Source organism: Lissotriton vulgaris, chromosome 3_1, assembly GCF_964263255.1.
Source record: "Lissotriton vulgaris chromosome 3_1, aLisVul1.2, whole genome shotgun sequence".
Taxonomy (NCBI): Eukaryota; Metazoa; Chordata; class Amphibia; order Caudata; family Salamandridae; genus Lissotriton; species Lissotriton vulgaris.
In genome coordinates this window covers 6168394-7259750 of record NC_141689.1, presented here as the reverse complement: position 1 = coordinate 7259750, position 1091357 = coordinate 6168394, and the positions used below count along the sequence as shown (strand labels likewise).

General features: G+C 48.3%; 4 protein-coding genes across 6 annotated transcripts in view; 1 reads left to right on the top strand and 3 right to left on the bottom strand.

Annotated features, from left to right (window-relative positions):
* Positions 1-116504: 116504 nt before the first annotated feature.
* INTS10 (integrator complex subunit 10) lies at positions 116505-332727 on the bottom strand. Of its 2 annotated transcripts, XM_086959984.1 has the most exons (18): positions 332483-332727; positions 272011-272078; positions 270017-270120; positions 269599-269738; positions 258605-258686; positions 244002-244142; positions 238094-238265; positions 221140-221309; positions 219315-219448; positions 215746-215899; positions 194990-195072; positions 191869-192021; positions 154750-154858; positions 147380-147459; positions 145416-145578; positions 131236-131329; positions 130052-130129; positions 116505-116895 (listed from the first exon to the last, which is right to left on the bottom strand). In XM_086959984.1, the coding sequence occupies exons 1-18, from the start codon at positions 332669-332671 to the stop codon at positions 116739-116741; spliced, it is 2271 nt and encodes a 756-aa protein (XP_086816110.1). In that variant the 5' UTR covers positions 332672-332727; the 3' UTR covers positions 116505-116738. The 2 variants fall into 2 exon arrangements, with proteins under 2 accessions (XP_086816110.1, XP_086816111.1); XM_086959985.1 differs by lacking the exon at positions 130052-130129.
* A 503-nt stretch (positions 332728-333230) lies between these two features.
* Positions 333231-612838, top strand: LOC147725805 (uncharacterized). Of its 2 annotated transcripts, none has more exons than XM_086959982.1 (8): positions 333231-333383; positions 387041-387102; positions 417340-417551; positions 443778-445436; positions 522453-522758; positions 524653-524745; positions 560062-560136; positions 611197-612838. In XM_086959982.1, the coding sequence occupies exons 3-8, from the start codon at positions 417461-417463 to the stop codon at positions 612570-612572; spliced, it is 3600 nt and encodes a 1199-aa protein (XP_086816108.1). In that variant the 5' UTR covers positions 333231-333383; positions 387041-387102; positions 417340-417460; the 3' UTR covers positions 612573-612838. The 2 variants fall into 2 exon arrangements, with proteins under 2 accessions (XP_086816108.1, XP_086816109.1); XM_086959983.1 differs by having other exon boundaries at positions 333247-333383; positions 524656-524745.
* Positions 612839-641328: 28490 nt separating this feature from the next.
* On the bottom strand, positions 641329-903839 carry LOC147725804 (histone-lysine N-methyltransferase NSD2-like). The gene is made up of 12 exons (XM_086959981.1): positions 903731-903839; positions 858711-858968; positions 854100-854224; positions 786803-786898; positions 773409-773477; positions 769936-770018; positions 749732-750001; positions 717335-717451; positions 686582-686723; positions 685209-685315; positions 652809-653001; positions 641329-643968 (listed from the first exon to the last, which is right to left on the bottom strand). Exons 3-12 carry the CDS (start codon positions 854179-854181, stop codon positions 643715-643717), a joined length of 1413 nt encoding a protein of 470 aa, XP_086816107.1. The 5' UTR covers positions 854182-854224; positions 858711-858968; positions 903731-903839; the 3' UTR covers positions 641329-643714.
* Positions 903840-1060942: 157103 nt separating this feature from the next.
* LOC147725803 (uncharacterized) overlaps positions 1060943-1091357 on the bottom strand; it is a 443482-nt gene continuing 413067 nt past the window's right edge. The window contains exon 12 of the mRNA XM_086959980.1: positions 1060943-1071995. Within this exon, the coding sequence (XP_086816106.1) occupies positions 1065001-1071995 (6995 nt within the window). The 3' untranslated portion in view covers positions 1060943-1065000. The remainder of the gene's footprint in view (positions 1071996-1091357) is intronic.

Below are 1091357 nucleotides of genomic sequence, written 5' to 3'. Positions count from 1 at the left end.
AGGATGCCAGCCGTGATGTTGATCGTTGTTTCTACTGCCTGGGTCAGGTGCCGGATAGCGCGGCTATTTGCCATTGGGCCCCACAGAGGAACAAGTCCCTTCGCTGCATCTAGGAACTGTGCTCCAGTGGAGTCGGCTTGTCCAACGTCATCTGCACGCCTCTGCCGGTGATGGTTGGCAGGGGCTACATACATGGGGGGGAGAACGAAGGCAATGTAACAGACACCCTTCCAACTTTTCGGGAGCCAGGTGTAAGCTTTGGTGCCACACACAAAGTACATGTTTGGAGAAGCAACAAAGGAAGGGGGGGTCGGCTGAGTCCAATGTTCTAATGATTCGGCAGGAACTGCGACCCACCGGCTGTGATCCCTGGCCTTCGAGACACACGAGACCTGTGACATTGATAACAGACAGAGCCACAGTCAGAGTGGCGGTGGTTTGTTTCTGCAGATGAGAGAAGGTGGATCTAGCTGGATTGTGGAGTACCTGTACTTCAACACGTTCTTTGGCTGGAATGTCTTTAAGGAAGGTGGCGCCTGTGAGCGCAGGACACAAGGCAGCAGAGGTCTTTCCGGTTTTGTTCAGCCAGAAACCAGAGTTGAAGTGCGACACTGTCTGGCTGGAGGTGGCGTTGTCCTTGTGGCTCTCTTGCATGAGGATCAACCAGGCGAGGCAAGAGCCGTGAACTGAGAAAGGAGAAGGGATGAAGGGGATGGAGTGTCCAGTGGCATGCGGGAGCAACCCGCAGATCCAGCAGTTCGTGGCATTTGCAGCAAGGTTGTGTTGGTGCAACAGTTGCACGAAGGAATTGTTCCAGAATTCCCTGCGCCTTTCTCGCAGCTGAGGCGACAGAGAGATTAGGTGATGCTCTTTCAGGGGTGTTGGTTGTGCAGTAGGTAGCAATGCCTCATGAGCCGGTGTGCTTTCCTCCAGAATCCAGAAGGAGGTCATGAGGAGGAGGCAGAAGAGGAAGACAATAAAGAGGGCGATTGTCTTTGATTTGTGCAAGTTGTCAGTCTTTGGGTTTCTATAGTGGGTATTTCCTGTTGCTTCCATCATCTTCTTATCTGGCGCTTCCATCATCTTCTTATCTGGTGCTTCCATCATCTTCTTGTCTGGCGCTTCCATCACCTTCAAGGTGCTCGGTAGCGGGCAGAACCACGGACTTCGTATAGCTTCTCTCCCGGCAACCCTTGGTTGTGCTTAGGTCACCGTTCTGAGATTCAACTTAGTCCGAGGCCTACTTAGCCGAAGCTCCCTCCTTTCGACGCAGGAAATACCCTTCTCTGGATGGCACAGTGGGATCAGAGAATTTCGCAAGTTCGAGTGCCTCAGTATCGTGATAACAGTTCAATGTCGGTCGGTCTTTGTTCAGGAGCTCTCCTTGGGTGTTGACGTTTTCTGTAGTGGCCAGGTTTGCAGAGACCTTCCGGCAGTGATGCGCGTGCAGCCAGTGCCTCTTCCCCTCCACTCGAAGCGCCGTCCGTGTGGTAATCAGTACTTGCCAGGGGCCCGTCCACCGGGGTTCCAGACTCTTGGTCCGTTTGAAATTTCGTATTAGCACGAAATCTCCCGGCTGGATGTCGTGGCCGGGGCCCCTGGAAGCATCGGGGATGGCCTGCTGCACCTGTTGATGAATGACAGACAACGTTTTAGTTAATTTGCACAAATAATCAGACAGTAGGACGTCCGGGACGTCATGAATGGAGGTTAGTTTGGGAGCAGTCCAGAGGTTCATCGGTCGCCCGAATACAACCTCGTAGGGGGTCAAATGATGCTTGGTGGGAGTGGAGCGCATCGATAACAATGCCAGTGGTAGGGCATCCGGCCATTTAAGTCCAGTGGTGGCCACTATTTTTGACAATCTCAGCTTCAGTGTGGCATTATGGCGTTCCACCAGGCCGGCGGATTGGGGGTGGAAGACCGCATGAAACCTTTGCTTCACCCCCAACCCTTTTAAGATTAATTGGATAACCTCAGCTATGAAGTGGGGGCCATTGTCGCTCCATAAAATTCGGCAAAGGCCATAGCGAGGGAAGAATTCTTTCAGTAGTACTTTGGCAGTAGTCATGGCAGTGTTGTCACGGGTTGGATAGGCCTCTACCCATTTGCTGAAGGCACATACGATGACTAGTACATACTTCAAGCTTTGGCATCTTTCTAGTTGGATGTAGTCCATCTGAAGGACCTCAAAGGGGTGATTGGGGATCCCAAACCCTCCCCGGGGTACCACAGTTCCTTTCCCGGGGTTGTGTTGCAGACAGATAAGGCACTGTTGGACTAGGCGTCTGGCTGAGTCGGGGATTTTGTCGTTGTGCCAGACTTTGGAAATGAGTTCGATCATGGGTGCAGATCCTATGTGTGCGGGGGAATGAGCCATCGTCAGTATGGGGATCAGGTATGAGTCAGGCAGCAACCATTTGTTTGCATCTTTTGTTCGCCAGCAGCCCTCATCGTCCTTCAAACCCACCCCTGCCCACTTAGTCAGCTCGTGAGGGGTGCTGGCCGACTGGATGTCTCTGATCATTTCCCTTGTGTCAGTCCATTTCTCTGCTTGTGACCTGGTCACATACATGCGTGTCACCGTCCTATTCTCAGCTGTGGTTCGTGCAGTGATGTCGGCCAGTGCATTCCCTTGTCCGACTATGTCTGTCACCCTTTTGTGTGCCTGACATTTGATCACCGCTAATCGTTTGGGGAGGAGAACTGCATCAATCAGGGTGGAGACTAGATCTCCGTGGAGGATAGGGGTGCCGTGGGACGTCAGGAATCCCCTCTCCCTCCACAGAAGCCCAAAATGGTGAACCACCCCGAAGGCATACTGACTGTCTGTATATACGTTCGCAGTGGTCCCTGTGGCTATGATGCATGCTCGTGTGAGGGCTATCAGTTCTGCTGCCTGGGCAGATCGTTGTGTGATGCAGGCTGTCTCAACTACTGTTCGGGCTGTCGTAACTGCATAGGCAGCTGAAGTGGTGCCATCAGGGAGTTTGATGCATGAGCCGTCTACCCATAGCTCTCCATCGGGGTCAGTGAAAGCGGTGTCTCGGAGGTCAACCCTACTCCTGGTTTGTTCGTCCGTGAGGGTCACACAGTCGTGTATGGGAGGAACGTCGGGGTCATTTTCAGGCAGGGGCAACAATGTGGCAGGGTTCAAAGTCGTGCATCTCTTTAGTGTGATGTGGGGTGCAAGTAGCGTCAGTTCGTACCCTGTCAGTCGTGCGCTAGTCAGGTGTTGAGTCTTGGTTTGGTTCAGAAGGGTGTCGACAGCATGGGGTACTAGCACAGTGAGGGAGTTGGAAAGTACGATTCCCTCACTCTGACGGATAGAGACAGCAGCGGCAGCTACTGCTCGAAGGCAGGCAGGTAAAGCTCTGGCTACAGGATCAAGAGTGGCGGAGAAGTAGGCACAAGGGCGCTGCTTAGGACCAATTGATTGAGTCAGGACAGACAATGCACACCCCTCCCTTTCGTGGGTGAAGAGGGAGAAGGGTTTGGAGTAATCCGGGGTTCCTAGGACGGGTGCTGAACAGAGTGCATTTCGTAATTCACAAAAGGACGTTTGACACCCGGGGGTCCAAGGGAGCGGGGAGGGGACATCTTTGGCCAGCAGGGCAAGTAGGGGCTTTACAATGAGGCTGAAATTAGGTAACCACTGTCTGCAAAAAGAGGTTAGGCCAACCAAAGAGCGGACTTGCTTTTGTGTTTTTGGGACGGGGATGTCTAGGATGGTTTGGATTCGGTCGGGCGTGAGTTTCCTCCCTTCTTGGGACAGGAGATGGCCTAGGTATGTCACTTGTGGCTGGCAGAACTGTAATTTCTTTTTGGAAACTTTATGGCCATTCTCTGCAAGAAAGTGTAGGAGTTGGATAGTGGCTGTGATTGCAAGTGGAGTGGTGTCGGCCGCCAAAAGGATATCATCGACATATTGGATCAACACCACTCCATCTGGTAGCTGGAAGGCATCCAGCTGTCTTTTGAGGGCCTGGCTGTAAATGCTGGGGCTTTCAGTGTACCCCTGGGGAGCTCTACAGAATCGGTACGAGCGGGATTTTAAAGTGAAGCCAAAGAGATAACGGCTGTCTGGATGGATGGGGATAGAGAAAAACGCATTCTTAAGGTCGATAACAGTGAAGGTGGTGGCAGTGGACGGGATGAGGGTCAGAATGGTGGTGATATCGGAGACTACAGGGTATTGGGGTACAACCACTTTGTTAATTTCTCGCAAGTCGATGATGAAGCGGTATGCTTTCTCATCTCCTTCGCCTTGCTTCTTAACAATAGGTAGGATTGGGCTGTTGCAGACGTTGCTAACCACCTCTTCAACCACTCCTGCGTCTACCAGAGACTGAATGATCGCTACCAGTGCCTTCTCGCCCTCTGGGGATATCCGATATTGCGGGAGTTTCGGGAGCATAGCGTCCTGTCTTACAGTTATATGAATAGGGTCAATCATCATTCGTCCCACATCAGAGTCATTTTTGGCCCACAGGTACGGAGGCAGGGTGTCAAGCAAGGACAGGTCAGCGTCAGTTATGGAGCACATGTGTCGTAGGGGGCAGGATCTGGGCATGCCTGGGTTGTCGTACAGGATGACTCGGATTCCATCTGGGGAACACCTAATGGTAGCTCGAAAATGTTTCAGTAAGTCAATGCCCATAATGGCGTCTGGGGAGTTGGAGGAGAGCAGAAATGTCGTGTCAGTGGTGTTGCTTTCTAGGTCAAAGGTGATAGGTACGGACAGGGGGTTAGTGGAGGGCGTCCCATCGAAACCTATTGATGTAATGTGTGAGCTAGACAAGGGTGCCCTTGGAATCAGTCGTTTCGATAACACACTACGTGTCGCCCCAGTGTCTACCAAAAATGGAGACTCTGTACCCAGGACCTTAGCGGTGACATAAGGACCTTGCTGGTCAACACAGAGCTCGACTGGATCCCTCCCTTGCCCCTGGCAGTCCTATGCAAAATCAGGGGCATTCTCACCATCAGATAGTTGATATTGGTTCTGTCGGGGGCGGTCAAATGTGTTCAATCTCCCTGATCTGTCATTGTTGGTGTCGTTTGTGTGCCCTCGTCCTTGTCCTCTGTTTCTTTGTCCACCCGCCACATCCCTGGGGTCCCTATTTCTATTCATCTCTAGCAGAACCGGACACTCGGATTTCCAGTGGCCGAATCCTTTGCAGAAGGCGCATTGGTCATTGCTAATGTCTCTACGTCCAGTGTGTGGTGTTGGGGAGTGATCTTTAGGAGGTAGATTTCTGGGGGTGGTCGATTGGTAGTTCCCTCTTTGGTGTTCCCGTCCTACCGCTATACCTTGTATCTGGGCTATCATTACCCTTTCCTTTAAATCTTTCTTCTTTTTCTCGGACGCCCTATCATTCTCATTCTTTTGGTGCTCGTAATACTGAGCCATCTGAAGGATAGCTGCGGGTTTGGAGGCCCCCCAACTACTCTCACTTGTCTGCAATTTTTGGGAGACCTCTTGTGTTAGGCCCTTTACATAATTTTGTACAAACAGGTGCTGTCCGGTTCCAGTGGTCATGTCTTGGCCACTGTAGTCGGAGAACACTGTCTCGAATCGGGAGAAGTATTCTGACACGTCTTCCTGGGGTTTCTGTCGACAGGCCGTGACTATCGACCAGTCTACCTTTCTTTCTGGGATCAGTGTCTTTAATTTCTGAACTAGTTTGTCTGGGAGTTCCAGTATGTCCTTTACTGGTTTCCTTCCTGGCTCTCGCTGACTATCTAGTTTACCGAGTTGGTCCCAGGTATGTCCAAACAGATCCGTGTGGTCAGCCTTCCGGATTTGCTTCCACACGTCAGCTGGCAGGCATAACCCGAAGAACAAGTCAATGTCCGCTAAAGTCATTATCGTCGAACCCAAAGCTGTGCCTAATTCGGTATAGAATGCTGACGGGTTCTTTCTCAAATCGGGCAGAGTTTGTTTAAAGGTTAGGATATCTTGTCGGTCCCATGGTTGGTAAACCCAATTATACACAACTCTCCCTTTTGCATCTGCGTGATTAATATCGTCTCTTGTTCCCAGGCCACGTGGCGGGATCCAATAAGGGGCCGCCTCTCTGATGGGCATCATAGTATTGGCTACTTCTACTGAGATCGTTTCAGGGACTGTAACCTTGGTTTCTGGTTTTTGTTCCGTGAGGTGGCGGAGGACCTCAAGCATTTGCATGAAGAGCTCCGTCGCCTCACATTCAGTCCCATCTCCAACGTCAATCTTCCTATACAGCGTTGTTAGTTTAGCGGGGCCCTTACTTTGATACCTATCTTCATATGCGTTCAGGATGTGGTAGCTGAATCGCAAAACGAAATGCCGTCTGTGGCTGTCGGCATGTGAATTATATATGCTCATTGTGTACTCTTCGCTCTCCCTTCGTTCTACTAATGTCTTTGCTATTTTGTCGATCCCATCCCGCTCATCTTTGCTCAACCTATTTGGTCTGGCTGGTGGTTGTTTGCTAGCCTCAGGGTCGTCTGACGATGTTGTTAATGTGGCTGGTGCAGAGGCCGTGACGGCTGGTGCACTAGCACTAAGGTCACTTCGCTCGCACTCGGGGCTTGCAAGCTTTGTTGGCAGGGGGCATATGGAGGGGGCATGTAGATGATTGGGGGACCTAGCAGTAACTCATCGTTCGCCCGTTGTTTGGAGGGCAATTCAGGGTAGAGCGCAGAGGGGGTCCTAACAGGACATTGACCTGTCGACCCTGATTCTTGGTTTTGTGTAGCTTCCTTTCTTTCTTTTATTTCTTCTTCTAGTTGCTTAGCGGCTAGGTGGGCTGCCTTTCGTAATTCTTTCCCTATTTTTGCTTCTTCTCTTTTCTTTCGTTGTTCCGTTTCTTTGCGCCACATGCCTATACTATCGAGCATAGTGGGCGTGGTCTTATTCTTCTGGAGCGCTATTTCCAATGTTTTTATTTTGTTTTCATCGAAGGAACCTATCAGTGGCCACTGACTTTCAGGGTTCTTTTTTGTATATTTATGCCATAGCTTAGTATAAGCTATAGCGACTAGTCCATGCTTAGTGAACATGTCCTTATTAGGGGTGCCTTCCAGTGGAGCCGGATGGTTCATCTCTAATAAGCGGTCCGGGCTGTACAGGCTACCAATCAGTGGGGAGAAGATAGGCATGACGGGTTACAACGGGGACAAAGGTCTGCACTACCTATCTTATCACGGCGGGCAAAGACTAGACAGAATATTTCTATTCTCCGTTGTTTGCCGGCGGTGAATACCTCAAAAGAACCAATACCGAACAATCAGTGTTCGGTCAATCAAACAATCAGTGGGGAGAATAAGTGGGTACGAAAAGTTTGCGTTACCCACCCTTTCTCTACCTGCAAAGAGAGACCTTGTTCTTCCCTGTTTGCAGACAAAGAATCTCCAGACAATAATCCACGAACGATAGTTCGGGAAAACAGTGGGGGAGGAAGATAGGCACGACGGATTACAACGGGGACAAAAGTCTGCGTTACCTATCCTTCACTGCTTGCAAAGAGAGAGCCTGTTATTTTCTCCGTTTGCAGACGGTGAATCTCCAGAGGGTTCAACAAAGCGTAATACTAGTATTATCCAAACCAAACAATCTTTTCTCAGTTCGTCGTGTCTACACGACCTTACCCGGACCGCATGGACGGTTTCCTGTCTTCTGAATCCAGCGCCCGATCGTCCTCTCTTCTTCGTGATGTTCGTGGCACTCCTGATGGTTCCCAGTCAGGACCGTAGATCACTCGAGAGAGGTCTGTTCGGAACTAGTGAAGGTCGGATGATCGGCTGTCAGACGAGGGTCTATCGGACACGAGCTCTCCCGATCGTTGCAGTCATTCACTCTGTCGTCGGGACCTCTCCCACTGGATCCACGTGTCGCTGATGGGCCCCACACTTTGGGACGCCAATTGTGGAAAAAGGGTAGGGCTATGACCTTTTTCAAGATTTGCCCGGCGCTAACCGCCTTTGTACCATTCAAATTACCAAGCAATGAGGCAGGCGCAGGAGACCAGAAGGCAGGAAACAGAAGTTTTATTCCGACGGAGCAGAACACATCAGATCAGACAACAAGGTATCGTCTCGAGGTGCTCTCTCAGCTTCTCGGAGGCCTGGCCTCTTATACACTGGTTTATGGCATGTGACCTTTCTTTATTACAATCAGAACATTGTGAACAACAAGGAAAAAGACATCCCCGTAATCCTCGTGTCAATCCCACCCCACATGCCTCTACAATAGAGATCCTCAACCTGGTGATAAGAGGAAGGGGTCATCGCGCAGCTGAGTGTTCTGCTGATTCCTAGGATGTGTGCGCCTGATCATATCCCGGGGGGTGGGGAGGTCTTGATCAATAGAGGGTCCTTTGAAGAAGAGTGACTTCATGCAATAAGGGGCAGTAAATGATATCTCCCGGCTTAGGCGATGGCCTCGGACCTGTGTGGACAGCTGGACACGAGGGAAGGGGGTCATCAGAGGGGTGGCATTCATGCCGCGTGGACAATCGAGCGCGGAGGGAAGGTTTAGCAACAGAGGGGCATTCATGGGAGGAAAGGAGATGCTGGTCAGGCGCAGGCGTGACTCCCAAGGACAGGGTCATGCAGAAGGGCTATGCTCATGAGAGGGAGGGAGGGGGAGCCAGGGTGCGCGGAGGATGCCTGCTGTGTCAGATGGGCGCGCTGGCGATCGATCGCGGACAGGGAGACCATGATACCTAAAATGGTTGTCGTGCACGTTGTACATGGGTGACAAGCTGGTGCAGATGATGTTCAGTTCGTAAACTAAAATTCCACAGATAGATAGATAGAGTGAGAGCGATAGATAGATAGAGTGAGGGCGATAGAGTGAGGCCGATAGATAGATAGAGTGAGGCCGATAGATAGAGTGAGGGCGATAGATAGAGTGAGGGCGATAGATAGAGTGAGGGCGATAGATAGATAGAGTGAGAGCGATAGATAGAGTGAGAGCGATAGATAGAGTGAGGGCGATAGATAGAGTGAGGGCGATAGATAGAGTGAGGGCGATAGATAGAGTGAGGGCGATAGATAGAGTGAAGCCGATAGATAGATAGAGGGAGAGCGATAGATAGATAGAGTGAGGGCGATAGATAGAGTGAGGGCGATAGTTAGATAGAGTGAGAGCGATAGATGGATAGAGTGAGGGCGATAGATGGAAATATAGATAGATAGATAGATAGATAGATAGATAGATAGATAGATAGATAGATAGATAGATAGATAGATAGATAGATAGATAGATAGATAGATAGATAGATAGATAGATAGATAGATAGATAGATAGATAGAGTGAGGGCGATAGATGGATAGATATATAGATAGATAGATAGATAGATAGATAGATAGATAGATAGATAGATAGATAGATAGATAGATAGATAGATAGATAGATAGATAGATAGATAGATAGATAGATAGATAGAGTGAGGGGCGATAGCTGGCTAGAGTGAGGGTGATAGATAGAGTGAGGGCAATAGATAGATAGATAGATAGATAGATAGATAGATAGATAGATAGATAGATAGATAGATAGAGTGAGGGCAATAGCTAGATAGAGTGAGGGTAATAGCTAGATAGAGTGAGGGCAATAGCTAGATAGAGTGAGGGCAATAGATGGAGTGAGGGCAATAGATAGATAGAGTGAGGGCGAAAGATAGATAGAGTGAGGGCGATAGATAGAGTGAGGGCGATAGATAGATAGAGTGAGGGCGATAGATAGATAGATAGATAGATAGATAGATAGATAGATAGATAGATAGATAGATAGATAGATAGATAGATAGATAGATAGATAGATAGATAGATAGATAGATAGATAGATAGAGTGAGGGCGATAGATAGATAGATAGATAGAGTGAGGGCGATAGATAGAGTGATGGCGATAGATAGATAGAGTGAGGGCGATAGAGTGAGGGCGAAAGATAGATAGAGGAAGGGCGATGGATGGATAGAGTGAGTTCGATAGATGATAGCATGCGCTAGCGGAGACGCGACCTAAAAAGGCAGAAGGAAGAAAAGAAAAAGGAGGAAAGAAAGATTGTAAAAACACAGAAATAATGATTGAGAGAACGAAGGACTAAAAGTAGGAAAAAGAATGATGGATGGAGAGACTGAATGAATGTCAACATTTCTTCAGGACAGTAATCCCCAAATGGCTGCTGGCTTCTCTAGCCTCTAATGGTCTCTCATTACTGTTTGGGTTTGGGCTATAGTTCACATTGGGTGGTATTTTCATTTCGTAGTATACCCTGATTGAGGCGACAACCCAGTGAGTGCACCCCACAATTTGTGGTGAAGACTGCATCTCAGTTACTGACTCTGCGGTTCATGATGAGACTGAAGCCCAGTATGTGACATCCACACTAAGTAACTGAGACTGCACCCACACTCTGCCAGACTGCACCCCAGTGACTGCGTTGGGACTGCACTCAATATCAGAAAATAGCCAGCGCTGCTGTGCGTGAGAATCGAACCTTCAACTCACGCAGCCATCACTCTCTTGGCCTCTCTGCTGGGAGCTGCTGGTGAGGACGTGCCTCTCCCTCAAGAATGCGAGATATGCCGGGCACTGGCTCCCGCCTCCCGTGGCGCCCGAGTGAAGGTGAGGAATGAAGAATTCCCACTTCTAAAAGCCCTGGAGGTGCCCCAAGAGGCGACGGCCTCTGACGGCTTCTGTAAGAACAGTCTCGAAGACGGCGACAGTCGCTGTCTACATGCGGGTGCAACAAAAAGGGAAGGGGCCTCTCAGCTGGGAGTATCGATGGAAAGGGCTATTATGCGTGCAAGGCCCACCGACGACTTAAAAAAGAAAGCAGATAATAATGCACTGATTTGAACTCACCGGTGGCTATTGAGGAAGAGACCCGGTGTCAATTCTTGAACCACTTCTATCGAGTGGTAAAGAAGTATAGACTGGCAGACGTGCATTCGAAAGTGCATGTCTTATTTCACGCCATTCCGGCCGACTGCAGAAGCGAGCACAATATTTTGGGGCAGATTTACAAGTCCCTTTCGCCTCTTTTATGCCGCTGTTGTGTCACTTTTGTGACGCAGCGGCGGCGCAATAGATGCACCATGGTGGGGGGTATTTACAATGTGACGTCACGTTGTAAAGCCCTGCGCCAGAAGGAGGTGTTCATGCACGGGGGGGGGGGCGTTCCCGCACAGGAACGCCTCCTAAAAGTGGCTGAGTGGAATCTAAAATATTTCACTCAATCACTTTTGGGCCCATGCTATGTCAAAACCCTGCGCCTGTCTGACGCAGGCGTAAGGATTGACAAATGCATGTTGGGAATAGGGGCACCCCGAGCCTTGCTAGAGCTGTGTCACGTTTGCGACGCAACTCCAGCAATGCGCGCATCCATGGTAGCAACCCACAGCACACAATAACTGGCGCATCCCTGTGGATATGCAGGGATGCACCAGTTATTGTAAATCTGCCCCTAAGTATTCTAAATAGGGCCGGAATTCATTGCCGTAGCGCGTGACTTTGGAGGAAGAAGTGTGGGCAAAGGAGGGCGAGTAACACCCTTCTCATAGCCTCCCCACCCGCCTCCGCCTCATTTTCCCAACATGGCCACCACTCGAGTTAAGGCTGGAATTAATTGCTACAAAATCATTTATCCTCCCAGCCAGACTAAAGCTGCAATAAAACGATTGAAGCATAACACTATTGAACGTTTCCTGGATTCCCTTTTTGTTGACCAATTTTACAATGGTCGGTTTGGGAGGCTCAAAAACGATTTCATTTTCTTCACTCATGACACCCCCTCTTGGTCCACCAGCTTATACAATTCCCTTAACGTCACCTCCTCCTCCTCTATCCCTCATGGGAAACAACTAAAAATTTCCCCCTCTGCGTGTTTCAACGGCTTCCTCACTATCTCAATCTATAACAACGGTACCGTCATGATCCAAGGTAAAGACTCCTGTCTCTCGCTCTTCGACCACCTCTTCCCCTCCCTACTCCCCTCCTCTGCGACCGAGTTTTCCCCTGACTCTCCTTCTAGCTCCATCCATTACTCCCTTTCTCCTCCCCCGACCCCCCTACACTCCAATTGGCTGCACTCTCGAGAAGCGCAGGTCGGCCCTCTTGCCTCCCCCTCCCCTGTGACCTCCTCTCCTATTCCTCCCCTCTCTCAGTATGCCCCCCTACATCACTTCAGCCTTACTTCTAGCTAATACGCTCCTCGTCCAATCTGCACCATTCCGGTACTCCAATCTCTTCTCCTCTCCATATTCCTTCCTGTCACTCCCCTTTTTAGTCCACCTCTCCTCCAACCTTCTCCCCAGTTAACTTTCCCTACGCTCCCCTTATTCCTCCCTCCTCCCCTCGTTATTCACCCCGATTTCTCCACAAACCCATTGCATCTCTCTCCTCCGTCCCACTCCTGCAGCAATGCTGTGCTACTCCCTTTCCCCCTTTGGTAACCCTTTCCATTTCCCTCCCTCGGGCCCAGCAGAACCACTTCCTTTCCTCAACTTCCCTTTCTCTCAACCCCCCTCAATCTGCCAGATGCTCGTTCCCTAACAGCCACCTCTCCTAGCTGACAGGACCTCTACAACCACCTTGCTTCTTTCCTTCCAAACCTCCTACATTCCCTTGACTCCAAACAGTCCTTCCCTCTCCTTCTACCCTACCGCCGTGCTCCACACACATCTCCCCCTAAATTTGTCCTTAATTCCTCTCCTTCTTGCAACACCAACAAAGACAACTCTCCCTTCACCTCCGATTCACCAACTCCCGCTCTCAACCTCCACCTTTCCCCACTTTTGAACCCTATACCCTAACTCACCTCCTGTCCCCCCACCTCTCCCTGCCTTCCACCACTAATTCCATCCCCTCCTGTTTCCATCGAGCCACCCAACCTTCCGTACTCTGCCTTACTCTCTCTGGAAAATAAGCTAGGCTCTCTTTTCACCTCCATCTCCCAGCTTGTAGCTGCCGTTTCACTTTTAAGCTCCAAGATTTCCACCTTTCCATGCACCTCTACTCCCTCCCAACTTCCCACGAGATGCACCCCGCCCACTCACCCCAATACAGCCAAGCTCAACCTGCCGTCTGCAAACTTCGTTAACTCACACAAGCCCTTGAACGCCACCCTTCTTCAACCTGCATCCCCTAGGAACCCTACTATCTACACTATTCCGACCATCTCCTCTGTCAGAACCAGGCATCCACCTAAACCCTCCCGAGCACCCCCGCATAAGTACAATATCCCGATCACCCTTCAGAGCCCAAGTGCCCCCATCACCAAAACAGTCTTGACAGAGCTGCGCTGTCTGCTCCACAACTGCAGATCTGCAGTAAAACACAAACTTGAAATCTCCGATACGATCACCCATCACAATATTGACATGCTCTTCCTCACAGAGACATGGTTCAACGATACCTCTCACTCTATGTTTGATCTCCTATTACCCACAGGCTATTCTATATTTAGGAATGACAGAACTGACACCACGGGGGGAGGTGTTGCAGTCATCTTTAGAAACTCCCTTCAACTTAAGGCTTCTCCTATCAGCTCCTTCCGCACCTTTGAATGCCTTTCTCTTGAGCTTCAATTGCACCACCGCTCACCCCTCAGATTCCATGTCATTTACCGCCCACCTGGCAGCGGCCCTTCATTTATGGAGGAACTCACTGACTTCATCAGCGACCAATACTCGCAAAGTGACAATCAGACCTTCGTGGGTGACTTCAATCTCCATTGGGGCTCCCAGCAAGACTCTTCTGCAAACTCGCTGGCCACCTTCCTCTCTGCAAATGATCTTATCCAACACTGCACAGTATCAACACAACCTAAGGGCTCAATCTTGGACCTTGTTATTTCTAAAGCAGGCATGCTTTCTATCGCTACCCCTATTCATGTAGACTGGTCTGACCACCTCCTCATCCCATTCTCTCTTCACCTATCTCACTCTATAACTCTTGGCCAACCTAAGAGGGCTACCGCCTGGTTCCGGGATACTAAAAATATTGATGTCGGTCCCCTCTGTGAATCAGCTTTGTTATCACTTCCAAGGCTAGACCCGAACCTAGGTGTTGACGAACTCACCTCCCAATGCCTCACAGTCCTTGCAGCTGAAATCAATAACGTCACTCCACTCAAAAGCAAAAAGATAAGGCCCACTCCCTCAGCACCTTGGTTCAACAAATCCCTCTATGAAGAAAGGAAGCAGCTAAGATTCCTGGAGAAATAATGGAGGCAAGTGCCCTCCACCGATAATTTGGCCACGCTTCGTTCAGCAAGATCCAAGTACCACCAGCACATCTTCCTTGGGAAAGCGTTGCACTTCAAAACCCTCCTTGACTCAGCCAAAAATAGACCCAAAAAACTATTCGATCTCATCAAGATTCCTAACTGCTCTCCCCCAACCTCCAAGTTGGAGGATTCTACAAAGAAAGCAGCGGATTTCGCTATACTCTTCGATGAAAAAGTGAAATCACTTGTGGATCCGGTCACTCATCCTACCCCTCCAGAGGAGCGCAAATCTTCAGCCATTTGGCAGAACTTTGACCCCATATCTGAAGATGCCCTTCTCAAGTGCATCCTCGAAACAAAACCCTCCAACCATTCCCTTGACCCCCATCCCTAGTGCCATTGCCATTGACTTCTACACCCATTCCCTTTCCTATTGGACCACTCTGGTCAACCTCTCCCTCTGTCAAGGCTCCCTTCCTGTCTCCTTCAAAACTGGGCAGGTCACCCCGCTGCTTAAAAAACCCACCGCTGATGCGAATGACCTCACCAACTTCCGCCCCATCACTAACCTACCCTTTCTTGCAAAGATCACAGAAAGATGTGTAGCGAAACAACTCTCTCGTCATATCAAGGATAATGATCTTCTTGACAATTGTCAGTCCGGCTTCATCCAAACTGCAGCACTGAAACAGCCCTACTGCAAGTGGTTTATGACGCGCTGAGGATACTCGATTCGGGGGGTCCTGTCTTCTAATTCTCCTTGACCTTTCTGCAGGCTTTGACACTGTGAATCACAACACCCTCCTCAACACTCTTCACCAGAGAATGGGCATGGAGTGCACTGTGCTTAAATGGTTTGCATCCTTCCTCTCTGACAGATCCCAAATGATCAAAATAGTGAACCGTCTTCCATCTCCTGTGGCGGTAGGTCAAGGTGTTCCTCAAGGCTCTATACTTGCACCCACATTGTTCAATCTCCGTTTAGAACCACTGGGAAATCTCCTAAGTAAATCCGGGATCCATTATCATCTCTATGCGGACGACACTCAAATCTACCTCAAGGTTGCCTCTACTCACGATCTCTCCATCCTAAGCTCTACTCTCGACTCCATTCAAAACTGGATGTCAACTCATCAACTGATTCTGAATGCCTCCAAAACTGAATTCCTCCTCCTCTCCTCCTCACTCTCTCCTCCCCCGGTTCAATCATGGATGGATCAGATGAATCTACTTAACAATAAACCCATCATTGTCAACAGCGCAAAATCCCTTGGTGTCATACTCAACAAAAAACTCAATCTAATCTCCCACATCAATTCCATTGCTAAGTCTGCTCGATACCAACTGCGCCTTCTTTGGGGAATTCGTCGCTTCTTCCCGGAGCAGGACCTTAAAACCCTGGTGCAATCGCTGGTCCTCTCCAGACTGGACTACTGCAATTCTCTTCTTACTGGCCTCCCCAAATCCCACTTGTCCCCCCTTAAATCTGTTCTCCATTCAGCAGCTTGTTTCATTTATGGGGCCAAAAGAAGCGACCACATCACACCGATGTTATCCGCTGGCTTCCCATCGAGCCTAGAGCTATCTACAAGACTGCCTGTATCACCCACAAAGCCTTGCACTCCTCCTCTCCTCGCTACCTGGCGAATAAACTGAAACTCTCTGGAGGCTCTAGACCATCACGAAATGCGGAAAATCTACTGCTTGAACCTCCCACTTTCCTCCCTTTCCCACCTTCCCTGTCCCCTCACTTCTACTCTCCACTTATTTTGCCCTCCATGTTCTTTAAATGTTTCCCATTGAGACCTAGCTTTTTGGCCAAAGCCCGGTGGAGCTACCTGATGGCTATAGAGGAGATGGGTTTTGGGACTTCCCCCTTGACCGTCACCTACCCAGCCAGACTTTGGGCAGACTTTCCTTCATCTTTCTGCCGTATCTCCCTCCCACCCCTTTACCCTTACCCCCTTCCCCTCTACACTTCACATATCTCGTTTTCTATGCTCTTGTAATTGTTTGTCTAGCAACTGATGTAAATTGGAACTGATGTAATCTTGTAATTTTGTGGAACCTCATGTAAAGCGCTCTGATACCTCTGGGTCTAGCCAGCGCTATATAAAACTCTTAACATAAATAAATAAAATAAATAAATGTATCATTACTGTTCCTATTGTGAAGCGCTCTGACGCCTTCGGGTAAAGTCTGCGCTATATAAAAACGCACAAATAAATAAATAAATAAAACTACGACTTTACAGTTCATGAGGTATGTCACAGGCACTTGGCGCTCCGCTGCCTGGTGGGGGAGGAGGGAAGGGGGGCAAGTGTGAGCCCGGCACAGCCGCTCAGTACTGTAGCTGGAAGAGGGTTTTGCCGGTGAAGACATGGCAGGAGCATCAAGTGGGCTGGCTGTTTAAGGCAGATGGCGTCTGCACGCGTTCACGCGGTTTGCAGCCATTGTCCCGCATTTTTTATCCCGCCGACTTTCAGTCCGCATACCATTATCCCGCAAGGTCATTGACCTCGCATACCATTATCCCGCATTTTTTCAAAACGCATGTGCATTTATCACTCATGCCTTTACAACGAATCACGTTTTAAAGGCATGTATGGTAAATGCATTTGCGTTGTGAAAACCACGATGACGAGAGAGGTAAGTGGGTTTGGGTCAATTTTTTCGTGAGTTAGTGATTGTGTAGTGTAGTGTTGTGTTAGTGTAGTGTAGAGTTGTGGTGGTTGTTTAGTGTAGGGTCGTGCTGGGGGAAGTGTTTTAGGGTTTAGGGTAGTGTTGTAGTGTTTGTGTAGTGTAGGGTCATGCTGGGGGTAGTGTTTTAGGGTTTAGGGTAGTGTTGTAGTGTTTGCGTAGTGTAGGGTCATGCTGGGGGTAGTGTTTTAGGGTTTAGGGTAGTGTTGTAGTGTTTGCATAGTGTAGGGTCATGCTGGGGGTAGTGTTTTAGGGTTTACTGTAGTGTTGTAGTGTTTGCGTAGTGTAGGGTCATGCTGGGGGGAGTATTTTAGGGTTTAGGGTAGTGTTGTAGTGTTTGCGTAGTGTAGGGTCATGCTGGGGGTAGTGTTTTAGGGTTTAGGGTAGTGTTGTAGTGTTTGCGTAGTGTAGGGTCATGCTGGGGGTACTGTTTTAGGGTTTAGGGTAGTGTTGTAGTGTTTGCGTAGTGTAGGGTCATGCTGGGGGTAGTGTTTTAGGGTTTAGGGTAGTGTTGTAGTGTTTGCGTAGTGCAGGGGTACTACATTAGAGTGTAGGGTAGTGTAGGGTAGGGTAGTGTACTTTTACTTACCTTTACAACTTTTACAACGAGTATACCTTTAACATGCATGCCTTTACGTTATAAAGGCATGTGTGCTAAAGGCATATTCGTTCTAAAAGTTTTCGTTCTTTTAATTTGCGGCCTAATAGTACATGCAGGATTATTTTTGCGGACTGATGGTATGCGGGCTGTTTGTCTGCGGGATAACGTCATATATTCGTTCACGCACCCATGTACGCAAGCTTTAGGCCTGTGGGTCACACTTTGAAAAGCCCCTTTACTATAAGTCGAGCAACAGCGCATGCGCTGTTCTAGCGAGACCTAAAAAAGGATCCCTTTAAAGCACTGACTACGGCACACTCAACCTTTTACAAGGTTGGTCCCAAATACCGTCCAACAGGATTTTCCAATACTGTCCAAAAAGACCTTTGCGTTAACAGTCTGCCCAGCTGATGGCTACTGCCCACACCAAACGGAAGAAGTGGGCACTGGAAAGAGCTCCCTCTCCCACTCGGATACATCCCAGAAAAAAACAAAACAAAAGTAACTGAAACACATCTGTTCAACTGTAGGGGGTTTGCTCTCTTTTTGGCCACTTGCCTTGGCGTTGGGTCACTCTCGTAGTAGCTGCGCGCTTTAGGAATTCACTCATTCATTCATTCAACCCAGTGGAGGTTACTCCTAAACTACCAGGAAGTAGTATATGGATTCCACCAAGTCCAAGTAGAGGGCGGGGTGGGATTCAGCATGGGAAGGAGTGTGGAGGGAGGGACAGGGGTTCTGGCCTGAGGCCCTACATGCACCGAGCAGCCCCAAACAAGAAAGGCCCTTCACAAACACACCCCAAACCTGAGACCTGAACCCTGACATCTCGGGAGGAAAGGCTAAGGAGGGACAGAGGAGGGAATAAAAGGACTCGGAAAGATGGCGCTGAAATAGGACGAGTGGCAGGGGAAGCAGAAGTCAGCCCCAAAAGCACCAGGGTGCGTAAAAGCGCACTGGGAATGGTGCGAAGAGCTAAGCAGCACAACACTCATAGGAGCCCAGGGGCAGCACACGAAGACAATCAGAAACGTGCATGCCAACCCTTTAATATACATTACTTTACAAGCCCCCGGAGATCCTCCTCCTCCCCCTTTACAAGCCCCTTGCGCCACTTTCGCGTCAGTTTTTACATGGGAAAAGTGATGCAAAAGTGGCGCAAGCGGCTTGTAAATCTGCTCCAGAGTACTCAAATGTGTTGCTCAGTCTCTTATATTCCATTGATGATTGAACCCATTTTTTCAACCAAGGAGGTATGTTAGCGGGGATCCGTGACTCATGCTTCCCACTTTATGTTTAAATGTGTTTATTAGCATTTTCAAGAAATAGAAACAGTACCAAGGCATAAACCACACAATGAGATAAAGGGCGCCATCTGCGCACAGTGCAAGCACAGGAAAAACACTTCGTGGCATATTACCGCCGCTTTTGGCCGCTAAGCGGCGATAATTCTATCGCTCTATTAGCCAGCTGTCGCTAACAGCAGTTAGCGACAGCTTTTAGGCGATAGCGAGCGGTTTGGGGCCCGCTTTGCATGTCAGTGATGTTTATCGCTAATGACATGCAAAGATGGCGTACCCAACCAGTTAGCGACTGAAAGCAGTCGCTAACGTCGCTATCGCCTATTAACAAGGCAGGCATAGTGTTGGAAATATTCGCGCTAAGCGCGAATAGCTCCAAAAACTAACGCCTGCTCAGACCAGTTCTTAGCCATGTTATCCAATGGGAGGTGGATAACAAGGTTAAGAGCATTTTGTTGCTAATGCGTGAATATCGCTGTATTCTCAGCGATATTCACGCTATCGCCGTAAAATGTATCGCTTTGGAGATAAACGTTGCTAATACCACGTTATCTCAGCGATAATTTCTGGCGATGCTTAGCGATAAAAAATGTGTTGCTAAGCCTAGTTAGCGATAAATATCGCTAATCGTTGGTAATATTCCCCTAAATTCACAAACTCCCCTCAGACCCCCACTCCCTCCGGTAATCTCCATTTCATCTTGAGCAGGTCCCACTCCTGCGTGTGATACAGCTCCAGCAAACAATAAGACATTATGGTGGTCTGTCAATAAGTTTGAGAGACGCAGCACTCCCAGGTATTTGGGCTGGGTGATTTCATTAAACTCCGACGAGACCAGTGTTAGGAATGGGCTCCAAACATTGAAACGAGTCAGTGGTGTTGTTCAGGGTAGCTGAGACCCGTTCCATCCCCAGGATATGCCAGAGTCTATGCAGCCAACCCACATGTGTAGGGGGTGGTGGAGCCCCAGTGAGGCAATATATTTAGTTTTAACATGGGAAAAGTGACGCAAAAGTGGCGCAAGGGCCTTGTAAATCTGCTCCAGAGTACTCATATGTGTTGCTCAGTCTCTTATATTCCATTGATGATTGAACAGGACAGAACACATTTATTTTCAACCAAGGAGGTATGTTAGCGGGGATCCGTGACTCATGCTTCCCACTTTATGTTTAAATGTGTTTATTAGCATTTTCAAAAAATAGAAACAGAAACAAGGCATAACTTACACAATGCGATAAAGGGCGCCATCTGCGCACAGTGCAAGCACAGGAAAAACACTTTGTGGCATATTACCGCCGCTTTCGGCCGCTAAGCGGCGATAATTCTATCGCTCTATTAGCCAGCTGTCGCTAACAGCAGTTAGCGACAGCTTTTAGGCGACAGCGAGCGGTTTGGGGCCCGCTTTGCATGTCAGTGATGTTTATCGCTAATGACATGCAAAGTGGGCGTACCCAACCAGTTAGCGACTGAAAGCAGTCGCTAACGTCGCTATCGCCTATTAACAAGGCAGGAATAGTGTTGGAAATATTCGCGCTAAGCGCGAATAGCTCCAAAAACTAACGCCTGCTCAGACCAGTTCTTAGCCATGTTATCCAATGGGAGGTGGATAACAAGGTTAAGAGCATTTTGTTGCTAATGCGTGAATATCGCTGTATTCTCAGCGATATTCACGCTATCGCCGTAAAATGTATCGCTTTGGAGATAAACGTTGCTAATACCACGTTATCTCAGCGATAATTTCTGGCGATGCTTAGCGATAAAAAATGTGTTGCTAAGCCTAGTTAGCGATAAATATCGCTAATCGTTGGTAATATTCCCCTAAATTCACAAACTCCCCTCAGACCCCCACCCCCTCCGGTAATCTCCATTTCATCTTGAGCAGGTCCCACTCCTGCGTGTGATACAGCTCCAGCAAACAATAAGACATTATGGTGGTCTGTCCATAACTTTGAGAGACGCAGCACTCCCAGGTATTTGGGCTGGGTGATTTCATTAAACTCCGACGAGACCAGTGTTAGGAATGGGCTCCAAACATTGAAACGAGTCAGTGGTGTTGTTCAGGGTAGCTGAGACCCGTTCCATCCCCAGGATATGCCAGAGTCTATGCAGCCAACCCACATGTGTAAGGGGTGGTGGAGCCCCAGTGAGGCAATATATTTAATATCTTTCTGCGTAAGCTCCCACCCTATTCCCTCACCCACCTCCGCTGGCTCGGTGGGGCATGTGTTTGCGGGCTATGTCTAATCATGTCATACATGTCAGATATGAGTCCTTTATCGGTGAGTTTGGTAATTAGCCATTTTTCATATTTGGTCAACCGACGGGACCCTTGTTCCCTCACCCCTTTTTGAAGTCCCCAGTGTCGCAGTTGCAAATATCTCAACCTCTTGGACTCGGGAATACCATACGCAAGCTTCATTTGAGAAAATGGAAGAACTCCAGAGAGACAGTGAGAGGAGGTATCCCCCAATGTACTTTAAGGTCCAAGAGGAGGGGGGAAAAGAACAATCAATCAACAGATCCTCTTATCTGACCTATTGTTATTTTAGCTGTGGAAAGAACTCACAATAAGGACATTCTCCCCATAAGCAAACATTTTGTCACATACGATACATTTATGGATTTTTTTTTCAGAACTTAATAAATTATTTTCTTTTTTCACAAATTATTTTTATTTTTTCAATTGTTTTGATTATATAAACATAGAAACATTATAAGACATCAATTAAACATAGCACACTAGATTAGAGCATTAATAGCAACAGCATTAATAAGAAAAACTCCGTAAAAGAGCTTCCTCTCCACAGGCACAACGTTCATTCCCATCAGTTATACTCTCAAACATACCAAACAAAAAGAAACACTTATAAAATACACATCAATTGGGATCCTATCCACTATGAATATGTAACAGATAATAGTATGACAGAGATTAGTTCAATTATTCTCCCTCGTTGTTTCTTCCTTATCATTTCTTCATGTATTTCTTTGTGCGGGTTTCCCAGATGTGTAATCAGAGGTCTACGTACGTTTCGGTGATTAATTCATTTATATCACCTTCTTCCCAACCAAAGGGTCCTTTCTTAACTCTGATTAGTGGGCTAGGGGATAAATACGTTGCTGCATGTCAAATCGTGTATTATTCATTCACAGCGGTGCTTTAAGTTGAGATTGGCAGGCCGCTGCATGTATCACATAACAGTGTATCTCCCAATCATCAGGCTCTTTAAGATAGGAGATGTTTTGGACCAAAAGTGCTTCGTATCTTTCGAAATATTTTCTCGGCAGGATCTGTGTGCGGTTCTTCTTCTCAGCTGAGCTGCCTCTTAGGAAGTCGAGGGTTTGGCTTTGGAGGCTGTGTCCACATCCGCCTTTTTTGGGGTGAATGGCAGTTTGTTTCTGGTGGCCGTCAAGCTGCTCCTGCAGCTGCTGGAGGACCGGTTCGACTGCTTTCTGAGCCTCCAATGTTTCGGGGGCGCGGCTGACTTGGGTTTAGAGGCTGAGGGGCAGATCTACAAGATAGTGCCACCGCGCGGCACCGCGAGCCCTTTGGCTGCGCCGCGCTGCGGCACTTTCAGAGCACAGGGATGCGACATATTTACAATGATATGTCGCATTCCTGTGCTCTCCCCTGTGCTGGCGCAGAAACAGCTGCCAAGCACCGGCGCAGGCACCTTCGCACCCTGGTTCAAGGATGCCTGCGTCGTGGGGAGATGGTTTTATGCAGGAAGGGGAATGCAGCACGCATTGAAAGAGGAAGAAACGAGGAGAAATGAAAACATTTCTCCTCGTTGTACCTCGCTATGCCACCCCTAGGGTGGCGCAGCAAACTGACACATTTCCAGGTTTATGATTTCTCTTAAATCTGGAAATGCATCAGTGGACATGGGTGTTGCGTGGGAACACCCACAGCAACGTTGCGTGAACAGGGGTGATATTTACAAGCACAGGTTAAGTCACACAGGGTGATTTCACCTGTGCTTCTAAATATCCCTTAGCAGGCTACACTACCGGTGCGTCACGAATGGGGCTTGTAAATCTGCCCCTGACTGTTTTGGATCAGACGGTCAGATTTCCACAGAGCCGTGAGTAGTTGCCACTGAGGATGTTGGTTTTAGAATCTACTTTGGCGCCAAAGCTAGGCATGCCCAAAGTCAGGCCCGGACTGGCCGTTGAGGGCACCGGGCAATCCCCCGGTGGGCCGCATGGTTGGGGGCCGTTTTTGTTACAGGGCCGTTATGCTGCAAAAACGGCCCTGTAACAAAAACGGATGAAAACCGGCCCTGTCACAGAGCGCGGTCACACCTCTCCTCCCGGAGGGGGGGAGGGGGGCCGGCCGAGCACTTTGCCAGGGCCGGTTCTGGTTCCCAGTCCAGCCCTGCCCAAAGTTGACTGTTGGTATCGACCATGGTCCAAAGGCAGTGACGGCCCAGAAGCATGCTTCTAGGGGTCATTATTATTATTATTACATTTCTTATATAGCGCCAGAATCGACCCCCGAAGGGGTATCTCCGCGCTTGCCTTGGGAACCCGTCCTGGTTTTTCCCTGTGAGATAGCCCCTACAGGGCATCCCCAAGGTGAAAGCCAGGCATCCCGCCGTGGGGGGGCCGTTGTGGAGATTAAGCAAGCTTAATGCCCAGAGTTGCAGAGTGTGAACCCATGATTAGGTCAGGCACCGAAGCGAGAATTATCGAGTCCGTGGACATTTGAGCTCAAGACCCTGCCGCATCGGGAATCGAACCCTGGTCCCGGGTCTGACCTCTGCTTCAGGGTCTGCCTGCTCTAACCAGTGAGCCACACTTCTCCAGCAGCTGAAAGCTCCATGTAGGGTAGAAACTTGGAGCGGTGTCGAGGCGGAGCTGTACTCATGACCCGTTGAGCTAGCAGGAGGTCTTCGATCTCGAGATAAGAACCGGAACTCTCTTCGGGCAAAAAAGCCTCCTCATCAGCAGCTGAAGGCTTAGGTTGATGTTCTCCCTCGAGGTCCTTGGCGCTGAAGATGTCTGGATTACCTATGCCACTCCTGTGCAGCATCTCGAATAGAGGGTCTCAAAGGGACTTCTATGAAAAACAAGCATTTGCAATGCAATAGGTCTCGCATTTTCGAGAGGTTGAACTATTGGCAGTGTAGTAACCACTCACTTTGTAATGCTTATGAGAAGCAACGCTGGCAGTAACTGCACCTCTTTTACTGCCAGCCTTGCTACTTGTAAGCAAGGACTACAAGTACAAAGTGTGTTTTACGCACCTCTTGAAGGTTTTCAAAACACATAAATAAAAGGCATTGTCATTTTCAGTGCCAATAGCTCAAACTCTTGCAAATGCTTGCCTTATAAGGTAAAAGGAAATTAGTTTAACAGAAGTCTATGTATAGTGTATTACAAACTCTTCCCTGAGTGGCTTTTCCCCTCTGGGCATCTAGCTAGGCAGCCGGGACAAGATAGATTTGTTTATTTCTTTGAAGTATGTTTCATCCATGCACAAAGTGCATCAAGTCTCTGCATGTAGAAGGAAGCAAGGCAGAAACCAATGCAGATATCCAGAAAAGGCAGCTGCTGAAAGAAACATGCTTGGTTAGCATTCGAAGTACAAGGGGATTTTCAGAATTCTGTCATGTGATGTGATCCTGAGCAAATGTCTTGAGCTCGTTCCTCATTTCTCTTCTTTCTAAGACGTAGAATGCTTAGAGGTCGAAATGGGGATATGTGTTTTATAAAAGCTGAGTGTTAGAATCGGGGATCTCTGGTTGGCACAGGTAGGTACTTGTGACAAGCAGGGACCCTCTCCTCTAGTCAGGGCAAGGGAATTACCCTCTCAAAATAACCCCTGCTCACTCTCTAGGCTGCGTGGCGCGAGCAGTCAAGGCCTATTTCAGAGGCGATGCAGGTTAAGCAGTTGTGACCACATACAGTAACCCAGTGACAACACCACAAATGGACACCACACAAGGTTTTATATTTCAAAAATACGTATACTTTATATAGAGTTACCACTAGACCAATAAACGACAAAAAGAATCCACAGTACTGTTTAACTATTTAACTTTAAGATTTCTGATTAAAAAGGTGTAAACTAAAGTTCTGTGCGAGTCGGTAGCCTCCTCCGGCTACAGCGTGTTGAAAGAACAGAGTCTGACAAATCCAGCAGACCGCGACGGTCCAGGCCCACTCAAATGTCGACAGACTCAAACACAGTACCTTTTCCTTGGGGCGGCCGGCACGGATGTGAGAGCCGGTTCCGGGGATCGTCGCGGTGTACAAAAAGAAAGCGTTGCAGGACACGGTGTCCCTTCCGTCGCATTGCAGGCTACGGCCCGTTGATAGTCATCTGTGAGCTCAGAGCTTGCGTTGTTCTGGGCGGGCGTTGCTTGTTGCGTGCTTTCAGCTTTACAGTGCGGCGTTCGGGAGCTGGCGTCGATCATTATGGACAGCGGTGCGAGTCAGGCGGTGCCCAACTCTGGTGCGGTCACAGGACTCTAAGTCAGCAGCAGTGACGCGTCGGTCAGACCAGTTGGATTCAGTGTAGCGAGGCGTTGCACGCTGCGGTGTCCCTTCTGTCGTGGTGCAGGCTACGGCTCATAGATAGGCATTGGGGAGCGCAGAGCTTACGTTGTTTGAGGCGGACGTTCCTCAGTGCGGTGCCAATAGGACACCAGCTGGTCGGGAGAGTCAGTCACAGCTCCCTACCTCTGTAGCTACTTGTTTCCAACAGCAATTCACGAAGGCTGGTGAAGTCCAGTGGGCCTGGGACTTCAGTCAGGGGGCAAGCTCTCTTCCAAGACGGTGATCTCTCACTCCCCGGGTTCCTTTTAGGAAGAGAGAGTCAGAGAAAAAACCCTGACCTTAGTGTTTTTTTTTCTCTTCTCGCATGTCCTACGGTGCAGAATCTCAGAAAAAGCCACCTGCCAAAGATACCCCACTCATCGTCCGGGGCCCTAGAAGATCCCAAACAGTAACAGCAACTACGGATCCTGCAATATTGGCCCGGGAGAGACTCACATTGAGAAAGAAGAAAATCTTAATAAAAATAAAGCCTTATATCCCGAGGTCTGGTCTCCGTGCCCTTCCTTCAACCCAGCCACACCTTTGTTCTTTCAGGGGAGAGGGGCCTGTGCCCAGTCCAAACCAGTTCCTGAGCACTCTGTTTACCAGCCTGCTCCTTTCCTTTCACCATGCAGGGCAGGAACATCAGCCGCCCCACAGGAGGTGGAGCCACCATTGTGGAGGCAAGTACAGTCCAGGAGTACTCTGTTGACAGTCTTCCTTCTCTTCTTTCAGTGTGCAGGGCAGAGACATCAGAAACACCACAGGGGGTGGAGCCGGCATTGTAGAGGGAAGGCCCATCCCTATTCAGGTCCCAGGTGCAACTCCTCCCTCCCATGTAGTCGCTGATCTCGCTATTCCCCACCGGGCTGCCCCAGCCTGTCTCCTGGAATTCCCTAGTCCTGTCACACACAAACCCAGACAAGGAATACACAACCTCGCAGAGGCGGGCTCAAATGGTTAGGCAAGCAAATACCTACTTTCTAAAAGTGGTATTTGCAAACACAGAATATTAAAATAACCTTTACTAAAAGATGTATTTTATCATTGTGAGTCCAGGCATACTAAACTCGAATTTCTACTGTGTTCTCTGAGCCTGCTAGGATTATAAACATGTAACAATCCAGCAGCCCAGTTTCGCCTATGGAGATCAGGTAGGGATGTATGACGTTTCAACGCATGCTTTTACAACGCATGCCATTACGACGCACGTTTTACAATGCAAGTGTTACAATGACTTGCATTGGGGGGCGCTAGATAGTGACTAGTTTAATTTACTATTCCAACTCCAGTCCCCGTGGATAGTAGGGAAGGTGTTGGATAGTAATTAAATTATTCCCTATCCTAGAGCGCCCCCCAGCGCAATGCATTGTTATAACTTGCATTGTAAAAGTTCCGTCGTAATGGTAGTGCGTTGTAAAAGTTGCGTTGTAAAGGATGTTCCCCTCAGTTAGCCTTGCGATAGTGAAGATCGAAGATGGCTGTAATTCACTATCAGGACATGCCGCACACATCAGGGCTTGTCCTACCTGATGCTTACAATGCACCCTGCCCGTTGGCCTACCATAAGGGTGACTAATATGAAGAAAAGGGAAGGGACTGGCAAGTGGGAGCACTTGCCCAGTCAGCATGACAGTACCAGACTGCACACAGGCTCTGCAATGGCAGACCTTAGACACATTTTACAAGGCTGCTTCTGTGGGTGGCACAACTCGTGCTGCAAGCCCACTAGCGGCATTTGGATTTACTTTTTTTTTTAACAATTCTTTATTGATAATTTTTGATCATTCTTTCCCACCCATCCCACCCAATTATAAAAACAACCCCACACAAACAGGCAATGAATATAAATAGAAATATTTTAAATTAGGCGTTATGCAAATATTAAGCGAGACACACAGCAGATAAGTGCAAACCCATACAAAGAAAATCCTTTCATATACACGCAATTAATCAGCATTACGAGTCTGATCTCTCGATCCATTGTGTAACGGGATACCATATTTCTAACCCTTTTTTTTCCTTTTAAGGCCCTTATGTTTGTATATGGCTATTTCCAGGCTATAGGTAGCAAGGAATCGTGCCCGCCATTGCTGGAATGTAGGCGGGTACGAGTCCAACCATGCAGATGTTAAGCAGATTCTAAGTACCGCCCTTGAGATAAACAGTAATCCCTCCATGTTGGTGGATCTAACGTTCCTATCTACCCCCAGTATTATTTCTGCAGTGGTGATCTCAATATTACTCTCAAATATTCCTGACAGAAACGTTGATATATCTTGTCTGATAGTATTTAGGGTTTGACATGTAGCTAACATGTGTACCAAATCTGCTTCGGGCTGAGCACATCGAGGACATAGTGTGCCTTTACCGGTACTCCATTTGGATATTCTAGTTGGTGTATAATAAAGTTGAAAAAACGTCTTGTAAAATTGGGCTTGAAGTTTGGTTGACATTAATAAGCAATTTGAGATTTCTAGAGCATTTCGCGTAAGGGGTTCTGTTAATTCTAATTTGTTTTGCCAATAATGGAAATGCTTGTCTAAATCATCTGGGAGACTTACAACTAAATCTTTAGAAATTTCACCAATTTTAACACTATTAGTGCGCACCACTGTTTCGATTGCTGGAATTTTATTCATGGCCCTACTGCCACCCCCCTTTTTAGCAATAAAATCCCTAACTTGCAAATATTTAAAAAAGTCACGCGATTCTAGCCCAAATTTAGTTTTTAGGGATTCGAATGAGCAGAAGCCCGTACTGTCATGTAACGAGCCAATCTGTGTGATTCCCGATCTTACCCATCGTGTCATACAATAATCTGTAAAGATCTCAGGGAGATTGGAATTTCTAACTAGGGTGATATAGTGGGAGAACCTACCGAGTCCCAAGAGTTTCCGCACATGGTTCAAAACAATATAAATACCTTTAAGTGTTCTAAAGCGGACCTTTTTGAAATGGCAGTCATATGTTAACCTCCACAAATGATCACTTGTCTCTCTGCCTAGAATGAGTTCCTGTGGGGTTGGGACTAACATATCTATATTGGGCTCTTGCCTGGGGGTTAAGAGAGCTCTACTGTATTTAAAGATGGTTGCCCACCAATAGATTTTAAAGTTGGGAAGCGCCAGACCCCCTCTTTCCCTTGGTAGGATAATATATTTTTGAGCTCTACGTGTTCTTCCATATCCCCAGATAAAACGAGAGAATATATTATCCATATCTTTAAATATTGATGGGTCGAAATTTAAACAGATGGTCCGAAAAAAGTACAGAAATTTCAGAAAGAATAGCATTTTAATAAGATTACATCTTCCTATGATAGATAAATATAAGTTATGCAGGCTATTTAAACTTTTCTCAGTCTTTTTAAGAAGTGGGTTCAAATTGAGACTTACTAAATTGTTTAGATTGGAGGTGATATTGACACCAAGATATAATGCATTCTCTACCACCCTGTTGTCAGAAAAATTGACTTGTCTATTGATTACAATCTGGGTTTTGGTTTCGTTCAATTTATACCCTGATATATCGCCAAACTTTTTCGCTTCTTCTTCCATTTGTTTTAGTGTTTCCTCTGGATCGGCAGTGACTATTGTAATGTCATCTTCAAAAGCCAAGGTCTTTGTTTCACCATTGGCTGTTTTCCTGGGTTGTATTAAGTGGTTTGATTCTAGCCTTGAAATAAATGGATCAATAAAGATGGCAAATAATAATGGGGAGCAGGGACAGCCCTGCCTCGTACCTCTAGTCACATTGATGGCATCTGATAAATCCCCATTAACCATTACCACTGCCTCGGGAGTTGTATACATTGCCTGAACAGCTTTAATAAACTGGTCGCCAATCCCACTTTCAACTGTATCTAGCATTGTTTTGCCTCGTATTGCTAGCGCTTTCAACTGTATCTAGCACCGACTCTCGCCCTCGGATTTGCGCATCTGTGTAATTCTGCAATTTAACTCCGAATAAGAGTAGCTGAATAGAAGGTGCTGCCTAGTATTGCTGGCTTTAAACAGCATTAGCGCTCTTTGTTTACTATCCCTCGAACTTCTGTGGCCTCTCTGCCCCGTTTCACGTTGCATTCCCATTCCCCATTGCTATTGGTGTATACTCCCCTGGCCCGCCTACCCTCCCCGATACCGCCTCCCAGCTGCCCCTCCCACCCACGAACACTTAGCTGACCTCTCCCCTCGCATCGCTGTGACCGTCTGGACCCTGTCCATTGCGGACGCTCCTACACGCTTCCTGCTTTCAGAGCCCGAGCGTGACCCTCCTTCCAGCGCTGATTGAAACCGCAGTGTGGTATTGTTTTGCCTCGTATTGCTAGCGCTTTCAACTGTATCTAGCATTGTTTTGCCTCGTATTGCTAGCGCTTTCAACTGTATCTAGCATTGTTTTGCCTCGTATTGCTAGCGCTTACAACTGTATCTAGCGCCGACTCTCGCCCTCGGATTTGCGCATCTGTGTAATTCTGCAATTTAACTCCGAATAAGAGTAGCTGAATAGAAGGTGCTGCCTAGTATTGCTGGCTTTAAACAGCATTAGCGCTCTTTGTTTACTATCCCTCGAACTTCTGTGGCCTCTATGCCCCGTTTCACGTTGCATTCCCATTCCCATTCCCCATTGCTATTGGTGTATACTCCCCTGGCACGCCTACCCTCCCCGATACCGCCTCCCAGCTGCCCCTCCCACGCTCCGCCCCCTCCACTCTCCATTTATGTCTGATGGTCCCACGCGCAGCGTCCACGAGCTACGGCCGCGCCGAAGGTGCGCCAAAGGTAAGCCCGTCTACGCCCGTCCGCGCCTGGACCACGCCCAGCGCCAGACCCCTTGGCCCTCGCAATGCCCAGCCCTCCCGCATTACTTACGACGCCTCCACCCTCCTAGCCCTTAACCCCAGCCGCTCCTCCGACTGCGTCCAAGCCGCTCCTGGACTCACCCATGGACCCTTCTCTTGCAACTCCTGCAAGTTCGACGGCACCAAAACCTGCTCCTCATCCACCAACACCAATCGGAGACCTGACACCAACCACCTAAAATGCATCCTGCTCAACACCCGCTCGGTCCACAGACACGCCATCGACCTCTGGAATCTACTCGACACCATCTCACCGGACGTCGCCTTCCTAACAGAGACATGGATGGATGCCTCTTCAGCCCCAGACATCACCATTGCCATCCCGGAAGGATACAAGATCATCCGTAAGGACCGCATCGAGCAAACAGGAGGAGGCATCGCTATCGTCCATAAGAACTCCATCCGCATCTCAACCAGCTCAGACGTCAACCTTCCCAGCGCCGAACACCTCCACTTCCAGATCCACACCGACCCCAAGACCACACTCAGAGGCACCCTCCTCTACCGGCCTCCAGGATCCCGTGCACAATTCAATGATGACATCACTGACTTTATCACCCCACACGCCCTCCCCTCCGAGGACTACATTCTACTGGGAGACCTCAACTTTCACCTTGAAAAGAACATTGACAACAGCACCACCACCCTTCTGGACAATCTTGCCAACCTCGGACTCAAACAACTGGTCACTACCCCCACCCACATTGCTGGTCACACACTCGACCCTATCTTCACTTCCAGCAAACATGTCTCCTTCAGTCACACCACAGCTCTTCACTGGACGGACCACAGCTGCGTTCACTTCACATACAATGAGACCGCAATCCACAACCATCCTCAACCCACCATGCGAAGAAACTGGAACAAAATCACCATCGACCAGATCTCCTCATCGCTTCTTCAAAACCCTCCTGTCCACTCCTCAAACCCCGACCAAGCAGCCACTAACCTCACCCAATGGATATCCAACAGCGCCAACATCCTAGCACCGTTGAAAAAACGTCAAAGCAAACCAGGCAACAAAAACGCCTCCTGGTTCAACGATGATCTTAAGAAATCGAAGAAACACTGTCGCTCCCTCGAGAAGGCCTGGAAAAAAGACCCAAACACCAGCACCAGGGACGCCTTCAAAAACGCCACCCGCATACACCACCAACTAATCCGCTCTGCCAAGAAAGCCGCATTCAAAGACCGTCTAGATAACAACGCCCACAACAGCAAGGAATTATTCAACATCGTCAAAGAATTTACCAACCCTTCAGCCAACTCCAACAACATCACTCCCTCTCAAGCCCTCTGAGACTCCCTAGCTTCCTTCTTCCACGACAAAATTGCAGACATCCACAACAGCTTCGACTACCAACCCGGAGACCAACCCACCCAACCTTCTGCCGCACCCTCACCCCCCTTGAACATCCTCAATGACTGGAACCCCATCTCCACTGAGGACACCATCTGCCTGATGAACTCCATCCACTCAGGATCCCCAACTGACCCTTGCCCTCACCACATCTTCAACAAAGCAGCCTCCATCATAGCTCCACACCTCCGAGACGTCATCAACTGCTCCCTGTACTCCGCCACCTTCCCGGAAAGCTGGAAACACGCAGAACTCAGCGCCCTTCTGAAAAAACCCACAGCTGACCCCACCGAACTCAAAAACTACCGCCCCATCTCGCTTCTTCCATTCTCGGCCAAAGTCATCGAGAAAGCTGTCAACAACCAACTCGCCTCCTTCCTCGAAACCAACAAATCCCTCGACCCCTCACAGTCCGGCTTCCGAGCCAAACACAGCACTGAGACCGCCCTCATCGCAGCAACAGACGACATCCGAACTCTACTAGACAATGGAGACACAGTCGCCCTCATCCTCCTCGACCTCTCCGCTGCCTTCGACACAGTCTGCCATAGCACCCTTCTACAGCGCCTCAGAAACGTAGGAATCCAAGGAAAAGCACTGGAATGGATCACCTCGTTCCTCACCGGAAGAACCCAGAGAGTCCGCCTCCCTCCATTCAAGTCAGAGGCCTCTGAAGTCATCTGCGGCGTGCCACAAGGATCTTCACTCAGCCCCACCCTCTTCAACGTATACATGAGCCCCCTTGCGGCCATCGCTCGCCAACACAATCTCAACATCATCTCCTACGCGGATGACACCCAACTGATCCTATCACTCACCAAAGACCCTAACACCGCCAAAACCAACTTACACGAAGGAATGAAAGAAGTAGCCGAGTGGATGAAGCACAGCCGTCTGAAACTGAACTCAGACAAAACAGAAGTCCTCATCCTAGGCACCTCCCCCTCCGCCTGGGATGACTCTTGGTGGCCAGAAGCCCTTGGAAAAGCACCCATCCCGACGGACCACGCACGAAACCTGGGCGTCATCTTGGACTCCTCACTCTCGATGACCAGACAAGTCAACGCCGTTTCATCATCTTGCTTCAACATTCTTCGCATGCTCAAAAAAACATTTCGCTGGATACCCACCGAAACTAGAAAAACGGTCACCCACGCACTGGTTACGAGCCGACTGGACTACGGAAACACACTATACGCCGGTACCACCGCAAAACTCCAGAAAAAACTCCAACGCATCCAGAACGCCTCAGCTAGGCTCATACTAGACATCCCGCGTAAAGAACACATCTCTGGTCACCTGAAAAACCTCCACTGGCTCCCCGTTAATAAGAGGATTACATTCCGCCTCCTAACCCACACACACAAAGCACTTTACGAACTTGGACCAGAATGCCTCAACACACGATTGTCCTTCTACACCCCCTCCCATCAGCTACGATCCTCCAACCAAGCCCTTGCCACTGTACCTCGCATCAACAAAACCACCATGGGAGGTAGATCCTTCTCCTACCTGGCAGCTAAAACCTGGAACTCACTTCCCACTCACCTTCGCCTTACTCAGAACCACCTAGCATTCAGAAAACAACTTAAAACTTGGATATTCGACAAATAATTCCCCACCCTTCCTCCAGCGCCTTGAGACCCTATGGGTATGTAGCGCGCTATATAAATCTCTTGACTTGACTTGACTTGACTTGACATGGCTGTCCATAGATACTGCCAGTAGACCCTATTGAATGCTTTTACGGCATCTAGCAATATCAAGGCCATAGGGTCTCCTGCCTCTTCAGCCATGTCGAAAAGCGTGATCACCCTCTGAATATGGTCTGTGGTTGATCTCCCTGGTACAAATCCGTGTTGTCTAATGGATACAATTTTATGGATTAAAGGTGACAATCTACAGGCTAACAATTTACAAAATATTTTGGAATCGTTGTTGATTAATGTGATTGGTCGATATGCACCAAGTTCCGTAGGATCCTTATTTTTTTTGGCAAAGACAATAATTTTCGCCGTGGCCCAGGATGCCGGAGGGCGTCCACCTTGAAAGATATGAATCATTAAGTTAGTAAGAATTTCTTTTAGTTTGTTGCTAAATCTGACATAGAATTCGGTAGGGATTCCTTCAAGGCCTGTTGCTTTACCCGACGGAAGACTATTCATTGAGAGTAGAATTTCTATCCAATCCGGAATGACCGAGAGAATATCTTGATCCGATTGAGATAAACGGGGGCGTGTAGTCAATTCTAGATATTCATCAATACTGACCTGGCTATTACCTATCTTAGTATAGAGATCCGAGTAATAACGCTTAAAAGCTTCTCTGATTTCTTTAGGATCATGAGTTAATCCATGGACAGGATCTCTAATTGCTTTAATCATGTTTTCTGAGTTCTGTTGTCTAATAGGAATAGCTAATTGATGACCCACCCGCTCACTCAGTTCATAGGTTTTTTCCCTGTTCACTACCGCTTTACTGATTGCTTTGGTGGTAAATATTTTAGATATTAGATTCCTTCTAATCGCTACCTCTTGTACCGCCCTTTCTACATTGACTCCACATTGCACCGCTCTAGCAAGGGCTTCTTCCCTTCTTATTAAGTCTTCCTGTAAGTTTAACAGCTTTAGTTTGTCTTCTTTATTATTGTTGATGGAAAATCTAAGAGTTTCGCCCCTTATACCTGCTTTCAATGCGTCCCAGACCACATCCAAAGGGGCTCTACCCATATTAAACTTTAAAAATTCTGAGATCCAATTTTCCATATGTATACAGTATTTTTCGTTGTGCAATAAAGATCTTTCAAAGGTCCACAGGCTACGATCTGATTGTATCGTCTCTATATTTATGCACATAAGTAAAGGATTGTGGTCAGAAAGAACCCTGGGTAACCGATCTATTGAGCAGCTAGATACAATGGTGTGTGAAACAAAAAAGTAATTCAGTCTGGCTAGTTTTGATGAGGATGAGAAAAGAAAGTATAGCCTGGGTTATAAGGGTGTTTTATCTCCCAGCAATCTGCTAAGCCATGAGTATTACAAAGTAATTGCAAGGCTTTGAAAGTTTTAGGTTTCTTTCATTGATAGTTGAAGTTATGGCCAGAAGACCAATTTGTTGGGAGGTTAATATTAAAATCACCACAAATAACCATGGGTACCGGCCAATGAGCTAGTTCATTTGATAAAAACAGTAATAATTCGGGGTCATCAAAAACACAGCCATAAACTGCGCAAATTGTGATCTTTTTCCCTTCAGCACATATACCCTCAGTAATTGCCCATCTGCCACAAGAATCTGCAGCAGATCTTGTAAAGCGTATTATACCACCCCGTGCCAAAATAGCCAGCCCCGTGTTTTATTTGCATGAGTTGTAGCAACAACTAGTCTAGAACCCAAATTTTTTAATATGTGTCTTTGGGACCCCTCAATATGGGTCTCCTGCAAACAAACAATATCTGCCTTGGTTGATTGGAGGCCAATTGCTATTTTTTGTTGCTTCCTAAGATCATTAAGCCCACATATATTGGTATTTGTACTTTTTAGTAGTGAACAATGCCCGTTTTTTCAATTTTCTCGCAACTATGTCAATCATAGATTCTGAGCTGATTAGTTGCCTGTTTGGTTGCCCCCACCCCCCCTAAAACCCATCTACCTTTACCCCCCCACACCCCACCACACCCCTCCAAAAGAATTGAATAGCTGCCTCAGCCTCCATCTCCTTTCCACGGTTGCGTGGGCAAAATCTGGTCTAACAAAATATGTACTACCATTATATTCTTTCTTGCTTGTAGGATGAGCTAGATCATATACAGAGTCCCGAAGTAAGAAATTTCCAAAAAATACCAACATTGCCCTTGGATATTTAGATTGGTTCTGCGTTTTATTAGATTGAGTTAGGGGAAAACGATGAGCTCTTTGAACTTCTCTTTCTAGTTCCCAGGTTTGCAATTCGGGGATAGATAATTTAAGAAGTTTAATTATATACCCCCTTGGGTCGTTGTCTTCAACGCCTTCTGGGAGCCCCAGGAATTGCAGGTTATTCCGCCTTGTTCTGTTTTCCTGTTCCTCAGCCTTTATCATTAGGTCCTGTATAATTCCTTCTTGCTTTTTTTCTTGTTTTTGCAAATTGGTGACATCCTTTTCTAGATGGTCAGTTCGTTTCTCAACTGATACCATCCTTTCAGAAATTGCCAGACAAGTGCTGCCCACCTTATTTACTGCCCCTTGTATCTTTTGGATAGCTAGGTGATGCTTTTGAGTGTCTGTTTTGACATCTTTAAGTAGTTTCCTTATTGAGGTCAATATTTCTTTCAGAGACGGCTCGTTTATTTCTCCTGCCTCATCATATTCAGAGATGTCCGCTGTAGATCCCTCCCCGCTTTCCTGAAACATCATTGTTTCCTTTGATTTTTTAGGTTTTACATTTTTCCGAGAGTTGGTCGGTTCTGGGTTGCTTCCCTGATCGGTGGTTTCCTCATAAGTAGATTTATTTAGTCTTTTATTCCTTATTCTTCTATTCTCCAATTTTTTCCTCGGTGTGCTTCCTTGTCCGGGATCACTCTCTTTCCTTATACCAGAACGACCTAATATTTCCTGGGTTGATGCATCTTGGTCTTGACCTTTGTTAAAGCTGCTTGGCTCACTAGAAGTCGAGATCCCAGTTTCATATATGTCTGCATCAGATTCATCTGAGTGTGTGTCAGTTCCTAGCAAAGGTAGTTTATTAGGTGGGGGATTCAGGGTTACTTGTCCATTAACCATCGGGTTAAGTCTTTCATTTGCCCCGTCCAATTTTGTTGGCTCCTTAGTTATTACCGCCTGACTTAGCCCCTTATTTGCTCCCATTTTGGACACTGGACTAAAGATACTTAGTATACTAGGCTGCGATGCAGTTGGATCTCCCGTCGCCTTAGCATTTGCTTTGAATTCTTTGATGGTTTGCAGATGTTTTGCTTTTTTTAACATTAATTCCGTCTCTTCAGTATCCTCATAGTCTTTCTCTTTCTCCTTATGTTTCTCTTTAGTTTTTTCTTTCCTTTTATCTGGTTTAATGCCATTGCCTTTAGCAGTCTGTCTGTCAGTTTTCTTTTACTTTTTACATTTTTCATTGTCCCCATGTTTCTCTCTGTAATTCATGATTTTAGCTTTGTCCTTGTCTTTATCTCTCTCTAGGCCCCTTCTGTTGCCTCTGTCATCCTCATCCTCCTTCCCCTTCTCTTTCTCTTTCTCCTTAGCTTTTGCTCTTTCTTTCCCTCCATCTTTCCCTCCACCTATCCCTCCATCCTATTCTTGTTCCTTTTCCTTATTTTTTGCATCTTTGGCTTTGGTGCCTCTAGTTTCTTGTCTTTGCGGCATTGGTTTCAGTGCATGGTCATTATCCACCTCTTGTACTGTCTTATTAAGTTCGTTAGGTTCAGGCTCCGCATTCCATTGTGCTCCCAGGGTGTTTGGACGAAGCATAGATAGATCAGCGACCGAGCTTTGGTCATGTAATTCACATGGCTCCTTTTGAACGCTCTCTGGAAGATTCTCCATCCTTTCTGTGTCTGTTTCGTTCATCTTCCCTATCGCTTTTTGTCGTGTAGTCTGTTCATTGTTCCTGCTTTCATCACTTTGCTTAGTTGGTTTTACCTGGGTTGCATATGGAAAGGTTAATTCCTGCCCAGAGTTTGTCAGTTTTACCAGTCTTGGTACGTTTGTAATATTCCAAATATTCAGAATTATATGTCGATCAAGCCCTTTTACTTGGCGATTAAGCTGACGCAGAGGACACAGAGGACCCAGAAAATCAGATCCGCTTGTACCACCTTCAGGATCTTTTTTATTTCGTTTTGTTTGTGGCTGCTGCCTACCTCCTTGTGGATCCTTGACAGCTCCCTGGGTCGCTATGACTGTTACTGTTACCTCTATGGTCCTTTTAGCGCGTGGTAGATCGAATTTAATCTTCTTCCCACCCAGCCGCTTTCGTACAGCAATGTTTAGATGCCTATAAAGGTGTTTTTGGAATTTCCATGAAGGCTCTTCTCGCATTATAGAGTGAGAGAAAAAACTATGTGGATGTGGGGCTTTAAGAACAAAGTCCGTTTTTTTAAAGTTTCCTAAGCACAAACAGCCACTGTCAGCCTCCGACCAAGTGATTGGCAGACGAGACCGTGACAGAGATCAGACCCCTTCAGGGCTCCCGGCTGACCTGAACAGAGCAGTAGAGCAGCAAAGCAGAGCAGAGGTAAATGTCTTTTTTTAGCGTTTTCACGCGTCTTTGCTGAGTTTATTACTTGTAGCTCTGTGTTTACTCAAATGGTTTAATTCTGCCTGACACGTCACTGAGCTCAAAGCCCCAGGTCTCCCCCTCTCAAGCTCCCAGCTGCCAGTACTAATGCTTTGATGAGAGGCCGGGTAAATCCGCGCTATTGCAGCCGTCAGAGATCCATCATAGAAATCCACAAGTATGTTGCCACCACCCTACGCCCGCTCCTCACCTTTCAACTTCAGTCGTGCAGACCGATAAGACAGTGTACTTGCAGTTGCTGAACATTAATTAACAAGAGGAAGCAGCAAAATAACGTGGAAGGAGCGAGGGTAAAAAGGCAGTCGATGATGTCTACAAGTCTTTAGCTTTCCCTCCTCGATAGAATGCCGATGATTTGCGTTGGTCCAATTACCTCCACACAGCCACACAGCATCACACAGCTTCACACAGTAGCTGCGGCTGAATCATAATGGATGAGCTTTCTTTTTTGGCAATGTTTTTGGCAATGTTCCCCTTCGTCAGTTCTCCAAGCAAGTCATCCGCTACTCCGTGCTCGAGGAAAAAGCTATTCCAGTCTGCTCCGAATTATTTCACTTCATTTCTCCCTTGATTCTCCTATGCTCTCACGCAGAGCTTCCAGGGGTAGGAGAGAGCTCAGTCAGCGACCGCTCCTACTGACACCATCTTGCCTCCTAGGACGCCATCTTGCCTCCTAGACATTTGGATTTACATGCCCTGGGCACACTCAGTACACTGTACTAGGGTCTGAAAAGGAAACCAAACATCTAATCACAGAACCACTAATCAATACATAGATTTTACAGTAGGGTGCACTTGCACTGTGGCACTGGACAGCAGTGGCACAGTGCCCAACGCATCTAACACCAGAAAAACGCATGAGGCAACAGCAAAAATGGAAGGGAGACCCATGCCAATGGTGCCAGGCTAACACTGAGCATTTGATCTAAAACACTTTTGGGAAAGTTTCAAAGTGGTAAAAGTTATGAAATAGTGGCCCTGTGAGTTCTGAGATGGAGGTGGTAGCAGCCATAGGAAGGCAGGGACCATAACGCCGGTCTCTGTGTTTCAAAAGCAGGAGGGGGGAGGAGGCAGCTGCAGCCAAAACAGGTCTTTATTTTTTAATGTACAGCAAATGTGGCAAGATAAGAGCAAGATTTACAGACCTGTTTACATCAGAGCTCTGTAAACCACTAGCACTGGTCTCCAGTGCTCCAGCTTAAAGAAATAGTGCTCTGAAGCTCTGAGTAACTACACATGTAACAGGGAGTCCTTGAAAATAGACAGAGCTTTTAAAGTTCATGTCCTGAATACAGCATGTCTTGCAGGGACAGCGCAAGTGCTGCGTAGGCGAGACCTAAAGAATAAATAGGCTTCTACCACGGGCATGCGCGGAAGCCGAGAGCGCCTGGGGGTGGATGTACCTTGGGCGGACAGGGCTGGGTGTCTGTCCTGATGTAAATAATATACTGCAAGGCTTACACGTCCTACAAACTTTCTTTTGTTGAGTATCAACGTGGAGCACCTTGTTGGAGACCAGATTCCAGCACATCCACCAGTACTGGGAGCTGATCTCCAACCTTGGAGGTCGTTCCATTTTTTTGGGTGCGATGTAGGAGAACGAGTGACTCCTTCTCTGCTTCTGTGGATGCCGGTAGTGTGTGCGAGTTAGGGCGGCAAAGCGCAGGTGTCTGGCAGGCTGGTTAAGGTGTATGTGGCTGCTCAGTATGCTGGTCCAGTGTTGTGCAAAGCTTTGCATGTGAGGAGTTTGAATTGGCTGCATTTGTGAATGGGGAGCTAGTGGAGCTCTCTGAGCTGGGGTGAAATATGGGTGTGGTGTGGGAGGTTAAGTGTGAATCTTGCAGCAGCGTTCTGTATGGTCTGAAGTCTGTGTAGGAGGTGCCTGCTTGTGTAGAGTGCTTGTGTGATGGTTCATCTTGTGTTCTGTGGCAGCCACTTGAAAACCTTTTGTACCACACGTAGGATGTGTAAGCAGGCAGCGCTCGCTGCATTAACTTTTGCCGTCATGTTGAGCTTGTCTTCCAGGATGATCCCGAAATTTCTGTCATGGTCAGTGGGTGTTGGTGTTGGTGCTAGCTCTGTCGGCCACCAGGTGGCGTCCCACGGTAGGGCCTGTTTCTGAAGACCAGTACTTTGGTCTTGTCGTAGTTGAGCTTCAAGCCGTTGGTTCTCATCCATTTTGCTACTGTGGTCATGCAATTAATTGGTGAAGATGGTTCTGGTTGTATTGTCTCTCGTGGAGAGGGTTAGTTGGGGTCATCGGCAATGAGGCTGATGCCTTTAGTTCCGATGGTGTTGGCGAGCAGAGTCATGTAGACGAGTTGGGCATGAGCTGGGTAGTTACATAGTAAGGAATAGCATTTGTACAGAAAATGACGTGCTAAATGCAGCTTTAGAAACATGTTCTAACTTTTAGAAATGCTAATGAAGAATGAGTGAAATCCTACAGTGACGCAACCCTGACCCAGCAGAGGAATAGCCTGAGAGAGGTTAATGTGTCCTGGCTCCTTCACAGTGATTACCAGATTCACTCAACGGTCAGCCCACTACTGAATCTTACATTCCGGTGTCCAGATAGTCTGCCTAGAAATGTACTGTTTTTCTGTATCTCCACAAGCGTCTTCTACCCTTGCTCGTGTGTCCTTCCTTGCATCATTCAGGGACCTCCTGTCCAGTGCCATGATGTGTGATGAGGCTACTACAGTGGCAGTGCCTCCATTCGGGGGAAGAGCATTGCGCCTCCGCTGGAGAGTAGGAAACATGAAAAATAAAATGATAATAAAATTAATTTATTACAATTTTATTTTTCGTGCTGGCTGCAGCAAAGTCGAAAGGCGCGACAGCAGCAGAGAAGAACAGTGTGCACTTCAGTTTAAAGTGCGCATGTCACTTTGGCCTTCTTGCGATAGCCAGCCTGACATCGTACTTTATACATTCCAACTCATGACAGCTGGATGGAGAGCAAGCACAGGCCCCCAGAGCCTGAAGCTCTGGGAACCAGCACGCTCCAGCCAATCCTGGTGTTTCTCTCATGCAGCCTGAGCAGCCTGAGAGCAGCGTCTGGATTAGTAGAGTGGACTTGCTGCCTGTAGCTTTGGAAGCCTGTGCTACAGAGATGAAGAGGAGCATGAGGCGGTGGAGGTAAGTAAATCTTTTATTTTTTAAACATTTTATGTTGGTTTAACCCACTGACAGGCTCTGTGCGAAACTAACAGTGCCTTCATTCTCAACTCCAGAGCTCGTGATAGCGGCCCAATACAAACACTGTATAAACCGGGCCACAATTGAGGGCTTTGGCTTTGAGCCTAAGAGCACTGCTGGTTTTTATCAGGTCGAGCCTGGGCTGTGTATTCGCTGCTCTGCGAGGCATGCTGTATGGAGGTAAGGAATACAAGCTCCGCCCATTTCCTGCCCGTCTTTTCAATTGACTCCTGTTACTGTCCTTTTGAAATCGTTGCTTTTCATTCGTGAATAGGCTCAGTTGTCCCTCCCTTGTACCGCCTTGTCTGCATTTGTAACCTGGACTGGACTTTTTACTTGTGTTGTTACACAGTCTGCTTTATGTAGTTGGTGAGCACTATTTTCATAATGATCTTCCCCTATTCCACCCACAACGTCACAGCACGCCACACGCTTTTATATTGTTATTTGTAATGTATTCGTCTATTTACAGTGCACTCTGCTTTAACTATAGCGGCCGCGCTTATTTATTTAATTTACAGTGCTGTCCACTTTCACTGTAGCAGCTTTGTTATAGAACCTTTCTTGATTTATTTATTTTTTCTATTTGGGTGAAAGCGCCCCATTCCGCACTTTCCCTTTAATGTTGGCTGCAGCACTTTCTTTAGACGCTGCTCCCTGTAACCTAAATACGGCGAGCAGCGTGTAAAGAAAGGGGCGCAGCCACCATTAAAGTGTTCTCGCATTTGCGAGAGTTTAAGCTATTGGTATTAGAAATGACGATGACTTTTATAGATGTATTGCTTTTAAAAACACATACATAAAAGGCATTGTCATTTACAATGGCAATAGCTTAAACTCTCACAAATGCGAGACCTACTGCATTGAAAATGCTTGTTAGTGCGTGTCAGTTGGATAAATATTTGCCATGGCCCGCCTGTTTTATTTGCCAGTGGTCGCTACTGCGCTACTAGTTCCTCGGCCGACATATCCGGGTTGCGAGCAGCAGTTCAGCCCATGATGGCGATGATATACATAGGGCGCCTGATATTACATATTGCGCGTTCGGTGGGTGGCTGGTTCTGGTGACTAATACGTGGAGTGGGACTCTTCAGCGAATAGTTAATTTTGAAAGACCTTTAGTTCATCGCTATACAATAGCAACAGTACAAGGAATCTCTTATACGCCTGAAAAATAAGGAGCGTCTTGTGATTGAGTTGCCTTTATACGGGTTCTATAAATAGTAGTTTTTGCATGTAAACATGGGACTCGGCCTTGTAAAGAGATTGCTTCCTTGTCGACACTCTATATCCCCAGATGTAGTCGCTATATCATATGTGATTTCATAGAAGCAAATTCATGGAATACCAATTTTGAGAAACCATTTCAGATAAGCCTTTAAAAAAATATTCAAGATGAATGACCTTTACCATTTGCTAGAAAGCAATTTTGACATTTCCTTATTAAAATTGCAATTTAGTTGAGTTGTTTACAACAGTCTTCATCGGTAACACTTGGAATAGTACAGAACAAGAAGCTGTGAAGTTATGAGGTCGGAGCTCAGGGTCACAGAGTGAACAATGGTGTTGGGGAGACTTCACACACCTGGGTTTATGGTATTGTCAGTTCGGGAAAAATGAGTAGGGGGAAGAAAATACCTAAGGCGGTTTATGGGTAGTGAAATAACTGTCACGGGTAGACCACATCCTTCTCCTAGGAGGGCGTCAAGGTGACTGTTGGAGAGCTATGTTATCCGCTCCTCGGAGGCTAATTACCCAGTTGAGCCAGCCGGCAAAGTTAGCTTTGCTAGTGTCCTTCCAATTGCTAAGGACTACCTTAACAGCTGCTGTGAGCAGATCTAGTAATGACCTGTCGTCGTCGTTGTTGGGGGAGGGATCTTGGGTGAATCCGAAGACCAGGTACGGTAGCTCTCTAGACGGAGCAATGGGGAGAACCTTACTAATAAAATCGAAAATGTTGTCCCAGAAGGGGGTTACACAGTCGCATTGTAGGATGATGTGTGCTAAGTCGCCTTCTTTCCGCTTACAGATCCAGCAAAAGGCGTCTGGGTTGATGTTATGTGCATATAGACGCGCCGGAGTCCAAAAGGCTTTGTGGACTGGAGAAGCCAATATTTGGTCTGGGATAAAGTAGGGCTAATTTTGTGTCGCATGCAAGATTCCCAGGTACTGGTCCAATCCGCTTCTGAGATCGGCCTAGACGAAAGAGCGGACCAGAACTGTGTGAGCGGTGTGGTTAGATTGGAATGTTGGGGGCGACTGAGTTTGTAAAGATAGGACACCTGGTGACCTAGTCTGTTTAACCTAGCGAGGTAAGTTGGGAGGGAGGGGGATGTTAGTGATAGTTTCGCCTTAGAGAGTGCAGCTTTTATATTTAAGAAGGTGTAGAATTCTAGTGCACAAGACTATAAGTAGCTTGTAAGTCCCTGAACGGAATAGAGTATAACCCCTTGAATAGTTGGTGGGGGAAGATGATCCCTTTTTTAACCCACTGCGAATTATATAGTGGTTTGCCTTTGTACAGTATATGTAGATTATTCCATAAGGATTCCCAACCTGAGCGGCGAATGCTATGTTCTAGAAGTTTATCAATTTTAAGAAGTGCTGCTTTTGTATTCCGGAAGATTGTTTTGGAGTGGGTTAACATGTTTAAGTTAGTAGAAAGGGCAGCAGCAGGGGCGATGCCGTCTAGGATCGCTTGCTCGACTTCCAGCCAAACAGGGGTGTAGTCTACCGTAGGAGCCAGCCAGTGGGCTCCTTGTTTTGCTAGAAAAGCGGACTCATAGCGCCTGAAGTCTGGTAGGTTGAACCCTCCTAAAGTTTTGTCCAAACGTCATTTTTTAATGCTGATCCTCGCCTTTTTCCCTTTCCATAGGAAGTTAGTAAGTGCCTGGTAGAGTTTGTGGTAGAAATATTGGGTAAGGGTTAGAGGAAGCATGGAAATGAGATAGTTCACCAGAGGCGAGATCATCATCTTGATGGTCTCAACTCTGCCCCACCAAGTGATGAAACGAGGGGACCATCCTTCCAGTTGGTTTTTGATTTTACCTAAAGTTGCTTTCTCATTTTGCTGAAGAGTTTCCATAAGGGAGTCGCCAAACTCTATCCCCAGGTACTTTACAAATCCTGATTGCCAGCAGAGACCAGAGTTTCCCAGCATGTCTTTGGTGGCTAGGATGTTTAATGGTTTGACCTCCGATTTATCCCGATTGAGTTTATATCCTGAATAGGTGGAATACTTTTCAATGGTGGACATCAATGCGGCGATGGAGGACTCCGGGGACTCAGATACAATCAGAATGACATCCGCATAGGCTGCTAATTTAACACAGGTATCTCCAAATCTCATTCCCCTAATTTTATCATTTTTTTTAATGTCGGCGAGTAGGGGTTCCATAGCCAGGAGGAAGAGTGATGGGGAGAGGGGGCAGCCCTGTCTTGTACCCTGTTCCAGGTTAAATGGTTCCGACAATGAGCCATTTATGGCAATACGAGCGGATGGGGAGAGGTATAAGACCATTACCATGTCTATGAAGGTGTTCCCTAGGTTGAAGGTCGACATGCAGTGTTTAAGAAAGAGCCAAGAGACTCTATCGAATGCTTTCTCCGCGTCTAGCGTAATAGCCACGTAGGGAGCAGCAAACGCCTTGGCCTTCTCTATAACATGGCATAGGAGTCTCATGTTATCATTAGACATGCGATGTTTTAGGGAGCCATGTTAAGAGGAGGAGTGAGTTCAGTCTGGTCGCGAGAATTTTGGCATAGATCTTACAGTCCAGATTTATTAATGATATTGGCCGGTAGTTTTTTGTCGGAAGAGGGTCCTTCCCTTCTTTAGGAATGATGATAATGGTGGCCTCACTCATTGAGTTAGTTACCCCTTTTTTAGAGGCAAAGGATTGGAACAATTTTAGTAGTGTTGGGCTAATATATGTACTGAGTTCCTCATAGAATCCGGATGAGAAGCCGCCAGGGCCCGGTGCTTTATTGCATTTGAGGGTTTTAATGGATGTCGAGACTTCCTGTAGGTTGAGCGAGGCATTCAGTTTAGAATTATCAGCATCATTGAGTTTTGGGAGGCCTAATGAGTTCAGGTATTCAGAGCACGCCTGTGTATCAAAGTCTAGTTTATTCTTGTAGAGGTCTTCATAAAAGGACTTAAAGGTGTGAAGAATATGGTTTTGTTTAGTTTGGACGATATTGTTTTGATCTTTGATTGAGGCAATGTTAAATTGCCTTTTCTTATGTTTCAGATAGGATGCCAATAGCTTCCCAGCTTTGTTGCCCCCGCATACCTTCAAGGCCTTAAATTTATTAACCCAAACTCCCGCTCTTCTGATAAGAATCGCGTTATATTCGTATTTCTTTTTAGTGAGGTCGTTTAGAATCGACGTGTTTTGGAGATTAGCCCCATGAGATATTTCTAGAGTCTTACCGCCCGATTCATCAATGAAAATAGCGCTCGCAAAGGGCCAGATTCTGAGAATCTGGCCCTTAGCGAGTGCGATTTTTGCATTTGGGATTCAACATCCCAAATGCAAAAATCGCTATTTGCTAATTCGCATATTTGCGAGGATTTACATTTAAGGAATCTCTATTTGAGATTCCTTAAATGTAATTCATCATCCATTTTACAATTGCGAAATCGCAATTTCGGGCCGCAATTTACCGCGAGGTCAAACCTCGTGGTAAATTGCGAAAACTCAGAAAAATGCATTTAAATGCATTTTTCTGAGTTGCACGTTACACACACACATGTCCTTTGGACATGTGTGTGTGCAACACCTGTGTTAATTTCCATTGCAGGGGTGCTACAGGGTGTCCTTTGGACACCCCTGGCACCCTTGTACTCGCAATCTCATTTGCGATTAGCTAATTGCTAATCGCAAATGAGGAATGACTCCCCATGCATTCCTATGGGCCTTTTGGCCCATAGGAATGCATGGGGAGTTATTCCTTATTTGCGATTAGCAATTAGCTAATCGCAAAAAAGGAATCAGTGGGAATCGCAATTAATATTGCGATTCCTACATGAATACTGTTTTGCGAGTCTCAAATAACGATTCCTTATGATTCGCTATTTGAGCCTCGCAAAACGGCCCGTTCATGAATCAGGCTGTTAATGTCTTTCTCTAGAGTAACGAGCTCTAGATTTGGTTTTTTGTTTGTTTGCGCCCGGATGCCAATAATCACTCCCCTTAAAGTGGCCTTAAGTGCGTCCCAGACAATTGCTATATCCGAGTCCGGAGTATCGTTTAAGGTGAGGTACTCAAGTATGGCAGTCTCGATCTTTTTTTTGTTTTCTGGTTCGGAGAGGATATCATCATTAAATCGCCATCTCTTCGGGGGAAGAATGGATCTGGAGGCTACTAGTTTGGTTTGTATGCTGGAGTGGTCAGAGACCAGTTTGGGAGCAATACTGGTTTCTTCAATGAGGTGAGTGAAAGGACTATTGATGAAGATATAATCTATTCTGGAATAGGAATTGTGGGGAGGCGAGTAAAAAGTGTAATCACAACCGTCTGGGTTTTGCAATCGCCACGAGCTCTGTAGGTCGAATTTGGAGCAGAGGCGTTGTAAACTGTTGTGCGATCGAGTGGGATGATAAGTACAGTTTGATTGGCGATCAATTACTGGATCTAAAGGTAAGTTAAAGTCCCCTCCAACAATTAGCAATTCATCCTGTGGGATGTTTTCTAGTATAGGAGAGAGTGAGTCCCAAAAGATCGGATCATCACCATTTGGGCCATAAATACTCAGTACATGGATGTGGTCGTCGTTCTTTAGAAGGTGAGCCATGATTAACCTACCATCGGTATCCTGAGTGTGTGATACTATGGAAATGTTGGATTTCTTTGCAATGAGGGTGAGGACCCCCCTCTTTTTGTGCACTGCCGGGGAGCATAGAGTGTGCGATATCCAGTGTTGTTTGATAAATTCAGCGTCATCGTTTGACAGTTTGGTCTCCTGGAGAAGGAAAATGTCGCCCTTGGATTTGGACAGATATTCTAGGACTTTTCTCCGTTTAACCGGGTGGTTGAGTCCTTTGACGTTTAGGGAGACAACACTAAGGCCTTCCGATATGGACTTGGTATGGGTCATGGGGCTGCAGTGTGTTGCTTGCGATTTGGTAAACATACTGTGTTGAGACTTACTGCGAGTTTGGGTTTGGGAAATGGCCTGGTTTGGTGATAAGTTTCGTCAGATTTACAAAAGGGCTGCAAGAGCATTTGCCAAGCAACCAATGAGAGACAATTCAGCTTTATAGGAATTTGTACCTTTGTAAACAAATGGACATCAGGAAATAAAAGAAAATAGTACAAAAGACATGCTGAAACAATCCAAGAAGAGTTCCCCTCCCTTCCTACCTATCCCACCTCCCACCCTGCCCGCCCCCGCCCTCCTCCCCCCGAAATAGACCTTTGGAGTAGCGACGGCAGTATTGTCCAAGCTCGACGTAGGATGAATCATTATGTGTAAGCATAACAGGAGAAATCAACAATTCTAGTCAGTATACTCTGGCAAATGACAGCTAAGCAGTTGGTACTAGAGCTATACAGGGAATAACTGGCCATACATACTAGGCAAACATAGGTTAAGTACTAGGCTAACATTCTGTCGGACTATTTGACTATAGGAAGTATAACAGCACAATGATGCTGCAAGAGCCACGAGTGCGAGTATTTTCCTCTCCATTTGGAGATAACATCAGTGTCATTAAATGACTCTCTAATGTTGGACTTTCCGGGTCCGACATGTAACTGAAAAGTAACAATCGAATTGTGTGTTGTGAGGCACAAAAGCGGATAATAGCTGGTCCTACCTGGTGGTGATGATCAACTTGGATATTGAGTCAGGCAAATACAGCAGAAACATGGTATTATATGGAATAAGTAGGTGAACAAACATATGTAGGCAATCCACACATAAGTGGGGAATAAGCGAGACAACATCTTTGACCGGCAGGTTTTTATCTCTAGGACTTATGGAAGTGGATAGATGAGAAGTGGCGGAGATCCTCAGACAACTAGATGATCAACTCAACCCTGTCCCGTGTTGGGGTTTGTAGTTTCATGGGCGTCTGTCTTTCGTTTATTTGACGCGCTGTTGGAGGAGTCCATTGCTTGTGGTGGGGAGTCTTCCAGGAATTGCGCTAAGTCCTTAGGATCCGAGAAGAAGCGAGGTGTGCCGTGGATGATGATTTTGAATCTCGCCGGACCTTTTTTTTTTATATTTCTTTTTATTGTAGAAAAAACAAACAAGGCGATAACAAAATACATAGAGTGTACAGACTGCACGAGGGCGGAACACCACTGCAATAGACAATAGAATAATCAAAACTTTGACGGGGGAGGGGAGAGGAGAGGAGGCATCAAAAACATTAATACGGGATCAGGGGGAGAGCGGGAAACTGTATTCCTTTTGATTTCAGTTTTTCTCTTTGGGCCAGAAAGCCTTTTCGGACCTCAACCGTGTCTTTCGAGTAGTCCTGGGTAAAGGGGATTTTGTGGCCCTCCCAAGTGACAGAGTGGTTGTGTCTAGCGAATTGCAGGATGGCTTCGGTGTGTTGGTAGCGTAGTGGTTTGCAGATCAGCGGTCGAGGTCCCTTATATCCATGAGGGATGAAGGTTGGTACTCTGTGAGCCCGATCAAGCTCAAGTTCATGGTTTTGCATTATTGCACTGTCTCTACTGTAATAAGGTATGTTTCCAATGTATGTTTTATTTACATTTTTATTTGATACTCAAACACCCAATAAAAATTATTTGAATTAAAATTGCAATTTAAATGCATTTGTAAAATGTGTAGATGTCTTTATTCTTGTAGGTGTGTTCTCTTCAGGTTTTTCTACAAGGTTTGCATATATAGCTATTCACTTTACCCCCTTGCTTTTCCATGTTATGAGAGTGGGTAAAGTTTCTCTTTTTTATTTTTTAAGGGCCTTTACCAGTGGTAAACCCTGAGCTTCTTTGCCCTCGTCACACTGTCTTATTTTGCATCACATTGCTTCTCCCCGTCTAACTCTAAATTATATGTATGTGGTTCAATTTTCATATTCTCTTGCAAAACAACTTTAGTAGTAAGATTAAAGCCATTGTTACCTTAAGGGCATATGTTAAGAAAACTCGTTTTACAACTGTTCTGTATGTACACTGTCACACTGCTTCCTTCAGAGACACTCTCCCACTAAATTCGTTTCACTCTGTCTCTTTTTTTTAGTAGAGTATTGTGTTTGAGCTGACTCGGGCTACTCAGATATTTTAGGTTTTTTTCCTAATTGAGACATTTAAAAAAAAAATGTTTTTAAAGGTGCTTATATTTATAGGGACAAGGAAGATGTAGTCACCAGTTGCTCCCAATCATTCAGAAGAGACAGATTCCTTTTCTATAATTTAAATATTCGTAATCATTTCTTAGCAGCCCGCTGACCCATTTTCTGGTTGAGGATTTTGGTAAGTCCTCAACCCCTTTGCACCTGGCTTGTGTATAATAGTTGGGAGCACATGGGCAGTGCAGGGTGGTTTATCATCTCTGTTATTATATTTTAGATAATAATACTGCAATTAAAAGACATATCTACTCTACCCTCTCTTATCTTTGTGAATGTCACGCGTTGGTAGAAGGGGGAGGGGTTTTAATGGTAGAAGCGGTTTGTTATATCCTGATCATCTCCATCATCTCCTTCCCTGCTGCTCAGCCTGTGTGTGTGTGATGTCATTGGAATGTTCCTGTGTGCATGGTTTGAATGTGTGGTCAGTTTGATTGAGTGGGCTGAGCAGCTGGATGCTGCTCCCGGTGGGGCCTCCTTTTTACCTCCTTCTTACCTTCTTCATTACCAGCTTTAACCAATAAATACCCATTTAAGAATACCAACGTCTACTGGATCTACTTACATAATTAAGTACTTTTCTGAATGCAATACGGTTTTAACCCTTCACGTCATTTACTTAGACTTTCACAAAAAAGTTTCCCTCTATGGTCATTGCTGCTGTTGATCTTAGAACGGAGGGGTCCATGTTCCGTCTCCACAGTAAGAAAAACAAGCATTTGCAATGCAATAGGTCTCGCATTAGGAAAGTTTGAGCTATTGGTATTGTAAATGATTTTTTTTTATTTCTGTGTTGGTTTTGAAAATAGAGAAATTAATAGCTTTGTCATTTACAATGCCAATAGTTTTAACTTTCGCAAATGTGACACCTATAGCATTTCTAATGCAACATGTTTTGTATTAATGTGACTTACATGTATTGATATGACAAATAACAATGGCTTTTAATTTTTTTAATAATGAATACTTAAATAAAAGTTATTGTAATTTATAATGGCAATAGCTTAAACTTTTGTAATTAACTTGTGTGAAGATTATGTTTAGTGTATTTTATTGTGACGAAAATCCAAGAGCAGAAGTGAAATATTAACATCTTTTTGTGACATTTGTAATAAAGCTTGAAACATTGAGAGAACATATTTGAACCACTTGTTATTGAATGGCTGCACAGATTGATACTTTAGTGGCGCTGAGTGATGTTGTAGTGGCGCGGGGTGATGCTGTGGCGTTCAGTGATGCTGTGGTAACGCATAGTGATGTTGTGGTGCCCCTGAGTGATGTTTTGGTGCCCCTGAGTGATGCTGTGGTGATGCGATAGAGGGAGTGAGATAGATGTATAGAGTGAAGGCGATAGATGGCTTGGAGCAATACACACCTTTCATAATCTGTAATCTTGGGTGCTGAATTGCCTGTTGAGTGTTGTGAGCAGTGCATCATAGTCAGTTTATTGTCTCGTTTTTGGAGAGAGTGTTGAACATCTTGTGTATTTCTTCTCCTGCGAAATGGAGCTGCAGGGCATGCTTTGTGGCAAGGTCGGTTTCCTTCATTGCCGCAACATAGTTTACAAATCTTGAGACCTGGGTCTGCCACCTGGCATCAACTGAAGAGGGGGTAGATAGTATATCAAAAGGGTGGATTATATTTGCAGCGTTGGGCAGCGATGCAGAAAAAGAGAAGTATGAGTGTGGGAAAGGACACTTCACTGCTGCAGCTCCAAAAGCCACATAATATAAACACTGAAATAAATGTTGGCCCCTCACAAGCATCTTTAAACTATTTCTGTTTACTAAGTGCAAGGCTGCATGAAATACTTTCCCAAGGGGTCTTTGGGGTTACACAACCTTCATCAATTTTTTTAAAGGCTCCTTCTGACTGTCAGATATCTCCTGTTTGACAAGCAGGCCTGGAGGCTTTATAATCAGAACCTCTGTAGTAAAGAATCATTCACCCAGGGCTTTAAGTGGGCCGGGTCTCACTGGCTCTGAGCACTGGCAGTTTTTTTAAGTGGGCCTCGAAACGGGTCTCTATCGAGCTCTGTTTTGTGCCCTGGCACAGGTGGTCCATTTTTTCCCAGACTGTAGTGACAGCAGGAACACCGACGTGTGCCTGCACACACTGCTCACTTCTCACTAGTGGAGAAGTTAGGGCGTCATGCCAGATGTGAGTTGTAGGGGAAGGGAAATCCTTTAGAGAGAGTAATTTTCTCTCTGGATTGCCAGTCTCTTTTTGAAAGTCAGCAGCAGCAACATTGTCATGGTGTCACCAGGGCTTTAAGTGGAAGTTTTTTTAATATTATATATAAGCCATAGTTGCTTCTTATTTATCTTAGGCAACTAGCAACCATTTACAAAGCCAATAGTCCTGGCTTGTAGGTATGATGTGACTCGTATCATATATCTGGACGCAATGCAAGGAACAGCAAAATTCAAGTCGGGCAGCACACTATGCTAAAAACAGATTTTTAGGTTAGGTGTTTTTAAGCCACGCCCTTGATTACATTGACCACGCCCCGATGAGAGACCCCCCAGTTTTTCCATCCCACTTAAAGCCCTGCATTCACCTAAGAGCAGTCACAACAACTAATGCGAGTAGGCAGCATCAACAAACTGAAGGGAGGTGTCTAAGTGAGCCTATGCATTACAAAATAAAGGAGAAGCAGGGTGTGGGTGATGAGAGAAGGATGCAAGTCCAATTGTACGCAGGCCAAAGGTTATGGGCCTGCTCCTTAACATGTCCAAAGAGAGAAGATAAGACAAAAGGACGCTCTTAACCTCTGCACCATTATCCTGAACTACAAACGTAGCTCCTTGCGGTGAACAGAGGCAAAAAAACAGACCCTGTTGCGAGTGAGCGGCCATGTGTGGAATGCCTCTACGCTGGGCAGGGGGTGATCAAAGACGACAAAGATCTGCCAAAACAAAAACAGTCGGATAGAGTGGAAAAAGACCAATAGCCACGCTAAAACCAGATACATTTACAGTTAGAGTGGATGCATGTTCTTGAATGATATTCATGCAAAGCCGTTGTTGCCAAACATGTAACCCAATGTACCTGGCACGGAGTTCGGGTCCATAAGAGCTCATGAATCAACTTCCCAGTAGTGGCACCGCTGCCATGGAGCGCCAGCTGGACGAAAGCTTGCACTACTCCACTGTTCGGAGTGAGCAGGTACCTTCTTAGCGTCTGCTTGACTAGAAAGAAATTAGGAATAAAAACCTAGAATTTTAGCGTTTTTATAAAACTGGCTTTTTTAATTCTTGATTATTTATAACTGTATTAACTTGTTTCTAACAATTGGTCTTGTATTATATGGAAGAAAAGTTGATTGCATTTGAACAAGTGATGTAACGCCCCAAAAACTGTAATTGATTTGTGATGATGCTCTGGGTCCTGCACATATTGCACTTTTTTTGCACCTATCTGTATTGTGAATGTTTTGTTCAGATTTTTTAATATATGACTATGAATGTATTTTTTATGTGATGGCTTAATGACAAATTGTCGAATAAAAAGCTTTACTACTACTACTCCACTGTTGGGCAATGAAACCCGCCTGAGACAGCACTTCACAGCACGTCAGCGCGGGGGAGCTCGGTCAGCCGGAACACTGCGCGCCTGCTCGTCAAAAGTAATCACCCCCCTCCAAAAGCCCCCCCCCCCTGTAGTTCCGTGAGTTTTTGGGTCTGGTTCGGTGGTTCCGAACCCGTTCAAATAAGGTCGTCGGAAATAGACGATTTTGGTGTCAGCAGACCGCAAATGACTAGTGTAGTGTGTCTGAGCATTTTCGCATGAAGCGATCTAAGAGAACACTCTGTATTCAAGGATTTAGTTTGAACCCTCGGGTTCCATTTTGTGTACGGCAGCCATTTTGCATGGTTGCCCTCACATAGGCCCTGACTGTGGCCGAACGAGTCCTTGAGACACGTATGCCTTAGCTGACTTTTGAATGACCTGGCCGAACTGACTCCTTGCCCGAGGCTGACCTCGCTGAGCCAGTTCCTTGTTAAGCAGCTGGTCAGTTAAGATCAAAGAGTAGGACGTGCCCGAGTTTATGGTACACTGCACCCACCTTTCTATCTCACTTCCAAACTGTTTCTGCCTTTCCTTTGCAACATAATCACTAATTTGGGTTGAGGGTTTATGATGGGTTTGTCCGGCCTGATCCGACAAGTACTCTGGAATGTGCTTGGTCATTTCTGGTGGGCTGGACAACGGAGAATGGGATTGTTGTCATTTGCTACTTTCGAATGGTCACACTGTCATTGGTCGATTTGTAGGAACCCAATGCTAATTTTGAATGTTGCCTGAGGCTTGATTTTTGGCATAAAAGACCATGCTCCACTCATTGAATTTGTGCAGTCTCTAGCGAACCACCCGTTTATGCTTCGTAGATCTCTGTTCCTGGTTGCAGCCAATAAACTTTGGTCTTTGACGTCATCAAGAAGTGTCCCGTGTCTCTGTTTGCCAAGACAGGGGAACTAGAAGGCATCGGGCGTTCACCCTGACGCCGCTGGGTTCTAAAACCCGGTCCTTCAGTTGGCGCCCCACGTGGGGGGACTTCAGCGGTACCGGTCCAAGCCCGAAGATCGTGAGGAGCTTCGTGTGAAAATTCTGGAGGAAGGCCAACCACTTCATCGACCCCTGTATGTCGGCGTGGTCCGAAAGTCTTTGCTGCGAGGTTTCCCGCTTTCCGACGGCTACGAAGGACTGCTGCCGTGACTGTCGCCCTGTTTTGGAGCCTTAGACGTTTGTAGAGCGAGACGATTGATGGGTCTTCTGGTGACGCCATCGACATTTCAGTTAAGTATGAGTGGAGAGTCTCCTAGTCCTTAGTTTGTTTTTGGTATCCCTTTAGTGGATCGCTTTGATTTGGTACCTGCAGGCCCCAAAGCCAAGGGATTCGTGTATTCGCGAGACTATCGTTTATAGATTTCCCTTCTTGTTTGAAGCTAGACTAGTGAGCAAGATGCCTGGTCTTAGCGGACTTGGAAAGTCATTTGGTTGTGGTTGTTCTAAGGATTCCCGGTTAGAGGATTCGTGTCCGGTTCCTCCGATTGGAACTCCTACATATGAATTGTACGTAAAGCATGGTGTGGGCCCTATTAGTTATAATGAGATCTGGGTGAAGTATACGAGGAAAGACGGTGTCCTACAGTGGCCCCGTTACGGTAGTTTTGAAAGTGAGATTTTAGATAATCTTGAAGGGAAACTGTTCAAGAAGAAAGCCCGGCCGGGAATGTTTGACTCTTTCCGCATATGGCACAAAGAAGCCAAACAGAAAGAAATTAAATTAGCGAAGAGGAATAAACGTGAACGAGGTATGTCAATGGTACAAGCTGCTGTTGCGTTTAGGGATAATGAGGAAGAGCAGGAAAGCGAACAGATGCTTAGAGCAAAGAAGTTAGCGGTAGATAGATGCTACCCAGTTTTACCGCTTAAAGAGCAGGAAGAGAAGAAAGATATTGCGAAAGATCTTTTAAAGTCACATCTCTTGAGTTCACCACCTCCTTATGCACAGAGTGCTACGGCACCACCGCCACCAGTTGAGGCTGTGCAACCTCCGGTTGTTGTGCCGCCCGTAATTCCTCCACAGCCAGCTCCTCTTCCGTTGGCTACTGTTCCTTTGGCGCAGCCTCCTCAGGGGCCGCCAACTTTGCCTCCCCCTTTGTCTGCTACTCCTACGCCTGTCTGTAATATTCCTTCAGGTCCGACTTTGGATTCTTCTACTGTTGTTCCGTCTCCCCTTATTCTTCCATCTTCTCCTTCTACTAGGCAGCGTATGACTGCTGCTGTTTCTGGTTTCTTTTCTCCTTTGTTGGGACAATTGGGTATGTCTCCAGTGCATGACGATAGACAATCACGTAGTCAGTTGCCTGATACAGATGAGCCTGTAGTATTGGATCACATGGCACGTAGATGGGTTACGTATACCTCCCAGTATGATCTTGAGGGTATAATGGATGTTTTCCGACAATGGAAAGCACCAAAGCAACAATACGTTTTTGAAATGATGTGTGTTTTCCTCGATGAACAGTGGATGGACGAAGTGGGTAAAGCACCTGAAGAATTATATTGAGTGCGTTCCGAGTTTGCGAAAGGGACTATTGTGAGTCTTCTCGACATTGAGAGAGCGGTGTCGACGTTGTTGTCGTTTCGTAATTATGCTCCTTCTGAGCGTTTGTTTGAGCCTCATTCGTCGGTTAGGAGAAAAGCGCGTCAATATCCGATGCGTGAGGTTCCTCCGGTGTGGAAGGAAGCAGTTCATGCTAATGCTGCGCAGAATATTGTAGCTGCGCCTGCGCATTTTCAGCGAGTTTTGGTGCATGTTCCTTGGAAGCGTGTTGAAGTTCTGGCGATTAAGCAGACTTTACCTGATCCTCGTAAAAATCCGGCGGGATATTATAAAGAGCTCACTCAAACTGTGGGTTTGTGCGTCATGAATTTAGCGGACATAGACATGTTGTTTGGCAATGTTGTTCCACAGCCTATCTGGAACGTAATTCAACATACGGATCATGCTAATGAATTGGGTGATACCTGGGTTAATCTTGTTGCTACAAATGATAGACAAGTTGGAGGTGCTAAGCCTAAAGATCTTATTACCGAACTGCCTGGTAGGATTATTAATTTCATGAAGACTTTGATGCCCGAAGTGCGTGTTAATTGGGACAAGTTGTCTGCATGTAAGCAGAAGAAAGACGAGACTGTCTCTGATTTCTTCACGCGGTTTGAAGAAACTTTTGTAGATCATAGTGGTCAAGATATGGCTACCGAAGGTGGCCAGAGATTGTTCGTCGATAAATTTGTGCATAATTTGCTTCCCGAGTTGTGCACTAAGTTGAAGGATTCCGAGAGTGCTTGGCCCGTTTCCACGTCAGCACAGATTTTAGCTACGGCCCAGTACTATGAAAATAGGCGCAAAGATGAGTTAGAGAAAGCGGATAAGAAGACTAAGGAATTGAAGACTAAAGTTCTTCTACAGCAAGCTTATCCACCCCGTACTAATAGTCAGCGCGATTATCAGCAACCTCAGCAATATTCGAGAAACTCGCAAAGGAACGAGTTTTCTCAACAACGTTCCCCGTATGGGCCTAACCAGTGTGCCTATTGCAGAGAAGAGGGTAATTTCAAGAATAGTTGTCCAGTTTTGTTACAGCGCATGAATGGTGCTTCTGGTGTTAGAGGTCGAGGTGCTCAACAAGTGCCTAGAGGTAGAGGTCGCGGACAGAACGTACGTTCTTTGCCTCCACAGAACTCGATGAATAGTTTTGATCAACAGCAAGGTTCGTCTGGTAGGACAGCACAGTACTATATGGATGATTACTATGTTGAAGGTGACGAAGTAAACGGTAATGACTGCTAGGACAGCCATGGACAAAGAGAGGGAGTTGTTTCAGTTCCAGTAGATCAGAATGGACCCTATGTTGAAGTGATTGCATCAGGTGTGTCAGAACCTTTTCTGCTAGATACTGGTGCTACAAAGAGTTCTATTATGCACTCTAAACTCCCTGGCGCACCTTTGTCTGGCTTTGATAATGTTTCTGTAGGTTTTTCTGGTGCCCCCGTTACTAATCCAATTTTTGCTCCATTGTCTCTTTCTGTTGGACCGCATATGATCGAAGCACCCCTTCTATAGACTACCGGTTGTAATGAGAATTTGTTGGGTTTGGATTTGCTGAAGAGATTGTATGCGACACTGTATTGTTCTCCGTCAGGAGTTCATCTTACTTTGGGTGAGAGAGTGATCTCTCCGATGTACCTGTCAAAGGATAGTATTCCATCTGAATTGTCTTCTTTACTGGATTCATTATGGGCTGTTGGTCCGAATGATGTGGGCTTACTGGACATTCCCCCATATGTTGTGACGCTGAAGGCGAATGCTAAGTTACCACGTATTCCACAATACTGCATCTCGAGTGATGGTGAGCGTGCACTTTTAGCGATCATTTATGATCTGATCGACAGAGGTGTTATTGAGGAAACGAGAGGTAATGTGTGCAATAGTCCTATTTTGCCTGTCTTGAAGAGAACTGATTCTTCACAGCCTCCTGTTTACTGGTTTGTCATTGATCTTCGCGAAGTGAACAAAATTGTTGTTCCACAATTTCCCGTTGTGCTTGATATTACTGCCTTGTTGACTTTGATTCCGGCTACAGCCACTTGGTTTTCGGTGATCGACTTGAAGAATGCTTTTTTCAGTATCCCGATTGCCATGGAGAGTAGGGATATCTTTAAATTCTCTTTAGGAGGACGCAGTTTTCGCTTTAAGCGAGCTCCTCAAGGCTGTTGCGAGAGTCCATCGATCTATAGCCAAGCTTTGAAAACACAACTGGATTTGTTGGTTTTACCTGATGGTGCAGGCCTTATTCAGTGTGTTGATGATTTGTTAGTTGCCGCTGATACTGAAGAGATTTGTAAGGAAGCCACTTTGTCATTACTACGCCACTTGTCTGATTGTCATCATAAAGTTTCTCTCTCCAAGTTACAATATTGTCGACAAGAAGTAACCTACTTAGGTCACCTCTTATCGAAGGAGGGAAGGAAACTGACCCCAGAGAGAATTCATGCTATTGTGAAAATGAGTGTTCCTAAGACGCAGAGAGAAGTGCGTGCGTTTTTGGGTATTACGTCGTACTGTAGACAGTGGATCCCTAATTTTTCTTTGCTAGCGAAGCCTTTGATAGCACTTACTGTTAAGGATACTGCAAATCCTATTCCTTGGACTGACGAATGTCAGAAGAGCTTTTCAGAATTACGCAATGCGTTGTGTTCAGCTCCTGTGTTGGGTACTCCCGACTACAGTAAGCCTTAAACATTGTATGTTCACGAGAGAGAGGGATGTGCATTGTCAGTTTTGACTCAGCAGTTTGGCGATAAGCAACGAGCATGTGCTTAATTTTCGTCGACTTTAGATCCTGTAGCTAGAGCGTTGCCGAGTTGCTTGAGAGCCACAGCGGCAGCGGCTGTTTCAATCCGACAGTCTGCTGGTTTAGTTATGGACAACACGTTAGTGGTGATGGTTCCACATGCAGTGGGTACCTTGTTGAACCGTACTAAGACACAGCATGTAACTAGTGCTCGGTTGTCGGGTTACGAGTTGACGTTGTTAGCGAGTCATGTGCTCATTAAACGATGCAACACGTTGAATCCAGCCACGTTGTTGCCAATTACAGTTGAGACAGATAGTGAAGAACAGCATGACTGTTTTCTGAGAACTGAAGAAGAGACGAAAGTGAGAGTAGACCTTAGGGACACTCCTCTTCCTGAGTGTGATGGTACTTTGTGGGTTGATGGTTCGTGTTTTAAGTTGCCGAATGGTGATATGACTGCGGCATATGCTGTTACGACTTTGCATACGATTGTTGAAGCTGCACGTATCCCACATAATTCAGCACAAGCAGCGGAATTGATTGCATTAACGAGAGCATGTGTTTTGGCGAAAGGAAAACGAGTGAATGTGTATACTGATAGTCAGTATGCCTTTGGCGTGGCTCATAGCTTTGGACGTTTGTGGCGTGAACGTGGGTTTTTGACTTCGCATGGAACAAAGATTCAACATGGACAGTTGGTGAATGAACTTCTTGAATCTCTTACTTTACCATTACAAGTAGCGATCGTGAAATGCAGTGCCCATAAGAATGTTACGGATGATGTTGGTCGCGGAAATGCGTTTGCGGATGAAGTTGCGAAAGAAACTGCGAAAAATGTGATAAGTCGAATGTATGTTGCGAGTTCGGCGAGATGGGTTCCAGAGAAGAGTATGTGTGAAGATACGATTGAGAGTGTGAAATCCATTCAAGCTGAAGCTACAGAGAAAGAGTTGAATGAATTGAGAGAAAGCAAGGGTAGATTGGATTCGAATGGTTGTTGGACTGATTTGTCCGAGCATCGAAGATGGTTGTTGCCTGACGCGTATGTGCTTCCGGTTGTTGCAATGGCTCATGGCATGGCACATATCAGCGTGAAAGGGATTTGTAAGTTGTTGGCTCCGGTTTGGCAGAATGCAGCAATTCCAAAATGTGCAGAGAACTTGGTTAAGAACTGTATGGTGTGCTTGATGTACAATCCTGGTAAGGGAATTCCAACACCAGCTGGTCATTTTGCTCCTCCTACGTATCCGTTCGAGGCTTTGCAGCTAGATTTTATCCACATGGAGAGATGCAACAACTTGAAATATGTTTTCGTGGTTGTTTGCTCTTTTTCTAGATGGGTTGAAGCTTATCCCCTTAGGGACAATACTGCCCTGTCCACAGCAAAAGTTTTGATAAAGGAGTTTTTCCTTAGGTTTGGAATGCCGAGAATTATCTGGAGTGACAATGGGAGTGAATTTGTGGGTCAAGTCATGAAGAGAGTGTGTGAGGGATTGGGAATTCGGCAGAAGTTCCACGCTGCAAATCACCCCCAATCAGCTGGTTTAGTTGAGTGCTATAATGGCACGCTTAAATTGAAATTGGCCAAAATCCAAGCGAGCACTGGTCTACAGTGGCCAGATGCTTTGCCTTTAGCGCTCCTGTCTACAAGAATGACTGTGCATTCACGAATGGGTCTGAGTCCGTATGAGGTTGTGTTTGGTCGCCCAGCGAATATTTGGGGCGTACCAAGACCAACAAAGTTTAGTTAAATCGAACATCCTATGTTGCTTGACTATTTGCGCAAACTGACGACTAAATTGCGTGTCTTACACCAACAGGTATATGAGAGCCTACCACAAGCTTCAGAAGATCCAGGCCACGCTATTGAATCTGGAAGCTGGGTATTTGTACGAAATTTTCAGCGGAGCAAGAACGATCAGCCCCGCTGGACGGGACCCTTCCAGGTCCTGTTATCGACACAATCCGCAGTCCGAGTGCAGGGCAAACGAAACTGGATCCACGGTGTACATTGTAAGCAAGCACCTTTGCCCTTACCGTACGATAAGTGGATCCAGGAGGGACTTCCAGACTCTGAAACTAACACTGTTCCACGTTATTTGCCATTCAGTGATGCTAGTTTGATTGGTACGAGCTTTGAGAGACAAAGTGATGATCTTTTACAAGAAGCAGTGCCTCCTTTGAATCGTTTGAACATTATTGAGCCTGATTTGCTGTTTAAAGATCAAGAATTGCCTGGAAGAAACTGCTATAATTTGCGACCGAGAGTCATGGACAAATAAATAATGCGCAAATAAAGTTTTTATGATTGTTCTGTTTGCAGGTTAACTCTCCACTGAGGATCTACTCATTTTTGTTTTTCGAACCGCCATGCGGGTTCAGCTGTAGGGTCGCAGTTGCCGAAAGTCTTTGGGGTGCAAGCCTGAGACACTAGGTCGAGGGTTCTGGTTGGCCTAAGGGAGTTGCCCTGGGTTGACAGAGGCATTCCTTAGCAGAATCAACCTACCATCGCGAGCAGCATATTTAGTTTAGGATGGAATTCTTCGAGTTGGAGAGACCTGCAAAAACAATGATTTTTAGAAAGAAGTTATGCAAACTGATCACGACGAAGCGATTTATAATACTGTGTTTATTTTTGCTATTGAGTTTGATGACATTGATAATTGGTTATGTGACATTCTCTTTTAAAGTGACGTTCAATCCCACTGTGCAACCTACACCTCCACCCACTATTTCTTCTCATTCTTTTCACCCTTTGCCTAAACATGAGGTAGTTAGACGATCGGAATTTGCCAATAATTACTTTATTCAACTTTTGCACCAACACCAGTTAGTGATGAACACGACAAACTGTTGAATCTGTGGTCTCATTCCCCATACGACCGATAAGGGTATTCCGTACTTAGTTTTGCCCTTTAGTTTAAATGGTTCGATTTGGGGTTACAGAACGATGTTTATTTATGCCCATAGTGTTTATCCCCTACGTTCTCCGAAAGACAACCCGAAGAATAGTGCTGTTGCAAGAGGCATAGTCGACATGGTTAAAGGGACTAATGCCGTTGAAACTATTCCGATAGATGAGAAGCAACCCTATAGTGGATGGGATATTACTGGATATGGAGTTAGTCTGAGTGTTAACCAGGGAGCGAAAAGTTCTCCACCGATTTGGATAGTGCCCCATCAGGGTCGCTATTGTCTGCAGGGTAATGGCAAGAATCTGAGAGCTTAGTTAGGGAAGAGCATTTGTACTGATACCTATGTATTTATGTCTCAGTCTTCCCCTGCATTTTTAGCTTCTAAGGGTACTTACTTTGTTTGCTATGACAAAGCACATACATGGTTGCCCCCTGACTTTTCTGGCACATGTTTTGTTTCTTTCCTGTTGCCTCCCACTTTTACAGCTGCGGCAGATTACCGTAAGATGAGAGTTGCTAGAGGTGTCTTTAGCCAAGAAGACACTGCAGGGCAAGAGTTGGGAGATTTCTTTAAGGGTTTTCTGCCGTTCTGGGGACCGATGGCTAACAGCAGGAATATTCGCCAGTTGACGAGAGTGGTTGAGTCCACCATAGTCGAAACTGCCGGTGCCCTTAGTAACTTGACTGCTGAGCTCCAGTCGGGTAGACTTATGACACTCCAAAATAGAGTTGCCCTAGATGTCATACTAGCAGATCGAGGTGGAGTTTGTAAACTGATTCAATCGAGCTGCTGCGTTTTCATTCCAGACAACGCTCCGTCAGTTTTCCAGGCCATTTCCAAATTACATAAGATCTCCGATTCTGTCCATTTGGACAAAGGAGATTGGTCATTGATGGGATGGTTATGGGGATTGATATCCACCTGGGGTTGGAAGATTCTGATGGTCATTGGGATAGTCTTAGCTATCCATTTCATGTTCTGTCTCTGTGTGCAGTGTGCTCCTGCTATTTTTGGCCTCTGTGCTACTTTGTGTGCTAGGAGACCTGTCCAGAGAGAGGTACTAAGTAATAGGATGATGCTACAGCAACATATTGATGATCTGATGAATATAGATCCAGATTCAGATTAACATGGGTTTGGGTCTGTTGCCTATGTAAGGGCAAAAGGAGGGTCTGTAGTTCCGTGAGTTTTTGGGTCTGGTTCGGTGGTTCCGAACCCGTTCAAATAAGGTCGTCGGAAATAGACGATTTTGGTGTCAGCAGACCACAAATGACGAGTGTAGTGTGTCTGAGCGTTTTCGCATGAATCGATCTAAGAGAACACTCTGTATTCAAGGATTTAGTTTGAACCCTTGGGTTCCATTTTGTGTACGGCAGCCATTTTGTATGGTTGCCCTCACATAGGCCCTGACTGTGGCCGAACGAGTCCTTGAGACACGTATGCCTTAGCTGACTTTTGAATGACCTGGCCGAACTGACTCCTTGCCCGAGGCTGACCTCGCTGAGCCAGTTCCTTGTTAAGCAGCTGGTCAGATAAAGATCAAAGGGTAGGACGTGCCCGAGTTTATGGTACACTGCTCCCACCTTTCTATCTCACTTCCAATCTGTTTCTTCCTTTCCTTTACGACATAATCACTGATTTGGGTTGAGGGTTTATGATGGGTTTGTCCGGCCTGATCCGACAAGTACTCTGGAATGTGCTTGGTCATTTCTGGTGGGCTGGACAACGGAGAATGGGATTGTTGTCATTTGCTACTTTCGAACTGTCACACTGTCATTGGTCGATTTGTAAGACCCCAATGCTAATTTTGAATGCTGCCTGAGGCTTGATTTCTGGCATAAAAGACCATGCTCCACTCATTGAATTTGTGCAGTCTCTAGCGAACCACCCGTGTGTGCTTCATAAATCTCTGTTCCTGTTTGCAGCCAATAAACTTTGGTCTTTGACGTCATCAAGAAGTGTCCCGTGTCTCTGTTTGCCAAGACAGGGGAACTCGAAGGCATCGGGCGTTCTCCCTGACGCCGCTGGGTTCTAAAACCCGGTCCTTCAACCCCCACAAAAAAAAGTCAGAGCTGAAGCAAATCACAACTCTTAAAGTTTATAAAATAATTAAATGATTGCTGTTTTCCATGCGAAAAGTGCTCTTTATGTGGTATCATCAAGAAATTCGTTTTCCACTAAAAATGAGTGCTAGACATTGCAATAATAGGATTCATCATAACTCAACAGGAAACCTTGTTCGTTTTATGAAGTTTGTCGACATTGTAAAGACGAAAGGTCACGCCTTCTGACCCGCAGGTTTCGCAAAATGACGAGGGGGGAAGAAGAGTGACAGGGTGTTATTTACTAAGGCAATAGTGCACATTCTTAACACTTTAGGGACAAGCCCATAGCAGTGAGGCTTCTCAGGCTGGGGTTGAGGCACACAGTCTGGGCGGGACTGGGGCACAGGTCAGCCTGGAGCGCAGAACAGCCTCTGTAGTAGAATAAGACGGAGCAGAAGAGACGCGGGAGCGAGACGCCACGAGCGTGCACGTTGCCATGCCCTACGGCTCGTGCCAGTGGAGGCGCATGCTGTGTTCGCTCACTGTGTTGGAGGACTGCTGCACGGCTTGTGAGGCTATGGGAGGGGGCCGCCAAAGCCAAAAAAAAACAGCCCCTGCACGCCATGCTGCATGCCAGAGGAGCCTCTCTGCCCGAGAAGAGCTACCAGGAGGCCATCAAGACGGGTGAATAGCGGCACTGCAGTGTCTGCGAGTGCCGCGCGCTACTTCTGCTTGAGTCTCTCCTTTTGCCTCTCTCCTTGGGCAGGTTCTATGTCTGTGGTGGTTTCTTTGCTCCCTTGTAGGTGACAATATATTCTGCTCTTCCACCCAAGACCATGCTTGTCGTGTAGTCAATGAATGGCGCGCGACACGATCTCATTCAGCATGCTGCCATGAAGCTTTCAAGGGAGACACGTAAGCGCGTCCACAGAACCTGATCGGCTCGTGCACCGGTCTGTACCACTTGGGAGGGAAAACAACAACAATAGGTCTCGCTGGCGACATGCGTCGCCAAGTGCGAGACCTAAAAATAGCTATTGTGCTGCTGGATAGTCACTAATGGACCCTGAGAAGAATGGGTTAAATGTGTGAAGTAATATAACATATTGCACAAAAATGCTATGTAGTATATGAGATGAAGGGCAAAACCCACATGTTACTTACTGGGGTGGCATGGTGAGAAAAATAACGATGGCTGGAGCACTACCCCAAGCTTTTGCCAGTGGTTAGACTTATTTCAAAGAGTCTCCCATCACCGTTAGTGTGTTTCATGTACCGCCCTAAGGGCCAGGGGTATGCCCAGACGGTGATCCCAAGCTCACTGTGTCACTGGGACCAAGCTGTATATGTCTCGTGACCCCGTAACTAGGGCAAAACCGGTCCTAAGATGCTTGTGTCCGGTCCAGTAAAGACATGGTTTGGCAGTTTGGGCTGGACTGTTCCCATGAGGCACAGGGTCAAGGCTGATTTGCATATGGCCATGTCTGACCTGGGGTTGTGTGGAGTGCAAAAAAACGATGGATTTAGGCCCAGATCTCTGTACTGGGGTGAATGTATGACATTGTTCTGCATTCTTTCCATCAATTGTTGTTTTGAATTTGTCACCCCGAGTGGGACGGGTATGCTCAGACGTGAGTCCTGTGCTCTCCATGTCACTGGAATCAAGCTATCCTGGATGATCAATCAATCAATCAGGACACTTATAAAGTGCGCTACATACACGTTAGGGTCTTAAGGCGCTGAGGGGGGGGGCTGCTGCTACTGTTTGAAGAGCCAGGTCTTGAAGAGTCTTCTGAAGGCAAGTAGGTCTTGGGTCTGCCGTATGTGGGTAGGGAGGGTGTTCCAGGTCTTGGCGGCGAGGTAGAAGAAGTACCTGTCGCCTTCGGTCGTTCTTCGGATGCGAAGGACTGTCGGAGCTGGCGGGTGGGGTTGCAGAGGCTGAGCCGTCTGTTGAGGTATTCTGGGCCGGTGCTGTGGAGAGCTTTGTGAGTGTGGAGGAGGAGCTTGAAGGTGATCCTCTTGTTGACCTGGAGCCAGTGCAGGCCTCTCAGGTGGGGTGTGATGTGGCTGCAGCCGGGGATGTCGAGGATCAGACACGCCGAGGCATTCTGGATGCGTTGCAATCACCTCAGGAGCTTGGCCAACGTTCCTGCGTAGAGGGCATTTCCGTAGTCTAGCCTGCTGGTGATGAGGGCCTGGGTGACTGCTCTTCTTGTCTTGGTGGGGATCCACTTGAAGATCCTGCGGAGCATTCAGAGGGTGTTGAAGCAGGATGAGGAAATGGCATTGACCTGCTTAGACATGGAGAGGGTGGTGTTGAGAATGACCCCTAGGTTGCGAGCATGGTCGGTGGGTGTTGGTGCTGTTCCCAGTGTTGTCGGCCACCAGGAGTTTTCCCAGGCTGAGGGGGTGGGGCTGAGGATGAGGACCTCTGTCTTGTCTGAGTTCAGCTTCAGACAGCTGTTCTTCATCCATTCGGCGACGTCCTTTATTCCTTCATGGAGGTTGGTTTTGGTGGTGTGAGGGTCTTTGGTGAGGGAGAGGATCAGCTGGGTGTCGTCAGCGTAGGAGATGATGTTGAGGTTGTGCAGTCGTGCGATGTGGGTGAGTGGTGCCATGTAGATGTTGAACAGTGTCGGTCTGAGGGATGAGCCCTGGGGTACGCCGCAGATGATCTTGGTGGCTTTGGAGCGGAAGGGGGGTGAAGGAGGACGCTCTGAGTTCTGCAGGGGAGGAACGATATGGTCCAGTCCATGGCCTTCTCTTGGATTCCGGCATCGTGTAAGCGTGTTCGTAGTGTGCTGTGGCAGACTGTGTCGAAGGCGGCTGACAGGTCCAGGAGGATGAGGGTCGCTGTTTCTCCGTTGTCAAGCAGGGTCCTGATGTCATCGGTGGTGGCAATGAGGGCGGTTTCGGTGCTGTGGTTATTGTGGAAACCGGACTGGGATGGGTCCAGGATGTTGTTCTCCTCGAGGTAGCGGGTCAATTGTTTGTTGACGATTTTCTCGGTGACCTTTGCCAGGAACGGGAGCAGGGAGATGTCCTGGAAGTTCTTGAGGTCCTTGGGGTCTGCTTTGGGTTTCTTGAGCAGGGCGTTGATCTCAGCGTGCTTCCAGCTCTCCGGGAAGGTTGCTGTCTCGAAGGAGATGTTGATGGCTTTCTGGAGATGGGGTGCGATGGTGCTGCTGGCTTTGTTAAAGATGTGGTATGGGCATGGGTCTGACGGAGATCTGGAGTGGATGGTGCTCATGATTTTGCTGGTGTCCTCGCTAAAAGCCTGAAACCGGTCCTTGGATGCTTGTTTCCAGTCCAGGGAGGACCTGGCCTGGCAGTTCAGGCTGGACTGTTCCCATTGGGCGCAGGGTCAAGACTGATTTGCATATGGCTGGGTTCAAACTGGAATGTCATGGTGAGGATAAAAACGATGGATTTAGGCCCAGATCTCTGTACTGGGTGAATGTATGACATTGTTCTGCATTCTGTCCATCAATTGTTGTTTTTGCATTTGTCACCCCGAGTGGGACGGGTATGCCCAGACGTGAGTCCAGTGCTCTCCATGCCACTGGAATCAAGCTATCCAGGCTGATGAGTGCTGAAAGCCCGAAACCGGTCCTTGGATGCCTGTTTCCAGTCAAGGGAGGAGCTGGCCTGGCAGTTCGAGCTGGACTGATCCCATTGGGTGCAGGGTCAAGGCTGATTTGCATATGGCTTGCTTCAAACTGGAATTGCATGTTGGGCAAAAGAAGGATTGGTTGGATTGCTACCACAAGCTGTTGCCAGTTGTTAGATGTATAGCAAGCATTCCTCTGACCACATTTTGTGAGTTTCAAGACCTTCATGTTCCTAGAATGCGAGCAGCGTTACCCTTCTATTGTATTGTGTTACCCCTCTGTCTGTCATCTTACTCAGGCACTTGAAGCATCTGCTGTGTCTCCATAAAAGAGAAGAAGCATGGCTGGCATAGGGTTCAGGGCGACCATGCTCCTAAAATGGAAGGAAATACAATAGAAGTTGGAAGTGAGCTGCTCTGCACCCGCCATGTTGTCTCAGGTTCTCACACTCTAGAGTGACGTCATCACTGGAAGGAATGTCTTGCAGGTGCTTGACCAATCATGACGTCATCGGGAGCATCTTTAAATGCCAGTAAACATCCCTACAGAGAGAGAGCTTACAGAAGAAAGTGCTGTCTCGCTGCACAGGAAACGTTTCTTTCATAAGACCACAGACTTTTGAAACAAGAGCCTTGGCGGGGGAGGCTGCTGAGGGGGTCATATTGTTTTTCGACTGAAGTTCCCATTTAAGGTATTTTATGCAGAGGTGTCACCGAGCAGGAAAGCACAGTAGAAATGTCCCAGGTCAGTAAAAAACACTTGATTCCTGAATATATTTTGTGTACAATTTAATCAGATCATCATCGATTTGCAATTAAAAAAGTGACAGGTCTTCTTTTTCCTCCTTTTTAGGTCTCGGCTTCGAGACCTATTGCAGCCGAGTTGCTCCTCAAGGGACACAGAGCGGTGCACGAGCCGACCAGGCTTTGTGGACGCGCTTAGCAGGCCGGCCGAAGGCAGCACACATACAGAGACAGACGCGCAAATGCAAAAAAACACACACACACACACACCCTCACACACACACACACCCTCACTCTCTCCCGCCCCCCCCTCTGTCCCCACTCACCGGGCTCTTTCCCTCCGTAGTGGGGCAGTCACGGCAGCAGGCAGACTCGGTGTCTTGTCCCGGCGATCTTCAGCTGATGTGCACGCTCACGCTGCGTCTTGTGCGCGCCCACCACGCTGTTTCGTGCCCGTTTTGTTGCTTTTCTTTTTTAGCAGTCTCGTTTTAGCTCACCCTTCACCTTTTGCACCGTGTCTTTCCCTTCATCTCCTTTCTCCTACGTTGATCTTTCCGGCGTTAATGCATTATACTAACCCCCTCGCCCCGCCCGCGTCCACACAACAGAACCCCCTCCTGTGCGCCGTTGCACGGCCACGCGCATTCCATGTCCTGCACCCGCTGTTCAAACAAATGTATTTGAAGAAAGACTTGGTGAACAATAATACACTGACAATCGCATAGCATTCAATTACGACCAGCACCTTGAACTGCCAGTTAACAGGGCATGTGTTAGCACTGCTTGCCGCCACCTTTGAGATGACACGGCTCTAGCAGCGATAGTTGAATAGAGAATTATTCACTTGTGCTGAGAGGCAGCAGCACCTTCATGGTCTTGATCCAAACCCAGGCTGCTTGAAGAACGCCATGCCTCCGAGCTCGGGCTGTCAGCAGCACTGTGGAGGCTCGCCTTCCCGCGCCGGCAGGCTGTGATTTACTCCACTGGAGAAGCCCGTCTCTCCTCTGCTCCTGTTGTAGTCCTGCTTTGAGGCACTTTGAGGCACGTGGAGGCAGGAGTGCAGCCAGTGGCCCCAACTTACCAGTGCTCATTATCTGCTGCGGAGGGTGGCGCTTTTATAGGCACGGGGCAGGCACAAAAGAGCAGATGCATACACCCCGTTTATTTAAAAGCAGATGAAAGGGGACAGCTCTTGTCGATGCTGTCAATCAAAGACGTAATAGAAAAGATGCAGTCATGATGGAACATGCCAAGGTCCTTTCTTTGAGTGTGTCACCGTGCTTTACGTGAGTTGTTGTGAAGGACACCCAGACACTCATAAAACTGACGAATTGCAGGCATATCTGGATGTAACGCACCGAGCCTAGTACAGACAAACTTTCCCCTCCCTCCTTCCTTTTCTCCCACTCATTTCTTTCTCTTTTAATGTTTCCAACTTTCTTTCCTTCCATCTCCCTTCTTTCCCTCCTCCTATGCCTTATGTTCTTCCTTCCATTCTCCTTCTTTCATCCTTTTAATTCCCATTTTCTTTCTACATGCCCTCCTTCCTTCCCTCACTCTTCCTGGCATAATTTCCTCTCTCCCTATTTGTATCCTTTCTTCAGTCCTTATTTCGCTTGCTACCTTCTTCTGTCATCTTTGACTTTACTCCTTTAACTGATTCTGTCCCTTTCATCCTTCATGTGTGCCCCCTTCTTTTCTACCTCCTTGTGTTTCTTTACCCTCGTTTTATCCTTGCTTTCTTTACCCCATTGCCTCACTCCTTCCTTGCATATCTCCTTCCTTGAGTCCTTCAATTCTTCCTTAAATCCCTATCTTCTTTCCGTCTTCCCTCTTTTCTTGCACATTCAGTATTTTATTTCAGCTCGTTATTCCTTTTAAGGTCTCGGCAGCGAGACCTATTGTTGTTAAAATGCCTTCCAAGGGAGACAGACAGGTGCACGAGCCGCTTAGGGTATGTGGACGCGCTTTGCAGAGTGTGAGTGCAGAGTTGTGAGTGCAGAGTTGCGAGTGCAGAGTTGTGAGTGCAGAGTGTGAGTGCAGAGTAGTGAGTGCAGAGTAGTGAGTGCAGAGTTGTGAGTGCAGAGTGTGAGTGTGCAGAGTGCAGAGTAGTGAGTGCAGAGTAGTGAGTGCAGAGTTGCGAGTGCAGAGTAGTGAGTGCAGAGTGTGAGTGTGCAGAGTGCAGAGTAGTGAGTGCAGAGTAGTGAGTGCAGAGTAGTGAGTGCAGAGTAGTGAGTGCAGAGTGCAGAGTAGTGAGTGCAGAGTGCAGAGTAGTGAGTGCAGAGTAGTGAGTGCAGAGTAGTGAGTGCAGAGTAGTGAGTGCAGAGTAGTGAGTGCAGAGTGTGAGTGCAGAGTAGTGAGAGCAGAGTAGTGAGTGCAGAGTAGTGAGTGCAGAGTAGTGAGTGTGCAGAGTAGTGAGTGTGCAGAGTAGTGAGTGCGCAGAGTAGTGAGTGTGCAGAGTAGTGAGTGGAGAGTAGTGAGTGCAGAGTAGTGAGTGTGCAGAGTAGTGAGTGTGCAGAGTAGTGAGTGCAGAGCGGTGTGTGCTGTTGAGTGCAGAGTGCTGTGTATTGGCAATGTAAATGACAATGGCATTTATTTATGATTTAAAGAAAAAAAGAAAAGTCATGAGCAATGCCAATAGCTCTACCTTTAATGATGCCGAGACCATTGCATTGTGAATGCTTGTTTTCTATAGTTCTGTTTTCATATTGTGATTTCTCGTTTCCATTTCTCGGCACTGGTGTGCACTGAACCAAGCCACAAAGACCACAAATCCGTTCAATCATTCGTCAATGTTGATCTTTTTGTGATTGACGCCGCTGACAGGTTTTACTTTTCAAGGCTTTGCTCAAGGACATTCCTCAGACTGCGCTCAGACTTAAGTCTACTGGGTTTCCTCTTCGAAAAGTAAATATATTGGCTTGTGATAGCAATGCCATCCCTCTGATCAGTCAGACATTCCCACAGTTTAAGGTTCACCAAAATTCAAAGAAGTTCATGACAGCTTGGAAACTCGCAGCAAAGACAGAGCTGGAAGAGTTGGTCCCTTCGCCTCCTTCAATCCAGGACAGTCACACGTTTGAATTAAAAACAAGAATATTTGTTTTAATTACAATGCTGTAAGTGAAAGTTTGGACTGTGGTTACAACTAATTATAATAATCTTAATACCCCCATGCAGGTGAATACTAAAATGTGAAATCAGCCCACTGTGAGAGAGACTCGGACATCCGTGTGTGCACAGCTGCAGCAGCATCTGTACATTGAAGACCTCGACCTTTGACACTGCCCTCTGAGGTCAAACACACCACACTGGAGTCACTCACACAGATACTTGGGTGTCCATTGTCGTCTTCCTTTGAATGAACACTGACCGCCAGCTACAGACAATCCGCCCAGTTTCCAGTTAGAGTTAAAAATGAAGGAACCTCCAGCATTGGTACAAAACTGGTGGAACATTTTATATGAAAGGAGAGAGTATTGGGATGATATTTCCTTCAAAACCAAAATATAATCGTCTTTGTACCCTTTCTGCTTTGTTATTAACCTTCAGCTATTTTGTATTTTCCATTGATATAGATGTGGAAAACATAAATAAAAACATTGGAAGCAATCTTTATTTACATAAACATTAAAAAGGCACTCTGAAATGGAAAAGTAAAGACCATATGAGGAGGTATGCCATCAAAGACACATTTGTTCTCTCTACTCCCCGCTCCACATCCACACCGGGTCGATCATCGCTTGGGACACGACTGGTAAGTTCAGCTGGAGATATGTTTGCCTGATGAGCCATAGAACCTGCAGTGTTGGGGAAACTCTTCTGAAATTCATTAGATGTGTCTTATACTGGTCAGAAAGGTCCTCACAAGCCTGTCACATGCTTTGGGATTGAAACATGTCTTCCACACAGTCTAATTTGTTTTCAAGAGACTGGGCTGTGAGTTTGAGGTGGTAGGTTTCCTCCTTCGAGTTTACGGATTTCAGTTTTACTGGATCACTCGTTCCACTTTCAGCCGCTGGACGCCCCCAAAAATGGTGCCCATGAGTCCTTTGAATGTAGCCTGGCGCAACCCATAACTTGAGACCTCTGTGAGCGGCCATCGACAAACGAAGACTCCTTGTTTTTGTTTTTTGTTTTTTTACAGTGTCCAAATATAGTTTTCTTTGGATACAATTTGTAATCTGACCACATAAAGTTTCATCGTTCAATAGAAAGACAATAAAGCCAGGAGACAATCAACAAAAGCTCCATGCATTCCACCCGGTGCCTCCCGGGGCTCTTGGCTACATTGGACCGTCAAAGCATCCGAAGCCAACAACCTCCTGGAAACCGGCTGGGTCAATGAGGATATAAAGATTAAACAAACATTTGCAATGGAATCAGTTTCGCCTTTGGAGCTCATAAGTATTTAGCCATGAAGCACATTTTTTGCAGCTGGTTGGCCAGTAGCATTTCCAGGGGGAAGCAGAGAAAGGAAGAGTTATTAACATTCTTTGGAAGGATGGCAGGCTGTGCATTGGGCAGATCGCCGTAGCAGGCGCTTAACCCGCTGAGCAGCCTTGCAACCTAGCCTATAAATCTGCAACACAGTCACTTGCACCCACCTTCTCCTTTCCCCATGTGCACAAGGAGTCCAGAGGTGAGGCAGGCTCAGTTGATACCTGTAAAGATATATATTTTTAACAACAAAAAAACAATAACATTTGCAACGCCAATTGCTCAAATATTCACTAATGCGAGACCGATTGCATTGCAAATGCTTGTTGTTAACTGCGGAGCACTTCCGCTCCAGCGACTGGCCACTTGCCCTTGTGGCAAGGTCGATTTTGAAACTCTCTTTACACTTCACAGGGTTTGACAGGAATTCCGATGTACAAGGCAGACATCACACCCACATATGGTCACTTCAGTGCCTTAACTTATTAGACGCTGTGCAGGCCATTATCTGCTGCAGGTGCGGGCGTCCGGAACGTGGGAAGCATACGGCAGTGTATGTTTAGTTTATTAGTCGACACCATATATGGCCCTGTGTCTATCAATCCTTTGAGCAGGCTCACACCAAGGGGGTTACACCACACAGTACAAGGGCCAGATCGGCCCAAACACGTCATCACAAGCACTTTTAGACTCTAGTCTGCAATGGCAACGGTAAAACAGCATGCGTGGCGTCGCAAAGTGCGATTCGCAATTAAGGAATACCTCCCCATTCATCGCTATGGGAGAATAGGAAGACATTCTCAATTTCCGATTAGCAATTAGAGAATCGCAAATTGAGAATGCAATTTCAAGGTAGCAGGGCTGTCAATAGGACACCGTATTGCACCCCTGAAATAAGCATGGGTGCACATGTGGCACACATACATGCCCTAAGGGCATGTATGTGCGTCACATGGCACTTTGAAAAATGCCCCAAAAAATTTCAAAGAAATTGAAAATTACCACCAACATGAAGTTGGTGGTAATTTGCGATTCTTTAAGGCCAAATTGCACTTTTTCTGTGCTTCTTACATTTCATTTAAGGAATCGCAATTTGCGATTCCTTAAATGCAATCGCAAAAAAGTGCATCGCAAATTTTGCGAGGCAGTTTTTCATTCATACATACCACTAAGCACAATTGCGATCACAAACGCCGAAATTCTGCGAATTTTAGCATTTGCGATCGCAATTTGGAATGAGACATGTGGTCCTTAGAGTTCAACTTTGAATATTCTGCATGTCAGGCCAGTCACCGTTCTGGCCCCTGAAGATGTGCTGTATATAATCAATCTTTGTTACTCCAGATCCCAACAAGGGGCCTTCTGCGGCTCTATAAATGATGGTTGACATTGGCAGAGCCGCGCGGGCCCCTGTTGTGAAATGATTTGAATCTCACAGAAAACATGAATTCCTGCAAATCACAGGCTGACTTCAGCCAACACTCTTCCAGCCATGCGTAACACAGGGAGTCAAAACGCACTTGTTTACCCTGAGGGTGCTTTGGCTTTTGTGAAGTGTGAGATAATGTTGTGTAGATGCCACACAGTGCAATGTTCTTCTTGTGGCACACTTTATGTACGAGGTTTTTCCACCACACCCAATGCTTTAGTTGCAAATCAGTTCAGCATGTTTGCTCGTGTTTCTGTAGGGAAAGCTCCTAATGTAGGGAGCATGTCTCTAAATGCTGGGTGTCACTGTAGAGTTAGTCCTAGGAATCACACACCTGCATCAGTGGGGGCAAGTCACACACTCAGAAAGGCAGTCTCTGAAGGTCACTGCAAGTGTGGAGTATTTGAGACTTAGGCCCTGATTACAATATCAGGCCGTTGGACAGCCGACTGCTGTCGTGGCGGTCAGGAGACAGCCCGACAAGAGGTCAGCAGTCTGACCGCCCAATTATGATAGGGCCACCGTGCTGGCGGTCAGAATTTGAATTTAAAAGCATTTATTAAGCGCACATATACCAGGCGGTTTCTTGGCGCTAGGGGAAGCAGAGGCCTGAGAGACAGGTGACCAGACACTAAGGAAGAACGCTTGCAGAAAAAGAAATGTTTTGAGCGCTTTACGGAATTCAGAGTACGAGGATATAGATCTTAAAGTAAGGGGAAGGGAGTTCCAGAAAATGGGGCTGAGGACAGCGAATTTCGTGCCCCCCAACTTGCTCCTCCTGAATCGTGGCACAAAAAGGAGGAGCTGGGTGGAAGAGCGTAGTTCTCGAGCGGGATTGTAGTTGTTAATTTCCGAGTTTATAAAAGCTGGGGCAGGTCCAGCTCGGGCCTGAAACGTAATGCATACCAGCTTGAAGAGAAGAGAGCCCGCTCTCTGATGGGGAGCCAGTCCAGGGCCTTTAGTAGGGAAGTGACGTGGTGTGACTTAGGGAGACCATAAATGAGGCGAGCGGCTTGGTTCTGGACCAATTGAAGACGCCGAAGGGCATAGGCGGGAGCGCTATTGTACAAGATGTTACCGGAGTCTTGTCGCGATAGAACCATCGCCATCAAGATGAGTTTTAAAGCAGGAAAGGAAAAGAACCTGGAAATCTTTCTAATGGTGCGAAGGGTGAAAAAACAAGATGAGACCACTGTGCTGATCTGGGAGTGCAGTGTGAGGTGTTGATTCATCGTGATCCCAAGTGTTTTGACTGAGTAAGAAGGTGAAGAAGGGGAACCAAGGGAGGGGGGTCAGAAAGTGGGGGTCCAGGGACTGGATGCACCCCCAGTGAGAACTAGCTCTGTTTTATCTGGGTTAAGTTTAAGGTGGTTGGAGTTTATCCAGTCCCTGATGAAAATCATAACCGATTGGAAATTGTGAATGGACTCAGGAGAGTGTTTAAGGTTAAAGATAAGCTGGAGGTTATCGGCATTATTAAAGACCGTGACCTCCAGCTGCTGTAAAGAAAAAATGAGAGGGAAGATGTACAGATTGAACAAAAGAGGGGAGAGGGAGGAACCCTGGGGCACTCCACATTGCACCTTGCACGGGGGGCAGAAAAATCTGCTAGGTGGACGGCCTGAGTGCGGTCACTCAAAAAGGAAGTAAGCCAGGCCAGGACCGGCCCCCTGACGCCCACCGCCTTGACACAGGCAAGAAGGATGGAATTATCTACCGTGTCAAAGGCGGCGGACAAATCAAGGAGGACCAAAGCCTGGTCAGAAAGTGCTCTTTAACACTGTGGCTTATGCTGCAGCCTAGAAAAAGCGGTACAAAAGGGGGTGGTGATGGACGGAGCATCTGAATCAATCAAACACTCACACCCAGTCAAAATATCTGTGCTTAATCCATCACCGTTCTTTAGCCCACTCTGCCACCCGAATTCAGACATGGCCATGTGCAAATCAATCTGACCCTCTGCCTCATGGGAACAGTCCGGCCCGAACTGCCAAGCCATGTCTTCCCTGGACCGGAAACAAGCTTCCGAGGACCGGTTTCTGGCATTTCCAGCCATCTTCAGCCCGGCTTGCTTGAATCCAGTGGCAAAGTGAGCAAGGGACTCACGTCTGAGCATACCCTGCCACACTTATGGCGGCCAAAAGCGGTACAAAAGGGGGTGGTGATGGACGGAGCATCTGAATCAATCAAACACTCACACCCAGTCAAAAGATCTGGGTTTAATCCATCACCGTTCTTTAGCCCACTCTGCCACCCCAGTTCAGACATGGTTATATGCAAATCAGTCTGACCCGGTGCCTCGTGGGAACAGTCCGGCCCGAACTGCCAAGCCATGTCTTCCCTGGACCGGAAACAAGCTTCCGAGGACCGGTTTCTGGCATTTCCAGCCGTCTTCAGCCCGGCTTGCTTGAATCCAGTGGCAAAGTGAGCAAGGGACTCACGTCTGAGCATACCCTGCCACACTTATGGCGGCCAAAAGCGGTACAAAAGGGGGTGGTGATGGACGGAGCATCTGAATCAATCAAACACTCACCCACAGTCAACTGATCTGGGTTTAATCCATCACCATTCTTTAGCTCACTCCGCCACCCCAGATCAGACATGGCTATATGCAAATCAGTCTGACCCTGTGCCTCATGGGGACAGTCCAGCCCGAACTGCCAAGCCATGTCTTCCCTGGACCGGAAACAAGCTTCCGAGGACCGGTTTCTGGCATTCCAGCCGTCTTCAGCCCGGCTTGCTTGAATCCAGTGGCAAAGTGAGCATGGGACTCACGTCTGAGTATACCCTACACACTTATGGCGGCCAAAAGCAATACAAAAGAGGGTGGATTAAACCCAGATCAGTTGATTGGGGCTGAGTGTTTGATTAGTTCAGATGTTCCGTCCATCACCACCCCCTTTTATACCGCAGCCTAGGAAAAGGGCTGCATCATAAGCCACAGTGTTAAAGAGCACTTAGTGCATGGCACATAGTGTATGGATGTGCACAATGTGGCGCATGGCATACGGTGCGTGGGGCACTACATGTGCCCCCAGTGCCACTTTGCAGAGGCCCACGAGCGATAGGGGTCCTCTTTGGGTCGGCCAAAGCTCCTTTTCAACAGTCTTTTCTTTCCCTGGCCGTCTTCCCAACATGAAAAGGCTGTCGGAAAAGGACATCGTAATCCTGATGGCGGTGCCTGCCTTGGCACCGCCTCTTGTCGGGACTATGATTCCAACTGCCGCCGTTTCAGGGTCTGCGATCCTGGTGGAGGCAGCGGTCTTCCCTCGACTGCTGACAGTTCGACCGCATGCATCGAGAGGCGGCGGTCGGAGCGCCACCCACAGCCTGTCGGTGGCGGTCCGCCTGACATCGTAATCAAGGCCGTAAGCTTCTCTTAAAAGCCCTCTTTCAGAGAAACAAATCTGACATTCTAGAGAATGTTTTGGGCTTTGTTTTCTCAGGAAAAGAAGTAGATACAAAGCTACTCAAATGTCAAGTCTCATTGCCTCTTGACAGTGGAATGGACTGGGCCAACGGCTTGCTGATTGGGACCAGCAGTTAGTAAGGACACTGCCCTGCTGGAATCAGGAGCCATGCTTGCAAACATTCCAGATATTATTATAGGCCTCCTAGCATGCCACTTAATACAGGGGAGACCACAGAATGTTTATACACCCACCAAACTGTACTGCGTATGTTTGCTCGATTCCTAAACCTGATAGAATTGTGGAGATTGTGTTAATGAGGGCTGCAGCACACCCATTCTGCGACTTGACACTAAAACATGCTGTGAGCCGTCTACATTCTACACCATAGAAAGTTCAATTTCACCTTAATGTTTTCATTTCAGGAATGATGTAGTGATCCGAAGACCCCTGCAGAGTCCTACAGAGGTTGGCGCGATGCCTGGACGATGGGGTGGAGAGATACCAGTTTAAGGATCTGGCATTTGTCCATGAACCCATCTCCCTGCCCACCGCTGTGATCCATGGGTGGCGACAGCACTGTACAGCGGGTGCCACCCTGGACGGGGATTCTGTCCCTTCGATTGGACTCTTGTGCTGACCACGCGTCACACCCCGCCAGAGTCGGGGTGCAGCGGAGTAACCCCATTTATTCTGCACCGTCTATTGGCACCCGTGCACATCTGAATCACAGGAGTATTCTACGTTTGCCCTTCTTAGCGGGCACTCCCGTGACGTCATTCATTGAATATGGTGGAACTCTGATCTAGATGGACAGGTGCAGCCAGGTCACTTCAGCCATAATACGATTGACGCCACGTCTATGCACAGTGACCACGGGTGTCTTTGACGTTAAGAACATTAAACCAATTCTTACAGAAAAAATAGGACCATGTCTCCTGGTTTTCCTAAAAATGTGACCCACTGTGTTTCAGATTCACAGACCTGTGTTGAAGTGTTTCCCCTCATGGTCTAAGTGGATTTGCTTCTTTTAAGGAATTTGCACAAAAGCTGCGATATTTGAATGCGGCGGCTTGCTGTCCTACACGTGTGGATTGTTGCCCTAGCCCTCCCTGGAAAACACCCATCTTCCCATTCCGAACCATAAACCTATTTCTGTGTCAAATCACCACCAGTGGCAGATTCTCTGGCTTAAATTCAATTTGTGGCATTAAATGCCCAGATATCTTGATTTACAAAATAAGATCTCCTACGTTGAATTGTTTGTTCAACAAGTTTGAACTTGGGTGCCCAGAATATATTTTGAATCCACCCCTTGAGCCTGATGAATACAATCTGGAATGAACATCTGTTACATTCTTTGGAATTGATTTCCGTCTAATGTCTCCAAACCTGTCTGTCCTGCTTCTGCGTCAAGCCTTTTGTGGCAGTCAATCTTTTATTCTGTATTCGTTGTTTACTGACAAATACACACCATTTGCTTTACATTTCTCAGCAGTTGCACAGAGTGCTGCCTTCCTGATAATGTTTGCTCTTTAGAAATGTCTACAGAGTGAATATTTCTGCTGATCTGCTGGAAATGCAAAGTTTGAAGACCCTCTCAGGGGCAGCCCTCATGTACCTGGGCACACTCACTCCTGTGACCCCTCCATGAGGCGGGTGCTTCAGGGGTTGCATGCAGTTGTTGCTGAGGGGGCATATAAAGTCACAGAGGGAGAGGCCCATGTCTGAAGCATGGTTAGCTGCTGTGATGGCGGTTGTTGCAGGAAGTTACATTCTGAAGAAATGTGCATCGGTTGAAGGGATGCCGCGGTGTCGTCACTTCCTTTGCGCGTGAAGTCGCTGATCTCGGCTTCTTCAACTATGCTCAGCCGCGGTGTCGTCACTTCCTTTGCGCGTGAAGTCGCTGATCTCGGCTTCTTCAACTATGCTCAGCCGCGGTGTCGTCACTTCCTTTACGCGTGACGTCGCTGATCTCGGCTTCTTCAACTATGCTCAGCCGCGATGTCGTCACTTCCTTTGCGCGTGAAGTCGCTGATCTCAGCTTCTTCAACTATGCTCAGCCGGCAGGTTTCTGGGTACCAGGGATGAGGACTTCCTCCTCCCACTTCCTTATCACAGTCCTGCTTCGCTGAGGTGTCCCGCACTCTGCACGCACATACCCCAGTCGCCCACGCCTCCGGGATGCCATACAAGAAAGAGTATTACCCAACACCATTCCTAGTGCCTCTGCCCCATGAAGGAGACTGGTGCCCAGACACTCTCTTAAAACATCCTTGTTTCTCTTGGTTGTTAGAGACTTTGATGACCTCGTGTGTAGGTTTCAGTGAGTCTCGTTGACCTACAGTGGTCCTGGAGTGTGACGGCGGGTCATAGAGGCTCACCTAACCGCTGTGGGCTCAGTTATACGGCTGAGAAGCCACTGGCTCCCGAAGGGATCTGCAAGAAGTGGGTTGTGTGGTATGTGCTGTGATTCCAAGGCTGGATCCCTTAAAGGCTGCTGAGCAGAGGCCCCAGTGCTGCTGAGCAGAGACCCCAGTGCTGCTGAGCAGAGGCCCCAGTGCTGCTGAGCAGAGGCCCCAGTGCTGCTGAGCAGAGGCCCCTTAAAGGCTGCTGAGCAGAGGCCCCAGTGCTGCTGAGCTGAGGCCCAGTGCTGCTGAGCTGAGGCCCCAGTGCTGCTGAGCTGAGGCCCCAGTGCTGCTGAGCTGAGGCCTCAGTGCTGCTGAGCTGAGGCCCCAGTGCTGCTGAGCAGAGGCCCCAGTGCTGCTGAGCAGAGGCCCCAGTGCTGCTGAGCAGAGGTCCCAGTGCTGCTGAGCAGAGGCCCCAGTGCTGCTGAGCAGAGGCCCCAGTGCTGCTGAGCAGAGGCCCCAGTGCTGCTGAGCAGAGGCCCCAGTGCTGCTGAGCAGAGGCCCCAGTGCTGCTGAGCAGAGACCCCAGTGCTGCTGAGCAGAGACCCCAGTGCTGCTGAGCAGAGGCCCCAGTGCTGCTGAGCAGAGGCCCCGGTGCTGCTGAGCAGAGGCCCCAGTGCTGCTGAGCAGAGGCCCCAGTGCTGCTGAGCAGAGGCCCCGGTGCTGCTGAGCAGAGGCCCCGGTGCTGCTGAGCAGAGGCCCCAGTGCTGCTGAGCAGAGGCCCCGGTGCTGCTGAGCAGAGGCCCCGGTGCTGCTGAGCAGAGGCCCCAGTGCTGCTGAGCAGAGGCCCCAGTGCTGCTGAGCAGAGGCCCCAGTGCTGCTGAGCAGAGGCCCCAGTGCTGCTGAGCAGAGGCCCCAGTGCTGCTGAGCAGAGGCCCCAGTGCTGCTGAGCAGAGGCCCCAGTGCTGCTGAGCAGAGGCCCCAGTGCTGCTGAGCAGAGGCCCCTTAAAGGCTGCTGAGCAGAGGTCCCAGTGCTGCTGAGCAGAGGCCCCAGTGCTGCTGAGCAGAGGCCCCGGTGCTGCTGAGCAGAGGCCCCGGTGCTGCTGAGCAGAGGCCCCGGTGCTGCTGAGCAGAGGCCCCAGTGCTGCTGAGCAGAGGCCCCAGTGCTGCTGAGCAGAGGCCCTAGTGCTGCTGAGCAGAGGCCCCAGTGCTGCTGAGCAGAGGCCCCTTAAAGGCTGCTGAGCAGAGGCCCCAGTGCTGCTGAGCAGAGGCCCCAGTGCTGCTGAGCAGAGGCCCCTTAAAGGCTGCTGAGCAGAGGCCCCAGTGCTGCTGAGCAGAGGCCCCAGTGCTGCTGAGCAGAGGCCCCAGTGCTGCTGAGCAGAGGCCCCAGTGCTGCTGAGCAGAGGCCCTAGTGCTGCTGAGCAGAGGCCCCAGTGCTGCTGAGCAGAGGCCCCAGTGCTGCTGGGCAGAGGCCCCTGTGCTGCTGAGCAGAGGCCCCGGTGCTGCTGAGCAGAGGCCCCGGTGCTGCTGAGCAGAGGCCCCGGTGCTGCTGAGCAGAGGCCCCGGTGCTGCTGGGCAGAGGCCCCGGTGCTGCTGAGCAGAGGCTCCAGTGCTGCTGAGCAGAGGCCCCAGTGCTGCTGAGCAGAGGCCCCAGTGCTGCTGAGCAGAGGCCCCAGTGCTGCTGAGCAGAGGCCCCAGTGCTGCTGAGCAGAGGCCCCAGTGCTGCTGAGCAGAGGCCCCAGTGCTGCTGAGCAGAGGCCCCAGTGCTGCTGAGCAGAGGCCCCAGTGCTGCTGAGCAGAGGCCCCAGTGCTGCTGAGCAGAGGCCCCAGTGCTGCTGGGCAGAGGCCCCTGTGCTGCTGAGCAGGGGCCCCAGTGCTGCTAAGCAGAGGCCCCAGTGCTGCTGAGCAGAGACCCCAGTGCTGCTGAGCAGAGGCCCCGGTGCTGCTGAGCAGAGGCCCCGGTGCTGCTGAGCAGAGGCTCCAGTGCTGCTGAGCAGAGGCCCCAGTGCTGCTGAGCAGAGGGCCCAGTGCTGCTGAGCAGAGGCCCCAGTGCTGCTGAGCAGAGGCCCCAGTGCTGCTGAGCAGAGGCCCCAGTGCTGCTGAGCAGAGGGCCCAGTGCTGCTGAGCAGAGGCCCCAGTGCTGCTGAGCAGAGGCCCCAGTGCTGCTGGGCAGAGGCCCCAGTGCTGCTGAGCAGAGGCCCCAGTGCTGCTGAGCAGAGGCCCCAGTGCTGCTAAGCAGAGGCCCCAGTGCTGCTGAGCAGAGGCCCCAGTGCTGCTGGGCAGAGGCCCCAGTGCTGCTGAGCAGAGGCCCCAGTGCTGCTGAGCAGAGGCCCCAGTGCTGCTGAGCAGAGGCCCCAGTGCTGCTGAGCAGAGGCCCCAGTGCTGCTGAGCAGAGGCCCCAGTGCTGCTGAGCAGAGGCCCCTTAAAGGCTGCTGAGCAGAGGCCCCAGTGCTGCTGAGCAGAGGCCCCAGTGCTGCTGAGCAGAGGCCCCAGTGCTGCTGAGCAGAGGCCCCAGTGCTGCTGAGCAGAGGCCCCAGTGCTGCTGAGCAGAGGCCCCAGTGCTGCTGGGCAGAGGCCCCTGTGCTGCTGAGCAGAGGCCCCAGTGCTGCTGAGCAGAGGCCCCGGTGCTGCTGAGCAGAGGCCCCAGTGCTGCTGGGCAGAGGCCCCAGTGCTGCTGAGCAGAGGCCCCAGTGCTGCTGAGCAGAGGCCCCAGTGCTGCTGGGCAGAGGCCCCTGTGCTGCTGAGCAGGGGCCCCAGTGCTGCTAAGCAGAGGCCCCAGTGCTGCTGAGCAGAGGCCCCAGTGCTGCTGGGCAGAGGCCCCAGTGCTGCTGAGCAGAGGCCCCAGTGCTGCTGAGCAGAGGCCCCAGTGCTGCTGAGCAGAGGCCCCTTAAAGGCTGCTGAGCAGAGACCCCAGTGCTGCTGAGCAGAGGCCCCAGTGCTGCTGGTCTGGCCGTCTGTGGTGCTCAGAGAGAGTCTGTTGCCAGCACGGGCATGAGCCAGGGCCGGGCGGTGGAGTTATGACCATCCGCTGCCACCCAGGAGCCAGCGACTGGTGGAAGAGCTGACCCGCCTGCTCCTTGCAGACTTCAATCACCCATGGTGGGGAGGAAGCCTTGTGAAAGCGGCCTGTAGAGGACAACCAGAGCAGAGCAGCATTGGAGGAGACGCGGGCGGCCCCCCTGGTTCAATGAGCTCAGCCGGTCAATGCGCAGCTGGCAGCGATTCTCTTTCCTCCACATTCGCCCTGTATCTGTGGGTACAGGCGTCTGTCCGTGTGCTGTGGCACCCATGAACTCTGTACAAGCATTGAGAATAACATGTGATCTGTGAAGAATGGATTCTCAGTAAGAACCCCGTCCTACGTTGCCTTCGCCCGGCATCATGGAAAACTTTTAGCTCAAATTAATGACATTTGAAAAATTGGTGGAAGAGCGAAGGAATCGCCGGGCCCGCGCCGCCCCCGAGATGTAGTCAGTCCATCTTGAATTTCATGTTTCGAATTGGATCAGAGTGATATGAAATATCTGTGTAGTATCCCATTTGTTATCATTCTCTCAATTTATGTAAATGTCATTCAGGCAAATAAAATGGTTCACCGTTTTTCACTGATATAGACAGCCTGATGGGGAATTGAAGACCCTTGTTCCCCATGTGACTACAGTTACTAATTGTGAGAAGTTGGCCTGGCATTTGATGTCCACTAGTTCTAGTGGGCTCCTTGCACCAGTCTAATCCACCCTTATTGATGGTAGGTTTAAAGACAACCTTATTGAAAGCTATCCTAGTAGTAGCTATCGAGAGCAGCCTTCAGGCTAAGTCTTGAAGGAATGTAAAGCAGCTTGTTTTACCGGTCTATATTCTCATGAATGACCAAATGAAAGGAGAACCACACCAGGTATATTCATAAAATATATGTATTTATTCTAAACACAACCCCTCTAGTCTCTTTATGAGGCTAGAGGTCAAAACACATAAGTTACACTTAATATCACACAGTAAATTAGCACAGTATATGTCGAACCCTAGGGACGTCACAAACCATATACTAAGGAAATGATATAAGAACCACGACTTGGGGCGCTAGAGGGCGCACTGCGGGGTGGTTGGCTCGTGAGTCAGCTCTGCCAGACAGGTGCCAGAACAGCAACCTAAACCCACGAAAGGTACCGCTGGAAAACCAAAAATGACGACATCATAAATCGGAACATGCTGCCCAAAAACCCTCGGCACTGAATCTCAAGAAGCGGCAGTGGCGGCGGAAATATCACTGTTAAACCGTGCAGACGAGTGATGTGATCCAAGATGGCAGCTCCCGGTGCTCGGATCTACTGGCTCCTGTAATCGATAGAGAACCAGGCAAGCGGAATGACCCGAACTGATTGCAGCACACAAGCGCCACGAACGGCACGTACCCTATCAGGACTGCGCCGAAGGGCTACAGACTTCACAAACGCCGATTTTAGGTTTGCGTTCCAGGCGTTCCAAGATGGCGGCTGCAGTGGAACGCAGGATATGAAGGACTTCGGAGGAAAAATATTGGGACTTATCTGAGACCCGGCATCGTAGCATCTTCGGCAAACAGGTGCGTGAGGCGAATGCTGCTGGAAGTGGACGGGCATACTGGCTGCTACCACACAAGGCGCGCCCCTAGATGGACTTTGACGGCGAACTGCTAAGCCGCGGCAAAGGCGGGAAAACACCAGGGGGTCAGGGGCGAACGTTCATGGACAAGGGTGCCGAGGGTGAAACGGTGCTAGACATCTAACATGGTAGGCGAGTAAGTGCACGCCACAACAGACGGCACAAACCTACAAGCAAGGCACAACGAGAGCAGGGAAACGATACAGCTAGACACCCGCGCAAGAGCCGAAGGAGATCTCATTGTGAGCGCTGCGGAACCACGGCGGAGTGCCGTGCGACTCATCCGGCGAAACACCATAGTGGTCATGCGGAAAAGTTGTGTGCCTGATGTATAAAGCTGGAACTCAGTGGGCAACAAAAACACCGCAGCAATGCGAGCTGAGCGCCACAAAAGGTTCGAGGACTGACACCACAGGAAAAGCACTGCACAACTCCCTATCACGCTCCTGCAACATGGGGAAACCTGAAAAGCAGCAGACTAAATTGCAGTTTTAGGCGAGGAAGCAACCAAAGACCACTGCGACGACTCCAGACGTGGAGGGGGATAACGAGGCATGCAACGGGACCGGCATGGAGGCAGTCCTACGGGCTATACAGCAAAGCCTACAGGAAATGAATAACAAGTTGGACAATGTGGCACAGCGTGTGGACAACATGGCCGCAAAATTTGATAAACATGGCGAGCGACTGGTGGAGGCGGAACAAAGGATATCCAAGATGGAGGACGAATCTAAGTCCACAACGAGAATATGCGGAGATATGGAGAAGACACTGGAAGTGTTGCGTACTAAGGTGGAGGATCAGGAAGCCAGGTCTAGACGCAACAACGTCCGCATAGCAGGCCTGCCGGAGTCCACCAACACGGGCAAGATGGAGGACTACATCGAGACATTCCTAAAAGGCTTATTCGGCGCTGAACAACTGTCATCAGTCTTTCTTGTTGAACGCGCGCATCGATCCTTGGCACCTAAACCGAAGCCGGGAGCCACACCGCGTGTAATAATTGCCCACATACTCAACTACAGGGACAGAGACACAGTTTTCCGGCTGGCCAAGGAAATGGGTGAAGTCACATACCAAGGTAACACCCTACAATTCTATCCAAACCACACCATGGCGGTTCAGCTGGCACGCAAGGAATTTGCGCCTGTGAAAAAGAAACTGCGAGAACTGGGCGTCGAATACGCGATGCTGTATCCAGCAAAGCTCAAAATCACGAATGCGGGCAAACCCATTGTTCTCCTCAAAGTGCAAGCAGCACAGGAGTACATCAAAAAACTGGGACAACGGCGCAAGACGCAAGAACGAGATGACCAGGGCAGCGACAACGACTGAGACGACAGGGGGCTAAGTGTAACACCTGTGTACAGGACTTCACTCTGCTGGACGCAACTCAATACTGGTATCGGCTCAGGCAATGCCTAATTGGTTTCACTGCTACATTTGGCACATAGCAAGCGAGTCGGGATATGTGCCAATATAGGCTGGGGAACATTGGTGCCTTGTGAACGGACACGGACTGCACTCTGGAAACACGCCCGCAACGTGAGCAGTGAGTAACTTTGTGGTCCACAACGGGCAAGGGGCGCTGGAGGGAGAGCGGGAATGGGACATGTGTTTATTGTGGATTATCTGCACTTTGCAGAGGATACACTGCACTTGTTGACGGACAGCCACTCATTGTTGCCGGCACAGTACTATGGGTGATGCCTGCGGGAACGGTTGCAGAGACATAACATATGTGCTGTAGATAGCGTAAGGTCAGACAAACGTACGCGACATCTCCATGAGATAATGGGTAACTTTTTTGGGGGGGAATTTGTTAAAATGGCTGCCGAGAGAGATTGGCGGGAAATGTGTGGTACAGGAATACTTAAGTTTAAAGAACTGCATATGCACCCGTCCACATCTCCTATGTGGATGGAGATGTGTGTACCTGGCGACACCCCCAAGCGGGTGCGCCCCTATTACAGTTCTAATGACAGTTTGGTTAATTTAGGGGGATGGCTTTGGCAAATTTTGGGCGCTGAAGTGGGTGGGGGGAGGGGTAGGGACCTGGGAAATGTTCGAACTGATTCACTGTGTCTGAGAAGCATTGAGACCTCTGTTATCGCCACAAGCACTGCGAAACACTGTACACTGAAGCATAGACTTGGGCATTGCCAAATGATTGCACCTGAAGTATTTTGTCACACAACATATCAGGATAACGTCACACCTCACTGACATGACACAGTCCGCTGCACTGAAATTCATCACGTAGAACGTTAGAGGGCTGGGTAATCCGAAGAAGATACGTCAGATATTTTATTTTTATTTTTTTTTAATTTTTGGAAAACCTTTATTAGTAATTAAATCAGTTACAATCAAAGCAATGCAGAACATCATGATCAGCTATCGGAACGGGATCAGTCAAAACAAAGCAATTAGTCCATGGCAGTGCAAGGCTCCGCTCCGCAAATACTCGGTTGTAACCCATGAAAAAACTCTTACCAGAAAGTAACAGGATTAAAGAAGGTTTTGTTTTAAAAATAAAGAAAAAGGGCAGGATCCGTGGCATTACACTTAAGACAAAACAAGTCAAGGGACATTCGAGAGGCAGGATGTTCATAGTCCAGGATTACTGTTGGTAAGACATAAATGTTCCAATACAGTATCAGGATAGTCAAAATGCAAGCAGTTTTCCCACCGACCAGTTCCTGACCGCGGTGGCAAAGCAATCAAAGTCACCCTCATTGGTCGAAATAAGAGGAGCATGCGGAGGACTATCTCCACAGAGATCCCAAATAAGAGGGAGAAAGTAAAGTTAGCCAGAAGCAACAGGAATAAGGAAGGCCATAGAGACAAAAAGAAAAACAAAGAAAACAACAACACCCCTCCCCCATCCCCCCACCCTGCACCCCTGCATGTGGCTACGGCCTACCCCCCTAGCAGCGTGCCTGTCGCCCATTATGAACCCGAAATATAGACGAGAATAAGAGAAATAAGGAGAAAGGGAATAACACACCAAAGGTAAGAAGAAAAGAGGAAAAGAAGAATAACCAACAGCCCACGATAGGGAAAGAAATATGAGGGAGATTCCCGGTACGGGAACCCCCCCCACCGTCAAACAACGTTTCAATTGCTCAAAGAGTAAAGTCGTAACATTAGGAGCACCCACTTAAACAGGATAATGTGAATCGCTACGCATTTCAAGTCCCACAGGAGGGTATAGATCTCCCCCAGTAGCAACAATGGCGCCCCGAGCGCACTCTACTCCCACGGGCCCCCAGTATCAATGGTACAGATCGCACCCGTCATGGGATGCCGGGCCGGGTCAGAAAGTACAAACTGGAGCACCCAAGTCAGTCCAGGAGAAACCAAAGCCTCTTCAAAGTCACACGGAGCAGTCCGCCAACCGCCACCAACCGCCATCCACAAGGCCAATTATCCTGTAGTCGATCCGCTGCGAGCCACCAAGGAGTCTCCCAAGGGAGCATGTCCGCAATGCAGCCACCATTAAGTCACATCCATATCTGGCCGCAGCCCCTCCGCAGGGAGTAGTAACATTTATCTCACAAGGAGTGACGGGCAAAGCTGGTGGCGGCTTACGATTAAGCGTTGGTTCAAAGGTAATCAGAACATCCTCACGCCATTTCCAGAATATAATTCTTCGGCCCCTTGGGGATATTCATTCGCCATCCCTCAGCATCCAATACACCCGGCCGCCGCCATAACTAGAATCCATCAAGTCGCCACTTTCCCAGGAAGCACCACCACGGCGCAGTACAGGCAGGCTTAAGAGTCGCCGGCCCCCGCCAGATTGAGGATTGCGAATCGCCGGTGCCCCAGCAATGAAGTAGCACAGGATGCCATTCTCCCCCACCACTGGGTATTGCTTACGGGCCCCCCCAGCACGAAAAATAACACATTAACATCGTGCCCCCACTGGCACCAGTGAGCCGGAGCGTAAATCGCAGTTCAGTGCGTGCAGGCATGCAATGTACCTCCAGGGAAACAAGGAGCAGTTCCCAAAGTCCGGCTGCTGATGAGAAGCGCTGGGGGGGGGGAGTGGGGGAGAAGCAATCAGCACAGAGGGACTGTGCATCGCGCCTGTAGAGGGCTCCAGCGGTGTCGAGAGGTATATTGGGCTCCATGATGGGAGACCGGCGTCTCACAGGACCGTGTGGCCGCTGTTGTTGAACTGGCGGCCGGGTGCAGAGCAACGCGAGGTCCCGGTCTCCGGCATCGGGCGGGCCGCCCTGAGCGGAGGAGCACATCTTCCTCCCTGGAGCGCAGAATTTCGCCGGAGTCGGACGCCTCATCTCGGCGTCCCCTCCGACGCGCAGAAGCTCCGTTCTCGCACAGGGCAGGCAAGTAAATCAGGCGGTGAGGGGAGAAGGTCGGCGGAGCCGGGACTCCGTGCGGCCATCTTGGTCGCCAGCCCGGCTCCGCCCCCGATACGTCAGATATTTGCCTACTTTGATAGATTGCATATAGACATAGCCTTTCTACAGGAAACGCACCTGGCTGCTAACACCACCTCCACACTGGGCGCTAGATGGGCAGAATCCGTAACCAGCTCACACTACTCCTCATATTCCAGAGGGGTCAGCATTTTAATACGGAAGGGGGTACACTTTGAGATCTCGAACGTGCACAGGGACAAAAGAAGGGAGAAGCGTTATTGTCACTGGCATGGTGAGACATCGTCAAGTTGCTTTGGTGAACACATATGGCCCCAACACCGATGACCCAGGGTTCTTTGTGAAATTATGGCAAACCATATCTAATCTCCAGGTCGAGCACATAATATGGGGAGGGGATTTTAACATAGCATTGCGGGATGGGTTGGATAGGTCACCAAACGCACTGGACCCACTCCCCCTTGAGAGAGCGACACTTCTCGATGCACTAACAGATTTACAAATGACTGACATATGGAGGGTACATCGTCCAGGGGAGCTGGTGGCGACGCACATAACTGCGGCGCACAATAGTTGGTCTAGGCTAGATTACTGGCTAGGCACACGGGAAGTGGTGGCGTGGACCGTCTCTGTAAAGCATTTGCCGAGAACGCTATCAGACCACAGCCCTGTGCTCTTAGCAGTGCAAATACCACACTATGAGCCTCCACCCTTCACATGGCGATTTAATGCTGGAGCCTTACGGGACCCGCTTTACACTGACACTATCCACAAGGCAAAAGTGGACTACTTTGACCTCAACTGCCCCACGACGGAAGACCCCTGTCTCCTGTGGGAAGCTTTCAAAGCTACGTTGCGGGGAGTATGCATTAGTACTACCACGGGCATATTGAAAGATATACGGCAGCAATTAAGCGCATGTGAAAAAGCAATACAAACACAAGAACAACGGTACACGCAAACGAGGGACATCACACTACTGGGGGAAATACAATTGCTCCTAAAGGAACACCAGCAATTTTTCGATAGATGAGCTCAAATACATAACCAAGCGCAAAACAGCCAGAGTATATGGTGAGGGAGGTAGACCGGGCAGGGCACTGGCTGAGAAAATATGCTCAGGTCGAGCACCTCAGCATATTACCACGCTCAAAACTCGGGAGGGGACAATCACACGTGACGTTAAAGTCATAATGGGTGAATTCATGGCCACTTATGGTCAACTATATGAAGCACGTCCCTCGATGCCACAGGAAGAAATGTTGACATATATGGCAGATGTAGAAATCGCGTGGCTATCGAATAATCATAGAGAATACCTAGCTCGCCCTATAACAGTAGAAGAAGTTGTAGACACAATCAAACATCTACCGAATGGCAAGGCGCCAGGGCCTGATGGTTTCTCGATAGAGTTCTACAAGGCTTTTGCGGATCTATTGGCTCCACACCTGGTGCAGCTTTATGGTGCGGCACACGAGGCGCAAACTCTCCCGGCATCAATGAGGGAAGCCATGCTGATTGCATTACTAAAACCAGGGAAGGATGAGGAACAATGCGACTCTTACCGCCCCTTGTCCCTTATAAACGTGGACACGAAAATAATAGCGAGCCTTTTAGCGGCAAGACTCAAACCACTAATGCCATTACTGGTGAGACCTGACCAGTCCGGCTTCATCCCGGACAGATCGACAGCGCATAACACACGCACGCTTTTTGCACTAGCTCATTATCTAGCACAAGAGATCAAGGCTGTGGCTGTACTCTTGGACGCTGCCAAAGCGTTCGACACGATAGACTGGAATTTTTTACACACAGTATTGTTACGAATGGGATTTCCTCCTATATTTACACAGTGGATCTCCATGCTTTACACAAACTTATCAGCACGTATCCAGGTTAACAAACATGTCTCGGAGCCGATTGCAATATGTCGCGGGACGAGACAGGGGTGCCCACTCTCCCCGATGCTTTTTGCTTTAGTGCTGGAGCCATTAGCTTGCAAAATCAGGCAGCATCACCACTATTCGGCCATACAACTCCCGTCACGCCCTATACACATCTCACTATACGCAGATGACATGGTACTTTATGTAAAAAACCCAGAACAGCACCTCAACCCTTTATTGCGTGAATACATAAGATTTGGCCAATACTCAGGACTGCAGATAAACTGGACAAAATCTCTCGTCCTACCGTTGACTGACGGCACTGTCCCATTCAACTTGGATTACCCACTAGAGTGGCAGGACGAACCGACCAAGTACTTGGGAGTATGGTTTCATAGGGACACAGAACTAGTCATCAGAGCCAACTATGGTAGAGTGATATCATCTTTAGACGATAAAATCAAACGGTGGAATAAATTACCAATATCACTATTGTGAAGATGGTGCTGCTGCCTACGTTCCTATATTTGTTTGCTAACATCCCCATTAAACCTCCGGCAGAGGTGTTCCGTAACATTAACAAATTAGTACTGAGTCTGCTCTGGGCGGGCAAGCAAGCTAGAATAGAATTGCAAACGATGACGCTGCCATATGCAAGGGGAGGTTTCAAGGTCCCAGACATGTATCTCTATTATCTCTGCGCCCAGGCGCAATTCGGGCATTATTGGTTCCACAAGATCCCCTTTCTAACGCATGTAGCGGTGGAAACGGGTGATGCTGACCCAATCCCATTAGTTGACATGTTGCCACATAAGCGACCTAGGCAACACGAGCGGGACATAAACCCAGTGAACACCACCATTGAAGCGTGGAGACTGATGGGCAAGAAAGCTGGAAGATTACCGCTTTATGCACCAACGCTCCCATTAGCAAATCACCCGGCACTTTCGGTCACTCAAGAACAGGTGGGGATGGACTTGCTGCACCATGCTGGTATTGACACAATGGGGGATTTGTACAAAGACGGGGTTATTCAAACACTAGACAAGTTGAGCTACATTAGTCATCCGACATGGATGATACGCTGTCTGAGGAAGAAAAGGAAACAACATGCTTACTCACTAGTATGCTAACGCCCAATGGAAACCTTAGGATTATTCATTATAAATACATACACCAAATGTACTACACACCTGAGAGGCTCCATAGGTATGGTTTACGCGAAGACTCGAGATGTGTACGATGCAAGCAGGAAAACGCGGACTTCATACATCTTGCCTGGCAATGTCATTCGGTGGCAAGGTTCTGGGTGCGGGTGGTGCAGGCTGTTGGTGAAATACTTGGGGGGAGGCTCGACTGTACAATCAAAATATGTTTGTTAGGCCTTGTCCCGCAGCTCAGAGCGAAGAAGCGAAAGTTTTGTGTAGTTGCACTTTTATTGGCTAAGAGGAGGGTTTCAATGCATTGGAACGGGAAAATGGGGCCGAAGTTGAAAAACTGGCTAGAAGACTTTACATATTGCCGTGATACACTGGCAACGTATGAGGAGGAATTGCCGGCCGGATCACGTCCTAAAGACTACTGGATGTATTTGAGGGATAATCTGCAGGCGCAGTCACTTGCCCGAGACGAATAATACAAATAGGATGGATTGGCATATAGATGCTTCAGGGGTGCAATGTTTGCCATCCTTAGAATGAGGAGGGATAATGCTGTGACACAGTGATCAAAGTTACAATAGTTCTTACTTTTCGGTGTTCTTAAGGTTTTAGGAAAAGATAAAATATAAAATGTAAGAGTATGGATAGGCTATAATGAATGTGATGCACTGCACTATCACGCACATGCTGTTTGTCGAAACGCCGCCGGTCCTATGGATGTCGGCTGATGGGCTGTGTACACATAACACCATCATGCATTTACTGTAAACGAATGTAGCCAGCCTGTTATGGTTGTAGGCGTGAATTTGTGACTCTGCCCGCGAAATGTGCAATAAACGTCTTACACAAAAAAAAAAAGAAGAACCACGACTTGACTAGACACAAGGCCTAGAGCCTTCAGAACCGCTGGGGCCACCAGGAACCACCCAAGGTAGTGACACAGGGGCCCCATGGGGACACGTGCAGTGTGTGAACACAGCCGCGAATCACCATTAACTTCTATGGGGAAAGTCGCTGTTGGAAATTTAAAGATAAAGGACACTTAGGAGAGGACTTTGAGAAAACCCCTTTAGACTTAAAGGGTTCTAGGGCGAACACCCACGGGAGCACTGGAGAACACGAGTTACCTTACCCAGGGAAGCCGGGTGCATAGGTGTCTTTTAATGTCGGGAATCGTTGTTAATTTCAATTGCGATCTGCTGCAAAGTGCGGCTGCAGTCAAAGGGGAAAGTGTCCGGAGTGATCCAAGCCTGGATCAAAGATAAGAAGAACCTGAAAGCAGAGGGGACAGAGTCTAGGTCACTAGCCAGTGACCAGGGGCACAATAGGCGAATGCTCACTGATGTCGGGTGATTTCAGGTTGAGGAGGTGAAGCTTGACTCTTCAGCCACGAGGACCAGGAGGCGTCGACGACCACCAGGAGCTGGAATCGAGCTGTCTCACAAAGGATGTTGAGTGCTGCGATGTCGGTGCCCGGATTGTATCCAACAAGCCTTGGCAACAGCAACCCACGCAGGAATCAAAGAAATGCTTCGGTGCAGACCAGCAAGCTCTGAGGGACTCACCACGTGGTGGGGAGTAAGGGCACGTCTGGAGCAACCAGGGAAACCCAAGGAAAATCAGAGTTGCCTTCGCAGGGACCCACCAGTCGACGGACCAGGGATCGCGAAGGGGCACGCACGCAGCACTCAGTACTGGCTCACGGAACACTCGTGGAGTGTAAGCCAGCAATCTTCGGTGCAAAAGGTGCTCGGGGCTTGGGCTACAAGTAACCCAATGCATAGCCTCAAAGAACGTTCAGAAGCTGATGCACTTGAAAATGTGAACAGTTTCCAGGAGTTCCGGTCCCACGTCACTGAGGAGGGCTGCAGGTCTCAGCTTTGCTGGGGACTCGGGTCGGCCTCTGAAAAGTCTGGAAATCCTCTTCCTGGGCTGCAAGTATTTCGGAGTCCGTCGGAAGCTTCGAAGATGCAGACCGGCAAATGCTTTGTTGGTGCCTGCCAAGCAGGGGAGTTACTCCTTTACTCCAAGGGAGATTCTTCAGTCATCTAGTTGTGTAGATCATCGAAATTCCAGGATATCTGTAGCAGAGTTTCGTACAGGGATATCTAAAGTCCTGTTGTCAGGGGTTCCTTTTTTATACCCAAGGAAGGGGTTGGAAATACTCTGGGGACCCACCTATGGGAGGGTTTGGAAAGCGAGGTGGCTACACCCATTTCCTTTATTTATTTATTTATTTTCAGAGTTTTATAGAGCGCGGACAAGACCCTTCCGGGTATCAGAGCGCTTTACAGTACATGAGAATAATGATAACATAAGTCCAAGAAGAGTACGTAATGCCAAAGGGCAATCATAGAGCAGGGCAGTAGGACGTGACCTGAAGAGTAAAGGTAATACAGTCCATGTAAGTAAGTGAAAATAAAAAATAACATCATTACGAACGACAAAGAGGAGCAACAAGGAGATGATAATAACGAACTGAGGGGAAATGGTAACAACAACAAGGATACTTAGGAAGGATAGTTTGAAACCATGTACGTAGGTACTTCGTGAAAACAAGTGTGAGAAGTTGGCCTGGTATATGATGTTCACTATTCTAGTGAACACCTTGCACCAGTCCAAACAACCCTTATGGTGATGGTTGTAAAGTCAACCTTATAGACCAGCTATCCTAGAGGTAGCGTGGACAGAACAGTCTTAGGCTAAAAGACTCTTGAGGGCGTGTAAAGCCAGCTGTTTTACCATATGTAACCCCTTGAATATCAAATGAAAGGACACCACACAGGATATATATAAAATATATATGTATTTATTTACTAACACACTCCTCTGAACTCTTTATGAGATCAGAGGCAAAAGCACATAACAAGTTCCACTTAGAAATACTTTAAATAGCACCATTTACAGTTAGGCCCTAGCGGCGCGTCAAACCATATACTAAGTAAGTGGTATAAGAACCACGACTCGGGAAAAGAGAAGGCCTAGGGCCTAGGGAATCGCTGGGACTACACTATCTGACCCTTAGGTTAGGAGTAGGAGGCCCACAGGCGGCGCGTGCAGAGTCAGTACTCTCACGCGAGAGTCAATAGAAAGTCAATAGGAACGTAAAAGGTAAGTAAATGAAGATTTAGGACACTTCCCGTCTAGCTAGAAGGATACAACTAAAAACCTAGACACTTGGATAGTCAATACCCTTGAGAGCACCGAAGTACTCGCGTTACCTCACCCACAGGAAGCGGGTGCATAGGTGTGAAGATGTGTCGGGTTTCGCCGTTGAAGTCTATGGAGCCTGTAAAGAAAGATGCTGCAGGCGACCAGGAGGAAGATGTTCCGGTGGATCAAAGGGTGGATCGAGGATGAAGAGGACCTGAAAGCAGAGGGGACAGAGTCTAGGTCACTAGCCAGTGACCGGGTAGACCCAGGGAAGGAACCAGACGTCGTTGAGGAGCAATCAGGTGCTGGGGTGAAGCTTGTCTTTGCAGCCACGCGGACCAGGAGGCGTCGAGGACGACCAGGTGCTGGAGAGGAGCTGTCCCACGAAGGTTCTCGCAGATGGAGGGGTTGGCTTCAAGATCGGAGCCAACAAGCCTAAGCAAAGGCCACCCACACAGGATACACAAGGAGCTTCTGGTGCAGACCAGGAGGGTCTGAGGTACTTCACCTTTGCAGGGAAGCAAGGGCCAGTCTGGAGCAACCAGACCAGCGATGGAGTTTCACAAAGGATCGTCACCAGGGGCTACTAGCCAACGGGCCAGCAACCGGACAACGCGTCGAGCAGAACACAAGCAGAAGGGCCCCACGCAGATCTTGTGGAGTGTGGAGGGCTGATCTTTGGTGTAGGTGGAGCTCGGTGTTGGGGTGTCTCAGTCTCCAGGGCACAGCTTCGAGGAGGCCTCAGGAGCTGCGCTGTTAGCAAGTTGTCGTCTTTCCAGGATACCTGCTTCCACGGGTCCCGACGCCTTCCACGGGGCTCAGCTGTGCTGGAGTCGTGCAGTGGGGTCAGAGGGATCCAGGAGTCGGTGTCTTGTCAGGCTCTGTGCTCGGGTTCCGGCGGGAACGGGGACAAAGCAAGCCGTCGAGTTGCTGGATGGTGCCTGGTTTCCCAGGGTGGTCACTCCTTGGCCACAAGGGAGATTCTTCAGTCTTCAGCTTGGATGAATGTCGAAGGGTCCAGAGTTTCGTCTTCAGTCGATTCCTGGATTAATCTAATTTCTCCTGGGTCAGCTCCTACCTTTATACAACTAAAGGGGGCTGGGTTTCTCACTAGGTCCCTCCTATGGGTGGGACCAGGAAGGGGGGTGGTTACACCAACTTTCCTTTGTGCTGTTTCGCGCCAGAGCTGGGGCTGGAGTGTGCCTCAGGCAGTGTCTCAATCTATTCAGCCCTCCCTGTCCCAATACACATCCTCCTGTCTGGGGTGGTGCTTGCACCTCCCCAAGCAGGAAACCTATTGTCCAAACCTCCGTGACTGGAAGGACTCCCAGCAGCAAGAGGTCAGACTTGTGTCTGTGGCTGCAGCATTCATTTTGTGGTGCTGGGGCTCTGGTTAACTTTAACCGGGATGGTGAGAACTAACATGTCTTCTCCCTCTAGAAGGGTGGAATGCTACCCCCGTCGCCAGAATTGGCGAGGGGGTAGTATTCCAAAGTGTATGACACCTTACACGACATGTTTGGATAAAGCCAAACCAAAGTTAGCAGTTAACTGCGAGGTTCATAATGCACTTGAGTATATGGTATGGCAGTATCATAGAACAGCTATAAGGAGATGGTTCCGAAAGCTGCAGACAGGCTCACCTCATGCTGGAGCACCATCTCACACATAGCCAAGCACTCTGCCTCCAGGATTATTAAGGCCTGCCATAGGGGTGACTTACAGGTTACTATGTGTCTATATGTAAGTAGGTATAGGAATACTACACCTAAGCAAGGGGTGATTACACGACCTTGCCCCAGCTGAGTGATCAGCCAGTTGTGTCTATTTGAGTGGCCAGCCAGGGATGGCACAATACAAGCTGCAGCCCCTGGTAGGCCTTGGTTACACCTATGCTCTGAGTACCTAGGGTACACTTTTACAGGGGCTGATAAGGTGAACCAATTCCCAATTGTGGATGTACCTAGAGAACATGGTGAATTTAGAGAGAGTTCATCTGGGCTGTGGGTCTGATTAGCAGGCCCACAGCCATATCTAAGCCGAAAACCAGTAAAGCAAAAGCAGAAAGTGGGGGTGACTATAGGAAGCAGACTCTACTCTCCTACAACAAGGGTCTGTGTTTAGGAGAATTTTGCCATAAGAATGCCTTTTACTTCCCGTTTAAAAGCTGCAGTGGAGGGGTTCAGTCTAGTTTCGGGGGGAGGGCATTCCAAATCCTGGGCGCCATTCCAGAGAAGGAGCGTTTGTAAGTTTTTTTCCTGTTGAATCTTTGTGACTTCCATAGGAAGTTTTCCGCGCTTCTCGTGGATCTTATTCCGCAGGATATTGTGAGTTTCTGTGTGAGATAGCTGGGTGCCTTGTGGTAAATGGCCTTATGCGTCATGCATGCTATTTTCAGGTGAATTCTGGCTTCAAATGGCAGCCAGTTTAGGGATTTACGGTCAGGGGAGATGTGGGCCCTTCTTTTTGAGCCAGTGATGAGTCTCGCTGCTGCATTGGTAGAAGCTCTTAGGGGGGCCGTAGTTGCTGAGGGGAGACCGCAAAGCGAGACATCTCCGTAGTCTAACCGAGGTAGAACTAGGGCTTGCACCGCCATCTTGAAGTCATTGGCCGCTAGGAAGGGTTTAAGTTTCCTGAGGGTGTTGATCTGAAAGTTTGCTCCCTTGGTTGCGTTACGAATGTGTTTCTGCATGTTGAGGTTGCAGTCTAGTGTTAAGCCCAGTGATTTCGCTGAGTCAACAATGGTTGGTTGAACGTTGAATGCAGTGAGGTGTTTGATCCACTCCTGCATTATGGGGACTTTGGCAGGTGGGGCTATTAGGAGGAATTCTGTTTTTGAGGCATTCAATTTGAGGGGATTCTCTGCCAGCCATGTTAGAGTGGTCTTTAGGGTGGTGTTAAGCAGGTTGATGTCTTCAAGAGTTTTGATCTTAAGGTAGAGTTGGGTATCATTAGCGTACATGTGGAATTGCACGTTGGACGTTAGTAGCAGAGCTGCGAGTGGTTCCATGAATAAGTTAAAAAGTGTTGGTGATAGCGAGGACCCTTGTGGGACTCCTAGCGTAACTGGCACTGGTTTAGAGAGGGTGTTGTTGAGCTTGAATTTTTGGGTCCGGTTTTGCAGAAAAGAGGTAAACCAATTTAGCACTGATCCAGATATGCCCATTCAACAGTTCAAAAGATCTATCAAGTTCTTGTGTTTGACTGTATTGAAGGCTGATGAGAGGTGTAGAAGGATAAGAAGGCATGATCCGTTTTGATCCAGTATTTGAAGGGCATCATCAATGGTGTGCGTCATGGCTGATTCCGTGCAGTGATCTGCTCGGAAGCCGGATTGGTGTTTGTTGAGAAGGTTGAAGCGATCAATGTGTTTTGTTAATTGGTGATGAACACATTTTCCAGAAGTTTGGCCAAAGTGGGAGTGTTGGTGATAGGTCGGTAGTTGTTTAGGTCCGTAGGGTCAGCTGTGGGTTTCTTAAGGATGGGAGAGACCTGCCCCACCTTAAGGAAGTCAGGCATGCAACCTTGTATGAGTGAACTGTTTTTTTTTTTTTTTTTAATTTTTGAAAACCTTTATTTTCGTAGATGGTTGCATACAAATACGGGCCTACAACCCAGAGGCCGGCCACAGATCAAACTGGAAAGCACCAATATCAATAAAAAGTATGGAGTGGTTACGCAATACTACACATTGCTGCGAGTCCATAATGCTAACTGAGCGTAACCCCCCGGCACAGGATCACATTAAGGATCATTTAAATTTGTTGTATAATAAGCGTCCTGGTGCACATGGCGGGGAACAGAACCAACAACATTATAATAGGGAATCCATAGATCTGTCAACAGAATAGTCCAAAGCGTTCAAGCCATAGATGCCCTTGCAATTCTTCTTCAGTCCGTGTACACCCGCAACCTCATGTGCCCAAAGACAAGCAGAACATCACTCTCATGATAATCAAATTATCAGTGAGACGGATAAGTTGCAATCATTATACAGCCCAACCCGGAGAGTAAAAGAAAACGAAAAAACTAGAAAAAAGGAAAAGGGGACTCCACGTTACTGTACCCGCCCCACGGCGATAATGGCGATCAACAATACTTATTATTATTATTATTTGGAGTCTTATATAGCGCGTGGTTACCCTCAGGCATCCTAGCGCTCAATCCAGACAGCAAACATTCTTAGGGGCGGGGCGGCTAAGTCAGGATAAGCAGAACCTGAAAGTACCATATTATATAGGAATACCCAATCCTCCCCCCCAGGCACTCACCCCGCGGGAATCACGCACAGTCATGGAGACCCAAGAAAAGGACACAAAAGAGCCATAGAAACAAGTAACTATCTAATAGACCCCAATCCACCCGCCCCACCCTGCACCCCTGCAGAAGGCTATGGCCTACCCCTCCCAGCAGCGTGCCTGTCGCCCTAAACATGAACCCGAAATATAGAATGAGATAATATAGGGAAAGGGAAGAAAACAGATAAAAAGGGAAAAAGGAAAGCCAGGGGGGAGGATACCATGTAACAAGGCGCACGGCCCCCACCCCCGCCCATACAAACAATTAGTGCAGCCCAAAACAAAACTGGCATGTTTTTCAGGTAGCCATACATAGTAAGGATTCGACAAATCATCTCAATTTGGGGCAGTCAATAACTCCGTGCACCGAACAGCAGTCCTCCGGATTAAAAACCGGGCTCACCCCAGTCCTTTCTTTGCTATCGCCACGATGTATGTCGAAGTAGCGGGCATAAAACAAAGTGGAGAGAAAAGGCCGTGGAGCAGCCGCTGAACGGCCAATGGAAGCAACCCATGGGATCTCCTCCGCTGACGGTAATGCAAAAGCTGTTTACGGCAGTCATGTACATCAGTGTCAATGATCACCAGCAAATCTTCCCGCATGTGAACCAAGACATCGCTACCCCCACCAAAATGCGGGAAACAAACAGCAACCACCTCGGGCCCATCCGCATCTCTGAGGGACGGCCCCGGAGCAATGGCGGTCACCACATTATTATTATTATTATTATTATTATTATTATTATATTCTTATATAGCGCCAGAATCGACCCCCGAAGGGGTATCTCCGCGCTTGCCTTGGGAACCCGTCCTGGTTTTTCCCTGTGAGATAGCCCCTACAGGGCATCCCCAAGGTGAAAGCCAGGCATCCCACCGCGGGGGGGCCGTTGTGGAGATTAAGCAAGCTTAGTGCCCAGAGTTGCAGAGTGTGAACCCATGATTAGGTCAGGCACCGAAGCGAGAATTATCGAGTCCATGGACATTTGAGCTCAAGACCCTGCCGCGTCGGGAATTGAACCCTGGTCCCGGGTCTGACCTCTGCTTCAGGGTCTGCCTGCTCTAACCAGTGAGCCACACTTCTCCATTGTCATTCTACATTGTCTTGCACCCAAGAATCCCGGGCCAAGGTCACTTGCCAAATCTTCAGCGCTCGTAGGACGTCGCCAATCGTGGGTTCACGCTCCCCAGTGCAGGCCCCAGCACAGTACAGAGGTACAGCATCGAAATCCCGGGGCGTTCCACAGCATACAGAATCAGCCGCCATTTTGCAATTACAGCGCCGTCTTTTCGGAACCAACTCCTGGGGCGGGCTCACAAGCAGGGCCCCCTCAGGATCCCCTTCAAGCATCCAAACAGCAACCTCGATGCAGAAATGAGGGCCACCAAAAGAGGGGGACCCGCCGGCGCCACCGCTCCGCTGGAGCCACTCTCCGCCACCGAGTATATAGTTAAAAAAGAAATGAATCCTCTAAGTGCAAAGGCAAGAATACAAACAGCAAGAAAAAGAAGAGAGTGGACAGTCACAACTCCTAATACCCAGAGGCGACCTCAGCAGGATTCGCCCCACCCACATGACAGTACCAGACTGCACGCAGCTCTGCAATGGCAGACCTCAGACACACCTTACAAGGCTGCTTCTGTGGGTGGCACAACCAGCGCTGCAGGCCCCCCGGCAGCATTTGGATTACGCGCCCTGACACACTCAGTGCACTAGACTAGGATCTGACCAGTCAAACAAATTAGCCAAACATGGAACCACTAATCCATGTATTAATTTACGGACTTTAGCCCTTTAGAAGCCAAGTTAAATATGTCAAAGCTCCACCTGTAAGGGAAAATAACCTGTTTCTATAGGACCTTGAATATTAACTGCCAAGACACCTTCATCTTCGAGAGCCTGGGAGAAGTTGATAGACCCCTAGAGGATGATGAGTGGACCTTTCCACTCAGGGCCGCATGTCCCTCTGCAACTTCAAGTCAAATATTTTAAATACAGTTGAACTCTCTACGCGCAGCAGATTTGACTCCAGCGAAGCGATTGCATTTTTGAGGAGGTCGCTTTCCAGAACTCCTTAATGTCGGGACCGGTGGGAAACTTTCATCAAACAAGTTGGGCCTGTGTCTATATTAGGGCCCTTTGGAAGGAGGGATCCTGTACATTCCAGGCAGCCCTGAAACATCCAATTGAATTGCATCCAAACATTGCATTATTACATCTTCTTGAGGATAAGGGCTGTGCCTAATACTGCAAACAAGAGATCTTGTGCAGAATCGAAAGCGTGAACCCCCCAGTATAGTGAAGCAGAAAAGGGGTATGGACAGGTGTCATGAACAAGGGTTTTCCCCAAAACATTGCCAGATCTGGGAGGGATACTGCACAGAGGAGGGATGCTATGACAACCCATTTCACTGGCAATGAGGGGCCAGTTTGAAGTATGTGCTTCAGAAGGGATCATGTTGGTTGAGTCCAGAGAGATGTAAATTAACATCAGCAACACTGAATCGTCTTGTTGTTTTGAGCACCTGTACACCTGCTTGTTTACCTCACGACTCTTCCATACCGTTTGCCCAGTTGCCACAAGACATGAGGAGTATCTTGGAGGCAAAGGTGCTTGTGTTTTGTTTCCTGCAGAAAGTGCTGCTTTGCTTTAAATCTCTGGGTGTTGGAAGCCAGTCAAGGAGTTACTCAACAACTGAGCTGGATGGGAGTTCCAGTGCTTGTTGAATCTGCAATGACAGGGTCATAGGCTTGGCTGAGGTTCTGTTTGCTCTGCTGTCCATCAGTCCTTGTCTTGGGTGATTGATGGCTGTCATGAAGGATATATCATGTTTCACGTTACAGGTAATCTGTGACTGAAGATATCCTGCAGGGTGACCCAAACTCCTCCAGTGCCTGCATACGTGTATATGTTGATAGTAGCCATCTGGACATTGCTGGTTGCTTGGGGTCAAAGGCAGCGGGGCCCTGCTTGGGTGTATCTTCAATGGAGACTATGACAAAGCAGTGGTCCATAGGGTGATACTCCCCAGATTGGTTTCTGGTAGTAATCATTACTTGTAACTCTCTTTCCTCAGGCCAATGCTGTCCACATTGCCTTCCAGCCCTCTTTCCACCTTGTTTGAACATTGCTTTTATGGTCAACAGAGGTCAGTTCAGGAGGGGTATTCTTATGTCTAAGGCGTCCATGCAGGGCGGGAGTGTGTTTAAGGAAGTCTGGTGTGGTATCAGTGCAGATTGGCTGCATCAAGGATGCCGGCACAATGCAATGGAGCAAGGACTGTGACGGGGGAGAGTTGGAGACGCGGGGCCATCTGGCGCCTCGATGCAGACATTGTCGCAGTTAAAGGGTTAACAGCAGTAGTCCCTTGAGGTCAGATCAAACCTCTAAATGGATTTGTTTATGTCTTATGTCATTGCTGTTGTTCTGCTCAGCTATTCTCAAAGGGCCACTTCAGGAGCTCAAATCTTGCATGATAAAAATGCGACCTTCACACTGTGGCCCCTGCTAACTGCTTAAAGAGATACCACCTTCGCTGTTGTATCAGAGCAAGTGACTGTCCACTGATGTGAGTAACAGGCTGAGTAAGACCTGCTGCTGGACATATTTTGGACATATTTGTTGATGTTGCTTTGATTTTAACCAAAATGAAAATAGTCCTTTGAATATGATTCTGCCTTCATCTGAATCCATTAGATTCATAGTTTGATTTCTTACATAATCCCTGGCCTGCTTATTTTCAGCACACCTTGCAAGTTGGCAATAGGGGTTTCTTCTTTAATTAACATTGCATTTGTGGACAGGGGTGTTAGTTACACTGTTGTACCAGCCAGAGAAACCCACAGTTATGTTAAGAATTGAACAGTATTTCAAGGATTTCACACCTTCATGTTTAGGGATCCAGTGGGACGTTAGAGTGGAGCGTGGACCTGAGACCACAGTTATTCATGCCGTGAGGATCCGCTTGGACGCGGGGATATCCGCTGTCCTCGTCCTACTTACCTCTTAGCAGCCTTTTATGTGGTGCATCATGGAATCTTGATGGGAAGACGGCACCACCTTGGAATTCTTTGCAGGCTCTGGCTGGGCCTGGGGTCTCTTTGAAACCATCTATTTGCCACCTTGAGATCAAAGGCCATCAGTGCCGTATGCGATCATTTAACCAGCCGTGAAATTCCTTGAGGGCCGTAGTTGATCCTTCCCAGATGCACCACACGTTGTCAATGTACCTTAGCCACTGTTTGATGTGTACACTGTATGGATTGTTATTGTACACATATTTCTCCTCATACTGGGCCATGGCCCATGATCGCAGTCCGGACATCAAGTTCAGTCTGACATACGATTGCAAATATTTATCATTTCTGGATGTCGAGATGAAATATACACCTGAAGGATTGATGTCCTCTCTCTACCTCAAGAAGACCGACAAAAACAATGCATTGCACTTCTGCAGCTGCCACCCCAGAAACCTCAAAAATAACCTCCCCTATAGCAAAATAATTCCTACGGGTGAGACGTAATTGTTCGAAGTTAGAAGATTTAGAGACTCACGGTCAAGCGCTGGTTCAGAAATTACAATAGAGAGGGTATCCACACAAACTCCTTAAACACTCTATGAAAAGAGCGAGATGGACTCCAAGAGAGCATCTACTTCAGAAGAATCAAAAACTGCCCACAGAACAAATTGTGTGTGTCTCCACGTTTGGACCGCACACACACCCAGTTCAAAAAATCATTAAAAATCACTGGCACCTAGTAGAAGACGCAATTCCTAGCACTGGACTACCCCTGTTTGCCCTTAAAAAAAAACGGAGTATAGGACAACAGATTACTTCCACACGTCCGTCAACAAAAAAAAAGATACTCAAAGAACGTAGTTTGGCCTTGGCCCAGTGAAGGGTCATCATAAATGTGGTACTTGCTCTGTCTGCAGTCTAACTATAGAAGGCTCGCTGTTCTCTGATGGTAAAAAATGTTGGCGACACGAGGAATTCACCAACTGTAAGTCTAAGTATGCAAGTTATGCCATCTTGTGTCCTTGTCAAAAAATGTATGTCAGCAAAACCACACAGGAGGTGTGCCAGCGCATTATACAACATCGATCAAGGATAAAAAACAAAGTCTTGTCTGCCCCGTTGGTCTCCCAATTTGTACAAATGAATCACACTGCGAATGATTTTAAATGGACAATTTTGGCAATTATAAAAACTTCCGCAAGAGGAGGTGGGGACCCGGACCTGCGATTGTCCCAAAAAGAAGCCTATTTGATAATGAAATTTGACACAGCCATGACAGAATTGAATGAACTTTCCGAATTTAGCAATCTGTAAAATGATTCTGTGCACTTGCTACATCCTTTGGATATGCTGAAGTTCATATGACTATAAAAAAGTCGAGGTCACCCCAATTTTCCATCTATAATGTTTCTGTTGTCCACAAGAATCATTGCAGAACCCAATTCTTGAAACTACAAATACCATAGTCCTTGTAAATCTGATTTCCTGCTAAAATACGAACTGTCTCTTTAAATATGCGGAACCACGCATGTGCGGTAACACGAGACGTGCGCCAACAAAGCAAATGAGGAGATGAATGTCCGTAACCAGGAGACGAGTTTGCCACGCTAAAGTACGTCGGAAATGCAAGAAGTTTCAATATTCAGCTCACGCTTGGTGATAATACAATTCTCAAATAGTAATCAGTGTCGCTTGCAACTCTGCAGTCTAGAACTCAATTGAGGCACCGCGACGCGAGTATAAGGCAACCCTGCCGAACTCAACAAACAATAGAGCCCATTGAAGTTCGATGCACTCAGAGGTAGGAGGGGAACCGCTTGGGTCTCAAGTAACTGATTAGAACAAACGCTGAACAAACCCCCGTTTCTCAGTGCAGGACCACGCCGGAAAATGTGAAATACTGTATTGCAGCGCATGAAATGCGGAAGAGCGACTAATCCAACTACTGACTGCACCAACCTGAGCACGAGGTAGGAAGTTATTCATATTGGGGCCATAACAGAGAAGTTTACAGCTTAATGGAACTAGATTCATTGACCACCTATCCCCTCCATGTTTACCCGCAGAGTTTCCCTGTATGCCCGCGAAGTAGACACAGCAGTGTGTGGATAAAGAAAAAGACTACAGGTACAATGAGGTGTCTAAGGCGGGATCAGAGAGATAATTAGTACAATACTAAGGTCCCGAATCACTGACACCAACTCTCTTATTGTTTTGTTTCACAGGGAAGGCCACTTCCAGTCCACGTCCTGAGGAGAACCCTTAAGTAGTTGCGTGGTTCGAAAAGCGTTGACCCTGTGCAGGAGCAAGAAAGAAAGGGCGTTATAGGGAATGAAATATAGGATGCAATCTTCCCCCCTATATCCGACCCTGTGTAAAGAATAGCTTCCAGCACAGTAAACAAGCAGGGCCTTGCAATTGATTCATTGTCCGCTTGTTTCTATGTATATATATCACATAAGGACTGGGGCCCCATAATGAAGTAATTGGAGGCATTCCACTTTTGTTTATGGTGTCTATATGAATGTATCACATTCATTATGTATATTATGTCTTTTCTCTGAATGTTTATGTATTAATGGTGTAAATTTGTGAAAGCCGTGTTTTGCTTTGCACATATTGAAACGTTTTTATAAAAAACGTATACAAAAAAAGTAAACATGATGAAATGAAAAAAGTTTGCCCACTTAGGATTATTTGGCTATGTGTGGTGCTAGACTATTAAAAGAAACTATCTGGCCATTTTTCTTGTTTAATAAATTTCTAGAATGAGAGCATCGTGGTCGCTATTGTGTTGGGGACTAATTTTAAAATCTATCACCATGTGCCAAGACTTAAAGTATAGCATAATATAATCAATAATTGAGGTGTGTCCCAGCAGTGTTGTAAGTGTGTTTCCCCGGACTATCGGATATGGTGCATCCATTTACATGCTCTCAATGTGTCAAGGTGCCAAGGAATATCCACAGGAGCCGACGATGGACCCAATGCCCCTCCGCCTCAACCACCACTCGAAAATAAAATCAAAGTGATGTCTAAAGCAGGGGGGAAAGGGGAAGTGAAAGAGAAAAAAGAGAGACAGCCTCTGTTCGGAAGCGTCGCAGCTTCTTTGGCAGCAGTCTTTGGGGATACGGCAGTGTGCACCTAGAAAAAAGGCATAATATAACAAACAACCTTGTTCACATCATACCTAAAATGTGTCATGCTTTGGCTAATGTTTCTTACCCCTTAGGACCTAGGCTATAGCTTCTCTCTTATGGTAAGTATGTTCTTATAACAGATCCTGCAACAAACACAATAACAGTCAATAACTCTGTAACTCTAGTGTTGCTCCCTCAACCTCATTTGGTTTCACTCATTACCTGGTGCTGTTATAAGTAGGCCTTGAATTGCTTCAACTGGAACTTCAGATGCTGTGAATTCGATGTCGCACAAATGAAATGGACCCTAACTATGAGTAAACTAACTGATAACAAATAGTCTGTAGAGACGGGTTATGCTTCCAGCATAACAAAGTAAATATTGTTTTTCACAGTTCAATGTTCAGGTAATTCCTACCACTGAACGACGACAAACACCTTCCGAGTTTCTTCACTCGAAAACGACTTTCTACCTTCGGACAATGTGAATCCCACGTTGCGCATGCGTAATTCTTTCTTGAAATCTTTTGTAGTCTTCTAAAACGTGAAACAGCTTCGAGTTCCAATCGTGAAGAAAGAAACACCTCTTCACTCGGGAACGGTTACAGTTAAAGTGCTCAGTTCACCTGTGGAACGCGCATCTTGTTAGCTCTGCCGCTGTCGTGCCCTGAGACGCTAGAATGGCAACCTGACCTCAGCTGTGGCCCTTCTGCTCCGCCATTTAACGCCCTGGGTTTCCTCAACACGGACAAGCATTGTTTTAGAATTAAGGAAGATACTATGTGTCTCCTTCTCCACCGCGGGTATCTAGCCTTCTGTTTGAAATGGGGTTGTGCCTTAACTCTTGTGCTAACATTGTAAGTTGTAGCAACAGCAGTCGTGACACAATGAGACATTTAGTGTTAAGGTGCATATCTGAAGTACTAGCGGAGTCCAGGACCTCACGGGGGAATATTAGGCTCTGGAATGGACCAATATTGGTCCTCCTCACCACTGTGCCTGAGGCCAGACCGTTTAGGGGCTCAAATTGGCAGTTAAATTCGCCGCTAATGATTACCCCACAGTTTGAAGGGATAGTTGGAAGAAGTGTGTTTAGTTGGTCGAGGGTGATGGAGTCTTTACCACGGGGTGTTGGTTGCGAATATAGGTTTATTAAAAAAATACTTGACCTTGTCTGAAAAGTTAAGAGGACACAAAGAATGTCTGGTGAGGAACTGTCTATTTGTTTTTCATCACAACCCAGATGAACTCTAACCCAAGTGGACAGCCCCCCTGACTGTCTACCTCTCCCTGCATGGGTCGCTGGGATACTAAAAACCGCGTAGCCCGATCTAATTGGTTCGTCCCTAGCCAATGTTTCTTGGAACATGCAGATCTTGTGATGTTCAATTTAGAGTCCCCAGTCCGAGCTTTCCAATTTTGAAGCAAGTCCCGCTATGTTCCATGAAAGTAATTTTACACTTGGGGGTGTTAGATTTGGGGGTCTCTAGTTGGCACAGGTAGGTACTTGTGACCAATAGGGACCCTCTCCTCTAGTCAGGACAAGGGGATTACACTCCTAAAATAACCCCTGCTCACCCTCTAGGTTGCGTGGCGCGAGCAGTCAAGGCTTATTTCAGAGGCCATGTAAGTTAAGCAGTTGTGACCACATACGGTAATCCAGTGACAACACTACAAATGGACACCACAGGTTTTATATAAAAAATAAGTAGACTTTATATAGAGTTTCCACAAGACCATAAACGAAATAAATACACACTATGATGACTTTAAGATGGTAGATTTAAGCTTAGTTCAGTTCAATTCTTAGATGCAACACTCTGCGTCAATGTACCTTAAGTTGCGTTGCGCTTCCATGACAAGCAATGTCGCAGCGATAGGAAATGCGGCAAAGTACAGAAACAAAGAAATAAAGATGTGAAGATCTTCCAGATGCGGCACGCGTCTCGGGATGCGAGAAGTTCTCGGTTCGATGCGTGGACTGCAGCGGTGACACCCTTACGATGCGACGGCAACAGCTCCAATGGCGACATAGACGTACCCTATGCACACACACAATATTTTTGTACACGTAGGTGGTAGTACATAAAATTCATAGAAATGCAAACATGCAGAGAAACAGTTATTATTGACAAAAAAATGGAAAAGAAGAGTGTGACAAGGGATGATCCTTTGGTCCATTACCAGGAACACGACGACCCGGTAACAGCTCCTCTGAGTACAAGAAGAAACTAACAAAGACATACCACGAGAGTATAGAGCTACCTCTGATCCTCCGTCTTTATTCAGCGCTTCATTAGACCCTAAGAATCTCTTAGATATTTATTACAGTCCCTAGGCATAGCTAAGAAGCGCACTTCACTTCAAGTCCACTTCCTCTCATCCATATTGGAAATTTAAGACGGTATTGGGCCCCACCGGGTCGGAAGTATCACCGGCAAAGCGACCTTTGGCTCAAACACAGCTACCTAGAGCCCTGAAGATTCGCGTGAGCGATGAAACACGTTTCGGCTGGCTGTTGTTAAGCCTTGAAAATTAAAAAAGGACCAAAGGATCATCCCTTGTCACACTTCTTTTCCATTTTTTGTCAATAATAACTGTTTGTCTGCATGTTTGGGTACATCTATGTGGCAATTGTGAGGTTTTGCCAGCTTGTTGACACAACCATTGAGTGGTTACATGGTTTTCCGCTCACCCAGTTGCAACACAAATACTTGTATATTGGTGCTTCCATACAGGCAGTGCGCCCATTGCTAGATAGACATCTAAAAACCATTCTCTCCTTCTCTTAGCTCCAGTGGCGACGCTCTTCTCCACGATGCGTGAAGCTTCCGCTCAATGCAACAACTACAGCGGTGACATCCAAGATGCGACGGCAGCAGCTCCGATGGTGGCGTGCTTCTCGGGGATGCGAGGTGCTCTTGGTCGATGCGGTGTAATGCGACAGTTCCAGCGGCGACACCCTCCTTCGGAGTTGCGACAGCAGGAGCAGCGACACGCTCCGACCTCATTGCGAGATTCTTCTCCTGATGCGGTGCAGTGCGACAGCTCCAGCGGCGACACCCTCCTTCATCGGCTTTGCAACGGCAGCAGCAGCGACGGCGACACACTACCTTTTCGTTGCGGCACACCAGTGGCGGCTGGTCCATTGGGGGCGTTGGGGCATTGCCCCCCCGCCCGCACCCGCAGCTCCCTCGGCGTACTCTGAACTGAAGTAAACTCTCAGTTTACTTAAGTTCAAAACGCCGAGGGAAAATGCCTGTCAGCCAGAATGATGCAGGTCCGCCCACCCCCTTCAGAGTCTGAAGGGGGTGAGCGGTCCTGTGTCATGTTGACTGACAGGCATAAGGCATTGTCTGGGGCAGGCAGCAGCACACAGGTGCGCATGAGTGGGGACGGAGGCACATTTTTCAGCCTTGCCCACGCATGTGCACTTGTGCCTGCGCATGCCCATTAGAAGAGCGAAACCTCGCTCTCCTAAAGGGCAGGCGGGCAGAAAGCAACCATGCCCTGTGTGCGCCAGGATTGGCTGAGGACGGAGGGCGGGGTTTCCGCTCCAGTGAAGGCGCCAAGATCCCAGGAATCGGCGCTGACGGACGGCGGTCAGGTAAATTAAAATTACCCTTTTTAATTCTCTGCTGTGAAGAAATGCAGCCGGCTTTTCCAAATAACCCAGAGCTACATAAGTGAGGTAGCAAGGCAGTCGACAGGCCCAGGTTAAGGAAGGGGTGCGTTCAGTCAGTATTGCCCTGGCCCCCTGCATAGAGTGAACAGTTAACCACTTTGAGTAACGGACCGATTTGGAAACCAGCAGCGGCGTTGGGAAAAATATTTAAATCAGCCCTGGATCTTTCCTTTCCTCAAACTATCTTTCTCTTTCCCTCAATCCATGCATTCTCCTTTTCCCATCCTGAACTCTCGCCATTCTCCCTCCATCTCTCTTTCTCGCAGTGGCAGTCACTGACCGGAGGACAGTGGCAGGATTGTTGGCAGAACCAGATTAGCTGCACTAAAATACACTTCACACGCACTGAGGAGAGGGAACACGCGTTCATTTCCGCTCTCCCGCGCTACCCGAAGAAGTACCCCTCCAGGCCCCACATTTGACTGCTGTGCTGTACATTTAATTTTCAAGCATGCTGGCACCTTTTATAGAGGTGGGGGGTTAGGGGCTAGAGCTGGGGACTTGGGGGAGAGGATGTGGCCTAACGGCCAAAGCTGCCGACCCCATGGAGCTGGGGAACCATGTTCGAGCCTCGGTGTTTGCTCCTTTGACGCTGGGCACATCACTTAATTTCCCCGTGCCAACTTAAAAAAATAATTCATGTGTCCTTATGTAACGTGACTGATGTAAGCGCTTCAATACCGTCGAGTCGAGTTCGCGCTACTATAAAACCGCAAAAACCCAAACACTGCAGAACCAGGCTCGAATCCTCGTCAGTATCAGCATGAAGACATTTGAAATGAACAAGGTAACATGGAGGCTCGCTTGTTAATCTGCATAGTGCTACTGTGCTAACAATACGATCCAAGCGCAGCGCATCACGGAAGCCCCAGGAAGTAGTAAGGAGAAACGAAGAAACACCTGCAGGGTGCATATGAACAGCAGCAAAGCATTTAATTTACAGTCAATGCCTTGATGGATACTATTTAATGACTCTCTCATTCACTCATAGGGCTCTTGGTGTCCGGTTATCCATCCCCAATAACCAGCTATTGTGCCTTATAAATGTTTTGTTTCGTGACTTTCATGCTTATTTTGGTACTGCCTACATCTAACATACATATTTATCAAGAGAATTTATCAGTGAATTGTGTTTCAGTCTGGAAAGATATTTATTATTAAGGTGGTGTGATTCCTCCCCCAAAATGAATATTGAAGATTCCCACACTTCTGCAAACACGTTTTTTTTTTGTTACATTTCATTTGTGAGGCATGTATACCCCTGCAAACTGCACAGTTTGGCACTAAGAGATATACTGACCAGAGCCGGGACGAGTTATGTCACGATACAGAAGTCATTAATTTACTCTTATTGTTAGAGGGAGACACTTATTGCTAGGCGACCTCCAGAAAACACATGAAGTGAAAAAGCGAAAGCCAGAATTAAATTGTTCTACCTCCTTCTGGCACTGTTGGCACACTGTAAATGGCAGTAATTTTATGCACTGAGACTGAGCTCTTTGTGGTGGTTTATGGGGTTAATTTAATTTCAGCGATCGAGGAGTAGCACAGAGTGGGGTACCCTCGGTGGCTTAGTTTATTATTGAAGGGCCTCAACAGGAGTGAGAGTTTGCGGTTACATTTAGCTGATAATGGTTTTCATGTTTGCTGTATGTTGAACGTGTTGTGTGCTAAATTTTACCGGGTAAGAGTTGTGCTGAATAGCTGTGTGTTGAATTATATCAGCATTCAGGTGCTTTACATTACATGCTACGGGTGCATTATTTCGTACTTTCAGTGTCCCGAATGTGCTAAGAAATGAATTCCAATTAAGGTTATCAAATGTTTGTGTCCCAGAATGTCTTATGCTGATTGGATTGCTGGGTGGTTACCTGCTGTAGAACGTGTTGATGTCAGATGGGTTGCATGACGCCCAGATTTTTAATGGATTATGGGGCATCACACTGTGATAGCCTGAAGCTGAATGGGTTCAAATCTCCCAATCAATTCGAATGCCGTGTTTAGAAGGGGCTGTTTTGTATGATAACATTTTGAACATGTATGTCGAGTTTAGTAATCCCAGTTGTTCTTTTATTATTGGTATGTTCATCTGTGGTCTTTTTCCTAGTTTGGACAGGACTCGTCGTGTGTCTTGCACCCACTATCTTCCTGTTGTTGTACAACAACTTACACACAGAGATGACTAATCCAAATAGCCAGTAAGGAGTTATCAATCCCCCAGAGCAGCATCTAGGCTTGACTACACTCAACAGATTATCTGCTCGGCGCGTGCTCCCTGGCACTGCCTGCTTTTACACACCATCTCATGCCCATCAGGTTGCAATGTGAAATCAGCACCATCAAAAGTTACCCTTCGAACTGCACTGGCGCCAAGAGGTCACGGGGTTGGCACCCTACCCTGTACAGACCACCTCCTGACAACAAGAGCAACTGTGATTCTCAAACACAGAATGCAACACAGCTGCAAAGTGCCCCTTTGAAGAAAGCAATGCACAAGGTGCCTATCGGAACAAAGGCATGGTGTTATATCCTAGTGTGCCATGGGCTCTGGGTTCAAGCACGTTCAACATGTGAACCACATACACAACTGCTCTCCATGCCACACATCATATCCCAAGCCTGTAGACTCCAAGTCATGCTCTGACAGGCAGCCTCGGAGTTTTATCCCAACAAGCAAAGTGAGTCTGGCTCCATGTAGAGCATGAATGCTGTTCTACGAGCCTCGTGCCATCACGAGTTCGAATCTTCCGTGCGCAGCATCGTGCATCTTTATTCTAATTCCCCGGTCCCTGGGGCCATGGAGGTTGTACGGGCTCACTGGCTATGCTCACTTGCCGCCATGCGGGCCGGCAATAATTAGCCGCCTCACCACTTTCAAATGTCACCAGCCGCCAGTATGGCACACTTCTCTGCGATGCAGTGTACTGCGACAGTTCCAGGGGCGACACCCTCCTTCAAAGTTGCGACAGCAAGCACAGCGACGGCAACACACTTCTTCTCGTTGAGTCGCGCTTCCAGCTTCTTGTAACACGCAGTTCCTCAGAAGGCCCAAAATAGCATCAGGCACTTCCAAAAGAACTCTGGGGAGCTGGGGTGTGAAGTCTGTTTTCCGTGAGACTTCAGCAGGAGGCAAGCTCTTTTCCAAGCCCTTGGAGATCCTTCACAAGTTGAAAGCAAAGTACACAAAGCTCCTTTTGCCTTCCCTTGGCAGTAAGGCAACCACTGCAGGCCAATCCCCCAAGCAGCACTTCAGCTTGGGAATAGTCTCTCCTCAGTTTCTTCAGGTTCCTCTCCTCAGTGAAGGTTTCTTCTTGTAGTCCAAAGTGATCTAATTTCTTGGGATCAGGGTCCCAATATTTAAACCCCAAAATACTTTGCTCTCTGAGGGGAGAGGGGCCTTTGCCCAGTCCAAACTAGTTCTGAAGCACTGTTTACCAGACTTATCCTTTCCTTTCACAGTACAGGGCATGCACATCAGACGCCTCACAGGAGGTGGAGCCAGCATTGTGGAAGGCAAGTACAGTCCTGGAGCACTTTGTTTACAGGACTTCTTCTCTTCTTTCAGTGTGCAGGGCAGAGACATCAGCCGCTCTCCAGGGGGTGGAGCCCGCATTGTGGAAGGCAGGCACAGCCCTATTCAAGGTTCAGGTGAACTCCTTCCTCCCATCTAGATGCAGATCTCTCTATTCACCACTGGGTGACTCAGCCTGTCTCCTGGAATTCATCAGCCCTGTCACTCACAAAACCAGATATAGGAATACACAACCTAGCAGAGGCAGGTTTGAATGGTTAGACAAGCAAGTACCTACTTTCTAAAAGTGGTATTTGCAATCACAGAATATTAAAATAAACTGTACTAAAAGATGTATTTTACTATTCTGAGTTCAGGCATACTAAACTCGAATTTCTACCATGTTCTCTGAGACAGTTAGGATTATAAAAGTAATAACTCTAACAGCCCATTCTGGCCTATGGAGAACAGGTAGCCTTGCAATAGTGAAAAACGAAAATGGCTGTAATTCACTATTAGGACATGCCACACACATCAGGGCTTGTCCTACCTTTTACTTACAATGCACCCTGCCCTTGGGCTTCCTATAGGGGTGACTGATATGAAGAAAAGGGAAGGTTTACGGACTGGGAAGTGGGTGCACTTGCCCAGTCAGCATGACAGTACCAGACTGCACGCAGGCTCTGCAATGGCAGATCTTAGACACATTTTACAAGGCTGCATCTGTGGGTGGCACAACTAGTGCTGCAGGCCCACCAGTAGTATTTGGATTACATGCCCTGGCACACTCAGTGCACTAGACTAGGGTCTGACAAGTAAACCAAATAGCCAAACATGGAATCACTAATCCATACATCAATTTACAGTAGGGAGCACTTGCACTGTGACACTGAATAGCAGTGGCACAGTGCCCAAAGCAGCGAACACCAGCAAAAACATACATGAGGCAACAGCAAAAATGGAAGGGAGACCCATAACAATGGTGCCAGGTCTTACATGTGTCCCCTCTAGTTGAAAAAGTGGGGAGAACTACCCTAACTCCTGGGAGTTCTCTTCACTAAGGCGTGAAAATCTGGACAGACCATCAGCATTGGCGTGATCTGTACCAGGGCGGTGTTCCACCATGAAGTCCATACCCTATAGGGAAATAGACCACCTCAATCAATCAATCAATCAATGACACTTATAAAGCGCGCTACATACCCGTAGGGTCTCAAGGCGCAGGTCGGGAGGGAGGGAGGGAGTTCCAGGTCTTGGCGGCCAGGTAGGAGAAGGACCTTCCTCCTGTAGTCGCTCGTCGGATGCGGGGGACGGCGGCGAGGGCGTGGTTGGCTGATCGGAGGTGGCGTTTGGGAGCGTAGAAGTTGAGTCGGCTGTTGAGGTAGCTCGGGCCTTGGTCGTATAGGGCTTTGTGTGCGTGGGTGAGGAGGCGGAAGGTGATTCTTTTGTTGACGGGGAGCCAGTGAAGGTCTCTCAGATGTCCGGAGATGTGGCTGATTCGTGGGATGTCGAGGATGAGTCTGGCTGAGGCGTTCTGGATCCGCTGGAGTCTCTTCTGGAGCTTGGCGGTGGTGCCGGCGTAGAGGGCGTTGCCGTAGTCCAGTCGGCTGGTGACGAGGGCCTGGGTGACGGTCTTCCTGGTCTCGGTGGGGATCCACCAGAAGATCTTCCGTAGCATGCGTAGGATGTTGAAGCACGCCGCGGAGACGTTGTTGACTTGCCTGGTCATGGAGAGGGAGGAGTCCAGGATGAAGCCCAGGTTGCGTGCGTGGTCTGTCGGTTTGGGTGCGGTGCCCAGGGCGGGAGGCCACCAGGAGTCGTCCCAGGCGGAGGGCGAGGAGCCCAGGATGAGGACCTCCGTCTTGTCCGAGTTCAGTTTCAGGCGGCTGGTCGTCATCCACTCGGCCACCTCTTTCATCCCTTCGTGCAGGTTGGCTCTGGCGGCGGCGGGGTCGTTGGTCAGGGAGAGGATCAGCTGGGTGTCGTCGGCGTAGGAGATTATGCTGAGGTTGTGTTTGCGTACGATGGCCGCGAGGGGGCTCATGTAGACGTTGAAGAGGGTGGGGCTCAGAGATGATCCTTGAGGGACGCCGCAGATGACTTCGGAGGCCTCTGACTTGAACGGTGGTAGGCGGACTCTCTGTGTTCTTCCGTCGAGGAAGGAGATGATCCATTCCAGCGCCTTGTCCTGGATTCCGATGTTGCTGAGGCGCCGTACTAGGGTGCGGTGGCAGACCGTGTCGAATGCCGCGGAGAGGTCTAGGAGGATGAGGGCCAACCTCAACAGCTTTGGATTTTCACCCTTCATCTGCATCAACCATCTGAGGGGCCTGTTGATCTAGGCCCTCCTCATCTACCTGCTTTCAGGGCCTCAGAAGTTTTCTGACAGGTGTCAGTCCAGATCACCTTCTTGGAAGTCAGTTCTGTCAAGGGTGCAACAATGTTGCCATACCCCTTGACAAACCTCCTGTAATACCCTGTGAGTCCTAGGAAGGCTCTCACCTCTGTTTCGGTTTTGGGTGGCTCCCAAGCCAGGGTGGTTTCAATTTTGGGTTGTAGGGGCGCCACCTGGCCGCTCCCAACTTGGTGTCCCAAGTACACCACGGAACCCTGCCCGATCTGGCACTTACTCGCCTTGATCCGGAGGCCTGCTTTCCGCAGCACCAACAACACTTCCCAGAGGTGGCGCAGAATTTCCTCCCAACTGGCACTGAACACTGCGATGTCATCCAGGTAGGCGGCACTGAACTCATCCAGTCCAACCACTACCTGGTTGACCAACCTCTTAAAGGTGGCAGGGGCATTCTTCGTCCCAAATGGCATGGCCCGGAACAGGAAATGCCCATCTGGTGTGGAAAATGCTGACCTCTCCTTTACCCCATCAGTCAAGGCGATCTGCCAGTGCCCAGACGTTGAGTCAAACGTGCTGAGGTACCATGCAGCCCCTAGCCGATCGATGAGCTCATCAGCTCTGGGAATGGGGTGCGCGTCAGTCTTGGTGACTGAATTGAGTTCTCTGTAAGTGAATCTTATTTCAGTAGAGAAAATAAATGTAATGAGTCAGGCTTCAACAAATGGTGGAACTCCACTGACTTAGGGTAAATCTTATTTAGCAACATATCTGCAGCTCTTGGCATCAGCTAAATCTGAAGTGACTCCACGACAAAAGTCTGAAGCCCCAATCAACTCACTTCGATCCCTCTAGATTCAGCAATCTGTAAGAAAACTTAATCACTGCCTTCATGAATCGAGATGCAAACTCATTTACCCTTTTTTTGGGGGGGGCGGGGGGGGGGGGAGTTCCAACATCCTGATGAGTGAGCAGAACACAGACAATCATACCCAAACAGTCCAAAAACTGTAGGAGAATAATTCACAACACTGAAAATATTCCATTTGATTTTTATTGAAAAATTAACCATAACTTGACATTTACAAGTACTTACTGACAGATAACACCTTTTAATTCAGATAGACACACACATACTCCAGGAGAACATGGCCTCTTTAACAATACCACCACACATGCTCCGTCAGGTGAAAGTTTGGGATAGCTAATCGTCACTCATGCCCTTTTATAGTAGAAACAACGTCTGAAACAGCGGACTGCCTGCTCCGTTAGGGTCAGACCAAAGACTGGAGCAGCAGGATCTTTTCGTTGATGCAGAAGCGGTGCAGCACGGTCATGAGGTTCTCGCCGCAGCGCGACACCTGCCGCTCCATGGCCAGGCGGAAGTCCTCCTTCACCCCCTTGGTGATACCGCGTGTGACTGTGTGATGCCTGCAGTAAAGAGTAGCAAATGATGAGCGGAAATACAAGAACATACATGCCTTTCTTTTACTACTAACGTCTTTGATCTTTAATAACCATAAATCCATGGAAAGACACCCTGGGGCTCATGCCAGGCTCTCCTAGAAGAGCTTCATGTACGTGTAATGCTCAAACAACAACGAAAAGAGAACACTTTACAATGAACATGAAGGATGTAAGATGAGCCTCAACCAAGAAAACATGTTAACAATTGTTAAACCTCTAATGCAGCGATGTGATGATGCTTCAAGATGACGCAAGCGGTGTTTATCACTAACTACATGAAGGGTTTGAGCGTGATACACCCAACATTCTACCACAAAAGTGAAAATTGGGAAAATAAAATACACACACATTTATTCCAGTTATCACTAGCCTGAGTTGAAGGGAGGGTTTTTTATGTGAGGTCCCCAGGTTGCGGCGCTCACATGTGCTGGCTGTGCATCCTCATCTTTGATATTCACAGTTAAAATTGCTTTGCACAGCAACAAGGCCAGTGGCCTGCTGAAGAGAAGGCTGCGGCATTGATGATGTATCGCTAAATTAAAAAAACACATCCTGGCTACCTTGTCGCCATGTTGTCATCCTTCAGATGTTTTTTGCATTTTATTTTGACCTCAGCAGAGGTTTATGGACAATGCATAGGACAGTGTAAAACTGACTGACCGGTAGTTCCCATGTTTGTAATTTATCCCTTTGATCACGAGTCACGTTTAAAGCAAGCGTCAAATGATATTTGTGTGAAATGGCAAAGCAAAGGGCCTGTGTTTTAAAGTTTTGAATCAGATAATCAGATATATTGAGAGATCAGTTAAACCGTTCATCACAATGTATTGATCTTCATGAGACAAGCTCTTGCCCAAACACACTCACAAGATGCAGATGTGCGACGCAGACTCCTCGATTACAGATCTTCTTAACAGTGGTAATTGGATAAGAGTCAGGATTTTTAGTGGCACGATAGTTAAAGGTGGACATGCTAATAAAGCATCTCAATTTATTTGCATCTTAGGAAGAGCATGTTACTTATCTGTGCTTTGCATGGAAAATCTAGCTATTTGCAGTTTTTTATGATCTTCATTTTTCTCAGCTGAAAAAAGGAACTCCAAGAACTTCAGAGCTATGGAGCCATGACCTGCTACCTATGACAACCAGAGGTGGCAGTACCTAGGTCTATCATCACGTGAGAGATCCGCAGCAGTCGAGCGGGCAGAACTGCAGGTTATCCTCACCTCAAGATTCAGTACTCACAGAAGTGGCAGTACCATAGGTCTACTGTTGCCTGATAGAGCTCGATACTCATAGTGGCAGACGCTTCCTCAGAGGTGGCAGTAACATAGGTCTACTGTTGCCTGATAGAGCTCGGTACTCATAGTGACAGACGTTTCCTCAGAGGTGGCAGTACCATTGGTCTATCCCTGCCTCATAAAGCTCGGTACTTGCAGAGGTAGAAGTATCTTATGTCTATCATCACCTCAAAGCGCTCAGTACTCGCAGACGTAGCAGTGCGGTAGGTCTATAGTCTCCTCAGAGATCAGTAGTCACATAAGAGGATGTACTGTAGGTCTTTAGTCTCCGTGGCTGTACCACAGGTCTGCTGTCGACCGATGGAGCTCAATACTCGTAGCAGCAGAAGTACTGTAGTTCTATAAGTCAAAACCATAGTTCTATAGATTCCTCAAGGGTGGCAGTACCATTGGTCTATCTTTGCCTCATAGCACTCAGTACTTCCAGTACTGAGCTCACTGAACCTAGAGGCGACTCTTCCATATCAATCAAGATCTCCAGCCCTAGAGCCAACTACTCGTCCTACTGTTCTTGAGCAGTACCAGCAACTGCTGAAGCTGGTCCGGAGGTTACTTCATCTGTGAAAGCGAGACCGTCTCCCCTGGTTCACACCAGGTTTGCAGTTACCAGATAAGTCGAGTGCAAATTAAGGACACCTAGCAATTCGGATCTCAAACCAGATTACCAAATTCATCTGCCCACAGGGAATTATACTCGAACCACATCCTAGCGGGCACTTGCAAACAGAAATAATGTTTTTTTAAGTTGAGAATGAACAATAGCACGTTTCTAATTCGCCTTCTTCTATCAGTCCTTCTCAAACATATGCAATGATCTGAACACATTCTACATCGAGAGGATCAGCCAGATTGGAGTTAGTATTCTGTCAAAGTCCTCTCTTTTTATCAGAACCCCCGCATTCCCACAGGCGTTCCAGATTCAGATCGATCTACTTTCTATAAAAACTCTATGGGTGAATTAAAAATGTAAAATAAGCGCATCAATGGATGCAAATGCAGTTCCCGTTGAGCTCTTCTGCCGCTGAAGATGCTACACGAAAGCCCCCTCTATCTGAGCTGATTAGAAAGATTCTTGATCTGCGTATCCGCTTCAGAACATAAACAAAGAGTAATAAAACCGCTCCTAAACGAGAACCTGAACTCATTTCCAGTTGTAGATGCGTTACCTTGCTTCGAGGAATCGGCACATGTAAGGAAATGTATGCGGATAAACAATCTGCCACCTGTTTAGAACACCACATAATTCTAGCTGATGCATGAGTTGGGTTTTTCCCTTAGAGAAGCGAGGCTTCAGCCATGATTGAAGCTACAGACACCTCGCGGCAGCAGATGCATACGCTGCCAGGGACCTCACTTTGCTTGGCCACACCGCAGCAGCAGACACTGCCGACCACAACATCTAAACTGGGAACCTGCCTGGAAAGGATTCTCTCTGTTGTGGAAAATAGAACTTAAAAAGTATCTCTTGACCGTTGTTTGTCCCCTTCAGCTACTATCAGTAAAGACATACATCCCTCAGGGATTCATCCGGTCAGCCTGCCTAAGACACTTGTACAACCTCTCTTCACCTTCGGTAGACATTTTTGTGTCCATTTCGATGCGTGTGCAGATGATACCCAGACGGCTTGTTGTCCAAATAAAAAACATTCTAATCCAACTATGGGAGACTTAGAAAAGGTCACCTCCGCTCTGCCACTCAGTATCTCCCCTTTCGCAGAGATCTGAAAACGTTCCTCTTCAGCCAGGCCTTCCCCACATAAACTCCCTCAAATATCCCCTTCATCTCTCCCTGGTCTTTTCCCCCTCAGTTGCTGATCCCCCTAGCGCCAAGAAACCGCAAGGTGTACGCTGCGCTCTAGAAGTATTTTAAATTAGAAATTAGAATTTGTGGATGATACCAACTAGTTGGCAATTAAGCTCAACAAGACAGAAGTCCTAGTCACAGGTGGCAATCATTCCCCTGGTCACAACTCTGGACATAGACTTCTGGACCTTTTCCAGCAACAATTAATACAGTAAAAAGTTTGGCAGACTAGTTTGACTCCAAACTGAAGATCGGAACCCAAGACTCTGCGCTCACCTCTTCCTGCACCTTCTATAGACGACTTCTACAGATGACTGGAATTATGTGCTCCACGAAGATATGAAACCCACGCCCACCAGGTGCGGTAAGAAAGAAGATGAAAAGATCTCCACTCTGTGAGTAAAATTTTAACAGCAATGGATAAAAGCAAACCTAAGAGCTCCATATCCGTAATATCAAGAGGTAAAGGGGTAACCATAACCCAAAGACCCAGCAAAATCATACTTCAAAAGAGAGAACTATAGGTGAATTAAAGATTAGTGATGAATGGTTTTGTATCGGGCCCCAAAAGGAGTTTAATAGTGTACATTCAAGAACATATGTTGATGGGTGCCTGGTACTAAATTGCAATTCCAACAAAGATCGCTATCTCGTAACATCATCTTGTGCAAGCGAGCAGGAGTCCAGTGTAAGATTCACTGTGAAGAATTTAGATTGGATCAGTGAAGGAGCAATTTTGTTACGAACTGATCATTTCCCAATCAGTTGCCAGGTATCCTGTGAAATAGATTTAAAAATATGGTCTTGAAAATGGTGAGACCATTTAACACAAGTAATTGTGGATTGTGTAGGCAGTGGAGCCGATAAAAATGCATACATTTTAGAAGCGGTATGGCCCGAGTGTACCCACATAGAAAGAAGTGAGACAATAACCAGATCTGTGGGAAGGGTTATCTTAGAAAGTTCGACTTTTAGCTTAAAAAAAGAATAAAAATCCATGTTACTAAGATTATATTTGTTGGCTAGTAAAGAAAAAGGAAGAGGATCATATTGGTCTTTCACCAGACTGATACCCATGGCGGCCCACGAGAGAGCTGTGCTAGGATGTCAGTAAGAAGTTTAGGATTAAACCATAAAGATGACCATCTTGATTTATGAACAGGTTTTGAAACTTTCTTATCATATATTTCAAGGCACTAACCGTATGAGATATAATTTGCTGAGAGTATACTAAAGTAAGTTTTGAGGGCTGTGAGCAAAGAAAGATTGTAAAAGGGAGCGCAGAATTCTCGTTCAATATGAATCCAAGGAGGTGTAGGTTTGGATTCTGGTAAGAACCAAAATTGCTCCCTGAGCCGCCAAAATATAAATCTGATATAGGTTCAATCTGGGAGGTTACAGCCTCCCAATATCGAAGGGTTCCTACGATATTTGGAAGCAATTCTGGCTCTCTTATCATTCGACCGGAATCTGAAAGTGATTACATCGATCTCGAGGAAGAACGCTTTATAGGTCGCATAGAAGATAAAACATTAAGGATCGGGGTGATCATCATTTGAAGAGTTTGGACCCTACCCCACCAAGAAATATATTTAGGAGACCACGAGAACAAAAGATCCCTGACTTTATTTATTACGTGGGATTCATTATAAGTAGAAGTATCTGAAGGATCTTTCCAGAACCAGATGCCCAGATATTTAACGCGAGCAGATTGCCATTAAAACCTGAATCACCCCGGTGAGAAGGAAAACGCAAAGGATTTAGAGGGAACATTTCTGTTTTCTCTTTGTTAAGAGCATATCAAGAAACGACAGAAAAATCTATAAGATTAGAAATAGAAGGAATCGCTGATTCAATATCTTCCGAAACATAAGTACATCGGCGGCGTAAGCAGCCCTTTTAAGTATATGCGTTCCAAATTGAAACCCCTTAATCTCCGGGTTCAGATTATGCAAACAAAGAAGTGGATCAATCATAGGAGAGAAAGAAGGGGTGAAAGTGGACACCCTTGTCTAGTACCTTGGCAGAGATTAAAAAAAGAGGACGCTGTGCCATTAATCCTAATATTAGCTTTAGGTTGTGCATATAGAGCCATAACCATATTAATCAAAGAATTACCATGGTTATGAGATTCTAACACAGATTGATAAAAAAAGGCCAAAAAACTTTGTTGAATGCCTGATTAGTGTCAAGGGCAATTGCCGGCAATGAGGAAAGTTTGGCTTTTTATAAAATGTGACAGAACGTACAAAAGTTGTGCCTAGCACGCCTACCCTTGACAAAACCTGGTTGGGAATCATGGATGAGATTAGGAATGTGACATTCTAGACGATTTGCTAAAATGTTTGCAAACATTTTTGGTTCCATATTTAATAAGAAATTGGGACGGAAGGGCTTTGGATTAGAATGATCCTTACCTTCTTTTGATACGATTACAATAGCAGCCTTTGCAGTCGTACCCGAAACCCTGACAGAAAGAACATAATTGTCAAATATTTTTAAGATATTTAATTATTGAAGAAGTAAACGTTTTATAAAAGGCAATAGGAAACTCGTCTGGTCCTGGAGCTTTCCCCCGATCGAGGAGTCTTAATAGACTGAATAATCTCGTCAGTGTCGATTGGCTTACCCGACTCGACATGTACCTATATATGTGTTTTGCTTTGTATAAACATATAGAATAATTATGGTTTTTTAAATAAATAAACTTTTAAGTACAACACTTGAAAAGCAGGGTTTATCTAATGCATATTTAATCTACGCATACTTAACTACTTAATGCATCTATACACCTTCCATGTACTTGGACCTATAGATGTATTACTTTTCTCTTAAAAAGCATACAATGCAAAAACCCTATGTCTCGCCCTATACCTCTCTCAATATATCCTCTACCTCAACCCTGAGTCATCTCAAACCTCTTTCTACTACTCTTTCCCATGCACTACCCTATTTCTCACCCTATACCTCTATCAATACATCCTCTACATCCACTCTCTCATTCTTCCCAAAACCCGAACCACTACTAAGATCCCCAAAATAACCTTTTCTAGACTCTTCCCTACGCTACCCCTCTTTGCATCATCGGACACCTCTATACTATACCAATCCCCCTAAACAAGCCTTTCTAAACTCTTCCCTCGTACTACATAAATGCAAACTTTTTTTCCCTCTTCTATCCCTCTGCTATCCTTCTCAATCCAAATAACTGACTAACCTATCCACCACTCAAATGACTTTCATATTTCACTCTACTAATTCAACACTAATTCTTTATTGGTTCCGGAGTGGCGTGCTACTCGCCGAAAAAGCGATTGGACGCCTCGTCAGGGGTACTAAGCGATATATAAATGCAATTACAATACGAGACAATATGTGCAAACCCAAACCTCGTATCACCCTTCTCCCTCAAGAAGCAGGACAGATACGATTTCTGCACTCATACGCCGACGTCGGGCAAAAACAAAACTCTTGTGCAGTACTTCCTATCCTTCACCATCCCATGGCTGAATTACTTTCTTCAGCTCTGCACTTTCCTAGAGCTAAGCTGCGTTTAAGAAACCTTCACTGGCTTTCCATATGTGCAAGAGTGCACGTCAAAGTTTTATACAGGATGTTCGAATACTCCCTCTTCTCTGAATTCTCGAATTTTTAGATATGATCCCACATGTTTAGTCTGCTCCTCTCACCGTCTTCTCAAGGTCCCCCACCAACAAAAATCTTATTTTGGAAAAGGATTCACCCTGCGCAATGACGTGATGGCAATCAGGAAGGCGGTCTTCAAGTTTAAGAACTGTAGTTCGCCCTCTGCAGTGGATCAAATGGTGAACTCATAAGTTGCGTCAATACCCGGTTGAGGTTCCACATTGGCATCAGTGTTGACCTGGGTGGAGCTGTAATTTGTGTTCCCCCTAGAAACCTCTTAATTAGTGCTGCTGTGAAGAGGCTTCTCTCCAAGTGCCTCCCTGTGTGGGCTACTACTGTCGCCAAGTGTATGTGCAGTGAGGCATATGCAGTACGTTATCTAGCAGGTACGTGAGATATCTGATCACTGTGGTCTCCCCTATTCTGACGTGAAACATTCTCTTTTCTGTGCACCACAGAACATACCGCTGCCATGTTGCTGTGTAGCACCTCCATGGGCTTGTCCTTCTAGCCTCGTTGTGGATGTCAATGGATGGTTTAGGTAGCTTCAAGTGTGTAAACTATCTCCTCAGGAGACAGGCCGCTAGGCTCAGGCTGCGTGCCTGTTGGATCCTCCCTGGATGGACAGGAGGTCGTGAGTTTATGGTACCTTTTTCTTTTTTACATTTTCTTGCACCATTTCCACCAGGTCCAAGGACCAGGCTTGTGTTGCCCATTCTGGTGCGACGAGGATCGACGTCATCTGAGACCTCTTGCACTTGCTGATCACTCGAGGTCTGAGGGGAATTGGTGGAAAGGGGTATGCAAATTCCCTTCACCAGTATATAGACAGAGAATTCCCCTAGGATCGGCGGTGTGGGTGCCTGGATGTGAAGTTTGGAAATTTTCATTGTCTGGGGTACCACACAGGTGAGAAATATCTTGCAGCAGTAGCTATTTCAGTTCTCATTCTTGTGAGATGGATTCTGGTCTGCTTTGTCTGTCTGCGTCTCCGTTGTCTACGCCTGGGAGGCTTATCGCTATTGGGTTATTTCTCTCTGGAAGGCCCATTTCCTAGATCTCTAGGGCCAGTTTGGACAAAAATGCGACCATGTTCCACTCTGCTTGTTTAGGTAGAGAATTGTGGTTGTGTTGTCCATCTGGATAAGCACGGTCCTTACCTTTACCCCTGTCTGGAAGGCCTTTAGGGCCAGAAAGACCATCTTTAGTTACAGGATATTTATGTGCTGGATAGATTCCTCCGCCTTCCATAGCCCTCTGACTTTTAGTTTCCCCATGTGCGCGCTTCATACCGTGTGGGACGCATCTTTACTGATTGCCACTTTTGAAGCTGGCGGTGTGAACAGTCTGCTCACGGTTATGTTGGCCTCATTCCACATGTCACCCTCCTCCTGCATTCTTACAGCCACTAGACATTCCCCAACTCCCCGTTGCCCGTGTGCACTGGCTCTGGATCCATTCTCGACGTGGTCTTGCATGTGGGATGAGTGGAATCCATCAGGCCATCGTTTACCCCACAGCTCTCACTGTCAGAGACTGACCCCTGCAGTAGAGCACGCATGCTCTGTCTTTGGTTTGATCCTCGAGGGTGGGGAAGGCTCTCGCCTTCAATGTGTTGATTCTTTATCCTAGGAAAATCTTTTTTGAACTTCTCCTTGTGGAGGAAGCGGTTGACGTTTCTGAGGTCTAAAATAGGACACAGGCCTTTGTCCTTTTGGAGTACCAAGAAGTAGTGGGAGCAACAACCACGACCTACTTCTGGCACAGGGATGCGTTCGATGGCACCCTTTGCCAAGAGACTCACAACTTCCTGACGGAAAAGGGCCAGGTGATCCTCCGACATGCGATGGAGTGTAGGTGGCATGTGGGGAGGGATAGTCTTGAATGGAAGGGAGTAGCCCCTTCGGACTATTTGCAAAACTCACCTGTCGGACGTGATGATGCACCAGTGGGTGAGGAGATGGAGGATCTTGCCGCCCACTGGCAGGTGGTGGCTCTGAAAGGTTGGACTAGAAAGGCTTGAAGGCTGCTGCAGAGGGGGCATTGGGGGACTGGCCCGCCTGCTGGGCCCAGACCCCCAGCACTGGGTCCCACTGCCGCGCAGAGGTTGAGTAACTTGCACAGGCCTGTGGCCCTGGGTGGAACGTGGTGAGGCACCCCTTCCGCAGCTATGAAAGGGGCGAAAGGCAGACTGCATAGGACAAGAGGTGGCAGCGAGCCCCGAGGATATGGCCGTAGCCCTAGAGTCCTTGAAGCGCTCAAGCGTATTGTCCGCCTTGTAGCCGAACAGGCGACGGCCATCAAGCCAGTGGATCTCAGCCAGGCGTAGCGCCTCAGTGTTACGGATGTAGAAATAGTTCTACCCAGAGAGTCGGTGGTATCCAGCCCATAGTGGATGGTGAACTTTGCTGCGTCTCTACCCTCTGCAACCACACAGGAGTGTATGGCCTGGGCCTCCTCCGGGCACTGTGGCATCACTTGCGCGACCGTGTCCCACACAGAGTGGGTGTAACAGTCCAAGAGACATCCAGTGTTCACCAACCACAGTGGTAAGCTGGTGGATGAAAACATCTTCTCAAGATAACCTCTCTTCCCAAGATGTTCCAGCTTCTTTGATTCCTTATCTTGGGGAGCAGTAGGAAACACACATTTAGAGGTAGAAGCTTGTACTACCAAGCTCTCAGGGGTAGGGTTTTGGGAGAGGAAAAGTGGGTCGCCCAGGGCTGGGCGGTGGCGTCAGGCAATCATCCTATCTACAAGAGCGCCTGTGCTGAGCTTGGACCAAGTGCCCAGAAGGATGTCTGTGAGGCCCTCATTAAAAGGCAGCAGGGGCTCCGAAGAGGCGGCTGCCGGCTGAATCACCTCAGTCAGGAGGTTAGTCCTGACTGCTACCGTCGGAAGCTCAAGGCCCAAGGCCTCAGTCGCCCTACGCAACACCACAGCATAGGATGCTCACTCCTCTGTGGCCACGGTAGGGGGAGACAACATGTCACGGTCTGGGGAGGTATCCAAACCACTGGCATTACCCAACTCCTTTCACCAGTACAGCTCCTCAAGTTTGTGTGCTAGAGGGTCACCAGACCCCTCAACGTCCTCCTCACCCGCCTCTGGCTGCCAGTCAGGGCGATAGGTAACGCCAGGAATGAACAGTGGGACAAAAGTACCCTCCGGTACTGGTGCCGACGTCGGATAACGCAGGTCTGGCTCTGTGTCCATATCGGGGGTGAAGCTGTGGTCGACGCCGGTTGGGGGCACAACAAGCACCGGGGGCGTCATCACTAGAATCGGCACTGGGGAAGATACCGTGAGGTCGACCGACACCAATCCGGATGCAGGCCTGGATCCATGGCTTCCCTGCGGCACCATGGATGGAGCTGCTGTCATTGAAGGCCTAGGGTACCTTGCTGGGTCCGTGGGGCCCGAAAGCACGGCTGCCGAGTCGGGCTGCCCAGAAATGGTGTGCAGTGCTTTGTAGAACTGACAAAGCTGGGCAGGGGACGCTCCGGGAAAGGGAGGGAAGCGCAGAGCTATCCCTGTGGGCTCCAAGGAAGGAGCCGGAGAGTGACGATGCCCCGGGTCCCGCGTCAGACGACGGACAGGGAGAAGGCGAAGAGCAACAGTGCTTTTTCCCCTTTTTCTTGTGCTTCGACATACCTGAGTAGTGCGAAGACTTCGATGATGAATGGTGATGGCTCCACGACCGGTCCCGCGACCTTCCCCTCGACGGGACCTTAAGCGGTGCGGAGTGGACTGCTGGGCATCCAAAAGCTTTCGGGACCACTCCCGCAAAGACTTCGGGTTTAAAACCCGGCAGTCAGAGCACGACTTCGGGCTGTGGTCGCGCTCCAGGCACCAAAAGCACACGAGGTGCGGATTGGTCACTGACATCAACTTATGACAGGAGTCACAAGGTTTGAAGCATGATCGACGGTTAAGATATCCCTCATGCACCAGGAGTCGAGAGAGTGACTAAGGGCACACTCTGTCCGGATCTGCACTGGCTGGCGCGGAAAAGGAAGAACTGACAGCGCGCAGGGTTGGCGTCTAAGTAGTCACCACAATGTCATTCCGGCGACCACGACGCTGACGACAGATGCAGTACTGACCAACGCCACCTACTGACACACAAGGGTACTGCTACGTAAACAATTCTCTGCATCCAGTCTGACACCTGGGGGTATTTCTAAGGTAAGGAATCTATAACTAATGGTCTCTTTCAGATAGAAAGATAAATCAACTGATGATCAAGTTGTTGAAATTTTATTTGATATAAAAGAAAAATTAAAACATTTGCGAATTTTAAACGGATAGCTGTGCACACAGTTACTCATGTACATGCTTACTTGACACACTGCATGAATACAGGGTGTGTGTACCATGTCGACACAGTTTTCTCAGCACCAAGACACGCAGCCTCCAATGGCAGTGTGCACGGTTTTGGTGAGGGGTCCCTGAGGGTGGCACAACTGGTGTGGCAGCCGTAAAAGACCCTCTTCAGTACCAATGCCCTAGATACCAGAAGTACCATTTGCCAGGGACTTACCTGGGTAACTGAAATTGTGCCAATCGTTGTACAGTTTTAGGAAAGAGATCGGTCACTGGGAACCTGGTTAGCAGTGTCCCGGAACACCACAGTCAAAGTCGAATTACAAAACCAGGCATAAAGTGGGTGGGCACTGCAACGAGAACCAAGTTTCCCAAACTAATCTTGTGTGACTTGGGAGCTGAATGCTGTTTTAAAAAAAGAAATCCTGGTGTTGAACTTGAATTTTCAACACCACTGAGCACATCTTATCACTCCACTGGGGACAGGCCAAGGACAAGATGCAATTCTTTTCCCACAGCGCTAAACGCGAGTCAATTTCAAGATGGCAACAAAAAATTTCTGAGCCCTTATCTAGCCAAAAACATTTCTTTAAAAAATCGTAATGTGATTGACATGAATTTTAAGCCAGTTAAAATGGCAGCTATACACAAAAGAATTAACTCTTTAAAGCTGCTAGGCAACTTTTTAAAATGTTAATCTCGAAAGCTATGCAATGGATTTAGCCAACATCCACAAAAGCACGCTTTTGGAATAGTTATAGATTCGTCTCAAGTTTTGTGTGAATCCGATCAGCTGCTTGAGGTGTGGGTGTGCGCAAAATTTCTTATGGGCGCTAAAATGGGACATCACGTCCTTTTTGACCCATTTACCTCTTAACTTTTTCACCTCCTTGCATCTGCACACAAATGTTAATGCAGCACCACAGCTGACTACTAGTGATTTGCTCAATTTTACGCAAATCTGTTCATAGGGTCAAAAGTCAAAGGCAAATTGAAAGTATTCTTTGTCAGTGAAAAGTGCTTTGGAATCATATCACACTGGCGACAGACACTGCAATGGACTTACCTTCACAATATTTTTGTTCTTGGTACACTAGCATACAACCATCTGTGCTGTGTACGTATACACACGCACACATACATACATGCACACACACACACACACACACCCACACCCACCCAAACACACACCCCACCCTCCCCCACACACACACATATGCGCACACACACTAAAATCATCAGGAAAGCACCACCTTGGCGATGGCCCAGGTGTTGTGTCCAAACATCACTGAGTTTGTACAAAACTGTTCATGTCCAAAGTCCAGGCTTTTTAGATGCCATGAAAGTTACTCACTGTGATAGGTGTGTGCTCCCCTCAGCAATGGCTGCCCCGCCGGAGTGCAGGACAGAGCACGCGGCGAGAGGTGTCCTCGAGGGCAGCCATTCCAAGGAGCTCAGCTCAACACAACCAGCGATCCGTCTGTGGCTGGGGCACCACCTAACAAACATCTCCTCACGGGTTGGGTAGGGCTCTCTCTCATGGCGCTTAGAGAGCGCTTAGAGACCTGAAGGTGATAACGCGCTCTACAAATGTGAATTACAATTACAATGACTGTCACTGAGTGACAAGAGAGGAGCCACCGAAGGGCGGGCCCTCGGAAGCGCTCAGGGAGAGATCTGCCACAGTCACAGGTGATCCTGTTTTATGATGGAATCACAGCTTTAATACCTTACAATAAGAAATATGTTGCAAAAACATCTGAAGGATGACTCCAACGACCAGTATTTGGTCTCCTTGTCACATACCATATACCTTATCAAAATCGAAACGATGACAATCAAAAGATCACTTTTTAATGCACCAAATAGTGGATATGAATCGAGCACACAGACTGGAAGCTTATGGAAAATAAGGCATGTAGTAATATCACATCAGATGAGGTACCAAAAAGCAGTAACGTAAAATACACCGAAAGCATGAATGAAGTTGCATGGCGGTGACAAACACAGCACACCATGAGCAGCCTTGTGGGGTGGCTGGTACCTGTCGGGAGTCGGAAAGCTGGGCTGTAGCATAGGCATGAAGTCCTGCTGCAGTAAACCCATGGCAGGGCTAGCGGTCCTTAAAAACAGCAAACGGCAGCATTCAAACACCCACGCGACTCACCAGCGACAGCAAAACAACACTCGGGAACAAGGTGAGAGAGAAAGGAGGGAAAGACAGGGCAAGCACTGCTACAGGCTGGACATTAGGGAGGGGGTCTCTGCCCGCTGAGGTCTACTGATCTTGAATCTTTCTAGAGTTGAAGGAGGGAAGGGGAGATCCTCATGGATATGGGATTCTCCTTCAAGATCCTGCGTGCCAAGACAGAGGACTGTTTAGTATTTCTTTTTTTGGGAGAAGCGCATCAACAGCTTTTTCTTACCCACGAGAAGGCACAGCTCAGGGAATACAATGGAAATTAGGTGAAAGGCTTCGGTGAGACGAGCCTTCCGGTCTAAATTTACAATACGAGGCGGTGACTTAAGGCGGGAGCTCACATTTTGTCGAGACCCATCGGGCATCAGTGGCATTGCCAACCTCAGAATCAGAGTTCAGAAAACTCTTCAACCACCAGTTTGAATAAAATAAAATCTGTACCTGGACAGTGGCATGCTTTGGGGTTTAAAGCTAACTTAAAAATGTTTGGAGGCACTCAATTACAGTCAACGGTAAATGCAACATTTGAAAATACGTTTATGATGCACCTTAATAGTAATCTCATCACCATATTTTAGAAGGATATCAATTAGCTGGCAAGTATATAGACTTTTTTTAAAAAGTACAAATTGAATCCTTTCTTGTCTCATCAAATACTTCAGAAAAATTAGTAAACAATTTCCACCTCAGAACAGATAATTTAAGCAGCAGCACCGCGACATGCGCTGCACCGCGACATGCGCTGCACCGCGGCATGCGCTGCACCGCGACATGCGCTGCACCGCGACATGCGCTGTACTTCTCTTTGCACTCCCCCTTTGAAACAATAGTGTTGTCTGTCAGATCCTTAAGTCTCTTCTGGTGGTTTATACTTTGAATGTTTCAGTGCTAAACATTGTATCCTTAAAGAGTAAAACTGCAAAGACCCATGATGCACCAGGGCTGTCGATGCTTCACAAACCCCTCAAACAAAAAATTACAAAGTTACTGGTGTGCATTCCGCCCCAGCCGCCGGCTCGTAAACTTACTTGATTAAAATCCCCTGGTTTGGCAACAGTTCCAGGTGAATCTTTCCTCCTTCCTGGGTTCTTAAATAGGCAAATTCCTCGAGCATGTCGATATCTGGGAGGTGGTTAAGTATAGATGTGAGGCGCCAAGGATTTACAGGTAGTCAGTGCAGAGATTACCAAAAGAAACCTTTGCCATGAAGACATGCACATTCCTGAGCACAGAGAGGAGAGTGTCTGAATTGTATGCATGTGCTTGAACAGAGAGACTACCCTAATAGTTTATAGCTGAACATCTTTTAAGCTGCTCATTTGTAAGTTCCTCACCTGGTGTTTGCAGGGCTGGGGGGCATGTGGGGTCTCTGCTCTGTTCCTGCTCTACCTGTGCGCACTAACCCTGCAGTGTGTGGCACAGCTTTACGTGGGAACTTATTTCTAAGATGTTTGACTCTGTAAAAGGCCCCCTACTTTGACCCTCAGGATACAGATACCTCCGACCTGTATGCTACTACTGTTTCCATCTAATAAAGACCAGAGTGCGTGCCTTGAGGATATCCTTCAATCCGCTCTACGGAGGAGAGGGGGGGAACACACAGCACCCCATGTTGCTTTCAGACCCTTCTGGCTTTCACAACGATTGCTCCTCATGCCACAAGTACCTGGGTTTATATTACACAAACACAACAATGGTCCCAAGCAAGGAGACAAGGGATGGTAAGAAATAAATATAGACTCAGTCAGTTCTATATTACCGAAGACATGCCCAGCCGGACAGAGGTCCTCAAAGTTTATACTTAAATAAGGGTTTGAAACACAAAATAACACCTTCAACAATTCACGTGCGTGGGGCACAAGCCTGTACCCAACCACGACAATACATAGACACAGACAACACACAGAAAGGGCTTGCAAGGCAAGAGCAGCAGTCTCTGTGGAGTTCCAATTATACAGAGAATTTCTTGTAGGTACCATTACACAATATTATATAGTAATTCATTATACAGGAATATGGTACTCAAAAAGTCGACGGCGTTTCGGACCCCCTACTAAATGATGGGGTCCATCATCAGGACAAAACAATAATTGCCTTTAGAATATAAGCCTCTTTAGCCTAAGGAGAAGAAGGGGGAACAAAAATTACATTAAGTTTAACCAAACACATAAGAGAATACTAAGGATTGGTGACATTGTGTAGTAGTTATACTAATAATTCGCTTATATCCAGGGCGGAGACAACGAGTGATATTTACATTATGGTGTTCGCAGGCATGTGACTGGTGATGAACAACATATAGGTGGTGACTTTGGTGACTGGCATACAGCTACTATGCCCAAATAGCAAAGGGTGTACGTGGATAGGTCGAAAAGGTTTAAAAAACCGAGTGGTTACCTAAATGTCAAGCAAAAAAACGGTGCAGTGATACAGTTCAATTGTATTGAGAAAAGAATTTGAGCTCACCAAAGGGCGTAGGGTTAGAAGCTCACAAACGAGCTGGAGATGGATTAGTAATCAGCAAGACCAGGAATTTGGACGTAATTTCCGTAGAGCTTGGAATAGCTAGAATGGGAGGGAATGAGAGGGGAACCCTTCAGTGAGGATTGTAGCGGCGGATTGAAAGAGGGCAGCCGGTGCTTTGCTCAGGCGGGCGGGGGAGAGAGTTAGAGGAATAATAAGGCTTACCGGGAAAGTTCAGGGTTGTAGTTCCTGGGCCGAAGTGCGGAACAGAAAAATTACCTCGTTTCCGCTTGTACCTAAATATCCCAAACAAATATCCCCTTTTTGGATCTAAACATCCAGCACCAGGATGGGCTACTCTAGACTTCCCTATACCGCAAACCAACCGAGAGAAATACCCTTTTGAGTTACAATAGTTGCCATCTTAGGGCTTTGAAAGATAGTCTACCTTACTCGCAGTTCCTTCGTCTGAGAAGGAATAATTCCCACAAAGAAGATTATTTTTCTGAGGCAAGTACCCTAGCTACCAAATTGAAACAAAGAGGCTACCCTCGCCGTCTCATTAAAAATTCTATGAAACGAGCTTGGTATTGCTCACGTGAGTCCCTTTTGGAACAAAAACTCAAACCCACTAAAAATAAGCTGGTATGTGTCACGACCTTCTCCACTGTCTCCAACAAAATCACGAAAACCATTAAAAAGAATTGGCATATTTTGAATTCGGGGCAACTCAACTGGGAGCGCCCACTTTTTGCCTTCAAAAAGAGCAAAAACATCAAAGATCATCTAGTGAGGGCAGCCTTACCATTGCCGGCCCCCCTAAAAAGAACGATTAACGACCACTGGGCTACAACGCCTCTTAAGGGCCATTCAAAATGTGGTACATGTGTGGTATGTGATTTCACTATTGAGGGTAAAGAATTTGTGTTCAAGGAAACTAGAAATGTGTTGAAAACGTTTACAAACTGCAACAGTTGCAATGTTATATATGCAATTTTATGCCCTTGTGACCTTATTTATGTGGGGCAAACCAAACAAAAAATCAAGCTTCGTATCGCCCAACACCGGAGCAGAATACGCTGCAGGACTCCTAATGCTCCCTTTTTCGAGCATTTCACCTCCAATCAGCACACTGAAAATGACATTCGTTGGACGGTGATAAACCAAGCGACAATGCCACCACGAGGCGGTGACCTCAATCTTCTGCTCAACAAGGAAGAGCTAAAATGAATAATAAGGACAGACAGTTTGAACTCTGGTCTTAACCAGCAAGAGGATTGGACCACTTTGATCTGACCTTGTCCTGCACAGTCCTCCTATAAACTCAAGTGAAGGAACCGAAAAAATGTTCTTCCAAAAAAAGACTCCTAAATGTGCCTTTTGAAGTAATGTACTCTATGCGACCTTGTTTTTATCTTCCTTTTTTTCACAAATGTCACATATATTGCACCCTTCATCTACTTTCTGTTTCTATTCCTTCTACCCAATATGGCTACCTGTGTGTAGTCCTTCCTTTATTCCTATGCCCCAAACACAGCCAATAGCCAACCATGTTATAATGGTTGAGGTCACATGACACCCACAACCAGGAAAGTTATCGCTGCCGACTGACCCGGTAAGACCGTACCTCGCGCCTTGCCCTCGCTTCTGTGGCCCCTTAGACCCCATTGCCCGGTTGCCTTATCGGGCCTTATTCATTTTCTTCCCCCACAGGCCACCCCCTGGTTTCAAGACTCTAGCGCGACTCGGCGCAACCGGTAATACCCGGATCAAGGTAAGCCTTCATTCGGCTCTGGCCAAATACGCTACTGGTTACTCCCACTTTTTGCCTTCTAAAACATGTACCGTTACATATTTAGGTACAAGCGGAAACGAGGTAATTTTTCTGTTCCGCACTTCGGCCCAGGAACTACAACCCTGAACTTTCCCGGTAAGCCTTATTATTCCTCTAACTCTCTCCCCCGCCCGCCTGAGCAAAGCACCGGCTGCCCTCTTTCAATCCGCCGCTACAATCCTCACTGAAGGGTTCCCCTCTCATTCCCTCCCATTCTAGCTATTCCAAGCCCTACGGAAATTACGTCCAAATTCCTGGTCTTGCTGATTACTAATCCATCTCCAGCTCGTCTGTGAGCTTCTAACCCTACGCCCTTTGGTGAGCTCAAATTCTTTTCTCAATACAATTGAACTGTATCACTGCACCGTTTTTTTGCTTGACATTTAGGTAACCACTCGGTTTTTTAAACCTTTTCGACCTATCCACGTACACCCTTTGCTATTTGGGCATAGTAGCTGTATGCCAGTCACCAAAGTCACCACCTATATGTTGTTCATCACCAGTCACATGCCTGCGAACACCATAATGTAAATATCACTCGCTGTCTCCGCCCTGGATATAAGCGAATTATTAGTATAACTACTACACAATGTCACCAATCCTTAGTATTCTCTTATGTGTTTGGTTAAACTTAATGTAATTTTTGTTCCCCCTTCTTCTCCTTAGGCTAAAGAGGCTTATATTCTAAAGGCAATTATTGTTTTGTCCTGATGATGGACCCCATCATTTAGTAGGGGGTCCGAAACGCCGTCGACTTTTTGAGTACCATATTCCTGTATAATGAATTACTATATAATATTGTGTAATGGTACCTACAAGAAATTCTCTGTATAATTGGAACTCCACAGAGACTGCTGCTCTTGCCTTGCAAGCCCTTTCTGTGTGTTGTCTGTGTCTATGTATTGTTGTGGTTGGGTACAGGCTTGTGCCCCACGCACGTGAATTGTTGAAGGTGTTATTTTGTGTTTCAAACCCTTATTTAAGTATAAACTTTGAGGACCTCTGTCCGGCTGGGCATGTCTTCGGTAATATAGAACTGACTGAGTCTATATTTATTTCTTACCATCCCTTGTCTCCTTGCTTGGGACCATTGTTGTGTTTGTATGATAAGCTCCCCGAGGTCCCTCGCTGATACTATTTGGGGTCCCTTGTTGTTTAAAATCGATACAAGTACCTGGGTAGCATGCTAGGCGTGTGTCTCGCTTCTTAGCCAAGTCCAAAGATTTACACTAATTCCTCCCCTTCAAAGCCACTTGGTTTCTAACTCTTTAGGTTTCATTTGTGGATCCACATTGGATTTTTCTCTTCTTTGAATTAAGTGCAGGACTAGTTCGATTCCAAGGATCCTTCCTGTGAAGTTCACTGTTTCTATCCACATCTTTCTGGCTTTCGTTTCTCTATCACATTTTATCCTAAACTCTCTCTCTCACTCGGTGGGTCTCCCCGTCTCTCACCGCTGGTCTCTCTCCTGCTCAACAAGATGAAAACCACGGAATCAGCTAACCCAAATTTGAGAATATATTCAAACCTTCCGTGCATCTTCGTGGGACTCTCCATCAAACTAGCCTTGTGTTGCACATGCTCACAAATATAGGCATGTAATGTCAATCAGAGTGGCCGCATTCAATGCGCATACTGATTTTAATATTACAAGTACAGCAAATGTATTCATGATATATTTATTGAATTTGAGTATTATTATTTTTTTTTACTAACGGACACGTGTAAATATGATTTTGCTATTCTCTCTGTCTATCATTTGGTTTGTATTTCATTTCTATGACTGGTGGGGCACATCACCTTGAGAAAGGCTAACTTGAGCCGAAACGCGTTGGTGCTGCCATGATGCTCCGGTACAGAGAGGACCTGCTTTGGCAGCTCAGACTGGACTGTACCAGCTGGAGCGGGTTCATGGCTGATTTGCATATAGATGGGGCTAATCTGAGGTGGTATGGTGGCCAAAAAACTAAGCACTGGGATGTCGACCCGAATAATTATGTGGCTGAGATTAATGTAAGCGTTTCATCTCTCACATTTCAGAAATGTTTACTGCATCCAATCTGCCATAAACCTGTTAATATTTACATGGCTTGTGCACATCGGTGCTTTGGAAAAATCATGTAACCAAAAAAACAGTAGCAGCGCTCGGGATAGCAAAGGTGCCGGCTAGTTGGTATTTATGTTATGAAGCTCTGATAATTTTCAACTCTTCTTAGCGAAATGTTGGTGTTTTCCAAAGACTGTAGATGTTTAAGTGGCGCCAACCTAGAAATTAATGCAAAAGTTGTTGCCGTAGCGCACACATTCCGCAAGGAACAGAAAGGCGCTATCCCAACTCCAGTTTCTTGGTGCTCAGTAACACGACCATGACCAGTAAACACTCCAAGTCAACAGGGTAGGACTTCACTAAACAAAAACGGCATACTTTATTTATTTATTTAGAAATTTGTAGAGCGCACAGCTACCTCCGACGGAGGTGTCCCGGCGCGGAAGATAGTATCTCTAGAGGTTCAGAAGTTTGGTGAGAGAATAATAAGGAGTGGGAAGGTTAAATAAGGGTAAAGAGCCAGGTCTTGAGTTTTTTTTCGAAATTGGAACTCAGAGGTCTGGAATCTCAGTTCTGTGGGTAGGAGGTTCCACAATTTGGAAGAGGCCACTGCAAAGGCCCTTCCTCCCGTTCGATTTACAAAAGGGGGTGGTGATGAACAGAGTGTCTGAGTTAAACAGACCACTCTTACCCAGTCCAAAGATCAGGGCTTGATCCATCACCGTTATTTATCTCACTGCCCCATCCCAGCTCAGAATCTGGCTATATGCAAATCAGTCTGTCCCTGGCCCAGTGCATCATGGGAACAGGGCAGACTAAACTACCAAGCCAATTCTTCACCAGAAAGGAGACAAGCTACCGGGGACCGGTTTCTGGCATTTCAGCCTTCTTCGGCCCGGCTTGCTTGAATCCTGTTGGAGCAGTGAGAAAGGGACTCATGTCTGAGTATACCCTGCCACACCTATAGTGGCCAAAAACGATTTACAAAAGGGGGTGGTGATGAACAGAGTGTCTGAGTTAAACAGACCACTCTTACCCAGTCCAAAGATCAGGGCTTGATCCATCACCGTTATTTATCTCACTGCCCCATCCCAGCTCAGAATCTGGCTATATGCAAATCAGTCTGTCCCTGGCCCAGTGCATCATGGGAACAGGGCAGACTAAACTACCAAGCCAATTCTTCACCAGAAAGGAGACAAGCTACCGGGGACCGGTTTCTGGCATTTCAGCCTTCTTCGGCCCGGCTTGCTTGAATCCTGATGGAGCAGTGAGAAAGGGACTCATGTCTGAGTATACCCTGCCACACCTATAGTGGCCAAAAACGATTTACAAAAGGGGGTGGTGATGAACAGAGTGTCTGAGTTAAACAGACCACTCTTACCCAGTCCAAAGATCAGGGCTTGATCCATCACCGTTATTTATCTCACTGCCCCATCCCAGCTCAGAATCTGGCTATATGCAAATCAGTCTGTCCCTGGCCCAGTGCATCATGGGAACAGGGCAGACTAAACTACCAAGCCAATTCTTCACAAGAAAGGAGACAAGCTACCGGGGACCGGTTTCTGGCATTTCAGCCTTCTTCGGCCCGGCTTGCTTGAATCCTGATGGAGCAGTGAGAAAGGGACTCATGTCTGAGTATACCCTGCCACACCTATAGTGGCCAAAAACGATTTACAAAAGGGGGTGGTGATGAACAGAGTGTCTGAGTTAAACAGACCACTCTTACCCAGTCCAAAGATCAGGGCTTGATCCATCACCGTTATTTATCTCACTGCCCCATCCCAGCTCAGAATCTGGCTATATGCAAATCAGTCTGTCCCTGGCCCAGTGCATCATGGGAACAGGGCAGACTAAACTACCAAGCCAATTCTTCACCAGAAAGGAGACAAGCTACCGGGGACCGGTTTCTGGCATTTCAGCCTTCTTCGGCCCGGCTTGCTTGAATCCTGTTGGAGCAGTGAGAAAGGGACTCATGTCTGAGTATACCCTGCCACACCTATAGTGGCCAAAAACGATTTACAAAAGGGGGTGGTGATGAACAGAGTGTCTGAGTTAAACAGACCACTCTTACCCAGTCCAAAGATCAGGGCCCGTGCAAGACGAAACCGGGGACAGATCATCAATCGAAGATGGTTTGATGTAAGATTACGGGGTGATTGTGAGAATTTTATCCGGCGACGTAGGTAGGTAGGGCCTAGGTCATTAAGAGCTCTAAACGCCAGGGTTAAGGCTTTAAATTGGATGCGTAATCTCACTGGGAGCCAGTGAAGTTTGATCAAGTGGGGTGAGATGGAATGTCGATAAGGAATATTGCAGATCAACCTGGCAGCTGCGTTCTGAACTGTCTGCAGTTGTTTTATGAGATACGCTGGGGCTCCGATGTACAGACTATTTGCGTAGTCCAAATGTGCGGTGATAAGGGCGTGGACTGCTGTTTTACGTGAGTCTAGAGGAAGATAAGAAATGATTTTTTTTTGCATAATTGTAAACTGTTTGTTCTTTCAAAGCAGAAAAAGTAGACGTTGTCATTATTGTCTTACAAACGAATATAGCAGCGGAGTGGATTAATGTTAAAATCAGTCAATTAGATTTGTTGGAGCTGCGATAACTTGTAACAGTAAAAAATAGTAATAGACACTTAGAGTCAGATGAGTTTGGTAAAGTAGGCAGGGCTGTATTGGCTGTCGACTCCGCAGCCTTTTAAGCAGTACTGGACAGTATATCAAGAAAATGCAAACCTTCAGGATAAACTCCAGGGCCGCACTAACACGTTCCTACTCTTACGCAGACTTTTAGATTTGGTTTAGATAAGTAGAGACTTGAGTTAAATGAACAAATCATCGCCCTCCGGTAGATGTTGTCCAGGCTAAGGGTTATAAAGGACGAGGGTCACAAAGAGGATTATGGAACCACAGTGTGAGCACAAACCCTGGCCACACACCACGTCCGGCTAATCTAAGGAGATGTGCTTGTGTCAATCTCCAGGCACTGCGGCATTCACAAGCTCTTACAAAAATGACTGTAAGGTAAACAACAAAATAACTAACAATGACAAAAACAGGCCATTTCCATACTTTGGAAATATATCACTTTGTCCTGGACATCTCCCGCTGCAGCCAGATCTCGAGTCACCAGAGACCTTCACTGACTCTCGATCAACAAAAGAATCACCTTCAAGCTCCTCAGGCACACCTACAAAGCCCTCAACGACACCGAACCTGCTTATCTCAAGCAACGCCTCTCCTTCTACTCACCCGCCAGACATCTCGGCTCCGTCCAACTGGCCCTGGCCACCATCGCACGGATCCGCAAGACAACGGCTGGAGGAAGATCCATCTCCAACCTCGCCGCGATGACCTGGGACTCCCTGCCCCTCCACCTCGGGCAATCACTGCCACTGCCTCACTTCAGGAAGGATCTCAAGACCTGGAACACCCGCCCCTCCACCTCGGGCAATCACTGCCACTGCCTCACTTCAGGAAGGATCTCAAGACCTGGAGCTCCCTGCCCCTCCACCTCGGGGAATCACTGCCACTGCCTCACTTCAGGAAGGATCTCAAGACCTGGAACACCCCGCCCCTCCACCTCGGGCAATTACCGCCACTGCCTCACTTCAGGAAGGATCTCAAGAGCTGGAACACCCCGCCCCTCCACCTCGGGTAATCCCGCCACTGCCTCACTTCAGGAAGGATCTCAAGACCTGGAACACCCCGCCCCTCCACCTCGGGCAATCACCGCCACTGCCTCACTTCAGGAAGGATCTCAAGAGCTGGAACACCCCGCCCCTCCACCTCGGGCAATCACTGCCACTGCCTCACTTCAGGAAGGATCTCAAGAGCTGGAGCTCCCTGCCCCTCCACCTCGGGCAATCACTGCCACTGCCTCACTTCAGGAAGGATCTCAAGACCTGGAGCTCCCTGCGCCCCTCCACCTCAGGCAATCACCGTCACTGCTACTATTCAGGAAGGACCTCAAGACCGGGAACACCCTGCCCCTCCACCTCGGGCAATCTCCGCCACTGCCTCACTTCAGGAAGGATCTCAAGACCTGGAACACCCCGCCCCTCCACCTCGGGCAATCACCGCCACTGCCTCACTTCAGGAAGGATCTCAAGACCTGGAACACCCTGCCCCTCCACCTCGGGCAATCACCGCCACTGCCTCACTTCAGGAAGGATCTCGAGACCTGGAACACCTTCCCCCTCCACCTCGGGCAATCACCGCCTCTGCCTCACTGCAGGAAGGATCTCAAGACCTGGAGCTCCCTGCCCCTCCACCTCGGGCAATCACCGCCACTGCCTCACTTCAGGAAGGATCTCAAGACCTGGAACACCCTGCCCCTCCACCTCGGGCAATCACCGTCACTGCCTCACTTCAGGAAGGACTTCAAGACCTGGAACACCCCGCCCCTCCTCCTCGGGCAATCACCGCCACTGCCTCACTTCAGGAAGGATCTCAAGACCTGGAGCTCCCTGCCCCTCCACCTCGGGCAATCACCGTCATTGCCTCACTTCAGGAAGGATCTCAAACCTGGAGCTCCCTGCCTCTCCACCTCAGGCAATCACCGTCACTGCCTCACTTCAGGAAGGACTTCAAGACCTGGAACACCCCGCCCCTCCTCCTCGGGCAATCACCGCCACTGCCTCACTTCAGGAAGGATCTCAAGACCTGGAGCTCCCTGCCCCTCCACCTCGGGCAATCACCGTCACTACCTCACTTCAGGAAGGACTTCAAGACCTGGAGCTCCCCGCCCCTCCACCTCGGGCAATCACTGCCACTGCCTCACTTCAGGAAGGATCTCAAGACCTGGAGCTCCCTGCCCCTCCACTCGGGCAATCACTGTCACTGCCTCACTTCAGGAAGGATCTCAAGACCTGGAACACCCTGCCTCTCCACCTCGGGCAATCACCGTCACTGCCTCACTTCAGGAAGGATCTCAAGAGCTGGAGCTCCCTGCCCCTCCACCTCGGGCAATCACTGCCACTGCCTCACTTCAGGAAGGATCTCAAGAGCTGGAGCTCCCTGCCCCCTCCACCTCGGGCAATCACTGCCACTGCCTCACTTCAGGAAGGATCTCAAGACCTGGAGCTCCCCGCCCCTCCACCTCGGGCAATCACTGCCAGTGCCTCACTTCAGGAAGGATCTCAAGACCTGGAACATCCCGCCCCTCCACCTCGGGCAATCACCGCCACTGCCTCACTTCAGGAAGGATCTCAAGACCTGGAGCTCCCTGCCCCTCCACCTCGGGCAATCACCGCCACTGCCTCACTTCAGGAAGGATCTCAAGACCTGGAGCTCCCCGCCCCTCCACCTCGGGCAATCACTGCCACTGCCTCACTTCAGGAAGGATCTCAAGACCTGGAGCTCCGTGCCCCTCCACTCGGGCAATCACTGCCACTGCCTCACTTCAGGAAGGATCTCAAGACCTGGAACACCCTGCCTCTCCACCTCGGGCAATCACCGTCACTGCCTCACTTCAGGAAGGATCTCAAGAGCTGGAGCTCCCTGCCCCTCCACCTCGGGCAATCACTGCCACTGCCTCACTTCAGGAAGGATCTCAAGAGCTGGAGCTCCCTGCCCCTCCACCTCGGGCAATCACTGCCACTGCCTCACTTCAGGAAGGATCTCAAGACCTGGAGCTCCCCGCCCCTCCACCTCGGGCAATCACTGCCAGTGCCTCACTTCAGGAAGGATCTCAAGACCTGGAACATCCCGCCCCTCCACCTCGGGCAATCACCGCCACTGCCTGACTTCAGGAAGGATCTCAAGAGCTGGAGCTCCCTGCCCCTCCACCTCGGGCAATCACTGCCACTGCCTCACTTCAGGAAGGATCTCAAGACCTGGAACACCCTGCCCCTCCACCTCGGGCAATCACCGTCACTGCCTCACTTCAGGAAGAATCTCAAGAGCTGGAGCTCGGTGCCCCTCCACCTCGGGCAATCACTGCCACTGCCTCACTTCAGGAAGGATCTCAAGACCTGGAACACCCTGCCCCTCCACCTCGGGCAATCACCGTCACTGCCTCACTTCAGGAAGGATCTCAAGAGCTGGAGCTCCCTGCCCCTCCACCTCGGGCAATCACCGTCACTGCCTCACTTCAGGAAGGATCTCAAGACCTGGAGCTGCCCGCCCCTCCACCTCAGGCAATCACCGCCACTGCCTCACTTCAGGAAGGATCTCAAGACCTGGAATATCCCGCCCTCCACCTCGGGCAATCACAGTCACTGCCTCAATTCAGGAAGGATCTAAAGACCTGGAGCTCCCTGCCCCTCCACCTTGGGCAATCACCGCCACTGCCTCACTTCAGGAAGGATCTCAAGACCTGGAGCTCCCTGCCCCTCCACCTCGGGCAATCACCGCCACTGCCTCACTTCAGGAAGGATCTCAAGACCTGGAACACCCCGCCCCTCCACCTCGGGCAATCACTGCCACTGCCCCACTTCAGGAAGGATCTCAAGACCTGGAGCTCCCTGCCCCTCGACCTCGGGCAATCACTGCAACTGCCCCACTTCAGGAAGGATCTCAAGACCTGGAGCTCCCTGCCCCTCCACCTCGGGCAATCACTGCCACTGCCTCACTTCAGGAAGGATCTCAAGACCTGGAGCTCCCTGCCCCTCCCCCTCGGGCAATCACTGCCACTTCCCCACTTCAGGAAGGATCTCAAGACCTGGAGCTCCCTGCCCCTCCACCTCGGGCAATCACCGTCACTGCCTCACTTCAGGAAGGACCTCAAGACCTGGAACACCCCGCCCCTCCACCTCGGGCAATCACCGTCACTGCCTCACTTCAGGAAGGATCTCAAGAGCTGGAGCTCCCCGCCCCTCCACCTCGGGCAATCACTGCCACTGCCTCACTTCAGGAAGGATCTCAAGACCTGGAACACCCCGACCCTCCACCTCGGGCAATCACCGTCACTGCCTCACTTCAGGAAGGATCTCAAGAGCTGGAGCTCCCCGCCCCTCCACCTCGGGCAATCACTGCCACTGCCTCACTTCAGGAAGGATCTCAAGAGCCGGAGCTCCCTGCCCCTCCACCTCGGGCAATCACTGCCACTGCCTCACTTCAGGAAGGACCTCAAGACCTGGAACACCCCGCCCCTCCACCTCGGGCAATCACCGTCACTGCCTCACTTCAGGAAGGATCTCAAGAGCTGGAGCTCCCCGCCCCTCCACCTCGGGCAATCACTGCCACTGCCTCACTTCAGGAAGGATCTCAAGACCTGGAACACCCCGACCCTCCACCTCGGGCAATCACCGTCACTGCCTCACTTCAGGAAGGATCTCAAGAGCTGGAGCTCCCCGCCCCTCAACCTCGGGCAATCACTGCCACTGCCTCACTTCAGGAAGGATCTCAAGAGCTGGAGCTCCCCGCCCCTCCACCTCGGGCAATCACTGCCACTGCCTCACTTCAGGAAGGATCTCAAGAGCTGGAGCTCCCTGCCCCTCCACCTCGGGCAATCACTGCCACTGCCTCACTTCAGGAAGGATCTCAAGACCTGGAGCACCCTGCCTCTCCACCTCGGGCAATCACTGCCACTGCCTCACTTCAGGAAGGATCTCAAGACCTGGAGCTCCCTGCCCCTCCACCTCGGGCAATCACTGCCACTGCCTCACTTCAGGAAGGATCTCAAGACCTGGAGCTCCCCGCCCCTCCACCTCGGGCAATCACTGCCACTGCCTCACTTCAGGAAGGATCTCAAGAGCTGGAGCTCCCCGCCCCTCCACCTCGGGCAATCACTGCCACTGCCTCACTTCAGGAAGGATCTCAAGACCTGGAGCTCCCCGCCCCTCCACCTCGGGCAATCACTGCCACTGCCTCACTTCAGGAAGGATCCCAAGACCTGGAGCTCCCCGCCCCTCCACCTCGGGCAATCACTGCCACTGCCTCACTTCAGGAAGGATCTCAAGACCTGGAGCTCCCTGCCCCTCCACCTCGGGCAATCACTGCCACTGCCTCACTTCAGGAAGGATCTCAAGAGCTGGAGCTCCCCGCCCCTCAACCTCGGGCAATCACTGCCACTGCCTCACTTCAGGAAGGATCTCAAGACCTGGAGCTCCCCGCCCCTCCACCTCGGGCAATCACTGCCACTGCCTCACTTCAGGAAGGATCTCAAGACCTGGAGCTCCCTGCCCCTCCACCTCGGGCAATCACTGCCACTGCCTCACTTCAGGAAGGATCTCAAGAGCTGGAGCTCCCCGCCCCTCCACCTCGGGCAATCACTGCCACTGCCTCACTTCAGGAAGGATCTCAAGACCTGGAGCTCCCTGCCCCTCCACCCCGGGCAATCACCGCCACTGCCTCACTTCAGGAAGGATCTCAAGACCTGGAACACCCCGCCCATCCACCTCGGGCAATCACTGCCACTGCCTCACTTTAGGAAGGATCTCAAGACCTGGAGCTCCCTGCCTCTCCACCTCAGGCAATCACTGCCACTGCCTCACTTCAGGAAGGATCTCAAGAGCTGGAGCTCCCTGCCCCTCCACCTCGGGCAATCACTGCCACTGCCTCACTTCAGGAACGATCTCAAGACCTGGAGCTCCCTGCCCCTCCACCTCGGGCAATCACTGCCACTGCCTCACTTCAGGAAGGATCTCAAGACCTGGAGCTCCCTGCCCCTCCACCTCGGGCAATCACTGCCACTGCCTCACTTCAGGAAGGATCTCAAGAGCTGGAGCTCCCTGCCCCTCCACCTCGGGCAATCACTGCCACTGCCTCACTTCAGGAAGGATCTCAAGACCTGGCTCTTCAGATGAACAGCAGATCCTCCCCCGCGCCTCGAGACTGACGGGTGATTAGTCACATTTTACAAAACCCTGAGATTGATTGTCCAACCCCCTCCCCTGCACACACAAACACAAAGGATACTTGTCACAAAGTTGAAAAAGTTTTCATATTGGAAGTTTCCTTGGCGGCATATTTTGTTGATTGCTTTCAGGAAGAGGGTCTCTCCTTTGGGCCACTCGTGCTGCAGTAACACGACGACGTGCCCCAGTGCCATGTCATCCCTGTTGTCGGTGAAGGCTCGGAGCTGGAGGTGAAGAGCAGAATTCGAGACAGCAACAAGCAGAGACTTTAGTACAAGAGCAGAATACGCCCCACTCCGGAAGTGAGGAGAAAGCAACGAACTAAGAATTTAACACGACAGGTGCATAAGCACTGCTCAAGACAAGAGGAGAAATAAACAAGTTAAGAATCGAGAACTTTAAACCAGCACGCATCACTCCATCTTACAAAGAATGCCATTAAATAAAAATACACACCAAAAAAAAGTGTTTTCCCCTATTCATTTTCTCATCGGAACTTTAGACTCCGCTACATCCTAGACCGCTCAACCGAATTACACCAAATCTGGCAGATTAAAGTAACTTGTGTGGGGAGCTAATACAATTGCAAAACACACAAGATGATGGACAGAAAGTTGCACAATGGCAAAACATCGGCCCCCAATCACAGATCTGGGTTTAATACATCGTTATTTTGCTCACCAAGCCACCCCAGTTCAGACATGGCCATACGCAAATCAGTCTTGACCCTGTGCCTCATGGGAACAGTCCAGATCGAACTGCTAAGCCATGTCTTCCCTGGACCGGAATCAAGCATCCTAGGACCGGTTTCTGGCTATCAGCCGTCTTCAGCCAGGATAGCTTGACTCCAGTGGCGTAGTGAGCACGGGACCCACGTCTGGGCATACCCTTCCCTCATAGGGTGAACAGCAAAACACACAAGATGATGGACGGAATGTTGCACAATGGCAAAACATTCACCCCCAGTCACAGATCTGGGTTTAATCCATCGTTATTTTGCTCAGCAAGCCACCCCAGTTCAGACATGGCCAAATGCAAATCAGTCTTGACCCTGTGTCTCATGGGAACAGTCCAGACTGAACTGCCAAACCATGTCTTCCTTGGACCGGAATCAAGCATCCTAGGACCGGTGTCTGGCTATCAGCAGTCTGCAGCCAGTCCCGTGCTCTCCACACCCCTGGAGTCAAGCTATCCTGGCTGATGACAGCTGATAGCCAGAAACCGGTCCTAGGATGCTTGTTTCCGGTCCAGGGAAGGCATGGCTCGGCAGTTCGGGCTGGACTGTTCCCATGAGGCACAGGGTCAGACTGATTTGCATATGGCCATGTCTGAACTAGGGTGGCATGATGAGCAAAATAACGATGGATTTAGGCCCAGATCTCTGTACTGGGGTGAATGTATGACATTGTTCTGCATTCTGTCCATCAACTGTTGTTCGAGCTAATAAAATTGTCAGGAGATGAGTGAGATCTAGGAGAGGATTCACAACGCCATTGTAAGATTGAAGAGGGGGGGGGAGGAAGGGGGGAGGACTCGCACGGCCTAGGGAGGACTCGCCAGGACTCACAGGGCCAGCCAGGACTGCCAGCCAGGACTCAGAGGGCCAGCCAGGACTGCCAGCCAGGACTCACAGGGCCAGCCAGGACTTTTAGAGCAGTAAGTTATTAACATGATACAGCCAAGCGCGAGATATAGGATACCCGACTCCACCGTATGAACGTATGCTGGGACGGGCAGGTGGAAGTACCTTGCTACATTGCACCTTTTCAAAGTTTTAAAACCAGCAGAAATAAGGTAACGTGCCTAACGGTGCAGCATTCACCATTTAATGCCAACTGATCGAGGTGAAAGAAAATCTTTAAAAATGAAATGCATTTCTAGTGCTTAGAAACTGCAGTACATACATATTATCAGAGGCCCTAGCAGGCAGCGATTTCGGTTACTTAAATGTGAACGGTGCGTTTTCACTTCAACGTGACAAGGCTTTCCTTATATCTGTCAAAAGGTCCCTTCTGTCACACTCACCTTAAAACATGCAAGCATTAACTGCAGGCAGTACGGCATGATGGCTTTATTGGTGCACGGCAGCAGCTTCAGATCAGAACCTGGAATGGAGACAATTATAGTCCATCATGAGAGAACAAATACACAAAAGCAAAATCTGACTTCTAGAGGGTTAAAAGATGACCAGGGGGCGTGGCAAAGATGGCGGCCTGATCGGACGTGTCCCGGCGAGGCTCTCCGGCCCTGATCCCCAAAGCCCTTCAATAACAGCGAGATACACCCCAAAATCGCTGGTTTTGTAATCGAAGTTGTAACGCCTGCTCCTGATGCCCACCCGCTGAAGATCCGGACTTTGTAGCCCCCCGGTGCCCAACTTCACAAGCCGGGAGCTCCCGGCACTAACCTGCGAGGAAAATGGCGGCCGCCGCCGCTGGCCGCCGGGAGTGAGCCCGGACCCTTACACCCTAGACCGGAGCAGTCGGAGAAGGCAAGCGCGGACTCTGCCGAGACCTTAGTGGTAAACACGACAACCGTGAAGCGGCCTTCCGGCTGATACGGAGGCAGAAGCATCGACCTGCGGCTGCGCGGCCAACCGGATCACTCGAGCCCCCGGCTTTGGGCCTAGTCCAGGAGGAGGACGGGGACGGAGGACTGTTCCCGCGAGCTGGGCACCAGTGGGACCCCAGAGAGATCACCCGACCTCCCAGTGACGAGAGCGGAAGCCCCCCCCCACCGGTGGAACAGAGAGCCTACACGGAAGTAAGCGGGGCGGGCTGCGACGAGGGAGTCGGACCGAGTCCCGGCTTGAGTAGGCCGCGGCCGCACCGGGGAGGACTGAGGAAGGGCGACACTGCTCACCCCTGGAGCCTAACAGAGCCGCCTGCACCCGGGCGGGGAGCCAGAACCAACCAACACCGATCTGGGGCCGCATTGGGAGGACGACGGTGGCGGTACTCGGAGCGCAGTTATTGGCCCGGAGATAATGCGGAACTGACCCCCCCCAGTCACCTTGGCAGCACCGACGGCCAACACCCCCCGGACCACGGAGGGACCCCTGAGAAGGGGCCTGATCGGGGCGGTCTGCCCCCAGAACCTGTATCCGCCACCAAAGATCGTCTGCTGGGGTCACGGGCCTTGAGGTGGGACCCCCATACACGCGATCGAAAGCGCTGTGAACCCCGGCCGGCCCGCATGTCCCACGGCCCAGCAGAGATATCGGACCGGACACAAAAACGTCCCCACCATAACGCCAAATCCAGGTGCCCCACAGGCCCTCCCTTGGATATCACGCCAGGCCCTGCTCGTCGGCCTGGTCCCGGCTTGCCACCAGATGACCTCCAAGCACTCCGACAACGGAAGGCCGCACTCCGTCCCCAGCACCTACCACACGACGGTCTCGGATAGCTCACCAGCCCCAACAGGAGCTACACCCAACGTCACCAGAGCGCCAACTGCGCCCCTTTTGAACTCACAAGTCGGGACTCCAAGGGCCCTCACACAGGCGACATGGCACACTCTAGTCGCAAGGGAACCCCAAATATCGTAGACCTTCTACACAAACACGCGCCAAAAGGGGAGAAGGCCCAGACCTTGGTGTCCCCGAAGACGCCGGCAAGCCCCCAAGGACAGGATGATGAGACCGCCCCCATCACCAAAGCCTTCCTGGCTTCCCTGTTCAACACTCTGAGGGATGACTTTCAAGCCCTGAAACAGGAGTTGGCGGGGGAACAGCGGGAGCTGCGTCGAGACCTAGACGGCCTGGGCGAGCGAGTGGCGTCGGTGGAAGAGGCAGACCAATCCCGCAGCATGGAGGTAGAAAGGCTGCAACAGGAGATTCTTCGTCTCCACGACCAGCAAGTGGATTTACAATCGCACTCAGAAGACCTTGAGAACCGCTCTCGGCGGAACAACATAAGGGTCCGAGGAGTCCCGTTGAAGTCCGAAAAGAACAATACGGTCGAGTATCTGCAGGACCTATTCTGGGAGATCCTGGGGGAGTCTGAGGATTTTGTGATACGGATTGACCGGGCACTTTTCAAGACCTTTCCACCATCACCCTGCAGAAACGTAAATCCTTCCGGATAGCGACAAACTTTTTGAGACACAATGGAATACCCTACTCCTGGGGTCACCCATTTCGCCTGATCTTTAGATGGAAAGGATCGCTGCACCAGCTCAAGTCACTCCGCGACACTTGTGCTTTACTGGACATTGATATGCCGAAGGAAACATCTCCAAGCAGATCGCAAGATGGCCCCTTGCGGCGATCAGGGGAGGGATGGCAGACAGTACGACGGAGGCGATCCCCGAGGTCCGTCCCAAAACCAGACCCAGCCACAGTCGCTCAAGAACAGGAGGCGGCTGTGCAGGAGGTAGCGGATAACACAGCGACCAAACTGTAAGACAATATTATCCAGGGGTTTTCTTTCACGCTATAGCTGCCTGGGGTGACGGGTCGGGGAGCCACCGATTCGGCCGCTGCCACGTTACCCTCTACACTGACTTTCTACGGACCTGTGTTATGCACAAGTAGCCCGAGACTATGAGTAGTTCTAGCTTTGGGGTTTGTTTTGGGGAGGTTGGAGGGGCAGACAAGGGTATGGAGGGGGGCTCTGTTGGGGTTGGGGAAGTTCTTCAGCGATGGTTGGGAAGGGGGGAGAGATGGGTTCCAGGAGAGGGAGGGGTGGGCGAGGGGAGGGGGGGTCCGGTGCTCTGTTCCACATACAATGGTCGTAACCCGACCCTGACGTCTCATGCCTCGTCGGGCATACTGATTAGCCAGTTCACTTCCCATAGACATCATGCCACCTACTACTCTTAAAATTCTCACCCTGAATGTGCGGGGTCTCAACAATAGTGTTAAAAGGCGTGCCGTCTTATCCTTGCTAGAACACTCACAGGCAGACATCTGTCTCCTACAAGAAACACATCTGTTACACACGATTGCCACCGACTGCGATCCCGAAAATTCCCCACTCAACTCTTTTCCTCAAGCCCCAACAAGACTGGTGGAGTGGCGATTTTGGTAGCACAAGCTTTTAAAGGTAAAGTTTTACATAAATGCGCTAAGCAGAAGGGGAGGCTGTTAGCATATCGCTTTGCTTTGGGCGGCCTGCTGTTCACCACCGGGTCCGTTACAGCCCCAACGAGGGCCAAGAACGCTTCCTCCACTCCGCCCTGACAGACATCACCGCCACCCCAGACAGACACATAATACTGGGGGGGGACTTCAATATGGTGTTTGACACGGTTCTGGATAGATCGGCACAACGCTCCCCCCAGACCGGGACTTTCTCCACCACCTGCACAGACCGACTCAAAGAGCTAGATCTCCATGACCTATGGCGCCGCACACACCCAAACGACAGGGAATACTCATACTATTCCAACGCACATAAGACCTACGCTAGATTGGACCACCTCTTGGTCTCTGGCCTGGTCTGTACACTAGCCACCTCGACAGAGATAGGAGTGCTTTCACTGTCGGACCACGCACCGGTTTCCACCACACTCACATTGCCACCTATCTCAGGACCCCCCAGGGTGTGGCGCCTCCGAGACACTTTACTACATGGAAAAGAGGTAATAAAACGCATCCAAGACACAATCCATGAATACCAGCTACACAGTGCTAACGACGACACAACGCAGGCAGCTTGTTGATGAGCTCCTCCCTGTCGTCCCACTGCTGGTGTCCGTATCTGTTCAGCAGGGCATTAGAGTTTGCTCTCTTTTTCTCCTCATCAGGCAACTTGTATATGAGCTCCTCCCTGTCGTCACACTGCTGGTGTCGGTATCTGTTCAGCAGGGCATTAGAGTTTGCTCTCTTTTTGTCCTCGTCGGGCAGCTTGTTGATGAGCTCCTCCATGTCGTCCCACTGCTGGTGTCTGTATCTGTTCAGCAGGGCATTAGAGTTTGTCCTCTTTTTGTCCTCATCAGGCAGCTTGTTGATGAGCTCCTCCCTGTCGTCCCACTGCTGGTGTCCGTATCTGTTCAGTAGGGCATTAGAGTTTGCTCTCTTTTTGTCCTCGTCGGGCAGCTTGTTGATGAGCTCCTCCCTGTCGTCCCACTGCTGGTGTCTGTATCTGTTCAGCAGGGCATTAGAGTTTGCTCTCTTTTTGTCCTCATCAGGCAGCTTGTTGATGAGCTCCTCCCTGTCGTCCCACTGCTGGTGTCCGTATCTGTTCCGCAGGGCATTAGAGTTTGCTCTCTTTTCGTCCTCATCAGGCAGCTTGTTGATGAGCTCCTCTAGGTCGTCCTACTGCTGGTGTCTGTATCTGTTCAGCAGGGCATTAGAGTTTGCTCTCTTTTCGTCCTCGTCAGGCAGCTTGTTGATGAGCTCCTCCCTGTCGTCCCACTGCTGGTGTCCGTATCTGTTCAGTAGGGCATTAGAGTTTGCTCTCTTTTTGTCCTCGTCGGGCAGCTTGTTGATGAGCTCCTCCCTGTCGTCCCACTGCTGGTGTCCGTATCTGTTCAGCAGGACATTAGAGTTTGCTCTCTTTTTGTCCTCGTCGGGCAGCTTGTTGATGAGCTCCTCTAGGTCGTCCCACTGCTGGTGTCCGTATCTGTTCAGCAGGGCATTAGAGTTTGCTCTCTTTTTGTCCTCGTCGGGCAGCTTGTTGATGAGCTCCTCTAGGTCGTCCCACTGCTGGTGTCCGTATCTGTTCAGCAGGGCATTAGAGTTTGCGATGCGCCACTGCGTCGCTGCCTCCTCCATTTTTCTCCTAACCTTATCCATATTCTTGCTTTCCTTTTCCGGTGAAGGTCCAGAGTGCATTAACTCCTGACCGTGGTGACGATGGAGCCAGGCACAGTGTTCCCCTGAATATATTTTGGGTCATTTGGAGGAGACTTTGTACTTCTCGACCCATGGTGTTTCCCCTTTGCTTGAGGCTGGTTCCTTAAAGGCTTCCTTGCCCTGGTCTAGGATGCTTGGTAGCATTGGCAAATAGTGTGTCCCCTAGATGGCAGGGGCTAGTATTGCTAAAAGCAAATGAGTGTCTCTCTTTTCTTACTCGAAGGGAACTCTGAAAGTGTTTGTAGCCCTCTTAACTAGCTCGTTGAAGAAGGCTATATCATCTAGTGGTGATGCTTTTGATGGATAGCAGCATATTTCCCTTTTGGGGACTTTCGGTGTCTAGGTCGTTCGATGTGTCTTCGAAATTTTAAGAGGCTTCCTCCTCTTCAGGAGCGTCTATACAGTCCTCGAGATCTTCCTCGCAAAGTTCGGGGGTTGAAGGCGATTCAAGATTATCCTCTTCTTCCCCTTTGGAATTTTCCGCTTCTTCTGCGTTGATGTTGTCGCGTTCAGTGACTGGTACTTTGGGAATCCGGAAGTCTTTGAGTGACGCATCAAACTCTTTTTTTGGGAGGACCATTGCCATTTCTGCCTCGAGCCGTTTTCTCTTTTCGACTTCGAGGGTTCTCTCAGCGTTGGAGCCCAGAGACATTCTCTTCTTGGTCGCGCTTGCCACTGGTTTTAACAGTGTTACACTTCCCTTCAGTAGTTGTGTTCAAAACTCGGTTTCGGCGTCTTATGCGATTTTCCCTCCTCAGTGTCCCTTGGCAGGGTTCTGTGGGGTTCCTTAGATCGCGGCTGGCCTTCGTCGCCTTTTTCCTTGAAATCGGGGCTGCCTTATTTTGCGTCTTGCTCTCGTGGCCCTTTAGTTTCGACGGATGTGTATAATGTCTTACCTGATCTGTCTTCTTCCCGGTGTCACTCGCCTTCTTGTGGGCGTGTGGTTTGTCGGAGTCGCCTTCCAGAATTTCGACGTCGGATCCCTCGTACTTCGATTCTGCTGGCACTCCCTGGTCTTTTCTTCGAGGTCTGAGACATAGTGGCATAGTGGGCCTCTCTCTGTTTTTGACAAGTCCTGAGTGTTTTCCGATGAAACTGCGCGCAGGGCTCACAGTCCTTGTACTTATGGTCCTTTGGCAGGCAGAGGTTGCACACGTTGTGTGGGTCGCTTTGTGCAAACTTGTGGTGGCACTCGGGTCAGAACTTGAAGGGGGTATTTTTTATGGCCCCTACCTTGCCATTTGTCGACCTTAGAGGTCTTTTGTTGCGCCAATCCCGAAGTCCTGTTCATATCTTTGGTTGCAGTGTAAATCGATGGAGTTCACTGGAACTTTTCGGCATTTCTTCTATTTTTCGGGGATATCCCAAAATAAACTTTAGAGCTTCCAGTCTTGTTTCCAGACCCAACGGTGGAAAAAAGAATCTGAAGATGGCTACCACGCACAATGACCTCCAGGGCGCCATCTGATGTCACACAGGGGACGTACCTGGCACAAAATGGTGGTCAACAGCGCTCAATAGAAGAAAAAAAAAAAACAAGGACTATTGTGGACCCAACCACTAGATGTTGGAATAAAGCACAGCATGTGAATCCAGAAAAGGATTCACGCTGCAAAACAATAGATTTGGGATACTCACAGGGCTTAGAAGGACACCAACGCCCCTTTTCAATAATCCTGCTGCATGGCCTACCTGCCAGCGATTGGAAGTTAGTGAAAGGCAAGCTGTAGCATTGTACAAAACAAACAGTCATAAAAAACATACCGGTACGTGCAGTAAATAGCGAAAAGAAAACAAATTGTTAAAAAGTTATTCAATAGTGCTATTCATTTCATTCATAAAACTAGGACTAAAGACCATCAGATGTAGACATTTCTAACCTGCCTGATATTCTGTTAACGTTAATTTGGGTGCTCCGAGTGACAGGGCAGATATGCTACGACGTTGACGCTGAGCCGCCCACACTCATGTCAGAGATTCCTCACTCCAGTGAAGCTACAGAGAATATTCTAATGTTTTGACTACATAGAAGCCAATGTTTAAGGAGAAACGCAAGGTCAGCAATAAAGCATCAATCTAATAGTAGCAAAGTGTGGTACGCAACCCCAACTCCGGGGGGCCAGGCTGTTCAGAAAATTAAACCATCAGGTTAATAGAGTATGTATACATAAAAAGCAAATTGTAAAAAAAATGTAAATGTTGTCTATGTGTGATGGAATTTGAAATTGGAGACTAATAATAACATTGGTAAAATGAGGTAATTCGTTGGAGCAGCAAAGTATGTCAAACAGAATCGGGTATGGATGACTGACAGCCTCCAATAGATCACTGGCGTGAGCCGACACAAATAGTGTGCTAAAAGTGCAGGAAAGGACAAAGTGATATTTTACATTCTAGCACAACGCTTCATCTTCTAGAAATAAAACCAAATATTGAAAAGCTCCGACTTAAATTATAATTCATATTTCTGAGACCGCAGTTGAAAGTAAATGAACTCTGGTCTTGCATATCTGTACTTCAGGACAGGATTGAATATAAACCAGGCCCAAAAGCTTAAGGTCACTTATAGTGAACATAAATGAAAGCAGTTTACCTTTTCGTGACTTCGTTTTACTTTTGGAAGGCTCCGGCTTGCATTTCACTGCATCTTGCGAAGGCGGCAAAATGAAGTTCATGAGTTCCAGCACCTTCTCGCAGGTCATCTGAGGGAAGAAAGAGACAACACATGGTACCCTTGACGTGTGTACAGAGAGAAGAGACGTAACACATGGTACCCTTAACGTGTGTACAGAGAGAAGAGATGCAACACATGGTACCCTTAAAGTGTGTACAGAGAGAAGAGATGCAACAGATGGTACCCTTGACGTGTGTACAGAGAGAAGTGATGCAACACATGGTACCCTTGACGTGTGTACAGAGAGAAGAGACGACACATGGTACGCTTGACGTGTGTACAGAGAGAAGAGACGACACATGGTACGCTTGACGTGTGTACAGAGAGAAGAGACGACACACGGTACCCTTAACGTGTGTACAGAGAGAAGAGATGCAATACATGGTACCCTTGACGGGTGTACAGAGAGAAGAGATGCAACACATTGTACCCTTAAAGTGTGTACAGAGAGAAGAGATGCAACAGATGGTACCCTTGACGTGTGTACAGAGAGAAGTGATGCAACACATGGTACCCTTGACGTGTGTACAGAGAGAAGAGACGACACATGGTACGCGTGACGTGTGTACAGAGAGAAGAGACGACACATGGTACGCTTGACGTGTGTACAGAGAGAAGAGACGACACACGGTACCCTTAACGTGTGTACAGAGAGAAGGGATGCAACACATGGTACCCTTGACGGGTGTACAGAGAGAAGAGACGCAACACATGGTACCCTTAACGTGTGTACAGAGAGAAGAGATGCAGCACACGGTACCCTTAACGTGTGTGCAGAGAGAAGAGATGCAACACATGGTACCCTTGACGTGTGTACAGCATAGAGAAGAGATGCAACACATGGTACCCTTAACATGTGTACAGAGAGAAGAGACGCAACACATGGTACCCTTAAAGTGTGTACAGAGAGAAGAGACACAACACATGGTACCCTTAACGTGTGTACAGAGAGAAGAGACGCAACACATGGTACCCTTGACGTGTGTACAGAGAGAAGAGACGCAACACATGGTACCCTTAACGTGTGTACAGAGAGAAGAGATGCAGCACATGGTACCCTTAAGGTGTGTACAGAGAGAAGAGAAGCAACACATGGTACCCTTGACTTGTGTACAGAGAGAAGAGATGCAGCACATGGTACCCTTAAGGTGTGTACAGAGAGAAGAGAAGCAACACATGGTACCCTTGACTTGTGTACAGAGAGAAGAGATGCAACACATGGTACCCTTAACGTGTGTACAGAGAGAAGAGACGCAACACATGGTACCCTTAACGTGTGTACAGAGAGAAGAGTTGCAACACATGGTACCCTTAAAGTGTGTACAGAGAGAAGATACGTAACACATGGTACCCTTAACGTGTGTAGAGAGAAGAGACGCAACACACAGTACCCTTAACGTGTGTACAGAGAAGAGACGCAACACATGTACCCTTAACATGTGTACAGAGAGAAGAGATGCAACACATGGTACCCTTGACGTGTGTACAGAGAGAAGGGACGCAACACACGGTACCCTTAACGTGTGTACAGAGAGAAGAGATGCAACACATGGTACCCTTAACGTGTGTACAGAGAGAAGAGATGCAACACATGGTACCCTTAACGTGTGTACAGAGAGAAGAGACGTAACACATGTTACCCTTAACATGTGTACAGAGAGAAGAGATGCAACACATGGTACCCTTAACGTGTGTACAGAGAGAAGAGATGCAACACATGGTACCCTTAACGTGTGTACAGAGAGAAGAGACTTAACACATGGTACCCTTAACGTGTGTACAGAGAGAAGAGACGCAACACACGGTACCCTTAACGTGTGTACAGAGAGAAGAGACGTAACACATGGTACCCTTAACGTGTGTACAGAGAGAAGAGACGCAACACACGGTACCCTTAACGTGTGTACAGAGAGAAGAGACGCAACACACGGTATCCTAAACATGTGTACAGAGAGAAGAGACGCAACACACGGTACCCTTGACGTGTGTACAGAGAGAGGAGAAGCAACACATGGTACAGAGGACAACATAAAAGTATGCAGCACAACTTCAATATCCGAGCACCTTCCAGGAGGTATTCTGAGAGAAGACACCATGACACCCTGGACACAAGTACGACTAGAACAAAATAAGATCATGTGTCACACGCCCAACATCCAAGCACCCTTTCATGAGTCATTTTAGGGGAGAAATACGCATGACATCCGGCACGCTCGACACCGATACACACAATCCTCATATGCTTTTCTTTAGAGATGCACCTTTTTTCATTATGTATGTTCATATATTCAGGTGTATATTTTGTAATGTGATGTAAGGTTTATTTATAACGCGCGGCTGTCACCCCAAGGGTATCCTGGCGCTTAGATTCCAGAGCAACAGAGCTAATATATTTTTAAATATGAATGCATACTTGCTAAAGTCGTTAAAGTATTTGTTTCAGTATAATGTGATATTTCCGCTAGCTCGAATACATTTTTTAGAGTTGCTCTGGCATAGTCTGATGTCTTGATTTCTAGTTATGGTTTTAAAACTGTAAATATGGCTTTATTGAACCCAACATTTTCATTCTTTCAGTTATTATTTTAAACAAACAATGTTTCAAAGAATATTTACAGCTGAAAGGCGATTTATTTAAAAATATTGAACAAGGTTCAAACAAAGCACATTAACCACACGGAGGGTTAGTTGTGTTGGAGAGGAATCCAGTCCCGGCATTGCCGGCTCAGGCTCGCACAAGATAATCACTATCGGCGCAAACACCATCCCTTGCTGAAGGCTTCAGGGAAGGCACATCCCTTTCACAGGCTCATCTGCCAGCATGAGGACAATAGAGCCGCCGTGGCACACGGACACAACAGCTTTTTCCTTAAAAAAGGATGATGTTACTTCCCCTGTAAGCATCTGTTTTTGGCATGCAGTGCTGTAGATTCACATGTTGTGCATAAGTCGCCATCTCATGTTGGGCTCGGATGATTACAAGTATTTTTTGTTCCAATAAGTTTTTCTTCGAGTCAAAAGGCTGTGTGTCACCTCCTCTTGCGAATACTGGACATGGTCATCAACGCCATCTTCAGATTCTTTTACCCTGGGTAGGTGAGAATGCTGTATATTTAAGCATTGAGGTGTCCATGCGTTAGTGTGAAATAAAGTTTAAAAACTGCAACTTACACAAGAATCTTTGGGGAGGAGGGACGCACATGTGAATTTACAACACTACATGCCAAGAAGAGATGCGTACAAGGTAAGTAACACAATCCGTTCGAGGCATGTGTGCTAAAGAGACACACGCTTTGCATAGACTGTAAAGAAGCCCTCTCCCTAGGCAGTGGTTAACCCATTGGGGTTGCAGTGGTTTGAAAAAAAGTTTTAAATACTGCCTGACAACATTGGCTTGTTGGCGTGCGAATACATCCACACAATGTTTTGCGAAGGTGCGTAGACCATGTTGCTGTTTTGCAAATATCAGCAAAAGGAATGTTCCCTAAAAAACAAAGAAGCTCCATTTTTCTTAGTGGAGTGAGCTTTTGGGGCGACCGGTAGAAGTCGTTTAGCTTTTGCATAACATGTCTGAATGTATTTAACTATCCATCTTGAAATGCCTGATTTTTAAATTGCTTTTACTAAACGAGAAGGTTGAAAGGAAACTAACAATTGTTTAGATTCTCTAAATGATTTAGTCCTGTCGATATAATACATTAATGCCCTTTTTACTTCTAAAGGGTGTAATTCCCTTTCTGCAACAGAGTCTGGTTGTGGGAAAAAACAGGCAAATTAATGGATTGATTTATTTGGGAATTGGAAACTACTTTTGGTAGGAATTTAGGGTTAGTTCTGAGCACTCCTCTCTCCCTATATAGTTGAGAGGTTCTTCTAGGATTAACGCCTGAATTTCCCGCACTCTTCTAAGCGAAGTAACAGCGATTAAAAAGGCAAGTTTAGATGAAGGGAGACAGCGTTTACAATACTGGCAATACCACGCAGATAGATAACAACGACCGCGTTACCACGCCCGGCATTACAGGCAAGTCGTTTCAACCACTTGCGCTGGGTGGCGTGCAACACCAGAGAATGTGTTGGATTTTAAAGTCCAGCGCACCATCTAGCGCAAGACGTTGAAATGATGTAATGCCACGCGTGGTAACAACTCGGTCGTTGTAACAACCGCGTTGTTACCTACAGCGTGGTAACACCATGGATTGTAACATCATACATTCTTCCATAAAAGATGTTGCAATTGACAAGAATGGAATGGTAGGAAAGGAGGGCTCATTAATCCTATTAGGATAGTGTTTAAATTCCATGCTGGGTCAGGTGGAAGTCTAGGAGGAATTATTGTCTTAAGTCCCTCCATGAAAGCTTTTATAACAGGAATTTTAAACACCTGTATGAGTTGTTTATCCCGGAGATATGCAGGAATAGTTGCAAGATGTATATGCTAATCCAGCAGTTTGTAAATGCCATTGGTATCAAATAAGTGTTTGTACCTTTGCCTGAAGAAGGTTAACGTTTTGTTTGTGACTGAACCTAAAGTGTTTCCATTTTGCTGCATAGCATTACCTTGTAGTAGGTTTACGAGCCTCTTTGAGAATTTTCATACAGTCTTGAGGTAAATTTAAGTATTAATTAATTAATTAATTGCAAGTTTATATAGCGCTAGGATCGACTCCCAGAGGAGTATCTCCGCGCTTCGACCGCTGCGAAACCCTTCCTGGCTTCCCTGAGAGATGGTCCCTTAATGGGTATCTCCAGGGTGAGACCAGGCATCCCCGGCGGTCTGGTGGGGCCGTTAGTGAAGATGAGGCAAGCTAATGCCCAGAGTTGCTGAGTGTGATCGCTGATCAGAGTGGGCACCGAGGCGAGAAAATTATCGAGTCCGCTGACCCTGGTCCAGAAACCTGCCGCGCCGGGAATCGAACCCTGGTCCCGGGCCGTCCTCTGCTCTCGGGTCTGCCGCCTCTAACCAGTGAGCCACACTACTTCACCCCAACTCAAAGACTTCAGAAGCCAAATTGCTACATTCATTTCTTTGGGACTGGGATGTCTTAATGCCCCATGGTTCTGCGTGAGAAGGTCCACGTTCAGGTGAAGCTTCTCGTGTGGGACTAGAGATCGTTCCATGAGTGTTGAAACCCATGGCTGCATAGTGGGAGTTATTGGTATCATGGTGAGAGATGTTTGTCTGAGTTTCCTGCCCACTATCAGAAGTAGTGGGAGAGGAGGAAAAGTGTATGCAAATATCCCTAACCAGTTCATCAATCATCTCAAGACCCTATACACCTCCAGACTGGGCTCAGACCACACAGACCAAGAGACCTATTTGTCGGAGATTGCACTTGTTTACCTCGAGAAATACATGCAAGACTTTCTGGCCGTCCCCATTTCAGATACAGACATTAATGAGGCCTTTACTACCCTGAGTTCATCGTCCGCCCCCGGCTTGGATGGCTTCACGGGTGAACTTTACCAGGTATTTCGGAATCTGCTGGTTCCATAGCTATTGGAGGTCTATGCAGAGGCCCTAGAAAGACAGGTTTTACCTCCCACTCTGCGTGAAGCGGTCATAATACTCCTCCCTAAACCTGGCAAAGACCCCCTGCTTTATGGCTCGTATAGTCCACTTTCACTCCTGAACTTCGATTACAAAATATTGGCCAAAGTTCTGGCGAACTGTTTGCCTCTCTTAATGGAATCTATAATTTCCTCAGCACAGTCTGGTTTCATCCCCCATCGTTCTACTACATTTAATCTTCTGACCTTTTTTGCCACCCTCCACAGAATCCATCCGGAGGTACCAGCGGCTGCGATTCTACGAGACACTGGAGTGGCCTTTCTTTATGTCCATCATGCAAAGAATGGGCATGCCGACTGGCTTTGTAGCCACCACAGCATTATTATACAGTCAACCCACCGCCCGGCTCAGATTCCATGGCAGCCTGTCAGCTCCCTTTTCCTTGTCAAGAGGCACAAGGCAGGGCTGCCCACTCTCGCCCTTATTACTTATTCTAGCTATGGACCCTTTGGTTCGGCATTTACAAGAAAACACCTACACAGAGGCCTACAATTTAATATGGGCCCATTATTGGTGTCACTGTACACAGATGACACTATTTTGTATGTTCGTAACCCCCATATTAATTTGGAGCCCCTAATAAGGGAAATACTCAGGTTTGGTTCGTATTCCGGACTATGCATTAACTGGCACAAGTCCGTAATCTTCCCCCTTTCCACCAGCACAGAACAATGGGACTTGGAGTTTCCCTGGAATGGTGCTCCGACTCTGTAAAATATTAGAGCATACATATATACCTCGACCCAGACCAGATTGTTCGGTTGAACGATGGTCCGGCGATGCTCACACTAGAGGCACAGGTAGATAAATGGCTCAAACACCCGCTCTCCATGGCTGGAAGAGGAGCCCTAATAAAGATGATTGTTCTCCCTAGGTTCCTCTATCTCTTTCACAACATCTCACTTCCCCTCACCAACAGATTCTTTTTGACACTTCGGCCCCACTTGATATAATTAGTGTGAAGTAATAAAAGGGCCCGGGTTCGATGGCAAGTCATGACATTGTCTAGCGACAGGGGGGGATTCGGAGTACCGGATCTTGCAGTTGTATTATTTGGTTGCACACTGCAGTTATGCTCAGACGTGGTACCACCCTGATGCAAGAATTCCCTATTTACGACCGGAGGCCAATCTAGTTCTCACGGAAACATTGGCATCCATTTTACCGACTGGCTTACCCAGAGACCCCAAGGACATCCAAACTGTCTCCACTGGTAGCTGGGCCTGGGAGAAACTGCAACGGATTACCAATTCCCCCTTTCTTTATGCATCCTCACTTCCACTCCCAAACCCCAGATGGCTGTCAATAACAGGTGAAAAAATTATTCAACGCACATGCGCAAAATTCAACATCGCACAGATAGGTGACCTATTTCCAGAGGGCCATGTGTTTGAGATTGGTGACAAGACCCGCTTCCCAGATGTCACATTCATGGATAGGTTCATCTTATCGCGTATTTGCTCGGCGATTCGTGCCACTTTCCTTGATGTCCCCCTTGAACCACTGTCCTTCCCCCCCACTAACGATGGTGTTAGATAGCACTAGGGGAGTACACATCATCTCCAAGCTCTACAAGGCCAGTGCAGACATTATCCCCCTGGACGACTCCAGGATCCGTGGAGACTGGGAGGCGGACCTCGGGAACCCCATAACCGACGATCAATGGATGGCATGTGGCGCAGTGACCCAAAATGTCTCGCTTAACAGCTGCCACAAATTGATCCATTTCAAATTTCTTTGCAGAACATACGTTTTCTGATGTGCTTTGCCTGTCTTACATTATTGTCTTACTTTTGGAGTGAGTGGAGAAAGATACGCTTCACTCATCATTACGGTCCTGTGTACGGAATCATTATGTATGTTGAATGATTGAATGTATATAGACATTATACAGGCCTTCTTCACCCACCATTATGGTCTTGTGTACGTAATCGTTGTCTGTGTGTGGACCTGTGTAAGGTATACTGTCCCGGTCCCAGTTACTGTAGGACTGTTCAATATTATAAATTCACCAGTTTTTCTCTTTTTCTTTTGTGTTTCTTCCCCTTTATCCCCCTCCAGGCACACGTGTCAGTATCTACCTACGGAGATCGATTGATTACTCTAGGAATTGCACTAGGGTATCCCACGTGTTTGACAAGGTTATCAATGTGTAACCTTGCATTTGCTCTCCTCTTGTTAGTTTTTAGTTTGACGTGTACTTTATCCTAGGTCCTGAAGAAACGCTACTGATCTTTTAGACACGATAGGCGTGAAACATGTCGACCTCATGACTAGTCACACCGGCACATAGAAGCCTAATGTGACACACTAACCTGTTGGTTTTTTAATCTATCAAGAACACCACGAGAATAAAACTACCCAAGACTGGATGCCCTTAGGTATTTTTAACCTTACTTGCACGCACCACTTCACCTCTTCTATAGAATCCTTCCCGTTATCAATCCCGCCCCCACACCTGCACACACCCCACAGGGTTTTTTCTTTTTTACTGATCTCCGCTAAAGAGACCCTTCGGGGGCCCGTCAGATGAGGAGCACTAAAAGCCCGATGATGAATCATGACATCCTTCTGGGTGTGTGAGGGCGAAAGAGAGGCTAGGCTTGGTCTTCCCCTTCGGGAATGTATCCTTGAAACCAGGGATAAACAGCTACATCTTTTCTGTCTCCTTCCCTCTCTTCTACCCCTGCTCTCTCTTTCTTCCTTTTCTTATTTGTGGGCAACATACATGCGTCCATTTGTCACAGAACTTTGTCCTGTTTTGATATAGGAACTGGGATCACTGCCTAAAGTATTGAAGGAAGTAAGAAACCTCGGAATGACCATGGACTCCAAGCTGTCGATGAATGCCCAAGTGGACAAACTAGCAAGATCAAGTTTTACTACTATAACAAGCATTTACAATGCAATGGTTTCGCCTTTGGAAAAGTTAGAGCTATTGGCATTGTAAATGACAAAATGTGTATTTATGTATTGGTTTTGAAAACAGATAAATAAATGGCATTGTCATTTACATTGCCATTAGCTTAATCTCTCGCAAATGTGAGACCTATTGTACCCTACGGACGAGCTCAGCAGACAGCAATTACTACCACACAAACACACCCAGAGCCAGCCACACACACACCCAGAGCCAGCCACACACACACACCCAGAGCCACACACAAACACACACCCAGAGCCAGCCACACACACACACACAGAGCCAGCCACACACACACACACACACACAGAGCCAGCCTCACATACACACACACACAGCCAGCCACACACACACACACCCTTCTGTTCAGACTGTCTTGAGGCCTTGGTGGGTTTGTGTGCGACAGCAGCTGTTCTGAGTTACATTCCAGTTACTGAAACACTTTTGCATCTACAGACACATTGGGAGACCTTTTTTTCCTGCAAGATCTCGCTCTTCTGTTCTATCGTTTTCTGTTAAGCTTTTCTACATAGTGCGCCTCCTTGTTCCCTGGCAGCGATACTGTAAGTCTAACCCCACCCCCATCTCCCCGACATGTCTTCCTTCAAGCGTTTTTTTTCCCCGTGTACCTCTCGGATTTAGGTAGACTTGAGTTCGCCCCGCCTACCTCGGTGTAGGTTTCATTCCAACTGCTGATGAACAAGAAACAGATGTCAGTTGCATTTCCCTGACTCTGCTGTAGTATCCTGTCATTGCTACGCTTCTGATTTTATTTTTCCCACACAGTTCCGTCAATGATCTTCCCAAGGCTGGAGGAGAGCAGATTTGGGATGAACTAAGCAGTTGCATGAATACACCGGAAAAACATGAAGCACACGGACAGAGGTGCGGAAGGGGGGGTAGGTGTGGGGGGGGGGGTTGGCACGGACAGCGGGAGGGGGGTCGGGAAGGCAGCAGGAAAAACATGAAGCACACGGACAGGGGGGGGGCGGGAGCGGACAGCGGGAGGGGGGGGGGAAGGCATCCTGCTCTCGGCCACGGTTCTGTGGTCACTCGTAAACTACTTGGAAAAGCAGCGTTGGGGTCTCTTTTGTAGACATGTCTCCTTTTGGGACTCAGAAAGGGGGTCACATCCGACATGTGAACGAGATTGCGGCCCAAACATATTTTGCCAATGCTTTTTTACTTTCCATTTTTCAATCTTTTTCGTGTGCCTAAGCCATGTGTTCTGCTCACAGCAGCTCAGAATCAATGGAATCGTTTCTCTCGACTGTTCAGAGGAATTCTTTCAGATGACCATCATTAAAGACAAAGGGCTTCTTTCTAAGTTCGAATCACGGCGCTGCTCACACGCACCCGTGCTCTGTCACCATGATGGGAGTGGTGCAATGACATTCTGGGGGGCGTTCAGCTGCCACGTCAGGTGGTGGTGGGGGGGGGGCAGGGTTCCTTCGTCATTATCTTTATGGCGTATGTTTGCCAGCCTTAACAAAAAATAGAAGACAAATCGCCCTCACTGCGGTTCGCTAAAACCAGACCTATGGGCTTTGCCAATGGCAGACACCTGTCACCAGAAGAGGCCCGGGCGCGGTAGCAGGGGTGCGGGGGTGTACCTGGTCACAGGATGTAAACACAGACCTCACGCCCTGAAGACAGAGCCCGCACCGAGGATGCGGCGGGCATGCGTGTGAGGCAGGTGGAGGGGCGTGATAGGCACCAGACACAAACACACCTCTAGGAAGGGGTGGTGGGAAAGAGGGACCGGAAGTGACATCACTGCCCCTCCCCAAGCCCGATCCTCCACCTCTGCTAAGACTTCTTTCGATCGCCAGACATTTCACACCGCCCCTCCCCAGGTAGTTCAAAGGATATTTGAGTTTTATATAGCGCTGCCTGGGCCCGACGGTATCAAAGCGCTTTACATGTTATGTGAATACGTTTACTCGAGGTACACGTGGGGATTCCTATGGGTTAAAAGAGCCACAGAAAAAGTATATAATAATGCAGCATTCAGGTAATGGGGTTTGCGACAGATCAGAGACAGAAGGGGGCTGACAACCGCCTCGAGGGCGGCCAGGGTAGAAGGGGCGAAAGGGTGGGGGCGTCCGGCACGGGGTACGTGTGGGTGGAACAGGGCGGGAGAAAGGTGTCTAGGTGAATGAGTATGTAAGGGTGACATCAGTCTGCGGGAGTGGGGGCCCCACGAGGGATGGCACAACCGCACCCCAGAGCACCACTCAGCTGCCACGGGTGGGCACTGACTGGGTCAGTAGCGGAGCCAGTGCGCGGTGGTCCCTCGCTGCTGATGGAATGATAAAATACAGTAATAAGTCAGGGTTGAGTGGTCCCCTCGGGGCCCGGGTGTTACTGCACCCGCTGCACAAATGGTAGCCACGCCCCTGCACTGGGACTCAAAACGCAAACTCTCTGAACACCACGCAGTGACCACCCACCATACATACTGAACACCCACAGCGCTTAGAAGCTGCGCCATCTTGTACCAGCACTTGTGTATTTCACCTGACGTTTCAAATACAATAACACGCAAAACTGAACTTCACGCTTACAGAATGATATTATGTGTTGAACACGTCATCCTTTGGATTCTAGTCTTCTGTACTGTCCGTGGTCCCGCGAAGGTCACAAGGCCCCCCTAACCCTCCGTGATAAGACACAACCTTTAACCCCCTCAACCACAGCCAGTGTTTGCCCAAAGTGCCGAGAAGCCTCTGCTAAGGCGCTGATTGAATTCTGTGCTCTGCTCGGTTTGTCTTAATCCCGCTCAAACAAAGGGCACAAAACACGTCCTTGGGGTGAATTCAACAAGAGAAGGAACGTGAGATGCGGGGGGGGGGGGGGAGGGCATCTCATGGGGCTTGCTCAGGGGCACAGCTGTGGTGGGCACTCATGGGCAGGCACCGGAGAGGGCTGGGACTGTGTGGCATGCATACGAGGTGGCTGTGAATGGGGCGGGGGGGTGCATGTGGACAGCGGGAGGGGGGTCGGGAAGGCCGCAGGAAAAACATGAAGCACACGGACCGGGGGAGGGGTGGGGGGGTAACGGACAGCGGGAGGGGGTCGGGAAGGCTTCCTCCGTTGGCGGTTGGCCGCGGAATGGCCAAAACAAACCTGGACAACAACAAAAAATAAACCCCGCCCGCGGCCGCGATGACGATGCGAAAAGGGTGGAGAGGGAAGAAATCGCGGGAACGCCCACGAATCTGGTCCGGCCATGACGGACAGATCTCTGTTCCAATGACAAGCCTCCATTTATGGAGCTAGCCAATGGAACAGAGAGGCGGTGACCAAGCCACATACTGTTCTCATCAGGTTTTCACCTTCGTAATAAGCTGCGTGCGCAGCTTTCACTTAGCGAAACCTAAAAACAATGCGACAAATTTTCCTTCATTTGGGATTTCCACACAAGGTCCGAGCTACCATCTCCCTTGTTCTGTCCAAACTCGATTACGCCAATAGCCTCTAACCACGAGACCACATCTCCCCTGCATTGGTTATTGGTTGCCAGAAGATCCACGTTCAAGCTGCTTTGTATCAGTCACAAAGCAATACATGGAACGGGACCGCTCTTCATCAGGAATAAAATCACCAAACACATTCAACAAAGGAACCTCCGCTCTAAAGGAGCATCTCGCCTCAAAATCCCACCATACAAGAAAAAAACATGGGTGGCACATCCTTCTCTGTTCAAGCAGCCAAACTATGGTACTCTTGAACCCCCAACATAAGGTCCACCGACAACCACCGTATCTTCAGAAAACTACACAAGATTTGGCTCTTCCCCACATAAGCACCAGACGTAAACAGAACTTTACAGCATATCCCTCTGTATACAAGCATTTATTTTCACTATAGATATGTACCTATCTTTGTGTATTACTTTATAAAACTTGTAAAATAATTATGGTGTTGAGAGAAAAAATAATAATAATAATACTAAATAAAAATCATCTTTGGTCTACATGTACATATTTATATTGTGCATCTATGTACCTTCCATGTACTTGGATCTGTGTCTGTTACTTTTCTCCTGAAAAAGCATATCCAATGGGCTATCCTATTTCTCATCCTGCGCCTCTATCAATATCTTTAATCTACATATACTTACCTCCTTTATGTATCTATATTCTTTCAATGTACTTATGGATCTATATATCTATCACTTTCTTCTAATTTAGCATTTCCAATGCACTACTCTATTTCTAAGCCTATACTTCGCTCAATATATCTTCTAGCCCAACCTTCTGACTCATCTCAAACTTCTTCTACTACTTCTTCCAATTCACTACCCTATCTCTCATCCTATACATCTATCAATATATCCTCTTCATCCACTCTCTCATTTATCCCAAACCCCATACCACTACTATGATCGCCAAAATAACCCTTTCTAGACTCTCTCCTACTCTACCCCTCCTTGCATCATCTGACACCTCTTTTACTATACCGATCCCCTAAAACAAACCTTTCTACTTTCCTTTCTACTTCAACTTCCACCTGGAGAACAACAACGACCGCAACACCAGCACCCTGCTCGACAACCTCGCCAACCTTGGACTCAAGCAGCTGGTGTCCACCCCCACCCACCTCGCCGGACACACACTCGACGCCATCTTCTCATCCAGCAAAGACATCGCCTTCAGCCACGCCACAGAACTCCACTGGACGGATCACAGATGCATCCACTTCACCTTCAGAAGAACGACGATCCACCACCGCCAGCAACAGGTTGCCCGTAGAAGCTGGAACAAGATCACAGCCGACCAGCTCGCCGCCTCCCTGAGCCAGCACCCTCCGGCCAGCTCAGCGAACCCCAGCCAGGCCGCCGACAACCTCACGAAGTGGATCAGTAACTGCGCGGACAAACTCGCCCCACTGAGGACCCCGCCCAGCAGACCCGGCAGTAAGAGAGCCCCATGGTTCACCGACGAACTCAAGAGCTCCAAGAGGAACTGCCGAGCCCTCGAGAAAGCCTGGAGAAGGGAACCCACGCCGGACAACAGGACCACCCTCAAGCTCGCCACCCGGAAACACCACCAACTGATCCGCATCGCCAAGAAAACGGCCTTCAAGAACCGACTGGACAACAACGCACACAACTGCAAAGAACTCTTCAACATCGTGAAAGAGCTCTCCAACCCCAACGCCGGAAACAACAACATCACCCCTTCGCAAGACCTCTGCAACTCCCTCGCCTCCTACTTCCACAACAAGATCGCGGACATACACAACAGCTTCAGCACTCAACCGACGCACGCCACGACCGCAGCAACGCCACCCACCACCACCCTCCGCGCCTGGACCCCGGTCAACACCGAAGACACCGTCCACACGATGAACTCCGTCCACTCCGGATCTCCGACCGACCCCTGCCCTCACCACGTCTTCAACAAAGCCGACGCTGTCATCGCACCCTACCTGCGGGACATCATCAACACCTCATTCGACACCGCCACCTTCCCCGAGAGCTGGAAGCACGCCGAACTCAGCGCTCTACTGAAGAAACCTACAGCTGACCCCACCGAACTCAAGAATTACCGCCCCATCTCTCTACTCCCGTTCCCAGCCAAAGTCATCGAGAAGACCGTCAACAAACAGCTGGCCGCCTTCCTCGAGACAAATGGATCCCTCGACCCATCGCAGTCCGGATTCCGCGCCAACCACAGCACCGAGACCGCCCTCATCGCCGCCACTGACGACATCCGAGCCCTGATGGACAACGGGGAAACAGCGGCCCTCATCCTGCTAGACCTCTCCGCGGCTTTCGACGCGGTCTGCCACCGCACCCTAGTACAGCGCCTCAGCAACGTCGGAATCCAGGAGAAGGCGCTGGAATGGATCGTCTCCTTTCCCGACGGAAGAACACAAAGAGTCCGCCTACCACCGTACAAGTCAGAGGCCACCGAAGTCATCTGCGGCGTCCCTCAAGGATCCTCGCTGAGCCCGACTCTCTTCAACGTCTACATGAGCCCCCTCGCGGCCATCGCACGCCAACACAACCTCAACATCATCTCCTACGCCGACGACACCCAGCTGATCCTCTCCCTGACCAACGACCCCGCCGCCGCCAGAGCCAACCTGCACGAAGGGATGAGAGAGGTAGCCGAGTGGATGACGACGAGCCGCCTGAAGCTGAACTCAGATAAGACGGAGGTCCTCATCCTGGGCTCCTCGCCCTCCGCCTGGGACGACTCCTGGTGGCCCCCCGCCCTGGGCACCGCACCCAAACCGACGGACCACGCACGCAACCTGGGTTTCATATTGGACTCCTCCCTCTCCATGACCAGGCAAGTCAACGCCGTCTCCTCGTCGTGCTTCAACATCCTGCGCATGCTTCGGAAGATCTTCTGGTGGATCCCCACAGAGACCAGGAAGACTGTCACCCAGGCACTCGTCACCAGCCGACTGGACTACGGCAACGACTCTACGCCGGAACCACCGCCAAGATCCAGAAGAGACTCCAGCACATCCAGAACGCCTCAGCCAGACTCATCCTCGACATCCCACGACACAGCCACATCTCCGGACACCTAAGAGACCTGCACTGGCTCCCGGTCAGCAAGAGAATCACCTTCCGCCTCCTTACCCACGCACACAAAGCTCTCCACGACCAAGGCCCGAGCTACCTCAACAACCGAATCAACTTCTACGCTCCCAAACGCCACCTCCGATCCGCCAGCCACGCCCTTGTCGCCGTCCCACGCATCCGCAGAGCCACTACAGGAGGAAGGTCCTTCTCCTACCTGGCCGCCAAGACCTGGAACTCCCTCCCGGCCGACCTGCGCCTGACCCAAGACCACCTCTCCTTCAGGAAGAAGCTCAAGACCTGGCTGTTCGAGCAGTAGCGCCCCCCCCCCCCCCCCCCCCCAAGCGCCTCGAGACCCTACGGGTAGGTAGTGCGCTCTATAAATGTCTTTGATTGATTGATCTAAACTCTTCCCTCTGAGTCCTCCCGTCCAAAACTCCTTTTTACTCATCCAAAAGCCTCCTCCTACTGCTAAGACCTAAACAAAAAATCCTTCACTCTTTTATTCCTCCACTATCCTTTTCAATCAACATTAATAGACTAACATGTTCACTTCTTAAATACCATATTAAACTATACTAATAAACTACCCAAATAACTGAATAAACATATCCACTATTCAAATTACTTCATATTTTTTACTAAACTAATTTTCAACAGTAATCCTTAATGGGTTCCGGAGTGGCGTGCTACTCGCCAGAAAAGCCCTTCAACACCCATCAGGGGTAACCAGTGCTATATGAATACAAATCTATCTTCCCCTTTTATCCCTCCGCTATCCTTCTCACTCCAAGTAACTGATTAATATCCACCACTGAAATTACCTCATATTTCACCATATTAATTCACCACAAATCCTTTGTAGGCTTCCTGAATAGCGAGCGTCAACAAGCGCTATATAAATACAAACCTTTTTCCTCCTCTATCCTTCTGCTATCATTCCAAATCCAAATAACTGACTTACCTATCCACCACTTGAAAAGTACTTGCATGTTTCACTATACTAATTCAACACTAATCCTCTATGGGTCCCGGAGTAGCGTGCTACCCGCCGAAAAAGCGCTTTGTCGCCTCGTCAGGGGTAGTAAGCGCTATATAAATGCAATTACAATTACAATACCACAGCCCCGTGCGCCACTGATACATTGAAACTGTTAAATGTTATAAGTGTCTGATTGATCTGAATGGTGCAGCGGCGTTGATATACATTTCCCTTCATATGTGTGTGATAAAAGGAAACCAACAATGAGCTGTGCAATAATATTGTCGTTTACTTGCTTGACTGCTAGACTGCAAATGGATCGTACTGTTTATCATTAAGATGTAAAAGAAAGTTTAAACAAACAGTTAATCAATAAAGCATTGCCTTTGGACTAATGGAGGCGATATCTGTGTGCGCAGTTTTCTTTTGCTGCAAACAGACCTATCGCTGGAAACCCCCACTTGAGAAAGTATGGTTGAAGAACACTGGGGGGAATCTACCAATCATGCACTTCTTGTTGTGATCTGCTCAGAAAGTCCACCATCTGATAACAGATTAATGTTGTGATGTATTAATAACTTCCATAGGTTCTGAGCTAAGTGAGATCATTGGAGAGAGAGTCCCTCCTGCTTTTGTAAATACATTGGTGTCATATTGTCAGTTCGAATGAGTACCACTTTGTGCCGTAGGTGAACAAGGAAGGCTTGGACCGCTAGATGAACAGCCTCCAGCTCTAGGTGGTTGTGATGGAGATTCTTGTGTTTGGAACCTCATATTCCCTGAACAGGGAGGCTGTGGAGATGAGCTCCCCATCCTGTTAGGGAAGCAGCTGTTGTTAGAAATATTCCGCCACTTGGAAAGATTCTGTGGATTTCACCACTGCAAAGAGTGATGCGTGCAGCTGTTTACCAACACTAGATCGTGAAGTTGACCCAGTGACTGAGTCCACTGTTGAGAGAGACATTGCAGTAGAGGTCTCGTATGGAGTCTGGCACGTGGGACGATGTAAATACAAGATCCCATCATGCCCAGATGTCTGAGAAATGTTTTGGCTGGAATGTGAGTTCCTGACTGAAATTGTTGAATTAATGTTAGCATATTGCATATTCTGTTTGTGTTTGGGGATGCTAACGCTAGATTTGTGTTGATCTTGGCCCCTGGAAACGCTTGAGTAGTAGCTGGCTGTAGATGAAATGTTTGTAGGGTGACAGTGAACCCTAGCTGCTGTAGTGAATATAGGGTCTTTTCAGTGTTTTGTTTGCAAAGCGTGCATGTGTTTGCTTTGATTAGCCAGAGGTCTAGATAAGGGAAGACATGAATGTTGTCTCTGCGCAGATGTGTTGTCACAACTGCTAAACATTTTGTGAACACTCTTGGTGCCGTAGTGATCCCAATGGGAAGAACTTTGAACGGATAATGTTTTCCCTGAAATAGAAATCTAAGGTAGGTCTGTGCGCAGGATGCATTGATCTATGGAAACAGGCGTCCTTTAGATCTAAGGCTGCCATGAAGTCTCCTTTTGTAGTAAAGGGATGATCTCTTGACGAGTGGCCATCTGGAAATGCTCCGATATTATATCATGATTGAGTGGTCCGAGACCTAGAATGCACCGGGGGGATCCATTGATTTGGGAATAAGGACGTGTCGTGAATTTACCCCTGTCCGTGAAATTGTGGTGGAACTGGTTTTATTGCTCCTTGTTGAATTCGAACCCAAACAGGTGTTTGATGTGGGGAGAGGGGTCAGAGGGGGTGTAAAGGAGTCATTGCTTAGTATTGATATTTGAGGAACGGGTTTTGGGTCCTATAAAATGGTTTCCTCTGTAAGAACCTCTGTAGAAGGTTTTTGTTGTTGAGGTTTGTCCCCGACCTTTAGATTGTGAAGCAGAGGTATCTGTGAAAGCGGCCATAGCCCTTTATTTGTAACGGGGCCTCTGAAAGGAACCTCTGTAGGTGTTTGTAGGGCTCCTATCGATTTTGCTACCTCAGTGTCCTTTTTCATTTTCTCCAGGACTGTGTCCACTTGAGGGCCGAAGAGATGTTGCTTATCAAATGGGAAATTTAATATGGTTTGTTGTACTTCAGGTTTGAAACCGGATACCCTTAACCAAGCATGCCTTCAAAGGCCCCTGGCATTTATACCTCTGGCAGCAGTGTCGGCAGCGGCTAGTGCACACTTAATGGAATTGTTGGTGATAAGTTTCCTTCATTGACAATCTCTTGACCTTTTTTTCTGTGCTCCTCTGGGAGGTGCTGGAGAAGCCTTCCATTTCGTCCCAGCTGGCCCTGTCGTTCCTTGCAAGTAATGCTTGATTATTGGCCATACGCCAATGACTAGTTGCTTGTGCCGCAGCTCTTTTACCAGAGGCATCCATAAGTTTGGATTCCTCTTCTGGTGCGGGGGCTTCTCCGGTGGTTTGGGAGTTCGCTCTTTTCCTAGCATTGGACGCCACTAAGGAGTCTGGGTTAACTGACCTCTAATACAAATGGGGTCTGATGCTGGTGCTTTGTATTCCTATCAATGTGAGGAGCAGTTATTCTTGCTTTGACAGGAAGTTTAAAAGCTTTTAAAGTGTTAAATGTTGTGCCGCTCTCTGTGTAGTAGACAAAGTCTCAAAGCGGAAACCCTCCTCTATTGAATCCTTCTATGAAGGCCCCTGATTAAAAGCGGCTGCTCTGGCTGTGAGATCCTGGTGAGCAGATGCCTCATCAGGAGGCGATGGACGGCTGAGATATAAATTAGGATCAGCGTCAGCATGAGGGTCAGTATTATCATCTTCCCGGAGATCCCCTGGCTGTCTGTCACCTGGGATGTTCTGATCATCCTCCACTGTTGGCTGAGGAGACATGTTACCTGTTTCAGTGGTGAGTGAGGTGGTGGGGCTGGTGGTGGGGCTGGTGGTGGGGCGGGTGGTGGGGCGGGTGGTGGGGCTGGTGGTGGTGCGGGTGGTGGGGCTGGTGGTGGGGCTGGTGGTGGGGCTGGTGGTGGTGCGGGGGTGGGACGGGTGGTGGGGCTGGTGGTGGGGCTGGTGGTGGGGCGGGTGGTGGGGCTGGTGGTGGGGTGGGTGGTGGGGGTGGTGGTGGTGCGGGGGGTGGGACGGGTGGTGGGGCTGGTGGTGGGGCGGGAGGTGGGGCTGGTGGTGGGGCGGGAGGTGGGGCTGGTGGTGGGGCAGGTGGTGGTGCGGGGGGTGGGACGGGTGGTGGGGCTGGTGGTGGGGGGGGAGGTGGGGCTGGAGGTGGGGCGGGTGGTGGGGCTGGTGGTGGGGCGGGTGGTGGGGCGGGTGGTGGGGCTGGTGGTGGGGCTGGTGGTGGGGCTGCTGGAGGGATTGGTGGTGGTGCAGGGGTGGGGCTGGTGGTGGGGCGGGTGGTGGTGCGGGGGTGGGACGGGTGGTGGGGCTGGTGGTGGGGCTGGTGGTGGGGCTGGTGGTGGGGCTGGTGGTGGGGCGGGTGGTGGGGTGGTGGTGGTGCGGGGGGTGAGACGGGTGGTGGGGCTGGTGGTGGGGCGGGAGGTGGGGCGGGAGGTGGGGCTGGGGGTGGGGCGGGTGGTGGGGCTGGTGGTGGGGCTGGTGGAGGAACTGGTGGTGGTGCAGGGGTGGGGCTGGTGGTGGGGCTGGCTGATTTGGTTTACGGAGCAGGGGTAGAAGTACTCATCGTACGTTGATTCTGCGCTGACTAAAGAGTGGCTGAGTCCTCTTCTGATTGAGACTCAGAATCATGTATGGAAAGCGATTCCTCTCCTTCCTCATACAGTTGATCGCTGCATTTCTTGTTGTCTAGCACTTTGATCGCTAAGAGTCTTTTTAGACCAGAAAGATTTGCAGGCGTCACAGGTGTCTTCTCGCTGTTCGGGCGAGAGACATAAGTTGCAAACGGGATGTTGGTCTGTGTGAGGGTTTTTGGAGTGGAACGGAGTGCACTCGATCAGCAGGTCATTCTCGATCTCATTGGAAATGGAGAAGTGTTGCCGGGATCCCAATATAAGAACATTTTATACATACAGAGATGTAGCATCACCTGCTGACTATGAACCTTATTGCGACTTGAGACGACCTCAAGAGCACCAGGTGGACTTTGATAGTTTAACAATCGACTGTGACAGGAGCACTCGTTTCAGGCTCTGCAAAACAAGCGCTTCTGAAGTGTAGTCAATCAGTCCACAGACTTAATACTATGATGAGCAAAACATCCATTAAACGAGACGAGATTTCATTGTGGAACGCTTGTCCATCCTCCCACAATACTCCAGGGTAAATATAGGATATTAACCATGTGTAATCCATTTGGTATGGTACTACCAGTAGAGCAGTGATTTTTGTATTACTATGCACGGCACACCCATATTCGTATTACCAATGTTGTTTCAACAAACACTGAATAAGCACTGCGCGGAACCAGCTCTTGCTTTAGGAATGTAATGAGTAAGTATTTCTGAAACGGTTCCCTTAACAGTTCTGAGTAACATTCGAGGTGAAGCCCGGCAGTCCTTGGAGCGCGCCAGTGGTTAGCAGCAGTCCCTGTTCAAGATTGCAGACGGAAGCCTTTAACATCTGCGGAAGAAACATTTGTCCTGCAAACAGCCTGGCTTGCATTGGAATTCAGACACTGCTACAGACTCATTTTGCAGACTTATTCCATACCAAATTTAATACCTCATATTCAATGGGCATAACCCACATTTAAAATAAAAAAAATTGGTTCTGGTCTACTGACTTAATTTTTTTTTAATTCATACCTTCCATCTTCAGCCATTAGTTTCAAATCTGTTTGGTGGAATTTCAACAACACTTCTGATAGATGGTTGTGCAATTCTTATCTCTTCCTAGTGAAGAAACAGCCAGGATAAATACCAATGTGAATGAAAATGGATCCTACCAGACGGAATGTCAATGTTGTGAAGCCATGGCATTTCAGTTTGGAAAAGATCTGTTGGCGAGGCTAAGTGAGAATGGCACTTTTAAGCTCCACAGGTGAAATCTACCATCTGGTTCATAAACTGTTGAGAAATAATTACTTCGCAATCCCACTGGAACAACCACCAGTAATGTCTCTCGAGATGGGGAAAATATTTCAATCCAACAGAGAGCATCAAGCATACAGTACTACAATGCAATTATCCATCATTAACACCTTGGCTGCTAAGGGGTTTCCCCCCCCGGTGCTGGATTTGCAGGATCCCCATTGTTTATGACAAGGTCAACTCGTCAAACGCACAGCGCAGGTAAAACCCATGACGAGTTGACCTTGTCATGAGCACTGAAGAGGTTAAGGAAGCAATATTTGATAATGTGACAATGCTATTGTCTGTGGATCACCTTTGACCACCATAGTAAACATTCATACGAGCATTACACAAAACATCAACAATCTTAACTTCATCGACACAATATTCACCTCTAGTTTCAGTGTCCTCATTTTTGAGAGATTAAAACTTCCACTGAGGCCTGATGCTTGGTTTCACTACAGAAAAATATGTAAGCTGCAAGTTTAAAAGTGTCCATGTGTCCTTATAACAACATGAACTGAACAGAGTGTTGTGTTTCTATCTAGGACCCTAATTCGATATTCCCGATTTATGCCCTTATGTGGTTATAACAAACAATATCCTTATAAAGGCATAAGAATCATATCCATATTTAGTAATAGCCCGTGCAGTCCAAATACGGCAAGGCTACTCCCCTAGACTCCTAGAAAGTACAACGTGTTCTTTAAACAAACCAAGCCTCCAGCAGCCCGGGAAACCCCCCTGCTTTTGTTTTGATTTGAACAAGAACTCCTGGAGTCCAGAAAGAACTGTTAGTTCTTAGTGACGTCTTATGTCCAACCTTACGTCAAACCCGGCACCTTTCAGGTATAAATATACCAACAGTTGCCTTAAGCAAACACACAGTGGTGGTTTTGGAGCCGAGCAGCTATCTACTTGCCCGAGAGCCCAGCTGATGCAAGAGCCTAAGGACGCCACCCCTCCCCTTTTGACGCACTGAGAAAGACGCTGTCTTTTTCTCCAGCCGAGAAAATCCAGCTCCGGTGCTTCCAGTCACCCTTGCGGGTTGCTGGGAGATCGAGTCCTGAGAGAGAGCTACCAGACCTCCTACATTCTATTACCAAGGTACGAAGCTGACTAAACCCTTAAGAGAATTCTTGATTCAGATTCCTTGGCAAAAACCAACTTAACTTAAACTGCAACTTATTTACTCCTTCCCACGTACTAGGCTAAGTTCAGGTACACCGGGGTAGGCGTATCTTAGAAGCACCAGTTGAGTACGTTAGTCAATGTTTTTATGTATGTATATATTTTATCAGTTTTAAAGTATCATATGGCTAAGAAACCATATCAATTCTTTTACAGTATTATTTCATAATACTCCTTTTACTGTACGCACTTTACTTCATGATAAGTATTGCAATTGTGGCAACTCATTTCTCTTGCATGAGAAAGAAGACTGATCAATAAGGAATATGCTACTTACCAGTATGCATCTGTTCTTGGCATGTAGGGCTGCTGACATTCATATCTGTGCATAGATCGCCGCCTAGTGTTGGGTCCGGATGATTGCACATTGTTGTCCTGGAAGAGTCTTCGAAGTATCACGAGATAGGTGGCTCCTCCCATGGACTACAGTGCGCATGGGCATCGACTCCATCCTCAGATTGTTTTTCGCCATTGTGGCAGAGATGGAGTGTAATACAGAAAGTGATGACCATGCCTGAAAATGATTCTGAAAGCTGCAGCTGCGACAGGCACCGGGGAGGAGGGCGGGCAATATGAATGTCAGCAGCCTTCATGCCAAGAACAGATGCATACTGGTAAGTAGCATATTACGTTCGAGGCATGTGGGCTGCTGAATTCATATCTGTGCATAGAATACATAGCAGTTTCCTCCTTACCGGCGGGTGCCCGTGCCAGCTGCAGCAGTCTGAAAGAGAGTTCTGAGAACAGCCTGTCCTACAGCAGCTTGCTGTTTGGAGTGTACATCTACGCAGTAGTGTTTGGTAAATGTATGTATGGTGGTCCATGAGGCTGCTCTACATATATCCTCTAGAGGATTATTACCCAGGAAAGCCATGGAGGCCCCCAATTTGCGTGTGGAATGCGCCCTAGGGGGAACTGTTAGTGTGCGTTTAGCTTTCTGATAACAGATCTGGTTACATTTAACAATCCACCTGGCTATACCTGCTTTGGAGATAGGGTTGCCTTTATGTTGTGGAGAGAATGCATCGAATAGCTGTTTAGTCTTTCGAAAGTCTTTTGTCCTGTCGATGTAATACAGGAGAGCTCTTTTGACATTTAAGGTGTGCAGTGCTCTGTCTGCCACCGAATCTGGGTTAGGAAAGAAAACGGGCAGTTCTATGTTTTGATTGATGTGGAACTGCGAAACCACTTTTGGCATGAATTTAGGGTTGGTGCGAAGCACCACTCTATTCGCATGGATTTGCAGGTAGGGTTCCTGAATTGTGAGGGCTTGCAGCTCACTGACCCTCCGCAGGGATGTAATAGCTATCAGGAAGGCCACCTTCCAGGTGAGGAACTGTATGTCACAGGAATGGAGTGGCTCAAAGGGTGGCCCCATGAGTCTGGTGAGAACGATATTTAAGTTCCAGACTGGTGAAGGGGGGTGTCTGGGAGGGATCACTCTTTTAAGGCCTTCCAAAAAGGCTTTAATGGCAGGTACCCTAAAAACGGAAAGGTGTTGCCTGTTTTGAAGGTAAGCGGCTATGGCCGCCAGATGAATCCTGATGGAACTGTACGCCAGGTTGCATTGGTACAGATGCAACAAGTAGCATATGATGTTTTGCGTAGATGCGTCCAACGAGTAAACGTTATTGTTGGAGCAGTAAATAACAAACCGCTTCCATTTGTCCGCATAGCAGGCCCTGGTAGTTGGTCGCCTGGCCTCCTTGATGATGTCCATACACTCAGGAGGCAAGTTCAGGTATCCAAACTCTATGACCTCAGGAGCCAAATCGCAAGGTTCAGCTGTTGTGGATCTGGGTGCTGATTGTCGCCATGGCTCTGCGTGAGGAGGCTGGGAGTGAGGCGCAGCCGCTGGTGAGGCACCACTGAAAGTTCCAGGAACGTGGTGTACCAAGCCTGTCGGGCCCACGTTGGAGCAACCAGGATGAGTGTCATGGAGTGCTGTCGCAGTTTGCGCGCCACCAGAGGTATGAGGGGGGCTGGCGGAAAAGAGTACGCAAATCTGCCTGACCAGTTCATCCACATCGCATTGCCCTGAGACTGCGGGTGTGGGAACCTGGCGGCGAAGTTTGGGCATTTTGCGTTCTCACTTGTGGCGAACAGGTCGATGTCTGGATGACCCCACTGCTGGAAGTACGGATGGAGAACCGACGGGTGGATCTCCCACTCGTGCATCTGATGACTGTACCTGCTGAGCAGGTCCGCCATCTGGTTGTTGACACCTGGGAGATGCTCCGCCATGAGGAAGATGTTCCTCTGAATGGCCCACTTCCATATGCTCTGGGCTAAGTGAGACAGCTGCGGGGAGTGCGTGCCCCCCTGCTTCTGGATGTAATACATGGCGGTCATGTTGTCCGTCCGGACTAACACGACCTTGTTGCACAGGTGCAACTTGAATGCTCTCAGTGCCATGAAGATCGCCATGAGTTCCAACACATTGATAAGCATCCTCTGCTGTTGTGCTGTCCATAGTCCCAGCACCGTGTAATGGAGGACATGCGCTCCCCAACCCTGGAGAGATGCGTCCGTCGTTAGCACTATCTGTGGGACAGGCTCTTGGAACGGTCGGCCCCTGCAAAGGTTTTGTGGGTTCCACCAATGCAGAGAGTTGTAAGCACGACCGGTCACCAACACTAGGTCTTTCAGATGGCCATGAGCCTGGTTCCACTATAGGGCTAAGCATTCCTGGAGGGGTCGCATGTGCAGCCTCGCGTGCGGGACTATGAATATGCAGGATGCCATCATACCGATCAGTTGCATGAAAACCTGCGCTGGGAGGGATCGCTGAGGTTGGAACCCCCGGATGAGCGCTTGCATGCTGTTGACCCTGGCTGCGGCCGGCTGTGCCGTGGCCGACTGGGTGTTTATTGACGCCCCCAGGTACTGTTGCACATGGGCTGGCTGCAGGTGAGATTTTGCGTAGTTGAGAGAGAACCCTAGACTGTGAAGGAGGTGAATGGTCCGCGACATGTCGTGGCCGCACTGTATGGCAGACTTTGCCTGGACGAGCCAGTCGTCCAGGTAGGGATACACGTGAATACCTTCCCTGCGCAAGTGCGCTGCCACAGTTGCCAAGCACTTGGTGAAAACCCTGGGAGCGGTAGTGACCCCGAATGGCAGGACTTTGAATTGGTAATGCTGACCGTTGACTGTGAACCTGAGATACTTTTTGTGAATGGGAATGTGGAAATACGCATCCTTGAGGTCCAGGGTGGCTAGGAAGTCGCCCTGACGGAGCAGCGGCAGGACTTGTTGTGAAGTTAGCATGTGAAAGTGCTCCGAGAGGATGTATTGGTTGAGGGGTCTGAGGTCTAGAACGGGCCTTAGGGACCCGTCCTTTTTTGGAATCAAGAAGTACAGAGAGTACACCCCTGTACCCCGCTCTTCTACAGGCACCAGTTCTATGGCTCCTTTTTGCAGCATGGAGAGGACTTCTTGCTGCAATAAGTGCGAGTGCTCTGCGGACATAGGACGGTTTCTTGGGGGTATGTTGGGGGGGGGGTGGAGGTCAGTTCTAGACAATAGCCGTAACGGATAAGTTGTCTCACCCACCTGTCTGTTGTGATGTTTTCCCAGAGTGGCAGGAACTGCTGAAGTCTCCCCCCAACAGGTGTTAGATGGTCGGGGGGCAGTGACAAGAAGTCACTGTTTGTTGGGAGTGGAGGAGCTGGCGTTGTTATTGCCGCGGCCTCTCCCTTTGGCGCTGTTCCCACGGTATCCACCCCTGGTGTTTTTAGTGTATGCAGACTGCGTGTTGCCCTTGGCGTACTGGGAGTGCTGTAGAGCCTGTCCTCTTGTTGCTCCCCTGTTACCGGAGCGACAAAAGGAACTGCTCCGAAACTGCTGTGACTGGAGAGCCCCCATGGACTTTGCCGTCTCAGTGGCTTTTTTCATTTTTTCAAATGTTGTGTCAACATCGAGTCCAAAGAGGAAGTCCGGATTAACCGGCTGATTGAGAAGAGTAGTTTGGATCTCGGGTTTAAACCCAGAGATGCGCAGCCATGCGTGGCGTCGCAGCATCACGCTAGTATTGATTGCCCTTGCTGCAGTGTCCGCTGCGTCCAGTGCGCACTTGATGGACGCATTGGAGATCAGTTTACCCTCTTGTATAACCATTTCCGCAGCCTCTCTGTACATATCAGGCATGTGCTGCATTAATTGTTCTAGGGTGTCGTAGTGCGCCCTGTCGTACCTAGCCAACAGGGCCTGTGTATTGGCTATTCTCCAAGTGTTAGCGGCCTGCGCTGCCACCCGCTTCCCAGACGCCTCAAAGATTTTGGACTCTTTGTCCGGAGGGGGAGCGTCTCCCGTTGATTGAGAGTTAGCCCTTTTGCGCGCGTTAGCCACCACAAGGGAGTCCAAGGGGAGCTGTCCTTTGATGTAGGTGGGGTCCACTGGAGCAGGCCTGTATTTCTTGTCGATCCGTGGATTGATAACCCTGGCTTTTGTTGGCTCCTTGAAAATGGCCGTGGCATGTTTGAGGACCCCCTTAAGCATGGGCAGAGTCTTGGTGGAGCGTTCAGATGTGGAGAAGGTGTCGAATAAGAAGTCTTCATCCACTCGTTCAGCATGCATTTCGACGTCATGATTGAGGGCTGCGCGCTCTATCAATGCATTGAACGCTGCAGTGTCCTAAGTTGGAGATTGTTTGACATTGTAGGACTGAGAGTCTGGGGCGGTATGGGGGTCATCAGGGTCATCGCCTTGATCCGCCGCCCCTGACCATTGATTTGAGACATCCTGATCAGTGTCAGTATTGTAAGAGAAGCCCATTTGGCTATAGTCCGCAGTTAAGTCTTCCTCACTTTGTGTTGGAGAATGAACAGTATGGTGCGAGTAGTCCTGAAGAGGTTCAACAAGAACCGGAGAGGTGCCGGAGGCCATCTTCTTTTTGAGGGGAATTTTGTAACCCTCCAAAGGATGTTCAGGCGTGATTTTCCGCTTGTGGACGGTAAGCCTGCCCGACTCCGAGTCAATAAACAGTTTCGTTCGGTTGTCGTAAGAAGGCTCATGATAGACGACCTGTGTATGCGAGGACACCTTCGCCACCTTGGAGGCCTCTTGAGTCTTTGGACGGGCAGTGGGCGGAAGGCCAAACTTAAGTGGCGTCGATTCAGCCTGCTTTGAACCGGAAACGCCGGCATCGTGTTTCTTCGACGCCTGAGTAGGCCGCTCGCCTGAGCGCGTCGAATCGACCTCCTTGCGCGGTGCGCCTCCGTCTTTGGGCGTCGACGATAATTTCGGTGCGTCCTTGGCCGTGGCTTCGACCCTTTTCGCCAGCCCAGCCTTGTGTCCCGAGAGGGGTGGCTGGAGACCTTTCCCGAGCGGAAGTCCCTTGCCCTTCTCGCTATGCTTGGTAGTGGACGCAGGCACCGGCGCAGAGGCCTTCGAGGCGACGGTCTTGGTGGCAGAGCCCTGCTTCGGAGTCCCACTCTTGCTCCGACGGGCATCTTCGGCGTCGAAGGATCGACGACAACCTTCGAGGCGTGCGTCGACGTCGAACCGACCATCATTTTGAGTAGTTTCGGTTTCGATTTCGTCTCTGTCTGTTTCGGTTTCAGTTTCACGGAATCGACCGATGGCTCCTTTAAAAGGGTCTTAGCCTGGCTATGTCGCGGGGCTGTAGACCGAAAGGATGGATCTTGGCTAAGGCCTTTCGGCGATGCCTCGACCGGAGCCGGAGCGGGCTGAATGTCAATGATAGGCCCTGGAAATGCGGGCGGACTCGGTTCACCACCGGAGTCGTCATCAACGGCCGCAAGGGCCTGATCGTCGTCCCCTACCTTGACGACATCCTGGTCGTGGCCGAACTCCTCGTCTGGCTCGTCCACTTCGAAATTGGAGTCTTGCTCCGACGCCGGTTCCGACATTTCTTCGGGAACGTCATCTTCCGCCTCATCCTCATCTTGGAAGTGTTCCTCGTCCCCGGCATCGAAGATGTTTGCAGGCGCTGGAGCCGACTGTTGGGCCGACTGCCTCGCCGCGCATCGAAGTTTAATAGTCTTCTTTGATCGGAACCTCGAGCAGGCGAAACATTTTGACTCGTCGTGGTCGGGGGACAAACAGGTGTTGCACACTGGGTGCACATCTAAGTTCGAATATTTTGAATTACACACAGGACACCGCTTAAACGGGGTCCGTTCCATCGTCGATGTAGTCTGGGCCTGAGTCGTCGAGAGAATCTTTTTCCGACGCCGATCGAAGAACCGAAAGGGCCAGGCACCGATCGATACAATACCGACGCTAAGAAGGCCTTTTGGCCTTAGGAACAGAAAGAGTACAAGTTAAGTAACTGGAGTAAGAGATTAGACATCCGAACCCAATGGCGGAAAAAAACAATCTGGGGATGGAGAGGATGCCCATGCGCACTGTAGTCCAGGGGAGGAGCCACCTATCTCGTGATACTTCGAAGACTCTTCCAGGACAACAATGTGCAATCATCCGGACCCAACACTAGGCGGCGATCTATGCACAGATATGAATTCAGCCGCCCTCATGCCTCGAACATAACTTTTATTGAAAACGCCAGTCTCTCTATTTCTCTGCACTCTGGTGAAACTAAGTATGCACGATTGACTGAGTGAAATAACCGTCTATTGTTTTTACACGACTCTAGAGATACACTTTTTATTCTGAGGGAGCAAAGTTGTCATGTTTATGCGGTTGTCAGACACTAATCCCTTCTTGTCTAATCAGGAAAGTTAACTCTTTCCTGAACATTCGAGAAAGTTTCTAGTGACCTCTGAGCTAGCTGGCAAAACTAATTAAGTCTAATATAGTCAGTAGAGACCTAGATGACCTCAGTCCTACGTCTACACTGCTGTTTATATTATTCCAATGCGCAGAGCCTATTGGGAATATAGGAACTACACTACAAGAGAATCTCAAGCTGCTACCTACAAAAGGTGCCAGTAGGTTGTTCTAGTTAGGACCAGGTTTCCATAGAAAAAGTGTTTTTTGACTTGCCTATATCTTTGGCGCCAGTTGAGGAATCTTCACAAAATTTTCTAAAAAAAAGTGTGCCAGTAATTCTAGTTGATTAACAACCACAGGGGCTGTCCACAAACCCCGAACCCGGGATAAATACTAGTTATATCAAACAAAAGGCTCAGGGGAAAAGGAAAATTGTTAAAACATTGGAAGAGTATCCATTATGATAGTCAGAGAAGCCCAGTAGTATCAAAATTATACATTTTTTTTTTTGTGTCAATTTTTTATTGGAGTTAGTTTAGACATACAAATAATCTCATGCAAGAAAAACGCTGGTATACAAAAAAAGCAATACACTGCTTCATGCACGTGGAAACGAGCTGGCGTTTTGAACTGAATATGCGCCCAAAAACGATGTGTGGGTGAATACATTTCTATATCACCACTGCGGTCATTAGGTGGCCATCCTAAGGTCCTTGACGATTCCTACAATACGCTATCAAGTAGCAAGGCTTCACCGTGCAGTGATTCATTTTAGTGAGATATTGAATATCGATGCTGCAGGACCTGAATGTTCTATCGGTCTATGCCTCATATATTTTAAAATAGAAGATCTCTTGTTCAAGAATACCTTTTGAGTCCTGAAGATGACCGCTAAATAACGTATCGGCGAAACGCCGTCAACGCTTTTCTGTGGCTTAAGTTATTATAAGGACACAGTATTTATGTTTATGGTGTTCCTTTTTCTGTTTTGTGATATGTATTGTTGTTGCCACTTGTCTGGTTTATATGTATTGCTTTTTTTGTATACCAGCGTTTTTCTTGCATGAGATTATGTGTATGTCTAAACTAAAACTTTTTCAATTGGTAAAATAAATAAATGTATAATTTTGATACTACTGGGCTTCACTGACTATCATAATGGGCGGGATACCCGGGCGCTCGTCAGATTGATTGCTAATTTGCCGCGCAAGCGGGTGTCAGACGCATTTTGCTGCTAGTTCTGTGATGTGAAGTACTTTTTAACTTGTGTCATTTTAAAACAGATTTAAGTGTTTTTACCTGCATAGTCGCGCTACTCCCCGGTCCACCGCAGCAACTACATGCTGATTGCGTGGAGGGAGCTACAGCGCTTGCACTTCCGGTTTGTCCCAGTTGGGCAGCCATACTACCAATCAGGACGGTCTAGTCTCTCCCCACCTCCCGGACTACAAAAGGGCGGGATACCCGGGCGCTCGTCAGATTGATTGCTAATTTGCCGCGCAAGCGGGTGTCAGACGCATTTTGCTGCTAGTTCTGTGATGTGAAGTACTTTTTAACTTGTGTCATTTTAAAACAGATTTAATTGTTTTTACCTGCATAGTCGCGCTACTCCCCGGTCCACCGCAGCAACTACATGCTGATTGCGTGGAGGGAGCTACAGCCTTGCACTTCCGGTTTGTCCCAGTTGGGCAGCCATACTACCAATCAGGACGGTCTAGTCTCACCCCACCTCCTAATCTATTTAGGGTGTAACTTTACGCGCAGCGGTGACGCGCAGTGGTAGCGCCTTGAGCGCGCCGAAGAGGCGCCAAAGAGAAGCCAGTCTGCGCCAGTCCGCGTCCAGACGCTCCCGGCTTCTGGCTCGGCACAATGGTAGGACGCCGTATTTGTTATAATGCCCCTTTCCTGCATTCTTTACGACCTCGAGTTGACTCACGTTGTTTACATTCGGTTCTCCCGATCAATAGTTGTGCCGGCTGTAAAACATGTCATTGGCGTGTAGCCGCGACTCCAGCCACACACGTTTTTACGCACAATAAAAACATGTATCTTCTTAACTGCCGGTCTCTGCCCAAACACCACACGGAACTGGCGTTATTGATCGAGGAACTCAATCCTGAGGCCCTCTTTTTAACTGAGACTTGGCTCCAGGTACAAAATGATCCAGCAGTAGCATGGGCTATCCCCCAGGGCTATACCATCAAACGACAGGATCGCCAGTCGGGTAGGGGTGGAGGGCTGGCAATCATATATAGAGATACCTATACATGTCGTGTCACCTCCTCTACCACGTCAGCCTGTGAGAGCCTATGCTACGCACTTCAATTTTCTCCTACTTGTACTTTCTCCGGTATTTTAGTTTATCGACCACCTGGCCCACTTGGCAATTTCGTCACTGATATGACGGACTTGGCAGCTAACCTGGTGGTCACCGGATCTAATCTCACCCTGCTAGGCGACTTAAACTTGCATCTTGATGATCCTTTGGATGGCGCCGCCAATAGCCTCTGCTCAAATCTTCAGGCATGTGGCCTATCTCAAAAGGGGTTCCTTGTAACACACAACAAAGGACACCTCTTGGACCATGTCTATAGCAACCTTGACACTCTTTTGGCCAAAGCCCCGATTCCTCTACCTTGGACCGACCATTTTTTAATCCCCCTTACCTGGCCTATAGGCACCCCCCCCTACACCACAAACCCATGAGAAATATTGGGGTAGGAAGTGGAGCTCCTTATCGCCCCTTAAATGGGAACAAGCCCTCTTTAAAAATCCACCTCCAAAAACGAGCAACTCCAATATGGCAGCCCTCAACTTTGACAATTGGATCTCTGAGACTCTTGACCAAGTTCTTCCGAAAAGCTCTCGGCAAGCTATAAAAAGACCTAAAGTGGCTCCTTGGTATTCTCCCTCTCTCAGAACTTTGAAACAAGGATGCCGCAAAGCGGAGAGAGCCTGGAGGAAAGATCGCTCTCAGATGAAGGGTTCAGAGTACAGGACCACAATTAGGCACTATAAAAATCAAATAAAAATCGCCCAAGCAGAGTTCTATGGAACTAAAATCACTCAGGCAGTGAATGCTCCTAGAGAAATGATTAAGATCGTAAAATCTCTAATCTCTCCTCCCCCGGAGCTTCCAGCTGCGGATGGTGCGCAGGCTCGTTGTGATAATCTTGCCACTTTTTTCTCTCAAAAAATCCAAACAATATACTCCCTGTTTCCAACAGGGGGGAATGACCTGGGTCTGACTTTTATGTCAGATTTCGACCTACCTTTGTCCTGTTCACTGGCCACCCTTCCCCTCCTGGATCTTGTTTCTTTGGATACATTGGTCCACAAAGTTACCTCTGGATCCCCGAACGACCCGGCCCCCCCACAGGCCCTAGTTAAAGTGATGGACACTATTGGCCCGCACATTTTAGACGTCCTTAACACCTCCATCTCCTCCAACTCTGTCCCAGCCCCATGGAAGTGTGCGATGGTTAGGGCCCTGTTAAAGAAACCAAATCTGGACCAGAATGACCTGTCCAATTTTCGTCCAATATCCTTACTCCCTTGGATGAGTAAATTGGTGGAAAGACATGTCAACAAGGTCTTGGTGGACTATCTGGAGTCTAACAGCCTACTGCGTGTTTCTCAGACGGGGTTCCGTCCTCAGCATGGTACTGAGACGGCCCTTCTGGCAGTAACGGAGGCAGCCAGAGCCATAATGGACCAGGGAGGAAAAACAGCCATTATTTTGCTCGATCTAAGTGCCGCGTTCGACACAGTTAACCATGCCACACTATTACATCGTCTGAAGAACATGGGTGTGTCGGGCGCGGCCCTTGCATGGCTGACCTCCTTCCTGGACGAGCGATCCTTTCGGGTGTTCGAGGGTGAGGGGGTTTCATCAAAGCATCCGCTTAGGTGTGGTGTGCCTCAGGGTTCCTCCCTGAGCCCCACCCTTTTTAACATTTATATGCAGCCGCTAGAAGGGATAGTCCACCCGTTCGGTGTGCGTATTATTACATACGCTGACGACACCCAACTGGTGGTCTCCCTGGACCACGCGGAGGGCTCCTCTAACAACTTAGGCCCCTGTCTAGAGGCGGTTGCTAAGTGGATGCACTCTTCCCACCTTAAGCTTAATGGGGAGAAAACCGAGATCATGTTATTGGGCAACTCTCCTCTGACCAACTTAATTTCCATCTGGCCCTCATGTCTCGGTGTCCCCCCTCCCCCTAAGCCCCTGATAAAAAGCTTGGGAATTTGGCTCGATAAAGCACTGGACTTCTCAGCTCAAGCCAGCAAAACTGCCTCCACCTGCGTTGGGCTGATGAAAATGCTCCGCAAAGTGCTCCCTTTGCTCCCAATCCAGGCGAGGAGGGTGATGGTGCAGGCCCTTGTACTCTCCCGCTTGGATTATGGAAATGTGTTCTATCTGGGAGCCCCTGCGGCAGTGGTCAACAGGCTCCAGGTCACCCAAAACTGTGCCGCACGATTGCTGTTTAACATCCCTCGCTGGCAGTCCGCCAGGAAGGCGCTAAAAGATCTCCACTGGCTCCCGGTGGCTGCCCGAGCACAGTTTAAAGCCATGTGTATTCTACATAAATCTCTTCATCGAACAGGCCCGGCCATTCTACATCCTCTAGCGTCACTCTACACCCCTTCCAGAGCTCTTCGCTCTGGAACACTGTATCTGGCAACTTCGTCCAGAGTCAAGAGGGCCAGATGGGGCGGCCGCTCTTTCAGCCATACAGCGACAAGGCTCTGGAACTCTCTGCCTGTGACCCTGAGAGAAGACAGTAACTTACAGTCCTTCAGGAAGGCCTTAAAGACCTACCTGTTTGCAAAAGCGTACTAACTACCCGTAGGTCCGACACAGTAATCAGTCTAAAGCGCTGCGAGGCCTCCGGGTAGTTATGCGCTATAGAAATGTAATTTTTCATTTCATTTCATAATGGATACTCTTCCAATGTTTTAACAATTTTCCTTTTCCCCTGAGCCTTTTGTTTGATATAACTAGTAATTCTAGTTGGGCGTTGAATGATTCATCAAGCGGGGTCTGACAAAAAGGGGCAGGGTTAAAAAAAAAAATTAAGTTTCCCATTTTAATTCTCATTGGAGCTTTGAACACTACTACAGCCCTAACCGCTGTACGTAATTACTAAACATCTGACAGAAAGGTACGTTTGGTTATGCTGATCACGCTTTCAGTTATTTGGTGTAAATATGTTCAGTAGTTTGTTAGAAATTAAATAAAATCCAAATTTGCATATCTACGATCACAGCTAATTCACAAATACCAACAAGCTTGTGCAGAAATCTGCACAGCTCTGATTGGCTGTCAACACTTCAACCAGGAAGTGTTGGTAGCAGGGGCGGCTTTTGACATTTGAAAGTGGTGAGGCGTAAGACAATTGTTGTACTTCACTGAGTAGCAAGCGAGCCTGAAGCACCTACGAGGGGTTGTCCCCCCAGAGAAATTGTTGACACCCCCACGACCCTATGAAGGAGCTGCCACTGGTTGGTAGCCATCTTGGGACTATGCTTCAGTCGAGTCTCCTGAAGAAAACGTGATAAAAAAAGAAGAGGGCAGGGTAGGAATACCTTAACACTCAAGCCTTAGTCTTGGGGTCCCAGGGGACACCAGCAAAGCAAAAATGCATTCTTTTTTTAAAGTATTCCACGGATTGGCAAAATTCACGGCAAAAAAATTTAAAACACAAGTGCAGTCTCCCACCTTTGTTCTGAAATGTGCCCCGTGGTGGGCCCAGACAGGGGCATTTGTTTTTTAAAAAGGAGGAGGGTGCATGGGGGCCCCCTCCTAAGGTTTACTGTGCCCCGGGGACCACCATCTCCCTGGGGTTTTTTACTAAATAATAGAGAGGGACCACGCGGACCACCCTCCTGAGCTTCTAAGGAACCTCGAGGACCACCTCCCCAGGGCTTTGTTTTAAATCATTGAGGGGAGCCACAGGGATCCCCTCTTGGGTTTTAACCCCTTCGCTCCGGGGGTTATTCCCCTACTGTGCTGGGTGGAGGGGGCACGCACAGCGCCCGCATGCTCATGACGAGCTGAGCTCGTCATGAGCTACAGTGCTCCTGTGCTCATTATGAGCTCAGCTCGTCACAGGTGCATTGGCTCCGTGGAACGTTCAGCACAGCGGGGGAATTCTCCCCGCACCCGAGCGTTCCACTGGCCATGACTAGCTGAGCTCGTCATGAGCACCGGAGAACCGTGGCTCATGACGAGCTCAGCTCGTCATGAGCATGGAAGGGGATAAAGAAGCCCAGAGATCATCACCTCCCCAGGGACAAAAATGATTTGCGGAGGCGTACAGACTCCACAGACCCTGGAGACACCACCTGCCCGGCTCCTAAAGAGTCAATAATACTGGGAGGGGGACAGCGAGGTACCCCTCCCGGGCCATATATGGCCCGGAAACCACCATCTCCCCGGGGCCAGCCTGTGCTCAGAGTAGGAAGGAGGGGGCTGCGCGGCTCCCCTCCAGGAGCAATACATGGCCCGGGGAACTGCCACCCCCCCCAGGGCCGGCTCCTGCTATGTCCCAGGGTGCCCACCTTCTGCACATATCTGTTTGCTCTGGCTTGTACGGAGCTTTGACAGCTTCCGCCAAGTAAGAGCAAACACTAACTCTGCTCTCAGCAAGCGACATCTGTGAAACTGCTCCCACTTGCTGAGAGCGAAGTTTTCGTTTGCTTCCCTGCCTGCTGTCAAACAGGCAGGGAAACAGATGAAAGGATTGCTCTCACAGACAGGGAGCTAGATGTTTAGCGTATTCTGGAGATGAAATCTTGTATTATCACATGCTGAACATCTGAGCACCTTCTCACAGTTCAATGAGGGAAAAAGAGACACCATGATACGACACCCTTAACGAGTGGGTGAGTAGACAACTAAGAACTAAAACCATGTATCAGAGATTTTATATAAAAGTACCTTCTAACAAGACATCCTAGGAAAGAAAGACTGACTATGGCGAAATAAAACCAAATGTCACAGGCTAAACATCCAAGCACCTTCCCAAAAGTCATCTGAGGGAGTAAAGACACCGAGGCACCCTCGAGATGTGTACACTGACCACGACATAATAAAACCACATGTCACATGTTGAAAATGCACGAACAGTCTTGCAATTCAACGGCGGAAAGAAGCCTCCATGACAAACGGTACCTTCGGCATATATGGGCGTCACATGTTTAACCTCTGAGCATTCTAGTCGGTCATTTGAAGGAAGAAAGCAAATCTGTGACACCCAGGACGTGTATATGAACAACAAAAAAACAAGTGTCACAAGATAAACATGAGTACATTTCTATTCAAACCTTTACAAAGAAAAACGACTTCAACAAAAATCGCAAACACTTTACACAGCTAATGGTTTTGAAATAGCGAGGTTACCTATGGTGTGTAATGTGAAGCATCAATGTACGAAGATGCAACGGGGGACGCAAAACTAGACCGAAACAAATGCTACGAAGCACAGTGAAGCTTTCAGTGCCTTGAGACCCTCATGGGTGGTTAGACGTGGTTTATAAATCCCTATTGACTGATTTATTTACAAACTGGTTCGGTAAGCGAACATGACCGAAGGGTTTGTCTCTTGAGGGTGTTTTCTCTGCATGATTTAACTTGTCTGCTCAGTTCAGGCTCTAACTGGTCAGGAAGAAGGAGTCAGAACTGCCCCAGATTAAGGGAATACATTTTTAACTGTTAAACTTTAGCCTATCATTTGACTGAACCAAATACTGAAATAAAGTCTCAATAAAGACATAACACCGATTGGACAAGACAATTATTGAGAGTTATTTGTGTGTTACCTGTTAGTAAGCTTCCATACTGCACCAACTTCCAAGATAAGCCTTGATGCTTTGACCATGCTATCCCTGAAAGACCAGCCCTACGGAGGAGGCACCTGACAGTCCAGGCAGCTCGCAGTATCATCTGGTTCTGAGGTTCCAAGGACGTCACCAAAAATGTCACAAGTTATTGCAGAGCTCTCTGTCCCTAAAGCACTGCCCTGACTAGAGGCCACCCCTGCCGGCTTACACCATTCCAAGCATGGCGGTGCCACCAGAGCTGTGCCAGCCACCTTCGTCTCTGTCGGCTCCAAAGGTTCACTTACTCTGTATTCGCCGAGAGCGAAGTGGCAGGTCGCCAGCTGAATGAGGGCCCGATGCTGCTCCAACGAGACCTGCCCAAGGATCTGCAGCGGAGCGTGCGCGCCCTGGAGAGCTGTCAGGATGTGGAGACTGGAGACCGCCTTCTTGTACTGCCCCTGAAAGAAAGAGGGTAGAACTGGAGAAGGTATGAAGAGCAGAGCAGATTCAACTGCCATTCGCAGACCAGTGGAACTGGAAGAAACACAGCAAGCTCCTCTCTGAGCCAAACATCCCAAGCGAGGGACAAAAGGAAAGAAAAATATATTATTCAGCACAAAAGGTTTAGAAGGGCGGAAACTTAGCATTTATAATTGACATGTAACTTAAGCCCAGAATCGACATCTGCTGGACAAACAAGAAACAAAGATTTCATTGCAAGGCCTACCGCTGCAGACGAGGGCCTATTTGGTGGCATAGGAGGGGTGTACCACGACCTATGAGATGTCCAGTCCGATTCCCTATGTATGTCTCTAAAGAGGACCGATGGGACTCTAAAACCCTTGTCGGGACGCCTGCCATATCCTTTACAGAACTTCAGGGCACTCGTCTCCTCTGCGGGGCTGCTGCATCTGTCCTGGGACTCCAGGGCACTCCGCTTCCGTTGTAAGTGTGCACCTTTAATGGGACTCCAGGGCACTCGTCTCCTCTGCGGGGCTGCTGCATCTGTCATGGGGCTCCAGGGCACTCCGCTTCCCTGTTGTAAGTGTGCACCTTTAATGGGACTGCAGGGCATTAATTCTTCTTCTATATAAGACAACAGAACCTTTAAGAGTACTCTAGGGTACTCATGTGCAGTGCTGTGGTAACTTTAATGGTAATCTAGGGTACGACCCCTCGTCTTTTCAGGACTATGGTACCTTTACTAATAGTCTAGGGTACTCCTGTGCTGGACTGCAGTACCTTTAATGATACTCTAGGGTACTTTCCTCTTCTCTGCAGGGCTGCTGTACCTGGTACCTTTAATGTTACTCTAGGGTACGACCCCTCGTCTTTTCAGGACTATGGTACCTTTACTAATAGTCTAGGGTACTCCTGTGCTGGACCGCAGTACCTTTAATGATACTCTAAGGTACTTTCCTCTTCTCTGCAGGGCTGCTGCACCTGGTACCTTTAATGTTACTCTAGGGTACGACCACTCGTCTTTTCAGGACTATGGTACCTTTTCTAATAGTCTAGGGTACTCCTATGCAGGGCTGCAGTGAAATGAAATGAAATTTAGGTTTTATATAGCGCATGGCTGCCCGTGAGCGTCCCAGCGCTGAGATTGCAGAACCTATGGGGGTGGAAGCCGGAGGTAGGGAGGAAAGTTATTGCGGAAAGAGATGCGTTTTAAGAAGCTTCCGAAATTTCAAATGATTGGTCTCGGAACGAAGATGAGATGGTAGAGCGTTCCAGGTGGTAGCCGCTGTAACCGAGAAGCAACGTCCTCCAGTTCGGGCTTTTCTGGTTCTGTGGACTGTGGCCAGATGACCTTGGGCTGAGCGAAGGGGCCTGTTGGGTCTATATGGGAAGATCATAGTTTTTAGCATTGGGGGCCCTTGATTTTGCATGGCTTTATGAGTGGTACAAAGGGCCTTAAATTTGACCCTTTCGCGGATCGGCAGCCAATGTAGTGCCTTAAGGGCAGGTTTAGCTGAGGTTCTCCGGGAGGTCCCTGTAAGGATCCTTGCCGCAGCATTCTGTGTTCTTTGAAGGATGTTGATCGTAGATTCTGGGGCAGCCAGGAAGAGAGCATTGCAATAGTCCAGTCTTGATAAGACTAGACCTTGAACGAGCAATTTCTGTGAGGGTCCCGGAAGTAATGGGAGAATCTTTCTGATGGAACGCAATAGGCCCACACATGTACCAGCTGTTTTTTTTGCTTGCGTTTTCAGGGATAGGTCTTGTTCAAGCCAAAAACCCAGACTTTTTAATTCAGTCTTGGGTTGTGGGAGGGGGCCTAAGCATGCTGGCCACATGGCAGAGGGAAGCTATGGGATTTTGTTTCCCAGCAGCATGAGCTCAGTTTTCGAGCCATTGAGCTTGAGCCTTGAGGTGGACATCCAGGCATGAATTCCTTCTAAACAGTCATGAAGATTCTTGAGCTTGTCCTTTTCCAATGAGAATGATACGATCATTTGGGTGTCGTCAGCATATGTGACGGCTTTTATCCCAAAAGGGGAGACCGCATCTTCCAGGGGGCCCATGTATGTATTAAAAAGTGTAGGGCTCAATGAAGATCCCTGGGGGACCCCACACTGGAGAGGGAGGATGTCGGATCGCACATTCCCTTCGCAGACCTGAAATGTTCTGTCTTTTAGAAACGAAGAGAGCCAGCCAAGGGCTGTGCCCCTTACTCCCAAACTGAAGAGGCGCTTAATCAGAGTTTTATGATCCACCGTATCGAATGCAGCGCTTAGATCCAGGAGGATCAGTAACACTGATCCTCCCAAATCCAAGATGCATCTGGCCTCTTCAACCACTTTGAGGAGAGCTGTCTCAGTCCCTTGCCCTGGATGGAAGCCTGTCTGTGTAGGGCGAAGAAGATTGCTGGTTTCAAGGAAAGCAGACAATTGCTGGTTGACCACCTTCTCTGCAATCTTACTAAGGCCTGGTAAGAGGGAAATTGGGCGGAGGTTGGTCAGATCTGCGGGGTCCATACCTGTTTTTTTCTGTAATGCCTTGACAATGGCGTGTTTCCAATTGGGGGGAACCACTCCTTGGTTAAGAGAGGCATTTATGAGGCTGGTGGCTAAATGCGAGATGGTATGTCCAACTTGTTTAAGGATGCGGATAGGTGCTGGATCGTTAGGGGAGCCACTTTTCAAATCTGAAAGGACTTTCAGAAAGTCGTCATTAGACAGTTGGTTGAAGCTGTCTAGAGTTGGACTAGTGACGAGGGCTGATGGAACGGCCAGGGGATTGTAATCGTTTAAAGGTGGAAGTGACTGTAAAATATTTGTGATTTTATACCTTTAATGGCACACTAGGGCACTCTTCTCCTCTGCAGGACTGCGCCCCCTCTTCCTGTCTCAAGCTCTATGTCGTTGATCCTGTGATTCTGTCATTGAAAGATAAACATGAAATCAGAGGCGTCAAATGTACCTGAAAAATGATCATGTCCGTGAGGAATATTCTCAGCCACACCCAGGTGTCCGTCTTCCAGGATGAGCGGATTCTTGAAAATTCTGCACAATCAGATACAACACAGGTTTAGGTTAGGCCACAGCAGCGAACACATACAGCATGTAATATCATATTTCAATGAATGATGCTTTGGGGGTTTCTAGATAGAAAGTGCCCTGCCGTGAAGGCACGGTGTTCTAAATGTTCTGCTCCCCCAGCACCCCAGGGAGCACTGCAATGAAATAAATCCAACATACAATACAATACAATACAAGGTGGGCCCCAAAGGGCCCCTTCGAGAGAGAGTGGGCACTGCCCTCTCCACCGAGCTCGGTGCCTCCAGGGAGGAAAGCTTTTAGCAGACCCCTGGGGGGATGCCTGCTTTTAAAAGGTTCCGTCAGTCTCCCGTAACTGAGGTCCTCGACTTCCATTGGACGAGGCATGACTGGAAGGTGTGTGTACTGTGTCTCCTCCAGTAACCCAGCAGGTGTGTAGGCGACGGACACCCCAATATCCGTCTGCATGGCCTTGGGCTCCATGAAAGAATCTCTGGGTCAGAGCCCACTGAGCTGCTTTCAGAATCCTCTGCGGCCCCGGTTCAATCTCCTGGGCTGGAGAAGTTGGAGAGATAGGTCAACAAAGCCCTACAGGTTCTGCAACCGCAAAACGCTCTGCGCGGTTGAAGCGATATTAGCATTTAATCCCCGGTCTCCTGCCTCAGCCCTAAGCCTCTGACCCTCGATCTGTGAAGGCCAGGGCCCCAGAAGACCTAACCGAGGCCAGCAGCTTCACAGGCAAAGCTCTGCTAGGCGAGTCAGCCTCAAGCGTAAGGATCCTGGTGTCAGGACACCAGGGACACCCTCAGGCGCTGCCCTGCACCATGCCTCATCTGCATCTGATTTGCATCACCAGAGTCTGATTGGTCATTGTGGGAGGTTGGCACTGGTTTCGGCCCCAGGTGGTCAATGGTTTGGACCAGAGGCTGGCATTGGTTTATCATCTAAAATGAAAATGGTTTGAGCCCAATTTTAGCTTTGGGTTAGAGGTTGAAGTTGGTTTGGGAAAGAGGATGGCGTTCGTTTGAGCCTGAAGTTGGCATTGGTTTGAGTAAGAGATTGGCATTGGTTTGGCCAGGAGGCTGGCACTGGTTTGGGTACAAGATTGGAATTAGTTGGGTCCCTGTGACAACCTACAAACAGTCGGACGGTTGCCCGATGTGCAGTCGCATATTCACTAGAGCAGCGCTAGCCAGAGCCGCCAGGCAGCTGCACTCTATTAGTGAAGAACTTGGCTTGTGCTTTGCACTTTTGATACGATCTGGGACCACAGCGCCAACATTCAAGATTACAAATGGATTCTCAGCACCCTCCCAAGTAAGCGTGTTGCACCACCAGGCCAGGATTATAACCCGAGGGTGAGCTGCCCGATGTGCTCCACAAAAGAAGGTTCCACCATCTTGATTTTGGTGGAATTAGGAACTCCGGGACAGGGTTATGTCCTTTCCCCACAGGAAGTGGTCATATAGGGGGCGGGGAGTGTAGAGACCTCAATGGTAAGTACCCTATTGGCTACTACACTTCACTCCCCTTAAAGCCCCACATTGGGAGTATTTAGGTGGCCCCCTCACACCAGGAAAGCAGATTTGTCTGCCTAAAGAAGGACAAAGAAGCGAGAACTGTCGCCTACCTGTGGACTTTGGCGGCAAACCCTGCCTGCCTGCTCCGGTCTCAACAATTGCAACAACTCGGCTCGTCCTGCAGCTTTCATCGGAGAGCTGCCAGCACTTCGCCAACCAGCCAGCATATCTCTTGAAGAGGAGGAGAAACATCCCTGCATTTTGCAGGCACCGGCTACGTCTGGTTCACCGTTCTACTGACCACTGTGTCCACAGACGCAGCAGCCGCCCAGGAGGAGGTCACTGTGGTCCAAGAGGTCAGAACCATCTCCCCACCATGTTTGGAGATGACTTTGCATCAATAACCGGGAAGAATGAGCTGTGCTTGGTTGGCTGCCACTTCTGACCCTCCCAGCAGCGAGGGTCAGGCATCCAGGCACTTTTCTCAGGCGCACGCGCTGGTGCACATGTACCAACCTAATGCTGGGCGAAGCCAGGGCTTACCTTCTTCCAGCCCTGGTCTGTCGAATCTCAGGTCGTCTCGTCCTCGTGACACCCATAATGACGCACTGCAAGAGTACTTTAGTAAGGTGGTCCGGGGCACTGTGAGGATCCGCCCTGCCCTACCCGGGGCTACCGGTCAATCCCGAAGGGTCATCCAGGAGGGTGGGACACCGGGTCGAGCCTTCACCACGTGAGTCGGATGATTCAGACGTCGGGTCACAGGCAGTAGTACACAGATCCACTGAGCAGGAGCATTTATTTACTTTCACTTTCAACGTCCTCCAAGAATTGGAGCTTTGGAAGACTGGTAAGGCCTTGTTACCCAGGTAAGCCCGCTCCCCCGTCCTGGCAGCCTTCCCTCTGGGCTCCATCGAGTCACCATTCTCACCAGACAGGGTACGTGCGGCTTTTTCATTTTAACAGGCAGATGCACCATTTGTTTTATAAACTGCACTAAAACCTTTCCCAGGAGCATCACCGCAACAGTTAGTGGGAACAGTGTTGCATCTGAAGTGGCCACAAATGTGTCACAGCATCGAATGGGTCTTTAAACCTTCGCATGCACTGCGCTCAGCTCTCTTCATTTTGTCTAGCCTCCTTCATATAACGTTTGTCTATATCTTCCTGCGCTCATTTTGGTACTGGCCTATGTTCCAGTGCCTGCCGTCTCTACAGTGTCTTATGGTATCAAGTGAACGAGATGACGAAAAGGCCTCTTGCAGGGCTGACTGCACCAATGATTGTGGAACTGGGCGTAAATGGTAAGAACCAAACAACACAGAAAATAAAAATACTAAAAAGTCGACCAATTCACATTATGTTGCAAAACCCAATATTGACAGCATTGTTCCTAGGCCTAAAGGGGGCTGTTCGCAGTGTGCGCATTAGAAGTTATTGAAAATAGCAATTGTGTTTTAAAAACCATGCTCATAGTGAAATAGGAAAAAAATAAAACCATGTTATGGTGATTATGTGAGACCTGAAACTGTGCAGAAGTTTTACTAGCTTTTGGGGTGGGGCTTCTGTCTTAATTCTCTCAAACAACTTTTATTGGCTCTGATTTTTTTAAGTTATTGATTAAATTGAGTTTCTTTTGACCTGATTTCTGCAGTTCGATTTTTTTTTAAAGTAATTTTCATTGCAGTCAAGACTCCAATCTGGCTGCAGCACCACACCCTCTCCCTTCCAAAGGGGAGAGCAGGGAAGACAGAACGGTGGGGGCAGGTGTCGAGGCACATTTTTTTCTTCTTTTTTTTAAATTTAGGGCTGAGAGGAGAGCCCACGTTAAGTATGGCAAATACAAAGTACTACACAATGTAGGTCCCACCAGCCTCAACAGCTGCACCAGCGTTCACATCACTGCCAGATTCCGTGAGTCAGCAAACCTCCTGCTCCCCACGGTCCCCTGCATCCGAAGAGCCACACCCGGCGGCTGTGCCTTCTAGTGCCTGGGTGCTAAAGTTTGAAACATACTACCCCTTCAATCAATGAATCAATCAGTGATTTGTAGAGTGCACCACTCACCCGTGACGGTCTCAAGGCGCTGTGGGGTGTGATTTCGGCAGCTCCAGGCGTCTGACAGCCAGGTCTGGGGCTCTACCGGACGCCGGTCATCCGAAAAGCCAGGTCTTGAGGCTCCTCTTCAATGCATGCAGTGTGGGGGGTTTGTCTGATGCTGAGGGGGGAGTTTGTTCCAAGTCTTGGCCGCCATGGTCATCCGAAAAGCCAGGTCTTGAGGCTCCTCTTCAATGCTTGCAGTGTGGGGGGTTTGTCTGATGATGAGGGGGGAGTTCGTTCCAAGTCTTGGCCGCCATGGTCATCCGAAAAGCCAGGTCTTGAGGCTCCTCTTCAATGCTTGCAGTGTGGGCGGTTTGTCGGATGCTGAGGGGGGAGTTCGTTCCAAGTCTTGGCCGCCATGGTCATCCGAAAAGCCAGGTCTTGAGGCTCCTCTTCAATGCTTGCAGTGTGGGGGGTTTGTCTGATGCTGAGGGGGGAGTTCGTTCCAAGTCTTGGCCGCCATGGTCATCCGAAAAGCCAGGTCTTGAGGCTCCTCTTCAATGCATGCAGTGTGGGGGGTTTGTCTGATGCTGAGGGGGGAGTTTGTTCCAAGTCTTGGCCGCCATGGTCATCCGAAAAGCCAGGTCTTGAGGCTCCTCTTCAATGCTTGCAGTGTGGGGGGTTTGTCTGATGCTGAGGGGGGAGTTTGTTCCAAGTCTTGGCCGCCATGGTCATCCGAAAAGCCAGGTCTTGAGGCTCCTCTTCAATGCATGCAGTGTGGGGGGTTTGTCTGATGCTGAGGGGGGAGTTCGTTCCAAGTCTTGGCCGCCATGGTCATCCGAAAAGCCAGGTCTTGAGGTTCCTCTTCAATGCTTGCAGTGTGGGGGGTTTGTCGGATGCTGAGGGGGGAGTTCGTTCCAAGTCTTGGCCGCCATGGTCATCCGAAAAGCCAGGTCTTGAGGCTCCTCTTCAATGCATGCAGTGTGGGGGGTTTGTCTGATGCTGAGGGGGGAGTTCGTTCCAAGTCTTGGCCGCCATGGTCATCCGAAAAGCCAGGTCTTGAGGCTCCTCTTCAATGCTTGCAGTGTGGGGGGTTTGTCTGATGCTGAGGGGGGAGTTCGTTCCAAGTCTTGGCCGCCATGGTCATCCGAAAAGCCAGGTCTTGAGGCTCCTCTTCAATGCTTGCAGTGTGGGCGGTTTGTCGGATGCTGAGGGGGGAGTTCGTTCCAAGTCTTGGCCGCCATGGTCATCCGAAAAGCCAGGTCTGGAGGCTCCTCTTCAATGCTTGCAGTGTGGGCGGTTTGTCGGATGCTGAGGGGGGAGTTCGTTCCAAGTCTTGGCCGCCATGGTCATCCGAAAAGCCAGGTCTTGAGGCTCCTCTTCAATGTTTGCAGTGTGGGGGGTTTGTTTGATGCTGAGGGGGGAGTTCGTTCCAAGTCTTGGCCGCCATGGTCATCCGAAAAGCCAGGTCTTGAGGCTCCTCTTCAATGCTTGCAGTGTGGGGGGTTTGTCGGATGCTGAGGGGGGAGTTTGTTCTAAGTCTTGGCCGCCATGGTCATCCGAAAAGCCAGGTCTTGAGGCTCCTCTTCAATGCTTGCAGTGTGGGCGGTTTGTCGGATGCTGAGGGGGGAGTTCGTTCCAAGTCTTGGCCGCCATGGTCATCCGAAAAGCCAGGTCTTGAGGCTCCTCTTCAATGCTTGCAGTGTGGGGGGTTTGTCTGATGCTGAGGGGGGAGTTCGTTCCAAGTCTTGGCCGCCATGGTCATCCGAAAAGCCAGGTCTTGAGGTTCCTCTTCAATGCTTGCAGTGTGGGGGGTTTGTCGGATGCTGAGGGGGGAGTTCGTTCCAAGTCTTGGCCGCCATGGTCATCCGAAAAGCCAGGTCTTGAGGCTCCTCTTCAATGCTTGCAGTGTGGGCGGTTTGTCGGATGCTGAGGGGGGAGTTCGTTCCAAGTCTTGGCCGCCATGGTCATCCGAAAAGCCAGGTCTTGAGGCTCCTCTTCAATGCTTGCAGTGTGGGCGGTTTGTCGGATGCTGAGGGGGGAGTTCGTTCCAAGTCTTGGCCGCCATGGTCATCCGAAAAGCCAGGTCTTGAGGCTCCTCTTCAATGCTTGCAGTGTGGGGGGTTTGTTTGATGCTGAGGGGGGAGTTTGTTCCAAGTCTTGGCCGCCATGGTCATCCGAAAAGCCAGGTCTTGAGGCTCCTCTTCAATGCTTGCAGTGTGGGGGGTTTGTCTGATGCTGAGGAGGGAGTTCGTTCCAAGTCTTGGCCGCCATGGTCATCCGAAAAGCCAGGTCTTGAGGCTCCTCTTCAATGCTTGCAGTGTGGGGGGTTTGTTTGATGCTGAGGGGGGAGTTTGTTCCAAGTCTTGGCCGTCATGTATGAGAAAAACCTGCCTCCCATTCTGGCTCTGTGGTTGCGGGAGATTTCAGCCAAGCCCTGGTCAGCAGATTGGAGGGTTCCCCTGGGGGGCGTAGAAGGAGATTCTTTCTTTGAGGTATTTGGGTTTGGTGCTGTGTAGGCATGTGTGAGCAGCCTGGAGGTCACTCTTTTTTTCAACGGGGAGCCAGTGGAGGTCTCGTAGGTGTTGGGGGATATGGTCTTGCCGTGGGACGCGGAGGACGAGTCTAGCTGCAGAGTTCTAGGCGGTCTAGTAATGGTCTAGTAGAGATGTGTGGTGATATGGTCTTGTCGTGGGACGCGGAGGACGAGTCTAGCTGCAGAGTTCTAGGCGGTCTAGTAATGGTCTAGTAGAGATGTGTGGTGATATGGTCTTGCCGTGGGACGCGGAGGACGAGTCTAGCTGCAGAGTTCTAGGCGGTCTAGTAATGGTCTAGTAGAGATGTGTGGTGATATGGTCTTGCCGTGGGACGCGGAGGACGAGTCTAGCTGCAGAGTTCTAGGCGGTCTAGTAATGGTCTAGTAGAGATGTGTGGTGATATGGTCTTGTCGTGGGATGCGGAGGACGAGTCTAGCTGCAGAGTTCTAGGCAGTCTAGTAATTGTCTAGTAGAGTTGTGTTGATTCCGGCGCGGAGGGCATTGCCGCAGTGCAATATAACATCGAATCCTGTGCACACGCAACAGAGTAAAAGGCAGCAATGAAACGCTGCTCCTTGAAGTTCATCATGAAGACGCGCTCATTAACCGGTGTGGTTCAGTTTTAGTGTGGTAATCTTTCACATTACCAGTCAACACGTGCTTTGTCTGTGGGTATTGAGACTCTTGATTTCTTTAGGGCTTTCTGCGAATAGGATGTCTGTTTGAATCTCTCAACCGGTGATAATTCCAAACCTGCTGGTCACGTAATAAATGTTGTATTCAGTGAAATAAAAACACTTCAGATCTCAGATCCAGAAAACTGTGTCTGGTCCGATTCTCTTAGCCCTATCAATTGGCTCCAGGTGCGGCGCTACCAATACGAGTGCCAACTATAGAATACCGGACGGCAGAATAAGCCGTTTGATACAGCCACATTTCAGAACTGTGGCGAGTTCTCAGGATCTCAGTCAACCGAATGTCATCCTGTAGGCCAGCTTGCTGGTGATGAGTGCGTGGGTGATGGTCTTTTTGGATTCAGGGGGGTCTTCGGGAGTATGCAGAGGGTGTTGAAGCATGTGGAGGATACGGTGTTGATCTGTCGGTTCATGGTGAGGGAGGAGTGGAGTATGATGCTGAGGTTGTAGGTGTGATCTGTGGGAAGGTTGCCAAGGGCGGGGGTCTCCAGGTGTTGTGCCACGCAGAGGGGGTGGATCCGAGGATGAGGACTTCAGTTTTCTCCAAGTTGAGCTTCAGGCAACTGCTTTTCATCCAGGTTGCGACGTCCTTCATTCCTTCCTGGAAGCTGTGCCTGGTGTGTTGGGTTCCTTGGTGAGGGAGAGGATGAGCTGGGTGTGGTTGACGTAGGATTCTATGCTGAGTCTGTGTTTTCTGACGATGGTTGTGAGGGGGGCCATGTAGATGTTGAAGAGAGTGGGGCTGAGCGATGATCCTTGGGGTACTCCAATGTTGATTTCCGTGGGTTAGGAGAGACAGGGCGGGAGTCTGATTCTTTGAGTTCGGCCGGTGAGGAAGGAGCAGATCCAGTCTAGGGCAGTTCCCTGTATTCCTACATCATGGAGTCTGACGGCTAGTGTGCGGTGGGAGATGGTGTTGAAGGCTGCAGAGCGGTCTAGACGAATGAGGGCTGCAGTGTGGCCTTGGTCGAAGAGTGTGCGGATGATGTCTGTGGTGGCGAGGAAAATCCGGTATTTTTGAAAGCGCGAACTACTTACCTTTATGGGTCTCAAGACGATGGGGGTCATTGTGAAAATTACGTGAGCTATTGCCCAGAGTCACATGGTGCTGACTGAGCTGCCGCCGGAGCCGGGGATCGAACGTGAGCCGTGAAATCTGAAGTCCCGGAGGGATCTATGTTCACACATCGTAAACCATTACACCGCATGCTTCTACTACGCAGTCATTACACCGCCAGATCCGCCCGATCGAGTACGGTAACACCGTGCGTTGTTGCAGCGCCAATGCGTTGATTTGTGTGCCCATGTAGTTTACTTCGCACACCACTGAATCGCACTTTTTACAACGCGATTTGTGGTGTCCTCCCTCAGTTTTTGCATTCTTTGGTTTGAATGCCTCATCCCGCCTCTAACCCTGGCCCCCACAGCCCTGCCCCCTCCCCCCACCCCCCCCCGACCCCAGGCGACTCCACGACGATCAATCTTCCCTTTTTATTCTCCCGATTTTTTTTTTAATTAATATTTTGGCAATTCATTTATAACCGTGCTATTACTTCGTTATTAAAAGGCTGACATTCAATATTAGGATCAACGCGTCGTGGCTCCATCCATGCTGCCCAGACATGAGCCAAGTGTTCCTGTGCCCAGACCTCCTCCAGATCAGGGAAGCTTCACCCATTGGGAGCTGCGCGTGGATTCAGCTCTTTGCAATTCTTTTCCATAAAATAATGCTGTGTTTCTCTCCTCAAGGTCGTGCCTTTGAGAGGCCTCGCGCTGACATTTTCCGAAGTTCACAGTCCGCGATCCCCGCCGAGTTTCTCCGAGTAGGCAAGAGTTTAAAATGCCATCAACAATTGAAATAGGTGAGGTTTGTGTCGAGGTGCGGGGGCCGCAGCAGCAACACGTGCGCTCGACACACTGTGATGGGGTCAACAAGCCAAAGATGTCAAGTCTGTGTGGAGTGTTGTGTGCCATAGCACAAAACTTAAATGTGGAGGAAGCGGCGTGTGAAGGGAGTTCAGTGCCACAGCGGGGTCCGTTCTGGAGTTTGATCTTATGCCAAACTCCCAAATACGCCCAATCAGTCAAGTCTGATAGGGAGTCACGTGCCACAGGGCGTGTATAGTATCGTCCACTAGGTGGCAGCGGAGTCACGTTGGTTATCAATTGTATAGTCGTACCATATGCTTGTAAACCGTTCATCCATCGACCCACCCTTCCATCCATCCATCCATCCTTTGACCCATCCATTCGTTACATGGAACATACATTTTTGTACCCGTCCAGCAATACTCCCTTCATCCATCCATCCATCCATCCATTGATGTACCTCACGAAACAGCTTTTAATGTACACATACATGAATAATTATCCCGCTTACAATAATGCCAGCATTAATGAACTTTTAGTGTGCATGTAATTTGGAGACTTTGAATTACCTCGTTATGTTGCCCTTGAAAAACCATGCCACCATGCCCAACACCTTGAACATCGCACCTATCTATATTTGATATCATATATGCCACAATTCAAAAATGTACATGTGACATAAATTATTTGTAGCATTTGTTGCAGCTTCTGGATTCGATCATAAACGCTCCATTTAGCTCTTGGCGCTATCATACATTATTTATGGGAAGCTGGTATTTAGGGACCCGACGTGTCTTCTTTCAATAGTTATTTGGACAGTCAAGAGCTGTATTATATTGTTCTGCCAAATATTGAGGAAGTGTTACTTACGTAATTTGATCGTTTCTGGGACAGTCAGTCAGCGCGCGATTACATTGTTCCCCACATTTGTGCCTTCCAGTGCCATGCGGTATTTTATTTTCCACCACATCCATTCATCCACCCAGCCTTTCACCCATCCAGCCACACACCCTTCATCCGTCCACCCACCCTTTCATTCATCCATCCACCAGCCCATCACCCACGCAACCATCTTCCATCCACCCTTTCATCCATCCATTCAACCCCCCAGCGTTTCACCCTCCATCCGTCGACAGCATACAACATTCTCAAAAATGTCTCGTAATGTTTATTTTCATGTGTCTCCTAAATGCGTTGTAATGTCCTCGCAAACTATTCACTTCATTGTGGGGGGGTTCACCGGGGCAGAGACAACGACAGAGCTGACAGGGGGAGAGCAGTTTCCCTGACCAGGATGTCAGCGGTCTTGCTCACATAGGGCCTGCCAGCTCAGTCGCAGAATTCAAGCACAAACATTTAAGTATATTAAAGTACATTATTCCTGTTTTGAATAAGAATGGGTGTGAATGAGAACAAGAATATGGAATAATTCGGGCTAGCCCACAGCCATTCCGTTCATTTTTATGGTTCACCAGTTTCAAAGACCACCAGCCGCCACTAAACACTACCCTGTGATAAGCCTAAACTGCTCACTCACACTACCACAACAGAGGGCATTTGGGATTATTAATTTAAGCCCTGTAGCCCAATAAGGGTCGTCTGGAGTTTCCACATTGGGTACTTCATTTTATTTTTTGCATAAAAAGCCAGATCCATACATCGACGATGGAGTTAAAGTCGTCGACGAGGTTTCCTTTGAAGACTTCTTTTTTATTACAGATGAATCTCTGTTGTGCTTAGACGCATCCTCATCTGGTTTGTCAGGAGAGGAGGTGACTGCACGCGCTGTAACAAATAAATCATGCTTAAGAGACTGTACAAGGCTCCTCTTGTGTGCTTCCTTCATGGAAGCGCTGGTAGGGTCACTTCTCACGGAATCTTCTCCTGAAGAGGGTGCGTCTCCTGTAGAAGGAGGAAAGGAAAATGCTACTTACCAGTATGCATCTGTTCTTGGCATGTAGAGCTGCAGAATCCAACATATAGCAATAGATCGCCACCTGGTGTTGGGCTCGGATGATTGCAGGTTGTTGTTGTCTTCTTGGAAGAAGTCTTTTGTAGTCATGAGATAGGCGACTCCTCCCTTGGACAATACTGCGCATGTCATCGGCTCCATCCTCAGATTGTTTTCCGCCATGATGGGAAATGATGGAGTTAGTAGAAGTAAAGAGAAAGGATGTCCATGCGTGTGCATCTAAGTAAGATGAAACTGGAACGGATACGAGTCCTGGGGAGGCGGGAGGTCATGTAGGATTCTGCAGCTCTACATGCCAAGAACAGATGCAAACTGGTAAGTAGCATTTTCCGTTCGAGGCATACGAGCTGCAGATACTACACTTTGCAACGATTGTGCAGCAGTGTCTCCCCTAGCGGTGGTCGCCTGTATCCGTTGCAGCATTTTAAGAACAGCTTGGCCTACTGCAGGTTGCTGCTTGGCTTGCACATCAACACAGTAGTGTTTAGTGAAGGTGTGTATTGTAGACCATGTTGCTGCCTTGCATATGTCCTCTAGTGGTATGTTTCCTAAGAAAGCCATAGAGGCTCCTAGTTTGCGAGTGGAGTGTGCTCTAGAAGGAACTGTTAACGTACGTTGAGCCTTGTGATAGCATATTTGAATACACTTTACAATCCATCTAGCAATCCCTCCTTTAGAGATAGGATTGCCTTTGTGTGGGAGAGAGAAGGATACAAACAGTTGTTTTGTTTTCATGAATAATTTAGTCCTGTCTGTGTAATATAGTAGAGCTCTTCTAACATTTAGGGTGTGCAAATCTCTTTCTGCAACTGAGTCCGGTTTTTGAAAAAACACTGGTAACTCTACTGATTGGTTTAGGTGAAAAGGAGTCATCACTTTTGGCAGGAATTTTGGATGGGGCTAAGAACCACTTTGTCAGGATGTATTTGAAAAAATGGTGCTTCTGTTGTGAATGCTTGGATTTCACTAACTCTTCTGAGAGAGGTAATGGCAACAAGGAAGGCAGTTTTCCATGTTAGGAATTGTAGTTCACATTTATGTAACGGTTCAAAGGAGGGCCCCATGAGTCTTGTAAGGACTACATTTAGGTTCCATACTGGAGCAGGTGGTAACCTTGGTGGGATTATCCTTTTTAACCCTTCCATAAATGCTTTTATTGCAGGCACTCTAAAGAGAGATAAATGTTGTCTATTTTGCAAATATGCTGCAATAGCTGCCAGATGCAGGCGTATGGAAGAGTAAGCCAAATTGGACCTTGGTAGGTGTAGAAGGTAGCAAATGATATTTTGGATGGAAACGTCCAAAGGATCAATGTGATTGTTGTCACAGTATATTGCAAACCGTTCCCGCTTAGCAGCATAGCAGTCTCTGGTAGTGGGTCTTCTAGCTTCTTTAATTATGTTCAGTCTGGTGGTAGGTTTAAGTAGCCGAACTCTAAGACTTCAGGAGCCAGATCGCCAATGGATCCAGTGAGAGGTCTAGTAGTGGTGAACCCCGGCTGACGTGCCCATGTGGGGGCCACTAGTATTAGTTTGAGAGACTGTTGTCTGAGCTTGCGTACTACTAGTGGAATGAGTGGGAGAGGCAGAAAAGCGTACGCGTACTGCCTGACCAGTTCATCCCTATCGCATTCCATTCCGACCGTGGGTGTGGAAACCTGGCTGCGAAGGTTGGGCATTTTGCATTTTCGTGGGTGGCGAACAGGTCTATTTGTGGATGCCCCCACATTTGGAGGAATGGTTGTAGAACTTGTGGGTGCAGCTCCCATTCGTGAATCGGTTGTGACCGGCGACTCAACAGTTCTGCTATCTAGTTGTGAATTCCTGGAAGGTGTTTTACTGTCAGGTGTGTTTTGAGGGATGGCCCATCTCCAAATGTTCTGTGCAAGCTGGGACAGTTGCAGAGAGTGTGTCCCCCCTGTTTTTGTATGTAATACATGGCTGTCATATTGTCCATCCGGACTAGGACAGCTTTGTTTTCTATTGTATTTGTACTTGAAAAGTTTTGAGTGCTAGGAAAATTGCTAGCAGCTCTAAGTGGTTGATGTGGAACCGTCTTTGTTGGTTGATCCATTGGCCTTGTGTGGTATTATGCAAGAGATGGGCTCCCCATCCTGTGAGGGATGCATCTGTCGTGAGCACTATCTGTGGAACAGGGTCTAGGAACGGCCGTCTATTTGTCAAGTTTTTGGTGTTCCACCATTGCAGAGAGCGATATGTACGGCTGTCTACCAACACCAGGTCTGTGAGCTGACCTTGAGCCTGATTCCACTGCTGTGCTAGACATTCTTGTAATGGGCGCATCTGCAGTCTTGCGTGAGGAACTATGAAGATGCAAGACGCCATCATGCCTATTAGTTTCATGAACACTCTGGCTTGGAGCGAGTGTTGGCGTTGAAAAAGGGAGACTAAGTTCTGAATACTCTGAATCCTGGCTTGACTGGGATACGCTAGAGCTACAGATGTGTCTATGGTAGCTCCTAGGTATTGATGAATGTGCGAAGGCACTAGGTGCGACTTGGTGTAGTTTATGGTAAACCCTAAGTCGTGCAGGGTTTGAATTGTTTGCTTTGTGTGATGGACACATTGACTGACTGATTTTGCTTTTATGAGCCAGTCGTCTAGGTAAGGGAAGACATGTATCTGTTGTCTTCTGAGATGTGCCGCTACTACTGCTAAGCACTTTGTGAACACTCGTGCTGCTGTTGTGACCCCGAATGGAAGGACTTTAAACTGATAGTGTTGTCCTTGTATGACAAACCTTGGATACTTCCTGTGCGCAGGATGTATAGGAACATGAAAATAGGCGTCCTTTAGGTCTAATGTCAAAAGAAAGTCTCCCTGTTGTAGTAATGGAAGTACTTGTTGTAAAGTGATCATGTGAAAATGATCTGATTGTATGTAGTGGTTGAGGGGCCCGAGGTCGAGAATTGGCCGTAGTGTCCCGTCCTTCTTTGGAATTAGACAGTACAGGGAGTTAACTCCTGTTCCCCGTTCCTCTAAAGGAACTACTTGAATAGCATCCTGTTGTAGAAGTGCTAGAACTTCCTGTTGAAGCAGAGTTATGTGTTCTGTGGACATTGGACGCTGCCTGGGTGGTATGTTTGTGGGGGTTGCTGTGAGTTCTAGGCAGTAGCCATGTCGGATAATCTGTCTTACCCACTTGTCTGTTGTGATGGAATTCCAGACAGGTAGGAACTGTGACAGTCTGCCCCCACAGGAGTGGAATGCTGTAGGGGAAGCAGAGGGAAGTCACTGTTTGGGAGTGGAAGAGGAGCGGTTGTTGTTATTACCTCTACCTCTTCCCTTATTGTTGTTGCCTCTGTATACTCCTCTAAAGTAGCCTTTGTTAGAGGAGGTTTGTGTGTGCGTCTTAAAAGATGATGTTGTATCTGTGCCGGTCTGCTTGGAGCCTCCTCTATAGAAGGAGCAGCGAAAAGAACTTCTAGTCTGTGTGGATTGTAATGCATCCATAGATTTAGCTGCGTCCGTGCCTTTCTTCATCTTCTCTAGTGTGTTGTCTACCTCCGGCCCGAACAACTGGTTCTGATTGAAGGGCTGGTTCAAGATGGTAGTTTGTATCTCTGGTTTAAAACCTGAAATGCGTAACCATGCATGACGTCTGAGAATAACACTAGTATTAACTGCTCAGGATGCTGTGTCAGCTACATCTCGTGCGCATTTAATTGAGGCATTAGATATTAATTTGCCTTCCTGTAAGAGCTCTGCTGCAAGATCTTTGTATTGATCAGGGAGATGTTCCATTAACTTTTCTAGTTGGTCGTAGTGAGCCCTGTCGTAGCGTGAAAGTAAGGCCTGTGTGTTTGCTATGCGCCATATGTTTGTTGCTTATGCAGCAATCCGTTTCCCTGACGCATCAATAACTTTGGATTCTTTGTCAGGCGGGGGCGTGTCACCAGAAGTCTGGGAGTTGGCTCTTTTACGTGCATTTGACACTACCAAGGAGTCTAGAGGCAGATGTCCCTTGATATAGACCGGATCGGCTGGTGCTGGTCTATACTTCTTTTCTATTCTGGGATTTAGCACCCTACATCGTACTGGATCTTTAAAAATGTCCGGAGCATGTTTAATGACTCCTTTGATCATGGGTACTATTTGAGTAGATCTTTGTGACTGCTCAAATGTGTCTAGTAAGAAATCCTCCTCAATGGCATCAGAGTGCATTGACACTCCATGGTAAAGGGCAGCTCTGTTTAATAAATGATTAAACCCAATACTATCCTCTGGAGGGGAAGGTTTAGATGGGTAGTACTGAGGCTCAGGGATGTCTGGTGCATTGTTTGTTGGAAAATCATATGAGAGGGAAGAGGTGTGGCGCAGCGGCCAGGGCGACTGACTCCGGAATATGGGGATCACGGTTCGATCCCCGGCTCCGGCGGCAGATTAGCCCAGCACCATGTGACTCTGGGCAATAGCTTGCTTAATCTTCCCGACGGCCCCCAGCGCCTAGAGACCCTAACGGGTGATTGTGCGTTATACAAATGTGCATATTATTATTATGTGCCTCGTCATCTTTGGGATATTGGGGGTTGACATCCTCATCTAAAGGGTATGTTACGTCATTGCCCCCACCTAAATCATACTCCTCGTCAGTGTGGTGTGATGATGCAGGAGATTGAACAGGAGAAGCTATAGGTTCAATGTAAGAAGGGTTAGGAGAGGAAGAAGGTGAAGGAGAGGAAGGGTGCATTGGAGAAGTTGCACAATCCTTCTTTTTGGCAGGAACCACAGTTGGAAGTGGTGTGTTTGCTGGTCTTTTCTTGGAAGGAATTGCTTCCACATGTCCAGTTTTTGGATTAATATAGACTTTTTTCTGTTTAGGAGCTGGTCTAAACAGTTCTTGTTCTATAATCTTCTTCGGCATCGATTTGTTCGGTGCCGATAGAGGTTGCTTAGTGTTCTTTGCCTTAGGAGGAGTGATTGAGTCCTGTGGCAATTTTTTCGGTGCTGAAGGTGGTTTAGGCTTGGTAGGCTTGTCAGATGGTTTAGGCGTGTCTGTATCATGCCTTGGAGTCTTTGGTACCGATATTGGAGATTTCGGCGTGGAGACAGGTTTTGTTGGGCCTGCGGCGCCAGAATCTTGCTTCCCTTCTTTATTTTTGGAACCGGAAGGTTTCGGAGTCAAAGCTTTCGGGTCCGGTACGGTTCTTGGCTTCGGCACCAATGTGTCTTTTGGCTCGGGTGCCGAAGGGTCTTTGTCTTTGGGCACCGAAGGGCGTTTTGGCTTCGGTGTCGAAGAGTCCTTCGGTGTTGAAGAATGTTTCGGTGCCAATGGAGGAGGTGGAATTGGCACATGTGGTTTTTTTTGGGCGCTGAGGCACCGGAAGGCGTAGTCTTTTTCCTCAGAGCCGAGCCAGAAGGCGGGGCGTTGGAGGGTAAATCTCGGTCTCGACTGGGCCCCATGGACGGAGTGCCGACCGCTGCCTTTGTCTTGGGTAGTGTATGTTGTGCAGGGGCAGTGGTACTCGCGGGTTGTCGAGATGGAATCAATTCGTCCGAGTCCTCTGCCCCCGATATAATCTGGAGATCAGGCGAGTCTTCCTCGGCAACGAGTGGAGCCTTGTCCTCGGAGATATCTTCGAGCGGATCTTCGTCTCCGGAGAAGTCTTCTTCGACGATCTCCTCCTCAAAGATGGCCTCCGGTGCTGGCGCTGATCTCCTCATTTCGTGTCGACGGGCCCTCCGATCCCGAATGGTCTTCTTCGATCAGAAGGAAGCACAGGCTGTGCAGGTCGACTCGTCGTGTTCTGGCGAGAGACAGAGGTTGCAGACCTCGTGATGGTCGCTATGAGGAAATTTTGCTCGACATACCGGGCATCTATTGAATGGAGTTCTGTCCATGAGGCGTAGGCCGTACGGTGCCGATAGGCCCAACGGCCCACGTCGACGCACCGGAATGTATCTGGTGATGTCGAAAAGTCTATTCGATATCGAAAAAAGTTTATCTAAAGTTTCTCGCTTCGAAATTGCAGAAAAAGTCTTTTCTAGCCGGAGTGGAAAACTTTCATCCGAACCCAGTGGCGGAAAAAAGCTATCTGAGGATGGAGTCAATGACCATGCGCAGTATTGTCCAAGGGAGGAGTCACCTATCTCGTGACTACAAAGACTTCTTCCAAGAAGACAACAACCTGCAATCATCCGAGCCCAACACCAGGTGGCGATCTATTGCTAAGTGTAGGATCTGCAGCTTATATGCCTCGAACATGCTCTTTATGCATATGAAACAATGCCAACCTCCTTTCTCTCACCTTAAGAGTCTTAGTGGAGAAAGACTACAGATCCTACACTCTGCTGACTAATGCTTGGGATAAAGACAATAAATCGACTCGGCGCGAGGGTGATTTTCTTGCTGCCACAAGATAAAATAAGTTGTAAAACAAGATTTCTTCTCTTGGTTAGCCATGGTGACAGTTGCTTGTCGGACAAAACGATCTCCCTGGACCAGAAATTGTAACAATCATCCGTAAAAACAAATCACCGTACAGTAGTGCTGAAGATAGGGCTGGTTCAAATCCAGGGCCTATCAAAATGGAAACAACTTCAGGTTCACTGAAGGGTTGGAGGAGAGCTGTGACAGGGCCTTCCTCCCTCATGACATGCAGTAGAAATCGTAGCTATGATGACCTCTAGGGGAGGAGGAGGAGAGCTTAAGCGTCCACCTCATTGGCTGAAGTTTGGGTTTTTTCAAATGAGGTGGGTGTGTTACTAAACATACTACGTGGTACGGACCTATGACCATTTTACACTATAATCTGCATACTGGATCTATATTTGCGCTCCCTTTTTTCAAATGTTTTATTTTCCTAGGCACATTCTTATTGTGCACTTTTTTGCTCTCCTGTGTTCATCGGCACCATTGTACATTATCCTCCTTTGTCTGCATTTCCAAGATCGAACTCTCTAGTAAGTTTGGGGAGACATCCGTGAATACCACAGCACATGGACCAAAGGACACTCAAAACCATTGTTTTTCTACATTTTCAGTGCGAGAAGTGCATGTAAGTTTAGGAAAGAAAAGGCTGCTTCAGGGTATTTGATACTTAAGGTAATTAGGTAGAAGGATTGCATAAATTACTGATGGTGTGAGGTTCTTTTCTAATCTGACATGGAGTCCAGAAGGGTGATGAGCCTCACGTCAGTGTTTGACCTCCTGTCATTTTCCACTCGATGTGGGATTCTGTGATTTCTGTTACAAACAGAAGTCTTGGACTCGCTATGGTTGTGACAACGACCAGCTTTGCGGCACCCCTGAAGACTGGGAAGCTACAGTCCGTGAAGTAAGACAGTGGGTCCTTTCATGGAGACTGGATAATAGGCCTCGAAAGGAGATCATTCATGGAAACACGCAACGGGTCCTTTCAAACAGGGTTTCATCCTACAGACTTCCTTGAAAATGTTAACGTGACACCTTTTCTAGTTTAGTTGCCAAATTCAACATTATGGATCTTCACGGTCGCTCATCTAGAGTACTTCCTGGTCAATCACCCAGAGTAGTTAGAATGCGTCCCTGTTCATCTCCGAGAGTACTTACAGTACTCCCCGGCTGAACGCCCAGAGTACTTGGAATACAGGTCTTACTAGAGAATGATTTTCAAGACTTGAAACTCCTGTTAATTAATAATCCTTCTTTAAGCCATCCTGCATATGTCCCTCCTGTACAATTACTCAAGTGAGACATTCCTTTATTACCACAATATTTCTCACACTGGTTTCTTTACTCAATGCACCAGCGGCCACTTGTACCAGTGCATTTTCACTGGAATGTTGTCATCATTCCAGAATATGACTCGGGTACCTCACTCTTCTTTCTCATAATGCGTCTCGCATCATTTCACCATCAATGTCGCAGCTGAACTGCTCACGGACAGAAAGAGACAGCAACAAGGTCACTCTCACCATAAAACGGCAAAAGTTGCTCACAACTTTAAACAGCGTAAAGAAGGAAAACGAACAATAGAAATACCCAGTAAGGGAGAACCATTCTAGACTGGAAAGGTGTAAGGGGATGAGGCGGCAGGTATGGAGCCAGAGGCTCTCGGACAGGTACCTGCATCGCGCACGGGAAGGTGTAAGGGGATAAGGTGGCAGGTATGGAGCCAGAGGCCCTCAGACAGGTACCTGCATCGCGCACGGGAAGGTGTAAGGGGATGAGGCGGCAGGTATGGAGCCAGAGGCCCTCAGACAGGTACCTGCATCGAGCACGGGAAGGTGTAAGGGGATGAGGTGGCAGGTATGGAGCCAGAGGCCCTCAGACAGGTACCACGATCACCCACTTGAACAGAACTGTCTGCGGGGCCCAGAGATGGTGTCCCGCCCAACCAGGAACGACAAGACTCGGTGTGGGGAGCCGCCACTTCAAGGCCCCACACTGCAAGCTTCTAGTGTCCACTGAACCACTACAGGAGTGAATGCATCACAGAGCGAGTGCAGCACAGGAGCTAGTGCCAGGCCGGAGCGGGTGCCGGACCGGAGCGGGTGCCGGACCGGAGCGGGTGCCGGACCGGAGCGGGTGCCGGACCGGAGCGGGTGCCGGATCGAAGCGGGTGCCGGATCGAAGCGGGTGCAGAACTGGAGCGGGTGCCGGACCGGAGCGGGTGCACAACCAGAGCGGAGCGGGTGCCAAACCGGAGCGGGTGCCGAACCGGAGCGGGTGCCGGACCGGAGCGGGTGCCGGACCGGAGCGGGTGCCGGACCGGAGCGGGTGCAGGACCGGAGCGGGTGCAGGACCGGAGCGGGTGCAGAACCGGAGCGGGTGCAGACCCGGAGCGGGTGCAGAACCGGAGCGGGTGCAGAACCGGAGCGGGTGCAGAACCGGAGCGGGTGCAGAACCGGAGCGGGTGCAGAACAGGAGCGGGTGCAGAACCGGAGCCGGTGCCGGACTGGAGCCGGTGCCGGACTGGAGCCGGTGCCAGACTGGAGCCAGACCGGAGCGGGTGCCGGACTGGAGCGGGTGCCGGACCGGAGCGGTGGCAGAACAGGAGCGGGCGCAGGACTGGAGCGGGTGCAGAACAGGAGCAAGTGCAGGACTGGAGCCGGTGCCGGACTGGAGCCGGTGCCGGGCTGGAGCCGGACCGGAGCGGGTGCCGGACCGGAGCAGGTGCAGAACTGGAGCAGGTTCCGGAGCGGGTGCAGGACCGGAGCCAGACCGAAGCGGGTGCAGAACTGGAGCGGGTGCCGGAGCGGGTGCCGGACCAGAGTGGGTGCCGGACCAAAGCGGGTGCACCCCCAGTAGTTCAAACTACAGGGCCCCAGGTGGTCTGAAACGCCTGCACATATTGTGAAAATATAAGTAGTATTACCCAACGGGCAGTAGTAACAGCGACTTCCGCCCTGATCCCCGAGGAGGTGAGGGCAGGAAGCGATATAAGGCCTCTGAGCCCCACTGGTAGCCCAGTGGCTAGAACCAGACCAGGGCCAGTCACGTGCCTTGGGTCAGCTAGTCACAAGCCAACCGACAAGCGTCATGCTCGCCTTAGGCCCGGGCCCGATGCTCATCATAAGGCTCAGCTGCGAGCAGAGAGAACAAACTACTGGCACGACGAGGGCTGGTGGACAGAGACCCCGTGGCCGGGGGAACCATAAGATGCACCAGAGCAAAGGGCTGAGATGTTATCGGGCCGGGCACTGTTCCTGGCCTCCGGGCGGGAGGGTCCCCTCACTGCCAGATGGTATTTACATTTTAACAAATCACCTGAAGGGGCACACGCCGCAAAATCACCTGTTTCTGCATCAGGGACAAATAATTCTTATTTGTAAAGCACAAACATATCACCCCTTCATCAGGGTTTGAAGGCGCTGGGGACTGTCAGTATGATTAAGTAAGCTATTAACCAGAGTCGCATGACGCTGAGCTGCTGCTGGCGATCGGACCGTGAACCCAACGCTCCGGAGTCAGCCACTCTGGCCTCTTTGCCACACCTCTCCCATAACACAAAACGGGTATGAATACGACAAACAAACATACAAAAGATCAGTACAGATCACCCTCTCCTCATGGGCAGCGAGGCTGGAGGTGATCGCTCGTACCTTTCTCCAGAGACTCCGCGGAGTGCAGCAGCTCCCAGCTCTCTTTGGCCAATTTAAAGCTGTCCAGCAGTTCGGCCGAGTTGGGAAATTCAGTTTTATTTATTATTACATGACGGTTCCGGCCCTTTCCAGAAGCTTCTTCATCATCTGAGCTCTGTCAACAAAGAAAAGTTTAAAAAAAATTAGAATGGAATTTCAGGCTAAATACATTTCAGGCAAGAGAACTGCAGCATCTGTGGTTTACAGGAAGAGAGCGGGGCTCTTGGCTCACGCACACCCTCGCCACCTCGATCATTCAGTAAAATATCTAAAGCGCTTTCAAATACAACAGAAATAAAGAGGACGGTCCAGGACGCATAATGATCCGTTTGTAGCGTTTCGTGCTGTAGATTCACATGCTTTGCACACGCCTGCCGTGTACTGTGGGCGAGGACTTCACAAGTTGGCTTTCTTTGAAGAAGTCCCCAGTCTTGGGCCAGCTCCAGACTCCTCCCTTAAGCCCACAATGCACCAGGATAAAGACTCCACCTCCAGTTGTGGCTTGCCCCCAACGGATGAGAGAGGGCCTGTAGCGAAGCAGGATAGTAAACGTGTACAGCGCATTGTGAATATGTTATTTTAGATATGCAACATCTGGAGGAAGGTGCACTTGAATCTACAGCACTACTAGCTAGAAACAGATGAATACAGGGTAACATTTCACGTTTCAAGCATGTGCTACTGAAGAACACGTTCTTTGCATGGACTGCAAACAGTGCTTACCCATAAAAAGCGCCGGCTGGTGAGCAGATAATGCAGATGTTTGGAACAAAGTCTTGATTACAGTCTGGCCAACCAAAGCCTCCTGACAGACTTCAAAATCTACCAGTGACTCTTAGTGAATGCGAGTGGAATTGGAGGTAGTAGCCTCACGATGCCGCCTACTGGCATGTTTCCACTGCGGGCTTTCTAGCAACCCTCTTTCTAGTGGGGTGTGCTCAAGACACAGAATGTGGTGTGCGTTTTGCTTTGGAACAGCATGTGTGTGTACATTTAACTAGTCGTCTTGCTTGTCCCAACTTTCAAACAGAATCCCTCAACAGCGGTGTGCAGTGACAGTGTATTTACAACTGTGATTTTCGATAACTTGATTTTCCTCCATAGGATAACATAGCCTCGTTTTTGCCAGATATTCTTCCAAGTCTCGATTTTTGAAACATTCAAATATTCCTTAAAAGTCGCCTGTTTTACAAAAACGATTTCGTTCAACTGTTTACAGGAGATGCATCAGGGCTGAATCCAGGATCCAGCCGGAGTAAGAAAAACCTACGCAAAGTAATTGATATTGTATTCACTTAAAATTCCCATTGAGCTCAATGTTATTATTGTGTTAAGATTGTGCTGCATATTTAACAACTCTATTTAATGCATTGCAAAGTCTATTGCTAAGTGAAGTATTCAACTACTTGTGGTTCTAAAATAAAACAATATATTTTTAGATACAAATACAACTGGCCTAGAGTTCAGTTCTTGAGTGTGTGAGTCCATTTGCTGACTGAGTGTGTACAACAAATGCTTCACACTGTCCTCTGATCCTGCCTTACTGCTCGACCAAGCTACCACTTTAGAGAGTAAGGTTATATCTATCTTTAGCCTCTGGCAAACCTCAGGGGACTGTGGACTCTGTGCGCACTGTTATGTTATGTTAACAATGGTTTGTAAAGCGCACTGACACCGATTGGTTTCCTGGCGCTGTAGAAGACAGAGTGCAGTCAGAGTTTGAAGCCTGCTGAGTTAGTGGTATGCTTGTTGGTAAAGCCAGGTCTTTAGGGATTTCCTAAATGACATGAGATCAGGGCATAGCCGGATCTCAAGGGGAAGGGCATTCCACAGGCGAGGAGCCAGAGGGCCAAATCTGCTACCGCCCGAGCGTTTGCGTTTAAAAGATGATGTTTGTAAGAGCCATTGATGAGCCGAGCGTAGGCTTTGGGACGGGGCATACTTTGTGATAAGTTCTGTGATGAATTTAGGACTTTTGCAGTAGTGCACTTTAAAATCATGCAGCTGACTTTAAAGGTGCAGCGCTGGGCCACCGGGAGCCAATGGAGTGTTTTCAAAAGGGGGGTGGCTGATTGCCATCTGGGCTGGCTCAAAATCAGTCTGGCCGCATGATTCTGCACCATCTGGAGACGTTTCAGAAGGAACTGGGGGAGGCCCAAATATATCGAGTTAGCATAATCTATGTGAGAGATCACAGTGGCGATCACCACCTGTGTCAGGGCTTCACTACACTTGGAGACCATCTGACCTACTTGCGTTTCGAGTGAGAGGTTGCTATTTAAGGTGATGCCAAGCGTTTTTGTCGAAGATGAGGGGATCGGAGCTTGACCCATGTCTGTTGGCCAGTAATGTGGGCCCCAGTGTTTGACGCTGTCCCCAGTCAAAACCAGCTCGGTTTTTCCTGGGTTCAGTTTCAAATAATTTTGGTTCATCCAAGCTTGGATGAACCTCATTGTTGACTAAAGAAGGAGATGGAAGTATCCGAGTTGTCGATTGTGAATAAGAGCTGTAAGTCATCAGCGTAGTTGAGCACCGTTACCTGTTTATCTCTGAGAGCCTGGATTAAAGGGGAGTTGTAGAGGTTGAACAGGTGGGGTGACAGGGACGAGCCCTGAGGTACACCACATGTGATGGCTTGCTTGGTACCAACTAGATTGCCCAGGCGAACTGCCAGAGAGCGATCTACGAAGAAGGACTTCAGCCAGCAGGCTGCTGTGCCCGGATGCCAGCCTGAGAAACACGGTCGATCAAGATGGTGTGATCGACCGTGTCGAACGCGGCCGATAAGTCCAGGAGCACTAAAGCCCTGTACCTTACTTTGGTCCAGTATATACAGAGCCACTTTCTTACCCCCTGCCTTAGGGACGCAAGGCCTGCTGTAGGGGCGGCTTACCTATACTGCATGCAGTGTCTACAGACAAGGCACATAGGAGGGGTCTCATGTTGTGTCTTCACTTTTCTCTGCACCATGGCAAGCAGCCAGCAATGACAGTTTGCATGTTGGTGCTAAGGAGTCCCTTAGGGTGCCACAATACATGCCGCAGCCCTAAGCTACCGTCTTTAGCCTCCTTGCCCTAGGTACCAGGGGGTACCATTTACTAGGGAACTTTCAGGGGTGCTACAGGTATTGCCAATTTGGGGAACCATTGTACAGCTGTAGGGAAAGATCTGCCACTGGGGACCTGGATAGCAGGAGCCCAGGGCCCTTCTGTCAAAATTGCATCAGATGGGGGTGACCATGCCAGAAAGGGGCACTTTCCTCCATCAGACTCTGGAATCTGCGTTGTGGGCTGCAGAGATCAAGAGCGCCAAGCCAGGGCATCACCTTCGACACTAAACATGACATCTCTTGCTTGTACCACTTCACTTCGAAGTATTTGTTTAAACAAAACTCTTAATACCAGAAACCAGATTTCACACAGTGGAGGTTTTCCTCCCGCAAACTACATTTAAAGGTTAATGGTCAAAGGAAGCGGCAGGACATGAAAACACATCTGCAGAAGGATTAAGGATCACAAGAAGAAACAAACCATGGTCTTCTCTCTGCCTTCCGGGAGTTTGCGTTTCTTGTGCACGTGTTTGCCCGGCTCGACCTCTATGTCGCTGAAGGCGTTGGCGACATCTTCCAGGAGAATCAGTGGAACCTGGTTCGGAGCGTTTGTGCCTGAGGAGGACGACAGGAATGAAAGCATTTCATGCGTTCGCCTCACAAGTGTGTTAGATCAGCCAGGCCGGCTGAAAACAACCCGGCTTCTCTATACACAAGCTTCGCAGCATTTTAAGGAGGAGTGCCCCCCCACCCCCCAAGAAGGGGAGCCATCTATTTGAAATATAGATATTGGTATAACACTACAAAATAACAATTTATAATTGTAAGTAATAAAGAATTATAATAATCACTGACCATGAAAACAATAATAATTTATATTAAAAAATGACTTCTGATAATACCAACAAAAAAAGAATACAAATAATAATGAAATAGAAATTCATCTAATTCCAGAGAGACACTTGCATTCATGTATCCCCGACCTGAATGAGCACAGACAGCACCCTTTCCTTTCGCTCTGTTGTCAGCAAGGAGTGAATCTCTGAGATCAGTTTAATATAGCCTAATAGCTCGCCGTAGCAGGCTATATCGGCTATTAAAGGCCAGCTCCTGCGTTAAAGGCCCGTGCCAAAGGCGAGGGACTTTAACAAGGGAGCGGGACTTTAATAGCTTGTATAGCCTTGCTATGAAGGGCTATAAGGCTATTAGAACATTCTGCCACTAGAGGGCAGAATGTTCTAACACAACAAACAAAGGCTTCTCGAAGCTCGAGGGGATTTAAATCCCCTCGAGCTCCGAGAGGCCTTTGTATAACATTGGAATGTTACTCTGCGGGCCTTTACCGGCCGTAGAAGCAGGGAGCACTCCGTTGTCTACAATGGAGCTCCCAACATTCCAGTGTTCTAATATGCATCGGGGTTCAGTCACATATACTACCCCAAGTAATTCCCAGTTTTCTCGCTACACGTCTCCTTCACTCTGTTCTAGAATCTGCACCTTCAGTTTGACAGATTCAGGGGTGACCGAGCTGGAATCCACAACAACATGCAAGGTGGGCACAGTCTTCATGGCGTCAGAGTCTGATTATAAACGCAAAGGGCTTCTGGCGCACAGCTGATTTGAACCTTAAGAGGCAGAGCGTCTGCCATACTGGTTGTAATGTTATACGACGACATACAATGGTATAATATGTGACAGAGTGGAAAAAACCAGGTTAGAGCATTGCATTAGATGGGTGGAGGTAAACTGTGTCACTACGGATCAATAATTAATGTTCTGCTTGACACATCACCCTGCATTATTTGTTTTGTTCTACAGGACAGCACCATCGCCCAAGCCAAGACAGAACTGATCGCTGCGTCTTATGCAGCCATAGATGGGCCGTACAGCCACCTGCCTTTGGAGATTAACAATACTTGCCACCAAGAGTCACACACTCAAGCCTCCAGCACAGCACACTACGCAGATGAAATCACAACCGAAACAGCTTACATACTCAACAGTCCGCTATCAAGGGGCTCCAAACAGCGAGCCCATAAGAGCATCCTAGTCTACACTCACATACATCACAAAACCCAGCAGGACACCTGGGACAGTCCTCCTGGTACACTCATGCATACACCACGCCCCCAAAACCATTGACCTGGCCAAGTACAGATGTGTATCTCTCGTAGTAAAAGATGTAAAATAATGAGAGTAGTCTACATTCTTTGTTCAGACCGCACGTGGTCCGCAATCCAGGTTACTGTCGATTCATGATCTGTGCACACACACTCTTTATAAAACAAAGTGCACTGGAAACCCACCGTGGAAGAGAGAGGGCTGGATGCTGCTGACGTACTGGAACGCGCTCTTGAAGAACACCAGGAGCGTGCAATGGACCACTTGGTTCTTGTACTTGGAATGCGCTTCACTGTCGAAGTTGCTGATGTATCTGCAGAGGTCCTTCATTCTGTGGAACACATCTCCGAAACTCCTGACAAACAAAACGTCTACATGAGACGACAGACGACTCAGACGCAAAACAATTCAATACAAGCTGGACATCTTTTCCAACAAGTTTTCAAATAGTTATTTATCTTGTGCAACAGAAGCATTGGATAAATATCTCATGTTTACATCTGAATGTGAAGTGCCCTGACCATCTCATGAGACACCCCAGCTTCTCATGAGACACCCTGGCCATCTCACAAGACACCTTGGCCATCTCACGAGACACCTCGGCCATCTCACGAGACACCCCGGCCATCTCACGAGACACCCCGGCCATCTCACGAGACACCCCGGCCATCTCACGAGACACCCCGGCCATCTCACGAGACACCCCTGCCATCTCACGAGACACCCCTGCCATCTCACGAGACACCCCTGCCATCTCACGAGACACCCCTGCCATCTCACGAGACACCCCTGCCATCTCACGAGACACCCCGGCCATCTCACGAGACACCCCGGCCATCTCACGAGACACCCCGGCCATCTCACGAGACAGCCAGGCCATCTCACGAGACACCCCGGCCATCTCACGAGACACCCCGACCATCTCCCAAGACACTCCGGCCATCTCACAAGACACTCCGGCCATCTCACAAGACACTCCGGCCATCTCACAAGACACTCCGGCCATCTCACAAGACACTCCGACCATCTCACAAGACACTCCGACCATCTCACAAGACACTCGGACCATCTCACGAGACACTCGGACCATCTCACGAGACACTCCGGCCATCTCACAAGACACCCTGGCCATCTCACAAGACACCATGGCCATCTCACGAGACACCCGGCCATCTCACGAGACACCCTGGCCATCTCACAAGACACCTCGGCCATCTCACGAGACACCTCGGCCATCTCAAGAGACACCCCCGCCATCTCACGAGACACCCCGGCCATCTCACGAGACACCCCGGCCATCTCACGAGACACTCCGACCATCTCACGAGACAATCCGACCATCTCCCGAGACACTCCGACCATCTCCCGAGACACTCCGACCATCTCACAAGACACTCCGACCATCTCACGAGACACTCCGGCCATCTCACAAGACACTCCGGCCATCTCACAAGACACTCCGACCATCTCACGAGACACCCCGGCCATCTCACAAGACACCCTGGCCATCTCACAAGACACCCTGGCCATCTCACAAGACACCATGGCCATCTCACAAGACACCATGGCCATCTCACGAGACACCCGGCCATCTCACAAGACACCCTGGCCATCTCACAAAAACACCTCGGCCATCTCACGAGACACCTCGGCCATCTCACGAGACACCCCGACCATCTCACATGACACTCCGACCATCTCACATGACACTCCGACCATCTCACAAGACACTCCGACCATCTCACAAGACACTCCGACCATCTCACAAGACACACCGACCATCTCACAAGACACTCCGGCCATCTCACAAGACACTCCGGCCATCTCACAAGACACTCCGACCATCTCACGAGACACTCCGGCCATCTCACAAGACACCATGGCCATCTCACGAGACACCCGGCCATCTCACAAGACACCCTGGCCATCTCACAAGACACCTTGGCCATCTCACGAGACACCTCGGCCATCTCACGAGACACCTCGGCCATCTCACGAGACACCCCCGCCATCTCACGACACACCCCCGCCATCTCACGAGACACCCCTGCCATCTCACGAGACACCCCTGCCATCTCACGAGACACCCCTGCCATCTCACGAGACACCCCTGCCATCTCACGAGACACCCCGGCCATCTCACGAGACACCCCGGCCATCTCACGAGACACCCCGGCCATCTCACGAGACACCCCGGCCATCTCACGAGACACCCCGGCCATCTCACGAGACACTCCGGCCATCTCACGAGACACTCCGACCATCTCACGAGACAATCCGACCATCTCACGAGACACCCCGGCCATCTCACGAGACACCCCTGCCATCTCACGAGACACCCCTGCCATCTCACGAGACACCCCTGCCATCTCACGAGACACCCCTGCCATCTCACGAGACACCCCGGCCATCTCACGAGACACCCCGGCCATCTCACGAGACAATCCGACCATCTCACGAGACAATCCGACCATCTCACGAGACACCCCGGCCATCTCACGAGACACCCCTGCCATCTTACGAGACACCCCTGCCATCTCATGAGACACCCCTGCCATCTCACGAGACACCCCGGCCATCTCACGAGACACCCCGGCCATCTCACGAGACACCCCGGCCATCTCACGAGACACTCCGACCATCTCACGAGACAATCCGACCATCTCACGAGACACCCCGGCCATCTCACGAGACACCCCTGCCATCTCATGAGACACCCCTGCCATCTCACGAGACACCCCTGCCATCTCACGAGACACCCCTGCCATCTCACGAGACACCCCGGCCATCTCACGAGACACCCAGGCCATCTCACGAGACACCCCGGCCATCTCACGAGACACCCCGGCCATCTCACGAGACACTCCGACCATCTCACGAGACAATCCGACCATCTCCCGAGACACTCCGACCATCTCCCGAGACACTCCGGCCATCTCACAAGACACTCCGGCCATCTCACGAGACACTCCGGCCATCTCACAAGACACTCCGGCCATCTCACAAGACACTCCGGCCATCTCACAAGACACTCCGACCATCTCACAAGACACTCCGGCCATCTCACGAGACACTCCGGCCATCTCACAAGACACTCCGGCCATCTCACAAGACACTCCGGCCATCTCACAAGACACTCCGACCATCTCACGAGACACTCCGGCCATCTCACAAGACACTCCGGCCATCTCACAAGACACTCCGACCATCTCACGAGACACCCGGCCATCTCACAAGATACCCTGGCCATCTCACAAAAACACCTCGGCCATCTCACGAGACACCCCGGCCATCTCACGAGACACCCCGGCCATCTCACGAGACACCCCGGCCATCTCACGAGACACCCCGGCCATCTCACGAGACACCCCGGCCGTCTCACGAGACACCCCGGCCGTCTCACGAGACACCCCGGCCGTCTCACGAGACACTCCGACCATCTCACGAGACACCATGGCCATCTCACGAGACACCCCGGCCATCTCACGAGACACCCCGGCCATCTCACGAGACACCCCGGCCATCTCACGAGACACCCCGGCCATCTCACGAGACACCCCGGCCATCTCACGAGACACCCCGGCCATCTCACGAGACACCCCGGCCATCTCACGGGACACTCCGGCCATCTCACGGGACACTCCGGCCATCTCACGAGACACCCCGGCCATCTCACGAGACACCCCGGCCATCTCACGAGACACCCCGGCCATCTCACGAGACACACCCGCCATCTCACGAGACACCTCAGCCATCTCACAAGACACCATGGCCATCTCACGAGACACCCCGGCCATCTCACGAGACACCCCGGCCATCTCACGGGACACCCCGGCCATCTCACGGGACACTCCGGCCATCTCACGGGACACTCCGGCCATCTCACGAGACACCCCGGCCATCTCACGAGACACCCCGGCCATCTCACAAGACACCCCGGCCATCTCACAAGACACCTCGGCCATCTCACGAGACACCCCGGCCATCTCACCAGACACCCCGGCCATCTCACGAGACACCCCGGCCATCTCACGAGACACCCCGGCCATCTCACGAGACACCCCGGCCATCTCACGAGACACCCCGGCCATCTCACGAGACACCCCGGCCATCTCACGAGACACCCCGGCCATCTGGTGCCGGACTTTCCCCAGGCCAGGGGCTGGTGTGCCCCTGGAACTGGTTGTGACCAGCCTATGCGTAGTGAGCACCGGGGTGCCACTCAGCAGTCACCTTCCTGTAAAGCCCTGCCTACCCAGGATACACAAAACCCTGTCTGGGACGGTGCTAGCACCGCCCTCGACAGGAAACCCTTTGTCCAGGCTCCCCTCGCTGGAAGGACTCCCAGCTGCAGGGGGTCAGACTTGTGTCTGTTGTGGCAGCATCCATTTTGTGGAGCTGAGGCTTCGTTTAACTTTAACCGGGGTTCACAGTTACATACATGTCGTGTCCCTCTAGAAGGGTGGAATGCTAACCCCGTCGCCAGAATTGGCGAGGGGTTAGTATTCCAATTCGTATGACACCTTACTCGACATGTTTTGATAAAGCAATACCAAAGATAGCATTTAACTGCGAGGATTATAATGCACTTAAGAGTATATGGTATGCGTTATCATGGAACAGCTATTAGGACTTGGTTCCGCAAGCTGCAGACAGGCTCAGCTCATGCCAGAGCACCATCTCACACGATTCCAAGCACTCTGCCTTCAGGATTGTCAAGGCCTGCCATAGGAGTGACTGATAGGAATCTATGTGTCCATTTTTAGGGTTAGATATAGGTATACTATATCTACAGCAAAGGGTGATTACACGACTTTGCCCCAGCTGTCATGCAGCCAGTTGTGTCAAATTTAGGAGGCCAGCCAGGGGTGGCATAATACATGCTGCAGCCCCTGGCAGCCCTGGGTACACCTATGCCCTGCATTACGGGGTCTGATAAGGTGGCCCAGTACCAATTGGTAAATGCACCTAGGGTACATGTTGTAATTTAGAGAGAGAACAGCCAAGCTGTGGGTCTGATTGGCAGGCCCACAGCCAGAGAAAGTCGTAAACCAGTGAAACAAAAGCAACAAATCTGGGTGATCATAGGATTGCAGACCCTACTCTCCTACATGACCCCCCCCCAAACTTTGGGACAATAAGCTAACCTTGACCAGGTGAGTCTTCTTGTTCTAAGTGGAAATATCTGGAGAGCCCATCGGCATTGCCATGATCAGTACCAGGTCTATGTTCCACTGTAAAGTCCATCCCCTGTAGGGAAATGGACCACCTAAGCAGTTTGGGGTTTTCACCCTTCATCTGATTTAGCCACAAGAGGGGCTTATGGTCGGTCTGAATCTTGAAGTGAGTGCCAAACAAGTATGGCCTCAGCTTCTTCAGGGCCCAAACCACAGCAAAGGCCTCCCTCTCAATAGCTGACCAATTCTTCTCTCTGGGGGTCAGCCTTCCGCTTATAAAAGCAATGGGCTGGTCTTGACCATCAAAATTCAGTTGAGATAGAACAGCTCCCACACCCAACTCAGAAGCATCTGTTTGGACAATGAATGGTTTGGAGTAGTCTGGACTCTTGAGGATAGGTGCTGTGCACATGGCCTGCTTTAGGTCATGGAATGCTTTCTGACAGCCTGCTGTCCACTGAACCTTTTTTGGCATTTTCTTACTTGTCAGTTCATTTAATGGAGTCACAATTGATCCATAGTTCCTGACAAACTTTCTGTAGTAACCAGTCAGGCCCAAGAAAGCTCGAACCTGAGTCTGGGTGGTTGGAGGAGCCCAGTCCCTGATTGACTGTATTTTGCTCTCCAGTGGTTGAACCTGGCCTCCACCTACAAGGTGGCTCAGGTATACAACCTGTGTCTGCCCTATCTGGCACTTGGTGGCCTTGATAGTGAGGCCTGCTGCTTGCAGAGCCTCTAACACTTTCCTCAGGTGGACCAGGTGATCCTCCCAGGTGGAGCTAAAGACAGCAATATCATCAAGATATGCTGCACAGAATTCATCCAGCCCAGTGAGGACGTGATTCACCAACCTTTGGAAGGTGGCAGGTGCATTTTTCAGACCAAAGGGCATTACCACAAATTGATAATGCCCACCAGGGGTTGAAAATGCTGTCTTGGGCTTGGCATCCTCAGCTAACCTGATTTGCCAATACCCAGCTGTCAGGTCAAATGTGCTTAAGTAGTTGGCAGAAGCCAATCTATCTATAAGCTCATCTGCCCTTGGTATTGGGTGGGCATCAGTCTTAGTGACTGCATTGAGACCCCTGTAGTCTACGCAGAACCTCATCTCTTTCTTACCACCCTGGGTGTGAGGTTTTGGCACTAGAACTACTGGACTAGCCCAAGGGCTATCTGAGGGTTCAATGACTCCCAACTCCAACATTTTCTGCACTTCAGTTTTGATGCAGTCTCTAACATGATCAGGCTGCCTGTAGATTTTACTCTTGACTGGCAGACTGTCACCAGTGTCAACCTCATGGGTACACCAATTGGTCTGACTGGGTGTCAGAGAGAACACAGGGGTGTGGAATTTATTGAAATATGTACTTGTCCATGGGACAAGTAGCTTCATAAATCTACTTGTCCTGTAACAAAATCCACTTGTCCCTTTGGTGCCATGTAGTGCACCGTCAAATAATGGCTGCAATCTCTTTGTAGAAGAGCTCTGATAATAGCCTCTCTGGTTATGTCAGGCTAATACTATAGAAGGATTTGAATTTTGGAGGTTTTCACCAGCTCTTCTCTAATCTTTTCCCATACTGAGAAAGGTCGGAAATTTACCCCCGACAACGGCAGAAGTAAAGTTTCTTCCAGGGCTGGGAAAAATGTGGTTGGAGAAAAAGTGAACTTGTAAACACTCAACAGATTTCCGCTGGGGCATATTCATATTTGCTCATGCTAAGATGCAATTCACAAATATTTTCTAGGACTACGGTTTTCTGGCCTACTTAAGGAAATTCATGTGAATTCATGAAAAACGTAAATCTCCTTTAATACAAGTACATATATCATGGGTGCACTTTCGTGACTTTAACATTTGAGCCCCTAATGAAATTTGAGTTAACCAAGACCTTTTGTTTTTATTGAAATGCTATCTCTTCCTATCTGTGAGCTGGCTTCATTGTGTGTGACAGCATTCTGCTCTTTTACAAAGTAGTTTTGTTCAGTGCCGGGAATTTCTATGGCAATGTGGCCTTTATGAGACCAAATACTAGCTGTCTAGTAAGAACTCGCTGGCAAACAGCACCACGCCTACCTGATAATCCCAAGGTAGAGAAAGGAGCACAATGTAGGCCAAGTGAGTAACCAGAACATTTAAATACCCCCCACGATGATTCAAAGTTCTTATGACACCAAGCAAGCGAAAAAAAGTAATTGGAATCCTCTCCACAATAGCTCTCTTGCCTCTTCCATCTAAGCATCTATCCATTCATCCTTTCACCCACTGATATCTAGCATTTCACCTTTACATTGGCACCCATTCATTCTTTAATCCATTATCTTTCACTAATCTGTTCATCCATCTGTTCATCTGTCTCTCGAGCCACTCATCCATATCCAAACCTACCCATTCATCTCCAAACCTATCCATTTCAACCATCCATCCTTTCGCTCATCCATACACCCTCCCTTTCACTCCATCTATATACCCTTTCATTCACTTCATATTTCCACCCTCCCTTTCACTCATCCTTCCACCCACCCTTCGACCCATCCATCAATCCATCCATTTATCCTTTACATTCATCCATCCTTTCGCTCTCTAATCCTTACACCCTGTAACCCATCCACTCATTCACCCTTTCCTTCATTATAACATCCTTTGTCCATCCACCATCCCGGTCACTCATTCATCCATCCATCTAGCCAGCCACACTTCTACTCACTCATCCTTTCACCCACACATCCATTCAAATTAATTACAAGTCTTTGTCTGCCGAGCTGCAGACAGAAGAGGCCCATCAAGAGCTCCACCACCTCTACTGTAGCTGCTAAAGCCTATCCTGCCATCTCCAAACCTATCGATCCAACAGACCCATCCCGCCTTCCTTTCACTCATCCATCATTTTGCTTATCCATCCATCCTTTCACCCCACACATCCTCCTTTTCACTCCTATTCATCCACCCTTTCACTCATCCCTCCATCCATCCATCCCATCCATCCTCCTTTTCACTCATCCATTTATGCTTTCGCTCATCCATCCACCCTTTCACCCATCCATCTTCCGTTTCGCTCATATATCCATCCACCCTTTCACTAATCCCTCCATCCACCTTTACACTCAACTCTCCACCCACCAAGCCATCCGTCAACCCTTCCACCCAGCCACCCACCCATCCCCCCTCACCCAGTCAGCTATCTATTCATCTACTCTCTCACCCATTAATCCACCCTTTCAGTAAGTCGTCCATCCTTTCACTCATCAATCCACTTTCAACCTATCCATCCACTCACCCATCCCTTCATTCACCCTTGCTCTTTTCCTCCCATTCTCACACATCCATCCTTATATCCATCCACTCATACATGCATCTATACATCTACCCTTTCACGTATTCATCCATGCACCTATCCATCCACCCTTTCACTCATTCATCCATTTATGGATTTAAAAATCCACCCTTACGCTCCACTCATTCATTCATCCATCCATCCAGCCTTTCACTCATTCATCCATGCATCTATCCATTCACCCATTCACTCATTAATGTATGCATCTATCATCCACTCTTGCACGTATTCATCCATGCATCTGTATATCCACCCTTTCACTCATTCATCCATGCATCTATCCATTCACCCATTCACTCATTAATGTATGCATCTATCATCCACTCTTGCACGTATTCATCCATGCATCTGTATATCCACCCTTTCACTCATTCATCCATGCATCTATCCATTCACCCATTCACTCATTAATTTATGCATCTATCATCCACTCTTGCACGTATTCATCCATGCATCTGTATATCCACCCTTTCACTCATTCATACATGCATCTATCCATTCACCCATTAATGTATCCATCTATCATCCACTTTTGCATGTATTCATCCATGCATTTATACATCCACCCTTTCAGTTATTCAAACATGCATCTATCCATTCACCCATTCACTCATTAATTTATGCATCTATCATCCACTCTTGCACGTATTCATCCATGCATCTGTATATCCACCCTTTCACTCATTCATACATGCATCTATTCATCCACCCTTTCACTCACTCACCCACCCACCCTTTCAAGTCCATTATGGGCCTTTGTCTGCGGACCAGCAGAATGAAGAGGCCCATCAAAAAGTGCACAGCTGCTGTAGTTTCTAGCGCAGTGTGTTCACAATGCCCCTGGTGCAGGCACAAAGTGACATGAGAGGCCTAGTGCAAGGACACAATTGGGGGTGGCCTTAGGCCTGCATGAAAGCCCATGGGGAAACTAATGAGCTTTAATGTGTAAGATATGAGAGGCCAAGGGGACTGGGTCAGAGATGTCAGAGAGGGCGGCTAAGGGGGTGGGGTGAGGTGAGCAGGTTCAGGCACCGGGTGTAACATAAGGTGTACAGGAAAGGCAAAGTGCAAAGGAGGGGGTGCATGAGAAGGGAAAGCAAAGTGAGTTAAAGATGAGGCCCAGGAGTGGAGCAGAGAATACAAGGCAGGGGTCATACAGTTCAAGTCAGAGCAAGGGGCCAAGAGGCAGATAAGGCAGCCTCTTACATGGGGCCTGGAAGCTACACGAGCACAAGCTATTTCCAACTTCGAGCTCTGCTTTATCATTTTGTTGTTCTGGGGAAATTAAAGTGCAGGCCCCAGCTTTTGCATTCACCCTTTAACTGCCAATAAACTGCTCAGAGCATCTTATTAACTGGCTGTGACCTACAGGGTTGAACAGCTGTGTATCGGATTACCATAAAACTGTCTACTTGTCGTTTGGACAAAATATAAATTAAAACCTCTTGCCCTCCTAAGAAATCTAGATGTCTCGGGCGTCGGGAGATAGGAATTCCCCACCCCTGGAACATATGTCTGAAAGACTGAAGAACCTGTTTACAGTCTTTCTGTTGATGCTCAGAGAGGCTGCCACAAAAGACAACACCATCTACTGACCCATCATCAGGATTCTGAGTGAGCAGGTCTGGGAGAGGGTCACTCTCTTCCTCCTGTCCCTCATCTATGGCCATGAGCAAGCTCATGTCCTTCCTGTCGACATATGCTTTAAGCCTGTTGACATGGAGCACCCTGTGGGGGCTCCTGGGAGTTCCAAGGTCCACCAGGTAGGTGACCTCTCCCTTTTGCTCAAGAATTGTGTGGGGCCCAGACCATTTGTCTTTGAGTGCTGCTGGGGCCACTGGCTCCAACACCCACACCTTCTGTCCAGGCTGATAAACAGTCAGGACAGCCTTTTGGTCATGCCAAGCTTTTTGAAGTTCTTGACTGGCCTTAAGGTTTTCTGATGCCTTCTCCATATACTCAGCCATCCTGGAGCGGAGACCAAGTACATAGTCCACTATGCCGGTTGCAGGCTTTTTGAGAGGTCTCTCCCATCCTTCCTTCACCAAGCACAGGGGTTCTCTTACAGGATGCCCATACAAAAGTTCAAAAGGGCTGTAGCCAACCCCCTTCTGTGGGACCTCTCTGTAAGCAAACAGAAGGCAGGGAATCAGGACATCCCATCTACGCCTGAGCTTTTCAGGTAGTCCATGAATCATCCCTTTTAGGGTCCTGTTGAACCTTTCAACAAGCCCATTGCATTGTGGGTGATAGGGTGTGGTGAACTTGTAGTTGACACCACATTCCTTCCACATAGCAGTTAAGTAGCTTGACATGAAGTTTGCACCTCTGTCAGAGACAACCTCCTTAGGGAAGCCCACTCTGGAGAACACTTCAACTAGGGCCCTTGCCACTACAGGTGCTGTAGTGGTCCTAAGTGGAATAGCTTCAGGATACCTGGTGGCATGATCCACTACCACCAGTATAAACTTGTGCCCTGATGCTGTCTGGGGTTCCATTGGACCAACAATGTCAATCCCCACTCTTTCAAAGGGCACCCCCACCACAGGCATTGGTATAAGGGGGGCCTTTGTTGTGCCACCTGACTTACCACTGGCTTGGCAAGTGACACAGGAGCGACAAAACTCCTTGGTATCCTCATTCATGTGAGGCCAGTGAAAGTGTGAGACAAGCCTGTCCCAAGTCTTTGTCTGGCCTAAGTGACCTGCTAAGGGAATCTCATGGGCCAAGGTAAGGAGGAAACCTCTCTGAGACAAGGGGATAACCAGCCTCCTGGCCATGCCAGGCTTGGGGTCTCTTGCCTCAGTGTACAGGAGTCCATCTTCCCAGTATACCCTGTGGGTACCTGTGGCATTCCCAGCAGCCTCAGCAGCAGCCTGCTGTCTGAGGGGTTCAAGAGAGGGGCAGTCTAACTGGTCCTTCCCCAGGTCTTCCCTTGAGGGGCCACCTGAACCCAGAAATTCAACTTGATCAAGTTCAAACTCTCTAGGCTCAGTTTCCCTCAATTCCTGTAGGTCAGCCTCCTCTGAGACTTGATCCTCAACCTGGGGCAAGGGGGGAGGCAATGCCTTAACCCTACTGCTCTTCTTCTTGGAAGGTGTCTGGTCCATTGTTCCAGGATCCAGCACCTGTTCAGTGGGGCATCTTCTGGCCTGTGACCTGGTCACAGCAAACACATGTGCTGGCAAGCCTAACATCTCCATGTGAGTCCTCTGCTCCACTTCTGACCATTGTGATGACTCCAAATCATTGCCCAACAAACAATCTACTGGGAGGTCTGAACTAACAACAACCTTCTTCTGGCCATTTACCCCTCCCCAGGAGAAAGCAACAATTGCCATACTATGACTGGTAGTGACATTGCTTGCATTGGTCACCAGGAAATCTGTACCTGGCATGATCTGTCCAGGGTCCACAAAGTTAGGTGTCACCATTGTGACACTGGCACAAGTGTCCCTATAGGCCTGAGCCATTTTTCCATTAATGAAAGGTGTCTGTCTGTATTTGCCCAAAGTATTGGGACTTATATCAGGGGATATCCACATCCCCTGTACAGACAAGGACAGCCTGAGTGAGTGTGCCAACTAAGTTGTCATACCCCTCAGAACCCAAGGTTAACCCAACTAATCCCTTGGGAGGTGCACTACCACTGCTGACTCTACTAGGGGGTGCAGTTGCCTCAGGGGCTGCAGTGGCAGGAGTTTGCCCTCCTTTCTCGGTGCACTCACTAAACCAGTGAGTTTTACTTTTGCAGTATTGGCACCACCTTTTAGATTGGCCTTCTTGATTCTTCTTTTTCTGGGGAGCCTGACCCCCACCCTCTTTGGGTTGTTGGGGACCTGTTGAAGACTTCTGGTCATTTTGTTCACCCTTAGAATCTTTACCCTTCTGGTCTGCTTTCTTCTGACCACCTTGACGCTGGCCCTGGTTCTGCTTAACTCTTGTTCTGACCCATCTGTCTGCCTTCTTTCCCAATTCTTGGGGAGAGGTCAGATCTGAGTCAACAAGATGCTGATGCAAAAACTGGTTCTGACAATTGTTTAAAATTTGTTCTCTCATGATCAAATTGTACAATCCTGTATAATCAGTAACCTTACTGCCCAGCAACCAGCCCTCCAAAGCCTTAGTGGCACAATCTACAAAATCAGACCAATCCTGAGAATGAGTTTTCTGGGTATCCCTGAACAGCAACCTGTACTGCTCAGTGGTTAGACCAAACCCATCAATCAGTGTGTTCTTCAGGACTTGGTAATCTTTGGCATCCTCGACTCTAGTAGTGAGGAGCTTATCTCTACCTTTACCTTCAAAGGAGAGCCACAAGATAGCTGCCCACTGACTCTGGGGAACACCCTGCACAGTGCAGGCCCTCTCCAAAGCAGTAATCAATTTGTGGATGTCATCCCCTTGTTTAAAGGGGGGCACTATCTTATTCAGGTGCTTTGTATCAAAACTCCTTTCCCTATTGCTAGGTACAATGCTGCCACCAGTGGGTTTTGACCCACTCAATTCCTGCTCTCTAGCAAAGGCAAGTCTTTCTTTGGCCAGGGCAAGTTCTTCCCTGGCAATCCTCAGATTGACTTCCCTTTCCTTGGCTTCATAGATTCTCCTCTGAGGGGAGGTCATCCTCCTCAGAGCAGAGTTCTGAGAGCCATTGGTTTGAATGGATCTGCCAGAGCCTCTTGATAGAGACCTAACTCGTCCATTCCCAATGTTAAGCTGGCCTGAGAGGGGTCCCAGGGATCTCCTAGTACCATTCTCATGCCTGCTTAAGTTGTCCCTAGTTAGCTGACTAACTACCTCTGGACCTTTGTCTGCCTCATCCCCAGATGTCTCCTGATCATCATCCTCCTCACCTGAGAGATGGATGAGATCTGGGTCACCCCTGGTTCCTTCTAGGGCGGGCATGTCCCCTTCTGGATGAGAAGAGCTAAGAGTTTTCTCAGCCTTTCTAGCATCATAAGTCTCTAAGAGACCAATCAGAAATGGGATTGTGGGGTTAGACCCCTGTTTTAGCTTCCTGGAGGTACACACTTGTCTCATCTCCTGGAAGCTAAGGGCTGCATATCTAGAAGAGGCCTGTGGAGGGTCCTCAACCACCAGAGGGGTCTCAGTAGACTCTCCGAGGTTAGACATGCTTCTAGTGTGGTGTAAGTGATGCACCTACCTACACTATGTGTTTGCCTACTGATCCCTTGCTAAGAGCTGCAGCCAAGGTGTGCTAAGCCTTGAGGAGCTGCAACAGCTGGTTCAGTAGAACTCAGAGTATTCTAAGCTAAGTTATATGTACCTAACAGTACTTATGTGATCTTTCAACAAGATATTCTTAGGATACGTGTGGCAAAACAACAGCAAGCTCAAATCCCAACCGCTGCTCACCAATGTGAGAAGGTGGCCTGATATGCAGTGCTCACTATTCTAGTGAACACTATGTATCAGTCCAGCAACCCTTATTGATGATTGGTTGTAAGTCAACCTTATAGACCAGCTATCCTAGTAGCGTGGACACGAGCAGTCTAAGGCTAAAGACTCGAGAGGGCGTGTTAAGCCAGCTGTTATACCACACATATACCCCTTGAACACCAAGTGAAAGGACACCACACAAGTGTTATGAAAATAAACAGTGTATTTATTAAAATCACAACAGCCCTGTACTCTTTATGAGGACAGGGTACTAAGCACAAAACAAAACTCTTACGAAAATACTTAAGTTAGCACAGTATATACAAATGCCTGAGGGGCACGGAAAACCATATACTCTGAAAGTGGAAAGCGAAATTACTAGCAGGTAAGTACAGTACTAATAGGCTTTGGAATCGCTAGGACTGGACTATAGAATCGTTAGATTACTTCTAGGAGACCCAGGGGACTCGGGTGCAGAGTGTGCACTCTCACGCGTGATGCGGGACAAAGTCTATGGTAGCTAGATTTCACAGAGTTAGTGTTCTCGGGCGAACCCGACCTGGTAGGAGGAAAACGAAAGTGGATTCTGACCCTTGGATAGTGAGGCTATGCTGGGGCACCGAAATGCCGAAGTTACCTAGCCCAGGGGCTGCAGCTGCATAGGTCTCAAAAGACGTCGGGAATCCTCGTAGACGGACCAGGAGCCTGGAAGAAAGATGCTGGCAGGCGACCAGTGAAGAGAGTTCGAAGTGATCCAAGCCTGGATCTTGAAGATAGATGACACCTGAAAGCAGAGGGGACCAAGTTCGTGACTACTAGCCAGTAGTCAGGTGGCACCAGGAGGGCACCGTATGGTAGTCACCTCGACTAGGTGAGTGGGCGACGATGGGCTCTGCAGATCTCACGGACCAGGAGGCGTTGTCGGCGACAAGGATGGAGGAGCGAGCTGTCCCACGATGGATGAAGCTGTCGGCGTCACTGGACCCAGGATTGGGCAACAAAGCCTTGGCTAATTCAAGCCCACGCCGTGGACCTAAAATGGCGTCTGGAGTGGACCAGGAGGGTCCGGGGTGCTTCTCTCTTGGAAGGAAGCAAGGGCCAGTCTGGAGCAACCAGACCAGCAGCAGTGATGTCGTCGGGCGTCGTTCAGAAGGCCACAAGCCAGCGGGCTAGTAGCCAAACAACGCGGTGAGCAGCAAAAAGCAGAAGGGCCCCACGCAGATCGTGGAGATGCTGGAGGGCTGATCTTCGGTGCTGGAGCTGCTCAGGGTCGGGCTTCTCGGACCCCAAAGCACTCACCAGAGGGACACTCGGCGAGCTTGTTGTGAAGAAGTCGTGCAGTCTTGGCGATCGTCGGTCCCTCGAGGTCTCGTCGCACTCACGGTTCTCAGCTTGGCTGTAGAGGTGAGTAGAGGTCAGAGGTGCCAGGGAAGCTGGGTCTCGTCGAGCTGTGTCGTCGGATTCCTGAGGAAGGACTTGCAGCAGACCGCAGTGTTCTTGATGGTGCCTGCGGATGCAGGGTGACTACTCCTTAGCCACAAGGGAGAATCTTGAAGAAGAAATCTTGATGTCCTTTCGCAGAAAGTCGTGTCTTGATTCCAAAGATGATCTAATTTGAACAGGGGGCCAGCTCCTATCTTTATACTAAGAAAAGGGGCTGACCCGGTGACTAGGTCCTGCCTATGGGTGGGACTAGGAGGGGGGTGGTTACACCCCTCTCCCATGCCGGACTTTCCCCAGGCCAGGGGCTGGTGTGCCCCTGGAACTGGTTCTGACCGGCCTATGCGTAGTGAGCACCGGGGTGCCACTCAGCAGTCACCTTCCTGTAAAGCCCTGCCTACCCAGGATACACAAAACCCTGTCTGGGACGGTGCTAGCACCGCCCTCGACAGGAAACCCTTTGTCCAGGCTCCCCTCGCTGGAAGGACTCCCAGCTGCAGGGGGTCAGACTTGTGTCTGTGGTGGCAGCATCCATTTTGTGGAGCTGAAGCTTCGTTTAACTTTAACCGGGGTTCACAGTTACATACATGTTGTGTCCCTCTAGAAGGGTGGAATGCTAACCCCGTCGCCAGAATTGGCGAGGGGTTAGTATTCCAATTCGTATGACACCTTACTCGACATGTTTTGATAAAGCAATACCAAAGATAGCATTTAACCGCGAGGATTATAATGCACTTAAGAGTATATGGTATGCGTTATCATGGAACATCTATTAGGACTTGGTTCTGCAAACTGCAGACAGGCTCAGCTCATGCCAGAGCACCATCTCACACGATTCCAAGCACTCTGCCTTCAGGATTGTCAAGGCCTGCCATAGGAGTGACTGATAGGAATCTGTGTGTCCATTTTTAGGGTTAGATATAGGTATACTATATCTACAGCAAAGGGTGATTACACGACTTTGCCCCAGCTGTCATGCAGCCAGTTGTGTCAAATTTAGGAGGCCAGCCAGGGGTGGCATAATACATGCTTCAGCCCCTGGTAGGCCCTGGGTACACCTATGCCCTGAGTTACAGGGTCTGATAAGGTGGCCCAGTACCAATTGGTAAATGCACCTAGGGTACATGTTGTAATTTAGAGAGAGAACAGCCAGGCTGTGGGTCTGATTGGCAGGCCCACAGCCAGAGAAAGTCGTAAACCAGTGAAACAAAAGCAAAAAATCTGGGTGATCATAGGATTGCAGACCCTACTCTCCTACAGGTGATTTACAAGCAGACTAGGCAAGGGTGACTTACAAGCAGACCACGCAAGGGTGACTTGCAAGCAGACCAAGCAAAGGGTGACTTACAAGCAGACAGCGCAAGTTTGACTTACAAGCAGACAGCGCAAGGGTGACTTACAAGCAGACAGCGCAAGGGTGACTTACAAGCAGACTACACACGGGGGACTTACAAGCAGACTATACACGGGTGACTTACAAGCAGACCACACAAGGTTGACTTGCAAGCAGACCAAGCAAAGGGTGACTTACAAGCAGACCTGGCAAGGGTGACTTACAAGCAGACTACGCAAGGGTGACTTACAAGCAGACCTGGCAAGGGTGACTTACAAGCAGACCTGGCAAGGGTGACTTACAAGCAGACCAAGCAAAGGGTGACTTACAAGCAGACTGCGCAAGGTTGACTTACAAGCAGACAGAGCAAGGGTGACTTACAAGCAGACCACGGGCAGACTACGTAAGGATGACTTACAAGCAGACTGGCCTCCGAGTGGGGCTGGCCTCTTACCTACTACTTTTGTCGATCTGCCATTCACACCTCATCCCGACAACCGTCAAGATCTTTAAGAGCCGGTCCCACGGGTCAACGATCTGCGAGGACTTCTCACTCAGGCCCTCGATTACATACTTCTGGGAGCAGCGTTTAGTAGGAGAAAGAAGATCCTGAACTTCCTGAGTGCCTAGAATCCAAAAATAAATAAAACGAGAATAAAAAAACATGCACCAAGTTAATGATTCTGCCATATTGGGTCATCATATTTTTCTAACTTTGGACCGCAAATAACCAAGCAAATTTCTGTCACTGTTATTCCACCTCCTGAAAGTCCCCTTTCCACAGTGTACCTTGGGTTCCCCTTTACGTCTCAAAACCCACTCTAGCCTAGAAGTAAAGGAGAGGCAGCATCTAAAAACCTCAACCAGCCTCCCACTGGTCACCTTAAGCAGCTCTGTGCTGGGGGACGGCTGCGCCCAAAGGATCAATCAATCAATCAAGAGTATTTGTAAAGCGCGCTACTCACCCGCTCGGGTCTCAAGGCGCTGTGGGGGGAGGGGGGGCTGCTACTGCTCGAAAAGCCAGGTCTTGAGTTGCTTCCTGAAGGAGAGATGGTCCTGGGTGAGTCGTAGGTGGGTGGGGAGGGTGTTCCAGGTCTTGGCTGCCAGGTAGGTGAAGGATCTTCCTCCGGTGATGGTTCTGCGGATCCGTGGGACGGTGGCGAGGGCGAGGCTGGCGGAGCGGATCTGGCGGGTTGGCGTGTAGAACGTGAGGCGGTTGTTGAGGTATTCGGCGCCCAAGTCGTGGAGAGCCTTGTGTGCGTGGGTGAGGAGTCGGAACGTGATCCTTTTGCTGACGGGGAGCCAGTGCAGGTCTCTCAGGTGGGCGGAGATGTGGCAGTGTCGGGGGATGTCCAAGACGAGTCGTGCTGAGGCGTTCTGGATGCGCTGGAGTCTTTTCTGTAGTTTGGCGGTGGTCCCAGCGTACAGGGCGTTCCCGTAGTCCAGACGGCTGGTGACGAGGGCCTGGGTGACCGGTTTCCTGGTTTTAGTGGGGATCCAGCGGAAGATCTTACGCTGCATGCGGAGAATGTTGAAGCAGGAGGAGGTAACGGCGTTAACTTGCTTGGCCATCGTGAGGGAGGAGTCAAGGATGAAGCCCAGGTTGCGTGCGTGGTCCGTGGGCTTGGGTGGGGGGCCCAGAGCAGGGGGCCACCAGGAGTCATCCCAGGCGGAGATGGATGGGCCGAGGATGAGGACTTCCATCTTGTCTGATTTCAGTTTCAGGCGGCTGAGCTTTATCCAGTCTGCGATGTCTTTCATTCCGTCCTGACACCGCACCCTCCTACTCCCGACACCGCACCCTCCTACTCCCGACACCGCACCCTTCTACTCCCGACACCTCACCCTCCTACTGCAGACACCTCACCCTCCTACTGCAGACACCTCACCCTCCTACTGCAGACACCTCACCCTCCTACTGCAGACACCGCACCCTCCTACTGCAGACACCGCACCCTCCTACTGCAGACACCGCACCCTCCTACTGCAGACACCTCACCCTCCTACTCCCGACACCTCACCCTCCTACTGCAGACACCTCACCCTCCTACTGCAGACACCTCACCCTCCTACTGCAGACACCGCACCCTCCTACTTCAGACACCTCACCCTCCTACTCCCGACACCTCACCCTCCTACTGCAGACACCTCACCCTCCTACTGCAGACACCTCACCCTCCTACTGCAGACACCTCACCCTCCTACTGCAGACACCTCACCCTCCTACTGCAGACACCTCACCCTCCTACTGCAGACACCTCACCCTCCTACTGCAGACACCTCACCCTCCTACTGCCGACACCTCACCCTCCTACTCCCGACACCTCACCCTCCTACTGCCGACACCTCACCCTCCTACTCCCGACACCTCACCCTCCTACTCCCGACACCTCACCCTCCTACTCCCGACACCTCACCCTCCTACTCCCGACACCTCACCCTCCTACTCCCGACACCTCACCCTCCTACTGCAGACACCTCACCCTCCTACTGCAGACACCTCACCCTCCTACTGCAGACACCTCACCCTCCTACTCTCGACACCTCACCCTCCTACTGCAGACACCTCACCCTCCTACTGCAGACACCTCACCCTCCTACTGCAGACACCTCACCCTCCTACTGCAGACACCTCACCCTCCTACTGCAGACACCTCACCCTCCTACTGCAGACACCTCATCCTCCTACTGCAGACACCTCACCCTCCTACTGCAGACACCGCACCCTTCTACTCCCGACACCTCACCCTCCTACTCTCGACACCGCACCCTCCTACTCCCGACACCGCACCCTCCTACTCCCGACACCTCACCCTCCTACTCCGGACACCTCACCCTCCTACTCCCGACACCGCACCCTCCTACTCCCGACACCTCACCCTCCTACTCCGGACACCTCACCCTCCTACTGCAGACACCTCACCCTCCTACTGCAGACACCTCACCCTCCTACTGCAGACACCTCACCCTCCTACTGCAGACACCTCACCCTCCTACTGCCAACACCTCACCCTCCTACTCCCGACACCGCACCCTTCTACTCCCGACACCGCACCCTTCTACTCCCGACACCTCACCCTCCTACTCCCGACACCGCACCCTCCTACTCCTGACACCTCACCCTCCTACTGCAGACACCTCACCCTCCTACTCCCGACACCTCACCCTCCTACTGCTGACACCTCACCCTCCTACTCCCGACACCTCACCCTCCTACTGCAGACACCTCACCCTCCTACTGCAGACACCTCACCCTCCTACTGCAGACACCTCACCCTCCTACTGCAGACACCTCACCCTCCTACTGCCGACACCTCACCCTCCTACTGCCGACACCTCACCCTCCTACTGCAGACACCTCACCCTCCTACTGCAGACACCTCACCCTCCTACTCCCGACACCTCACCCTCCTACTCCCGACACCTCACCCTCCTACTCCCGACACCTCACCCTCCTACTCCCGACACCTCACCCTCCTACTCCCGACACCTCACCCTCCTACTCCCGACACCTCACCCTCCTACTGCAGACACCTCACCCTTCTACTGCAGACACCTCACCCTCCTACTCTCGACACCGCACCCTTCTACTCCCGACACCTCACCCTCCTACTGCAGACACCTCACCCTCCTACTCCCGACACCTCACCCTCCTACTCCAGACACCTCACCCTCCTACTGCAGACACCTCACCCTCCTACTGCAGACACCTCACCCTCCTACTGCAGACACCTCACCCTCCTACTGCAGACACCTCACCCTCCTACTGCCGACACCTCACCCTCCTACTGCAGACACCTCACCCTCCTACTGCAGACACCTCACCCTCCTACTGCAGACACCTCACCCTCCTACTGCAGACACCTCACCCTCCTACTCCCGACACCGCACCCTCCTACTCCCAACACCTCACCCTCCTACTCCTCCTACTCGGGTTATCAAAGGTTTGCTCTATGTTAAAACATACATTTAAAAAATGTCACAATGTATTTACAAGTCCATTCAGTCTCCAGAAACTGCAGTCGCAGCATGGCTGGGCGACATCTTCTAAAACCCAGTAATTTCAGCAGGGGTAACAACCAAAGCTTACGATGGACGTCATGAAACTTACAGAACAGAACAGTGTGAATGGTTGTCTGCTCTGAGGTTCCATCACATGGACAAGGTGACAAAATCCGATCCCAACAATTTTGGACCGGAAAAGCCACCAATCGGTGGAAGATGTTAAATCTAAATCTTGTCAGAAGGAATCGCTCCAAGTTTGAGAGATCATATGATAAATATGGCTGAATTGAAAGGGTAATCTGGATCGACATTGCGTGTTGAACGGAAGCTTTCCTTGCTTCCTTGGCGATACGCAGCTCTTCTGCGTGGCTCAAGGCCCTGACTTTCAATTCCTTTCTGGATATTTCACAGATCGTCTCGGGAGCCGTGCAATAATTCCCAAGCCCCAGATCGGTCAAAAGATTTTCACGTACATAAGCCATCTAATTTTGAGTGAGCAGTCTAATGACATACAGTCTGCCACTTTTTGCTTGGTAAGTAAATTTTTGGTTGATGTCCATATTCGACGCCAAAGTAGAAGAGGTTGAATTTTTGCTAAGTCCGCTAAACATGGGATCCCCAATTCCATGTGACACGCAAATGTAGAGACACATTTAGGTGCCGCTAATAAAAATCTTTAAAAAGTGTTCTCCGCCACTTCTAAGGGACTATTATTAGCATGCCCCCACAGTCCAGCCCCATACAGGGCTCTGTAAATCTGTAGCAGTCCTACAGGCGGCCATTGCCCGTAATAGTTGCCATTGATGAGCTGAACCATCGTATGGGGACGGCAGCCCACCTAAAGAAGTCTACGTATGTCACTGTACAAGAAGGACCCAGCATTACGTGGCTGGAAGTTCCCACCCTTGCGGTCTCACAACGACGCAGCTTGCCGCATTACGGTCCAGCGGATCACAGGTGCCCCCCTTTATTGAAAAAGGTCTGAAGTTAAGGCCACAGATTTCTGCTACAAGGCATGCAGGGTCAGTAAAGGAGTGTGTTAAGCCCTCCGTTTGAAGGACATCCCAACGGCTTGAACGTCTCCCTTAGTGAGCTCAGCTTGTGCCAGGGGTCAGTCATTGAAGAGGGGCTGGGAGACCCATGCGGCGGCTTTATATGTCCAACAGTAATCTCACCAGAAGCTCCTGCGGAGCCAGGCGTCACCAATATGTCCGGGGGCAACTTTTGAAAATACCTTGTAAAACGGATACAGCTCGTGGTTTAAAGACTGTTTCTTGAACTTCAAACTCGCTGTGGCTAATGAGGCCAGACCTCTGAGCTCCAGAGGCAAACCATGTATGGTACTAGGCAGAGAGCACAATGTGCCTATCAGCCCTCGAACACAGCCGCCTTCTTGATAAACACCCCCCCACACTTGTACTCCCTACAAACCAACCGGGGTGACCCTAACCACAGAAAGGGCCGCCATAGGGCCGACTGAAGATTTTAAGAATGAACAAAACTAATCCCGCGCCCCCCGAAACTAGTGCACGGCACGTGGTCCTCAACACCCTTTCAAGTTAGAAACCTGCTCCAACCTGGGATCATTTAAATGCAATTTGCATAAAAAGACCTGGGCCCACATTTCAGCCCGTTCTTTTTTTTATATTGATATTTAAAGATTTCTGCGCATCCCAACTAACCTATCCGCTAACTTCCAAAAAGGAAGAAAGCAGCCTTCCTTAACAGCTCCTTCCACCTGGCTACTCGCAGCCTGCTAGCCACGCCTCCTGCTTATTTCACCTAGCGCTATAACATCCCTTTGGAGCAGTGAAGCGCTTCAAACTTAGTTCAGACAGACATTCAAGAGTAGAGAAACTTTGCTCGTTTTCTTGAAAGTCAATTGGAAATCCTCAGTGGAAAACATTATGTTTTTTCATACTTACTAAACTACTGTTCTGTATGGTACGTACATATCTTTGTACACATTACATTTCAAACAAAACGAGCAATGTAAACAAACACCCACAACACCAAATGGGTTTATCAACTAACATTCATAATGTAGACAAAATAGGTTTGCTTACTAACGAAAACAGACAACTTTATATTTAGGGTTTAATAAAAACACCTTTAAATAATTTACGAGGTTCTTAATTCTACAGAATCAATGTAATAACATTGAATAAAGCCTGAATACTTTTGATGCCTGGTGAACCTGCTGGTCTGATGGTAAAGCTGAGTTCAGTGGCATGGGGTGAGCTGAAACCCAGGGTTGGCTGTCTCACACCCCCTGAAGGCTGCAGGTGTGAGGGTTTCACTCCATCACCCCCTCAGGCACAGACTGGCTTCACACCGCACTGAGGGACAGCCCTTACCTGGGTGCGCGCTCTCCGTCTGGGGGCACCTGCTCGCATAATTGAGATAAAACTCTGCTGCTTTGTTGAGATACTTGCAGAGTAAACTGGCAGGGAGACGAACATCCGGGTTGTTAATTATTAAAGGGAGAACATCACAAACTGGAAAAAATGAAAATAACACATGGTTACTTAGTGAGATCAAAGAAGATATTAATAGTACTGCGATACGATCCAATGGCGGCGGCTGCTCCACCCACACTGGTGCTGCTCCAGCCACACTGGTGCTGCTCCACCCACACTGGTGCTCCTCCACTCACACTGGTGCTGCTCCACCCACACTGGTGCTGCTGCTCCACCCACACTGGTGCTGCTCCACCCACACTGGTGCTGCTCCACCCACTCTGGTGCTGCTCCACCCACACTTGTGCTCCTCCACTCACACTGGTGCTCCTCCACTCACACTGGTGCTGCTCCACTCACACTGGTGCTGCTCCACCCACACTGGTGCTGCTCCAACCACACTGGTGCTGCTCCACCCACACTGGTGCTGCTCCACCCACACTGGTGCTGCTCCTCCCACACTGGTGCTGCTCCACCCACACTGGTGCTGCTCCACCCACACTGGTGCTGCTCCACCCACACTGGTGCTGCTCCACCCACACTGGTGCTGCTCCTTGGTGCTGCTCCACTCACACTGGTGCTGCTCCACCCACACTGGTGCTGCTCCACCCACACTGGTGCTGCTCCACTCACACTGGTGCTGCTCCACTCACACTGGTGCTGCTCCACCCACACTGGTGCTGCTCCACCCACACTGGTGCTGCTCCACCCACACTGGTGCTGCTCCACCCACACTGGTGCTGCTCCACCCACACTGGTGCTGCTCCACCCACACTGGTGCTGCTCCACCCACACTGGTGCTGCTCCACCCACACTGGTGCTGCTCCACCCACACTGGTGCTGCTCCTTGGTGCTGCTCCACCCACACTGGTGCTGCTCCACCCACACTGGTGCTGCTCCACCCACACTGGTGCTGCTCCACCCACACTGGTGCTGCTCCACCCACACTGGTGCTGCTCCTCCCACACTGGTGCTGCTCCACCCACACTGGTGCTGCTCCACCCACACTGGTGCTGCTCCACCCACACTGGTGCTGCTCTGCTCCACCCACACTGGTGCTGCTCTGCTCCACCCACACTGAGCGCTGCTCCACCCACACTGGGCGCTGCTCCACCCACACTGGGCGCTGCTCCACCCACACTGGTGCTGCTCCACCCACACTGGTGCTGCTCCACCCACACTGGTGCTGCTCCACCCACACTGGTGCTGCTCCACCCACACTGGTGCTGCTCCACCCACACTGGTGCTGCTCCACCCACACTGGTGCTGCTCCTTGGTGCTGCTCCACCCACACTGGTGCTGCTCCACCCACACTGGTGCTGCTCCACCCACACTGGTGCTGCTCCACCCACACTGGTGCTGCTCCACCCACGCTGGTGCTGCTCCACTCTCACTGGTGCTGCTCCACCCACACTGGTGCTGCTCCACCCACACTGGTGCTGCTCCTTGGTGCTGCTCCACCCACACTGGTGCTGCTCCACCCACACTGGTGCTGCTCCACCCACACTGGTGCTGCTCCACCCACACTGGTGCTGCTCCACCCACACTGGTGCTGCTCCACCCACACTGGTGCTGCTCCACCCACACTGGTGCTGCTCTGCTCCACCCACACTGGGCGCTGCTCCACCCACACTGGGCGCTGCTCCACCCACACTGGGCGCTGCTCCACCCACACTGGTGCTGCTCCACCCACACTGGTGCTGCTCCAGCCACACTGGTGCTGCTCCACCCACACTGGTGCTGCTCCTTGGTGCTGCTCCACCCACACTGGTGCTGCTCCAGCCACACTGGTGCTGCTCCAGCCACACTGGTGCTGCTCCACCCACACTGGTGCTGCTCCTCCCACACTGGTGCTGCTCCTCCCACACTGGTGCTGCTCCTCCCACACTGGTGCTGCTCCACCCACACTGGTGCTGCTCCTCCCACACTGGTGCTGCTCCACCCACACTGGTGCTGCTCCTTGGTGCTGCTCCACCCACACTGGTGCTGCTCCACCCACACTGGTGCTGCTCCACCCACACTGGTGCTGCTCCAGCCACACTGGTGCTGCTCCAGCCACACTGGTGCTGCTCCACCCACACTGGTGCTGCTCCACCCACACTGGTGCTGCTCCTCCCACACTGGTGCTGCTCCTCCCACACTGGTGCTGCTCCACCCACACTGGTGCTGCTCCACCCACACTGGTGCTGCTCCACCCACACTGGTGCTGCGCCACCCACACTGGTGCTGCGCCACCCACACTGGTGCTGCTCCACCCACACTGGTGCTGCTCCTTGGTGCTGCTCCACCCACACTGGTTCTGCTCCACCCACACTGGTGCTGCGCCACCCACACTGGTGCTGCTCCACCCACACTGGTGCTGCTCCACCCACACTGGTGCTGCTCCACCCACACTGGTGCTGCTCCACCCACACTGGTGCTGCTCCACCCACACTGGTGCTGCTCCACCCACACTGGTGCTGCTCCTTGGTGCTGCTCCACCCACACTGGTGCTGCTCCACCCACACTGGTGCTGCGCCACCCACACTGGTGCTGCGCCACCCACACTGGTGCTGCTCCACTCACACTGGTGCTGCTCCACCCACACTGGTGCTGCTCCTTGGTGCTGCTCCACCCACACTGGTGCTGCTCCACCCACACTGGTGCTGCTCCACCCACACTGGTGCTGCTCCACCCACACTGGTGCTGCTCCACCCACACTGGTGCTGCTCCACCCACACTGGTGCTGCTCCACACCACACTGGTGCTGCTCCTCCCACACTGGTGCTGCTCCACTCACACGGTGCTGCTCCACCCACACTGGTGCTGCTCCACCCACACTGGTGCTGCTCCACCCACCCACACTGGTACTGCTCCTCCCACACTGGTGCTGCTCCACCCACACTGGTGCTGCTCCACCCACACTGGTGCTGCTCCACCCACACTGGTGCTGCTCCACCCACACTGGTGCTGCTCCACCCACACTGGTGCTGCTCCACCCACACTGGTGCTGCTCCACCCACACTGGTGCTGCTCCACTCACACTGGTGCTGCTCCACCCACACTGGTGCTGCTCCACCCACACTGGTGCTGCTCCTCCCACACCGGTGGTGCTGCTCCACTCACACTGGTGCTGCTCCACCCACACTGGTGCTGCTCCACCCACACTGGTGCTGCTCCACCCACACTGGTGCTGCTCCACCCACACTGGTGGTGCTGCTCCACTCACACTGGTGGTGCTCCACTCACACTGGTGCTGCTCCACTCACACTGGTGCTGCTCCACTCACACTGGTGCTGCTCCACCCACACTGGTGCTGCTCCTTGGTGCTGCTCCACCCACACTGGTGCTGCTCCTCCCACACTGGTGCTGCTCCTTGGTGCTGCTCCACCCACACTGGTGCTGCTCCACCCACACTGGTGCTGCTCCACCCACACTGGTGCTGCTCCACCCACACTGGTGCTGCTCCACCCACACTGGTGCTGCTCCACCCACACTGGTGCTGCTCCACCCACACTGGTGCTGCTCCACCCACACTGGTGCTGCTCCTCCCACACTGGTGCTGCTCCACCCACACTGGTGCTGCTCCACCCACACTGGTGCTGCTCCACCCACACTGGTGCTGCTCCACCCACACTGGTGCTGCTCCAGCCACACTGGTGCTGCTCCAGCCACACTGGTGCTGCTCCACCCACACTGGTGCTGCTCCACCCACACTGGTGCTGCTCCTTGGTGCTGCTCCACCCACACTGGTGCTGCTCCTCCCACACTGGTGCTGCTCCACCCACACTGGTGCTGCTCCTCCCACACTGGTGCTGCTCCAACCACACTGGTGCTGCTCCACCCACACTGGTGCTGCTCCTCCCACACTGGTGCTGCTCCACCCACACTGGTGCTGCTCCACCCACACTGGTGCTGCTCCACCCACACTGGTGCTGCTCCTCCCACACTGGTGCTGCTCCTTGGTGCTGCTCCACCCACACTGGTGCTGCTCCTTGGTGCTGCTCCACCCACACTGGTGCTGCTCCACTCACACTGGTGCTGCTCCACTCACACTGGTGCTGCTCCACTCACACTGGTGCTGCTCCACCCACACTGGTGCTGCTCCTTGGTGCTGCTCCACTCACACTGGTGCTGCTCCACCCACACTGGTGCTGCTCCTTGGTGCTGCTCCACTCACACTGGTGCTGCTCCACCCACACTGGTGCTGCTCCTTGGTGCTGCTCCTCCCACACTGGTGCTGCTCCTCCCACACTGGTGCTGCTCCTCCCACACTGGTGCTGCTCCTCCCACACTGGTGCTGCTCCTCCCACACTGGTGCTGCTCCTCCCACACTGGTGCTGCTCCTCCCACACTGGTGCTGCTCCAGCCACACTGGTGCTGCTCCACCCACACTGGTGCTGCTCCACCCACCCACACTGGTACTGCTCCTCCCACACTGGTGCTGCTCCACCCACACTGGTGCTGCTCCACCCACACTGGTGCTGCTCCACCCACACTGGTGCTGCTCCACCCACACTGGTGCTGCTCCTTGGTGCTGCTCCACCCACACTGGTGCTGCTCCACCCACACTGGTGCTGCTCCACCCACACTGGTGCTGCTCCACCCACACTGGTGCTGCTCCACCCACACTGGTGCTGCTCCACCCACACTGGTGCTGCTCCACCCACACTGGTGCTGCTCCACCCACACTGGTGCTGCTCCACCCACACTGGTGCTGCTCCACCCACACTGGTGCTGCTCCTCCCACACTGGTGCTGCTCCTCCCACACTGGTGCTGCTCCACACACACTGGTGCTGCTCCAGCCACACTGGTGCTGCTCCACCCACACTGGTGCTGCTCCACCCACACTGGTGCTGCTCCACCCACACTGGTGCTGCTCCACTCACACTGGTGCTGCTCCACCCACACTGGTGCTGCTCCACCCACACTGGTGCTGCTCCACCCACACTGGTGCTGCTCCACCCACACTGGTGCTGCTCCTTGGTGCTGCTCCACCCACACTGGTGCTGCTCCACCCACACTGGTGCTGCTCCACCCACACTGGTGCTGCTCCACCCACACTGGTGCTGCTCCACCCACACTGGTGCTGCTCCAGCCACACTGGTGCTGCTCCAGCCACACTGGTGCTGCTCCAGCCACACTGGTGCTGCTCCAGCCACACTGGTGCTGCTCCACCCACACTGGTGCTGCTCCACCCACACTGGTGCTGCTCCTCCCACACTGGTGCTGCTCCAGCCACACTGGTGCTGCTCCACCCACACTGGTGCTGCTCCTCCCACAGTGGTGCTGCTCCACCCACACTGGTGCTGCTCCACCCACACTGGTGCTGCTCCTCCCACACTGGTGCTGCTCCACCCACACTGGTGCTGCTCCACCCACACTGGTGCTGCTCCACCCACACTGGTGCTGCTCCACCCACACTGGTGCTGCTCCACCCACACTGGTGCTGCTCCACCCACACTGGTGCTGCTCCTCCCACACTGGTGCTGCTCCACCCACACTGGTGCTGCTCCTCCCACACTGGTGCTGCTCCACACCACACTGGTGCTGCTCCACCCACACTGGTGCTGCCCCACCCACACTGGTGCTGCCCCACCCACACTGGTGCTGCTCCAGCCACACTGGTGCTGCTCCACCCACACTGGTGCTGCTCCACCCACACTGGTGCTGCTCCACCCACACTGGTGCTGCTCCACCCACACTGGTGCTGCTCCACCCACACTGGTGCTGCTCCACCCACACTGGTGCTGCTCCACACCACACTGGTGCTGCTCCTCCCGCACTGGTGCTGCTCCACTCACACTGGTGCTGCTCCACCCACACTGGTGCTGCTCCACCCACACTGGTGCTGCTCCACCCACACTGGTGCTGCTCCACCCACACTGGTGCTGCTCCACACCACACTGGTGCTGCTCCTCCCGCACTGGTGCTGCTCCACTCACACTGGTGCTGCTCCAGCCACACTGGTGCTGCTCCTCCCACACTGGTGCTGCTCCACTCACACTGGTGCTGCTCCACTCACACTGGTGCTGCTCCACCCACACTGGTGCTGCTCCTCCCGCACTGGTGCTGCTCCACTCACACTGGTGCTGCTCCAGCCACACTGGTGCTGCTCCACCCACACTGGTGCTGCTCCTCCCACACTGGTGCTGCTCCACCCACACTGGTGCTGCTCCTCCCACACTGGTGCTGCTCCACACCACACTGGTGCTGCTCCACCCACACTGGTGCTCCTCCACTCACACTGGTGCTGCTCCTCCCACACTGGTGCTGCTCCTCCCACACTGGTGCTGCTCCACCCACACTGGTAATGCTCCACCCACACTGGTGCTGCTCCACCCACACTGGTGCTGCTCCACCCACACTGGTGCTGCTCCACCCACACTGGTGCTGCTCCACCCACACTGGTGCTGCTCCACCCACACTGGTGCTGCTCCACCCACACTGGTGCTGCTCCACCCACACTGGTGCTGCTCCAGCCACACTGGTGCTGCTCCACCCACACTGGTGCTGCTCCACCCACACTGGTGCTGCTCCACCCACACTGGTGCTGCTCCAGCCACACTGGTGCTGCTCCAGCCACACTGGTGCTGCTCCACCCACACTGGTGCTGCTCCACCCACACTGGTGCTGCTCCACCCACACTGGTGCTGCTCCTCCCACACTGGTGCTGCTCCACCCACACTGGTGCTGCTCCTCCCACACTGGTGCTGCTCCACACCACACTGGTGCTGCTCCACCCACACTGGTGCTGCTCCACCCACACTGGTGCTGCTCCAGCCACACTGGTGCTGCTCCAGCCACACTGGTGCTGCTCCTCCCACACTGGTGCTGCTCCTCCCACACTGGTGCTGCTCCTCCCACACTGGTGCTGCTCCACACCACACTGGTGCTGCTCCTCCCGCACTGGTGCTGCTCCACTCACACTGGTGCTGCTCCAGCCACACTGGTGCTGCTCCTCCCACACTGGTGCTGCTCCACTCACACTGGTGCTGCTCCACTCACACTGGTGCTGCTCCAGCCACACTGGTGCTGCTCCACCCACACTGGTGCTGCTCCACCCACACTGGTGCTGCTCCTCCCACACTGGTGCTGCTCCTCCCACACTGGTGCTGCTCCACCCACACTGGTGCTGCTCCACCCACACTGGTGCTGCTCCTCCCACACTGGTGCTGCTCCTCCCACACTGGTGCTGCTCCTCCCACACTGGTGCTGCTCCACCCACACTGGTGCTGCTCCTCCCACACTGGTGCTGCTCCTCCCACACTGGTGCTGCTCCTCCCACACTGGTGCTGCTCCTCCCACACTGGGGCTGCTCCACCCACACTGGTGCTGCTCCACCCACACTGTTGCTGCTCCACCCACACTGGTGCTGCTCCACCCACACTGGTGCTGCTCCACCCACACTGGTGCTGCTCCTCCCACACTGGTGCTGCTCCAGCCACACTGGTGCTGCTCCACCCACACTGTTGCTGCTCCACCCACACTGGTGCTGCTCCACCCACACTGGTGCTGCTCCACCCACACTGGTGCTGCTCCTCCCACACTGGTGCTGCTCCTCCCACACTGGTGCTGCTCCTCCCACACTGGTGCTGCTCCTCCCACACTGGTGCTGCTCCTCCCACACTGGGGCTGCTCCACCCACACTGGTGCTGCTCCACCCACACTGTTGCTGCTCCACCCACACTGGTGCTGCTCCACCCACACTGGTGCTGCTCCACCCACACTGGTGCTGCTCCACCCACACTGGTGCTGCTCCTCCCACACTGGTGCTGTTCCACCCACACTGGTGCTGCTCCACCCACACTGGTGCTGCTCCGCCCACACTGGTGCTGCTCCACCCACACTGGTGCTGCTCCACCCACACTGGTGCTGCTCCGCCCACACTGGTGCTGCTCCACACCACACTGGTGCTGCTCCACACCACACTGGTGCTGCTCCACACCACACTGGTGCTGCTCCTCCCGCACTGGTGCTGCTCCTCCCGCACTGGTGCTGCTCCACTCACACTGGTGCTGCTCCAGCCACACTGGTGCTGCTCCACCCACACTGGTGCTGCTCCTCCCACACTGGTGCTGCTCCACCCACACTGGTGCTGCTCCTCCCACACTGGTGCTGCTCCACACCACACTGGTGCTGCTCCTCCCGCACTGGTGCTGCTCCTCCCACACTGGTGCTGCTCCTCCCACACTGGTGCTGCTCCTCCCACACTGGTGCTGCTCCAGCCACACTGGTGCTGCTCCTCCCACACTGGTGCTGCTCCACCCACACTGGTGCTGCTCCACCCACACTGGTGCTGCTCCACCCACACTGGTGCTGCTCCTTGGTGCTGCTCCACCCACACTGGTGCTGCTCCACCCACACTGGTGCTGCTCCAGCCACACTGGTGCTGCTCCAGCCACACTGGTGCTGCTCCAGCCACACTGGTGCTGTTCCAGCCACACTGGTGCTGCTCCACCCACACTGGTGCTGCTCCACCCACACTGGTGCTGCTCCACCCACACTGGTGCTGCTCCACCCACACTGGTGCTGCTCCTCCCACACTGGTGCTGCTCCTCCCACACTGGTGCTGCTCCTCCCACACTGGTGCTGCTCCAGCCACACTGGTGCTGCTCCAGCCACACTGGTGCTGCTCCACCCACACTGGTGCTGCTCCACCCACACTGGTGCTGCTCCACTCACACTGGTGCTGCTCCACCCACACTGGTGCTGCTCCACCCACACTGGTGCTGCTCCACCCACACTGGTGCTGCTCCACCCACCCACACTGGTGCTGCTCCACCCACACTGGTGCTGCTCCTTGGTGCTGCTCCACCCACACTGGTGCTGCTCCACCCACACTGGTGCTGCTCCACCCACACTGGTGCTGCTCCACCCACACTGGTGCTGCTCCAGCCACGCTGGTGCTGCTCCAGCCACACTGGTGCTGCTCCAGCCACACTGGTGCTGCTCCAGCCACACTGGTGCTGCTCCAGCCACACTGGTGCTGCTCCACCCACACTGGTGCTGCTCCAGCCACACTGGTGCTGCTCCAGCCACACTGGTGCTGCTCCACCCACACTGGTGCTGCTCCTCCCACAGTGGTGCTGCTCCACCCACACTGGTGCTGCTCCACCCACACTGGTGCTGCTCCTCCCACACTGGTGCTGCTCCACCCACACTGGTGCTGCTCCACCCACACTGGTGCTGCTCCACCCACACTGGTGCTGCTCCACCCACACTGGTGCTGCTCCACCCACACTGGTGCTGCTCCTCCCACACTGGTGCTGCTCCTCCCACACTGGTGCTGCTCCACCCACACTGGTGCTGCTCCTCCCACACTGGTGCTGCTCCACACCACACTGGTGCTGCTCCACCCACACTGGTGCTGCTCCACCCACACTGGTGCTGCCCCACCCACACTGGTGCTGCCCCACCCACACTGGTGCTGCTCCACCCACACTGGTGCTGCTCCACCCACACTGGTGCTGCTCCACCCACACTGGTGCTGCTCCACCCACACTGGTGCTGCTCCACCCACACTGGTGCTGCTCCACCCACACTGGTGCTGCTCCAGCCACACTGGTGCTGCTCCACCCACACTGGTGCTGCTCCTCCCACACTGGTGCTGCTCCACCCACACTGGTGCTGCTCCTCCCACACTGGTGCTGCTCCACACCACACTGGTGCTGCTCCTCCCGCACTGGTGCTGCTCCACTCACACTGGTGCTGCTCCAGCCACACTGGTGCTGCTCCTCCCACACTGGTGCTGCTCCACTCACACTGGTTCTGCTCCACTCACACTGGTGCTGCTCCAGCCACACTGGTGCTGCTCCACCCACACTTGTGCTGCTCCTCCCACACTGGTGCTGCTCCTCCCACACTGGTGCTGCTCCACCCACACTGGTGCTGCTCCACCCACACTGGTGCTGCTCCACCCACACTGGTGCTGCTCCTCCCACACTGGTGCTGCTCCACCCACACTGGTGCTGCTCCTCCCACACTGGTGCTGCTCCTCCCACACTGGTGCTGCTCCTCCCACACTGGGGCTGCTCCACCCACACTGGTGCTGCTCCACCCACACTGGTGCTGCTCCACCCACACTGGTGCTGCTCCACCCACACTGGTGCTGCTCCACCCACACTGGTGCTGCTCCACCCACACTGGTGCTGCTCCTCCCACACTGGTGCTGCTCCACCCACACTGGTGCTGCTCCGCCCACACTGGTGCTGCTCCACACCACACTGGTGCTGCTCCACACCACACTGGTGCTGCTCCTCCCACACTGGTGCTGCTCCACACCACACTGGTGCTGCTCCTCCCGCACTGGTGCTGCTCCACTCACACTGGTGCTGCTCCAGCCACACTGGTGCTGCTCCACCCACACTGGTGCTGCTCCACCCACACTGGTGCTGCTCCACACCACACTGGTGCTGCTCCTCCCGCACTGGTGCTGCTCCACTCACACTGGTGCTGCTCCACCCACACTGGTGCTGCTCCACCCACACTGGTGCTGCTCCACCCACACTGGTGCTCCTCCACTCACACTGGTGCTGCTCCTCCCACACTGGTGCTGCTCCTCCCACACTGGTGCTGCTCCTCCCACACTGGTGCTGCTCCACCCACACTGGTGCTGCTCCACCCACACTGGTGCTGCTCCACCCACACTGGTGCTGCTCCACCCACACTGGTGCTGCTCCACCCACACTGGTGCTGCTCCACCCACACTGGTGCTGCTCCACCCACACTGGTGCTGCTCCACCCACACTGGTGCTGCTCCACCCACACTGGTGCTGCTCCAGCCACACTGGTGCTGCTCCACCCACACTGGTGCTGCTCCACCCACACTGGTGCTGCTCCACCCACACTGGTGCTGCTCCAGCCACACTGGTGCTGCTCCAGCCACACTGGTGCCGCTCCAGCCACACTGGTGCTGCTCCACCCACACTGGTGCTGCTCCACCCACACTGGTGCTGCTCCACCCACACTGGTGCTGCTCCTCCCACACTGGTGCTGCTCCACCCACACTGGTGCTGCTCCTCCCACACTGGTGCTGCTCCACCCACACTGGTGCTGCTCCACCCACACTGGTGCTGCTCCAGCCACACTGGTGCTGCTCCAGCCACACTGGTGCTGCTCCTCCCACACTGGTGCTGCTCCTCCCACACTGGTGCTGCTCCTCCCACACTGGTGCTGCTCCTCCCACACTGGTGCTGCTCCACACCACACTGGTGCTGCTCCTCCCGCACTGGTGCTGCTCCACTCACACTGGTGCTGCTCCAGCCACACTGGTGCTGCTCCTCCCACACTGGTGCTGCTCCTCCCACACTGGTGCTGCTCCACTCACACTGGTGCTGCTCCACTCACACTGGTGCTGCTCCAGCCACACTGGTGCTGCTCCACCCACACTGGTGCTGCTCCACCCACACTGGTGCTGCTCCACCCACACTGGTGCTGCTCCTCCCACACTGGTGCTGCTCCACCCACACTGGTGCTGCTCCACCCACACTGGTGCTGCTCCTCCCACACTGGTGCTGCTCCTCCCACACTGGTGCTGCTCCTCCCACACTGGTGCTGCTCCTCCCACACTGGTGCTGCTCCTCCCACACTGGGGCTGCTCCACCCACACTGGTGCTGCTCCACCCACACTGTTGCTGCTCCACCCACACTGGTGCTGCTCCACCCACACTGGTGCTGCTCCACCCACACTGGTGCTGCTCCTCCCACACTGGTGCTGCTCCAGCCACACTGGTGCTGCTCCACCCACACTGTTGCTGCTCCACCCACACTGGTGCTGCTCCACCCACACTGGTGCTGCTCCACCCACACTGGTGCTGCTCCTCCCACACTGGTGCTGCTCCTCCCACACTGGTGCTGCTCCTCCCACACTGGTGCTGCTCCTCCCACACTGGGGCTGCTCCACCCACACTGGTGCTGCTCCACCCACACTGTTGCTGCTCCACCCACACTGGTGCTGCTCCACCCACACTGGTGCTGCTCCACCCACACTGGTGCTGCTCCACCCACACTGGTGCTGCTCCTCCCACACTGGTGCTGTTCCACCCACACTGGTGCTGCTCCACCCACACTGGTGCTGCTCCGCCCACACTGGTGCTGCTCCACCCACACTGGTGCTGCTCCACCCACACTGGTGCTGCTCCGCCCACACTGGTGCTGCTCCACACCACACTGGTGCTGCTCCACACCACACTGGTGCTGCTCCACACCACACTGGTGCTGCTCCTCCCGCACTGGTGCTGCTCCTCCCGCACTGGTGCTGCTCCACTCACACTGGTGCTGCTCCAGCCACACTGGTGCTGCTCCACCCACACTGGTGCTGCTCCTCCCACACTGGTGCTGCTCCACCCACACTGGTGCTGCTCCTCCCACACTGGTGCTGCTCCACACCACACTGGTGCTGCTCCTCCCGCACTGGTGCTGCTCCACTCACACTGGTGCTGCTCCACCCACACTGGTGCTGCTCCACCCACACTGGTGCTGCTCCACCCACACTGGTGCTGCTCCACCCACACTGGTGCTGCTCCACCCACACTGGTGCTGCTCCACCCACACTGGTGCTGCTCCTCCCACACTGGTGCTGCTCCTCCCACACTGGTGCTCCTCCACTCACACTGGTGCTGCTCCTCCCACACTGGTGCTGCTCCTCCCACACTGGTGCTGCTCCACCCACACTGGTGCTGCTCCACCCACACTGGTGCTGCTCCTTGGTGCTGCTCCACTCACACTGGTGCTGCTCCACCCACACTGGTGCTGCTCCACCCACACTGGTGCTGCTCCACTCACACTGGTGCTGCTCCACTCACACTGGTGCTGCTCCTCCCACACTGGTGCTGCTCCTCCCACACTGGTGCTGCTCCACCCACACTGGTGCTGCTCCACCCACACTGGGCGCTGCCCTCGGCACCCTCAACATCTCTGATGGGACCGAACAGCGACCATTCATACCTCCCTTTCTGTAAAATATTAATGCGGTTTCTACCTTATCAGGGTAACATAGTCCGCCTGTCCATAAAATATGTGATCAAATCATAGTGGCATGTGGGTGAAAAAACATGTATTTTTAGTAAGGAAAAAAGGGCACCAGAATTGTACTTTTAGCTGTGGTGCCCAAATAAAACAAGCATTTGCAATGCAACAAGTTTCGCATTACTTTAAGTTTGAGGTATTGGTGTTGCTAATATTAATGCAACCCCAATAGCTCGAACTCTCAGTAATATGATAGCTATTGCATTGCAAATGTTTGTTTTTCTATGCAATTACTTTTTAAACACTTGTGGCCAAACTTTCAATGTAGTGTCCTTGCTACCGAGTGCCAAGGAGGACAAGATCTGTTTCTGTTCCTTTGGAGAAAAATAACTACAAACATGAACTTGCATTTCAAGACCCACAACACTTTCCATCTCTCGAAGGCTGAGTCCCGCATCGGTTTGTCTTCAGATGACAACAATATTCTGTTACTAAAACTAGCTTCAAATCTCCATCATGCACGAACCAAAAACAAAAGCAGCACATGCGTTTCTGGCCCCACGTGATTTATAGGACCGCAGCCAAGCCCGCCAATCCGGTGTTGAGATATTAGCAGTACATGGGGAACCTGTGTGACAAACTGAAGGTGCGCAGTGAAGACCTCTGCGGGCTTTATTAGCGCTTACTTAGAGCCGGTGCTTTCCGGTATGTGTGTGGTGCAAGCTTCAGTGGCCGCCTGACCAGATACTTGCCACTTACTTTTTTTGTTTAACAAATTAAGCACTGACTCTTCGATAACCTGCAGCTTCATTGTATCGGGAACGTACCTGATCCCATAGAGGTCAATGGGGTCACCAAAAGTACAAGTGTGACACACAGAACGCCGTTTTACAGATAGAAGTGTGGAAAAGGAAAGATCACCGGTTTTTGGCGCTTGCTGATGACGAGCTCAGCTCGTCATCACCCACGGGTGTCGTGTGCTGATGACGAGCTGAGCTCGTCATGGTGCCACTAAAATGGCATTTTCCAGCACAGGGGAGGGAAACGCCTAGCAGCCAAGTGGTTAAGAGCAGTTGTAGTGCTAAAAGATACAGATTTAACGCAGGGACAGAGCTGAAAAGGATGACAGAGCGGTGCCGCCGACAGAGCAATGCAGCCGACAGAGCGGGGCAGCCGACAGAGCGGTGTTGCTGACACACCAATTTTTTTGCCGACTACAAAACTTTTTATTTGGGCCGATTCACAAGCAAATGAAACCACGCAAAATTGCCCAATCATTTCCGAAACCACTGAAATTGTGGAACATCCACTTTCCCTTTAATACAATCACATCACAGGTACAAAAATCGTTATTTGGCAGACTAAGCAAAAACATACTTTCCCTCAAATTTCACTAATGGAATGAGCCACACCTTTGATGGCAAAGTCATACGTATGGATTCAATGTAATAATGAATGAGGAAGCAAACAACTCTGGCCACGCATGTCGGTCCTAGAAACGTTATTGGGACTAAATTGGTGTCAGACGTGTCCAGCATCGTTTGTTTCTTACCAAATAACTTCCTGAAGCAGTTGACCGGGGACTCTTGCTCTTCAATGCTTTCTGCCTCTAGCAAGGTTTCCCCGAGGCTGACCTATTGTGAAAGAGGAAAACAGTCAACACTTGTAAAAACAGCTCAAATACAACACATAGAACAAAACAAAGCACAACTGTGTATCAGGGTCCAGGTTGGACTGCACAGAGGACGGGGACGAGGACGACCAAAGAGTCTTAGGTACTGCTCGAGAGGTGAAAGAGTTGGATGCTAACCAGCCGCAGCTGGTAACAGAGGTCATTCTGGTATAATGGCCGCCCTTCCAGCCCTCCACTTTGGGCCAAGGTAACCTTGTGTTGGGTATCAGGGAAAGGTACGTGTTATAATATAAATTAATTCCATTGAAGCCGAGGTGTAGATGATGATTGTATTTATTGAAGATGGAAATAATCAAGTATTAAAGAGTCCTGAAGATAATAGTGCGAGCCCCACCAGGAGCAGCTCCCTCGCTGCTCAGCCCACACACCCGACCGACACTCGTGCAGCAGGCATCCCCAAACATTCCATTACATCACACGCACCAGCATTCCACAACACATTCACTCTGGCTGAGCAGCAAGGCAGGGAAGTAGGAAGGATGCATGGCACCAAATACAAGATACCACAGTAAGTTATCTGCTCTTACACAAGGCAGGCCAGCAGGAAGTGCACTATGCAGGACCGTCATTAGGAGATGAAGGGCATTAATCAGAAATCAGCAAGCCTTTCCTACCATTCTCAAATTACAGAAGCAAAAAAGGGGGGAAAACACCACCAGCATGAAACTGAACGGATTCACTTCAGAAAGCAACAATAAAAAAAACATCTGAACCTTTAACAGACACAAAACCCAGCCATGAGCACCTCCCTGTGCTGACATGCCACCCCAGCCCCACTGCTTCACCCCACGGCACACGCCGTGCACTTTAGAAATTATCGGATTGGTATATTTATGATGGATGCGCTGGGTCTGTTTTGGGCGATATTCTAGGTCACACCCGAACAAGCCTTTAAAACACACAGTCAAAGGAGCAAGAGACTTTTACTCTTTTACTTTCTAAAATATCAAAAAGCTGCTCTGTCAGTTTCAGCTTCATCAATGTATTACTTGTTTTATTACAAAAGCACACCTTTTAGGTCTCGCCTAGGCAGCACTTGCGCTGTCTTGTTGAGACATGCAGTATATACTATAGCGTGGAACCTTTGTTTAAGCTCCGCCTACTCTCCGCACATCTTTTGTATTGGTTAGGTCCTAAATGAAGCCTTCCCATTGGTTTTAGGCTGGTTAGTCCCTCCTCCTGATGGCCATGTTGTCATTTGTGTCCTTCCATGGCTATCGGCCCCGCTACTGTAAACACTATTTTGTTCCCGTGCCTCCCCATTCCCTCCAGCAGTCCATGAATTCTTGGTACACCATCACCCCCGCACTTCCGTTAGTGCCTTTTTGCCCACCCGTACTCCCTTTTAAAATGTAATAGGACTCGCGTAAATGCGAGATCTATTGAATTACAAATGCTTGTTTTTAAAGTTGTGCACAGCGATGCCTTATATCATATCCATGCGTGCCAAAAGTCAGGCAGCAGTTGCCGGACCAGCAGGGCTTGGCTGTGAAGTCTCCTGAATGAGATCCCGGCGTGGGGATTCCCCCATGCTGTGGGAGGAAAGCGGCAGCCTACCCCGCATTGATGCCCCTTTGAACGGGAGTCTACCTCGCATTTGGGCTCATGGAGAAGTGGGAGCCCAATCCCCATTTGCGAGCATTAAGAAGCGGGATCCCACCCCGCATTTGTCAAGAGCCACCGAGATCGGCCAGAACTGCAGCCTTGAGTAATCCGGAAGTCTGGCAGGGCTGCCTGACGTTGGGCGGAGCTTATAGCCCAGCAGAAGAAGTTCCCGTTTGCCGGTGAGTGGAGGAGGAGTCCCGCGGGCTCACTGGACCCGAGGAAAAGGAGACCGGCGCCTCGCGGGCTCCCTGCCAGAGTCCTACGTTCCAGATAGAAGAGCCCCCAGACGAGGAGCTCGACCGGAGCCGAGGGCTCCCAGTGCAGAGCTTCCTCGCGTTGGACGAGACCGAAGATTCAAGGAGAGTCCCGGTGAGTGGGGCTGGAATTTGCCAACAGTTGGTGCTGGGTGCCGTGCACCGGGAGGAGCCCAGTGAACGGAGCTCCCTGAGGCACTATTAGTGCCCGTTCAGATTTCTTTTTGGGGGCAATTTTGTGTCTAGAAGCCCAGTGGCGGCTCAGAAGGCACTGCAGTGCCAAAGGTTATTCTTCAGCTGCACCGTAGGAGCATAGGCAGCTGCAACGTGGGGCCACTTCCTTTGATGAGGATACGGAAGGGGTGAGTTGCACCCCCCCCCGTCCCAGTGCGTATAGCACATTGCTTTTGCTGCATTGGCAGCCAAAGGGCCAGTGAACGTGAGCTGAAATGGTTTAGTTTTGTGGTAGTTGTTTAAAACATTTCTTTTGTGGTGGATACCCCTCAAAGTTTTCTACTAAACAACTAGATTAAGCACCATTTGACTTGTAGCTTGTTCTTCGTGCTTGGTTAAGTGTTTTTATTTTATACCGTGTGCGTTTCATTGAATCTTGCAACTTCCTTTAAGTTCGCATTTAGAGCATCTTGTGCTTTGTAATATCGAACTCAAGGGGAAGAGCATTTCACACTAAAACCTGGAGATGGTGATTCGCACGCCTCCCTGCATCCTGTCGTGAGGTACATTAATGCATGCTAAGGGCTATTATTGTCTCCTGTGTCCAGCTATCCACACACTGCCTGCCACCCATACTACCTACCTCCTCCATGTCCTTCTGCCCACACAGAGGTTGGTCCATAGAAATTGTCCTCCACGAGCACCCGTAGACAATAATATTTTTTTCAAATCTTGTATTGTCACTGATATGACCACCAAAGGCCCTGATTCTATATTAAAAACAGAGCTTTGGACTATACCATTTGCAGCTGAAAGGTAATATTTCTCTCCATGTGTTCCCATACCTGGCGTGTCACACAGTTTGGGGCTCATTTTCCCTCCATGTTAAAGAACAGGCGATGTTTCAGCCCCCAGGCTAATGTGCTGCAAAGCTAAATACATATAAGGTCCCAAAGGCGAAACCGATGCATTGCAAATGCTTGTTTCCTTTAGGTGCAATGAATTAACAGCGAGTTGTTTTTCAAAATATCAGTATCGCAATTATGGATTTAAGTTGTTACTAAAACTCAAAATCATTTTGGGGAAATGTTTCTATCTTTGGGAAAGTAAATATTTTCTCAACGGTTATATAGAATATTTTCCATAAAGAATTCAACGTCATTGGGGTTCCCTGGCTGCAGACGTTGCTGGACGTTCCCCTTATTGGGGATACCTTGCACAGCTGGGGTCACAAGGCCACATCAGTGGTACACTCCAGAGGTCCAGTCAAGCGATTTCCGTCAGGCACTCTTCTGTCTGTCCCACAGTAGCGTCCATGCAAAGATCACTCCAGGAGGCAGAGGGCCAGAAACCTTGGATTCAGTGGGACACGGGAAACAGCACTCAGTAGTAATGTCCAGGCAGAGTTGTACTTTAAGAAAATGATACTTAATCAAGTAATTGTATCAACAGCACTGTTGAAGCTCATACACACATAAAATGTCTAGACCCCCCAGTGTCATCCAATAAGACCTTTGTGTCAACTCGGGGCAGGTAGGCGACAAGGTTGTTGGAGCCAAACTCCTGGTGTTAGGCTCAGGGCAAAGGGGATCGGTTTAGCACACAAAGTGCACCTGCAGCAGCAGCTGGGTGCAGGGTGCTGTTGTTTTCAAAGGGGATTTTCGGTTTTGGTTTTCAGATGCAGGCTCGGTCCAGGAAGACTTCCAGAAGGAACCAACAGCTGGGCAGGTACGTTGAAGGGCTCAGGGACGTAGGTGCATCTCGGGTTCTCTTCTCTAGGGCGCAGGGCGGCTGGATGCAGGGGTGTCTTTTGAGGTCAGATTTCACCTTACCGGGCGACTGGTTGGAGGGGATCTCCGCGCAGGAGCTGCGTGCAGCGTCGAGGGGTCAACCCACAGTGGAGCTCTGGGGGACCTCGCTGGGACCGGTGGGCCACTCGAACTAGGGCCATAGGCGACGGGTGCAGTGGTGGTTCCAGGCGTCGGGTTTCTTTTTTCTCAGCAGGCTCGGAGTCTTTGTTTGGTGTTTCGTCTGAACAGAGCTGCTGTTCAAAGGAGATCTGGTTTTTGTTGAAGGCAGTCAGTCCTCCCAGGGGTTCTGGAGGTCGCTGGCTGTAGGATCAACATATTTTTTGGCACAGGATCTCTGGAAACTGCAGACGGGTTGGTTGGGCTGGGGCCAAGTCAGGTGTTCTCTGCAGTCTCCTCTGCTGGGCGTCTTCTTTCGTCCTTTTTCTTCTTAGATTGCGGGAATCTGCCTTCTTGGTTCAGGGCTGTCCCCTAAATACTGTATTTAGGGGGCGTTTTAGGGGTCTGTAGGTCAGTAGCCAATAGGCTTCTAACCTTTGGGTGGTCACACCCTTGGTGTGCTCACCCCATGAGGGGGAGTGAGCACAATCCCTAATCCTGATTGGGGAGTGCCTGCCATCCGCAAGATAGGCACTAAAGAGAGGGCTTCATCTCACCAACCCCACCTGAGGGGTGGAGTTGGCAGAGGTGGGCACACCTTCTGGGATGGCTAATTTTTCCCGCCGAAAAGGAGGGGAGACAGGAAGGGGGCCTGCTCCAGATAGCAGGAGTGGCTGGGTTCACGTTACAAAGGCTGCCAGGCCCTTGAAGCTCCCCTGCCACAGATGGCTCTTCCGGGCCTGGGGGAGGAGTGAATACCTCCGGCCAGGAAAGGCTTTGTTTCTGGGCTCAGGGAGCGAAGTCTCCCAACCTAGGGGTCCAGATATAAGTCTTGTGGTGGTAAGCTGGTATTTACCAGTCAGGGAACCCATCAGAGGCTGGTCTGTTTCAGTGGGCATCTCTAAGATGCCCTCTGTGTGCATTTTTCATTCAATCCCACACTGGCATCAGTGTGGATATACTGTGCTGAGACGTTTGATATCAAACTTCTCAGTTTTAAGTAAAGCCATTATGATGCTGTGGAGTTTGTGATGACAAACTCCCAGCACCATATCCTCTTCTGGCAGCGCTGCGCTTACAGTGCCCAGGAATGGACCTGGGTACTGTAGGGGTACAGGGCCCATGCACCTGTACCCTCACCACTGGCATAGGGCACCTAGCTAGAGGGGTGACTGATGTATGCTAGGGCAGTGGTTTGTGGGCATGGCACACAGGGATGTGTGCCATGTCGATTCTTCACTTTGTTCTGCACCTAGACACTCCGCCTGCAAGGGCAGTGTGTGGGTGCCAGGGTACAGAACCTCTAAGGGTGGCACAATAGGTGCTGCAGCCCTTAGGGGTCTTCTCTGGTCAAGTGCCCTGGGTACCTGTGGTACCATTTTCCAGGGGCACACCTGTGGCCAGAGATGCCAATTGGGTCAGGTTTGGGTAAAGTACACAAGCCCTGGGAACCTGATTGGCGTGCGGACATTTGAAATCCACGTCTGACGCTGCAGTAAGTATATAATCAAGGAAAGGTTCAAACTCAATATGGGGCTTGATGTCAAGGAATTCACTAGTTCCTTGACATCAAGTAGCCCCAGAAAGCATCCTTTAGCGTGTCCCTGGACAGTCGTGGCGTGCGGGCATTATCAAGCCAGTAATCCCTTGCTCATTGCACCATCAGGATTCAAGCAAGCCGGGCCGAAGACGGCTGTAATGCCAGAAACCGGTCCCCGGAAGCTTGTTTCCTTCCCAGTGAAAGAATTGGCTTGGTAGTTTGGTTTGCCCTGTTCCCATCATGCACTGGGACAGGAACAGACTAATTTGCATATAGCCAGGTTCTGGGATGGTGCAGTGAGCTAAAAAACGGTGTTGGATCTAGCCCTGATCTCTTGACTTGGTGAGAGTATTCTGCTTAATTCAGAAACTCTGTCCATCACCACCCCTTGTTGTTTAATTATTTTGTCCACCATAAGCGTGGAAGGGTATACTCAGATGTGAGTCCCTTGCTCATTGCACCATCAGGATTCAAGCAAGCCGGGCCGAAGACGGCTGTAATGCCAGAAACCGGTCCCCGGAAGCTGGTTTCCTTCCCAGTGAAAGAATTGGCTTGGTAGTTTGGTTTGCCCTGTTCCCATCATGCACTGGGACAGGAACAGACTAATTTGCATATAGCCAGGTTCTGAGCTGGGATGGTGCAGTGAGCTAAAAAACGGTGTTGGATCTAGCCCTGATCTCTTGACTGGGTGAGAGTATTCTGCTTAATTCAGAAACTCTGTCCATCACCACCCCTTGTTGTTTAATTATTTTGTCAACCCTAAGCGTGGAAGGGTATACTCAGATGTGAGTCCCTTGCTCATTGCACCATCAGGATTCAAGCAAGCCTGGCCGACGACGGCTGAAATGCCAGAAACCCGACCCCGGAAGCTTGTCTCCTTTCCGGTGAAGAATTGGCTTGGTAGTTTGGTTTGCCCTGTTCCCATCATGCACTGGGACAGGAACAGACTAATTTGCATATAGCCAGGTTCTCAGCTGGGATGGTGCAGTGAGCTAAAAAACGTTGTTGGATCTAGCCCTGATCTCTTGACTGGGTGAGAGTATTCTGCTTAATTCAGAAACTCTGTCCAATACCACCCCTTGTAGTCAAATATTTTGTCCACCCTAAGCGTGGAAGGGTATACTCAGATGTGAGTCCCTTGCTCATTGCACCATCAGGATTCAAGCAAGCCGGGCCGAAGATGGCTGTAATGCCAGAAACCGGTCCCCGGAAGCTGGTTTCCTTCCCAGTGAAAGAATTGGCTTGGTAGTTTGGTTTGCCCTGTTCCCATCATGCACTGGGACAGGAACAGACTAATTTGCATATAGCCAGGTTCTGAGCTGGGATGGTGCAGTGAGCTAAAAAACGGTGTTGGATCTAGCCCTGATCTCTTGACTGGGTGAGAGTATTCTGCTTAATTCAGAAACTCTGTCCATCACCACCCCTTGTTGTTTAAGTAACCCCCAAGGCCAAGATAAGACACGGTGTCCTTGGCATAACTTTCCATTACCCACTGCCTTTGTGCTGTATACTTTTACTGATGGTGCGATGCGCCGAACTTTTGAAGACTTGTATAGTCTCAGGAATGCCGATGCTTGGTCGGTTAGACTCGGGCTTCTTTTTTAACTAGGGTGAACCATGCAACGTTCTTGGTTAGTTTAATTCAAAGTTAGTCCAACTCGTAACCTTATCTAGGGAATTTCCTTCAAGCATGATAGTGCCTCTGTCAGATCTGTGAGAGTTGACGGTCCTAAATGTATTTTTGGAGTAGTTTATCACCAGTCCTCGGTCGGCACAAAATTCTGTGAATCCATCCACCAGGATATGTATGCCAGCCGGGGTTTCAGAAACCAACAAGGTTTCATCTGCGAAGGAGGAATCTTCCGTCGGGCCACCCGTGGGGCATCACTCTCACAGGCCTCAACATAGGCAAGTGCATCGTTAAGATAAAGGGAAAATAATGTTGGGGCAATTACACAGCCCTGGCCGGCACCTTTGTGCACCCCTATGCGTTTTGTTAGCTCCGGCATAGTCTCATGATGCAAACACTAGGATGTACAAATGGTCTGGACGGACTTCATTTTTCTTCAAGGTGTCTCATAGATTATGGCAGGGAACAAAGTCAAAAGTGTATCTTAAAACAACAAATACTGGATATAGATGTGACTTCTGGAGAACACAGGATCCTCAAACCTCATGGAAAGCGTACGTACCTCTTTTGATATAGGTGTCATGGCCTACTGCCCAGACGGGCTTTGAGGCAGCTCTCAGTCACACTATACAAGCCTTTTTACTCACTCAGAAGGTTAATTTAGACATTGTGTGCCATGACACATGGCTGGAAGAGCGAACGAAAACAAGCACGCATCGGCTGGAAGAGCGAACGAAAACAAGCACGCATCGCTGGGAAAGCAAACGCAGAGAACTGTCGTCCAGGCTCTTGTGAACTCCCGCATCGACTATGGGAATGTGCTTTATCTTGGGGCCGATAAGGCCACTATAAATAAGCTTCAGGTGGTGCAAAACTCGTCAGCTCGTTTATTATGTAATGTACCCTGGAGATCTTCCGCAGCTCTGGCTCTGCGTGACCTTCATTGGCTTAAGGTCCCGAATCGTGTAAAATTTAAAACCTTATGCCTTCTCTTTAAAATCAGACAGGGTTCTGCCCCTAAATACCTACAGAACCTGGTTCAAGTCTATAAGCCTGGTATCACTTTAAGATCTTCCACTAGTGGCGATTTTTCTGTTCCCAGAATTAAACTGGCCAAAATGGGTGGCCGCTCGTTTTCTTATCTTTGCCCAAAGATGTGGAATGCTCTTCCGCCGGCCTTGAAAGCCGAGACTGATCTCCTCCCTTTTCGTAAAAAATTGAAGACCCTTCTGTTCAATTAATCCCTCTGCACTGTTTGTTCTGTTTTGGGCCTTTTGCTAGTTTTTCTTTCTTCTATCTATCCCTGGCGCCGGGAAACCCATTGAGGGTAGCTGTGTGCAATATAAGTTTAAATAAATAAAAAATAAATAAAGACACACCAGCATCGGCTAGGAAAGCAAATGCAAACACACCAGCATCGGTTGGGAGAGCAAGTGCAGACACACCAGCACCATCGGCTGGGAGAGCAAACGCAGACACACCAGCATCGGCTGGGAGAGCGAACGAAAACAAGCAAGCATCGGCTGGGAAGAGCGAACGAATACAAGCAAGCATCGGCTGGGAGAGCGAATGAAAACAAGCACACATCGGCTGGGAAAGCACACACAGACACACCAGCATCGACTGGGAGAGCAAACGCAGACATGCCAGCATCGGCTGGGAGAGCGAACGAAAACAAGCAATCATCGGCTGGGAGAGCCAACGAAAACAAGCAAGCATCGGCTTGGAGAGCGAAGAAAACAAGCAAGCATCGGCTGGGAGAGCGAATGAAAACAAGCAATCATCGGCTTGGAGAGCGAACGAAAACAAGCAAGCATCGGCTGGGAGATCGAACGAAAAGAAGCAAGCATCGGCTTGGAGAGCGAAGAAAACAAGCAAGCATCGGCTGGGAGAGCGAATGAAAACAAGCAATCATCGGCTTGGAGAGCGAACGAAAACAAGCAAGCATCGGCTGGGAGATCGAACGAAAAGAAGCAAGCATCGGCTCGGAGAGCGAACGAAAACAAGCAAGCATCGGCTGGGAGAGCGAGCGCAGACACCTTTCACATCACTGCTCCACATTATTAGCGATGACCTCTGGGTGCTCAAAAGAAGCACAAGAGTAATCAAGTACTATGTATAATACTGCACATCTCTGGACAATGAACCTGGCACAGAGCACAGTGCAGTCAGACAGTCAGTTCATTGATTTGCTTCATGGCTCTGGAGAAGATGGTTTCCGGAAACCCTTCACACCCAGGGCCCCCGAGTAAAACTGAGGACAGAGCTGCTTAGACTCAAGCCAAAGGGATGCCTATGACCGAGGAAAACAACCTTTTCAAAGCAGCAGACGCTGCACCAGAGGTTTTGGAAGAAATACACAATTGTATAAAACTGTACATATGTTATATCTAAAAAGTGTCACATCTATACTGTAGCGAGTGTTGGATGAAGGGAGTTATCTACCAACACCAGATGAGGGACTGCTTTTATGAAGGTGACAAAGAGCACGAAACAGACTTGTGACGCTTAAATAACAGTAAACTCAACCTGAACATCACCAAACTGCCCCAACATGTTTTGGTGTTGCTTGTGTTCCCCTTCAAAAGGAACAGGCTACGCTGTCCACTGTGGACGGGTCCGCTGGAACCAGCCCAGAATGATTTGCATATGGCAGTCCCTGTCTGAAAAGGGAACGACGAGGACGAAGTGGTCCCGCACTGTCTGCAGGTGGTTCAAAGAAGTTCAAGCATTTCCATCCATCCCTCTCTGAGTGAATCACTCTACGGGATGCGCTTTTGCCAGGATACTGCTCCCTTGATCGCTGTGCCACGCGGATCCCACAGGTCCCAGTGGATGAGTGTGGCTCACCGATTAGAGCGGCAGACCCTGAGGCAGCGGTCTGGCCCGGGACCAGGGTTCAATCCCCGTCGCGGCAGGGTCTTGGGCTCAATGTCCTCGGACCCGATAATTCTTGCCTCGGTGCTTACTCTAATCATGGGTTCAACTCTGAAACTCTGGGCAAAAGCTTGCCTTAATCGCCACACCGGCCCTAACAACGCTAGGATGCCTGGCTTCACCTTGGGGGTGCCCAGGAGTGGACACCTCACAGTACCAGGCCAGGTACAGCGCTTAGAGACCCCTTGGTGATAGGCGCTATACAAGTGCAAATTACATTTACATGAGAAACAGCACGGCTAAATCTAGCCCGTGAAGCACATGCTCCTGTGTAGAGGAGACGCGTCCGAGTGGTTTGGGTTCGCGTGTTCCTTTGTAGAAGGTCAATGATGATCCGCGGACGCTGGACTGAGTCTAGTCGTACAGTGGCCGAGATCAATTCAAGCTTTCCACCTCTCGTATCTTTAGTCTGCTCAGCGCGACGCCTGAAGCGAGGGAATGATCAGATCTTGGCCCCGTAGTCCACTGTGCCACGGGGCTCCTGTGCCATGGGGCTCCTGTGCTTCGTCTTTGCTTTGGAGGGCAGCCTTGGCAGGCCCATACCATTCTAACCAGGGCCAGGGGTGATTTCATATGGGTTTAACCCTGCTGTAGGGATACAGCCGACAGGAAGGAACATCTGAGATGCACTGAAAGTACCAGAGGTTCAGTTCAAGCATCACCATCTCTCACGTGTTTCCACTATCATGAATCGTCTAAGAAAATATCTGTGTGCCGGAAGAGGGAGGAACAAAAGCTGCAATTTACATAAGTAAGGATAACTTTGGCTGCCGAGACCCAATGTCTGCTTCCATTCAATCACCTACCCCGTGCTGTACCACCGTCTCTGGAAAACGTCTAAGAAGCAGCAGCAGCATCTCGGCTCGCTCCAGGGTATTGAAGCACTGTTCCGTGGCCTTCAAGAGCATCTCACATTGAACTCGACCCGGAAGAGTCTCAAAGAGGCCTGGAAAACACAGGCAATACTTAAAACGAAGGAAAATGGACATAAAATACAGCTGAAAACAGATGACCTAGAGCAAGAAAGAAAAACAATCCTGAGGACACAGAAGATTGGAAAACTCAAAGTTTTGTGCGTGGAATTGGGGGTATTTTAAGTGATAGAAATTCCTTATTGTTACAAATAAACTACAGTAGAGATCACAATACAATGTATTTAATTATGACAGAGACATCATTCTTAACTTGCTGCCCACCGCCACCACTCATGTGCTTAACTCTTACCTCGAAGAAACAGAGTTTGTTTGTCCTGCGAGTCGTTCCTGAGAGCTGAAGTAATGACACTGATTTCGCGCCACACAACAGGCTGTTCTGGAAAGTTTACAAACCTACAATACAGATATTAGTGAGAGAATTAACTAAACCCAATGCAAAAAAACTGCTTGACCATAAAAAAAGGAAGATAGAACACATTTTGACAAACGTCTGAAGGGAATTAAAATCCTTAGAAGTTGGAGCTGTAAAGGTCCTCCAAGCTTTTGAGATAACCAATGTCGCAAGCCTTTAAATCATGCGTTTTTTATGACACTTTTTGTGTGAGTCTTTGGGACACTCACTCTCAGACATTCAATGAGGTGTCGGAGTTTGAAGTGCATGGACGCGCCCAAGAGTGGTGGTAGAGATGCGAACCTATAAATGAACGGAGTGTGACATTGTCCTTCGACCACTGACGCATTTGTGTGCTGTGGTTCTTAGCGACAAAAGGCTGAATTCTCCTGCTCTCAAATCTAAGTGACCGGGGTAAACAAAAGCAAAAGTCGGGCAATCTTTCCAACATGACATTTGGGGACAAGTGAAGTGGAAAAGAATCCAGCCTTCTACGGATCTAAGAGGTTAGACAGCTGAGCCCCGGAGCAGACTCCTGCCAAAGAGCAAAGACTGGAAATAGCGACCGGACGGACATCGCAACCTTGCAGTACTCATGAAGACTCCCAAAAGCACCTCAAAAGACACATATCTAGGGAGAGGTGGAACTATACATAACAATCTAGCTTACAGAGGCTCTACAGTGCTATGTCTGACCCGCAGATGAGAGGACGGATACCATCAATATTAAGATATGGTTGGGCTACGATGATAGGAGGTCGAGATGCGCAGGGGGGGGGGGGGGGGGGGGGGGGAGTTATGACGCAAGTAATAATGCAACATGCCAGCGAGCGTCATCTTTTAACCATCAATCTTCACTGACAAATGCAAAATCCAAAAGAGTAATTAAAACATGCACACACAAAACACAAGACCCTACAACTTTGAGGATCAATGTCTGAGCCCAAATCATTTTACAGTAATTACACTGTAAGGTGGTATCGTTCAACATGAATTTGCACCCGATGTGCAAAGGGAATCTGTGGCCTGGAGATCCACAGGCCCGCAAATTGTAAGGACATATTTATGTATCAATCTTCTACTACTGAACACGCCTCAAGGAAAGCCTTGCTCAAACAGACTGCACAAGAGATCAATAGTACAGAAATGGTCGATGCATTATGTTCTAGTTTCTTGAAACGAAGGGGAGAGAGCTATGAGGAACTGCAAATATGAGATACCCACCAGGAAAGGTTCGAAAGGATTCACAACCTTCAAACTTAGTGCTGAGCAAATATGGATCCAACAACAAGCAAGTAGGACTTGCAACAAGGAGACAACAGCGATAGGGGAATATGTTAACAGGGTATGCAAGACAGTCCAGAGGAGACCAGTTACAGCTCCAACTGGTCTCCCTGTCAATCTCCGTAGAAGGGTAACCAATCATGGACGCAATGGAGCCAGGATTCAGCAGCAAGTCAAGAACCATGTGAAAGCCTCCTAAAACAAGGACGCTGTTTGACTCAGACTGCCTCACCGACCCGCGCAAGCATGGACTCCGTGATCTTTTTAAGCAAGTCTTGATTAGCTGGTCAGAGGCCAACACCGACCCACTACAATTCATTGTTCCTTACTTTTAAACATATGTTGGTGACCATCTCATATCCAAGGTCTAGGAACATTTCATCAGAAGTATCAGAACTGCATGTGTTATGTTGAAACAAAATATGTAGATGCTGAGAAAATTCAGAGATTTACTCCTCGTGCTATCTTACCGTTGCTAAAAAGATGCTTCACCAAGTTGACCTCAAGCGCACATGCATCGAGTCAGATACTCAATCTCTTCCCATATTTAAAGAGTTGCCTAGAATTCAATAAAAGCAGCGATGCTAGCTTGAGTGTAATGGACTTACATGTCATACAGAAGTCTGCCGGCTGAGGATGTCCGTTCCGCGTTCTTCTCAATGGTGTACATCTCATACTGAAAGAAAGAACACATTTCCACTCACTTACCACTGAGCAAGCTCGATTCTGTATAAATCTAACACAGATAAATTAAAATAAATGCTGTCAATGAATCGGTGCCTCTAAGTAGAGTCGAGAACCAACTAGCTCCTGTCCAACACTTAGCGGCCTCAGTCACCCCGGGTTCAATTAGGTGCTGTAGTGCAGTATTTTACAATAGATAAGCAGAAGCTGAGCACAACAAAACCAGGGGAGGGCCTGGAGGAAAGGGCTCGCTCTCTCCTGCCCATATCGTCAGGCGACCCCTCCATAACAGAACTCACCTCTCACTACAATACTACTAGGACTTCCATCCTGGACCAAATAGCCCCCATGAAAAATAAAAAAGAGTCAGGAACATTCCATCTAGATCGTGGTTCTGTCATATAGCTACTTCTTTTCTACATACTGTGTTAAGTTAGCATGAGTTTATTAAATGTTTGCACGCCGGTTTCATTCTTGCTTCACTTTTGCACACAACACATAATTGTTGTTTTAGCTTTCAACCCAGAAAGAAGAGCTTTGTGATTTGCTAGAGAAATAATATGTTATTGCTCTGATATCAGTTTTGTTCTGCACTCTGTCTGCACAGTGAGTGCTGAAGGCTACACGGATAACTTAACCCAGTGTTGTTGTAAGGTCTGATCTTCGCACGTCCATAGACATAACACACATGCTGCTGCCAAAATCTGGCTCTAGGCGAGTTTTATATTGTTGTGCTGAACGCACAAAAACACACTTGATGTGCTTCGCATGCAGAGAGCTGGTGGAAGGTGATGTGATCCTCCTGCCACTGAGACTTTAAGGTATGGGCCCGCCCTGCTAAAACCCAAATGAGACCTTCATAGATATAAAATACTATGCTAAATAGGGAGGGTGTGAATTAGACATTGTTAATTTCTATTCATTTCAGCATCTTAGTATGCTGTCACCATTCGCCTTTTATGGGCTGATAACTATGCTGATAACTTTGTTGCTTATAATATGTTTGCTAGTGTTATATAAGATACTGCGCTTGAGAACCATGCATTAGTAAATAAATATTTCAAATATGCACGTGTCCTCATTTACTCCACGTTCTGGTTTTGAAATGATTATATAACGAAAGAGTGTTCATGTGTTCCACGATACCTGAGGTATTTCAAGTTCATGTTCTGGTCTGTCTAAACATTGGGAGTTTGTTACAACCAATGAGACACTGTAGCTAGCTCGGTAAGGGGATTTTGGGTACTGAGGTGAGTTTTGGGCCATCCTAATTCACCGAGGTTCCAGGTCTCTATGCACAGTTCTGTAGAACGGAATTCCCGCTACATGGCGCCCAACGTTGTTGGCCTTATATCATGACACTTGAGTAGTATATCATTCAAACCTTAACCCCTTCACTGTCGTTTCCGGTAAACGGTGGTGTTGAAAAACCTACCTATTTTTGTAATAGGTCTTTTCAAGCTTGAATCTTTCTAAAAACGGTTTCCTTGAATTACTACCCAGTTGTGCTACAAAGTTTACTTTGTTTTTTCTAACTCCTGTGCTGTCATGGCCCAAGCCGTGGACATTCCGCAGCATAGTCGCATTGCGGTGCGAGATCATTTGCGGGCTTACAATGTTCCTCTTGAAGGCTTGGCTGTGATTATGGTGGTGAGTGCGGAACATGCTTACCCTTACGAACTTTTTTATTCGTGGGTGACATTTCCGGCGGTGGACGCAAATTCAGGCGTCTTCCACACGTACACTACCACGGTTGTACCTAATGAGTATACTCCGTACAGAGCACAGGAAGAACCTATTGATGTTTGGCAGCATGGAGTTTGGTTTGGTGGCACCCTACCCCATTCTTTAACAGCTCCGAGGTTAGGTACTTTGTCTATTCCAGGCGCTAGTTGGCCTGTTTTGGCTGGATTTACTCCTCATCCTCTACACGGCAATTGTAACTTGGGTGAACTGCGTCGACTACATGTGGTCGCGATTGCCGTGATTAGAGCCTTAGTGCATTTCATGGGCCGTAATCTTCTGGGTGGAGCCCCGGGGGGTGCGGCGCTTCCGGCAGGGTGGTTTGAAAATCAGCCCTGTCATGGTCAATGCCGTTATGGGCAAGAAGCCCCAGGAAAAGGATGATTTTGCTTTCTGGCTTGCCGAGAAATTTGACCAGCTGGAAGCTGTGTTTCCTAATACGACTCCGGGTGAAAAACACCGGATTCTTACGCTTAGTTTGCCGAAAGATTTGGCCCCTGAACTCGTTGACTGTGAGACCTGGGGTAAGACTTTTGCAGCGGTCTATGCTCGGTGCTACGGCACCCCGTCTATGTCCGTGCTGTCTTCAGTCCTTAAACGAGTTCAAGATGATCACGGACCTGAATCTGCGGTCGAATTGGGCATGCGCCTGTGTGGAACCTTTGATGTAGTTTGCGATCTGATCCTTGCTAATGTCAAGGGGGATGCAGTGAACTTTCAGGTTGCTAACGCGTTGGCGGCGCTTCCCGAGGCCGAGAAAGCCCGACAGTTAGCGAAGATTATTGTGGCGGCTTATAAAACCGTGGGTCGCAATAGTAAGGGTGTTAAGCCTTTTTCTGTTAAAGATAAAAAGCAGCCCCAGGAACAGACTTCGGAGACGGAAGTTCAGCCCAAGTCCAAAAAACAAAATTGGCCTAAAAAACAGAAACAGGGAAAGCAACCTCAACAACAACAAACACAGGTTTCTCGTCCTGAGGAAATATAAATTTTATGGTCAAGTTGTGTTCCCTAGCGCGTACCCCACCGTCTCCATGTACCAGCTTAAAGTGCATGTAACTTCCCTCCTGTGCCAGCTATGAAGACGCAAATACATTTGCGTCCAACGTCAACATGTCCTCTTTCAGATCCACCCTGAATGGATTAAATAGTCCGTTCCTAAGTATGCTATGCCAACGTCTTTTTGTAGTGTACCTTACATGTTTTTCAGCTCTGGCAAGGTAGGCCCTGAATTTCTGCCATCGAGCCTCTTTTTCTGGCTTCTGACTCTGAGAGCCCCAGCCCAGGCTGCCTCTGTACCCGTGAACTCTGACTTACTTCCAGCGCGGCCCACCGCGCTCAGCTCAGCCTGCTGCCTGCCAAGACTGACTATAACCTTCGAGTTATCTGTTCCGCTCCTCGAAAATACATTCCTGCCTACTAGCTTCAGTAAACATCCTCCTCAGCTGCAGAGCCAAAAGGCCGACCTGTCTAGTGCAAGTAATTCATAGTCTCTGTTGCCATGCTCCCATGGAAGGCCCCGTGCCCCCACGCTTCTCATGCAGACACTCAGGCGCATATACACGCATTCACAGTCAGTATAGAATAGCTTCTGCCCCAGAGACCTTTCCGTCCAGATAATATGGTTCCCAAACATCAGATATCAGATATGATAGAAGTACAAGTTGATCTGACATGCCAGACTTCTGTCTCTTTCCGTTAGTGTAAATGTCAAGTCCCTGCACCCTCCAGTTTCACGTCAATCACACGTCATGTAGCTGCGCGCGCATCCAAGCTTCCGATTTCTGCTGACATTGCAACATTTCTGTTAGTGCCACCCCTTTGTGACACTTACCTGTGACGTTCTCAGCACACACCTCCAGTTCACGCCTAGTCCACGCCTTCTGATTACGTACTAGTAACACGTGGATACTGTTATCTTGTCTTCTCTCAGCTGTTACGCCTACTGCATTGCTTCTTATGACATGAATTAAGTATATAAGCTATGTATTTGTCAATAAAATGTAGCGCGCGCTCTTACTATCCCTTCTTCCACCCCTGTGGTGGGAAGAACATGATATCTTGGTCATGACCATTCCTTTTGAGGAATAAAACCCCTAAGAACTCTAACACCACGGACTCTGGTTTCTTTCTTTCCGATTGAGTTATTATTGATTAAGTACTTACCTGCATAGAAATTAAGAGAGTAAATTATATATTTACGTCATTTTGGCGCCCGAACAGGGACCCCTCCCCCACCTCACGCGCCGGTTGGTGTGTTGCAAGCTCTGTCCCCTGCCATCAGTTAGATGGAAACTACGCGTACCGGCAGGATTTCCTGCATCTCCCTCTGACCCACGGAGGTGACGAAGACTGCGATCAGTACCCAGACGAGGCGGTGAGGAGTGCGGAGGATCCCGACCAGAGCCTAGCCGAAAGAAGCAAGGTCCGAGGTGTCAAGAGGCCCACCAGTTTTCCGAAGTTTTCCGAAGTTTCCCGAAGTCGAGCCGAGTCGAGTCCAGTCCAGTCGAGTTTTCCGAGGCCTTCTGTTTCCGTGCTTCCCGGTGAGTACCATTGCTGGGACGTATCTAGACGGGTTTGGGTACACAAGTCCGGTCTGCACTGTTTTTTGGCAGTGTATCTGTACTGTTTAGCAGTATATCTAGTATTCTGAATTTCTGCACTGTTACACCAGTGTATCTGTACTGTTTAGCAGTACATCCAGTATAGGGGGTAGTCATCTATGTCTCAAATGTCTTTTCATGTGATTAATGTCGTGGTATGAATGTGACCGTTTTAATGTGCATTATTGTGTTTCTTGTATAAACTAGCTGTATCCAGTATTAAGTAGTTAGGATTGAGCATTCAGTACCAAGTAAACAAGATGCCGTTTTTCAACAAGTTAAAGCGGATAGGAACTAGGAAAGGGATACTAGAGGAAGAAATTCCTATCCCCCCTAGGGACACTCCAGGCAACTTTATGTACCACAAACACGGCATAGATGCCATATTATATCTAGATTTATGGGCTGACTATACTAAACATCTAGACGAAAGACACAGATGGCCTGTTACCGGAACATGGGATGCCGAGTGCATCATGAAGGTGGAGGAAGTACTATGGAAAAAGAAAGCCAGACAATCTCAGAAAGACGCCATAGAGTTTTGGCGTAAGGAATCACATAAGCGTGCTGAAAAAGCACTACGTAGAGAAGACAGACTTAAAGAATCAGACAAGGCCCAAGAAAACGAGTTAGTTACCGAGGGGATCCGAGTAAAAACAGAACAAGTAGACCGCGCACGAAATAACCTTGTGAACGGTATGTATCTCGCGGCTGAGGGTTCGCCTGAGGCCATTTCTGAAATACCGAAAAACCTACCGCCACCATTAGTTCCAACTAAAGTAATGCATAAGACTACTAAAGACATATTCCTGAATTCCTATCTAGAGGATGTAGCACCTGCTTACACCAATCTGCCTGTCCGCACCCTGCCTAACGACAGGGACGGGGGTGGTAACCCGCCCCAAAATCCTATTCCGCCAGTACCACAACAGAATGCTCCACCACCCCCACCACTTCCCGCACCTAAAGTTGATTTACCGAAACCACTTCTACCTGATCCTACTAAAAGACAAGTTCAAGTTCAGATACAGACTCCGCCGAGAGATAATGCCCAAGCTTCTGCCTCAGGGGGTGCGGCAGGGGGTCTTCATACACCGCCATTGACACACAGGTTACAGCTCAGGGACTTTCGGAGTCCTTTTACGTTCAAATCACCCCGCCTTGACGCATTAAAGGAAAACCTTTCAGTTTGCAGATATGATCCAGTACCCGGTAAAGACGATATAATGATGTTGGCATCACTACGGTTAAGATCTGCCACTGATTTCCTGCTGTGCTATGCAGGAATGAAGGACCGCCTAGATAGAATATATGAGTTTATTCAGACCGGGAAAGACCCGGACAGTATTCAGGAAGCCATGGAGCGTCAGAAAGTTGACGTTCAAGCACAGATACTACGTTTTTTCATAAATTGCCTAATAAGAGAACGAGACAGGCCTGGAACAGATCAGAGTGAATTGGATGCACTAAACAGATGGGGTCAAAATATAGCTGACGGAAAACATGACAAGGGGACTTGCATAGCCAGTATGTACAAGAAAATCAGAAAGACAGTAATAGAAATACACCAAAAAGAGAAAGAAAAGGCTTCCTCCGAGGAGGAAGAAGAACTTGAAGAACCAGAAAAGACTACAGATACTATAGCGTATGTAGGTAAGGGAACTTACCTTAGGAAAGGTATCCGTCCGGAAAGCAAGAGAGTTTTTCTCTCTGCCTTAACAAACCCAAATTCTGCGGAACATCAGTTCCAGGAAACCGATAAAAGACTCAGAGACCGAGTGGGGTACCACATACTCAATTCGATGGATGAACAAGAACTAGCCCGGTCAGCCATATTATGGGCTGAAAATCCGGATATGTACAATGATGACACAGTAGCGCAGACATTTCTGAACCTCTCCCCAGACGAGCAGAAATTAGCAGGTGTATACATGATGCAGCACCTCCTTACGAAATACAGAAACCAACATTCTGATCCAGGTCCCTTACACGAAACATTAGAAGCACTACTCATGGATAGATGGAGAGGTCTCAGTACCAAATTAATACAAATAATTCTAGAACAACGACATAGATATAACACTTTCATAAGCTCTGAATATGTTCCCGCTCCGCCCCCAGAAAGGAAAACGTATCACATGCAATGCGTGAGTGGCATTGAAAGTCAGAACCCCTTACGAGAAGTACACCCAGTTATGGGTGCGGATCACCTCTTGAAACGTGTATATGTACACACGCCACTGACTAAGTTAGAACTGTTAGAAATGAAGAAACTAGTTCCGAGCCATGATAAAGACCCTGCAGGTTTTCACAGAGAGCTTAAAGATATGTTACTGATGGGGGATTACACGTATGATGATATCATGAAAATGTTAAAGGTACTGCTGCCCACGGGCATCTACGAGAAACTAAAAGAAAAGGAATGGGAGGTGGGAGAGAAAAAGATTGTATGGGCAGAAATAGAAGACGAAGAAAGCAAACGTGTCCCAGGGGTAGGCCTTGGGGACAAAACTAAAGCATTACCAGGTTTGATAGTACAGGTTCTGCCAAGATTATTGGCAACTAGAAAAGAAGACTGGGATGCAATCTCAGCATGTAAGCAGAAACCCGACGAAGATACTAGTGACTTTTATTCAAGATTCGAGAAATGTTTTATTATTAATAGTGGTCTTAAACCAAGTAGCGAGTCGTACCCGCATCTCTTTGTATCAAAGTTAGTTGAGAATTCCCTGTTAGCAGTCAAGAATCGTGTATACAAGGTCGAGAGTACATGGCAAGCAAATACGCCATCCCAGATGTTACAAATGTTACAATACCATCAGAATAGAATTAGAGAAGAACAAGACCAGGAACAAAAACGTATGAAAGACACGAAAATGAAAATGTTAGTAGCCCAGTCGGTCCATACCGACGGAAACAGAAAGGGTACGAACCAAACAGGTCACGTCGCAGGTCCCGTTAAAGGGACATGCAATTATTGCAAGCAGCCAGGTCACTACGTACATGAATGTCCAGTCCTGAAACATAACATAGCAACAGGTAAAACTAAAGAGAGACCGCATCCACCTAGACAAGATCAGGTCCAGCAACAGACCTCACAAAACGTACAGCCCATGCAGAGCACACAACCTATGCATGCCACATCTCATACAGCGCAGACAGTAGCAGTACCACAGCCCACTGCCACGACTCAACAGGTTTCTCAACAGATGTACCAGTATGCCCAATCTGCTTACCCTGAGTATCAACGATACACATGAAACAGCCTAGAGAGGGAATTTGGCTTGCCTCTTATTGAAATTCCTGTAGATCAAGAAGGTCCTTATGTACACAGTCAAGTATTGGGAAAAGACAGAAAGTTTTTAATTGACACAGGGACAAGCCGCACTACAATAAGTCATAATGAAGTCCCAGGGGCACCCCTCTCAGGCTCACAGAATGTTTCCCTTGGTTTTTCAGGACAGCCCATTGTAAATGAAGTATCAGAACCAGTACCATTGGCTGTGGGTCCATTATCACGAGTCACAGTCTTGTTACTTACGAACTCATGCCCAGAAAATCTGTTAGGAATTAAAACATTGAAGGCTCTAGGAGCTATAATCTGCTGTTCCCCGGAGGGAGTTAGACTCTTTCTACGGGATTTCAAGGGTCATTATGTGGTGCGAGAATTCGATGTCAGATTGAGAAATGTACCAGATCACCTGTGGGCAAAAGGCCCAACTGATGTAGGTTGTATGCATATCACACCATACCGTGTTACACTCAAGACAGGAGTTGTACTACCCCGAATCAGACAATACAAGTTACCGCCCGATGCTGTAGTGGCTTTACTGGAAATCATTGAAGAGCTCATTGCCCAAGGAGTGGTCGTGGAAACCGACTCCAATATCTGTAATTCACCCATCATTCCAATTCTTAAACGTACTGATCCCAATGCACCGCCAGTATATCGGCTGGTGATTGATCTTCGAGAACTGAATAAATGTATTGTACCACAGTACCCTGTGGTCCCCGATATCTCTTCCCTATTGACTGCTATTGATTCAGAAGTAACGTTCTTTACTGTAATTGATCTCAAGAACGCATTCTTTAGTGTACCTATTGATCCAGAGAGCCAATATCTCTTCGGATTCAGTTTAAATGGACGAAGCTTCAAATTTTCCCGCGCACCTCAAGGATTCACAGAAAGCCCCAGCATCTATAGTCAAGCATTGAAAAGACAACTAGACTGTATTCAAATGCCAGTTAACACCGCTTTACTGCAATACGTCGATGATCTATTGATCACCGCACGAAGTGAGCCCGAATGTGAACAAGCATCACTGACAGTTTTACATTTCCTGGCAGACAAGGGACACAAGGTGTCTCCTTCGAAGCTACAATTCTGTGTTCAGCAAGTTGTGTACTTGGGTCACTTGCTGTCCAAAGTGGGGAGGCAGCTCACTCCCGATCGCATTCAGTTAATTGTAAATATGCCACGACCCCAGACACAAAAGGAAGTGCGGGCCTTCATAGGCCTCACCTCGTACTGCAGACAATGGATTCCTCAATATGCATTTCTAGCTAAACCACTCATCCAGTTAACAACGCAGGAGGCAGCGACTTCGACTGTCCTCCCTTGGACTCAGGAACATACACAAGCCTTTGAGGAATTAAAGAAAACATTATGTCAAGCACCAGTTTTAGCGACACCATGTTACAGCAAACCGTTTACACTTTTTGTTACAGAACGTGATGGTACAGCATTGTCTGTCCTCACTCAAGACCAAGCAGGCTCACATAAGCCTTGCGCTTATTTTTCAAGTACATTGGATTCAGTAGCCCAGGCACTCCCTGCATGCTTAAAGTCAGTAGCAGCAACAGCGTTAGCAATAAGACAGAGCGATTCAATTGTTTTAGGCCATCAGTTAACAGTACAAGTTCCACACTCTGTAGAGGTTCTTTTAAACAGAACCCAGACTCAGCACTTGACCATAGCACGACTGACAGGTTACGAATTAACACTATTCCAGCCACACATAGAAATCAGACGCTGCAGCATTCTGAACCCCACAACACTGTTACCTACAATTATGACAGATCCAGCCCCGCATGATTGCATAGAGATCATTAATGCAGTAACAAAGCCCAGACGAGACTTAACAGATGTTCCATTGACAAATCCAGACCTGACACTTTATGTGGATGGTTCATGTATGCGAACAAGTACAGGAGAATTAGTGGCCGCGTATGCAGTGACCACTGAAACCGAAGTTAAAGAAACACATCGTATCAACACACTGTCCGCTCAAGCGGCAGAGCTTATTGCTCTGACCCGAGCCTGTATTCTAGCCAAGAACAGAAATGTCAACATATACACTGATTCCCGTTATGCGTTCGGAGTTGTACACGGCTTCGGCATGTTATGGCAAGAACGAGGTTTTCTGACCTCTCATGGTGCCAAGATCCAACACGGTCCCCTCATTCAAGCACTGTTAGAAGCAATACATCTGCCTTCAGGCATATCCGTCATGAAGTGTAAAGCACATACTAAAGTTACAGATTCTGTTTCCCAGGGTAACGACCTGGCAGACCAGACAGCAAAACATACAGCATTGACTCACACTCAGACAACGGACATGACAAAGACAATAGGACCGACAAATTGCATGACAGTCAGGGATCCCGCACTAGATGTTATTGATATTCAGACACATGCTACCCCAGACGAAATAAAGAAATGGATTGAACTAGGAGGGATCCAGACAGATCAAGGTTGGATGACGAAGGGAAAATCTACATGGTTTCTCCCTGACTCTATGGTTCAGGTCATGATTAATACAGCACATAGTCCAGCACATCTAGGAGAGAAAGCGATGTTAGACAGTTTACAAAATCTTTGGAGCAATAAACACTTACGAGCAGCAGCAAGACAGAAAGTGCGTACTTGCATGATCTGTTGTCAGTTCAATCCAGGTAAAAGCGTCCCTGTAGAGCAAGGTGGATTTCATCCTCCCGATCACCCTTTTGAAGTCCTCCAGATGGATTATATCCAGATGGACCGTTGTCGAGGATTCAAATATGTCCTCGTAATTGTTTGTGCTCTGTCCCGTTGGACCGAAGCATATCCAGTCCCAGATTATACTGCTCCGACCACTGCCAGGCAGTTGGTTCGTGAATTCTTCCCACGGTACGGCTTGCCTCGTGTCGTGTATTCAGATAACGGTCAGCCATTCTCCTCCGAATTAATGAAGCAGGTTTCCTTACTGCTGGGATATCAATGGAAATTCCATTGTGTCCGACATCCCGAAGCCGCAGGCCTTGTAGAAAGGCATAATCAGACACTAAAGACACGCCTTGCAAAAATATGTCAAGAGAAAGGGGTCGACTGGATAGTCGCCCTGCCAGTGGCACTGTTCTATATGAGAATGGTTGCCCATTCGAGATCAGGGCTATCCCCGTACGAGGTGGTTTTTGGTAGACCACCAAATATGTGGGGGACGCCCATTCCGAAGAAGATTACTGATGTTGATTGTAATATGTTGACAGATTACCTTGCCTCCTTGATGTCTGCACTCCAATCATGTCGTTCACAGGTTGCCGCAGCCTTCCCTGACAACACCGATGTAAAGCCACATGATGTCCGTCCAGGTGATCTGATCCTCATCAGGAACTTCGATCGGAAAAGTCCGCTGGAGCCCCGTTGGAAATCGCCGAAGACCGTTCTACTCACCACCAGGACAGCGGTGAAGATTGAGGGAAGGAAGGGGTGGGTCCACATGAGCCACGTTAAGCTATGTAATGAACTGAAATCCGACCCAGGCTCATCCACCCCTCCCAAAGACTGTATCGAGCTCAGAGACCTTAAAGTTTCCGAACGAGAGAAAACTCCCCAAGAGGAGTATAGACTTAAACTCCGATCTAGCAAGTCAGACAGTTTAATTGTTTAAGTCCTCCCCTAGGTGAATCGGTTAAATAGTTTCTGACATGTATCCCCTAGATCGAGATAGAGAGAGAGAAAGACAATTCAAGAAACGTACATATTGCAAATCACTGCGTAGTCACTGTATAGTGACACTGTTAATAATGTTTTTTCTAAGTCTTCTGATAATAGTTGTAAGTGTGCTTCTCCCTATCTACTACCCTATTTTCAAGCGTGAACAATCTGCTTACAATGTTTCTGCTGAACACACTTTTAGCGAGTTACCTCCACATGAACTCTCCTACAGACTTGCGCTGCGCAACAACACTTTCATTAGTATGCTACATCATTCCCATCAGACTAACAATGCTACAAACTGCTGGATATGTGGCCGACTCCCTCCCTACCAGAATTACAAGGGAGCTCTGCCCCTCTTTCCGTACCCGTTCACTCACAATGGCTCCTGTGGTGCATGGTTTAAAATAATTAATTCCTTAGATCCTGACATAGCTGTTTTCGATGGGGGCTGGGTTTGGGGAAACTTGAACTTGGTCCTGCTCGACGTCTGTTACCCTGATAAGGAGGGACTCCCCACTAGAATAGGAACTGATCTAGAAAATGAAGTGTATGGATTAGGTAATTATACAATTAGCCTTATGATTCTTACTGTCGAGTCCAAAGATACACCAGATATGCCCATTATGTCAGTACTACCAGTCACTGGTGAATTATGTATCAGGAAGAAAGGTTCAGTACACTTAGGTCATAGTAAATGTACTACTGTGGTCGAATTCAGTGATCATGGTAAATCGTCCTTCAAAGCTATCCGTCATTCCTATTTTGTTTGTGGTCATACCGCATACATACGCCTACCTCCAGATTGGGATGGTACCTGTTATATAGCATTCCTTCTGCCACCTGTTTTCCTAGCTCCTCCTGATTACCATAGAAATACAAATCTAGTAAAGAGTAGACCCAGAAGAGATATCACACTTGTCGACTACACAGAAACGGCATGGGAACAGTATACCGATTTTAATAAAGGATTCTTTTTCTTTTTAGGACCTGTTCAAAATAGTAAACTAATACGCAGATTAACTAGAACACTTGAAGCAGTAGTAAATGAAACTGCCTCCGCCCTAGGTAACTTAACCGAAGAGCAGTCCGCCATGCGGGTTGTTGTCCTTCAGAATCGTCTTGTTATTGACGTCATCTTGGCAGATAGAGGTGGAGCCTGTAAGGTCATCGGGTCAAGTTGCTGTGTTTTCATTCCACAAAACGCACCCTCTGTATATCAAGCTATTACACGTCTCCATAAAATTGCAAATCAGATACATCAGAATCCAGGCACCTGGACATGGTCCGGTTGGTTCTGGACAACGTTAACCGCTTGGGGATGGAAGATCCTATCCTTCCTAGGCATTGGCCTAGTCCTAGTATTCAGTTGCTGCCTGTGCCTTCAGTGCGGGCCAGCGATTTGTGGACTGTGTGCCACATCTTGTATTGAACATTCCAGTTTTCTCTCAAAACGTAAAAGAAAGAAAGAAGAGCAAATGATGTTACAAGAACAAACTGATCGGTTCATGAGGATCGATATATCATGAAGGGTCCCTAGGGAACAAGGAGGGAATGAGGAAATATAAATTTTATGGTCAAGTTGTGTTCCCTAGCGCGTACCCCACCGTCTCCATGTACCAGCTTAAAGTGCATGTAACTTCCCTCCTGTGCCAGCTATGAAGACGCAAATACATTTGCGTCCAACGTCAACATGTCCTCTTTCAGATCCACCCTGAATGGATTAAATAGTCCGTTCCTAAGTATGCTATGCCAACGTCTTTTTGTAGTGTACCTTACATGTTTTTCAGCTCTGGCAAGGTAGGCCCTGAATTTCTGCCATCGAGCCTCTTTTTCTGGCTTCTGACTCTGAGAGCCCCAGCCCAGGCTGCCTCTGTACCCGTGAACTCTGACTTACTTCCAGCGCGGCCCACCGCGCTCAGCTCAGCCTGCTGCCTGCCAAGACTGACTATAACCTTCGAGTTATCTGTTCCGCTCCTCGAAAATACATTCCTGCCTACTAGCTTCAGTAAACATCCTCCTCAGCTGCAGAGCCAAAAGGCCGACCTGTCTAGTGCAAGTAATTCATAGTCTCTGTTGCCATGCTCCCATGGAAGGCCCCGTGCCCCCACGCTTCTCATGCAGACACTCAGGCGCATATACACGCATTCACAGTCAGTATAGAATAGCTTCTGCCCCAGAGACCTTTCCGTCCAGATAATATGGTTCCCAAACATCAGATATCAGATATGATAGAAGTACAAGTTGATCTGACATGCCAGACTTCTGTCTCTTTCCGTTAGTGTAAATGTCAAGTCCCTGCACCCTCCAGTTTCACGTCAATCACACGTCATGTAGCTGCGCGCGCATCCAAGCTTCCGATTTCTGCTGACATTGCAACATTTCTGTTAGTGCCACCCCTTTGTGACACTTACCTGTGACGTTCTCAGCACACACCTCCAGTTCACGCCTAGTCCACGCCTTCTGATTACGTACTAGTAACACGTGGATACTGTTATCTTGTCTTCTCTCAGCTGTTACGCCTACTGCATTGCTTCTTATGACATGAATTAAGTATATAAGCTATGTATTGTCAATAAAATGTAGCGCGCGCTCTTACTATCCCTTCTTCCACCCCTGTGGTGGGAAGAACATGATATCTTGGTCATGACCATTCCTTTTGAGGAATAAAACCCCTAAGAACTCTAACACCACGGACTCTGGTTTCTTTCTTTCCGATTGAGTTATTATTGATTAAGTACTTACCTGCATAGAAATTAAGAGAGTAAATTATATATTTACGTCAGTCCTGCGTCTCCGTTACCTACGCAGTCGGAACGTGTTTATGACTTGCGCGATGATTAAGACTCCTGATTTCAGGCTTCTGACCAACGCTCTCCTCGTTCCTTTCAGAACTCATCGGCTCTGACGACCGGTGGTGGAGGGGGCGGCAGAGGTCGGAGTGACCAGCAAGGACGTGACCAGCCCCGCCCGAGGAACGGTGCAGAAAAGCAGGAAGGCTCTACGCCTAGGAGACCACAGTTTGCCAAGCAGAAAGTCGCAGCCCCAGATAGTGAGAACGCGGCTTCGGAATCTGACATGGGCTCTGACCTTGCTGGACAGCGCGGCGGAGATTACCATAGTGAGAGAGGCGCTCCGTCCATTACTGAAGGTGACAGCGACTGAAACTTATGTTGTCATTGAAACAGCTGACTCCAGAGTTGCTCCCCCTGATAGACTTTTTGAAATTGTCCTGTTGATAGAAGGTGACATACAACAAACCGTAAAAGGGGTATTTTGGGAAAATCTTTCGTCTACAAATGACATTTTGCTTTCGGAGGCTGACTGGCCCCCACCTTTTGTGCTCGCAGCTCCGCGAGGGGAGGAGGAGATCCTCCCCAGTTTCGCGAACACAGTCTCGAAAGAGGATGCGCTGCATTTTGCAGAAGAGTGGGCTCTAGCTCTGGCGCCGGCTGTGTACCGCAATCAATGTGGTTGGGATAAATTGTCCCCCAGCCACGAGATTCCTTTACGGTCTCAGCCGCAGCCTCAACCTCAATATCCTATACGACATGAAGCGAAAGCTTCCGTTGCGGCAATCCTTGAACAATTGGACTATCAAGGTGTAATTGAAACGTGTGTGTCACCGATGTATAACCCTCTTTTTACTGTAAAGAAGCCTGACGGCTCATATCGTTTGGTTTTGGATTACCGGCATTTAAACTCGCATTGCCGTAACTGTGCAGTACAGAATACTCACTGCTCTGCCCTAGTGAATAGTCTTGTGCGTAAGCGTTTCAAAACCACGCTTGACATTTCCAATGATTTTTATGCCCATAGATTGGATGGTCTAAGTTCCCAATGGACCTCCTTCACATGCGGCGGTGTGCAAAAAATGTTTCGCCGTCTACCTATGGACTACAAGAATAGTCCTGGTGTTTTTTCCACCCGCATAGTCTCTCTTTTGGAGAGGATCGACCCAGATGCTTGTTCGTATGTGGATGACATTTATCTCACAGACGACGAATTATGGGAGCATCTGTGTCGAGTAAATGGAATAATTTGTAACTTTGCTGATCAAGGTTACAAGTTTAACTTTGCAAAATCGCACATTGCGGAGTACACTGTGTTGTTTCTGGGCTACGAGCTTGTAAATTGATACTTGTATAGCGCACTACTCACCCGCAAGGGTCTCAAGGCGCTTGTACGAATACCGCTGTGGAACCCGTACTGGCTTTCCCTGTGAGGCGTCCACTCCTGGGCACTCCCAGGGTGAAGGCCAGGCATCCTTAGCGTTGTGGGGGCCGTTGTGGAGATTAAGCAAGCTATTGCCCAGAGTTGCAGAGTGGGACTCCATGATTAGAATAGGCACCGAGGCGAGAATTATCAGGTCTGTGGAATTTTTGAGCCCAAGACCCGCCGAGGCGGGGAATTGAACCCTGGTCCCGGGCTAGACCTCTGCATCAGGGTCTGCCGCTCTAACCATTGAGCCACCCTTCTCCACTTGGAGCTTAACAATGAAGGAAAGGGATTGGCTCCTCACTTCCTGGAGAAATGCGCACAATTGCGCGCTCCGACAACACTGAAAAAATTACGATCTCTTCTGGGCTTTTTGAATTTCGGGAGAACTTACATTCCGGAATATGCCCAGCGTATCAAGCCTTTATATGCTTTGATACAACCAACTTTTACCAAATCATGCTGGCTGCCTGAGCATTCGGCTATACTGCAGTCTTTGCAGGCTGATCTGCTCGCTTCTAAATTCTTACTGACTCGTGATAATCAGACCAACCTTGTGATAAGAATTATCCCTGGGACGGTAGGTTTCACGTACCTGACTTTTAATGAAGGAGACACAGTACCTATTGCTTACAAGTCACACTTTTACACCTCGGTTGAATTGCGCTTTTCCACTGTGGAGAAAGTTTTGACGGCTGTGCAGATGGCTATTCTTAAGGAACGTGCCCTGTCACAGGGAAAGCGCATGTTGGTTGTTACCCCGTGTCCTGCCTTGGAGGCAGTCACAAAAGCCAGTGTACCTAATTCTAAAGCTTTGCACCCTCGGTGGATTCAATGGGCTGCGTCCTTGACATCTCAGGATGTCACGTTTATCTTTGACGCCACATTGCGGTCGCAGGAGTACTTACAGTATGAATTCGTTCATCCAGCTCCTTTAGCAATGCGACCCCTGGAGGATTTCCATTGCATCATTTACACCGATGGTTCGGCGCAGTTTGCGCATGGCTCTAAAAATGCCTAAGTTTCCGCATGCGCCATTGTGGTCGGTGCCATAGTGAATGATGAGTTCAAGTCCAGTGTCGTGCACACGCAGACACTTGGAGACTGCACAATTAGCAGAGCTTCTTGCTCTGATGCTTGCATTGGAGTACACAGATCCTAGGGTGACTACTCTTATAGTAAGTGATTCTTACTACTGCGTCCAGTCTTACAATGAGAACTTGATCTTTTGGATTCAGAATGATTTTCGTGATTCTAAGGGTGGCACAATAAAACATAAAATGATCTGGGTCCGAGTGGCTGAGCTTAAAGAGCAGTTGACACTTGTGTTTGTGATTCATACTCTCGGCCATCAGCGCGTGGGAGTCCACGCTGTTGGTAATTCGCTTGCTGATGAAGCAGCGAAGTCAGCAGTATCTAAATATTTAGTTGCAGCAGTTACACGGTCCAAAAGTAAAATAGATGATGACATCTTGGCGGCAGTCGCTGCCACTGAGAAGGGAGGTAAATATCCTGCGGGGTTCCCTTCGAAGTACACATACCACTTAAGTATCGATAAGGTTCCTTACGTGAAAATTCCTGATGTTGGCGAACGTTTGATTCCCAACTCGGATCGCAGAGCTACTTTGATTACTGCGGCTCATGAAGGTGTGGCGTCTGCGCATGCGGGCGTTTCAGCCACTGTAACTCAGCTACAACTACGATTTTGGTGGCGAGGACTGTACAAACAGGCGCGCGATTATGTCCTTCAATGTGACATTTGCCAGCAGATTAAGCCCTCGACTGCTGCGCTTCCGCCACAGACACAGTTGTACATTTCTAATAAACCACTAGGATGCGTTTATTTAGATCACTTCGGTCCTTTTTCTTCTGCTACTGCGTATAAGTACATCTTAGTAGCAGTTGATTCATGCACACGCTTTGTGTGGGTATGGCCCCATCGCAGCGCTGATTCACGGACTGTCATGAGAGATTTGCGTGTCTTTGTAGGGATTTTTGCCTGGTACCTTCCATTCGGATCAGGGTCCGGCTTTCGCCTCTAAGGCGTATAAGGATGCTATGGTTTTGTTGGGGGTCCAAGTCAAGTTTTCGTCTCCATACAGACCTGAGGTTAATAGTGTAGTGGAATGAATGAACCGTGACTTAAAGCAATCTTTGACAGCTCAAGTTATAGGCACTGGCCGAAACTGGCTGGCCCACCTCAATGGCGTGCAGCGTGCTCTTAATATAGAAGGTCTCTGGGTGGGCGGACCCCATACAAAATGCTCTTTGGTATCAAGATGTATGTCCCTGACCTCGACGGTCTAGACTGCGTGGCTCAAGCCACGGCCTTTGACGTAGATGAACATTGCAATGTTTTACAGGATCTACAAAAGACCAGAGACAGTCTTACAAAGGAACATTTGCCCTCCACATTGGATGATGCGTTGCAGATCCCGATAGTTGGCTGGCTACCCAAAGTTGGAGAACTGGTTCGAGAGAAGATCGATAACAAGAAAGAGTTTGGTCCTTTCTATCGAGCACTGGTCCCCGTTCTTGGAGTGAAGGGCACAAGAACATTCATTTTACCACCACTTCCAGGTCGTAAGGAAAACAGGTTTATCTCAATTGACAATGTCAAGATACACAGGGTGGCCGATTCTTCATAGCATGACACCGGCAGTCTCCTGTCCTTCGATGGTGAGAAATTCTGTTTTGGCCATTACTGCAGCTGCTGAGCCAGAAGTGGCCCTCGAGATGCCTGTCATTTCCAATCCTTTACTGTTAATAACATTGATGACCTCGATTATGCCTATCCTGCTGATTTATCGATGCCTGACTTACAAACACGTTTGGCCACAGACTCAAGATTCTCATTTGACTCTGCTTCGGTGACTTCGACAAAACCCTCACGTTGTGCAATTTATGCCTCTTTATTCAAGAAACATTTTTTAGTTCCCCCTTGGACATATATTTGGCTAGTGCTTTTTTCAGTTTGCCTTTTTATGTCATTTGGTTTTGTGTTTTATTTTTTCCGTATCATGGATGGACACTATGTCGAGGAGAGAACATGCATTCGGCATCTTAATGGAACTTTGGCCCCCCTTTCTTCTTCACATTCTGCACACAGACTGAAAAGAGACTTGAACTTTGTTAACATCACAGCTTGGCCGGTTCTTGATGGGATTGTGTGGGATGCAGTTAAATTTCAAATTCATGGCCCCACTGAAGTGGTTAATGTCCCAAATGTACTGAGAGTGAACATGGGGGATGTGGTAAAACAAAACATACGTTCTGATGATTGGAATGTTCAGGCCGTAGAATCATTATTCTCCGATTTAAAATATTATGCTGTCTTTGATGCTGAAAATTTATATTTAGAATCTGCGAATTATGGCGATTTATTTTGCTTTCAACATTTTGGTAACCATTTTCTGCATAAAACAAGTTCCAGAAGGGGTACTGTAAATTACACACAGTGGGAACATTGCCCAGCACCATTACAAGGCAGCTCCAGTACATTTTTGAAGAAGTACACTTACTTTACAGACTTTAATCAATCAAGTCCTGAGTCCTTTTATTTTAAGATGACACAGAAACCCATGTCCAAAGTTAGACTTACCGATACTAAATTATTGTATTCGAAGTCCTTTCTAGAAAAGTTAGCTGTAGAGGGCTACGAGCTATGGAAGGAAACCATTGACCTTAAATCGGTTTGGGGTTCTAAAAGTTGGCAGGTACAAGGCACTGAGGCTTTGCACCGTGCATCTCTCATCCCGAATCACATGTTGTTTTTGAATTCTACTATTTCTCAGACAACGTGCTTTGGATTGGCTACTTCAATAAAGTTGAATACCCCTGCTGTCCCTGATTTGGAAGAATATTCCTGTTGGGATAATTTCACAAAGTTTTCCATTCGAGAGTTGCGGGGTATTTTACCTTTAGCCGATTTTAAAATTAGCGCTTATACTGTGGAATTGTCTCCTCACCTCCCTCTGTTGTCTGGGCCACTCTCAGCTGAGTATCGACGCTGAGAGTTGGTCCCGGGGAGGCGAGGGCAGGACAGCGGCCATATTGGGTCGGGCTGGCGCCGTGACGCGCTCCAGACAGTTTAAAAGGGGAAGGGCCTCTCCGCGTAGCGGACGCGTTGCGGAAGCGCCGGATGCCCGCCGGAGTCACGCCAGAGTCCAGCCAGTCTGCGCCCGTCCGTGCTAGGCCGGGCTCTGGGCTCTGGCATAATCCACTCGTGGTGAGCAAAGCTACCCTCTTCATCATGGTCTTAGCATATTCTTTTGATGAGCTATATGCACTCCGTAATACCCCCAATACCAACTGTTCCATATACCCTTTCCCCCCTACCAAGTTTCACTGTTCCTTCTGTAACTTCTCTTTAAAAAATCCTACTATGTGTAGATCCCTGTGTCATCATGGTAGACGAAAGAGACAGATAACCCCGAGGATAATCCCGCCTCGACCCCCACTAAGTTTTTGGAGTATAAACTGTAGATCCCTACCGCAACATAGATACAATATACATGATTTTTTGGTTGAACATCAACCTGATGCTATCTTCCTGACCGAGACTTGGTTCAGGGACTGCTCGGGTCCGGATATTGCTGATGCCATTCCCTCTAATTATGCTATTCTTCGCCAAGATAGAATCTCTGGCAGGGGGGGTGGAATTGCAATTATCTATAAGAACATGTATACTTGTAAATTGGTCGATGCCACCCAAAAAGACTGCGAGTCAGCTCTATTCCAACTGTTCATAACTCCGCAATTTACGCTGTCAGGTCTACTAGCATATCGTCCCCCTGGGACAGCCAGCTCATGGATAACTTCATTACCTGACCTATTAGCCCCAGTCTTGCTTAAAGCATCCAATTCCACTATTCTAGGAGACTTAAACATTCATTTGGATGACAATGAATGCTCTCACAGGAATCAGCTCCTCTCTACCCTGGAAGCCTTCGACCTCCAATTACTTAATACTGGTCCCACACATGGTGCCGGACATTTACTAGACCCTATTTTATCTAATCTGCCTTTAGACTGCTCCCGTGATGCTCTACAAATTACTTGGTCTGATCATCTAGCTGTTCCTTTTACTTTAGACATGACTGATATAACAGCTAGACCTGCGACAGAAAAACTGGGACCATCTCGGAATTGGGGAAGGTTAGCATTCCAGAACTTAATAACTTACTGATAAAAACCCTCCCGTCTACTGATGCTTCGGTTACTGTTCTTAATAGCGTTACAGAACTTTGGCTTACCAATGCTGTAGAACGGGCATTACCAATGACGTCAAAGCCCACAGTCATACATCATCCTCCAGCCCCATGGTACTCGGAACAACTTAAGAGTCTTCGCTCACAATGTAAGATCTTGGAGCGTAAATGGAGAAAAGGCTACTCTCCTTCTCGTGAAATCACATATAAGGAAGCCTTAAAAAAGTACCATAACAGCTGCAAAACTGCTAAAGCGAACTACACTACAAAAACAGTGACTGATGCTCAAAACTGCCCTAAGGTGTTATTCTCTGTTGTGAAGAAACTGACCGGTGTAAATTCCATCCCCCCCCCCTCTTGATGTCATCCAATGTCAGTCTTTAGCAGACTATTTTATAAAGAAAGTGGATCTCATTTACGATCATTTTTCTCCATCTTCAGAGACCACTCTCACCCCTCCTAATACGGCCAAGGAATTGGTGAATACCACCACTGATGCTATTATTACTACTTGGCAACCTCTAGATGCCACTTCTTTTGTGTCCTGTCTAAACAGTGTGCGATCCGGTTCCCCACGGGATATGCTCCCGGATAAAATCTTAAAACAATTGGACCCCCTTACCCACCCCATTTTTATTAAACTGCTAAACACCTCTTTGAGCGAGGCCCAGGTCCCCCAACCTTGGAAACACGCCATGGTGGTACCTTTACTAAATAAATCAGGTGCCGACTCTTCAAACCCTGCTAACTTTCGCCCGATATCCTTGCTGCCTATCTTTTCTAAGATATTGGAGAGACACATTAATTTTCAACTTTCTAAACTGGTCGAAAGCACCGCCTTTCTCCATCCCTCTCAGTCGGGTTTCCGACCAAGGCACTCTACTGAGACAGCACTCCTGGGGGTAACGGAGAGTCTGAGGCACGGTGTCGACCAAGGTAACACCATGGCGCTCATCCTGTTGGATTTGAGCGCAGCGTTCAACACCGTGTCACATTCCATTCTTATTGACTCTCTGAAATCTCTGGGAGTGGGTGGCCAAGCCTTGGCCTGGCTGGTGTCTTTCCTAAATGACCGTAGTTTTCAAGTGTTCTCTCCTAAAGCAGCTTCCACCATCTGTCCATCTGCTCGCGGTGTCCCTCAAGGCTCAATCCTTAGTCCTTTATTATTTAATATTTATGTTAAACCCTTGGCATCCATTGTTGAACAGGCTGGACTTACCCTGTTTTCTTACGCGGATGACACCCAGATTGTCTTCTCCCTATCAGGAAGAGACGTAAACAACATCTCCGCACTCAAGTCAGGCCTCTCTCTTGTGGCCGACTGGATGCGGAGAAACTGTCTCAAACTGAATGGGGAGAAGACCGAGGTGGTCATTCTGGGCCGGAATAAACACCTCTGGGGTCCCGGCCACTGGCCCGTTGAATTGGGTATGGCGCCAACACCTTCTACCGCTGTTCGCAACCTGGGGGTCATCATAGATGACAGATTATCTATGAGACAACAGGCCACTAAGGTTGCGGCCATCTGTTTTTCAACGCTGCGGTGGCTCCATAAGATCCTGTGGATGCTTCCACTCTCTTCCCGCAGAACCGTAGTCCAGGCGCTTGTAACATCTCGCCTGGACTATGGCAACATTCTTTATCTGGGCGCAGACAAAGCCACCCTACAGGTGCTACAAGTAGTGCAGAACGCAGCTGGCGCCTGCTAAAAACAAGCATTTACAATGCAACGGTCTCGCCTTTGCAAAAGGTAGCGCTTTTGGCATTGTAAATTACAAATGTTTTATTTATGTGTTGGTTTTGGAAACAGATAAATAAATGGCATTGTCATGAGCAGTAGAGAGTGAGTAGTAGAGAGTGAGTAGTAGAGAGAGTAGTAGAGAGAGTAGTAGTGAGTAGTAGAGAGAGTAGTAGTGAGTAGTAGAGAGTGAGTAGAGAGTAGTAAGTGAGTAGTAGAGTGTGTAGTAGGGAGTAGTGAGTGTGTAGTAGAGAGTAGTGAGTGTGTAGTAGAGAGTAGTGAGTGTGTAGTAGAGAGTGTGTAGTAGAGAGTGTGTAGTAGAGAGTGTGTAGTAGAGAGTGAGCAGTAGAGACTAGTGAGTGTGTAGTAGAGTGGTGAGTGTGTAGTAGAGTGGTGAGTGTGTAGTAGAGTGGTGAGTGTGTAGTAGAGTGTGTAGTAGAGTTTGTAGGAGAATGTGTAGTAGGGAGTGTAGTAGAGTGTGTAGTAGAGAGTGTGTACTAGAGAGTAGTGAGTGTGTAGTAGAGAGTGTGTAATACAGAATGTGAAGTAGAGAGATTGAAGTAGAGAGATTGAAGTAGAGAGATTGAGGTAGAGAGATTGAATTAGAGAGATTGAATTAGAGAGATTGAGGTAGAGAGATTGAAGTAGAGAGTGTGGAGTAGAGAGTGGAGAGTCTGTAGTAGAGTGTAGTAGAAAGTAGTGAGTGTGTAGTAGAGTAGTAGAGAATGTGTAGTAGAGTAGTAGAGGGTGTGTAGTAGAGTGTGTAGTAGAGCGTGTGTGTAGCAGAGTGTGTAGTAGAGTGTGTAGTAGAGTGTGTAGTAGAGTGTAGTAGAGTGTGTAGTGTAGAGTGTGTAGTGTAGAGTGTGTAGTGTAGAGTGTGTAGTAGAGAGTGTGTAGTAGAGAGTGTGTAGTAGAGAGTGTGTAGTAGAGAGTGTGTAGTGTAGAGTGTGTAATGTAGAGTGTGTAGTAGAGTGTGTAGTAGAGTGTGTAGTAGAGTGTGTAGTAGAGTGTGTAGTAGAGTGTGTAGTAGAGTGTGTAGTAGAGTGTGTAGTAGAGTGTGTAGTAGAGAGTGTAGTAGAGAGTGTAGTAAGTAGTGACTGTAGTAGATAGTGTGTAGTAGAGAGTGTCTAGTATAGAGTGTGTCGAAGAGAGTAGTGGCTGTAGTAGTGAGTGTGTAGTGAGTGTGTAGTAGAGTGTGTAGTAGAGAGTAGTGACTGTAGTAGAGAGTGTGTAGTAGTGTGTAGTAGAGAGTAGTGACTAGTAGAGTGTGTAGTACAGTGTGTAGTAGAGAGTAGTGACTGTAGTAGATAGTGTGTAGTAGTGTGTAGTAGAGAGTAGTGACTGTAGTAGAGTGTGTAGTACAGTGTGTAGTAGAGAGTAGCGACTGTAGTAGAGTGTGTAGTAGAGAGTGTGTAGTAGAGTGTGTAGTAGAGAGTAGAGTGCGTAGCAGAGAGTAGTGACTGTAGTAGAGAGTGTGTAGTAGAGTGTGTAGTAGAGAGTGTGTAGTAGAGTGTAGTAGAGAGTAGAGTGCGTAGCAGAGAGTAGTGACTGTAGTAGAGAGTGTGTAGCAGAATGTGTAGTAGAGAGTAGTGACTGTAGTAGGGAGTGTGTAGTAGAGAGTAGTGACTGTAGTAGAGAGTGTGTAGTAGAGAGTGTGTAGTAGAGAGTGTGCAGTGATTTGAGTTTTACATCAAATTAAAAACGGGAACGGAACAAACTCATCCTATACATTATTGTGGTAGGTGCCCACGCATATAGGGTTAAATGATGCGTTAGATGCCACAGGTCCCACCAACACGCTTCCTTTATGATAGGAGAATGCCCAACATCGCGGAGATTTGCTCTCTGCTCTTCCCGGATATTTGTATTTTCAAATGTATAATGTTATCCTGCTAAACGAAGACGATGCTCAAACTATAAAAGAAGAGGGTTTCACAGATATGTTAGTCCTTCCGGGCAAACGAAATGACCCAAAGAAAGATCAAGTGACAGTTTAGAGCTCCAAGTGAGTCTTAATAAAATCAGTGTCTGGAACACATAGCATCAAAAAACGAGCGGGGCATCAAACTGCAGTGTCATTCAATCAAAGCTTCAAGGCTTCTGAGCGCTAGCCGAGAATTATTTTTTGTGAAGCACTAATCACTGTGGAAGGTGCCCCTGCTATCCCAGATGTGAGAAGTCAGTCTGATATGAAAATAAGCAGTATTTGGAATGAATGTATTTGGCAGGGGGAAGGTGGGGCGGCGCAAGACCGTACTGACGAGTGAACAGGAGCCATTTTGTACCGAGTGATTCTGCCTGTGTGCATGTAGACAAACCAGGCAGCAGCATGAGCATGTGATTCGGTAAAATAACAAGCATTTACAATGCAATGGTTTTGCCTTTGTTAAAGTTAGAGCTATTGGCATTGCTCTTGACACTCTGAAGCTCCACTCTGCATTCTGAAGCTCCACTCTGCACTCTGAAGCTCCACTCTGCACTCTGAAGCTGCACTCTGAAGCTGCACTCTGAAGCTGCACTCTGAAGCTGCACTCTGAAGCTGCACTCTGAAGCTGCACTCTGAAGCTGCACTCTGAAGCTCCACTCTGAAGCTCCACTCTGAAGCTCCACTCTGAAGCTCCACTCTGAAGCTCCACTCTGAAGCTCCACTCTGAAGCTCCACTCTGAAGCTCCACTCTGCACTCTGAAGCTCCACTCTGAAGCTCCACTCTGCACTCTGAAGCTCCACTCTGAAGCTCCACTCTGCACTCTGAAGCTCCACTCTGAAGCTCCACTCTGAAGCTCCACTCTGAAGCTCCACTCTGAAGCTCCACTCTGAAGCTCCACTCTGAAGCTCCACTCTGCACTCTGAAGCTCCACTCTGAAGCTCCACTCTGAAGCTCCACTCTGAAGCTCCACTCTGAAGCTCCACTCTGAAGCTCCACTCTGAAGCTCCACTCTGCACTCTGAAGCTCCACTCTGAAGCTCCACTCTGCACTCTGAAGCTCCACTCTGAAGCTCCACTCTGCACTCTGAAGCTCCACTCTGAAGCTCCACTCTGCACTCTGAAGCTCCACTCTGAAGCTCCACTCTGCACTCTGAAGCTCCACTCTGAAGCTCCACTCTGCACTCTGAAGCTCCACTCTGAAGCTCCACTCTGAAGCTCCACTCTGAAGCTCCACTCTGAAGCTCCACTCTGAAGCTCCACTCTGAAGCTCCACTCTGAAGCTCCACTCTGAAGCTCCACTCTGCACTCTGAAGCTCCACTCTGAAGCTCCACTCTGCACTCTGAAGCTCCACTCTGAAGCTCCACTCTGCACTCTGAAGCTCCACTCTGAAGCTCCACTCTGCACTCTGAAGCTCCACTCTGAAGCTCCACTCTGCACTCTGAAGCTCCACTCTGAAGCTCCACTCTGCACTCTGAAGCTCCACTCTGAAGCTCCACTCTGCACTCTGAAGCTCCACTCTGAAGCTCCACTCTGAAGCTCCACTCTGAAGCTCCACTCTGAAGCTCCACTCTGAAGCTCCACTCTGAAGCTCCACTCTGCACTCTGAAGCTCTACTCTGAAGCTCCACTCTGCACTCTGAAGCTCTACTCTGAAGCTCCACTCTGCACTCTGAAGCTCCACTCTGCACTCTGAAGCTCCACTCTGCACTCTGAAGCTCCACTCTGAAGCTCTACTCTGAAGCTCCACTCTGAAGCTCTACTCTGAAGCTCCACTCTGAAGCTCCACTCTGAAGCTCCACTCTGCACTCTGAAGCTCCACTCTGAAGCTCTACTCTGAAGCTCCACTCTGCACTCTGAAGCTCCACTCTGAAGCTCCACTCTGCACTCTGAAGCTCCACTCTGAAGCTCTACTCTGAAGCTCCACTCTGCACTCTGAAGCTCCACTCTGAAGCTCTACTCTGAAGCTCCACTCTGCACTCTGAAGCTCCACTCTGAAGCTCCACTCTGCACTCTGAAGCTCCACTCAGAAGCTCCACTCTGAAGCTCCACTCTGAAGCTCCACTCTGAAGCTCCACTCTGAAGCTCCACTCTGAAGCTCCACTCTGCACTCGGAAGCTCCACTCTGAAGCTCCACTCTGCACTCGGAAGCTCCACTCTGAAGCTCCACTCTGCACTCGGAAGCTCCACTCTGAAGCTCCACTCTGCACTCGGAAGCTCCACTCGGAAGCTCCACTCGGAAGCTCCACTCTGCACTCTGAAGCTCCACTCGGAAGCTCCACTCTGCACTCTGAAGCTCCACTCGGAAGCTCCACTCTGCACTCGGAAGCTCCACTCTGAAGCTCCACTCTGCACTCTGAAGCTCCACTCTGAAGCTCCACTCTGCACTCTGAAGCTCCACTCGGAAGCTCCACTCGGAAGCTCCACTCGGAAGCTCCACTCGGAAGCTCCACTCTGAAGCTCCACTCTGAAGCTCCACTCTGAAGCTCCACTCTGAAGCTCCACTCTGAAGCTCCACTCTGAAGCTCCACTCTGAAGCTCCACTCTGAAGCTCCACTCTGAAGCTCCACTCTGCACTCTGAAGCTCCACTCTGAAGCTCCACTCTGCACTCTGAAGCTCCACTCTGAAGCTCCACTCTGCACTCTGAAGCTCCACTCTGAAGCTCCACTCTGAAGCTCCACTCTGAAGCTCCACTCTGAAGCTCCACTCTGAAGCTCCACTCTGAAGCTCCACTCTGAAGCTCCACTCTGCACTCTGAACGGTCAGACTCCAAAAATCGGCCCTAATCACAATAGTATTATTTCACCTGCGTGAATATAAGTCTTTGAAATTCTGGCCAGTGGTAATACACACAAGTAATATAAAATTGTTGTTCCAAAGAGCATTAAATGGAAATAAAACAAGTACCAGACCCATTGACGCCTGCACCTTAAAAGTGAAACTGACTGAAGCAAGCGCCAGGGCCACGTTGAAAAAAAAGGCAGACACATTGTTTCATTTCACTTTGAAAGTGCAGGCGTCAAAGTGAAACTGACTAAAGGAAGCGCACGGCCCATTAGATGCAGTCAAGGCGCGCTCACGAGGTCAAATCTCCAAAGGAGAAGCTCGTGACAGCCTGACTACAGCAGAAAAAGCTCGTAACAGTCTGATGTCCACAATATTCCCAGAAAAGTGGCAACATAAGTTGTCTCGCATAGACAGCAAAAGCTTCGCTTTTGCTTTCGTCTAGGCGAGACCTAAACATCCCTAGACGCTCCTCAGCCAAGGCCGCCTTACGTGATCTTCATTGGCTGAGTATCCCTGAACGTATCAAATTTAAGGCACTTTGTTATATGTTCAAGGTTAAGCAAGGCAGTGCCCCAGCCTACCTTCAAAGGCTGGTCACACCCTATAGACCTCTACGGCCGCTAAGGTCATCAGACATGGGAAACTTCACCATGCCAAGATGGAAGCTGACAAAAATGGGAGGTCGCTCCTTCGCTACCTTAGGACCCAAATATTGGAATTCTCTCCCATTGACTCTAAAATTAGAGACCAATCTGTTTCGCTTCCGCAAGGCTGTAAAAACATTGCTTTTTTCTCAACGTGCCGAATAGCTTGCCGTTGGCTCAGTTAGGTGAAGCTGCCTCCTTCTTCTCCAGTCTATCCCTAGCGCCGGGAAACCCACTGTGGGTAGCTGTGCGCGATACAAGCTTAAATATAAATAAAATAAATAAATAAATTACTACTTAATGCATCCTTTAATGTGTCCAGTTTTGATCCAAAAGGTTGGCTGCTGTGGCACAGAAGCTCTGACTCTTGCCAGCGTCGCTTTATGGGTTTAACTGAAGGTTTTACACAAGTCAGGCCTGATCCACGTTTTGATCCTGACCACACTGTTACAACATACTCAGTTGGCAAATTATGTCAGAATTGGTTACAACATTCTACATTAGCTGCTGTTAAATTACATCTATCTAAGCTAACTGATGATGTGGATCTAAATGATTTTATAAAGGGCCCGGCTTGCGGTAGATCTAAACGTTGGATTTATGCTGTTTGCAATGAAATCTGGAAGCTTTCACTAATTGAGGCTGCTAAGCGCCTGAGGGCTATTGATCAAGCTAATTTAGAGAAGGTGCTTGCAGTTGTCGATAACAGTATTAACATGCTTTGTTCCCGCATATACACGTTGAATAATATTGTTTCTTCAGTAGTTGATATTGTGAATGATGATGAGGTATCTGTTTTATGCCATGGCCAGAATCAATTGCGTTCTGTAAGGCAGTTTGCGTAGACTCTGCAGACTCTTAAGTCTGGCCGTGTGCCCTGGAATTACATGAACGTGTCCTCCCTCTTTGCCCCGTTTAATTTGACTGACAAACAGCGCATGCTTTCTATGCATGATGCATCATTTTCCATGTTACACATTGAGAGGTTGGAATCTTTACCGTTCTCTGTTGCTGAGGCCACTGATGCAACATGGTTTATCCACGGATTAATTACATTACCATTCGCCTTGTACAAATTCTCTAATTGTATGCAATACGTTGCAATAGGGCGTTATGAACCGTTATGTGGTGCCTTCCTCCATGAGGCATGGTCTCTTCCTTTCACATATAGGTGCCTGAAAGACGGTAAAGAAGTTTATCTTAATGGGGAAGAATGCACTGAGTCCCCTGACCATTCATTAATATGCAGACACATCCAGTTACATGGTTCCTGTAACCAGGAATGTCCTAATTTAGCCTGTGTGCTAAAAGGGACTCCTGTTCCCGCAATTGTTCCCACGTTCACATACTGGCGAATGGTAGTTATTTGCTGTTGAATAAGGAGGAGTGTTGTGGTTTAATTGTTGGTATCGCTTATGTGGTAACTGTATCGGAACGTGTTGTGTGCTGCAAAAACGTTCTGTATCCCCCTACGCATGGTAATTCAGATGTTTCCATCTGGCCGCGCATCCCAACCTTGAAGGCAGAGTTCAATGGTATGACTAGAATAAGAGCCCTTTTGTCTCAGAAAGAGGTGGCCCTGAATTCGGCCCGAGAAACATTCGTCCTTCACATAGCTAACACACGCACAGAAGTGCAGGCGCTTTTAAATACTGATTTACCGTTACATTTCAGCGAGCTGGTTCATCAAATCTTTAATGCCTCCTCCACTTCCGGCCTTGCTCATTTTTTTAAATTAGTTAGCAGCGGTCTCGTGACTTAATTTGAAATAATATTTGGGGTCATCCCTTCTTTCGTTCATTCTATTTTTTCGAGTTTGTTTGGAGGCTTCCCTGTCTTGCTGGCTTCAGCTGCAGGCGTATTGGTGATATTTTGTTTTATTACAAATGGATGCCCATCCTGCATTAGGAGCAGAAGAGCCCCTCCTGTCACTGTTGCGCAACCGGATGCTTGATTATTATGGCACCCTGCCGCTTGCGACTTTAAGCACGGCGTTTGGATTATCGTTTCGATTTTCCTATTTCACATGTGTCCAGCCTGTGTTTCATTGCCTGAGCTGCGATTTCCACTGGGCCCTTGATTTGTGTCTCTGCTTGACGGTGTCTCCTGACGTTGATTTTAATCATCTGATGAGCCCCGTAGTTGCTCACGAGTTGGTTTGTTCTGGCGAAAGGATTATGGCCTTGGCAGCGATGCATGGACTAATGGGTCATTGGGATATACTCGCAGCAGCGCATGAGTTCTTGGCAAGGAGCTTTCTTGAGAACCCATCGAGTTGTCCTCTGATGTTAATAGAGGATCCAGTGACGGAGCAGCACGTATGTTCCTTCCCACTACTTAATTGGATGGCTGAACTGTTTTCGGATGATGACAGTGATTTCATGTTGGAGGCTGTGGCTGCATATTTTGCATATTCAGTTCTATCGTGAGTTGCCATGGAGTTTATTTTACTTGTTTCGGCACGTGCATTTTTATATTTTTGGGCAGTGCCTTTTTTCATGTGTGAAATTTTTTTATACGTCCCAGACCTATTGACTTATATTTTCAAAGGTTGGAACATTTACGCTTGGCCCCTATAGGCCTTCATATATACGTTTGGAGAATAGATTAGCTCATTATTATTGAACTCTTTTTCAGGTTAAACTCCTTCCTGGTTCTGCCTTTACATGATTTCTGACAGTGCTCTGATCATTGGGGGGGGGTGTCATATAGCTACTTCTTTTCTACATACTGTGTTAAGTTAGCATGAGTTTATTAAATGTTTGCACGCCGTTTTCATTCTTGCTTCACTTTTGCACACAACACATAATTGTTGTTTTAGCTTCCAACCCAGAAGAGCTTTGTGATTTACTAGAGAAATAATATGTTATTGCTCTGATATCAGTTTTGTTCTGCACTCTGTCTGCACAGTGAGTGCTGAAGGCTACACGGATAACTTAACCCAGTGTTGTTGTAAGGTCTGATCTCCGCACCCCTATAGACATAACACACATGCTGCTGCCAAAATCTGGCTCTAGGCGAGTTTTATATTGTTGTGCTGAACGCACAAAAACACACTTGATGTGCTTCGCATGCAGAGAGCTGGTGTAAGGTGATGTGATCCTCCTGCCACTGAGATTTTGAGGTATGGGCCCGCCCTGCTAAAATCCAAATGAGACCTTCATAGATATAAAATACTATGCTAAATAGGCAGGGTGTGAATTAGACATTGTTAATTTCTATTCATTTCAGCATCTTAGTATGCTGTCACCATTCGCCTTTTATGGGCTGATAACTATGCTGAGAACTTTGTTGCTTATAATATGTTTGCTAGTGTTATATAAGATACTGCGCTTGAGAACCATGCATTAGTAAATAAATATTTCAAATATGCACGTGTCCTCATTTACTCCACGTTCTGGTTTTGAAATGATTATATAAGGAAAGAGTGTTCATGTGTTCCACGACACCTGAGGTATTTCAAGTTCATGTTCTGGTCTGTCTAAACATTGGGAGTTTGTTACGACCAATGAGACACTGTAGCTAGCTCGGTAAGGGGATTTTGGGTACTGAGGTGAGTTTTGGGCCATCCTAATTCACCGAGGTTCCAGGTCTCTATGCACAGTTCTGTAGGAGAACGGAATTCCCGCTACAGTTCAACACAGACATGAACTCCGAAAGAAGACAACTTAGAGCTGAAAAAGACTCTGGCGGAACAACCCGCCCAATGGCCTAGTGGACCTCTGCTAGAAGACAACCCAAGGGTGCCTTCTAAGAATGACACATTCTCTTTTCAAGAATTGAGAAGCTTATGTGTGGTCAGAAAGTTAAGACAAGGACAGAGTCCAACCTTTAACCACCTGGTAGATATCTTAGTGGCTCATGATGTAGAGAATGCATCGGACCCAAGTAGCCAAGGTAGTAGAGAGGGGGGGCCATCCCTCAACAGAAGAGGATCCTACTGGGGAGGACCCAGTGGTCCCTGATGATGATGAGGATGCTGACCAGGATGAGGTTGATGAACCTGACCTGGGCAACACAGGACTAACTGGAGGTGGAGAAGGCGACGGTAGGCCTCCCTCTAACCTTCCAGCTAGGCCTAATGGTAGGAACAGGAGATCCAGATCCCTTTCCAGTGGATCTGAGCATTCTGACTCCTCAGTGGGGTCCAATGCCTCAGCTCTAAGGAGGATGACTTCCCCTCAGAGAAGAGAGCATAAAGCTAGAATGAGAGAGGTCAAGCTGAGGATCAAGAGGCAAGAAGTTGCCCTTGCAAAAGAGACCCTGGCTCTTGAAAGAGAGAAGAAATTGTACGGGCTAGAGCCCACTGGTGGCAGCAACAACCCTAGTGGTAGGGAAAGGTCTAATGACCATAGAAACCTGAACAAGATTGACCCTCCCTATCAGAATGGGGATAACATCCACAAGTGGATAACTGCTTTGGAGAGGGCCTGCAAAGTACAGCAGGTACCCCAAAGTCAGTGGGCAGCAATCTTGTGGCTCTCCTTTGCAGACAAAGGAAGAGACAAGCTCCTCGCTGTTAGAGAAGAGGATGTTGACAACTACAATGTCCTGAAGAGTGCTCTGATAGATGGGTTTGGCCTATCCACTGAGCAGTACAGGTTGCTGTTCAGAGACACCCAAAAGACACAGACTCAGGACTGGACTGATTTTGTAGATTGTGCTACTAAGGCTCTGGAAGGCTGGTTACTGAGCAGTAAAGTAAGTGACTATACAGGATTGTATAACCTTATTATGAGAGAACAGATTCTTAACAACTGTCAAAACCAGTTATTGCATCAGCACTTGGTTGACTCTGATCTGACCTCTCCCCAAGAATTGGGTAAGAAGGCAGACAAATGGGTCAGAACCAGGGTGAAGCACAAGGTACAGAACCAAGGTGGTGATCAGAAGAAGCAAGACCAAAAGGGTGAGGAGAAATCAAAAGACCAGAAGTCTTCGTAAGGTTCCCAAAAAGCTTCTAATGGTGGGGGTCACCAACAATCTAAGAATAAAGAAGGCCCAAAGAAACCATGGTGCAAATTTTGTAAAGTAATTACTCACTGGACCTGTGAATGCACCAAGAAGGAGGCAGCTCCAGCCACTATTGCCCCTAAGGCAACTGTTCCCCCTAGTTCAGCTCCAAGTGGTGGTTCTCAACAGAAGGGTGTAGTGGGGTTAACCCTGGGAACTGAGATGGATTCTGTCCTAGTCAGAATACCAACTCAAGCTGTTTTGCTCTGTGATGGGGACATAATTCTGTCCTCTACTGTGAGTCCCAATAACTTGGGCAAGTACAGAAAAACTCCTTTAATTAATGACAAAGTGGCTCAGGCCTACAGGGACACATGTGCTAGTGTCACAATGGGGACACCCAGCTTTGTGAACCCTGGACAGATCATACTAGGTGAAAATTACCTAGTGACCAATGCAAGCAACGTCACTACCACTCACAGTATGGCAATTGTTAATTTCTCCTGTAGAATGTTTGCTTGGCCATGACCTGGAGACTTCAGCTTGGGCTGAAGTGGAGTTTAGGACCCATGCAGAAATGTTAGGAATCTCAGCACATGTTCTTGCAGTGACTAGGTCACAGGTCAGAAATTGCAACACTGAACAGGCACTGGATTCTGGAACAATAGACCAGTTGCCTACCAGGAGGAGAAGCAGTAGGGTTAAGGCAGGACCTTCCCCCTGCCTCAGGAAGAAGATCAGCCTTCTGAGGAAGCTGATTGTGAGACCCAGGAGGAAACTGTCCTAGAAGAACTTGAGCCTGGTCATGTTGAGTTTCTTGGGACAGGGGGACCCTCCAGAGCAGATCTGAGGCAGGACCAGCTGGACTGCCCTTCTCTTGAACCACTCAGACAGCAAGCTGCTGCTGAGGCTGCAGGGAATGCTAGTGGGACCCACAATGTTTACTGGGATGAAGGGATCCTGTATTCAGAGGCTAGGGACCCAAGCCTGGAGCTTCCAGGTGGTTAGTCATACCTTTGGCATTCAGGGGCTTCCTTTTAACACTACCCCATGATATTCCCCTTGCAGGACATCTTGCCAGAACAAGACTTGGGACAGGCTTGTCCCTCACTTTCACTGGCCTCATATGTCGGAAGATACCAAGGAGTTTTGTCGCTCCTGTATCACCTGCCAAGCCAGTGGCAAAATCAGGTGGCACCACAAAGGCCCCCCTCATAACACTACCTGTGGTGGGGGTTCCCTTTGAACGTGTAGGGATTGACATTGTTGGACCAGTGGATCCCCAAACAGCATCTGGGCACAGATTTATTCTGGTGGTAGTGGATCATGCCACCAGATACCCAGAAGCTATTCCCCTTAGGACCACAACAACCCCTGTTGTGGCAAGAGCCCCCCTGGGAGTTTTCTCAGACAGAGGTGCAAACTGAATGTCTGGATGCCTGACTGCAATGTGGAAGGAGTGTGGAGTGAACTACAAGTTCACCACACCCTACCACCCACAATGCAATGGTCTAGTTGAAAGATTGGGCAATGATTATGGGTCTCCCTGAAAAGCTCAGGCGGAGATGGGACATCCTACTGCCCTGCCTTTTGTTTGCTTATAGAGAAGTCCCACAGAAGGGGGTTGGCTACAGACCTTTTGAACTTTTGTTTGGACATCTTGTAAGAGGACCCCTTTGTCTGGTGAAGGAAGGATGGGAGTTACCTCTCAAACTTCCCAAGCAAGACATTGTGGACTATGTACTTGTTCTCCGCTCCCCGATGGCTGAGTACATGAAAAAGGCATCTAAAAACCTTGAGACTAGTCAGGAATTGCAAAAGGCCTGGCATGACCAAAAGGCTGTGCTGACTGTTTACCAGCCAGGACAAAAAGTGTGGGTGTTGGAGCCTGTGGCCCCAGCAGCTCTTCAAGACAAGTGGAGTGGACCCCACACTATTGTTGAACAGAAAGGAGAAGTCACCTATTTGGTTGACCTTGGAACTCCCGGGAGCCCCCACAGGGTGCTTCATGTCAACAGATTGAAACCATATGTTGACAGGGCAGACATGGGCTTTCTCATGGCTACTGACGAGGGACCCTCTCCCAGACCTGCTCTCTCATAACCCTGATGATGGTTCAGTTGATGGTGTAACCTTGGCAGGCAGCCTCACTGATCAACGGCAGCAGGACTGCAGACAAGTACTACAGGCCTACAGACATATGTTTTCACTGACTCCAACTCAGACTACCTGGTGCACTCATAAAGTGGACACTGGGGACAGTCTGCCTGTTAAAAGTATGATTTACAGGCAACCTGATCATGTCAGAGACTGTATCAGGACAGAGGTCCAAAAGAGGGAGGCCTTTGCTGTGGTTTGGGCCCTGAAGAAGCTGAGACCATACTTGTTTGGTACTCACTTCAATATTCAGACAGAACTTAAGGCCCTCTTATGGCTAAAACAGATAAAGGGTGAAAATCCCAAATTGCTCAGGTGGTCCTTTTCCCTACAGCAGTGTTTCCCAAACTGGGGTCCATGGACCCACAGGGGTCCGTGACACATGCCCAGGGGGTCCGCAGGCAGCGGTTTTAAAAGCACTGCAAAGTTCCTTGTAGAATTAGCAGTTTTGGAGCAACAATAAAAGTGTCAAGATAACACCAGTGATTAATGTACCTGTTGGAGAGAGATGAGAGTTTTGTCCAGTGGCAGGTTTGACTTACCTAATGTAGCACAGAGGGTTAATATGCCTGCTGCAAAGAACGTGTACCATGCATTTTAAAAAACAGTATTTTATGTGCATAGGTCAGTGGGTTGCTGCTTTTTTCACAGAGAGTCTTTTGTTGCTCTGCAGCTCATAAGAGACAATCGTAATCTAGCACAGTGACCTATGAACGGTCATCAAAGAGCTGCTTACACACTGCATGGTACAAGTTAGTAACTTATGTTTTTCCCAGTCATTCATTATCCTGATGCTGTTAAAGGAGTTTATTTGGGTGGAAATACATTTTTTTTGTTAGTCAATGCTAACCACTGTGTTATGTTCTGAATCCTGAGTGTGTGCTTTTCCAGACCAAGCACTCTTTAAAAATGCCTTCCAGTATGGATGCCATGTGAATCCTACACCTTGTACTCCCCTTTACTTTATGTAACATTTTCTCTACGCTGATTTACAAGTATGATTCACTGTCTCTATATGTGTGTATGATGTAAAGTGCTCTGCCATCTTACACTGGTATGAGAGATGCTATAAAACAAATGAAATACATGTGACAGGTGTGCTACGGAGAAATACGAGGTACTGTTAAAGGGTAATAATAATGAAATCATTGAACCCCAACAAAGATGGTTGTATCCTGGTGTATAGTAAGATCATCATTTACTATTCTTTAAAAGCTAATATAATTCAATATATAATGATAAATGTGTTGCAGAATGCACCATAGTATCCTAAATTTCCTGGGGGGGGGGGGGGTAGATAGGGGAGCCTCCTGAAGCCCCTTTCTAGTGGTCAGGCTCACTCACTGCACTCTGTGTGCACTGTATGGGGAATGGTCTGAAAATATTTGCCAGGGGTGCTTTGGGTTTCCACTCTGGCCCTGGCAGGAGCCTTGTACTGCAAAATAAAACTAACCATATAAAATGTAATCTCGGAGGAGCAGCACCAGCCTTCCCAATAAAATGTTCTGTTTTTTGCAAACTCTTTCAATATAAAATACTAAAATCCTTAGTGAATCGAGTATTTGTTATGTGTGCACGTGTGTTTATTTTTTTCAAATTACTCTTTTAATGTTTGAAAATGAAATCATACAAATTGCTGGGGGTCCCCGGCTTCCAGTGGTGAGTCAATGGGGGTCCTCAGGAGTCAAAAGTTTGGGAACCACTGCCCTACAGGGGATGGACTTTACAGTGGAACATAGACCTGGGAGTAACCGTGCCAATGCAGATGGACTCTCCAGATATTTCCACTTAGAACATGAAGACTCAACTGGTCAAGGTTAGTATGTCCCTGCGGGTAGGAGGAAGGGGGGTTGTATAGGAGAGTAAAGTCTGCTTCCTATGGTTACCCCCACTTTTTGCTGTGATTCTCTGGTTTTTCAACTTTAGTGTGGCTGTGGGCCTGCCAATCAGACCCACGGCCCAGATGTTCTCGCTCTAAATTGATACCATGTACTTTAACTACATACCAGATTGGTTACTGGGTCACCCTTGTGAGCCCCTGTATAGTGTACCATAGGTACCCAGGGCATAGGTGCACCTTAGGCCTACCAGGGGCTGCAGCATGTATTGTGCCACCCCTGGTTTGCCTTCCAAACTGATACCACAGGTCTGTTCACACAGCATGGGTAAGGTGGTGTAATCACCCCTTACTTATAGTATACCTATACCTATACCTATATATATCTATCTATCTATCTATCTATCTATCTATCTATATATATTCACTGAAAAAAACATAGGTTTCACACCAGTTATAGTTAGGAATTAGCATTTAAAAAACCTTTCAAATTCACTGAAAAAAACATAGGTTTCACACCAGTTATAGTTAGGAATTAGCATTTAAAAAACCTATTAAATTCACTGAAATAGGTTTCACACCAGTTATAGTTAGGAATTAGCATTTAAAAAACCTTGCAAATTCACTGAAAAAACCATAGGTTTCACACCAGTTATAGTTAGGAATTAGCATTTAAAAAACCTTTGAAATTCACTGAAAAAACCATAGGTTTCACACCAGTTATAGTTAGGAATTAGCATTTAAAAAACCTTTGAAATTCACTGAAAAAACCATAGGTTTCACACCAGTTATAGTTAGGAATTAGCATTTAAAAAACCTATTAAATTCACTGAAAAAACCATAGGTTTCACACCAGTTATAGTTAGCTGGAGATTTTACTGACATAAAACCATTGAAATTCCCACGTTATAGTTAGTTGGACTCACTATAACTTGCGCGCCTGCAATGCACTGCTGATGACGTCACATATTACATCACTCATGACATGGTCAGTGACATCACTCATGACATCACTGATGACACCATTCAGTGAGTGTGTGTCTTTCTGAAAAATAAATATGTTTTATATATGTATATTTAAAGGTCGATGGAAGAATAAATCTTTAAATAAGTGTCTAAAAGGATGTTTTATTTTTTTTAAAATTGATTGGTTAACTGGCTAATTAAGTGTATCTTAGTGAATACAGATATTAGCGAGTAATGTTTAAATATTTAAATATATGTATCAGTGTTTCACTTTGTGTACAAGTGGCTGCATGGGTTGGTGAGTAGCTACATGTGTGTGTATATGGGTTATTAGATGTTTTTTTAGTATCAGTATGAGTGTCTGTATGGTTTGGTGGGGGTATTACTTAGCACATAGATGCATCAATGAAAAATTAGGGCACATTTTGAGTGACTTCTCAAATCCTCTTCAATTTCATTAAACAATTCTGACATGCAGACTGAAACATGCACTTTGAATACCAGCAGCAGACTTCCCTGGTGAGCAGTAGCTTTACTACAGTGATCTAATGAGCAACTAGAGTGCTAACATTCAGAATTTATGGCAAATGTGTGACACATCTGAATGCCTTCTTGATGGAACCAAAGTAAACAAGCATTGAAAATTCAATAGATCTTGCCCTCGTTTAAGTTAAAGCCATTCTGTTTGTAATGAGGTGAGAGTGAGTAGCAGAGAGTAGTAGAGTGAGTAGTAGAGAGTAGTAGAGAGTGAGTAGTAGTAGAGTGAGTAGTAGAGAGCAGTAGAAAGTGAGTAGTAGAGAGTAGTAAAGAGTGTGTAGTTGAGAGTGAGTAGTAGAGAGTGAGTAGTAGAGAGTGAGTAGTAGTGAGTAGTAGAGAGTGAGTAGTAGAGAGTGAGTAGTAGAGAGCGAGTAGTAGAGAGCGAGTAGTAGAGAGCGAGTAGTAGAGAGCGAGTAGTAGAGAGCGAGTAGTAGAGAGCGAGTAGTAGAGAGCGAGTAGTAGAGAGTGTAGTAGGTCTTTTTCTGTTTTGTGCAGGACTGTATGGGTGGATGAGTGTGTATATGTGTGTGTTAGAGCAAAGTATTAAACTGATTAACCAAGCCCCTTTTTACACCTCTCTGCAACGCAGCCCCCATGCATGTTTGAAGAGGGGGAACTAATTCCCCTTGCATACTGGGGGCCCCTGGGGGCCAAATAGCCCACCAGGAGCCTCCAGTATGCGCCAGGGGGCTGCATTGCAGAGAGGTGTAATGAGGCCACACCCTTTTTTTACACCTCTCTGCAACGCAGCCCCCATGCATGTTTGAAGAGGGGGAACTAATTCCCCTTGCATACTGGGGGCCCCTGGGGCCAACTAGCCCACCTGGAACCTCCAGTATGCGCCAGGGGGCTGCATTGCACAAAGGTGTAATGAGGCTATGCCCCTTTTTACACCTCTCTGCAACGCAGGCCACTGGCACGTTTGCAGAGGGGGGACTAATTCCCCTTGCATACTGGGGTCCCTGGGTCATATCTGCCCAAACACCGATATTTTGAACGATTGAAAATGACTTTTCTTGAGAAACATTCGGATTTGGATTATCAAGTCCTATACTTTGGAATTTTTGAAAGACTGACTTTGAGGATGCTATAAATTACTCAAGTCTGTCCGAATTGTGTGGGTAAAATTGATACCTAGTCACTTTGAATAAGAATGTACTTGCGTCTCGTCTAACATTTGGAAGAAATATCTAGTTATATGACAACAGGATACCGACATAACGTGAAGGAAATAAGAACGCCCTGAAGAAGTTCTGTTGTACAGAACGAAACGTTTCGGCTGGCTGTGGTACATAAACTTAAGGAAAATAAAAGCATTTGAATATACACCAAGATTCAGCGCTTCAATAAGGACTCTAAGTGATATGATTTGATTGGACTTATTGTGCAAGTGGTGCTGTGCCAAACTTTGGAATATTCTCCACTACTCTCTACTACTTACTCTCTCCTACTCCACTACTCTCAAATACTCATTCTCTACTACTCTACTACTCCCTACTACTCACTATCTACCACACTCTACTTCTCACACTCTACTTCTCACACTCTACTTCTCACACTCTACTTCTCATTCTACTACTCACTCTCTACTACACTCTCTACTACTCACTCTCTACTACTCACTCTCTACTACTCACTCTCTACTACTCACTCTGCTACTCACTCTCTGCTACTCACTCTCTGCTACTCACTCTCTGCTACTCACTCTCTGCTACTCACTCTCTGCTACTCACTCTCTACTACTCACTCTCTACTACTCACTCTCTACTACTCACTCTCTACTACTCACTCTCTACTACTCTCTACTGCTCTCTACTACTCACTCTACTACTACGCACTCTACTACTCTCTACTACTCACTCTACTACTCTCTACTACTCACTCTCTGCTACTCTCTCTACTGCTCTCTACTACTCACTCTCTACTCTCTATTACTCACTCTCTACTCTCTAACTCTCTATACTTCTCTCTCTACTAGTCTCTACCTCTCTACCGCTGCCTCTCTTCCTCTACCTCTCTCTCTACACGCACACATATACACATATATATATATGCATATATATATGTATGTGTATATATACATACATATATAAACATATTTCATCTGTATATCTATATAAATACAAACATAAATGCATGCATACATATACTTATATGCATACAGATGCATCTTATTTACATGAAAGTTGAAAAAACACTAATAAAAGCAAAGCTAAAAAGCCACCTCATTACAAACAGAATGGCGTTAACTTAAACGAGGGCGCGATCTATTGCATTTTCAATGCTTGTTTACTTTGGTTCCATCAAGAAGGCATTCAGATGTGTCACACATTTGCCATAAATTCTGAATGTTAGCACTCTAGTTGCTCATTAGATCACTGTAGTAAAGCTACTGTTCACCAGGGAAGTCTGCTGCTGGTATTCAAAGTGCATGTTTCAGTCTGCATGTCAGAATTTTTTAATGAAATTGAAGAGGATTTGAGAAGTCACTCAAAATGTGCCCTAATTTTTCTTTCTGAAGCACTAATCATACTTTCTATGGCAAAATATACCCCCTAATTTTGTTCCTTTTTAAATTAAATGTTTTAAGAGTTACCACTTTATTCCAATCAAGATGGTTTCAGGTTTACCATACCTTTGTAATAAGTAGGGCTATTAGCGCTCTAGTTGTTCTTTAGAACACTCTTGGACATTCTGTCATTGGGCTATACTTGGGCTACATCTGGGTGATATTTGGGCTACATTTGGGCTCTTTTGTCTCTGGTGGCCATCTTGGGAGACTGTATGTCAGAATAATAGAAGAGGATTTGAGAAGTCACTCAAAATGTGCCCTAATTTTTCTTTCTGCAGCACTAATAATACTTTCTATGGCTTAATATACCGCCTCATTGTGTTCCTTTTTAAATTAAATGTTTTAAGAGTTACCACTTTATTCCAATCAAGATGGCTTCAGGTGTGCCATACCTTTGTAATAAGTAGGACTGTTAGCGCTCTAGTTGTTCTTTAGAACACTCTATGAGGCTGCAGTAGAACACAAAGGAATCAGCTGGCAGTCTCTGTCCTTGTTGGATGTACATGTTTTACTGAGAATGTCAAACTTCATTCTCACATGACTGAGAAAGATAATGTGAATTTACAGAAAATATGCTTTCAGTTTAGCTTATAGATCCCCTTCCAAACCACTGTGGGAAAATCATGAGATATTAGTTTTCTTTCAAACGTGATTCATGATATCCCAGCAGAAGGCTTTTTCACATGGTAAAATCACCTTAGAACACACCACAACTCCTAAAATGAGTATGGTACCATCAGCAAATGATTTATAATGTAACTAAAGTCCTAAAACCTTCTGTTAACTGCAATGCTTTTTAATGAGGTGCTATCATGTATATTGGTCCCAAGATGGCTGCAAACACTTCTTGGATGAAGTGCTGACAGCCAATCAGATCAGATGTGTGGTTAGGCTCCGCCCAGATATATATATTTTTTTTAACCTAAATTACTCAAAATCCACTGGAGCACATTTCTTGAGACATAGCAAAGGCACATCGGGCTACCAATCCCTACAATCTTGCCAAGTTTTGTGGAAATCCATTCAGCCGTTCGGGCTAAAAGTGAGTCCAACCGCCCTATGGAAATTAACATGGGGAAAACATGTTTTGGGACCCCCTTTTATCTCAGCCCCCGCTTGACGAATCCCCCCCCAAACTTTCAGGGAAGAAGCGGAGCGCAGAGAGGCAAATTTCAGGAAAATTTCAGGCAGATTCCTCAACCGGCGCCAAAGTTATTCCCAATAAAATGTTGTGGATTCTCTTTGGAAAACAATCCTAACTATAACTACCTACTGGCGACCGCCAGTAGGTAATATATATATATTTTTTTCAAAACACACAGTCCTGATTACTGGAACCGCTCCTCAATTAAGGGCACTCAGAGCATTATTACATAGTTTTCATTGCCACATTTATTCACAGCGTTACACAATCGAGTCAACAAGCGCGTTTCGGCGTCGCCGCCTTCATCAGTGTCAACTGATTCAAAACTAGGCGTGTTTAAATAAAGTTACATAAAGTTCATAATGGCTGTTAACTAGATGATCTCTAAGACAATTCCCTTTCCGATATATGTGACTAGTGGGTAGTCTGATATAAGTTTCCCCACTACGTTATCTGACTTTAACATGTTCCAGTTTCTTTTTAGAATCTGGAACATTTCGGGAGATTTTTCCGTGAAGTTATTAATTAATCTCACTTTCATGTCTTTGGTTTTAGTGTTATCAATCGGCAATTCATTTCTAATCTTAGCATTGCTTTTCAATTCCGCCTCATTAAGAACACCTTTGCAGTATCCCCTCTGCTTGAATCTCTTTGTGTTTAGATTAAATACATATATATTTGATATATACCTTGTGTGGTGTCCTTTCATTTGGTACTCAAGGGATTATAATTGGTAAAACAACTTGCTTAACTCGCCTACTGAAGTCTTAGCCTGATGACTGCTGGTCCATGCTACCGCTAGGATAGCTTTCTATAAGGTTGACTTTACAACCACCATCAATAAGGGTCGATTAGACTGGTGCAAGGTGCCCACTAGAACTAGTGGACATCATAAGCCATGCTAACTTCTCACATACACTATTTGCCTCACTCTCTGCTCCTAACTATTTCTCCTAATATCTGTCTCTCAACATCTTTCCCTTGCCTTTTCTTTCTCTTTTTATTACAATCTTGCTCCTCTCTGCTCCCTGCTCTGCTCGGCGCTTGTGGTATTGTAGCGCTATACTGCCAAATTGCTGTGTGCTTGCTCGTATTGCTCCCACTATTATTAGTGCCTGATCGCTTAGTATATTTGTATTGTAGCGCTATATTGCGTAAGTGCGCTTTCACGATATTTCCATTGTGCTGTGCTGCCTTTGCCTGAATCAATCATTTGTGCCTGACTGTGCCGGTGCCACTGCCGTTTTCATCGCGTTTATTTACATTGTGCCCCAATCCTGTTTCGCTTTTGGCTTGCAGCCATTTTGTTGTTTCTTGTTGTGCCTCCCTGCCCGGCTCTCCACCCCGCTTCCGCCTCCCAGCTGCTCCTCCCTCGCCCCTCCCCCTCCACTATCTACATATGACAGATGCCTTTGTGCGAAGCGTTCACGCGCAGAGGACGCGCCTCATGCGCGCCAAAGGTAAGCCCATCTACGCCCATCCACGCCTGGGCCGCGCCCAGCGCCAGACCCCCGCAAAATCCATTCCGCCCACATAACATACGACGCCGCAACGCTCTTTGCCCTTAACCCCGGCCGCACACCACAATGCTACCAAGCTGCCCCAGGACACACCCATGGACCCTTCACCTGCCACTCCTGCAAGTTCGTCTGCATCAGGACCCAATTCAAGTCCACAAACTCCAAACAGAGCTGCGACACTAACCACCTAAAGTGCATCCTGCTCAACACCCGCTCGGTCCACAGACACTCCATTGAACTCTGGAACCTACTCGACACTACATCGCCGGACGTTGCCTTCCTTACAGAAACCTGGATGAACGCCTCATCAGCGCCCGACATCGCCATAGCCATCCCGGACGCCTACAAGATCATCCGAAAAGATCGCACCAACCAAACAGGAGGCATCGCCATCGTCCATAAAAACACCATCCGCATCACGACCAGTTCCGACGATAACCTCGCAGCCGCCGAACACCTTCACTTCCAGATCCACACAGACCCCAAAACCACACTCAGAGGCACCCTCATCTACAGGCCACCAGGACCCCGCACACAATTCTGCGAAGACATCACTGACTTCATCAGCCCACATGCCCTCCCCTCCGAGAACTACATTCTACTGGGAGACCTCAACTTCCACCTGGAAAAGAATAACGACAGCAACACCACCACCCTCCTGGACAACCTCACCAATCTCGGACTCAAACAACTTGTAGACACCCCCACCCACTTTGCCGGACACACGCTTGATCCTATCTTCACCTCCAGCAAGCACATCTCCTTCGATCACACCACAGCTCTCCATTGGATGGACCACAGCTGCGTTCACTTCAACTACAAAAAGACCACGAACCACAACCCCCAACAACCCATTCCTCGAAGAAACTGGAACAAAATCACCGACCAGCTCCTCACATCGCTTCACCAAAACCCTCCTGCCAAATCATCGGACCCAAACCAAGCAGCCACCAACCTCACACAATGGATCACCCACAGCGCCGACGAACTAGCACCCTTGAAAAACCATCTAATCAGGCAAGGTAGCAAAAAAGCCCCCTGGTTTAACGATGACCTTAAGAAATCCAAGAAGCTCGGTCGCACTCTAGAGAAAGCCTGGAGAAAAAACCCAACCACTGACAACATGGCCACCTTCAAGAACGCCACCCGCAAACACCATCAACTGATCCGATCCACCAAGAAATCAGCATTCAAGGATCGACTTGAGGCTACTGGGGGGGGCGTGGCTTGGGCGCCGATGGCGATGGTCGCCTGAGAGCTCGGCTCCGGGACTGAGCCCGAAATTATCCTGAATATCGGAGGCTGAGGGGCACCCCAGACCCCGCATTCGGTTGAGCGAGGCGACGACACCCTGCCGGGGGCCCTGATGGAGTTTGGACGGAGGCGGCTTTGGAAAAATGCCGAGGTTTGCGGAGTGGCGGAGTGCGACCCAATATGGCGCCCGGACCCCTTTGTCCTCTTGATCGAACCTACGGAGTTGAGGAGGTCTCGCGGGGATCGCCTGGCACCCGGCTTCACCAGCCTCAGTGGTCTTAGACATTGGACGTTGGCTGGTTCGGACCCTCTACGGCGGGATCATACTCGATTGGACGACCGGGCGGATGCCCGCGCGTTAGAGGGCACCGGGCACGGGTGCCCTCAGTTCTAGGCGGTGGTCTGCGCCGCGACTCCGCAACTAGCGACGAGTTCCTGGCCAGCCCAACTACATGGATGGCGCGACAATCGGGCGCCATAGGACAACCGGGGGAGTTGGTGGCCCTTGCCCCGGAGCTATAGTGGGTGAACGGGCCTGCCCGACTCGGAGACGGGTATCTCCGCCCCCTTATCGGTGCCCTCGGACGCCGTGGCGGTGGCGTGAGCCGAAACGGCGGAGTCTCCACAGGCTCTGGAGAAGGAGATCGCCCATACCGGACTTGAGAGCGAAATCCCGGGAAAGTCGTGCTGGACACTTGTACACGGAGGCGCCTACTCCGGGACCTTGGCGGAGAGCCCCTGGCAGCATGGGGAAACCTAAAGGAGCCAAGGGATCCAGCCAGGCCACCTCGGACTCTGAGGCCCAGGACAAGGAAGAACATGGAGATCCTAAACGACCTGGTGGCGCTCCACTCCAGCAACAATTCGACCGTGTACTGGAAGCCATAGAGGCGACTCGGTCGGCCCTGCAACAGGACATTGCCCAGGTGGCGACTGGCCTGGGACTCCTTAGGGCAGACCATGGTAAACTCTCGGACCGGGTCAAGGAGGTGGAGAGCACGGTGAAGACTATCGAACCGGCGCAGAGGACCCTGGCCGCGACGATAAAGGATGCCATGTCCCGAATCGAGACCCTCGAACGGAGGGCGGAGGATGCGGAAGGCCGAAACAGGAGGAATAACATTCGGGTAGTGGGCCTGCCGGAAAAGGTCGAGGAAGGTGATATGGTGCACTACCTGGAGATCTGGCTCCGAGACACGGTGGTCCCGGAGGGCCTGTCCTCCTTTTACACTTTAGAACGGGCCCACAGAGTTCCAGCGCGGCCCCCACAGCAGGGACGAGCCCCGAGGCCGGTGGTGGCGCGGCTGCTACATTTCCGGGACAGAGACCTGATCCTAAATGCCGCCAGACAAACTGGCCCGTTCCAGGTTGCAAACAGTCAGGTGAACATCTTCCCTGACTATACCTACGAGACGCAGCGCAAGCGGTTCTCCTTCCTGGCGGTTAAGCGTGAACTCAGGAGTGAGGGCATCCAATATTCACTCCTATTCCCCGCGAGGCTCCGAGTCATTGTCGACGACAAAACCCAGTTCTTCGACACCCCGGAGGAGGTCTGTGACTGGCTCGAACTATACCGAACGGGGAAGGATGGTTATAGCGCCTCGACCCATCAGGCGGAGGAGCCGGAACAAAGGAGGCGATCTAAAAGGGTCAGGAACCGCCGCGGCCGCACGGGAGGACCCTCGACAGCGGAGACATCATCTGAGCGGAGGGGAGTGTTGGAAGTTCTGTCGGAACTGTCGGGAGCAAGAGACGAAGGCATCGAAGGGGAGGAAGCAGACCCGGGTGCTCGAGGGGCACCATCGGATTCGGAAGACTCAGTGGCAGACAGTACCCACATACCGGTGATTACACCGAAATCGGTGGAGGACCTTTTGGACGGACAAGGGTAACGGGATAGGTTGCCTTGCTTTGGGTGGGGGCCCGGCAGGGGGGAGGCGGCTGCCGTTCTTTATTGCTAACATTGGAGGAGGGAGGGATGGGAGGCTTCTGCTCTTGCCCCGAAAGATTTTGACGCAGGGGGGGGCTTACTATAGTCCTGGTAGCCTGGGCGACGAGGGCCCACTGCCTCCGCTCAGCCCGCACCTGGCCCATAAGGCCTTCCTACGGTGGCGACCGTGGGACTAGTGGGGTTTTTGGGGTTATTCTCCGTAGAGGTTTGGATGGGATCTAGATGGCGCAGTTTGGGTCCTGTTCTGGGGTGGTTGGGAGGGGGTTTTGTTGGTTTTTGGGGGGTTTGGTTCTGGTTTGGGAACGTGGCCGCCGTCAGCGCTGGGAGGATTGATGTTTTTTCTTTGTGGGGACCCGAACGGGGGGACTGTACAAGAACACTCTGGGACAATGGTTGATGTTGCTAACTTGAAATGTATTACTTGGAACGTGAGGGGGCTTCACACTATGTCCAGGCGTCACAAGGTCCATGCTTATTTAGTGCGTAGGGGAGTGCAAATGGCGCTGCTGCAGGAAACGCATCTGAACAAGGCGGAAGGGGCGGCGCTTCAGCGTAGGTGGCGAGGGCAGGTCTTTTCCACGGCGTACTCTGCTTATGCCAGGGGGGCGCTAATTTGGATCAGGGCGGGAGTCCCCTTTCAGGTCACGAGGACAGTGTTAGACCCAGAGGGGCGTTTCGTGGCCATATCAGGCACGCTAGGAGGGAGGGACTTGAATGTTTGCTGTGTGTATGCCCCTAATATGGACCAGACTGCCTTCCTTTCCAGGTTATCGGGCTCGTTGGCCCACTTTTTCGCCGGTCCCCTCCTGCTGGGGGGAGACTTTAACTCCGTAGTAGATGTGGACATAGACCGTTCGCATCCTCCGCTCCCCGATTCCCCGGTCCGGCGAACGGCTAAGGGCCGTCAAGATTGGCAGACCCGCTGGGGTCTGACGGACATCTGGAGGGCGCATCACCCCGCGACTAGAGATTATTCATACTTTTCGAGCCTTCATGAGCTGCATGTCAGACTGGATGGCTTTCTTGGCTCGTCCGAATTAGTCTCGGCAGCGGCCCGATCGGAGTATTTAACGCGGACCATATCGGACCACAACCCCCTCCTGCTGGACATTCGCTGGTTCCCTGGGACGCCGGCGGTACCCACCTGGAAGATGCGCCCCGAGATCCTCGAGGACAATGTCTTCAAGGCAGACCTGGGGGAGAGAATCACGGATTATTTTGCATCCAACGGCGGTTCCGCGAGTACTAGGGCGTTCGAATGGGACGCTTTCAAGGTGGTGGTGAGGGGGTACTGCATCTCTAAGAAGGTGGGCATGCGGCGTGTTATCCTGGCTGATCTAGACACAGCGGACCGAGCGCTCCGCGAGCTCGAACTTAGCCGCCCCGGACACCCGGAATTGCAGACGCAAACGGCAGAGGCGAAGGAGAAGGTGGCGGTGGAGGTCGAACGGCTCCGCTGTTTCGATTACAAGGCCTATATGGTCCGATCTATAGCGGAGGGCGACAGATCGAGCGCGTTACTGGCGTGGCTGGCCAACCCTACGCGCCAATCCCAAACGACGACTAGTATGCGTAGGGCGGATGGGACCGAGGTATGCACCCAACCGGAGATTCTTAATTGCTTCCGGCATTATTATGAATCTTTATACCGCAGTCGCTCCGCGCGTGACCCAGACCGGCTTGATAACTATCTCAGCCCGCTGGAACTCCGCACAGTGGAACAGGAAGTGGCGGACACTCTGGGGTCTGACATCGGCTTGGGGGAGATCCGGGGGGCCGTCAAACGGATGGCGAGGAACAAGACCCCGGGCCTAGATGGCCTGCCGGTGGAGTTCTATGCAGCTTACGCGGACCTCCTGGCCCCTCGATTACTGGTGGTCTACAGGGAGGCGAAGAGGCTGGGTCGCCTTCCCGGCTCGATGTGTGAGGCGTTGGTGGTTCCTCTTCTCAAGCCAGGCCGAGACTCGTCTGACCCGGGGTCCTACCGTCCCCTTTCAATGCTGACGGTGGACTACAAAATATTGAGCAGCATCTTGGCCTCGAGGCTGTTAGGGCATATGAGCTCCCTGGTGCACGAGGACCAAGCGGGTTTCATCCCACGACGAAACACGACCATGAACATCAGAAGGTTGTTTCGCTTGCTTGGGGAACCATTTGTGGATGCCCCGTCCCCGGTGGTTTTGTCGGTGGACCTGGAGAAGGCTTTTGATAGCCTGGAGTGGGACTATTTAAGCGCGGTATTGCGGAAATTCGGCCTCGGGGAGGGATTTATCAAATGGACAGCAGTTCTCTACGCTTCAGCTTCAGCCAGGGTTAGATCGGGCCCCTTGATTTCACCGCGATATCCAGTGGAGCGTGGCACGCGGCAAGGGTGCTCCTTATCCCCGCTTCTTTTTGCACTAGCGGTGGAACCACTAGCGATGCATCTCCGCTCGGGAGCCCACTATACGGGCTTACGGACAGCGGCGGGCCCACATTACGTCTCGCTCTATGCGGACGACCTGTTGCTCTTCCTGGAGGATCCGGTAGACGCGTTGCGGGGAGCGGAATTAGCGCTAACGGAGTTCGGAGACGTCTCAGGTCTACAAGTGAATTGGTCTAAGACCTGCCTCTTCCCAATGAGTAGGGGTGTCCCCGCTCCGACGCTGAGTAGGGAGATCAGATGGGAACCCGACTGCTTTAAATACCTTGGGGTATTTGTGTACCACGACCAGCCCGACCTCCTGGACGGAAACATTGCCCGTTGTATACGAGCACTCCGTGGTAGCATGGACTTTTGGGCCACGCTGCCGCTATCCGTGGCAGGACGCATCGCCCTGCTCAAAATGGTGGCGCTTCCCCGCCTATTATATTACTTTCGGACTTTGCCGATCTGGGTCCCACCGGCTACGTTTCGCCGCTTGCGTTCTATGGTGGTCGGGTTCCTTTGGGGCACGGGCCGACGGCGGGTGGCCCTCAATACCTTGATGAGGCCGAAGGACGAGGGGGGGCTCGCTGTGCCGGACTTTGAGAAGTATTACCTGGCGGCGCAGCTCCAGACATACACCCAGGAGATAGCCAGGGAGTTCAGAGGCCCGGAAGACGGTAGAGGGACGGGTATGGCCAGGCACGTCCTCTCCTTTATCGCGCTGCGACAGCGTCTAGTCCTTCGGGACCTGTCGATGGAGGAGCGGACTATCCGGCTCTGTTGGAATCGGGCTCATAACAGAGATCGCCTGCGGACCCCATATGCACCTGAAATACCATTGGGGATGCTGACGGCCCTCCCCCACGGAGGTGACTGGTCGCGACTGGCGGAATGGGAGGATTCGGGTTTACAGCTCGTTGGGGACCTGTACGAGGACGGAGTGCTCCTGTCCTTTCAGGATCTCATTGACCGCTTTGGGATCCCCCGGGGCGACTTCCTGCTGCACTCGGCCATCGTGCGAGTGATCCAGGCGCACTGGCAAAACGGACTTGAGGAACCTCAATTGTCTCAGGTGTGCCAGTATGTAATGATGTCGGCGGGCACAGTGAAGGCGGTCACTTGCCTTTACGGCAGATTGATTACCGAGGGGTTGGCTCCTCTCGCCAAACTGAAGTCCCGCTGGGAAGAGGACATCGGTAGGGAGATCCCGGAGACGACCTGGTCCCAGCTGGTGAGGCGCGCATGGAAGGGTACGCGCAGCGCCCGTTTCCAACTAGTCCACTATTTTGTTCTCCATAGGGCGTATCTGACCCCGGTTAAGATCAGGCGTTATTTTGCCACGGCTTCGGCGGAATGCCCTAGGTGCCCGGCTCAGGAGGCGGACCTCCTACACATGCTGTGGGCCTGTCCAGGATTGTCGTCCTACTGGCAGGAGGTGGCGGCGACTTTGGAAGAGGTGACGGGGAGGCACTTATCGTTTGATGCGGCGGTAGGGCTGTTGCACTGGTTCCCCCATACTCCCCGGAATAAAATCACCAGTAAATTCATCGACCTGGGGCTCCTACTTGCCAAGCGAGAGGTGACCAGGAACTGGAAGGCACGTGCTGGTCCTACGGGCGGCAGATGGCAGGGTGAACTTTTGAAATGGGCGGCGGGTGAGAGCACGCTGCGATATCAGTTAGCTTGGAGGCAGAACAATGAGAAGGCGCAGGAAGCCGCGTTAGAATGGGAAACGCTGGTGCAGGCCCTCAGGGATTATGGTGCCCCCAGCGACTCCGACAGTGAAGAAGCAACCAGACCCGAGTCCCGTTAGACACTAGCATGGACAGTACTATTATCTTCCCCGTGGGTCAAGCTGTGGATCCTAAATTGACATGCTCCCTGGCGCTGATGGTGGGGGGGGATAGGGGGGGAGTTTCGTAGTAACTGGAAGTTTGGGGGGAGGTATCTTTTGGGGGTTGGGGTTTGTTTAGAAAAGCAGATGACGGACAGTGTATCATCCGGACCAGCTACAGCATCCTACTGACCCCAGCTACATTCGCCGCCCAACCCCAGGGATATGGGCTGCTTGGCTGTATAACAATGCTATGGAGGGGGGTCGGCGGGCTATATCTTGTACAAGTTGGCTATAATGTGTTGCTGGTCGTTACTGTATTGTTATACTGATTCCTGCAATAAAAATATATTTAAAAAAAAAAAAAAAAAAAAAAAAAATTCAAGGATCGACTTGACAACAACACCCAAAACAGCAAAGAACTATTCAACATCGTCAAAGAATTTACCAACCCCACCACCGGCACCAACGACATCACTCCCTCGCAAGACCTCTGCGACTCCCTAGCCTCATTTTTCCACAACAAAATCGCCGACATACATAACAGCTTTGTAAACCAGTCCGAAGACCAGTCCACTCCACCCACCTCTGAACCAAAACCGCACTCTAACAACCTTCGCGCCTGGAACCCAATCACCACCGAAGACACCATCCGCCTGATGAACACCATCCACTCAGGATCGCCAACCGACCCACGTCCCCACCATATTTTCAACAAAGCAAACTCCATCATCGCACCCCATCTCCACGCGTAGCTCGCTGGTCGTAGCACGCCCCCCCCCCGTAGAGGGACGGGAAGACCCCCATGATGAAGCATGACACTACTGGATTTTTTTAGTGTGTGAGGGGTATTTTAAAAAGCACATAATTGCTCTCATCTTTCCACTGTATAAGAGAGAGTTTCCTTCACAGCAACACATCAAAATAATAATAAAAATATCACCATTACACGTTGATAGAATCTCATTGTTTGTATAAAAGTAGGAGCCCTGCTCCTTGCAAATCAGAATCCTGTTTCCCCACGAAGAACCTCTGCCCGACTAGAAGGAGAAGAAGACGCTGAAAGGACTGGCCTGCTGCTTGCCTTGCTGAGAAAGGAGCGGAATAAGACTTGCTTTAAAGACTTTGCTGCTTTGTGCTTTAACCATTCTCCAAGGGCTTGATTGAGCTTGCCCCCTGAACTGAACCCCAGGACCAGTGGGTTCTCCTGTGCTTTGGCTCGTCCCCTGCCTGAAGCTGAGTATTTCCTCCCGCCGGAGGTGAAGTCTGCCCCCTCTCGCCCCCTCCTTGGGCCGTGGTACTCGGGAGCCAGCCTGCCCTCTTGCCCTTGAGAGCCTTGCTCCACTCGGAGTCGCTCTCTGCCCCAGGGCTAAGGCCGGCCGCTCCTCTAACCCTGCCTGCTTCAAGGAGCGCCTGAGCGCAATTTCAGCCCCTCCCGCCGGAATCCCGGGGACGCGAGCTGTCTGTAGCCTGGACGGCCGCCCGGGCATTGCCTTTGCACCCGGCCGCCCCGCTGTGCTCTGCCCCCCCCAGGAGAGGCCGCGCCGCACTGAGAAGGGAGCCCCCTCGCTGTACCGTCGGTACTGAGGGCCCCCGTGCTGCGTGTCACCCCTCGGAGATCCTCCGCTTTTTAAAGGGATCCCAAAGTGCTAACCGGACCGAGTCGCGCTGCCGTGCCCGACTCAGCCCAACCCCATAGAGAAAGAAGTTTTCACGAGTTCTGCAAATCATCATCGGGCTCGGGCCCTCAACTTGTTCTTTCCCCGTTCACCGGAGCTGCTCCTTGCCTTGGAGCCGAAGGAGGAAGTCTGCACGCCCCCGGAGTCCCCACGGGTGAGTGAGAGCGGAGCGCTCCTTCCACACTCCCCGCCTGGGACCCCGAGCTCTCCCTGACTTCCCCGCTGTCCACGGAGCCCTCCCGCACCGCCGAGCCGGCCCGCATCTGACTCTGTCTCCGAGCCGAGGGGAAGAGCCGTCTTCGGAGCAGGCGTGCTCACGCCCGATGTGTGAGCCGCGGTAGGGCCCGTGTCAATTTCCCCCGTGAGAGCGAGGGAGGCGCTGCGAAGCACGCCGAAGGCCCAGGGTTGCTCCAAATCCCCCCGAACTGGTGCGAAGAGGTGCTTTGGAAGCATCTGAAATTAAGAGAACTGCAAAGAAGTAATTTTATAAGAGAACCCTTTGGAAAGCAAATTGAACTGAAAAATAAATATTTAACCTGCAACAGGAGAGAAGCTTGCCTATTTACAACCTGTGGGCATAACAAAAACGTTATTAGTCTTGTGATAAGTCATACCTGAGTATATATCTATTTTTACATAAAGAGACCGTATTTTTACATATACTCACAGCCTGGTGTCCATTTGTGGGGGGATTGGCATATTTTACTGTGTGTGTTATCACAAATGCTTAACTCCATAACGCCTGAAGAATAGCCTTGACTGCTCACGCCACGCACCTAGAGGGTGAGCAAGGGTAATTCTAAGGGGTCATCCTTCGCCCTGACTTAGAGTAGAGGGTCCCTGCTTGTCACAAGTGAAAACTTGCGCCAACCAGAGACCCCCAATTCTAACACAGTCACATTGGGATAATAATTAACTATCACATTACCACTGCGAACTGTGAGGTTGCTAGTGCTCAGAGAAACACAGCTAGATGAGGCACATGAGAAAGGTGAAGTTTGAGATTACGAAACTGCAAAGCAGTTATGAAATCTACTTAGAGGGAGGCACAGGCGGCGAGAGGGCACTCACTGCACTTGTCTCGTCCAAGGGTCGCTCGTGAGGTGCCAACAAGCTGCCTGCGATGCCCATCAAGGAGCCAGGTGTCAGCGCAGGAAATTTTGTGTTTTCTCACAGTTGGATTACTCATCTCTACAAGGCGTGCAATCGGGGGCCACCTGCGGGATGCAGAGGCTAAATGGCACCCTACGTTTCCCTTTATCTTAATTACAAAATATTTAGGTGCATAATACGATATATAGTAAGGAGGAGAGAATGGGTGGGTTGGCAAAGATAAAAGTGGTACAAATATGATAAGGAGGCTGGGGAAAAGTGGACAAAAACGAAATTGTACAACCAACCACTTCAAACGCATATCTTTATTATTTCCCTGGGTGATTCTCTGCAATTAACTGTATATGAAGCACGACCGTTCACGAGGTGGAACTGGCTGGCGCCGACTTCATTAAGTTGAAAGGCCAGGCTGTGAAGTCCACCAGGAAGTGAAACAGATGTAGGGGCAGGTTGTAATCACAATCTATGGTGTGAAATCTCACTGAGCTGCTTCACCATCACTTGACAGACAGGTCCCCACGTCAATTAAAATCCTTTAGTTCTGCTCGGTTCCTACATACCCAGTTTACACCAAGTGCAGAGTTTATTTTATAATAAAGAACTGATGGAAAATTACGATATCATGTAACGAGCAATCAGGGCAGTATTGTTTATCTGGTCCTAGTTGTGCTTGCACATCATGCGTGGTCTGATAGCAGGGACACAAAATACAAATGCGAGACCTCGTAAAAACGTTCCAGTCATACAGTTACTTCTGTTCCAAGCCATGGTGCTATCTGCCCTTTCCTACGCCATGTTCTAGTATGTTTAAGGTACAGCGGTGTACCTGAGGACTGCTAAGAGTGTTTTTTTGTTGCAGATTTGTATAGCGTTTACTTGACACAAAGGTATTGGAGCGCTTTACACGAGCACCAGTTACATTACACAAGGACACACTCATTTTTGTTAGGCACTGGGAGATTACGTGATTTTCTCAGAATTACAGGTTGCTGAGCCGCCAGGGGGTGCTCTAGTATGTTTAAGGTACAGGGGTGAACCCAAGTACTGCTAAGAGTATTCATCCAGGGCCACGCTCTTTTTTGTGGGTCACGTGCATTGATATTAGGTCGAGTAGAAAATTCTAGTCACTAGACCTGCAGGTCAAGTAAGATTTAAAAGATTTGTCGAGCCCTAGGTACCCTAATATAGGCCAGGATAATATCATACACCGTCACCTACATTATCTTCCTCATACTACACAGTAACGAGCCTTTAGGATTGAACCTTTACCTAGTTCTAGTCCTGGGGGCAGAAGGAGGGGTTCTCCTAAACAATAGAGTCATATAACTTCATCAATAGACTCACATAGTATGAATGAATATTCATAAGGGTTCTTGGAAACCAGGCAGGGGCTACATCACCTTAACCATATCTACGTACAAGGTTCCTCTCATACGTCATCCTCAAATCCAACAATGGCTAATACACAAGACAAAGGAACCCTAGATACGTTCTGCATATATACAGCACATTTTGATAGTGTTAGAGAGAGGGAACCGAGATTTTGTGGCCAACACACTGACCAGAGACACTGAGGCTCCTGCAGGCAGTCGCTCCAGTTGACAGTGGTCTGAACATCCTTAGCGGGGTGCCCCACTCGAGACCAGGAAGGGCTCCTACATTCTCACACTTCAGGTAATGGTGTTCGACTAAATCATAGAGGGATTCTTGGCTTCACACCAAATCACATGTTAGGTACACTTAGGTACATCTAGATAGCATCGTAGGATTGTGCGCACTTTCTTTTATCATGCATCTTATATTCATGATCATTAAGGTTGCTCCACCTCAAGCTGCCTCCCCGACCTAAGTGCGGTATTGTAACCTGCCCTAAGCTGCTCTGAGCTGCACCCGATTGCTTTTATCAACTCCCACAGCGCCCAATCTCAACTATTGACTTGTATAGCGGCCGATCTTAATTAATTATTATTCCCTGCCTTGATTTGATCTGAGCTGCACCGGATCTCAATCACTTACTCCCATAGCGCCCGATTTCAATATTTAACTATTCATTCTCATAGCGCTCCAACACCTCAGTAGTTGCGCAGTTTGTTTCGCAGCGTAGCGCTTGTCCCACTTGCACCAATTAGCATAATTACACAGCGCTAGCCTCCATAACGTGCTGTAACGCTGAGCTTTGTCTGCATTGCCTTGCCTTTCATTAATTTGATTGTCTGTGCCCGAATTTGTTTGTTAGTCTGAGCGTGTCATTAATACTTTGTGCCCCCATCTCTGCATTGGATTTGGCTGACTGCCATCTTGTTTAGTCTCTTATTGTTGTTGTTAAGCCTTCCCTCCCCGGATATCCACCCCGCCTCCCCAGCTGCTCCGCCCTCGCCCCTCCCCCTCCACTATCCATATATGACCGATGTCAGTACGCGCAGCGTTCACGCGCAGCGGTCGCGCCCCATGCGTGCCGAAGGTGCGCCAAAGGAAAGCCTGTCTACGCCCGTCCACGCCTGGACCGCGCCCAGCGCCAGACCCCCCTGGTCCCCGCCGCTCCCAACCCTCTAGAGTCACATATGATGCCGCTACTCTCCTCGCCCTCAACCCCGGACGCACTCCACTATGCTGCCAAGCTACTCCAGGACGCACCCACGGCCCATTCGCCTGCCTCTCCTGCAAGTTCAACTGCTTCAGGACCCTCACCAAAACCACGTCCTCCAAACACAACTCCGACTCTAACCGCCTAAATTGCATCCTGCTCAACACCCGCTCGGTCCACAGACACGCAACAGAACTCTGGGACCTAATCGACACTGCGTAACCGGACATCGCCTTCCTTACTGAAACATGGATGAACACATCATCTGCTCCCGACATCGCCATAGCCAAACCGGACACTTACAAAATTATCCGAAAAGACTGCACCAATCAAACAGGAGGAGGCATCGCCATCGTCCACAAAAACACCATCAAAATCACAACCAGCTCCGACGACAATCTTGCAACCGCCGAACATCTCCACTTTCAGATCCACACCGACCCCAGGACCACACTGAGAAGCACCCTCATTTACAGGCCTCCAGGCACCCGCACTCAATTCAGCGATGACATCACGGACTTCGTCAGCCCACACGCCCTCGCCTCCGAGAACTACATTCTTCTAGGAGACCTCAACTATCACCTTGAAAACAAACTCGACAACAACACCACCACCCTTCTGGACAACCTGGCCAATCTCGGACTCAAACAACTTGTTGACACCCCCACTCACACAGCCGGACACACGCTCGACCCTATCTTCACCTCCAGCAAGCACATCTCCTTCGATCGCACTACAGCTCTCCACTGGACGGATCACAGTTGTGTTCACTTCAGCTACAAAACCACCCTGACCCACAACCGTCCACAACCTATTCCTCTGAGAAACTGGAACAAAATCACCACTGACCAACTCCTCACATCACTCAGCCAAAACCCTCCTACCCTCTCTATGGACCCAGACCAAGCGGCCACCAACCTCAAGCATTGGATTACCCTCAGTGCGGACGAATTAGCACCCCTGAAAAAGCACCAGATGAAATCAGCCAGCAAAAAGGCTCCCTGGTTCAGTGACGAACTAAAAAAATCCAAGAAGCTATGCCGCACCATAGAGAAGAATTGGAGAAAAAACCCAACCTCAGACAACATGGCCTCCCTCAAGACAGCCACCCGCAAACACCACCAACTGATTCGATCCGCCAAGAAATCAGCATTCAAGGATCGTCTTGACAACAACACTCATAACAGCAAGGAACTCTTCAATATCGTCAAAGAATTCACCAACCCCACCGCAGCAACTAACGACATCACCCCCTCCCAAGACCTCTGCAATGCGCTATCCTCCTTCTTCTACAACAAAATTGCCGACATCCACAACAGCTTCGAGAACTCTCCCAGCGATCACCCCGCCCCACCCCCTTCAGATCCTACTCCTCCAACTAACAACCTCAGCGCCTGGAACCCAATCACCACTGAAGACACCATTCACCTCATGAACTCAATCCACTCTGGCTCGCCTTCTGACCCCTGTCCCCACAACATCTTCAACAAAGCTGACTCCATCATCGCACCCCAACTCCGCAATGTCATCAACTGCTCTTTCAACTCTGCCACCTTTCCAGAAAGATGGACACACGCCGAACTCAGCGCCCTTCTGAAGAAACCCACAGCGGACCCCTCAGAACTGAAAAACTACCGACCCATATCCCTCCTCCCTTTCCCGGCCAAAGTCATTGAGAAAGCCGTCCACAGCCAGCTCGCCGCCTTCCTTGAATCCAACAACTCCCTTGATCCATCTCAATCTGGGTTTCGAGCCAAACACAGTACCGAAACCGCCCTCATTGCTGCGACCGACGACATCCGAGCACTCCTGGACAACGGAGAAACAGTGACCCTCATCCTACTCGACCTTTCCGCAGCCTTCGACACTGTCTGCCACAACACCCTTATACATCGACTCAGCAACATCGGCATACAAGGAAAAGCCTTGGACTGGATCATCTCATTACTCGCTGGGAGAACTCAAAGAGTCCGACTTCCCCCATTCTACTCAGAGGCCACCGAAGTCATCTGCGGCCTACCTCAAGGATCCTCACTCAGTCCCACCCTCTTCATCGTCTACATGAGTCCTCTCGCCTCCATCGCGCGCCAACACAACCTCAACATCATCTCTTACGCCGACGACACCCAGCTAATCCTTTCCCTCACCAAAGACCCCAACACCGCCAAAACCAATCTTCACGAAGGCATGAAAGAAGTAGCCGAATGGATGAAACAGAGCCGCCTAAAACTCAACTCAGACAAAACGGAGGTGCTCATCCTAGGATCTTCCCCCTCAGCTTGGGACGACTCTTGGTGGCCTTCAGCTCTGGGCAAAGCACCCACACCCACAGACCATGCACGTAACCTTGGTTTCATTCTAGACTCCTCTCTCTCGATGTCCAGACAAGTCAACGCCGTCTCGTCCTCCTGCTTGAACGTACTTTGCATCCTCAAAAAGATCTTCCGCTGGATCCCCCTCGAGACAAGAAAGACTGTCACCCACGCACTGGTCACGAGTCGACTGGATTATGGTAACACACTTTACGCCGGAATCACAACAAAATTACAGAAAAAACTCCAGCGCATCCAAAACACGTCAGCGAGACTCATATTAGACATCCCGCGCCAAGATCACATCACCGGACATCTAAAAGCCCTCCACTGGCTTCTCGTCAACAAAAGAATTACTTTCCGCCTTCTCACCCACGCACACAAGGCCCTCTACAATCTAGGACCCGAATGCCTCAACACTCGATTATCCTACTACAAACCCACCCGCCAATTAAAGATCGTCCAATCAAGCCCTCGCCGCAGTCCCGCGCATCCGGAAATCCACCATGGGTGGCAGATCCTTCTCCTTCCTGGCTGCCAAGACCTGGAACTCACTCCCCACCCACCTCCGCCTTAATCAGAACCACATCTCCTTCAGAAAAGAACTGAAAACCTGGCTATTCGACAAATAATTGAACCCCTTCCCCTAGCACCTTGAGACCCTCTGGGTGAGTAGTGCGCTATACAAATGCCTGAACTTGAACTTGAACTACTATCCTTTTATATTCACTGTACTGCTGATCATATATCTCTGCTACTGTCTAACGGTTTTCGCAGTACATATATTTTACACTAGAACAACGGTGTAATAAATTCGTATTGTAACACGCACAACTGCTTCTTCTGTGCAACTCTCTGAGACTAAATAAGTGAGCACGAGTGACTGGGCGAAAAGTAGCATATTGTTTCCACGATCTTGAGGGATCAGGGTTGTCATGTTCTAAGGTTGCTAGAAACTATTCTCTGCCCGGTAAGAGGAGATTCTAATGGCACTGTGAGCTAGCTAACGCAAACAGGGGAACATTTCTCGGTGGGGTGCTCAGAATCAGTCTGCCACCAAACCCACAGTTCATGTTATCCCAACGCGCAGATTCTGTATAGGAACATATAGGAACTACACGACAGTGTGTTCTGAAGCGCTCTGAGTGTTCACTGACTGCTATGGGGCCTGCCTGGTATAGCCATGACCAGGGTAGCCTCCTCATTGGCTGCTGTGGGGCCTGCCTGGTATAGCCATGACCAGGGGAGCCTCCTCATTGGCTGCTGTGGGGCCTGCATGGTTGGCATGCCATGACCAGGGGAGCCTCCTCATTGGCTGCTGTGGGGCCTGCCTGGTATAGCCATGACCAGGGGACCTCCTCATTGGCTGCTGTGGGGCCTGCCTGGTTGGCATGCCATGACCAGGGGAGCCTCCTCATTGGCTGCTGTGGGGCATGCCTGGTTGGCATACCATGACAAGGGGGGCCTCCTCATTGGCTGCTGTGGCGCCTGGTTGGCATACCATGACCAGGGGGGGGGGCCTCCTCATGGGGAGCGCATCTCTGAGTGCTCATTGGCTGCTGTGCTGGTCTGCAGTGTCGTCAGAGAAGCCCTCGCCTCTCAAGAGAACCGAACATTCTTGATGCAGCTGCCAGACATCCTTGGCTGGCACGAGCTTGCGCCCGCTCTGCGCCTGCGCGGGGCCCTGCGCGCGGCAGCGGACAGGCACGCATGCGCAAACGTCCTCCGCACTTGCCTGGATGTTGAAGTCGGCCGGGTAGAGGCTGCGCGCGGTGATGAGCCAGGCTTTGGCCGCCCACACGTCCTCGTTGACCAGCTCCCGTGCCCGCCGCACCAGGAACTCGCAGTCCCCTTGCGCCGACATGCCCGCTCCGGCCGGCACCACCGACAGAGCCATGGCGGCCTCTAGCGCGGCACTGCGCATGTCTGGAGCGCGCGGGGGCGTGGCTCCGTCTTTAGCAGGCCATGTTAGAGCCAGGCAAGGCGTCACGCCCTGAGCGAGACTTCAACTGGGTGTCAGGCACGCTAGTGCTTTCTAACGAATGCGGCGTAATAGCGCACCCGTGTAGCGGCCATGTTAGAGTCAGGCAACGTCTTACTTGGTGGGCGTGACCTTATTAACCCATGCCACTCAGAAAGGGTGATATCTAGTGTAGCAGTGTCACCAAAGCTTTCGTTGTCCGGGATTTATCTGGTAGACGTTCACTGCCTGACCTCGCAGATATGGCCGCTTTGCTCCTCGCAGCTCACAAGGGTATTCACCTTGGTTCCTTCTTTCACACATTGCCCACTGCCCCTCACAAATATGGCGGCTTCGGCCCCATCGCTCTTACCTTCACAGACATGGAGGCATCACCCCTCGTATACATTGTATCGTGCCCTCACAGACATGGCCGCTTCATTGCATTACCCCTCAGAAACATGGCGGCCTCATCGCTCTGCCCCATTGCATCATCCCTCACAAACATGGCGGCCTCGGCGTCATCACTCATAGACATTGACCCTCTGCCCCTCACAGACATGGCGGCCTTCGTTCCTGGCCTCTTCCTGCCCCCGCACCGCCCCCGGTCTCCTCGCCGGTGAGATCCGGGCCCCTGCGAGATAAAGAGCCTGGAGGCCGCGCCCTGCTCTGGAAGGTGAGAAGCAGCCTCGGACTCCGGGGGAAGGAGGAAGGGGAGTGTGAAATGTGCGGGTGAGGCCTCCACATGGGAGGGCTGTGAAAGGAGGCCAACCCAGGCGCACGAGGGGCCGACCAGGGGCATGAGGGGCCACCCAGGGACAGGGGCATGAGGGGCCCCACAGGGGCAGGGGAATGAGCGGCCAACCCAGGGGCACGAGGGCCCACCCAGGGACAGGGGCATGAGGGGCCCACCCAGGCGCACGAGGGGCCGACCAGGGGCATGAGGGGCCGACCAGGGGCATGAGGGGCCCACCCAGGGGCATGAGGGGCCCGACCAGGGGCATGAGGGGCCGACCATGGGCATGAGGGGCCCACCCAGGGGCATGAGGGGCCCACCCAGGGGCATGAGGGGCCCACCCAGGGGCATGAGGGGCCCACCCAGGGGCATGAGGGGCCCGACCAGGGGCATGAGGGGCCGACCATGGGCATGAGGGGCCCACCCAGGGGCATGAGGGGCCCACCCAGGGGCATGAGGGGCCCGACCAGGGGCATGAGGGGCCCACCCAGGACAGGGACCTTAGGGACCCACCCAGGGGCGTGAGGGGCCCACCCAGGGGCACGAGGGGCCGACCAGGGGCATGAGGGGCCGACCAGGGGCATGAGGGGCCCACCCAGGGGCATGAGGGGCCCGACCAGGGGCATGAGGGGCCGACCATGGGCATGAGGGGCCCACCCAGGGGCATGAGGGGCCCACCCAGGGGCATGAGGGGCCCACCCAGGGGCATGAGGGGCCCACCCAGGGGCATGAGGGGCCCGACCAGGGGCATGAGGGGCCGACCATGGGCATGAGGGGCCCACCCAGGGGCATGAGGGGCCCACCCAGGGGCATGAGGGGCCCGACCAGGGGCATGAGGGGCCCACCCAGGACAGGGACCTTAGGGACCCACCCAGGGGCGTGAGGGGCCCACCCAGGGGCACGAGGGGCCACCCAGGGACATTAGGGGCCCACCCAGGGGCAGGGGCGTGAGTGGCCCAACCAGGGTCATGAGGGGCCCACCCAGAGGCATGAGGGGCCCACCCAGGACAGGGACCTTAGGGACCCACCCAGGGGCATGAGGGGCCCACCCAGGGGCATGAGGGGCCCACGCAGGGGCATGAGGGACCACCCGATCACAGGGCCATGAGGGGCCCACCCAGGGGTATGAGGGCCCCACCCAGGGACAGGGGCACGGGGGGCCCCCAGGGGCAGGGGCACGAGGGGCCCCCCAGGGGCAGGGGCACGAGGGGCCCCCCAGGGGCAGGGGCATGAGCGGCCAACCCAGGGGCAGGGGCATGAGGGGCCACCCAGGGACCGGGACATGAGGGGCCCACCCAGGGACCAGGGGCATGAGGGGCCCGACCAGGGGCCTGAGGGGCCCACCCAGGGGCATGAGGGCCCCACCCAGGGACAGGGGCATGAGGGGCCCCCCAGGGGCAGGGGAATGAGGGGCCCACCCAGGGGCAGGGGAATGAGCGGCCAACCCTGGGGCAGGGGCACGAGGGGCCCCCTAGGGGCAGGGGCATGAGGGGCCACCCAGAGGCATGAGGGGCCCACCCAGGACAGGGACCTTAGGAACCCACCCAGGGGCATGAGGGGCCCACCCAGGGGCAGGGGCATGAGGGGCCCACGCAGGGGCATGAGGGGCCACCCAGTCACAGGGCCATGAGGGGCCCACCCAGGGGTATGAGGGCCCCACCCAGGGACAGGGGCACGAGGGGCCCCCCAGGGGCAGGGGCACGAGGGGCCCCCCAGGGGCAGGGGCATGAGGGGCCCCCCAGGGGCAGGGGAATGAGCGGCCAACCCAGGGGCAGGGGCACGAGGGGCCACCCAGGGACCGGGACATGAGGGGCCCACCCAGGGACCAGGGGCATGAGGGGCCCGACCAGGGGCCTGAGGGGCCCACCCAGGGGCATGAGGGCCCCACCCAGGGACAGGGGAATGAGGGGCCCACCCAGGGGCAGGGGAATGAGCGGCCAACCCTGGGGCAGGGGCACGAGGGCCCCCCTAGGGGCAGGGGCATGAGGGTCCACCCAGAGGCATGAGGGGCCCACCCAGGACAGGGACCTTAGGGACCCACCCAGGGGCATGAGGGGCTCACCCAGGGGCAGGGGCATGAGGGGCCCACGCAGGGGCATGAGGGGCCACCCAGTCACAGGGCCATGAGGGGCCCACCCAGGGGTATGAGGGCCCCACCCAGGGACAGGGGCATGAGGGGCCCCCCAGGGGCAGGGGCACGAGGGGCCCCCCAGGGGTATGAGAGGCCCCCCAGGGGCAGGGGAATGAGCGGCCAACCCAGGGGCACGAGGGGCCACCCAGGGACCGGGACATGAGGGGCCCACCCAGGGACTAGGGGCATGAGGGGCCCGACCAGGGGCCTGAGGGGCCCATCCAGGGGCATGAGGGCCCCACCCAGGGACAGGGGCATGAGGGGCCCCCCAGGGGCAGGGGAATGAGCGGCCAACCCTGGGGCAGGGGCACAAGGGGCCCCCTAGGGGCAGGGGCATGAGGGGCCACCCAGGGACCAGGGGCATGAGGGGCCCGACCAGGGGCATGAGGGGCCACGCAGGGGCCTGAGGGGCTCACCCAGGGACAGGGGCATGAGGGGCCCCACAGGGGCAGGGGAATGAGCGGCCAACCAGGGGCAGGTGCACGAGGGGCCACCCAGGGACCGGGACATGAGGGGCCCACCCAGGGACCAAGGGCATGAGGGGCAGGGGCACGAGGGGCCACCCAGGGACCGGGACATGAGGGGCCCACCCAGGGACCAGGGGCATGAGGGGCCCGACCAGGGGCATGAGGGGCCACCCAGGGGCCTGAGGGGCCCACCCAGGGGCATGAGGGGCCCACCCAGGGACAGGGGCATGAGGGGCCCCGCAGGGGAATGAGCGGCCAACCCAGGGGCAGGGGCCTGAGGGGCCCACCCAGGGACCAGGGGCATGAGGGGCCCACCCAGGGGCAGGGGAATGAGCGGCCAACCCAGTGGCAGGGGCACGAGGGGCCACCCAGGGACCGGGACATGAGGGGCCACCCAGGGGCCTGAGGGGCCCACCAAGGGGCATGAGGGGCCCACCCAGGGACAGGGGCATGAGGGGCCCCACAGGGGCAGGGGAATGAGCGGCCAACCAGGGGCAGGTGCACGAGGGGCCACCCAGGGACCGGGACATGAGGGGCCCACCCAGGGACCAAGGGCATGAGGGGCAGGGGCACGAGGGGCCACCCAGGGACCGGGACATGAGGGGCCCACCCAGGGACCAGGGGCATGAGGGGCCCGACCAGGGGCATGAGGGGCCACCCAGGGGCCTGAGGGGCCCACCCAGGGGCATGAGGGGCCCACCCAGGGACAGGGGCATGAGGGGCCCCACAGGGGCAGGGGAATGAGCGGCCAACCCAGGGGCAGGGGCCTGAGGGGCCCACCCAGGGACCAAGGGCATGAGGGGCCCACCCAGGGACAGGGGCATGAGGGGCCCCCCAGGGGCAGGGGAATGAGCGGCCAACCCAGGGGCAGGGGCACGAGGGGCCACCCAGGGACCGGGACATGAGGGGCCACCCAGGGGCATGAGGGGCCACCCAGGGGCCTGAGGGGCCCACCAAGGGGCATGAGGGGCCCACCCAGGGACAGGGGCATGAGGGGCCCCACAGGGGCAGGGGAATGAGCGGCCAACCCAGGGGCAGGGGCCTGAGGGGCCCACCCAGGGACCAAGGGCATGAGGGGCCCACCCAGGGACAGGGGCATGAGGGGCCCCCCAGGGGCAGGGGAATGAGCGGCCAACCCAGGGGCACGAGGGGCCACCCAGGGACCGGGACATGAGGGGCCCACCCAGGGACCAGGGGCATGAGGGGCCCGACCAGGGGCATGAGGGGCCACCCAGGGGCCTGAGGGGCCCACCCAGGGGCATGAGGGGCCCACCCAGGGACAGGGGCATGAGGGGCCCCACAGGGGCAGGGGAATGAGCGGCCAACCCAGGGGCAGGGGCCTGAGGGGCCCACCCAGGGACCAAGGGCATGAGGGGCCCACCCAGGGACAGGGGCATGAGGGGCCCCCCAGGGGCAGGGGAATGAGCGGCCAACCCAGGGGCAGGGGCACGAGGGGCCACCCAGGGACCGGGACATGAGGGGCCACCCAGGGGCATGAGGGGCCACCCAGGGGCCTGAGGGGCCCACCAAGGGGCATGAGGGGCCCACCCAGGGACAGGGGCATGAGGGGCCCCACAGGGGCAGGGGAATGAGCGGCCAACCCAGGGGCAGGGGCCTGAGGGGCCCACCCAGGGACCAAGGGCATGATGGGCCCACCCAGGGACAGGGGCATGAGGGGCCCCCCAGGGGCAGGGGAATGAGCGGCCAACCCAGGGGCACGAGGGGCCACCCAGGGACCGGGACATGAGGGGCCCACCCAGGGACAAGGGGCATGAGGGGCCCCCCAGGGGCATGAGCGGGATTGCGAGCAGCCCGGTGGCAGTGGGCTCGCTTGCAGGAGCTGAGGGCTGCGATCGTGTACTCTGTGCTCTGTGCTTTTAGCGCGCTGTCACGCAGATTTAAATGGTGACGCGCATTTATTTTTAAAATTGTATTTTTTCTAACTCACCTGTACTGAAAATTCACAGGTACTTTTAACCTTCCACTTTGCTTCCTAGGGGCCCGGTCGGGGCTGGCTGGCAGCTGATTCCACGCTAGGCTCCCAGCGCTAGTGGCCGCCATCTTGGGTTGGGCTGGTTCGCCCAACCCCACTCACGCCACTCCCCCCACGCTGCTCCTCCATTTAAACGCCCCCCATGTGTCAGCGCAGCGGACGAGCGCAGCGGGTGCGCCGCAGGCGCGCCGGAGTCCAGCCCGTCTGCGCCCGTCTGCGCCCGTCTGCGCCCGTCTGCGCCCGTCTGCGCCCGTCTGCGCCCGTCCGCGGCACGACGGGGCAGGGGGCACTCCCCTATGTCCATTCGTTGACATACTCATCCTCCGACCTCCTGTCCCTTTGGACGCCGCTTGGTACCATCAGCCCATTTACATCCAGCTTGCTGCAACACTTGAGCCTTTTGTCTACCCCTCTATCTACTGCCCCCACTGCTATATCAAGTCTCACCTATTTGTCCCGCGCCACTCCCTCTGCTCTTTCCCCACATCCCGTCCCTCACAAGCCCACTTTTAACATTACTGCTGCGCTCCTCAACACCAGATCAGCTGTCAGCCATCAGTATGAGCTCTATGATTACCTTGACACCCACAATCCTGATCTTCTGTTTATAACAGAGACTTGGCTTAAGGCCGACTCCCTACCCAACGTCTTAGCAGCACTCCCTCCCTCATATTCCATCGTTCGAGCAGATCGACCGGAGGGTAGAAGAGGCGGTGGAGTGGCCCTCATTGCTCATACCGACCTTCACTTCCAGATTCTCCCCTGTCCCCCCATCCCAGAAGTTGACTGCCTGATTATTCGCTCTACTTCCCATGTCACTCCCCTAACTGCTGTTCTTATCTATCGCCCCCCTAACCCTACCCCCACCTTTGTTTCTTGCCTCCAGGACATCCTCGCAACCCTGGTCATTAATAACTCGTCTGTACTGGTCCTGGGTGACCTTAACTTTTGGCCCAACGATCCGGCCGAAAGCTCTCAATCTAAGGAGTTCACCGATCTAATGACCAGCCTTAACTTCACTACCCATGTTCACAGTCCTACCCATGTGCATGGCCACTCTCTCGACCAGGTTTGGACCCTGAACATCCCCACCTCCTCCCCTGTTATATCCCCCTGCCCTTGGTCAGACCATTTTTTAATTTCCTTTTCCCTTGCCTTAGCCCCAGTGGCTAAACCTTCCCTTCCCAAGAACACCTGGGTTAGGAAATGGGGCAAGGCAGATATGCCATCCTTCCACTCATCCTTAGTCAACGCCTGTCCCGATCTTTCCAGCCTCGCCGCCCCGGATCAGTTGGCCACGATCGATGGGTGGCTGACCCGTGCTGGCGAGGACTTCGCCCCCTTGAGGCGGATCACGGTTAAGCGAGCTCACGCCGCTAACCGTTGGTTCACCCCTGACCTCAAGGCAATGAAACTGGCCGCTCGCAGAGCAGAGCGTGTATGGAGAAGAGAATACTGCCCTTTAAAAAAAACCATCTACCTCTCCGTGCTTAAGACATACAAGCAGGGTATCCTGGATGCTAAGACCCTGTTCTATTCCAACAGGATACTGGCAGCGGAATCTCAAACTAAGGAGATTTTTGCCACAGTTCACGAACTCGCTTCGTCTAATAGAGCTGTGGCTTCCATTCCCCCCTCCCAACCGCTTTGCGACTCACTCAACGATTTCTTCGTGGACAAGGTCGCAAAGATTAAAGCCAACATTCCTCTCCCTTCCTCCACTTTTACCAACCCTTCCCCGCCCGTCATCACGTCTAAACTCACTTCCATTCCCCCCTTAACCAAGGCCACACTCTTCCCCCTGCTTCACAAGGTAAAGTCAGGCTCCCCCCTTGACTTTGCCCCTGCTTACATCTTAAGAGAAATCTTCCTAAACTGCCCCACTCCCCCCCTCACACTTTTGAACGACTCGCTCAGCAACGGAGCGGTCCCCACTGCTCACAAATTCGCGGCCATCATCCCCATTCTAAAAAAACCTGGTGCAGATCCCTCCTCCCCTTCCAACTATCGCCCCATCTCCCTCCTGCCTTACTTGGGTAAAGTTCTAGAAGCCCACGTGACCAGCATCCTGAGCGCCTATGTGGAAGCCAACCACTGCCTCTCTACCAGGCAGGCGGGCTTCCGCCCCCTCCACTCCACCGAGAGGGTGGTGACCTCAGTGATGGACAGCCTACGCGAGGGCATCGACACTAACTGTCAGCAGGCCCTCATCCTTTTAGATCTGTCCGCCGCTTTTGACACGGTGGACCATTCCACCCTTCTCACCCGTGTCAAGGCGGCGGGCATCGAGGGCCTGGCCCTCGCCTGGCTTGAGTCCTTCCTGAGCGACAGGGCTCAGGCGGTTCACCTAGCTGGCTTCACCGCTGCTCCTCGCAGGGTTGCTTGTGGAGTCCCCCAAGGTTCTTCACTTTCCCCTCTTTTGTTTAATTTATACATCTACCCTCTAATTTTTATGTTACAGCAGCTCGAGGTCACAGTGTTTAATTACGCCGATGACCTCCAGCTAATTTTTAACCTTTCCCATTCCCCTTCCTCCTCCCAGAACGTCCAGTCCGTCATGTTGTTCATCCAGGACTGGATGAACTGCAACCACCTCAAACTCAATCCAGACAAGACGGAGTTAGTCTTGACCGGAAGTGGTTGCAGTCCCTGGTCCCCCTCCCACTGGCCTTCCTCACTTGGTGTCCCTCCGCTTCCTGTTCCCAAGGTCAAAACCCTTGGCATTCTCCTCAACTCTTCACTTTCCGTTCACTCACAGGTTTCCTCAGTTGTTTCTTCTTGTTTTTTCTCCCTTAGAACTATTAGGAAGATCTCTCGCTTTTTCTCTCTGCCTGCGTTAAAAATCATAGTGATGGCCATGGTGCTCTCGCGCCTTGATTATGGTAATATCATCTACAATGGCGCCCCAGCCTACGCCATTCGCCGATTGCAGCTTGTGCAGAACCAGGCTGCCCGCCTGATCCACGGCCTGCCTAAATTCCATCGGGTTACCCCCCTAATGCAGGCACTGCACTGGCTGCCGGTGAAAGAGCGTGCCCTGTTCAAACTCGGCTGCACCACCTTCCAGGCCAAAATGGGCACCGCTCCGGAGTTTATCTGCTCCGCCATCAAACCCTACTCACCTGGCAGAGAGCTCCGCTCCTCCCATCAGGCCCTGCTAACCATCCCCCGTTTTCGCAAGAAAAAGGCCGGGGGAATAAAATTTGCAGTTCTCGCTCCTGCGTTCTGGAACTCCCTCCCGACTGAACTCCGACTGACTTCTTCCTACATAGAGTTCCGGAAGGGTCTTAAAACTCTGCTCTTTTCCCAAGCCTACAAGGTCTGATCCCCCTCCGCTCCTGCCATCCCCCTCGCAATCCTAAAGCGCCAAGAAACCGCATGGTAGTAGAGCGCTATATAAATGTTTTTAAATTCAAATTCAAATGAGGGGCCACCCAGGGGCAGGGGCCTGAGGGGCCCACCCAGGGGCATGAGGGGCCCACCCAGGGACAGGGGCATGAGGGGCTCCACAGGGGCAGGGGAATGAGCGGCCAACGCAGGGGCACGAGGGGCCACCCAGGGACCGGGACATGAGGGGCCCACCCAGGGACCAGGGGCATGAGGGGCCCGAACAGGGGCATGAGGGGCCACCCAGGGGCCTGAGGGGCCCACCCAGGGACCAAGGGCATGTGGGCCCACCCAGGGACAGGGGCATGAGGGGCCCCCCAGGGGCAGGGGAATGAGCGGCCAACCCAGGGGCAGGGGCACGAGGGGCCACCCAGGGACCGGGACATGAGGGGCCCACCCAGGGACAAGGGGCATGAGGGGCCCGACCCGGGGCATGAGGGGCCACCCAGGGGCAGGGGCCTGAGGGGCCCACCCAGGGGCATGAGGGGCCTCACAGGGGCAGGGGAATGAGCGGCCAACCCAGGGGCAGGGGCACGAGGGGCCTCCCAGGGACCGGGACATGAGGGGCACACCCAGGGACCAGGGGCATGAGGGGCCCAACCAGGGGCATGAGGGGCCACCCAGGGGCAGGGGCCTGAGGGGCCCACCCAGGGACCAAGGGCATGAGGGGCCCACCCAGGGACAGGGGCATGAGGGGCCCCCCAGGGGCAGGGGAATGAGCGGCCAACCCAGGGGCAGGTGCACGAGGGGCCACCCAGGGACCGGGACATGAGGGGCCCACCCAGGGTCAAGGGGCATGAGGGGCCCAACCAGGGGCATGAGGGGCCACCCAGGGGCAGGGGCCTGAGGGGCCCACCCAGGGACCAAGGGCATGAGGGGCCCACCCAGGGACAGGGGCATGAGGGGCCCCCCACGGGCAGGGGAATGAGCGGCCAACCCAGGGGCAGGGGCACGAGGGGCCACCCTGGGACCGGGACATGAGGGGCCCACCCAGGGACAAGGGGCATGAGGGGCCCGACCAGGGGCATGAGGGGCCACCCAGGGGCAGGGGCCTGAGGGGCCCACCCAGGGGCATGAGGGGCCCACCCAGGGACAGGGGCATGAGGGGCCCCCCAGGGGCAGGGGCATGAGGGGCCACCCAGGGACCGGGACATGAGGGGCCCACCCAGGGGCATGAGGGGCCTGACCAGGGGCATGAGGGGGCCACCCAGGGACCAGGGGCATGAGGGGCCCACCCAGGGACCAGGGGCATGAGGGGCCCACCCAGGGACAGGGGCATGAGGGGCCCCCCAGGGGCAGGGGAATGAGCGGCCAACCCAGGGGCACGAGGGGCCACCCAGGGACCGGGACATGAGGGGCCCACCCAGGGACAAGGGGCATGAGGGGCCCGACCAGGGGCATGAGGGGCCACCCAGGGGCAGGGGCCCACCCAGGGGCATGAGGGGCCCACCCAGGGACAGGGGCATGAGGGGCCCCCCAGGGGCAGGGGCATGAGGGGCCACCCAGGGACCGGGACATGAGGGGCCCACCCAGGGGCATGAGGGGCCCGACCAGGGGCATGAGGGGGCCACCCAGGGGCAGGGGCCTGAGGGGCCCACCCAGGGACCAGGGGCATGAGGGGCCCACCCAGGGACCAGGGGCATGAGGGGCCCACCCAGGGACCAGGGGCATGAGGGGCCCACCCAGGGACAGGGGCATGAGGGGCCCCCCAGGGGCAGGGGAATGAGCGGCCAACCCAGGGACAGGGGCACGAGGGGCCACCCAGGGACCGGGACATGAGGGGCCCACCCAGGGACCAGGGGCATGAGGGGCCCACCCAGCGGCAGGGGAACGAGGGGCCCACACAGGGGCAGTGGCATGAGGAGCCCACGCAGGGGCAGTGGCATGAGGGGCCAACCCAGGGGCACGAGGGGCCAGGGCAGGGGAACGAGGGGCCCACACAGGGGCAGTGGCATGAGGGGCCCACGCAGGGGCAGTGGCATGAGGGGCCCACGCAGGGGCAGGGGCATGTGGTGCACCGTCGCACTAGGGTAGCCACAGGCGGGTGTGTATTTATCAGGGCAAACACTGGCACCACAGAGATCACAGGGACAGGGGTGCATCGCTGTCATGCTTCAGCTTGCATATGTGTGATATTTCTATAGTTTCGGCGTGAGTGACATTCAGCTGACAAATGTGTTACACTTTCTCCTTTGTAATTTAGCTGCTTGGGCCGTCGACCTCAAAATTAGGGAACCCCATTCGAGCCTCTGCAACAATGCTCAACATCCTGTGAGTCTGTGCAAATCCCTTAATCTCCCCATCAAAATTAAATTAATGTTTCCGTCTGTAACAAAACTGGTGCTCATGTAAAGCGCTCTGATACAGTCAGGACGAGTTTGTGCTATATAAAACTCTAAAATAAACAGGCAGTGTTAGAAACTCAGTGTCAGCACCCTCAACTCCAGAACTGACCATTATACCCAGATATATACACCCACTCACACCCTGAACTCACCCAGAACCAACTCTGTTCTCAGTTTGCACTATTGAAGTGTCACAATGTCATGTTGCCATGCCTGACCCTGTCCTGTCCAGGACTCCCAACTCAGGCATGGCAGAAAGGGGATGTGAGGGGTGGCGCGAGGGAGCGCCAGTCAATGTAAGGAGCATGTAGAATAAAGAAGTAAAATCTACAGCTTGTGTCCACGTGTCATTTACAGCGCACAACACTAAAACTAGCGACGAGGATGGCATGCGAACACCCCTCTCCCCCTAGATCTACTTGAAGACAGAACACTACCTGAAGACCGCTACAGCTACGAAGCCGGGCGTGCTGTCGTTAAAGCGAGCGAGCACTGCTGATCGGATCATTTTACAGCCCACAACGAGAGCGCCCTTTGAAATGGGCTCCTAAAGCTCCAATCGGATGAAAGTGCACATCATTTGGGTAAGAACACTGATTTCCTCAAACCCCCCCATTAACTAAAGCCAGCATCCAGAAGAAGCATTGTCACCAGTCTGGCGGCCATCTTGAAGTCAGCCAAATAACAGAAAAGCACCCCTGAGCTCGCCAAAATATATTTTGAGGTCTCGTAAACGCTGCTGGGAGTATCAGAGGGGCCAGTGAAGATAGCAACACTTCACCATTACCACTCAGCCTGACTCCACACGAGATCTGATGCCAGGTCCAGCTCCAGCTGCGCCACATGGACCCATACTAATGGGGGTATCGTTCCAAGGTTCCCCCGAACCCATAATACTGACTTCTGGAAACCGCATGGGTTCCAAGTGGAACAGCTGGATAGAAGACTTCGAAGATTTTATGAAAGGCTGCAGAGTAAATGACCCCGACCATAGCACTGAGAAACTTAGTGGGTAAAGACATTGGACAAATAATCAAAGAACTACCTCTGGCAAACACTGCGACGTATGCAGACGTGAAAGAAGCTTTGAACACAAAATTTCTTCACAAACGTAACTTAGATTACAAAATCTACACATTCAATCTCTCATCTCAAGAACGCTGCGAATCCATGGGCGACTTCATTTCGCGACTAAAACACCTGACACGATACTGTGAGTTTGACAACTTTAACAATGAAGATGCGCGGGGGAGGAGCCAAGCTCGCGACCGAGATGGCCGCACTGTAGCTCGGCTCCGTCAACCTTTCTGCCTGAAACGCATATCCTGTACCTCATCCTGCCCCGAGGAGACACAATCGGCTAAATATGGGAAGGTGAAACATTGCTAGCACTTACCGTCCGTCCCGGGGGCTCCTAGGTGTCGCGGTTCTGGAGTTGTGCCCTTGCTTGTTCCGGAGCCTCCACGGCGTGCAGGCCGGGTACTCGCCTGCGACGGTCGGCCGGAGTGGGGTGCTGACGCCGGCCCCCGGTGGAGGAGAGGAGTCGGCTGAAGAGGCCGTTGTGCGGTTGTTCCGGTGGCGACTGACCGGGCCCGGTCTGGTGGCCCAGGGGCTCTGTGGCGGGGTGCGGCCCGCCTTGGACGGGGGTAGACCGTGCAGGAGGCTTGTCCCCCCCCCTTTGTTGCCTTCTTCGTCCATCTTGAAGCCCTTCGCCCGGATTCGGCGGGCGGCGCCCGTGAGACGGTGCCGCCGACGACCCCTGTTTTTTGGTGGCCCATCTTTCTGCACCAAGATTGCCATTGCTGGGGCTCGAGGAGACTCCGGTGGGCCTTATTCGAGGGCCCGGTCCAGAGGTTGAGGAGCGGAGGGTCCCTGCTGGACTGACAAGATGGCTGCCGACGCCCCGGGTCCCGGACCAGCGTGCGGCCATGGCCTTCGATGCTGTTCCGCGAGATAGCGGTTCTGCCGCCGTGCCTGTTGACTCGTCCCCCAGACCTGCGGCTCGACTGATGGTGTGTGCTGCTTTGCTCCCCTTGGCTGCTGCTAAGAGTGATGCCGCCGGGCACCTACGAGACTGTATGTCAGCAGCCCCGAATCTCCAGGAAGCTTCGACTGAGGCGAACATGAGCGAGGGCCCCACGTCGGGGCCCGTCCATGCTGGTCTGGATGGGGAGCTCGGCGGATGCTTGCTTCGAACTGCTTTGGTGTGGTCCCGCGGCTGCCTTGCAGGGGTCACCTCGTTTTTTTGGACGGCGGGGCCGCACCCAGTTTGTTTGTTGCTGCTGGTGCTGCTACTCGACAGTCTGGTCTGCCGCAGCCACTGCTTGCTTTGCTGTTTGAGACTGGAGTCCTCCGGACTGCACCCTTGGCCTGCTTTGTCTCGATCCTGTGTATCTTCCATGCCGAACTGCTTGCTACCTACCACTTTGTTACGCACGGAAACTATGATTAGGAAAGGACAGGGGTGAGACAGAATTGCTTCGGCGGACTACTGTTTAATGTACGTAGAAGAAGACTATCCGCAGCTATGACAATATGGCCGACTCCTTTTCCCGTTCCTTATGTTTGAGGTTGTGTCTTTCTCGGTTTGATGTGGGTCTCAGTTGTGTTAAGGCGGGGGGTAGGAGCTGAATGTTCGATTGCAGATCTCCTCTCCCACTGGATCCCTTTTCCCCTTCCCCTTTTCCTTTTCTTTTGATCTGTTGTGTTCTTTTTCTCACTTTCTGATTTCTTCTATATTTCGGGTTCTACTTAGGGCGACAGGCACGCTGCTGGGGGGGTTGGCCGTAGCCTTCTGCAGGGGTGCAGGGTGGTGTGGGAGGGACGGGGTCTTTTTGCTGTTCGTTTTTCTCTTAAGTTCTATGGCTCTTTTGAATCCCTTTATCGGGACGCTGTGTCTGCGCGCGTCATCCATGGAGTGTTAGCTGGTGGTGAAGGGGTCGCTTTCCCGCTTCCACGATATCGACTGCACATATGGCATGTCTTACATGATTCGCCCCGATAGCGGGTCCTCCAGTTCTGCGTGCATTATTGCCGTGGGGCGAGTGCAGTGGCGCCGCGTTCTTTATTTCCCTCTTTCTGACATTCTCTTCTCTACCCCTCCCCTCTTTTTCTCCTTATTTGGGTTAGTATAGTGGATGACTATTATGTTGCTGCTTATTCTTCTGATCTGTGCCAGCACGCATACGGGTGGTGACGGGTGTGTGGCGGGCTGTGGTGGGAACTGATCTGAAACGGGGCGACTACAAATTGTTTCCTATCAATTGCTGCTATTACTTCCACTTATCAATGCCCCTTTGTACTGATGCTCTTCATATAACCCGCCATGGGAATTCAGATTTTGATAGTTGCACCTGATCCTGCTATACTTCCCTACTATATTATAAAATTAACCTTATTTAATCCTGCCTCTAGCGGTTGCATTCGGCTTATTAATGTTGGATTGCTCGCCTGTATACCACTGGGTGACTGCTGGGGAATTTCATTGTTGACTCATGTGCGTTCATAATGCGTCGTGGCCGGCCTGATTGGTTGTAGGCCCGTATTTGTATGCTTCTATTCGCACAATAAAGGTTTAAAAAAAAAAAAAACAATGAAGATGCGCTTCGTCTACGCATCATCGAAGGGTGTCAATAAGAGTCACTACGACGACGGCTACTAAAGACTCACTTGATGACATTGAGGAACTCACATATATAAAAGATCAAGCCGAAGAACGCGCAAAGAAAATGGAAGCCGGGAAAACAGAAAAACGAGAGCAAGCCCTCGGAGTTAAATTCCAGACGGAAGCAAGACGTCGGTCAGATGATCGGAGGCCTGGTTGGTAAGTTCACAAGTTCGTCTTGTGGTGGGACCAGAAGCAGGACTGCCCAGAATCAACCGCCACACTGCTATTGCTGTGGCCTAGACTACCCACATTCAGGCACCTGCCCAGCCATGGGACAACAATGTCACCGATGTGGGAGAGACAATCACTTTGAAGCTATGTGCCAAACTTGGCGTAAAGAAGCAGGACCAGCCAGGCGAAGCAATTGACCACACCACCATGGGAGGGCAGTGCATGGAAGGAAAGACCACTCAGCTAGCTTGTCCAGATCCATCACCCAGTCACAGGCCTCATATGGATCTCGCCGGTCGACATCAAGAGAATCGTCCGCCCTCACTCCCATATCACAAGACAGTGATGAATATGTGTGCATGGTCGCAGACCCAGACCGGTTGAAGAAATATCCCAGACTAGACATTCAAATGGGAAACTATTCTGCCAAATTTGTTCTAGACACAGGAGCATCACTCAATTACATCTGCACGACAGAATATGAGAAGATGGGGCCGAAGTTAGAACCAGCCGTAATACGCGTCTACACGTGGATGTCCAAGGAACCACTGCCATGCCTAGGACGATTCCCCAGAATGCTAACTTACAAGGACAGGACAATCCAGGCTCAAATTCACGTAATAGAAGGTTCTGAAGCTGCTGACTGTCTTCTCAGCCTACCCACAGTAGAACGGCTGAAGCTAGTAGAGATCCTATTCAAAGTTGACGACTCACCTGACATAATAAACAAATTCCCGAAGCTGTTCTCAGGCCTAGGGAAATTAGCCAACGTCAAAGTCAAACTACATATAAATGAGCAAGTAACGCCAGTGGCTCAACACCACAGGAAAGTACCGTTCCACCTCCAACAAGCAGTTGATGATGAGCTTCAAGACCTGCTAAGAGCGGACATCATAGAAAGGTCATGCGGACCTACTCCGTGGGTGTCACCTGTAGTAGTCATGCCTAAACGAGGACCTGAGAACAAAGTGCGCCTTTGCGTAGACATGCGAGCCCCGAACACGGCCATTGAACGAGAAAGACACCCGGACCTCATATCAGCGACATGATCACTCCCCTGAAAGGAGCGACAGTTTTCTCAAAATTAGATCTCAACAAAGGATACCACCAGCTCAAACTCCATGAAAAGTCGAGATACATCACCACGTTAACCACACATCAAGGACTCTTCAGATACAAGCGCCTTAATTTTGGTACCTCCTCAGCGCGGGAAATCTTTCAAGAAGCCGTTGGGTGGGACACCCCCGTGCCGCACGGCCACCAGCTGCTGCGTGTGCCCCTTAGCCTTGTCCCTGCCGCGCTGCCTGCCTCGCCGCCGGCTGACTCTGTTGTCGTTTGTTTTTACTTTGTTTTGTCTGCCATTTGTGCCTGTTATACTGTTATACTGTTTTGTATTCTACTGTATTTCTTGCCCGTGTTTAGCGTGTTTTGCTTCCATTAGTGCCTGTTTACTTTTAAGCTTGTGTCCTTCCTGTTTGCCCGCCTACCTCGCCGCCCTACGTCTTCCCTCCCCGCTTCCCGCCACCACCGCAGACCCCGCCCCTTTTTTCCTTCTGTTCCCTCCCCGCTCCCGCCTCCCAGCTGCTCCGCCCACCCGCGCACTTCACCTTTATATGGCGACCGTGCGAACGCGCAGCGGGCGCGCCGTTTGTGCGCCGAAGGCGCGACAAAGGTAAGCCCGTCTGCGCCCGTCCGCGACCGGATCGCGACCAGCGCCAGGACCCCTGACCCCCGAAGACCCCGACCGACCCGCCTGACGTACTCCGCCGCCACCCTCATCGCTCTCAACTCCGGCCGACTCCCAGAATGCCATCAAGCCACACCACGACGCACCTACGGTCCTTTCAGCTGCCACGCCTGCAAATTCACCTGCATCCGGACCTGCCTCACACCAGCACCCGCCAAGTCGAACACCAGCAGCACCCACCTCAAGTGCATCCTGCTCAACACCCGCTCCATCCACAGACACGCCATCGAACTCTGGAACCTCCTAGACGCCACAGCCCCCGACGTTGCCTTCCTCACGGAGACCTGGATGAACGCCTCATCAGCTCCCGACATCGCCATCGCTATCCCAGAGGGCTACAAGATCGTCCGGAGGGACCGCAACGCCAACCAGATGGGAGGAGGCATCGCCATCATTCACAAGAACACCATCCGTCTCACGACCAGCACCGACAACACCCTGACCACCGCCGAACACCTGCATTTCCAGATCCACACCAACCCGAACACCACCCTCAGAGGCACCCTGATCTACCGACCCCCTGGACCACGCACACAATTCAGCGAGGACATCGCCGACTTCGTCAGCCCGCATGCCCTCCCCTCCGCTGACTACATCCTCCTGGGGGACCTCAACTTCCACCTGGAGAACAACAACGACCGCAACACCACCACCCTGCTGGACAACCTCGCCAACCTGGGACTCAAGCAACTGGTGTCCACCCCCACCCACCTCGCCGGACACACACTCGACGCAGTCTTCTCTTCCAGCACAGACATCGACTTCAGCCACGCCACAGAGCTTCAATGGACGGACCACAGCTGCGTCCACTTCACCTTCAAAAGAACGACGACTCACCACCACCAGCAACAGGCTGCCCGCAGAAGCTGGAACAAGATCACAGCAGACCAGCTCGCCACCTCCCTGAGCCAGCACCCTCCTGCCAGCTCAGCGAACCCCAGCCAGGCCGCCGACAACCTCACGAAGTGGATCAGCATCTGCGCGGACGAGCTCGCCCCGCTGAGGACCCCGCCCAGCAGACCCGGAAGCAAGAAAGCCCCGTGGTTCACCGACTAACTCAAGAGCTCCAAGAAGAACTGCCGAGCCCTCGAAAGTCTGGAGAAGGGAACCTACACCGGACAACAGGACCTCCTTCAAGCTTGCCACCCGGAAGCACCACCAGCTGATCCGCGCCGCCAAGAAAACAGCATTCAAGGAACGGTTGGACAACAACGCACACAACTGCAAGGAACTCTTCAACATCGTGAAAGAGCTTTCCAACCCCAGCGCAGGAAACAACGACATCACCCCATCGCAAGACCTCTGCAACTCCCTCGCTTCATACTTCCACAACAAGATCGCGGACATACACAACAGCTTCAACAACCAACCAACGCACACCATGACCGAACAGCCACCCCCCACCACCACCCTCCACGCCTGGACCCCGATCAGCACCGAAGACACCATCCGCACGATGAACTCCATCCACTCCGGATCACCGACCGACCCCTGCCCTCACCACGTCTTCAACAAGGCCGACGCTGTCATCGCACCCCACCTGCGAGACATCATCAACACATCATTCGACACCGCCACCTTCCCTGAGAGCTGGAAACACGCCGAACTCAGCGCCCTACTCAAGAAACCAACAGCGGACCCCACCGAACTCAAGAACTACCGCCCCATCTCGCTCCTCCCGTTTCCTGCCAAAGTCATCGAGAAGACCGTCAACAAGCAGATGGCCGCCTTCCTCGAGACGAACGGATCCTTCGACCCCTCACAGTCCGGCTTCCGAGCCAATCACAGCACCGAGACCGCCCTCATCGCCGCCACCGATGACATCCGAGCCCTGATGGACAAGGGAGAAACAGCGGCCCTCATCCTCCTAGACCTCTCCGCGGCATTCGACACGGTCTGCCACCGCACCCTAGTACAGCGCCTCAGCAACATCGGAATCCAGGACAAGGCGCTGGAATGGATCATCTCCTTCCTCGACGGAAGAACACAGAGAGTCCGCCTACCACCGTACAAGTCAGAGGCCTCCGAAGTCATCTGCGGCGTCCCTCAAGGATCATCTCTGAGCCCCACCCTCTTCAACGTCTACATGAGCCCCCTCGCGGCCATCGTACGCAAACACAACCTCAGCATAATCTCCTACGCCGACGACACCCAGCTGATCCTCTCCCTGACCAACGACCCGCCTCCGCCAGAGCCAACCTGCACGAAGGGATGAAAGAGGTAGCCGAGTGGATGACGACCAGCCGCCTGAAACTGAACTCTGACAAGACGGAGGTCCTCATCCTGGGCTCTTCCCCCTCCGCCTGGGACGACTCCTGGTGGCCTCCCGCCCTGGGCACCGCACCCAAACCGACAGACCATGCACGCAACCTGGGCTTCATCCTGGACTCCTCCCTCTCCATGACCAGGCAAGTCAACAACGTCTCATCGGCGTGCTTCAACATCCTACGCATGCTACGGAAGATCTTCCGGTGGATCCCCACCGAGACCAGGAAGACCGTCACCCAGGCCCTCGTCACCAGCCGACTGGACTACGGCAACGCCCTCTACGCCGGTACCACCGCCAAGCTCCAGAAGAGACTCCAGCGGATCCAGAACGCCTCAGCCAGACTCATCCTCGACATCCCACGTACCAGCCACATCACCGGACATCTGAGAGACCTTCACTGGCTCCCCGTCAACAAAAGAATCACCTTCCGCCTCCTCACCCACGCACACAAAGCCCTACACGACCAAGGCCCGAGCTACCTCAACAGCCGGATCAACTTCTTCGCTCCCAAACGCCACCTCCGATCAGCCAACCACGCCCTCGCCGCCGTCCCCCCCATCCGAAGAACGACTACAGGAGGAAGGTCCTTCTCCCACCTGGCCGCCAAGACCTGGAACTCCCTCCCGACCGACCTGCGCCTGACCCAAGACCACCTCTCCTTCAGGAAGAAGCTGAAGACCTGGCTGTTCGAGCAGTAGCGGCACCCCCCCCCGCCCCCCCAGCGCCTTGAGACCCTACGGGTATGTAGCACGCTCTATAAGTGTCACTGATTGATTGATTGATTGATTGATCCACCACATTCCAAACTCATTTAACTATAGTGACGACATCCTCGTATTTGGCGCAACACGCGAAGACCATGACAAAGCCCTAGACCGCTTGTGTCGTGCCTTTCTTAACGACAACCTCACACTCAACAGAGACAAGCGTGACTTTCACAAGTCAACTCTCAAGTTCTACAGCCACATCTTCTCCGAAGACGGCATGATACCAGATCCCGAAAAAGTCTCAGCACTCGCTGATACTCCACAACCCCTTGATGTCAGCGACATTCGGTCCTTCCTGGACATGGCTAGCTGTTGCACCCGATACATCAAAGACTATGCAACCATCAGCTACCCGCTGCGAGAACTCACGAGACAAGGCCAACATTCCACTGGTCCAAAGCATGCGAGCATGCTTTCAACAAGATCAAAAGGGCTGTGAGCTCTGCCGCCCATCTGGCATACTTCAACGCCATACGAAAAACTGCAGTCACAGTTGACGCTAGCCCCATTGGCCTTGGTGCCTTCCTAGCCCAGTATGATGATGAGAGACCAGCGTCACATCGTAGCTTATGCCAGCCGCAGCCTCACTGATACGGAGAAGGTATATTCCCAACTTGAGAAGGAAAGTCTGGCAGTCATGTGGGCACGCGAGCGCTTCCATTTATTTGTACATGGGAAGCACTTCACACTCCTCATCGACCATCAGGCCTCAATCACCATCTTCAGCAACCCACGAGCAGCCTCCAAATATCGAGAGGTGGGGGGATCCGCCTGCAAGACTACACATACACCATCATTCACAAACCCATTGCACATCAACTTTCATCCACAAAAGTATCCGCCATTATACCCATCCTTGACGAAGTGTTCGCAGCATGGGGAATCCCCAAGATAGTGAAGACAGACCATGGACCACCTTTCAATGGACACGAGTTCACAGAATTCGCAAATCACCTGAATTTTAAACACCAGAAAATCACTCCTTAATGGCCTCAAGCCAATCGGGATGGTTGAGCGCTTCATGGCCACCCTGAAGAAAACAATACAACAAGCTGAACTGTCCCAGCGTGACATGCAACCAGTGCTCAATAAAGTACTGCGAGCATACAGAACCACATCACACAGCACCACCAACAGGTGCCCCGCCACCCTGATGCTCGGGAGGACCCCGCGCACCAGGATACCGACTTTGGATGTAGTCATATAATCCAGACTCCCGATCACGAGACATTGATGAACCTTGATGGAGACAAGAAAGCAAAGATGAAGGATTACGCTGATAATCGCCGTCATGCAAAGATGTCTGACATACAAGAAGGAGATTGGGTACTAGTGAAGCAAGAACGGAGAACTAAAGCCGACAGCCGTCATCTACAAGTAGTGAGGAGGAAAGGAACCATGATCGCAGCTGCCTCCACAACCGAGAGGACCACGAGAAATGTGTTGCACTTCAAGAAGTGCAATCCAGCAGCATATGATCAAGAAGGCGAAACAGACGGGGACACGGACACCTCAGACACAGCAGCCGACAACCCAGAAGAACGCCTTTGTGTAATCGAAACGAATGAAACCAGAGAGAGGTGTCCTCCTCGCCGACCACAGAGGGCCATTCAAAGACCGGTTTGACTCATTGAAGAACTCTAAAGAATAGAAAAATCGAAGGTAACTGACAAATCACAAAAGGGGGAGATGTCATGTCGCCATGCCTGACCCTGTCCAGAACTTCTGAGTCCGGCATGGCAGGCAATGGATGTGAGGGGCGGCGCAAGGGAGTGTAGTGTAGTTCCTATTTTCCCAATAGGCTCTGCGCATTGGAATAACATAAACAGCAGTGTATACGGAGGACTGAGGTCATCTAGGTCTCTACTGACTATGTTAGACTTCATTTAGGTTTGCCGGCTAGCTCAGAGGTCACTAGAAACTTTCTTGAATGAATAGGGAGGGGTGAACTTCCCTGATTCAGACAAGAAGGGATTCAGCTTCTGACAACCGCATAAACATGACAACTTTGCTCCCTTAGATTATCTCTAGAGTCGTGAGAAAACAATAGACAACTATTTTACTCAGTCAGTCGTGCATGCTTAGTTCCACCAGATTGCAGAGAAAATAGAGAGACGGGCGTTTTCAATAAAAGATGTTATTTTATTGAGCAGTCTTCTTTCTCATGCAAGAGAAATGAATTGCCACAATTGCAATACTTATCATAAAGTAAAGTGCGTACAGTAAAAGTAGTAGTATGAAATAATACTGTAAAAGCATTGATATGGTTTCTTAGCCATATGATACTTTAAAATGGATAAAATATATACATACATAAACATTGACTGGTGTTTCTAGATACGCCTACCCCAGTGTACCTGACCTAAGCCTAATACGTGGGAAGGAGTAAGTAAGTTTGCAGTTTTTAAGTTAAGTTAACTTTTGCCAAGTATCGGAATCAAGAATTCTCTAAGGTTTTAATCAGCTCCGTACCTTGGTTATAGAATGAAGGAGGTCTTGTATCTCGCTTCTCAGGACTCGATCTCCCAGCAACCCGCGAGGGTGACTTGGGAACACCGGAGCTGGATTTTCTCGGCGTGAGAAAAGGCAGCTTCTCCAGGACGTCAAAAGGGGGGGGGGGCGGCTTCCTCTGGCTCTCGCATCAGCTGGGCTTCGGATAAGTAGATAGCCGCTCTGCTCCACACCACCGTGTGTTTGCTTAAGGCAACGTTGGTATATTTATACCTGAAAGGTGCCGGGTTTGACGTAAGGTTGGACATAAGACGTCACTAAGAACTATCAGTTCTTTCTGGACTCCAGGAGTTCTTGTGCAAATCAAAACAAGAGCAGGGGGAGGGGGATTCCCGGGCTGCTGGAGGCTTGGTTTGTTTAAAGAACGCGTTGTGCTTTCTAGGAGTCTATGGGAGTAGCCTTGCCGTGCTTTGGACTGCATGGGCTATTACTAAATATGGATATGATTCTTATGCCTTTTATAAGGATACTATTTATTATAACCACATAAGGGCATGAATCGGGAATATCGAATTAGGGTCCTAGATAGAAATACAACAGGAGCGCCAGTCGATGTAAGGAGCAGGTAGAATAAAGAATTAAATTTACAGCTTGTGTCCGCGTGTCATATGCAGCACGCGCCACTAAACACACGTTGAAGAACAACTATAACATCTTTGAGAAGCATATATTACCTCCACGTCAGACCTTCCCATCACAGTCCATGTGTACGTGAGCATCCGCTCCCGCTGCAGACATCCTCTAGCAAAAAAATCACCCACTGCTCTCATCCCTACCCTCCAGGCCTCGGCCACATCCTGTGGAACATAACCCCTGACCTTACCTCCAGAAACCCAGTTTTTAGGTCTCGCCTGCGTTAAGCCCCACCCCTCATTTCCATTGGCTGGCATCACCATTAATGCTTATCTGTGGTCTCCCATTGGAAATGTGCTGTTTGCGTTGCCTCCATTTTGGTCGTACCCCTCCGGACTGGATTGCCTGCTTCACGGCAGTCGTGAAGCAATTTCTTATCTCATTGAGGCGTGTTAGATAAACAAGCTGTGAGGTCCAGTCCAGGTGGGCCATCCTAAAAGGACACAGAGCGCCGCATGTTTATTTTTGGTATTGTGACGGCACAGGTAGTGTGCTACTTGCCACCCATGCCGGGGTGGGAGCGTGCAGGGGCATTGTCAATCAGCATTTTACCATCATTTCTCACGTCTCAGTTATTTTTGTAAGCTGTTAATGGGGACACTGTGCGCAGCGCAATGCTGGCGGGCCACATCCCTGTGAGTTTGCAGGACTGGCTCTTCCTTTTCACTCGGGTGCCCGTGCCAAAGGCAGTGAGAGTGTGGAAGGACTTTGCCCAGGGCCAGCTCTGACAACACCCTGGGTTTCCAGTTTGGTGGGAGGAATGAATGATGTCAAGAAAGGTGCAGAGCTCGAAATGGGCAAATCAAATAACTGAGATGCCCTAATCAGGGCTGACTTTACAACGGTGCGACCGGTGCAGCCTCACCTGGCGCTGACATGGTGGGTGGGGGCGCTGTGTAAAAAAAACTTAAAACGTATGTAGGAAGGTGGAATCTGACTATATGGTTACCCCCACTTTTTGCCTGGTGTTTTGCTGGTTCTCGACTTGCTATTCCGGGCCCCAGTCTATCTGCTTTCTCTATAAAATGGACTCCATGTACTTTAGGTACATACCAGATTGGTTACTGGGTCACCCTTGTGAGCCCCTGTATATGGTACCTTGGGTACCCAGGGCATAGATGCACCCAAGGCCTAACAGGGGCTGCAGCATGTATTGTGCCACCCCTGGTTAGCCTTCCAAACTGACACCACAGGTCTGCACTTGCAGCCTGGGTAAGGTGGTGTAGTCACCCCTTACTTAGATATAGTATACATAAAATTCAATTCAATTCATAAAGCTTTATTCGGTGCATAAGAAAATGACCATGAAAGCACTTGAGCAACACATAAGATAACAGATATTGCAGAATTTAACAAAAATGCTTACATAAAGTTTAAAACAACATACTTTTTCTGGCATTGATTGAGATATATATATTCCACCAAAAGTGTCCTGATACGAGATATGGCTCTGCTAAAACCTTGATTAAATTCACAAAACTGCCTTAACTGAGAGAGTGCTGCGTTTTTCTTTGGTGAGATATATATATATATATACCTATAAGTCACTCCTATAGCAGGCCATGACAATCCTGGAGGCAGAGTGCTTGGGTTTATGTGAGAGGGTGCCCTAGCATTAGCTGAGCCCCTCTGCAGCTTTTGGAACCATCTCCTTATAGCTGTTCTATGATATATCCATTCCATATACTCTTAAGTGCATTATAATCCTCGCGGTTAATGCTAACTTTGGTTTGGCTTTATCAAAACATGTCATGTAAGGTGTCAAACACTTTGGAATACTACCCTCCCCCCACCAGTTCTGGCAGCGGGGGTAACATTCCACCCTTCTAGAGGGAAAAGACATGTAGTTACTGGTAAATCCGGTTAAAGTTAAACAGAGCCCCAGCATCACAAAATGGATGCTGCTGCCACAGACTCGAGTCTGCCCTCCTGCTGCTGGACGAAACTCTGGCAGGGGAGGCCTGGACAATAGGTTTCCTGTCCAGAGAGGTGCCGGCACCACCTCAGACAGGCTTTAGTGTATTGGGGCAGGGTGAGTTGCATTCAGTGTTACAAAGAAGAGCGGGGAATGGGGTCAGGCACAATTGCACCTATCCTTAGTGCCTCCTTTGTATAACTTTTAGGTGCAGCGGACCGGAGATTCAAAAGCCCCTAAATCTCCTAAGAGAAAACGTGTCTCCCTTTCAAAATACAGCACACAATGGTCCAGCACACTAATTGTGATTATAACTCAATTTGTAAACAGTAATAGCAGTTATTTATACAGTGCTTGTTCAAAACAGATGATAGCAATTCAGTGGAGTTGTTTGTAGTGCATTCTTTATTTCGTAATTTTTTTCTTCCAATAAAAAAGACCGTAGCCAACGCGCTTCGTCCTTCACGGACTTCTTCACTCAGCCCCAGCTCTGGTGCGAAACTGGACAAAGGGAAAGTGGTGTAACCACCCCTCCCCAGGTCGTCCCATAGGTGGGACCCTAGCGTTAGTCGAACCCCTAAACTTGTTAAAAGAATAGGATCCCAGTCCCTAGGACTTTAGATTACAGAAAACTCTGCAATATATATCTTGGACCTTCGACATTCCACATCGACTGGAAGACGGAAGAAATCTCCCTTGTGGTCAAGGAGTGACCACCCTGTTCAAACAGGCAACAAAAGCATCTTTGCCGGTCTGCATTCTTGAGGCTCCCATCGGATCCCGAAGAATATGCGAAACAGGACACAGACTTCCAGACATCTCTGACACTGACCTGCGCTCCCAGCAAAGCTGAGACCTGTAGCGGACGCGAGAGACATGGGACTGAAACTCCTGGACATCCTGCATTTTTGCAACAGCACCTACTTCCCGAGGTTTCTCGAAGTTGTGCATTGGGGTATTTGAAGCCCCTGCCTGAGCACCTTGTTGACCGAAGCTGAGGCCTACACTCCGCGAGTGTCCAATGGGCCCACTTTGTGCATTTCCACTCGAGGTCCCTTTGCGGTTCTTAGTCGTTGGCTAATGAGCCCCCACGAAGGGCCAGCTTTGATTCCTTGAGCTTTCCTGGTTGCTCCAGACTTGCTCCCACTCCTCTCCACAGGAGGAGTCCCTCAGACCTTGCTGGTCTGAACCGAATCTTGTCGTCTTGCGTGGGTTGCTGTTGCCAAGGCTTATTGGATCCAATCCGGATTCTGGTGCTGCAGCACTTGACATCCTTCGTGGGACAGCTCGAATCCAGCTCCTGGTCGTCATCGACGCCTCCTAGTCCTCGTGGCTGAAGAGTCAAGCTTCACCTCTTTCACCTGAAATCATCGACATCGGCTGGCATCTTCTCCTCGCTATCCTGGTCACTGGCTAGTGACCCAGACTCTGTCTCCTCTGCTTTCAGGTTCTTCACATCTCCGATCCACCCTTGGATCCACCCGGACACTTTTCCTCTGGTCGCCTGCAGCATTTCTTTGCAGCTCTCCATTGGAATCGACTACGAAACCCGACATGAAAAGACACCTATGCACCCAGCTTCCATGGGTGAGGTAACTCGAGTACTCCGTTGCTCTCGTGGGTATTGACTCTCGAAGTGTCTAAGTCTAAAAGGGTTCCATGGTAGTTCACCTCTAGGTGCTTTTGATCTTTAAATTTGCAACTTGTTCATTCTCCATAGAAAGTCAAAGATAATCCGCAGCTGTGTTTAGACAATGCATGCGTCCCCCGTGTACTTTTACCTTTGACCTCTTAAAGAGCCCCGAGGGGTTGTGTTTAGAATAAATACATATATATTTGATATATACCTTGTGTGGTGTGCTTTCAGTTGGTAATTCAAGAGATTATAATTGGTAAAACAACTTGCTTAACTCTCCTCTAAGTCTTAGCCTGAACCCTGCTCCCCGCAGCTACCACTAGGATAGCTTTCTATAAGGTTGACTTTACAACCTACCATCAATAAGGGTCGATTGGACTGGTGCAAGGTGCCCACTAGAATAGTGGACATCATGTACCTGGCCAACTTCTCACAACTTAAAACTGCACATCCTTCAAGGATCCTTGTGTATTAAGCAGTTTCCAGGTAACAATAAAAAATTCAACATAACTGCTGATTAATATTCCTGCTGGAGACTGATCGGATTTATTTGTCTTGTGGAAGTTTTGATTCATTCTACCTTAGGCTCGAGCAGAAGGCTAAGGTGCCGTCTGCAAAGAACTCGCATCGTATAGAGATCCCAGAACGGAGTGTCAGTTAACAATCCAGCACAATAAAAAAAAAAATTTAAATGCATGTCAAAGAGGAGGCTATGGAGAGGTGAGGGGCACTGTTGGAAGGTGAGAGTAGTGGAATCCTGCAGAAGGAGGTCAAGGGTATAATAAATCCATATATAAAAAAACACATTTCTCTAATTCTTTCCTTTTAAAACAAAAGGAAAAGGCACATACAAATGTTACCAGGCTTGCCACAGGCGCCTCCAGCACTACAGCCGACCCTGGCGCTAAGGCGGATAGATGATAAAGCGACTCAGGGTGGTGTCGATGAAAAGACCACGGGGCTGGCACAGTCAATAGCACAGCCTTCCTGTATAACTGACAGGAACAGGATTTCAACCTCCCTCTGCTCACACAGGAATCTGATCATTTTAGTAATAAACTATTGACAGCTTGCACTCAATCCTCAGTGGGATTGTCCACATGTGACGAGTGGAAAGAAAATGTTTTCTCAGCAAATTGAGATACCAAGTCCAGTGGGAAAACAAAATCCTGTAAGTATGCCTGGAATGCTGTGCTAATTGCATATTTCCTGGGGTAATATAGCAATTGGTAATGTCATGTGACATCTTGCATGGACTCCTGTTCTCCCCGTGCATAAATCCACATAGTGTAAAGGAGACTAGAGCCCAAGCCTCTCGTGAAAAAGCTCTTATATACCCCAATGCGAAAACATTATTTTCCCTACACTCCTGCCAATTCAGGGGATGGTCTGTTCCCCTTCCCACCCTCCATTCCTGACCAGATCCAGGGCTGGAAGGACTGGCACGCGCACGCAGCTGCCGGAATCTGATCAGGTCGCGCGCTCCGATTCCGGCAGGCTCCTCAGTCCCCATGGATCACGCACGCACACAGAGACACACACACACGAGCGCACACATACAGACACACCACACCTCCCCAGCCGCCGCCCCCGCCCCCACCCACACGAGCGCACACACACAGACAATCCCCCTCCCCGCCGCCCCGCCCACACGCATCCATACAGAGACACCCCCCCCCCCTCCCCTCCCCTACTCACCGCATCGCCGGACTCTGCAGCCTCCGCGGGGCTCTCCCTCGGGCATAGGAGCCCCGCGTCAGCAGGACTGCTTTTCTGTCCAGGCACCCCATGGGCGCGGGCTCCCGAACACGGAAGTCCCGCCCCACGGCAGGTTTCGTTAGGGCTCGCTGCGAACGCACATTCAGACGCATGGCAGAGTCGGATTCCGACGCGCGCCTTGGGATTGGGTCGCGCGTGTCGGAATCCGACTCTGCCATGCGCCTTGGACTTGGGTTGCGTGCGTGAGCTTCAGCTGACGTCGCGCAGCTTGTTTGGTTCACGTTCCGTGCTACGCGCCTCGGCACAGCCGGTTTGTGAGTACGACGCACCTCTGGGTATTATTGCGTAGCAATCCGGCTTTATACTCAGTTGGTTTGACTACTGCTGTGTTTATGCAATCAGAAATGGATCGTGCCTTGATATTGGCTGCCTGCGTGAGGTCTCAGCTTTTCTTTGAAAAAACTGCTGCCTTTAGGTCTAACGACAAAGCGTTTTGATCATTGGTTGACTCGCCCTCCTCCCTCCACACCCCACTGTGCGTGAATGCCTGCTTGCAGAGACCTAGGCAAGGCTTCAGAAAAGAACTTCATGCAAATATTTGAGACTCGAGTTAAAATGGTGATTTATTTGTATATTGGGCGTATTTCTCTGCCTCTCCCCCATTGACTTGTGGAGGCATAGAAATACGACTCGTTGCAGGAAGCAGCTAGGGAGGGGAGTTTCAGTGCTTCGAGCTCGCTTCTGCAAAAACGATGTGACATGCAGAGCGGGGGATGTGAGACGGCGAGATGCTTTGCATTGGAGCAAAGCCAAGGAAATTAGGTCCATTCTGTGATGGTGGCATAGCACTGCTCGTGTAATTTATGGAGCCCCCTGGAGTCCCAGCTCCACTACGCCCCCTGAATAGATGGAAAGCTGTTGTTGAGCTTAACGAGGCCGAGAGGGCTTCTCAAGAGTAAAAACTCAATGTCCATTTTCTCCTAGCGTACTGATGAATGTGAAAAAAAGTGTCCTCAGTGCTTGATAGGAATTAATGCGACTGCAAAGCTCTTTTTGTGAAGCATGAAAACAAAAATTACACATTAAGGTACTTTGTTACACTTACTTTCATGACCTCCGAGATTCGAGCCGAATCGCAGAGCAGTCCATCCGATCAGCCGGTGCCCTCTTCCCCTCTCTCGAAGGTATCACCTGCCCTGTGTGCGGCCTCCACCCCCTCCCCGCAGTTGTACCGCCCTCCTCCCGCTGGGCTCTGCTCGCCGGCCGCAGAGATGCAGGCTCCGCCGGGCTCCAACGCGCTGTACGCCTCGGTGCGGTTCTGGGACGGGCGATACGGGGCGGACGGGCCCCCGCTGGACTGGTTCGGCGGTCTGAGCAGCTTCAGCGGCCTCCTAGAGGCGCAGCTGCGGACGGAGGACCAGCTGCTGGTGCTCGGTACATGCCTGCCATAGCGCCGCCTCCCCGGGGGTCTCTGAGAGGTCCTCGTTAGCTAAGCTTCCCTCACCTTAGAGTAATTTAGGTATACACAGGGCTTAAAGTGGTCCGGGTCCTGCCGGTGCTCAGCACAGCAGCTCTAAAATTACATCGCCACGCCCCTTTGAGAGACTCCGCCCCCCGTTTTTTCAGGTCCTGGTTATACAGATCCAACATGTTTAATCATCATCTTGTTTTTCATGTTATTGTGAGTGAGCTGGTTAAAATGTTAAAGCCTCTTGATTATTTGTCCACATGCACTGAGATCCTAAATTTCCTAGATTCAACCGTGAGCAGTTAAAATTTTATTCCTCATCCTTTTATTATCCTAATGTTGGAAAAATGGTTAATTTGGATACAAATCAATTCAAATCATTAAAGATAACCCCCAACCATGGTGTTAAGTTTTACATTCTGAGTTTGTGCTTTTTCAGAGCAAGCACTATTAAACAACACTGCTTATCAGTGTAGATAACACTTGACTCCTACACCTTGTAGTCCTCGGCCTTATGTAGCATTTCCTATACACTGATTTAAACACATGTGATTGATTGTCTCTGTGTAATACAACACATATTGCATTACAAATGCTATAGGTGTCACATTTGCAAAAGTTATAACTATTGGCATTGTCATACACAATGCCAATAACTCAAACTTTAATGCTGCGAGACCTATTGCATTGTAAATGCTTGTACTTTAATAAGCGCTGCGCCGTCTTCACGGACACCGCGCTATGCAGTGCAATAGGTGTTGCTTTTGGTATTGCAAATAACAATGCCTTTGCTTTTTTTTTTTAAGGCATTGCCATTACAATGTTAATAGCGCAAAATAATATCATTGCGAGACCTATTGCAAATGCTTGTTTGCGGTGCTATCCGGATAAGGTGGTTCTCAGGCCGGATCCCGGTTTTGTTCCCAAGATACCCACCTCTTTTCATTGTTCGGAGGAGTTGGTTTTGCCTGTGTTGTGTGCTGATCCGTCGTCTCAGGAGGAGTTTCTTGCACCGTTTGGATGTCAAGCAGGCCTTTGGTGTGTATCTGGATTGTATGCACCCTCTTCGTAAGGTGGATTCCCTTTTTGTGACCTTTGGTATGAGGGGACAGGGCCTGAAGCCTTCTGTTGCTACTCTCAGTTGGTGGTTGATGTGGGTTATCTTTGCGGTTTATGAGTCCCGAGGGGTGTCGGTGCTGGGGCTGTGCAAGGTTGTTCTACCAGGGTGGTGCCTGCTTCCTGGGCTTGTTTGTGAGGGGCTTCCATGGCTGAGATTTGCCAGGCTGCCACTTGAAGTTCACCTCACACCTTTATGTCCGATTAACGCTTGGTTGTGGGTGGAGGGGGGGTGTCTGCCAGTTTTGGGGCGACAGTGTTGCTATCTGTGCAGGAGGTGTAACGGTTCTGCTTGATCCTTATAATATCTGTTCTACGGCTGTGGTGTTTGAAGCAGAGTTTTTTTTCTTGGGTTTATGCTCACATATGTAAGGACAGGGAGGTCTGATGAGAAGTGTATGGCTGGTTACTTAGCGGTAATGTTAATTACCCCGACGGTTAGAGCTCCCCGTCACAGTCCTGGTTCCCATCCCTCCCTCCGTGTGTTCAGCTTCTTGTGCTTTGGTTTACAGGATTTCTGGAGGTACGGTCAGGGGTTATGTTCCACAGGATGTGGGCGAGGCTTGGAGGGTAGGGATGGGAGCAGTGGTGTTTTTTAGGTCTCGCGACCTATTAATGCGCACAAGCGCATTGAGCGGAGCGAGAATTCATGTCCTCAAAATCCTCGTCAAACCAAGGGCTTTTTGCTGCGGTTTTCTTTAAGTTCACGTGAATCACGTGACCAAACAAGCACATGCATCAGCCTCCCTCCCTCCCTCCTACTCGTACTTTCAGTTTCTCCCGCCCCCATCCGGCCTCTCTCCAAGCGCATCGCGCGCATCAGCCTCCCTCCCTACCTCCTACTCGTACTTTCAGTTTCTCCCGCCCCCATCCGGCCTCTCCAAGCGCATCGCGCTTTCGGACACAGGCATTCCGCCTGACACACTTCTCCTCCCTCGCATTCCCGCCCCCCCACCAGGCTCTCCCGCCCCCATCTGGCCTCCCTCCGGCCTCTCTCCAAGCGCATCGCGCTTTCGCACACAGGCATTCCGCCTGCCACACTTGCGATTCATACTAACATTGAACCCTGCAGAAGCTGCCTCAAGTAGTCTAACATGCAAAATCTTATCACACTCCACACCAACTCCCTTCACATTTCCTGGTTCATTCTTGGTTATTCTTATCTACAACTTCCCTGAAAAAAAAAAACCTTTGCTTCTATCGGGATGAAAGTCTGATATCCCTCTCTGTGCCTTCATTTACAGCCCATTTCCAATCGGTAATAGAAAGTCCAACGTTCTTATCCCCAAATCTACAGAAACTGTGAGCCCTTTGCCTACAGGGTCCCAACAGCCATGTTCCACCGGAAAAAGAGTACCCTGGCCCAGCCAGAAATATCAGCATGCAGTTCAGATTCAACACTGCCAGTCAAACAGCAAAATAATCAACACTCCGTAGCACATACTTTAGGTACATACCAGATTGGTTACTGGGTCACCCTTGTGAGCCCCTGTATATGGTACCTTGGGTACCCAGGGCATAGATGCACCCAAGGCCTAACAGGGGCTGCAGCATGTATTGTGCCACCCCTGGTTAGCCTTCCAAACTGACACCACAGGTCTGCACTTGCAGCCTGGGTAAGGTGGTGTAGTCACCCCTTACTTAGATATAGTATACATAAAATTCAATTCAATTCATAAAGCTTTATTCGGTGCATAAGAAAATGACCATGAAAGCACTTGAGCAACACATAAGATAACAGATATTGCAGAATTTAACAAAAATGCTTACATAAAGTTTAAAACAACATACTTTTTCTGGCATTGATTGAGATATATATATTCCACCAAAAGTGTCCTGATACGAGATATGGCTCTGCTAAAACCTTGATTAAATTCACCAAACTGCCTTAACTGAGAGAGTGCTGCGTTTTTCTTTGGTGAGATATATATATATATATACCTATAAGTCACTCCTATAGCAGGCCATGACAATCCTGGAGGCAGAGTGCTTGGGTTTATGTGAGAGGGTGCCCTAGCATTAGCTGAGCCCCTCTGCAGCTTTTGGAACCATCTCCTTATAGCTGTTCTATGATATATCCATTCCATATACTCTTAAGTGCATTATAATCCTCGCGGTTAATGCTAACTTTGGTTTGGCTTTATCAAAACATGTCATGTAAGGTGTCAAACACTTTGGAATACTACCCTCCCCCCACCAGTTCTGGCAGCGGGGGTAACATTCCACCCTTCTAGAGGGAAAAGACATGTAGTTACTGGTAAATCCGGTTAAAGTTAAACAGAGCCCCAGCATCACAAAATGGATGCTGCTGCCAAAGACTCGAGTCTGCCCTCCTGCTGCTGGACGAAACTCTGGCAGGGGAGGCCTGGACAATAGGTTTCCTGTCCAGAGAGGTGCCAGCACCACCTCAGACAGGCTTTAGTGTATTGGGGCAGGGTGGGTTGCATTCAGTGTTACAAAGAAGAGCGGGGAATGGGGTCAGGCACAATTGCACCTATCCTTAGTGCCTCCTTTGTATAACTTTTAGGTGCAGCGGACCGGAGATTCAAAAGCCCCTAAATCTCCTAAGAGAAAACGTGTCTCCCTTTCAAAATGCAGCACACAATGGTCCAGCACACTAATTGTGATTATAACTCAATTTGTAAACAGTAATAGCAGCTATTTATACAGTGCTTGTTCAAAACAGATGATAGCAATTCAGTGGAGTTGTTTGTAGTGCATTCTTTATTTCGTAATTTTTTTCTTCCAATAAAAAAGACCGTAGCCAACGCGCTTCGTCCTTCACGGACTTCTTCACTCAGCCCCAGCTCTAGTGCGAAACTTGACAAAGGGAAAGTGGTGTAACCACCCCTCCCCAGGTCGTCCCATAGATGGGACCCTAGCGTTAGTCGAACCCCTAAACTTGTTAAAAGAATAGGATCCCAGTCCCTAGGACTTTAGATTACAGAAAACTCTGCAATATATATCTTGGACCTTCGACATTCCACATCGACTGGAAGACGGAAGAAATCTCCCTTGTGGTCAAGGAGTGACCACCCTGTTCAAACAGGCAACAAAAGCATCTTTGCCGGTCTGCATTCTTGAGGCTCCCATCGGATCCCGAAGAATATGCGAAACAGGACACAGACTTCCAGACATCGCTGACACTGACCTGCGCTCCCAGCAAAGCTGAGACCTCTAGCGGACGCGAGAGACATGGGACTGAAACTCCTGGACATCCTGCATTTTTGCAACAGCACCTACTTCCCGAGGTTTCTCGAAGTTGTGCATTGGGGTATTTGAAGCCCCTGCCTGAGCACCTTGTTTACCGAAGCTGAGGCCTACACTCCGCGAGTGTCCAATGGGCCCACTTTGTGCATTTCCACTCGAGGTCCCTTTGCGGTTCTTAGTCGTTGGCTAATGAGCCCCCACGAAGGGCCAGCTTTGATTCCTTGAGATTTCCTGGTTGCTCCAGACTTGCTCCCACTCCTCTCCACAGGAGGAGTCCCTCAGACCTTCTGGTCTGAACCGAATCTTGTCGTCTTGCGTGGGTTGCTGTTGCCAAGGCTTATTGGATCCAATCCGGATTCTGGTGCTGCAGCACTTGACATCCTTCGTGGGTCAGCTCGAATCCAGCTCCTGGTCATCATCGACGCCTCCTAGTCCTCGTGGCTGAAGAGTCAAGCTTCACCTCTTTCACCTGAAATCATCAACATCGGCTGGCATCTTCTCCTCGCTATCCTGGTCACTGGCTAGTGACCCAGACTCTGTCTCCTCTGCTTTCAGGTTCTTCACATCTCCGATCCACCCTTGGATCCACCCGGACACTTTTCCTCTGGTCGCCTGCAGCATTTCTTTGCAGCTCTCCATTGGAATCGACTACGAAACCCGACACGAAAAGACACCTATGCACCCAGCTTCCATGGGTGAGGTAACTCGAGTACTCCGTTGCTCTCGTGGGTATTGACTCTCGAAGTGTCTAAGTCTAAAAGGGTTCCATGGTAGTTCACCTCTAGGTGCTTTTGATCTTTAAATTTGCAACTTGTTCATTCTCCATAGAAAGTCAAAGATAATCCGCAGCTGTGTTTAGACAATGCATGCGTCCCCCGTGTACTTTTACCTTTGACCTCTTAAAGAGCCCCGAGGGGTTGTGTTTAGAATAAATACATATATATTTGATATATACCTTGTGTGGTGTGCTTTCAGTTGGTAATTCAAGAGATTATAATTGGTAAAACAACTTGCTTAACTCTCCTCTAAGTCTTAGCCTGAACCCTGCTCCCCGCAGCTACCACTAGGATAGCTTTCTATAAGGTTGACTTTACAACCTACCATCAATAAGGGTCGATTGGACTGGTGCAAGATGCCCACTAGAATAGTGGACATCATGTACCTGGCCAACTTCTCACAACTTAAAACTGCACATCCTTCAAGGATCCTTGTGTATTAAGCAGTTTCCAGGTAACAATAAAAAATTCAACATAACTGCTGATTAATATTCCTGCTGGAGACTGATCGGATTTATTTGTCTTGTGGAAGTTTTGATTCATTCTACCTTAGGCTCGAGCAGAAGGCTAAGGTGCCGTCTGCAAAGAACTCGCATCGTATAGAGATCCCAGAACGGAGTGTCAGTTAACAATCCAGCACAATAAAAAAAAAAATTTAAATGCATGTCAAAGAGGAGGCTATGGAGAGGTGAGGGGCACTGTTGGAAGGTGGGAGTAAGGGAATCCTGCAGAAGGAGGTCAAGGGTATAATAAATCCATATATAAAAAAACACATTTCTCTAATTCTTTCCTTTTAAAACAAAAGGAAAAGGCACATACAAATGTTACCAGGCTTGCCACAGGCGCCTCCAGCACTACAGCCGACCCTGGCGCTAAGGCGGATAGATGATAAAGCGACTCAGGGTGGTGTCGATGAAAAGACCACGGGGCTGGCACAGTCAATAGCACAGCCTTCCTGTATAACTGACAGGAACAGGATTTCAACCTCCCTCTGCTCACACAGGAATCTGATCATTTTAGTAATAAACTATTGACAGCTTGCACTCAATCCTCAGTGGGATTGTCCACATGTGACGAGTGGAAAGAAAATGTTTTCTCAGCAAATTGAGATACCAAGTCCAGTGGGAAAACAAAATCCTGTAAGTATGCCTGGAATGCTGTGCTAATTGCATATTTCCTGGGGTAATATAGCAATTGGTAATGTCATGTGACATCTTGCATGGACTCCTGTTCTCCCCGTGCATAAATCCACATAGTGTAAAGGAGACTAGAGCCCAAGCCTCTCGTGAAAAAGCTCTTATATACCCCAATGCGAAAACATTATTTTCCCTACACTCCTGCCAATTCAGGGGATGGTCTGTTCCCCTTCCCACCCTCCATTCCTGACCAGATCCAGGGCTGGAAGGACTGGCACGCGCACGCAGCTGCCGGAATCGGATCAGGTCGCGCGCTCCGATTCCGGCAGGCTCCTCAGTCCCCATGGATCACGCACGCACACAGAGACACACACACACGAGCGCACACATACAGACACACCACACCTCCCCAGCCGCCGCCCCCGCCCCCACCCACACGAGCGCACACACACAGACAATCCCCCTCCCCGCCGCCCCGCCAACACGCACCCATACAGAGACACCCCCCCCCCCCCCCCCCCTCCCCTCCCCTCCCCTACTCACCGCATCGCCGGACTCTGCAGCCTCCGCGGGGCTCTCCCTCGGGCATAGGAGCCCCGCGTCAGCAGGACTGCTTTTCTGTCCAGGCACCCCATGGGCGCGGGCTCCCGAACACGGAAGTCCCGCCCCACGGCAGGTTTCGTTAGGGCTCGCTGCGAACGCACATTCAGACGCATGGCAGAGTCGGATTCCGACGCGCGCCTTGGGATTGGGTCGCGCGTGTCGGAATCCGACTCTGCCATGCGCCTTGGACTTGGGTTGCGTGCGTGAGCTTCAGCTGACGTCGCGCAGCTTGTTTGGTTCACGTTCCGTGCTACGCGCCTCGGCACAGCCGGTTTGTGAGTACGACGCACCTCTGGGTATTATTGCGTAGCAATCCGGCTTTATACTCAGTTGGTTTGACTACTGCTGTGTTTATGCAATCAGAAATGGATCGTGCCTTGATATTGGCTGCCTGCGTGAGGTCTCAGCTTTTCTTTGAAAAAACTGCCGCCTTTAGGTCTAACGACAAAGCGTTTTGATCATTGGTTGACTCGCCCTCCTCCCTCCACACCCCACTGTGCGTGAATGCCTGCTTGCAGAGACCTAGGCCAGGCTTCAGAAAAGAACTTCATGCAAATATTTGAGACTCGAGTTAAAATGGTGATTTATTTGTATATTGGGCGTATTTCTCTGCCTCTCCCCCATTGACTTGTGGAGGCATAGAAATACGACTCGTTGCAGGAAGCAGCTAGGGAGGGGAGTTTCAGTGCTTCGAGCTCGCTTCTGCAAAAACGATGTGACATGCAGAGCGGGGGATGTGAGACGGCGAGATGCTTTGCATTGGAGCAAAGCCAAGGAAATTAGGTCCATTCTGTGATGGTGGCATAGCACTGCTCGTGTAATTTATGGAGCCCCCTGGAGTCCCAGCTCCACTACGCCCCCTGAATAGATGGAAAGCTGTTGTTGAGCTTAACGAGGCCGAGAGGGCTTCTCAAGAGTAAAAACTCAATGTCCATTTTCTCCTAGCGTACTGATGAATGTGAAAAAAAGTGTCCTCAGTGCTTGATAGGAATTAATGCGACTGCAAAGCTCTTTTTGTGAAGCATGAAAACAAAAATTACACATTAAGGTACTTTGTTACACTTACTTTCATGACCTCCGAGATTCGAGCCGAATCGCAGAGCAGTCCATCCGATCAGCCGGTGCCCTCTTCCCCTCTCTCGAAGGTATCACCTGCCCTGTGTGCGGCCTCCACCCCCTTCCCCGCAGTTGTACCGCCCTCCTCCCGCTGGGCTCTGCTCGCCGGCCGCAGAGATGCAGGCTCCGCCGGGCTCCAACGCGCTGTACGCCTCGGTGCGGTTCTGGGACGGGCGGTACGGGGCGGACGGGCCCCCGCTGGACTGGTTCGGCGGTCTGAGCAGCTTCAGCGGCCTCCTAGAGGCGCAGCTGCGGACGGAGGACCAGCTGCTGGTGCTCGGTACATGCCTGCCATAGCGCCGCCTCCCCGGGGGTCTCTGAGAGGTCCTCGTTAGCTAAGCTTCCCTCACCTTAGAGTAATTTAGGTATACACAGGGCTTAAAGTGGTCCGGGTCCTGCCGGTGCTCAGCACAGCAGCTCTAAAATTACATCGCCACGCCCCTTTGAGAGACTCCGCCCCCCGTTTTTTCAGGTCCTGGTTATACAGATCCAACATGTTTAATCATCATCTTGTTTTTCATGTTATTGTGAGTGAGCTGGTTAAAATGTTAAAGCCTCTTGATTATTTGTCCACATGCACTGAGATCCTAAATTTCCTAGATTCAACCGTGAGCAGTTAAAATTTTATTCCTCATCCTTTTATTATCCTAATGTTGGAAAAATGGTTAATTTGGATACAAATCAATTCAAATCATTAAAGATAACCCCCAACCATGGTGTTAAGTTTTACATTCTGAGTTTGTGCTTTTTCAGAGCAAGCACTATTAAACAACACTGCTTAACAGTGTAGATAACACGTGACTCCTACACCTTGTAGTCCTCGGCCTTATGTAGCATTTCCTATACACTGATTTAAACACATGTGATTGATTGTCTCTGTGTAATACAACACATATTGCATTACAAATGCTATAGGTGTCACATTTGCAAAAGTTATAACTATTGGCATTGTCATACACAATGCCAATAACTCAAACTTTAATGCTGCGAGACCTATTGCATTGTAAATGCTTGTACTTTAATAAGCGCTGCGCCGTCTTCACGGACACCGCGCTATGCAGTGCAATAGGTGTTGCTTTTGGTATTGCAAATAACAATGCCTTTGCTTTTTTTTTTGAAGGCATTGCCATTACAATGTTAATAGCGCAAAATAATATCATTGCGAGACCTATTGCAAATGCTTGTTTGCGGTGCTATCCGGATAAGGTGGTTCTCAGGCCGGATCCCGGTTTTGTTCCCAAGATACCCACCTCTTTTCATTGTTCGGAGGAGTTGGTTTTGCCTGTGTTGTGTGCTGATCCGTCGTCTCAGGAGGAGTTTCTTGGACCGTTTGGATGTCAAGCAGGCCTTTGGTGTGTATCTGGATTGTATGCACCCTCTTCGTAAGGTGGATTCCCTTTTTGTGACCTTTGGTATGAGGGGACAGGGCCTGAAGCCTTCTGTTGCTACTCTCAGTTGGTGGTTGATGTGGGTTATCTTTGCGGTTTATGAGTCCCGAGGGGTGTCGGTGCCTGGGGCTGTGCAGGGTTGTTCTACCAGGGTGGTGCCTGCTTCCTGGGCTTGTTTGTGAGGGGCTTCCATGGCTGAGATTTGCCAGGCTGCCACTTGAAGTTCACCTCACACCTTTATGTCCGATTAACGCTTGGTTGTGGGTGGAGGGGGGGTGTCTGCCAGTTTTGGGGCGACAGTGTTGCTATCTGTGCAGGAGGTGTAACGGTTCTGCTTGATCCTTATAATATCTGTTCTACGGCTGTGGTGTTTGAAGCAGAGTTTTTTTTCTTGGGTTTATGCTCACATATGTAAGGACAGGGAGGTCTGATGAGAAGTGTATGGCTGGTTACTTAGCGGTAATGTTAATTACCCCGACGGTTAGAGCTCCCCGTCACAGTCCTGGTTCCCATCCCTCCCTCAGTGTGTTCAGCTTCTTGTGCTTTGGTTTACAGGATTTCTGGAGGTACGGTCAGGGGTTATGTTCCACAGGATGTGGGCGAGGCTTGGAGGGTAGGGATGGGAGCAGTGGTGTTTTTCAGGTCTCGCGACCTATCAATGCGCACAAGCGCATTGAGCGGAGCGAGAATTCATGTCCTCAAAATCCTCGTCAAACCAAGGGCTTTTTGCTGCGGTTTTCTTTAAGTTCACGTGACTCACGTGACCAAACAAGCACATGCATCAGCCTCCCTCCCTCCCTCCTACTCGTACTTTCAGTTTCTCCCGCCTCCATCCGGCCTCTCTCCAAGCGCATCGCGCGCATCAGCCTCCCTCCCTCCCTCCTACTCGTACTTTCAGTTTCTCCCGCCCCCATCCGGCCTCTCTCCAAGCGCATCGCGCTTTCGCACACAGGCATTCCGCCTGCCACACTTCTCCTCCCTCGCATTCCCGCCCCCCACCAGGCTCTCCCGCCCCCATCCGGCTTCCCTCCGGCCTCACTCCAAGCACATCGCGCTTTCGCACACAGGCATTCCGCCTGCCACACTTGCGATTCATACTAACATTTTTAAAAAAAACCTTTGCTTCGAACGGGCTGAAAGTCTGATATCGCTCTCTGTGCCTTCATTTACAGCCCATTTCCAATCGGTAATAGAAAGTCCAACGTTCTTATCCCCAAATCTATAGAAACTGTGAGCCCTTTGCTTACCCTCCTACTCGTACTTTCAGTTTCTCCCGCCCCCATCCGGCCTCTCCAAGCGCATCGCGCTTTCGCACACAGGCATTCCGCCTGACACACTTCTCCTCCCTCGCATTCCCGCCCCCCCACCAGGCTCTCCCGCCCCCATCTGGCCTCCCTCCGGCCTCTCTCCAAGCGCATCGCGCTTTGGCACACAGGCATTCCGCCTGCCACACTTCCGATTCATACTAACATTGAACCCTGCAGAAGCTGCCTCAAGTAGTCTAACATGCAAAATCTTATCACACTCCACACCAACTCCCTTCACATTTCCTGGTTCATTCTTGGTTATTCTTATCTACAACTTCCCTGAAAAAAAAAACCCTTTGCTTCTATCGGGATGAAAGTCTGATATCGCTCTCTGTGCCTTCATTTACAGCCCATTTCCAATCGGTAATAGAAAGTCCAACGTTCTTATCCCCAAATCTACAGAAACTGTGAGCCCTTTGCCTACAGGGTCCCAACAGCCATGTTCCACCGGAAAAAGAGTACCCTGGCCCAGCCAGAAATATCAGCATGCAGTTCAGATTCAACACTGCCAGTCAAACAGCAAAATAATCAACACTCCGTAGCACATGCTCCAGAACAAGACTGAGTAAGCTTGACTAAACCAACAGCTAGCTCATATCAACGGAAGATAGAAGTGGGTTTTCGACGAAAGAAAAAAACATCTCCCAGAAACTTCCTCCTCAGAAATGCCAAACTATACATGTCCATAAAAACACATACTTTAAAATAGTAATCTTAATAAGTCACCGACTAAAGTAATTCAGTGAGCAAGCAATCAAAATGTAGATATTTGACGTTCAAATAAAGCCTATATCGGAGAAGTCACAAGATTATGATTCGTTTTGGCTTGTAATGAACTGAGAGGTTAGTCTCGATGGAGAAATTGCAAACTTTTGAATGATGCTTCACGTATCTATGCTACACGGCTGACGACTGGGGGTGAGCTAAAAATGCAACACTTGGGCATTAAAAAATGTCTTCCAAATGGGTCAGGGCTTCATCAACCCCTTGGGAAATATTCCACTGAAATATTATTTTCCTCAGCGTTGTGCCCCATAGGAGGTGTGGATAAAGGATCTCGAAATATCTAATGTATGGAGCTATGTCCTGTGTGATCTGCTCGCAAGAAGCGTGCACAACCCACTGCCATGTGGAGAAGTGTGGCTCACTGGTTAGAGCAGGCAGACCCTGAAGCAGAGGTCAGACCCGGGACCAGGGTTCAATTCCTGACGCGGCAGGGTCTTGAGCTCAAATGTCCATGGACTCGATCATTCTCGCTTCGGCGCCTGACCTAATCCAGGGGTGTGGAATTTATTCAAATATGTACTTGTCCATGGGACAAGTAGCTTCATAAATCTACTTGTCCTGTAACAAAATCCACTTGTCCCTTTGGTGCCATGTAGTGCACCGTCAAATAATGGCTGCAATCTCTTTGTAGAAGAGCTCTGATAATAGCCTCTCTGGTTATGTCAGGCTAATACTATAGAAGGATTTGAATTTTGGAGGTTTTCACCAGCTCTTCTCTAATCTTTTCCCATACTGAGAAAGGTCGGAAATTTACCCCCGACAACGGCAGAAGTAAAGTTTCTTCCAGGGCTGGGAAAAATGTGGTTGGAGAAAAAGTGAACTTGTAAACACTCAACAGATTTCCGCTGGGGCATATTCATATTTGCTCATGCTAAGATGCAATTCACAAATATTTTCTAGGACTACGGTTTTCTGGCCTACTTAAGGAAATTCATGTGAATTCATGAAAAACGTAAATCTCCTTTAATACAAGTACATATATCATGGGTGCACTTTCGTGACTTTAACATTTGAGCCCCTAATGAAATTTGAGTTAACCAAGACCTTTTGTTTTTATTGAAATGCTATCTCTTCCTATCTGTGAGCTGGCTTCATTGTGTGTGACAGCATTCTGCTCTTTTACAAAGTAGTTTTGTTCAGTGCCGGGAATTTCTATGGCAATGTGGCCTTTATGAGACCAAATACTAGCTGTCTAGTAAGAACTCGCTGGCAAACAGCACCACGCCTACCTGATAATCCCAAGGTAGAGAAAGGAGCACAATGTAGGCCAAGTGAGTAACCAGAACATTTAAATACCCCCCACGATGATTCAAAGTTCTTATGACACCAAGCAAGCGAAAAAAAGTAATTGGAATCCTCTCCACAATAGCTCTCTTGCCTCTTCCATCTAAGCATCTATCCATTCATCCTTTCACCCACTGATATCTAGCATTTCACCTTTACATTGGCACCCATTCATTCTTTAATCCATTATCTTTCACTAATCTGTTCATCCATCTGTTCATCTGTCTCTCGAGCCACTCATCCATATCCAAACCTACCCATTCATCTCCAAACCTATCCATTTCAACCATCCATCCTTTCGCTCATCCATACACCCTCCCTTTCACTCCATCTATATACCCTTTCATTCACTTCATATTTCCACCCTCCCTTTCACTCATCCTTCCACCCACCCTTCGACCCATCCATCAATCCATCCATTTATCCTTTACATTCATCCATCCTTTCGCTCTCTAATCCTTACACCCTGTAACCCATCCACTCATTCACCCTTTCCTTCATTATAACATCCTTTGTCCATCCACCATCCCGGTCACTCATTCATCCATCCATCTAGCCAGCCACACTTCTACTCACTCATCCTTTCACCCACACATCCATTCAAATTAATTACAAGTCTTTGTCTGCCGAGCTGCAGACAGAAGAGGCCCATCAAGAGCTCCACCACCTCTACTGTAGCTGCTAAAGCCTATCCTGCCATCTCCAAACCTATCGATCCAACAGACCCATCCCGCCTTCCTTTCACTCATCCATCATTTTGCTTATCCATCCATCCTTTCACCCCACACATCCTCCTTTTCACTCCTATTCATCCACCCTTTCACTCATCCCTCCATCCATCCATCCCATCCATCCTCCTTTTCACTCATCCATTTATGCTTTCGCTCATCCATCCACCCTTTCACCCATCCATCTTCCGTTTCGCTCATATATCCATCCACCCTTTCACTAATCCCTCCATCCACCTTTACACTCAACTCTCCACCCACCAAGCCATCCGTCAACCCTTCCACCCAGCCACCCACCCATCCCCCCTCACCCAGTCAGCTATCTATTCATCTACTCTCTCACCCATTAATCCACCCTTTCAGTAAGTCGTCCATCCTTTCACTCATCAATCCACTGTCAACCTATCCATCCACTCACCCATCCCTTCATTCACCCTTGCTCTTTTCCTCCCATTCTCACACATCCATCCTTATATCCATCCACTCATACATGCATCTATACATCTACCCTTTCACGTATTCATCCATGCACCTATCCATCCACCCTTTCACTCATTCATCCATTTATGGATTTAAAAATCCACCCTTACGCTCCACTCATTCATTCATCCATCCATCCAGCCTTTCACTCATTCATCCATGCATCTATCCATTCACCCATTCACTCATTAATGTATGCATCTATCATCCACTCTTGCACGTATTCATCCATGCATCTGTATATCCACCCTTTCACTCATTCATCCATGCATCTATCCATTCACCCATTCACTCATTAATGTATGCATCTATCATCCACTCTTGCACGTATTCATCCATGCATCTGTATATCCACCCTTTCACTCATTCATCCATGCATCTATCCATTCACCCATTCACTCATTAATTTATGCATCTATCATCCACTCTTGCACGTATTCATCCATGCATCTGTATATCCACCCTTTCACTCATTCATACATGCATCTATCCATTCACCCATTAATGTATCCATCTATCATCCACTTTTGCATGTATTCATCCATGCATTTATACATCCACCCTTTCAGTTATTCAAACATGCATCTATCCATTCACCCATTCACTCATTAATTTATGCATCTATCATCCACTCTTGCACGTATTCATCCATGCATCTGTATATCCACCCTTTCACTCATTCATACATGCATCTATTCATCCACCCTTTCACTCACTCACCCACCCACCCTTTCAAGTCCATTATGGGCCTTTGTCTGCGGACCAGCAGAATGAAGAGGCCCATCAAAAAGTGCACAGCTGCTGTAGTTTCTAGCGCAGTGTGTTCACAATGCCCCTGGTGCAGGCACAAAGTGACATGAGAGGCCTAGTGCAAGGACACAATTGGGGGTGGCCTTAGGCCTGCATGAAAGCCCATGGGGAAACTAATGAGCTTTAATGTGTAAGATATGAGAGGCCAAGGGGACTGGGTCAGAGATGTCAGAGAGGGCGGCTAAGGGGGTGGGGTGAGGTGAGCAGGTTCAGGCACCGGGTGTAACATAAGGTGTACAGGAAAGGCAAAGTGCAAAGGAGGGGGTGCATGAGAAGGGAAAGCAAAGTGAGTTAAAGATGAGGCCCAGGAGTGGAGCAGAGAATACAAGGCAGGGGTCATACAGTTCAAGTCAGAGCAAGGGGCCAAGAGGCAGATAAGGCAGCCTCTTACATGGGGCCTGGAAGCTACACGAGCACAAGCTATTTCCAACTTCGAGCTCTGCTTTATCATTTTGTTGTTCTGGGGAAATTAAAGTGCAGGCCCCAGCTTTTGCATTCACCCTTTAACTGCCAATAAACTGCTCAGAGCATCTTATTAACTGGCTGTGACCTACAGGGTTGAACAGCTGTGTATCGGATTAGCATAAAACTGTCTACTTGTCCTTTGGACAAAATATAAATTAAAACCTCTTGCCCTCCTAAGAAATCTAGATGTCTCGGGCGTCGGGAGATAGGAATTCCCCACCCCTGTAATCTTGGGTTCACACTCCGCAACTCTGGGCATTAAGCTTGCTTAATCTCCACAACGGCCCCCGCGGCGGGATGCCTGGCTTTCACCTGGGGATGCCCTGTAGGGGCCATCTCACAGGGAAAAGCCAGGACGGGTTCCCATGGCAAGCGCGGAGATACCCCTTCGGGGGTCGATTCTGGCGCTATATAAGAAATATAATAATAATAATAATAATGTGCTTAAAACAGGAGGAACTCGGTGAGACCACATGTGTAACCGGTGAACTGACAGGGTGGTACACATTAAACTCCGATCAGGGACGTGAGGGGCGGAGAGACCCTAGGTGAGAGGCTCGATTCATTGCAATCCGCATGTAGGGCGGGGGTATACGGGAATCACAAGAGGTATGCTTCGCCCTCTTCCCGGCAGCAGTCTGCAGCACGCCGCTTTGTGAGCTGTGGAAAGCATGGTCGCAGCTGGCCTACACTTCCCAGAATCCGCCAGGTGGAACTACAATCCCCGACAGACAGCCGTACTCCCAGGAGGCTGCAGAGTCACGGCAAGGCCCAGCTGGGAACACACCCCCTTGCACAACAAGCACTGGCGTTGCCAATAGGTCTCGCAGTAGGAAAGTTGGAGCTATTGGTTTTGTAAATGACAAAGCCCTTTATGTTTTTAAAATGAAAACAAAAATAAAAGGCATTGTTATTTGCAATTGTAATAGCTCCAACTTTCCTACTGCGAGACCTATTGGCAACGCCAGTGCTTGTTATTTGCTTGAGGATGTCTGCAGGGGGAGCTGTCTCTCACGTATGTAAGGACTGTGACCGGGAGTCTAAGACTAGGAGTAATAAAGATTACCTGTAAGTAACCGGCTAGTCTTAAGGAATGCAAGATAACAAAACTGCAAAACGTGAACATGGCTGCATTGCTGCTTGAAGTTGTTGTTTTGTATAGCGCACACTCGTCCTGAATGCGCTGGGGTGCTTTACATGAGCACCACTTGCGTTCAATTCATTTTTTCGGCACAGGGAGATGAAAGTGATTTGCACAGAATCACAGGCTGTTGAGCCGCGCCAAGTTTGAACTTGGGAACCCTACCTGGTTCCACAGTCCGCAGCTCTGGTCCTCACTCCGCATGGTCTCCTAAGGGTGTGGGTGGCAGGAAGAAATATATATATATAGTGTCCATGGCATTGAAACAAGCATGCAAGCTCCAGAGCAGGGCGGGGTGCGACGTGAAGAGAGCCAGGGGCAGGCTGGCTCTCTGTGCTATGAAAGACAAAGAAGCTAGGCCCAAGCTGGTCACTTGGAAGCATGGCAACCAGTCATTTCCCCTCGACCCAGCTCAGCTCACACTCTGACAACTGCAGAGGATAAGCACCTCAAGCGATTCACACACACACAGGCTGTTTGAATGCATGCATTCGCATGTTAGTGCTGCAATGCAGGTCAGGAACTACACTGTGCACTAAAATGCGTCATGCTAACATGCGCTGCGTGGCACTTGGCTGGGCTGGTGGTACAGTGCATGGGGTGACCAGATTTTCAGAAGCCCAAACTGAGGCATTCCTCAGAAGTAGAGGTGGGAGCTACAGGTTGCCATTGACTGAGGGGCACAGAATGACTTTGCTCACTGCACTCACCAGTATAGAACCATAACCAGTGATCTGCCAGCACTTGAGGTAACCAGACTGCTCACTGTTAGCTGCGGCTGCACTAGAACACATGAAAACATGCGTCCCTGTGTGTTCAGCCAGCGCCTGCTGGACGGATGGTGAAAAACAGAGATTGCCCCGCAAAATCTGGGATGCCTGGTCACACTGGCAGTGTGGGCAGGGGCACAGGCCGTGGTTACAGGTAATGGGCCTTCAGGCAGGCATAGTGGTCGCGCACAGACAGGGGTAAGGTGGAACACAAGTTTTGGGTGCACCTGAAAACTCGCCTGCAGGTTGTAGATATCACCTACACTCACTCACAAGTGTAAATCGATCCCCGCAATACAAATAAAAGGATGTGAGATTTATATCGTGTAGTGCAGCAGGAGAACCACCAGTATCATTATTTGATCGATTCGCCAGACCAGAAGACCCAGCGAATCGTACCTCTCCGGGTTACAGGTCCACGGATCGCCTCGGCCGCTTTGCATCCAGCGCTTTTAAAGCAAAGCAAACTGCAGAAGTGCCCCTGGCAGCCGGTATTTCAAGGAGCACACAACTCCTGTGTGACTGTGGAGCAAGATCTGGGGAGTGAGTTTCTCTCTGAGATGTGCTGCCACCAGCACACCACACCGGGCCATACAGAAAGAACTCTGAAAGAGTGGTGCACCCGAGAGACTGAAGAAGAGTCGTCTGTGTGTCAGGAAGGGCATGGATATACAACTTGCATACCGAACTCTGACGCTGATTTACAGACCTTTCAAAGGCACCACGTTCCCATAAAGTCCAGTCTGCTTCCAGCTGTGGATGGGGCCGGAAATAGGTTTAGTGGAAAAGCTGGTCTGTGGCAGTTTCAGGAGGCTGCCTGCCCTGCTCTGTCGCCTCCGGTGCGCTGTAGTGTCAGTGTCCAGTACAAGGGGTCTCCAAGCTGTACAAGGGGTCTCCATGCTGTTTAGGTTCTAGGAATGTGTTTAATTTGAGGAGGGGAGAGCATCCCTCACACATTTGTGTTGTACATTTTTATTTTAACCTTGATTTCCTTTTTGAAGGACACCAAAGATCTCATATTTTATAGGATCCGGTATTTATTTGTACTACAAGTTAATCAGCAATGGTTTGGAGTGTGGATAATTTATTTCCTCCCATTAGGCTTCTTTTGAGAAATGATTTTGGGCATCACAAGTTCCACAATTTATCAGTAGGTTTGTTTTGTACGAAACACTCTCACAAAAACAGGAGCCTAGGGGGAAACAGAGACAGGCCGCCCCCCACTCAAATATCTCTCTTACAACAATGGCCTGCTCCTGAACAGCTCGACGGATAAACAAAGGGGAAGAATTTACTCTTGTGGTAGAGAGAATATCTAACTTCTATCCACAGTATTACACAACGTTGTAATTTTCAATCTGGCAATGATGCCAAGATGTGTGTATGTGTATCAGTGTCACCACCACGCTACATATATATCCTCCCTTCCATACGTGAAAAAAAGGGGAGGGGAGGTTGACAGTGCCTCACGGAAGCAACACCAAGGAGAGGATTGTATCAGACTGGTACTCGCCTGATTCCTCACTTCTCATCATCGGCTACTGTCAACCTTAAAGAAAATGGGAGAAAACAAACATAAAGAAAGTGCATATAGGACCAACAACCGTGAGGTGTTGTGAGTGCTGAAGACCCAGTGTGATATTTCCGTGCCCAATTAGGTGAAAAAACCGAAATACCACTATAAAAAGAGTAGGGCTAACTGGCAACTCATGACTTTATTCTGTGCTGTTAGCTCACTCTGATTAAAAGTCAACCGACATGTTTCATCACTTTATTTTTCAGTGATTTCTTCAGGGTTTCGTAGGTGGGTCAGCGTTTAGCATGCACCTTTCAAAGTCTTCCCTTATTGTACCTGTAGTGGGTGGTGGGACACAACAGACAGACACACACAAATGTTAAAAAATGTTAAAAAATCTCAGCAAGTAGCACCGAGCTCGGTGCTCACTGGCACATGGCAAATTTCTGCTATATAGATTTACCAGGTGGCCTGCTGTGATGAGCCTACCCGGCCCCCGTGGAAGACTGTGTCACGAGTATCGTTCCCTGTCTGTGTACTGGGACGCTTTGAACCGCCAAATGGTCGGTATCTGTTGCAAGAGATCAAGGCAAGAAAGTTAAATTGAAGTGCACCTCGCTTAACTTATGCCTACTCGATCACGGGCGGGCGTGACTCACTACGGTCCCTCTTTCAATATAATTGCAGCCCCTGCTCCCGTTAGCCTGGTTAAAAAACTCCTTACCGCGTAGGTGTGCTGGTGTGGTCTCGGCTCACCCCTCGTGTGCTGTGGCGGTGCCGGACGGCTGTTTACAAAGCCCATTTCCGGATCACGTGGACCAGAGTGACGTACTACGTCAAGTTTGGACAGCGGGCGCCATCTTTGAACGGGCAAATATCGTGATGAGAGCTCTATCACCACTACTTTGGTATACACTTTGCTGGTTATGCCTCATTCAATAATTTAGCGAGAGCCAGCCCTCGGGACTCGTGTGATGCAGGAATTTTACATTATTAAAACGAACAGGGGAAAAAAACTTGTTAGTGTAGTTCTCCTACAGCGTGACATACCGTCACATTAATACAGCAGCTGCCATATTAGAGTGGAATTCTCATATACAATCTGTCACTATCATTAAAAATGCAGTGGGATAATCCTCCAAGATGTCATGGAGGTCCCACATCTACGGATTTCATGACATACCGGTGCATACTCCTATTATCACTGTACCACAGTCTTTATTATGCAGTGAGGGTTGGTTGAACATCCGGTGGTGTAAAAACTCCTGCATAGGGTCCCCTATGGGTCATACACCTTGTACTGTTTATACTAGATGGGGGGCCACTGGTCTCGGTGTTATAGTGTGTGGTCGTATAGGGTCGCACTCTAGGTCATTGAGACCTTGTTCCACTCAATGATATCATTGAGGCCTTGGTCAGCTGTTAGCTCTTCATAAATCCATCGTGCCTCTTTCTTTGAAAGTCTATTGTTCATGTTGTGGGTGTCACCTTGCACTCTCTCTAACACAGTCCAACGGAGGTCTCTCGGTTTGTGTTTCAAGCTGATAAAATGTTGTACCAGTTTGGTTGAGAGTTTCGCTGTCTTTAGGGCCTAAAGACAGCGAAACTCTCAACCAAACTGGTACAACATTTTATCAGCTTGAAACACAAACCGAGAGACCTCCGTTGGACTGTGTTAGAGAGAGTGCAAGGTGACACACACAACATGAACAATAGACTTTCAAAGAAAGAGGCACGATGGATTTATGAAGAGCTAACAGCTGACCAAGGCCTCAATGATATCATTGAGTGGAACAAGGTCTCAATGACCTAGAGTGCGACCCTATACGACCACACACTATAACACCGAGACCAGTGGCCCCCCATCTAGTATAAACAGTACAAGGTGTATGACCCATAGGGGACCCTATGCAGGAGTTTTTACACCACCGGATGTTCAACCAACCCTCACTGCATAATAAAGACTGTGGTACAGTGATAATAGGAGTATGCACCGGTATGTCATGAAATCCGTAGATGTGGGACCTCCATGACATCTTGGAGGATTATCCCACTGCATTTTTAATGATAGTGACAGATTGTATATGAGAATTCCACTCTAATATGGCAGCTGCTGTATTAATGTGACCTAATGTCACGCTGTAAGGAGAACTACACTAACAAGTTTTTTTCCCCTGTTCGTTTTAATAATGTAAAATTCATGCATCACACGAGTCCCGAGGGCTGGCTCTCGCTAAATTATTGAATGAGGCATAACCAGCAAAGTGTATACCAAAGTAGTGGTGATAGAGCTCTCATCACGATATTTGCCCGTTCAAAGATGGCGCCCGCTGTCCAAACTTGACGTAGTACGTCACGCTGGTCCACGTGATCCGGAAATGGGCTTTGTAAACAGCCGTTCGGCACCGCCACAGCACACGAGGGGTGAGCCGAGACCACACCAGCACACCTACGCGGTAAGGAGTTTTTTAACCAGGCTAACGGGAGCAGGGGCTGCAATTATATTGAAAGAGGGACCGTAGTGAGTCACACCCGCCCGTGATCGAGTAGGCATAAGTTAAGCGAGGTGCACTTCAATTTAACTTTCTTGCCTTGATCTCTTGCAACAGATACCGACCATTTGGCGGTTCAAAGCGTCCCAGTACACAGACAGGGAACGATACTCGTGACGCAGTCTTCCACGGGGGCCGGGTAGGCTCATCACAGCAGGCCACCTGGTAAATCTATATAGCAGAAATTTGCCATGTGCCAGTGAGCACCGAGCTCGGTGCTACTTGCTGAGATTTTTTAACATTTTTTAACATTTGTGTGTGTCTGTCTGTTGTGTCCCACCACCCACTACAGGTACAATAAGGGAAGACTTTGAAAGGTGCATGCTAAACGCTGACTCACCTACGAAACCCTGAAGAAATCACTGAAAAATAAAGTGATGAAACATGTCGGTTGACTTTTAATCAGAGTGAGCTAACAGCACAGAATAAAGTCATGAGTTGCCAGTTAGCCCTACTCTTTTTATAGTGGTATTTCGGTTTTTTCACCTAATTGGGCACGGAAATATCACACTGGGTCTTCAGCACTCACAACACCTCACGGTTGTTGGTCCTATATGCACTTTCTTTATGTTTGTTTTCTCCCATTTTCTTTAAGGTTGACAGTAGCCGATGATGAGAAGTGAGGAATCAGGCGAGTACCAGTCTGATACAATCCTCTCCTTGGTGTTGCTTCCGTGAGGCACTGTCAACCTCCCCTCCCCTTTTTTTCACGTATGGAAGGGAGGATATATATGTAGCGTGGTGGTGACACTGATACACATACACACATCTTGGCATCATTGCCAGATTGAAAATTACAACGTTGTGTAATACTGTGGATAGAAGTTAGATATTCTCTCTACCACAAGAGTAAATTCTTCCCCTTTGTTTAGCCGTCGAGCTGTTCAGGAGCAGGCCATTGTTGTAAGAGAGTTGTTTTGTACGAAAACAACTTAAAATATGTATCCTATAGCTTCATCTTAAGTGTGAGTTGTCCTTGTGAGTGGTGGTTGTAATAGAATTTTAGTGTCTGGTCTGAAGCTGTAGCTGAGAGTGGTTGGTGTCATAGAACGTAGGTGTCGGGTCTGGAGGTGAGGGTGGTTGATGTGATAGGATATTGGTGCTGGGTCTAGAGCGGAGAGTGGTTGGTCTCACAGGATGTTGGTATCTGGTCTGGAGCGGATTGTGTTGAATGTTGGTGTCTGGTCTGGAGCTGGAAGTGGCTGATGTCATAGAATGTTGGTGTCTGGTCTAGAGCTGGAAGTGGCTGATGTCCTAGAATGTTGGTGTCTGGTCTAGAGCTGGAAGTGGCTGATGTCATAGAATGTTGGTGTCTGGTCTAGAGCTAGAAGTGGCTGATGTCATAGAATGTTTGTGTCTGGTCTGGAGCTGGAAGTGGCTGATGTCGTAGAATGTTGGTGTCTGGTCTAGAGCTAGAAGTGGCTGATGTCATAGAATGTTGGTGTCTGGTATAGAGCTGGAAGTGGCTGATGTCGTAGAATGTTGGTGCCTGGTCCAGAGCTGGAAGTGGTTGATGTCCTAGAAAGTTGGTGTCTGGTCTGGACTATAAGTTGAGAGATAGGAGCATGTGGAAAGAGAAGGAAGCCCAATAATGACCTACCTGCTGTTGTAAGGGTCTAACATGAAATGTAGAACCTGAGTTGGTGATGAGTTGCTATGGAGCTCTGTGAAAATGCATCAATGCTTTGGTGGCATTTGGGAGCCATGTTGTCAGAAGGATGATGGCCCGGTGACTGTGTGGCCACCCACTCTGTAATCCACTGGTTCCTGATGTCCGCTTAAGCTGCTGGGCAGCAGGAGCCCAGTCTGCAGGGTGTGCAAGGTCTGGCATGGACAAGCAGCCAGCTTAGGAGAGTTACAAACTGAGGTGATGTGTGCTTGTGTGTAGTCCTAATGCTGTGCAGTCCGTGGGAAATCTCCATTGCAGCAAACATAACTCCGAAATGACTCATGGGGATTCAGGCAGTTACAAATTCAACAGTGAAGGTCACCTAAAGAGATGCATTTGAGTGTACAGTATGCTTCCCAATTAAGGTGACTGGCATAAGCTAAGGCATGCCTTTGGATGGTCCTGTGTGCCAGGTTGATGTTAGTGTACTGCGACGGTTGCACATCCATCTATTTGTATTCACGCATCACATGCTGGCTTCAGATGTCACTCACGTTCCAGTCACTGCTCTGTCAATAGGCAGAAGCTCGGGCTGCATCTCTGGACGGGCATGCGCTGCATGACTAGCAAGAATCCTGGTGAGTACATTTTGCCTTACCAGGTTTGAGGAGGACCGCGTGGTCTCTAAGAGCACTGGTTAAAGGCATGATGCATATTTTGTGAGACCCAGCACTGCTTGACCGGAGTAGATGGCTCGACTCCTGCTAGCATTGTTGTCAGGGCAATGATCCGTCGGTGTCAAGGCCTAAACAGTACACTCACCATCCTCAGTACACTAACAGGAGCAGAATGTTACATATTCTAAATTTCCCCCGCAGACCTCCACACGAGTTCTCTAGTTACAAGCCCTCACATGAACCCCGCAGGGGGGAAGGTGACAGAGAAGAGACCGCCTTGCTTCTGGGTTTACTTCAGCACTGCTAGGCACCTACGGGTACTCCTTCTGGCGTAACACTTCAATGCGAACTGCAATTAAAATAACATAATTTTAAATGAACATCTTGTGTGACCAAACGCATGGACCATGAAGCTGCATCTCCACTGAGATAAGAGAGGATAAAAGCAATTCAAGACGGTGCATCTGAAAAGACGGTTGGATGGCACACAACATGTAATGAACACTGAGTAAGGAAGACCTGAGCCTTTTGGGGATCTCCACTAAAACATTCTGGTGGAGCTAGGAGAATGACGGGGTCCAAGGAATGCACTACTCGTGTATGGTACTGCCTGGATTCAGGACTGCACTGGTACCTGACGTAGCTGAACTAGAGGGGGAAGGGTGAAATTTAGCCCCTGAACTTCACTTCTCAACTTGACCGCCAATTCTTAAGTTTCCCTTCTAGAAGCTTCCATTTCTGTCTTCAGGGCTTTGTTCTCCTTTCTCCTTTCTGTATTACTTCCAGAATTTTCTCAAGACTCTTCAAATCATAACCTTCAGCCATTCTGCTCAGGTTAGTGTACTACGTGGGCCCAACCTGTATACTCACTGTCCTCATTACACTCAAAGGAGCAGACTCCCTCCCAGACCTCCACACAAGTTCTCTAGTTCCAAGCCCTCGCATGAACCCCGCAGTGGGAAAGGGGAAGGGGACAGAGAAGAGACCGTCGTGCTTCTGGGTTCACTTCAGCACCGCTAGGCACCTACGGTTACTTCTTCTGGCGTAACACTTCAGTGCGAACTGCAATTAAAATAACCTAATTTTAAATAAACTTCTCGGACACATTCTCTTAAATTCTATTTTTTATTTATGCATTTGCTTACCCCTTTTTTTGTCAAGGCTTAGCCTCTCTTCTATAAGTCTTTTGGTATCTTTAACTTATAACAACTGTGGTTTCCTTAACCATACTCAATAATGCAATTATCTGTCTGTTGTCAAGTATTTCTTTTAACTAAAACATTTTTTTTTTTTCTTTCAAGGAACTTGCAGTTTTGAAGTCTGGGTTTTCTTCTTTGGTGCCAGACTTCCGTAGGATGAACAGGTGAGTTAAACTGGTAATCTAGTAGATAATGTTTCTCTCAATTTTTACACCCATTTCCTATTTATCAAATCTTATAATAACCCTATCTAACTCCACGTCGCTCACAAAACGCTGGCTACCCTAACTGATTCTACAATTGAATCTGAACTACACTAACCCCTGACTGACTAAGAATATTCCTGAGCTCTCTAACTCTCTCTAATCGTTGATAAAGTGCGCGGCTTCAAACGCTGCCAACGCACTTCACTGCAGAGCATGTCCTTGTGCCTTCAAAGGCTTGCGAAGACTAGACCGGCGACTTTAAAGTCTGTCTCGCACGCCCGCAGTGTTCTCTCGGATCACTGCAGGGGGCGCGTTCATCTCCGGACATCGCATACCCTAATCTGCGTCCCCCGATCCGACTGCGATAAATTACAGCCACACAGTGTGCCGCTTGGGCAGTCGGACGGAGAACCTTGACAGTACCCCTCCGCAAAGCCAAGCCTCCGGCATGGGTTTGTGAGGATACTGACGATGAAAGGCTTCTGTCAATCTAGGAACATGAATGTTAGATTGCTCCTCCCAAGAGCTCTCCTCTGGTCCATAGCCTTTCCAATCGATCAAGTAATATGTCTTTCCTCTAACCATTTTTTTATCTAAAATCTTTTTACCCTCATATTCTTCCTTGCCTTTAATCAACAGTGGTTTTGGAGGCTGTAATTCTTCAAAATAAGGTGATCCCTTCTGTATCAGAGAGTATATCTCTATCTCTACAAAGAAGAATATCCCATGGTCTGTAAACTACTAATGAATTGTAGTGTAGTTCCTATTTTCCCAATAGGCCCTGCGCATTGGAATAACATAAACAGTAGTATCGACGTAGAAGTGCGGATCTTCCAGGCCTCTACTGACTATGCTAAACTTAATTGGGTTTGTTACCAACTAGCTCAGAGGTCACTGGAAACTTTCTTGACTGAATAGGAAGTGATCAGCTTCCCTGGCACAGCCAAGAAGGGATTCAGTTTTCCAACAACCGTGTAACATGACAACTTTGCTCCTCAGATAAGAGTCAATCTCTAGAGTCGTGTGAAACAATAGACAGTTATTTTACTCAGTCAGTTGTTGTGCAGATTACTTTCACAATATGTAGAGAATAGAGAGACAGGCGTTTTCAATAAAAGGTATTATTTATTGAACAGTCTTTCTTCTCATACAAGAGAAATGAATTGCCACAATTGCATGACTTGTTATTATAAAAAGTGCGTACAGTAAAATGAGTATTGCGAAATAATACTGTAAAAGCATTGATATGGTTTCTTAGCCATACAATGGTTTAAAATGAATAAAACATATATACATTCATATATACATTTGACTAACGTACTCAACTGGTGCTTCTAACTACGCCTACCCCAGTGTACCTGACCTAAGCCTAACACGTGGAAGGGAGTAAGTAGCTTAAGTTAAGTTGGTTTTGCCAAGGTTTGCTTCAAGAATTCTCTCTAAGGGTTTAGTCAACACCATACCTCTGGAATAGAATGTTGGAGGGCTGGTATCTCCTTCAGGACTCGATATCCCAGTCACTCGCAAGAGTAGGGTGGAAACGCCGGAGCTGGATTTTCTCGGCAGGAAAAAAGACAGCGTCTTTCTCAGCGCGTCAAAGAGGAGGAGGAGGGGCAGCGTCCGTGGGCTGGTTGCATCTGCCGGGCTCTGCAAGGGACGGCTGTTCAGCTCCTCTGTTCACCACACCATCGTTCGCTCGTTCGCAGCGATAGCATCAGCAGCGATAATGGCAGCGATGTCTATGAGGCAGCTAGCATTTGCTTAAGGCAACGTTGGTAATATTTATACCTGAAAGGTGCCTTGTTTGACGTAAGTTTTTGGACATAAGACGTCAATAAAGATGTCACTTGGAAGTGATCGTCTCTCAATGCTCATTAGAGTTCTATTACTAATCAAAACATAGCAAGCGGGGCTTTCCCAGGTTGCTGAGTTTTTATCTTGTTGAAGAACTTGGAGTGTTAATCTAGGAATCTTAGATAGTGGCTTCTGCTGTGTCATTTGCACTAATGAGCTGCAAAGGAAGCTGCAGAGGAAGTGATTCTGAAATGTGGCTCTGATCGTTTGAGGCCAGAGACGAGTTTCTGAATATTGCATTTGATCGGTTATGCCAATATAGGGGAATAAATGGATTATAGCCGTATAGGGGCATACGGTCACAGTATTGATCAGGGTCCTAGATTAGAACGCGACACCCACTCCACGAATTTATGTCCATCAAATTACTAAAACTAGAGCAATAAGATGCATGTGTAACATTGCCCACCCCAAAATACATATTTGCATTTGAAATAGGCGTTTGAAATAGGCATTTGAAATAGGCGTATTTGAAATACGTGAAAATATAGGTACTGTACGTCTTTAAGCATAGGAATCATTCAAAAAATTATAGCATATGTAATCAGTTTGAACGATTTTGCGAAAGAATTACACATGAAATATCTCAATACAGAAAAGAAGGGCGAGATAATTTCATCACATATAAATGCATTTGTTGTAAAATGAGCTAGAGGCTGGTGTTAAGTTATTATGTCTCTAGATTTACCTAAATAGAAGTAGAAGCTTCTGTTCTTTATGAATAGGTCTACTTTAAGCAAAGAATGTTCGTGTCAGAAAAAGGTAATTATTTTAAAAAGTGTTCAATTAAAAAAAGAAATTGTTGTTGAACGGGGGAATAGAGTTCCAACGCTTTTAGCAGTTTTTGTTGATCAAAACTGAAGGCCGAATTCAGAGTTCATGGGAACGCTGTGTGTCGGAATGCTTTTCAAAAGTTATTGTTTCTGTTCAGGGGAGAACATCATATCAGACAGGCTCTCAAAAATTGGTCTACAAAATCAGGTGACAGTTCGACCAAATTCGATAGTGCTGTAACTTGGCAGGTGTGAGAATGATTGCTATCATCAAAGTCTGGATCAGCAATGCTCACAGAAGGTCGTACCTGGGTGATGTTGCTTTTGTCACTCGCTCCACTGTTACCACCTAGTCGTAGTACAGGAGTCTCAACGAATGCCGTCATCAGGATTGGTAGCCGCTGGGGACAACACAATGCGTGAGCCGTTACAGGACTGAGCAAAGTATCGATATCCATTGGTACTGCTGATGGAAGTGCAAGACAGGTGTCCAACACGCATTCATCTCCGCATAGCATACATCGTAGCACAGGTAAGATGCAGGTGTGCCATATAGGTCTGAATGAAAGGAACCAGGTCATGTTTAGTTCTCTCAGCCTGGCCAATCCAAGGACTCTAGTTATTCTGTCCCGGTAGCGCACTGCTAGGATTGTTTCTTCCATTCCCGCCGGAGTCATGTCTGAGCTGTGGCTTGCCATATCGAAGCAGGAGGGTCAAAATAAAATTCCTGCTACAAGTCCCAAAATCAGGGGTATGCCGCCAAAGACTGAATGGACAAAATTAGGAATGATTCCCAGAATTGCTTTGAATGGTGTTAGCAGTCCCGTAAAAATCGTCTTAAATATGCCTGGGATGCCTATGGCACTAGACATGATAAGAATTTGGCTAAGCATTTCTGTGAAATGCACGGGGCAATTTGTTGATAAAAGGTCATGAATCTCTGTAGCCGTCCTTGCAACTAGGAGATCATACGTCTCTTTTGATGACGTGATGGGCACTGTTGTCTGCAAAAGCACAGACTTCATTTTGCTTAAAGTATCAATTTGTATAGAAGAGAAATTCAAACGAGGCCAAATGGGAGTCTCTATGTCTCCAGGGCCGCTCGGAAACAATGCTTGCATACAGCATTTGACCATGGAAGTTACGCTTACGAGATAGGCTTTCCCTGGCAAAAGGCCACAACAGCTGTGATCCGTTATTAGAATGTAACTCCCATTTGCGAGTTGCATAAAGAAAGGCTCTATCTGCGTTGCAGGTGTGACATGCTGGTGGCATGAAAGGTTGTTAGAATTTCCTTCACAGGCTTCGTGTAAATTAATACCCTGGCACAAAAGTATACCGCTTAGTGAATGTTTACAGTTTTCACCACTAAGAAATACATTTTTGTTGCTGTCACTATAGCATGTGTGTGTGTATGGTAATTTCCATGTTGACTTAATGTATCCTTTACCCAATCGTTCATACTGGCCAGTAGGTATGTATTGAAGGCAATTTTTAAATCGGAAAGTTATCGGAATTGTGATAATCCCGTGTATTATCCATTCAATGACAGGACTTTCTGGCATTGTCAAAGGTAATCTCTCAAGTTTTTCGATGCTCAAGATTGTATAGTCTGCTCCTTTCTGTGACAAGCTGATTTGTTTATCAGTAAGGTTAAAGATGGAAAACAATGACGTTGTGTTGATTAAACGCCAAGGCACATAGCCTGAACGAAGATTTTGCAGCGTCCAGCCTTAACTGTACAATAGAACGCAATTGTGACTGGCCATGCTGTAACATTAGCAAGTCTTTATCTATTATATCTATGGCAGATGATACAATACTGTCCAGTGAATATATTCTGGAGGACAGAGTCATTAACCCATTGTCCACTACAGAAAGTGATTTTTCCAAATTAATACGATCAATTTCTCGTATTTTTTCAGCTGTTTCAATTTGTGTGACTTTCCAAACCTCGTTGTATACCGCGTAGATACTGGTCGCTATGAATCGCTTTTGACGCTGTTTGCGTGGTCCCATAATAAAATCGCGCAAATCAGCACCATCTTTAAGTAAAGACAAGTGTTGCTTAATTTCTGCCAGTGTGGATGATCCTAGCCATTCGAGGCAGAGTTTCCCTACACTTTATGTTGTTACTATCCCTGGATGTTGTCTCTGGGAGTATCTGGGGTCTTGTCTGGTCATTTTTAACCCCTGTGTTTTATTCAGGAATCTATCTTGACAGTTGTTTGTGTCAGTAGGCCAGATTAACCACTTTTTCCAATCAGGATGTGTTCTGTTTAAATGTAAAATTTTAGATAAGTCTATCTCAATATCTGTTGTTGTATTCTCAGGTATTGGCTTTGGAATAGACGGTTTGTTAAGGTCTTTAATCTTAGCTAGGCCAAGACAGGATGTTTGGTGAATTGTCATTTAAAAACATCATTTGTTCTGGGATCATGCAGGCTCTGAATAATGCTTCTAGGCCTTGTACCTGCTACTCTTTTGTACCCCAGATGGTTTTTGTTTCAATGTTATTTTTCCAATAATCAAAACCAAATGTCATCATATTTTCATAAAATGCTTCTGAATATATCAATTTAGTATTTGTCAGCATTGTTTTCAACCCTGTTTTATCTAACAGTTTGTAATAAAACGTTTCTGCATCACTGGTGTTAAACCCTGAGAAGTACTGGAATTTCTCATAGAATGTTTTAGAACTGCTTTTAGGTGGTGTAGCACAATGTTCCCATTGATTATACTTAAAAACATTTCTAGGTTGTGCAGACTTATGTAAGTAATGATCACCATAATGTGTGTAGCAGAACATCTGTTCATAACTAGACGAACCTTGTAAATAATCATGTTCTGTGAATCTAGCTGACATTACTAAATCAGACATCATATTATTAATACTTTCAAAGTCCCAATCATCAGAGAATGTACTAGGTTTTACAAAGTCACTTAAGGAAACCTTGAATTGATGAGGATACTTCAGGATTTCGACCGGACCATAGATTTCATAGTCAGTTTTCTCCCATACTACCCCACCGGGTATTGGAATGGCTGTGACATTTACTGTTGACAGTTCTCTTTTCTTCACGTGGGATGATCTGTGTGGTTTGAGGACTAAGTTGATGTTCTGACTTGCTGTGTCCATTGTATTGTAATAAACTTTCCTAAAATTAAAACTAAAATTAGGCATAGTAGGAGTATGAATACCCCTGAAATAATCCAATGCTCAATCAATGGTGCATCCAGATATACTTCTTTGATTTGTTGAAAGAGTTCTGTTACTTTTTCTTTAAAAGTCTTTTTTGTTTCAGGCATCACTTCGGGATTGCTTTGATCCTCGGAAAAGTTGTCGAAGTTGATGAAGTAGCCAGGGGCAGTTCTGTCAATTGTTGGGATTGTTCTTTCAATTTGTCGTTCGGTAGCACATTCTGATGCCACATCATTGTAGACTGGTGTTTCTTGACAAACTGTTTCAATCTGTGTTTCAAGAGGCACGAGTTCCATGGCATTATTGCATAGTCCCTCTCTGTGCACTGCAGGCTGATCGAATGTGATTAGTCTTTCAGTTTGAACCTCTTGGATTGTTGCAAGTTTGGGTATTCTGTTATTTCTTGGAAGTCCACTGGGCCTACTGTTGATTATAGGCCACATGCTTGTGGTTTTACCAGGTCGATTGATACAACTCTGTTCTCCTTTTTACCAGCAAGGGTCGGTAGTACTACTGATCGTGTTCCGTTGATTGCTAAGACAGGTACTGCTTTTCTGTAAGAAGGCCCAAATTCCTTCTTCACCGCTATTTTTTCTCTGACTAGATCCCCAATCTTTGGAATCCAGACAGGCCTTGCTGGGGCTGGTGCTGGTGGTGCCTCGTCAGTGGTAGCTGGCTGTTGCTTTAACTTTATGTTGCTTAAGGATTTTCTTGTTTCATCCAAGTCCTGTAAAACAGCCAAACTGTCTTTGATGTCAAAGTCTGTTTTCTTATCGTCTACCACTGATACCTGACTATCTAAGTCCTGAATTCGCATTCTAGTTCCGAACAATTGTTCGTATGGGCTGAAACCTTTTAGAGAATTTCTTGGCAAGTTGTTAAGACTTAACTGGACACTTATTAAATGTTTGACCCACCCAGCACCCGAACCTAATACCTTCGCTGTTATAGATTGCTTTATGTCCTGGTTTTTTCTTTCTACCACACTGTTCCCTTCGGGGTGTGACGGACAAGAATACCGCAACCCAACTCCCATGCTGGCCATGGCCTCCTTATAAGCTCGAGAGCTGAAAGCAGGACCCTGGTCAGAATGGAACATGGCAATTGCGTATGTGCCGATAAAGACTCGCAGATCTTTTATAACCGTTCTGGCGTCAGCTGAGCGCTGGGGCCACATTTTTTAAGTATGTTTTAGTCTAAATGATTAATAGGACGCTGGATGGCATGTAGACAGCATTACGCCTACCATGGCATTAATGCGCTTGACTCATTGCTGCGATCCCTGTCGCAGTCCGGGCAGTTCTTTACATATTTGTAGTGGTGTAGGCTCATTCCTGGCCACCAGTACACTGATTGTAATTCTTTCAAAGATTCCCTCATCTGTATGTGCCTAGGACCTTCACCCATGTGTGCGTCTGCTATTAATGACTTTCTCCGGTTCATGTTTGGAATTACCCTATCCCCCACTCCAGGGATTCGAGCAAAAGGAACATTATTCGTATCTGTTAAATATAAGTACTTTTCGGGAAAGCCTTTTGGGAGTGTTTTTCTATCATTTTTTACTGACGCACTGACAGCTTGTAGAATGTCGCTGTCTATTTTTGTTTGTGACCGAGTAATCGCAGCTACGGAAGCCGTTTGCACAGCTGCCTTCGCGGCTTCATCAGCCAATGAATTCCCTGCAACGTGAACACCATCACGTTGATGACTCGGAGTGTGTATCACGTGAGTCTTATGTAGTTCTTTCTGTAAAAGAACTACTTGTTCCCAAAGCATTTTATGCTTGATTGTGCCACCTTTCGCATCTTTGAAACCATTTTCCACCCAATTCTGCAAGTATTCATTATAAGATTGTACGCAATAATAAGAATAGCACACTATTAGTGTGGGGAATTCGCGATCGGTATTTTCTAGCGCCATCTTAAATGCTACCAATTCAGCTCGTTGAGCTGAGCAATCTCCTACAGATTGTGTTTTAGTGACCATTGGTCTAAATTTTCCTTTGTGCCAACGACCTTTAACAATCGCGCACGCAGCACTGTAAGCTTGTTTGCCCCCAACTGCGGGTTGTGCTGATCCGTCAGTGTATATATAATACTTCCATATTCTTCTAAAGGCAGTATTTCAATTGGCAGAGGACATTCATATTCATATTGTAAAAATTCCTGTGTCTTAAGTTAGGATCAAATTCGTAAACTACGTCTGTTGCAGCAAGAGAATTAACCCACTGGATCCATCTCGGATGCAAAGCTTTAGCATTAGGAATGCTTGCTTTAGTTACCGCTTCTAAAGCCGGTATAGGTGTAACGATTATTACTCGTTTACCTTGTGCTAGGGCCCTTTCTTTTGCTACAGCCGTCTGAACCGCAGTTAGAATTTTCTCAGTTGAACTGAATTTTATTTCAGCCTTTGTGTACAAATGTGATTTGTAAGCTATTGGTACCTTTTCTCCCTCATTAGAGGTCAGGTACGTGAATCCGCATCTTCCTGGGATGACTCGGATTACAAGATTGCGTGTACTGTCACGTGTATCTAATTTTGTTTTTGCTAACATGTCTGTTTGCAGTGATCTCAAAATTTCTGTGTGTTTTTGAGTCCAATTGATTTGTTTAAAATCAGGTTTAATTAGTTCGTAGAGAGGTTTAACCCTCTCCGCATAATTTAGAATGTAAGTTCTACCGAAATTCAGAAAGCCTAGAATCGATTGTAAATTCTTCAGCGTTTTTGGAGCTTCGAGTACAGCGCACTTCTCTAAGAAGTTGTCCGCTAGGCTTTTTCCTTCACTTGACAATTCGTATCCTAAAAATAATACTGTCAGATGGGCAATTCGGGACTTTTTAAAGTTGAATTTGTAACCCTCTGCTGCGAACCCAAGTATAATGGTGTTCACGCTTTTCAAGTGAGTCTCCAAGTCGTCGTCTGTGAGATAGATATCATCTACGTAAGATAATGCCTCATCTATACCACTATTATAAAGAGAGAACACAAACCTTTTGGCAAGGTAAACTCTGGAACCACAGCGTCAATCCACACACCCAATACATTGTTGTAATCCTCAGGGTGTGCCGATGGACATAGGCTATAGAAAAAAAAGAAAACGTACATTTAAAAATATAACTTAAAAAAAAAAAGTAGTGCCCTGAAAGTAGCGCCGGCCGCGACGCTGACGGCCACGACGTAGCGCTGGGCGCAACGTACGTGATGACGAGGAGGAGCGGTGGTGAAGTGAGGAGCTCGGGGAGGAGCGGCGGCTCAGGTAAGGCTCTGGGACACGGGACGGAAGGGAGCTGGTGCGGGAGGTTGGCCCGGAACAACTGCGGTAAGGCTCAGGGTCTGGGGGCAGCATTTCAGGGACACAGGCCGGGAGGGAGCCGATGCGGGAGGTTGGCCCGGAACAACTGCAGTAAGGCTCAGGGTCGGTAAGGCTCAGGGTCTGGGGGCTGCATTTCAGGGACACAGGACGGGAGGGAGCCGGTGCGGGAGGTTGGCCCGGAACAACTGCGGTAAGGCTCAGGGTCTGGGGGCGGCATTTCAGGCTTGCGTGCACTCCCCCCCGGAACCCGCCTGCCACGACATTGTCCGGGACACAGACAATGTTGTGGCGGGCGGGGGCCAGGGCGGGAGTGCACGCAAGCCTGAAATGCTGCCCCCAGCCCCCTTCTGCCCCAGGCAACGCTGGGGCGGGCTGCTAGTCATCATATATTTGTAGTAACTCTGTTACTCTAGCTGAGAATAGTCCTGGGCTGTTCTTGAACCCCTGTGGGAGCCTACAGAAATTTTTCTGAGACCCCATTACTGAGAAAGCGGTCAAGTATCTGCTTTCTGGTGCAATGTTTTGACAAAAGAAACCATTAGATATATCTAATGTCGTTTTATATTTTTTCCTAACTATGTTATTCATTAGTGCAGCACTATGCCAATTTTGTACTGCAAAAGTTTTGCAACATGCATTAAGGTGTCTGTAGTCCAAAACTAGACGATATGAATTGTCTGGCTTGGAGACAGGAAACAAATGATTGTTCATTTGAGAGGTGCATGTTTCAATCACCCCCTGGTATTCAAGTTGATCTAAAATCTCCCTGACTTGTTTTTTAGCTTCTTGCTTAATGGGATACTGCCTTTGTGCAGTTGGTTCACTTTTTAACTGGATTTTGTGAGGAGGAGAGTCCTCATCCCATCCTACATGATTTTTATATAATGCCGGTGCCTGGGCCACTGCCCATTTCCTTGCATAAGTATATTTTTTGTGAATCGAAATGTGATTCGAGAAGGCAGGCATAATCATTTCTTCGCCACGAGGGCACTCCCTGACAAACTCTGGGGGCCAATCTTTTTCAGCTAACAGAATATCATAGCCTTTTGAGAGTTTATCCCAAAATAGACCCCTTATTTTCCTAGTCTTATCACCCTCTATACGCAGTGTTATTTCATATATCTTATGGGGCTCGCTAACTCTGGTGTCGGCAGTTTCTACTTGAATGTATTCATTCGTGTCCACTGTCTCCAGATGACTCATCAAGATCTTGCGGGCTATACTGATTTCTGCTGCACTGTCTAGCATTGTCTGTGCCCACTCCCTGTTTTTCAACTGTGTCCTCAGTATTCTCGGCATGTTCAATTACTCTAATACTGGCTAACTTCTTTCTTGGAAATTGTAACTTTTTACTTTGAGCAGGTTCCTTGTCTTTGGACTTGGTGTGCTCTCCTGGGTCTGACCGTCTTCTTCTTTCCGATTTCTGCGAAAAAGATCGAGAGGGACGTGTATCAATACTTTGATATCTATCATGCTTTTTCAAATTATCCCTATTTCTAAGGTTATATCTTTTCTCAGAGGGCTCCCTCTGGGGAGACTGGTGTTCTCGAGTCGGAGTTCTTTCCCTCCGTCGAGGAGACCTTCCTCTGGACTGGAAAACTTTTTCCTTGGGAGTGGATTGTTTATTTCCATCCCAGCTCTTTTTAGGAGTGTTTGAATTATTTTTAATAAATAATTTTTCAGGATTTTCGAGCAGTTGGGGCTTTACTGGTTTTCCACCCAAGCTGTCTCTACTTAGTTCTTCATAGCATTTCTCTATGATTCTGGCAAGCTCAATTGGTTGATCTGTTATATCTGTTTCCTTCAATTTCTGGTGGATCGCCACAGATGCTGCTTCTCCTTTTATATTGGCTAGTAATATAGCCGAGACCTGCTTGAAGTCTTTCAGTAATTTCATACCAAGAGTTAAAGCAGGTTCGGGACCGTATTCATTCTGAATCTGTTTTAGCACTTCTGGTATTACCGCCATTGACGGAACACCATGTGTTTTTGTGTAAATGGAAGCAAAGACTGTACCCCAAGTGTCACAGTCCTCTATGTGTGGTGCGACCCCCATTGGAAGGCAGATGGTCAGAATCCTGTGTTTCTCAATAGGGGTAGTATTCGGAAATACTGCCTCTATTTGAGTAATTTTCTGCGCTAACCAGAAAGGAATTTGTTCCCGTTTTATGGGTGTTTTACCAAGACATGATTGTATGTTCTGTGGTGTAATTTTATTGTGTTCCCCTGATGAGGGGTCAGCTGTGGAACATTAACAGCTGGTTGGACTGTTGCAGTCCGCATTACATATTGGACTAACTGTCTATGTATTTTAATTAGTGTTTTTAGCTGTGCTAAAAGTTCTTCTCTAGACATTTTTTCAATGTCCGGATGTGGTGTGTAGCTGGCTAGAACCGGCCACGTTGCTCCTGGTCTACCTAGTGGACCGAGCCCGGTTATATGATCATTATGTTTTAGGGCGCCTTTAAACCAGAGCAGATGCTCTTGGAATTTTAATGGGATTTCAGTCTCCTCGAAAGGAGCGTACTCTTCCGGTGGATCCCCTACTATATAGTAGTGGAACTCGTGTGTTGCAGCGTTTGCCGCTGGAAATTTTATCCAAGAATAGAATACCTGTCTGCCGATATTCGTGTGCCTCTATCACGAAGACGACTGTGCCACCTTGTGTGGTCAGTCCATTTTATATAAGTTTTGACGTTATAGATTTTCTTAAATGTGCCGGGATGATTATTGCACCCGGTTCAGTAGTCCCGTTGGGACCCTGCTGAGTCGCATCTACTGCGGCATCAGTTCCGTTGTTTTCTACTGACATTTTATAAATGCAGGTTTTGCAGAGCAGGTCTCCAAGGAGACAAAGATTAGGTGCACAATATTTTGGAACACTGTATCCTTCAACGTTGAATAAACCAGAGCTTTACATAGGAATCTCTTCCTACTAAGGTCGGGCGGATTTTAACCTTTCACCCACTCCAGACATCTATTGGAGTATTTACGGGAGAAAGGGGTCTGTGTGAAAAATGCACGACTGAGTTACTCTAACGTCTTGCGTTAGTTTATCGCCTTACCAAACGTTTGGCGCCATGTAGTGTAGTTCCTATTTTCCCAATAGGCCCTGCGCATTGGAATAACATAAACAGTAGTATCGACGTAGAAGTGCGGATCTTCCAGGCCTCTACTGACTATGCTAAACTTAATTGGGTTTGTTACCAACTAGCTCAGAGGTCACTGGAAACTTTCTTGACTGAATAGGAAGTGATCAGCTTCCCTGGTACAGCCAAGAAGGGATTCAGTTTTCCAACAAGCGTGCAACATGACAACTTTGCTCCTCAGATAAGAGTCAATCTCTAGAGTCGTGTGAAACAATAGACAGTTATTTTACTCAGTCAGTTGTTGTGCAGATTACTTTCACAATATGTAGAGAATAGAGAGACGGGCGTTTTCAATGAAAGGTATTATTTATTGAACAGTCTTTCTTCTCATACAAGAGAAATGAATTGCCACAATTGCAAGACTTGTTATTATAAAAAGTGCGTACAGTAAAATGAGTATTGCGAAATAATACTGTAAAAGCATTGATATGGTTTCTTAGCCATACAATGGTTTAAAATGAATAAAACATATATACATTCATATATACATTTGACTAACGTACTCAACTGGTGCTTCTAACTACGCCTACCCCAGTGTACCTGACCTAAGCCTAACACGTGGAAGGGAGTAAGTAGCTTAAGTTAAGTTGGTTTTGCCAAGGTTTGCTTCAAGAATTCTCTCTAAGGGTTTAGTCAACACCATACCTCTGGAATAGAATGTTGGAGGGCTGGTATCTCCTTCAGGACTCGATATCCCAGTCACTCGCAAGAGTAGGGTGGAAACGCCGGAGCTGGATTTTCTCGGCAGGAAAAAAGACAGCGTCTTTCTCAGCGCGTCAAAGAGGAGGAGGAGGGGCAGCGTCCGTGGGCTGGTTGCATCTGCCGGGCTCTGCAAGGGACGGCTGTTCAGCTCCTCTGTTCACCACACCATCGTTCGCTCGTTCGCAGCGATAGCATCAGCAGCGATAATGGCAGCGATGTCTATGAGGCAGCTAGCATTTGCTTAAGGCAACGTTGGTAATATTTATACCTGAAAGGTGCCTTGTTTGACGTAAGTTTTTGGACATAAGACGTCAATAAAGATGTCACTAGGAAGTGATCGTCTCTCAATGCTCATTAGAGTTCTATTACTAATCAAAACATAGCAAGCGGGGCTTTCCCAGGTTGCTGAGTTTTTATCTTGTTGAAGAACTTGGAGTGTTAATCTAGGAATCTTAGATAGTGGCTTCTGCTGTGTCATTTGCACTAATGAGCTGCAAAGGAAGCTGCAGAGGAAGTGATTCTGAAATGTGGCTCTGATCGTTTGAGGCCAGAGACGAGTTTCTGAATATTGCATTTGATCGGTTATGCCAATATAGGGGAATAAATGGATTATAGCCGTATAGGGGCATAAGGTCACAGTATTGATCAGGGTCCTAGATTAGAACGCGACAGAATATGAGACGTTACTCCTGAATGATGCCGCCAAATAAGTTCTTAACTGAAAAAATATGCATTATTTTTTTGGATTCCCATCACTCACCCAGATGGGTGACATGCTTCATCATCTGGGTCTCCTCTGAAAGCCAACCTAGTGGCTTTAAGGGCTACAACTTCATCATAATGGTGAAGGAGCCCGAGGATGTTTTGTTATAAGAATAGTTGGTTTAATTATCAGAAGTGAGCAGTTTAGTAAGTGGGAAATATATGCAGTGCAATAGTGAAAAAGTGATGTTAAAATTGGAAAGCGGTGGACCCAAACATTTTATTCTTGTACACCGTGGACCAAAGTTAAAAACAGTGCAATTAGACAGTTTCAACAGATAGCTGTCTATATGGTATTCAAATGGTCAACATGTTTCAGCACATTAACAGCAAAAGTAAGCCTTGTGCATTCATCAGGACCTATCAAAAATAGTACGCTACTGCAATAAAGTAAAAAAATTATATGTGAATGAATTGCTAGTCACCATACAACCTGATTGTTGGTAGAGCAATGTACACAAATTTCTACTCAGCAATACTAGAGTCTCCTCGAGAAATCTGGAAAAATACAAATGTAAAGCGGCATCTTATCTGGAGAAAACTCTCATATTCTTATTTACAAACAGTGCAAGTGGCACAATGTTGCCACCTAACACACTTCCTTATAGGAACCAAGTTCACCATTCTTACCTCGAATATCTGAGGGAACTACCTCACCCCACCTGGCAACAGCTCAGGTAAACAGGAGGCACCGCTCTAAACGGGAGAAAAACAGAGCAATACATCATATTAAATGATGCTCCGTCCCTCCCTTATGTCTTCAGTCTCTTCACAATACTATGTAACACACACAAATACCCGAATGCTTAAAACATAACAGACAACTTGCACTATAACTTATATAGTGTACTCATATGTAATTGTCATTCTCTAAATTTAGTAAAAGGAGATCTTAATGGTAAATTGTTCCTGATCCTCATGTTAAATTAGCCAAAAATAACACAAAACTGCCTCTGATTGGTATGTCAACTTAACAAAAGGACATGTGTATCTGGCCAAATGTACCATGCTCGTGATACATATATGCCGACAACAAACAAAAATAGATATACGCATATATCTCTTGATACCCCCGGTAACTCTGCTCTGGGATATTGGAAACAATATAGACGTATGTTTCTCTTAGACAGAAGTTACCATAGTCATTGCGGCATGGCATTTAAATGATAATTGTGTCACTAATCAATCATATAGCGCTATTTTATCAATGTCCTCTTTCCTCATCCTTCGCGTTAACAACCGTGCTACAATAGCTAAACATTCAAAAAGCCACCAGAAGACTGACGGAAGACTAGATCTTAAATTACAAAAATCACGCGCTTGCTTCATTTACTCACCTATCCGTCGGTACCTCGCCGCGGTCATCCGGGCTGTTGGAGAGGTACCGGGACTAGGCAAGAGCTGGCTAATATGTTCTATGGAAGCTCTCTCGTTTCCGGGTGCGCATCACGCTGACATGCGTGATGACGTCATCCCGTAACGTTTCAACCATCGGGAATTGTAGTTTTATTTAGAGAAATGACGTTATGTTTTGAAAGAGGAGAAACGTCATAGCATGGAGCTCCAATATCGACTGCCAATCATCGGTGTGTTTATATCGGCGCATAATGTTAAAACAGAGATAAATAACAGAAATAAAGTTAAAATTAAAAGGGAATTATCCTTATTTGTCACCATAAGACCGCAATACTAACTTCAAATGTCTAATCGTTCAGTGTAATCATATAGGTACAGCATACAGAGGCTAAAATGGGTTTGTACGAGTACAAGTATAATTGTATGTCACCGTGAATATATAGCCTCTAGTCTGGCCTTATGTGAAAAGCCTGTGTGTAGGGCGTCCCCTATATAGGTAAATGAATGGCAAATGGCGAACTGCCAATTACTACTCATACATGGGTGAATATAACATATAGTTTGCTAGAAGCGGGACTGTTCAAGGACAAATATGGCATGATCTCAAAGCCCTCTTCAGGGTTTCTATGAACTATATATGTGATATAATGTGAACCACCACTCGAAGATGTTGGCTCTCAGAACCAAATTCATGTATATTTTTTCATGTTTTTTTTTACTAGAAGCACCTTGAATGATAGCAGGTTAGGTGCTATCGTATGCATGGATGGCAATGATGCCCTTATACTAGAAGGTACAGCCTGATTCCTTATAGCATGACCCAGGGCATAACATCATTCAGTCCTATTCTGTCACTTTTCAATTTAAAGACCCATTTCTGTTCTTTCAGTAACAGAAATTTGGAGATATCCGTGATGTGTCCCGGGATGTATGGTTGTTCCAGCACCGTCCACACAAAATCATCATGACGGTGATTAGCCTCTAGAAAATGACTGGTTAATTTGTTAGCTTGTTTTTGTTCCATTATTCTCAATTTAACTTTACGTGTGGTCATACCCACGTAATTCTGCTTGCATGGACATGTGATAAGATATATCACCTTTTCGCTGTTACAATTGGTAAATTTGGTCTGGCTATTCGGCCATGGCCATTCCATGGACAGTTGTACGAGAGTGTGATTTCTTCAATATCAATACTTTATTCCAATCGTCCTCATTGGTGCTGATAATAGGTGGAAGGCTATCTAGAATGCTAGGGTTTAGAGATCGAATAAATTGTAGTTCTTCCTCGTCATATGCCAAACCCCAGTTGACTGCCATATTAAACAATCCGGTACAGCAGCGTGTACACAAACATATAACAAAACAAACAAGACAGAGCTAAATCACACTACTAGTGTAATTTATATAAGTCTAGAACTCTTGCTAAACCAAACAATAAGACCCACAGCCTTACCCTGTCTGCTGATGGAGGCACGCCTCCCTGTGTGCTGATGGAGGACACGCCTCCCTGTGTGCTGATGGAGGCGCGCCTCCATGTGCTGATGGAGGACACGCCTCCCTGTGTGCTGATGGAGGACGCGCCTCCCTGTGTGCTGATGTAGGACACGCCTCCCTGTGTGCTGATGGAGGCGCGCCTCCCTGTGTGCTGATGGAGGTGCGCCTCCCTGTGTGCTGATGGAGGCGCGCCTCCCTGTGTGCTGATGGAGGTGCGCCTCCCTGTATGCTGATGGAGGCACGCCTCCCTTTGTGCTGATGGAGGCAGGCCTCCCTGTCTTATGATGATGGCATGTCTCCTTGTTAGGTCTCGCCTGGAATAAGCATCCGAAGGATGCGTCCAGGCGGAGACTTATAGCTGCCTGTCTCGGGGGAATGAAGGACAAGAGGGTGCCACGCGCCTCTCTTGTGCTGGATTTGACTGCGTGCACGCGCACCCACACTCACGCATGCGCACATACACAGCCACACGCATACACAGCCACACACACACCCCCCGTCGCCGCCGCACCTACACACACTAGCGCACCTACACGCACACACAGAGACCCCCCACACACACACCAGCGCACCTACACACACGCACACATACAAAGACCCCCCACCGCAAGCGCAAACACACATGCCCCCCGCCCTCGCAGCTCAGCAACAAGGCGAAGCCCCACTCACCGGCTTCCTTGGTGCGGCGGCTCTCCTCTCATCGGCAGCTGCAGGGCTCCTCTATGCCGGTTACCATGCTCCGGTGCTCAAAAAGCCGTGGCTCTTCCGTGGGAGGCGGGGTAGGCTCCCGCCCTCCTACTTCCGGTTTCCGGTTGTCCCGCCCGGCCTGCCTGACTTCCTGGTCGCAGGCCGGCGGCGTTCTCCTATTAGCTGGTTAGGATGAAAGGCGGAGTGTGGAGTGAGAGTGCCTCGCGCAGCTGTGGGTCCGTGTTTGAATGTGTTCTGTTTGGTTGCATGCGTGTGTAAAATGACTTCGATAGAGGTGTCGCGGAAACCGTCTAACTCGCCACATGAACTCGGTCACCTCTAGCGCTTTAATCGCCGTTTTAAATTCGGCAGCCCAGATATGTCAAAAACGTTCTACTAGGAGGAACCCCGCCCACCCCTCTCAAGCAATGAGGGCGATTTCTTGTACACTTTGAAGTCTCTGCCTTATTATATGTCGGGAACTCTTTTAAGCTGGCGGAACGGGATGCCATAAAACGCGGTAAAGTAAAACAAAATGTAGTATTTTTATTTTGCAAAACAATGATTTGTTAATGTAAGCATTAACTATGTGTTGCTCTTCTGAAAATACATTACAGTTAACACCGCAGGACACCAGGTTTCATTTTAAGTGACAGGTTATTTTTTTATTTAACAAGGCTTGTTTTCACAGATTCGTTGAACTTCCGATGGACTAATAGACTAATAGACACTTTGGGAATTCATCTGTCCCGTGTTTGCCTCTTTGACAGTCACACAGGATGTGTTGACATTCTGGATGGATTTTGCCGCGGACCAGCTTCCCTGGTCCTTCTCTAGTATGTATGGTGTGCTGTGCAGCGCTACCGCTCGATATGGGTGCCTCGAAGCGCTCAATTGGGTTTTCTGAGTCATTTTAAGGTGATAGAAGGTCGAAATTTAAATTTCTCCAACCTGGATTTTTCCTAATAATATTCTGACCAGTTACCACAGCACACTTTAAAACCAAATTGACTCCGTCCACGCGATTAATAATCGGCGAGCTCTAATTCGTTCTATCAACCTTGCAATGATGAAAGGTGGACTCATAAAGCCTTTCCCAATGAAGTACCGAGCACGCACATTGTGACACTCGTGCACTGCTGCGGCCGTCTCTTTTCTGCACTCAGAGCCGCCAGGTGTGTGCACGGGCGATCTTTGTAACCCTTTGTCCGAATCCCAAGGCGTACACTCCGCTTTTTATCCTTTAGCGGTTGACAAGATGAGAAGCGATTTTACATAAGGTGGTGTAGGCCCATTTCATCAGTTCCACAAACAGCGGACGGTGCTGCAGTCCCGCGCGACACAGTGCACAGCAGGGATGTGTTGAGGCTAGTAGAGGTTAAAGAGCAAAGGCGGGAGTTGGAGTGTAGGACGCAGCGGACGTGCGGGACAGTGCAGGGTTTGCGCACTGGCTTTGTGACAGCGCAGCCAGGCTGGGACAGTGAAGCTGCAGCTGTGAATATGGCCCTTGTGCGGTATAGCGCCCCGTCTGTGACAGTACAACACGCAGCTTTGGTATGGGCAGGGCACAGTGGAGTTGTGGTACAAAGCCCTCAGCCCTGTCTCTGTGACCCTGCACGGCGCAGCTGCTGTGTGGTTGCGCAGCAGCTGTGCGGAAAAGCAGGGCGGGAGTGTAGCGCTGTTGCACTGTGACTGTGCAGGGTGCAGTGTGCAGCTGCGGTGCTGATGCTGGGGTACTGTGCCAGGTCTCAGGACAGTACGAGCCTCTGCTGTGCAGTTTGGATGATAATGGGCTGTGGTACAGAGCATTGGCAGTTTGACAGTGCACGACACAGCTGTGGTGTGGTTGAGTGATGGTGCAAAGCACAACTGGTGTGGCCTAACGGCCAGAGCTGCCGACTTTTGGCTCTGGGGGACCAGGTTCGAGTCTCAGCATCGGCTCAACATCCTTTGATTCTGGGCAGATCACTCGATCTCCCCTTGCTTACCAAAACGGAATGTGCACAGCCCATTACTTTCCACACCGCAGCTGCACACTGTGCAGTCACACAGCTCGAGATCTGTAAAGTAACTGGTGCTCAGGAGAAAACGCTCCAATACCTTTGGGTCGAGTTCACGCTATATAAAACTGCAGAAAAAAACCGGTGGTGTGGGCAGTGCGTGGTACAGTGCCCTGGCTGTGTGACAGCGCAAGACATAGCTGTGGTGTGGTTGTGTGATAGTGCCAGAGGTTTGTTCGCACAGGTCCACAGAGCCGTTCAGACACACAAAGACGCACGTGCTGAAATGAAGGCATGCAACCACAGCGGATGGCTGGAGTGGGATATACATAACCCAAGGAAGTGAAATGGACAGCCCCTTCTGGGCAGGAACAGACAGTCATAATTTAGGATGCTAGTTACACCTTATGACCATTGGCATAAGGGATAAAGATCAGAGTAGCCTCAAAAAACTCTATGTTACGGTTGGAAGGAGGTGCGGTATATTTGGTTCGTCCGCCCCACATTAGAGTTGTGGCAGTTATCATTGGCTACTCCGAAGTAGTGAATTTGCCAGCCTCACCCGAGGCGCCTCTGGTCTAGGGTGCAGTGTCCAGAGATTTTGAGTGAAAAAAGGTGTAAAGTAAAATGTGCGAAAAAAGGAACAAAGTTTAAAAAGGGTAAACAGCCCGAAAGTTCTTTAATGGGGGTTGTTTTTTACCACAATTAAAAATTTGAGTGGTACGATCTTAGACCGAGTTACTGGGTCTGATAGTATAGTTAATAAAATACGTCGACATGTTTCAGCTCCTAGGGCCTGGAAGGGTCTGCGGAGCTTTCGTCAGGACTCACAAACATAAAGGTATTGTACTTACACAATTAGTGTAGTCGTATTTTGTGTACAAACACTCTTGTTTAGATTGTGTATTGCTAGGAAATTTTCCTTCATAATCTGCAATGAGACAGAAAAAATGTACATATTTTGCATACACACATACACCTTACATTCAATAATAATGAACTTCATTATCAAAATTTAGTTAAGTGACATTATCAACAAAACTTCTTGACTTTACAATGGCAAATAATGGAGAGTAAAGATGCTGGTTTGTTATATAAACGAAATACTGGTATGCTACGTAGGTATCTATGTTCCACAAGCCTTGTCTAAAGCGCGCGGAAAAGCTGTAAGTATGGTATGAGCACTCAGACCCTGCAATCTGGTAGGGAGCAGAGTTTAGTCAGAGCAAAAGTATAGCGAGATGCGGGAGGGAGAACAAGCCTTATAAACAGTGCTACTTAACAGTGTAAAGCTTATTCAATGTTTTCCTACCTGTAAACAAAAGTTACTCTGCCTCACCGGGGTGTCGCTTTTGTAGCCGCATGAAGCTCAGAGCTGTCATAAAGAGCACTCCGTTAGTTTTAAAGAGGATTACTCGTCTTACCGGTATATCTGGGTGATCGGCGCCATTACCCGCGTGTGTGGAGGATTTCGCCTTGTGCTGACTCTGCCCCGGGGTGTGGCTTGGATTGAGAGCACTATGATTTTAAAGGTGCATGACGGGTCAAATGGGCGTGTTAGTTTCATTGGGTTTTTTTCTCGTATCGTTACAATGATAGCTTTATTGGTCCAACGGAGCTAAGTTTTTGCAAAGGGTCAGTGTTTATATTATTGATATAGTTTCATCTTCAAGTACAATTCTGTTGGTTTTTAGGACTTTTATCAATTTGCAAAACGATGCCAGGGGATGGCATCGTTCAACCCATGTTCACAGGTTTTTAGGCGGTCCACCCACCTTTGCTCTTTTTCGAACAGACGGCGCTCACAGTTTGTATTTTTATCGGTAAGCATCTCAAGCACTGTCCATTGGAGCTCTTCACATGAGTGACCCATCTCAACAAAATGGGCACACAATTTGGTGGTGTTTTTCTTCAGACGGATGTTACTTTTATGCTCGCCAATCCTCAGTTTTATTTTGCGACAGGTCATACCAATGTATCTCTTATTGCATTTGCAGGTGATCATGTATATAACATGTGACGAGTTGCAATTCGTATGCTGGCGTTGTGTCCATACCAATTTCTCCGTTAGCTGCAGTGTTTTTGATACGGTGGTGGTTCTGCAGGCTACACAGGAGCCACAGGGGTAGTGGCCAGTTACTGGATTCATACTGACATCCCTCGTGATGGCTTGTTGTTGTTTTTTCAGGGGACGGGTATGGACCAGAACGTCTTTGATGTTCTTTGTTCTACGATTGGCAAACCTTGGCTTTGGCCAGTTGAAGACTCCAGTGTTCAGGATATGCCAGTTTTTATTTATCAATTTGTTCACTTCATATGTTGATGGGCAGAAGGTGGTGACACAGGTCGTCAAGTCCTGTGTTTGTGCCTTAGGGTAGCTTTGTAAAAGGCACTCCCTCGGTTGATTGCTTGCTCTCTTTTTACAATACTTTATTGTAAGATCCAAAAAGTCCAAGGATCTTACAATCTTTGTGGAAGACAACATTCTACAAACAAAAACTTATACAAAGCCTACTGCCAAAAATAGTTTGCTCTCTTATCAGAGCTACCACCCCAAGCCACTTAAAGACAATCTTCCTTTCAGCCAGTTTCTCAGGTTAAAACGTAACTGCAGTAAGAAAGAAGACTATCTGATCCAAGCACAAGAGCTCAGCCATAAACTGTCAAAAAGAAACTACAAAGCAAAAACAATAAAGTATTGTAAAAAGAGAGCAAGCAATCAACCGAGGGAGTGCCTTTTACAAAGCTACCCTAAGGCACAAACACAGGACTTGACGACCTGTGTCACCACCTTCTGCCCATCAACATATGAAGTGAACAAATTGATAAATAAAAACTGGCATATCCTGAACACTGGAGTCTTCAACTGGCCAAAGCCAAGGTTTGCCAATCGTAGAACAAAGAACATCAAAGACGTTCTGGTCCATACCCGTCCCCTGAAAAAACAACAACAAGCCATCACGAGGGATGTCAGTATGAATCCAGTAACTGGCCACTACCCCTGTGGCTCCTGTGTAGCCTGCAGAACCACCACCGTATCAAAAACACTGCAGCTAACGGAGAAATTGGTATGGACACAACGCCAGCATACGAATTGCAACTCGTCACATGTTATATACATGATCACCTGCAATTGCAATAAGAGATACATTGGTATGACCTGTCGCAAAATAAAACTGAGGATTGGCGAGCATAAAAGTAACATCCGTCTGAAGAAAAACACCACCAAATTGTGTGCCCATTTTGTTGAGATGGGTCACTCATGTGAAGAGCTCCAATGGACAGTGCTTGAGATGCTTACCGATAAAAATACAAACTGTGAGCGCCGTCTGTTCGAAAAAGAGCAAAGGTGGGTGGACCGCCTAAAAACCTGTGAACATGGGTTGAACGATGCCATCCCCTGGCATCGTTTTGCAAATTGATAAAAGTCCTAAAAACCAACAGAATTGTACTTGAAGATGAAACTATATCAATAATATAAACACTGACCCTTTGCAAAAACTTAGCTCCGTTGGACCAATAAAGCTATCATTGTAACGATACGAGAAAAAAACCCAATGAAACTAACACGCCCATTTGACCCGTCATGCACCTTTAAAATCATAGTGCTCTCAATCCAAGCCACACCCCGGGGCAGAATCAGCACAAGGCGAAATCCTCCACACACGCGGGTAATGGCGCCGATCACCCAGATATACCGGTAAGACGAGTAATCCTCTTTAAAACTAACGGAGTGCTCTTTATGACAGCTCTGAGCTTCATGCGGCTACAAAAGCGACACCCCGGTGAGGCAGAGTAACTTTTGTTTACAGGTAGGAAAACATTGAATAAGCTTTACACTGTTAAGTAGCACTGTTTATAAGGCTTGTTCTCCCTCCCGCATCTCGCTATACTTTTGCTCTGACTAAACTCTGCTCCCTACCAGATTGCAGGGTCTGAGTGCTCATACCATACTTACAGCTTTTCCGCGCGCTTTAGACAAGGCTTGTGGAACATAGATACCTACGTAGCATACCAGTATTTCGTTTATATAACAAACCAGCATCTTTACTCTCCATTATTTGCCATTGTAAAGTCAAGAAGTTTTGTTGATAATGTCACTTAACTAAATTTTGATAATGAAGTTCATTATTATTGAATGTAAGGTGTATGTGTGTATGCAAAATATGTACATTTTTTCTGTCTCATTGCAGATTATGAAGGAAAATTTCCTAGCAATACACAATCTAAACAAGAGTGTTTGTACACAAAATACGACTACACTAATTGTGTAAGTACAATACCTTTATGTTTGTGAGTCCTGACGAAAGCTCCGCAGACCCTTCCAGGCCCTAGGAGCTGAAACATGTCGACGTATTTTATTAACTATACTATCAGACCCAGTAACTCGGTCTAAGATCGTACCACTCAAATTTTTAATTGTGGTAAAAAACAACCCCCATTAAAGAACTTTCGGGCTGTTTACCCTTTTTAAACTTTGTTCCTTTTTTCGCACATTTTACTTTACACCTTTTTTCACTCAAAATCTCTGGACACTGCACCCTAGACCAGAGGCGCCTCGGGTGAGGCTGGCAAATTCACTACTTCGGAGTAGCCAATGATAACTGCCACAACTCTAATGTGGGGCGGACGAACCAAATATACCGCACCTCCTTCCAACCGTAACATAGAGTTTTTTGAGGCTACTCTGATCTTTATCCCTTATGCCAATGGTCATAAGGTGTAACTAGTGTCCGTTTTTCTATTTTTGATAACTGTTAACTAACCTTGGGGAACAAAACGGAGACTCTGATCCCTTATCCCTCCTTTGATTAATCATAATTTAGGATGCACCTGGCCCCTTACAGCCCAAGGCCGCTGCACAGTCCATTGGTATCCTGGGATGGCAGGACAGTACATGACACTGACTGAACTCAGTCTCTGTACCTCGTCTCACCCTCTCGTAGGTGCCATGCTGCTGCAGAAGAGGGAGGCTCGGGGTTTTGGAGCTCTTGAGGCCCCCACTCTATCTACTAACGCAGTTTAGGCTGGAGTGAGACAATTTTCTCATCTGTGAAACTCTATAATATGATCTCATTCAGAGGACAGTATTGCTTTATTCTCAAAGACCTCATTGCCTCCTGTGGAGCTCACCACGGCAGCCAGGCCTCAATACCCCCATCTCTCTTAATAGAGTCTCACTTTTTTGGATCAACGTTGATTCTTGGCCAGACTCAGCTGTCCCATGAGCCTTAAAGGAACATCACACCTATAGACAAAGTATCATTCCAGGCTATCTTCAGTGACCCCCAAACTTTAATAGTCTCAAACTTTGGAGCACTGTCTCAATAGTACTTCAGTGATCTCATGAGCATGAACAGAATCTCACACCTTGCAGCATTGTCTCATAGTACTTCAGTGATCTCATACGCATTAACAGAGTCTCACACCTTGGAGCACTCAGTACTCAAGTGCTGGTGAATCTTAGCAGTCGCGTCAATTTTCCCACAGCCTGGAGTAATCTCACTCCTGCTCAGCTTTTATGGCTGCAGAGACCTTAAATAAGTCTCACACCTGGAGTTACTCTAGAGACCAATAACCTTTACTCGATATTCAGAGCTTGGAGCACAATCTTATCCCTTCTTCATTGATCCCGGAGAGCTTTATGAAGCTTCATGCAAATGAACAGTTGCACTCCTGAACAGCCATCTTGATTTTTAAGGAGCCTTATTCCTGCACTGGCTTAATGGCCCCTGAGATAGTGCTTAATTTGTGTTGTTGGATGCAGGTGGTGGGCACTGGTAGTCATTTTTTGAGAAATCAGGGTTCACTTTCCAGCATCATAATTTGACTCGGAGCAAGAGAGCGAGACGATTCAGAAAAAGGCGAAAGATAGAAGAAAGGAAGGATAGAAACAGAGCGAGAAAGGATAAAAGGCAGGAAGTGCAGGGTGGTGTAAGAAGGAGGCATGAGGTGGAATCGAGATTAGGCAACACTGAGATTCGTCAACCCTGCCACTCGACAGCACAGACAGCAGACTCCTGACAAAAACCATTCATTTTCTGCACTCACTGCATTGCTTAAGCCTTAAGAAGAGCTCTCTCTCTTGGTGCATAGTCCCACTCCTGAGCAGCCATTGATAAATGCTCACAACATTGCGCTCAGTCTCACTCCTATCAAGGCGCATTACACTTTAACTAGATCTCTGATTCCTGTCTCCCTTTTACCTCCTTATCACCATAGACTTCGTTAGGGTTTCATTCCTTGGTGCACTGTCCTCACTCCAGCTTCTGTGCCTAATTAGATGCATGAAAACCATTTCTCTCTTTACCATTTTTGAAAGCATCATTTGATGGAGTTTCATGGCTCATTCTCAAACTTGTCCCAGCTATCCCAGTGACTTTATTGAGGTCTTGCACAAAAGGGATGATGCTTCTTTCCATTAAGTAAGTATTTTTGCCGTAACTCCCCCCGCTGAAGAGACCATACCTATGCTATGTTGTAGGTGGCTTCTAAAATGTGATCATTTTGAACCGTGATCCTGCCAATCACAAACGGTAAGGTGCGTCAGCATGTTGACGACAACGCAGCTTCCATCTAACTTTCACAAGTGTGAGATCAACTTTGTTTTCATGCTGAGCGATCTTTTTTTCCTGCTCTTGCTTTGGTGACCTTGTCGACTCTCTAATTGGGGTGCAATTTTAAGGCTGTAGAACCCTTTGTTGAGGTCATTTTTATTTAAATTGGGGAAGCGGCTGGTTTTTATCTTCGTAAATAGAGGCAGCACGTTCCTGCTCATTAGGTGAGATTGTTATTTGGGTTTAATTGCCCATAAGAAATGTGGCTGTAACATACAGAAAGCGGTTGGTTTTTAATAATTAAGGCCAGGATACAAACTAATATACTTCCCTGCTATTACAGCAGATATTGCTCGCTTAGAATATTGCCACAGCTGTCTATTTTGATAGCCAAGATTTATTGCGCCACATAAGGTATATTTATTCATATGGGCTAACATGCCCTTGTTTTTAACACATGTTATAGTGCATTGTGCACTTGGTGGTGGTGATCAAGTCTTTTATTCTTTACACATATTGATTTGAGCATGCAGGTTGTGCAACACGTCGTTTTTCTTCCTTTACTTTTCCTCACTATTTAATCACATCTTTGGGTCCACCACAGCACCACCACAGCATCACTCAGCACCTCCACAGCATCACTCAGCACCACCACAGCATCACTCAGCACCACTTGGCACCACCACAGCATCACTCAGCACCACTCAGCACCACCACAGCATCACTCAGCACCACCACATTATCACTCAGCACCACCACATTATCACTCAGCACCACCACATTATCACTCAGCACCACCACAGCATCACTCAGCACCACCACAGCATCACTCAGCACCAGCACAGCATCACTCAGCACCACCACATTATCACTCAGCACCACCACATTATCACTCAGCACCACCACAGCATCACTCAGCACCGCCACAGCATCACTCAGCACCACCACAGCATCACTCAGCACTACCACAGCACCACTCAGCACCACCACAGCACCACTCAGCACCACCACAGCACTACTCAGCACCACCACAGCACCACTCAGCACCACCACACCACCACTCAGCACCACCACAGCACCACTCACCACCACAACAGCACCACTCACCAACACAGCACCACGCAGCACCACCACAGCACCACCACAGCACCACCACAGCATCACTCAGCACCACCACAGCACCACTCAGCACCACTCAGCACCACCTCAGCACCACCTCAGCACCACTCAGCACCACCACAGCACCACTCAGCACCACCACAGCACCACTCAGCACCACCACAACATCACTCAGCACCAACACAGCACCACGCAGCACCACCACAGCACCACCACAGCATCACTCAGCACCACCACAGCACCACACAGCACCACTCAGCACCACTCAGCACCACCTCAGCACCACCACAGCACCACTCAGCACCACCACAACATCACTCAGCACCACCACAGCACCACTCAGCACCACCACAGCACCACTCAACACCACCACAGCACCACTCAACACCACCACAGCACCACCACAACATCACTCAGCACCACCACAGCATCACTCAGCACCTCCACAGCATCACTCGGGGCCTCCACAGCATCACTCAGGGCCTCCACAGCATCACTCAGGGCCTCCACAGCATCACTCAGGGCCTCCACAGCTTCACTCAGGGCCTCCACAGCATCACTCAGGGCCTCCACAGCATCACTCAGGGCCTCCACAGCATCACTCGCGGCCACCACAGCATCACTCAGGGCCTCCACAGCTTCACTCAGGGCCTCCACAGCTTCACTCAGGGCCTCCACAGCTTCACTCAGGGCCTCCACAGCATCACTCCGGGCCTCCACAGCATCACTCGGGCCTCCACAGCATCACTCAGGGCCTCCACAGCATCACTCAGGGCCTCCACAGCATCACTCAGGGCCTCCACAGCATCACTCGGGGCCTCCACAGCATCACTCGGGGCCTCCACAGCATCACTCAGGGCCTCCACAGCATCACTCAGGGCCTCCACAGCATCACTCGCGGCCACCACAGCATCACTCAGGGCCTCCACAGCTTCACTCAGGGCCTCCACAGCTTCACTCAGGGCCTCCACAGCTTCACTCAGGGCCTCCACAGCATCACTCCGGGCCTCCACAGCATCACTCGGGCCTCCACAGCATCACTCAGGGCCTCCACAGCATCACTCAGGGCCTCCACAGCATCACTCGGGGCCACCACAGCATCACTCAGGGCCTCCACAGCTTCACTCAGGGCCTCCACAGCTTCACTCAGGGCCTCCACAGCATCACTCAGGGCCTCCACAGCATCACTCGGGGCCACCACAGCATCACTCAGGGCCTCCACAGCTTCACTCAGGGCCTCCACAGCTTCACTCAGGGCCTCCACAGCATCACTCAGGGCCTCCACAGCATCACTCAGGGCCTCCACAGCATCACTCAGGGCCTCCACAGCATCACTCAGGGCCTCCACAGCATCACTCAGGGCCTCCACAGCATCACTCAGGGCCTCCACAGCATCACTCAGGGCCTCCACAGCATCACTCGGGGCCTCCACAGCATCACTCGGGGCCTCCACAGCATCACTCGGGGCCTCCACAGCATCACTCGGGGCCTCCACAGCATCACTCAGGGCCTCCACAGCATCACTCAGGGCCTCCACAGCATCACTCAGGGCCTCCACAGCATCACTCAGGGCCTCCACAGCATCACTCAGGGCCTCCACAGCTTCACTCAGGGCCTCCACAGCTTCACTCAGGGCCTCCACAGCATCACTCAGGGCCTCCACAGCATCACTCAGGGCCTCCACAGCATCACTCGGGGCCACCACTATCGGCCTCCCTCTATCTATCACCCTCACTCTATCTATCTATCGCACTCACTCTATCTATCTATCGCATCACTCAGCACCACCACAGCATCAATCTGTGCAACCAATCAACAACAACTGGTTCAAATATGTTCTCTCAATGTTTCAAGCTTTATTACAAATGTCACAAAAAGATGTTAATATTTCACTTCTGTTCTTGAATTTTTGTCAAATACATTGAACATAATCTTCACAAAAGTCATTTACAAAAGTTTAAGCTATTGGCATTATAAATTACAATAACTTTCATTTAAGTATTAATTATTTAAAAAAAAGTAAAAGCCATTGTTATTTGTAATATCAATACATGTAAGTCACGTAAATACAACACATATTGCAGTACAAATGCTATAGGTGTAACATTTGCGAAAGTTAAAACAATTGGCATTGTCAATGACAAAGCTATTAATTTAGCTATTTTCAAAAGCAACACAATAATTTTAAAATTATCATTTACAATACCAATAGCTCAAACTTTCCTAATGCGAGACCTATTGCATTGCAAATGCTTGTGTTTTGATGCAGGTACACATGCCTGTCTTCTGATGGAGGACACGCCACCCTGTCTTCTGATGGAGCCGCGCCTCCCTGTGTGCTGATGGAGGCACGCCTCCCTGTCTTGTGATGGCATGGCTCCTTGTGTTTTGATGCAGGTTCACCTGCCTGTGTGCTGATGGAAATAAACAAAATAAGATGCACGTGCTGCTACCTAATTAATCGCCCTACTTCTGGCAAAACATATGAAGTGAAACAAATGTTTGTATGATCAAAATGTATCGTTTTTTTATTTTATTTTAACTTCTGTCAATTATTCATTTTTTGTTTGGAAAATTAAATTTAGCCAAATTCATATTTTAAGACCTTATGTACAACAAAGAACAGAATGACATGTACTCGAATTTCTATTTACAAATAAACAATCAATATACATTTCAACGTTATCTCATTCAAACAGTCAATCATACCACTTTCACACCGCAATATATACAAAAAACAGACAATGACTTTAAAAGCCTGAAATAACCAAAAGTTATAAAAAATATCGATAGGTTTTTGTAAAATACAAGAAATGTTCATGGCTTTGTTGTAATTAATCATATTACAACTTGGAAATAATTTACATATTTTCTTCATTGTCTGTTTTTTGTATATATTAAAATATGAATTTGGCTAAATTTAATTTTCCAAACAAAAAATGAATAATTGACTGAAGTTAAAATAAAATAAAAAAACGATACATTTTGATCATAAAAACATTTGTTTCACTTCATATGTTTTGCCGGAAGTAGGGCGATTAATTAGGTAGCAGCACGTGCATCTTCTTTTGTTTATTACTAGCTTGTGGCAAGCTGTGCTGTTGGGAGCCCAGACCCAGTGGTGTTGTTAAATGTGTGCTGATGGAGGCATGCCTCCCTGTGTGCTGATGGAGGCACGCCTCCCTGTCTTACGATGATGGCATGTCTCTTTGTGTTTTGATGCAGGTACACCTGCCTGTCTTCTGATGGAGCCGCGCCGCCCTGTCTTCTGATGGAGAAAGGCCTCCCTGTTTGCTGATGCAAGCGTACATGCACTACCGTCGCAGAACGACTAACCAGGAGCCACATGGAGTGTGTCCAGCTCAGACATCCCAGCCAGATATTCCCTCGAGTCCCCTGGAGAAGCTTTGTGGCGCGGCTGGTGGTAGTGCCTCCTGGTATGTGTTTCAGCTGTTAATTTCTCTCATGAGTAAGGTGTGCCCAGCTGCTTTATACTGGCTAGACAAGGTGGACCTAGATGATATTACAGGTGCGCTCAGTTGCTTTTTGCTGGATAGAGCAGGTGCGCCTAGCTGCTTTTACTGGATAGAGCAGGTGCATGTAGCTCCTTTTCACGGCTAGAAAAGGTGCAGCTAGCTGATTTTTGATGGATAGAAAAGGTGCACTTAGCTGCTTTTTATATCTGGAAAAGGTGCACCTAGCTGTATTTTACTTGCTAGAAAAGGTGCACTGAGCTGATTTTTACAGGCTAGAAAAGGTGTACCTAGCTGCACGTTACAGGCTAGAAACGTGTACCTAGCTGCTGTTTTACTAGTGTAGGGTTGGTATGGTTCCCATGCCTCGCTAGATCTACATTTTAATAAAATCAGGGCCACTAGAATTCTGCGGCAGGAGAGGGTCAAATTATGTCGCAGGGTTAAGTAAATTATGTGACTGTTAGAAATGGGATCCCTGGCTGGCCAGGGCTTGCGCCAAAGTCAGTCAGAGACCACCGCTTCCAAGTCAGGGCAAGGGAGTTACACACCAAGATAACCCCTACTCACCCTCTAGGTAACGTGGCATGAGCAGCAAGGCTAAACTTGGAGGGGATATGAGTTAAGTATTTGCGCACGCACCCCAGCAACAACACCCAAGGCCCACCACAAAGGAAACTCCACACAAGGTTATATATAAAAATATCCTTTGTATTACCAAAACACATTAGATAAAACACACACTTTACACTGTGCCAACAGGCACGGGCAGAATTTACAAGGGATATGTACAAGACAGGGCCACTTGGACCACTGTCAGGAATCAGCACTTTTAGAACTTAGAATACAATACTTGTAGGCCTAGAACTTAAACATAGAGCCTAACGGACAGTACCTCCCGACCTGGTTGCAGGGATAATGCGAGTGACCTCCTTAGTAAACTTGAGCGGGCGGCCCAGCGAAGCGGCACGACTCAGGGGAGAGTGGTGCGGCTCGAGGCTTGAGCGGGCCACCGGCAAGGTACAAGCGTTTCTCTGGGGCGACCAATGTGTGCGGCTCAGAAGAGGAGGGGAAGGCAGGATGCAGGCGACCCAGCGAAGCGGCGCGGCTCAGGGGAGAGCGGTGCTGCTCGAGGCTTGGACGGGCTGCCGTGCACGAGCTGCCGAGGGGAATGAGCGAGGCACATTTCAGCGAGGCCCCAGGGGCCCAAGGGAGATCAGACAAGTCCCAGCAATTTGTCAGGGAAGGCACAATAGAGTCCACTGGTCCTGGGACTCTGGTCAGGGGGCGAGCTCAGTATCACGCCCTTGGAATATCACTTGGAACATAACAGAAAATCACTGTAGCACAACACAAGTAACTACTGGTAATCAGGTAAGTACTCCCTACGCAATCCTAACCACCTTAGGAACAGGTCACGCAGGGAACCAGGACCTCACTAGTACCACCTGTACTAGCAAGAACAACCAACTAAATATCACCACACATTTAGGGGTATAGACCTGGGGACAAAACACATGATGTATCAACAACACATTCAGCGGTGTAAGGAACACATGACGCATCAACACACGTTCAGCGGTGTAAGGAACAAGGCACATGATGCATCAACAACACATTCAGCGGTGCAGGACAACACAATAGCGCAAACATCACATTAGCCACCACCTGTGGCAGTCCCTAGGCCAACTGGCCTCTCTAGGGCTAGGACGCCCTGTGTCCAAAGTCAGGGGCCTAAACGTGGCAGTTGCCCACAAAGTGCTGGGCAACTGGTGCAAGCAAGGATGGGCCAACGTGGGAGCCTCGCAGGCTCTGCATAAACAAATGGCCCCTGAGCCTCTCTGGGCTCTCAAAGATACTTGTGTCGCCTGAGCCACACGTGGGCTCTCAGTAAATCAAAAATGCCCCCTTGAGCCTTTCTCAGGCTCGAAATAGATTGTGGCCTTGTCAGAGCCTCGGGGCTCACGAACAACTCGGGTGGGGTAAGCTGGTCCCCCTCCTGGGGACTCCTGAGGGCAATGGTGCGCTCTGAGCCTCTCGGGGCTCAACAAACAAATGCCACCTGGGATCGGGGAGCCTCAACAGGCTCCGGCAGCAACTGCAGCGTGGTGGGATCCCCCTCCCTCTGGGGGACCCAACTCGAACTTGGCCCCACGAGCCTCGGGGCTCGAAATCACAATGCACCAGCGGGGGGAGGGGTGGGGGGAGCACCGGCAATGTGCTCCGACGCCTCCCCCTCTTCCCATTGTAGCACAGGGCCCTCCACTCACCGGGTCTGTGGCGGCTCCTCTCTGGTGGCGGGCATTGCTGGCGGCCCCGGGGCCCTCCCTCACTCCTGGGAGCCCCGGGCCGCGGGAGGCCACAACTTGGCCGGATTCTCTTCTTTCCCGGCGGCAGCCAATCGTGGCGCAGCGGCGGGCGGGACTTCCCTCCAAAACCGGAAGTCCCGCCCCGCGTCAGGCACCGTAGTGCCTGGCTTCCTGTTTTGCAGCGCTCAGGCCGCGGCGGTGAACACTTGGGCATAACTGAGGGGTGGCACCCTCGAAGTGAAAACTAAACGTAGAGGCGAGGTGGGCACTCGCTAGGGCAGCCATAAGCAGGGTGGCACCTGCAAAGCAAAATAAAGCGCTCCGAGCGCTAGGGAACAACACAGCGCTTTCAAGCGCTAGAGGCAGAATAAAGCGCTCCCATGCGCTATAAGGCAAGTAAAGCGCTCCTTGCGCTAGGAGGGGAAAGAAAGGACTTTCAGGCGCTTGGAGGGTAAATACAGCGCTCCCAAGCGCTATGGCAAACAAAGGTCCAGCAAAAGTCCTTTAGGAGTCCAGGGGCTGGGCAGAGCCCAGGGGAGGCAAGCCTTCCCCTGGGCCCAAGCAGCAGCATGCCCCTGGCAGATTCAAGCAGCAAACAAGAACATTTTCATGGGGTCACAGACCCTCTTTTATACACCTTTTCTTTTGTCTGTAGGTGCAGGGTAGGGGCAGAACCAGTCGCAGCTGGTCTGTGAGCACTGTTGATGGCTCAACCACCCCTTTCATTCATCAGGCAGGCTAGGGTCATCAGTCGCACCACAGGGGGCGGAGCCAGCATTGTGTGGGGGAAACCCAGCCTCATTCAGGACACAGGTGCAGCCCCTCCCTCACATCAACATGCTAATCTCTCCATTCACCACCGGGGCAGACCCACACAGACTCCTGGAGCCTGGCATCCCAGTCAGCTCCAGCCAATCGCACGCCAGCACCTTCACAGCACATACTCAGCCATGTCTAGAAGTGGCGCTTCCGCACAAGACACATACACGCCGCACATACCATTGCGCAGCATTCACTCTCACCAGTTCGCACATGCCAAACTTGACCATGCACGCCTCACGCATCAGGAACTACCAGGGACACAGACATTCCCCATGCATTCCTAAGGGAGAGCAGGCCAATTTCACACACGCACTCAGGGAGAGCACGCACTTTACACTGCGCCACAGTGTCAAAGTGCGCAAAGACCAGAAATCACTAGGCAAAAAGTTCAGGGGTGAACCTGCCAGACGGGCCAAGTCCAACAGTGACAAGAAAAGGCAAATTATGCAACATAATGCTTCACATTTTGTAGTAGTATTTCTTCATTATTTCTGCATTTTTTTACTTTTTAAACACTGTCAGGGGATTGGTTGCACCTCATTAGTACTAGTTTGATACCCAAATATAGCAATAAACAACAGAAAGGTGGACAGTCCAGATTTGCAAAGGGCATGGCTCTGCACGGCAACACGTGTCGCTGTATTTTGTGTAACGTTTGAACTGTTTAAGCTAGAAACAAGATGTTGTTATAGTAAAAATCTGCAGATTATGCGACAGGCGATGGATTATGTGGCAAATCTATAATTATGCAAAAATCACTGCAGCCGCACAATCACATAATTTCAATTGTTCTGAATATAAATCAAGGGTGGCATGGGAACTACACCAACCCAATGTTAGGAATCCATCCTTTCCTGAAATATGTCTCCTAACCCCGAATACAGGGAAGGGTCTCCCCTAATGTCCAGTGCTCGCGGTCTATGTGCTTCAGGCTTGGCCTCAGACGAGCGGCGCGGCTTTTCTCCGGGGCTGTCGCATATCGAGAAGGAAATCAGGCCAAGAACAAGAAGAGACCCCAATGGCATGAAAGTGAAATGATATTGTGGGACTGGAAGCGAGACCTTTGTAACAGAGGCATTTTGGCCTAACTCCATATGTCAGAGCTTTGCACTAATAAACTGAAAGGCCAAATGTGCAGGATTGTGGCTGTGAGAGTCCCAAAGGGGAGAGACCCCACACCAAATAAAGAAAAACTTTGCAGGCCAGCATTTAAAGTTCAAATTATAAACGTTCATTAAAAATAAAGATTCATAATAGAAGCCAAATTCAAATCTGCATTTACAACGCATAGAAATAAATACAATTGCGAAAGGTCATAACATGGGAATTACCATAAATACATGAATAGTTCAATAATTACCTCGCATAAATCTACTCACTTCATAAGTCAAAGCCGAGTAATGAACAAGAAGACTGGCATGGAGCCTGCCTCCAAGAAAAGGGGTTCATCAGCCACAGTCTGACTTGGGAACTGCTCAGATCAAAAGTAAAGGGAAGTCTAATTATAAAGTTAGATAACAGTCCCACAAGTGGACTGATCGGTATGAGTTTTAGAAAAGTCCTTAAGCATCAATCATTCAACAGACTGTCATGGAGTCTGCCTTTGAGAATCGAATAAAGGTCTGGCACTCATCCCAGAAAGGGTGAACTTTGACCTCTCAGAGCATACTCGACAGTGTGAAGGGTTCCATGGGGCTGGACTAACAAGGGTACATGACAGCAACCTATCATCATTGTAAAAATTTGGCTACATAAAATAGGTTTCTTTAAAAACACCCAAATCTTGAATAAATGTGACATGCCCTTTACTCTACAAACATTACATTGTTGGGAATTACATTTTAAGTTGAATGAAACACCGCTGGGGCTTCGGCAGTCGCAACTTTGAATATTGCGACAAGACCATCTCCACGAGGCTTTCTCAGAAGCGAAGAGACTTTCTTGCCATTTATAGAGCGTGTGAAGCCCTGGAGAAGGTGTCCTGTCGAGCAGCAACTGCCTCTGTTCCCTAAAGTAATTATTAGATTACATGGAATACATTATTTCTAAAATGCCCCAATGACCACCTGACAAGGAGTGAAGCCAAGCCTTGAGGAGCTTCCTAAGGGCTCAGATCTGAAATTGACCGAGGGTGGGGGGGTTCCACAGTAACCGCCCTGACACGACTCTCGAAAGTTTGAAGCTGGCCAAAACAGTAGGTTCGCCTCTAGTCAGCTGGCTGGTAATGTCAACATTTATTCCAAGGGTAGCCTGTATGGCCCGGCGAACAATGCACAGAGACGTATGATCCATGAACACATGATGGATGGCCCGGCGTACAATGCACAGAGACGTATGATCCATGAACACATGATGCATGGGCAGGCGAACACTGCACAGAGACATATGATCCATGAACACATGATCGATTACCCGGCGAACAATGCACAGGGATGTATGATCCATGAACACATGATGGATTTTTTTATTATTATTTTGAAAGTTTTATATAGCGCGGACAAGATCCTTGCAGATATCAGAGCGCCTTACACAGAGAAGTACATGAGCATGGTTAAAACAGATACATCAATAGGTCAAATTATACAAGTAGGTGGCAGCTAAGCCCAAATAGGTGGCTACAAGGCCACACATGTGAGTAATAGAGCAGTTAATACAAAATCAAAAGGGTCAAACAAGTAGTATAGATCGGTGCAGAGTACTAACAGATAGTAGTTCAGGTGTATTTAGCCATGAGGATAGCTTTTACTTCATTTTTAAAGAGTGTGGTGGAAGAGATAAGTCTTGTTTCGGGCGGGAGAGAGTTCCAAATCCTGGGCGCCATTCCCGAGAAGGAGCGCTTATATGTTTTTTCCTTCCGGAATCTTCGAGGTTTCAACAGAAGCTTGTTTGAGCCTCTGGTATTTCTAGTTCCTCCAGAGATTGTCAGTTTCTGAGCGAGGTATCTGGGTGAGTTTAGATGTACCGCCTTGTGTGTCAGGCAGGCGATTTTCAGATGTATTCTAGCTTCAAATGGCAGCCAGTTCAGGGATCTCAAGTCCGGGGTAATATGGGAGTATTTTTTTAACCCAGTGATGAGTCTCGCTGCAGCGTTTAGAGAAGCTCTTAGGGGTGCGGTTGTAGTTAGGGGGAGTCCACAGAGGGCGATGCTGCCGTATTCAATTCGAGGGATGACTAGTGCTTGTACTGCGGTTTGGAAGTCCTTGGCTGGGAGGAAGGGTTTAAGTTTCCTCAGAGTGTTGATCTGGAAGTTTGCTCCCTTTGTTGCCTTGCTGATATGTTGCTGCATGTTCAAATTGGTGTCGAGTGTTATGCCTAGGGATTTTGCTGAGTCCACGATGGTGGGTTGGACATTGAGTGCAGTTAGGTCTTTAAGCCAAATTTGAGTGGTGGAGGCCTTCGCTGGAGGTGAGATCAGAAGGAATTCTGTTTTCAGGGCATTGAGTTTGAGATGATTATCGGCCAGCCAGGATTGGGTGCATCTGATCGTTGAGTTCAGGAGCAAGATGTCCTTGGGGGACTGTATTTTGAGATAGAGTTGGGTGTCATCTGCGTACATGTGAAAGTGTACATTGGATGCTTGTAACACTGCACAGAGACGTATGATCCATGGACACATGATGGATGGCCCGGCGAACACTGCACAGAGACGTATATCCATGAACACATGATGGATGGCCCAGCGAACAATGCACAGAGACCTATGATCCATGAACACATGATGGATGGCCCAGCGAACACTGCACAGAGACGTATGATCCATGGACACATGATGGATGGCCCGGCGAACAATGCACAGAGACGTATGATCCATGAACATATGTTGGATGGCCCGGCGAACAATGCACAGAGACGTATGATCCATGAACACATGATGGATGGCCCGCCGAACAATGCACAGGGATGTATGATCCATGAACACATGATGGATGGCCCGGCGAACAATGCACAGAGACGTATGATCCATGAACACATGATGGATGGCCCGCCGAACAATGCACAGGGATGTATGATCCATGGACACATGATGGATGGCCCGGCGAACAAAGCACAGAGACGTATGATCCATGGACACATGATGGATGGCCCGGTGAACAATGCACAGGGATGTATGATCCATGGACACATGATGGATGGCCCGGCGAACAATGTACAGGGATGTATGATCCATGGACACATAATGGATGGCCCGGCGAACAAAGCACAGAGACGTATGATCCATGGACACATGATGGATGGCCCGGCAAACAATGCACAGAGACGTATAATCCATGAACACATGATGGATGGCCCGGCGAACACTGCACAGAAACGTATGATCCATGGACACATGATGGCTGGCCCGGTGAACACTGCACAGAGACGTATGATCCATGGACACATGATGGCTAACCCGGTGAACACTGCACAGAGACATATCATCCATGGACACATGATGGATGGCCCGGCGAACAATGCACAGAGACGTATGATCCATGTACACATGATGGATGGCCCGGCGAACACTGCACAGGGATGTATGATCCATGGACACATGATGGATGGCTCGGCAAACAATGCACAGAGACGTATGATCCATGTACACATGATGGATGGCCCGGCGAACACTGCACAGGGATGTATGATCCATGGACACATGATGGATGGCCCGGCGAACAATGCACAGGGATGTATGATCCATGGACACATGATGGATGGCCCGGCGAACACTGCACAGAGACAAATGATCCATGAACACATGATGCATGGCCCGGCGAACACTGCACAGAGACGTATAATCCATGGACACATGATGGATCGCCCTGGCGAACAATGCACAGAGACGTATGATCCATGAACACATGAATGATGGCCCGGCGAACAATGCACAGAGACGTATGATCCATGAACACATGATGCATGGCCCGGCGAACACTGCACAGAGACGTATGATCCATGAGCACATGATGGATGGCCCGGCGAACAATGCACAAAGACTTATGATCCATGGACACATGATGGATGGCCCGGCGAACAATGCACAGAGACGTATGATCCATGAACACATGAGGGATGGCCCGGCTAACACTGCACAGAGACGTATGATCCATGAACACATGATGGATGGCCCGGCAAACAATGCACAGAGACTTATGATCCATGAACACATGATGGATGGCCCAGCGAACAATGCACAGAGACGTATGATCCATGAACACATGATGGATGGCCCGGCGAACATGGCACAGAGACTTATGATCCATGAACACATGATGGATGGTCCGGCGAACAAACCACAAAGACTTATGATCCATGGACACATGATGGATGGCCCGTCGAACAATGCACAGAGACGTAGGATCCATGAACACATGATGGATGGCCCAGCGAACACTGCACAGAGACGTATGATCCATGGACACATGATGGATGGCCCGGCGAACAATGCACAGAGACGTATGATCCATGAACACCTGATGGATGGCCCGGCGAACAATGCACAGAGACGTATGATCCATGAACACATGATGGATGGCCCGGCGAACAATGCACAGAGATGTATGATCCATGAACACATGATGGATGGCCTGGCGAACAATGCACAGAGACGTATGATCCATGCACACTTGATGGATGGCCCAGCGAACACTGCACAGAGACGTATGATCCATGGACACCTGATGGATGGCCCGGCGAGCAATGCACAGAGACGTATGATCCATGAACACCTGATGAATGGCCCGGCGAACAATGCACAGAGACGTATGAATCATGAACACATGATGGATGGCCCGGCGAACACTGCACAGAGACGTATGATCCATGGACACATGATGGATGGCCCGGCGAACAATGCACAGAGACGTATGATCCATGAACATATGTTGGATGGCCCGGCGAACAATGCACAGAGACGTATGATCCATGAACACATGATGGATGGCCCGCCGAACAATGCACAGGGATGTATGATCCATGAACACATGATGGATGGCCCGGCGAACAATGCACAGAGACGTATGATCCATGAACACATGATGGATGGCCCGCCGAACAATGCACAGGGATGTATGATCCATGGACACATGATGGATGGCCCGGCGAACAAAGCACAGAGACGTATGATCCATGGACACATGATGGATGGCCCGGTGAACAATGCACAGGGATGTATGATCCATGGACACATGATGGATGGCCCGGCGAACAATGTACAGGGATGTATGATCCATGGACACATAATGGATGGCCCGGCGAACAAAGCACAGAGACGTATGATCCATGGACACATGATGGATGGCCCGGCAAACAATGCACAGAGACGTATAATCCATGAACACATGATGGATGGCCCGGCGAACACTGCACAGAAACGTATGATCCATGGACACATGATGGCTGGCCCGGTGAACACTGCACAGAGACGTATGATCCATGGACACATGATGGCTAACCCGGTGAACACTGCACAGAGACATATCATCCATGGACACATGATGGATGGCCCGGCGAACAATGCACAGAGACGTATGATCCATGTACACATGATGGATGGCCCGGCGAACACTGCACAGGGATGTATGATCCATGGACACATGATGGATGGCTCGGCAAACAATGCACAGAGACGTATGATCCATGTACACATGATGGATGGCCCGGCGAACACTGCACAGGGATGTATGATCCATGGACACATGATGGATGGCCCGGCGAACAATGCACAGGGATGTATGATCCATGGACACATGATGGATGGCCCGGCGAACACTGCACAGAGACAAATGATCCATGAACACATGATGCATGGCCAGGCGAACACTGCACAGAGACGTATAATCCATGGACACATGATGGATCGCCCTGGCGAACAATGCACAGAGACGTATGATCCATGAACACATGAATGATGGCCCGGCGAACAATGCACAGAGACGTATGATCCATGAACACATGATGCATGGCCCGGCGAACACTGCACAGAGACGTATGATCCATGAGCACATGATGGATGGCCCGGCGAACAATGCACAAAGACTTATGATCCATGGACACATGATGGATGGCCCGGCGAACAATGCACAGAGACGTATGATCCATGAACACATGAGGGATGGCCCGGCTAACACTGCACAGAGACGTATGATCCATGAACACATGATGGATGGCCCGGCAAACAATGCACAGAGACTTATGATCCATGAACACATGATGGATGGCCCAGCGAACAATGCACAGAGACGTATGATCCATGAACACATGATGGATGGCCCGGCGAACATGGCACAGAGACTTATGATCCATGAACACATGATGGATGGCCCGGCGAACAATGCACAGAGACTTATGATCCATGGACACATGATGGATGGCCCGTCGAACAATGCACAGAGACGTATGATCCATGGACACATGATGGATGGCCTGGCGAACAATGCACAGAGACGTATGATCCATGCACACTTGATGGATGGCCCAGCGAACACTGCACAGAGACGTATGATCCATGGACACCTGATGGATGGCCCGGCGAGCAATGCACAGAGACGTATGATCCATGAACACCTGATGGATGGCCCGGCGAACAATGCACAGAGACGTATGAATCATGAACACATGATGGATGGCCCGGCGAACACTGCACAGAGACGTATGATCCATGAACACATGATGGATGGCCCAGCGAACACTGCACAGAGACGTATGATCCATGGACACATGATGGATGGCCCAGCGAACACTGCACAGAGACGTATGATCCATGAACACATGATGGATGGCCCGGTGAACACTGCACAGAGACGTTTGATCCAGGGTCACATGATGGATGGCCCGGCAAACAATGCAGAGACGTATGATCCATGAACACCTGATGGATGGCCCAGCGAACACTGCACAGAGACGTATGATCCATGAACACATGATGGATGGCCCAGCGAACACTGCACAGAGACGTATGATCCATGGACACGTGATGGATGGCCCGGCGAACAATGCACAGAGACGTATGATCCATGAACACCTGATGGATGGCCCGGCAAACAATGCACAGGGATGTATGATCCATGAACACATGATGGATGGCCCGGCGAACAATGCACAGAGACGTATTATCCATGAACACATGATGGATGGCCCGGCGAACAATGCACAGAGATGTATGATCCATGGACACATGATGGATGGCCCGGCAAACAATGCACAGGGATGTATGATCCATGAACACATGATGGATGGCCCGGCGAACAATGCACAGAGATGTATGATCCATGAACACATGATGGATGGCCCTGCGAACAATGCACAGGGATGTATGATCCTTGGACACATGCTGGATGGCCCGGCGAAAAATGCACATGGATGTATGATCCATGAACACATGATGGATGGCCCGGCGAACAATGCACAGAGATTTATGATCCATGGACACATGATGGATGGCCAGGCGAACAATGCACAGAGACGTATGATCCATGAACACCTGATGGATGGCCCGGCGAACAATGTACAGGGATGTATGATCCATGAACACATGATGGATGGCCCAGCGAACACTGCACAGAGACGTATGATCCATGGACACATGATGGATGGCCTAGCGAACACTGCACAGGGATGTATGATCCATGGACACATGATGGATGTCCCAGCGAACACTGCACAGGGATGTATGATCCATGAACACATGATTGATGGCCCAGCGAACACTGCACAGAGACGTATGATCCATGGACACATGATGGCTGGCCGGGAGAACACTGCACAGAGACGTATGATCCATGGACACATGATGGCTGGCCCGGTGAACACTGCACAGAGACTTATCATCCATGGACACATGATGGATGGCCCGGCGAACAATGCACAGAGACGAATCATCCATGTACACATGATTGATGGCCCGGCGAACACTGCACAGGGATGTATGATCCATGGACACATGATGGATGGCCCGGCGAACACTGCACAGGGATGTATGATCCATGAACACATGATGGATGGCCCGGCGAACAATGCACAGAGACGTATGATCCATGAACACATGATGGATGGCCCAGCGAACACTGCACAGAGACTTATGATCCATGCACACATGATGGATGGCCCGGCGAACAATGCACAGAGACGTATGATCCATGAACACCTGATGGATGGCCCGGCGAACAATGCACAGAGACGTATGATCCATGAACACATGATGGCTGGCCCGATGAACACTGCACAGAGACGTATGATCCATGAACACATGATGGATGGCCCGGCGAACAATGCACAGAGACGTATGATCCATGAACACATGATAGATGGCCCAGCGAACACTGCACAGAGACGTATGATCCATGGACATATGATGGATGGCCCAGCGAACAATGCACAGAGACGTATCATCCATGGACACATGATGGATGGCCCGGCGAACAATGCACAGAGACGTATCATCCATGTACACATGATGGATGGCCCGGCGAACACTGCACAGGGATGTATGATCCATGCACACATGATGGATGGCCCGGCGAACAATGCACAGGGATGTATGATCCATGGACACATGATGCATGGCCCGCGAACACTGCACAGAGACGTATGATCCATGAACACATGATGCATGGCCCGGCGAACACTGCACAGAGACGTATGATCCATGGACACATGATGGATGGCCCGGCGAACAATGCACAGAGATTTATGATCCTTTTTGGACTCTGGAAGCCAGTGCAGCTTGTTTGGTGCAGCAGTGGGAGCGAGGCAGGCGTGCAGCAAGAGTCTGGACTGTCCAGGCCTTGACGAGAGAACAAAACACCACGAAATGCATCCACTGCCAGTGTTTGCTGAAAATAAGGGCAACATAAGTGGAGGTGAATTGTTCCTGCAATTGAGAAGCCACATTTTCTTCGGTAGTCTTAAAATGGATGTCATTGCAAACATTAAAGGCAGTCAATTCCATTTGAGTCCTAGTTATGTGAACTACAACACATGTAAATTAACATTATTTTCTAATTTAAAAATCTTTAATAAATCCATCTGGTGTTGGGCGGCCCGGTCTTGCCAATAGACCCCAGGACCATTATCTGCTCTGATGTGGTACTAGTACACGTGCAGCTGCTCAAGGTCTGACTGTGAAGGATGTGTGATGGGGTGCCATACAGACAGAAGAGTCCTGGACACCTCTGCCTATCGTGGGACCCCTAAAGGTATGTTGTGTACCTGGGTAAGGTGTGGGCGGTGCTCCCTGGCGAGGTCTGCCCAACAGTGACATCAAAGCCCCGTTGGTCTAATAGCGGGGGTGACGCGAGCCGCAACAGTCGTATTTCGTGGTCAATCCTATGGTTTGCTGCTCAGAGGTTCAGAAAGATCCTTTCATGAGCCATGCGGTGAGACGTTCTCCTCTAGTGCAGAGGCTGAAACCTGGACCAGAGGCTGCAGAGAGCGGTGTATGGTTCATTCCATGGTGGCTGTGAGGTGGGGTCCACCTCCGTCTGGAGACGTGGGAGGCCGAGCCAGTGTGAACGCGACAAGAGACATCAGAAAGGGCCTCTTTGTATCACTGCAATAAAGCAGGTCATGCACCGATGACCCCTATGATGCACCGATGGCCCTGTGATGTCAGGTCATGCTCCGATGACCCCTGTGATGTCAGGTCATGCTCCGATGACCCCTGTGATGCACCGATGACCCTGTGATGTCAGGTCATGCTCCGATGACCCCTGTGATGTCAGGTCATGCTCTGATGACCCCTGTGATGCACCGATGACCCCTGTGATGTCAGGTCATGCTCCGATGACCCCTGTGATGTCAGGTCATGCTCCGATGACCCGTGTGATGCACCGATGACCCTGTGATGTCAGGTCATGCTCCGATGACCCCTGTGATGTCAGGTCATGCTCCGATGACCCCTATGATGCACCGATGACCCTGTGATGTCAGGTCATGCACCGATGACCCCTGGAAAGCACCAATGACCCCTGTGATGTCAGGTCATACGCTCTGTGTGATGCTGCGCTCCGTGTGATGCTGCGCTCTGTGTGATGCTGCGCTCTGTGTGATGCTGCGCTCTGTGTGATGCTGCGCTCTGTGTGATGCTGCGCTCTGTGTGATGCTGCACTCTGTGTGATGCTGCGCTCTGTGTGATGCTGCGCTCTGTGTGATGCTGCGCTCCGTGTGATGCTGCGCTCCGTGTAATGCTGCGCTCCGTGTGATGCTGCGCTCCGTGTGATGCTGCGCTCCGTGTGATGCTGCGCTCTGTGTGATGCTGCGCTCTGTGTGATGCTGCGCTCTGTGTGATGCTGCGCTCTGTGTGATGCTGCGCTCTGAGTGATGCTGCGCTCTGTGTGATGCTGCGCTCTGTGTGATGCTGCGCTCTGTGTGATGCTGCGCTCCTTGTGATGCTGCGCTCCGTGTGATGCTGCGCTCTGTGTGATGCTGCGCTCCGTGTGATGCTGCGCTCCGTGTAATGCTGCGCTCCGTGTGATGCTGCGCTCTGTGTGATGCTGCGCTCTGTGTGATGCTGCGCTCTGTGTGATGCTGCGCTCTGTGTGATGCTGCGCTCCTTGTGATGCTGCGCTGGAGTTCTGGACTTTTTGGTTCCGTCCAGAGGTGTCAGGGAACAACACCCAAAGACCCCGGAGTTCCAACCTGCCTTGGTGCACAAATGAACAGAAACACGGGCTTCTCGATGGTGGCGTCAAAGACCAAAGGTTTATTACTGCAGGGACACAGAAGTCACAGATACTACACACGGGCAGTAATCAGGAGCCTGTTCGATTTGTACAAAGAGGGCTGCTCCTTATATACTGTTTTTTATGCTAGGGGCAAATTCTTTACATGTAATACATTCCCAAAACCTTTGTGTCTAAAACAATAAATATTTGGCGTTACACAGGAACCGTCGATAATATCTGAGGCCAAACATTGCGAAGAGAGGGGTTCCCACTAGTTTGTCACAATTCCCTGTCAATATTGCATTCAGGACCCGGACCGCCTCATCGTAAAGTTCGTTACCTCCCCCTAATAAAGATTCAGAAAGAAAGAAACAGAGCCAGGTGTGGAAGATAGAAAAGTGGGATAAGGGATGTTTGTGGGTTGTAAATGGGCAAGGCTACCGGCTTCGGCCGCCTAATCATGATCAGGTACAATGGACACGAAGACCAGTTTGGCAGGGCTGGCCTCGGGCAGAGGAGGCAGCCTTTGTCGAGTCATGCAGCTACAGCGTGATCTGGTTTAAGGTGCACGTGTTATGAAAGAGGTGAATCTCCGGCTAAGGTTACGTGTCCTTAATCGAAATGAAGTGATCACAGGTTATTGCGTATGTGAGGGCAAGAATCACAAAATGGCGGCCATGATCTAAGATGGATGCCATGGGTAGATCAGAAATGTGTTTATAAAAGGAGTGCTCTTGCTTGTAGCGTAGCGAAAACACCAGGATATACTAAATGGATCATTTGCGGTTCACTGATACCAATATTATATATTTCCGACAAACTTGAAAACACGGGTTCAAGTCGTCACGGAACCGTCACGGAACCTCAGACCCTCCTTTTGCCCTTACATAGGCAATTACTCAGTCTATGTCTGAATCTAGTTCTATGCTCATCAGGTCAGTGACATGCTGTTGTATCATCATCCTTTCTCGTGTCTTTTCTCCAAATGCAGGTGGTTTTCTGAGACAAGTTGCAGTACAAAGACTACACAGAGCAGGACCACACTGGATAATCAGACAACATGAGAATAGGAATACTAAGATGACACCAATGACCATCAGAACCTTCCATCCCCACGCTGATATCAGAGTCCAAAACCACTTCATGAAGGACCAGTTTCCCTTGTCTACATGTATGGAATCTGAAATCTTGTGCAACTTAGAGATCGCCTCATAGACTGTTGGAGCATTATTAGGAATAAAGACACAGCAGCTCGACTGGATCATTCTACATACCCCACCTCGATCTGCAAGTATAACGTCTAGAACCATACGGTTCTGCAACGTCATGAGCCTATCCGCCTGAAGCTCAGCTGTCAGATTGCTAAGGGCACCAGCAGTTTCGGTAATAGTAGATTCAACTACCCGTGTTAGCTGACGTATGTTTCTACTATTGGCCATAGGTCCCCAGAACGGAAGGAAGCCTTTGAAGAAGTCTCCAGCTTCCTGACCAGCGGTATCTTCCTTGCTGAAGACACCTCTCGCTATTCTGGTTCTGTGGTAATCAGGTGAAGCAGTGTATGTCGGAGGCAATAGTCGAGCAATATAACATGATCCAGAAAAGTCGGCAGGCAACCATGTATAAGCTCTGTCTCGACAAATGAAGTAGGTACCCCTAGCAGTAAGAAAGGCAGGGGAAGAGTTAGCCGGAAACACGTAAGTCTCTACGCACTCACTCCTCCCTAGCTGAGCTCTCGGATTTCTCCCATTACCTTGCAAACAGACCTGACCTCGGTGAGGTACGACCCAGATTGGAGTTGAGCTTTTACGCTTGCTTTCTCCTAAACTAAGGCGATACTCTGAAGTATTCCAACTTAAATATACTCGCAATTCGTCTCTAGGGTAAGATGGAGTATTATTGACGTCCTTGACCATGTCAATAATTCCCTGGACTAAGGCTTTGTTGGCAGAGTTATATTTAGTGGAACGCGGTGGACGTGGAGGATAGGTTTCAAGGGCATAAGCAAAGATGGTTTGGAAGGCCTGAAATGATCCATTATAGCTGTAAGGCAAAACCAGATATGGAATACCTTTATCCATAGTGTGGGGTATCAAGCCACACACCCAGCAGTCTGTAGTGTTAACTACCAGTTGGTGTTGATGCAAGAGCTGTACAAAAGTGTTGTTAATGAACTCTGAGCGTCTGGCTTGCTCATGTTCCGGAAATGAGTGAAAAGAGTGTATAGAAGAAACAGTAGAAATAGCAGGATCAAGGGGAGGTACTGTAGTAACTGGCACAAAAATCAAATTTACACTAAAGACGATTCCACCCACCAATGTTGCTAAAATAATCAAAAATGTAATGGCACATTGCATCAAAAAGCATTTGCTATGAAGAATTCTATTAAGTCTGTTTCTGCGAACATAAATCACATTTTCTCGTTGCAGCGCAGGAAGCTCCATCTTCTACAATCCGCTCGCGACCACTGATGATGTGTACGTAGATGAAAATGCCTCTATCAGCCCTGGGAGTTCCCAGAACCAACAGAAAGATCGACCTTGTGTCAGACCCCTGCAAATTCAAACTAGGCACACAGCCACGACCCTACGGCTACCCAGACGGCAAGGCAATTTTTTTAAAAACAATAAACAATAGCAAACTTCCTGGCTGAAGGCAAAAGTTCAATATATCAAAATCACAATATGCAGTTGCCTGCTTTATTTGTCCATTTTATGGCTTCTTAGGTTGTATCTCTGCTTCGCTGGTACTGTCTGATCGGAAAATAGTGTATCACTAGCAGCTGTTGCAGAGTTTAAGTTCGCAGATAACAAAGTTTCTTCTGATGCTGGAGACAAATGTTCAATGTTCAAAGGAGTCTTTTCTGGAGGAGAGTCAGGTTTTGAAGTGTCAGTAATCAATTCGGCATCGCTGAAAGAGATGAACTTCGGTGTGATTTCAGATTCGGAGGCACCAATTCCCTTTTTCACCCAGTCGTCGTAAGGGAGCGGCAAAGGAACACGCTTTACGTGAGAGGCGTGTATCCAGTGCTTGCGGCCAGCTACACGAACTGCTGTCCTTGTTGCCAGTAAGATCTGAAAAGGCCCCACAAATCTTGGCTGAAGGTTCTTCGTCCTCGCGAAGTTCTTGATTACAATGAAGTCACCCGGTTTCAGCTGGTGCCCTGGACTCTCCGGAGGTTTTGGCAAAGCATCGAAAACCTGTTGATGAATAAGACTCAATTTAGCAGTCAAGTCGTAAAGGTAGTCTATCAACATAGGATATTCAATGGAGCAAAATTGTTTAGGCCTCGGCACACCCCAGATATTTGCCGGGCGGCCAAACACAATCTCGTATGGACTAAGCCCTATTCTAGAATGTACTGTTGCTCTCGTTGATAACAAGGCCAAGGGAAGTGCGTCTGGCCAGGCTAAACCTGTGGATGCTTGTATTTTGGCTATTTTCAGCTTGAGGGTGCCATTATAACCCTCGACTAAACCAGCAGACTGGGGATGGTTTGCACTGTGAAATTTCTGTTTCAATCCTAGGCCGGCACACACACTCTGCATAACTTTCCCTATAAACTCACTTCCGTTATCTGACCATACAATCCGTGGCATTCCATACCTAGGGAAGAATTCCTTGAGAAGAATTTTGGCAGTAGATAGGGCAGTGTTGTCCTTTAGTGGGTATGCTTCTATCCACCTGGAAAAAGCACAGACTACCACCAGGACGTACTTTAGATTGTTGCAGCGTTCCATGTGAATGAAGTCTAACTGAATCACTTCAAAGGGATAGGAAGGAGGAGCGAAATGACCAGCTGGAGTTGGAGTTCCCTTGCCAGGATTATGCATCAAGCACACCATACAATTTTTCACCACTCTCTCTGCACACTTACTGATTCCCTCATTCTTCCAGACCGGAGCTAACATCTTACATATCCCTTTAGAACTTATATGCGCTACTCCATGCGCCATCGTCACTACTGCGAGCACATACGCATCGGGCAACATCCAACGCTGCTGTTCTGTCAAATCAATCCAACATCCATTCGAGTCCAACTTGCCCGTACTTTCTCTCCATACACGTTTCTCTTCCTCAGTCGCTTCTTTCTGAATCTCTTTCACACTTTCCATAGTATCCTCACACATTCCAGACTCAGCAATCCATCTTGCAGACGTAGCAACATACATTCTGCTCATCGTGTCTCTAGCTGTCTGTTTAGCGATTTCGTCAGCAAAAGCATTCCCACGACCAACATCATCCGTGATTGCTTTATGAGCACTGCACTTCACAATCGCAACTTCAGTCGGCAAGGTTAGAGATTCCAACAAGTCGTTAACTAGCTGACCATGCTGGATCTTAGTCCCATGGGACGTAATGAAACCTCTTTCTCTCCACAACCGGCCAAAACTATGGGCCACGCCAAATGCGTACTGACTATCTGTAAACACATTCACTCTCTTTCCCTCAGCTAAAACACACGCTCTCGTTAGAGCTATTAATTCTGCAGCTTGGGCAGAATTCTGACTTACTCTTGCAGTCTCCACAATCGTCTTCAAAGTCGTTACTGCGTAAGCAGCAGTCACATCACCATTTTCCAATTTAAAACATGACCCGTCCACATACAGCGTACCATCCGGATCTGATAGGGGAGTATCTTTCAAATCGATGCGTCCTTTTGTCTCTTCCTCCGTTTTGAAATGGCAATCATGTGGCTCGGAATCACTCGACTCTTGATCAGTCGGCAATAATGTTGCTGGATTCAATACATTACATCTTTTGATCTGAATATGACTCGCTAGTAATGTCAGCTCGTAACCAGATAATCTCGCACTAGTAAGGTGTTGAGTCTTCGTTCGGTTCATGAGTGTATCCACTGCATGAGGAACCATGACCACTAGCATGTTATTCATCACCAAACCAGCAGATTGTCGAATGGAAGCTGCAGCTGCCGCTGTAGCTCTCAAACAACTAGGTAATGCTCTAGCTACCGGATCTAATGTTGATGAAAAATACGCACAAGGGCGTTGTTTATCACCGAACTTCTGTGTCAGAACACTCAACGCGCAACCTTCTCTTTCGTGAACGTAGAGCGTGAATGGCTTACTGTAATCAGGTGTACCCAATACAGGAGCTGAACACAATGCTTTTCGTAATTCAGTAAAACTCTCTTGACATTCATCAGACCATGGCACCGGACTCGGAACATTTTTCCCAGTCAAAGCTACCAATGGTTTTGCTAAAAGAGAAAAATTTGGAATAGGCACGTACTTCTCTCTGTGTGCGTGGAACACTCATCTGCGTAATGGCTTTTATTCTTTCTGGGGTCAACTTCCTTCCCTCCTTTGACAAGAGATGACCTTGGTAGGTCACTTCTTGGCAGCAGTATTGCATTTTGGAAGGAGACACCTTGTGATTCAAATTAGACAAATGATGCAATAGGGAGACTGTGGCTGCTTTGCAAGTTTCCTTGTCATCGGCAGCCACTAGAAGATCGTCTACGTACTGTACTAGGGCAGAACCTGGAGGAAGGACAAAAGAATCTAACTGGCTTTTTAATGCTTGACTATAAATGGATGGACTTTCACAATAGCCTTGTGGAGCGCGTTTAAATCTGAAACTGCGACCTCCTAGACAGAAGCCGAAAATATCCCTACTTTCTTCGGCTATCGGAATGCTGAAAAAGGCATTCTTTAGGTCAATAACTGAGAACCATGTAGCTGTGGCAGGAATCAATGTTAACAAGGCAGTAATGTCTGGCACTACAGGAAACTGCGGGACTACAATCTTATTAACTTCTCTAAGGTCTATGACAAACCTATAAACTGGAGGTTTTGTGGGATCAGTTCGTTTCAGAATCGGTAAGACAGGACTGTTACAGACATTTCCTCTAGTTTCTTCAACCACACCTTTCTTAATCAAGTCTTGCACAATCAATAAAAGTGCACGCTCACCTTCACTCGATATTTTATATTGGGGAATTCTTGGAAATTTCACATTTGTTTTTAAAGTTACCACATACGGTGGAATTTCTAGGAGACCTACATCATTAGGACCAGTCCCCCAAAGAGAATCAGGGAGTGAATGTAGCTCCGGCGGGAGTGCATCCATTGACAAGTACATCGGAGAGATGATATTTTTACCCAACGTAAGCTGTACTCCTTCCGGAGAACAGTACAATGTCGCATATAGTCGTTTTAACAAATCTAAACCAAGCAGATTTTCATTACAACCTGTCGTCAAAATCAAGGGTGCTTTCAATTGGCACGGTCCAACAGAAATAGACAAAGGACCAGATATCGGGTTGTAAACAGGGGCGCCTGAAAAACCTACGGAAACATTTGTTGAGCCAGACAAAGGTGCGCCAGGGAGTTTCGCATGAATGATAGAACTTTTTGCGGCACCAGTATCCAACAGAAACGGTTCGACCACACCTGATGTTGCTACTGCGACATAAGGCCCACTCTGATCCACTGGAACTGATACTACTCCCTCTCTCTGTCCATGGCTGTCCTAGTACCCATTTTGCTGAAAACCCTCGTCTACTTCATTATAGTCCTCAACAAGATACTGTTGAGATCTATTTTGCTGAGCAGATTGTCCATTTCGCTGATCAAAGTGATTGGAGGGACGATCATTCGTTTGTGGAGGCATAGCACCTCGTCCTCGTCCTCTAGAATTCTGCACAAAACCACCACGACCTCTCTGAGCTGCTGCTGCATTATTTTGCGCTAAGATCGGACATTCATTTTTATAGTGACCCTCTTTCTTGCAGTACGCACACTGATTCCACTGATATTGAGGTCTTGATGAACCATAATCTGTCCTTTGGTATGAACCTTGCTGCGTATTACTCTGATTCGTGCGAGGCGGATACGCCTGCTGCAAAAGAACTTTAGTTTTTAAATCTTTCGTTTTCTTTTCTGATTTCTCCTTTTCCTCTTTATCTCTATTTTCGTAGTACTGTGCAGTCGCAAGTATTTGAGCTGTCGTAGATACAGCCCACGCACTTTCTGAATCCTTTAATTTATTGCATAATTCAGGTAACAAATTATGCACGAATTTATCTACAAACAATCTTTGCCCTCCTTCTGTACTCATGTCCTGACCACTATGATCTACAAAAGTCTCTTCGAACCTCGTGAAGAAGTCGGAGACACTTTCGTCTTTCTTCTGCCTGCATGCTGACAACTTGTCCCAATTTACACGTAATGCTGGCATCAGAGTCTTCATTAGATCAATTATTCTACCTGGCAGATTAGCAATCAGAGGTTCGGGTTTCGCACCACCTATTTGTTGACCATCTGCTGCAGTGATAGCTGCCCAATCACCACCTAAGGCAGCTTGATGATCCTCTCTACGGATTTTAGCCCACACTGGTTGCGGAACTACGTTACCAAACAACATATCGATGTCGGCTAGGTTCATTATACAAGCCTCAACTGTCTGTGTTAATTCCTTGTAATATCCGGCTGGATTCTTACGTGGATCTGGCAAGGCTTGTTTCACCGCTAACACTTCAGCTCGCTTCCATGGAATGTGTATCCATACTCGTTGGAACTGTGCTGGAGCAGCTGCAATACCTGCATTATCATCACGTTGTATTGCTTCGCGCCAAATTGGAGGAACCTCCCTCATAGGATATTGGCGACTTGGCTTCATTTTACCTTTTTCTAAGTCTCTCGGTGAACGAAGAGATGGATCATTCCTAAAACTTAAAATAAGTTCCATCGCTTCCTTTATATTCTCACCCACTATCATTCCAGCAGCGAACTCTTTTTGAACCCTAATTAAATCTTCCAAATCTGATTCGACATCATCTTCTTCTATTTCTTCACGTAACAACGAGCACATCTCATCAAAGACGTACCGTTGCGTTGGTTCGTTCCACTGCATAAATGTGTCTAACACATCTCTCGTACTATATCTTCTACTCTTCGAAATCCATCTGAGAGCCGTGGAATCTAAAATTCCTCGTTCCTCAGTACTTGGTAGCTGACTACGTCTCTGAACTGAATCAGGAGTAGGAGTCTTAATCAAAGTTTTATATATAGGAGACAGCATATTAGTAACAGAATCAGTGATTCTTTGACGAACAGAAAGTGGAGTTAGCACACTCGCAGACGTAGAGAACGCAGTAGAGGTAGGAATAGATAACGGAACAGGAGGAGTATCGAGAAAAATAGTTTCTGGAGCAGTAGGTACAGAAGTAGGTATGGAAGCTGGCAGTGCAGGTAGAGAAGGAGCTGTAGGAACATTCACATTTATCACAGGAGGTACGGGAGCTTGATTCTGAGGGACAGGAGCAGGAACACCAGGTTGTCCAGCAACCGGCAATTGACCATTCGGGACAGGCGGAGCCGTAGCACCTTGTGCATACGGTGGAGGTGACCTTAACAGATAAGATAGCAGAGGATCGTTTTCAGAATCCTCCAGTATCTTAGCCATTTTCGATGGCAAGGCAGGATAGCACTTGTCAATCGCTAAGTTATGCTCTCGAATAGCTACATCTATGGCCTTCTCACACTCGTTAGCCTGCAACTGTTTAGCCGCTTGCTCTAGAGTTAACTCTTCTTGTTCTTTCTGTTCTTTCTTCAACCTTTTCATTTCTCTCTGTTTGGATTCTTTTCGCCAGTAACGGAAAGAATCAAACATTGCCGGCCGGGCTTTCTTCCTAAACAATTTCGCTTCTAAGTTGTCGAGAATCTCTGGTTCAAAACTACCATGCAGTGGCCAACTAAGGACACCATCCTTCTTACAATAACGGACCCACACCTCATTATAAGATATAGGACCCACACCATGTTTACAATATAAATCATATAGGGGAGTCCCAATCGGAGGAACCAGACAAGAGTCCTCCAATCGTGAGTCACTGTTGCAACTAAAACAAGACAACATTTTCCGACTTACCATTTTCAGTCCGGAACACAAAACAAACAAACACGGAACAAATATGTGCACTCGAACCAAGAACTTAGGCCTACCAAAACGAACTGATGTATCGATACCCAAACTAAACCAAATAGATTATCGTAACTAGAACAACCAGTGATAATCTGACAAAACCAAACCAAACCAAGAACCGATCAAGGATTTTTAACAATCCTCACAAAGTAACCAGCTAGCTATCACTAAATACTTAACTGAGTCACTGAAGACGTCACCAAGGAGAAACCCGTCACGTTTCGCCGTACTAAGGACTGCACCTCGGGTCCAAGACAGGGCGACGGTCAAGGCAACGGCCCACTGCAGCCGTCCTGAACGGGAAACCCTCGTGGAAGAGAACTTCGGGCCACTTTTGCGATATGCCGGGATCGATGAAGTGGGGCGCCTCCCTCAGGAATCTTCACACGAAGCTTCTCGAACTCTTCAGGCTTTTGGACCGGTACCGAATGACGTCGCCCCACGTTGGGCGCCAATTGGAGTTCTGGACTTTTTGGTTCCGTCCAGAGGTGTCAGGGAACAACACCCAAAGACCCCGGAGTTCCAACCTGCCTTGGTGCACAAATGAACAGAAACACGGGCTTCTCGATGGTGGCGTCAAAGACCAAAGGTTTATTACTGCAGGGACACAGAAGTCACAGATACTACACACGGGCAGTAATCAGGAGCCTGTTCGATTTGTACAAAGAGGGCTGCTCCTTATATACTGTTTTTTATGCTAGGGGCAAATTCTTTACATGTAATACATTCCCAAAACCTTTGTGTCTAAAACAATAAATATTTGGCGTTACACAGGAACCGTCGATAATATCTGAGGCCAAACATTGCGAAGAGAGGGGTTCCCACTAGTTTGTCACAATTCCCTGTCAATATTGCATTCAGGACCCGGACCGCCTCATCGTAAAGTTCGTTACCTCCCCCTAATAAAGATTCAGAAAGAAAGAAACAGAGCCAGGTGTGGAAGATAGAAAAGTGGGATAAGGGATGTTTGTGGGTTGTAAATGGGCAAGGCTACCGGCTTCGGCCGCCTAATCATGATCAGGTACAATGGACACGAAGACCAGTTTGGCAGGGCTGGCCTCGGGCAGAGGAGGCAGCCTTTGTCGAGTCATGCAGCTACAGCGTGATCTGGTTTAAGGTGCACGTGTTATGAAAGAGGTGAATCTCCGGCTAAGGTTACGTGTCCTTAATCGAAATGAAGTGATCACAGGTTATTGCGTATGTGAGGGCAAGAATCACAAAATGGCGGCCATGATCTAAGATGGATGCCATGGGTAGATCAGAAATGTGTTTATAAAAGGAGTGCTCTTGCTTGTAGCGTAGCGAAAACACCAGGATATACTAAATGGATCATTTGCGGTTCACTGATACCAATATTATATATTTCCGACAAACTTGAAAACACGGGTTCAAGTCGTCACGGAACCGTCACGGAACCTCAGCGCTCTGTGTGATGCTGCGCTCTGTGTGATGCTGCGCTCTGTGTGATGCTGCGCTCTGTGTGATGCTGCGCTCTGTGTGATGCTGCGCTCTGTGTGATGCTGCGCTCCGTGTAATGCTGCGCTCCGTGTGATGCTGCGCTCTGTGTGATGTTGCGCTCTGTGTGATACTGCGCTCTGTGTGATGCTGCGCTCTGAGTGATGCTGCGCTCTGTGTGATGCTGCGCTCTGTGTGATGCTGCCCTCTGTGTGATGCTGCGGTTTGTGTGATGCTGCGCTCTGTGTGATGCTGCGCTCTGTGTGATGCTGCGCTCTGTGTGATGCTGCGCTCTGTGTGATGCTGCGCTCCGAGTGATGCTGCGCTCCGAGTGATGCTGCGCTCCGAGTGATGCTGCGCTCCGAGTGATGCTGCGCTCCGAGTGATGCTGCGCTCCGAGTGATGCTGCGCTCCGTGTGATGCTGCGCTCCGTGTGATGCTGCGCTCCGTGTGATGCTGCGCTCCATGTGATGCTGCGCTCCGTGTAATGCTGCGCTTCGTGTAATGCTGCACTCCCAGCTCAAGCAGGTTCTCTTCACCTTTCACCCACGTCTTTGGATTGGAGCTGCTTCCTTACACGTACTGTAATGCTGCGCTCCATGTAATGCTGCGCTCCATGTAATGCTGCTGTAATGCTGCACTCCCAGTTCAAGCAGGTTTTCCTCACCCTTCACACAGTTCTTTGAACTGGAGCTACTTCCTTACACATTCTGTACTAAAATATATGTTAGGAAGTAATAGAATGAACCCAGAGGTAAATGTGCCCCTTGTTCCCGTAATGCTGCGCTCTCTGCAATGCTGCGCTCCCTGTCCGTCAGTAAACATCTGACAAGTGAAGAACATGTCCCCTCACGAAGCAATTAAGACTGATTTGTGCCGTGAGGGAATTAATACCTGTAATGTGGAGGCAGCCGTAGTCGGCTCTTCAGGACAGTGCACCCAGTGTGATTATGTCAGAGCATGTTGTGATTGGTTTAACTGGTCGACCATTTTTAACAACTACACATTTTATTCTGTAGATTCATCAGTGCTAGAATCGAAGCAAGACAAGAACCTCTTCTCACCAACCAAGAAACAGGCTGTGAACAAGGCTCCCACCCCACTCTTTGAGAAAAAACACGCAGAAGACAAAGTTGCTTCCTCCCCCATTACAAAAAAACAAGCAAATGGCCAGACTTCCTGCCCACAGTTAAAGAGAAAACAAGCAGAGAACCAGGCTGCCTCTACAACTGCAAAGGAAAAGAAAACACATGCAGCGGACGAGACAGACTCTACAACTGCAAAGAAAACACATGCAGCGGACGAGGCAGACTCTACAACTGTAAAGAAAACGCATATAGCGGTCCAGGCTGCCTCCACAACTGCAAAGAAAAAGAAAAAATATGCAGTGGACCAGGCAGACTCTACAACTGCAAAGGAAAAGAAAACACATTCTGTGGACCAGGCAGACTCTACAACTCATACGGTGGACAAGGCGGCCTCCACTTTTTTCCAGAAAAAGCAAGTAGAAAACCTGGATGGGTCTCCTCTTGCCAAGACAAATAAAAGACTATCAGAGGACCAGGCTGCTTCGGCATTCGTTAAGGAACTGCAAACGGGGGATATAGCTGGCTTTTCACATGTCAAGAAGAAACCTGCAGTGAACAAGGGTGCCTCCATAGGAGTCCAGAAAAACCAAGTAGAGAACCAAGATGCCTGTCCTCCTGCCAAGAAAAAGAAAGGACAAACAGGGGACCAGGTTTCCTCCCAATCAGTTAAGAAACTGCAGAGCGTGAACAAGTCTGTTGATCAATCTGTGTGTAAAAAAGAAGCCCGGCCCAAAGTCCTATCCTCACCTGCCCTGAAACCAGCTCAGCAGGCCAAGGCTGCCTCTCCATCCGAGCAGAAACCTCCAGACCATGCCAAAGCTACTTCATTAAACAAAGCAAACCGGATCACTGCAACCCCATCTTCATATTACAGACCTAACAGTGGCAAGACACCCCCCCTGACTCCAGAGAACCGATCATACCTGGCCAAAACAAACTCCCAATCTCTCAAACTTTCGAGGGGGGTAAACATGGTGGCGTCTCCCCCGCAAAAGATGCCACATAAAGCTAAAGTCCCATCACCACCTCGCCAGAAGAAGGAAAGAGACAGAAAGGTCCCCCCCTCATCTCGCAGCTGGTCTAAGGATTCTTCACCGCATTCCGAAAGGTCACTGGATGTTCTGAAGAACGCTTCCACACCTCTGGAAATACCAGCAGACCTTGGGAAAGTTGTTGCTGCACCTCTCGAGAAACCAGCAGTGGTTGGTAGTATTGCCGCCCAATCTCTCAAGAAACCTGTAAACGTGGTCAAGACTTCCTCAACTTCTCTCAAAAAGGAATCTCGGCTTGCCTTGGCAGCCTACGCACATGTTCACAAACCACTAGACCGTGGCAGGAATGCCTCTGTACCTGTCCTGAAACCACCAGACATTGCCAAGACTAGCTCACTAGCTGTCAAGGAGCCAGCAGATATGAGCAAACCATCCTCCTTGAATGTCACAAACACTTCCGACCACAGCCAGACTGCTGCCCTTTCTTTCCAGGAAAGTGCACATCATTTTCATGCTAGCCCCCCACCATTCAAGAAGCAACGACACTGCAAAAACATAGCGTCCTCTCCATCGCATAAGCCCGCAAAGTCAAACCAAGGTGAGTGCTTACCGCTATAGATGCAGCAATCTACGGTCAGCAACGGGTCAAAAGCTTCCACATTTAATTAATTCAGAACTAAGGGCGTGATTCACAAAGTGCCTCTGCACTCGTGGTGGGGGTCTCCTCGTGGGAGAGTCTACAACTCGTGGGGGAGTCTCTGCACTCGTGGGGGAGTCTCTGCACTCGTGGGGGAGTCTCTGCACTCGTGGGGGAGTCTCTGCACTCGTGGGGGAGTCTCTGCACTCGTGGGGGAGTCTCTGGACTCGTGGGGGAGTCTCTGGACTCGTGGGGGAGTCTCTGGACTCGTGGGGGAGTCTCTGCACTCGTGAGGGAGTCTCTGCACTCGTGGGGGAGTCTCTGCACTCGTGGGGGGAGTCTCTGCACTCGTGGGGGGAGTCTCTGCACTCGTGGGGGGGTCTCTCGTTGGGGTGTCTTTGCACTTGTGGGGGTGTCTTTGCACTTGTGGGGTATTTCTGCACTCGTGGGGGAGTTTCTGCACTCGTGGGGGGAGTCTCTGCACTCGTGGGGGGAGTCTCTGCACTCGTGGGGGAGTCTCTGCACTCGTGGGGGAGTTTCTGCACTCGTGGGGGAGTTTCTGCACTCGTGGGGGAGTTTCTGCACTCGTGGGGGAGTTTCTGCACTCGTGGGGGAGTTTCTGCACTCGTGGGGGAGTTTCTGCATTCGTTGGGTTATCTCTGCACTCATGGGGAGTCTCTCGTTGGGGTGTCTTTGCACTTGTGGGGTTGTCTTTGCACTTGTGGGGGTGTCTTTGCACTTGTGGGGTATTTCTGCACTTGTGAAGGAGTTTCTGCACTCGTGAAGGAGTTTCTGAACTCGTGAAGGAGTTTCTGCACTCGGGAAGGAGTTTCTGCACTCGGGAAGGAGTTTCTGCACTCGGGGAGTTTCTGCACTCGTGGGTGGAGTCTCTGCAATCGTGGAGGGAGTCTCTGCACTCGTGGGGGAAGTCTCTGCACTCGTGGGGGGAGTCTCTGCACTCGTGGGGGGAGTCTCTGCACTCATGGGGGAGTCTCTGCACTCTTGGGGGAGCCTCTGCACTCGTGGGGGACTCTGCACTCGTGGGGGAGTCTCTGCACTCGTGGGGGAGTCTCTGCACTCGTGGGGGAATTTCAGCACTCGTGGGGGAGTCTCTGTACTCGTGGGGGAGTCTCTGTACTCGTGGGGGAGTCTCTGTACTCGTGGGGGAGTCTCTGCACTCGTGGGGGAATATCTGCACTCATGGGGGAGTCTCTCGTTGGGGTGTCTTTGCACTTGTGGGGGTGTCTTTGCACTTGTGGGGTATTTCTGCACTCGTGGGGGAGTTTCTGCACTCGTGGGGGGAGTCTCTGCACTCGTGGGGGGAGTCTCTGCACTCGTGGGGGGAGTCTGCACTCGTGGGGGGAGTCTCTGCACTCGTGGGGGGAGTCTCTGCTCTCGTGGGGCGAGTCACTGCTCTCGTGGGGCGAGTCTCTGCTCTTGTGGGGCGAGTCTCTGCACTCTTGGGGGAAGTCTCTGCACTCTTGGGGGAAGTCTCTGCACTCTTGGGAGGAATCCCTGCACACGTGGGAGAGTCTCTGCACTTGTGGGGGAGTCTCTGCACTCGTGGAGGAGGCCCCACACTTGTGGCTGGGCCTCCACACTCGGGGGCGGCCACCACCCGTGGGGGAGTCTCCGCACTCGTAGCAGAATCTCAGCATTGAGAATTCTCATTGAGGAGATTCCGCCATGAGTGCAGAGGTTCCCCCACAACTGTGGGTCCTTCGACACGAGTGCAAAGGCCCTTTGTGAATCAAGCCCTCGCTGCGTATGTGTATTATAATGCCCTTAAGTGTTCTATTAGAGCTGAGGTTTGACGCCGGCTGTCCTGCAGTAGGGCAACCCTAAGGCAGATGCAATGTAGAGCAGTGCAAAGAGATTGTATGTCCTTCCAAACCTTCACACTCAAGAACCCTTCATGGCATTTTAACATTTTTGGAGGAGCCACGCTGCCGGCCGTGAGCCGCTGACGCTTTTTGGCCGCTGGGGACTACATGTCCCATCACCCCTTGCTCAAATGACATCACGTTGAGCAGTGCAGCCCTTCTGCTCTGGGGGCATTGTACTTGTTTGGAGGAGCCACACTGCTGGCCGGGAGCCGTTGACCACTGGGGACTACATGTCCCATCACCCCTTGCTCAAATGACATTGCATTGAGTGCTGCAACCCCACTGCCCTGGGCGAATTGTACCTTTTTGGAGGAGCCACACTGTGGGCAGGAGCTGCTGATGCATTTGGGCCGCTGGTACCTACATGTCTCATCACTACTTGGCTTTACTTTTTGTTTGGGCATTTAATCTACTTTACTGTGTCTCCCTGTGTAACAAGACTCTTGACTATTGTTTGTCTTTTTTTTTTTTTTGCCCCCTTTGACCCATAATAGCTGTACACTCTGTGCAGGACTGACCTTTATTTAGCCTCTGTGGGTTGTATTAGGGATTTTTAGTTATTGTATCTTCTGATATTTTATTATTGATTGTGCTCTTTATTTGTGGTTGCCTCTTTCTATAAGTAGGCCTGTGGTCTCGTGCCCCCCCTTTTTATTTGCATATCTAAAATGGGTAAACGTACGCCCTCTGATTTAGTGCAGGGTACTGCAACATTTTGCAAGGGTTCAACTATACCTAATGATTGCATGCTTAAAGAAATCGACTGCTTAATAGAATAGGTGGAATCCGTTGTAGGAGTGTATCCTACTCCTCAAGGTGAATTAAAGGCTATTCCTACAAAACAAGCACAAACTCTGCTGAGTTAGTTTAAAGGGAACACAACCAGAAAATGCACTTCTAAATCCGCCCCCCCTTGATCCAGTGTCTGTTGACCCAGCCTGTACGAGAGACGCCAAACCAACCTCCCTCTGTATACAAGCTTCTTTGTAGCAATCGTTTCTTGCCCCTAGCAGAATTGGCGGGGGCAAGTAAATCTCGAAACATCTAGTGGGCCCAAAGGTGATTCAAATCTGCCGCCTACTCTGCCCCCCCCGACCCCCCACCCCTCCGCACTGGCGACTTGGTTCACCTTACATTGCAAATAAAGGAGCTAAGAGACGACGTTCGGGATTCAATACTATTGATCTTACACCTATCTAGAAAGCTGAATCCACTAGTAGTAGTAATCACGGCTATTACTAACAGCAAAATAACAGCAAATTCTATCCTCACGGGAATCCTGGCCTGCTGCGCAAGTAACTGAGCCCACTTTAAGATGTTCTTCTTTAGGACTACCAGAAATTGCCCTTTTGAGTTATGATAGACTACCCTGGGGGGCCCCAAGAGGCTTGATTTCTAAGAAGATTCAAGGCCTATGAGACATCTAGGCCCCTTCCAACATTCTAAACAACTCAGTAATTGCACCGGTGAAGAATCTCGAGGTAGTCTTTGTAATGGGCTCCTGCAAAGTGTTAGCCGTCTGCCTGTAAGCTCTGGTTGCGACAGGCCCTTTCGACGTGCAAGCTCTATTTTTGGTCACTCTTCCCAAAATCCCAATATATTCACGATATTTAGGGGGCGTAATGTCAGAAAAAAAAACATTAAATGGATTCGCCAGGTATGGGAGTGTCGTTAAGTCATTTGCGATGACATTCTCGGTGCTAGAAGACATTCAACAAAAAATTCAAATCTAGTGTTGAACTACTCGTCAGAGTTGGGAATCTGGTTGGTAGTGGTGGCTTTTGACATTAGAACATCTCCTTACCACAATACAAATATTCGGTTTCAATACCAGTGGGTTGACAGTAGTCCCCGAGTGTTCTGTGTACTCTTTTATGTGCAGTAGGTGGACGGCCGCCCCTACTACCCTTTACTAACACCAATCTTCCAATCCCTTCATCATTTATGCCCATACTTCGTAGTAGCCTTCCAGACGACATCCTAAGCCTCCAGCTTTAACAAGTCCACCCTAGGGAGCCTACTCTGGGTGAGCTCGTTCCAACAAGCAACCAACATCATGCTGTGCCTCCGTGTCCCTGTGGCTCTGTTTTAGCCCCTTCGGCTCAGGACTACGCCGAGAGGTACCGACGGAGAGAGCGGGGCCTCATTCTCCGAGCCGTTGCCGGGCGAGGTGAGGCTTTATCCCCACACATAGTTGGGGACTGCATCCTCTATTATTACACAGTTCAAGAGGATATGGTAGGATGGTCTAATTGACCACATTCACTGCTGATAGACTTATTAGAGTCTTACATTTCACTTTTTATGCACTATAAATAGAGTGTATCTTTGCAGTAGCACTTATATATTCGTGGCCCTGAAGAATGCCGGTGTACTTTCACCTTATGGCAGAAACATGTTGGCCTTATTAACCACCTAGCAAAGTAGACAGTGATTTTGTCACACTGTTTTTCACCCTTATTAATGTGACGTCCAGGTGAATAATAATAAAAGGATTTTTCTTTTGCCTTGACCGTCATTTTAACATCACTCACTCAACTTTCACTGCACTGCACTGTATCAGCACCGCCAGTGGCGTGGACACTTTCATCCTTTGAACCATAACAGTGTGATATCCAGCCGATACATCTGGGCACGGATACACCAGTCTGGTTCTAGATGTCCTAAATGACGAGGCTCCGCCATGAGGGTGGGCTGATAGGACTTTCATCAAATACTTAGTGTCTTTCGACCACTTGGGGGCTGGTTCAGCACATTGTCAGTTTGTAGTTTTTTCATTGAGAACCTAGAGGACTTAGCTTTATTTCAGACCTTCAAGTTTTTTATTGTTCTTTATAGTCTCAGTAGGGGTTTGAACTTGGATGGTCTATAAACACACTCCCTTTGACCCTCCCTTAAAAGTTGTTTTTCTGGTTTATGTACACCAGACCATGATTCGCTGGCTTACACAAGCCTTCCTAATACTTTCACATCAACACCTAAAAATTATTTGGTGACGCTTGTCTCGTGAAACATGGTGACCAGAAGCCAAAAGTCGTCTTACCAAATTGGAACTATTTTATTGAATTACATGATATTTGTCTGTTCCAAGAAACCTGGTGTATTGATCCAATCTTTAAACCAGGTTACTTACATTTCCATATTCCAGCAAAATCAAGCTGGACTGGGGAATCATCGGAGAGCTAATGTTTGATTTAGAGCAACTCTAGATTGTAAAATACATAAACTTGACCTTGATTGCCGGGACATCTTAGCCATTCAGCTAGCGATTGATAAGTCTTCTAGTATTAAAATCTACAACATCTACTCTAGCCGGGTTAAGGGAGGCTTGGCGTTTCAAACTGTTCAATGCCTAGAAGAGTATTTTGACAGGAGTCAGCGTCAATCCCAACTTATTCTTGCAGAGGATTTTATTCCACCTTTTGAGCCCCTGGATAGAGAAAACTTTAACCTATCTCAGGGGGAGGATACGATATGGGTGATCCCACAACTCGATTTACCTCCTATAAAGTGGTGGACTCCAGCAGCTTTACAGTTAAATGCTCTTAGAACTATAACCAGGGCTACGAATGAATGGATAAAATCGGACCAGAAGGGTGTTTTCACGTTTAATAAACCATTTCATATGAGCAGCATCGACTATACATTTGTCGACTTGAGACTTTGGCCAAATATATATATGATATGGTCGTTAGGGAAAGAACGGAGAGTGATCATAATCCTTTGTGAGTTAGCATGACAGCTTTTTGTGGTAGGCACTTTAACGACCCCCAACCATCTCCCTCGCTAGGGTTATAGCGCCTACTAATGCTATGCACGGGCGTAAGTAGCACTACTTAGTTGTTCGCCCAGACATTCTATATGCCATTAGCCATCCTTTCCAAACAACTTTAGCTAAGTTGAGTAGCTGTCCCAACTCGGAAACGGATTTAAGTATAATCATGACCTACATAATAATTTCTTTACACACATCTTATCATATTTCTCTATGCTGGTGTCCCATACACAAAACACCTGATTTAACAAGGAATGCAGACAAGTGAGAAGTCTTCTGGCTTTGTCCATAAAAACGAATGGCGTTGATCGAATTTCCTTCTTGAGAAAGGTTTGTAAGTTGGCCCTGGCCAAATTAAGAAGGGCATTGGATGATTTGAGGTGTTAAGATTTTAAGAAACCCGTTACAGAAATGACGCCACCAAATTTTGGTCTCTGGTCACTTGGGTTGGTAATGGATCTCCTTTTAGACTGGTCTGAATACTTTTCAAGCTTCTATTCTGAGGGAATTCCAGACAGAGGGAGTGCCTTCTGTAGTGGAGCCCCCCGATCTGGATTCCGCCTTAAATGGTTCTGAACTATGGGGGTTTCCAACTGTATCAGGTTATCAAGATCGTAGAATGCGTTTTTAAGGAATCTGCCCACCGAGGACTCTGCTATATCCATTGTTGCTTGACATGGGTCGGAAGGCGATCGACAATAAGACCAGACTGCATCCTTTATTATTCTGGAGAAGGAGCGGCGGTACTCCCAAACTGGACCATTATGCTGCTGCTCTGCAGGATCTCATGAATGCTGATATATTTATTCAAATCTACTGTTTCTCACACATTAAAAAGATGGTGACCTTAGTGGGTATGAATGAGTTTGGGGAGACTCCGTCTCGAGATTCCATTCGGTCAAACGAGTTTCTGAAAAAGTAATATTGGTGCTGGCTATTGCAGAGTGATGCCATTAAAGCTGCCAGAGCCACATCGAGAGGGGAGTTTATTGACTGTAAATGCACTAGTGTCCTGGCACATAACTGTTCTGATGGATAGGAAATTCTATTTTCAATTAAGGATTGGTGCACTGCCACTATAAACTTTCGCCTTAATGGGTGACTAATGATTTTGTTTTGTGTCCTGCCTGCAATAATGTTGGTGACACCATAGGCCATGCTTTGTTTGTCCGGCCCATGCTGGACCGTGATAGGAATGGATCGAGCCTCTTTGCAAGCAGTTGGGCACACGCAGCTTCCGTATTGCTCTTGGAATCCTCAGATCCTCTCCCATTGTATGCTTGTTCGGTTGCCACATTTTTGGGACGAATGTGGCTTATAAGAAGAAACCGCTTAGCAATAACTGATGCCGCTTTGTTTATGGAGCAGCCTACTGCTTTCTGTACTCTGCTGTGCTCTTTTCCTACCCGGCCTCATGCTGTATTGCTTGCTGCATCTATGAGATCTATTGTAATTTATTTCCTTGATTCCTACTGAGATTTATGAATTGTTCTTTCTTCTGTATCCTGATTGTGGCTAATGTAAATTAGGAAATGTCTCCTATTAGAATGATTTTTCTATTTGATTCTGTGAAAGTTTTATGGATTTCGTAATGTATATATCTGTATAATATTTCTTTGTAGTGTGTGTAACGACCTAAGGCAGCTGTTTGATCTACTTTGCAATATAATAAGTTGAATGGAGCAAGGAAAAACCAAGAACATTCATACTTTTTGTTATCAAAAATTTAGATCATAAAATCAAGACAAATTAATGATGCCTCCAATAATCGAGTCCTATGCTATGTGTAAGCTAAGACATCATATTACTTTGTCTAAGTATGATAAAATCCATACATGATCAAATTACAAAACCGTTTTAGTGCATATGTAATACTTTCACAATATCCATCAACACAATATGTAAACCATTTATAGGTATGAAACATGGCTAATTCTTGGCGGATTCATATCCACGCGCGTTTCGGCGACAAAATCGCCTTCATCAGGAACACCACTGATGTAACTTAATTGGACTATGCAGAGCAATGAATATCCGAGTGGTCAGATGTGATCCACAGATTAATATAACACATGCAGACGTAGAGGGGTACACAATAGCTATGTCACACAGAACATGGATGGAACTGCTTGGAGGACAGAGCTCTTCATAAGGTCCTCTTATTGAATTTCCTTCCTTACGTGCGATGCTGGATATCAAAGCTTGAATACAGATGTCTGTTCGCAAAGACAGGGTCTATTTATATTCTGAAATAGATGGATCTGTCCTGCACAGTGTTCCCTTGAACGTGCGCGCCTGTGCGCCTGCGCACCTCAGTGCTCCCGAGCGCGCACTGCTGTGTGTGTGTGTGTGTGTGGCGCGCACACACATCCCCAGGAAGCATTGGCGCAGTCGCCACTGCAGTGTGAAAAACGGACATTTCCAATGTGCAGATGAAGAGGCATTTAGAGTGCGGCTGTGGGGCTCATTGTGTGCTTGTTAAGTATTTGTGTTAATTGCAGAGCCAATCACGAGCTGCAATTAACATGAATGCTTTAAACAAAAGCATATAATCTGCCCGCAGCCAAACTCTAGAAAACAAAAGAAATGCAGCACAAAACACAGCGTGTGCTTTTAGAATCACCAAAAAGCACACGCTGTGTTTGCAGACTTACTGCATTTCATCTCTTATTGCGGGGTGATTGTGTGCCTTTTTGTAAAGTTTTCGTGTTAATTGCAGCTCTTGAAGGGGGCTACCATTAACATGAAAACAGTATCTGCTGGTGACAGCTGAAACTTGCTGGCGTAACATTATAGTTGTACTGCACTGCTCATTAGTTTTCCTCATCATGCCTCTATTTTCGGCCGTTTTTTTGAGATCTCTACTGACTGCCAATAAACAGAGGAGTTTTTCAAATATTTCCGTATTTGTTCAGAACCTCTGCACAAAACGCCCCTCCATTATTCAAGAACAACATTCAGTCAACGGGTGCCTTACCTAAAATCAATAAATGTTGTCAAAGACGGCTCTGTTTCGTCTTCTTAGGCAGCGAATTCCTGAAACTGAATGCCCCAGTCCCGCGACCAAAAGTCCTACGAACCTTGAATTTTAATAGATAACTGGCTCCATCTTTTCTGCTATCCAGGAATTGTAACCTGTGTTATGAGAACCTTTACGGTAATCGTGCGCTGATTATCAGCAAACGTTCATCTCACTGAGCCATCCTTCCTGACGTGCTTGCTGATGACGTATCTCACCACAACCGACACAAAACACCACATTCCAAGTCAACTTACCAATACACAAAATAACGTTTCTCCACAAGTAACACCGCATCAGCAAAACAGTGAATACATTAACACAACCCGATACAATGACGTAACATCCTTCGAGCATCGTACTGACAATTTGTGGTTTGAAAAAACAAAATTAAATGCTGTCTAGAGTTTAATGTACAGCAATCAAATAAAAAATGCGCTATTAAAGGTATGGACGTAGTGACTAGTGAGCTATCCAACTAGAGTATCTCATGCACGGCTGCCACCGGGCCTACTGAACCCAGTCCCACTAAAATGTAATTCATTATTCATGAGCCTCTTCTGTCTGGTGCACATAAATAATGATGCTGGGAGCTACCAAAACTGTGGTGTAGGGTGCGAGTAGTGTGCCGACCCACAGTGAAGGAAATAGAGGAAGTGAAAAGACCAATAGTGGGGGAAAAACTAAGCGGCTGGAAAAATAGAAAATGTCATAACTAGAGAGGTCACAGTAAGGAAAGATGAGAGATAAAAAGATGGGTAGGTAACCCCCGTGATATTGTGACTCAGTTTGTCAGATTTTGCAGCCTCAAAAATATAAAATATGCAGCCCAAAAAAGCAATTTTTGGGGGTATTTTTGTGGCAGGCCCACGATGCGCCTGTCACAAAAATATTGTGACCTAGTTGTAGAATCAACAACAAATCGCTGTGCCTTGAGGCAATAGAAAGCTGAGAAGAGGGATGTCAGGTGCAAAAAAAGTGCAGATTTTAATTTAAAATCAGAGCTGCCTCTGGCACCATGTAACTCATCAGTATCTAGACCACAGCACGAAATACATGACCTGGTGTGGAAGGAGGCAGGATGGTGATGCTGACTGCAGTAACAATTCTTCCAGGCCAGCACTGTGTATTTCATGCAGGGCAAGGAGGCGCTATAGGCACTAGAGGGTTGAATTTGGATCACAGGAGGCCATATACTACTGGGAAGGAAGGGAGACTATGAGAAATGAAGACACGAGGGAGGGGCAGCCAAGGAAATCGGGTGACTTTGACTCGTGCTTTGACTCGGTCCGGAGGTGCATTATGGATTGTGCTGGCATTTGCCTTGCTGATAGATGCCTAAATCACCAAGCACCCTCGAGTTCGGTGAGGAAGAATGGGTATTCTGGGGCATATTTATGTCCACTAGCCCGGATTGGCTTACAGAGGGAGTTGAACATGGTTTAGAACCGGTTGCTAAGAGCTTTCCTTTCAAAGCTTTGTTGAAAGGAACAAAAGCTGTAAATCAGTAGGCCCATGCTGCAAGAATTCTTTTGGGAAATTTGAATATGTCTCTAAAATAGACTAATTGTTAATGAACTACTCTCCTCAGTTTGGGAAGGGTCTGGTAAGGAGATCACATCGGTCTATTGGAAGGCATCTACACCAATAGCATTCTGTAGGTCTAAGAAGGGGCTGAAATCTGTTTAATGATGGGTGAGTAAACCGTCCACCCTGTTGTCCTCATTATGTGGAGCATCTTGAAGCCCTCGAACAGCATCAGAAGTCGATTCTACAATAGCACTGGCATTGGGGAAGAGACTTGAGCTCCTCCAAAGTTGGTTGTACCTTGTCAAACCCACAAAAAGACACAGACCTGGTCCGGGCTGAGTTGGTTCCAGATCGGAGACAGGTGTCGGCTTCACTCTGGAGTAGGCACCACTGAGGTCAGAGCAGGCGCCAGAGCAGTCGGAATCAATAGGGCCTCCACCACAGTAGTGAAGCTATAGGCCAGCACAGATGAGGACCGGATGGAAGTCCAACTGAGTCAGTCGGCATTAGGACAGGCCCCATGAACAAAAGCCCGACTGGGGGTCTCTGTGGCTGAGATGGACTTGAACGCTGTCTACAGTGAGCTGGCATTGTCCTACAGAGCTGCAGCATGGCCTCCAGTAAGGCTTCTATCAGCAATAAACCCTGACCCGGCACACTTGGGCATGCTGCAGCCAGTTTCGGCATGGGTTCAGAGATGGAGGATGGAAGCAGAGTCAGGTCCTTTGAATGCTGAATGACTGACTTCTGTCTGAAGCAGAAGTAATGGGATGGTGACAAGCCACTCTTGGACACCTTGCATTTGTCATGATGAGTGTCTCTCTTATTCATCTTTGGTTTACCCGAGGAGAGTGGCTTAGAGGGAGACTGGGAACTGGTATGGCAGTTGCCTCAAGAGTTGGAGTGGGAGCAGGTTCACTGCTTGCGGTGTGTCCTAGGTAGAAAGGGGAACACATGCACCCGCGGCCGGCAGGCTCGCGGGAGCGTAGGTTGGGAATACAATTAAAAGGTAGGAACCTTTACCGCAGGTTCCGCGCTGCTTCCGAGTCCGCTCCTGGCCGCGTGTTCTTAATCCGGGTGGAGGAACAGGAAGCAACCAGCAGGCAGCCTCCCGCCACTACCCTAGACTAAGCCCACACACCCGGACTTGGTTGCAGCGCACATAGACCTTACACTGCCGCACACAGAGGAAAAAATTAGAGGGAACATTGGTCCTGCGACATGTTTATTACGTCCTGCCTGGCGCAGAGTAGATTTGTAATGTCCTGCCTCGGGGCATGTGCTCTGACCTTTAAAAAAGTGTATGTTTATTTGGTTTGTCCCCAATTGGCATAACCTGACTTACTTGAAAGTCCCTACTATATGCTACCAGGGGTTCCCAGGGCTTGTAGGCTGAAATCTCTCTCTTGGATGGCAGCGCTAGTTGTGCCCCCATGGGTACCACAAGGAAAAACATGCCACTGCAGACTGAAAGGCCGGGTTAAAACGGTTAACTCGACTTTGACATTTAAAGTAATGACAAAGGGGCGTGGCCAAGATGGCGGGGTGAGCGGACGCTTCCTCCCGTAGCTCCTCCGGCCCGGCTCAGCTCGAGCCCCTTTCTTGCGCTTCTCTCCCCCCGCTGATGCTCAGCGAGTGAGAGGAGGGTGGCGGAGTATTTGGTGCGCACATTGATGTCACTTCGGCCCTAATCGCCTCGGAGGAAGCACCTCAAAAGTTTGGTCAAAGATCGTGGAACGGAGGAGAGCCTGGGAGGCGGAGCGAACTGCAGTGCTGTCCAGACGACTCGGCTGGGCCTGGTGCTGAAAGCTGACGACCCGGAGAGGATGAGACCCGGAGGATTGCGGAGCCCTACGGGCGGGGTCTTGGCGGCACGGAAGACTTTGGATTTGAGATTTGCGCTTTGGCCCCCCAACTAGCGACGGCGACACACTGCGCTGTGCAGGCCCCGGCCCCGTGAACGGCGTCCGGGGGCCTCAACGCTGGGATCGGCCCACTCAGGCCCTTCTGTGAAACTGTGTGACATTGGCTGCGGAACTTCTCTGATTGCTGTGTTCCGGGGGGGCACCGGCGGTGTCGCCAGCCCAGGCCGCTCTACCCGGCCCCGCCCTGCCGCCATCTTATCCCCGAGAGACTGGTGTTGGTAGCCTCCATCGGTGCCTTGACTGGCGGGTGCTTTCAGTCGCCCCCGCTACTATACTACCTTCCTGTGGGACGTGCTGGAGGGCGACCCCTGCTTTGGCTCCCGATCGCCGCCCTGGCTGGACGCCGCGGCTGGCAGTGCCCGGACTGGTTCGCCATTTTGTCGCTGGTGACGCAGCACCCCTGCTTGCGGAGCGGTCCCCCCATCTGGCGCTCGCCGGCGACCGGGCAACCCTGAGGCGGCCGGACCTGAGCCCGCTCGTCCACTCCAGCGACTACGATGACTGGGAGGGGCGGCTCGAGGAAGGGGGACCGTACCCTGCCGGATATGCTTGGCAGGGCCCAGCAGCTGCGGGACAGAGCACAGCCGTCGCCGGGGTCCTCCCGGGCCTCGGCGGATGCGACTGGGGGCGAGCCGCCGGTCACGAGGTCCTTTATGGAGGAACTGTTCAGCTCCCTCAAGGAAGACTTTCAAACGCTGAAGAGGGAAGTGGCCAGTGAGGTCCGTGAAGTGCGCAGGGAGGTGGAGGGCCTCGGCGAGCGAGTTGAAACAGTAGAGACGGCGGCCCAGCGCCAGGACGAAGAGATAGTCCATCTTCAACAGGACGTTCTCCGCCTCCGGGAGCAATGTGTTGAGCTCCAGGCCCACTCTGAAGACCTTGAGAACAGGTCCCGGCGGAACAACATCCGGGTGCGTGGTGTCCCATCCGCGGACGAGGGGGCCGACTTGGTGGCCTATCTGCAGGACCTGTTCCGAGAGATCCTGGGGGAAGGTGCAGACTTCCCTGTCCGCATTGACAGAGCGCATAGGGTTGGTCGTCAGCGCCAGTCATCGGCGCCCCCACCGGACATTCTGGCATTCTTGCCCGACTTCCCGCTGAAAGAACGCATCATGGCGGAGGCCCGAAAGAAGCAGCCTCTAACTTTCAGGGAGCGGCCTGTAGCGCTCTACCAAGACCTGTCCGCCATCACGCTGCAGAAGCGCAGGTCCTTCAGGATTGCCACTGACTTTCTGCGCGAACACGAGACGCCTTACTCCTGGGGACACCCTTTCCGTCTGATCTTTAGGTGGAACGGGGTGCTGCACCAGCTGCGCTCCCTACAAGACATCTGTGGGGTCCTGGGGCTCACGGCTACAGAGGAGGACGGAGCTACACCGTCGTGGAGGCGCCCAGAGAGACGGAGCCGACGGAGGTCAACGAGGAGACAGTCGCCAGCGAGTGCAGGGCGTCCTGATTCCCCTACTATCAGGGCGGACATGGCTGATGCTTTGAGGGCGGCGGCCAGGGACTTAGCCGACTCCAACGGCGTGGCCTTGACGGCCTAAATTCACTCCGAGGGGAGATGCACTTAGCTTTCACGATGCTGGGTTTGGGGCTGGGGGTCGGGGGGGAGCGGATGGAGGTGAGTGGCTGAACGTCCACTTTGCTGTTTTCTACGGACTTGCCCGTTCTGGGGCTTGACTGAGACAATGGGGTGTTTAAGTTTGTATTTGGCTAGTTGCCATGGGTGTGTTTTGGGAGGGTGTACAGGTTGTTTTGCTGTTGGGGAGGTCCCGTCCGATGTTGTCCATGCCCACGCTTGGCCTGTCCTGGCCTTTCCCGCGCGCCTGCCCCATGCGCCCCGCCCGCTGATCCCTTGCTTGCTACATAGCGTTTCTGATCCCCGGGTGGAATGCCGTCCTTAAAGGTAGTGACCCTTAATGTCAAGGGTCTGAATAACCCTGTGAAGAGAAGGGCGATCCTCTCATTGCTGGAGGGGACACAGGCTGATATATGCCTCCTGCAGGAGACTCATTTGTTGTCCCGGGATTGCCATAGGCTGCGCTCTGCCAAGTTCCCCACTCAGTTCTTCTCGGCGGCGAACAAGACTGCGGGAGTAGCCATTCTTTTAGCGAGCTCCTTTAGAGGGGAGGTTCTGTACAAGCATGCTGAACAGAAGGGGAGGCTCCTTGCATATCGCATGCGCCTAGGGGGGATAGCTTTTACGGTTGGCTCAGTTTATAGCCCGAATGATCACCAGGATCGTTTCTTGGACTCAGTGTTGATAGACGTCACTGCCTCTCCCGACCGCCATGTTATCCTGGGGGGAGATCTTAACATTGTTTTCGACTCTGCTATGGACAGGTCGGCGCAACGCTCCCCGCAGACGGAGGAACTTTCCCGCGCGGTGAAGGATCGGATTGTGGAGAGGGATCTGCACGACCTCTGGCGCTCTATACACCACACTGATAGGGACTACTCTTACTTTTCCCATGCGCACCGCACCTACTCGCGGCTGGATTACCTGCTGGTGAGTGGGCCAATGTGCACTGCCGCCACTGCGGCGGACATTGGGGTCCTGTCTCTGTCCGACCATGCGCCAGTTTCCGGCGTTTTCAAGTGGCCGGTGGCCTCTCCCTCTCGGGGGACGTGGCGTCTTCGCGATACCCTTTTACATAAAAAGTCTGTTGTGAAGCGCATAGGGGAGGTCATACAGGATTATCTGCTTCATAATGGCAACTCCGACACGTCCCAAGCAACGCAGTGGGCGGCTTTGAAGGCGGTCCTCCGGGGGGAATTTATTTCCATCTCCTCAGCCGAAAATAAGGAACGGCAACGTAAGAGGGACAAACTGACCGCGCAGGTCCGGGAGCTTGAGCAGGTCCATCGCCGCACAGGGGCTCCGAGAGTTTGGAAGCAATTGAAAGCGGCGAGGAAGCTCCTGTCGGCACTGGATCTTGATAGGGCGGAGTAAGCCGCTTTACGCCTGAAGCATGCCTTCTACTCGGGGGGGGGGGAGGGGGGACAGGTGTGGTAAACTCCTAGCGCTCCGGGTCTCACAGCAGCGTAGCGTCGTGAAGGAACTGGTGGGCACGGATGGGGTTGTTGTTTCTGGTGACGCAGAGGTGGCGGAAGCTTTTCGCAGCTTCTACGAAGCGCTGTATGCTGGGGAGCCCTCCTCGCCGCGAGACGCCGAGGACTATCTGGAGTCAGTGGCCCTCCCGGTGCTGGATCCCGCCCAGGCGAACCATCTGGAGAGGGACATCCATGTTGAGGAAGTCATCTCCGCTATAGCGCGACTGAAGCATGGTAAGGCCCCGGGCCCGGATGGCTACACATCCTTATTTTATAAGACCTTTTGCACCACTGTCGCCCCAATCCTGGCTCGACTGTTTAATTCATTCTCCGAGCCTGGCGCCATCCCACCGGACCTCCTGAACGCAACGGTATCGGTCATCCCGAAACCCGGGAAGGACCGAGCCTTGTGTGGCTCGTACAGGCCCATCTCACTCTTAAATGTCGACCTCAAGTTATATACGGGGATTCTAGCGTCCAGGCTTGGTCTACACCTACCGGGACTGGTGGAAGCGGACCAGGCCGGCTTCGTACCCGGTAGACAGACGGTTGACAACACCAAGAGGGTGACTCATGTACTAGAGAAGGCCTCGCGGATCCCGGGGGAGAGGATGCTGCTATCAGTTGATGCGGAGAAGGCCTTCGACAGAGTTCATTGGCCGTACCTCGAGCTGGTTCTCAGGAAACTGGGTATCGGTGAGAAGTTCCGCACCATGGTCTTCAACTGTTACAAACGTCCTTCGGCGTCGGTGCGAGTCAATGGGTGTAGCTCCGGTAGTTTTGCTATCGAACACGGCACGAGACAGGGTTGCCCCCTATCGCCGCTTCTGTTTGCCCTCTACATGGAGCCGTTTGCTCAGAGGATCCGCGACAACCCGGACGCTATTGGGGTCAAGTTGGGCCAATATGTCCACATGGTCAGCCTCTACGCGGACGATGTCCTGCTGACCCTAGACGACCCCAGGAGGTCGCTCCCTGCTTGCGTCCAGGAACTGGACGCCTTTGCGCGTGTGGCCGGCTTCAAAATGAATATGAGCAAGTCGGTGGCGTTGGATGTGTCCCTGGCGGCGGATACCAGGAGGGACCTTCAGCGCCTTTTCCCCATGCAGTGGTCCTCGTCTACGGTGCCATACCTGGGGATCCTGCTGGCGCCCACACTGCCTGAGATGGTGACAGCCAATTACACTTCCCTCGGCAGGAAGATCAAGGAGGAACTTGGCAGCTGGAACAGGGGCCTTCTGTCTTGGCTGGGTCGCATCGCGGCGGTCAAGATGACGGTGCTGCCCCAGATCCTGTACCTCTTTCGCGCTTTGCCTCTCCAACCCCCTGTGGGTTGGATAAGACAAACGCAGGCTGACATCTCCCGCTTCGTTTGGCAAGGCCGCAAGCCGCGGATGAAGAGGGTCCACTCCACGCTTGCTCCGGAGGCGGGGGGTCTTGGTATCCCGGACCTCCGTAAATATTTTCAGGCGGCGCAACTGCAATACTTGGTGGAGTGGAGCAGGTGGGAGTCCGACAAACACTGGCTTTTTCAAGACCAGGCGGTGGCGGGCCGCACCCTCCAAGAGGTTCCGTTCTTACGCCGCGCGCATCGCCCTGCTAATCTCTACGCCTCTTTTGTTACGCTGGTCCCCCTGAGGGTGTGGGATGCAGTTTGCGAGGCTCATGACCTGACCACCTTCCCCTCGCCATTCACACCCATAGTGGGTAACCCGGACTTCTCCCCAGGGATGGAGCCGGGTGCCTTCTCCCATTGGGTGAGCGCGGGCTGTAGGGCGCTCTTCCAGATCTACGGGCCAGAGGGCGTGATTCCGTTTCAACAACTTCGGCAGGAATTCGGCCTGACGGAGATGGACAGACTGCGCTATATGCAGGTCCGGCACTGGGCTCTCCAACCCCAGGTGCGCGACACCGCTGCTCACCAAATTACACCGTATGAGCGGTGGTTGGTGACTCGGACCTCGGATGCCAAGCTGATTACTGATCTGTATAAATTCCTTCAGCCCCCGACGTTCCACTATTATAACCCGGGGAGGGAGCGCTGGCACAGAGAATTGGGTAGGACACTCGGCCATAAGGAGTGGGACAAAATTGCATATCGGGCACGGCACTCTGCATATCACACTGGACTTACGGAGACCTTTACTAAGGTGTCTACTTATTGGTCAGAAACTGCAAAGATGATGGACCCTTTCTAAAAGTGTCTACTTATTGGTATTACACCCCGGAGAGGCTATATGAAATGCATAGACACACTGACAAGGGGTCCTGGCGGTTATGCGGGCAGGAGGGAACCCTCTCACACATTCTTTGGGCTTGCCCGGTGCTGACCGCTTATTGGAAGGAGGTTTTGGATGAGGTAGATAAGCACTTTGAGCTTGAGCTGCCGCGCCTCCCAGCGTATGTTTTGTTAGGCCTTCCCAATGATCTCATGTATCCGTTGAAGTCCCGCAGGGGTAGACAGATTGCAATTGCGCTGGGCTCAGCGGTCCAGAACATTCTTGTCCACTGGCGCACCACCACTGTCCCCTCCATTACGGGTTAGTTGCATAGGCTCTGGCAGGTGTTGGGAATGGAGAAGATGTCGCTTACAGTAGCTGGGGATGTAGATCAATTTGAGGAGCTATGGCAACCCTTCGTAGCACTACTGTCCACGGAATTCCGGGAGCTCACCTGCCCGAGGTACCTTCGACTTCTTAGGCTGACGCCACCGACGACCCCGGTGGATTAGACTGCACGGGGGACAGGATCTTAGGGGATGGGGAGTGGGCTGATTGGGGCGGGTTATGCTAGTACAGGGCCATTGGACGGGGGAGTTGGGGTGTTGTTTTCTTTCTCTTCTTTTATTGGGGGTGGGGGATCGGGGGGACTGGGTTGTGCTTTGATGAGTCACTGATGGCTATCCGCGCTTGGCTTTAGATGGGGTGTTGAGGTGCACGCGAGGGTCACACAGATTGCTTATTTGCCTTACATTTGCTGTATTGTTCTTCTGGACCACCGGACTACTTTTCGCCAACGCTCCCGAGATGCACTCCTTCCTTTATTGTGCTGTATGTAACCTTAACCTCCTATTCCCCTCCCCCATGTTTTTTTGTCTTAATAAAAATGCTTTAAACCTAAAGTAATGACAAAGCCCAAACCTCTCTTTTTAATGTATGTAACTCACCCCCAAGGCAGGCCTAATGAGTCCTAAGACAGGGTGATGTGTGTTAATCTATGGAAGATGTAATTTTACAGCAAAAACCTTAAAACGTCGATTTTACTGTGGAAAGGCTAGTAGCGCCATTTGCAAGTAAAGGGTTTCAGGCTAGCACCCCAGCCTGCTCACTTCTGAATGGGACTACTAAGGTTGGTACTATTTGGTACTAAAAGAGTCTGTGCATTAAATCCGATTTATTGGTTAAATCAAATTTAATGTCACTGGTGTGCAAAGTGGCAACTTTAGAAGTTACCACTTTAGTTGCCCAACATTTTCAGTTATCCTTTATTGATGTACATGGGGCTTGTCCTGCAGACGGATTTCTGCCCTCTTGGGGTGACTTGCTAACGATTCCTAGGAAAGTAGGTAAGAGGGGCCTGCATGGGAGAGAGGTGTTACCTCCTTCCTTGGAGAAGCCACTCAGATGTTAGCAGGGGCGGCTCCTCCATGTGGGCGGAGGAGCGTCGCCCCACTGCTTTCTCGCAGAAACATAACCTGGTATAAATACCATTTCATGTTTCTGCTTCTCACATTGTGAGAAAGCAGAAGTGTTTGGTTGGGGGTGGGCGGTCCAGCTCTAGGACAGGGGAGGAGTGGCTTGCCCACTCTGAAGGTGCTGAATGTTTCGTCGGCCCTCTGGGGCTGACCAAACCAGTCATGCGCATTCTGCCTTTTCTCCATTCCTGGCTGGTCTGCGTCCTTACCATTCACAACGCTGCCATTGAGGAGGGGTGAGGGAGGTTTCCTTCTTCCAGGAGAGGACTGGGTGTTAACCCAAAAGACAAGCTTCATTGGAGAAGCTGCCTTTGAAGGGCAAATGGGTAACACTCAGGAAAGGGGCAATCTATTGTTTAGCCAGACTGGCTGGCACTGGGGACAGGAGAGGAAAAGCCAGTTGTCAAACTGTTTTTCCCAGGGACGTGTAGCCTTTTTGCTCCCACATCTCTAGGGGTGACATAAGGAGCTCTGAGTGTCTACAGAGGGGTCTTGCCCTGTTGCGATTGGGCATAATGGTGCATCCCACGATAGCCAGATGCCAAACTTCCCAGTAAGTAGTCACCGGCTACCCAGTATTGTTAGATCTCTGGGATCCGCTTAGCGCCATGATGCTCCTTGGAGTGACTGTCGCACTCTACAAGTGTACTTTTACATTACATTACATCAAGAGGGAGGTAACCTGGTTGGCCATTAGCTATCAACTGCATCCTACCCTGAGAGCATTTTCTGGAGATAAATAGGGTACACCTGTCATTCAGATATCAACCAACCTGGAAGAAGAACCAATTAAGGAACGCCCTGCTGCACCAAGGGACCATCAAAGAGGCTTCACTGTCGAAAACTGCACCTAGTGGCTAATGAAGAGAGGGACTGTGCCTGTTGTGTCCTCCTCAAAGAGGGGCTGTCTCCAGAGCCCGGTCAAGCCAAGAGACTCCAAGGGCCAGTCACTGGCCTCCTGTTCGCAGCACAGAGACACAACAGTTGAAGAATCCTGCTGGGGCAAATTGGTATCCCGCAGTCCTGAAGCTGCTACCACCGCCACCATGCAGCACCTGGGACCAAGAGACAGAGTTGCACCTAAGTCTGCTGAGCCCAGGATTGTTGTTGGAACTCCTGTAACCCTTAGAAGGCAAGTTATCAACCCAAGAAAGATTGACCTGTGGTTGTGACACCAGGCAACTAGAAGTTAAATGGTGACTGGACTTCGGCCAGACCATAGAGATCCTTGTGGGACTTCCACCCTGCAATCGGGACGCCCGCAAGTCCACTACAGCAGTTATGCTTTCCTGTAAAAATCTAAGAATGCAGTAGAGTGTACTTTTTTCAGATCACTATCAATATGTGACCATCAATATGTGACCAAAGATCCTCACAATTCTTGCCGTTTGCACCATCACTCAGCAAAGGTTCTGTCAATGGTTGCCACATGGATAATACAGCATTCATAGCCCCTAGGACTGAGAACCACCAGCTACATGACACAACTGAGACGACTCTTACTTTGAGGCTACACAATGCACAACATGAGAAATATTTGCGTTTTAGTTTCTGCGCATAACAAAACAGTGCACCAGAATGGACTAAAAATTCAATAGCATTCTTCTTTAACTCTGAAGATTGTAAAGATGCTTTCAGCATACGATCTAACAAGTGGCAAGAATCTCTTACAGGGAAGCACTTCAGCTCAGGTATCGATTTTGACAGGTCATCACACAACATTTTATATACGTAGCTGAATCACTGCAAATACAAACAATATCACTCCAATCTTTGTTGAACTTGGTAAGAACTTTTTACAACAGCATTTCAAGTGACACTGCGTTCCATGTTTTCCAAAAGTCTGGTGTGATGTTTTCACCAGTATCCCAGATACTTTGTGACTGCACTCACATATACCTGTGAATATACCTTGCATTGAATATTTAAAGCCTGGGGTGTTTGGCAATTCATCTACTATCAATACTGACTCACTAGAAAAGGGGACTGATGTATGAAGGGTTTTTACCCATTCTCTGTGGGTAAATGCGATGGTACATATTGGAAAAGATTCCTATGAAACCTATATTTTTCCTATCAGTGAAAGACTGAAACGTAGCCCAAAAAATCAAATATGATTTAGATACCTGATTCTCTACAATTTATAAAATAAATAAAAAATACCCAAAACATGCTTCTAACACCTGTATCTTTAGACCAAAGACCACAAAACTGTAAAAAGGAAGAGGAAACAATATTTTAGAGACATCCCTAAACAACAAAACTCAAATAGTATAATGTTAGCCACGTTTTTCCTACTGCTACCTTATATAACAAAGTTATCTTGTATTGGCCCATTTAGGAAGGAATAAAAATGACTATTTTCCTTTCTTTGAATGGCATTTAGTTTGTGGTTGTGCAGGTTTTTTTTCAGTGTTTATATGTGTACACTGGTAAGGGCGATTTCACTTCCGGTGGAGCTTTATCAGTTATTATAGGTTTAAACCTAAAACCGGACAGCCTAAATATGTCTAAACACATTGGCACAGCTAATAGCTGATGTATAGGTGAGAACTATTGGCTTTGCTAATGAATGTTGATATATGTAAGTCACCCCTATGGCAAGCCTAATGAGCCCTAAGGTAAGGCGCTGTATGTTAAAAAGTGGAAACTGCTTTTGTGGATTCGAGCTGTAAAAACCCTATATTGATTTTCTTACTGTGGAAATTGCAAATAAGAGCTCAAGAGAAGTGCTACCAGAGGTTCCATTGGTCCCTTTGATTCCATCGGTGCAGATAGATCCCAAGGCATCAAGTTTGAATGTGGACACTGACATCTTGTTCACTAAATCCTACCAAAGCTCAGAGACCAAGGCGACATATCAGCTAGACATTAGAGATATGCTGAATTTAATTCTAGAAGAAATACGTGAGCTGAAAAAAGCATAGCAAATAGAGATTGCTGCCTTGCATGCAAGATTGGGGAAAATTGAAGAGACAATGACTGGGTTCCCGATTAGACTACAGGAGACTGAAACTAGAATCTCTGTACTGGAGGATCAAATGAATATGGTTGTGGAAGAATTTAAGGAGGCGGCAAAAAAGAAAAATTCTCTTGAGGCCAAAGTGGAGGAACTTGAGAATTTATTCTCGCAGGTCAAACCAAAGGATTGTAGGGGTCCCTGAAGGTATAGAAGGTACCCAACCTATCCAGTGAGTGAACTCATTCATTAAACAGAATGTACTCCTGGAATTTGAGGGTGACCTTACAATCACAAGAGCACACAGAGTTCCTGCACAACGCTTCCCTAACTCTACCATTCCCAGAACTATCTTGTTGAATTTCGCAGATTTCAGGATTAAGGAGAGAATCCTGTCAAAAGTGTTCCAGCAGAGGCAATTTTCTGTGACAGAGACTAGTAAATGCCGAATATTCTCGGACATGACTGCCACTGCTGCACAGAGGAGAAAATAATTTGTTAAAATTCTTAATTTATTTAAAGCTCATGATGCACAAGCATCAATCGCTCAGCAGTCGAAACTCAGAGTTTTAGTGAAAGGGACATTTTTCATGTTTTCAGATGTAGAAGAGGCACAAGCTGCTAAAGGAGATGGCAGGAGGGTCTAGCTCTTGAACAATTATATATGGATAGATGGGCTAATGGTAATATCTTTCTCTCCCATGCAAGTCGGGCTAGGAGCCCTCTCACAGGGGCTCTATGATACTGCTGAGGGTATATATTCTGGTGGAGATATGATTGTTGATTAATTAGACCCATAATATGGTGAGGAATTGTTGGTTAAATCTACACCTTTGGGGGAGTCATTTATTTCTCTTTCCTTACACATACTACAAGTCAGCTAGGTAGTTAACTCAATAATGTTGATAATTTTTCGGGGAGGGTCCTGAGGTTCGTGGGGTCACTTGGGGTGTAATTTCATGGCACCCATTAGGTTAGATGGGAGGGTCGGAATGTGTATAGTGTGGCTGTCGGGGTTTTTTTCACATTTCGGGGGGGGGGGTAGTAGCTTTTTTTGGTGGGAGTGGGGGGGTTGCACAGCAGAGAAAAGAGCACGAGCAGAAGGTTCATGAAGGTTGGGAAAATATATTATGAATAGTTAATTATGGAAACTAGTAAATGCAAGATCCTGCCAGCCAATGTAAATGGAATATTAAATAAGAAGAAATACGGCTCTCTCTTATTAGATGGCTATCTTCATTAAATCCCAAAGTTCTGTTTCTGCAGGAGACACATCTGAAGTCCAATTCTCCAAAACTTTTTGTACCTAAAGTTTTCTCTAAAGCGATTTTTGCATCTTTTAGTTTAGTAGTCAGAGGTGTAGCAATTTACTTCTCAAGTAAACTTTCCTGGGAAATGTTAGAAGTCCATAGAGATACACATGGGAGGTGTACATGGGTGGCAACCAAGCTACAGGTGAAGACGTTAAATTTTATAAACTATTATTGTCCTATTTCAGATGATACAGGACCTCTGGTAGAAATCTACGATTTATTGATAGGAGCTTCAGGGCAGGTGATACTTGGTGGGGATTTTAATTTTATACAGGACATTAGAAAGGACACCTCGAATAAAAATAAAAAACAACTAAAGCGAAACACACAAAAAAAATACTGGGAGCCATTATACAAGAATACCAATTGGTGGATTCATGGAGGGAAGGGAATGTAAATAAGGAATTTTACACTTGTTATTCGCACCATTTTCGAAAGGCATCTCAAATAGATTTTTTCCAGATTCAAGACGTCGGTATAGGATGTAATTCTTTCTCAGATCATGTATATGTTGGGGTGGAATTTATACTTGGGGAAATCGTAGGGAATGTCCCAGGTGGCAACTGGATAGTCTCCTTTTGCAAAATGAGGAGTGGGTCAAAGGATTTAGAGAATGGATCCTGGAATATTTCCAGGTTAATGAGAATACCGCTACCCCATTCTCTGGGGAGGGTTTAAGACAGCAGCCCGTGGGCAGATAATAGCTTATACGGCGACCACACAGAAGGGTAAGATAGCTCAACTACAATCAGAAGTGGACCAGGAATATGCTCATCAACTCCAGTTTCTTCCAGATAAATACGAACAGGCAACAATAGCGTTGAAGGAGTTTTATATTTTAGAAGAAGTGTGTAATTCGCAGATATTTCAACAGAGGGTCTATGAGGAAAGCCAGTTAATTGGAAAACTCTTGGCAAATTCCACTAGAAAATAGCAAGAATCCGCTATAATATCAAAAATCTTAGATCCTCTGACTGGCTTGGAAATAGTTGTTAGTAGCGATTTCTCACAAACTTTCATGGACCATTTTCGCCGGTTGTATTCTACAGAGTATTTAGTGGAGGACAAGTCAATCCAGGAATATTTTAAAAATATGAATGTTCCAAAGCTTTTGGAGAATCGGGCTGGCGAATTGGAAAGGGAAGTTGAGATCAGTGAAATTTTAGCAGCTATTAAAACAACAGCTGGGGCAAAAGCTTGCTGGCAGGATGGTTTCCCCATCGAGTTTTATAAGGTTTTCTCTAAGGAACTTAGTACCCCTTTGAAAAATCTATTTAATTTTGTTAGAGAGGTGGGGCTCGGTTCCAGTTGTGTTTAAAGAAGCAATAATTGTGTGTTTTGTTAAAAAAGATAAAAATCTGGAGGACATGAATTTATATAGGCCTATCAGCCTTTTGAATTCTGACTATAAACTTTTGATGAAGGTATGGGCAGAGCGTTTTCTAAAAGCCGCACAGGAGGTAATACCTAGGGATCAAACAGGCTTTATAGCGGGTAGATCAATGGCAGCAAATACACAGTTCTTAATACATGCCGTGGATTACATTAGCACAGATTCCATCCCAGCGAGCATTGAGATGGTCGACGCAGAAAAAGCTTTTGACCTTGTAAACTGGAAAATCTGTTTGCTACCCTTGGCCGTTTGGGGTTTCCTGCACAAGTGGTGGATATGTTGCGTAATATCTACCAGGGGGCTACAGCCAAGATTATTATAAATGCAAATTGTGCAAGAACCATCAAAATAAGTTGCGGGACCAGATAGGGCTGCCCACTTTCGCCATTACTTTTTACCTTTTTTTATTGAACTTTTGGTTTTATAGATACAGAATAATGCTGCTATCCAATCACCGATCCTTAATATGGCTAAACTTAAATTATTTGCGGATGACATCATTTTGTATTTAACTCCAGATAGAGTGAATTTTGAAAGTGTCTTGAGGGAGTTTTCTGAGTTCGAAAAAATAGGCGGGTACAAAATCAATGCAAACAAAACAGAGGTTCTTGCCCTTAATGTCGATCTGAATGCTTTTCCACCTTGTCTGAAACAACAAGCGATGAAAACTGACCCCATAAGGTATCTCGGGATATATGTATCTTCACAGTTTCAGCAATTATTTGAATTCAATTATTTGAGAAAGAAGGGTAAGATCAAGAAACTGTTAGAGCAATGGACATTACTCCCCTTATCGATAGTAGGTAGAGTATCACTGATTAAAATGTCCATACTTCCGTTGCTAATCTTTTTATTTTCTAATATCCAGATAAAAATAAATCAGTCATATTTCAGGGAAATTGATACTTTATTCAGACAATTTATTTGGGGTAAGAAAGCTCCAAGGGTCAAACTGAATGTGTTACAGCTACCAATAGAGCAAGGGGATTTGGCATTGCCGCATTTAAGAACATATTATGAGGCTGCGTTTCTGGATTTAGTGTCTGGCTTGATGGGATCAAATTTTACTAGAGACAGCTTTATTATAGATAAAATGATACAGGAAATTGAATCAACAACTCCAGTATTTTTTAAAACGTCAAAACTTTAACAAAAAACACAGTATAACATTTTAAAAGATTATTCTTTCAGACTTCAGTCCTTTTATAAAAGAATTAGCTCGTTGGGTCTCCAGTATTTAAAAATTAGAGAATGTGTTGGTCTCGACCTTCAGTTACAATTAAGACATATAAATATCCGGAAAGGTTATGAACTGTCTGAGCTAAGGCATTTTATAATACAAACAATGGCCAATTTCCTGGCAGGAAGTATTGGCAAGGACGGAGAGCCACAGGAACCCGACCTTTCTTGAATATCTACGAATTGTCTCTTTGTTAAAAAACACTAGTGGTATGCTGGATTCCCCCAATCACCTCGTGGTAGCCCTTTATGGGGCCAATATAAGAGGGATAGGAAACTGGTATTGATTGTTACATAAATTGGGACAAGCCCCTGTGATAAACAATCACCTGGAGAAAATAACTCGGGAGACTGGATGTAGGCCGTCAGGGAAGGAGTGGGAGTCGGTCAGCTTTTTAGGAAGTAAAGCATTGCGAGCTGCCAATTATAAAAGGATGGCCTTCCTATCACAATGGCTTTCTTATCTAACTCCGGCTACTTTAAGTAAAAGATTCCCGGGAGTTGAAAACAAGTATTTTCGATGCCAAACAGATTGGGAAGGTGGGTGGTACCACACCTTTTTTCATGTCCAGGCTTAAGGATTTTTTGTGAGAGAGTCTTTTCAGATGTTGATCAAGCAATTGGAAGGAGAATTCCGATTGAGGCTGAAGTCGCTTTATTCGGAATTTGTAGAGGGGGAATAATGTTATCTGAACCTGAAAAAGCTTTTATGTTTATTTCGAGCTTGGTAGCCCGCTCCCCAATTTTACAAAATTGGAGATCTAGGGAAGTCCCTTCCCAACTGAAATGGTTTAATAAAATGAAAAGGACTCAAAGATTTGACGAAGCCTACGCCATGAGGGTAAGAGTGACAAAAAAATGTGAAAACAATTGCAAGTTTTTTAAAGAATTAGAGAAGATTAAAGAGAGTTCATAATACTGGAAGTGGTAGACCAATGCAGCAGCTTTTTATTAAGAGACATTTGCATCTTCATCAAATTGTAGTCTAGGAGTATTAGTATCTTTCTTTTCTAAATATTTGTTAAATTTATGTATGTATATGATGAGTTATTATAAATTGTTGATAAGTAGGCACTAGCACTTTATTGACATTGCACTTTAGGTGTAGTAGCAAATGTTTTGCATTTTGCACTTTAAATTTTTATAAATCTGCACTTTGCACTTTGTATGGCAAATGATTGCAGGTTTCGTTTCCTCAGCAACTTACTGATTTTGCACTTTAGGTGTATTAGGACATGTTTTTTCATTCATTGCTGCTATGTAATAAGATACATTTGCACTTTGCACTTTGTTTCTTGGATGACTATAAGCTTAGCTGCTTTATTTAAAAAGCTGCCTTATTGATGATTGTTTTTTAGTACATAATGTATCATGAACCATATGCTCTGCTCAAATAAAAAAGCACTCTTGCCCTGCCCACTTTGGAATGGGGCTACTAAGGTTAGTACTGTTTGGTATCAAAAGAATCAATGCATTAAATCAGATTGCTTAAATAGAATTTAATGTCACTGGTGGGCAAAGTGCAACTTTTGAAGTTTCCACTTTAGTTTCCCAACCCTTCAAATGCCCCTTTACTTACAGAGGGCTTGTCCTGCAGACAGTTTTCTGTCCTCTGGGGGGAGGTGCTAATGACTCCCAGGAAAGTAGGCAATAGGGACCTGCATGGAAAGAGCTGTTACCTCCTTTCGGCAAGCCCAAAAGTCGAGCTTCAAAGAAGAAGCTGCTTTTGAAGGGCAAATGGGTAACACAGACAGGCAGGCCCTGGGGACATGAGGGGAGCAGCCAAGTGTCAAAACGCAGGCCCTTGGAGGCAGCACTCTGTGGTTGAGCTAAGGAGCTCTGAGTGTTGAGAGAGGTGTTGAGAGAGGTGTTTCACCATGTAGGGAGGGGGCAGAATGGTGCATCCTAGATTAGCCAGATGACGCACTTCTCCGGCAGTGGTCAACAGGAGGGAGGCAGGGAACCTAGTAGCCCATTGGCTACCAACCTCATCCTACAATAACGTTGCTGTAAAATATAAAAAGTTGCAGAGACTCCAGCATGTGCAGAAGCCATGCTTCATGTGAGGCTATGATCAAAGGAAATCTGCCGTCCTCGTTGGGAATCAGCCAATCCCCAACGGACGGTATTGCAGCAATTGAGACTTGCTCAGATGCCAAATGATAGGAATATTTTTAAGGGAAACCCTGTGGGTACTCCATTCCACCCTTCGTAGCAGCAATTGCCACTAGAATTTCATTTTTTTCATGGACCTGGTGACTGCTGCTACTGAACATGTGACCACTGCAGGTTTGGCTGCTTCATCAGCCAAAGAATTATCAACAGCGTGTGCTCCCACACACTGATGTCCAAGAGTATGGATAAGGTGTGAGTGGCAGACGTTCTTTAAGTTCCGCCACTCCGACCCAAAGCGTTTTATGCTTTCTTGTGCCAGTTGTAGAGTCTCTATAGTAATTCTGAGACCAAAGTAACAAGTTGTCTGTGAAAGCTTTTACACAGTAGTAAGAATCTCACTCAACAAGAGTGTTCACATCCGGATCAGCGAATTCTAGAGCTAAAATCAAAGCACGCAGCTCCGCTAATTGAGCTGTACAGTCCCCAAGCACCTGTGTATGGACTATGGAAGACTTAAATTCACCATTTGCATTTGAGCCAGCCACTATAGCGCAAGCTGCTGAATAAGCGTGCTTTGACCCAACGGCTGGCTGAGCAGATCCGTCGGTATAGATGATACATTTGTACTGATCTAGAGGAAGCAAAGACAACGGAGGAGGATGAACATGTTCATATTGTAAAAACTCCTATCTCTGCAAAGAAGTGTCAAAGATAAAAATGACATCAGCCGATGTCAAAGAACATGCCCATTGTATCCAACGTGGATGCAAAGGTTTAGAATTCGGAACACTCGCCTTTGTTACTGCCTCTAAAGCAGATACAGGCGAGACCATAAGAATGCATTTTCCCTGCGCTAGAGAGTTCTCTTTCAGAATCGCCATCTGGACTTCTGTATGAATCTTCTCAATGGTGGAAAAATGCAGCTCAGCCGATGTGTACAAGTGCAATGGGGACTGTATCTCCCTCATTGAATGTCAAATAAGTGACACCTACTGTACCAGGTACAATTCGTATGACCAAGTTTGTAGAATTATCACGTTAACAAGAAGTTGGTCGCAAGCAGGTCAGACTGCAAAGACCAAAGAATCGTAGTATGTTCGGAAAGCCAGCTGGAGGACGAAAAAGAGGGTTGTATCAATGCGTAAAGCGGTTTGATATGCTGGGCATAATCAGGAATGTTTGTCCTCCCAAATTTAAAAATCCTAGCAAGGATTGCAGTTTTTTCAACGTGGACGGAGGTTGCAATTGTGCACATTTCTCCAGAAAGTGGGGGGACAAACCCCTACCTTCGTTATTGAGCTCTTAGGCCAAGAAAAGTACCAGTAAATAGGCGATGTGCGACTTATCAAATTAAATTTGTACCCCAAGTTGGCAAAAGACAGTATAATGCGATCCACACAGACAAAATGCGGTATTAACTCGTCATCTGTCAAATAAATGTCTTTGACGTAAGAGAAAGCATCAGGGTCTATGTCGTGCAAAAGAGACACAACACATGCAGCAAAAGCCCCTGGACTGTTCTTATAGCCCATAGTCAAACGCGTAAATCGCTTTAGATTGCAGACCGTGGTAAATGTTGTAAAGTTACGGGTACCAGGAACCAAATTGTGAGTATAAAAGCCATTGGAAATATCCAGTGTTTTGTATTTTTTGCATACAATATTATTCACTAACGTAGAGCTGTGTGTGTTTTGTACTGCAAATGTACGAACGTTGGCTGTTTAAATGTCTATAATCCAAAACGATACGATATGAACCGTCCGGTTTCGATACCGGAAAAAGAGGATTATTCATGGATTAAACACAGGGTTCAATGACACCCTGATATTCCAACTGGGTCAAAATGTCACTTACAGGTCACAATGTGTTCAGTTGGACTCTCTTTTGTCTCAAATGACCACAGTGGACAAGGGAGTTTCCCAGGGATCTGTCCTTAGTCCCACTTTTTTTTAACATATATGTGGCTCTCCTGACTGGCACTATCAGAAGCTGCAGGTTTGAGACAATATTTTACGCCAACAATACGTAGTTGATTGTTGCTATAGAGGAAGATGTCACAATAACAAAGCATAAGTTCAAAAACTGCATGTCCACTATAGCAAGCTAGATGAGGAAGAATTTCCTTCAGCTGAACTCCACCAAAACTGAGATATTTCTATTTGGGACAGCAGAAGAGCTGTGGACCTCAAATTGGTGGCCTTCAGAACTGGGAGCGGCACCTTCCCCAAAGAAATGAGCGAAGAATCTAGGCATCAGAATCGACAACAAACTGTCGATGGAAGAACATGTTAAATCACTTTCGGGTGCCTGCTTTGGAACAATGAGGATGCTTAGGAAGATATTCCCAAGCATCCCTCTAGCGGCCAGGCAGTCTCTGATTCAGTCACTTTTGATCACTCGGCTAGACTATGGCAACTCCCTGCTTGTGGGAATAAGGGAAGACCTGGCATCAAAAGTGCAGGTGGTCCAAAACACGGCAGCCTGCCTAGCCCTGAATAAGGTAGCACATACACCCTCTGCTCCTCTCTTACATTAACTGCACTGGTTCTCCATAAGGAAATGGGCCATCTTTAAATTGTTATGTACGGTCTTTAAGTCTCTACAGGGGATCGCCCTACCTATTTAAAGAAAAAACTTGAATGGTACAGACCAACGCAGCAGTTAAGATCTAGCAATCGCTCTCTACTGTGTACTCAGAGAATCAGAAAGGTCAAAATAGGCGTCCGGGCTTTTTCTCATCTCGCCCCCCTAACACTGCAATAGGCTCCCGGACAATATTCAGGCCTGCTCTACATTCGCACAGTTCAAGTAGCTACTCAAAACATGGCTGTTTTAGATTCTACTGCCCTTTTGGAGTCCCTCTCTCAGGCGCCGAGAGATCCCTCTGGGGATGATTTGTTGCGCCATACAAATGAGTAGATAAATAAATACATTTTGCTTCATGTTTAATCTGGTATTGTGCCTGTGGCTGTGGCAAACTGAAAACCTTCCTTTTTAACCAAAAAAATCTCTAAATAACTCACCCCCACCAGCGATCCACCCCAGCAGAAGTTTCCTTTACTTACCAGCGCCTGGACGCCTCAGGGCAGCTGTTTGCGCTATATAAAACTCCTTTCAATTTAAATCAATTCAAAGATCGTAAAGGAATTTCATGTGGTGGTGAATCTTTATCCCAGCCCACCTGATTATGATACACAGCCGGCGCTAGGGCTTATGCCCATTCAGACGCATAGGCTTGTTTAGCTTCTTCAGAGACGTAACGGGAAAAACTCTGGAGTATCACGTCCTCCCCTCACCTTCAATTTGGAGGACCATCTCATAAAGCCTATCAGTGGGTGCAACTTGTGTGTCTGCTGTTTCCACTGAAATGAAAGTATCAGCTGCTTTCACCTCCAAACAAGGATGAAGTGTCTCCTGCACTTTGGTAACTTCCACCACGCTGTCAAGGAGTATCAACGCCCAACTCCAATCGAGGAGCAGGGTTCTCACCATCTGAGGCATACTTCACTGTTAAAGCGGCAACCTTTTTCTTCTGAAATAGGGCTTCAAAAGGAGGTAGCCCCTCTGGTTTGGCTTTTACGTCAAACTGGTGTGGCAGATCACGTTGTTGCAGAGTTGTCTCGCCTTGTCTGCGATCCTGTCACTCCCCACCACCGAATTGTCGATCCAATGATTCCTGTAAGGAACGAGCAGAGCGCGGATCAGGAACTTGAAACCTCTCTGGTGTCTTAACTTTAGAGCAGTCACGCAAATCATATCTATGTTCAGAAGCGTCAGGTGTTGGTGAACCCGCATGCAAACTTTGCTTCTGCTGTTGCTGCCGCTGATTCCTATTCCAAGCCTTTTTAGGAAAGACTGGACGCCCCTCCTTTTCAGACGGGGGCTTATTCTGCGGATGAGTAAAAGGTCTAATTCCCAGATTATTGCGCCCCAATTATTTATAAACGTTTGCAATAATCTTTGTCAATTGAGGTTGTTTATCCACGTCGGCCACTGCCTCACGGCGCTGACTCACCTGCAAGCTAACTGCTTCCCCCATGACGTTAGCAAGAATCATGTCGGAGACAATAGGGAAAACACCAACCAATCACATCCCCAACTCCAGGGCTGCTTCTGCCCCATGTTCATATTGAACCTTTTTAAGAAACGTCAGAAGTACAGTCATGGAGGGGGTGCCAAACAAACCGAATAAAGTGCTGCAAGCACCTTCCCCCAAGTGGTGCAATCAGCCAGATTAGGAATAAGGCCTTTAGGTAAGCTCATTGTATGTATCCTGCGTTTATCCACTGGAGACGTATGTGGAAAAACAGCTTCAAGTTGCTCAAATGTTTCGGCCAACCAGAAGGGAAAATCATCCCTATTCTGTGGACGTTTTCCCATCACTGAATTAATCATGGTAAGACTGATAACCACGCCACCACCTTGCCCTGGTGGCTGAGCGGCACCAGCGGGAGCCGCCAGTACATTACGTGACAAGTATTGAATGACACCTCTGTGTATATGAATTATTGAAGTGTGTAAAATGCGTAGCTCTGCATGTGAAACACCAAGATCATTTGGATGTGGTGTAAATCGCACTAAAACGGGTCATGTGGCACCATTGACTGATAAGGGGCCGAGACGGACCACAGATACAGGGTGAGAAAGGGTGCCATTAAACCATGCCGACAACAGAACTTCATGTAAACAATATGGATGATATACCTACGGAACTGCATGCCGTTCATATTCATGAAAGAAGTTATCTCCCATCAACAGCTGGAAACTTAGCCCAAGAGTAAAAAACTTAGAAACGGTATCAAATGATCAGTTACAGCGGCGCGGTTAGGCGGAGCAATATTAATCGGTTGTGCCATTAAAGACAATGGAAATGAAACCTGGAAAACGGTAGCACAATAATGGGTGTAGAAAAAATAATACAAAACCTTTTAAACATCCAGCTTAAAAAAACTATAAAAGTTTATATAGGAGGTTAAACCCTTGCATCATGGACGTTTCCGCAACTGATGAAAGGGTATTGTGGACAAGCGCTACTCAGGGGTCCCATGAATAAGTACCAGACCAAACGTTGGTGGCACCATGTTGCATGCATTCTGCACATACACAGAACTATGCACAGGATTATGGGACCTTGGTGTATAGGGGCTAAGCCTTGTAGGAGAGTAGGATCTGCTTCCTATGGTTACCCCCACTTTTTGCTGTGTTTCACTGGTTTATTGACTTTAGTCTGGCTGTGGCCCTGCTAATCAGGACCACAGCCTAGCTGTCCTTTCCCTAAATTGGTTACCTGTACATTAGGTACACTCCAGATTGGTTACTGGGTTACCCTTGTGAGTCCCTAGTACATGGTACCTTAGGTACCAAGGGCATAGGTACCCCAGAGGCCTACCAGGGTCTAAAACATGTATTATGCCACCCCTGGGAAGCCTTCCAAAATAGCACCATAGGTCGGCACGTGCAGCCTGGGTAAGGTGGTGTAAGCACCCCTTACTGGGATATAGTTTACCTATATCCACCATTTAAAACAGACACATAATAACCTATAAGGCAGCCATTGTGTAACAGAAGCAGAAGTACCAGCACGCAACACGGCAGTAAGAGGATCAATGGAAAAACTGCTAAGGCGCTGGAAAAAATAGAATGAATAAAAGCTTGTATTACTCCAAAAATCATCTGAAAAGAGGTAACAAGGCCGGGTCCCACAAGTTTACAAATATGAGCAAGGCCTTTAGTAACAGACGCATTAAATATTTGATGCATTAACTCTCCAAAATGGAGTGGGAGATTTCTGTTTAGCATCGAATGTATCTCACTTGCGGTTCCCGCCACCTGCAATTCGAAAGTCTCTCGCGCTGATGTGAGAGCCACTTCTTGTTGAAACAATAGCGATTTGAGTTTGCTTAGTTTTTAAAAATCTGTTTTCAGAATTGGAATGGAAGGCCAAAGCGAACTATCTACAATCCCATGCGGCGGTGAAAAAAGGACATTGCTGCAACAAGTAGCACGTTGCGAAACCGTTACTATATACGGGATGCCAGCCCGTAAGCCACAGCAGTCGTGGTTATTCAAAAGGGCATTCTTTTTAAAAAACAAGTCAGATTAGGTGCTGACACGTGACTGGTGCCGTTCAATTTAACTTGTTTGCAAAATAGGGAATGTCCTAGTGTGGAATAGCAGTCCTCCCCTGTTAAGAAAACTTCCTTCTCCTCTTGCTGACACCTAAAAGGTAATGACCAAAATTCATGAATAAGAGCACTTCCCAGGGGCTCAAAGCGTCCAACTGGGAAGTGTTTCATGCAAGATGTAAAATGAAATAGTGAGAAGGGCAGTGAAATAACTCCATGTATTAACCACACAGCTTACTCAGTCTCTGGCACAGAAAAAGGTAACTGCTCTAATTTTTCTATACGTAACAACGTGTAAGTTGTGTCTTTCATGGACATACATTTCTGTTTATCAGTCAAATTAAAGGGAAAAAAGTGCAGAAGCATTCAAATAATCCCATGGAACTTTTCCCATTTTGAACGTTTGTAACGTCCATGCAAATTGCATTTCAGAGCGCAATTGATTTTGACCATGATACAACACAGATACATAATTCTGTAGAATAACAGAGGAAACAATATTATCCAAAGTGTAAATACAGGAAGACAATGTATTAATGCTATTATCTACCACTGCAAGAACTTTTTCCAAATCAGCTTGGACAATTTGGCACAGGCGCACCGCAGTCTCCATCTACGATAGCTTCCACAATTCATTATAGGGTTCATAAATAAATAGTTTTGATCTAGGTGATTTGGGACCTAAAGTAAAATCAGCCAAATCGATGTAACCCTACAAAAGGGACAGGTGTTGTTTCACTGACGACAGGGTGGAGTGTCCCAACCTTTGCTGACACATTTTACCCACCGAATACGTGGTGACTGAATGAGAATGTGGAAAACGAGGATCAGGTCTGCTCTGTCTGAAACCTGGCATTGCATTAAGAAAACGCAGTTGACATGCATTTGAACCTGTTGGCCATAATAACCATGCCAAGGGGTCAATATCAGAAGAATTTATACTACCAGTTTGAAGCATGGCAAGCACTACATCAAGCATGTGATTGGTGTGTGTACGCCATGTATCATACTCAGCTAATGAGGGAATAGAAGGAACATTCAAAAATGTTGGCGGTATCCAAACCAAAACAAGTGTCACTTAAAAACAAAGTTTGAGTCGGAATTAGACATGCACGATGTAGAGCTTCAGTGCCTTGCACCTGCCAAAGTTTAGAACCCAAAATTGATTTCAAATCAATGGTGTCTTTCCAATTATTGTAACCATGTAAGGCCAAATTAGAACTCCCTTGTAAAGGAGTTGGACAATATTCCCACTGTGTAAAATTAAAAACCGGTCTCAGCGTGTTCGCTGTATGCAAGAAATGATGACCATTATGTTGTTAATAGATTAACTCTGCATGATTGGCCAAATTCAAATACAAATCTTATGCATCAAAAACCGCATCAAATTTTAAATCCGAAAACAATGAATGAACGTCCTGAACATCCCAGTTATCTGAGTGTATGTTCGGTCATACCATATCTCCTAATGAAATGCGGAACACGTATTGAATGTTCAGGACCCCCGTCGGACCATTAATATCTAATGCAACTTAATCCCAAACCATGCCATCAGCAACAGGGAAGGCCGAAATGTTCACGAGTGCTTGTTCTCTTTTCATTAAATGGGATGACATATGTGGAGCTAGAGCACCATCAACAAACTTTACAGCAGAGCATTCGGGCAAATAAAGACCCTTGATGAGCAAGAACACCGTCACAAACCCAATCCACATGAAAAGGAATAGAAATGAGAGCACCATCCAAATGTATGTCCAGGGTGGGACCAGGTAAGTCTTATTGAACCAGGCAATGAAAAGACGTGTACATGTTGGAGGGGTTGTCACAGATGAGGAAGTAGACGATGAGTCTACAAAAAACTGGTACGATCAATATAATAACCATCACTTCCAAACGAAACAATGGAGGCTGGGCAGCATCAGACAGATTATGTGTAGTACTGTCAGGAATGTCAATGACTACCTCAATTGGTGGAGAATCAAACTCGATGTCTGCATTAGTGTAAATAGGTTACAAAAGACAAGAGATCAATAGAAGTCTCCAACTCCATCCTTCGTTACGCGGGTAGCATTAGTGGAAGCTGAAGCCATCGAATTCAGGGAAAGTTCTAGTTTAGGAATACTTGGAGTCATACTATTCAGTATCGGCCAAATAGTGTGCACTGTACATGTACCCTTCAATCCAAGAACTTGGACAGGCACAGGATAAGAGGGACCAAATACATTTTTGCTCCTCAACTTTTCCCGCACCAGATCACCAACTTTAGGATGCCAGCCAGTAACAGGAATCAGCACTGCTGCTTCAGTGGATGAATGATCTTTAGCCAGTGTGGTACAGGTCTTTTGAGGTTCCTGCAACATAGTAAAATGGTTATCTACGTCAAATGTTACGGCAGCCGCCACAACGTCTAGACCATCAAGGTCTGGCACACAAATGTTAATGCCAAAGAGCATTTCATATGGTGTCCACCCACCCAAAGAACTTCTTGGGAGATTATTTAGTGCACGTTGAACCCCATACAAATGAGTCAGGCAACCCCTGCCAGTACCTAAGATTCTAGCTGTCAAAGGTTGCTTTAAGTCACGGTTCATTCGCTCCACTATAGAATTGACCTCAGGCCTGTATGGAGACAAAAACAGCACCAGCACCCCCAGAGACCTCATTACATCCTTGTAAGCCTTCGAGGCAAACGCAGGACCTTGGTCAAAATGGAAGGTGCCACAGGCAAAAGTAAGACACGCAAATCTTGAATGAGGTTTTGAGCATCAGCACTGAGTTGTGGCCAAACCCAAAGGAATCGAGTGCACGAATCAACTGTAGCTAAAACATGTTTATATGCGGTGTCAGATGTCAAAGGACCACAGTGACCAAGATAAATACAATCAAATGGCTGATTAGAAATATATAGCTGTGTATGTGGTGGACGCGCAACAGTAAAGGGCTTAATCTGTTGGCAAATGTCACAAAACAGTATATAATAACTGATTTGTTTGTATAAACCACGCCACCAATTACGTTACTGTAAAATAGAAAAAGTTGCAGATACTCTGGCATGTGCAGAAGCCATGCCGACACGTGCGGCTATGATAAAAGGAAGTCTGAGGTCCTCATTGGGAATCAGCCTATCCCCAACGGACGGTATTGTAGCGATTGGGACTTGCTCAGATGACAAACGATAGGAATATTTCGAAGGGAAACCCTGTGGGAGCATGTTCCACCCTACGTAGCAGCATTTGCAGCTAGAATTTCATTAACAATTTTAGTCATGGACCTAGTGACTGCTGCTACTGTACATGTGGCCACTGCAGATTTTGCTGTCTCGTCAGCCAAAGAATTATCAACAGCATGTGCTCCTACACACTGATGTCCAAGAGTATGGATAACGTGTGAGTGGCAAACGTTTGTTAAGTTCCGCCACTCGTACTCAAAGCGTTTTATGCTTTATTGTGCTTCCTTTAGAGTCTCTATAGTCATTCTGAGACCAAAAGAACACGTTGTCTGTGAAAGCTTGTACACAGTCAAAAGAATCGCACACAACAAGAGTGTTCACATCAGGATCAGCGAATTCTAGAGCCAAAATCAAAGCACACATCTCCTCTAATTGAGCTGCACAGTCCCCCAGCACCTGTGTATGGACTATGGAAGACTTAAATTCACCATTTGGATTTGAGACAGCACCTATAGCGCAAACCGCAGAATAAGCGTGCTTTGACCCAACGGCTGCTGAGCAGATCCGTCGGTATAGATGATACATTTGACCTGATCTAGAGGAAGCAAAGACAACGGAGAAGGGTTAACATGTTCATTTTGTAAAAACTCCTGTGTCTGCAAAGAAGTATTAAAGATAACACGCGTTGGAAATGCAATAGGGCTCGCATTAAGAAAGTTTGAGCTATTGGTCTTATAAATGACATTTTTATTATTTATGTGTTATTTTTTAAAATAGCTAAATTAATAGCTTTGTCATTTACAATGCCAATAGTTATAACTTTCGCAAATGTGACACCTATAGCATTTGTAATGCAACATGTTTTATATTTATGGGACTTAGATGTATTGATAATACAAATAACAATGGCTTTTATTTTTTTTTAATAATTAATACTTATTTAATTTGTAATGGCAATAGCTTAAACTTTTGTAAATAACTTTTGTGAAAATTATGTTAAGTGTTTTTTATTGTGACGAAAATCCAAGAGCAGAAGTGAAATATTAACATCTTTTTGTGATTTGTAATAAAGCTTGAAAGCTTGAAAACAGCTTGAAACATTGAAAGAACATATTTGAACCAGTGATGCTGTGGTGGTGCTGAGTGATGCTGTGGTTTTGCTGAGTGATGCTGTGGTTGCGCTGAGTGATGCTGTGGTTGCGCTGAGTGATGCTGTGGTTGCGCGGAGTGATGCTGTGGTTGCGCTGAGTGATGCTGTGGTTGCGCTGAGTGATGCTGTGGTTGCTCTGAGTGATGCTGTGGTGGTGCTGAGTGATGCTGTGGTGGTGCTGAGTGATGCTGGGGTGGCACTGAGTGATGCTGGGGTGGCGCTGAGTGATAATGTGGTGGTGCTGAGTGATAATGTGGTGGTGCTGAGTGATGCTGGGGTAGCCCTCAGTGATGATGTGGTGATGCTGAGTGGTGCTGTGGTGGTGCTGAGTGGTGCTGGGGTGATGCTGAGTGATGATGTGGTGATGGTGAGTGGTGCTGAGTGATGCAGGGGTGGTGCTGAGTGATGCTGTGGTGTTGCTGAGTGATGCTATGGTGGTGCTGAGTGGTGCTGTGGTGGTGCAGAGTGGTGCTGTGGTGGTGCAGAGTGGTGCTGTGGTGGTTCTGTGGTGGTGCTGAGTGATGCTGTGGTGGTGCTGAGTGATGCTGTGGTTTTGCTGAGTGATGCTGTGGTGTTGCTGAGTGATGCTGTGGTGGTGCTGAGTGGTGCTGTGGTGGTGCTGTGGTGGTTCTGTGGTGGTGCTGAGTGATGCTGTGGTGGTGCTGAGTGATGCTGTGGTTTTGCTGAGTGATGCTGTGGTTTCGCTGAGTGATGCTGTGGTTGCGCTGAGTGATGCTGTGGTTGCGCTGAGTGATGCTGTGGTTGCGCTGAGTGATGCTGTGGTTGCTCTGAGTGATGCTGTGGTGGTGCTGAGTGATGCTGTGGTGGTGCTGAGTGATGCTGGGGTGGCACTGAGTGATGCTGGGGTGGCGCTGAGTGATAATGTGGTGGTGCTGAGTGATAATGTGGTGGTGCTGAGTGATGCTGGGGTAGCGCTGAGTGATGATGTGGTGATGCTGAGTGGTGCTGTGGTGGTGCTGAGTGGTGCTGGGGTGATGCTGAGTGATGATGTGGTGATGGTGAGTGGTGCTGAGTGATGCAGGGGTGGTGCTGAGTGATGCTATGGTGGTGCTGAGTGATGCTGTGGTGGTGCTGAGTGGTGCTGTGGTGGTGCAGAGTGGTGCTGTGGTGGTTCTGTGGTGGCGCTGAGTGGTGCTGTGGTGGTGCTGAGTGATGCTGTGGTGGTGCTGAGTGATGCTGTGGTGGTGCTGAGTGGTGCTGTGGTGGTGCTGAGTGGTGCTGTGGTGGTGCTGAGTGATGCTGTGGTGGTGCTGAGTGGGAGATGGGGAGAGGGAAAAAAGGAGAGCAGGGAGAGGGAGAGGGTAAAGAGATGGATAGAGGAGAGAGAGGGGGAGAGAGGAGAGAGAGAGGGGGAGGGGGAGAGAAAGACAGAGACGGGGAGAGAGGAGAGGGAAGAGAGGGAAAGGGAGAGAGGGAAGTGAGGGAAAGGGAGAGAGGGAAAAGGAGTTAGGGTAGAAGGAGAGAGGGAGGGGAAGAAGAGAGGAGGACAAGAGCGAAGGACGGAGGGGAGAGAGAGGGGAGGGAGAGAGAGAGAGAGAGGAGAGCAGGCAGAGGGGGAGATGGGGAGAGGGAGAGAGGGGGAGAGAGGAGAGAGAGAGGGGGAGAGAGAGGAGAGAGAGATGGAGACGGGGAGAGAGGGAAAGGGAAGTGAGGGAAAGGGAGAGAGGGAAAAGGAGAGAGGGTAGAGGGAGAGAGGGAGGGGAAGAAGAGAGGGGGAGGACAGAGGGGAGAGAGAGGGGAGGGAGAGAGGGAGAGAGAGAGGAGAGCAGGCAGAGGGGGAGATGGGAGAGGGAGAACAAGAAGCGAGTTCCTCCTGCAAACTAGCTTGAAAAGCCAGAGCTCGGGGTATGGTGGGTTGAGTCTGCACAGGCACACCATGCCGAGCAGCTGTAGCCCTGGCAGGGCTCTGAGGCAGCGTCTTCTGCCCTGGAGAGACGGCCGGGTGAAATAAGAAATAGAACAAGACGGACATGCGGACTGTCAGAACTCCCGTCAGCCTTTGATGTAAAACACATTAAGAGGCATTCGCTGTCCTCATCTGCTTGGAGCTCTGGAATAAGACAAGAGGGTGGGTGCGAGCAGTTCACGGTCTGCTGCTAACATTGCCAAGCACAGACATAATGAAAGGAAAACAAGGAATGCGAATGCACGTGTGAAAATGCGCTGAAACTAAAAAAATAAATGTTACTAAATTCGACTAAATCAAGACTCTTGGGGGCGAACATCAGCCTTTGATGTAAAACACATTAAGAGGCATTCGCTGTCCTCATCTGCTTGGAGCTCTGGAATAAGACAAGAGGGTGGGTGCGAGCAGTTCACGGTCTGCTGCTAACATTGCCAAGCACAGGCACAATGAAAGGAAAACAAGGAATGCGAATGCGTGTGTGAAAATGCGCTGAAACTAAAAAAATAAATGTTACTAAATTCGACTAAATCAAGACTCTTGGGGGCGAACTGGTGAAGCCCTTGTGAGTAGACTTGGACATTTCAAACTCTCTATTCATGTTAACGTTTGGATATTTTCGATGGGGGCATAAAAGGAGACACGGCCTGGCAGCCGTGAAACTGAAAGTACAGCCGGCCGGAATAATTAGGGGATGAGAAATGCGCTGGGAGGAGAAATGCAGAGCGCACGCTGAGAAGCTTGTGGGAGGGAGGCTGGGCTGCCTTTGATGTGGTAATCTAAAAATGACATCAGCGGATATTAAAAAACTTGCCCATTGTATCCAATGTGGATGCAAAGGTTTAGAATTCGGAACACTCGCCTTTGTCACTGCCTTTAAAGCAGGAACAGGAGAGACCATAAGAATGTGATCCAGCGCTCCTATAGAAAAAACTGTCTCACAAACGCTACCTATCACCTCAAAACTCACCATTAATTATGAAACACTTATACAGGCCCATAACACCAATGAGACAAATATTGAGCAGCTGAATCAAGTGATTTGATTTATATTCTATTTACATAATATTTACACTAATATGTACAACTGCAGTTTAACTTTCATTGTCATGTTTTAAAAACGGTTTTAAAAGAAATCAAACCACTATGGTTGATGGATCAACTAATGGAAACTAGACCATGAATAAACAAGACCAGCTTGTCATTTAAAATCTAATTTTTATTTACTTTATTTTCATAAAGAAAGAGCATTTTACGTTCAATAATCTTTATTTCATAAGCAATAATGAAAGCAGCATTTTAATATGAAAAGTGAAAATTAGAACTGACATTTCAAAGTTAGCTCAGAAACATGAAGAATTAGCAAAATAATTGTTTCCTTTCCCTGGATCTATTTTCCCTGTCTCAATCTGTCTTTACCTAAAGGAATAAATCATTAAAAGTCTGCTGTCCTTACTTGTGCCAAAGGTCCATCAGCATAACACACCATTCAGGAATCGGAAAGTAAGAGTTTTTCTCCACTCATGGTGGCATAATTTATACCTTTCTCTCTAGCTAAGCTTTCTACATTTTACATTCTTTCATAGAAATCCAAGCTTTTCATTGGCCGTCTTAAGTCAATCCATGATAAAATTCATTAGGTCATTCGACTCCTGACCACAATCCGGATTTCATATAAGGCCCATTATCTTTTCATTTCCACATCCTCAGTTTCCTCAAGAATGATACTTTACTCGAGCCTAGTATGTTTACTTCCTAACCTTGGCAGGCATAACAAAAATGCTGTCCTTGGCTGCCTCCGTGAACACGTTCAACACGACAAGGAAGTCGCTCTCTTTCATAACGACTTTGCAGCAAAATTCTTTACAGCGGCGCATGTGCAGGAAATTACTCTGGACAAGCTTTCGTGTCTGCAGCTCTGTCAGCCATATTCTGCACCAACTTTTAGGCCTTACTTCGGAAACTATTATTAAAAAAAAAACAAGACATCAATTAATTAAAGAATTGAGACCCATTCTGTTACCCTCCCCCTTGACTAATTAACAGGGTTAATTATGTTATCTGGCATAAGCACAAATATGCAGCTTTATATTTACCTGTCCTTTTCGAGTGACAGGAACTCCAAGAGCTTTTATCACAATAGACATAACATAAGCACATAAAATAAGCACATGCATTAAATTACCCTGCCGCATTTAATACTGACAAAGACAATAGACAAGGTTAGTTTATTAATTTTTCTTTGCGTTTGCAACAAAAAGCACATTAGTCCCACGTGTGCAATCGTGAATGCATCTTTTAAACTAAGTTGATTAATAATTTCACCACAAACTTATTAGGAGGATTACTTTTTGTTAGGAGAGATTAGCTTCGCAAGTTTGAATAAAATGTTGTTCTTTACCTTGCTCCATCAACTCCCTCATCTGGTGATTTCATAATTACCAAACAATACCCAAAATTTTATAAATTTTAAACCCTTGAACATGTTTTAGACTTTCTTAATATTAGTGTTTCTAAACTTTTGACTCAACTGTTTTTCTGCAAATTTCATATTGAGTTCTACGAAACTCTTCTAATTCTATTTCCTTTTCCTTTTCATCTCTTAGTTTATAAATCCTTTTCTTTTCTGTTACATATTTTCTTCTCTTGTGTAGCATGCAACTAATTTTTAACAAATGTATCACTATAGCTATTATTACTAAAGGGAAAACTATCTTACCTATAATTGAACTACCAATCTCTTGAAACCAATGTTTGATTGCTGCAAATCTTTTGCTTAAGCGTTCTGAAAAACTCTCATCTTCTAAGGTTCTATTTCTGAATGTAATTCAGTAATGTTCTTAATGTACATTTCTATATTCTGACTCTTATCAGGTATGTATGTGCAACAATGTTTAACATGTAAGATTCCACAAACTCCACCTTCTTTTGCTAGCAGGATATCTAGTGCAAGACGACCCTGCAATACCATTGTTCTCATGGCCACAAGTTCGGTATTCACTAATTGAAATCCACTTGCAGTGTCTGTTGATAATCTGTCAACGATTGTGGACATTTTTCTGATCTTGTTTGCATTCAGGGTAATTCCTACCATGGGTATTAACGCACCAAATATATCTCCCAAAATTTCTGAAAAGCTTTCTCTCCTAAATCTGTTTACATGGTTGCTAATTTCAAATGAACCTTCTGCATTTCTGTCAACATGAACATTTTTCGGGAAAACTAAACCTACGTAGCCCGTTCCATTCCAGTAGTCTGGAAGGCTGTAGTAAGCTTTATTCCCACAAATAAAATAAATTCCAGGAAAAATTGGATCTTTACCTCCTTTAAATCCCCATCCCCCTATAATTTGATAAGTATCTTCACATTGACTTGCTCCTACAAAATAATTATCATATAACGTATTATCTCTTCTTATACAAAATTTTCCACTAACCGGTTTGTCTATGTGAATTGCGACATTTACATTTCTACCATTGAGCTTTTCATCTTCAATCTGCCAAAATTTTGACTTAGTCTGTTTCGACATTTCATTCCGCTTATAAATTGCCCTTCTCTCTTCCACCATATTTAAAAATGTTTTCTCTTCTGTTCACAATTTACAAGTTAAATTGTTTCTATAAGCATACTCATAAGTAAGTTCACTAGTTGTTAGGAAAAATTCCCTCATCTGTTTAGCAGGTCTCACTTTATTCAAGTTATCTACAACTTTTAGATTTGCAAAAATGGCATCATAATTAGAATAATAATATTCCAGACGACCAGTCTTATAAAACAAACTAGCTATTACACTACATGTTATATCATAAGTAAGAGGAAGCATATTATAATTTACTCCCTCAGACACAGAAGTAGGTAGTTTCACACATACATAACAGTCTTTTGCATTCATCACCTTTACATATTCGGATAAAAGTCTTGAGAAGTTATTGCTAGAAAAATCTCCAATAGACCTATCTTGATGAATTTCTGGTTTATGTACAATAATTCTATCAACCTTATCAGTTTTCTCAGATTTAACCACAACTTTACTTGTCATGTTAGCTTTATACATCTCTTTATCTATACCAAAAGGAAAAATAACTGCTAAAATTAACCATACTAAAATAATCAAAATTATACATATTGAAGACAGTTTGCAACATCTCCTAAGAATTGAGCATCTCGATTTTTTCATTAGTATAAGGCATCTTTACTTTTTAAGAAAATAACAGCTAAAAATAAAAATAAAAATTGAAAAATTACTAAATAGAGCGGCAGACCCTGATGCAGAGGTCTACCCTGGGACCAGGGTTCAATTCCCTGCCTCAGCGGGTCTTGGGCTCAAAATTCCACGGACCTGATAATTCTCGCCTCGGTGCCTATTCTAATCATAGCGTCCCACTCTGCAACTCTGGGCAATAGCTTGCTTAATCTCCACAATGGCCCCCACAACGCTAAGGATGCCTGGCCTCCACCCTGGGGGTGCCCAGGAGTGGACGCCTCACAGGGAAAGCCAGGACGGGTTCCACAGCGGTATTCGTACAAGCGCCTTGAGACCCTTGCGGGTGAGTAGTGCGCTATACAAGTATCAATTTACATTTTTTATACTCCCCTCTTTTTTTTTTTTTAAACAGATATTCTTATTTTCTAAGCTTTCTTTCTAACAGCTTTTCTTCGACCTTATGTCATACATCAAATCTGTTTTTTAGCTAACACAATTTCTTCAACCTTGTGTCGCTTAATCAATAAGTTCAATCATTGTCACTTGCATCATCAAAATCTTCTTGGCTTCTGTTTACTTCTACTACTGGTGGGATTATAATGTAGGCCCACTCTGGCGATTTATATGTCTTATTTGGCTTGACTGTTCTTTTTGCTCTACTATTTATTACCTCTATTTTCTTTCCTGCCTGGTTTTTCTTACTCAAGTCTTCCTCCTTTTGACTTGAAATCTCATTAACCTGTTCTTTTGCTTTATTCACTAACTTAAATGTAATGCTTTCAATTTCTTTTGGCCAATTATCTCCTTTTCTTGTTAGCTTTTTTTTTTGGTTCTTTCAAATTATACTCCACTCTCCAGGCTCTTTTTCTTGTTCTCTTCAATTTAGATTCATCTTCACTGTCATCTGTTTCACTTTCTGTGTTCTCAGCTGATTTGTTAATGATCAATTTTTCTGAGCAGATTCTTCATCAGATTCAGGTACTTTTTTACTCAGCAGTTTCACTTTGTTAGGAAAATCATTCTTATAGCTGGTACTTGGAATTTCTTCTTCTTCTTCTTCAATTACTTCCAATTCACCAGTTTTAGAATTTTCGTTCCTTCTTCCAAAGTTTCTATTCTGCTTTTCAATACTCTCCTGATCTTGATCTTGAATCACTTCTTGATTAGCTTCTTTTTCTGCTTCCTGATCTAGCAGATTTTTGTCATTTTCTTCCTCAGAATCTAGTATTACAATTTTTTCAGATTCCTCATTCAATGCCTCATTCGCATTTGAATCTTCCAGATGTTGACTATCTTGTCAATCTTCAGGATCTGGATTTCTTTCAGGCTCCTCTTCTGAATCAGCTGTTGTATCACCTTCTTCGTCAGGATTCTCAGGTTCTGGGACTCGTATGGTATGACTCGCATGAATCCACCTTTTCAATCCCCATACTTTACTACATTTGTTGTAACCAAAATCACCTATCTTGCCTTTTGCCACCTTGGTACTAGGCAATTTCTTCACCGATGCACTTTTGTCCTCACCCAGTCTCCTGGCAACAGATCATGAGCTTGTTCTTTCTCTTTTGTGGGCACTTCAGTTCCTACATGATGTAACACAGAAGTCACTACGTCAGATAGATTTTTGCAATAATCCATAATGACGCTATCATTTATACTCAGTAACTTATCAACTGGAACAAATGCTTGCCTCATGACCCTGCCCATTAATATTTCATGAGGACTCAATCCTGTTTTCTTATCTGGAATGCTTCTCAAAGTCATAAAAACAAGTGGTAGTGCATCTGTCCACTTCATTCCTGTTGCTAAACACATTTTACTTATTCAGTTTTTTATTGTTCCATTTACTTGTTCAACAACACCCGATGCCTCAGGTCTGTATGCACAATGTAATTTCTGCTTTATGCCCAAAGCTTCACAAATCAGTTTTAGCAATCTGTTTTCAAAATGTGTGCCGCGATCTGTCTCGACCGACACTGGGAATCCATACCTAGGTATGAACTCTCTTAAAAGCAATTTTGCAACAGTGATTGAATCATTATGACGCGTAGGAAAAGCTTCCACCCATCTTGAGAACAAACAAACAATTACCAAGACATATCTCAGTTTGTTGTGAGGAGGCATGTCAATAAAGTCAAGCTGTATTCTGGTAAAAGGACCTCCCTCCCGTCCTATGGTTCCCATGCTTACAACTGTTTTTCTGTTCGGGTTGATCTGCTGGCAGATCAGACATCTCTGACAAAAGGATTCTGCAATTATTCAGAATTTTGGATTGTACCATGTTTGCTTAAATAGCCTAATCATGGAATCGCTGCCTATATGTCCTGGACCATGGTACATACGTGTCATGTCAGAAATCATGCTATCTGGCATTACTGGTCTGTCATCTTTGTAAACCCAAATTTCATCCTCTTCCCTTTGCCTGCATCCTGCTTTTAACCATGTGTCCTTTTCTTCATCACTTGCCTCATCTTGTAACTGTTTTACTCCCTGCCAAGTATCAACTACAGATATTAGCATAAGTGAGTTCAAAACATGTTCATTTTCTTTTTCCCAATTGACTACTGCATTATGTCTTGCACAAAATTTCGCTATTTCATCAGCATATGAATTTCCTTTTGTTATGTAATCCACTCCTCTCTGATGAGCTGTACATTTAACTACTGCAATTTTTTCTGGTAATTGAATTCCATCAATCAATCTTTTTATTAATTTAGCATTCCTTATTGGTGATCCCGCAGAAGTTAAATAACCTCTTTCAGACCAGAGCTGGCCATAGTCATGGACTACACCATAACCATACTGACTATCAGTCACTATGGAAATCTTTTGTCCTTTTCCCAATTCACATGCGCGAATCAAAGCAATTAATTCTACTTGAGCTGAACGAATTCCTTTGAGACTAGAAGCTTCAATCACATCTGCAACCATGCATACTGCATATGCTGAGTGCAGCACACCATAATCTGATCTTAAGCATGAACCATCAACAAACAAGACATAGTCTGATCCAGGCAACGGGACATCTTTAATATCCTGCCTTGGTTTTGTGCAATATTCTAATACATCCAGGCATTCATGATCAACAATTTCATCCCTGATTTCTGTTTCAGAAGCATCAGGTAATAATGTAGAAGGATTCAAATTTACACATCTCGCAATCGAGACATTGTCTGATCCAAGAATCACTTTTTCATATTTTGTCAACCTATTACTTGTCAAATGCTGTGTTTTGCTCCTAGTAAGAAGAATTTCAACAGAATGTGGTACATATACCTTTACAGGAAATCCCATAATTATTCCTTCACTTTGTTCCAAACTCACACTTGTTGCAGCTACTGCTTTTAAGCAACCTGGTAATGCTTTTGCAACAGGATCAAGAACAGCTGAGAAATATGCTATTGGTTTTCTCATTCTTCATGTCTTTGAATCAGAACTGATAATGCACAACCTTCTCTTTCACTGCAATACAGCTCAAACTCTTTTTCATAATCAGGCATTCCCAATGCTGGAGCTTCACACGAACTTTTTTTTTAGCTGCCCAAAAGCTTCCAATTCAGAATTTGATAAACTAATCGGGTCTTTTATGTCTGCTTTTGTCAGTCTCTGCAATGGCTTTTGCAATTACTGAAAATCCACTAATCCATTGACGACAATAACCTACCATGCCTAGAAACATTCTAGCCTGTCTCTGTGTTTTTGGAGGTTGCATTGCTTGAATCATTTTTATTCTTTCTGTTGTCACTTGTCTGGTACCTTTTGCAATTCTGTGACCAAGATATTTTTTTTCTTGTTTGCAAAACTGTAATTTCGCAGGAGATACTTTGTGTCCCTCATCTGCCAGATGATTTAAGAGAGTAATGGTATCTGTTACACAATTATCTCTTGTTTTTGCAGCAACAAGGAGATCATCAATATACTGCACTAACGTAGATTTTCCAGGTAAATCTAGATTTTCCAAGGATCTTTTTAACAACTGATTAAAAATAGATGGACTTTTGGTGTACCCTTGAGGGATTCTACACCATGCTAGAATACCCTCTTTAAATCTGAACGCAAACATTTGTTGGCTTTCTGGATGCAATGGAACAGTAAAGAATGCATTACATAAATCTATAACTGTATACCATTCTGCATCATGCGGAATCTGATAAAAAAATTACCGCTGGGTTTGGTACGACTGGGCAACATGGAACAACAATTTTGTTAACTTTTCTCAGGTCCTGAACAATTCTGAAAGTTCCGATTGGCTTTTTAATTCCCATAATCGGTGAGTTACATGGACTGCTTTCAATTTATCTTAGAACTCCTTGTTTTATGAATTTTTCAATTACAGGAATTACTCCTTCAACCACTTCTGCTTTCATTTTATACTGTGGAATATTTGGATAATCTACTACATGTTTTACTGTTATTTGCACTGGGTCTACATTTTTCATCAGACCCATTTCATCTTCAGTGAAATCCCAAATGTTTATATTGAGTGTCTCTTTTAATTCTTCAGGTAAATTGTTTTTATAAAACACAGGAAATAATCTGTTTTCTTCTGCCTCAACCATTGACATTGTTAATTTGTAAAGACCATCTTCTTCTAGAGTTTGAAGCTCTATACCATCCGGTGAGCAATATATTGCGCAATTCATCTTACAAAGTATATCCCTACCTAATAGATTTATCGGACTGCTGTCACAAACTACAAATCTATGCATGTCTTTAAATTTACCTATTTCAACTTCAACTGGTTTAGTTAAATCTGTTTTAATTTGCTGATTTGCTACACCTACTACTTAGATCTTTTCACCAGAGAGAGGGAGGTTTTCTATTTCCACTGATCTAACAGTAGAATGGGTAGCACCTGTATCCACTAGGAAAGTAATTTCCACATCATTCACTTTACCATTTACAATAGGATCAGATTGATCAACCTCAAGAATGGCTCCAAGCACACACTCTTCCTCCTCTCTCAGGCACCGTCAGAAGTAATCCTCAGATTCACTCCCTCCATCTTCTTTCAACCAATATTGTTGTGACATATTTGACACATTCACTCTTGGTGATCTGTTTACCTGTTCACCTCCGCTGAATCCTGATTTTGTACTGTATCTCTGCAAATTTACACAGTTTGGAAGTGGCGGTTGTGGTAACTGATGTGGTATCTGACTTTGCTGAATCACTACCTGTCGCTGTAGCTGTTGCTGCTGATTTATCTCATTCTGCATCTGTGGATTTAATGATTGATTTTCAACAACATTTCTGGGCGGATTCTTACATTCGCGCTTCCAGTGTCCAATTTCGCCGCAATTAAAACATTGGAGTTTCTGTTACAACTCTTCTATATTTCCCATCAACGTTGGCTTATTATAATTACCTTTAAATTTTCCTTGATTCTGATCAGCATTTTTATTTCCTAAAGTTGCTATTTGTTGCTCAGCCACTTTAACCTGTGCCCACATTGCTTTTTCTTTCAGCTTCTTTTGTTTAGCATCTATCTCATCACTACAGTATTTTGCCTTCCTCAAAATATCATCAACTGTATGTGATTGCCAACCAACTATTCCAGTTCTTACCATTTCACTAATTTCAGGTCTCAAGCCATATACAAATCTGTATATCCTTTTCACTCAGATGCTCATAACCACTGTATTGTTTAAATACCAGCAGCAATCTTTCATAAAATGAATGTACTGATCCTTTTGTCTCTTGAATTGTTCTGTCTATTTTAACCCACTCTATTTCTTTTGGAGGAATCTTGTTTTTCAAAAACACAATCATTTGTTTGTATTTTCTCATCACATCTGGTGAAGGAGCACCTGTTACTTTATCTTGTTGAGGTTCTTCTCTAGGCCAATCTATAGCAGTTTTACATTCTGTCCAAAGATCTGATGGAACAATTATGTCAAATAATCCATCAAAATCAACCAACAAAACCTTAGAAACTTTCACAAATCTTTCTACCTGTCGATACCATTGCACCGGTTTTTCTCTTAAACGGGAAAATCATTTGTGAACAGTAAAATGTCCTGTCTTGTCCATGGAACATGCACAAATCCTCCACCTGCTATTTCCCTCATTGGAAATTCATTTATTACTTTATCTTTTTCTTTTACAAGAAAATTTAACCTTGTTCTGTCTTCATCTCTTTTCTTTGTCCATTTCGCTCTCCATTTACTTAATTCACCCCATTTTCTCAAAATCGCAATTAAATCTTTTATATGTGTAATTCTTCCTGAATTATTCATGTTTTCAATGTCTTTTTCAGAGAAATCTACCCTATAACGTTTCTGCAAGTTTTTCTGCTTACTTAGATCTACTTCTAATTCAGAAGCTATTTCTTCCAAGTGATCATATCTGTTTTTCGTTTTCCATGTTATGCTTTTGCAAATAAACAGTAATTCATCATCCTGATATGCTTTTAAACTGTCAGTACCAACTGTCCCAATAATTAATTCTTCAATATCTGCTTTCAGTTTTCCAACATCAAGTAATTTACCTTCTGGGGTTTGCGTTAAATATATTTTATTTATACTTTTTTCTGGCGATCCAGAATCAGATTCTGCACCAATTGGGGTTCTACATGATAAACTTTGATTAAGAGTTAAGTCAGGCATCATCATTCTTTCTCGATGTATTTCAGTCAAATCCGAATAAAAAATTTCTGTTACTTTTTGTATTTCCGTATTTAATGGAACAGTTAAAGCTGAATGTCTAATTTCTTTTTGATCAAATACTGGAAGAACAGGTCCATTCGTTACAGGCACTGTTACTGCTTCCATGCTTTTAGTTAACTGTTATATTAATTCATTTGCAGAACGAATATATTCCGAAGTATCTGGTAATGGTAATCCTTCATACCTATCTGCTCTGATTTCACCTCTTGGGGTTTCATTTCTCTGAACTGGAGTTTCAGTAAAATTACTATTTACTGGTGATATATTTGAATTAAATCCTGTTTCTACTCTTTCTGGAGTTTTACTATTAGTCAAATTTATTTCAGGGGATATTTCAAAATCAATTTCTCTAGGTGGAGCACTTGGAGGAGTAGTCCATGTACAAACTGGTTGATAAGGTGGCGGTTTTTTAGTATAAATTTCTTCTAGCACCGCATCTTCTGAATCACTCTCTTCTCTAGTATTATTTTTCTTTTGGGAACGCTATTTTCCAGTTGTCTCATCAACTAATCTCACTGGGTACAAGCCATCACACATGTCTGCACTTCTCCATCGACGCATTCTATCCTGATGTGTTTCACTAACTAATCTTTTTGGAAATCCTCTACTTTCTCGTTCTAATTCACGCATCTCATCTTCCCATTCAACTAAAGCTTCAAATTGTGTAGGTCTAGGTTTTGGTACAAGATTTATCATTCTTTCTCTTAAGTTTTTCAAAACTGCTACGTTAAATGATCCTTCTTCTGGCCATGCTAAACACCATCATTCTCAGTATATTTCATCCAATTCTCAATCCAGAGACAAGTATGGTAACCATATTCACCTAACATATAAGCTGCAGGCGTTTTGTACTTGTGAATGAATTTTCCGCCTCACGTTGCAATTTTCTTGTCAGGTTTCATTTTTTTTTCAATTTCTGAAACCATGAAAGTTTCTTTTTCTCTTTCTGAAAATAATAATCCATGTTTTAAACGACTTCCTTAACTTCGGAAGAGATCGTAACAGGGAAGTTGTTATTCCACAACACCAACCAATCCGTGCGCGAAACTCACCAACAAACCAATCAGGTGAAGCCTTGTCACTATTTTCCTCAACCAATAGAATTACAGTTTTTCAGGATGAGCCAATCAGCTGCAAGCTCATCTTGTCACATGAACCAATCTGAGCGTGAATACTATGACGTATATTAGCCAATCACAGCGCGACACTAATGACGTATGCTACCGCTGCAGAGAAGCTGCTCGTCTCTCGCTCTTTAAACTGACCCCTCCCTTACAAAATTTTTTACAGCGCCATATTTACAAGACTATCGATGACATTCAGTTAATAACTTCACGCAGAACAAACCATTTGCCTGTTTCGCTACAATAAAGTGATAGTTTTCTCAAACATTCAAGTATTCTTTTTGCGTGAAATAGACGACGCTATTTTCACAGAATATTTAAATTTGTCGATAGAGTGAGCAGCTTTACCCTACCCTTTTAACAAGTAACAACAAACTTGTTCCTCCCTAAATGCACATACAGAGAATTTTTACACCTCCTTAGAGACAATTCAGAGGTTCACTCGATCGTATATTACAAATACATTTACGCACTTTCATACAGGAAAATCCCTAACCATGCATACTTAATTTTTTAGTAGGACTTTAACCCACCAATAGAAATCCTGATTCGCCAGTAAGATAGACGACGCTTCCTTACCCTTCATTTAAGCTTGAATAAATTCTACAACTCTTTTCACAATGAGTTTTTAAAACAGAACAGAAGTCCCTATACCCAAAAGCTACGATTTCATAGTCAATCCTCACTATACATTCTACCTTACACACCTAAAATTTCCCTAAACTTGTGCTGTACGGCCACAACACTAGTGATATACGACGATGCCACTAATTTGAAACAGAACAAATGCACTGTGTAACTTCACTTGTCACACTACTCATGCCGCACAACTAGGAATTTTCACACTGCTGGAAAAAACCTTTCGACTACATATAACAATTAAACAAACTTAACAAGTTTTAGACATGTAATCCTATGTAATTACCATGTAACATGTTAGTTACCATAGTTACCGAACTCTGCTACCAAGAAATTGATCCAGCGCTCCTATAGAAAAAACTGTCTCACAAACGCTACCTATCACCTCAAAACTCACCATTAATTATGAAACACTTATACAAGCCCATAACACCAATGAGACAAATATTGAGCAGCTGAATCAAGTGATTTGATTTATATTCTATTTACATACTATTTACACTAATATGTACAACTGCAGTTTAACTTTCATTGTCATGTTTTAAAAACAGTTTTAAAAGAAATCAAACCACTATGGTTGATGGATCAACTAATGGAAACTAGACCATGAATAAACAAGACCAGCTTGTCATTTAAAATCTAATTTTTATTTACTTTATTTTCATAAAGAAAGAGCATTTTACGTTCAATAATCTTTAAAACACACTTACGCTTTGTTGAAAAGCCTGTGGTTGAAAGCAGCCGATCTATTGCTGTTGTAAGACCGCCAGTGATCGTTGTTTGGCGCCAGCGCGCTGAAACCGGAGGCCACGCCCCCTTTCGAGGCCACGCCCCCTCGCTCCTCACCGGAAGTAGCATAAATTATGTGCATGGCCAGGACGCGCAGCGGACGAGCGCAGCGGGCGCGACAATTGCGCGCCGAAGGCCCGCCTAAGGCAAGCCCGTCTGCGCCCGTCCGCGCACGACCGGGCCCAGGGCCAGAACCTATGCCAGACGGGCACACCAAGAGGGTGAGTTACTCGAGACGTGACTTACTTAGTCTCAGACCTACTAAAACCATACACTGTAACTATGTTTATGACTCAGGTGGAAATTTCACAAATTGTGCCATCTGCCCCCCGGTCAAACTACAACTGACTCAAGGGCCATTTACACACTCTGGCCTGAAACTAGCAGGACTGAACTGTAGGTCGCTCCCCATGCACGCCCTGCTCATTAACCATCTGCTTGTTGACCATGAGCTAGACATCCTGTTTTTAACAGAAACGTGGCTTACACCGCACTCTGACTCGGATGTGGTCATGGCTCTGCCCCCGGGCTTCCTCATCCAATCCCAGGTACGCACCTGTGGCAGAGGAGGCAGACTGGCAATTCTGCATAGAGACCATCTCCCGTGCAGAATTAGCGATGCTCACATCAAGGACTCAGAAAGCTGCCATTTCACCATCCGTCTATCTCCGATAACCTCGTTGACAGGCATTCTGGTGTATCGCCCCCCTGGCCATTTTGGCCCCTTTGCCAGCGCCCTACTAGATTCCATATCAGCTCTTGCCCACTCCACTCCCAACTTCACTGTGCTAGGGGACCTCAATATCCATTTTGACGATCCCCTAGACACAGGGGCTGCTGACCTGGCACGAGATCTAGCTGCCTATGGTCTCCAACTAGCAAATACCGGAGCTAACCATATCAAGGGTCATTTGCTAGACCCAGTCTTCACAAATGTCCGCACCCTCCAGGCCAAACCCGCATGCCCCCTCCCCTGGACTGACCATTTTCTGGTCCACCTCTTCTTACCAGGAGAATTCAGGAAGCTTCCTAAGCCCATCACGTATACCCGGGATAGGGCATGGTCCAGACTCTCTATCAAGGACTGGGCCAATGCTCTAGAATCAACGACCCCCGACCCTACCGGGAACCCGGTTATAGCTGACAGCAACTTTAGGAAGTGGATTTCCGACTCACTTGATTCTATCATTCCCATAAAAACTCGCGAAGATAAGAGCGGAAAGTTAGGCTCAGCCCCCTGGTTCAACTTAGAACTTGGCCCGTCCGCGCCAAGCCCGCGCCCAGCGCCAGACCCCCTGGCCCCCGCACCACCCACCCCACCCGCATTACATACGACCCCTCCACCCTCTTAGCCCTAAACCCCGGCCGACTCCCCAACTGCACCGAAGCCGCTCCTGGACACACCCATGGGCCCTTCACATGCAACTCCTGCAAGTATGACGGCACCAAGACCAACTCCTCATCTACCAACACCAAACAGATTTCTGACACCAACCACCTAAAATGCATCCTGCTCAACACCCACTCGGTCCACAGACACGCCATCGACCTCTGGAATCTACTAGACACCATCTCCCCGGACGTCGCCTTCCTAAGAGAAACATGGATGAACGCCTCCTCAGCCCCAGACATCACCATTGCCATCCCAGAAGGCTACAAGATCATTCGTAAGGACCGCACCAAACAAACCGGAGGAGGCATCGCTATCGTCCACAAGAATTCCATCCGCATCTCAACCAGCTCAGACGTCAACCTCGCTAGCGCCGAACACCTTCACTTCCAGATCCACACCGACCCCAAGACCACACTCAGAGGCACCCTCCTCTACCGACCTCCAGGACCCCGTGCACAATTCAGTGAAGACATCACTGACTTCATCACCGCTCACGCCCTCCCCTCCGAGGACTACATTCTATTGGGTGACCTCAATTTTCACCTGGAAAAGAGCAACGACAAAAACGCCACCACCCTTCTGGACAATCTCGCCAACCTCGGACTCAAACAACTTGTTAATACCCCCACTCACTACGCAGGTCACATGCTCGACCCTATCTTCACCTCCAGTAAACATATCTCCTTCAGTCACACCACAGCTCTCCATTGGACGGACCACAGCTGCGTTCACTTTAGCTACAAAAAGACCACAACCCACAACCATCCTCAACCTACTCTGCGAAGAAACTGGAACAAAATCACCATCGACCAGATCTCCTCATCGCTTCTTCAAAACCCCCCTGCCCACTCCTCGAACCCCAACCAAGCAGCCATTAACCTCACTCAATGGCTAACCGACAGCGCCGACAACCTAGCACCTTTGATAAAACGTCAAATCAAACTAGGCAGCAAAAACGCCTCCTGATTCAACGATGATCTTAAGAAATCCAAGAAACTCTGTCGCTCCCTTGAGAGGGCCTGGAAAAAAGACCCAAACACCAGCACCAGGGACGCCTTCAAAAACGCCACCCGCACACACCACCAACTGATCCGGACTGCAAAGAAAGCTGCATTCAAAGATCGACTAGACAACAACGCCCACAATAGCAAGGAATTATTCAGCATCCTCAAAGAGTTTACCAACCCCACTGCCAACTCGAACGACATCACTCCCTCTCAAACCCTTTGCGACTCCCTAGCTTCGTTCTTCCACGACAAAATCGCAGACATCCACAACAGCTTCGACAACCAACCCGGAGACCAACCCACACAACCTTCTGCTGTATCTTCACCCCCCTTGAATATCCTTATTGACTGGAACCCAATCTCCACTGAGGAAACCATCTGCCTGATGAACTCCATCCACTCAGGATCCCCCACAGACCCATGCCCTCACCACATCTTCAACAAAGCAGACTCCATCATAGCACCACACCTCCGAGACGTCATCAACTGCTCCCTCAACTCCGCCACCTTCCCGGAAAGCTGGAAACACGCCGAACTCAGCGCCCTTCTGAAAAAACCCACAGCTGACCGCACCGAACTCAAAAACTACCGCCCCATCTCGCTCCTCCCATTCCCAGCCAAAGTCATCGAGAAAGCCATCAACAACCAGCTCGCCGCCTTCCTCGAAACCAACAAATCCCTCAACTCCTCACAGTCCGGCTTCCGAGCCAAACACAGTACTGAGACCGCACTCATCGCTGCAACAGACGACATTCGAACCCTACTGGACAATGGAGACACAGTCGCCCTCATCCTCCTCGACCTATCCGCAGCCTTCGACACAGTCTGTCATAGCACCCTGTTACAACGCCTCAGAAACATCGGAATCCAAGGAAAAGCACTGGAATGGATCACCTCGTTCCTTACCGGAAGAACTCAAAGAGTCCGCCTCCCACCTTTCAAGTCGGAGGCCACTGAAGTCACCTCCGGCGTGCCACAAGGATCTTCACTCAGCCCCACCCTCTTCAACGTATACATGAGCCCCCTCGCGGCCATCGCACGCCAACACAACTTCAACATCATCTCCTACGCTGATGACACTCAACTGATCCTCTCACTCTCCAAAGACCCTAACGCCGCCAAAACCAACCTACATGAAGGAATGAAAGAAGTAGCCGAGTGGATGAAGCACAGCCGTCTGAAACTGAATTCAGACAAAACAGAAGTCCTCATCTTATTACCTCCCCCTCCGTCTGGGACGACTCTTGGTGGCCAGAGGCCCTTGGAAAAGCACCCATCCCGACGGACCACGCACGGAACCTGGGCGTCATTCTGGACTCCTCATTCTCGATGACCAGACAAGTCAACGCCGTTTCATCGTCTTGCTTCAACATTCTTCGCATGCTCAAAAAAACATTTTGCTGGATCCCCACCGAAACTAGAAAAACGGTCACCCACGCACTAGTTACAAGCCGCCTGGATTACGGAAACACCCTATACGCCGGTACCACCGCAAAACTTCAGAAAAAACTCAAACGCATCCAGAATGCATCAGCCAGACTCATACTAGACATCCCGCGTAAAGACCACATTTCTGGTCACCTGAAAGACCTCCACTGGCTCCCCATCAATAAGAGGATAACATTCCGCCTCCTAACTCACGCACACAAAGCACTTTACGAACTTGGACCCGAATGCCTCAACACACGACTTTCCTTCTACACCCTCCCCCCGCCAGCTACGCTCTTCCAATCAAGCCCTTGCTGCTGTACCTCGCATCAACAAAACCACCATGGGAGGAAGATCCTTCTCCTACCTGGCGGCTAAAACCTGGAACTCACTTCCCGTTCACCTTCGCCTCACTCAGAACCACCTAGCATTCAGAAAGCAACTCAAAACCTGGATATTCGACAAGTAACTCCCCACCCTTCCCCAAGCGCCTTGAGACCCTCTGGGTATGTAGCGCGCTATATAAATCCTTTGAATTGAATTGAATTGAATCCGCAAGGAATGTAAAAAAGCTGAGCGATTGTGGAGGAAGGATTGGCTTCACTCCAATAAAGACGCATACCGGAGGACCGTGAGAGCATATAAAGCTGCTCTGAAAACCTCTAAAGCCTCCTACTATGACGACAGGATAAAAAATGCCACTAATTCCGCGAGAGAATCTTATCTCATCGTCAAAGAACTCCTAAAGATTCCTGAACCCCCATCATTGTCCAGGGCCACTCCAGACAGGAGTAAAGAACTAGCTAAATTCTTTGACTCTAAAATCGCCAACATCCTGGACTCACTTCCACAGCCTAGTCAGCCAATGTGCTGGGATACGGTAGCACCTGACACCGGTTCAGTAAGCACCCCTGGCCCGCTGCTTAACGCCTTTAGAGCGGTTACATCGGATGAAGTCGAAAAGACCCTGGCCAAAATGAAAAGTGGCTCCCCCCTAGATCCCGCACCCATGAGGTTTCTCAAAGCAGCCGCTCCAGTGATTGTTCCCCCAGTTACGGAGCGGATCAATGCCTCTCTGTCTCAAGGCATCGTCCCTCCTAGCTGGAAGGGAGCGGTAGTCAAAGCCCTGCTTAAAAACCCCCAAATGGACCCTTCTGACCTAGCCAATTATAGACCAATTTCGCTCCTTCCTGGCATCAGCAAAATTGCCGAAAAGCTGGTCAACGCTCAGTTGTCCCAGTTTCTGGAATCGAATAATCTGCTGCGTCGGTCCCAAACGGGGTTTCGCCCTGGCCAGGGCACGGACACCGCCCTCCTCGCCGTCATCGAGGAGGCAAGGTGCATTTTGGATTCCGGGGGATCAGTGGCAGTGATCCTCCTGGACCTTAGTGCAGCCTTTGACACGGTGAACCACCATGTCCTGCTCCATCGGCTGGCTAGGGCGGGACTCGGGGACACAGCGCTGGCCTGGTTAGAGTCTTTCCTCTCGGGCCGCTCATTTCAGGTCTGGGATGGCTGCTCCCGTTCTGACTCTCGTCCTCTGATAAATGGGGTTCCCCAGGGCTCTTCACTGAGCCCTACCCTTTTTAATGCCTTCATGGCCCCTTTGGAAGATGTAGTTGCCCCCTTTGAAATCAAGATTGTGAGTTACGTGGACGACACGCAACTGGTCGTCTCGCTGTCACATCTAGACCAGCGCCCAGATAGTCTTCTGCACTGCCTCCAGAAGATCCACCACTGGATGTGCGAATCTTCGCTCAAGCTCAATGGGTCCAAAACAGAGGTTATGCTGATGGGCAAGAAATGGACAACAATTCCACCATCTGTTTGGCCCGACTCCATGGGTGAGGTGCCCACCCCCAGAGAAGAAATTAAGAGTCTGGGGGTCTGGCTTGAACCTGACCTATCCATGAAAACCCAGGCTACCAAAACAGCCAGTACCTGCTTTGGACTCATGCGGTCAGTCCGCAAGATCCTTCCCCTGCTCCCCCCTCTCTCCAGGAAATTACTGATTCAAGGACTGGTTCTTGCACGACTGGATTACAGCAATGCTGTCTATTTAGGAGCCCCCGAATCCACCCTGGGTAAGCTGCAACGAACCCAAAATGCAGCTGCTCGGATGCTGTTTGGCCTCCCTTCCAGATCTTCCGCAAGACCTGCCCTCAAAGCACTCCACTGGTTGCCAGTACGAGAGAGGATCGAGTTCAAGGCTATGTGCATCGCCCACAAGCTCCTAAATGGACAAGGCCCCTCTATCCTAGGAGAAATGGTTACCCCGTACAAAGCCCCGAGATCCCTGCGATCGGACAGTGAGCGACTGGCGAATGTCCCCAAGTTTAGGAGGGCACGCACCGGAGGCCGTCGCTTCTCAGTAAAGGCAGCCTCCCGCTGGAACTTGCTCCCCCGCAGTTTGCGATTGGAACCCTGCTACCTTCGCTTTCGCAAACAACTCAAAACGCTGCTTTTCCCTAAATAAATAGTTTCGCTCCCCTCTCTCCCCTCTTAGCCAACCTTACAGGTTTTATAGCGCAGGGATGCCTTCGAGTCACCAGGCGCTCTACAAATCCTTAAATAAATAAATAAATAAAAATAAATAAAAATTTATTTCATAAGCAATAATGAAAGCAGCATTTTAATGTGAAAAGTGAAAATAGAACTGACATTTCAAAGTTAGCTCAGAAACATGAAGAATTAGCAAAATAATGGTTTCCTTTCCCTGAATCTATTTTCCCTGTCTCAATCTGTCTTTACCTAAAGGAATAAATCATTAAAAGTCTGCTGTCCTTACTTGTGCCAAAGGTCCATCAGCATAACACACCATTCAGGAATCGGAAAGTAAGAGTTTTTCTCCACTCATGGTGGCATAATTTATACCTTTCTCTCTAGCTAAGCTTTCTACATTTTACATTCTTTCATAGAAATCCAAGCTTTTCATTGGCCGTCTTAAGTCAGTCCATGATAAAATTCATTAGGTCATTCGACTCCTGACCACAATCCGGATTTCATATAAGGCCCATTATCTTTTCATTTCCACATCCTCGGTTTCCTCAAGAATGATACTTTACTCGAGCCTAGGACGTTTACTTCCTAACCTTGGCAGGCATAACAAAAATGCTGTCCTTGGCTGCCTCCGTGAACACGTTCAACACGACAAGGAAGTCGCTCTCTTTCATAACGACTTTGCAGCAAAATTCTTTACAGCGGCGCATGTGCAGGAAATTACTCTGGACAAGCTTTCGTGTCTGCAGCTCTGTCAGCCATATTCTGCACCAACTTTTAGGCCTTACTTCGGAAACTATTATTAAACAAACACAAGACATCAATTAATTAAAGAATTGAGACCCATTCTGTTACCCTCCCCCTTGACTAATTAACAGGGTTAATTATGTTATCTGGCATAAGCACAAATATGCAGCTTTATATTTACCTGTCCTTTTCGAGTGACAGGAACTCCAAGAGCTTTTATCACAAAAGACATAACATAAGCAAATAAAATAAGCACATGCCATTAAATTAACCTGCCGCATTTAATACTGACAAAGACAATAGACAAGGTTAGTTTGTTAATTTTTCTTTGCGTTTGCAACAAAAAGCACATTAGTCCCACGTGTGCAATCGTGAATGCATCTTTTAAACTAAGTTGATTAATAATTTCACCACAAACTTATTAGACGGATTACTTTTTGTTAGGAGAGATTAACTTCGCAAGTTTGAACAAAATTTTGTTCTTTACCTTGCTCCATCAAATGCGTTTTCCCTGCGCCAGAGAGCATTCTTTCAGAATTGCCATCTGAACTGCTGTAAGAATCTTCTCAATGGTGGAAGATCGCAGCTCAGCCGATGTGTACAAGTGCAATTTGTAAGCAATGGGGACTGTATCTCCCTCATTGAATCTCAAACAAGTAAAACCTATTGTACCAGGCACAATTCGTATGACCAAGTTTGTAGAACTGTCACGTGTTAACAAGAAGTTGATCGCAAGCAGGTCAGACTGCAAAGATCAAAGAATCGTAGTATGTTCCGGAAGCTAGCTGGAAGACGAAAAAGAGAGTTGTATCAACGCGTAAACTGGTTTTATACGCTGGGCATAATCAGGAATGTATGTCTTCCCGAAGTTTGAAAATCCCAGCAAGGATTGCAGTTTTTTCAACATGGACAGAGGTTGCAATTGTGCACATTTCTCCAGAAAGTGGGGGCCAAACCCCTACCTTCGTTATTGAGCTCGTAGCCCAAGAAATGTACCAATAAATAGGCAATGTGCGACTTGGCAAATTAAATTTGTAGCCCAAGTTAGCAAAAGACAGTATGATGCAATCCACACAGACAAGAAGCGGTATTAACCCCTTCCATGCTGGGCCGTTTCCACCACTGTGCGGTAAACAAACGAACAGGGCGGGGCCGTGACGAACCCCAGCCGTCATCAGCACACGAGCACCGTGGAGCGTGACGGCTGGGGTTCGTCATCAGCATGGAAGGGGTTAACTTGTCGTCTGTCAAATAAATGTCATTGGCGTATGAGAAAGCATCAGGGTCTATGTCGAGTAAAAGAGACACAACACATGCAGCAAAAGCCCCTGGACTGTTCTTATAGCCCAAAGGCAAACACGTAAATTGCTTCTGATTGCAGACTGCAGTAAATGTGGTCAAGTCACGGGTACCAGGAACCAAATTGTGACTATAAAAGACATTGGAAATATCCAGTGTTTTGTATTTTTTACGTACAATATTATTCACTAATGCAGAGCTGTGGGTGTTTTGTACTGAAAATTTATTCAAACCTGGCTGTTTAAATGTCCATAATCCAAAACGATACGATATAAACCATCCGGTTGCGATATCGGAAAAAGAGGATTATTCATGGATAAAACACAGGGCTCAATGACACCCTGATATTCCAACTGGGTAAAAATTTCACTTTCTTTTGCTTTTGCTTCAAGTTTAATCTGATATTGTGCCTGAGGCTGTGCAAATATCATAAAGAAATTTCATGTGGTGGGGAATCTTTATCCTTGTTTAGCTTCCTCAGAGATGTAACAGGAAAATCTCAGGAGTATCACTACCTCCACTCGCGATCAGTTTGGAGGACTATCTCTTAAAGCCTATCGGGATACAACTTGTGTATCTGCTGTTCCACTGTAATAAAAGTATCAGTTGCTCTCACCTCCAGACAAGGATGGAGTGTCTCCCACACTATGATAATTTCCAAAGCGCTGTTGAGGAGTGTCACCGCCCAACTCCAATCAAGGAGCAGGGTTCTCACCGTCTGAGGCATACTTTGCTGTTAAAGCGGCAACTTTCTTCTTCTGAAATGGGGCTTGAAAAGGAGGTAATCCCTTCGGTTTGGCTTTTACGTCAAACTGGTGTGGCGGATCACGTTATTGCAGAGTTGTCTCGCCTTGTCTGTGATCCTGTCACTCCCTTCCACCGAATTGTGGATTCAATGATTCCTGTAAGGAATGTGGAGAGCGCTGATCGGGAACTTGAAACCTCTCTGGTGTCTTAATTTTAGAGCGGTCACTCAAATCATATCTACGTTCAGAAGCTTCAGGTGTCATGAACCCGCATACGAACCTTGCTTCTGCTGTTGCTGCCACTGATTCCTATTCCAAGCATTTTTAGGAAAAACTGGACGCCCCCTTTTCAGGCGGGAGCTTATTCTGCGGTTAAGTAAATGGTCTAATTTGCAGATTATTGCGCCCCAATGATTTATAAACGTGCAAAAATCTTTGGCAATTCAGGTTGTTTATCCACGTCAGCCACTGCCTCAAGGCACTGACACCTGCATTTAACTGCTTCCCCCATGACATTAGCAAGAATCATGTCAGAGACGATAGGGAAAACACCAACCAATCGCATCCCCAACTCCAGGGCAGCTTCTGCCCCATGTTCATCTTGAACCTTTTTAGGAACCGTCAGAAGTACAGTCACGGGGGGGGGGTGCCAAAACACAGCGAATAAAGTGCTGCAAACACCTTCCCCCAAGATTGGGAATAAGGCCTTTAGGTAAGCTCATTGTAAATATCCTGCGTTTATCCACAGGAATCACAATAAGACTGATAACCACGCCACCACCTTGCCCTGGTGGCTGAGCGGCACCAGCCGGAGCCGCCGGTACATTATGTGTAGGCTTTCCTGTTTTCAGTTTCTATTTTTGGTAAATTCTGGTGGTGTTTTTTCAGTGTTTTCCAGTGATTTCAATACCTCAAAAAAACAGTGCTTTTCAGTGATCACTCATTTTCGCGCCATAAAAAACAATTGAATTGAAACGGTGTTTTACCGGTGTTTATGGAACACTTTGTTTTATTATTGCTTGCTTTCTTCATTGATGCATGGTATATATAAACAATGTACGTACAGTGTATATGGCCTCCAAATAAGTTTTTACAAGTCGAATTTATTGTAGTAGACCATACAATACAATATTTCTTCAGTGATTCTTTGGTCATTTGCGCTCTCTTTCCTTCCCTTGTACACTTTTACTTGTGGAAAGGCCCTCTCGACATTGGCACTTGAGACTGGCAATGCCAAAACAGCCAGTACACAATTGGCCAACTCTGGCCACTGATGTAGCTTTCCATGCCATGACTGGTTTGCTATTTCAGCAATCACATTTTCTAGCCTAATTTACTGGGGTCATTTCTCGTTTAATCCGTATGATGAACATTTTCATATAAGCAGATTCAGATCCATGCACGAAAATTATGAGAATTAATTAGTAAACTGTTCTGATGCACTTAAATGCCAACAGAGGCATTACAAAGAAGCTAATTACCCTCAGTATAATTTGCGCAATAGGTCTCTCAAAGATGTTGTTTTTGACGAGTGCAAATATATGAAGCTAGTTTTTAGGTCGAGCTGATGTGGCATTCATGCGAAGCATGAATGCATCAGCTCGACAACTTATGCTGCCCGTATTTAGGAGAGCGGACAGCTACCAGACGCGCGCTTTGACGAGGTCGGATTTCACCTCGGGAGCGAGCGTCTGATAGCTGCGCATGCGCGGTGCAAAGCACACACACAGACACAGCCAGCCCCCACCCCTCTGCATGCACGCACACAATACACAGGCGCGCGCGCACACACACACACACACACACATACACACGCTGCCGCCCCCCACCCCCACCCCCACCCCCCTGCATACACACAGACACGCAAGCACGGAGCCCCACTCACCCGGACTTCTATTCGTCCTGCGGACTTCTACTCGTCCCGCTCCGGGCTGCTCACTCCGACGTCAACGGGCACAGGGACACCGGCACTCCGCTCCTTGGCTTCCCGGGCGGACGCCGGCTGCATGCAGGGCTCTCCTCTCTCTGCACCGGAGCCATGCGCCAGCCACTGCAGCCTGCCTCCTGGAAAAATCTGGTCGCGTGTCCGGCCCCGCCCCCGTCCCAACAAAGGTTGCCTGGCTTCCTGTTGAAGCCGGGCTGCGGCGGTGAGTTTGCTTGTTTTTTTACGTGGTAAAAAGTGAGGCTTCGATTGACGGTGAGCACACGTTTCTTATTTAATTCAAGCCAAAAACGTAAACATCGAAGCTCTGAATGTGTGCTCATTTATCTGCAAAGAGAACATATGAGACAGGGAGGAGCACAAATTATGATTGTGACCGTACCGCATGGAATGAAAACGGGTATATATATCTAGCGAGACACACACGCTAAAGTTTTTGCATTACCCGTATCTGTTAACAATTATCACCAAGGCGCACTAATAAAGTATGCTGCCCAAGTAAGGTACACTACGAGCCAGTCCCGGCAAAAATGCAAAACATACATTCGACCGGGGACGGGCATAGCATAAACGTTATGGCGAGAGAGCCCGCATGCCTAACATTTTTCACAGCAGTACTCAAGACGCCTTTCCCCAGTAGCGCGTAAGTCAAAGACCGCGCACCGCCCAAAACTCGATGCAAACTAAACTCCTCACAACCCCAGTGAGCATACCTGAAAAGGATGACCCTCTGCCTCAAACAGTCGTCTCCCAGGACGCCGAAGAATCGACCGGAGATGGTCACTAATAAAGTATGCTGCCCAAGTAAGGTACACTACGAGCCAGTCCCGGCAAAAATGCAAAACATACATTCGACCGGGGACGGGCATAGCATAAACGTTATGGCGAGAGAGCCCGCATGCCTAACATTTTTCACAGCAGTACTCAAGACGCCTTTCCCCAGTAGCGCGTAAGTCAAAGACCGCGCACCGCCCAAAACTCGATGCAAACTAAACTCCTCACAACCCCCGTGAGCATACCTGAAAACGATGACTCTCTGCCTCAAACAGTCGTCTCCCAGGACGCCGAAGAATCGACCGGAGATGGTCGGGGGCATATCTTCCACATTTAAATGCCTGCTAATGAGCATGCACAGCCCATTCAGTGCACAGGGCAAGAAAAGACGAACACCGGGCAAAGGGAACAAGCATTAGAAATGCAATCGGGCTCGGATTTATTTGAGTTTGAGCTAATGGCATTGTGCATGTGGTGTGTAGTGTAATTATGTGGGTTGGATTGTAATTTTAGCAATGGTGGCATGCTGTGCTTTAGATTAATATGTTTAAAAATAAAGGGTACCATACTGCGATTGCTACAATAGTTAATTGTGGATGCGTTAACAATTGATGCGTGCACTGATGGCTGGTGGTGTATGTGCTTGGTGGAAGAGTGCACTGGCGCCTGGAGGTGTGTGTGCCTGGTGGAAGGGTGCACTCACGGCTGATTGGTGTGTGCTTGGTAAAAGAGTGCACAGATGGCTGATGGTGTGTGTGTTTGGTGAAAGCGTGCACTGACGGTTGCTGGTGAGTGCGCCTTGTAAAAGCATGCACTGACGGCTGCCTGGTGTTGTACGCCTGATGGTGTTTGTGCTTGATGAAAGAGTGCATTGATGGCTGGTGGTGTTTGGCCCCGGTGAAAGCGTGCACTGACGGCTGGTGTTGTGTTGTTGTGTGTGTGGTTGTGTTTGTAGTGGTGAGTCATACACTCCAAATACCACTCAGTGCCACATAATTAAACGCCACATAATTTCAATGCAACGTACACTCCAAATACCCCTCTGTGCCACATTACAAGCCACATAATTACACTGCACTCAATGCAACATGCACTCCAAACAATACCACTCAGTGCCACATAATTGCACGCCACACAATTACACTCTACTAAATACAACATACACTCCACATAATTATATGCTACATAATTACACTGCGCTCAACGCAACATACACTCCAAATACCACTCAGTGCCACATAATTACACGCCACATAATTTCAATGCAACGTACACTCCAAATACCACTCTGTGCCACATTACAAGCCACATATTACACTGCACTCAATGCAACATACACTCCAAATACCAATCAGTGCCACATAATTACACGCCACATAATTACACTGCACTCAACGCAACATACACTCCAAATACCACTGTCACATAATTACACGCCACATAATTACACTCTACTGAATGCAACACACTCCACACAATACCACTCAGTTCCACATAATTATGCTTCATAACTACATTGCACTCAATGCAACATACACTCCGAATACCACTCAGTGCCACATAATTACACTGCACTCAATGCAACATACACTCCAAATACCACTCAGTGCCACATAATTTCATGCCACATAATTACATTGCACTCAATGCAAAATACACTCCAAATACCACTCAGTGCCACATAATTACACGCCACATAATTACACTCTACTGAATGCAAAATACACTCCAAACAATACAACTCAGTGTCACATAATTATATGCTAAATAATTAGACTGCGCTCAATGCAACATACACTCCAAATACCACTCAGTGCCACATAATTACACGCCACATAATTACACTACACTCAATGCAACATACACTTCAAATACCACTCAATGCCACATAGTTACACGCCACATAATTACACTACACTCAATGCAACATACACTCCAAATACCACTCAGTGCCACATAATTACACGCCACATAATTACACTCTACTGAATGCAACACACTCCACACAATACCACTCATTGCCACACAATTATGCTACATTGTTATTAGTAATATCAATACATCTAAGTCACGTAAATACAACACATATTGCATTACAAATGCTATAGGTGTCACATTTGCGAAAGTTAAAAATATTGGCATTGTAAATGACAAAGCTATTAATTTCGCTATTTTCAAAAACAACAGATAAATATAAAATTTGTCATTTACAATACCAACAGCTCAAACTTTCCTAATGCGAGACCTATTGCATTGCAAATGCTTGTTTAGAGTGGATTGCGGAGAAAGACAGACCAACATTTAAATAAAGTTTTTTTGCTAAAGATCTCCTGTCTATATTTTATGTTCAGATGGTGCTTTGCAAATATGCTTTCTATCTTTTAAAAGGTTAGACCATCTTACATCAAAGCGAATCACAGTGGGAAATGGCTGTTTATGTATTAGAAGTATCACTTAAATTGCTCTTTCTTCTAAAGGTTGTGCACTGCATATTCCAGTATTTACTATGATGTGCTCCAAGTAAAACTTGCAAGAAAACTATAAAACTGTGAGATTCAAAGTGCATTATAACATCTGGACCCAAATGCGAAAGACAGCTGCTGGAACTTAATGTTTTAAAATACAAACATTAAACAACTTCAATGGTTGTGCTTTAATGCCCTTTGCAGGGGCTCTACGAAGGGGTGCAAGAGCAACAAAGCCTCATTAAGTAAATTGTCTTTTTAAAGACCTGTGAATGAATCGGGTGCGGCAGCATGCAAAAAAATGGTGCTTGTAATCTAGCCGTGTAAGTCGAATTTACCTATGTAATGGCTTTATGTACCGGGAACAAAAAGTCCTGATGGTGTTTTCATAGTAACATATGGTGACACTGGCCTCCATTACATACTGCTGCTCACAGGGCCGGTCCTAGGATATGTGGGGAACCCGGGCAGAATAGGAACATGTGAGGCCCCTAAGCAGAGACCACGCGGGATCGGATCGGGCCGGCTAAAGAAAGCTTTTTTTTAATAATTAAAATTAAACCAAACTGCACACCCTCGACTGGGTTTTGTCAATGGTTGTTAGCTGTTTAAGCTAAATGAGCAACTACAATAAATTATTTTCCTTTCACCTTGTTGCGTTGACCAATAAGTAGCTCTTTCACACACATCGAAAATGCTCCCGTTCTGACATGATGAGACTGTGAAAGAACTATAACGAGTGTTGTTGAAGTTGCATCAAAGGCAGCAGAGAGCTGGCTGCTGCAGAGTTAAGATTTGTGTTTTCACTCTGATGGGGACTGCAAAAATGGAGAGGGCCCGTCTCATCACCTGCTTTTCTGAACTTTCATTTGTTTTGCAGACACTAGATTAATGTTTTTGCAGGAAAAGTTAAGGCCCCTTTTCAATGTCCATATTCATTTAATACCAGGTCTAAGACTCGAGTAACCCAGCAGACTTTAAACTCTGCTCCATCCACTTTTGCATGCTGATACTGATCCTCTGCATGCACCTCTTGTCTCGTTGCCATACTCACACCTATCTGCTACACCCCCCCTTTATTCTGTTTATCTTACCCCGTTATTCACTCTCTGCTCCCTTTCCACTTGTCCTAGGTGAAGAGTTTCCATTGTGATGCGCCGCCATTCTTTTGCTCTGCGCCCTGCAGGATATTTTGCCTTTCATTCATACAGGGGCAGTGCGCACTTCCCAGGCAAAAGCACTTCAATTAACTTTCTAATCACTGTTGTCGACATGCAGATGCAGCCATTAGAGGCCCACAGAGACAGAACTACAGGGGAGAGTGATAAAAAAAGAAGAAATGTTATCTCTTAGGGAGCACCCTGGGCCTCTGAACTCTGGAGTCCCTGGGCAGCGGCCCATGCTGCCCATGCGTAGCGCCGGCCCTGGCTGCTCACATGTAGAAGGCGATCTGTCTCTTTTCTTGTTTGAATACAATGGGCAGGCGGGGATTCTGAAAGTGACTGTGGGTTCAATCGACACAATTAAGGCCCGCAGTACGTGGGAAATGGCTACATTTTCTTCATCTCTTGCACTACTAATATAGGTTGGTATGGAGTGAGGAATCACAAAGGCAATTGGTAACTCTGCTCTGATTCCCATTCTATTTAAAACCGCTAAAGACACATGTATGAAAACTGCTCACTAGCCACGAGTATAATTGTGTATGTTCGTGCTGGAGGATGGACGTCACCATACCAATTGTTACAGTGAAAGCATGCTTCTATGCAATTTTCCAGAATTTAATATTCACTGTGGTCCTTGCTCATGGGCCTACAACATCGGAAACAGCAGAGCGAGCAGCAATAACAAGGCGGGTCAGGCAGGGGTGGATAGAGCAATCGCACGGCGGATAATTGGGCCTGGTGTTGCTCTGGCCCTTGCTCACTGGCCTCATTAATCAACACTGGCACATTTAAAAACGCACAAAAGAAAACTTGTACATGCCGCCTCTTCCCTCGGTGCTCACCCCCACGTTAGTCAGGTAGAGGGCCTGGTGTTGGTCTGACCCGTGCTCACGGACCGCATTAAGCAACTCCTCTCCCCAATGTTACAGAGTGTAAAGAATAATAATAGCACAGGTAACCAAGCTTAGTGTGGTTTGTCTGAGACCACAATGAGAGTCTGCAGCGGAGCAGCGGAGCCGAGAGACAGGCCCACGGGGGGAGGAGGGGTTGAAACAGGCACTCTCACTGTACCTGGATGTCCAAGGAGGCTCTGCGCGGATCAAAACGAGAGGTATGTCTCCCCCAATTTAATGGGGGTGACGCACGTTCTGAGTTGCTTTCATTCTCGGCCCTAAATTGCAGTTTAGTCTGCAATGCTGTAGCTCCATCAAGTGGCCAAGTGGTGCAACAGCAATGAAAATCAGTGACACTCGGTTTAAACAGTGTCAGCTGATTTTCATTCGGTAGTGTATTTTCGAGCAGAGTCGGTTTAAACCGAAATCCGGACAGCCTAATTATGTGACAAGTATTGAATGACTCTTCTGTGTATATGAATTAATTAAGTGTGTAAAATGCATACCTCTACGTGTGAAACACCAAGATAATTTAGATGTGGTGTAAATCGCACTAAAACGGGCAGTGTGGCCCCGTCGACCAATAAGGGGCTTAGACGGACCACAGATGAATGGACGATAAAGCTACGGAACTGCACCACATTCATATTCATGAGAGAAGTTATCGCTCCCATCAACAGCTGGAAACTTAACCCAAGAGTAAAAAAACTTTGAAACGGTATCAAATGAGCAGTAACTGCGGCGCAGTAAGGTGGAGCAATATTTATCGGTTGTGCCATTATAGACTATGGAAATGAAACCTGGAAAACGGTAGCACAATACTGGGTGAAGAAAAAATACCTTTTAAACATCAAGCCTGAAAAACCTATAAAAATTAATATAGGAGGTTTAACCCCTGTCACCACGGACGTCTCCGCAACTGGTGAGAGGGTATTGTGGACAAGCGCTACTCAGGGGTCCCATGAATAAGTACCAGACCAAACAATGGTGGCGCCATGTTGCATGCATTCTGCGCATACACAGAACTATGCAGGATTATGGGACCACGGTGTATAGGGGCTAAGCCTTCCCACCACCTTAGTGCCCATGAGCCCAGGACCGACTAGCTATAGTGTTGCACTCGCTCTCCTACACACTCACGAAGAAGCAAATGATTTGACACCCCAGAACACAACACTCCCGGATCTCTCAGGAATCGCGGTAACAAGACACACCTTTTCGCTCACACCCTCATACTTGTCCACAATAAGAACTGCCAGAGACACGAATATAGTTTAGAGTTTAAAATGTTTATTTTAACTACTGTGCTCTAAAATGCAGTATAGGGGCCACAACAAGCAGAAAAATGCAGTTAGCATTGCAGCTAGGCCATATATCATAAAGGGAGATATCATCATATAAAGACAATGGAGAAAGGACTATGCCTTACCTTCCTGCCCTTGGTAAGAATAAGTATTATTTTATAATAGAAGATCTCTGGGTTTTGTCAGCAGACCCCATACCTTAGGGCCTAGATGGTATATTTACATCATATTGCTCTTCTCCCTGGAAAGCTCCCTCTCCATGTGTGTGTTACCTAAACATGTACCCCAATAATATCAAAGCTCGAGTTTCCAGCAGCAGCTGCATTATCATGTTTTGTCTAGGTGCTAGGGACTGACCAGAACAGAATAACAAGGGGGCATTGTTTATCGACTATGCTCGCAATGTTACGACTAAACTCCAGGAACTACTGACCCCCAAAGAAAAGAAAGAAAAAAATCTGATGACCTTTGTGTTGACTTTTAACCCGAAAGCCAACAAGGTTAAACAAATAATCCTAAAAAACTGGAGATTGATTGAACATCTCAACATACCAAAGCCACTTTTTGCATTTCGGAAAGGGAAAAACATAAGACAACACCTGGTTAGAGATAGTCGAGAATCCCCCATCAGAAAAGACACCAGGAGTCTGTTAAGTCTCCCAGCTCTGACTGGCCACTATCGGTGTATGAATTGCACTGTGTGCCCCAATTCGAAAGATTTGAAAAGCATTGTCATTAATGGTCAGACACATACTATGCGCTCCTTGTCGAATTGCAACACTAAAAATGTTGTTTATGTGGTAGTATGCCCCTGTAATTTAGCCTATATAGGCCCGACGACACAGGCAGTTAAAATGCGGATTGGACAGCATAAGTCTCTCATTCGGTGCAAAACCAGTGGGGCTCCACTGGTACAACATTACACTGAGGCGGGGCATAATGAAGAAGAGATGATGTGGGCAGTTTTAGTGGTTATCACTGCTAAAAGTAGAGTAGAACTCGAAATAAAACTGAACAGAGTAGAGGCCAGACTCATTGATCGATACCACACCACTTCAAATGGATTGAACGATCACGATGAGTTGTGGGCATTGATTTAATACAGTTTGGGAATGGTGGATTTCATTATGGAGGTAAGACTAGTTACAGGTCCCCTGTTTCTGCTCTTGTTGATATTACCTTGATGACTACTCTTTGGACGGAAATAGACCTCACTACACTGTACTCCCTTTCTGATGACATTTGTACTGTAATTTATTTGTTTGATATTAAGTATATATTCCCTTCTGGATTTGTAAAAAATGTTTGTTTTGAAAATTGCTGGTCATAACCTAGTTAGAACTCTTTGTTCTTCTGTGGGTTTAGAGTGTGAATCCTCCTGTGATTATGCAGCGCCTCTAGTGTAATAGTAGGGGTTGGGGGATCAGTACCTCCTGTTCGTTTTTTCTTTTTCTTTTTATCATTGGTTTAGGTGGCGGTTGTATTTTATTTTTCTCTGCACTGGGATTAATACGGGCTTGGCTTATTTATTATTTTTTACTTTTGGTTTATTGATTATTTTTTTCCTTTGGTTTATCGATGCACGGAAAGAAAGTGAGGTGGTCCTTAGGATCACTTGTTTGAGGTTTGGGACGATTGATTTGAGAGATGTGACGATTTATTATGTGTTTTAGCCCTTTTTCGAGGGCTATTGGGGCTTGATTGATGCACTTACCTCCATGTGAGGCAGTCGCGTTTCCTTTTCTGTCTGTAGGTACGTAGTGATGAGAGTGCTGGTTACGACATCCGGTGGTCCGTTTTTTATGTTCTTGGCTAGGGACGCCCCACGTGTGACGTATGACGTCAACGCGCTCCTTATGAGCCGTGGAGCTACGCAAGAGAGCTAGACGAACTTTGCGAGTCGGTTGCCGGTGGACTTTGGATTCCGGTGTTTTGAGCAAGTGTGACTCCATTATAAGGTATGCATGTGGAGAAGTGTGGCTCAGGGGTTAGAGGCGGCAGACCCGGAAGCTGAGATCGGCCCTGGACCAGGGTTCAATTCCCCGCCTCGACGGGTCTTGGGCTCAAAAATTCCACGGACTCGATAATTCTCGCTCCGGTGCCTACTCAACTCACGGGTTCACACTCTGCGACTCTGGGCAATAGCTTGCTTAATCTCCACAACGGCCCCTCGCGGCGGGATGCCTGGCTTTCACCTTGTGGATACCCTGCCGGGGTTATCTCACAGGGGAATACCAGGACGGGTTCCCTAAGCAAGCGCTTAGATGCCTGCGATGTGGGTGGTTTGCGCTATATAAATACCTGTACATTTACATTTACATTTACATGCAGGTCCCTGTCCTTTGCCCTGCGGTAACTATGAACTTGAGAGATCCTTTTGGGGCTTTAGTTTTAGTTGTAAGTTTTTCCCAGCGACTCAGTGGTACTGACACAGGGGTGTTGATGTTGTATCTCCCCAGGAGCTGTAGGAGCGTAATATCACCGCCCTGCTTGATTTTCCACGTAATTGTCCCTCCATTTGTTTGGAATACTGGACACTACATACTTGTGACTGCCCTGAAGGTATGTGAATACGAGCGTGAGACTGATGGGTTAATTGTGGGAAGCTGATCTCTGTTCTGATTTGGCCCGCCGCTACTTTATGAATACAGATGTGGTTATTTCCCTTGCAGAACCCCGGGCATTAGTTTGAGAGGATTTCTGCCTCTTTGCCCTCCCCTTGTGGGAGTGGCGTATTTATCGATAGTTGGCCTGCAAGGTACGTCCCCCCTCACTGTATGGTAATATTGAGAGTATGTTTGAACTTATGCTTGGTGGCATGTGGGAGCACACACTTCAGTTGTTTTGTGTTTTTGGTGGAGCCTCTTCATTTCGACCTTTCTGCACCATTTCTTGATTTATTTCACTCACTATGGGTATATGTTTTTTTAAACACTGTGGATCTGTGCTTGTGGAGTTTCACTCCTGCATGCGCCTCTTTAGGAGTTTGGTATGGATTTAGGTTCCTTTAGCACGACAAATGCTGCATTAACACAGAAGGGTGAGATGGTTTTTGCACATGTACATTGTTTGTAATATAATTAGTGTTTTTATAAAAAAAATTTAGTACCCATGTCCTGATGAAGCCATAAAGAGACCACTGGCGGAAACGCGACCGCGACTGCGTCAACACTTCTGTTCTGAAGGAGTCCCTCTGTCTTTATGTTTATTTGTTTCATCGTCTTGCGCCCTACATTAAGTTAGTTTTGTGAGAGAATTTTCTTCTCAGGCGCTAATAGGATTCCCTTTCTGATCTATATCACTCATAAGTGGGAGTGTATATATTTTGAGAAAGGTTTCAGTTGCCTTTCTTAGGGTACGCTGTTCTTTGTATTTTGTATATGTTGTATATAGATGTTGTATATATGTATAATTTGTGATATGCTTTCCCTTAGATTAATTTTCTGTGCCACTTTTTCTTGTGATACGTTTGTATGTCCATATCAAATTATGTTTAATTATATGTGTTTACATTAAGTTGTAAAGAACAAGATAATTTAATTTTTCTTGGTTCCAAATATTAAATGTGAAATTTATCCCTGAATACGTTTTTTCTACTTTCCTCATCTTTTTGATGACCCCTGCTCCGGTATAGGAGGGTGATATGGGAAGAACTCCTTTAGTAATTCCCAGTAAACTCCAGGAACAGGCAGAGATTGAACACAGCAGAAGGTTCTCATGTGAAAGGCATAAACAGAGTCTTGCAAAACTAAAGTCTTGTAGTAATGTGCGCAAAAGCTGCATCATGGCTGCTAGGCTCATGCTAACTTAGTTATGTTGACAATGTCACTATCGGCCACGTGACAACACCAGTTATGACACACCCTGGTCTTCTCCCCTCATACACCAGTTATGACACACCCAGGTCTTCTCCCCTCATACACCAGTTATGACACACCCAGGTCTTCTCCCCTCATACACCAGGTATGAAGCACCCTGATCTTCTCCCCTCATACACCACCTATAACACACCCTTGTCTTCTCCCCTCATACACCAGTTATGACACACCCAGGTCTTCTCCCCTCATACACCAGTTATGACACACCCTGGTCTTCTCCCCTCATACACCAGGTATGAAACACCCAGGTCTTCTCCCCTCATACACCAGTTATGACACACCCAGGTCTTCTCCCCTCATACACCAGGTATGAAGCACCCTGGTCTTCTCCCCTCATACACCACCTATAACACACCCTTGTCTTCTCCCCTCATACACCAGTTATGACACACCCAGGACTTCTTCCCTCATACACCAGTGATGGCACACCCTGGTCTTCACCTCTCATACACCAGTTATGACTCACTCAGGTCTCCCCTCATACACCACTTATGACACACCCAGGTCTTCTTCCCTCATACACCACTTGTGACAGACCCTGGTATTCTTCCCTCATACACCAGTTATGACACATCCGGGTCTTCTTCTTCATACACCAGTTATGACACACCCAGGTCTTCTACCCTCATACACCAGTTATGACACACCCTGGTCTTCTTCCCTCATACACCAGTTATGACTCACCCAGGTCTTCCTCCTCATACACCAATTATGACACACCTTGGTCTTCTACTCTCATACACTAGTAAGAACACACCCGGGTCTTCTCCCCTCATACATCAGTTATGACACATTCAGATCTTCTTTCCTAATACACCAGTTAGGACACACCCAGATCTTCTGTCCTCAGACACCATTTATGACACCCCCAGGTCTTCTCCCCTCATACACCAGTTATGAGACACCCAGGTCTTCTTCCCTCATACACCACTTATGACAGACCCTGGTATTCTCCCCTCATACACCAGTTATGACACACCCAGGTCTTCTCCCCTCATACACCAGTTATGACTCAACCAGGTCTTCCCTCATACACCAGTTATGACAGACCCAGGTCTTCTTCCCTCATACACCAGTTATGACACACCCAGGTCTTCTTCCCTCATACACCACTTATGACACATCCTGGTCTTCTTCCTCATACACCAGTTATGACTCACCCAGGTCTTCTCCCCTCATACATCAGTTATGACACACTCAGATCTTCTTTCCTCATATACCAGTTATGACTCACCCCGGTTTTCTCCCCTCATACACCAGTTATGAAGCACCCTGGTTTTCTCCCCTCATACACCAGTTATGACACACCAATGTGTTCTCCTCTCATACACCAGTTATGACTCACCCAGGTCTTCTCCCCTCATACACCAGATATGGCACACCCAGGGATGTTCCCCTCATACACCAGTTATGGGACCTCCTCCTCTTCCCTTCACACCCAAAGGCCAGCTGTGACACATGAGGATGTTTCCTCAGACTCAAGAGCAGCTTTGGGACTCGTTGGGTTCTTTTAGACTCACATGATGACAGGATCTCCCAGTGTGAGGACCTTTTCCTGTTCTTGAGAGCTCTTCTTCCTTCTCCTTCCATACCCCCACCTTCTCACACGCCTGAGCTCCCTACCATCTAAACATTAAACCTGTGTTCCTTCTTTATGCGGTTAGAAGCGTATGCTCTCAGAGCATGGATTTCAAATACACCCTGCTCTTCTGCAGTTTAATTAAAGTCTTTTGCTTCAACAGGGAAAAAACTTGGAGCAGAGACCAAAAAAGCGATCTGGCAAGGAATTGCCGACCGCATTCATGCCCTGGGGCTCCTGCCCAGAACACGAGCTGCTTCAGCAAAGAGGTGTAGAGAAGTTAAGAGTGGAAGGAATAAAAAACAGCGTGGAAGGAATAAAAAACAGCAATTAACCTTAAAAACCTTCAAGCAATGTGGACCAGGCTCCAGCCCAAAGAGCCAGCAAACTCCAGCCGAGCCGGAGATGGACAAGGCCCCCCACCAGGATGTGGGACGATCTGCACGAGGAGCCACGAGTCAGAGCCTGTGTAAGACTTTCACATCCATGATGCGTTTATCACCAAAGAAATGCTACTGTGTGTATGTACCTTAGAGGTGTTTAACATCAGAGCTCTGTCATCAGATACATGTCCATATCAGTATAAATCTGAGAGGTGATTCATAACAGAGCCCTGCTTTGATACACCTCGTTATGTGCATCGATCTGAGAGGTGTTTCACTTCAGAGCCCCTCACCATATACCTCATTATGTGCATCAATCTGAGAGGTGTTTCACTTCAGAGCCTCTCACCATACACCTTATCATATGTACAGATCTGAGAGGTGTTTCACTTCAGGGCCCTGTTACCATACACTTCATTAAGGGGCCAATTACGATGTCGGTCGGAAATGCTCCGAAAGGCATTCGGTTTGTCCGAATCTGATTCGGAACTCGCTTTTCCGATTGACTAGGAAACACATCCGACAGATGACAATAGTCAGAAACTGTTTGGTCATTCCGACTCGGTTCCGATCAACATTCGGAGAAACTGAGTCGCTCGGAGCTGAATCTGACCGATGCATTACAATGTCAGATTCGGACAGCCTTTCTCAATCAGTTTGTCTTACACAGATCGGCTGTCGGAATCATATTTTGTGGGCCCGTGACAGGCCCCCCTTCACCCGGAGGACTCCGGATGGTCCCTTCGTTCCAACCATGCATGGTATGGCAGGCACCAAGGGGTGTCTGCCACAGGGTGCAAGGTTTTCCGCAACCACCCCTTTTTTCAATGGGAGCCTGTGTTGTCGGTCAGAACACAGGCTCCCATTGAAGTGAATGGGAGTCTGATGGTATGGTGTTCGGATACATAAGTGGTCGTTCGGACTCCCAGAATCCAATTCGGTCGGAAATTATTCTGAGTCGGTCGGAATGCTTTCCGACTGACATCGTAATGAGGCTCTATGTGGTTATATCTGAGAGGTGTTTCATTTCAAAGCAAGTAAAATAAATTATCCCTTGGGATCAATAATCAAGCATTCATCATAACCATACAACCATACATACACCTCACAGTAGGCAATTCTGCTATATCTTCTAAATATGTAGGAGATACCTAAATACCAATCCCCCCTGTCCTGAAACTTATTCAAGCACCTGAACAGTACAATATTACAATCTGTATGTTTATTGATATCAAAATTTCATTAAAAACTTTCACAATAACAGTTGAAGTACATAAGCATTATACACAAATACAATTAAAACCAGAAAGAGACTCAAATTCCGTGATTTATTCTACAATCATCAGCAGTATGTCAATTCAAGGGAATCACATTTATAATGTCCACAGTCCAATCGGTCAATCCTGGGACTTGGTTCCTTGAATTTGACGTATTAAAACAAATGCGTCGACGCGTTTCGGTGTATAGTTTCATAAACAACACCTTTTTCAAGACAACAACTCTTGTCTCTTTCGTGCTTGCAACGTAATTCGATAAAATTATCTGAACAAAATTATGTATAAATGTGCTTTAGTAACTGTATGTGGAAGGAAAAACTGTTTATATATACAACTGTATGGGGAACAGATTGTAGAATGGGCTTACACATTATTTTAGGGAGCACTATGTCTATGTTGTGTATAGTATAGTTTAGGAACATTGAACCCATGAGTTTGCACACTAGTGGATATTAGCTAAAAACCTGAACAGTTTCAACTTATGATGTAAAATGTTGTTTTTATTGATTTCATTTAATTTGATTATCCTGTATAAAGGACATTTCTTGCATGGCTTATCTGAGGAGAGTTTTCTAGCGTCCCTTATCTGAGGGATGCCCTACACTCTTTGCTGCCTGTTGAAGAAGGTTCCTCTAGAGCATGCTCAGACATCGCAGGTTCAAAGCCACTTTATATCAACATCTCTTCTCTCTTTCCAATGCAGCAGCCTTGGCGCAGCCACAGAAGGGGAGCGGCCAGCCTGATCCAATTCATTCTGCATTGAAAGGCACCTGGACTGTGCGCTTAATCCGACTCGGTAAGACATCAAGAAAATGAAGCGACCAATTTGGCAGTAAAATGTAGTATGTGAGGCTTTGTTCGCTGGAGGGCAGTGATTAATTTGAAGGTAAGAAGAGCCTTGTGCTGAAAAAGGCAGCATTAGGCCATTTGAGGGTGGCCAGTCAGAAGCCAGTACAGCTAGGTTATTGGCAAACACAAAGAGATGACGGACGGAGCGCGGAAACTTTTCAGACACTCACCCCCAGTCACAGATCTGGGTTGAATCCATCATCATTCTTTAGCTCACTGCACCACCCGAGTTCAGACACAGCCATATACAAATCAGTCTTTACCCTGTGCCTCATGAGAACATTCCAGCCCGAACAGCCAAGATATGTCTTACCGGGACTGGAAACAAGCATCCTGGGACTGGATTCTGGGTAACACCCTTCATCCGAAAGGCTAGCTTGAATCCAGTGGCAAAGTAACCAAGGGACCCACATCTGGGCATACCCTGCCAACTTAGGGCGAACAAAGCAAACACCAGGATATGATGGACCGAGCGCTGAAACTTTTCAGACACTCACCCCCAGTCACAGATCTGGGTTGAATCCATCATCATTCTTTAGCTCACTTCGCCACCCGAGTTCAGACACAGCTATATACAAATCAGTCTTGACCCAGTGCCTCATAGGAACAGTCCAGTTGGCAGGGTATGCCCAGATGTGGGTCCCTTGCTCACTTTGCCACTGGATTGAAGCGAGCCTGGCTGATGAAGGGTGTTACCCAGAAACTGGTCCCATGATGCTTGTTTCCGGTTCAGGTAAGACCAGGCTTGGCAGTTCAGGCTGGACTGTTCCCATGAGGCACTGGGTCAAGACTGATTTGCATATAGCTGGATCTGAACTGGGGTGGCGAAGTGAGCTAAAGAATGATGATGGATTCAACACAGATCTGTGACTAGGGATGAGTGTCTAAAAAGTTTCAGCACTCCGTATATTGTCTCCCTGTGTTTGCTTAGCTAGGTTATTGGCGACATTGGTCTCGGAGGCGTTCAAACATAGCCTCTTTTGAGAATCTATGTCAGATGCACGATAACACAACAGCTGCCTGAGGTAGTGATTGCCATGATGTGAACCAGTGGGCTTTTTGTGTACATATTGTTGCAGATGTTAATAGCATCTTCTTGATCACCTTGAAACAAAGGTCTGTGAGTTGTTGTTAATTATTTGTGACCAGACTTCGAATTAGTTCAAGGAATAGAGCATCTCTTAAGAACATTGATAGATTACTTGACACGCTTGTGCTCAATTGAATAATGTAGAAAAGATGCATCTCTTGCAGATTTGTTTTGAGTCAGAAGTTATGCCTTAAGATGTATTTAATGTGATGAGGTGAGTCTATTCAGGCGAGGATTCATTTGATACGATGAGGTGAGTCCGTTCAGGGGATGATTCATGTAACATGTTGAGGTGAGTCCGTTCAGGCGATGATTCATGTAGTACGATGAGGTGAGTCCGTTCAGGCGATGATTCATGTAATATGTTGAGGTGCGTCCGTTCAAGCGATAATTCATGTAATACGATGAGGTGAGTCCGTTCAAGCGATGATTCATGTAATATGATGAGGTGAGTCCGTTCAGGCGATGATTCATGTAATACGATGAGGTGCGTCCTTTCAAGTGATGATTCATGTAATACGATGAGGTGAGTCCGTTCAGGCGATGATTCATGTAATACGATGAGGTGAGTCCGTTCAGGGGATGATTCATGTAATAAGATGAGGTGAGTCTGTTCAGGTGATGATTCATGTAATACGATGAGGTGAGTCCGTTCAGGCGATGATTCATGTAATACGATGAGGTGAGTCCGTTCAGAGGATGATTCATGTAATAAGATGAGGTGAGTCTGTTCAGGTGATGATTCATGTAATACGATGAGGTGAGTCCGTTCAGGCGATGATTCATGTAATACGATGAGGTGCGTCCTTTCAAGCGATGATTCATGTAATACGATGAGGTGAGTCCGTTCAGGTGATGATTCATGTAATACGATGAGGTGAGTCCGTTCAGGCGATGATTCATGTAATATGTTGAGGTGCGTCCGTTTGAGCGATAATTCATGTAATATGTTGAGGTGAGTCCGTTCAGGCAATGATTCATGTAATGCGATGAGGTGAGTCCGTTCATGTGATGATTCATGTAATATGTTGAGGTGCGTCCGTTCAAGCGATGATTCATGTAATATGTTGAGGTGAGTCCGTTCAGGCGTTGATTCATGTAATTCGATGAGGTGAGTCAGTTCAGGCGAGTATTCATGCAGTACGATGAGGTAAGTCCGTTCAGGTGATGATTCATGTACTACGATGAGGTGAGTCAGTTCAGGCGAGTATTCATGTAGTACGATGAGGTGAGTCCGTTCAGGGGATGATTCATGTAATAAGATGAGGTGAGTCTGTTCAGGTGATGATTCATGTAATGAGATGAAGTGAGTCAGTTCAGGTGATGATTCATGTATTGTGTTGAAGTGAGTCTGTTCAGGCAAGGAATCATGTGATACGAGAGGTGAGTCCGTTCAGGTGATGATTCATGTAATGTGATGAAGTGAGTCAGTTCAGGTGATGATTTATGTGATATGATGAGGTGAGTCAGTTCAGGCGAGTATTCATGTAGTACGATGAGGTGAGTCCGTTCAGGTGATAATGCATATAACACGATGAGCTGAGTCCGTCAGGGAAAGAAATTATGTGATACGATGAGGTGAGTTCATTCAGGCGAGGATTCATGTGATACGATGAGGTGAGTCCGTTCAGGCGGTAATTTATGTAATACGATGAGGTGAGTCAGTTCAGGCGAGTATTCATGTAGTACGATGAGGGGATTCCGTGCAAGCGATGATTCATGTAATACGATGAGGTGAGTCAGTACAAGCTATGATTCATATATATACGATGAGGTGATCCTGTTCAGGTGATGATGCATGTAATACGATGAGGTGAGTCCGTTCAGGCGATGATTCATGTAATACGAGGTGAGTCCGTTCATGTGATGATTCATGTAATACAATGAGGTGAGTCCGTTCATGTGATGATTCATATATATACGATGAGGTGATCGTGTTCAGGTGATGATGCATGTAATACGATGAGGTGAGTCCGTTCAGGCGATGATTCATGTAATACGAGGTGAGTCCGTTCATGTGATGATTCATGTAATACGATGAGGTGAGTCCGTTCATGTGATGATTCAAGTAATACGATGAGGTGAGTCCGTTCATGTGATGATTCATGTAATACGATGAGGTGAGTCCGTTCTTGTGATGATTAATGTGATACGATGAGGTGAGTCCGTTCAGGTGATGATTAATAAAATACGATGAGGTGAGTCCATTCAGGTGATGAATTGTGTAATACAATGATATAGTTCTGTTCCGATGACACTTCCAGCAGTTTAGAGGAAGCTCTTAAAAGTGACTTACTGGGGGTAAGTAGACACAGAAAACTAAAAGAGCCAGGGAATATATGTAAAGTAGGAAAACATATACTTACATACTTTCACAAACTAAGTCAGGGTCTCCACTTCATCCCTGCCCCCCATACATCTTACATCTAGCTAGGGATCAGGTAGGCACTTCACTGACCCCATTACTAAATCTAGTCATTGGAAAGGGGTGTTTTCCTGCAGGAAAGAAAATAGCCTGTATTAGGCCTATTCTAAAAAAAACATCACTTGAACCTTTGGATGCCAAAAACTACCGCCCCATCTCTTGTTTACCTCTGCCCTCTTAGGTCTTGGAGAAAGCTATCAATCTGGAATTGACTGCCTACCTTGAGGATAATAACATCCTTGATTCCACTCAGCATGGTTTCAGCGCTCGACACTCTACCGAGTCAGCTCTGATCACAGCTAAAGAGGAGATTCAAAGGGTGCTTGATGGGGGTGGCAGGACGGCCATAATACTGCTAGACCTCACGGCAGCTTTTGACACTGTAAACCATACAGTGTTAATAAATAGGCTGCAGTCCTTGGAAGTCAGTGGTAAGGCCCTGACCCTTCTCACCTCTTTTCTTGACTCCAGGGAACAAATAATATTTTGAGAAGGCCTTAGATCGGAACGGTTCACCCTCCCGGGTGCAGTCCCCCAAGGTTCGGCGCTTTCGCCCACCTTGTTTAATATTTACGTAACCCATTGGCAAGACTAATTAAAAGTTATGGTCTTGCGCTCGTATCTTATGCTGACGACACGCAATTGGTGGTGTTGGTCACTCAAAACAATAGTATGTCCGCTGAACGGTTCTGTGATTGCCTCTCCTCTGTGATGTCATGGATGAATGTCAACTTTTTTTAAACTTAACACCGAAAAGACAGAGATTCTGGAATTTGGCAATTAACCTTCAATCTGGAACCAGTGTTGGTGGCCCACTGAAGCCGGCACTTGTCTGTCGTGGGTGTCTAAGGCCAGAAACCTCGTTTTTTTCATTGACATAGGTCTTACTTGTGCCCCTCAAATAAATCAAGTAGTCTCCGCCTGCTTTTTTACACTCAAGATATTGCGTAAAATCCTCCCTTTTATCCCGTTTTCCCTCAGGAAAACGGTGGTGGGCGCGCTTATCCTATCGAGGATCGATTATTGCACTGCGCTGTATTTGGGCGCAGGAGTGAAACAGCTTAATAAGCTTCAGTCACTTCAAAATGCTGCAACTCGACTGTTGTATGGTCTATCTAAGTACCACTCCACCTCGGCTAGCATTAAACAACTACACTGGCTTCCGGTGAGACGACGGGTGGAGTTTAAAGCCCTACGCTTAGTGCATAAAGCCTTCTATGGAGGAGGGGCGGAAGACGTATAATCACTATTCCCCCGATACATTCATTCGCGCTGCTTAAGGTCTATGGACACTGGGTTGGTTCTCCCTCCCAAGATGAAAAGAGTTAGTTGGGGAGTAAACGTTTTTCATTCCTGGCAACCAAACTATGGAACTCCCTTCCCGTCTCGCTCCGTCTTCAGTCTTCTCACCCTATCTTTAGGAAAGCTAATAAAAGCAGGCTCTTTTCACAACTTTAATCTTTAGTCTAGCGCTCAGTTCACTATACCCAGTGCCAAGATGCCTCGGCATAAGCGCGCTCTATAAATACCCTCAGTCAGTCAGTCAGTCAGTAAATGAGATCCGAGCCCAGCACTCTGAAGCACAGACTCAGTTGGGCCCTAATTTCAGAAAGAACCGGAGCAGGTGTCTTCGAAGCTGATTATTATCATCAATTGTAAGCTTGGTTGCCGGTGCACTCAAAACCACAGTATACAGATTGTTATGTAACAATAAAGCATTTGGGACAGAAATGAAAGTGACAAAAGTTTTTCTTGGAAACTCCAGTAGAAGAGTGATTCATGGAGTCCTTTAATTACTCATACAGCCAGCCGACACGTGTTTCATCGCACTCGCGATTCCTCAGGGCTAGATGGCTGTGTCGAGATCAGAAGGTCGCACAGCTGGTGATAATTCCGACCCAGCCGGGCCCGTGACCGTTGGGTTGCAGCGTATGGTTATCGATTGCTATGGTGCCCGGAGACAACGTAGTAGATTCGAAAATATCAGGGATGTTGTACAAGGTACAAACAGGAACACAGTGCCCGGAGAGAGGACGCGCTACACGCCGCTCCCGCTCTGAAACAGGCCTGGGGTATGTCGAGGTTCTTTCAAGTCGCATCCGACAGGAACCAGCATTAGAATAGAAGAAGAACTTTACCTTGTACAACATCCCTGATATTTTCGAATCTACTACGTTGTCTCCGGGCACCACAGCAATCGATAACCATACGAGTGCATAGAGAACAGTACCCTGTTGTCTCAACCGCTTGCAACCCAACGGTCACGGGCCCGGCTGGGTCGGAATTATCACCAGGACAAGACAAGACAAAACCAATACTGCACAAATAGTGTGAGTATACTTTCTATGTTTTTCTGTAAGTCCTGACGAAAGCTCCACAGACCCCTAGGGCCCAAGGAGCTGAAACATGTCGACGATTTTTCAACAACTTTAATACTTATAGACCTAGTAACTCGGTCTACATTAAGTACCATGCCTTTTTAAAACTAAGTGGAAACACACCCCTCAATAAATCCTTGGGGTCACTTTCCCTTTTTAAATCAATTTATGCACATCACCTTTCCCTTTTTTCTTTTTCTACCTTTTTTGCACTGTGTAAGTGGGGAAACCCTCATATCTCTGGACACTGCACCAAATAACCCAGAGGTGCCTCTGGTTGAGGCTGGCAGTTCACGCACAGAAGAAATCCCTATGATAACTGCCATAACTACAATGCGGGGCGGATGAAACATATATACCGCACTCCAAAATTGCATTGAGTTTTTTGAGGGTACTCTTCTTCCTTAAACCTAAGGTTGTAAGGTGTAACAAGTGTCCTTTTTCATTTTTGATAAACTTCGATTAGTACTTAGGGGAAAGAAACGGACACAATATTTCCTCATCCCTCTATTTTGATGAACCTCTATTCATGTATCAAAGCATCGTAGGAGTGTCAACAACCCTCATCTCAGCCTGGATGGCCACGCTACTATGGTGTCCGCCCTGTGCTCAAACCGCGTACATTTGTAAACCAAGAAAGGATATATAGGCAATGCCTGAAGGGATCTTTGAAAAGCCTCACTAATGAGAAACTGCAATGGATCTCAATATTATAATCTAATCTGGAAGAGGAATCCGTGAGGATCGGAGCTCAATTATTGACCATTCTCCCCCCTCTTGGTTCACCTCAGAAAGGTTCCATCCTTTGCTCTGCCCAACAAGTGTCAGAGCACTCAACCTCAGGAGCTGTATGTACAATTCACAATTACATATATATATATATATATATAAAATGTGTATAATGTAACGGGAATATGTGTACATCTCCACTTGGTTCTGTAAAGAATGAACCTACAAGGGCATCGTTTCGTAAGCCTCAGCGCGCTCTTATGACCCTCTCTCGCATTGTATCCTTGTTCACGATGTGTTTCGCCGCACTTTGCTCTGAGCTCCACCAATCAACAGATCCGCAGCTCGGGTATCCATTGCACCCGTCAATGGCGGGTGGATAACACTGAAGGACACAAGCCTTGTTTGAGGTTTGGACATGACGTAGAATGTGATGCTCCTCTCTGCTCTGCTCTGCTCTTCAAAAGAACTATAGAGCTCTCAGTCTTCTCTCCCCCGGCATTAATCCTTAGCCAGCGAAGCCTTCGTTTGCTCCAAGCCGATACACTGAGCACCACTAGATTGGGAAAAAGCAGTCGAAGCAAGAAATGTTGCGCTTCATCAATCAAGTTTCTTGTAAACTACTCCCCCGTTACGGTCTCAAGCCGCTGAAGTGGAAGGGGGTGGACTTGGAGGTTGGGTCTGCGGGTCAGACGAAGAGCCAGGTCTTGAGATTCTTCCTGAAATGCGGCAGTGATGGTGATTGCCGGAGGTCCAGGTCTTCACAGCGAGGCCGGAGAAGGAGCTTCTCATAAAAGAGCTGGTATTTGGGCTGTTTGAGTGATTACTGATCTGGTCTCCAAGACGCTGGGTAAGTTGGAGAGAGTCTTACGCTACATTGGGTTCACAGTGCTGTTATATGAACGTTCAAGCGTAGACTCGTACATTAATGCCTGCGACGGCTCCATAATGAGGAGCAGAGGCAAAGTATGGAACAGGGGTCAGAGAGGCTCCACCAAGAGGGTTCCCCCACTGTTGACTCCATAGTAAGTAAAGGTTACACGTAAATGTGAGCGCAGAATTCCACCCGTGCAGTGTCTGCTCTTGCTGCCCAACATTGAGATGATGTTTGCAAGGGGCAGTATAGCACCTCCTACTTGCATAGTTGTCTGAACTCTGTCACACGGTTCACACACATCCATGGCCCTGGTACCGCATGCACCGCTTATGGCACCTGCTGGAGTATTCCATTCCATTCATTGGATATCTCATTGGCCACCTTTGCTGCAGTCGCCGGTCCTGTGTGGTCAGGTGCATTTTGCGCTTTCGGCTTGATATCCTGGTTTGCAGCAGAATTCTCCGGCTCGTAGGGATTGGTGACTCTGATCCTTCTTTGAAGAAGGAGAAGCAAGGAAAAGTGTGTGTTGTTGTTTTTCTGGGAATATTTATCTATAATTATTGCTCAATGCTTATCTTATAGTGTCGCTGCTCAACAGGGTTTGATGCAGTAGGTAAAGTTACTCTTTTGATATTTGTTAATTGGTGGTTTTATATAGCATCGGTCACATTGGTTGCTGTCAGAGTTCCTTACATTGGGGTAACGCTCAGGCCTGATAGAAACTTCTAGCCGCAGATTCCTTACCTTAGAATATTCCCCAGGCTTCAGACTGGATACTGAAATGTTTGTGAGCGGTACCCCTGCGCGCCAGTAGGGGGCCTCGTCCGCCCCAAAGCCATCCCAGCGCGCTAATGTCAGTTCTTTTCTTTCAAAGCCCGTCAACACAGATCCTGAGAAGTGCTACTCCCAGCATTTTTTGACTGACCTTTTTTCAACGTTTTGTCAAGAGTTTTTCGAGACTTTGTCTCCTTGTGCATCGAGGATGTCTGCTAGGAAGGCTGGTTTCAAATGTCGGTGACTGACCCACATTTAGTGCGCCTCTGCGCTTGGAGCGCGACCACGATGCTAAGACCTGTGTTTATTGCCATGCCATGCACCCCAAGGCTTTTAGGGAACGTTCCCCCGAGCTCTTTGCTGCTTGATGTGTGATGCCGCGACGCTCACAATCTCGGTCGAGAGGTAGGTCCAGAGATCAGTCGAGGACAAGCACTTGTTGTCACGGTCGTCGGGAAAAAATTAGGTAAGTCCCACCGGCACAAGACGTGCAAGAAGTCAGAAAGATCTTCAACTTCACCATGTCTGTTAAAGTCATCTGATGAGGCGAGGCAGCGTCAGCAGTCGAGGCCTAGCTCTGTGGTGCAGCCTGTTCCTGGATCATCTCTGCACCTCCCAGAGTTTCCGGGAGCTGGAGCATCCCCTGCCCAGCTAACCAAGTTTTATGAGGCCAAGCAGCTCATATTTGGGCGGCCTGTTCCTGCTGCCGCACCTTTGGGCCCCGCGGGCTCAGGAGGACCCGTTCTTGTCTTCCACTGTTGGGTTCACCTCCGGTGACAGTCAAGCCCTGTGGATCCATAGCGCTGCCGGTCAAACCATTTTGACCTTCTCCGACGTCTGCTCCAGTGCTGACGCCATCCCCATCGTCAACCCCGGCTCGAAAACGGAGCAGGGCTGGCGGGGGACACACTGCCCAGAACTAGTGCCATATTCATATGATAGGCCTGGTTTGGAGAACGAATGGAGGAGTCTGCAGACCCTTATGGGTACCAGTTAGAAGAGACGGAGGACAACTGGTACGAGGATATGGCGCTTGCCAGTGGACTGGACACCTCCCCAGACACTGGCCGGGTCTCTCCTCGTACCGTGGCTATGAAGGAGGTGCCTCATTCGCAGTGGTGGTGTGAAGGGCGGCTGAGGTCCTGGACCATATGCTACCCTCAATGGCAGTCAAGGCAAATGTCTTGACGGAGGTCTTGCAACCAAGAGTTGCTCCCACAGAACCATTACTTCCATTTTATGAAGCCCTTGCGGATGTCCTACTCAGGGCCTGGCCCAAGCCTTGCACAGAGGCTTCTGTGCATAGGACTATTGCTTGTCGCCATCCCCCGCCTGAGAGGACCCCAGTTTTTCACCCAACACCCCACCCCAGATAGTCTGATGGCTCAGATCTCCACCTCCAAAGTTCACCACAGTGCACACCCTCCCACTCCACTAGACCGAGAATCCAAAAGGCTGGATACTTTGGGGAAGAGGATGATCTCTTCCACCAGCCTGGCCCTGCAGTCGGTAAACCCCGCATACCTCTTGGGCAGATACTCCCAGACCATGTGGGGCTCGGTTGCGCAAGTGCTGCCTTGGTCTCAGAGGAGGCCTGAGCCATACTCTCTCAAGCAGATGCTGATGGGAGGGATGCAGCCAAGTTCACTATACACTTTGGGCTGGTTACGACCGACTCCCTGGGCACAGAGATGTCATCGTCGTTGGCCCATAGGCTGAGAACCTCTGGTTTTTCGGGGATATCCAGGCCTTGCTCATGGACTTGCCCTTTGATGGCTCTCTGTTGTTTGATGATAAGGTGGACTCTGATTTTGGGACAGCAGAGCTACGGCGAGGTTCTTGGGCCTGTCTTCCACCCCTTCTAACCATGACTGTTCACGCTCAGCCACCCCAGCCAGCAATACACACAATCCTTTTGAGGTCTGAGGATGCGCCCCCCACAAACCACATGGCCAGGGCGAGCCAGTCCGCACCCACCCACCAACAGCAGTAGCAGCTCCAAGAAACCATATCATGGGCATCCAGTGGGTGGCAGGATACACAATCAGCTGCATAGTGGAGGTCAATAGCATCCGACCATTGGGTTTTGCAGTGTGTCCAGAGGGGCTACTTCCTCCCTTCTGTGACCACTCCGGTCCATTCCACCTGCTTATGACTTGTTGGCTCGCGTGCCTAGCGGAGCTATGGAGAAGGTGCCAGCATCAGAAGTAGATTACTATTCCCACTACTTTCTGGTGTCCAATGACAGAGGACTTTGTCCTATTTTAGACCTGCACCTTTTCAATGTCCATGCCCAACAGGGGTTGTGATCCCCTCCCAACGCAGGAAGAGGGCAGAGAGTCCCAGTCCCTAACTACCCCACAATGACTGTCTCTGACCCGGGCACCAAGCGACCCGCTGTGCAAGGCTTGACCCTGTCTATATCTTTTCCTCACTTGGTCACTTCGGCCCATCGTGAAGCAATACCTCCGCCACAGACAGAGCCCCTCCACCCTCAACACGGCGGAGAACCCCTGCCCCCCGAAAAAGTGGAGGCCTAAGAGAACGGACTCTCCAACGTCACTAATCTACACTCAATGCCCCAGAGCAGTGCACAGGAAAGAAACTCCAGATAGCGGCGACCCCCAACTCCTTTCCATCCGCACCCAAATCCACCGCTCCTCTGAAGCAATCGTCCGACCCACTAATTAGAGAAACTCGAATCTCTACACCACCCGCCCACTACTCGCTGAACGCCCACCGGGCACATCCTTCCTACTCCCAAAAACACAGAGCCGTCCCCTCTCACAATATGCCGTCCACCTTGGCAACCCACAGTGACCACCCCTCTTCGAACCATGTAATCCCTCATGGCTTGAACTCCTTCTCGATTAACTTCCCCCCGGCCTTTCTTTCAAAGCGAAGAAGAATTTCAAACAAAAAGTGATCAGGCAACATCCAGAATCCCTTTTCGCAGACATCTATCACTGCTCTGCCAAAGGAAAGTTAAAAATGGACTTTATCTTCCATACTGATAGACACGAAGCTTGGAAATCCATCTTACGATCGCAACTCAGCATCTCCAAAACCACTAACACCTCACATAGCTAGAACTGTCAATTTCACTCCCAGACCACGCAAGGCGTATGAGTAACATCATGGTGACCATATGGTTCTAATACAAGCCAATAATGACAATCTAGAATCATTTGACGCCCTCTTCCCCACTCTCCCGAATGCACCCTCTCATGCTCCCCCTCCACGCCCGACCCTTCACCCTTGCCAGAAGAAACACACCCCCCCCTGAACTCACCTACCGCCCGGTAGCCTTTAGACACCACGCACCCCTCTCGCTACGTGATACCCTGCACACCGCCCTCCGGAAGAGCACGGCCCCTCCACGTTCCTTACCCGGCTCCCACACCCCACTGACTCCTACCTCGGCAGTACACCCCAACTACCTCAAATACACACCTCCACGTGACACCCTCCCCACATCCACCAAGGAGAATAGGACCCCCCTCCTCCCACCGCCAGCTCTCCCCACCTCCAGACACACAACGGGCAACCCCACTTACCCCCCGCCTCACCACTTCACCCCCCACTGACCCCCGCCACGCGACTACACCCTCAGAGAGTACAGGTCCTCCACACCGCCTAAATCCACCAGAGTGAACAGGTCTCCGACACTGCACACCTCTCAGCCCCATCAGTCACCCGACGACTACCACCACCAACAGCCACCGTCCGCCCTTCCACCCCAGCCCACTCGGAACAACCCGAACAACCAGCAAACTAAACACACAGGAATCATAACGCTAACGCATCAAAAAAACACTAGCCAAACTGCATGCACGGACTCACCAGGACCCAACGCAGTCAACATAACCACACCTAGGCAACCAAATTCTCAGAGGCTCTCTCCACCAAGACCCTACTCGGGAAACACAGCCACCACTATGCTACCCAACTCCCCGAGAATCATCCCCCCAGGCCAACTCATCCCCTCAGGACCAATCACAAAGGCCCAAAGAATATGAGACGGAACAGAGACTCTCCCTCCTGGAAACCCAGATAGCAACCATAACCCGGGGTTTAAGAGAAATAATAGCCAACCTCGCGGCCAACAAACAACATCAATGCACCCACTCCTACACCGCCAGCTCACAACAGAGAGCGCCCATAGCCCCCCTCAGAAATGAGACACAATCCCCCTCCTCAGGACTTCTCAGAGGCCCAAAAGAACCAGTAAGCCTCTATCCGAGAGTGAGGCAGCGGTCCTCGCCTACCTGAACGACAAGCTCAGGACTATCACCCTACAATCCAAAATACAGGTGATCACCGGACTAGGAAGAAAACAAGACTCGCCAAAATCACCTAGACCGCCGACCACCCACACGGTCATCCCTAGGGCTCCCCTTAAAAAGACTCCCATAACAGAGACAACTCCCACAAGCTGCTTGCTCATTAACTGCAGATCAGCCATCAAACATGCCACCGAACTTGCAGAATCCATTCTCACCCATGACATTGACATAGCTTTTATCACTGAAACCTGGCTCAAGGATTCCTCCCTACCTCTCCTGGACACCCTCATCCCCCCAGGCTTCTCAATCACTCGCAAAGACCGAAAAGACCAAAGAGGAGGAGGCATAGCAATCATCCACAGAGACAATATCTCCATGTCGGAAGCAAACTCCTTCAACTATAACACCTTTGAATGTATAACTGTCACCATTGGTACAAGCAACAAAGAATCATTAACTGGCCACCTTATCTACCACCCTCCAGGCAACTCATCTGCGTTCACTGAACACCTGTCCGACATGATTGACCACTGTTCACTTCAAGATACGAACAACCTAATTTTAGGCGACTTCAACCTTCACTGGAATGACGTCAACAATCAGCCAGTACGCAACCTGAAGGAACTACTTCTCAGCAACAACCTCTCGCAACACTGCACAGAAGAGACCCACAACAAAAGATCAACACTTGGTGCCATCATAGCCAAACGAGACTCAGACAGTCGAACCATCAGCCTGAGGGAAATCAAGGTTGGTCCGTGATACCTCACACGTTGAACATACATCGATCCTGATGAAAATATCACAGACAGTAGGGAGCAAAACAATAAGGAATTTAAGCAAAAGGAGAAGAGAATAAGAATATGCTCCTGGAATGTCCATGGATTTAAAGAAATGGAACAAGACCAAGAGACCATCTCCTTTTTGGGTAAATTTAACATAATTCTCCTACAAGAAACATGGAACTTAACACCAATACACATAGTAGGATATGAAGAATTTCATGTAATGGTAAAAAAAATTGCTAAGTATGGACACCCAAGGGGTGTCTGTCCATATACATAACAGTTGAATATGATTGGAAAATAGAGGAAATGGATCCCAAAGAAAACTGGATACAAGTCCTAAAACTGGAATGCAAACATCCCTCAAACGGAGTTGGGTGGAAGTTACTGGTTTTAAATATATACATTCATCCCGAAAAGAAAAAGAAAATCAAAAAACTGTCAAACTTGATAAACATAATAAAAACATTACAAGTAATACATCAAAATTATGGGATGATTGTCTCAGGCGATTTCAATTGTAATTTGACAGGGGGCAATGACAACAAGAGTAAAACCCAAAAAACATGGAATGACCTGGAATCTCTGGGATTTGTTACTTTAAACGGAAATACGAAGGGAGACCAACCAGCAGGAATGACCTTTTCTAGTGGAAATAAACAATCCGCCATAGACTATACAATAATCAGCAAAGATCTTGCACCCTTGGTCGATCATTTCCGCATTATAACACGACCGGAGAGCGATCACTTCCCTCAAGAAATAGTATTATGCCTAAACCTACAGCAAAAAGAGAGTACAGCATCCTTAGTTGCAATACCAGAAGTATATAACTTAAGGAAACTTAAATGGAGATAATAAATACAGTGAATAAGCATGTAGAGAATATTGGGGCTCTGGAAGTACATTTATTGGCAAAAGATTGGGAGAATTTGCATACGTCCTTGCTAGATACATTTCCAGAAAAATCAGTAGGCAAATGTACGTATGGAGCCAAGAAGGAGCCATGATATAGCATACAGCGGAGAGATCAAAAAAGAAACATCGCAAATGCTAAATGCTGAAGCAAATAGAACGGGAATAGAAAAAGATAAAAGCAAGATTCTCAAAATGAGAAAAGAATACAAGGAAGAGTGTAGAGAGGCAAAAAGGATACACACAGAAAAACTATGGGAAGAATTGCTGTGGGCAAGAAAATTACCGAATAGCAGTGAATTTTGGGGCCTAATCATCAAACTAACTAAGGGAACAGGAACTCAACAGAATGTAGGAATAAGCGAAACAACTTGGCTGCAATATATTGACAAACTGTACAACACCCAAACAGGGCCACACATGTGGGAAGAAGTAAGAATAGATGAAGTAAAAGGAAAAGAACCGGAATTAGAGGCAATCGCTCTTAAAAAGATGAACTGAAAGAAGATCTAATCAGCAGGGAATCGGAAGACCTAATACCATTGACAACAGTAAAATACACAAACTTTTTGCTAAAAAAACTGAAAGCCGAAGGCGCCGCAGGACCAAATGGGCTGCCAAACGCCCTTTTTAAACAAGACCCCGAATTTTGGGCCAATTATCTCACACCCCTTTTTAACCAATTGTTTTGTGAACACAAGATGCCACGGTCTTGGAGCGGAAATATTTTTCAGCCAATCTACAAAAACGGTAGCAGAACAGAACCTGGGAACTACAGGCTGATTGCCCTCATTGATGTAGAGGCAAAACTTTTTGCTTCTTGCATTTTACGTCACTTACAGGAGTGGACAAAGGAAAATAAAATAATCCCCAAATTTCAAACCGGCTTCAGACAAGGCATGGGCACCATCACAAACCTTTCACCACTGACGATCTTGATCGAAAAAGCAGAAAAGAAGAAGGCAGGATTACTGGCATGTTATATCGACCTGAAATCAGCTTTTGATAGAGTGCCACGCGATTGTCTTTGGAAGAAATTAGAAGCATGGGGACTCCCCCAGACACTGATAGACACAATACCATCTTTATACAGTGAAACATGGGCCACAGTAAAGCTTGGAGATGGAAGAAGAGTATCCTCTAAAATAAACATAACCAATGGATTAAAACAAGGCTGTAGGCTCTCACCATGTTTATTTAACTTATACTTAGCAGACCTAAATAATCACCTGCTACAAGTAAATGGTCATCCGCCAAAATTGGCAAATGAGCCAATTCAGTTCCTGTTAAGCAAAAGAATACTAAGTTCCCCAGAGATGGATCATGAAGTAAGTGTAGAGATATGGAGACAGAACGTAAGCAGGGAACAAGGTGTTCCCTTATTGGAACTAGGAGACCTCACACACCCAGAAACCTAGGTGTCATGCTTCATCATTGGTCTCCTGCTCCTCGTCAGACTGGCGCTGCAATGTCTGACGGGCGCCGTAGGCGCTCTTTGTTGGAGATCTTTTGTTCCAGCCAATGGTTTGAGTTCGTGTGAGGGGTCTGGTGAAGGTGTAGTCGTGAGGGAATAGTGAAATTAAAAAAAAAAAGGTGAGTCAATCCACAAGGGACTTTATTCACGTGGCTGACTCCCTTGGTTAAAATGGTGGGAGGGGAGAAAGGAACTGCTTAGTCTACAGTGGGCTAACTCAACCCTCTAAAAAGGTCGACATGTTTCTTGCCTGTTTGGCAATTCTTCAGGACCTCAAGTGTTGGGTACTACACAGTGAAAATAAGGTAAATTTTAAATTGAAAAAGAAAGATACAACCTCACTGGGTCAATCAGGGAGCAGGCCAACTGGTCCTGCTCTAGAGGGGAGACCCTAAGTGTAACCCTACAGGGCCCCGCAGTCTGTTCCCGTGGGGCTGTTCGGAAAGGTAAGGTACCTGATGCACGAACAGCCAAGGTGAAGAACCTACCCCCAACGCGAGGCGCCCCTACCGGTGGCGCGTAACAGTTCCTGCAATATGCGGACGAGATTGTGGTGGTGAGCCAAACTCCGATAGGACTGCAAAGGGTTATAAATAAACTAATCGACTATTTTTATTTGCTAGGCCTGGAATTAAACAAAACAAAAACCAAGGTGGTGAGAGTAGCGGGCCCTAGGCCAGGAAAATTTAAATGGTATGCAAAGAATACACACATTGAGGAAACAAGCTCATAAAAATATTTGGGTATTAAAGTGGGCAGAAACATGTCCTTGGTGGATCAAAAAAGGGACATTACAGCTAAAGCCCAATCATTAATCTTCGCCTACAAACAGCTTTACAAGAAACTGGAATGCCCTTCACATGGGCACCTTCTTAAAATAATGGCAGCAGAATTGCTCCCAACTTTATCCTATGGACTGGAAATATGGCATGGCCAAGAAACTAACACTTTAAACAAACTACAGATTAAACTGTATAAAGCAGTCTTTAACCTCTATAAAGGTTCATCTCCAGCACAGATACACTTGGAATTTGGTCTCCAGAACCAAGAATATCAAAGGAAAGCAATTTTTGTAATACTGTGCTGGAAATTTAGAGCATCGGAAATGGGAACGCTGAACAACTTATGCTGGACGGAAATAAAGACACAATTTGATCAAAGAAACCCAAATACTTGGGGTGACTACCTGCATATTGCCCTGGAGGCATTAGAGATCGAAGAAGCTTGGAATAGCAACCTGGAAAGAACAACATTCAATAGAGTGTGTAACACCAGGGCTAAGTCACTATCTTTCGTGGAAGATAAAAGAAGATTGGCCAAACTCCGTCATGCATGGGTGGTAATAAATTCATATACAAGATCAAAACCTCAACCCTACTTAGCAGCCCACTTCCGTCTATCACTAAAAAGGAGGTTCATGGCATACAGATTAGGTGATTACTGCTCGAAAGACCTGGTCCCCACCTGGCAAAGTAAACAGCAAGCAAGGACATGCCGTCTATATGGGTACCATACAGAAACTTTATGCCACCTAATGTGCGTCTGTGAGTCCGTAAAAGAAGAAAGAAGGAAGTTGTTGAAAACAGCCTTAAATGACTTAGATATTCGCACTTGCAGACATGCGGTAACAAGTTGGATGGGTGCCTCATCAAACATTATAATATGCCGTGGGGTAAAATTTATGGCATTAGTAGATAACCTACTTGTAAAAGTGGATAAAGATCAAATGTTTGGGGCTGGAAAGGGAATTTTATAGAAAATGTAAATATTTTGAAGTATGATTGAGAATATGTTTTTCTTTTAACTCTGATCGGTACAAATTTCTTTTTATCGTGTACTTTATGGTTGTGATAAACCAAATAAAGTTATCTTTTGACTGACTGACTGACATAGCCAAACGAGACTCAGTAGCAATAACGCACACCTTGCCCGTGGACTGGTCTGATCACCACTTAATCCTCTTCCACCTCACCCAACCAGCTACCCTACAACCACCCACCCGCGAACAGCCAAAATGGACCAAAAACCTCACCCTGGTCAACATGACTGACTTGAAGGGAAAAGTCAATGAACAACTCAACATCCCCACGGATGGTCTAACCACAACAGAACTCACGGACCACTACAACACATCCATGACATCCATTCTCGATCAGATGACTCCCCTGAAACTAAAGAAAAACAGAAACATCCCATCCAGATCCTGCTTCAATACTGATGTAAACAATGAAAGGAGACAACTTAGAGCCACAGAAAGACTCTGGAGAAAAAAACCTCCACGTGCCTACTTGAGTAACTCAAAGCAGCTAGAAAAAAATACAACAACACATCCATAGCGTTAAATCCAACTTCTTCTGCTCCGCCCTGGACAATGCTAAAAACAGGCCCAATGAACTGTTCAAAATCATCAAGCAGCAAACCTCCAAACCCCTCGCATCCTCTACCCAGGCCTCCAGGGAACTGTGTGAAAACGTCACCACCTTCTTTGAAGAAAAAATCTCCAAGACTGAGCTCTCACTAGACACAGACTCCAACGCCAACTCTGCATCCGTAAGCCCGCCCCCAGTCGCAATGGACTAATGCGTGGAAATCCTTCAATCCCATCTCAGAAGCCGAGATTATCAAGCTAATCTCCACCACCAATCCCGCCTCCCACGCCCTCGACCCTACACCCTACCTACTGACCAAAGAACTCAAACTCTCCATAGCCCCGTTCTGGTGCAGAATCATCAACAGCTCCTTGAGAACCGGAAGCATACCTGACTGCCTTAAAGTTGGCCAAGTAACACCAATAATTAAGAAATTAGTCCTTGACTGCACAGATCTCAACAACTTCAGACCCGTCTCCAATCTCCCCGTCCTATCCAAAATCCTTGAAAAATGCGCATTCTCTCAACTGACTCAGCAAATGGACAATATCAGCCCTCTTGACCCTCACCAATCAGGTTTCAGGAAAGGCTACAGCACTGAAACAGCGATTCTCAGCATCACAGATGACATCCGTAAATAACTAGATACCAATCACTGCTGCCTACTCATTCTCCTAGACCTGTCAGCTGCCTTCGACACGGTTGATCACCAGCTCCTCATCAAGGCCCTACAAGAAAGGTTACAAATGGGGGTGGGGTCGCACACTACTCACACACCGGCGGTGTCGCCCGTAAGGACTCTGGTCAATGTAGTAAAGTGTTTGCGATGCATCATGTTTCGATCTTCTGCTATCTTCGCTGCCTTTTTTAGGTGTTCATCAAAGCGATGGCGGTGGTTGCAGCCCATCTGCTGAGTTCAGGGATTGAAGTCTTTCTCAACCTCGAAGATTTACTGTTGAAGGCGGCCTCTCCCCAGGCAGCCATCTCTCACCTTCAGACTACGACGAACCATCTGCACTCGCTGGGGTTTATTATCATCGTGCCGAAGTCACACCTGGATACAGTGCAGTTTCGAGCCTACCCTCTCGAGTGGCGAGTCTAGGATATTCTGGTTATGAGACTCATGTTTCAGCCTCAATCCTTTATTTCGGTGAGACTGACTCTGAGGCTGTTGTGTCTCGTGGCCTCTTCCATCTTTCTTGTGACACAACCCCCTGGCATACGTGGGCTCTGCAGTGGGACCTGAAGTTCCAGTCGGCGCAGCATCGGGGGGGATCTCTCTGACATGGTCCAGATCTTGAAGGGAACTGCAAAAGACCTGCAATAGTGGCTAGCGAACCACGATTGTGTCGGTGGCAGACCCCTCTCCTTTCCCCACCCGGAGCGCACTGTTGTGACAGATGCATCACTTTTGGGCTAGAGTGCCCGTCAGGGAGAGGTGGAGATCAGAGGACTATGGTCTCTGGCGGAAGCTGGACTCCACATCAATCTCTTGGAGCTCAGAGCGATCCGACTGGCAGTAAAGGCCTTTCTTCCTTCCTTCAATCAGGGGAATCACGAACAGCAGAACCTCCATGTGGTGCTGCAACAAACAGGCCAGGGTGGGGCTGTAGACCCTATGTCGAGGCACAGTGCCTCCGGACATGGCTGGAACAGCAGGGCAGGGTGGGGCTGTAGACCCTATGTCGAGGCACAGTGCCTCTGGACATGGCTGGAAGAGCAGGGCAGGGTGGGGCTGTAGACCCTATGTCGAGGCACAGTGCCTCTGGACATGGCTGGAACAGCAGGGCATGGTGGGGCTGTAGACCCTGTGTCGAGGCACAGTGCCTCTGGACATGGCTGGAACAGCAGGGCAGGGTGGGGCTGTAGACCCTGTGTCGAGGCACAGTGCCTCTGGACATGGCTGGAACAGCAGGGCAGGGTGGGGCTGTAGACCCTATGTCGAGGCACAGTGCCTCTGGACATGGCTGGAACAGCAGGGCATATCCTTGGTGGTTCAACAACAGGCGGGCTCTCTGAACGCCAGGGGCGGACAAACTCCGCTGTTGATGCCTAGCAGATCACGAATGGCATCTCCATCCAGACGTGGCTCAAGGTCTCTTCCAAGAACAGGGAAAACATTGGTTGGATCTGTCCGCCTCTGTTGAAAATGCAGCAGTTTTGCACTTTGTAGTTTCCAGGGCGGCTCTTGCTCGAAGACTCATCTTGAGTGGAGCTCAGGCCTCCTGTACGCCTTTCCACCACTACCGCTCCTGCCCAGAGTTCTCATAAAGATCAGGAATGACCAGGCCAAAGTCATTCTTGAGCTCCGGTTTCGGCTTGGCGAGTCTGGTATGCCGAGCTGTTGCGCACGGTACGAGCCCTCCGATGAGGCTGCCTCTTTGGGAGGTTCTTATGTCACATCAGTGGAGCAGGGTTCTGCACCCGGACTTGACAACGCTTCGCCTTGATCTGTGGAGATTGAGAGGCAACTATTGACAGCTTTCAACCTTCTGCCCGAAGTCTGCAATGTTATCTTGGCAGCCAGGCCTCCCTCCATGAAGACGTATATGCCTGCCGTTGGGGCAAATTAGCGGCAAGGTCTACAGACCAAAGTTCTTCTGTTTATTCTTACTCTGGCCTTGCAGGGCTCTGCTTTGAACACTTTAAAGGGCTATCTTTCTACCATCACGGCAATTCTGCGGTTGTCAGATTAACCATCACGTTCAAATTACCTATTGAACATAGGTTTTTGAAACCCACCTTCTTCATTCATCATGCGTCAGTGGGACTTCAATTTAGTCCTACCGTTCCTGATGTGCGCTCCCTTCGAGCTGTTACATAACTGTCCTATCAGGGTTCTTACTATTAAAACAGCCTTTCTATTGGCAGTAACATCTGCCCTGAGGGTCAGTGATCTACAGGCTTAATCATCTCAGCCTTCTTACCTCACCATCTACCCAGACAAACTTTCCTAGCAAATGTGGTCACCCCATTTTATGTAAGCCAGTCAAGAGAGATTCCTTAAGGTGGACCCAAACAGAGCATTGCCGTTCCACCATGACGGTACAAAAGGGGGTGGTGATGGGTGGAGCATCTGAACCAATCAAACACTCACACCCAGTCAACAGATCTGGGTTTAATCCATCACCGTTCTTTAGCCCACTCTGCCACCCCAGTTCAGACATGGCCATATGCAAATCAGTCTGACCCTGTGCCTTATGGGAACAGTCCAGCCCAAACTGCCAAGCCATGCCTTCCCTGGACCGGAAACAAGCTACCGAGGACCGGTTTCTGGCATTCCAGCCGTCTTCAGCCTGGCTTGCTTAAATCCAGTGGCAAAGTGAGCAAGGGACTCACGTCTGAGCATACCCTGCCACACTTATGGCGGCCAAAAGCAATACAAAAGGGGGTGGTGAATCAATCAAACACTCACACCCAGTCAAAAGATCTGGGTTTAATCCATCACCGTTCTTTAGCCCACTCTGCCACCCCAGTTCAGACATGGCTATATGCAAATCAGTCTGACCCTGTGCCTCATGGGAACAGTCCAGCCCGAACTGCCAAGCCTGGTCTTCCCTGGACCGGAAACAAGCCTCCGAGGACCGGTTTCTGGCATTCCAGCCGTCTTCAGCCCGGCTTGCTTGAATCCAGTGGCAAAGTGAGCAAGGGACTCACGTCTGAGCATACCCTGCCAACTTATCAGTTGACTGGGGGTGAGTGCTTGTATTGTCAACGCTCTGTCCATCATTTCCTTTGGTTTTTCTTTGTTCCACCATGACAGCACAAAGGAGTTCCAGGTGGACGATCAACGTTTGTGGGGTACTCCAGAGCGAAAAAAGTAAAGGCGGAGCATAAGCAGACCATCTCACGATGGAGCGTGCTCTGCATCAAAAGCTGCTATGAATTGGCTAAGAAGCAGCCGCCTGAGGTCCTGTGATCTCATTCTGCTTGAGCCAAGGCTGCGAGCACTGTTAGCACGCTGAGTACCCGTCCTGGATATCTGTCATTTAGCAAAGTGGGCTTCTCTAGGAAGCTCTACTCTCTTGACAGTCAGGTCTGTCGAGATGGGTATTATGCCCGTTCGGGTACAACAGGACTTTCTAATGTAAGCTGTGTCGCAGTCCCATCGCTTGGGTATCTATTGTAAGGTAATGAATCTGCGGATAGAAGTCTCTATCAGATGAAGAAGTAACTTACCTTCAGTAATGCTTATCTGGGAGATAGCTGTGGATTCCTTACTGATCCACCCATCCTCCTCGCTTTGCAAACTGACACTGAGTAAAGGGTTTTCCTCTTTCAAGGGCTCCAGTTTTACACAGTAGTGGTCAGTGTTCTTCATGACTTCGCACTTCTGCCATGGAAAATCGCGAAAAGAAACTGACGCCACTGCGGTGGGGGGGCACCTATATGGGCACTGAGCACGTCATTTCCGACGCCATTGGCGCCACCTTTTGGCGTGCTGAGGTACGTTTAAAAAAACTGTTGGTCTGATAAAAATAGACTCTAACAACGACTGACTAATCTGAATTCATTATGAGTCCTTTTAAAGAGGATAGAATCCCATTACCCACCGAGGTGGCGCGCTTCATCATCGGAGATCTCCTCTTAGCTGCAAACCCTGGTGCAACCGAGGCCTGCAACCTTCTCAACGGTAGCAGGGAGCTCACGGATATTTTAAAGACTAGCATAAGATGGGATCTACTACGATCCCAGGATGAGGAGCTGAGATTCTTGTTTAGAGGTGATGGTTGCAGTGCATGTGTGTGAAAAAAAGTGATTTAAAATTGGCTACCAGGACACAAAACAACTTTAATAGGCGCTATCCTGGTGTCAAAACTAGAACAGTGCGTGTACATTTTCCAACAAATAATTGCAAAAAGTCCAAGCAGATGAAAGGTCTACAAGTTTCAGCCTATGGATCATCTGATCTAGGCTTTCATCAGGACCTCAGAAATGGAATTGCTACTGCAAACACTGTGTAGGAGATCCCAGATGATGAAGCACACCACCTCGGTGGGTGATGGGAATCTGTCCTCTTTAAAAGGACTCTTATAATCAATTCAGATTAGTCAGTCTATTTTTATCAGATCAACAGTTTTTCTTCTGATATTTAAGGATTAGATTGGGGATAAAAGTCTGTTTTGTCTTTAAATATTTTCCCTAAGACCCCCTGTTTAAATAAATTTATGATACATGCCAGGGTACTGCTCACGAAAATTTCCAAATACAGTCTAATGCCTAAGGAATATTCTAAGGTAAGGAAACTGCGTCTCGATAGAGTCTGTACCAGATAAGGGGTTAATGAAGGTAAGTAACTTATTTAAATGCACGAAGAAAGAAGCAAAATGTGGCTCACATGATGAGATTCAGTCATAGCGATAATTATGAACCTTGAACATACCAGCTGCCTATCCGGTCACTCGTTGACTGGTCTTTGACCTTATACAGCGCTCATCTGCCTTTTGGCACCCCCCAGGCCTTGGTCCTCCTCGATCTATCCGCCGCTTTTGACACGGTTGACCACTCCATTCTTCTGTCCCGTGTCAAGGCGGCGGGCATAGGAGGACAGGCCCTTGCCTGGATAGGATCCTTCCTGGAGGGGCGCACACAGGCAGTCCATCTGGCTGAGTTTTCTGCCTCCCCCAGCAGGGTGACATGTGGGGTTCCTCAGGGCTCCTCTCTCTCCCCCCTTCTATTTAACCTTTATATTTTTCCCCTCATTTTTGCACTCCAACAGATGGAGGTCACAGTCTACAATTATGCTGATGACCTCCAGCTTATTTTAAATTTTTCCCCCTCCTCACTTGGTGTCTCCAGTCGGTCCTACTGTTTATCCGGGCTTGGATGAATGCAAACCATCTTAAGCTCAACCCGGATAAGATAGAGCTGATCTGGACTGGAGGCCGCAGCAATCCTTGGTCACCCACCTTCTTGCCCAACTCCCTTGGACCTTCCCCATCCCCTTCCAATGCCGTCAAGACCCTTGGCATTACACTCAATCACCACCTGACACTTCACACCCATATAAGTTCTGTTGTTTCTTCTTGCTTTTTTCTTTACGTATTATTAGAAAAGTATCCCGGTTTTTCTCCCTTTCAGCACTTAAACTGGTTGTCATGGCCATGATCTTATCTAAGATCGATTACGGGAACATCATCTACAACGGTGCTCCCACCTACGCACTCCAACGCCTCCAGTTGGTGCAGAACCAGGCAGCCCGACTGGTGCATGGCCTTCCTAAATTCCATCACTCCTCCCCGCTCCTGATGGCTCTTCATTGGCTTCCAATCAAACAAAGAGCCCTCTTCAAACTCTGTTGCCTTACCTTCCAAGCTCGAGCAGGCTCGGCCCCTGCGTCTATCAACTCCACCATCACTAATTACTCTCCCGTCAGAGGCCTACGATCTTCTTCTAAGTCCCTGTTAGTCATCCCCCGGTTCAGAAAAAAACGATCTGGTGGCCAGAAATTCTCGGTACTGGCACCCACCTTCTGGAACTCCATTCCCCTCCCTCTCAGATCCTCTCCTTCATATATGGAGTTTCGCAAAGCTCTAAAGACCTTCCTGTTTGAGCAATCCTTCAATCCTTAGCCTTTCTTCCCTCAGTTTGAAACTCTATAGCGCCAAGAAACTGCTCAGTGTATGCGCGCTTTACAAATAACTCAAAAATTCTAATTTGCGCTTTAGAAATACCACACTTGCCTCACAAAGCCGGTTGAGCAGGAAGGCCGCAGATTATTGGTAATTAACGTTGAGAGAGTAATTTTTTATTTTATATTTGAATAATGTGTGTAATGGGTCTTCATCTGTTCCGGAGGAACGTTGCAGAGTGATGAGGTGACTCTGAGGTTCAGAGGAAGGCCGATCCAAGTTTGGCCACCAGGTTTGAGATCGAGCTTTCTTCCGCCGCTGCCATGGTGGATCTGGGGGTTGTCTGTGGTGAAGAGGGCGGTGGATCGCAGGTGTCTGCTCGGTCGGTGAAAGGTCATGGACTTTACTTTGTAAATCTTATTTGGGGTCAAGTATTTAAAGTTACAACTGGTGTGCATTTGCCATAGAGCATTGTTTGTGATGTGGCTTTACTTACGAACATTGCTCTAGTTTTTAAATTCTTTGATGTTTTGTATCAATTTGTGGTCAGATATTAGTTTCTCATTTAGTAAAATCAGGAGACACAAGATTTGTCTGTATTGAGCTTTCCGAAGTTCTTTGATATCCAAGTTGTTTCAAGGCCTTTGTTGACATTTAGAGCGTTTTGGACAGAGCTTGTCTTGAGAGAGAGTTCGGTGTCCTCAGCGTATTGGTCTCTTTTTAGGGCGCGTTCTCTGGTTGCTTCATGAATGGTTCTATATTGAGGTTAAATTGTAAAGGATCTAGACCAGAGCTTGTGGTTCTACATATGAAGATGGGGTTAGATTCTAGAGGTTTTCCACTTTAACTGTAAATGTTAACTAGGTAAGATCTTAACCGTTTCAGAACCGCGCCGTCCCCTGCCCTCCTGGTTCTTTTCTAGTGAAGTGGGGTCACCACGTCAAAGACCACTAGAAGGCAGGATCCTCCTTTGTCTAATATCTCTTAGTCTAGTGTCATTAAAACCCCACACATTTTCATCTCCCATTGGTTGCTGGCCGAGTGCCGCGCCGCTCTGTAAAGCACTTTAAATAGGTGCACCAGGTGCAAACAGGAAAAACGTGCCCTATAGCGATTCGCACGCCGCTACCGGGGCAGCTGTGAATTTGCGCTGCTCTGGGGGCATCAGATTCAGTGAAATACAGAGCGGCTGCTTCAAAGTCGCTCCCTATTTATTTGTGCACTTTAAAGAGTGGTTAGAGCTCCACTCATGTCCTCCTTAGAGCAGAGATGTTTTAAGGCATGGGCAAAGTGGGCCTCGGCCCAGGGTCGCAGCCTCTCAGGAGGGCCCCTGATACAGCCAGCACTGATGACCTTGAATAATTCTTGGCCACATTGTTTTAAACACTGTTTTCCTTTGATTTGATTTTAATGGGATTGGTTTTTTTTTAGGTCTCACGACCTATCAATGAGCGCAAGCGCATTGAGCGGAGCGAGAATTCAAGTGCTCGAAATCCTCGTCAAACCAAGGGCTTCTTGCGCTGCGGTTTTCATTAAGTTCACGTGAATCACGTGACCAAACAAGCACGCGCATTCACGGCCGCACAGCACATCATAGAGCTTCGCCCAGCATGCGCTCTGCGGCTTCTCCTCCCCTAATTATTCATGGCCGGCCGCAGGCCGGACGTACTTTCAGTTTCCCGGCCGCTCTGCATTATCAGGTACGTGTTGTTTCACTTTGTCTCCGTGCGTGCGTCTCCCTCATGGTTTTCCCCCACCACTCGTGTTGTTCTCTCCCTTGTTTACATGGTGGCTGTGTCCCTTTATTTTGTTCAGCGCAGCTTGCCCAACCAACATTTAAAACATTCTGGTGGCTTTCCGAGGGTCAACAGCTCACCGTCCCTTTAACTTGCATGGTGTCTTGTGGCTGTGTGCCTTTATTTTGTTCAGCGCAGCTTGCCCAACCAACATTTAAAACATTCTGTGTGGCTTTCCGAGGGTCAACAGCTCACCGTCCCTTTAACTTGCATGGTGTCTTGTGGCTGTGTGCCTTTATTTTGTTCAGCGCAGCTTGCCCAACCAACATTTAAAACATTCTGTGTGGCTTTCCGAGGGTCAACAGCTCACCGTCCCTTTAACTTGCATGGTGTCTTCCCGGTCTGCTCTTCCAATAGGCCGGTGCCTGCACCTTTAAATCCTGACTTCAGCGCTCCAGGGTTGTGACATCCTCTTTCACCACAACGTCCTGCTGTTCTTTTACCACTTTGTTAGAGTGCATGGTTTTCTTACTTTCTCTCTTGTTTATGTTTGTCATCCCTGAAGAGAGTTCCATTCACCTCCTTCATTTCCCCTCCACATTTAAGTTCCCCCACAGTACGTCTGCTCCCTTGCCTTTTACTTTGTTCATCGCCAGCATATTCTCCACACCGTGGGTCGTCAACCACCTCTCCTATTTTTTAATTGGATATTGTGCCATTATCACAGCAAAGAGCGGCGGTGGGCCCCCTACAGTGGAACTGGTGTGCTCGCTTACAGAGTTGCTGCATACCTCTTCTCAGGAAGCTGGCCCACTTTACAACCGCATGCAATAACATGGTCACAATCTTTCTTACAGTAATCGCCGTGGTGCGCAATATCACACTTTTTAACACACACACGTTTTTAGATTTTTATAACATGATGACTTAGTTTTCCCTGGTGCACACTTAGAGGTGTGAACAGATAATTGCTGCCTCCATCCTGGTTTTCTCTCAGTCTCGTTGACAATTAAAGCTGAAACCTTTTTATCTAGCAGATAATCTGTAGCTAAACATCTTTTTACATCTTTGATTAAAGTTCTTTCGTAGAATGTTTTGCTCTTCCACATTAGTTTGTTGTAACTTGGGAACTGGTTTATATTCTAGTGCAAATACTGTACTTTCTACCAGCTTAATAGTTACCACCTTGTAGAAGTATAAATGCATCAAACACTGACTCCCAGCACATTCACTCAACCACACTACACCATCAAGCACATACATATCCCACTGACAACCTGTTTATGTAGGCTAGCACACAAAGGCACTAGCACAGACATCAACAAAAACAGACATAAGAATCAGGCACACAGATCAGAATCAGACAGACATCAGAATCAGACTTCAGAAACAGGCACAGACGTCAGGTCCAGAAAGCATACAAACATCAGAGTTAAACATCAGACCCAGACATCAAACTTTGACACATAAATTACACACATACACCAGAGACAGACACAGACACATACCATAAGCACTCAGGCACCAACGTCAGACAGAGACATCGCACAGCTTGTCCACACATCCTCCATCTAAGGCACTGTACCCAATGAAGGCTTGATGACGTCCCTCCCCTAAGCCGGGCTGTGGCCCACCTGGTTGGGCTTGGAAAGTCTGTCACTGTTTGGTATCGGCTCTGTCACTGCCTGGGGTTTGATTTCCAGCAGAAGCCTGGGGCTGTTATACAAAAATAACACTTGAAATAAGTACTTCTTAATGCAGTTCTATATTATGCCTATGTTTTCTTCTGTGGCGTTGCCAATAGGTCTCGCAGTAGGAAAGTTGGAGCTATTGGTTTTGTAAATGACATTTTATATTTATATATTGTTATTGACAATGCCAATAACGATATATAAATATAAAATGTCATTTACAAAACCAATAGCTCCAACTTTCCTACTGCGAGACCTATTGGCAATGCCAGTGCTTGTTTCCTCATATGCTTGATCAGTATAGAGATAGAGAAAGAAGATTTTAGCTGTCACAGTTTTCTCACTGCCCAACTGAAGTGATACCCGTACTCTCCGCTTTGGAGGGGATGGTAACCATCTCGGGATCATTCTCTTCAAACTGTGCTTAACTCTTAACTCTTTCTTCCTTTTTAACCAGGAACCTCTTCTAGTCTCATACTAGTGTCACCAATCCATCTTGGTTTGACTCCTAGTTTGATAAGAGTATCCTGTAATTACTGATTCTTAATCATTGGATTGACAATACACACGTATAAAAAGAATAACAGAGAAAATAAATGATAATATACATCTAGTTATAGTTCCTGCAATGTCAGAAGGGGTACCAAAAATCTAATGGAGGGATTTGAGGTATGTTAGAATAATGAGTGCAACAGTTTTAATTTCCAGCCCAAGTATCCCAAATACCCCAATGTTTTGTTCTCTTACTTAAGTGTATTGCTCTATCCATTTAAGAAAATCTATGAATTGAGTTTAACCATTCAAATTCAAGTGGTGGATTAGGTAAAATCCACTTAATACACAGTTCCCTTCGGGCTAATAAAACTAAAAGGAATATAAGTGCTTTTAAAGATTTCGGGATATTAACAACAGATTCTTCTTCCGGGATAACCCCAAATATTACCAGAGGAAGACTCACCTTTACGTCTTGACCCACCAGCTTTGTGAGAACTCTACCCACTTTCTGCCAAAACGTTTGGATGGAGGGACACCACCGGAACATATGTGCTTCGTCGACATTTGGTTCACCGCACTTTTGGCAGTACCTCACCGATTGTTGGCCCATCTTTGCCAATCTTCGTGGCGTCCAGTAAGCCTTATGAATGGTAAAAAGATGATTTTTCTTTAACACCTTGGGTGCTAAGGGGTTTTCCCGCTGTGCGCTGGAAATTGCCATTCTCCATTGTTCATGACAAGGTCAACTCGTCATAAGCACAGCCCAGGTAAAACCCATGACTAGTTGACTTTGCCATGAGCACTGAAGAGGTTAAAGGTGCAGATTTCACACAATACCATAGTAACGATGTTGATACTTGCCATAGTGCTTCAAGATCAGTTTCCGGTAGCTCCCTCCTCCAGGTCTCCATGAGCGATATAACGGGGTCTTCTAATGACTGTACCAAAGCCCCGTAACCTCTTTCTGGAGATCCAAACGTAAAGCAATTTTGGCTTCCAAAACTTTGTTTTGACTTCCCGCCGGAGTCAAAGTCTTTTCCCATCCTGAAAGTTGGCAATATTTAATATGAGAAGCCTCTCCTTCAGTGATCTCTTGGAAGTCTTGCGATGGTATTAATTGACTGCCATCCAACAACTGACCCGATATTCAAATCCCCTTTTCCCTTATCGGGTTTGGTAGGACATCTTGCATGCACTCAGGCGTACCAGGAGAGCTCCAGATTGGGGCGTACTAACCATATTATGGGATCTGTAAAATCTTCCTGATGTGATACCACATTTTACATGCACATTTTAGAATCTTTAATCTAATCTTTGTAAAAAATTTAGGATCTCCAAATTTGTATAGAAAATGCATAGATAAATCTGGTGGTCCATACGTCAGAGCTCGAAACAGTGGGGTAATATTACTTGAGTTCATCAAGAACTGACTAAAAATTTTCAGGTGAAAAGTTCTCTGATAAAGTAAAAGGTCCAGGCTGGCTATGCCTCCATTTTCTTTTTTCTCCCTACATTTCCGCCATGCGATTCTCTGCCTTTTGTTGCCCCAGATGAAACTATTAAAGAGGCCTTGGGCTTTCTAGATCCACTCCAAATTAAATTCTCACGGAATTGTGTTGAAAATGAAAGTGTACTTGGGAAGAACTGACATCTTCAGCAAGTTTGATTTCCCCTGGAAAGATAATGGTAGAGAGTCCCACTGCTGGAGTTGTTTTTTAATTTTGGAAGTTTCTGCATCGAAATTCACTTTTGGCAATAAGTTCAAGTTGTGGACCAATTCAGGGGCATATTATCAAGGGGGTTTATCTCCGCTTTTTTGGCTTTAAAAGCCAAGAAAGCGGAGATAAAATTATCTCCCTATTACCTAGCTGTCGCTAACAACAGTTAGCGACAGCTAGTAGGAGATAGCGACCATCTTGGGCCCCGCTTTGCATGTCAGTGATATTTATCACTAATGACATGCAAAGTGGGCGTGCCAAGATGTTAGCGACTGGAAACAGTCGCTAACATCGCTATCTCCTATTTCCAACTTTTGGAGATATTTGCGCTAAGCGCGATTATCTCCAAAAGCTAACACCTGCCCTGAGCAGTTCTTAGCCATGTTATCCAATGGGAGGTGGATAACATGGCTAAGAGCATTACCTCGGTAATGCATGAATATTGCTGACTTTTCAGCGATATTCATGCATTGCGGCCGATTTTTATCGCATTTGCGATGAACCTTGGTAATACTAAGGTTTATCTGCGATAAAAATCGCCGCAGGTCAGCGGTAAATTTTTGTCTCTAACCAAGCAATAGCGATAGTTATCGCTATTGCTTGGTAATATGCCCCTCAATCCCTAAGTGCCTTATCTTTTTCTTAACCAAGTCACTCTTCCAAGTGGTATTCCACTGCATGATCTCCGTTTTAGAGGGATTTGCAGAGTATCCAGATAACTTGCCAAATTTGTCTAATTCTTCCCATATGACGGGTATTACTGGTTCGAGGTGGGTTGTAAAGATCATTAAATCATCCGCATAGAGACTTATCTTTTTTCTCCAATTATTGCATGTGAATGGAAATATTTTTTCACATTGTCTCAACTTAATGGCGAGTGGCTCGATTTATAAGTTAAAGAGGATAGGGAAAGAGGGCAGCCTTGTCTGGATCCTCTGCTTATTCTTACAATCTCAGAAAGAGCACCGTTAACCAAAACCCGGGCCCTGGGATTCCTTTATAGAGTCTTAATCGCTGACCCAAATACTTCTCCCATATTAAAACGCTGGATTACCTCATGTAAAAAGGGCCAGCTAACCCTATCGAAGGCTTTCGTCGCATCGCATGTTAATATAGACAGGGGCTTTCCATACTCTTCAGCTAGGTCTATAGCTACAATTAAGTCATGTCTTAAATCCTCTAAATGCCTCCCCTTCATGAAACCCTTCTGGTCATTATGAATAATTAATCCGACCATTCGCTCCAGCTTCTTGTTAAGAATCTGTGTGAAAATGTTGTAGTTGCTGTTAAGCAGCGATATTGGTCTATATGAATCACATTGTCTTGGGTTTTTATTGGGTTTAAGAACGATTATGATGGTTGCCAAGTCCCATGAGGGTGGGGTATCTTGTTTTAAAATATATATAGAATTGAAGAGGTCTAGCAAAATGGGCGCTAAAACTTCCCTCAACTGAATATAGATCTCATTAGGAATAGCGTCAGGGCCAGCCGCCTTGCCCTTTTTCAGGCCTCTAATTACAGTATCGATTGCTTCCTGTGAGATGGGGGCCGCTAACTCTTCTTTGTGTTGGTCGCTTAACCGGGGGATATCAATATTGCTAAAGAACCCATCTATCTGAGCTTTATTTGGGGATAAATCTTCTGTGTAAAGGTCCTGGAAGAACTGAACAAATTCCCGCTCTATGGCCATATCTTCAGTAATAATATCACCTGTTACTTGATCTTTCAAATCCGTAATATTATTCCTGATTTTATCTGTTTTGGCCTTCCATGGGATTGTTGTGTGAGTCTGTAACAAACATTTTCAGCGAAATGTTAGTTTTTCAACAGTATACAGCATCCTTTAAAAAGTTCCTTTTAGATCCAAACAGGTCCTCACCAATGAGAAATGGGCAGGGACAGCAAAGATTATTTACAGTAATATAAGTGAGCTGCTGCTGTGTATTCTAATATTGGAATCACATCACTATCCTTGAATATTAGATGTAAACACATTTGGAATTTGGACCATGTTGCATGTGCACTTTCAGTATCCTGGCCAAAGAGAGCATGAAAGAGCTGAAGTTGGATCATAATTCCAAAGCTGTTACAAACTGGGACCCTAAATTCTGCTGGGCCCAGAGCCCCCGAAATCCTTAAAATGTCCCTGCTGGAGACCTGCCCTCAAGGAGCACACCTTTTTGTGGTATTGTCAGTATGCCTCGTAAGAGCATGTTTGCCTCTGTGCGTGAGTCCATACTTCAGCGTTGTGCAGAGTCGAAGTGATTCCCCCCCTTGGCTTTGCATGGGGCCACGCCCATGCAAATGAGGCAGCGCACCTTGAAGATAACGCTGGCCCAACATTTGAGCTATAAGTATTACAGATGGGGCCGCACAAGCATCTGCGGCCTGTCCAATAACCTAGAGCCCCAGGGTGCAAAAGGTTGATGCACACAGCCACGCACCCCTTGACTATCAGTAATGTGGCCCCTGGTGTGTTAAAAAGCAGCACACACTTTCGAATCCGGTTCATCATGATTTGGTGGAGTATGTTCAGATTCTTTGTGACACTTACAGCAAATACGTGGCGCTCGGAAAAGAGCGAATAGACTCTGCAACAAAACCTTTGAGGTTCGTTCTTTCCCATAAATGCCCCTACCAGACGGCTTATGGGAAAAGACACAACTGGCTAAACATAGTTGAGTATTTGTACTCCTCTACTTCTATCAGACTAACCACACTGGTAAATGTAATACCCTTTCGGATTCCCTTGGGTACAGTTCAGTCTCCTTAATACATTGTGCCTAATAAAGGATCCCATTTTACAGCACCAGAAATAATTGAACACATGTATTTGCGCTGCGCTGTTCCCAAGTCTCGCAGCATGGTTCAATGACATGCTGTGTGCAGTGATTACGTTGATACAGATAATTGGGAAGAGGTGTTTGGTAAGTAACTGTAACATATATTTTGGCAGGGCAAGTGACGCTGGAAATCTTACATGTAACAATGTCTATATATATATATTTTTTTAAAGGATTTTCCACTGAGTTAGACACCTGGTCAGCCTTTAATGATGCCTGTTAGACCTGGCACCATTGGCGTGGGTCTCCCTTCCATTTTTGCTTTTGCCTCATGTGTATTGCTGGTGTTAGATGCTTTGGGCACTGTGCCACTGCTGTCCAGTGCCATAGGGCAAGTGCTCCCTATTGGGAATTGATATATTATTCAGTGGTTCTATGTTTGGCTATTTGGTTTACTTGTCAGACCCTAGTCTAGTGCACTGAGTATGCCGAGGGCGTGTAAATCCAAATGCTGCTGCTGGGCTTGCAGCACTGGTTGTGCAACCCCTAGAAGCAGCCTTGTAAAATGTGTCAAAGGTCTGCCATTGCAGAACCTGCGTGCAGTCCGGTACTGTCATGCTGACTGGGCAAGTGCACCCACTTGCCAGTCCCTAAACCTTCCCTTTTCTTCATATCATTCACCCTTATGGTACGGCCAAGGGCAGGGTGCATTGTAAGTATAAGGTAGGACAAGCCCTGATGTGTGTGGCATGTCCTAATTGTGAATTACAGCCATTTTCGTTTTTTCACTATTGCAAGGCTACCTGTTCTCCATAGGCCAAAATGGGCTGTTAGAATTATTACATTTTATAATCCTAACTGACTCAGAGAACATGGTAGAAATTCGAGTTTAGTATGCCTGAACTCAGAATGATAAAATGCATTTTTTTAGTGGAGATGGTTTTAACATCGAGAGAAGCATGCCGCAACGAAGAGGAAGCGTGTCGCCGTCGCTACTGCCTGCCGACGCACTTCTGAACAAGGGTGTCGCCGCTGGAACTGTCGCATTGCACTGCATCGAGGAAAGCGCCTCGCATCCCTGAGAAGCACGCCGCCGTCGGAGCTGCTGCCGTCGCATTTTTGAACAAGGATGTTGCTGCTGTAGTTGTCGCATCGTGCGGAAGCTTCACGCATCGTGGGAGAAGAGTGTCGCAGCTGAAGCTGTTGCCACCGCACTTCTGAACAAGGGTGTCGCCGCTGCAGTAAACACATCGAACCGAGAACTTATCGCATCTGCGGAGAAGCGTCCCGCATCTGGAAGATCTCCTCGTCTTTATTTCTTTGCACCTGAACTTTGCCGCATTTCCCGCGCTGCGACATTGCTTGTCGTGGAAGCGCAACGCATCGTAAGGTACATTGACGCAAAGTATCGCATCTTAAGAAATTAACTGAACAAAGCTAAATCTACCATCCTAAAGTAACAGTATTGTGTATTTTTGTCATTTATGGTCTTGTGGTAACTCTATATAAAGTATACTTCTGTTTTTGATATAAAACCTTGTGTGGTGTCCATCTGTAGTGTTGTCACTGGGTTAATGTATGTGGTCACAAATGCTTTACACACTGCCTCTGAGATAAGCCTGTCTGCTCGTGCCAAGCTATCAAGGGTTATTTAGGAGTGTAATCCCCTTATCCTGACTAGAGGCAAGGGTCCCTATTTGTACAAGTACCTACCTGTGCCAACTAGAGACCCCCCAAATCTAACAATCCCTATGTAATGTCATGTGACAGCCTACTGACCCTGGAGTGGGTTATGGAGAGTTATCGTGGTGTCTGAGGACACTTCAAAACGATCTTCTCTTAAGCGAATAGTAGGGCATAGTGACTCTTTGACGGTGTCTATACTACTGCAATAGAACCGTCCACTGAGCGCCGAGCAGGTCACCATGAGCCTTTGACAGAATGTCCACTGAGCGAGGATGTCATCACCTGGCTATCCTATAAGGTCCACGTTCCAGCAAGCATGATATGCAGGCACCTTACATCTCACCAGTAGCTGCAGGACTTCTCCTTAACTTGTCATTTGTTTGCCATACGAGTGTTCCAATCAAGCACTAGATCACTCTAAATAGAAGGGCTAGCTTTTTGAGACGAGTTTACAAATATTAACAATGTATTTTTTTGCAGATCCAGATTTGTTGCAGACCAGTAGAAGGACAACTGTCTCCACTCCTCTCAAGAAGGCAGCATCTTCCACAACAGGTACAAGCCCTCTACATATAACTTTCAGGGGATTCAGGAAGTGCACGCTCCTAGTGTGATAAGCAAATCTGTACATATCTCTGGTGGGATAATGGATTATTCTCCAAAGCCCCACTGAGGTGCAATACACAGCAGTGATTCCAGCCGACCTGTGCCAGACCTCTACGCACAGTGCTGCTGGGGTAGCAGACACCTGACTTGAACGCACAGTGCTGCTGGGATAGCGGATATCAGACTTGTGCACACAGTGCTGCTGGGATAGCAGATATCAGACTTGTACACACAGTACAGTGCTGCTGGGATAGCAGATATCAGGCTTGTAAACAGTGCTGCTAGGGTGGGAGATATCAGACTTGTGTAAACAGTGCTGCTGGGGTAGCAGATATCAGACGTGTACACATAGTGCTGCTGGGATAGCAGATATCAGACTTGTAGACACAGTACAGTGCTGCTGGGATAGCAGATATCAGGCTTGTACACACAGTGCTGCTGGGATAGCAGATATCAGATTGTACACATAGTGCTGCTGGGATAGCAGATATCAGACTTGTACACACAGTGCTGCTGGGATAGCAGATATCAGATTGTACACACAGTGCTGCTGGGATAGCAGATATCAGACTTGTACACACAGTGCTGCTGGGATAGCTGATGTCAGACTTGTAAACACAGTGCTGCTGGGATAGCTGATGTCAGGCTTGTAAACACAGTGCTGCTGGGGTAGCAGATATCAGACGTGCACACACAGTGCTGCTGAGATATCTGACTTGTGCACACAGTGCTGCTGGCATAGCAGATATCAGATTGTGCACACAGTGCTGCTATGATAGCAGATATCAGACTTGTACACACAGTGCTGCTGAGATAGCTTATATCAGACTTGTACACACAGTGTTGCTGGGGTAGCAGATATCAGACGTGCACACACAGTGCTGCTGAGATATCAGACTTGTACACAGTGCTGCTGGGATATCAGACTTGTACACAGTGCTGCTGGGATATCAGAGTTGTACACAGTGCTGCTGGGATACCAGACTTGTACACAGTGCTGCTGGGATATCAGACTTGTACACAGTCCTGCTGGGATATCAGACTTGTACACCGTGCTGCTGGGATATCAGACTTGTACACAGTGCTGCTGGGATATCAGACTGGTACACTGTGCTGCTTGGATATCAGACTTGTACACAGTGCTGCTGGGATATCAGACTTGTACACAGTGCTGCTGGGATATCAGGCTTGTACACACAGTGCTGCTGGGATAGCAGATATCAGATTGTGCACACAGTGCTGCTGGGATAGCAGATATCAGACTTGTGCACACAATGCTGCTGGGATAGTAGATATCAGATTGTACACACAGTGCTGCTGGGATAGCTGATATCAGATTGTACACACAGTGCTGCTGGGATAGCAGATATCAGACTTGTGCACACAGTGCTGCTGGGATAGCAGATATCAGACTTGTACACACAGTGCTGCTGGGATAGCTGATGTCAGACTTGTAAACACAGTGCTGCTGGGATAGCTGATGTCAGGCTTGTAAACACAGTGCTGCTGGGGTAGCAGATATCAGACGTGCACACACAGTGCTGCTGAGATATCTGACTTGTGCACACAGTGCTGCTGGCATAGCAGATATCAGATTGTGCACACAGTGCTGCTATGATAGCAGATATCAGACTTGTACACACAGTGCTGCTGAGATAGCTGATATCAGACTTGTACACACAGTGTTGCTGGGGTAGCAGATATCAGACGTGCACACACAGTGCTGCTGAGATATCAGACTTGTACACAGTGCTGCTGGGATATCAGACTTGTACACAGTGATGCTGGGATATCAGAGTTGTACACAGTGCTGCTGGGATACCAGACTTGTACACAGTGCTGCTGGGATATCAGACTTGTACACAGTCCTGCTGGGATATCAGACTTGTACACCGTGCTGCTGGGATATCGGACTTGTACACAGTGCTGCTGGGATATCAGACTGGTACACTGTGCTGCTTGGATATCAGACTTGTACACAGTGCTGCTGGGATATCAGACTTGTACACAGTGCTGCTGGGATATCAGACTTGTACACAGTGCTGCTGGGATATCAGGCTTGTACACACAGTGCTGCTGGGATAGCAGATATCAGATTGTACACACAGTGCTGCTGGGATAGCAGATATCAGACTTGTGCACACAGTGCTGCTGGGATAGCAGATATCAGATTGTACACACAGTGCTGCTGGGATAGCTGATGTCAGACTTGTAAACACAGTGCTGCTGGGATAGCTGATGTCAGACTTGTAAACACAGTGCTGCTGGGATAGCAGATATCATACTTGTACACCCAGTGCTGCTGGGATAGCAGATATCAGATTGTACACACAGTGCTGCCGGGATAGCAGATATCAGATTGTACACACAGTGCTGCTGGGATAGCTGATGTCAGACTTGTAAACACAGTGCTGCTGGGATAGCTGATGTCAGACTTGTAAACACAGTGCTGCTGGGATAGCAGATATCAGACTTGTGCACACAGTGCTGCTGGGATAGCAGATATCAGATTGTACACACAGTGCTGCAGGGATAGCTGATATCAGACTTGTACACACAGTGCTGCTATGATAGCAGATATCAGGCTTGTACACACAGTGCTGCTGAGATAGCTGATATCAGACTTGTACACACAGTGCTGCTGGGGTAGCAGATATCAGACGTGCACACACAGTGCTGCTGAGATATCAAGTCAAGTCAAGTCAAGTCAAGAGATTTATATAGCGCGCTACATACCCAGAGGGTCTCAAGGCGCTTGAGGAAGGGAGAGGAATTACTTCTCGAATATCCATGTTTTAAGTTGCTTTCTGAATGCTAGGTGGTTCTGAGTAAGGCGAAGGTGAGTGGGAAGTGAGTTCCAGGTTTTAGCAGCCAGGTAGGAGAAGGATCTCCCTCCCATGGTGGTTTTGTTGATACGAGGTACAGTGGCAAGGGCTTGGTTTGAGGAACGTAGCTGGCGGGAGGGGGTGTAGAAGGACAGTCGTGTTTTGAGGCATTTGGGTCCAATTTCGTAGAGTGCTTTGTGTGCGTGGGTTAGAAGGCGGAAAGTAATCCTCTTATTGATGGGGAGCCAGTGGAGGTTTTTCAGGTGCCCAGAGATGTGTTCTTTACGCGGGATGTCTAATATGAGCCTGGCTGAAGCGTTCTGGATACGTTGGAGTTTTTTCTGGAGTTTTGCGGTGGTACCGGCGTATAGGGTGTTTCCGTAGTCTAGGCGGCTCGTGACCAGTGCGTGGGTGACTGTTTTTCTAGTTTCGGTGGGGATCCAGCGAAATGTTTTTTTGAGCATACGAAGAATGTTGAAGCAGGATGAAGAAACGGCGTTGACTTGTCTGTTCATCGAGAGTGAGGAATCTAGGATGACTCCCAGGTTCCGTGCGTGATCCGTCGGGATGGGTGCTTTTCCAAGGGCCTCCGGCCACCAAGAGTCATCCCAGGCGGAGGGGGAGGTGCCTAGGATGAGGACTTCTGTTTTGTCTGAGTTCAGTTTCAAACGGCTGTGCTTCATCCATTCGGCAACTTCTTTCATGCCTTCATGTAGGTTGGTTTTGGCAGTGTTAGGGTCTCTGGTGAGAGATAGGATCAGTTGAGTGTCATCTGCGTAGGAGATGATGTTGAGGTTGTGATGGCGTGCGATGGTCGCGAGGGGGCTCATGTATACGTTGAAGAGGGTGGGGCTGAGTGAAGATCCTTGTGGTACGCCGCAGATGACTTCCGAGGCCTCTGACTTGAATGGTGGAAGGCGGACTCTCTGGGTTCTTCCGGAGAGGAACAAGGTGATCCAATCCAGTGCTTTTCCTTGGATTCCGACGTTTCTGAGGTGCTGTAGAAGGGTGCTATGACAGACTGTGTCGAAGGCTGCGGATAGGTCGAGGAGGATGAGGGCGACTGTGTCTCCATTGTCCAGTAGAGTTCGAATGTCGTCTGTTGCTGCGATAAGCGCGGTCTCAGTGCTGTGTTTGGCTCGGAAGCCGGACTGTGAGGGGTCGAGGGATTTGTTGGTTTCGAGGAAGGCGGCGAGCTGGTTGTTAACCGCTTTCTCGATGACTTTGGCCAGGAATGGAAGGAGCGAGATAGGGCGGTAGTTTTTGAGTTCGGTGGGGTCAGCTGTGGGTTTCTTCAGAAGGGCGCTGAGTTCGGCGTGTTTCCAACTTTCCGGGAAGGTTGCGGAGTTGAGGGAGCAATTGATGATGTCTCGGAGGTGTGGTGCTATAATGGAGTCTGCTTTGTTAAAGATGTGGTGAGGGCATGGGTCTGTGGGGGATCCTGAGTGGATAGAGTTCATCAGACGGATGGTGTCTTCAGTGGAGATAGGGTTCCAGTCCTTGAGGGTGTCCAAGGGGGGTGGGGGTCCTGCGGAAGGTTGGGTGGGTTGGTCTTCGGGTTGGTTGTCGAAGCTGTTGTGGATGTCTGCAATTTTGTTGTGGAAGAATGAGGCTAGGGAGTCGCAGAGGGCTTGAGAGGGGGTGATGTCGTTGGAGTTGGCTGAGGGGTTGGTAAATTCCTTGACGATGTTGAATAATTCCTTGCTGTTGTGGGCGTTGTTATCTAGACGGTCCTTGAAGGCTGCTTTCTTGGCGTTTCGGATTAGTTGGTGGTGTATGCGGGTGGCGTTTTTGAAGGCGTCCTTGGTGCTGGTGTTTGGGTCTTTTTTCCAGGCCTTCTCAAGGGAGCGACAGAGTTTCTTGGATTTCTTAAGATCATCGTTGAACCAGGAGGCCTTCTTGCTGCCTAGTTTGGTTTGTACACAGTGCTGCTGGGATATCAGACTTGTACACAGTGCTGCTGGGATATCAGACTTGTACCCAGTGCTGCTGGGATATCAGACTTGTACACAGTGCTGCTGGGATATCAGACTTGTACACAGTGCTGCTGGGATATCAGACTTGTACACAGTGCTGCTGGGATATCAGACTTGTACACAGTGCTGCTGGGATATCAGACTGGTACACAGTGCTGCTGGGATATCAGACTTGTACACAGTGCTGCTGGGATATCAGACTTGTACACAGTGCTGCTGGGATATCAGACTTGTACACAGTGCTGCTGGGATATAAGGCTTGTACACACAGTGCTGCTGGGATAGCAGATATAAGACTTGTACACACAGTGCTGCTGGGATCACCGATATCAGACTTGTACAAACAGGGCTGCTGGGGTGGCAGATATCAGACTTGTACATACAGTGCTGCTGGGATATCAGACTTGTACACACAGTGCTGCTGGGATCACCGATATCAGACTTGTACACACAGTGCTGCTGGGATATCAGACTTGTACACAGTGCTGCTGGGATATCAGACTGGTTCACAGTGCTGCTGGGATATCAGACTTGTACAAACAGGGCTGCTGGGGTAGCAGATATCAGACTTGTACAAACAGGGCTGCTGGGATCACCAATATCAGACTTGTGCATACAGTGCTGCTGGGATATCAGACTGGTACACAGTGCTGCTGGGATATCAGACTTGTACACAATGCTGCTGGGATATCAGGATTGTACACACAGTGCTGCTGGGATAGCAGATATAAGACTTGTACACACAGTGCTGCTGGGATCACCGATATCAGACTTGTACATACAGTGCTGCTGGGATATCAGACTTGTACACAGTGCTGCTGGGATCACCGATATCAGACTTGTACACACAGTGCTGCTTGGATATCAGACTGGTACACAGTGCTGCTGGGATATCAGACTTGTACACAGTGCTGCTGGGATATCAGACTTGTACACAGTGCTGCTGGGATATCAGACTTGTACACAGTGCTGCTGGGATATCAGGCTTGTACACACAGTGCTGCTGGGATAGCAGACTTGTACACAGTGCTGCTGGGATATCAGACTTGTACCCAGTGCTGCTGGGATCACCAATATCAGACTTGTACACACAGTGCTGCTGGGATAGCAGATATCAGATTGTACACACAGTGCTGCTGGGATAGCAGATATCAGATTGTACACACAGTGCTGCTGGGATATCAGACTTGTACACACAGTGCTGCTGGGATAGCAGATATCAGACTTGTACACACAGTGCTGCTGGGATCACAGATATCAGACTTGTACATACAGTGCTGCTGGGATCACAGATATCAGACTTGTGCACACAGTGCTGCTGGGATAGCAGATATCAGACTGGTACACAGTGCTGCTGGGATATCAGACTTGTACACAGTGCTGCTGCGATATCAGACTTGTACACAGTGCTGCTGGGATATCAGACTTGTACACAGTGCTGCTGGGATATAATGCTTGTACACACAGTGCTGCTGGGATAGCAGATATAAGACTTGTACACACAGTGCTGCTGGGATCACCGATATCAGACTTGTACAAACAGGGCTGCTGGGGTGGCAGATATCAGACTTGTACATACAGTGCTGCTGGGATATCAGACTTGTACACACAGTGCTGCTGGGATCACCGATATCAGACTTGTACACACAGTGCTGCTGGGATATCAGACTTGTACACAGTGCTGCTGGGATATCAGACTGGTTCACAGTGCCGCTGGGATATCAGACTTGTACAAACAGGGCTGCTGAGGTAGCAGATATCAGACTTGTACAAACAGGGCTGCTGGGATCACCGATATCAGACTTGTGCATACAGTGCTGCTGGGATATCAGACTGGCACAAAGTGCTGCTGGGATATCAGACTTGTACACAGTGCTGCTGGGATATCAGGCTTGTACACACAGTGCTGCTGGGATAGCAGATATAAGACTTGTACACACAGTGCTGCTGGGATCACCGATATCAGACTTGTACATACAGTGCTGCTGAGATATCAGACTTGTACACACAGTGAAATGAAATGAATGAAATGAAATGAAAATTGCACTTGTATAGCGCATAGCTACCCGGAGGCCTCGCAGCGCTTGTGAATGATTACTTAGTGCGTGCTTGGGGTAGATTAGCAGGTGTTAGCAAACAGGTGCGTTTTCAGGGCCTTCCTGAAGGACATGTGATTGTTGTGTTCCCGAAGAGAGAGCGGGAGAGAGTTCCAAAGTCTCGCCGCCGTATGAGAGAAAGAGCGGCCTCCCCAGCGAGCTTTCTTGATTTTGACGGACGTTGCCAGCTGGAGGGTGCAAGAGCGAAGGGAACGGGACGGAACATATGGCGTGACCATAGGATGTAGAATTACAGGGCCCGTTCGATGGAACGATTTGTGTAAAATACACATGGCTTTAAATTGCACTCTTGCCGCCACAGGGAGCCAATGGAGCTCCCTCAGGGCGTTCTTAGCTGACTGCCAGCGGGGGATGTTGTAGAGTAGGCGCGCCGCACTGTTTTGTGTGATTTGGAGCTTCTGAGTAACGGAGATGGGGACTCCCATATAAAGAGCATTCCCATAGTCCAGGCGGGAGAGTATCAGGGCCTGGACCATAACCCTCCTCGCCTGGAATGGGAGCAGAGGGAGCACCTTCCGCAGCATCCTCATTAGCCCAAAACAGGTGGCGGCCGTCTTGGTAGCCTGGACCGAAAAATCGAGTGCTCTATCGAGCCAGATCCCAAGGCTCTTTATCTGGGACTTGGGGACGGGGAAGGAGCCTAAACATGGAGGCCAGATGGATGCAAGGGCAGAGGGAGAAGGGTTGCCCAATAAGATGATGTCTGTCTTCTCCCCATTAAGCTTTAAGCAGGAAGATTGCATCCATCTGGCGACAGCCTCTAGACAGGGGCCTAAGGTGAGGGACGATCCCTCAGAGTGGTCTAGAGAGACCACCAATTGGGTATCGTCTGCGTAGGTGACGATACGCACACCAAAGGGATGGACTATCCTGTCTAGAGGTTCCATGTAGGCATTAAAAAGGGTAGGACTTAGGGAAGAGCCCTGGGGAACCCCGCACCTAAGTGGGTGTTTGGGAGACACCACTTCACCCTCAAAGACTTGAAAAAAACGCTCATCCAGGAAGGATGTCAGCCACTCTAGAGCCGCGCCCGACACGCCCATGCCCGCCAAACGATGTAATAACGTGGCATGGTTAACCGTGTCGAACGCGGCGCTGAGGTCTAGTAGAATGATGGCGACTTTTCCTCCCCGATCCAGCACGGCTCTCGCTTCTTCCGTTACCGCAAGGAGGGCGGTTTCGGTTCCGTGCTGAGGACGGAAGCCTGTCTGAGAGGCACGCAATAGACTATTGGACTCTAAATAGTCCATTAGGATGTTATTCACGTGCCTCTCAAGCAATTTACTCAGCCACGGAAGAAGAGAGATGGGGCGATAGTTTGCCCAGTTGCTCTGGTCGAGGTTGGGTTTTTTTAACAAAGCCTTCACCATCGCACATTTCCAAGATGGTGGAACAGATTTGGAAGAAATGGACGCGTTAAGAACGTCTAAGATGACTGGACGAACGACGTCCAAGACCTTGATGAGGGTCTGAGGAGGTGCTGGGTCATTGGGAGAGCCAGAAGTGATCTTAGGGATCAGTTTGTCTAGTCCAGGGGTGTCGAGAAGTGGGATTTCCTCCAGCTTACAAGGAACAGAGGAATCAGAGGTGATGAGGAATTTTGAATCGTCCGTAGTGTTGTTAAATGAAGAGTATATGGCCTGAATTTTTTGAGAAAAAAAGACGGCCAGATCATTACAACGGTTTTGGGCGCCTTCAGCGGAGGGACGCTCAGCCGGAGGCGAAATAAGGGACTTAGTGCTGCTGGGATAGCTGATGTCAGACTTGTAAACACAGTGCAGCTGGGATATCAGACTTGTACACACAGTGCTGCTGGGATAGCTGATATCAGACTTGTACACAGTGCTGCTGGGATATCAGACTTGTACACACAGTGCTGCTGGGATAGCTGATATCAGACTTGTACATACAGTGCTGCTGGGATAGCAGATATCAGACTTGTACACACAGTGCTGCTGGGATCACAGATATCAGACTTGTACACACAGTGCTGCTGGGATAGCATATATCAGACTTGTACACAGTGCTGCTGGGATCACAGATATCAGACTTGTACATACAGTGCTGCTGGAATCACAGACATCAGACTTGTACACAGTGCTGCTGGGATATCAGACTTGTACACACAGTGCTGCTGGGATCACAGATATCAGATTTGTACACACAGTGCTGCTGGGATAGCAGATATCAGACTTGTACATACAGTGCTGCTGAGATAGCAGATATCAGACTTGTACATACAGTGCTGCAGGGACAGCAGATATCAGACTTGTGCATACAGTGCTGCTGGGATCACAGATATCAGACTTGTACATACAGTGCTGCTGGGATCACAGATATCAGACTTGTACATACAGTGCTGCTGGGATCACAGACATCAGACTTGTACACACAGTGCTGCTGGGATAGCAGATATCAGACTTGTGCACAGTGCTGCTGGGATATCAGACTTGTACACACAGTGCTGCTGGGATCACAGATATCAGACTTGTACACACAGTGCTGCTGGGATAGCAGATATCAGACTTGTACACACAGTGCTGCTGGGATAGCTGATATCAGACTTGTACATACAGTGCTGCTGGGATCACAGATATCAGACTTGTACATACAGTGCTGCTGGGATCACAGATATCAGACTTGTACACACAGTGCTGCTGGGATCACAGATATCAGACTTGTACACACAGTGCTGCTGGGATCACAGATATCAGACTTGTACACACAGTGCTGCTGGGATCACAGATATCAGACTTGTACACACAGTGCTGCTGGGATAGCAGATATCAGACTTGTACACACAGTGCTGCTGGGATAGCAGATATCAGACTTGTACACACAGTGGTGCTGGGATAGCAGATATCAGACTTGTACATACAGTGTTGCTGGGATAGCAGATATCAGACTTGTACACAGTGCTGCTGGGATATCAGACTTGTACACAGTGCTGCTGGGATATCAGAGTTGTACACAGTGCTGCTGGGATACCAGACTTGTACACAGTGCTGCTGGGATACCAGACTTGTACACAGTGCTGCTGGGATATCAGACTTGTACACAGTTGTGCTGGGATATCAGAGTTGTACACAGTGCTGCTGGGATATCAGGCTTGTACACACAGTGCTGCTGGGATAGCAGATATCAGACTTGTACACACAGTGCTGCTGGGATAGCAGATATCAGACTTGTACACACAGTGCTGCTGGGATAGCAGATATCAGACTTGTACATACAGTGCTGCTGGGATCACAGATATCAGACTTGTACACACAGTGCTGTTGGGATCACAGACATCAGACTTGTACACACAGCGCTGCTGGGAAAGCAGATATCAGATTGTACACACAGTGCTGCTGGGATAGCTGATGTCAGACTTGTACACACAGTGCTGCTGGGATAGCAGACATCAGACTTGTACATACAGTGCTGCTGGGATCACAGATATCAGACTTGTACACACAGTGCTGCTGGGATCACAGACATCAGACTTGTACATACAGAGCTGCTGGGGTAGCAGATATCAGACTTGTACACAGTGCCGCTGGGATATCAGACTTGTACACACAGGGCTGCTGGGATAGCAGATATCAGACTTGTACACATTTACATTTCTGATATACATGCCGCCAAATAGTGGGTACAGCAGTTGGAAAGTGTGTGCATTAATAAAATGCACGTCTTCAATGTACACGTCTCCCGTAGCGGGGGTACAGGAGTTATACGCACAGACCACCTGGTACAGTGTGTGCATCAATAGTGTACATGTCTATGATGTACAAATCTCTTATAGCATAGCGGATACACAAGTTCTACACAGAGCTCTGCTGGGACAAGATACACAGGAGCGATGCACAGCACTGCAGGACAGGGGGGGACATGGTTTGTTTATACACACAGCTCTGCTGTTACAGGATACACAGGAGCTATACACAGCACTGCATGGCATGCAAGGTCAGGGTTTATACACACAGCTCTGCTGGGACGGGACACACAGGAGTTATAAAACTGAAATGACTCCCTCGTGACCTAGATTTCTTTTATAAGTCAAAAAATAAATTCAACATGGGCTAAACAACAACAAAATACCAAAAGATAAGCATATTTGTAAATATTAACATTATTTATTTGGTTTCTTTATTTTATCAAAAATGTTTTTACTTTCTTTTGCTTTTTTATATACAAAACCAATATTTTAGACATATACAAACAAAATTGCATAATTATTACATAAAATTTGAATACAGTCTTTGAATCAATGAACCCGACACACAAAAAAAAGAAAACATTCAATCATACTACCTCTCATCATACCACCTCATATACACTCATACCACATTCACTAATACATGTATATGGAGAGTAGGAGACAAAGGTTTGCCGAGTCTCCGCGACCAATTGGAGTGACTGCGATTAGCAAGATCTGAGCAGCATTGGACGACGCGCGTTTCGGTGGCTTAAAGAATGGTAGCACCACCTTCCTCAGGAACATAGCCAGATATCAGACCGATAAAAACACACCCAGGGAATACTAGTGTTGTTAATATCGAAAAGAAAGCCACTGACAGTTTGGTTATCTTCTTAGTTGATATAACACGTTCTAAAAACCTTATGTACTGTACACTAAATGTAATATCTACACATTAATTATATCAGCAGGGTTGGCTCTCCTTATAAAGCAGGCTATTAGAATCAGTAAGTCACATTTAATCGTTGTATGCTGGTCCGCCTCGTCAATATCTCATTCTTTATATTATGCAATCATCAAGATACGTGCCCGATGGCTCGTAATATGTAGGCACTGGAACGTCTGTGAATCGATAGCGACGCGACCGGACGGGAAATCCGACCTCCTCAGCAGGATGCGGCAAGGAGTCCACTCGTGGGAACTCCACCCTCAAGCCTTCCTCCGTACCTCCAAAAGTGGGGCTTTCCACAAATAGATCTCTTTGCAACTGCAAAGAACACAAAATGCCCAAACTTCCCCTCCAGGTTCCCGCACTCTCTATCCTGATGCAATGCCATATGGATGAATTGGTCAGGAATATTTGCCTACGCTTTTCCGCCTCTCCCACTCCTTCCATTTTGGTTTCAGAAACTCAGGCAGCCGTCTCTCTGCCTCATTCTAGTGGCCCTCACATGGGCTCATCAACCATGGTTCACCACACTTCTAGAACTTTCAGTAGTTGCACATGAGAAGCTTCACCTCACCCCAAACCTTCTTACTCAGAACCATGGTCAAAATCAGACACCCAAACCCCAAGGAGCTCAACCTAGCGATTTGGCTCCTGAAGTCATAGAGTTTGGATATTGAAATCTACCACCAGATTGCATGACCATTCTTATGCAGCTAAATGGAAAAGGTTTGTTATCTACTGTAATAACCAAACAATTAACCCACTTGATGCATCTATACAAGACATTATTAGTTATCCCTTGCATCTACAATGTTCATGTCTTGCCTACACCTCCATAGGTCTACATCTGGCAGCAGTGGCTGCCTATCCTCAAAACAGACACACCTATCTTTGTTCAGAGTGACAGTAATCGATGTTTTCATGGAAGCTCTTAAAGAGTGATACCGCCTAAAGTTCCACATGCACCCGGATGGAACTTTTCTATTGTTCTAACAAGACTTATTGGTCCACCTTTTGAATCTTCATATAATGTCTCGTCTCCTCCAGTTTCTTACTTGGAAGGTTGCTTTCCTAGTTCCTATCACCTCACTAAGACGTGTAAGTGAACTTCAGGCACTAACATTAAAAGAACCATTCTTCCAGCTTCATAGAGATAAGGTGGTTCTTCGTACCAACCCAAAATTCCTTCCAAAGGTGTTGTCACCTTTTCATTTTAACCAATCAGTTCAGCTATCTGTTTACTTCCCTCAACCAGAATCTGTAGCAGAGTGAGCTCTTCATATGTAGATATCAAAAGACCATTAATGTATTATATTGACAGAACAAAGGATTTTCACAAGACACATTTTTGGTGCTTTTGCTTCCCCCTCATAAAGGGAAACCTATTTCAAAATGTGACATTTCTAGATGAATCGTTAAATGTATCCAAACAGGCTTTATTAAAGCCCAAAAGACTTTGTCTATACCTCCTAGAGCCCATTCTACTCGTGAGAAAGGGGCATCTATGGCCTTTTTAGGTAACATTCCTATTGCTGATACCTGTAAAGCAGCAACATGGTCCACACCGCACACATTTACTAAACACTATTGTGTGGATGGCTTAGCACGCCAGCAAGCTAATGTAGGATAAGCAGCGCTAAAGACACTTTTTCAGATACCTGCCACATCTACTGGTTAGCCACCTCTTGGGGGGAACACTGCTATACAGTCTACGCAAAGCATGTGTATCTACAGCACACATGCCTCGAACGGATTATGCTACTTACCCAGTAAGCATCTGTTCTTAGCATGTGGAGCTGTAAATTCACACGCTCTCTCCCTCCTCCCCAGATACCTGTGGTTGTTGCAGTTCTTATTATTCACACTACATACGCATGAACATCTCTATACTACACTTGCTTACTCCATTCTCACCCTCTTGCGGGAAAATAATCGAACAGTGAAGTCGATGCCCATGCACTCTATCGCCGAAAGGAGGAGTCACCTTCCCTCGTGACTGGAAAAGATGCACTCTATCGCCGAAAGGAGGAGTCCCCTTCCCTCGTGACTGGAAAAGACTTCTACGAAGAAAAAACAACTTGCAAACATTCGGACAGGATGGCAGGAGTATGCAAAGAATGTGAATCTACAGCTCTACATACCAAGAGCAGATGTTTGCTGGGGAAGAAACATAATCCTTATATACACAGCACTGCAGGGCAGGCAAGTACATGGTTCATGCATGCAGCTCTGCTTCTTCGGCTCTGAGCAAGCTGCCCTCCCTGCCTTCAGCTCCGACCTCTTCTCTTCAGTTCAAATTTCGGCTTCCACTTCGAAGTTGCCTCCAGAACCCATCCTCCATGCCATGCAGGAGCGGCTCGAACCAAAGCAGAGAAGGCTGCACATACAGCCTCAAACTGGAAGTATTTTAGCCCAGCCTTTGCACTCGGCGTCCTAGTCATCTAAGCTCCAGTTTTCTTTTGTGGAGGCCATAGGTGTTCCAGGGCCTGCTAAAAGGGACATTGGAACATGCCCCTTGCATCCTCCTCTCACTCCTCCGCCACCAGCTTTACCACCTCCTCTACCCTCCTCTTCATCACTTCCTTCATCACATGATTCACAAGGTGAACAAGATGATTTTGCACCACAAGGCTCCCACAGTCTCCCAATGATGATCGTGGGAGGACAGGATTCATATCCACAGCCCACAGATCCCTGGGATAATTCTGATGTTGATCCACCGGATGATACTGACCCATATCTCTATCCAGCTAGACCATCACCCCCGATGATGCTTCATCTGTTCCGGACCTCATCACTAGGGCAGCAGCCTATCGCCAGGTTCCTCTACATAAAGACCCTATTGAAGATGATGTTCTCTTTGAAACCTTATCTAATCCCCATAGAGCATGCCAATACCTGCCTATGCGTAATGCTTTGCCATGCAGAGGACATTTTTAAAGACCCAGAGCGTGCACGCATAATAAGTGTGGCTCACTGGTTAGAGGCGGCAGACCCGAGAGCAGAGGACGGCCCGGGACCAGGGTTCGATTCCCGGCGCTGCAGGTTTCTGGACCAGGGTCAGCGGACTCGATAATTCTCTCGCCTCGGTGCCCACTCTGATCAGCGATCACACTCGGCAACTCTGGGCATTAGCTTGCCTCATCTTCACTAACGGCCCCCCAGACCGCCGGGGATGCCTGGTCTCACCCTGGAGATACCCATTAAGGGACCATCTCTCAGGGAAGCCAGGAAGGGTTTCGCGGCGGTCGAAGCGCCAGGACGCCTACGGGTAGCAGTGCGCTATATAAATGCCTACACATTTACATTTACACATAATCACACTCATGGTTGACAAAAAGTATAAGCCTGCTTCATCAGACCCTATTTCCATCTGGGGTCAGCTCTATCCAGACTCCTTAGTTGTATCCAATGATCGTAAGAGAGATAATTCTTAACCCTCACCATATGCTTCGCTACCTGATAAGGAATCCATACTTATGGATGCTTCAGGGAAGCAGGTAGCAGCGCTGGGAGATCACTAACACTCAAGCCCTGTTAGTGCGATATGACGGGGCACCCTGGGATGAAATGGAGGAACTCCTCCAACATCTCCCTGAGGAACTAAACGAAGGGGCCATGAGATTGTCAATGAGAGAAAACGAATCTCTAACAATTCCATTAACTGTGCCTTAGACTCAGCGACACAGACTCCAGAGGGGTCAGCACCAGCGTTTAGTTGCATAGGCACGGTTGGCTTCGTATCTCTGGTTTCAAACCAGAAGTGCAACAAACATTATCAAATGTACCTTTTCATAAAGAACATCTATTTGGTCCCCAGGTGGATTAAGCATTGAAGAAAATGAAAAAAGACACTGAGGTAGCTAAATCATTGGGAGCGTTGCTAACACCTGCTTCCTGTGGCTTCTTTCGGCGCCCCTTCTACAAACAGGCCGCCAAAACAACGCTACCTGCTGCCTCTACCTCATCAAACCTCCAGGGGCTACTACAGGGGTAATTACAGGGGAAATAATTCAAGAGGTAGGGGTGCCACAACACGCTCTGCCCCTCCACCTCCAAGCAGCGAGTCTCTCCTCATTCCTCCTGACCACTTAACATATGTCGGAGAACGACTGCAACATTTTTTCCCCTCCTGGAAAACCAGATCATCCTCAGATCAATGACTGTTGGAATTATCCAACATGGTTATGGTCTGAGGCTCACATCCACACCTCCAAACGTTCCACCCTCCAGACACAGTCTCTCCATAGAACACCAAACTCTGCTCAAACAGGAAGCGGAGGCTCTTTTACTCAAAGAAGCCATAGAGCCTGTCCCTCTTTGTCAAGGTACAGGAGTTTACTCCCTCTACTTTGTAATTCCCAAAAAAGACGGCTCGCTACGACCTGTATCAGATCTCAGGACCTTAAGTTGTTTCATACTATCAGAACACTTTGACATGGTCACTCGTTAAGTAGTGAATCCACTGCTTCAAATAGGGGACTTTATGTCCGGATGACTTAACGGACGCTTACTTCCACACTCCGATCCACCCTGCTCACCCCGATTTGTTGTAGGTGGAAAAAATTATCAGTTCAAAGCTCTTCCATTTGGAGTCACTACCGCACCAAGGGTGATCACTAAATGTCTAGCAGGGGTGACTGGTTCACCAAAGCCAGCACTCATCTCCGGCATCAACAACACAAACTACTCCATCAGGTGGGATTTACTGTCAACATGTAGAAATCCCACCTTCAGCCCTTATAGATTGAACTGTAGCTAGGAGCCATACTCAATACACAATTAGGGTAGCATCTCCAAATGTGGGCAGAATTCAAAACATCCAGACATTGATAGAGCTGTTTCAACTGAGACAACACATAACGTCAAAACAGTTATTAGACTTTTAGGCATGATGGCATCTTGCCTAGCCAAAGTGCCATATGCTCGACTGCATATGCGCCCGCTGCAAGAATGTGTGGCACGCCAAGGGTCTCAATCACAGGGTCAGTTACAGGATCTACTGTTGGTGGACAGCCTCACTCATCGCCCTCTGCAGTGGTGGAACACCCAAAATTCGTCAAAAGTGCAGCCATTCGTTGACCCTGTTTCCCAGATCATTCTCACAGCGGATGCATCTCTTACAGGATGGGGCGCTCACCTACAAGATCTCACAGTTCAGGGTCTCCATACTAACTTCCTGGAGCTTCAATCTATTCACCGAACATTGAAAGCATTTCTAACTCAACTAATAGGAAAGGTTGCCTTAGACGGGACGGACTATATGACAACCATGTACTATTTGCAAAAACGGGGGGGGGGGGGCTCTTTATCTCAGACGATTTGGCATTGGGCACAACGTCACAACATCAGTCGGCTGGCGCTCCACCTCCCAGAGAAGGACAACCACTTTCCAACACGAGTCAAACTCTCAGTAGTTCCCACAAGAAGCTTCCCCTCAACCCGGACCTCCTCACTCACAACCGTGGTGGAATCAGGCACCCAAGTCCAGAGGCGCTCAACAACAACAATCAACTTGAGACGTTTAAGATGGACATCTACCACATCACCACCGATAGCTCAAAATGCCAAAAACCTAATGTTAACGCTCGAGTCAGAAAACCAAATGACCATAGAAACATGGACCACCTTCCTGGCAAAGCTACCCAGCGCAGGAGTATCTACCAAAAAACCAAATAATGGAGATAACAACAGCCATCTCAGTCGGTTATCCCGAAGCTTAAGAAGGCGCCTGAGAAAGGCACTCCGGAAGGCACATAATCAAAGCCAACAGTCGAAAGTATGGGAGGAAGTACGTTTCTTAAAGAAACAATACAAGAAACAAATTTGGATTGACAAAAAAATGGAGGCAAACAACTTTTGGACGAAAATAGTTCATAATGCAAAAAAATCTGATCCCAGAGCATTCTGGGCGCAAGTGAAATCAATGAACAGAACCACAAACATCATAAGTACGACCTGCGTTCCGGAGAACGCATGGGTACAGCATCTAATCATCACATTTTCCATAAATAATTCCGAACAGCTGCCATTACCCCTCGCCCATGAAAGGAAAAATGAACATCGGCAGCACCCAAATGCCTCACATTCTTCAAGCAGCTTGGAACAGCTACCATCAGTTGCAACTACCCCTTATGAAAAGAAATATGATGATTATCCTCAACCTACCCCCACCCACTCAGAAGTAGACATTTTGCAAACCATGAGGAAAAGTCAGCTTGATAGTGCACCAGGACCAAATGGTGTCCCGCAGGCAATTTACAAGCAAGACCCACACTACTGGGCACGCAAGCTAAGTAGTCTATTTCAGACGATCCGCATCACCAGTCACATCCCGGAAAGCTGGAGAGGTTCGATTATCAATCCGATATATAAGGGAGGGGATCGTACAGATCCAGGAAACTATCGCCTAATCGCGCTGATAGATGCGGAGGCCAAATTTTACGCATCGTTGCTTTTAATCGACGTAGTAAATTGGTCCGATGCAAATAAGAAAATCCCCACAAACCAGTCAGGATTTCGGCGCGGCACAGGCACAATTGCAAATGTATTAGCAATAGGCTTAATTGCAGAGAAAAGTATACGACATTGACAGGCTCTTCATCTATGCTTCATGGACTTTAAGGCGGCTTTTGATCGTGTCAGCCGACACACACTATGGGGTAAATTAAAACTACATGGCTTACCGGACTCAATTTTAAATCCAATCATGGACCTTTATACTAATACCTGGATGCAGGTCAAGATCGATAATGGCCAACGGCTCACAAGGAAGATCCCAACCAACGAAGGACTAAAGCAAGGCTGTGTCCTGGCCCCGAACCTGTTTAATCTATTTATGGCTGATGGGGTCAACGCTCATCCGCCACGGCTAGGCACATTGCCTTTAACACACTTATCTTATGCAGATGACATTGTTCTTCTTAGTCAGACAAGAATAGGTCTGCAACGTCTAATCAATGAGCTAGCTGACTTCTCCAAGGTGAGCCTTATGAAAATAAATATTAAAAAAACAAAGGTCATGATTAAAATACATTGTCGCCCCAAACAGCTAAAATTCACAATTGACGACATTAAGTTGGAAGTAGTTGATAACTACAAATATCTGGGGATACAGCTGGATCAAAGGTTTTCATTCACCAGGCACTTGGAAACACTTGAAAAGAAGGGAGCGGCTTTACTGCATGCATTTCGCAGTATATTAAAACATCTGAAAGGCCCTCTGTTTACCCCTCTTCTGGCAGTTACCAAAGCCAAATTACTTCCAACGATAGCCTATGGAAGTATGGTCCATCATGGAAGAAGTGCTCCAATCCTAGACAAAATTCAAACGTGAGTGTACAAGCGAGTATTTTGTCTACCGTGTGACGCCTCTCCAGCTCAGGTACGTCTCGAGTTTGGATCAAAGCACCAAATTCTCCATCCACAAAAGGTATGAGTCAATCAAATTCTTGTACAACATATGGCTCAACCGTGATTTAGAAATTAATTCGGCACTCTGGTCAGCCATACAAAACGACCCTAATTCACACTATGCGAAGTATCTAAATTCCTCTCTACAAATTACAAAGCTGATAGATATTTGGCAAAAGAAACTACCAGTAGCATCATTCAAGCAGATCGTGAAAAAAGCGGCCAACTAGCACTCATTGATTGATGATAAAACAACTTTAAGAAGACACGCACACGCTTGGATGGTTTTGCAATCCTACACAAGGCTGAAGCCAGCAGTTTACTTAGGCCTTGCTTCCTTCCCCCCATTTAAAATCAAAGTACATGAAGCTTCGTATGGGGCAATTGCCAACAAATGCTGATCAACCTGACTGGAGGACCCTGGGCCCAAAGGATTGTAACTTGTGTGGTTCAGCCGTTCAAGACTTTATGCACTTGATATGTATCTGCCCGGTGCTAGAGTGCGAACGCCGGAACTTACTGAGGCGGAAATTTAATGAAAATGGCATTCGCACCTGTCGCTCAGCAATACTAAAAACTATGGACACAGCTGACCCACAATTAATTCGTCAAATAATCAAATTTGTAACCTATTTTGAGAACTCATTGAAACGATAAAATAGGCCACATTCATATCTCAGCAAACTCCCCTTGGCTTTAAACAATGTTTTTTAATACGTGATACTAATAGTTTACACCTTATAGTACTCAAAGGCAATGTATTGGAATATTGTAATGGTTTTAATTAACTATACAATAAAGAATTTTTCTTATCGGCTTCTTAAGTCCTAGAATATGGATTCCGGAATCTTCCACCTGGATGTATGAACATTCATAGAGAAGCTATTAGACCTAGAACTAGGCCTTGTTATGCAACAAAGTGGAAACAATTTTTTTTTACTGTCGCAGTAAACAAAGCAATCCGTTGATGCAGCTGTCCGAAACATTGTCTGCTACCTTTTGCATTTACAAACCTCAGGCCTCGCTTACACTTCGATACGTGTACATCTAGTCTCAGTTGCTGCCTATGTACAAAACAGGTAACATTTGTCCTCGCTTGTAGTACCAGTGAATCAGGCATTTCTGGAAGACCATAAAAGAGTAATTCCACCTAGAAGTCCACCTGCACCTGCATGGAATATTAATATTATACTCACCAGGCTTATGGGTCCACCATTTGAACCATTGCACAGCTGTACCTTACAATTCTTGTCTTTGAAAGTAGCTTTTTTTAGTTGGTATTACCTCACTTACACATGTCAGTGACCTCCCGACATTACCTAACCGAGGTACAGAGGGTTACACATATTGGGATTCGAAGGGTCCTGAGGAATTCCGGTATGACCCAACACTGTGGGCACGTAACTAACGACAGAAACATGTCGACAATTTGGCAGTAAGGAGGGGTGAAGGAATTCTTAATCTTCTCCTATCACCACCATCCTTCATGTTTTTACACCTATCCAGAGGACCCAGGTATAAACAGTCGAAAGGGGGCACCTCCGAGCTAGTTTTAACTTCACTGCACTTTTCTTTCGATGATCCCATACTATATGTTAGTTTTGTCTTCCCCTCTCTTTGCTCCGCCCCATGGCGTTGGTCTGTGCAGGGGCGTATTGAAGCAAGTCGATGATGAAGCATGTCACAATTTTGTGAGTGAGGGCAGTATTTTTTCACAAAGCACGTGCCAATCGTTTACACCTTCCCTACTCCTCATTGTGTGTAAAGCTTATGTGCAAGGGGAAGCTCGAGTAGTGGAATTTTGCCTCCCCCCTATCTGAGTGCGTGTTAACAGGGTTTATACTCACAGCTCTGCTGGGATGGGATACACAGGGGCTATACACAGCACTGCAGGTTCGACGGGTACATGGTTTATACACACAGCTCTGATGGGATAAGATACAAAGAAGCTATACACAGCAATGCAGGGTTAGCAGGTACAGGGTATATGACAACACAAAAAGGCACCCCTGGGTCTAGAGTGAAAAAGGAGTGCGGGGATCCCTTTTAAAGGACGTTACCCTCATCCACCCGTAGGTGGCATGTTTCATCTCTGGGTAACCTCCTCGCACTGCGAACCTAGTCACAGTGCGGGCTACAACCCCCTCACTGAGAGGGAGGAGCTCAGGGATGTTTTATGATATTTTCAAGAGGTATTCTAAAACATTTGGATGAGCCGGGCATGGAGGGAGTGCAGAGAGAAGGTGGAAGTGATATTAAAACTAACTCCCTGGTATGTCAGGACAAACTGTAATAGGACATCCAGAGGTCAGGATGAAAAACAAGTGGGCTTTGGCAGGAGAATTCAACCTGTCATAGACTTTAACTGGTCGACATCTTTCAGCCGCTATGCCCTCCGTAGAGGTGATGTGGCTTTCTTCAGGACCAGAAAAGTGCAGACTGAGGTGAATCAACCACGCATACCAAGTTTAGTTGGTGGGTAAGGAGCATACAACCACCTAGGAGGTATTTGAACCGTTAGGGAGTTCTGCTGGTCAGCGTCTTCCCTGAAAAGAGACAAGTGTTACGAGAACAATGTTAACATATTTTACACGCACTCTCTTAATCAGTGCAGATGTGGCCACACACATTATCAGGAACGTCCATTTATGATGTTTCCCTGCATAGTCGGTGAGCTAATGGCACCTTACCCTCGGCGTACGCACTTGAGGTGACATCCAAATCCTAAATTAAGTAGGGCTGGGGACAAAAAAAGGTCAACTGTGATCATGCAGTCATACATATACATGGATATACAGTTGGCTATGTTATGAACGTGCTAGCCAAGTGGAAAATGTCCCAGGTACGGAACAACTGGGAGGCAAAATGGGCTACGCACTAAATGTCCAGGCTCCAGCCAACCACTAATGCGGTGGTGGAACAAGGGCGAAATCAGGTCATGAGGCACAAAGAGAGGTGGGTAACGCACCCCGCTGTATGGGGGCCAGAAAGCTAACAGTGGGAGGACCGCCCAAGTGAGAGTTGCGTTGCTCACGGCTCAAGAGAGCTCGTGGTAGCCCAGCAACTGAACAAACCTTCGACTAACAAGCTCTGAGGTACCTAAACTAAGGGTAAAGCAAGAGGGACATGAATACTACACCACATAACCAAGTGAGAGAATGGACACTTGTAATTACGTAACCGTAGGTTGAATTGAATCACCCTCATAAACGCTATGTTAACTATGCAGTGTATATCGTTTTTCCGCCCCACATATGCGTTATGGCATTATCATTGGGTGTCCAAATTTGTGCTGCATGCCAGATTCAAGCCTGAGGCAACCTCTGGTATGAGTAGTAGTGTCCAGAGATGTGAGGGCACCCCCAAAAAAAGTAGGAGGAAGAAAATGATGTCTAAAAAGCAAGACTTCACCGCAAGAGACCTTTAATTAACATATGGTGAGGTTTTGTTATTAAAAGTAAGTGGGTATAAATGCAGATCGTGTTACTGGATCTCTTTATATCACTTTTTAACAGAGTCCACATGTTTCAGCTCCATTTCGCCCAGCCGGGTCTACGGAGCATTCGTCAGGACAGACAATATTAAAACAAATCAGTTACTTACACAACTTGTGAAGTACTCAGTGGTGTTATTATTAAACACTCTGTTTCTAACATACAGATATGGGGGTACAGGTTCAGCACTCTGTATAAATCTCCATTTGAGATATCTCAAAAAAATTGTGCACTCAATTCATCAGAGCAGTCCCATTAAAGTCTACCTCGTTTATTACTACACTTTGAGGCGATAAAAATATTGAGATGGTGCGTTTCGGTAGATAGGTTCTTATTATCTAGCAAGGTTCTCTTTGTGTGTCCCTATAGGGTATCCATATACTATGCCATAAGGCCTGTGTGTCATTAGTAAAACAGAGTTGTGTTCGAAAGATATTTTGGCAGCGTGGTGTTCGCAAATTGTGTTACTGGTCTAAGCGATTTTAATTGTAATTATGCTCCTCTATGCACATCTTGTGTTTAAATATCAATCGCTGTGTTGACAAAGCGGTAATCATTCCGCGCAGGTAATGGCGGCTCAAGGTGATTAATATTATCTTTGCGCTCGTGATTATTAATGTCCGTCGATCGTGAGCTTCACGGGGTTGTTCTGAGTAAAGCCCTATTCGGTTGCTCACTTAGGTCGCTTTGCGTGATTCTAACTATGTGCGCTCTAATGCATGTGTGGCGCTATTGAAAAGAGCGTTTAATTTACCTTTTGTTAGAAATCTATGGGCTTCAGCAGGGGACGTTAGGACACTCTGGTTCTCAGCTAGAAAAGGAGAAAAAGTCGGCATTAATCTTACCGCTCGATAACAGAGCCGTGAGTGCTTTTCTATGCCGCCATTCTCACCCGCATTCAGGAAAGTTTCCGCGTCTTGTGCTGGCTCTGCCCCTGGACGTCGGAGACTCGTTTCCCGTTCCTTATCTATTGATGACAATAGAAAGGGGACTGCGGGTGTTTTTCTATTTTCAAAGCACAGCAAAACTTTATTTCATGCTGGATTGAGAAATACCCTGTCTTTCAGCGCTGTTGATATTTATAAACCATACACTTTGTATTAATGTCAAACATTTTAATGTGTTTTGACTATATAATTGTGCACATGGTAAAATGTGGTGGTCAAATATAGTGTAAATGTGTTCATCGTCTTAGGTGATTCAATACATGTTATACTAAGAGAAGTCCTATAATTCTCAGAGGGAAGCCATATGTCTGTAATCAAAATGAGGGGGTTTTCTGAAAAACACTGGTGGGTTATTCCCAAAACAGGTTCACTCATAGATTTCAGATTTAGAGTTACCTGCCAGGCTCCCAATTCATATATTAATGTGAGAACGCTCACAATAAATTGGATTCATTTTATATGTTTTGGGAGCACTATGTAAACTACGCAAACTGATGCCATGGTATATTATCATTCAATCCTGTAAGGTGTGTTTGTAGCCGATTCACCCATCTCTGCTCCTTTTCGAACAATACTTTTTCAACATTGGTGGTTTTGTCATTGAGCATCTCTATTGTTGTCCATCTTAGATCTTCAACTTTGTGACCGGACTCAACGAAATGGGAACACAATTTCGTGGTGTTTTTCTTTAATTTAATATTGCTTTTGTGTTCTCCAATCTTCGTTTTTATTTTTCTGCAAGTCATCCCTATATACTTTTTTTCACAGGGGCACCATATCATGTAAACTACATGAGTAGAATTACAATTAGTGTGTTGTCGTTGTGTCCAGTTTAGGGAATCTGTAAGTTGAAGAGATGTTGTCGTTGTTGTTAGTTTGCAAACTGTGCAGGTGCCACGCGGATAATGGCCAATGACAGGGGTCATTTCTATATTTCTCGTTTGTGTAGGTTTCTTATGTCTCGCTGGTCATGTGTGCACAAGTAGATCCTTTAGATTACGTGTCCGCTTGTTTGCAAATCTAGGTTTTGGCCAGTTGAATTTCCCTGTTGTGAGAATTCGCCAGTTTTTGTTAACTATTTTCTGTACCTCATATGTTGCTGGACAATATGTAGTGACACACGTCATTAGATCTGGGATTGGGTCTTTTGTATTTGTTTGGAGGAGATACTCTCTCGGCTGATATTTTGCTCTTTTCCGACACTTAGCTATCGCTGTTGGTGTGTAGTCCCTGTCCTTCAGTTTTTTACTAAGTGCCTGAGCTTGTGATCTATAATCACTTTCTTTGCTGCAATTTCTTTTCAGCCTCAGAAACTGGCTGTATGGTAAATTGTCCCGCAGTCGTTTCGGGTGAAAGCTTTTGCATGACAGGAGGCTATTCGTCGCTGCTGGTTTGGTATATGTTTTCGTTTCTATCCTTCCTCCTTCAATGAAGATTGTTCAATCAAGGAAGTCCAGGTTGATATTGTCTGATGTGAATGTGAATTTCAACCATTTGTCTCTTTCATTCAGCCAGTCAATAAATAAGTTGAGATCCTTGTCAATTTTCCAGATCATTAGGATGTCATCTATATATCGTTTCCAATATAATATACTGGAAACGAAAGGATTGGTGTCATTAAGTACAAAACAACTTTCAAATTCACTCACATAGAGACCCACTACTGATGGAGCAAATGCACTGCCCATGGAAGTTCCATGGATTTGCAAAAACAATGTCCCGTCATATTCAAAAAAGTTTTCCGTCAGGGCTAGTCGGCAGCATTAAAGCACAAAATGTCTAGGGGTTCGGTGGGTCTAATCCTCCATAAATAATACATTTTCCAGCATTTGTAAGGTTTCCTTTCGTGGGAGACTGGTATAGAGTGACTCTACGTCTAGACCTACGAGTAGCACGGTATCTGAGTCGAAGCTCATTCCGGACACTTGGGTCAGGAGATCACAGGTGTCTTTTAAATAAGTAGGAGTTTTCTGTACCAATGGTTTGAGAAATTGGTCAGCAAATTTGAACAAAGGTTTTAATACTGAGCCGATTCCCGAGACTATCGGGCGTCCCGGTGGTGGGGACCTGTTCTTATGAGTTTTAGGAAGCGAATAAAAGAAAGGTGTTTTGGGTTCTCTTGTTATTAAATATTCCGCTTCTTTTTTGGAAATCCATGCGTTTGTTTCTGCTTCATATATCATCATTGCAATGGTGTTTTGCAGTCTTGGCGTCGGGTCAATTGCAATCTTTTTGTAAAATTTTGTATCAGACAAGAGGGCATGGCCCTGTTGGTCGTATCCCTCCTTCTTCAGGATCACTATGCCCCCCCCCCCTTATCTGCAGGTTTTATAATTATCTTGTCATTCTGTTGTAACTCCTCCTATGCTAGACATTCCTTCTTACTCAGGTTCTGAAAAGGTCGTTTACTCGTGCTGCTCAATGTGTCTACTCCTTTTAGGAGTGCTTGCTCAAAAGTTTGAATTTCAATAGGGATCAGGCTATTTGGGGGGTTGAAAGTGGACTTTCTTCTTAAAGTTGTGTCGCCTTCATTTTGTAACGATGATGCACCTGCAAAACATGCATTCGGTTTCAACGTTCTGCAAAATTCTGCCAGCTGGACCCACCGAACCCCTAGACATTTTGTGCTTTAATGCTGCCGACTAGCCAATATGACGGGACATTGTTTTTGCAAATCCATGGAACTTCCATGGGCAGTGCATTTGCTCCATCAGTAGTGGGTCTCTATGTGAGTGAATTTGAAAGTTGTTTTGTACTTAATGACACCAATCCTTTCGTTTCCAGTATATTATATTGGAAACGATATATAGATGACATCCTAATGATCTGGAAAATTGACAAGGATCTCAACTTATTTATTGACTGGCTGAATGAAAGAGACAAATGGTTGAAATTCACATTCACATCAGACAATATCAACCTGGACTTCCTTGATTGAACAATCTTCATTGAAGGAGGAAGGATAGAAACGAAAACATATACCAAACCAGCAGCGACGAATAGCCTCCTGTCATGCAAAAGCTTTCACCCGAAACGACTGCGGGACAATTTACCATACAGCCAGTTTCTGAGGCTGAAAAGAAATTGCAGCAAAGAAAGTGATTATAGATTACAAGCTCAGGCACTTAGTAAAAAACTGAAGGACAGGGACTACACACCAACAGCGATAGCTAAGTGTCGGAAAAGAGCAAAATATCAGCCGAGAGAGTATCTCCTCCAAACAAATACAAAAGACCCAATCCCAGATCTAATGACGTGTGTCACTACATATTGTCCAGCGACATATGAGGTACAGAAAATAGTTAACAAAAATTGGCGAATTCTCACAACAGGGAAATTCAACTGGCCAAAACCTAGATTTGCAAACAAGCGGACACGTAATCTAAAGGATCTACTTGTGCACACATGACCAGCGAGACATAAGAAACCTACACAAACGAGAAATATAGAAATGACCCCTGTCATTGGCCATTATCCGCGTGGCACCTGCACAGTTTGCAAACTAACAACAACGACAACATCTCTTCAACTTACAGATTCCCTAAACTGGACACAACGACAACACACTAATTGTAATTCTACTCATGTAGTTTACATGATATGGTGCCCCTGTGAAAAAAAGTATATAGGGATGACTTGCAGAAAAATAAAAACGAGAATTGGAAAACACGAAAGCAATATTAAATTAAAGAAAAACACCACGAAATTGTGTTCCCATTTCGTTGAGTCCGGTCACAAAGTTGAAGATCTAAGATGGACAATAATAGAAATGCTCAATGACAAAACCACCAATGTTGAAAAAGTATTGTTCGAAAAGGAGCAGAGATGGGTGAATCGGCTACAAACACACCTTACAGGATTGAATGATAATATACCATGGCATCAGTTTGCGTAGGTTACATAGTGCTCCCAAAACATATAAAATGAATCCAATTTATTGTGAGCGTTCTCACATTAATATATGAATTGGGAGCCTGGCAGGTAACTCTAAATCTGAAATCTATGAGTGAACCTGTTTTGGGAATAACGCACCAGTGTTTTTCAGAAAACCCCCTCATTTTGATTACAGACATATGGCTTCCCTCTGAGAATTATAGGACTTCTCTTAGTATAACATGTATTGAATCACCTGAGACGATGAACACATTTACACTATATTTGACCACCACATTTTACCATGTGCACAATTATATAGTCAAAACACATTAAAATGTTTGACATTAATACAAAGTGTATGGTTTATAAATATCAACAGCGCTGAAAGACAGGGCATTTCTCAATCCAGCATGAAATAAAGTTTTGCTTTGCTTTGAAAATAGAAAAACACCCGCAGTCCCCTTTCTATTGTCATCAATAGATAAGGAACAGGAAACGAGTCTCCGACGTCCAGGAGCAGAGCCAGCACAAGACGTGGAAACTTTCCTGAATGCGGGTGAGAATGGCGGCATAGAAAAGCACTCACGGCTCTGTTATCGAGCGGTAAGATTAATGCCGACTTTTTCTCCTTTTCTAGCTGAGGACCAGAGTGTCCGAACGTCCCCTGCTGAAGCCCGTAGATTTCTAACAAAAGGTAAATTACACGCTCTTTTCAATAGCGCCACACATGCGTTAGAGCGCACATAGTTACAATCACGCAAAGCGACCTAAGTGAGCAACCGACTAGGGCTTTACTCAGAACAACCTTGTGAAGCTCACGATCAACGGACATTAATAACCACGAGCGCAAAGATAATATTAATCACCTTGAGCCGCCATTACCTGCGTGGAATGATTACCGCTTTGTCAACACAGCGATTGATATTTAAACACAAGATGTGCATAGAGGAGCATAATTACAATTAAAATCGCTTAGACCAGTAACACAATTTGCGAACACCACGCTGCCAAAATATCTTTCGAACACAACTCCGTTTTACTAATGACATCACGGCCTTATGGCATAGTATATGGATACCCTATAGGGACACACAAAGAGAACCTTGCTAGATAATAAGAACCTATCTACCGAAACGCATCATCTCAATATTTTTATCGCCTCAAAGTGTAGTAATAAACGCGGTAGACTTTAATGGGACTGCTCTGATGAATTGAGTGCACAATATTGGCACAATTGTTTTGAGATATCTCAAATGGAGATTTATACAGAGTGCTGAACCTGTACCCCCATATCTGTAAGTTTGTTTCTTCTATTTCAGGTAACTTGACCTATGTAGAAACAGAGTGTTTAATAATAACACCACTGAGTACTTCACAAGTTGTGTAAGTAACTGATTTGTTTTTATATTGTCTGTCCTGACGAATGCTCCGTAGACCCGGCTGGGCGAAATGGAGCTGAAACATGTGGACTCTGTCAAAAAGTGATATAAAGAGATCCAGTAACACGATCTGCATTTATACCCACTTACTTTTAATAACAAAACCTCACCATATGGTAATTAAAGGTCTCTTGCGGTGAAGTCTTGCTTTTTAGACATCATTTTCTTCCTCCTACTTTTTTTGGGGGTGCCCTCACATCTCTGGACACTACTACTCATACCAGAGGTTGCCTCAGGCTAATTGGACACCCAATGATAATGCCATAACGCATATGTGGGGCGGAAAAACGATATACACCGCATAGTTAACATAGCGTTTATGAGGGTGATTCAATTCAACCTACGGTTACGTAATTACAAGTGTCCATTCTCTCACTTGGTTATGTGATATATTGAATTGGGGAACTGAATGGACTAGAATTCCTCCTCCCTACCTGTTGATTATAAAGGACATGAATACTATTCAGAAAAGTGCCCAAGAGGGGAGAGAAATGCGGGACCATAGGGTCATTAGATGGGAGCCCTATTACAGACAGCCAAAAAGCTTGGTGTTGGTAGGAGCATAAGTCCTGAAAATACAGCAGGTCCCGTTGTAAGGCAGGGTCACCAGTATGGTGCCATGTAGTGATAAAGCGGAATGCTCGTTCTAGAAAACGGCCACTGGGCCATAAGGTAATACCCTATGTTTAAATAATCCAAACCGAAAAGCCAAATAAAGTGGTCAAGGGAGGCACGGGGCAGTCGTTCCAACCGAGAACCGCGGTACCGAAGAGCAACGGCCCCGAGCGGGAGGTGGTGACCCTGTCGAGAGAAAAGTGAGCAGGGAAAAATGGCTGAAAGGACTACAAAGCGGGACGATCATCCTCATTATGGAGAAAAAAAATCCCAAGAGGAGTAAAAAGACAACTGGCAGCTGGGACCCCGTGTCAGTTCTTACTTTGGGGACAGCTTCCTCACGCCATTCGTGTGACCGGGAAGGGCCGTTGTACCGTCTCAGTGCGCCTGATTTATGGCCTCTGTCTAAGCCATGGCTCCGCCCATCCGCAACCCGGGTCGGAGGAAGGGATAATGTTATGGGTCTAGTGGGTAAAAATAAAAAATGTAAATCCGTATTTGTAAAGCGCAAACTACTCACCTTTACGGGTCTCAAGGCGCTGGGGGCTGTTGTGTAAATACCTACAGACCTCATACAGATAGCCCACCTTCTGAAGTACAATCATCGCATCTATGTAGGGTAGAACCTGGTGCACATCCTCTGTGTTGAGTAGAAGTTGTCATGCTGAGACAATTCTGTCTAATAACTAAAGGCTGCTAACAACACTTGGTGCCTGATTTAGATTTCTGCGGATGTGACATCCATGAGTAAGCAGTACAGAGTTTGGAATTCAAACTATTTAATGGCTACAATGGATGTGATTTCGCTTTATACATCCATCCGGCACACAGATGGGATGAATGCATGTCAGTATTTTATTAAATCCCAATAAATGTCTCTCTTGGAGCACTTTAACATGTTATTAGAGATGATGGACTTTTGTTTGCATATAATCAAGAGGGGGACGAAGAGCTTTATTTAATGAGGGCCTACACCCGCGCTCCTCCTAGAATATTGTTCCTAAAAACTTTAACTGGAGTATTTCCTCTCAAGGGAAAATTAAGCCCTCAGGTAGATGGAATCAAAGCCCGACCAAGAGGATCACAGCGGATCAGAGTGGTCAGATCTTAATGCCCTCACACATCCGATAGGGTGCCATGCTTCATCATAGGGCGCTCCTCATCAAGCCGATGCTGCAATGCTTGATGGGCCATGCTTCATCATTGGGCGCTCCTCATCAAGCCGACGCTGCAATGCTTGACGGGCCATGCTTTATCATAGGGCGCTACTCGTGAAGCCGACGCTGCAATGCTTGACGGGCCATGCTTCATCATAGGGCGCTACTTGTCAAGCCGACGCTGCAATGCTTGACGGGCCATGCTTCATCATAGGGCCCTCCTCGTCAAGCCTACGCTGCAATGCTTGACGGGCCATGCTTCATCATAGGGCGCTACTTGTCAAGCCGACGCTGCAATGCTTGACGGGCCATGCTTCATCATAGGGCGCTCCTCGTCAAGCCGACGCTGCAATGCTTGACGGGCCTGGGGCCGTTTTATTGGAGATCTTTTGATCCGTAGATGCCATTAGAGTGAATATGGGGGATTTTCAAAGCTTGGCCGGTGGAAGGAGTGAGAGTAAAATAGTTTAAGGGAACTGGGGAGATATTAATGTGTTATTGGTCCCTTAACCCGATAAAAATAGAGGCGCTATCCTGAGGTCACAATGCACACTGATAGCTAAAATGTGAAGAATATGGTGGGGGCGACATGTTTCATGCCCTATGTTGCAAGGAGGGTCAATCTGCATTTCATCAGGACCGAAATCAAATTACTCCTACCCTATACAAGTGTGTTTGCCCACCTTTAGGTCATGGGAGCCCACGAGAGCGAAGGATACTGCACCTGAGTCGATGTAGTGGGAGTAATTCCACTAATAAAAGACAAAGGGCCATATGTATCATCAACCTGCTTTGCGATTCTGAAATAGCGATTTTTTAGAAATCGCTATTTCAGAATCGCAAATTGGGATGTATGTACAAATTCGCAATATTTTTGGGAATTCTTAGTATTCCTTAATTGCGATTCTCAAATTGCGAATCGCAACTAAGGAGCACTTTCCCACGCATTTCTATGGGCCAGGAGGCCCATAGGAATGAATGGGAAGTTATTCTCAATTTGCGATCCGCAATTTGAGAATCGCAAATTGAGAATAATTTCAAGGTGCAGGGGTGTCCAAAGGACACCCTGTTGCACCCCTGAAATAAGCATGGGTGCACATGTGACACACATACATGCCCTAAGGGCATGTATGTGCGTCACATGGCACTTTGAAAAATGCAAAAATTTGCATTTTTCAAGGAATTCGCAACTTACCACCAACTTGAAGTTGGTGGTAATTTGCGATTCCTTAAGGACAATTTGCCCATTTTTTTGCTTCATACGTTGCATTTAAGGAATCGCTAAATTTGAGATTCCTTAAATGCAATTGCAAAATAAGGAATCGCAAATTTTGCAATTCCTTATTTTGCACCAGATTTTCCTTAATATATACCATTTGGAAAATTTGCATTCGCAAACGCCCAAATTCGCAGAATTTCGGCGTTTGCAAATGCCAATTTTGCTTGATACATAAGGCCCAAAATGAAAAGAAAAATTAATCACATTTCCCAGTCGGGAGTAAATTGTTTCCAGACTCCCACAGACATTGACACATTTACAGTCATTGTAGTTAAATCGCAGCGCTCCCTGTGTAGTGGAGCACAGACTCAAATTAGGAATTCATAAGATTAAAACGTCAGTGACCACACATCTCTGGCGACACACCTCATTTGCAAAGTATTCTCTGTTCTGGGGACAACGGTGGATACAAGTAACCAGGTCAATTACATTAGCGGCATCATGATCATAAGAGAGGAACTAGTGGTGAAAGAATGCCATTCTCATGAACATAAAAAGGGTATGCCTCAAGACCTTACCTGATATTCTGGATAGAAATACACCTAGGAGTAACTGGTAAGCACCAGACAGAACCAATCAGATGCAAGTCATTATACAATAGTATCATGTATGTAGAAAAGAGTATCCCAGTCTGGCTGGACGTAGTGTGCAGTTTAAATTTCAACTCATGTGATTCTCGCGGGAGATTATCTCTAGACCTACCCTCTTTTGCTGGCCTGTAGGCGGAGAGGGTGGAAAACGGTGTGGATTATGTAGCATCGGTCAGATGTCACGTGGTGTCCAAATTGCCGTCAGCTGTGAGTCCTTGCTCCGATAGTAACAGGATTGGAAAAGGAAATGATTTATGACTTCCCGAGTAGGGTGATTGGGCCCTTAGTGACGGTTTTTGTAGGTTTTCTCATCAAGGGACAATAATGCACTCACTGTTAAAACCCCAGTCTTCAGTACAGACAAGCGTGGCGTGACCAGTTCACCTGGTCGGCGCTTCATCAATGTGTTGGGAGTGTTTAGGGACTTTTTGTACCATAATGTCTTTATTTTTAACAAGGAGTATTTCCTACAAGTGCAGGGAAGCACAATGGAGATATCATTTGTGCCATCCTATGCAAACCTAATGATGGGTCTATGAGAAGCAGAAGTCGCATGGAACAGACAGAATTCAACATATATGGAACACGTCATTTTACGGGTTTGTTTCATAGATGAACTATTCATTATTTGGGAAGGAGAAAAAAAAAAGATCTTGAGAGCTTCCTGCATTTATTAAACAACAATATGCCGGGCCTCAGAGTCATCTATGAAATCAGTGATAAGGAGATAAATGATTTGGAAATTGGAGTCTATGCTATTGAGAACAAAATATGCACCAGGATTCACAGAAAATCAACGAGCACCAACAGTATCCTACACGCCAATAGTGGGCACCCACTGAGTTTAAAATGGAGTATCCCCCGTGGGGAATTGCTCGGAGGAAGAACAACTTTGAATACAGGCCTTTGAAATGAATAACCGTTTCAGGGTGAGAGCCTGTCCCACTCAGGTGCTAATGATGCATTACGGACTGTGAATGGGAAGAAAAGGGGACATCTCCTGACTGTAAAACCAAAAACTGAAAAGGAAGACTCTGAAATATCTAGGTACATTATGGATTTCGATATGTCAAACTTTGAGGTCAAGAAATTGCTAAAAGACAATTGGAAAATTCTAAGGATGGATGATGACCTCAGAAGTCTTCCTCAAAAGGTATCGAACATCACGTACAGGAAGACAGGAACACAGTTTTACTCCTGATAGATCAATAAAATCTGGAATTGGGAATTGGTGATCAAGTACAAAAGGAGGTTTCTGGAGGTACCAAAGATGGAAAGCCTGTGCTCATGGACGGCATCTAATTGGATTTGAGACAACCCAAGGAAAGATCAGAAAAATAAATGATAACTTGTGAAACAACTTTTGTGGTTTATGTTTTAGACTGCACATGTGGCGAAAAATATATTGGAAGCACTGTTAACAAACTTAAGCTTTGTATCCTGCAACATATACGTGCAGTAAAGAACAAGGATTTTTCTTACAACTTGGCTAAGCACATCTGGGATGTCCATAATGGAGCTATTGGCAAAATTAAATTCTATGGTATATATCATGTAACAAAGAAACCGAGGAGCGGCACCAGAGAACTGGAGCTACGGATGGATTATATTAATGGGAACAGAGTACCCTGGGGGTTTAAACGCAGAAGCAGAGATTCATGTTCATCTATGACTGTCCCCCAAAATCTGTTACTCCACAATTCTGCTTTACCATTTTTTACGCAATTAAGTTATGACATTTGATGAAACTTAGCACTTTTACACTTTATGGTGCTATATAAATGTTTTATCTTTTGGTCAATGTTGACGCCCCTTGTATATTTGAGGAATCTGCCCTGTGGATCCCATTGGTTATTGTACATGTCAAAGAGGGAAGGTGCATGGATATATTATGAGGCTTGAAGGTGACAGTGGCGGGAGATGTGCGCACCATCATCTTGGAATATGCAAAAATGATATGGTCTGAAATCATGGAATGTTTAAATTGAAGCTGTGAACTCTGTGTACATTACAGAATTATTGGTGATCTGAACCACATCATTGCAGATCTTTTAGGAAAATATAAATGCATTTGCACTTTATATTAACATGGTTATGTACTGTAATAGGATGCAATGCATTTGCACTTCAAGATCGGACATCACTTTGTTGCATATGCACTGTGTTAGACAGATTTGTACCTCACTTTCAAATGACATGGATAAGATATGCAAATGAGTAAATTGTCAGATATGTTTGCACTTTAGACTGTTCTTGGATCTGAACATGTTTGTATTCTAAAAAACCAAGCAAGTGTAGACCTTTTATGGAATGTTTAATACATTCACACTTAATATCAGTATGGGTAGATATTGGCATAGATTAAATGCACTTGGAATTTAAGATCTGATATTATTTGAAAGTGTTTGCACTTTATGTCATAAGACTTGCATTTTAGTTCCAGTTGAAGGATAGGGAGCTGACTGAATTGTCGAATGCTCCTGCACTTGAGGTCTGCATGTTGACCTGCTAGCCTCCAGGGGTTTAGGTGCAAAAAATTATTTTTAAATATTCTGAACAAGAACATTTTGTGTAAGTACATAAGCACAAAAATATTGGGCATAGAAGAACTGCTGCATATTAGAACTGGCATATGAATTGTACTTTACCAGAATTGCATCAAGTAAATTCTTTATATCCTTGTGAATTGTTGTAAAGTATATCTTCCCCTTGGCATTGTGAATCTTTAAATCATACCAGTACTTTACCATATATATGAATCATAGTATATGATATACCACAAATTAGATATAATGTGATGCACAAATTAAAACAGTGACCCTTTGGAAGAATGCATTTTAAGGAAAAGGGATGTCAATTTGGAAAAATATATAGTCCCTTATGTTAAGAGTTCTTCCTTATACTTTTGTGAAATGAATAAGATGTGTCACAAATATATGTTCATAATAATGAAAAAGAAAATGGTGAGTGGTTTATGCCACTTTGAGAAGAGACAGAACTAAGGTTAGCAATCCAGTTGTTGAACTATTTTGATTGGTGACGGTTAAAGGATTGTCCCTTACATTGACACTCTGTATTAAAAGATTCTATAACCCTGTTGAAGGCCATGGACGAAATGCATAGGTCACTTTTCTCTTGCACCTTAATGTAATTGAATAAACAAAGGATTGCTGGTGATACACAGATGTTTGCCACCTAGTTTCTTTTTCCACTGGATGACTGAGTAGAGATGTTTTGATGGATGCGGAAAATGTGATAAATGGTCATGGGAATATATATATATATATATATATATATATATATATATATATATATATATATATATATATATATATATATATATATATATACACATTCCTCAGATTCCTCTCATCCCTTATTCTTTGACGGAAGTCACTGCACCACAACAGTAATTTAAGTAAGTTTGCTTTATTTAATTTAATACACCATGTGCAAAGTGCAATATATATATTCCCATATACCTGTGTCAAATACAGAAAGATTTGCACTCCAGGATCGTATTTCAGAGAATTAATTGTATTGAATTGAAATGAACGGCACAGCAAAGATCTTCACAAGCCAAATTGCACATGAATACAATCACCATTTAAATAACATAAACATAGAAAACAGACATTGTTGGTTATTCGCATAAAAATCGAGGATAGACTACAACACATTTGTAGAACCCTCTCATTCTGACATGTTCATTTTCATATTTCATAAATATTTCAAAAGTATATAATTATCACATTTGATTCCAGACCACATTTCAAAATTAAATAACCTTAAAGCATATGCTAGAGTTCCTATGCATGACATTGCAAGATGAATGACTGACGTTGCATTATGTCAGCTCGTAAACTATTCTTTTATATTGATCCTCCACAAATCATTACAAAGCAGAGTGCACGACTTCATGAGGCAAAACCGCAAGGGTTGAGGTTGAAACTTGAGCTGTGGCAAAGTGGCCCTAGAATTAATAGATCAACCGGATCTCATATGTGGTTAGACAATAAAGCAGCAGCCAGTGGGCATGGCCAAGCCGCCGACTGTGATGGCCGCGTAGGCTCGGAGCTCTGCCGATTTTCCCGGGATCCTACAACCTGGGTGGCGGTCGCCACAGCTATGTTGTTGGCAAAGATGTGGGAGTGCTGTCAGAAGTAACCAGTGCCACGCTTGACCCCCAGAGCACCCGCCAGCCGAGACGGATTCAACACTGCTGGCCTGAAAACAGTGGGGCCAGCTCCAATGTATGAAGCCAGGGGCTTGCGTTGCATGGTGCTGGCGAGCGTTGCATGGAAGGAGGGACGGCACTGACGGTGGAGCCGGAGCGACTTAGCTGAGAGCGGCCCGGCGGCCGAAATGTGAGTGGTGGCAGCGAAGACCTCCTGCTTCCTCAGCTTTAATACAGTGAGCTCTGCCGGCACCCCCTGGAGTCCCCGTGGTGACAGGGTGCATGGGTGAGCCTGGGGGTCGGCCATCGGGCAGGGTGCTGCAGTGATCCCTAGGAGCCACTATGCTGACGCGCTGCAACAACCCCGGGCGGGGCACCCACAGGGCATCGGCTGATGCTCCCGCCCCTCTCCCATGCTTTCAAAAAAGAACATCGGGGCACGCCATGAGACGGACAGCGCATCTATAAGCCCCACCACTGTGAGTCTGGGGCAATGGTGGAAATGGGCCCGGGGCACACCCTGCTTGCCCTTGCGCTGCACTGTTTGCAGCGGTCACTTTGCCCAGAGGTCTTTTTTCAGCGCCCCGGGTCAGGGCATGGTCTGGGTTGACCCAAAACAACGTAAACTGTCATTTGAGAAAACCGTCCGCAGCGCAGAGGCCCAGTGATCTGGCATGGCAGAGGAGGCGGTGCACCTGCGGGCGCAGTGGCTGGGACACATACCATGCTGGTGGAACTTAGGGCGGGCTTTAAAGTCCTGTACACCCGTTTCAAGTCCCTTGAATAGTGACTAGATACTATGGGCATCAGGCTTGATCAACATGAAGGGTGCTTGACAACAGCAGAGGGCAAGATTTCCAACTTGGAGGATGGTGCTGCCCAAACTACAAAAAAGTTTGAGCGCATGGAGAAACGACTCAAATCGATCGCCATCAAGAATGAGGATTTGGAGGAGCAGGGGCGATGCAACAACAAACGTGTAGTGGGTCTACCTGAGTCCACCAGTAAAGGGAAACTGGATGGGTTTATGGAGACACTGCTGATTGATCTGTTCAGTCTGGACTCCTTCACCCTACCTTTGTTGTGGAACGCGAGCACCGCACGCTTGGACCGTGCCCCAATCCAGGTTGTCCTCCTATACTAATAATAGCCGTCTTATCAATTTCAAAGACCGGGACACCACATTGCAGATGGCTTGAGAGAAACTCTATTTACCCGGACTTCACCGCGATGGTGCAGGAAGTCTGACGGAAATATGAGGGAGTCAAGGCGAATCTTCGCAAACTAGGACTGCGTTATGGGATGCTTTACCCCGCCCGCCTAAAGGTAGATGTGGACGTTGTCTCCCCTCACAACACTCAGGAATTTTTCCAAGCCTACTCCAAGTCAGACAACAGCGCGTATCCCCCTCCCCACATCACTCACCAAATATCCCAGACTCTGGTGCAAGTGCAGATATTGTCACCGCTCCTAATGGTTTGCTGCATTCAGTCTCATTGAACAACTGCTGACCACTTAGCTTATATTTCCTTTAAACATGCCAATGCAGTGGGGACAGCCGCACGAGGCAGAATGTATTTCACCGTTACATGTATCATCGTTCCAACAGAACCGGGGATTCGGCAAGGCATTGCCACCTCCCTAGTGCAGATGCACTTCCTATGTTTACCATAGTATTGTGGGGGCATATTATCAAGGGCCTCATCTCCGCTTTTGTGGCTGTAAAAGCCAAAAAAGCAGATATAATCTGTTCGCCCTATTTACAAGGCAGTGCTAACATGCATTAGCACATGTTAGCAGCCTTTTTCCTGATGCCTCGCTGTACATCTCTAATGTACATGTAAATTATCGCCATGAGTACTATTAACAATGCGACCCACAACACGGTTAGTGATTTAAAAAAATACGCTAACCGTGCTTTTCTCCAAAAATTAACGTCTGGTAAAATACTGACTAACCCTCTTTGTCGTATGGCAGGTGGATCGTGCGACTGAGTGCACCTTCGCCTATTTACAAGTGTTACGCCATCTCTGTGGTTGTATCACTGGATTTCCAGCGATATTCCCCTCACAACGCCGCCATCTCTGGAAATATTATTGCCCTGGTGTTAGGCGTTGTTAATAACGCGCTAACCCGGCGATAACACCCAGCAATAGATTGCAATAAATAAAAGTGCGCTAAGCGCGCTTGGCAAAATTTATCGCTGTCCGTTGGTAATATGCCCCGTGGAATGTTTATTTTTCCTTTATGTTTGAATTCCACAGTGGAGGGTTGGGTTTTCCCCCCTGAAGGTTGGTGCAGGTGATAGTTGGTGTGGGGTTGGCGGGGAGGGGACAGATGATCATAAATGTTTTTGCAATATGGTTCTTCCGACTGTTATTACTGCAGTACAGTACCCGCTATTCAGGTCCTTACAGGCTGTATATCCTTGCTACAGATAATGGTTAACAGGGCACAGGCTAGTGTGGGGTGTTAATGTTAAGTTGTATTTATAAAGCGCTATTCACCAAAGGTCTCCAAGCGCTGCAGCAAGGATCAGACAGTCCAAATTCTTTTGCACCACTGAACTAAGCATGAGACAACATAAGAAAGGCCAAACAACCTCAGAGAATAGCATTGTCTTGAGTCTCCTCCGGAATGGAAGCAATCTAGCTTCCTTGTGCATACCTTCCGGTAGCTTGTTCCAGATCTGAGGGATGGATACTGAAAAGGCCCAGCCTCCAAAGTGGCCCTGTTAAAGCGAGGGAAAGCAAGGAGGCTGGCCTGTGAAGAGCGAAGGAGACGTCCGGGCTCGTAGGGCTTCAGACGATCATTAATACATTTAGGAGTTTCACCAAACAGGGATTTATGTGCAATGCACATGCCCTTGAAGATTACCCGTTGTGACTCCAGGGAGTTGTCAATACGCACTATCAGCTGAGTGTCATCTGGGTAGTTGAACACCTGACAGTCAGCAATTGCCAATGCCTCAAACAGGGGTTGGAGGTAAATGTTGAAAAGCAAGGGAGATAGCGCCGAACCCTGTTGGACCCCCAGCACAGATTCCCTGGTCTGGACATGTGGTCTTCTAATTGGAGCCTCTAGGAGCGATTCTCCAAGAAGGAAGTGATCCACTGGAGGACTGTCCCTGTGACTCCCAGCAGCCGGATATGGGCCAGTAGCTGCTTATGGTTCACCGTATCAAAGGCGGCTGAGAGGTCCAGTAAGATCAGCGCTGAGGGAGTCTTCTTATCGGCTGCTAGTCGCTGATCACCCAGTACTGAGAGAATCACTAACTCAGTGCTGCTATGGGCCCTGAACCCCGCTTGTCAATTATGTAACAGCCGGTGTTGTTCAACATAAGACGAGAGAGCTCTAAGTACATGTTGTTCAAGCACTTTGGCCAGGAATGGGAGCTGGGATATAGGGCGCAAGTTTTTCAGGTTCCTAGTATCTGCCCCTGCTTTCTTCAATAGTGGGATCCCTATAGACTCCTTGAATCCCAGAGGAACCATTCCTGTTGTCAAGGAGAGATTCAGTGCAGACAGCACCTCAGCCTAAATGAAGGGAATAATCGTTTGAAATACCTTCGGGGGACAAGGGTCCTCGGGTGATCCAGATTTCACTTTAGCCACGATATGAGCTAAGTCCCGTGGTTCAAGCACAGGGAACCTGGAGAGAGAAATAACCTGTATGACAGAGGTGTCCTCCTCCACTGACAAGGGGCAGGGAATAATGCGCGTATTTTTGATAACAGAGACGATATCTTCGACTTTAGTTAGGAAAAACTCCTGTATTTTATCACAGTCAGCTTGGTTAGTGGCCAGCCTTTGTTCGGTGAGCCGACTCAGCTCCCGGAGTACACTAAAAGTCTCGTCCTGCGTATCTCTTGCCTCACTAATCCTAGCTTCATAGTGTGCGGACTTTGTTTTAATAATGGAGGCTTTATAGAGAGCCAATTTTGTTTTATATATCTTCTTGGCTTCTAGATCAAGGGCTTTCCCCCATAGTCGCTCAGATTGACGAAGAGCTTGTTTTACCCCTCTGAGTTCTTGTGTGTACCAAGGTGCCCCTTTTGTAATATGCATTATCCTTAACCTCCGTGCAGGGATAACATCGCCCATAGTTAGCCTCGCCCGATGAGAGAGTGCTTCATATTCTAAGTCCGGGTCCAAGGGCAGGGGTCTGGGAGCTAAGGTCCTATCCAGTGCGTCCTTCAATTTGGCATTATCTAGTTTGCGCCAATTCCGTGTTACCCTCCACCCCGACGATACATGTTTAGGATGGCTGTCTACCGGTAGTAGTAGGCTGACAAAGAAGTGGTCAGACCAACAGCACCGGGTGCAGTCGGCATGAGTTTAGCAGAGGACGTGATCCAAACCAGGTCCAAAGTGTGACCCTTCTCATGTGTAGGGAAGTCCACGATTTGCTGCAATCCTAACGTAGTCATGGCATCATTGAACATGCCGTCTCTAGGGGTCAGATCCCAATGATAGTTAAAGTCCCCAAGGACCAGGATTTGTTGGTATCTTGAGCAGAGATCACTCATTACTTCATAAAAAAGGTAATTAAATAGAGTGGTGTACCGGGGAGGGCGGTAGACCACTACCACAATCAGACAAGAGTCTGAGTTTAATCCCCAGAACTTCTGCCCCATCCAAACACCACTATTCTCTCGGTGGTGAATGTCCTGCGACTGAGAATCGCGACATCCCCCCCTCTTTTATTGCCTTGGCAATTGTAATTCCAGGCATTATATTCAGGGGGAAGGGAGGCCACTAAATCTGGCCCTGACATGTCATCTAGCCATGTCTCTGAGAGTGCCAGAATATCCGACTCTGCCTCCTGCAGCAGAGTAAAGATATCAAGGCTATGCTTAGTGAGGGACCTGGTGTTTAGCGTGGCAACCCTCAGTCCGGGTGAGACCTCTGAACCAGTGTGTGGAGGATCCCCAGTGCCAATGAATACGTTCTCTGCTTCCAGTTGCTTACTAGCTGAAGCTGAATGGGAAAGCCTGTGAGACAAATATTTCAGGTTTAGGAGTTCTTCCTTGTAATAAATCAATTTTTGACCAGGGTTCCTGGCCTCGGGCCACGATCGGGCGCGGATGGGCGCAGATGGGCTTGCCTTAGGCGCGCCAGCGGCACGTCCGCTGCACGTCCATCGCAGCATTGATTTTATTGGCACAAATGTGGCCAAAGACTAGATTGCTAACCCAATCTAGCCGGAAGTGAGCCAAAGCTTTCTCCACTCAATCAGCACAAGCTGTGGTGGACCAGAAAACTGCTCAACGGAAGAGAGTGTGACGGAGCAGCAGGTAAGTGCAAGACGATTTAAAAGTTTAAAGGTAAAAGTTAAAAGCAGTTCATAGAAAGAAAAGCAACATTCAGCAAGTGATAGGATTACAACAGCGCCAGCGTGTAAAGGAGGGTTAATCTGATCAAATCATTAAATCACGATTTAAAAATGGCAATGTTATCGAAAAAGGTGACTCACAGATAGTCTCACGAGTTAATGAGCTTTGCCAAGAGCAGTATGCTACGAGGACAACCAGTGTCTGAACCGGGTGGCAGACAACCCCGGATAAGTTGGGATACCCTGATGTTGTCATATGAGCAGGGTTGGTGTGGGGTACCAAATTTCCTCATATATTATCTTGTAGCACAGGCAAGCTTTGCACGGCATTGGTACCACGTGGATGCCAGGATTCCATATGTTAGGCCACAAGCGGATCCCGCACATCCAATGCCCTTGAACACGCCTTTGCCGGCGGGGTGCCACGTGACGGCCAAGACATTCAGACGCTATCCACAACGAGCTGGGCCTGGTGCGACTGCTCAGTGGGACCGATTCCCATCACCTGTATTCCTTCTCATTACCACTGGCAGGAAATGGCCGGGTCCCCATTCTACCGGAGATCCTAGTGAAACGTACGCTAGAAAAGTTCCACGTGCCAGCGTTTGGAGACCTGTTCCCCAGTGGTCATGTCTTTTTGCGTAAGGAAAACCCCCTTTTCAGTAAGGCCACAGTAATGGACCACTTTATATTGCAAAGACTGTGGAGGGCTCTCAGGGACAGTATCCCCAGTTATCCACTCGAACCCCCTGAATTTCCTCGTCTGACAGGATTCATTAATGACACAAGTGGGTTTCACCTCATATCCAGGCTATACAAGGCCGCCGTGCCCCTACTACCCAGTCGGGATGCTGGAGTACGTGCCGCCTGGGAGCGGGACCTGGGCCACCCCAGCTCTCATTCACAGTGGAGCCACTGCTGTATAAGGAATACACCGAGTTTCTCCTAATCACAGGCACAAGTTGCTGCACTTCAAGTTTATTTGGCGGGCGTTAATGACACCAAGTAGACTACACCGCATGGACCCATCCCGCCCACACACGTGTTCCAGATGTCTTTCCCCAGAGGCAGATTTTGCACACATGGCATGGACATGTGATAAGATTGCTAGGTATTGGAGGGCGGTATTTACGGAGCGCTCACGTATGATTGAAATGGAGCTCACACCCTCCCCGCTTTTGGCGCTTATGGGGTACACTCACAACCTCCCTAAACCCAAAAGACTCTTTGTCGCAATTGAACTTCTCATCGCCAAAAGGGAAGAAGCCATAAATTGGGGTAGTACATTTTCACCCACATTGAAAACATGGTTACGCAGCATGACATATTGCAACACGAATAGCGACATGTACGCACTGATGCAACCACCTGCTTCCAGGCCTCTTGCACATGACAGCCATTCCACGCATATTTATTAGCTGTACAGGACCTAGGAGATACATCGCCCCCGCAGCAACGACCCCTCCAAACATTGGGACAAGCAGGGGAACACTAACATCAGTTATGTAGACACCGACACAACAGTGATGTATATGCAATTCCCTCTCCCCCTTTATTGTAGAAATTAATGATTATTTTGATGACTTATGCATGTGTATGGACCGAATATCAACATCAACCACAGTTAAAGCTAAGCTGTACTGTATCTTTGTTTCAATGCTTATTGTGAAAATCAATAAATAAAAAAATAAAATGAAAAAAAAGCAGCAGCCAACACTCAAAGTTTAATAAAAGCAATAGGAATAAGGGGGTGAACAACGTGCAAACAATAGACAAAAAAGGGGGGAATTAAAAACACAAGGGGAAAGTCAACTCAAATCCACGGGTACACTATGGCAATAGCTTTCTTACATACATACTAGCAGTATTGTCTAGTATTAGTCACTTACTATAGGTGCATGCAGACTAAGCCTCCTGCTGATACTGGATTATGATTGGGAGCCCCCACCATAGCCTAGTACATGCAGGGAAAACAATGATCACACTGGAAGCAGATAATAAGCTCAGAACACGATCAGTTACTCATCCAGTGTTCCAACAAGCTCCTCGTCTTCGTTAATCCCAAAAGGAGACTTGCTACCAAGGAACACAATATATCTGGACCCCAAGATTCTCAGTTTCCTCCCTCTTGCCCCCCCCCCAGGCTTGCCTCAACACTGTCAACACCAAAGAAAGAGAGACTGTCAGGATTCTGATTATGGTATCGTAACCAATGCCTTGTGTAGAATAGCTTGAATCAAAATTTTGTATTGCTCTCATGGGCTCTAGTACCTCTTCTTCATTGGGAAAACCGTACTCCCCACATACATTTTCTCACAGGCACTCATGATCACATATACACAAAAATCTGTATTGCAATTCAGGAATTTCTTAATGTCCTGTATCCTTCCTGTTGGTAATGGGTATGTTTTCTTGTTTCTACTGCCAACACACTCTTTACATTTACCACATTTAACCCGTTGCATGCTTGTGACGGAACCGCTCCGTCACAAGCCACGGGTGAGCTGTGCTTGTGACGGAATGGTTCCGTCAAGGCTCGCACGCCGCGCCAGCGTGGCGCGAATTTTGCGCCTGCGCTGACTGATTAATGGGCGGGCGGGTTCGTGACGGAACCGTTCCGTCACAAGCACAGCTCGCCCCCCCCCCCCCCCTTTAGCGCTGCGGCGGAATAGCCGCCACAGCGAAGGGGTTAAAGACACCCCTCTGCTGTGGCAACCATCCTTGCTGTTTAGTACCACCCCTTCAAGGATCAGGACTTCCTATACGTGACCAATGGGTGTGTGGTAACATGAGCTTATCACAGGGTTATTTCTAATCATATGTTGAGGGTATTTCGAACAGATGCTGACTCGGTGTTGCATGTAGTGATCAATCCAACTTTATTCTCATCCATTGGCCTTCTTAATAAGCGAAGTGGATCTCTTGAGATCTGCTGCCTTCACATCTGCTGCTTTTTACACCTTTTGCAGGTAGAGCCTCTTCCTGAACCTTCCCATCATTCTCCTCTTTTCTCATAGGCCTGTTGTGTGCTGCAATTGTGTTTCGCCCCAAAGGGGATACTCCACTTGAGTTTGTGTGGATGGTGACAACTTCATGCAATATACTGTTTCCTGTGGTCGCTTTTCTAAACAGATTGGTCAAGATCGTACCAATCTCAACATTAACACACACATCCGTGAACATTCATTTCACTCTGATCACACCTATATGTGAAGCGAAGGTTGGTTTCATTCTCGGTTATCATCTCTTTCTAGTGACTCTCCATATCCTAAAGATGTCATCTATGAAAGTCTTCCAGAATACAACATGTCTGGTAAACTGTCCATTCTTCTCTATCCACACCGGTTGTTCTTCCCACCACCCCACAAGCATACAGGTGCAGCTCGGCGCGAAGCAGTTTTCCATGGCGGTTCCAACCACCTGCTGGTACCATCTATCCTCAAAAAGAAAAAAGTTCTTTTCTAGGCAAACGGTAGCATGCTGATTAACATCATGCAGTGTTCATACAGGAAGATAGATTTATCCCTATAGAAATGTTTACATGCTCCAATCTCCTTGCTGTGTTCAATACAGGTGTACAGAGACAACGACAAGCGTAACCAGCTAATGTTTCTCCTGTCACGGAATACCTTCTATTTCGTTGATAAAGTCTGCATTGTCCCTACATTATGAAGGGAGGCTGAGAACATATGGGAACAGAAGGTAATCCAAAAACGCAGAAGTGTTCTCCAGGAAACTGCCATTTGCCAACACTATAGGTTTGCCTGGTGGATTGGTGTTATCCTTGTGTATTTTTGGCAGCACATAAAAACTAGGGGTGGGCGGAGCTTCGCGTAGTCGCGCTACGCAAAGCTCTGCGAAAACGGTAAAAAATCTCCGCAAGCACACAAATGTTCACCGTACATGCGAAATTGCTTGGTCCGCATGTTCGTGATGCTTTTTTCCTGTTTGCGAACGCTGTTTGCGTGCTCGGGGACAAATAGCTTGCAAACACGCATTTTGAAAGCACGAACACGCAAAAAATTCTGCGAAGCCGTTGATCGTGGAATTTTTGGAAATTCCTCGTTCGCGGAACGTGAAATTACCCAAATTTCGAAAGGAATTTACCGCCCAGGCCTAATAAAAACATGGTGCCCTAGCTTTTTTGATATAAAGGAAGCGAAACTCCTCCTCCTCGGAAGGTTCCTGTTGTCTCCATTCTGTTAGTGCAGTAAAGAATCTACTGGTTGCGTCATCATTTGCCTCCTTGCTGGATCTCACATAGCTCCATGAGAAAACAAGTTGTCTTATTGCCTCTTCTCTATACTTGTTAAAGTCCAATAGGACCTCATTGCCCCCTTTATCTGATGGCTTAATGACAAAGCTCTGATCCTTATTAAGTGTGTTAAGGGCTATTCTCTGAGCAGGGGTCAGGTTATGTGCGTGTTCATTTCTGGTTTTTGCCCATATTTTCATGAGTTCCCGTGTTACAACATCATGAAAAGTGTCTAAGCTGTTGTGTGGTAGGTTAGGGTTAAATGTAGATTTGGGTTTAAACTTAGTAGTTGCAGCCCCTCCTGTTTCCAGACCCAGCTGTTCTACGAGTTCTTTCTCGTTTGACCATTCTCCTACCCCTTCATTTTACTTGGCAAGCCAAGCCTTCAATATCTTTCAAACATAAACTGTCAAGAGTTTGATCATGACTTCTCATATCATATAGCATGTTTGGTGAATTCACTTGTTTACTCTTTTGTAAGAACATATTAATTAACTTCAATGTACGCATGTACATCAATACGAGTTCTACTGTGGTCACATTTTCGCGGTGGGGCAAAAAGTTAGACCTAGTTCCAATAAGGACTGTTACGCCTCAGTTAGTTCATGTGAGGACAAGTTCACAACCGTTAGTTTTTGCCTCATGAAGTCATGCACTCTGCTTTGTAATGATTTGTGGAGGATCAATATAAAATAATAGTTTACGAGCTGACATAATGCAATGTCAGTCATTCATCTTGAAATGTCATGCATAGGAACTCTAGCATATGCTTTAAGGTTATTTAATTTTGAAATGTGGTATGGAATCAAATGTGATAATTATATACTTTTGAAATATTTATGAAATATGAAAATGAACATGTCAGAATGAGAGGGTTCTACAAATGTGTTGTAGTCTATCCTTGATTTCTATGCGAATAATCACCACTGACTGTATGTTTTCTATGTTTATGTTATTTACACTTTAAATGGTGATTGTATTCATGTGCAACTTGGCTTGTGAAGAAGACCTTTGCGGTCTAATCGTGTTGCCATTCATTTCAATTCAATCCAATTAATTATCTGAAATATGATGCTGGAGTGTGAGTCTTTCTGTATTTGACACTGGAATACGGGATTTCCCTTAATTTGCAAACAGGTCCCAGCTCCTGGGTCTCGCACCTACCCTGCCCAGAGGTATGCTATCAGCATTGTTGGGGGGGGAATATATATATATATATATATATATATATATATATATATATATATATATATATGTAAAAAATTAAACCGGTGCTCAGATTGAGTTGTCTTACCAATAATAGAGAGTCTCTGGTGTACACATGTTTTAAAAGTAACCTCTATAAAAACCTTTACATTGTGTTTCATTGTTTATTACTTAAACTATGGACAATTGCTATTTGTTTATCTTCGAAGAGGTCTTTTGAGTCGCAAGGCCTTGGCGACTCCCCCTCTGGTTTTGGATGTGAATGGGTTCTGATGCCATTGTTTGAATTTATTTCTCTGCCATTGGGTTCAGACATGATACAGTGCACGCCCTGTGTCGGCAAGTTTGTTGGTTCCCGTCGGGGCCTCAGAGTCCATTCTCTTTCACTCTTGTTGTGAGAAGGCTTCTTCTATTGCTCACGATGCAGATTCTATTTCTCCAGTTCAGTTGTTTTTCAAGCCCTCAAGGCTCTTCAGGCTGCTGTGTATTCATGCCTAACCTTTGGAGAATAATGACATAATCGAAGTACCTGGGGTAGTGGAATGGACGCCTTTCAAGAAATGCCCCCAGAGTTGCTCTAAAGAGCACTTGGGACAATCTTCATGCCATCTGCAATCTTTGCCTCTCGCCGGAGTGCGATGAAAGCCACTGGGACTACTGCACAGTGCTCCGCAGTAAAAAGTCTCTACACCAGCACAGATAAGCCCAGCCCTGCTGTCTCAGTCAGTTGAGGAGGAGCTCTTGGAGGAGTTAAAAACGCCCGAAGATGTTCCCTCTTTTCGGCCAGCTCCAGTCCACTCTTCAAGACTATGCCTCCTCGAGTGAGTACCTGTGATATAATTGCCTCTCTTTGCGCCACAGGTTTATCACATGATTGAGAAAATCAGGAAAGATACTGAGACCGCAAAGGTATCCTCTGGCAGGTGGTACTTTTGGAGACAGCAGCTAAGTGGGTGTTCCAAAGCCACCCACCTAATCATACCCTTGGCAACAGAGGCCTCATGTGGCGCTCTTTCTGAGGAAACAGCGCGAAGGACTGGGGTAGAGACATACCTAGTAAGGGAGCCTCGACCACCAAATAATTCCAGAACTCCACCCAACGATCACACAACACTTGTCTTGAGGAGACTTCAACAGTTCCTTCACCACTGGAAAGGTAGCACCACAGACAGATGTGTCCTATCCATCATCGAGCACAGCTACTGCCTACATCTCATTTCAGCATCCCCAAACATTCCACCCTGCACCCACACTCCCAGCCAAGAACATCTCACGTTGCAGCAAGAGGAAGTTCAGGTTCTCCTACTCAAACAAGCCATAGAGCCAGTGCCCCTGCAACATCCATGCAAAGACATCTACTACCAGTACTTCCTCTTTCCTAAAAAGGACGAGTCCCCCAGACTCATCCTCGACCTTCGACCTCACAACTGATACATCCTGTCAGAACATTTCCACATGGCCCCTCTACAGGATGTCAACCTTCTTCTGCAAAAAGGCAACTTCATGACAACAATAGACCTGAAGGACTCCTACTTCTATACCCCCATCCATCCAGCTCATCAGTGCTACATGGTAAGTGTTCAACATTTTCAGTTCAAAGTACTACCCTTAGTTGTCACCACAGTCCAAGGGTCTTTACGAAGTGCCTAGCAGTGTCAGCAATAAACGTCTTAAGAGGAGGAACTCAGGTCTTCCCCTATATGGAAGATTGAGACCAAGCCGACAGTAGTGCTTAAGCCACACCCAGACTGCAATCTTCCTGCTGCACAACCTGGGATTCACCATCCACGCCGCTAAGTCTCACTTGAGCCAATTCAGATTCAACCCTTCCTAGGGTCAGTACTGAGCTCTGTAGTGAGCAAAGCTTTCTGTGTTCCTAGAGGGTCCAAGCATTCCAGCAGCTTCTCCCTATTTTTCAGCCACTCAGTCCGCTTCCAGTTTGGACAGTAATGCACCTTCTTGAAATGATGGCTTCTTGTGTTGCCATAGAGCTGCATGCCTGACTACATTTGTGCCCACGTTCGGAATGTCTCTAGCCAGTTGCTACACATGGAGGATCTAGTGTTGTTAACAACAACACTCATCGCAGTGTGCAGTGGTGGAACAGCAACAATCTGTAGCAGAGCAGGCCCTCGGCACACCCAGTTCAGCAAGTGACCTTAAGCATAAGGGGATCTCTCGTTGGCTGGGAAACCGGTCATAGGATGCTTGTTTCCAGTCCAGGGAGGACCTGGCCTTGCCGTTTGGGCTGGACTATTCCCATTGGGCGCAGGTTCAAGACTGATTTGCATTTGGTTGGGTCCAAACTGGAATGGCATGGTGAGCAAAAAAACGATGGATTTAGGCCCAGATCTCTTTACTGGGGTGAATGTATGACATTGTTCAGCATTCTGTCCATCATTTGTTCGTTTTGCATTTGTCACCCAGAGGCCGGGTATGGGACGGGTATGCCCAGACGTGGGTCCTGTGCTCTCCATGCCACTGGAGTTGGGCTATCCTGGCTGATGAGGGGTGAAACCCCGAAACCGGTCCTAGGATACTTTTTTCCAGTCCAGGGAGTACCCGGGCTGGACTGTTCCCATTGGGCGCAGGGTCAAGACTGATTTGCATATTGCTGGGTTAAAACTGGAATTGCATGGTGAACACATTCTGCCCATCAATTGTTGTTTTATCATGGTAGCTATAAAATCTTTAAGACATATTAGGCACCTTTTTTCCAGATACATCAGGACAAAGTGGTTCTTATAACCCATACTAGATTCTTACCAAAAAGGGTCTCTCCATTCCACCTTAATCAGACCATTGAGCTGCCCGTCGTCTTTCCACACCCAGACTCAGTAGCTCAAAGGGCTCTTCACACACTTGATCTTAAGCGTGCTTTAATGTACTGCATTGCTAGAACCATATCCTTTAGCAAAACCTCGTAATGGACTGGCTAGTTCTAAGGCTGGAAATTGCCAGGTGGATTGTCAAGTGCATATCAAACTTGTATGCAAAAAACGTTCCCTTCCCGCCCGATCCTCACGCCACCCATAAACAGGGTGCTACTATGACTTTGGTAGGAAACATTGCCATACCAGATGTTTATAAAGCTGGCACATGGTTCACTGCACACACTTTCACAAAACATTAAGTTGTGGATATTCTTGCTAGGCAGCAAGCAAAAAATTGGTCGGACTGTCTTTTGGACTCTATTTCAGAGCCAGCCACCGCTTAGGGGAGTACTCATTTACAGTCTCTGCAGAGCATGTGTATTTTCAGCCACACCTGCTACGAATGGATTATGTCACATCCTGTAACATCTGTTTGTTACATGTGGTGCCGTAGATTGACATGCACCCACCCTCCTCCCCAGATGCCAGTGTTTGTTACAGATTTCTTTCAATTAATACTTAATCTCTATACGCAAAGTCACTATTATGTTCTACTGTCTACTCTATTCTTACTCTCGCCGAGCCTATGAAAAACAATCTAGCAATGGAGTCCGTGCACATGCGCATCCAAGACCAGAGGAGGAGTCACTGAGACCTTGTGAATCAAATGACGTTTCAAAGATAAACAAATCCATCACTACATGGCAGGAGTATGCACAGCATGCGAATCTACAGCACTAAATGAATAAACAGATGCGTACAGAGTAAGTTACATTATCCTTTCTTATTTTTTTTCTACAAGGGAGCAGATTGCAGAATAAACTCAAGAAGAGGAAACTTGAAGAAATTAATGACACGCTGAAAGCAGAGAAACCACAATCAATAAATATTCAGTCAGGAAAAGGCCCAAAAAAGACATACAAAAGGCTAAACAAATGCCAAAGAAAGCAGAGCACTTTAGCAGAAAAAAAACTGGCTGAACCCAACAAAAGTGAAAAAAGAGACCGCAAATCAGAAACGTCCATAGTACAACTTAAAATACACTCAGGTGAGAGAACATATACTTTTAGAGAATATGGAAAGAAATCAGCAAGCATTGACAGTGAAGATACCCAGAAAAAGAAGAAACAACATACTTGTAGTGACTGCGGTAAAAGCTTCTGCAGTTTACAGATTCTGACCCAGCACAAAGTGATACACACAGGAGAAAAACCCTATATCTGTAGTGAATGTGGAATGAGCTTTAATCAGTCTGCCAACCTCCTCAAACACAAGCGCATTCACGTTGGAGCCAAACCATTTACCTGTAGTGAATGTGGAAAGAGCTTCCGCGAGCCTTCATATCTGAAGATGCATCAGCGGATACATTCAGGTGAGAAACCCTATGTATGTAAGGACTGTGGCAAAAGATTTGCTGACCCAGGCACCCTTACCAAACATCAGCGAACTCACACTGGAGAGAAACCATATGTATGTACTGAATGTGGGAAGAGCTTCACTATATCCACTAATCTGCGTACCCACCAGCGGACACACACCGGTGAAAAACCATATGCGTGTAGCGAATGCGGGAAGAACTTTAATGCCCCACATCATTTAAAATGTCATATGCGGAAGCATACAGGTGAAAAACCATTTACATGTGCTGAATGTGGGAAAAGTTTTACAGATTCATCTACCATGTACAAACATCAACGGATACATACGGGAGAGAAACCATATAAGTGTGGGGAGTGTGGTATGAATTTCAACCAGTCTTCTAACCTGGTCACTCACCAACGGATCCACACAGGGGTAAAACCATTCACTTGTAGCGAATGTGGGATGAGTTTTACGCAGTCCTCAGTTCTGCTCAATCATCAGCATATCCACATGGGCACAAAACCGTACAAATGTAGTGAGTGTGGCAAGAGTTTTAATTACTCCTCCCGCATGCTGATGCATCAGAGAATACACACTGGAGAGAAACCCTATGAATGCACAGAGTGTGGGAAAGGGTTCAGTTGTGACTCAAGCCTTGTTAAACATTTAAGGACACACACTGGCGAGAAACCATATGCATGTACAGAGTGTGAGAAGAGTTTCAGCTGCTCATCAAATCTGTATACACATCAACGACGAGTACACAAGAGAGAAGAGTCTAATGAAAGAGATGAGAGTGAATCACCATCACCGTGAAAAAGTAACTGGGGGTGGGGGGCTACAAAAGCTAAATTACTACCTGTGCAAGGAAAACAATATTAACCAGAGACCTCACCTGAGGTTTAGACTAACCTGCTGCACCCCATTTGCTGCTGTGGGGTTTTACTAATGTTCTGCACAGAAGTAGACCATTTAAAAAAAAAAAGACATATGAATAATAAGGATAACATCAGTCCTTAACGCTTACTGAATAAATAAAGGAAAGGAATTGCATATACAGAACACAGTAATCTTAAGATAAAGACATGTCTGTGGTTCATCCATTTTACTTTCGTGAAAACATATCATGGTTGGAACGGGAACAGGATGAAAGAGCTGTTTCTGTAAAGTATGATATTGGTGTGAGTCAAAGCAGGGTAAGCTGTGCTTCTTAGCTATTAAATAGTAAATATTTTGAAAATGGAGATGCCTGTCTTAGAAGCTCCTTCTGCTCATTCCCTATGTACTAACGCAATTGCTCACATTCTTTGGAGTTCCATGAGCTGTATAAGTCTGCTTGAGGAGCTACCGAGCATACTATATTTTAATTCCATTGAAGTCCCAACTGATTGTCACAGCTCTGTGCAGGGCGTGACTGAGTGCAGAGCATCATTAAAAATTGATGGTGCTTGTAACATATGTTAAATGCTATCTCTTGAAACTCATGGGTGAAGCAGAATGCAACAGGTTTGCTTTTAGTACATTTTCGAGGGGCATCAAATGTTTTCCATTTCGTTGACATATTGATCAAGTTGTTAATCTCTGTGGCCAGAAAAGAGCCTTTGGTGTTTAGGTGAGAAGTTTCATAAACATTGACCATCACATTCATTGAAGCATTCTATGAAGAGTCCTGTGCTCTCTGTAGACCCAACAGTAATCTAATCCAGCCTCCTTGATAGCTACTCCGATGCCACCTCAATAGGTAAGACTAAGGACAACATTGCCCCAAGAGGGAACTGTCTTTAGGCTGCAGGAACATCTTGAGAATTGACTCAATTGTGTGTGGCATGCTGTGGTTTAAAAAGTAGACATAGAAATGGGGGAGTTCTAGTGTTTACACAGTCTATAAGATAATTCTCCTTAAACTGAGTCAGGAAACATAATAATTTTCGGTAGAGAATAAACAGACAAATGGAGAAACCACTGTGAATGTAGAGCCTAAAGACTCGGAGCAATGGAAAAAACTATGGGTTGAGAGTGTACAGACTCAGAGAAAGGGAGAATACTGTGGGTTTCTAGGATTGAAAAGCAGCCGGAGCGGACAGTTGTGTAAAGGCTCGTATGGAGCACACATAATCAATCAATCAATCAATCAATCAATGACACTTGTAAAGCGCGCTACATACCCGTAGGGTCTCAAGGCGCGGGGGGGGGGGGGGGGGGTGCCGCTACTGCTCGAACAGCCAGGTCTTCAGCTTCTTCCTGAAGGAGAGGTGGTCTTGGGTCAGGCGCAGGTCGGTCGGCAGGGAGTTCCAGGTCTTGGCAGCCAGGTAGGAGAAGGACCTTCCTCCTGTAGTCGCTCTTCGGATGCGGGGGACGGCGGCGAGGGCGTGGTTGGCTGATCGGAGGTGGCGTTTGGGAGCGTAGAAGTTGACTCGGCTGTTGAGGTAGCTCGGGCCTTGGTCGTGTAGGGCTTTGTGTGCGTGGGTGAGGAGGCGGAAGGTGATTCTTTTGTTGACGGGGAGCCAGTGAAGGTCTCTCAGATGTCCGGAGATGTGACTGGTTCGTGGGATGTCGAGGATGAGTCTGGCTGAGGCGTTCTGGATCCGCTGGAGTCTCTTCTGGAGCTTGGCGGTGGTACCGGCGTAGAGGGCGTTGCCGTAGTCCAGTCAGCTGGTGACGAGGGCCTGGGTGACGATCTTCCTGGTCTCGGTGGGGATCCACCAGAAGATCTTCCGTAGCATGCGTAGGATGTTGAAGCACGCCGAGGAGACGTTGTTGACTTGCCTGGTCATGGAGAGGGAGGAATCCAGGATGAAGCCCAGGTTGCGTGCATGGTCTGTCGGTTTGGGTGCGGTGCCCAGGGCGGGAGGCCACCAGGAGTCGTCCCAGGCGGAGGGTGAGGGGCCCAGGATGAGGACCTCCGTCTTGTCCGAGTTCAGTTTCAGGCGGCTGGTCGTCATCCACTCGGCTACCTCTTTCATCCCTTCGTGCAGGTTGGCTCTGGCGGCGGTGGGGTCGTTGGTCAGGGAGAGGATCAGCTGGGTGTCGTCGGCGTAGGAGATTATGCTGAGGTTGTGTTTGCGTACGATGGCCGCGAGGGGGCTCATGTAGACGTTGAAGAGGGTGGGGCTCAGAGATGATCCTTGAGGGACGCCACAGATGACTTCGGAGGCCTCTGACTTGTACAGTGGTAGGCGGACTCTCTGTGTTCTTCCGTCGAGGAAGGAGATGATCCATTCCAGCGCCTTGTCCTGGATTCCGATGTTGCTGAGGCGCCGTACTAGGGTGCGGTGGCAGACCGTGTCGAATGCCGCGGAGAGGTCTAGGAGGATGAGGGCCGCTGTTTCTCCATTGTCCATCAGGGCTCGGATGTCATCGGTGGCGGCGATGAGGGCGGTCTCGGTGCTGTGATTGGCTTGGAAGCCGGACTGTGAGGGGTCGAGGGATCCGTTCGTCTTGAGGAAGGCGGCCATCTGCTTGTTGACGGTCTTCTCGATGACTTTGGCTGGAAACGGGAGGAGTGAGATGGGGCGGTAGTTCTTGAGGTCGGTGGGGTCCGCTGTTGGTTTCTTGAGTAGAGCGCTGAGTTCGGCGTGTTTCCAGCTCTCAGGGAAGATGGTGGTGTCGAAGGATGTGTTGATGATGTCTCGCAGGTGGGGTGCGATGACAGCGTCGGCCTTGTTGAAGACGTGGTGAGGGCAGGGGTCGGTCGGTGATCCGGAGTGGATGGAGTTCATCGTGCGGATGGTGTCTTCGGTGCTGATCGGGGTCCAGGCGTGGAGGGTGGTGGTGGGGGGTGGTTGTTCGGTCATGGTGTGCGTTGGTTGGTTGTTGAAGCTGTTGTGTATGTCCGCGATCTTGTTGTGGAAGTATGAAGCCAGGGAGTTGCAGAGGTCTTGCGATGGGGTGATGTCGTTGTTTCCTGCGCTGGGGTTGGAAAGCTCTTTCACGATGTTGAAGAGTTCCTTGCAGTTGTGTGCGTTGTTGTCCAACCTGTCCTTGAATGCTGTTTTCTTGGCGGCGCGGATCAGCTGGTGGTGTTTCCGGGTGGCCAGCTTGAAGGAGGTCCTGTTGTCCGGTGTCGGTTCCCTTCTCCAGACTTTCTCGAGGGCTCGGCAGTTCTTGGAGCTCTTGAGTTCGTCGGTGAACCATGGAGCCTTCTTGCTGCCGGGTCTGCTAGGTGGGGTCCTCAGTGGGGCGAGTTCGTCCGCGCAGTTGCTGATCCACTTTGTGAGGTTGTCAGCGGCCTGGCTGGGGTCCGCTGAGCTGGCAGGAGGGTGCTGGCTCAGGGAGGTGGCGAGCTGGTCTGCTGTGATCTTGCTCCAGCTTCTGCGGGCGGCCTGTTGCTGGTGGTGGTGGGTCGTCGTTCTCTTGAAGGTGAAGTGGACGCAGCTGTGGTCCGTCCATTGAAGCTCTGTGGCGTGGCTGAAGTCGATGTCTGTGCTGGAAGAGGAGACTGCGTCGAGTGTGTGTCCGGCGAGGTGGGTGGGGGTGGACACCAGTTGCTTCAGTCCTAGGTTGGCGAGGTTGTCGAGCAGGGTGCTGGTGTTGTGGTCGTTGTTGTTCTCCAGATGCAAGTTGAGGTCTCCCAGGAGGATGTAGTCGGCGGAGGGGAGGGCATGCGGGCTGACGAAGTCGGCGATGTCCTCGCTGAATTGTGTGCGTGGTCCAGGGGGTCGGTAGATCAGGGTGCCTCTGAGGGTGGTGTTCGGGTTGGTGTGGATCTGGAAATGCAGGTGTTCGGCGCTGGTCAGGGTGTTGTCGGTGCTGGTCGTGAGACGGATGGTGTTCCTGTGGATGATGGCGATGCCTCCTCCCATCTGGTTGGCGTTTCGGTCCCTCATAAGATAAGTGAGGACCAAATAACGGTCCCACTGCGGCACAACAAAGGGCGTGAGGGAAAACAAGGGAGCCAGCCTCTTCAAAAACCTATTTACAATTGGAGACCTAAAGAGAGAGGCTTGGTCTGGAAGCTGCAAAAAATAACAGATAGAGCGGAAAGATAACCCTTGAGAGATCCCAAAGCAGAGCCCCGTTGGGCAAGGGTTAGAATGAATAGAAGAACAGTGGAAAGAGAAGCAGAAAGCAGGGCAATAGACATTTCTCTACAATATAATACAAATGTATGCCAACAGCAGGCGTATACCGTCTTAGTGGAGGCCCGACTGGCTGCCAAAATAACGTTACATACTTCGGGAGGAAGATCAAAAGCCATCACCTGCCACCGCTCAATCTCCACGCATGGAGGTGCAGAGCTGACAGGTTCGGGTGGAGGACCCTCCCCTGCTGCTGTGACAGAAGATCCTCCCAAAGGGGCAGCCTGATCGGAGGATTGATGTTCATTTTCAGAAGCTCAGGATACCAGACTCTCTCTCTCCCAGTCTGGAGCCACAAAAATGACTTGGGACCGGTTGCTCCTGATCTTCAGAACCCTGGCCAGGAGTGGTATGGGCAAAAAGGCGTACAGAAGGCCTGAGCTCCACATATGACAAAAGGTATCGCAAAGCGATAGCTGCCTTGGAAACTCCAGCGCACAGTGTTGCTGTACCTGCATAATCTCTTTGTGGAAGAACAAATCTAACCAAGGATCTCCCCACTGTTGAAAGAAAGCTTGCGCCACCTCAGACTAGAGACTCCAATTGTGATCCAATTAGAATCACCAGCTGAGTTTGTCCGCCCTGGAGTTCAAAGAACCTTCCAGGTGTTGAACCACCAAGGTTAAGCCCTGCTGTTCCAGCCATGTCCAGAGATGCAGGGCCTCGACAAAGGGTCCACGACCCCATTCCTGCCCTGCTTATTGCAGTACCACATGACAGTGGTGTTTGTGAACACCTGCACTAACTTCCCCTTGACAGAGAAAAGAAATGTCTTCAATGCCAACCATATCATTCTCAGTTCCAGCAAATTGATGTGGAGCCCCCAACTCCATCAGAGACCAGCGTCCCCTGATCTCTACCTCTTCCAGATGGCCGCCCCATCCTAGAAGTAGCACATCTGTCACTACTGTGAGATCTGGTTGGGGAAGGACAAGGGGTCTGCTGTTGACCCAATCATGGTTCGTCAACAACCACTGCAGATCTCTTACAGTTCCTTCCAAGATCTGAACCACATCAGTGAGATTTCCCACAATGCTGTGCACACTGGAATTTCAGGTCCCACTACAGATACTGCATCCGCCACCTTGCATGCGTTACAAACAGGATGCAGGAGGTCATGAGGCCAAACAGTCTCAGAGTCAGTCTCACCGAAATCCAAGATAGAGGCTGAAAAATTGGAATCATAACCTGAATATCCTATGACTCGCTGCTCGGGAGGATTGGCCCAAAAGTATACTGTGTCCAGGACAGCCCTTATAAAAGGGAGCGTCTGAGAAGGAGTCAGGTGTTACTTCGGCACATTTATAGAGAACCCCAGCGAAAGCAGGAAGTCCGCTGTAGTCTGAAGGTGGGAGATGACTGCCTGGGGCAAGGACGCCTTCAACAGTTAGTCGTCAAGGTTGGTGAAGACTGACACACCTAGCCTGCACAGTCGAGCTGCGACCACCGCCATCACCTTGGTGAACACCAAAGGTGCACTGGTAAGGCCGAAAGGGAACATGGTAAACTGAAAGCGCTTGCGGCCTACCTTGATCCGCAGGTAACGCTAGTGGCCCGGCTGGATCGGGATGTAAAAATATTCGTCCTGCGGCTCTAATGCTACCATCCAGTCTTCTTGGTCTTTAGCAGATAAGACCTGAGCTAGAGTGATCATCTTGAACTTCTCCTTCCGTAGGAAGCGATTGATGGTCCGAAGATCTAAAATGGGCCGCAACCCTTTGTTATTTTTTTTCCAGAATCAGAAAGTAGTGGAAATAACAGTCACTGCCTACTTCTGAATTCGTGACCCTCTCTATAGCTCCCTTGGTCAAGAGAACTGTAAGTTCCTCCTGGAGCAACTTTAAATTATTCTCCGCCAGCTGTTCTTGATTTGGCAGAATGGGAAGAGGAAAAGAAAGGAAAGGCAGAGAATAGCCCTCCTGAATGATCTGTAGGGCCCACTTGTCGGATGTCATGGACCTCCAGCGGGAGAGAGGATGACGAATTCTCCCACCAAGTGGAATGGTGCGGTCTTGCAGACGAGACTAGGAGTGCTTAGAGGCTGTAGCTGCCAAGGCAGGGTGGCAGGCGACTTCTGGCTTCTATTCCTTGGTCAGAATGAACTGTGGCCACGTCCTTGCACAACTTGGGAAGTATGCGCAGGACGATGGCTGGGATAGGGCTAACACGTCTGCAAACCCCTTCGGTTGCCACAAAAGGGGTAAAGCTAGACTGGCCACAAGGTCCAGTCCAGAACGCCGCAGCCAGACTGACCCTAGACATCTCCCGTCGCGACTACATCCCCAAACACCTCTGAGATCTCTAGTGGCTCCCCATAGAAAGAAGAATAGCCTTCAAGCACCTCACTCACAGTTACAAGGCCCTCCACAACATCGGACCAGCATACCTAAACAACCGCCTCTCGTTCCACACACCCAAGAGCCACCTCCGATCAGCTGACCTCTCTCTGGCCCCCATCCCACACATCTACAAGACCAGAACGGGAGGAAAGTCCTTCTCCTACCTCACAGCCAAGGCCTGGAACGATCGACCCTTTAACTTTTGGCAAATCCCTATAGTGCTCCAGTTCTGGAAGGACCTCAAAACCTGGCTCTTTGAATAACCCCAGCACTCAACAGAGCATCCTCCCCTCAGCTCCTTGAGCCCCTTGCTGGTGAGTAGCTGTGCTTTACCAACCCTGATTGATTGAGGTGTAGAAGAGCAGACCAAGGATCTGACCGTTGTTTGAGAGTCCTTGAACCTTACTAGGGCCAAGTCTGCCTTCTCCCCAAAAAGATGGGTTCCACCAAATGGCATGTCCATCAAATTTGCCTAGACATCGCCCAAGAAGACAGTTGTCCTAAGCCAGGCGTGGTGCCTCGTGGCCACATCGAAGAAATCGCTCTGCACCAGAATATCTGTTGTGTTCAGGCCACATCTTATGGTGAATTTGGCTGCATGTCTCCCATCTTTAACGGTCTGAGAGAGAACAGCCCGGACCACCTACGGGACTAGCTGCAGCACTTGTGCAACCGTCGCCCAAAGGGAGTGGGACAAACGTCCCAATAAACATGCGTTATTTACTGACTGCAATGCCAGGCTTGAGGATGAAAGCATCTTCTTCCCATCTTCTTCCCAAGTGATTCTAGCCTCTTGGATTCTCTATCCGGAGGGGCAGATGGTAACGTGCCCTGTGATGTGGAAGGCCAGCACCACCAAACTTTCAGGAGTGGGGTATTGGCTGAGGAACTTTGGGACGCCCGGAGCTGGGCGATGGCGGCTTGCAATTGTCCTATTCACAGGAGCCCCTGTGCTAGGCTTGGACCACGTGCCTAGGAGGACATCAGTTAGTGCCTTATTGAAGGGCAAAAGGGGTTCAGAGGTTGAAGCACTTTAGTCAGTATATTAGTCCAGACCTGCATTAAGGGAATCTCTAGTCCAAGGACCTCAGCTTCCCTTTTAACCACCATGGAATACGATGCACCCTCCTCTGTAGCCACAGTTGGCAGAGAGAGCATGCCAGTATCTGGGGATGTGTCCAGTCCACTGGTCTCCCCAAGATCCCCGTACCAGTTCATCCGCTCTGCAGAGAGATCCTGGTGTTCAAAAGGGTCCATAGACCCCTCCCATTCCTTTTCCGAACCTAAAACATCTTCAAAGTGTTTAAGTGACAACATGGATTCTCTTGGTTCAATTGACATCGGAATCGGCATTGAGCTACGCCATTTCGACTGCGTCACGTATGGGATAAGGATGGGGTTGACTTTGGGTCCAATGCCGGGGGAGGTCGTGTTGGCATGACCTGCGTCGTCCCGGTTCGGATTCCTGAAGCCCCACCGGCGTCATGGCTGTAGCCAACGGCCTCGAATCCAATGGGGCCACTTCTGACTCCGTAGGGCCTCAGGGATCACTAGAGGGGCCAGCCTGGTCAAAAACACAGCGCATTACCTGGCAAATTATTTAATTTGATCGAGGGTCGCACCGGCTCCCAGAAAGGAATAGAGGCGCGAAGTCCCTGGCTCTGGTTCTGCAGAACCGTGCCTAGAGCGTCGGTGCCCCTTACCTCATTCGTTGATGGATGACAATCAAGACAAAGATGAAGTCCACTTGGACGTCAACTTCTTGTTGTGCCTCTTCCCAGAGTGTCCCGAAGACCTAGAGTGGGACGAAGAGGACTTGGGGACTTGGGGCTCTTGAAGAGGTCCCACGACCTCCTCTTCTTTGATCGGGACCGGCAAACAATGTTGGATAAAATTCCAAAGTCGAAAAAAGGCCTGTCAAAAAGCAACAGAGGGGTAGCTCCTCTTAGATCAGCTCTTAACTGGCGCATGATGGCACCTATATAGTTCACTGCAACGTTATTACCAACACCTATGACGTCACGCGGAACCGAATGGAGCTACCAGATGGCACGCGCAAGGTGTATTGCTTGAGCAAACTTTCCGGATCCAGCCTGATGCCTGAGAAATTCGAAGGTAAGGAATCTGCATCTAGCAGTCTCTATCAGATTGTACAGACTCAGAAAGGGAGACAGCTGGAACTTGCAGTTTGTGCAGTCTTAAAGATTGGGATTGCAGAGATTCTGGGGGGTTCCGTCACAGTGGTGTGGAATGCTGCTTTTCTTTATGGTACTTGTTCAAAGGGTTGAGGATGTAGTGGGATTCAAGAGGCTGCTGGTGTTGATGGTACATATTCAGAGACATGAGGGGGGACGCGAGCTGTTAAGGTATTCTCAGAGGTAACTAAATGATAAACTTGTAGTACCTCAATCTTCTGGTTATTGGTCATGCTGGGTGAAAGCTTATAGATTTACATCTAGGAGTGAAAAATAAAGTTTTTATAACTGCCAGTAACACACAAAACTATATATTATATTAACAGAAACCAGCAAATGGAATCTTACATTTAAAGCCACAAAATAAAGGGTCTGATTCACAAAAGCAAATTTACACTTCTGTATAAGTTTACAATTACTGTAGTAATTGTACTACTTTTTGGTATTCAGAACCTACAAGTGTAATTTTTAATATTGGTACAATTACTATTAGTAAAACAGCAATCCTAGGTTATGATTACCAAAACTGTGGTAAACCTACTACAAAGTGCACATTTTCCTTTGTGAACTGGGCCCTCAGGGGCCTCATTCACAGGGTGTAATTTTACTACTAATAATTATACTAGTCACAATCTAAGAGTTAAATTTTACTAGTAGTAAAATAGAATTTGTAGTTTATGAATACCAAAATAAAGCTACTATAGCAAGTGTACAGTTACCAGTCTTGGAGAAATCATCCATGGCCGTCGCCAGAGGATCCAGCTTCCTGCTGAAATATCCGGGAAGTTGGTGGTCTAACCGGGAGGCAAACAGATCTACTAAGAAAGGACCCCAAATCGAATCCAGTCCCCAGAACTCATGGACCAAGCTCTGGCGCACCAGTCCGCCACCACAATGGCATTCCAGGGAGATACTCTGCTGTCACAGAGATGTTTTGAGACCGACAGAACGTTCAAAACTCCTTGGTGAGATCTGCTAAAACCTTTGATTTGGTACCCCCAAGTGATTGATGTACCTCACTGTCGACACATTATCTATTTTCAGGAGAGAATGAATGAATGTTGGATTTATAGAGCGCGCGGTTACCCTGGGGCGTCCCAGCGCTGTACCACTGGGGAACCTGTCCTGGCTTTCCCTGTGAGGTGGTCCCTTTAATGGGCATCACCAAGGTGCAGCCAGGCATCCCCGGTGGTGATGGGGCCGGAGTGGAGAGTAAGCAAGATATTACCCAGAGTTGCAGCGTGAGACCCCATGGTTAGAGTGGCACCGAGGCGAGATTTATCGGGCCCGCTGACATTGGTCCTGCACCCGGCCGCGTCGGGAATTGAACCCTGGTCCCGGGCCGACCTCTGCCTCCGGGTCTGCCGCCTCTAACCGTTGAGCCACACTTCACCACTAGGACACTGCAGTCAGCTCTGTCCTTCATCCAGCATTTGAGCGTGAAGGATCCGGCCTTCAACTCCAAGCAGTTGATATATAGTTGCTGTTTATCTGCGGACCACTTTCCTACTGTAAAGGAGTCCTCATAGCGGGCTACCCAGCCTGATGTGCAGGCATTGGACTCTCTCCCCATTTCCGGGTCTGAACCAAAAATGGCCCAACCGTTCCACGCCTCCATGTGGTCAATTGAATATGTAGGTGAGCAACCCAATATACCCTTGCGGGCTCGGGCAAGGTTAATTAAAAGAGAGTTGGCCAGCAAGGGGTTTTGTTGATTAACTATTTTACAGCACCATTAGGACCTGTATTAAATCATCAGGGTACCTAAGTCTGAGATCGATCAGTGGCTGTCTTGGATTTATTTATTTCTTGGAAAAGAAGTCCAGTAAAATCAGAACAGAAAGTGTTACCACACTAACACATTATGTACAATGAATGAAAAAACGAAAAAAACAGGATTTTGTGTTATCTGAAAATTATTATTCAAATCAAGCAGGGTACATACATGGATATTATTTAGATATTCAAGGTACTGGTAGTATCTTCCTTTAACATATCTAAACATTAAGTCCAAACTGCTCAAACATATAAACAATGATTTCAACCCAATAATCAGAAGAAAATCAAAGTATGGTAAAGACTCAAAATATGCAGAGATGGACTGAAGTAGTCGACGTTTCGGTCTTTTTGAAGGTATTCACAAGACCATCATCAGGACAGAAAAGTTCTATATACAATTGATGACCCTTTAGATTTCTTGAATGTACGTCTATTTGGATTTGAGATGACCGCAACACTTTAAATCGTGGCGTTGATTGGGGGCAAAGAATGATTCTTTAATGCCAAAATATCACTCTTGATCTACATAGGAATGCTGTCTGTGATTTCCGCCAGGGAATCCAGATTAAGTCGATTTCCAATACACTTGTAAATTTTTTGAGTTTTCAAAGTGACCGCATCAGAGAAGGCTTCCAACGAGTCCGGACTCGTTGGAAGCCTTCTCTGATGCGGTCACTTTGAAAACTCTAAAAATTTACAAGTGTATTGGAAATCGACTTAATCTGGATTCCCTGGCGGAAATCACAGACAGCATTCCTATGTAGATCAAGAGTGATATTTTGGCATTAAAGAATCATTCTTTGCCCCCAATCAACGCCACGATTTAAAGTGTTGCGGTCGTCTCAAATCCAAATAGACGTACATTCAAGAAATCTAATGGGTCATCAATTGTATATAGAACTTTTCTGTCCTGATGATGGTCTTGTGAATACCTTCAAAAAGACCGAAACGTCGACTACTTCAGTCCATCTCTGCATATTTTGAGTCTTTACCATACTTTGATTTTCTTCTGATTATTGGGTTGAAATCATGGTTTATATGTTTGAGCAGTTTGGACTTAATGTTTAGATATGTTAAAGGAAGATACTACCAGTACCTTGCATATCTAAATAATATCCATGTATGTACCCTGCTTGATTTGAATAATAATTTTCAGATAACACCAAATCCTGTTTTTTTCGTTTTTTCATTCATTGTACATAATGTGTTAGTGTGGTAACATTTTCTGTTCTGATTTTACTGGACTTCTTTTCCAAGAAATAAATAAATCCAAGACAGCCACTGATCGATCTCAGACTTAGGTACCCTGATGATTTAATACAGGTCCTAATGGTGCTGTAAAATAGTTAATCAACAAAACCTCCATGTGGTCAAGGCACCTTCCCATCTCCTACTGGAGAGAAGACCCACAATACGGGCCACTTGTCGGAGAGAGGTTGTGGACCTGGACAACATCCTTCTCAACTCTGTGTGAATCTTGGTTAAGAAGGGAGACTTAAGGATTTTCCAGTGAACCTGTGACGAAACCGAGGCACGTCGTCTGTTTGGAAGGAATCAGGAACGACTTCCTCTCATTGACAACAAAACCTATGCCATGCAGCAAATCCACTGCCACCTGCAACTGCTGTGTCAGTCCAGTTGGGCACTGATCCAACAGGAGGAGGTCATCTAAGTAGAGGATAAGACGAAGACCTCGAGCCCTGAAGTATTCCACCACAGGTTTGAGCACCTTGGTGAAGCACGAGGGGGCCGAAGAGAGTTTGAATGGCAGTGTTGTGAACTTGTACACTCGGCCCTTGCACTTGAATTGCAGGAACCTGTGGTGAGGGGGATAAATGGGGGCCGCTATGTGCGCATTCTTAAGGTCCAAGCACACTATCCAGTCATCGGGAGGCAGAAGGTCACTCAAAAGATGGATACCTTCCATCTTGAAATGGTGGTAGACCAACCAGCTGTTGAACTGTCTGAGGTTTATCACTGGTCGTTGCTCACCATCAGCCTTGCCCACCAAAAAGATGTCACTGAAGAAACCTCGAGGGTCGAAGCTGGTCCTGGTGATCACTTCTTTTTGCAGAAGATCCTCCACCTCCTGATCGATCAAGGTTGCCTGATCTGCAAAAACCGGCATATGCGGACAGAATTATTGAACCAGGGACCCATAGAACTCCTCTATATGAAAACCCTTGATGGTTTAAAGTACCCAGGCATCAGAAGTAAGTTGCTCTCAGTGTCAAACAAATAGAGCCAACCAACCTTCTACTTTTAGTTGGGAAGAAGTGCAGACTCTCACCTACGTGGGTTTGGTGTTGTCCTCTGGCAGAACCTCCGGACCTGCAGCCGTAATGATCTCTTTGTGCGTGTGGTAGAATTCTTCTATTTGGGACTGATCCTGGGACTTCTTGAATCCTCTTAGAGGGCCGTGGATGTAGAGGGGGCCAGTTGCATGCCCTCTACCATGGCTGGCCTCGACATAAATGTGTGGGTTGAAGATCTTCTTAAACAACACTTGCACCTTGTCTAAGGAGTAAAACGTGGCTACAAACATGCAGTGCTCATTAATGATCGGCTCTTCGAAGAGCCCACCTTGTACCACCTTGCAAGCCTCTGTGGAAGCCAAATTCACCAGTTGGGGGTCAACCTTCAGGAGGAGGGAGCAATGCAGCTCCTTTGATCAGGCGCAGGTCACCTTTCATAGAAAGAGTGCGCCCATCCCGACAGTGACTCCAGGGAGATCGGGGTGTCAGATGGGATGGCCTCCTCATCCAGATCCAAGATTTTTGTGAAGGATCAACAAATGTCCAACATTTTGCCATGGCAAGATCGTCAGGACCTATTTATGCCCTTTTTCGAATCCCTAGTATACTTCTAGAGGAAAGTGGCTAATTGTAAATCTACCTCCGGGGTCAATGCTACCTTGGCAGGAATGGAAGGGCGAGGGCATTCCACCCTAAGTCACACCCTGACCTCTTTGTCCAGCGGTTTCCAAAGGCGACCCTGCCATGTACTTGGATACTTTCTATGAAGACTCACTCCGTGGAGCGGGATGTGTTAGGTCATCTGGATCTAACATGTCAGAGGAGTCCTCTGCAGCGTGGCCTAGAGGCTCAGCGGGTTCAGGGGGTCAGTGATGGGCTCCAGGGCCTGGAGGGCCCAGCCTACTCAGGGGCGTCGCCATGGGAGTCCTCATCCTCTGCATCAAAGCCAGGAAAAGGGCTGTCAGCTATGTCCGTTAAGGAGTCTGATTCACCCCAGGGCGCAGGGCAAGCAAGAAAAGCCTTCTTACACTGCTCGAAAGCCCTCATATCCATGTCTGTATCTGTTTTGTGCCCATTTAGGTATGTACGGGGACCCAATATTGGGTGCACATCGTCCAGCACAGTTTGGGGGGGTGTAGGAAAGTGCCCCTTTTTCAATGGTTACCCCCACTTTTTGCCTGACATCTGATGCAACGTGACTTGATGTGCCCTGGGTCCCTGCCAATCGGGTTCCCAGGGCCTGTGTTCTTTCCCAAGTCTGTACCTTTGTATCCACAATTGGCACCTCTCTGGCCACAGGTAACCCCTTGTAAAAGGTACCATGGGTACCAAGGGCACTGTGGCCAGAGAAGGCCTCCAAGGGCTGCAGCACCTACTGTGACACACTTAGTGGCTCTGTACCTCAACACACACACTGCCACTGCAGGCTGCGTGTTTTGGTGCAGACAAAAGTGAAGAGTCGACATGGCACACATCCCTGTGTGTCATGCCTGCAACCCACTGCTTAAGGCTTAGGTAAGTCACCCCTCCAGCAGAGTACACTTGCCCTAAGGTGAAGGTATGGAGGAATGAGCCCTGTACCCCATACAGTGTCTATTCATAGACATTTTAAGTGCAGTAAAGCAATAAAGAGTTTATGGTCTGGAAGTTGGTCACTACAAACTCCACAGCTCCATAATGACTTTACCAAAAACTGGGAAGTTTGGTATCAAACTTCTCAGCACATTAAACCCACACTGATGCCAGTGTGGGCTTTAATGAAAAACGTACACATAGGGGATCTTAGGGATGCCCCTTGAAAATCAACCATTCCTGTTGTGGTTCCTGAATGGTGCCCACCATTTGCCAGCACCAGACAGGTTTCTGGACCCCTTGGTAGGAAGGTTCCGCTCTCTGGGTCCAGAAACACAGCCCATCCTGGGCAGAGGTGTGATGCCTCCTCCCCAAAGATGGGCAGGGTCCACAAAAGGGAAGGCTTCAAAGGCCTGATGCCTTTGGACATTTCCCCTACCTTTTGCTGCCCCCAGCAACTGGCTCCACCGATTCTGACCCCCACTTAGGACAGGAAAATCTGTGGGAAATCCAAGCCAGGAAGAGAGATGTACCCACCTTTGCTAACCCCACCCCTCAGGCAGGGGAGTCAAGGTGAAGCACAAATCTCAGTCCCCGAAGATAGGGGACACAGCCAACCAGAGTAAGGCTCCTGCCTCCCTCCCACTGGAGGGTGGCATAATAGGGGGCGTACCCACCCCAAGGAAGGAACTCATTGCTCCTGACTTGCCCACCCATTTCATGCCCCTAAATTTAGTATTTTGAGGTGACCCTGAGCCTTGCTTCCTCAGATTCGAGGAAGAAAGAAGGACCAAAGAGCTGTGCCAACCCTGGACGAAGAGGAAACCAACTGCTTTGGCCCCAGCGCCACAGGCCTGTCTCATCTACAGCCTGCCTACAGCAAGAACCTCTGCGAGTCCAGCAGCCAGCAAACCCCAGAGCCCGGAGGACCCGCCCTGCGACCTTCCTACAGACTGTCTCTCGCGAGCACCAGAATTGCTTGTCCCAAGACTCACCTCCAGGTTCCAGATGCAGTTGACACTGCGATTCTGCACCACTCAGCACCCGACACCCACGGCCCAAGTTCAAGTGGCCCAACACCCCAATGAGGTCTCCCCACGTATCCTGACCTGGGATCTGGTGATGCTCGACCATATCACCCGTCTGGAGAAGGAGCTTCTACTCCCTCCATATCAACCATCTGGGGAGGGAGCTAGTGTTCAGGTGCAGAGACATGCCCCACACTGGAAAGGGCCCAATACCAGCTTTATTATATGCGGATGACGCTGCCATCGCGGACTGCACTCCTGCTGCACTGCGGGGACTCCTTGATGCCTTCAGCTCCTTCATGGAGGGGACAGACCCGAGGATTAATACAGTTAAGTCCTTCGTAATGTCCAGTGGATAGAAGAGTAACTTTAAACCAACCTTCCAGCTTAATGCTAGCCCTGTAAAACTCAGACAACTTTAGGTATTTGGGGTAACTTTCAATCGCAGAGGCTTGTAGCTTATGCCAGCTGGAAGTCAGAAACAATTAGCTGAACTTAGGTTTTGAAGTATGTTGATGACTGCATGTCCCTGTGGTATTTTTGTTTCGAGTTTGCCTTTACCAACCAGTCATCCAGGCCTGGGTTGGGTCCAGGCCCAGTCTTCTCAGGTGCGCTGCCACCACTTCCAGGCCTTCTGTAAACATCCTGAGTGCAGAGTAAGCGAAGCACTCTGAACTGGTGTGTACTCCATCCATGAGGAATCTGGGTTATTTCTTGTGCCTGTGTTTCACTGATAGGCGTCCTTTAGGTCTAGTGTGGCCATATAGTCCCCTTCTTAGAAGCAGAATCACGTCTTGTTTAGTCGTCATTTTGAAATGCTGCATTGATATGGTCTTGTTTAGGTACTTTGGGTCATTGCTTTGGTACAAGGAAGTATGCTGAATAGATACTGCTTCCCTTTTCCCTCTGAGGAACTCGCTCTATGGCTTGCTTTTTAATGGGTTCCTTGACCTTTTCTCGCAACTATGTGAGTTCTAGTTCCCCTAGCGGTCTCGTCTTTGAGGGAACATGAGGCAGTGATTTGGTGAGTTCTATGCACTAAGCGTGTCTTATTATAATCAAGATACGATCATCCAGGGCGCTTGTCCTTCATTCCTGAGAAATCCTCCTATTCTTCCCCACACTGATGTTATGTCGCAGGGTTGTTGGTTGTTCTAGTCACTTGTTTGCCACCACCCCCCACCACCACCACCACCACTTACTGGTTGCCCCCTTGCCTATGGGCTTTACGTAAAAGGGCTCCCACGATGTGTCGAGCAGGCTGGAGTGCAACATGTTGGACGAATCCCTTCTGCTGGTGTTGCTGGGTTGGTGAGAAACCCGCTCTGCCTGGTGGTCTTCTGTTGAAGGCGCCTCCCCTCCTGAAGATACCACTGAACTGTAAGGCCTCCATATCCTTGGCCGTTTCGTTCTTCTCCTTGATTTGTTGGAGTACTTTGTCCACAGTGTTCCCGGAACAAGGCCTCTCCTGTGAAAGCCATGTTTATGACGGATGCCTTGAAGCCGGAGATACTGAGCCATGCATGCCTACTCAGTGCGGTGCCTGTGTACATCTGTCCGATAGCAGCATCCAATGTATCAGAGCAGATTTGAGGCAGACGTTGGTGATGTTCTTGCCGTCCTGGATGACAGTTCTCACCCTTTCTGAACTCCTCTGGAAGGTGCTGCATGTGCCCTTCCATCTCCTCCCTTTGTTGGTGGCTGTATCTGTTGAGGAGAGCGCTGGAATTTGCAATTATCCATTGCGTTCCCGCCTCCCTTCCATTTTCCTTATTACAAGGTCCATTACCTGGCTTTCTCTGGAGGTGGCCCATCGATATGGAGGCGTAGTTTCTCTTTCTCGCTGTGGCCACTATGACCGAGTATGCCTGTACGTTCTCCTTGGTGTACTGGGGGCCTTGGGTGGAATGCATATATTTATCTACCGGTGGAGTGACCGCCCAACCTATGGCAGGTTCCTTGAAGGCTTCTTTGCCCTCTCTTGAATGCTGGGGAGCATGGTCAGGTATAGGTTCGCCATATATGATGCCATTAGGGTTTCGAGGAGGAAGCATGATTCTTTCATCTCTTCCTCTAGCTGGACTCCATGTGTGTCTGCTGCCCTCTTTATTAGTCCATTGTACATAGACAGATCATCCGGGAGGTGAGAGGGCCACAAGGGGTAGGAGCTGTTGCCTCCTTCCTCAGGAGATTCAGCATCAAGACCCTGTCACTCGCCGTCAAACCGACCCCGTTTCTCCACCACGCTGGGCTCTTCATCCTTGTAATCAGATGTCCTCCTGCCCTTCCTCGTCTGGTTCAAGGTCAATGGCATCTCAATGTCTCTACTCTTCTCCCACGTCCCACAACTTCGAGGGTTTCATTGGGACAAGAAACATCTTGAGAGGAGGGGATGGCAGGGGTGAGGGTGGTGAAGGGCATAGAACTCCTCCTTACGTTGCAGGAGTGATGCCATTTTAGCCTCAAGTCAATGTCTTTTTTTTTTTACTTCCAGTGAGCATTCGGTGTTAGTCGCCATGAGGGGGCTTTCTTTCTGCCTTTGAGACAATAGACTGTGTCCTTTGCCTCCTTGGCTCTTTCCTTCGGCACCTTCTTTGCACCTACCGGCATCAGGGTTGTTTGGTCAGGACCTGCGCTGCTCCTTGTGTCTATGCCGACCTTCAATTATCAGTGTTTTGACGCCAAGGTTGCCTTTGGGATTTTAGTTACCTTCTTTTGGGCATTCCTCGCCGCTTTCCTCGCTGCTTCTGCTCTTTTGATGTCAACAAAGCTCCCTTCAGCGTCCGACTCTTCTCCCTGTACTGACTCTGCTTCTTCGACATTTTCTTAGGCATCGCAGGTGAGAGCCAGGTCCTTAAGATTTATGTGGTTTCTGGGAGCTGGTCATGGCGTAATGTGCCAGTCTCTGTTTCAATCCGGCCCTGAGAGTCTTTAGTAAGACTTTGATGCAGGCTTTGGCGTTGCGATCTATCAGAAGAAACTGGTTACAGACCTCGTTAGGATCCCTCTGCATGAACTTGTGGTGTTAGTTTGGGCAGAAATGAAATGGGGACTTCTCCAGATCCCTTATTTGACTCTCTCCTTTGCATTCTCTGGCCACATGTCCTTCAGCAACAGGGCCCCTGGATCGATGGGGTGCACTCCACCTGGGCTTCGATGTTCCTCGTGGCCTGTGGTGATTTTCAGTGCTCTTTTCTTTCTCTTCTCTGCAGATATTTGGAGATTCTTCAGAGCTCCTCCGGTGTGCTTCCAGACCCATAGGAGGGAAATAAAATCTGACGATGGCAAGGAAGCACAGGAACTTCCAGCTGCCATTTGAAGTCACACAAGGGATGGACTTCACCTTGCATAGTGGTTGGCTATGCACTTCCCACACACACAACCCCTTCCACCTCACACACACCAAAAAAACAAAAGGCCAAAACTCAATCCCGGACTTACTTGCTGGCTGGATAGATGCACAGCATGTGATTCCAGAAAGGGGGCGTGGCTTGAACTCCGCCGGGCAAGGCCGCTTGAGTCCCGAGCTCCGGGGCCGATCTCGGTGTTTATCCTGACTCCGACCTCCCCCGGCGGCGCTGACGACCCAGCGTGGTGCCTAGGGATAGCGGAGCACCTCTGCGACACATGCAAACGGGGAGAGGTTCGCGGAAGCTGCGAGCCCGGAGATTGGAGGGATGGCGCTGGTGACGACCAGCCATCTTGCCTTTGGCCTATTGCTGTTCCCTGATCCCCGGCCTCAATTAACCGGGTGCGGCCGGGAGGCCGGAGCTGCCACGGCTGGACGGAGGCCGGCACCTGCCTGAAAACAGCTCCCTGGCGGCTGTGGACACGGGCGCCCTGCACTGACACCCGCGACCAACTGTGGTGGCTTAATAGCGGCTGGTGGCGCTAAGCGGTGGGGCCCGGTGAGCTGTACCACGGCCCCATCGCGCTCGAGCCGTGGCGCGGTACGGTCACCGGAGGTGACGGCGCCTGGAGCGGTCCTGGCGTGCGCCACAGTGTCAGAGCGGCGATACCTGGGGGCCTGGCCAGATGTGCAGCTGGAGGCGTGGTGCGGCCTAGGGGCTAGGCGTGGAGCCTGGCTTGGTAGCTGAGGAGCCCGAGGCGGTGTGTGGTGCCCGGCCTGTAATGCCAGAAACCGGTCCCCGGGAGCTTGTTTCCTTCCCAGTGTAAGAATTGGCTTTTGTAGTTTGGTTTGCCCTGTTCCCATCGTGCACTGGGACAGGAACAGACTAATTTGCATACAGCCAGGTTCTGAAACTGGGATGGTGCAGTGAGCTAAAAAACGGTGTTGGATCTAGCCCTGATCTCTTGACTGGGTGAGAGCTTTCTGCTTAATTCAGAGACTCTGTCCCTCACCACCCCTTGTTGTAAATATTTTCGGCCTGCTGGGGGGCCTTGCCGGCGGGCTGCTGGTGCACTCACAGGCTGGGCGAGACCTGGACGAGGGTGCCCCGTTCTCTACACAGTGGTGACAACGACGGTGGTGCCTTAGCCCCTGCACCGCGTGACTCTGGCCGCTGGGCGGCTCCTGGAGGTCCCTTGGTGGCGCGGCTGGCCCGAGGTTACCCCCGCGACTTGCTGCCGCCTGGGGTGAGAGACTTGAGCTCGCACCGAGCCCCCCCAGATGCGGAGATACCCGGCCGGCTTACCTCATACTTGACGAGGCGCTGTGGCTGTTGTGTGCCCCTGGTGGTTTGGATCGGAGGGAGCTGAGGCTGGCGAGTGGTGTCTCCACTGGGGCGGCGGATACCAGCAGGCCCGCAGCCTTGGTTGGAGCGGGGTTGGTGCCTGGACCTTCATGCACGGACGACCACCCAGGCCATGGTCCTGGTAAACTAACTGGACGGAGCTGCTGGGGGCACGGTTCCTATATCGGCCAGGAGCGCATCGGGGAGTTTGCTTCTGGCACCTGGCGCAATTGGCGAGACCCGGAGCTGCGCCATGGGGAAACCACGAAAGGGTGCGGGGGCGGCACCGACCGAGCAGACTGAGGACCCGCCGGAGGTGCAAGGACAGAGCTCGACAGAGGGCCAGAGTGCGGGGCTCCAACAACAGCAGATGGACTAGATCCTCAAAGCCATAGGGGACACTAGAGACACGCTGCGGCAGGACATTGCGCAGGTGTCGACGGGCCTGGGCCTCCTGAAGGCGGACCACAACAAGCTCATCGATCGGGTTAAGTCAGCGGAGCTAGCGCTGGAGACACTGGGGCCGGCTCAGAAAGCAACGGACACCGCGGTGGAGGACTTGTTGCGCAGAGTGCGCCACCTGGAAAGGAGAGCGGAGGATGCGGAAGGGCGCAATCGGCGCAACAACATCCGAGTGGTGGGTCTGCCGGAAAAGGTTGAGGGGAGCGACATGGTCTCTTTCCTGGAACGGTGGCTGCGGGATGTGGTGGTCCCTGAGGGCCTGACGCACTTCTATACCCTGGAGAGGGCTCACAGGACCCGGCCAGGCCCCCGGGTCCGGACCGCCCCCCCCCCCTCCCGGCCGGTGGTTGCGCGCCTGCTGCATTTCAGAGATCGGGACATCATCCTACGGCAAGCTAGGTCGGCTGGCCCATATAAGGTGGACAACGCGTCGGTGTCTCTCTTCCCCGATTACTCCCAGGAGGTCCAACCTAGTCGCTTTTCCTTCCAGGCGGTCAAGAGGGCTCTTTGCGATGAAGGGGTGCAGTACTACTTGCTGTTCCCGGCACGCTTGAAAGTGATGGTGGATGGAGTGGCGACATTTTGTGATACGCCAGTTGACGCTTGGCAGTGGCTGGAACGGTACCGAGCGGACAAAGACTGCGCTGGTACCTGGGCGGAGGCAACGGAGGAGTGACCAAAGCCACGCAGGAGTAGGCGCAACCGGAAACGGGTACAGAACAGGAGGTCCCCCTCCGCATCACAGACGGAGCTGGAGAGACAGGCTGCCCTACAGGCGGTGTCGTTATCTCTGGAGTGGTGACGGAGGCTCCATCGGTAGACTCAGGTTCCCGGCTGGGCTCCGATGAGGCGGACATTGGAGGCTCTGATGGGGCTCTGAGAAGGATCCTGGGGAGCTACCTCAGGTTACCCCACAGACGGCTGATGGACTGCTGGACGAATGATCTTTCCAGATGCTGAGCGAAGTACAGTAAGGGGGCATGCTTGGCTGGTGGTATTGACATTGTAGGGGACACTGGTGGACCATTTCCTGGCACTGGGAGGACCGCTTTCTCCTGTGTTGAGGGGGTTGCTGGGGAGTGATAGGATCCTGGGAAACTGGGAACACAAGTGGGTCGATGCACAGCTGGGGTGAGGAGGCTACCATATACGAGGTTGGCTTTTCCCGGTGTGGTGAGTCACTTGTTGTCCGGCCTGGATGGTGTGGGGTCACCCCTCTGCCGCACATAGTTTGTGAGTCTCTGGTGGTTACCAGAGTTCCCCTCGTTGACGGGGTTGGGTTTGGATGGGTAACAACTGTTTGGTGCCTGTTCTGGGGGAGGGTGGTCTGGGGGTTGGTTGGTTCTGTTACACGTTAAAGGGGGTTGTCAGTGTGTCGGTAGGGTTGTGTGAGGTTGGACTCGGATATAGACCTACTGATGGCGGCTAGAATTGAATTGAAATGTATTACTTGGAATGTGCGGGGCTCAACTCGGTGAGGAAGCGCTATAAGGTGCATGCATATTTGGTCCGTAGGGGGGTCCAGGTGGCCTTTTTGCAGGAGACGCATTTAACTCTGGCGGAAGGGCAGGCGCTGCAGCGGCGATGGAGGGGGCAACTCTTCTATACCTCCTATTCCGCATATGCTAGGGGGACTCTGATCTGGGTGCGCGCAGGTGTCCCCTTTCAACCCATGACTACGATGGTGGATTCAGATGGGAGGTTTGTGGCTGTGCTAGGGCGTCTCGCTGGTCGGGACGTCACGCTTTGCAGTGTCTATGTCCCAAATGCTGATCAGGCTGCGTTCTGCTCGATGCTTTCGGGGAGGCTTGCGTCCCTATTGGTGGGCACAGTGTTTCTGGGGGGGGGGACTTTAATTCGGTGGTGGACGTGGAGATGGATCGATCCCATCCCCCACTGGCACAGTCGGTGGTGCGCAGGGTGGCCAAGGCACGGAAGGATTGGCAGGAACGGTGGGACCTCTTGGATGCCTGGCGGACACACCACCCTGCGGATAGGGATTATTCGTTTTACTCTGTGCCCCATGACCTCCATGTGCGCCTTGACACTGTTCTTTGTACACCTGGAGCACAGGAACTCACACGCAGCAGCGAATACCTCGCGAGGACTATCTCAGATCATAATCCTTGCTTGCTCACGGTCCTCTGGTCGAGACAGCGGCAGTCGGTTTCCACTTGGAGACTGAACCCGCTGGTGTTGGAGGATCCGGTGTATACCGCGGAGATACGGGAGGGCATAGAGCATTATTTTCGGGAGAACGCGGGGTCCGCGACTACCAGGGCACATGAGTGGGACGCCTTCAAAGTAGTGATATGAGGTGTGTGCCTCTCATCCACAGCGGGGGCGCGTCGGACGTTGCTAGGCGATATTGACCGGGAGGAGGCCTCACTGCGGCAGGCGGAGAAGATCAGTCATACAGCAAGGGGCGGTAGGGAGGAAGTGCTAGCGGCTCGGGAGCGGGTGGCCACTCATGTTGAGAGGCTGCGTTGCCTTGATTATAGAGAGTACATGGTCCGGGCGCACGCTGAGAGGGATTGGGTAGGTACGTTGTGGCGTGGCTGGCCAACCCGCATACTAGAGGCACGCCGATACTGTCACTGGCTACGCCCGCGGGGGACTTGGTTCATTCGCAGAAAGAGATTAACGACCAGTTTCTGGGCTATTACACGGAGCTCTACCGGAGCAGGCTGACAGCACCTCCGGCTGAGCTGGATACCTTCTTGGAGGAGGCGCAGTTACTGCAGTTAGACTCAGAACAGGGGACCGCGCTGGGTGCTGCTATTTCCCTGGGAGAGATTAGAGCAGAGGTTAAACACATGGCCAGGAAGAAGACGCCGGGGGCTGACGGTTTGCCGGTGGAATTTTAAGCCTCGTACATTGACCTCCTGGCACCTCAATTACATCAGGTGTATGGCGAGTTCTGGGAACTGGGGAGGTTACCGCCATCGGCCAGAGAGGCGATCATAGTGCTGTTGTTGAAGAAGGGCGGGTTGCCTACCGCGAGGACGGCTTATCGCCCGCTCTCGATGCTCACTGTGGACTATAAGGTGCTGAGTAGGATCTTGGCCACGCAGCTGTCCGTGCGCATGCGTATGCTGGTGCACTCGGATCAGCCGGGCTCCATCCCCACGCGGAACACTTCGACGTGCATACGACGACTGATACGGGCCATGGACGTTGAGGGGGAGGGTCCACCAGGCGCAGCAGTGCTGTCCGTGGATATCGAAAAGGCATTCGACAGCGTGGAGTGGTCGTATCTGTTTTGCGTGCTTAGTCGGTTCGGGTTGGGGGATGATTTCGTCCGTTGGACGCAGCTGCTGTATAACTCCGCTACCGCCAGGGTTCGTACGGGTCGCTCCATATCTGCGGCATGCTCGGTGGAAAGAGGCACCCGACAGGGTTGCTCCTTGTCCCCGCTCCTCTTCGCGCTGGCAATTGAGCCTCTGGCAGCGCGAGCCCGGCAGGGTCGATATTATGGGGGGGGTGTTACTGCGCGGTGAGCCACATTACATCTCCTTGTATGCCGACGACCTCTTACTATATCTGGCTGACGTGGAGACCTCGGTGCGGGGAGCACGGACCCTCCTTCGGGAGTTTGGTGAATTGCTGGGGCTGTATGTTAACCGGTCCAAGACTTGTTTATTCCCACTGACGTCTCGTTGCGCCCAACCCACAGTGCTGGAGGGACTGCGTTGGGAGCCGGAGTGTTTAACGTACCTTGGTGTCTATATTTATCACATCCACTCGCTCCTCTATGAGCGGAATGTGGGCAGAGCGTTGAGGGGCATTAGAGGCAGTATGGGGTTTTGGCGTACCCTTCCGCTGTCAGTAGCCGGTCGAATAGCGTTGTTGAAGATGGTGGCCCTCCCGTGGCTGCTTTATTTTGTTCGCACGCTACCAGTGTGGATTCAGATCTCCTTCTTCAAGATGCTGCGGTCGATGGTGATAAGGTTCATCTGGGGCTCCGGCAGGAGACGTGTAGCATTGAATACCTTGCTCAGGTCGCGGGAGGAAGGAGGTCTGGCAGTGCAAGATTTTGTGTGGTACTATCTGGCGGCGCAGCTGCAATGGCTCACGCAGGCGGGGGTGCGGGAGTTTAGAGGCCCGGATGGTCCACAGGACAGGATTATTCAGCGCCATGTCTTGTCCTTTATAGTGCTCCAACAGAGGCTTCGGCTGGATCAGCTCACACTCGAGGAACGCACCCTTCGCCAATGTTTGCTGCGTAGCCAGAAACGGGCAGGATTTACCACCCCGTATGCCCATGGCGGGGATTGGTCGGCACTGGCCGACTGGGAGGAGCGCGGGGTTCACGTGATAGGGGACCCTTATAGAGATGGTACCTTGTTACCATTCCACGAACTGCAGAGTGCCTTTGATTTGCCGAGGGGCGACTTTCTGTTACATGCGGCTTTGGTGTCGGGAATCCAGAAACACTGGAAGATGGGTTTGGCAGAACCCCCTACGTCATTGGGCTGCCAGTATATCACGATGGCCGCTGGCACTTTCAAGGCTATTACCTGCCTGTACAGGAGATTGGCATTGGAGGATTCGCCGCCCCTAGTTCGGTTGAGGGAACGTTGGGAGGGAGACCTCGGCCGACAGATACTGGAGGCGACTTGGACACAGCTCGTACGACGGGCCTGGAAGGGCACACGCAATGTTCGGTTTCAGTTGGTGCAATATTTTACGCTCCACAGGGCTTATTTGACGCCGGTTAAAATCCAGCAGGTCTTTGGCGGAGCTCACTCAGTGTGCCCTCGATGTAACGTGGAGGGCGCTGACTTTGGTCATATGTTTTGGTCCTGCGCAGGGCTGGGTGGATACTGGACCGATGTTATGGCATGTTTGAATGAGGTCACGGGGCGTCAGGTTGATGTAAGCATGGGGACTTGTCTCTTGCTATGGTTCCCGCACACACCGGCCACAAAAATACAAGTACATTCTTTGACCTGGGGTTGATTATGGCCAAGAGGGAGCTTACTATGCACTGGAAGTCTAGGGGGGGCCCCAGCTTTTTGAGGTGGCAAGGGGGTTCCCTACAATGGGCAACTAGTGAAGGGACTCTTAGATTACAGCTAGCCAGACGCACTTTTAACGACAAAGCGCTGGATGCGGCCAGGGCATGGGGGGTGCTGGTGGCGGACCTACAATCAGCGATGGAAGCTAGTGGGGGTGAGGAGATGGATGCACCGGCGAGTCAGGAGCTGGAGACTAGGGCAGGGATTGCGGGGGTACACATGGGAGGTGAGACCACTTAGGTTCACACACCCTTATGCATGTGATGGTGTCCGCTCCTATGTTGGATGGAACAAAGGAATGCTAGGATTACATGCTATGTTCTGCGCTTACTCTAGGTCGTTATGCAGCTGAGGGCCGTGAATGTGGATGTCCCAGGAGGAGTTGGGCGCTGCTGCACAAGGGTTTATACCATTCTCTAGCAGAGACAGTAGGAGGCACACTGACAAGGGGGTTTGGGGGTAGAGGGGGTGGAGGGAGGGTGATTCGAATAGGGACGGCGGATGCGGACCAATGCTGATTTTTGTCCTGAAAAGAAAAGAGTTGATGAAGATCCGTTTATAATACATGACTGTATGATGTTTGACTAAAACTTAATAAAAATCTGTTTATAAAAAAACATGTCATTCCAGAAAGGATTCATGTTGCAAAACTTTGCTGGTGCCCTTCGCAGGCTGGGAATGGAAGAGGGTTTCACAGTTCAGTGGGTGGGTGTAATGGCAGCCAGTGTCTGAATAAATGTGGTGATCCTTTGGGGTTAGTATTGTGGAGATGAAGTTGGAAGTAGTAAACAAATGTAAGCATTGGTGTGGGCTCCATAGCTGTGTCTGGTATAGGTTCCTCTTTCGGAACCAGCTTCCTGTTCCTTGGAAAAGGCTCTGTAGAATTTAGTGGAGATGCTTGTTGGAAATGTTCCCTGTATGAGGGTGAATCAAGATCCACTTCTTTCTCACAGCACAGGTTTTCGAGTACTGACCTTTCAGAGAGTTCGGACCCAACCAAGGAAGAAGTGCTTGGTGCCAATGCGGACATCGATGCGGAAGGCGGGTGGGCTGCCAGCTGTGCTAACGGCTTCGGAGGGTGTTGAGGCTTTAGGTGGCAGAAGGTTTCTTAGGACTGGAAGGCCGATGAGGGTTGGGCCTTTTCTCAGATCCTGTTTCAGCTCCAATGTCTTCACTTAGTGCCGCCACCATTGGGATCCTGTCAAGGACCTGTAGGCGGCTGTTTTTGGACACCAGATTCTCGCAAGAGTGGTGCTCTGCCTCAGTGCGTGGCCTCCTAATGGACTTATAGTAAGTTTCAACTTCAACCATATTCACTACCATGGGTGAAGCCACTTTGATATCCTCTTCCTTAGCGTCAGAGCAGCTGGAGTCTATCACCTCCAGGCTGAGCTGGTGAGGTGGGACGCCTGAGGATACAATGTGCTCTTATTCCTCAGCGTCAAGTAGGTCTGGTTCCAGGATGTCTTTCGTTGGTGGCAGCTGCATCCTGATGTTATCCCTGTTATACAGGAACAAGGGGACCCAAGTTGTATTGGTCAGGGACCTTTGGGTAATTGGACTGTTTCTGAAAGCAATGGTCCCCAGACAGGGAAGAATAAAGAATCAATAAATATAGATCCAATAGGTACTATAGAGTAGGAATCTGTCCAGCCGAGCAGATATTTACTATACAAATGAATTTATTATTTACAAAAATAAAACAGGAAATAATTTTAAATGGGACAGAAGCCTGTGTCCTACTTAAACAGAAAAAGACGTACAACATAAAGTAAAGGGTTGAGGCAAGGAAATTTGTTTGTTATACCCACAATTCTCATAAAACAAACAAAATATCAAATGGATACCATTACACAAAAAATAAAGACATTTTAGGCAAGCGTAGGTGGTGTACAAGGTGACGACAGTGTTTCGATCCCTTGAGAGGATATTGGGATCATCTTCAGGACATTTAAATAAGCATGGCTGTTTACAAATGACAAAATTGCCTGAGTGAAAGATCAGGTTGCCTAAGGAGGCAGGAGATGTAAGGCTACCTGCCGAGGCAGGCGGGAGACCAAGCAATGGGTTCTCCATTTAGGTTCTGGTATAGCGGGATGAGGGGATGAACCGATCAGAAGGGTTCCAGTGTAGGAAAAGGAATTGTTGTCCAGGCCGTAGATGCAGTATAGGTCGGGTTACCTGGGAAGCTATTCCGGTCGTGACATCTGATGATGAGAGGGATGCCAATCGGCAACCCGACGTATACCGCATCCGCAGCCCGGACAATTCCTTTTCTTGTGACAGAATGTGAGACAATATGCACATTCTGCGTGGTGGTGGTCTGGCACGAGGCGAAGATTACGGATGCTGTGGTGATCAGCCCAGGGATACTTAATGTGGCATAAAGAGCATTTCTTGAAGGGTGTCCGTTCCATCAACCTCTATGCCGCCACAATCTCAAATGTCAAAGAACGAAGAGAGAGCACAAAGCCCTCAAAGGGCATAGTTGCCCAGTGGATCGAGGACCCAGTGCCGTGCAGCAGTCTCTGAAGTGCGTCAGCGTGGAGGGGGAAATATTAAAAAGAGTAGAAGTCGACCCCAGGTGTCAAAATCTTACTCAAAGGTGGGAGTGGAAGGTTGAACTGTAAGAACCTGAAACAACAGCATGGTACGCATTGAGTCAGGCCGCCCATTCAGTAGACGCCTAAACCCGATGGCGAAGAAAAATAATCTAACAATGGAATCGGTACCCATTACCAACAAATGGAGTCAACACAGGACTAGCAGTGACCTGAAAGACCTCTTTGAACAAAAACAACTTGAATGGTCCGGCCTCACACTAGAGGCAGGAATATGCACAGCGTGTGTCCGCACCCACACTGGCACATGATACAATTCATGCAGATGCCAGGAAACTCTCAGCCCTCCTGGATCAAAGGCCTTCTGCCCAACTGGTAAAGCTGGACAAGTGTCCCAGAGACAAACGTAATTCAAACCACTGTAACTATTCTTGTCACGTCAGCACACAAAATCTCAGGAGCCCCCCACCTGAAAGTAAAGATGAGTTAGAACAGGTGTAAATTTAACTAGAAGGATTTGGGGACGTGGCCAAGGGTAAATTAACCACCTTCTGCAGGCACCTGGCCACAGCCAGACTTTGCACACACTTTCAAAAGTAAAAATAGGAAATTTTATTTTGAAATGCACTTCAAGTAGCAATACACATTCCTGTTTCTCAAAATTCATTCCATGCATCTTACTCAGGCTTATATTTGCACATTTTGCTCAGCAGTAATCATGGAAAATACGACCTTTCTTCATTTCCACTCAGATGAAGGATGCCAGCGGACTTCAAGGTTGAAATCTTACCATGTTACCATAATTTAATGACGTAAGGCAGGATGCAAATTGTGAATATAACTTACTTTAAAAGAACTCACCAGCAGCCATATAGAGAACGTTTGACAAGCAATCCAATAAAGTAAGGACTTGGCCACACGTGAAACTGGAATAAGAGACAATATCACACTTAATAGCACCACAAGTAACACTGCTTCTGTGAATGTTCAAGACAGAAATGGAAAAATACTCTATCAAGTTTCGATGAACGGATTTAAAGACTCGCTAATAATACCAAGTACCAGGAGCCGACCGTTCCTGGAGACTCGTGAATTGACCCTTTCTAAAGTGACTGAATGAAACACTATGATTCTTCAATGCTCCCTCCTTACGTGAACCCACTCTAGTAATTTCCTCCATGTTCCCCTCCTGTATCCCCTCTCTATGCTTTGCTTGTAAGGTTTCCTTTTAGGGGTCCACACTAGACCCTCTCCCTGTTACCTTGCATTCGATGTCCTTGGTGGAGGGTTAGTCAATCTACAGCTAAACCAGGAATAATGAACTAGGAGTCCAAAAAGACCAGCTTGACTACTCGAGAACTTGAGGGGGTTGCGGTTTAAGACAGCCAATGGCATCAATTAAAGCTGGGTGGCACGTTCGCGTTTAGGGCAGGACAGGTCTTGGCTGGCGTCGTGGTGGCAGCTTCGTCTTATTTGAAACCTCCATGTTCTGCAGTACGACATCCATGACTCTAAAGGGGGAGGGGCTCCCAGCTAGTGCAGGTCAGGCAGGAGCTTCAAGTGGGCGACAGCTGCCATCTCCTTGCTCTAACCTCCAAGTGATGTAGGTTGGAACTTGGGGCTTCCTGCTGGTCCAACTGGGTATGTCAGGTGCTGATGACACCATAAAACCAGGAACGTTTTCCCTTGGCACACTAGGCAATGTGCAGATAACATCCTGCGGGCCTATGAGGTTTATGTCCACCAGAACTCTTAGGAGACTTGGGTGTAACAAAGAGGCTATTCCTCAAGATGGGAACCATGGAATATGCTACATCCGCTCATACCTTTGCTTTGGGTTTTGATCTAGCACCACAATCTATTAAAGATATCAGAATCGCAGCAGGCGAGACCAAATATCTTCTGCTCAAGGGAGGTCTTGCAAAAGTGTGTGCTCCAGACAGCAATGGAGGCCATGTATCTCTTCCACAAAGTCTTCAACATGTGTCTCATTTGGTAGACAACAGGCCACTATTAGCACCAAGTTGGCCATATGGCCTTGGTCTAGGGAAACAAGAGAAGTCCATTGCCGCACTGGGGGTGAGGGAGGAATCACCAAGTGGCCAAAGTTGCTGCTCTTCCAAACTCAACATTTCGCTAAGACATTCATTCCTTCTTCAGAGCCCGGCTCTCTTTAGTGCACTTTACACTTCTCCTGCATCTCCACTGCCAGGGGCAGTGTATGGGTCATTCAGGCACAGCAACTTCTTCTGTACCCAACCATATTCTGGTACCAGTCCAATCATGCTGACAGCTTAAGGAAGCAGCATCGGGAGGAGGTAACGCTCAAATGTTGGAGTCAAGGCTCAAATGTTATATTCCGTAGGGGCTGTAAAGGGGACGGGACAGGACTGTCAAGGTGCAAAAGAGGCAGCAGGTGATGCACAGCTAAACAGGACGATACCTGCTACCAGATGTACGACACTGCGCCACGCTACTATTCACAGGTCCAAAATGCTACTTCTTAAATATATTTAAAAAAGACAAAACGGTCACATACAAAAAGAAAATTCTGCTACAATAGCAAAAGTTATGTCCACATAAAACACACCAACTTGTGCCCGTAACAATAATGGCTAAAAGTCTTATTACAGTAATTCTAACAACAGTGGCTGCTAAATGGCACCACACGTACCAATGCAGCAGTTTTGACAATCTAAAAAAATATTTTACATTTAAAAAAATTCCGGCTATTTAAAAAAAGTGACTTTTGTCACAGCTCCTTGAAGTGTGTAATACTGTGACTGGGTGCAAGTGGTCTCAGTGCAGATGCAGCGTTTGCTACAGGTGACGACAGTGAACAATGCCATATTTCCTGAAAATGTAACGTTTACAGTACAAAGAGTAAAACAGACTTCTAAAGGCCCCGTCTGTAGGTCCGTAGGTACATGGCTCCAAGCCTTGGCAGGATTCACCAGGGGTTCACTACAAGTGCTCAGTCGGCGACTGCGGTCTCGGACTGATTTTCATTCTTCTCTGTGACTTCCACGGCAGGGCTAGCTGCGGGCACCTCTGGCTCGTTTTCTACGTCACTCTCATGATCTGTGCAGTTGACGAGTCCATTGGCAGCAGACAGGAACGGCTCCACATCTTGGTGCTCTTTACAGTAGGAAACCGGGCAGAGGTAGCAGAAGAGAGTAGATGGCTTCCCGCACTCGTCACAGTGGTGCCAGGGGCACTCCCACCGCCCTGCAGACAAAGGCAGACAGATTAACACACACATGTCCCTGAAGAACATACAAGGCAATATGGCAATGTCGCCCCCGGCAGGACGGCTCAGTGACTTCACCCTGGGTACATTATCAGCCTTCACTGTATGAGGACAGACCTGGGATTTACCCCCTGCACGGTCACAATCAGTCTGCTGTGCGATATCTCACAACATGCACGCAGCTGGTTAGACCCTAGTGGCTCCACCCTGGACATACCTGTGACCCATCCTCCAGATCCTCGAGACTACTGATTGGCTACTCTTTCTCTACTCGTTTGTTCAGACTGTGCATAGTTTTCCTTGCTGTGGTCACTCTTTTTGTGCTTGTTTCACACTGTTCTTAAACAGTTTTGTTTTTGTGCCTCCCTCCCAGTTTCGATCCATTTTGTTATACCTTTCTCCCTCAGGTTTCAACCAGTTTTGCTGGGTCTCTTCTCTACCTTGCACCTTTGCCTGTCATCCTGTGCTCCTTCCCACAGCACTTCGAACCTGATTTCCTGCTCTTTGCCTACTGCACACACTACAGCCTCATGACCGCCACCTCTACTCCTTTCCCATCCTAGGAACTACCTGATGCCAGCAACACTGCAAATGTATGGCAAGCCAAAGGCAAGCCCATCTGCACCCAGCACCAGGACCCTTGGTCCTCTCCCGAAATCACTGCCTTGCCACATTTCTCTGCGCCCTCAACTTCAGCCGCTGCTCTCTGCACTGCTGCCGTGCAACACAGAATGGTGCCTGCACCTCCTGCTGTTTCTCTTGCACGCACACACCTACATCTCCAACACCTAACATGACTAAACCAACAGCACCCAGGACACCACGCATAGAGGCACACTCCAACCAACCTCCACCCACACAACACTTTGATGCATGCTCAACAATCTCACTCAGCACACAGCTCAGGGACCTGCTGGACAACTGCGCCAAAGGCCACCTCCTCACCAGAAAAACATGGATGACCCCAGCATCGGCACCCGACTTTGTCAATATCATCCATGCCAGATAGAAGATCGTCAGACAACACCAGCAACAGAGAAGGAGGGGGAATCACCATCATCTTCAAGGACACCATCAGTGGCACCAGCTCCACTCCGACACTGAAACCAACTAAACGGAGCACCTGTGAAGCTGCAAATTACCGCTAACTTCACCTACTTCTGCACCCTGATCTACAAAACACCAGGAACCTGTGCCAACTTCACCAGCAACATCACGGATTTTGTTGCACTACTATTCATCGCCTCCAGCACCTTCATCCTCCTAGCAGACATCAAATTTCACTTCAAGGACCTCACTGACCCGTCCTCTTGAAAACCGTAAACTCACCTAACACATATCAGACTTTCTCCCCCCCGACAGACAGGGTGCAGGGCACCACATACAACATCATGATCAGAAAACCATCACCTGGACCACCCTCACCCATGTCAGCTTCAAAATCAACAATCCACACCACAGAAGACCAACCCCCGCAGGCCAGGCCCGCCGTTGCTAGAGCAACACACCACAGAAGGATGGGGCTTCCGCCCTCTCCAAGAACCAATCTAAGCATACCAGCAACTTAGCGAAAGTCATCAAGAACTTCAATGGCTGGAACACCACCTGCACCAACACCATTGCCCCCTCGCAGACAAAGCTAAACAGCAAGAACACAAACTCATGCAACTGGTACCTGGGAGAACTCATTGGAATGAGCCAGGAATCCACTGACAAGAAGGAAATCATATATTGGTTGAGACTACCACCACCAAATTCAGAACACCAAGCAAAAGGACCGAGCAAACTGCATCACCACCACCTCCAATTGCAGCAAATAATTTTTCCCTATATAAAAGACTTCACCTCACCCGGCACCATTGTCAGCACTATCACCACAACAGAAGAGCTTTGCAACCACCTCTCAGACTTTTTCAGCAACAGAATCACAGCCATATACAACTGCAAACCTCAACCTGAGCCGAACAACCTTGCAGTCAGTCTGTCAAAATCCAAGACCTGATTACACCACTCTAGTCACCCGTGCACCACACCCTCCATCAAACCAAGCATTGCGACCCAAGACCTAATAACACCACTCTAGTCACTCGTGTACCATACCATCCATCACAACAAGCATCGCGACCCAAGACCCGATTACACCATTCTAGTCACTCGTGTACCATACCATCCATCACAACAAGCATCGCGACCCAAGACCTGATTACACCATTCCAGTCACTCGTGCATCACACCAAGCATTGCGACCCAAGACCTGATTACACCACTCTAGTCACTCATGTACCACACCCTCCATCACACCAAGCATTGCGACTCAATAACACCATTCTAGTCACTTGAGCACCACACCCTCCATCACACCAAGCATCGCGCCCCAAGACTTGATTACACCACTCTAGTCACTTGTGCACCACACCATCCATCACATCGAGCATCGCGCCCCAAGACCCGATTACGCCACTCGTGCACCAAACCCTCCATCACACAAAGTATCGCGACCCAAGACCCGATTACACCACTCGTCACTCGTGCACCACACCCTCCATCACACCAAGCATTGCGACTCGATAACACCATTCTAGTCGCTCGTGCACCACACCCCCCATCACACCAAGCATTGCGACCCAAGACCCGATTACACCACTCGTCACTTGTGCACCACATCCTCCATCATACCAAGCATTGCGACTCGATAACACCATCCTAGTCACTCGTGCACCACACCCTCCATCACACAAAGCATTGCGACCCAAGGCCCGATTACACCACTCCAGTCACTCCTGCCCCACACCAAGCATTGCCACCCAAGACCCAATTACACCACTCGTGCACCACACCCTCCATCACACCAAGCATTGGGATTCGATAACACCATTCTAGTCACTTGTGCACCACACCCTCCATCACACTAAGCATTGAGACTCGATACCCTTCTAGGTCACTCGTGCACCACACCCTCATCACACAAAGCATCACGACCCAAGACCCGATTACACCACTCGTGCACCAAACCCTCCATCACACCAAGCATTGGAACCCAAGACCCGATTACACAACTCCTGCACCACACCCTCCATCACACCAAGCATTGCAACCCAATAACACCATTCTAGTCACTTGTGCACCACACCCACCATCACACCAAGCATTGCGACCCAAGACCTGATTACACCATTCTAGCCACTCGTGAACCACACCCACCATCACACCAAGCATCACGAACAAAGACTCGATTACACCACTCTAGTCACTCATGTACCACACCCTCCATCACACCAAGCATTGCGACTCAATAACACCATTCTAGTCACTCGTGCACCACACCCTCCATCACACCAAGCATCGGGACCCAAGACACTATTACACCATTCTAGTCACTCGTGCACCACACCATCCATCACACCAAGCATTGCAACCCAATAACACCATTCTAGTCACTCGTGCACCACACCCTCCATCAAACAAAGCATTGCGACCCAAGACTCGATTACACCACTCTAGTCACTTCTGCCCCACACCAAGAATTGCCACCCAAGACCCGATTACACCACTTGTCACTCGTGCCACACACCCTCCATCACACCAAGCGTTGCGACTCGATAACACCATTCTAGTCACTCATGCACCACACCCTCCATCACACCAAGCATTGCAACCCAATAACACCATTCTAGTCACTCGTGCACCACACCCCCCATCACACCAAGCATTGCGACCCAAGACCTGATTACACCATTCTAGCTACTCGTGCACCACACCCACCATCACAACAAGCATTGCGACCCAAGACCCGGTTACATCACTCTAGTCACTCGTGCATCACACCAAGCATCACGACCAAAGACTACTACACCACTCTAGTCACTGATGTACCACACCCTCCATCACACAATGCATTGCAACCCAAGACTCGATTACACCGCTCTAGTCACTCCTGCCCCACACCAAGCATTGCCACCCAAGACCAGATTACACCACTCGTCACTCGTGCCACACACCCTCCATCACACCAAGCATTGCGACTCAATAACACCATTCTAGTCACTCGTGCCCCACACCCTCCATCACACCAAGCATTGCGCCCCATGACCCGATTACACCACTCTAGTTGCTAGTGTACCACATCAAGCATTGTCACTCGGGACCCGATTACATCACTCGTCAACCACACCCTCCATCACACCAAGCATCACGACCCAAGACCCGATTACACCACTCTAGTCACTCGTGCACCACACCAATCTGCTTCACATTGAGCATAACACTCTTGCAACCAGGCGCCCGCTCACGGTGTAGAGTACTACCTGAAACCGTGCTTTGGCGACTCGTACGTAAGATATGAAGCACTACACAAATGCGAATACTACTACTGTGCCTTGGAGAGGCTCCCTTGGATTGTCTCATTCTCACTATGCGAATTCTACCTTTCTGCATCCGTGTGTCCTGACAAACACGAGCGTCATGAAAGGGATAGCGAAGCCCACTGGAATCGGGCGACAACGTTGGATCAAATTAAGGATGGGTGACTGATTTATGTGGCAAGAAAAGGCAATAATGTGGCACTTTCTATGGCATTATTTTTTCACAATTTTAACACAAAGTCAAGCAGTCTGGGCAAAGCCTGCAGCTTATTAGTAGCAGTTTAGAATCTGAATACAGCTGCCAGCACGTAAAGGCCACACATTAAACATTACAAAAGGTCTGCAACTGCATGGCACTTGAAGTAATGTTGTGTCTGAGTTACGTTCTTTTTCACTGAAATCAGTAGATTGTACAGCAGGCGGTGGCTTTTGTGTCAAACACAGTAAACAAACAATTATGAGCGAAATGCAAAATTCCAGCTGCCCTTAGTAGGGTAAGACATTTGGATGCAGCTCTCTCTGCACACACACCCGAAAGACGGAGCTGCTGCAACTCTTGCTGCATAGTTCTCAAGATCCAGTGACAAGTGACCTGTTAGAAGAACTTGTCGCCTCTTCTCTGAATAGAAGGTTAAGATTAGAAACATTGAAGTGTGCCAAGTACATCCATACATTTAAAGGTCTGCAGCACCAGGACGAGGTACCAAACACTTCATGTACCAGATTGTAACTTTGTCTCCCTCACTGTCCTGGAGCCGAGGGCCTTGCACCCATCAATGCTTAGTGTCTCTGTACTTATGGTAACTGCCTGGTAGATGCATTGCAAGTAAGAGAGACCAGCTGGAGGGGTGTCCTTCTCCCGACCCTGCAGTGATATGCCAACCCATGGGTGGCACAAGCACAGCTTTCACCAAACATGTTTGTGAACAACAGTAAAGGGAATTCTGTCTTTGATGAGGAGCTGTTGCCAGGGAACCTCCTACGGTTTAGAAAGGTGCTAAAAACACTGCTGTTCAGAAGAATCATGAGTGCTATATAGGCCAGTAGATGCCTTTTATTCTGTGATTGCCAAGTTATTGTTCTTACCACCGATTTCCGAGCGCTTAGAGACCTGCAGGTGATTGGGCGCGATACAAATCCAAAATAACAATAACAATAACAAAAATCACATTATACGCAAAAGTTGTTGATTTAATGTCAGCATCTGATTGTGCTAATGAGAATTTGAAGGCATCAAAAATAAGCATTTCTTGCTATCAGGATAAAAGCAGTCGAACCCTCCACAGCTGCCTGAGGATACACAAAACATCACTCAACAGAAGGATGTTCACTCATATGGAGATTGTTGGACCCGGCCCGTTGGGCAGGTTCACCCGTAGACTTTTTGCTTTTTCCTAGCCTGTTTATGGAACCTGGTGTTGGTGATTTTAGGCCTTTGCGCACTTTCACTGTGGTACAGTGTAAAGTGCTTGTGCTCTCTGTGAATGAATGGTGAGTGACCTGCCCTCCCATAGGAATGAATGGGGAATATGTATGCCCATGGTAGTTCCTGATGCGTGGGGAGTGTAGGGGCGAGTTTGGTATGTATGAACTCGTGAGAGTGAATGCTGCAAAATGATGTATGCGGCATGACAGTGTCTAGTCTAGAAGTACTACTTTTGGAAGTTGGCATATTTGTGTAAGTTGGTGCTAGCGTGTGATTGGCTGGTGAGCCTGGCCCAGAGTGCCTGGGCCTGCTTGTGGATTGACTGTCTGGTTTGAGGATGACAGGGGATGGAGAGCCCAAATGGTTGTCTGAGTCAGCCCATGGATGAAAGGCAGCATCTGCTGCCAGGGAAGTGGGAGGAGATGGCACCTGATAGTGAAGGGCTGTGCCTGCCTAACTACAAAGCTGGCTCCACCTCCCGCTGGGTGACTGACACCTCTGTCCCTGATACTGAAGGGACTTCCCTATAACCAGTTCTAGCTGGTTCTCACACTGCCTGCTTCAAAGGACTTCAAAGGACTTCAAAGGTTTTTCTGTGTATAAGAAGGGGCTGTGTCCCCATCCAAAATGTTCTTGTTTCTAACTTGAATCTGCCAGGGGCATGCTGCTGCTGGGGCTCAGGGGAATCCCTGGGCCCTGCCCAGCTCCTGGACCTCTGATGGACGTTCCTGGACTCCTGGGGGACCCCTCTGCCTTGCTGGGCTGAGGGGGGGGACTTTGCTTACCCCCTTGGAATCACTGGGACCTTGTTGCAGCATGGAGGAGCTGCATTTGTCTACAAGAAGCGCTGTGCTTCCCCCTGAGCGCCTGGGAGCGCTCTGCCTGTTTTCTAGCGCTGTAGAGCGCTTTATTTGGATTATGGCGCTGAGGAGCGCTTTGCCCGCTTTGGCGAGTGCCCACCTCGCTTATTTGCGACTTTACTTTATTTTCGGCTGCCCACGCCGATATTTTGATTGCCCCCGCCTGCCTGCCTAGAGGAGAGGGGCCGCTGCGCTGCCTGCAGCGACCCGAAAGTGGTTGGCCGGCCGGCCAATTGGAGCGCGGCCGGCCGGAAGTCCCGCCCCCGCAGCCCGGGTGCCGAGGAATGGCGACCGCGAGGCGAGGGAAGAAGAAAGAAGGCGCGAGAGATTGCGGCTGTTCGCGGGGCTCCTCTCGGCTGAGGGAGCCCCGAGGAGACGAGACGGCTGCTGGGGGCTCCCGTGTGCAGAGGGAGCCCCGAGTGAGGAGAGGAGCGGCAGGCGGAGACTTGCGGCGGGGGCGCGAGGCACATTGTCGGTGCCTGCCCCCACCGCCAGCGAAGAAGTGCCGCCGCCCGGAGGAGCCGCCCCTGAGGCCCGGTGAGTCTGGGCTGGGGCCGGGCGGAGTGGGGCAGAGCAGGGGAGGGGCGCCGGGACACATTGTCGGTGTCCGCCCCCCCCGTGCAGTTGCGCGAGCTCGCGCCTGATGTGTGAAGCCACGAGGGCTTCAAGGGCCGCCCCGGTTGGCAGTGGGTCGCCCCAACGCGAGTGAAGCCACGAGGGCTTCAAGGGCGGCCCCGGTTGGCAGTGGGTCGCCCCAACATGTATGAGCCCAGAGAGGCTCTAGGGGGCCATTTCTTTTGATTTACGAGCCCCGCGGGGCTCGAGGGCCCTTTTGTTGAAAAGACACAGAGTCAGGACGGCCCCGGTTGGCAGTGGGTCGCCCCAACGTTGTCCAGAGCCATGAGAAGGCTCGAGGGGGCATTGTCTGCAGAGCCTGAGGGCTCCAACGTTTGGCCACAGTGTTGGTGACAGAGCCTGTGTGGCTTAGGTGGCGCAGATTTGTTTTAGGGGCTACTGAGAGCCCTGCCACAGCTTTTTGATCCCAGTTGCCCAGCACTTTGTGGGCAGCTGCCACGTTTAGGCTTTTGGTACTTTTTGACTGGCGCTGCATGGCAGCGCGCTCTGACATTGGACACAGGGCATCCTTGCCCCATCAAGGCCAGTTGGCCTAGGGACTGCCACAGGTGGTGGCTTATGTAAGTCATGCGCAATGTGATTCCTATGGTTTTAATAGTAATTGCCTACTGTGTGTTTTGTTTGCGCTATTGACTTCTGTTCTGGCACCTCTGAATGTGTAGGTTTATGCATTATGTGTCTTTCTTTCCATGCACTGCACCTCTGAATGTTTAGTCATCACGTGTCTTCTTGCGCTGCACCCCTGAATGTATTTTATTGCATCATGTGCTTTATTCTTAACACCTCTGAATGTCTTAGGCATCATGTGTTTCTCTTTATTACTCCTCTGAATGTAGGTTATTGCATCATGGGTAATGTGTTCTTTTCCTAGACCCCTAAACGCTGAGTGATACTTAGGTGGTGGTCTTTTCTACTCCTCTGAATGTAGGTTTATTGCATCATGAGTAATGTATCCTTTCTTAGACCCCTAATGCTGTGTGATACATAGGTGGTTCTTCTTTCTTAGTACAGGTGGTCCTAGTAAGGTCCTGGTTCCTGTTACCAGTGGTTACTGGTTGTTATCTTTGATTATTATTTTATGTTACATTTATTCTTTATTCTAGAAGTGATTCTATATTCTACATTTTATCTAGAAGTGCTATATCTGATTCTGACAGGCGCCCATGTGGCCCTGTCTGGTGTACATAATCCCTGTGAATATTGCCCGTGCCAGTTGGCACAATGTATATGTGTGATTTTATCTGATGTGTTTTTACAATACAAAAGTTATTTTTATAATAACCTTGTGCGGAGTCTCTTCTGTGGTGTGCCTAGTATGTTGTTGCTGTTGTGCGCTGGCGCAAATGCTTTACACATTGCCTCCGAGTTTAGCCTTACTGCTTGAGCCAAGCTACCAAGGGGGTGAGCAGGGGTTATCTTGGCGTGTGACTTCCTTGCCCTGACTAGAATGGTGGTTTCTGCCTGGCTTTGGCGTCAGCCTTAGCCTACCAGAAATAGCCAGTTCTAACAGAGATGTACACCAACTCAGTACTTACCAAAAGGGGGCTTTTCCAGGCCGAGGCAGGAGAGGTGGTAGGCCTTTGTGCACAGCTTGCGGTCACAGATCAGCAGTTTACCTCCATCATTGCACCGGAAGCAATAATCCTCCGAGACTTTCCTTCCATCACCTCCTGCTTTTCTTCTCTGTTTTTTGGGCTTCTTGCTCTTGTCTGAGGGGGTTGATGTGCTCTGGAAAAGGGACCACAAGCGAGTTGTAAAAACAACGAAGTCTTCAGGTCTTATATCACTAAAATACTAGGACCTTAAAATGATTGAAACTACTTGTTGCTCTTTCAGGGGTAGAGCAAGAAAATCAGATGACAAAAAAAGGGAGGAGTAGAAAAAAAGGGAGGAGTAGAAAAAAAACAGTGGAGATCAAAAAGCAGACCCCAACAAGGAACAAAGTTCAGTGCACCCTTGAAAAGGCTGCTCTGCCGAACAAGCGGAACAATGGACGTAATGTTAATGTCGATCACACCGCCTCTCCTGATAGTTTGAGTATACTGTGGATCAGCCAAGTCATCTGGAGATGCCAGCAGCGGCCCATTAATGTCCCAGACTCTCAACAAACAGAACTCCATGGTAGAGCTGACGAGGGCTCGCCACTATGGGATGGGCACCTGGGTACGCATGTTTGCGCATAGCCATGTGCGAAGCCCATGTGCCCTCTGAGACACAGAAGGCCTTTCTTTGCTTCTAGAGCCTCCTTTTTCTTCAGGGCGAGGCAGAGTTTCAGTCTTCATATTTTGTTTTTCCCGTAGCAGCCAAAATAAGCCACGTTGTATTTTGAAAATGGGTAGGGTCACTTAGGGGAAAGCCACTGGCCATGTATTTTATTAACATCCATCCTGGGACAGCGAGAAGGAACTGCTTGTACATGTAACAGCGGCACGTCTGTATGAATGCATTCTAACACGGAGATACACTCATTATCGTCTCTGGTGGCAGCAAAGAACGTCTTCTATGCTTTCCTTTTCATCTTGCACAGACTTAAGCTTGAGCTTCATGTATGTATTGGGGATTTATCAAACTGTGGCCTTTGATACATTTTATAAAAGCCCTCAAGAGGGGCCCTCTTCTCTAGGTCACAACTGTTTGCCAAACAAAGGTGGAATCATTTCAGGACTGCAGAGGGTCCCTTGACGTTCCTTAATGAAGACCCTTCCGTCGTCACAGGGAGCTCCTACTACACTGATGACCCCAAGAAGTGTAGTGTAGTTCCTATTTCCCTGATAGTTCTGCGCAATGGAATAACATACACTATAGGCTTGGCATAGGACTGAGGTCAGTATGCACCTATCACGTATATTAAACGTAATTACTGTGTACCAGCTATCAGAGGCCACTAGAAACTTCTTGACAACAAGAAGGGAATAGCTTCTGGCATCCACATAACATAAAACCCAGATTCCTTAGGATCGTGGAAACAATATACTACTTTTCAATCAGTCACTCATCTCAGAGAAGTACATAGAAGAAACAGTTGGGTGTGTTTACAATAAAATGTATTGCACATTTGTTATTCTAGTACTGGTTATATGTGCTGCGACAACTGTTGGACAGTAGCAGAGAAATATGACCAGAAGTGCAGTTAAATAAAAAGGCATTGTTCTACCATTTTGCAATAGTAATGAACACATACATGAAATACAGAATGAATAAAGATAAAGCCTATACCCCTATGATGCCTAACTAGATGTACCCAAGTGTACCTAGCATGTGTGTAGGTCTTAGAGAGCCAACAATCCCCCTAGGATTTAGTCTAACCCCATTACCTTAGTGGGACTTCATCCTGATCTCGAGCCTCCATGATGGGTGATGGAACTCTGCCAGCTGGAGCTGTGGCATGACGCAGGTTGCCGCGTCTCAGGTCAGAGTGTCGGCATAGAAGTCTCAGTCTCCTCTGGTTTGCTTGGGCAAAGGGAGGTATATTTATACCTGATAGGTGCCTTGGAATGTTGGTATTGACAAAGTCGGTCAGAGGAAGACGTCAGGAATGAACCTTTAGTGAATAGCAGTTCATGCATATTTAATGAGTTCTTGGAGAAATCAATAATCCTGTGCTAGGAGCTCTCACCGACGAAGTGAGGACGTCCTTTTCCGAGGGCATGAAGGCTGTGGCCAAGTGGATGTCATCTAATTGCCTCCAATGTAACGTAGGCAAGACTGAGGTCATGCTCTTTGGGGTGGCTAGGATCATGGGGACCCCGGATTGGTGGCCACAGGATCTTGGCCCAGTGCCTGAACCTAAGCAGTTCGTGAAAAACCTAGGGGTGCGCCTAGATCGTGAGCTCTCCTTTAAGCAGCATGGCAATTTTGTGGTGGGCTCCTGCTTTCACGTCATTGGCATTTGCGGAAAGTCTTTCCCCTGCTGCCTGATTTCACCAGAAAAACCTTGGTGCAGGCCCTGATACTTAGTCGTTCTGACTACTGTAACGGGCTCCTGCTGTCAGCCAATGACGGAGTATTAGCTAAACTCCAGGTGGTGCAAAACACCGCAGCTAGGCTGGTGTTAAACGCCCCTTCAAGATCGCCGTCAAAACCCCTCCTGGATAAATCACACTGGCACTCAGTCCGAAATAGGGTAAAGTTCAAAATCTGCTGCTTAATTCATAAAAACGTAAATGGATTAGGGCCATCACACTGGACAGGTACATTTATACTATACAACCCTGTTCAGCCTCTTAGGTCCAGCAGCCAGCTTCTCCTGAGAGTGCCAGCTGTAAGGAAGGTCAGACAGGGTGCAAGGCTTTGTCCGTTGTCGGGCCGACTTTATGGAACAAGCTCCCTCTGGCACTGAGGCAATGCTCAGAACATCTGAGCTTTAGGAAACAACTCAAAACGCTTTTGTTTCAGAACTAATCTACTTATCTACTTCTTTACCGACTGTTTTCGACTGTGCTATTGGTGTTTTTTTTGGGCGCAGAGATACTCCACCGGGAGTCGATTCGAGCGCGTTATAAACCCGCAAATAAATAAATAAATAAAATAAATAAAGAGGGAAAATCCCAAGAGCTTAAAGGTCTGTTTCTAAGAATTTGTTGTGAGGTAGGTTAGTCACTGTTGGACATGGAGATGAGGTTTTTAGGATGGACCGTCTTCTGCACCCAGAGCACACGTCCGATAAGGGACAGCCTTTGTTGCTAATTATTGTGAAGGGAGGGCTAATGTAGGTGAAAGGGCCTTAAGTGGGTGAAAGGGCCTGCCTGTCTCTGTGGCACGAAGGGTTTGTGCCTCTGAAACAGCGCACCTGTGTTAGGGCCTCAATCCAACACAAAACAGAAGGAAACCTACTGCAAGGTCAGCGTGTCCCTCATCAACCACACAGGAATCCGTGGGCACAGGAGCCTCCTGTTGAAGCCCGTCTGAGCCGACACAAGTAGCTCCAGCCCTTACAGGGCTCTTTCTTGTTGAGGGCCACGTGGACATCTTTCTGTAAGCAGGAAATTACCTGTGAGTAGAGAAGAGTTGTAAAGCACCACTCTCAGGCATCGGGTGATGACTGTGATAGAAGGCGTGGAAAGATCAGAGTACCTGGCTAGGTAGAGTGGTTTGGAAACCCACCACAAGAACATCAAGTTAAGCTATTAAATGCCATGTGTGTTGAAATGTAGCTGTAACATCCGAGTTAAATTGTCTGCATGGAAGAGGTGGCCCTGCTGCTTTGGCAAGTGGAGTTCACGGCTTTTCCAGTCCTTCACCTTCTGGGATGAGGTCAGTGTTGCCACTATCTGCCGTGAAAGGAAACTGCAAACCAAGAATTAAACCAGAGACGTGTCCTGCAGAAGATGCTCCTGTGTCGCGAGCCCACACTTCCAGGCACTGCGCCAGATGTGTACAAGAGGAGGTGAACGCGGCACGTCATCCGTTGTGCTGACGAAGCAACGAGCTTGACCAGTGACTAACACGTCCCTGGAGTAGGCATACAACTGGATACATCAGATGGTAGGGGTAGCAGAACGGACATCACACACAGCAAGTGACATATGACCTTTGATCCTGAATATAATGAAGTGATGGCATAGGATGTTGGCTGTGATTTAGCACTACAGCCTGGTGTTTGAAAGACACATTTAAGAAGAAAGGAACAGTCGTGGTTCTTTCCCCCGGTATTAATCCATATGGCTCACGTACTGAATATGAACGGGGTGCCGCTCGCAGACGATTTTGGACTGTTTGCTCTGTTAACCCTGCTGGGAACTTGCCGTGAAAGAGGAGAGCTGTGCCTGGGGAAATCCTGCTGCCATCGGAACGGGACTGCGAGGCCCCCAGGCTGTGCGCAGGAACACCTTGCACACCTGCCGCCTCTTCCCGTGACTACTCCCCTCTGACAGCGTCCTTCAAAACGCCTCGCGGCCCCCGCTTCGCGGGAGCCGCTTGCAGACAATTTTGGACTGTTTGCTCTGTTAACCCTGCTGGGAACTTGATGTGAAAGAGGAGAGCTGTGCCTGGGGAAATCCTGCTGCCATCAGAACGGGACTGCGAGGCCCACCAGGCTGTGCGCAGGAACACCTTGCACACCTGCCGCCTCTTCCCGTGACTCCTCCCTTTCAACCAGCCTCCTGTATATGAGCTGGTGCAGCAACGCGTGAGCGGGACGCGTGTGCGGGACAAATCCCGGGACAAAGCCCGGACTAAGGGCGGACCCTCAGACCCTCAGAGAACCGAAGAGACCGGACTGGGCACTGCCCTTTGATATTTTGTCATTTGCTTGTTATCGAAGAAGATACCAGATAGGCTCGTTTGGATAACTCTCGGACTGCTGCTTTGTATTCCTATGATATCGCCAGTTCTGAGCCGATTATGTCTGATAAACAGGGGGGTTTGTTAAACAAAACCCTCGACAATTATTTCACAAAATCCACTCCTGACATTCCTAAGGAAATTGTATTAGCGGAGCGACGAGCTGAACGCCGTCGTTCCGTGGAAAGCATGAAGAATAGGGCAGTGTCACCATTACCTCTACCTGTTACTTCTATTAATGAGATTACTCAGAAAGCCAATGAAATTGTACATATACTGGATAGCCAGCCTCTGGAAGCGAGTGACACCACGCCTATATTAACTACTTCCCCCAAGCTGGATATGAATGGCCCTTCCTCAACAACCCATATGAGTACTCCTAGTTTAATGAAGGCACCTGCCCCTATGCTAGCCAAAACAACGCGAAATAGGGCAAAAAAAACTATGCCTGCGCCTAGAATATATGGCCCACCCCCAAATAAAAAACGGCGGAAAAGGGGGGACTCACAACAACCAAAATTGAGCCACTCCGACTTTGGGAAAAAGACGAAGATTATTGTTAAAAACCCTAACAACCCATTAGTAGCTACAGAAGGAACTAACATTGCATCACCACTTTCACCTAACATGTCTACAGACAAAGAGGTTAGTTCGGATACTACTATGGTTGATAATGTGCCCCAAGCTATCCAAGGCCTTGTCACATTAGATACTCTAGAGAGTCTAATTAAAAATTACTCGGCGTCAATTTTAGAGAGGCTGATCGAACTGGAACTTAGATTATGTAAAATTGAGCAGGCATTGGGAAGTAAGGAAGCTGTCACCATCGTAGCTCCAAGTAATGTACCGCAAAACATCACATTACCATCTCAATCCATTTTAACTGTCCCAATCTCTGTCCCAATTCCTACCCCAACTACGAATCCTTCCACTTCAAAGTACACGGGGAACAAAACGACCACACAACCTAACCCACCACCCAAACAGCTACAAAAAAAACCATATCAGATACCGGCTACTTTAGCCAGTAAATCTTCTAATAGCATGGCAAACACATTCCTGGAGAGACCAACAAAGGAGGCGGGGGGCTCTAAGTACACCTGGGGGAGACCCAAACGGACTCCTTTACCCGAACTCCCGCCAGAGGCAGTGCCCTTTGTGGTAGTTCTAACAGGGGTCCCTGTGCTGGAATCGAACAAGCGGGAGGGCTTTGCCCAATAGAAGAATAAGATTATGCATTGGTTAAGTCTATTCAGGCCAATTGCAAATCATATTAGTGGCGAAATTGTTCACGTTCGCCGTCTTCAATGGCTGGGGGGTAGACCCAAAGACATCGAGGGTGATGTGGTGGTAGTGAATTTTAGGGATCCCAATGCTGTCCAATTTATATTAAATTGGCCGCCAGGTATTACTAACAACAGTATAATCCAGAGACCACTGACGTACTTCTACCCAAGGTCAGTGGTGTTTCCATCTCAGCACCAACCACCTCAGCATATAACAACACAAACTCACCCAACCAGCTATCCTCCGACCACACAGAGTGTTGGGAACACTCAACATGCACTGTACCCGCCAACCATACAGAACGTTAGGAACCCACAATATCTGCCCTATCCGGTCCCAGTCCCCGATTCTCATGGATGGAACTATGTGCCAGCTAGACCTTACAACGCTAATAACAGAAGAATGGATCATCTAAAACCATTCACACCACTCGAGACCACAAATAGATTTGACATATTCAGTGGCCTAGATGACTGTGATTGATGTTTTATGACACGGGGGGTGAGGAAAGTGGAATAAGAATTCCCAGTGTTGAGGGCGTTGTTAATGAAACTGAAGTGTTGGTGAATTCTGGGTCCTTACCTTTGGTTGAATTGGTAACTAGGGATAGAACTATCCTAGGTGAGAGTCGTACACAACCAAATGTTTTGGTAGCATCTCAGAACAAATTGAGCAGTATGATAACATCTGAGGAAGTTTCTTTGGTAGTACAACCTGAGGCTCTCCCTAGATGCAGGAAGGCACAAAAGGTAGTTCTCGAAATGACAGCAGTAACAAGGGAGCCAGTAAAACTGGTCTCCTGGAACATAGCCGGAGTCTCAAAAAACTTGAGGGACCCAGATTGGGCCAGCTACATTGAATCCTTCGACTTCTGTATGTTACAGGAAACCTGGGCAGTTGACACACCACACAGAGTAGGGTACAAGACTTATGGAATTGGTGCGATTCCATCTAGAAGTGGAAGGCCCTCGGGTGGATTATTAATCTGGGTGAAAATACACATAAGGCACGTATTGAGGTGGTGGATACAAATTCCCTAGATATACTAGCATTGAAAATCACTGTACGCGAAGGGAAAAATCTATTTTTAATAAATATCTATAAAAGGCCATCACCCACATCAAGTGAATCACTAATATTATCTAAACTAGATTGCTTTCTAAGTAAACTGGATGGCAGGGAGGATCTCATTATCCTGGTTGGCGATTTAAATTGTAATTATGAGCCAGTCATGGGTCTTAGTGACATTTTCGAAGAGGAAGACCAAGCTAACAAAATCCCCGCCATGGATAATGTTAAATCAGTCAAATGTTCAACCTTGGCCCTTCAAATGACTAAAATATGTACAGAGCACTGCCTTAGGGACTGTAATGGACGGTTACCGTCTGACAGCTTGAAGAAACCTACCTTTTGTAGGAGAAACTACAAAAGTAATCTAGATTTCGTGATTGCTTCTATACCAACTTGGTCGTACCTTCTTGATCTTGAGGTAAAGGAGAGGCTAGAAAGTGACCACTTTCCTTTAGATCTTACAATGGAAGCCTCATTGCTAGAGGATACAGTTTCTTCTCCTTCAGTAGAAGAAAGTAATGGTGATAATACTGAGATCCATATTAGTAATAATAGGCGATCACTTAAATGGCCATTTATATTGGACCATGGCGATATCCTTGTAGAAATATACACACTATTCGCAGGTACCTTTGGACCATATTTAGGCCTAACATCAGATGAGGAAAACTAAACTCATTTTAGGACATTACATCAAATTTTTGTTGATGTTTTAAAACTTTTAGTTACCAAAATGCCTAAGAAGAACCAGCAAAAGACACAGAATTTGTCCCACGGCAAACCCTGGTACGACAGAACCTGCAGAGAGTCCAAAAGGGCACTTTTATTAGCGATTAAATCTAAGTTACCTTTAGATATCAAAACAGCTAGGAACAATTATAAGTATGTACAAAAGGCTTCAAAAATAGCTTGGGAAGAAGAAAAATGGGCTGATATGCTGCTGGCCGCCAAATCACGTGATAACGTAGCATTTTGGAGGCTAGTAGCCAATGGAAATCATGTAGGGAGAGTGGTTAAGGACGTCTATTTGGACGAACAAACCTGGATTAACCGCTTTACTAACCTTTATAAAAAATATTATGATCCCCACATAGACATGAATGCCCCAAACTACGAACTTCCAACAGATTATCTGGACTTTACATTAGGTGAAACCGAGCTGGCAATAAGCCAAATAAAATCTAGCAAAGCCCCAGGTCTAGACAAGATCCCGGGTGACTTATATAAGCACGACTTAAAAGTATGGGTACCATACATTAATTATCTGTGCAATAAGTTATCCCGTACTCTAGACTTCCCAGAAAGTTGGAAGGGAGACGAAATTGTTTTAATTTTTAAAAAAGGAGACAGGATGGACCCCTCTAATTATCGGCCAATCAGTTTAATAGATATACTCCAGAAAATTTACGCACAACACATTTTATTCCGTGTCAGTGATTGGCTGGAGGAAAATGCAATTCTAACTAGATACCAAGCTGGATTTAGATCCAAAGTTAGCACAATAGACCAGATCTTTAGACTTTGCTGCCTTTACTGGAAATATGTAAAGATCAAAAGGGGTCATTTATATGTTGCCTTTGTTGATTTAAGTGCAGCATTTGATTTAGTGCCTCGCAATTTCCTATGGAAAACGCTGAGTGCAGTAGGGCTGCCTAACAATTTATTAGTTCAGATTAAAGAGCTACATGAAGGAAATTTCGCGAGAATTCGATGGGGCCCAAATGGTGAACTAACCCCAAAAATCCCCATTGAGCGTGGTGTTCGCCAAGGTTGCGTACTGGCCCCTACGCTCTTTTCGTGAATGACATCCCCTCATACTTAGAGGGATGCAAAAACGATTCCCCAAAACTGAACGGTGAAAAGGTAACATCCCTATTATTTGCTGACGACACTATCTTGATTTCCCAAACTAAAAGAGGTCTCCAGGCTCTATTGAACTGCTTTAGTGAATATTGCAGTAAGAAGGGACTGGAGATAAACGGGAAAAAGACCAAATGTATGGCCCTAAATCCAACTAAATCAGATAAAGGCTGTCTAACTTTGAAAGGAGCAAAACTAGAATCGGTCCCCCATTTTTCATACTTCGGGGTGACATTAGACTCCAATTTTTCTTGGAAAGCTCAAACGGAAAAAAGTAAGATGACATTTTCCCAGAATGTAAAACCTATCCTTAGGGAACAAAGCCTGAGCACTAGCAAAGCCGTGTCTCCAGCGATTGAACTTTTTAAATTTAAAGTACAACCAGCAGTGCTTTATGGCGCAGAAATTTGGGGCCCAGGGTCCAAGGGCACTTTCAGTGTCCTGGACAATAATTTTATGAGAAGTTTGGTAAGGGTCCCGAGAGGCACTCCCTTAGTGCCCCTTCAATTTGACCTAAACATGAAAAGGACTTCTCACTTATCACAGCGCGGGGACACGCCGGTGGGCGTACTTCCAAGCGCTCTATAAATGTCCAAAATGAAATGAAATGAAATCACCACACTATAATACGCCCATTGTTGCTGTGGGTTAGACTATGGCGGGTCCCTGAACTACAAGATTATAGAGACGGGCTAAAAGAAATTATGGAGCTTAATAATTTAAAAGTTATCCCGTGGTTAACACATGTTAAAACTTGGTTTATTAAAATAGGTCTGAAACATTTTTGGGAGAACCCGGACCAACTACCACCCAACTCAAACTAATTTTAAAAAGGGCCTTCTGGACCTTTATTGTTAACATGATCATAAGTGTTCCAACTGGTGGGACCTTAGTAACAAAATTCCTCACTTTTAAAGACGTACCATTATTTGAGACTTTTATGGATGAAATAGAGCCCCCTCTTGCCAAAACTTTATTTTTAAAATGTAGATATGGAAACCTCTTAATAAAGTCAACTTTGGCACGTTGGGCTAGGGGCTCAAACACTTCATCCACAGTGATAGATGAATTTTGCTCCATGTGCGAATGCCACCAGATAGAAAACAAGCAACATATCCTCTTTTTTTGTCCTGTGTATGCACAGGCCAGGAAAAGATGGATTAAACCAATCTGCCTATTGTTAGGCGTGAGATCATGTACACAGGCTTTGAGAATTCTTACAACTAACACAACTCAACCAATAATATTTAGTGTTAGTAGATTTTTACATTCTATTTTTTTCCAAAGGAAAAAACTGGGACACCAATTGTAATTGGGGTCAACTCTAGAGATAGAATTGGTCTACCCTTTAGTAATTAGTGGGGGTCCATCACGGAATTTTATTGTTGTTTGTGCATTGATTGTCTCTAATATGAAATGAATCGGTTTTAGCTAATGGTTTTAAAGTTCCATGCTGTATTGTTTCTATTCCTTTTTTTTAATTGTAATGTATATGCATTGTTTCTTTTATGGCAACAAAGCCGAAATAAAGAATTTTGAAAATGAATATGAACGGTTACTGGTCTGATTTACTCCTCATCTCTTAAGAAGTTTTGATATGTGATCACTTGAAAGGAAATATAGAAAAACATTGTTAGGAGTGGCTTAGAGATCGCTTTAGTTCTGCAACCCTCAGGTTAATTAAAAATAAATCTCATAAATGAAACACAAATATACACATCTATAGAGATCCTCTGGGTCAGTTTCTTCGTCCATTGCTATGTTCAGCAGTCATTCACATTTTGCTTCTACCCACTGCAGTGTAGCATGGAGCCGTGGGTGAGCCCATTGCATACACTGGCTGCTGTGTGCTGTGGGTGTTATTAAACTGTGCCGCGATTAAAAACTTAATACCCAGGAGCCTGACCGAGTGAGGAGCAAAGCAGAAGGGAGATTTTGACACGGACCTTTGGAGCTTGCCTGCAGCGTCCCCCTCCCGCCGCCGCAACTGAACAAGAGAAGCGGCCGCCGAGCGGAGGGGGGCACTTAAACTACAATCCCCAACAGGCTTTGCGGCGCCAGACGCCGATTCAATCGCGCCAGGCGGCGCATAAAGGCAGTGTCACCCCCGCGTCGCGGGAGCGCGCGGGAGCGCCCGGGGCTAAGCCCGGGCAAAGGGCGGGCCCCCTGTGGCCCTCAGGGGACAGAAGGAGACGGGATGGGCCACCCCCCTAACATCGCCTGCATCCTGGGATAAAGAATAAGGTGATTCTGTGATATCTGAATCCTTATAGAAAGCTATAATCGCTGTATAAGTGACTAACCCTAAAGTTTGGTACCCTTGTTTGACTTTCCGGATATTTCCCACAAAATGACAAAAGTAAGAAAGACTCCTGTGGCCACCAGGAATAAGACCCTCCCACCCCCACCTTTACTGACACTTACAGCTATTGATCTAATGTTACAAAAGACTATAGGTGTAGTTGCTGACGCTATTCAAAATACGGAGAGGCGTCTTTCACTGACTCCGAATTTGTGTTTTCCTAACCTCTCACTGCATACTATTACAAACAATAATACTGTGGACTCCTCTATTAACCTAGAGGAATCTCTTCTGATGCAATCTTTTACAGGGCTGCCCAGTGGACAAAAAAGCAGTAGGAAAACTGTACAATCGACCTCACCTATACCAGTAAACAGCCTTGAAGGAAGCCCTTTGTTTGTTTCCAATTCGGGGGCCAATATATGTTCTTCCCAACCTGGAACTATTTCACTAAATTCACCAAGGGGCGTTCTTGCTGAAAGCTCGCCTATTATAAATGTAATAGCAGTAGACAAAACACTATCCCCGAACAAGTCAAAGCGTCGACATAGGAAACACCTAAAAACTAAATCTATAGTGAGGAAAATATATAGACCATTAGGCCTTCATAAGCCCTCGGCAAAGGATGCCTGGCTAAATTTTAGGTTGGCCAAACCACTCGTTGGAATATCAAATTCCTCTACTACATCCACCACCCAGAGTGCAATAACGCAAATTGATACACAGTCAGAGCACACTAAAACTCACACAGAGCAGATGAGTCAGACTGAAAGAGTTGGTTTACCAGATAAAACATACCCAACTGAATTGGAACATTTAATTAAATCTCTACTGCAACCATTGAGTGATAAAATCACCAGTATAGAGCAAACCCTAGAGAAGCTTGAGAAATCGCAAAGAAAGGATACCTCAAGTATATTAAAGATCCTCACTGTGCCAGTATCAAAGGATAGCTCTTTACCACCTAAAAGTAATCCCAAGCAATCGAAGACCATGAAGACACAAGCTAAGAATAATACTCAAAGTGGCAGTTCTAACTTGACACCTTCCCTCCCTGTAAATGTTGTAGTGCAAAACATCCCAATACTATCCACACAAACAAATATTGATACAATTGTAGCATTGACCTTGCCCACCTCCTCTGAGAGTCTTATATCTGGCAACGAAGAGAGTGAATGGGCCGCGGAAGGTTTATCCTCTGATCCACTTGATGGACAGGCCGAGCCTCAAAGGCCAACAACAACACAAAGTGCAACATTAAACACACGCCCAGCACGAACACCTAAAACGCTACACCCGAAAAAGGCTACCCACATTCATCTCCCACCTGAATCCCACCGGCATACCATAGTAATGATTGGTGTACCGCAACTTGAAGCGGGTAAGACAGAGAGCTACGGGGACCTGAAAAATAAAGTAAGCCATTGGTTAACTGCGCATAGACCGATTCCCCCCCACATCAGTGGTAAAATAACAAATGTCAGGAGGGTCGACTGGGTGGGCCATAGATTTAAATCCACAGAGGGCGACTGTGTTGTAGTTAATTTTAAGGATGGTCGGGTGGCAAGGTATATAACTGGCTGGAAGGATCGTTCGATCAGTAGCCTGATCCGCACCATGGATCTAAGTTATTTCCACCCCCCAAACGACCATCCCTCAAACACAATGTATTCATATTCCACTGCAGAACTGGAAAGAACTCCAGAAAACTCCAATCTATACCATAACGGAGTAACTCCCAGAAATCATGGCCACTATAATGCTGGAGAACAAAGGCAGATTAGGAGGGACACACCTTGGGAGCCTAGGCAGGTCAGCTATCAAGGAATTTACCAAGAGAATTGGGAGGCTCCTCATGGGTTGTACTACCATCAAGACCACCCTCAATTAACATACCCAAGTACCTACTATAACGTACCCATCACAAATAGGTTTGACGCCTTTTATGATCAGAGCGGCTTGGAGGGGGTCGACTGACTTCATGCTGGCTCAGTCACACCAATGGCTGCTGATCTCATACAGAGTAATCATGTACAAGGGGATACTAGGATCGCACAGAAACAAGTTACAACAGTTCCCTCCCCGATGACCAAATCAGATAATACCAGTCAGACAGCAACAAATATAGATAACCCAAAGAACAACAGTATATTGGCTGATTTGTCTGAGGCCCATAACTCTCTTCTAACTCATATAGAATTAAACACCTCTAGTATTGAAACCATGGGGGCCATACATGCAGAACAACCCAACCCGATGCCAGACCCAACCACCAGGGAATCTGTTTTAGAAATAGTGCCAGGTGACTGTAGCGGGAGTTTAGTCTCCTGGAACATAGCAGGTTTGGCTGATAAAATATGTGATCCCGCTTGGTTAGCATTTGTCAAGAAATACACAGTTATATGCCTCCAAGAGACATGGTTGGAAGATAAAAATGCCTTCATTGAGAGCTATCAAAGCTTTGTTATACCTGCAGCTCCCTCAACTAGGGGAAGAGCAAAGGGGGGGTCTGGCTATTTTCATCAATCTGGGACTTTGTTGTAAAATAAGTACTTGTTATAATGCTAATCGGAACATTCAAATGCTTGAATTGAAGAGAGGTAAACATGCTCTGACCCTGATTAATTTTTATAACGCTATCAACGGCAATGGTGAATGTAACATCTCGACCCTAAATGAGATGATGAGAAAGGGGGCAGGTACACTGTCACAGAAGGTGTTGATCGCAGGTGATTTTAATGTACATCCATGTGGTAACCCAGGTGTCACTCCCATGGGATCTTTGGGGTGTAATAGTGTGGAAGGATTTCATTTTGTCCACTCCAGGGGTGGAGTTAATCTAAATGAGCTGGCGAATGAAAATAATCTGACTTTAGCCATGTCCATGGTTCCTGAGACCAAGGTCTTTGATGTACCCACATTTAAAGGTTCAGGTCAGGGGTCCTTTATAGACCACATATTACTATCTGCAGACCTTGTAAATTGGGTCTCGAGATTTACCATTCACACGAGTATTTACAGTGATCACAACCCCATAATCATTAGTCTGGGTGGGGTTTTATTTGAGCAGCGAGTGACCCGAGAAGATCGGGGCACGTTGAGCTGCATAAATGGCAAACGTCAATTGAAGTGGTCAATGGTAAATCAAGTAAATTTGTACGCTGAAATAAATAAGTTATGTGGTGAGGAACTAGCAGCCTGTACGTCACTATATACACCTCCTGAGAAAACCTTGGCCGGCTTTGAGGCCTTGGTGTCAATAGTAGGCTCTATGTTAACAGTACCGATGAGGGGTCAAACCAAAAATAACTCCAAATGGTTTGACCATAACTGTTCTAAGGCAAGCAGAGACCTGAAAAAGGCGTTAAAAATTAAACCTAGGGATCACGGTCAAATTAAAAACTTGCGCCAGATTTACAAGAAATCACTAGCTGCTCGGAAAAAAGATAGCAAGGCTAGTACTATGGAGTCTCTTCTTGACCCATCAGTGTTGGGGAACAGTAATACATTTTGGCAAATCATTAACAAACCTTTGTTTGATAATCCTAGTGACACAGCTCTTGGCACTAACATCTCAGAGGAGGATTGGGTTACTCACTTTAGTGCAATTTTCAACTAACGAGCAACGGACAGAAAATGCCTTTTTAACTTCAACTGAGAATTCTCTGTGCTTTTCAGTAAATGAGGTAGAAAGGGGTATCCAAGGACTAACCTGTAATAAGGCCCCAGGCCCGGATGGCTTGCCACCGGACCTTTTTAAATCCAGTATCTCCTTCTGGGCCCCCGTCCTTACCGCTGTAGTAAATGCAGCTGTGATCTCGGGGTGCCCAAGGTCGTGGGGGTTATCGACCATAGTCCCTGTCTTTAAAAACGGCGACCGCAGTAGTCCGTTATGCTACAGGCCAATATCTTTAATTAATTCTGTAGCTAAAGTGGTAGGTGGTATAATTCTGAATAGGTTAACCATGTGGGCAACTGAAAACAATATTATATCCCCCATACAATATGGCTTCAGACCTGGTCACTCGACAATTACACAATGTCTGAACCTATATTTGATTTTAAGCAAATATACCCTGGCCAAGCAAGGAACTGTCTACATGGCTGAAGTATATTAATGACTGCCTGATTGCAATTGGTCGGCCTGACTTGTTTTTAACGCCAAATCTTATCACCAAATCCGATGTCATTTTTGTAAAAAATGACATGATGACAACTAGGTACACTGCAAGGGAGGAGGTTGAGTTGCAGAAGGACAGTGTTAGGAAACATGTCCTACTTAAAACTTGTCTACAAATGGAACCATATTTATCATGGCCTATGACGGGCTATGAACGTTATTTGCTAACAAGGTTCCGTTTTGACCTGTTTCATCTCCTCCTGGCAATACCAAGTGGGGCCCATCGGGGTAAGGTGTTGCCAGCTTGCGGCTGCGACGGGAAGTCTCCGCAAGACTTGGCACACTTTTTATTCATTTGTCCTTATTACATAATACCCGGGAGGCTATACTTAAAGCCCTGCCTTAAAAAACTGAATTTTGCACAGATAAAACCCGCACTTTATTACCTCCAACTACTGAAAAGCGATTGCACTTTATTTGTTCGTAATTTCCTGAAATTAGCAATTACCTTCAGGAAAAGCATGGAGGGATAATTATGCTGCTAATGCCTTCAAAGAATGGGGGAGTCAGGTCCTGGGACGTGGGGCTAGCTGGACCATTAATATAGCTAAGTACACAGATTGCCAGCCACACACTTACTTAAATCCTCTATTTTTGAGGGAACAAACCATAAGAGACTTCCTGGTTCGTACGGGTATATCACCCTAACCCTTTTATTATTTATTTATTTATTTTTTGTCTTTTTTTTAGAATCGATGTATGAAAGGGACACCTTATATACAATTATTTACAATTCGCAATTATTTACAACACAAACACATACACATAACTAGTTGTATTATACAAAGTGAATTGCTCTGATATATATACACTCAAATATTCATACTACGAAGAAAAAATCATCCGTAATTCCATAAAGACCAGAGTCAAAAGTATAAACTTGATGACAATCATAAATCAATGAACTACAGTTAAATGTAAGCAGTTCAAAAAAGGAAAAATAGACTTCAAATTAATTCATTCAGTCCATTCAACCAATAAATGGCTAATCTTTTTACGCCAACGCGTTTCGAATCCGGTATGTCAACTCTACGGATTCTCATCAGGGCTCTGTCTTAATACGGGATATCTGCAAGTGTATAAAATAAAACTTGTTTTAGCTACATTTCTGACAGTTGTTTAGCTTCCAACTACATTTACCTCGTATTCCTCTTATTACCTGTTGAACCAGCAGCCGCCGGTCAAGGGTAGAGTATTAGTTCTGACTGAGTTTCATAGGCAAGACAACACAACAAGTGAATATGCGCATAACGCAACATAAATCTAGAATCAAGAATAAAGTGCTTACAGCACCCATGGTGGAGCATTTCGTCGAAAATAAACACACTGTGGTTGACTTGAAGTGGTCAATTCTATATGTTCTGCAACAGTCTAGACCCATTGACCATGATAAACTTCTACTAAAAAAAAAACCTACCTTATACTTAAGTTTAATAGCGCACTCAGCGGGCTCAACTCGCTATCTGAAATATCTAGAATCTAGTATAGTGCCTCCAAAAGAAAGGGTCGATGGTAATTGCGCATACGTTTTCATATGTGGTTTGAATTCACCTTTTTAGGTTTCGCTGGGGGGCGGAGCCGTTAGGCTCCTCCTCCAGAGAAATCTATTGAGTACAGTAAGCACTCTGGAACACGCCCCCCCGTCCCATTGGCTAGCTCCATAAATGGAGCCTAGCCATTGGACAAGGGGCCTGTCCATCAATGCCGGACCAGACACGGGGGCGTTCCCGAGATTCTTTGGCTTTTGCCGACGTCACGCGACGCCGGGAACGCCCCCGAATCCATCGACACGTGTTTGGTGCAGACTGAAGGTTTGTGAGCCTTCCCCAAGCAGAGCGCACTAAAATAACCTGTGTGCAGCTTCACCACCGCAACCCGGGATCAGTAAACCCCCGACGAAGGGCCCCGTACCTTGCCGGTACCAACGCGACCGAAAACGAGCCCGCTGCTCTCCGATTGGACGGGAGAGCCGAGCCCCCTCACCAAACGCCGCGACGGGATTGGCCCGTGCGGCGCAGCGTCACCACTGTTGCCGTGTGGTGATTGGATTCCGGGGTTTGCAGTAATTTGGTACCCCCAGTGCTTCGTTGCACTTTATTCTTAATTGACGGGTGCCACCCCGATTATGGCGCCCTTTGCGAGTGCCCACCTCGCTTCACTGTTTACTTTTGGTCTCGAGGGTGTCCACCCCTCTTAAATGCCCGAGAATCACCGCCGCGGCCCGAACGCCGCAAAACAGGAAGCCAGGCACTACGGTGCCTGACGCGGGGCGGGACTTCCGCATTTGGAGGGAAGTCCCGCCTGCCGCCGCGCACCGATTGGCTGCTCGCTGCCGCCGGGAAAAAGAAACAAACAGTGCGAGCCATTGACGGCCCATCCCGAGATGGGGGACCGGGGGAACAGGTAGCGGGCCGGGAGCATTGTGAAGGCGGGGCTCTCATGTGCTGAGAGAGCCCCGCAAAGCGCTACCGCCACACAGGAGAAAGGACCGGAGTGTGTGTGTGTGTGTGTACACACGTATATGTATGTAAACAAGTGTATGTGTGTATATATATATATATATATACACATATATGTATGTATACATATATATATATATATATATATATATATACACACACACACACACATATATGTATTTGTTATGCTACATAGAGTTTACATGGTGCAACATCTGCCAGCGCCCCGGACCTGATTACACACATTTCCTGCACCAATGACAATTAATATAACTGGACATTGACAATATCACTATAACTTCCTTTGTATCGTGATGATTACGATTAGTATAATTTACAGTGTACAACGGGACTGGTCCAGAAAAAAACTGTTGTTAGAAGATGATCGGTGGGTGCTACTTTAGAGGCAGCGATGGTATAAAATACGATTGACGACTTTATGCCTCTCAGCACCGCTTCTTTCTACGACCAAAGCGCCTTAAGGCGGGCTTAGAGTGAAACGTGAACTTGTGCAACGTAACAGGTGCTCGTGTAAAGCCCTCCAATACCTTCGGGTCGATCTCGCGCTAGATAAATCCTGCATTAAAAAAAAAAATGTAAAAAACATTGAAAGACGCTCCTGCCCGGGCGCTTGTTTCATTTTCAGGCGCGTGTCTCCTTGTTACAACCCGACTACAGTCCACACTCCGCCACAGCCTCTCCACACAACACACTTTCAGAACAGGCAAACGTGCACTTAGACGGGGGTGGCTGTGGGTCTGCGTCTGTCGGGAAAGAGACATTTGTGTTATTTCTAGCAACCAGCAGTAGTAAATTCCCTTTCTGGCCTCAGTACACTTGGGGATTCTCTTCACGTGTGTAAATGCCCATGACGTCAGCGAACGCCTGGTCCACAATGTATAAAACTTCAACTGAAATGTAAGAATACATTTTGAAGTGGTTGGCGGCGAGTGTCCTGCATTTTATTGCAAGCCTGCAATATACTCATTGTTCATGCCTTTCTGTCAGGTGATCTAACGGAGGATAACTTTATGATAGGGCTTCTTCGACATATTTACTTTAATTTAAGTTTAGCCAATAGAAGGCATCACGGCTTAGAGTTCGAATTTTTAGCCCGGCTAGCCCACCTTTACCCTTTCTATGGACCTTAGTTATGAGCAGAGGTTTAAGTGAGTTGAGAAAACTGGGTGTCTCTCAAATGGACGTGGCCGCTATATTTAACTGCGTGGCTTAAAACACAAGCTACAAATCTGGTGTCCGACTGTTACTTTGCTGCTTCTGTCCATTCATCCTGGTGTGTATAACACAAAAAGGAAAATTACACCTACAACAAGCCGCCAGGCCGGGACTATTGGCTTTGTCAATGGATATAAGGTGCATATAAAAAATAAGCACCAACTCTCACGTCGTTGTATAGAGTAATGAAAATGCTACCTGCATTTGTAGGAGAGGTTGTGGCGTAAGTCTTGAGCAGCCGACCTTCGAGCTGAGAAAATAGGTTCGAGCATGACGTCATGTGGTTAAAAAAATGAATATGTTCTTGTGTATGTAACTGGTGCTTATGTACAGCGCTCCAGGATTGCGCTATATAAAACTCAAAAACGAGGCTCCTTGACGTTACATCAAAGGCAGTGACGGGTTGTACTATTGCAGAGTTAAGGTTTTTTGTGGGTTTTTTGCACCCTGAGGTTACACATGAAGAGCCCCCGTAGGGACTCACCCATCACGGCACCTTCTTTTTAGAACTGCTGGTGCTGCGCACTGGCAGGACCCGGCCCACTTAAAGCCCTGGTTAGGGTAAGCATCCGTGTCTTTGTACATATATGGCTGGGAATAAAGATTGTAAGTAACTGATGGAGCAAATAGATATAGAAAATACACGTGATTTCGTACTGCAAGGCAATTAACTCCGTGTATCAACAGGGCAGATGGTGACGTTGGCACCCATTTTAGGGGACCAGTGCTCATTTGTCATCAGACCCAGAGCAAGAAAATGAAAGGTCTAAAAGATATAAGAAGGATGCCAACCCTCCACCACCCCACCCCCTCCGCCTTATTAATCAATAAATTAATTGGAACCCCGAGAGAAAGGGGTTCATGTTGATGCTGAAAGCCGTATGCAATGAGAAAAATGTGAATGGGTGACTTCAGTGTGGAGGTTTCAAATGTAACCTATGCGTATTTTACTTCAGGATTTTTTTTATCAAACCTCGCTCTTTATTCGTATATGTACTTGCGCACAAGCCCGCCGTAGCTCTCTCTCTATTTCGTTACCAAAGTGTGTTTTAAATTATGCAACATCAACAACACAATAGTAATGGCTTCCCTGTGATGTGTTATGACTTAAGTACCTATGTTGACTTCTAGATTTATAGTTGGTTACAGTCACTGCCCGATGCACTCGCTGTTGTACCTGTGCGCACTGCCTCAGCTCTTCTGCGAGGAAATGGCTCAGTGCTGCTTGCTTCTACTAGCCCCGGGTGGCCCCTCTGGGCACCGGTGACCCTCTGCACACTTAGCTTCCTTTTAGTAGTCTCGGATGCCCCTCTGGGCACAGTGACCCTCGGCAGACCTAGCTTGCTCGGCTGCCCCTTTCACCCCCCGGTAGACCTCGGCACACGTGCATGCATCGGTGCAGGCAGCTTGCTTAGTCCCGGCTGCCCATGTGGGCTGCGGTGACCCTCGGCACACAGCCCGTCTCACTCACCTGCGGCAGCCTGGGGTCGTTGATGTCCCAGGTCAGCTTCATCCCGTAGGAGCAGATGCAGTCCTGGTCGTCGAAGGGCTCTCCGGGGGCCCCGGACATGGTGAGGGCAGGGGGTCTGCGCCCCCACGGGATGTGAGGGGGCTTCAGACAACAGCTGTGACCGCTGGAGGAGGTGACAGGGGACCCTTTGGTGTTAAGGTAGACTATGGCTGGGGTGCCAGGGAGTGGAGGGGGTGAAGCCCTGTGCCCTGGAACCTGCAGCAGCGACCCACTCCCTTCCTCTGCTGCTGCCAGTGTGCCTGGCTGCACCCGCAACAGGAAACCTGCAATGTCTTTAATGGTTCTTCCTCCCTCCCCTCCCACCTCTACCTGACATCATGTGTCTGTGCCAAGGAAGAAGCTTTCGGATTCACCTGTGGGGAGTCCGCCCCCATCGCCCTCCCTAAGAGAGAGATCAAAGGAGCCTGGGGGCTCTGACCAACACGGGCCCCCAGATCACGCCGAGGATGTGCTCTGTTCCCCGAGCCTTAGTGTGTGATGCACAGGTGTGCATTCACGTCTAACATCAGAACACAACCCCATTCCAAGTGCTCGTCAGACGACCCATGAACGGGGAGACAGAGCGATGTGCCCGAGATCACACAACACCGGCGCACACAGAAGCCAGGATTGGAACCGATGTCTCTGGACCGCTGTCAGCTCCAGACCCCGCCTGAGGTGTGAGGGCACCGAGTGTAACCCCATGTGTGCGGGTTCTGCAGCCTCACCTGTGGCTGAGGAAACAGACGACTTTAAAAAAGCATGCGCACCGATGCGCCGTAGGTTCAATGTAAAGGATGGAATCGCTTGCTATTGGGGGTGCCATCTGGCATCTGATGCCACTGCCAGGGCACTGCTCAGATGCGGGCGTTTTCGGAATCAGCATCTTCGGGGAGACAGGAAATAGCCAACCAGCCTTGACTGTTCTCTCCAGTGTTAAAGAAAAGAAGCCCACACAACGCGGGCATTATCTGTTTGGGCAGCATCTTGTGTATGCAAAGGAAAACGCGCCATTTGGCTGGCACTGCGTGGGCACCCGCGGTGAGAAGAGAATTCAGCTCTACAGTCGGGCAGCCACCTGCATGCCACCTTGCAGACTCTTCTCGACTATCCCAATAGCAAATGCCGCCTCGTGGCTCTCTGTATCCAGCGCTTCTGCCGATGTTAGGCGCTGTAGTACTAAATATCGGTTATCCGCTTTAATCCAGCTCATTGTGCCGACCGGGGAAGCATGGAGGGCTGTCGTGTGCTTGGGTTCGATTCTGTGGCCAGAAAATCACAAGAGAGGTCAGTGGCGCTGATCCCACGCACACAGCCATCTTGCAGCATGACTGTGAAACCGTCTCTCCATACACCCTCACTCAGTGCGATTGTGACCTCTCTCCACTGCCTCCCCGTGCCCCACTAGTGCACACTTCTTCATACAGAAAAGGGCACCACAAAACACACACACTGTGGGCACAGCTCAAACCGAGAGCAGGCCTGGAGCCAGGGGGTCTCACTTATTACAAAGAACGACAAAAGAAATACAAGTATGACGACATATGTACATAACAGTGTTTAATGGATTTCATCCATTTTCTTCAATTTCACGTGTCCACTGTTTGTTTCTTTGTTTTAATAAGGCGATTTTTATACATCTTGACGTATTTATATAATTTGAATATATCACTTCCATGACGTGAAAACAATTTGAAGCAAATGAACAAAGACCAAAACAGCTGGGAAAAATGAAAGCGAGCGCCCTACAACAGAGAACGTCATTATTTTATTTGGATGATGTAGGACAAGAGTAGGGTTGCAATATTAGCAATGACGATACACTACAATAAACATAATATAGAATAGCATAACACGCTACTTAAAATGCCCTAACCTTAAAACTCGAAATATGAGTCAGGACATCATGAGCGGGGTGCACACCTAAGAACCTCCTGCCCCCAGAAATAAGGGGTTCGGCTACTAGTATTCCCCCCTCTTTTTAGGTTTCGCTGGGGGGCGGAGCCGTTAGGCTCCTCCTCCAGAGAAATCTATTGAGTACAGTAAGCACTCTGGAACACGCCCCCCCGTCCCATTGGCTAGCTCCATAAATGAAGCCTAGCCATTGGACGAGGGGCCTGTCCATCAATGCCGGACCAGACACGGGGGCGTTCCCGAGATTCTTTGGCTTTTGCCGACGTCACGCGACGCCGGGAACGCCCCCGAATCCATCGACACGTGTTTGGTGCAGACTGAATGTAGGAAATGGGACCCCCGGCCGGCCAGGGCTTGCGCCACAGCCAGTCAGAGACCACCACTCCTATATAAAGTCGACCCCTGCTCGCCCTCTAGGTAACGCGGCGCGGGCAGTCAGGCCTATCTCGGAGGACATGTGTGAAGCATTTGCGCACGCACCCACCAACAACAACCTCCCGGGCCTCCCACAAAAGGAACTCCACACCAAGTATATATATGAAAATAGTCTTTGTATTACGAAGGACACATAGGAACATACACTTTACAAGGGGCTCGAGGTACGGCAGGGGTTACAAGGGAAAAGAACAGGGCAGGGCCAAGGGGCCCCTGCCAGGGGTATGCACATGATCGATCTAGCATTAGAACACATATTCACTGGGAGCTTCCTCGGACTAGGACTAGAACACATAATCACCAGGAGTTTAGCATAGAATACGTCACGCCCCGGGGTCTCATAGAACCAGCAATAGAACTCACTCTAACCAGTATAGACATACATGAGGCAAGGTTATACAGGAGGGAAGGAATGGCAAGGTACAGCACACCACAGAGGCCCCCATCAGCAGGGCAACACATAAGAATTCTTAGCAACACTTTGATGATAGTCAGTAGCGCCCCCTAGGCCAGATGGCCTTCCTGAGGCAAGGGCGCCTTAAAGTCTCGATGTCCAGAATGGGCTGCAAGGGGCCCGGGGCAAACCTAAACGTGGCAGCGGCCCACTAAGTGCTGGGCCGCTGGGGGATTTGGACATAGCCCTGCAGGCTTGGGGGGGACAGGGGGTAATGGTGGAGCCTCTCGCAGGGTCAGGGACACGTGGTGGGGCCACTCGGGGCCCAGGCAGGGCCAGGGACATGTGGTGGGGCCACTCGGGGCCCAGGCAGGGCCAGGGACACATGGTGGGGCCACTCGGGGCCCAGGCAGAGCCAGGGACACGTGGAGGGGCCACTCGGGGCCCAGGCATAAGGACACGTTGGAGCCGCCTCGGGGCTCGGGGCCAGGGCACGTTGGAGCCTCCTCGGGGCTCAGGACAAGAACTGTGGGCAGGCGGGGCCCCCCCCTCGGGGGACCCGGCATCAATGGGCGCCCCCGGGGCCCGTGACGGAGCCTCGAGGGCTCGGAGGGCCAAAACTGTAGACGGAGCCCCTCGGGGCTCAGGGGGGTAAGGTAAGGCCAGGCGGGGTCCCTCTCGGGGGACCCGGCATTACTGCGGGGCCCGCGGGCCTCTAACCGCATTTGTGCTCGCGCTGGAGGGGAGGGGCGAGCACCGACAATGTGCTCCGACGCCCCGCCCCCCCTCCGGCGCACTCACCGCTCACCGGCCGGTCGCGCCGGTCTCTCTTCGCTCTCCGGGGCTCCCGCTCGCAGGTCTTCCTTGTCCGGGATACAACTTAACATAAATTCAACAAAACGAGCCGCTGCAGCGCCAGCCGGTCTCAACGTTCAGCTCTCCCCAAGGCAAGCCGCGGCAGCGCCAGCAGGTCTTCCTTGTCCGGGATACAACTTAACATAAATTCAGCCAGGGCGACACCTGACGCCTAAAACACATCTAGCGGGATACGGAACACATGATGCGTCAAACACATTCAGCGGGGTAAGGAAGGACAGGATTATCGTTGTTTCAGCAAGCTCCCCATCCCAGAGAACTTACACTCCATTACTCAGCGCACCTCAACATTCATCCACACACCGTCCCCTAGACCGGTAAGACAGTTTTACACATTCAGCGGGGTAAGGGAGGACAGGATTATCGGTGATTCAGCAAGCTCCCCATCCCAGAGAACTTACACTCCATTACTCAGTGCACCTCAACATTCATCCACACACCGTCCCCTAGACTGGTAAGACAGTTTTCCACCGCCCCTGATTCCTCAACCCGACCCTCGGGGCACAGGTACCATTACTCTAGGGACAAGGACCCTTCACATTTGAACACAATTACACAACCACCACTGGATCCCACCCTCCTGGTGAATCCAGAAAACCAAATTACACTAGGGAGATGATTTACCCTCCCAAGCTAGGGGCACCTCACTCACAGTGCACCAAAATACATTTTTCACAGAACAGACATTTAAGTAACCTCTTAAAAACAATAATCTCCTTTCTTTGCGACCATTTACAATGCAGAGTTTTGTAGGGAGGCCAGTTATCGTTGTGGTACTGCGCAAACACAAGTCCGGATCCCACCGCTAGCCACCAGTGTAGGAAATGGGACCCCCGGCCGGCCAGGGCTTGCGCCACAGCCAGTCAGAGACCACCACTCCTATATAAAGTCGACCCCTGCTCGCCCTCTAGGTAACGCGGCGCGGGCAGTCAGGCCTATCTCGGAGGACATGTGTGAAGCATTTGCGCACGCACCCACCAACAACAACCTCCCGGGCCTCCCACAAAAGGAACTCCACACCAAGTATATATATGAAAATAGTCTTTGTATTACGAAGGACACATAGGAACATACACTTTACAAGGGGCTCGAGGTACGGCAGGGGTTACAAGGGAAAAGAACAGGGCAGGGCCAAGGGGCCCCTGCCAGGGGTATGCACATGATCGATCTAGCATTAGAACACATATTCACTGGGAGCTTCCTCGGACTAGGACTAGAACACATAATCACCAGGAGCTTAGCATAGAATACGTCACGCCCCGGGGTCTCATAGAACCAGCAATAGAACTCACTCTAACCAGTATAGACATACATGAGGCAAGGTTATACAGGAGGGAAGGAATGGCAAGGTACAGCACACCACAGAGGCCCCCATCAGCAGGGCAACACATAAGAATTCTTAGCAACACTTTGATGATAGTCAGTAGCGCCCCCTAGGCCAGATGGCCTTCCTGAGGCAAGGGCGCCTTAAAGTCTCGATGTCCAGAATGGGCTGCAAGGGGCCCGGGGCAAACCTAAACGTGGCAGCGGCCCACTAAGTGCTGGGCCGCTGGGGGATTTGGACATAGCCCTGCAGGCTTGGGGGGGACAGGGGGTAATGGTGGAGCCTCTCGCAGGGTCAGGGACACGTGGTGGGGCCACTCGGGGCCCAGGCAGGGCCAGGGACATGTGGTGGGGCCACTCGGGGCCCAGGCAGGGCCAGGGACACGTGGTGGGGCCACTCGGGGCCCAGGCAGAGCCAGGGACACGTGGAGGGGCCACTCGGGGCCCAGGCATAAGGACACGTTGGAGCCGCCTCGGGGCTCGGGGCCAGGGCACGTTGGAGCCTCCTCGGGGCTCAGGACAAGAACTGTGGGCAGGCGGGGCCCCCCCCTCGGGGGACCCGGCATCAATGGGCGCCCCCGGGGCCCGTGACGGAGCCTCGAGGGCTCGGAGGGCCAAAACTGTAGACGGAGCCCCTCGGGGCTCAGGGGGGTAAGGTAAGGCCAGGCGGGGTCCCTCTCGGGGGACCCGGCATTACTGCGGGGCCCGCGGGCCTCTAACCGCATTTGTGCTCGCGCTGGAGGGGAGGGGCGAGCACCGACAATGTGCTCCGGCGCCCCGCCCCCCCTCCGGCGCACTCACCGCTCACCGGCCGGTCGCGCCGGTCTCTCTTCGCTCTCCGGGGCTCCCGCTCGCTCCTGGGGGGCCCCGGGGGGGGTCAGCGGCACTTCTGTTGGGGGGACGCAGGGGCGCGGAGTCGGCTCCCGCTGCCTCCTGCATTGCTCGGATCTCCTCTGGGTGGGCAGCTCCCCGGGCCGCCGGCCAATCAGAGCGCGGCCCGGGGAAACGTCATCGGGCCAGCCGCCTATCAGAGCGCGGCCCGGGGGCGGGGCTTCACGCGGGGTCCCGGGCCGCGGCGGTGAGCACAGGGGAAATTGACGAGGGCCCGGCTCCCTCGATAAGGCAGCCAGTGAGGGAATAAAGCGAGGTAGGCACTCGCTGAGGTTGATGAGCCTCCGTAGCACGGGGCAGACGCCGGGTGGGCACCGGTCTAGTTGAGGATAGCGCTCCCAGCGTGAGGGTATGAAGGTAGCACCCTCAAGGCGCTAGGCCAGCAGGAAAACACTCACGAGCGCCAGAAGCATAGATGAAGCGCCCAAGGCGCTAGGACAGCAGGTAAACGCTCCCAAGGGCTAGTGGCATGGAAAGCAGAGTCCACAGGAGGTCCAGGAGTTCAGGGGGGAGCACATCAGTTCTTAGAAGGGAAAGAGGAACATCAGCAGTCCAGGAGTAGGGCAGGGCCCAGGGAGGCCAGCCAACCCTGAGCCCACGCAGCAGCACTACCCAGGTAGGGACCCAGGCAGGAAGAAGAAGAGAGAGAGAGGAGGGCCCACCTCCCTTTTATACAGGAGCTCCCTTTGTCTCCAAAAGGGGCAGGCAGGGAGAGAACCAGCCAGAACTGGTTATAAGGAATTTCATGCTACTGGCCAGGCCAGGGGCACTGGACGCACCCTAGGGGGTGGAGCCAGCCTGGTGGGGAAGGCCCAGCCGGCTTCAGCCAATCATACACCAGCACACCTACTGCACACATGCACCAACGTCTAGAAGTGGCACTTCCCTTCTAGTCACACACATGCTGCATACATCATCTTGTAGCATTCAACCTCACGAGCGCACACATACCAAACACGACCCGGCACGCCCCCACGCATCAGGAACTACCAGAGCCACATACATTCCCCATGCATTCCTATGGGAGGCAGGTCTCTCTCACCACACACACACTCAGAAGGGGAATCACCATTCCCCGGACACATATAATAAGCACCAAACTTCAGGGGCGGACCTGCCAGACGGGCCAAGTCCAACACTGAAGGTTTGTGAGCCTTCCCCGAGCAGAGCGCACTAAAATAACCTGTGTGCAGCTTCACCACCGCAACCCGGGATCAGTAAACCCCCGACGAAGGGCCCCGTACCTTGCCGGTACCAACGCGACCGAAAACGAGGCCGCTGCTCTCCGATTGGACGGGAGAGCCGAGCCCCCTCACCAAACGCCGCGACGGGATTGGCCCGTGCGGCGCAGCGTCACCACTGTTGCCGTGTGGTGATTGGATTCCGGGGTTTGCAGTAATTTGGTACCCCCAGTGCTTCGTTGCACTTTATTCTTAATTGACGGGTGCCACCCCGATTATGGCGCCCTTTGCGAGTGCCCACCTCGCATCACTGTTTACTTTTGGTCTCGAGGGTGTCCACCCCTCTTAAATGCCCGAGAATCACCGCCGCGGCCCGAGCGCCGCAAAACAGGAAGCCAGGCACTACGGTGCCTGACGCGGGGCGGGACTTCCGCATTTGGAGGGAAGTCCCGCCTGCCGCCGCGCACCGATTGGCTGCTCGCTGCCGCCGGGAAAAAGAAACAAACAGCGCGAGCCATTGACGGCCCGGTCCAGAGATGGGGGACCGGGGGAACAGGTAGCGGGCCGGGAGCATTGTGAAGGCGGGGCTCTCATGTGCTGAGAGAGCCCCGCAAAGCGCTACCGCCACACAGGAGAAAGGACCGGAGTCCCCCACGAACCGCCCGGTAAGTGAAGGAGGGCTGGTGGGGGCTCCGTGCCTGTGCAAGGCTCTGGGGGCAGTTCCTATTTGTTCGCCGAGCGGCCCCAGTTGGCAGAGGGCCGCTCCAACGCGTCGGGTGGCATCTTCTTTTCGAGCCAGGAGGCTCAAGGGGCATTGGCGGCATCTCGAGTCCCCCGAGAGGGACTCCAGCGAAAGGGGGCATTTCTGTGCATTTCGAGTCCCCAGGAGGGGGACTCCAACCCGAGCCAGAGAGGCTCTTCCTGCCATTGGTCTTCCTGAGTCCCCAGGAGGGGGGACTCCACCGTGCCCACATTTGTTTATTGAGTCCTGAGAGGCTCACAGTATGACATCACTATCCCACGGGTAGAAGATAGCTAGTGGCCTGTCCAACGCGACCGAAAACGAGCCCAGTTTTATGTCTTTAGTAACAGAGAATGATCTTTATTTTGTATGTGCAGTAGCTGAGTGGTGTGCAGTTGAACAGCTGTTTAAAATCTCATGCCTACACTTCAGTTCAGTGGGGAGTGAATGATGTCACCTAAGATGGGAGAATGCGGCGGCTTGTGATCGTGGCTATCACTCCGTCATGTGATGGATCATTGGGTAGATATTAGGTACGCGTGAGAAGGAAAATAACATTGCAAAGTGTTGAAACACACGTTAGTCACGTGACTAGAGAAAGAAGAGCATCCCGGGCCCACTGGTGTTTGGGAGCCGTTCCCTCCACGCGGCTTCTTGAGCTCTCTCTTCTCCCCATCAGGCATCAATTATAGAGGTGGTCCCTCTCTCCCAGGGTTTGGTGTGGAGACAACTGGTAACCTAGTTCTTCATTGTTATGCGACTTTCAGGGTCTGGCTGACGAGCAGCGTTTCACTGTTGAATGGCTTCTCTCAGTTGGCCAGTGCGCTGGTCAGGGTAGATCACTGCAGCTCAGCCAAGTAGATATAACTCCGAGGGCAGATAGATTCTAAGTTAACCAGACAAAACTACCTTTTATATGCCAAATTTAAGTAATGTCATAAAAATGTCAAAATCGTGAACATACCTATGGCTAGAAACCAGATAATTGCTATGCAAAATACCTTAGCTGTGCAAACAGTACATGTGCATATTGTTTTAATCGCAAGCATAGGTAATGTAAGTAATATATAGCAGTTTTGGACAGATTTTAAATCAATGTCATGAGAATTTGGGAATCATGAATAATACCTGTGGCTTAATATCAGCTAATTACTGTGCAAATTAATTTACGTGTGCACAACAGTGCATACGGACTGGGAATTATATAGCAGATAGTTCTCAAATCATGGGCTCAGAGAGCGGCTAATGAAAACATTTTAAAGATCTATCCAAGTGGATTAAACCTGCCATATAAAACGTTAAAATTCACTGTTTTGGTGATTTTAATTGGAGCAGTGATCAGTATTATTAATGTCCTTAAATTATACTTGTAGCAGGCTTAAGTATTTGCCAAATTTCACCAAGTCACACGGCTCCACTGTGTTAAAAACCAGGATTGTTGCCTCTTTGCAGGTTCATATTCCCTGTTGGAGTGGCTAGGGAGTGCAGAGTGACTAGGGAGTGCAGAGTGACTAGGGAGTGCTAGGGAGTGCAGAGTGACTAGGGAGTGCTAGGGAGTGTAGAGTGCTAGGGAGTGCAGAGTGCTAGGGAGTGCAGAGTGCTAGGGAGTGCAGAGTGCTAGGGAGTGCAGAGTGCTAGGGAGTGCAGAGTGCTAGGGAGTGCAGAGTGCTAGGGAGTGCAGAGTGCTAGGGAGTGTAGAGTGACTAGGGAGGGCTAGGGAGTGCAGAGTGACTAGGGAGTGCGAGGGAGTGCGAGGGACTGCAGAGTGACTGCAGAGATTAAGCTAATGGCAATGTAAATGACAATGCCATTTATTTATCTGTTTTCAAAACCAACACATAAATACAAATTTTGTCATTTACAATGCCAATAGCTCTAACTTTTCCAAAGGCGAAACCATTGCATTGTAAATGCTTGTTTCACATCTAAATGATAGCCTTCTCTAGCGACCCCACTCTAAGATGGCCGCCAAGCAAGTAACTATAAGTAGGTCCAAAACCACGTTACAACATGGCTGCCAAACTAAGTGAATGAGATCTAGATGCCGAGTCACAGCCTGTTCAAGTAAGTCCAGAGCTAATATGGGTTTGATTTGCCATCAATAACGCAGTAGCCCCAGAAACCTAATAAAACGCTGTTATTTCCTCTAGGGAAAGCGAGCGCGAGTAATAAGGACTGAGGAAAGCGGTGCCTGCATGGTTAGAAAGCGTTTACCGCTGCAAACGATTAGAACACGAACAGCCCAAGCGAGGAATCCCTCAGAGCAGGTATGCCGAGTAGAGCAACGAGTGCCGTACTCTCTCCGTCTGTGCATAAAAGCGCGTAAAACGTTATTCTCATTATTTTCAGGCTGTAATACAAGACTGAAAATTAACTCCCATTTGATGGAAACGTAGGATCACGAGAATGATCCAGTAAGGTATGTTGATAACACATGTGCCTCATTCTGTTCTTAGAAAGTGAGCAAGAACAGGTCATGATACCTGCATTTGTTTTTAGATCCTGAAAAGAAACTCAGTCAGAACTAATACTCTACCCTTGACCGGCGGCAGCTGGTTCAACAGGTAATAAGAGGAATACGAGGTAAATGTAGTTGGAAGCTAAACAACTGTCAGAAATGTAGCTAAAACAAGTTTTATTTTATACACTTGCAGATATCCCGTATTAAGACAGAGCCCTGATGAGAATCCGTAGAGTTGACATACCGGATTCGAAACGCGTTGGCGTAAAAAGATTAGCCATTTATTGGTTGAATGGACTGAATGAATTAATTTGAAGTCTATTTTTCCTTTTTTGAACTGCTTACATTTAACTGTAGTTCATTGATTTATGATTGTCATCAAGTTTATACTTTTGACTCTGGTCTTTATGGAATTACGGATGATTTTTTCTTCGTAGTATGAATATTTGAGTGTATATATATCAGAGCAATTCACTTTGTATAATACAACTAGTTATGTGTATGTGTTTGTGTTGTAAATAATTGCGAATTGTAAATAATTGTATATAAGGTGTACAAAACGATAAGGTGTCCCTTTCATACATCGATACTAATAAAAAGACAAAAAATAAATAAATAATAAAAGGGTTAGAGTGATATACCCGTACGAACCAGGAAGTCTCTTATGGTTTGTTCCCTCAAAAATAGAGGATTTAAGTAAGTGTGTGGCTGGCAATCTGTGTACTTAGCTAATGCCTTCAGGCATTTTTAATCTTTTATTGTACTGAATTTATTTATATATTTTTATATATTTTTTTTAAAAGTTTATGCTGCCCGTTGCTTCTGTCTTTTACATTGTCTAAAGAAATTTGTACTTGTGAAATATCCGGACTGCTTTTTTATTGTTTGTTGATGAATTGTGCTTTTATGATTGTAATGTTTACAATCGAATAAAGATATTTGAATTGAACTGTGCCGGGAGGTTACAGAAATTCCAAGCCAATAGCTCTTTCTTTCGCTACTAAGAATTATATTGTTCAGTGACTACATTGACACTAACAAGAGTTTCTGTACCTGTTCTAAGTACACTTGCCTGCTAGGATGGATCCTTACTATGTTATTCAAATTGAATGTGATTGCAATATCAATTTTGAATAAAAAAAATAACAAACATATGTCACCAAGTTTGGGCAGCATTTCTTTTCTTTTTTTTCCCGTGGCATATGCTTTAAATAATTTTAAAAAAACATCTCATCGCCTTGCTTTGCCAATGCTTTTTCCTATGTAAACACAACATTAAATCATAGTGATGAATTTAAACAAATGTGTTTCTTTCATTTAATGTTATGAAGTGTGCTGAATTCATTTATTTTAGTTAGTATAGTCTTCCATCTACTGGAAGTAAACTGTGCATATCAGGGCTTTATTTACCTCCTGCTCGACAACTCTGTCACCCGAGACCGAAGGGTCGCAGTTGGGACCTTCTGGTGATCACTAAATTACATTTCTGCATGATCAGAATAAAAGTATAGACATCATCGCTGTCACCTACCTTTGGACGGTCTCCAAGGAAGCCACTGCAGTTGGAGGCACCACATCTACACGCAGTCTTATCGTTACCAATGCATTCCAAGTTGTAGTTATAGGTGAGCTCCACTCCTAAATGGAACAAGAGTACACATTTGCAATTTACACATTTTCATAAACTTGCTAACATCAGTATTCTTTCACCATGAAGGATTTCTCATTGAAACTAGTCTCCTATTACAAAACAATAAAAGTGAAAAGAAATATGGTAAGGTGACATCTCCAAGCATAGTTCAGCATAATCCTCGCTCGCTTAATGAAGCCTCGCCTGTGTACTATGGAGACGCGCATAATACGAGCTAAAGAGCTACAGCTGTTCACCGTCCACACAGGCGCTCACACCCAGACCACCCATGCCTACTCAGCTGTCGGCCTAAAGGTTTCATAGCCATTTGTGTGGGGTTTGTTCTCTCTCATGCACAGCAGCTGTCAGATATGATTTCCTCCCGGGGCAGGAGAAAGTTGCGAATCCTCTCCCCAAGGAGGAAGGTGGAGGGTAGGAGGGATGGTGTGGGAGGAGGTTAGGAGACTATGGGGGTAGGTGGAGCAAGTGACTGTCTGTAGGTGGCAGCTCCTACCCCTGGTGTTATCCCTGTACGAGCCTCTGTTGTACCTCCTGCTGGTTCGCTGGTGGTAAACCTGCTGCTGCCTCTGTTATGAGTGGTGGAATTGTTTGGGCCAGGTGGCATTTGGCCCCCACAAACTCCCAACTGCCAACAACCCAAACTCTAACTGCCACTCTTTTGCAGCTCTCCTTGTTTCCAGGCAACCTTGTCGGAACTAGCATACTACCATAATAATTTAACATTACGCTGCCCTCTAAGCACACTTAACATGGATGGTTCCTATAGTATTCATGTATACCACACATAAGCCTTCACAACATTGCTAGCCTTCTCTTAGCATCCGCACTTTAGGCTCAACGCCCAACTCCAGTGGGAGTGGTGCTCTGCCTCAGCATGGGACTTCTCCTGGAACACCATACCGGTGATGTGGTTCAAAGGGCTGAAGGGATACTGAGAGCCCTGGCCATGATCTTCATGTGCGGGCCAGTCCTCTGCACTTGCTCAAAGTCCTTTTGGTCATCTCACTCCCTTGACGACGAGGAACGCTGAGCTCGCTCAGTGCATGTCAGAAACCATCGATTACAGAGTCGGTGCCCATGCAAAATGTACACCAAGGGGAGTCGAAGCACATTTTGTGACTCAAGAGACTTCTTCGAACAAAAACAACTTACAAATGTCTGAACCCAACACTAGATGGAAGGAAAAGGAATGTATCTGTTAAGATGCATGCTGTTCCATATTAATAGAAAACAAGTAGGTCACACTGTCTTACCAGCTGGAATATCACATAGTGCAAAGAGGCCGACTCGGGTGCCCCCATTCACCGTCCACTTCTGGGTCTCGCAGTTGGGCTGGCAGCTGTGATTCATGAAGCGGGAATAATTCCCTTTGCGGCCAGCATCAATAATGTGGTCCTGAAAAACAAACCATAAAAGGAGTAGACTTGTGAATTATGAGATCGTGAACCAGAATATATGAAGATAAAAAGGAAGAACAAAGACGAAGGGAAAAAACACATCTCAAAGGTCGAATACTATTTCATCACCTTATAGCCTGAGAATGAAAATGAAATAGCCTTGAACTGTCGCGTTCTATAGGGGTCAAGAAAGGTCCCGTAAGATCTGCACGGCTCACCTTAGGCACCAACCCAGCCAGTAGGCAAGAGACAAAAGAAAGAACACTAATGAATGCTTATAAGAAGCTAAAGCATAGTCGGAGCCATCGGCAATTATAATGACGAAAAAGGAAACATCCCTTTAACGCGACCTTATTCCTACCCAGGGGCTCTCTCAGGGGGATATTCAGCGGTTAAACCAAGTTAGGAGGAGAGTTGTGTCCACCTTTGCCAACCCCACCCCTCAGGTGGGGAAGGCGAGGAAAGGTGGAAACACCTCTCCTCCTAACTTGGTGTTCCTGCCGATTCTACTGCCAAAAGTGGGGGTCGGAACCGGTGGGCGCCAGTTGCTGGGGAGCAGCAAATGGCTGGGGGAGCTCATGAGGGCAGCAAGCCTTTGAAGCTTCCCCTCAGTGAACGCTGCCCTTCCTGGGGGTGGAGGCTTGGCACCTCGTCCCAGGATGTGCATTGTTTCCGGCCCCAGAGAGCAGCAGGCTCTCGACCCAGGGGTCCAGAAACATGTCTGGTGGTGGCAGCTGAAAGCAGCCACTCAGCCTGGTCACTAGTGGTAGGTCGTTTTTCAGGGGGCATCTCTAAGATGCCCTGTGAGTGCATTTGGCATTAAATCCCACATTGGAATCAGTGTGGGTTTAATGTGCTGAGAAGTTTTATACCAAACTTCTCAGTTTTATGTAAAGCCATTATGATGCTGTGGAGTTTGTGATGACAAACTCCCAGCACCATATACTCTTAATGGCAGCACTGCACTTGCAGTGCCCAGGAATGGACTTGGGCACTGTAGGGGTACGGGGCTCATGCACCTGTACCCTCACCACTGGCACAGGGCACCCAGCTAGAGGGGTGACTGATGTATGCCAGGGCAGTGGTTTGTTGGCATGGGACACAGGGATGTGTGTTTGTCAAAAAGAGGGAGGAAGGAGAGGTGATCACTTGATCAACGGACACTATTTACCACTCAGGTTGGTGGAAGGTCCAGTCACAGCGTGTGCCCGTGTCTGTGAATACAACAAAGAGGGGTTGCTGGACTGTTCCTATGCGTGACTAAGGGAAGATCTAATTGGCGTGACCAGAGGTGTAAGAGTAACACCCTAGGGCATCCATTTTGTTGGATGTATTTGCCTCACACACCCGAATGGGTGTCATGCTTCATCATCGGCGGTTGCTCCTCGTCGGGGAGGCGGTGCAATCCCGACGGGCTCACCTCAAAGAGGGGCTCTTTGGCGGAGATCTTTTTTCCAACAGCCTTATGGTGAGGTGTGGGTGTGTGGGCAAGGTGGTATGTGGTAGTGAAGAGGGATATTAAAATGTAGCTAAGGGTACCGGAATTACTCGAGCTCGGCGGAGAAGGGTAGGTCATGCAGCCGGGGCACATGAGATTGGAGTTTTGACATATGGACTCATCCTTGATGCCTCATCCCGCCGACCCCTCTGGTGGCTGGTAGTTCTTGACTGATAGGCATAGGACAACCCCCATAGAGGTAATATACACACCATATCACACATGACACCAGCATGTTGTTAATCACCTTTTTATAGGTCCTGATGAATCGCGGGCGACTATTACCCATTGCGAGAAACATGTCGACCGTCTTCACCTCTAGCCCCATCTAGGGTCACCTGACCTTACTCGTTGACACCTAGTGAGCTAGCCCCCTGTTTTTAATTGCAGCCAGGGGACCCCCAGAATAAAGTAATTCCGGTACCCTTAGCTACATTTTAATATCCCTCTTCACTACCACATACCACCTTGCCCACACATTCACGGCAGCCATTTTGTCTGCTGCATGCTGCCTCGTGTCGACCATGTGCTTTGTCCTATCTTCCGGTCTACGGCGCTTGAAATCTGCCCGGCAACAAGTTATATTTAGCATCCCTCACTTTTGCGCATGTCAAGTAGGGTCCACATCTGTTAGTGATTAGTTCCAGATAGGAATGTGTTTGTCGACCCCCAAAACTGTTAGCTCTTCCCACTGATCGATTGTGCCTCTCGATATTACCTTATATGTACATAAACTGCGCTCTTCTGTTTGTACCGCCCTCATTTGAGCCCCTGTGCGGGTATAAATAAACCATGCTTTCTTAGCTCGGGGTGCTACTTCTTGCAATACCGAAGGGTACTGTCTGAACCGTGACACCACCTCATGAGATGTAATAAATGTTATCTTTTCTATTCCAGTTTCTGTGCCAACTTCTTTCTATTGGTCTGAGGACTTGGTGCAGAGAAGGGCGAACCCCTTGCACTGGTGGGTCTGGCTGAGGCCTGCTCCTACAAATTGGCGCCTGACACGAGGGGCTCATCGGCGACTCGGATGCCCGAAGGAGTGGTCGCGACGAAGGATTGGGATCTTGCCGCGGACGATTATTGCCCGAGGAGACCAGAGTCTTGGCAAACCATGGCGTTTTTCCCTTCTTTCCGATCTGATCATCCAGGTGGCGCCGGTCTTCAACTGAGATCTCTTCTGTTGATTCGCTGTGCAGTGGCCGTTTGTTCGAATTTAGAACTTGGCAGTTGGAACCTGGACACCCTATGATTGGTAAGGGCCGTTTTACGGCACGTACTATTGGTTTGGATGCCCTTGTATGGTAAGGTAGTTTTAGGAACACTTACCGTGGCATATTTGGTATTTGGTAAAGACTTGTCTTATTTGTATGAAGTATTTGTAAGATATGATATATAAGTTGCAACCCATATAGGCAGGCAAAGTGGAGATTTTTCTTAAAGTGAGTCAAATTTGAACGGCGCAAAGTACTAGAAGTACCTTAAGTGCCACTTGGTTTATAATACTGCATATTTTGCATTATTTTTGCCATGCCTGTTTTCAGCGCACTTCGAAGGATGTGCTGCTTTTGTAATGGGGCCGACTTAAACTTGAACACTCGCAACCCAGTTACCCCAGAGGGGACGCCTAATAGGGATATGTATATTAAATATGGTATTTCTTTCATAATGTACAGCACATTGTGGAATAAATATACCAAAAAGGATCCTGAGTTATGTTGGCCAATGCATGGGTCATTTGATTTACAAAAGATTGAGTATGTGGAGCGATGTGTGTTTGAGCGGAAGTCTAGACATGATATGTTTGAATGTCTGCGTATGTGGGAGAAAGAAGTGCATGAACGAGCGAAACGTGAGCAAGTCTTGATTGAGAAAGAGCAGCGGAAGAATGTGTATGAGAAAGCGCTGGAGTTGAGAAAGAAAGAAGTGAAAGAGTTGGAAGAGAGAGGGGAAAAAAGAACACCGATTGCAGGTATCTGGCCAATACCCTGTCCGACAGCCTCTCTATCCTGTCCTTAATAATCTACAAGATGATTTTTCGTTACTAGATCGACCTCCACCTCCGTATGCCGTTCCGTCCACTCCGTTAAAAGGTGGGGAGGATTCCGACTCGGATCAACGAAATGCGCGGGACACCCGTTCTATGCTGTCTGTACAACGTGCAGCCGATATCAGACAGGCTGCTCGCAAAGCATTACGTAGCACTGATTCTGCTTCCGATCTTTTAGCTAGTATACAAGGGTGGACGGAAAGGGAGCAGTTGTATTTTACTGAAACATTTGCTGCAGAAGTCGTTGAAAGGTTTCGAAAATTCTCTCCAGAATTAGAACCTGATGATGTAGCATCTGATTGTAAAAATATGCGTGACAGTCTTTTTGTTTTCTCTCAGGTGGTTGACACGATTAGACTGTTGGTCAAATTACGAACTGAGGCGGTTCACTTGAAGGAGAAGAAAAAGCTCGTGGACGAAGCTGCACAGAAATCTCAGACTGGAGAGTTGCAGTCGCCTATCTTCGGATCAGATAAGCAAATGCCGGTCTACACAAAGCCCATGCGGGAAGCCGCACCTTTGTATGTTCCTCCTAAAGGAACGGGCGACAATGATGATAAAGATTCTGCTGATGCTACGGGTTATTTCATTTATAATTGGGTGTATACTCCTTGGAAGAGGGCAGATGTAATTGCTCTTAAAGCAGCATTGCCACACACGTAAAAATCCAGCCGCTTTCTATGAGGAAGTTGAAGGCCCCATGAATTCCTGTACTATGACTGTGTGACATTGATTTATTTTTCAGGTTAATATTACCACCGGATATGTGGAGGACCGTTCGTAGAATTAATGATCGTCCCACTTTTGGCGTGGAATGGAAAGAGTTTGAACGATTGGATGTGGGGAGGGAACCCGCTCAAAAGCCGCATCAGTTAATTTTAGATCTCCCTGCAGCCATATTAACCAAAACAGTTATTCCCCCTAAAAAGATTGACTGGACTGTGTGAGCGTCGTGCAAACAAAAGGTAGATGAATCTGTTTCTGATTTCTTTACACGTTTCGAAGAAGCTTTTCATGACTTTAGCGGTCAGTCTTTGACCGATGATACAGGCAGACATCTGTTTGTCGACAAATATGTTACAAATTTGTTACCAGGGATAGCTAGCCGTTTAAAAGCCAGTGAAAGTTCTTGGACTACACCTTCTCCAGCATCTGTTTTAATGATGGCTCAATATTACGAGCGTTAAGAATTTAAAAATTTAACATCCTGCTTGAGCCTTTCCAAGTGGGGCCCTAGATTTTTGTCCATAAACTCTGAGGGGTCCCTAGAAACCTGGATACCCAAGTATTTAAATGACGAGCCTGCTATCTTCAGACGGCATTCTGCACTCAGTGTCTGGACCGGTCCCTTCAGTACATATAGTTTCGATTTGCTCCAGTTCAACGTATATCCTGATAGTCATGGTAGGGTATCACAGAGATGCAAGAGAGCCGGCACCCCGCGTTCTGGGTCCGTTAGATATACCAGCATATCGTCTGCATAGAGTGAAAGCCGGTCCTCCCAGCCCTCCGTCCAGCGTATGCCCGTCAAGAGTGGTGAGGTCCTTATTAGAGTGGCTAGGGGTTCCAATGAGATCGCAAATAGCAATGGCGAGAGGGGGCATCCTTGACGTGTGCCCCTCCCCAGTGGGAACGTTCGCGAAATATGGCCGTTTGCCACCACCGGTGCAACCGGGTCAGCGTATAACAGTCTAATCCATGCGGTAAACCGGGGGCCGAATTCCAAACGTGACAGAGCCTCAAACAAGTAGTTCCACTCTACAAGGTCAAATGCCATCTTGGCATCAAGGGTCAATATCACTGCTTGTGTTGCGATCGATTCCGCCCTAGCCAGCACTCCATGCAGTCTGCGCAGATTCAATGCCGTATTTCTATGAGGCATAAATCCGGACTGGTCCGGGTGTATGAGGGACGGCAGATGAGGCAAAATTCTGGTCGCCAAGAGTTTGGCGAGGATTTTAGCTTCTGCATTAGGCAGCGAGATGGGGAGGTATGAGGAGCAATCTTCAGGTGGCTTCCCTGGCTTGGGGATGGCTACTATAGTTGCCAACCTCTGATCTGGTGGAAGTATGCCTTTCTCTAAACATTCCTTAAACATCGCTAGTAGATGTTTGCTTAGGCTCTCGGGCGTCGCTTGATACCATTCTATAGGTATGCCGTTTGGTCCCAGCGCCTTACCCGGATTCAACGCATTAATAGCCATTTGGATTTCTTCAGCAGTAATGTCCGCATCTAACTCAGTTGCCACCTCCGAAGAAAGCGTCCGGACCTCTATCTGTTCTAGTGCTTCTCTGGCCATCTCGGGTGTTACCATGCGCTCAGGGGTGTAGACCCCCTCGAAGTGGGCCGCGAGCTTCTCAACTATTTGTTCTGGGTTAGTGTGCATCCTCCCCAGATTGTCCCTCACTTGTTGGATTCCTCTAGAACTTCCTCCTCTCCTGTCGAGCCATGCCAGCATCCTTCCTGCCTTGTCTCCCACCTCATAAATCCTATTCTGTGTGTCAGTCATTTGCCCCTTAACCTGAAAACGTAAGTGGTCAGTGTAAAGCTGCTGTTGAAGGTTAAGTGCGTGTAATGTTGCCGGAGTGGGGTATTTTTCATGTGCCGTTGTCAACTCCTGCAACGTTAATTCCAATGTAGCTAGTTCCTGAGCCTGTTCTCTTTTGTAGCCCGTGATTGAGTTTATGGCTTGCCCCCTGAAAACCGTCTTATACGCCTCCCACACGACCTCTGAGGAGCGTACTGAGTTTACATTCTCGTTGAAATACTGTGTCGTCACTTTTTTAAGAGCCTTGCGAACTTGGGGAATCTTAAGATATGCAGCATGTATGGGGTATATGCGTTTGCGTGACTTCTCCTGAGTGGAGATCGTAAGAGTAAGTGGGGAGTGGTCCGAGATTCCCAGAGGGTGAATTTCTACGGTGTCTATATGTTGGATACCATTGCCCAGGGCCAGGAAGTGGTCAATTCTTGACATACTACCGTGCACTGCGGAGTGGAAGGTGTATTGTTTACCCTTGGGGTGGGTGTACCTCCAGACGTCGGTGAGACCCATGGCTGTCAAAAAACGTTGGAGGCGGGGGGCCCCCCGTGGGAACTGGCGTTGGGAACCTATCAAGTTGTGTATCTAAAATGGCGTTGAAGTCCCCCCCAAGAAGAACGTCCCCCTCGGGAAGAGTCAGTATAAAGTCTGCCAGTTTCGGGAGCTGCACCAAGTGAAGTGCCGGTGGGATATATACAGAAACCAAGTTAAAGAGCCTACCCTCCCACTGTCCCTGCAGTGCTGCGAAGCATCCTTGATCGTCAGTCTTCGTTTGTAATGTAATGAACTGTGAGGATTTCTGAATCAGGATACAAGTCCCCCTGGACTCCGACGTGAAGTCCGAGTGGACTACCATCTTGTAACCTCTCCTATCCATGGCCTTGGTTGCCCCCCCCGTCAAATGCGTCTCCTGTAGTAGTGCTATAGTGGGTTTCTGTCTTTTCAGTGCGGTCAGTACCAGTCCTCGTTTTACCTTATCACCCAGCCCTCTCACATTCCAAGTCAGTAATCGTAGGGACAAGACCTGTGACTCTGTGTCCACTCTTACCGCTGTGGGTGCTGGGTCATCAGCCATTTGCAATTATGAGGTCTGTGGTATGTCTGACATGATTCGTGTCATGGGTGCTGGCTTTGTACCTGTTCAATAAACTGCTTAGGGTCCTCATGGAAGAGCTAGACCAGTGTTGCATATACCAAACCTTTGCCAAATCGCCCGTATGCATAACATTATTCTTCGACCTTACATGTGGATTCCGAACTGTGTCAAAACAACCCCCCCTCCCTTTCCCCCCTCCCTGCATCCCTGCTTAACGGACTTCCAACTGCCCGCCTCCCCAACTGAGCAGAGTGCTTAACCCATCCCACAACCAGAGTACTTGCGTGTAGGGGGGAGAGTGTCTCCCCGAGCAGGAGGCATCCCTGCTTACATCCGGGGCTAACCAGGCCAGCGTCCATCTGCAACTGTAAACCAGTATGTCAATGAACAAAGACAGCGTCCATTATATTCTCTATGTTCCAGGTCATTCTTCTCTGGTGGCCCCTGAGAATCCATGAGTCGGAGATCCTCCCGCTCCTCCTCTGCCTGATGTTTGCGACCCTGTCCGGCTATCTTCTCTGGGCCCGTGGTTTGACCTATGAGTTCTCCGCGGCTGGTCCGTAGTGCGCCAACCCTCGAGCCAATCCCTGGCCGCATCTGGGGAGTCGAAGAACCAGACCTTTTTATCCGCTACCACTCGGAGCCAGGCTGGGAAGAGCATCGAGTAAGGCAATTCTTTTTCTCTTAATGTCTTTTTCACCTCAAGAAACGTTCTCCTTCTCCTTGAGACCTCCGCCGTATAGTCTGGGAAAAAGGACACCCTCGAGTTCTGGATTTGAATGGCTGGTGCCACTCTTGCCGCTTGTAAAATGGCGTCCCGGTCCCTGAAGTTAAATAGTCTCGCTAGTATTGGCCTCGGCGGTCCTCCTGTCTTTGGCTTACCCCCTGGCACCCTGTGGGCCCTTTCCACAGAAAAGAAATGTGAGAGGCCTTTTGGCTGGAGCCGAGTTTTGATCATATCCTCCACGTAGAGGTCCATCGCTCCCGTATCTTCAGATTCCGGCACACCTAAAATTCGGACGTTGTTTCGCCGAGAGCGCCCTTCCTGATCGTCAAGTTTTTTGTTGTCCGCTTGCAGTTTACCCATTTCGATTTGTAGTTCCGACACATCCTCGACTAAGGATTTGGTCACCACCTCAACTTGTTTAACTCTCTCATTAATCTTCTGGAGGTCCGCTCGTATCAAGGTAACCTCAGTTGCCGTAGCCCCCACTGTCGCCTGTACCTGAGCCAACGTCGCCAGAACATCCTCCAGTGTAGCCTTCTTCGCCACTTCGGCTTCCGTCGTTTTCCCCATGAGCTTGCGTTGTTCTTGGCAGGGGGGGGAAGTCTGCTTCTCATAGGTGAATTTGTGGAGCTTGGCCTGTGTGGAGCTGTGTCTGGGGCCTCTGTTCGCCACGTTGCGCCACCGAAGAGCGTTCTATTCCCCCACAGAGGCGCGGTACCTGGGCAAGGGGAGGGTTTCCCACGTGCCTTCTGGTTGATGTCTGCGTGGTAGTCGCGACAGCCACTCCGCAGTGCGTGATACTGGCCTCACCTGGTGAGCCCTCGTCCTCTGGGTCTTCCGTTGTTGACAATGCAGGTTCGGGCAGCGCCCCGTGTAAGTAATGAACAATTGGGGTGTCCCCCCGCCTCTTTCCAGGTGTAAAGGACTCCGCACTCTTCTCCAGTACCCCCGAGCAGCGTCGCGGCTCAGTCAGCCGACTGAGCCTGCAAGAGCAAACAGTGCTGTGGCCGGTTTAGCCGGGGTATATGTTGCTTTTCATTTGCTCTGCCCAGCGCGTCTGCGCGTCACTGATCCAACTTCTCTAGAATTGAGGCGCTCGATCTCCACGCTGCCTAGCCTAGCGTCGCTCGTGTCCCAGCAGTAAGAGGGGGGTGGGGGGGGGGGGGGTGAGGGGGCCCGATTCCTTGCAGGCTCTCAGTACGGCCTGCACCGCGTCCCCCAGATGGTGCACCCCCAAATGTTCATGCAAAAAATGCGGATCGCCTTTCACTCACCCGGGGTTACCCCCGATCGTATTATGCCAAGCGTACCTTCACAATGGGTCCCGCTTTTGTTTCTTGGGGTCTCTGCCCACGATACGAGTCCGTCGCCCAAGATGGTGGTTCAGCCCTTCCGGGCCGCGGCATCCTCTACGATGTGTTCCGTGCACTTTCTCCTGCAGCGCTCACTATTTCGTGTCTCCGCCCAGTCCTCTGCCGCCCATGGAGGCTCTCTGACTGTTTTCCCACAGCTCGGCCGGAGGACCGGCACTTCCGGCCGGCAGCACCTGCCAGGACACCGCTTCCGCTCGGATTCGTTCTGCCCACTACGCCGCTGCTGCGAGGAGGACAGCAGGCCCCTCTTCTCTCCTCGTCTTTCCGGCAATTGTCGGGCCGCCGCTGTCTTCAAATTGCTCCGGTGGCCGCCGCATGGACTCCGGACCCAGTTCGCCCCGACTGGTAATGAAATTTATCGGATAAGTATAGTGGATTTGTGTGGGAAGCCGCCTTGCCGCGGGAGCCTCCCTAAGCTGCGGCCGCCATTGTTGGCTGCTAGCCACGCCCCCGATTCTCCCGATTTTGAAAAAAGATACTGATACTAAAGTTTGCAGGTTCATCATAGACCTTAGAGAGGTGAACACGTTTGTGGTACCACAGTACCCTGTGGTTTCTGATACTACGACACTTCTTACTTTGGTTCCTCCAAAAGCGACCACGTTTTCTGTGATTGACTTGAAGAACGCTTTCTTTTCGATCCCTATTCATCCTGATAGCCAATATCTGTTCGGTTTTACTTTGAATAATCTATTGTATAGATTTTGTAGAGTTCCTCAAGGCTATACCGAGAGTCCGAGTATTTACAGTCAAGCATTGAAAAGAGAACTTGATTCCTTTGCTTTACCTGAAGGAGTGGCTCTCATACAATATGTCGATGACATCTTGTTGGCAGCCGATACCCCTGAGCAATGTGAAAAATGCACTCTGTCTTTGCTTTCTTTTCTTGCTTCACATCATGACAAAGTGTCACGAAAGAAATTGCAATATTGTAGACCAAAGGTAACCTACTTAGTTCGCCTTTTGTCTAAGGAGGGACATGCATTGACATTAGATCGCATACAAGCAATTTTAGATACACCAGTACCTACCACACATAAAGGACTGCGTGCATTTCTTGGTCTTACTTCCTTTTGTAGACAGTGGATTTTGGGATTTTCGTACATTGTTAAACCTTTGTTAGCACTTTTGACAAAAGACACTCCAATACCTTGGTCAGATGAATGTGAAACTACTTTTCGGCAGTTACGACAAGCCCTTTGTTCAGCACCAGTGTTAGGTACACCAGACTACACAAAGCCTTTTACACTCTACGTGCATGAGAAAGATGGATGCGCATTGTCAGTTTTAGTCCAGTTGCATGGTGATAAGCAACGTCTCTGTGGTTATTTTTTTCAGCAGTCCTTGATCCTGTTGCCAGAGAGTTGCCTGGGTGTTTTCGCTCAGTAGCAGCAACAGCTGTGTCAATACGACAGAGTGAAGGGATAGTTTTGTCGCATAAGCTGTTAGTGTTGGTACCTCGTGCTGTTGATGCCCTTTTAAATCAGACTAAGACGCAGCACTTAACTAGCGCTCGTCTGACAGGATATGAACTGACATTGTTAGCTCCTCATATTACATTGAAGAGATGTGCAACCTTAAACCCAGCTACTTTGTTACCGTATCCGACGACTCAGCCTCAGTCACAAGAAACACATGATTGTATATTCTTGACTGAGGAACAGACAAAGGGTTGCATTGATTTGCAGGATACGCCCCTTCCAGATGTGGATGGTGAATTGTGGGTTGATGGGTCCTGTTTGAAATTACCGGATGGCACGACCTCAGCTGCGTATGCAATCACCACGCTTGAAACAATAGTGGAGACAGCTCGCATACCACAGAAATCGGCCCAAGCAGCTGAATTGATAGCCTTGACACGAGCATGTAAGCTTAGTAAAGATTTATGTGTGAACATCTATACAGATAGCCGCTATGCTTTTGGAGTGGCGCACGATTTTGGCCTACTCTGGAAGGAAAGAGGCTTTCTTACATCTCACGGAACGCAGATAACGCACGGAGATTTAGTGCATAATCTTTTGACTGCATTGACATACCCAAAGAAAATAGCCATTGTAAAGTGTAGTGCGCATAAGAAAGTGATTGGACAAGGTAATGCCTTTGCAGATCAGGTGGCACGCCAAACAGAGAAGCACTACTTCTATGTATGTAGTGATGTCGCAGGCTGAGCCTTGGTATGATGCCAGGCAGGAAGTACGAGAGATAAAGAAATCTGCTTCTGTAAAGGAACGTGAACAATGGTCAGAAGAAGGAGAGTTGGATTGATTTGATTTGAATAAAATTTATATTGCGCAGACAATAACCCGAAGGCATCAAGGCGCCTAACAACGCATATCAAAACAAGGGCATATCACCATTACATATAGGCCTGCACGAAAAGATGAGTCTTCAGGGCCCTTCTGAAGGCCGGGAGAGTGGGTAGGGATCCTAATTCCAGTGGAAGGGAGTTCCACCATTTGGGCGCCAAGGTGGAGAAAGCCCTACCCCCCCATTTAGCTCTCCTGGATGACGAGGGTTGTTGGCGGAACAAGCAGATGGATAGGTGGAAGCTGCCTATTGCCTTTGTACAACCTATGGTTCAGATGGCACATGGTCTAGCACATGTTGGAGCTTCAGCAATAACAAAATTGCTTACTCAAGCTTGGGAACATCCAGAGATTCCTAGCACAGCTAAGAGAGTAGTGCAGTCCTGTTTGATCTGTTTACAATATAATCCTGGAAAAGGGACGCAAACTCCAGCTGGAGGATTCGCTACACCAACTGCACCTTTCGAAGTCTTGCAAATGGATTATATTTAGCTTGAGCGTTGTAATAATTTGAAGTACGTTCTAGTGGTGGTTTGTGCTTTCAGTAAATGGATTGAAGCGTACCCCACGAAGGATAATACAGCTATTACTATGGCAAAAGTGTTGCTTAAGGAATTCTTCCCTAGATTTCGTGTTTGCAGACTCCGATGGAAGGATAACGGACCTCATTTTGTTGGGGAAGTTATCAAGCATGTCCTGAAAGGATTAGGAATTAAACAGAAGTTCCATGCAGTGTTCCATCCACAATCAGCAGGTTTGGTGGAAAGGTACAATGCTACTCTGAAACTGAAAATAGCGAAGATACAGGCTTCCACATCTTTGACTTGGCCAGATGCGTTGCCTTTGGCATTGTTGTCTATTAGATCAGTACCAGACTCTCGAACAGGCCTCACCCCCTATTAGGTGGTGTTTGGAAGGCCACTGAATATCTGGGGAGTTCCGAAACCGAGTTCTGTGTATGATGTACCTTGTGTCTTAATGAATGACTATTTGGCACAATTAACTGACAGCTTGGTTTCTATTCATCAACAGGTTCGAGAAGCACTTCCCGACAGATCTGCAAGTGACGGCCACGAGCTCCGACCTGGTGACCACGTAATGGTCAAAGTCTTTGAGAGGTCAAGCAGCTTGGAGCCGAGGTGGCTCGGACCAGAGCAAGTCCTCCTGGCTACGAGAACAGCGGTTCGAGTTACCAACAAGAAAAATTGGGTGCATAGTACCCATTGTCGCAAGGTATTGTCGACCTTGGTGGAACCGTGCTGTGCTGACCGATCATCGAGAGATCTTGACTACGGAGAAAGGCCAAGCTTTGTCACCTAACGAATCTGCGGAGTTCTTCCCGGACCAGACGACTCCTGGAGTATTGCGATACAACTTGAGGCCAAGAAAAGAGTCTACAGTTTTTTCAGAGACCGGTTGAGCAACCGCCCTGGGTAGTGGAAACGGAATACCGATATGACAGGGGGATCAGCCCTGCATAGTGTAGTGACTCCCGTCATGATCTTCGGTGAAGAAACCAATGTCTACCCACGGGAGAAGAGCTCTACGATTATTTTTGTTTTTGATTTTTGTTCTTTAGAAAGAGTTAATTTTGTTGCTAAAATGAACAAGAAGCACATTTTTGGTGTTATAGGGTTCTTTGCCACTTTGACAATTATAGCAGTGATCACTTGGTCTGTTGAAGTGATGATTCCTGCTTGTGAGTTGTTTGTTGTTACTACTCCAGTCCCAGAGGAGCACCAGCATTTCACTCTTCCATATCATGAATGGAAGCACCGTCAGTTGTTTTTCAATAATACGTTTGTTCAGATGCTTCACCACACACATAGTGCTACCAACACCACTAATTGTTGGATATGTGTTGAATAAAGAGTGTTATCAGGACAAAGATGGGTATCCTCAAGCCAATGGAACTATATGGGAATGGGAGGAATACTGACCGGACATTTTCTCTACGCCACATGTTTTCACCCTCACAAGAGACTTTGCCAGAAATGAACCTTTTGTAATTACTGTTACAAAGACTAAAGCAGACTTATGTGTACAAAGAACTGGACGAATTCCAGTTGGAGTGATCGAATGTATTACAGTATTGAATATAGATGGTGTAAACAATAGTTCCTTTTTAGCTTCATACAACACATATCTAGTATGCGGCAGTATTAGGTACTATCGACTACCTGTTGGGTGGTCAGGTGTATATTATGTATCTTTCCTGTTACCCCCTGTTTTCTTGGCACCTGCATCGTATCATCCAGATTTTAAACTGTACAAAAATGTTTTATTAAATCAAAGCAAGAGGACCATAAGCACTGATGAAGTAGACCAAACAGACACTAGTCTACAGCAATATGTTGATTTCAATTTGGGTCTGTTTTCCTTTGTGGGCGCTGCACTGAATAGCAGGAAAGTGAGACGTTTAACTAGAGTTGTAGAAGCTGTCACTAATGAGACTGCTCTAGCGCTAGCAAAGAATTGCAAGTTGCTAGAATTGTAGCGCTCCAAAATCAGATGGTCTTAGACGTTATGTTAGCAGATCGAGGAGGAGCATGTAAAATTATCGGTACCAGTTGTTGAGTGTTTATCCCAGACAGTGTTTATCCCAGAATTATCGGTACCAGTTGTTGAGTGTTTATCCCAGACAACTCGCCGACAGTGTATGATGCGATTTTTAAGTTACATAAGATAGCTAAAGATATTCACACAAAGAATGGCACTTGGTCTTTTACAGGATGGTTTTGGGCTCTAGTCACTGCTTGGGGTTGGAAGTTACTGACTGTTCTATGTATTGTAATTGCAGTGATTTTTACCACCTGTATGTGTATTCCTTGTGGCCCAATGTTATGCTCCATGTGTATTACTAGCTTTATGCCAACTAAAGAAAATATTGTGAAAATGAAAGCACAACACGTACTAGATAAGGAAGTAGCTGATATGATGAGAATAGATATACAAGATGAGTATTTAGATTATCCTAGAAAAGTAAATGTCTTCAGCTAATGCTGAAAGGGTCGTCTGTTGTAAATTAACAGCGATTGGATTAAGCATTAGCAGAAGACATCTTAACATCTTAGCATCTTAGTTCTAGCCGTTAACTTGACATTTAGTGGACTCCATTTTGTATTCACGGCAGCCATTTTGTCTGCTGCATGCTGCCTCGTGTCCACCATGTGCTTTGTCCTATCTTCCGGTCTACAGCGCTTGAAATCTGCCAGGCAACAAGTTATATTTAGCATCCCTCACTTTTGCGCATGTCAAGTAGGGTCCACATCTGTTAGTGATTAGTTCCAGATAGGAATGTGTTTGTCGACCCCCAAAACTGTTAGCTCCTCCCATTGATCGATTGTGCCTCTCGATATTACCTTATATGTACATAAACTGCGCTCTTGTGTTTGTACCGCCCTCTTTTGAGCCCCTGTGCGGGTATAAATAAAACATGCTTTCTTAGCTAGGGGTGCTACTTCTTGCAATACCGAAGGGTACTGTCTGAACCGTGGCACCACCTCATGAGATGTAATAAATGTTATCTTTTCTATTCCAGTTTCTGTGCCAACTTCTTTCTATTGGTCTGAGGACTTTGTGCAGAGAAGGGTGAACCCCTTGCACTGGTGGGTCTGGCTGAGGCCTGCTCCTACAGTCTTGGTCTTTATTGAAGGCAGGCAGTCCTCCCCGGTTTTGGAGGAACACAGCTGCAGGATGAGACTTCTTTGGTGCAGTTTAGATGGAGAAAGGCAGACAGCTCAGCTGGGCTGGGGCTAAGTCAGGCGCTCTCTTCAGTCTTCTGCTTTTGCGGCTCTTCGTGTCCTATGTATGTCGTCAAGATCTGCCTTTCTGGTGCCAGGGATTCCATTAGATACTGAATTTAGGGGCCTTAGGGGAGTGTAGGGTAGTTCCGTATATAGGCTACTGACCCCTGGAGTCACTCCACTCATGTATAGGACCACATCCTGTGGGAAGTGAATGAATGAAATGTATCTTGTCCTGCGCAAACTTATCCCAATGGGCGTCAAGGCGGGCAAAACCCTGTCCCAGAATTCCGAAGCATGCCATTACAGAGATGGGTACTTCTGAAAAATTGTGTCCACCTCAGCGTAGCCCACCTTAGGGGTGGTACTAGCCTGGAGGTGGCACGCCTACCTGACTAGCAAATTTTCCCGCTTGTTTAGGTGCCAAAGGGGTCCTGGACTAAAGGGGATACCTCTACTGCGAGGGGAACCAGACTCAATTTCCAAAGGCGGCGGCTCTTTGATGCTTGCCAGTCTCGGGAGTATAATCAGCAGGTCACCCTATGGGAGGGGGTTTTACACCCTTTTCCTGGACAGGTTTTTGTTCTGGGTCTCCTGAGAGCAGAGGCTCTCACCCAAGGACGTTAGAACAGTGTCTCAGTGCTAGGCTGGTAAAAACCAGTGAGGGAGCACACCAGAGGCTGGTATGTTTTCATGGGTGCATGTATTGGTAAACCCATCACTGGCATCAGTGGGGGATTATTAATAGATGTTTGATACCAAATGTCCCCATCTTCAGTGAAGCCGTTGTGTAGCTGAGGAGCTTGCTTTTACCAGTATCTAGCACATTCTAAAATGGCTTCCCTGGTCACTTGCATGGCCAGGAATAGGCCTGACCAGCACTGGGACAGGCCTGACCAGCACAGTGACACGCCTGCTCATGCAGGTATGCCCTCACATGTAATATATACGTCACCCTGCCTTAGGGCTGTCAAGCCTGTTGTAGGGGTGGCTTACACATATGACATGCAGTGTATTGAACATGACATGCAGGGTGGTGTGACATGTCATGTTTTCACTTTTGTCTGAACCAAAACACGCAGTCTACAATGGCAGTCGTGCTTGGTGAGTGGTCCCTTATGGTGGCACAATTTGTGCTGCAGCACTTAGGGACCCTCTTTAGTACCTCAGGCCCTAGGTGCCAGGGGTACCATGCAACAAGGACTTAGAGGGCGCCGAAGGTTTTTCCAATTGTGGAAAACAGTTGAAACTATTTAGGGAAACAGCACTGGGGACCTGGTTAGCAGGAAGCCAGTGCACTTCAGTCAAAGTTGTATCAAATACCAGGCCAGGAGGCCGGGGGTTGGGGGCGGGGGGACTGCAACAAGAACCAAGCTCCCCATAGGGGCTCTCACCTCCAAGGGGGTCATAAACTCTTCTGTGGTGGCAGCTGGAATAGACCAGTCAGTCAGCACACTAGAGGACTCGTTGGGTTCGGGGGTACCTCTATGGTACTCTCTGTGTGCATGCATTACTAAACCCATCACTGAAATCAGTGTGGGTTCATGGACACGAAGTATTTGATACCAAACACCAATATTTGAGTGAAGGCGTTGTGTACTTGTTTGGACCAGTGCCCAGGACATATCTTAAGATGGCTTCCCTGCTCACTTGTAATATCTAGTAGTAGAACTAGACATCACGGGAATGTCTCCGACAGATATGTCCTTCCAGAAAATATGATACGCCCTGCCTTAGGGCTCAAAGCCCTGCTGTACGTGGGACTTTATTAGATGCAGTGACTTTGGCATGACACACAGTCAGTTTTCACTCATGGTTTGCACCATGTCCCGCAGCCTGCAATGGCAGTCTGTGGAAATGTGTATGTGGGTCTCTTTGGGTGGCACAAGATATACTGCAGCCCTGAGGGACCCTCTTTAGTACCCCTGCCCTAGGTACCAGGGTACCTACTAGGGACTTACAGGGGTGCTAAAGTCTTAGCTTTTGTAGCACAATTAGCAACACCTGGTTTGGGGAAGAGCTCTGGCATGGAGGTCTAGTTAGCAGGCCGCAGTGCACCGTCCGAGCCGCAAATAAGCATCAAGTAGCTAAAGAGGAGGGGGGAGGAATGTGGAGCAGGGGGTACTCTGCAACAAAAGCCCACTTTCCTACAGTTCTGGTACGGGTGACACATACAACATGCAAATTACCCTCTCCTTGTAAATCCTTCAGCTATAGGTATTGAACCAAAATCAGCTATGATTTGATTTAAAGCTGATAAATTGCAAAGATTCATACTCGGATACGGTCCAGTGTTTTAAGAAAATCTACTTGCTTAGGTTTTCCCACTTGATAAAATTGCGTGATCCACAGTAATCATTTCCTTGCAATAAAGAGAAGATCTGCACACATTTTCAATGCTTGTAATTTTAGTAAATACCAAATAAAAACAAGCATTTGCAATGCAATAGGTCTCGCATTAGGAAAGTTTGAGCTATTGGTATTATAAATGACAACTTTTTTTATTTATGTATTGGTTTTGAAAATAGCAAAATTAATAGCTTTGTCATTTACGTCAATAGTTTTAACTTTTGCAAATGTGACACCTATAGCATTTGTAATGCAATTTGTGTTGTATTTACGGGATTTAGATGTATTGATATTACAAATAACAATGGCTTTTAATTTTTTAAAATAATTAATACTTAAATACAAGTTATTGTAATTTATAGTGTATTTTATTGTGACGAAAATCCAAGAAAAGAAGTGAAATATTAACATCTTTTTGTGACATCTGTAATAAAGCTTGAAACATTGAGAGAACATATTTGAGCCAGTTGTTGTTGAATGGTTGCACAGATTGATGCTGTGGTGGCACGGGGTGACGCTGTGGTGGCGTTTAGTGATCCGGTGTTGGTGCTGAGTGACGCTGTGGTGGTGCTGAGTGATGCTGTGGTGGCACTGAGTGATGCTGTGGTAGCGCTGAGTGATGCTGTGGTGGCGCTGAGTGATGCTGTGGTGGCGCTGACAATGTAAATGACAATTTTTTTCACGTATGTTTTTTTATGCAGTGGAGAGGATGTATGTTTGTAGTGAAATTCAGTGGTTTGAATAGGAATTGTTAGTTGTGAATCAATGTGTTCTTAATTGCGCACAGGGAAGAGCACAGCAAACAGGGGGCAGAGCTACAGAAGCGGGGTTATTTCAACACAAAGCAGGCATTTTGTAGCTTCTTAAGAGTCCATTGCACCATCTCCTCCAGTAGATCAGAACATAACGAGGAACACCAAAAATAAAAGTAAGAACCAATGGCATCTTTGTGAATCCTGCACTAAGTGTTTGAATATATGGTGCATGTACGAGTGTGAACGTATGTTTATTTATGGTACACAGCAATTTAATTCACCTCAAGATGCGTACTCAGCAAAAAGAACAATAGTGTCACAGTGTTTAACTAGCTTATATAAAGCGAGGCAGCTTGACAGTTTTCTGGAAGTGGCAGGCTTATATGATATCTGACAACACAATCTACAAGAAACCAGTTCAATAATTGTGCTTCAATCGTTGCCTAAACTAATGCCTCTAAATTTTAATTATTTTAATAATTGTAACATGTTGCACATTTGTATTCCTTACCCGTGTTTGCGATTTCTGATTAGGGAAACGTTGAAAACATTATTTTTGCAAGTTCAACTACCACTGGCTACTGAACTGAAATCTTATTTCATTCTCCGGGAGTTCTTAAATTATAACCTAAACACTGAAGAATTATTTTAATACTTCAATAAAAATAATCCAATTCCAAGCATTTACAAAGAAACAGGGCTTTTTGCTCTAGGCTATCGGGTAATGGCTGAAGGAAAGTATATAGCTTGTCACTTCTGATTAGAGGACGGTGCCTCTGCGCTTTGAACGAGAGCCCTGTATGGTTATAGGAAGGGCAGATATTACAGATAATAAAATAAGGGGGAATAGCACATATATGAAACCTGATCAAGGATGGCATAGAATGCAGCATACATTATCCTGCTCAGACAGATCCGCTGGCCAAGTATTTTAGGACAGGCTTCATTTCTATATTCATACAGAATAGTACAAAATGCAATATCCAAATTGAGAAAATATTTTTCCAGCGCACATAAAAATAATTAACACTGTCTCGTGGACTTGCATGTACATATACAGGCTCCGGTTTGACCTTCGGCTCCAGCCATCCACAACCAATGTTGCTGCCTGCAAGTCTGCGCAGCGGACGCAGGAGGTTTCAAGACATGATTGGAAAGGTGCTAAAGATAAAAAAGCACAGGAAGTGACATTACTCTTTGCGGATATGATTAATTCTGTTTATGGAGCAAACTGCAGTCTTTAGATCAAGCATTTGCCGTTCTTGTACACTGTGCCTGTAAATAAGAGGGGGCAGTTTCACAACCCCTTGCACCATTTTTGCGTCATTTTCCCCATGTTAAAAATGACGCAAAAATGGCGTAAGGGGCTTGTAAATCTGCCCCGAGATTTTTTAGAAAACCACCGCATGGAAACTGTAATTTACGAGGGTCGCGTGAAGTATAGGTGTGGGGTTAATTAAATAGGACAGTGATTGGCCATCCATCTCGGCTAATGAAGCAATCTAGTCCATTTGCTGGGCTGCCATTTGCAATAAATAAATCCGCTACCCAGGAAGAGGGAGACCTGTTCTCGCGTCTCTGAGCTGATTGAACCGAGCTGGGGGTATGCCCTTAAATACACCAAATGTTCTCTCTTAGCGATAATTATTGAGATGTGATGGCGCAACAGTTCCAATCTCATGTGGGAGGGAGGAGGTGGTGACGGGGTTCCATCAAGTTAAATATTTGCAGTTTAGGCTTGCAGGCAGCTGTAGTTTCTTACAAACTATAGTCAACTTTGTTAAAACAAAAGAAACAAAACTAGGGATGTCAACATAATTAAAAGGAGGCATATGAGAGAGTAGACTGGTCTGTCTATGAACGATTTAGAATAAAAAAAAAAAAAAGGATTTGCAGCCCCCGGACGCGGTGCTTCAACTGACAGGAGGCGGAGTGTGGCTGCGCCTGTATCATTGCTGGTCTGAAGTCAGCTGGCCTCAGCCTGCTAATTCAACACCGTGAAAAAAAATAACTCGTAGTTGTAAGAACATAAGACCAAACCAGACAGTACAGGTATGCATTTAACCACTGCAGCACCATTTTGGGCCAAAAAACAATGATTTTGCACACAGCATGGGACCCTGTTTCAGCAACAGCCTGTACGGGAAACCTTTTCTGTTTCCAGTGTTATTGTGAAACACTCGATTATTGGTGCCGGTGGACCCACAAAAGTAAACTGGGGAAAGAGCCTCTGACAGCGGCATCCCTAATCCCAAGCGTAGCCCCATAATAGAGGACTGGGGCAGATGCAGCGAGTCAATGAACTGCCACACGAGGCAGAGACCGTAACAAACATGGTGGCGCCCCGGAGCCTGAATAAAGCCCCGCAGAGGTGACTGATCGGAGTGCCGAAAGAGGTGCCAATTTTGTGCCCACAGGAAGGACAGCCGCCGCAGAGAGACAGACGTGACGGTTCCCGCAAACCCCAAGAGAAGGCCGCACCACAAATACCCGAGGTGATCGCTGGGGGTAACAGCAGCAGCAGTGGAGACATGACAGGTGCACATGCCACAAAGCCATGTCTCAGCTCGATCCGAAAATGCTGCCACTCACAAATGGCGGTACCAGCGAGAGACTTTCCCCCGGCCGGAGTGAGGAGACTCTCAGCTTGGAGGTCGCTCCAGGACAAGCAGTCACAGACAGAAAACGGGGAACCACCGAAGAGCTATTGCCCCTTTCCTCTGTTCCATTAAAATAAGAACAGCAACCCGAGCGATCAGCGCCAGGCCTCAAGGCGCGAGGGAGGAGTTACAACCATGGGACGAAGCCACACAGGGGCGAGACCATCAAGGAGAGGGGGAACTGAGAAAAAGGACAAAAAGCAGCAATATAAAACCAGTTTTTTATGTACCTTTATATAGCCCCAAGACGGCCTGAAAGTATTGGAGCGCAGTACATGAGTCAGAGGGACCCTGCGGTCCGCGCCTGCCTACCGTAAGGTTCAGCCTCTAAGTGACGTCAGGCGGGAGCACGCCCTTTCGCGCAGGTGCAGAGTGTTCTTGGCCGCTTCTCCGGGTCCGCTTGCTGATGGCGTACAAGAGGCGATGAACGGCACTGGAGTCCCTGGCCGCGTCGCCCCCGCCCGCCGTAGCAGCACTGGAGCCCCTGGCCGCGTCGCGCCCGCCCGCCGTAGCAGCACTGGAGCCCCTGGCCGCATCGACCCCGCCCGCCGGCCCATCCATTGGGAGCCGGGCAGAAGGAGCCCACAAGAAAACAGGGATTTCATCAAGAAAAGAGCCCGGTGAGGTAAGGGGGGGGAGCGTGTGTGTATGCAGTGTGTGTGTGCGTGTGTGCGTGTGTGCGTGTGTGCGCGTGTGTGCGTGTGTGTGCGTGTGTGTGCGCGTGTGTTTATGCGACGGCGGGGGTGGGTTCTCTGTATGTATGGGTGCGTGCGTGCATGGGCGCTCGTGTGCGTGTCTCTGTGTATGCGTGTGTGGTGTTGGAGCTTCCGGGGGGGGGGGGGGGGGGGGGGTAGACACGCTAAGACCCTGTGTAAGGTTATGATAGACTAGGAGCAGTGACTCCAGGATGGACACGTTAACAGCCTGTATAAGGTTATGATAGATTCGGAGCAGTGACTCCAGGACACGCTAAGAGCCTGCATAAGGCTGTGACTGACTCGGAGTAGTGACTCCAGAACATGCTAAGAGCATGCGTAAGGTTATGACTGACTCAGAGCAGTGACTCCAGGACACACTAAGAGCCTGTATTTGGTTATGGACTCGGAGCAGTGACTCCAGGACACACAGAGCCTGTATACGGTTATGATGGACTCGGAGCAGTGACTCCAGGACACGCTAAGAGCCTGTATAAGATTATGATGGACTCGGAGCAGTGACTCCAGGCCACACTAAGAGCCTATATAAGGTTATGATAGACTCGGAGCAGTGACTCCAGGACACGCTAAGTGCATGTACAAGGTTATGATAGACTCAGAGCAGTGACTCCAGGACACGCTAAGAACCTGCGTAAGGTTATGATGGACTCGGAGCAATGACTCCAGGACATGCTAAGAGCCTGTATAAGGTTATGATGGACTCGGAGCAGTGACTCCTGGACACGCTAAGAGCCTGTATACAGTTATGATGGACTCGGAGCAGTGACTCCAGGACACTCTAAGAGCCTGTATAAGGTTATGATAGATTTAGAGCAGTGACTGCAGACCCGCTAAGAGCCTGCATAAGGTTATGATAGACTCGGAGCAGTGACTCCAGGATATGCAAAGTGCCTGTATGAGGTTATGCTAGACTAAGCAGTGACTCCAGGACACGCTAAGAGCCTGTAAAATGTTATGATAGACTCGGAGCAGTGACTCCAGGACACGCTAAGAGCCTGTATACGGCTATGATTAACTCGGAGCAGTGACTCCAGGACATGCTAAGAGCCTGTATAAGGTTACGATAGACTCCGAGCAGTGACTCCAGGACACACTATGAGCCTGCGTAAGGCTATGACTGACTCTGAGCAGTGACTCCAGGACATGCTAAGAGCCTGTATAAGGTTAAAATAGACTCGGAGCAGTGACTCCAGGACATGCTCAGTGCCTGTATGAGGTTATGATAGACTCGGAGCAGTGACTCCAGGACACACTAAGAGCCTGCGTAAGGCTATGACTGACTCTGAGCAGTGACTCCAGGACATGCTAACAGCCTGTATAAGGTTACGATAGACTCCGAGCAGTGACTCCAGGACACGCTAAGAGCCTGAATAAGGTTATGATGAACTCGGAGCAGTGACTCCAGGACATGCTAAGAGCCTGTATAAGGTTACGATAGACTCGAGCAGTGACTCCAGGACACACTAAGAACCTGCGTAAGGCTATGACTGACTCCGAGCAGTGACTGCAGGACACATTAAGAGCCTGTATTAGGTTATGATAAACTCGGAGCAGTAACTCCAGGACATGCTAAGAGCCTGTATACGGTTATGGTGAACTCTGAGCAGTGACTCCAGGACATGCTAAGAGCCTGTATAAGTTTATAATGGACTCGGAGCAGTGACTCAAGGACACGCTAAGAGCCTGTATAAGGTTACAATAGCCTCCGAGCAGTGACTCCAGGACACGCTAAGAGCCTGTATAAGGTTAAAATAGACTCGGAGCAGTGACTCCAGGACATGCTAAGTGCCTGTATGAGGTTATGATAGACTCGGAGCAGTGACAACAGAACATGCTAAGAGCCTGCGCAAGGTTATGACTGACTCAGAGCAGTAACTCCAGGACATGCTAAGAGCCTGTATACGGTTATGATTAACTTGGAGCAGTGACTCCAGGACACACTAAGAGCCTGTATTTGGTTATGGACTCGGAGCAGTGACTCCAGGACACACAGAGCCTGTATACGGTTATGATGGACTCGGAGCAGTGACTCCAGGACACGCTAAGAGCCTGTATAAGATTATGATGGACTCGGAGCAGTGACTCCAGGCCACACTAAGAGCCTATATAAGGTTATGATAGACTCGGAGCAGTGACTCCAGGACACGCTAAGTGCATGTACAAGGTTATGATAGACTCAGAGCAGTGACTCCAGGACACGCTAAGAACCTGCGTAAGGTTATGATGGACTCGGAGCAATGACTCCAGGACATGCTAAGAGCCTGTATAAGGTTATGATGGACTCGGAGCAGTGACTCCTGGACACGCTAAGAGCCTGTATACAGTTATGATGGACTCGGAGCAGTGACTCCAGGACACTCTAAGAGCCTGTATAAGGTTATGATAGATTTAGAGCAGTGACTGCAGACCCGCTAAGAGCCTGCATAAGGTTATGATAGACTCGGAGCAGTGACTCCAGGATATGCAAAGTGCCTGTATGAGGTTATGCTAGACTAAGCAGTGACTCCAGGACACGCTAAGAGCCTGTAAAATGTTATGATAGACTCGGAGCAGTGACTCCAGGACACGCTAAGAGCCTGTATACGGCTATGATTAACTCGGAGCAGTGACTCCAGGACATGCTAAGAGCCTGTATAAGGTTACGATAGACTCCGAGCAGTGACTCCAGGACACACTATGAGCCTGCGTAAGGCTATGACTGACTCTGAGCAGTGACTCCAGGACATGCTAAGAGCCTGTATAAGGTTAAAATAGACTCGGAGCAGTGACTCCAGGACATGCTCAGTGCCTGTATGAGGTTATGATAGACTCGGAGCAGTGACTCCAGGACACACTAAGAGCCTGTGTAAGGCTATGACTGACTCTGAGCAGTGACTCCAGGACATGCTAACAGCCTGTATAAGGTTACGATAGACTCCGAGCAGTGACTCCAGGACACGCTAAGAGCCTGAATAAGGTTATGATGAACTCGGAGCAGTGACTCCAGGACATGCTAAGAGCCTGTATAAGGTTACGATAGACTCGAGCAGTGACTCCAGGACACACTAAGAACCTGCGTAAGGCTATGACTGACTCCGAGCAGTGACTGCAGGACACATTAAGAGCCTGTATTAGGTTATGATAAACTCGGAGCAGTAACTCCAGGACATGCTAAGAGCCTGTATACGGTTATGGTGAACTCTGAGCAGTGACTCCAGGACATGCTAAGAGCCTGTATAAGTTTATAATGGACTCGGAGCAGTGACTCAAGGACACGCTAAGAGCCTGTATAAGGTTACAATAGCCTCCGAGCAGTGACTCCAGGACACGCTAAGAGCCTGTATAAGGTTAAAATAGACTCGGAGCAGTGACTCCAGGACATGCTAAGTGCCTGTATGAGGTTATGATAGACTCGGAGCAGTGACTCCAGGACACGCTAAGAGCCTGTATAAGGTTATGATAGACTCGGAGCAGTGACAACAGAACATGCTAAGAGCCTGCGCAAGGTTATGACTGACTCAGAGCAGTAACTCCAGGACATGCTAAGAGCCTGTATACGGTTATGATTAACTTGGAGCAGTGACTCCAGGACATGCTAAGAGCCTGTATAAGGTTACAATAGCCTCCGAGCAGTGACTCCAGGACACGCTAAGAGCCTGTATAAGGTTAAAATAGACTCGGAGCAGTGACTCCAGGACATGCTAAGTGCCTGTATGAGGTTATGATAGACTCGGAGCAGTGACTCCAGGACACGCTACGAGCCTGAATAAGGTTATGATGAACTCGGAGCAGTGACTCCAGGACATGCTAAGAGCCTGTATAAGGTTACGATAGACTCCGAGTAGTGACTCCAGGACACACTAAGAGCCTGCGTAAGGCTATGACTGACTCTGAGCAGTGACTCCAGAACACGCTAAGAGTCTGTATAAGGTTACAATAGCCTCCGAGCAGTGACTCCAGGACACGCTAAGAGCCTGTATAAGGTTAAAATAGACTCGGAGCAGTGACTCCAGGACATGCTCAGTGCCTGTATGAGGTTATGATAGACTCGGAGCAGTGACTCCAGGACACACTAAGAGCCTGCGTAAGGCTATGACTGACTCTGAGCAGTGACTCCAGAACATGCTAAGAGCCTGTATACGGCTATGATTAACTCGGAGCAGTGACTCCAGGACACGCTAAGTGCATGTACAAGGTTATGATAGACTCAGAGCAGTGACTCCAGGACACGCTAAGAACCTGCGTAAGGTTATGATGGACTCGGAGCAATGACTCCAGGACATGCTAAGAGCCTGTATAAGGTTATGATGGACTCGGAGCAGTGACTCCTGGACACGCTAAGAGCCTGTATACAGTTATGATGGACTCGGAGCAGTGACTCCAGGACACGCTAAGAGCCTGTATAAGGTTATGATAGATTTAGAGCAGTGACTGCAGACCCGCTAAGAGCCTGCATAAGGTTATGATAGACTCGGAGCAGTGACTCCAGGATATGCAAAGTGCCTGTATGAGGTTATGCTAGACTAAGCAGTGACTCCAGGACACGCTAAGAGCCTGTAAAATGTTATGATAGACTCGGAGCAGTGACTCCAGGACACGCTAAGAGCCTGTATACGGCTATGATTAACTCGGAGCAGTGACTCCAGGACATGCTAAGAGCCTGTATAAGGTTACGATAGACTCCGAGCAGTGACTCCAGGACACACTATGAGCCTGCGTAAGGCTATGACTGACTCTGAGCAGTGACTCCAGGACATGCTAAGAGTCTGTATAAGGTTATGATAGCCTCGGAGCAGTGACTCCAGGACACGCTAAGAGCCTGTATACGGCTATGATTAACTCGGAGCAGTGACTCCAGGACATGCTAAGAGCCTGTATAAGGTTATGATGAACTCGGAGCAGTGACTCCAGGACACGCTAAGAGCCTGTATAAGGTTATGAAGAACTCGGAGCAGTGACTCCAGGACATGCTAAGAGCCTGTATAAGGTTATGATGAACTCGGAGCAGTGACTCCAGGACATGCTAAGAGCCTGAATAAGGTTACGATAGACTCCGAGTAGTGACTCCAGGACACACTAAGAGCCTGTATAAGGTTATGATGAACTCTGATCAGTGACTCCAGGACATGCTAAGTGCCTGTATGAGGTTATGATAGACTGAGCAGTGACTCCAGGACACGCTAAGAGCCTGAATAAGGTTATGATGAACTCGGAGCAGTGACTCCAGGACATGCTAAGAGCCTGTATAAGGTTAGGATAGACTCCGAGTAGTGACTCCAGGACACACTAAGAGCCCGTATAAGGCTATGATTAACTCGGAGCAGTGACTCCAGGACACGCTAAGAGCCTGTATAAGGTTATGATGAACTCGGAGCAGTGACTCCAGGACACGCTAAGAGCCTGTATAAGGTTATGATGAACTCGGAGCAGTGACTCCAGGACATGCTAAGAGCCTGTATAAGGTTACGATAGACTCCGAGTAGTGACTCCAGGACACACTAAGAGCCTGTATAAGGTTATGAGCGGCTCGGAGCAGTGACTCTGGGACACGCTAGGAGCCTGTGTAAGGTTATGATACACTCTGAGCAGTGACTCAAGTACACGCTAAGAGCCTGTGTAAGGTGATGATCGGCTCGGAGCAGTGACTCTGGGACATGCTAAGAGCCTGTATAAGGTTACGATAGACTCGAGCAGTGACTCCAGGACACACTAAGAACCTGCGTAAGGCTATGACTGACTCCGAGCAGTGACTCCAGGACATGCTAAGAGCCTGTATAAGGTTACAATAGCCTCCGAGCAGTGACTCCAGGACACGCTAAGAGCCTGTATAAGGTTAAAATAGACTCGGAGCAGTGACTCCAGGACATGCTAAGTGCCTGTATGAGGTTATGATAGACTCGGAGCAGTGACTCCAGGACACGCTACGAGCCTGAATAAGGTTATGATGAACTCGGAGCAGTGACTCCAGGACATGCTAAGAGCCTGTATAAGGTTACGATAGACTCCGAGTAGTGACTCCAGGACACACTAAGAGCCTGCGTAAGGCTATGACTGACTCTGAGCAGTGACTCCAGAACACGCTAAGAGTCTGTATAAGGTTACAATAGCCTCAGAGCAGTGACTCCAGGACACGCTAAGAGCCTGTATAAGGTTAAAATAGACTCGGAGCAGTGACTCCAGGACATGCTCAGTGCCTGTATGAGGTTATGATAGACTCGGAGCAGTGACTCCAGGACACACTAAGAGCCTGCGTAAGGCTATGACTGACTCTGAGCAGTGACTCCAGAACACGCTAAGAGTCTGTATAAGGTTATGATAGCCTCGGAGCAGTGACTCCAGGACACGCTAAGAGCCTGTATACGGCTATGATTAACTCGGAGCAGTGACTCCAGGACACGCTAAGTGCATGTACAAGGTTATGATAGACTCAGAGCAGTGACTCCAGGACACGCTAAGAACCTGCGTAAGGTTATGATGGACTCGGAGCAATGACTCCAGGACATGCTAAGAGCCTGTATAAGGTTATGATGGACTCGGAGCAGTGACTCCTGGACACGCTAAGAGCCTGTATACAGTTATGATGGACTCGGAGCAGTGACTCCAGGACACGCTAAGAGCCTGTATAAGGTTATGATAGATTTAGAGCAGTGACTGCAGACCCGCTAAGAGCCTGCATAAGGTTATGATAGACTCGGAGCAGTGACTCCAGGATATGCAAAGTGCCTGTATGAGGTTATGCTAGACTAAGCAGTGACTCCAGGACACGCTAAGAGCCTGTAAAATGTTATGATAGACTCGGAGCAGTGACTCCAGGACACGCTAAGAGCCTGTATACGGCTATGATTAACTCGGAGCAGTGACTCCAGGACATGCTAAGAGCCTGTATAAGGTTACGATAGACTCCGAGCAGTGACTCCAGGACACACTATGAGCCTGCGTAAGGCTATGACTGACTCTGAGCAGTGACTCCAGGACATGCTAAGAGTCTGTATAAGGTTATGATGAACTCGGAGCAGTGACTCCAGGACATGCTAAGAGCCTGAATAAGGTTACGATAGACTCCGAGTAGTGACTCCAGGACACACTAAGAGCCCGTATAAGGCTATGATTAACTCGGAGCAGTGACTCCAGGACACGCTAAGAGCCTGTATAAGGTTATGATGAACTCGGAGCAGTGACTCCAGGACACGCTAAGAGCCTGTATAAGGTTATGATGAACTCGGAGCAGTGACTCCAGGACATGCTAAGAGCCTGTATAAGGTTACGATAGACTCCGAGTAGTGACTCCAGGACACACTAAGAGCCTGTATAAGGTTATGAGCGGCTCGGAGCAGTGACTCTGGGACACGCTAGGAGCCTGTGTAAGGTTATGATACACTCTGAGCAGTGACTCAAGTACACGCTAAGAGCCTGTGTAAGGTGATGATCGGCTCGGAGCAGTGACTCTGGGACACGCTAGGAGCCTGTGTAAGGTTATGACACACTCTGAACAGTGACTCCAGGACATGCTAAGTGCCTGTATAAGGCTATGATTAACTCGGAGCAGTGACTCCAGGACATGCTAAGAGCCTGTATAAGGTTATGATCGGCTCGGAGCAGTGACTCTGGGACACGCTAGGAGCCTGTATAAGGTTATGATAGACTCTGAGCAGTGACTCCTTGACACACTAAGAACCTGCGTAAGGCTATGACTGACTCCGAGCAGTGACTGCAGGACACGCTAAGAGTCTGTATAAGGCTATGATTAACTCGGAGCAGTGACTCCAGGACATGCTAAGAGCCTGTATAAGGTTACAATAGACTCCGAGCAGTGACTCCAGGACACGCTAAGAGCCTGTATAAGGTTATGATCGGCTCGGAGCAGTGACTCCAGGACACGCTAAGAGTCTGTATAAGGCTATGATTAACTCGGAGCAGTGACTCCAGGACATGCTAACTCTGAGCAGTGACTCCAGGACACGCTAAGAGTCTGTATAAGGCTATGATTAACTCGGAGCAGTGACTCCAGGACATGCTAAGAGCCTGTATAAGGTTACAATAGACTCCGAGCAGTGACTCCAGGACACGCTAAGAGCCTGTATAAGGTTATGATCGGCTCGGAGCAGTGACTCCAGGACACGCTAAGAGCCTGTATAAGGCTATGATTAACTCGGAGCAGTGACTCCAGGACACGCTAAGAGCCTGTATACGGCTATGATTAACTCGGAGCAGTGACTCCAGGACATGCTAAGAGCCTGTATAAGGTTACAATAGACTCCGAGCAGTGACTCCAGGACACGCTAAGAGCCTGTATAAGGTTATGATGAACTCGGAGCAGTGACTCCAGGACATGCTAAGAGCCTGTATAAGGTTACGATAGACTCCGAGTAGTGACTCCAGGACACACTAAGAGCCTGTATAAGGTTATGATCGGCTCGGAGCAGTGACTCTGGGACACGCTAGGAGCCTGTGTAAGGTTATGATAGACTCCGAGCAGTGACTCCTTGACACGCTGAGAGCCGGCGTTCTAAGTCCTCCTGTTCATCTCTCTGTAAAGGCTACAAAATATACCTTTAAAGCTCCTGACTGGGAGGGATGGTGGAGGTGTTGGTGGTACCAGTTTGAAGATACATCAAAATCTCTGCAGCGGTTGGCATCCACTCTGCGGCTCATGTCCAATTCAGAGCTGCAGTGTAGTCTATTGATCGTGTGCGCATGCTAGAATCATAGGGGGCAAGGTTTCTTGTTTATATTTTGAAGATTAAAACATTTCTCAGAGCAGAGGAAAGCACAGAAGTTCTTTAATGCGTAGGAGCCAGAATGTGCGGCATACCTTGTCAATGGTCAGCATGTAGAAGTGACGGGCATTCTCCTCTTGTGCCTGTTTTATCCGTGCCAAGCACTCCTCTTCATTTATAACTTCCCCAACATATTCATTTACAAATTCTCCCTGTAAGGAATAAAGGAAACAATGACTTTCAGGTTATTATCGTACTCACAGAACTGGTTCCTGCTTCGTCACAACTGAAACAGTTTCCTAAAAAAAACACATAACAACTTTAAAAGAATGTGTGCGTGTCAGTGTGTGTAGGCGCCTTTCCAACCAGTGTCACATTAACCACTTCATCATGATCTACAAATATCGCCAACATTGAAGGTTGGTGGAGACATGCCAACAGAACACAGAGCCGAGCAGGACAGAACGAGGATTAAGGGCGTTTTTTTTAAAACTGTTGCTCTCCATGTTCACTACCAGCGGGTTGAGAACCATATTCCATGGCACCTTGACGCAGGGAGTGCATGCGAGGCCAGGCTTCGGCAACCAAGTCAACCAGAACAGAGGACTGGAAACGGAACGGATATCCTTTACAGGGATAACTTCAGAGCCTGGAATCCTGAGACTCCTCAGCCTTGCAACTTGACAGTCAGGTTGGAAAACAGGACAATATGTCACGTGAATGTAACAGTTTGCAAGAACTTTTAGAAAAAAAAAAGATAACCGTATTTATGTAAAGTAAGAGCTTCTGGTGGAGACTGCAGCCAAGTAAGCAGTCTTCAAGTCAATAGATCCACGTTATCAAGTAGCTTCAGATTGAAAAGGAGCATCCATTAGACGAGGACAGTCCTCGATTCAGGTCTCATTGAGGAGATGCAAGAGTTTGAACACAGTGAAGTATTCTTAGAGGCCTCAGTGGCTACATGAATCAAGATTCCTCTTTTGACCAAATGATTAAAAAAGCAAACAAAAGCTGTGACAGATCAACACTACATGGTAACCTACTTTTTTACTAATTTATTTTGTATTCATTTACACTGGAAAAGCACGAACATTTACAATTTTCATAATAACATTAAACCCCCAGCATGTGGTGCTGCCGCAGCCCTTCAGTCCTTTACCAGCAAATGTTTCATTTACACTTTATTATCTTCCCATCCTGTATTCTCAACTAATCTGAGATCCACAGCCAGGGTGTCCTGTACTGTGTACGGGGAACGATCACTGCAAGCCCGTGCCGCAGTCTCATTAACGTTCGCCCAGTCTTGGTCAGACCGCTTCCTTTCTGGAAACATTTCCCATTTCGAGTCCCACAAGGCGGCCTTGGTGCCTGGGGAATCAGTCAATAACCCGATTATTTCCACCTACACCTTCAAATCATCGGTTAGTTTTTCATCTCGTCAATCCCTTGTCATTTGAATTTTTTCTGCAGTGGTCCTTTCTATAATATCCGTAACCCTCGCGTCACGAGCCAGCGGCTAGTCCTTGGCCAATGTAAGGCTATTCCGCTCCTAGCGAGCAAAGCGCCCAGCAGTATACATTTTTTGCAAACTTCTAGTTTTTGGTATTAATCCCAGAATACAATGCTTGATCGCAGGGACCACTATTCTATCTGTGAAGTGCTCGGCACACTAACCTATTAGAAAGTCTGCTCCAGACATCCAATGCCTCACACACTGCTTCCACCTCATTGAGACCAGACGTCCACCACCTACCTGAAGTTCAACCCAGCCCAAACAAAATGGAAATCCTACTATTTGCCAGAATAACAAACAATAAGGAGTTCAGACCTGGATCAGCAATATGAACCTAAACAGGTTCAATCTCAAACTTTCACCCAAAACTAGATCACCTGGGAACCAACTGTACTCTGAAGGAACACATCACAAAGAAATCTAAGGCAGCCTTAGAATAGCTTTCTCAACATCATCTACCGCCAACATCCACCTACCTGGTTAACAATCGCACCACCTCCAGCGGCTCTCAGCACACCTGCTACCAGGTGCTACGAAGACATCAGACTGGAGAAGACGAAGTGCCAAAAGAGAAAAATCAAGGCAACAGGCCCTCTCCATGTATGTCCACAGACTCAGGAACAATATCCTCACATCCACTGAGGCTGGCTCAGATCTCCTCAAAATTAGGAAAGAGCTGAATCCACACGGCTATAGAGGCACCATATCACAATGCAGTAACAGTACACTTCGTGCCTCCGGAGCCCACATCACGATAATCGTGCTTCGCTGCATCTCTGCCGGGGACATTGTACAAAGCTCTACTGATGTTCAGCGAGGTTCGGTGACACAAATACCACCTACGTACATAAGTCGCTAGACCTTGACTGCCCTCTGATAGCCCCTTGCTAGTGGCCCATGACAGCGACGATCCCTTCAGTTATTCATTCCATGTGTGTTTCACGAGCTAGCTGCAAAGTGTAGCTATGGTAAAACCAGATGAGTGAAAACAAACGCGCTGAGACCAGAGACAGCTGAAGTTGTGAGAGCTCAAGTCAAAATTCAGTACTCAGAAGACCCTTGTGAATGTCTTGTATCCAATGACATACAGTTATTTTACGATTATAGCACTGTCTTAATCTTCTGATCACCACTAAATAAATTGGTGGCAAGTTATTTCCTCACCCTTCTACCCCGGACTGTGGTAAGTGTTCTTACCTAACTTGAGGGTCAGTGGAAAGGCAAACAGTCAATGTTCTCCTATGGAGGAAGATAGTGTTATCGGGTCAAAGGTAAATACTTTGTTGTGGGAGTTGGTATTCAGGGCTTAGACTCAGGGGTCCCCCAGGGTCAAGGATGCACATTTATTGAACCATCAGCAGCACTAGGGCGACCGGGTGCAGAGTGCTGAGGCCCAATGTTATCCAATGAAGGATAGGGTACCTCTGACCGTGCTCCCAGGTAGGTCGCTCCCCACGCTCCTGCACGGCTCCGCCTGCATTGTTTTTGCCTAATCTTGTATTTTTCCCCTGTGCTTAACTTGCTTTCTTGCCCAGACTTGTTTATATTCCCCTGTGCCCTTACTTTCTTTCTTGCTCAGACTTGTCTTTATTCCCCTGTGCCTGTACTTGCTTTCTTGCCCAGACTTGCTTGTATTCCTCTGTGCCTGTACTGGTTTTCTTGCCTGAACTTGTTTTTCCTTCCTGTGCCCAGTTCTCCCGCGGCCACCGCCCGTTCTTCACGCCGCTGCGTCCCTGCCCCCCTGCCCCCTGCAATCCCATTCGCTGCACCGCTCCCGCCTACCAGCTGCTCCCTCAAACATCCCCACATATAGAGGCCGCGCAGCGGGCGCGCCTAAGGCAAGCCTGTCTGCGCCCATCCGCTTCCCAGTACAGGACCACTGGACCCCGCGAACGCCACGATGCCAGAACCCCCAACGCACTCAACACCGGCCGATCACACACCTGCTTCCTGGCAGCCACAAAGCTCACCAACGGAGCTTTCACCTGTAGGAACTGAAGCTTCACAAGCATCCGCCCCAACATGCTGCCGACCAGGAAAGAAGTCAACCACCTCAGATGTATCCTTCTCAACACCTGCTCCCCCCGCAAACATGTCGCTGGGACCTACTCGATTCAACCTACCCAAACGTCGCCTTCCTGACGGAGACCTGGCTGAACCCCGCCTCGGCACCCGACATAGCCATAGCCGTCCTGGAAGGCTACAAGATCACCCGCAGGGACCACACCAACGGAGCAGGAGGAGGAATCGCCATCGTCCACAGGAACACTCTCAGGAGGAGGAATCACCATCGTCCACAGGAACACTCTCAGAGTCACGACCAACACAGGCAACACCCTCAGCACCACCGAACACCTGCACTTGCAGATTCACACCGACCCAAACACCACCCTCAGCGGAACCCTTATCTACAGAACCCCCGGACCCCGACCACAGTTCAGCGACTCCATCGCCGACTTAGTCAGCACACTCACCCTCGCCTCCACGGACTACATCCTCCTCGGGGACCTGAACTTCCACCTCGAGAACAACAACGACACTAACTCCACCACTCTGATTGACAACATTGCCAACCTTGGACTAAGTCAACTCGTCACAACACCCACCCAATCTGCTGGTCACACGCTTGACCCCATCTTCTCCACAAGCCCCCACGTCTCCTTGAACCACACCACCGAACTCCACTGGACCGACCATCGCTGTATCCACTACAACTTCAAGAAACCCTCCACGCACCACCGCGCCCAACAGATGCCTCGTCGCTGCTGGAGCAGTCACCGAAGACCTGCTAACGATCACCCTCGCCCAGAGCCCACACACCGACCCCGACACCGCCATTCGCAACCTCAGACAGTCGATCAACGACTGCGCCAACACCCTTGCTCCGAGATCAAGAAACCCTCCAACAGCCACGCCAGCAAGAAAGCCAGCTGGTTCACTGAACTCATTATAAATAGACTGGACTACGGGAACTCGCTATTACTTGCAATAAATGAGCACCACCTGAAAAAGTTACAGGTTCTGCAGAACACTGCAGCGCGACTTGTTTTAGATTTACCACGAAGGTCGCCATCCGCCCCGTGCCTTAGAAGCCTACACTGGCTTCCTGTAAAAAAGCGAATCATGTTCAAAACATTGTGTTTGGTGCACAAACATATGTATGGGAATGGCCCTAAATACTGGTCCTGTAAACTTACTTGGTACGTGCCGAGTAGGCAACTTAGATCCAGCTCTGAGTCACTGCTCACCCCGCTGAGAATTCAAACTACTAGGAACGGGGGTCGTGCTTTCTCCTTTCTGGCACCCACCCTCTAGAACAAAATGCCCTTGAGCTTGCCTATGACTTCATAACACATCTGTTTCCGCAAGAAACTCAAGACTTGGCTCTTTTGCTAACTCAGCTGTCCATCCCCCGTCAGAGCCGTCTGCAAGCGCCATGAGACTCTTTGGACGTGATATGTGCGCATTACAAATGTCCTGACTTGACTTGACAAGACCACCGGGCCCCCAAGCAAACCTTGCCGAAAGCTTGAGAAGATTTGGCTCTGTGAACGAACACTGGACAGCCACGCAGCCCACAAGAACGCCACCCGCAGATACCATCACCTCATCAGATCCGCCAAAAGGGCCTCCTTGAATGACCGCCTAGACAACAACACGCACAACAGCAAAGAGCTCTTCAACATCGTGAAGGAACTCTCCAACCCCCGCACCAACACCAACGACGTCCCACCCTCGCAAGACCTGTGCGACTCGCTGGCCACTTTCTTCCACCGCAAGATCGCAGACATCCACGACAGCTTCAACACCACGACCGCCACAACAACCACTGAGACCTCCGCCCCCATGATCACCATCCGCACCAACCGCCTGGTCTCCTGGACCAACATCAACGATGACGACACCATCAAGATCATGAACACCATCCACTCCGGATCTCCGTCAGACCCATGACCACACAACATCTCCAACAAAGCCAGCACATCCATCGCACCCCATCTCCGGAAAGTCATCAACTCCTTTTTTGAGACAGCAACCATCCTGGAGAGCTGGAAGCACGCAGAGATCAACACCTTACTCAAGAAACCCAAGACGGACCCCAAGGACCTCAAGAACTTCCGGCCCATCTCCCTGCTCTCGTTCCCGGCAAAGGTCATTGAGAAGACCGTCAACGAACAACTGACCCGCTACCTCGAGGAGAACAACATCCTGGACCCTTCCCAGTCCAGGTTCCGCAGCAACCACAGCACAGAGACTGCCCTCATCGCCGCCACCGATGACTTCAAGTCCCTGCTGGACAATGGAGAAACAGCGGCCCTCATCCTCCTGGACCTGTCAGCCGCCTTCGACACGGTCTGCCACTACAGACTACGTACACGCCTCCACAACGGCGGGATCCAAGAGAAGGCCCTGGACTGGACCACCTCCTTCCTCTCTGGCAGAATACAGAGCGTCCGCTTTCCCCCCCTTCCGCTCCGAAGCCACCAAGATCATCTGCGGCGTACTGCAGGGCTCATCCCTCAGCACAACTCAGTTTAACATCTACACGGCACCGCTAGCCCACGTCGCCCGTCTGCACGACCTCAACATCATCTCCTACGCTGATGACATGCAGCTGATCCTCTCCCTCACCAAGGACCTGCACACCACCAAAACTAACCTCCACGAGGGAATGAAGGCCGTCGCTGAATGGATGAGGAACCGCCGGCTGAAGCTGAACTCGGACAAGACAGAGGTCCTGATCCTCAGATCAACCCCTTCGGCCTGGGATGACTCCTGGTGGCCGACTGCACTGGGACCCGCCCCAACACCCATCGACCACGCACGCAACCTAGGGGTCATCCTCGACTCCACCCTCTCCATGACTAAACAGGTCAACGACGTCTCCTCCTCCTGCTTCAACACCCTCTGCATGCTCCGCATGATCTACAAGTGGATCCCCACTGAAATGAGAAGAACGGTCACCCAGGCCCTCGTCAGCAGCAGGTTGGACTACGGAAACGCCCTCTACGTAGGAGCCTCGGCCAAACTACTGAGACGTTTCCAACGCATCCAGAATGCTTCTGCACGCCTGATACTAGACATCCCTCGCCGCAGCCACATCACACCCCACCTGAGAGACCTGCACTGTCTCCCGGTCAACAAGAGGATAACCTTCAAACTCCTCACCCACGCACACAAGGCACAACACCGGACCAACGTACCTCAACAGACGACTCAGCTTCTACACCCCCACCCGCCAGCTCTGCTCCGCCGACCTCGCCTTCGCACAGTACCACGCTTCCGTAGAGCGACCTCCGGCGGCAGATCGTTCTCCCACTTCTCCGCCAAGATTTAGAACACCCCCACCATCCACTTACGGCAGACCCAAGACCTGCTGACCTTCAGAAAACTCCTCAAGAACTGGCTTTTCGAGCAGTAGCAGCATTACCACTCCAGCTCCTTGAGACCCTTACGAGTGAGTAGTGCGCTTTACAAATTATATGATTGTTATCCAATGAGGGATAGGGGACCTTTGGTTGGTGGCTGCTGATGAGCAGGCCACTGGGTTGTGGGAGCAAAGCTCCTGGACTTAAGCCCAGGGGAAATGGGAGTTCAAGCCAGCACAAAAGTTGCACCCTCAGCGGCATTGAGGCGGCGGGTGCAGGGTGCTGTTTTGGCGTTGTGTGCCCTGGAGCTTTTAATGGGGAGTCTTCGGTTTACAAATACACTGCATGTTCGGGGACAAAGGTTGTCTGGGTGTGACCACCACTTGGAGAGGTAAGTTGGGAGTTTGGGGATTGGTTAGGCACCGTCAGTTGGGCGGCGGGTGCAGGGGTGCCTTTTAGGGTAGGATTTTCTTACCAGCTCCTAGTGGAGGTTGGGGAGGACCTTCTGGTTTGAGGCTGCAGGCGTCAGCTGGAGGCTTGAGGCAATTCAGGGTTCACAGGATCTCGGGTCAGGATCGCGTGAGGTCCTCCTCTTGGTGTTGGGCCACTCGGGGTCAGGATCGCGTGGGGTCCTCCTCTTGGTGTTGGGCCACCCGATCTCTGGCCGTGGGAGTCGGGTGCAGAGTGGTGGAGACTCGTGTAGTTTGCCGGACTGGAGTCTTTTGGTGAACAAACCCAGTGTTCACGGGAGGCAGTCTTTTCTTTGGAAGGCAGGGCAGGTCCTCAGGGTTCTTGAGGATGCTGGCTGCAGGACACACTGGTTTCTTGTCTGAGGAAGCAAGGTTCTGGGGTGTCCCTAAATACTAGATTAAGGGGCGTTACAGGTAGGTAAAAGGTTGGGATCAATGGTTCCCTTCCCTGGGGTGGGTACACCCCATATTATGCCACCCTCCAGTAGGAGGGGGGCATAAGCCTGTCCCTGGTTGGCTGGGTTCCCCCCACCTTCAAGATGGCGTGGACTGAGAGTTGTGCTTCACCTCCGTAAGAAAGTGGCTCTGTATATTCTAGACCAAAGTAAGGTACAGTGTGCACAGAGTTCACAGTCCCTAGAGGCTTGGCAGAGGCTAAAGTCATATATAACCTTACTCTCCAAAGTGGTAGCTTGGTCGAGCAGTAAGGCAGTATCAGAGGACAGTGTAAAGCATTTGTTGTACACTCAGTCAGCAAATGGTCTCACACACTCAAGAACAGAACTCTAGGCCAATTGATTTGTATATAATAATGTATAGTATTATTTCAGAACCACAGTAGGTATCATAAATACTTTCTCAGAATGAGATCTTGCAATTGAACACTTTCAAATAGCAGTTGACTATTAAATGCAATGGTTACACTTGTTGCAATATGCAACACAAGTTTAAGCACAAAATAACATAGCGCTCAATGGGAAGTTTTTAGTAAATGCAATAAAATCACTTTACGATAGTTTTTCTAACTCAAGGCTGGAACCAGGATTCAACCCGGGTGCATTTCCTGTAAACAGTTGAAAGAAATCGTTTTTGTTACGCAGGCGATTTTTAAGGAATATTTGTAAGTTTGGAAAATCGACACAGAATAATTTCTGGTAAAAAACAGGCAATGTATTCCTACGGAAAAAAATTGGGTTAACAGTACATCACGGTTAGAATTACTTTTCAGGTTCAGTGCTGGGCTGAAAGATACAGCAGTGATGTCTCCTGATAACCGGTGAGTAATTCGGAATTCGTTAATCGGCTGATTTTTTGTGAATATTTTAAAGTTGCAAGAGTCGACACTTAGAAGAAATTATGAGTGAAGCCCAGCCAATGATACCCTAGGGAGGAAATCAAGTTATCGGTCTTTGGGTAAGTACTCGGCTGGCAGAGTTAAGGTTCTGGGGTAGACTCAGGGGTCTCCCAGGGTTAGGTAAGTACAGTTGTTACAACCTCAGCGGCACAGGGGCAGCCGGGTGCAGAGAGAGTAGGCCCAAAGTTAGCCTATGGCGGCCAGAGGGCCTTTGCTTGGTGGATGCTTGCAGGCAGGCCACACGGCTGTGGGAGCTGAGCTCCTGGTCACTTGCTCAGGGCAAATTGGGAAGTAGGATAGGACAGATGCTGCACTCCCAGTGTCACTCGGGTGGCTGGGTGCAGGGTGATTTGGACCTTTGGTTGCCCAATGTTATTCAGTAGAAAAGCTGGAAGTTGAACAAAGGCTGCAGGCTCGGGGTCAGAGATTCTTCAGGTGCGACCACCACTTCTAGAGGTAAGTTGGGACCTGAGAGGATAGGTAGACACCCAGGAGTTGGGCACACGGGGCCGTGGGGCGCTGGGTGCAGGGGTGTCTTTTGGTGTCGGGAAATCATACCCTCAGCTGGTCGTGGTTGGAGGGGTACCTGGTTGTGAGGCTGCAGGCGCCGTCAGGATCATAGAGGAGGGTCCTTGGGTGCTGGATTCTTGGTCATAGTCGCCGGGGGGACGTCCTCATGGACTTTGTCCACTCAGGCACAGGCCGGCTCGCCGGGTGCAGAGTGTGCTGGATTTGCGGTTCCTGGCTGGCACCAGGAGTATTGCTGTTTGAGCAGAACCACTGCTCATGGGAGTCCCAGTCTCTAAGAGGGTCAAGGCAGGAAGGTCCTCCGGGTTTTCGAGGATGCTGTCCGCAGGAGACCCCAGGATTTTAGCAGGAGCAGGTTCAAGGATCTACAGGCCGGTAGGGTTGAGGCCAAGTCAATTGGTGTCGTCCTTTTGTTAGCAGCTGCACGGCAGGTCTTCTTGTTTCTTGTTGTTCTTGTTTCTATCGGGATCTTAGGAAGGAAGGTTCAGGGTGCCCCTAAATACTAAATTTAGGGGCGTTACAGGTAGGGCAAGGGCAGGGACCAATAGGTCCCTGTAATGGGGTGAGTACAGTCAAGTCAAGTTAAGTCAATTAATTTATATAGCGCGCTACATACCCAGAGGGTCTCAAGGCGCTTGAAGAGGTTGGGGAATTACATGTCGAATATCCAGGTTTTAAGTTGCTTTCTGAATGCTAGGTGGTTCTGAGTGAGGCGAAGGTGAATGGGAAGTGAGTTCCAGGTTTTAGCTGCCAGGTAGGAGAAGGATCTTCCTCCCATGGTTGTTTTGTTGATGCGAGGTACAGCAGCAAGGGCTTGGTTGGAAAAGCGTAGCTGGCGGGAGGGGGTGTAGAAGGAAAGTCGTGTGTTGAGGCATTCGGGTCCAAGTTCGTAAAGTGCTTTGTGTGCGTGGGTTAGGAGGCGGAATGTTATCCTCTTATTGACGGGGAGCCAGTGGAGGTTTTCCAGGTGATCAGAAATGTGGTCTTTACGCGGGATGTCAAGTATGAGTCTGGCTGATGCGTTCTGGATGCGTTGGAGTTTTTTCTGAAGTTTTGCGGTGGTACCGGCGTATAGGGTGTTTCCGTAGTCCAGGCGGCTTGTAACCAGTGCGTGGGTAACCGTTTTTCTAGTTTCGGTGGGGATCCAGCGAAATGATTTTTTGAGCATGCGAAGAATGTTTAAGCAAGATGACGAAGCGGCGTTGACTTGTCTGGTCATCGAGAGTGAGGAGTCCAGGATGACGCCCAGGTTTCGTGCGTGGTCCGTCGGGATGGGTGCTTTTCCAAGGGCCTCTGGCCACCAAGAGTCGTCCCAGGCGGAGGGGGAGGTACCTAAGATAAGGACTTCTGTTTTGTCTGAATTCAGTTTCAGACGGCTGTGCTTCATCCACTCGGCTACTTCTTTCATTCCTTCATGTAGGTTGGTTTTGGCGGTGTTAGGGTCTTTGGTGAGTGAGAGGATCAGTTGAGTGTCATCAGCGTAGGAGATGATGTTGAGGTTGTGTTGGCGTGCGATGGCCGCGAGGGGGCTCATGTATACGTTGAAAAGGGTGGGGCTGAGTGAAGATCCTTGTGGTACGCCACAAATGACTTCAGTCGCCTCTGACTTGAAAGGTGGGAGGCAGACTCTCTGAGTTCTTCCGGCAAGGAACGAGGTGATCCATTCCAGTGCTTTTCCTTGGATTCCGATGTTTCTGAGGCGTTGTAGCAGGGTGCTATGACAGACTGTGTCGAAGGCTGCGGAGAGGTCAAGGAGGATGAGGGCGACTGTGTCCCCATTGTCCAGTAGAGTTCGAATGTCGTCTGTTGCTGCGATGAGTGCGGTCTCAGTGCTGTGTTTGGCTCGGAAGCCGGACTGTGAGGAGTCGAGGGATTTGTTGGTTTCGAGGAAGGCGGCGAGCTGGTTGTTGACAGCTTTCTCGATGACTTTGGCCGGGAATGGAAGGAGCGAGATGGGGCGGTAGTTTTTGAGTTCGGTGGGGTCAGCTGTGGGTTTTTTCAGAAGGGCGCTGAGTTTGGCGTGTTTCCAGCTTTCCGGGAAAGTGGCGGAGTTAAGGGAGCAGTTGATGACGTCTCGGAGGTGTGGTGCTATGATGGAGTCTGCTTTGTTGAAGATGTGGTGAGGGCATGGGTCTGTTGGGGATCCTGAGTGGATGGAGTTCATCAGGCGGATGGTGTCCTCAGTGGAGATTGGGTTCCAGTTATTAAGGATGTTCAAGGGGGGTGAAGGTACGGCAGAAGGTTGGGTGGGTTGGTCTCCGGGTTTGTTGTCGAAGCTGTTGTGGATGTCTGCGATTTTGTCGTGGAAGAACGAAGCTAGGGAGTCGCAAAGGGTTTGAGAGGGAGTGATGTCGTTGGAGTTGGCAGTAGGGTTGGTAAAGTCTTTGACGATGTTGAATAATTCCTTGCTGTTGTGGGCGTTGTTGTCTAGTCGGTCTTTGAATGCAGCTTTCTTGGTCGTCCGGATCAGTTGGTGGTGTATGCGGGTGGCGTTTTTGAAGGCGTCCCTGGTGCTGGTGTTCGAGTCTTTTTTCCCAGGGTCTTCTCAAGGGAGCGACAGTTTCTTGGATTTCTTAAGATCATCGTTGAACCTGGGGGCGTTTTTGCTGCCTAGTTGGATTTGACGTTTTTTCAAAGGTGCTAGGTTGTCGGCGATGTTGGTTAGCCATTGAGTGAGGTTAATGGCTGCTTGGTTGGGGTTCGAAGAGTGGGCAGGGGGGTTTTGAAGAAGCGATGAGGAAATCTGGTCGCTGATGATTTTGTTCCAGTTTCTTCGCAGAGTAGGTTGAGGATGGTTGTGGGTTGTGGTCTTTTTGTAGACAAAGTGAACGCAGCTGTGGTCCGTCCAATGGAGAACTGTGGTGTGACTGAAGGAGATATGTTTGCTGGAGGTGAAGATAGGGTCGAGTGTGTGACCAGCGTAGTGAGTGGGGGTATTAACAAGTTGTTTGAGTCCGAGGTTGGCGAGATTTTCCAGAAGGGCGGTGGTGTTGCGGTCGTTGCTTTTTTCCAGGTGAAAATTGAGATCTCCCAATAGAATGTAGTCCTCGGAGGGGAGGGCGTGAGGGGTGATAAAGTCAGTGATGTCTTCACTGAATTGTGCACGGGGTCCTGGTGGCCTGTAGAGGAGGGTGCCTCTGAGTGTGGTCTTGGGGTCGGTGTGGATCTGGAAGTGAAGGTGTTCGGCGCTAGCGAGGTTGACGTCTGAGCTGGTTGAGATGCGGATGGAATTCTTATGGACGATAGCGATGCCTCCTCCTGTTTGGTTGGTGCGGTCTTTTCGGATGATCTTGTAGCCTTCCGGGATGGCAATGGTGATGTCTGGGGCTGAGGAGGCGTTCATCCATGTTTCTGTTAGGAAGGCGACGTCCGGAGAGATGGTGTCTAGTAGATTCCAAAGGTCGATGGCGTGTCTGTGGACCGAGCGGGTGTTGAGCAGGATGCAATTTAGGTGGTTGGTGTCAGATCTCTGTTTGGTGTTAGTGGATGAGGAGTTGGTCTTGGTGCCGTCATACTTGCAGGAGTTGCATGTGAAGGGTCCATGGGTGTGTCCAGGAGCGGCTTGGGCGCAGTTGGGGAGTCGACCGGGGTTAAGGGCTAGGAGGGTGGAGGCGTCGTATGTAATGCGGGTGGGGTGGGTGGGACGGGGGCCAGGGGGTCTGGCGCTGGGCGCGGTCCAGGCGCGGACGGGCGTAGACAGGCTTACCTCTGGCGCACCTTCGGCGCGACTGGGGCGCGTCCGCTGCGCGTGAACGCTGCGCGCAGATGCATCTGTCATAAATGGATAGTGTGGGGGAGGGTCGAGGGAGGGGCAGCAGGGAGGCGGGTGCGTGCTGGGGAGCCTCGCTACGAGGCACAACAAACAAAATGGCCGTATACTGTAAACAAACACCAAATCAGGCGGCCAGTCCGATCAACAATGCACGCAGCAGGTAAACAAAACAATAAGCAAATGCGAGCGCACACTCAATGGCCAATTATTCTGCTAATCAAATGGGCAAAAATGTGCGCGTTCAAATTACATTAAAACTGCTCTGCACTTTAATGAGGTAAATGCTAGCGCACAATACTAATGTTAAAGCGCTATGAAAATTCGGCAAATGCGAGCGCGCTAATAGTTAAAGAGTAATCAGTCACAGGTGAGGCAGTCACAGAGAAATACCAGGCAGCCAGAGCGAGCGCTGCGGAGAGAGGTCAGGGAGCGAGGTGGAGCGACCTCTTCTCACGAGGATCAGGGGGTCACAGAGCTGTGGGCAGCGGGGCAGCCTGAAGGCAGTCCGTGGGAGGGAGGGGCAGCTGGGAGGCGGGTGCGTGCTGGGGAGCCTCGCTACGAGGCACAACAAACAAAATGGCCGTATACTGTAAACAAACACCAAATCAGGCGGCCAGTCCGATCAACAATGCACGCAGCAGGTAAACAAAACAATAAGCAAATGCGAGCGCACACTCAATGGCCAATTATTCTGCTAATCAAATGGGCAAAAATGCGGGCGATCAAATTACATTAAAACTGCTCTGCACTTCAATGAGGTAAATGCTAGCGCACAATACTAATGTTAAAGCCTATGAAAATTCGGCAAATGCGAGCGCGCTAATAGTTAAAGAGTAATCAGTCACAGGTGAGGCAGTCACAGAGAAATACCAGGCAGCCAGAGTGAGCGCTGCGGAGAGCGGTCAGGGAGCGAGGTGGAGCGACCTCTTCTCACGAGGATCCTGCCACTTTCCAGTGGGAGGGGGGCAGGAGCCTTACTCTGATTGGGTAGGGCTCCCCATCCTCAAGATGGCGAGAGAACAAAGTTGTGCTTCACCTCGCTTTCCCCACCTGAGGGGTGGAGTTGGCACAGGCTTGCACACCCTCTTTCCTTCCTTTGTTTTTCCCGCTGTTCTTCCCGCCGTAGTGGGGGTCAGAACCGGGGGGGGGCAGTTGCTGAGTACAGCAAGTGGCCTGGAGAAGCTCACAAAGGCGGCATGCCTTTAAAGCTTCCCCTGCCCATCCTGGGGGTGGGGGAGAGAGACCTAGCACCTCGTCCGAGGATGTGCATTGTTGCAGGCCCAAGAGAGCGGAGGGCTCTCTATCCAGGGGTCCAGCAACATGTCTGCTGGTTGGCAGCCTAGGAAGCCTCTCAGTCCAGACACAGGATGTGGGTTGGTTTCAGGGGGCATCTGAAAGATGCCCTCTGTCATGCATTGTACATTAAATCCCACACTGGCATCAGTGCGGGTTTAATGTGCTGAGAAGTTTGTTACCAAACTTCTCAGTCTTCAGTGTAGCCATTATGGTGCTGTGGAGTTCGTAATGACGACCTCCCAGCACCATATACTCTTAATGGCATCACTGCACTTACAGTGCCCAGGAATGGCCCTGGTACTGTAGGGGCAGAGGGCTCATGTTCCTGTGCCCACACCACTGGCATAGTGCATTCAGCTAGAGGGGTGACTGAGGTATGCCAGGGCAGTGGGTTTGTGGGCTGTTGGACTTGGCCCTTCCTGCTGGGTCATCCCTAAACTTTTTGCCTTTTTCCTCCTATATTTCCTCTGAACTATTTTTGTTGGTTTTGGACTCTGGGCACTTTACCACTGCTGACCAGTGCTAAAGTCCATATGCTCTCCCTGTTGTAAATTGTTACATTGATTGGTTTCCATGTTTGGCTTATTTGGTTTACTATCAGTCCCCAGTCTAGTGCACCAGGAGTGCCAGGGCTTGTAAATACAAATACTGCTAGTGGGCCTGCAGTACTAGTTGTGCCACCCACAGAAGCGGCCTAGTAAAATGTGTCTACGGTCTGCCATTGCAGAACCTGCGTGCAGTCTGGTACTGTCATGCTGACTGCGCAAGTGCACCTACTTGCCTGTCCCTAAACCTTCCCTTAACTTCATATTAATCACCCCTATGGTAGGCCCAAGGGCAGGGTTCTTTGTTAGTGTAAGGTAGAACAAGCATGGATGTGTGTGCCATGTCCTAATAGTGAATTAGAGCCAATTTCGTTTTTCACTATTGTAAGGCTACCTGTTCTCATAGGCCAGAATGGGCTGCTGGAATTATTACACTCAATAATCCCAGCAGGCTCAGGGAACATGGTAGAAAATAAAGTTTAGTATGACTGAACTTAGAATAATAAAATACTTATTTTAGTAAAGTTTATTTAATATCCTGTGTTTGCAAATGCTACTTTTAGAAAGTTAGCATTTGCTTGTCTAACCATTTTAGCCCGCCTCTGCACTTATGTGTATCTGCTGTCTGGGTTCTGTGAGTGACAGGGCTAGGGATGACAGGTGGTGAATAGGGGGATTACACCAGAGTGGGTGGTGGGAATGCCCCTTGACTCTGAATAAGGCTGTGCTCTGCCACCACAATGCTGGCTCCGCCCCCTGGGGAGCGACTGATGACTCTGCCCGACACCTGGACCAGGAAGAGGGAAGACTTGTCAACAAGGTGCTCCTGACTGTACTTGGCCCCACAATGCCGGCTCCACCTCCTGCGGAGCGTCTGCTGCCCTGCCCCACACACTGAAAGCAGAAACCTGTTTTGGCAAAACAAAGTGCCTCAGAGCTGAAGTGAACTATGCAAAGGCCGCCCTGGCCTGAAAGAACAAAAGAAACTTGTTATAAAAGTAGGAGCCCTGCTCCTAACAAATCAGATCCTGTTTGCGCCAAGAAGAAACTCTGCCCGAAGAGAAGGACCTGGGAAAGCTACAAGGAGGACTACTGTCTCTAATCCTGAGAGACTGGCCTGTGGTGGGTGCCTTGCTGCAGAAGGAGAGAAGGACAAAGACTACGGAGACTTTACTTTTATTTCAACGTGTGCCAAACTTCTACAAAGATCTCCAAGGGCTTGCTGGTGAACTTGCCCCCTGAACTGCGCCCCAGGAACATTGGGCGCTACCCCCCCCCAGAAGGAAGAAGCTGCTGCTTGAAGTGGTCTGACCCCCCAGCGCTGATTCAGGGAAGCAGAGTGCGTGAGGAAGCCTCCCCGCACATTCCACGAAGCAGGGTGTCCCCCGTCCCCTGAGCACCGCGACCTCTGCTTGGCCGCACCACAGGAGCAAAGTAAAGCCCAGCTGCACTGGGCCGAGCACTGTCCACTGTGGGGAAAGCATCGCGACGTGAAGAGGACTGACCCTCGCCGCCGTCCGCCTCAAACCCCCACACAACAAGGTACTGTGTCGCCTGAGATTACCTGGGTGCAGTGCGAGTCTCACCCCCATCTAACGACTCGCACCGCCTCTCTGCCCTAAAGATTTGCCCAGTATGCGGAGATCATCCCGCCGTACGAGTCGCACCACTGTTTTAACCTTGCCGAATGTGTACGCGTCTGACGCGGGATGCGTGAGATTTGGTAGGGCTTCGGTGTACGCGTCTCCCGCGAGATGCGTGAGGCTTGGTAGGGCCTACTGCCGGTAATCGTACGGAGCGCACAGGAGCGTTACAGAGGGCCCAGACTTTGAAAACATAGTACCTGGCCCCTAAAAATAGTGCCTAAACATCAGAGAAGGGGTTGTTGGAAGTATTTAACCCCTTCTAGGCCCGACCTTTGCAACTAAGGCCTATATCTGACTGTTGAACATTGTGGAGGTGGTTAACCCTTTAAAAGAACTGAATATTGCATTTTAACGAACTGTGGCATAATCAAAGTAACTGGAACCATTTCTAAGAATCTAAAGACTGTATTGATAAAGCCGGCTTAACAGTTATATAAAAGATATATTTTTACAGAACCAACAGTCTTGTGTCATTGTGTGGTGGGGTAATGAGTTTTTGTGTGTGATATTGCAAATGCTTAACCACATGTGCTCCTGAGATTAGCCTTGACTGCTTGCGCCACACTCCCTAGAGGGTGAGCAGGGGTTATTTCTGGAGAGTCATTTACAACATAATCCTTTGCCCTGACTTAGAGGAAAGGTTTCCTGCTTGTCGCAAGTACATACCTGCGCCAACCAGAGACTTCCAATTCCAACATGGGCATGGCACACAGGGATGTGTGCCATGTCGACTCTCTGTTTAGTTCTGCACCAAGACACTTAGCCTGCAAAGGCAGTGTGTGTGTGTGTCATGGTAAAGGACCTTTAAGGGTGGCACAATAAGTACTGCAGCCCTTAGCGGTCTTCTCTGGTCACAGTGTCCTGGGTACCTGTGGCACCATTTACCAGGGGCTGACCTGTGGCCAGAGATGCCAATTTGGTGTTGGTTTTGGGGAAAGAACACAGGCCCTGGGAGCCTGATTGGCAGGGACCCAGGGCACACCACGAAAAAGTGCATCAGAAATCTATCAAATAAAGCGGGGGGGTTATTGCAAAAGAAGCCCACTTACTCAAACTCGCCTCCCCCACATGAGGGGTGGAGTTGGCAGAGGTGGGGCACTCCTCTCTTCCTCACTTATTTTTTCCGCAGATTCTCCCATCAAAAGTGGGGGTCAGAACCAGTGGGGACCAGTTGCAGAAAGTGGCTTCAGAAAGCTCACAAAAGGCGGTATGACTTTAAAGCTTCCCCTTCATGAACCCTGCCGATTCTGGGGGAGGAGGCTTAGTACCTCGTCCCAGGTTGTGCATTGTTTTAGGCTCCCGAGAACAGCAGGCTCTCGACACAGGGGTCCAGAAACATGTCTGGTGGTGGCAGTTGAAAGCAGCCACTCGGACTGAATACTAGTGGTGTGACGTTTTTCAGAGGGGCATCTCTAAGATGCCCTCTGTGTGCATTTTTCATTAAATCCCACACTGGCATCAGTGGAGTTTAATGTGCTGAGAAGTTTGATACCAAACTTCTCAGTCATCAGTGTAGCCATTATGGTGCTGTGGAGTTCATAATGACAAACTCCAGGCACCATATACTCTTAATGGCAGCACTGCAGTGACAATGTCTAAGAATTGACTTAGACACGGTAGGGGGACAGGGCTCATGCACCTGTACCCTCACCACTGGTATCGGGCACCCAGCTAGAGGGGTGAGTGATCTATGCCAGGGCAGTGGGTTGTAGGCATGGCACACAGGGATGGGCCAGGTCGAATCTTCACTTTGTTCTGCACCAGGACACGCAGCCTGCAAAGGCATTGTGTGAGTGTCAGGGAACAGGACCCCTAAGGGTGGCACAATAAGTGCTGCAGCCCTTAGAGGCCTTCCCAGGTCGCAGTGCCCTGGGTACCTGTGGTACCATTTACCAGGGGCTGGCCTGTAGCCAGAGATGCTAATTGGGTTTTGTTTTCAATTCAGTTTTAGGGAAAGAACATAGGCCCTGGGTACCTGATTAGCAGAAGGCCAGGACACACTCAGTCACAGTACATCAGCGGTTCAGTAAAAAGTGTGGGGAACCATGAAAGAAAGAGGGCACTTTCTCACCTAGTTCATCACTTGGGATTTAAGGTTCAGAGTTTTTGAGCACTTGATTCATCTTCCTCAGACACATGCTGGCTAGAAACACCAACCTTCGTATATGCCGCATACCATGCACTAGTCTTCTCTTTAACTTTACTCGTTTTTATACCTTCAGGCAAAGGCTGTCTGCTCTTTCAGGAAGCTGCTCTCCGGATCCATCGCCTCACTAGGTTCTTTCTGCTGCTTTTGCCCTCTTGGCCAACAGGTCACTCTACTCTCTGCCATCCTCATGCCCTTCCTGTGCTCCTGGCTATAGCAACCGTCCCCTCCTTAAGCCCTCCCAGCTATCTCTTCACTGCCCCACGCTTGCAATGCCTGCTTCCTCCTATGCACCCCTGCAAGATGGCCAGGTGCTGCTCCTGTGTGCTTCCTTCGTTCACGCTCCTCTTTTCCTCCATGTGGTGTGAAAGCTGCTGTAGTCTACCCCCTCCCCAGCCGCTGCCTTCCTCCTCCTGTGGCCCCCTCCCTGTCTACCTCTCTCAACGTCTCCTGCCATCAGCCCCACTCCCAGTCTGCTGCAATCTGCCCACTCCCAGTCTGCTGCAATCTGCCCACTCCCAGTCTGCTGCAATCTGCCCCACTCCCAGTCTGCTGCAATCTGCCCCACTCCCAGTCTGCTGCAATCTGCCCCACTCCCAGTCTGCTGCAATCTGCCCCACTCCCAGTCTGCTGCAATCTGCCCACTCCCAGTCTGCTGCAATCTGCCCCACTCCCAGTCTGCTGCAATCTGCCCACTCCCAGTCTGCTGCAATCTGCCCACTCCCAGTCTGCTGCAATCTGCCCACTCCCAGTCTGCTGCAATCTGCCCACTCCCAGTCTGCTGCAATCTGCCCACTCCCAGTCTGCTGCAATCTGCCCACTCCCAGTCTGCTGCCATCTGCCCACTCCCAGTCTGCTGCCATCTGCCCACTCCCAGTCTCCTGCATTCTGCCCACTCCCAGTCTGCTGCAATCTGCCCACTCCCAGTCTGCTGCAATCTGCCCACTCCCAGTCTGCTGCAATCTGCCCACTCCCAGTCTGCTGCAATCTGCCCACTCCCAGTCTGCTGCAATCTGCCCACTCCCAGTCTGCTGCAATCTGCCCACTCCCAGTCTGCTGCAATCTGCCCACTCCCAGTCTGCTGCAATCTGCCCACTCCCAGTCTGCTGCGATTAGCCCACTCCCAGTCTCCTGCCATCTGCCCAATCCCAGTCTGCTGCATTCTGCCCACTCCGTCTGCTGCATTCTGCCCACTCCCAGTCTGCTGCATTCTGCCCACTCCCAGTCTGCTGCATTCTGCCCACTCCCAGTCTGCTGCATTCTGCCCACTCCCAGTCTGCTGCATTCTGCCCACTCCCAGTCTGCTGCATTCTGCCCACTCCCAGTCTGCTGCATTCTGCCCACTCCCAGTCTGCTGCGATTAGCCCACTCCCAGTCTGCTGCATTCTGCCCACTCCCAGTCTGCTGCATTCTGCCCACTCCCAGTCTGCTGCATTCTGCCCACTCCCAGTCTGCTGCGATTAGCCCACTCCCAGTCTGCTGCGATTAGCCCACTCCCAGTCTGCTGCAATCTGCCCACTCCCAGTCTGCTGCAATCTGCCCACTCCCAGTCTGCTGCAATCTGCCCACTCCCAGTCTGCTGCAATCTGCCCACTCCCAGTCTGCTGCAATCTGCCCACTCCCAGTCTGCTGCAATCTGCCCACTCCCAGTCTGCTGCAATCTGCCCACTCCCAGTCTGCTGCAATCTGCCCACTCCCAGTCTGCTGCAATCTGCCCACTCCCAGTCTGCTGCAATCTGCCCACTCCCAATCTGCTGCAATCTGCCCACCCCCAGTCTGCTGCAATCTGCCCACTCCCAGTCTGCTGCAATCTGCCCACTCCCAGTCTGCTGCAATCTGCCCACTCCCAGTCTGCTGCAATCTGCCCACTCCCAGTCTGCTGCAATCTGCCCACTCCCAGTCTGCTGCAATCTGCCCACTCCCAGTCTGCTGCAATCTGCCCACTCCCAGTCTGCTGCAATCTGCCCACTCCCAGTCTGCTGCAATCTGCCCACTCCCAGTCTGCTGCAATCTGCCCACTCCCAGTCTGCTGCAATCTGCCCACTCCCAGTCTGCTGCCATCTGCCCACTCCCAGTCTCCTGCATTCTTCCCACTCCCAGTCTCCTGCATTCTGCCCACTCCCAGTCTGCTGCAATCTGCCCACTCCCAGTCTGCTGCAATCTGCCCACTCCCAGTCTGCTGCAATCTGCCCACTCCCAGTCTGCTGCAATCTGCCCACTCCCAGTCTGCTGCAATCTGCCCACTCCCAGTCTGCTGCAATCTGCCCACTCCCAGTCTGCTGCAATCTGCCCACTCCCAGTCTGCTGCAATCTGCCCACTCCCAGTCTGCTGCAATCTGCCCACTCCCAGTCTGCTGCAATCTGCCCACTCCCAGTCTGCTGCAATCTGCCCACTCCCAGTCTGCTGCAATCTGCCCACTCCCAGTCTGCTGCAATCTGCCCACTCCCAGTCTGCTGCAATCTGCCCACTCCCAGTCTGCTGCGATCTGCCCACTCCCAGTCTGCTGCGATTAGCCCACTCCCAGTCTGCTGCATTCTGCCCACTCCCAGTCTGCTGCATTCTGCCCACTCCCAGTCTGCTGCATTCTGCCCACTCCCAGTCTGCTGCATTCTGCCCACTCCCAGTCTGCTGCATTCTGCCCACTCCCAGTCTGCTGCATTCTGCCCACTCCGTCTGCTGCGATTAGCCCACTCCCAGTCTGCTGCATTCTGCCCACTCCCAGTCTGCTGCGATTAGCCCACTCCCAGTCTGCTGCAATCTGCCCACTCCCAGTCTGCTGCAATCTGCCCACTCCCAGTCTGCTGCAATCTGCCCACTCCCAGTCTGCTGCAATCTGCCCAGTCTGCTGCAATCTGCCCACTCCCAGTCTGCTGCGATTAGCCCACTCCCAGTCTGCTGCGATTAGCCTACTCCCAGTCTGCTGCGATTAGCCCACTCCCAGTCTGCTGCGATTAGCCCACTCCCAGTCTCCTGCCATCTGCCCACTCCCAGTCTGCTGCAATCTGCCCACTCCCAGTCTGCTGCAATCTGCCCACTCCCAGTCTGCTGCAATCTGCCCACTCCCAGTCTGCTGCAATCTGCCCACTCCCAGTCTGCTGCAATCTGCCCACTCCCAGTCTGCTGCAATCTGCCCACTCCCAGTCTGCTGCAATCTGCCCACTCACAGTCTGCTGCAATCTGCCCACTCACAGTCTGCTGCAATCTGCCCACTCACAGTCTGCTGCAATCTGCCCACTCACAGTCTGCTGCAATCTGCCCACTCACAGTCTGCTGCAATCTGCCCACTCACAGTCTGCTGCAATCTGCCCACTCACAGTCTGCTGCAATCTGCCCACTCACAGTCTGCTGCAATCTGCCCACTCCCAGTCTGCTGCAATCTGCCCACTCCCAGTCTGCTGCAATCTGCCCACTCCCAGTCTGCTGCAATCTGCCCACTCCCAGTCTGCTGCAATCTGCCCACTCCCAGTCTGCTGCATTCTGCCCACTCCCAGTCTGCTGCAATCTGCCCACTCCCAGTCTGCTGCAATCTGCCCACTCCCAGTCTGCTGCAATCTGCCCACTCCCAGTCTGCTGCAATCTGCCCACTCCCAGTCTGCTGCGATTAGCCCACTCCCAGTCTCCTGCCATCTGCCCAATCCCAGTCTGCTGCATTCTGCCCACTCCGTCTGCTGCATTCTGCCCACTCCCAGTCTGCTGCATTCTGCCCACTCCCAGTCTGCTGCATTCTGCCCACTCCCAGTCTGCTGCATTCTGCCCACTCCCAGTCTGCTGCATTCTGCCCACTCCCAGTCTGCTGCATTCTGCCCACTCCCAGTCTGCTGCGATTAGCCCACTCCCAGTCTGCTGCATTCTGCCCACTCCCAGTCTGCTGCATTCTGCCCACTCCCAGTCTGCTGCATTCTGCCCACTCCCAGTCTGCTGCGATTAGCCCACTCCCAGTCTGCTGCGATTAGCCCACTCCCAGTCTGCTGCAATCTGCCCACTCCCAGTCTGCTGCAATCTGCCCACTCCCAGTCTGCTGCAATCTGCCCACTCCCAGTCTGCTGCAATCTGCCCACTCCCAGTCTGCTGCAATCTGCCCACTCCCAGTCTGCTGCAATCTGCCCACTCCCAGTCTGCTGCAATCTGCCCACTCCCAGTCTGCTGTAATCTGCCCACTCCCAGTCTGCTGCAATCTGCCCACTCCCAGTCTGCTGCAATCTGCCCACTCCCAGTCTGCTGCAATCTGCCCACTCCCAGTCTGCTGCAATCTGCCCACTCCCAATCTGCTGCAATCTGCCCACTCCCAGTCTGCTGCAATCTGCCCACTCCCAGTCTGCTGCAATCTGCCCACTCCCAGTCTGCTGCAATCTGCCCACTCCCAGTCTGCTGCAATCTGCCCACTCCCAGTCTGCTGCAATCTGCCCACTCCCAGTCTGCTGCAATCTGCCCACTCCCAGTCTGCTGCAATCTGCCCACTCCCAGTCTGCTGCAATCTGCCCACTCCTAGTCTGCTGAAATCTGCCCACTTCTAGTCTGCTGCAATCTGCCCACTCCCAGTCTGCTGCGATTAGCCCACTCCCAGTCTGCTGCAATCTGCCCACTCCCAGTCTGCTGCAATCTGCCCACTCCCCTGCTGCAATCTGCCCACTCCCAGTCTGCTGCAATCTGCCCACTCCCAGTCTGCTGCATTCTGCCCACTCCCAGTCTGCTGCATTCTGCCCACTCCCAGTCTGCTGCATTCTGCCCACTCCCAGTCTGCTGCAGTCTGCTGCAATCTGCCCACTCCCAGTCTGCTGCGATTAGCCCACTCCCAGTCTGCTGCAATCTGCCCACTCCCAGTCTGCTGCAATCTGCCCACTCCCAGTCTGCTGCAATCTGCCCACTCCCAGTCTGCTGCAATCTGCCCACTCCCAGTCTGCTGCATTCTGCCCACTCCCAGTCTGCTGCATTCTGCCCACTCCCAGTCTGCTGCAATCTGCCCACTCCCAGTCTGCTGCAATCTGCCCACTCCCAGTCTGCTGCAATCTGCCCACTCCCAGTCTGCTGCATTCTGCCCACTCCCAGTCAGCTGCAGTCTGCTGCATTCTGCCCACTCCCAGTCAGCTGCAGTCTGCTGCAATCTGCCCACTCCCAGTCTGCTGCGATTAGCCCACTCCCAGTCTGCTGCAATCTGCCCACTCCCAGTCTGCTGCAATCTGCCCACTCCCAGTCTGCTGCAATCTGCCCACTCCCAGTCTGCTGCAATCTGCCCACTCCCAGTCTGCTGCAGTCTGCTGCAATCTGCCCACTCCCAGTCTGCTGCATTCTGCCCACTCCCAGTCTGCTGCAATCTGCCCACTCACAGTCTGCTGCAATCTGCCCACTCACAGTCTGCTGCAATCTGCCCACTCACAGTCTGCTGCAATCTGCCCACTCACAGTCTGCTGCAATCTGCCCACTCCCAGTCTGCTGCAATCTGCCCACTCCCAGTCTGCTGCAATCTGCCCACTCCCAGTCTGCTGCAATCTGCCCACTCCCAGTCTGCTGCAATCTGCCCACTCCCAGTCTGCTGCAATCTGCCCACTCCCAGTCTGCTGCAATCTGCCCACTCACAGTCTGCTGCAATCTGCCCACTCCCAGTCTGCTGCAATCTGCCCACTCCCAGTCTGCTGCGATTAGCCCACTCCCAGTCTGCTGCAATCTGCCCACTCCCAGTCGGCTGCAATCTGCCCACTCCCAGTCGGCTGCAATCTGCCCACTCCCAGTCTGCTGCAATCTGCCCACTCCCAGTCTGCTGCAATCTGCCCACTCCCAGTCTGCTGCAATCTGCCCACTCCCAGTCTGCTGCAATCTGCCCACTCCCAGTCTGCTGCAATCTGCCCACTCCCAGTCTGCTGCAATCTGCCCACTCCCAGTCTGCTGCAATCTGCCCACTCCCAGTCTGCTGCAATCTGCCCACTCCCAGTCTGCTGCAATCTGCCCACTCCCAGTCTGCTGCAATCTGCCCACTCCCAGTCTGCTGCATTCTGCCCACTCCCAGTCTGCTGCATTCTGCCCACTCCCAGTCTGCTGCATTCTGCCCACTCCCAGTCTGCTGCAGTCTGCTGCAATCTGCCCACTCCCAGTCTGCTGCAATCTGCCCACTCCCAGTCTGCTGCGATTAGCCCACTCCCAGTCTGCTGCAATCTGCCCACTCCCAGTCTGCTGCAATCTGCCCACTCCCAGTCTGCTGCAATCTGCCCACTCCCAGTCTGCTGCAATCTGCCCACTCCCAGTCTGCTGCAATCTGCCCACTCCCAGTCTGCTGCAGTCTGCTGCAATCTGCCCACTCCCAGTCTGCTGCAATCTGCCCACTCCCAGTCTGCTGCGATTAGCCCACTCCCAGTCTGCTGCAATCTGCCCACTCCCAGTCTGCTGCAATCTGCCCACTCCCAGTCTGCTGCAATCTGCCCACTCCCAGTCTGCTGCAATCTGCCCACTCCCAGTCTGCTGCAATCGGCCCACTCCCAGTCTGCTGCAATCGGCCCACTCCCAGTCTGCTGCAATCGGCCCACTCCCAGTCTGCTGCATTCTGCCCACTCCCAGTCTGCTGCATTCTGCCCACTCCCAGTCTGCTGCATTCTGCCCACTCCCAGTCTGCTGCATTCTGCCCACTCCCAGTCTGCTGCGATTAGCCCACTCCCAGTCTGCTGCAATCTGCCCACTCCCAGTCTGCTGCAATCTGCCCACTCCCAGTCTGCTGCAATCTGCCCACTCCCAGTCTGCTGCAATCTGCCCACTCCCAGTCTGCTGCAATCTGCCCACTCCCAGTCTGCTGCAATCTGCCCACTCCCAGTCTGCTGCAATCTGCCCACTCCCAGTCTGCTGCAATCTGCCCACTCCCAGTCTGCTGCAATCTGCCCACTCCGTCTGCTGCGATTAGCCCACTCCCAGTCTGCTGCAATCTGCCCACTCCCAGTCGGCTGCAATCTGCCCACTCCCAGTCGGCTGCAATCTGCCCACTCCCAGTCTGCTGCAATCTGCCCACTCCCAGTCTGCTGCAATCTGCCCACTCCCAGTCTGCTGCAATCTGCCCACTCCCAGTCTGCTGCAATCTGCCCACTCCCAGTCTGCTGCGATCTGCCCACTCCTTGCAGACAATCGCAGTCTATTGTGATAAGTTGAGGTCGCCAAATCATTAGACCTCAGAAGCCTGATCATAAAGTTCAAAAAGAACAATTGATCGACAGAATGCAGAACAATGTCATACATTCACCTCAGTACAGAGATCTGGGCCTAAATCCATCGTTGTTTTGCTCACCATGCCATTCCAGTTTGACCCAGCCAAATGCAAATCAGTCTTGACCCTGTGCCTCATGGGAACAGTCCAGCCCGAAATGCCAGGCCATGCCTTCCCTGGACCAGAAACAAGCATCCTAGGACCGGTTTCGGGCTTTCAGCCCTCGTCAGGCAGGATAGCTTGACTCCACTGGCATGGAGAGCACAGGACCCACGTCTGAGCATACCCGTCCCACTCGGGGTGACAAATGCAAAAAGAACAATTGATGGACAGGATGTAGAACAAACTGGGGTGAGCAAAAAAATGATGGATTTAAGCCAGATCTCTTGACTGGGGGTGAATGTTTTGATTTGTTCTGCATTCCGTCCATCAATTGTGTCTCTTTTGATCATAAAGTTCAGCTGCCTGGGCTCTGGCGCCGGAGGGTCCCCGGCTCTGCGTCAGAGGTACCAGCAAGAGGAACCCCCCCACTGCCGTAGAGTTCCCACTCAGGTCGGTGTCCACTCCTCGCAGGTATTCTGCTAGGAGGTGGACTTTGTGAAATATCGCTTACGGCCAAATGCTCAGAGTTAACGTAAACAACTGTGGTCAGCGAGTTCTGCCCGGTTTCTGTCGATAGAACGCAGCAGTCATGTTGCCTGTGTGAATAAGGACCACCTTGCACTGAACGTAAGTGAGAGACGACTTGATGCTAGCTGGACAGCCAGTAGTTTCAGGTAGTTGATCTGGAAACCCTGTTAATGGAGGGTCCACATGAGCTGCTCAGTCAAGTCGTTAGAGTGAGCCCCCCACCCAGTAAGGTAAGCATCCGTTGTGATGTCAGCTGCGGTACTGGGTCGAGACAGGGTCTACCATATAATGGATTGGTGGTGTTCCACCACTGCAGGCAGCAATCAGTGTGACCTCACATCAACACTAGATCCTTCCAGCGACCCTCTCCTTGTGCCACAGTGCCCCTAGCCACTCTCGCAACAGGGCCATGTGTAAACTGGTGTGGAGAACTATGGAGATGAATAAAGCAATCATGCCAAGAAGTCAGATGAGGGCCCATACAGTTAGTTGGTGATCTGCCAAAAAAGAGGGAGCAACATTTGGAAGGCAAACAAGGAGATGATGGACGGAGCGCTGAAACTTTTCAGACACTCACCCCCAGTCAAAGATTTGGGTTGAATCCATCATCGTTCTTTAGCTCACTTCACCACCCCAGTTCAGACATGGCCATATGCAAATCAGTCTGACCCTCATGGGAACAGTCCAGCCCGAACTGCCAAGCCATGTCTTCCCTGGACCGGAAACAAGCATCCTATCCTGGGACCGGTTTTGGGGTAACACCCTTTATCAGCCAGGCTAGCTTGAATCCAGTGGCAATGTGAGCAAGGGACCCAGGTCTGGGCATACCCTGCCGACTTAGAGTGAACAAAGCAAACACAAGGAGACGATGGATGGAGCGCTGAAACTTTTCAAGACTGATTTGCTTATAGCTGGGTCTGAACTGAGGTGGCGAAGTGAGGTAAAGAACGATGATGGATTCAACCCAGATCTGTGACTGGGGTGGGTGTCTGAAAAGTCCCAGTGCTCCGTCCATCATCTCCTTGTGCTTGCTTATCAACATTTTGAAAGCCTGGATGTGTGCCAGGCTGAGGTAGGCCCCGAGACTGAACCGAGGATTGCTTTAGGAAGTCTGGATTTGGAGGGACTGGAGGTGGGATTTGCCTATGTTGATGGCAAAACCCAGATCATGCAGCAGGTTGGTGGCACAAGACACAGCTGTTGGGTTGTACTGCTGATCAGCCAGTCGTCCAATTAAGGGAAGATATTGATGCCGTTCCTCCGGAGGAGAGTGGCGACCATGCCAAACAGTTTGTAAACGCCCTTGCGGCAGTCGTTACCTTGAAGGGAAGAACTCTGAACTGGTAATGCGGACCACTTACCACAAACCGGACGTACCAGTAAAATGCAAGGTGGGTGGGCAAGTAGAAATAGGCATCCTCTGGGCCAGGAGCAGTCATGAACTCGCCTATCTGTGGGACAGGGAAGGCATCCTGGAGTGTCACTGTGTGAAGGTGCTCTAACAGGATGTATTCTTTGAGGGGCCTAAGGTCGAGAATGGGTCAGAGGGACTCATCCTTCTTACTCCCTTGCGGCTGTGGTGGAGCGGCACAGATTCTATGGCGCCTTGGTGAATGAGTCCCTCTACATCGCCTAGAGGCGGCACGGGTGCTCTCGGGAGAGGGTGTGTCTGCATGGCTTGGTGGGGTTGGGGCGAGTTATAGGCAGTATCCCAGCCTGATGGCAGACAGAACCCACTGATCAGAGGTGATCTCGCACCAATGGGCGAGAAGTGTGAAATGGTGGGGGATGGGGGGATGGGAGGGGGAAGAGCGAGTCACTGTTTAGTATTGGCAGCTAACTCTACCCCTCTACCTCTGAAGTTATTGCTCTTGTAAACTCCTCTATTGAAACCCTACGAGGACGTCTGTTGGTGGTGCTGCCTCTGACAAGAGGTCGATGCCTCAGGGGAGGGGGTTTTGGAGCCCCCTCTATATCTGGACTGTCAAAAGGACCCCTGTGAAGGAGGAGTCTGGAGGCTCTCATTGCGTTCACTGTGTCCGTGTCCTTTTCGATCTTTTCCAGCATCTCATCAACCTGTGGTCCGAAGAGCTGCTCTCATCGAAGAGAAGGTTGAGGAGATGCTGTTTTATCTCTGGTTTGAAACCAGGGACACACAATCTGCTCTGTCTTCCGAGACAAGCTTGTGTCTTTGCTTCCGGTACTCATCTGGGAGATGCTGAACGAGTTCTTTCATCTTATCCCAGTGAGCATGACCATAGTGTGAGAGCTGGCAGATCTGCAGTGGTTTGTTGTTTGGGTAGCAACATGTCTACTCTTTCCAGCCGAGAGGCATCCGTCACCGGTGCCCTGTGCATTAGCGCGTTTTTGCACCATATGTACCACCACGGAGTCAAATGGCAGCTGATCCCGAATGTACAGTGGGTCAGAGGGTAAAGCCTTGGTTCCCAAGGGGTTACAAGTCTAGCCTTTACAAAGGCTATAAAGGTATCGAGTATGGTTCCCAGCATAGAAGAGGAGAGTTTCTCAATGAGAAGTCCTCATCCTCTCGATCCTTGTGAAGGTATACCTTGTGAAGGCGGCAGCTCTGCTTATAACCTTGTGGTCCAAGGTGGTGTCCTGAGGGGTGTTGGCTTTGTGGGAGCAGAGGTCTTTATCTGTGTCTGCAGGCGGGTCGATTGTGCATGTGGAACAAGGGGACACACTGGCTACCTCCGCCATAAGAGGAGCAAGGAGTTCCATCTGGTGCGTGTGAGTGAGGACACTGCGGTGGAGTAGGAAGAGGAGGAGGGAGAGGAACAAGTAGGAGGAGGAAGAGGAATAAGAGTAGGAGGAGGGAGAGGAAGAAGAGTAGGAGGAGGAGGAAGAGGAAGAGGAAGAAGAGTAGGAGGAGGAGGAAGAGGAAGAAGAGTAGGAGGAGGAAGAGGAAGAGGAGGAGGAGGAAGAGGAAGAAGAGTAAGAGGAGGAGGAAGAGGAAGAAGAGTAGGCGGAGGAGGAAGAGGAAGAAGAGTAAGAGGAAGAAGAGTAGGAGGAGGAAGAGGAAGAAGAGTAAGAGGAGGAGGAAGAGGAAGAAGAGGAAGAGGAGGAAGAGGAAGGAGATGGAGGTGGTGGTGGTGGCACAGGGTGCTGAGGCGCTGCTGGGGTAGCGCCTTTACCGATCTTTCCTTTGTCCTCTCTGAGGGTAGATGGCAAGAAGCAGTTACTTGGCATCAAGCTTCTCCTGAATCCGAAGCAGGGTGGGTTGATCCTGGTCCTCAGACGGAGGACGCTTGTCCAAACCCACAAGCGGAAAGAAACAATCTAACAATGGAGCCCATGCCCATTACCAGAAAGAACAAGCATTTACAATGCAATGGTCTCAGCATTATTAAAGGTAGAGCTGTTGGCATTGCTCATGATTTTTTTTTTTTTATCATAAATAAATGGCATTGTCATTTACAATGCCAATAGCTTAATCGCTCGCAAATGCATGACCTATTGCATTTACACCCACACATAGCCACACACACAAAGCCACACACACACACACACACACACACACACACACACACACATACAGAGCCACCCACACAGAGTCATTCACATAGAGCCACCTACAGAGCCACCCTCACAGACAGAGCCACCCACACATAGAGCCACCTACAAAAAAATCTATCCACACATATTGTACTAGATTATATTGTGCTCATTGATTCTCCCTGATTGTGCCGCTACCTGTGCCCCAACCCTGTGGCGATTTTGGCTCGCTGCCATTTTGTGTGATCTGTTGTTGTTGTTGGTACCTCCCTACCCGGATCTCCGCCCCGCTTCCCGCCTCCCAGCTGACCCTCCCTCGCCCCTCCCCCTTCCCATATCCCAATATGACAGATGTTTGTGCGCGCAGCGTTCACGCGCAGCGATCGCGCCCCAGTCGCGCCGAAGGTGCGCCAAAGGTAAGCCCGTCCGCGCCTGGACCGCGCCCAGCGCCAGACCCCCTGGCCCCCGCAAACCACACTCCACCCTCATAACGTATGACGCCGCCACCCTCCTAGCCCTTAAACCCGGACGCACACCACAATGCTACGAAGCTGCCCCAGGACGTACCCACGGTCCCTTCGCCTGCCACTCCTGCAAATTTACCAGCATCAAGACCCACACCAAATCCACGACCTCCAAACACAGCTCCGACTCTAACCACCTGAAATGCATCCTGCTAAACACCCGCTCGATCCACAAACACTCCACAGAACTCTGAGACCTACTCGACACTGCGTCACAGGACATCGCCTTCCTCACAGAAACCTGGATGAACGCATCATCAGCACCAGACATCGCCATAGCCATCCCGGACGCGTACAAGATCATCCGAAAAGACCGTACCAACCAAACAGGAGGCGGCATTGCCATCGTTCATAAAAACACCATCAGAATCACGACCAGCTTCGACGACTACCTTGCAACCGCCGAACACCTACACTTCCAGATCCACACCGACCCCAGGACCACACTTAGAGGCACCCTCATCTACAGACCACCAGGAACCCGTAAACAATTCTGCGAAGACATCACTGACTTCATCAGCCCACATGCCCTCCCCTTCGAGAACTACATTCTACTGGGAGACTTCAACTTCCACCTAGAAAAGAAAAACGACTGCAACACCTCCACCCTTCTGGACAACCTGGCTAATCTCGGACTCAAACAACTTGTTGACACCCCCACCCACTTAGCCGGACACACGCTCGACCCAATCTTCACCTCCAGCAAACACATCTCTTTCGATCACACAACAGCTCTCCATTGGACGGACCACAGCTGTGTTCACTTCAGCTACAAAACTACCACGACTCACAACCCCCCACTACCTATTCCTCAAAGAAACTGGAACAAAATCACCATCGACCAACTCATCACATCGGTCAACCAAAAACCCTCCAGCCCTCTCATCGGACCCAAACGAAACTGCCACCAAACTCAAACAATGGATCACCCACAGCAATCTCAGATAAATTCCAGCACAGAATTGGCAGCGACTCATCAGAAACAAGGTTCTGCAAACATTAGGCACAGGCTTTGAGTGAGTCACCAACTAGAACTGCTTGTTGTATCGTAAGCGGGACTTGAAGTTCACTGTGAACAGCAGGAGCAGAGGGGGCAAAGGTCAGGATCAAACCAGGACCACTCTGCAGGGAGAGATTCCTGAAACACACTTACTATACTCACTAAAAAAAGGCCTTGCTCGATACCTGGATAAGCATGAAATGAGTGGTGCAGTGACGCACGCATAAGGGGCAGCTTGCACGAGTGAACACAGATTATAAGCCGCCTTGATTATTGCAACGGTCTTCTGGCAGGTGCAATGAGGAGGTTTTGGATCGTCTACAGGTGGTGCAAAATACAGCAGCCAGGCTGGTGCTAAATGCACCCCCCAGGACCCCCTCAAAACCATTACTTCACAAACTCCACTGGTTGCCAATACGCCTACGAGTGAAATTTAAGACCTGTTGCATCATTCACAAGGGCCTCAATCAATTGGGACCAGAATACCTTGCCAGATAATTTGTTCCCTACGTCCCTTCCCGGGCCCTTAGATCCAGTGACCAGTTGTTACTAAGTGTCCCTAAAATAACCAAATCAAGGCTAGGTGGCAGGGCTCTGTCCGTAGTAGGCCCCAGTCTTTGGAATTCACTCCCGCTTTCATTAAGACAATGCCATAACCACCTCCAATTCAGGACATTTTTGAAAACTTTTCTGTTTAGTTCATTCTAACCATCACTTGCTGGTTCATAGGAGCTTCACTGTATTTAATTTGCATTGCTTCCATCATCAGTTCATACCGGTTGTCTTTAGCGCGGAGATACCCCTTCGGGAGTTTATTCATAGCGCTATATAAACCCGCAAATAAAACAGAGAAGAGAGATCCAGGGGGCGCCTGGCTAGAACAAGCTGTTGTGCGAATGCTCCTTATAACACTTCTCAAAGCATATAAAATAGATCCTCTGGGTGGAGAACTCGGAGACCCTGGGGTTGACGAACAGATAAACACAGACTTGACTAGCATACCTTTCGAATGTCTCTCGTGGCCACCAGGCCCCACCCCTTGCCTTCGGTTCTGATAACTCTGGTGTCTGGATACTGGAGGTTAGAGAAGCTACGGTTCTGACAGCGCTCGCCGGACGGACACACTTGGGGATGACATTCGTACATCAGCATTCGGTTTATGCACTCAGAATCGAACCCACAGGGATTCTCAGATGTCGGCTTGCAGTTACACTTCGGGATCTGGGAAATGTCCACTGAAGGGCGATGAACTTTACCGCAACGTCTATTCCGCTGTAGAAACAAAATAAAGACTATTGTTAGTTTTTAAATTATATTTGAACATTTTAGTTTACTATGTTTACTATATGCACAGATTCATACATCTCTGGCACTAAGTACAACTCGTTTCAGAAATACTTCCTCTACACAGGTTGTAGGGAGCCGGTCTGTAGATGGTATGCCACTGCGAGGTTATACCGTGCACAGAGTCCAGAGATTCCCCAGAAGAGTACAGGGCTTAATGTAACCCCAAAGTGCTCTATTAGTGGTAGTGTGGGTGAGCAGCCTTAGGCCTAACACATGGGAGCAGAACACATTTATTGTACATGCATGACCAATAACTGATACACCACTCAACAAGCATTTGCAATGCAATAGGTCTCACAGTTGTGAGAGTTTGAGCTATTGGCATTGTAAAGGGCAGTGCCTTTTATTTACATGTTGGTTTTTAAAACATAAATAAAAGGCATCATCATTTAAAATGCCAATAGCTTAAACTCTCTCAAATGCGAGACCTATTGCATTGCAAATGCTTGTTTTACTTGCCACAGTTAGCGTATTACATCCCTTTAACTCATTCCTTCCCCTCCCTCTCAACCCCTGCTGCCACTCACCAACACCACCATAGGCACCACAAACCACTTGGCACGAGCGACATCCAGCGAAACTGTAAGTGAATCAGGATAGTTGGGGGAGGTTATTCGAGGTTTGTGCTCAGAGCCAGGCATTGCTGATGTGCGACTGACCTGTCAACTCAAAACGGGCCCCCTGCTGCCTCATTTTATTCACCAGCTGCAGTGATTGTGCCAAATAACTTCCCCCCCAGGGCGCTATCCGAGTAGGGGCCGGCTCGGCCTCTTTGGCTTTGCTTTTCTCCCTCTTGCCCCATCTGTAACCATCTTTGGCTATGTTGAGTAGCCCCCTTCAGCATTACGACTATTTGTACTACCGATGGAATTTTGCACAATGTCAAAATTAACAAATGTGGGCCACATTATTTGGGATGCCTGAAACTATTTTGACCCTTGCCCGATTCCAGCTGCATGGCCATTGTCCTTTTCTTCTTTCACGTTTATTTTCAATTACTTGTTGTTAGACCAATAAAAAAGCTTTTAACTAAACAAAGATCTATTGACATCCAAATGAGCGACCGCCCCCTCCAACCCCACCCCACGGCTTCTCTCTGTGTCTTTACACAAACATGCACGCACACTCTAGCGTAAACATGTGAAAACGGCGAACGTGTCATACCACATGCAGCAAGCATGACGGGAGGTGACAGACTTAGCACATCAGCTGAATACAAACAGGCCCCTTGCGGGGCAGTGTCCAATCTAAGGCTGTTTTGATTCAGGTGGTGTTGGAACCTGGGATGTCAGGTCACCTAGGGTAGCCTGGCCTAGGGGCAAGTCACAATCCTAGAGGCATAAGTGTGAAGGTTGCAAACCACCCAGCAATAAATCCACGCAATAACACACAAAAATGACGCTACACCAAAGTATGGAAAAATATGAGCTGATTTATAAAAATAATATTCTCTTTGCTTTAGCTTCTTAGTATTCACAATTGAAAATTATACATTCGATCAGGACCAATAATATCACTTTTCTGTCTGTGGAAAAAGTACAGCTCATTACATTCAGATGTCATGAAATCAGTAGTTCTACTTTCAGAGATGCTAACTCTTTTCAGTAATTATCATCAATAACACATTTAATCAGACACCAACATTGACCAGATTTGACTTCAATGAGGCGCCCTAAACTCTTCTCATCAACACCACTATCTCACCAACCAGGTACACATGCAAGGAGGGTTTTCAGTTAAACCAGAAGTTTACTTAGACACTAGCCATCTATATGAGGAACCTTATGCCTTTACTTAGCCAGCAGGCACCTTCGGCACTCACCCCTTTCCACTTGGTTTCCTCGACTACTCCCCACTTAGCACAACACAGCTGTGGAAAGAAAATGACCAGTGTCTGAGTGATTCCGTTGTAGGCTCTAGCCCACTTTCCCCCTGCAGAACACCTCCTTACTTGTAGGAGATCTGGCGGTTGAAGTCTGGCTACACCAAAGGGCGGGGGAAAATCACTCGGCTGGACACAAGAGCCAAGTGCTGGCAAGGTTAATCAGCCCTTGGGGCCCCTCAGCGCTCCTTCCCCGCTTGAGCCTACTCCTCTGCGTGGCGTCAAATTGAAGGAAGCAGTCTCCCGTATTTCCCAAGCCGCTTTTGGGCTTCACAGTCCTCCCCTCCCGCTCACGCCAGCCACACCGAGCGGCGCTCGAGCAGGGAAGAGAAGTTGCCACTCGCCTCAGCCGCCGTGGGACTCCCGGCGTTACTCTCCAACTCTCCCTCGCACCGATCGAGGGGGAACACTGCTCCTCACAGTTGGCTCCGCCTCAGAGAGCCGAGCGCACAACCGGGCATGCGCGAAGGGGAAGTGTCTCCCCGCTGAAGCCCGAGCTCGCCTACCGGTGCTCTCTCCAGTACTCCGCCCACTCCAGGAAGTCCGTAGGGATTCCTCTAGGTCCGCTCCTCACCTCGAACTCGCTTCCTCAGCTACAACTCGGCGCCGATCCCCACGCTGGTACAGGGGCGGAACAGCCCGATTTCTCCTGGCCTCTGCTCCCTCAGCGCCCGCTGCTCTCCTCAGTGGCGCTCAACCACTGATCCGGCGCAGCTCACCAGGCGCTGGCTTCACTCCACAGCAGGTGAGAGATGACACTCTGTAGGATTATGAAACTAGGGGACAGTCGCTGTAACCAGGGCAGGATTTCACTGATGACTGAATAAAAGGGGGGGCCACAAGGATTAGCCCTACTCCGTTTGAGGGATTCTCAGCAATAGTCTTTTCACTGGGCAGAGGACTGCACCCCACAGTGCTGTAGTCTCCTTCTCCTGTTCGCCTCCCTATTCTTCCAGTCTAGGGATTAGTCAGGCGCCCAGGGTCTCCCTTAACCATACACAACGGGGACAAGACAAGGATCCCAAAGGAGGGGTAGAGAAGTGGATTAATTAGGCTGCTTCCCAGTCCAGGAGGTCAACCCTTTCACTAGCCTCCCCCCACCTTCCAAGATAGCCTGTCCTCCAGCTGACTCTCTCTGGCAAGACAAAATGGCTGTCCAGCATTCCGCCTTTTATAGGCTGACCCTCAGGAGTCCAGAAGGGACCAGAAGGTTCTGGAACGCCCTATACTACTCTATGGGGCAAGTCCTGGGTTTGGCAGTTAGGGCAGTTGGTGGCCACCATTTTGTGGTTCCAACTATTTTCCTGTCAGAACAGGCCTCTAGGCCTGAGGTGAAAAATTATGAGGGGGGAAAGAACACCTATCCCCTTGGCCAACACCTAGAAAAAGTTAGTGGACACAAAAATTATTAAGGGTATGAGGGGCAAAAAGGGGACAAAATAAATAATAAATTGGAGGGACTACGCAAAAAGCCAGACAGGTCTAACAGGTGGTATATGCAGTGTCGGTGTGTGAAAAAACACAGAAGACTGAACACCGGCTCAGTGTGCTCCTTCGCTCATTCACACAGGAGTAATGCATTTGAAATCTCATCTTAGGCTCATCTTATTTATGTCAACTTTTATTTTTGTCAACTTGTGTGAATAAATGTGTTGAATAAATAAACATATGTTTTAAGGTCAGGTTTATGTGAGATTAAAAACAACGTGCTTTGATCTGTATTCAGTGCATTTCATAATTTACATTTTGATATATTGAGTGTGTCCGTCATGTAAGAAGCAATGATGGTTGACGTACTCCACCTTTCTGAGCTATGGAATTGGCTTTCCTTGGCAAAGTAACCTCTGGGCGAAAGGCACTGGGATGATGGGTAACAGACAGCTTCAAAGTGAAAACTAATCTCAAACAGTATAAAACCAATCGTAAACAAGATCCCCACAAGGCGCTGGAATTCCTCACGGCACTGTGCGTGTAACCTGACCCACGAGGAGAAGAAAGCAGCTGCCAATCTGAGCGCCCCTGCTTGCTTCCGCAGGCAAAACGCTGTGGGAGTGAACATATGTCAAAAAGGTGGGACATGCGGCAGCCTTTAGCCATTTGCAGGCTACAATAAGAAAAGGACACAGACAGCAGCAAACCCAGTGCTTGGGGGGAGTCAGACCCACACACAGAAGTTTAAAGTGCTTACAAGAATGCTCGCAGAGCAGCGCATGCGCGCTGGCTCAGGCTCGACCTAGAAAAGAGGTCCACACCAATTTCATGAAAATAAGCTTTTTTGAGTTTTACTTTAAGACCAAGATCTTTGCAATAAGGCAAGTGAGTTTTGCAGGAAAAATCCTTAAGACTTTCAAAAGTTGACAATGCAATTTTCAAGGAGTTCAATGGTATCCTATGAAGGAGAACAATAATGCGGTTATACAGGTAAGTATGACTTACAGTTCCATTCTTCGGGACCAAAGGTCAGCAAGGGTCAGGTGAGTACCAATACTCCACCACCAGCGGCACGGGTCGGCCGGATGCAGAGGTCAAAATCGAAGTTCGGCCCCATGCGTTTCAATGGAGATTGGGGGTGCTCAAAGCCACACTGCTTGCAGGTAGGTAAATCGGTTCAGGGACCTAGCTTTGGGCTTTAGATCCAGCAAGGGGGTGGGGGGGCACAAAGCAGCACAAAACAAACACCACCAGCAGCACAGGGGCGGCCAGGTGCAAGGTGCAATTTCGTGTTGGGTGCTAAGTGTTTTTTCATATAGAGACTTTGTTTTCAACAAACAGGCTCAGGCGTCGAACTGGAGGCTGCCTGATGGAGAGGTACAGTAGAGGTAAGTAGAGATGCCCTGAGACCTTTTCGGTGAATTGTTGCGCTATATAAAAGCTTTTGACATTTGACATTTGGTCATAGGAGCACCGTCTGTTCAGCTCCCTAAGGCTTAGGGCACAGCGGTGCCTTTAGACGTCAGATTCTTCTTACCGGAGTCCGTTGTGGTCAGGGAAAGGCTACAAGCATTGTTTCTTTACAGGATTTTCGAGGCCTGCAGACCAGCTGGTAGGGCATTGGCCAAGTCAGTAAGCAACTTCAGCTTTCTTCTGCACGCCGTCACATTCGCCTTTTTAGGTCGAGCCTGGGTAGCCCATGCGCTGCTCTGTGAGCATGCTGTGTTAAGGTATGGACTTGAATCTCCACCAACTCTCCGCATATATTTTTCATTGGCCTGTGCCATTGTCCTTTGTAAACTGTGGCTTTTCATTGGTCAATAGGCTTAGTAGCACCTCCTTAGTATGCCTAGTCTCATCTTGTATTTTCCCATAAGTACAGTCCCTTTACGTATGTTGTTACTCAGTAGGCTTTAATCACAGCCTCCGACAAGATATGCTCTCTCAACGCTTTAATGTTTTTATAGCACGGCTCGCCACAGTAGCGGCCAGGCTTTTGCTTCATTTGCAGCATCAAACTGGGCCACAATTTTTTGTAAACTATTTGTTCACTTTACTTTTTAGGTCTCGCACCTAGCGTTGCAGCGAGCAGCACTACCCGCGCAGTCCGAGACATTTAGTAGGTAAAAATGGGATTTTAGAAGCTGACCTAGGAATCGCACACACTCGTGCGTGTGCTTTTCCTTTTGTCGCCCGCTATTGGCCTTTGCGTGCGTCTTTTTTTTAATAAAAGACAGCACACAATTGGCCAAAGGCGGGCGCATTGCTCAGCACGCGGCCTATTGGTGTCTGTTACGAGCACCGGCTGTCATGTGGTTTCAATTATTGTGCCCAGACACGAGCGCGATAATTGAAAGCACATGGCTCGCTGTGGCGCGCGCACCATTCGCGAGCTTGTGTAACTTTGCCAGAGACGAACTTCAACTTTTTACATGCCGAAGAATATCTTAAAAGATGACAAATCAGTCTGCAGGTTTTACTGAGCAGAAGCAATCGTCCTTGCTGCCCTGCCAGTATTGACAGCTCTTAATCCAGTGAGGCTGAAGGAAAACTCAGCAGCACCAACGCACCATGCATTCTAGCCCATGAGTCAAGGCTGTGGGGGGAGCAGCTTCACACAGTCTGTTTTTTGCGGCCCACCAGAAGTCCTGCTCTAAGGAGCATGGCTGCCGGTAAGCTGGGAATGGATGGCGAGTGTTGGCCGATCAAAGCATGGCAAGTCCTGGCCCTAAGCAGGAACGGTCTTCAAAAAGTGTAATGTGTGCAGTATTTTTCATATTATTATAGGATCATTAAATAGGTGGCCGTATATGTTGCTCCCAAGTCGATTGGATACATGCTGATGCCCATGATTAGTAGCAGTTTTTAAATTATATGGGTATTAAATAGGTGGAAGTATGTCATTTCCCAAGCCTATTGAACATATGCTACTGCCCGTTTATACAGCAGTCGTTGAGCTTTTCTCTGCTACAGGTCAGCACAGAATTAGCAAAATATCGCATTTGCAGCTCAAAATGTATCTTTAATGAAAAATAAACATTATTTAACAAAACTTTATACACAATCAAGGATGTACTGCTTTGAACATAAAATTCCGTAAATATTGTGCAGAAAATGCGTACTGTTGATGGGCTGAATGTGGCTTAATTCCAGCTGTGTTCTTGAAGATTTTATTTCACGTAGATTGAGGCGAGTGAAGTCCTTAACGCATGATTGTCGGGGAGGCACCTTAAGTTTCCACTTGCTTGTTGTAAGCGAGGGCACTGGCGGGGCGCACTTGTGGCGCGTGCTTTCCTTCGCTCTTGCTGCAGCCATGGCAACGGGTCACATGCCCCCTGTGGGGCTCGGGCACCTGCCACGGACTGCTCTTGAGGCCTGGCGATGGCCGATAACCGAGGGCCTGCAGCTAGGAAAAGGGAGCTGCTCTCTGTGCTTAAGAGGGCCTCCTGTCCGCCCCACTGAGTCTCTTCTAGTGCGCAGTTCAGCAAACCGTGCCCCTACCTCCGAACCCCATAGGGCTTAAGGGACAGCCAAGTCATGGGAGTTAGAGATAAAATGTGTCCATTGCTCCAACAAGCGCTGCATGTGTTCTAATTAGTTCTTAAATCCTCCTTCTGGCTGGAGAGTTTGTGTATGGAAAATATTACAAGATTGCTTCATGTCAACCTCGCTGCAGTGCCCCTGATCTGTGGTTTTCCTTTACAAATCATTGCTTACGGGTGTGGTTTTTAAAACTCCCAGAACGCATTATATTGGTAAATGAGACCCAAGGATTGAAGCAATCCACCCTTGAGGTCATGTAGTCACCTGAATGAATGAAATGAAATGAAAGCAAATTTATAACGCGCAGAACTCAGCCCAATGGGCATCAAGGCGCCTTAAAACTCAAATGGAATTTATTTAGTGCAGACTGAGCTAGTGAGCTGTTAGGGATCTCGGGGACCGGATGGGGGCTCAATGAAAGAAGGTGTACAAAACCGGGACTGGAAGGGCGGGCTGCAGTTTTCTTCATGGCTTCAGAGACAAAGGGAGCTAGCGGTTTGTGAGCTTCCTCAGAGGGGGATGATGAGGCCAGGTCTGGATTACCAAGTAGGCTCCGGCCTATGGGCCCCACTCTTTTTAGGGGCCCGTGACCATGGATACATTAATTGGTTTATTAACATTTTTGGTTGGTAAAATTAAAAACTTATTGGGAGATAATTTGCGAAGGGGTGGGGTGGGGATTTCGACTGCCTAGGGGCCTCCATAGGGTCTAATCCGGCTCTGGATGAGTATCTCCTTGACATGGCTTTGCATCTACTTTCTTAAGTGTGGGATAGAGTAACTTCAATTCACCAAAAATGCCTGGGGTAGCTGACTTGGCTTAAATCCTGCAAATACACAAAAACACAAGAGCTCCCAAGACACGATGGGACAAACGGGCAGGCCCCGCCTCAGGTGTTTAATCGGCAGAGTGTGGGCTGGAACACAGCCTGGCGCGCCGCGCAGCTCCGCCGGCACCCCCTGGGGAATTAGTTAATTAATGCAGTCAGGCAGCCTTTGCTGCCGCATAATTCCAGTGACTCTGGCTATACTTCACTTGGCCTCAGTCAGTGGTTCACAATTATTGCGTGCTGGCAAGTAACTACTTTAAGCAGAATTATACCAATATTTAGCCAAAATACACAACTTGTAAGTTCTGACACATATAAACTTGTGCAGTTTCCCACAAGAATGGTATTGAATTTTTCTACCAAGTATTAGTATTACTGATTGAAGAGCAACTTAAATATTAAATAATGCTTTATAGTGTGGTACCTACTGTAGCTTGCCCTTAACTTTATATATGTATTTACTTTGAATTGGTGATACCACATGCTTGCAGTGACAAAAAGCATTTGCAATGCAATAGGTCTAGCATTAATGAAAGTTTGACCTATTAGAGTTGCAAATAATGCAATGCCAATAGCTCAAACGTTAAGTAATGCGAGACCTATTGCATTGCAAATGCATGTTTGTTGTTTACAAGCGCCCAATGCCAAGCTTTCACGTTAATAGAGGTTGTGCCCCTTTCTATAGACGTGCCACATTTAAAGAAAGGTCCGCAGCCACTATTAAACTGAACAGTGGCATGGGGTGCTTTTACACAAAAAAACTAGTATCAAATTTTGGGGGGTGTAGTCATGGTTTCCTAATGGCAAGCACTAGAACGTAAATTATAAAACATTTGAAGGAGGAGCTAGTGAAGAAATAAATAAGGAAAAAACAGAGCCCTTTTTCAAGTCTTGATTTGCCATTTCAAATTATGTCATTTTTGTCGAAAGGGAGTTGAATAATGTATTGTGAATAATGATCTACGAAATAAACCTCTTGCCTTGTGTATTGGGATCAGGTAACCTTGGCCTGAAGTACCATCAATTGCTTACCACAGCTCTTCGACGCCTGCCACAATGCTACATGAACGAGGGACCAAGGGCCAGGAAGCGAAGCAGGGAATGCCGTCAAAGATTGTGCAGTCCATTATGTGCTTTGTGTTTCGAGATTCACAATGTGAGCACGCATGCTATTTTAACCAATGTGTTCAAAAAGTGCTGGCATGCCGGGAGCTGAAAAGCAGGGAGTGTCCGGGATATCTGGTCACTCTAGTGCAGGTTAATGCAGAACCCAGCCTCCTGCACGCCCTGCACACCTCCAGCTCTTACCATGCAGTTGAAGTGGGCCGCCACCTCGTCGTCGGGGGTCTTGTACAGCACGCCGCTAACCGGGGTCTGCTCGCGCTGGTGGCAGAAGCCGCAGGCGCCCTTTACTTTCTCCTTTGGCGGCCGCGGGGCCATGGTGCTACCTCAGGAACACGGCTGACAGCGGTAAGTATGCAGCCAGGTAAGCAAAAAATACACCTCAGTGCTTGCGAGTCACCTATTTCTGTCAAAAGATCCCAAGTGTTTTAGCTGCAGGCATAGTTTTGTTTGCAAGGCAGGACCCAGCTGGGCGGGAGAGGGAGCCACGCCCCCTGTGGAGCTCGGTCCCTGAGATTTAGGTTTCGGTTTTGAAGTAGGCGGGATGAAGCCGTGGCGCATTCACATCTGCGATTCTATCCCACAGAGGGCCATGGTACTGATAGCTGACGCATACGATTACGAACGCCACTTTGCTTGCAGAACTCTACAATGGCGGTAAGTGGGGCTTAGTTGTAGGGGGAATGGGGGTGTGCTTGTGTGTGTGTGTGTGTGTGTGTGTGTGCGCGTGTGTGTGTGTGTGCGCGCGTGTCTGTAGGTGTGCTCGTGTGTGTGCGCAGGCGTAAGCAGGGGGAGGTGTGGCTGTGTGGTACAGCTTTCCAGGAGAGGAGACAGGAGCTGGCCACAGCGAGCGCGTTCACGTGCGCGTGGCCCGCTCAATTCGTTGCGCGCGGCCAGCTCCTGTCTCCTCTCCTGCAGAAGACTCGCTGACAATAGGGTCTCTGGCGAGACCGCGCTTCGCGCGGCTGACGCCTACGAGACCTAAAATTGGGTTTGTCAACTTGACAAACAAATGCTTTTTTTTGTAAGAGCGTACAATACCGCACTTTCACTTTAATGGCGGCGGCGCCCCTTATTTTAGATGTGTCTCGTCTAAAGAAAGGGGCGCTGCCTTAATTAACATTAAAGTGCGGCATGAGACACTTGTAAACTCAAATTATTTGCAATGCAATAGGTCTATCATTTGCAAGACTTTAAGCTATTGTCATTTACAATGGTATTCGTTCAAATTCTCTTAAACAAGAGACCTATTGCATTTCAAATGCTTGTTTTTCTCTAGTCGTCAGGAACTATTTCCAGGTCTGGGAGAGCCACCTAAATACTAAATTTAGGGGCAATTCAGAGGAGTAGCAGGTAGGACCAATGGGAACCATACCTTGGGTGACTACATCATCAATTTTGCCACCCTCCTGTCGGAAGGGGTAGAGACCTAGGCCTGATTGGAGGGTATGCCCATCTTCAAGATGGCAGGAACTGAAAGATGTGCTTCATCTCACCTCCTGCACTTTAGAGATAGAGTTGGCAGAGGTGGGCACACCTCCAATTCTTCTTTTTTCCCACCCAAAGTGGGGGTGTAAATTGCAGGCTGCCATCTGCTGCTAGCAGCAAAGGCCGGGGGTCGTATTACAAAGGAAGCAGGCCTTCGAAGCTTCCCTCTCAAGCAGTGTGCCTATCCTGGGAGAGGAGGTGTGACACCTCTGCCCAGGATGTGCTTTGTCTCTGGTCTCAGAGAGCAGAGGCTCTCGACCCAGGGGTCCAGAAACATGTCTGGTGGTGGCAGGCTGCCTACAACCCGTCTATCACACCAGGGTTGGGAGGTTGTCAGGAGGCACCCCCGAGCTGCCCTCTGAGTACATGGTTCAATAAATCCCACACTGGCATCAGTGTGGATTTACTGAAAGGAGTAGTTTGGAACTAAACACTCCTGGGTTTGAAGAAGCCATCATGGTGCTGGAGAACTCGAGTTATCAAGCTTCCAGCCCATGTACTCTTCCCCGGCACATACGATATAAAAGAATGGCCGTACATCTTGTAGGGGCATATCTGCTCATGTAGCTATGCCCTCACCTGCGGCATAGTGCACCCTGCCTTAGGGCTGGAAGGCCTGCTAGAGGGGTGACTAACCTATACTTTAGGCAGTGCTGGTTAGCATGGCACACAGGCAATGAGCCACGTCAACTGTTGTTTTTGTCAGCACCAGGGCATGCGTGCTGCATTGGCAGTCTGCTAGGCATACGTGAAGGGTCCCTAGGGGGCACTCTTCAGCCCCAATGCGCTCTGTACCCAGGTACAATTTACTAGGGTCTTACAGGAGGTAGAAGTACCAATTGGGGATATGTTTTAGGGAAGAAGCACTGGCACAGGACCCTGTGCACTACAATGAAAACCACATCAAATACCAGGCAAAATGTGGGGGCTAACCACGTCAAAAGAGGTACTTTCTCACACGGGTGCCATACTGATTTTCAATAAGTTATCCACTTAATGCAGTTTGCGGTAGTCGGGGTGGGTATGTGATGGAGGCAAGTCACAGAGGACGGGTGTGTAATACAGAACACACGCACCTAAAGAATGATCTAGATCAGTGACACTCAAAGTACGGCCCGGGGGCCGACTGCGGCCCTCCTGACCTTTACATGCGGCCCGCTGAGCAGCACTGGGCTACTGTTTACTCGACTCAGCACCAACATGAAAAAAAGTTAAATATACAGCAAACATTTACTTAAAAGGTTGATTGCAGTTAAACAAAAGGAAGTAACTGGGCCCTTAACTTTAGGAACACCAACAGCAAACATGCAGAAATACGATTGTCTTTTCAAAATTCAAAAAGTCTATTTCATTGACCTGTAGAACGATTTCACCTTAGTAAATACATTTATACAGCATTCAGCAGTATTTTTTTAAAGTGATGGTTTTCAAACATGTATTTAGAAACTTTCATGTCCCCCCCACACACACCCTAATAACAATGCCATTGGTGATTAAATCCGAGCACAGGAGATGGTTTTGTACAACACGCATCTTGAAGTCATGTATTTCGAGGTCCTCTTACAAGTGAGATTGAAGAAAAAGGAGGGAAATTGAAATAAAACAATTGCCCAGGGTCACACTATTTGGTCAAGTTGAGAAACCGGGATTCATCCCAGGTTTTCTGGTTTCACATTGTGCATTTGAGTTCAGCCAGTAGATATACTTGCTCTGCTTCCCCTACATCCACTTAACACCCCCCTCCTCTGCTGGCATCAATGCTGCCCTTGGTCACATCAAAGACCAAACATTGCGCCCCCAGGAAAATGTTGGTTAGTACCCACGATCTAGATCGAAGAGACCCCCACCAGACCTACACTAATCACTGTTCTTAGGAAAATAGGTTGACGAATAAACGAGACCTACAGTGGGAGAAGCAGTAAATCATCCATCCATTTTATATGGAAGGAGCTCAAGACCACCATGGACGTGAACGCTGTGACCGACGCAGTTGTAGGACAGTGCCACTTTTCGACATGGACTCCCCACACACTTTTTGCCTGGTATATGTGATTTCGGCTGAAAGTGCACCGGTTCCTGCTAACCAGGTCCCCAGTGCCAGAGCTCTTTCCCAAAACTGTACAATTGTTCCAATTGGCAGAACCTTTAGCACCCTTGTAAGTCCCTAGTAAATGGTGCCCTGGCACTTAGGGTCTGATGTACTAAAGAGTGCCCTAATGGACCTCTCACCAAGCACATGCAAGACCGCGATTACAGACTGCGTGTCTTGGTGAAAAGGAGTTCCCACACTACATGATAACTTTGTGAAAATTGGGACTTGTCGTATTAAACATCTGTGCGAGACTGGCAGTAAACATCAGGCAGAAGCATCGCAGTAAACATCAGACCGAAGCATAGCAGTAAACATCAGGCAGACGCATCAGGCAGAAGCATCGCAGTAAACATCAGGCAGAAGCATTGCAGTAAACATCAGGCAGACGCATCAGGCAGAAGCATCGCAGTAAATATCAGGCAGAAGCATCGCAGTAAACATCAGGCAGAAGCATCAAGCAAAAGCATTGCAGTAAGCATGAGGCAGAAGCATCGCAGTAAACATCAGGCAAAAGCATCGCAGTAAACAACAGACAGAAGCATCAAGCAGAAGCATTGCAGTAAACATCCGGCAGAAGCATTGCAGTAAACATCAGGCAGACTCATCAGGCAGAAGCATCGCAGTAAACATCAGACAGAAGCATTGCAGTAAACATCAGGCAGAAACATCGCAGTAAACATCAGGCAGAAGCATTGCAGTAAACATGAGGCAGACGCATCAGGCAGAAGCATCGCAGTAAACATCAGGCAGAAGCATCGCAGTAAACATCAGGCAGAAGCATCAAGCAGAAGCATCGCAGTAAACATCAGGCAGAAGCATGAAGCAGACGCATCGCAGTAAACATCAGGCAGAAGCATCGCAGTAAACATCAGCAGTAAACATCAGGCAGAAGCATTGCAGTAAACATCAGACCGCAGCATTGCAGTAAACATCAGGCAGACGCATCAGGCAGAAGCATCGCAGTAAACAGACAGAAGCATCGCAGTAAACATCAGGCAGAAGCATCGCAGTAAACATCAGGCAGAAGCATCGCAGTAAACATCAGGCAGAAGCATCGCAGTAAACATCAGGCAGACGCATCAGGCTGAAGTATTGCAGTAAACATCAGACCGAAGCATTGCAGTAAACATCAGGCAGAAGCATCGCAGTAAACATCAAACAGAAGCATCGCATTAAATATCAGACCGAAGCATCGCATTAAATATCAGACCGAAGCATCGCAGTAAACATCAGGCAGACGCATCAGGCAGAAGCATTGCAGTAAACATTAGACAGAAGCATCGCAGTACACATCAGACAGCAGCATCAGACAGAAGCATTACAGTAAATATCAGACCAAAGCATTTCAGTAAACATCAGGCAGAAGCATCTCAGTAAACATCAGGCAGAAGCATTGCAGTAAATATCGCAGTAAACATCAGACAGAAGCATTGCAGTAAACATCAGGCAGACGCATCAGGCTGAAGCATCGCAGTAAACATCAGACCGAAGCATTGCAGTAAACATCAGGCAGAAGCATCGCAGTAAACATCAGGCAGAAGCATCGCAGTAAACATCAGGCAGAAGCATCGCAGTAAACATCAGGCAGAAGCATTGCAGTAAACACCAGGCAGACGCAGAAGGATCGCAGTAAACATCAGGCAGAAGCATTGCAGTAAATATCGCAGTAAACATCAGACAGAAGCATTGCAGTAAACATCAGACAGAATCATCAGGCAGAAGCATCGCAGTAAACATCAGGCAGCAGCATCACAGTAAACATCAGGCAGAAGCATCGCAGTAAACATCGCAGTAAACATCAGACAGCAGCATGAGGCAAAAGCATTGCAGTAAACATCAGGCAGAAGCATTGCAGTAAACATCAGGCAGACGCATCAGGCAGAAGCATCGCAGTAAACATCAGCCCGAAGCCTCGCAGTAAACATCAGAAAGCAGCATGAGGCAGAAGCATTGCAGTAAACATCAGTCCGAAACATCACAGTAAACATCAGGCAGAAGCATTGCAGTAAACATCAGACCGCAGCATTGCAGTAAGCATCAGGCAGACGCATCAGGCAGAAGCATTGCAGTAAATATCAGACCGAAGCATTGCAGTAAACATCAGGCAGAAGCATTGCAGTAAACATCAAACAGCAGCATCAACAGAAGCATTGCAGTAAACATCAGGCAGAAGCATCACAGTAAATGTCAGGCAGACGCATCAGGCAGAAGCATTGCAGTAAACATCAGGCAGAAGCATCGCAGTAAACATCAGGCAGAAGCATTGCAGTAAACATCAGGCAGACGCATCAGGCAGAAGCATCGCAGTAAACATCAGGCAGAAGCTTCACAGTAAATATCAGACCGAAGCATTGCAGTAAACATCAGGCAGAAGCATCGCAGTAAACATCGCAGTAAACATCAGACCGAAGCATTGCAGTAAACATCAGGCAGAAGCATCGCAGTAAACATCAGGCAGAAGCATTGCAGTAAACATTGCAGTAAACATCAGACCGAAGCATTGCAGTAAACATCAGGCAGAAGCATCTCAGTAAACATCAGGCAGAAGCATTGCAGTAAACATCGCAGTAAACATCAGACCGAAGCATTGCAGTAAACATCAGTCCGAAGCATCCCAGTAAACATCAGGCAGAAGCATCGCAGTAAACATCGCAGTAAACATCAGGCAGAAGCATTGCAGTAAACATTGCAGTAAACATCAGACCGAAGCATTGCAGTAAACATCAGGCAGAAGCATCGCAGTAAACATCGCAGTAAACATCAGACCGAAGCATTGCAGTAAACATCAGTCCGAAGCATCCCAGTAAACATCAGGCAGAAGCATCGCAGTAAACATCAGCTGTAAACATCAGGCAAAAGCATTGCAGTAAACATCAGACCGCAGCATTGCAGTAAACATCAGGCAGACGCATCAGGCAGAAGCATCACAGTAAATGTCAGGCAGACGCATAAGCCAGACGCATAAGGCAGAAGCATCGCAGTAAACATCAGGCAGAATCATCAGGCCGAAGCATTGCAGTAAACATCAGGCAGAATCATCAGGCAGAAGCATTGCAGTAAACATCAGGCAGAAGCATCGCAGTAAACATCGCAGTAAACATCAGGCAGACGCATCAGGCTGAAGCATCACAGTAAACATCAGACCAAAGCATTGCAGTAAATATCAGGCAGAAACATCGCAGTAAATATCAAACAGAAGCATCGCAGTAAATATCAGACGAAGCATCGCAGTAAACATCAGGCAGAAGCATCAGGCAGAAGGATTACAGTAAACATTAGACAGAAGCATCACAGTAAACATCAGGCAGACCCATCAGGCAGAAGCATCGCAGTAAACATCAGAGAGCAGCATCAGACAGAAGCATTACAGTATATATCAGGCAGAAGCATCGTAGTAAACATCAGGCAGAAGCATCGCAGTAAACATCAGGCAGAATCATCAGGCAGAAGCATCGCAGTAAACATCAGGCAGAAGCATGTCAGTAAACATCAGGCAGAAGTATCGCAGTAAACATCGCAGTAAATATCAGACAGCAGCATGAGGCAGAAGCATTGCAGTAAACATCAGGCAGAAGCACCGCAGTAATCATCAGACAGACGCATCAGGCAGAAGCATCGTTGCAGTAAACATCAGGCAGACGCATCAGGAAGAAGCATTACAGTAAACATCAGCCCGAAGCATTGCAGTAAACATCAGGCAGCAGCATTGCAGTAAACATCAGGCAGAAGCACTGCAGTAAACATCAAACTGCAGCATTGCAGTAAACATCAGGCAGAAGCACTGCAGTAAACATCAGGCAGAAGCATTGCAGTAAACATCAAACAGAAGCATTGCAGTAAACATCAAACAGCAGCATCAGGCAGAAGCATCGCAGTAAACATCAGGCAGAAGCATCGCAGTAAACATCAGCAGTAAACATCAGGCAAAAGCATTGCAGTAAACATCAGTCCGAAGCATCACAGAAAAACATCAGGCAGAAGCATTGCAGTAAACATCAGACCGCAGCATTGCAGTAAACATCAGGCAGAAGCATCGCAGTAAATATCAGACAGAAGCATCACAGTAAGCATCACACAGAAGCATCACAGTAAGCATCAAACAGAAGCATCGCAGTAAATATCAGACCGAAGCATTGCAGTAAACATCAGGCAGAAGCATCGCAGTAAACAACAGAAGCATCGCAGTAAACATCAGGCAGAAGCATCACAGTAAACATCAGGCAGAAGCATTGCAGTAAACATCATACAGAGGCATCACAGTAAATATCAGACTGAAGCATTGCAGTAAACATCAGGCAGAAGCATCGCAGTAAATATCAGACCGAAGCATCACAGTAAACATCAGGCAGAAGCATCACAGTAAACATCAGGCAGTAACATTGCAGTAAACATCATACAGCGGCATCACAGTAAATATCAGACCGAAGCATTGCAGTAAACATCAGGCAGAAGCATAGCAGTAAACATCAGGCAGAAGCATCGCAGTAAATATCAGACCGAAGCATCGCAGTAAATATCAGTCCGAAGCATCGCAGTAAATATCAGACCGAAGCATCACAGTAAACATCAGGCAGAAGCATCGCAGTAAACATCAGACCGAAGCATTGCAGTAAATATCAGACCGAAGCATCGCAGTAAATATCAGACCGAAGCATCACAGTAAACATCAGGCAGAAGCATCGCAGTAAACATCAGACCGAAGCATTGCAGTAAATATCAGACCGAAGCATCGCAGTAAATATCAGACCGAAGCATCGCAGTAAATATCAGACCGAAGCATCACAGTAAACATCAGGCAGAAGCATCGCAGTAAATATCAAACAGAAGCATCACAGTAAACATCAGACAGCAGCATCAGGCAGAAGCATTGCAGTAAACATCAGGCAGTAGCCTTGCAGTAAACATCAGCAGTAAACATCAGGCAAATGTATCGCAGTAAACATCAGTCCGAAGCATCACAGAAAAACATCAGACAGAAGCATTGCAGTAAACATCAGACCGCAGCATTGCAGTAAACATCAGGCAGACGCCTCAGGCAGAAGCATCACAGTAAATATCAGACATAAGCATCACAGTGAGCATCAAACAGAAGCATCGCAGTAAATATCAGACCGAAGCATTGCAGTAAATATCAGGCAGAAGCATCGCAGTAAACATCAACAGAAGCATCGCAGTAAACATCAGGCAGAAGCATCGCAGTAAACATCAGGCAGAAGCATCACAGTAAATGTCAGGCAGAAGCATTGCAGTAAACATCAGGCAGAAGCATCGCAGTAAACATCAGGCAGAAGCATTGCAGTAAACATCAGGCAGAAGCATCGCAGAAAACATCAGGCAGAAGCATCGCAGAAAACATCAGGCAGAAGCATTGCTGTAAACATCATACAGAGGCATCACAGTGAATATCAGACCGAAGCATTGCAGTAAACATCAGGCAGAAGCATCGCAGTAAACAGCAGACCGAAGCATCGCAGTAAACATCAGGCAGAAGCATCACAGTAAATATCAGACAGAAGCATCACAGTAAGCATCAAACATAAGTATCGCAGTAAATATCAGGCAGAAGCATCGCAGTAAACATCAACAGAAGCATCGCAGTAAACATCAGGCAGAAGCATCGCAGTAAACATCAGGCAAAAGCATTGCAGTAAACATCAGGCAAAAGCATTGCAGTAAACATCAGGCGGAAGCATCGCAGTAAACATCAGGCAAAAGCATTGCAGTAAACATCAGGCAGAAGCATCGCAGTAAACATCAGGCAGAAGCATCGCAGTAAACATCAGGCAGAAGCATCACAGTAAACAGCAGACAGAAGCATCGCAGTAAACATCAGGCAGAAGCATCGCAGTAAACATCAGGCAGAAGCATCACAGTAAACATCAGGCAGAAGCATTGCAGTAAACATCATACAGAGGCATCACAGTGAATATCAGACCGAAGCATTGCAGTAAACATCAGGCAGAAGCATCGCAGTAAACAGCAGACCGAAGCATCGCAGTAAACATCAGACAGAAGCATCACAGTAAGCATCAAACATAAGTATCGCAGTAAATATCAGGCAGAAGCATTGCAGTAAACATCAACAGAAGCATCGCAGTAAACATCAGGCAGAAGCATCGCAGTAAACCTCAGGCAGAAGCATCGCAGTAAACATCAGGCAGAAGCATCGCAGTAAACATCAGACAGAAGCATCACAGTAAACAGCAGACAGAAGCATCGCAGTAAACATCAGACCGAAGCATCGCAGTAAACATGAGACCGAAGCATCGCAGTAAACATCAGACCGAAACATTGCAGTAAACATCAGGCAGAAGCATTGAAGTAAATATCAACTAGACAGTTGGGTTACACACTGGCAAAGAGGGACATCACCAGGGCATGGAAGGCGCCAAGAGCTCCGTCTATGGCCGCATGGAAGAACGGGCTAGACTATTGTTCAAAGTCGTTCTGATCACTTTTAGGGCCTACCACTCACGAGGGCCCAAATATCTTCAGAGGATGTTAGAATGATACCTACCTTCACGTAATTTGAGATCCTCAAACGCAAATCTGCTGACCATCCCTACTTTCAGGTTAAAAACTAGGGGAGGGAAGGCCCTGGCTGTCTTGGGATTAAAGGCCTGGAACAAACTGCCCCTGCCCTTCCGCCAAATCACCTCTGAATCAGCATTTAGGAAATTACTAAAAACCTGGATTTTTAGCCTGCCAGACACACTGTGTAAAGGGCTAATATGAAATGATTGGTGTACCGAGATGAGCAGTTGATCCAGTGCATGTCCAGCTGCCTGATTTCTCTCAGCGCCAAGATGCTCCGTGGAGTGATAGCTGCTCTATATAAAAACTACCTTACATTAAATTACATTACATTACATTACATTACATTACTTCTGCATGGGGCTGGAATAGGCTATTTTTGTTGCTAGGGATGTTCACAGAAGCACTACAAAATCTGGAGATGTTTGGCGGACTATCAGGGTTTCATGTTAGAACCATCACCGGCGGAGGAAAGTCATTCACTGTGATAAGGTATGGATATGCTACGGGAGGTGGGGGTGTAACTGCGGGGGACTCCGGGAGATTCATTCGCCTGGTTATGCATGTATGTGGGGGGCAGGGCTGAGCAGACCGTTTGCAATCGAGGGGAGGGGTGGGGAGTTGGGGTTTTCAATTTACGTGTTGCAAATATTTGTTTGGGCAACATTGGAAAAATTCAAGTCATCATATCTGTGTGGGTTGATTGGGAAGATGTCTCTGGGATACAGAGCTCTGCAATATATGTGTAACATAACAAATAAAATCGGTTTCAAAAAAACATCAGCTAGACGCATCAGGCAGAAGCATTGCAGTAAACATCAGACAGAAGCAACACAGTAAACATTAGGCAGACGCATCAGGCAGAAGTAAATCAGGGATCCACATATGTTATCTACAATTCAGTATCAAACAGACCCAGGTCTTGGGAACACCGTACCTTTATGTGTTTATAAGGCGGAGGCTTGAGGTCATTTTTACTGCTTTTTATACGTTGCAAATAAACATCCGTTTCCTTGAGTGCTGTGGGAAATATAGAAAAAAAACTAAAAATTAATACGCAACAGTCACAGTTAGCTCAGTACTTTAGGAGCAGTGCTACTGCCATCAGTTGGAACAGTTTGTGGCCAGAGGAGAACGGCACAGGTATTTAAAGACCAGTTAGAGGAGCTGTCTTGCCGCAAGGCTGGAGTAGTTTCAATGCATGCAGGACTCAATCACAATCAACTTACAAAAACAGGATCGAATAACAATTGCCATCGAATCTTTGCACCGACTTTCAGGGGGGTCAAGGGTTTAAGTTGACAGCCGGTAGCATCTAAAACAGTTAAAGTCCAAGGCTGCGTACGAATAAAGATACCGACCTCCACTAAACTTCCCTTTACAACCGCAGCTGCTACAGTTTCGAGTCAGTGCTAGTGCTGTGGAAGGCACAGTCTCCCTCGGAGGGCCAATGAAGCTTGCGCCGCATGGTTTTGATGGGGTCATCTGTGGGGAAGGGGCTTTAGACAGGAGGTGGGTGTTCCTGGTGGTGGTGGGAGGTTGCGTCATGATGTCCTCTATGGTAGGCTGGGGTGCGAAGTTTGACTAAATCTTGCAGATTTTGTTGTGAAAGAAGTCCGAAAAGTTGTCGCAGAGGATTTCTGAGGGGATGATGGTGTTGGTGGCAGCCGTCGGGTTGGTAAATTCCTTGACGATGTTGAAGAGCTCTTTGTCGGTGTTGAGGCAGGTTTCGAGTCTGATCATGAGGGCGGCTTTGCTGGCTTCTTTGATCTGTGCCTTGTACCTTCTGAGGGTCGATTTGGAGGTGTTCCTGGAGGTGTTGTCTTGGCTGGTCCTCCATCTTCTTTCCAGCTGCTTGCAGTGGTGTTTGGAGTATGATGTCCTTGGTGCACCAGCGTGGTGGAGCATGAGTTCTTGTGTGTCTGATTTCTTTAATTGGGGCCACATTGTTGACGCTTTCTGTGATCCAGTTGTTGAAGGTGGGTAGATCTTTCTGAGGGTCGCCAGTGTGGGCTGGTTGGATCGGAGGCCATGTGTCCAATCTGCTTCTGTTATGCTGTGGCTGAGTTTGATGGTCGGTTTAGGTTTGGTGGGCTGCACCGATGTAGAAGTGTACCATGGAGCGGTCTGTTCATGTAAGCAGGGAGAGATGGCTCAAAGTGATCTTGTTGCTGACATGAAGATTGGGTGGTGTGTGTGCCCGGCGGTGTGAGCACAAGCTGTGCGAAGCCGATATTGTCGAGGCCTTCTATGAGGTCAGTAGTATTGTGGTCCTTAGGGTTATCGAGATGAATGTTGAGGTCACTGAGTAGGAGGCAGTCGTTGATGCTGATGGCGAGGGGGCTGCTGTAGGTTGTGCGCGGTCCTGGCAGTCATTAGCGAGGGCGTCGGAGATGGTTGTGGAGTGGCTTGATCTGTAGTAGAAATTGCAGGGGTTTATTGAGCCCAGTTGGTTCATCTGAAGAGGTAGTGCAGGTGACTGTATCCTTGTAGATGACTGTGAAGCATCATCCCGGGATGTGTGGCTTGTCGCGACAGGATCTTGAATCCAGGGGGCATGGCGATGGCCATGGAGGGGGTGCAAGACTGGCTCAGCCAGGTCTCTGTGAGGAAGAGGATGTCCGGGGAGTGAGTGAGAGGTGAGATCCCAGATCTCGGTGGCATGCTTGCAGAGAGATCTGATGTTGAGGAGCATGCAGGCGATATGGGGTGAGGTGGGAGGTGTGTGGAGGGATGATGCAGGAAAAGCAGCAGTGAGCACATGAGAAAGGACCTACTTTGCGATACGGTGCAGCACTGGGCAGCGGTTGTGGCGGTTTTCATTGTGGAGCGCTAGCAAGTCGGCTGAGGTGTAGCAGTGTCATTCGGATGGACAAGGATCCGTGGCGCAGAACGCAGTCTGTGTGCCATCGGGCTTGCCTTTGGCGCAGCGGTCACCATTAAGGAGGTCTTAGGTGGGGAGGAGTCTGATAATGCTGGGCAAGGGAGAGTTGGGAAAGCAGCAGGAGAAGCAGGGAGGGAGGAGGGAGGGAGGAAGAGAGGAGCACAATTACGGGCCCAAAGATTGAGCAGAGTGAAATGGGCAAAAGAGGCATGAATGCACAAGACACCAAAAACGGGTACAACAAGAAAAAAGACCATAGCTCAAAAGGCAAAATAGGTACAAGAGACCAGTCAGAAAAATGGGTGCAAAAGACCAAAGGAATAGACGGCGCAACAAAGAGGTCACAGATGACAACGGGCACAGCAGGCTAAGCATGGGGACAGACAGGCACGAAGGAAGTGTGCAGAGAGCAAGACGGCCGGGTACGGAAGGACCTTAGACTGATCGGAGGACCTGTCCAACATAAGGGGGAGTTGGGGCCTAGGAACTCCCGCCTAGTGGCAGGGTTCCACGTGTGGCAGTGCTCCCGCCTAGTGGCAGGGTTCCACGTGTGGCAGTGCTCCCGCCTAGTGGCAGGGTTCCACGTGTGGCAGTGCTCCCGCCTAGTGACAGGGTTCCGGTGGTTGTGTGTAGTTCCTATAAATCTATATAGGATCAGCGGGTTTGTTGTACAACATAAATGAAGGGTTTGGTGTCCAGACTGATTCCAGACACCCCGAAAGGATATGTTCGCCTTTAGACCAGCTAGCTCTCAGTGCCACTATAAGCCCCACAACCTTACCAAAGAGCGAATAGTTTCTGGCAACCATCGAACATGAGAACCCTTGACCCTTCATTGGGGTTGTTTTCAATAAACATTTATTGAACCTGCGTCATTCTCGTATAAAACTTCTTTGCTGCAACAATCAATAGACAGAAGCGAACGCAAGAGATTACAAGCACCAACAGTGAATATATGCAGGTATATAAACGACAGTAACCAAGCGTACTCTTACGATGTGGACCCTATCGAAGTGTACCTAAGTGTGCCTAGCATGTATGCGGGTGTAAAGCCAAGAATCCCCTAGGAAAGAGCCAACCCCATTACCTGATGGGAGAGAATGAAGGACCCCGTCTTGGTCTGGAGTTGGACACCCCGTAAGGGCTGCCTGACCACTGCATGTTGAAGCTTTGGTGTGCCAGGACCCCAGCGTCTTGGGTCAGTGAGGAAGCGTCTCCTCTCACTGACTAGTGAAGGTGCGGTTCTTTTATACCAAGAATGTAGCCTCCGGGGTTCTACTACAATTGAAATGCTGCGAGTGCGATTATGTAGATAAGACTAAATCAATAATCGTAATTATGCAAAGGAGGCTGTGGAACCAAGTAAAACGCATGGAGGGTCGGTGACCGAAACAATCTTGAGCCATGGGCACAGGTTGACTTATTTTTAAACATTTCTGTGCAGTACGTAACAGAGGGCAAGGTAATGCAGAAGATATGAATGACAACCGTTTGTTCCTGCACTCGCTATCCCAGGAGGGACTTACCAACAGATATATGCTTCCGTAGCCGTGCAGATGTAACCTTCACCCGGTTTTCCTTCAGTAACAATGGATCTAGAAGAGATGCTTGCATTAATTAGTAGGTTCAAAAAGGAAACACATTACAGAATTGTGAAAAAGTGCCTCCTTTGACATGGACAGCCCCCACAGTTTGCCTGGTTTTGACGTAGTATTCGACTGTAGTGCACAGGGCCTATGCCAACCAGGTCCCCTGTGCCAGAGCTTCTTCCCTAAAACCTATTCCACGATTGGTCCTTCTGGCCCCCTTTAGGTCCCCGGTAAACAGTACCCTGGGTACCAAGGGCATTGGAACTGAAGAGGGCCCCCTAGGGACCCCTCAACTAGGCCATGCAGACTGCCACTGCAGCATGCATGCCCTTGCACAGACAAAAACAACTTGACAAAGTCAAACCAGCTCTGCCTAAGGTATAGGTAAGTCTCCCCCGCCCCTAGCAGGCCTTACAAGCCCTAAGGCAGGGTGCACCATACCTAAAGTACAATATTTTGGTCTATTTCCCAATATTATAAGTGCCAAGGAAGCCATAGAGTACACAGGCTGGAAACTCGGCAACTCAAGTTCCACAGCACCATGTGGGTTATCTGAACCCAGGGGTATTTGGTACCAAACTACTCCTCAAAATAAATTCACACGGATGCTAGTGTGACATTTATTGGAACATGTACACAGAGGGCATTTTAGAAGTGCCCCCTAAAACGTACCAATCGGGGTGTGGTCTGTGACTGGCTGTAGGCATTCTGCCACCACCTGACATGTTTCTGGATCCCTGGGTCGAGAGACCCCGCTCTCGGAGACCAGAAACAAAGCATATCCTGGGCGAAGGAGTCACACCTCCTCCACCAGGAGGAGCACAGTGCTGGAGGGGGAAACTTCAAAGGCCTGCCGCCTTTGCAAAGCGACCCCCAGGCCTCTGCTGTTAGCAGCAGAAGCAGCCCCCAGTTTACAACCTAACTTTGGGTGGGAAAACCAGGAAGAATAGGAGGTGAGCCCACCTCTGCCAACTTCACCCCCTAAAGTGAAGGGGAGGTGAAGTGTATCTTTCAGTCCCTGTCATCTCTAAGATCGGGGACTCCTCCAATCAGGGCTAGGACTATCCCCTTCCTACAGGCGGGTGGCATAAGTGAGGGTGTAGACACCCCAGGTAAAGTGTCCACTGGCCCTGCAATGTAACCCCCTTAAAAACACCCCTAAATGTACTATTTAGGTGGCTTCCCCAGGCCCTGAAACATGTTCCTGCTGACCTAAGAAAAAGGGTGAAGACGACGCAGTGCGAAAGACTGAAGATGCCTACTAACTTGGTCCCAGCCCTACTGGCCTGCCAGCCGTCCTCAAAAATCAAAGAAACTATGCCTGTCCTGCATTCAACGACCTCCACAACCCTTGGAAGGACTGCCTGCATTTGAAGAAGATCAGAACTTTCAAGGACAACAGCTCAGCCCACAAGAAATCAACCAAAAGGTCTCTGGTGCCCTCAGGATCCACAATCCTTGACCACTCTGCACCAGACACCTGCGGCCTGTTTCCAGGCAGCCCACCAACCCAAAAAAGGCTCCCCAGCGATCCCCGGAGTCCGGGTCCAGCATGGCTGACCCGTCCTGGACTCCACAATGACGCCTGCAGTGTGAATCCAAAGGCTCCCCCTGACCGCGACCGGCTCAGTGAAATACCAGACATGAAAGAACACCACTGCTCCTGTAACCCCTGGGCCTTGGGGAGCTCTTTCGACGGTGTGCCTACGACCTACAGCATCTCAACTTACCTCTGCTGTCGCTGGTTTCCCTCATGCAGCTTCCACTTCATCGCCTGCAGCCTGTTTATACATTAAATTGCATTGAAGGCCATGTTTGACCTCTGCACCCAGCCGCCCCTGTGTCGCTGGTGGTGCGCTGCTTGCGCTTACTCGAACCTTGCCCTCTGCTGCCCCTGCAATCCGAAAACGTGAACTGTAAGAGGCATACTCACCTGTAAAATCGCATTATTGTTTTGCTCCATAGGTCAACATTGGAAAGACTGAAAAGTGCATAAAGTGTCCACTTTTGATACTGGAAAGAATTCAAAGTTAAAACTTGCTTACCTTTTTGCCAAGATCTCGGTCTTAAACTCAATCTTGAGCAAAGCTTATTTTTATAAATTAGTGTGGCTCTTTTTTCAAGTCGTGTGTCAGTTAATGGTCCTTTATATGCAATAAACGTCTTACGCTCCTCGGTGTTAGGCCAAAGGCTGCTCACCCACAGAACAACAAATGTACGAGCCGAAACCATGAAACCTCTCTTTTCCTTTGGAGCACCAAACTCTAATTGCCGCATCGCATGGAAAGATACGAAACTGAATAAACCATATTTCACAACTTCTTCTTGGCTTAGAGATGTTGTGCACATAAATTTGAGCCCTGAAGAAGTCCGAGTAGGACGAAACGAGTTGGCTACTACGACTACTGTGTAATGGCATGTTTTTATGAAGAAAATGAATAAAGAGTGATATTACAGATATCTTTGCTACGTGTATTGATTTCATGTCGTACTATGCTTCCAAGAATACTATTGATGCGAATGGAATGAAAATTTTGAATCGTACTCAATAGACTAGAGGTTACTAGTATTGCGAGTGCTGAACCATCAATTAACAACTAATCGAGCACTTTGGGGTTTACATTGAGCCCTGTACACTTCTGGGGGAATCTCTGGTCTTTGAGCACTGTATTACCACGTAGTGGCATCACCATCCACAGAGGCAGCTTCCTACAATAATGACTGCTAGCATTCAGTCTCGAGGACGAGTGTTCGAAGCCCCGCTAACGACCAGATCAGGGACTGGCTCCTACTTGGGACATTCCTTCTTTTATTTACAGCCCCAGAAATAGGGCTCGTTCCAGGCACAGCCACGGCTGCCTGAGAGGTTCACCCGGAGCAAGAGAACCTAAAGCTAGATTTCATAGATAAAAAGGGTCCTCTTCCTCTGCAGCTTCTACTATGAGCCACAGCTGGAAAACGGACAACCATTACACAAAGAACGTGTGTTTAGCCCCTTCCGTTCTCCCGTCGGCCGTCGCGAGCACTACCTGGCTGGTGCTGCGAACGGCCGACGCGGCCCCGCCTGTTTCTTCGAACGTTCTGCACTGGCGCGGAACGTTTGAAGCAGCTATGAGGTTAAAAGCAAGGAAACTACCAATACCAACAAAGAAGAACAACAAACAGAGTCAGAGGTTTTGGCACAAACTGTGGGTACGGCTTCCTGGTGCACTACGGAGAGAGTCCAGACGACCCTCATTGGCGTTCAGGGCTTAAAAGAAGCATCCCAAATGCTGTCTTTGTGGCAGTGTGGGCGGGCAGCTTAGGCGTATCAGAGGGTGGTGCTAAGCATTTGTTGAACACACACAGTCCATAAATGAGACAAACACTCGAGAAGAAACAACATTAATTTAGAAAAATAACATGTATTTTATATACATTTTAACACCTTGAACTTCGTAATTGGGCAAGTACTTTGATATATCGATTTTTGCACAGAACTAAAAATGTAACACAATGCAGCTTACCTAAGGAGAAAGAAACCCATACTGCATACAGGCACCAGTAATCTTATTCCAGGATCCCCTTTAGGACTTAAGGCTCTAAAATGGCCACGTCCCATAGTAACACCAGCAGTTCAAGTTCATCAGCCCTGGAGTGTCCAGGTGCAGAGGTGCTGGAAGGGCTGGTAGCCTTGCATACTACACCATAGGCAAAGGGTCACCTAGAAACAGGCTACAAGAGCTCCCAACAGGGGGCTTGCTTCGGAAGGTTCCCGGGAGCAATGGGACAGTCTGTAGTCATGGACCCGGGCCGAGGAGCTCGGTGTAGAAGGTCTTAGTCAGCAGGGCCAGTGCTCCAAGGCACTCACGGTTCTGTATTAGATGCGCAGAGGGGGACAAATTAGGACAGTGGGCCACTCTCAGTGCTGGCCTCTACGATCCCAACGTCCCTAGTCGGCTGCCCGGTTGTTTTGGCATGGGACTCTGGATTGAACTTCAAACAAGCTTTGGATGCTGCAAGAGATCCGGTGCCCCTAGTGTTGGTGCGGAACGGCTCCCGTTGCTCCTGGCTTCTTCACACTTGGTTGGGGGCTGGATCTGACCTCCTGGAGCACGTTGACCATCTCTGGGTGGCAGCTGCATCGGTGGACCCGGGGGTCAGCAAAACAATGAACCAGGCATTGCGCTGGGTGCCTGCAGGGAGATGCTGACGGCTCGGCGAAGTGCTGGAGTCCCTACGAGGCTTTTGGAGGATGCACAGATGCGGGACGAGTCGGGCTGGCGCAATTGTCTGGACTGGAGAAGGCACGCTTTGCGCCAAAGTCCACCAGTAGTCCGCAGTTCTTGCTTCTTCTGCTCTTCTTCTTTGGTCAGGGGAATGGGCGTTCCTGGTGTCCGGGGCACTTAAATCCTGACTTTAGGGGAGTTGTGGGTAGTGAAGGGTAGTAGCCAATAGGTTACGTACCCTTGGGGTGACTACGCCCCCTATATGACCACTTGTGCCGTGTCTTGTTTTCACTTTTGTCAGCATCATTTCATGCAGCACTTGGTGGGTCCTTTAGGGTGGCACAACAAATGCTGCAGCCCTTACGGACCCTCTTTAGAACCTCAGGCCCTCGGTGCCAGGCTCCCATTTACCAGGGACCCACAGAGGGTGCTAAAGGTTTTGCCAAGGGGGGAGGAAGGAATAATTGTACATATCTTATGGAAAAGAACACTGGTACTGGGAGCCTGGTTAGCAGTGACAGCAGTACACAGTCAAAGTTGCATCAAAAACCAGGCAACAAGTCTGTGGGGAGGGGTGGGGGGGGGGGGGGTATTGCAACTAAAACCCATTTTCCTACAGGGAACAATTGCACAGTTAGAATGTTTTAGGGAAAGAGAACTGGAAGTGGGGACCTGGACAGCTGGAACCCAGTGCACGTCCGTCAAAATTGCATCTGATAAGTGGGGGTGACCATGTCAAAACATAGAGCCGTGTGGTCTTCAGTTTCAAGGGACAGCATGTTCCAGTTACGGGTTTACCTTTTAAAAATTTTTGCAAAATCCACCTGTGGCCAGATTTTTTTCTATTGAAGAGAATCAAGACTACAGAACCGACAAGAGACAAAGAAATGGAAGCCCAGGAGTGAAGTGGAAGAGCTTGAGAAACAAAGATGGAGGAACACAACTTCACTCAAACTTGTATCCAAGTGCCTCAGCCTGGCAGACCAAGCGGTCTGGCTCAACACTCACCTCTCACACTCAACTGTCTACTTACTTCTATCAGCTCCTCTCCTCTGCCGTGAGCGGCTCAATAGCAGAGTGCACTAAAGTTACGACAGTGAGTAAAAGTAAACTATGGCTCTGTAACGAATATGCTACTTACCAGTATGCATCTGTTCTTGGCATGAAGGGCTGATGACATTCATATCTGTGCATAAATCGCCGCCTAGTGTTGGGTCCGGATGATTGTACATTGTTATCCTGGAAGAGTCTTCGAAGTATCACAAGATAGGTGGCTCCTCCCCTGGACTACAGTGCGCATGGGCATCCTCTCCATCCTCAGATTGTTTTTCGCCATTGTGGCAGAGATGGAGTGTAATACAGAAAGTGATGACCATGCCTGAGTATGATTCTGAGTGCTGCAGCCGCTACAGGCGCCGGGGAGGAGGGCGGGCGATATGAATGTCAGCAGCCTTACATGCCAAGAACAGATGCATACTGGTAAGTAGCATATTCGGTTCGAGGCATGTGGGCTGCTGAATTCATATCTTTGCATAGAATACATAGCAGTCCCTCCATTAACGGCGGCCCCCTGTGCCAGCTGCAGCAGTTTGGAAAAGTGTTTTTAGAACAGCCTGCCCTACAGCTGCCTGCTGTTTGGAGTGCACATCAACACAGTAATGTTTCGTAAATGTGAGTGTGGTAGACCATGTGGCTGCTCTACATATGTCTTCCAAAGGAATATTTCCAAGGAAAGCCATGGAGGCCCCCAACTTTCGGGTGGAGTGGGCCCGCGGTGGAATGGTGAGAGTGCGCTTGGCTTTCTGATAGCAGATCTGAATACATTAAACGATCCACCTGGCTATACCAGCCTTGGAAATGGGGTTACCTTTGTGTTGTGGTGCAAAGGCAACAAAGAGTTGATTAGTATTCCTAAAATCCTTGGTCCTATCAATGTAATACATTAGGGCCCTTTTGACGTCAAGTGTGTGGAGCATTCTCTCCGCCAGTGACTCTGGATTTTGGAAGAACACAGGTAGTTCTATAGTCTGGTTGATATGGAACTGAGGCACTACCTTAGGAAGAAATTTAGGGTTAGTGCGAAGCAGCACCCTGTTAGAATGAATTTGAATAAATGGCTCTTGGATAGTTAGTGCCTGGAGTTCACTAACTCGTCGTAGCGACGTAATCGCTAGAAGGAAAGACACTTTCCAAGTCAAGAATTGAATCTCACAGGAATGCAGTGGTTCAAAAGGGGGACCCATCAGCCTGGTGAGGACCACATTGAGGTTCCACTCCGGAGCTGGTGGCGTCCGCGGAGGAATGACTCGTTTGAGTCCTTCCAGAAAGGCTTTAATGGCAGGCACCCTGAAAAGTGAGAGGTGCTGTCTGTTTTGGAGATAAGCAGCCATTGCGGATAAATGTATGCGAATGGAAGCATAGGCCAGATTACATTTGTACAAATGTCAGAGATAACAAATGATGTTCTGAATAGATGCATCCAGCGGGTTAATGTTGTGGCCTGCACAATAAATGACAAACCGCTTCCACTTCGCCGCATAGCATGCTCTGGTGGTGGGCTTCCTTGCCTCCCGGATGATGTCCATACAGTCAGGAGGTAAGTTGAGGTAGCCAAACTCTAGGACTTCAGGAGCCAGATCCCCAGGTTGAGCGGTTGCGGATCTGGATGCTGAATGTCACCATGGCTCTGAGTCAAAAGCCTGGGTGTGAGACGCAGCCTTTGATGCGGTACCACGGACAGTTCTAGAAACGTGGTGTACCATGGTTGGCAAGCCCACGTTGGAGCAACCAGGATGAGAGTCATCGAGTGCTGCTTCAGCTTGCGTGCCACCAGCGGTATTAGAGGTGCTGGGGGAAAAGCGTACGCAAATTTGCGTGACCAGTTCATCCATATCGCATTGCCTTGCAACTGTGGGTGTGGAAACCTGGCGGCAAAGCTTCGGCATTTTGCGTTCTCCTTTGTGGCGAACAGGTCTATCTCTGGATGACCCCACCTTTGGAAGTACGGGTGGAGTACCGATGGATGTATCTCCCACTCGTGCATTTGGTGGCTGTACCTGCTGAGCAGGTCCGCCATCTGATTGTCTTTGCCTGGGAGGTGTTCTGCCATGAGGAAGATGTTCCTCTGAATGGCCCACTTCCACATGCTCTGAGCCAAATGAGACAGCTGTGGAGAGTGTGTTCCTCCCTGCTTCTGAATGTAGTACATGGCCGTCATGTTGTCCGTCCGGATCAACACGACCTTGTTGCACAGATGTACTTTGAAGTCTTTCATCGCCATGAAGATCGCCATCAGTTCCAGAACATTGATGTGCATCTTCCTTTGCTGTGGTGTCCATAGTCCCTGCACAGTGTAATGGAGTACATGAGCTCCCCATCCCTGGAGAGAAGCGTCCGTCGTCAGGATGATCTGTGGCACAAACTCTTGGAACGGTCGTCCCTTGCAAAGGTTTTGTGGATTCCACCAATGCAGAGAGTTGTATGCCCGACCGCTCACCAACACTAGGTCTTTCAACTGTCCATGAGCCTGAGTCCACTGACGTGCTAAGCACTCCTGAAGCGGACGCATATGTAGTCTCGCGTGCGGGACTATGGAGATGCAGGAGGCCATCATGCCTATCAACTGCATGAACACTCGCGCTGGAAGCGAGTGTTGAGGTCTGAATCTGTTTATCAGCGATTGAATGCTGTTGACCCTCACTGAATTTGGCTATGCTGTGGCTGCCAGAGTGTTTATCGTCGCACCCAGATACTGCCGTATGTGGGCGGGTTGCAGGTGGGACTTTGGGTAATTCAATGAGAATCCCATATCGTGAAGAAGGTGAATGGTGTGGGTAATGTGGGCGGCACACTGCTGGGTTGACTTTGCCTGGATGAGCCAGTCGTCCAGATAAGGGTAGACGTGAATGTTTTGTCTCCTTAGGTGTGCCGCCACCGTCGCCAGGCACTTTGTAAACACCCTGGGTGCCGTGGTGACCTCGAAAGGCAAAACCTTGAACTGGTAATGTTGGTTTGGGATGGTGAACTGGAGGTATTTTTTGTGTGACGGGTGCAGCAGAATGTGAAAATACGCATCCTTTAGATCTAAAGTTGCGAGAAAATCCCCCTGACTGAGCAACGGGAGTACTTGTTGCAGGGTCAGCATGTGAAAATGCTCCGATAGAATGTACTGATTGAGGGGTCTGAGGTCCAGTATGGGTCTGAGGGACCTGTAAATGTAAATGTGTAGGCATTTATATAGCGCACTGCTACCCGTAGGCGTCCTGGCGCTTCGACCGCCGCGAAACCCTTCCTGGCTTCCCTGAGAGATGGTCCCTTAATGGGTATCTCCAGGGTGAGACCAGGCATCCCCGGCGGTCTGGGGGGCCGTTAGTGAAGATGAGGCAAGCTAATGCCCAGAGTTGCAGAGTGTGATCGCTGATCAGAGTGGGCACCGAGGCGAGAGAATTATCGAGTCCGCTGACCCTGGTCCAGAAACCTGCCGCGCCGGGAATCGAACCCTGGTCCCGGGCCGTCCTCTGCTCTCGGGTCTGCCGCCTCTAACCAGTGAGCCACACTACTTCACCTGACCTGTCCTTTTTTGGTATTAAGAAGTACAGTGAGTAAACTCCTGTGCCTCTTTCTTCCACAGGCACGAGCTCGATTGCCCCTTTTTGCAGCATGACGATGACCTCCTGCTGCAATAAGTGCAAGTGCTCGGCGGACATAGGACGGTGTCTTGGGGGTATGTTGGGTGGAGTGGATGTTAACTCCTGACAATAACCGTACTGTATAAGCTGTGTGACCCACCTGTCTGTGGTGATGGATTTCCAGACTGGCAGGAACTGTTGAAGTCTCCTCCCGACCGGTGTTGCATGGTCGGGGGGCAGTGACAAGGCGTCACTGTTTGTTGGTGGCAGAGGATCTGGAGTTGTTTCCACGACCCCTGCCTTTGGCGCTGTTTCCACGATATCCACCTCGACTTTGTTTGGTGTATGTGGACTGCGTGTTGCCTTTATAGTACTGCGTGGTTTTGGAGAGCTGGCCTCTGGAAACACCTCTAGTGCTTGAGCGACGAAAAGAACCACCCCTGAATTGCTGGGACTGCAGGGCCTCAGTGTCCTTTTTGATTTTTTCCAAGGTGGTGTCCACCTCTGGGCCAAATAGATGATCAGGGTTTACTGTCTGATTGAGAATGGTGGTCTGTATCTCTGGCTTAAATCCTGAGATTCTGAGCCAGGCATGTCGTCTCAGCATGACGCTAGTGTTGACAGCTCTGGCCGCGGTGTCAGCCGCGTCCAGTGCACATTTAATAGAAGCATTGGGTATCAGCTTCCCCTCTTGGATGAGCATCACAGCTGCCTCTTTGTATTCGTCTGGCAGGTGCTGCAACAGGGTCTCCAGTGTGTCATAGTGTGCCCTGTCATACCTTGCTAGAAGTGCTTGTGTATTTGAAATGCGCCAGATATTGGCCGCTTGAGCTGCCACCCTTTTCCCTGATGCCTCAAACACCTTAGATTCTTTGTCTGGGGGAGGAGCATCACCCGTTGTTTGAGAATTAGCCCTCTTCCGGGCATTTGAGACAACAAGAGAGTCCAAAGGTAACTGTCCCTTGATGTAAGTAGGGTCAGTAGGCGCTGGTTTATACTTCTTCTCAATCCTAGGGTTTATCACCCTGGCTCTGGTAGTCTCTTTAAAGATCTCCCCAGCATGTTTTAAGACACCCTTCAACATAGGCAGAGTCTTAACAGTTCTCTCTGAGACGGAAAAGGTGTCTGTCACCTTTCGGTTACAAGAAGGGAAGGAGCCAAGACTAGAGGGCGACTGTTTATCTATTTTATTGCGGTTTACAGACTGTTAAACACAAAAAGAAAGTCTTAGATCAGACACGTTAACAAACGACCGGTGGCAGGATTGTGGTCCTCGGGGCACTTCCTGGGTCGGGGTCCGGGACACTCCAGCACATGGAAGGAAAAGAAAATAACGTGGCTTTTAGTGTATTGTACACTTTCCAGAAACTCTTGGAATAGGGAGGGAGTGAGGGAATAAGTAAGAACCACCACCACTTTCAGTGACTTGTACACGGCTCTGCTAAACGAGGTGCCCCGGTGTTGGTACGGTCTCCTACCCGGTCCCTCCCTTCTTAAAGTGCAACCAAGAACCCAAACGAGCACGCACCTGGGAAAGCCACGCTTCCTCCTTTGCGTGGCTGGGCGAAACGCGGTGTCGTTGGCCTCCTGGCTTTACAGCTGCCTCCGTCCGCTTCTCCTCGGTCACCAGCCCGGCACCTTCTCTGCTCCTGGTGTCGTCTATTTCCAAGGACTCCGTCTCCACGGTGCTTTCCGCCTTCCCGGTCGCGTTGTTCTCCTGGCGTCTCACTTCTTCCTCCCACGACGGAGATGCGGCGTCTTCCGGGTCTCCCTCATATGGTGAGAGGCATCTCCTGATAGGTCCAAAAAGTCAGGTGGTCCAGATGCGAGGCCTTCGTCACGAACACAAAGGCTATCCTTAAAGGGCCCGTAATAATCCGCCTGTTGAGGAGAGGGACAATCCGTTAGCCCGAGCAGGGGACCCCCTGACAGTGTCAAAAAGAAAGTCCACTTCAATGGGGTCAGCATGGAGCTGGACGTCATGATTTTTAGCCGCCCTTTCAATGAGGGCATTAAACGCCGCTGAATCCTCCGTAGGCGACGCTTTTACAGCATAGAGTTGAGTGTCTGGGGCAGAGTGAGGATCACCTGGGTCAGCACCAGCTGCCCAGGGTTCATTGGTATCTTCAGGGTCTGTGTAGACAGGATAGCTGTACTCGTCACCATCATCACCTTCCCCAGCGTCCATGTCAGAGTAAGTGGGTGAGACATCATGGCCATGTGGAGAAAGTGGTTCCACAAGAACAGGAGTTGAAGTGGAATCCTTCTTTTTCTTTAAAGGAATTTTGTAGGACTCCATTGGCTGTTCCGGGGCAATTTTCCGTTTATGGAGGGAAAGTCTGCCCGTTTCGGCATCGATAAAGTGTTCTTGTTGTTCTTCTAACGAAGATTGTCGATGCTTTAAAGTTGGGACCACCGTCGTCGACTTCGGCACCGAGGGCACCTTCTCGGGCACGCTGGCGCCCATCCTAGGGTGAAAGCCTTCGGCGCCACTTTCGGCGGCAACGTGAAGTGAATGGGCGTCGACGCTTTTTGAGGTTTCTCGACCGGCTTCGAAGGTGGAGGATCTTTCGGGCCGACGGTCGAGGCCTTCTCTTTGATGCGCTTTAGGAAGTCCGCTACCTGCTTGGAGAAAGCGGCGGACGACCGCGCCGAGTCGACGGGATCCTTCGAGGCACCACTAGACGTGGACTCGTGGGTTGCGCCGCTCTTGGCCTTGTCATGTTGACGCGGAGTCTCGAGAACCTTCGGATCACCGAGTCCTTTGCTGGTGTCGACCGTCATCGGCGCCGATTTACTCGGCTCGACCACCTTGACCTTTGTCTTCGGCATGGCAGACTTCGTCTCGACGCCCTTGACCTGTGTCTTCGGATCGACAACACCCTTCTGCTTCGTCGGTGCCGACGGCTCCGAGGCCTTCGATCCGACCAAAGTAATGCGCACTTTCGGTTTCGAGGGGGGCACCAGTGCTTTCGCTTGCGTCGAGACCGTGGGTTTTACTTTCGGTTTCGATTTTGCAGGGTGCGGCTCAATAGTAATGTCCGTAGCCGAGCCCGAAGGCGGGCCGTAGAACCCATACTAAGATCTTGGGTAAGGCCTAGTGGCGATCCCCCGACCTGAGCCTTTCGAAGCGTTACGGCCCCAATGTCAGTTTGAGTTCGCTCGAGCTATCTTCCATGGCCCCAAAGGCCCCGTCGTCGTCTCCTACCTCGTCGACGACTTCTTCCGCTTCGAACATTTCAGCGTCCGCGTCGTAGTTATAGTCGACCTCCGACGCGGGATTCAACAGGTTTTCACCAACTTCCCGGTCAGCTCCCTCATCATCCCCGGCATCGAAGATGTCCACAGGCGCCGGTGCAGTTTGCTGGGCCTCCTGGCGTGCAGCGCGTCGATGCTTAAGCGTCTTCTTGGATCTGAAACGGGAACAAGCCATGCCACTGGCTTCATCATGATCCGGCGACAGACACTTGTTGCACACCGGGTGGACGTCGATGTGGGGATACTTGGAGTTGCACACGGGACATCTCTTGAACGGGCTCCGTTCCATGATGATCAGTCGATTGGGGCTGTAGCGTCAACTGGGCCTTCCGTGTCGAAAGCACGCGGTTCTCTGGAATCCGGCTCGGAACCGAGCTGGAAGAATCAGGCACCGAACGCAAGACTATACCGACGAAGAAAACTAAAGGCCTTTTGGCCTTAAGAAAGTTTTTATCGATTCCGACTAGAGTGATCCAATAAACATCCGAACCCAATGGCGGAAAAAAACAATCTGAGGATGGAGTCGATGCCCATGCGTACTGTAGTCCAGGGGAGGAGCCACCTATCTCGTGATACTTCGAAGACTCTTCCAGGACAACAATATGCGATCATCCGGACCCAACACTATGTGGCGATCTATGCACAGATATGAATTCAGCAGCCCACATGCCTCGAACCTAGAAGATTTTCAGCAAAGGCATTCCGGATCACACGATAGTAGTCAAAACAAGGCTAAGCCCGATTATATGTCCCCCAATTGGACGAAACATGACATTTTCTCCTTTCTTATAATCTCACATGGTTCTTCACATGGATTACAATGACAGCCATTTCCGCAGTGCTCCCACATATAGGAAGCAGATACCAGTAGCGAAAGCTGTCAATACAAACACCTGAACAGCTCGTGAACTATTAACACAAACATTTGCTGTGTGATCCGTATGTCATTTAAACGACACCCAAGTTGAGACAATGGAAAGCGTATTCATAAAAGAATAAATGTCCCATGGCCTCCAGAACAGATGCTGCCTTTCAAATCGCTTTGAACGGCCGTAGAAGCATTAAGATGGTCAACGCTTTATAAAGGGAGGGGGTGCAGTGTTTTTATTAATGCAGAGATGTGTGCCCCTTCTACTTCCCCTGCCTCTGGGGGTAGGAATCCCGTGAGGACAGGTGGACACTGAAGCTCCCGATGTGAAATATCAGAATAAAGATCCGGAAGGAGGCATGTACTCACCGAGTCGATGTAACCTCACGGTCCACACACCCTTCAGCGTACCAGGAGACTTTTCAACGCTCTTCTTCCACTTCGGAGACCAAACGGAGTCCGCTGCTGCGTAAACAAAGAAACAGATACTCCATTGACGTGATTACAGCAGAACCTTGTGCCCTGCATGCAATGAATCCCCCATCCACCCGAGCCAGAAAACCTCTCCAAAGTGACCGCCTTGAAATCAACACAAAGTAACTTTGTCAGAAGGGATGCAATTGGTTGACTGGATCTACAATGTACTTTTAGTGTCATTGGTTATTTGTTTGCTTTCTGTGCAATAAAAAGAGCTTTAAATGAATAGAAAGAATGACGTGTCTTCGAGGACAAACTTCAGGGCTTTGGGAATATTTACACAATTTCTTTGCATTCTATAAAAAAAGGGGGAAGTGACTAATATACAGTACGTTTTGTTTTTATGAACGGCTACGATATTTCTAGGGCGCAAGTTGGTAGTGGTGTAACCCGCAAGGAGTGTCTTTTGGTAGAGTCAATGTTCAGCGCGTTACATGAGCACCTGAAGAATGTTACAGTTCAATGTCTTTAAGACACGGCGAGTTTAAGTGATTTGCCCAGCGTCGCAGGATGTTGATCCAATGCCAGGGCCAGAAGTTGGTTTCCCAGTGGCTCCTTAGTAGAGAGCTCTAAGCGCACGGTCACATCCCAAATCTACTGCCTGTAGAGACAGACATGATCAAAGAAAAAGGAATAAACTCCCTGTGTCTGTCTCTTGAGGTGATCGCTGAGGAGTAACGGTCCCATGATCGAGCCTGTGCAGCACTATATGTTCTTGTAGAAGAGCAGAAACACGCCTGATATGAGATTACTCTACTACTGAGTCATGGAACCTTTGCAATTGAATGAGCTTGTGGCAGGGGTCAAACAGGAGCAGGGGTCGAGTAGGGGACAAACAGGAGCAGAGGCCGATCAGGGGTCAAGCAGGAGCAGGGGTCACATCCACCTCCTACAAAGGGGGAACTAGAGTGTGTACACTGTGGAGACGGCCTCTGCTGAGCGGTGTGGGCAGCTCGTAAATCTCAAGGCACTCGTCTCTCTCTCACACCAAACAGCCGACGCGTTTCGTCCCAATGGGACTTCTTCAGGGCTTGTAAATTTGAAAGAAAATGCTTCCAAATGAATCCTCATAGGAGAAGCTCTGTACGCCTCCTTTTACAATAATAGTGACACTTGTATGATGAGGATCTGGGCCGACTGATCTGATGCAACTTAGCAAAAGTGCTGAAGCAACACTGTGGATGGTGCGAGTATCTCGAGAATTTATGTCAGCTCTGCCATGATTTAAGAGAGGAATTCTTAAGTGATCAAGGTATCTGTTTCAATTTATAGTATCCTCTACAGTTCCAAAACTGTAAGCCACCAAACCTCGAAAATGGAAGCTGGTAGTCAAAGGGTCGTTCGTAATAAAACGTCCTGTCCGCAGAGCCCTCGTACTCCGTGTTCCGATGCGCCCAGAAAAGACAAGAAAACATCATCCTTTTGCTAATAATTTTCTTGATAATATTGTTATTTGCAGAACTTTGTGGTGCACCTTTGCAGTTGTTCATTCCATTTGAGTTCCCTAGGGAATAGGCATAGTAACGGTGAGTGCCAGTCATTGTGCACACATTCCCCAACTGAAAATAGATGGGCAAGACATATTCATATGGGGAGAAAGGAGATCAGGTGCTGTTAGTAGGAAGGGTTCACCGTTAGGCTGTAGTTTAGCACTCTTCTCTCTCTGGTAAAAGGTATGCAACAGTGTCTTATGTGTACCAGTAGTCGTAGCTGCGGGGCACCGGCGCTCATTTTGGCAACACAGACTAGCCTTACAGCAAGAGAGAGACGGGCAGAAACTGGAAGATTATGAGGAGGAAGAGAAAGCTAAGAATGCTTGAGAGTGAAGTCGATAGACAAAGTGTAGGTCACTACCTGTTGTATAGCAGAGCGCGGTGTCCTTGTAGCGAGCGCCGCACTCACTGTTAAAGGTTTAAACATTTTATTTTAAAGAAACAGAGCGCGGTGTCCCTAAAGTAGGCGCCGCGCTCAGCATGCAAGTTAGAGCTGTATAGCGCTCGATAACAAAACCGGCTGCCACTGTCCCCATCAGTGTCATTAAACAAAAATAGAGCTCACCTACTTATAATGCAGACCGTGTAACAAACCAAGTAAAAGGTCCAGTCGTTATGGGTAACAAATGCAGACAAGGCAGCACCAAGGAGGGACTAACAAACCTATTTACGACTCAGAAGCCAGTATTTTCGAAGGACAATGGCACAAGCCAATAACAAATATGGGCTGAGTGGCCGGGGCTTCCAGTGCATACTTTAATACAGCATGCCTCGCAGAGCGAGCAGTGCATGCACGCCGCCGCTAGGCTCGACCTCAAAATAGTACTATTCTGATTATACAATTGAATGCAGTTGAATGTGTACACAGGTAGGTCAAATGTTCAGAAACCAATGAAATAACATTTCAGTTACTGTGTTTCTACTCAGTGTGATATATCTAGATATCACACCAAGACATTTCCTGTATAAAAGGAGAGTACAACAGTTTTTATCAAAACAGTTTTTTGGGTTTCCATACTAAGCACTCTCAACATATAGAACTTTTTCAAAGGAAAACAGTCAATAAAATCCTATTGAGAAAAAAATGGAGTTATCGTTTTGCAGGTAAGTAAATGGTATGGCGGGTTGAGTTTCAGGGATTAGAACCAGGGTTCCCCCAGGGTCAGGGATGCACTCTTGTAACACTGTCAGCGGCACTAGGGCAGCCGACTGCAGAGTGCAGAGGCCCAATGTTATTCAATGGGGATAGGGGGTCACCAGTTGGTGGCTGCTCATTGGCACGCCACTTGGATGTGGGAGCAAAGCTCCTGGTGTTAGGTTCAGGGCAAAGGGGGATCAGAGAGAGCACACAAAGTGCACCCACACCAGCACTGGGACGGCAGAGTGCAGGGTGCTGGATCGACGTCGGGAGCCCTGTTGGTTTCCATGGAGAATCTCCGGCCAGAAAAAACACTGCAGGCTCGGGTTCGAAGATCTTCTGGAGGCAACCACTGGTTGGAGAGGCAAGTTGGGATGTCGTGGGATGCCGGGACACCGTTGGTTGGGCCACCTAAGGCCATGGGGCATCGGGTGCTGGGGTGTCTTTTGGCGTTGGGTTTTCCTTACCGTCTCCGGTCGAGGTTCAGGGGAACTTCAAGATAGGGGCTGCAGGTGTCTTCGGGAGTCCTGAGGTAGGTGAGGGATCACCAGATCCCAGGCCAGGATCGTGTTGGGAGACCTCCTTGTGGTGTTGGGCCACTCAAACTCATGCTGTGGGCGTTCGGTGCAGACTTGAGGATTTGGCTGGAGTCAGAGTCTGTTGGTGAGCAAATCCGGTGCTCACGGGAGACAAAGTCTGGTTGAGGAAGGCAGAGCAGGTCCTCTGGGTTCTGGGGAGCTGCCGGCTGCAGGACGCGCCAGAATTTTGCTGGAGCAGGTTGAGGCTGGGACAGACCCATATGCCTGGGGGCAAGTCAGTTGGTGTCCTCCTCTTCTTCCTTCAACACCGCTCTTCTGTCCTTGTTCCTTCTTGACTGAGGAGGCAAGGTTCAGGGTTGCCCCTAAATACTAAATGTATGGGTGTTTCAGGTAGGTAAAGGTTGGAACCAATGGACCCCTATTATGCCACCCTCCAGTGAGAGGCGGGCATAAGCCTCACTCCGATTGGCTGGGTCCCTCGTCTTCAAGATGGCAAGGACAGAGTTGTGCTTTGCCTCGCCCACCCTCCCACCTGAGGGGTGGGGTTGGCAAAGGTGGGTACAACTTTCCTCCTATCTTGGTTTTCTCGCCGATTCTCCCACCCAAAGTGGGGTCAGAACAGGTGGGGGGCAGTTGCTATGAGCAGCAAATTGCTGCAGCAGCTCATAAAGGCGGCAAGCCTTTGAAGCTTCCCTTTTGTGGACACTGCCCATCCTGGGGGAGGATGCTTGGCACCTCTGCCCAGGATGTGCATTGTTTCAGGCCCCAGAGAGCAGCAGGCTAACAGGGGTCCAGAAACATGTCTGGTGGAGACAGCTGGGGAGCGGCCAGGACACTAGAGTTAGGTAAAATTTCAGGGGCATCTCTAAGATGCCCTCATCAAATCCCACACTTGCATCAGCGTGGATTTGCTACCAAACTTCCCAAAATTGAGTAAAACCATTATGGTGCTGTGGATTTGTTAATGACAAACTCCCAGCACCATATACTCCTAATGGCAGCACTGCACTTAAAGCGTCTAATAATGGACTTAGACACTGTAGGGCCACAGTTCTCATGCACCGGTGCCCGCACCAGTGGCTTAGTGCACCCAGCTAGAGGGGTGACTGATCTATGCCCGGGTTGTAGGCATGGTACACAGGGAGTTGTGCCATGTCGACTCTTCACTTTTCTCTGCACCAAAACACGCAGCCTGCAAAGGCAATGGGTGTGTAAAGGTACAGGGCTTCTAAGGGTGGCACAATAAGTGGGCATCTCTAAGATGCCCTCTGTGTGCATTTTTCATTAAATCCCACACTGGCATCAGTGAGGGTTTAATGAGCTGAGAAGTTTGATACCAAACGACCCAAAATTCAGTAAAGCTATTATGGTGCTGTGGAGTTCATAATGACAAACTCCCAGGACCATATACTCTTAATATCAGCACTGCACTTACCATGTGTGAGAGTTGGCTTAAACACTGTAGGGGTACAGGGCTCATGCACCTGTACCCTCATCACTGGCATAGAGCACCCAGCTAGAGGGGTGACTGATCTATGCCAGGGCAGTGGGTTGTAGGCATGGCACACAGATGTGTACCATGTCGACTCTTCACTTTGTTCTGCACAAAGACACGCAGCCTGCAAAGGCAGTGTGTGAGTGTCAGGGTACAGGGCCCCTGAGGGTGGCACAATAAGTGCTGCAGCCTTTAGGGGCCTTACCTGGCCAAGGTGCCCTGGGTACCTGTGGTACCATTTACAAGGGATTGACCTGTGGCCAGAGATGCCAACTGGGTTGTGTTTGCAATGCAGTTTAGGGAAAGAACATAGGCCATGGGCACCTGATTAGCAGAAGCCCAGGGCACGCTCAGTCACAGGACATCAGCGGTTCAGCAAAAAGTGGGGGCAACCATGAAAGAAAGAGGGCACTTTCTTGCACATCATCAGTAAATACATTCTCCTTCTTTGAGCACTGTTGCAAATTATTTTCAGGAGTGTTATTGCTATTTAATAATTTGCTCCCATTTGTGTACAGGGTACGCTGCAGGTTTGAACGTCAGCCCTGAGCTGCCGTGGTATTTATTCACTACAATGGCAGCAACAGCTGTACTGGCATCAAAGGTTGAGCACTTCGCCCATTCTTAGCTCCACAACCGCTGCTTATTTGCTGCCCAGTGGGACTGGAATGTAAAATACATGAGACTTTTGAAGCTTTTTCTGATCCTTTTACTTGGACAACGGGTACCGAGTGCAGCGCGATGAGAGCCAAATGGAACACTAGGTCCACATCTCTTCCCCTTGGTGATCCCAGATTGACACCCCCACGTTGATGTAGGGGTGTCATCGCTAATCCAGCGTCTGCGCTCCGTTTCTATCCTTCGGTCAAACTCGTATCAAACATGGGTTGTGCTTCTTGCTAAAGCTCTACCCAAGCATTTCAAATTCAAAAATATTAGGTGGGAGTTGTCCCAAAGTACCAAGTAATATTCAACATGCTTTGTGCTTCAGAGCTAGGATATGAGGCAGCTTCCCCCAAACAGCTGAAAAGCTGTCTACTATACTAACATCATATTCAGAAAATATCAAAAGTATTGCGCGCAGGTAAATGAAGCATTAACAGAGGTAACTAAATCAATGTGCTTAAACTGCATTTTTTGCTTCCGATTTTCAAAACATTCTTTTAGTGGAAGAATGGATAAATATCTTGTAAAAATATTTTTTATGACCAGTTAGGTTGACACAACTGGCCCAGAGTGTTGGGAGTGTACGATTTGCCTGAGATTGTGATGTAAAATAGAATCTGGTGTTTCACATCGCACCGGGTTTACTGGCGTATTGTGTATTAAAATAGAACATTTGTCATTCACTGTGCTAAAATTCCTTGAGCGCCTCAAAATCATGTAATGCTGAGAATAATGTTACTGGCCCTGCATGCTTTAAAATGCATTATTTGCCACAGGTAGTCTCAAAGAATTCAATGTTTTTCACACTAAATCGGAAATGCGATGGGAGCCCCCACAAGTAATCTTGATTTGGCTCTTATGATCTCTCTATCTCAAGTTCAAGAATTTGTATAGCGCACTACTCACCCAGAGGGTCTCAAGGCGCTTGGGGAGGAGGTTACTTATTTATCGAATAGCCAGGTTTTAAGTTCTTTTCTGAAGGAGATGTGGTTCTGGGAGATGTGGTTCTGTGTAAGGCGGAGGTGAGTGGGGAGTGAGTTCCAGGTCTTGGCCGCCAAGTAGGAGAAGGATCTGCCCCCCATGGTGGATCTTTGGATACGCGGGACTGCGGTGAGGCCTTGATTGGAGGATCTTAGTTGGCGGGTGGGTGTGTAAAAGGATAGTCGAGTGTTGAGGCATTCGGGTCCTAGTTTGTAGAGGGTCTTGTGTGCGTGGGTGAGGAGACGGAATGTTATTCTCTTGTTGACGGGAAGCCAGTGGAGGTCTTTCAGGTGGCCGGTAATGTGATCTTGGCGAGGGATGTCCAAAATGAGTCTCGCGATGCGTTTTGGATGCATTGGGGTTTTTTCTGTAATTTGGCTGTGATTCCGGCGTAGAGGGTGTTTCCGTAGTCTAGTCGACTCGTAACCAGTGCGTGGGTGACAGTCTTTCTAGTCTCGGTGGGGATCCAATGGAAGATTTTTTTGAGCATACGAAGTACGTTGAAGCAGGAGGATGAGACGGCGTTGACTTGTCTGGTCATCGAGAGGGAGGAGTCTAGGATGAAGCCAAGGTTACGAGCGTGGTCTGTGGGTATGGGTGCGGAGCCTAGATCCGAAGATCCACTATGTGTTAGCCCCCCCCTTGAAGTTTGAGTCTAGTTGGGTCCCTGATCCAACCCCCCAGCATGACCAGGAGCCACAGGTTTCTTTGAAGATGCTTCGACACGGATTCCAATGTCCAAAAGCTCCAGGCGATGCTGAGCTGGACAGACGGAGGGTTTGTAATGTGCCCAAGAATGGAGGTTTCTTCTTGCTTTCGAAAACTGCACAGGCCCCAAGTCGCTGCATGTGTCCAGTCGAAAGACACTTTGGTCTCCAGTTGGTGATGTTTACGACTACTCGAAGCAGTTTTTACTCTTTGCAGTTGAAGGAGGACCATGGAACAGTAGGGAGAAATCTTCTGGTTCCTCCGGAGGAAAAAAAGCAAGGAGGCAGGTGCTAATGCCAGCTCTCTGAATGTTCACCAGGAGACATAGCGCCAAGATGCCAGCTCTCCGTGAAAGTTCGCCCCGAGACATAGCGCCAAGATGCAGCTGTCTGTGAATGTTCACCCAGAGTAACAACGGCAAGATGCCAGCTCTGTGTGAATGTTCACCTCGAGACAGCGCCAAGATGCCAGCTCTCTGTGAAAGTTCACCTGGAGACATAGCGCCAAGATGCCAGCTCTCTGTGAATGTTCACCCGGAGATATAGCGCCAAGATGCAGCTGTCTGTGAATGTTCACCCAGAGTAACAATGGCAAGATGCCAACTCTGTGAATGTTCACCTCGAGACAGCGCCAAGATGCCAGCTCTGTGAAGGTTCACCTGGAGACATAGCGCCAAGATGCCAGCTCTCTGTGAATGTTCACCCGGAGATATAGCGCCAAGATGCAGCTGTCTGTGAATGTTCACCCAGAGTAACAATGGCAAGATGCCAACTCTGTGAATGTTCACCTCAAGACAGTGCCAAGATGCCAGCTCTGTGAAGGTTCACCCTGAGACATAGCTCCAAGATGACAGCTCTCCGTGAATGTTCTCCCAGAGGAACAGCGCCCAATATACCCGGTTCCTCAGTTGCAGAAGGTGCTAAAACTAATTTGTTGGACTAGTCCCTCTTTTTGGGAGTGTATAGGTCACAATTTCGGGTTCTTGGCACAATACATATGTTCTCCAGATTGAAAAGGGTTGAATAATGCTTCGACATTAAAGCAGCATCAGAGACATCAATGCAAGACAGCACCCTCGTCACCCCAGACATCTTGGAAGGACATGGCTTTGCACAAGGAAGTCAACTACCCTCTCAGTTAGAGACGAACGTTTGACCTCTTCGATCAGAACTGTTGGTCCTCGAGTTGACTCTGCCTGTAACGCTTCCATCAGCCCCAAACTCAGGACTCAGCGACATGATAACAAACAAGTGTGCACACAGGTCATCTCAGCGGGCCTGGAGACGCAGGTCATCTCAATCTCAGTTCAGCGGGCCAGGAGACACAGGTCATCTCAGTTCAGCGGGCCAGGAGACACAGGTCATCTCAGTTCAGCGGGCCAGGAGACGCAGGTCATCTCAGTTCAGCGGGCAAGGAGAATCAGGTCATCTCAGTTCAGCGGGCCAGGAGACGCAGGTCATCTCAGTTCAGCGGGCCAGGAGACGCAGGCCATCTCAGTTCAGAGACGCAGGTCATCTCAGCTCAGCGGGCTGGGAGACGCAGGTCATCTCAGCTCAGCAGACAAGGAGACGCAGGTCATCTCAGCGGGCCTGGAGACACAGGTCATCTCAATCTCAGTTCAGCGGGCCAGGAGATGCAGGTCATCTCAGTTCAGAGACGCAGGTCATCTCAGCTCAGCGGGCTGGGAGACGCAGGTCATCTCATGTTATGTTTGCGCATCAACGCAACAAAAACCTTAAAGATCTGGTAGTTAGATCACGGTTCAGTGGAACCAATAGTGAGATCCCCTATGTACAAAAATCATTTAATGGCGAGAATGCCATAAAAGGTACCTCTAGATGTGGTACATGCCAATCCTGTGACGGAATTATATTGGGTGAAACCTTCATGTTCAACCAAGTTAATATACAGGCAAAAGAGCTGTGGACATGTAATACGAGCAACATAGTTTATCTTATACTATGTCCCTGTAATTTGGGATATTTTGGCGAACCCTCAAGAACAATGAAGGTCAGTTTAACAGAACATAGGTCTGCAATCAAAACATGCAAGCTAACAGCACCACTTGCAGCTCATTTCTCTGAGTTTCGTCACTCCCCATCACAGATTAGATGGCGAATTCTAGAAAAGATCCATATACCAAATAACAATGGGGGAGATAAATGAAGGAAAAAAAGAGAAGTTTACTGGATCTTTTCTTAGAAAACGTTCACCCATGGTTTAAATAATGATCTACCGTGGGAGAATGCAATACTGTGATAAATTTAGCAGGCAACCACATTATTACCATTTCTGAAACATGATTTCCTATGCATAGGTCACACAGATGTATTTCTACTTTTGGAATAACAAATACAACTAAGGTAATAACTTCAAAAACGAGTAATTGAGACCTTCTCCCTATGATTTCCCATTCGGAAATACTGGAAAACGTTCCCTGTAGATTGCGTGGTCATGAGTGATATAAACGAAGAAGAATGTACCTTTAAGATGTATGTAACCTAGGCCAACCAATTAACTGCCTGGCTATATAAACCAATCAGAAAGTATGTGACAAATCCTTTGCCGTAATACTAGATGACGCCGGGAACACATCCGGTCCGTGTGACTCTCTGCCGAATACAGGTAAAATTATATCAAACGCGAGAGTGTTATGCGTTGTTGCATTAACTCGACAATGCAGCCCGTATTTGCAGGACTTTAACAATCTCTTATAATGGACCCGTAACTAATGTAATGCCTGATGTGCCCCCCCCTTTTTTTCATCAGATAAATGAATGCCCAAACTTTGGAGCACACCCGTAATAACGCCACATCGCACCGCCGATATTTTCTACTAGGGTGCAAGATTCGAGCAGGGTAAGCTGTGCAATGCCTTTGTACGATATTGGTTTCACAGCAACGTAATGCGGCTCTGTTATTAATGGACCGTTATTTATTTGCAGAGAACCATCGCTTTCGTAATTAGAGCTACGTGTTTTGCTCGACCACATTGCCAAGCGGTAAATTTCTGTCAGCGACCCAATTTTAACATCGCATCAGTGTAGAAACTTTGGAGGCAGAAGCGAGACCTATACTATCCATCTGGATGTGTTTGTTGAAATAGGTAAGGAGTTCATATATCACTGGATAGGTTTAGTATCTTAGGAATGTTATTATTAATAGACGTAAATACTAATTTAAGGATATCCTCATGTTTCAGAACATTGCCATAGACACATCTAAAATCGACATGGCACCCTGACAGTTTTCTAGTCGGCTTTTTTAATAGGTAAGCATTACTACTGAAACATATATTACTACAAGAGATGTTATGTTATATGTTTTTTATATAGCGCACGGCTACTCAAAAAGTGTCCCGGCGCTTTTATTGAGAACCTGTAGCAAAGTGAACACAACACAGTAATATAAAAACAGATCAAAGAAACAGAAAAAACAAGATGTCAACTAGGATCTGGCAGAATAGGTCTAAAATAGTGCTTTTTCAGTAACTGTACTTATTATGAGAAGTAAAACAATGACGTTTTAAAATGGGTAAAACCGGTTTAGTTGAAGTATAAGTGTATTAGTATAACAGAATAAATTTAGCTACATTGTCTCATTACAGATGATCATTCATCTCGAAGTATTTAAACAGTGATTACACGCTGAACCTAAAGTGAAGGGGTATCCCAAAGAATTAGAATACTCCCCCTTTAAAAGATTTATAACAAACAGGTAAGGGTGAGCCACAGTAAAGAGTCAGAAAATGTTCTCTCCTCTTGATGCAACATTTCTGGCAGACTAGATTAAATCCTCTTTATCCCTTTCCTTATTTTTTCCATTGTTTCTTTTTCTTATCTTTCTACTGATCGTCATGAAACCTATAGGAATGTATTTATGGTATTATTACAAGGTGAACAGTACTACCAGAGAAATTGTCAAACTGTAAAAGCGGACCATATTGAATGGTATCACTATGTATACATATCCATGCTTATGTTAGGAATATGTCTAGCATATATGTACATATGTATTAAATGGTATTACTATATATATATATATATATATATGCTCATGTTAGGAATATGTCCAGCATGTATCTATGCTCATGTTAAGAATATGTCCACCATGTATGTATGCATTGAAACAGAATTGGGTTTTATTTCTTCTGGTGTGAAAATGTTGAAAAGCTATAATATATTTCAAGGCGGAATCATCATTGTACGTTTAGAACCACTACCTAGCACACAGTAGCATGTTTAGAGTATAAACTGTTTTGGCACTAAAATACTTCACTATAAAGAATTTTTAAATATATTTTCTTACAGCACTACGATGGTACAGTCCTGAGGAAGACACGGCTAGGTGTCGAAACGCGTAGACAGGAAACCATCCAATAGTTCTTATATCTAAAAAGCGTTTTGTATATGAAAGAATGCATATGATATAATGCCAAAATGTTTTACTAATTGTCAATAATCATGTATTGATTTTATCCCCCAAAAAATTTATGATGAATTAAATTGTATTCTATGTGTAAAAACAGTAGTTGATTATTATTTGTATGGTGTTCACCACCTTTCATGTGCTAGTAGGTTTTGAGAAGTTGCCTGGGTGTTTTATTCACATATACCATCAATGTCAATACATATGTATATACAGAATGGAAATAATTAAACAATGAAAAAGTAAGAAGGATATCCAATGCTTAGCAAAAAAAATTCATACCATTCATATCATTGTACAAAAAAGAAAAAGAAAAAAAAAGAAAACAAAATCTATTGTATAAATGATTTTAAATAAAATTGCCCCAAATTTTCTCAAATTTAAGCAAAGACCTAGTACCCCTACTTCGGGCTATTCCTTCTTCCATATTGTGTATTTCATTTACCAAAGACCACCACTGCATGATATGTGGCGGCTGTGACGATATCCATGCCCGAGCTATCGTAAGTTTAGCACAGGATAGCAAAATAGTAATTAAGGCCTGTTGAGGTAGGGTGGTACTATGTATATCTAAAAGTACTTAAAAGCGGAAAGTAATGGTGGCCTTACTAATTTAAATTTCAGAACTTTATCCAAATTAAACCAAAAGTCGTTCAGTATCGGGCAGGAAAATAGCATGTGTTCTATATTAGTACCCACAGTATCACACTTAGGGCATTTGGTACGGTCAGTATATAATGTATTTGAAGACCATTTGAGGATCACTTCCGGGGTATGATATAACAAGCAGGAAGTTTTAAATTGTTGCAATCGTAAACTAGCTGATTGGACCAGGTTATTCATTTTTGAGAGAGAATGAGAGATCTGATCTGGATAGATCGTCATTCCTAATTTAGAACTCCATTTCTCAGCTAATTTAGAGCAGTTCATTTTTACATAAGAAATTAAGCAGCTATAGCCGGTACTGATTATTGATTTAGTTTTAGATGAATAGAGGCACTCCCAAATATCAGATTCTGAGACCATTCGAATTTTCATCCGACGTATCAGAAAGTCGTGAACATGGATGTATTTAAACCTCATAGGCTCCGTAAGATTGTACAAAAGTTTTAATGTCTCAAAGTCTAAAAGACCATTAGTACCATACAAGTCCCCCAATGGTACAATACCATGGGTTGCCCAAGCATTAGCCCGACTATCATCAAATATCCCCGGAAGTCCTGGGTTATCCCATAGCCGTAATTTTGAATGAAAAAAAGAGGTCTTACAAAAAAACAAAATACTGAACCATATCTTAGCGATATCTCGCGCTGTCTTAAATTTGCCTCTTTTGTAGAAATTTGAGTCATTCAATCTAAGCAAAAACATTCTTGCATCCAAATTCAACAAAATGGTATGAAAAAAAAAATGTTTTAGATCAGGGTTAAGCAGAGAGCGAAGACGTCCGATAAAAGTGGCCCAAAAGTAGAGTTTAAAGTCTGGAAAGTTAAGACCTCCCATATCAATAGATCCTTTTAATGATGCTAAACTTTTTCGTGCTTTCCGATAGCCCCAAATAAAGCTGCTAAAGATTCCATTAAGTTTAAAAAAAAAACATTATTAAGTGCTAAAGGAATAGAACGAAAAAAATAAAGAAATTTCGGAAGGATTTTCATCTTAATAAGATTTATTCTGCTTATAATATTTAGTGGTAGTTTATGCCATTTTTTCAAAAGCAGTTTGGTTGATTTGACCAACACGTCATAGTTAATGGGAATTATGTCACTGATCTTAGATGATATTTTCACCCCTAAATAGTTAGCTGCCCTACAGATCCCAGTAATTCCCACTGGAGGTTTATAGTTAACCACTATCTGAGTTTTATTCGCGTTTAACTTGTAACCAGAAACATTGCCAAATTTTTCTGCTTCAACCATAATGCCCTCTAGTGCGGTTGTGACATTTGAAGTGTATATTGCAATATCATCCGCACATGCGGTAATTTTCAAACAGTGAGGTCCAGAGCAGAATGGGATTATCCTGGGCTGAGCCTGGAGTGCAGAAAGAAATGGCTCCATAGATATGGAGAAGAGCAGGGGTGACAACAGGCAACCTTGTCGAGTTCCCCGTGCTATGGGAAAAGCAGATGATAACAAACCTGAATAACTAATTTTAGCCATGGGTTGATCATATAGGGCCCGAATCCAGCAAATCATTTTGCCCCTAAAACCAATGAAAGACAACACAGACCAGAGATAGTCCCACCCCACTCCGTCAAAAGCCTTTTTGGCATCTAATAAAATCATACCGAGTGGGGAGGCTTCAGTCTCTGCAATGTCGAAGGCAGTGATAGCTGTATTAATGTGAGTTGTTGTGTCCCTGCCCAAAACAAAACAGTGCTGTTGTTCGCTAACAATCTCAGGGATAATCAGGGCCAGCCTATTTGCCAAAACCTTGGCAAAAACCTTCGCGTCTGAATTGATCAAAGAAATTGGTCTGTACGACCCTTTTTCCTCAGCTGGTTTATCCTTTTTTAAGAAGAAAGTTATTTTTGTTGTATTCCAAGAATCCGGGGCTTTCCCCTTCACCCCAATATATTGTGTTACAAGAAGAAAAAGAGAAATTATTTCCTCAATGCAAATTTTGTATATTTCCACCGGTATTGAATCCTCCCCCGATGCCTTCCCCATAGGCAAAGATAAAATAGCCTGTTTTAATTCTAGCTCAGTAATATCATCCAATAGATGTTCTAAACCAGGCAAGTTAAATTTCCCCTTGATATTACTTTCTAGATATTCTAAGATGTCAGATGTAAGGGGTTGATTCTCCGGGGTATAAAGGGTACTGTAATATTCCCTGAATTGGGTCAGGATCTGCCCAGGTTGATTATAGATAATTTGGTTCGCACCTTTTATATATTTGATGCGAGTCTGAGCTCTCTCATCCGCCACTTTATAAGCAAGTAACATACCGATTTTGTCCCCTCCTTCATAATACTGAATTTTAGTTTTGTGCATTTTGGCGCAGCTTTTTTCAATGAAAGTTGTTTTAAGGTTGGATTTTAAAGATCCAAGTTTCAGCTCTATTTCTATAATATTAGTGGAGCGCAGACGGAGCGCCTCAACCAATAAAGTTTCAGATTCAATATTATCTGCTATTAATTTTTTATTAACCTTCCTGCGTTCAGAATTCTATAGATATACTGCTGCGCTTGACCTCTGATACTAGCCTTGCAAGTCTCCCAAACACATATACGAGAGGCCGTGTGAAGATTTATTTTAATAAATTCACGCAAATGCAGCTTGAGTTGAGAAATGTAGGCTGTGTCAGTCAAAAGGTAACGAGGGAAGGAAAACAATCTTGTGTTAATTTGATCTTCGTCATAGCTATATTTCATTAAAATAGGGTTATGATCCGAGGACACCCGTGGGCATATTTCCATAGAGCTATTCTCAATTATATGATCCGTTGCCCATGCCATGTCAATCTGTGTACAAAGTTTATGAGGGGCTGAGTAAAACGTATAGCCAGGTATGTCAGGATAGAGAGAGCGCCATACATCTTTAACATTGTGTACTCTACTTATATCTATAATAGCAGCCCTGACTTTGTGCATACACTGCGGATTACCCAGTCTTGTTGTGTCCTATTGATAATCCATAATGCAATTAAAATCCCCCATCACAATAAGTTCCCCCTCCCAACCCAATAGTTCCAGATTCAGTTAATCAAAAACAAAGGCCTCGTCTGTATTGGAACCATAAACTCCACAAAGTACATATTTATGATTACCAATACTAACTTGCGCAATCACCCACCGACCTTATTTATCAGTACCAGATTTAATTGTTTCAATTCTGGATCTTTTATCCTTTAATATGGCAACACCCCTAAGAGAGATCGTTTGAGATGAACAAACTATAACCTCATAACCCAGCTGGTTAAGTAACTTTCTATCCTGATACGAAATATGTGTCTCAGATAAAATAATTAGCTGAGGCTTATAAAGGCTTAATTCTTCAGAAATAAGTCTTTTTTTGCTCTTGCTATTTAGGCCGGCTACGTTCCAAGCTAAGCATTTTAATAAATGCATTTTAGTTGATAATTTAAGCCAGTTTCACCACACTGTATATTATCAAACAAAGAGAGTAATAAAAAAACAGCAACATCTTCCTTTCAAATTAGAACCTTTATCACAAAGTGCTGACTTTTTAAACGTTTTCACCCCTCCCCAAACAACCACCCCTCGGAGAACCTGGGCCCACCCCCTCCCCCCTCTCCCTCAACCCAGAACAAGAGGGAGCCCACTCCGTGTCTGCTGCCGTTGGATGGGCAGCTCAGAGCAGAACAGTACCGGGGCTACCTGACCACCTAGTTTTTTATTTTATTTTTTAAAGAAAGGGAAAAAGAAAGTGCTTCGGTTACAGTCCTCCGGGATCTAAAGGAGCTACACAAAACCTAAAGAGAGATAAAAAAAATATATAAAAATTGCTCAGTTTAAGCTCAAAATCTAGCTTATATTAGATAGCATGCTCTGCGCCTCCTTCTCATCCGAGAAATAATGTGTGAGCTCCTTTAATGACTTTGAGGCGGGCAGGCTCCTGCAAAAATGCTTGTCCCCCAGTAGCTTTGAAAGGGTCTATTAATTTTTTTAATCTCCACCGCCTATCAATAGTAGGTTTGCTCAAATCTGAGCGAACAAATAAGGACATATTCTCGAACTTAATAGGAGAGTTGGGACGTGCTTTAACAGCTACTGCCTCTCTCAGCAGAAAATTCCCAAAATAAATAATAAAGGGTCTAGGATATTTGCTATCCCTTTTCTTCTGAAATAGGGGGAGACGATGGGCTCTCTGAACCTGAGAGTCCCAATCCCAGTCAGCTATTATTATTATTATTAGGGCAGTTTATAAAGCGCCTGGTTACGCGTGTCCCAGCGCTATGATAAGTGGAATGAAACAGTCCCAGCCGCCCTCTTGGTCGCCTACCTCCCGTATAGGTGAGTTTTAAGTTTTTTCCTGAAGATGGACTCCGAAGGCTCCAAGCGTAACTCCAAAGGGAGGGTATTCCATTGCTTGGCGGCCAGAAATCTAAAAGACCTGCCTCCCATTCGGGCCTTCTTTATTTTAGGGACTAGATCGGGTAGAGCTTTATTTAATAGTGTCACCACGTATGCCCTTGCATCAGACCCCTCAGCACCCTCCGGAACACCAAAAAGTCTCAGATTAAATCGGCGTTGGCGGTTCTCCAGGTCCTCAACCTTCAGCTGTAGAGCAAGAATCTGTTTCTCATGATCTTTCAGAGAAGACTCAGTGTGGGCTGAGCTCTCTTCAATCCCAACAACTCTTTGCTGAAGGTCTTCAATTTCCTGCGACATCCCGCCTAATTTGGAGTTCATTTCTGTCAATGAGTTCTGGAGTTTGGTATTGTCCCCTCGTAATTGTAGAAAATGCTCTTGGGCCTCAGCGCGATGGCTAGTTAGAGTATGTAAGATGACCTCGAAAGGAGACAGTTCAGAACCCTGTTTCTCAGAACCAACTGGCAAGGTGTCATTAGGGGAGTCCAGGCTCTCAAAAGGCGTGCATGTTGATGTGCCAGGATCATGGCTTGATATTTCAAGACTTGCAGGGGAAGTCTCCAGTACAGGGCTAGGCTCCAGGCATATAGGACTGGGAAGCGGGCCTAGTCTATATCCAGTTCTAATGCGGATACAGGCGCAGGGGGAACTTGAAGCGACGGGTTGGAGCCCCCAAGCTTTTACTGAAGTTCAGCCGAGCCCGACAGTCTGAGTGTCATGTTCTTCACTAGTCCCTTAGCCTGGATACACTTCCTAAGAGGGCTCTTGTCTAAATTCAGGTTTTTCTTCATAGTTGACGCAGTATTGCCTAAAGATAAACTTTCTACTGGTATTCTTTTTTCTTTCTTGTTCCTGTTCTTAGACTTTTTTTTTTGTTTAGCCTTTCCCCTTCGATCCGCCATATATTTGGCTGTTTCTAGAGCGGCTCTTTCCCCTGTTTCGTACTCTTCTCCCTCTTCATATTCAGAGCCCTCAGAAGAACAGTTTCCTTTGCCTTCGTCTTCAACCTCACCACCTTGATCCTTGCCCCCTACTCCGGGGGATAACACAATCGCAGTCACAATTGTCGAGCTGGTAGCACTTTTCCCCATGACAGTTTCTGGGGGGTCCGGCTCCTAGGGTCCTTTATCAGCAACTTCCCCCTTGCCTTTGGCTAAAGGTGTATTCGTCTCTTGAGGAGCAGAGACAGCACCAACTCCTACCACTGCAGTTTCTAATTTAGCCGGTATACCAGATGAATCAAATTTGACACGAGGTGAGATGATAGCAGTCCCCTCATTCTCACTTGCAATTTCTTTTTCCAAATTTAAGGGCAACCCCCTGTCCCCTTCTATAATAGGGCCCGAGTTGGTATTTGCTTCTTTATTGGTTCTAGATAAAACTGCACCATCAACAATCAATACTGTAGGGCGTAATACCTGTTTGTTTGCCCCCGTGGTCCCTGTAGCTTCAGCTGGCAGTTTTGCTGAGGTAGTCAGCGTGAGTGCCGGTGTCTCTATCGTGGTTGTCATAGCTGCGGTTGTAACCCGGGCTGGTGATATTGCTGCTTGATCAATAAGCACAGTTTTAGTAGCCCGTGTAGACCTAGGCAGGTTTTTTGTAGCCATCGCCTCGGTTATCGGTGGGTTCAACAAACTCCTCTCCTCTTCGGTCTCCGCTGTCCGAGGCACACGTCTCCGTCCAAACCGCAGCCCCGACCAGCCGAGCACAGATCCCCGATCTAAGCGAGTCAGGCGCAGGTTGGATTCCTGCGCGAAACGACGTATCAACCAAAGCCACAGCATTCGGCGTCTCCCCAGCAAATCAGCAGAACAGCGAAGCGGCCAAGCCGGCGAAACAACCACACTGCCGAAAAAAACTCCAGCCGCTCCCGACACTCAGACAGCTAAACCCTCAGCTGAGACCGTGCCGTTGTCCGGAAGTACCCTCGTGGCTCTGGTGGCTCTGATGTAAAGAAGGCAGTTATTCGTTGGTTAGGCAGTGCTAAGCCCAAGGGATAAAATCAATAAACATGGGATCCCCTGCAGGGTTGGGTAACCCGCAAAAGCATCAAAAACCAGGTGGATCAACGGGAGCCCCGGCGGCAGCTGTGCCCTAGGGCGTCCTCACTCCGCCATCTTGGTCGCCCAAAAAAAAAAACCACAATCATTGGCATCTCTGTTATCTTTAACTCAATTCCATTTTGTGTTTTGATCTGCGTCTGATCTGCCATCCTGTGAGGTCTAATTCATGCTCTAGGCCTTTTTATCTTCTGAGAAAGGAACTTCCGAAATAAAATGTCAAAATATATATTATAATATTTAATGGTTGAAGTAGATATAGATGAACTCATTCTTTGTTTCTGCATGATTGTGCTGTGCCCATGATTTGAATAAACCTAATATTATTAGTAATAGAACTAGACATCACAGGGCATCGCGCCCTGCCTTAGGGCTCCAGGCCTTGCTGTACGGGTGACTTTATTAGATGCAGTGACCTTGGCATGACACACAGGAGAGTCATGTCAAGTTTTCACTCAAGGTTTGCCCCATGTCCTGTAGCCTGCAATGGCAGTCTGTGGGAATGTGTATGTGGGTCTCTTAGGGTGGCACAAGATATGCTGCAGCCCTGAGGGACCCTCTTTAGTACCCTTGCCCTAGGTACCAGGGTACTTACTAGGGACTTACAGGGGTGCTAAAGTCCTTAGCCAATTGTAGCACAATCAGACAACACCTGGTTCGGGCAAGGAGCACTGGCACAGAGGTCTGGTTAGCGGGCCTCAGTGCACCGTTAAATCAGCAGCAAGTATCAACAAGCATTGGCATAGCCAATAGTTCTCGCCTTTGGGACCTTAGAAGTGGTTAGTCATGCAGCGAGGGTAGGAGAGGACTGAGGCAGTGGGCTTAGGTACTCTACTCGTGGAGGGTAGGGAAGAGGTAGACGAGCTCATGAACAGGAGCACAGTGGTCTTAAGCTCAACTACATTCTCTCAAGAAAAAACAAATGTAAGTGACTGTGTGAACATTAGTCAAAATAATAGCAAACAACACTGCAGAAAATAAAAGCATGGAAAATGTGGACTCCATTAAGTTGCATAAAAAGAACGCAATATCTAGATTCCCTAAATGTGTAGTACTTGTGGCTGCTAGCAGATGAGGTCTGTTGATGGATGGATTGCCTCCTGTTACTTTCCCTTATGGTGTTATTCGTAAAGTGTGTGGTGAAGTGAAATAATACACAGCTCGCACCAGTTGGCGCTGATGGAAACTTCTAACCGCACAGGCTGTGTTTCAGCGGAAAGTAATGTGAAGTATCAATGAGTGACAACACGAATACCTCTCAGGTTACTGCTGCAGACATCAAGGCACCAAGGTGGCAGCTAAAGAGACCCAGCACCTACTTGGGACGGGCATGTGAAGCCTTGTCACTTCTGAATGACAAAGGGTTACGCTGCTGTCATTTGCTTCAGCCCGGCCCACCAAAGGACAAACATGACATTATTATTAATGGTTGGGATCGGAAATTCAATTACAGAGTCGGATAAGAAGGCAGATGTTTGAGTATAACAGAAACCTTACAACTATGAAGGTACTGTCTCTGTTGGATGTGCCAAATTTCTGCTCAGCACCAGCACACCCCACCAGCAGAGCGGACATATGTTTTTGTAGAGCCCGGGGTGTAAATGTTGTGGGGCATCCGGTTCTAAACAATGCAGAGCAGACATTCTACATCCGCGCTGCTTTTCTCGCGTCTCAGATATTTAAATGTAATGCAGCTAGTGCATATATCAGTCAAACTTTCACATCTTAGCACACACATACTATGGTGATGCAATGAAATATATCCAACTAGACTCTGAAAAGCTGGAATATTCCATGAATTGTTTTTGAGACGGTCCTGTAAAACCTATGCTTTTTTAGGTACAGGTCTGTGAAAAAGCGCCTCATTATTCCCAAAACAATAATGTTGAGTGAAACCCCCTGAAGCTATGGCATGCTGGGTAATCACAAGTATTTTTATGGATGTATTTATCATGATTGTAGCAAAGAAGTAGCAGAACGCTGTACAGTAAGAAGCAGGTAGGACAATGCTTGCTGAATGCCACTTCGTTATTGAAATATTTTGCAGAGTTGCCTGCAGCTGACAATCAGACACTGTGGTTGACCTTGTTCAATTCTAAAGAGATCATTAAGAGATAAATCTCTTTCAGATTAGTAATGGTCTTGTGAATTGTAAGCTATCGCATAATTCTAGAAGAAATGTGGAGCAGAAAATTACTGCCTTCAAAGAGTAAACAGAATATTTCGCTGCCTGAAGGCTCCGCCGAGACTTAAAATCCTCGGAGATTCGCAGACGCAATAAATAACAAGGTTGCCGACAGTAGGGGGAGGAGCGCGCACGCCTCGTGCGGCAGCAGAGGAGGAGGGGGGCTGCACGATTCCCTTGCAGAGAGATAATTGCTACCATATGGCGGCGCTCGCTCCCGCAAGGGAATCACCACACGTGCGCACGTTGCCATTGAAGGCAATGGAACGCCTGCACGTTTTAGCCTGAAAAAGGCAATGGGTGGCTACAGGTCTCTTTCCTATGCAGCGTATGCTCGTCCTTAAAAAGGGGGGGAGGGGACCGGGGGAACAACTGCAACAAAAGTGCAGTTTCCTAAAATCATTTGAACCACAGCCAAACATGAGCAAGGATCCTTCTTTACCGCTCAGTGGTGTATTAAATTGTGGGGCCACATAAGTAAAGAGTTCATAGGAGGTGCATGAACCCCACCAGGATATGCTGTGGGGCCACAGAAGTACAGAGTTCATGGGAGGTGTAGTAACCCTCCAGGGCCATTCCGTGGGGCCAAATAAGCTTGTTTCCGGTCCAGGGAAGGCATGGCTTGGCAGTTTGGGCTGGACTGTTCCCATGAGGCACAGGATCTGACTGATTTGCATATGGCCATGTCTGAACTGGGGTGGCAGAGTGGGCTAAAGAACGGTGATGGATTAAACCCAGATCTTTTGACTGGGTGTGAGTGTTTGATTGACTCAGATGCTCCGTCCATCACCATCCCCTTTTGTACCGCTTTATTCGCCATAAGTTGGCAGGGTATGCTCAGACGTGAGTCCCTTGCTCACTTTGCCACTGGATTCCAGCAAGCCTGGCTGAAGACGGCTGTAATGTCAGAAACCGGTCCTAGGAAGCTTGAATCCGGTCCAGGGAAGGCATGGCTTGGCAGTTTGGGCTGGACTGTTCCCATGAGGCACAGGGTCAGACTGATTTGCATATGGCCATGTCTGAACTGGGGTGGCAGAGTGGGCTAAAGAACGGTGATGGATTAAACCCAGATCTGTTGACTGGGTGTGAGTGTTGGATTGGTTCAGATGCTGCATCCATCACCATCCCCTTTTGTACCGCTTTTCTAAGAAAGACAGCACGCAATTGTGCAAAGGAGGGTACATGTCCAACCTTAGCTCCGCCCACGTCTTTTGCTTGCGGTTACCCACACAGGCACCATCTGTTTTGAATTATCGTGCCCAGACGCGTGCGCTATAATTCAAAACAAATGGAGCGCGGGTGCGCACCACTCGCGTGCTTGAATTTAAACCATTAGTCAGTGCTTGGTAGAGTTGCCGGTCATTCAAGCTCATTTTTATCCGACGCACATTCCCCCTGCAGCATTCTCCGCTGTCAGCCATTAGCAGAGCAGACCTATTGGCTCTTATGACCACCCTCGCGCGCACACATACCTGACTGCCATCTAATTTACACATCACCCACAAGATGCTAATGCGGAGGTCTCCAGGGCCACTTAAACTCGGGCTTATCGACTAGCTCCCTTTTTACAGCATTTTATCTTTTGTAGTCGAATCAAGTACAGCTGGAGTCATCAATAGGTCACATATTTCTACATATTGCGCAGAACTCAAGGAAAGATATTTTTATTATTATTTGCACGTACCGATGTGTTTAAATGTACTTTAACACCATGGCTGCTAGGGAGATTTTCCTTGGGTGCTTAACTCCTTGAATTCCCATTGTTCATGACGAGCTCAGCTTGTCATAAGCACACGACCAGTGTACTGCATGCGAGCTGAGCTCGTCATGAGCATGGAAGGGGTTAAAGAAGGTCGGTGATTAAAATAACTTGCACCGTTCCTGTGTGACGTCAGATGCACATTCTACTATTTTTGTAACAAAATGTGGCGTTTCAAAGGAACAAACTAGAACAAAGGCGTTTTGAGTTTTCCGTGCTATAAAAATGTCAAACTGTCAAGTGCTGTTTTTCACGTTCCTTTGTAGTATATTATTAAGAATCAGGCTTCCTTTAAACTAAATGTCCAAAGACCAGTTTCACCTATTTTTCAGTTTTTCCCTTGAAGCACAAGTAAGATTCTGCGGTAATTAATGTATGCAGTGCTCACAATGCGGTGATTTGAAATAAGTATACTCTTTAGCTCTTGCTTTATACTTGCATAGTTGAACAATAATTACGGTTCCGTTTTAGTTGTACACACCTTCTTCTTTCTTTTGTAAATGTATTTGAGCTTATATAGCGCACAGCTACCCACAAAGGGTTTCCCGGCGCTTGCTTAGGGAACCCGTCCTGGTATTCCCCTGTGAGATAACCCCGGCAGGGTATCCACAAGGTGAAAGCCAGGCATCCCGCCGCGAGGGGCCGTTGTGGAGATTAAGCAAGCTATTGCCCAGAGTCGCAGAGTGTGAACCCGTGAGTCGAGAAGGCACCGGAGCGAGAATTATCGAGTCCGTGGAATTTTTGAGCCCAAGACCCGCCAAGGCGGGGAATTGAACCCTGGTCCAGGGCCGATCTCAGCTTCCGGGTCTGCCGCCTCTAACCCCTGAGCCACACTTTACTCGCTACAATTCTGGGTAAGTATTACGGTCCACCACTTTTCAAAAATCACTAGCTGCAACTTCAAAACAAGCATTGGCATAGCCAATAGGTCTCGCCTTTGGGACCTTATAAGTGTTTAGCCATGCAACACTTGATGTTGTTGCACCAAGGATATTGTGCTGGATAACTAAACACTTATAAGGTCCCAAAGGCGAGACCTATTGGCTATGCCAATGCTTCTTTTCTCTTGGACCCAGTCACTTGAAAACCTTTCAGAAACAGATAACAAGGCCAGGCACAAACTAAAAAGACTGAAATGAGCTCTACAGAGAGGGGAGTAGATGACAGGAATACAGGTGTGTGTGGAACAGGGGAAAGAAAGGGAGAAGAAAACAAATACTCATTTGTTTAGCGGAACCCCTAATTAAAGCCAATGTCTGAGATGCTCCCCTCCTGGAGGGGCCATTAGACGACCCAACAAAACAAAAGAATCTTAGAAAGATTTTTTAGTACTGAGGGTAGACCTTGGAGCCATACTTTACTTTTAAGTTCTTTTAAGTTTTTATTTCATAATTTTTAGTCAATTGTGGTAGGTGACCCCACTTCGTAGAAGACTCGATGGTTATGTGCAAGGCAAGGCCTGGAAGCGACATGCTGTGTTTTAGACCCTGACTGCAGTGACGAGTTTCTAATATGTACCACCTCAAAAGAGAGTAAACACTACCTACCAGGTGGCACTATGACCAGCCTCGCCACAACATGGCCCTTTGGCACTCGAGGCCAGACTTTGCTGGGGTGTCTGAGGCGGACGTAGTCCATAGGGCTTCCTGGGACGGGGCTCGAAGTCTGTGCAGGGAGGTGTGGAGCACCTGTATGGGAAGAGCAGGAGAACGGCACTCAAGACATGGCCACATCATGGATGACAGAAGAGGGGGTTTTCTGCACCGTTAATAAACTCAACTAAAGGAACACAAGACGAGGATAAGAAGGCTCTAGACTTTTCAATATGCGACATGTTCCGGTGGAGGCGAAGGACACCAGCCTGCCCTTCGTGTTTTACCTCGGTGTGGATGCGTCAATAAGAACTAGAATTTTAGTACTGCCCTTGCAGAAAGCCCCAGGGGTGGGGTACCACAGCACCCGCTCACTGTATTACACAGTGGAGTGCTCACTGAATTAGAATGTGCTTCCCTGAACACAGTAGCTCAGGAAAGATGTAAGACTTAAGTGATAATCTGTGCATTGGACATTTGTCTAATGGCCTTTACATTGCCAATATGTTTCCTCAGAAATATGATTTCAAGATTCCAGAACACAAGCCTCATGAATTATCTTAAAACAACTTTTCACCCAAATGTACACCGTGTGTACTCACAGCGCAGACACCGTGCTGGGACCTGGGCCTCTCAAGAAAGGTACTCTGAGGCAGCCTAGAGTTCCTCACTCAGCCGACAAACCTGTCACACACCGTGTGTACTCACAGCGCAGACACCGTGCAGGGACTTGGACCTCAGAAGAAAGGTACTCTGAGGCAGCCTAGAGTTCCTCACTCAGCCGACAAACCTGTCACACACCGTGTGTACTCTCAGCGCAGACACCGTGCTGGGACCTGGACCTCTGAAGAAAGGTACTCTGAGGCAGCCTAGAGTTCCTCACTCAGCCGACACCTGTCACACACCGTGTGTACTCATAGTGCAGACACCGTGCTGGGACTTGGACCTCAGAAGAAAGGTACTCTGAGGCAGCCTAGAGCTCCTCACTCAGCCGACACACCCGTCACACACCGTTTGTACTCACAGCGCTGACACCGTGCTGGGACCTGGACCTCTGGGGAAAGGTACTCTGAGGCAGCCTAGAGATCCTCACTCAGCCGACAAACCTGTCACACACCGTGTGTACTCACAGCGCAGACACCGTGCAGGGACTTGGACCTCAGAAGAAAGGTTCCCTGAGGCAGCCTAGAGATCCTCACTCAGCCGACAAACCTGTCACACACCGTGTGTACTCACAGCGCAGACACCGTGCTGGGACTTGGACCTCAGAAGAAAGGTACTCAGAGGCAGGCTAGAGTTCCTCACTCAGCCGACACCTGTCACACACCATGTGTACCCCTCTTACTGTCCTTTGAAAACAGTGGCTTTTGATTCATGAATAGGCTTAGTAGTTCCTCCTTGGTACCACCCTCTCTTCCGTTGTTACCTCCCATGCGGACAGCCCCTCTGACATGTGTCCTTACTCTCAAGGTTTCAATAACAGTTAGTGAGCAATATTTAGTTAATTAATGTTTTGCTGAAGGAGACACGACATGCTGTCCTGTCCGGCTTTTGAAATCCACCCTGGTTAGTTGTTGCCATATGAGGCATGACATATTATCCCAATTGTGCCACAGGTGATGCTGCAGAAGAGGTAATATTTTTAAAGACTGCTTTACTATAAAATGAAAAAGTAAAGCTTTTTTTCAAACTATTTATTTACTTTATTAGCATTCGCTTCACATGTTTAGTGCTAAAGTGCGGCGTGCCGCGATTGCTACAAAAGTAAATAGACTGAAAAAAAGTCAGGCAGATACTGCGTCTCTTTTCTATTTATTTAGTTATGTAGCAATTCATTTCTATTAATTTTTTCCTTTAATAGCACTTACACGTAATTCTATTCCCTTATTACGTCTCAAGGAAAGGGTGCAGTACCACAGGCTGTTACTAGGTGTCCCTGTGGGGTTCAATAAAAACGTATACTCAGCCGCAATCTTTCTCATTATCATTGCATCACGGGTGTATTACCTTTGTTATGAGCCCCAATGTACCACAATATAGGCTTAGGTACCTGCACAACCTTTCACCAACATTTGTCCTACCTGGCTCTACTTAACGGCTCTGACGCTGACCTTTTACCTAGGTTTGTACCGAATAAACGTTGTGTGGCTTTCTTCGAAAACTAGCCTCATTTATTATGCATGAGGATTCTTAGTATCCCATTAATCCCCTGCCTAGGACATGCCTGCCGTTTTACCATCTTCTGTAAAATAACTATGTACAAAAGTCATCACTATTGTCATCCTTAGATCTAGGTAGAACCTAGATTGCACATCTAGGTAGAACCCCTGAGGGCCGCTTTTCTTTTTGGGTCTAAAAGAACCACATCTTTACTGAGTAACCAGAGGAGAAGCTTCCATGCGGACACAAGACGCTTAGATTCCTGCACGCAGAAACTCCAGCACGCCGTGCTCGGACATCCCTTCAGGGTGTCCAACTTGAGACCAAGATGTCGTCCTTTGTTATCTCCATTCAGGTAATGTGGTTGGCTCTTTCGTAGGGGATTCTAGGCTTTACACTTTAAATGCATTCTAGGTAAACTTAAGTGCACTTAGATAGGGTTAGCATCTTAGGTGTACGCATGATTACTGCCATGTATCAATGTGCCTGCATATATTCACTGTTTTAGCAGCAGGGTAGAATTCTACCTTCTACTTACTCTGTTGGTGCTCGTAAACCTATATATCAGTTTCTTTCTAATTGTTGTTGCAACACGAGGACGTGGCTACGCAGGCAATGGCGTCGGACATGTGCTGTTGGTGCTCTGTCGCCGACTCCCTTTTCCCCACTGTAAACATCCGTCAAAGTGGGTTTTCAGGTGGCGGTAACCAGGTCCGTCGGGCCCTGATTCAAACTACGGCACACTGTGAAACTTGGAGCCGCCGCGGACGCCAGGTCCCACTTTAGAGGCCAGACGGCGGAGGAGGCACCGAGCCAAGGTGAAGGGGGCCCAGTAGAAGTCGCCACACAAATCCAGAGATGTGCCCCACACAGTAAGCCGTGGTGTGCAGCGGGACGTAGTGCGCTGCTGCGCTGGACTCCTGCTGGCCACGGACAGGGCTCAAGGAGACTGAGACCAACTGGTGCCTCAACAGAACTACCGATTTACACACAACAAGGGCAATCCTAGAACAACAACCTGGGGTAATTGACGCTATGGTCCAAACGATGGATCAAGACCCAAACTAGAAATGAAGATTGTTGGTTTGAAATTTAGGAAAGGACCTAAGAAAAGGAGAAAAAAAGCGCTATCCCAATATAAAACTTCTATAACACACAATACCATGTACAAATAATTATTAAAATTTTCAAAATCTAATATTTTATATTTATCAAAAAAAGGATATATCAAACACATATATACACAAATAGAATGACCCTCATACAGTTACACTGACGGTGTTACAATTGTGAACAATGAAAGGTGTAAACAAAACAGATAGTAGATGAGGAGAAATACAAAAACAGGTTTCAAAATAAAACAGAAATACACAACAAAACAATTGTGTCCTCATTCATTAAGGCCATAGTACTGGCGTCGACGACGTTTCGACCCGCAGATAATTAGAGGGTCATCATCAGGACAAAAGCATAGAATGTGGGAGCGTCCACTGTTTTTCACAAAGTTTATCTCAATGATCATGAAGAATAAATCAACATGAGTTGTGCATCAGGCACATAATCTTAATATAGGAATGGTGGAGGCCGAATCTGCTGGCATGTCTGAAAAATTCATCTTCAATTTCTGAATTCGAAGGATGAAAACCAAAAATGGCTATCAGACCACAGTCAACTAATATCCAACTATCGATCCAAGATCTTGCGTGGCCACTTCAGGGACCGGCATGCTGACGGAACGAGGCGGACAAAAGATCTTTAAGCGGAGCTGAACGTACCGACCATGATCCCCTGAATAGCATGACGTTTGGATTATTGATAGTTGAAGGCTTTAGGCAGGTCATGGGTCGCCGGATCTCGGTTCAGGACACCGGGGTGACCTCCTCGTGGTGTTTCTCCACTCGAGCTCAGGCCGTGGACAGAGGGTGCAGAGTGGGGCAGATTTGCGTTTTCCAGCCCTGCCAGAGGTTGCTGTTGAACAAATCCGGTGTTCACAGGAGAAGCAGTCTTTAGAAGGGAAGGCAGGCAGGTCCTCTGGGGTTTTTGAGGTTGCAGGCTGCAGGACACAGGCCGGTAGGGCTGGGGCCAGTCAGTGGGTGGCGTCCTCTTGTTAGCTCTGCATGGCTCTTCAGTCCTTTTTCCTATCTTCCTTCTTGTCGTTTCGGGATCTGAGGAAGCAAAGTTCAGGGTGCCTCCTAAATACTAGATTATGGGGCGTTACAGGTAGGTAGAGGGCAGGGACCAATGGGTCCCTTCCCTCGGGGGGTACACCGCCTTATTGTGCCACCCTCCAGTGGGAGGGGGGCAGGAGCCTGCCCCTGGTTGGTTGGTTCCCCCATTCTCAAGATGGCGGGGACTCGGAGTTGTGCTTCACCTCGCCTCCCCCACCTGACAGGTGGAGTTGGCAGAGGTGGGCACGCCTTTCACCCTCACTTGTTTTTCCCGCCGGTTTTCCCGCCCAAAGTGGGGGGTAGAACCAGTGGGGACCAGTTGCTGAAAGCAGCAAGTGGTTTGGGGAAGCTCACAAAGGCGGCCTGCCTTTGAAGCTTCCTCTTTGTGAACCATGCCCATCCTGGGGGAGGAGACTTGGCACCTCGTCCCAGGATGTGCATTGTTTCAGGCCCCAGAGAGCAGCAGTCCCTCGACCCAGGGGTCCAGAAACATGTCTGTTGATGGCAGCCTAAGCAGCTACTCAGTCAGGACAGTTAAGATGCCTTCTGTGTGCATTTTTCATTAAATCCCACACTGGCATCAGTGTGAGTTTATTGTGCTGAGAAGTTTGATTCCAAACTTCTCAGTTTTCAGTGTAGCCATTATGATGCTGTGGAGTTCGTAATGACAAACTCCCAGAACCATATACTCTTAATGGCAGCACTGCACTTACAATGTCGGAGTATGGATTTGGACACTGTAGGGGTACAGGGCTCATGCACCTGCACCCTCACAATTGGTATAGTGCACCCAGCTAGAGGGGTGACTGATCCATGCCAGGGCAGTGGGTTGTAGGCATGGTACACAGAGATGTGTGCCATGTCGATTTTTCACTTTGTTCTGCACCAAAACATTCAGCCTGCAAAGGCAATGTGTGTGTGTGAGGTACAGGGCCTCTAAGGGTGGCACAATAAGTACTGCAGCCCTGATGGGCCTTCTCTGGTCACAGTGCCCTGGGTACCTGTGGTACCATGTACCAGGGGCTGACCTGTGGCCAGAGATGCCAATTGGGTTTAGTTTTTGGGGAAAGAACACGGGCCCTGGGAACCTGATTGGCAGGGACCCAGGGTACACCAACAAAAAGTGCATCAGTAGTCTGGCAAAAAGTGGGGAGGTTACTGCAGCAAAAACCCACTTTCCTACAACATTTACACGATAACAGTGGAGTTGTGATGTGTGAGACTCAGCGGCCAACGCCCAGCTAGGAGAAGCAAGTAAGAAATTCAAGTACGCACAGGGCCAAAATGGCAGGCATATAACCCAAAGCCCGGCGGAGATACTCAAAGCGCATCCAGACCCAAGAAGCACACTCGGACGACGCCGGGGACACATTGAGGCCAGGCGAGCACACGATAGCAGCGGAGTTGTGCCGGATGAGATTTAAAGGCCGATGCCCAACTGAGGAACTTGCCACGAATTAAAGGGCCCACAGGGCCCAAAATGGCAGATATACAACCCGGAGCCCAGCAGTGATATTTAAAGCATATCCAGATCCCAGATCCTGTGCTCAGTGGACAACAACATTGATGCTCCTGGGCGGGACACGTGCTCTCCGGGGACCCCTGCAGAGACACGAGCTGGGAGGCTGAGTGGGCCTGGAATCCTGGACCCAACGGCTGGCGTGCTGGAGATGTGGCCTTACACCTGGATATATATTATGGTGCACCGCCTCCTATTCTGACTGAGTTAGACAACGACCTCCTCTTGCTCACATCACACGGCCATGTTGAGGTGGTTGCTACTACACATTCAGGCTCAGCGCTATGTCGTGCGGGGGCCCGCTGGCCCCCCCTCCCCTGACCCGCGCTCAGTCTGACAAAATGCCCTGGAGGCATTACCCGACCAGATGTCCAGTAAATTGGATGCTGTGTTGGCGGCGATGGAGAAATTGGGTGAAACTATGGACCAGACCCGTACTTCACTTGAAAGCAAAATAGACAAGGTGGCCATTGACTTGAATCTCCTGCATGTGGACCACCGCAAACTCACGGATAGAACGTCCGCAATGAAAGTCACCATAGCGGAGATGTCCCCATAGATGACGGCAGCGGAGGAACACATTGCAGACCTCACTGCCCGGCAGAGTTCATGGAAAACAGAGCTGAAGATGCCAAAGGGAGATCGAGGCGCAATAATGTGGTTGTAGTGGGCCTGCCAAAAGGCACGGAAGGTAGGGATGCGGTAACCTACACTGAATCCTGGCTTCAAGAATTGCTACCAGAGTGGACACTCTCCCCCCATTTTGTCATTGAACGAGCAGATAGGGTACCAGCTAAGCCTCCGCCTCCGGGATCCAACCCCAGACCGCTCCAGATACGAGTGCTGAACTACAGGGATAGGGACGCCATTCTCCAAGAAACCAGGAAATTTGAGGACATATAAGTGGACAATCACAAAATGATGTTCTTTCCCAACTTCACAATACTGGTACAGAGACAGCGGTACTCCTACATGGCAGTGAAGAGGACACTCCGGCAGCAGGACCTTAAATACTCCCTGTTGTTTCCAGCCCGTTTACAGGTGGTGGCAAGTGGCACAACTTACTTCTTCGATACTCCGGAGGCAATGGGGTCTGGCTGAACTCACAAATTCCACAGGGGGCGCCTCTTTGACGGCGGGAGTAAACAACATGAACACCTGCGGCCTTCCGGGAAGACGTAGGAGGTGGAAGAGACACAAAGCAGCTCAATTATCCCAGATCCTTGGACCCAATCCAGAACAGATGCTACAAGATCAACGCAAAGCCCTTCAGGCAGCAGCAGAAATCGGAGTGATACAAGGAGAAGCATCCTCTGTATCCAGTTCGCAAGGACGGGACAGCAAGGGAGAACTATCAGACGATGCCCTGAACTCACAGGATTCGGATAACCTACCAGAGATTACTCCTCAGACTGCAGATGGCATTATTTAGGCTATGGTGCAGAACTCTAGACAAGCACCGACCAGAACACACTGCTGCCGACGCAAATATAATAAGACTCGGTTATTGATGTATCACAATGCTGGACAGCTGTAGTAAACATGTGTGCTTTCATAGAATATAGATGCTGGGTGTGGGGGAAGTGTGGGGCTTGGGATGGAGCAGGTGCACGCTACATAATATACATCTTCCCCCATGGAACCAGCCTGTGTTCATTGCCACAAGCTCCTGATTTATGCTTTCTTTGAAGACGGGGAGTCATCACAACAATCTACTATTATATTGGAGACACACTCAGCTTGCACGAAACCCCCCTCTTATCATCATCAGCATTTGTAGAGCGCCTGGTTATACCAACAGTGTGTCCCCACGCTGAGCAGAAACTCAGAAATGACACAAGATGGGTAGGAGAGCCCTAGCTGTCATGTTTCAAGGTCTATTCAGGTTTATAGGTGGGAAAAAAACAAGTTTTCAGCCTTTTCCTAAAGGCAGCCTCACATGGCTCTTTCCTCAAATCCATTGGTAATAAATTCCAATGTTTTGCTGCCAGGTATTTGAAAGAGCAGCCTCCTAGCCTGGCCTTCCTAAATCTGGGTACTATTACCAATGACTTTCCTTCAGATCTTAGACTTCTATTGGGGGTGTAGAGTGTAATAATGTCTTGTAGATACCTTGGGCCTTTATTTGCTAGGATACGATGGCAGAAGCACATTGCCTTGAACAGGATCCTCTTGCCCACAGGCAACCAATGCAATTTTGCCAGGGCCTTTTAGTTTTGGACGATCTGTCAGAATGTCCTTTTCATTTACTGTTTGGACGACTGCATGTTGAATTCTCACCCTTTTGGTATTTTTAGTCTTAGTTTGTAGTAGTTTTGCCATCCGCCACGTGCTGGGTCGATACACACTGAGCATTAAATATATAGCCGTCCAACAGCAGCTCCCACCTCAGACACGCGTCATGCCGATTAATACAGCATCAGGCCACCCATAAGTTACACGCTCGTTCTTGATTTGATATCATGGCGCCGGTTAAAATATGCATATGGGATGAGGGGCGTGGCTTGGAGGGCTCGCATGGCGGACGGGCTCTAACCACCTCCGTCCGGCCCAACAAATATCCTCTGAATTATCCTGCCCCCACAGCCCAATGAGAATCCTGGAGCTCCCTGGTCACTGCTGACATCTGGCTCCGGTTGCAGAATCAGTGGGTCCCGAGCTGCGGCACCGACGTCTGTGGCGCCTGAGGTCTAAGGCCTAGATCCGGCTGACTACGCCAGGGCCTCAATTTTTGTGACAGCCTGGCTCCAGGATACACTTCGGCGCCGGCGGACGCTGCGGGCTAACGGTCGAGGGCGGCCCCACTTCTCCTGCCGGGTGCCCTGCGGGACAAAAGGACAGAGGGCCAAACTATTGACCATGCGGGTGGTCGGAGAGAGACGGTGCCCCTCGTCATCCTTGCCGTGCCTGGGCCCGAGACAGGCCCGCCTTGACCCGTGGCCCCCGCAGTGGTGGTGTTGGGGGCCTCCGCCTCCTGCAGGACTGTGGCTGCTGGGGCTTGCACTCCGGAGGGCTCCTTGATCGTTGGGGACACAGCGGGGCTGGTGTCCGCGGCCTGGCGGACTGACCTGCACAGATGTCGGAGCTGCAAGGGCCCGCCCTCCCTTTGTTGCTGCAGTGGTTGTCGGCTTACCCCGGGTGCCGCAGCGGGCCTTGGGATTGGATCGAGCTGTGTGGGCCCACTGCCTCCTTGGACACATCCTGCGGCTCACACTGCGTAGCAGAGAGAGTTCGTTCTGCCTGATTTAGTCGCCCCTCCCCCTCTCTCTCCTTGGACTGCACTTGTCCCTTGCTGCACCTGGGACCCCATATCTGGCTGTGACAATAGTACTTGGTGGCCATCGAGACTGAGACCGGGGGGGCGCTCGGCGGCCATGACGAGGGGAAAGAGCAACGCAGCGCTACATGGGCCTATTTAAGGCGAGCACTTCTGTTGCTCTGCCTTTGGTAAGGTGCCTTTAGGTGCTTTGGTTGCTGCTGGTATTACAGCGCGCTGCGCTTGGCTTATTTTAAAAAATCCCGTTTTTCTATTTCTGTTTATTTTATTTACTTCTGCCTTGTTTTTAACTTGCATCCTGTGCTGGCCCCATACTTGCACTATAATTGTGCCCCCACCGCGTTTTGGACGGAGTTATTCACCTTATTGTTGCCTGTTCGTGGCGCCGGTCGCCATCTTGGGGGGGGACTACTGAATCTCACGTCACCTGCCTGAGCGTTCTAGCGCTTGGCAGGAGCTCAGGTGAGCTCCTATTTAAGGCGAGCACTTCTGTTGCTCTGCCTTTGGTAAGGTGCCTTTAGGTGCTTTGGTTGCTGCTGGTATTACAGCGCGCTGCGCTTGGCTTATTTTAAAAAATCCCGTTTTTCTATTTCTGTTTATTTTATTTACTTCTGCCTTGTTTTTAACTTGCATCCTGTGCTGGCCCCATACTTGCACTATAATTGTGCCCCCACCGCGTTTTGGACGGAGTTATTCACCTTATTGTTGCCTGTTCGTGGCGCCGGTCGCCATCTTGGGGGGGGGGACTACTGAATCTCACGTCACCTGCCTGAGCGTTCTAGCGCTTGGCAGGAGCTCAGGTGAGCTCCTATTTAAAGCTCTCACAACTCGCGCAGCGGTGACGCGCAGCGGTAGCGCCTGACTCGCGCCGGAGTCAAGCCAGAGTCCTGCCCGTCTGCGCCCGTCCGCGTTCCGGAGGCGTTTTGGCAGCGGGCGGGGCTCTGTTTCACCGAGAATGAGTAATTTGGGTGCTCATCGGGTACGGTACTCCTTCACGGAGTTGCGCTCCTTGAATGTTAGGGAGAGCTGCTGTTGCACTGTTTTTCCGCGCCGTCATAGGGGTAAGTCGCGATGTCCAGGTTGTGGCTGGCATCCTACCCGGGTCCTGTCATCAGCCCCGTCTATTGGCACAGCGGGTGCTGAGTATGCCTGCATGTTGTTAAACACCAGATCTGCTCGCTGCCATGCGCAACACATCTTTGAGCTCCTCGAGACCGAGAAGCCACTCTGTCTTATGTTGACGGAGACTTGGTGGGGTGAAGCGTCCAATCCTGATGTGGCTATGGCCATTCCGCCTGATTTTGACATCTTCAGGAAGGATAGAGCAAAGGGCAGGGGCGGCGGGGTCGCATTGGTGGTAAAGAAGGGTACGCCCTGTACCATCTTGCCGACCGAGGACATCCGCGGCTCGGAATCGCTGGCTTTTTCTATCGTGCTAGCGCCGCATCAATCAGTCAAGGGACTGTTAGTTTACCGCCCCCCTGGTCCGCTTGGGACGTTTTTTGCCGACCTCGAGTTGGTGTTGGTGGGTTTAGCCCTGAGAGCAGAACACTGCTTGGTGGCGGGGGACTTTAACATCCGGATGGATGATCCGTCGGACCCCGCCGCTATTAAGCTCTTGGAGGTCATGACGCCGCTGGGTCTTATTCCGCATCTGCAGGGCCCGACCCACGATAAGGGGCATACCCTTGACCAGGTCTTCTCGACTTCTCCCTTGGTAGTGAATGAGATTCTTCCTGTCTTGTGGTCGGACCATTGGCTGGCCAAATTTGTAATCAGTGGCAATGTCAGGGTGCCGAACCCTGTCTCACAGCAGCAGGGACGGGCCTTTAGAGCATTTAGCAGGGTGACCCCTGAGATGCTGGCTCAGGCTGCTGCGACTCACCCTTGCCCTTTGTCTGGTGAGTTAGAGAGAGACTTGGAGTCCCTGCAAAAATGGCTGACGGAGAGGCTGAATGACCTGGCCCCTGTTCTGCCCCCCCGCCCGACACCTAAGCGGGTCTCGGCCCCTTGGTTTACCACTGCTCTGTGGGCTATGCGGCAGCAGTGCAAGGTAGCCGAAAGGGCCTGGCGGGCACATTACGACTGTAAGGACAGGTCTGCCTATAAGGCTCTGGTTAGAGCTTACCACCGGGACATCCGCCTCGAAAAAAAAGCCTATCTTGCAGGGAGAATTGAGGCAGCGTCAAACTCTAGTAAGGAGATTTTTACTATTGTTCGAGAATTCATGTCACCTCGGACTACCACCTCGGAAGAGGGCCCCGCAGTATCCTGGGCGGTGGATCTCGCGTGTTTTTTCACAGGCAAGATCAAACTCATCCAGGACTCCTTTCTATCGAGTGGACCGGTCACTTTGCCGATGCCCGAGGCGGGCACGCCTCCCCTAGTTAGGCAGGGCGCCATATTGGCTGAGTTTCCATCTCTGCCAGCCTCCGCTTCCCTAGCGCTTATGGGCAACTTAAAATCTGGGTCTCCGCTTGACCCCTGCCCAGCTAAGCTCCTGGGTAATTTGGCGGAGGTGGTTAATCCGCTGGCTCACCCTCTTCTCAACCTTTCGTTGAGTTTGGGAGAGGTGCCGCCAGCATGGAAGCAGGCAATGGTCATCCCGTTGCTAAAAAAGCCGGGACTTGACCCGAAAGCTCCAGCCAATTACAGGCCAATTTCGCTGCTGCCGGCCCTTGTAAAAATTTTGGAGAAGCACGTTCAGTCGGTGCTCTCCAATTTTCTGGAGTCCCATGAGATCTTGCATGACTCCCAGTCGGGCTTCCGCTCAAATCGCAGCACCGAGACCGCGCTCTTGGAGGTTTCGGAAACCATTAAAGGGGTGCTGGATTCCGGGGGCAAAGTCATGCTGGTGTTGTTGGACTTGTCAGCGGCTTTTGACACCGTCCCCCATGAGGGCCTGCTCGCAAGACTCTCTGAGATTGGCCTGCGGGGGACGGTGCTCAAATGGTTTTCTTCCTTTCTGGCCGGCCGCCGGCAAACGATCTGGACACCACCTGACAACGCTGTAATGCCGCCTCTGGGAGTCGGGGTCCCTCAGGGCTCTATATTGAGCCCGACCCTTTTTAATATCTACATGACCCCTTTGGCGGCGGTGGTGGAGTCATTTGGTGCCCGGATCGTGTCGTATGCCGACGACACCCAGCTCCTCTTCTCCTGTGAGAGGGGGGCTGACTTTGACGGGGAGAGTATCCAGAATTGCCTTGGGGCTGTGTTCGCATGGTTCCAACTGCACAGCCTCAAGTGCAATTCCGACAAATCAGAGGTACTCTTCTTCGGGTGCGATACGGAGCCCTGCTGACAGGCCTGGTGGCCCATCGACATGTTCCCTCCGTCCGGCTCTTCGCCCATGGCCAAAAATTTGGGGGTGAAGATGGACAAGGGGCTGACGATGAAAGCCCAGATTCTGGGGGTAACCGGTACCTGCTTCGGCCTTTTAAAAATGTTGCGGAAGTTTCTGCCTCTCTTGTCCGAGGAGCACAAGAGGTTGACAGTGCAGGCCCTGATAGGCTCCAGGTTGGATTATGCCAACATTCTTTACCTGGGCCTGCCAGAGTATCTGCTGCAGAGGCTGCAAGTTGTACAGAACGCGGCGGCCAGGGCCATCTTTGGCCTTAGTAGACGTACCAGCGTCTCCGGGTTGTTGGTGACGCTACACTGGCTACCCATCCGCAAACGGATTGCCTTTAAGGCTCTGACCCTTGCCTATAAAGCGCTCCATGCTGTGGGAGCTAAACATCTCCAAAAGAGACTGACCTTTTACCTTCCTACCCGCTCCTTGAGGTCGGAATCTCTACTTTTGGCGGCTGTTCCGCGCGTGAAGAGGGCCCGCCTAGGGGGTCGCTCCTTCAGTCTTCTGGCTCCACAGATGTGGAATTCTTTACCGCTCTCTTTGCGGGGGGCGACTACCCTCCTGGATTTTAGAAGAGGTCTCAAAACCTGGTTGTTCTCTCAATAGGTCTGCCCGTAGCTCTGTTTTTTTCTGTTGATGCCTCCCCTCTTTTATCTGTGTTGTGTTATTCCGAAATCTGTCTGCCTTACCTAAAGCGCCGGGACACTCTTTTTGAGTAACCGTTGCGCTATACAAAAAGACAAATAACATAACATAACATAACATAACATTGAGAAGTACACTGAGCCCGGCGGGGGAGCTGGGTCGTCCGGAGGACGGCAGGAGCCTGGACCGGACAATGCGGCCCTAATGGCAGCGATCACGCAGTCCCGAGATACGCTCAGAGCTGAAATTGGAGCGGTGGGGGCCGATGTCTCGCTCCTGAGACAGGATCTGCGTAACGCTGTCTCCCGAATCACAGAGGCGGAGGGGAGAATTTCGGGAGTTGAGGACGATGTTGCAGCCCTGAAACAGCAAGTAGCCCAGATGGACAGGATACAGAGGGGTCTGGCCAAGCGTGTTGAGGATGCTGAAGGACGCGCACGGCGCAATAATCTACACTTTGTAGGTTTTCCCGAGGGCTGTGAGAAAGGTGATATGGGGACATTTCTGACCCGCTGGCTGGAATCCTGGCTACCCCCTGACACAGTGTATCGTTGCTTTGTGGTAGAGCGGGCTCACCGGGCTCTTGTCCAGAAACCACCGGAAGGGGCCCGTCCACGACCGGTCATTGCAAAGTTATTGAATTATCACGACCGCGATGTCATATTGTAACAGGCTAGGCTTCGGGAGCCACTCCTCTTCTAAAATGTCCGCATTATGATTTGCCCGGACTATACGCTACTGGTCCAGCAGCAGCGCCAGTTCTTCCAGGCAGCTAAGGCCCGTCTTCGGAAGCTCAAGCTCCCCTATGCCCTCCTCTTCCCGGCACGTCTGCGAGTGGTATTCCAGTCACGCACACACTTCTTTGATACCCCGGAGGAGGTGTTCCAGTGGACCGACGAGTCGGTGCGAGTGCGGCCGCATACGCCGCCTAGATTGGGGGATGATGTCCCGACTGGGGATACCGCTCCTGGAGCTTCTCGGGGCTCCCACTGGGAAGGAAACTGGTGGTCCAGATCGCTGCAACATTCTGCCCCTGGAGAAGTGGCGGATTTGAGGTCTCCGGCGTCTGAACACTGAACGTTGACTTTGAGCTTGGCATGCTCTCTGTAATGTATATTGCTTTATTGGAGTCCCATGCGTAGCTGTGGCCTTCCTGGTGCTCCAGTTCTGGGCTGTTGGGGGGAACGGTTGATGCAGGCGGTGAAACTGGGCACTTTCTACTCACCTACCTTCACTCTTCCATGCAGGGTGCCCCGGGGATCCTAGCTAAGCCCCACATTATTTAATATATATGTGGCGGATTTGGCGAGGGTCATAAAAGCACACAGGCTGCACTTAACCACCTATGCGGATGACACCCAATTGGTGTTGTCGGTACATAAGGATGGACCAGCCGTTGCTGCAAGATTCCAGGAGGGGATGTCGGCCATTAGCTCATGGATGTCAAGTAACTGCTTGAAATTAAATTCGGACAAGACCGAGGTGATGACCTTTGGCAACCTTTCACCGGAATGGTCTTCCATTTGGTGGCCCATTGAAATGGGTTCCCCTCCCACTCCGGTTGCCAAGGTCAGAAACCTTGGTGCTACACAATGGGACTTAAGGGAGCGTGGAGGCACAGGAACCCACGTGATAGGGTATACTCATTTTTTTCCAGGGCACACGGGTTGCATGTTCACCTTGACCGAATAATGATATCTGATGACCTTTTAACAACTTTTGCGGAACCCCAATACCTTGGGAGGACTCACTCAAGACCATAATCCACACACGCTACAACTAAAATGGATTAGTGACATACCACCAGTTCCGAGATGGCACCTACAACCAGACACAGTTAGATGAGACATTCCGGGAGTCATTGGAAACAGCTGTAGCACAATACTTTGAGGACAATACAGACACTGCTTCATCACCATTGATAGAATGGGACGGGACGCCTTTAAGGTAATCACCAGAAGGCACTGCCTGGGCACAGAGGCCCGCATGCGCAAACAGTTGGAGACAGACCTCACAGCTTTAGAAAGGAAATCGGCGTCCCATGAGAGAGGGGGGGTTGAGGGCTCAGATAGGAGGTTAACTCACAATAGAGAGGAACATGCCAGATTGCAAGAAAGACTCAGATGCTTAAACTATGCAGCCCATTCAGCGCGTACACATCACTCAGGCGACAAGGCTGGCAGGCTCTTAACTTGGCTGATCCGACAAGACGTCACTTCCCTCCGTTCTATGCAGGGTGCTACAATATACTCACGACAAGACATACACCGGGAATTCACAGCTCACTATACTGCATCTACAAGTCTCACACTTTAGCCACAATGGACGATATCCACGGGTATCTAGAAGACATTGCCCTGCCACAAATTACGCCTGAGCAACAGCTCGACCTAGATGACCCAATTTTATTAAATGAAATTAGGACGAGCATACGTTCATTGGCAAACGGCAAAACTCCGGGCCAGAGAGGCTTACCAGCAGAATTTTACATGGCCTATGTAGAGGTATTAGCGCCCCAACTCAAGAAGGTCTATGAAGCCTCAATAGAGGACTCCAACCTCTCTGACACACAGAATGAAGCACTACCGATCTCCCTCCCTGAACCCAGGCATAGACCCGGAAGTGCTAGGCTCATGCAGACCACTGGCGCTACTTAACACAGACTGCAAGGTCCTAGCATCCATTATAGCAGCGCGCTTGGCCCCACTGGTATGGGTTCCGTAGGCTTTACAGGGTTCAGCAGTATGCGGCAGACATTTGGCCCAGCTCTGGTTGCCTGGTCTTGGATCTGGAGAAAGCCTTTGACTCCTTAGAGTGACCATATCTCTTCGAAGTGTTGCGGGGATACGGGTTAGGAGACGCATTTCTACATATGGTCCAACTAATATATATGCGGTCCTCAGTTACAGTTCGGATGGGTCGACTGAAATCAAACAACATATGGGTGAATAGAGGTCGAATACAGAGCTGCCCCTGTCACCACTGCTTTTCTCACTCGCCATGGAACTGCCAACGGCACGACTCCGCAGGGAACGGGCATACTGGGGCACGCGTCTGGGAGACGGCATACATACCGTTTGATTATATGCCGATGATCTGCTATTGAACCTAAAGCACCTACACGATATCCCCACTACAATAGCGGATACACTTCAGGACTTTGAAAGGATATCAGGTCTCCAGGTAAACTGGACAAAATCGGGTCTGTAGCCCTTTTGTGACGAAATCAATGAACAATTCTTCTCTCCGCTGGCACCCATCTATGTTCCGATACCTATATACCTTCATATACCGGAACCCCACTGATATTCTGGAGAGAAACCAGTTTAGGGCTATATCGGCCATCAGAGCTCAAATTCAATTCTGTAAGTCGCTTCCTCTGAATGGGATGGGTAAGATCGCACTGACCAAGATGGTAATATTACCAAAATTGTTGTATAACTTTTCCAACCTCCTGGTCTATGTTCCGGCCAGAATATTTCGCAACCTCAAACAATTGATCTGTAACCTTATTTGGGACAAGGGCCGGCCCCGATTAGCGCTATGGAAACTCCACGCCCCCCAGTAAAGGAGGCCTGACAGTCCCCAATATGGAATTGTACTATCTGGCGATGCAATTACAATCAGTCAACCAATTAGGAGTTTGTTAAGCGCGACTACTCACCCGTGAGTCTCAAGGTGCTGGGGGGAGGGTGGGTACAGGTTACAGTCCATCAAGGAGGGGGTCTGTTGAAGAGCCAGGTTTTGAGGTTTTTTGTGAAGATGGGGAGAGATGTTGTTTGTCTGAGGTGGAGCGGAAGAGCGTTCCAGGCTCTGGCGGCGAGGAAGGAGAAGGAGCGGCCTCCCGATCTGGTCTTTCTAGTGTGGGGTGCCACGGCGTAGGAGAGCTGGGCTGATCGTAGGGTCCTTTGGGGTGCATGGAATTTGAGTCAGCTGTTCAGGTATGCTGGACTGTGTCGTGGAGGGTCTTGTGTGCGTGGGTGAGAATCTTGAAGGTGATTCTAGCCTCGATGGGGGAGCCAGTGGAGTGTGCTTAGGTGCTGGGAGATGTGGCAGTGTCTTGGAAGGTTGAGGACCAGTCTTGCGGCGGCGTTCTGGATATTCTGTAGCTTGCAGGTAAGGTTTTTGGTAATTCCGGTATAGAGTGCGTTGCCGTAGTCGAGTCTGCTGGTGACGAGGGCGTGAGTGGCGGTCTTTCTGTGCTCGAGGGGGATCCATTTGAAGGTCTTAGGTAAGAGGTGGAGGGTCTGGCAGCTGGAGGATGCGACTGAGTTAATCTGGCGGTCCATTTTGAGCTCTGAGTCCAGGATGATTCCAAGGTCGCATGCGTGGTCCGTGGGGGTGGGCGGGCTTCCGAGGGCGGGGTGCCACTAGGTATTGTTCCAGGTATTGGGGTTTGGGCCCAAGATGAGTACTTCCGTTTTGTCAGTGTTGAGTAGTAGGCAGCTATTTTTCATCCATTTGGCAACGGCTTCCATGCCTTCTTGGAAGTTCTGTCTGGTGGTGGTGTTATTATTATTATTATTACATTTGTACAGCGCGCAGCTTCCCAGAGGTTTCCCGGCGTTCGAGAACACAGAAGGATGAAAGGCTAGGCAACAGAAGTGGTAGGGGGACTACTGATTGAAAAGCCAGGTTTTTAAGTCTTTATGTTGTTCAGTGCGTAAGTGATTGGGGAGAGAGTATCAGAGTGAGGGAGCTAGATAGGAAAAGGAGTGTCCACCCATTCTGGCTCGTCTGATCCTAGGGACTTGGAACTTGTGTTGATTGGAGGATCGAAGAAGGCAGGGGGGGCAATAATGTTGCACTAAGGCCTTTTGATAATGGGGTGGTACACCGGAGTTGATTTTATGCATGTAGCATAGGGCTTTAAATGTGGCATGACTGTCAATTCGGAGCCAGTGAAGGTCACGTAGTGAGGCTGAGTTAGCAGTTTTATTGGGAAGTTTGCAGAGTAATTTATTTATTTATTTATTTAGTATATTTATAGAGCGCAAACCTGTCACCCAGAGGGCATCCTGGCGCTTTGAGCTTAAGCGACAGCACTATTCACTTACACAGCATTTTTTGGAAATAAGTGCGTTTTTAGGGCTTTCTTGAACGGAAGATAGTTGCTGTGGCTTCTCAGAGAGAGAGGCAGGGAGTTCAAAAGCTTGGCCGCAGCCACACTGAATGAGCGGCCGCCCATCCTGACTCTCTGAAACCTAATCTAGCAGCAGAGTTCAGTATGACCTGTAGCTTGCGCAGCACTTCCTTGCTTGCTCCCAAGTACAGAACATTACCGCAATCCAATCTGGATGTTATCAGGGCTTGGATTACAGGTTTTTGGGTGGACAAAGGGAGCATCCAGAAGATTGTCCTAAGCCATTTATGAATGGCAAAGCAGGTGGAGCCTACTTTGACCACTTGTTGTTTCATTGTCAGTTGGTCATCGACAAGGACACCAAGATTGCGGGCAGATTGCTCAGGGAGCGTGGGTGAACCCATCTGTGACTGCCAATGGTGGGGGCCTCAGAGGGTTTTATCGTTACCAAAAATGAGAAGTTCGGTTTTTCCACCATTAAGTTTTAATTTGTTGGCATGCATCCATTCAGCAATGTTTGTTAGTCCAGATCGGAGCACTGATGTGTTGGAATTTGTGTTCGAAGAGAGTGAAAAGATGAGCGGAGTGTCATCCGGTAGGTATAGTTAGGGGGGAGTGCTGTCGCGATATCCGGACCAGAACTATCGCTTAGCCAGGTCTCTGTGAGGAAGATAGCATCTGGTTGAGAGACAGATAGCAGGTCATAGATGTCTCTTTTATGTCTTGGGAGTGACCTGCAGTTTAGGCTGAAGAAGTTCAATTCCTAGAATGTGGTCGCATTTTTCTTGGTATGAGAGGCCTGTACAAGATCTGAAATGCTAGTGTGCAGTTTGGATGGGGAAGGTGAGAGAAAGAAGCCAGAGCAGTGCGAAGGGCTTAGGTCACAACTAAGGGGAGCATCGTCTGTGCACTGGGTGGACCAGAGAGACGGGAGGGCTTCTCGGGGGTATTTTTGAGAGGGCCAAGATGAGTTTGGGCAGGGGTTCTGGCCCCAGGCCCCATCAGGCTGCGGACGGGCTTGCCTTTGGCACGCCTTCGGCGCTGGGAGTGTCCGCTGCGCGACTGAAAGGGCATTTGATTTTAAGGGCGTAGGTTCGTCAGCTGCGAGCAGCAGATTGGCAGCCTGGCCCGGAAGTTGTCAATCACTTCCTAAAGGCCCGGTTCCCGTCCCTCCACACAAACCAAACTTTTGGCGGTGGACCGGGGACATAGAACCCAAGTACAAGAGGTAACGCTAATTATTTGTGCTCAATACAATCTGCTCGTGTAAAGTGGTTTAAAAGCAATATGTGAAAATAGGCAAGGCAAAAGAATTAAAAGCACAGAGTGCATAGACTGAGTTTTAAAAATGAAAACGGAGCCTTTTCCCAAGCGCTCCTCTTATCCAAGCTTACACTGTGTCTGCCTTTCAACCAGCGCGTCCGCTCCGCGACTGTAAGTGCATTTGATTTTAAGGGCGTAGGTTCGTCAGCTGCGAGCAGCGATTGGCAGCCTGTTGGGTGTTGTGTTTGTTGGATAAGGAAAGGATGAGTTTGGTGTCGTCTGCATACGACACAATGTTGAGTCCGTAGGTTCTGAGGATGGATGCGAGCGGAGCCATGTAGACGTTGAAGAGCGTGGGGCTGAGGGAGGACCCCTGGGGGACTCCGCAGGTGGTGGGTGTGGGGTGCGAGTGGAAAGGGGGGGGGGAAGGTGAGTCTGACCCGCTGCGTTCTGCCAGACATGAAGGAGTGGATCCAGTTGAGGGCCTTGTCCCGGATCACTGCGTCGTGGAGTCTGCGTATTAGGGTCCGGTGAGAGACTGTGTCAAACGCCGCTGAGAGGTCGAGGAGGATGAGGGCTACTGTTTCTCCTCTGTCCAATACGGAGCGGATGTCATCTGTTGCAGCAAAGAGGGCGGTTTCTGTGCTGTGATTATTTTTTAAACCGGATTGGGAGGAGTCGAGGATGTTGTGCTCTTCGATGAATGTGGCGAGTTGGCTGTTGATGGCTTTCTCAATTACTTTCGCTGGGAATGGGAGCAGGGAGATGGGTCTGTAGTTTTTGAGGTGGATGGGGTCCACCAAGGGCTACTTCAGGAGGCGGTTGATCTCGTTGTGTTTCCAGTCGTCTGGGAACGAGGCTTTGGTCAGGGAGAGGTTGATGGTTTGGCGGAGCATGGGTGCGATGGTGTTGGCGGCTCTGTTGAAGATGTGGTGGGGGCAGGGGTCCGTGGGGACCACTGAGTGGATTGAATGGATTGTCTTCAGTGGTGAGGGCTGTCCAGTTGTCAATCGTTGGCTTCAGGGTGTCGGGGCTGGCTGGTGAGGGTTCAGTGTGTTGGTTGTCTTCGTCGAAGTGGTCATAAATGCACTTGATTTTGAGGTGGAAGAAGGTGCTAAATTTGTCGCAGAAGTCTTGAGAGGGAGGGATGTCAGTGGACTCGCTAGTGGGTTGGGCAAACTCCTAGATAATGCTGAAGAGTTCTTTGCTGTTGTGCGTGTGGAGATTTTTTCTTTAATTTTTCTCGTTTTTCTGATGAGTTGGTGGTGGGAGTTGGTGGCGGCTTTGAATTAGTTGTGGGCCTCTGTAGATTTGGAGTTCCTCCAGGTCTTTTCGAGACGGCGGCACGTGTGTATGGATTCTCGAAGTTCGGTGATAAACAATCTGGCTTCTTGGCATGAGTGTTGTTGTTTAACTTGAGGGGGCTATGGTGTTCGCGCTGTTGGAGATCCATTTGTGCAGAGTTCGAGCTGCGGTGTTGGGGTCGTTGTCTCCCGCGATGGTTGGGGTGGAGTTGCTGAGCGAAGAGGTGAGCTGGTCGTCTGTGATTTTGGTCCAGTTTCTTTGTGGGAGCACATGCTGGTGTCTCTGAATGGTGAGTGTTCTGGATGTGAAATGGACGCTTCAGTGGTCTGTCATGGGAGTTCGGTGGTGTGGCTGAAGTGATGGAGTTTCATGTTGTGAAGATAGGGTCGAGGGTGCGGCCTGATGAATGTTGTTGAGGTTGTACAGGATGGATGTGGTTTTGGGGTTCAGTTGGTTGTCGAGGTGGATTTTGAGGACTCCCAGCAGGGTGTAGTTGGTGGATGCGATGGAGTGCGTGGAGATGATGTCTGTGATGGAGGTGGCGAGTGGTCCGCGGGCCCAGGGGGTCGGTAGATGAGGGTTCCTCGGAGGGTGGTGGTAGGGATAACCAGTATCTTGAAGTGAAGGTGTTCCATCAGGTCTGTAGGCTCGTTGGGGAGTGTGCTCAGGCGGAGGGTGGATTTGTGGACGATGGTGATTCCTCCTCCCGGGCGTGTGGGGCGGTCTTTCGGGGAGATCTTGTATCCTTGGGGAATGGCGATGGCGATAATCGGTCCGGAGGTGGTGTTGGTCCAGGTCTCGGTGAGGAATGCTACATCCGGGGCGGTGCGGTCAAGGAGTTCCCAGATTTTGATGGTGCGTTTGTGGAGTGATCGGACATTGAGAAGGATGCATTGCAGTGTCTTGGGTTATTATTATTATTATTATTATTATTGAATTTTGTACCGCGCACGGTTACCCTGGGGCATCCCAGCGCTTATAGAAACCAAGAGCAGGCTACTAATAGAGAACAGAGGAGCTACAATTATTCTGGAAAAAGATACGTTTTCAGATGTTTCCGGAATCTGAGAAGGTTTGGTTCGGAGCGCAGTGAGAGTGGGAGGGAGTTCCAGGCGCGCGCTGTATGGATAGAAAAACTCCTGCCACCTGAACGGGCTCTCCTGATTCTCTTTGTCTGAAGGAGGTGTTTGTTGTCAGAGCGTAAGGCTCTTGTGGGCTTATAGGGCAGAATCATGTCCTTCAGAATAGCTGGTCCTTTCCCCTGTATGCTCTTGTGGGCGATGCAAAGGGCCTTAAAGGTAACTCTCTCTCTGACAGGGAGCCAATGGAGTGCTTTTAAAGCAGGCCTGGCTGATTGCCTGGCCGGAACGTTCCGCAGCAGCCTTGCTGCTGCGTTCTGCACTTGTTGCAGGATCTTAAACGTTGACTCTGGCGCTCCGAGAAAGAGCGCATTACTGTAGTCCAGGCGTGAGATGATTAAGCCTTGGACTAACAGCTTCCGGGAGAGGTCTGGCAGCAGGGGGAGAACCTTACGGGCCGACCGGAGCATTCCATAGCACACGCCAGCGGTCTTCTTGGCGTGTGTCCTAAAGGACAAATCCGGCTCCAGCCAGACCCCCAGGCTCTTAATCTCTTTCTTTGGGTCGGGCGGGGTGCCCATGCAGTTGGGCCAGCTGCTCGGCGAGAGGGCAAAACTTGACTGGCCCAAGATCATCAGCTCAGTTTTTGATCCGTTCAATTTGAGCGATGACCTGGACATCCAATCAAACACCTCTCTCAAGCATGAATGGAGCGTCTCAGGCTGTTTCTCCAGCTGTGTCAGACTCACCACTAGCTGGGTGTCATCCGCATAGCTGATGGTCTTAAAGCCGAACTGAGACACCACACCAGGGGTGCCATATACACGTTAAATAACGTGGGGCTCAGGGTTGAGCCCTGGGGCACCCCGCAGTGAAGTGGGAGGGGAGGGAATTTTGTGTTTCCTTCCCAGACCTCGAAGGTACGCCCCTCCAGAAAGGAGGTCAACCATTCTAGGGCCACTCCTGTGACACCCGACTCAGCTAGACGTTGTATCAGCACCCCATGGTTGACGGTATCGAAGGCCGCACTGAGGTCCAGGAGGATCACTGCCACTGATCCCCCTGTGTCCAAAGTGCTTCTGGCCTCCTCTACCACTGCTAGCAGAGCCGTGTCAGTTCCATGGCCCGGTCGAAATCCCGTCTGGGAGTCCCTCAACCGGCCATTCTCCTCAAGAAAGTTGGATAACCGATGGTTCGCCAACCTCTCGGCGATCTTACTAACTCCTGGTAATAAGGAGATGGGCCTGAAATTGGCCAAGTTCTGCAGGTCCAAGCCAGGCTTCTTCCGAAGCGCTTTGACGACCGCACTTTTCCAATCAGGCGGCACAGTCCCATGAGTGAACGAGAGATTGATCAAATCGGTCAAGGGCTCTCCTGTCGCCAAGGCGGCCTGCTTTAAGTACCGCATTGGGACTGGGTCCCGAGGTGAGCCACTTTTCAGGCTCCCGAGGACCTTCAGTACTTCACCTGAGGATACAGGGCCAAATGACGTCAGTCGATTTTCCGACATGCTGAAGTCCTCAGATGGGGGCGATGTTCCCATCACCGAAGGGAGAGAACTAATAATGATATCAATTTTGTTTTTAAAGTAAGTGGCTAATTCCAGACATTTTTTCCTGTGGTCTATCGTAGACAGGAATAGGCTCAGGCGGTTTAAGAAGCTCCTTCATCACTAGGAAAGCTTCCCTGGATGAGGACGCAGCGTGATTTACTCTCTCCCCATAGACGGAGGCCTTAGCAGTACGTATAGCACGTTTGTATATTCTTAATTCCATGCGATATTTTTCCCTGCTATCTGTCTCCGGGCTCCTCCTCCATAGTCTCTCCGCGCGTTTACAGTTCTGTCTCAGGGTTCTGAGCTCTGGGGTATACCAAGGGGCAGACCCCATTCTCTTGTCCCTAATAAGCATCTTCTTGAGTGGAAGCACATGGTCCACTGCATTAGTCAACCAGTTCCTCACTGTAACATCTGCTGTCACCGGATCACAAGCCTTCTCCGGCTGGGTGCCCTCCAGACGGGCATTCCAGGTCTCTACAGAGAGCCTTGACCATGCCCTGTCTATTCTAAATTTCCTGAGTGGGAGGGTGTCATCACACTTAACCTCCCAGTTAGCCATGATCAGTGAGTGGTCGGACCAAGGAAGAGCGAGGGGAGGCATAGCGGATATACCTGTCATGTTCGAAAAAAAGGGGTCCAGAAGATGACCTTTAACATGTGTGGCCCCAGTATTTATCAATTTCATCTGCAGGGCGCTCAACTCGCTCATCAAATTAGTTGCCATAGGGTCAGTTTCTTCATCAAAATGGCAATTGAGATCTCCCAGCAGAATGAAATTGGATGAAGCCGCAGCCAACAGGGTGGTAGTTTCCATTAGTGACGATGTAAAATCACCCACATTCCCAGGAGACCGGTAGACTAGGAGGCCTGTCAGCGTGCAGGTAGGGGAGAATTGAAGTGAGGAGTTCAGGAGTGTTCTTGCGGGCGGGCTGTGCTGGGTCCGTATTCCTGGCGGTGTTGTAGGTGTGCCGGCAGCAGTAGCAGCTATGTTATGTTATGTTAATTTCGATTTATATAGCGCCAAATCACCGACAGGTCTCTTAGCGCTTGCTTTGGGAACCCGTCCTGGCTTTCCCTGCGAGATAACCCCTACTGGGCATCCCCAAGGTGAAGACCAGGCATCCCATCGCGGGGGGCCATAGTGGAGATTAAGCAAGCTATTGCCCAGAGTTGCAGAGTGTGTCCGTGGGTGTCGGCTGGTGATGCTAGCTTGCAGTTGTTGCTGCGATCTGGGTTGAGTGCGTGGAGTGCCACTGGGTCGTAGCATTGGCGGTGCGGAGGTCCAGGGTTCCTGGCGTTGGTCGCGGTCGGGCACAGACAGGCTTGCCTTTGGCGCGCCAGCGGCATGCCTGCTGCGCAACCACGTAGCGGCCGCCATTAAGTAGGGGTCGGGGAGGGCTGGACAGCTGGGAGGCGAACTGGCTTGGACTGGTCGTGCTGGGGGGGGCCACAGGGGCAGCAGCAGCGGGGAAAACGGGCACAAAAAGTGGGAAAAAGAAAAAATGAAGGCAAGAGAATGTAAGAGTGAAAAGGCTGGAATACAGATGAGGGCGAACAACTAGTGAAAACTGAGCACAAAAAGAGGAAAAGCGGAAGAGAAGTCAAAGGTCCACTGGATCACCAGGGGTGAGGCGCAGGTATAACCTGCGGGTGGAGGGGGGCCTTGAACACCAACACTCAAGAGTGCAGGGGCTCAGGAGGGCCCCAAATCCTCAAAATGAGAAAGTGGTGTGGAGGCCACGCACTCTCCGTCGTTGCCTCGCTCTGTATCGAGAGACCTCCCCCTCGGCTCTCGATACAGAGCGAGGCAACGACGGAGAGTGCGTGGCCTCCTTCACTCTGAGCCAGTGCCAGGTGAGGTGAGGTTATTCCTCCCTACAATTTGGGAGAAGACACACCACTTTCTCATTTTGAGGATTTGGAGCAACTCAGTAGTTTTTTTACACAGTAAGTAAATGTTGCAGTAGTGCATCATAGGTCCTGAAGAAAGCCTATCCAGGCTGAAACATGTCGACCAATTTACATTCATGGTGAATAGCAATTCCTTGCATGCTATTTTTCACTCTGCTTTTAACCATACCACCTTGATGGTCAGACCCAATAAAGTTTTTCAAATGACATCAAGATAGGTATTTTTAGAACACGTGGATTACAAGTTTTTTTCCCTTTCTTTTCTCACAACTTTTTGAGCACTGCAACTTAACCCTCTCAGTCTGCACTTGATCATCTTTATTGGTTTAGGGTCAACATGGTGGTCCAAGTTCTGCTAGCCTTGGGTTGTTCCTAAGGAAGGGCATACTGGATACCACAATTTTCAACCATATTACCCAGATGACGATGCTCCGCTATTGAGCGGGCTGATGGGGATTTTTTCTAGCACTCTTTAGGCTGTCTTTCTAGTTCTCTCTTCTCCTGTGGTTCTACATCCATATATTTTAGGATTGTTATGTCCCACACATTAACCTGTTGGTTTTGTCTTACAGATTGAACACTATATAGGTTCCTGTACGCAGACTCTTGGTATCTCTCGTGTTGTTTACAGTCACATTCTCTACTGCTCAAACAGCTTTTTGACTCTGGGATCGGTCTTCAAACCCTTAAATGGCTTACCTCAGTTCTTTCTAATAGAGACCAAGAAATCTCAATAGCCCCGTTTAGCTCCGCTCCAACTACCATCACGAGCAGTGTTCTGCACCTGACGCAATACTTAGTCCTACCCTCGTTAATGTTTACAGCCCTTCTGGTGAGATCCTTCACATGAAATGTTAAAACTGAAGCCGACATCCAGTCATTTTCTCCGGAATTTAAATTACCCAGAGACACAGACTAGAGTTGCCAATTGCAGCTTGGATGAAAGAAAATATTTCCATCTTAATGAAGACCAGACTTGGGTCATCTTGGTCGGACAGAACACAAGCCATCAGCCTGACACTTCACTCCTTGGAAGCCCGTAAACCCATCTATAGAATGCCTCAAAGCTTATTGCTCAGACCCACCCTCTCCAATGCATACAGGATCCCTCTGGAGCAACACCCTCCTGTTCGCAGATGACACTTCACTGATAATCTTCCTCTCGGACAAGACCTTTAACACAAGAAACAATTTCAGCGCCTGCATGACCCAGTTTGCCAACTAGAAGAAAGCCAAATGTCTCAACACCAACAAGACAGCAGTAGTGATCTTCGGCAACAACATCTCACCATGGGGTCTCCAACTGTCGGCTGGCCGAACTCGGACACACACCAGGAACCTCCGAATAATCATCAACAGCAAACTGGACATGACCGCATAAGTCAACACCGTCACTGCATTCTGTTTCCACACCCTGAAGATGCAGCGGAAGATCTTCAGATGGCTCCAAAGCATCACTAGAAAAGCCTTCACTCAGCCCTTGTCACCCTCTATAACAAGATCTCCAAACAACTCCCTGGAAGACTAAAACCCTCCAGAACTTGGCAGCCAGACGAATTCTCGACCTCCCACACAGAACTCGCATCACACCACACCTCAGGGAATGATACAGGCTACTGATACACAAACGCACTCATTTCAAACTCCACACACACACACATCATTCAAGGCACTGCTCAACTCAGGCCTCACCTACCAGTCAAATCTCCTTCCCTCAACCACCCAGACACCTCAGCTCCGCAGGACTCCTAATTGCTAGCATCCCACATATACACAGAACCAGATTAGGAGGACGGGCGCTCTCTTGCATCGCTCCGAGATTGTGGAACTGCCTCCAATTCCACACACGAGCGCCTCCTTTTTTCTGGAATTCCGCAAGAAGCTGAAGACCTGAATTTTCAATTTACCAACCGACCACAGGCAGGGCTACGCACGCACCTGCTCAGCGCCAGGATACCCTCCGGGTGATGAACCAACCTACCACAGGCAGGGCTACGCAAGCACCTGCTCAGCGCCAGGATACCCTCCGGGTGATGAACCAACCTACCACAGGCAGGGCTACGCACGCACCTGCTCAGCGCCAGGATACCCTCCGGGTGATGAACCAACCTACCACAGGCAGGGCTACGCACGCGCCTGCTCAGCGCAAGGATACCCTCCGGGTGATGAACCAACCTACCACAGGCAGGGCTACGCACGCACCTGCTCAGCGCCAGGATACCCTCCGGGTGATGAACCAACCTACCACAGGCAGGGATAAGCACGCACGCCTGCTCAGCGCCAGGATACCCTCCGGGTGATGAACCAACCTACCACAGGCAGGGCTACGCACGCGCCGGCTCAGCGCCAGGATACCCTCCGGGTGATGAACCAACCTACCACAGGCAGGGCTACGCACGCACCTGCTCAGCGTCAGGATACCCTCCGGGTGATGAACCAACCTACCACAGGCAGGGCTACGCACGCGCCTGCTCAGCGCCAGGATACCCTCCGGGTGATGAACCAACCTACCACAGGCAGGGCTACGCACGTGCCTGCTCAGCGTCAGGATACCCTCCAGGTGATGAACCAACCTACCACAGGCAGGGCTACGCACTAACGCCTTCTCAGTGCCAGGATACCCTCCAGGTGATGAACCAACCTACCACAGGCAGGGATAAGCACGCACGCCTGCTCACGCCAGGATACCCTCCGGGTGATGAACCAACCTACCACAGGCAGGGATAAGCACGCACGCCTGCTCACGCCACGATACCCTCCGGGTGATGAACCAACCTACCACAGGCAGGGCTACGCACAAACGCCTTCTCAGTGCCAGGATACCCTCCAGGTGATGAACAAACCTACCACAGGCAGGGATAAGCACGCACGCCTGCTCACGCCAGGATACCCTCTGGGTGATGAACCAACCTACCACAGGCAGGGCTACGCACGCGCCTGCTCAGCGCCAAGATACCCTCTGGGTGATGAACCAACCTACCACAGGCAGGGCTACGCACGCGCCTGCTCAGCGCCGGGAAACCCTCACAGTGATGAACCAACCTACCACAGGCAGGGCTACGCACGCGCCTGCTCAGCGCCAGGATACCCTCCGGGTGATGAACCAACCTACCACAGGCAGGGCTACACACGTGCCTGCTCAGCGCCAGGATACCCTCCGGGTGATGAACCAACCTACCACAGGCAGGGCTACGCACACAGTGCCAGGATACCCTCCGGGTGATGAACCAACCTACCACAGGCAGGGCTACGCACGCGCCTGCTCAGCGCCAGGATACCCTCCGGGTGATGAACCAACCTACCACAGGCAGGGCTACGCACACGCCTGCTCAGCGCCAGGATACCCTCCGGGTGATGAACCAACCTACCACAGGCAGGGCTACGCACACGCCTGCTCAGTGCCAGGATACCCTCCGGGTGATGAACCAACCTACCACAGGCAGGGCTACGCACACACGCCTGCTCAGTGCCAGGATACCCTCCTGATGATGAACCAACCTACCACAGGCAGGGCTAAGCACACACGCATGCTCAGTGCCAGGATACCCCCTGGGTGAAGAACCAACCTACCACAGGCAGGACTATGCACACACGCCTGCTCAGCGCCAGGATACCCTCCGGGTGATGAACCAACCTACCACAGGCAGGGCTACACACACACGCCTGCTCAGTGCCAGGATACCCTTCGGGTGATGAACCAACCTACCACAGGCAGGGCTACGCACACGCCTGCTCTGCGCCAGCATACCCTCCGGGTGATGAACCAACCTACCACAGGCAGGGCTACGCACACGCCTGCTCAGCGCCAGGATACCCTCCGGGTGAAGAACCAACCTACCACAGGCAGGGCTACGCACACGCCTGCTCAGTGCCAGGATACCCTCCGGGTGATGAACCAACCTACCACAGGCAGGGCTACGCACACACGCCTGCTCAGTGCCAGGATACCCTCCTGGTGATGAACCAACCTAACACGGGCAGGGCTAAGCACACACGCCTGCTCAGTGCCAGGATACCCCCTGGGTGAAGAACCAACCTACCACAGGCAGGACTATGCACACACGCCTGCTCAGCGCCAGGATACCCTCCGGGTGATGAACCAACCTACCACAGGCAGGGCTACACACACACGCCTGCTCAGTGCCAGGATACCCTTCGGGTGAAGAACCAACCTACCACAGGCAGAGCTACGCACACGCCTGCACTGCGCCAGCATACCCTCCTGGTGATGAACCAACCTACCACAGGCAGGGCTACGCACACGCCTGCTCAGTGCCAGGATACCCTCCGGGTGATGAACCAACCTACCACAGGCAGGGCTACGCACACGTCTGCTCAGCGCCAGGATACCCTCCGGGTGATGAACCAACCTACCACAGGCAGGGCTAAGCACACACGCCTGCTCAGTGCCAGGATACCCTCCGGGTGATGAACCAACCTACCACAGGCAGGGCTACGCACACGCCTGCTCAGCGCCAGGATACCCTCCGGGTGATGAACCAACCTACCACAGGCAGGGCTACGCACACAGTGCCAGGATACCCTCCGGGGGATGAACAAACCTACCAGAGGCAGGGCTACGCACACGCCTGCTCAGCGCCGGGAAACCCTCACAGTGATGAACCAACCTACCACAGGCAGGGCTACGCACGCACCTGCTCAGCGCCAGGATACCCTCCGGGTGATGAACCAACCTACCACAGGCAGGGCTACGCACACGCCTGCTCAGCGCCCGGAAACCCTCACAGTGATGAACCAACCTACCACAGGCAGGGCTACGCACACACGCCTGCTCAGCGCCAGGATACCCTTTGGGTGATGAACCAACCTACCACAGGCAGGGCTACGCACGCGCCTGCTCAGCGCCAGGATACCCTCCGGGTGATGAACCAACCTACCACAGGCAGGGCTACGCACACACGCCTGCTCAGTGCCAGGATACCCTTTGGGTGATGAACCAACCTACCACAGGCAGGGCTACGCACGCGCCTGCTCAGCGCCAGGATACCCTCCGGGTGATGAACCAACCTACCACAGGCAGGGCTACGCACACGCCTGCTCAGCGCCAGGATACCCTCCGGGTGATGAACCAACCTACCACAGGCAGGGCTATGAACACGCCTGCTCAGCGCCAGAATACCCTCCGGGTGATGAACCAACCTACCACAGGCAGGGCTACGCACACGCCTGCTCAGCGCCAGGATACCCTCCGGGTGATGAACCAACCTACCACAGGCAGGGCTACGCACACACGCCTGCTCAGTGCCAGGATACCCTTTGGGTGATGAACCAACCTACCACAGGCAGGGCTACGCACACGTCTGCTCAGCGCCAGGATACCCTCCGGGTGATTAACCAACCTACCACAGGCAGGGCTACGCACACGCCTGCTCAGCGCCAGGATACCCTCCGGGTGATGAACCAACCTACCACAGGCAGGGCTACGCACACACGCCTGCTCAGCGCCAGGATACCCCCGGGTGATGAACCAACCTACCACAGGCAGGGCTACGCACACGCCTGCTCAGCGCCCGGATACCCTCCGGGTGATGACCAACCTACCACAGGCAGGGCTACGCACACACGCCTGCTCAGCGCCAGGATACCCTCCGGGTGATGAACCAACCTACTTCAAGCAGGGCTTGTGATGAACTAACCTACCACAGGCAGGGCTAAGCACACACGCCTGCTCAGCGCCAGGATACCCTCCGGGTGATGAACCAACCAACCACAGGCAGGGCTACGCACACACACCTGCTCAGCGCCGGGAAACCCTCACAGTGATGAACCAACCTACCACAGGCAGGGCTACGCACATGCCTGCTCAGCGCCAGGAAACCCCCCCGGGTGATGAACCAACCTACCACAGGCAGGGCTACGCACACGCCTGCTCAGCGCCAGGATACCCTCCGGGTGATGAACCAACCTACCACAGGCAGGGCTACGCACACGCCTGCTCAGCGCCAGCTACCCTCCGGGTGATGAACCAAGCTACCACAGGCAGGGCTACGCACACGCCTGCTCAGCGCCAGGATACCCTCCGAATGATGAACCAACCTACCACAGGCAGGGCTACGCACACCCCTGCTCAGCGCCAGGATACCATCCGGGTGATGAACCAACCTACCACAGGCAGGGCTACGCACACGTCTGCTCAGTGCCAGGATACCCTCCGGGTGATGAACCAACCTACCACAGGCAGTGCTACGCACACGCCTGCTCAGCGCCATGATACCCTCCGGGTGATGAACCAACCTACCACAGGCAGGGCTACGCACACACGCCTGCTCAGCGCCAGGATAACCTCCGGGTGATGAACCAACCTACCACAGGCAGGGCTAAGCACACACGCCTGCTCAGTGCCAGGATACCCCCTGGGTGATGAACCAACCTACCACAGGCAGGACTATGCACACACGCCTGCTCAGCGCCAGGATACCCTCCGGGTGATGAACCAACCTACCACAGGCAGGGCTACACACACACGCCTGCTCAGTGCCAGGATACCCTTCGGTGATGAACCAACCTACCACAGGCAGGGCTACGCACACGCCTGCTCTGCGCCAGCATACCCTCCGGGTGATGAACCAACCTACCACAGGCAGGGCTACGCACACGCCTGCTCAGCACCAGGATACCCTCCGGGTGATGAACCAACCTACAACAGGCAGGGCTACGCACACGCCTGCTCAGTGCCAGGATACCCTCCGGGTGATGAACCAACCTACCACAGGCAGGGCTACGCACGCGCCTGCTCAGCGCCAGGATACCCTCCGGGTGATGAACCAACCTACCGCAGGCAGGGCTACGCACACGCCTGCTCAGCGCCAGGATACCCTCCGGGTGATGAACCAACCTACCACAGGCAGGGCTACGCACACGCCTGCTCAGTGCCAGGATACCCTCCGGGTGATGAACCAACCTACCACAGGCAGGGCTACGCACACACGCCTGCTCAGTGCCAGGATACCCTCCTGATGATGAACCAACCTACCACAGGCAGGGCTAAGCACACACGCATGCTCAGTGCCAGGATACCCCCTGGGTGAAGAACCAACCTACCACAGGCAGGACTATGCACACACGCCTGCTCAGCGCCAGGATACCCTCCGGGTGATGAACCAACCTACCACAGGCAGGGCTACACACACACGCCTGCTCAGTGCCAGGATACCCTTCGGGTGATGAACCAATCTACCACAGGCAGGGCTACGCACACGCCTGCTCTGCGCCAGCATACCCTCCGGGTGATGAACCAACCTACCACAGGCAGGGCTACGCACACGCCTGCTCAGCGCCAGGATACCCTCCGGGTGAAGAACCAACCTACCACAGGCAGGGCTACGCACACGCCTGCTCAGTGCCAGGATACCCTCCGGGTGATGAACCAACCTACCACAGGCAGGGCTACGCACACACGCCTGCTCAGTGCCAGGATACCCTCCTGGTGATGAACCAACCTAACACGGGCAGGGCTAAGCACACACGCCTGCTCAGTGCCAGGATACCCCCTGGGTGAAGAACCAACCTACCACAGGCAGGACTATGCACACACGCCTGCTCAGCGCCAGGATACCCTCCGGGTGATGAACCAACCTACCACAGGCAGGGCTACACACACACGCCTGCTCAGTGCCAGGATACCCTTCGGGTGAAGAACCAACCTACCACAGGCAGAGCTACGCACACGCCTGCACTGCGCCAGCATACCCTCCGGGTGATGAACCAACCTACCACAGGCAGGGCTACGCACACGCCTGCTCAGTGCCAGGATACCCTCCGGGTGATGAACCAACCTACCACAGGCAGGGCTACGCACACGTCTGCTCAGCGCCAGGATACCCTCCGGGTGATGAACCAACCTACCACAGGCAGGGCTAAGCACACACGCCTGCTCAGTGCCAGGATACCCTCCGGGTGATGAACCAACCTACCACAGGCAGGGCTACGCACACGCCTGCTCAGCGCCAGGATACCCTCCGGGTGATGAACCAACCTACCACAGGCAGGGCTACGCACACGCCTGCTCAGCGCCAGGATACCCTCCGGGTGATGAACCAACCTACCATAGACAGGGCTACCGCACGCCTGCTCAGCGCCAGGATACCCTCCGGGTGATGAACCAACCTACCACAGGCAGGGCTACGCACACACGCCTGCTCAGTGCCAGGATACCCTCCGGGTGATGAACCAACCTACCACAGGCAGTGCTACGCACATGCCTGCTCAGTGCCAGGATACCCTCCGGGTGATGAACCAACCTACCACAGGCAGGGCTACGCACACGCCTGCTCAGCGCCAGGATACCCTCCGGGTGATGAACCAACCTACCACAGGCAGGGCTACGCACACACCTCAGTGCCAGGATACCCCCCGGGTGATGAACCAACCTACCACAGGCAGGGCTACGCACACGCCTGCTCAGCGCCAGGATAGCCTCCGGGTGATGAACCAACCTACCACAGGCAGGGCTATGCACACGCCTGCTCAGTGCCAGGATACCCTCCGGGTGATGAACCAACCTACCACAGGCAGGGCTACGCACACACGCCTGCTCAGCGCCAGGATAGCCTCCGGGTGATGAACCAACCTACCACAGGCAGGGCTACGCACACGCCTGCTCAGCGCCAGGATAGCCTCCGGGTGATGAACCAACCTACCACAGGCAGGGCTACGCACACGCCTGCTCAGCGCCAGGATAGCCTCCGGGTGATGAACCAACCTACCACAGGCAGGGCTACGCACACGCCTGCTCAGCGCCAGGATACCCCCCGGGTGATGAACCAACCTACCACAGGCAGGGCTATGCACACGCCTGCTCAGCGCCAGGATAGCCTCCGGGTGATGAACCAACCTACCACAGGCAGGGCTATGCACACGCCTGCTCAGCGCCAGGATAGCCTCCGGGTGATGAACCAACCTACCACAGGCAGGGCTATGCACACGCCTGCTCAGCGCCAGGATAGCCTCCGGGTGATGAACCAACCTACCACAGGCAGGGCTACGCACACACCTGCTCAGCGCCAGGATACCCTCCGGGTGATGAACCAACCTACCACAGGCAGGGCTACGCACACACCTGCTCAGCGCCAGGATACCCTCCGGGTGATGAACCAACCTACCACAGGCAGGGCTACGCACACACGCCTGCTCAGCGCCAGGATACCCTCCGGGTGATGAACCAACCTACCACAGGCAGGGCTACGCACACGCCTGCTCAGCGCCAGGATACCCTCCGGGTGATGAACCAACCTACCACAGGCAGGGCTACGCACGCGCCTGCTCAGCGCCAGGATACCCTCCGGGTGATGAACCAACCTACCACAGGCAGGGCTACGCACGCGCCTGCTCAGCGCCAGGATACCCTCCAGGTGATGAACCAACCTACCACAGGCAGGGATAAGCACGCACGCCTGCTCAGCGCCAGGATACCCTCCAGGTGATGAACCAACCTACCACAGGCAGGACTATGCACGCATGCCTGCTCACGCCAGGATACCCTCCGGGTGATGAACCAACCTACCACAGGCAGGGATAAGCACGCACGCCTGCTCACGCCAGGATACCCTCCGGGTGATGAACCAACCTACCACAGGCAGGGCTATGCACAAACGCCTTCTCAGTGCCAGGATACCCTCCAGGTGATGAACCAACCTACCACAGGCAGGGATAAGCACGCACGCCTGCTCACGCCAGGATACCCTCCGGGTGATGAACCAACCTACCACAGGCAGGGATAAGCACGCACGCCTGCTCACGCCAGGATACCCTCCGGGTGATGAACCAACCTACCACAGGCAGGGCTACGCACGCGCCTGCTCAGCGCCAGGATACCCTCCGGGTGATGAACCAACCTACCACAGGCAGGGCTACGCACGCGCCTGCTCAGCGCCAGGATACCCTCCAGGTGATGAACCAACCTACCACAGGCAGGGCTACGCACGCGCCTGCTCAGCGCCAGGATACCCTCCAGGTGATGAACCAACCTACCACAGGCAGGGCTACGCACACGCCTGCTCAGTGCCAGGATACCCTCCAGGTGATGAACCAACCTACCACAGGCAGGGATAAGCACGCACGCCTGCTCACGCCAGGATACCCTCCGGGTGATGAACCAACCTACCACAGGCAGGGATAAGCACGCACGCCTGCTCACGCCACGATACCCTCCGGGTGATGAACCAACCTACCACAGGCAGGGCTACGCACAAACGCCTTCTCAGTGCCAGGATACCCTCCAGGTGATGAACCAACCTACCACAGGCAGGGATAAGCACGCACGCCTGCTCACGCCAGGATACCCTCCGGGTGATGAACCAACCTACCACAGGCAGGGATAAGCACGCACGCCTGCTCACGCCACGATACCCTCCGGGTGATGAACCAACCTACCACAGGCAGGGCTACGCACAAACGCCTTCTCAGTGCCAGGATACCCTCCAGGTGATGAACCAACCTACCACAGGCAGGGATAAGCATGCACGCCTGCTCACGCCAGGATACCCTCCGGGTGATGAACCAACCTACCACAGGCAGGGATAAGCACGCACGCCTGCTCACGCCAGGATACCCTCCGGGTGATGAACCAACCTACCACAGGCAGGGCTACGCACACACGCCTGCTCAGCGGCAGGATACCCTCCGGGTGATGAACCAACCTACCACAGGCAGGGCTACGCACACACGCCTGCTCAGCGGCAGGATACCCTCCAGGTGATAGCGCTTTACACATAACATAAGAAAGTAGGCCGCCTTTGGTCCTCTCTTTGGTGGCCAGACACCCTAGGGCATAGGTCTTCAATCTGTGGGGCGCGACCCCCAGGGGGGGGCGTGGAGTCATTGGAAGGGGGTCGCACATTCACCTGCCTCACTGCTGCCTACAATCCAAAACGTTTCCGTTTTCGCTTTGGATTCAAAATAATTACATCTCAGGAGCTCTCTGATTGGAGGACAGGACAAAATAGGCCAATCATAGTGTGAACACGTCATTAATGCCTGCCCTCCAATCAGAGAGAATGCAGCAAGGAAATGCCCACAAACTTTGTCCATAACGATGGAGCAGCACCTTCGTAAAGCAGCGCCTTTACACGTTACTGCTGCCTTTCACTGGATCCAGTTGTTTTTTTCATGGCCCTCGCTGCTTTCTACTCTTAGAAAATATAGTGCTTGTTTTTGTTGCTGCAAACATGAAAGCGATGTTTCGAGACATTTTTCTACGAGTGCTCTGTGAAATGCAGGGCTTGGAGGGGGGGGGGGTGGGAAGCAGGCGGGTGTTTTTGTGCTGTCAGACAGGATCTTGATCTCTTCATGTTATTTCTAGGCAGGTAGTGTTTACTGGCCAAACATACATGCATTCAAGTGTACTGAAAAAAAAACGGTCAGAAGCGGTTTCAGCAATTTAAATCAAAGCCATATCGGTGATCCTTTCTGCAAGGCCCATCTTTCCTACTTTCACTAGACATGCTGAAGCAGCAGACTTTCATATTATCAAAATAAAGGCAGTGATGCTAATGAAGATTTTAAAAAAAGAACTTTCCCAGGCTGATTTGTCAGGGTTGTCCTTCATTAAACTGCCAATATTACCCGTTATTGCTTAGAAAATATACTGTTTTACAAATATTTATAAAATGAGAATGAGCCTATCAGCATGATGACACTGTACTATTTTGAAATGTATGTACACATAGCTTTTCAAGAAGAAACGGGAATCAGCCATGTTACAAGCTGCTCTACATGACATTGCATGTTCAGTTTGATATGGTAAACAGCGATAGTGGGATGATATAAACCTAATTTGCCCTCAGTGCACCTCACCGAAGTTCCATGAGAGCCCAACAGTGTATCTGCAGCCTTTTGTATTTACTCCTCAGTTACATGTATCAATACACACATTTCATAAATATTTAAAAGCAACGTCAAGCGTTAAAACTAACAGTTCTCAACAGCAGTGGTTAGTTGCTCTCCACATGCCATATAAAATACATGTAAAGAACACAGCCATGGGCACTACCGAACGGGACATTGTTGACACAAATAACTGTAAACCCATTCCTGGTTCGCACACTGCTTTGCTCATTTCAGACGCATTTTTTACTTATTTGTAGATGGCAGAGTGCAAGGTTTTATTATTTGACTTGGATAGGGACAGCCACCTAATTTTGCCACAAGGTTATCTCAACCACGATGTATAATTGGAAGTGTAGTCATTTCTTCTAGGGAGCATGCTGAAAACTCCAATAACCTGCTACCAAACTAGTGCCTATGCAAGCCCAATACAGGTAGGCGCTATCTGGCATCAGTGGAGCTATGTAGTATCTGGCATGACTCACCCTTTCCACTCTGAGATATCGGCCTATTAGAGTTTTTTGGTAGGTTTCCCTAGTGGGTTAGACTGTCTTTTCACCAGTGGCAGTTCATATTGTTTAGGGGTTAGCCCTGTGTAAGCCAAAAACTATTTCCACAACTGTACATTCTGTCACAGCATCCACAAATTATCTGCACATAGTAAAAGGAAAAACAAACTTCTGAATTCCTTCATAAAGTAGAGCTTGCTCCAGGCATGTCATAGTATTTTTCAAGCAGCAGAGCTATCTACGTGACCTTGTGCCCCCAGCCAAATAAATCTGAAGCATTCTTCTCTGCACATAAACACATAAGGGCAGTAATAATGAATGGACGGCAGATGAGAGACCATATTGCATATCTGATTGGACTTTACCCTACTCTGCTTTTAGAGGGAATCTGACTTACAACCATCCATTGCCCGAGCAGACCCTCCCAGTCTCCCCCAAAAACAAATTGCAAAACCCTTATTGGAAGTACTCCGGTGAGGCGAGAAAAGTGGGGTCTCTAAAAAGAATCTGTCCAAAAAGGTTAACTAGGAATCCTTTACAAAAAGTGTTGCCTGTGGGCGTATGCGTGTAGCCAAAACAAGGTGACTTTGAATCCTATGCTTGTGCATCCATCAGAGTTTTCTGTTAGCGGATCTAGATACACCACAGCACAACAAAACAATGTTTGTTAGCCATGATTTTTATTTTTATTCAATATCACACAAATCGGTAACAATTCCCATTCTTCCCTCCACATCTTTTTCCTCTGCAATCAGCCCTGCTCATACCAATGTCAGATGTTAGAGGACTTTACATCCCACGTACAGGAAATATTCCATAAGAAAATAAGGACTACCAGGTGTAGGAGTCACATGCCATCCAAACACACCTTTTTTAGCAACCGTAGGCTAATGAAAGACGGGGGGAAACTATAAGTTTGTAACCTATGTCTTGCATGCAGTGGTTTGTTGTCAGTTCATAGCTCACTGTGCTACAATAGGATCTTAACTTAGTAACAAACATATCTCTGTGACAAAGGCAGTAACCCACTGAGCTAGCTATATACAGTATAATTCTGTGATCTGCATGGTAAATAACCAAGTTTACCCTTATCCAATTTCATAGTCCTCAATATACTGACCAAAGAAAGATGGAATGCAAAGATGTTTCAGCTCGTTAGCAGGTGCATGTCATCCACCTGTGTTACTTATTGCTATTCATACGTGTGCGTTCAGGGCAATGAGAATCTTGGTAATAGCTCACACGGCCTGTCAAATTGCAGTCAAGACACTTCTGCCTTTTAGCTCGTCATATTTATGTGAGATTGGGTTCTCAGCACTGGCAGTATTAAAGACAAAGTAAAGTTCAAGACATGAAGTGGAGCACAACCTGAGGATGGCAGTAGCTAGGATACATACGCATATTGACCGTCTCTCTGGAGAAAAACAGGCACACCCATCACACTGAATCCGAAAGGTGTTATCATCCAATTGAGTCAAATTGTGTTTTGCTTGTTTCTTAAAAATAAAGTACAGAACCATTTGTGCATTTTTGGGCAATTCGTTTTGGAGATTTTGTATTGGAGATGTGTACTAAGCCTCTGACACAGAAACACAGTCACCCACAAACCTTTGATTTGCTAAACAGGGTTAATACTTTTCCCCCGCCATGAAATGATTGCGGGACTTTTGGTTGTCTATGAGGATGAGTACCAAGTTCTCGAATTTTTTGTCGGAGGGGGTCCTTACCCCTAACATTTTTTGACAGGGGGGTCTTGGCATCAAAAAGTTTGAAGACCTCTGCCCTAGGGCCTCTGCTTTCTCCCACTATGGAACCTATCGATCCTTCTCTAGCAGAACAAGACAAGGACACCAAGCTACTTCAAGCGGTTTTTGGATTTAAAAAATGTTGCAGTTGTCCTCAGTCATCCCGAAAGACCACATACAGGCACTTATCACTTCCGGCTGGACTATGGAACTGCCCTCTGCTGTGGCATCGCTAACTCAGTATTAGATGGTCTTTAGGTCACTCAAATGTCACTGCACCTCTTACCTGCATTGGCTTCCTAAGCGAATGTGCAATCCATTGGATGGCCCATAAGGCATTGCACAACACAGGCTGTTTACCTCTACTGCCAGCTGAACTACTGCCACCTAACCTGACAAATCAAGCACATCTTGGTTTAAAAAAAGTAAATAAATAAAGACACTCAAAGCATGGCTCTTCCAAAGCTGCTCGTTTTCTCCTGACCTCCTTATTGTTACAAGCAGGGCACCTTTCTGAGGGCAGCAGCTGTGTAAATAAATAAAATATAAAATTAGTGCAACGGGCACCCCCAGACATAGGTCCAGTGCCAACTGTGTAACAGGACTCAAGATGAACTATACTGAAGAGGCCCAAATAAACTGAACACAATCTGGGTTTGCCGGAGTTCCGGTTCAGGCCCGACGTAGCCTGGGAGTTTGGGCAGTTTCTATTGGAGCAGGATTAAGGCCAAGTTGCATATGGTTGGTTCCTGTCTAAGGTGGCCCGTGGGATAAAAAATAAATAAATAAATAAAAAAATGAACTGGTGAACAAGTCTGATTCCACAAGAGGAATAAGTGACCACACATTCAGCTATTTTCTTCTGGTCCCATAGGATGAGTAAATGACCACATTCAGCTATTCTCTTCCAGCCCCACAGGATAACGGACCACTTTCTACTATACCTCTGTGGTCACACAGGATGAGTAAGTGACACATTCAGCTGTAATTCTCCAGTTGCACAGAAGGAGTGACCCATTAAGCTATACTTCTGTGTTCCCACAGGATCAGTACGTGGCCACACTGACCGTCCGTAATCCGGTCCCACAGGTCTAGTAAGTGGACACATGCAGCTAAACTGCTCTGCTTCTGTAGGATGAGGGACCACACTCGGCTATACTTCTCTGGCAAAACAGGACGAGTAAGAGATCAGATTCAGGTACACTCATGCCTTCACAAGCCATATCCGCTTGGTAATGTTACAAACCACAGATCTACGCAGCTGTGTGTTGCTAGCATTAAGTTCTACATTTCTTTTGAAGAGATCACTGTGCTGTACATTAACTCAAGGTGTCATCACAGACTATTTTGATAGAAATGTAGGCTCAGTGGACAGTGCCGGACGCTTTGGGAAGCCTTCCAAGTGACTATCTGGGGATTCAGCATAGGCAACGATGCAGGAATATTGAAGGACATCCAAAGACAGCTATCCATGGTTGAAGAGGATATTAAAAAACTAGAAACCGAACACATGAAAACTCTAGACCCCAAGATATTGACCAAAATCAGACAAAAAGTAGATGCATACCATGAGTTCCCAGAGACTGAGACCAAATATCTCTCACAAAGGCACACTGCACGCACATATGGGGAAGGAGGCCGTCCGGGACACACTCTCTCCAGTAGGATACATCCCGCACAAGCAGGGCCCTACATTGCTCGGATAATAGACGCGCAGGCTGCACTTAAATACGACACCCCTTCCATTATATGTCGCTTCTCGGAATATTACGCACACTTATACTCTGCTGGGTCAAACTCATCCATAACTGAGATTAACAAATATTTAGAAGATATTGCCTTAGCATGGCTATCCGGCGAACACCGTGAATATTTGTCGCCATATCACTGAAGAGGAGATAGAAGAAGCAATAAACTCCCTCCCAAACGCTAAAGCCCCTGGCATGGATGGGTTATCTGGGGGATTTTATAAAGAATATAAAGACTTATTAATCCCACACCTCGCTGCCATGTACGAAGAGGCATATGAAGAAGGCATGTTGCCGACATCACTACGAGAGGCACTGCTGATCACCCTTCCTAAGCCAGACAAGGATCCAGTATAAGGAGAATCATACCAATCACTATCGTTAAGAAATACAGACGACAAAATATTCGCAAAAATCATTTCACTGAGGCTACAACCCTAAATGCGAAACCTGGTACTACCGGATCAATAATATATACAAGGATCGGTAGTGGTGTTTCCAAAAAATTGGAAAAAACCGCACATACACTAATATTAGTGAAATAAGAAACAGTACTGGACAGTCAATAGGATCTTTCTAAATATCAAAGACGGAGTGCTACATGGACCAATATCCCCCACTACCAGGAAGGAGCACAACTCGTCAAGCCAGAGGATTGACAAATATACATATCGGCAAAAAATGGTCAGGAGAGCACAATCCTACAATGTGAATATGTACAGGACTAATATAGTATAAAGTCAAGACAACAACAAATCCCAATAAAGTCAGCAACTTCTCATATGGTACAGGACAAATAGATGAATAAAGTTCATATTTTGTGTCATCTTTTTCTTTATTGATTCTTAAAAGTGATTTTCCAATTGATAAAATAACAGCCGACACGTGTTTCGTCCGTACTATGAATTAGTACGCGGACTTTTTCAAGGCTAATGAAGTAGACTAATGCGGCACATGTATTGTCAATTCATGTAGAAGATACAGTAAACTTGAGGCTCCAGAAAAACAACCACAGTCCAAGTTGCCCGATTGGGTGGATCGCATAATGTACAGCTGGATGAGTATCAAATGGGGTCTCTCACCATGGGTTCTAATATGTAAACACTGTGGAGTTATCCAAATGTAACCCCCATAAATGATAACCACAATAAATGGCAAGATGAGACCAATCAAACTGGACTCAGTAGTTAGTTAAGTATTTTCCACATTCGGGCAAGAAGATAATAAATAGAGCAAAGTAAACTACCGCACGCGTCCTGGTCAAATTATTTCAATAAAAGTAACGGTAGCCCAATCCTGGGTCGTAATATGTCTTTAAGGTGTATTATAACACAGGCGTACTATAAGATCACCTCGATATTATATGAGGGGCACTGGAAAGTCTGGTACCACTTGATACTGGCACTCTGTACCGGATCAAGCTGGTTTTATACCGACTCGGTCCACAATGCATAACCTGAGAACCATATTCGCCATGTTCCACCAGTTGGTTCCTGAGTTACCGGCGGCTATGGCCTTATTGGACGCAGCGAAAGCTTTTGACTCCGTGGAATGGCCATATGCATTTCTATGCTAAGGAGGGTGGGGTTCCCTGAGCCGTTCTGACGCGACAGACCCAGGGAAAGACGACAGACATGGGGAGCCCAGGGAGAAAGGTCATATCTACCAGCAGCTCTAGGGTTCCACTGCTCAGACCTGCGTCCCTGCTTTGGGAGGGGGGGTTACCTATGGTCACCGCTGTCAATAATTCTGTAGTGAACCAGAAAGAGTCTACGCACAACTGTTTGGGAGGCAGGTCTTTGTTGGATTTCCAAAATGCACAGATCTACGCAAACACCAACACCACCAACCCCTCCCTCCATGACCACAACGCTGCCCACCCTAACAAAAGTCACATACGTTAGAAATAATCAAACAAACCTTTAACCAGCAGCTTCAAAGCCCTGTCGCAGTTAATTTTTTTCTTACAGGGTCGCTTTCGATTTTCTTTTAAAGGTTCCATGTTGTGGCAGAGAAGAGATCGCGGAGTCCAAAGTTACATGAACCTGCAATGACAAACATACGTGAATCCTAGCTTTGCACCGGCAAACACGCTATAATTCATCAATAACTGCAAACCTGGACTATCGGACTCCACAAACAGCCCATTGACACCATTAACAACAACCAAACACTCCACAAACAGCCCGTTGACACCATTAATAACAGTCAAACACTCCACAAACAGCCCATTGAAACCATTAACAGCCAAGCACTCCACAGACAGCCCATTGACACCATTAACAACAACCAAACACTCCACAAACAGCCCGTTGACACCATTAATAACAGTCAAACACTCCACAAACAGCCCATTGAAACCATTAACAACCAAACACTCCACAAACAGCCCATTGACACCATATCTACAGCCAAACATTCCCCAAACAGCCCATTGCCACCATTAATAATGGCCAAACGCTCCACAAACAGCCCATTGACACCATTAACAACAACAACCAAACACTCCACAAACAGCCCATTGACACCATTAATAACAGCCAACCACTCCACAAACTGACCGTTGACACCAATAACAACAACCAACCACTCCACAAACAGTCTATTGACACAAGTAATAACAGCCAAACATCCCATAGACACCATTAACAACAACCAAACACTCCGCAAACATCCCATTGACACCAGTAATGACAACAACCAAACACTCCACAAACAGCCCATTGACGCCATAATTACAGCCAAACACGGCACCATCAGTGTCCCATTGACACCATTAACAACAACCAAGCACTCCACAAACAGCCCATTGACACTAGTAATGACAACAACCAAACACTCCACAAACAGCCCATAGACACCATTATCATTATCAACAACCAAACACTCTACAAACAGCCCATTGACACCATTAATAACAGCCAAACACTCCATAAACAGCTCGTTGACACCATTAATAACAACCAAACACTCCATAAACAGCTCATTGACACCATTAACAACAGCCAAACACTCCACAAACATCCCATTGACGCCATAACTACAGCCAAATACTGCACCATCAGTGTCCCATTGACACCATTAACAACCAAACACTCCACAAACAGCCCATTGACACCATTAACAGCCAAACACTCTACAAACAGCCCATTGGCACCTTTAATAACTACAGCCAAACACTCCACAAACAGCTTGTTGACACCAATAACAACAACAACCAAACGTTCTACAAACAGCCCGTTGACACCATTAACAGCCAAACACTCCACAAACATCTCATTGACACCAGTAATGACAACCAAACACTCTACAAACATCCCATTGACACCAGTAATGACAACCAATTCACACCATTAATAACAACCAAACACTCCAGAAACAGCTCGTTGACACCATTAATAACAATCATACACTCCACAAACAGCTCGTTGACACCAATAATAACAGCCAAACATTCTACAAACAGCCCATTGACACCATTAATAACAATCATGCACTCCACAAACAGCCCGTTGACACCAATAATAACAGCCAAACATTCTACAAACAGCCATTTGACACCATTAATAACTACAGCCAAACACTCCACAAACATCCCTTTGACACCAGTAATGACAACCAACCACTGCACATACAGCCATTGACACCATTAATAACAGCCAAAGATTGCACAAACTGCGTCCCATTGACACATTTATAACTACAGCCAAACACTGAACAAACTGCACTCTATTGACACCAATAATAACTACAGCCAAAGACTGCAGAAACTGCCCCTTCTGAACCCAATCAACCACCTCGGTCCTAACTGCAAACTTTCAGCCCTTTCAGCTCAATCCCCACACCCGTCTAAAAGGACGATAAATATGTGAACCAGAAAATACCAGTTATATTTCCCACCTTTAGTAAATAATAAACAATACATCAAGAAAGCAAGTTAGCATTGATGAAATAAAGAAATTATAAACTCAAAATGTCTATCTTTCAATCCTCATTCAAGAAGTGGGCAAAGTGCCTCTTCCAACCCACACTAATCCCAACACAGGGCGTCTTGGGAATATAGGAATGAATATTGAGTCTTTTCCATCTGACTCTTCACAACACAGGGCGTCTTGTGCATAACAAAACGGGTATCTCTAAACTCTCACTCGAACAGTGAGCACAGGATGTGTTTGAACCCTCGCTCATCCTCTGTCACTGCTTCATTAAGTGCAATACCATTGGGTGATTCCAGGGTCTTGCACCCTCCAATGCTCTTCACGGATGGGCGAAACATTTTGGAGAAGGTCATCCTGCATATGGGGCTCTGGAGCTAGCGGCTATCTTCGAGTGCAGCTGCCACTGCGTGGTCCACAAGCTGCTCTGCTCCCTGGTTAATTCGGGGTCACCTGAGGCAAGCTTTCCCAGCTTGCTTGAGGTGACCCAGAATTAATAGTACTGAATCCTCCTCTCACAGCTGCTGGCAGGTGCATCACACACTAACAAATTCTTTGCCATCTTGTTTCTACACGTCGAAGGCACTGCTGAACTGTGTTATCTGCTGGACGCCATTGTTTTTGGGAAGTGCCCAATAGGTGAACTGCATGATTAGATACTCGTGGAGGGCGCATAGGTGGTGGGGCGGGATGCTCGATCTAGGCTACTGCTACCTTGCTTCCCTGTCTACATGACTCGAGGGACTGAACCCTTCAAACACACCCTAGGAGCTAAAAGCAAGCTGGGTCACACGTAGAAACAATCATTTTACAATGAGGGTAGGATATTTAAAGATATCTTCCAATAGGTCCCCCACTCTTACCCCCACATTCCCTCCCCCCCCCATCGCGATCAATTGTGAATGCCCAGACCAGCTTCTTGCAGCCAAAACACACAGTTTCACAAAACAGCAACTGGACGGAATCCTTCAAGTCCCTACACTTGCTCCTCCCCCTTTGGGATAGAACCAGACCTACGATGAAGCTGTGAACTGTGTGTTTTAGATTGGCCTTAAGTTGTAAATCTATCCTGAGCATTTCTGCAACCTTCATTCATTAAGGCAAAGAATAACCATATTTCGGCTCGCCTGCTGCACGTCTTCTGGGCCAACCAGAGGCTCCTCAAACGATGTTCAGAAACAGTCAATCCACGGTTTGAAGCAGCCATCACATTTTTAATTTGTCTACAAGTGGTTCTACCTTAGCTTTCCACCTGCCATGTCTTCCCTTGTTCAGTGAATAGTTGCGCGTCTTACCAGACCGTTTCACTCCAGGGTGGGCAGCCTTCCGTCTGAGGGACGTAAAGTGTCTCCACCATGTGGGCCATTCCTGGATCCATAAGGCTTATTCTTCAAGCTAGACCACTTCTCTAAATGTCCCCAGTTCTGCTCAAGCATACTTCAAACCCATTCATATTCATTAGGGAAAAATGGTCCCTTTCTGTTAAACTACCATGTATTTACCCAATCCAGACAATATGTCTGCTGCTCGATCTGCACCCCTCGCTGCTGATGTCAGGTCATCTGTAGTAAACTTCATCAGGCCCCAGGCTGTGCATGGTGGGGCGTCCTTTCATTCTCACCTGTCCACTTTTGAAGTCTGCCCGTGTAAATGACTCCTGCTGTGTTGAGGCGCTCATTGGAGATCAGCCGCTCCATCCCCTCGGGGTGCCAACACCAGATGATTTCATCAGTTTCCTCTGGTGCATCTCAGCAGGGCACACAACGAGGCGCAAATGCCTGAAGGGTGGCATCCATGGAGAGTCAGCAAGTGGGCCACACAGGGTGTCCGATCAGCAGCATCGTGTGGATAGAACGGATAGGACCTAGTACTGTAGTCTTAAAATGACAGTCCCACCACTACCACACATGCGCCATAACGGATTCATGGACTTCATTGTAACGCACTCCTGCAGCGTTCTCTGCATTCAAGCTCAGCACCAAGCATTCTTGTGCATCAAACGACGCAGACTGATGCGGACACACCCCTCTTCCCCATAGCCGCCAGCCCCTCTGCATACAGTTTATTTATTTATTTATTTATTTTTTAAACTTATAAAGCGCAAACAAATACCACTAGTGGTGTCTCGGCGCTAGACTGATAGAGAGGCAGATAACGAGAAAACTTCTTTGCATTTATTGACTGAATAGCCAGGTCTTCACTTGCTTTCTAAAGATCATCAGTGACGGGCTGCATTTTATTTGATGGGGCAAGGTATTCCAGAGCCTCGAGGCAGCTACCAAGAAGCGTCTGTCTCCCCATGTAACTGTTCTGACTCGTTGAATACAAAGGGAAGCAGATGAGGCCGATCTTAAAGCTCTCTTAGGGACATAAACCAACAGTGATTCCCTAAAGAAGTCAGGTCCTTGGCTGTTCAACGCCTTGTAGATTATACACAATGCCTTAAACTTAGTTCTTTTTCTCACCGGAAGCCAATGAAGTTGGTAGACAATGTGGGAAATGGGCGCAAACTTAGGAGTTTTGGTCAGGATTCGTGCAGCGAATGTGATATGATGTGATACCTGCAGGCTCTTCTCGTTCCCACAGCCATGCTCACCTGTGGAGTAATGCTGGCTGTCCAATAGCGCTCTGCTGGCCTGAGGCAATGAAGGGGTGCACTCTCTCCCAGCAGCACGCCTGCTCAACTCCACACTTCCCAGAGCCGCCAGTATCGGAGCACTGTCAGTACTTTGACATCTTGTCACCTGGGAGAAGCACAGCCCCGCTTGACTCCTCATACCTCCGCAGCCGGCATGATCCCTGCGCCTCAAGAGCCTCTGGTATGCTGACGGGGGTCTATTTCTTTAGCGTCCACCTGTGAAAACCAAAGCATGATTCAGATTCCCTGCACTTTAGGGATGGTACATCGGTGTTAGCACTGGGGGTCCCTAGTTGGCAGAGGTAGGCACCTTGTCCAAGGAGGGACCCTTTCTTCTAGTCAAGATGAGTAAAGTGCACACCTAGGTTTACCTGTGCGCACCCTCTGGTAGCTTGACACACAGCAGTCAGGCTAAACTACAGAGGCAATGTGTATATAACCCACAGTAACACAGTGAAAATACCGCAAATGGACACCACACCAGTTTAGAAAATTAAAGTAGATTTATCTAAACCAAACAAGACTAAAAATCGACAAAAACCCAACATACAGATATCAAAACATGATTTTTACAAGGTAAACACAGTTCTGTTCATAAGAAATTATGGATGAGTCACTCTTAGCACAAAGTGCATGGGATGCGTCAAAACCACAAGTAAAAACAGCTCCAGGAAAGGTGATGCGTCGGATCCATATGCTTTGGGAAGGTGACGCATCAGTTCCTTGCTCCAGGGGAGGTGTTGCGTCAGTTTCTTACTGTGAGGGGAGGTGATGCGTCAATTTCTTACTGCAGCTCCAGCGTTGATGTGGCGCACAAGTGTGATGCGTGGAAATCTGGATGCGCTGGAGGTGGATGCGGTGGTGGTCACACAGGCACTTCGGCGATTTCTTCAGCCACAGTTCCACGATGTATCGATTCTTTTAGTCGCAGCAGGGCCTGCATTGCGGTCGGTGAAATGATATTGGACTTCGGAAATTGGTGCACAGAACTCGGCATGTCGAGGGCTGGTGATGCGTCGATTTCTTTGGCCGCACGAGACAGTGCGTCAAAACTTTCTCCTGAACAGCTGTGCTGCGTTGAAATAAACAGCTGCTAACGGACAGAATTATTACAGCTTTCACAGCAAAGTCCACTCTTTGTCCTCTCCTTGACAGAAGCAGCAACTGCAGGCCAACCCAGCAAAGCAACACACAGCAAAGGGGCAGCACACCTCACAGCTCTTCCTTGGCAGGGGTCCCTCTTGATTCCAGGAGTGATCTAAAGTTCTGGGGTTTTAGGTCCATTACTTATAACCCATTTCCTCTTTGTTTTTTTTTAAGGCAAGGGTCTCTGAGCTCAGTCCAAACCAGTTCTGTCCTCCCTTGTGCAGCTTGACCGCAGGAGGTGGAGACAGCATTATACAAAGGAGAGCGAGCCTATTAAGGTCCCAGTAAAAACACTCCTACTACCACTCTAAATACAGAAAGGTCTATTCTGCCTGGCTATGAGTAACCCAGGAAGAAAGGACACACCTCCATTCCCCCTTGTGACTGTCTAGTGAATGCACATCCCCAGCTCCCGTCACTCCAACGGACGATGAATGGACACAGAATGGTAAAGCAAGAAAATGCACACTTTAAAAAATTGGCATTTTCAAACCCTGTTAAAAAACACTTCTACTAAAAGGTGTGTTAATAAATTCTGAGTTCAGAGAACCTAAACTCTATTACTCTATCTGGTCCCAATGGGAAGTTACACTTGTCAAAATGTTACCAGGCAGCTCCCATGTTAAGCTATGGGACAGACAGCCTTTCAAAAGTATAAAACAAAATGCACAGTATTTCACTGTCAGGAGGAGTAACACACACCAGTACAAGTCCTATATTACATACATACTGCCAGCTGCCCATGGGAGTACCTTGGGCCTACCTTAGGGGTGTCTTACATATAAGGAAAGGTTAGGGCCTGACAAGTGGGTGCACTTGCCAGGTCGACATGACAGTTAAAACTGTGTGCAGACTCTGCAGTGTAAGGTCTGAAACATATTTATAGGGCTGCTAGTGTGTGGGGGTACAACCACTGCTGCAAGCCCACTAGTAGCATTTGATTTACAGGCCCTAGCACACCTGTGAACTTTACTAGGGATTTACCAGTACATAAAATATGCCAATCATAGATAACCAATCAGAATCACAAGTTATACAGAGAGGATATACATGTTAGCATTGGTCAGCAGTGATAAAGTGCCCAGAGTCCCAGCAATAACAAAAACAGGGTCAGAACAATAGGAGGCAAAAGGCAAACAGTTTGGGGATAAACTTGCAAAAATGCTAGGTCTAACAATTGGGCTACAGTAAAATCTAAATCTGGTATTTCTAAAGCGCAAACTACTCACCCCTAAGTGTCTCAAGGCGCTGGAGCCGTCCGGGAGATTGAGTGAGGTATTGCCCAGAGTCACATGGTGCTGAGCTGCCGCCGGCGCTCAAACTGGTGAGCCCCGCGTTCCGGAGTCAGCCGCCCTGGCCGCTGCGCCACACCTCTCACAGTACATTATTAAGAGGAGCAAGCAAGGAGGGAGGAACTCAGAACTATTAGATTGTCTCGGTTTCACAGCCATCTCAGGCCCCAGCTATGACCTACGTGGGTGAACCTCATATATTTACAAACTTAGGAGGCATGTTGCTGGTTTCCCGGAGGACCTATTGGACACGGGAAGAGGGGGGATGAGTGGAGGTGGAACAGCTGAGCAAGCCTTGTGATTGGTATTAGCAGGGGTGTGGAATTTAATAAAAACAGCTAATTGTCCATAGGCCCGGATGCTTGATAAATCTATTTGTCCCGTAACAAATCCACTTGTCCCATTCATGAGATGCCCTGCGGTGACAAATTGTGGCAACAATCTCATTATATAAGAGCTCTGATACATGCCAGCGCTCATATTGTAGTAGAATTTGAATACTGACAATTCCCTGATTTTGGTACCTTTGCGGCTGGACGTAGTAGGAAGCGATACTTCCAGGGTTGGAATGCCTTTTTGAGTCTGTGCAAACCCACAACCCGGCATGTTCAAGGGTTTTCAACGGCTCTTTGTCTAATCTTTTCCTACACTTAAAAAGGTTGAAAATTAACTCAAGACTAGGGCAGAAGTGAAACTTCAAGGGTGGGAATAAAGGAGTTGGAGGGAAGTGAACTTGAAAATGCTCAGCAGATTTTCACATGAGCAGATCCACACATGCATATTTGCCGAAGCTAAAATGCAGTTCGCAAACATTTTTTGGGAGTAAGATTTCCAGGGCTACCTCTGTAAATTCTTGTGAATTCATGAAAGTCGTAAATCTACACCAACGGAAGGACATATACCTTCCATTAGTCACTTATGTGACTTTTTTTAGAATTGGACCCCAGATTACGTCTTGCATTAACCAAGACAGTTTGTTTTTGTTTGTTCGAATTTCTATCCATCTACATTAATACACACAGCTCCAGAAAATATGGCCCTGTAGTCCTAGGCAGAGTCAGGCTCTGTGTTAGGTAGACTACTTCCTTCCAGTCGCAGCAACAGCAGACCTTTTCCTCCGTCTTGAAATACAAGAAGGGGTGGTGTAGGAAACTTACCCTTTCTACAGGGGCACCCCTGGTGACGTGTCACCTTACACTGGACGTTATCCTTTAGCTGGTGTATTGCTTCTCACTCCCAGATAATGAAAAATACTGTCCTCCCACACGGAAGCTCAAACACGACAAAGCATTAAAAACAACACACCACCACCTGAAAGAGATTTCACTTTTATAAAATAAAAAACAGACTATTTTCAGAATAAGGCATGGGGTTTTATTTGTGCAATACTCTCTAACAAAAAGGCTTTCCAAGATGTCAAATAAACAACATTCAAATGTGTGTGTGTATATAATATATATTCACTGAAAAAACCATGGCTTATAGACCATATATAGTTAGGAATTAGCATTTACAAAACCTTATTTTACTCACACAAAACCATTGAAATTCCATATATAGTTAGTTGCACTAACTATATATCGCGCACCCGTAATCCACTACTGATGATGTCACATATTACATCATTCATGACATGGTCAGTGACATCACTGATGACATCTCAAATGACATCACTGATGACATCACTGATGACATCTCAAATGACATCACTGATGACATCTCAAATGACATCACTGATAACATCTCAAATGACATCACTGATGGCATCTCAAATGACATCACTGATGACATCTCATTTGACATTACTGATGACATCACTGATGACATCATCCAGTGACTGTATGTTTCTGTAAAGTTTAAATATGTTTTACATATTGAAGAATGAGTAGATGTAGAAGTGTCTGGATGAAGGATTTAGTAGGTGCGTGACTGACTATGAGTGAGTGATTAAATGTGTCTCACTGAGTGCATGGGTTAGTGACTAAACTGTCTTAATTTGTGCATCATTATGTCTGTTGTTCTGTAAACTGCTGCATGTGTTGATCAGTAGCTATATGAGTAACTATATGGGTTATTGATTGATTGTCCAAGTATTTGTATGGGAGACTGAGTGTGTGTTTGGCTGGCTGGGAGATGTGTGACTCTGTGCAGATCAATGTGTTCTTGTATCAATGATTGTATAAGAGTAAGTATGTGTTCGTATATGTTTGAAAATGTATGGTACTCTATGTTTAACTGTATTGATTAGAAAATGGAAGTGTGATTGATTCTTTACAGGACTGACTATGTGTGTGAGTAACTCCATGGATGAGTGGCAGAGTGTGAGTGTCTGTATAGGTGTATGAGTGCATATGATAGTGTTGTAAAGATGAGTGATTGTATGTATGAATGATTGTATGCGTGAATGAGTGAATGTGTGTGTAGACGTAGGAATCAGTGAGTGCATATGTAGTAACTAGTATTGGTGTGTCAATGGTTTAAAAAATTATATTCTGTATTTTACACTGGATGTAACAGAGGTTATATTAAAGTGTGAGGAGATGCATTGTATGGTCACATGATTTGAGATGTCATCAGTGAAGTCACTGACCATGTCATGAATGATGTAATATGTGACATCATCAGCAGTGGATTGCGGGTGCGCGATATATAGTTAGTGCAACTTCGTCCTTTACACGGAAGGACGAAGTGGTATTGCTGCCTGTTAGACCTGGCACCTTGGCGTGAGTTTCCCTCCCACTTTTTGCTGGTGTGCCTCCGATGTTTTGCTGGTTTTCCGATACTCAGGGCACTGCGCCACGGCCGATCCGTGCCGCAGTGCAAGTGCTCCCTACGATAAATTGTACATGTGATTGATGTCCATGATTGGTTCATTGGATTTACTGTTAGTCCCTAGTAAAGTGCACCAGGAGTGCCAGGGCTTGTAGATGCCGATACTGCTAGTGGGCCTGCAGCGCTGGTTGCGCCACCCACAGAAGCAGCCTTAAGATGTGTCTGGGGTCTGCCACCGCAGACCCCGCGGGCAGTCTCGTACTGTCATGCCGGCTGGGCAAGTGCACCCACTCGCCAGCCCCTGAACCTTCCCTTGACTGCATATTAGTCACCCCTATGGTAGGCCTACGGGCAGGGTGCATTGTAGGTGTAAGGTAGGACGAGCCCTGATGTGTGTGGCATGTCCTAGTAGTGAATTACACCTAAATTCGTATTTCACTATTGAAGGCTACCTGCTTCCTTTAGGCCAGAATGGGCTGCTGGAATTATTACACGCTATAATCCCAGCAGGCTCAGGGAGCACGGTAGAGAGTCATGTTTAGTATGCCTGAACTCAGGATAATAAAATACTTCTTTTAGTAAAGTTTATTTTAATATCCTGTGTTTGCAAATGCTACTTTTAGAAAGTTAGCATTTGCTTGCCTAACCATTTCAGCCCGCCTCTGCTGGTATGTGTATCTGACTGTCTGGGATGTGTGAGTGACAGGGCTGGGGGATGACAGGTGGTGAATGCGAAGATTACACCTTAGTGGGAGGTAGGAGTGGCTCTTGACTCTGAATCTTGCTGTGCTCTGCCACCACAATGCTGGCTCCACCCTCCTGGGGAGCGACTGATGACTCAGCCGACACCTGGCCCAGGAAGGGCGAAGCCTCATCAACAAGGTACTTCTGGCTGCCCCGGTCCACACAATGCTGGCTCCACCTCCTGTGGGGCGTCTGATGCGCCTGCCCCTCACACTGAAAGCAGAAGCCGGATTACACCCACCAGAGTACTCAAGGACTGAAAGTGGCTATGCAAAGGCCCCCCTGGCCTGCGAGAACAAAAGAAATGCAGTATAAAAGTAGGAGCCCTGCTCCTTGTAAATTAGATCCTGTTTGTGCTACAGAAGGAACTCTGCCCGACGAGAAGGACCTGGAAGGACAAGGAAGAGTGCCGGCTCTTGCCTGTGTCTGGTGCCTTGCTGCAGAAGGAGAGGAAAAGGAAAGACTACAAGAAGACTTTTGCTTTGAGAAACTTTGTGCCAAACTCTGCTGAAAGATCTCCAAGGGCTTGCTGTTGAACTTGCCCCCTGACCAGCGCCCCAGGACCAGTGGGCGCTACATCCTAAAGAAAGCGACTGTAGGTGCGGCTTATCGCTGCAGTACTGACAGAGGGGTCTGGGAGCGCTGGGCAAGCCTGCCACGCTCCCCGTAACCAAGGCATCGACATCCCCCCCGAACACCGTGACCGGGGCCCAAAGCAACAGCGAGAGCAACGTGAGGTCCAGCCGCCGCTGGCCCGAACCCCGTGACCGCATCTGCCCCGGGAGCCCGAGAGCAAAGTGAAGGAGGACCCGTCCGGTCCAAGCTCCCGAATTGACTGCGCTTCGAGCTGTCAATCCACCTGCGAAGACGGACAGCTGCCCTGTGATAACACCCTCTGGTCGGTAGCCTGCCCGACAGCTCCGCTGTGAAACGCACAGCTGCAACCGGCCCTTGGCTGGGTACGTCCTGCACTTGGGGACCGTACTGCCACTGGCCGCCACCTCACAGCCGCCGCCTCCAGGGTCGGAGCGAACGACGAGGAAAGGACCCTGCCGCCACAGAGCACCGCCGCCCCGGATGACCCGTGACCTGCCCGGCTGAGAGCCGCAGCGAGCAGCGACCCCGGAAAAGCAACGCGACGTGGGACAGCTCCCCTGGAAGCCGCCCGCTCCACAAGAATTTGAAAGGTACTGTGTTGTATCCTCACGGTGCGAGCGACCTGCAACTCAAGCTCGCACCGCGCTATCTGCTCCCAGCGCGAGCCGCCTCTGAAACCGAGGCTCGCACAGCTCCTGGCCCTCGAGGCCCACGCAGAGAGCGCATTGAGGCGCTACGAGACACTGAACCTTGTCGAACCTGGGCAGAAGACCCAAAAGATTGCTTATTGCTAAGAACGAACTGTGGCAACCTGAATTCAAGTAACCTGGAACCGCTATTGAAAGTTTGACAACTGTATTTCCAAGCCTACTTGAAATCTATATAAAGATATATATTTTTACAAATACAGTTTGGTGTCATTGTGTGGTGGGTTGGTTGTGACGGTGTAATATTGCAAATGTTTAACCCTATGTGCCCCAAAGATTAGCCTAAGACTGCTTAAGCCACACTACCTAGAGGGTAAGCAGAGGTTGTCTTGAAGGTAACCCTCAGCCCTGACGAGGAAGAGAGAGTCCCTGCTTGTCGTTAGTGTTGCACTGCGCCAACTAGAGACTCCCCCTTCCTACACTGCCTAATCTGCTGCCTTTGATCTCATTGCCTTTCTACCAACTGCTCGCGGCCCCCGCTTCGCGGGAGCCGCTCGAAGCCATCATTGTTACGGACCATTTCTGGAGCTGTGCTAAGACTTTTTTCCCCAGCGGGCGCTGCGCTTGAAGATTCGCCGCAGCTGGTCCTCTTCCCGCCCCCCTCCCGCTATATATTGACATCAATTGACGCGTACGCAGGACGAGCGCGTGTCAAAGCGCGGGGCTAAGCCCGGGCAAAGGGCGGGCCCTCTGAGGCCCTCAGAGGCTGAAGAAGGCTGTGCTGTGCCCACCACCCCGTATAAAGTATTGTACTTGTTAAAACGTTTATTAACAGGTCTGGGACTGTTTCATCGCACATTATTGTTTCTGTGTTACCCTTGTGCTTCCCCTAGACTTATTAGAAATGACGGCCAAAAAGCTTAGGTCTGGAAGAGTTTTGGTTGGAAGGTCGTGTTCCAAAACAAAATCGAATCCCCTTCGCAATAAGGTTAATCATGTTGTACAAGTTAAGGGTACCTGTCAGTTATTTAATCTTTGGGAACGGGGAAAAATTAGAGCATTAAATGTTGAACCTGCACACGAAGACACGGTAAACCCCCCCCCCCTCTGTTGGGATTGAGTACCGAGGGTTTGAGGCATGAGAATAGCGTGGAAAAGGGAGTAAGTACTGCTGCTGTAGTAAGAGAAGATTTTGCCTCTTTGAACAACTGTATGTCTCCCCCTCAGCATAAAGCAAAGGACAAAAATATTTGCCCTACTGCCCCCCTTCAAATCCCATCTGAAGCTATTATGCATGCGGTGGGCGATTTAGAACATGTTTCTTTTCTTAAAACAAGTGAGCCTCCATCTGAAAAATATGATCCAAGTCTCTCTCCCCCGAGAGACGTGCACAATAATGATCCTGTTTTTTCTGATCTAGATTTGGAGCTCTGTAAGAGATATATTGAAGTTGACACTGAAAATGTTAGGGATCCTTCAAAAACTCCTACAACACCAGTCTCACCTGTTCTCCATCTTTATAGCAGTACTCCCTCGAATATTTCTCAGTTAAATATCTCAACGTGTTCTAATCTCAATATAACAGGTATTAATGCTATCCCTCCTCCCAGGGTGGATAAACCTGTCTCTGACTGTCTATCCTCTCTTGAATATTTGCTCTCTTCTATTTTATCATTATTGGAGAAATTTGTTGGGGGTTCTGATTGCGTATTGGAAACTGTAACCCAAATTCTGAAGGTTCTATTACATTATAAAATTGAGAAGAAATCCCGCTTAAATTTTGATACCGAGGGAGAAGATCTTGTAGAGCAGGAAAATTCTAGGTATAAGATTGGACTTCCGAATATTTCCCTTAATGATAGCAAACAATTAGTCCTTCGCTTGAAAACCCCTATTTCTAATTGTGTAGTCGATATAGTACCTGTAGTAGAGGTTTTTCAAGAAATGGTGTCAAAGGATGATATAGTACCCTCCCCAATAATAAATGAACTATATGAAACGGTTCCTAAGGAAGATAAGGAACTTTTTCCGATCTTTATTAAACAGCATAATGTAGGTGATAAGGAAGCTTCTGAACTAGAAGGTGATGGGAAAAAGGAGAATTTAGGGAAGATTAAAAAGAAGGGGTCACAAAAGAGGAGACTAATTAGAAGAATTGAAAAAAATAGACGGATAAAGATTCTTTGGAAAGAAAATTTGGAAATTGTCTCAAATCAAGAATTATTTCAGGCCTCCCCGCTGGCACAAAAAGATGAAAGTGCGGACGCAAAAATAGCGAAGGACATCCCTACCCCTATTGCAGCACAGGGTTCTGTTTCTTTACCTTTAATCCCCTGTTCTTCTGGTGGGCTCCTTCTGGCTAAAGGGGATCTGTTAGATCCAATTCCCCAAAAAAATGAGATCATCCCTATTGGCTATGCAACCTCCACCCTAAGTCCACTGGCCAATCTCTACTCTGTTAAAAGCTAGGGAGTAGTGGTTTGTCAAAATCCTCCTGTAATTTCTATGGAGGAGAGCGTTGATACCCTCACTCTGGACTTCTTTCCTCTATTTGATGTTGATTGTATTTTAAATAGATCATTGCTTCTTAAATACTTCCAGGAATCAGCAAATTTGAAATTGCTACTAACAACAGATCTAGATTTAGTACGGATCTTGAGCACAGAGGGTGGAAATTTATCAAGGGTAAAATTTTACTCTAAATTAGTGGTGAACCTAATCTTACAACGGTCAGAGGATTTCCAGAGTAGAGGAATTGATGTTATGACTTTCTGGGGGAATCTCCCCTCTATTAGACCCTTTAAATCCTTAAGGCCTCTAGGGTCCTCTCTATCTCCATTGCAGGTAACTCCTGAAAATGTAGAAGAAGCAGCAAGGTTCGATGATTTGAAAATTTGTTTATCAAAAGATCTTCGCCTCGTATCTTATCCCAACTTACCAATTCCCCCTTCTAAGGATAAGGTTGAAGATGAAACCTCTCGCTGGAACTGGTTACCTGGCGTCCTTTCAAAGAAATTGACCATTAAGTACCCTACCAATCCTCATCTTTAGCGACAATATAATGTTATCTTGGAATTGTGCTGGGCTGAAGAATTGTCCGGAAAAAATTCAATTCCTCATGTCCCTAAAGGCCAGTGTGATCTGTCTCCAGGAGACTTGGTGTTCAGAGACACTTCAGATAGAAAGGGACTACTTTGTTCTGAAGGGTCGCGCTGTTCCCTCCAGGAGAGGCCTCGCTAGGGGGGGGGGAATTGCATGTCTTTTATCCAATCGGATAAAATGGAATTTCTCCCATTATTTGGATCCCTGTAACCTCTTTCAAGCCGTAATACTGTTAAGCCAAGACAATGTTGTGGTATCTAAACCCCTAGTATTGATTAATGCCTATATTCCCCCTGAAGTTAGTTTTAATATAACCTTAAAAAAGGTCTTAGAGAGAAATCTCCTTCTCCTAATATAATTTTAGTAGGGGATTTGACTTGCAAAATCTCTAATCTAAGTATGAGTCTGTTTCGCGATGAATATAAAGAAGAATCTCTTCAGATCCCCCAAGCCCTCCTTCCTGAGAATATTAAAACAAACAAGCGAGGGAAAATACTTCTTAAAGAACTGTCCGCTATGGACGGGATTATAGCGAATGGAAGGCTCCCTTTCGATTCCCCTGCAAATTTTACTCATAAGTCTCACCAGGGAGAATCTATATTAGATTATGTGATAGTTGAGAATTCCACTTTTGTCCTACTAAAGGATCTTAGGGTTACTGAAACGTTTTTTAGCGACCATAAATTACTTTCTTCCACTATGAACATAAATCCTCCGAAATCTGACCAATGGTCTCTTGATAGGGCCCAGGTAAGCTTTGGAGCGAAATCAGGAAGATGCTATTGGAACACAAAAGCTGTACATGATCTGGAGAGTGTTCTAGATGCTGCAATTGATGACCTTGCTATGTGGCAAGGTTTTGAAATTGTGTGCTTTCTAGATTTAATGAAGTCAGTGATCTCGGTGGCTAAAAAACCTAATAAGAAAAGGTGTTTTATAACACCCTCTTGTCCCCTGCGTTCACTCAATATCGAGATAAATAAACTAGTGAGGGAACAATACTTGTGTAAATCGGTTGAAGGATCACACAAAGTAAGTTTATTAAAAAGAAGGAGGAAAAGGTTAAAAGTGAAATTACGGAAAGAAGGGGGGGATACTATCTGGATAAAATTAAGAGAGGCAGCTTTTAAAGGACAAATGAGACAGTTCTGGTCGCTTATAGGTGAGGGGTGTGGATCAAGAACAAGACCGCTTCCTATCCCCATTCAAGAACAAAAATGGGTGGACTACGTCACATCCTTATATGCAAATAATGGAGCGGTGGTGCCCTCTATAGGTTTTATTGTAAGTGGTCAGTCTTTAGATCTCTTATCTGAAAATGATATTCTAATAGCTATAAAGGAAATGAGTTTATCTGGGGCAATGGGGCCGGATGAACTTCCAATTTCGGTTTTAAAGCAAGGCAGTGAAAAATGGAGCAAATTGTTATGCCCTGTGTTCAATAGTTGTTTCTCTAGTGGAAAGATTCTTCCCTCGTGGAAAGGGAGCATCTTAGTGACTCTTTTCAAAAGGGGTGACCGATATGCTCCCCAAAACTATCGCCAAATTGCCCTCTTAGATGCAAATCGGCAAAGTATTTGCAAGATGCCTTTTGAAGCAAATAAATAACTGGGTGGACCAAGAAAATATACTTCCCCTTGAACAGACGGGTTTTCGAAAGCTCCCCGGTACCCTGGATAATTCATCGGCTCTACAGGTAATAACGGACAAATATATCAGGGTCAGAGGTGGGGGAGTCTATGCCGCTTTCATAGACTTCTCCACGGCCTTCGATAAAGTGGGCCGCCCCCTATTGTGGAAGAAATTACTTTCTTTGGGTATGCATGTAAGGCTGTTGAATTTGGTTCAGGAACTCCACTCAGAGACGTGGTGTAGAGTATTATTGGGTAGGGAGAAAGGCTTATCGCAAGTAATTCCTTCTGCCAATGGCCTTAAACAGGGCTGTCTATTGGCCCCCTTGCTGTTCTCTCTCTATGTTTGTGATCTCCCCCAGACCTTATCCTTGAGTGAAGGCATCCCCCCCACTTTAGGAGATAAACCGATTGCATGTTTAATGTATGCAGATGACATACTTCTTTTAGACCTTACTCCAAAGGGTCTTAATAGTCGTCTGCATGCCTTGCATTTATTCGCTGAGCGTCACTATTTGAAGATTAATATGTCTAAAAGCAAGGTAATGTGCATTACAGGGAAGAAAAAGACGAAATTGGGTAATTTGGTTTTTGGGAAGTGAGAAACTGGAAATTGTAAAATTTTATACTTTTCTTGGGAATATAATATGTAGTAACATGAGCGACAGGGCTCATATAGACAACAACATTAGGAAAGCCATGACTCAGGGAAATGAACTGAGTGCTCTCTATAAAGCAACCGGCAGAAGACATGTTATCCATCTGCTGGAGGCTTTTCGTGCAAAAATTCAGGCATCCCTGCTTTATGGCATTGAGTTAATAAATTTGAGGCAATGGGGTTTCTTAGATACTGTCGAGGGTAGACTTTTGCGACATTTATTGTCGGTCAATAATGCCTGTACAGTGGAATCCCTCAGACTGGAATTGGGCATACGAAGTAGTTGGGTTCAGGCTCTAGCAGGAGTAATACGTTGGGTCTTTTATTTAGCCAAAAGCAAACCGGCTACTTTAAGATCCCTCATTAAAAAAGAATTGTTGGGGCCTATGAAAGAATATTCTTTACTTATAAAGAATTTCAGAAAGGCAGTTACATTATTAGAATTGGAAGAATCTATCCTTTTTTCATTTTCTCCTCATCAGTTAAAGTTGTCATTAAAACGGGCTACATGGGAGTTAAGTTTCAAGAGGGATAGAGATGCCCGTATTACAAAGAAAGGTGTTACTGAGGTTGTCAATTCCTACCTATTCAAACAAATACAACCATATGCATCCTGGATTCTCCCTCATGGCTTGCCCTGTTTTTGGTTCCTCCTGAGACATGACCTTCTCCCTTTAAATAAATTATTGGCTAGATGGCATGGTTGCTCCGATAAATGTGATCTATGTAACATTGACAGCTCAACTCAGGATATCACCCATATCCTCTTTATATGCCCTGCCCTAATGGTCCACCGTCGAAAGTGGGTGAGACCAATATGCCTAAAGCTAGGTATTTCTTCTGCTAAATCTTTCCTCAATGCCATTTTCATTCCTCCTAATGAAATGTTCCGTTATAGAATTTTTAACTTTTTTTAATGCTTTTTAGAATTATATTAATAGGTATTTTTATTTATTTTATTTTATTGAACTTATATTGCGCACAGCTACCCGCAGTGGGTTTCCCGGCGCCAGGGATAGACTGGAGAAGAAATCAGAAAAACAAGTAATTGCAAGAAGGGAGACACTAGACCGGAGGAATCTGGACCTAGAACAGGAGAGTCTTCAGTTTTTTGCGGAAAGCCAGAAGACTGGTTTCTGTTTTAAGCGCCAATGGGAGAGCATTCCACATCTTGGGTCCCAGATATGCGAATGAACGGCCTCCCATTTTTGCCAGTCGGATTCTGGGAATCACAAGATTGCCACTGTTGGATGACCTCAAAAGACGGCCAGGCTGATATGGCTGCGCAAGATTGTGCAAGTAGGCCGGAGCAGAACCGTGGCGAATTTTAAAGAGGATGCACAAAGTTTTGAAGGCCACTCGATCCGAGATTTTTAACCAATGGAGGTCACGTAGAGCCTGCATTGCGGACGTTCTCCTTGGGACATTACGCAGCAGGCGGGCGGCTGAGTTTTGTACAACCTGGAGTTTATTGATTGTAGCTTTATCTGCTCCTAGATAAAGCACATTGCCATAGTCGATATGGGACATCACAAGGGCCTGTACGACAGTTCTACGAGTGGACTCAGGCAGCATCCATATGATCTTTTGCAACCAGCGAAGGGTGTTAAAGCAGATCGCAGCGACCTTAGTTGCCTGCTGCCTCATCAAGAGTTTGTCGTCGATTAGGACACCGAGGTTGCGAGCAACAGGCACGGGGATAGGCAGAGGACCCATGTCACTGGGCCAATGTCGTGGACCCCAGAGATCTTTTTGTTTGCCTAGTATGATCACCTCGGTCTTGTCTCCGTTGAGCTTTAAGAGATGCATTTGCATCCAAGCTGCAACGCGAGAGAGGCCGATTTTAAGGGCAGAGGTGTCCTGAGCCCTGCTGCTAGACAAAGAGAACACAATCTGCGTGTCGTCTGCGTATGAGTATATAGACAGACCGGCGTCCTCTACGATGGAAGCAAGTGGTCTGATGTAAATATTGAACAACAAAGGGCTCAATATAGACCCTTGAGGGACGCCGTAGGCAGAGGAATGAATCGCAGATTCAGCTTTGTTTGAGAAAACCTGAAAGGTGCGCTCATTAAGAAATGAGGACACCCAGGCGAGCGCAGATCCAGCAACACCGAGGGAACCGAGAGACTCCAATAAGATGGAGTGGGACACGGTATCGAAAGCAGCGCTTAAGTCAAGAAGAATCAGCGCAAAGGTCTCACCGCCATCGATACCGTGTCGGAGTCGCTCAGTTACCCCTAGGAGTGCGGATTCGGTGGAGTAATTAGCGCAAAAGCCTGATTGGGACGGATGGAGATATCCCATGTTTTCAACAAACAAATGGAATGTATTTTGTGGATTCTTTATTTTTCATTTCGCTTTATATCTTTTGTTGATTCTTGTGTTCTGTTTATATGTGGATATCAACTGAGTTCCAAAACACATTTAAATAAAATTGAATACTATATGTCTTCAGATTTTGTTAAAGGATGTGGCAAAAGGCATTCCTCAATGTTTGTGTCAACTACTGCCTTTGACATACACTGCGGACAGCAGGAATCATAACTTGAACTCAGCTTTGCATCTACACTACCGACAGTAGGAAATTCAGCCTTGATTTATTTAATGCAGAGACAATTGTACTGTATGTGTTCAGATTTTGTTAAAAAATGTCACAAAAAGTATTTCTTGAGGTTTGTGTCGACTACTGCCTTCGATCTACACGGAGAACAGCATGGGTTCACAACTTGAATTCAGCTTTGGTTCTACACTACTATTTCAATCGTGATTACAGATGATGCAGTCCAGTAGGCAACAGACAATGCTTCCAGTGCAGCCCGCTCGGACCACGCACCATCGCAGGGTGCGCACACGCTGAGCACCAGACGTACCACTAACTCAGTGCACCATAAATAATTGCCACGTGGCCTTATTAATGCAAAATTCAGTAGTCAAAAGACATTCTTACCAGTGCGGTCTGCCTGGACCACGCATCATCACAGGCTCCACACAAACCAACCCTACTACCTCAGTGCACCACAACTCATGAACCCTTTACGAAAGAATCTTCTGTGTATTATTTCACATATAGTGCTCCTACCTTTGAACAGCGGAAGTCAAACCGTTTATGATGGAATATCTGTGTATGATATGACGATTACTAGTCAACTTGTTCCCAACAGCAATGTAATAAAATGGAGTCAAACGCATATGCCCGTACCCACCTTGGCCCTGCCACTTTCTATTGTGCTGTAAACAGTGTATGCAACCATCTTACCTATGGCAGTAACAAAAACTTTGAATATATAACTTTCTATCGCTCACTATACAACTACGAACGTAGAAACTGGATCATTACAATACTGCAAGCAAAGTGTATAGTAAATTTATGTGTGTGCTATTTTATTTATATAGCGCGAAGTCAACCCAAAACTATGTCAGCAATTTACATGAGCATCGTATTTACAGTACATTTTCAGGCATGCGTAAATTACGTACAATAACAGGATGTGGACGTGACTCCGAGGCTCGAACACTGATTTCCAGCTCCAAGTTCGACAATATACCTGAATGACCACATATGTATATATATTAGCTGCCCTTCATGTGCCAAAAACTGCAACCTAAAGCTTTCATAGCCATGTATTACTACAGCTACAACACTCCACTGAATGTAAAACAAACATTCATATTCGGAGAAATGCGTCATGTCCACCATCTTTTATGTGTGCAAATGTGGATGAATGCAGGATCAGTGATTCCCCGTACCTTCCGTGTTGTGGGACTTTACAGACATAATGACACATTTACGTTTAAGGCCCGGTTGACGGCAGCACTACAACACAGACACACATAGCTCCGGAGTTATCGTTCAGAGCCACGCGCAGCACTGGCATACGTCAGGCCAGCCCACTCCGCTTCCAGGAAAAAACAACAACGCTACATGGCCAAGATTTCCATTGTAGTGATTTCTTAGTTCCAGGTCTAGTTGTCAGAACGGGACACGGACACACACACCCACGGACACACACACACACGGACACACACACAGCTGGTATACACCCACATCATACCCATCCTGCACAGGCGTCACAACACACATGACCCTACCAATAAAAAAGACCGGGCGCACATGCTCTACGCCATTTTAGAGTTGCTCCCATCGCAAGCGCTGTGATGGCCCGTCCTGGTGGTTCGGACACCTCATGTAGGCCCGAACTACCGAACAAGGGGGCCCTTTACCACATGCGTGGCCTCTTTGGTCACTGAGTTAGTGGTACTTCTTGGTGGCAGAGCGGGACTGCATGATGTAGAACATGCCCTGTCCGCGAAAAGGTGAGCAGTGAGGCCTAGGTGCGCAGCGGAGGGAGTAGATGGGGTGCAGCAGACTGGATACAAAAAGGTGACACAGCGATTTAGGCATACCCAGTCCTATATACCCTATCTTATTGCATTTGTATTTTTTTCCCTATAGCAGGAAACTTTTTATAGCCGGTCAAATGTCCGTCGCTCGTGATGATTGTAACCACGTGTATCACTGCGCACCACTTTTATTCTATAACCGGATGGAAAACATTACTACTCTACTAATTGTTCATAAATCAAAGCTCATTAAACAAGTTGCAACCGTACAAATAGTTGTATTTTTAATGCAGGAGGGAAGGTGTGTGAAAGGGCGATGTTATTCTACTTCACATTAAGATAGTGGCAATTACCAATCATAACATCTTTCTTTTACTATCTTTTAGATGTGGAGCTTCAGGGTGCACTATGTCCCGGCACGCGGTGGAAGACACACCGGTGACAGAAAGGTGAGCTGCGAATATTCTTTTCAGTCACTCTCTCACTTCCTCTCTCCTTTGATAAACAAATGACGCACAATCTTATCTCCCTTTTTATCTAAATGGTTATCTTTCACAAATTGGCGTCTCCCCCCTACACCTCCAAAGCTCAACGTTTGAGGATTCAGCGATGATGCTTGGCCATCGTAACAACGTGTAATAAGGTTGCTTTGACATGTGGTGGACTCTCTTTGAAACACGCCAATGGCACAAGGTGAGCAGAGAAGCTTGTTTCCGAAGCAACAAGAAGTCACCTGTGGGCGAAGAGAGTGGATAGTGTGCAGCAACTTGAGTGCATACGAATGTACAATCACCTCCGGGCAGTGGGAGTGGATAGGTTGCAACAGTCTGGGTGCGCAGGAAAGGGCCTTCACCTCCGGACACTGTGAGTCAATGGAATGCAGCAGTCTGGGTACGCAGTAATGAGAACTCACCGCTATGCAGTGGGAATGCATGGGTATAGTACTCTGGGAAAAAAGAGCGCAGACACACCTCGTTGCAGCGGGAGTTGATTTAATACAGTACCCTGAGTGTGCAAAGGCATGACGCAGAAATATACGTGTGCAGTTGTATGTACTCTGCAATTATTAATTCTATACTATCTTTCAGATCACTAAACTTGAGGGTGCACTATGAACCGTCACATGGTTGGACACACCGGAGGCAAAAAGGTGAGCTGCGAAGATTTTCTCCAGTATCAACACTACAGCTCCTGCTCCATCTATTACTCTCTCTCTCACACTTTTTTTCACTCCTCCTCTCTCTCACTGTTTTCTCTTTCTCTTTTCAAGTAATAAACGCTGCGGTCCACTCTGCAGACAAATAAATCAAGGCTGAATTTAACACTGTCTGCAGTATAGATCCTAAGCAGAATTCAAGTTGTGAGCTCTGCTAAAAGCAGCGTTTGCAAAAGGTAAGCAGAGCGGCCTAGATACACAATGCCTCCAATTACACGCGCTGCAAACAAACAATATTGTCCTGCAATAATGACGTGATCTCTCACCTAATTCGGTCTCATCTCTGAATAATTTTAAAGACATGCTGGACCATACTCTACATCTGAGCCAGCAGGCACTTCCCTACAGACACCTCTTCCGCGCGGGCCTATGGGGGTGGGATGTATCAGGCACACTGCACACATGCGAATAAGCAATATTGCCAAGTGTTATATTAATTTGTGATCTTTGACCTCATTTAGTCACATCTCTGTCTCATTTTAAATACCATCCATACTGTTGGACTTGGCCCTCTTGGCAGGGTCATCCCTGAACTTTTTGCCTTTCTCCAATATTCTCTCTGACCTGTTTTTGTTGGTTTAATGACTCTGGGCACTTTACCACTGCTGACCAGTGCTAAAGTGCATATGCTCTCCCTATGAAGAGTGTATATGTGATTGGTTTCCATGGTTGGCTTATTTGGTTTACTGTCAGTCCCCAGTAAAGTGCACCAGTAGTGCCAGGGCTTGTAAACACAAATGCTGCTGGTGGGCTTGCAGCACTAGTTGTGCCACCCACAGAAGCGGCCTAGTAAAATGTGTCTAAGGTCTGCCATTGCAAGACCTGCGTGCAGTCTGGTACTGTCATGCTGACTGCGCAAGTACACACACTTGCCAGCCCCTAAACCTTCCCTCAACTTCACATTAGTCACCCCTATGGTAGGCCCAAGGGCAGGGTGCATTGTAAGCATAAGGTAGGACACGCCCCAAAATGTGTGGCATGTCCTAATAGTGAATTACAGCCAATGTTGTTGTTCACTATTGTAAGGCTACCTTTTCTCATAGGCCAGAATGGGCTGCTGGAATTATTACACTCTATAATCCCAGCAGGCTCAGGGAACATGGTAGAAAGTCAAGTTTAGTATGCCTGAACTCAGAATAATAAAATACTTATTTTAGTAAAGTTTATTTTAATATCCTGTGTTTGCATATGCTACTTTTAGAAAGTTAGCATTTGCTTGCCTAACCATTTCAGCCCGCCTCTGCTCTTATGTGTATCTGCTGTCTGGGTTCTGTGGGGGACAGGGCTAGGGATGACAGGTGGTGAATAGGGGGATTACACCAGGATGGGTGGAGGGAGTGCTCCTTGACTCTGAATAGGGCTGTGCTCTGCCACCACAATGCTGGCTCCGCCCCCTGGGGACAGACTGATGACTCTGCCCGGCACCTGGCCCAGGAAGAGGGAAGACTGTCAACAGAGTACTCCTGGCTGTACTTGTCAACTCAATGCTGGCTCCACCTCCTGCGGAGCGTCTGATGTCCCTGCCCTGTACACTGAAAGGAGAGACCAGAGCCTGCAAAACAAAGTGCTCAGAGACTGACTGGATTAGGCAAAGGCCCCCCTGGCCTGCAAGAACAAAAGAAATCACCTATAAAAGTAGGAGTCCTGCTCCTAGGAAATCAGATCCTGTTAACGCCAAGAAGAAACTCTGCCTGAAGAGAAGGACCGGGGAAAGCTGCATGGAGGACTACTGTCTCTAATCCTGAGAGACTGGCCTGTGGTGGGTACCTTGCTGCATGAAGGAGAGAAGACTGAGAAAGACTTTTAATTTCAACTTGTGCCTCTGCTGTGAACAATCTCCAAGGGCTTGCGTGTGAGCCTGCCCCCTGAACAGCGCCCCAGGAACATTGGGCGCTACCCCCCACCCGGAAGGAGGAACTGCTAATGGTGTTGCCTGTCCTGCAGTGCCCACGAAGAGAAGCTGAGTTCGCTGAGTAAACGCGCCCTCTAAGGAAGCTACGCATCCCTGGTCCCGCCGAGCCATGTGACCTGTGATCTGGCCCAAAATCTGCAGCCGCAACGTAATGCCCAGCCCCGTCTGGCCTGCACACCGTATCTGCCACCCAGAGCTGAGCCGTAGCTCACGCAGCAAGAGAGGACCTGTCCGGTCCGAGTACTGCGACGCTGTGGCCCCCGCGTCAGAGATCGCATCACAAGGAAGGACGTCTGCCTGCTTCGCATCCCTGCCGTGAGCCTGCCAAAGTGTGCCCAGCCGCACTGAGACTCCCCATCAGCACCGACCCCCCCCCTCAGGACCCCAGGACTCAGCACTCGTGAGCCTGTGTCCCCCGAAGCACCGCCAACCAATGGAGAAGTGATCCTGTGGCCTCCGCGCCACCCCGCCCTCCAGGACGGCATACCGACGTAGGATATCAGCATAGAGCCGTCTGCCCCGATCTACGAACCCAGGTAAAGAACTGTGCGCCGCGTAAGGACCAGAGACTGTATTAAGCTGCAGTGTGCGCTGAGACCTGTGCGCTCCTCCCTATACACCTCGCACCGACCCTACGCTGCGAGCGCTGCGACTCAAGTCAGAATCAGCGTACGCTTACTTCCAAGCGAACTGTACGCCCCGTACCTCTCCCCTACATCGACCGCACCGTACGCTTGCTCACGCGAGAAGCGTGAGGTATAGTGGGGCTCTTCCCTGAAAGCCGTACGAAACGTACAAAAGCGCTACGAAGCGCACAGAAGCGCTAGTAAGCACCGTACCTTCCAGGAACTTGACCAAAACAACTGAACTTGCCTAAAAGAACTGAATTTTGCAAATAAGAACTGTGGCATTTTTAAAACATTACTGGAACCTATCCTGAAGCCTGATGACTGTATTTTGAAGCCTGCTTGAAAGTTTATATAAAAGAGATATTTTAACAAAACTACAGTCTTGTGTCCCTGTGTGGTGGATTAGTGATCATTGTGGGGGATACTTCAAATGCTTAACCGTATGTGCTCCAAAGATTAGCCTTGACTGCTTGCGCCACACTACCTAGAGAGTGAGCAGGGGTTATTTCCTGAGAGTAATCCTTTGCCCTGAGAGGAGAGGGTCCCTGCTTGTCGCAAGTACCTACCTGCGCCAACCAGAGACCCCCAATTCTAACATTTACCACAAGATAGGCCTAAGCCTACAAGCAGCGCTGCCCTACAGACTCCTGTTGAGGGGGATTCTGTGGGAGGGGTGGGGTGCACTACCCTCAGTGTGCATGTGAAAAAAAACGATCTTGCCTTTCGTAATTATGTAATCTCTCACCTCATTCAATCACATCGATCTAATTTTAAGGACGTATGTTTCATTAGGTCTCGCTATTCGATGCGCATGCGCATCGAGCTTGCGAGACTATGGGGGCTTAAACAGTCTTTAACCAACTTGCAAGGAATCGTGGCGATTCCTTGCAGTGCCCGTGAAATTCAAGCTCAATGCGCATGCGCATTGAGCTTAAAAGCGCGTGCACATCAGTTCCCTCAGCCGCACTCCAGGCCCCTGCTGCTTTCACACCCTCTCCCCGCTCCGCCCCCTCCCCTGCCCGCCGTGTCGCATTTCTCCTCCCCCCTCCCCTTCTCTCCCTCTGTCTTGTTTTTGCCAGCCGTACTTTCACTTTGACGGCGCCAGGCTGTATCTTGTTTAAGGAAGTCTCTCATTAGCATTTAGAGTCTACTGCTTAAGTTTATCGCAGTGTAATTTCACGGCGCCCCAGGTTGCAGCCCTGTGTGCCCTGCAGCAGAGGCGGGCACAGAGTACAACGGAACAGTATCATAGAACATGAAGAGTCTTGTTCAACCCGCACTCGCAGCACTTCTCCTCTTCCACCCTAGAAGGAAGTGCGGGTCTTCTAACCAAAGCTTGTCACCCGCAGTCAGCCCAGAGTGAAAACACAAGTTTTTAGAATTCATGACATGACTGATTTGTGATATCCATGTAGCGCATCACTTGGTGGAGAAATTACAATTTTGTCCTACCGGAGACCCTGTGACCTTAATAACAGACCCGTCCCCGCAGCAGGCGTATTGATGCGCTCAGCTTACTGCCATGGTTATTCACCCGTCCTCACATCTTTTCCTTTGTTTACTTTCTCATGTAATCTGTGCCCCAAGTTTGTGTATATTTTGTGTTGTCTAAAATTTTGTGACACGAAAGTAGACCCATCTAAATCCAGTAACCTTGATTCCTGTTTTGACCACCCACTGACTCACAACGGGTGGGGCTGCAGTGGGCACGAGACACTGTTGTGAGGGTCTGTCAACTTTTTTTTTTACTCACTCAGTTACCGCTTATTTACTAGAGTTCTAGAATTAATTTACGAGTGAATAACTTACATGGACCACCTGCCACACTCAGGTTTTCTCTACTTTCACTTGTGAGCGTCAGGGTCGTGGCGAGTAAAACCCTTACACAGCGGTCTTTTCAAGTGCAACTTTTTTGATTAATTTGAACATTTTTGAGTGCACCTCACACTGCACTTTTACGTTGAAACTGGAATATTAGACGTACGTATGCAGGCAGTTACAGCAAGGCGGCAAGTTTTTCCTTCGATTTGGGGAGAGTTGGAAGAAACAGCGTGAATTGGAAAAATATTCGTAAGTGACTGAAAAAATGTTTTTCAATAATATTTGAATCGATTAGTCCTAAACTGGTGTTTTTAGTTTATCGAGTGAACTATGCAAACTTCGGCGTGTGAAAGCATCCATACGGGTCTTTTTGCTGAACCCCATCCACATATGCCTGCTACAAAGGTCATAAACTAAACCTGCTTGAGAGAAGCAGTCAGTAGAATCCCTTAGCAGGCGCAATTTAGGAACAAGCATAGGTATATCTTAGGAGAGTTTCAAGACTACACCTACGTTACTAACTAACAAACTAACATGAGACTGGAGTTCTTTGTATGAAACAAGGAAATCATTTTTCTAAATTTTAATCTTAGTTTCCTTAATATGTCTTGACTTTATCTCTCCTGTGCAAGAACAGGAATAAATGATGCCCTTTGACACACTTTCTGCAGCGCTTAAAACGTTCACTGTAACTTCGGTGTGCTATAAAATGTATTGGTAAATGTTTGTAACTTCTGAATAATTTACACCTAAGTTCACCACATTTCTCTATGGTCCTCTGGTCAATAACCCCGACACGCCCCGGCAACCGCCCGAAGTGTGGCACACATTAAAGAACACAAATGAATAAATGACTCTCAATCTGAGACTGGTTATGGCAATTTCTATGACATCATTTCCTACATGTTTATCTGTGGAGTAGTTTATTGGCTTGTTTTAATAGAGTTTCATATAGCGCTAACTTGACCGGAATCAGGAATCAGAGCGCTTTACATGAGCACCAGTTGCATTACATGAGGACACACATTTATTTTTGTAAGGCGCAGGGACATTAATTGATTTGCCCAGGATCACAGGATGTTCAGCGTCATTGCCGAGACTCCATCCCAGTTCCCCACACTCGAGGGCGACTGCCGTACTGTATCCCTTTCTCCGTAGTGATTGGCCTGCTTTCTGAGCATGAGTTCCATCACAGGGTGCTTTACATCTTTCTTTCTAATGGCCTTGCAGTATTAGCAGGACAGTCTATAGCTGCCGAAAAGCTACTGTTTCTCCGTTATCTGTGTTAGACAGCTTTCGGGAAAACAGCCTCTCAGGGGATAATGTATATCTGTGCACTGCGCACAAAGCTAAGAACAAGTTAAAATACTTTTATTTTTTTTAACTTGTTTACTTTCACTTTGACGGCCGCCGGGCCGTCTCTCGCGTTTCTCCAGGCTGCATTGCACCTCTCATTAGCCGGCTCCTTTGTGGTGCAGAGAAACACAGCCTGCTGCAAGCCGGACCACTGGGCATTACACGCTTGGCTCGTTTTATGGCATTCTTCTTCTGTTGTCCTTTTGTAAACCCGGTTCTCCAGGGCAGTAAATACAATAAAACAAATCTCTGCTTCATAGATTCCATGTTACAATCACTTTAGGAGAGGACCTGGCTGCAGCGCCTGCAGGCTGGTTTGTGCACAGAGACATTACCTCAAAACAAGGATTTAGAACGTCCTGTTTAGCAATCATCCCCACACACTCCCAATGATCCCAGACCTTCAGCTTATCAAGGGGTGGCCTCGCGTTTGGTCCTGGGGTTCATCTTTTTGGGCACAGATATGCCCCTCCCCCTTGTTTTCGCTTGCCACAGACCATGCCTCAATCGCTTGTGTAAACGGGCACAAGAGACAAAGCTCTGGCACAAGAGACAAAGCATTACATTTATTAATGTAATGCTCTAAATATGGAAATCACTCTCCCCATCGCAGGGCTCGAGTGACACAGATTTATTCCTTTGAGTTTTCTTTTTATAGTGCACTTAATCAACATTAGAAGGTCTGCAGTTGTACTAATATGAAGAGCTTTCACATTACATTGTTCTCAGTTCGGCGGTAAATGTTTCCATATTACACTATGGTTTTTTATTTTTGGATTTACTTTAAGCTACTGCCTTTATAAATTACAATAACTTTCATTTAAGTATTAATTATTCGAAAAAAAATTAAAAGCCATTGTTATTTGTAAAATCAATATTTCACCTCTGTTCTTGCATTTGTCACAATAAAATACACTGAACATATTCTTCACAAAAGTTATTTACAATAGTTTAAGCTATTGCTATTACAAATTACAAGAACTTTTATTTAAGTATTAATTATTTTAAAAAATTAAAAACCATTTGTATTTGTAATATGAATACATGTAAGTCACGTACATACAAAACATGTTGCATTACAAATGATATAGGTGTCCCATTTGAAAAAGTTAAAAGTATTGGCATTGTAAATGACAAAGCTATTAATTTTGCTATTTTCAAGACCAACACATAAAAAAAGTTGTCATTTACAAAACCAATAGCTCCAACTTTTCTAATGCGAGACCTATTGCATTTCCAATGCTTGTTTTTGTTTTGCCGGTTACTGCTACCACTGGAGTCCATCTCACATTTTGTTTAATATACTGGTATGTTAAAGTTATGTTTCTATTTATTGGTTTTAATAAAAGTTAATTTTAAAAAAACTGAGTGTATACGTCTTCTTTTTCTGACAACATTTGACTAATATTTAGTGTGATAATCATCTGCTTAGAGAAGATTTTAAAATCAAAAGTAGAAATGATGTTTATAACTAGAAGTGTAATACTGAGGCTAACTCTTTACCAGAGGCTGTAGCTGCAATTTACGGTTCCTATGGAAAAAAGTCCAACACACTTGCTGTTTGGATTAGCAACATTGTGTGGTGAGCTTGTGACCTGTGTGCTCAGTTAAGTGTTCCATGAACTGTTCTATGGTAACAGGCAGTAAGCAGTTTGGGGGTAGAGTTCAAAGGTGCTGGCTGTACTGTTGAAATAAAATCGACAGACGTGACAATCCCCGGCGCCATCTTGCCTAACAAGAGCCATCGTATGCACGTAAACGGCACCTATTTTAGATACCGCAGCCATTATGTACGTTGCCGATCACCAGCACGTCACCCTGACCTCACAGGCATCCCCCGCGCCCTGCAAACCCCCAACACATATGCTAGAGTCATAAAGCATCCTCGGCACGACCCAGCCCCGGAGCACTTCCCGTGCCTAACGCCCATGTCCTTTCATCCCCCTCACACGAACAGGCCCATCGATAACCTCCTCCCCTGCACCTGGCTGTTCGATCCGGTCCAAGGCAATAACCAGCCTCTGCGGATACAGTTTATTGCCCCGTACAGTAGAAACTCCCTCCCCATCAAAGAGGTCGGAATTAATCAATGACACAACCCTCTTAGATCTGACCGATCCCGCATACTTCAGCCGGAATGCCCAGCGGCGCAATAACAATCACCTGCTGAGACCAGGGTGGGGGACATTTGCTGTTGAGTATGTGTGGGAACAAGTTGGAAGCGGGGATTCCGGGGATGTAATAAACCACTGTCAGGAATGCGTTACCCTGCAATAAACAGTCAAGATTGTATATATAAGGCTATGCCACAGAGGTACAGTTAGAGCACCTCGAGAAGACATTTCGTTTGTCCGAATGGACGCGTTCTCCTCCGGAGAAATAAACCTGTTCATCGCTTTCCAGATATCCAGCGCCTGCCTCTTTATTTGATTAAGCTAATAATCGAGTAGATCAGAGGCGATTAACGCCAAAGCAGTGATTTATGATAACTAGAGAAAATCTGCTTTTCTACAGTACTGAAGCCGTTATATTTACCCAGGATCCTCTACATGACGGAGGGGGAAAGCAAACTGAGATGACAGAACACTGTGTACATTAAGAGCAAAAGAAGTACACAACTCTTCGAATTAACCTCAAGAGAGGGCTCGAGGAATAGCCACTGACGTTACAAAACCCCATGTACAATTTGCCTACTCTGTACTCAACAATGGGCAATTCTTTATCGATCACAATCAGACACTGATGCTTCACGATTCACAGTGCGCACTTCACTAAATACTTCGTGCCTATTTAAATGAGAGACGGAACGGCGTTAAAATTATCGCTGCTTTTGCGGCAGCAAACTGCAGCTAAAACTGCGATAATGGACTTCAAAATCCTTTGTTGTCTTACCGGAAGATTTTTTCCACACTGATGTTTGGTATGGCAGGGTGAGAGCCGAGGCTCTCGCCCTGCCATAGCAAACTTGGTTTGCATTTTGAAAGAGAGAACACGAAAACCTGGTCTCTCTTTTAAAATGCAAAGCAGATTGCTTTTCCCCACAGGGAGCTGCATATTAGCAGGTCCCTGTGTGGAAAAGTAATGGTGGCTTCCGAAGGACGCAGGGAGCTGACTCTGACCGTAGGGACATTGGGCCTCCACCCACAGTCTCCAACGTTGTATATTTGCCCATGGGATGGGATCCTGAGGAAGAATAAAAATTAGTAGTAGGTGATATTTTTTTACGGTAAAATTAGGAGTCTGTAATGGGCATATTTACAAGGACAGCGTTAAAATGTTCTGGTGTAAACCTGGGCTTCTATTGGAATTCTCACCTATTCTCAAAAGCCTATTATAAAGCCTATTATGGCCGCTTTAACGGCACTTTCCTAACGCTAAAGCGACGATAATTTTAACGCTGTCCTTGTAAATATGCCCCCAATATCACAAGAAATACAGCGATAATTCTTGTTCGCAAGAGAAAAGCTTGTTAATATAAGACTGTGGACTTAACATATCAATCCACATCGCATATTAAACATGCTTAAGTCTACTTCAGAACAGATGTTAGGATCCAACATAAACTGCAATTAGCAAGAGTTTTGCTATCGGCCCTCAAATCCAGGGCCGCCTTGTAAATACAATCATGTTGTCGTACCTCCCTCTTCCATGTTAGATTGTCATAGGAACACCTACCTTGCCTCTGGGAATACCTACATTGCAACTTATTGGAGATACGAGGCGAGCCATTAGCAAACCGGCTGCTAACATGCGTTAATGCATCTTAGCGTCGCCTAGTAAATAGGACGATATAATTTTCACCGCAATTTTGGCTTTTTTTAAAAATTGCGGCGAAATTGCACTTGTTAATATGCCCTCAAGTTTGCTATGACAGAGCGGGAACCTCGACTCCCGCCCTGCCATAACAAACAGCAGTGTCCCGGGGATAGGCACCCCAAGACACAGCAGGAGACGGTCCTAGGGGGTGGTGTTCCCCAAGGCTTTCAAATGCTCCAGAATGGGGACCATGCGGCCCCCCTCCCAACATATAAAAAGACCTCGAGGGTGGTAATCCCTGGGGCTTAGACGGACCTTTGAGCCCACCCATTTTTTGAAAACCCCGAAGAATAGCGCTCCCCGGGGTTGGAGAAGACCTTAAAGCCCCCCTACCCAAGTATTCTACTGGGGGGGGGGGGGCGAGGGGGGAAGAGTACCTTTCAGCCCCCCCATCGCACCGTGGAATGGCGGTTCCCGGGCTACAGGGCCCCTCTGGACCCCCATCAAATGTAATATTTTAGACCCCAGGATTTGGTCCTCCCAGGTACCTAATTTTGAAACAAGAGCTCGCGCTTCGTTTTTATTTTTTTACGGCGGATCCATTAACCCAGCCACATTTTTCTGTTTTTTCAACAACAACAAATATTTGGGGGGGCCATAGGGGTCCTTGTGGGACCCCCTAAGCAGGTCTAGCGGGTCAAGATATTTCTAACCTGCCCCCTTTACACGTTTTGAACACTTGTTCCACTAATTTCTACCGAGGCACAAAATGGCTGCCAACACTTCCAGGTTTCGAATGTTGACAACCACTTGACAGCCAATTAGCATTCAGCGCGTGATCGGGACGGTATGGGCACCTGAGTGTTTATGTGGATGGGGTGTGTGTGACTGTGCATAGATGTGTAAGTGGGTGATTCACTGGGTGCATAGTTTCAAGAGTGCATCTGTGATGGACTGTATGGATGGGCGAGTGTGTGTATAGGTGTGTTAGTGAGTGAATGTATATCTCAGTGGTACATGTGTGAGTAACTACATATGTGAAAGGGGGTATTTATGTATGTTGAAGTATCTAAATGGCTATAAGTAGAGTGTGTGATTCTGAGAGTGGCTGTATGGATAAGAGTGTGCTTGTATCAGTGATTGTATAAGAGCATAACAATGTGCTAGTATTTGTATGAGTGTTTGAGCTGGTGTGTGCATAACTATAGGTGAGTAAACAGCAGTGTGATTAATTATTTCCATGACTGACTAGGTGTGTGAGTACCTCTATGGATGAGTGGTGGTGTGTGAGTGTTTATATAAGCGTATAAGCGTATGAGTGCATATGATAGTCCTGTACTGGGTGACCATAAGTATGAGTGACTGTATGGGTGAGCAAGTGGATTTGTGTGTAAACCTAAGAATCAGTGAGTGTGTATGTAGTTATTGCTGTTAGAGTGTCTATGGTTTTGAGACTGGCAGTCTGTAATTTAGAGTGGGTGTATCAAAGGTTGTATTAGGGTGTGAGAAGATGCATCAATTTATCACATGGATGATGTCATCAGTGATGTCATTTGGGATGTCATGAGTGATGGCATCAGTGATATCACTGACCATGTCATGAGTGATGTAATATGCGACGTCATCAGCAGTGCATTGCAAGCGCGCGAGTTATAGTTAGCTGAACTAACTATAACGGGGGAATTTCTAGGGTTTTGTACGAGTGAAATGTCCAACTAACTATAACACCCCTGAAACCTATGGTTTTTAGGTCTTGGCTGACGTGGCTGCGCACATGAGCCGCTCGCTCGGCGAGATTTATTGTTTTTGAGGGAGCTTCAGTATCTGGCTTTAAGCCCCGCCCCTCTTTCCCATTGGCTGGCGTCACCGTTTATGCTAAACGGTGGCCAGCCATTGGAAAAGAGCTTTTTCAGACGTATTCTTTTCTCTTTTTGAGCCATCCCACTTGGACTGGCTCGTCTGGCTTCCTCCCGTCGTTTCTGGACATGCTTGGTTCAAAAAATATTATTTTAAGTCTGGACCATATTGGACATGTTGGGTGAGGTGAGTGAGGTTAGAACCACTCAGTGAACGCCAGGTGTGCCAAGCAGCTTTGTGCACAAGCATGGGGTGTAGTGTAGAGGGTGGGACTAGACACCTTTGTACACAAGCATGGGGTGTAGTGTAGAGGGTGGGACTAGACACCTTTGTGCACAAGCATGGGGTGTAGAGTAGAGGGTGGGACTAGACACCTTTGTGCACAAGCATGGGGTGTAGAGTAGAGGGTGGGACTAGACACCTTTGTGCGTGCATGTTAGTCACCAATATGTAACACCTGATGCTGGTGCTCACCACTGTAGTCCACTGGGGGGGGTATGGAGTGCACTCAGTAACCAACTCAGACCCAGCACACTGAAGGCACTTGCTGCCCAGTTGAAAAAGTACTCCCCTAGAAAACAAGCATTGGCATAGCCAATAGGTCTCGCCTTTGGGACCTTATAAGTATTTAATTATGCAGCACAATATCCTTGGTGCAACATCAACCGTTGCGTAGCTAAACACTCATAATATCCCAAAGGCGAGACCTTTTGGCTATGCCAATGCTTTTTTTTAAAGTTATGCTCAAAGTGATTTTTTAGCATCCATTAGTTGGCTGGCAAAAATGCAGCCCTTAGGCGGGAGGTCTGGTGGGTTTTGAATGAATGAATATACAACTTTTAAAGCGCTAACTTAGCCCAAGGGCATCAAGGCGCTGAATACAGAGCAATCTGCAGGCGAACGAGGTCGCACTCAAACCAGCCTCTCAGGGCACAGCCAGGTCTTTGAAGTCTTTCGGGAGGGTGAATGTGAACGTTGACCCGAGAGTTTATCAGAGAGGGAATTCCACACGTTTGCAGCAGCAGCTGAAAAAGCTCTCCCGCCCCATCTCATCCTTTTAAACCTCGGGACAATGAGAAGATTTTTTCTTGCTGACCTGAGATTCCTTGTGGGAGCATAAAGCGGAAATAAGGCCCTAGTGCCCACCGCGCCAAGGCCATAGTAGGCATTATGAGTGAGGCAGATTATGAGTGGCTGGATTCCAAACTCACTTTTTCGTGCCACACCAAAAAGACGGCATCTACGTGCTTTGGCATTTTACGCGGCTTGAGGCCCATCCTCAAATTTTTTGACGCCCCCACCCGCCAGATGGTGGTTCAAGCGAGCGTATTATCCAGACTTGACTATGCCAGTGCATTACTTTTAGGTGCTAATCAGGCAGAAGTCCTGCGATTCCAACGGGTCCAGAATGCGGCAGCTAGAGCCCTCGTGGGCCTCCCGCGTTTCTGCTCAGGCCGTAACACAATTTCCAAACTTCATTGGCTGCCAATCATCAGACGTATCGAATTTAAGGCGCTATGTTTTGCCTTCAAAATTTTGAAATCTGATACCCCTGCCATCCTTCAGCATCTTTTGACTCCCTACACTCCTTCGCGTAGCCTGCGTTCTGCTGGCCAAAATCTGGCACTGGTTCCCCGATTCCATAAATGCAGATTGGGTGGTCGATCGTTCATGGTGATGGCCTCCAAACTATGGAATGCACTTCCTGCTCACATCCGTTCCTTAGATAATCTTTTTGCATTTAGGAAAGCTGTGAAAACGTATCTTTTCCCCCTGCCTTATTAGCTTCCTTCTGTGTTCTGCTTTGTTTGTTATGTTCTTTCCAGATATAGCGCCGGGACGCCCCTTTGCTGGGGCAGCTGTGCGCTCAAAAAGTCAATATAACATAACATAACAAACATAATTCTGCGATCCATAGGGAGCCAATGCAGCAAAAGAATGGAAGACGAGACTGAATGGTTTTCAAGTTTTAAGATGATCCGAGCCTCATCAGCATAGTTAACAAAAGTGAGATTGAAGGAACTGGCTAGGTCAGGGAGTGGGGACAGGAATACACTAAAGCGGAGGAGGGAGTCGATTCTTCAGCAACACCTACCGTAGGGGTAAATGCACTGAGCAGAAAGGTGTAAATGTAAGGTAGTATGTATTCCGGTCGAGGACAGTACCTCCTCTTTCTCTCTAGGTTAGTCTTTGTACCAGTGGTTGGTGGTGGTCTACTGTGCTGAATGCTGGCAGTGGGGCTAGGAGTAGTACAGCTGGGACGCTCAATTTAATAGAGTTCTGAAGGTTATTCCACGTGGAGGCTATTGCTGATTCCATGCCTCTCTGGCCTGAGTACCATATGTCACAGAGGAGATTTGTGTTCGATGAAGCTGGACATCTGGGAGAAGACTAACTCTTCCACTAGCTCCCCTGAGATTTGGCAGTTACACATTGGCCTTTAATTTGTCAGGTCCATTTGATCAGTCCTGTGCTCTTGTTAGGATGAGTGTCATGCAAGGCTACTGGAATCGTGCAATTCCGCAACTGCTCCGTTTTATACATAGGTATAGATTTGATGCACAGGCCACCTAATCTGAGCAAACACAAGGAGATGATGGACAGAGCGCTGTAACTTTTCAGACACTCCCCCCTCAGTCACAGATCTGGGTCGAATTGTCGTTCTTTAGGTCACTTCACCACCCCAATTCAGGCCCAGCCATATACAAATGTGTAAAGGTTTCTGAGACTCACAAGACAGAAGGAAGACGAGCTTCAGTTTCAATCCTGGAAAAGTTACATTGACACTGGATAATGTGGTGGTCGCTCCAGGTTCTCTCTGTGCTTGCAATAACTGAAATAAGACCTTCTGTTGCTAAAATAGCGCTGAGACTGCATTGAGCTTTAGCCCCCCCCCCCCCACACACACACACAGGTATTTAGTTTTTTTTAAACAAACCCCGGGGGTGGCGGTCCCCGGGGCAGCAGGGGGGCTGTGTGACCCACGCACAATAATTTCAGAAAGCCCCTGGGGTGGCGGTCCCCAGGGCGTGTGGGGGCCTTTGAGGGCCCCCCATAACATCTTAAAAAGAAGCTCTGGGGGTGGCGGTCCCCGGGGCTGCGGGGCACCCGCATTTATTTTTGGCAATGCCCCGGGACTTGGCCCACCCGGGGGCTAATAGATAGATATTTTTAGGTTTCGCCGGAGCACTAGTGCTCCGCCCAGGCGAAATCTTATGTCCTACAGTGTGGGGCTTAGTCCCGCCTCTGTCTTCCTTTGGCTAGCTCCATAAATGGAGGCTAGCCATTGGAAGAGATTGGCTGTCAGTCACTCTTTCCCCGTTGGAACGCGATTCGGGGGCGTTTCTCTGTCTTTTTTTAAGTCCCGCCCCTTGTTGCCGTGTGTCCCGGACCTCGCTGTGATTGGCTGCCGGCCCAGGACACCTCCGTGACGTCATTCCCCGGGCCGCGCTGTGATTGGCTTTCGGCCCGGGACCTGACTTGTTACACTATGCACTCAATGCAAACATTTATTTAGCGCTTCATACTTGAGAACAACTTGGTTTGCATCAGCAGAGGACAATGCAAAGGAAATGGGTATGCCATGCAGTGTGAAGCAAGGTGAGAAGAAAATAGCAAGGGAGGAGCTATGTCCTTGAAGGCAGACTTTAAAAGCAATGTTGCTCCGAGTCAAAAGTAAATCTGGGAGGTTTATGTACGTTCCAATACGCGTCAGACTCAAAAAGCGTTGCCAAAGCACACACACCGTGCCATGAAAAGAGGGCAGAGCCTTACATGAAAAGCTGCACCAAACTCTCACACTCAACCTCGCTTCACGAAATAGTGTGATCCTGGGCACGTCGCCATATCTCTCGGTTCCATTATTTGTTCAATTTGAGAGAAATAATAATACAAGCCACAAAACGGACTGGAGGTATGTAAGAGGAACTGTGTAAGCGCCATCTGTCGCCCTCAAGGAGCTAGTAGAGCGAGATCTCGGCTTCATAACAATACTCATTTTGTAATCGAATTCCGCAGGGTTTGGGCGCTGAAAGTTCCCCTGATCCTGCCGCTCGCATGTCACACGCTCCACGGAGGACAGAGCGCGTTGTCGGGGTCCGAGGGCACAGGGATGCTCGCACTGTGTCAGCGGGGTTCCGGCATGGCTCATTCCACGTCCTGTCTGCGCGGAGACGGGCTTCTAGGAGCGTTAGTCCTGTCTACAAATGCAAGCACTTATGCGGACTGACGAGCCCCTTTCTTCCCAAACTTGTGCGGCTAAGAAGCGACAGCGCTGCCGTCCCCAGCCTCGCATCGCCGGAAGAGGAGAGAGAGTGGCTTCTCCATCTGGGTCACACGGGACCCTCGGCTGCTGACAGGGCGTCTCGGCTTCTTGCGCGCGGTTTCCAAAGGGAAAGATGTTTAAAGGTTGCCTTGATTCCTCCCAACTCCAGGGTCAGGAAGAGAGTCAGATGTGAGGAAACACCTCTGAGGCTTCCGTAGAGGTGAGCCTGTCAGGAAGGCTGCATTAGGTCACCACAATGCCTTCCTTCACCCCGAGCTGCTCACGAGCACGACGCCTGTCATCCCCACGATGACACTGGCATCATTTGTGAATGAAACCGAGCGCTTCCCGGGGTGAACTCTGACGTCAGCCCGAGCACCTTGAGGAGCCTGATGGAAAATGCAAGTCCCCTGGCGAGTCAGCAGCAATTACTTACAGCTCAGCCTACCACAAGGGGTTAAGTGCACTGTCAAAAAAAAAAAACTTGCACAGTATTCCTGGTTTACAAGCGCAGAAGGAAGTCGCTTCCCAAACTTTTTAGAACGACGACCCAATTTTTAGAAAGACAAACTTCTACGACCCACCTAGCTTTCCTTTAACTGACATTAGGCAGAGATAATTTTTAATGTAATACTAGGCATGCTTTCAAATGAGAATTACCAAAATAACATAGGGCCTCATTTATGAGAAATGACGCATCGCTGCGTGAAAGCAGCGATGCGTCACTTCTCAGTGCACACTCCTTGCGACATTCCTGATGCGTCATATTTAATATGTGACGCATCATGTCGCAAGGAGTTACAGATACGTCAGTATTTCTGGCGTATCTGTAAGCGCAAAAGTGATGCATTGTTGGAGTGTGTCACAAAAGTGACGCAACTCCAGCAATGTGTCCTTTCACATGGGGAAAGCCTCATGTGAAAGGGCCTGCGTCAGTCTTACGCCTGCTGTGCGTCACAAAAAGTGACGCACCGGCGGCGTAAAAGTGACGCAAGGGCTCATAAATGAGGCCCATAATTTTTACAATTCTTTGCGTTCATCTCAAACAGCAATTGTTTATAAATGTTGTGACCTTGACCACGCTCTTTGATGTGTCCTTATAGGACCGTGGCCAAGATGTTGATCTGACCATCGAAGTGGCGGATTGTGGACTGCACAGGGAGCCGGAACACTTTTCAGTGCAGGTTGCTGGCCTGTGGCATCTGTTCACAAAAATAGCAAGGGATTCTGAAAACATTTGGTTTTGATACCCATGAGTTCAGGAAATGTTATTTGGAAAATCCCTTCGACAGTAGAGTATGAGGTAAGGCCTTATATCCAGTTGTGTGTTCAAGCAAGGTCCAAGCTCTCCATTGCCTAACCGTTATGTCTTTGCCCATCTTCTGGTTCATCCTACTGCTGTTTTTTTTCTCCAAGAAATGGTCTCTGTGGTCAACTGAAACATGTTAATTCTATGTGGAACAATACAATAATTAATAATTATGATGAAAACAAAAGTTCATTTTGCAATGCATTTCTCCTCTGAAGTTAAGATCGTCAGTGTATTATTGAATATTAATATGCTCCTAATTGACAAGCATTGGTGTGACTCTGGGGGTGTGTGTGTGGCTCTGGGTGTGTGTGTGTGTGTGGCTCTGAGTGTGTGTGGCTCTGGGTGGGTGTGTGTGTTGTGGCTCTGGGTGGGTGTGTGTGTGGCTCTGGGTGTGTGTGTGTGTGGCTCTGGGTGTGTGTGTGTGTGGCTCTGGGTGTGTGTGTGTGTGGCTCTGGGTGTGTGTGTGTGTGGCTCTGGGTGTGTGTGTGTGTGGCTCTGGGTGTGTGTGTGTGTGGCTCTGGGTGTGTGTGTGTGTGGCTCTGGGTGTGTGTGTGTGTGGCTCTGGGTGTGTGTGTGTGGCTCTGGGTGTGTGTGTGTGTGGCTCTGGGTGTGTGTGTGTGTGGCTCTGGGTGTGTGTGTGTGTGGCTCTGGGTGTGTGTGTGTGGCTCTGGGTGTGTGTGTGTGGCTCTGGGTGTGTGTGTGTGGCTCTGGGTGTGTGTGTGTGGCTCTGGGTGTGTGTGTGTGGCTCTGGGTGTGTGTGTGTGTGTGGCTCTGGGTGTGTGTGTGTGTGGCTCTGGGTGTGTGTGTGTGTGGCTCTGGGTGTGTGTGTGTGTGGCTCTGGGTGTGTGTGTGTGTGTGGCTCTGGGTGTGTGTGTGTGTGGCTCTGGGTGTGTGTGTGTGGCTCTGGGTGTGTGTGTGTGGCTCTGGGTGTGTGTGTGTGTGTGGCTCTGGGTGTGTGTGTGTGGCTCTGGGTGTGTGTGTGTGGCTCTGGGTGTGTGTGTGTGGCTCTGGGTGTGTGTGTGTGGCTCTGGGTGTGTGTGTGTGGCTCTGGGTGTGTGTGTGTGGCTCTGGGTGTGTGTGTGTGGCTCTGGGTGTGTGTGTGTGGCTCTGGGTGTGTGTGTGTGGCTCTGGGTGTGTGTGTGTGGCTCTGGGTGTGTGTGTGTGGCTCTGGGTGTGTGTGTGTGGCTCTGGGTGTATGTGTGGCTCTGGGTGTGTGTGTGGCTCTGTGTGTGTGTGTGGCTCTGGGTGTGTGTGTGTGGCTCTGGGTGTGTGTGTGTGGCTCTGGGTGTGTGTGTGTGTGGCTCTGGGTGTGTGTGTGTGGCTCTGGGTGTGTGTGTGTGGCTCTGGGTGTGTGTGTGGCTCTGGGTGTGTGTGTGTGGCTCTGGGTGTGTGTGTGTGTGTGTGGCTCTGGGTGTGTGTGTGTGTGTGTGTGTGGCTCTGGGTGTGTGTGTGTGTGTGGCTCTGGGTGTGTGTGTGTGTGTGGCTCTGGGTGTGTGTGTGTGGCTCTGGGTGTGTGTGTGTGTGGCTCTGGGTGTGTGTGTGTGTGGCTCTGGGTGTGTGTGTGTGTGGCTCTGGGTGTGTGTGTGTGTGGCTCTGGGTGTGTGTGTGTGTGGCTCTGGGTGTGTGTGTGTGTGGCTCTGGGTGTGTGTGTGTGTGTGGCTCTGGGTGTGTGTGTGTGTGGCTCTGGGTGTGTGTGTGTGTGGCTCTGGGTGTGTGTGTGTGTGGCTCTGGGTGTGTGTGTGTGTGGCTCTGGGTGTGTGTGTGTGTGGCTCTGGGTGTGTGTGTGTGTGGCTCTGGGTGGGTGTGTGTGTGTGGCTCTGGGTGTGTGTGTGTGGCTCTGGGTGTGTGTGTGTGGCTCTGGGTGTGTGTGTGTGGCTCTGGGTGTGTGTGTGTGGCTCTGGGTGTGTGTGTGGCTCTGGGTGTGTGTGGCTCTGGGTGTGGGTGTGTGTGTGTGTGGCTCTGGGTGTGTGTGTCTGTGTGTGTGTGTGGGGCTCTGGGTGTGTGTGTGGGGGGCTCTGGGTGTGTGTGTGGGGGGCTCTGGGTGTGTGTGTGGGGGGCTCTGGGTGTGTGTGTGTGTGGCTCTGGGTGTGTGTGTGTGTGTGTGTGTGTGCGTGTGTGTGTGGCGCTCTGGGTGTGTGTGTGTGGTAGTAATTGCTGTCTGCTGGGCTCGTCCATAGGGTACAATAGGTCTCACATTTGCGAGAGATTAAGCTAATGGCAATGTAAATGACAATGCCATTTATTTATCTGTTTTCAAAACCAATACATAAATACAAATGTTGTCATTTACAATGCCAATAGCTCTAACTTTTTCAAAGGCGAAACCATTGCATTGTAAATGCTTGTTTAATTTAGATTTTCTCAGCAGCTACTCAATGGATTTACACCATTTAACAAAAAGGTCTCTTTATGAACCAAGGGCTACCTTTTTGGCAAAATTGGTGTAATTCCGTTCAGCAGTTCAGGCTGTGGCCGTGTCTAAAGTTTCCTATGGAAAATTGCATGGGGAAAACACGTTTTGGGAGCCCCCTTTTTTCTCGGCCCCCGCTTGCCGAATCACCACGAAACTTTCAAGATAGGAGCGGACCGGAGCCCCCCACGAGTTTTGAAAAGTTCGCGCAGATTCGGCAATCGGCGCCAAAGTTATTGGGAATAGAATGTTGCGATTTCCCTTTGGTAACTAGGTCCTAACTATAACTACCTACTGGCGAAGATAGATAGATAGATAGATAGATAGATAGATAGATAGATAGATAGATAGATAGATAGATAGATAGATAGATAGATAGATAGATAGATAGATAGATAGATAGATAGATAGATAGATAGATAGATAGATAGATAGATAGATAGATAGATAGATAGATAGATAGATAGATAGATAGATAGATAGATAGATAGATAGATAGATAGACAGACAGACAGACAAGCAACCAAATGCAACTGTTAAATCCATGGATAATAACATGAGATGAAACACAAGCAGATAATATTCGACGTCCTGCAAGAAATAAGAAAGATATATACACTAAATACATCAGATGATAACAACCACTGAAGACTTGGATGTGCACACAGTTACTCACACGTCACAATGAAAACACCTTTGATGATTACAACCACTGGAGGCTTGGATGTGCACACAAACTCACTCACACATCACAAGGTCAATACTCAAAAACTAAACATCTCACCGATCGTTCACTCAACATCCTTGCCAACTCAAGCCGGGGGAGCCCTTTGACAGCCCAGGCAGGATTCTTGATTGGGACCCAAGTTTCCTTGTGACAACACGTCTGCCCCACAAGCGAGCGCCCGTCTGGGTGCCAAGATCCCCCGCCTTTAATACCTTTACTCAACATGAGGCAAAGGTTCTAGAAACCTTGTCTCCTATCTTCTGTTATGAAAAACCAAGTTGACCGTACTGGTCTGTATCAAGGTCAAGACAGAAGCTGACCAGGCCCCTGTATTCTGACTCGGAGACAGAGCTGCACACCACACATTTCTCTGGCAACAAAAGTCTCTGCTCTGAAAGGTACCAATCACAATTCCCACACATTCTCCCAGCAAAGCTTATGAAAGCCTAAAACAACCTTGGAACGTGAATAGTCCAAACAATTTGAGTAATCCAAGAACCTGCCTGTGTGCGCAAAAGCTCAGGCTAGCTGACAAGATTCAAGTTGACATGAGGGCATGTCAAAGCCAATAGTAAGAACTTCATAATACTTCCCAATGCACAACACAATGCACATTTGTGCACCACTGCCTATAGCATGGCACACTTCATCTCCCAATGTACAACATAATGCACATTTGAGCACCACTGCTTAGAACACTGCACTTCGAGACCAGGAAGTGCATTCTACATCTCTCTCTCTCATGCTTTCATGTGCACATCCCACATGTTCTGTTCCTGGCATGTCTGTTCTACTCTGTGAAAGCTCCCACTCTAAACCTACAAAGAGAAGCAAGAGAAATCTTCAAGGAAAAGGGCACATGCACACCAAATGTCAATTAAAACAAAAAGGGAGTCAAAGGTCATTGCACGGTTTGAATACTTATGAGTGCCTCTAGCACTGCCAGTACAACTGGGTGCATTTTACTCTGGCTAACCAGTAATAAGGCGCCAGTGTTCCTCCTTTCAACATGCTAAAATGTGCTTACCCTGAATTGGCATATGTAACTTGTATACAAGTCTAATGAATATGGTACCAGGTGTAACCAGGACTGCAAGTTAAATGTCACTATAGTTCTGCAAGACCCATTGTGTCTCCCACTATAGTGCGGTGCAAACATGACTGCAAATGAATGCTCACCAAATGGAAAGCGGATTAATATCTCAGATTGCGTGTGGGTAGTTGAATGTACCAACACAAATAAATAAGCATTTGGATCTACCTAAATCCTACTAGTTATTAAAGGTGAGGAAGTGCTAGAATATGAAAGCTGGGTGTGGGCGGTGAATTGTGTTAAGTTGGCAGAGTTTGCAAAGTGTTCCCTGCACGAAGCGCAGAGTTCAGCAAACGACTCCGCCTCCCACATAGCGTAGCGGAGTTTGCCAGGCCAGCCCACTCCAGGCAACCTGGGCACCTGCCTTCTTTACTTCTTTAAGTGCTTCCTGTTCAGATTTCATTTGTGTGACACCAGCATCGTGCCAGAATGAATCCTGCCCTGCATATTTATCCAATGGTACGTACCTCCCTCGGGCCACAATCAATTCACCAGCTCTAACCACTCCCTCACCACTGGGGCCTCCTACTGTTCCAAACGTATCAGCAGACCCCGGGGACAAAGTAGAGCTCAGAGACGCAACCAAATGTCTCTGAGTACCCTAGAATCCCTGAAACCCTCTGAAGTCCGGGCACTGAATAGGGTCTGTTGGACTTGGCCCTTCCTGCTGGGTCATCCCTAAACTTTTTACCTTTTTCCTCCTATATTTCCTCTGACCTGTTTTTGTTGGTTTAGGACTCTGGGCACTTTCCACTGCTGACCCGTGCTAAAGTGCATATGCTCTCACTGTTGTAAATTGTTACATTGATTGGTGTCCATGTTTGGCTTATTTGGTTTACTGTCAGTCCCTAGTCGAGTGCACCAGGGGTGCCAGGGCTTGTAAATACAAATGCCGCTAGTGGGCTTGCAGCACTGGATGTGCCACCCACAGAAGCGGCCTAGCAAAATGTGTCTGAGGTCTGCCATTGCAGAACCTGCGTGCAGTCTGGTACTGTCATGCTGGCTGGGCAAGTGCACACACTTGCCAGCCCCTAAACCTTCCCTTAACTTCATATTAGTCACCCCTATGGTAGGCCCAAGGGCAGGGTGCATTGTAAGTGTAAGGTAGGACATGCTCTGATGTGTGTGGCATGTCCTAATAGTGAATTACAGCCAAATTCGTTTTTCACTATTGTACGGCTACCTGTTCTCTTTAGGTCAGATGGGCTGCTGGAATTATTACACTCTATAATCCCAGCAGGCTCAGGGAACATGGTAGAAAGTAAAGTTTAGTATGCCTGGACTCAGAATAATAAAATACTTATTTTAGTAAAGTTTATTTTAATATCCTGTGTTTGCAAATGCTACTTTTAGAAGTTAGCATTTGCTTGCCTAACCATTTCAGCCCGCCTCTGCTTGGATGTGTATCTGACTGTTTGGGATGTGTGAGTGACAGGGCTGGGGGATGACAGGTGGTGAATGCAAGGATTACACCTTAGTGGGAGGTAGGAGTGCCCCTGGACTCAATCAGGCAGTGCTCTGCCACCACAATGCTGGCTTTGCCCCCTGGGGAGCGACTGATGACTCAGCCGGCACCAGGCCCAGGAAGGACGAAGCACTGTCATCAAGGTACTCCTGGCTGTCCCTGTCCACACAATGCTGGCTCCACCTCCTGCGGAGCGTCTGATGTGCCTGCCCCTCACACTGAAAGAAGACACCAGAGTACACCCAACAAGTGCTCAGAGACTGAATGGAGTTATGCAAAGGCCCCCCTGGTCTGGGAGAACAAAGAAAACTCTGTATAAAAGTAGGAGCCCTGCTCCTTGTAAATTAGATCCTGTTTGCGCAAAGTAGAAGCTCTGCCTTAAGAGGAGGACCCGGGAAGCTGCATGGAGAAGTACTGACTCTGACCCCAAGAGACTGGCCTGTGGTGGGTGCCTTGCTGCTGAAGGAGAGCAGGAGAAGAAAGACTTTGCTTTATTTTGAACTTGTGCCAAACTCCTACAAAGATCTCCAAGGGCTTGTTGTGGAACTTGCCCCCTGAACTGCGCCCCAGGAACATTGGGCGCTACCCCCCTGAATGAGGAACTGCTGTGAGGGCTGCCTTCCCCCTGCACTTCTACTTGGGAACAACGGAGCGCGTTGTTATCAACCACCGTGCCCCCTGAGAGGCCCAGGGCACTACCGTCCCTCCAAGCACCGTGACTGCCGCCTGCCAGGGCCCCAAAAGCACCGCAAAGACCAGCCTCGCTGGCCCAAGCACCCTGACTGTCGCCCCAACGAGCCGTAGCTCGCACCGTGAGGAGAGGCCTCGCCCTGCGCCTGCTTTTGCTCCTTTGTGAACTGTGCCCGGGAAAGCGCCTGCGGCGCGTTGTGCAGAGAAGTCCGTCTTGACCCCTTTGACGTGCCCTGCAGCTTCGCCGCCCCCAGCGTGTGCCCCCTCTTGAAGGACCCCGAGGTGCTTTGTCTCCCTGACCCGGCCCGCGGCCAACTTTCGAGCTGAGCCGTCGCTCTCATCAGCCCAGGAAGGAAGACACCGCGACGCGGGACTCTGAGCCGACCCCCGGCATTGCCGCCTCGACCCTCTACTCTTGGTTGCCCCCACGGTGCGAGCGTCCTGCCCTTTGACCGGAGAGCTTGCCGAGTAGTGGAGCGTGTGCGCAGAGTCCCAGGCCCGTGAACCCTTGGAGCTCAGCGTACCCCCCCCTCCGGCATCTCCAGCCAGTACGCCTCATCGTGCACTCCCAGCTCCGTGGCAACGTTCGCCTCTGCACCCAAAGCTGGTACGCCTCCCTGTGCCCTCGGAGCTAACTCACCACGTCCTGCTGCGGCCCCGAGGCTGGTGCGCTCCCTTGTAGACTAGGAACAGGTTTGCAACGTCCTGCTGCACCCTAGAGCCGGGTGCGCCTCGTACGACGGGGCTCCCAGGGTCCGCACCGAACGCCGACTCACACTAGATGCATGAGGTTTAATAGAGCCCCGTCTGAGAAGCGGTACGAAGCGAACTAGAGCGCTACGAAGCGCACAGAAGCGCTAGGGGGCACGGTACCCTCATGGAAGTGGGCAGAAGGCCCCAATTATTGCTATAAAGAACTGTGGCAACCTGAATAAGTAACTGGAATCATTTCTGGAAGGTGAAAAGACTGTATTTACAAGGCAGTGCTTGAAGAATATATACACAACCTGAACAAGTAACTGGAACCATTTTGAACTGTACAAAGACTGTATTTACAACCTTGCTTTAAAGATATATAAAAGATATATTTTTACACAACCTACAGTCTAGTGTCATTGTGTGGTGGGTTAGTGGTTGTTGTGTGTGATGCTGCAAATGTTTAACCCTATGTGCTCTAGAGATTAGCCTTGACTGCTTGCGCCACACTACCTAGAGGGTAAGCAGGGGTTATTTTTAGAGGGTAATCCTTCGCCCTGACTTAGAGGAGAGGGTCCCTGCTTGTCGCAAGTACATACCTGCGCCAACCAGAGACCCCCAATTCTAACAGGGACTGAGCAGGGGGCACTCCCAGGCTTTGAGACACTTTGGCTTGTCAGCCCCCACCCACACCCAATGCTCCAGTACAGCCAGGCTGACCCCTAGGCTGCAGTTATCCAAGCTGGGGTTTCACTTTTAGGGGAAGCCTGAGTGCAGAAGGGCTGGCAGTGGCACCCTTTGACTGTTGTAGGGACCGATGTCTCCCTCCCACATAGCATGGATGGCACCCTTAGGCTGGCCGCCGGATGATTCAGATAAGGAGGTGGTAGGGCAACCGTGGGGGCAGCGCTTCATGTCATGCTTAACTGCTGCACCCTAAGTAGCTGACGGAACAGATGGGGTTAGAGTCGAGGAAGGTGGGGGAGCAGTGCAAAGCCTGTACCGTTCAGACTTTGGCGACGGGGGGGGGGGGGCACTATACATAGAGAACGATTTAGGCACTGTTGCCTCATCTGAGGACATGCATAGTTACAGACGCCCGCGCATGCAAACTAGCTACAATCTGAGCCGCCGCGTCAGTGAGTTAATGGCCCTCCGCCGAGTGGCAGGCCTGAGTGCGAGGGCGCCTTGTGTGCATCTTTGCAGGGGGAACAGAGGGGGGGGTCGCTCCAAAGAGTTTTTATGCAACTCCGCAGAATTCAACATAGTGCAACTCCAGCCACCTCTGATAAAAGCAGTGAAACCAGACATGTCAAGCGAATGAATGAATGAAGGTTATTTATATGGCGCGCAGCTACTCCGGGACTGTCCCTGTCCTTAAACAACAGCATTGGAGGCCTGACAGACAACCGGACCTAGCCGCAACCAAGGAGATCTTTCCCTCCCCACACTGTCCTGCACCTCCCTCCCCCCCCCACTGCCCTGCACCTCCCCCCCCCCAACTGTCCTGCACCGCCCTCCCACACTGTCCTGCACCTCTCTCCCCAGTCCTGCACCTCTGCCCCCCAACTGTCCTGCACCTCTCCCCCCCAACTGCCCTGCACCTCTCCCCCCTGCCCCCCAACTGCCCTGCATCGCCCTCCCACACTGTCCAGCACCTCTCTCCCCCACTGTCCAGCACCTCTCCCCCCCCACTGTCCAGCACCTCTCCCCCCACTGTCCTGCACCTCTCCCCCCACTGTCCTGCACCTCTCCTCCCAACTGTCCTGCACCTCTCCCCCCCACTGTCCTGCACCTCTCCCCTCTCTCCCCCCACTGTCCTGCACCTCTCCCCCCCACTGTCCTGCACCTCTCCCCCCACTGTCCTGCACCTCTCCCCCCCACTGTCCCCCCCCCACTGTCCTGCACCTCTCCCCCACTGTCCTGCACCTCTCCCCCCCACTGTCCTGCACCTCTCCCCCCCACTGTCCTGCACCTCTCCCCCACTGTCCCCCCCACTGTCCTGCACCTCTCCCCCCCACTGTCCTGCACCTCTCCCCCCCACTGTCCTGCACCTCCCCCCCCACTGTCCTGCACCTCCCCTCTACTGTCCTCCACCCCCCCCACTGTCCTGCACTTCTCCCCCCAATGTCCTGCACCTCTCCCCCCCCCCACTGCCCTGCACCTCTCTATCTCTCCACTGTCCTCCACCCCCCCACTGTCCTGCACCTCTCCCCTCCACTTCTCCCCCCACTTTCCTGCACCTCCCCCCCCACTGTCCTGCACCTCTCCCCCACTGTCTTGCACCTCTCCCCCCACTGTCCTGCACCTCCCCCCCCCAAACTGCCCTGCACCTCTCCCCCCTGCCCCCCAACTGCCCTGCCCTGCACCGCCCTCCCCCACTGTCCAGCAGCTCTCCCCCCCACTGTCCAGCACCTCTCCCCCCACTGTCCTGCACCTCTCCTCCCAACTGTCCTGCACCTCTCTCCCCACTGTCCTGCACCTCTCCCCCCCACTGTCCTGCACCTCTCCCCCCCACTGTCCTGCACCTCTCCCCCCCACTGTCCCCCCCCCACTGTCCTGCACCTCTCCCCCCCACTGTCCTGCACCTCTCCCCCCCACTGTCCTGCACCTCTCCCCCCCACTGTCCCCCCCACTGTCCTGCACCTCTCCCCCCCACTGTCCTGCACCTCTCCACCCCACTGTCCTGCACCTCTCCCCCCACTGTCCTGCGCCTCTTCCCCCCCCCCCCAGTCCTGCACCCCTCTCCCCCCCAGTCCTGCACCTCCCCCCCCCAATCCTGCACCCCTCTGCACCCCCCCTCCGCCCCTGTCCTGCTCCCCCCGGTCCTGCCCCGCTCACCTGCTCTCCGCCCCGGCCCCTCCAGCTCCGCCGCTGTCCTCGGGGGTCTTTGTTCCTCTCGCAGCGTCCGAACACTGGCCCGGCGGCGGCCATCTTGGGTGAGGGAATCAGACGCCAACCGCTGTCTTCCGACTACGGGCGACATCTTGGATAAGGGCACTGTTGTCTTCTGACGACGAGCGACATCTTGGAAAAGGGCATTGTTGTCTTTCGAGAACAGGCGACATCTTGGATAAGGGCACGGTTGTCGTGCGAGAACAAGCGACATCTTGGATAAGGGCACTGTTGTCTTCCGAGGACGGCCGACATCTTGGATAAGGGCACTGATGTCTTCCGAGGACGGCCGACATCTTGGATAAGGGCACTGCTGTCTTCAGAGGACGGCCGCCATCTTGGATAAGGGCACTGTTGTCTTCAGAGGATGTCCGCCATCTTGGATAAGGGCACTGTTGTCTTCCGAGGACGGCCGACATCTTAGATAAGGGCGCCCGAGGCCCATTCTACGGCTGCCACAGGGCTCCATTCAAACAGCACGCACGCTTCCTCGCAGGCATATGTCACGGGGCATTCTGGGACTTGTAGTTTTAGTTTAGTTCTGCTTTCTTGTCCCCATCCATTACTATTGTTTTTGTTTTTTTAATGATTATTTTAACGAGCGACAGCTACATAAATATTAGCTTAATACCCATTTATTGTAGAAGTCATTTAAAAACATAATGTTTTGCTTTAAATGTGGAAGCACTAATACAACACCTTCATTTTACTATTCAAACGAACCGGTTGCATGCCGAGATAAGAGCTCTTGATGCAGAAGCAGGCCCGGTTCTTGAGGGTGGGCCAGGCCCACCCAAACATGAGCCTTGGCTCTCGCAGGGAGGGCTTCAAGGCGGGCGCGTGTGTCAGCCCGGGCAGAGACACCTTCCCGGGCGCACACACACACACACAGCTGCACCCGAGCACTTCACAGGTCTTTAAAGACCATTTACATGTCAAGGAGGCTTTGTTTGTTTTTTAACCCCTTCATCTCCACAACAGTGCTTTAAATGGGAAAAAATAAGTGCAGGTACTCATTAAAATGCGCAAGAGGTGTAGTGAGTGGGCGGGGCTAGGGGCGGGGATCAAGGCAAGACATGATGATACTTAACGACTTTTATAATAGTTGCAGCACACACCATGTAGTGTAGTTCCTAGTTTCCCACTAGGCCCTGCGCATTGGAATAACATAAACAGTAGTATCGACGTGGAACTGCTTATATTCCAGGCCTCCACTGACTATGCTAAACTTAATTGGGTTGTGTTACCAACTAGCTCAGAGGTCACTGGAAACTTTCTTCTCTGCATAGGAAGTGATCAGCTTCCTTGGCACAGACAAGAAGGGATTCAGTTTTCCAACAACCGTGCAACATGACAACTTTGCTCCTCAGATCAAGAGTCGATCTCTAGGGTCGTGTGAAACAATAGACACAGATTTCACTCAGTCAGTCTAGTGCAGTTTACTTTCACGGTATGTAGAGAATAGAGAGACGGGCGTTAGTCAATAAAGGGTTATCATTTATTGAACAGTCTTTCTTCTCGTACAAGAGAAATGTATTGCCACAATTGCAATAACTGTTATTATGAAAAGTACGTACAGTAAGATAAGTATTGCGAAATAGAACTGTAAAAGCATTGATATGGTTTCTTAGCCATACAATGGTTTAAAAGTAATAAAACATATATACAGTCATATATACATTAGGCTAACATACTCAACTGGTGCTTCTAACTAAGCCTACCCCAGTGTGCCTGACCTAAGCCTAACACGTGAGAAGGGGGAGTAAGTAAGTAGCTTAAGTTAAGTTGGTTTTGCCAAGGTTTGTTTCAAGAATTCTCGTCTAAGGGTTTAGTCAACACCATACCTCTGAATAGAATGATGGAGGATTGGTATCTCCTTCAGGGGTCTCTCTCGATATCCCAGTCACCCGCGAGGGTAAACTGGAAGCGCCGGGACTGGATTTCTCTGCACGAGAAAGGCAGCGGCTTCTCTCAGCGCGTCGAGGAAGGAGGGGTGACAGCGTCCGCGGGCAGCTGGGCTGGATGTCTTCGCAGAGGACGGCTGCACGGCTCCTCAAGCGTACTGCACCATAGGTCGCGCTTTAGCGGCGATAATGGTAATCAGCAGCTTCACCACCACAGGATAGCAGGCTGCAGCGACAGAGTGCTAGTTTTTACCAACACGGGGTCATGCAGGCAGCTGGCATCAGCAACATGTTCGCTCATTGCTTAAGGCAACGTTGGTAATATTTATACCTGACAGGTGCCGGGTTTGACGCAAGTTTGCTGGACATAAGACGTCAATTAAAGATGTCACTAGGAAGTGACAGTTATCAGTTGCTCATTAGAGTTCCATTACTAATCAAAACATAGCAAGCGGGGATTTCCAGGTTTGCTAAGTTTTTATCTTGTTGAAGAACTCGGAGTGTTATCTAGGAATATCAGATAGTGACTGCTGCTCTGTCATTGCACTAATTGGTCGCAAAGGAAGTAGCAGAGAGTCATGCTGGAATGTGGCTCTGTTCGTGTGAGGCCAGAGATGACTTTACAGAAAATCGTACTTGAACGGTTATGCCAATATAGGGAATAAATGGATTTATAGCCGAATAGGGGCATAAGGTCACAGTATCGATCAGGAACCTAGATAAGCACGCAACAACCAAAACCCATGATAACTGTGTTTATATAAACAAAGCAGGTTCACTCATTACACAAAATGAAAGAGAAATGCAATATGTTAACATTTCCTTTTTTTTTGCAATAGTTGCACCTTCTTAATGCCATACTGTTAAGTTGCTGTTGTTTAGCACAATACTATGGGGCAGATTTATGTTAACTGGTGCATCCCCAGGGATGCGCCAGTTAACATACGCCACAGTACGCCACAGCTCCGCCACCCATGGTGCGCCGCATTTATAATGCGGCGCACCATGGTGCAAAAACGGCACAGATGCGTGACGCATCTGTGCCGGAAATGTGGCGCATTGCTGGAGTTGCGTCGCAAGCGCGTCGCAGCTCCAGCAAGGCTCGGGGTACACCATGTGCACAATGCTGCGTCAAGACCTACGCCTGCTTCAAGCAGGCGCAGGGTTTTGACGCAGCATTGCCCTGAAAGTGACTGAGTGAAATCTCATAGATTTCACTCAGCCACTTTCAGGAGGCGTTCCTGCGCAGAAACGCCCCCCCTGCGCAGGAACGCCTCCTTATGGCGCAGTGCTTTACAACGTGACGCATCTCCTAGATGCGTCACGTTGTAAATAGGGTGCATTGTTTGCGCCGCAGTTGCGTCAAATAAAGTGACCCAATTGCGGCGCAAAGAGGCGCAACGGCCTCATAAATCTGCCCCTATATATTTTTGAGTAAGTGAGTAGGAAGAAATTGAAAATATCCCCACTTCGAACCAAAGCTCTTATGGCACCAAGCAAATCATCATGACCCTCCCCAGAAGATATCTCTTGTCTCTTCCATCGATCTAGCCATTTATCCTTTCATCCAACCATTTACCTGCTGATGTTCACCATTTACCACTTACATTCTGTTGTCTATTCAGTTTTTCATCCATCATTCAGTTGATTTTCACCATTCCGTCTGTCCACCCTTCATATCCAAACCTATCCTTCCCTCCTTAAACCTGTCCATTAATCTTTTCACTGAGCAACAAGGAAGTCAAACTCGGCAGCAGGTGCTTTTGAAGCTATTTTTTAATTTCAATAAAAATCAGCACCCTCCACCCCAACCTCAGCTTCAGGTGCGGCCAAACCACATATAACAAAGGGATCTCTGTGACAAAAACAGCAACTCGCTGAGCTATCTACATACAATACAGTACAATACAATATGCCTTTTTGAAGGCACATTAACCATCCACGCTACTTAATGGTCAGAGTGCAAACTGTCAGTAGAGAAAACTCTGACTTCTCGACAGCGGCAACAATAATCCCATGAGTTATCTCTGATTTAGCAAGTGTAACTGTGCTGAGAAAATAAAGGGTGCTGATTTGTAGTGTCACTGTCAAGCAGGGATGGTAAACACGTTGCACTACTAATACATCAGCAAAACTGATAGTTTAGACAAAACGTGGCGCATATTCAGCCCAGACAGACAACTCGAGTGTGCCCATTTGCAAGGCCCCCTGCCGTGCTGGAGCCCCATAATCATTTTCGTAACAAACATTTTGAATGTCAGCAGCAGGAGAATATTAAATTATCTCTTTACAGCTGTCAGAACGATCCACGAGGAGCTGCTGGCCTGGCACCACGTGGATCTCCAGCCTGTCTCTTCTTCAGGGAGTCAGACAGCGAGCCCTGCTGCAGTGTCTCTGCCTGTGCCCTCTGCTGCCACCATGAGACTCACAATGGAGTGGTGAGCCTGGGGCAGAGGTCAGGAGGTGGTGTGGAGGTGATGGGGCCTCCTCCTTCAACTCCATGCAGCAGGGGAATTTCATGAGTGCACTGGGGCCAGCTGGCAGGCAGGAAAGGCAACTGTGAGAAGGTGGCCTGATATGCAGTGCTCACTATTCTAGTGAACACTATGTATCAGTCCAGCAACCCTTATTGATGATTGGTTGTAAGTCAACCTTATAGACCAGCTATCCTAGTAGCGTGGATACGAGCAGTCTAAGGCTAAAGACTCGAGAGGGCGTGTTAAGCCAGCTGTTTACCACACATATACCCCTTGAACACCAAGTGAAAGGACACCACACAAGTGTTATGAAAATAAACAAGTTATTTATTAAGATTCACAACAGCCCTGTACTCTTTATGAGGACAGGGTACTAAGCACAAAACAAAACTCTTACGAAAATACTTAAGTTAGCACAGTATATACAAATGCCCGAGGGGCACGGAAAACCATATACTCTGAAAGTGGAATGCGAAATTACTAGCAGGTAAGTACAGTACTAATAGGCTTTGGAATCGCTAGATCTTGACTATAGAATCTTCAGATTACTTCTAGGAGACCCAGGGGACTCGGGTGCAGAGTGTGCACTCTCACGCGTGATGCGGGACAAAGTCTATGGTAGCTAGTAAAGACAAAGTTAGTGTTCTCGGGCGAACCCGACCTGGTAGGAGGAAAACGGAAGTGGATTCTGACCCTTGGATAGTGAGGCTATGCTGGGGCACCGAAATGCAGAAGTTACCTAGCCCAGGGGCTGCAGCTGCATAGGTCTCAAAAGACATCGGGAATCCTCGTAGACGGACCAGGAGCCTGGAAGAAAGAAGTTGCTGGCAGGCGACCAGTGAAGAAAGTTCGATGGATCCAAGCCTGGATCGAAGGAAGATGACACCTGAAAGCAGAGGGGACCAAGTTCGAGACTACTAGCCAGTAGTCAGGTGGCACCAGGAGGGCACCGGATGGTAGTCACCTCGACTAGGTGAGTGGGTGACGCTGTGCTCGCAGATCTCACGGACCAGGAGGCGTTGTCGGCGACCAGGATGGAGGAGCGAGCTGTCCCACGAAGATTGAAGCTGTCGGCGTCGCTGGACCCAGGATTGGGCAACAAAGCCTTGGCAAATTCAAGCCCACGCGGTGGACTCAAAATGGCGTCTGGAGTGGACCAGGAGGGTCCGGGGTGCCTCTCTTGAAGAAGGAAGCAAGGGCCAGTCTGGAGCAACCAGACCAGCAGCAGTGATGTCGTCGGGCGTCGTGTAGAAGGCCACAAGCCAGCCGGCTAGTAGCCACACAGCGCGGTGAGCACGCAAAAGCAGAAGGGCCCCACGCAGATCGTGGAGCTGCTGGAGGGCTGATCTTCGGCGCTGGAGCTGCTCAGGGTCGGGGCTTCTCGGACCCCAAAGCACTCACCAGTGGAACACTCGGTGGGCTTGTTGCAAAGAAGTCGTGCAGTCTTGGCGATCGTCGGTCCCTCGAGGTCTCGTCGCACTCACGGTTCTCAGCTTGGCTGTAGAGGTGAGTAGAGGTCAGAGGTGCCAGGGACGCCGGGTCTCGTCGAGCTGTGTCGTCGGATTCCTGGGGAAGGACTTGCAGCAGACCGCAGTGTTCTTAGGATGGTGCCTGCGGATGCAGGGTGACTACTCCTTAGCCACAAGGGAGAATCTTGAAGAAGAAATCTTGATGTCCTTTCGCAGAAAGTCGTGTCTTGATTCCAAAGATGATCTAATTTGAACAGGGGGCCCGCTCCTATCTTTATACTAAAAAAGGGGGCTGACCCGGTGACTAGGTCCTGCCTATGGGTGGGACTAGGAGGGGGGTGGTTACACCCCTCTCCCATGCCGGACTTTCCCCAGGCCAGGGGCTGGTGTGCCCCTGGAACTGGTTCTGACCGGCCTATGCGTAGTGAGCACCGGGGTGCCACTCAGCAGTCACCTTCCTGTAAAGCCCTGCCTACCCAGGATACACAAAACCCTGTCTGGGACGGTGCTAGCACCGCCCTCGACAGGAAACCCTTTGTCCAGGCTCCCCTCGCTGGAAGGACTCCCAGCTGCAGGGGGTCAGACTCGTGTCTGTGGTGGCAGCATCCATTTTGTGGAGCTGAGGCTTCGTTTAACTTTAACCGGGGTTCACAGTTACATACATGTCGTGTCCCTCTAGAAGGGTGGAATGCTAACCCCGTCACCAGAATTGGCGAGGGGTTAGTATTCCAATTCGTATGACACCTTACTCGACATGTTTTGATAAAGCAATACCAAAGATAGCATTTAACCGCGAGGATTATAATGCACTTAAGAGTATATGGTATGCGATATCATGGAACAGCTATTAGGACTTGGTTCCGCAAGCTGCAGACGGGCTCAGCTCATGCCAGAGCACCATCTCACACGATTCCACGCACTCTGCCTTCAGGATTGTCAAGGCCTGCCATAGGAGTGACTGATAGGAATCTGTGTGTCCATTTTAGGGTTAGATATAGGTATACTATATCTACAGCAAAGGGTGATTACACGACTTTGCCCCAGCTGTCATGCAGCCAGTTGTGTCAAATTTAGGAGGCCAGCCAGGGATGGCATAATACATGCTTCAGCCCCTGGTAGGCCCTGGGTACATCTATGCCCTGAGTTACAGGGTCTGATAAGGTGGCCCAGTACCAATTGGTAAATGCACCTAGGGTACATGTCGTAATTTAGAGAGAGAACAGCCAGGCTGTGGGTCTGATTGGCAGGCCCAGAGCCAGAGAAAGTCGTAAACCAGTGAAACAAAAGCAAAAAATCTGGGTGATCATAGGATTGCAGACCCTACTCTCCTACATGACCCCCCCCCCCAAACTTTGGGACAATAAGCTAACCTTGACCAGGTGAGTCTTCTTGTTCTAAGTGGAAATATCTGGAGAGCCCATCGGCATTGCCATGATCAGTACCAGGTCTATGTTCCACTGTAAAGTCCATCCCCTGCAGGGAAATGGACCACCTAAGCAGTTTGGGGTTTTCACCCTTCATCTGATTTAGCCACAAGAGGGGCTTATGGTCGGTCTGAATCTTGAAGTGAGTGCCAAACAAGTATGGCCTCAGCTTCTGGAGAAGTGTGGCTCAATGGTTAGAAGCGGCAGACCTTGATGCGGAGCTCTGGCCCGGGACCAGGGTTCGATTCCCGCCTCGGCGGGTCTCGAGCTCAAAAACTCCTTGGACCTGATATTCTCGCCTCAGTGCCTATTCTAATCATGGGTCCCACGCTGCGACTCTGGGCAATAGCTTGCTTAATCTCCACGTCGGCCCCAGCAGCGCAGGGAATGCCTGGCTTCACCTTGGGGGTGCCCAGGAGTGGACACCTCACATGGAAAGCCAGGAAGGGTTCCTCTGCGGTGTGAATACAGCGCTACGAGGCCTGAGGGTAGAAGTGCGCTATATAAATACAATTCATTTCATTTCATATTTCATTTCATTTCATTTCATTTCATTTCATTCTTCAGGGCCCAAACCACAGCAAAGGCCTCCCTCTCAATAGCTGACCAATTCTTCTCTCTGGGGGTCAGCCTTCTGCTTATAAAAGCAATTGGCTGGTCTTGACCATCAAAATTCAGTTGAGATAGAACAGCTCCCACACCCAACTCAGAAGCATCTGTTTGGACAATGAATGGTTTGGAGTAGTCTGGACTCTTGAGGATAGGTGCTGTGCACATGGCCTGCTTTAGGTCATCGAATGCTTTTTGACAGCCTGCTGTCCACTGAACCTTTTTTGGCATTTTCTTACTTGTCAGTTCATTTAATGGAGTAACAATTGATCCATAGTTCCTGACAAACTTTCTGTAGTAACCAGTCAGGCCCAAGAAAGCTCGAACCTGAGTCTGGGTGGTTGGAGGAGCCCAGTCCATGATTGACTGTATTTTGCTCTCCAGTGGCTGAACCTGGCCCCCACCTACAAGGTGGCCCAGGTATACAACCTGTGTCTGCCCTATCTGGAACTTGGTGGCCTTGATAGTGAGGCCTGCTGCTTGCAGAGCCTCTAACACTTTCCTCAGGTGGACCAGGTGATCCTCCCAGGTGGAGCTAAAGACAGCAATATCATCTAGATATGCTGCACAGAAGTCATCCAGCCCAGTGAGAACATGATTCACCAACCTTTGGAAGGTGGCAGGTGCATTTTTCAGACCAAAGGGCATTACCACAAATTGATAATGTCCACCAGGGGTTGAAAATGCTGTCTTGGGCTTGGCATCCTCAGCTAACCTGATTTGCCAATACCCAGTTGTCAGGTCAAATGTGCTTAAGTAGTTGGCAGAAGCCAATCTATCTATAAGCTCATCTGCCCTTGGTATTGGGTGGGCATCAGTCTTAGTGACTGCATTGAGACCCCTGTAGTCTACGCAGAACCTCATCTCTTTCTTACCACCCTGGGTGTGAGGTTTTGGCACTAGAACTACTGGACTAGCCCAAGGGCTATCTGAGGGTTCAATGACTCCCAACTCCAACATTTTCTGCACTTCAGTTTTGATGCAGTCTCTAACATGATCAGGCTGCCTGTAGATTTTACTCTTAACTGGCAGGCTGTCACCAGTGTCAACCTCATGGGTACACCAATTGGTCTGACTGGGTGTCAGAGAGAACATATGTCTGAAAGACTGAAGAACCTGTTTACAGTCTTTCTGTTGATGCTCAGAGAGGCTGCCACAAAAGACAACACCATCTACTGACCCATCATCAGGATTCTGAGTGAGCAGGTCTGGGAGAGGGTCACTCTCTTCCTCCTGTCCCTCATCAATGGCCATGAGCAAGCTCATGTCCTTCCTGTCGACATATGCTTTGAGCCTGTTGACATGGAGTACCCTGTGGGGGCTCCTGGGAGTTCCAAGGTCCACCAGGTAGGTGACCTCTCCCTTTTTCTCAAGAATTGTGTGGGGCCCAGACCATTTGTCTTTGAGTGCTGCTGGGGCCACTGGCTCCAACACCCACACCTTCTGTCCAGGCTGGTAAACAGTCAGGACAGCCTTTTGGTCATGCCAAGCTTTTTGAAGTTCTTGACTGGCCTTAAGGTTTTCAGATGCCTTCTCCATATACTCAGCCATCCTGGAGCGGAGACCAAGTACATAGTCCACTGTGTTGGTTGCAGGCTTTTTGAGAGGTCTCTCCCATCCTTCCTTCACCAAACACAGGGGGCCTCTTACAGGATGCCCATACAAAAGTTCAAAAGGGCTGTAGCCAACCCCCTTTTGTGGGACCTCTCTGTAAGCAAACAGAAGGCAGGGAATCAGGACATCCCATCTACGCCTGAGCTTTTCAGGTAGTCCATGAATCATCCCTTTTAGGGTCCTGTTGAACCTTTCAACAAGCCCATTGCATTGTGGATGATAGGGTGTAGTGAACTTGTAGTTGACACCACATTCCTTCCACATAGCAGTTAAGTAGCTTGACATGAAGTTTGCACCTCTGTCAGAGACAACCTCCTTAGGGAAGCCCACTCTGGAGAACACTCCAACTAGGGCCCTTGCCACCACAGGTGCTGTGGTGGTCCTAAGTGGAATAGCTTCAGGATACCTGGTGGCATGATCCACTACCACCAGTATAAACTTGTGCCCTGATGCTGTCTGGGGTTCCATTGGACCAACAATGTCAATCCCCACTCTTTCAAAGGGCACCCCACCACAGGCATTGGTATAAGGGGGGCCTTTGTTGTGCCACCTGACTTACCACTGGCTTGGCAAGTGACACAGGAGCGACAAAACTCCTTGGTATCCTCATTCATGTGAGGCCAGTGAAAGTATGAGACAAGTCTGTCCCAAGTCTTTGTCTGGCCTAAGTGACCTGCTAAGGGAATCTCATGGGCCAAGGTGAGAAGGAAACCTCTCTGAGTCAAGGGTACAACCAGCCTCCTGGTCATGGCAGGCTTGGGGTCTCTTGCCTCAGTGTACAGGAGTCCATCTTCCCAGTATACCTTGTGGGTACCTGTGGCGTTCCCAGCAGCCTCAGCAGCAGCCTGCTGTCTGAGGGGTTCAAGGGAAGGGCAGTCTAACTGTTCCTTCCCCAGGTCTTCTCTTGAGGGTCCCCCTGAACCCAGAAATTCAACTTGATCAAGTTCAAACTCTTTAGGCTCAGTTTCCCTCAGTTCCTGTAGGTCAGCCTCCTCTGAGACTTGATCCACAACCTGGGGCAAGGGGGAAGGCACAGCCTTAACCCTACTGCTCTTCTTCTTGGAAGGTGTCTGGTCCATTGTTCCAGGATCCAGCACCTGTTCAGTGGGGCATTTTCTGACCTGTGACCTAGTCACAGCAAGCACATGTGCTGGCAAGCCTAACATTTCCATGTGAGTCCTCTGCTCCATTTCTGACCATTGTGATGACTCCAAATCATTGCCCAACAAACAATCCACTGGGAGGTCTGAACTAACAACAACCTTCTTTTGGCCATTTACCCCTCCCCAGGAGAAAGCAACAATTGCCATACTATGACTGGTAGTGACATTGCTTGCATTGGTCACCAGGAAATCTGTACCTGGCATGATCTGTCCAGGGTCCACAAAGTTAGGTGTCACCATTGTGACACTGGCACAAGTGTCCCTATAGGCCTGAGCCATTCTTCCATTTATTAAAGGTGTCTGTCTGTATTTGCCCAAAGTATTGGGACTGACATCAGGGGATATATCCACATCCCCTGTACAGACAAGGACAGCCTGAGTGAGTGTGCCAACTAAGTTGTCATACCCCTCAGAACCCAAGGTTAACCCAACTAAACCCTTGGGAGGTGCACTACCACTGCTGACTGTACTAGGGGGCACAGGTGCCTTAGGGGCTGCAGTGGCAGGAGTCTGCCCTCCTCCTTTTTTGGTGCACTCACTAAACCAGTGAGTTTTACTTTTACAGTACTGGCACCACCTTTTGGACTGGCCTTCTTGGTTCTTCTTTTTCTGGGGAGCCTGACCCCCACCCTCTTTGGGTTGTTGGGGACCTGACGAAGACTTCTGGTCATTTTGTTCCCCTTTAGAATCTTTACCCTTCTGGTCTGCTTTCTTCTGACCACCCTGGTTCTGGCCCTGGTTCTGCTTAACTCTTGTTCTGACCCATCTGTCTGCCTTCTTTCCCAATTCTTGGGGAGAGGTCAGATCTGAGTCAACAAGATGCTGATGCAACAACTGGTTCTGACAATTGTTTAAAATTTGTTCTCTCATGATCAAATTGTACAATCCTGTGTAATCAGTAACCTTACTGCCCAGCAACCAGCCCTCCAAAGCCTTAGTGGCACAATCTACAAAGTCAGACCAATCTTGAGACTGAGTTTTCTGGGTATCCCTGAACAGCACCCTGTACTGCTCAGTGGTTAGGCCAAACCCTTCAACCAGTGTATTCTTCAAGACTTGGTAGTTGTTAGCATCCTCTACCCTTGTGGTGAGGAGCTTGTCTATTCCTTTACCTTCAAAGGAGAGCCACAAGATAGCTGCCCACTGAGTCTGGGGAACACCTTGCACAGTGCAGGCCCTCTCCAAAGCAGTAATCCATTTGTGGATTTCATCCCCTTGTTTAAAGGGGGGCCCTATCTTATTCAGGTGCTTTGTATCAAAACTCCTTTCCCTATTGCTAGGTATAATGCTGCCACCAGTGGGGTTTGACCCACTCAATTCTTGCTCTCTAGCAAAGGCAAGTCTTTCTTTGGCCAGGGCAAGTTCTTCCCTTTCAATCCTCAGATTGACTTCCCTTTCCTTGGCTTCATATACTCTCCTCTGAGGGGAGGTCATCCTCCTCAGAGCAGAGGCCTGAGAGCCATTGGTTTGAATGGATCTGTTAGAGCCTCCTGATAGAGATCTAACTCGTCCACTCCCAATGTTAAGCTGGCCTGAGAGGGGTCCCAGGGGTCTCCCAGTACCATTCTCATGCCTGCTTAAGTTGTCCCTAGTTAGCTGACTAACCATTTCTGGACCTTTGTCTGCCTCATCCCCAGATGTCTCCTGATCATCATCCTCCTCACCTGAGAGATGGATGAGATCTGGGTCACCCCTGGTTCCTTCTAGGGCTGGCATGTCCCCTTCTGGATGAGAAGAGCTAAGAAGTCTCTCAGCTTTTCTGGCATCATAAGTCTCTAAGAGACCAATCAGAAATGGGATTGTGGGGTTAGACCCCTGTTTTAGCTTCCTGGAGGTACACACTTGTCTCATCTCCTGGAAACTAAGGGCTGCATATCTAGAAGAGGCCTGTGGAGGGTTCTCAACCATCAGAGGGGTCTCAGTAGACTCTCCGAGGTTAGACATGCTTCTAGTGTGGTGTAAGTGATGCACCTACCTACACTATGTGTTTACCTACTGATCCCTTGCTAAGAGTTGCAGCCAAGGTGTGCTAAGCCTTGAGGAGCTGCAACAGCTGGTTCAGTAGAACTCAGAGTATTCTAAGCTAAGTTATATGTACCTAAGGTACCTATGTGATCTTTCAACAAGATATTCTTAGGATACGTGTGGTAAAACAACAGCAAGCTCAAATCCCAACCGCTGCTCACCAATGTGAGAAGGTGGCCTGATATGCAGTGCTCACTATTCTAGTGAACACTATGTATCAGTCCAGCAACCCTTATTGATGATTGGTTGTAAGTCAACCTTATAGACCAGGTATCCTAGTAGCGTGGATACGAGCAGTCTAAGGCTAAAGACTCGAGAGGGCGTGTTAAGCCAGCTGTTATACCACACATATACCCCTTGAACACCAAGTGAAAGGACACCACACAAGTGTTATGAAAATAAACAGTGTATTTATTAAAATCACAACAGCCCTGTACTCTTTATGAGGACAGGGTACTAAGCACAAAACAAAACTCTTACGAAAATACTTAAGTTAGTACAGTATATACAAATGCCCGAGGGGCACGGAAAACCATATACTCTGAAAGTGGAATGCGAAATTACTAGCAGGTAAGTACAGTACTAATAGGCTTTGGAATCGCTAGGTCTTGACTATAGAATCTTCAGATTACTTCTAGGAGGCCTAGGGGACTCGGGTGCAGAATGTGCACTCTCACGCGGGATGCAGGACAAAGTCTATGGCAGCTAGATTTCAGAAAGTTAGTGTTCTCGGGCGAACCCGACCTGGTAGGAGGAAAACGAAAGTGGATTCTGACCCTTGGATAGTGAGGCTATGCTGGGGCACCGAAATGCCGAAGTTACCTAGCCCAGGGGCTGCAGCTGCATATGTCTCAAAAGACGTCGGGAATCCTCGTAGACGGACCAGGAGCCTGGAAGAAAGATGCTGGCAAGCGACCAGTGAAGAGAGTTCGAAGTGATCCAAGCCTGGATCTTGAAGAGAGATGACACCTGAAAGCAGAGGGGACCAAGTTCGAGACTACTAGCCAGTAGTCAGGTGGCACCAGGAGGGCACCGGATGGTAGTCACCTCGACTAGATGAGTGGGTGACGCTGTGCTCTGCAGATCTCACGGACCAGGAGGCGTTGTCGGTGACCAGGATGGAGGAGCGAGCTGTCCCACAATGGATGAAGCTGTCGGCGTCGCTGGACCCAGGATTGGGCAACAAAGCCTTGGCAAATTCAAGCCCACGCGGTGGACTCAAAATGGCGTCTGGAGTGGACCAGGAGGGTCCGGGGTGCTTCTCTTTTGGAAGGAAGCAAGGGCCAGTCTGGAGCAACCAGACCAGCAGCAGTGATGTTGTCGGGCATCGTGAAGAAGGCCACAAGCCAGCCGGCTAGTAGCCAAACAACGCAGTGAGCAGCAAAAAGCAGAAGGGCCCCACGCAGATCGTGGAGATGCTGGAGCCGCTCAGGGTCGGGGCTTCTCGGACCCCAAAGCACTCACCAGTGGAACACTCGGTGGGCTTGTTGCAAAGAAGTCGTGCAGTCTTGGCGATCGTCGGTCCCTCGAGGTCTCGTCGCACTCACGGTTCTCAGCTTGGCTGTAGAGTTGAGTAGAGGTCAGAGGTGCCAGGGACGCCGGGTCTCGTCGAGCTGTGTCGTCGGATTCCTGGGGAAGGACTTGCAGCAGACCGCAGTGTTCTTAGGATGGTGCCTGCGGATGCAGGGTGACTACTCCTTAGCCACAAGGGAGAATCTTGAAGAAGAAATCTTGATGTCCTTTTGCAGAAAGTTGTGTCTTGATTCCAAAGAGGATCTAATTTGAACAGGGGGCCCGCTCCTATCTTTATACTAAAAAAGGGGGCTGACCCGGTGACTAGGTCCTGCCTATGGGTGGGACTAGGAGGGGGGTGGTTACACCCCTCTCCCATGCCGGACTTTCCCCAGGCCAGGGGCTGGTGTGCCCCTGGAACTGGTCCTGACCGGCCTATGCGTAGTGAGCACCGGGGTGCCACTCAGCAGTCACCTTCCTGTAAAGCCCTGCCTACCCAGGATACACAAAACCCTGTCTGGGACGGTGCTAGCACCGCCCTCGACAGGAAACCCTTTGTCTAGGCTCCCCTCGCTGGAAGGACTCCCAGCTGCAGGGGGTCAGACTCGTGTCTGTGGTGGCAGCATCCATTTTGTGGAGCTGAGGCTTCGTTTAACTTTAACCGGGGTTCACAGTTACATACATGTCGTGTCCCTCTAGAAGGGTGGAATGCTAACCCCGTCGCCAGAATTGGCGAGGGGTTAGTATTCCAATTCGTATGACACCTTACTCGACATGTTTTGATAAAGCAATACCAAAGATAGCATTTAACTGCGAGGATTATAATGCACTTAAGAGTATATGGTATGCGATATCATGGAACAGCTATTAGGACTTGGTTCCGCAAGCTGCAGACGGGCTAAGCTCATGCCAGAGCACCATCTCACACGATTCCACGCACTCTGCCTTCAGGATTGTCAAGGCCTGCCATAGGAGTGACTGATAGGAATCTGTGTGTCCATTTTAGGGTTAGATATAGGTATACTATATCTACAGCAAAGGGTGATTGCACGACTTTGCCCCAGCTGTCATGCAGCCAGTTGTGTCAAATTTAGGAGGCCAGCCAGGGGTGGCATAATACATGCTTCAGCCCCTGGTAGGCCCTGGGTACATCTATGCCCTGAGTTACAGGGTCTGATAAGGTGGCCCAGTACCAATTGGTAAATGCACCTAGGGTACATGTCGTAATTTAGAGAGAGAACAGCCCGGCTGTGGGTCTGTTTGGCAGGCCCACAGCCAGAGAAAGTCGTAAACCAGTGAAACAAAAGCAAAAAATCTGGGTGATCATAGGTTTGCAGACCCTACTCTCCTACACTTGTCATCAAGGGACAAGCACTCCACATATTGTACAGAGAAAGGCCCTGTAGAACTTATTGTCGAGGCTTCGCCCCTGGTATTGGTGTTGGCTAATGTCCCCCACTTGAAACCTGGCCAGATAGAATCTGCACCTTCGCTGTTAAGTAAGGCATTGCACTGGCTATCTCAAAATATGGCGTTCTCACCTGGGGGTAAGCAACAGTTGGCAGAGGAGATAGTTAAGGCAAGAAGGGTAGAATGGATTGGAAGCAGTAACAAAAAATTTAGGGGTGATTGTGTGGTGGTGCACTTTTCAGGCCCGGATGCCTTCCGAACATTCTGTCCAATATATACCCTCCCCAACGTAGAACGGCTGAGGTCATCCCATTAACACTGGATTTTTTCTATACCAGGCGAGGTAACATCTCAAATCCCACCATATTAAGAACAAAATGGAACACTGTGGCCAACAAGGGGAATAGGAATTGTCCGTATAGTAGCTGGGGTGTGTCTCTTGAAAATAGGTTCTCGGCACTCTCAAATCTAAATGAGTGTGACTGACTTCATGGGCCTGAAGCTTTTAAACATCTAAATACTACCACGCTCAATAACAAAAGACCTAGTAGAGACAAGAGAAGGTCAGTTGATGTAGTTTGGCCTGATAACAGGGAAGGAGACCACATAATAGAGGGTGGGATTGACCAGGACGTCTTGGAAAGGAGGATCGTGAACACATTGGTGGAACATCAAGGTGGGATTACCACGGCCGACCTTGACAATCCTAGTGATAATAGAACTCTTAGTCCACTACTAAACAGAGGAGTAGAGTCCTCTAGTAGTGATCTAATACCATCCCTGGATCTAAACACCCTAGATTTAAATAATGGAAGATTAACCTTCCTTTCATGGAATCTTGATGGAATAGCAAACAAACTGGCTTCCCCAGAATGGTGCGTGTTCATAAATCAGCATGATATAATTTTGTTCCAGGAAACCTGGGCATTAACCCCGGTTTTCCGGCATGGATATTTAAACTTTTTTGTCCCAGCACAAAAGAACCCGAAAGGGCGGCCGTCAGGAGGATTGTTAATCTGGGTCAGACAATCTTTGCATTGTAAGATCCAGAAAAGAATCCTAAAATCCAATGACATACTATCCATTACGATCACTTGGGCAAATGGCCAAGGGACAGCCATTTTTAACATATATGCCAGGGGAGCTACATGGGGGAAGATATCTGAGGTAATAACAGCCCTAGATAACGAACTTGAACAGCTTCCACCGAATCTATCCATTATGGTGGGAGGCGACCTGAATACCACCTACGAACCCCTGGGTCAGGAGGATTGCACTCTGTCGATAGAGGAAGACAGTAAATGGGGAGTGCCCCAACTAGTCTTGCCATTGGTCAGGAGATGGACGGATGTGGCAATCCAAGTCAAGAGTATGTGCCTAGCGAGGGGGCTCAGAGCGGCAAATGGGCGTACCCCATCGGGCCAACAGGGGAGCTACACATTTGATAACGGAAGGGCGAAGAGCCGAATAGATTATATCTTGGTGGACGTGAGGGACTGGCATAGGCTTCTAGACATGAGCATCATACCACGATTGGAAAGTGACCATAACCCACTTTGTATGGCCCTTCAATGTATTAAGGAGCCATGAAACCCATCCCAGGAGAGGGATGTAGTGACCCTGGATATAGTTTCTTCTAACAACCAGCGGCATGTAAGGTGGGCCAAATTGGTAGAAAGGCAAGAGACTTTAGATGACCTTAAAGAAGTAGTAGTCTCTGAGGTGGCCACCATAAAACAACATTCCACCAAACCGAACTTTATTAAATTCATGGAAGTAGCTCATAATGAGTTTTTTTCCAAACTGCAAGGATTCTTTTCAAAATCTGTAAGTAAAAGTAAGGCGGCTAAGCCTCCTCCCAGACAGGGGTGGTATGACCAATCCTGCAGAAGTGCCCGTCAGAAACTCATCTTGGAACGTAGGAATAGAAATGCAGTAGGGGTGAGGTTAGCCAGTGATGACTATAGAAAGGCCCAAATTAAAGCAAAAAGGAAATGGGACGAAAACCATTGGCTTGACTTAAAGTTTGCATGTGCGGCCAAGAACCCAAAAGAATTCTGGGCAATTGTTAAATGGGATAGAGGGGGGATTGCAGAGCGCCCCCAAAACAATGTTGCAAAGAATTCATGGGTAGATTTTTTAAGCCACAGTATGCATGTAATCAAGATCTCTGCCAGTGTGAACAGCCCCCTATGGTTTTTTTTCAAAGGGGAAGTGTTCACTTTAGGTGATGTGAACACTGCACTAGATGGGGTGACAGGTGGCAGAGCGCCAGGTATGGACGGAATCCCAGCCGGTGTATTTCTAAGTGACCGGGATTCATGGTGCCAATACTTCATGTGGCTAGCCAACTCACTCGCACAGGGTGCCCCAATCCCAAAGTCCTGGAGGGGAGCGGAAATTATTCCAGTTTTAAAAAAGGGGATAAGGCACTACCGAGTAATTACAGACCGATCAGTCTCATTGATTCTGCACAAAAGCTGATGGGGCGTTTAGTGCAAAAAAACTACAAGACTGGATAACCGAGAAGGAAATCTTATCTCCCTTTCAGGCAGGGTTCCGCCCACTAACAAGCTCCATTGACCAGGTCTTTTACTTTCTAGCTTTATACTGGAGAAATGTGACCTTGAGTAACGGCCCTTTGTACGCTGTGTTTGTTGACTTGAAGTCAGCATTTGACTTAGTTCCACGGCAAAAATTGTGGAGTGTCCTTGCAGATGTAGGCATCAGTCCTGAACTACTTATACTGTTAGTTCGTATGCATGAACATAACTTCGCCAGGATTAGATGGGGGGCCCAGGGCGAAGTAACTGATCCATTCCCCGTAGAGCGTGGGGTTAGACAGGGATGTGTCCTGGCCCCTACTCTATTTTCAATATATATAAACGGCATAGTAGACTACCTAATGAAATCCCCTACAGATGCCCCAATATTAGACGGGGTCCGTGTCCCAGTACTTATGTTTGCTGACGACACGTTGCTGGTCTCGCGAACCCCTAGTGGCCTCCAAAAGGCAATAAACGTTTTTGGGAAATTCTGCCAGGATCGGGACTTAGAGCTAAATACGTCCAAGACAAAGTTTATGTGCATGAATCCTTCTAAAGCATTTAAGGGCGTAATTACCTATAGTGGGACTGCTTTGGAGCAGGTTGACGTTTTTAAATATCTAGGCATCTCCATGCAGGGCAACATGAAATGGAAGACCCATATAGACACTGCAGTTTTGAAGTTCCATCAATTAGCAGGCGCTGTAGCACTCAAACACAAAACCTCACTAACTAAACCTATATCTCCAGCCCTAGAGATTTATAGTATGAAGGTGCTAAGTGCTTGTTTATATGGCTCAGAATTGTGGGGCTTTGCTAACCTGAAGGATTTGACCTTGGCTGAGAATAAGTTCCTACGACGCCTGGTTGGTGCCCCACAGAGCACTCCAATCGGTCCTTTAATGTTTGAATTGGGAAGGAAAAAGATTGAGGACCTGGCTCGGCTACGCCCATTACTATTCTGGAGGCGGATTATAACGACGCCTGAGCTAGGCCACTATGCTTCTGCACTAATGGACATTATTAAGTGTGACCGTTTCCACACTATCGAATGGTGTAAAGAAATTCGTAAACTGTTGGCTAAGCTTCATCTTGATCACCTCTGGACTAACGCAGATATAACCGCCTTTCCTCCCAAGGAGACCCTCAAAAAAGGTATTGGGATATGATATGGGAATCTATTTTGTGTTCCAATCCAAATTCAAAGCTAACCTGCCGATTCCTAGAGATCAAATCAATTCCGTCTTGTGAAGCATATTGGGACTTCATTACAAAAGTCATGGACAGGAAATTTGCCTCTTAATGTCTTCACTCACAAGTGGCTACCGAATACGTCCAATAAATGCCACCATTGTAAAGTCCTAGTAGAAGATGTTCCGCACTTTTTGTTTGCCTGCCCTCTCTATGTTCGCCCAAGAAAAAGGTGGATAAAACCAGCGTGTCAGAATTTGGGGACACGCAGGTGTCTTGTGGCGCTTAGAATATTGGAATCTGACAGTTCCCGCCACCTTGCAATTGCAGTAGCAAAATTCTTAGGGTGGGCATGGATTATACGCACTCGCACTTTAGCAAGCAGCGACCTAGAAATGTAATGTGATCTTTAAGTTTCCCTGATCAATTAACTAAGAAGTATGGATGTAAAAAGTTTTTAATTATGTGTCTTTTTTAAATTGCTTAATATGAAGCGACAGTCTAACCAGTTTAATGTGTTTTTTATTATATGATTGTATTTTTAGCTTAGTATTTATTGCTGTATAGATAGGGTGTTCAATGCTTTTATGACAATCTGTCGAAATAAAGCTTTTTGAATTGAATTGTTATTCTCAGTTAACTTTTATTTTAAATTTTGGTCTTTGACTCCTGTCTGTATTCAGTTTTTTTTCCAATTTTGTTGTCCTTCCCAGCCCTGAAGAGTCACATCTCGACATGGTGAGACGAAACACTTGTCGGCTGATTTTTATGTCTCGTTGTACTGATCAAGCTGAAATATATCGCTTCACAAATGAAACATTGGATATCGACCTCCGTCAATTCTAAATATGAAGAGTGAATAATTATAGTGGTTTTTTTTAATAACCCTCGTCTTTACTTGAAACTTGTGCACAGGATTTTGAACTAGGTAAGAGAATGTGTTACTATTAGATTTTCTTTTTAAAATCTGCACAGACACAGCAGGACACATACTTGTGAATGCTTCATTTAAACAGTTTTTATCATTATCATGGTTGAGGCAGGACAACAATAAGACAACACAAAATGCCCAGATAACAAAAATAAGACAATACAAAATGCCCAGTTAACGCTGGTGATTAATGATCCTACTGGAGAGCAATCATTTGTCTGTTAGTAATTTTTAAATACAGATGAACTGTATTTTATGTGGAAGCTCAGTGGGTTACTGCCTTTGTAACAGAGATCCTTGTGTTACTTGCAGTTCAGAAGTTACAATCCTAACATAGGTCTGCGACCAATGAACTGTCACCAAAGAGCTGTATACAAACGAATGGTATACTTAGAACTACACTTTTTTTGTTTTGTGATATAGTTAGAACTTCCCCAGTCTTTCATTATTCAAATGTTGCTAAAATGAGTTCATTTGAGCAGCTATACATTTTTATTAGTAAAGCGACCCCCCAAGCACTGGAGTACTCTTTAAATCCTACGGTTGTGCCCACCAGTCTGGATGACATGTGATTCCTGCACCTTGTAATCCTCATTGGCTTATATGACATTCCCTATAGACTGATTTACATACTTATATGATTGATTGTCTCTGTATAATGTGTGTGTGCTGTAAAGCACTGACACACACTACACTGATATGAGTAGCGCTATAAAACAACAGAAATGCATATGAGAGAGGGGCTACGTAAAGATATGGGGCACTGTTGGAGGGTGGCAGTGAGGGAATCCGAGGAGAAGGAAGTGGGAGGGGCTAAGGAGCGACGAGGGGCGCTGTTGGAGGGTGGCAGTGAGGGAATCCCAGGAGGAGGTAGTGGGAGGGCTATGAAGCGATGAGGGACACTGTTGGAGGGTGGCAGTGAGGTAATCCGAGGAAGAGGTCATGGGGTGGAGGGATGGAGGGGGGTGCTTGGGAGAGCTGAGGGGCACTGGTGGAGGGTGGTAGTGAGAGAGTCTGTGGTGGAGGTCATGAGGGGGAGGGGCTATGGGAAGATAAGGGGCACTGGTGGAGTATGGCAGTGAGGGAATCCAAGGAGGAGGTCAATAGGGGGGACCATGGAGGGAAGAGCGGCACTGGTGGAAGGTGGTAGTAAAGGTATTTACAGAGAAAGAGGTCATTTGTGCAGCGCCAAAAAAGACTTTCGCATCAGCGCTGAAGACAGCCCTGTCTTGGCCTTTCTGTTTTTGTTTATTTAATTGCAGTCAGGTCATAAGGGCTACTGTGGAACATACTTTAAAGTGTGTGCTAATTATATTTACTGCTATATTCAATGTTTTAAGTTTGAAGGTGATTTTACTAATGTTTTACCCAGGAAAAATGAAAGTGGACCCCGATGGTGCCTGATATGGGGCTGGGCCCAAGGTCATCTGTGAGATAAGGTGCACTGGAGAGGAGGTGTGGATAATCAAGTCTTTAAGGGAGTGCGTTGCAGAGTCTGGGGTCAGGTTGTGAAAAAGCAGCTTTGACTCCCAAGACTTTCGATGCCGCTTGGTGCAAACCACCTCTAATTCACATAAGAATATCGATCAAAATAACGAGGCAGGCGCTGGTAATTGGAAGGCGAAGAACAAGTTTATTTCTCCGGAGGAGAACACATCACATCAGAACACCGGGGCTATCGTCAGGAGATGCTCTAACTGCATCTCAGTGGCATGGCCTTTTATACTATTTTCTGTCTGTTTATTACATGGTCAAACATTCCTGACATCAGTTTATTGCATATTCAAACATCCTTGGAATCCCCGCCTTAAGCTGGTTCCCAAACAGACCTTGCAGCAATCGTCCCCCACCGAGATGTAACAGATGATCGCTATCTCGCAGCTGGACATTCCGACAGGATCTGAAAGTACGTGGGATCGGTCAGATCTAAGGGTTTGGGTTATTGATTAAGTCAGGCTCCTTTGTTGGTGAAACAGGCCCTGCCATGTGTAGGCAATAAACAATGTCCACAGGGGTCGGTTAGTGCCTGGGACCGGACTGAGTGGCCAGGTGCAGGGAAGGAGGTTATAAAAGGGGGCTTGTTGTGCATGGAGGATGAAAGGACAAGTGGGTTTGGCGCGGGAGGTGACTCCGGGGCACTGTCATGCTGACATGGTTTTATGACCCCAGTATGTGTGCTCGGGGTCAGGGTGACACACAGGTGACCAGCAGTGTATGAAATGGCCGCGATGTCTAAAATGGTTGCCGCGTACGCGCTCGCAGAGGCCTACGTTAAGCAAGATGGCGCCGGCAAAGTTCATGCTTGTTATTTTAATTCTAACAGTCCTCCCTTTGAACATACCTCGCCAGCTTGCTAATCTATTCCAATGTCTTCGGGGCACAAGGTACTTGTGTAAAGGGAGCACTAGGGCGGGATACAGTGTACATCCAACGAACAACCCCATATTGTCAGTACTGGGACCAAGAGAAACATTGATATTTTCCAACCCCAGTCCTTCGAGATATCTCATAGCTAAACATGCAGTTGGGCTGATTATTGTAGTTTGTGGTGCATACAGGTTGTACAGGCAGATATACAGACAATAGGAGAGGAAGATCGTTATCAGCACAAACAGTATTGTCAATAACTTATGCAGTGAGGGTAACAAACTGGGAGAGGGTGTATGCAAAAAGGTGTTCGCTGTACCGCAGTTTAAACTGGGTGATGAGCACAATTCCTAGATGAGGCAGTACATTCTTTGTAACACAAAACAAGCATTTACAATGCAATGGTTTCGCCTTTGTTAAAGTTAGAGCTATTGGCATTGCTCTTGACATTATTTTTATTTATGTATTTTTTAACATAAATAAATGGCATTGTCATTTACAATGCCACTAGCTTTATCTCTCGCAAATGACACACACAGAGCCCCCCCCACACACACAGCCACACAAAGCTCCCCACACACACAGCCGCACAAAGCTCCCCACACACACAGCCGCACAAAGCTCCCCACACACACAGCCACACAAAGCTCCCCACACACACAGCCACACAAAGCTCCCCACACACACAGCCACACAAACCTCCCCACACACACAGCCACACAGAGCCCTCCACACACACCCACATGGCACAAGCAGGCAACAGGGGCACACTGAGGCACAAGCAGGCAACAGGGGCACACGGACGCACAAGCAGGCAACAGGGGCACACTGAGGCACAAGCAGGCAACAGGGGCACACGGAGGCACAAGCAGGCAACAGGGGCACACGGAGGCACAAGCAGGCAACAGGGGCACAAGCAGGCAACAAGGGCACACGGAGGCACAAGCAGGCAACAGGGGCACACGGAGGCACAAGCAGGCAACAGGGGCGCACAAGCAGGCAACAGGGGCACGAAAACTGAGGCACAAGCAGGCGACAGGGGCACACGGAGGCACAAGCAGGCAACAGGGGCACACGGAGGCACAAGCAGGCAACAGGGGCGCACAAGCAGGCAACAGGGGCACGAAAACTGAGGCACAAACAGGCGACAGGGGCACACGGAGGCACAAGCAGGCAACAGGGGCACACGGAGGCACAAGCAGGCAACAGGGTCAGGAAAACAAGCACAAGCAGGCAAAAGGGTCACAAGCAGGAATTGTAATTTAGACGGGGCTGAAGTGGAGAACGGTCAGTAGGGAAGTAGTGTGGCTGGTGCAGTGGTACCAAGTGGTACCAATTATTCTGCAATTGACACTTGCTTTATTCCCACCTTTCTGTTTACAGACTACACTCCGAGCTACTGTAGTGGCAGTATCCTCTGAGCTCGTGTCGCAGAGCTGCCAGGTGGCGCAATGTATATTCAAGAGCACGTATGGGCCCCTATGTATAATATAGTCTCGGCGTGAAAGCAGCAAAATACAAAAAATATGTATGATTACAGCTTTACAGATGAACAGCAGTAAAGATGCATGATTAGAAATAGTGAGTTTAAACTACTAGTGTGAACTTTTTGGGTGTGTTCCTGCCTAATCAAATATATGAAGAATGCTACCTTTTTTTACTGGATCTGTACTATAAATGTATTAAAATGTGTTTTATTGGAATACAAATAGCTTAATTAAATCCCTCCTTCAGAAACAAAAAGAGTAGCTTTGGGTTCAAAAAGTATAAAACGAGCGTCTTCGCTAATTTCCATACTGCGCATTTAAAATATTCCCAGGTGAGTGACAAGAGAAGGCTAGCCCGGCTCGGAAAAGGGCACAGAGCCCCCTTTCTCTTTCTATCTCTGCATCTCCTGCCGAGCACCACGCCCTGCCCCGGCGGCCGCTCCACCCCCCACCTCCTAATGAGAAGAAAGTCCCTCGCACATTCCCGCATGAAAATGGGGGTCCCTGGCGAAACGCGCCCTCGCCCCTCACCGGCGGGAAGCCACGCAGAGAGGCGTTTGTTTTTCTAAGCCCTATTTGTTTTTTTTCCAACATACACCGGCCTTTCAGCAGCCTGGGGCTTTCTCTCGAAGTAGTGGGGCAGGGAAGCAAGCACAGCGAGGGGGCAGGGAACTAAAAGTAAAATACTAAAAATAAAATATTCCATGTCGCAATTAAAGTTACCATCACCCAGTCACTCGTTAATGACTGTAAAAACAGCATCATCGCCTATGTACTAAAGGGAGGAGTAAAGAACCTCAGGATGCCCTTCAGTGTAAAAGTCTTCATTGGCTTAGGGTGCAGGTGAGCCTTACTTTTGTTTGAGAAAATGATTTGAGCAGGCCCTGTCCCGTCCTGATGCTCTATTCATTAGGTAAAGACAGGCACCAAGAAACAAGTTAAAATAATACAATAAGATGCACACATGCCACATCAAAATGTTGCTATGATATTTTTCATCTTGGGGTACATGATTCATAAGCTGGACTTTAGTGCACCCAATAAGTACCATAAAGAGAGAGATAAGGGGCCTAAGATAGAACGTCAAAGGCTTCATTAAACTGGAAGGTTTAAAAAATGTTGCTAAAATGTATGTGTTCTTGCTGTTTTCTGCAATCCTGTGGTAGGCATGCCACAGAACAACTGTTGTACTAAAACTGTTTTGCCCCCAAAGCTGCAACGTGCTCTGCCAGAGTCCTTGGATTTGGAGTGTGCATATCTTTTCATCCCTTTGTTGTCCAAAATATACTGGGGTGCAGGGGGTTGCAAAGATTGTGTATAAGGGAATAGCGAGCAAGGAAAGAGGACTTTCTCTCGGAGATAAATAACAGGGCAAGTGTTATGAAAAGCTTCCTGTTTATGGCAAAGTTGAAGTTCATCACAATTCCAATGTTCTTCACCTTGGAGGCCATATAAAATCCCCAAGAGGTACACACCATGTAAATAGTAATAACTGGGAAAGTTCTGAGGAGTTTGTATGCCGCTGGCAGCATTCTTGTATCCACCATAAAGGAGTCATGGATGGTCAGAGACTCAAACAGTTGCATAAGCACCTGTTGGCACATCAGCCTCAAATTCCAGACAACATGAACTAAATGTTAAGTTGCTCTGAGAACCAGAACATTTAACAGACCCTGATATCAAACAAAACAACCTAGGTCTGGACTATAGTCTCTATTAACATTAGGAAATTCCTTCCTGGATTGCAACTAGTAGCAACCTGCATGAGTCTCAATCTGAGACCTTAGCTCTCCAATCTCCTAAGAAGGCATCAGTACTTGCATGAGCATTGAAATGATTCTCTACAATTAACATATTTTGGGGCTGAGCAGCATGCAGGGGCATAAAAATTCACTTTCATCTTAGCTGACGGACAGCACCACCACAGTAGAAATATTTCCTACAAAGTTTAGAATGGACTCCAACCGTCATCAACAACTGATGGAATGCAAAAGCGCACAGCAGAATGCACCCAACATACGAATCCTCAAGGCAGCCATTGCCAGGCTCACACGTTCACCAGGTGAACATCCAGGGTGAATTAAGAGATCACAATAAAGAGTACAAAGAAACAGCACAATGACATTAAGAACAGTTCGCTGTGGTCCTGCAATGAGCAATTTCCACTGCCAGCTGGCAGAAATAAGACCTGGGCAAAGGGGGGGGGGGTGACTTCCAGCTTTCAGGACTCTCTCCAATAGGAGAAGGCATTTAAATACACAAGTAGGGCTTTCCTCAACTACACAAAGCTGAGCTTCTCCCACTCCACCATCAGTACCGCCAGCGTATGCAGCTGCCAGACTCATTCCTCCAATAAATATTACTTTTTATGTCAAACTTAAACACTGTAAATACATCTTTCTCTGTACTTTAACAGACATGCACGAAGCCCGGGGTCAAGCATCTGAAAGTAGTTGTGCAAACATCTGCACTCGACTGGCACAAAGCCACGTCCTACTTCTGGACTGAAGGATTATTAAGGCAGCTTTGTGTTGTTGGATCTGTAATCTAACAGGCTGCGACAGGGGTCTACAGTGGAAGTCTGGACTGTCCCGATATAGCAATATGTACATGGACTGTGAGCATCTATACCTGTCTGGTCAAATACAGACTCTCTTACATGTCCGTACAATTGCACCATCACTATGCACACGTACACAAAACTTTTTAGACCAGGCAGAGTAACAAAACGGACAACTGACTTGTGTACTAGCAATTCTGCCACGGACTCAAAAACAGAACCCGAGCCCACGAGCGTCTGCCCAACTAGATCCGAAACCCTATGGTCTAGTATAATAAAGAGTAGTTTCAGGTTTTTTTTAGGATTATTGAAGGAGTAAAGCTCAATTACATGTTCCTCTGCCCACAGAGGCACGCCAATGAAACAATGAAACTCACAAGAAAACCTCACAGACTTCTAATGATTGCAACTTATTTACACTTAAAGGTCTTTAAATGATACGCTGCACCTTCCCCACAATAAAAAATATACACACATATATAGTTTGACAAGCATACGGGGCCTTCAAAGGGGACGTGCAGTGAAGGGAAGAAAGTAAACAGTTTTGTTTACCTTCTCCTGCATCAGTGACAATCACCACAAATAGACATTCTAAAATATTGCTGTTTGATGACGTCTGCTTGGATTTTTGCGGCATATTGTGACAACACTGATTGTACTGACCCATATAAAAGCCAACAAATCTCTTTAATACCTTGATATACAGGGTTGGCTACCTGTCTTAGGGACTACCACTGCATTATGCTCGCAGGAAGTAGGTGGGGAAATGAGGCATGAGAAATGTGTATGGTAGGCAATGAAGAAAACCCCATCTACAAATGCACAGTCCTTTTCCTTTGTTCCAGTGGTTGGACATTGTTCGTTGTACCCCCCGCACTGACTCTTGACAAACTGTTTCTTGTTCGCCCCGCGCACAATTCCCAAGGGTCTCACTGTTGGATTCTGGGAAATGAAGTCCCTCTACACAACGGGACTCAACGCAGGTGTGGAAATTGGCTGAAAGGGGGAGGAGCGTACCTGCTCCAACAAGGTACATGGGGGTTGAACTCACCACTATGCTGTGAATGCACAGTTGGGACGCTTTGGGCGCTGAGGAAGGCAGTGGTCTGCCGAAATGCATTCGCCAGTTTTTTCATTAAAGTTGCTTCCAACTGTATCCTCCTGGGTCTCTGCCTCGTTCCTTTGGAGGGAGTTTTGTGTTCATATATATATATGTGTGTGTGTGTGTGTGTGTGTGTGTGTACGTGTGTGTGTGTGTGTACGTGTGTGTGTGTGTGTGTGTGTGTGTGTGTGTGTACGTGTGTGTGTGTACGTGTGTACGTGTGTGTGTGTACGTGTGTGTGTGTGTGTGTACGTGTGTGTGTACGTGTGTGTGTGTGTGTGTGTGTGTGTGTGTGTGTATATGTGGATTCTGTATGGCGAGAACCTAACCAAAAGGCAGCACAGCTCTGTACAGTGTCAAAGGCAAGCAGTCACTATTCCAAAATGACAGCTTTTTTGGCAACCCGAGATCAGCATCTGACAACAGATCACTCCCATGTCCTTCCACAAAACGGATGCCAATGGAAAAACTCTGAGAACATGTGATCCACAACATTTGGAACAGTTTGAACCGGATTTGTAGACAACAAAAAAAGATTGTTCTAAGCTCAAAAGGAAACTCAAGAATGTCCTATGCCAGGCCTTCTCTGGACTCACTCCTGGACCTTCTGACCCCTGGATTTGTGTCAGCTGAGCCGAACTTCCCTACCAACTCTGGGACAATCTCAGTCGATGTCAACAAAGAGGCTACTTATATCCGCCACTTACAACAGGAGCTTCAAGGCAGTCTTCCAGAAACTGAGCTTATGTGCTTTTCTCAAAGGGGGGGCTTTGAGGGTATCGGGTGTGTTTCTGCAACGCTAAATCTGATCCACTCCTTAAAAAGAGCAGCAATGGCGATTCTGCCAGAAACCTCTGGCCACCATGGGGACATCAAAACACAATGCAGTTTCGTGATGCATGCACTGCACAAGCAGTAGACAAAAGTTTACACCTGCTGTTTGTAGACACCCCAGGGGGCTGGACAGAATAGCATGCGAGGCCCGCCCTGTAGACTGCACTCTGTAGCAATCTCTAATGCAAGATTACTGATGGAACAGTTTGTGCCTCAGTTATACGGACAGTGATTTTCAAGACCAGCTTATCCAGCACAAAGCACCACGCAACAAACTGGTGCCGCCTCACAGCTCTGCTCTTTATAACACAGACACATCACGTTAGACAAAGCAGGTCTCACTTTCAATCAGCTGTTTTTTCGCCAACATCTGGGAATGGCCTCCAGAGTCGTTAACCAAAGTTTGTATTGCCTGCAGCGTCGAAAATGGTCTAGAAAGATGGTTTTAGAAAAAGGCACATCGCCACTGAGTGGCTGTCAGAACCTGGTGAGCCTGGTAGAACATGGTGGGGTCAATGCGGTTCCCAGTAAACCAAAGTCACAACTGGTCCTAACCGGTACTGCCTTGGCTGCACAAGTAGAGGGGTGGAATAATCTGCAGGAATTCAATATGGACGCCTGCGCTCATGCATTCCAAGTATTTTTGCTAAAACAAAGGTGTACTTGCTGCATGGCTTCACAGAGGTGTCCGGAATACCCTATGTGGTACCAAATTTGGGGCACTTGAATTTTTTGGAACTCACAATTGGCTCATTACAAGCTACAACCATTAAAATTCGCCACACAGCCCCGAAAACGCGAGCCTCCTATTCGCCTACGTGAACACACAATCACTGAAATTAAAATGTAAAACTGCCGGCCCTCTCTATCCTAGAACACCCGTATGCTACCAAAAAAGTGCCGTTATACTAGTAATATACGTGCATCACCTCTTCTGAAAAGTGCTGGTACTCTCAAATTATAGAAGTGCCTGCCTGTCCATCGTAAGCAATGTGTGTTACTAACACTGCCGCTGCAGGGTGTAAATACTACACATGGTTTTTCCCTGTAGGGTGTCAGAAGATAAGTCTGTTGTACTATCCTGTGTACAAGTTACTGCTGGTGCTGTCTTACAAGAAACCCTGCTGCTGCCCCTGTGAAAGCTTGAACTGTAGATGTGTGCTAGTCTGCACTTGTACAGCGCTCTCGACGCAGCAGCAAGAGAAACATCTGGAGAGAGGAAGCCAGCTCCCAACAAGCAAACAGCACTTAACCCGGGACATAGGGCAGCAACGAGCCAGGTCACTGCCCTCTGTCCTTGGGACAGACAGAGAGCCGCCTGCACTTGGAAAGCCCTTCCAACCTACTGGGAACAAGAGCGAGTGGTCTTAGGTTACGAATGTTCTTAGGTCTGACAAAGAACGTATAATGCAAGCCTTTGCCTACTTGAGACACGATGCTCTATTAGAGACGGGCCCATGTGGAACAGCAGGGCTGAAAGAGGCACGCCAAGCGCGTGAGCTTACCCCATGGTCCTGCCTTCGGAAGCAGCCGGACCAGCTTGCAGCTCTGCCCAACTTTCTTTTCCTGAAGTCTCGAAGAGCCGCTGCGAGCGAAGTGAAAGCGAGTCACTTCCTGAAACAGCACGCCCGCCTCCGCGAGCTCCGAAGGGGTGGCCTCTGCCTGTCGTGACATCAAGGCAGACAGGGCGCACCTCGCCGCTGCCGAGGCTGCCTCATGGTGGGAGGCCGTCTTAAAGGAACATTGTCATTTCCACCGAGGTCAGTATCTGCAGGAACACACTGATGCTTCAGTATGAAGAAAGAAACCTTTGTTTAATTTCCCACACCAGGAAACAAGCGGGAGGGGGAGCAAGGGAGGTGCCGGCAATGCCGGACCAGACACGGGGGCGTTCCCGGCGTCCCGTGACGTCGGCAAAAGCCAAAGAATGTCGGGAACGCCCCCGTGTCTGGTCCGGCATTGACGGACAGGCCCCTCGTCCAATGGCAAGGCTCCGTTTACGGAGCCAGCCAATCAACGACGAGGGCCGAACCAAAGCACCCTACGGTTCTCAACAGGATTTCGCCTGTGCGGAAAAGCTGCGCAGAGCGCAGCTTCCGCTAGGCGAAACCTAAAAACAGTTTATCGTACTAATTCTTTCGAAGGATAGAGATCATTGCGTGCACTTTTGAAAACTGGACTGTGAGGGGGGGGGGAAAACTAACAAGCATATTCAAGATGGCAACTGGCGTTTGTACAATCCTTGTGATACAATTGTTGACTTTTTCTTCCACATGGTATGACATTCCCATGCTATCATCAATACAATGACACTATGAATGCGAGTGATGTAGAATTTCACACAAAAAAACATTTCTTGTCCATTTGGGGCACAACTAATACAAGGTGATTGGGAGAGAAGTTTTACCCTAATATAATCGATGAGCTCTTCTTTCCAGTGTCTTTTTACAGCGAGCCATCACTGGTAGACTCCCATTGTTCTCTTCTTTCCAGTGTCTTTTACAGCGAGCCATCACTGGTAGGCTCCCATTGTTCTCTTCTTTCCAGTGTCTTTGTACAGTGAGCCATCACTGGTAGGCTCCCATTGTTCTCTTCTTTCCAGTGTCTTTTTACAGTGAGCCATCACTGGTAGGCTCCCATTGTTCTCTTCTTTCCAGTGTCTTTGTACAGTGAACCATCACTGGTAGGCTCCCATTGTTCTCTCCTTTCCAGTGTCTTTGTACAGTGAACCATCACTGGTAGGCTCCCATTGTTCTCTTCTTTCCATTGTTCTCTTCTTTCCAGTGTCTTTTACAGCGAGCCATCACTGGTAGGCTCCCATTGTTCTCTCCTTTCCAGTGTCTTTTACAGCGAGCCATCACTGGTAGGCTCCCATTGTTCTCTTCTTTCCAGTGTCTTTTACAGCGAGCCATCACTGGTAGGCTCCCATTGTTCTCTTCCTTCCAGTGTCTTTTACAGTGAGCCATCACTGGTAGGCTCCCATTGTTCTCTTCTTTCCAGTGTCTTTTACAGGGAGCCATCACTGGTAGGCTCCCATTGTTCTCTTCTTTCCAGTGTCTTTTACAGTGAGCCATCACTGGTAGGCTCCCATTGTTCTCTTCTTTCCAGTGTCTTTTACAGCGAGCCATCACTGGTAGGCTCCCATTGTTCTCTTCTTTCCAGTGTCTTTTACAGCGAGCCATCACTGGTAGGCTCCCATTGTTCTCTTCTTTCCAGTGTCTTTTACAGTGAGCCATCACTGGTAGGCTCCCATTGTTCTCTTCTTTCCAGTGTCTTTTACAGTGAGCCATCACTGGTGGGCTCCCATTGTTCTCTTCTTTCTAGTGTCTTTTACAGCGAGCCATCACTGGTAGGCTCCCATTGTTCTCTTCTTTCCAGTGTCTTTTACAGCGAGCCATCCCTGGTAGGCTCCCATTGTTCTCTTCTTTCCAGTGTCTTTTACAGTGAGCCATCACTGGTAGGCTCCCATTGTTCTCTTCTTTCCAGTGTCTTTTACAGTGAGCCATCACTGGTAGGCTCCCATTGTTCTCTTCTTTCCAGTGTCTTTTACAGCGAGCCATCACTGGTAGGCTCCCATTGTTCTCTTCTTTCCAGTGTCTTTGTACAGTGAGCCATCACTGGTAGGCTCCCATTGTTCTCTTCTTTCCAGTGTCTTTTTACAGTGAGCCATCACTGGTAGGCTCCCATTGTTCTCTTCTTTCCAGTGTCTTTTACAGCGAGCCATCACTGGTAGGCTCCCATTGTTCTCTTCTTTCCAGTGTCTTTTACAGCGAGCCATCACTGGTAGGCTCCCATTGTTCTCTTCTTTCCAGTGTCTTTTACAGCGAGCCGTCACTGGTAGGCTCCCATTGTTCTCTTCTTTCCAGTGTCTTTTACAGCGAGCCGTCACTGGTAGGCTCCCATTGTTCTCTTCTTTCCAGTGTCTTTTACAGCGAGCCATCACTGGTAGGCTCCCATTGTTCTCTTCTTTCCAGTGTCTTTTACAGTGAGCCATCACTGGTAGGTTCCCATTGTTCTCTTCTTTCCAGTGTCTTTTACAGCGAGCCATCACTGGTAGGCTCCCATTGTTCTCTTCTTTCCAGTGTCTTTTACAGCGAGCCATCACTGGTGGACTCCCATTGTTCTCTTCTTTCCAGTGTCTTTTACAGTGAGCCATCACTGGTGGGCTCCCATTGTTCTCTTCTTTCCAGTGTCTTTTACAGCGAGCCATCACTGGTGGGCTCCCATTGTTCTCTTCTTTCCAGTGTCTTTTACAGCGAGCCATCACTGGTGGGCTCCCATTGTTCTCTTCTTTCCAGTGTCTTTTACAGCGAGCCATCACTGGCAGGCTCCCATTGTTCTCTTCTTTCCAGTGTCTTTTACAGCGAGCCATCACTGGTAGGCTCCCATTGTTCTCTTCTTTCCAGTGTCTTTTACAGCGAGCCATCACTGGTGGGCTCCCATTGTTCTCTTCTTTCCAGTGTCTTTTACAGCGAGCCATCACTGGTGGGCTCCCATTGTTCTCTTCTTTCCAGTGTCTTTTACAGCGAGCCATCACTGGTGGGCTCCCATTGTTCTCTTCTTTCCAGTGTCTTTTACAGCGAGCCATCACTGGTAGGCTCCCATTGTTCTCTTCTTTCCAGTGTCTTTTACAGCGAGCCATCACTGGTGGGCTCCCATTGTTCTCTTCTTTCCAGTGTCTTTTACAGCGAGCCATCACTGGCAGGCTCCCATTGTTCTCTTCTTTCCAGTGTCTTTTACAGCGAGCCATCACTGGTAGGCTCCCATTGTTCTCTTCCTTCCAGTGTCTTTTACAGCGAGCCATCGCTGGTAGGCTCCCATTGTTCTCCTCTTTCCACTGTCCTTTACAGCGAGCCATCACTGGTGGGCTCCCATTGTTCTCTTCTTTCCAGTGTCTTTTACAGCGAGCCATCACTGGTAGGCTTCCATTGTTCTCTTCTTTCCAGTGCCTTTTTACAGCGAGCCATCACTGGTAGGCTCCCATTGTTCTCCTCTTTCCACTGTCCTTTACAGCGAGCCATCACTGGTGGGCTCCCATTGTTCTCTTCTTTCCAGTGTCTTTTACAGCGAGCCATCACTGGTAGGCTCCCATTGTTCTCTTCTTTCCAGTGTCTTTTACAGCGAGCCATCACTGGTAGGCTCCCATTGTTCTCTTCTTTCCAGTGTCTTTTACAGCGAGCCATCACTGGTAGGCTCCCATTGTTCTCTTCTTTCCAGTGTCTTTTACAGCGAGCCATCACTGGTGGGCTCCCATTGTTCTCTTCTTTCCAGTGTCTTTTACAGTGAGCCATCACTGGTAGACTGCCATTGTTCTCTTCTTTCCAGTGTCTTTTACAGCGAGCCATCACTGGTGGGCTCCCATTGTTCTGTTCTTTCCAGTGTCTTTTACAGTGAGCCATCACTGGTAGGCTCCCATTGTTCTCTTCCTTCCAGTGTCTTTTACAGTGAGCCATCACTGGTAGGCTCCCATTGTTCTCTTCTTTCCAGTGTCTTTTACAGCGAGCCATCACTGGCAGGCTCCCATTGTTCTCTTCTTTCCAGTGTCTTTTACAGTGAGCCATCACTGGTGGGCTCCCATTGTTCTCTTCCTTCCAGTGTCTTTTACAACGAGCCATCACTGGTAGGCTCCCATTGTTCTCTTCGTTCCGGTGTCTTTTACAGTGAGCCATCTCTGGTAGGCTCCCATTGTTCTCTTCTTTCCAGTGTCTTTTACAGCGAACCATCACTGGTAGGCTCCCATTGTTCTCTTCTTTCCAGTGTCTTTTACAGCGAGCCATCACTGGTAGGCTCCCATTGTTCTCTTCTTTCCAGTGTCTTTTACAGCGAGCCATCACTGGTAGGCTCCCATTGTTCTCTTCTTTCCAGTGTCTTTTACAGCGAGCCATCACTGGTAGGCTCCCATTGTTCTCTTCTTTCCAGTGTCTTTTACAGCGAGCCATCACTGGTGGGCTCCCATTGTTCTCTTCTTTCTAGTGTCTTTTACAGCGAGCCATCACTGGTAGGCTCCCATTGTTCTCTTCTTTCCAGTGTCTTTTACAGCGAGCCATCGCTGGTAGGCTCCCATTGTTCTCTTCCTTCCAGTGTCTTTTACAGCGAGCCATCACTGGTAGGCTCCCATTGTTCTCTTCTTTCCAGTGTCTTTTACAGGGAGCCATCACTGGTAGGCTCCCATTGTTCTCTTCTTTCCAGTGTCTTTTACAGTGAGCCATCACTGGTAGGCTCCCATTGTTCTCTTCTTTCCAGTGTCTTTTACAGTGAGCCATCACTGGTAGGCTCCCATTGTTCTCTTCTTTCCAGTGTCTTTTACAGCGAGCCATCACTGGTAGGCTCCCATTGTTCTCTTCCTTCCAGTGTCTTTTACAGCGAGCCATCACTGGTAGGCTCCCATTGTTCTCTTCTTTCCAGTGTCTTTTACAGCGAGCCATCACTGGTAGGCTCCCATTGTTCTCTTCTTTCCAGTGTCTTTTACAGCGAGCCATCACTGGTAGGCTCCCATTGTTCTCTTCTTTCCAGTGTCTTTTACAGCGAGCCATCACTGGTAGGCTCCCATTGTTCTCTTCTTTCCAGTGTCTTTTACAGCGAGCCATCACTGGTAGGCTCCCATTGTTCTCTTCTTTCCAGTGTCTTTTACAGCAAGCCATCACTGGTAGGCTCCCATTGTTCTCTTCCTTCCAGTGCCTTTTTACAGCGAGCCATCACTGGTAGGCTCCCATTGTTCTCTTCTTTCCAGTGTCTTTTACAGCGAGCCATCGCTGGTAGGCTCCCATTGTTCTCTTCGTTCCGGTGTCTTTTACAGTGAGCCATCACTGGTAGGCTCCCATTGTTCTCTTCTTTCCAGTGTCTTTCATTGTTCTCTTCTTTCCAGTGCCTTTTTACAGCGAGCCATCACTGGTAGGCTCCCATTGTTCTCTTCTTTCCAGTGCCTTTTTACAGCGAGCCATCACTGGTAGGCTCCCATTGTTCTCTTCTTTCCAGTGTCTTTTACAGCGAGCCATCTCTGGTAGGCTCCCATTGTTCTCTTCTTTCCAGTGTCTTTTACAGTGAGCCATCACTGGTAGGCTCCCATTGTTCTCTTCTTTCCAGTGTCTTTTACAGCGAGCCATCACTGGTAGGCTCCCATTGTTCTCTTCGTTCCGGTGTCTTTTACAGTGAGCAATCTCTGGTAGGCTCCCATTGTTCTCTTCTTTCCAGTGTCTTTTACAGCGAGCCATCACTGGTAGGCTCCCATTGTTCTCTTCCTTCCAGTGTCTTTTACAGCGAGCCATCACTGGTAGGCTCCCATTGTTCTCTTCTTTCCAGTGTCTTTTACAGCGAGCCATCACTGGTGGGCTCCCATTGTTCTGTTCTTTCCAGTGTCTTTTACAGCGAGCCATCACTGGCAGGCTCCCATTGTTCTCTTCTTTCCAGTGTCTTTTACAGCGAGCCATCACTGGTAGGCTCCCATTGTTCTCTTCTTTCCAGTGTCTTTTACAGCGAGCCATCGCTGGTAGGCTCCCATTGTTCTCTTCTTTCCAGTGTCTTTTTACAGCGAGCCATCTCTGGTAGGCTCCCATTGTTCTCTTCTTTCCAGTGTCTTTTACAGTGAGCCATCACTGGTGGGCTCCCATTGTTCTCTTCTTTCCAGTGTCTTTTACAGCGAGCCATCACTGGTGGGCTCCCATTGTTCTCTTCTTTCCAGTGTCTTTTACAGCGAGCCATCACTGGTAGGCTCCCATTGTTCTCTTCTTTCCAGTGTCTTTTACAGTGAGCCATCACTGGTAGGCTCCCATTGTTCTCTTCCTTCCAGTGTCTTTTACAGTGAGCCATCACTGGTAGGCTCCCATTGTTCTCTTCTTTCCAGTGTCTTTTACAGCGAGCCATCACTGGTGGGCTCCCATTGTTCTCTTCTTTCCAGTGTCTTTTACAGCAAGCCATCACTGGTAGGCTCCCATTGTTCTCTTCTTTCCAGTGTCTTTTACAGTGAGCCATCACTGGTAGGCTCCCATTGTTCTCTTCTTTCCAGTGTCTTTTACAGTGAGCCATCGCTGGTAGGCTCCCATTGTTCTCTTCTTTCCAGTGTCTTTTACAGCGAGCCATCACTGGTAGGCTCCCATTGTTCTCTTCTTTTCAGTGTCTTTTACAGCGAGCCATCACTGGTAGGCTCCCATTGTTCTCTTCTTTCCAGTGTCTTTTACAGCGAGCCATCACTGGTAGGCTTCCGTTGTTCTCTTCTTTCCAGAGTCTTTTACAGCGAGCCATCACTGGTAGGCTCCCATTGTTCTCTTCTTTCCAGTGTCTTTTACAGCGAGCCATCACTGGTAGGCTCCCATTGTTCTCTTCTTTCCAGTGTCTTTTACAGCGAGCCATCACTGGTAGGCTCCCATTGTTCTCTTCTTTCCAGTGTCTTTTACAGAGAGCCATCACTGGTGGGCTCCCATTGTTCTCTTCTTTCCAGTGTCTTTTACAGCGAGCCATCACTGGCAGGCTCCCATTGTTCTCTTCTTTCCAGAGTCTTTTACAGTGAGCCATCGCTGGTAGGCTCCCATTGTTCTCTTCTTTCCAGTGTCTTTTACAGTAAGCCATCACTGGTAGGCTCCCATTGTTCTCTTCTTTCCAGTGTCTGTGACAGCGAGCCATCGCTGGTAGGCTCCCATTGTTCTCTTCTTTCCAGTGTCTTTTACAGCGAGCCATCACTGGTGGGCTCCCATTGTTCTCTTCTTTCCAGTGTCTTTGTACAGTGAGCCATCACTGGTAGGCTCCCATTGTTCTCTTCTTTCCAGTGTCTTTTTACAGTGAGCCATCACTGGTAGGCTCCCATTGTTCTCTTCTTTCCAGTGTCTTTTACAGCGAGCCGTCACTGGTAGGCTCCCATTGTTCTCTTCTTTCCAGTGTCTTTTACAGCGAGCCATCACTTGTAGGCTCCCATTGTTCTCTTCTTTCCAGTGTCTTTTACAGTGAGCCATCGCTGGTAGGCTCCCATTGTTCTCTTCTTTCCAGTGTCTTTTACAGCGAGCCATCACTAGTGGGCTCCCATTGTTCTCTTCTTTCCAGTATCTTTTACAGCGAGTCATCACTGGTAGGCTCCCATTGTTCTCTTCCTTCCAGTGTCTTTTACAACGAGCCATCACTGGTAGGCTCCCATTGTTCTCTTCTTTCCAGTGTCTTTTTACAGCGAGCCATCACTGGCAGGCTCCCATTGTTCTCTTCTTTCCAGTGTCTTTTACAGCGAGCCATCACTGGTGGGCTCCCATTGTTCTCTTCTTTCCAGTGTCTTTTTACAGCGAGCCATCTCTGGTGGGCTCCCATTGTTCTCTTCTTTCCAGTGTCTTTTACAGTGAGCCATCACTGGTAGACTGCCATTGTTCTCTTCTTTCCAGTGTCTTTTACAGCGAGCCATCACTGGTAGGCTCCCATTGTTCTCTTCTTTCCAGTGTCTTTTACAGCGAGCCATCACTGGTAGGCTCCCATTGTTCTCTTCTTTCCAGTGTCTTTTTACAGCGAGCCATCACTGGTAGGCTCCCATTGTTCTCTTCGTTCCGGTGTCTTTTACAGTGAGCCATCACTGGTGGGCTCCCATTGTTCTCTTCTTTCCAGTGTCTTTCATTGTTCTCTTCTTTCCAGTGTCTTTTACAGCGAGCCATCACTGGTGGGCTCCCATTGTTCTCTTCTTTCCAGTGTCTTTTACAGTGAGCCATCACTGGTCGGCTCCCATTGTTCTCTTCTTTCCAGTGTCTTTTACAGCGAGCCATCACTGGTGGGCTCCCATTGTTCTCTTCTTTCCAGTGTCTTTTACAGCGAGCCATCACTGGTAGGCTCCCATTGTTCTCTTCTTTCCAGTGTCTTTTACAGCGAGCCATCACTGGTAGGCTCCCATTGTTCTCTTCTTTCCAGTGTCTTTTACAGCGAGCCATCACTGGTAGGCTCCCATTGTTCTCTTCGTTCCGGTGTCTTTTACAGTGAGCAATCTCTGGTAGGCTCCCATTGTTCTCTTCTTTCCAGTGTCTTTTACAGTGAGCCATCTCTGGTAGGCTCCCATTGTTCTCTTCTTTCCAGTGTCTTTTACAGCGAGCCATCACTGGTAGGCTCCCATTGTTCTCTTCTTTCCAGTGTCTTTTACAGCGAGCCATCACTGGTAGGCTCCCATTGTTCTCTTCTTTCCAGTGTCTTTTACAGCGAGCCATCACTGGTAGGCTCCCATTGTTCTCTTCTTTCCAGTGTCTTTTACAGCGAGCCATCACTGGTAGGGTCCCATTGTTCTCTTCTTTCCAGTGTCTTTTCCAGCGAGCCATCACTGGTAGGCTCCCATTGTTCTCTTCTTTCCAGTGTCTTTTACAGCGAGCCAACACTGGTAGGCTCCCATTGTTCTCTTCCTTCCAGTGTCTTTTACAGTGAGCCATCACTGGCAGGCTCCCATTGTTCTCTTCTTTCCAGTGTCTTTTTACAGCGAGCCATCTCTGGTAGGCTCCCATTGTTCTCTTCTTTCCAGTGTCTTTTTACAGCGAGCCATCTCTGGTAGGCTGCCATTGTTCTCTTCCTTCCAGTGTCTTTTACAGTGAGCCATCACTGGCAGGCTCCCATTGTTCTCTTCTTTCCAGTGTCTTTTACAGCGAGCCATCACTGGCAGGCTCCCATTGTTCTCTTCTTTCCAGTGTCTTTTACAGCGAGCCATCACTGGTAGGCTCCCATTGTTCTCTTCCTTCCAGTGTCTTTTACAGCGAGCCATCACTGGTGGGCTCCCATTGTTCATCTTGGTGTTGGCGCTGTTGAGCACCGGCGATGGAGCTATGCTTCCAGCTCGGGTCCAGATTCCATGTTGCAGGGCGAGGTTGTTCTTTCTCTGTGGTCACAATCCCTCTTCCCTGTTTACTAACTAATCTATCGCTGGTACCTTAGACACGGTACCCGCACCCTATTCTTTATCCGTGAAGTCCATCCCTACTAACCCTATCCTATCTTGGTGTAGCGTTCCTCCATCAAGTTGATAAAAACCCCATGTGAAAAAGGGGGGGTTTGGGGGAGCCAAAGGAAGAGAGGGTGGAGTGGGGTCAGGCTGGAGATGGACCAAGGGGGACAGAGACTCCGCACAAATGAGCCCACCAATTGGGCCCAACAGGATGAGATTTCAGGTACAAGTAGACCAACAAGCTGGGGGCTTCTGAATAGCCCTTCTTTCTTTCTTGTCGGTGTTAGTGCCTCGTCCAGAATCTTGGCTCTGCGGCTCCGCCTTGGTCATAGTCATAGGTGTTCCACTCCTTGCAGTCAGGCTGTGCATCGCGTCCGACCTCTCTCTTCCAATGACTGGAGGGCATTCTTGAATCTAGCAGTGAGTATAAAACACATTTTTTGAGAACTGGCAGGGGAAGATGTTACACAATTTTAGTTTTCTCTCCCAACCCCAGGCAGCTAAGAAAATACGTATTATCTACTAAAAAGGAAGGCAATGTGGATACACTGTGTCTTTTTGTCTGGGTATACTTATTCATTCCTACTTTTCACTGTTGTGCGGGTCTACGAACACCCATGGGAATTCCAATCATACATATTATCCTTCGTGTACTTTTCTCTTTCACAAATATGGTTGTGGCAGGAAATCTAAAACTATTAACCATATGGTCTGTCAAATTCAAACTAACTTTTCCAGGAAAAAACGTTGTTACAAAACAAATTCCTGCAGGGCTACATTTTCTTCAAGATTTGTTAACCACAATAGAAGGTGTGATGCGTTATTATCATGGGCCTAATCATTTTTATACACATTTTTCTCATTTCTGTGCCATCCTTTGCAATCTAGTTACTTCACTAGTCAATTAAGGACTTGCATTGTCGTTACAACTCATATGTAGGGTGACCAGAATTCTAAAACCAAAACAACCAAGGACATTTCACAAAATTGGGAGAAGGACTACTATGTTACTTCGGACGATGAGCGCGCTCCTTAGCAGAGAGTTACAGAACAGTCAGTAAGAATATACATAGGTTGCGATTTTTAAACGTGGCGGCTTGCCTGCCAATCAAATTGTTTCCTGGAAACAACGGCTAACTATCCCTGTTTTGTAGAACGAGAAAAACACCTCCCACCAATTTTTGTAGATTATCTTTAAAAACCGGGACATGAGCTACATTTCTTGAAATGTTTCTGGGACAGCTGGTACAAAACTGGGACCATCCTGGCAAAACTGGGAAGTTTGGTCACTCTACTTATGTGCAGGGTGTGCAGTAACATGAACGATGATGGTGGTGCTACTAAGGTATCTAAAACAAACGCCACTGACATATAGCTCCCTTTTAAGGGTCAGTTTAGGGGGCATAAGTCGTCTTACCCATCCTTTCATTTTCAGCCAATTAAATTCCATCATTTTACAGAAAGGAGGGGTAGTAACATGGCAAAATATAGTATTTCGTTTCTGTCAATTTATTCAAACACTGTTGTGTTGAAGCCAATTAGACGTGTACTTGTGAGGTACAGTGTCGTCATTTATTCAAAAGCAAATTCACAGCATTCTGTGAGGTGAACGGCTAAGAGTGAGTCCACCCAGTTGTCACATGGAATTGATCCCAGCATGGTCATTCCTGGACAGCGTAGGTAGGCTCTAAAAGAGAGAGAGAGAGAGAGAGAGAGAGAGGGAGAGAGAGAGAGAGAGAGAGAGAGAGAGAGAGAGAGAGAGAGAGAGAGAGAGAGAGAGAGAGGGAGAGAGAGAGAGAGAGAGAGAGGGAGAGAGAGAGAGAGAGAGTGAGTGCACTACAACAAGTTTATCCAGTGCACTTACCACGTAGAACAGTACAGGACAATTCATACATTTAAGCACATAAACCAAAGAAAAACACAAAACGCACAGTTTTTGTACACACAATACGCAATAGGACGTGACAATACATGCACCAAGCACGAAAAACGCAGCGTTAGTTACACAAAAAGGGACTTTTCATGCACGTCGCGCAACTCATAGTCCATTTCAATTTACCCAGGGGCTAGGCTCCTTCCTTCCCCTTTTGACAGTAGAAGATCTAAGCAGATGACCTGAAAAATACTTACTTTCTTTTCCTGATGGCTAGACACAAGTGCAGTCGTACAAATATCTACAGTGGGGTCCCCCAATATCTAGCAGCGATAGTTCGAGTTGATGTATCGGCGTAAAGTAGGGATGCCAATCAGATGTACAATGGCACAGCTCTTATGTTTCTATGTGGACGGAAGAAGAAGAGGTAAATCTCAAACATGACAATGTCGCTAGCTTCTAGTTGGTGGGAGATAGTACGAACCCAAGCTCAGGGGCCCTTCACTTCTTCATTTGGTCAGTTCATAAATCGAAATTCATCAGTGTCGCTAATGCACGTCACTTTGCTAGTAACCCAGTCACACAAAAGCATTCTCACATGGGCCCATACGTACATGACACACACGTGCGTACTACACAAACATTTCACGTATTCAGAGATAGTCCCTACACACAAAGCGGAATTTCATAACACTAGCCTATTTTCACCTAAAGGACAGTGTGCTAAGCCTTTCCAACCTTCAGTTGAAAACACAGCTATAACCTAGAGAAAAGGGGTGCGAGGGGCTGTTAGAAGGCGACCGTTGCCGAGTGCCAGAGTCAGGCCTCCGGGAGAGGAGGACTACACATTTGTGGTCACATACACAGCAACACCAGCACACTACACAGGGACACCACACTAGAAGGGTATAGCCAGGGGAATACTTTATTTATAAAATTCTACTTCAGGACAGGTAGGTTGCAAAATGAGGATCGGGGGCTAGTTTCTTGGGGGGGATGGACGGTTTCGCTTGTGGAGGGGTAAGTAGGAAGCCTGGGGGTGTGGGGGGGGGGTTCTCTTGCGATACTCACAGGCTCGCCGGCACAGTCTCTAGTCTCTACTTCAACCTTTGTGGCGCGGGGGGAAGGGCTCCCAGGGGGTAGGCCATGGCAGGAGACTCCATGCGTAAGGCTCTCAATCCTCGAGCTGCGCGTGCGTAGATCTCTCTCCGGGGGCAAGGGTCCAGGTCGGGGTACACAATCAGGCTGCGGTGGATACCCTGGAGTGGGGCGTCCCTCAAGCCCTCTCAGGGGTGGTGCAATCTGGGCTGTCGAAGGGGCGTGTAGCAGGCGTACCCTTCGCACCCTGGAGCGCCACGTCCCTCAAGCGCTCCCAGGGGGGGGGGTACAATTTGGCTGGCAAAAGAGGCGTACAACAGGCGTACCTTCGCACCATGGAGCGCGACGTCCCACAAGCGATCCCAGGGTGGATACGATGGAGGCGATGGCCAGGAGGCGCACAACCGGCGTACTCCTCGCACCCTGGAGCGCGACGTCCCTCGAGCGCTCTCAGGATTAGTACGCTTGAGGCGGGCAGAGAAGCGTATGGCAGGCGTATCCTTCGCACCCTGGAGCGCGACGTCCCCCAAGCGCTTCCAGGGATGGTACGATTGAGGCGATCACAGAGGCGTACAATAGGGGTACTCCTCGCACCCTGGAGCGCGACGTCCCTCGAGCGCTCCCAGGGATGGTACACTCTGTGATAGTAGTGAGGCTCGCGACACTTGGTACAGCACGAGACTCAAGCCGCGACCAGGTCTGCAGGGCTCGAGTCGGGGGTGCTAGGCGTCCTCCTCACGATGACTGGGCATTTAGGTGAGCCGAGATTCAATCTTCAGGGCTCTTAGGTCTCTTGTAGGTGGTCACGGTGTTCCTTCTCCGTTCGCCGCAACCACGCCAGCAGGGCTTTCCTTCTCTGATCCAACTGCCCTCCCCCTGCATCGGCTGTTGTTTTAAAACTTTCTCGGTTCGTCCTTTCTTCCTGGCTCACGCCCCCTTCCAGATGCCTCCTTGGGGTCCGGGAGGGGGGGGCAGAGCGGCCTCCCTCGCCATTTGGTAATTTCTCCTTTCAAGTCTGGAGGTGGGAGGGGTTCTTGGTAGCCCGGCAGGGATCGGGCCGGCCTGGCGGGAGGTGGTATTGAAACTCCTCCACCCCATCCTGCTGGTCAGAGGCTCGTCCCCCCCCAGCTGTCCAGGGGGTGCTGGGGGTCTAGTTTCACTGTGGTCGGGCTCTGGGGGCAGGGCGCTGGCTGGCCTAACTCTGGTTGATGGTCCTGGGCCGTGGGGTCTCCGTTCTCGGGGAGAAGGGTGGGGGCTGCGCTGTGGTGGTTGCTATTACTGGGGGAAGAGGGACAGAGTTACGTGGGTGAGGAGTGTCGCTCATGTGGGTGCAGGGTTACGCTGAGGCGGTCAGGTCTAACACACGTCCCCCAGCTGAAAGGCAGGGAGAACTACTCATTTCCTTGGGGGTTCACCTCACTGAGGCGGAAGAACCAGGATAGACCGTCCGCATTGGCGTGATCCGCGCCTGGGCGGTGTTCGATGGTGAAGTCCATCCCCTGGAGGGAAATGGACCACCGCAACAGCTTGGGGTTTTCTCCTCTCATCTGCATGAGCCACCGGAGAGGCCGGTGGTCGATTTGGACCCGGAAGTGGGTTCCGAATAGGTATGGCCTCAGTTTCTTCAGGGCCCAAACCACCGCAAATGCCTCTCGCTCAATGGTGCTCCATCTTCGCTCTCTGGGTAGTAATCTCCTACTGAGGAAGACGACGGGTCTGTCTTGGCCCTCCTCATCTAGCTGGGATAGCACGGCCCCTATGCCATGTTCGGAAGCGTCGGTCTGGACGACAAACTCCCGAGAATAATTGGGGGCCTGGAGTACTGGGGCGGTGCAAACGGCAGTCTTCAAGGTGTCAAACGCCGTCTGACAGGTGGGAGTCCAGTGTACCTTCTTCGGCTGTCTCTTAGAGATTAATTTAGTTAGGGGTCCCACTATGCTGCCATACCCTTTGATGAACCTCCGGTAGTAGCCGGTGAGGCTGAGAAAGGCCCTCACTCCGTTCTGGGTCGTTGGGGGTTCCCAAGCCAGGATGGCATCGATCTTGGGTTGGAAGGGCGCCACCTGGCTGCTCCCTACCTGGTGCCCGAGGTAGACCACTGAACCCTGGCCAATCTGACATTTACTGGCTTTGATGCTGAGGCTGGCCTTGCGGAGGGCCAGCAGTACCTCCCAGAGGTGTCGCAAGTGTTCCCCCCAGTCGGTGCTGAACACAGCAATATCATCCAGGTAGGCAGCACTGAACTCTTCCAGCCCCGCCAGCACCCGGTTGACCAGCCTCTGAAAGGTGGCCGGGGCGTTCTTCATCCCGAAGGGCATCACCCAGAATTGGTAGTGCCCATCGGGAGTGCAGAAGGCCGATCTCTCCTTGGCTCATTTAGTAAGGGCAATCTGCCAGTATCCCGAGGTCAGGTCGAAAGTACTGAGATAGTGTGCCGCCCCCAACCGGTCAATGAGTTTGTCAGCCCGAGGAATGGGGTGAGCATCTGTGCGGGTGACGGCATTGAGCCCGCGGTAGTCCACGCAGAACCTCAGTTCGGGCCGTGCCCCTGGGGCGGCCGCTTTTGGGACTAGGACCATGGGATTGGCCCACGGACTGTCAGAGGACTCCACGACTACTCCTAGGGCCAGCATCTTGGAGACCTCCTCCTTAATGCATGTCCGGACTCGGTCGGGGACACGGTAGGCCTTGTGCGGCACAGGGGTACTGTCTCCAGTGTCCACGTCGTGAACACACCAATCGGTGATGCTGGGGACCAGGGAGAATAAGTCCGCGAACTGTCCCAACAGCCGGCAACAGTCTTCTCATTGTTCAGGGGTTAGAGAGGGGGGGAGAATCACTCCCTCTACGGAGCCGTCCTGTTCCGTAGCCCGCAGAAGGTCGGGCAGGTGTTCGGTCTCTTCTTCCGTTCCGTCATCGGTGGCGAGGAGCATGCTCACCTCAGACCGCTCGAAGTGGGGTTTGAGGCGGTTCACGTGGAGGACCCTTAAAGGGTTCCTTGGGGACTAGACATCGACCAGGTAGGTGACCTGGCTCTTGCGCTCCACGACTTTGAAGGGGCCGGTCCATTTGTCCTGGAGGGCGCAGGGCTCCACCGGTGCCATCACCCACACCTGCTGACCAGGCTGAAACTCCACCAACATAGCATTTTGGTCATACCAGCGTTTCATTTCGGCCTGGCTAGCCTCGTGGTTGGCCTCCGCCAGTTCCCGGAACTTCCGAGTCTGATTCCTCAGGGCCAGGATGTACCGGAATACTTCCTGGGGAGGGTTCTGGGGGGCTGTCTCCCAGCCCTCTTTCACTAGACTCAGTGGCCCTCGGACGGGATGACCGTAGAGTAGTTCAAACAAGCTGAATCCCAGGGACTTCTGGGGGACTTCTCGGTATGCGAACAAGAGGCAGGGTAGGAGGACGTCCCACTTGCGCCTCAGGGACTCTTCCAGCCCCATGATCATTTCTTTGAGGGTACGGTTAAATCGCTCGACCAGACCATTGCCTTGGGGGTGGTACGGGGTGGTGAATTTGTACGTCACCCCACACTCCTGCCACAGGGACTTCATATATTTGGAGATGAAGTTTGTCCCCCTGTCGCTTACTACCTCCCGGGGGAATCCTACTCGAGAGAATATCCCCATCAGGGCCCTCCCCACTACGGGGGCTGTCACTGTTCGGAGGGGGATGGCCTCCGGGTACCTGGTGGCATGGTCCACCAGGACGAGGATGAATCTGTGGCCCATGGCGGTACGGGGGTCGAGAGGCCCCACAATGTTGATTCCCACTCGGTCAAATGGGGTACTGACCACCGCAAAGGGCTGGAGTGGGGCCTTTCGCCTTCCCCCACTCTTCCCGCTAGCCTGGCAGGTCTGGCAGGACTGGCAGTGGGTCACTACATTTTGGCGCATCCTGGGCCAGTAAATATGGGTGACTAGCAGGTGGAAGGTCTTATCCTGTCCCAAGTGTCCGGCAAGATGAACATCGTGGGCTAGGCCCAGTAGGAAATCCCGGAAGCACAGGGGCACCACCAGTACCCGGGCGGATCCCAGCTCAGCAGCCTTGGGTTCGCTATAGAGGAGAACATTCTCCCAGTAGATCCAGTGGGACTCGGACTGGTCTCCGGCTGCCTGGGCGGTGGCCTGCTGCCGGACGCCCAGGAGAGTGGGGCAGGTGGTCTGTTCTTGGCAGAACTCTTCCCAGGAAGGTCCACCCTCCTGCCGCCATTGGTCCAGCCCAGGGATTTCTCTAAGCTCTGCGATCTGCTTTCCGGTGGGGCCCTGGGTACCTCCTTCTAGATCGGCTTCCCCGGGGGAGTCGGGGTCTGAACCGGAGGGGTCAGGTCGGCTGTCCTCCCCCTCTCCTCCCCCCAAGGTGGGGTTTTGGCCCCCTCCCTCTGGATTACTCATCCGGGCGGCCATGGCCCGGGTGGTGGCGCACACCCACTCAGGTAGACCCATCATTCTCAGATGGGTCTGCCTTTCTACTTGTGGCCCACGGGGAGGTTTCCAGGTCGTTGCCCAGTAAACAGTCGACTGGCATGGAGGTTTGGACCGCTACCTGTAGGGGCCAGTCCATTTGTCCTGGAGGGCGCAGGGCTCCACCGGTGCCATCACCCACACCTGCTGACCACGCTGAAACTCCACCAACGTAGCGTTTTGGTCATACCAGCGTTTCATTTCGGCCTGGCTAGCCTCGTGGTTGGCCTCCGCCAGTTCCCGGAACTTCCGAGTCTGATTCCTCAGGGCCAGGATGTACCGGAATACTTCCTGGGGAGGGTTCTGGGGGCTGTCTCCCAGCCCTCTTTCACTAGACTCAGTGGCCCTCGGACGGGATGACCGTAGAGTAGTTCAAACGAGCTGAATCCCAGGGACTTCTGGGGGACTTCTCGGTATGCGAACAAGAGGCAGGGTAGGAGGACGTCCCACTTGCGTCTCACGGGCTCTTCCAGCCCCATGATCATTTCTTTGAGGGTCCGGTTAAATCGCTCGACCAGACCATTGCCTTGGGGGTGGTACGGGGTGGTGACTTTGTACGTCACCCCACACTCCTGCCACAGGGACTTCATATATATGGAGATGAAGTTTGTCCCCCTGTCGCTTACTACCTCCCGGGGGAATCCTACTCGAGAGAATATCCCCATCAGGGCCCGCCCCACTACGGGGGCTGTCACTGTTCGGAGGGGGATGGCCTCCGGGAACCTGGTGGCATGGTCCACCAGGACGAGGATGAATCTGTGGCCATGGCGGTACGAGGGTCGAGAGGTCCCACAATGTCGATTCCCACTCGGTCAAATGGGGTACTGACCACCGGAAAGGGCTGGAGTGGGGCCTTTCACCTTCCCCCACTCTTCCCGCTAGCCTGGCAGGTCTGGCAGGACTGGCAGTGGGTCACTACATTTTGGCGCATCCTGGGCCAGTAAAAATGGGTGACTAGCAGGTGGAAGGTCTTTTCCTGTCCCAAGTGTCCGGCGAGATGAACATCGTGGGCTAGGCCCAGTAGGAAATCCCGGAAGCACAGGGGCACCACCAGTACCCGGGCGGATCCCAGCTCAGCAGCCTTGGGTTCGCTATAGAGGAGAACATTCTCCCAGTAGATCCAGTGGGACCCGGACTGGTCTCCGGCTGCCTGGGAGGTGGCCTGCTGCCGGACGCCCAGTAGAGTGGGGCAGGTGGTCTGTTCTTGGCAGAACTCTTCCCAGGAAGGTCCACCCTCCTGCCGCCATTGGTCCAACCCGGGGATATCTCTAAGCTCTGCGATCTGCTCTCCGGTGGGGCCCTGGGTACCTCCTTCTAGTCGGGGTCTGAACCGGAGGGGTCAGGTCGGCTGTCCTCCCCCTCTCCTTCCCCCAAGGTTGGGTTTTGGCCCCCTCCCTCTGGAATACTCATCCGGGCGGCCATGGCCCGGGTGGTGGCGCACACCCACTCAGGTAGACCCATCATCCTCAGATGGATCTGCCTTTCTACTTGGGGCCCACGGGGAGGTTTCCAGGTCGTTGCCCAGTAAACAGTCGACTGGCGTGGAGGTGCGGACCGCTACCTGTAGGGTGCCAGTTACTCCTTCCCATTCAAAGGGAATTCGGGCCATTTTGCACAGGCTCTTAGAGTTGTCGGCCGCAATGACTGGACAGAGGACGTGAGGAACAATCTGCTCCGGGGATACTAGTTGACAGCGAACAGAGGTGACACTGGCACCGGTGTCGCGGAGGGCCTCTACCCGGTGTCCATTGACGGTAACCCACTGCGCGTACTTCGTAGTGTTGGGTGGGAGGGGGGTGCCGGGGACCATCCCTCCATCTCCGAGGTAGACCAAGGACATGGCCTTGGGTTCCCACTCCTCAGGAGCTTCGAACTCCTCTTCTAGGGTGACCGCCGTCAGGTGACGGGGGGTTACCAGAGATGGTGGGTTTTTTGAAGAGGGGACACTGGGGGTCACTAGCATAGTGACCGGGTTGTTGGCATTTGTAGCAGGCTGTGGGGGTCCTCAGCCTGGGTCTGCCGGGGGGGGGGCCCAGGGCTAGGTAGGGTGGAGGATGGCGAGACAAGCTGCTGGTTTCCTGGGGGACCACGTTGGGGGCCTGGCGGGAACTCCTGCGGCCGACCTGGCCCTCCCCCCCTCGTTGCCGGGGGCCCTTCTCGTTCCAAGCATAATCTCCCACGGGTCCCCGGGGAACCCGGGTGTTCACCCAGCGGTCAGCCTCAATGGCTAGCTTCCTCGGATTGGTGAGCTTGCTGTCAAGAAGGTGCTGACGTAGTTCTACGAAGCAATTTAAGGAAAGGTGTTCCCATGCGATCAGATCAAATAACTCTTCGTAAGTGGTGACCTTGCTGCCCTTGATCCAGCCTTCTAAGTCTCTGCTGTAAAAGTTGACATAATCTACCCAGGTAGTACCAGGGAGCTTCTTGCAATCCCGGAACCGCTGTCGGTACATCTCTGGGGTGAGCCCGTACCTCTCTAATAGGGCCTCCTTCATATGGCTGTAGGAATGCTGTACTGTGGAGGGTAGCTCTAGCAAGGTATACCTCCCTACGCTTAGGAACCGCCCCCACAATCAAGCCCCCCAATCCTTCTCGGGGACCCGGTGTGAGGTCATCGTGACCTCATAGGCTTTAAACCACTGTTGGATGTCATCATTCATATAATACTCCTTGACTACGTCCTTGGGGATGTGGACCTTGGTTTCTACTGGGAGCGGGGCTCCCCTGCCTCCCGGGGGCCCGGTTTCCTCACTCCTAGCTTTGAGCTCGAGCTCCTTCAGGCCCCGTTTGTGCTCTAACTGTAGTTTCCTGCCCCCATGCTCTCGCTGAAACTTCTTTTCTTCCAACTCTCCTTGTAACCTCAACTCCTCTATGGCTAACTTCCGTTCTGCTAACTTTAGCTCCCCTTCAATTTTTAGCTTCGCTAGCTCTAGTTCGTGGGCTCTGCTCCTCTCTCGGTCAGCTAGCTCCTCTGGGGTCAGTCCTCTATCTGACGGGTTACTATGCACAGGGGAGGCTGCTCTCTCTGTCTCAGGGGCCCCGGGTTCGTCCTGTCGCGCACCCTCCATGCTGTTCTCTACTACGGGGGAAGGGGGAGCTCTGGACTCTACCCAGGCCCTCAGGGCTGTCTGGAGGTCCTCCTTGGTGCTCAGGCCAGTGGCAGGGATTTGGGCGTCTTTACAGAGCTGTTTCAGTTCCTTGTGGGTGTAGGCATCTACTTGTTCTATTTGAAATACTGGGTTCCCCTTAGGGGCGGTATTACTCATGGTGGTTGGTAGGTGTGCAAGGAGGTTCAGTCCTGTAACTTGGAGTTCTATTCGGCTTCGTCCCTGTTATGCAGTGCGTCAGCTGTTCCCCTGTATAGTGACCACAAATGCTGATTTGAATCCTTCCGCTGCTTCCAGTGTTAGAAGGCAACCGTTGCCGAATGCCAGAGTCAGGCCTCCGGGAGAGGAGGACTACACATTTGTGGTCACATACACAGCAACACCAGCACACTACACAGGGACACCACACTAGAAGGGTATAGCCAGGGGAATACTTTATTTATAAACATCTACTTCAGGACAGACAGGTTGAAAACGAGGATCGGGGGCAAGTTTCTTGGGGGGATGGATGGTTTTGCTTGTGGAGGGGTAAGTAGGATTCCGGGGGGGGGTTCTCTTGCAATACTCACAGGCTCGCCGGCACAGTCTCTAGTCTCTACTTCAACCTTTGTGGCGCGGGGGGAAGGGCTCCCAGGGGGTAGGCCACGGCGGGAGACTCCACGCGTAAGGCTCTCAATCCTTGAGCTGCGCGTGCGTAGATCTCTCCCCGGGGGCAAGGGTCCAGGTCCGGGTACACAATCAGGCTGCGGTGGATACCCTGGAGCGTGGTTTCCCTCAAGCGCTCTCAGGGGTGGTGCAATCTGGGCTGTCGAAGGGCCGTGTAGCAAGGGTACCCTTCGCACCCTGGAGCGCCACGTCCCTCAAGCGCTCCCTGGGAGGAGGGGGGGTACAATTTGGCTGGCAAAAGAGGCATACAACAGGCGTACCTTCGCACCCTGGAGCGTGACGTCCCACAAGCGATCCCAGCGGGGGTACGATGGAGGCGATGGCCACGAGGCGCACAACCGGCGTACTCCTCGCACCCTGGAGCGCGACGTCTCTCGAGCGCTCTCAGGATTAGTATGCTTGAGGTGGGCAAAGAAGCGTATGGCAGGCATACCCTTCGCACCCTGGAGCGCGACGTCCCTCAAGCGCTTCCAGGGATGGTACGATTGAGGCGATCACAGAGGTGTACAATAGGCGTACTCCTCGCACCTTGGAGCGCGACGTCCCTCGAGCGCTCCCAGGGATGGTACACTCTGTGATAGTAGTGAGGCTCACGACACTTGGTACAGCACGAGACTCAAGCCGCGACCAGGTCTGCAGGGCTCGAGTCAGGGGTGCTAGGCGTCCTCCTCACGGTGACTGGGCATTCAGGTGAGCCGCGATTCAATCTGCAGGGCTCTTAGGTCACTTGTAGGTGGTCACGGTGTTCCTTCTTCTCCGTTCGCCGCGACCACGTCAGCAGGGCTTTCCTTCTCTGATCCAACTGCCCTCCCCTGCATCAGCTGTTGTTTTAAAACTTTCTCGGTTCATCCTTTCTTCCTGGCTCCCGCCCCCTTCCGATGCCTCCTTGGGGTCCCGGAGGGGGGCAGAGCGGCCTCCCTCACCATTTGGTCATTTCTCCTTTCAAGTCTGGAGGTGGGAGGGGTTCTTCGTAGCCCGGCAGGGATCGGGCCGGCCTGGCGGGGGGTGTTATCGAACCTCCTCCGCCCCATCCTGCTGGTCAGAGGCTCGTCCCCCCCAGCTGTCCAGGGGGTGCTGGGGCTCTAGTTTCTCTGTGGTCGGGCTCTGGGGGCAGGGCGCTGGCTGGCCTAACTCTGGTTGATGGTCCTGGGCCGTGGGGTCGCCATTCTCGGGGAAAAGAGTGGGGGCTGCGCTGGGGCAGCTCCTATTACTGGGGGAAGAGGGACAGAGTTACGTGGGTGAGGAGTGTCACTCATGTGGGTGCAGGGTTACGCCGAGGCGGTCAGGTCTAACAGGGGCCAGCATCTAAAACACATCAACACACGTGATGACGATGATTATTACCCCACCATGCATCAGACCCATCTTCTGAGATGCAGTCTTTGACACCTGGGTATTGAAGCCCAGAAAGATTCAGTGCTGCAAGGTTAACTAATGGCGGAACGTTCACTACATTGATTGTTCAAAGTGCAGCATTACAGACCGCGTTGTAGGAAGAGGTCAGATCTCAGATGCATTCAGTTTAGAGTAGGGGGGACGACGTATTAATGCTTTTATTGAAAACGATCTACGGCAGATTGGGGTTGTCCCCATCCGCAAAAATAGGGAAACTATAGGAGGTGGCAAGTTCCATCGGTTGTATCCTAGTTTTTAAGGGTGTGCATCTTTGTTACAGTAGCAAGATCGCTAACAGAAATTCCTTTAATGTTCTGCATGGAGCTCGGTTTTCGGGCGGACGGGGGGAAAACAGTGCAGTTTTAGTTCAGAAAACGCGTGGGCACAGTCGTGCTAGGAAACTATTGATTTGTAACTGCCAGGGCCGGCTGACTTCCAAAACTAGCAATATGTGTCTTGCGCCTGACTCCTAAAATGCGATCGCTAGAAAAACTTTTCCATGTCACGATCTAAACAGATAACCTTTTCTTTCAAGGAGATTGTGGTTTGTTAAAGCAGAGCAAGACTTTCCTTAAATGTTCATTCAGGTCATGTACCTTGTGCATGGACATCAAATGTTGGCACTTAAAGTGAGCTTTTCTGGGGATGATTCTTCAAGCCCTTGTTTCGGCAAAGCAAGCAATCTTAGGGAAGCCCATGTCTCTTTTTATTTAATAGATTTACTCCTTACTTCTGTCTAATGTTTGATTGGATGGCATAGCCCTGGTAAGGCTCAGGAACGTTTTAAAAAACTCTTCTGAAAGTCGGCAAATATTATTTAGTGTGGAACGTGCAGTCTTAATTTGTGCCGGTGCTTTTTACAATGCCTATGCATTTACTTCCTATGGTAACAGTTTTAAGCCCTTTAACCTTGGGTGGGTGCACACAGCAAGGGAGCCTATACATTTTGCAAATCAGTATTAATGTATGTCAATGGAAACTGACAAATTAAGCACTGGGAACGTGGGTGGGAATGTAGGCGAAACACTTGGTGTGCAAAAATAAAATTTCGATGTCTAGGACCTCAAGAACCAGAATGCACCTGGGGTTCACAGTTACCTAATATCTGGGACAGTACTTTCCTTGGGGACCATATACTAGTAGTACAAAAATGTTTCAACAACAATGAGTGCTTTTGCTCTGTCAAAGGGGCCGCGAAGTAATAGAGGCTGACTATCCTTTTCATGGCTCATATCTAAAACGCCAGGGTCTTACAAAGTGCCTATGTTGTGGAATGAAACCTATCTTAATTATTCTTTTAGCGTTGTTTCCGCGTACTGCATCTTCCTAATCAATTACATTTTTCGATTGTTTTACTTATTCTACTGGCCATTGTAAATCGAGTTTCTTCTTTCTTTTATGCCTTTTTCTTACTTTTTACAAGCTTGCTGAGCTGCTTTTCGTATCTCTTTATCTAGTCTAGCTTTGCTTCTTTTCTTTCATTGAGTGGCTTCTTTCTGCCATAAACCATAGCTGTCAAACATGGTTGGCGTAGTTCTCTTTCTGAGAAGAGCTGTTCCTAGCGTTTCTATTTTATCGGGGTCAAAAAGATCCCGTTAGTGGCCACGGATTTTCCCGGTCTTTTCTAGTTCTTTTAGGCCATAGTTCGCTATACGTTACAGTGGCTAGTCCATATTTCACATACATGTTCTTATTAGAGGTGCCATCCAGCAGTGCCGGATGACTCACCTCTAATAAACGGTCCGGCCAAACAATCAATACATTTTTGAGAAGACAGGCATGACGTAACAAAGGTCAACAACAAATCTCAAATCAATTTAGGCAAAAAGCCTGCATTACGTGTCCTTCGCTGTCTGCAAAGAAAGAGAGTATTCCTAATCTCTGTTTGTTTGCATGCAGGGAATGTCTCAACTAAGGGGAATACTAGTATTCGGTCAAACTTATTCGACCAGCCAAACAATCAAATAACAAAGAATCGATTTTTCATGACCTTACCCAGACCGTTGTGAACAGTTTCTTCGTCTTCCCCTTCCAGCGCCCGTTTTGTCCTCTCACTCCAAACAAGGCAGCGTTCCTGTAAGTTCCCAGTCAGGACCGCGGGTCACTCGAGAGAGGTCTGTTCGGAACTGGTGAAGTTCAGTTGATCGGCTGCCAGATGAGGGTCTCTTTCAGGCAGGTGCACTTTACTGATCGTTTAGATGTTCACTCCGTCGTTAGGACCTCTCTCACTGGACCCACGTTTCGCTGATGGGTCTGACGTTGGTGCGCCAATTGTGAGAAAGCAGCTTTGACTCTCAAGACTTTCGATACCGCTTGGTGCAAACCACCTCTAATTCACATAAGAATATCGATCAAAATAACGAGGCAGGCACTGGGAATTGGAAGGCGAAGAACAAGTTTGTTTCTCCGGAGGAGAACACATCACATCAGACACCGGGGCTATCGTCAGGAGGTGCTCTAACTGCATCTCTGTGGCATGGCCTTTTATACTATTTTCTGTCTGTTTATTACTTGGTCAAACATTCCTGACATCAGTTTATTGCATATTCAAACATCCTTGGAATCCCCGCCTTAAGCTGGTTCCCAAACAGACCTTGCAGCAATCATCCCCCACCGAGATGTAACAGATGATCGCTATCTCGCAGCTGGACATTCCAACAGGATCTAAAAGTACGTGGGATCGGTCAGATCTAAGGGTTCGGGTTATTGATTAAGTCAGGCTCCTTTGTTGGTGAAACAAGCCCTGCCATGTGTAGGCAATAAACAATGTCCACAGGGGTCGGTTAGTGCCTGGGACCGGACTGAGTGGCCAGGTGCAGGGAAGGAGGTTATAAAAGGGGGCTTGTTGTGCATGGAGGATGAAAGGACAAGTGGGTTTGGCGCGTGAGGTGACTCCGGGGCACTGTCATGCTGACATGGTTTTATGACCCCAGTATGTGTGCTCGGGCTTAGTCAGAGCGCGGGGGATGATGGCGGGGTCAGGGTGACACACAGGTGACCAGCAGTGTGTGAAATGGCGGCGATGTCTAAAATGGTTGCCGCGTACGCGCTCGCAGAGGCCTACGTTAAGCAAGATGGCGCCGGCAATGTTCATGCTTGTTATTTTAATTCTAACAAGGTGGAGGTAGTAATGAAGAGTGATTCTCCCTGAAGGCTCGCACAGAGGAAGGCCGAGAAGTATCACTTGCCTGATACTCCCACCTCAGAAACCTCTTCTTCCCATCAAAGGACCATTACATGGAAAAAACACTTTTTGAGACTGATAATATTTAGAAAGAGATTCGGAAAAGAGTGCGCTTTACTGGGCCTTGTAAGACTAAGAAGAGATAAAGGAGGGCCCTGAAGCAGGCCTGCCTAGACATATATGCGACAAATCGAACCCGCAGTGGCCCACCCAAATGCACCCTTGGCCCACCCAAATAAAAATTCCTGGAGCCGGACATGTGCCGAAGTGACCCTGGCAGAGCCGGTGCAGCAGGACTGCCCTGCCCCAGGGGTGAGGGGGGCCTAGGAGGGTTCAAACCTCAGGACCAGCATATAAATGTCACTGCCGGGCCAGAAAAGAAGAACATCTCCTAAGCCTGTGTTTCCTCCTCACCAGTGTGTATTTTACACAGTAGATAAAAGGCCTTCATGAACCCTGGCTGCTGATCATTAAAGTAACCAAAGACAGAGAGGCCTCATTAAAAAGCATTGAAAATGCACTAGGTCTCGCCTTTGATCAAAGCAAATGGCTTTAACTTAATGAAAGGCGAGACCTATTGCATTTGCTTGTTTGTATTCCCTCCTAAAGAACACACTTCTGTCCCTATTGCAAATATATAACTTTTTCAAATAAAAGATGTACATTTAGATCTTCTGACAGCTGTACCTGTACTTTAAATGTTACCTGTTGGAAGTATGGCGCCTCATTGGAACAGCAGAAAAATTAACGCCCCCTCCTTAAACAAGCATTGACAATGCCACCAGGTTTGGCTTTTGTATAATTTAAGGTTTAGTGTTTGAGAACGCCTCTCATTTAGAGGGCAGCTGAAATGGAATTCAGGGGTAAAAATATGCGGTAATCGGGTTACCGCACATATACCGTTGCCTCAGATTTTTGACTCCCTCAATAGTACCACGAGCATTAAGGTGGGGTGAAAAGTAGCAGAAACAAGTAGCCCGGCAGAGAGAGACGATACAATGAGCCAATATTTTTAGGGACGTCTTGCTGTCGCATTTTGACTGAATGCATGCTGAAGTAGTGCCAATCCATGTCGCACTCAGAATAAGGTGTTACTTCCCACACTACAGGCCTTATTTACAGGTTCTTTCGAGGTGTTTGCACTTCCCTAGCATCAGCACATCATCAGTGGTAACGGAGTGCCAAAGTTCGAGTCTGAGATCTATTTGCATTCAATGTGTAATGACAGCAAATTACATAAAATAGTTTGTATCTCAACTACAGTTATTGGATGAGCCAATGTTTATAAAAAGTTCGTGCTCATGTTCTGAGTTTTCTTTTTTTTTGCAGTTCTATATAGCAGGAACTCGACCTGAAGGCACTGGGTCGCTTTATAGGCCCACCAGTTACAATACCCAGGGATGCATTCATTTTTGGTATGCACGGAGAGATTAAGTGATTTGCCCAGAATCACAAGATGTTGAGCCGATGCCGGGAACCCAGTTCCAAAGTCGGCAGCTCCGGTTGTAATGCCACGTACTTGCCCATTCGTAACCAAGTGCATTCTGGTAATTATAGTCCTCCTGGTTCACTTCCGTAGACCCAATTGAGGTAACACACATCTGAAGAAATGTTTCTCCTCTCTTTAAAATATAATTGGTCGGCAGTGATGAATGTACTGAGAGCCTCAGAGGTCTTGTCAGGTGCAGTGGTCCAGAGCGAGGAGTGGGAGGTGGCCGGCTGGTAGCGGGAACAGCAAAACACACAAGATGATGGACAGAATGTTGCACAATGGCAAACATTCACCCCCAGTCACAGATCTGGGTTTAGTCCATCGTTATTTTGCTCACCAAGCCATCCCAGTTCAGACATGGCCATGTGCAAATCAGTCTTGACCCTGTGCCACATGGGAACAGTCCAGCCCGAACTGCCAAGCCATGTCTTTCCTGGACCGGAATCAAGCATCCTAGGACTGGTTTCTGGCTATCAGCCATCTTCAGCGAGGATAGCTTGACTCCAGTGGCTTAGTGAGCAAGGGACCCACGTCTGGGCATACCCTTCCCACATAGGGTGAACAGCAAAACACACAAGATGATGGACAGAATGTTGCACAATGGCAAACATTCAACTCTATTCACAGATCTGGGTTTAATCCATCGTTATTTTGCTCACCAAGCCACCCCAGTTCAGACATGGCCATATGCAAATCAGTCTTGACCCTGTGCCTCATGGGAACAGTCCGGTGATGAATGTACTGAGAGCCTCAGAGGTCCTGTGAGGTGCAGTGGTCCAGAGCGAGGAGTGGGAGGTGGTCGGCTGGTAGCGTGCACTGATGCCTTCACGCTCATTGGAGCGAATCAAAGGCTTTGGGGAATTTGGCCCGTGATAATCACGAGTTAAACAAACTCTAAAGAAATGGTTCTATGAATGCGTGTTCAATGTTTCTTTTGCTGCTGTTTGTTTGGCGTACACCAGACAGCTTGAGCTCTTGGCTATTTTTGCAAAGTTCAACATATAATTCAATGTTTTTGCATCAAACAGGCTTGAATGAGCCAAAAAATATCAATACTTTCAAAGTTGTTCACAATGGGATGGGGGTAGGGGGGTGGTGTTGTATCTTACCCTGGTCCCCACAAATTCTCAAGAATGCATTGGGCCCAGGGGCCCAAAGGCCATGATGTGTGCGGGTCCGCAGGGAACGGGGGCTCATTTCCACTGCTTGCTTTAGAGTCATTCGACCCCTTGCTGTGCAATGGGCACGAAAGACTTCATGAAGCCTTCCTGCTGTTACGGTGTTTTACGAAGGAGGCGTCTGGTTGCCTTGGCGCTTCAGACATCAAGAGGGGCAGTAAAATGCCAAAGCAGAACAAGAGTTGATTTTCAAACCCCACAGAAGTAAGCTTGTTACTCAGTAGGGAAAAAAGACCACAGTGAAAATCTATTTTTTTTCAAAAGGCAGGGCTGGCATCTGGATGTGCCCAGTCAATTTACAATTATTTGATATGGTTCTATTCCATTTACCAAGTGACACATAAAACACCAGGGGTCTCATTTATGAGAAATGACGCATCGCTCCTTGCGACATTCCTGATGCATCATATTTAATGTATGACACATCATGTCGCAAGGAGTTACAGTTACGTCAGTATTTCTGACGTATCTGTAAGCGCAAAAGTGACCCATTGCTGGAGTGTGTCACAAAAGTGACGCAACTCCAGCAATGCGTCTTTTTACATGGGGCAAGCTCCATGTGAAAGGCCCTGCGTCATTCTTACGCCTGCTGCGAGGCAGGCGCAAGATTTTCACGCAACGGCGTCCTAAAAGTGACGCAGTGAAATCTCATAGATTTCACTACGTCACTTCTACGACCCTTCCTTGCGTCAATACGCCCCCCTTGCATACATTATCTCACAAAGCCTCCCATCCGGACAGCTTCCACTGAATCGGGAAGCATTTTGTCACTTTTGTGTTCCCAGCCTGTTCGGAGGTGTTTGCGCCCATAGTCCCATATTGAAAACACGTAGACAGGGGTGCAGTGTGGGGTAGGAAGCATGTGAGAAGCCGGGCAGATATACAGAGAGGGGCAGTCTCGAAAGAGCAGAGAGGGGTGAGAGTTACTGGGGGGAGAGGGCACCCTACAAAGACTGAGACACCCCAACATGTTCCCCATGGACTCACCTCCTTCAGACGCCTTAGCAATGAGAGGAAGGGTGAGGAGGGTTAGACACAGTCCCTGAACCTTCATCCTTGCAGAGCCGATGGAAGACCAACACCTCCGTCTTCTGCGCATGAGTGTCCCACCAGAACGGTGCAGCTCGTAGGTTCCCGTGCACTAGTGCTCACCTAATGTAGTGTAGTTCCTATATTCCCAATAGGCTCTGCGCATTGGAATAATATATCCTATAGAATTGACGTAGGATTTATGTCGACTAGGTCTCTATCGAATATATTAAACTTAATTGTGAGTGCCAGCTACCTCAGAGGTCACTAGAAACTTTCTCAAATAAACAATAAGGGATTCGTTTCTAACAACCACATAAAACATGACAACTTTGTTTCCCAAGATAAAACTTATCTCTAGAGTCATGGAAACAACAGATAGATATTTCCCTCAGTCAATCGTGCATGCTTCATTTCACCGAGGTACAGAGTAATAGAGAGATGGGCGTTTTCAATAAAAAGTATTTTGCGTCTGCTGGAGGGTCGACTTCCTTCGGCACTTGCTGTAGCAGGCTGCGTCGGGCAAGTAGATAGTCGAACTGCTCCAAACCACTGTGTGTTTGCTTGGGCAAGTCTGGGCATCTTTATACCTTGAAGGTGCCGAGATTGACGTAAGGTTGGACATAATAACGTCATCAAAGAGTCTCAGTTCTTTGAAAACTCCATGAGTTCTTGGATAAATCAATATTCAACCAAGGGGAAGTCCCTGACTGCTGAAGGCGAGTTTTCCAAGAAATCATTGTGGAATTTCGGAACTAGTGGAAGTAGCCATGCCGTATTCGGACTGCATGAGCTATGTCTAAATATGGTTATGATTTCTATGCCTATATAAGGATAGGGTGATTTATACCTATGGGCATGAATCGGGAAAATTACACTAGGGTCCTAAAATCCTATACAGCACCCACTCCACTTTATTATGTTCGACATTACTAAATTATAAGCACTAAAACATATCTAATGCATGTGTTTTCAAACCCATTCAAAATACACAAAAAGCTTTTTAAATGGTTGCACATGAAAAATTTGCATTTATATAGTCCGCTTTTAAGAGCAATAGTCGTCATTCAAAGCATATGTTATGAAGTTGGTAATGCTAACTGAATGAATCATGAAAAGACATTTATGAAATGGCTCTGAATTACAGAAAAAAGGTCGAGACCATTCCATATCAGAATATATATACTGTTATTGTGTTGAGGACAAGGCTAAATATTGTCTCTAGGAAGTGTTCAAAAGAATTTCTTGTTCTCTAAGAATAGTTCTACTTTAAGCAGATTACTTTATGCCCCAAAAAATTCAATTTTGGAAAAAAGTCAAATCAAATCGTAGAAAAATAGAGTTCCAAAGTTTAGAAGTTTTTGTTTTAAAAAGCGAAGGTCGAATTTCAGAGTTCATGGAACGCTGTGTGCTAATTCAAAAGTTATTCTCGCTGTCAGGAGAAAACATCAACTCGTCTAAGCTGGCAAAGAAATCGTCTACCAAAGTAGGTGAAAGTTGAACCAGATGAGAAGCATTGCAGTCAGCGTCAACCGCATTAGCAACGTTCCTAGTAGATGATACCTGTGTGCCTGTTGGTCCACGTATCTCACCCTTAGCTTCAATCGCCGGTGAGACCTCAATGAATGTTGTCATCAGGATTGCTAGCCGTTGGGGGCAACACAATGCATGAGCCATTACTGAACCAAGCAAAGCGTCAACATCCGTTGGCAGTGCTGATGGAAGTGTTAGACAGACATCTAACATGCATTCCTCTCCGCAAAGCTGGCATTGTACAACAGGTAAGATGCAATCTTGCCAGATTGGTCTGAACGAAAGGAACCATGTGTATTCAGATCTCTCAAAGGAGCTAAGCCAAGAATCTGTGTTATTCGGTCCCGATACTGCATCGCCAGAAGAGCATTTTCCATGGTAGTCTGGGTATCGCTGGTGACTGGACTTGCCATATCGAAGCAGAAGGAATAAAAATAGTATCCCTGCTACGAGTCCCAAGATGATAGGCAGGCCGCCAAAAACAAAGTGCACGAAGTTTGGAAAAATGCCTAGGACTGCTTCCAAGGATGCTAACAGTCCCGAAAAAAAGTGCCTTAAATACATGTACAATACCACTGGTATCAGACATGTTTAAGATACGACCTTACATTTCTGTGAAATGTATGGGACAGTTTGTTGATAATAGGGCATGTATCGCCGCAGAGGACCTTGCAACTTGCAGATCATACGTCTCTTTGGACGAGGTCAGTGGCACAGTTTTTTGTAAAAGAATGGCTTTCATTCTACTTAAAGTATCTATTCATATAGAAGAGATGTTCAGTGAAGGCCATAGCGGCGACTCCCCGTCTGTCTTGCTTTTAGGAACCAATACTTGCATACAAGTGACCATGGCTGACACACTAACTAGATAGGCTATTCCTGGCATCATTCCACAACAGCTGTGATCATTCGACATTATGTAGCTACCATTGGATAGCTGCCTAAAAACTGGATCTATCACTGCTGCCGGAGAACCCTGCAGGTGGCAAAAAAGGATAGTTGTAGAACCCTTGCAGGCTCCATGTAAATTAATACCTTGACACAAAAGTGTACCGCTCAGTGAATATTTGCAATTATTAGTACTAAGAAATATTTCCTTTCCCCCACTCCAACATGCGTGTGTGTATGGTAAATCCCAGGTTGACTTAATGTATTCTTTACCCAACCTTTCATACAGGCCTGCTGGTATGTGTTTCAAGAAATACTGAAACTGGAAAATCTTAACTCGTATTGTGATGGTGCCATGTATTATCCATTCAACTACTGGTTTCTCAGAAACAGTTAATGGTAATCTTTAAAGTTTTTCAGTGCTCAGCACCATATAGTCTGCTCCCCTCTGTGCCAAAGAGATTTATTTATCTGTAAGGTTAAATCCAGTAAACAATGACGTGGTGTTGATTAGACGCCATGGCACGTAGCCTGAACGAAGATTTTGTAACGTCCAGCCTAGCAGCATTATAGAACGCAATTGAGACTGGCCATGTTGTAACATTAGCAAGTCCTGTTCCATTATATCTATGGCAGAGGATACTATGCTGTCCAAAGAATAAATTCTGGAGGACAGAGTCGTTAACCCATTGTCCACTACAGAGATTGCTTTCTCTAAATTAATACGATCAATTTCTCGTATTCGTTCTGCAGTTTCCATTTGCGTGACTTTCCATGCTACATTATAAGCAGTGTATATACCAGCGTATATGAAACGCTTATGACGTGGTTTACGAGGTCCTAATAAAAAGCCTCTCAAATCAACGCAATCTTTAAGTAAAGTTAAGTGTTGTTTAATTTTTGGAAGTGTGGATTTCTGTAGCCACTCAAGGCATTGTTTTCCTACACTGTAAGTTGTCCCTGGATATTGTCTCTGGGTATATCTTGGATCTGGCCTAGTTACTGTAAAACCTTTTGTTTTGTTCAGGAATCTACCTTGAAAGTTATTCGTGTCTGTGGGCCCGATTAACCATTTGTTCCAATCAGGATTAGTTCTGTTCTGTTGTAAAATGTAATTTACGTCTACCTCCTAATCAGTAGTGCCATTACTATCAGGTGTGGGCTTAGGTATGGACGGTTTGTTTAAATCTTTTATCTTAGCCAGGCCAAGACAAGATGTCTGTTGAACAGTTTCATTTAAAAACATTATTTGTTCTGGGATGATGTAGGCTCTAAATACGGCTTCTAAACCTTGCCCCTGCCAATTTTTTGTGCCCCTGCCAGTCTTTTGTGCCCCAGACAGTTTTTGTCTCAATGTTTTGTTTCCAAAAGTCAAAACCTAATGAGGAGAGCTGCGCATAAAAGGCTGCAGAATAAATTTGATTTGCATTTGTTAACATACTTTTCATTCCTGTTTTATTAACATTTTTAAAGTAAAATGTTTACGGATTTGTGGTATTGAAACCTGAGAAGTATGGAAATTTTTCATAGAATGTTTTTGAGCTAGCCTTTGGCGGCGTTGGACAATGCAATACAATTTATAAGCTTTATTCGACATTTTGTCATAAAAGCATTCACCTAGCCCTATACAGTAAATACTACTAATAAAAATACTTCTAAAAATACATATTAAACATTAGATGTCGAATAATACATAGTAAAAGGTCATAAAATTACAACACATTATAACAATTTAAAAAGACACATTTCATAGATTAAAAAACATACTGCTTGTCGCAAGAAAAGACAATTTATGGTTATACATAATTTATTATAATACAGTAGCCAATAATGATCGGGTACGAATTAACCACGACCATGCCAGATATTTTGCTACACCAACCACATAAAATGTTGTACAGTCTGATTCAAGTATCCTGAGGGCTTCGGATTGGCTTCGGGTTCCCAACTTTAAGCACACCGGTTTTAACCACTTGCGTCTGGGGGCCAAATACAGTGGACAACAAAACAGAAAATGGGAGATGTGTTCAATTTCCTCATTACAATGGTGACAATGTTCATTCCATGTCTGGGACCAATGCTTCTTAAACGCATTTAAAGGTAATGTACCAATGCGAAATTGGAAATAAAGTTTTCTGTCATACGGTTTTTCAATTAGGTCCCAAAAACGTTCGTATGATGGATACATTTTTAAGTTTAAAAAGCGAGATGTTAGCTTTGCACTTGTACTGTCACTAAACATTGCAAGATATATCATCTCCCAGTAAAGATCTTTTAGCTTATCCTTAGAGGGGAAGCAAGTTGGATCATTGTTGTCCCATAGGTGGTCCAATTTCAATTCTGTAAGTAAACCCCGCAGCTCCCTTAACCATGGGATAGTATGGAAACGATCGAATTTGATGACATCCATCAATGCTGCTGCATAGTGGCCTAACTCTGGGGTCACCATAATTCGCCTCCAGTACAGGAGGGGCCGAAGCCTCGCTATATCCACAACTGATTTTCTGCCCAGGTCAAGTTTTAACGGAATTATTGGGGTACTTTGGGGGACCATTGCGACCCCTCTTAGAAACCTATTTTCCGCTCTGCCCAGATCGCTCAAGTTTGAGAAACCCCATAATTCAGAACCATATAAACAGGCCCCCAGGACTTTCATAGAATAAATTTCCATGACACAATTCAGAGGCTTTGTCAAAGAGGTACGGTGTTTTAGCGAGATGGCACCTGCTAACTGTCTAAATTTTAGAAGGGTTGTAGTTATGTGATGTTTCCAGCTCATGTTTTCTTGCAGAGTGATGCCTAGGTATGAAAATGAGTCAACTCTTTCTAGGGGTGTTCCTTTGTATTTTATTACACCCTTAAAAGAGGACTGCTGATTAAGGCACATGAATTTCGTTTTGGTAGTATTTAGTTCTAGGCCCTTTTCATCACAGTATACACCAAAGGCATCAACTACTTTTTGTAACCCACTAGGGGTGCGGGAAAGTAATAATGTATCGTCCGCAAACATGAGAACTGGTACACGAGAGCCGGCTATTACAGGGGCGTCGCTAGCAATCTTCTCTAGGTGTTCAACAATACCATTTATATAAATGGAAAAGAGAGTTGGCGCTAGGACACACCCTTGCCTCACCCCACGTTCAACTGGGAAGGAATCAGTTACCTCTCCTTGTTTGCCCCATCGTATCTTTGCGAAATTGTTTTCATGTAGGCGAACAAGGAGTGTGAGCAATTCCTGTTTTATGCCTGCATCCGCCAAGGTCTGCCAAAGTTTTTCCCTGGGGACTAAGTCGAAAGCGGCTTTTAAATCTACAAAAACTGCATACAATGTCCCCTTCTTCAAGGAGACATTTCTCCAATATATTGTTAGAAAATGGAGGACTTGGTCGACGCTGCTAGTTAGGGGCCTAAACCCAGCTTGGTAAGGTGATAAGATGTTATTTGCGTCGATCCATTGCTGCAGTTTATTTTGGACTAATCGACCCATTATCTTTTGGGCTGTGTCGATCAAACTAATGGGTCTGTAGTTTTTAGCCAGGGAACGGTCACCTTTTTTATATATGGGAATTATTTCTGCTCCCTTCCATGAGGCAGGCACTTTCCCTCCCATAGCCACTGCATTGGCCAACATTGTAAAGTAGGTGCACCAGGAATTCCGGTCAGATAGAAAAATATCAGCCGGAATACCATCCATACCTGGTGCTTTCCCCCCCCGCCACACAGTCTAATACAACACTCACATCCCTCTCAACAAATAGTGGTGCTTTGTAGTAAACTTGTGGAGGAAGGCTAACATTATTAAACATAGGATTACGGGCATACTGTGGTTGAAAGTATTCTATCCAGCTGTTCTTTGCGACATTATTAACAGGCTGGGGTGCTATGCCACCCTTTGCCCATTTTACTGAAGCCCAGAATGCTCCCATTGATTGTAAGAAAAAACATTTCTAGGATTTGCTGATTTGTGCAAATAATGATGACCATAATGATTAAAACAATACATTTGTTCATAATCTGACGAACCTTCTAAGTATTCATGTTTTTCAAATTTTGCTGTCATTTCTAAGTCTGCCATCATGTTATTAACAGTCTCAAAGTCCCAATCATCAGAAAATGTGCTGGTTGAAAAAAAAGTCACTCAAAGAACCTTAAATTGATGTAGAATCTTCAACAGCTCCACTGGGCCATAAATGTCATAATCAGTTGTGTCCCATGCTATACCACCAGGTATGGGTTACGGCTGTGAAGTTCACTGATGACAGGTCTCTTTGTTCGCGATGAGATGATTTATGAGGTTTCAGGAGCAAGTTGATTTTCTTACTTGCTGTGTCCATTGTACTGTATTTTCCATCTATAATTTTTCCCAAACTTAAAACAAGAATGAGCCAAAGTAGGAGAAAAAGTACACCTAACACAATCCAAAACTCAACCCATGGTGAAACCAGATATGTTTTGTCAAGTTGATGAAAGAGTTCTGTTATTTTTTCTTTGAAAGTTTTATTTGCTGGCCTCGTTTCGGGCTTACTGGGATCCTCAGAAAACATATCAAAGTTGATGAAATAGCCAGAGGCAGTTATGTCAATTGTTGGAATTGCATCCGGATTACTTGAAATCGCTGGAGCTTCTTGATCCCTTGTCATATTAGTATAGTCAGATGCTATATCATTGTAGACAGGAGTGTCTTGACAAACTGTTATTTGGGTTTCAAGAGGCACAAGTTCCATGACTTTGTTGCATAGTCCTTCTTTTCTCACTGCAGATTCTTCAAAGGTGATGAGTCTTTCAGTTTGAACCTCTTGTAGTGTAGAAAGATTTGGTCGTCTGCTACATCTCAGGAGTCCACTGGGCCTACTACTTATTATCGGCCACATGATGTGGTCTGACCAGGTCAATGGACACGACTCTGTTCTCCTTTCTTCCAGCAAGGGGCGGCAGTAACACCGATCTTGTTCCGTGGATTTCTAAGACAGGTACTGCTTTTCTGTAAGAAGGCCCAAATTCCTTCTTGACCATGATCTTATCCCTGACTAGATCCCCAATCTTTGGAATCTAGACAGGTCTTGCTGGGACAGGTTGTTTTTCTTCAGTGTCTGTTGGCTTCTGTATTGTGTTGCTCAGACTTCTTCGTGTTTCATTTAAGACCTGCAAAACAGCCAACCAATCTTTGATATCAAAGGGTTTTTGTTCTACCACGGAAGTGTGATGATCAAGGTCCTGGATAAGCATTCTAGCTCCAAAAAGTATTTCATATGGAGTGCTTCCACACAGAGAATTTCTTGGCAGATTATTAAGACTACGTTGGACACTTATTAGATGTTTGACCCACCCGTCACCCGAGCCTAATACCCTAACTGTTATAGATTGCTTTATGTCTCGGTTTTGTCTTTCCACTACCACATTTCCCTCAGGATGGAATGGACTTGAGTACCGCAATGCAATGCCCAAACTGTTCATGGCCTCCTTGTAAGCTCGAGAGCTAAAAGCAGGACCCTGGTCAGAATGTAGTGTGCCGATTATGCATGTGCTGATAAAGACTCCCAAATCTTTTATAACAGTTCAGGCGTCAGCCGAGCACTGAGGCCACATCCAAATGAATCTTGAGCATGAATCCACTGCGACCATGATATATTTATAGTTATCATCCCTCTATAAGGCACCACAGCGGTCCAGGTAAACGCACGCTAGTGGTTTATCTGAAATAAGAATGGTCGTTTGCGCAGGACGTTTAACTGTTGAAACGTTCATTTTTTGGCATATTCCACATCCTAGAACATAATTTCTAGTTTGTTTCCTCATGCGCGGCCACCAGTATCTTTGTTTTAATAAGAACACTGTGGCAGTAACACCTGCGTGTGCAGAGGCAAGTTCTTCATGTGCTGCTAAGATTAGTCCTAATCTATGTTCTATGTTTGGAATTACTCTATCCCCCACTCCAGGGATTCGAGCAAAAGGAACATTATTTGCATCAGTTATATATGAGTACTTGAGTGGAAAGCCTTTTGGAAGTGTTTTACCACTGTCTTTTATTGAAGCAGTGACAGCTTGCATTATCTTGCTGTCTATGTTTGTTTTTGAACGAGTGATTGCAGCTAGGGAAGCCGTTTGCACAGCTGCCTTTGCGGCTTCATCAGCCAATGAATTCCCTGCAACGTGAACGCCATCACGCTGATGACTCAGTGTATGAATCACGTGAGTCTTTTGTAGTTCTTTCTGTAATAGAACTACTTGTTCCCAAAGCAACTTATGCTTAATTGTGCCACCTTTTGCGTCTTTGAAACCGTTTTGAACCCAGTTCTGTAAGTATTCATTGTAAGATTGTACGCAGTAATACGAATTGCATACTATGAGTGTGGGGAATTTGCGATCGGTATTTTCAAGCGCCATCTTGAATGCTTGGAGTTCAGCTCGCTGAGCTGTACAGTCTCCTAGAGACTGAGTTTTTGTGACCATAGGTCTGAATTTACAATCGCGCCAGCGACCTTTAACAATCACGCACACAGCACTATAAGCTTGTTTACCCCCAATTGCGGGCTGTGCTGATCTGTCTGTATAAATTATACATCCGTAATGTTCTAGAGGCAGAATCTCGGTCGGCAGAGGACATTCGTGTTCGTATTGTAGAAATTCTTGAGTTTTCAAGTAAGGGTCAAAAACGTATTCAACGTCTGTTGCAGCAAGAGAGTTAACCCATTGTATCCATCTCAGATATAAAGCTTTAGCATTTGGAATGCTTGCTTTTGTCACTGCCTCTAGGGCAGGTACAGGCGTAACAACCATTATGCGTTTTCCGTGCGAGGGCTCTCTCTTTTGCTACTGCAGTTTGAACCACTGTCAGAATCTTTTCTCTTGAAGTGAATTTCATTTCAACTTGTGTGTACAAGTGTGATTATAAGTTATTGGTACCTTTTCACCTTCATTAAAGGTTAGGTACGTGAATCCGCATCTCCCGGGATGATTCGGATTACAAGATTGCATACATTGTCGCGTGTTTGTAACTGTGTTTTTGCTAACATGTCTGTTTGCACTGAATGCAAAATTTCTGTGTGTTTTTGAGTCCAATTATTTTGTTTGAAATCAGGTTTGATTAGTTCGTAGAGAGATTTCTTCTGAAATTTAGGAAAACTAGAATTGACTGTGAGTTTTTCAGCGTTTTTAGAGGTTGGAGCAGCGTACATTTCTCTAGAAAGTTTGCCGCAAGGCTTTTGCCTTCACTTGAAAGGTGGTACCCTAAGAATAGGACGTTGAGATGGGCAATTCGTGATTTCTTAAAATTGGATTTGTACCCTTCAGAAGCAAACCCAAGTATTATGGTGTTAACTCTTTTCAAGTGCACATCCAAGTCATCGTCTTTAAGATAGTTGTCATCGACATAAGATAATGCCTCATCATCATACATTGGTAGTAACTCTGTTACTCTGGCTGAAAATAACCCTGGACTATTCTTGAATCCTTGGGGGAGGCGGCAAAAATGACACTGTGTCCCCATGATTGAGAAAGCAGTCAAGTTCCTGCTTTCTGGTGCAATGTTTTGACAGAAGAAACCGTTAGAAATATCTAATGTGGTTTTATATTTTTTGTGCATGATGTTATTCATCAGTGCTGCACTGTGTGCATTTTGTACTGCAAAAGCTTTGCAACAAGAGTTTAAATGTCTGTAGTCCAAAACTAGACGATATGTATTGTCTGGTTTGGAGACAGGAAACAAAGGATTGTTCATTGACTAGGTGCATGTTTCAATCACCCCTTGGTATTCAAGTTGATCTAAGATCTCCCTGACCTGTTTTTAGCTTCTTGTTCTACAGGATATTGCCTTTGCATTGTTGGTTGAGTTTGTAACTGGATTTTATGGTGAGTAGAATCCTCATCCCATCCCACATGATTTTTATATAATGCTGGAGCTTGGGCTACAGCCCATTTTTTCGCATAGGTGTATTTTTTATGAATTGGAATATGATTCGAGAAGGCTGGCATAATGATGTCTTCGTTATTATCAAGATTGGGGAGTGAAGAGGTGGTGCTCATCGGCACCTAGGTGGGCGCACCCTCCTCTGAAAGTACAAATAATCAAAAAGGTCCACCTGTTCCAGGTTACTTGTGTGTCTAGATGTTCTTGGCATACACAGTATTTGTTAAAATACCCCTCACACACCAAAAAGGCCCTTGGTGTCATGCTTCACCATCGGGGTCTTCCCGTCCCGCTGCGGGACGGGGCGTGCTACGACGAGCGACTACGCTGGAGCACCTTATTTTGTGGGTGCCATTTGGGCTCTCCCTGACAAATTGAGGTGGCCAGTCTTTTTCAGCTAGAAGAATGTCATAACCCTTAGAGAGCTTCTCCCAAAAGAGTGCTTTTATTTTTCTAGTTATGTCCCCCTCCATCCAGAGCATTACTATATATAACTTATGCGGCACACTATCCCTGGTGTTGGCAGTTTCAAATTGAATGCATTCATTCAAGTCCACTGTCTCCAGATGATCCTTCAGGATCTTGCGAGCTATGGTAACTTCTGCTGAGCTGTCCAGCATTGTCTGGGCCCACTCCCCGTTCTTGAGTTGTGTCCTCAAGATCCTCGATATGTCTGATTTTTAGACTTGCTACCTTTTGGAGAATTGGGTTTTCTTATTTTTCTGAACGTGCTGATTGTCTTTGGACTTCATGCCTTCTTCTTTGTGTTCTGATCGTCCTCTTCTCTCGGATTTCTGCGAGGAGGTCTGAAAGCTACGAGAGGAACGTGTATCAGTATCTTGATATCTCTCAGGTTTTCTCAAATTATCCCTATTTCTGAGATTATACCTCTTTTCAGAGTGCTCCTTTTGAGGAGACCTACCTCTGGATTGAGAACGCTTCTCTTTAGGAAGTGTCTGTGTAGTATTTTCCCACTTCTTTTTAGGAGTAGTGAGATTGTTTTTGATAAAAACTTTTTCAGGATTTTCTGTTAGTTCAGGTTTTACTGGTTCCCCACCCAAACTATCTCTTCCTAGTTCTTCATAGGATTTTTCAATAATTCTAGTAAGTTCATACGGTTGCTCAGTAATATCAAGTTCTTTTAATTTTTGGAGGATTGCCACGGATGCTGCTTCACCTTTAATGTTAGCTAATAATATAGCCGAGACCTGTTTGTAATCTTTTAGTAATTTCATACCAAGATTCAAGGCAGGTTCTGGATCGTATTCATTTTGATTCTGTCTCAGAATGTCTGGTATTCCTGCCATGGACGGAACACCATGTGTTTTTGTATAGATTGAAGCAAAGACTGTACCCAAAGTGTCACAGTACTCTACATGTGGTGCGATACCCATTGGTAAACAGATTGTTAGTATCCTGTGTTTCTCTTAGGTGTACTATCAGGAAATACTGCCTCAATTTGAGTAATTGTTTGAGCTAACCAGAATGGAATTTGTTCCTGTTTTGCAGGCAATTTACCAATGACTGATTGTACAGTCTGTGGTGTAATTTTGTTTGTGTTCCCCTGGTTAGGGGTGTGTTGTGGAATCCTTATAGCAGTTTGGACTGTTAAGGTCCGCATGACATATTGAACCAATTGTCTATGTATTTTAATTAACTGTTTTAGCTGAGCTAATAGTTCTGGACCTGTCATTCTTTCAATTTCAGGATGTGGTGTATAGCTGGCTAATATCGGCCATGTTGCTCCTGGTCTACCTAGCGGACCGGGCCTGGTAATGTGATTTTGATGTTGTAGGGTGCCATTAAACCAGAGCTGATGCTCTTGGTAAGTTAGTGGAATTTCAACATCCTCAAAAGGAACGTATTCCGCTGGAGGTTCCTCTACCTTGTAGTAGTGGAACTCATGTGTTACTGGATTTGCTGTAGGAAACAGAATACATGACTAGAATACCTCTGTCTAACGATATTCATGTGCCTCTATAACAAAGATTACTCTCCCACCTCTCGATGATCGCAATTTGTTATGGGCTTTATAGTGATTATTTTCTTTACATTTATTGGGATGATTATAGCACCCTCGTCGGCTTCACTAAAGCATGTTGTGTCTAGACATGGTTGGTCTGCTGCTGCAGCTCCACTGGTCTCGTTTCCGTTAAGCGACATTGTTTAATGAAAGCTCTGGCAGAGCAAGTTTCAAGGAAACAAAGATAAGGTGCACAATATTTTGGAACACTGTATCCTTCAACATTGAACAAACCAAAAACTAATACATAGGATTTTTCGTCCTACTCTAAGGGGTCTGTGTGAAAAGCACGACTGAGTTACTTTAGGATCTAGCGTTAAATTAGTGCCTTACCAAACATTGGGCGCCATGTAGTGTAGTTCCTATATTCCCAATAGGCTCTGCGTATTGGAATAATATATCCTATAGAATTAACGTAGGACTTATTTCGACTAGGTCTTTATCTAATATATTAAACTTAATTGTAAGTGCCAGGTAGCTCAGAGGTCACTAGAAACTTTCTCGAATAAACAAGAAGGGATTAGTTTCTGACAACCGCATAAAACATGACAACTTTGTTTCCCAAGATAAAACTTATCTCTAGAGTCGTGGAAACAATAGATAGCTATTTTACTCAGTCAATCGTACATGCTTCATTTCACCAGAGGTGCAGAGAAATAGAGAGACGGCATTTTCAATAAAAAGTATTTATTGAACAGTCTTCTTATCTCATGCAGAAGAAATGAACTGCTACAATCATAATACTGGCTGCAAAGTATAATGCGTACAGCAAGAAGAGTATTATAAAATAATACTGTAAAAGCATGGTATGGTTTTTGAGCCATAAAATACATACATAAATAACAGTGACTAAAAGTACTCAACTGGTGCTTCTAAAATACGCCTACCCCGATGTTCCTAACATAAGTCTAGTACGAGGGAAGAAGCAAGTATGGTGTAGCATAGGTTTTAGTATTTTTGCCAAGAATCTATCCAAGATTTCTCTTAGGGTCTAATCAACTCTGTACCTTGGTTTTGAATGAAGGAGGTCTGGTATCTCTCTCTCTCAGGACTTGATTTCCCAACAACCCGCAAGGGTAGCTTGGAAACACTGGAGCTGGATTTCTCAGCAAGAGAAAAGACAGCATCTCTCTCGGTGCGTCTGCTGGAGGGTCGGCTTCCTTCGGCACTTGCTGCAGCGAGATGCGTCAGGCAAGTAGATAGTCGAACTGCTCCAAACCACTGTGTGTTTGCTTGGGCAAGTGTGGGCATATTTATACCTTGAAGGTGCCGAGTTTGACATAAGGTTGGACATAATTACGTCATCAAAGAGTCTCAGTTCTTTGAAAACTCCATGACTTCTTGGATAAATCAATATTCAAGCAAGGGGAAGTCCCTGACTGCTGAAGTCGAGTTTTTCAAGAAATCGTTGTGTATTTTCGGAACTAGTGGAAGCAGCCATGTCCTATTTGGACTGCATGAGCTGTGTCTAAATATGGTTATGATTTATATGCCTATATAAGGATAGGGTGATTTATATCTATATAAGGGCATGAATCGTGAAAATTACACTAGGGTCCTTGTTGGACTTGGCCCTTCCTGCTGGGTCATCCTTAAACTTTTTGCCTTTTTCCTCCTATATTTCCTCTGACCTGTTTTTGTTGGTTTAGGACTCTGGGCGCTTTACCACTGCTGACCATTGCTAAAGTGCATATGCTCTCCCTGTTGTAAATTGTTACATTGATTGGTGTCCATGTTTGGCTTATTGGGTTTACTGTCAGTCCCTAGTCAAGTGCACCAGGAGTGCCAGGGCTTGTAAATACAAATACTGCTAGTAGGAATGCAGCGCTGGTTGTGGCACCCACAGAAGCAGCCCTTTAAAATGTGTCTAGGGTCTGCCACTGCAGAACCTGCGTGCAGTCTGGTACTGTCATGGTGGCTGGGCAAGTGCACACACTTACCAGCCTCCAAACCTTCTCTTTACTTCATATTAGTCACCCCTATGGTAGGCCCAAGGGCAGGCTGCATTGGAAGCATAAGGTAGGACATGCTCTGATGTGTGTGTCATGTCCTAATAGTGACTTACAGACAATTTCGTTTTTCACTATTGTAAGGCTACCTGTTGTCATAGGCCAGAATGGGCTGCTGGAATTATTACACTCTATAATCTCAGCAGGCTCAGGGAACATGGTAGAAAATAACGTTTAGTAAAGTTTATTTTAATATCCTGTGTTTGTAAATGCTACTTTTAGAAATATAGCCTTTGCTTGCCTAACCATTTCTGCCCACCTCCGCCCCCTGGGGAGCGACTGATGGCTCAGCCTGCACCTGGCCCAGGAAGGGCGAAGCCCCGTCAACAAGGTGCTCCTGGCGGTACTTGGCCTCACAATGCCGGCTCCACCTCCTGTGGAGCGTCTGCTGCCTGCCCCACACACTGAAAGCAGAAACCTGTGTTGGCAAAACAAAGTGCTTCAGAGCTGAAGTGAACTATGCAAAGGCCCCCCTGGCCTGAAAGAACAAAAGAAACTAAAAGTAGGAGCCCTGCTCCTAAGAAACCAGATCCTGTTTGCGCTAAGAAGAAACTCTGCCCGAAGAGAAGGACCTGGGAAAGCTGCATGGAGGATTACTGACTCTAATCCTGAGAGACTGGCCTGTGGTGGGTGCCTTGCTGCAAGAAGGAGAGCAGGAGAAGAAAGACTGAGAGACTTTTTGAACCTACTTGTGCATTTGACAATCTCCAAGGGCTTGCTGATAAACTTGCCCCCTGAACTGCGCCCCAAGAACAGTGGGCGCTACCTCCCCCTGGAAAGAGAAGCTGCTGTGAGTGTCAGTGAGGCCCATTCCCTGCAGCCCCTACCAAGGAAAAGCTGAACGCACCGTGAAGAAATTGCTGTGCCCTCTGAGAGGCCCTGGGCACCCCGTCCCGCCGAGCAACGCATCTGCTTCCTGGCAGGCCCCAGCTGACATCGCAAAGACCAGCCTCGCTGGCCCCAGCACTGTGCCTGTCGCCTGCCTAACTGCGGGCTGCACCGCAAGACCGGACCTTGCGTGGTGTCCGTCTGCTCCGAGGTGAAAGCTGCCCTGAAGTCTGCAGCCTCCGCTGTTCGTCAACAGCAGCGGCGAGGGGAGAGGAGGAGTAGGCGCTATACTCAGAGAGGCTTTGTTCGCGCCTCGCACTGCTGCCCGGGGCCCCCGCCCCCTCTTTTCAGCCTCGAAGCACCTCGCCGGAAAGACCCGGCCTGCAACGCAACGCAGCCCACCCGGGCCGAGCCGCAGCTCGCATCAGCAGAGGAAGACACAGCGACGTGGGACCGCAAGTCGACCCCGGACCCCCCCCATCTCCAGGAACTTAAAGGTACTGTGTCTGTGAGCGTACGAGTCGCATTACAGCTCGGCTCGCACCGCCCTCTGTAGCTTGGGAGCCCCTGGGACCCTCCGCAGTGTGCGCTTGAATAGAAGCGGCCGCGTCGTACGCGTCTCACGCGAGGCGCGTGAGCTTTGGCAGGCCGGGCTGAGGGTGACCAGTACGAAGCGCACAGGCAGCCGCGAACTGCGGGCCAACGCTGGGGACATTATCTACGACCCGGAGGAACCTGGTGAGGACCGGGTTAACCCCTTCTGAGCTGTGAGATTGCCTGCACTACTTTGAAGCTATTCTAGGGAGCCTTTAACCCCTTATAAGTACTAAAGGAAAACAAATACGACCTGTAGCATTTTCGGAAAGTAACTGGAACCATTTTTGAAAGGTGTAGACTGTATTTTCGAAACTGCTTGAATATATATAAAAGAAATATATATTTTTACACAAAATACAGTCTGGTGTCATTGTGTGGTGGGTTGGTGACTTACTGTGTGCGATATTGCAAATGCTTAGCCACATGTACTCCTGGGATTAGCCTAGACTACTTGCGCCACACTACCTAGAGGGTGAGCAGGGGTTATTTCTTGAGGGGAATCCTGTGCCCTGACTTAGAGGAGAGGGTCCCTGCTTGTTGCAAGTGCATACCTGCGCCAACCAGAGACCCCCAATTCTAACAGTCCTAAAATCCTATACAACACTAAGAGCGGGGAAACCCCCTGCCCCCCTCACCAGTGCTCACCCCGAAGTGATATGGGACGCTTCCTCTCTTGCACTAGTGTCCACAGCAGTGCCAAATACTTCAGCGCAGTTACACGTTGTAGAACACATTCACGTGTTCCACGCTGGCCGCGATTAATTTATTGTTTACCTTCAAATTACTAAGAGATTTCGGATGCGGAAAAAAAACAACTTCGGAAAAGAAATCGCCAGTCCAATAACCCCTCTAGCGCTTCACAGCATAGAGCCTTTCTCAGTGATGTGTCGGCGCTGGAGCCAATCCCAGCATCGCTCCTCCTGGATGCTCCCCTTCGTTGCCGGGGGATGCTTGAGTGCTTGTGCCAATCCCTGCGCGGCCCTGTGGTGACGTCGACGGACTTTGGGCTGCAGCAGTGATTGCGGTAAAACACCCTATTACTTTCTGGCTACAGAAACTCCACAAGAAGGCACCGCTCTTGATGAAGTGACAGGCCTCCCCGGATTGCAGTGTAGCGACAGGCGCCGCCATTTCTCCATCCTGATAAAACGCTGTGTCAATATCCTTAACAAGCTTCCGGGGCCACGAAAAAGAATGCGGGGCCTGCAATTTACAGAAGGGACATTCCACGCCTCAGTTTTTAGTGTTATCCACGTCCGAAAACCCCAAAACATAACTGAACGTGCCACCTGGTATTTATTGACATGTTATCATGTTCTGAGTACGATTTGACTGTAATGTTTTTATTTGTTGCAATTAGTTTACAAAATGAACACTTAGGCAAATAGTATAGCGCGCCATATCAAGGGAATTCAAATAGGTTTGCCTATTTACTGTGTACAGAACAGGAGTAGAACCTACTCAAAATAGAGTTGTTAAGTGTGAAGGCCCAATAATGCGCCAAGTTAAATATTAAAGAGGGAATTTATGGACTATATCTGGAACAGCTGAAACCACAATACACAGAAGCAGCGAGCATTAGTTCTCTCTTTTCTCTTTCAGAGCCGGCCATCCAAGACGGCCTCAGCCTGACTTGCTGCTGGCATAAAAGGTTTATCATCTTCTTTATGGGGCCATCTGTTTGGCCCCATAAAGAAGATAAGAAACCTTTTACCACAGCAGTAAGTCAAGGAAGCCAGTTTGAAAAGTACGGCTCTAAAAGAGAAAAGAGTACGTCACAGGACGCTCTTTCCCAATGGCTGGCCACCGTTTAGCATGAACGGTGACACCAGCCAATGGGAGAGAGGGGCGGGGCTTAAAGCCCGCTAGTGAAATATCCTAATAACACTAAATCTCGCCAGCGAGACTGCGCATGTGCGCAGTCCTACGCTAGGCTGCGACCTTAAAATATATGTGTTTTGAACTGCCTTCGTCAACCCTGGATGATCATTAAAGTAACCAAAGACAGAGAGGCCTCATTAACAAGCCTTTACAATGCAATAGGTCTCGCAATTACATTATTTTGAGCTAATGACATTCATTGTAAATGGCCTTGCCTTAAAAAAGATTAAAAGGCATTGTTATTTACAATACCAAAGGCAACATCTATTGCAATGCATAGTGCGGTGTCCGTAAAGTCGGTGCAGCACTTATTAAAGTTTTCAAAAACAGGCATTGGCATAGCCAATAGGTCTCGCTTTTGGGACCTTATAAGTATTTAGTTATGCAGCACAATATCCTTGGTGCAACAACACCAACTGTTACTTGGCTAAACACAAGGTCCCTATTGGCTATGACAATGCTTGTTCAAATTGAAGCAGTTCAAGCGCTCAGTACCTGCCCATTTAAAGCACCGAAGCATTGTGACTGCGCCTCTGAAATGTGTGTCCACTAACGAAACCTCATGGCATAAAATATTGTTCTAATTAATGCAGCACCTCAAATGTAGTATATTGTACACAGCTGCAGAGTTCTCAGTGCAACAGCAGTTTACAAAACACCCAATTACACACCAAGACGCAGCACCAAAACCACAACAAGCGAATCACACTGGTCCTTGGACCCATCAAACACTACTCACGCAGATCACATGGCAGACTGACACTTCCTCCAGCTGCCTGATACCCACTTAAGCAACTCATCGGGGTTTGAAGTGTTAATGCAGCTACAATACAATATCGTATACAACATTGTTTGCTACTTGGAGCCCAATGAGAGAAAGAACAGGGCAGAGAGGTAAGAGAGGCAGCAAAGGGGCAAAAAGTGGGACCTGATACTTTTTTGGCCTTTTATTCCCCCCCTTTTCAGTTCACTACCCTCCTGTTTAACTCCACTGCCCCAGTACAGACATGCATGCACACAGCTGTCTCATGGGGCTCAGAATATTTCATAGTCCATTTGGGCTTCATATACTTGTCGGTGACACGGTTTGAAACCCATTGCACAATATATCCCTGTTAACAATGATTGGTCAATGCCTTCCACAGGTCTGTGCGTTAAGCAGCAGCATCACTCATTAAAGGGCTGTTACATATTCTGCGCGAATACCTGATCTAAACGGAGTTTTTTGCACGTAGCGGGATTCCCCTGCTCTGGGAAGAAACAAAGATGGTGGCGGGCTGTCCATCAAATTAGAAGAAATGTACAGTCTCACTTTTAATAGAGACAAACGATGGCAAGCATTTTAAATATATGATGTCAGTGGAAGATGTCAGCCTCCCTTTATTTGGGTGTTGTCATGAAATCTGAAAAGAGATTCACTTGTGGGGCAGAAAATCCCCATATACATTCTCTTGGTCTGAACACCATTTTAGTATATAAGGGTTCCGGTTGGCGGGCATTAAGTATCCATCTACCATATTAACCAGGTAAACTCAGCTGAAAATACCTTTTTAAATAGCAATGATAATTAGAATATCCGTAAAAAACTAACAGCCAGCATGACCTCTCCCCCTTTAAAGCTTCGGCAACACCAGAAGCAGAAAGAATCACAAAAAGACGCAGACATCCTACCAGGTCGTCACTTTAAAACAATTATCTATTACTAGTGAGTATTTTTGTTACAAAAAATTAGACAAGAGAAGTGCTTCACGTTCGAGAGACTTTTCCAATATAAATCGAAATTATATGAATGAACTAGAAAAAATAACTGAGATATCAGAATGCTGTCTTTATCATATATCTACTCTCTCATTGTTAATATAGATAGCCTGTCATATATCCTAAAGGGCCTCTGTCTTCTATTAGATGTCGATTAGGTCGAACCCCACAAAAATCTTAGTGTTATTTTAAATTAATAACTTGAAAACTTCGATGCCTATTCCTCACCTCATCCCCACTTAAGTCTCGGAGATGGTTGTCTATGTGTCAGCTTTGAATACTATAAGGAAATGACAACAACAAAGAAAATGTAAATTAGATTGTTTTTATTGACTACAGCTGCTAAAACCAAAATCTTTTTGATGTCAGACTTTTTTTGTATAAACATTTGATTGTGAAATGATATAATGTTGTACTCTGTATACATCTTTATTTTATAGATATTACGTGGCTACTCCAAGAAGAAGGCGCTGGCCGCCGAAACGCGCGTAGAGTCCCATTTTGTCCGCCACTTATCTACTATAGATAAAGAATTGTGTCATACTGTTTATTAATTTCTGTTTTATGATGATTATGATAAAATGCAAAGTGAATTTTCAATTTTAACTCCTTGTTATGTGAATGAATTGTCTATTATTTTAATTACTAAATAAAAAACTATGTCTTTTTAGCCAGCTGTAGCCAAAGTACTTATTATTTTTTACCATTTTGGTATTTTAAACATTAATTGCCTAGGTTGTTATTTTTCAATTATATTACACCATTTTAGTAGAGACATTGTAAAAATGCAGAACAACCTCAGTTTTTTACTTTTTTTTAGAATAGGATTGCTCCACCTAAAGAGGGGATATGGGCAAATTTATATTTAAGATTCTAGTGAGAGACGAGGTAGAGTAAATGTATTTTATGTATTTAACAAGCCTTTACAATGCAACGGTTTCGCCTTTGTAAAAGTTAGAGCTATTGGCATTGTAAATGATTTTTTTATTTATTTATGTGTTGGTTTTGAAAACAGATAAATAAATGGCATTGCCATTTACAATGCCAATAGCTTAATCTCTCGCAAACAGTAAAAATGATTAATAATAACTAACCTCCTTCTTATCAAAGGACCAAAAACCCTGCCTTAAGTTGCAGTCATTAAAGAGCTTGCTGACAATTAGGAGCTCCCTGAGTGATGGTGCGTGTTTTGTAGGTGTGTGTGTGTGTGTGTGTGTGTGTGTGTGTGTGTGCCCGTGTGTATTGCTGACATGCAATGCTCACTTTCAATTAGGAGCTCCCTGAGTGATGGTGTGTGTGTTTGTAGGTGTGTGTGCGCGTGTGCACGCGAGTAGGCACATGTGCACAGGTGTGTGTGCATGATCATTGTGTGAATGAACGTTCACGAGTGTGTACGAATGTGCGCATGTGAGTGAGTGTGCATATGCATGGATCCACAAGGCATGAAAATGTATGTGCCACTCTAGTTCTTTGGTCTGCAAGGATTTTTTCATCATGCCCTCTGAAGCAATCATGGACCAGAAACAATGTTTACTGCATGTGTGAGTGAAAGCAAGTGACTGTCAGAATGCATATGTTTGCATCTGTGGCAATGTGTTGAAAGTGGTGCGTGCATGTGTGAGGGTAAGTGTGTGAAAGAGAGAGATAGTGTGCAAAAGGCCTTGAAGGGCTGGTGTCAATATGCAACAAATGTCAGCAACTCATTCTCCTGCTCATCTATGCAATCATAAACCAAAATGTACGTGTGTGTTCGTGCATGTGCACTTGTGTAGTGTGTGTCTGTGCGCATTTGTGGAAGAATGCACAAGTGTATTAGAGTTTGAATGTGTGAATAATGCGTACACCACTCTAGCTAGGTGGTCTGGCATATTCGGCCTCCCATTAACATACTCACTGAAGCAAACAAACTAAACCAAATCTTGTGTGTGAGCTGTAGGGTCTGTTTCCCTTGCGAAAATAAGAGGTGTGAAGCAAATTACCACATGGGAGTCAACCCCGAGCTCCCAAAGTGTCATTGCCTGCAGGGGAATGAAATCAAATTGTGATGCCTATTACCCCTGTCCCTAATCTTAAGGTTCCCAGGTCCACTCCATAAGCAATCCATTGTGTCCTTGTTATCGCGTTTCCTTAAACCCATTGAGATGGACCGAGCAAACCCAATTACACAGATAATGCCTGCGGTAATGTCAGCTCTGGGGTGGTGTCGAGGGGACTGCAGGGCCAGAAACAAGGCCAGCTCTGCTGCCCCTGGGCCGAGGCACACCTCATCCCTGCTCCCGCGTCACTTTCTCTGCCACATACACACACACACACACACAAACAGGGCCACAGAAGCAAGGCGCTCAAACAGCACAACACCAGCATGAACACCTAACATTCAAGCAAACACACACACTCAAAGTACACACACTCAAAAGGACGTGTGAGCCCAAAACACAATTACAGGAATACTTCACCGAAGCACACACATACAGCAATCAAACCATGCACGCCTATAACAATACAAACTCCTGTGCATTCGGGGTAGGCACACAACCACAAAACACAAACAAAAACTTACAAACATATGTAACACAAATCACAGCGATAGATGCACAACCAATCACTCATACATAATGCATACCTTCGACACACACGGAACACTCTAATGTCATATAGACATGTACATATCAAAACAACATGTGCACATACCCAAAACATACATTGAACACAATTATAAACTTTCAAAGGCGCACCAATGCAGTTTAGCATACAAGACACGTATGGCAAAACACCAAATACAAACTAAACACACGCACCAAACACACACACATATCTACCAAAAGTAACGAAAACAGGTAACACAAAACCACTGGCCCAGAGCACACTGCGCCCCTCCAGCTCAAAGACAGCTTATGGCTTTGCAACGGACAGGAACGACTTCCGCAGGTAGTAGGGGAGGGGCAGCAGGGTCGGAGATCCGAAAGGACCAGCACAGCAGTATTTATTTATTTTTATTTAGGGCATTTTTATATAGCGCGGACATTAACCAAAGGAACATTAAAAAAGCAATGGAGGGGGGGTGGGATCGGAGACACGGACAGCGGGAGGGGGTGCGGGGGAAGGCAGGACAGCAAGCACGAACAGGGGGGGCAGGACAGAAGCAAGCACAAATTTTCAAAGGCGCACCAATGCAGTTTAGTATACAAGACACGTATGGCAAAACCCCAAATACAAACTAAACACACGCACCAAACACACACACATATCTACCAAAAGTAACGAAAACAGGTAACACAAAACAACTGGCCCAGAGGACACTGCGCCCCTCCAGCTCAAAGACAGCTTATGGCTTTGCAACGGACAGGAACAACTTCCACAGGTACTAGGGGAGGGGCAGCAGGGTCGGAGATCCCAAAGGACCAGCACAGCAGTATTTGTTTTTGTTTATTTAGGGCATTTTTATATAGCACGGACATTACCCAAAGGAACATTAAACAAGCATGAACCAAGTGTCCCATGCACCTGACCTAGTGTTAAAGGACAGGCCTCCTCGGGGTGAAGGGACCCCAGTGCCACTGTACCTGCTGCACAAAAGTTAACTATGTTTCTGAACGGGGGTGGTTATTCATATCCAACTTAACAGAACTCATTTTGTTGTCCTGTGTGGACTGAGACTGTGTAGACTCCCTGCTGAGCATCGAGCCTGTGACCTCTTTGTTAAACATTCACTGAGTTCCTTCCACACTTTACCGCCTGAGAGCCACAATAATATTTTGCGTTAGGGGCCGTTGTATGGCATGAGCGTCAAGCAAGACATTGGCATTTAGTTCTCCGGCCGCCATTTTCTGAGGTGGATCCTTGACTTCCGGTTTGGGAGAACGCCTTCCTTGCAGTCCCTAGCGCTCGCCGAACGTAGGCACTGCCTGGGGAGCGGAAGTAAAACCCATCAACAGCCGGAAAATTGTAAAGTTTCACAGCAGGGAAAGAATGACTGCGGAGGAGGGGGATTCTTAAATGCCATGGTTGCGTGGGAGTAACAGGTGAACTTGTACTAATAATGCATACTTTTCAGAAAGCGTTGGAAACGGAATCTACACTTGGGCCAAGAATGGAAGAAAATGTTAAACTAGTCAGATTTGTGTTTCTGGTGTTAGCTGTGACTGCTCTGTAATCTGGAGGTCTGTGGTTGGTGTAAAAAATACACGACACCACACAGACTCTCACTAGCAGGCCGAAGTCATCAGTCAAACGACCCCCGTACCTGCTTCAACTCCGGTAAGCGTGAGGTCTTCATCCGAGTTCCAACTCGCTTCCAGGCCGTCCGTGCATGTCGAGTATCCGGCCCTCCCAGCGAGACCTTGCAGGACCACTAAAATCGCGCAGCCCACCCCGGCAACAGACATGTCGGAAATGACAATAACATGCCGAGAAAAAAAAAAAATACATCCGCCCACCGCCGCAATGACGATCGCAAAGGGGCGGAGAGCGTAAAAAATTGCCGGAACGCCCACAAATCTGCTCCGGCAATGAGTGACGCATCGCTGTTCCAATGGCTAGCCTTCATTTATGGAGCTAGCCAATGCAACAGAGAGGCGGGACAAAGACCCAGACTGCTTCTCAAAAGATTTCGCCTGCGCGAACGCTGCTGCGCAGCGGACGCCAGGCGAAACCTAAAAAGAAAGCATGGGCTGTAGTGTGATAAAAATTGTGCTACATAAATAAGTGTACGCGGACTTCGGGCATTTCTGTCAGAGGGGGATCTTTTAGCTCGGTTTGATTTGAGGTAGATGTTGAACCTCAGGCTTGGGGCTGTCACGCTCTCATCATGTTGGGGCTCTAATATGAACTCTGGGGGCTCAGGGATGGAGAGTGGTGAGAATTGCAGTGTTTGACTGTGTTTACACTGTGAAATTCCAAGGGGGTCGTCAAACTAGACCCCATAAACCTTAATGGCCTGGAGAGAGGCACACTGTGGGTGCTGTGGAGGCGGGGACGGAGTAAGGGAGGGTGGGGGTTGGCCCAATATGGAAAGGAACAAATCAAAACACACCATAAAGCGGACAGCACGTCTGCTAAAAAACAAGCATTGTTAGCACTGTGCTCTCCAAAGTGTGAAGCATGGTTTTGGAGTATACCGCACTTCATGTTTTAGACAGCACAGCGCTATCAATGCTTGTTTGTTGAGTGCAGTTTTGCTAAAATAAACATGCATTGTTAGCATCCTGCTGTCCAAAACATGAAGCGCAGTAGCGGGGAACAAAGGAGTGAGACGGAGTACTGCTGCAGGAGCGGTGTGCACTCTGAGGGAGGTGTGGCGCTTCGACAAACTGCTACAAAATAAAGAAGCATTGTAAACATGAAGCGAGGTGTTCAAGAAGCGGGTGCGTGCTGATTTCTTTTTTTTTTTTTAATGAAAAACTTTCCAGTTTTATTGATGTGGCTGAGAGGTCTATTCATGCTTAGAATCGTATTAAAAATGGCGTGGGCTGTAAAGTAAACATGACATTAAAAAAACACCAGTCTTACGGGTCGGAAAATAACTGACGGTATGATCTGTGGGACCCAGAGAACAAGCAGGACTTTTCCTTAGGAATGTCAATGTGCAGGTGCTTCTTGGCAGCATAAATACACAGAGCCAATAGTAAGGTCTGTCCATCAGTATTCTGCAGCTCCTCACTGTGGCATGGGCTGAAAGTTAAATAAAAGAAAAGCTCTGTGGTGAGGGAGGGGGAGGGAGTTGAAGCGCGGCCGGGCCGAAAGTTTAAAAAAAAGACGCGTTCTGTGGTGAGGGAGGCGGAGGGAGTTGAAACGCGGCCGGGCTGAAAGTTAAATAAAAGAGGCGCTCTGTGGTGAGGGAGGGGGAGGGAGTTGAAGTGCGGAGGGCTGACGTACGGGTCAGTGGCGGAGAAACTTTATTTATCATGAAGATTAATAAAAAAGGGAGAGAGGCTGAGTGCTGAAAGCAAAAGAAAACAAAGCCACGAAAGTGAAAGTGATCAGACGGAGGTAGAGGGGAAAGCACAGGAAATAAAAATAAGCATTTGACGTGCGACGCTGGAAGCTTGTAATAAGAGAAGCTGACGAGGAGGTAGTGTGAGAAGGGAGAGGGTAGGGGAGGAGATTCACGCGCGCGCTGTATGGCTTAATGAGCCATTACAGAAAGCCAGATGGTAGCTGTGCACATCGTGCGCGCTGAACAGCAAGCTGGTGGCCGGCAAAAGCCGGTGGGTAGCACTTTTAAAACCCAAATTACTAAATGTCTCGCCAGTGCAGTGCATGTGCTGGCTCAGGCGAGACCTAAAAAAGAGTGTGTGGGGGCGCAGGGAGAAGAAGAAATGACGAGACATGTGAGATAGGGAAATATGGCACGAGTAAACCATTACGAGGAAGGCATAGCTACATATATGGAGGATGTAGAGTAGTGGATATAGAAATGCCAAATGAAAGAAAATACAAAGAACTATAATAAAGGCATGTGATAGGAAGAGACGATTACTGAGAATAATAAGCGACTTCAAATTAGCAGTACTGCACTCTCTCTGCTCGCATCATCCCCTGTGCCGCCATTTTGGGGTCAGGCATACTGTGCCAACTCTGATTGAATGCTGGCCTACATCTTCTGTTGTTTTAGGTCTTTAAGAGTAGGATTATGAATTCTTTCTGCGGTTCAATGTATAATCAACAAAATAAGAAAAAAAAGCATATTCTGGATGGAAATTTAGTCGCATGGGCAGGGTTCAGTAAGAGAGTCATGATATACATTACTGGGATAGGAAACCAGTAAATTAGCTATACTGAACCTGAACCTTGTCAGGTAATACCTTTGCGTATGGTTTAAGGGGAACAAAAGTTAGAGTTCCATGCATTCAGTAGTAACTAGGGGGCAGTATTCAGTCACCCTCTTCTTGCCTACCTGTGCACATTCTCTTTGCTCTTCAAGTGTAGTTAAAAGGTCGTGCTTTAACTGATGTAGGGGATGGCGGTAATAAGTTGTGGATTGCGAAAGCAGTCAGCTGTCCCACTTAGATCAGGAGTATCGAGCCTAGGCCCGAATAGCCTGGTTCCATGTCAGATTTTAAGGATAATCACAGATTTTATGAAGTAAGTTAACTAGGATTCATTTTAAGTATATTTTTCCGAGTACCCTTAAGTAAAGGCATTGGCCTGGCCCTCCGGATTTACGTTGGACACCCCTGACTTGGACAGTGTTAACAAAGATCAGTCCTCACCCCACCTTTCCACTGCTTTTCTGTTCAGGGAAAACATTTGAAGCAGCAGAGGAGCCTGTCACCATGGACGCAGTGCCTGTGTTCCAGGTGTTTGTTAGACAGACTAACGCATTCTGGAAGTTGTCGTCCTAGCCCTGTCCAGAGGGTCCGATTGAACAAACGCACTTCAAAAACACAACGTTTTGTGACAGAACATCCCAGGGTTGCCCCGCATGACATTGAGACAATGAGTACCCTTATCTTGGTGCGATAAGCAGAGTGCTCTGACAGATTGTTTGCTATCTGGGTACTGATAGAACGCTTACAGCACTCTAAATTGTATGGATGCATTATACTCATGGTTTAAACACACTCACATGTCTTTTTGTTGTTTGCAGTGTTTCATGATTATTAAGATGCATTTATTGAAAGTTATATTAGCATTGAAATGTAGTGTACACATGTAAGTAGGACTTTGTATGTGTTAAAGAAACCTATAATTCCCGTATGTATAATGTGCATGATGCAATTATACCCGTGCAATGTAATTCGTGTTTAGTTTGAGTTGCCTGCATTGTAGGCCCAAACTGCAAGTTGTTTTGAGTATCGGTCCTCCTTGATTGCTCAAGAATTGTAATTAAATGAATCCCTTTTGTGAACGAAGACAGGGGCATATTAGCAAGAACCCTGCGTAAAATCATCGCCGTTTTATCGGCAGGAAACTGACGATAAAACGTCGATAATGGGCGTGCTAATATGCGTTGTAGAATTCCTATAGAAGCCCAGGTTAGATGTGCAGGACATCTAACCTGGGCTTCTATTGGCATTCTATAACACATATTAGCAAGCCCATTATCGCTGTTTTATTGTCAGTTTCCTGCTGATAAAACGGCGATAATTTTACGGAGGGTTCTTGCTAATATGCCCCACAGTGTGTTCTCATCCTACTGCAGGTGCAGGAATTAGTCCTCGTTAATCTTAGGAGGATACGAATGAGATACCCGGAATGTCTTTGAAGAAGGCTGGAAGGCGAAAAGGGAGGACACCTTTCGTGTCTGGCCTATCTGAGAACCAAGGCCACTGGAAGAAGAACCAATTTAATTAAAGTTAGTGTGGAAACCTACTGAAGATGTTGCAAATGGAAAAGTTTACCTTGGAACATATTGAGAGTTGAACATTGTCTTTTTGTTTGATGCGTAGGGACAGATTGGGGGGACTTCTGCTTATTTCGGAGGAGAGGGAGCATCTTAGAGCGAGCTCCGTAGCTTTAAGCTATCAGACCCATTGGACGTGAGTATGTATGTATATGTATGTATAAATGGTTTTGTAGCGCGCACTGTTACTGGGGAGTATCCTGGCGCGAAGGGAGAAGCGAAGGCAGATGAGCAGGGATCCAATTAGAAACTGCTACTGAAAAGGTGGGTTTTTAAATTCTTTTTAAATTGGGCTACTGTTTGACTGGAGCGCAGATGAAAGGGGAGAGCATTCCAGGCGCGGGCAGCAACGACAGCAACGGACTGTCCCCCTAGTCTGGTTGGCTTGAATCGGGAAAGGGTCATTTTAAATAGAGAAGATGTACGGAGAGCTCTTGTAGGGGTATACAGTGTGAATCTTTTCTTTAAATAGGCTGGTCCTTGGTCATGGATCGCTCTGAACGCAAGTACCAAGGTTTTAAAGAGGATACGTTGCGGAACTGGAAGCCAGTGGAGGTCAGACATATGGGAACGGACACTCTTCCATCTGGGGACGTTACAGAGAAAACGAACAGCGGCATTCTGAATGACCAATAGACGTTTGGTCAGATAGGCTGGGATGCCGCTGAACAGGGAGTTCGCGTAGTCCAGTCTTGCTAGTATGAGTGCTCGGGCAACCGTCTCCCTCGCCTCTCTAGGGAGTAGTGGAAAGAATTTCCTGAGCATTCTCAAGGTGGAAAAACACGTTCCGGTCAATTTTTTTATATGGTCCTCAAATTTTAGATCCTCTCCGAACCAAATCCCAAGATTTTTCGCAGGGCCACCCATTTCCTTAGGGCATGGGATGTTCGGGGGCCACAGCGCGTTTTTGAAACTTGGGGGGAAAGATCCAAAAAAGAGGTCCTCTGACTTGTCTTCATTACATTTTAATTGGGCCATTCTTAGGAAGTCAATACGTACTGACACCTTTGGGATAGGATATCGGGGAAATAGGTAGGATTTCCAAGTAGAGCAGAGTAGGCAAAGATACCTTTGTTTTCTTCTCTAATGAAAAGAGAATTGGTCTTAGCTTCTAGTCTTTGTTGCATTTTGATTTTGGAGTTCATCATATTATGCCTTTTGTGCCGAATAAATTATATTCGTAGACTCGGCACTGTATTGATTTTTATGTACCTAAATACTCTGATATTGAGGTGCGTTTATATTCAATTATTTTTGGCCTTATAATAATTCCACAAAACTGAAATTCAGAGTAATACCTTGAATTGTTTTACTCTCCTCAAACACTTCTAGCAGGCTATAAAAGACCATCTGATTTGAATTTAGTAGGGAAGACAAGGAGTAAAATTTAGCATTATCAATACCATTCCTTAGCACAGGATTGGCACTGCCATCCACTCTTAGATTAACTCTGTGTTACCTTGAATGTTACCCTAAATGATCACATCTTCCAACATCAAATATAGCGAACACCCGTGGTTCTACAAATCAAATATAGCGAACACCTGTGGTTCTACAAATCAAACATAGCAAACACCTGTAGTTCTATACATGAGCAGCCTGCGGCTCTTTAAACATTGAACATATTAGTAAAAGCGGTTCACATCCTAAAGCAATTTACGGCACTAAAACCTCAAACAACTGAACACCTCTAACAATATTAGAGCACATTGTGGTTCAGCAAAATACTAAAACTCTTCAAAATATTGAAATTTCTCAAACATGGCTCATCAAAAGATGCAAGCCGTAAACACTGGAATGGAATAAAGAATGGAGCATGTAGTATTCCATTCGGAATGCTCTTTTAGAATTGTTATTATACATGTTGCTACGAATGTTCTGTACCTTGGGAGTTGGGCATTGGGAGTTGAACTATTGATGTTGGTGGTTGTTTAAGCTGTCTCCTCCTGTAATAAACTACTTCCATCTGAAGATCGTGTTCTTGCTCACTTCACAATTGGCGACGTTTGGGATACTTTTAAAGAACTCATCTCAGGAAGTACAACATTTTTTTTTCTCGAACTCTGGAGACAGCATTCACTTATTTAAGGGGTACACAGACAAAATATCGATTTTTAAATATCGATATGCAAAAATATCGAAGTTTAAATATCGAAATACAAAAATATCGGAGGTAAGTAATATCGACAGTCTAAATATCGATATTGGTATGATATCAGTAATATCGAAGTTGTAAATATCGATATTAATAATATCGAAATTAATAACTTTGATGTTACTAATATCAATTTTTAAATAAATTTAGTGTATATTATATTGTATTTATTATGTTTTATTATTTATTTTTAATGTTATTTTATTAAATATTGTCTTTTACTACTGTAGCGGGTTGTGGGTTTATAGGGGAATAGGGTGGGAAGTAATTTAATTATGTTAAATTAATTATGAATTAGTAGGAATTATTAATAAATTAATTGAGAATTAATTTTTAATTATTTTTAATTAATTTATTAATTGATAAATATGTTCTGTAGCGGGTTATGGGTTTATAGGGGAATAGGGTGGGAAGTAATTTAATAATAATTAATTAATTGATATATGTTTGTACATATTTTAATTAATAATTAATTGGTAATTAATTTCTATTAATTAGTTAATTAATTATTATAATTTTTTACATATTTATAATTATTAATTAGTTGGTAATTAATTATTATTAATTATTTAATTACATTAATTATAGTAATTTTTTTTATATAATTTATTGTTATTCTTAATTAATTAATTGTGCAAAATAATATTAATTATTAAATTAAATTAATTACAGCAAATGTGCTAATATATTTACTTTATTGTTATTGTTAATTAATAATTAATTGGTAATTAAATAATATTAATTAATTTTGGGTACAGGGGTATTTTTAGGGTTCAGGGTCAGTTTTCAGTTCATGGGTACAGGGGTATTTTTAGGGTTCAGGGTCAGTTTTCAGTTCATGGGTAAAGGGGTATTTTTAGGGTTCAGGGTCTGTTTTCAGTTTTTGGGTAAAGGGGTATTTTTAGGGTTCAGGGTCAGTTTTCAGTTCATGGGTACAGGGGTATTTTTAGGGTTCAGGGTCAGTTTTCAGTTCATGGGTAAAGGGGTATTTTTAGGGTTCAGGGTCAGTTTTCAGTTTTTGGGTAAAGGGGTATTTTTAGGGTTCAGGGTCAGTTTTCAGTTTTTGGGTAAAGGGGTATTTTTAGGGTTTAGGGTCAGTTTTGGGTTTTTGGGGTACAGGGATATTTTTAGGGTTCAGGGTCAGTTTTGGGTTTTTGGGTAAAGGGGTATTTTTAGGGTTCAGGGTCAGTTTGGGGTTTTTGGGGTACAGTCGTACAGGGTAAAAATAAAATAAATTTAAATTAAATCAATTAAATGAAAGAAAAAAATATAAAATTACATTAAATTATTAAGTTTTTAATTTATTTTAAATGTATATGTATTAGTTTTAATTTTTTAATTATGTTTTAATATTTTTATTTAATATTTGTAACATTATATGTATTTTATAATTATTTTTACATTATTATTAATACATTTAAAAAAACGATATTTTTAATTTCGATATGTTTGTACTACGATATTATTTTTTCGATATTTTTGTACTTACCTTGTTAGGGATAGGATTCCTATATTTTTGACTTCGATATTTTTGTTCCGATATTTTTGTATTTCGATATTTTTGATTTCGATATTTTGTCAGACATTCTATTTAAGGTACTATCTAAGTTTTGTGTACATTGATTGCACCCGCGGCAGTTTCGAAGTGTGTGTGCTCTGATTGCACCAGCGCCTGAACTTAACTTAAAAGAAATTCATCGTGGATTTTAAGCTAATCGTATTTCTCTAGTATGCGTACATTTCAAAATATTTCTTGTATGCATGCGTTACAGTCTTCAATAATGAGGCTATTTCCGTTTTGAAGATACTTCTCCTTGTGCCGTAACATTTCGGAAATTTTTCAATGTGAAGATACTACATTTTGTCTAAGTAGCGTAACATTTGCTGACTGCATCTTTCAAAGTCTGACCTGTGTTCGATGCTGGATCGAGAGTCTCTCATTGCGAAGTCCGAGCTTAGAATTTCTTCTTCAGCGTTCCAGATCGCGTCTTCCTGTAATCGCGTCCTTACGTTACAGGAAGACTGAGTGTGACGACTCCGAATTCCAGGATATTGCGTTCTTACGCTGCGCAAAGCTCAAAGTGTGCCGCTTCACGTCCTGTGGCCATTTTGCTTTATTTTGTTTTTTATTTTCATAGCAATCACTTTATTACGAGTTGACTATCTTGCACAATGGACACAATCTCCTTTATGCAGCGTTATGGACAACGGGGACTACTTTTTTATTTTCCTATTAACTTTGGTTTTAATGCTGTGTTGTTGTAGCTCCAATTTTTGAATGTTTTAATTTTATTTCTTCTTTAATATTGCTCAAGATGTCGAACAACATTATTTCTCCTGCACATTTTCTCCCAACTGCTGGTGATCCAAAGGTAGAATGGGACTTGTGGTATCCTACCTTTTTAGCTTATGTAGATGTTGTAGAGGAGGATGGATGTTCTCCTAAAAGGAAACTAGCACTGTTAAAAAACTGTTTAGGTGGTGCAGGTCTTACAGAGTTAGAAAATGTACCTCCTATTGAAGGGGCAGGTGATTTTAATGTATTTGAAGTAGTTGTCAAACAAATGAGCTTAAGGTTTGGCAGAAAAATAAATACTGTAATGGAAAGATTTAAATTTTATTCACGGGCGCAAAAAGAAGACGAATCTATTGAAAACTATGTGGCTGCATTGCGCACTCTTGCTGGTTCTTGTGCTTTTGAAACTATTAATTTTGAACAGGTTTTGAGGGATCAAATTATGATGAAGACAAAGAGTAAAAAGATTCAAGAACGTCTGTGGATGGGTACAGAATCTAGTCTTAATGCTGTGTTAAACATTGCTAAGGGAATAGAACAATCTGAATTGTTTGTCAGTGAGATCAGAGGTCAAGATATTAAGAACAAAGGGCCTCATTTATGAAAGCCTTGCGCCACCTGTGCGTCACTTTTTCCAATGTTAAAAGTGACGCAATGGCAGCGTAAGGCCTTCATAAATAAGGCCCAAAGTATCTATTCCTGAAGTTGCATTAGTAAAAGATGCTTACAATCATAAAAAATTTCCTTTTATGCAAACAAAAAAAGAGTATATAGGAAAAGACAATAGGTTCATAGCAAAAAGAACCCAAGTGATTTGTTACAGGTGCGGTGCTAATGACCATGTGGGAAATTACAAAGGTCGTCCAGCATGGAATAAGATTTGTTTAAAATGCAAGAAGTCGGGTCATTTCAGCAAAATGTGTAGGTCTCCACAGAAAGTAAATTTGTTGACCCAGTTTGACTATGAAAATTCAGAAGAAATTCAAGAAATTAACAGTTTAATATGTGTTGGTGATACCAAATGTAAGGGTTTTCCCAGTGACAAGATCTTGATCAATGGGGTAGAAATCTCCATGCTTATAGATTCTTGTGCCTGGTAGAGTATAATAGGCAGAAATATTTTTGATACATTTTGGAAATCAACAAATCTATTACCACCTGATGTACAACCAGGTGGATATTCATGAAAAAAAATTAACCTGGACGGCTTTATGTGGGCTGACATTAAATTTAAGGATAGAAACATTAAAGGTAAGGTTTATGTTGCAACTAAAGGGGCATCCATCCTTAGTTGGCCGCACCAACACGAATTAGGCATCAAGTTAGATCCTAATGCCTCTCCACCGGTGTATATTGTGTCTCCTGAATGTGATGAATTCACAACCCAAATGAAGAGTACATTTCCTGCCATTTTCAGTGACAATTTGGGTGAGTTTGTAAATTTTAAACATAAAATCATTCTCAAGGATGGCGCCACTCCAGTTAGACACAAAGTCAGGAATGTACCTTTGGCCTATAGAGATAAGGTAAAACTAATCTTATCAGATTTATTTACCAGGGGAATAATTGAACCAACTGAATCTTCTCCTTGGGTTTCTCCAGCGGTTTTATCACTTAAGAGTAATGGCGAACTTCGTCTATGAGTAGACCTTCACAGTTTAAATAAAGAAATCTGGATTGATAGGCATCCTCTACCTCACATTCATGAGTTAATTTCTACACTTTCCGGTGCTTGCGTTTTTTCAACCTTAGACTTGGCTAGCGCTTATCACCAAGTTGTTCTGCAAGAGGAATCTAAGGGGCATATTACCAAGCAATAGCGATAATTATCGCTATTGCTTGTTTAGAGACAAAAATTTACCGCTGAGCTGCGGCGATTTTTACCGCAAATAAACCTTGGTATTACCAAGGTTTATCGCAAATGCGATAAAAATCGCGGCAATGCATGAATATCGCTGAAAAGTCTGCGATATTCATGCATTACCGAGCTAATGCTCTTAGCCATGTTATCCACCTCCCATTGGATAACATGGCTAAGAACCGCTCAGGGCAGGTGTTAGCTTTTGGAGATATTCGCGCTTAGCGCGAATATCTCCAAAAGTTGGTAATAGGAGAGAATGATGTTAGCGACTGTTTTCAGTCTCTAACATCTTGGCACGCCCACTTTGCATGTCATTAGTGATAAATATCACTGACATGCAAAGTGGGGCCCAAGATGGTCGCTATCTCCTACTAGCTGTCGCTAACTGGTGTTAGCGACAGCTAGGTAATAGGGAGATAATTTTATCTCCGCTTTCTTGGCTTTCAAAGCCAAAAAAGCGGAGATAAACCCCCTTGATAATATGCCCCTAAATTCCTTACTACCTTTATAACACCAGAGGGCATATTCCAGTTTCGACGCATGCCATTTGGTTTAGCCAGTGCGGCATCTGTGTTTCAGAGACTTATGAAGGAAGTATTGGATGGTTGTGATAATGCCATTGCTTTCCAGGATGATATATTGATTTTTGGGAAAAATGTTACCGATCATGACAAAAATTTAGAGAAAGTGTTGAAGCCTGTACAAGAAAAAGGCTTAACGTTGAAATTTTCAAAATGCAAATTCAGACAGAGTAAAGTGGAATATTTGGGTCATGAGATTTCTGCTCAGGGAATTAAACCCAAGTTTAACCACATCCAGAGTATAATTAAGGCTCCTTCTCCAGTCAACAAAGAACAACTTGTGTTGTTTTTGGGGTTAACTGAATTTTATAGCAAATTCGTGCAAGACTATTCCTCAAAAGTTTATCCACTAAGATTGTTGTTGAAGAAAGACATCAAATTTGTTTGGAACAGTGAGCAACAATTTGCCTCTGAATCGCTTAAGAAGGAAATAACCAATGCTCCTTTTTTAAGACCTTTTGATTTGGGTAAAGAATGTATAGTATGTGTGGATGCAAGTAATGTTGGCCTGGGTTCTGTGCTGATGCAAAAGAACAGTGGTGATGAATATGTAGTCTCCTATGAGTCTAGAACTCTTCGTGGTGCAGAATTTAATTATTCTACCATCGAGAAAGAATTGTTGGCTTGCACTTGGGCTGTTGAACACTTTAGACAATTTCTTTGGGGCACAACATTTCGGTTACGAACTGATCATAAACCTCTGATTAGTATGTTGGCAGCTGGTGGTGGTAGGACATTGACAGCACGTTTGGCACGTTTGGCTGCAAAATTGCAAGAATTCCAGTGTATTGTTGAATATGTGCCTGGTCGTTTAAAGGTACATGCAGATTGCATGTGTAGATTGCCGTCAATTGATTCAGGTGGAATTGCTAATATTTGTCCTGATTTTGATGTTGGTTTTGCGGTTGATGACATCAACCGTGGTGAGTGTAATTTTTTGAGTGGCGTTGTTTCAGAAAGTGAATGGAGAGAAGCTATGTGCAGAGATGAAGATTTGTCCAATGTTGTGAATTTTATGCTAACAGGGTGGCCTGAAGAAAGAAAATTATCTGGTGATGTGTTGTCTTTTTGTAAGATTAAAGAAGAACTTATGTTTGACCATGGTTTTATAACTAGGGGTGACAAAATAGTTCCTCCTTGCGAATTGAGAAAGAAAATCATTTCTATGGCCCATGAAGGTCACATGGGTATGTCAAGCACTAAAAGGCGTATTCGCAAATATTATTGGTGGCCGGGTACTGATAGGATGGTGGATAAATGGGTTAGTTCATGTTCTCCTTGGGCTAATAGTGACAAGTCTGTTAAACCTTTGGCAGGGAAAATGGATATTTCTCCTATCGAATTTACTACTTGTCCTTGGAAGAAACTTGGCATAGACATCATCGGTCCTCTTGATTTATCTAACAATAAGGTTGTTTTTGTATTAGTGTTGATTGACTACTTCTCAAAATGGCCCGAGCTGAAAGTAGTTGATAAGATTGGTTCAACTCAAGTGGTTGAGTTTATGGACGAGATATTTTGTAGGGAGGGCATCCCTGCTGAGATCGTGTCTGACAATGGTCCACAATTTATTAGCAATGAGTTTATTTCTTTTCTCAACAGGTGTGGAATAGTACACAAGAGAGTGTCCAATTATAATCCCCAGGCTAATGGTCAAACGGCACGCTTTAATAGGGTTATCAAAGAATCCATTCAACTGGCTGTTAAAAGTAACTTGGATTCCGTTGACTCCATCCGTGTTTCTAAATCCGAATGTATAATGGCAATTTCCTCGGTGATTTCCTTGATGATGACTGCTAATTCCTCTATTAGAAGTAAAATGAGGTCTAATGAACATTTGTTTTGTACTGCATACCAGCGATCCATAAAGTCTTTTTAAATGAAACCTGAAAAGCATGGGTTTGATTGACATCCTTAATCCTCTTGGAATCCTTTTGGCATGGTGGTACTGCACCAACGTCGAGGCATGGAGGCGCTGATTTAATTGCCTTTTAGTTAAAAACTCTAGTTGTTTAAGTTGTTGTTGTAGGCTGCTTCCTTGCACTTTGAAGGTTCGAACATCTTGAATTGAAGAATACATTTCCGAAGCTTGCTCATTGGTATAAGCGAGAGTGCTCGCTCTGTTGTCAGTTAAACTTGTTATGGCATCAAATGACATTGTTGGGTGCTACCTCTTCGGAAGGACATGTGAATAATGAAGAAAATAGTGGATTGAAGAAGTGCACTACTTTGTTAATAGAAATACATTTTTATCTTATAAATCAATGATCTGGCGTGCTGTTGAGGCTCGTGCTCTGTCCTAGAGTACTCGAAATCAAAATAATAAGAACATCAAGTGTTTCCACTTGGCCTAAACTGACAGTTTCTAGCCACCCTGGCTTTGATGCCTTTGGTTAATTACAAATCATATATACATTAATCCAAAACAATGCAAAACAAGCAATCTGTTACACATGTTTGTTGCAAATCAGAATCAAATATATTTGTGGTTTACACAAACAAGGAATAAATGAAATTTCAAGAACATTCACGAAATCTGTATTCAATGAACTGATACATTTCTAAAGACTGCCCGATGCATTTCGGGTCATAGACCCTTCTTCCGGGGCATTGACCCTTCTTCCGGGGCTTGAAAAGAATTAGTACATTCATTTTAGTTGCATTTGAACCTAGAATGTTGCAAGCAAAACAACCTTGAAATAACTCTAACAAAACATTTTGTAGCAAGTCAACTCTCAATATCGGGAAGGACATTTGTAGCAGTAGCAGTACATTTCCATGATGGTCCTTCCACAACATCTGGAATTTACACTGCCTATCTAAAATGTGACAAAGGCTGGACACTATGTAATGATACATAGTTGTTTTTTAAACAACGTTAGCCTAGTGAATTACCAAATTCCTACCTAATATTTCTAAAGCCAAAGTTTTAGGAAGATAATTCAGCCTCTTAGGAATTTATTATTATGATTACGATAGGACAATTTACATAAAAAGGAGTGCAAAAATACTATTTGCCTCAAGGAAAGGTATATGTTTGAATTATGGACTTTCTCCTGCATATTGTCTTGGTGTTTATTTTTGACCAACAACATTTACAGTGTACATGAATTTAATTTATAAAATGTTCTTAGCAGTAACCATTTCATATATGTGTGATTTGTATTATTCAGTATTTTACTGGGGATGGATTGTTGTTTTTTTTCAAACAATCTAATTGATTGTTTTATTTTTTTGCCCGCTGTTATGTGAGGAGTACAATTGAAATCACTGTTTCTAGTGAAATTCAATATATTCTGAGAACAGCAAAAAAGGCAAAGAAATTACTTTATAAAATGTTAAAATTATGCTGTGCTGTTAAAAATGTATTATTACATGTTATAACTATTTTTTCTTTTCTTTTACAGATCCTAATTTTAAAATATGGAATTAACTATATTTTACATTATAAAAAATAACTGAATAAAATGTGTAGCGTTCTTTATGTATATTACTGCTGAGGGAAGTTTAAGTAAGTCTTAAAAGGCACAATGGACTGTGCTTTCACACAGTTGATAAAAGGAAGATGGATGGACTAGATTTGTGCCACAGAATATCAATGCAGACAGGTATCAAATAGGAGACCGCTTCAGAGCACCTGTCAGCAAGACACATGGTATAGTGCACAATAGAGTCATATTGTGGTATTGTTGGTCCTTGTAATTTTAGAATTACAAGAAATACAACTATTTATTTAAAGCACATCACTAAGTGTTTTACACATGTCACAGTAGGCCCCATCCCTTCTCTTCAGTCATATATAAATATGTGCAATAAGTTTCCTAAAACATAACTCCTTATAAATATATCTAGCCATTAACTCTCTTTCTTATTTACAAGGTGAGAAAAAGACATTCTATATACGTTTTGTTTTCCATGTAAATATAATCTCATCATACACACTACTTTGCTTTGAAAACGCGTTCTATAGGTTTTGCTGTGCGTGTTTGCACAGAACAGTCATAGAACAAGGCATATGTCCAGTTCTATCCAAAATTATAAATCTGGTCATGTTTGTGAATGCTGCTCCATACTCCAATTAGTGTAGCAAAGCACAACAAGGAGAATTGTTTTTACCTCTCCTCATTTTTTCACTTTCAATATATGCTACAATGCACAGCATGTATTGAAGGAGAAAAATGCCTTTACTGATTGTTTTTGTGCAGGAAGGTGTCCCTTCCTGCACAAAAACAATCTCCGCATGACACGGACATCCTTGCACCATTGAGCATGGGTGCCTGTGTCACCACATGGCTGCAGTTTAAGCAGCTGTGCAGAGGGAAGCACAGACCTGCAACATATTTATATACATATGTTGCATCACTGTGCTTCGGAAGTACCACAGCATGCTGTAGTTAAACAGTTTACAGTGTCATGCTGCAGCACGTCTTTATAATTCTGCACTTATGCATTCACCACACATCACAAATGCATTCTTTCAGTCAATTATGCACTACACATACATTCATCTAAACTTTTACACACTAGCATACAAGTTTAGCTCTTTTTTTAACCAGAGTAGGTAATTCTGGAAAAAACTTTTTGTTTGTTTGTAGTTTTGCATTTTTGTTTGTTTTTTTGGACGATTTTTTGTTTTTTTAAAATGAAAAAACTGAACGAGACATACAGAACAATGAACTTTAGGGCAAAAAAAAAAAAAAAGCAGTTGAACAATGATGGTTCTCCAGAGCCCTGCAAACCAAATCAACTGATTGCTCCCCATAGCAAAGCAACCTATTGCATTTTTTGCAATGAATTTTTGCATTTGCCAGTTGGGGCCGGATGTCAAAGTAGAAGTGGTTGAAGTGGACATCCCAGAAGTGCTTGGAACTTGAGGTGGTGATGGTCCAGCCTGTTGCAGTCTCTTGCCCTCCTCTCTTGCCAGATTGATAGGATTCAAACTGTTCAGCTGTTTAAACATGCTGGCAGTTCCACAGGAATATTTTTTGTTGGGGTCTCCTCTTGATAGTACTGCTTTGCAAATTTTGAAGGTTACCTTTGTGGCATTTATTTTCTTTAATCCTTCTGGGAATGTAAAAAATCTCCAGACAATTGATTCAAATCTCTTGGGGCGTGGTGCTTCAGGAACAAACCCCTCTTCATTGGACTGCTCTGAATCAGAAGGCTGATTTGAAGCCATTTCTGCAAAATTAAGATGAAACAGGCCTGTAATCAACAAAAACAACAGTTCTTGGTAGCCGAGGTCTTCTCCGAAGAAAATTCTAACACAAGTGATTGAAATGGGTGGGGTCCTTCAATACTTACAATAGGAAGTGTAATGAACCAATCAAATCTGTTTTTTTATTGTCACATGGGGTCCGCGTAGGGTGCGCGTACGCTCCCAGCGCGACTTCGCAAAATTGCATTTAAAAGTAATGTAACTTTTTTGAAAGTTAAAGAATATTATTTTTATAATTAGCTCAGATAATATCTTGTATTAATATTTATATTATATATATATATATATATATATATATATATATATACACACACACGTTTTTTAACATTAAACATTTTGGGGGGGGGTCGCGCACCAACCATGTCCAATGCGCGTATCACGGCACACGCAACCATTAAACATTAAATATTAAATATGTTTAATGTATTTTTTTTTAAATAGATAAAAAAAGTAGTAAAACAATATATACAAAAATAATTAATACATTATCATTGAAAAAACCATAAGTTTCACACATGTTATAGTTAGGAATTATCATTTAAAAAACCTTTGAAATTCACTGAAAAAACCACAGGTTTCACACGTTATAGTTAGGAATTAGCATTTAAAAAACCTTAGAAATTCACCCAAAAAAACCATAGGTTTCAGGGGTGTTTTCAGTACAAAACCATTGAAATTCCTCCATTATAATTAGTTGTACTAACTATAACTCGAGCGCCCGCAATCCACTGCTGATGATGTCACATATTACATACATTGGTATATTTATATATACACACACACACATTTATATACAGATCTGATTAATTTTCTGGAACAATGACACTACTCCTCTCTAGGATAAACAAGTTTTAAACACTGATTACATGCAACAATTTAGTCACTGTCAACTTAACTGTTCATCCTGATCAGTGTAATGCTGAGCTTTTCTACTCCTTTAAGGCCCACAAATATCATTAGACGCCCCTCTTCAGGCATCAACAAGAAACACAGCGTGTATCATTTCTCCGCTTTGAGTGATGTATTATTTATTACTTGCGTTGTGGAAGCAGGGCTGTATGGGACACTGCAATGACCTTTCTCTCAGTGATGGGCTATTTGGAACTCACTGCTCTTGTTGAATATAGCCCAAAAATACAGCGACCTGCTGTATTCAGAAGGATGCAACGCAGGTTGTACAGAACACTCCACATCACAGCTGTGTTAACGCAATAAGCTGTGTGCGACAGGGCTCTCATACAACATGTATCTTATATATTCACTTTAGACTTCTTTGGATTTTATAAGTGGCTTATACACACTGAGAATACAGACAACACAAGGGAATAATTTACAGTACCCATTTCAGTTCTGTCACTTTCTTTAAATGCTAGTCGAAGTCATCCTGTAAAGGAAGACAGCTCTTCAGAAGAATTGTGCACAGAAGCAAGCCTATGGATGAACAGGTCTGAACTATAATGAAACAGGGCAGAAGACAGAACAGGAGAAAAAAGAAAATGAGCTTTGGAAGTTGAAGGGCTGGAGTAGATATGTGTTGTGTAGGAGATGGCGAACAGGAGTCAATTAAAGAAGTCAAAGAACAACATGATGATGGAGGATACAGATGAATAAAGAACAAGTGGGAAACGATGGAGGATGGAAGTGAATAACTACAGGACATGCAACCGCAGATTACAGAGGGAATTTAGTTTGTTACATTTATGATGTTCTATCCTTGAAGCGAAGCAGGACACCGTAAAAAGAGTGGAGTAGTTCAGGGACAGTGTGTGGCACAACAGCCATAAACAGAAGGAATAGACATCAATAAAATGTAAGTGCATAAAATACTGTGTAACCAAAGCCCTAAAGCAATTTTGCTGCTCCTGGAAGAGGTCACATTTAATGACAACAGAACTGATAAAACATCATATTGTATAGGTGCATTTAAAAATGTCACTAATTCAAAGGGGACAATAAATCAATCAATCATATCATTTGTAAAGCACACTATTCACCCGTGAGGGTCTCAAGGCGCTGGGGAGGGGAATGCTGCTACTGCTCGAAAAGCCAGGTCTTGAGGAGTTTTCTGAAGGTCAGCAGGTCTTGGGTCTGTCGTAGGTGGATGGGGAGGGTGTTCCAGGTCTTGGCGGCGAGGTGGGAGAAAGATCTGCCGCTGGAGGTCGCTCTTCGGAAGCGGGGACTGTGGCAAGGGCAACGTCGGTGGAGTGGAGCTGACGGGGAAGGTGTAGAAGCTGGGTCGTCTATTGAGGTACGTTGGTCTGGTGTTGTGGAGTGCCTTGTGTGCATGGGTGAGGAGCTTGAAGGTTATCCTCTTGTTGACCGGGAGCCAGTGAAGGTCTCTCAGGTGGGGTGTGATGAGGCTGCAGCGAGGGATGTCGAGGATCAGGCGTGCAGAGGCGTCCTTGATGCGTTAGAGCCGTCTCAGGAGTTTGGTCGAGGCTCCTGCGTAGAGGGCGTTTCTGTAGTCCAACCTGCTGCTGACGAGGGCCTGGGTGACCGTCTTCTTGTGTCAGTGGGGATCCACTTGTAGATCCTGCCGTGCATGCGGAGGGTGTTGAAGCAGGAGGAGGAGACGGCGTGTACCTCTTTAGTCAAGGAGAGCGTGGATTCGAGGATGACCCCTAGGTTGCGTGCGTGGTCGGTGGGTGTTGGAGCGGTTCCCAGTGCGGTCGGCCACCAGGAGTCGTCCCAAGCTGAAGGGGTGGATCTGAGGATGTGGACCTACGTCTTGTCCAAGTTCAGCTTCAGTCGACTGTTCCTCATTCATTCAGCGACGGCCTTCATTCCTTGGTGAAGGTTGGTTTTGACGATGTGGGGGTCCTTGGTGAGGGAGAGGATCAGCTGGGTGTCATCGGCATAGGAGATGATGTTGAGGTCGTGCCGACGGGTGACGTGGGCGAGCGGTGCCATGTAGATGTTAAACAGAGTTGGGCTGAGCCCTGGGGTACGCCGCAGATTATCTTGTTGGCTTCGGAGTGGAAGGCGGGAAGGCGGACACTCTGTGTTCTGCCAGAGAGGAAGGAGGTGGTTCAGTCCAGGGCCGGCGTTGTGGAGGCGTGTTCGTAGTGTGTGGTGGTAGACCGTGTCGAAGGCGGCTGACAGGTCCAGGAGGATGAGGGCTGGCATTTCTCCATTGTCCAGTAGGGACTTGATGGCATCTGTGGCGGCAATGAGGGCAGTCTCGGTGCTGTGTAACCCAGACTGGGAAGGGTCCAGGATGATGTTCTCCTCGAGGTAGCGGGTCAGTTGTTCATTGACAGTCTTCTCGATGACCTTTGCCGGGAACAGGAGCAGGGAGATGGGACAGAAGTTCTTCAGGTCCTTGGGGTCCGCCTTGGGTTTCTTGAGTAAGGCGGTGATCTCGGTGTGCTTCCAGCTCTCCGGAAAGGTTGCTGTCTCAAAGGAGGTGTTGATGACTTTCCGGATATGGGGTGCGATGGATGTGCTGGCTTTGTTGAAGATGTGGTGTGGGCATGGGTCTGACGGAGAGCCAGAGTGGATGGTGTTCATGATCTTGATGGTGTTGTCATCATTGATGTTGGTCCAGGAGAGCAGGCGGATGGTGGTCATGGGGGCATAGGTCTCAGTGGTTGTCGGGGCGGTTGTGGCGTTGAAGCGGTCATGGATGTCTGCGATCTTGCAGTGGAAGAAGGTGGCCAGCGAGTCGCACAGGTCTTGCGAGGGTGGGACGTCGTTGGTGTTGGAGAGTTCCTTCCTGATGTTGAAGAGCTCTTTGCTGTTGTGCGCTTTGTTGTCTAGGAGGTCTTTGAAGGAGACCCTTTTGGCAGATCTGATGAGGTGATGGTGTCTGCGAGTGGCGTTCTTGTGGGGTGCGATGCTGTCCGGTGTTCGTTCACGGAGCCAGATCTTCTCCTGCTTTCGGCAGGTTTGCTTGGAGGCCCGGAGGTCTTCAGTGAACCAGCTGGCTTTCTTGTTGGTGTGACTGTTGGAGGGTTTCTTGATCGGGCGAGGGTGTTGGTGCAGTTGTTGATCCACTGTCTGAGGTTGTGGGCGGCGGTGTCGGTGGGTGGGCTCTGGGTGAGGGTGGTGGTTAGCTGGTCTTCGGTGACTTTGCTCCAGCAGCAGCAAGGCATCTGTTGGGTGCGGTGGTGTGTGGTAGGTTTCTTGAAGGTGAAGTGGATGCAGCGATGGTCGGTCCAGTGGAGTTCGGTGGTGTGGTTGAAGGAGACGTGGGGGTTTGCGGAGAAGATGGGGTCAAGCGTGTGACTGGTGGAGTGGGTGGGTGTTGTGACGAGTTGTCTGAGTCTGAGGTTGGTTAGGTTGTCGATCATGGTGGTGGAGTTGGTGTCGTTGTTGTTCTCCTGGTGGAAGTTCAGGTCCCCAAGAAGGATGTAGTCTGTGGAGGCGAGGGCGTGTGTGCTGACGAAGTCGGCGATGGAGTTGCTGAACTATGGTCGGGGTCCGGGGGGGGTCTGTAGATGAGGGTTTCTCTGAGGGTGGTGTTGGGGGTCGGTGTGGATCTGGAAGTGCAGGTGTTCGGCGGTGCTGAGGGTGTCGTCAGTGTTGGTCGAGACTCTGCGAGTGTTCCTGTGGATGATGGCGATTCCTCCTCCTGCTCCGTTGGTGCGGTCCCTGCGGGTTATCTTGTAGACTTCTGGGACGGCTATGGCTATGTCGGGTGATGAGGCGGGGTTCAGCCAGGTGTCCGTCAGGAAGGCGACGTCTGGGTAGGTTGAGTCGAGTAGGTCCCAGAGTTCAACTGCGTGTTTGCGGGCGGAGCAGGTGTTGAGAAGGATGCATCTAGGGGATTGGGTTCTTTCCTGGTTAGCAGCATGGTGGGGTGGATACTTGTGAAGCTACAGTTCCAGCAGGTGAAAGCTCCGTGGGTACGCTTCAAGGCCAGGAAGAAGGTGTGTGATCGTCCGGTGTTGAGTGCGTGGAGGGTTCTGGCATCGTAGCGGTGCTATGCGTCATGCCGTTCGTGGGGTCCAGGGATCCTGGCGCTGGGCGTGGTCCAGGAGCGGACGGGCGCAGACGGGCTTGCCTTAGGCGCGCCTTCGGCGCGCCCGCTGCCGCTCCATATGAGGGGATGTGGGAGGGAGGAGCAGAGGGGATGTGGGAGGGAGGAGCAGCTGGGAGGCGGGAGCGAAGCGGCGAATGGGATTGCACGGGGCAGGGCCGCATGGACGCAGCGGTGGGAAAAACGGGTGGGGGTCGCGGGAGATCTGGGCACAGGAAGGAAAAACAAGTTTAGGCAAGAAAACAATTACAGGCACAGAGGAATGAAAACAATTCTGGGCAAAAAAAGCAAGGTAGGCACAGGGGAATAAAAATAAGTCTGGGCAAAAAGTAAGTACAGGCACAGGGGAATAAAAACTAGTCTGGGCAAGAAAGCAAGTACAGGCACAGGGGAATAAAAACAAGCCTGGGTAGGAAAGCAAGTTAGGTACAGGGGAATAAAACTAGTCTGGGAAAGAAAGCAAGTTAGGCACAGGGGAATAAAAACAAGTCTGGGCAAGAAAGCAAGTACAGGCACAGGGGAATAAAAACAAGTCTGGGCAAGAAAGCAAGTTAGACACAGGGGAAAAATGCAAGATTAGGCAAAAACAATGCAGGAAGAGCCGTGCAGCAGCGTGGGGAGCGACCTGCCTGCGAACAGGGTCAGAGGTATCTCCGAGAGAACTATGGTGCTTTTGTAAAGAATGTCTTGGTACCATTGAACTCAATCACAATTCTTTCCTCCTGCTAATACAATAACTACCAGTGACCTGTAAGTTCTCTACCAAACAGTGCTGAGATGACAAATTTAGTTGAGAAAAGGCCAAAGGCTGAAATTGTTAAAGAATCAAAGCAGGGCGTGGCCATATTTTTCAGCTCGAATCACAAAGGTGAAGTACAGCTGAAAACTGTCTTACGGATATGTAGATTCAAGGAGAGAATAAACGATATTTTTTTCTGATGAGAGAAAGCTGGAAAACATACATGGACTAAGTTGGAAATGTTAATCAGATGTTTTAGGAAACATGGACTGTGAGGATCTGAACAACCACATTTCAGTTTTGGAGGCGTTAGGCTTGGGCTGTCATGACATCTAGTCCTCAACGGCACAGAGAAAGGCCTACAGGTGTAGGACCCCACACAAAGATCTGTGCGTCTCCTTTGCACTGGTGCACGGAGATGCCAGACCCTATCAATAGCACAGCAGCTTCACGTAGATAAAAGTTGAAGAGTTTTATGGCAACAGGTGTGGCCACTCGTTCCCACTGACGTGCTCTGAAAGGAGAGGAATAGCATCTGGCAGGGCCTCCATCCGTTTCACCAACAAGAGCAACGTATGTTCAATGAAAACCGTTCCAAGCTACTAATAATATTAGTACTGTACACATCAGGCAAGATTACAATAATGGCCACCCTATGCAAGATTACCAGTCGGGAGAACCTCAGTGCAGGATTGCCAGAAGTAATGTGAAAAAGGCTTAGTATATTTGGAATGCCTCCACTACGGTAATACATAGGAGCCCAAGTTTCAATGCCCTCTGGCACCAAGGTAATATTAGTAAGAAGTCTTCCAAGGCTGCATGATGTATCATTAAAAAGAATTAGGAAATTATAGGTTCTGAAAATGCACACATTTTCAGATCAAATACACAATTAAAAATGTTGGTATACATATATCAATTCAACCAAACAAAAGCTTCTAATTTGGTAGGCTGAGCGGCACACAGGAGAGGTGTTCACAGGCAGCTGGAGAGGTACTAGAAGGTCACGAGCTACTTGTTGGAGAAGCCTGGCCTAAGGGAACATGGTTGAATGCCACCGGTGGAACAAAGAGCAATGGAAAAAGACCACCACCAGCCCTGGCATGGCGTCTTTTGCTACTTAACTAAATGCTCCTTCAGTGCCATGCCCTGCATGACAACCAAGAGACAGCAAGCAAGTGAATGGTAAGATGTGAGGTGCATGGTCGGAACAGAAGAATAGTGTGTGGTAAGTTTGGAATGTGAATAGACTAATTATGTAACGCCTCTATCAGCTATCAAATAAGGGGAACTAATAAACCGAAGGTATTTTACCATGATACCAGGTTCTTTTATGAAAAGGAAACTGTTACTAACCCTGTAAGCATTGGTTAGTAGTGTGTACTGCTGCAGAATCAGACGCTCTCAATACTTCTGCTATTGGGGCTCAGACGTTTTTAAGTAGTTTTTATTCGAAGAAAGTCTTTCGAGTCGCAGGATCCACTGTGACTACTCCCTTAGTTTGCAATGCAATGCGCACGGGCACCAATTTAATGTCTGATTATTTTTCGCAAAGAGGGTGAGAGTAGTATGGAGTGGCAAGTAACACCAGTAGGATGGACACGTATACCGTGAAAGGGGTATTCATTAGTAAAGAGGAGTTCTGAAAATGGAGCCGCACGCTTCCGGGAGCGGCACGCTTCCAGAGAGGAGGGTGGGCGCATGTTAATTTACAGCACAACATGCTATGAACAGATGCTTATTTCAGTTCGTAGCATATGTTGCTTATGCCCAGCACAGACTATAAAGCAGTAAGTATCCCTCGACAAGCATTTGCTACTGTGTGAATGCTGCAGGTGTCTGAAATAAGGTCTTTAACCCGTTGACCACAGCACGAATTTCACCGCTGTGTGGGCATATTAATGAGTTGGCACGGTTCAGACGGCCCCGGCCGTCCTCCGCACACGCCCACTGTGATGTCGGATGGCACAACGTATTAAGACTGTCTGGCCAACCATTGCTTATATCCACACAATAGTGCTTAGTAAAAGTTGGAGGCGGCTTGAACATGTATCTGCCATAGATATATCAGCTAGATGGATAGTGACCAGAAAGGCCAAGGCTACTGCCTTTTTGCATGTAGAATGTGCCCTGGGGATGACATGGAAAACTCTTTTGGTTTAGTAATAGCAAGTTTTGGAGCATTTGACTATCCAACCTAAGAAACAGATCATCCCTTAGGGAGTTCAGCAAAGGCTATGAACAGCGGACTGGTCATGCGAAGGGACTTGGTCCTGTCAATGTAGTACACGTGAGCCAGTTTGACCTCTAGGGTGGAGGGCTCTTTCTGCTAATGAGCACGGTAGAGGGAAGAAAACTAGGAGCTCCACTGCTTGGTTGAGCTGAACTGGGAAAACCGTTTTAAGGAGCAACTTGGGGTTGGTTTCCAGTATGAGCATGTGCCTGTGCACTGCGTGGGGGCCTCAACCCACCAATACATCTAAAGGCTGGTAGGTTATGAGGAAAGCTAATTTGCAAGAAAGGAACCAGACAGGGCTAGAGTGTAAGGGCCAAATGGGGGAGACCCATGAGCCTTGTAAAAACCACACAGATTCCACACCGGAGCAGGGGGAGCTATGGGAGGGATGAGCATCTTGAGGCCCTCCATGAAATGCTTTGATTATAGAAGTTTGAAAAAGTGAGGAGTGTTCCCTGTTTTGCATGCAAGTGGCTCTGGCTGCCGAATGGAGCCATATGGAAGTATATGCAAGGTCACATTTTTTAAGACAGAGCAGATAATAGATAGCGTCATGGATCAGGGGCTTAATACCGTCGACATGTTTGAGGATGCAATAATGGATGAATCGCCTCCATTTCGTGGAAACGTAGGCTAGCATAGTAGGCCTGCAGGACTCACACAATAGGTCAATGAAATCCTGTGGATGCGCAAGTAACCGAATTTGAGGCGCTCAAGTGCCAGATTAGTTTAGGTGGAATCGGAATATCTGACCTGACCTTTCTCTGGCGAGGCCTGGTCTTTTGGGGAGCTGTTCATGGGGGCTGATTGATGGTGCTTTTGACCTTCATTGATGACAGTCTTTCCGCCGAAGGAAACACTTTTCCTAGGACGGAGTTGATATTTGCCCCCGATAGTGGAGTGACTGGGTCGGTTGACATGTAGGCCCAAACGTTGAAGGAGGTTCATACAGATGAGAAGGTGTTCGTGAACCATGAGAGGAGACGATTCCTTCAGTAGCCAATCGTCGAGGTATGGATAGACAAGTAGGTCTTGGCGATGTAAAGCGGCCGCTACCACTGCCATGCATTTCGTGAATACCCTTGGAGCTGACTTTAGACGAAGGGTAAGACCTTGAATTGGAAATGGTTTGTTCCTACCATGAAGCGTAGGAATTTGCGATGATGTGCTGTGATCGGGATGCGAAAGTATGCATCCTGAAGGTCCACCGAACATATCCAATCGCCTGTTTTCAAGTGCGGAAAAATTTGATGAGACAGCATTCGAAATTTTTCTTTTTTTATGTATTTGTTCAGAATCCTCAGGTCTAAGATGGGCCTGAACTTGTTCGGTGGGTCTTTTTTCTGGACAAGGAAGTATCTTGAATAGATTCCCTTCCCTCTCTGCGCTGGAGGGACATCTTCTATTGCTTGTTTTTCGAGAAGGATTGACGCAGGAGGTCCAGATGATGCTGTCGAGAATGAACTGGAGGAGAGTCTCTTGAAGCCGCACAAAAACGTAGTGCATAACCATTGTCTAGTATACATAGCATCCATTGATCTTCTGTTATTCTGCGTCACTCTTGAGCGTAGTGTATTATACTTCCTCCCACTGGAGTGTGCTAGAGGAAGCATTGACTCATTGCTTTCCTGTAGTCTTTGTTGTGGAGGGGGATTGCTGCTGGTGTCCTCCTCTTCCCCTTGAGGAGTGTTGGCCCTAGTATAGGGATTTCCCCTGCTTGTTTTGTGATGATTGAGGGGTTTGACCCCTCTGTTGGTTACCTTTCCGATTATAGGGCCTGTATCTCTTCCTGAACTCTTTCTATTTTCCTAGGCCCACCGCCTTTAAGGTGTCCAGTTCGGCCTTCATTCTCCCTATCTCATCTGTGTGGGCCCCAACCAGAGAAGTACCCGAAAAAGGGAGATTCAATATGCGCTGTTGTGCATCAGGCTTTAATGCAGTGAGGCGTAACCAGGAGGAACGACGTGCAGATATTAAGTGTGCATATGAATGAGCCGCCAGAGATACTCCATCTGCTGCTGTGCTTATCACTTGGTTGGACACCAAAACGCCTTCTTCAATAATTTCTGAGAAGTCCTGCTGATCTTCCTTTAGAAGCTTCTCTTTGAAGCGATCTAAGGAATCCCATAGGGATCTGCCGTATCGTCCCAATAGGGCTGCAGCGTTGGAAACCTGTAGAGAAGATGCAGCCGAGCCACAGACTTTCCTTCCCCAGGAGTCTTGGGCTCTACTCTCCTTATCGGGAGGACCGGAGGAAGAAGATGCAACTGAGTGCGTTTTCTTAGCTGCTGCAATTATAACAGAATCAGGGGGTGGATCTGATCGTAGAAATAGAGGATCCGACGCAGCCGGTTTGTATTTCTTTAGGATACGTGCAGGAGCTGCTTTCGCTGAAGCTGGGGCTAGAAAACCATCCATTACTGGTTCAATGACTCCTGGTACCAAGGGGAGCAGCGGTCTTGTCACAGATCTTTGATGCAGCATCTCAAAGATAATGGACGTAGTCGTCCAAGTAGTGGACATGATAATGCCCAACTTCTGTGCCCCATCTGGTAAGTACATCATGGAAAGTGTTCACGTCGTCAATGGATGACACTCTGCTAGGCGGACTATCTGTGAGAGTAGGAGGGTAGGAGAGTAATCCCTCTTAGATGAGTGAGTTGAAGATGATGACCAAGATGGTGTACGCCACCTCTTGCGATGCCCCTGTGCTGACCTGTGATCAGGGGATCTGCCCCGGTGCTCTCTGGCGTGAGTGTGGGGTGACTTGTCTACTTCTTGCACCAAGCTCTGTAAAGGAGATCTATGCAATGGGCTGGAGTATTCCACAGCCGGTTGCGTATGACCAGCCGGTGTTGATCTCCAATGATGTAAAGGTTGCAGCCATCTGGGAGAGAGATGTATTGAGGGGGATCTCTGCCTCCTCGGAGAATTCCTCGGTGGTGAACCTGCAGGCATTTGGGAATTGATGGAAGCACTGCGAGATGACGCAATTGTCTGTGGGGAGCTTCAAATTGAATGTGAAGAGGCACCATGGGTTCTTCAGGACGACCTCAGTCGCGATGAGACGTCGCTGGCGAGTGCCTTGACGTCGATCTGCGTCACCATAATGGGAGAGGCGCTGGATCCTGAACGGCTCCGCGACTCCGACCTTTCTGTGTGTCTCGACGTCGAATGCCTGGAGCCCATAGACCTTGCTCTTGAGGGTGAGCGTGACTGTGAGCTCCCTGATGACCGGTTCGACGGAAAAATCCTTCTCAATGTCGGTTTTCTTGGCCTCGACGTCGAATGTGACACTGGAGGAAATCTAGACGCCGAACGTCGCCTCGACGCCGACGGAGGTGATGTTACCTTCCTCGACGTCGAACGCTGCCTGGTTGACGTCGACGGAGAGGTATGCTTCGACGCCGGTCGCTGATGAACCTGCGACGGCAGAGCTGGACTCAACGTCTACAGTCGCCTGGTTGATGTCGACGGAGATCTACGCTTTGACGACGATCGCCGGGGACCCTACGATGACGGAGCATGTCTAGACGTCGAGTGCCGCCTCGACGGCGACGACTGAGATCTGTCTCTCGACGTTGGCCGAGCCCGCCTCAACAGAGATAGATGTCTCGACAGCGATCGTCGCCTAGTTGACGATGGCGGAGGGATCGAAGTACCTGTGATCTTCGACGACGACCGGTGTTCTTTTGACGGCGAGCCCGCCATCAATGGTTTTTTCATCTGCGTTTTCAATGCTGAAGAAGGGATTCGAGGAGCCGAGCCCGACGCCAATGGAGAGCACACTGGAATCTTACTTGTGGATGCTGTCTCCTTCTTCAACAGCGACCTGCCTCTGGGATCGGGATCTTGGAGGATAGGTAGGCACCCAGGAATTGGGCACAGGGGGCCGTGGGGTGCCGGGGTGTCTTTTGAGGTCGGGAAATCTTACCCCCTGCTGGTAGCGGTCGGAGGGGCCCTTTGTCCTGAGGGTGCAGCCGTTGTCGGGGTCGTCGAGGAGGGTAAATAAATATTTACCGTATGCTGAATTTCTATGCGGTAAAGTTCAATGAAATAGCTCAATCAAAATGAGAGGCAGAGTCCGTGGAGTCTGAGTTTATAAGGGTTTTATTCCATAAAATGGAATGGTTCGAACCATGGTATCATGTTCCATCACCACGAAGGTTCAGGAAGGGATAGACAATGCTTTATTAACAGTGCACAATATATATAGTAAATGCATACAGTGGTGATGGATACAGAAGGCGTAACAGCTGAAAGAAACGAGATAAGAACACATGTGCGTAACAGAAGGCGTGCACGAGGGCGTACACGGAGGTGTGTGCTAGAAACGTCACATGAAAGTGTCACAGGTGGGTGGATCCCTAGAGGAATCCTGCAGTGTCAGCAGAAATATATGGCAGGGATGCGCGCGCAGGCAGCATGACGTGTGATTGACGTGGAACCAGAGGGTGCTGGGGACTTGACATTTAGCATTAGAAGGGCGACAGAAGTCTGGCGTGTCAGAACAACCTAAACCCAATCATATCTGATATCTTGTGTTTGGAGAACTGTAGTATCTAGAAGGAAAGGTCTCTCGGGCAGAGGCTATTCTATACTGACTGCTAGTGCGTGCATATGTGTCTACGTGTCTACGTGTAATGCGAGGGCCATGGGCCTACCATGGTAACGGGAGCAATGATTTACTTGTAAGGAGACAGAAAGGCCGGGCCCTTTGCTCTGCAGCTGGGGAGATGTTTACCTAACATACTAGACAGGAATGTATTTTCGAGGAGCGGAGCAGATAACTTGAAGGCAAAATACTGTCTTGGCAGGCAAGCAGGCCGAGCCGGGCACCGCTCGCCGCGCAGGGAGTAAGGCAAAGGTCATGGATGCAGATCCAGGCTGCAGCTTTCAGGAGGCAGAGAGCAGAAAGGATTCGATGGCAGAAATCAGGGCCTAGCTCTGTAAAGCCAGAGAAACGTGAAAGTGCATCATGTAAAGACGTTGGCATGGGATCTATGACAGAATTTCGACAGACAGAATTTCGACCTACACAAATATCGGCGTAATTATATCGATAGCAAAAATATCGACGCCCTATGTACAACATGGTAAGTACCAAAATATCGAAAAATTAATATCGATGTTAAAAATATCGTTGTTAAATATATCGATTTTTTTTAAATTTAAAATAACATTAAAAAAACTGTAAATAATACTTATTAATTACTTAAACATATTTAAATATATGTAATAATTGTTAAAAAAATAATAATACATATTTAATAAAAAAATAAAATGATAAATCATATATAATATATAATTACTTAACAATAATTACTATTCCCACTCCAGTGGGTGCAACAGTAGGGAAAACTGACCCTGAACACTAAAAATACCCCTTTACCAAAGAACTGAAAACTGACCCTGAACCCTAAAAATACCCCTTTACCCATAAACTGAAAACTGACCCTGAACCCTAAAAATACCCCTTTACCAAAGAACTGAAAACTGACCCTGAACCCTAAAAATACCCCTTTACCAAAGAACTGAAAACTGACCCTGAACCCAAAAAATACCTCTTTACCCAAAAACTGAAAACTGACCCTGAACCCTAAAAATACCCCTTTACCCAAAAACTGAAAACTGACCCTGAACCCTAAAAATACCCCTTTACCCAAAAACTGAAAACTGACCCTGAACCCTAAAAATACCCCTTTACCAAAGAACTGAAAACTGACCCTGAACCCTAAAAATACCCCTTTACCAAAGAACTGAAAACTGACCCTGAACCCTAAAAATACCCCTTTACCCAAAAACTGAAAACTGACCCTGAACCCTAAAAATACCCCTTTACCCAAAAACTGAAAACTGACCCTGAACCCTAAAAATACCCCTTTACCCAAAAACTGAAAACTGACCCTGAACCCTAAAAATACCCCTTTACCCAAAAACTGAAAACTGACCCTGAACCCTAAAAATACCCCTTTACCCAAAAACTGAAAACTGACCCTGAACCCTAAAAATACCCCTTTACCCAAAAACTGAAAACTGACCCTGAACCCTAAAAATACCCCTTTACCCAAAATTAATTAATATTACAAATAAATTACTTCCCACCCTATTCCCCTATAAACCCACAACCCGCTCCAGTAGTAAAACATATAATTTAGTTAAAAATATACATAAATTATCAATTAATTAATCAATTAATCAATTAAAATAAATCATTGCCAATTAATATTTAATTGCAAAATAAATTAATCATTGAAAAATAATTATTTAATTACAAATAAATTACTTCCCACCCTATTCCCCTATAAACCCACAACCCGCTGTGGTAGTAAAACATATTATTTACTTTTATATATTTTTAAATTATAAAAACATATTAAACACATACAACAATTAATTTAAATACTTAACTAATATTTCTAACACATATTAGTAAATCGAAATTACTTACATCGATATATATGCTATCGATATTAGTAATTTCGATATTACTTACCTTAGGGTCGATATTCTGGCCATCGATATTTTGGACATCGATATTCTGTCCCATCGATATTAGCAACTCGATATAAGTGTAGGTCGAAATTAAAAACTCGATATTTTGACTGTTTACCGTTGGCATGACATACTTAAGAACTGAATATTCAATCCATTCATGGTGGATCTGAAAGAGGACTTGTTAACGTTGGACGCAAATGTATTTGCGTCTTCATATCTGGTCATGGAGGGAAGTTACATGTACTTGAAGCACGTACATGGAGACGGTGGGGTTCACGTTAGGGGACATTTCTTGACCATAAAAATTCATATTACCTCATTCCCTCCTTGTCCCCTACGGACCCTTCATGATATATCGATCTTCATTAATCCATCTATCTGTTCATACAACATCATCTGCTCATCCTTTTTCAGACGGGATTTGAAACGTGAACTCGAATGGGGAATACATGATGTGGCGCACAAGCCGCAAATCGCTGGCCCACATTGTAAACAGAGACAGCAACTGAACACTATTAGTAATATGACTCCTAGGAATGACAGGATTTTCCATCCCCAAGCGGATATGGTACTCCAGAGCCAACCGGACCAAGTCCAGGTGCCTGGATTCTGATGTATCTGATTAGCTATCTTATGAAGACGGGTAATAGCTTTATATACTGATGGTGCGTTATTTGGAATGAAAACACAGCAGCTCGATCCGAGGACTTTACAGGCTCCGCCCCTATCGGCCAGGATGACGTCAAGGACGAGACGATTTTGAAGGACAACAAGTCTCATAGCAGACTGTTCCTCTGTTAAGTTGCCTAGGGCGGAAGTAGTTTCATTCACTACTGCTTCGAGGGTTCTGGTCAAGTGACGTATTGATTTGCTATTGAAGACAGCTCCTAAATAGGGAAAGAAACCTTTATTGAAATCTGTGTATCGTTCCCATGCCGTTTCAGTATAGTCGACAATCGGGAGTTCTCTCTTGGGTCTATTAGGTACTAGACGGGAATTCCTATGATAATCAGGTGGAGCTAGAAAAACAGGTGGCAGAAGGAATGCAATGTAACATGTCCCATCCCAATCTAGTGGCAAACGTATATAGGCTGTCTGACCACAAATGAAATAGGAATGGCAGGTAGCTTTGAATGTAGACTTGCCTTTATCTCTGAATTCGATCACAGTAGTACATTCACTATGACCCAGGTGTACCGAACCATTCTTTCTGACACATAATTCACCTTTAACTGGTAACACTGACATAGAGGGCAAGTCTGGCTTGGTTTCGGACTGGACATTCAGAATCATGAGGTTAAGTGTATAATTACCTAATCCATATACTTCGTTTTCTAGATCGGTCCCTGTCCTTTTGGGTAGACCCTCCTTGTCAGGGAAACATACTTTGTGCATAACTGTGTTCAGATTTCCCCATACCCAATTGCCTTGGTAAATTATGGAATCAGAATCTAAAGAATTCATTAAACTAAACCATGCACCACAGGAACCATTATGTGTAAACGGATACGGAAAGAGGGGCAGAACTCCCTTGTATTTCTGATAGGGAGGGAGTCGGCCACATATCCAACAATTTGTAGCATTGCTGGTCTGATGGGAATGGTGTAACATACTGATGAAAGTATTGTTGCGCAGCGCAAATCTGTAAGATAACTCGTGAGGGGGCAGTTCACTGAAAGTATGCTCGACAGTGTCATTTGAGAAAGAATGTGCACGTGTGACAATAGGAAAGTAAATGTGCAACAATAGACCTGTGACAATAATCGCAATACTCAAAAAAAACATAATCAATAAAGTAACGATGCAATAGCTTTTGAGAGATTTACAATATTTTCGTTTCTTGATCTGTTTCTGTCTATCTCTCTCTCTATTGGGGTCTAACTGGTACATGTCAGGAACCTGTCTAACCGCTTCACCTAGGGGAGGACTTAAACAATTAAACTGTCTGACTTGCTAGACCTCAATTTTAGTTTATACTCCTGCTGAGGAGTTTTCTCTACCAGGGGGAGTTTAGTATCAGTCACTGGGCAGGGGCAGGGCTGAGAGTCAGTATTTGGCGGCAGTCCATAATGTTTCTTAACATGACTCGAGTGGAGCCAGCCTTTGCGGCCCTCCACTTTCACTGCAGTCCTTGTGGTTAATAAAACAATCTTCGGCTCCTTCCAGCGGGGCTCCAACGGACTCTTCCTATCAAAATTCCGGATAAACACCAGGTCTCCAGGGACGATCTGATGTGGCTTCACCTCGGTGTTGTCGGGAAAGGCTGCCGCGACCTGTGAACGACATGATTGTAGTGCAGACATCAAGGAAGCAAGGTAATCTGTCAACATGTTACTTTCAACATCAGTGATTTTTCTCGGCAGAGGCGTCCCCCACATATTCGGTGGCCTGCCGAAGACCACCTCATACGGGGATAGCCCTGTTCTTGAATGAGCTACCATTCTCATGTAAAAGAGTGCAACTGGCAATGCAACTATCCAGTCTACACCTTTCTCGGCACATATCTTAGCAAGGCGTGTTTTCAGGGTCTGATTGTGTCTCTCTACGAGACCTGCGGCTTCGGGATGTCGGACGCAATGGAATTTCCACTGATATCCTAGCAGGAGAGTAACCTGCTTCATGAGCTCGGACGAGAATGGCTGTCCGTTATCTGAGTACACAATACGAGGCAAACCATACCGTGGGAAGAATTCACGAACCAGTTGTCGGTCTACTTGTTCTGCCCTAATACGTTCAGCTTCTGCAATTAATTCTTTCTCTCGTTCTTTTCCTGAATCTTCTCTATGTTTCTCTGCTTTTCTGAATTCTTTCTCTGTGCGTCTATGTGATTCTTTACGCCATAATTCTATGGCATCTTTCTGTGACTGCAAAAAAGGGGGGTTGCTGCACTGTTCCTGTAGAGAGATAAGGAAGTAGGGGAAGTTTTACCTGGCGTGACCAAGGGTGTTCCAATGATACCCTGGGGCATCCATTATGTTGGATGTAGTTGCCTCACACACCCAGAAGGGTGTCATGCTTCATCATTGGCGGTTGCTCCTCGTCGGGGAGGCGGTGCAACCCCCGACGGGCTCACCTCAAAGAGGGGCTCTTTGGCGGAGATCTTTTTTCCAACAGCCTTATGGTGAGGTGGGGGTATGTGGGCAGGATGGTGTACTCCTGTGGTAAGATAATTAAAATGTAGCAAGGGGTACCGGAATTGACTTTATTCTGGGGGTCCCCTGGCTGCAATTAAAAGGTGGGGCTAGCTTGCTAGGTGTCAACTGGTTTAGGTTGTGTGACCCTAGAAGAGGCTAGAAGTGAATGTGGTCGACATGTTTCTCGCTAAGAGTTAATCACCCGCGATTCTTCAGGACCATAAAAAAGTGAAAAGAAATAAGGACACAAACATGCTAGTATCATATGTGTTGTGTTTCTTACCTCTGTGGATTATCCTATGCCTAAACATAGAGAAGAGACAAGGAAACAAAGGTTATTATATTCAGTTCAATTATGCAAGTCACAACATTGCCAGGGAAAGTGAAAATACTGACATGCTGGTGGTAATGGGAATAATTTAGCACAACCACCGCGTGCCATGTGTATTGGGCGTGCAGTCTGCATGGTGAAGAGCACACGCAATAACAGCATCTGTGACAGAGACTGTGATTTAATGAAGGTGATGGCTAAAAAGCATTGGTTTAAAAATAGGTTTAAAATGCAGCAGTCTAAGAGTGGTCTCCTGCCCATAGTGTGTCTAGTAATTGGCAGGTCTCATGTGCAGGCACCAGATGTAACAATTGCTGAATGCAAAATCAATCTCACACTGTGACTTATATTACGTTTAGATTTACACTCCCCTACTCACCTATTGGTCATACATTATTGGCCACATGAGGGATCGGCGGGACAGTTCATCAGGGATGAGCCCATGGGGTGTGGCTAAAGTAGGGGTAAACAAAGCGCGCCCCTGAATTATTAGAAGCAGGCAGAACCAACCGATCAGTATGGAATGAGGGTCTAGAAATCGACCTGATGAAGAAACGCTCTCGCACTCACCTACAATCTCCTGTGACCGCATGTAGTGACCTACCCGTTACCGCCGAGCTCGAGTAGATGTGTGAGCTCGGCGGCAGGGGTTATTTAAACAACACACCGGACCGGCGCGCCCAGACCTGTCACCGCCCATTGCGTCAGGTCACGTGTTAGGGGCTGGTTTTGTGGCGGCCATCTATAGGTGGTGTAGAGTAGCGTAGTCGCTAGTGTATCAGTGTAAATGCGGCCGGTTTTGTTTAGGCGGAGCCCCATTTGAAGGGATCTTAAAAGTGCAAAAACCTGGCGGGAAGGGAGGGGAACAAGGGAAATCCGTGTTTGTTGGATTTTGCTCTTCAAGTGTCTAAGCGCCCATCGCAGGTGCCGCCCGGCCAAAAGTGTGTTAAAATATGGTGGCCATGATGTAAGGGGCAAAAAGACTACTTTGTCTATACAAAAAACTTCAGGTGGCTGGGTTAGGTCCCTGTATAGGATTGGACCATAGTGCACATGTGGTAGGGAACCGATAGCAGTGAGTAGGTCATGGTAAACAAGGGTAATGGCATTGACAAGGGCGAGAGTTACATAAAGTTGGATATGTCTCTAGTGAGAACCTATGTCAGATGTTAGATGTACAGACCCGGGAACGTGGGTAGCCACGGTAACATAATGTTTGCACATTTTAGTGTGTGTCTTCTTGCAGACACACACTAAAATGTGCAAACATTATGTAGAGCTCAACCATGATGAGGACTCCATGATGTGGGTAGTTTTGGAATCCAGTCCTAACTGCCTGAAAAAAGCTCTCTTTAACAAAGAACAGAGATGGGTGCATCGATTGTCTTCTGATAAACAGGGTCTCAATGAAGACATTCCCTGGCACTCACTATAAACTTTAGAGTCCCTCCGTCTGTTACCGTGGCTACCCACGTTCCCGGGTCTGTACATCTAACATCTGACATAGGTTCTCACTACAGACATATCCAACTTTATGTAACTCTCGCCCTTGTCAATGCCATTACCCTTGTTTACCGTGACCTACTCACTGCTATCGGTTCCCTATGCTTCCGCCAAAGAGCCCCTCTTTGAGGTGAGCCCGTCGGGGGTTGCACCGCCTCCTCGACGAGGAGCAACCGCCAATGATGAAGCATGACACCCTTCTGGGTGTGTGAGGCAACTACATCCAACATAATGGATGCCCCAGGGTATCATTGGAACACCCTTGGTCACGCCAGGTAAAACTTCCCCTACTTCCTTATCTCTCTACAGGAACAGTGCAGCAACCCCCCTTTTTTGCATCTCCAGTACTTTGTACAGACACTAAGCTGCTACTGGACCTTCCACCATCCTGAGTGGTAAATAGTGTCCTCTCGCCTCCCTTCTTTTGGAATCTTTCTGTGACTGTCTGGCTTTCTTTTTCCAGAGCGCTTCTTCTATTCTCATGATGCACTCAGCATCCCATGTTCCTGAAACAGGCCATCTATATTTCTCGTCTAGGTTCTTCGTATAATCGACCCACAAGTCTAGATACAGTATGGCGTCTAAGCCGTGCTTGTGGTACATAAAATGTCCTGGAGTGTCCCTACGTGGGACAGGTATCGCTTCTTCCAGTATCCCTTTCCTGGTTCCTATCTGACGTAGTTTAGTGAACAGTGGCATTCTGAAACTGGATACTTACTCGAACTCGAACACAACTAATACAATAAACACATCAAACAATCACTCATACCACGACATTAAACACATTTAAACATTTTCGAACAGATACTGAATATTAACGAATTCTATAACATATACTTTATGTACTGCTAAACAGCACAGATACACTGCTAAAACAGTGCAGACCGGATATGTGTACCCAAACCCGTCTTGACCGGACACAAATTAATGCACCCGTCTAGATGCGTCCCCAGCAACGGTACTCACCGGGAAGCACAGAACAGAAGGCCTCGGAAACTCGACACTGGACTGGACCGGACTGGACTCGACTCGACTCGTGACGTAGGTTCTTCGGAACTGGTGGGCCTCTAGACACCTCGGACCTTGCTCTCTCGGCTGGGCTCTGGTTGGGATCCTCCGCACTCCTCACCGCCTCGTCTGGATGTCGATCGCAGTCTCCGTCACCTCCGTAGGCCTGAGGGAGATACAGGAAATCCTGCGGGTACGCGTAGTTGTCCGTCACGGCTGTGGCAGGGGCCAGGCCTGCGACGCATCGCCGGCGCGTAAGGTGGGGGAGGGTCCCTATTCGGGCGCCAAATTATGTGGTAAATAAATATTTACCGTATGCTGAATTTCTATGCGGTAAAGTTCAATAAAATAGCTCAATCAAAATGAGAGGCAGAGTCCGTGGAGTCTGAGTTTATAAGGGTTTTATTCCATAAAATGGAATGGTTCGAACCATGGTATCATGTTCCATCACCACGAAGGTTCAGGAAGGGATAGACAATGCTTTATTAACAGTGCACAATATATATAGTAAATGCATACAGTGGTGATGGATACAGAAGGCGTAACAGCTGAAAGAAACGAGATAAGAACACATGTGCGTAACAGAAGGCGTGCACGAGGGCGTACACGGAGGTGTGTGCTAGAAACGTCACATGAAAGTGTCACAGGTGGGTGGATCCCTAGAGGAATCCTGCAGTGTCAGCAGAAATATATGGCAGGGATGCGCGCGCAGGCAGCATGACGTGTGATTGACGTGGAACCAGAGGGTGCTGGGGACTTGACATTTAGCATTAGAAGGGCGACAGAAGTCTGGCGTGTCAGAACAACCTAAACCCAATCATATCTGATATCTTGTGTTTGGAGAACTGTAGTATCTAGAAGGAAAGGTCTCTCGGGCAGAGGCTATTCTATACTGACTGCTAGTGCGTGCATATGTGTCTACGTGTCTACGTGTAATGCGAGGGCCATGGGCCTACCATGGTAACGGGAGCAATGATTTACTTGTAAGGAGACAGAAAGGCCGGGCCCTTTGCTCTGCAGCTGGGGAGATGTTTACCTAACATACTAGACAGGAATGTATTTTCGAGGAGCGCAGCAGATAACTTGAAGGCAAAATACTGTCTTGGCAGGCAAGCAGGCCGAGCCGGGCACCGCTCGCCGCGCAGGGAGTAAGGCAAAGGTCATGGATGCAGATCCAGGCTGCAGCTTTCAGGAGGCAGAGAGCAGAAAGGATTCGATTGCAGAAATCAGGGCCTAGCTCTGTAAAGCCAGAGAAACGTGAAAGTGCATCATGTAAAGACGTTGGCATGACATACTTAAGAACTGAATATTCAATCCATTCATGGTGGATCTGAAAGAGGACTTGTTAACGTTGGACGCAAATGTATTTGCGTCTTCATATCTGGTCATGGAGGGAAGTTACATGTACTTGAAGCACGTACATGGAGACGGTGGGGTTCACGTTAGGGGACATTTCTTGACCATAAAAATTCATATTACTTCGGGTCCCGGTCGCCGGGGGGATGTCCTTGAGCACGGGCCGGGCTCGGTGGGTGCAGAGTGGGTTGGTCCGGAGCTTCCTGGCTGGCACCAGGGGTGTTGTTGCAGAAGAGCCTCTGCTGATGGGAGTCCCAGGCTTTAAGAGGGTCAAGGCAGGGAGGTCCTCTGGGTGTCCCAAGGTTGCTGTCCGCAGGAGTCGTCGGGATTAGGTCAGAGCAGGTTCCAGGATTGACAGGCCGGAAGGGCTGGGGCCAAGTCAGTTGTTGTCATCCTGTTGTTAGCAGCTGCACGGCGGATCTTCCTCTTCTTGATCTTCTTTCTTCTTTTCTTATCGGGATCTGAGGAAGGAAGGTTCAGGTAGCCCCTTAATATTGAATTTAGGGGCGTTAAAGGTAGGGCAAGGGCACGGACCAATAGGCCCCTGTCCTGGGGTAGGTACACCCCCTAGCCTGCTCCTCTCCTGTGGAGGGGGGCTGGAGCCTAGCTGTGATTGGGCAGGGCCCCCCATCTTCAAGATGCCCAGAGCGCTGGGTCGTGCTTCACCTCATCTCCCCCACCTGAGGGGTGGGATTGGCACAGGCTGGCACAGGCCCCTTCCTGACGTAGGTTTTCCCACCAGTCTTCCCGCCAGAGTAGGGGTTCGAACTGGTGGGGGCCAGTTGCTGGGTTCAGTAAATGGTCTGGAGAAGCTCACAAGGGCGGAATGCCTTTGAAGCTTCCCCCTGCCCATCCTGGGGGAGGAGACCTAGCACCTCGCCCAGGATTTGCATTGTTGCAGGCCAGGAGAGTGGAGGGCTCTCCACCCAAGGGTCCAGCAACATGTCTGTTGTGTGGCAGCCTCGGATTGTAGGTTAGGTTTTCAGGGAGCATCTCTAAGATTCCCTCGGGAGCATTTTACATTAAATCCTGCTTTGGCATTAGTGCAGGTTTAATGTGCTGAGAGGTTTGATATCAAACTAGTCAGCCTTCAGTGTAGCCATTATGGTGTTGTGGAGTTCGTAATGACAACCTCCCAGCACCATATACTCTTAATGGCAACACTGCACTTATAGTGTCCAGTAATGGCCCTGGGTACTGTAGGGGCAGAGGGCTCATGTCCTTGTGCCCTCACCACTGGCATAGGGCACCCAGCTAGAGGGGTGACTGAAGTATGTCAGGGCAGTGGGTCTTGAGGGCATGGCACACAGGGATGTGTGCCATGTCGACTCTGTTTAGTTTAAAGTGCAGAGAAATAGTAGTTTTGGATTTATATACGGAGCATATAGAGGGATTGAAGGACTGCATTATGTTATATAAACTCATAAATAAGAGGTAGGTGCAGAGAAATATAGAATTGTTTTGGAAAGTAGAGCCTCCTTATTTATTTTTTGCTAGGAGTGGATCCGCGACTTTAGGAATAGATTAGTACATAGACCATTCCAAGATGGCCGCCACTCGTTAGGTGATAGATATTTGTGCCGCTTTTGATGTATAGGTTATATTAGTTCAAATTTCTGTCTCCTATCTTGTATTTATTTTAAGAAGGAGAGGTACTATAATGCGTTTAGACATTTATACTCGAGCCATATTAAAACATACAAGTAGCGAGCCGTAGGGTGTAGATGTTATTTCACCCTATCCATCATGGGCGACCCTTTATGTAAAATTCCGATCGGGTAAAAGTCACTTCTTATCAGAATAGTACAACGAAATTGTGTATAGAGAAACAATACCCGATTTTAGTTATAGTTATGTAAGGTTTTATTGGTATCTCAATAAGCTAAACCAAAGGTCTCCGGATAGTAACGCACGTACGTCTAAGCCCTTTGACCCTAACGGGGATGGATATAAACTGACCTAAAATGGCGGCTAAACGAATCGCGGCTACCGGGATACGCGTTAGCGGTCGGATGTCATGAGACCAAGCTTGTCTACATTGAAGGTAAATGCTGCGTCTAACGCGCCTTTAGTGTGGGGTACTCTTTGCTTTTAGATTTTTGTGGCAAAGAGGGACGTGAGGGCTCGTTTCGATTTGGGACACCATAGTATCAGTTGATGTGACCAAGTTGGTTACGTTCGGTTTGTGTAACCCCAGGGTTTTAGGATCATCCGCATTAGGAAACTGCCTGTGGAGGAGGTTAAAATAGAGTAAGCTACCACTTTGTGCTGATTAATGTTTCTAGGGGTTTCATAAATAGTAGACGAATCAACAATATGAAGTTGACAGAGAGATAATAGGAAAATAGCCCCTTTATTAATATATAACCTTTTAAGAAAGATGGGGTTTCTAAATAGTACTTTTTTCTACAGACTGTCCCGACATTGAATTACGGGTTCACATGAAATAAGGACGTATTGAAAGATGTCTCTACGCCTCCCGGGGCTCCTGATAAACTGATGACTTCAATTTCATTATTAATCTATTTTAATTAAGGTAGGGTTGTCATCTCTAGCAACTCTTTGATTTTCACTTATCGGGGAGGATTTGTTTATTTATGTAAACGTTATGTATTTCTGTCTACCCAGCATGATAATCAGAATCACGAAGTGTATATAACTACGTCAAATGAAGATGCACAGTACTTTCTCTTCTATCTAAATCGATGAAGGACTATCTATGTTTGAAGGTACGCTTATTGTAAATAAATCTCTTAATACAATGGATAAGAGGAAATGATTAAAGGAGGGTGCTAAGGATATCTTTATCCCGGTTTTATTATATAGGAACTGCAAGATTGTTAATAAGAAATATAACAATCAGCACTACCACAGCTTGACCGTGGGTGTCTAAAGATTCACTTTCAGCCATTAAGAGGTATGTTATGAGATAAAACCACCAGTGTTGATGTATAGATGAAGAAAAATACGTAGAGGTGATGATACATATAGACGGAATATCATCTAAAACGACTATGATGTTGAAGTGGTTCTTCTGGCAATATGTCGAGATGAACAGACCACACCATATGAGGAGGTGGTCCGGTACGAGAGGGATTAGCTAATATAAAAGAAATTGATTTGTAAATAATGTTTTTAATAATATTGTGATGTATAGGTTTTTATTTTTGCACCATATAATGAAGGGTAACATTGTGTTGCTATTAGGACTAACACCTGATATACTATTCTGTACGTAAGAGCCTGTGGAGTAAATATATGCATTATTTTATAGATCAAAAAAACCGTCCTGAAGAAGGTGTCAGATCTCCAACAAAAGCACCGAAACGCTGCGTCGACTTGTCTTGGTTTTTTGTAAAAATTTCTTGTTAATTGCAATATGTAATATATGATACTCTGTACATGGTGTATACCTTGTTTTTAAGACTAAAATTGTATCTTTTTAATTGATTGAATTGTCTTGTGCATGACTAACCAGTGCTCTTACGATGGTGTTTTTGTTCTATGATTAAATAAAATAATAGGTGTATAATTGATATGGTGTTAATTGCCTTACACTAGGATTGTAAAGTACACTAAGATTTACCTCCTTTACTTCCCATAGTTCTACTGAAGCAGGCGAGAGGGTATTTCCATATAATTTGGGCTTTGACCTCTGGGTAGGGACTAAAATTTGTTAAACTTTCACCCTGTCCCTAAGTGGATTGGAGGGTATCTCCTTTTGTGGTTTTTAAGTTTTAGTTCTGTACCTAGACACTCTGCAAAGGCAGTGTGTGGGTGTCTGGTCACCATGCCCTGGGTACCTAGGGTACTGTTAGAAATGGGATCGCTGGCTGGCCAGGGCTTGCGCCAAAGTAGGTCAGAGACCACCACTCCTAAGTCTGGGCAAGGGAGTTACACGCCAAGATAACCCCTGCTCACCCTCTAGGTAACGTGGCGCGAGCAGCAAGGCTAAAATTGGAGGCTATGTGAGTTAAGTATTTGCACACGCACCCCAGCAACAACACCCAAGGCCCACCACAAAGGAAACTCCACACAAGGTTATATATAAAAATAGCCTTTGTATTATACCAAAACACATTAGATAAAAACACACCCTGTACAATGTGCCAACAGGCACGGGCAGAATTTACAGGGGATATGTATAGGACAGGGCCACATGGACCACTGTCAGGAATATGCACTTTTAGAACTAGAATATAAAATCACTGTAGCACCAATTAGAAAATGTAGCACACAACCAGTAATCACTGGTAACAGGTAAGTACCACCTTCGCACCCCTAACCACCTTAGGAGAATGTTACGCAGGGAACCAGGACCTCACTAGCAACACCTGTACTAGGAGAAAACAACCACCTAAGTATCACCATACATTTAGGGGTAAAGACATAGGAATTTTACACATGAAGCATCACAACACATTCAGAGGTGTAGGGAAGGAAAACACATGATGCAGAACCTACATTCAGCGGTGTAAGGAACAAGGCACATGACGATCAAAACACATTAAGAGGTGCAGGAGAAACACATGATGCATAAACACTCATTCAGAGGTGTAAGGAACAAGGCACATGATGCATCTACAACACATTCAGAGGTGCAGCACAGGAGAACACGTGATGCATAAACAACACATTCAGAGGTGTAGGGAAGGAAAACACATGATGCATAAACAACACATTCAGAGGTGTAAGGAATAGAACACAATTGCGCAGAAATTACATTAGCCACCACCTGTGACTGTCCCTAGGACCACTGGCCTTGTTGGGGCTAGGGCGCCCTGTGTCCCAGAGTCAGGGGCCTAAACGGAGCAGCTGCCCACTAAGTGCTGGGCAGCTGGAGAACTACTGGCAGGACAATGCTGGGGCCAGCGCTGGAGCCTCACAGGCTCTGAAACAACAATGTGGGCAGGGAGCCTCTCTGGGCTCTGAACCAAGGAATGTGGCTGTGAGCCCCTCTGGGCTCTAAATCAACAATGTGCCCCCTAGAGCCTCTGTGGCTCTGAAAACAAATGTGCCCATTGGAGTCCCTCCTCTGGGACCTCAAAAACGACGGTGGCACCCCATAGCCTCTCAGGCTCGTAACAATTATGCCCCCTGAGCCCCTCTGGACTCAAGTGAAAGGTGGGGCAATGTGAGAGCGGCCCGCTGCCTTCGGGGCCGCTCTACCAATCGAGAAAAATGCCCCCTAAGACGTGGGAGTCCCTCTCGGGGGACTCGAGTTCAATTATGTGGCCCAGAGCCCCACGGGCTCTAAATGGCAGATGCCGCCTTCAGCCCTTCTGGGCTCTCAACAACTGGCCTCTCGGGTTGGAGCATAGTGGGCTTTAAATGAGCAATGCCCCCCGAGCCTCAACAGGCTCTACACCATGCTCTGCGCACTGAGCGAGCACCGGCAGGAGGGGCGGGCACCGGCAATGTGCCCAGACGCCCCCCTCCACGACCCTAAACTCCGGGGCTCCACTCACCGGTTTTGGGGGACTCCACCGGACTCCTCTCCTGGATGCTGGGCTGCGGCCGGACTCTGCTTCTTTGCAGAGCCCCGTCTGCTCCTCCGGGCGGCGGCTCTTTACCGGCACTCCTTCTGGACACCACAGGGCTTTCCCTCCCTCACGAGGGCCACGGGTGCCAATGCTGCCTGTTCTTTCTCTGGTGACCGGAGCGCGGGGTGGGCTCCCATCCGCTTCCGGTCTGGCACTGCTTCCGCTTGTCCCGCCCCCGGCCTGCCTGACTTCCTGGAGGTGCCAGGCAGCGGCGGTTTCTTGTCATGGTGGAAGAACGGGGCACAACACGGGTGGACAACCGTATTAAGAAGGACGGCTTGGCAAAAATTAAAAGAAAGCGCTCCTAGCGCTACGGGGCATAAAAACAGCAGATAAGCGGCAAAATGCGGCGTGGGCAGCCGCTAGAGTAAAAATAAAGCTTTTTGAGCGCTAGCAGGCAATAAAGCGCTCCCAAGCGCTGGCAGAAAATCAATAAAGTGCTTCCAGGCGCTAGAGGCTTAAAAGTACAGCAAGAGTCTTTAAGCCAGGCAGGGGGGCAAAGGCTGGGCCCAGGGCCAGCTCACTGGCCCTCCTAGCAGGGAGGCAGTCCAAGTGGTGGTTCCTCCTGGCGCCCAGCAGCAGCCCCCCTCAGGTAGGATCCAGGAAGAGAACAGTTTCTGTGGGGACACAGCCCCATTTTTATACAGGTCATTCCTTTGTCTTAGTTCAGGGTGAGGGGAAAAACAGTCGCAGCTCGTTGGTGAGCACTCTTGAAATGCTCAGCCCCTCACTCTATTCACTGCCAGGGCTAGGGTTATCAGTCACACCACAGAGGGCGGAGCCAGCATTGTGTGGGGAAAGCCCAGCCCTATTCAGGACCCATGTGCACTCCTCCCCAGCCATCAGCATGCTAATCTCACACTCACCACCGGGGCAGACCCATCCAGACTCCTGGAGCCAGGCTCACCAGCCAGCTCCAGCCAATCACACGCCAGACACATTTTACACTAATATGCCAACTCCTAGAAGTGGCACTTCCACACAAGACACAATCATGCCACATACATCATTGCGAAGCATTCAATCACACGAGTCCGCACATACCAAACTCGAGCCTGCGCACCACACGCATCAGAAACTACCAGGGACACAGACATTCCCCATGCATTCCTATGGGAGGGCAGGCCAACCTTACTCCACGCACTCAGAGTGCGCACGCACTTTTCACTGGGACACAGTGAAAGTGCGCAGAAACCAAAAATCACTACCACCAATTCACATTCACAAAGCAAAAAGTTTAGGGGTGAACATGCCAGAAGGGCCAAGTCCAACAGGTACCATTTACTAAGGGCTGACAGGTGGCTAGGGATGCCAATTGGGTTTTAGTTTCAACACAGTTTTAGGGAAGGAACACAGGCTCTGGGTACCTGGTTGGCAGGAGCCCAGGGCACACTCAGTCAAAGCACATCAGCAGTTCAAACAAAAAGTGGGGGCATACCAATGCAAGAAAGATGGCAGTTTCTCACACAACCCCCCACCCCAAACGAAAGGTGATGAGACTAACCTTGCTTTAGGACGTCTTCATTGTCTAAGTGAAAGAACCAAGAAAATCCATCTGCATTGGCATGGGCAGTCCCTGGTTGGTGTTCCACTTCAAAGTCCATTCCCTGTAGGGAGATGGAGCATCTCAGTAGTTTTGGATTTTCCCCTTTCATCTGCATTAGCCATCTGAGAGGTCTGTGGTCAGTTTGAACCAGGAAATGAGCTCCAAACAAGTAGGGCCTCAACCTCTGCAGGGACCAAACCACAGCAAAGGCCTCCCTCTCAATGGTACTCCAACGCTGCTCTCTGGGGAGTAGCCTTCTGCTTATGAAAGCAACAGGTTGGTCCTGGCCTTCCTCATTGATATGGGATAGGACTGCTTTTATCTCCAGTTCTGAGGCATCAGTCTGCACTATGAACTGCTTGGAGTAGTCTGGTGCTTTTAGAATGGGTGCTGAGCACAATGCTTCTTTCAGGGTGTCAACAGCTTTTTGGCAGTTAACAGTCCAGTTTACTTTCTTGGGCATCTTATTGGAAGTGAGTTCTGTGAGGGGAGTCACAATGGACCCAAATCCTTTCACAAACTTCCTATAGTATCCAGTCAAGCCAAGGAATGTCCCGACTTGGGTCTGGGTGGTTGGAGCTGCCCAGTCCATGATACTCTGGATCTTGGGCTGTAAGGGTTGGACCTGGCCTCCACCAACAAGGTGGCCCAAGTACACTACAGTGCCCTGCCCTATCTGGCATTTGGATGCCTTGATAGTCAGTCCTGCAGATTGCAGGGCTTGCAGAACCTTCCCAGGGCGGATCAGGTGATCTTGCCAGGTGGAGCTAAAGACAGCAATATCATCAAGATAAGCTGCACTAAAGGATCCCAACCCAGTCAGGACTTTGTTCACCAACCTCTGGAAGGTGGCACGGGCATTCTTTAACTCAAAAGGCATTACAGTAAACTGATGGTGCCTATCAGGGGTGGAGAATGCTGTTTTCTCTTTGGCTCCTTGGGCCATGCCAATATGCCAGTACTCTGCAGTTAAGTCAAAGGTACTGAGGAATTTGGCTTACCCTAACCTGTCTATCAACTCATCTGCTCTTGGAATGGGGTGAGCATCTGTCTTGGTGACAGAGTTGAGTCCTCTATAGTCCACACAGAACCTCATCTCTCTTTTCACCTTGTTGATGAGGCTTGGGGACCAGGACCACTGGGCTAGCCCAGGGGCTCTCAGAGGGTTCAATCACCCCTAGCTCTAGCATCTTGCTGACTTCAGCTTTGATGCTTTCCTTGACTTGGTCTGATTGTCGATAGATTTTGTTCTTGACAGGGTTACTGTCACCAGTGTCCAAATCATGGGTACTGAAGTAAATATGTGAGTAACCTGCACACCACTGTTTTAGACCTTAGTAAAGTTGGTTTTAAAGAAATCGGTGCAAACCTGCTACCTGACTGACCCCTGTCAGGTCTCTAAATTAACTGAACACTCAGACACAACTATGTCTAGTGCAGGAGTGCACTGTTCGAACTTGCTCCGGTGAAAATTTAAGCACTCATTTAAATCATTTTTCTACATATGAAAGTATTAAGTTAAACATTCATTGGTCTGTGTTATACCATCATTACTTTGATAAACAGTAGAAATAATCAACATAATTGAAGTTCATTGATTGTTTACTATTAATTTTCAAAAGTGCATAGTTTTTTCAGCTTCTTTGCAAACATATTCACAATTAATTTTCATTGAATATATGATTCAATTGTTTCTAACAGATGTGAAACTAATACGAATACAAAAGAACAATTCCATCAGAATTCGCAACGTCTCCCAATGCATTTCGATGCCTAAGCATCTTTGTCAGGGGAAATGCTGTATAAGAAAAAAGCTGTATAAGACAAAGTAGCGATATGTACATATTTCTCAAATATTGTCATCAACCATCAATTTGTGCTCATGCACTGTACAGTAAGTGAACACGCAACCTATTTACACATGCAGATGCATTATCTCACATTATCCAAGCATGCCAGCTGTCCCAGCAATTGAATAATAATATTGTGGTATACCCTATACATGCTAGCCCAGGGGCTCTCAGAGGGTTCAATCACCCCTAGCTCTAGCATCTTGCTGACTTCAGCGTTGATGCTTTCCTGGACTTGGTCTGATTGTCGATAGATTTTGTTCTTGACAGGGTTACTGTCACCAGTGTCCAGATCATGGGTACACCAGCTGGTCAGACCAGGGGTCAAGGAAAAGATACTAGCAAACTGTTGTTAGACTTGCTTGCAGTCAGTCTGCTGTTGGGTTGAGAGGGTGTCTGGAAACACCACTCCATCCACTGACCAATCTTTTGGGCTGGAAGAGAGGAGATCAGGGAGAGGTTCACTCTCTGCTACCTGTTCCTCATCAGTCACAATCAGCATGGTGAGATCAGCCCTGTCATTGTAGAGCTTAAGGCTGTTCATATGGATAACCCTTCTGGGTGTCCTGCTTGTTCCCTGGTCCACTAAGTAAGTGACCTCACTCTTTTTCTCCAGGATAGGGTAAGGGCCACTCCATCTGTCTTAGAGGGCCCTTGGTGCCACTGGGTCCAAACCCCACACCTGTTGTCCAGATTGAAATTCAACCATGGCATCTTTTTGGTCATCCATTCAGTTGCAAGTCCTACAGAGGAGTTATTCCCCGATGCACAGCACTTGAAGACCAAATGAGGTTCAAAATGTTAAGTAAAAATTATAATGCTGGAAATTGAAACAAGTTTGCTGTAGATTATTTAATGATCAATCAATTTCATCAGAAATGCATTATAATTCATGCCAGTCTGTGTTCACAATATAGTTCATCATAGTAATCCTTCAATGATTCGTAACCAAATCAAAATCATGCAACTAATTCCATCCACAATTAGTATTTATCCCAATGCATTTCGGGCTTCGGCTGTGCCCTTCATCAGGGGAAATTCTACAAATAACAAACATGCAAACCTTACAGGGAGGCCTATCAAACATCCAACGAGTATACATACAAGTACTATTAGGTGTCACATGCATATTCAAACGTAGCGGTATGACGTGGGCATATCTCATCAGTGATCGATTGACCAAATGTCCCAAATGTACTCCTCTGTAGGAGTTGCGACTGAATGGATTTCTTCTACGACACTGATTGGAACAGAAAGTGAAGCCCCGGTAGCACCCCATACTGCTCTCACCTTTAACAAATCAGAATTACATTGGTTGTGCGTGTCCTTTCCCATAGCTTTTTGGTCATACCAGTGCTTCTGAAGCTCCTGGCTGGCCTCAAGATTCTTGGATGCCTTTTCCATATACTCAGCCATTCTGGACCTTAGGCTAAGCACATAGTCCACAATGTCTTGCTTGGGTTCCTGGAGAGGCCTCTCCCAACTCACAAGACAAAGTGGTCCCCTTACAGGGATGACCAAACAGAAGTTCAACGGGTGAAAAGCCCACTCCCTTCTGTGGCACTTTCCTATAAGCAAAAAGCAGGCATGGCAACAGGACATCCCATCTCCTTCTGAGTTTTTCAGGTCAGGGAGCCTCGTGATCATACCTTTCAATGCCTTGTTAAATCTTTCCACAAGGCCATTGGTTTGTAAACCTGTACTGCACCCACACTCCTGCCACATGTATTTCAGGTAAGCAGACATGAAGTTGGAACCTCTGTCTGAAACCACCTCCTTAGGAAACCCTACCCTGGTGAAGACACCCAGGAGGGCCTTAGCTGCTACAGGAGCTGTAGTAAACCTAAGGGGAATTGCTTCAGGGTACCTAGTAGCATGATCCACTACTACTAGAATGAATTTGTTCCCTGAGGCTGTGGGAGGTTCAAGTGGACCCACAATGTCCACACCTACCCTTTCAAAGGGTACCCCCACCACTGGCAGTGGTATCAGGGGGGCCTTTGGGTGGCCACCTGTCTTGCCACTGGCCTGACCGGTAACACAGGAGCTCACAAACTCCTTCACCTTTTGGTTCATCTGGGGCCAGTAGAAGTGACTAACTAGCCTTTCCCAAGTTTTGTTCTGCCCCAGATGTTCAGCTAGGGGATGTCAGGAGCTAACGTTAGGAGGAACTCCCTGTTCTTCTGTGGCACTACCACCCTCCTGGTAGCTCCAGGGGAGGGGTTTCTTGCCTCAGCATACAGTAATCCCTCTTCCCAATAAGCTCTGTGGGTACCACTGATATTCCCCTGTGCTTCTGAAACAGCTTGCAGCCTCAGGCTTTCAAGAGTAGGGCAGTCTCGCTGGCCCTGGCACAGCTCTTACCTAGTGGGTCCCCCTGGGCCCAGGAGTCCCACCTGGTAAGGCTCAAGCTCCATGGGCTCAGTTCCCTCTAGGGTTTCCAAGCCATTTCCCTGAAGAGAGGTGTCCTGAGAGGCTTGCTGCGTAGAAGCTGGTCCCCAGTCTTCTTGCTTTTTCTCTTGGTTGGTTGGGACATACTTTCAGGCTCCAACCCTATTTGTTCACCCTTCTTTTTGCACTGTGCTCTGGTTTGCACACACACCAGTCTAGGGATACCCAGAATGTCTGCATGGGTTATTTGCTCAACCTCAGCACAGGCTGAGGTTTCCAGGTCATTTCCGAGCAGACAGTCAGCTGGCAATTGTGGAGAGCCCACAACCAGTTTCAGGCCAGTAACCTCCCCCCAACCTAACGTCACCATAGCCATTGGGCGTTGGGTGGTAATGCGGTCAGCATTGGTGACTGGGTAAGTTTTCCCAATCAAGTATTGCTCTGGGGAAACCAGATTTTCCTTCACCATAGTGATGCTGGCACATGTATACCTCAGGGCTTCTACACTAGTTCCATTAATGGAGGGGTATTGCAAATACTTTTTACAATTGGGTGGCCAACCAGCTACAGTGGCAAACTCCATTTTGCCCAAGGATACTAGACTAGCTTGAGTGTATTCCCAGATTTGCTCTGGGCACTCCTCTGATCCCATCTGTAGATTCACTGTCCCTGGAGTAGCTGTACTGGGTGCCTTAGGGGCTTTGTTGTAGGGGCAGTTTTTGTCTACAGTTAAGTGTCCCAACTTCTTACAGTTGTTACAATAGGCCTTGTTAGGATCAAAGTTCTTTTCCCTATAGGGCTGAGGCACAAAGTGTATAGTTTGGGGCCCACCCACCTGTACAGGTTTTTGGGGCCGTTTGGAAGACTCAGACTTTTTATCTTGGGGATTCTCAACACCTTTCCCCTGGGGAGGCTTTGTGACTACCTTCTCTTGGTCACCCCCAGCGGCTGTCCTGGTCACCCTTGTCTTGACCCAGTGGTCTGCCTTCTTTCCCAATTCTTGGGGAGAAATTAGACCTAGGTCTACCAAATGCTGATGCAACTTTTCAATTGTGCAATTACTCAAAATGTGTTCCTTCATAAACAAATTGTAAAGTCCAGTAAAATCATGCACATTGTGTCCAGTTAACCAACCATCCAGTGTCTTTACTGAGTAGTCTACAACATCTATCCAGGGCTGGGTCTGGGTTTTGTGAGCCGCCCTGAACCTAATTCTGTACTCATCTGTAGTGAGCCCAAATCTCTCAGAGTGTTCATCGTGAGGTCATAGGACCTTGCGTCTGGCCCAGAAGCCTGTCTCTGCAGTTACCAGACACCAGTTCCCACAGGAGTGCCCCCAGAGAGGTTTCTTTAGTCTTCTGATGTCACAGACCCTCTCAAAGGCTGTGAACCACTTGGTGATGTCATCACCTTCCTCAAATTTAGGGACAATCCCTTTGGGGATTTTAGGATCATAAGATTGCTCTTTATCCTTGTTATTGGTATTGCTGCCACCAGAGATGGGGGCTAAGCCCATCTCTTTCCTTTCTTTTCCAGAGCCAGAAGTCTGGTCTCTAGGTCTAATCTCTTGGCCAACTTTGCTAGGAAGTTGTCCTTCATTGGGGCTCTCCCCGATGTGTTCTCTGGGGCCCAGTCCACATGTGTGGTTCCCAGGCTCCCAGAGGCTGACTCTTGGAGTTAAGGGTACAGGGACCCTTACTTCCCTAGAGATGGTGGGGGGATTATTACCATCCTCCTCCTCCACCTCTTCTTCCTCTGACCTGGTGTCACCCTGTTCAGAGGGGTGGCCTTTTGCATAATAAGCCAGGAGCTCTTGGAGCCCTTGTTTGGTTTGGTTGGATGCAGGCCCATGACTATTTTTTTGCATAGGGACCTCAATTCCTTGAAATTCAAGTGCAAGTAAGGTGTGAGGTTGAGCCCCTCCACCTGGTCCATGTTCTTATCTTCACTAATAGCAGGGTTCTTTTGAGACATTCTAACCTGACAGTTGTAACCCTCTACCCTAGCTGTAGTGACTTATTTTTCTAAAAATTCAAATGGGACTTAACCAGGGCCCTACCAGACTTTTAGTATTTCGGAAAAAACTATTTCAGAATTCTAAAGGCAATTTATGAGTTCTGTCGTGTGATCAGATGGTAACCAATTAGTCCAGCAAATTCAAGTTAGTATCCCACCGCTGATCCACCAATGTGAGAAAGTGGCTCTATATATACTGGACCAGAATAAGGTACAGTGTGTATAGAGTCCACAAACCCCAGAGGTATAACAGAGGTTAAAGTCAGGACTGACCTTACTCTCTAAAGAGGTAGCTGGGTCGAGCAGTAAGGCAGTACCAGAGGACAGTGTAAAGCATTTGTTGTACACACTCAGTCAGCAAAGGGTTTCACACACTCAAGGACTGAACTCCAGGCCAATTGTTTTTATTTCAGAAGATATAGTTGTTTTATTTTTAGAACCAAAAGGTATAAAAATATACTTTTCTCAATGGGAGTACTCATATAATTACTTTCGCAAAGAGGCAATAAACTTGGTAAACACAATAGGTACAGGGGTTGCAGTAGGCAACACAATTCTAAATACAATTTAGCATTGAGCTCAATGTTTTTTTTTACATAAATGCAGCTAAATATTTTATCGATTACTTTTGTAATCCCAGGACTGGGTCCTAGATTCAGTCTTGGGGTCTATGCGGGAAACAGTTCAGCAAAAACGATTTGGCTATTTCAATTATTTTTAAGAAATATAAAGCTATTTCAAAAGTTCACACTTAGAAACTTTTCAATGAAAAACTGGCAATGTTATTCAATGGGAGGAAAATCAAGTTGCAGTTAAAGTACGATCTTGTTACTTTTGTAATCCAGTACTGAGCTCCTAGGTCCAGCACTGGGGTCTCAACTTCAAACAGGTAAGTAATTACGTTTCAGTATTCGGTATGATTTTTAAAGAATATTTCAAGTTTTCAAAAGTAGACAGAAGAAATTTCACAGAAAAGCACACAATGGATTCCTATGGAGAAACCTCAAGTTACTAGTTAATTACTTCTGCGGTTCAGTACTGGGCTACAAGATGCAGTACTGGCTTCTCTCCTGAGCACAGCTGAGTACTTCCGAATTCGGAATGCAGTTGATTTTATGGGAATATTTTAAGTTTCCAAAACTTCACACTTAGAAAATTTCTCGAGTCAAACCAGTCAATGTTATCCAATGGCAGGTTAGTGAGTTACCGGTTTCCAGGTGAGTACTCGACTGGTGAAGTTAGGGTTCTGGGCCTGGACTCAGGGGTCCCCCAGGGTCAGGTAGGTACAGTTGGTTCACCCGCAGCGGCACAGGGGCGGCCAGGTGCAGAGGTAGTTAGGCCCAAGGTTATCCAATGAGGGGCAGGGGGCCTCCGGTTGGTGGTTGCTGGATAGCAGGCCACGCGGCTGTGGGAGCTGGGCTCCTGGTCACTTGCTCAGGGCAAATGGGGAATTAGTATAGGGTACAGGTTGCACTGCCAGGGGCACTCGGTGGCTGGGTGCAGGGTGCTTTTGAGCCGTCGGGCGCTCAATGTTATGCAATGAGGAACTTGAAAAGGGAACAAAGGCTGCAGGCTCGGGGACGGAGGATCTTCGGGAGCGACCAACACTTCGAGGGGTAAGTTGGGATCTTGGAGGATAGGTAGGCACCTAGGAGTTGGGCACCGGGGGCCGTGGAGCCTCAGGTGCAGGAGTGTCTTTTGAGGTCGGGAAATCTTACCCCCTGCTGGTCGTGGTCGGAGGGGGTCCTTTCTCCTGAGGCTGCAGGCGTCATCGGGGTCTTCGAGGATGGTCTTTGGGCACTGGCCTTCGGGTCCCAGTCACCGGGGGAGAAGTCCTCGTTGTCCTGGATCACTTAGGCTCATTCCGGGCTCAGCGGGTGCAGAGTGGGTTGGTCCGGAGCTTCCTGGCTGGCACCAGGGGTGTTGTTGCAGCAGAGCCTCTGCTGATGGGAGTCCCAGGCTTTAAGAGGGTCAAGGCAGGCAGGTCCTCTGGGTGTCCCAAGGTTGCTGTCCGCAGGAGTCACCGAGATTAGGCAGGAGCAGGTTCCAGGATCGACAGGCCGGTAGGGCTGGGGCCAAGTCAGTAGTTGTTATCCTGTTAGCAGCTGCACGGCGGGTCTTCTTCTTGATCTTATTTCTTCTTTTCTTATCGGGATCTGAGGAAGGAAGGTTCAGGGAGCCCCTAAATACTGAATTTAGGGGCGTTACAGGTAGGGCAAGGGCAGGGACCAATAGGTCCCTGTCCTGGGGTGGGTACACCCCCTAGCCTGCTCCTCTCGTGTGGGAGGGGGGCAGGAGCCTAGCTGTGATTGGACAGGGCCCCTCATCTTCAAGATGGCCGGAGCCCGGGGTCGTGCTTCACCTCTTCTCCTCCACCTGAGTGGTGGGATTGGCACAGCACCCCTTCCTGAGGTACGTTTTCCTGCCAGAGTGGGCGTCAGAACTGGTGGGGGCCAGTTGCTGGGTACAGCAAATGGTCTGGAGCAGCACACAAAGGGCGGAATGCCTTTGAAGCTTCCCCCTGCTCATCATTGGGGGGGGGAGAGGAGACCTAGCACCTCGCCCAGGATGTGCATTGTTGCAGGCCCAGGAGAGCGGGGGCTCTCCACCCAGGGGTCCAGCAACATGTCTGCTGGGTGGCAGCCTCTCAGACCAGACGTGGATTGTAGGTTAGGTTTCAGGGGGCATCTCTAAGATGCCCTCGGTGCGTTTTACATTCAATCCTGCACTGGCATCAGTGCGGGTTTAATGTGCTGAGAAGTTGACACCTTACACGACATGTTACGATAAAGCCAAACCAAAGTTAGCATTAACCGTGTGGATTATAATGCACTTAAGAGTATATGGTATGGCTATATCATGGAACAGCTATAAGGAGATGGTTCCAAAAGCTGTAGAGGAGCCCTGCTCATGCTAGGGCACCCTTTCACATAAAACCAAGCACTCTGCCTCCAGGATTGTCAAGGCCTGCCATAGGAGAGAGATATATATATATATATATATATATATATATATATATATATATAGATATAGATATAGATATAGATATAGATATAGATATAGATATAGATATAGATATAGATATATATATATATATATATATATATATATATCCCAGTAAGGGGTGGTCACACCACCTTACACAGGCTGCAGGTGCAAACCTATGGTGTCAGTTTGGAAGGCTAACCAGGGGTGGCACAATACATGCTGCAGCCCCTGGTAGGCCTAGAGTGCACCTATGCCCTGGGTACCTAAGGTACCATATGCAGGAGCTCAAAAGGGAGACCCAGTAACCAATCTGGTACCTAAAGTACATGGTATCGCTGGGGGCGTGGCCAAGATGTCGGAGTGAGCAGACGCTTCTCCCCAGAGCTCCTCCGTTCCGACTGGGCCCAAACCTAAAATACAGCGTTCTCCCCCCACCACAGTGCGGCGGGAAAGGGAGAGGTGAACGAAGCAAACCGGGACTGCCATATCGCCCAACGAGACCTCCGGTGCGCTTGTGGCGAGGTGGGGCAGAGGTGACCGCAGCGACCCACCGCAGCAGCCAGGGCAGGGAGCGGAGCGCATTGAGACCTCCCAAGGTGAGCGGCGACCGAAGCCTGTCGGAGCCCACGCCTAACACCCGGGGAAACAGCGGAAGAGCGGTGCCTGGCCCTGCGGCGCTGAGCGGCCCCGTGATCCAGCTGGGGCCGGAGCCAGAAGGCCCCGCGGCGGCGAGGACAGCCGCCCGGGCTGCCGAAATCGGGGCCGTGGCTGCGGCCTACGTGAGTGAGGTCTCTGCCGGCAGACCCCGAATCGCCCTGTGTGGCCCCGCCAGAGCGCTCCCCCCACCGCCTCATCTGTCTACACTGGCTTGGACTCCGGGTCCCCCACAGGGGCAGTGGCAGTAGGGGACCTCGGCCTAGCTGAATCGGCCTAGTGGGGCAGCCGGCCCCAAGGCGCGCAGCCGCCATTTTGCTCGAGCAAGCCCGGGCCTGGGGGACGCCTAGCGACACTGCGGCCTGGCTTGAACGGGCCGATACTCACTGCGGCTCGGAGGCCGTAGCTTGAGCCTCCACCCCTGGACCCAGCGAAGGGGCGGCTCTGAGCCCCGCACCTGCAGACGCCCGTCGGCCGCCTGAGCCTGTGACACTGGACGTATGTCTCTCTGGCGAGCCCTGGCTGCATCGGAAGGAGTTCTTGGCGACGCAGTGTTGGAGGTGAGGAGGCTTGCTTCACACCCGAGGGACAAGCGGGGTGCGGGCATGTGAGATACCAGTGCGTCAGGAGTATCCCGAGTCATCGACTACAGCTTCAGCCTCCCTGCCCATACACTCATTCTCACGGCCCACGGACTGCCGCATACACCGCAGACAGGATACTAGACGCACCGCCATTGTCAGGACCACATTGCCTGCGCGTGCCGACCGGCCTGGAGAGCGGCTTGAGGCCTGGGATCAGAGGACTGAGCCGCGGGGCTCCGCGGCTGCCGCACACACTCAGAACGGGAGTGCCGCGGCTGTAGTTGGCCCCCGTGTAGCAGGAGCTCCTCTCGGAATGGCTGCCCAGAGGGGGGGAAGGACCCTACCGGAGATGCTGAACAAGACAGTCAAAGCGGACAAGGGACACCCATCTCCGAGCCAGTCGAAGGCCCAGCAGGAAGCCGACACAGGTGAAATACCAATAACCCGTTCCTTTCTGGAATCCCTCTTCAACTCCCTTAGGGAGGATTTGCATTCCCTGAAACAGGAGGTGGTGGGCGAGGTCTGAGAAGTGCGGAGGGAAGTGGACAGCCTTGGAGAGAGAGTGGCCGCCATGGAGGGAGCAGACATCGCCAGAGAGGAGGAGATCGTGCAGTTGTAGCAGGAGGTGATACGCCTGAAATACCAGCAACTGGACCTCCAGGCCCATACCGAGGACCTGGAAAACAGTTCCCGCAGGAACAACATTCGGGTCCGAGGCGTACCATCCAAAGAAGAGGGCACTGATGTGGCGGGCTACTTGCAGGACTTGTTCCGTAGCATCCTGGGCGAACCCGCCGACTTCTAGATTCGGATCGACAGGGTCCATAGAGTTCCGAGGACACCCGGTGGCCCTATACCAGGACCTGTCCGCTATAATGCTCCAAAAGCGTAAGTCATTTAAAATTGCAACGGACTTCCTGAGGGAACACGAGACACCGTATGCCTGGGGTAATCCCTTCCACATCATCTTCAGGTGGAACGGGACCCTGCACCAACTCCGCTCCCTCCAGGACACCTGTGGGGTGTTGGGGATCATTGCCACGGATGAAGACACGTCCACTCCGCGGCGGCCCACCAGGGATGGCTGGCAACAGGTCTCGCGACGTCTGACATCAGGATCCAGTGCACGGCTAGATACGCAAACCATCAGAGCAGACATGTTCAACGCGGTGCGGGAGGTAGCCCGGGACACCGCGCTGACAGCCTGAGACATACTCAGGGGGAGAACACTTCAGCAACCGTCATTTAGCAGGTATTGGGCTCTGGGGGGGGGGGGAGCGAAGGGGAGAGGCCTAGTGGCTGGACGTCCACTCAGGTAACCTTCCATTAACTTGTTCCTCAGTGGGACTGGACTTGGACAATGATGTGCTTGGGGGCGGGTGTTGGGGTGTTTCTTCAGGGGTTCCTTGTGGGGGCTAGGGGGGACCCGGGTGGGACTGGGGAGAGGAGTTGGTGGGAGTTAGAGGGGGGAGGGGGGAGGAGGAGGGGGTGAGGGGAGAGCAGGTGGGGGGTCCTCCTTGTCCACGAGTACTGAGCAGGGTTGTTTTTCCCTTTTCACCTCCGCGAACTGAGCGCACCACACAGATGCTTCACCTGAAGGCTTGACATGACACGCCCATTGACTATTCTCTCTCTCAATGTGAGAGGGCTTAGTAACCCAGCCAAACGCAAAGCGATTCTCTCTCTCCTGGAGCACTCGGGGGCGGACATCTGCCCCCTGCAGGAGACACACCTACTCCCCAAAGATCACCATAGACTTAAATCACGCTCCTTCCCATGGCAATTTTTCTCCTCTGCGAACAAGAAAGTGGCTGGAGTAGCGATCCTGGTGGCCGAATCCTTTGGGGAACGGGTCCTACAAAAGGAAGCAGAGATCAAAGGCAGGTTACTGGCGCACCGCTTCCTCATTGCAGGGCAGACACTACTGATAGGCTCAATTTACGCACCCAATGACGGACAGGAGGCATTCTTACACAGGACCCTAGAGATGGCCACGGCCAACACGCATCCACACTTATTACTGGGAGGCGACCGTAACCTAGTATTTCACAACACCGGGGATCGGTCGGGTCAACGCTCTGGCCAGGTAGGGGCGCTTTCGACATTGGGTCAATCTCGCCTTGCAGACCTAGGCCTGATCGATTTGTGGCGACATGCACATCTACGGGCCACAGCATACACTCACTACTCAGCGGCTCATAAAACATACGCAAGGCTCGATTACTTCCTGTGCTCCTCCCAATTAGCGTCTTGCGCACGAGATGTCGAGATACATACGGCCTCCCTGTCAGACCACTCTCCGGTGGTGGCGTCCTTTCTGATGCCAACCACACCTGGACCTCAACGGCATTGGCGCCTGCGTGATAGCTTACTACAGAGTCCGGCCGTGCTCGAGCGTATCAAGACTGCCCTCAGCCAATTCCTCGTTCACAACGCTAACGAAGACACCACTAAAGCCACCCAATGGGCGGCGCTCAAGGCGGTCCTCCGGGGCGAATTCATCTCACTGGCCACGGCCAATAACAGGGAACGCGGACAAAAGAGGGCCGAAATCACCCAACGTGTGGCAGAGCTGGAACAAATGCATCAGCGCACGGGGGCGGCCCGAGCGTGGCGTCAAATATGCGCAGAGCGAAAGATGCTTGCAGCCCTGGACCAGGATGTGGCCGAGTACGCCGCTCTGCGGCTACACCATGCGTATTACACGGGAGGATCGCTGCGGGAGACTACTGGCGAGCAGCCTGTGGGAGATGCAGCAGAGGCAACACATCCGGACCCTCCAGATTGGTCACAGCGACCCGATCACGGAGGATGTGGCTATTCCCGCTGCCTTTGGGGACTTTTATGCTGACCTCTATGCGGCAGACCAATTGGATCTGCAGACGGGGACGCGACTACCTGCAGGGGGCGACCCTCCCTTCCTTGAACGAGGCACAGGCGGAGTTCCTCGATCGCCCCATAGGTCTGGAGGAAGTGATATTGACGATATCCCGTCTCAAACTGGGTAAATCGCCGGGTCCGGACGGCTATTCGGCGGCCTTCTATAAGGCGGTCTGCCCACAAATAGCCCCCCTATTACGTGACCTATTTAACACCTTCGATCAACCCGGTGCCGTACCTCAGGACCTGCTAGAAGCCGCGATATTGGTGATACCCAAGGCAGGCCGAGGTCCCACCCGGTGCGGTTCATACAGGCCAATATCCTTGTTAAACATAGATCTCAAGCTATACACGGGAATCATCGCGAGCAGACTCGCCCCGTATATGCAGCAATTGGTGGAACACGATCAAGCCGGGTTTATTCCACAGCAGCAAACCAGTGACAATACTAGGCGCGTCCTTCACTTGATAGAGGCAGGGTCTCGAACGAGACCGGGCTGCATGCTCCTTACCATCGATGCCGAGAAAGCATTAGATCGAGTGCACTGGCCGTACCTAGACTTGGCACTGCAGAGGTTCGGCATAGGTGAGATTCTCCGCAACCGTATTTTTAACTGTTATCGGCAGCCGACCGCGACGGTCGGAGTCAATGGCCATACCTCTCCACGGTTCCCAATTGGCCGAGGGACCAGACAGGGCTGCCCGCTTTCCCCCCTACTATTCGCGTTGTATATGGAACCGTTAGCGCAACGTATAAGACAGCACAGCCTCATTGAGGGGGTCCCGTTTGGCGGTGACACGCATAAAGTTAGTCTATACGCGGACGACATCTTACTCTCCCTGATGAAGCCGATGCAATCCCTTCGGGCGCTCTTTGTGGAGCTTCATACCTTTGCGCTGGCCTCGGGCTTCAAGGTCAACGTGGGAAAGTCGGAGGCCCTAAACATATCTTTGTCACCAGACGTACTAGCGGACGCCAAGGCTGAATTCGACTTACATTGGTCTGACTCTCCCATTCCCTACCTGGGGGTCCTGTTGGCGCTGACTGTGCGAACTACGGCAGACGTCAATTACACGAGGCTCAGTTCGCGTCCCAACGAGGAACTTAGGAGATGGAAACACCTCACACTCTCCTGGTCGGGCCGCATTGCGGCTACCAAAATGACCTTGCTGCCGCAGATTCTTTATGTCTTCCAAACTCTTCCCCTGCGACCGCCGGCGGGATGGCTTCAAAAGATGCAGTCAGACTTAGCTCGCTATATCTGGAATGGCCGCCGCCCGCGCTTTAAACACTTGATTGCTACACTCCCTCCAGCACATGGCGGAGTGGGTATACCCTGTAGGAGAGTAGGGTCTGCAATCCTATGATCACCCAGATTTTTTGCTTTTGTTTCACTGGTTTACGACTTTCTCTGGCTGTGGGCCTGCCAATCAGACCCACAGCCTGGCTGTTCTCTTTCTAAATTACGATATGTACCCTAGGAGCATTTACCAATTGGTACTGGGCCACCTTATCAGACCCTGTAACTCAGGGCATAGGTGTACCCAGGGCCGCCAGGGGCTGCAGCATGTATTATGCCACCCCTGGCTGGCCTCCTAAATTTGACACAACTGGCTGCACGACAGCTGGGGCGAAGTCGTGTAATCACCCTTCGCTTTAGGTATAGTAGTTCTATATCTAACCATACAATGGACACCCGAGTTCCTATCAGTCACTCCTATGGCAGGCCTTGACAATCCTGAAGGCAGAGTGCGTGGGCTCGTGTGAACTAGGTTCTGGCCCGAGCCGAGCCCGGTTGCAGCTTGCGGAATCAAGACCCAATGGCTGTTCCATGATAACGCGTACCACATCGGTAACTTCGGTGTCGCGTTATCAAGGCATGTCGAGTAAGGTGTCATGCGAATCGGGATGCTGCCCTCTCACCAATTCTGGCGACGAGGTTAGCATTCCACCCTTCTAGAGGGACACGACATGTACGTAACTGTGAACCCCGGTTAAAGTTAACTAAAGCCTCAGCTCCACAAAATGGATGCTGCCACCACAGACACGAGTCTGACCTCCTGCTGCTGGGAGTCCTTCCAGCGAGGAGCGCTTGGACAAAGGGTTTCCTGTCGAGGGCGGTGTTCGCACCGTCCCAGACAGGGTTTGTGTATTCTGGGTAGGTAGGGCTTTTGCGAGAAGGTGACTGCGGAGTGGCACCCCGGTGCTCACTACGCATCTGCCGGTCAGAACCAGTTCCAGGGGCGCCAGCCCTGGCCTGGGGAAAGTCCGGCAGGGGAGAGGGGTGTAACTACCCCCCTTCCTGGTCCCACCCTTAGGGCAGGACCTAGTCATGTACCCACCCCTTTCTTTAGAATAAAGGCTGGAGCGGGGACCCTTCCAAATTAGATCATCTTTGAATCAAGAATACTTTCTACGAAAGGACTTCGAGACTCTTCTCAAGATTTCTCCCTTGTGACTAAGGAGTAGTCACCCTGCATCAGCGGGCACCATCTAAGAACTCTGCGGTTTGCTGCAAGTCCTTCCTCAAGGATCCGACGGCCCAGCTCGACGAGAACCGGCTTCCCTGGCACCTCTGACCTCTACCCACGTCATCAGCTCAGCTGTGATCTGTGGGTGCGACGAGACCTCGAGGGACCGGCCATCATCAAAACCTGCACGCTTTCTTAACCAGCACGACCATCGAAGTAATTCTCTGGTGAGTGCTCTGGGGTCCGAGAAGCCCCGACCCTGAGCCGCTCCAGCACCGAAGTGCAGTCTCCCAGCATCTCCACGATCTGCGTGGGGCCCTTCTGCTCGCTGCTCAGCACGTTGTCTGGTCACTAGCCGCTGGCTTGTGCCCTTCCTTGACGACATCCGACAACCAACACTGCTGGTCTGGTTGCTCCAGACCGGCCCTTGCTCCCTTTTCCGAGAGGAGCTCCCCGGACCCTCCTGGTCCCTCCAAGACGCCATCTTAGGCCCACCACGTGGCCCGAGATCTGCCAAGGCTTGTTGCCCCAATCCTGGGCCCAGCGACGCCGACAGCATCATCCTTCGTGGGACAGCTCGCACCTCCATCCTGGTCGCCGACAACGCCTCCTGGTCCGTGAGACTGCAGAGCCTAGCGTCGCCCACTCACCTGGTCGAGGTGACGGCCAACCGGTGCCCTCCTGGTACCCTCTGACTACTGGCTAGTAGTGCGAACTTGGTCCCCTCTGCTTTCAGGTGTCATCGATCTCTGATCCAGGCTTGGATCTCTACGAACTATTCATCACTGGTCGCCGGCCAGCAACTCCTTTTCTTCCGGCTCCTGGCTCGTCAGCGAAGACCCCGACGCCTGTACGACTTGTGCAGCCGCAGCCCTCGTGGCTAGGTAACTCGGCATTTCGGTGCCTGCATAGCCTCTTTACTCTAGGGTCCTGAGTCCCTCGCTTCCGACTTGCCTTATCGGGTCCGCCCGAGACCACTAAACTTTCCGTGTCCTCGGACACTTGTTTTAATTGTGCACTTGAAGTATTTTCCTAAGAGATTTGGTTTGTGCTTAGTACCCTGTCCTCATAAAGAGTACAGGGCTGTTGTGATTCTTAATAAATATACTGTTTATTTTCATAACACTTGTGTGGTGTCCTTTCACTGGGTGTTCAAGGGGTATGTGATGGTATTACAGCTGGCTTAACGCGCCCTCTCGAGTCTTTAGCCTTAGACTGCTCGTATCCACGCTACTAGGATAGCTGGTCTAAAGGTTGACTTACAACCAATCACCATAAGGGTCGTTTGGAACGATACATAGCGGTCGCTAGAATAGCGAACGCTGCATATCGGGCCAACTTCTAACATTGGTGGCAGCGGTGGGATTTGAGCTTGCTGTTGTTTTACCACACGTATCCTAAGAATATCTTGTTGAAAGATCACATAAGTACTGTTAGTACATATAACTAAAGCTTAGAATACTCTGAGTTCTACTGAACCAGCTGTTGTAGCTCCTCAAGGCTTAGCACACCTTGGCTGCAACTCTTAGCAAGGGATCAGTAGGTAAACACGTAGTGTAGGTAGGTGCATCACTTACACCACACTAGAAACAGTATGTCGGACAAAGGAGGAAACTCTGAGTCTCCCCTTGTGTCAGTTGACCCTCCACAGGTCATCCCTTCAAGATATACTGTGCTGAGCTTCAAGGAGTTAAGACAGGTGTGTCACTCCAGGAAGATCAAGCAGGGGTCTAACCCCACAACGTCCTTTCTGATTGGTCTCTTGGAGACTTATGATGCCAGAAAAGCTGAGACCCGTCTTAGCTCTTCTAATCCAGAAGGAGACATGCCTCCCCTCGAGGGAACCAGAGACGATCCTGACCTCATCCACCTCTCAACTGAGACTGAAGATGTGGAGGATGATGAGAATGAGGATCCCTCTGGAGACGAGGCAGATAAGGGACAGGTAGAAGTCGGCAGACTAAGCAGGTCCAACTTAAGCAAACATGACAGTGGTACTGGGGGACCCCTGGGGCCACTATCAGGTCAGCTTAACATTGGGAATGGACGAGCCAGATCTCTGTCAAGAGACTCTGGCAGATCCCTTCAAACCAATGGCTCTCACAACTCTTCTCAAAGAGGGAGGACGTCCCCTCAGAGGAGAGTGTACGAAGCTAAAGAAAGGGCAGCTAATCTGAGGATCGAAAGGGAAGAACTTGCCCTGGCCAAAGAAAAGCTCGCCTTTGCTAGAGAGCAACAGTTAAGTGGGGCAGTCCCCACTGGTGGCAGCATTGTACCTAGCAATAGGGAAAGGAGTTTTGATACGAAACACCTTGGTAAGATAGTGCCCCCCTTTAAACAAGGGGACGACATCCACAAATGGATTACTGCTTTGGAGAGAGCCTGCACTGTGCAGGGTGTTCCCCAGAGTCAGTGGGCAGCTATCTTGTGGCTCTCCTTTGAAGGTAAAGGTAGAGACAAGCTCCTCACCACAAGGGTAGAGGATGCTAATAATTACCACGTCTTGAAGAGTACACTGGTTGAAGGGTTTGGCCTAACCACGGAGCAGTACAGGGTGCTGTTCCGGGATACCCAGAAAACTCAGTCTCAAGATTGGTCTGACTTTGTCGATTGTGCCACTAAGGCTTTTGAGGGCTGGTTGCTGGGCAGTAAGGTTACTGATTACGAAGGATTGTATAATTTGATGATGAGAGAACAAATTTTAAACAATTGTCAGAACCAGTTGTTGCATCAGCATCTTGTCGACTCGGATCTGACCTCTCCCCAAGAATTGGGAAAGAAGGCAGACAGATGGGTTCGAACAAGAGTTAAACAGAACCAGGGCCAGAATCAAGGTGGTCAGAAGAAAGCAGACCAGAAGGGTAAAGATTCTAAAGGGGAACAAAATGACCAGAAGTCTTCGACAGGTCCCCAACAACCCAAAGAGGGTGGGGGTCAGGCTCCCCAAAAGAAGAAAGAAGGCCAATCTAAAAGGTGGTGCCAATACTGCAAAAGTAAATCTCACTGGTTTAGTGAGTGCACCAAGAAAGGAGGAGGGCATACTCCTGCCACTGCAGCCCCTAAGGCACCTGTGCCCCCTAGTACAGCCAGCAGTGGTAGTGCACCTCCCAAGGGTTTAGTAGGGTTAATCCTGGGTTCTGAGGGGCGTGACAACTTAGTTGGTACACTCACTCAGGCTGTCCTTGTCAGTACAGGGGATGTGGATATATCCCCTGACGTAAGCCCCAATACTTTGGGCAAATACAGACAGACACCTTTCATAAATGGAAAAATGGCTCAGGCCTATAGGGACACTTGTGCCAGTGTCACCATGGTGACACCTAACTTTGTGGACCCTGGACAGATCATGCCAGGTACAGAATTCCTGGTGACCAATGCAAGCAATGTCACTACCAATCACAGTATGGAAATTGTAGCTTTCTCCTGGGGAGGGGTAACTGGCCAAAAGAAGGTTGTAGTTAGTTCAGACCTCCCAGTGGATTGTTTGTTGGGCAATGATTTGGAGTCATCACAATGGTCAGAAGTGGAGCACCGGACTCACATGGAAATGTTAGGCTTGCCAGCACATGTGTTAGCTGTGACCAGGTCACAGGTCAGAAAATGCCCCACTGAACAGGTGCTGGATCCTGGAACAACAGACCAGACACCTCCCAAGAAAAAGAGCGGTAGGGTTAAGGCTGCGCCTTCCCCCTTGCCCCAGGTCGTGGATCAAGTCTCAGAGGAGGCTGACCTACAGGAATTGAGGGAAACTGAGCCTAGAGAGTTCGAACTTGATCAAGTTGAATTCTTGGGTTCAGGGGGACCCTCAAGGGAGGACCTTGGGAAGGACCAGTTAGACTGCCCTTCTCTTGAACCCCTCAGACAGCAGGCTGCTGCTGAGGCTGCTGGGAACGCCACAGGTACCCACAAGGTATACTGGGAAGATGGACTCCTGTACACTGAGTCAAGAGACCCCAAGCCTGGCATGACCAGGAGGCTGGTTGTACCCTTGTCTCAGCGAGGTTTCCTCCTTACCTTGGCCCACGAGATTCCCTTAGCAGGTCACTTAGGCCAGACGAAGACGTGGGACAGGCTTGTCTCGCACTTTCACTGGCCTCATATGAACGAAGATACCAAGGAGTTTTGCCGCTCCTGTGTCACTTGCCAAGCCAGTGGTAAGTCAGGTGGCACGACAAAGGCCCCCCTTATACCAATGCCAGTGGTGGGGGTGCCCTTTGAACGGGTGGGGATCGACATCGTCGGTCCCATGGAACCACCAACAGCATCAGGGCACAAGTTTATACTGGTGGTAGTGGATCATGCCACCAGGTATCCTGAAGCTATTCCCCTTAGGACCACTACAGCACCTGTTGTGGCAAGAGCCCTAGTTGGAGTATTCTCCAGAGTGGGCTTCCCTAAGGAGGTCGTCTCCGACAGAGGTGCAAACTTTATGTCGAGCTACTTAACTGCTATGTGGAAGGAATGTGGTGTCAACTACAAGTTCACTACACCCTATCATCCACAATGCAATGGGCTTGTTGAGAGATTCAACAGGACCCTAAAAGGGATGATTCATGGACTACCGGAAAAGCTTCGGCGTAGATGGAACGTCCTGATCACCTGCCTTTTGTTCGCGTACAGAGAGGTCCCACAGAAGGGGGTTGGCTACAGCCCTTTTGAACTTCTGTACGGGCATCCTGTAAGAGGACCCCTGTGTTTGGTGAAGGAAGGATGGGAGAGACCTCTCAAAAAGCCTGCAGCCAACATAGTGGACTATGTGCTTGGCCTCCGCTCGCGGATGGCTGAATACATGGAGAAGGCATCTGAAAACCTTAAGGCCAGCCAAGAACTCCAAAAAGCTTGGCATGACCAAAAGGCTGTCTTGACTGTTTACCAGCCCGGACAGAAGGTGTGGGTGTTGGAGCCAGTGGCCCCAGCAGCACTCAAGGACAAATGGTCCGGGCCCTACACCATCCTGGAGAAAAAGGGAGAGGTTACCTACCTGGTCGACCTGGGAACTCCCCGAAGCCCCCACAGGGTGCTTCATGTCAACAGGCTAAAGGCATATGTCGACAGGAAGGACATGAGTTCGCTCATGGCCCTAGATGAGGGACAGGAAGAGGAGAGTGACCCTCTCCCCGACCTGCTCACTCAGAATCCTGACGATGGATCGGTGGATGGTGTTGTCTTTTGTGGCAGCCTCTCCGAACATCAACAGAAAGACTGTAAACAGGTTCTTCAGTCTTTCAGACATATGTTCTCTCTAACACCCAGTCAGACCGATTGGTGCACCCATGAGGTTGACACTGGTGACAGCTTGCCCGTCAAGAGTAAAATCTACCGGCAGCCTGATCACGTTAGAGACTGCATCAAGAGTGAAGTGCAGAAAATGTTGGAGCTGGGAGTCATTGAACCCTCGGATAGCCCTTGGGCTAGTCCCGTAGTTCTAGTGCCGAAACCTCACACCCCGGGCGGTAAGAAAGAGATGAGGTTCTGCGTAGACTACAGGGGTCTCAATGCAGTCACTAAGACTGACGCCCACCCAATACCAAGGGCAGACGAGCTTATCGATAGATTGGCTTCGGCCAACTACCTAAGTACGTTTGACCTGACAGCTGGGTATTGGCAAATCAGGTTAGCTGAGGACGCCAAGCCTAAGACCGCATTTTCTACCCCTGGTGGGCATTATCAGTTCGTGGTGATGCCCTTTGGTCTGAAAAATGCACCTGCCACCTTCCAAAGGTTGGTGAATCAAGTCCTTACTGGGCTGGATGACTTCTGTGCGGCGTATCTGGACGATATTGCTGTCTTTAGCTCCACCTGGGAGGATCACCTGGTCCACCTGCGGAAAGCGTTAGAGGCTCTGCAAGCCGCAGGCCTCACTATCAAGGCCACCAAGTGCCAGATAGGGCAGACACAGGTTGTATACCTGGGCCACCTTGTAGGTGGAGGCCAGGTTCAGCCACTGGAGAGCAAAATACAGTCAATCAGGGACTGGGCTCCTCCAACCACCCAGACTCAGGTTCGAGCTTTCTTGGGCCTGACTGGATACTACCGGAAGTTTGTCAGGAACTATGGTTCCATCGTGACACCATTAAACGAAATGACAAGCAAGAAAATGCCAAAAAAGGTTCAGTGGACAGCGAGCTGTCAAAAAGCATTCGATGACCTAAAGCAGGCCATGTGCACGGCGCCTATCCTTAAGAGTCCGGACTACTCCAATCCATTCATTGTCCAAACAGATGCTTCTGAGTTGGGTGTGGGAGCTGTTCTTTCTCAACTGAATTTTGATGGTCAAGACCAGCCCATTGCTTTTATAAGCAGAAGGCTGACCCCTAGAGAGAAGAATTGGTCAGCTATCGAGAGGGAGGCCTTTGCTGTGGTTTGGGCCCTGAACAAGCTGAGGCCATACTTGTTTGGCACTCACTTCAAGATTCAGACCGACCATAAGCCCCTCTTGTGGCTAAATCAGATGAAGGGTGAAAACCCCAAACTGCTTAGGTGGTCCATTTCCCTACAGGGGATGGACTTTACAGTGGAACATAGACCTGGTACTGATCATGGCAATGCCGATGGGCTCTCCAGATATTTCCACTTAGAACAAGAAGACTCACCTGGTCAAGGTTAGGTTATTGTTCCGACGTTTGGGGGGGGGGTCATGTAGGAGAGTAGTGTCTGCAATCCTATGATCACCCAGATTTTTTGCTTTTGTTTCACTGGTTTACGACTTTCTCTGGCTGTGGGCCTGCCAATCAGACCCACAGCCTGGCTGTTCTCTTTCTAAATTACGATATGTACCCTAGGTGCATTTACCAATTGGTACTGGGCCACCTTATCAGACCCTGTAACTCAGGGCATAGGTGTACCCAGGGCCGCCAGGGGCTGCAGCATGTATTATGCCACCCCTGGCTGGCCTCCTAAATTTGACACAACTGGCTGCACGACAGCTGGGGCGAAGTCGTGTAATCACCCTTCGCTTTAGGTATAGTAGTTCTATATCTAACCATACAATGGACACCCGAGTTCCTATCAGTCACTCCTATGGCAGGCCTTGACAATCCTGAAGGCAGAGTGCGTGGGCTCGTGTGAACTAGGTTCTGGCCCGAGCCGAGCCCGGTTGCAGCTTGCGGAATCAAGACCCAATGGCTGTTCCATGATAACGCGTACCACATCGGTAACTTCGGTGTCGCGTTATCAAGGCATGTCGAGTAAGGTGTCATACGAATCGGGATGCTGCCCTCTCACCAATTCTGGCGACGAGGTTAGCATTCCACCCTTCTAGAGGGACACGACATGTACGTAACTGTGAACCCCGGTTAAAGTTAACTAAAGCCTCAGCTCCACAAAATGGATGCTGCCACCACAGACACGAGTCTGACCTCCTGCTGCTGGGAGTCCTTCCAGCGAGGAGCGCTTGGACAAAGGGTTTCCTGTCGAGGGCGGTGTTCGCACCGTCCCAGACAGGGTTTGTGTATTCTGGGTAGGTAGGGCTTTTGCGAGAAGGTGACTGCGGAGTGGCACCCCGGTGCTCACTACGCATCTGCCGGTCAGAACCAGTTCCAGGGGCGCCAGCCCTGGCCTGGGGAAAGTCCGGCAGGGGAGAGGGGTGTAACTACCCCCCTTCCTGGTCCCACCCTTAGGGCAGGACCTAGTCATGTACCCACCCCTTTCTTTAGAATAAAGGCCGGAGCGGGGACCCTTCCAAATTAGATCATCTTTGAATCAAGAATACTTTCTACGAAAGGACTTCGAGACTCTTCTCAAGATTTCTCCCTTGTGACTAAGGAGTAGTCACCCTGCATCAGCGGGCACCATCTAAGAACTCTGCGGTTTGCTGCAAGTCCTTCCTCAAGGATCCGACGGCCCAGCTCGACGAGAACCGGCTTCCCTGGCACCTCTGACCTCTACCCACGTCATCAGCTCAGCTGTGATCTGTGGGTGCGACGAGACCTCGAGGGACCGGCCATCATCAAAACCTGCACGCTTTCTTAACCAGCACGACCATCGAAGTAATTCTCTGGTGAGTGCTCTGGGGTCCGAGAAGCCCCGACCCTGAGCCGCTCCAGCACCGAAGTGCAGTCTCCCAGCATCTCCACGATCTGCGTGGGGCCCTTCTGCTCGCTGCTCAGCACGTTGTCTGGTCACTAGCCGCTGGCTTGTGCCCTTCCTTGACGACATCCGACAACCAACACTGCTGGTCTGGTTGCTCCAGACCGGCCCTTGCTCCCTTTTCCGAGAGGAGCTCCCCGGACCCTCCTGGTCCCTCCAAGACGCCATCTTAGGCCCACCACGTGGCCCGAGATCTGCCAAGGCTTGTTGCCCCAATCCTGGGCCCAGCGACGCCGACAGCATCATCCTTCGTGGGACAGCTCGCACCTCCATCCTGGTCGCCGACACGCCTCCTGGTCCGTGAGACTGCAGAGCCTAGCGTCGCCCACTCACCTGGTCGAGGTGACGGCCAACCGGTGCCCTCCTGGTACCCTCTGACTACTGGCTAGTAGTGCGAACTTGGTCCCCTCTGCTTTCAGGTGTCATCGATCTCTGATCCAGGCTTGGATCTCTACGAACTATTCATCACTGGTCGCCGGCCAGCAACTCCTTTTCTTCCGGCTCCTGGCTCGTCAGCGAAGACCCCGACGCCTGTACGACTTGTGCAGCCGCAGCCCTCGTGGCTAGGTAACTCGGCATTTAGGTGCCTGCATAGCCTCTTTACTCTAGGGTCCTGAGTCCCTCGCTTCCGACTTGCCTTATCGGGTCCGCCCGAGACCACTAAACTTTCCGTGTCCTCGGACACTTGTTTTAATTGTGCACTTGAAGTATTTTCCTAAGAGATTTGGTTTGTGCTTAGTACCCTGTCCTCTACAGGGCTGTTGTGATTCTTAATAAATATACTGTTTATTTTCATAACACTTGTGTGGTGTCCTTTCACTGGGTGTTCAAGGGGTATGTGATGGTATTACAGCTGGCTTAACGCGCCCTCTCGAGTCTTTAGCCTTAGACTGCTCGTATCCACGCTACTAGGATAGCTGGTCTAAAGGTTGACTTACAACCAATCACCATAAGGGTCGTTTGGAACGATACATAGCGGTCGCTAGAATAGCGAACGCTGCATATCGGGCCAACTTCTCACATACCCGACCTCACTCTATACTTTCAGGCCGCCCAGCTGCGCACGTTAGTTCAATTGTACCAACTGGAGTCCAGTAAACACTGGCTCTTCCAAGACCAGGCGGTGGCAGGTCGCCGCTTCAGGGCGTCCCGTTCTTACCGCGCCGCCATAGGCCACCCAATCTCTATGCGTCGCCGATCACGAGCACGGTCCTGAGCACATGGGACAGTTCAGCGGTACGGCGGGGTCTCACTTCATTTCCCTCCCCGATGACACCGATCTTCGGCAACCCAGACTTTTCCCCTGGCCTCGACCCTCAGGCGTTCGTGGTTTGGAGGAAGACGCCCTGCAGAGACGTGGGACACATGTTTGACCGTAGCGGTATCCTCCCCTTCCAGAAGGTGAAAGAGGATTATGGCATACCGGAGGCAGACCGCCTGCCCTACCAGCAGGTCCATCACTGGGTCCTACACCCATCAATTAAACCCGGTGCGCAGCGACCCCTCACGCCATACGACAAAAAGCTGCTCTCTGACCTGTACCAACACCTACTTCTCACCAACATCCACTCATACAATGCGGGGAGGGCCAGATGGGAGAGAGATCTGGGGAGAGAGCTCACACGCAAGGAGTGGGAAGGCATATACCACAGGGCTAGACACTCAGCCTACCACATGGGCCTTACTGAAACACTGACCAAAGTGGTCACTTATTGGTATCATACACCTGAACGCCTACACCGCTGGGACCCCCGAGTTAGCGATTGCTGCTGGAGGGAGTGTGGAGAGCTCAGCACGCTAGAACACTTACTGTGGAGCTGTGAACGTTTACAACCTTACTGGACCTCAATCCTAGACTTAATAGTCATGCACCTGGACACACAACTTCCCCGATTCCCCGCCTATGTGCTGCTTGGCCTCCCTAACTCCTTGATGTACCCCCTGAAGTCCATGAGGGGGAGACGTATAGCGATTGCACTGGGGGCAGCGATACAGAACATTGTGGCACACCGGAGGGACACTCAACCCCCTCTGCAACTTGGGTGGCTACATAGGCTCTGGATGGTACTAGGTATGGCGAAATTATCGTTGGCAAGAGCGGGGAAAGGTGCAGAGCTTGCGGAACTCTGGCGGCCGTTCTTGACCCTACTCACGGAGGAGTTCAGGGAGCTGAGCTGTCCACGCTACCTGCGACTGCTGATGAGCCTGGCTGATATCCCACTCGCAGATCCTAAAAAACAGTCACATAGGCCGAAAGCCCGGAGGTGAGTTACCTCCCAGGAAACCCTTTAAGGTGATGTCAGTCTCCTGCTGGTTTCTTACTCGATGGACAAGGAGGGGGGTGGTGTGGGTGGTGTTGGGAGGGGGACTTGTTGGGGTTGTTTTTTTCCGTTTTATGACATAATGCAACCATAGACGGCTCCTGAACCTTTACAACGCGGCCGGCCCAGTTGGGTTGTAGGCGGCTTGCTGTGTATAACGCTAACTGAATGGAGCTCATTACAGACCTGCCTAGATGCCTGTATTATCATTGGTGGGCCCGTGCCACTTCAAACACGAGCCGCTGTACCTCTTGTGATGCCTTTTCTCTTAATAAAAAGATTTAATACTAAAGTACATGGTATCAATTTAGAGAGTACAGCTAGGCTGTGGGTCTTATTAGCAGGGCCACAGCCATACTAAAGTAAAACAAGCATTTTCAATGCAATAGGTCTCGCATTAGGAAAGTGTGAGCTATTGGTATTGTAAATGACACTTTTTTGTTTAATATGTGTTGGCTTTGAAAATATATAAATTAATAGCATTGTTATTCACAAAGCCAATAGCTTACACTTTCCTAATGCGAGTCCTATTGGCTATGGCAATGCTTATTGGTAGCAAGCAAGGACAGTGCTGTTGTGGTGCAGAGTGATGATGTGGTTGGGCTGAGTGATGTGGTGGAGTCCCCGAGTGATGTGGTGGAGTCCCCGAGTGATGTGGTGGAGTCCCCAAGTGATGTGGTGGAGTCCCGAGTGATGTGGTGGAGTCCCCGGGTGATGTGGTAGAGTCCCCGGGTGATGTGGTGGAGTCCCCGAGTGATGTGGTGGAGTCCCCGAGTGATGTGGTGGAGTCCCCGAGTGATGTGGTGGGGTCCCCGAGTGATGTGGTGGGGTCCCCGAGTGATGTGGTGGGGTCCCCGAGTGATGTGGTGGGGTCCCCGGGTGATGTGGTGGAGTTCCCGGGTGATGTGGTAGAGTCCCCGGGTGATGTGGTAGAGTCCCCTGTGAGGTGGTAGAGTCCCCGGGTGATGTGGTAGAGTCCCCGGGTGATGTGGTGGAGTCCCCGGGTGATGTGGTGGAGTCCCCGGGTGATGTGGTGGAGTCCCCGGGTGATGTGGTGGAGTCCCCAAGTGATGTGGTGGAGTCCCTGCGTGATGTGGTGGAGTCCCTGCGTGATGTGGTGGAGTCCCTGCGTGACGTGGTGGAGTCCCTGCGTGACGTGGTGGAGTCCCTGCGTGATGTGGTGGAGTCCCTGAGTGATGTGGTGGAGTCCCTGAGTGATGTGGCCTTCATTCCTTTGTGGAGGTTGGCTTTGGCTGTGATGGGGTCCTTGGTGAGGGAGAGGATCAGCCGAGAGTCATCGGCGTAGGAGATTATGTTGAGGTCATGCTGTCGGGCTACGTGTGCGAGCGGGCCGTGTAAATGTTGAACAGCGTGGGGCCGAGGGAGGATCCCTGGGGTAGACCGCAGATTATCTCGGAGGCTTTGGAACGGAATGGGGGGAGGTGGACAGTTTAGGTTCTGCCGAAGAGGAAGGAGGTGGTCCAATCCAGAGCCTTGTCTCGGATCCCTGCGGCGTGGAGGCATGCGCGTAGTGTGCGGCGGCAGACGGTGTCGAAGTAGGCAGAGAGGTCTAGGAGGATGAGGGCTGCGGTCTCACAATTGTCAAGCAGGGTCCTGATGTCTTCGGTTACTTAGGTTTTAATAACCAATTCATAAAAAGGCATCGTCATTTACAATGCCAATCGCTCAAACTTGCGGAAATTAGAGACCTGCTGCATTGCAGATGCTTGTTGCAAGTAGGCCCTGGTCCTGCTCCAATTGGAATAATCCAGCCCGAACTGTAAGGCCGGGTTCCCTCCTAATGGGAACATAAAGTGCTTGATATTAATTCAAGGAAGACACATGACTTTTTTTTTTCATCAGTTCGACGCCTTAAGTGCAATGGGTATCACCAGGCGTGGGTCCCATGCTCATTGTGCCATGGGACTCGAGCTGCACCCAACAAAAAGGCAGAAATAGGGCAAAACCAGTCTGAGGTTGCATGAGTTCCCATTCATAGTGGACCTTGACTGTTCGTATAGGAGCAGGACCAAGGCTGATTTTTCTATGGCAGGTTCCTGCCTGAGTTGGCATAACGTGCACAAAAAAAACCGATAGATGGGATTGCAGCATGCAGTAATTACCAATTACTGAGATTCCATTTCAAATATATTTAGAGATGCTCAACTCTTTGTAAACCAGTCTCATCTGAATTCACATATTGGAAGCCAATCGCTGAATTATTTTAAAACTATCTTTACTATCTTTATTGCTACTGAACTACTCAAATTAGCATCCCTTTGCTGACCGTCCACTATGCCAATGGATTACGCTGTTCAAAACGCCAATACCAAATTTCATTTTTCCTCATAGGCTCTTATCAAACCTTCAAGGCTAAATTCCGAATCCAATGTGAACATTGCTTGCACAGGGATATGAATTACGAAAAGGGCTGTTAAAAAAACAAAACAAACAAAAAGCAAGCCATGCGGAATTCAGTGTGTTTTTGCATGCTGAATGTAAGGAGTTTACCAAATGTGGTGAATACTTCAACGCATAAATAACCTTATTTATCAGCTGCTCTATATACCTCAATCTCTTCTGCTTAACTTGTAATGACAGCCATAATGTTTGCCCAATAATAAATCTACTGGTAGGGACTCTGAGAATCATCTGCTGCTGAAAATAAAATTTTCTCTACCGCATTGTCACAGATTTGAAAAAACTTCAATTTCAAATGCACGTTTGATGCAATTTTGACAAGCGGATACACATTAAGAGGCAGTGTATCATATGGTGTGTGCCAACTCTGTTCTGAAGGTCTCTCAGGGAGCCTTTTGTATAGCTGAAACGCGAAGCCGGGGTAAATAATGTAAGAAACAAAGTACATTCATTCAAAAAGGGAATGTGACAGACAGTGGCACAACAGTAATGGGCAAGCAAGAGCAAAACTAGACGTAATGGTGAACGACAAAAAAAAGTTTACAGGGAATGCTTCTTGAGGGGGGGGGGGCTCGTGTGCTGTCAAATGGCGGCTTCTAATACTGCGTAGTTTCATGAGCAAATTTAAATGTATTACAAACACTTTAATCTTATAGGTGCACATTTTAATTTGAGAGCCCAATAAAAACGATCCTTTACTGAATATTAAAAGAGCATACTTGAAACAAACAGTGCAAACATGTTTATTTCAGAGGTTTTTATTCAATAGCGCGGCATTCAGCACTGGGCCGCTCCTTCTACAAAAAAATATGAATACATTTAAACTTTAAGAAAGAAAGTCGGAAGGGTTCCGAGAATGACATTGGGCTAGTGTACGGCTGCAAGAATCTCAACAGCAATACAGGCAGGCGGAGTCTGAGGAGAACGACAGATCAACTTGTCCTTCCACTGCGCCGCGGAAAGAAGCTGCAGTCGAAGAGGGATGCTTTAAGGTCAAGTATGTGGCTCCGAAATGCAAAGCCTCACTTTTTTTAACCTCTCCTCCCCCCTCCAAAAAGACTATTCAGAATCATTTCAAAAAGAAGAAAAAAAAGGAACCAACGTGAAAACTCATGACTACAGCAAAACAGCGATAGTTGTGCACGCAATGGGGCTGCCAAGGGCTCTGACGTTTTGTAGAGAGAAAGGGCCTTACTTGTGATCCTTCCTCATTTGTAGGGCAGACAACACTGGCTACCTCCCTGCTCAGCAAGTATGTTTTTTAAAAAAGCGCCACTCACAGCGTTGTTTTTTGGGACGTTTTAGGGTCGTGGTGCTGACAGTCGTCCAGACACGTTAGGATGGCTTCCAATTTTTCACGACCCCAGCCATATTTTTCTGCCCTTTGCAAATATCAACATTTAACTACGTTTGAATCGGGGAACTCATTTGAGCTTTTGGTCTGACGCCCAATAGGTCCACCTGGCCGCCCACCCAGCCGTGACAGATGAATACACAAGGGGACACCGCAGGCCAGCGTCTTCCCAAGGACTGCCCCAGGCACCGTTCTGAACTGCTTTCACTAGGAGAATGTTTACTTTTCAAAAAATTGCCTCACTGTATACGTCAGGAGTCAGAGAAAGTGGAATGTAATTTCAGTTCTGGAATTACTGGATGAATTCCCAGTAGGTTAGTCCTGCGCGAGTTATTATTTTCAGGCCTCTCAGTGATCTGTAAAGTGTGTGTCTGTCATGTGGTGGGACGATAAAACGTTGTTGCATTTGCGTCTGTCACTCCGAGGATTTCCCGAGACCTAGTTTCAGCATGTTTTATTAAAAGGCTAAAAGTGCTGTCAGACTGAATAGGTTAATAAACAAATGTGCTTTTTGAGCGAACCATTCTTAGGACATGATCCGTTGCTGGAACAATAGTTTCAAACTAGCCACAAACAGCAATAACATATATGAACGAATACATAACAAGCTTAGCTTCTAGTCACAAACTTAAAGTCTTTAAAATTCTAGAACGATGCCACGTAAAGATCCTTAGTCGAGTCATCTTGAACAAGGGCAGTAGGTATAGTTTAAATACTAAAACCCAACACCAACAAGCAGGGGAAGAGGAGGCAAGCTGGATTTGAAGTATTGTAAAGTTCCAAGCCCTTTACCGCTAATGTAATTAAAGCAGGGGGTGGGGAGCGGATCCCTTTGAAGCACGGCCTCTCAGCCGTCAAAGAAGTAAACAGGAGGGGTGTAATTAGGGGGGAGGAGAAGTCGCGCTGGGGTGAATGCCTGAGGCCAAATCCGGATCGTAAAAGTCAGCTTTGTGGATGGACGGCATTAGGTCTCTCTCTACGAGACCTAAAATCCAGTGAAGCACAGCAAAAAGTGGGGGTAACCATAGGAAGCAGACCCTACTCTCCTACAGCGGATCTCAAATGACCCACCATGTACTTTTCTTAAAAATCGCAGCAGTCCGAGGTAGTCTTAAGGCCTTTTAACAGGACGCTTTCAGTCTCGATTCTGGCAGCCATTACTGGATCAGGCATCAGGGGCTACTCAAGTGTGTTGTGTCCTGGGGCTCCGCTCCTGCCTCAGGACAGCTTGTGTAGCGTTGCTGGTCTCAGATGCCCCGCTTTGTACTTTTCTTAAAAATTGCGTCAGTCCGAGGTCTTCTTAAGGACTTAAAACAGGCTGTTTTCATCTGAGATTGGCGGCAATAGCCCAGTCAGGCATCAGGGGCTACTCTAGTGTTGAGTCCTGGAGCTCAGCTTCCTCCTCAGAACAGCTTGTGTAGCGTTGCGGGTCTCAAATGACCCGCCTTGTACTTTTCTTAACAGGTGCTTTCGGTCTCGATTCTAGCGGCGATTACTGGGTCAGGCATCTGGGGCTCTTGCCGCGTTGTGTCCCGGGGTTCTGCTACCGTCTTGGGACGTCCCAGTCTCCCTCAAGGGTCATCACTGACCCACTTCACCCCGTTCGGGAGGATCCAGGTGTTCCGGGTCCTCCTGTGGTCTTAGAGCTGGCTGGATCCTTCTGTGGCTCCGTGAGTAGCAGCCATTACCCAGTCAGGTGACGCAGCTATGGCTGTGCGACTCGGTGCCTCGATTCAGGAGTCCTAACCTTCTGGATTTGCCACGCTTCTCCGGTCCGGGGGTCTCCCTCGTTCACCTCGTTTGCGGTGGAGCTCCGAGGCCTCCAGGAATTACTTCCTTAGGGTGCACTGACCACACTGCAGCCAGCGTCCTTCTCCCAGCTGGATCTGCATCTTAGATCCGCGTTTCGTCCGAGGTCAGCCTGGTGAGTGAATTAGTTTCACCTATCATCAGGGGGGGCTGGCTGGGGTCGATCTGGTCGGGATTTATACTTTAGTGATCCCGGACCTGGAGCTCAGCCCTGCAGCTCCTTCCCTGCAGCCATCTTGTATCTTGAAAGTTCCTGTCTCCTTTCTTTGGCAGTCAGGCAACCACTGCAGGCCAATCCCCCAAGCAGCACTTCAGCTTAGGGATAGTCTCTCCTCAGTTTCTTCTACTCAGCAAAGGTTTCTTGTTGTCGAAAAGTGATCTTGTACTTGATAGCACGGTGACAAAATGACATACGGTGCTTGTTAACATGATCATACACGTGCACACAAAATGTCATGCTACTCCTTGCACAGCATCCAGATGTTGGCTGTAAGAAGATGGGCGCAGGACATGGGGAGAAGCTCAATGCTTCCTTACTGCACAGGACATGAGGCTGCATTCAGAACGAGCACCATATATGGAAAATGATTTTACAGAATTAGTTTTAAGATGCACTGATAAACAACTATAAGGTTAAGGACAGACTTTCATGTTTGTGATTGTTTCACAAGAGAAAAGATGGAAGATGAACCACTGGTTCACCCTGTCCGAGTACATTAACCATTTGTCGACAGTTGTTAGCAGAGCAGGTAATTCACTGAAGATGACATAGAACATATGGGCACCACTTAGGAGTGGTGGGAGCGGGTGACAGATTTTATTGCTATTTTAGTAATAAATGCACTGCAAAAGATATATTTGTAATGCCCAGCTTTACAAGGTGAACGGCAATTTTGGGCAGGGGATTATAGCTAGAAGCCAAAAGACTGATCCAAGCCTTGCTCAAATAATTGGCATGAAGATGACACAGCTTTTGCCTTTCTTCTATCAAGAAGCCTTGCTAGGTTTCCACTGAGAGGTCATCTGAAGACAACTGTTCAGATTCTGCGATCAGAACTTTGAATGTGATGGACCGTGTCTCTTCCATTATAAGAAATCTGCAACATGGAGTTATGGTTAGAATGACTATGGTTCCTGCTCAAAATACATCATTTATTTCCTCTGCCCCTCATGTTATTAGGTAAAGGCTCTTGCAGAGTAATTTCCTTTCTAGTATACTATTTTATCTCTGGCAGCAAGTGTTATTTTGCGGTGCCGTTTAGTACTTTTACTGCTGGACTGCGAATCTCATTTCAGTTTATTGCATACTTGGGGACCATGATCAACAATACCCTCTCTTGGTTGCTGCCACTTTCGTAGCATAAAAGGAGAGAACTTTCTACCTTTTCCTCTCGCTATTAAACTCTTCTATTTATTGTATGCCATTGGCTTGTTTTACAGTTTATTGCTTTTTCTCCAGGATGAATTCAACAATACAATGAATTTTATTTCCACACTTAATGGCGCACAGACGTCTCTCTTCGTACAACCTTTGATGACCAAACACAGATCACTTATGGTGTCGCTTTCATAAAGGCAGCACGTCTGTGGATTGGGCAGGTTGTTTGTAGAAGACACTGGAGACAGTCAGATCCCCTTTAGGGCTTTTTTTTCCCAAACTTGGGTTTTTTCAGACCCCGTCTCCTGGAGCCGGACCCCCGTTTGTCTCTCCATTTCTCCAAGGTGTGTATACGCTGGTGGAGCTTTAAGCATGAGGGGATCTTGAAGGTCTTCCCACATTCATTGCAGGAATAGGATTTTGAACATTTGTGTTTTACGTGTTTTATTTGGTGTACCTTCAAGCTTGATAATGCACTGAAACTCTTCCCACATTCACTACATGCAAAGTATCTAATGTGTACTCGTCTGTGTATGATCAGCAGTGAGGATTTGCTAAATGATTTCCCACAGACATTACACGTGCACGTTTTTGCACTTGTGGGGAGCTTCTGCTGTTGGAGTGGCATTGAAGAAGGGGTCAAAGACTTTTCGCTTTCATCACTTGTCTTTTTTGGGGCATTGTTCTCAAGTGTACTCACACGGTTCTCATCTGAACGTATTGATGCGTTTAAGCTAGTGTCAGTCTTCGATTGTTGAGGTGCTGAAGAATCATTCTCCAAGGTGTGTATACGCTGGTGGAGCTTTAAGCATGAGGGGATCTTGAAGGTCTTCCCACATTCATTGCAGGAATAGGATTTTGAACTTTTGTGTTTTACGTGTTTTATTTGGTGTACTTTCAAGCTTGATAATGCACTGAATCTCTTCCCACATTCACTACATGCAAAGTATCTAATGTGTACTCGTCTGTGTATGATCAGCAGTGAGGATTTGCTAAATGATTTCCCACAGACATTACACGTGCACGTTTTTGCACTTGTGCGGAGCTTCTGCTGTTGGAGTGGCATTGAAGAAGGGGTCAAAGACTTCTCGCTTTCATCACTTGTCTTTTCTGGGGCATTGTTCTCAAGTGTACTCACACGGTTCTCATCTGAACGTATTGATGCGTTTAAGCTAGTGTCAGTCTTCGATTGTTGAGGTGCTGAAGAATCATTCTCCAAGGTGTGTATACGCTGGTGGAGCTTTAAGCATGAGGGGATCTTGAAGGTCTTCCCACATTCATTGCAGGAATATGATTTTGAACTTTTGTGTTTTACGTGTTTTATTTGGTGTACCTTCAAGCTTGATAATGCACTGAAACGCTTTCCACATTCACTACATGCAAAGTATCGAATGTGTACTCGTCTGTGTATGATCAGCAGTGAGGATTTGCTAAAACGTTTCCCACAGACATTACACATGCACGTTTTTGTACTTGTGGGGAGTGTCTGCTGTTGGAGTGGCATTGAAGAAGGGGTCAAAGACTTCTCGCTTTCATCACTTGTCTTTTCTGGGGCATTGTTCTCAAGTGTACTGACACGGTTCTCATCTGAACATATTGATGCGTTTAAGCTAGTGTCAGTCTTCGATTGTTGAGGTGCTGAAGAATCATGGGAACACTTCTCGCTTTCACAGCATGTCGACGTTCTGTCTGTGACTAGGTTGTCAAGTTCATGCACAGTATTCTTTTCGTCATGATGTACGGAGTCTTTTCCATTTGCATGGACTTTCTGGTGTAGAAGCAATATTGCTGAAGCATTAAAAGACATTTCACATTCGGTGCAAGGGTAAGGTTTCTTTTCTGATGCTTTTGTCTCAACCCTGGGTGTACCAACACTTTCCTTTTCATCAATCCTCGTGGAAAGTTTTTCTTTTGTATGAATCTTCTCGTGTTGAAGCAGTACCAAAGAAGAATTAAAAGACAGATCACACTCACTACATGGGTAAGGTTTCTTTTCGGAGGCTTTTGTCTCAACCATGGGTGTACCAACACTTTCCTTTTCATCAATCCTGGTGGAAACTTTTTCTTTTGCATGAATGTTCTGGTGTTGAAGCAGTACCAAAGAAGAATTAAAAGACAGATCACACTTACTACATGGGTAGGGTTTCTTTTCGGAGGCTTTTGTCTCAACCTTGGGTGAACCAACACTTTCCTTTTCATCAATCCTGGTGGAAACTTTTTCTTTTGCATGAACATTCTGGTGTTGAAGCAGTACCAAAGAAGAATTAAAAGACAGATGACACTCATTACATGGGTAAGGTTTCTTTTCGAAGGTTTTTGTCTCACCCATCAGTTTACTATCACCTTTCTTCTCATCAGTTTGCATGGAACGTTCCTCTTTTGTTTGAGCCTCCTGCCTTTGGAGTGGCATTGAAAAAGGGATCAAAAACTTTTCGCTTTCATCACTTGTCTTTTTTGGGGCATTGTTCTCAAGTGTACTCACACGGTTCTCATCTGAACGTATTGATGCGTTTAAGCTAGTGTCAGTCTTCGATTGTTGAGGTGCTGAAGAATCATTCTCCAAGGTGTGTATACGCTGGTGGAGCTTTAAGCATGAGGGGATCTTGAAGGTCTTCCCACATTCATTGCAGGAATAGGATTTTGAACTTTTGTGTTTTACGTGTTTTATTTGGTGTACTTTCAAGCTTGATAATGCACTGAATCTCTTCCCACATTCACTACATGCAAAGTATCTAATGTGTACTCGTCTGTGTATGATCAGCAGTGAGGATTTGCTAAATGATTTCCCACAGACATTACACGTGCACGTTTTTGCACTTGTGGGGAGCTTCTGCTGTTGGAGTGGCATTGAAGAAGGGGTCAAAGACTTCTCGCTTTCATCACTTGTCTTTTCTGGGGCATTGTTCTCAAGTGTACTCACACGGTTCTCATCTGAACGTATTGATGCGTTTAAGCTAGTGTCAGTCTTCGATTGTTGAGGTGCTGAAGAATCATTCTCCAAGGTGTGTATACGCTGGTGGAGCTTTAAGCATGAGGGGATCTTGAAGGTCTTCCCACATTCATTGCAGGAATATGATTTTGAACTTTTGTGTTTTACGTGTTTTATTTGGTGTACCTTCAAGCTTGATAATGCACTGAAACGCTTTCCACATTCACTACATGCAAAGTATCGAATGTGTACTCGTCTGTGTATGATCAGCAGTGAGGATTTGCTAAAACGTTTCCCACAGACATTACACATGCACGTTTTTGTACTTGTGGGGAGTGTCTGCTGTTGGAGTGGCATTGAAGAAGGGGTCAAAGACTTCTCGCTTTCATCACTTGTCTTTTCTGGGGCATTGTTCTCAAGTGTACTGACACGGTTCTCATCTGAACATATTGATGCGTTTAAGCTAGTGTCAGTCTTCGATTGTTGAGGTGCTGAAGAATCATGGGAACACTTCTCGCTTTCACAGCATGTCGACGTTCTGTCTGTGACTAGGTTGTCAAGTTCATGCACAGTATTCTTTTCGTCATGATGTACGGAGTCTTTTCCATTTGCATGGACTTTCTGGTGTAGAAGCAATATTGCTGAAGCATTAAAAGACATTTCACATTCGGTGCAAGGGTAAGGTTTCTTTTCTGATGCTTTTGTCTCAACCCTGGGTGTACCAACACTTTCCTTTTCATCAATCCTCGTGGAAAGTTTTTCTTTTGTATGAATCTTCTCGTGTTGAAGCAGTACCAAAGAAGAATTAAAAGACAGATCACACTCACTACATGGGTAAGGTTTCTTTTCGGAGGCTTTTGTCTCAACCATGGGTGTACCAACACTTTCCTTTTCATCAATCCTGGTGGAAACTTTTTCTTTTGCATGAATGTTCTGGTGTTGAAGCAGTACCAAAGAAGAATTAAAAGACAGATCACACTTACTACATGGGTAGGGTTTCTTTTCGGAGGCTTTTGTCTCAACCTTGGGTGAACCAACACTTTCCTTTTCATCAATCCTGGTGGAAACTTTTTCTTTTGCATGAACATTCTGGTGTTGAAGCAGTACCAAAGAAGAATTAAAAGACAGATGACACTCATTACATGGGTAAGGTTTCTTTTCGAAGGTTTTTGTCTCACCCATCAGTTTACTATCACCTTTCTTCTCATCAGTTTGCATGGAACGTTCCTCTTTTGTTTGAGCCTCCTGCCTTTGGAGTGGCATTGAAAAAGGGATCAAAGACTTTTCGCTTTCATCACTTGTCTTTTCTCGGGCATTATTCTCAAGTGTACTCACACGGTTCTCATCTGAACATATTGATGCGTTTAAGCTAGCGTCAGTCTTCGGTTGCTGACGTGCTGAAGAATCATGGAAACACTTCTCGCTTTCACAGCATGTCGACGTTTTGTCTGTGACTAGGTTGTCAAGTTCATGCACAGTATTCTTTTCGTCATGATGTACGGAGTCTTTTCCATTTGCGTGGACTTTCTGGTGTAGAAGCAATATTGCTGAAGCATTAAAAGACATTTCACATTCGGTGCAAGGGTAAGGTTTCTTTTTTGATGCTTTTGTCTCAACCATGGGTGTACCAACTCTTTCGTTTTCATCAATCCTGGTGGAAACTTTTTCTTTTGTATGAACGTTCTGGTGTTGAAGCAGTACCAAAGAAGTATTAAAAGACAGATCGCACTCACTACATGGGTAGGGTTTCTTTTCGGAGGCTTTTGTCTCAACCTTGGGTGAACCAACACTTTCCTTTTCATCAATCCTGGTGGAATCTTTTTCTTTTGTATGAATGTTCTGGTGTTGAAGCAGTACCAAAGAAGAATTAAAAGACAGATCACACTCACTACATGGGTAAGGTTTCTTTTCGGCAGCTTTTGTCTCACCCATCAGTTTACTATCACCTTTCTTCTCATCACTTTGAATGGAACGTTTTTCTTTTGTGTGAGTCTTCTGGTGTTGAAGCAGCAATGGAGCGGAATTAAAAGACAGATCACACTCACTACAAGGGTAAGGTTTCTTTTCTGAGGCTTTTGTCTCACCCATCAGTTTACTATCACCTTTCTTCTCATCACTTTGCATGGAACGTTCTTCTTTTGTGTGAGCCCTCTGCTGTTGGAGTGGCATTGAAGAAGAGGTCAAAGACTTTTCGCTTTCATCACTTGTCTTTTCTGGGGCATTGTTCTCAAGTGTACTCACACGGTTCTCATCTGAACATATTAATGCGTTTAAGCTAGTGTCAGTCATCGGTTGTTGAGGTGCTGAAGAATCATGGGAACACTTCTCGATTTCACAGCATGTCGACGTTTTGTCTGTGACTAGGTTGTCAAGTTCATGCACAGTATTCTTTTTGTCATGATGTATGGAGTCTTTTCCATTTGCATGGACTTTCTGGTGTAGAAGCAATATTACTGAAGAATTAAAAGACATTTCACATTCGGTGCAAGGGTAAGGTTTCTTTCCTGATGCTTTTGTCTCAACCTTGGGTGTACCAACACTTTCCTTTTCATCAATCCTCGTGGAAACTTTTTCTATTGTATGAACGTTCTGGTGTTGAAGCAGTATCAAAGAAGAATTAAAAGACAGATCACACTCACTACATGGGTAAGGTTTCTTTTCTGATCCTTTTGTCTCAACCTTGGGTGTACCAACACTTTCCTTTTCATCAATCCTCGTGAAAACTATTTCTTTTGTGTGAACGTTCTGGTGTTGAAGCAGTAACAAAGAAGAATTAAAAGACCGATCACACTCACTACATGGGTAAGGCTTCTTTTCTATTGCTTTTGTCTCAACCATGGGTGTACCAACACTTTCCTTTTCATCAATCCTCGTGGAAACTTTTTCTATTGTATGAACGTTCTGGTGTTGAAGCAGTATCAAAGAAGAATTAAAAGACAGATCACACTCACTACATGGGTAAGGCTTCTTTTCTATTGCTTTTGTCTCAACCATGGGTGTACCAACACTTTCCTTTTCATCAATCCTCGTGGAAACTATTTCTTTTGTGTGAACGTTCTGGTGTTGAAGCAGTAACAAAGAAGAATTAAAAGACAGATCACACTCACTACATGGGTAAGGTCTCTTTTCTGATGCTTTTGTCTCAACCTTGGGTGTACCAACACTTTCCTTTTCATCAACCCTGGTGGAAACGTTTGCTTTTGTATGAACATTCTGGTGTTGAAGCAGCAATGGAGCAGAATTAAAAGACAGATCACAATCACTACAAGGGTAAGGTTTCTTTTCTGACTCCACTTTGGTTTCGCTATCACTTTTGGGTTCGCTAACATTTTTCTCCTCATCATTCCACTTGGAAGCTTTTTTGTTTGCGTGAACTCTCTTATGCTGAAGCAACATTTCATACGCATTGAAAGACTTTTCACATTCATCACACGAGTGTGGCTTCTTTTCTGGGGTTTTCTGATGATGCTTCCCGTCCACGTGCATGAAAGCTTTCTTGCTTGCATGAACCCTCTTGTGTTGAAGCAACATTTCATAAGCATTGAAAGACCTTTCACATTCATCGCATGGGTGTGGTTTCTTTTCTTGGGTTGTTTGCTGATTTTTACTTGCACTTTTCCGCTCATTGCAACGCTTCTTCTTGTCATTGTATTTTGATTTGCTTACTTTTCTGTTTACACTGGCATTTGAATTCTTACAAAGAGGTTTTTCCTTTAGACCTGGCAGGTCTGCCTCTTTGTGGAATACCTGGTGCTCGATTCGGTTGGATTTATAAAAAAAGACGTTTGAATTCTTACGAAGACGTTTTTCCTTTACACCTGGCAGGTCTGCCTCTTTGTGAAATACCTGGTGCTCGATTAGGTTGGATTTATAAAAAAAGACGTTTGAATTCCTACGAAGACGTTTTTCCTTTACACCTGGCAGGTCTGCCTCTTTGTGGAATACCTGGTGCTCAATTAGGTTGGATTCATAAAAAAAGACAATCCCACAATCTGGGCACGGGTACTTTTTCACTCCCGATTTTGTTATTGGAATTTTTTTGGATGACTTGGATTTTCCAGCAGGCTTTTTAAATTTGCGTTCAGTGGAGTATTTTCTTGCAGTGTTGTTCAGCATCCTTTTGGGTCTTTTAGGTCTATAATTAGACTCTTCATCCTCGCCCCAGTCATCATCTTCAGCAGAGTTCCAAACATCCTCCTTGCCTGAGATCCAGCTATCATCTTTCTCTGAATACCAGACTTTTTTTAATGCTCTTGCTCTTCGTGGTTGCAGTTTGTCAGTACAATCTCCAAGTTTTCTCTTGTACTTTTTCAAGGTATTCATCTCTGATTGAAACAAAATTAAGACACAAATTAATTTGATTAAAAAAGTTAAATATAGAAGCAGCAGACATACCAACTTGTAATTCATAAAGCTGTGCTCTCTACTAGTGCTTCACAGAGAAAGTTAGGTTGAACAAGTTACTTACCCTAGACAATGATCTTTCTGGCGAATGCTTCACCTACCTGCTGATTACTCACTTTTTGAATATCCCAAGGTGCCAGACAGGATGCAAAAACTTTCCAACAGCGTTCCTAAACCATTAGGTGGAGTTCGGCTCCATTTCGGCATCAGGGCCATAACATCATTGGAGCCATATAGCGCCACAATAGTGCCCTGACGCCAGTTCCTCATTCCTTTGTTTAGAGCCCATATAGGTAGACACAACCTGCAGTATTTTGATCAGTGGCTATGCCGTTTAACAATGTAACCTAAAACCCTATGTAGGTGATGGCTGGGCGACCATTTCTTAGAATGGGGAGAGGTGAGAAAAGAGTTGGGGAGATTGGTGAGGGATTTGCAGGCAAGGAAACAATGCTAACCTCTAACACTATGTCTCTTCCAGGGGAATCCTCATAAAAGTCATAAGAACTAAATATTCCAACCCACTTGCAGGGACCCCGGTTGGTGGCTCACAGCACCTTGGTCGTGCTCAAGGTGCTGTGGGGCACCAAAACGCGTTGATGCTGCTTTTTTGTGTCTGGATCGAATAAAACTTGATCATCAACTGTACAAGAGTGCCGTGGCATTCTTGACTGAAAGGAAGCAGTTTCTTTGGATTACAGTGTCAGCGTGCGGCGTAATGCTGGACATGAACATAGCCGACGATATGAGGGCAACACGTCCAACCTAGGAGAATACATTCACACACACTGGCCACAACAATGAAAGGAAAAGTTCTAGGCGCCATTTTGTGATGTGGGACACTGATCCAGTGGAGGGGGTGGGGAGCAAAACATTAAATAGGACATAAGTGGTCACCCCATATGACTGAAGATAGGGGGTCTCTGAAGGACCAAGACTCATGGGCTAGAAATTGCCCAAAACATTTTTTTCGGGGCCCAAGGTTACAGGGACTTTTTAGTTCGGAAATAGAATTAAACAAACCTTAGAAATTCACAAAAAAACAAAAGGTTTCAGGGATATTATAATTTTGTGTATAAAATCTGAACCTAACATTACTTCCCTGTAACGTATAGTTTCTTACCTGTCGGTGTAGTTTTGAAGCTTGAACACTTTCTGCAATCACTATGCTGTGCATTATTCTACCATCTAGTGGTTGGGTCCGGAATTGTAGTGTTTTTTCTCTTTTTTTTCGTGCCCCAGGTGGGCGTTGACATCCCACCCATCCAGAAAAATTCACGCTGCAAAACCTTTGTTTTCTTTCGTGAATATAAGTAGCTCTGCAGCTTACAGAAAAAAGCTAAAAATGGCCAGACTACATTGAGATTTCATTTTAAACAACTGACACAATTCAAGAAATAATGTCATTAATACACAATGACTATTAAAAAAGTTTCACAAACCTTTAGTTACAAGGAAAAGGAAATGTGAGCCATTATTAAGAAATACGCTGCCATTCAAAGAATTACAGAGAAAATTGGCACAGTGTCTTTAAGAACCTCCCAGTACCCCTTGTATCCCATCATGCCTCACAGGTGACAGGTAAGATCACTTTTATGGAAATTAGGAATCCTGGGTATAGAATTTATTGAGGGCGGTAATAGGTGGGAGGTATTACAGGTAAGTTACTTATCCTTCTCTTCCAGGGAATCCTCATCAATACAGCAAACACAAGGAGATGATGGACGGAGAGCTGAATCTTTTCAGACACTCACCCGAGTCACAGTTCTGGGTTGAATCCTTCATCATTCTTTAGCTCACTTCGTCACCCCAGTTCAGACCCAACTATATAAAAATCAGTCTTGACCCTGGGCCTCATGGGAACACTCGAGCCCGAACTACCAAACCAGGTCTTCCCTGAACTGTAAACAAGCTAGCCTCAGCCAGGCTAGCTTGAATCCAGTAGCAAAGTGAGCAAGGGACCCACGTCTGGGCATACCCTGCCAACTTAGGGCAAACAAAACAATCACAAGGAGATGATGGACGGAGCACCGAATATTTTCAGACACCCACCCCCCATCACAGATCTGGTTTGAATCCATCATCGTTCTTTAGCTCACTTGTTTCAGGTCCAGGGAAAACCTGGCTTGGCAGTTCGGTCAAGACTGATTTGCATATGGCTTGGTCTGAACTGGGGTGGCGAAGTGAGCTAGAGAACGAGGTCTCCCTCGAATCTGGGGAACAAGGTTCAGGCCTTGGCAACGACGCTCGACATCCTGTGATTCTGGGCAAATCACTTAATTTCTCAAAAATGAATGTGTCCTTATGTAAGCAACTGGTGCTCATACGTTTGTGCTATATAAAACTCAGGGAAAAAGAACCACCCAGTAAAGGTATGAGTAGATATCCAGGTAGCAGCTTTACAAATTTCTGAAACAGTTACACTCTTTAATAGAGCTGCAGCCGAAGCTTTTCCGCTTGTAAAATCTGCCACCGGTCATAAGGATTTTTTTTTAGCTGGCTGGTAAGACAGGAGTATACAAGAAACTATTCCACTGGAAATAGTTTGTTTAGAGGTTGCAAAACCCTTTCACCAGCCCATACTTAACACAAAGGTGATCCGATTTCCTTATAACTTTGGTTTTATCGAGGTAGAACTTTAGCACTCTTATAATATCAAGAATGTGTAATGACCTTTCAGTCGGAGTTGCAGGGTTAGGGATGAAAGTAGTTCTTATCACCACTCTATTGGAATGAAAGAATATGTACTACTCCTCAGAACATAGAGCTTGAGTTTCACTTACCCTACGAGCCGAAGTGATAGCAACAAGAAAGCTGCTTTCCATGTGAGATGCTGCAAAGAGGGCTTAAGTATCGGTTCAAATGGGGTACCCATCAGTTTGGCAAGGACACTACTAAGTTCCCACGGAGGAGAGGGTGAACTAATTTGAAGGAACACCTTTTGAGGCCTTCCAAAGAGTCTTTGACCGCTGTAATTTCAAAGAAAGACTTCTATGAAGGAGATTCAGTACAGGCCGTAATGGCCACAAGATGTACCATAGTGGAAGAAAACTGCTGTCCAAATTTAGGTAAATGACGAAGATATGGAATGACCACATCCTCTTGACACAAAATCACTTCATGATCATTTTGTTTACACCATAAATTAAACCTTTTCTATTTGAAAGTATATGATCGTCTAGTGGAAGGTTTTTTAACCTCTTAAAATGCCCAGCATTCTTTAGAAATACCTAAATGTCCATGTTGGAGGAATCCAGGAGCCATGCTGTCAAGTTCAGTGAGGGAAGAGAAGGTTGGGATGTAATATCTGTCCTTGTAACTTGAGTGTAGTAAAGAGATGTCCATTCGTATGTAATGTAAATAAAGAGAACTGCAACAACTACAACTGTGGGGGGAGGTGGGACGGCGCAGGTGAATCTACAGCTCTACATACAAAGAACAGATGCTTACTGGGTAAGTAACATAATCCGTTCGAGGCATGTGTGCTGTAGATACACATGCTTTGCACAGAATATATAGCAGTGTTTTCCCAAAGCGGTGGCTAACCAGTAGATGTTGCAGTCGTCTGGAAATGTGTCTTTAGCACAGCTTGTCCTACACTGGCTTGTTGGCGTGCTAACACAGCCACACAATAGTGTTTAGTAAATGTGCGTAGTGTGGACCATGTTGTTGCTTTACAGGTATCAGCAATGGGAATGTTTCCTAAAAAGGCCATAGATGCCCCTATTTTGTGAGTTGAATGCGCTCTGGAGGTACAAAGTTCTTTAGCTTTAGCATAGCAGGTTGGAATGCATTTAACAATCCATCTGGAAATGCCTAATTTATTAAACTGTTTCTTTGATCACGAAAATACTGTTTGGGGAATACCCTCCATATAACAAAATACATTTATAGGTTTCTGTTTACAATTGGCGGTTGCACATTATTTGTTCTTTTCTTTTGAGGAATTGTTTACCTCAAAGAGCGGTACATTTGATGAGCTCTGAAAGGTGTGAGTAACGTGATTGACTTATATCTGGCAAAGGATTGGTTTGAGGACCGTTGTTTTTCTATATCGAACTGCACCCAGGTCCACAAACTGTCATTGGGTTACCCCATTGCTTGTAATGGCTACCTTGAGCAGGTTTTTTCCTGCGAGGGTTTATGTTGGACTTGGCCCTTCTGGCAGGTTCAACCCTGAACTTTTTGCCTGGTGTTATTAAATAATTATAGTGATGTCTTGGTTTCTGCGCACTTTTCCTGTGTTCCAGTGGAAAGTACGTGCGCACTCTGAGTGCGTGTAGTGAGAGTGACTTGCCCTCTCATAGGAATGAATGGGGAATATGTATGCCCATGGTAGTTCCTGCTGTGTGGGGAGTGCAGGGTCGAGTTTGGTATGTGCGAACTCGTGAGATTGAATGCTGCGCAATGATATATGCGGCATGATTGTGTCTAGTGTGGAAGTGCCACTTCCAGAAGTTGGCATATTTGTGTCTGGCGTGTGATTGGCTGAAGCTGGCTGGTGAGCCTGGCTCCAAGAGTCTGGGTGGGTCTGGCCCGGTGGTGAATGGAGTGATTAGCATGCTGATGTGGGGGAGGGGTGCACCTGGGACTGAATAGGGCTGGGCTTTCCCCACACAATGCTGGCGCCACCCCCTGTGGTGCGTCTGATGTCCCCAGCCTGGCCAGTGAAAGGAGTTCCCTATGACCAGTTGTAGCTGGTTCTCACATTGCCTGCACCCTGCTAGACAAAGGATTTTATGGTATAAAAAGGGGCTGTGTCCCCTTACAAAATGTTCTTGTTTCTACTTGAATCCTGCCAGGGGGGTGCTGCTGCTTGGGCCCAGGGGAAGGCTTGCCTCCCTGGGCCCTGCCAAGCCACTGGATGCCTGCTGGACTGCATTGCTGAGAGTCCTCCCTAGGGGGGTTGATGGACACTGCCCCCCTAGCGCCTGGGAAGCGCTTTATTTTGGGATTGCCTTGTTGCTGGTATCTGCTTTCTGCTGTCTGGTCCTTTCTGGGGGCTTGGTGGTCCCTTTGCCCCATGGCGCCTGGGAGGCACGGTATCTTGGTTGGCCCTGTTGTGGAGGGAGCCTATTTATTTATTACAAATTTGTACCGCGCAGGGAATCGACTCCCGAAGGAGTATCTCCGCGCCTCTGGCGTCATCTTTGAACAGAGCAGGTCCTACAAAGTAGAGATATTACAGTAAGGTGTATAACTAATATTGGAAGAAAAAAGTTTTTAGTTTCTTCCTAAAAGGAAGATGATCCCTACATTGTCTGATCTCTCTGGGGAGAATGTTCCACAGCCTCGGGCCAGCCACTGACAAGGCCCTACCCCCTTGCCTTGCCTTCTTAATCCTAGGAACACATAGGAGTTCTTGATCTCCCGATCTAAGAGATCGGGAGGGAACGTAGGCATTACATTTTTTTGTCAGGTATTCAGGGCCTTTCCCTGTAAGGCACTTATGGATGACACAACATGTCTTAAACAGTACTCTCTGTTTCACTGAAAGCCAGTGAAGCTTAGTTAACAGGGGTTTAGATGGAGTACGTGCAGGGACATTGAGGACAAGGCGTGCAGCAGTGTTTTGCACAACCTGCAGTCTGGAGATGACCCCCTCGTTGGCAGCTAACAGCAAACCATTGCAGTAATCAAGCCTGCTCAGCACAAGCGCCTGTACCAAGGTTTTTCTGGTGGTATCAGGGAGCAGGGGGACCACTCTTCGGAGAAGCCCAATGACATGGAAACAGGAGCCAATCACTTTGCTTCCATGTTGTTTCAATGAAAGCTCCTGATCCAATTTTACTCCAAGATTTTTCACACACTGTTTAGGTTCAGGGACTGGGCCCAGATCTTGCGGCCACCAGTCAGGAGTCCACAGGCATTTGGCTTCCCCAAAGAGCATCACCTCCGTTTTGGAAACGTTGCATTGTAGGTAGTTCGAGGCCATCCAGTGGGCCACTTCTTTCATACCCCGGGCAAAGGAGTTTCGCACTTCAGATGTCAGAGTTTTAAACGGAAAGAGGAGTTGAGTATCGTCCGCATACGATACCGGAATAAAGCCGTGAGATCTCATGATGTTCGCCAGGGGGGCCACATAGATGTTAAATAAAGTGGGGCTCAAACATGAGCCCTGTGGCACCCCCTTAGAGATCTTCACCTTCTCGGACCGATACGTCCCCATGGTGACACTTTGGGTACGTTTAGTGAGAAAACTCCTTAACCAGGACAGCACTCTGCCTCCCAGGCCGATGTCAATTAGTCTGGAGGTCATGATGTCATGAGACACCGTGTCAAACGCCGCTGACAAATCTAAAAGCACCAGGATAGCGGAAAAGCCCGCATCCTGTAGCATGCGAAGATCATCAACGACGGACAACAGGGCAGTCTCAGTGCTGTGCCTAGGTCTAAACCCAGACTGGGAGGGATCCAACTCCCCTGCACTTTCAATGAAATTTGATAAGTGCCGATTGACAAACTTCTACGTCAGTTTTCCAAAATATGGAAGGAGCGAAATGGGTCTTAAGTTTGTCAATTCAGTCCAGGGGATGGTGTTATTTTTCCTCAGGGGTTTTACCAGTGCCCGTTTCCAATCTAGGAGGACTTCCCCTGTACTCAGGGACAAGTTGATCACATGCTGGATTCCTGTGGCCAAAACATCAGCCACCGATGGCATAATGCGTGCCGGGATGATGTCAGAGGGGCACCCGCTCCCAAGACCTCTGCGATTCGTTATCCTCCTTCTTCTACAACAAAATCGCCGACATACATAACAGCTTTGAGAACATTTCAAAAGAACAGTCCACTCCACCCACCTCCGAACCTAAACCGCCCTCTAACAACCTTAGCGCCTGGAACCCAATCACCACTGAAGACACCATCCGCCTAATGAACTCCATCCATTCAGGTTCGCCAACCGACCCCTGTCCCCACCACATCTTCAACAAAGCAGACTCCATCATCGCACCCCATCTCCGTGATGTCATCAACTGCTCCAACTCCGCTACCTTCCCAGAAAGCTGGAAACACGCTGAACTCAGCGCCCTCCTGAAGAACCCACAGCAGACCCCTCTGAACTTAAGAACTACCGCCCCATCTCCCTCCTCCCATTCCCTGCCAAAGTCATTGAGAAAGCCGTCAATAGCCAGCTCGCCGCCTTCCTTGAATCCAACAACTCCCTCGACACCTCACAGTCCGGCTTTCGAGCCAAACACAGCACCGAAACCGCCCTCATTGCAGCGACAGACGACATCCGAACACTACTGGACAACGGAGAAACAGTTGCCCTCATCCTACTCGACCTCTCCGCCGCCTTCGACACAGTCTGTCATAACACCCTCATACAACGCCTCAGCAACATCGGCATACAAGGAAAAGCCTTGGACTGGATCATCTCGTTCCTCGCCGGGAGAACCCAGAGAGTCCGACTTCCCCCATTCAAATCAGAGGCCACCGAAGTCATCTGCGGAGTACCACAAGAATCATCACTCAGTCCCACCCTCTTCAACGTTTACATGAGTCCCCTCGCATCCATCGCGCGACAACACAACCTTAACATCATCTCTTACGCGGACGACACCCAGCTGATCCTTTCCCTCACCAAAGACCCTAACACCGCCAAAACCAATCTTCACGAAGGCATGAAAGAAGTAGCCGAATGGATGAAAAATAGCCGCCTAAAACTTAACTCAGACAAAACGGAAGCCCTCATCCTAGGATCATCCCCCTCTGCCTGGCACGACTCATGGTGCACAGCACCCATACCCACAGACCACGCACGTAACCTAGGCTTCATCCTAGACTCCTCCCTCTCGATGACCAGACAAGTCAACGCCGTCTCATCCTCTTGCTTCAACGTACTTCGTATGCTCAAAAAAATCTTCAGTTGGATCCCCTCCGAGACAAGAAAGACTGTCACCCACGCACTGGTCACTAGCCGACTGGACTATGGAAACACCCTCTACGCCGGAATCACAGCCAAATTACAGAAAAAACTCCAACGCATCCAAAACGCATCAGCCAGACTCATATTGGATATCCTTCGCCAAGATCACATTACCGGTCACCTGAAAGACCTCCACTGGCTTCCCGTCAACAAGAGAATAATGTTCCGTCTCCTCACCCATGCACACAAGTCCCTCTACAAACTAGGACCCGAATGCCTCAACACACGACTGTCCTACACACCCACCGCCAACTAAGATCCTCCAATCAGGCCCTCGCCGCAGTTCCGCGCATCCATAGATCCACCATGGGAGGAAGATCCTTCTCCTACTTGGCGGCCAAGACCTGGAATTCTCTCCCCACTCACCTCCGCCTTACACAGAACCACATTTCCTTCAGAAAGGAACTTAAAAGCTGGCTATTCAATAAATAATGCACCCCCTTCCCCAAGCGCCTTGAGACCCTCTGGGTGAGTAGTGCGCTATACAAATCCCTGAACTTGAACTTGAACTATATGCCGAGGCTGATGCACCCAAAAAAAGGCGTAATGCGCCTGTGCACTATAGCAATACAATTCAAAGTCGGGAATACCGAATCCCCCTGTAGATAAGGCCTCGTGAGAACATTCCACTGGAGACTCGGGTTCTTACCCTCCCACACCAATCAAGTTAGCTCGGACCGTAACTGTTTAAAAAAAATAATTTCCTGGATAAAACGGGATATATCCCCCCTTCCAGTGAGCCTGTATGGCTCCAGTTACCGCAGCATGCAGAAGGTATCCCCCTCGTGGTAGGTCAAACCGCTCTTGCAGCTCCTGATACTGGATACGTGCCCCGTCCTCGTAGAGGTCCCCGATAACCTGTATTCCCGCATCCTCCCAGACCTGCAACTGTGACCAATCTCCCCGCGTGGCGTTGAGATCAGTTCCAACAGAGCCTGAACGTTTGTTCTTCGAGTGTCAGATCTCGAAGGGCGATCCATTGTTGCAAGACGATATAGGCCAGGACATGTCGCGGTGTACCCCCATCTCTCTCGTTCTCCGGACCTCCGTATGCTCTTGCCACCTCCTGCGTAAAAATCTGCAGTGGAGCAGCAAGATAGTAAAGCTCGAAGTCTGGGACCGCTAGTCCTCCATCTTCTTTCGGGCGGGTGAGCGTTGCCAGTCGCCAGGGATACCCTACATCTGCCCGAGCCCCATAGGAACGTGGTCAGCTGAGACTTCAATTGACGAAAAAAGGATCTAGGTATCCAGATGGGGAGGGTGCAAAAGTAACACAGAAGTCGCGGCAGGGCAATCATTTTCAGTAAAGAAATGCGCCCATTGACCGAGAGCGGGAGCGTGGCCCGAAAGGCCATACTTCCCTTCAGCGCCCGCATATATCGGCCCACGTTGCCTTCCAGCATGTCTGCCGCCGTGTGGTACACGTATACCCCTAGGTATTTCAGGCAGGTGGGCTCCCAGTTGAGCAAGGGTCGGTGGTCGGGCCGTGCCATGTCACGTTTCGGAGGTAACAAGCAAGTTTTAGACCAATTAACTTTCAATCCCGAGAGCTCTCCAAATCGCTTTAGTAGTCCCTCCGCTCCCTCCAGCGCTTTTGACCCGTCTTCTAGAAATAGCAGTAGGTCATCTGCGTGCAAGGAGATAAATTGTTGACCTCCTCTACTGTCTATGCCCTTAAAATGTTTCCCCGTCTGGGCCTTGACCGCGAGGGGTTCAATCGCCAGGGCGAATAACAGGGGGGATAGGGAGCAACCCTGTCTGGTGCCCCGCTCCACCGGATATTGGTGCGAAACGAGGGATCCTACCCGCACTCTTGCCACTGCTGCTGAATACAGGACTCGCGTCCATCTAATATAGCCGTCCCCCAGGCCAAAGCGTTCCATGGCTCTGTATAGGTACTCCCACTCCAAACTATTGAACGCTTTCTCAATGTCTAGCGAGAGGACTAGGGGCGTCTGGGCTTCTGTATATGTGTTCTCCAACAGTCGTGTGAGTCTCCTAATATTTATCGTCGTATTACGCGCAGGGATAAAACCAGACTGGTCTGTGTGGACCAGGTCGGGCATGTGCTGCAGAAGCCTCGCTGCCAGTATAGCACTCAATATTTTGTAGTCCGTGGTCAGCATGGAAAGTGGCCTATAGGAGGTCGGGCTGCTGCTTTCCCTCCCAGGCTTTAGTAACGGGATCACCAGTGCCTCGCGCATAGATTGGGGCAGGCAGCCAGCAGTCCTGGCTTCGTTATATATCGCTTGGAGGCGCGGTGCCAGCAGGTTCAGGTATTTGCTGTAGAATTCTATGGGCAATCCATCTAATCCCAGTGTTTTGTTGCGGGCCATCCGTTTTATAGCTCCCCTGATCTCCCCCAATTCAATGTCTCTACCCAAGTCGTCTGCCTGGTCCTGGTCCAATTGTGGTAATTGTAGGCCCTCAAGAAAAACGTTAATGTTTTCTCTTGTCCCTCGAATGCGCTCCTGTAGAGGCCCTCATAATCTCTGAAAGCTGTTCAGTATCTCCGTCTGGGAGTAATTTATGTGGCCCACTTCCCCCTCAATGGCCAGTATCGGGGAGCATCGTTTAATGGGGTTAGCTAGCCACGCCAGCAGTGTCCCAGCCTTGTCTCCCTCAACATGGGCCCGGAGAGTGTAAGCTCTGTAATCAAAGCTGCGGAGGCGCTCCACTTCTACTGCTTCCCTAGCCAGGTTGACCTCGTCTTGGAGTTCGGGGTGGCCCGGACACGCCCTCTCTGCTTCTCGCAGCTTGGAGTCTGACTTGTGCAGATCCTCTAGTAAATACCTTCCGCATGCCTACATGTTTCCCTATGCACTGGCCCCTAACTACCACCTTAAAGGCGTTCCATTCCATTCCTCTAGAGGCAGTGGACCCTTCGTTTTCGGCGAAGTACTGGGTTATCCAATCCTCCAGTGCTGCGTGAAACAATGGATCGTCCAACGTCTCAGGCCGCAGCTTCCAAGTCGGGACGCGCAATACCTCAACTGCCCAGTCTAAAATGATCAACATGGAGTTATGATCCGAGATTGTCCTGGTAAGGTACTCGGTCCGTACTACAGTTGGCATCGCGACCTGAGAGCATAGTATTGCATCAATCCGGACGTGGAGGTCATGCAGGCTAGAGAAGTACGAGTAGTCTCGCTCAATCGGGTGATGTGTGCGCCATGCATCTGTCAAGCCCCATCTCACTTGCCATTCCAATCTACCCTTCGTGAGGCGGTGTACGGGGGAGTCCCTTAGTGGTGGATTGGATCTATCTAGAGTTGTGTTCGCCACCGAATTGAAATCTCCCCCAACCAAAACAGGGCCTGCTAAATAGTGTGCAAGTGTTCCTGATAGTCCCGTCAAGAAGGTCAGCTGTTCAGTGTTCGGTGCATATATACTACATAGTGGAGAAGTGTGGCTCACTGGTTAGAGGAGGCAGACCTGGAAGCAGAGGTCAGCCCGGGACCAGGGTTCAATTCCCGGCTCGGTGGGGTCTTGAGTCCTAAAATGTCCATGGATTTGACAATTCTCGCTCCGGTGCCTACTTGATTCACGGGTTCACACTCTGCGACTCTGGGCAATAGCTTGCTTAATCTCCACAACGGCCCCTCGCGGCGGGATGCCTGGCTTTCACCTTGCGGATACCCTGCCGGGGTTATCTCACAGGGAAATACCAGGACGGGTTCCCTAAGCAAGCGCTTAGAAACCGCTCGGCGATTTGGGCAATTATAAATTCCTGTACATTTACATTTACATTACATAGTACAAAGTCCCTGCCCTGAAGTCTGCCCTCTACTGCCACATACCTGCACCCAGGGTCTATTATGTGTCTTGTTGCCTGAAAAGGGGTGCCCGCCCTTATCCATATTACAGCGCCTCTAGCGAATGCTGAATAGGTAGTGTTAAATACTTGACCCCTCCACCTTCTCTCCAGAGCTATTCCCTTCGGTTTTGTGAGATGTGTCTCTTGCAGTAGCGCAATATGTACCCCCCCCTGCGGACCAGATAGGCGTGTACCTTGTGCCTTCTTGTCATTGTATGCAGTCCCCGCACATTCCAGGTTATACATCACAATGTATTCGTATTAGCCATTGTCCCACAGTACCCGTCGCAGCATCACACAAAATCCTGTTTCATCGTAAGTGGTGGTACCTCCCCAACTTGCCCTCAAACCTTCTGACGTCCTGCCTCCCTTTTGCTCAGAATACAACAATTGCCAATAAAAAGGAACAACCCTAACAGTTCCCTCACCCACGCCCCCCAGAACAGGCCCCAATATCAAGTTATCAGTTCCCATCCAAACTCAGTCAATCCTCTCAACTTCCCACCTAAATCACGGTCGTAACCGTGGGTGCCTTAAGGGCAAGTGGAGTGTGGCTTAGACCGGAAGGCAGCTACGCAAGCCCCCCCCCGCATCCCCCTGTGTTCCCCCATGGTTAGCAGCGGTCTTACATCCCGGTTCGTGACCCCCATCTGCATTACCTTTCAGTTCGTGAATACTCCGATCGTCAGCAATGTCCACTACCTGTCGCCTCCGTGTCAAATGTTCAGAATCTCTTCTGACGTTTGCGGCGTTACCAGCGGGCCTTTGGTACTGTGTATTTCTGATTGGTCCGTCTCCGACCCTGTGGCGTGGTCCTCCGATTCCGTGCCCTGTTTTGAAGGGGAGGCATCAGACCTCGACAGCGACTCCACTGCTTTCAGCGCGGCCTTCCTCTCCACATCTGTTTGAGACACAGACGGTTTCCGAGAGCCTTGCCGCCTTCTGCGTAGCCTCTGTGATTTCCACACCTGTGTTGTCGAGCGCTCTTTCTCCTCTCGGATTCTGGCACCATCCGTGCCCGCCTTGTACGTCTCTGTCACGATCTGGATGTGTGCCGCTGACTTTGTTTACGTTTTTAGCTGCCTTCGCCACAATACGGAACGTGAAACTACATTTCCCGACATGCTCTGGACGTCAGGGGCGTGACGTGCGTCTGCGCACGCAAACCAGAAATAAACATGCAACGCAGATGAGGGCCGCCGCCAATTATTCCACATTGGTTCCAGAGCTTGCGGTGAGCAGTCTGCTTTGGTGAAGTAAGTGCGGATTCAGCTGTTTGAGCGAGAAAAGGTACCCCATTCTGGTCGGGTACTTTTCACTGTTCACATTTACGGGCAGCTGTGTGGGGCGAGATCCTTCTCGTCATTTTTGGGCTTGCCTTCCTTACAGTCATCAGCAAGGAATCGAGGAGATAGAGATTCCAATTTTGGGTCTATTAGGCAGAACATTTGTGGATTGTGAACATTGCCATGATTTTGTTTCTTGTATATACAAAGTATTGAACTGCCTGAATGACGTTATTGAATACCAGACTTGTGTTAATGGCCTAAACGAGTGATATTAGCGGGTTCCGCTGTTCTCAGGATAATTCACTCAACTACAGGAACATTGTGTATGTACAAGGACGTTGTACAAAATAGAGGGTATTGATCTGATTAAGACGTATTAATTAGGTCTCCCTGCCCTCATCTTCATTTTGCTCCGCAACCTTTTTTCTTGTTTATTTTGTCTCAACCTCAGAAGAGAGATTCACAGGGGGATACAGAGAACCTCGGACCTAAGACATGTACCTGCTGATAATGGTATGATGCGAAGAATTTATTGCATGTTATTGTGTTAACCTTTCAGTATTCTTAGGGTGTTCTTTGTTTCTTACGATAGTTCTGGTCTTTGGCATTCCCTTATCTCTTCTGGTATTGAGGCCATCACCTTTCCCCCTTCCAGGTAGGAACTTAGACGTACTGTAGTATAGAGGTAAAGGAAGGCACTTCTATGTTATATGTTCGGTTCATATTGTGTATACTTAGTGCACTTGTATTGTTGTTACAGCTCTCCCTCCCCGCAGTCCCCTTCCTTTCCCTCCCTCGCTCGACTGCCTTTGGTGATCTGTAAGCTTTCAGCTAGACACCGGGAACATCGGGAGGTGGAACCCAGATATCTTCAGCGCCATCCCGAAGACAAGAACGACTGAGCCTGACAGAATAATTGGCCCAAGTTGTATCATCTTCTTGATTGCGCTGAGATATAAATATGGCTTCCCTTGATGATGTTATGGCGGCCCTGGCATCGGTACAATAGGAACTCGCTGTATCTTGACAAGAAGTAGCTGATTCAAGGGCTGAAACTGCCCAGTTACAGGCCAGAGTAGACAGACTACAAGGAAACCACTTTAATGCTAGTGGGAATCAAGCGCCTCAAACATCCGTGGTAGTGGAGATGCCTGCCCAAATCCCTTTGGCTCCTCCTGAGCGCTTTTTAAGCGACAACAAAAAGGTGCAAGTCTTCATGACTCAAGTCCTGTTGCACTTCATGTGCAAGCCCAAAATGTTTGCCACCAATCAAGCCCGGGCAGCATTTGTGATCTCCTATCTAGGGGGAGACGCAGCACAGTGGGCAGTTCCCATAGTGAAACGAGAGGATCCGTTGTTGTATGACTGGGAAGAATTCCGTCGTGAGTTCGAAAAGACATTTGATAGAAGAGCAGAAACGTTTTCTGCCGACAGGGATCTTTTGCAACTGAAACAAGGCACATCGGATTTGGTGACATACCTTAATCACTATCGGTTAGTAGCCGAAACTGAATGGCCCGAGTCTAAACAGTCTGCGGTGTTTTATCAAGGACTCAACGATGAGCTTAAGGACTCCTTGGCCCACATCGATCCTCAGCCACGCACGTGTAAGGTGCTCATTGAGCTGACTCTTCGGCTAGATCATAGACTAAGAGACCGTAAAGGAGATCATAAAACGAAGGATCGTCCATTACAACCTTTTGATCGCGTGAGTCAGGGTGATAAAACATCCGCGTCAGCCGAACCCATGGAGATTGGGGCGGTGAGAGCCTCCTTGACGCTGAGTGAACGGGACCATAGAAGAAAACAGGGGTTATGCCTTTATTGTGGGAAGAAAGGGCCTTACCTCCGTGATTGCCCAGTGAAACCAAAGACTGGGATATTTAGATCTGGACAATCGGTTGCTGGTAGTTCAGAAACTAAGTCGGAAAACTCCAAAGCTTGAGGGTGGTAGAAGGGGAACCCTCAAGTGTGAATATTATACCTTCAATAACTCCTAATACTGCATACGAGAAACACCATGTGTTCCTGGCCATGTCTCTGATGATTGATACCGTGGTGAAGGACATAAGAGCTATGGTGGATTCAGGAGCCACGGGGTGTTTCATGGATTATGATGTAGCCATACGGTTAGGAGCAAGTCTTGTGACAAAAGACGTGCCTGAAACGGTGTTTGCGGTGGACGGCCAGGAGTTGGAAGCCGGTCCCATAAAACAACATACCCTTGATTATGTACTCATCTACTATGGATACCATCAGGAAACCCCGTCATTCAACATCATCAGAGCCCCTCAATACGGGGTGATTTTAGGTCTTCCATGGCTGGGAAAGCATGAACCATCGATACACTGGACATCAGGTACAGTGGTGTTTGATTCAGAATACTGCATTACCAACTGTATTTTACCTCTGAACAAACCCTCCAGAGAACTCGCCTCTTTGCAATACATTGCCACAGCAGCCGAGAAGGAAGTGGTTTTACCCACTGTGTACCACAACTACAGAGACGTATTCAGCGATGTACATGCCGAGATCCTCCCGCCTCACAGGGAATACGACTGTCGTATTGACCTTATGCCGGGTGCCGTGATACCTAGCGGTAGAATATACGCTCTCACTCTCCCTGAAAACGAACATCTTCGGAGTTACCTGGACAAGTATCTGGCGGCAGGATTCATTCGGCCGTCCAGATCACCTGCTGCTTCTCCTTTTTTTTATTCCGGAGGCGAACGGAGAGAAGAGATGCTGCATCGATTACAGAGCGCTTAATGCCATAATGATAAGGAATCAGTACCCGTTGCCATTGATCCCTGTACTACCAGAACAAGTCAGACAGGCGAAGATATATACCAAGCTGGACCTAAAGGGAGCCTACCACCTGGTCCATATAAGACGGGGAGACGAGTGGAAGACGGCATTTAAGACGGGGTATGGGCTCTATGAGTATCTCGTGATGCAATTTGGGCTTTGTAACGCCCCCGCCGCATTTCAATTTTTTTTGAATGAGGTTTTGCGAGAACATCTTGACCGATACGTAGTCGTCTACATTGACGACGTTCTTATATACTCTGAGTCTACTGAAGAACATGTGGAACATGTGAAAAACATCTTACAGGCATTGCAAAACAACCAGTTATACTGCAAGATCACGAAGTGTGAATTTCATGTCACAACGGTGGAGTTCTTGGGAGTTATGCTTACACCATCCGGTCAAGTGATGGCCACCAGAAAGGTCCAAGCAGGGAAAGAATGGCCCAGGCCTGAAACAGTGAAAGACATTCAGAGCCTCTTGGGCTTCGCACATTTTTACAGTAGGTTCATAATAGGATTCTCCGAGATGGTAACTCCATTGACCCGCCTTACCAGGAAAAACGTTCAGTTTGAATGGACTGCAGACACTCAAGACGCATTCACTCAGCTGAAGACCACGTTTTCCTCGGCCCCTGTCCTCGTATATGCCAACCCGGACTTGCCCTTTATGGTGGAGGCACACGCATCAGAGGTCGCATTGGGAGCGGTGTTATCCCAACGAAATGTGAACACCGGACAACTTCACCCCATAGCATTTATTTCTAGGAAGCTTAATTCAGCGGAGAAGAATTACACGATAGCGGAAAAGGAACTCTTGGCCATAAGAGACGCCTTTTTGGAATGGAGGCATTGGCTTATGGGGCACGTCACCAAATCACCGTCTACACCGACCACCGAAACCTACAGTTCATGCGAGACACCCGTCACCTTCCTCCACGGCAATTACGCTGGATACTGGTTTTCGAAGAATATCATTTTCTGCTGACCTACCGACCTGGGGTGAACAACAAGAAGGCGGATGCCTTAACATTTCAGGAAAATCCGACACTGCATGCCATCACACCAAAAAGAGCCATCATCGAACCTTTCAAGGTGGTGTGTGCAACACACACTGACGATTTCCTGACGAAAGTCAAACAAGGGACACAAACTTGCGTGTGGAGAACGTGGCTCCGACACCATAAGGAATGGAAAATGAGACAGGGAATTCCTATGAAAGGGGCACAGGTGTTAATCCCTACCATCATTTTACGTAAGACTGTGTTTTCATGGTGCCACAATTCACCCTGCGCTGGACATGTCGGATACGTCAAAACCTTGGAAAAGGCATTACGACAATTCTGGTGGCCTTCCATCCGACCTGATCTGCAAAAATGGGTGAAAGAATGTTCTAAATGTGCCCAGATGAAGTCCGATAGGCAGCAACCCCAAGGATTGTTGCTTCCGATGCCCACTCCTGAACTGCCTTGGGAGAAATTCTCTGTTGATTTCATAGTGGGACTACCCAAAGACCAGGGCAAAACAGCCATAGTGGTAGTCATAGATTACCTGACTAAGATGCGTCACTTTATTGCCTGTAGTCAAGTCCCTACAGCTGGTCAGTTGGCACAAATACTTCTGGTGCATGTAGTTCGTTTACATGGACTCCCGAGAGTCATAGTCTCAGATAGGGGTACACAATTCACAGCTCACTTTTGGAAGACATGGTGCACAGCCTTACAGATTTCCTCATCACTTTCCACCAGTTTTCACCCCCAAACAGATGGGCAAACCGAACGTCTAAATCAGACTCTTAAACAATTCTTACGTTGTTACGTACAGGATAACACTGATGCCTGGGTGGATTGGTTGTGGGTGGCGGAAATAGCGTACAACAGCACACAACATTCATCAACACTTCACACCCCTTTCTTCAGTTCTTATGGGCATCATCCCCGGTTTAATCCGATGTTAGTTCCTTCTACCAATGCCAAGCTGCCTGATGTCAGGGAGAGGATACTGAGGGTTCGCCGTATTCTCCTTGCTACTCCTCTACTAGACTCCATATCCCCGGACGTCGCCTTCCTAACAGAAACATGGATGAACGCCTCTTCAGCCCCAGACATCACCATTGCCATCCCGGAAGGCTACAAGATCATCCGTAAGGACCGCACCGACCGAACAGGAGGAGGCATCGCTATCGTCCATAAGAACTCCATCCGCATCTCAACCAGCTCAGACGTCAACCTTGCCAGCGCCGAACACCTTCACTTCCAGATCCACACCGACCCCAAGACCACACTCAGAGGCACCCTCCTCTACAGACCACCAGGATCCCGAGCACAATTCAGTGACGACATCACTGACTTTATCACCCCACACGCCCTCCCCTCTGAGGAATACATCCTATTGGGAGACCTCAACTTCCACCTGGAAAAGAGCAACGACAGCAGCGCCACCACCCTTCTGGACAATCTCGCCAACCTTGGACTCAAACAACTTGTCACTACCCCCACCCACGCTGCAGGACACACACTCGACCCTATCTTCACCTCCAGCAAACATGTCTCCTTCAGTCACACCACAGCTCTCCATTGGACGGACCACAGCTGCGTTCACTTTATCTATAAGAAGATCACTATCCACAACCATCCTCAACCCACTCTGCAAAGAAATTGGAACAAAATCACCATCGACCAAATCTCCTCATCGCTTCTTCTAAACCCCCCCGCCCACTCCTCTAACCCCGACCTAGCAGCCATTAACCTCACTCAATGGCTATCCAACAGCGCCGACATCCTAGCACCGCTGAAAATACGTCAAATCAAACTAGGCAGCAAAAACGCCTCTTGGTTCAACGATGATCTTAAGAAATCCAAGAAACTCTGTCGCTCCCTAGAGAAGGCCTGGAAAAAAAACCCAAACACCAGCACCAGGGACACCTTCAAAAACGCCATCCGCATACACCACCAACTAATCCGATCTGCCAAGAAAGCCGCATTCAAAGACCGACTAGATAACAACGCCCACAACAGCAAAGAATTATTCAACATCGTCAAAGAATTTACCAACCCATCAGCCAACTCCAACGACATCACCCCCTCTCAAGACCTCTGCGACTCCTTAGCTTCATTCTTCCACAACAAAATCGCAGACATCCACAACAGCTTCGACAACCGTCCCGGAGACCATCCCACCCAACCTGCTGCCGCACCCTCACTCCCCCTGAACATCCTTATTGAATGGGACCCAATCTCCACTGAAGACACCATCCGCCTGATGAACTCCATTCACTCAGGATCCCCCACAGACCCATGCCCTCACCACATCTTCAACAAAGCTGACTCCATCATAGCACCACACCTCCGAGACGTCATCAACTGCTCCCTCAACTCCGCCACATTCCCGGAAAGCTGGAAACACGCAGAACTCAGCGCCCTCCTGAAAAAACCCACAG

Excerpts from the sequence above, each read along its gene's own strand:
- INTS10 (XM_086959984.1), bottom strand. The coding sequence starts at position 332,671 with ATGCGCAGTGCCGCGCTAGAGGCCGCCATGGCTCTGTCGGTGGTGCCG. Across the intron at positions 269,739-270,016 it reads ACAAACTCTGTTTCTTCGAG|GCCTCTTTGAGACTCTTCCG; the intron begins GTAAGAGTTAAG and ends TGTGTTTTCCAG. Across the intron at positions 215,900-219,314 it reads AAGGCAGAGAGAAGACCATG|AGCTCAGATGATGAAGAAGC; the intron begins GTTTGTTTCTTC and ends CTTTGTTGACAG.
- LOC147725805 (XM_086959982.1), top strand. The coding sequence starts at position 417,461 with ATGGAGTGTGTCCAGCTCAGACATCCCAGCCAGATATTCCCTCGAGTC. Across the intron at positions 445,437-522,452 it reads GCCCGCAAAGTCAAACCAAG|GGAAAAAACTTGGAGCAGAG; the intron begins GTGAGTGCTTAC and ends TTGCTTCAACAG. Across the intron at positions 524,746-560,061 it reads TGTGCGCTTAATCCGACTCG|ATCCAGATTTGTTGCAGACC; the intron begins GTAAGACATCAA and ends ATTTTTTTGCAG.
- LOC147725804 (XM_086959981.1), bottom strand. The coding sequence starts at position 854,181 with ATGGAACCTTTAAAAGAAAATCGAAAGCGACCCTGTAAGAAAAAAATT. Across the intron at positions 773,478-786,802 it reads CGTGAGGTTACATCGACTCG|ATCCATTGTTACTGAAGGAA; the intron begins GTGAGTACATGC and ends CATCTCTTCTAG. Across the intron at positions 750,002-769,935 it reads CGCCTTATAAACACATAAAG|CGGAATAGACGTTGCGGTAA; the intron begins GTACGGTGTTCC and ends TTGTTTCTACAG.